Below are 1,006,090 nucleotides of genomic sequence, written 5' to 3' on the forward strand. Positions count from 1 at the left end.
GGCCATCCTCAGCAATGAGATCAACCAAATCATTTCCAATGGAGCAATAATGAACTGAACCAGCTATGCCCAGAGAAAGAACTCTGGGAGATGACTAAAAACCATTACATTGAATTCCCAATCCCCATATTTATGCCCACCTGCATTTTTGATTTCCTTCACAAGCTAATTGTACAATATTTCAGAGTCTGATTCTTTTTGTATGGCAAAATAACATTTTGGTCATGTATACTTATTGTGTATCTAATTTATATTTTAATGTGATTTAACATCTACTGGTCATCCTGCTATCTAGGGGAGGGGGTGGGGGGTAAGAGGTGAAAAATTGGAACAAGAGGTTTGGCAATTGTTAATCCTGTAAAGTTACCCATGCATATAACCTGTAAATAAAAGGCTATTAAATAAAAAAAAAAAAAAAAAGAAAAAAAAAAAGAAAACTATGCATTCGTTTTGAAAATAAAAATTTTTGAAGGAGGAGGAGGAGGAATATGAAGAAGTGGAAGAAAAGGAGGAGGAGGAGAAGGAGAAAGAGAAGGAGGAGGAGGAGGAGGAGGAGGAGGAGGAGGAGAAGGAGGAGGAGGAGGACGACACTAGGGGACAGCCAGACTCTACATCTCAGGTATAGTGAGATGATCAAATGAGATATTGAATGGAGCAATTGCCAAGGCTACAAAGCTACATAACAGTTCCTAAATCTGATTTTGGTTCAGGCTTTTCTGATTCTTCATTTGAGGTTTTCTTGGCAGAGATTCTGGTTTGTCATTTCCTTCTCTAGTTCATTTTACAGATGAAGAAACTGAGGCAAATTAGAGTAAATGATTTGCCCAGGGTCACACAGCTAGATTTGAACTCTTGAAGTTAAGTCTTTCTGATTTCAAGTCCAGTACTCTACACACTACACCCTAAATCTGGTTGGCTATGTGCCAATTGAAGGCACAGTCAAAAATTATTTATTGACCTACTGTTTATTTTGCTGAAGAGATCAGTCATCTTGTTCCATTTTGTTGGGCTGGCAGCTTAGGATTCTTAATGTTGACAGCTTCACATGGGGCATTTTCACTGGCCATCCCCTGCCTTCTGACCTTCATGACCTCCATACTTCCTTGACTTCTCTCAATGTCAGCTAAAATCTCACTTTCTACAAGCAGCCTGTTCTTGCTCTTAATTAATGCTAGTCTCTTCCCTCTCAGAATTTATCCTGTAATCTATATTATTTAGATATCATTCACATATTGCTCTGCCATTAAACTGGGAAGTACTTTAGAGCAAGAAACTGTTTTTTGCCTTTTATTTATATCTCCAGCGTCTAACGAAGTTCCTGGCAGAGAGTAGGTGCTTAACTTAATAAATACATATTGACTGACTGACTCCCGTTAGACTTTGAGCTCCTTGAAAGTAAATACTGGTTTTTTTCCTTTTTATTTATATTTCCAGCATTTACCATGATACCTGGCACAAAGTAGGCCTCTTAATAAATGTTTCTTAATAGACCGTGTACACTTGGAAAACCCAGTTATTATGGAAACTGGACCGAGTCCAGGTGAATGATTTAACAAATTGTTTGCCCACAATACAATTTTGCTAATTAAGGATGCAGGGGGAGGGGATGTTCTGAGCCTTATCTCTAGTGATTAATCAAAGGAGGACCAAAAAAAGGATGTTCCTAATGGTTATCCTTGAAATCTAGTCTGGACTAGAGCCAGCAATTGTGGAAATGTCTGATCTCTAAAGAGTGGGAGTCAAACACTTACAAAGTCTCTTTGTAGAATGAGTCATCTGGAGAACTCAGCCAGTAAAATCATTTTTCTTGCTCTAGCTGGAGGGGTGATTCTATTGAGAAGTCCTTCAGGAGTCACAGATTATCTGTTGTTTATGTTATGCTCTGTTTCTTGAGCTTTCAAAGAGATGGGAAATATGGGGCTGAATAATCACTGGAATGACCTTGGCGAGTGAATGGAGCAACACAGTTTACATAAGACATTGTGGGACTCAGGAAGTTTTAAAGGGACAACCCAGTCCCTTTGCATCTTGTGCTTTGTTTTTACATAAAGTAGGGGTTCTTAATCTTATTTTAGTCTACATTCTTTTGTGAGTCTGGTGAAGTTCATGGATCCCTACCCAGAATAATGTTTCTAAATTCATAAAATAAAATATAGAGGATTACAAAGGGAACCAATGATGCTGAAATAAAACTATCAACATTATTTTCATCAATATAAAAAAAAAAGTTTTATAAAACAAGTTCACAAACTTCATGTTAAAAGCCCTTTATCTAAGAAGATATAAACAGTTAGCTAGAGACCACATCTTTATCAGGTTCTACTTCACTCTCGGAGATTTGTTTGGCTTTGGCTTTTGGCTTTTGCTGTTGGAGCAATGGTCCTCAGATTCAAAGCACCTCCCAAGGAGGAGAGTGAGGAAGAAAGTGACCCATGAGCCAAAGATTCACCTGGGATCACCCAGGAACTCAAGAAACAAAGCACCATGGGAGTAGCAGAAAATGCAAAGGGAATGTGATAAGCTAAGAGAATCCACTCCTTCTCCCCTTCCTTACCCCCCTCTCTCTTGTAACTTTCAAAATGTGATCCTGAAAAGATGTCTGTGGGAAAAATAGGCACAAAAGATAAAATAAGGGGAAAGTGAGATCTCAGACCTTGCTAGGAGTGGGGGATATCTGCTGTTAGGTAGGGTTTTTCATTGATATCTTTTGTCTTTATATATCACCATTTTCCCCAAATATACCCTTCGCCACCTCCCCACTCCTCTGTTCAGAGAATCATCTTCTGTAACAAAGAGAAAGGGGAGAAAGGGAAGGAGGAGGAAAGCATTTTTACTTAACTAACCAACACATCAGGTGGATCTGATAGTATATCTAAACTTCTGCAACTATAACTCCCTCCCCCTTTCTCTAATGAAGGCAGAGGAAGTGTTTTTTTATCTCTTCCTCAGATTTAGCTGCTTGTGATAGTTTAAACATTACCCATTTTATTTTCACTATATAAACAGTCCATTTAACCAGAATGCCCAGTTGAGCTGGCCTATATTATAGGGCATTCACTGAAAAAAGAGGTGAAAAAATGGAATGGAATTGGAATCCCTAGGATTTATATAGTTTTAAGATTTGCAAAATTGAACAATAATCATAGACTCACAGGCAAGACATTGGAAAGGATCTCAGAAATCCTCTAGCTCAACTCCATCATTTTATTGATGGAAAATCTGGGAAGGTTAAATGACATCATAGGATCATAGATCAAGCTGGAAGGGACTTTATAGGCCATTGGGTCCACCTTCCTCCCCTCTCTGTTAAGAAAATTGAGTCTGAGCAAGGTTGAGTGATTTGTCCAGCATTACATAGGTAGCATCTAAGGCAGGAATCAAACAGATCTCCTGCATTGGTTCATTGGCTACACTATCTAGTTGCCAAGATTACACCTGTAGTATCAGAAATGGAATTTGAATTGGAAACATGTTTAAAAGGATTGAACATATTTAATCTATATCAGATTGCTTGCTTGGGAAGGGGAAGGAAGGGAAGGGAAAGGAAGGAAAAGAAGAGAAAGAGAAAATGTTGGAATGTAAAATGAATGTTGAAATCTATCTTTATGTGTAGTTGGAAAAATAAAGTACTATTGAGAAGGAAAAAAAACTAAAAAAATAATATTTTTTTAAAATTAAAAAATAAAATAAATGGTATTTGAGGTTAGTTCCTTTGACTTTAGGGACAGCTAGGTGGTGCCATAGTGCAGAGCATGCCAGTCCTACAGTCAGGAAGATTCATTTTCTTGAATTCAAATCTGATCTCAGACATTACTCAGACATACTCATTCTGTGACTAGCTAGTCACTTCACCTGTTTGCCTCAGTTTTTAATAATATCTTTGCCAAGAAAACCTCAAAAGGGGTCACAATAAGTCACACACCACTGAAAGCAGCTAAACAATAACAATCACCTTTGACTTCAGAACCAATACTCTTTCTAGTCTAAGCTTCAAAACTTCACAGTAATTTCTGTACCATGTACTATATGGTTTCTGAGTTCTCTTCTGAGATTTTGTGAAATTTGTAGAGTATGTACTCCTTAGCTTATTAAGAGAAGACAGCATTTAATTAAGCAGTGATACATTAACTGTTGAACTTTAGTGTGAGAAGGTACCTGCTACTATTTATATTTTCTGGGATAGAAAAAGGTTTGCCCCTCTCTTCTGATGTTCATTTATGGTAAAACTTGGGTCCCCTAATCAACACTATCATAATTCATAATAATAAGTAGATGAGGGAGAAATGGAGGGAAGTATTTGTCTTTTTGAAGGTCCCAGGCTCTCCCTACTTCTTGGTAAATCTTACAAGATTATATAAATCTCGTTAAGTAGGATGCAAATTCTATGAAAGCAACTATCATTTCTTTTCTAAGTTTTGTACAATCGTCAACATTCATGTGTTTATTTTGGCTTTATGCATTCATATGATTTTGTTAGTAACTTCATTTTTATTTTTGTAAACCTGATGAGCACTCATGGATATGTAAGTAAGAGAAAAAAATGAGAGATGCAATGCACACAAGTTTGTGGATGGGTGATTTCTTAGTAGGATATATTATTTCAAGCAGGTACATCCTTCATCATTTCCAGTGTCATCCCCAGTTGTGAAAGACTGGATGTCAGAAATAATGTCAAGTCTTGGTGTTATCAGAGGACAACCAAGGTAGAGATGTTTACAGCAGTACTATACCCTCACACTGCCATTTGACACAGTGGAAGATCAAATTGAGATTTTAAAAAATTTTAGAATTTTATTTACTATACAATATATACAATATACAATACAAGATTTCATGTGTTATGAAAAGTGGGTATTGTTTGAAATAAATTTCTTTATATGTTAGCACAAAAAGGTCACAAATATCTAGAGAATTACTAGCAAGAAAAAATGTTTTGTATGTTACCAGTTTTATTTTGTTACTGAATTTTATGGATTATTTCATAATAACTGTGTTAGGAAAAGTGCATGTTATCACAATTAATGTTTTGGTTTAAAGAATTATATGCAAAAAAAAGTATTTTCAGCATTCTCTAATGAAAAATTAGAGTTTTCTGTGGTCATGGCAACCTAACCCCTTAATTCTCATAAGTTCAATGTATCAACATCCACATTTTAAAAAATTTTTGTACCATCTTCAAGGAATGTTACCCACCCTCCTCCATACAAAATTGATGTTTGGCTGTATCTCTTCCCAGTACCTAGCACAGTACATAACACACAGGAAGTGCTGAATAAACTTTTTCAGCTGAATAATATTTCACTGCAGTGCTTCCTAGAGGTGCTAAGAATTGAAGAGGAGGGGTTGGAGTTAGAGTTGCTTGAGGAATGTCCCTCATGCAATGATAAGCAGCAAAGCCAGTTGTCTGTCAGACATGGAGCCAAAAGAAAAACAATATTGCACTGGCACTATTTTAGGAAGGAAACAAGCAATTAGCAGATATGTATCTGGGTATATTTGGAAATAGGTGACGACCCTCTCCCTTGCCGTGAGCCATTAACATCTAAAAATGATGCTGAGGACTATGCTAGAGAGGTGACCCAGGCACTTTTGGCTGCTCTCTCAGAGAAAGTTTTTTAATTTATTTTTTTCAAAAAGCAAAAATCAATTATTTCTTCCTCATACCTCTTCCCTTTCCCCAGAATTAAAATAAAAGAAAAAGAAAAACAAATATGCATAGTCAAGCAAAATAAATCTTTATCTTGGCCATGTCCAAAAAATGAGACATAGGCCAATGAAAGAATTTGTTCTGCTTGACTCTACATGTTTGTTACAAAATTTTCGAGATGTGGAAATAGGACAGGAAAAAAAACAATTTTTGTCCGTTGAAAAAATTAATTTCATTTAAAAAATATGCCTCTTTCTGGAACCTGACAGGAAATTAATAGCATGCTTTAACATGAATCTTATGGAGCCATGTTTAATCATTTTGTAAATCACAGTGTTGATCAGAAGCCAGAGAAAAAGTAAGAGATGTGATGTGCTCTTGGGAATATTTAAAAGATTTTGTGAATCAGGAACCTCTGTACTCAATGTAGGAATTGTTCTATTTTTATCATTATTCTTCTGTGGAAATCATCTACTTAAATTTGAGTCCTGAAAGCATTGTTTTCCAAGGAAACATTGTTTGTCTCTATGTATAATTGAAGGTAAGTGGAGGGAACTGGGAAATAGTCCCTAGTTGGTCAACTCTAGAGAGGTATCACTGATAAAGATGTGCCCCCAGACTAGCTTTGCCTCTTGCCGGAGAGTATAACTCTAAAGTATTCCCCGTCTCCAGTCAAACTGTATAATATCCAAAGAAATAAGCATATAAGTATATGAAGATATACTATATAAGTCATTTGTGTCTGGGTTTGTGATCAGAGTAGAGAGCTCCTAGTGAAGAAACTCCCCCATCAGTGTTGATCTCCAATTTCTAATACTAGAGAATTACCTAGAGCACTGTGATACTAAGAAATTTGCCCAAAGTCATGAAATCTATATATATCTGAGGTGGTCCTAGAGTCTTCTTGACTTGTTCTTAAGTCATTATTCCATGCTGCTCTTATAGCTATAGCTAGATAATAGTGCAACTGGATAATAGTGAACAAGGAATGAGCAAGGAATGAGCAAGGAATGAGCAAAGAAACCATTTCTAATTCCAGAAAACCATATTCACAGTTATTTGGCATTTGAGTATTTGGGGAATGAACAATGCCTCTTGTATTACTCAGCACTGAAAGGATTAAACTTTGAGATGAAAAAGCAACCAAAAGGATAAGTGTACTAAACTCCTTGCCCTCAATAGTGGTTATTATTGTTAGAAATGGGGAACTTTTCTGGTATTTGAGGGAGGAACTGATTCCCATCAATCTTGGCTTCTTTTGGGATTCCTCACAGGTGGTTAAGGCACAATTGATTTTTTTTTTCTTTCCTTTTGAAGTAAATCTGCTTATATTATCATCAGATGACCTCAGAATTTCCATTCAGCTTATTCTATGCATCGGCAGAGATCCCTATGATTGTGGAAGATTTGGGTAATCTATGTTCTACAGGGACCCCTGGAGACATGTCTGAACATCTATCTGCATGGCACTTTGATTTGGCAGGGATACACTAGGAAAATCTTTGGTTTGTCCTATGTGCTGAAAGGACCCAGGAGAATTTTCCCCCAACCTATTTCAGTTCCTCCCCTGAGCATGAACAGGTAAACTCCAATTAATCCCAAGGCCCTATGTAGGGGAGACTCCTTAATATTCTGGGAGCTCATTGGGCATTAAAGTTTCATTCTGAGAGGGGAAGTTCAGTTGTTCCTTTTTCTTCTCTCTTTTTTTACTTTTGTTAAGTTTATTTTATTCTAATTTTATGTATTTTTTTTCTTTTTCTCTGCTTTCTTGGGTTAGGACAGGCCCTCTGTAAATACTAAACAGGTAATTGTTTCTGATAATCTTTGAAAAGGGTTGTTTGTTCGATTTGCATAACTTTGTTTTTGGGGATGATTGAGATCTTCACACTCTCCTTACAGACTGTCATGTTTGAGATTGATTAGGGACTTAACTAAATGGGCTATAGAGACTCTTTACCTGATCCTTAAGAGGCAATTATAAATTGTGCCACACAATCTCACTGAAACTCTTTAACACGAGGAATTATAAGGTTAATCTAGATTTAGAATTTGCATTCAACAGGCACAGACTTAACTAGGATGGGTACAAGTTTATTACTGCTCAGAACCTTGAGATTCAAACAAGATATAAGGGAAGAGGAAACTTATAGCATAAAAGTAAATACACAATCAACAAAAACAGTGATCACCACAACAATAAAGACATAAGAAATAAACAAACAAGCAACATACACCATACATCATCACCCATTCCAGGAAAGTACAATCCTTGAGTTGCTTGGCTGGGAGAATCCTAAGGCACAGCCATTCAGGTCTCAGAATGGGAGGGTCCCAGGCAAGGTATACGTTCTCTCCTGGGTGAGTTTCTCAAAACCCCTTTCCCACTAACAGGTTTTTAATAGGCTGAGAACAAAGAAGGCACTTGCTAAGTATTCTTGTTGGAATCTTTACAAAGTGTTAAGACATTGGAGTTGATTTGATCTTAGAAAGAGATATTTTGGGCCAGAACTTGAACTAGGTACTAAGTACAACTGATGGAAACAATACTTGTGTTCACACCTTTAGAGAGCTCTAAAAACTCAATGGAGTTCACAGTTTGGGAGATTCAGGGTCTAGAAAGAGATATCTGAATTCACACCTTCCTTAGGACCAGAGAGCACTCTGGGAGATAACCCAGAATCCCTCTCCCTCCAGGAGGAGGGACCTTTGGGAGATCACATAAATATAGGGAGCTTTTGAAGCTTGAAGTTACTTCTTCTGGTGGAACTGACTGGAGGTACAGAGAGATTCATTGCATCTTCCAACTTGGTGCTGGCTGGAGGCTGAAGAAAGCAGAGGCAGAAGCCAAGGACAAAGCTGCAAGATCTCTTGGAGCCAGGCAGAGAGATAGGCTTCAACTAACCGGGCTAATTTGGAAGGAGAAATAAACGTTTGCATTTTTACCAGCTGGCTGCGATTTTAGAGTAATTATTTATTTCAATAAGGCTGCTTCCAAGAAAACCTCCACATATTCTCATTTGATATGTGATTCTTAAAGCAGCTTTCCAAGTGCTTCACTTCAAAGGACCCACCAAGGAGAATATTTGTTCATTCCTTTGGCATGACTCGTTTACTCAGGGAACTGGCCAGGTTTCCAAGGCACACATAGGTTATCAATAAAGGAAACTTAATCGATGCACAGAGAGGATGGGCTTCCCTTCTTGTGCTTCCTGGCATCCCATCAGACAACTACAATCTTCTCAGCAAAAAGTTACACATGGGACATGGCCAAGACTCACTCGGATTCTTTACAGGAACCTGTGAGGAAGCTTTTGGAAGAACAATGCTACAGCCTTCCTGTGATCCCTCCAGAATTGGGGATGTGAACAACTGCCAAATCACCCCAACTCATTGGCTAAGGCAGGAAATAGCTGATGGTGGGAAACAGTGTAAATGGGAACTGAACGGGAAATGTGCAGTTCCTGAATCTGGCTAACCAGTAATGCGTTAGCTTAGCACTTGAAAACCTTGGAGAATATTCCAAACCAAAAATGACTCAGTACAGCAAGGCTTGAAAGTTGAAATGACAACTCCCTTATTGGCTGCTGTGGACAAAGAGCCAAAGATTCAGAAGGGAATGACTCTGCCTTGGCTTATTTTCCTTCAACACCTTGCATTAAGGAGCTCTATTAATAATTGATTAATTCATTAAGAAGCTCTATTTTTTTTTTTTTACTAGACTTCCCTTTTTTGGGGGAAAAGAGTGAAACACTACCCTCTCTCCTTCTGCTCAATTCTGGGCATCATTGCACTGTTCCCATATGGTAGCTAGAATGGGAAGATGCAAGTAGATGAGCTCGTACGGAGGCCCTGAGCTGCACAGTGTTTCAGAGTGTTACTGAGCAACCTGGGGCAGAGACCTTTTAGCCTTCCTTCTATCTTAACCCATCATATGCCCTGTGGTCTGGCCACTTATACATTTATATTTAACCAGATATTAAGGCTACTTTGACTTTTGCTGTCAATAAAGGTTTTGAGAATCAAAACAATTTTTTGTTTCCTTTTCTGAAAAAAATGACTTAACATTAAACTTGTGATAGTTATGTCCAGATTTGGAGGTCTAGATTTGTGAATTTAAGAAGTCCAGAGATCTTGAATCAATCTGGTGGAGCTGATTGGTGGTAAAGGAAGTTTCTGCCTCAGAGAAGATGACCACTGGTAAGAGGAAGAGGCTAAGCCCTGGACTTTGAGAAAAGAGTATAGAACTGAGGGAAAACGTAACACTATCAATTTAGTCATCTCACAAGCTATTTTATGTTCCAATATTTATAACAGCTATAGAGGAAAAGTTATTGATTAATGTTCATTATGAGTCTCTTGTGTCTTTTAGCATTTCTTTTATGTGTAGGAAATAAATACCTGTCCCATAATTGATTCATATTGTACATTGAGTACCTTTCCACTTCCTCTTTTTGGGAGATCTTAGAAAACCCAAGCTTTGATTCCTCTACCTCTTCTTGGTACCAAAGTAAGGGATAACCACAGATTGTGAGGGAAAGAGTCTGTTCTTCCTTCTAAGTTGTTAGCTTCTTACAAGGACTCCATTCAGATGGTGTGTGAGATAGAGGGAAAGTGATGGGAGAAGTCCAGAGTAGAGGAGTCCTTTAGTGGAGGAAGGAGAGGGAGTGAATGCTCTAGATAGCCTCTCAAGATCCAAGAGTAGTTCTTATTGCTAGGATAATCTAGTGACCAACTTCTTAAACTGTGGTTCACAATCCTATATGGGGTCTCAACTGAATGTGAGGGTGATTTATTATCAGTCAATGTTAGGTTTGTAAATAGGTATATATACCTATACTCAAGGTCACATAAAAATTTCTCAGACAAAAAGGGACATGAGTGGGAAAAGTTGAAGAAGTGGTGGCTGGTGTGCCTACTCAAAAAGGAAATGAGATACATTTGGAATGACTTATTCTAGTGAATCCATGCTAGGTCCCAGTGGTCATTGCCTACATGTCTAAATGTTCAAAAAGCATACATTTAATAATCTGTTATATGATTTTCTAAGGAACCAACATTGTTTTCATAATGTCACTTTTTCCTTATTTTTTTTTAAGAAAAGAAAGACATCTGTTCATTTTCTGTTCATCATAAGCCTTTTATTCCACAAATTTCCTGAAAGATTACAAATAGCTCTGAAGTAATTCCTGTAATTTTTGCAAAATATAGCAAGAGTATCTTTCATTTAGGACAAAACTATTTATTAGGGGCTGCTTAGTGTGTAAGTAAAACACTGAAATTCGGCATGTCTAAAAATGAACTTGCCTGCTGATCCCATGTTGGCATTCTTTCCCAACTGTTTGATTCATATGAATTGAGTACTTACCATTTTTCCTTCTCATGGGCTAGCAATCTAGGAGCCTTCCCTAGTGCCTAACACAGTCTTCTGTACATAATAGTCACTTGGCAGATGTTTTAGCCTATTGAATAGATCCCTGATTCTTTCCTATTCTTCTTCCCTTCGATTTAAACTGTCACTAACTCTTTCAATTTTTTCTCCTTCAAAATGTCTTTCAGATTTATCTTTTCCTCTTTCAACTTTCGTCAACAGAGAGAATGAAGCTGATGACTTTGCACAGCTCTCCCTCACTTAAACTCACTTGCATGTTATGGCATCATATCCTTAATGCCATGGTCCTCTTCAAGAATGAAGAACAACAATAACACCAGGTTAGTTAAGACTGAACCATGTTACTGCTGAATTAAAGGGTAAGGGTCTTTTGCTCCAGCAAAGATCTCATAATTTTGCTATCCTCCTCAAGAACCCACAATGGCTCCCTTTTGCCTCACACAAATCCAAGTCCCTCTACTTGGCTTTTTTTCCCCATAATCTGGCACTAATATTCTTATCTTGTCTCATGACCCACTACTTCCCAGCACCCAGTTTTCTTTACTCATATCAAGGCCTTTATGCAGGTTATGCTCATCCCCACCTTTGTGCCTTTACTTATGCTGTTCCATCTGCCTGGTTGTGCTCTCTTTTCTCTCCTACCTACACATATATAAATCCAAACTAATTTTTAAATTCAGTTTCCACTACCTCCATGAAGCTTTCTCTGATAATTTGAACCTACACTGATCTCCTTTCTCTGAATTCCTAACAGCTTTAAAGTTTCTCTACATGAAATAATGTGGGATAGTGAAGAGAGCACTGGATTTAGAATTTAGAGACAATCAAGCGTGAAGGGTTTTAGAGGGAAGAGGGTCAGATGGTCATAAGACATGATCCAAGACATTACTGAACTTTTTATTCTAGGCTGGGATAGAATAAAAACATCTGAAACAATTAGAAGACAAGTAAGTATTAAACTGTGTGATAATCCTTTAAAGATGTTAGGAATTCATAGAAAGGAGATTAGTGTAGATTCAACTGCTACTTGTTTCTATGATCTTGGGCAAGTCACTTTCCCTATTGGGACCTCAGTTTCCTCATCTGTAAAATGGGGAGGCTACACTAGCTGATCTGTAAAATTCCTTCCAGCTCCAAAACCCTATAACCAATTAATCAAAAAAATTATTAAGTACCTACCATGTGCCAGAACATAATAGTGCTCAATAAACTCTTGATGGATTGATGGTCTATTTGAGCTGGCACACTAGGATCAACCAGACAACACAGCACCTGTTCACCCCGAGGTGGTGGTAGAGATACTGCTCATGCATCTATCCACACCAGGAAGTAATGTGTGCAAGAGGCTGAGAGCCAGATCAGCCTGCCACAAAGAGTTGACCAACCTGTTGGGGCCCCTTCTGTCTCTTCTATAATTATAACTGTTCTAGTTAACTCTGGGCTGCAGGAAGTACCTTATGCAATCATCTTCAATTCCCCTTAGGGGAGGGCAGGCTCAGTTTGGGACACAGAATAGCAGTCTTCACACTGAACAGAGTAGGATTTGCAACATTTCACACCCTTCAGTGTAGTTGGGTGGATCTAGGGTGTTTCAGTCAAGAGGCTGAAGAAAGAGCCAAGAAACAGAAGTTGTGGAGTTGGGAAGTGAAAAGAAAGCCCAGGAAAAAAAAAAAGACTCCAAGGATCATTAGTGGATACCGAAAGACAAAACACAATGCACCAGATTCAGCCCAGAAACTTTCTCTAGAGAGATCTCTCCAATAACACACCCTCTCTGGAAGTCACTCACCTTTAATGGCAGTCTTGACTCACTGCCCATGCCCAGAGCCAGCTTTGTTTAGGAGAGGCCTTTAGCCTCAAGCATTGTTCTAAGGGCACAACCCAAGACAGGAGGCAGTCAAGAACTCCCTCCCTGACATAACTATAAACACTAGAGATTAGAAATTTTTTTTCTTCATACTTCTTTGATCTCTTACCTTCAGCTTACCTGAAACTCATAATACGGGGCAAATAAGAAACCTATACCTACAGAAAGAAGGAGAAGTTTAAGATGGGAGGAGAACGGGATATAAAAAAACAGAAACCAAAGGAAAGGAAAGTGAGACCAAATTTAAAAGAAACCTAGACCCCTACTAATTCTGATGAAGATGAAAAAAATGCTAATGGGCAGCTAAATGGTGCAGCAGATAGAGCACCAGCAAAACAAATTCCTGTATTAGCCATGTCAAAAAAAAAATAATAATGCTTCAATTTGCACTCTGATCTCACCATCTGTATATCTGGAAATGAGTAACATGGTTCATCATGAGTCTTCTGGAATTGTGGTCGATCAATGCATAGATCGATCCTGCTTGCTTTAATATGCAAATATTTTGTGATTTCTGATTTATGTATGTTACACACACACAACACTATACAACACATACACACAAATGTATGCTTCTTGAGGACAAGGATTATTTAATTCTTCTCTTTTCTTTCTTTCTTTCTTTTTTTTGGTTGTTTTTGTCTTTGAATCTCCAATCCTTAAAACAATGTCTGGCACACAGTAGGCACTTAATAAATGCTTGTTACTTGCTTGGCCACAATAATTAAGAAGTTTTTCTTTGTGTTAAATTGAAATATGCTTCTTTTCTCTATGTATTTGTCTCTCCCCTATTAAAATGTAAGGATTCATTAGGATTGTTTTATTCCTTACGCTTATATTGCCAGCTATCCCTAAAACTAGCACATAGTAGATGATTAACAAATGCTTTTTATTTGATTGATTAATAGGCTCTTCAGGGAAGCCCTGGTGCCTGTCCAACCAGTGTCTCTGACTTAGAGCCATAATGAGGAATTTTTGCAGCTGGGGCTAGTATGAACAATGAATAATCACAAAATATACCCTATGGACAAGAAGAACAAAATGTACTCATAAATGACCAAAGAGCCAATATATTATTCCACTGTGGAGAGAAAAAGGGCAAAGGTAGGAAAGGAAGAAGAGTTCCTAGTAGTATACCTCCTGGTAGCTTCCTATTTTAATTAATGAGTGTAAGTCGTTCTTAAACTCTAGTTTTCACACAGCTGTGGAGAGCCTCTATATTTAGCACCTTTTAAATTTGTTGCCCTGGAGCAAAGCGCCGATCTCCTTGCCCTAGTTATAAGTCTTCTCCAACCAATACTCCAATCTTATAGTCCCCACATTCATACCAGGTCCAGCTTCTGTCTGTTTATATATAAAATTCATTCCGCACATGGATGGAAATGACCAGATGGAAACCTGAGGACAACAAACTATATTTTTGTTAGCTGCCTCCCATGCCAGGTCTGGCCAAGAAAGACTGGTTTGGATCCAGGTAGAGATGTCTTTCTGTTCAACGGACCAGCTGCAGAGCTGACGACTCCCTGGACATAGGAGCCTCCTGGCAAGGCGAGATGGAGGATCCAGCCTATTGGAATTTGAGGGAATGAGATGGAGTCTGAAAGCCTTGGGTGCTTTCTGAACCCTGGGAATGTCCCCGTCAGGGGCGGCGCTGTCTGTGATGCGTCAGAGAAGCCTTCAGGGCCCTTAGGATCTCCCCATGGTTGTTCTGAACATTGTAAGCATTGAGGTGAAGCAGCCGGTCAAAATCATCCCCACTGTAAGTCATGTTGGCCAGGGAATAGGGAGACAGGAAGCTTGTGAGGTCGACTTGGCCTCCTGCAAGCTCCTCCGGGCTGCGCTTGACACCTGTGCACAGGGGAGAGATGACAGGGAGATTTCCCAAAGCCTTACATGATTCCAGGAAGCTAGTTAGGATAAGACCCCTGAGAATCCAATTAGGGAAATCCAATTAGAACTAATTAGGATAAGATCTCTGGGAATTCAATTAGGGAACATCTAAGGAGCAGAGAGAGAAATAAGATTTTTAGGGACCAGGACTAATACTGTGGCCATGCTCAATAAACCCCTTACATTCTTCCCAATTTCCTTTGTCTATGAAAATAATGATTCTGTACTGCTGCTAATAGATCACCAGGTGACACAGTGCATAGAGCACCGGTTAGGAGGACTTGAGTTTAAATCCAGACTCAGACACTTGAGACTTACTAACTGTGTGACCCTCACCCCCTCCCCCCCAAAAAAAAACAAAACAAACAGATCACTATTCCATCAATTTCCTTCTATTTGTAGACGGAATCCATCCTTCACATAAATCCCAAAATGATTTTCCTAAAGGACACATCTGACCATCTCATTTATTCCTCAGCTAAAGCTCAGTGGTACCCCATTACTTCTAGATTCAAATACAACCTCCTCTGTTTGCCATTGACAATTCTGAAAAATGAGAGAATTAGGCTCCATGGCCTCCAAGGTCCTTTCTAGCTCTACATTTCTCCTATAATCTAGTGCTCTACCTCCCCAAATCCCAAATGATCTCATACTGATTTTGTGAATATTTCATTTGTTTATGTGTATTGTGTATATATATATATATATATATATATATATATACATATACATATATACCTGTATATAAATATTTATATATATATGCTCGGCACATTATAGGTTTTTAATAATGCTGGTTGATTGATCCACTGCACTCAAACTGCTTCCCTAGCCCACCCAGGAAAAACCAGCATCTTCCAGAAGGGACAGCCCCTCTCCCCAAAGCAGGACATTATAGTTCTAACCCTTGTTTCCAAACCAAAATCTTCTGTTCAGCTCAGAAAATTCTAGATTTAGAGTTAGTAGTATTTGATCCAATCCTTTCATTTCCGTTGAGGAAAGTGAGACCTAGAGAGCTCATTCTACCGCTAGTATCAAAGGCCACATTCAAATCCAGGGCTTCCTGACTCCGGGCCAGCATTCTCTCCATTAGGGGAGGCTGCCTCTCTGCTTCTGCGCTGGGACAGGGACAGAGGCCTTCCTGGTCAAGGGGGAGGCAAGGCTGGGGCCGACGGGCAGGGGGAGGGTGGGACTGGCTTACCGGGGGCCGAGTACTCTCGGAAGGAAAGGTTGACCAAGGGGAAATACAGCACCGTGGGGGCTTCGGGGCAGTCAGGGTCAGAGAAGATGTGGCACTCCTTAGGCTGCAGGCGTTCCTCCGGGCTCAACTCCACCCTAGGGAAAGGGATGCCCTGCCCTCGGCAATAGATCTCCATCTGCTCCAGCGTCTGGGGAGAGAGGGGTGTTGGAGCAGGGACCGACTCAGGATTGTAAGCTAAAAGGGACCGCAGAGACCTCTCTGGTCCAAACTTCTCATTTTACAAATAAGGGAACAGAGGCCCAGATAGATGAAGTCATTTGCCCAAAGTAACACAGAGTATGAGGTAGGACTTGAACCCAGTATCTCTGATTTCAGAGCCAGTACTCTTTCCATTAACCACAGAAAATCTAGCCTAATTTCTTCATTGTGCCAATAAGGAAACTGAGGTCCAAGAGGAACAGTGGCCTCTCCAAAGTTATAAAAATAAATAATTATGATACTAAATACAACAAATTATTATATATCAATAATCATAATATAATTATTTTTATATATTACAATAATAAATTGTTATATGTTATAGCTCTATTATATAATATAAAACAAATAATATAATATATAATGTAATATAAATATAACATGCAATGATATATAATTGTATTATACTATATCAATATATTACATATTATAATCATATAATAACTCCAACATATAGGACTATATATGATCATATATTATCTCTTTATATATTACATATATATTACAATAATAAATTATTACATATAATTACAACATGTTATATTTATTTATATATAATTTTATACATTTTATATTATATATAATTTATACAATAAATTTATATCTATAAATATAGATAATATATAATTTATATAATAAATAATAATTTATTGTAATAATTATAATTTTAACTATAATTCATTGCATCAATAGATTATTCTATATAATAATTAGAATATAACATATTACAATAACAAATTAGTATATAATAATTACTATTACATATCCTAATAATAAATAAATGAAATTAGGAAATAAAAGGCAGAGCCAGAGTTCCTAATTCACATCAGAACTATGAGCCCCATTTTAGGTTGGATTTGGCTATTAATTGAACAAGGACAAACAACTAGTTCAACAATTTTAGAAAATGCCTAGTTTACATTTCAGTTCAAATTGGTTCACTTGGTTTACAAACAAAAATTATTTTGGTTTGATCCAAGAGTTGCAGTGGGAAAGGAGTGTGAGATTTGCACTCAGAAGACCTCAACTCCTGCCTCATTTATTAGTTCTTTAGGACCCCAATAATAGTTAGATTAAATAGACATACAAATCAAACATTTACCAATATTAAATCATAATTTAACTCCCATAATCAGTTATAGGATCAAGTTTAGGAAGCTTTGCTTTAGCAGAGAGTGTGTCATTTGCTCTTCTGAAGCCCTAGAGCCTCTGGATATGTAACAATCATTACCATGAGTAGTATCTAATTCTAGAGTTATGGTGAAGATTAAATGAGATGAAGTGAGCTAGTTTTATAAACCCTAAATCCCTCTGTATGTAAAGCAGATACTGTCATCAAACATGGCCCAATTTAAAACACTATTGGGGTCTGATCCATTACTCACTCTGATGGATTACTTCAACTTGATTGATTAGTGTAATCCATTTCCTGCTTTGGTTAATCTAGCAGTTGTTAATAACAACTCACATTTTTTTTTTTTAATAGATTTTAAGTTTTGTAAAGAGCTTTCTTCATAGCATACCTCCCTGGGAGGGAAGTATTGTGACTACTATTATCTCTGTTTTATGGATGAGACCTGGAGTGGTTTAAAAACCTGCCCAGCATTACAAAGCTAGTAAGTATGAGAGCCAGGAATCATCCCCAGCCAGATTTTTAGACCAGGGTTGCCACTTTGCCACCTTCACACCCACCGTCTTCCTCAGGGGGAGGGGGAAGAAGCATTTATAAGTTTCTACTTTGTGTCAGGCACTGCGCTTAGCACTTTTTACAAGTATTTGATTCTTACAACACCCCTGGGGGATAGGTGCTATTATTATGCCCATTTTGCAGCAAGGAAGACTGAGACAGCCGGTGGTGAAGTGATTGACCCAGAGTCATACAACTATTAAATGTCTGAGTCTGGATTTTAATAAGAATAATAAACCTAGTCAACATTATGAAGCCCTTAAGTGCTTTACAAATATTATCTCATTTGGTTTTCACAACAACCCTGAGATGTAAGTGCTATTATTATCCCCATTTTACAGTGGAGGAAACCGAGACAGACAGAACCCAGTCTTGGCTGAGAACTGAACTCAGTCTTCCTAACCTCAGGCCCAGCACTCTAGCTACTGTCCTCCCTAGCTCTTGCATTGACTCTGATTACAAACAGAATGGAGGTTAAGCGATTTGCCTCCCCACCAACTCCAACCCTAAGGCTGACATCAAGACATAATGATCCCTGACTTCTTCTCCTAGCTCTGCCTTTGTTCACCTTATGACTCTTGGAAAAATTACACTGTCAGAATCATAACAGAATTGATTTAGTGTTAGAAGAGACTTTGGATGCCAGATCCATTCCCTTTATTTCACAGATGAGAAAAGTGAGGGACACAGAAGTTGAGTCACACAGCTAGCATCTGAGGTAGGATTGGAACTCTGATCTTCCAGCCCAGCACCCTATTTTCTACACCAAAAGTATCAAACTCGTGACCGGATGGTGGCAAGAGACCGATACAATTCACAAGTGTTGGCCCAACCAGATTAAAATGAAATTGGAAAGTGTTTTAACAAAATAAATTCTAAAATACAATACAACCTAGATAATGTTAATTCATTATTTTCTAAGTCAATACGCAGTGGGGGCAAGGAACAGTTTCTGATGTAAAATCTATATCTTGTTGCCTCTCTGGCCCATATCCATTCCTATAGGTTTGACCACTCACTTTCCCCTTACCCCTGGAGCCCTGACAAAAGACCTCGTGTCAGAGGGTGTAAATGTCCCTCACCCTTCTTGGGGTATCGAGGGTAGGTTCTTAGTAGCACAGTTTCACCTCAGAACCCTAATGTAAGCTGGGAGCCCCAAAAAGAAAATGAGGGGGTGGTCTCCTGGTGGGTCATAGAGATTGAGAGAAAGTACCTCAAAGGGAGAGTTGAGGGAATAGCCAAATGAGAGGATGAGGTCTGGGCTCCGACCTGCCCGCAATAAGAGCGGACAGCTTGTGTTGATGAAGTAGGCAGCATCTACCAGGCAGAGCTGGGGTTGCAGAGGGGTCAGCTGGCTGGGGTCAGCATCTAGGTGGCAGTCTGGGTGGGGAAAGACAATGAAAGTTAGGGATAAAGAAACATGACTCAAACCTGCCTCAGAAACCCATCCCCTGCCTACTTCATCCCAATTTTTCCCCAACCTCATTTGCTTTGGTCTAACGTAGGTTCTTAATGACTTGAGCATTACTCCAACACTCAAAAACCCACAAGCAGAAGGCCAGATGCCCCTAGAACTTTCATGACTTAGAAATCCCCAAACCAGAATAGGAGCTTGGACTTTGGCCTCCTCCAGCCTATTCTGGCAGCTATCCTTAGATGGCAGAACAGCTGGGCCCTTACCACCCCAGGTGCAGAAGTTTCTCTGGCCAGAGTAGTACTGGTGCAGATGAAGGCCCCTCAGGAAATTATGACATTGGTGATGAAGAGGCCGCCCAGTCAAGAGGCCCTGAAGAGCCTGGGTGAGAGCAGTTCTAGGTGACAGCCATGACATCTCAATCCAGGAAGTCCTCCGAGAGCCAGGTGGTTCCTTTTCTGTATCCAGAGACACCCAGAAAAAAAGAAATTCCTCATGTTTCTGGGGCTTTTGGTAGTCCTGAACCCCTAGTTGGTTTTTGTTTGTTTGTTTGTTTTGCTTTCCTTTTTCTCAATAATATTTTATTTTTCCAAATAGAAGTAAAGATAGTTTTCAACATTCATTTTTTAGCTTTTTTTTAATTTTTGGCAACACATTTGGGGTTAAGTGACTTGCCCAAGATTACATAGCTAGTAAATATTAAGTCTTGAGGCTGAATTTGAATTCATATCCTCCTGTCTTCAGGATCAGTACTCTATCCAGTGCATCATCCAGATGCTCCCAATATCCTTTTTTGTAAGATTTTGCATTTCAAATTTTTTCTCTCTCACTCCTTTACTTTTCCCTCCCCAAGACAGCAAGCAATTTGATATTGGTTATTCATGCACAATACTTTTAAACATATTATCATGTCTGTCATGTTGTACAAGAAAAAAATCAGACCAAAAGGGAAAAAGCCACCAGAAAAAAAAAGCAAACAAACAAACAAAAGGTGAAAATAGTACTCTCTGATCCACATTCAGTCTCCATAGTTCTCTCTCTGGATGCAGATGGCATTTTCCACCCCAAGTCTATTGGAATCCCTAGTTTTGCTTCATTGAGCCTAGCAAATTCCACCTCTCTCCTTGCCCTCTCTTCAGTCCCCTCAGTCCTAACATCCAATGTTTATCAGAAACATGTCCCACATATTTAACATGGATAGGACTGCTTGCCATCTGGAGGTGAGGGTGGAGGGAGGGAGGGGAAAAATCGGAACAGAAGTGAGTGCAAGGGATAATGTTGTAAAAAATTACCCAGGCATGGGTTCATTCTGTCAATAAGTTATTAAAAAAAAAAAAAAAAAGAAAAAGAAACATGTCCCAACAAACTACTTATCCCATCAGCACCTACCCAGAGCCCCAGCCTTTCCCTCAATGTCTCTGTTTCTTACCAATGTTTCTGGTCTTATCCCGGATATGCTGCTTCCAGGTTTCTTCCGAGCTGGTAAGGTCATACCAGGCATCCATCAAATTCACAGAGAAAATGTTACTCCATATGCCTGAGGAAAACCCCAGACCCACCCACCCAGGGGAAAGCAAGGTCAGTTCCAAGCTCTAAGCCTTTCTATCCAGAACAAGGAAATGACACCCCTCTCCCCTAACTTCAGGCCATTAGGAATAAGCTCTTAGTGTTCTAATAGGAAACAAGTCCACCATTTTGCTTTGGGCTTTCCTCCTCCCAGAAAATAAAAAACCTCCTGGATGTTAAATACTCCCTTTCTGCCTTTGCTGTTCTGATCCAAAACAGTCATAGGACTGGGTCAGAGATGTAGGTTCTGGAAAGGCTACTCAGATATTACTCCAAACTTCTCCTTTTACAGATAAGGAAACTGAGGTTCAGAGAAGATAAATTAATTGCTTAGGGTCATATGTCAGAGCTGAGATTAGAAACGAGACCATAGGATTTGGAAGGGACTTCAGAAGCCATGTAGTCATACACATACACTCATTTTACAGCTGAGGAAACTGAGGCTCTAGGAGGTTGTGATCAGCCCTAGGTGATCCAAATAATAAATATCAAAGGTAGTATTGAACCCAGAGTCTCTGATTCCAGAACCATAGAATCTCATTGTTGAAAAGAAGAGGGCATCTAATCAACCTAGATTTGATCAAGAAATCTACTCAATCTGCCTCCTTGCTCTTAGTTTCTGTGGAACCTTTTTTTTTTTTTTTTTTTTTTTTTTTGGTCTGGTTGTGGATTCCTGTTGCACAAGGTTTAGGGTAACAGGCCTGGAATCGGGAAGAGTCATGTGGACAAGTCACCTAATCCTTTTTGCCTCAGTTTCCTCAGCTGTAAAATGAGCTGAAGAAAGAATTGGCTAATCACTCCAGCATATTTGTCAAGAAATCCCCAAATGGGGTCATGAAGAATCATTCATGTTTCAAAAAGAAAAGAAAAGAAAAGAAAAGAAAAACTGAACAAGACAAAAGTCATTCCTTTGCCACTTGGCTATGCTATATATTTCTGGCCACAAGTTGCCCATAAATCTCATCTGCCCCTACCCTCTCTTCTACTCCACCATGGGAAAGAAGAAAGTTTTTTTCCTATCTGGGACTGAAAAGGACAGACATCCCCCAGGGCAGGAAAAATATAAGTGATGTGAAAACAAAATAAATCAATAAATAAAAATAAAAAATAAAATAAATAAAAATAAAAAAGATTCTCCTGAGCTACAAGATCCTGTGATTGGTTCTTTCACCCTTTATGGAGGTCTTTATTATGCTATATTCTTAGAAGTCCTTTTCCCCCCTCCTAGCTCCTCTTTTTTTTCTGTCATTTGCTTTGTTTGAAGCATATTTCCTAGCTGGTTGTAAAGCTTGTCTCCATCTTTTGATGAAGTTGCATTCTCTCTCCTATTATATGCTAGAATCCTAGCTTAGTTGTCATTAATTGTTCTGTAGCCATCTCTTGAGTTTTACTGCCTCAGCCAATTAGAAACAAAGTTCCTCATCTTTTCTGGTATTAAAGTCTATGCTTCTGATAAATATGGAAATATGTTTAGAAGAATTGCACGTGTTTAATCTATATTGGATTAATTGCTGTCTAGGGAAGGGGGAAGGGGGAGAAAGGGAGAAAAACTTAGAGCACAAGATTTTGCAATGATGAATGTTAAAAACTATCTTTGCATGTATTTTGAAAAATAAAAAGCTATTATTGAATAAAAAATTAAAGTTTATGCTTCTTTTTGGCCCATTCAGTGGAATAGGACTTTTTTGTTATTCAGTTATTTCAGAGCATCCAATTCTTGTAATCATATTTTGGGATTTTCTTGGCAAAGATATTGGAATGATTTGATATTTCCTTCTCTAGTTCATTTTATAGAAGGAGGCATATAAAGCTAAGTGACTAGTATGAAGTCACACAGCTAGTAAGTGTCTGAAATTGGAATTGAACTCAGAAAGATGAGTCATCCAGATTCTAAGTCCAGTATTCTATTCACTGTGCCATCTAGCTGCCCCAGAATAGAACTTAGCACAGTACTTTATCCCTCCCAGTGGTGTGCTAGAGTCAATTATTAAATTTTCAGTGTTAAAATTAATGTATCTCAGAAATCATAAATTAAGACTTAATTTATTGTTTCATTAATTGACGTAAGAAAGCCTTAAGAAAGTAATGGAAAAAATATTGATAATACAGATTAAACTTAAAAGTATGCCATGCACACATATGAGGAAAGGAATAGAGCTAATGGTTAAACATTTACCAGCATTACCCTTGCAAGGACTTAACAAACATTTATTGAATGAAGGAAATAAGTAATTGATTGATTAATGAAAGGAATTTCTCTCTCTCTTTCTCTCTCTCTCTCTCTCTCTCTCTCTCTCTCTCTCTCTTTCTCTCTCTCTCTCTCTCTCTCTCTCTCTCTCTCTCTCTCTCTGTGTGTGTGTGTGTGTGTGTGTGTGTGTATGTGAAAAGAAGTATCTTGCATGCCCTGGACTTAATGAATAGCCAAACCTTTCCTGGCTTAAAGTCATCAGCTCTACTCACTTTTCTAAGTTCTTTCTGATGAGGACTCATCACTGAGGTAGTCCCAGAAGAGAAGTAAAATTCATCCTTTCTTACAGTATGTGGTCACTTAAATTCACTGTCAATCTTCATACATATACTTCTCACCAAGATTCAGAGGAAGGTGATTTCTTCCTAGGGCTCTCTATTGCTATAGGATAAAGTCTGTATTCTTTTAAATAGGCATTAAAAGAACTTCATAATTTGACCTCTTATACCCAACATTATTTTCCACTACTTACTTCCCTTCACGTTCAAATTATTCTTTTATAGGAACCCAGACTGATCTAGTCTGTTGACCATTCCCTGAGCATGTCACACAAATTCCCACCTCCAGCCCTTTGCTCACAGGACCCCCTATCTGGAATGTTTCCCCATTATTATCTACTTGTCCAAGTCTATTCATGATCCAACACAAGTCCCCTCTCCTTTGGACTTTGCCTAGAAATTCTAACCTGTAATGATCTCTTTCTCCTTTGAGCTTCTATAACAAATACTTGTGATAAATATTATTTATAGATATTTTGGATATTTCCTGTTTATTTACTTTTTCTGCACATTTGTTCAGTCATTCAACAAAAAGTTTAAAATACTGTCCCTTCTCTCAAGTGCTTTGTGCATAGCAAGTACTTAATAAAGGATATATCTTATATTCTTTCTGTCTCGTGTATCTTTTGTATCTTGGTCCTCAGTACCTAGGATCTGAGATTTAGAGTTGGAAGGGACATCAGGAACCATCTCTGACTCTAGAGCCTCTTTCAACTATACTATAGAGACAACCAATAAATGTTAGTCACTAGGCCACCTCTTTTAGGAAGCTTTAATTCCCTGATCTTTCCATTTTGACTCCAAATGTCATTTTGTTTTGTTCATCTTTAATGCACTTAATATGTAATATTGGGTATTGTTAAGTATCTATATTGATGTCTTATTGCCCTACTAGATGGGAAGCTCGTGGCTTCTCTGACATCTTGAAGAGGTGTTCAGCACACAAAAGGTTTAATAAATGTTCATTGTGTAGATAATAGCAGGGTCATGCATGATTTGAGAGCCAGGATTGGCTCCATCTGTGATCTCCTTCCATTCTCTGTGTTTAGAAAGTTAGCAAGGGCTGATGGCAAATGAGCCCAGATTTAGCCTTTTCCTTGGAAAACCTCCTTCTCTGACCTGCCCCTTCTACTCTAATCAATAGCCTTCCTCTCTAGAAACAGTCTCAAAGATTGTGTTCTGGTTCAAAACCAGTAGCCACCCTTTCACCTTATACCTGGAATGAAGAACCTCTCTGACTGGTCCTGAATTCAACTTCCAAGACCCCTTACCTTCTAGGAAGCAGATCCTGGACTCTGGGAGCTTCTTTATCAATCGTCCCATGAAGAATTCAGAACCAAAGAGCTCAGAAGGGATGAAAGCCCCATATTTCAGGAAACCAATCTCATAAGGGGAGAACTCCACCCATTCTGCACAAGGAGGAAGAGACAGATATGGAAGCTGAAGCTGGGAAGAGGAAGGAAAGAAAAGGGAGGTGTTGCCCAGAACTGGGCAATGATAAAGGCTATTAACTCTGTAGGACTTACCCTCCAAAGTCTTCTTCCTGCCTCACAGGGGTCAGGTAGCTGACATTTAAGGATTTAGGACCCCAGAGTTGATCACTTTATCCATTCCCCATATCCATCCCCATGCTCATAGAAAGCCTTATAACCTATTGGCCTACCTTACAAAATATATGTGTGTCTTTGTGTGTGGGTGGATTATGAGGGAAGAGGAGTGGTCAAGAAGGGAAAGGATATGTATATGGGTATGGGTGTGGGTATGGCCATCACTCTGTTCAAGCACTTATCACTTCTCACCTGAACTCTTGCAATAGCCTCCCAATTGGTCTCTTCCTTAAGTTTCCTTTCTAATCCATCGTCCACAAATCTGGCAAAATTTCTAAAACACAGGTCTGACTATGTTACTCCCCTGCTCAACAAACTTCAACAGTTCCCTATTGCCTCTAAGATCCAATGTAAACCTCTCTATTTGGTATTTAAAGTTCTTCACAGCCAGGCCCCAATCTACCTTTATGGACTGATTATACATTATTCTGTTTCATATATTCTTATAGTTCATCCAAATTGGCCTTCAGGCTATTTCTTACCCCCAGAACGCCTTTCCGTCTATTTATACATACACACTGTTCTCCATGACTAGAATGCACTCCCTCCTCACCTCCAATTCTTAAGAATTCCTTGTTTCCTTCTCAAGCTTTGGTTTAGGTGTTTCTTACTACATGAAACCTTTCCTGATCCCTATTTTCCCTGTCCCCTCTCCTCAATGCTAATGCTCTCCTTCCAAAATTAATTTGTATTTATTGTATATATCTCTCTATTCTGTATAATTTATATGTATATTAACTCTTCCAATAGAATTTCTAGCGTTTCCCTAAGGGCAGATTATTTCTTTTTTTGTCTCCCCAGCACCTGCAACAATATGTGGCACATAATAAACATTTGATAGATGCTGGATGATTGAAGGTTTGATTGTGTATTTGTGGAAGTAGAGCTTATACTTGAATCTGAAGAGATCTCAAACTCCTTGGACCCGAGGGGAGGAAAAGATTTTGATTGGTGGTATTTTACCTTTGAAATCTAAAGTCCCCAAATTGTTCTCTTTGACATTTAGACCAAGATATAGCGGAAGTGGATTCTGGCCCTGCTCCAGTGAGGCCCTCTGCTCTGACAACTTGTGTTCAGTTACCTGAGGAGGGAACAGTAGCAGAGATGAAAAAATGGCTGGGGAGTCAATCCTATAAGGGAATGAACTCATATCTATGATAGAGACCTTGATTGGATCTCCTTTCAAACTACTGAGAGAATAAGACTAGAGAGTAGGATCTGGATGGAAAGATCCCCTCTATTCTATTAATCCTTCCTCTCCCCTAGTCTAAATATCAGAATCCCTAGGGTAGAATGGAAATGATAGATACCTATAACCCTTCATCCCAAAATGGACTCTCTTTCCCATCCTCTAGTGTTTGGAGAAATGCCTCTAATTTAGAATATAAACTCTGTGGAGTAACAGGGTAGCACTTTTTGATCTAAATATATACCATTTCCCCCATCAAATTCTCTTCATGCTTCAAATTTTACCTCCTCCAGGAAACCCTAGGATCCTGAAGTGGGAAGGTCTTTCTCAGCTCCTACTAATTGCCTGCTTCCTCATTTCCAAAGCAATTTATAGCAGGATAACTAAAAACTTAGGTACCATCAAAATTTAGACCTAGAAGGGGCTTCGATGGTTTAATATAGCTCCATCATTTTTCAGATAAGGAACTTGATGCCCAAAATAGGAAAGGGATTTGCCCAATCAAACATGTCAAAGAACCAGAGAATCTCAACATTGTAAGGGACCTCAGAGGCCAATTCATTCATTTCATTTCTAGACAAGATTCCACATTCCAATGTCCTTAACAAGTGGCTATACAGCCTGTGCTTGAAGACCTCTAAAAGGGAGAAACATAAGTTCCCAAGATAAGCTTCCATATTTTAGATAGCTGCAATTGTTAGGAATCTTTTCTTCACATCAGTTCTGAATTGCTTTCTTTTTTTTTTTTCTTTTTTTTATTATAGCTTTTTATTTACAAAACATATGCATGAGTAATTTTTCAACACTGACCCTTGCAAAACCTTCTACTCCAAATTTTCCCCTCCTTCCCCCCACTTCCTTCCATAGATGGCAGGTATTCTAATACATGTTAAAAATATATGTTAAATCCAATATATGTATACATATCCATACAGTTATCTTTCTGCACAAGAAAAATCAAATATAGAAAGAAAAAACTGAGAAGAAAAACAAAAATGCAAACAAACAACAACAGAAAGAGTGAGAATGCTATGTTGTGGTCCACACTTAGCTCCCACAGTCCTCTCCCTGGGTGTAGATGGCTCTCTTCATCACTGAACAATTGGAACTGATCTGAATCAATTCATTGTTGAAAAGAGCCAAGTTCATCAGAATTGATCATTGTAGTCTTGTTGCTGCCATGTATATTGTTCTATGTTCTATTATTTTGGTGCAAATTCTTTTTTCAGATTCTTCTCATACTCTTCTAAGGAATTATCTTGTAGTAGTTCAAAAGAAATATTAGACATGCTAATTTAGCGATGTCTCCACTCTAAATATTCATATATATGTGCCTGGCTTGTAGTATAGTGTTCTGAGCTCATATTGATCTGATTAGTCACAGTCAGATACACTGTAAGTTGACTGCAACATAGTGACATCGTTTTAGTCCTCTTTAGGAACAAAGGACAACCACCACTACCATCAAGGGATTATCCAGCATCACCATAATCCTATTCGTCATCACTATCAAATTTTGTTTTCTTTACTTGGAATGGCTTCTTTCATTTCTCAAGTGTACTCTTGGGAGTTTTACATTCTCATCAATCATTTAAATTTACAACTTTTAAACTTTTTTTTTCAAAGCTTCTTTCTCTGTTTCTCCTCCTAATACTTCCCATCCTATATCTATTTCTTAATGTTAATTTCAATTATTTACTTCATTCACTTTATGCAATGCTTTGTCTTTTCTTTTTTAAAAAAATTCACGTTAACTTTTTTCATTTTTAGTTCCAAATTTTCTCCTTCCCTTCCATCTAAAACATAGTTCCATATTAGCCATGTTGAGGGGGAGAAAAAGCCAAGAAAAATAAAACCAAAAAAGCCATGCTTCAATCTGCACTTAAAGTTCATCTATTTTTTCTCTGGAGGTGGATAGCATTTTTCATCATGAGACCTTTGGAACTGATGTGGATTGTATTTAATATCGTAACTAAATCTTTCACAGTTGATATCCTTTACAAAATTACTGTTACTGTGTACAATGTTCTACTGATTTTTTCTCAATTCACTTTGTATCAATTCATGTAAATCTTTTTTGAATTCATCCTCTTAATCATTTCTTGTATTCCATCACAATCATATAATACAAGTTGTTCAGTCATTCAGATTAATGGGCATCCCCTTCATTTCCAGTTCTTTGCCACTACAAAAAGAACTATTCTAAACATTTTTGTACTTGCAGACTCTCTTATTTTTCCTTTGATCTCTTTGGGATATAGATCTAGTAATAGTTTCACTGGGCCAAAGGACATACACAGTTTTATACCCCTTTGGGCATTTATCTTTCCTTAAATAGGATTATTCTTTCTTTTACTACTCTTATGAAGTCTATACATTTTATTTCTCCATGATTAGAGAAAAATATCTTCTCTACAGTTTTGATCATTTAAATTGCCCAAACTCTCTTTTCATTCAGGGATTTCAACTTATCTTAAAACATGCTCCTGTTTTCCTTCTTCCACCTTTAGTTTCTCCCTTGTTTTACTTCCTTTCTTCATTTTCTAGTGTCTTCCTTCCATAAATCATTTCCTATTTATCCTGTATATAGCTTGCTTTCATGTGGTCTCTCCCATTAGATTGCCATCTGGCTAGTTCATAAGCCAATTTGAGTGTATACATGGTGCTTCCCCTGAAAGATCATAAGTACTATTAGCAAGGCTTCTGTTTTCACTCTTGTTTTTGTGTCTCCTACAATACCTAGCACAGTATCTGACATGTAGTAAGAGCTTAATAAATGTTTATTAATTGATAACCTAGTTATTTCGTTAAAACATGCAATTATGCACCTATGAATATGCACATCCCAGTGTATGCATGCATATATATAATCCACAGCTAGACCTCACCTTGCCATGTAACAAGAACTCCAGAACGAGGGCCCACAGATCGACAAAGGAAGGAGAATGGCCCTCCTCAGCCCGCCGCCTTAGCTCCTGATGGAACCCTTTCATGCTCCCTGGAGAGAAGGCACCCAGCTTGCTCTTAGTCATGTTCTCTCGGGCATGGAGGATGGGCTTCTCTAGGTCTTGCTGTGACCAGTCAGGATTTCCATACAAGCTAGCTAAAGTCCTGATGAATGGGGGGAGAGGGACATCTTCAAGCAGAGAGATTGATTTCACTGAACTCCTCCTCTTTCCAGATCCCTCATTGAGGCTCCTAGTCTTGGGGGAAGCAGCAAAGTGCCTCCAACTGAGGGCTCTCCTGCATCATAACTGGACTGTTAGTTTCCTCTTTGCTCTCCTATTTTCTCTCTCCTCAAATTGCAGGTGACTTACTTACCCTGTATTCTATTCTCCCAGAATCTTGCTCTTAGCTAACTGTCAGTTAATCTCCATTTAGATATTAACTGTAATTTTAAGATAGACTCTTTAATATTTGTATTTTTAAAAGGTACTTAAAGTGCTGTAAGAATACAGTAGAAATTTCCTTTCAAAGGAATGAATCTCTAAACAAAATTTCAGACCCTATGACAGCAAAGAGAAAGAACTATATGGGTAAGGATCTGGGGAGTAGTTTTCTCCCAGTGCCCTTTAAATCATACTATTTGTACCCATTCCTTCTATGACATCCCCCTAGATCTGCCATTAATTTCTTCACAGTCCATGCTACCCTTCTACCTGTGGCTTCCCAGTTTCCCTGCAGGGACCTCACCAAGTAGATCCTGAAGTTCCACTTATGTAGGTTACACAGTCCAGGAGATCCAGTTGCTTGAGGGCAGAGAGATGGCCATACAGAGATGTCATTGCCCGAGCTCCTCCACCAATGGCCATGATCCCAATGACTGGAACCTGTCATTAAGAACAGAAACAATACAGTCAGAAACTGAGGTTCACAGAGAATAGGTGATTTGCTCATAGTTGCACAAGTGGTTAGGTATCAGAGATGGCAATTAAGACCTGATCATGGAATCATTTTGCATATGAGGAAATTGAGGCAGAAGAAAGTTTAAGTGATTTTGCCCAAGGCCACACAAATATTAAAACATCAGGTAGAATTTGAACCCAGGTCCTCTAACTCCAAATCAGTGATCTTTCCACAATACCACGCAAATGAAAGCCAGAAATTCAAGAGAATCTCAAAGAGTCACCTGAGAAAAAGGAAAATCTTTTAGGTTGCTCAATTATTCCCTTGGATTTGGATTCCTCATCCTGCTTTGGAGTTGCTCTAGTACTCAAGGGAATGGAAGACAAACTAAGGATCTAGTAGAATTTGGAATAATATCCAGGCTTCTAGAGTCCTAATCTTGAGAGCTTCCTTTCAATTACTCCTTAGTCCTCCACTTAGGGAAATTATAGAAAGATTTAAAAATAAACAGCCCAAGAGGCATCTCTGGCAATGATCATCAGATTTTTAGAGATGATCATGTCATTTTTCACATTGCCAATGAAGAAACTAAGACCCAAAAGGATTTTCCCACAGTTATAGAATAAGTAAATGAGACCCATAAGAAAGTCTATTAGAATCAGAATCAAAGGATGTGAGTTCAAATCCCAGATCTGCTGCTTATCCCATGTGACCTTTAAGTTCTCTGGGTCTGTGTCAGTTCATATATATGTTCCCAGATTCTTCTGAAAGGATTCCTTTTTCAGTTGGAGAATGGCTGAATAAGTTATGATATATGAATGTCATGGAATATTATTGTTCTATAAAAAACAATCAGCAGGATGATTTTAGAGAGACCTGGAGAGATTTACATGAACTGATGCTAAGTGAAGTGAGAAGAACCAGATCATCATTGTACACGACAACAACAAGATTATACAACAATCAATTCTAATGGAAGTGGCTCTTTCCAACATTGAGATTACTGAGGCCAGTTTCTGTGATCTTGTGATGAGGAGAGCTCTCTGCACCCAGGGGGAGGATTGTAGGAATTGAATGTGGATCACAATATAACATTCTCATTCTTTGCTGTTGTTCATTTGCATTTTATTTTCTTATTCATTTTCTTTCCTTTTTGCTCTGATTTTTCTTGTGTAGCAAGATAATTGTATAAATGTTTACATACATTGGATTTAACATATATTTTAACATGTATAACATATATTGGATTGCTTGCCATCTAGGGAAGGGAGAGGGGAAAGAGGGGAAAATTTGCAACACAAGGCTATGAAAAGGTCAATGTTGAAAAATTATCCGTGCATATATTTTGAAAATTAAAAGCTTTAATTGAAAAAAAAAATAATGGCACAAGGGAAAAAAGAAAGGATTCCTTTTTATCATGTCTTATGTCACAACAATATTATATTCATATACTAGATTCAGAATGAGACATACATTTTTGAACATGGTCCATGTGGAAATTTGTTTTGTTTGACTATGCGTATCTATTCCAAGGATAGTGGCTGCATATGTGTGTGTGTGTGTGTGTGTGTGTGTGTGTTTCTCCCTCTCAGGGTTGGGGGAAAGTGAAAGGGAGAAAAAATACTCATTGATTTTTAAAACTTTAATACAAAAATAAGTTCTCTGAATCTCACTTTTTTCATTGGGTCTCCCACCCTCACCTCCAGCTGCTGGTACTTCATCTGCCAAATTATTTCACATACACTTCAGTTTACTCATAACTATACAATGTTGTTTCCCCTGGGTTTTTTCATCTGTTTTGTTTTTTACACGTACATCCCTAGGGGATGAGGGGGAAGTTAGCCTAGAAATTAAGAAATAAGCATTCATGAAGTTCACATTTTACTTTGTAGGAAAGAAATCATGGAGTGGAAAAAGCAAGATCTGGAGTTAAAATATGGCTCTAACATTTATTGGCTATGTCAAATCAATAAACATTTCTAAGTCAATTAACTTTTCTGTGCCTCAATTTCCCTATCTGAAGTGAAAATAATACTACTTGATATATGTGTATGTATATTATATATAATATTTGTACATATATTACATATCTCACCATGTGTATATATTATACATGTGTTTGTATATATCACAGGCATGTGGTAAGAATGAAGTGAGAAAATAAGATAGTGTGAAAAGCTGATAGAATGTGAATTTCTTGAGAACAGAGACTTTAATTTTTGCCTTCGTATTTCTAGCAGCTAGGACAATGCCTGAAAGCATTTAATGAATGCCTTTTGACTAATAGATTAATTGATTGATCTTTAGGATGAAGGGTTTGATTTAGATGACCTCATAAAGCTCTTTCCAATTTTAAATCCATAATAATATGAGCAGGGCCAAAATTTGAACCCAGGCCTTCTGTCCCCTAATGAGTATCTTCTACCCACAGAGCTTGGGATACTGGGAGAAAAGCAGAAGCCCCCTCCCAAACCCACCCCACTTCATCCCTCAAACCTCATCTTCCTTCAGCTCATGCTCCAACTGCAGAACCCGTTTCAGGGCCTTGGCTACCACCTGTTTCCTCTTCTTCAGGAATGCTTGTTCCTCATCACACAGCCCAAAGCCCAGGCGAACAGCCAGCTTCTCAGAGCTGCTATAGGGATAAAGAAGAGAAAGTGGATCATGAGGCCCCTTAGAAATCCAGGGTCCCTCTGAGCCCCTCTTGAGGGGAGCCCATGTGTCCATCCTCCTACTAATCATTCTCTCCCACACCAATTCTCCCAGTCCTCATCCTTTGCTTCCCAAAACCCCTTCCCCACCTCCTCCACTGGCCTCCACACACTCCAAAGTTGGTTTCTTACCAAGAATTGGCCCTGAGCTTCAACCTCAGTGCTGTGGCCTATAAACAAAGGGAAGAATAGTATTCATACATAAACATCATCCCACTGGACCATCCTCAATACTGTAAATCTACTCCAACAATTCTACTTTTCTTGGAGCTAAAAACCAAGGATCCATCCTCTTTCCCTCCACATCCTCATAATATAAATCTCTCCATGGTCACCCCAGGAATAGACAGCCAGCAAGAGAATCACATCCAGAAAGCTGCTTACATCTGGGGCAGGAACGTTGACTGCCACCTCCTCTTCCATAGGAAGGGACTTCAGGGGCACAATGAGGTTCTCATCAGGGACACCATTGCTCCCTTCAGTTGCAAGGTTCTGTAAAGAAAAGGGACCTTTGAGCAGCTGCCAAGAAGAGACAAGATCCTATCTATTTTAGATTGCTAAGGAGGTCTCCTTAACCATAATTACCATTCAAACAGGGCTACAAGGTACCACTATCACCTTGGTCACTTTTAGTGTGTTTTTAAAATTTTTATTATCCATTTATTTTTTTATTTTTTTTTTTCTTTTTTTTTTTTTTGCTAAGGCAATTCGGATTAAGTGACTTTCCTGGCTTCACATAGCTAGGAAGTATTAAGAATCTGAGATCAGATTTGAACTCAGGTACCCCTGCAATGTGAGGACAAGAGAGAATGGAGAATCATATATTTAGAGCTGGAAAATAAGTACTTTGGTACTGAAACACTACTAGACTTAAAAACAGTTTAAATCCTACCTCAGGAACTATGTGAACCCGAGCAAGACACTTAATCTCTCTATACCTCAATTTCTTCATCTATAAAATGGGGACAATACTAGAACCCATCTTTCACAGTTGTGATCAGAATCAAATGTGATAATATATTTAACGGATTTTGTAAATCTTAAGTACTATATACATTTTAGTTATCATTTACAGATGTGGTCAGGAAAATCTGAGTTTGAATCTTTCCTCAGTCATATTCTAACTAGATGGCCATAGTGTTTTCATCTGTAAATAACAAATAAACACTATGGCCATGTAGTTAGATTATGACTGAGGAAAGATTCAAACTCATATTTTCCTGACCACATCGTAAATGATAACTAAAATGTATATGGTGCTTAAGATTTACAAAATGTTCTCTCCTAAAAAATTAGGTACTGGAGGCAGAGGAGACATTCCAAGTCACTAAGACCTACCTTCAGGCAACCTTTCATCTCTGTCTCTTGAGTAGTTATATAGTGGAAAAGGAAGGAGTCAGGCATGTCAGAGCCCAGAGCAGAGATCTGTGTATCTTCATAGGATCCCTTCACTGACAGTTCCAGCTTATCCTCCTCTGGGAAAGGAAGGTGGGGAAGTTCAGATATTGGGTCTGTAATACTTTTTACCTTAAATAAGGTACCAGAGTCTCATCCCATTCTTGACCAGCTATTTGGGACCCTTTTCTCAATCCCAGCTCCCCCATGATGTACAAAGACACAGCATGTCTCAGATATTAACTGAGGGTCACAACCCTGGGCAGGTCATTTAACCTCTATTTGTCTCTGTTCCTCATCTGTAAAATGGGGACACACTGGAGAAGGAAATAATGAACCAGTCTAATATCTTTGCCAAGAAAAGCCAATGAGGTCATGAAAAGTTGGATGCAACTGAATGACTGAACAATAAGAGAGTTGTATCAAGGGCCATGTTCTTGCCTTCAGTGCCTAGAAAAATCGTGTTACTATCTGCTTTAATGCTGTGGAGGGTGAGTAAAACTAGGAGCAGAAAATCTATCCCAACACAGAACTCAGAGAGACTCTTCAGCAATGTTTTTATCCCCAGGCCAGGCAAGCCCTGTTTCTCCAGGATGACAGATTCACAGAATCTCAGAGTTAAAAGAAGGAACCTCACCACCAATAATATTCCTAAAGTATAGATCCAACCATCTTACTCCCCTATTAATAGTAGAGTGGCTCCCTATATTGCCTGAAAGGAAAAATACACACTCTTTGGCTACACCTTTACTACACTGTTCTCTAGTCTTAGAATGTATTCCTCTCTCACCTCTACCTCTAACTTTCTTCCGGGTTCAGTTCAACTACCACTTCCCCATCCTCCTTTCCTAATGCACTTCCCCAAGAAATGACTATGTATTTATTGTATATGCAATATATTTATTGCATTATCATATATTATATACATATCATATATATAATAATACAAATAACATGATATTGTGTATAACAATATACAATACTATTACATATATACAAGTAATATTTACTATATATTATATAGACATACATATACTATAAATACAACGTACTATATATACACATATATAGATTCTATGGATAAAATGTATATACTTTGTACCTACAATATGTAAAAATTGCATATGTACAAAGTATATACAAGGTACATTGTATTCATAGTACATACGTGTACTATGTGTATATACATATGTGTGTATTATATACATAAATGTAGCATTGTATCCAGAGAGAGTGTGTGTATATGTGTGTATATATTTATATGTATGTGTGCACACATGTGTTATATACATATAAATATACCATATACAAGGTATACTGTATCCATACAATATATATATATATATGAATATACATGTTTTATATATACATAAATAGCATATGTAGCATATGTATGTATACAAAGTAGATACAAAATACACTGTATCCATATATATGTATGTATATATGTGTATGATTATATATACACAAATGTAGCATTGTGTGTAATATGTTGTGTATAGACAAGGAACACTGTATCCATACTACATACATATGAATATATGTGTGTTTTATATACACATAAATGTAGCATATGTATCAACATGTATATATACAAAGTGTATACAAAGTACATTATATCCATACTACATGCATGTGTATGCATGTGTGTTTTGTATGTCGCATGTAACCTATGTTTGTAGTATGTTGTGTATGGGCAAAGTATTACAAAGTACATTGTATCCATAATACATATATGTGTACATATATAGAGTGATTATATATACATAAATTTAGCATATGTATGTAACTTGTTGTATATGTACAAAGTATATGTAAGTTACATTGCACCCATACTACATATATATGTGTATATACATAAATATGTAACGCATGTATGTAATATGTTGTGTATAAACAAAGTATATACAAAGTACATTGTATCCATAGGACATATTATATATATACATATATGTGTGTACTATATATACATGTAGCATGTGTATGTAACATGTTATATATGTATAAAAGTATATATAGGATACCTTGTATCTATAGTATATATTCAAAGTATATTATATATTTACATTTATTGTATTATTGTGCATATAATTTATGTATTGTATTGTTATTGTTGTTCAGTCTTTTCAATCATATTCAACTCATATTCAACCCTATGGACTTGTCCATGGGTTTTTCTTGACAAACATACTGGAGTGGTTAACCATTTCCTTCTCCAGTGTGTCCTCACACTGAGGGAATTAGATTAAATTACTTCTATGGTCCCCTCCAGCTCTAAACCTACAACTACAATAAATATTGGATGGATGGATGGATGGATGGATGGGTAGATGGACAAATGAACAAATGAACCATCTGGTCCAACATAGATCTGATCTCTCTTCAACATCCCTGAACAGTGGTCATCCAAGCTTTCCTTTAAGATTGCTAAGTGAGAAGCAAACTGCTACCAAGGTAACCATTCCATTTGGGAGCAGCTATAATCATTAGAGATCTTTTAATTATAGCAAGCCAAGAATTTCTCTCTTTATCTTCTGCTCTTAATTCTTGCCCTCTGGAGCCAAGCAGAAAAAAATCACATTCTTCTTTGACAAGACAACCCTTTACATATATGAAGACATCTATTGTGTCCCTCAAATAACTTTCTTCTCTAGAGAAAACATTTCAACCAAATTTTATGCGATAGTTGTTATTGTCCTGGACTCTTCCCCATCCTCTCCCCCTTTTAGTCTTATATATCTTGTTATACCTTATACCTCACACACAAATTTTTTGACCCAGTGACATCCACTTCCTTAGTGTTATTTGAACGAAATAATCTATCTCCCAACTATCATTTTCTGCCCTTCATGCCCAGAATCTCTCCTTCCTTACTTCCACCTTTCTTTGGCTTGCTTCAAATCCCAGGTAAAATCCCATTTTCTACAGGAAACCTTTCCCAATTTCTCCTAAATCTAGAACCTTCCCTCTATTGATTGGTTGTACACAATAGTTGGCATGTTACCTCTCCCCTCAGACTGTGAGTTCCTTGAAATAGGGACTGTTTCTTATCTTTCTTTGTGTACCCAGGACTTACCACAATTCCTGGCATATAGTAGGCTCTTAATAAATGTTTGTTGACTAATTGATTACAGATCACTCTCCTTTGAGCACACTTGAGTTTATCAATGGCCTCCCTAAAATGCGTTGCCCTACTCCAAATAAGGTGGATTATGGCAGGACTATTCCTTGCCATGTTCTGGGGTTGGTTCTGATTGTGACTTGGGGCTTACCTGTGACCTTTGCAGTGCTCCCCATCTTGTCCACCTGCACAGTCAGGCAGGATAGCTCCCGAGCCTAGAACAGATAAGGAGAAAGGGATGGTGAGGTACAGGGCCTGATTATCCCTATTACCCAACTTTAAGGACTATATACTTCCTCTCCCTTTCCCAAATTCAGGTTATGAAAATGAGAATGGATGCAAGCCTTGCTGGATATTCTTCAAGTTTCTCCTCAGGGTTTGAGGGAAAAAATATCCAAAAGCTGCCTTTAGATTCCTGCCTTCATTATTCAGGACACCAAAATAATGGTCTTGTTGATTCAAGGAGAAGTCTTTTAGAACATCTACCCTGTCCCCAACTCTCAAGCAATCAGCTCCCAAAGCACTTGTAGATGGAATCATACTCCCACCTGATGGTCAAGCCTAGAAATGAATCTTCCTGAAGTCTGTCCTGCTTCCTGGCCTAAATCCAAATCAGTATGGACTGGAGTTACCCCAATTCCCAAGTTCTTGGAATGGAAGTACAATAGAATTTAAAATTCAAAACTTAAAAAAAGTTTTTAAATTGTTTTAATATGTAATTGGGAGAAAATGTTAGGTCAAAATCTTTGTAACAATAAAGAAAAAAAGAATGAAAGTATAGTAGGTTAATAAGTCAATGAAACTTCTTTGGGCCTCAATTGGCTCAAATGAAAGATGGGGATAAAATATCCTATGATTCCATGATGTCATGTTCCTGAAGTAAGAGGAACAAGGCAAATTATCTCTTGAAGTCCTTTATCATTCTCATTTTTTTAAGCCTAAGCTTATTCAGGAAGTGCAGAGACTTATAAACCACTTGGAATTCCCAGTTCCATTTCCTACTGGTCTCAAAGGAATATGCCTAAACGTCACAACTTCCTCCCTCTATCCCTGCCCCAGGGACTAGTGCCAACCAGGGCGGAAAAATAACTGATTTTCACATTTTCATTATGAATATTTACACCTCAGAAATTGGCAAACACATCAAGACTTGGTGTGTTGTTTTGCTGATTGTCTAAACCTAAGAAAGTTTTAATAATTCAGATTCAACTTAAAATTTTATAAACAGCACATTCCCCACACACACACCCCCGACCCCCCAGAGAGTTGGTTGTTAAATATTTACTAGCATGTCGCTGGTGTCAAATGAACAGTTTTGCTTAAGCCCTGACATTTTGAAGCCCTGTCTGGGCCTCAGGAATGGATGGCATAGAGAATATTTTAGGCACCAGTTTCACTCTCCTGCCTTAAGTACCTGTCCTGACCCTCTAGCCCCCTTATTCTGACATCTCAACCCCCCAGTTCTGATTCCTGCTGTTCCTAGAGAAAGCTCCCACAATCTTGTTACCACGAGAACATTGTTGGTGATGAGGTTTTCTGGAGAATTGGATCTGTAGAAATCAAAGCATTTAGAATCAGAAAAGGAAATGGAAATGAGAAGCAATAAACCCTCCTGGTCCTGGCCTGAGTCATAAATTTTCCAAAGGTTGAGGAAGCTCAGAGCTCCGTCCCTATCTACAAACACACACATATACATACACATATTCATACATGCACATATATACACATACACATGCACATGCACATGCATACATACACATACCCTTCCCATTGTCAAGAATACTTGGAAGAGTCTCTGTCCCTTTGAGACTTCCTTGCTAGATTACATTTATATAGAACTTTTTACATGCTATTTCATTATGTCCTAACAGCATTATGAATGCTGTTATTATGCCCATTTTAGAGATGAGGAAATGAAGGCTGAGAGAAGCCCAAGATACACAGCCAGTGAGTGTCTTAGGAAGGATTTAAAACTTGGTTTTCCTGACACCAAATCCAATGCTCCCAGCACTATACCATCTAATCTCATTCCCTCCCATCCCCACTCCCACTCCCTCAAAAACAAAACAAAACAAAAAAAAAACAAAACCACTTTTTGGTATAGTCAGGGATTCCAAGGGAATAAGATTTTTGGAAAATTCCAAATCTACTGGACAGATGCCCTTCAGTGTCCAACAGGAAGCTGAAGACCTGAGGCAGGACCTGGGTGATCCCCAATCAGAAATAGGCTCTGTCTCTGTTCCATTACACACAAGTGACTTTACACCCAATTTGCTTTCCACATATACTCACATTTCCTCTACCTGGAACTCCACATCCAGCTCTTCCTGTCCCTGAAATTCCAAGAGAAAAGGAATAGATAAAAGAATCCTCCTTCTCTCTCCCTGGAAGCTCCATCCCTATCTTGCAATCAATAAACATTTATTAGGTGTCAACTATGTGCTAGGTGCTGGGTGGTATCCCCTAGTGCCAAGAAAAGGACAATGAGAGGGACACACAGGTAAGGACTTTAGAGTATGCACTTAGAGAATTTAAAGTTTTAAATTAAGATGAATATTTATTGAATGTTTAGTAATAAAACAGAATTTAGACCTGTGATTTTATTGATATAGGGAACTCTCAGATGCTCTTCATACTATAAAGGTAGGTCAACATCTCTGAAACTTCTAATCTTAGAGAGTTTTCTAGAACACTGAGATATTAATTATTAATTAAATTATATATTATATATTAATTAAATAATTTATTATATTGAAACTATTATTATATAATACTATAAAATTATTATATTAAATATATTATATGTAAATAAAATATTAATTAATTGCCCAGGGTGTCACACAGAGTATGTCAGATTTAAAGCACAGTTCTGTACTACAACTGCCTCTTAATTCAAACATAAAATAATTTTTATTTGCCAAACTTTAAAAAAATTATTTGAAACATCAGAAGGATCCTTGTACACATTAGATACACCCTTTATAAACATGTCCTTGGAAAGACACTGCATGATTCCATAGCTCCCCTTTCCCCAGGGAAGATTCTTCTACCTTATGGTACATGGGGAAAAGCCTAACTTGCTCTCCCCTCCTAGAAATTTTTTCCCTTTACCTGCGGATTCAGAGTGAAAGTCTTTCGGATAGGCTTGCCAGGGTTGACTTCAATGGTATCAAAAAAGACAGTGAAGAGGATATCATCTTCTGTGACTAAATCTGCATCATAGATTTTCAGCTCCAGAATATTCTGGACACCCAGGAACAAATATATGGAAAGTATAGGTGATAGAAATAGATAAATAGATAGATGAATGGATAGATAGATGGATAGAAGGATGGATGGATGGATAGATGGATAGATAGAAACAGATGGATAGATGGATGGATAGATAGATAGATAATTATGCATGGTGATATACATACATATACAGATACACACAACACAACTAGCTGGATGATCTTAGCCAAATATAGGGGCAAGGACCAAGGACAGGGACAGGGACAGGATTTCCCTACAGAATCATTGCTTCAGCCATGTGCGATGGTAGTAACATTTACTTGAATCCCAAGTATCTCAACTTAACTAACCAGAGTTATAATGTTGATATTCTGCTTGTCCATTTGAGGCTAAATCTGTAGACTCAGCCTTTTGGGTTAGCAGAGCTCAACTCCTGGCTGTCTAATTGGATTCTAAAGGGAGAAAGTCTGAATGGAAACTGAGGTAAATTGGTTGGGAAAAACATTACAGTAACCAGTGGGAATTAGCATAATGTAGAGGAATGAGCCCTGGCTCTTGAGTCAGAAGTCCTGATTTCTAACCTTCAGCAGTCATATCACTGTGCCTCAGTTTCCTTATCTGTTAAAAGAGGGTGATGGACTAGTCTCTCAAGTTTCTTCCAGTTCTTACATCCATCCCATAAGACATTGTAACTCTTAGGATACATCCAGAAGGGATTTTAGAGGGCATCAAATCCCACCCTTTATATTCTATAGATGAGGAAATTGAGACACAGAGAGTTAAATTATTTGGCCAGTCACAATCTAACAATAAATGTATGAGGCAGGATCTTAAGTCCTGATTTTCCTGACCAAGTCCAGCAGTCTATAAAAATGAAAGGGTTGGACTAAATGATCCTTTATATAAAGCCTATAATTCTAAGTGCAAAGATGAATCCATGAATATAGACATGGGCATACAGATGCAGACATACATATGTAGCTCCTCACCTCTCTCACCTTCAGTTTCCTCATCTAGAAAATGAGACAATAATAACTATATCTCTTATCTCATTGGATTTTTGGGAGAATCAAAAGAGGAAATATACATAAAACTCTCAAAAAACATAAAGTATTTTTTGATATTATTACAGATACAACTACATTCTCCTTTTAAAAAGGAGTCTCATTTTCTGGCAGATTTCTACAGGGAGGTTCTCTCTATCCCTGAGAAGCCTCCTCCTCAGAAAATAAGAAAGCCTTACTTTCACCCCCAGTAAGGTCTACCTGCCCCCACCCCCGGGCAGTAGGATATTGAAGGGAGTATGCCCACTTTTTGGAAAAGGTTACAGGCCAATTCCCTCTTTTGGGGTCTGGACTTTACCTTGACTTGCCTCTGAATCTGGAAGTTGAAGGTCTCATTCCAAATGGGATGATTTGAATTGGAGATAATTTTGGTCTTAAATGTGGTACTTGATGCTGTTGGCAGCTGTAGGACCACATAGGGATCAGCTTCACTTACTGCCACAAAGGGAGAGAGAAGGGTGTCAAGTTTTTTTAGTCATGTCAAACGTTCTGTGACCCTATTTGGATACTTTCCCAGCAAAGATACCAGAGTGGTTTGCCATTTCTTTCTCCAGCTAATTTTATATATGAGGAAACCGAGGCAAACAGAATTAAGGGTCACACAACTGGAACATGTTTAATTAATGTTTAACATGTTTAATTACAGAATTAATAGGAAGTAGAGTATAGAGGCTAATTGGCCAATAATGATGAATGGTTGCGCTACAGGTTGGCCACCAATTCAGGTAAGTGTGATTAGGTTAGCAGTAAGGATTCAGAATAAGGTTTGAGATACGGGGCGGAATATCATGCTTCCTTGGTTGGCTGTGTGAAGTAGGGGGATGATTTGAATTCAGGAATAGGAGTCTTCCTGATTCTAAGCCCATAACTCTAACCACTGTCCCACCTTGATGCCCCCACTATGCTCATATTCTACTGTTTTGAGGGTAGTCCCTTTGCAGGCTTCATTTTAAGATCCCATTACTTATCATTCAGTGACTATTATCTCACTAGACAGGAAGCTTCCTTCAATCATGGATCTCAACTTTGTATCTTCTTTCTTCCTATCAAAAGGGAGGCAACATGATAGAGTGGAAAAGTATGATGGATTTGGGTTCAAATCACTTCAAGTCTGAGTCTTACTTTCCTTATCTATAAAATGAGGGAGTGGACCAGGATGATCCTAAAATCCCTTCTGGCTTTAATCGTATGCTTTATCCTTAATCCTTGGCTTTAATCCAAACACTTAATAAAATGTTTGTTGAATGAATAATTTATGATCTTATTGGGATACCAATTGTTATTTGGATAGTCTGAGCTTACTGTGAAGCTTCACTGTGGCACAGAAATGAGATTGGCTTTCCAAAGTCTGTCTCAGAAGAGAGAAAGTGCTGTCAGTCATTCGGGAAGGCTTGGACACAATAGAGTGTGCCTGCTATCTGACCCCCAGCTTGGGAAAGATCAGAGAAACTCATTGCCAGACAGGCTTAGGAAGAGAATTTTTTTTAATTCCATTTTTTAACATTTTATTTATTTATTTTTAATAACATTTCTTTATGAATCATATTGAGCAAGAAAAATCAAAACAAAGGGGGAAAACTAAGGGAAAAAAAAAAACAGAAAAAGAAGTGAACATAGCATATGTTGATTTACATTCAATCTCCATAGTTCTTTTTCTGGATGCAGATGGCATAGTCTATCCAAAATCTATTGGGATTACCTTGGAAGGAAAATAACTTTTCTTCACTGGCAGTGCCCCACAAAGCTGTCTGCTGAGACAAAGAAGGATCATGACTGAATCTATAGAGGGAGCATTTATACTGGTAAAACCACAAATCCCTGAAGTATCCTAGTGCAAATTTCTCCCAAAAGGGAGAAGATGGCAAGATGGCACAATAAACAGAGGACTGGCCCTGAAATCAAAAGATCCTCAGATTCAGCCTCAGCTATATAACACTAGCTATGTGATCCTAAGTAAGTCATTAAACCCCAATTGCCTTGAAAAGAAAAAAAGAAAAAAAAATTCACCTCTTTCCCTAAATGGAAGAAATGGTAGACTATGGGTATGGAAAACTGTATAGACTGTCCAATTCACTGTGTGTTGGTTAGTTTTGCTGAACCAATTTTTCCCCTTCTCTTGTTCTTAATTAAGGGAGGGTCCTTAAGGGCAGGGTACATGTTTTTTACTTTCTTTGTAACCTCCACTTCTACCCCTATACTTAGCACAGTGACTGAAATATATTGTTCTTTTTGTGGTTTAATCATGTCTGATTCTTCATGACCTCATTTTGGATTTTCTTGGCAAAGATATTGGAGTGATTTGTCATTTTCTTCTTCAGCTCATTTTACAGATGATGAAACTGAAGCAATAGGGGTTAAGTGACTTGCTCAGGAGTCTGAGACCAGAACTGAACTCGGGTTCTCCTGATTCCAAGTCCAGTGCTCTATCTGTTGCACCACCTCACTATCCCTAGGCCCGACATATAATAAGCTCTTAATAAATGCTTGTTGACTGACAACAGATGGCTTGCGAGATAGAGGAGGAAAGAGACATATAGTTGGAAATGAAAGTGATGGACAAAAGTTAACAATAAAAATTAAGGAAAATGAATTATCTCTGAAGGGAAAAAAATAGCACAGGGTCAACTCAGAGATATTCTGCTAGATCCTTTCCATGAATTGTGAGTGAGCTACTCACATAGGTCAGTCTTGGACAAGTTCCTCGCTTCCAGGATCTTCACAGAGAACCGGCAGCAGGTAGAGGCTTGACTCTGAAGAGAAAACAATGTGAACAAGTGTCCCAGTTAAACATTCAAAGCCAAGCTAAGAGAGCAGTAAAGTTTCCAGGAGACATTCTGCTCTCTGTAGAATCCTCATGGGAAGAGAATTGTTGCAGCCTCTCTAGGTCCTAGAAATCTCCTGAGATTTCTATTCTGAGGCCTCTTTGGTGGCTTGATATGTAGTGTTGAGCCTACTTCTAACTGACTTCACATACTTACTAACTATGTACCCTGCCTCAGTTTCCTCAAATGTACAAGGGGAATACTAAAAACTAATGGTGATTAGAAACTAGGGTAGAAGTTTCTACTCTAGGGATAGTATATATATACTGGGTTCCTTGCCACCACAAAAAAGCTGCTACAAATATTTTTGTACATGTGGGTCCCTTTTCTCTCTTTTATGATCTCTTTGATATACTGACCCAGTACTGAGACTGCTGGATCAAAAAGCAGGCACAGTTTCCTAGCCCTTTGGCCATAGTTCCAAATTGCTCTCCAGAATAGTTGTGATCCTGTCTGAGCTCCCATCTGGGAATTAGCCTAGAATGCTGCTTCTACTCAACTCTGCTACTGACTTCCCTGGGTCCTTTTAAATTCCAGCTGAAATTCTCTCTCTCTTTTATAGAAGGTCTTTCACCACCTTCTCTTAATTCCAGTGCTTTCCTTATGCTAATAATTCCCTATTTAGCCTTTATATAGCTTATTCTCTATTCATTTGTTTGTATGTTGTATCCCCAACTCCCATTAGATTGTAAACTCCTTGAGGGCAGGAACTGTCTTTTGCCTATTTTTGTATCCCTACCACTTAGCACCGAGCCTGATACATTCACTTATTAAATGTTTTGGGCAGCTAGGTGATACAGTGGATAGATCAAGGGGCCTGGAATCAGGAAGATCTGAATTCAAATCTGATCTCAGACAATTACTAGCTGTCACCTAACCCTGTTTACCTCAGTTCCTAATCTGAAATGATCTGGGGAAGGAAGCCGCAAACCACTCCAGTATCTTTGCCAAGAAAACTCCAAATAGAGTCATGAAAAGTTGGACATTACTGAAAAATGACTGAAAGAAACAATATAATGCTTTAAGGTTTGCAAAGAATTTTACACATTACCAAATCTGATTCTCACAACCACCTTACCTTGTGAGGTAAGTGCGATTATCATCTCCAATTTAGCAATGAGGAAACAGGCTAAAAAATACCCAAGGTCATACAGCTAGGAAATATCTGTAGCAAGATTTACATTCATGTCTGGCAATCTATCCACTACACCACCTAACTACCTAATATATGCTCTTATCACTGGTGAAGAGGTCCCACTTCCCATCCACCTTTGCTGGTCTTCTCAGTATACTCAGACACTCAGATCTGTTTATGTCACCCCCTTGTATGCTGTGTCCTCATTAACCTGAATTTCAAACGTGTCAGCCTTTCTCCTCACCTACCTGTCAGAAAATCAGCCCAGACAAGATTGTCATTGTCCCAGTGCAAGATATATACTGCTGCTGCTGTCTCCACCCTCCTCTGGGCACGTTGCATCCTCCCCTTTGCAAATACAACAGAAAAGACTCCCATTGTGGTTCATGGATCAATATGAAGGAGAGCCTCTGACTGGTAAGACCAAAATCAGGTGAACTTGGGAGTGTCGCTGCTAGCTTCCTGGTCCATTAGGGTGGACATGTGAACACCCTAATGAGTAGGTTTCTTCCTCAATTTGTGGTGATTAATGATCCAGAAAGACACTTAGGAACATTTCCTGTTGATGAGCCCTTACCTAAAGGTGGTAACTGGTCCAGCCTTCTTGGTTTCAAAAAATACTTAATTTGATCCCCTCCCAGCATTATAGATTCTCAAGACCAAACTCATCAGGAAGATGTTGGTTCCAAGCGTTCATGAGAGCTCATGGGAATAAAAACTCATTAAGGATAATGAGGTAGAAACCCTATCCCTGTGTAGAACTTGGTCAGAGGTGCTGACCACACTTAGAGGAACCTGCTTTAGAAAGACAAGGTGAGCATGAGAATGAGCATGAGAATGGAGAGCAATTTGGAACTATGGCCAAAGGGCTAGAAAACTGTGCCTGCTTTTTGATCCAGCAGTCTCGGTACTGGGTCAGTATACCAAAGAGATCATAAAAGAGGGAAAAGGGACCCACATGTGCAATATTTGTATCAGCTTTTTTGTGGTGGCAAGGAACTGGAAATTGAGTGGATGCCCATCATTTGGGGAATGGCTGAATAAATTATAGTATATGAAGATAATGGAATATTATTGTAGAAGAAATGACAAGCAGGCTGATTTTAGAAAAGCCTGGAAAGGCTTATGTGAACTAACGCTAAGTGAAGTAAGCAGAATCAAGAGAACATTATACACAGTAATGACAAAGTTATGTTATGATCAACTGTGATGGACTTAGCTTTTTTCAACAATGAGGTGATTCAAGACAATTCCAATAGACTTGTGCTGAAAAGTACCCTCCTCATTCAGAGAGAGAACTATGGAGACTGAATATGGATCAAAGCATAGCATTTTCACCTTTTTTGTTGCTGTTTGTTTGCTTGGTTTTTTTTTCTTTCTTATTTTTTTTCCCCTTTTGATCATGTTTTTCTTGTGCAGCATGACGAATATGGATAAATGTTTAGAAGAATTGCACATGTTTAATCTATATCAGATTGCTTGCCATCTTGAAAAATTTGGAACACAAAGTTTTGCAAAAGTGAATGTTGAAAACTATCTTTGCATGAATTTGGAAAAAATAAAATACTGTTAAAAAAAAAAAAAAAGGACAAGATCAAAAAATCCTGATTCCTTTTAGAGAAGAAACAAGATGACAAGAAGATGGATAAGGTCAGGAATACCCGGGTTCATTTGGGGAGAAGGAACATAGAAAAGTCCAGCCCCATTCAGAGACAGCTCTTCAGTCAGAAATAATCCAATCTGACAGCCCAGTACTCTTACTATATAGGGTTTACAGTTCCCTTTCCTGCTGGGTGGCCAATTGCCCCTCTAGGAATGCTGGAACAATATAGAGTCAACTCCTGGTGCCACTTATTAACGTGTCCATTTATGCATCGCAGTTTGGGGCTGTTTAGCTCTGATAGTCTCTCTTTCTTCATTTCTGCTCTGCCTCAGAAGTCTGTCATTTCCTTGGAAAGGTTTTTTTGTTTTTGTTTTTGTTTTTCTGAAGTGAAATCCCAACTGTCCTAAACCAATCACTTGCTCTCTCCAGCATTCTCCCAGTCCTAGGGATTTAACAATCAGATCAAAACTTTGCCTCTGTAACGATTTCTTCTTCCATTTTTATTATTGTTCAGTCCTTTCTGACTCTTTGTAACCCTTCTTGGGCTTTTCTTGGCAGAGATACTGGAATGGTTTATCATTTTCTTCTCCAGCTCATTTTACAGATGAGGAAACTGAGATAAACAAGATTAAGCTCAGGATCACATAGTAAGTATTTGAAGTTATATTTGAATTTAGTTCTTCCTGACTGCAAGTCTGTCACTGTAACCATTGCTCCACCTAGCTGCCCAGCTATATGAATTTTTCTCCAGGATTCTAATAAATGAATCTAAGGACCAAACTGTTTTCTTTCCATACCCTGAGGAGGTACCTGATCTTCTCAGGATGATCCCCACCAAATTAAATTGTTGGGCCAATCAGTGGTAGATCATTGCTGCTGACTTCTTTGAGATGGAAAGTTCATTGACTTAGCTTTCTCCCTTAGTAAGGGCTAACATTTATATAGACCTTGAAGATTTGCAAAGCACTGTAATACCTTTTCTCATTAGATCTTTTATCCCCATTTTATAAATGCGTTTGAAAAAGGTTAAGTGCCTTAGCTGGAACAGTGGATAGAGAGCTAAGGTCTGGAGTCAAGAAGACTCCTCATTCCTGAGTGCAAATACTGCCTCAGACACTGAGTAGCTATGTGACCTTGGGCAAGTCACTTTACCCTTTTTGCCTCAGTTTCCTCATTTTCAAAATGAACAGGAGAAGGAAGTGGTGAATCACTCCAGTCTCTTTGCCAAAAAAGTCCCAAAATGAAGTCATAAAGAATCGGAAATGACTGGATCAACTGAAGAACAACAAATGGTTTGCCCCAGGATGTACAGATAATCATGTCTGAGGCAAGATAAGGCTGTTCCATATATAAAGCTAGCACTCTATCCACTGTGCCAACTATAACTGAGAGAGAAAGAGAAAGATAACAGAGAGAGAAAGGTGAGAGACAGACAGACAAGAGAGAGACAGAGAGGAGAGACAGAAAGACAGAGACACAAACCAGATACTCATAGAATCCTGGTACATTGGCTATTTCACAATCTTGGCTCTACAAAAAACTGGGGCTTTATCATATACAACTCAAAGGCTAACCCTTTTGTTTTCAGAGGCAAGGAAAGTAAGGGGTCCAAGCACAGAGAGAAACCTGAAAGCCAGTAGGGTGGGAATCCTCGCGAGTCTATGATAATAACAATAACTGACATTTACTTTATGTTAAATTTCACAAAAGATTTCCTTCCAAAATAGTAAGCTAAAGTGACATCTCTTACATAAAGTCTTTCCTCACTGATGTCCTCCCTCTTTGTGCCTACCTCCATAATATTTGTAAAGCCCTTAGCACAGTGTTTGCCCCATGGTGAGCACTTAATAAATGCTTATTCCCCATTCTGCCCCCAATTTTGTATTTGTTTATACATGCACATTATTTCCTCTCTTTTTATCTTTAAATCCCCAGAGCCTAGTACAATACCTGGCACAAATAATAGGTGTTTAATAAATGCCTACTGATTTATTGATCATATCCATTATTTAGGATCCTACAATCATAGATCTAGGGCTAGAATACCAAAGTGGTTCCTCTGACCATAGAGGCAGTGAGGACTCTCCATTGTAATAGGATGCTTCCCCTTCATTAAGTCCTTATAACAACCTGATGAAGTAGGGGACTACTGATATTATAATACCCATTTCACAAATAAGGAAACTGAGACTTAGAGAGACCAACTAGTCAGCCAGCTAATAAGTGTTGGAGGTAAATTTTGAACTCTGATTTTCATGACTGCAAGTCCAGCATTCTGTCCACACTACCCATTCTATCCATTCTACCATATTGCTTATTCCCAGCAAGGGGCTGAACCCAGCAATATGTCTGCCTGGACCTACCATGACTACTGCACTACCTGCCTAGTCTCTCTAGGAATATTTGAATATTTGGAGAGGTAAGTCCATGGATAAAGCTATTGATCCTAATGAACTGGGAAAGAAGTAACTGAAGTTGAGCAGAGCAGACATCCTGTATAAAAATCCACTGCAGAGCCAGCTCTGTGTTTCCTCCCTGATTCTCCAGCTGTTCTTCTGGCTCCTGGGGCAAGATCCCATCACCCCTTTCCAGCAGGAAGGAGTTGGATAAAACCATCAAGACACCTCAGCTCATAGCAGAAACCAGTCTAGGGGCTAGGAAATGTCTAAATGAATTGATTGTGTAATTTCCCATAAATGCAATAATATGACAGTCAGGTTAGCTCATTTAGCTAAAAATATACCTTAGTGATAATAACACCATAGAACCCAACCGAAACCTTCAAGATGTCTTACAAGTCTAAAAATGTTTCCCCTGGTAACCACTGGAATGTCAGTGGATCTGGGTTTTCTGGCTCTGCAACCACTCTTTCATCTATGTTCTTAAGTCTTGCTCAACATACAAGCTTTCCTTCAGACTCCAGGTGCTATACAGTCTAATCATAAGACCTGTGATGGAATCACAAGACCTGTGTTCAAATCCTGCTTCAGAGACATAATAACTATGCGATCCTGGGCAAATCACTTCACCTCGATCTGTCTAATTTTCTTCAATTCTAAAATGGGGATAATAATAACACCTACCTACCAGAGGTGTTGCGAGGAACAAATGTTATCTCATTTGTAAAGTATTCAGACTAGTGTCTGGCACATAGTAGGTACAATATAAATGCTTGTTTCATTTCCCTTATCATGTAGAAAATATTTGGAAACCTTAAGATATTATAGAAATGGGAATAGTTGTCCTTGTTTTTGACTAGATCTGGGGTTTTATTGGGAAGTCTAAGAGAAAAAAATCTCTCTACCACTGCAGACAGCACTACTCCGCAATTTATAGTCTGATCAAGTTCCCTTAAATGTAGTTCATGACCCCATATGGAGTCTCACAACTTAATGTGGAGGTTGTGAAATTATGATTGCCAGTAAATGTTTGATTTGTAGATTTTTTTATATACCTATATATCCAGGTCACATAAAAATTTCTTGAGCAAAAAGGGTCATGAGTAGGAAAAGTTTAAGAAACCCTGCCCTAGAGCACTGAGTAGGGCAGATAGGTGGCACAGTGGACAATACATTGGATCTGGGATCAGGAAGACTCATCTTCCTAAATTCAAATCCAGCCTTGGGCACTTACTACCTGTGTGACTCTGAGTAAGTCACTTAACATCATTTGCCTCTGTTTCCTCATCTGTAAACTGAGTTGAATAGCAAACCACTCCAGTATCTCTGCCAAGAAAACCTAAATGGGGTTTTGAAGAGTTAGACATGACTGAACAACTGAACAATCAGAATAAAGAAGACTGAATGATTACACAACTTGTCCAGGATCTTGCCCACCGATATACATCAGGGATGGGACTTGAACCAAGTTGTCCTGGTTCCAAGACCAGCTTTCTACTTTGCTAGTACAGCTGTTATTAATCATAGGGATGCTTTAATTGGAGAGCAGCATGGCACACCATAGAGGAAGGCTGAATTCCATTCTCCAACTGATAAATGACCAAAAGTTATGAACAGTTTTCAAATGAAGTAATAAAAGTTATCTATAGCCATATAAAAGGATGTTTTAACTCACTATTGATTGGAGAAATGCAAATTAAAACAATTCTGAAGTACTACCTGTTAAATTGGCTAATAGTTCAGAAATGGTAAATGACAAAGATTGGAGGGAATGTAGGGAAAATGAGACATGAATGCACTATTAGTAGAAATGTGAATTGATTCAACCATTCTGAAGAGCAATTTGGAACTATGCCCAAAGGGCTACAAAACCATACATGCCCTTTTACCTAGTAATATCCCTACAAAGTATGTATCCCCCCAAAAGAAGATAAAAATAAAAAGGAAAAGGATGCATATGGACAAAAATATTTATGGCATCTCTTTTCTGGGGGCAAAGAACTGGACACTGAGGGAATGCTCATTAATTGGGGAATGACTGAACAAATTATGGTGTGTGATTATGATGGAATACTATTGTACTATAAGACATGATGAGCAGATTCTCAGAAAAACCTGTAAAAACTTCCAAGAGCTTGTGTAAAGTGAAACATATTGTGTACAAAGTAATACCAATATTGTAAGATGATCAACTATGAGTGACTTAGTTATTTCAGCAATACAATTTTCCAAGACAAATATGAAGAATTTAACATGAAAAATTCTATCCATCATTGAAGCCTACTTTTTTTTTTACTTTATTTTTCTTGAGGGTGTTTTTGGGGGTAATCTATGTTTTCTTATACCACATGGCTTTTATGGAAATGTTTTACAAGACTTCACATTGCTTTCTCAATGAGCAGAGATAAGGAGGGAGAAAGAGAATCTGGAACTCAAAAAGTTTTGAAAACAAATGTTAAAATTTGTTTTACATGCAACTGGGGAAAAATTAAAAAAAAAAAACTAAATTATTAAAAGAAAATGCTATCCATTCCCCGAGAAAGAATTGATAGTGTCTGGATACAGATTGAAACATACATTTTTTTACTTTCTTCATTTTTCTTGAGGTTTTTTTTTTGGGGGGGGGGGAGAATGTTTCCTGTTTTCATCGACAACATGGATTTTATGGAAATGTTTCACATGATACGAATGTATAACCTACATCAAGCTGCTTGCCTCCTCAATGGAGGAAGAGGTGGGAATGGAGGAAGGGAGAGAATCTAGAATTCAAGATTTAAAAAACAAATATTAAAAATTGTTTTACACGTAAGTGGGGGAAAATAAAATACTAATTTTTTTAATGATGTAGAATAAGGAAGAGGAGGCTGAATTTATGGGCCCAGCTTCTGGGATTCCAAGATTGTTCTAAGTATCAAATATGATAATATTTGTAAAGCATTTTCCAAACCTTAAAACATTTTATAAATGCTGGGAATAGAGTGAGATCAGAAACATTCAATGAAAGAAGGTGGGTCAGAATGGTTGTTCTGGGGCAGAGGTAGAACACAGAGGGAGCCGTTGTGGCAGGAAGTTATTTCAGTCATATCTGGGGGAGGCCACAACCCCCTCCTTCCTTTGATTTTTTTCTGGAGTCTTAATTGGGAAGGGGTGGACTCAGGACTCAAGTTCACCACAGATATAACGTTTAAAATTCTAATACTAATGAACATGCTACCTCATATCTGTTTAATAGAAGGACAGGATGAATCCTAGGGGGAATCTTATTATAGTAGAACAATAATAGAATAGTAGAAGCCCTGGTTCTAAAGTCATAAATCCCGAGTTCAAATCCTTTCTCTGAAGTTTATTTGCTTCTGGGATGATAGAAAAACCACTTAATTTCTGTAGGTCTCAGTTTCCTTTCCTATAAAATGAGTCAGATGAAATGTCTGAAGTTCTTTCCAGCTGTAAATCATGATTTCTCTTGAGAAAGACCACACATCACAGAAAGAAATCCTCACCTATCATACTTTATGGAATGTCCCTATGGCTCCTACTAGAACAAAAAAATGTATCTGTAATCAGTTCATTTCCAGTCTAGTGAAACACAATCTCCATGGTTCCAAAGGCACAGAATTAAAGAATGAGACAGAATTCACCATGATCATTGATTTCACATAGATCTTGGGCTCTGAGTCATTCTAATCCAATACCCACATTTTACAGTTAAGGAAACAGATTCAGTATACTCAGTGGCTTATCCAAGATCATACTAGTAATAAGTAATCATCAGAAACAAGATTTGAACCTGGATTCTATGATTCCAGAGTTGATGCTAGTTTCCCCATACTATAGTATGCTTCACCTGCCACTGGATTTTGATTGGCCACCAGCCTAGTCAGGGTTTGGGACAAACAGGGATATGGTAGGGTCTTCTCATGAGGGAGTTAGACCTGGAGCATCATGGAGAGTTAGGGAGTCTTCTCCCTCCCTGACTCTTCAGCTTCAGTTCTATTAATTATAGTGATAACTGACATTTATAGCATGTTTTAAAGTTTGCAAAAAGCTTTATTTATACACATTTTCCTATTGAAGTTTCACAATGCCCAATATTTCAGTTATTATTATTATATTCCTTTTCCATAAATAAGGAAAAAAGTCTCAGATTGGTTGAGTGACTTGTCCATAATTACCTTCCTGTTAAGTATTAGAGGTGGAATTTGAACCCATTTCTCCCTGACTCTAACTCCAGCCATCTGTCCACCGCTCAAAAGTAGGATCATTAACATGGAATGTCACACAGGATTCTAGGGCTCCTTGGGAAGGACTGAGGGACCCATGGGCTACTGGTCTGTTCCCTGTTCTACTCCAATGGGAGAGGCTAATCTCCATCCTGAGGGAAATCCTCCTGATTTTCTCTCGCAGGGAGGAGATATCTGAGTGTGATTGTCAGGCAAACTATAATGAAGAAGAAAGGCTATAATAGCCAATACTTAATATTGCTCCATCTCTGATTCTCTTGCTTCAGTTTCTTTGGACATAGTCCCTCCAATAACTGTGACTATATCCAAACCAGGTGGTTGCCACATCCCATATCTCCCCTCAGCCCAAAGACACATGTTCTACTTTCTCCAGACAGTTGAAAATTCTACCCAGTCTAAGCTGAGCCTAGACTTCCAGAACCTACACTGGGTCTGTCCATTAGCTCAGTGGGCACTATTACCTGGTGAGGATGGAAGGTCGGTCCCTCAGACACCAGGTTCTCCATGGCATAATAATCCCTGGCTGAAAATACTCTTCAATCAGCTTCTGACATGGACAGCTGCTCCCATAGGTGGCTTGCTATGACAGCCCTGGTAGAGATGGTGCCTTTAATCTGGCGGTCTCAGCGGATCAAGAGTCCTATAAACAAGTTTGGGGCTCCACCCTCTGGGTGACTCCCACATTTGAGAGCCTTTCCCCTTGCTTCACTACATGGTACTATTCATTTACCTGCACTTCAAGGTACCACCCTAGGGCACCAGGGTGGAGCACCACTTCCAAAGCCAAGCTGACAAGGGAAATATATACAGCCAGAAAACTGATCACATTAGGCAACTTAGAAGGAGGTAAGTAAAGACCATATGCTGGGATGAGCTGGAGAGCAAAGATCACTCTGTTACCAGCCTCTGAAGCAATCTACTAAACTGAGGCTTTTAACGTGAGACATTCTGGGCAGCTCTATAGCATAGATCTCACTGTGACACCAAAATCTAATTGTCCTCAGACCAGTTGAGAAGATAGACACTGTTTTATCCAACTGTGACTAAATGACTAGTTAGCCCTTGTCCTGAGTTTGCTAAACTAAAGATAGAGTAGTTCTTTATCATTCTAACTGCACTGTTCTCTTGGGTTTGGTCCCATTAGGACCAATCTACTTTGGAATTCACTCAGGGGGATTATTCCCATCAGCTGTGGTCCAGAGGGTCTGGGTCAATCCTAAATGAATCCAGAGTTCTCGGGAGTTTTGAATAGGGACCCAAATATAAGGAGCCCAAAACGATACTTTTTCTCCATGGTTCTAAGGAACTGTTGTCATCGTGGCACTGCCAATGGAAGTAACTATTTGAAAAAATGTTCTAAATCACTATTGATTAGAAAAATGTACTCTGTGGTACCACTCCACACCTATCAGATTGGCTAAGATAATAGAAAATCAAAACGACAAATGCTGGAGGGGATGTGGAAAAATTAGGATACTAGTACACTGTTAATAGAATTGTGAACTACTCAAATTCTGGAGAACAATTTGGAACTGTGCTCAAAGGAACTATAAGGCTATGCATATTTTGACCTAATGATGCCACTACTAACTCCATATCCTAAAGAGATTTAAGAAAGAAAAAAGAGTTGGTATAGTGGATAGAGCACCAGCCCTGAAATTAGGAGGACCTGAGTTCAAATCTAGCCTCAGACATTTAATACTTCCTAACTGTGTGACCCTGGGCAAGTCACTTAACCCCAATTGCGGAAGGAAGGGAGGGAGGAAGGATACATACAAAAATATTTATGGCAGTGTTTTTCATGATATCAAAGAATTGGAAATTGAGAGGATGTTCATCAATTGGGGAATAGATGAACAAATTGTGGCACTTAAATGTAATGGAATTACATATAGTAATTCCTATCCCTTACTATAAAAAATTACAAGGATGCTTTCAGAAAAACCTGGAAACACTTATATAACCTGATGCAAAGTGAAATGAACAAAACCAGAACAGCGTACATAGAAATAGTAATATACTACGATCAACTGTGAATAACTTATCAATACAATGATCTAAGACAATTCTGAAAGACTTAAGATAAAAATGTTGTGGATAATTTAGCAATACAACAATCAAGATAATTAATTCTAAAGGACTTGGGATAAAAATGCTATCCACCTCCAGAGAAAGAATTGAGAGAATCTCAATGCAGATCAAAGCATACTTAAAAAAAAAAACAACTTTATTTTTCTTGATCTTTTTTCTAATCTGTGTTTTCTTTCACAACATGACTAATATGGAAATATGTTTTGCATGACTGCACATGTATAACCTATATCAAATTGTTTGCCTTAAGAAGGGAAGAGAGGGAAAGAAAGAAAGTTTAAAATTAAAAAATTTTTAAAGAAATGTTAAAAATTGTTTTAAAATGTAATTGAGAAATAAAATATTTAAATTGAGAAAAATAAAAATTTTCCAGGTAAAAATTGCTTTTAAAAAGAAGTAACTGTTTCTCTCCAAAATTTCTTTATGAAGAAATGACTTTCTAAGACCTTTTTTCACTGTGTCTTATACTAATGATCAGTCAATAATCATTTATTAAGCATGGACTATGTGCAGAGCACTGTGCTAAGTGCTGGAGAAACAGACAAAGGCAAAATATATTCCTTACTCTAAAGAAGTTCACAGTGTAATAACAGTGGGGGGAGCAACTTGCAAATACCTATGTATAGACAAGCTATATTTAGGATAAATTGGAGACAACCTGAAATGGAAAGCACTAAAATTAAGAAACATGAGTAAAAGCTTGCAAAAGGCAAGACTTGATCTGAGATTTAACAAAAAAAGGTAGGGAAGCTGAGAAGCAGAGATGAAGGAGAAAATTCCAGGGTTGGGGGATAGCCAGGGAAAGTACTGCATCAGGACATGTTTGAAAAATGATAAGGAAGTCCATGTTATAAAATCACAGACTTTGGGTAAGATGTAAGAAGACTGGAAAGGAGCAAGGAACCACATTATGAAGGGCTTGAAGAGCCAAACAAGCAATCCCAAACAAATATTTGGAACTAGATATAGTAAAAGCCACAATTTGTTTAATTTGTACTCTTACCCTAGACTGAGAAACTAGTCCCATTAATATGAAAAAATAAAGAGATCGAAACTTAACAACCTGTGGCTACTCTCCCATATAGAAAAGTGCTCTAATCTGCTGACATTAAGTCTTGTGGTAATTGTCTTGGGACTTCCACTTTTGTTGAATGAAAATATTTAGCTTGGAAAAGATGTCTTTGATTAGTCCAGCACTCTGAGCCACATACCCTATTTTTTATTCTCACATGCTGTCTATCTCCTCTCCTCACAATGTCATAGTTTAATAAATGTCAACGTTTGGTGCAAGGGCGCATTCATGAAGTTATATTGAGTTCAGATAAATGAAAGACAGTATAGGTGTGAGGTCATGAGTTGCATGAGTATTCAATATTAAGTAATCAGTACTATTGCTATTTCCAGCTCCATTCCTCCTAAGGACTCCTTGCCATGCCTGATAATCTGTACCTACTCTGGCATTAGTCAGCCAGAATTATAAGTTTGTCCTCTTTTGGCGCATTGATGATGAGATTCTCCAAGTCATTTTTCTTTGACTTCAGGGTTCATCATGGTGGGAGAATATGCACTGATGATGGTATCATGGTACAAGTCACACTGTCATGATTCTGTCATTTACTCCCTTGGGGAAGCATTCAAGTTTGTTGAGTAGATTGTTTTGATTGTCAAACCTATGTCAACTTCATGATGCTCCCCATCATTGTAGCCACTCCAGAAAAACATGTATATAGTCCAACTTTGTAAGCTGGCCCTTATTTGCCAGTCTTGTTTTATTCAGGGCTGCTATTTGGATTTGAAACACATGAGTTCTCTCACAGCAAAAGCTGTTCATCTTTTGGGTCTCCTGGATTTCTTGTCCATAAGCATGCATGCGTTTTATGTACCAATGGCAAATGGAGTTATCCTCACAAAAGTTTTTGTATATTTTGGGGGATTTCAATTCACTGCCTCAGTAAACAGGCCATGGTTGGGTGAAAAAGACAATTTTTAGGATACCTTTTCTTTTCTTTTTTCTCAAAAGTATTTGATTTTTCCAAATACATGTAAAGATACTTTTCAACATTCACTTTTTAAAGATTTTATGTTTCAAATTTTTCTCCCTTCCCCCTTTCCTTCTTCCCCAAGACAACAGGCAATTTAATATAAGCTAAATATATTCAATCCTTTAAAACATATTTCCATATTTGTCATGTTGTACAAGAAAAATCAGACCAAAAAGGAGAAAAAGAAAGAAAAAGCAAACAAATTAAAAAAAAAAAAAAGGATGCTTCCATCCACATTAAGTCTCCAGTCCTCTGTCTGGATGCAGATGGCATTTTCCATCCCAAGTCTATTGAAATTGTCTTGGATAACTGCATTGCTGAGAAAAGCCACATCCATCACAGTTGATCATCACATAATCTTGTTGTTACTATATACAATGTTCTCTTGATTCTGCTCACTTCCCTTAGCATCAGTTCATGTTAATCTTTCCAGGATTTTCTGAAATTAGCCTGTTCATCATTTCTTCTAGAACAATAATATTCCATTACATTTATACATCCATACCTTATTCAGCCATTCCCCAACTGAAGAGTATCCACTCAATTTCCAATTCCTTGTCACTACAAAAAGGCCGTTACAAACATTTTGCACATGTGGGTCCTTTCCCCTCTTTTATGATCTCTTTGGGATACAGATCCAGTAGAGACACTGCTGGATCAAAGGGTATGTATGGTTTTCTAGCTCTTTGGCCATAGTTCCAAATTGATCACCAGAATGGTTAGAACACTTAGCAACTTCACCAACAATGTATTAATTAGTGTTCCAACTACAACCTGTCCAATATTTATCATTATCTTTTCCTGCCATTTTAATAGGACACCTTTTCTAGTCCCTTCCTCACACTAGGAGGTGAGCAATGCAGTTCTTTAAAAAGGCCACTGAGATACTCAGGGGGCTACCAAATCCCACTGCTGCTGCTTCAGTCCAATGAGAAGATGATCCTATGCTCTGGGCCACCTCTGTGCAGAGTTGTGACTACAGCTCCCAGTGTGCTACATCTGATGCTTCATCACTTGCCTGTCACACCAGACATTGAGGTGAGTAAAAATGGAATGAGTGATGTCTTTTAACTCACAGATAAATTCAAGTGAGGCAGAATTATGCAGTCATCAGCCTCACTCTCTCTTCCAGAATCAGCAGAGTCCAGTGGTAGGACAAAAGTCAAGATTACCTGGGATGCAGTGGATGACCTTGGCATCTTCTATGTCTGATCAAGTCGACTTCATGGCCACTGGAATAAATTGTTCACGTCTGCCCATTCTGCCAGAGGAAGTTCTTTCATGTGCTTGGGATGAACACCCTAGTAACTCACCAACAGATCTGTGAGTCATGGGTTAACCTCAATCTGGTTTAGTCTGTCTGCTGAGATAGACTTACCAAATTGTGACCACTTTCCTTGTTACAGCTTCTTGGAGCTGAAGGTGAGAGCTGTGTGCCAGGTAGATACCAAAGGTGGAGAAGCAACCCTGAAAATGGTTTGGCAAGCCCTCACACCAAAGTACATGTTCTCTCTGATACACTCCACTAGCCATGTAACAAAGCTACCTTTATCTTGCTCTGCTACATTTATTTTATTTTTGTTTCTGTTCTGGATGTGCCTAGGAGACTAGCAAAATTTCCTTTTAACAAACAAAAAATATAGTGTTAGGTAGTTAGCAAAGATGGGTCCTGCCCTCAAGAATTTTACAACTTACATTAATATAGAGAAAGACTCATGAAAGAGGTGCCATCTAAAGGATGAATAGAAATTCCACAAGTAAATAAGAGGAAGAAGATTGCAGGCTTGAGACACAAGCTGAGCAAAGACACAGCATATATTTAGGAATAGAAAACTATCTAATTTGGTTAGAATACATAGTGCACTTTTTTGATTTTCAGATGTAATCTCTTCATGACCCCATTTGGAGTTTTCTTGGCAAAGACAATGAAGTGTTTTGACATTTCCCTTTTCAGCTCATTTCACAGACAAAGAAACTGGGCAAGTGACTTGCCCAGGGTCATGTAGCTACTAAGTGTTTGAAGCTAGATTTTAACTCAAGAAGATGAGTCTTTCTGACTCCAGAACCAAGCACCCTATCCACTGCACCAGCTAGCTGTTCCACATAGTTTTCAGGTGTGTAATATGAAGTAATGTGTGAAAGAGAAGATAAAACAAAGAAATTAAAACCATTTCTATGGTTTTAGAGCATATGAAAAAAATGTTCTAAATCCCTATTGATCAGAGAAATGCAAATTAGGACAACTCTGAGGTACTACTCCATACCTCCCAGATTGGTTAAGATGACAGGAAAAGATAATGATAAATGTTGGAGGGAATGTGGGAAAACTGGGACACTGATACGTTGTTGTTTGTGGAATTGTGAATGGATTCAAAGATTCTGAAGAGCAACTTGGAACTATGCCCAAAGGGCTGGCAAACTATGCATAGCCTTTGATCCAGCACTGTCTCTACTGGGCTTATACCATAAAGAGATCTTAAAGGAGGGAAAAAATGTGCAAAAATGTGCAGCCCTTTTTGTAGTGACAAGAAACTAGAAACTGACTGGGATACCCATCAGTTGGGGGAATGGCTGAATAAGTTATGGTCTACGAATGTTATGGAATATTATTGTTCTATAGTAAATGATCAGCAAGATGATTTCAGAGAGGCCTGGAGAGACTTACATGAACTGATGCTAAGTGAAGTGAATAGAACCAAGAGAACATTATACACAGCAACAACAAGATTATGTGATGATTAACTGTGATGGATGTGGCTCTTTTCAATAATAAGGTGATTCAGGTCAATTCCAATAGACTTGTGATGGAGATTTTTTTTCTTTCTCATCTTTTTCCTTTTTAATCTGATTTTTCTTGTGTAGCATGATAAAGTGGAAATATGTTTAGAAGAAATGTACATGTTTAACATATACTGGATTCTTTGCTGTCTAGAGGAAGAACTGGAGGTAAAGGTGGGAAAAAATTTGGAACACAAGGTTTTGCAAGGGTGAATCTTTGCATGTATTTTAATAACAAAATGCTATTTTAAAAAAGAAAGAAAGGCAAGATCAAGGTGGTTCCAGGTGATAAAGAATTCTGAATGCATGGTAAAAGAGTTTGATCTCAGTAATAGGAAATCACTAAAGGAGTGACATAAATAGATTAATGTATAACATTATTCTGATATTGAATGAAAGATAGGATGGAAAAAAGAAAAGACTAGAGGCAGAAAAATGCCTTTGGATCTATTGTGTTATTGCCTTGGGAAAGACAGATTCATTTCCAGGATATGATAAAAGAACAACTTCTCAAAAGCTGCAAGGTGGAAAACAGGATCTATTTAAATATCCATTTATCATTTTGCCCTTTGAGGCATTTATCATTTACAATTTACCTTTGCTTCAAATATTCAAAGCAATGCTAATTGAGAATCAGAGATGGAAATGGTTCCCCAGTGAAGAGAATTCAAAAGGAGCTCAGGTCTTTGGTACCAATAATAACATTAATTCCCTAAGACTCTAATGAGATCTGGTCAGGAATACACAATGTTCATCCCTTTGACCAGGAACAAAAAATCTGTAAGGCTTTGTAATATTCATCTTCAACTCTATGAAATCAGAATGTTCTGATGGATCAGCTTCATTAGAAGTCAGGATTTCTGGGTTCTAGATTTCACTGTATCTTTTAATGTCTGGGAGGATTATCTGGTGTTGCCAGGGCCCAGTTTTCTTTAGCTGGGAGGAGGCTGAGCTGGGAGATGGGCTGGAAGAAGCTGAGATTAAAGAAATATGAAAGCACCAAGAAAAGTGCTAATGGCAGATTTATTAGCCACAAGATTTATAAGTCCACAGGAAAAGATCTGGGCTGTCCTTGTCAGATAGGAACTGTGGCTTTTGATCTGACCTGTGCAAAGATTATACTATTCAATTTACCTATTTGGTTAGAAGCTTTTCCTAGCTAAATGTGTGTGTGTGTGTGTGTGTGTGTGTGTGTCTGTGTGTGTGTGTGTGTGTGTGTGTGTGTATGTATGCTATACATATAGCTTAGACCTCAACTGGAATATAGTGGGTGACATATGAAATCAAGGTCCACAGAGGTCAAGCAATATTCCCAAGGCATAAAGTTAGTAAGTGGCAGGGTTCAAAATGTTTAACTCTAAATCCATCTTACTTCCTACTGCAACATGCTGTCTACTAAGAGAAATACTGAAATTATAAATTAGGTAGGGACTCCCAGTGGGTTGGAGTCAGCCATGAAAAACCCCAGTCACAATTAAGAAAAAGAGTTGAAAGGAGGAGAGGGGAATCTATAAAATTGAAATTTGTAATCTGGAATCCATAAACTTGATTTTTATAAATATTTTGATAACTATTTAAATATAATTGGTTTCCTTTGTAATTCTACATATTTTTAATACATTAAAAACATTATTCTGATAATCAACAGGATTTCAGAAAGGCCTGGAGAGACTTACATGAACTGATGCTGAATGAAGTGGTAGAACTAAGAAAACATTGTACACAGCAACAAGATTATACAGTATTCGATTCTGATGGACAGGGCTCTTTTCAACAGTGAGGTGATTCAAGCCAGTTCCAATGGCTGTTCGCTATATGACCTTGGCAAATTCCTTAATCTCTTTGTGGGGGTGGGGAAGTTGGTCTGATGACTTTTCCCTTTTGTTCTGATTTTTCTCTCCCAACATGATTCATAAAGAAATGTACATGGAACAATCAGAAAAAATAAAATAAAAAGGAATTTTTTATTAAAGCTTTTAATTTTCAAAGCATAGACATAGATAATTTTCAACATTCATCCTTGTAAAATCTTGTATTCCAAAATTTTTCCCTCCCTTCCCCCTATTCCCTCCCCTAGATGACAAATTATGCAATATATATTAAACATGTACAATTCTTCTATACATATTTCCACAATTATCTTGCTGCTTAAGAAAAATCGGATCAAAAAGGAAAAAATGAGAAAGAAAACAAAATGAAGCAAACAACAGTAAAAAAGTTAAAATACTACGTTGTGATCCATACTCAGCCCCCACAGTTCTCTAAGTGCAGATGGCTCTGTTCATCACAAGACCTTTGGAACTTGCCTGAATTACCTCATTGCTGAAGAGTCACGTCCATCAGAATTGATCATCACATAATCTTGGCATTGCTGTGCACAACAATTTCTTGGTTCTACTTACTTCACTCAACACCAGTTCATGTAAGTCTCTTCATGCCTCTCCAAAATCATCCCACTGATTGTTTCTTATAGAACAATAATATTCCATAACATTCATATACCATTCAGCCATTCTCCAACTGATGGGCATCCAGTCAGCCACTACAAGAAGGGCTGCTACAAACATCCTAAAAAGGGAACTTTAAAAAAAAAAAAGGGGAAAAAAAAAACGATGAGTAGGATGATTTCAGAAAAGTCTGGAATGACTTATATGAATTGATTCTGAGTAAAGTGAGCAGAACCAGGAGAACACTGTACACAGTAACAAAATTATGTAATGATTAACTGTGATGAATTTGGCTCTTCTCAGCAATGCTTGTTTGTTTGCTTACTTGTTTGCTATTTGTTATTTTTTGCTATTGGTTTGATTTTTTCTGGTAAACTTTGACAAATATGGAAATATATCTAAAAGAATTGTATATGTATATATATATATAGCTTATATCAGATTGCTTGCTATGTTGGGAAGGGGGGAGATAAGGGAGAGCTAGAAAAAAATTTGGAGCACAAAGTTTTGCAAAGGTGAATGTTGAAAAAGAACAAAAATTCTATAATATTTTAAATTTTAAAAAGTCTTTTTCCTACAACTACTCCGGGGAAATGGGGCAAATATTTTTACATCCATTTGCCAGATGGGGAAATTGGGGTTCTGCTCCAAGTACCAGTGGACTGGAAAAAAGTTACCTCTTTAGAGTACTTTCCCATCTCTTCCCCTCTCTCTCTTCTTTCTCCTGTAATCTGAACTTTACCATTCCTCCAGATCAGCTCCTTCCCTCTCACATACTCTCCCAAAGGTCACCTATGTCCTCTGGAAGGCTTTCCCCACAACCCATTTTCATTCTTCTTGTGGCACATAACCATCACTGACCAAGGCTCTTATTTTAGATGTTGTTTGCCTTACCTGATCCTTCCAATCTATAATGACCTTCTCTGCCTCAGACCTCATGGGGCATAATTAGTTTTGTGCTTTTCTACTAATAGAATAATAGTAAGTAACATTTCCAGTACAATTTAAGATTGGCAAAATCTTTTATATACATTATCTCATTCGACCGTGACAACAATCTGAGGAGGTAAAAGCTATTATTATCACCATTTAAAAGATGAGAAAATTGAGGCTCAGAGACATGAAATGACTTGCTCTGTGTCATGTAACTAATGATCACATACATAATTTGAAGTCAAATCTTCCTGAGTCCAAGTTCAGGACTCTATCACCTGTGGCAACTACTTATTATAGTTAGCTTTCTACTTGTTTTATTTCATTATTAAACTGTAGGAATATGCCTTATTGAAATTTTCTCTCTCTGAAAAGATGAACAGAACAAGGAGAACACTGTACACAAAAATAGCAATACTGTAAGATGATCAATTGTAAAGGACTTAGCTATTCTTAGCAATACAATGATCCAAGACAACTCTGAAGGACTTATGATGAAAAATATTCTCCATTGATAGAAAAAGAACAGATAGTCTGAAAGCAGACAGAAGTATACTATTTTTTACTTTATTTTTCTCAATTTGGGATTTGTTTTTTCTTTAGTCTGTTTTTTAAATAATCTAATATAAAAATGTGTTTTGTATGACTACACATGTATAACATATCAAATTGGTCGCCTTCTCAATGGGGAAGGAGGGGAAACAGAGAGGGAAGGAGAGAATTTGGAACTCAAAATTTTAAAAACAAATGTTAAAAATTGTTCCCTTATCTATAAAATAGATTAAATGATTAAATGTGGATTAAATGACTTAAAAGGCTCCTGAAGTTCTAAATTGATGCTCCTATAACCCTAATTTGGAATTATAACAAAGAGTATGTTGTAGATTCTATCAGGAATTGAGAAATCTCAACTCTTTTTGATCCTATTTGGGGTCTTTTTGGTGAAGATACTGAAGTGATTTGCCATTCCTTCTCCAGTTCATTTGACAGATGAGGAAAACTAAGGCAAATGGTTAAATGACTTGCTCAGGGCCACACAACTCATAGTGTTTGAGACCAGATTTGAACTCAGAAAGATGAATATTCCTGATTCCAGACTCAGTACTCTATGTACTGCACCCCCTAGCTGAATTCAACAAATTATTATTAACTTAAGGTAGAGGGAAGGGTTCTTCATAGAGGACATGGTTATCTGAACTAGATTTTAATGAATAAATGAGGAAAAGCATTCGTTAAATATTTACTATGTGCCAGACATTATGTTGGTGGAATTGTGAATATATCCAGCCATTCTGGAGAGCAATTTGGAACTCTACTCAAAAAGTTATCAAACTGCATAATCTTTAATCCAGCAGTGTTACTACTGGGCTTATATCCCAAAGAGATCTTTTTTATTTTTTGAAGTCTCCCATTTATTCTTCCTAAATTTATTAGCATTTTCACTATAAAGATTTTGCATTTTTTTTGTTCCAAAAATTTTTTTTTTATTTCATACCTTTTTATTTACAAGTTATATGCATGGGTAATTTTACAACATTGACAATTGCCAAAACTTTTGTTCCAATTTTCCCCCTCCTTTCCCCCACCCCCTCCCCTAGATGGCAGGATGATCAGTAGATGTTAAATATATTAGAGTATAAATTAGATACACAATAAGTATACATGACCAAACCGTTATTTTGCTGTACCAAAAGAATCGGACTCTGAAATATGATACAATTAGCCTGTGAAGGAAATCCAAAATGCAGGCAGGCAAAAATAGAGGGATTGGGAATTCAATGTAATGGTTCTTAGTCATCTCCCAGAGTTCTTTCTCTGGGTGTACCTGGTTCAGTTTATTACTGCTCCATTGGAACTGATTTGGTTCATCTCATTGCTGAAGAGGGTCAGGTCCATCAGCATTGATCATCATATAGTATTGTTGTTGAAGTACATAATGATCTCTTGGCCCTGCTCGTTTCACTCAGCATCAGTTCGTGTAAGTCTCTCCAGGCCTTTCTGAAATCATCCTGCTGGTCATTTCTTACAGAACAATAATATTCCATAATATTCATATACCACAATTTATTCAGCCATTCTCCAACTGATGGGCATTCATTCAGTTTCCAGTTTCTGGCCACTACAAAGAGGGCTGCCACAAACATTCTTGAACATACAGATAGATCCCTTCTTTATGATCTCCCAAAGAGATCTGGGGGAAGGGGTAGGGGGAAAGAGGAGAAAAGTTGGAATAAAAGGTTTGGCAATTGTCAATGCTGAAAAATTACCCATGCATATCTCTTATAAATAAAAAGCTATTAAAAAAAAGAATGTATTTTAAAGGATAGATAGAAATTCCACAAATGAAGAGAGGGAGAGAGAACATTTGGGGCATAAAACATGGTAGTGGGAGGATATATGGTATATCAAAATGTTTTGGAGAAACCCTCTTTCTCAGAACTAAGGTCTAGCAAGTAGGCTGTGCCCTGAGTTTGGCATAACAACAATCCTTTGCACTCTGGATATCTTACCCTCTGGCAAAGTATATTGCTTTGACCAGCACCAGGGATTCATTGAAGGTTTTATGATTTCAGCTTCCCCTATTTCCCAGTCAGCATCTATCATATCTCTTGACATACTTAACAATCTCTGTTCCTTGTAATTGCCAAGTGAACCAAACCAGGTACTGTACTCCTGCTCCTTCTGGTTCTGTATCCTGCTGTGAGACAATCAACTTGGAGACTGTTCTCACAGGATGAGGAATGCCTGTATTGTCCATGCATGAGCTTGCCATGGAAGATACTACTCAAGACCTGAGAATGATTATGTTATGCCTTAAAAAAAAAAAAAACTTGTGGTTTTTTTTTAAGTATATAAAGCACTGCCCTGCCTCAGCATATTAAGCCTGCCCTTTTAGGAGGGTAAGTGCTTTCCTTTTTTTGAAATTAATTAAACTTCTGTTTGTGTCCTGATTCTCCTATCTCTTGCTTGTTCTATTCTGCTCCAGCCATTTCCAGGTTAGAGGCTGGTTCTAGTCTAGTGGAGAGATATATTCAGAGAGAAAAGATTGGTAAATTTTTTTAAATGAGTGTACATGTATAACCTATATCAGATTGTGTACTACCTTGGGGAGGGAAAAAGGAAGGGAAAGAGAGAAAAATTTGGAACAAAATCTTTCAAAAATGAAAAGATTTGTTTAAAGCACAGAAAAAGGGAATAATGTGAAAGAAATATAGGGAAATAAGATATCATTCTGTATAAGGCATTGAATGCCAGATAAAGATATTTTAACTTTACTCAGGAGGAAACAAGTTTAAGGCTAGATTGCGATCAATGTGAATAAGGAATCCTATGAAGTGATCAGATTATTCAAATGTTCAATGTACATTTTTACTGGGCTGGAGCCAATTGTCATATTTTACATATAATTATAATTTCAAATGCTGTGAATTTGATTATAATTTCAAATGATGTGAATTTCACAGAGTTCATTATTCAGGTCTTAAATGTATAAAATTAGCATAAAAACATAATATTTAATGTTGATAAGGGCTTTGAAGAAACCAGTATACTGCTATATTATTGGTAGAACTGTAAATTGATGCAGTCTTTTTGGGGGGGAAGGGCAGGGAGGCAATCAGGGTTAAAGTAACTTTCCCAGGATCAAAACAGCTAGTGAGAGTGTCTAAGGCCAAATTTAAACTCCAGAAAATGAGTTTTCTTAAGTGTAGTCTTTTTAAAGAACAATAGGGTAATAAACTCTGAATTACAAAATGAATTGTACCTTTTGAGTGATTCCATTAATGAAACTATAGTCATGACTGATATCACAAAGGAAAAGATCTGCCTATACAAAAAGATTCATAATTGCTCTATTTGTAATAGTGGAAAACTGGAAATAATCCTTATGGCCAGTAATTGAGTCATTACTTAATAAATTGTGGTATATCATTGTAATAAAATACTAGGCCGATAGGATTTAGAGTTGCAAAGGGGACTTACAGACAATCTTATTTTACAGAGAAGAAGTCTGAGATTCAGAGAAAATAATAGACTTACCCAACATCCTACTGGACAAAAGTTGAGATTTGAACCCAGATCTCTTGATTTTTAATCCAATGTTATTTCATCCAGACTAAGAGCTTTTTAGCCAAGTGGTATAGTTGAGAGGATATCATATTTGGAGTCGGGAAGATCTGAGTTTGAATCTGATCTCAGACACTTACTGGCTCCATGATCCTGGGCAAGTCACTTAAATTCCCTCAGTTTTCTTATGTATAAAATGGGGATAATAATAGCACCTAATCTCTCAAGATTAACATAAGGATAAAATAAAGTAACATTTCTAATGTGTTTTGTAAGCTTTAAAACACTAAGTAAGTTCTAGTTATTATTATTATTAAGGAAATAACAAGCTATTAAAATGGTAAACAAATATTAAAATATAGACTAGTACAAAATGATTCAAAGAGAAGAAGGCAAAACAGAACAATATACATGCAAAGACATCAGATTATTTAGCAGAAATAAAAGGAAGAAAAGAGATCCAAAGAGAACAGAGGATACCTAAATTGTTATTAACACAATTTGGAGTTTAGTCTTTGCATTATATGTATGTATGAAGAAGTTATTTGGAAATAAATATTGGGTTAGCAAAAACTTTCCAGGCAGATAGGAAAAAGGTGGTCAGATTTATGGTGTGAGCCTTAGGGGGAAAAAATAAAGCACCTAAGTACTTGTTTTCTGGTCATTTCAGCAGGTTCAAGAGAAATTTCACATCTTACTGCTGACCAGAGAAAAAGGGCCAATTATTGCCTAGCTCTTTGAGCAGGATAATAGAAGCAACTCTCCTCTGATTTTGAGTAGTTTTTTTGTTTTTTGTTTTTTTTTTTAAAGATGATGGACCTTAAAAGAAGATGATATACACCTCCAGAGAAAGAACTGATAAGGAGAAATATGCATTACAAGTATGAATGTGTGTTTATATATACTTATGCTTTATATATATGTGTGTGTATATGTATGTAAGGAATCCTAGTAAGAATTCATAGTGAGTCTCAGCCATGTCCTATGTGTAACTTTTTGCTAAGAACATGAGAATGTACTTGCAGTTATCTGATGGAATTTAGGAAGCACAAGAAGGGAAGCCCATCTTCCCTGTGCATTAACAAGTTTCCCTTATTGCTGATCTATGTTTGCCTTGGAAACCTGGCCAGTTCCCTGAACTGTTCATTCTAAAGGAATGAACAAATATTATCCTTGGTAGATCCCTCAAGATGGAGCCCCCTGTACCCGGAAGGCTGCTTTGTCTCAGTAGTCATTATCAGATGAGAATATATAACATAGTACCTTCTTTGTTCTCAGTCTACAAAAACCCCCTAGTGGGAAAGGGATTTTGAGAATCTCACCCAAGAGAGAATGTATACCTTGTCTGGGACCCTCCCACTCCAACACCCAGAATGGTTGGGACTAGGGATTCTCCCAGCCAAAAACCTCAGGTGTTGGTGCTTCCTTAGAGTGGTGTATATTACACCACACATTTACAACATACACATTTGTTTCTAATATTGTCTTTATATCAATTTATGGTGATTACTACACAATTTATGCTGTTGATTATGTATTACTTGAATGTTATAAGTTTCCTCTTCCCTTATGTCTTGTTTGAATCAAAGTTCTGAGCAGCAATAAACTTGTACTCACTCCCTTTATGTCTATACCTTTAAGTCTCATGGAAATTTCAAATCTAGATTAATCTTACAATGTATCCATGCTGTGTATGTTTTGAGATAGGTATGTAAATATGTATATGTATACACACACACACACACACACACACACACACACTCACATTTAATTGTAGTCTTTTCTAGGGCAGGGAAGTGGGTAGAGAAAAAATAAAAAGTATAGAGCAGAGAATAAAAGAAAACCTAGAAAGAAGCACAGAAAAGCTGGATAGCTTTGAAAACAATCTGTAGGATTTATTATATAGGTTTCCGTGAAATAGAAATGTATTGTTTTATATTGACTTTTCTCTTATGTTCTACTATGTACATGAAAATGTTTTTTTCTTTTCTTGTTTTGTATTTAAGTTCAAAATGAATATTTTTTAAAATGAGCCTCTAAAAGTCTCCCAATATAAAGAATGGGTGACAAGTCCTTTTTCTTAGGGTCAAGTAATAATTTACATAGCACTCTAAGGTTTTCAAAGGATCTCATTTGATCCTCATGACAACTCTGGGAGGTAGGTAGCATTGTTTCCTTCTTATGAAGAAATTGAGTAGACAGAGATTAAGTGACTTGCCCAAGAGTATATAGCTAAGAATTATCTGAGGGAGAATTTAAACCCATATCTTCTTGACTCCAGATTGGGAGTCCATTGAACCAAACTAAACTATCCAAATACCCCAAATTTAGTCCTCAATTTTATTTCCTTGGACAATTGAATTATCCATCTATAAAATGGGAATGATAAAAAAAAATAGTTTCATATACAATTAAGAGGATTGAATGAGATAAATCAGTGAAAGCTTTTGGCAAATTATAATTATCTAAAATCTTTATAATGGCTTCCATTTGCTTATAGTCCTGGCATCATGACATTTGATAGCAAGATGGAGTTTTAAGGATTATATGGGTTTAGGCAGGCCACTATAGCTCCAGCAGTTTTCTTCCAGCACTTAGTCCAGTGTACATAGTAGGCACCTATTAAATGTTTATTGATTTAATTAATGGGAAGCCAAGATACAAAAAAAGCCATGTGATAAGAAAGGACAAGACAATGGGGCTTGATAATTTTGTATATTCTAAATTATGGGATTAGATGAAATGTAATGATTAGGATAAATTAAAACTAGCTGTCACACTGGATTTTTATTTTTAATATTTCTTCTTTTAAAAGAGACAGCAGTTTAATGCTAATGCCTTTCCTCTGAGATTATCTCCAATGTATTCTGTATATCTTGTTTGTATATAATCATTTGTATATTGTCTCCCCTCCATTACATAGTGAATAATCTGAGGAGCAGTGATTGTTTTTGCCTTTCTTTGCATCTTAAGTATTTACCACAGTCCTTGGCACAGAATAGGTGCTCAATAAATGCTCATTTCCTTGAGTATCTTTACACGCACTGCCACGAATGTAGACTCAAAAAGATTCTTCATTTGTTCAAATCTGTCCTCAGACACTTATTAGATGTGTGACCCTGGGCAAGTCACTTAATTGTTTGCCTCCGTTTCCTTATATGTAAAATGAGTTGGAGAAGGTACTCCAGTAACTTGGGCTGAAAAATCCCCAAAATGAGGTCATGAAGAGTTGGACATGACTGAACAACAAAAAGGCATTTCCCAAAGAGGAAACTCCAACAATGCAAGTCAGCACCTTCTCTGCAACTTAAAGTTTAAGTGACTTGTCCATGGTCTCACAGCTAACATGTATCAGAAGCAGGATTTGAATCTGGATCTTTCTCACTCCCAATCTATCTAGTATTTCTCACTGGCAAAGAAGATTTGAGAAAATATACTTCTATCTCTGTGAAGAGGTGGGAGGACTTTGAATATGCAACATTACATATATCATAATATTCCATTCATAGTAGCAAGTTGTATAGTCTGAGGAGTCAATGGATGATTGACAGCTCAGCCTGTCTGGTTCCCTAGTGCTACCTACTGCCTATATTTTGTTATAAGGTATAGTTATAAGGGGAGGGATAAAAGTATATTTCTTAAATGAAGAAACAAATAAAAGCTATTTTTTTTAATTTAAAGAAAAATAAAATAAAATAAAGCTGACAGGGACTGGGGAAGAGTTCTCCATCTAATCCTGCAATGACTCATCTGAAATCTGATCATTTTAAGATCTCAAAGTAAACTAACATCCAAATGATGCAAATATTGCCCAGGGTTCAGTGCAGGAAGTAGGATATATTTGTGTGCACCTGCATGTCCCTCCCTGCATCTGAGGAAACAGTTTTTGGTCACATGAGTCTCACTGGAAGGAAATTAGGATTGTTGGGATCCCCCTCCTCCCAACTCTGTCTTTTGCAAAACAAGAACAGCCTCACATTAAAAAATTTTTTTTGCCCTGGAGTAGGGGTGCAGTTCTGACAAATACTTTTAAGGGAGTAACTGACTAAAGCCTGGAAACAGGTCTGGGACAGAGTCAATGGGCCTGACTCACCATGACCCACATGGGAGGCTCTAAGTTTTCTCTCTTCTCCATTGTCCACCCACCATAAAGTTCCTATTGGTCTTTCTCTTGGTTGTGCATAGTTACAATGACAATCATCCCAGGAAATCTGAGATGATCCTGATTTCTTCACTAAGACCATGTGTCCCAACTTGGAACTCTGAAAATATGATCATATTAATGACAGCTTAGCATTAGAAGCTAACAATAACATAGAAGGAACAATTTCATCAAGTTTTAGCATTCATCCCCAGATATGTCACTTAATTCATTCTGTATTTGAACAGAGATATTCTCTATAACATCCTTTCCCTATGTCATTCCCCAACCAAGTGGTCAGCTAGACCCCTCTCAAAGACCTGGGATGAAAGAAAATCCTCCAAAACTTCTTTTTCTGTCTGGAGCAACTCTGTTACATTGAATATAAATGTACTTTCCTGAAACTTCCATTCCTTGGTTCCCAATTCTGTCCTCCTTCATATGATTAATAATAATAGCTAACATTTGTATACTGCTTTGAGGACCATAAAGTGTTATATGCTAACTCATTTGATTGCTACCACAAACCTGGAAGTTTCATTATCCCGTTTTTACACATAAGGAAACTAGGACAGAGAAGTTAAATGACTTGCCTGGGTCATACAATGAATAATCCTCTGACCTTCACATACTTAAAGAAAGCCATTGGTTGCTCTTTTCCCCACCCATGCTACTCACCAAATCTTTTTTAGAACAATCATTCCAATCTTGTTCAACTTATCCCTCTCTGAGATGGTCCTTCCTTTACCTTCTCCTCATCAGAACCATCAATTTATTAGAGTTGGGATGAACCAAGGAGATTATCTAGTTCAACATTTTATAAATGAGGAAAATGAGGCACAGAGGATTTAGTTCAGTCATGCCAGTAGAAAATCAAACCAGGATATGAAACTCCTGGTTTCTCTCATTTGAATGTCTTCGGGCTTATCAATGTTATTGTGAAACTGTTGTGCTCAGAATTGAACACCAATGTAGTCCAGTAATAGCTCTTTTATTTTGGACATTATCCATCGAACAACACAGTTATGTCTCCACCAAGCTGCAGATTCAGCTCAACAGTGCTTGGCGGGGATGGGGGAAAGATAGAATGAGAACCAGAATAAGGCCATGGTACAAAAGAGATCATCTTATCCTTCTCCTGTCTCAGAGCCTCATTCAGCCTCATTTCAACTGTCAGATATTAGGAGCTTTATGTTTATTGATTGATTTCCAGCCTAGGGCATATAATCCCAATTCGGCTGAGTTTCTGTCTATTTTTGAGATCCTAATTGCTGAGCCAATTGTTTTGAGGTAGTCCTTTGGCATAAGGGAGTCCCTCCTGAAAGGATGTAGAGTTCCCTTACTGATCCTTGCTTTTTACAAATGGATTCACAGTGCCCTTCCCTTTCTCCCCCAGTGTAAGTGCACCTGTCACAATGGGTTAAATCCTTTTCAAGGGGGCAAATTTATGTTTAAGGAGAGGCCTAAGGGTCAACCAAGGATGTTGAGGAAAACAACTGCTTAATGAGTTTGGGTGCTGAAAGTAACATGTAAACAGTGGGAATTAGTTTAATACAAAGCTTTATTGAAATCATTGGAGAAGAGGAAAAAGCAAAGAGAGAAAAAGGAGGCCCAGTAAATACACAATTCAGACACAGACACTAACTTATAATTCACACAACGGCAGCACTGTTTTGAGGAGCACAGAGACATAAATACATTCAGGAGGAAGTAGGGTACTCCAGTAGCAAGGATGTTCCAAAGCTCTTCTGATAAAGAGATTTTTATACTATGATTTTGGATGTCCTCTATGGAGGTGGTCAAATTTCCTATCAGGAGTCAAGGCAAAATATTATTTTGAGAAGGTTTGTTATCAAGGAGAAAAACAAGTGGGTGGTAATCAAAATGTTATGAGGGACACAGCTGTGCCAACCTTCAAAAGATGTCAATGTTTTTCCACGAATGCGTTCTATAAACTTATGGCCTCTCTTAAGGGGAGATTGTCATGATGGCTTCAAAACTATTCAAGCCTAATTTTAAAACAAGTCTCCATAAACAGATTCTAGAAGCTACACGCCTCCTTAAGGGGAACTTGTCATGGTGGTCTCAAGACTTCCAAGCCTGATCTTATAAAATTTTCTTTGCTAATTTAGGAGCTTTTAATTAAGAATTACTAATAAAAATTATCATAAAATTCTTTCATACATATAGTTCATGGAGTCTCCAGTGAGAAACCTTAGAATTTTAACAGTAATTTAGATCTTTGACCCAATTAAATCCTAATGTGTAGGATAGTAGAGATCACAAAAACAATCAGAGACTCTCAGAGTAAGAAAAAGCAAAAAAGTTTATTACGATCTTGCAAGAAAGGCCATCTCCCATCAGACAAGGTATTAGTAAAAAAGTGCAAAACATAAAATGCCAAACACCAGATTAAATAGAACAAAAGCACCCCCCCTTTGACCTTTTCTTTCACTGTTTGGAGGAGTCCAAGCTTATACTTTAATGTGGAAATCTATCCCAGAAACAAAAGAATAAATTGCCTTTAAAAGAAATTTTTAAAAGCTAATTAAGAGTTGGTCATTCAAAACAATCGAATATTCCCACATATCAAATATTTCCAGTTAGTCACTGACATCTTCCATTTGCCCTTCCTGGCACAGAATTTACATATAGACAAGTATGAATCATATATTTTTTAGATTTTCTTTAGCCTAATCATATACAGACATATCCCTTAAATCTATTAGTTCTAAGACCTTTAAACTTATCTTTGGCAGAATAAGGAAAAAGACTGGATGTCATCGCTAGGGGAAGACATATTCCCCAAGTTAGAATCTACCTCTCAAGTCACTCAAGTCATAAACAAAGACAATCATATGAGCTTAAAGCCTCCCCAATTCAATCTGCTCTTCCTTCATCCTAAGTTCATCCCTGCCTCTTCTAGCTTGTTTTTAGGTTTAACTATAGTATCACCCTTTTTTCTCAGTACCCTTGCTGCTATGGTTTATACCATGTTCTTCCATAGCTATTATTCTTCTCTTGCTATCCTAACCCTCACGCCCTTTCTAGCTATAATTATTTCCCCTGTTATCAACCTTTATGCTAAAATGCCCATCAGATGGCCAAAAGAGTCCATTACACAAAAAGTTAAGAACCCCCTGATCTTGTCCAACCCTTTCATTTTTTAGGAATTATTAGGAAATTGCCAGAGAGGTTGTGACCTATTTAAGTTCACATAGATGAACCTTCTTCTGATTCCAAATTCGGCACTTTCCTTACTGAATTACTCTGCTGATATTGGCAGGACCCCAATTTGTCTTTCCTAAAGGCTCCATTTGGTGAGAGCTACCTTAGCCTCACTAACTGGAGAAGATATATTTAATCCTGCCTAGTCATAATCAGCTTGTGTGACTGTTACTGGTATAGGCTCTCCTTCTTCCCTCCCCCATCTGCTGTCCCAGGCTGTCCATGTATATCCTAGTCAATCTATTTAAAATGTGCCAACCCTGCTGGAGCTCTGAGAAGGCCCTTTCCATTTGGTTTCATGTGGATCAGGAGAAATGAAGTTCAGAGAAGAGAGGGGCAGATTTTCTTAAGAGTCACACACCTGTGGAGAGACAAGAATTGGAGAAGAGGGAGAGGAAAAGAAGAGAGAGGGAGAGAGAGAGAAAGACTCCCAATCCATAACAATCCCATTAAAGGACAATCCCTTGTCCTTTACAATCTTGTTCATGACATTCTATGTGTGTTTCTTTCTGTCTGAATGTCTCTCTCTTTCTCTTCTTTTTGTCTTTTCTGTGTTCCTCTGCCTCTGGCCACCTCTGTCTCTGACTGTCTCTTGTCTCTGTCTCTCCCACTCTCTGTCTCTGTATTTCTCTCTGTGTATCTGTCGCTGTACCTCTGTCTCTGTCTCTTCTTTCTCCCTCCTTCTCTCTCTCTCCCCTACTATTACAAAGAATTCCATATTTGCATAATGTGGTGACTGTAGACCTGATTCAGGGATGCTACCCAAGTTCAAAGAGCCAATTAGGGGCAATTAGGGAAGTTCTATAACCCCGCTAGCTTGGATTCTGCAAGAGGCTCCTGGGACTTTTAGTGCAGAGTAGAGGAACCTAGAGGAGCAAAGGGAATGGACCTACATGGTATGGCAGATTCAGAGACTCTGTTTGCTGCCCTCTCCCCCCAGCACTTCAATGTCTATGTCATTCAGAACAGGCATGCTGGGCCACTCAGTGTAGGACTGATGTCCAAATATCTTTGGTCTTTGGCCTGGTCACTCCACCAGGAACCTGAGCTCTGGTTCTTACCTAACATCATAGAGCTAAAGCTAGAAAAGCCTTCTAAAAGTAATCCACTCCCCATTATAGAGATGAGGAAATAAAGAACTAAGATCATTCAGGGGGTAAGCATCGCAGGTGATTTAAATCCAGGCCTTCTGACTCCACAGTCACTGTGCCTTCCACTACAACACATCTCATCTTCTGATGGGCTGGGTCTCTAGGGAGCCTTTAGGCTGTTCCACAATGGAGGTTTTGACTGTCCAGAGATCTTCTGTGTAGAACTGGCATGGAGGACCACTTAGTAGGAGACAAAAGAACTCTCATAATTCTTCTCCCTCAGCCCTACTCTAAATATGCACATGATGCAAGCCTGTACACATATACACACATACCACCTTCATCTCCCATCATATACATATACACAACATCTTCTATTTCCAAAACAGTTTGAAAATCTGCACCTGGAGAGATAAAATAGAAGTCTCTTTGTCTCGTGGAGGGAGGGGTATTCGAGAAGAGGACTCTACCTCAACCAGGCTTCCAATAAAGCAACTTAATGCTTCTTGGGCTGTGGAACTGCTGTGGCTGGTCCTGGAGGAAGAAGATGATCATCATCTCTTTGCTGTGTCTCCTCCTCTCTCCAGATTCCCTGCTTAGGACCCTCAGGGCTAGTGACTCACCCCAGCAGGTCCCTGGAGCCCTAAGGGATCCTCATCTCCCAGCCTGCCTCCGTTGCAAGGCCCTGCTTAGGGCAGACCTTACAGCTTCTGCATTGTTCAGGATGTTGTATCTGCTCAGTTCTACCAGTCGGTCAAACTCATTTGGCTGGTAGGTGAAGTTCATCATTCCATAGATGTACTCCTGGTCCTTTATGATAAAGTCAGCAAAGTCCTTCTCCTTCTGGGTCTCTCGCTCCACACCTACAGTCAAAGAGGCAGGCAGGGAAGGGACAGGGCAGAGTCAGAGAGTCTATATTTTCTATAAAATTCAACTTATGTACAGAGCACACCTCCTCCACTTGGAGAAACTGGGAAAGGTTCCCCAACCTGAGATTTTCCACTCTGATTTCCATCTGGAGGAGCTGGTATGCACCCCTACCCATACTGGAATTCAAAGAAGCCCCTGAAACCCAGTAGTGGGAGGGGAACAGCAATAATGCTGGACTTATGCTGGTATGGCTACTTCAGTGCTTCTCTTGGGAGGACCATGTGAGTCAAGTGCTGGGCCTGGAGTCAGCAAGACCTAAATTCAAATTCTGTTTCACACACTAAGACTTGTTCAATTATTTCTCCTGAAAAAAATCAGGGCAAAAACAGTACCTCCTTCCCAGAGTTGTGAGGATGAAATAATGTATGCAAAGTGCTTGCAAACCTTAAAGCATAATATAAATGCTCATCACCACCTCCACCACCATTACAATTATTTGTCATTCAATCTTTTCTGACTCTTCATGACCCATTTGGGGTTTTCTTTTTTTTTTTTTTTTTTTTTCTGAGGCAATCGGGATTAAGTGACTTGCCCAGGTAGGAAGTATTAAGTGTCTGAGGCCAGCTTTGAACTCAGATCCTTCTGACTTCAGGGCTGATGCTCTAACCACTGCACCATCTAGCTGAGCCCCCCAACCTCACCAACTAGTTTTCTTGGCAAAGAAACAGAAGTGGTTTGCTATTTCCTTCTCCAGCTCATTTGACAGATCAAGGAAACTAGGGCAAACAGAGTTAAATGAATTGCCCAGGATCACACAGCTAGTAAGTGTCTGAGGTCAAATTTTAATTCCCTACTACTACAAAAATTGTTATCATCATCATCATCATCATCATCGTCATCGTCATCTACTTTCTGATCCCACTTGGGAATAGCAGTCACAGAAAGCCATTTGAACCATACCCAGCAGCACAAAGCCCAGGTTCTCATCCATCCTACCTGGTGCCTGGTATTTTTGAAAGGTGCGATTCACTAGGGGGAAATGTACCACAATGGGCACGCGGGGGTCTTCTACATCATCAAATACATAGCATTCTTGGGGATCTAACATATCCTCATGCTTCAACTCTATCCGGGGAAAGGGAATGTCTCGATCTTGGCAGTATTTCTCAGTCAGCTTCAGGACCTGAGACAGAGAAAACAACCTGTGACTTTCTGTCCTTTCACCCCATGATCAAACCCTCTCACCCCACAAATAAGATCTAAGCTGCAGATTCTGTGAGACAGGCTGGTTCAGAGAGGAAGAAAGCCTTCTCTTTTATTATCAATAACTGTGAGAAAGGTAGTAAAGCACAGGAAATAGCAGACTGGACTTGGAGAGTCAAGAAGGCCTGTTTGAACCCCATTTCAGACACAGTGTAGTTATGTGATCCCAAAGAAGTTATTTCTCTGTCAAACTATTGCTGGCTGAATGATAAATGCGGAAATCTTTAGAAGAATTGCACATGTTTATCCTATATTGGATTATTTGCTCTCTAGGGAAGGAAGTAAATGGGGAAGGGGGAAGAAATATAGGGAACACAAGGTTTTACAAGGATGCATGTTGAAAACATTGCATATATTTTGAAAAATAAAAAGCTATTATTTAAAAAAATAAAAGAAAAAAACTATTGTAGGCTGAGTTAATGCCAATGCCACTCATGAACATGGGTTGTTTTATAGGATCCCTCCAGAAATAAAGTCACATCAACAAACATGTAATGTAATAAATCTGTTCTCAGCCTTTAGTATTGCTCTCTGCTTACTCCAAGCCTTAATACTTTTTAAAAGTGATTGTTTACACCAAATGTACCTTCTTTTGTAAAAAGTGTAAATTGTGTCTTTCACAAAGGATTTTTTAGCCCTTTTCTTACACTATGTGATTTCTCATTTCTCTTCTATATTCTTCCAAATGGAGCTAATTATGGGTGGAGACAGCTCAAGGATAGGAAGGGCCAGATGACTTCAAGAGGTAAGAAAGTAAGGAGGAAGAACAGAGCTGAAATTGGGACCCAGAGAGGAGGTTCTCACTGCCACACTGCACCCTCTGGAGGAATTGAATTCTCAATGGCTTGTTGCTGTGTGGTTTCTCCTCCTCCCACAAACTCTTCTGTTAATTGAATTATTGAGGGCTAGGGGAAAGAGGAGATTCTTAGTCTCGATTGCTCCCTAGCCTTAATCACCGAATGGATGTGGCCTCAATTACACTGAGACTTGTTGAAGACTTTAGTTTAAAAAAAGGGCAAGGTCTTCCATTTCATCCAGGGCTGTCTTCGGTCATCATGATCTATATCTGGCCACTGGACCCAGATGGCTCTGGAGGGGAAAGTGAAGCAGATGACCTTGCCCAGCCCTCCCTCACTTAAATCCAATTCACTTTCATCACCTCTCTGATTCATGGTCCTCTTCAAGAAGGTCAAACAACAACCACTTACTGCAAAAGATTTCTATGGGTTGTTGGCTTGTTTGCCAGTATTCTAGGAATGTCTCAATCCCCTCCTTCATTTCTGGTGTAGTGTTAACTCTTTCAATAATTTTCTTGAAGTAATGGACCTATGTTTTGTTACTATTGTATGGGTTTCCATTAAGGTGGTTCTCAAATTTGTTAACTTTCATTTACAATTCCAAAAGCATGCATTAAGGCTAATATTGCATAGTTATTAATTACCTTAAACATGTTCTTTCCTTTCAACTTTGACCTAAGAATGTCAGTAAGTCTCTTATAGTATTCCACCTCCTTCAGAGCTTTATGTCCAATGAGTCTTCTCTAGAGGAGACCAACTTAGGTGTAGATATTTTCTCCTTTCAGGGGTTCACTGTGACCTCTGAATTCACAAAGTCTTCATTTTTGATCTTTCGGTAATATATTTAAAGAATTGTACATTTACCAAGTTCAAATGACATTTTGATCTCATTGGGAAAAGATTCTATGAGACATAAGACCTGGTGAGTTTGCTTGTTTAGTAGAACCATATAGTACAATGTTAACCATATACATCAAGGGGATGATGTTTTGGTTCAACTTTTAAATTTCATAATCATCTTTAATTATACTTGGATCATAACAGATTTAATTAAGCCTAAGCAGATCTATAATGACTTTAAAATGTCTCTCTGAAAAATGCCACATTTAACATAAATTATATTTGACATTATTGTATGGGTGGTAATATTTTTTATTTTTTCCTTGAAATCTTTTAACTTTTTAAAAACTACATTTATTTTAAGCTTTGAGTTGTAAATTCTATTTTCCTCCCTCTTTTTTCCCCTCCTTCTGCTAAGATAGTAAGAAATCAGAAACAAGTTATAAATGTACAATTATGTAAAAGATTTCCATATTAGTCATTTTGTCCAAGAAGACTCAATTAAAAGAAAAAATATAATAAAGCATGTATTTCATATTCCAAAGCATATATTCAAATAATATCAGTTATTTCTCTAGATGCATATAACATGCTTCATCATTAATCCTTTGGGATTGTCTTAGATCATTGTACTGCTGAGAATAGCTAAGTCATACAGTTCTTCACTGAACAATATTGCTGTACAATGTTTTCCTGGTTCTGTTTTACTTCACAATGCATCTAAGTTGTTTCCAGTTCATGTAAGTCTTTCCAGTTTTTTCTGAAATTATCCTGCTTGTCATTTCTTACAGGACAATAATATTCCATTACTATCATGTACCACAGCTTGCTTAACCATTCCCCAATTAGTGAACTTCCCTCTGATTTCCAATTTTTAGTGTGGCAATATTTTTCATAGGAAATATAGTATTTCAATAGTCAGCTTTAATTCTCCTTGCACCTGAACTTATTTCACATATTTATAGTAAATGGCTCTGCCATAGATATAGAACTGGATCAAAGGCCTTATGAAAATCAACAAAGGCAGTCTATATGGTATGATCCTTTTAGGCAGCTTGTTTAATAATTGTTACCACTGTTCAATTGTGTCCAATTCTTCATGCCCCCATTTGGATTTTTCTTGGCAAAAATACTGGCTTACCATTTCATTCTCCAGCTCATTTTATAGATGAGAAAACTTAAGCAAACAGGGTTAAATGACTTGCCTAGCCACAGAGTTAATGTCTGAGGCCAGATTTAAACTGAGGGAGATGAAACTTCCTGACTCCAGGCCTGGCATTCTATCCAGTGTGTCACCTGTCTGCCTTTGTTTAACAATCCCTGAATCAATAATAAGTTACATTTTATATTCTTGAGAATTTGGAGCAGGAGCACACCCTTTTTCTCCACATAAAGACAAAAGCAATTTAGATCAAACAAGAAACAAAACTCACAAATTACATGAAGCACAGTTGTATCATTGTATCATACAATCTTGTTGTATCAAAACTTTTTTCATAATATATGTTGTCTGATCCCATCACTTTCCTAATGATTATGGCAATTCCAAAGGGGAAGGGAATAAGCCCCTAAAAGGTATCAGGGTCCCTGTCCCTTTAGATCTTTAAACAAAGGCTGAACGATCACCTGCTCAGAATCCTGTGAAGGGGATTCTTGTTCAAGTGTGGATTGTACTAGATAGATAGTTTCCACTCAGATGGAGTCCTGTGCTAGCCCTTTGTCTATAAAATATGGGAAGAGTCTGAATAATAGCTGGTATTTATATAGCTCTTTAAGATTTCCTAAGCACTTTTACATATTTAGGCATCCCAAAAGTCTTAGTGCAGTTGTAAGCTATTAAAGTTTAAACTCTGTAGTATCTTATTTGATTTTCACAACAGTCCTGAAAAATAGGTGCTATTTATTATTATTATTATTACTATTATTCTCATTTTAGGGATAAGGAAGCTGAGGCAGAGAGAGATTACATAGCCAGCTAAATACCTGAGGTGTGATCTTTAACTCAAGACTTTCCTGTTGTCAAGTCCAGCACTCTTATCACTCACTACATTGCCTAGCCTCTATTTAAGTTTGTGAGACATACAGGACCAGGAGATCATTAAATACTTCAACAACAATACTATATGATGACCAGTTCTGATGGACCTGGCCATCCTCAACAACGAGATCAACCAAATCATTTCCAATGGAGCAGTAATGAACTGAACCAGCTACGCCCAGAGAAAGAACTCTGGGAGATGACTAAAAACCATTACATTGAATTCCCAATCCCTATATTTATGCCCACCTGCATTTTTGATTTCCTTCACAAGCTAATTGTACAATATTTCAGAGTCTGATTCTTTTTGTACAGCAAAATAACGTTTTGGTCATGTATACTTATTATGTATCTAATTTATATTTTAATGTACTTAACATCTACTGGTCATCCTGCCATCTGGGGGAGAGAGTGGGGGGTAAGAGGTGAAAAATTGGAACAAGAGGTTTGACAATTGTTAATGCTGTAAAGTTACCCATGCATATATCCTGTAAATAAAAGGCTATTAAATTTAAAAAAAAAAAGTTTGTGAGACATAATGACAAGGTCAAAGGGGTTCCTCACCAACCTTGTTAATCACAGTGAAAGAAAAGTGACTCTAGCATCTGATTATGGGATCTCAACAAGTAAAATATCTTAAGCTAACCCTGAATGAAACACCCTCTACCACTCTCTTCCCTCCTTCCACCTCATCTCCAATTTCCTTCTCCTCCCTAACTGCCATCTTCCTTCTTCAAAGGACTGCTCCTCTGCCAAGCAATTCTTTCTTGCTCCCGTCATTCCCTACCTAGCATCCTTAAAACTAGCTCAGCAACTCTTCATCCCCAAAGCTTGGGTCTGTTCAATCAATCACAGCCTTTATCAAGAGCTTTCAATGTGCTGGCTAACACTACTTGGGAACCATCCACAATTAGACCAGAAATCCCACCACCCATCCATTCACCATGACATCTTCAGGAAATGCACCCATTCATAAGCAAAGTAATCCAGCATTTCCAGGGAAGGATGAGCCAACCCTCACAATAAACCAAGTCTCACTGCTAGATCGCACACACACATCCCTACCGCGAATGGAGTGTCCAGGGAGTAGTCGAAGGACAAGATGACATCCACATCTCTCTGAGGCAGCAGCACCAGTGGGAATGGAGAGTTGATGGCAAAACCTCCATCGACCAGGTAGAGGCACTCCTTCATGGGTGTCAGATTATTGGGGAAAGCATCTAGGTGGCTGGCTGGGAAGAAGAAAGGAAGGGAAGGACCGAGGAAGGGGGAGAGGAAAGGAGGGAAGGACAAAAAATGGAAGCAAGGCAGAAAGGGAGGATTTAACAGATGCTTACTATATGGATTTAATAAATGCCTACTACATGCTAGGCCTTGTACTAAACATTTTTAAGAACCTGATTAGCCCAGCAGTACAGGGGATTGAGGGTCAGGATATGGAGCTGGGAAGATAGGAGCTTAAACTATGTCTCAGATACTTCCTAAAAGAATGTGAGCCCGGACAAGTCATTTAACATCTCTCAGCCTCAGTTTCCTCATCTGTAAAAGGTGATAACAAAAGTACTTTCCTTACAGAATTACAGTGAGGATCAAATGAGACAACATGTAAAAGAGCTTTGCAAAGTTTAAAGCCTTTTATAAATGCCATTATTATTATTATTATCAGTATAGCTGATGTTTGGCATGTCGAACTATCCTGTTCTTTTCCCATACTCAGAACCCACTTGATTAATGTGCAAAAATATATGTGAGGTTTGGGGCACAGGTCTGAGCTCACAGTTCCTCCCTTCTTCCCCTCATCCCCTCCACTCCCTCTCAGAATCCCCCTGGCTGTGAGAGAAAGGTATACTACCACCCATCTCCTCCCCCATCTCCTCCCCCACACCTCTGAGATCAGACATCTAATTAGATACTACCTTCACCCTTATCTCCTATTCACACAGTGGGACAAATTCACAAACAGGAAGCCTGACTGAGGGTCAGTGTCTTCTGGGGAAGTCACCTTTCTGAGCCAAGAATTCCTTAATCTCAGTGTAGTGTTCATGCAGGCAAAGTCCTTGGATAAAATTGAAGTTTTCCCCAGAAGTGAAGCGGGAGGTGAAGATATCCATGAGGGTCTGGGAGAACATGCCTTGTGGGATGTAGAGCCGTGTTCTTAACCTGGCTGGCTCAAGCAGCTGTAGAGTTTTACAGTCATCTGAAGGGAGAGAGGAACCATGAGGATGGGGACAGAATTGTAACAACAATAATCAGCATTTATATAGTACCCACTGTGTGCTAAGTACTTTACAATTATCTCATTTGGTCCTCACATCCTCATAGTTCCTCTCTCAGGTTCTAGTTTTAAATTGTCCCAAATTGCCTCTACCATAGGGTTGCTCAGTACTCTGCCTCTCTCCTTTCTTACTTTCCCTTCCAGAGTTCTCCTGGTTTTAAAAGTTGCCAGAATTCAATCCAATACCAGGATTCTTTATTGACTCTCTCATACCCTCACTCTCCACCACAGCCCTCAGGAACCAAAGAGCAGTCAGGTTTCAGGTCAATCTCATTCCACTCCTCTCTTTTTCACTTTTCCCACCTTTGACATCAATGCTTTCATTGTGAGAGTACGGGAGGCGGATCTTGGTACCAATTGTCGCCTCGAAGACATCCTCCAGATTGGCAGCAAAGGCGCTTCCCCACAGACCTGCAGAATGAGAGGTATCTATAAGTGAGGAAGGAAATGCTTATGTTCCGGGCACTTCATGCCTGGCTCCCAGCCACAATTCATCCCTCTCCTACTCCTCTGTCTACACATCCCTATCTAGCACTCCACCTCACCCATGCAGGAGTCATCAGTCCTCTGTGACTGAGAAATCAAAATACATGGCCCAACAACACTCTCAAATTCTGCCAGCCCAAAATTAAAATGGGACTGGGAAACATTTAACAAAATAATAAATAAAATATAGAAAGCATTACTTTTTTTTTTTTCCTGAGGCAATTGGAGTTAAGTGACTTGATAGCATTACATTTTAAAAAGAAGACAAAAGGTGGCTGGCAAGGATCCTTACATATAATTTAGTGGCCCCCATTTCTTTTTGAGCTTGACACCCCTGCCCCACAGCATGATGTGTCCCACAGTGCTTGACCCCATTCCGATTGTGCCTTTTTTGGCAGGAACTCACCCTGTAGGTAGCAGATGCGGGGCTCTGGCCGAGACCTAAGCAGTCGCCCCATAAAGAATTCAGAGCCAAATAACTCTGTGGGGATAAAGGCCCCATACTTGGGAAACCCAACCTCATAAGGAGTGAACTCACACCACTCTAAAAAGGATGGAAGGAATTATTATCCACAGAATCTCCAACTGAAAGGGCCCTGCCTCCCATGTTCCATCCCTTGCATTCAAGCGAATGATCTCTCCTTAACCCCCAGCTCCCTTTTATGGCTATCCCCCAACATCTACTACCTTCACATTATACCCTTCCCAGTGATAATTCCCTCCATTCTCTAAGGGAACCAATCCTGCCCCAAACTCTATCATCCTTCCCAACCCAGGAAACCTGAAAAATCCTGGCTAGACACATTCCTGTGGACATTGATGCCTGCATAGATGGGGTAGGGATTCTGTCCCTCAACAACGGCTGCCTGCTGGTCAGACAATTTGGCTGGGTTTTCCTAGATGAGAAAAAGAAAAAAGGGGGGCGATAAAGAGGGGAAAGAGGGAAAAAATTTTGGAACTCAAAGTCTAACAAAAATGAATGTTGAAAACTACCTTTACATGTTTTTGGAAAAATAAAATACTATTGAAAATAATTTTAAATGAAAAAAAAGAAGCATTGGGGAGCAGAAGTCACTTTGACTACACAGAGGGGAATCTACCATCTCCCCCTCTTCCCTTAGCCTTTCTCATACCTCTTGATACAAGAAATACTCAATAAGGAGACCCCAAAGGTCAATGAGAGAAACACGGAAGCCACTCTTCTCCCGAGCCACCAACTGATGGCTATAATAGCGCAATTGTTCAGACAAGAAGGCTCTTGTTTTGCTGCTGCACACGGAGCGTCTTGCTTGTCTCACTGGGTCCCACAGCGATGTCTGAGACCAAGCAGGGTCTTTGTAGATGGTAGAAATGCACCTGGAGGACAGGGAGCCTCATCACTTCAGGTGTGAGATGGTGAAGGAGGAAGGAGAGAGAAAAATGGGGGGTAGTCCAAACCAAGACAACAGAGATCACTGCCCTTCCACTCTTGGCCTTGTGTGGATCTATTCATACAATAAAAACCTGAGCTTATGTATATGAGCACTCTTGGACTACTTCCCCTTCAGTGGGAATGTTATGATACAAGCTACCTCCTCAATGGTACCTAATCCTCTCCTCCTCCCTGACCACCTAGCCAGGGCATTCACTCTTGAACCTATGGGAGGATAGGGCAACAGCCAAGTGAAGGAGCCAGAGCCCTCTGCTTTTAAGTCTTCCACCTACCAGGTAGAACCCGAGATCCCACTCAGGTAGGTCACAGTATCCAGGAAACCCAGCTCCTGTAGCCCAGTCAGACTGCCATAGAGGGATGTCATGGCTCTGGTCCCACCCCCAGTGCCCAGCACAGCCACCACTGGTACCTGATGATAAGACAGAAATCAATCAATCAATCAAATATGTATTAAGGAACTGTCATTTGCCTCTTTTTGTATGTCCAGTCCTCAGTTTGGTTCCTGGCACATAGTAAGACCTTAATAACTTTATTGACCAATTACCTACTATGTACTAAGGTATTATGTGCCTGAGACACAAAGACAAAAAGAAAATCCTATCCCCAAGGAGTTTACATTCTAAATGGAGAAGACCAAACTGCACAAACTGTATTTATTTTATACAAAATAAATTAAGATAGTTTTGGGAGGGAGTGAATTAATAGCTGGAGGTGAAGATAAAGTATAGAGTAAAGGCCTCATGTCAGTTTGAACTGAGTTCTGAAGGAAACTAGCAATTCCAAAATGCAGAAATGAAAGGTAGAGTAGCATATATAGGTGGGATGAAGGTGGGACCAAATCAAAGTTGAGAAAACACAGAAATCCACAAAATTCTCTCTTCCCCCTTCTACCCACTGAGAAAGTTTTTTTCAGGGTAAAAGTAACAAACGAAAAACCCCCAGCAAGGCACTAAAATTGGTAAAAAGAAACTTAAGATTTTGATGAGATTTAGGTTTTGGGGTTCCTTTTAGTAGGGAACCAAATGAGGAAGTCTAGATTTAGGAAACCAAAATGAGATTAGGGTTTCTGGTGGTCAAGGAGTTAAATGATAAGGTCTAATGGGAGGTTCAGGTTTCAGGGAACCAAATGGAGAGGTTTGGCTCTCCTATACCACCTTGGAATTTGGGACAAGGGTAGGGAGTTTTGGGGAACCCCTTTCTGGTGGCTCAGAGATTCTCTGTAAAGGAATTTACAATTGACTCTATAAGAAATCAAACCATTCTCCAATTGATAAATGGTCAAAGGATATGAACGTCTGTTCAATTCTCAGACGAAGAAATTGAAACTATTTCTAGCCATATGAAAATATGCTCCAACTCATTATTAACCAGAGAAATGCAAATTAAGACAACTCTGAGATACCACTACACACCTGTCAGACTGGCTAGAAATGACAGGGAAAGATAATGAGGAATGTTGAGGGGATGGGAAAACAGGGACATGATACATTGTTGGTGGAATTGGAATACCATCCAACCATTCTGAGAGCAATTTGGAACTATGTTCAAAAAGTTATCAAACTATGCATACCCTTTGATCCAGCAATGTTACTACTGGGCTTATACCCCAAAGAGATACTAAAGAAGGGAAAGGGACCTGTATGTGCAAGAATGTTTGTAGCAGCCCTTTTTGGAGTGGCTAGAAGCTGGAAAATGAGTGGATGCCCATCAATTGGAGAATGGTTGGGTAAACTGTGGTATATGAATGTTATGGAATATTATTGTTCTATAAGAAATGACCAGCAAGAATAAATTGTGGTATATGAAAATTATGGAATATTACTGTTCTGTAAGAAATGACCAACAGGATGATTTCAGAAAGGCCTGGAGAGACTTACACGAACTGATGCTAAGTGAAATGAGCAGGACCAGGAGATCATTATATACTTCAACAAATTATAGATGATGACCAGTCCTGATGGATCAGGCCATCCTCAGCAACGAGATCAACCAAATCATTTCTAATGGAGCTAATGAACTGAACTAGCTATACCCAGAAAAGAACTCTGGGAGATGACTAAAACCATTACATTGAATTCCTTAGTCCCTATATTTATGCACACCTGATCTTTGATTTCCTTACAAGCTAATTGTACAATAATTCAGAGTCTGATTCTTTTGTACAGCAAAATAACGTTTGGTCATGTATACTTATTACGATTCTAAGTATTTTAATATATTTAACATCTACTGGTCATCACTGCCATTTAGGGAGGGGGTGGGGGTAAGAGGTGAAAATTGGAACAAGAGGTTTGGCAATTGTTAATGCTGTAAAGTTACCCATGTATATATCCTGTAAATTAAAGGCTATTAAATTAAAAAAAAAAAAAAAAAAAAAAAAGAAATGACCAGCAAGATGAATACAGAGAGGATTGACGAGACTTACATGAACTGATGCTCAGTGAAATGAACAGAACCAGGAGATCATTATATGCCTCAACAACGATACTATATGAGGATGTATTCTGATGGAAGTGGATTTCTTCGACAAAGATGTAACTCAGTTTCAATTGATCAAGAATGGACAGAAGCAGGTACACCCAAAGAAAGAACACTGGGAAATGAATGTAAACTGCTTGCATTTTTGTTTTTCTTCCCGGGTTATTTTTACCCTCTGAATCCAATTCTTCCTGTGCAATAAGAGAACTGTTCGGTTCTGCACACATATATTGTATCTGGGATATACTGTAACCTATTTAACATGTATAGGACTGCTTGCCATCTGGGGGAGGGGATGAAGGGAGGAATGGGGAAAGTCGGAACAGAAGTGAGTGCAAGGGATAATGTTGTAAAAAACAGAGCATGGGCTCTGTCAATAAAAAGTTATAATAAAAAAAAAAAAAAAAAAAAAGGAATTTACAGATCCGAAAAGGCTACACTGATAAAAGAGGTTTATTATAGGCATTGGGAAGTCAGCCTTTACTATGCAGGAATAGAAAAGTTGAATTCTTCAGTGAAGGAGCTCTGGCAGAGAAGTAAAGTTTAGAGAAATCCCGATAGAGAGGCAAAAAGTTTCATTAGGGAAATAGGTAAGGGAGATAGAGTGAGGGTAACACTGGAAGAGAATATTATTCCAGGGGTCAGAGGTTTCTTTGGCATAGCATGGCAAGGCATGGCATGTTAGGACCACTGCAAAGAAATGAGTTTTTAATTGCCGTTTTTATAAACATTCTTTGGCTATGTTCCAAGCCTGCTCCATGGGGACTGGGCTCTTTTTGTCTACAAACTGGATTTCAGCTTGAGTTAGAATTAGAATTGAATGAGTCTCTTTAATTCAATAGGGTTGGAATTATTTAGCTCAAGACTGAACCAACCCCACCTAGATAACAGAATGAAGCTGTTTATCTTGTTTCCTTTGTGCGGGGTCCCACAGATGCAGGGGCCAAGGATAATCTCTCCTTCAAGGAGTGTTAAGAGAGTTTTGGGGGTCTCTTCTTCAATTTGACCTACAACTCTCCAGCAGGCTGCTCTGCAAGTCCAGTTGGGAACAATGTTCATTACAAGCCACAAATATAGAACGAAATATCAACCCATGTCAAGGCACTGTATACTTTGAAGAGTCGGGAGGAGAGAGGGGCAAATTCATCTTACTCTAGATAACCCCCTTCAAACCATGTAGGGCTGCATTTACAACAAGAATTTATCCTGCAAATATTAACAGCAAAAGCAGTGTTCATCTTGATATGCTAGGCTCTCAGCCATGTCCTGCTACAACTAATTCTATAGTTCTTTAGTCTGTTTGTTCTTTGCTATGTGATTCAAACCCAGATGGCCTCCTTTGTACCAGAGACTATACAGATCTATAAAACAAAGACAGACAATTTCAACAGATTATTTTGGGAATAAAGAACGATACACTATGTTGCTACCTTAAAAGCAGGACAACCTGCATTATTTTGTTGCTATTAGTCATGTCTGACTTTTTGGTGACTTCATTTGGGGTTTTCATGGCAAAGATACTGGAGTGATTTGCCATTTCCTTCTCTAGCTACTCATTTGACAGATGAGGAAACTAAGGCAAATAGGATGATGAAGTACCCAGAATCACATAGCTATTTAAGTTTCTGAGGACAGATTTGAAGAATAAAGTTGTTGAAGATGAATCTTCTTGACTTCAGACCTGACACTCTATCATAGAGATGCTATTAAACCAAGTTCCACATTTACAGTTAGTGATATGCTTGGATCTACAGTCACCTTGAGGCAGATTTTGGGAGCAAGTCTAGAATTGGTTTCTGGGGGCAATAAATTTAAAGTTATTCATTTCATCTCTGTGACAACTAAGATCTTAATAAAGCAGGACAGATTCTGAGGATCTTGGTTTTACTTCTGGTTTGGACAGGCACAAGGAAAAGGAATTGGAAAGTTTGGATTAAGTGACTTCCTGATTTGAAGTCCAGTGGGGAGCATTGGAGCATTAGGTAGATGGAATAAACTTTAAATTATTGCTCCTTTTTGTTGTTGTTGTTGTTGTTGTTGTTGCTTGGCTGCTCCTCTACTGGCCTCATCTTTTTAAAATTTTATTATTTGTTTACCTCCCCCCACCTCCATTCATGTACATGTTCATCTGAAAAAACAAGTTTATACAGCTTTGTATATAATGTATAAATGCCTTTAAAAACTGAAATGTTTGCCACTATGAAGTCTGTTTTCCAAGATGATCAGAGAAAAAGTAAAAGAGCCTAGATGTTCTAAAATATCTATAGCCACTTTTTGTGATGGCAATTTACTGGAAACTGAGGGAATTTCCATCAATCAAATTGTGGTATATGATTTTAATGGAATACTACTGTGCTATAAGAAATGATGAGCAAGTCTTGAATGAAATGATAAAGAGTGAAATGAGTAGAACCAAGAAACAATGGATACAGTAACAGCCATACTGTTCAAAAAATAACTGTAAACAACTAAGCTATTTCAAGTACTATATTCAAATCAACTACAAAGGATCTATAAAGGAAGATGTTATCCACCACCAGAGAAAAAAATTGATAAATGGAAATACGCATATTATGGTTTTAGATACTTGCATATATGCATGTGTGTGTATCTGAAATGGAGACTTTCTCTAGTACAAGGTGAGGAGGAAGTAGAAGACAGTTCTGTGAGAAATGAATATTTCTCTCTTGTATTTAACAATTGATTATTGCATTGGGGCCAAGGTTTCCACCCCCCTTTCAACTTCCTCATCCAGAACTACTCAGTGTTGGAAAAATCTCTCTTAAAGCTTTACACAGGTCAACATCTAATCAGACAGTAAAATAAATTTTGAATATTGTGTTTTTTCTCTTTTGATCTGATTTTTTTTTTTTGCACAGCATGATGAATATGGAAACATGGTTATATGTTTAACCTATATCATATTGCTTGCTGTCTTGAGGAGAAGAGTGAAGAAATGAGAGGGAGCTGGCAATCATGATGTTCTTTGTTCTAAGAGATATAGCCAAATGACTATCTTTTTATTAATAACATGTTGGCTTTATTAATAAAATTATTAAGTTACCCAGAAACTATATCTCTTTTTAATAGTCACAGTTAGAATCTTAAAATGTAACAAAAAGAAATTTAATTTTTTAAAAAATTAAAAAGAATTAAAATTGTTATGAGAGTAATTGCCCAAAATTCAGAATTTTTAAAAAATGGAACATTAATATTATGTGACCCACATCTTTACTCTAACTCAGTCATGAGATTAAAACTATACCTCACTATTCAAACATGTCAAAGATTACATTTGAGAGAAGAGGGAGCCAGATGCTAGGTTGTCTTTACCAAATGGAACCCCATTACTGTGTCAGCATCCATCTTGTTTAAGCCTTCCACTATTAAGAGATTTTAAGGACATGATATATTTTCTGATCCCCGGAATTTTCACTGGATGTCCCCCATGCCTTGAATGTTCTGATTCTCTTTTCTTCTAAGTCTCCTGGCTTCCCTGACTTCCTTCAAGTCCTAACTAAAAACTATCTTCCACAAGAAGTCTTTCCATTCCTCAATGTCAGCACCCTCTCTCTGTTGATTATTTTCATTTATTTGGTATATAATTTGTACACAGTTGTTTGCATGGTGAGCTAAGGCACTATACTAAGCACTGGAGAGACAGGAACAAGGCAGTCACCCCAAGGTAATAAAGTTCCCATGACCCTGTGGTCCAGGGGCTATATTTCATACCTGATCAGGCTGGGGGGCTTTGTCCAATTCCAGCACCTTCTGTAGAGCCTTCGACACTATCCGTTTCCTCTTATCCAGGAACATTTGCTCCCCTTTGCACAGGTCAAAACCAAGGCGAACATCAAGGTCCCTGGAGCTACCCTCCACAGAAAATAGGTGGGAATGCTTACAAAGCTGAGAGGGGCAAAGAGAAGCCCCTCCTTGCTCAGAGAACTCTCTCTATATAAAAGCAGTTCCAGTTTAGGCCTGAATCTGCTCTTTTCCATAGCAAAACTCAGGGGGTGCCCAAGATCCCAACCAATCAAACATCATGGGCTTGTGTTGGACAATCTGAACTCAATAGAAAGAGGGAGGGAATAGCAAAGGGGGACAGGGCAGTTGATGGAGAATCGAGGGAACGCCCATTGTACTGTTTGAACAGCTTTTGATCTTCCTTCTCACCTTACTTCTGCCTTGAGGTTCAGAGTCAGTTCAGGTCCCTGAAACAGAAAACAGACAACTGGCTCATGTCTACCTACCCATCTCCTAAAGAAACTGTTCTCCACCAGCTACACTCCCTTCTCTGCAATCCCAGACCCAAAGCCAGAACTCATTTCTAGAGTAATTCTTGGGATCATAGATTCAGGATGAGAAGCAGCCAGATGGAGTTATGGAGAGAGCACTGGATAAGGAAGACTTGAGTTCAAATTCTGGCTCAGACAGAATTAAGAGTCACCTTTTGTGACCCTTAACCTCTTGATCTCAGTTTCCTCATCTGTCAAATGGGAATAATAATATCTGCCAAGGTTGCTGTGAGGATAAAATGAGACAATATTTGTAAAGTGTTTTGCAAGCCTTAAAGTGTGATATAAATATTAACTATTAGCTGAAAGGGACCTGAGAGAACTCATCTAGTCTAGCCCCTTAATTTTACAAATTAGGAACTGAGTCTCAGGGTCACACATGAGTTAGGAAACAGGATTTAAATCCAGAACCTCTAAGTCCACAGTCAATACTGGTTCTTCCCAAAGGGTTTCCTGAGCTGTCACATGCTGCCACATCTTCCTTCCACCTGCCTTTCCAGTCGGCACTGCCCTCACAAGATGATATAGAGAACTGCTTCTCATCTTCCTGGGCTTGAACTCCACACAGACTACCCCCAAGCTCCATCTTGACAATTCAGGGGACATGAAGAGATGATGGGATTTGCAGATTCTGGGGCATCTGCAACCTCAAATGTTAGAATTTTACCTCTTTCACTGTCACTAAATGTTGCACTTCTTGGCCCAGGGGCAGTGAGGAAATGGGTATCTCCTCTTTATCCAGTTTCCTGGTTTGGCTCTCCAGTTCAGAACTCTGGGGGAAAAGGAAACAACTATGTGAGGTGGATTAGGATGGGAAAGAAGCTGAAGGCAGAGACCAGGATTCCCCAGAGAAGGTTGCCCCAGATTGGAAGCTCATGAATAACACTGTTTGTGTTTGATTGGGTTTTTTATCCAGACCTATGACTTCACTGATATGGGCACCTCCTGGGGAATTTATATTTTCCCCAAAATCCTTCTTTTAAACTTTCCTTGTACTATCAAGAACACCACTATCCTCCCAGTCATCCAAGTGTCATCCTTGACTCTCCTCACTCTCTCACCACTATTCCCCATATCTAATCTATTAACAGTAAATTGTAAATACTGCCTTCTTAACATTTCTCCTATGTTCCTCATTCTTCCCAGCACTGCCCTCCACCACACCTAGACTATTACAATAGCCAGCTGGAGGTGTCCCCCTCTTTTTGTCTACCCTCCACTCAGCTGTCAGGTTGAAATGCCCCAAGTATAAGCCTGACATGTCATCCTCCCATTCAATAAACTCTAGTAATGGCACCCTTTCACCTCTAGGATCAAATAGAAAGTCTTCTGTTGACATTCAGAGCCTTTTTTAATCTGGTTCCCTCCTACTTTTCTCAGCTTCTTACACCTTATCTAACTCTAAGTGCTTCACAGTCTACTAACAATCGCTTTCTTTCTGTTTCTCATATAAGAAGCTCTGTCTCTTGACTATTTTCTTTGATTTTTTATTTTTGTTTTTGTTCTTGCTGAGGCAATTAGGAGGACTTAGATCCTCCTGACTTCAGGGCCAGTGCTCTATCCACCGTACCAGCTAGCTGCCTCACTCCTCACACCCCCCCCCAACTATTTTCAATGGTTATCCATCATGCCTACCATTTTCTCCCTACTCATCTGTTTCCTAGCTTCTTTCCAGACCCAGCTAAAATTCCACTTTCTACAAGCAGTTTTTCCCAATTGCTCTTAATTCTACTGCCTCCCTCTGTGGATTGTCTCAAATTCATCCTGTACATATCTTCTTTGCATATATATAGCTGTTTCCAAGTTGTTTTCCCATTAGACTGTGAGTTCCCAACAAGAAATAAAGGTATTTCCCTTTTAGTCCACTGTGGGCATTTAATAAATGTTTGTTCACTGACTAATGGATGAGGAAACTTTTTCTACCCATACAGGTCAGCAACCTGTCTTAGGCTAAGAGTTCTTAGCTGCTTTCATGTTATAGACCCCTTTGACAGTCTGATCTCCCAACCTATGGGAGAAATGATTATTAATAGCCAATGATTTGGGGAGATCCAGAATTCTCCCCTTTTTTATAGTCATCATTTCAAAGTTCAGCCTCCTGAATTAACTCTCCTCAATCATGGTCAGATCCCAACCTCCCTTACAAGAAATTTAAGGAAAATTAAATTCCACTTACTCAAGCTTATGTAGAGATAGAACCTTTTGCCTAGATTGCTCAAGGTTGGGGGTAATCCAGTATATGGATAGTTCAAGAGTGACATGATGTCTCTCTCAGCTCCTCATTGGAGTCTGTTTGCAAAGCTCCCTTCTCTTTAATTGCTAACCAATCAGATATGACTTCCACCTTCAGGAACATCCCTCTTCCAAGGATATATAAGGTGGGAGCCCACCATCATGATTATCTTTGGCATTCAAGAGTACTATTGACCTTTTTGAAAAATACTAGCATTATTAATAAAATGACTACCCAGAAATTCTTTCTTAAATTTTTAAAATGCTACCCTTCTGTCTTATGCTACTTCTACTACCATCAATAACTATTTTAATTGAATACTTACTATATACTGCCTAATACAATGTATAATGAATTGAATACTTACTATATACTGTATATATATATTAGTTATTTTTTTCATGTGTCTATTTTGCTCTACTTAGACTATAAACAGTATTCATACATCTCCTGTACTCCACCCATCCTTAGAGACTAACACATAGCAAATAGTCAAATATTGTTGATTTATTCCTTCCCTCAAAAAATTATGGAGAACTTGCCACACTGAATGTTAAATACGATCAAGATATTAATCAATATAAGGAAATAGAGGTATAGGACTAACAAAAGTCATGGGCTTCCCTCACCTGCCACAAAGCTATGTTCAGTCCAGACTGCAGGATTGGGTTCATATGAAAGATAAAGATGTTTGAAGAGCCTTCCTCTTGAGGTAGATACTTGGGAAAGGACTGTGATTTCTCATAAGCCCCAGGCAGTGACACCTGTAGGTACCTGTTTCCTGAAATCAAAAGGCCAAGGAAAAAAGTCAGAGGTAATCCCAAAGGCACCAAGTACCCCACAGGTAACTCCTGTTCCCTGGTCTCATACCCCTGAGCTGATGGCACTCCCCACCTCTACTCCATCTTGAATTTCTGCCATCTGGCCAGAGTGAGAATAGTAGTGGGTGGCCCAGGAATCCACAGGGAATTAGAACAATGGAATAGGAAAGGAAAATATGACAGAAGAAGTTTAATGGAGAGTAGAGATTGTATAACATCATAGATTTAGAGCTGGCAGGGGTCTTGCTGGTTGAGGTAAGGGAACCAGCAGAATAAGGCTAATCCCCTTATTCTACCAGTAAAGAAACTAAGACTGAAATTAGGCGACTTGTCCAGAGTCACACAGCTAGTATATCTAGTATATCTCTTCCTCCCAGTCTCTCAGGACTCAGGACTGAAATACTATTCACTATTATCACTCAAAAAATGCTGAGATTGGCAAATTCCCTAAGATATTCCCTTTCTGACTCAGATCCTTGGAAACCAGACCACTGAAAGTCAACCTTTTTCAAGGAGAGAAAAAGAAAGCAAAAGAAACTCACCATCTTCCTGCCATTGGGCAATAGCTGCTTCTTCTATGGTGCCCTGGATTCTCAGACAGGGATAAGCCTATGGGTAAGGAGAGGATCCAAGGGATCAAAGACAGGGCAGGCAGGTGGTCTGGAGAGACCCTTCCAAGACATCTTTTAGTAGCGTCTTCATTCCTACTCAGAACTTGATGTTCAGGATTTACTATACTCTGCTCCTCACCTGAATAAGGTCTCTTGACCCAATCCCTTGGGATTCCCATTCAGCCTCTCCCAAGTTTCTAAGAAAAAGCTTGTTTGAAACATGACTTAGGGAAACAGTGAACGGCCCAAATTTTCAGAACCTCGGGAAACCCTAAGAAGCCAGTCCCTAAGAAGCCAGTCCCATGGAAGGGCCAGAGGGGCCCTTGGAGTGAGGAAGAAGCTAACACCAAAAACTTTTTAAAAGCAGGGACACTGAGGAAGCACTGATAGGGAGGAATGCAGTCTTCTTAATTCCTATAGCCATAACAGAAGCCCAGAAGTCTGGAAGCTGAGTTGCCCCAGAATGCCCCTATAAAAGTATCTCTGAACCCTCTGAGGATAGGACCATCTTTCTATCTAATTCTACTGCTCAGAGACAGCTTAATCCTAAGTGAGTACCCAGTAAATGTACAGTGAAGGATTAAATAAATGCCCATCACCCAGCAATAGGAGCTCCTCGGGCTCTTCTTCTTTACTCACCACCAGAACCCCATTAGTGACGACTTCAGAGGCAGGCACATTTCTGCAGAGAATGAGGAATTTATAGAACTCAGTGCTACTAAAACATCATAACCAAAAGAGCTGAACAAGCCCAAGCTGCTATGCTCCCCATTCCCAAAGCTGAGCAAGAGTTGAGTTCAAATGGTAGCGTGCCAAGAGTGGGGGAACAGCAATGTCTTGGTTAGTCCTGATTTAGGACCCAGGAGTCCAGGGTGTTTCTAAGAATTTGGTCTCCCACCCTAGGCTAGGAATAAAATCCTATTCAGGTCAGTACAGAAAGCAATAACTAGGATAGTGCCACTGGGCTTTTCCCCAGGGTGCTGACATGGAAAGGAACTAGTTCCTTTTCTTTCTAATGACTCTCTATGCAGGATTGGTGAGAGACTCTGGTCCCTTGAGTGTGGGTCCTTCAGATCACTGGGAAAAACGCTATGCTTTTTTGGATTTTTTTCCCATTTATTTAAGAGGTCTAGATAGCTCTCAGGAAGCCAAGAGACAAGCATTGGGCTAAGAAATGGTTCCCTGTCTCTGGTTCCCTCCCCACAGAGGGGAGGCATATCAGGTTCCCAGCTGCTCTGAAGTAGGTATTATTCTATGTATTAGGTGAGATAAGGCAACTCTTATATATTCCCAGGATGAGTAGCAAACTGGGAATCAGTCTCCTGGATCACAATCTCCCTCGACTCCCTTCTGTACTGAACTTGCATCAGGTGCCAGAATTCCTAGTTATGGCTCTACTAGCTTTGAGCAGAATGACCCAAAGACTCATGTCATCTATGACAGTAAGTAGCTATGGGCTAAGTCTGAGGGCAGAGATAGCATCCTCCAGAACTCACCTTTTTTCCAGGAAAAATTCCACCTGCAGTTCCTCTCTATCCTGCAAGGAGATGAATAAGCATAATTAACCACTTCAACCCTCTAACCCCATAGCTTTTTTATCTAACCCTTTCCAGCCTCCAGGCATGGATTGATTACACACATCCAAGAACTGACAGAAATAAATGGAAAGAACTACCATCCAATGAACAAAACTGAATGATTCAGAATCTTGGTGCCAAAAAAGCCATTTCCCCTCACTGTTTTGCAAAGATCCATGGGGTAGGAAACATTACATAGAAGACCTGATTTTTTCAATGTGTTATTTTCTTGATTTTTTTTTCTCTTCTTCTTCTTCTTCTTTTTTTTTAAATTTTCTTTCTTATATGGAATGACTCTCTGGGAAGGGATAGATACATATGGGGAATTCCAGGTGATGCAAAAACAAAAGATAACCAGTAGAAAAAATTATTTTTCTAAAGTAGACTAAACTTCTTTTTAATCTATAATTCTTTACTCCCCTTCACTTCTGACTCCACCTTTTGAGTGAAAATCACCATGATCTTCTTTATTTCTAATCCAATAGTATTTTCTCAGGCTTCTTCCTTCTGGACCTTCTTTGACTACTGAGATATTTTTTTCTCTCCTCCATGAGTACTGTAAATGTTTTTCTTGCCTAGTTCTCCTTTTTCCTGCCTGAATGTCCCTTTTTGATCTCCTCTGCTGGATCATCATCCACATCATGTTACATATATACATAATACACATATATGTATGTATGCATGTATGTGCATAAATGCACATATACAAAGATGTATATTCAATATACATATATACCTATAGCTATATATATGCATGTATTTATGTGCATTGTATATATGTAGATACATGTATATATACGTGTGTGTGTGTAAAATTGTACTTCATAACTGTCCCGGCTTCTCACTTCTATCATAATATACTCTCAGAGCTTTTTTGCGCTTCCATGGTTATACTGACCATCTCTCTGAAGATGATTTTAAAATCTACATAGCTAGCCCTCATTCTCTCCTATAGGCAAGTCCAATATCCAGTGAATACAGTATCAGTATCTCAAATACAATATGTCCAAAATGGAACTCATTATCATTCAACACACTATCTTTCTCATGGAAGCTATCCCTTTTCCCAACTTCCTTCTACAAAGGGCACCACCATCTTTCCTGTCATCCAGGTTAGAAATCTCACCCCTCTTACCTCCCATGTTAAATCAGTTGCCAAATCAGCATTCTTAAAGTAATTTTTTTTTGATTTGTTGATGCTTTGCTGAATTATTTTTTCTTCTTCCTCTTTTTCTTCAAAAAAATATCTTGGCTGGGGCAACTAGGTGGCATAGTGGATAGAGCACCATCCCTGAAGTCAGGAGGACCTGAGTTCAAATCCGACCTCAGTCGGATCCTGGCTGTGTGACCCTGAGCAAGTCACTTAACTCCAATTGCCTCAGCAAAAAAAAAAAAAAAAAAAAAAAAAAAATCTTGATTGTCTAGCAGTGGTTGAGAAAGTTGAGAGTTAAATGTAAAAGTCTGTAGAAGATTATGACCATTTGTGCATGGAACAATGAGAACAATTCCAGTTATTGCTTTCTCCCTTTTATTTTGTTATTCTCTATTAAATAAAATGCTACTTTTAAAAGTATTTAAAACTGCTATTTTGAAAGCATTTTTAAAAAGCACTTAAAGTTAAAATTAAATTGAAATTAAAAATATTTTTAAAAGCACTTTAAAAATATTAAAAAAATAAGTTGTTGGTTCTCCTATTGCCTTGAGGATAAAATATAAACTCCTATTTGCATTTAAAATCCCTTTTCAACTTGGCTCTGACTTATCTTTCCAGACTAATTCAATGCTACTCCCCTCTCACCCACCCCACAAACATACTCTTGGGTTCTAGCCAAATTGGCCTTCTTGTTATCCCCTGGATATTAAATTCCATCACTCTCCTCTTAACTTTGGCCTGGAATGCTCTCCTTCTCTGCCTCTTGTAACCCCCAGGTCTGGCTCCATTCAAGGCTCAGCTCAAGTAACACCTCTCACATTGAAATTTTTTTGGTCTCTCAGTTCTTAGTGCAAAAATAAAATCACTCTATACATTGTATATATTTATTCTTGATTTATCTGTGCACATGTTGTTTCTTTTCAGAACAGTGTAAGCTCCTTCAGTTCAACAGCTCTCTTCATTTTTTAACTTTGTCTAGTATAGCACCTGTTCAAGGCAGGGGCTTAATAAATGCTTGCTTCCAATCTTCTAGCACATCAACTTTCATTGATTGCACTTATTTTTTATTTTCTTAATAATATCATGTTTCCCAATTACATATAAATGCAATTTTTAATATTTGTTGGGGTTTTTAAATTTTGAGTTCCAACTTCTATGTCTCCCTCCTTTCTCCCCCTCTCCCACCTCCAGTAAGCAATTTGATAGAAGTTATACATATGCTGAATGATTGCACTTTAGAGCTCACCACACTTGAAACTAGACTGCGGACATGATTCTGGGCTTGTAAGTTACCCTTTCTGATCCCAACCTCTGTTATTCTCCCATTATTCCACTCCCTCTGCTCTACCTCCTAAAACTGAAGCAGGAGGGAAACTGTACCCTTTACTGAAGCTGTGTTCCCTTTAAGATTATCACTCTGAGGTTGTGTCCCCTTTTCTGATCTCAGAGATCAGGATCAACCAAGGCTCCAAGGAGTCTAGAGAAGGCCCATCTTCCCAGGATAAGAGAAGCAATACTATTCCAGGGCAAATCAACTCCCAAAAATCTCTTTAAAATTCTAAATTCTCGTTCAATTGAGAAATCCTGGTCTGATCAGCTTGGGCTGTCCCAGCCCCAACACCAAGATACCCAATATAACAGATTCCTTCAGCTCAGCTCCTTGCAGAAGTCCCAAGCAATGTGCTAGGACTCTGCCCACCGAGAAAGCATTCTCAGCACCAAATTCCATTTCCCTAATAGGACTTTGCCACTATAGAAGTCAGTCTCTTAGCAAAGTGGTTTCTATCCAACAATAAACTTTCATTTTGCAATTAATAATTAGGGAATAAGTGAATTCTTTCACTTTAAATCTGCAACTGATTAAAGGGGATTTTAACAATTCTTATTGCCACTAACCTCATCACTACCAGGAATTGAGGGGATTGAAACCTCTTCAAAACTACTCCTAATAGGACTATAAATCTAGAGTTGGATTACTCTGAGGTAATCTTCATTCAGCAGATGAGGAAACTGAGGTCAGGAAGATTAAGTGGTTGGTTTATGGTCATAAAAGTTACAAACATAAGAGATTTGAATCCAAATCCTTTGCCTTAATCACACTACCTTCCTAAAACCTACAGTCACTTCTTCCCTGTTTTTTTTTCAGTAAAACTCTGACTTTGAATTTCTTCTTTCCACAGTCATAGTAATGAGGTTATGGGTAAATAGGTGGGGTTGGCAGAGAAAACCTGATGTGATAATAAGATTATTTGCTGAGGCAAGCAGGGAAGGGCACTGAGTCCCATCCTCTGTGGATGTTGTGAGTAGCCCCACCTTGCTGTGTCCAGGCAGAAAGCCAAGTTATGTCAAACCCCTGAGGTTACATTTCCCTACAAATCCGTTCATGGCTCATGCCATCTTTGTTGAACCCCTTTGGGGTTAGCCTGCCATGGCAGTGTTTTGCCTCCTAGTATTTTTCTACTTATCCCCCCCCCACCATGTCTCTTGGTGTCAAGAGAATTAGAAGAACACAGTGTGTTCTTCTAATTCTATTTGGTATTTACCACTCCTGGTGTCTATGGTACCTCTTCATTTTGTCTATAACTTGTTCTCTTAAATAAGCCCATCTTTTATCAAAGAGAATGGACATTGTGAATTCTTCACATGACTGAAATCCAACATTTGGTGCCTTACATATCAACCACATCATATTTGGTGCTGAACATCAATCATATCAATAGGTCTCAGACTTAAAGCAAAGACAGACCTGAGATTTTCAAGTCCAAACCCCTCATTTTATAGATAAGACCCAGAGATGTCTTGCCTCTCTAACTTACCAGTACATCCATACACTGCTCCCTACTGCCCTGATTCTATGGCCCCAATACCCTTCATACCAAATACACTGTTCAATCTTAGGTCATCATCTGGCTAAACAATGTATTATTTGGGCCTTCACTTGGGCTCTACAAACTAAATCCTCTTTGATCGACTATTCTACCTCCTTCAGCAGTTATTCAATACCTTTTTTTCTCATAAGGTCCTAAAAGTTCTTTCATCTTCATATGTCTAAACAGTTAAGCTCATTTTCTACTTTATTGGAAAAAAAAAAAAAGAACATAGGTTATGAACTGAATTCTTCTTAACTACGCTGTCCCTTTTATATCTTTACCTCACCCTCTGAAAATAAAGTGACCCTTTCTCCTTTCCAAAACCAAGTTCTTCCTTTACCCTCAAAATACTGTCAATTCTAAGATTTTACCCCATCAATTTTTCTCTATTTTTCATCTTCAGTTTTCTCCTCCTAGCTATAATATATTCCTAAGCACCCTACCTTAACAACAACCAAAAAAAAAAAAAAAAAAAAAAAAACCAAAAAACACACCAAAAAGCCTTCATTCATCCCTTCTATCCCCTTTAGTTATCATCCTAAACTTTTGTTGTTCAGACATTTCAGTCATGGCTGACTGTTCACTTGTTCACAGAAGTAAGTCACTGAGGCAGGATTTGAACTCATTTCCTATTACATTAAATGTAATAGCATATTCCATTGCAACACATTGCCTCTTTCACATACTCTAGGACCTTTCTCTATAGTTTAAAAGTTCATAAGATGGCAGGCAGAGTCTTACCTTGAAAGTCCTCTTTCTATTATTGCCTTTATAGGACCCAAAAACTGGAAGTAAAATCTTGGGGTTAGTGATAATCAGGATTTATCTCTGGCTTCAGGATAACTTACTTGGGCCAAGTAAATCTGGATAGGAGGTGACCTACTTCTGCCAGAGGGCATTATTAGTAGGCAAAGGGACAATTTACAAAGAACATCCACATAGGTTTGATGCAAAAGACACTTAAATCTATTATCTAACCCTTCTCCCTACTTAAGTCCCACACAGCAGATGTCTGCAAGTTAGTCCATAGTTTTTGATGCCCATAGATCAATATGTCCAAATGGAATTCTTAATTTCCCTCCATATTCCTATTTGCTCCTTCTGTAAACTTCCCTATTTCCATTGGGATCACCAATATAGTCCCAAGATACCCAATCTCATATCCTTGGAGGCATCCATGACTCACCCCAGTCAGTCAGTCCCTTTGTCTTGTCAATCCCATCTCCACAATATCTTCTGTCCACTCACACTATCATCAGGTTAGTTCATCATCTCTTTTTTTGGGCTGCTGTAATAGCCAACCTTTCTCCCTAATTTGTCTTCCATACATCCTACATGCCTCCTAGATGTTTTCTCAAAAAGGTAAACTCTTTGAGAAGGAAGGGTCTCACTTTTCTATTTCTGTTCCTAGCACTTAATACAATGCTTTGCATAGAATAAGCACTCATTCATTCATTCACTCAAAGAGCAACCAAAATAATCTTCTGAAGGAAATAAATTATGTCACCTCTCCTTTGCAAAAACCTTCAGTGGCTCCCAAATTTCTAGAGCAAATCTTAGCACAAGGTTCATGAATTTGAGTTTTTAAAAGTACATATTTTAATAGCTATATTTTAATAACTATAATTATAGTATTATAATTACATGTGGTTAAATATAATGTAATTAAATTTTCTTTGTAATTATGTCTATTTTATTTTGCACATTAAAAAACCTAATAACTTATAAAATCTTATGGCTTCATCAGACTATCCAAAAGGCCCATAAATAAACACAAATTTAGAAATTCTGTTCTAGACAATGAAATACAAACTAGCCTATGCATTTAAAGCTTCCATCAGAGAGCTTTACTTAACCTTTCCAATTTTATTATATATTACTTTTTTAAATATATATATATTTTATTTTCAAATCAAGGAGAAAAACAAGATTTCCATAACAGAACAACAAAAAAAAAAAGGATTGCATATGAAACTGCAAAATCTACCATGTATAACTTGCTATTCCTCCATGATGTGTTCAGGATAGTTCCAAATGATGTGTTTGAGGTTTAGTACCAGATGATGAGATTAATATAGGCACCAAATGTTGGGGTTCAGTCATGTGAAGAATTCACAATCCCCATTCTCTTTAGCAAAGAGGAGAAGTTACGGACAAAATTAAGAGGTATAGATACCAGGAGTAAATATGAAATAGAGTTGGGAGAACATATAATTAGACACCAAAATGATTTTAATAATTAACAATGTAAAAGACAAGTTCCTTAATGGAAGTTACAGTTGACCAGGGGAAAGGGTATATTCCATGAGGTAGAATGCCCTCAAACTGACAAACTATATCCATAGAGGAGTTTAGCACTCTAAAAGAATTAGTTAGCTATAAGAAGGAGAAAGACACTGCTGCAGCAGGCTTAACCCAAAGGGTTCAGCAAAGACGACATCCATGGGCAGATTTAAAGGGAAAATTTAACTTTAGGAATTTGACATAACTTAGATTTCTGGCAGGATATATATAGCAAAGTGGGGCTACCCATGACCTCCACAGAGGGTGGAACTATAAGGTTAAAGTGATCTCCATCAATGCCCTTCCCTGTTTGCCTCAGGGAGTAATTTTATCAATACTTCAGGTTCTCCCTGCCAACCCCCCTCATAACCCAGGACTTTATCATCCAGTATATAAAGTTATCATGTAAATTTATTTTTTTCTCTTTCTTCCCTCACCTCTGTTCTCTCCCCGGTCCCACCTCCCGTCTACCCTAGAAACGGCTACCATTAGACACAAATAGATACATGTATGAAATTATTCTAAATGTACATCTATTCATCAGTTCTTTCTCTGGATGTAGATAGTGATGTGAATCCTATCCTACTCCTTAGTCAACTCTGATTAGGTCAGTTTCCAAAGACTGTCTAATTAGCATAACCTGAAGGGGAATTTATCTGTCTTTGTATTCCAGATAGTCTTATTACCATAGTTAAGGCATCCACAAGATACCCAGATTGTCTTGTTAGCATCTTCAAAACAGTCCCAAAGTTTCAATTCACATCCTTGTTTCCACCTTTATTTCCCCTCCTCCCCTGGGACTTTCCAAGTTATAATGGTGAAATCCCTGAAGTTATATTTTTTCTATATAAAAAGTGCTCATGATGAAAATCTTTGCAAATTCCTTTTCAGGATTAAGACCTCTATGAGGTACTCTCTCCCATCTCATAGTCCCCTCTCTTTAAAGGCTTCTTCTTCCTGGTTAATTGGGAATTCTACTGGGGAATTTATCTTTTCCCTTGTTAATTCCCTTGTTCTTGTTAAATTGGACAACTAGCTGTTCATTTACTCAAACCATCTCCCAAGCCCAAAAGGAATTCTTTCCTCATCATTGCTCCTCACAATTTTGTTTTCCTTCAAGGTTTTGTTCAGGAACTAGCTTCTTCCTTTGTGATGCTCCTGCAAATTATTCCTCCCCACCACCACCACTTCAATATTTGTTGTATAAGTTTCTTGAGGGGAGGAATTGTGTCTTTGTATTCCTGCTACCTTACCCACATGTAAGCCATGTGGACTTTGAAAAGAGCTTACTTTTTGCCCTTATCAGGAAGAAGCCCATCCAGCTATTATCAAGCATAACCAAGTCCCAGACTATCTTGTTTGTTTAGAGTGAAATAGGAATGGAACTCTATCAGCCTCCAAAGTCTATCCTTCTAATATCTGGCCATCTTTAAACAACCTTTGAGAAATATTAGCATATTTTTAGACAGATTTGGGACCTGGTCAGCCAGAGGCATTCAATCTGATTCCTCCTCCTTGATCCCTTCCTCTGAGCTACAAAACTCTTCACTGGTACTTTCCTTCCTCCCTGAGGTTATATTTTCCCTATAAAAAATGTGCTCCTGATGAAGATCTTTGCTTAGTCCCCTTCAGGATTATGCCTTCTATAAAGTACTCTCTCCCTCTTCATAGTATCTTCCCTTTATTGGATTTATCTTTCTCCTTACTGTAGCTACCTCTGCTAGTCAATGGTGTGCTCCTGCCTCATGGCATATTCTCTTTCTCCTAGTGTAATGCCAAAGGTCACTTTTAATGGGGTGACCAGTTCCTACAATTGTCCTATTTCATAATTCTGCCTTAAGGTCATGACCGTCCCCCCCTCTTAATGGTTGGGATAAAGGTGTTATAGACATTCCTTAATGTCATTAGAATATCAGTAACCTTCATCTTTGAGGCTATCCCCACCTAGGTCTCTGCATTATGTCATTGTTCTTGTTATTCCATAAAAGGCTTGCTGTCCCGATACTTGGGGCTAGACTCTTTGAGATGATAGTCTCGTCTAGCCCTGGGATCCATTGGTCCCAGTATTTCTCTCCATTTTAATAAACTGTTGAATTGGTCTCTAATCTCTGTCTTGCTCAGTTTCTTTTGACATTACACTAGTTAATTGGAGAACATGTCTTTTCCACTGTTAATTGTTAAAAACCCCTTTCTTTGCTAAGGATGTACTCTCCCAAATCTATTTCATATTTACTGGTGTCTATTTTGTCTCTTCATTTTGTCTATAACCTCTTCTCCTAAATAAACCCACCTTTTACCATCGTGAATTCTTCACATGTGAATTGCTAACGAAGCCCATCGTTTGGTGCCCATAGTTCTCAATCTCATAATTTGGTGAAATTGCTCACAATTGGTGCCAACTGCCCAAGTCAATATTGTCATTTGGTGTGCCAGAACTCAATCTCATCAGTAGGAGTTTAATAAATGCGTATTATTCAGCATAATATGGAAATGTTTTGTATGACTGCACATGTATAGGCTATGTCAAATTTCTTATCTTCTCAATGAGGAGGGAAAGAAGGGGAAAAGAGAATTTGGGACTCAAAAGTTTTAAGAAGCAAATATTAAAAATATTTTTCATGTAATTGGAGGGAACAATTAAAAATTAATCTTTTAAAAAGAATACCTTAAAAGTGTTTGTTATTGATCTGAAAATAAGAAATAAAAAGGCTCAGGATGGGAGTGACTCACCTTGGAATTCAACAGAAAGGTGTGACTATGAGATTGGCCAGGCTCCAAGCCTCCAAGGTCAAACATAACTGAGGCCAACTGGTCATTTTGAAGAACATCTTCATCATAGAGGGTGAGTTCCAGTATGTTCTGAAATAGGAGGAGCAGCACGTGGAAGCTGGTCATATAAAGTGAAATAGGAATGGAGTAGAATGGGCCTGGAACCAGACCCTAAACAACTGGGCCATTGGAGCAAAATCACAGAGCACTCAGCTCTCCCCTCCCCTTAGCTAATTCCTTACCTTCACAGCCTTATGGATCTGAAAGTGGAAAGTTTCGTTCCACTCTGGATGGCAGCAATTGGGAATCACCTTTGTCTTAGCAACCAATGGTGAGGATGTAGGGAGTCGTACTTCCACAAAGCAGTCTGCCTTAGACCCTGGAAGAGAGGGGTAGTGGGTGAAAGTAATCATCATTCTACAGGTATGTGGCCTCTGCCCCTGAAGAAATCATCTAAATAGTGAATAGAATGCTGCACTTGGAGTTAGGAAGACCTGAATTTAAATCTGACCTCAGATAGTTATCTGGTAACCCTGTAAATGATTTATTTAACTTCTCTGCCTCCATTTCTTTATCTGTAAAATAAAGATAATAACAGCATCTCCTTCACAGGGTTGTTGTGAGGAGAAGTAAATGAGATAAAATGTATATGGTGTGTGTGTGTGTGTATTTTTTTCCTATTTATTATTTCACTCAGAACTGTTCAAACCAGCTAGTATAAGATGGGGAGTCACCAATTTTATTTCTCCCAATGACATAAAGGACCACCAGGCCTTACCATCTTCTGCCTTGTCTCTAAATCCTCCAGGCCACTGGCTACTTTTGACCTACTGATTGGACATAAGGACCTTACCATCTGCTCCACTGCTGCCCCTTTCCCTCTACCCTGAAAACTGAACTTTCTTTTATGTGTTATCTCCCCCAGTTAAGAGCCCGAGCTTCCTGAAAGCAGGACTGACTCTTTTTAAAGTTTTTTTTGGCTAGCCAATTGGGGTTCTATGACTTGCCCAGAGTCACACAACTAGTAAGTCTTGTATCTAAGGCTGAATCTGAACTCAGATACTCCTGACTCCAGCTGGTGCTCTATCCTCTGTATCATCTAGCTACTTCTGACTCATTTTTCTATTTATTTGTATTCCCCGCACTTAGCACAGTGATTGGCCAATAGTAAGCATTTAATGATAATAATAACTTTGCCCATTCATTTATTTAAATGGGAACTGAGAGATTAGAGGGGACTCACATAGGTCTGTGCTTCTGACGATTCTTGCTCTCACCACTTTCACTCGAAGGTCATAATGCGGATAGATCTCATGCTGCAATCACAGAAGTTTCTTGGACTCAATTGCAGGGAGCCTGAAAGGCCCCCAAAACCTTTCTCTACACCCATGCCATCCTCAAGCAGCAACCTAGGCTCTGGCTACAAAGGCAGCAAACTTCTGTATCAAGAATATCAGAGGTCCAAGGATCAGAGTGACTCCACAAGGTCTGGACTTGGCAAGAATTTTCACAGGCCAAGCAGCACCCAAGGTAGTAGGGAATCAGTCTGCATAAACTGTCATACTGTGCAAATGAAACAGTTAAGGTACATTGGGTTCACTAGCTCCAAAGAAGAGGGTAAGCCTCCCAGACAAATTTTGAGATCACCATGGATCACTGGGCTTGAACTGGTCTGACGGGCTCTGGAAGAGCCTGCAGTTAGACTCCTTGGTGGGAAGGAGAAAGGCTCCCTGCAATTGAGAATATTAAGTTGCCACCAGGGAATGATACTTCTTTATCAAAAACCAAGGAATGGCTACATAGCAAAAAGGGGTTAGGGACAGGTAAAGGGGGAGTTCTGATGACATTATGCTTTTTGGAAAGGAGTGAAGGATAGAATTCTATAGCTATCTTTACCCTTTCTTCCCTAGGCAGACACTGTTATAAGATACAATGTCCATAATTTTTAAAAAACAGTAACTAAAACAAAAAGCATATTAGTTACTTAACATTCAGTCAACAATAAAGTTGTTCCTTTTGTATTTCCAAACTTTTTCTGCATTTACTTTCTTCAGAGAATAAGGTCCCAGGGGACCCTTTTAAACTCTACCAAAAAGCATAGAGACCAGATAAGATCAGAACATTTTCTAAATGGAGTAACTCTCTACAAAGGAGCTTCCACCCACCTCCAATTTCTATATTTACTATTTCCTAAGGAAAAGATTTTTCCAGTTTGATTACCTGTAAGTTTCTTAGTTGAAATCCCCTTTTTTCTCTCTTCTGGAACAGCAATGCACCTAGAACTGGCAGCACCCTGCCTACAAGCTGCCTTGGCAAACTGGTCCAGAGCATAGTGGGTGGAGACCAATTCTCAGCAGCTGTGTGCTCACTTGTGAGGACAGGCAGGCAGTCAACTCACTCACAGAGTCAGCCTTCTCCTTGAATTAACATTTAACTTGTCTGGCAACCCCACCAGCTGAAACTGGGCGGGCCCACACGTCAGCAAAGGCTACAGAGATAGAGATAGGGTAATCAGGCCTAGGTCACGGCCTACTGGAGGAGGGATGTGAGGGTTTAACAAGTGTGGGTTTGCCCAGGAAGGGAGCCCATAACATAGAACCATATTGTGTGACTTCCAAGGAAGGGAAGCCGATTATCAGCAGAGGGATAAATGGTTTCTTAGGATGACTGGCTGGCTACCTCTTAACTCAGAGGAGAGTGCTCAGGTTACATCAAAATAAACCCTACAGGGACTCCAGGGAATTGGGGAATGGCTGAATAAACTGAGGTATATGATTATGATGGAATGTTATTGTTCTATAAGAAATGATGAGCAGGATGCTCCCAGAAAAACCCAGAAAGTCCTCCAAGAAACCAAGCAAAGTGAGATGTACTACATACTACATATAAAATAATAGCAACGTTTTAGGATGATCAGCTACAATGGTCCAAAACTACTCTGAAGGATTTATGATGAAAAATGCTATCCATACCCAGAGAAAGAAATTATTATATCTGAATATCAATTGGAATATACTTTTTTTTCTTGAGGGTTTTTTAAAGGTGGGGTAAGTGGGAAGATCTGTTTTCTTTTGCAATATGACTTTTATGGAAATGTCTTGAAGCATAACTTCACATGTACCTTCCCAATGAGACTGGGGAGTAAAGCGGAAGGGAGAGAATCTGGAACTCCAGAGTTTTAAAAACACATATAAAAAAATTATTGTACATGCAACTGGGGGAAACAAAAATATTTTTAAAAATCTTACATCCTAAAGAACCAGTCTAGTCTCCTCATTAATCATATCTCCTTACATCTAAATTATGATCTTCAAATCTTCCAAGGATCTCATATGATTCATCAAAGCTTCATGACATAAGCAGGATATACATATATAATTTGCCTTCTATAGATTAAAAATTGGAGCTCAAAAAGATTAAATAATTTCTTCCAAAATCACACAGCTCATGAATGGCAGGACTGAGCCTTAAAAAACCAGGTCTTTTTTTAAAATCCATTATTATTTCTGCCATAGCCATCACCCTATTGGAATTTGGAGGATCAGCCATACTATCTCTCAGGTTCTACACACTAGCCTTCTAAGACAGAGAAAAGATTCCTTATTTTATGTCATACACCCTTTTGACAGTCTGGTGAAGCCTACTGACCTCTTCTCAGAATGTTTTTAAATTAAATTAAAAGTGGAAATAAAATTCATAGGGTTACGAAGAAAACAATTATATTGAAATACAGTTATCAAAACTTTTAAAAATGACTACACAGACTCCCCCACCCCTAGGTTAAGAATCTCTCTCCTATAAAATGTCATTAAGAAATCTTCTGATGCAGGCTATTAGGTTCAAAGGTGTTTTTAGTACTTGTATATGCCTCACAGTCTTTGTCCAGCCAACTTCCCTGTGAAATGGGAGGGAAACTGTTCCCTTTTCCTTTAAAATTATCATTCTGAGATTGTGTCCCCTTTTTTGATCTGAGAGATCAGGATCTCCCAGGCTCCAAAGAGTCTAGAGGGGACCCATCCTCCCAGGATGAGAGAAGTAACATTATTCAGAGGCAAATCAACTCTCACTGATCTTTGAAATTCTAAATTCTCGTTCAATTAAGAATTCCTGGTCTGATCAGCTCAGGCTGTCCCAGCCCCTACCAAGATACCCATATAACAGGTTGCTTTAAACTCACTCCTTGCAGAGGGCCTAAAGTAGCTTGTTCAGCTGCTAGGGCTCTCTGCCCGCTAAGAAAGCATTCTCAGCACCAAATTCCATTTCCCCAATAGGACTTTGCCACTATAGAAGTTAGGCTCTTAGCAAACTGGTTTCTATCCAACAATAAACTTTCATTTTGCAATTAACAATTCGGGAATAAGTGAATTCTTTCACTTTAAACCTGTGGTCGATTAAAAGGGGATTTTTAACAAGTCTCTTATTGCCACTAACCTCATCACCCACCGAGAATTGAGGGGATATAACCCTCATCACCTGCATATGGTAATTCACATATTCTCCAGAGAAGACTCAGTAGCCAATCTGGCCAGAGAACAACCTGACCCATCAAGAGAACCCTCTCTTAGCAGAGACCGTGGGTCAATGAAAGAGATTAGGTCTGTCTTTTCTGTGATTATCAACCCTCAAGCTATAACAGGAGGACCACTTATAAAAGTTAACCTTTTCTATCTCAGGCAACCACCACCATCACAGATATGGAAACAAAGTTACCAGAGCCATGTTCTCCTGCAAAAAACCTGGCCATTCTCTTCCAAATTCTCATCTTCTACAAGCTGGAGGCTGGCCAAATGTCTAAAAGTAAAATTATTCAGAATAAAAAGAAAGTAATAGACAGGATAAGTCAAAATTAGAAGTTGCTGGCTTTTCTTCTTAAGCTGTGGCCAGGGGGCCTGCATGCTAGCCTGAAACCATGTTAAAGTGGCTTATCATACTATTATAGTTTCCCTAGGGCAGTTTGCAGAACCCTATAGAAACAATTCCCCTGGGGAGGCTATCTTACAGTGATAGGAGACAGTGCCAGTAATAAGGTCTGACCCTGGACTTGGGAACTCAACTACGTTCAGCTCTAACTTCATTCCCACGGCAATTATCCCATGGTTCCAACTCGTGGCACTAGCCTTGTTTGGCAGTTTCCAATCAATTCAGACAACCCGCTGTACGCCATTCTGCGAGAAAACAGAGTCACAGATAAAATTTGCCCCCTCCTATCCGCATGGTGAGCCACTCAGGGGGCTCATTGTAGACTAGAGAATGAGTGTCCTGATGTTCATCAGCACCCAATCACATGCCTCAGTGTCTCACAATGTGATGACCCTGAACAAAGGGACAAGAGAGCTAGGGAAGCAGGATTCATCATGAATGACCCCAGGGGAAGAGGAGACAAAAGAGGCAGAATTTTTGGCTCCTACTTCTTTTAGCTGCTTCAGAGAGTGAAAGATAAAGTAGCTATGGCTCCTTCCCTTCAATTTATAATCAAGTCCATCTCTCCCCCACCCTGAAATAATTTTCACTTGATTCTGCTATCTCCACCATCATCCTGTCTCTCTTATGCCCTTTGTAGCTGATAGACTTCTAGAAAAGGCCATCTACACAATACTTTCTCTCCTATTCTATTAACCTCTTACAAACTAACCTTTATCATTCCACCAAAGCTGCAGTCTCCAAAGTTAGAATGATTTCTTAGTTGCCAAATCTAGTGGGCTTTTCTCAGTTCTCATTCTCCTTGACTTCTCTGCTTCCTTTGACGCCATGATCACTCTCTTTTCCTTGATATTCTCTGTAGGTTGTTGAGGCAAATTCTCTCCCCTCATTCCCCTCCTACCTATCTGACCATTCTTCTGTCTCCTTTGTTGGATCCTGTTCCAGATCATCCCCTCTAACTGCAGGGGCCCTCAGAGAGACCTCTTCTCTTCTCCTGTATACTAGTTTGCCTGGTGATCTCCTCAACTTCCATGGATTTGGTTACCATTTTCTAGGCTTTTGATTCTCTCTCAAATCTACCTCTTCTGCCCCAGCCTCTCTGCTGACCTTCAATCTCTAATCTCCAATTGCCTTTTAGGCATCTCAAGTGGGGAATGGCTGAATAAGTTATGGTATATGAATGTAATAGGTTATTATTGTTCTATAAGAAATGATGAGCAGGCTGATTTCAGAAAAGCCTGGGAAGACTTAAATGAACTGGTGCTGAAATGACCAGAACCAAGAGAACATTGTACATAGTAACAAGATTATGTGATGACCAACTGTGATAAATTTAATTCTTCAAAGCAATATAGTGATCCAATACAATTCCAATAGAGTTGGGATAGAAAATAGCATCCATATCCAGAGAGAGATCTATGAAGACTGAATGTAGTTTGAAGCATAGTATTGATGAAGGAGGGAAACTGTTCCTTTTACTGAAGTTGTGGTCCCTTTAAGAAACTGTATTTCCTTTTGATCTGTGTTAGCCCCTCCTGGGGAAGGCATATTCCTGCATTCTCAGTCTCAAACAAATTCCTTTTCCCTATAGGACTTTGTCATTACAGAAGTCAGTCCTTTAGCAAACTGGTTTCTATCCAACAATAAACTTTTATTTTGCAATTAATAATTCGGTAATAAGTGAATTCTTTCACTTTAAAAACCTGCGGCCAATTACAATTTAACCTGCAGTTAAAAATCTCTTATTGCCACTAACCTTATTACCACCAGGAATTGAGGGGATCCTAACCTCATCATTTTTGGTTCCTTGACCAGGAATCGAAGAGAGTCAAAATTCATCAGTATTTTCATCTTTTTTGGTTTGATTTTTCTTTTACAACATGAGATATATTGAAATATGTTTAAAAGGATTATACATGTTTAACCTATATTGGCTTACTTACTCTCTTGGGAAGGGATGAGGAGGGAACAAAGTTTGGAACATGAAATCTTTACAAAAATGAATGTTGAAAACTATTTTTATGTGTATTTGGAAAAATAAAATACTATAGAGAAAAAAAAAAAAGAATGCAAGCTCCTTAAAGGCAGGGTTTATCTTTTGTCTTTTTGTGTTCCCAGAGATTAGTACAGTACCTGGCATATAGTAGGCATTGTTATGCCACAGTTCTCTTTTATTGTCCTAAGTTTCCCTAATTATCCTGACCCAGTCCTGACTCCCGTTTCTCTGCTTCAGTTTATAATCAGCTCAAAGCTCAATCTCAAACCTCCCCTCCCTCTTTATCTGAACATTTGATAAGAATAAAAGATCTTATATTTTAGAATATCAGAATGTCTCTCTCCATATCAAGCTATCGAAATGTCAGATACCATTTTATCAAGATGCCTCTCCCCATCTCCGGGGTTCCTCCCCCCATTTCCAGAGGCTCACCCCATCCTGTCAGAGTCCTGTTCCCACTCTCAGCACCCCGACTCACCCCTGCTTCAGTCTACCCCCTGAGTCTGAACCATGTGTATACAGGTCATTGAGAACTCACATTGTTTGCTGGATTCTTGATAGTCTCATTCATGTCTGGGACCAAACCATTGATCCATTTGTTCCCAGTAAATCTCTCCCTTTCAAATAAAGTATTAAATACTCTCTAATCTCTATCTTGCCTCAGTTTCTCCGGCATTACAGCATTTAGTAAATGTTTGTCGAATGATCAGTGCTGAAGAAACAGCAAAGTGGAAAAAAAAAGAAGAGAGATAGAACTATAATGCAAATAATAGCTGTGGAATTTCTGGAAGTTATTTGCACCCTGCCATAATTACATGAGAACCAAAACCATTTGTTTCCTTCCAATTATTTTCTGTAACCCTTTCCTTCCCCGCTTATTTTTATACAAGGAATTCTATCCAGGGAACATGAGAAAGAGGAGGCAGAAGGGACAGATCAGTGGAAGTGAGTGACATGTCATTGATGTAATAGGACTGTGTCCCCCTGATCTTTGGGGAGGGTGGACCACCGGCCTGGGAAATTCCTAAAAATGATTCCCACCTGAATCTCAACCCAGCCCCACCCTCTTACTTGGTTCCCCCAGAAAATTCCCACCTCCAATTGCTCTGGGAAACAATCACCACTCTTATTTGATTTGGAAATTACCCCTTAATCGCAACCTAGCCCCAAACCATATAACAGTGGTTCTCAAACTCTTTTTCTCAGTATCTTTACAATATTACCAACTATTGAGAATCTGTCCAAAGAGTTCTTGTTTAGAGGGGTTACATAATAGATATTTATCATATTAGAAAAAAAACTAATTTTGAATTTGTAGACGCTCTGAAAGGATTTCAGAGACCCTCCAGGATTCACTGCACCACACTTTGAGAACTGAGAAGGCTAAATAAAAATCAAGACTGTATCCCAAAGTTTACTATCTTCCTAATCAGGAAAGTGGCCCAATTGTTATGCCAAAGTTCCCTTTTAATGGGGTGACCAGTTCCTCCAATTGTCCTATTTCATAATTCTGCCTTAAGGTTATAACCATCCCCTCTTAATGGTTGAGATAAAGGTTTTATAGACATTCCTTAATGTCATTAGAATATCAGTAACCTCCCTCTATCCCCACCTAGATCCCTCCATTATGTCATTGTTCTTGTTATTCCATAAAAGGCTTGCTGTCCCGATACTAGAGGCTAGACTCTTTGAGATGATAGTCTCCTCTAGCCCTCGGATCAACTGGTCCCAGTATTACTCTCCATTTAATAAATTATTGAATTGGTCTCTAATCTCTGTCTTGCTCAGTTTCTTCGGCATTACACAATGAGAGAAAAAATTTCTCAGTGAAATAAGCCCATTTTGCCACAAATCTCGCTTTGCAGACTGGGACTGTGATTTCTTTCACAAAACCTGAGACACTGGCCTGGGGACCCCCATCGCTGTTAGGGTACCTTTACCCCTCAACAGCATAACTCATGAGACCTAAAGAAAACACATCTTAATGAAGTATTCTCCTTTCTCAAGGACAAAGTCTCCTGGAATCCTAGCCTCAGTAAAAGACCCTTTCCCCCACCCTCCAGGGGGAAACAGGATAAGCAGCTTCACTGGGCACCACTACTGATTAAACTCTCTATTGAGGTGAAAATTAGTCTACTGAGTTTTCATTCAGTTGAAAAATTCTCTATTCAAATAGAAGATTCTGGTCTAATTTCAATTGTCCCTAGCTCTAGGATCTGCCCTTAAACTAAGTACCATTAACAAACCTCTTCACAAAACCTCCAGATTGAATTAGGGGCTTTTGTTCACTAAGAGAATCTTTTTCTTAGTGAAACCAGAAATAAACTTTCCTATTCTTTGCCACAGATGGCTGGGGTGCGTGAATTCTTGTCCCGTGGACTCACACCCTTCCTGTCTCTCTTTTCCTCTTTCTCCAAGCTCAACTTCATTCCCCATCAATTTCTCTTCCTAATCCTGAATCACTCCACTAGATATCTAAGGGTAAGCTGGGGGAGGAGAGAGCCTACAAGCAACTGCATGAACTCTTAAGTTCTTCCAGCTCTAAATCCTATGATTTTATAAAATGGAGGCAAGACCTAAAGTTGGACCACCCATAGCAGCTCAAATACAAAAACTTGGCATTGTTCACACTTCACCGTGCCAAGGACCCCAACTTTTCTCTTAGCTCCAAAGAAATATATGAACAGCAAATATCATTTGTTTTTTATTTTTTAACCAAACTTCACAAAGGGGGGAAAAACAAACTAGAGATAGAAAGGTTCATTAAATTTTATTATTATTATTATTGAAGGGAACAAGAGATCATCACCAGCTCACCCCATCAAGCTGTGATTTCCCACACTTCACTTAGTAGTTGTGATAATTTCACATACAACTAAGATTAAATATGGCAAGCCAAACGTTGTACTGAATAGACTTCTGTCAAATGTAGCTGCTAGATAGGGCTATGGCCCAAAGAGGTAAAGGAAGAGGGATGGAGTTGACAAAGCAGCAGCTTGTTACATGTAGGACCACACATAATCTTTATTCTATTGCTTTGAACAAATCTGGCTCACAGTAAAAAAAAACCAGAGACAGAAGGTATTGGGCTAGTGCAGCATGAGTTATACCTCTAGGAAGGCTTCATCAGGAAATTTGAGGAAAAGCCCTTCATCCAACATAAAACTACCTTCTTGGTAACTGGGTCCTAGGACACTTCTGCACTGTTATGTGCATGTGGACAAACTGGTAACTGGTCCTGTCTCTTCCTAATTACTTGGTTCAGGGCTCTCCCAAGAGACTCCTCATTCTCACTGACCTATTCCCAAACAGCTCCAGACCACTCTCAAGTTAGCCAAAATATTATAGCTGAGTTGGAGTCTAATAACATATCTTCAGACAGCATACACAGATTCTTGTGGAGGACTGGGATCCCTTTAGTCCACTACTAGTCCCCCTCAGGAAGAGTTTATAAAACCCCACCACCTGAAAGTAATGCTAACAGCACAGGAGAAAAGATGCCAAATCGCCAAATGAAAATAATGTCAAGTCACTGTATCAGAAAAGGAAATGGAGTTGGCTACTATGGCCAATGAGGAGGAAGGAATCCACTACCCCATCATAGTCCTACTTCCAAGGACGCACTAAAGGTATCAAGGAGACAAAACTGAAGTGATCAAGTGTACAGCATTTCCATTAAGGTCACAATAAAGGATTTTTTGTCCTTCATGTCCTTGGACGTCTATTGGGACTGAAGAGATAGTAGGTCCTAATTTTTTTAAATGAGGAGTGCTGCAAATTCTACTCTATGGAACCACAAAAAATCCTATGGATATCAAGAGTACAACCTAGAGAGTGCTTTAGAGAACCTTGGGGAGGAAGAGAGGGAGAGGGGAGTAGGAAGAGAGAAAGGGAAGGATGTACTTTAAAAGCGCATTTGCTGATACTGCCTTTTTTCTTCCCTCCCTCCCTAAATATGATCACAAATGTACTTGAGATCTCTATACTATAGCTTTCAACTGGTTCATTTCTTTAAATATCTCAGAGACCCAAACACCAACAAAATTACAATCCAATTCACCTGCTCCCTCAAAACAAATCAGCAGACTGAGAATCAGGCTTATTCTGCACAGCATGCAATCAGGTACTAGCCAGTAGCAGGGAGGTGCCTGAAACAAGGTCTAGCATCATCTATAAATATTAAACTAATTTAAACTTTGCTACTGGTGAATGAGTTAGAAGTAGCCAACACTGCAGGGGTCTGTGAATATGATCTCACACCAAGAGTTCAGATGCTCATTCAGTCTTTATGATGTCACAACTCAGCAGTACCTACATTCTCCATTGGACAGAGGGTGGGTGTAGGATGCCTTTTCTAGGAAAGTAATGATGCCCTCCTGTTCTCCCCTTCTTGAAGGGAGGAGTGTTTGATTGTGCAATGCAAATAGGACATATTTACATTTTCCACCACATCCCCTAACACTTGCAGAGCTGATACAAAAATTCTGGAGAATTAACACCTTGCAAGTCAAACATAACACTTGCCAAATAGTAGTCATTCCTGACCTCAGGAATTATGGGAAAAACATGAGAAAAAAGTAATCAAATGCAAGTGAGAGAAAAATAAAGGGGAGAGAGAGAGAAATGTCTTGGGAGTGACCGAGAGAAAACAAACAAGCATCCTTAAATAGAAAGCTAGCTGTTCTGCCTACGAAAATGGTGCAGCTCTTTAGAATTTTCTCTTCTTATTGGACTTTCCAGTTATTCTGGCCTCCAAGTCTTTGTGAAGACATGCATTTACCTTTACAAAAAAGGTTCTTAATGGAAAAATTCCCCTTTAGTTACAAATGCTGAAAACAAGTTTTCTTAGTGCATAGCAATGCAAACACTAAAAGATGCATCTACCTCACATCCTAAGTATCAAAGAGATTCTGTGAAGTTGCCAGCAACTTAACCATATGAGTCATTTTTTTTCCTCTTAAAAAGCCAACATTGTAGGGGTTGTGAGTAGAGTTAGTCCAGAGATGCTGCTCCAGGCTGTAAAGTTCCAAGTAGTGTCCAAATGAGAAGACTCCTCCTGGAGGCATCTTCATTTCCTAAGGAGCTTCCATTCCTTCCACTCTTCTGGGAAATGTAGGAATCATAGTCCACCGACCTTATGTGTGGCTCCAATTCAGGTGTCAGTTGGGTTGACCTCTTTGGAACAGAAGTAGTGTACAACCACTCCATTAGGGTACCTGGCAAATGCGCTGTAGGGAAGAATTAAATGAGATTGAGGCTGGTCCCCAGAAAGGAAGCACCTCCTTTCCTAGGAAAAGCTTCCAGCCTTAAAGCCAGGTCAGAGGCAGCCCTGGTCAGCATATGGAAATCAAGCTGCCCCTGGACTATCTGGACAGGCAGAGCTGCCATCCATCTATCTCTGACCAGAACAAGAGCAGAAACTGTGTATGTTCACTTCTGCCTGGCAGGTATAGACCCAGAAAGAAATTGAGTGATCTCTTAGAAGAGGTTGGAAGTACAAGAGAGTCATAGATTTCCTCAGAGTTCTCTATGGTATCAAATATACTGTAGTTACCACGTGTATGTGTTGTGCCACACTTCTCTTTTATTGTCCTGACTCAGTTTCCCCAATTGTCCTGCCTCAGTTCCTAACTATTCTGCAACACCACCCCTCACTCCTAATCATGATGATCCAGATAAGGAGAAAGATCTATCTTAAACATCATCAGAATTTGGGTGCCTCTCCCCATTCTGTAATCCCAATTTATCAGACGTCCCCCATGTCTCCCCTGACTTACGTGAGAACAAAAATTTTTGATTATTTTTAAACTGGCAGGAAAGTTTTTTTTCCCTTAAAGCAGGTTTTCAAAGCCTGCTAGAGTAAAGGGCAATAAAACCTTATCTGATTGAAACTCAGGCAGGAGAGAACATTTGATTAGGAATTTTAGGATGACTATGAAATTGTGGGAAATAATTTTCCTATTGCCTTTGCATGATAGATTTGTTCTGAGTATTCTTTTGGGTAGTTTTAAAATTTGTGGGAAATAATTTTGCTGTTGTCTATGCAGGCTAGATTTGGTTATCTAATGGCTTGTTAAAGAGAAGTTCTGTTAACTTGCCTGAAAGGGATCACGTGCCTCTAATTAGGTAAAGTTTGTTATCTTCTAAAACACATTGAGTAATTTGTTATATTATAACATTATTAAGTTATGCTTTAAATCCAGCTCTGCTAGACATGTGGGTTTTATGGAATCATTTAGCTAGCCACTGTATCATGAATCTTAAGTTTTGAAGGCAATTTAGGAGAGACTAGAAGGAAAATCTGCATGTGGAAGAAGGTTGGGTGAGGTAGGAAGAAACAGGATCTTTGGTCTTCAAAGGTGAAGATTAACCGTCCCCCCGTTCCCCCCCAGCTCTCTGCTACTTTAGCAAAGGAGCATCTAGTTAGCCTGGGATGCAGTTTAGCTCACCTTCCCTCTCCCCTGCCTCTTTGGAGGTGGAGTGAGAGGAGGGGCAGCCACATGGACTCCATCCTCTTTCCCCCTTCCCCCCACTAAGTGTATTCCTGCCACTTTCTGCAAAGGCTTGGCTTTGGCAAATGGTTTCAAGAGATAGGCTGAATATTTAATTGACTGAATATTTGTTTCTTTTGATACATAATAGTTTCTTTGGTTAAGGAATATGGAAAATGTGATCCATACTTTGCTACGATTATTTCTAAAAATTTAATATTTTTAAGAACCTTTTGGATTTTTTTATGTGGTATTAAGATATTCTGTATAGGATATTCTATCTAAGTTTTAATTGAGTGTATTAGGTCAATCTGAGGTCATTTAAAAAGCCTCTGAAAATAAGTTTTTTTTCCTTTGTCCTTTTGAAAATGTTTCCGTTATGGACAATATACAATCTGGGATATTTGTCTATGTATTGGGTATTTTAAAAGCAAACTGGTTGGTATGTATAATGTTCACTTATGAAACTGTCTACTTAAATATGAACTTACTGAGACAAATTTCTTACTGTTATCAATATAAGGTTATGGTAAATATCTGTTTAGGATTTATCTGAAACTATGGTTAATGGGATTTGTTATTGGAAGTAAAATTTCTTGGGCTTATAGTTAATGTTTTTTTGGAAGTTTTAAAGCTCCATTGGGACAATTATCTGAAGTAAAACTGGGCTAAGGCTATGAGCTTAGGGATCAATTTTGATTGCTTATGTTATGTTATAGTTGTGTCCCTGCATTTTCTCCTCCTGTGACTGATTTCTATGATCAGAGCAATGGTCAATAGAAACTGTTAATGCAATTCAATTATGTCATACCTTGTTATTTCCAACCTGGTTATATGTAATCATTATATCCTAAATACTTGGGCAAATAAGTATTTAGCCTGATCATCTATCTGTTACTGGATATTGTGTTTATGATATTCAAGTGTTTTAAAAAAAATTTCCAACTAATGAGAGGACAATTAATAGTGGTCTGTGAGACCTAACTGCTGCCTTTTTTATGGAGACTATAGCTGACAGCCTTTTGCCTGTGAGACAAGCATCTCTTCACATAGGAAGCTGCTGGGCAATCTATTTTGGCCTCCCTATATCTTGTAGCAGTCCCAGTGGGCCCAGACTGTTCTAACCTTTATTTGTTAGATTTGTGGGGTTTTTTGGTTGTTGTTGTTGTTCTAGATTTTGGTCAAATTACAGTTTTTGACTTGCTTTTGGGACCTAGATCAGCTTTGATTGCCAGCATGCCTGACACACCACACGTATCCTCTGCATGGACTGAGAGTCTCTGCCCACGCTGAGCCTAAAACAGTTTTGAATGAGGCTTTGTCCCTTACCCCTGATGGAGTGATATGGGGAAGTGGGAAAGTGGTTGATGAATTATTGTTAAAATTTTAACTGTACTACTGTGTTTAGGATTTGGGATGGAACTATTGCTGTATGGTTTGAGGGATTTGGGGAAACCCTTCTGTACTAGTTTGTTACGTATAGGAATTTTGATTCACTCTTGGGATTTGTGTGGGATGGTTATTTAATAATTCCTTTCCCTGAAAAAAAAAAGGGGGGGGGGAGAGAAATAGGAAATTGGGGAAACTGGTGTATTTTTCTCAAAATACCTGAAAGAATGGGAATCTTATTCACTTTGTCTTAGGCACTTCTGCCCCACCCCCATCTCACTAGTTCAGATTGAATTGGAAATTCTTTAAACAGTCCTTTTTGTTTTTACTCCTTGCTTAAATTTACTGGACTATGATTTGCTGGTTATGCTTTAACCCTGGAACCCCTTATTCTCTTGGAATTGCCCTGGCAGACTCAGTTTTTGGGATTATTTTTATTAATAACCAGAAATCAGACATCTGTCTTGGGACCGGCAGTCTCTCTGATCTGTTTTTCCATTCCTGTAACCCCAGTTCCTTAATTAATATTTCAGCATTTTCAGCGGACCTTGCAGTTTGATATCAGGCCTCTAATAGTTTGGGACTGCCTGCCTTGATCTAACTGTGCATAATCCGCTCAGAAATCTGGTACCTAGTAGCAGCTCCTGTTCTTCTGAGCAGGGACAGGTGGAGCTACTCCAGGCCCACTTTTTCCCCACTTTGGAGTTCCTGACAGACGTGGGGTGCCCCTCTTAGTATAGACAGCAGGACTGTCTTGAGCACTGTTACTCCCTATATAAGCAGAGGCTGAGTTAAATGCACAAATGACCACAGACCTAACTCACAGTGAACTGTCCATCTCAAACTGGATTCTCTGCCTGAGATGCTCTGGAACTGCAGAGGACCTGACATGCTAGCAACAGGGAGCCTTTGTATTGCTGATTAACTCTGGGGTTAGCAAGGAGAGACTTGTCCTTGCCATAAGTCCTTGCATTTTTCTAGTTTTATTTTGGTTTATTTGCTTTACATGGGTTGGTCAAAATTATGGTGCTAAGACCTATCTAGAGGAAGGTAATTTCAATGATTTGAATATTCAGAAGAGAGAGTGTGGAATGTTGTGCCATAGTTCTCTTTTGTTCTGATTCAGTTTCCCTAATTGTCCTGCCTCAGTTTTTCTGAATTGTTCTGCAACACCATCCCTCCCTCCTAATCATGATGATCCAGATAAGGAGAAAGACCTTCAATCTTAGACATCATCAGAATGTTGGATGCCTTTGCCCATTCTGTAATCCCAGTTATCAGATGTCCTCCATTCCTCCCCTCACACCCAGTCAGAACCAGGTTGTTAGTCCCATGTTCCCACTCTCAGCACCCTGACTCCACTCCTACCTCTGTCTTCCCCCTATATCTGAGTCACATGTATATAGGTCATTGAGAACTTACATTGTTTGCTGGATTCTTGGAGACCATAGTCTCATTCAGCCCTGGGACCAAACCATGGATCCATTTGGTCCCAGTAAATCTCTCCCTTTCAAATAAAATATTAAAAACTCTCTAATCTCTATCTTGCCTCAGTTTCTCCAGCATTACATTTGTATCTCCTGTTAATCAACATGTGTTTGAGCAAGCAAAAGCCAAAAATAGGCCGGGGGAACATGTAAAACCATGCACTAAGGCTGACAGTGTCAGTTGAAAGCAACATCAGGACAAATTCTGGGCTTGTCCTGATAAAGAACCTGAAGGCACAGCTTTTGAGGAATCAGACTCTGAAGAGGTCCTAATCTTCTAGTCCAACTTCTACCCAAAGAAGCTATACAATATTTACTTTGCAGAATCATCTACACTGAAGACCTACAATAATGTTAGGCTCATTCTGTTAAGACAGCCCATTCTACTTGTGGGCAGAATCATTGCTAAGCTTTATACTGAATTGAAATTTGTATCTTTGGTACTTCCATCTACTAGTCCCCACAGGGCTAAGGGGAACAGTCTTTGCATCTCCAGGCTAAACAATCCCAGAATTCCTTCAATTGTTTCAGATAGGGCACAATTTTGACCACTCAAGACTCAATGCCCCAGATATGACCCGAGTGCTTTGGATATTATAATTGTATTAATATAGGCTAAAATCTCATAAAAGACATCAGGCCAGTCACCAGCTAGGTGTTTAATCTCTTTGAATTGCTTTGTACAAGCCTTTTACAAACAGTATAGATCTGCCTTTTCAAGAAATGAGCCTGGAAACAGCACACATTTACTCCATCTGCTAAAAAGGCCAGAGCCAAATCAAAAGTGAATTTTAACTGGCTTAAAGCAGTACAGTGTGGTGGTGGCAAATGTGCCCACCTTTCAAGAAAAAGATTGACACCTAAACATCAGTGTTCCTCAAATTGACCCAGCTTCTCCAATATTTTTTTAAGAAGCAGACTATTTTTTTCATTTTAGGTCCACATTATCTTCTTCCCTCTTCTATTTTCCCAAATTGAAAAAGCAAGAAAAACTAAAACCTGTTACAAACGTGTAATCAAGAAAAATAAATTCTTGCACTGGTCAAGTCTAAAAAGAAACTGGACTCAATCTGCCTCTACTTTGGACGATGAATGAAATATATAAGAAAATGTAGGAAGATTTTTTAAAATGCAATTCTTTTATTGCTTCATCCCTGATGAGTCACTTCAAAAATGAGTCTGGGCATGGGAGCACTTCAATATCCATTCCTGCTTGCTACTTTCCTGAACATGCCTCATGGAAGATCCTGTCTCATTGCTAGCCACTCAATCCTAGGTCTGAGTAAGGAGCAAGGTTGTTTGTTATTAGACAAGAACCTACAGAGGCTTAGGACAAGCCAGGCCTGTCTGAGGGACTCACCTATTCCCTATCTTCTTCTTACACACCATGCACAACTTCTCCTCTGTGATGATACACTTTACTTGCTGGTGGAAAATGCGTTCCTCCTGGACCTGAAGGGAGAATGACCAAAATCCAAAAGTATTTGAATCCCAGTTAATTTCCATGAGAAAGAAAGGTAGAGAAAGTACATTTACTGCATCCCTGCTACCTCCCTCTCCCCACCCCAATTTTCACCAATTTCTTGCAATAAAAGAGCTGGAAACTTTTAATAGCCATCTTTGAATGTGACCTGTATATAAAGCCCAAGGCTTTATATCTCCCATGTGAGTTCACAGAAAGAGATCAAGACAAAATTCAGGCAGAGAAATGAAAAAAAGTTCTAGTGTTCAGAATATCTGTACCCTTAAGAACTCTGCCTGAAGAAGATTTTTGAGGACTTGATTGAAACGTTTCTTTTGTGCATTTTCTTCCAGGACCTTTTCCAGAAAGATGCGTATCTCATTAATTTGAGTGTTTGCTGGAAGAAGATTGATGGCCTGAGGGCAAAGGAACACAAAGAGGGATAATGAGCTGAGAAGGATGCAGAAACCTTTTAAAATAGCTGAACTAATAATTCTTCAATTCAGCCCAAATGCTATATCTTCCTTCCCCTCAATTCAAAGAAGGTAAACCAAGCAGAGAGAGATTGAGAGAGAAGAGCCTGACCTTGGTAGTGTCTAGTTTGCTGTGATGTAATTCCAGAACCTGCAGAGCAGCCTGGAGATTAGCTTGGGGCTCCAGCAGCTCCATCTTGATTGGTCCCAAGCAGTGAACACTTGGTGGGGACAGATACATTCGAAGCAGGGAAAGATATACCTGTTTCAAATAAATCCAGTCAAAATATACTTAATTAGTAGCAATACTGGTAACCCTTAGAGAATCCCAGAATACTAACTAAATCGGAGAGATAGTGAAGAGTTTGGTATAAAGAAGGAAGTCTAGAGGCAGCAGCTGTCATTGAGCACTCCGGATCATAGAGTGGGGAAGGACCTTAGAAGCCATGGAATCCAACTACCTCACCTTAGTGATCAGAAAACTAAGACACAAGGGAGTTTAAGGGATTCTCTTGCCCAAGGTCACATAGCCAATGTCTTAAAAGTCATTAATTTTTTTTTTCTTTAAAATGTATATGACAATGACTAATATGGAATGATTTACATAACTGCATATGTATAACCTATAACTGATTGCTTACTATTTCAGAGAAGGGGACAGGGAAGAGGAGATCAGTTTTGGAACTCAAAACTTTAAAATGAAATGTTTTTTAAAAATGTATATGAAATTAATTTAGCAATAAAAATAATTTTTAAAACCCTTAAATTTGCTTCCTTCCCTATGAGAAAAGGATAGAAAAAATAAGCATAACTCAGAAGAGGTTTTTCCTTTCCTCTCTGAAAGCTGAGATTCTATCTATGCTAAGGTTTTGATAGATGACAGGAGGCTCCAGAGGTGATTCAGTCTAATATTCTGGTACCAGTTGTAAAGCTGGATTCTAAAAAAATCATTGTATCAAAATGAAAAGCTAAAAAGAGCAACTGCCTGAGCATTAGGAGACCCAAGGCTCTCTTTCTGATGCAGTAACTTGATGAACTTTGCCGCATGCCATTTAACCTGTCTGGCTCTCCTTTCCTTATCAATGAAATAAAAAGGTTAGACTATATTCTCAGCTGTAAAATTCTATGATCCCAATTCTAAAAATAGCACATACCTGTTGTGCCAGTTTCCTTTTATTGTCCTGCCTTGGTTTCCCTAATTGTTCTGCCTCAATCCCCTTAGTTGCAAACCCTCTCTCTGGTTCATTGGGACTGATATAACTGAGGGCTAGTTACACTAAGGTTATAAATTGTAAATATTTATTTCTCAAGATAAGGAGGAGTTCAGACTTCTTGGCTCCTAACTCCTCCTAAGTCATCAAGAATTTATGGTCCTACCCCCCAACCTGTCAGAACTGGATTGATGGTCCCTGCCTGGAGAGTCCCACTCACCAGAGTTTGGACTCCACCCCCTGCCTTTGTTTAGCTAACTGAGCTAAGAGCTATAAATATGTCATTGAGAATTCAAATTCGGATGCTGGATACTTTGAGACAAGAGTTTGATCCAATCAATTAAGCTCTTCAAAAAATAAAATATTAAAACTCTCTAATCTCTATCTTGCCTCAGTTTCTCCAGCATTGTACACCTAAATGTAAAACGTCAAAGGAAGTGGGATAAATCAATCAACAAACATTTATTAAGTACCTACTATGTACTAAATACTGGGCTAATTTAGGATATCAAAAAGGATGATAACAGAGAAGAGACTCACTTTTAACCATTCCTGGTTATATTTGATCCACTTAGAAATCAAACACAGGTATCTCAAATCAAATAGCACTAACACACTGACCCACTACATTTTAACAATTCATTCCAGTCAGAGTAATCTACAACAAACTTGAAAAACGCTAGGTAGGTTGTGAGCAGTCAGAAAAAGATGTGAGACTACATTCAAAAACTACAAGATAGCTGGGATCAGAGTCACAACTTACATCTTTGTTGCCATCTTTGTTTCGGTCATAGTGTTTATGGCAGTACCTGGAAGTGAAATGTGGTAAAATCAGGAATGGAACAAGACCAAAGTTTCATGGATAAAGGAAATTTCCATTCACATAATAGTTTTATGATTTGTTAGATAAATTATTAGAATTGGGTGCCTTAATTGTTAATGCTGTAAAGTTACCCATGCATATATCCTGTAAATAAAAGGCTATTAAATAAAAAATAAATAAATAAATAAATTCTAAAAATAGAATTGGGTGCCTTTATGGCAGACAATTTTCCCTCTATTGGGTAATCATTGTAGTGTTCTTAATTTTCTCTGGACTAAACAGGATGAATACAGAGAGGTTTGGAAAAACTTACATGAACTGATGCTAAATAAAATGAGCAGAACCAGGAGATCATTGCATACTTCAACAACAATACTATATGAGGATCAATTCTGATGGAAGTGGCTCTCTTTGGCAATGAGAGGATCCAAATCGGTTCCAATTGATCAGTGATGAACAGAACCAGCTACACCCAGCGAAAGAATACTGGGAAATGAGTGTGGACCACAACATAGTATTTGCACTCTTTCTGTTGTTGTTTGCTTGCATTTTTGTTTTTCTTCCCAAGTTATTTTTACCTTCTTTCTAAATTCGATTTTTCTTGTGCAACAAGAGAACTATATAAATATATACACATATATTGTATTTAACATATACTTTAACATGTTTACCTGCCTGCCATCTAGGGGAGGAGGTGGAGGGAAGGAGGGGAAAAGCTGGAACAGAAGTTTTTGCAAGGGTCAATGTTGAAAAATTATCCATGCTTTGTCAATAAAAAGCTATAATTAAAAAAAAAAAGTTTCTCTGGGCTAGGATGCTTCCAGATATCCTTTTGGTCTTTTGTGATTTTGAACATAACATACACCTAAATCTAGATATTCATAAAAAAGTAACATTAGGATTAGAGAGACCACTTACTCTTCAGCCATCCTTGTATCCTTCAGAATGTGGACATAAATGAAGAGGGCTTGTTCGTGTTTACCCATTCGCCCCAAAAGGAGAGCTCTTTCCTCTAGGAGACCTATAAGAAATTTTTATTTGAAATTAACAACTACTGCAAGTCAGCTTGAAGAAACTAAATTGCAAGAGAAATTTCATATATGGCTTGGGACTAGAATAAGAAAAGAAATATTCCTATCTTTGTGTTGCCCCCAAAAGAGTTAATAATGGCAAACACCAAAATATGCTTCTGGGCTACCATGAACAATCCATAGGATTGGCCTATATCCTAGGAAAAACAATTCACAACTTTTTCCAGGAAGTCATATCCATCAACTGAGCTAGTGAGTTAGAAAAGAATAAGCTTGGTCACAAACGCGTGTAATGAAACAAATTTAAACTTAGCTAGGGATGAATGTGTGAGCATACACCCAGGGAAGGAAGGGAACACTGAGACACAATGTTGTGGTTACTCTACAGGGAAGAATTTGGAGCATAGATTCCCCAAACAAATGGATTGTAAGTTTTTTTCATCAAACAGTGAGTTTCTTTACAACTCAATTCCACAAGCACTATTTCTATCAGTTGTGACTGATTCTTCATGATCCCATTTGAAATTTTCTTGACAAAGAGACTAGAAGGGTTGGCCATTTCCTTCTCCAGCTCATATGATTTTTATGATGAGGAAACTGAGGCAAACAGGGTGAAATGACTTACCCAGAGTCACACAGCTAGTAAGTGTCTGAAGTCATATTTGAACCCAGATCTTCCTGACTCCAGGCCCAACATTCTATCCACTACATCACTTAGTTGCTCATTAAGCAGGGTAGTGCAAGGATAATTTGACAATATTGACCCTTGCATGGCCTTGTGTTTCATTTTTTCCCCTCTTTTTCCCCAATCCTTCTCCCAGATGTTATACATGTTAAAAATATATGTTAAATCCAATATGTGTAAACATATTTATACAATTTTCTTGCTGCACAAAAAAAAAAAAATAATCAGATCAAAAAAGAAAGTAAATGAGAAAGAAAACAAAATGCAAGCCAACAAGAACAAAAAAATATCTGTCCTTTAGACAGTTCAATGTGGAACAAGGTTTGGAGGAGTACAGAAGGGAAGCAGGAAATGCAAGGTGGAGGCTATTATATGAATCTAGGTGAGAGGGGATAAGGGCCTGAATTAAGGTGATGACCGCATACATTAGGAAAAAAATGGAGATGGATACAGCAGATTTTGTAGAGGCACAACTGACAAGACTTGGAAACTGAATTAACATTTGGGGGTGACAAAGAAAAAAGAACAGACAATAATTCCAAGGCTGTAAACCTCTGGCTGAAATAAACTGGTAGTGTTCATCCAAACTTCAAGAAAATTAAGAACAGGAAGAGGTTTGGGGAGGAAAAAGCATATTTTAGACTAGTTAAGTATGAGATACCTATTGAACACTGAAGTAGAAGTATCTTGCCAGGGAAGATCCCAGGACCATGATAGAGTATGTCAGAAAATTCCAAGCTCTCCAGATTCCCACCTTCCCCCGAAATAACACAAAACTGTACCTCAGGATGAACACAGATTGATGAAAAACAAGTAAAAGATAGGGCAGGACAGAGGTACTTCTGAGACAATCAGAGAAGATCCAAAGAAAGACCCCATGATGGAGGGTTGGTGGGTGTGAAGTGTAAATAGTCTTGGGCTAGCTCTACTGAAACAGCAAGAGGGGAGCCGGGGAGCCCTGGTGGTAGCTGGGTTTGGAGTTAGCCACAGCTCCAATGACAGGAACTTTCACCTCCCAGACAGAGGGAAATAATCACGTGTCTGAGTCCAGGAAGACCAAAGGAACCTCAGCTGATAAAGACCGCCAGGCCCAGCTATGCTGCTGAGATGTCATCATGGTCAAGAAGGAACTAGCCCGCCCCCAGGGAACACAGAAGCAGCCAGGCAGGGAAGCTGCTGGCTTCTGGCACTTAGGAGGGAGGGGAATTCTTGTTTTGGAGTTCCAGGACAGAAGGGAAAACTGAAGTGAAGCCAGACAGCACCATCTTCTCTTCCTTCACCCCAGGACTAAAGAGAATTGCAACTAAGAAATTCTTATTTAAAAAGAAAATGAGTAGGTAAAAGGAAAAAAAAAACCCAACTATGGACAATTACTATAGTAATGGAAAGACCAGAGTTTTTCTTCAGAGGAAGATATTGAAGTTAAAAAAACAAACAAACAAAAAAAAACTCTACTATGGCAAAGAGTAATGTTAAATGGTTACCTAGCGAAAAAGAATTTCATAGAACATCTCAAAAAAGACTCTAAAAATCAAATAAGAGAGATTAAAGGAAAACTTAAAAAAAATTTTTTTTTTTTTAAAGAACAACAATCCCAGAAAAAAAAAAAAAAAGATTATGAAAAGGTCAACCAACTAGAAATGGAGTTGGGAAGGCAGAAAATGACTCTTTGATAATTAGAATTGGGCAAGGGGAAGTCAGTGAGATTATAAGAGACCAAGAAATATTTTTATAAAGAATAAAAAAATAGAAGAGAGAATATGATACATCTCATAAGATAAACGATATAGAGAAGAGATCAAGAGGAGAAACATAAAAACATAAGAATAACTGGACTACCTGAAAGCCATGACCAAGAAAAGAATCTTGATATGACACAAGAAAATTGTTTTGAAGTTAAAGAACAAGAGGGAAAAGTAGAATTATAAAATATCCACCAATCACCACCTAAAAGAGATCCTACAAGGAAAACATACAGGAATATTATCACTAAATTTAAGGATGGGGGATACATCTGGGAGTATTTGTAGGCATCAGGAAAAAAACCAGTGGATAAAGAGAAACTGAAGATCAGAAAGAAAGAAGCCATCACAACAGAGAAAGACAACTCCCATAGGAAACAGAAGGGAATGGGACTTCATGTTAAAAAGGAGAGACAAGGTGATACAGTAGGAAAAATACTAGTTAAAAGAGCTAGGTATGAATACATATTTTTAAAGTAATGAATGAATTAGATGAACTACTACTTAATTACTCGATGTGCAATTTTAAGGAAATTCCAGTTTTTCAGCACCTCACTCTCAGCCATAATGCAGGGTTAACAATACTGACTACACAAGAAAAGTTTCCTCAGAGAATTGTTATGAGGATCCACATGAAACAGAAATGAAGGGGCTCAATAAGCCCTGAGGCCCTATACAAATGTAAATCTGTGCCTTCCAGAAAACTGCATTAGTATGTGGCCTCCAGTTAGACAACTTACCATCAAAAGGGAAGTCGCAGATGAGCTGGCTTGGGTCATAGCAGCTGGAGATCTCCAAGAACATTAGAAGCTTCTGCCGGTATTCTCCCAGCTCCCCCTCCTCGTTACCAGCAGGAACTGGAGTCTTATCTAGGGGAAAATGAGGCTCTATGCAAGAGGTGATCCACAAGGGGCAACATCACAATCAGAGGAATAAAAAGAATGTCACATTCAGATAGAAATACTTAAAAAGTAGTCTATATGTACCATGGAAAGACAAGGTAAATCTAGGTGAAAAGCCTGATTGGGTTCTTCCCAAGGCTACAGGCATCTACAGGTATCTATAGCCCCCGGGAGGGGCTCTCAGAGAGAGTAATTTATCAGAACAACCTGCAATTCCCAAATCTGAGTCTTCTGGGCTTGGTTAACTTGGGCATATATATATATACCTCTAAGAATTTTCTGCCCATACAAAGATTTGTTTTTACATAGCACCACTGCATGCCCCACATTGGCTAGTTCTATGCTCACTCTATGGGACAATCAGATTTTTAAGGGTATCTGTACCTGTAGGGAAAGAGCTGAGGTATTCCTTCATCAGTCCTTGGACCTTCTCACAGTACAGCCGGATAAGGCAGTTGTGGAACTCAGAACCTGTCTCTTCCCAGGTATGGATAATGTGTTCCTAGGATGAAAAACAAATTTGGCCTTTATCTTCTATTTCAGTCATGTCTGATTCTTGAGGACCCCCTTTGGGATTTTCTTGGAAAAGATATTGGAATAGTTTGTCATTTCCCTCTTCAGCTTATTTTTACAGATGAAAAAACCAAGGAGAACAGGATTAAATTATTTCCCTAGGATCACACAACTAGTAAATGTCTGAGGCTGGATTTGAATTCAGAAGATGAATCTTCCTGATTCCAAGTCTGGCATTCTACCCGCTGTGCCCCCTAGCTTCTTCTCTACAGATAATTTAACTTGGACAACCCTGCAAATTCTTATACCTTGTAAAGCTTAATCAATCTACAAATCCATTAAGTAGCAGTTTTTGAGTGTCAAAAATGATTTTCCTGATAAGCAGTCTTTTAAAATTCAAACTCAAGAATTCACTTGCTTAATCCCAACAATCCCATCTTGACAAAGGTGTTTTAGGTATTTAAAATCCATTTGGTTCTCCAGTGATCATTACTGAAATCAGGCTGGACCAACATAGGTCAAAATTTCCATTCACTCTTTCACTAATCAGGGCTTGCCACAAATGTATGAAGTTTCATAAACATTGTCAAAGCATCTACTCTGAGCACCAAATGTAGTTTGCCAAAGTGTTTCTTTCAAAGGATGTTGAAGCAAACTTTTCATTTTACAATTCTACCCATTCTTTTTTTTTTAATTTAATTTTATTTTATTTTCACAAAGATCTACTTTCTCTCCCCCTTTCCCTTCCAATAAATTCACTCAACTACTGATAAAGCAAGGAAAAGAAAGCCCTTGTTATAAACATACAAGTTTATAACTTGATTGCTTGACTGTGAATCAAGCAGACAAATTCCCTTACTGGCTGGCCATGTCCAAAAATAAGATACCTTAGTCTTCACTTTGAGTCTATCACTTTTCTATCAAGAAGTGTTTACTCATTCTTAAGGGCACAGATGTCTTTTTCACATGTCCCATGTCCTAAACATAATCCAGGATGGTTCTGTAGTGAACTAAGACTAGATAAATAAATAGGCTACAAAAAAGAGCATCTTACCAAATAGGGAATAGCCAAGCCCTTAAAGTTTTCTATTAAGAAGTTCAGCACACGGTCTCGTGGTAGAGCCTCCACTTCGGGGAGATCTTCAGTAAATATCTGTCAGAGCAAAATAGGTTTCTATCATCAGAGCCACTGATGGACACCCCAACCTGAGCTCAGGAAGATACAAACATATAGGCAGGTGGAAGAATCACAGAATGTAAGATGGAGGAAAGTCTGTCTGCCAGATTAAAAATCATCAACCTCAAACCCTCATTTTACAATGGAAAAAACTGAGACCCAAAGAGTTACCCAATGTCACACAGCTGGTATAACGGAACCAAAAGATGAATCCCAAATCTTGACTCCCAGTCATTCCTGATGATCTTCTTCCACCATACTAGATGTGCTGTTGTCCTTAACTGCTCTATATAAGGACTTAAACCTCCTGGGAACACTAAGTGGAATCCCAAGAGAATAATCTCTCACTGGAATATAGGAATTTTAAATTAACTCCACCATTATGCAGATCAGCTTCCTGATTCCACATGGGGGATAGTAAAAGGCTTCAACGTATACAGATCAGATAAGCATAATTAAAAACTGTAACCTAATTTACATAAAATTTTAGCCAAACAGTAAAAAATAAACAGCTGACACCCATTTTTCTCAGTTCATAGCACAAGGATTTCCCACAATACAAACAAGCAAAGAACACAGCTTTCTGCCACAGATAACTCCTTGTTAAAGTTTTGTGAAGGAGGGCCACAAACTTTTCCCTTCTCCCAATATTCAGAAAACCATCATCCTTTTAATAACTTCCATGTCAATCAATCAACCAAGCAATCTAAGCATTTACTAAATACTGATTATGTATCAAGCACTATGCTTTGTATTGGGGGTGAAGGGACAAAAAAACAGTCCCTGCCTCAAGAAGCTTACATTCTCTTGCTAGTATACATATAAGTACTCACAAAATACAAAACATAATCAAGCATGGATGACAGCAACAGCTCTGTAACAAGGACAGAATATAACAATCACAGTAGAGATAAAATAAGATGGAATTAAGGAGACGTACTTTTAGCCCATCTTCTGGGAAGTCCCTCAGCACCCAGATAGAATAGGAAAACACCAAATGCAAGTTCTCTGTGCCTAGAATAAGAAACACAAAAAGCAGGGGCAGCATTTCAGAAATGCCTGGAAAGACTTACATGAACTGATGCTAAGTATAGTGAACAGAAACAAGAGAATATTGTACACCGGATTATGTGATGACCAACTATGAATGATTTAACTCTTCTCAGCAATACAGTGATCCAAGACAATTCCAATAGACTTGGGATGAAAAATGCCATCCACATCCAGAGGGAGAACTATGGAGAATGAATGTAGATCAAAGCATACTATTTTCACTTTTTAAAATTTGCTTTTTCTTTCTCATGTTTTCTTCCCTTTTGTTCTGATTTTTCTTTCACAACATGACTAATGAAAATATGTTTAAAATGATTGTACATGTGTAACATTTATCAAATCTTGCTGTCTTGGAAGGGGGGAGGTAAAAGGGAGAGAGAAAAAATTTGGAACTCAAAATCTTAAAAACAAAACAAAACAAAACAAAAAAAAACCATTATAAACTACCTTTACATGTAATTGGGGGGAAAAAAAAGTGGGAGTACCACAGCACAGACTATGATCTAAAAGCTAAAAAGAAAGTAACTCTAATACCAGACCCCTGGTGCACCAGCTCCAAATTCTACAAAGCAGACATCAGCACCAGCTTGCCAGGGACCACAAGTTAAGCGCTTTCAGAGGAGAGAAACAAGACTGCCAAGAGTCAGAGATTGGTTACTATGAGGTATCTTTAGAGAAGACAACCCTTTAGTTCCTCTCCCAAATACTGGTACCCCAAAGGGGATGCTTACCCAGATGCTGAAGATATTGCACTGTTCTCTCATGGCCTTTCAGAGGGGAGTTGGCTTTCTTAGACTGGTCCACCAGCACCTGCAAAGCTTAATAGAAACCCCCAAAATGCCGTCACAAGCCAGTCTCATTCCTCCTCAGAGAATAAGCTTCTTATTACCCATACCCATCTAACCCCCAGTGGCCCAAGAGGCACGGGCAGGCAAACACTGAGAATATCTTGGCATCACCTTTCTCATGAAGCCCCTTCTTCTCATAGAGGATGATCAGTTCACTGTACTTATGAGCCTTCTTCAACACATGTTCACTTTCTTCAATGTGGCAATGATTGTTCTCCAGACGCAGCAAAGGAGCCACCAAGGCCACATTTGTCTGCAGAAGGAACACAATTTAGAATCAGACTTTCTCCGAGGCACTCCCTCCCTGCTGCCTAGGCCCATGCAGGATTGGGCCTGTACTTGAAGTACTACACAAACCAAAGAAAGCCCTATGACACCGCCAGAAGGACAAAGGCCTAATGTTGTCTTTTCAAGGGAAGCAAGCTCATGCAGCTAAAGCAGCAAGATGCCCCAAGGAACAGAGGAGGTAGCATGTGCCAGGCAACTCACTGCTACCACCTCTCCTCTGACCATAATGTAATTAAAAGGCAGGATCCTACACCCATGAGCCCAGAGAATGCCAGTGGACTTCATCCTCAGGCCACAGCCTTGCTTGCAGCCTGGCCTCCAAAACCCACTGAAGGGAAAATGGACCCACCATTCTTGCCACAACCAACACTGATCACTGCACAACTGCCACTGACCAGCAGGTCAGTGCTCCAGGAACAGCAAATTTTCCAAATCACTGGATCTATTTCCATCGTAGCTCCCAAAGCCATCATTTAAGGGGATGATCACTACAGAGAAGGGGTCAGTCATTCCCACTAACTGTGCTCCCATGAAGCCACAAGTCAGCATTTCTGAGGCAACAAGGCACCCCAAAGAAAAGACAGTGTTTTTCAAACAGTAAGCATTTAATAAATGTTTTTTCTCCTGTAGTTTGAACTTTCAGAGGAAAAAATGTGTTCATGAGCTTTTCTCTCTTGCCTACCTAAACAAGACTTTGCTAGAGCTGAAAAAGAATAAGTCTTCTTTAGGTCCACAGCAGAAAGCTTATCTTATCCACTAAACTCCTGGATCATCAGAAGCATGACAAACATCAGGACAATTGTTCCAATTCTCTGCCCAGGATGTTTTTGCCTCATTAGCACCAAGAGCCAGACAGCTTCTCTGCCAGTTCAAGGAGCTGCCACTCACCTGGAGGTAGCACTTGAGCAGGGTGGTGTCTATGATCTGCAGAAGCTTTTTTTTGGACTTGATTGTGGGGGTACCTTCCATTAGGGGGGAGGTGCTCGACTGATGGTCAGAGTCATTGAGCTTCTTCACCAGCTGGTTTCTTTTCTAAAAAGGCAATAAAGGAGGCATAGAAAACCAGAATTCCCCCAATCCTGCTCCTTGGCCAGCAAAGGAACACACCCCTGAAGCCTTCTCCAGACCTACATGGCCACCTACAGAGATTATGTGAGTAGGATTTGGGGAAACTTGTGGCATTTTCTCACCAGTTAAAAAAACTGCTTTGCTGCCACCCAAGTCTATTCTCTCAACACTATGGAGCTCACAATCCCAAAGTAATCCAAACCATCAGTAATCCAAAGGGCATAGAGGGAACAAGGTGACAAGGCACATGACCAATGATGACATGCATAAGGAGTAGCAAGAATGCACCACAAAGGACTTGTAGGACTGAGGGGCAGCTAGAAAGCCCATAGAGAGTGGGAAAAAGAGGGGTGTAGACTGGATTGGTGACCTTATGGATGTAGGCAGTGTCAGCAAGAATACTTCTCTCAGCCAAGACAGACCATCATCTTCTCTAAAACTCAGAGTGAACAACACACAAAGGTACAGATTCTGCCATCTAGAAGACCAACAGGGCCCAAGCTAGTAATTTCTTCCAGAGGCAACTTGGTACAACCCATTTACATCACATTGGAGCTAGGGAGATCCCACTGGATCCAACCATATTCCACTGGAGCTGAGGAGATGACGATGCATGTGTCTTATTTCCCTAAATAAGACATGTTTTCATGCCAAGTTGAAGATTTGTTCACATCTTAGAAAGTTGCCTGGCATCTTGGGGGAAAAGTGGGAGGACACGAAGTGACATGGCTGAGGTCATACAGCCAACATGTCAGTCAGAGACAAAATCTGAGCCCAGGTTTTTCCCAACTCCAAGGCCACCTCTCCAGTCACTATACTCCAGTGTCTCTTACACTCATATCTCCAAGACAGTAAAAGCACAAGACCACCTCCAGAGTGTTAGATGGATCCTTTTTTAGAAGATTTATAAAAACACATAGATAAGAACCTCATTGGACCAAAAGGCTCAAGGTCTGCCCTGAGTGCACAAGAGTGCACCCACACACCATGAACCCCCTAAGCAACTAACTTCATTCCATCTTAATACAAGAGTCTGAGAATTCAAAGTTGGCACTGATGAAATTTCTGCTGGAAAACTTGGTGTAACCCAGCTGCATCCTACTGGAACTAGGACTCTGCATGTGCTTTAGATCCCTAAATCAGAGGCACATGAAGAAAGAAAAGCACTCTTTCTGGTAGTATGCCCAATCCTAATGCCAATACATGGGACAATCCACCCTGGAACTGAAAATCTACAATTTTCTCTTTACACCTACAGGCAGCAAGTCTACTTCCCTTGAAACTTACACCAAGCAAAGCATGGGGGGAGATTAATTTGGGATGTTTAAAGGCTGCTTGTCAGCCATTACTCAGACAGCACTCCAGCCTTTAGCTCACAGGATGGACACAACACCCTAGCCTAATGCCAAGAGTGTGTCTATTGTCCTTTGCAGAGGCACACCTGTCCTTATACCCATTTTCCCAGAAGCAGGATGGAATGGCCAGCAGACCAAATATTCTATAAATACTTCCAAGTGCTTATGCTAAAAAAAAAAAAAAAATGTAGAAAGAGACTTGTGGAAATTTTGCAAAAGAAAAATAACTGAATTCTCAGATATTAACATACTTTTGAATGGGGGCCACTTGGAATAAGCAGTGATCCTAGATGGCAGGGCCTGAATCATGGATGCTTGGAGTAAAATAGTACTTATTAGATTCTTTTAGAAATTATACTTACCTACACTTCAAAGGTAGCCACAAATTGCTATACTATGTAGACCTAGTAAAGCTGAGAGTCATACATAAGAAGGGTCAGCTTTCACTCTTGTTTAGGCAAAAGGAGTTATGAATAAAAAACCAAGAAAGCAGTGGGTCATCCAAGACCTCTTGAAATCTTGATTTGCAGTCTTATCCACCACCAAATAGTGCTAGACAGAACTCCCAACAAAAATCCCCATCCCCTAGTTACCTGAGTCAGATAATCAATTAGAGCCAAATGAGCCTTCTCCAGTTCAGCCCCAGAGAGTACTGGTAACGGGTTGGGATATTGTAGCTGCTTCCTGTATTCAGTGGGCAGCAGATCAGGATACAAACCCATCACATGGGTAGGATCTACAAGGAAGATAAACATGACTTCTATGGGAGAAGCCCCAGAATTTTTTTTCTTGAACAGGATTATCTCATCCAGTTTAATGAAAGATAAAATCCAAGCAATTCTTTCTTGGCGACTTCAAAGCTTTGGCTTGAACCACCAGGACCCCCATCTTTGCAGTCAATATAATATGTATCCATCTGGTTATTCATCTAGGAAGATCATACAATACCAAGAACAAAGAATAACCATAAAGAGACTGAGTAAAGAGATCACTTTCACCAACTTGTAAACAGTCTCTCAGCTAAAATGAATGAAAAATCTTCAACTATTCCATGCTATAACATGAACAAAAATGGCAGAAAATCTGTTCAATTAGGCCCATGGTTAGAACCAATGTCATTCTATTGAATGATCAAATTTAAAACCAAATTTATTAGAGATTTTCAAATACTAAAGTAAGAAACCCAACTTTTTAGCCACACAGATCCTATCATAGTGTTTAATCTTATCTTACAGGAACACAGTTTTATCGAGATGGAAAAGACCTCAGAGGCCATCTAATTCAATCTCCTCATTTTATAGAGTGTAGAAAAAAAAGGTAACTTGCCCAATATCAAAGCTGAGCTATATTTAAGTTCAAGTTACCAACTCCCAAAATAACATTCTTGACACAGCAATGACCCATGTGGTTATCAGCTCATCCAAATAGGTCATTTTACATGAACAGTCTTAATTATTAATTACTAATATTACTAATTAAACTAATAATTATTAGTATTATTAGTTTATGGATAGGCAGGATCAAAATAATAAAAATGACAATTTTACCTAATTTATATATTCAATGCCATCACAATTAAATTACCAGGGGCAGCTAGGTGGCACAGAGGATAGAGCACCAACCCTGAATTCAGGAGGACCTGAGTTCAAATCTAGTCTCAGACACTTAACACTTCCTAGTTGTGTGACCCTGAGCAAGTCACTTAATTCCAACTGTCTCAGCAAAACAAATTACCAAAAAAATTTTTATTAATTAGAAAAAAATAACAAAATTCATTTTGGAACAACAAAAGTCAAGAATATCAAAAGAACTAATTAAAAAACTGTAAAGGAAGGAGGTTTAGCAGTGCTAGATTTTAAACTATATTTATAAGGCAGTAATTATTAAAACTACCTGGTATTAGCTAAGAAATAGGAAGATAAATCAGTGGAACAAAGTAGATATACAATTTACAGTTGCAAACAAACATAGTAATCTTTGTATTTAACAAGTATAAAGATTTAAGTTTTGGGAATAATAATTTATTATTTGGTAAAAATTGTTGAGAAACTAGAAAGCAGTCTGGCAGAAAATGGGCAAAGACCAATCTTTTTTTTTTTTTTTTTTTTTTTTTAATTTTCTTGTATTTGAATTGTTTAAAATAATTTTTTTTAACATTTGTTTGTAAAATTTTTGAGTTCTGGGTTCTTTCCCTTATCCCCACCCACTATTAAAAAACTATATGTGAAGTTATGCAAAACATAAGTCACATTGAGAAAGAAAATATAGAATCTCTTACCCTAATGAAAATAAAAAGCCTCAAGAAAAATAAAGTTTAAAAAAAAGAGAGAGAGAGAGAAGAGAGAGAGAGAGAGAGAGAGAGAGGAAAGAATGCTTCATTCTGTATTCAGATACAATTAATTCCTTCTCTGGGTATGGATAGGATTTTTCATCATAAGTCCTTCAAAGTAGCCATGGAGCATTGTACTGTTGACAATAGCAGCCATTTATAGCTGGTCATCCCAAAACATCATTATTATCTTGTATACAGTACATTTCATTTTTCTAGAATTCATGGAGGACTTGCCAGATTTATTTGTTTGTTTTTTCTGAGAGCATCCTGCTCATCATTTCCACAGAACAATAATATTTCATCACAAACACATACCACATTTTATTGAGCCATTCCCCCAATTGATGAGTAGTATCCCCTCAATTTCCAATTATTTTGCCAAGAAAAGTTGCTATGAATATTTTTTATACATATAGGTAATTTTCCTTTTATTTCTTAAAAATTTCTTTTGGTATTTATGCCTAGTAGTGGTATTGCTAGGTCAAAGGATATGCATGAATTTATAGTCCTTTGGGCACAGATCATTTTTTTTTTGATCATTTATAAACTGGGGTATGGCTGTTATTTTTTATAAATTTGACTCAGTCCCCCCTCTATGTTTCAGAAATGAAGCCTTATCAGAGAAATTTGCTTAGAAATTCTTTTTATAATTACAATTGCTAATAGAATTTTTCCCCATTTATTCTCTTTCCTTTTACTTTGTCCATCCTCAATTGTTTTTCTACTGATCACTCCCTCCCTCCAATATGTCCTCTCTCTCTTTTATCACCCTCCCCACTTCTTATATCCCATTCGCCATCTATTTTCCTGGAGGGTAAGATAGATTTTTAGATCCATATTGAGTTCCCTCCCCAAGCTTTTTCTTGCCTCTTTTTTTTTTTTATGGCAGATAATTAGCACCATTTCACTTCTCCCAGTACATTCGTCTCTCACCCCCTTAATTTCATCATTTGTTATGATTATTCATCAATTATTATTATTAAAAATATTATACTTTCATATTCAACTTATATCTGTTCCCTTTGTCTATATATACTTCTTCTAATTGCTGTAATAATGAGAAAGTTCTAACAAATTACAAGTATCTAGACCAATATCTCACACCATTTACCAAGATAAGGCCAAAGTGGATACAAGACCTTGATATGAAGAGATTAAAAGAAAATCTGAAAAACATGGAACAGACTTATGGATAGGCAAACAATTTACAAACAAATAAGAGGTAGAAAGCAATCTTACTTTGTTCTTATATTCTATTAAATCAAATAAACCCAAGCAACTCTAGTAATTAAGTAATTACTGTCATTACCATAAATCTGAATCAGAGAGATGTATATAGGAGAGAACAAAACTATATTAGTTAATAAGCTTCAGTATATGAGGTATTAAACCATATACTGGATGTAATTTAACTTCAATACATAAAATATACAGAGGAAAGAAAGGAAGAGTATTAAGAGGAATAGAAATATTTGAGAACATCTACTATTGGGCTGTTGTCTACAGGGTATATGATTTCATCTGACAAAGCCTTCTGAGAGTATCTTTGGCTTTCTTAATACTTTTGGGGATTGAAAGAAGGAATGGGAGTAGGCAGGGTCAAAAATTAAAACTAATCATTTTTAATAGCTTTCTTGACTTTTCCGGGTTTTCCACTTCCATAAAAATTTCCTTCTATAACAAGCTTTATGGAATCCCACTGTGTGCAAGGCATGAGAATGTAAAGACAAAAATCAAGCAGTCTCTGCCTACAAGGAATTTTACTAGTTTACTAGGAAAAACAACTTATCCATGGATAAACCAATATAAAATATGTAAAATCACAGTAATTATGAATGAGATGAAGTGACATCTTTCAAGACAGTTGTGAAAATCGAGTAAGGCTTCATCTACTTCAGAGTTTGAGTAGACCTGAAGGTCTTTTGAGCATTGATTCAAGGCATACTTAAGTCCCTTTCCTGCTATACTCCCATGACATCATTTTCTCCCTATTTCAATCAAATATGGGCAACTATGTACTTATTGGTCAAGTTCAATTTCTTGGGTAGTTCCCGCGTTTAGAAAGCAAGATCCTCAGCCAATGAGGATGAGGGTCAATGGTGGGAGGGGTATTTGTGTTAGGGATTTAAGTGTCAAACCTGTCCTAAAAGATGCCACCTCCCTTTGATTGCCTGCTCTCAGGGTGGGATGCCTGAGGTGGGATGCCTGATTCTCGAGAGAACAATAAGCTTTTGTTTTGCTCCTAGAGATCTCTCCAGCTTTTTTTAAAATGGTGGCCCCTCAACATTTCTGAATCACACAATTACATACTACCCTATTCTGGTCCACTTCTCAAAATCTAATATTGCTTAAGGCTGAGCTGATAGTTAAAAAAACTATTACTGATTAGATCACGAATTTTTTATAATAAAACTAATTACAAGTAATTTACATACATATAGTTGCAGAGCATATTACATATATATACCATTTGATTTGATTCTCATGACTACCCTGTAAGGTAGGTAATATTATTCTCCACTTACAAATGAGGAAACTAAGGCTCAAAGATGTTAAGGACTTGGCCAGAGACACACAGCTTAGTTAAGTGATGGAACAATTTTTGAGTGCAGATCTTTATGCCTCCAAGTGCTACCCAGTTCCAGAGTCCTCATATCCAATAATCTACATTTCAATTAAGAATCACTCTAGGAAGTCATTTTATTAATACGAGAAATGACTTCCTAGAGTGATTGCAAATTAAGACAACTCTGAGATACCACTACACACCTGTCAGAATGGCTAGAATGACAGGGAAAGATAATGAGGAATGTTGGAGGGGATGTGGGAAAACAGGGTCACTGATGCATTGTTGGTGGAATTGTGAACAGATCCAATCATTCTGGAGAGCAGTTTGGAACTATGCTCAAAAAGTTATCAAACTGTGCATATCCTTTGATCCAGTAGTGTTACAACTGGGCTTATATCCCAAAGAGATCTTAAAGAAAGGAAAGGGACCTGTATGTGCAAGAATGTTTGCGGCAGCCCTTTTTGTAATGGCCAAGAAACTGGAAATTGAGTGGATGCCCATCAATTGGAGAATGGCTGAATAAATTGTGGTATATGAATGTTATGGAATATTATTGTTCTGTAAGAAATGACCAACAGGATGAATTCAGAAAGTCCTGGAGAGACTTACATGAACTGATACTGAGTGAAACGAGCAGGGCCAGGAGATCATTATATACTTCAACAACAATACTATATGATGATCAATTCTGATGGACCTGGCCATCTTCAGCAATGAGATGAACCAAATCAGTTCCAATGGAGCAGTAATGAACTGAACCAGCTACACCCAGTGAAAGAACTCTGGGAGATGACTAAGAACCATTATATAGAATTCCCAATCCCTATATTTTTGTCCGCCTGCATTTTTTTATTTCCTTCACAGGATAATTGTACAATATTTCAGAGTCTGATCCTTTTTGTACAGCAAAATAATGGTTTGGACATGTATACTTATTGTGTATTTAATTTATACTTTAACATATTTAACATGTATTGGTCATCCTGCCATCTAGGGGTGGGGGTTGGGGGGAAGGAGGGAAAAAATTGCAACAAAAGGTTTGGCAATTGTCAATACTGTAAAATTACTCATACATATAACTTGTAAATAAAAAGCTATTAATAAAACATAAAAAAAAGAATCACTCTAGGAAACTCCAAGCAAGATAATGGAAAGGGATCTTCCCCTGCTCTACTATCTCAAATGCAGCAAAGACAGCTTTTACTCCCTCTTTTTTGGGATCCACATCAGTCTTGCTTGGTTAATAGTTACCAAATAATGCCAACATATTTTGTAACCATGAGACAAAGCAAGACTCCAGGCCTACTCCCTTTGAAAAACAAGAAATTAATTCTCAAGACCCCTGTCAATGTCAAATTCCCAGAGCCACTACCCCAAACATTGGGACTAACGGTTTTTATAAAAGCAATAGTCCTACAAATAACCACCTCGATTTATAAGGCACTTTCATGCTTCCTAATATACTATTCTCACAACAATCTGTGATGTTCCTAGAGCAACTATCATGAGCCCCATTTTATAAATAAGTCAACTGGAGGTGTGATTAAGTGAATCGTCCAGGGTCACATAGCTACTAAGTGTCAGAGTTATGACCTAAACCCAGATCTTTCTGAGTTTTTGAGTCCTATGCTTTCCCCACCATACCATACTGCCTTTTAAGGAAAGGTTGTAGCTGCTAGAGACTACAGATCTTGCACTGACAAAGGACAGAGCAATCAATGGTATTCATTACATACACACACATTAATCTGTTTAATTTGCCTTAGAGTTTATGAGTTTCTTCAGCCTAAAAGGATTATCTTTTCTCAGTGTCTTCCTGGTATGCCATCAACACTTGATTTAATAATGACAAGATTATTCCCCTAATCCTTAAAAGGAATATCACAGTGGTATTACATTTAATTCACCATTCCACACCTTCTTTTCTAGATACTAAAGCTATTAATAGGAGTTACAAAGTTTAGGACCCTTCTTTCATATGTAGCAGCATCTTCACTCAGTCATAAAGAGGAATTCAGACTAAATTTAGTGCCCCACTACTACCTAAGCTGATAGAAGTTTGCCTTCACTTCTCACCAAAGAACACTAATTTTTAACTTGATAGCTCAGTTACGAGACAGTAGTAGCTATAGTCATCTGAACAACAGAATAAAAGTTAAGAGAGCTATATCCTCTTCAGCTTTCTCAAGTCTTAAGTGCTACCAGATTTTTCATAAATAGAGTCTAATTTCATCTGATTCCTACCCACCTGCAAAAGTGGTCTGACAAACTGTCTCCAAAGAAGAGACACAAATATGTACCTCCTTCCCTCCTTTAGAGAGATTGTAATACACTGCATATAATGTTAGACATGGATGATGGATTGATTAATGTTGGTGAACTGGCTTCCCCTCTCTATACTGTTCCAAAGGGTTCACTAAGTAGGGGAATAAAGGGAGAATATAAATGAAGGAAATATGAAAATAAATATTCCAAATAAAAAATTTAAATTATAAAGGTCTGAATTCAATGAAAAGAAGACATTACATTCTTTCCAGAATTTACTTTTCCTAATATTTTCATTAAATGAGGAGGAAAAGGGAACAGAAAATGATGTACATACTTGGCTCTAAGATCTAGATGACATTACTCATTGTCACCTTTATTTGCCAAAGGATAACAACTCTTCTGAGTTTTTCAGCAATCGGTGGCAGAGTTCATTGCAACCTAGATCTCACAGTTCTTTCTCCTGTTTTATGCAGTACAATTATTGATATACAGCCACCATATCTATCAAAAAGATAATTTGCAAAATGGCCAAAGAGCCATTTTACATTTTTCCTTCAGGATCTCAAAGGTTATTCCAGTAATGTGTAAATTCTGGGGGAGGGCCCTATCAAGCTTAGAAGTCTTTGAATATATATGTGGTGACCAAGAGTATTTCTGTTGTCCAAGAATTAGCTAAATCCAAATATTTTCAATCTCTGATTGTCTGCAAATAATTACTATTCTAACCACAATTCTTTAAGACTACCTATTTAATTATAGAGGGGATGCAATCTGTGTCAGTGAAGGGAGTATCCCTGCTGATAAAATTACAGATCTTTGAATTATTGAAGTGTTTATAGTTAGGACTCCCATTCTTTTCACATTTTAGAGTTGAAGGCATAAACACCTTTTGTTCCAGAATAAAAAAAGATGGGCTAGCTAAATGGCCAGGTAGCCAATGCCATTGCAATTCATCGATCCATTATTTTCCCAGCTGGGTGGTAGAATGGATAAAGCACTGGGCCTGGAGTCAGAAAGTTTGAGATCAAATTTGACCTCAAACAATGGCTAGCTGTGTGATCCTAGACAAGTCACTTTATCACTATCTGCCTCAGTTTCCTCAACTGTAAAAATAAGAATAATATCACCTACCTGCAGGGCTATCTTGAAGATCAAATGAGGTAATATTTGTGAAGTACCTACCATAGTTTCTGGCACACAATAAGTTCTATAAAAATGCTTATTCTTTTTTTTTTCCTAAGGAATTTTAAGTTCATTTGAATAGGAAGTAAATATCCCAGTGGAGACTGCTCAGTGATAGTTACTGCACTTTACAAAGGGCAATGGCAAACCCAGCTCAGAAATCTCCAGCTGAAAGATGTGGAGCAGATATAAAGGTAAGGAAGAAAAAAAGTTTAGAAAGTCACTCCAGGTGAGATTAAAAGACTTCCCTTTTCACAATTTATAAGTTCTGAGTGGGAATAATAATAACCACCACAAAAACAACAGTTAGTCTCTTTTATATAGCATTTTAAGGTTTACAAAACATTTCTGTTACAACAACCACATACTGCTATTATTAGCTCCATTTTTTAGATGAGGAAACTGAGAAGTGAAGGGGCCTTCTCAGAATCACACAGCTAAGTATCAGAGGCAGGCCTCAAAGTCAGGCTTCTCCCAAGCTGAAGGCCAATGTTCAATCTACTACACTGGGCTATCTCAGAAGGCAAAAAAGGGAAGAGCAAACAGCATAAGAACTAATCTATATGGATTAACCAGAACTGAGCATACAAAACTCCAATCTTCTAGTTCTGAGTAATAAGATATCAGCTCATAGGATCCTAGTTTTAGGGCTGAAGGGAATTGGCAAAGTCATCTAACCTAATGCCCTCATTTTACACATAAGAATCCTGAGGGCAAAAAAGCTCAATCAACATAGCTAGTAAATGGCAGGACTGGTCAGGATTCATACCCAGAGATTCTAAATTCAGCTCTTTTTCTGCTCCCCAAGAGGACACTAGGACCCTTCTGAGAAACTGCCTTCAAAGTTACACTCCAACATGGGACACAGACCATACATGACCATGCCAGTCACACAACAAGTATTTAGCAGCACTTACTGTGTGTGCCAGGCAATGTGCTGGGTATTTGATGAAAGGCAAAAGACAGTCCCTGCTCTCAAGAAGTTTCAAGTCCAATGCAGGGACAACATGCAAAGGAGATACATGTACCAACAAGATACTATGGGCTAAATTAAAGATAATCAACAGAGGGGAGGCAAAAGACTTCTTGTAGAAGGTAGGATTTTAGAGTAACTTAAAGGAAGCCAAGGAAGTCAGGAGGTAAAGATAAAAAGGGAATTCATAGAATTAAAAATGCCTGGAATCACAAGATGGACTTCTTGTGCAAGAAAAGGAAAGGAGTACCACTGGACTGAGGAGTAAATTGGAGGGGAGTAGAGCTAAGGGGGAGAGGAAATTAAGAGTATGAGGGATAAGAAGACTGGAAAGGTAGGATAAGTTATGGGAGAACTTTAAAAGCCACACAGAGTAGTTTATGTTTAGTTTTGGAAGAGGGAACCACTGGAATTGACTAAATGGGAGAAGAGAGAAGGGGGTGAATGACATGGTCAGATCTATGCTTTAGGATCAATTTTACAACTAAGTGTATAGACTGGAATGGAAAAAGACTTAAGGCAAAGAGACCAATCAACAAGATATTGGAAAAGTCCAAGCAAGAGGTGATGAAGGTCTGTATCAGAGGAAAAAAGAGAGTGCATAAAAGAAGGGTTATGAAGGTGGAAACAACAGAACTTGGCAAATAACTGGATGGGGAAGAGGTAAGAAAGAATTAGAAACAAAGAATGACAGCTAGATTGCAGGTCTGGGTGATGGAGAGGATAATGGTACCCTCCTTAGTAAAAGGGAAGTTAGGAAGAGGGAATGTTTAAGATATATTGATTTTTAAACATTTATAAGATATTCATTTAGAAACATCCAAGAGGCAGTCAGGGATATAAGACTGGAAGTCAGGAGAGATGTTAGGATCGGACAAACTAATCTGAGAATCATGTGCATCAAGATAATTGAATTCATGGCAGGTGATGGGATCACCAATATTACCAGATAATATGAGGCTAAACTGTAAATAAATAAATACTGCCATCTACAGGATCTTACTAGGTAGCAGATTTAGTTTCCTTATTCTTATCCCTACCACCAGGGCTGAATTTTGCTCTCCCATCACCCTAATCCTAGCCCACATCCACTCCTCACCTGTGCCAAGTTTTGCAAAGACTTGCATGGACTCATCGAAACGTTTCTGACAGAAGAGGTTAAAAGCAAACAGGTTCTTAATGTGATGGATCTGCTGTCGCTTCTCACTGTCAGAATCATCTTTCATTTCCTACCAGGAAGAAAGCAAAAATAGAGCTCAATGTTCTCAGCCTCACTTAAAAAACAAATAATCAAAAAATATAACCAGACAAGGAAATTTCCTGGGCAAAGTAATAATAGTAATGCAAAATTAACTTAATAAAGCCAAACATTTAAGTTTCCTTCTGTCTAGGTAGGAAGGGTGCCTGGGAGATCAAGAAAATGGAACTAGGAAAACTCCACTGATTTGGGCTCCAACACGAGTTCCTTTTTGTTTTCACCTTCACAGATAAAATACAGCTATCCTCTCATCTTTTTCTCTAGTCTTAGAGGAAAATGTTTCTGTCTTAAGATTAACATCTCACTCTCAAGCCTGTGTCCCATCCCTGTTCTTTTCCTTTTCCTCTAGGATTTTCTTTCCTTTACAGGCTACTTCCCCAGACCTTGAAATATCTTACATCTCTCATCTCCAAAATACAGTTCCCATGTTTTTAAGAATCAGTCTCTACTTCCCATAGATATCTGAATTTTTTTCTCCATCATTCAAATGAAGTTTTGCTTGACTTCTTGTCAAATCCAACGGTCCTTTTTTCTCCCATTCCTAACTTCCACTCTTTTTATAGGATCAGAGTGTTAAAACTGGAAGAAATCTTAGAAGGTTATCAAGTCTAATTCCTCATCACACAGATAAGGAAACTGAGGCCCAGGGAATGACTTGGCAAAGTCACAAAGCTTGAAACAGGATTAGAACAGGCCTTTCTTATGCATGGAGAAATTGTACATGTTTAACATACATTGGATCACTTGATGGCTAGGGGAGGGGGTGGGAGGAAGGAAGGGAGGAAAATTTATTACACAAGGTTTTGTAACGGTAAGTGTTGAAAACTAGCTTTGCATATATTTTGATAATAAAACGCTATTAAGGGGGCAGCTAGTTGGTGCAGTAGATAGAGCATCAGTCCTGAAGTCAAGAGGACCTGAGTTCAAATCTGGTCTCAGACACTTAACATTTACTGGCTGTGTGACCCTGGGCAAGTCACTTAACCCCAATTGCCTCAGCAAAAAAAAAAAAAAAAAAAAGATATTTTTTAGACCAGTCCTTCCTGTCTCCCAAAACCACGAGGCCTTTCAATATACATGAGACTTAACTCACCTCTGACTTATTGCTGGCTTCTCTTTCCACTCTAACTACAGATTCTTCCCTAAGGATACATACTTGGCCTTCTGTTTTTCTCTTTCGTGTTCCCTGAACTGGCCAGTTCACCAATTACTACCTGAAGGACAATGAGTTCTCCAATCCGTAGCTTCAGCCAAGACAGTACTCAAGTCCTCTACTTCCAAAGACATGGGAATTCCTCCACTTGAAGAGCAAACACATGTTCACTCCCTGTGATTCTCCTCCTGCCTCTCTAAGCATTCTTCCACTTCCTTCAAGAGGGCTCCTCACTCTCTTCCTAGTCACTTAATGTGGGTGTCCTAGAAGACTCTGCGCTTGCCAAGTCCTTCCTATATCCCAACAATCACACTCGGGCTCAGGACTTCTACTGCCATTTCTATGCAGCTGATTCCCATATCTGTATTTCAGGACCCAACCTTCCTTCTGAACTCCAGTCCTATACCTCCAGCTGCCATGGGCTCCACTTGGAAGCCCTCACTGGCCCTTCAAATGTAACCAAGGTCTCACTTCACAGTTTTTGTCTAACTCCACCACTGACATGGTTTCTCCTATGTACACTCTCCCTTCCAGCTAATAGCTCTCCTGAGGACATCTAAGGCACATAAGCCTCTTAGCTTTAGCCCAAGTTGATTTTCTATGCCTGAAATTCCCTCCCTCCTCCTATTCTCTGAATGAATTCTCACCTCTTCTTAAAGCCTAAACCAAACTATATTGTCTTCAACTCTGATCCTCTCAGTTGATGATAACCCTACTGTTAAGAGCTCACATAAAATTTTGTTTTTAAATCACAAAAACCTATGTCTTGTATTCTAGCTATATATGTTGCTGTATTACTCATCATTAGACTATTTGTACCTTGTTTCAACTCCAGCACCTAACATAATGCTCAGCACATAGCAGGGACATAATACCTGTTGATTGCATTCGTCTTTTGTAAATGAGTCAATATATAAAAAACTGCATCTACCCAAAACTAGCTCTCTTTCCCAACTATCCTACTTTGGTAAGATCCAACTTAGAAATCTTGCTCAGTCATCTCTGACTTTTCCCTTTCTCTTATCCCTTACATCTAATCTGTCATCAAATCCTGTAATTTCTTCATTCCAAGATCTCTTTCAAATCTCTATTCCTTCTGCTCTTATCCTAGAATAAATCCTAATCAGTCTCTCTAGCACAGGGGTCCTCAAACTACAGCCCCCTGGCTAGATGCAGCAGCTGAGGACGTTTATCCCCCTCACCCAGGACTATGAAGTTTCTTTATTTAAAGGCCCACAAAACAAAGTTTTTGTTTTTACTATAGTCCGGCTCTCCAACAGTCTGAGGGACAGTGAACTGGCCCCCTATTTAAAAAGTTTGAGGACCCCTGCGAGATGCTACAGTCTAGCATCTGGTCTGGCTCTCAAGATAATTCCATAATCTGGTCCCAGTTATTCATCTAACCTTATATCCCACTAGCGTGAACCTATACTTTCTATTCCAAGTTTGGCTTTCTTTCTTGAAAATGCCCCACTCTATGCCTTTGTTTATGTTGTTGGCTCTACCTGAAATGCTCTTGCTTTTCCCTTACCTACCTATCCTTCAAGGAGCAGCCCAAGGGTTATATATATCTAATGAAGTCTTCTCCTACTAAATCAATACCAGAGAATTCATCTCAAATTATTTAATATCTGAGTTTTGTTTTCCTAGCTAGAATGAAACTTCTTATAGAGTGTTAAGCCCATAACAGATGCTCCCTTAGAAAGGCAAAAAATGGGGGATAAGATTAGCCTGCAATTACATAATCAGTAAAATTATAAATACAATTTTGACCTCACAAATCTACTGAAAGGACCCCAAGTACCCCCAGAAATCCTCAGATCACACTTTGACAATTACTTGACAATTACAGGCTGAGGCCTGATCTTAGAACCAGATCTTCTTTAAAGTACCTATGTGACTGTAAACAAGTCACATACTCTCAGGACCTTAGCTTCCTCATCTAAAAGTAAGGAGGTTGGGAACCTGCCAGATCTAACATTCCATGATTCCTCAAAGAGAGACACTGCAGAAAGACTAAAAGCCACAGGGAAAGGTGATCTTAAGTTTTTTTTTTTTTTTTTTTTTTAACTAATCTTGCTAGAATGATATGCTTTTATTACTGCCATTTTTTTATTTTTATTTTTAATAGCTTTTTATTTACAAGTTATATGCATGGATAATTTTACAGCATTGACAACTGCCAAAGCTTTTGTTCCAATTTTTCCCTCTTCCCGCCACCCCCTCCCCCAGACGGCAGGTTGACCAATACATGTTAAATATATTAAAGTATTACTACTGTTAATGGTGATAATGTTACTGTCATGAGTTTGTGATTCCCATACCCAATAAGCCAGCTTTGAGATACTTTTTCAATCTTCTCTCTTATCAACAAAAGTGTTGACTTTTCACATATTTGAGGTTCCAGTTCCACATGTCACTGCCCTGCACCCTCACCTCTTCATCTTCTCCTGTTTCTATGTCTTTGCTAATGTCAATAATGCACTAACACCTAAAATATATTTCTTTTCCATCTCTTTTGAAGATCCATCACACCTATAAGGCTCAAAGGAAATGCAACATCTTCCAAGTGATACTTCATTCCCACTCCCAATCTAAAAGTGATCTCTCCATCCACATCTATCACAACCTATTGCCTAGACTTCTTATTTACATTCTGCCTTCTATTACTTATACTTGCAAGCATATCTTTTACTCCATTAACCATAAATTTCTTGAAAGTCTGGTGTGTTGTAATAGCCATCATCTTTATTCCTAGATGGCATTTTGCATATCATAGTGTCACTCAACCAGAAGTTTGCTGAATTGAAATGAATCACCTTATATTGGTATATATTCACATTTTTCAAAGTACTTTCTTATCTCACAACTTTTTAACAAGGTACTATTATCCCCACTTTATATGTAAAAAAACGAGACCCCCTCAAATTCAGAGTCTTCCAATCCCACAAACAGGTGACATCCAAGTGAGGGTTAGAACCAAAGTCTTCTAACTCACCCACATCCTGTGCTTATGGCGTGATGTAGCAGGGTCAGACCTATGACCTATGACCTGTGTGACCTTGGCAAAGGCCCTTCACCTCTCCAGACCTCAGTTTCCTCATCTGCAAAAGGAGCAGGGTAGACTTGATGACTCTGAAGGTCCCTTTCCCTCTCTAGATTTGCGAATTTATGAATGTGTGTGCCAACCAAGAAAAACATGCTTTGGCCTCCTAGTTACCTGCCCTCAGAGAAACTGAGGAATTCAGGAAGAGAAAGAAAATTTACCGCCAGCTGCAGGGCCAGTTCAAACTGCTTGTCCTGGAGAAGCTGCTGGATTTGGGTCGCTATAGAGACAGGGATGAGCCGCCAGACGAAATGGTTGCTGGCCACGTAGACGATGTCTGAACTGGAAGCAGGAGCGAGAGCCATGAAGAAAGAAGCAAAGGATGAATAGTGTGGTCTTTAGGTGCTGTGAAAGCTCTGGAGGATAAATTAAGTGGCAAGTCCTCACCCTCCTGAGGTAATGAAGCGGGGTCTCTGTAACTCAATGCTCTGCACCAGCAGCCGAGGCTCAAACGTTCGGATCTCCACATATCGAGGCAACACCGCGATGATATATGGAGGTTGGTGCTCTGTGAAGGGGCAACATGACCTCATGTGAGAAACCCTTCTGGTCTGAAGAAAGGGGCCTGCTTTTCATTCATGGATATCATCTGGGATAAACACTGTTCACTCAAGTGGAATTCTAGCTGATCTCTACTCTTTGATCACTGTCCAGATCAGTGGAAGGACAAAGAGAGATGAATTTATAGGCAGTGACCTCATCCAACTCAAAGAACTAACAGAACCCCTGCTCCCAGAAACATCAATCTCTTCTCTTTCCTACTGGCTGCTGAAAAGATAAACAAGGAGAACAAGGTGAGATCAGCAGGAGTGGACAGCACCCTCTCACAATCAATGGCAATAGGGACAGGAAGAGAATAAGGATTACTTTTTTTTAACCTAAGAGTTACTTACAGATGCCAAGAAGAGCAAACCACAAAGAAATGTCCCACAGCGCTATATAAGAATCCAACCAGAATAAAATAAACAGCACAGAACTTGATCAACACTGTGTTTTTAAATAGGATTTTTCCTGTAAAGGTTTGTTCTTTGGATCAATTCTATCTTGCATTTCCTGATAAGTCTCCCAAATCCAAATTCAATGTTCTTGTCACTACCCTAGCTCTGCAGCTTGGTTTGATTATGGGTTTTTGTTAACTAAAGGAATCATTATTGCTACAAGGGTTTTAATGTTTTGGTCTCTGGAACTGTTCAAACTACGTTAGAGAATTTTAGAGACTTCCTGAACAAGACAATTTTCTCCTCAAGTTGCTTAGAAACATGCCTGTCTCTATCCTTCAAGACTCTCCAGTAAGTAATTCTATTTGAGCTATCTGGCTTTGGTATAGTAAATAAAGTGCTGGGACTAGAGTCAGGACTGAATTCAAATCCAGCCTCAGACACTTACTAGCTATGTGATTCTGTTTGCCTCAGTTTTCTCATCTATAAAATGAGCTGGCCCTTCCAGTACTTTTGCCAAGAAAATGCCATCATTGCCCTATGTATGTAGTGTTTACTGTTAGAACATAAACCTATAGACACAGGATGTCCATTCCTGGGCATATAGCTCCATTGTCTAGCAAAATGCCCACCTCAAGTCTTACCACCACAAAACCGCTTCTGACTATCTCCATAATTATCTTCCTCTTGGCTGAGTTTCAGACTACCTAATCTAGTTCTTAACTGTACATTCCTTTGTGGCATTTTTCTGATTGCTGTTTAACAAACTTTGTCTCTCCCCACGTAAACTATGAACTTCTCAAAGGAAACAGGCATACTTTTATTAGAGTCATTATAGTCATATATCATATGACTATAGTCATTATAGTCATAAGCTCCATAAATTCTACTGCTTGTTAATTAAAATGAATCACACATGACTGTCATGTTTCCAACCATCACTAGGTCTGACAAACTAGGCCAAAAACAGGAAAAGAGAAGAAAATTTTCAATTAACAGGCATAAATGGAGTTCTATAAGCGTTTTCTAACAATCTGGAGGACCCAAGCTCATTATCTGAGTTGTACTTACTACTTCAGGAACAAGTAGTGTATTTAATTTCCAAACATCTGATAACAAACCCAATATGAAGCCCATTAAGAAGAAGATGAAGGGCAAAGAAGTGAAAATATCAACACATCACTTCCTAAATGTTATTGAATTTGTGCAATACAATAAAAGTAAAATAATCAAGATCAGATCATGTAAACAAAGGCAAAATAGACTGTGACTGTAATAATGTAAACAAGATGCAAAAGCCACCACAATGAAATTAACTGAAGAATTTAAACTTGAAACCATCTCTCTTCTTTGTTAGTAAGCAGCCAAATACATCAACAGAATGCACTTGTCTTATTCAATTATGTTTAAATGTTTGTTAATGGGGACGGTTTGACAGGGAGCAAGGGCAGATAACTGGAAAATGATTGTAGTATAAAAGACAAAGGGCATCAGTAAAATTTAAATATACATTTATGGATAAATGTACACACAAAGGAGGGAGGGGAGGGTATATTTGAATATGTGTGTGGTTATGCAAAAATGTTTGAAGTGGACAAATAGGAAATATGGTCTGATGCCATCTGGATGTAGTTTGCTCCTACTCACTAGCCAAGGAAGAGTATTCTAGCAAAGAGAAAGAGCATGAACAAGGAAATGGGAAACAACACAGGATGTGTGAAGACAATGACATGTACACATACTTTTCTAATATGGTCATTTAGACTTTCTACTTCCCAAACTCTTCTCATACACTAGAATCCTCAGTTTTTAATAAATCTATAATATTCAATTGCTTGTAATGAGAAATGCTGTTGATGAAAAAAAAAAAAAACCAAAAATCACATCATACACATCTGAAGCTAATGATTCAGACTATCTTCCTTAGAGAGTCAAGATAACAATGGCAGGAAAGAGCATGGAAAGTGAATAGCTACTGCTGGTTCTCACCCATGGAAATTGGTATATCTGTCCAATTCAGGGCACACTTCTGAGTACAGTTGCCCTCCTCATTCAGCACCACAGTGAGATCATCTTGACCAACAGCTACTTTTCCATCTGCCAGGGGTGCCACCAAAGGCTCCAGTTGTTTTCCTGTTGGAAAGAGCTCTTTGGTGGACCCTTTTCCATCGACCTACAAAAAATAAAAAAAGAAGTTCAGTACTCTAAAAGTAACCATGTTAAGCGAGAATACTCTTGCTCAAAAACAGACAATGGAAGAACTAGAAAATTCTGAATACTGCTTTAGCACTTAAGTACCATTTAGAAGGATCATTCTTTTTCTCTAACAGGAGAGCAATAACTTTTTTAATACAGAAAAATAATTATCAACCCATATTCATACTTATAAAATATACATGTACTCTTATGAGGAAGATTTCAAAACATTCAGCCCCTGGGATACAAAGCCAAGAATTAGATCCATAATAGCAGGAAGATGGGGATCCTAATATAATTCAAGTCCACAAACATTTCCTAACAGTCTACTACTGTGCTAGGAACTTAAAATAAAGAAAGGCAAAAAAACCCAACAAACTAGTCCCTACTTTCCCACACACTATATACATCAAACAAATCATTTGTTAAACAAGTGGTAAGTTCATATAATGTATATAGTCAAATCTGTTAAGTGCATATCTCAATCCTATATCTGAGTGAAGGAAAAATGTAAGGGAGAAAAAATTTAAGTTGCAATTTTGAGTATAACAACACCAATAATAGTCTTTTAAAAAATAGTCAACTCTCAATTATCTGTATTGTTAGATATGAATACAGGGTAAGCCAAAAATGATTTCTGATCAAACCCTGGGGCAGATGTTAATCAACCATAAATCTACCCTTTATAAACAGTGAGGTTCCCTTCTGGACTAAGACCTGATCACAGCCTAGTGAGAACAGGAATTGTGCCATCCATACACATCCGTACACATACACATCTTTCCCAACCAGCCCTCCTTCTGCACCCTTTATTCAGAAAATGATAATCAAAACAGCATTCCCATTACTACATCAAATGACACAACAATTTATTGCCCACAGTTCCTCAGGATCCCATGATTCAAAACTGCAGGTTGCCTAAACAGAAGCTTCTTTCCCTGCTGACAGCTTTCCAGTCTCCCATATGCATCGATGGACATCTCTATTCCACTATGATCACTTTCTTTTCCCCTCTAGAAATCCCACTCTTTTTAAAAGACTGTCTTTCCTTTAGAAGTCTTCCTTTCAGGCTCTTTCCCTCTCTCCTTGTAATCATGGAAACTTTCCAGAGGAGTTGCAACCTTGACTGCTCTCTCTGCCTGCATGTACCTTCTTTCCTCCAAATCCCCTCCCATCCCCTAAAACCTGCCACCAGGTCAGAAGGAAGAGGAGTAGGTAAGCTGCTTCTTCTTAAACACTGTGTTCAAGTCCTCCCTTACACCATTGCTGAACAATCCCTCATCTAATTAGGTTCTTTCCAGATTTAGAGCTAAAAGGGACCTAAGAAGTTATCTAAAAACAACAATAATAACAGCAACTAATATTTATACAGCACTGATATGCCAGGCACTGTGTTAAGTACTTTACAATAATTACCCAATTCCTTCATTTTACAGAAGATATGTAACCTTTCCCAGATCCTGTGGCTAATATGTATCAGTTAGCCCCCAGATTATACTCTGTTCTTTCTCAAGGAGTTCAAAACCTGGTTCAGATCCTATTTTCCACTCCAATTCCTACTTTATCTCCTATTACTCCCCTCCCATATTCTCTGGAGCAAGGGCTTTTAATTTTGTATGTGTCATGGATTCCTTTGTAAGAATGCTGAAGCCTACAGTTCCCTTCTTAGGATAATGTCCTGAAATACATAAAACAAAATGCATATGTAAAAAGATAACCAATTATACTGAAATTATCAAAATATTTTAAAAAGCAAGTTCACAGAACCTAGATTAAAAACCTCTGCTCTATAGTCGAGTCAAAATGGCTAGACCCTCTTTACTACCCTAATACATTCTAAGTCTAATATACATATCTTCTATGTCTCTCTTTGTGTACACTGCTCATAATGTTTAGAATGGGTTCCCTTTACTTCTTTGTCTGATAAATTCTCATTTAACCTTCAAAGTCCAGTGCAAATAAAAGCAAGCTCATTAATTTAATCTTTACTGATGTTCTTTGCAAATGACATTCCTCCTGGACTTCACAATGCACTTTTACACTTCTCTTAGCTACAAGAAAAAATATTAACAAAGTATTTGTGTTTGCATCATATTCTGCTACAATTGAAAGTAAATCCAACAGTGTCTCAACTAAACTCCCCCCCATCACCCAGACTTGTAAGAGGAATTTCTACAGAGCTGGTGATGTTGAATTTAACTGTGCTGAAGAGTTGCATTTACTATGTGGAAATCTCTCCCACTTTGCCTGTGTACACAGAAGGATCTCTGCAAAAACAACTCACTGCTCCAATTGTGTTCTGAAGTGTAAAGGTGAAGACTTACCCTTATTAGATAGTAGTCTCTCTTGAATCCCACGCAAATGGAATTTTTACACCATGCCATGGACTTGGGTACATCTGGTACACTAAAGTCCCCCTGAAGAAAGAGGAAGTCAATTCATCTAAGAAAGACGTTAGGAATCAAAAATCATGATCTGCTATCCCTTCCCTCGTTTTGAAAGAGTCATGCTCAGAGTGGAACAGAGTACTGAAATTACTCCTTTAAGTATAGCTTCCTACCAAATGCTAAGCAAGAGATGTTTGGTGTGAGATAAATATCAGTTGGCTAAATAAAGAATCCAAGTGACTAAATTTGTATCACATCTATCTTTTGAAAGTAAGAACCTTGGAAAATGAATAGCAGAGTTATTATTAAGGGAACATTTTTTTTTTTAAACTGGAACTCTGATTTCATGAGTGTAAAGAGCTCCCTACACTAAGGAACTTAAATTATCACGGAAGCTCAACACCTGGACACAGAGAAGTTAAGTATCCAATCCAGAGCCATATAGTAAGTATATTGCCTGGTCTTACTGATTCCAAGATTAGCTTTCTATTCACTAGATCATGTTGTTTCTCAAAGAGTATTAGAACACTGAAATCCTGGGGAGTATTTGCTACAAGTCAATTGGGAGCCCTTCAGAGTGAATGTCAACTTTAACAAAGGCTCCTGTTCTGACTCACACTGAACTTACCTGCAGTTCGTGAAACTCTCTATCCTTCCAGAAATAGAGCTGGAGTTTCTTCTTCACAGCCACACACATCCGAAGCACCTCCTCCCCTGTTTCAGTGTGCTGAAAAAAGAATCAAAAATATTGGCAGTACAGCAGAATAAGTGAAGAAAAGCAGAGTTGCACCATAGAACTCCCAATTAGCTCAAAGCGAAAATGCAGCTAAAAATTAATATTCTCTTTATGCTTCAAATGAGTTAATTTAAAATACTTTCAATAATTCTCTAAACAATTTATGTCAGCAAAGGAGCCCAGCAAAATGTTGCTAGTGCTAAAAATGTATTCAGAAACAGGGAATGGTCAAAGAATAACATCTCAATCAGCATTTTTACAGGGTTCCCACTGAGGGCCCCATTACAAACAGGAGCTACAGATTTAATAAATTTTCTATTCAAACAACACACGCTTCTACTTGGGTAAATTATATTTCCTTTTCTTTTTGAATGTGCCCCAAATAACTCACAGGTTAATTTTCACAGTAGCTACTTTCTGTTACCATGTTCCCTTGCCCTCTACTCTCCTTGTATCCCCTCCCCCATATTCCATTAATCCAATTAATCCAATCCATTCTTCATCATCCAATTCTGATTTCCAAAAGTCAGCACACAGTCAGGTTCTTCCATTTCCCAAAGACCAGCTCCTAAGTTCCTAAGAATTGGAAGATGATAAGCATTCAATTCATTTTCCCATCAAGTCAGTGACTGGCCATCCTGGAATAAACTAAAGGAAAGAGATCCAAGCCTTTCCAGGGCAAATGACCAACTTATCACCGAGGTGCCCTTTCCAACCTGTGACACTAAAATCACATGTAATATATGTTATGCACACATACATAATGAACACAGATATATGTATATGCATACACACAAAACACATATACACAGAAATATGTCATTTAGAAAAAACATTTGTTCACTGTATTCTTTTTTCCTATATGCCTATCTATTTCCCTCATCTCTTTTCAAATCTGGCCTAAATCTACCTCCTGAAGGGAGTTATTCTTGATTTATTCTACTCAGGTCTGATTCACTGTATAATTTTTATTTTCTCCACATTATATTCCCACTTTGTGCAATAGTTTATTTTTGGTAATATGTTGTTTGTTATTGTTATCTCTCTCTTTCTCTCTCTCTCTCTCTCTCTCTCTCTCTCTCTCTCTCACACACACACACACACACACACACACACACAAATATACACACGCACACTCCAACATTTTACTAGTCCCTCAAAAGCATTTATCCTAAAAAAAAAAAATCTTAATAATAAAATTATTAATTGTGATGACCATGTATTTTAAAATCAGCCGGAGTCAGGAATTCAGGTTAAGGGGAAATCGTCAATCTTTATTCTTAGCAATGATGAAGAAAGATCAGAGGAAGAAGGGAATCGGCAATAGCAACGTCAGCAACGTCAAGAAGCTAGCTAGAACAGAAGCCATAAGACCAGCAGCTACCAGAATCAAACCCCCAGCAATCTCTCTCAGCCTCTCTTCCTGTCTCCCTGCCTCCACCCACCAAAATTATTATTTCCTACACAACATATCAGGACTTGCACAGAGAGTGGGTGGGGGCCATTCTTTATGCAAGCATGTATATTAATAGAGTATAGTCCAATTACTATTTAGCCTCACGTGCTTGGGACCTCAGTGCATCAACTCAAGCCTCAGCCCATTACGATTAATCTTTCAAAAATAAAAAAAATGCTCTGTTAAAGTGGTAACAATAAAGTCAGTAGGGATTCTCTATGGCAAAACTTTAATTCTACACTGGCACACTATTATTCAGACTTCTTTATGCCTCAGTTCTTGAAGGCCATGTCAGTGGAGCAAAATCCAATTCACCCAAAATGTAAAGGTTTCAAAGAGTTCAGTTTATAATGGAACTCTTAACATAAACTACAACAAACATTATGAAAACAGAGAACAGTTATAATAAAAATTAATACTTAATGTATATTTGACAGAAAAGATAAAAGTTTTACAATAAAATTTTGGTATATTAACTTTGTGCAATTACTTTTCAGTAATGGAAGTGTCCTTCCATATTTTCTTTCCTTTTAAAGAAAGGTCATTTTAAGGACATAGCTTATTTGGGCATTGGTATATATACAAACCAAAACAAATGTTGTTTTGCTACTCTGGAAAAACCCATGCAACTATCCTATTCCATTAAGTAAGAAATAGCTAAAGAACAGTTAATTATTTTGCCAGTACTTACCTGGAGGTCACAGGTAAACAGAGATGCCCCTTTTGCTTTTGAAACAGTAGTAATTTGTTGAAATGTCAACAGGTCATGAACATAAATATTATTTTCTGTTTTAAAAGAGACATATAATTACTTTTCAAACATTTAATGGAAGAAGAAAAGGGAAATAACATGGGAAGTATCAGATCAAACTTCAGAAAAAAACTTTAAAATGCTGGTCCCAGATGAATATATCAACAATACTAAAATAAATAAATGTATTGCCTTAAGAATTCGGGTTCTTAACTTTTTTGTATCAAAGATCCCTTTGGCAATCTGGGGAATCATGGCTGATACCATGTAAGAATGTTTTTAAATGCATAAAATAAAATACATGCTATCACAAAGGACACCAAAGTCCAATTATTAAAAACAAAGAAAAAAAAAACTCAAGTTCATAGATTCGAGATTAAGAACCCCTTGCCTTAAAAAACAAAATTAAACAAAAATGACTGATTCAATTTTATGTACCAACCATAAAATAAAAATTCAGGTCTATACTTAAGCTTTCTCTAAAGATAATCAAATTTTATTACACACCTTCTACCCTGAAGGCACTATGTTGGGTGGTAGCACTCCAATGGTGAAAAGTGCAAGGTCCCTGACCAAATAGAACTTTCTAGCCTCCTAGGATGTTGGGATGGAAGAGAGGACACAGACAAAAATACAACCCAAGGCAAGAAGTGGCAGGGACAAAGCAACAACCCAGACAGTGTGCTCTAGGAAAATGTGAAAGAGAATTTCAGGAGTCAGGTAGAATGAGTAATCAGAGAACACTTCAAAGAGGAAGTGCCAACTGAGCTGAGCCTAGAAGAAAGGAGTTTAATCAGAAGAGAGGAACAGGAAGTACATTCCAAGCCTACATGAATGGAGGTGCAAGACTACAAGAGAGAAGTGGGGTACAGCTAAGAGTCCAATTACATGAAACATTGAATAAATGGAGAGATGGGGGAATAAAGCTGGAAAAATAACAGAGATCAAAGAGAGGGAGGCCTTATACCCACTCCCTTGGAGGTGGCTAAATGAGTTTGAAGCATTCCTTTGCTTTCTTTTCAAAAGTAGAGAACTAAAAGATACAAAAGGTGAACCCAGAAATAGATTCTAAAGGGTAACATGGAGAGCCTCAAATAAGCAAGAAACCTACTACATTTTATCCCAATCCAAAGTTAAAGGCTCCTTTATGTCAGGGAAATATAAAAAATGGTTCTTAGTGCCTTTAGGGTGCTTTAATAAAATGGATTCCATTTGAAGCTATTCCAGAAACTACTTAAAGCCTTCAGAGACCTATTTCCTTGAGCATATGGTCACAGAGGCCAGTGAGCTTGACTATAATTCCGGGGATAATTCTAGAATGGATCATGAATGAAATGATAGGTTACCATTTAAAAAGAGAAAATGATTACCAAGAATCAACATGGGTTCATCAAAAACATGTCAGAGTAATCTCATTTCTTTTTTTGAACAGGATTAATGAAATAGTAGGTATAGAAATAATTTACCTTGATCTTAATGAAGGTTTTTATTAAAGTATTCACTGTCTTTGTAGAAAACATGAAAAAATATAGATTAGACTAAAGCTTCTTAAACTGTGGGTTGCAACCCTTTTTGGGGTTGTGTAATTGAATGTGGAGTTGCGAAATTATGATTTACTATCAGTAAAGATTTGATTTGTACACTTACTTTATATGCCTATATGCCTGGGGTCACATAAAAATTTCTCAGGCAGAAAGAAAGATTAGACAACAATCAAATGGATTCAGAACAATTGGATGGTCAAACTCAAAACCTAGTTTGTTAATGGTTCAATATCATCAAGAAATCTTTAGTGAAGAAGCTCAGGGATCTGTATTTGCCTTGTGCTGTTTAGCACTTTTTATCAAAGATTAAAGATAATCTACTCATCAAGTTTGCAGATCTGGAAAGAACAGCAAACACAGTAGATAACAGTATTCAAAAAGATCTTTCAGCTAGTGAATCGGACTAAATCTAAATCCAATAGGAATAAAAATTAGGTATTTCACTTAGGTTTAAGAAATCCACTTTATAACTATGTGACTAGTTATTATATAGTTATAGTGATATGTATATATATAGTCTAGGGAGACATGGATAGAAAACTCTTCTGAAAAAGAAATGTTGGGGTTTAGTGGACTAAAGACTCAATATTAGCAATGGGATGTAGCATCTCAGAAATTAAATAGCATCCTGAATCAAATTAAGAGAAGCCGTTTTTAGGAAATAAAAATGACTGTCCCAAGGCCCCTGTTAGGCCTCATCTGGAATATGAAAGACAACTAGGTTGGGGAGTGTCCATTAGTCATCAAGATGGTAAAGGGTCCTGAATTAACTTCATTATGATGATCAGCTGAAGGAACTAAGCATAATATTGGTCTTCAACTATTTCAAGGCCTGTCATGTGAAAAAGGAATTAAACTTGTTCTATTTGGTCCGGGCAAAACTAGGAGCAAAGGGGATAAAGTTAAAAAGAGGAAAATGTAGGCTCAACATCAGGAAAATCTTCCTAACAAACAGAGTGGACCCAAAGTGGAATGGTCTCTCAAGAGACATTGAGGGTAAAGTGAGGGACTCCTATCCGTTTATAAGTCTTCAGACAAATTCGTGGATATGTTATAATGATGCTTTTTGGGTATGAATTTGACTAGGAAACCCTTGAAGTCCCTTTCAACTCTCAAATTCTTTGATTCTGTGAAATCTATACCCTAAAAATATTCGTGGAAAAAGTCAAGATGAGAAGAGAATGGGACACATAGAAATAAAGGCAACAAGTTTAAAAAAACCTTTCTATTAGCTTGGTTTTAGTGGAGAAAAGCTATGGAACAACAAATTGAGGAGATGGGAAAGTAAGTAAAGGTTATTTAAAGGCTAGGACAGAAATGGAGTAGAAAAATAATCAATGGATAAGAGGAGACTAAAGAAGAGAGAGAGGCCATGTTCAAGTAGACAAACTCTTAAAAAGGTAGGAGGGAAATGCAACCAGAAAATGAAGTAAATGAAAAGAAAGTGTTGAGGAAAGAGATAGGATAAGAGAAGGGGATCAAGATGGATATCCTCTATTTTTTTTTCTTCAGTAAAGTAGAAGGTAATAAAGTTTTTTGCTACATCCAGCAAAAGAACTTTAGGAGATGACTATGAACCACTACATAGAATTCCCAATACCTCTATTTTTGTTGGCCTGCATTTTTGTTTTCCTTCACAAGCTAATTGTACACTATTTCAAAGTCCGATTTTTTTGTACAGCAAAATAACATGTATTTGGGCATGTATACATATATTGTATCTAACTTATACTTCAACATATTTAACATGTATTGGTCAACCTGCCATCTGGGGGAAGGGGTGGGAGGAAGGAGGGGAAAAGTTGGAACAAAAGGTTTTGCAATTGTCAATGCTGAAAAATGACCCATGCATATATCTTGTAAATAAAAAGCTATAATAAAAAAATTTTTTTTAAATAATAAAGTTCTTTGCTGAGAGGAAGGATGAAGGAAGTTAGAGGCAAAGGTTTGAAATAATCACTATGAGTCAATTAAGGACTCTCCTATGATAGTCAACTAGAAAATTAAAGGATTGCTTTGGAGTAGTGAGAGCTCTGGTGAGATGAAACAAATCTGCTATAAACCTAGTCAGCAAGGTTGCATGCCTTCCTCTAGCAGCATCTAGCATCATGTGAATAACCTAGGGTGGAAGTCTAGCTAAACACAACTGGTGTCTGGGTGAGAGAAGCTTACATTCTATAGCTGACGGATCAACCAACCAGTCTCAGGCAGTGAAGAGTAAAACTGTAAAGGTGATAGATCAGCATCATTAACAGAATAGGGCCTCTACTAACCCCAATACTTAGAGTAGGGCCTGAGCAGGATGAAAGCTGGTCCTCTATGGCATCCAAAAATATAACTAGCTCCACCTAATCATGTAGTAAAAGAGTTAACCGGGCTGAATCTTTCCTCCCTGACATATGACATAATGGAAAGCCCCTAAATACAAAAGAATCTTTTCTTCACTTACCTAACAAACTGACCAGAATCTTAAACTGGGAAACCACGTGGATCTGGAAGGGGGAAAAAAAAAAAAGGCACAAATCATTTAACTCAAACAAAACATGCTGAAAATCTGCCCATCGTTGTTCATTTGGCTACAACACTGATAAGGGATTCAAAGCACTTCTTAAAGTTATGAGACAAATCTATAGTTTTTTTTTTTAATACGGGACCAAAATTTGTTGTGAAAGAGGACCTCACTCTATGAGCTGTGTATTCAGAGGGTTTCTCTTCATGAGGAAGAAATGGGTGAGACTGAAGCAGTTAGCAGAGATTACAATTAAAGGGGACCCTGGCAAAGGCCCAACCCCCTTTCAAGCTCTTGACATCATTGCTTCCCTGATTACCCACCTGTTGAATCTTTTTGGAGAAGTTCTTGTTGGATTTTTCTAGAGTCACTTCAAATCTATTGCAACCTAGGTAAAAGAAATAATCACATATAGTTCTAATGAAGGAATACATTAGCCAAACCCCTGCCCATGAAACACAAAAAACCCTGTAAACTTCTTTGTATGAAAAGTCAGTAAGATAGAGATTAAAAACTTGTCTTTGCCAAAAGGGCTGAAATGTTTAAACTTCAACTTGACCATACATGGTCTCAAGCCCCTTCCTTTAACAGCAGAGCAAGATCCCATCAGAGAAGTTCTGTTCAGCTGAAAGGCACTTATAGGCCTACAAAACTTAGGCTTTCTAACAAAAGCCTGGCAAGAAATTCTGAAAGGAAAGGACTTTCACAAAGTTACCAAATAAAAGAGCACCAGCTGCAGAACCTATCCCAAGGAAGACTTTGGACTATGGAAATAAATGTCTTTAATCTAGACAAATAAAGCCCAAGAACTACTCTATGGACCACAGCACAGGACAAAGCACACACTCAACTCCAACCCAAGGGTCAAAGCAGTTTCAAGCATCCAAACTTACTGCCACTTTCCAAGGATGCCACATCTGCTGGTACTGTTGCAAAAGTGAGTGAAACATTATATATCACAGAAATATAAGACTACTGCTCAACCCAAGTCAGCCTTAGAAATGCCCCAGCCTTAGAAATCAGAGAATATAAATGGCAGGGTACATTTTTATTGTTAAATATTTTTCATATTTTCCATATAGATATCATACTATTTTCCATGAAACCTGTGATCACTGTTTGTGTTTAACATCATAGCCACAGCATGAAAATCCTGTTTCACTTCCTCTCTCTCTCTGAATGCTACAGACAAAGCATCTGACAGAACCCAACTTTGTTGGATCCTCCAAATTGTATCCAGGATGACATACTCCCCAGCAAGAAAAGGATATCTTAATTATATCTTCCTCAATGCAATACTTTACTTTTCACAAATAGCTTATTTATTTTATCCAATAAGAATTCTTTTGGTATCTTGAAAAAGCACAAAATGTAATGGGAGTAGGAAGAGGTGGAGAATTGTAGATGAATGTTAAACTTAAATCAACCTTTTTCTCTTCCCCAAACGATAGCCTGCTGTCACCTGCTGTCAGCCCCATATGATCCAATTCTGGAAAAGTTCTATTACTTCTAGATTGATATGAGAAAACCCAGATCAATTCAGGAGATAACAAGATACAATAACAAGGAACACTGAGTCAAGAGTCTGAGGAGACCTGGGTTCAAATCCCATGTTCTTCTGATCCCATTCCTCAGGGAATATATCATGGTTTGGGGATTATGAAACAGAGTGAACCTGGATCCATTTTAGAGATAAATTGATACTTCAGATCAATCCTTGATCTACCCTTAACTACCCTTTGCATATTACAAAGGCCCTCTGGAACAGAAAAAGCGTCTCTGGGCCATGATTCCAAACCTACATTACCAACGACTGGGCTAGATCTATTCCAAAAGTTACTAGGGAAAGAATAGTTTCCAGAAGCTCTTGATTAAATGTCCAACTTACCAATCCTCTGAATTAGGCTAATATTGCTATTCTCATTTATTTGGGGGATAAATAGAGACTAAATTATTTATCAAAGGTACCAAAGAGGACATATGCCCTGGCTTATATGCCATAAACTACCAAAAATTGGCTACTTAAAACTTATGTCCATGTGGATATTATAAACATACTTATCAAATCTATAGAGAGAAAAGATGGAAAATCAGAAAAAGGTATGAGGAATATTTGATATTTCGATAAGTTACAGGAAAAGCTTAGCAACAGAATTATTTACACATTATTCTATATTGTTACTGACAAAGGTTCAGAAAAGTAGTGACTTGCCCAAACTCACAAAGTAAAGTGGAAAAGACAGGATGTTTTTGACTCCCGTCCAGTCCTTATTCAGAGACATAATGAAATGTTTCACCATCAATGGAATAGCCAAATATCCTGCCCAGGGCTTTATCATTTTACAAGGGAATGATGTTTCCCAAATACATTCATACAGGAGTTTAAATTTAAGAATGAATCTGAGGTTCCTTCATTCTTATGTAGAATTGAGCAAATAGAACCGTAAAAAAGCTCAAGTGACTTATCCAAGATCACAAAGATAAGCAGTGGAAGAGCTGGAATTTTAGCCCAGGTCACCTGACTGCCTGGATTATCCCATGTCATCTTCACAATGCTGAAGGTTACCCAGGACATGTGGTTAATGAGGGGTAGGACAAGATCCCAAGTCTACTGACACCCAATCCAGCATTCTTTTCCCTATCTCCTACTGGAAATTTTGAATAAACCACATATATCACAAACAAAGACATCCCTTGATAAATAATTTATCAAAGAGCTAACTTAAGAATGATGAAATCACCAAGTTTTAGAGCTGAAAGAATTTTGGATGTCATCTTCTTGTCTATAATACCCTATGACTTAAAAAGAAGCCACTTGAGCATCAGAACTTGCTACCTTCTTTGCTCTGGAAAGGACCACTTCCCAGAAGCCTTTGCTACTCACCAATATCCTTCCGAATTCTATAGAGAAGGAGATGACCTTGCTTGGTTCCCACAAGAAGCCATTCCTCTGGAAAGAAAGACATGAAGTTCAGTGATACTTACACACACACACACACACACACACTCACACACACACACACACATTCTCTCTCTCTCTCTCTCTCCCTCCCTCCCTCCCTTCTTCCTCTCTCTCTCTCTCTCTCTCTCTCTCTCTCTCTCTCTCTCTCTCTCTCTCTCTCTCTCCCTCCCCCCTCTCTCTCCTACTTCCTCAATTCAGTATTCCCCACAAGAACACATAAATGCACTATGGAAAAAATGAAAAAGCAGAATAGCTTTTAAAAGTTTTTGTCTTGCAATGCTGGGAATGTATTCATTCACTGATAAGCTAATACCTTTTTACTAAGCCCCACTGAACTAGATTTTATGAAAAATAGGAGAGAATTATAAGGCATAATACTGGCTCCAAATTTTTCAAAGATGATTCAATAAATCAAGGACCTCTCTATAGGAAAGGAATTCCTTCTCACAACTGTTTTTTGATACCATTGAAAAATGCTATGTGTTGGATTGCACAGAGTTGATATTTATTTTTCTTTTGATGCTAAGTTAATGAGGACCTTAATCTGGTTTGATTTTTTTAAAGTTCATGTTCTCAGAATCCAGAGTAAAGATAATTATTTTTTAAAAGGAAATAGTACATTAAAAGGAAAAGCAATGTGTCTTTTGAGACTTTTAAATAAAAATAAAAAATAACACAGAATTACTAAAGGATTCTATTGGGACAAAATATTAAAAAATTAATTTAAAGACAGCATTTGCATTTTTTTTTTTTTTTGGCTGAGGCAACTGGGGTTAAGTGACTTGCCCAGGGTCACATAGTTAGAACTTGTTAAGTGTCTGAGATCACATTTGAACTCAGGTCCTTCTGACTGCAGGGCTGGTGTTCTATCCACTGTGCCACCTAGATGCCCCTAGCTGACATTTGCATTTTTAAAAAAATATACTGAGCTTACAACTATTTTTTTAAATACTGTCTATAATGAATAAGACTTGTAAGTTAAAATTGCAAACCTCTGACTTTACAAACATGAAGACGATGAAATTACATTAGAAGTGATATGTATATACTTAACTATTTTTTTCCATGCACTGTGCTAGGAATACAAACACAATTTCTGCCCTGAAGAAGCTTACACTATAACAGATGAAGACATTATATAATAAGAGCTTGTGACTCAAAAGTGAGATAGAGGTCTGGTTCCAGTCAACATAAAGTGGAACCATACTATCAGAATCTAGGATGGCTCCAGAGATGGGGTTCCTCAGAAATAATCAGAAGGAAAAATAGTACATCAGAAAAAGGTAACGTTACATACTTTTGCTTTTCACTGATGAGTAAGACTGAAAAAAGCAACTATCTCCTTCCCTTTTCTGGACAGGTATGGGACTAATGGTATATACACTGCTAAATATGTGGTCAGATTTCATTGATGTATTAGTAAATTTCTTAATGGTTAGAGGAAGGGAATGAAGGTGATATAAAAACACAGCATATCAATAACAAACAAAAGAGAAAAGAAAACAGATGGAAAACAGTTTATTTATACCTACTCTAACTTACAGAGGGGAAGAAAGCATCTATTAAGCTCCTACTATGAGTCAGGCATTGTACTAAATGCTTTACAAATATGATCTCACTTGATCCTAACAACACACCTAGAAGGCATGTGCTATTATCATTCTCATTTTTTACAGCTAAGAAAACTGAAGCCATGGTCAGAGAGTTATTAAGGATTTGAAGCCATAACTGAAGCTAGGTCTCTCTTATTTCAAGTCCAGCACCCTAACCAACACACTTCACTTCCTCTTTCTTCTAGATACCCTAAAGGTTATAGAAAAAATAAATACATCCAGAAGTTCACAAGCGACAAAATCCAAGAAAGGAACTAGCGATAAAACCCCATGGCCTCAGACACTTAAACATAAATGCAGAAAAGGTCAGTAATAGGCAAACTAATACAAGGAGGCAAAATTGATCTCATAATTAATAGTAAGATTTGGTGACATGAGAATATCTTTAAAAAGATATAATCACATGTGGAAATCCAAGAACCAAAGGAAAGAGAAGAAAGACAGAGAACACTTCAATGGAGCTCAAAGAATGTTATCATATTTTAACCTACAAGGACTGAAAGTGAAAACAGCTAATAAGTCTGACACAGAAATATGACATGCAGTAGTGACGGAGGATTTCAATTATCCAGATGTATGCTAGAATTTTCTCCCTCTCTGTCAAAAGCAGAAATTCTAAAAATGTAAACGAAACCACTATCCAAAAGGTGGAAATTCCCTTGTGGATTCAATCCTCACCAAAAGGAGGATCTGGTTTAAGTGCTGGAAGCAACAGATACTTTGGTGGGGAAGTGGGCTCTTCATTTTTTAAGAAAGAATTTCTATTTTGGATCTGATTTTCACCAGCCAAGAGGAACTGGTTTCAGGGAAGAAAGTGACAAAGACCTTAAAGGGAAATGAACACTCCATCAAAAATATCTAATTAAGGATATGAACAGACAGTTTTCAGATGAAAATTTCTTCATGCCATTTCTAGTCATATTAAAAAAATGCTCTAAATCACTATTGATTAGATAACTCTGAGGTACCACTATACACCTTTCAGGCTAACTATGATGACAGGAAAAGATAATGATAAATGTTGGAGGGGATGTGGGAAAATTGGGACACTAATGCATTGTTGCTGGAGTTGTGAAGTGATCCAACCATTCAGGACAGCAATATAGAACTCTGTCCAAAAGACTATCGAACTGTGCATACCTTTTGATCCAGCAATGTCTCTACTGGGTCTATATCCCAAAAAGATCATAAATGAGAGAAAAGGATCCACATGTGCAAAAATATCCACATATGATTTAAAAAAAAAAAAAAAAAGCACTTCTTTTTGTAATGACAAGGAACTAGAGAGTGGAAACTCATCAGTTGAAGAATGGCTGAATAAATTATGGTATATGAACGAAATGGAATATTATTCTGTAAGAAATGATCAGCAGGATGATTTCAGAGAGATCTGGAGAGACTTACATGAACTGATGCTAAGTGAAATGAGCAGAACCAGGAGATCATTATATACAGCAAACAAGAAGATTACATGATGATTAATTCTGAAGATTTGGCTCTTTTTAACAATGAGGTGATTCAGGCCAATTCCAATAGATTTGTGATGGAAAGAGACACCTGCATCCAGAGATAGTAGTATGGGGACTGAATGTGGAACATAACATAGTACTTTCACTTTTGCTGTTTGATTACTTGTGTTTTTTTCCTTTCTCTTTTTACTCCCTTTTGATCTGATTTTTTGTGTGCAGCATGATAAGTGTGGAAGAATTGCACCTATGGTGGATTGCTTGCTGTCTAGGGGAAGGGAGGGAGAAAAGTTTGAAACCCAAGGTTTTGCAGGGGTGAATGTTGAAAACTATCTTTGCATATATTTTGAAAAATTGAAAAAATAAAAAGCCATTATAAAAAAAGACAGAGAAGAAAAATACAAGAAGTTTAATAAACCTCCTAGATTCTGAAAAAAGTTTTAAAAGGTTCAGGGAAGGCCAATTTGAATCCCATGGACTAAAAGTTCTTCAAGGAAGTCAGTCCAAGAGAGAGCTCTCCAGAATGAAATCCTCAAATGCATCAAGAGTAATACACTTTCCTAATGAGGAAGAAAAGAGGAGAGTTATATATAGACAGATGGAGAGGCACAGAGAACAAATCACCCATCTTGGATTTTTAAAGATGGAAGCTAGAATAGCTAACCAATGAATTCAAAAATTCAATTTGAATTCAAAAACAAGGCAGGTCCTACAAGAGGAGTATACAGGAGTGAGTACTAAAGTTCTGAAGGAGCCGAGTTTGACAAAAAAAGCTAAAAACAACAAAGAGGGTTCTCTTGAAAGCTGCACTGGGAAATGGAAGAGGATCAAGAGGCAATGGAACCCCTGTTTACACAGAGAAAAGATAAGAGCTACTTAATTCCACTTTGTTTTTTTTCTGCCAAGGAAAACGATCTCATGTTTAAAGAATAAAACAAAAATGGCTCACAGTCAGTGGACACCCCAAATAAGTAGTGGTTCTGTAAATGGTCCAATTTTTAAGTATCCTTCCTAAAATGTGGTGCCCAGAATTGAATATTACATTAAATATATATAGTCTGACTAGGGCACAGTCCAGCAAGTATGTCTGGGCTTTCAGGTAACACCATCAAGCACCTTTGAAGGCTATGTTAGCTCTAACCTGACAAGGCATAGTGTTAATGCTTCTGAAGTCTGGATCTATTTTGCCTACTATCCTGGGACTTCAAAAATGGTTGAGAGAAAAAAAGAAACAAGACCAAAAAAGAAGCCTCAAGCTTCTTTTGAAAATATAATGTGAGAATTAATAGGACAGCCCAGAAAATGATCCAACACCTTAGGGAAAAAATAGTTCTGTCAAGTATCACTAAAAGTTTGAAAAAAAAAAAAATGCTCCAAATCACCGTTAGTAAAAGAAATACAAATCAAAACCACACTGATGGTTTGATCTCAGATTTTGCAAATTATCAAGATGACAAAAGATGAGAATAGTCAACATTTGAGGGACTGATAGGGGCAGCGCCTATCTAGCCCACTATTAGTAATGCTGTGAATTAGTACAACCATTGTGGGGAGCAGTTTAGAATTATGCAACTAAATTGGCTAAAATGTCCATGCCAGTTGACTCAGAGACTCCACAGCTAAGCACATGCCCAAAAATGCCACTGACCAAAAAAAAAAAAAAAAAAAAAAAAAAAAAAAAAAAAAAAAAAAAAAGGCTCTAAGTACACCAAAATATTTATAGCAGCATTTTTTGTGATAGCAAAGAAGTAGAAACAAATCTCCATCAACTGAGGAACAGTTACACAAAATGAGGTACATGAATGTAACGGACTATGACAAACATGATGAATATAGAGAAGCATGGAAAGACTTATTTCGAACTGATGCAAACTGAAGTAAGCAGAATCAGGAAAATAAGATGCATAATGACTACAACAATGCAGAACAATTGAAACTAAATGGGGCAAAGTAAATGAATAAGAATGCCCCTAAAGAAGGAAAAAAGATAAGGTCCTTCCCTCTTTAGAACAATGCATATATTTTCAACATATTAAACTTTTATTTTTCTCTTCTTCCACTTTAAAAAAATTATGATATAAGGAATGACATTCTCAGACAGAAGAGAAGAATAGCTATAGGGAAAATATAGGTAATGTAAGAAAAGATATCAATAAAAAATCTATTTAAAAAAGAAAGAAAGAAAAACACCAAGTTTCATAATATCCTCTAAATCAGGAGCAGTCCAAAACTGAGTTAGCGCTAACAAGGTGAATCAGGAAGTCACCCAGGGAGTAGATTATTTATTTTTAAAGATATCTGTGGGGATTAAAAGTAAATATGTGTAACTCTCTAGATGCATGTTAAGTGGCAAAGCAAATCTTTAGGCTTGATGGCTCTTCAAATTTCATAACAAAAGTCCCAAAAACAATCGTCTACAAAATTTACCAGCCTCTCCCATAGTTGTTGGTGTCATAGCAACACTGCTTCCAATGGCAATAAGCAAGCAAAATAATGTTATTATAGCATACTATCTTGTTTTCCATTTCTACTTAATTACTTTCTAGAACAAGGACCAAAGAAATTATAAAATAAGGGAATAGATTAGAATGGTATATACTTCTCAGGAGCTGAAACTATCTGATCACTTTCAATCTTTTATTTGGATTTTCTTAAGGTAAACCATGTCTCTTTTTCACACATGGACTTCATGTGATCTAACGTTTCTTCTAAAGAAGGAAAAGTATAATATTCACATGACTGTCAATCTGCCTAACAATACTGTAAGAAGAAAGTGTCCTTCAGATGTACCATTGGAAAATCCAAGACACAGAGACTTGAATTCAGGTTATCTATCAAGTCAATGGCAAAACTGATGTGTGTGTGTGTGAGAAATAGGCTACAGGGAGTACTAATTGGGCTGGACAGTCACCTGAACAAATTTATGGCATAGGACTTTCCTTCCTAGGTGTCAAGATTCTAAAGCAATATATATTTCTTATACCATATTTACCATGTATCATTCATAAACAAACCATACATTTTATTAAATCTGTTCTAAGTTTAATGGGGAGAGACTACAGCTTAAGAGAGATTTTATAGTATGTAGAATCCTTTCTTGAGCCTCAAAATTTGGATCAGCTTCTTAAAGGATGCCCGATTTCAAGGAAAGTACACTTTTGAATGCATGCCTGTAGACTAGAGATTTCAGAAAAATGGAGTAGTTACAGTAGATTTGCTTAGGTGACATTCATTTTTAAGGACTCTAATGTTAAAAATCTAGAAGTTAATGAACTTGTCAAAGTTCGCCCAGTTAAAGGAAACCTCAATTTGCCATTTTTCAATCTAGGTATCTGGCTGGTCTATGTGCTTTGTCTCCCTCATCAGAAGGCACAGACTCATGGAGAGAGCTTTATTTTTGTGTCTGTATCTCCGGAACTTAGCATGCACTTGACTCACACCAAACACTTAGTTTTCATTCATATCCTTGGGAACTCAGTCCCAATTAGACATGTTAGTCATTCAGGTCAATTTGGAGATGTCAGGCTCAAATCTTTGCACTGGTCAATCCCAAATGGGTTACTGCAATATTTATGGGCTACATCTCATGACAATTGGGAATGATGCTATTCCACCCACGATTTCAAAGAAAGCTTGAGCTACAAGCAGTTAAAAAAAGAAAAGAACAACAACAAAATGGCTAGGTCTAGCTCTCCCTGACTCTTTCTCAAGAGCTCAACAATGTGTCTTTCTGAATCTCTACTAAAAAGTATTATTTTGCCTTCAGAAAAAGATGGTTGTGATGTATTCATTAGGAGCCTTTGGTAAGAAGTGTAAACTAAAATCATAGGGACGAATGCACCCCAGAAAAGACTAGATTTAGGAGGAAAAATTCAAACAACACGGGTGCTTAGCACGGAGCCTCAAAAACGCTTTAAAACTGTTTGCTGATTGGCTGCTGTTGCGGCATCTGGGGATCCTCCACCACCCCTCCGACCCCAAGCTAGTCTCTCTTCGGTATGCACGTACTACTAAGTATAGAGTCAGGCTGCAAGCGCCTCAATGTCAGGGGCAGGTGATGCACCCTCGTCTCCGTATCAGTGGCCCAGTGGGGGACACAGAGTAAGAGCTTAGTAAATGCCTGACTGATGGACGTCTGCACCGCTTACTTCCTCCGTCTGCTGACCCATCAGACTCCACATTCTCAAGGAAAGGACGTCCAAACGACGCCAGAGGCAGAGAACTTATCCCTCTTCGCTTCTCCCAGCCGTGGCCAAGCCAAAGTTCCCTCCATCACCCACGGACTTCCCCGCCCCCCACACAATGCGTTTCGGACCCCAAGCGCTTGGCGAACCCCACCCCACGGAGGGGGGGGGGGTGGTCACATCCCCCAAATACAACCTCAGCCGTGCACACGCTCAGACATGCGCGTGCACAAACATATAAACACACACACACTCCCGTCCCGCTCCTCTCACCCCAGGCCGCCAGACAGTCGATCTGCAGCGGCAGCTTCTCCAGGATCGGCACAGGCTCGAAAGCGTCATGCATGGCGGCTGAAACAGCCGCGTCGCAGCGGCCCAGTGGAAAGCAGCGAAAGAGGGGTCTGCGGCAGGGGGAACTAACCCCCAGCCTTGGCGGCCTGGATAGAGGTGGAGGCGGCGACCACAGCTACAAACTTCCTGCTCCGATGGAGATATCACGCCCCTTCCGCTTTTGAGGCCCCACCCCTTCCGCCAGACTGTCCGCCTCCTAAACTTGGAATCACAGTCACCTCCCACTTGCTCCGACGCAACCCTGTAATCGGGAGCTTCTTGACCCATTGAGTCATAAACTCGTCAATCTGGTAAAGCCCATAAACCCCCTTCTGAGAAGAGTAGCTTTTTAAAGAAAATTGAAGGAAATAATCATAAAGTAACAGTTTACAATTCAAATAAGTGTAATGTTCCATCATTTCCCATGGGAGCACGTGGATTCGTTGAAGTCGAAACGTGGACCTCTACTTGGTGGGAAATTCTCCGGGGGATTGGGGAGAAGAAAGGCACAGAGCGAAATCACCGCAAGCTTGGGGTAGGGGTGCTGCGGCAAAAAGACCCCATCTGGAAAAAGGCAAATGATGCTGGCCTTCTCTGTCCTCAGAATCCCTGTAATCTTAAATGAAAACTGGCCCCGAGGCTGCAGGGAGACTCATCCACCTCCAATTGGGTCTCAATTACTGGACCTTCTTGGAAATCAAAGGAGACACCTCGCTCTCCCTTCTCGGGTCCTCACTCAAGCTGCAGATTCCAACTCTACCTTCTCTATTGAGTTTCAATAATTCGTTTCCTTTTTTAAAAAATAGAAAAAATTTTCTGCCAAATTTTTTTGTGTCCATCAGCAATTTCTACTTAAGGGCTTTCCTCTTTGGACTTTGGGGGATGTACATGTAACTTCTATTTCTATCTGTAGTATCACATGCTAACTTAATGACTCCCAAATTCCATTCTCTTTAATGAAGTTTCTATGAACGTCTTAGTCCTAAAAATAATCTGAATGTGGTCAATATTCACCCAGAAGAAAATCAAATTTAAAAATATTAAGTTTTTAAAAGTTTAGAGTGGAGGAAGAATTCTAGACTAGAAACATGTATTTTTAATTCAATTCAGCAAGTATTTATTTAAGCGCCTATGTGCCAGGCAATATGCACATGTAACCAAGGTTTTATACATCTTTAGTTAATTATTAACTGATCAGAGCATGTCAATGTCTGGAAAGGGATAAAGATCTGCAGCTATAGTGACCCACTGGTAGATAGACATGTTTTAGTGTTACACCGTAGTCTCTACCCTGTGACGTAATCCATTTAGCCACTGCTCTAGGAATTGAACCATGTCTCACCCCCACATACTCTAAAAGTCTGATAGTAGTTCCTGATCATAATGTTCATGCAAATGACATGCTGTCATCAAATTCCAATAATCTAGAAAAATTGTCAGCAACTGGGGAAGAAAATCACCAGCCCCTGAGGCATGGACTTGACCATATAAACTTCATTGCCAGTCCTGAACAATTTGAAACCCAAACTTGGAACATCATAGATGGTGCTTCTCAATTCTATGGCATAAATATGGAAGCATCACAATTACAGTTACCAGCCTTTTGATGGCAAATATTTAGGCGGCTAACATGTGAAAGTAACCAGCTTTTCATGTCCTTGTTATTTGAAAAGATCTATTTGTGAAACTTCTGGTAACTGGAAGAGCAAGTACAACCCAAAAAGGATGGTAGACATTTTTTTTTTAAGAAATAGATACTATTACCAACAAAGTTTTCCAGCCTACAAAGCAATAAAAAAATGTGGAAATGAACATTTTCCCCCATAACAGAGGGTATAAGAACTTTAGAAACAGAAAGTTCATTAAAAAAAAAAAACAGAAAATTTGAAAAGAAAAATCAGAAATGTTTTGACTTTAAGATTTTTAATATTAAAAAGTGGCATGAACTTTTTGTATTTAGAACAGAAATCCATAACTTGGGAAGGCAAAAGTTGAGAAAACTGTTAGAACAGAAATGGAGTCCTTAAAATGATTTCTAATTCAGCAACTCCCCTTGTGACGCCTCTAAACATTCTTAACCAACACCAGTAAGTTTATCTTAATGTATCCTACACCCCATACAGGGATATTCAACTAAGCTGGAAGGACCTGCTTCCTTTGTAATCAGTTGTCCTCTTCTGAAACATTGCAGTACCCTCCAGCAGGAAGTTTACTCATATGCTCTCAAGTGGAAGAAGTGCCTCTACACCTGCTGCAGTACCAAGGGAACACCTATTATCCCTGTAATGCCAGGGCAGACAAAGCATTGCATAGGAGATAGCAATGCAGCACTTAGAGGCTTTCAGAGCAGTAGTTAAAAGTTCTCAGATGTGCACCACATTGCCAGCAATGGGATGTGTCACAACAGCAGACATCAAAAGAGTTTAAGCTAATATTTTCTCTCTAAATTACATCTGAAATAGAAAAAATCTTTAATATACACCATTTTGTAAACAAAATTGCACTTGATTTTGCTTTTAAAAAATGATCTGAATCCCACTGTTAACATTTTCAAATCTTTCTGGTTTTTGGTACTTTTAATCACTGATAGCATTGGGGACTCCCTTACTCAAAGGGGCCCTTTTGTCTCCCAACTAGCTCTGCAAGGTGTGATGTTTGCTCCCCAGGAAACTGAAGGATAATTAATAACTTTCCCCATCACTTCTCCAAAAAAAAATATAAATAAATAAAATCATAGGCAGTTGCTTCTGGGCATTACAAATTATGGACATTGTCCCTTTGTTTAAAATTTTAGTCTAATTAAATAGCTGCAACAATACTTGTGGTTTGCTTAAACATCCAAGTTGGAATCTGGAGTAGAAGAGGGGGAATTATAAATCAGAACCTTTTATAAGGATTTTGTTATTCTATGACCTGTTTCCCAATGGGACACTTGCCTGGTTGTAATGCCTCTCTGTCTCCCTCTCTTTCTCATACACACCCATACACCCACACACACACACACACACACACACACAGATCAGGAGTGTGCTGATTTTTTCAGTCAACGAACAGCAGCAGAAGTCTGACACAAAGGCTGATCTCTTCCCTGATGCTAACAAGCTCTGCCCTGAAAACCATCCATTCTTCATTCCATTTTGGATCTTTCAAAGTGTGTGATCATTCTTTCCTAGAAGAAAAAAAAAAGGCTCATATTAGAGGCACCACAATTTCTTGTTCAAAATTTTTCTTCTTTAGATTAGGCATGTTGATATTTTATTATATATAAATATATATTTATTATATATGTATAAATATATATAGATTATGTCATATATAAAAATAACATATTTTATATATATATATATATATATATATATTATGTTTTATTATATATTCTAAAATATATATCCACCATAAGGATCTATTCACATCCATTCAATATTTAAGGGGGAGAGCATGCAATTTTAACTATATTTTCCATTGATAATTTTAATACTTGAATGAAATTGTACTTGCATAATGAATAGATATGGTTACCAAGTATTGTAAAGTTATTCCAGACAAAAAGCACAAAGACGAGAAAGGCTGGCAAAGCCAAGGCTACTATATATATATAAGCTTATCTGCATCTAGAGCAAAGGTTATGTACTAGGCGCTATTCTTTGGGGACCGTGCAGTTGTGGAAGGTGTATAGGTATTGCTAAAGAAACAATTTCTGTGTGCAATATCAGCATGGGAGGTTGCCAGGAGAACTAGAAACTTGGGAAGACTAAATTCTATAGGCCAGAAGAAGGCCTAGGATTCATATCTGTAATTTGTTCTCAGTTTATACCAATGACAAAACTAGGGAAAAGAGCAAGCAAGGAACTTGCCTATTATCATACTTATTAAAAAGACAAAAAAAAATTTGCACATGATCTAGTTCATGTGCAAATTGATTTTCAATATCCTAGAAATCAAAAAGGACCTAGTTTCTAGAATATCCAATTCCAGCCTGCAAAAATTAACATAAAGAAAAGTATAATCACTCTTAATCCACCTGTAGACAATAATTGCATGAATAACCACAGACAATTCAAAATCCCATTAGCTTTTGGTGTACTATATTATTTTTGTGGCTATTTAATTTTCCCTATTAAATACAGTTTAATATTAAAATTACTTCTGTATTTCCTGGTCACATCAGGTGAAAGTCATCTCAGGAGAACATTAATAAATAGGAAAGTTGGTCACATATAATTTACACAAAAATCTAGATTGTTTGTCTAATTTATCAATATTTGGGCAGCAAGGAGGGCAGAGGAAACAAAACCTTCCCTAAACACTTGAAAGATATTGTTTCAGTGTGTCTTACCTTAATAATAGTTATCAAGGACATTAGGTAAATAAAGTCAAAACAGTATCCTTAATGACTCTTGCATGTAATAAGATCAGAGAATTTACTTTAAAAAGTTTGTTTACTGACCTCATCAGAATCTAGAAGGGCTGGAAGTGCTCTGTAGAGAAAAAGAGACACCAACAGTTAGAGAACATAATGCTCTAAAAAAGTGGAATTATGAATGCAAATTAAGATTTTGCTACAACTACCTAGGGCTTTTGTGTACAAAAAAATCCAGGGGGCCTTTCAAAACAAGAAATATGTCATAAGAAACAGAATGGAAGAATCCTGAAAAAAGCAGAACTAAGATTTTACATACTCATTAATAATCTGTTACACTTAGGACCCTGATTTAAAAAACAAAAAAAAAAGAACTTCAAAAATAAATCATCTCCATTATTTCATTTTAGGCAAGATTATTTTTAACTCAACAGAAATGTTTCCTTAAGAAGAAAATTAAGGAAAAATATTAAGTGAACTTCATTTGTTTTCTTTTGTTTATCTGAAATGTTTCTTGCTAAATTTAACTCATTTTCTAACATTTTGGTCCTGTATACTTATTGTGTATCTAATTTATATTTTAATATATTTAACATCTACTGGTCATCCTGCCATCTAGGGGAGGGGGTGGGGGGGTAAGAGGTGAAAAATTGGAACAAGAGGTTTGGCAATTGTTAATGCTGTAAAGTTACCCATGCATATATCCTGTAAATAAAAGGCTATTAAATAAAAAAAATAAAATAAAATAAAAATAAATAAAAAAATTTAACTCATTTTCTCCTTTTGTGAGCAAAAAATAAAAATAATTGATTATCATTTTTATTAGAAACTTGGAATCTAAATACTTATCAACCCTATGTTTCTTAATTTCAAATTCTTTATTTTCCTTATATCATTTCTAATTCTTTAATCAATCCCTCTTGAACATTTTGTAATTTTAACCAGTTCGTCAACTAAAACAAAATCATTCTGGCTATTAAAAGCAATTTTTTGAAGTCACAATTCATATATACTCACACATCTGTCACAGAAGAAGGTACATTTTCTTCTACCCATTTCAAATCATCTTCTTGCTGAAGGTCAAAATTTAGCAGATATCACCAGAATGAAAATTGGATAACACAAGAGTTAGACTAGGTAATTTTAAAAAAATTTACCTGGTAAGTACAAAAATACAATCAAAAAGTAGTGCAAATCCAAAAAAGCTCAATGCTATTTTTCAATTACGAAAAATAGCTTCCTCAAAATGCCATGACTAACAAAAAAATTATACTTTCTTAAATATCTTAAAATTAAAATATATATATTTTTGAGCACTGAAGTTACATTAATTTCATAGAAGGGAGTTGCTAAGTGATGAACAAGTTCAATGATTTTATTCCAAGCTAAATTAAATTCTTGATTTGATGCAATCTTGTACTCTATTCTAATCACTGTTTTAAGTTGGTCACATTATAAAAACAAAAAGTAGTAACACAAACTAAAAATATTTTGCAATAGTTTTACTTTGAAAGATTTTTCCTTCTAACATATGGTTATGTCATGAGTAAACATTATACATTATAATGAATAAGGTACCCTTATGTGAAATAGAAATATATTTTCCAAGCTGATTAGCTCTTATTAAGAAAATCTTAGTAACTGATACAAAGCAGATCATCTTGGGTTATCAAAGAGGTATTTCTTCAGCTAAAGTGCCTATTATTACACCCAAAATGGTGATTTCCTGATGAAAACTCTCATACAAAACTGTTAGACTGGCCTGAAACACTTTTAGCATATAATATAACATGCATGGATTTTTATAAAAGTTAGCTGCAATGGCACAATGGATAGAGCACCGTCCCTGAAGTCAAAAAGACCAGAGTTCAAATCAGACACTTAACAGTCACTAGCTGTATGATCCTGGGCAAGTTACTTAATCCCAACTGCCTGACCAAAAAAAAAAAAAAAAATTAGCTCCCTACAAAGTATTTAAAGTCTTAAAATGAGAAAATTAAAAGTAAATATTTGCTATATTTTAAGTTCCCTCCCCCCCCTCATAATTCAGACTACTTTAAATTTGATTAAAATAAGCTTTAATCAAAAACTGGTCATAAATTCCATTTTTGTCTACAGTTTCAACACTGTGTTCCATGGAATACTTTAACAAAACAAACTATATGGTGAAATTAGATTTTATTTACAATTTAGGGAATAAACCAAAATTTTAAGGACTTTAAAAGTCATAAGAGTCAGGCTATAGAGTATTTCCCAAGGTATGGGAGATAAGAGGCCTGAGAGATAGAGTTCATACTTACAGGTTTGTTCACTTTACTATTTCCATTTGGTTCTTGTTTTGTGCTTCTCATTTTCATTCCTTCTGCAAATGAGGGTATAAAAATTGAATTAAATAGAGTGTGATTAGCTCTACAGATAGATACAGAGCAGCAAAGAATATAGAAACAAATCCAGAAATACAGTTATGTACTACTACGCCATGGATAAGAAAAACACTAGAAATGAAGGAAGAGAAAGATCTAGTTTCCTTACATGAAATCAAGTTGAACTTAAGGGTAAAATGTGCCTATACTCAAAATCTAAAAATCTTTGTCATTTTAAAAAAGAAATGCACAATCAAGGTGAATTTTATATCTACCGAAGCTTTCTTTCAGCATGGGCTCTTTCTGTTCATCATCTTCCTCTTCTTCAGACAATGGTGAAAAGGCAAACCTATTGGCAAAAATGTGGAAGAAAAAGAAGGTAATATAAAGATTCTAATATTTGAATTATATGACATAAAAAGGGCCAGTTTTACAAGACTTTTACTACTGCATTTTTGTTCATACATAAATAATAATGAACTATTGTAGTGGGAGAGCAGGTTCAATAGGTTAAGAACTACCAAGAGACCTGACTCATTTCTCTGAGGAAAACACTTTATTATCACAGAAGCAACCAAGTAGCATCAGAGAATCCTCTAAGCTGAGGAACTTGCCTGGTATTTATAAGACAAGGGTTGTCTTCTCCCAAGGAAAGCAACCTTTCAATCACTGGTTGGAACTAATAAGCTTCTGCTAAGGGTCCAGACCTTGAAACACTCAGCAAGACTCATACTTCCTACACCTGGCTAAGTGAGAAACAGCTTATTTCTGCAATCAGCTACCCATGCAAAACAAACAAAGGCCCTGCTAGAGCTCACTCCAATATCACAGAATTTTAGAGCTAAATGGGATTCATCAGCATCTAATCCAATCTAGAAAGGAATCCTCACTGTAATAATCCCCACAAAGTGCATATCCAGCCTCTGCTTAAAGAATGCCAATAAGGGAGAGTCCACCACTATCCCAAGGCAGACTCCTCCATTTTTGGACATCTCTAATAAGAAACTCCTCTCCCAAAAAAAGTACTCAATTACCTCTGTTAATAAAGGCCAAGATAACTTAAGACAAATTCTTAGACAATTGAAAATTTCATTAAGTCAACCCAGAGATTCAAGCTTTTCTCCTCCTAAGTCTTTTATCAATTAGAAAAATTGGCTGGTTTTAGTTACACCACTGTCTTATGCTCTGTCTCCATCAACAGTACTTAGCAACAGTAAAATGCCCAAATTCAAAGCCAATGGGAGAGAAAAAGAAAGAAAAAAAGAGTGGATAATTCTCTCTCTCTCTCTCTTTTTTTTTTAATTATAGTAACTTTTTATTGACAGAATCCATGCCAGAGTAATTGTTTTTACATTATCCCTTGCACTCACTTCTGTTCCGATTTTTCCCTCCCACCCTCCACCCCCTCCCCTAGATGGCAAGCAGTCCTATATATGTTGAATATGTCCTAGTATATCTTAGATACAATGTATGTGTGCAGATCCAAACAGTTTTCTTGTTGCACAGGAAGAATTGGATTCAGAAGGTAAAAATAACCCGGGAAGAAAAACAAAAATGCAAACAGTTTACATTCATTTCCCAGTGTTTTTTTTCTTTGGGTGTAGCTGCTTTCCATTGATCAATTAAAACTGAATTAGGTCTCTTTGTCAAAGAAATCCAGAGTGGATAATTCTCAAAGCTATCTGATAGTTATTCCTTAAATAATTGAGAACTATAGTTTCCTAAAGCCAACTACCATCTAGAAATTAACTTCCTAAAACAGTCAAACAAGTTTTCAATAAGAATAGGAATCCTCAATAAAACTCTTGATTTTGTTCTGCAAGCTGGATACCAGATGGGATGTTTAGTATTCTCCCATATCTCTCTCTTCATTTACACATAACAATTCCTGGAGGACTCACAAGTCCAAATTGTATCTTTAACAAGAAAGAACCAAAGTTCATATCAATAGATGCTTCTATTTTACCATAATGACAGTATACTAAACAAGATAAAATAAGCTCCAACCTAGGGCAGATAGGTGGCGCAGTGGATAGAGCACCAGCCCTGAAGTCAGGAGGACCTGAGTTCAAATCTGGCCTCAGTCATTTAACATGTCCTAGCTGTGTGACCCTGGGCAAGTCATGTAACCCCAATTGTCTCAGCCAAAAAAAATAAAATAAAAAAATAAGCCCCAACCTTTGGTTGTTTGCAGATGGTCTCCACAGAACCATAATGGCAAATAAGATCATGGAAAATAGTAACCGCCAGATGGCATCATCCACCCACAACTCCTGCCAGTCCTGCCAAAAAAGAAATAGGACTATTAACAACAATGAAGTATCACTATGCAAAGAATGGGCCAACAAAAGTAAATATGGTAAATTATCTTCCTACCCATCTCTTCAAATTACCTAGCAATAGATTCAGAATTAATGCACAAACCTGGCCCATACTAGGAAGGGATGACACATAACCTACATGCAAAAGAACACAATAAACAGGATATAATTGGCAACTCACCGACTGACAGTCCACTAGCCTGAACTTCATGGTCGTCCAGATAATGAATACGATAGATGCTAAAAGAACAAGGATGTCTGGTCAGAGAAGAACCATTTTGGTTGACGATTCAATACGAGAAAATCATTCCTACCATCTCAGACCATCTATTTTTATCCCACCTACAATAGGATTCTATTGTAATTCTCCAACCAATTACTTTAGCCAAGGACAACTGATGGTAAAGGAAAAAAGATCCAAGTAGTCTAGTAAAACTTATCATCATTCCTTCAACTCATAAAATTTTTGAAGAACAGTGCTGTCATTCTTCTGGCAGTTGAAATTATTTTTATATTTACTAATATAGATAATAAAGAAATAATTTGTTGAAAAACAGGACTGAAAATATAACACAATTTGAAAAACTAAATAAAATAATTTGATCCAACAAAAAGGTATAGACAACTACATATAACACACAATACTAAGAGCTAAAGATAGAAAGAAGAATAATGCCAGTCTGCCTTAATTGAATTTACTAAAAGAAGATTAGACAAAGAAAAAAAAATTAATAATCTATTAAGAGATAATTTAAGACCTACACGAGGACAGTGCCTATTTAAACAAAGAAGGGATAGGCATAGAAGAATTTCTACCACTGCTAACCATTTTTTATCTTCATCAATCTTCTCAAATTCTTTTTTTGTTCAGTGTAGGCTTAGAGAAGTTATTTTGTTCAATCTAGATGGGAAAGAGGTTGATATAAAAAAAACCTGAGCTAATAGTTCCAATCATAGGACAGATAGCATTCTTTCTAGTTAAAGGGCTAGGCAAATCAACTTGGTAAAATGGACTTATTCAAAAAGTTATATTTTTATTCACAAGTCCTGTTTTTATATTACCTTCGTTTCTAAATAGATCCCTCCCCTCTTTCCAACCCAGTAAACCATCCTTTGTAAAAAAAAAAAAAAAAAAAAAAAAAAAAGAGGGGGGGGGAATTAATCAAGTCTACCACTACACGGCATTCCACCCTATCCATCATCCCCTATATAATGCAGAGAAAGTAGGTTCATTTTCTCCTTTTTCAAGAGATTTCAATTACATAATGATCAGTCTTCTCAAAAACCTGTCCCACCTAGTTCATCAACCTTTCTAACTTCCATATATCTTCACTTCACCACAATCACATTTCAAATCCCACCAACACCCCAAACTTTCCTCCACAATTTTTAAGGGAACACTTAGTTCCCCTACTTTTAATTTACGAGGCACTGTCCTCGTGTAGGTCTTAAATTCTTCATCTTTATCACAACTTCTAGTCACTCCACCCCTTGCTTTCCTTCAGCATGTCTCCCTTGGTCTTTGATCACTTTCTTCCCCTTGCAGTCTTGACTGAGATGGTTAACTTTTTAAACTATGCAAAGTCCTCTACTCTTATTCTCAACTCTGAGACACCTTTTTAAAATGTCGCTTACTCTCTTACTCGTGCTCCAAGATGCTAAACATCATTGAAGAAGAAAGTCATGTAACAGTGCAGAGTGAGGGTCACTACAAATTCCTGAAGAACTAATGAGACCTTGATGCTATACAAAAATTCTCTTAATATTTCCCTGATTCTATTGTGCTCCCTACAGCTGCTAATGCAAACCTTCTCTATCTCAAGTCCACAGCAATATTTCAATATCATTAAATTCCAGATGCAGCTTAAAACAGTAACAGCCACTTCCTTTAAGGTTCAACTCTCAATGCCATCTCCCATTCGGTTTCTCTTGAGTGTTTTCCTACTCCCCAAATGACCTTATCTTTACTCCCTATGTTTCTACAAGCTCCTTGGGCAGAAACCATCTCATTTTGGTCCTTGAACTTCCAGCAGCTAGCACCTTGCACAGAAATTTATTATTTAAATCAAGGCATGAAACTAGTAAAAGCGACATCTAGACAAACACAACTGGCTAGACTGAAGTAAAGAATTATATCATGTATTTAGACTGGATGTCTTAAAAAAACCCAAAACTATGTAACAGTGAAATGCTTCAAATAACCAGCATCTATAGCTTCCTCCATAATCTTACAAAACTAAATATAGTTGACATGACCACTATGAAACTAGGGAAGTACAGCTAAAGAAACAGATAAAAAATTTTTTTTCAGAAACCAAGGATAAATAAAAACCCTTAATGCAGTATCCGAACCCCTGTCAAAATTCTGAGTGATTCTGTATCTTCCACTAAATAATTAACAATTTTTTTAATGAATACTTCACAGAGCCCCTACACTATGCTACACACTATGGAGAATGAAAGTTTCACAAAAGAATTATAAAACAAGCTACTGTCCTGAAAAATTTTAGAACCTAAACATAAAAATATAAAAAATAACCTAAATGGTCCTAACTAAAAGCATCATTACAGTTCTGTGAAGGATGAGATCAAGGAATGAAGAAAAGTTTCAAGTGGCAAATGAGATGAATCCTGAAGATTAGGAAGGAGGATAGGAGCTCCTTACAGGAGCATGGACACAAACTACTTAGAAGATTGGGAGTATGGAATACCTAGAGCATAAAATAAGACAACTGGGCTCATTGATACAGTCTCTGTGTATTCAACAAGAGTGAGAAATAAGGAGGCTGGATGAGACCCTAGAGAACCCTGAAAACCAGGAAAACAAGTTTTGACTTGACTCAGCTGGCAAGAGGAAGCCATGTAAGATACCTATGCAGGAAAAATTACATAGTGGAAATTATTATGGAAAGATCTGTCTGTAAGAAGGACGAGAGTAAAGAGTCTCGCAAAAAAAGAATCTAGCTTGAATGAAAGCTACTACTTAATGCAGATGTACCTCCAGTAAAAACAAGAAGATGGTGATAGTAGAGATAAAGCGAAGAGGTGAATTTAAAGCAGTATTTCAAAGATAACCAAAAAAGGCTTGATGACATGCTGGCCTACAAAGAAGGCAAAAAAGGAGAAGGAATCCAAGATGACTCCAGGGTTTCTGATAAAGAAGACTGAAAGTACAAAAGAATCAACAGACATTGAACTGTTTTGGAGGAGAAATGACAAATTTGGTTTGAAATCCTGAGTTTAAGGTGAAAGTAGGGTAAATAAGAAGAAAATGACTTTTAGGAAGATGGAAATATGAATCTCAAGTACAAGTGAAGAAGTTAGGCCTGGGAGAATATCCTCAACAGGCTAGTGCCTTGTACAGATGTTTGTTAATTCAACTGAAGCATATACCTTCTTTCTTACTGTGGAACATCGTGTGTACTGTCAGATTTGGACAATATATTACTTAATTCAGAAATATTTTTTTCTCTTTTTTCATTCTCTGTTACAAGGGATGATTCAATGAGTAAGGAAGGAAGAAAGGATACATTTGGAAACAAAGATGATATAAAGGTATCAATAAAATTAATTTTTTTAAAAAAAAAGAATTGGAGCTATATATTAAGGTAACTTTGTTCATCACAAAGGGCTGAACTGAAGTCATGAAACTAAATAAGCTCAGTCAGAGAAGAAAATTTCAGAAGGCATCTATAGTTAAGAGGGGAGGAAGAATTTTCCACCTATTAGCCCTACCACGAGATTGATGACAAGTTAGCCATCCTAATTCTTTACATTTCATTTTCACAGAGTTCTATATTAAGAATGCAATTACATTCCTTCATACATTTAAATTAAATCATTTGACTCTAGAAGTTATACATTCTTTATACCTATTGTTCTTTCTTGTTCCTGTAGTCCATGAATTTCCCATCACAGTATAATACAGCAAGAGCCTAAAAATCCCTGGATAGATCTCACTTAGAGGGAAACAAAAAAAAAAAAAACAAACACCACCACCAAAAAACCCACCATGACTTACCTGCAACTGCTAAAATGAGAGTGTTGGTAAAATGGCGATACAGAGAGAGCTTCACAATGTTCCTCCGAAGTTTTAGAAGCTTCATTGTTTGAGTCAGGCTGATGAATATGTATTAGTAGGTCAAGGAAGTCAAAATTGGATGAAATAATCAGAATAGATTTCCATTTCTCAATAATTTTGGCTTGTGGGCCAAAAAATCCCTCACACCCTACCTTATCTCTACCAGCTCTCATTTATCATCACAAAGAAATACCACCAAAATTTGACAGAATTAACAGAGGATATTGTATTCAATGCCATACCAATTAGGAATCAAGAAAGACAAAGAAAAAATGTGAAAAAAGAAGAAACACAAAAAGGAAGAAAAAGAGGTAGAAATCAAAATCGAGAAGAAAATGAGATGAAGAAAAAAAAACATAAGCAGTAAATTCAAAATATTCAATTTAACATTTATTAAGTAAATACTGTATGGTGGGCACTAGGGATTCTCAAGAAGCTTACAGTCTTTTGAAGAATACAACAGGTAAACAAAGAACTAAACATGTGATAAAAACAAAGACAGAAAAGATACTAATCTACCTTTAAGAAGCCTTTCCTATCCCCCTTAATCCTAGGACCTACCTCTGCCATTATCTCTAATTTATTTTGGGCATATATGCTTTGTACAGTTACTGGCATGCTGTCTCTCCCACTAAACTGTGAGCTCCATGAGGATACTGCTATCTTTTTCGTTGCTTTATACCCCTAGTATTTGGTAAAGTACCTGCCAAACATTAGGCACTTATTGTCTATTGAGTTGACCTAACTAATAGCTACAGGGATCAAAAAAGGTCTCCTATTAAAAATTAAAGCAACTCTGAGGTACCACTACACACCTCAGATTGTCTAAGATGACAGGCAAATAAAATGATGAATGTTGGAGGGGATATGGGAAAACTGGGACACTAATGCATTGTTAGTCAAGCTGTGAAATGATTCAACTATTCTGGAGAGCAATTCTGGAACTATGCTCAAAGGCTACAAAACTACATACCCTTGATCCAGCAGTCTCACTATTGTGTTTGCATCCCAAAGAGATCATAAAAAAGGGAAAAGGATCTACATGTGTAAAAATGCCGGTAGCAGCCCTTTTTGTAGAATCAAAAAACTGGAAATTGAATGGATACTCATCATTTGGGGAATAGCTTAATAAATTACAGTATATTAATATAATGGAATATTATTGTTTTTAAAGAAATTATGAGCAGGCTGATTTCAGAAGAGCCTGGAAAGATTTACATGAACTGATGCTAAATGAAGGGAACAGAACCAAAAGAAAGAGCATTGTACACAGTAACAAGATTATGTGATGATAAACTCTAATGGACTTGGTTCTACTCAACAATTTGGTGATTCAAGGTAATACCAATAGACTTAGGATGGAAAATGCCATGTGCATTCAGAAGGAGAACTATGGAGACTGAATATGGATTGAAACATCGTATTTTCACCTTTTGTTTGTCTTTTTTTTCAGTCTGATTTTTCTTGCACAACATGACAAATATGGATATATATATTTAAAAGAACTGCATATATTTAATCTATTTCAGATCACTTGCTGTCTTGGGAAAGGGGAAAGAAAAATTTGGAACGCAAAATCTTACAAAAATGAATATAAAAATCTATCTTTTAATGTGTTTGAGAAAATAAAATAGTTTTAAAAAATAAAAGGGAAAAAGAACTAATAATAATCAATATTAACCCCCCCCCCAGGCCCCCACCTCCCCCCCCACACACACAACACTGGGAATCTGGGATTCTCCAAGGCATTGTCTGGGGTACTTTTAAGCTAAGAATTTTAATAGGCATTTAAAGTATCTCTGGTTATGTGAAAAGGACCAGTCCTTGACCCTGCCACACTTTGAAAACCATTAAGCTAAATACAGATCTGGCCATATGGACCCAATTTACTTCAGTTTACAAGGAAATATCATCCAGTTCATACTTCCTTTTGGACTATACTTTGAAAACTACTGAGCTAGATATATAACTGGACATATGGTACCATCCCTCCTCCTGGAATTCTCTCTACTCCCTTGCTTTTCAACTCCTTTTTATATATTATCTTCCTCCATTAGAATATAAACTCTGTGAGAGCCGGTTTTTTCTTATTTTGGCTTGTACTTTTATGCCCAGCTCTTAGCACAATGCCTGGCACATAGTAAGCATTTAATAAATGCGTGTTGCCTTAACCTCTCTTGCTTAATGTACTTTTATTTCAAAACATGTTTAATGATAGCAATGCACCAAAGTTAACAGCACTTACAAAGCCATTTATTTTCAACTTTACACTACAAGCTAGTCAAGAGAAAGGTATTACACATCTTCACAAAATGTCAGACACAAAGACGACTAACTAAAAATTACATCCAAACTGAATACATATAATAGCCCTGACAAACCAGAAAAACAAACTTACAAAGAACAGACTGGTTATTAACCTCTTGCTAATACTGTGCAAATAAACTATTGTTCACTCTGGAGCACTATCTTAAGTCAGCTTTAAAGGCAAGCAATACATCCTGTTTAGAAATTTTAACCTTCTCTAAACTGACATAAGGTTTTAAAATTGTCAAATCAACCTCCTGCTCCTCAAGACACCCTATATTTAAGTTGGTCCATTTTCACAATTTCCATGTCCTCTCACAAAGTGAATTACCAAATCTAAAGGTAACAACCACTAACTCGAAGCTATTAATTCTTTCTACAACTGTTCAAATATCATGTTGGCTTCACAGTTGAAAATTCACAATCAAAGTGAAACACTCACAAAAATTCTCACTAAAAAAAAAAAAAAAAAAAAGCTAGAAGCTGGTTCACATTCCTGTTTTATAGTCAAGTACCAGTACCCTACCTTCTGACACAATAAGAGATTATAACTGCTTACCTGGACTATCAAAGCCGGAAGACCTAAATAAAACCCTGTCTCCAGTACTAAAAGGTAATCAATTGGTAAAGACGTTGTGGAAAGATAAATGAAAACCCAACTTGAGGTGGGGGCATGGGGGTAGGAGGTGGAAATGGGACTCCATCAATTAAGCCAATAAAGAAGGATATCCACCAGCACAGGGCAGTGTCTAGGAAAGCCAAGGGGATAAAGGCCAAGGAAGCAAGGTCAGTCTGGGCCTGGAGACAAAGAGAAAAAGGTAGTAAGAAAGAGATGACTGGATAGACAAAGGAAAGAAACTGGCACATAATTCTAAATACATATGAGCAAATCACCACCGAATCCTAATGTAGTCAAGACTATTTTTGCACTTATTCTAAATGATAGCAAATAGAACCCACCTCTTATCCCTTCTCATAAACTTTCACTATGCATATTTCTCTATTAACATTTCATGTCAGATGAGAACTCCTCAAAATAAAACAACATTCTGCTAAGTGATAAGGGAGCTATTTCTAACATAGATGTATTATGGAGTAACTCAACCAACAGAAAAAGTCTTAGTACATAATTCCTATAAACCATCACTTCTCTTTCACTGTCATTAAGACTGAAAAAGGAAATAAAAACAGGCTATTGGTACTTCAAATTTCTGCATTTCTAGATGAAATGTTGTTTTGCCCTTCTCATATTAGGAAAAAAGAAATACGTGATCATTTCAAAAAGAACAAGAAATATGCAAGTTTTCCAGAGACACAAATTAAAATTAAGACATTAATTTCATTTGCAAACACAAAATATGCTATGATCTGGTTGATTCTGGTAGCATTAGCCTTTCATGAAAAAGCAGCTTCTTGTGTAGACTAATTGTTTACTCTATATTCAGGACATTACTGAAAGGATATCCATAAAATAATACAGGCATCAATCGCAGAGAGGGCCAGGTTTGCTATCAGAGCCAAAGGACCGTGAAAAGACTAAAGCAAGAGAAGCAGAAAGAAAATGTAAAAGGATAAGGGGTTAAAGATTCTAAAAGTCCATGGAAAACTTGCTGACAGTGAACAGTGAAATACACTTAAGACTTAAAACATATCTCAAAGACACTTTCTTCAGGGCTAACTTTTGTTGAAACCCCCTATAGCCAAAATTCTTGGGGGCAGAGTTGAGTTTGTATGATTCTAAATGCATATGATGGGGCATTTTCTCCTTCCATCCAAATAAATGTCTGACTGAAGAAACAAGTAAGAATGAACTAAGGAAAGCAGTATATGCAGGTCCCATGTCCCCTTCCCATTCAAGAAAGTAAAAGCCTATTCAGTAAAGGTCAGTTTCTGTCTTTCTCTCAAATAAACCGCAGTACTCAAAGGATGAAGAATTCCCCCTTCCCTATTAAATGAGGATAAATATTAAATAATTCAGAGGATATTGTGAAGCTTAATTAGATGCAGTTTAAGAACAGCTTTGAAAAGAAAAAAGACAAGAGAAAAATGCATCATTATCTCATAATGAAAAGCTTCACTGTCAAACAGAACCAGCAGCAACACAGTTTTAGGATCTGTCACAGTGCCACAAGAGTGAAAGAGTCCTGTTGTCATCAAAGAGAAAGAGATAGAGAGTAATTCATTTGACAGGACAGGATGGAACCATTCACTCTTTCACTCAAGTAGTTCATAAGAAGCATGATTCGAAAGGAAGACTGGAAAGAAAGACTGTGAACATTTGAGCCAAGGATTTATGTAGCAAAGTAATCTCCTCTGCCCTTTTTTGCCGTGTTCTTCAACAACCCATTGCACCCACTAAGGACAGAGACAAATTATACCTGTGCTGACCACGAAAACTCAGATTAAGAAGTTACTGACCCCAGTAACTCTGAGGACACCTTCCATGCCAGAAAACAAAAGATAGAGAGCTCCTGCCACCACTACTTTGTGAAGAGTGACTCCAAGGCGAGGCCTAGAGAGGGCAAAAAAAAAAAAAAAAAAAAAAAGATAAAACTGTGCAAGAGTATAATAGTATAATCTGTTTCCCCTGAAACAAAATAAGATTCAGCTAATTGCCAAACTTTGTCCCACCAAGAGAAAAATAAATTCATCCCGCTGTAGAAAAGCAGATTAGACTCAAAGGACTAGAAAATAATGATTTTATATGGACAGCCTCCAAACACTGTACTTTACAAACATCCCTCTGAGGTAACAATCTCAAATCCCAACCAAATACCAAAATTCCTTCTAGGGGTTCTACTTGGAAAAGGAGAGTTTGGGGCCATACATACCTAAGACCTAAAAAGATCTGTTTTTATTGATTTCACACCATTTCAACAGTATAGTAAAAGTGGTGTCCTATACAATGGAGGTAAACTCACTTTGCTAAATAAAAGCTCAATACTGTACTAATACATTATAAATTTCTCTTATGTTCCAAAGATAGGGAATCCTTGCTAGTATCTGGGAATGTGGGGGGAAAAAAAGAAAGTCCCACCTCTCATGGAGTTCACACTGTAATAGGGGAGAGAATTACATATAAAAAAATAACACACAAAATAAATTAAAGGCAATTATTAGGGGACAGAGATTCTACTAATTTTTACAAATACATGATGAAAAATTTGAGAGACCACTTTTTTTAAAGACCATTTACACCTCATGGTAGTTGCAAAATCCTTCCCCATCCCAACTATTCTCCAAGATCTCACACCAGGAATCAGAAATTCCCAGTTCTTATTATTCCTTCACTGTAAAGGGGCTTTGCACTTTTATAAGAAGCTGCTACTCACTTGACTATTCCATAGCCCAAACTGACTATGATGACCAAAGTGCGAGCCAGGGATCGTTTCACAGCTGAAAGCAGTTCTGCAAGAATCAGGGCACCTTGGACTAAAGGGAAAAGAACGCAAGAGAAAAGGAAAATAATGAATGTGTGTAAATGTGGATCCTTAATGAACATTCTCAGAAAAAGTAGCCACTATTCCTAGGAAGAAGAAAATTTCTTTAAAGTCATCTAGGCTGATACCACTTATGGCACTGCAGAGTGAGTTTGACTTCACCTACACAATCAACACTTCTCAAAAAACGTTCACAAAAATTCCAACCTTCCCCCTCCAACTCAGCTCCTATTCACTTTCTTCTTTTGAAATTTTCATTATCACTGTTGACATTTCATCTTGTTGTGGACATAAGGTATATTTCATACCAAGCCCAAAGATTCCATAATCAAGTGATTTTGCATAAATCATTCAGAGTTGATATGAATTTATCCTCATACTATTATCCCCCAGGAAAGTTCCTAAAAACACCACCTATTAATCACTCCCAAAGAATTAAAAATCCTTACACTCACTTACCAGATTCTCCTTTGTAGCGAATGTTCTGGAATTCTGCATAGAAGACTGCCTTCTCTAGCATACCCAGAAAGATAACAGCACCAATCCAAAATTGAATTCTCAGAAGATCTCGCCAGTAGCAAGCAGACCATGCCAGCCACAAAACACCAAACAGGACATACACGATACACATCACCATGAAGAACTGTCACGCAGGTGGATAAGAGTTAAACAGGCAAATTAGGTTGAGGTCATTCCAAATTTCTATTATCTTTTTTGCTTGTTGTTGCTGCTGAGGCAATTAAGGGTAAGTGACTTGCCCAGGGTCACACAGGTAGAAAGTATTAAGTGTCTTGGTTGGATTTGAACTCAGGTCCTCCTGGATTCAGGGCTGGTGCTCTATCTACTGCACTACCTAGCTCACTCTCCCTAGCCCACCCTCCTCACCCCCCCTCCCAAATTTCTAAAGTTAGCACAGCTACGTATCTTTAGCAAAACATAAACTTGATGCAAGACATTCAGGAGATGTCTTTATAGAATCATTGTTTTTCTGGCCTACACCAATTCAAATATAGGGAAGCTGTGCTTTCCTCTTCACAGAGGGAGACCACATGAGTATGCTGCTATCAAGGGCAATTTCAATCTTTCATTAAATGTAGTTCTCTGAGTAAGTCTAAAAATACATGAAAATAGTAAACATTAAGGTGGAAAAGGGACTTGGCAAAGTTGACTTCAACCTAGAGTAATGAAACAAAATGAATTGGTAACTGAAAAAAAGGAGAGGATAAAAAGAAAAATGCCCTTTGATTTAATTATACCACTGCTAGGATTATATCCCAAAAGGACTAAAGAAAAAGAAATAAGACCTGTATGTATAAAAATGTTAACAGTAGTTCTTTTCATGGTATCAAAGAAGTGAAAACCAAGAGCGCTGCCCACCAACAGGGAATGGCTGAATAAATTATAGCACATGGATGTGAAAGAATGCACAATTGTGCTATAAGAAATGAAAGAAGGAGATGGTTTTAGAAAAACTTGGGGAGACATAAACTGATGCAAAAAGTGAGCAGAAGCAGAACAATTTATACAATAACAACAGTACTTAAAGACAAAAATTCTTAAAGATTAAGAGACTCTGATAAAGACAAGGGAACCAAATGCAGTTCCAGAGGGCTCAGGATGAAACATGCAAGTAGGACATGTAATGCAGGAATTTATTTTCCTTGACTATAGTGTTTGTAATAGTTTTGCCTTCTCAATAAGTAAGAAAGAGAGTAGTAAGAGGGAGAGAACTTGCAACTGAAAATAAAACTGAATTAAAGAAAAACCATATCAGGTGAGAATGGTTTATCTAAGAGAATATAAAACCTCATAAAGAACAAATATCCAAATCTGTCATGCTGATACCCCTCTGTATTAAAAAAAAAGATTTCAGAAAGGCCTGGAGAAACTTACATGAACTGAAGCTAAGTGAAGTGAACCAAGAGAACATTGTACACAGCAACAACAAGATTATACAACAATCAATTCTGATGGACTTGATTCTTTTTCAACAATGAGGTAATTCAGGCCAATTCCAATAGACTTCTGATGGAGAGAGCCATCTGAATCCAGAAAGAGAACTATGGAGACTGAATATGTTATCATAACATAGTATTTTCACTATTTTTGTTGTTGTTTGCTTGTTTTTTCCCTCCTTTTTTCCCCCTTTTTGATCTTGTGCAACACGATAAATGTAGACGTGCACAAGTTTAACTTATTTTGGATTATTTGCCTTCTAGGGAAGGGGATGGGAGGAAAGGAGAAACAAAAATTTGGAAGACAAGGTTTTGCAAGGGTGAATGTTAAAAACTATCTTTGCATGTATTTTGAAAATAAAAAGCTATTATTTTTTTTTAAATTGTGCATACCCTTTGATTCAGCAGTGCTATAACTGAAGAATTAGCTATAATTGGATCTGTATCCTAAAGAAATCATAGCGAGAAAAGGACCCACATGTACAAAAATGTTTGCAGCAGGTTTTTTGGGGGTTTTTTTGTGATGGCAAAGAATTGGAAAATGAATAGATACCCATCAATTGGGGAATGGCATAATAAATTATGGTGTATGAAAGTAATGGAATATTACTTTTCTATAAAAAAAGATGAACAAGATGATTTTAGAAAAGCCTGGAAAGATTTACATAAACTGATACTGAGTGAAACAAGAAGAACCAAGAACACATCGTACATAGTAACAGCAAGATTATATGATGATCAATTATGAAAGACTTGGTTCTTCTCAGAAGTTCTGTGATTCCAAACAATCCTAATAAATTTTGGATAGAAAATTTTATTTGCATCCAGAGAGAAAACAATGGAGATTAAATGTAAATCAACATATGCTATGTTCATTTTTTTTCTTTTTATTCGTTTTTTTTTTCCTCTCTCAAAACTGGTTTTCCCCTTTTGTTCTGATTTTTTTCTCCAAACATGATTCATAAGGAAGTAAGTGTGTGTGTATACATATATAAAAATATATAAAAGAATATACATGTATAACCAGAAAAAAAAGTGTTGTTTTTACATGTAACTGGGGAAAATTTAAAAAAAGAAAAGTCTTGTGTAACAGCATTACACAGGACATCTGACAAATTTTCAAGCTGAATTAATTCATTCTGTCCAGGAGTTAAATAATATTACTTTACTTACAATCATGAGGGGATATTCTGCAAGAGAGAGGTACTCATAGGGACCCTTCACTTCCACAGTCACTGAAACAAAGACAAAACAAAATCCAGTATTAAAGAGATTGTAGGAAGATGAAAAATATCATCCTTATATTACCAAGACATAAGCAGATAAACTCTTATGAAACTATTTGCTTTGGTCTAATAAATTTAATTTAACACACATAACAGTAATCATTAGCAGTAATACTCCTGCTAAGTAAAAACATTGTTACCAGGTATGTTTTCATTTTTTATCATTTAATCAGAAGCAAATTTCTCTAAGTAGAAATCAAACAAAACTATCCATGTTGAGTTAAGCCACTGGACTATTAAGACCAAAAGGGGGAAACAAATAAGAGAGCACAGCACCAACATCCTACAGAAATGAACACCCTTGAGAACAAGAGGAATATCCCTTCATAGGAACATTTGACAACAGTTATAAAGAGATAGTGTTAAGTCTCGAGAGTCTTAAGAGCAGTATCATAGTTTCATTAATGTTGGAACCTCATTTTTCCCTTACTCTGTATTGAAATGCAAAATTTCTTTACAAGGATAGGAATAAAAAACAATTACTATAAAGAAGTTGGACATTCTGTTCCTTACAGCAGTTAAACAATGCATGCAACAAAATTACTCAAATACTAAACACAATTATTAAATATTAACATAAAAGCATTAGAAGAATGGAAACTTACTGGTAAAAAGTTTATTTTGTGGTGCATCTTTGAACTCCTTTGAGGATGAAATCCCAATCTGAACAATGAAGATATATGGCCCATCTTGCCAAGTTTTAATAGCAGCATTTGTTGCCTGAAGAAAAAAAACTTTTAAGTCTGTGAGAAATTAAGAACACAAGCTACCCACAAGTCTCTAAATTTTATTACTAAAACTTAAAGAGATACAAGGGGAAAAATCTTTTATTCTGGTCCATTACTATTAAATTTTATGAATGCCTGAAAATAATATGTGTGTGTATATAAATACATATATATATATATATGCATGTACATACATATACTTACATGCACACACTCAAAGAATAAAACACTAGCTTCAAAATGATTTTAAAAAAAACAAGAATTCAGAAGATTATTTTTATTGTAATAGGTTTTTTAAAAACACCTGGCACTGAACCACACAGAAGCATTTACTATTTTCTAATTACAGTAAGAAATAAAGATAATTAGAAACATTAAATGAAGTCAATTCTAAAATTGATAATCCTCTCTCAAAGTTATCAAAAGATCCCTTCATCTCTGAATTAAATGTTCTTTTCTTAATCCTTATCCTTCTTGAAGTCTCTTCAGTCTCTAATACTGTCCATCTCCACCTTTTCCTTGAAACTCCTTTCTCATAGTTTCCAAGATCATGCTCTCTCCTGGCTTTCCTTCTGATTACTCCTTTCTTTCTCTTTTGCTGGATTTTCATCTAGGTTATAGCCACCAATTGTAGGTGTCCTCCAGAACTGTCCTAGGTCCTCTTCTCTTAACCCTCTGTACTATTTCATTTCATATAGATAGGAACTTTATGCAAATAATTTTCAAATGTATTTGTCTAATCTTTTTCCTAACTTCAATCTCATACCTCCAACTACCTATTTTAGACATTTCAAAATGGATATCATATTTTAAACTGAACATGTCCAAGGTTGAACTCATTATCTTGCCCCCCCCCCCCCCCCCCCCCCCCCCCCCTCTTTTCTTACCTTCCCTAATACTGTCAAGAGTGTCATCATCCTCCTGGTCATCTAAGCTCACAACTTAGGTGTTGTCCTCCCTCATCTTATATCCAATCGGATATCAAGTCTAACTATTTCTATTTTTATAATCTCTCTCCTCTAATAGTGCCACTGTCCTGATCCAGACCCTCACTGCCTCACAGCTAGACAATTGCAAGTGCCCACTGGTTAGGCTGACTAAAAGACTTCTCCACTCCATTCCTCGAGTCTGTCCTCACTACAGACTATCTCCCCTCAACAGCCAAATATGAAGCTTCCTAAAGTGCAAGTCTGACCAAATTAAACCAACCCCAATGGCTCTATTGTCTTTAAGATGAAATATAAAATCCTCTGTTTGGTTTTTAAAGCCATCCATAATCTGACCCCTCCCCACATTTTCAATCTTCTTATATTTCACTCTTCATCCAATGAAATCGGCTTTTTTACTATTCTTTAAACAATACTCTCCATTTCTCAATTTAAAACATTTTCACTTGCTGTCTCCCATGCCTGAAATTCTCTTCCTCTAAACTCTACCTCCTACTTTGCCCAATTTTCTTCAAGTCTCACCCAAAGTCCAAACCTTTGCAAGCAGCTTTTCCTAGTCCCCCTTAATGCTAGTGCCCTTCCTCTGTCAATTATCTCCAATTTATGCTGTATATATGTTATCTATCTATAAGTTTGCATGTTGTCTCCCCATTAGAGTGCGAGCTCCTGGAAAATAGGGACTCTCTTTTGTATTCCCAGTACTCAGAACTGTGCCTGGCCCACAGTGAACACTTAAACAACTGACAACTGAATGATATCCCAGAATACTAGGTTATATATGATTTGGGTTATTTTTGTCTTTGACCTACATTAATTTGAGAGATTGAAAGAGAAATTTTTTTTTTTTTTTATTTTACAATGTGATCAGTGGAATAGGTTAGGTTTACAGGACAAAATAATCAATAACTATAGAAATCTAGTGTTTGACAAACCCAAACACTCCAGTTTTGGGGATAAGAATTCACTATTTGACAAAAACTGCTGGGAAAATTGGCAAGTAGTATGGCAGAAAATAGGCACTGACCCATACCTAACACTGTAACACCAAGATAAGGTCAAAATGTTTTCATGATCTAGGCATAAAGAATGATATTATAAATAAATTAAAAGAACACAGGATAGTTTACCTCTCAGATCTGTGGAGGAAGAGGGAATTTTTGACCAAAGAAGAACTGGAGATCATTACTAATCACAAAGTAGATAATTCTGATTATATTAAGTTAAAAAGTTTTTGTACAAACAACTAATGTGGACAGGATTAGAAGGAAAGCAAACTGGGAAAACATTTTTTATATTCAAAGATTCTGATAAAGGCCTCATTTCCAAAATATATAGAGAATTGACTCAAATTTATAAGAAATTTAGCCATTCTTCGTTTGATAAATGGTCAAAATATATGAATGGACAATTTTCAGATGAAGAAATTGAAATTATTTCTAGTCATATGAAAAGGTGTTCCAAATCATTATTGATCAGAGAAATGCAAATTAAGATAACTTTGAGATACCACTACACATCTCTCAGATATCAGGAAATGATAACGACCAATGTTGGAGGGGATGTGGGAAAACTGGGACGCTGATACATTGTTGGTGGAACTGTGAACAAATCCAACCATTCTGGAGAGCAATTTGAAACTATGCTCAAAAAGTTATCAAACTGTGCATATCCTTTGATCCAGCAGTGTTTCTACTAGGCTTATATCCCAAAGAGATCTTAAAGGAGGGAAAGGGACCCACATGTGCAAAAATGTTTATGGCAGCCCTTTTTGTAGTGGCAAGAAACTGGAAACTGAATGGATGCCCATCAATTAGAGAATGGCTGAATAAATTATGGTATATTAATGCTTTGTAATATTATTGTTCTGTTAAGAAATGACCAACAGGATGATTTAAGAGAGGCCTGGAGAGACTTACATGAACTGATGCTAAGTGAAATGAGCAGAACTAGGAGATCATTATACACTTCAACAACAATATTATATGAGGATCAATTTTGACGGAAGTGGCTCTCTTCAACAATGAGAGGATCCAAATCAGTTCCAATTGATCTGTAATGAACAGAACCAGCTACATCCAGTGAAAGAACACTGAGAAATGAGTGTGGACCACAACATAGCATTTCTGCTCTTTTTGTTATTGTTTGTTTGCATTTTGTTTTTCTTCTCAGATTATTTTTACCTTTTTTCTAGTGCAGCAAGATAACTGTATAAATATGGATACATATATTGTATTTAATATACTTTAACATATTTAACATGTATGGGACTACCTTCCATAAGAGAGGAGGTGGAAGGAAGGAGGGGAAAAGTTAGAACAGAAGTTTTTGCAAGGGTCAGTGCTGAAAAATTACCCATACATATGCTTTGTCAATAAAGTTATAATTTAAAAAAAAAGAAAGAAAGAAAAGAAATAATCAGCAAGATCATTTCAGAGAAGCCTGGAGAGACCTACAGAAACTGATGGTGAGTGAAACGAGCAGAATCAGGAGATCATTATCCAAAGCAACAACAAGACTGTAAGACTGTAAGATGATAATTCTGATGGACGTGGCTCTCGATTAAGACCAGTTCCAATTGTTCAGTGATGAAGAGAGCCATCTACACCCAGGGAAAAGACCGTGGGAGCTATGTGTGGACCACAACATAGCATTCTCACTCTTTCTGTTGTTTGCTTGCACTTTTGTTTTCCTTCTCAGGTTTTTTTTTCTTTCTAAATCCTATTTTTCTTGTGCAGCAAGATAACTGTATGGATTATGTATACATACATTAGATTTAACATATATTTTCACATGTATTGGAATACCTGCCATGTAGGGGAGGGGATGGGGGAAGGAAGGGAAAATTTGGAACAGAAGATTTTGCAAGGGTCAGTGCTGGAAAATTATCCATGCATATGTTTTGAAAATAAAAAGCTATTATAAAAAATAAAATAAAAAAATAAATTTTACAACACGGCTAGTAACAACAATCAATATCAAGGTTGATTTTGTAGAGAAGGTGGTAGTTTCTTAGAACTATACGATTCTAGACTGCTCCTTTAGATCTTTCCTAAGACATGGTAATTAGAACTATATTTATGATTCTAAGTGGAATAAGCACATGATTTTTACAAGTTAGTCAATTAGTCTTAAATGCCTCTGCATTTAGTAATAAAGGTACCAGGACTAGAAATATGAAATAGATTTGGGAGCAATAGTTCAAATAATCTGAAGAAATCAAGTCAGACATCCATCAAAGATAACAAAGATTTTGCTATTTATTACTCAAAGGAATACAAGTAGGCAAGGCTTAAAATCACACTAAGTGACCAATCTGCTTTTGGGAGATATAACTTTTTATAGTTCAGGGAAGCCAGGTGGGAGGTGGGGGGTTAGGAGGGAGGGAGAGGAGGGGAAGATTGGATTTAGGGAATTTAAGGGGAGGAACCAGGAAGGAATTGGATAGCTCAGAGAGAGGAAGAGCAAATAAAAGCAGGATCTGGGGAATGATAAGGATGTGTATTGAGATGTTAAGACTATCTTAAAGACAATCTGAGAAAAAGTGCATTCCTATCAAGGCTGACCACAGGAACTGGATAGACAGTTTCTGGCAATTCCTGAGAATAAGCAGTCTGACCCACAAGTCCGTCCAGAGTTCCCATCACATATCACAATTAGAAAGGCAATGTGGCATAGCGGTTAGCATTCTAGTCTTAGAATCAGGTGGGTATAGGCTTAATACCTCTTACTATGTGAGTGTAAACTCTAAGTCACCAAGCACCTCTGAACCTTGGGCCACATTCTATGACTAGAAGAGTAGTTTTCCCACAATGATGTAGAGATATATTATGACCTTCAACAAGGAGAACAAAGTGTCAAATCTGTATGTCCTATTCTTACAAAAGTCACACAATTAACATTATTTCAAAAAAGGATATTTTAGTTAAATTCCTTCTGAAAACTCTGTTCATGAGGTTTTTAAAAATAATTTATTGAATACAATCTAATATTAAAACTTAAGTTGGAGGGGCAGCTAAGTGGTGCAGTAGATAAGAGCACCATCCCTGAAGTCAGGAAGACTTGAGTTCAAATCTGACCTCAGACACTTTTCCTTGCTGTGTGACCCTGGGCAAGTCACTTAACCCCAATCACCTCAGCAAAAAACGAAAAACAAACTTGGGACTCTGGTTAGACAAAAAGATCCCTTACTAAAGGCTCTTCCAATCAATACAGCAAAGATTTGCTAACCACAAAACAGTTAATTGTAAAGCATTTGAGAGCACTGTGCTAAATTATAGGAAAAGAAAAATAAATGCTCCTTAGAAGAGAAGGCCAGAGAACTCTAGAGCCACCTCAGACTACTAAATACTCCTAGTAAACGACAGTAGAACTATATTCTATGCAAATTTGATGCCATTAGGCTGACCTTCAAGAACAGTGTGGTCCTGCTTTACTTTTTATTATTTTTAAACTGCCTAACACAGAGAGATCACATTGATAGACCTTTAAATTACAAAACCCTAAAAAGCTTTTTAAGTTCAACTAACCCAAGGACAAGACAAGTATATCATATTTTCTATTCTGCATTCAAAACTCTTCATCAGTGTCCTTTTCTACTGAATATACCCAACCGGCATGGAGAAGGTTGTGAGTACAACCAGAATTACTGACTGGGAATCAATTTTCCAAAATCTCTTCCATGTCACATCATAGCAAAAACTGCAATTCTCTTTAGATTCTTTTTTAAATCTTAACATTGAAAAGTCAAATTCAAGAATATATTGAAGATAATTAAAACAAATGAGGTTCAGGACTTTTAAGTACCCTCCTCTTCTCCCCTTCCCACACAAATATACTTACAGGCTTTTCTACAACCGCCGTATGATTGGTTCCATTGTACCTAGCCTATAAATAGAGAAAAACAAGATAGATTAAAGAGTGAGAAACATCTGCTCTCCCTTCAGAGATTAAGAACTAAAGAAAAACAATTACCTCTTGTTTTCCTCCTGCTAGCACCACTGGATGCACAAAATCCCCAGAAAAACTCTATAAAAATAAATTTTAAACTTAGAATTATCAAAAAGCCTTTAACAATCTTAAGAAAATATGGTATATCAACACACCACAGAAACTCTTATGGCAAGAGACAATTCTAACTTCCAATGCAGCAAAATGCAACTAATAAAGAGAAGCATTCTTTATTGATAACATTCACAAATGAAAGCCATCTGGAATTAGGAAAACTGTATTAAAACCTAGTGGCCAAACTGTCTAGACAACTACACTGTGTTTATTATTTTGTTCCTCCACATTGCCCTTTTCATAAGCACATTTTTGTCATGAATAAATGGAACTGTTAACAGTAAGATGTTATCTCTGTTTTGGTGAAGGGGAAAAACTTCATTACTTCATTAGCATAGGTGCGTCTGACTTAGCTAAGACAGCAGCAGCACACATGACCATTAATTTAAAGATGGGACCTGAGAGGTCATCTAATCCAATCCTTTCATTCTGCAAATGAAGAAACAAAAGGCCACAGTGGAAAAGTGATTTTGTTACCTAAGTAAGTGGTGGAGCCCATTTCAACTCAGGTCTTCTTAAGAAAATCCAGCACTACTTTTACTATATCACACAGTCTCTTATTAAAGCTGGTCTAATGAGTCTGACTAGGAAGTTAAAAAGCTCTAAATTTCTTGGCCTTTGTAACCGAAGTTTTATGGTCCCAAAGAACAGGGGACAATATCACATCATACAGCCTCTTATTAAAGCTGGTCTAATAAGTCTGATTAGGGAATGGAAAAGCTCTAGATTTCTTGGCCTCCAAAACAGAAGCTTTATGGTCCCAAAGAATAGGGACCATACTATATATGAGTATAGGCTCAATACCTCTTACTATGTGAGTGAGGAACCATAAAATACAAACAAATATTTTCATTTTACTTCTTTTTCCTTCTTTCCCCTATTATCTTATACTTCCCATGACTGACATTTTGCAAGATCCACAAATTCTAAATGTTGACATCTACACAACCTTTCCAATTCTATTATCAGACTTCTTCATCCTGCTGTAAGCAACCATTCAGACTTTCTTTGCCAAAAGTTGTAGAAATGGCAATTTCTAACACAAAGCCCAGTTTTCTATTAGCTATCCAAAGCAATATACAAGTTCCTTTGCAATATAAATTTCCTAAAGAATAGGATATACAATGTGACTCCAAGGCAAAAAAAAGTCAGTGACTATTTAAAAAAAACAAAACTTTTCTTTACAAAGCAAACAAATAAACAATAACCCTGAAGCATTTTCAATTTCAGGCCAGGAGTAATTAAGCCCAATAATCCTGATTTGGGGAGTGAAATATCAGTTACAAAGCAATGAGGAAAAAACTAAAGTTTTGGTTGTTTTTTTCCTTATTTACATACAAATAAACATATATCTATTTTTTGGAAATTTATCTATAAGTCATTGTTTGTGAAAGTATCAGTACATGCTTCCAAATTGTCCTCAGATAAATTGGTTTTTTTTTTAAGTCCAAGAAATCACAGAATACGAACAATACAGTATAAAATTACCTCCATCTCATTTTACCACCACTACTCCACCACCACTACCACTCCCAGTTTTAAATACTACCTGTGGTTTAAAGAGTTCACTGCAGTTCTGGAACAAGGTTGATAACATTTCATAGGACCCAGGCCAACCTGACCGTTCTTCCTTGGTGCTTCCAAAATACTTTTCTGCTTGTTCATCCTGGCAAGGCAAAAGACCAAACAGCAAACATTTTTGTTGCAGAAATATTTATCCTTTCATAAAAAGGCCTTCAGAAAATAAAAAAGGTGGACTTTAGGCTGAACAAAATATTGGGAGTTCCTACATGCCAAAAAATTAACCTAACTTCAGATAATATGTCATCCAATAAAAATTATTATACCAAGTCACATTTATGTAATCTGAATGTTACATGTTTATTGCTTTCAACATCTATGGGAAGTAGGAAGGAAAGCATTCATTTTATTCCTTTATAGATAAGGAAACAGGCCCAGAAAGGTCAACTGTCTTGCGTATGGTCACACAGCAAGTCCTATTTTCAAGTAAAACTATTTCACAAAGAAAGGGAATAGTGACTAAATCGGGCTTGAAAACTACAGGATTCTTTTCTTAACAATAACCAAGAATCTAAATGTTTTAAAGTCCCAAAGAAGAATGAATTTGGTCTAAAATGACAAAAAAAAAAAAATACATATCTTCTCACAGGCTAAGAGACGACAAAAAGATTTTAGCCATCTATTCTTCTCATCCTAAATTCAGTTCCTTATCAACTCTTTGAGGCTCATACCTAAATCTTGATCCCTAGTTCTGACCTCTCTCTTTCAAGTTCTATTCCTACATCTCCAAATGATTGATGAACATTAGTATTTGGATATCACATTATCATTCAAAATAATATTCATTACATTATTAACTTGCATTATCTATGAAGGGTTTGATAAACAAAGAAACTTCAGTTAATACTTCGTCTATTTCCCTCAAATTTCATATGAAAAGAATCTAAATTAATGTTTTATGGTATATCCAATAAGAAATCTATTAAAGGACATGCTATTTCATCTGAGAACCCTAGAAATTCTAACATTATCTATCCTTTCCTCATCATTTCAACCCTTACCCACAACCTTCTTCCTAATCTTTTCTAAGTGTGACAAAACATACATGTGCATCTCAATTCACTTCAAATCCAAGAAATAGTTAGAATTGGTATTCTAGCTGATCAAAAGCATTTTATACAAATCTGAAAATTAGGTACCAAAGGCTAAAGGTTTTATATCATAGAACAGAAGTCATGTAAAAAGCATAATTTATGACAAAATGGTATGGCCAATGAGCACTTATTACTTGCAGATAAAGTGAAATCATCTTTAAGAAATTACAGGAAAATAAAAAACAAAAAAAGGATTACATCAAAGAATTGAAAACAAAGACAAAGTCTAATAAGATTAAATAGAGCAGCAGTGAAAAGACGTCTTCAAATGAGGCAGCATCATACATGGAGAGAGCACTCAACTAGAAGCCAAAAAATTTGGGGCCCACATCTGATTCTATCAGTAACTAGCTGTATGACATTGGGCAAATCATTTAATCTTTCTCTACCTCAATTGTGAAATGAAAGTGATTTCCAAAGTCACTGTTAGCTCTATAACTACGTCTCTTACCCCAAAATTGAAGACTTCGTTGTAACAGTTACAAGAACGTAAGTACCAGGTCACATTGAAACTCAAGGATGGATCACAAGGTTCTCCTTCAACTATAAAAGAGGAAATGTATGTCAGTAAAGGCAATTACCACAAAAAACAATCTTCCTATCACATTGCCATAAATCTTATTTACTCTCTGTAAACATTAAAGAATTTCATTCTGATTTTAATACATGCCAAGTAGAGACAAACTAAAAAATATATACATCTTCTTAAACCAGATATAACTGCTGCTGTACAAAAGTATGGCCCAATAGGGCAGTGCTGCCCTATATTAGTGGTTTTCAATTTCAAGAGACTAGATACTCTACTTTTTAATGCCTAGAAACCTCCCCAAACCCTGTTGCTATGTCATAGAAGATTCCATAGGTGATAAAATAGACAAAAGTCAGGCATGCCTGCCAAGGCAAATCTATATTTATTAGTCACCTACTATACAATTCTAGGTATTGTACCAAGCACTGAAGAAAGTACAAAAAGTAAACAACATGGTTCTTTTCTTCCCTAAAAAGATTTTCATCTAATTAGAGAGGTGAGCTATAAATAACTAACAAATTAAATGACCGTAAAAGTTCTTAACAGTACAATTCAATTCAAGCCAACAAACATTTATTGCAAGGAAGACACTGTGCTAGACATTAAGTAGGGATACAAAAACTGGTGCAGAAGTCTACTGGATGATCCAACAGGCATAAAATATTGAGAACAGAAATAACCGTGTGGATGAGGAGAGAGCAAAAGTGACAAAGACAAGTTTTTAAGCACAGGAGACCCATTGTGTGTGAAGGATGAGATGGAAAGATTAGGCTAGGATGTGTGGAACAAAGAGCCTATGAAGAGAAATGTGAAAGAAATCTGTGAAAGTAGGTTAGAACCAGATTGTGAAGGGCTTTAAATGCCATTCCAAGAAGTCAGTATTTTAGTCTAAAGGCATAAGGAAGCAATTGAAGATTTCTAAGAAGGGGAAGAACGTGATGAGAACACTGACTGCAATCTGGAAGGTGCATTCACCTATATATGTATGTAATTAGATGTTTAATGGATAGTACAAGTACCTACTGTTTGGCATTAAAGCCCTTCCCAAACTGGTCCTATTCTACCTTTTCAGTTTTCTTATATTTTATTCTCCTAAACATACACACTAGCCACCTAACTGCTCCTCACACATGACCCACCATCTCCTATCTTTATCTGGCCTTTTTACTGGCCAGTCCTAGGCCAATAACATTCACCCTCCTAACTTCTACTTCCTCACTTCCCTGACCTCTTTCAAAACTCAAATCAAATCTCACTTTCTGCAGGAGGCCTTTATATAAGTTATATATGTGTTGTCTCCCATACTAGATATTCAGCTTCTTGAGGTAGGGTCATGTTTTCACTTCTTTTATATCCCAAGTTACTGGGTTCTTCCACTTGGCACACTTTAAATACTTAATAAATGCTTTTTGACTAATTGAAGCTATGTGTTCAGAAAGAAAAAAAACACTGGAGACTGAAAAATCTTCATGGAAGAGGAGGAACTAATTAAATGTTGAAGAATTGTAGGATTTTAACACAGTAGAAGATATAGGGCATCATAGGCTAGTACAACATGAAATGATCAAGGATGCAGAGACAGAAAAGCTGCAAACAGGACTGTATTCTTTCAAGGAACCACTCAGGGAACCCTAAAACTCCATTAACCAAAGTCTGAGAGTTACTGAGAATGAGCTCAAGTCCAAAAACTCAGACTATGGTAATTACAGCTGTGCCACTGACTGGGTGTGGAAACCTGATCAAGTCACTCAAGTTTTTGGTACCTTTGTCCTGGTACCTGTGAGAGTGGAGAAAGATCAACCCCTCCCTGCCTTCTAGAGATTTGGAAAGACGCATGCAATTACACCTATGAAATTTACTTCTAGCTCTCAAGAAGATATTACATAAATCTGTTACTCATTTTACAAATAAATTTCCATAGGGAGAAGGCATAGGAAAGAAGGTAAAAATCATCAAAGCATTTTACCGGGTTATCAAGTTATCAAATGTAGCAAATAAAAGGTCTGTGGAAATTATAAAAAGCTCATTAGGCTTAAATTCTTCAGAGGAAAAAATAGGATATTTTAGAAATCTGATCAATTAAAAGTCAATCCCTTTAACAAGTCAAAACCCGGAGATACATTCAACTAATCCTTGGTAACACTGAATTCAAGGATTTACCTTGAACACTCACTCAATGACTTGAATAAAGGTTTCGACTTTAAGAGAAAATTAAAAGCACCCAAATCAATTTCTATAGACCCCTTAGAAAAATGTATGTAAATAACTAGTAAAGAAAACAAATTACACAAGGGCTGCCAGAAAAAGTGCTGCAGAAATACAATATAAATATTAATTGCCCACACGAACTCTAAAAACACTATAAAATGTAGATACTATATACAGCCTAAATAACTTTGAGATTTAATTTTTATTTGAAAATTATGAATAGCAAAAAGAACCTAAAAATGGTACAAAAGCCAGGAAGCTAACACTTGATTATCTGCAAGAGTCTTTTGAAGAAAAATCCGCTAACTCTAAAAGCTACCCAATAACCTCATTAAACAATGATGTGTCAAGAAATTATTTAATTTATATAGAAATTTTTAAAGTTACCAGTCAAAAAAATCATATCTTATTTCTATTCAAGTATATCCTCATCTGCTACAAACTTAATACACATATATCCTAACTTATTTCATTTATACCTTATTTTATACTGAAGGTAGGAAGGAAGACACTAAGAAGAGTCTGTCCTTTCTGTACAAAGGCTCAGAAATCAATAACAGAAATAAAAGGTCTATTTTCCCTTATTTCTATATATTACTTTCAAACATCATATTTCTTTCTAAAGTCAGAGTCTGAAAACTCAATATAAGCTTTTGTTTGTTGCTCAATGGAATGAAATAAAAAATCCTAAAAGACTGAAATAAACCTATCTATTAAAACCTCTAGGGATCCTATAATATTATTTATGTCCCTAATAAAATCCATAGTCTATTGTTAAATATTTTTAAACTATTCTAAAAATGTGATATTAATCAGTGTCAGAGTTTTCTAAATTGGAGGGGAGGAAGGGGAATTTATCTTTGAATTATTGGCAATATTTCTTCAAAACACCCAGGGAATGAAATCTTTTCCTCCTTAGAGAAAAAGATTATAATGCTTACACCCAAAGCTAAATGTTAGTACAACCTAAATATAAGCCGTAGATTTAGGCTCCTACGATCCAGAGACTTTGGAAGTTGTCAAACATCTGACAAATGCACAAAGGTAAAAAGCAATGATACCTCTGGCACTCACTACTGTAAACAGACTGCATTAAATTATCAAATAACCAATAAATTTAAAGAATTACAAGTGTTAGTAGAAAATATCTAGGCAAGGGCTATTTAAAATCCCTCATGTTTAGACTTCAGTTTATATACTAAAGGTATACATACCTGGACCCTATAACTAAGGAGAAGTGAAGCATCTCAACAAACCACTTTTCCTATATTTCCTTTTATTCATTTGAGTAATTAAATATAGTCCTACTAATTTATAGAGGTCCAAGTTTCAGAATTTATAAGATATTTTCAGCACACACTAAAGTTAGGAATTTTTTTTTAAATTATCAAGAGCATGGTGAATATAGCCATCATTTTTTAAAAATCATAAATCAGATGACTTTTAAGAACTCACAATTTAAGTAGATAGTAGTGTTGTTGAAGAGGATCTTTCCAAAAGTGAAATACTTCTTCTTCTCCTGAAAAAAGAAAAGTAAAAAACACAAGCTAAGGCAGCATGGTACAGTGATTGGAAAGATGGTCCTGAAAAGAGGAAGACCCAAGTCTTATCATGCTCCAAGACATTCAGATTATGTGACACTAAACAAGTTTCCACCTAATTTTTCAGTGCCTTATGAAATTTCTCTAAGACTAGAAATTTCTGAGGTGACAACTTAATTAGTAGAGGAAGTTCATTACCACCTATCATCACCATCACCATCACCACCACCATCACCCCTCCCCCAGTTCCTAGACTACTTTAGTCAGAGGTCTAATTCCTGTCTCCAATAAAGTTGACTAGACTAACAGACTATTTGATAACAATTTTAATTTTCTCCAAAAAAGAATATCACTAGCTGGACAATTTAAATCTTGCAAAACCCCAATATTAGTTTTCTAAATTGGAGGGGGTGAAAGGGAAAGCATTTATTAAACCCCTACTATATGATAGGCACTATGCTAAATACATTACAAATGTTTTATTTTAGTCTCACAAAACTTCTGGGAGGTAGATCCTTTTTATCACTTTCATTTTATAGTTGAAGAAACTGAAGTACCTGTCCCAGGTCACACACCTCTAAGTGTCTGTGGCTATATTTGAATTCAGATTTTCCTAGTTACAGGCTTAAGACTATCCCCTTCAACCCCAGCTGCCTACAGTTTTACTTTTTTCTTTCCTTCTAAGGCAACTCCTGTCACTAGAGGCAGGGGTACAACATTTTTATTTAATAGAAGGTGAACTAAACACTCTAGGAAAGCAAAAGCTAAACAAAAAGTTAAATCTATTTTTAGATTCTCTTTTCTCACACATTCCCTTTCTGGAGGAGTCAAGCCCAGTCTACTATTTAAATTAAACTGGAGACATTTGTTAAATTGCCAGTAATGGGATGGATAAACTTGGGATTGAGGGAGCTTCAAAGTTTAAAGGAGATATGATTTTTACACTCATGAAGTATATTTAGTAGGTGCTATATGCAAACAATTATAACACAAAATACATCATATGTGAATTAAACAAATGCTTTGTAAAAAAAGGTTCAAGAAGAAAAGGTCTTTACAGATTGGAAGAATTGAGCAGTATGAGGAAAGAAATAAAATCAAGGAAGCGTCTTCATAGAAAGTCTTTTCAAAGTATGAATAGAGGACTAGACTTTCCTATTAAAATGCACAAAAGTTTTATATTTTCAAATACAGTTAGGTGTAAAATACTATATGTTAAATTCCTAGTTGGAGCCTACAATCACGACCACCAAAAAAACATTTCTAACATTTTAAAAGCTATGGGAAACAATGAGATCAGACTCTCACTTCCTCACAAGCCTGAATTAAAGTTGTACACATGACAGTGAAAACAGGGCAAGAACCAATATGATTTTCAACAAGGCTCATTTTCAAAACGTTTCTTGCCTGAATGCAACTTGTCCCACACAAAAAGAGCATCCGACAGTACTCTGTCATTTCCAAAATGGGACCAAATTCAGAATAAGGTGTGCCATTCTCTCCATTTTGGATGTAACCATGCTAAGAGATGAGGCAATTACAAAGCAATGTATGTACAAAGCTCCAAAGAGCTTCCATGAGGTCTCATTAAAAACACCTAAATTCAAGATGAACTTGTGAAAGGAAAAACAGTCAACTAAAGACTCTGCGAGAGATCCGGTTCCTACAAGGAAGCCGGGATTCTTGCCCAGAAGGCCATGAAAGAGGCCCTACTTCCTCTATGTCCCCATCTAACCACAAGCCCTTGTAACAAGAAAACTGTTACTATTAGACCCGAGAAACGAAAAACTCCGACATGAGGCCTACGAAAAACCTCTCTAGTTAAGAGCTCAATCTTCCGATCACCCCACGTCACGCCCTGACTTCGGCTCTCCGTTTACTTTCCAGATAGGAACCTGTTCCTTTCCCTCAGCGGGAACGTGTCGCCGGCCTCCTCCCTCCTCCCCTCACTAATTGCCATTACTTCAGCCCCTCATTATCACTTCGTTTTCTAATGGAAAGCGGGCTTGGTCCCGGTCCCAGAGGGTCAGCGTCAGATGACACAGCGGGGCCCCCGGAATCCCAACCCCTCTAACTGGCTGACTTCGCAGCGCCGGGACTGGACCCCTCGGGCCACCGTACTACAAGCGAGGGGGTCGCCGCAAAGATGAACGCTCACCAAGTGCACCGGGACATGCCACTTGGATCTCTCGGCGGCGGCTGCAGGTCTTGGCCCCGCACTGGGAAGAGAGAGCGGGGACGGCAATGTCCCGAGGAGAATGAGAGTGACAGGTACTAGCCGAAGCCACGCAGCGGCCGCCATCTTCGCGGCCATGAAGTGTCCGGGGAGAGCGTCTCGCCTCCTTCCGGTCTCCCTCCCGCCTCTTTCCGGTCTTGCGCTAGGGGGCGGCATTATCCGGGTATTCTTATTCTTCCGCTGCTGTTTGTTTTTGACCGGCTGATCGCATCCTCCCCCTCCTCCTAGCACCTTGGCCTTTCTGCCAGTTCAAGAACAAGGCCTCGGACGCACTGCGCAGGCGCTGTCTCCCCTCCGGGTCACCTTGGAGGTTTAGAATGATGATTGTCACCCCCGGCCTCTGCTCGGGCTATTCCCTAAAATCAGGTTCCGTGTCAGTCTTTGACGATCGGACACTTTTAAGGATACTAAAAAAATGTGCATTTTCCCCTCGCAACCTTCTCTTTTCCCTACCCCCAGCAGACTTCCCGTCATGATGTTTGTATTAAATTTACATGGCGCTTTCAAGTTCAAAAAGCGCCCACTCCTCTCCCATAAGGTAAGCTTGGCTTTAGAGGGAGACTCCTCGAAAAAAGGCTCAGCTGGCCTTAGGACAGTGGAAGGGATCTTTAGAGATCTCAGGACCATAACTAGCCTTACCCTAGCATCAAGAAAATAGACCGCTCCCCCACTTCACCCCACCTCCAACCGCTCCTAGCATCAAAAGATCGGGTATTAAGCCCGCTGACAAGAACGGAAAAGTGAATAAGCAAAGCCTGCCCTTAAAGGCGCTGAAACTATTCGGCTTCCGTTTCCGTGCCTGCGAACACAGTAGGCGCTTAATAAATGCAAGCAGAATGGACCCCTGGGACCTATGGATATCATCCTTCTATCATTATTTATCTTACGTGGCACATAGTAAGTGCTTAATAAATAAACGTTTTCTCCATTCCGTCCACTGTGTACATAATGGTAACTTCAGATACGGCTTTTTTTTTTTTTAAGACCGAGTTGGTCACACAGATACTAAATGCAAAAATCTATCTATTATTTCGATTTAATCTTCACCGGAGCCCATTCTTGTCTTACTCTTTCTCCCCTCCCCCTCCCTTCCCCCCCCCCCCCCCCCCCCCCCCCCCCCCCCCCCAAATGGAGCTTCACTAGGAGACAACAAATCTTCTGATCAGTGAAATTCTACCATCCCGACCCATGTTCACTATGGACAGAAGCGCTAGCTCCCTAGTCAAGGGGGGCGGAGGAGAGGCGGGGGATGACTGAGTTCCAATCAGGCAAGCAGAGACAAGAAGGTTCTGCTTCTCTCTTTCTCTTTCTCTCCCCCTCCCTCCCAGGTGTTTCTAAAATAAGAGTTGAGGTCATTTCCCCTTCTCTGCCTTTCTAATTTAAGGCCAGCCAGAGGGCCACTATTTTGATAAGACTTTCTTTTCCCAGAAGCCTATAGGAAGGTGGTAGTTAGGCTGTAATTAACTAAAGATCTTTGTGTGGATTTCAACGACCCCCCGCAGTTGGCAATGGAACTAGGTCGGATGTGCGGCTCTGCCGAGTGGTTCTGAGCCGGAGTCCTCGGGGTGCGTGCAGCGGGTGGGCGGCCATGGAAGCGGCTGGCGGCGAAGACGCCATCAGGTAAAAGGCTCTCGGCTAGAGTGTGTGTGTGTGTGTGTGTGTGTGTGTGTGTGTGTGTGTTTTAAGTAGTGTTGTCTCTTAGGTTACAAGGCATTTTTTTTCTCCGCGTTTATGGTCTATAACTATGATACGTCTTGGCCATCATTATCACCCACGATTTATGATAGCTGGAGGCGCAGGGGGAATGGAAGGGCAGAGCTTGTCCAAGGTCAGGGAATCTACCTTGCAAAGGGACTTGAAATCTATAGAGTCCGCAAATATCCGCCTTCTTTGCTTACCCGGCTGGACCCGTTCCTTTTTCCCGTAGCAGTCACTCAAGAAGTTTTTTCCAGACCCGAAGACAAGATCAGGAAAGCTTTTCCAACCACTGGTTTTAAAAGCAGAACTCAGTGGAGAGTGATCTAGAATTGAGGGTTGGTTACTTGTCCTCTAAGTGATCCTTTAGGCAAGTACCCATTCCTGAACATGTTTTTTAAAATTCTGGCTCAAAAACAGGAGCCTTTATAATCACTGTGAATGTGCTGAGTCTAGATATTCTACACCACACCTCTGCTCCACTCAATTGTAATAAATAAATCGGAGAGCAAGTTTATGCAGGGTATAATTCTTTCCACCCCACATAAGCTTACTCAAATCCCTTAGTGCCTGCTTTTGTTTTGTTCAGAAAGCTCTTTTCTGTAACCTCGTAACTAAAGATAACCCTAAAAAGCAAAACGTTCTTTCCACTTTTGTTATTAGCATCCCGATGCTCCAGGTCCCTTTTATGCAATAGTATCCCTTGATCAGTTTAATAAGCTGCACTCAGCTTTGCTCTCGATTTTATTTTTCCTCTAGAATTCAGAGTTTAAGTCCTATATGTAGCGTTTTCCTTTCAAATTTTTTTTCGAGGGGGGGAGGGGAAGAGGGAATCAAGATAACTAGGCGTCATCACTTGGAAATGTTACATTTCTGTTACATAAATATTTTTCAATAATTAAAACAATTTTTAAAAAGTATTTTTTCCTATTGTGGCAGAATATAGTGACAGAAATTAGTTGATAAGATGTAATAAGTAGATAAATTTTAAAATATTAAATCTTGCAATGACTATAGTCAAATTCTTAAAACTTTTTATCATTTAGCTTTCAAGATGAAGCTGTGGATAAAAGCATCTTTAAAGACTGCAGCAAAATTGGTTTTTACAGGTAAGGAAAGAGAATGTTATATGAAGCAACATTCTTGATAGCATGTCAGAATTAATGCTTATTTAAAATTTGGGAAATTTTAGATCATAAAAGTAAAGGTATCCTAATAAATTGGCTAAATAATAATAGTAGCTTCTTGGTTTCTTCTCTTTTTAGTAAGAGGAAAAATTCTTGGGGGAATTTTACTGCTAATTCATTAAGCCTCTGAAGTAAATACTATATCTCTGTATCTCTATATATTAGAGATTGACATTCTCTATCCATTAGCATCTCTAACCATTAGCATGGATAATTACCAAATATATGAGCTCTAAATGACATCTATGAAAATGACCACATCTCCTGAAGAATTATAGCCAAAGGAGATAGAATATAATTCCTGACCAGTATGTTGTCAGTTAGTTTTACTAGCATATGAACTGGATGGGCCTGTATAAATTATTGGCATTCTGAATTTGGACATGTCAGTATGTGCATTTTCTCAGATAACATTATCCCTTAGATTTTGCCAAAAGTACCTCTCTGACATCTTCTTGGTATCTGTAGACGTCAGAAGCTAATCCCAAGGAAGAATACCTATCGGGCATTACTGGACTCAGTTACATCAGGCAAAGACAGCACCAAATTCCAGATCATCAATGAAGTGAATAAGGTGAGACCAGAATTTCCCTAGGAAAGGTTTTTGCTTCTGTAATTAATTGGGCTGTATATAAGTATAATTCCTTTAAAAGGAATTAAAATTGCCAACACTAGTCCAAAAATACACTGTTCCTTACAGTAGTCCAAAAATACTTGTAGGTTAGAAAAGGGGTGGAAAGCAATATTACATTGTAGTGTCTACACCAACACCAATTTATTCTAATTTTTTGGACAATATCCAGCTGAATATGCCAAATGAGAATAAAACAGCAGATTCAGAGTTTCCAAACCTAAACCAGCAAAAAGAAGAAAAGGGATTGTGCAAGCAATGAGAAACACTTTCAGGGTTTTACAATTTCAGGATTCAGAATTATTAAATTTCAAGAGTTCTGATTCACTAAAATGTTTTGGCTAGTTATGCTGTTACATATTCTAAAGTGAAAAGACAAGAACAAGTAGTTGGTGCTTGGGCTCATGGTTTTAAGCTAATCACAGTAGACAGTAGGACGGAGCTGGCAGAATCAGTTTGACAGGAGTCTGGGCTACATGTATTTACCACAGACACCATAAACATCAACTATCTCTGAAAGCTTCATTTGTCTCTTATGATCTCACAAACTAAACTAGCTCTGAAATGTAGTTTGGTTTTTTTTGTTTTTTTTTTTTTAAAGCTACTGAAAATATTTTGAGGTACTGGGCACTAATCTCTTATCAAATTCCAATTCTAGGATGAAGGCTATAAAATTTTTTTTCCTTATTACAGATATGAAAAACTTAAAATGGCTTTCCCATTCCCAAAATGTTTTTAAGAGCTCCCATTTCTACCTCTATAGCTCAGGGTCAGTCCTAATAAAACAGGACAAGTACCTATCACAACTTCCAAGAATGTGTCCTTCCCTCAAAATAGGGAGTTTCCTTATTTTATTCTAAGACTGTAACTGTTTAGGACTTCATGTTACAAAATAGCATTATATAATTTGAAGTTATGGAGCAACATCTAAGATTCCTATGGCCAGTTTATGCAAAAGGAATAGATGTGGGATTTTCTCCAGAGCTTTCTTTCCCAAATTCAAATTAAAAGGCATATTCATAGTTATCCTGGCTATTAGAGGATTGCAATCTTGGGCTTGTTGACTCATGTAAATATCTTATAAAGCTCTTTTTTCTATTTCCTTAACTGTTCAAATACAATGTTTATCACTTTAATTTTTTTTCATACCGAATACATATTGGCTTTCCAATTTTCAAGAGGAATTAATATTTTTGTTTAGTATTTTCAGTATCTTTGATTATTTCCTTCAAAGTTCCTTAAAACCAGAAAGCCACAGGCCCAGTGGAAATAAGGCCAGGCCTATCATATTAAGTCATATGTGATTCTAGTTTAATGGCTATTTAAGCATTTTGAAGTGAACATTGCCCTCTTTTGGGAAGCCATATAGCATCACTGACTCATAAGGGCTTCTGACCGCACAAATAGAAATATCTAGTCACAAAACGTTGAAAGAAGACAAAAAAAAGTATGATGTGTTCAGGGAATGCAGGAAGTTCACAGAAGAAAAGTCTCTAGAAAATCAACAATTTTGCCCAAGCAGTTTGTCAGCAGCTTTTTCATTTTATTTTGTCCTCTCATTCCATTGTGCCCAACATTCAGAAAAGAGATGTCAAAGTAGGAGATATGCATGCTACTTTCTATTTTGGGGAAGACTAATATATACATTGAGTATTTAACAATCCATCCAAATGCTTAGATCTATAGCGGTGTAATGCAAAGGAGGAAGGCAAGCTTCAAATGCACTGAAAAATTCAGTTCCAAATTTAAAGCCCTCAAGGCAACTTTTCTCAAGGTATTTGACCAGTGCCAAAAGTGGTGGACTCCCCACCACATTGCCTTTTACAACACTCTAGACCATTTGTCTGCAAACCCTTCTCCATGGACCCTGAATACTTGAAGGACAATGTTATGCAGCTCAGACACAGAGACCAGAACCTAGGAGATTTGGACACCCTCATGGAAGAAGAAGCCAGAGTCCAGGAGGTCCCACAGGATCTCACCATAAGACAACACTCAACATGGTGGGAATCAGAAGAGACTGATGTGAGCCACCTCCCCATCAAGACAGAAAATAATGAGGAACCTGTGGATCAGACTCCAGGTAATGGGAACTTTGGGGATATGCTTGCAGTCACAGGCAAATGCATGTAAAGGTTGGGGGAGGAAGCTGCTTCAAATCTTGGAATTGTTACCCAGAATCATTTCTCAGCATCAGTCTTTGTGCTTTGCCCCACCCATTACTGCATCACTAGGTCTGAGATGGGTCAGCCTTCCCTCATTGTGACGTGCTCAGTTTTCTCCATCCGTCTTTGACACTCAGTGCTCATGCCAACTAAGCATCCACTGTGAAAATAACCCAAGCTTTGGGTTAGTTTTTGAAATCCCAGAAATGAGCAGTCAGGATTCCTAGCAGAGCTATACTCTTCTGACCCAAAGACCCAATAAGGTTAAATAGTTATCTAAGAATGGATCAATTCACTTAAAACTATTTTGAGATGCAGGCATTCACAAGGCACATTCCATTGCATTAATTCCTTTATATAGTTGGCTAGAGATCAAAAATTTCCAGCTTCAAAAGTGATTGTATAGATTTAGAGATGGATGGTTCCTAGAAAGGCTGGGAGGAGGCTGATAAAGTAGATTGTATAAATAGTTATGTGTTTGTTGAGAAAAATCAAAATAGTATTTAGTGAAAGAAGTTCTGGTTTATTTTCTTGACACTGGCTTTTCACCCTTTTTGCCCTTACCTCTCCATTTCTAGTTATAGTCAGGTCTTGACCTGAGCTACAAAGAAGAGCTACCCTAAAAACAGGAGGGTAAGAGCCATGGATAGATGTAGATTTATTTATATTTATAGGTAAATAATATATATTCTTGTATACACACAGATATATAAATCTACATATTTATATATATATAATAGGCAGGGGCACACACACATACAGATTGACAGACTTCTCAGCCCAATATTCCCCTGGAATAAACCTTTTACAATATTGCTTCATTCTGCATTGTAATCTAGCTTTTAAATATTCTTGTGGTGAGAATAGCCAGCCATTTGGCAAAATTTTTACTTTCTTTTGCAGGCTATTCTCAAGATTTCACTTGTAATACATCTTGCAGCTTCCTCAAGGAAGAAGATGTGCCTCTGAGTCCCTCTATGGCCACAGCAGGTGCGTCCTGCAAAGCAGAGCCCGAAAATGATACTTGCCAATCCCCCAGTTTTTTGCCCTTTTCTTCTTCTAAGGCTCATGGGGATGGACCTTTACCCAACCAACCTCCTCCTCGGCGAATAAGGCAGAGGCGGCGCTCCCTAGCCAACACTATCTCTGCTGAAATGGCCAGGAACAGGAGGTTAACATGGGATCTAGCCAGACGTTCAGAGGCACATCTGGACAGATTAATTGCCATTGGAGAACGAGCTAATGCTCAACGTGAAGTTGACAATTCTCTCCGCAGAGAATCAGTGATAGCAGTAAACCAATTGGCTACAACTGTGGAGGGAGCAATAAGTGCTCTGCACCAATTTAATGAACTTCTGGACCATTCTCTAAACCCTGGGAAATCCTAAGCTATTTTCTGAGAAAACTGATATTCCACTGGCTTGGATCTTTGCCTGGTCCTTGACATTGTGGTGGGAGGGACCTGATGCCAACAGGAAAGGTAAGGTTCTACCCTCCAGGGAGAGTAGGAAGGTGGTATTATTTGGATCTCCTCTAAACAATCATAGAATAGGTGGTCTTGACTTACTCTGTTACATGTTTTGTTGTTCACCCATTGTCAGTCACGATTTTGGGTAAATAAAATTTCATTTCTATACAACTCTGGAAAGTCTGCTTAATGAACATAAAAACAAAGCCATGTCTCCCACATTGATTTTAGATCATCCACATCTTTTTAATTTTTTATTTTTGCCCATATATTACTACAAGTTTGGTGACTAGAAAACTGCCCAACTATAATTGTAATAAGGAGAGGGAAGCTATAGGTAAGGGAAAAGGGATTACTTCTCTCTCTGTAAAATTTTGGATGTCTTCTCTTGATAACCATTCGAAAAATAAGCATAGTATTATAAAATGAAAAGAGGCTTCTGGCAGTGATTTAGGTCATTATACTTAAGACATTAAGTATATATAGGTATACATAGATGTATATTATTCCTTTCTTGAACATTTATAGGAAAGCCAATTTCATGGTGGTCCTCATTATAACTAACACTGTGACCCCATTTGGAGTTTTCTTGGCAAAGATACTAGAGTGGTCTGCCATTTCCATCTCTAGCTCATTTTACAGATGAGGAAACTGAAGCAGAATGAAATGACTTGCCCAGAGTCATACAGCTTTAAGCATATGACCATATTTGAACAAATGAAGATGTCTTTCCCAACTTCAGGCTCAGTGCTCTAGCTATTTGTCCATTTAGCTGCCAAACAAGCTAATTTTTTTATGTAATTCAGTGCTTGTTATTCTATTTTAAAATAATGGGTACCTCTCACAATCAGGTAAACAAGTAAAAGATAATTTAAGATGACAGAAGTAACAGCTAGGAAATTAGGATTACCACTTAAACTCAGCTATGAAGGAAGTTAAGGTTTCTGAGAGGCCCAAATGAAGAGAGAAGGGTTGCCAGCTGTAGTATAGAGATCGCCTGTACAGAGGCAGAACTGGAAATGCAGGGACAGCAGGCAAGCCACTGTGCAGTTGAAGTAGAACCTTTTTGGCTATATCAAATGAAACTACCTTTACATTTCACAAATATGGGAATTTCGGTAGTCCTAAGTTTTACATTTCAGATCTAGAAATTAAAAATTCATACTAAGTTAGATCTTCCCCCCCCCCCAAAAAAAAAAAAAAACAATAGTCAAAATTTCAAATTGAAAAAAAATATAATCACAGAATTTGAGAGGTAGAAGTTGTTTTAGAAATCTAATTCAACCCTCATCATTGTACAGATTTGTGGAAACTAAAGCCTAGAAACATTGTGACTTACTAAAAGTTACAAATTAGAAATAGTTTCTGGATCTTTACTTGGTCACTTTTTATTCTCCATCTTGACATTGTTGGATTTTGGAGGAAAAAAAATCAGGGTTAAGTGACTTGCCCAGCTGGTAAGTATCTGAAGCCATATTGAACTCAGGAAGATTCATCTTTCTGATTTCTAGTTCAGTGTTCTATTCACTGTGTCATGCATGGCTACTCTGAAAGTGGAGTAAGTAAAGCTTTTTGAAGATTAGAAAAGTTTTCAGCCAGATCTTGATCGAAGCTATTGGATGAATTGGTGAATATAAAGGAATCCATAGGCTATTTCAAATGATTTGAAAGACAGAACCCAAGGCATTCTGAGGTTAATGAAGCAACCAGTACACTTGGAAGAGTTGACCTTTACTAGAGCATAATGAGAGATTTTGAGATGAAAATCAGAACCTTGCGTCCTAAGCTAGAGACTTCCAAATGAAGCAAAAGCAAGATTTTAACCCTATTTATTGCATTCAAATGTAATCATTATACTGAAACAAAGCGTTTCTATTTGCTCTAACCAAGATTCCTTTGGGATACAGCCTCAGGAATATAACAAATCCTTGAAATCAACACATTTGACTATCCATCCCAAGGAAATTATTGATAATAATAAAAGATCTATATGTGCAAAAATATTCATAATATTGCATTTGTGATTAAAAAAAAAAACTGGGGAGGGGAGTTTTGGTGAGGGATAACCCAGTGATTATCCAATGATTGAACGAATTGTGATATATGAATAATGGAATATTGCTACTACATTGGAAATGGTGAATATGACAACAGAAGACCTCTGGGAAGGCTTGTATAAGTTGATACACTGTGAAGAAAGCTAAGCCAAACAAACAGTGATTACAGCATAAATAAAAAGTTAATTGAAACAACAAATCAGTTCATCCCTCCTTCCTGTTGATAACTCTTGTGGAAATGTACTTTGTTTAAAAAAAAAAAAAGGTTATTGGAAGTTTTCTGGGAAATGTGTCAATATGTATCAATAAAAATAAATTTGATTTTTTTTTTCTTTTTTAAAGAATTGTCAAATTTGGGATATTTGTTTTTTAATAAAACACAGGTGCTGGTAATACTATATAGATGCAAATCATAGGGCACCATAACCTTTGAAAAATGAAAATTATGGGTGACCCACAATTAGATTTGGACCTACGTGGATTACAACATGTCAGTGATGACAAGTGCAAGAAATAGTTACTTTTCCACATCATGATTTTCCCCATCACAGTTTGATATATCACAGATCAGCATAAGAAATTAAATGGGAATTTTGGGAAAGTTTTGAAGAAACTACAGGTGACACACAGGCCAGTAGATGACATAGAATAAGCTTAGAAACTCAGAAATGTATAATATATATAGAGAGAGAGATTATTATATATATGTAAAAATATTTTATCTTTAAATAACCATGACAATTCAGACATTCTCTAGTACAAAGAAAGGGCCAAAAATTTTTGTGTGGATTTTCCAGTCACAGGGGCACCACTCCCCTAACCCACTGATGTGGAAGAGATAACTGTCTTCAGGAAATGTCAATGGAAAAAGGTGAGTTGATCTTAAGAGTAAGACCAAAGACTTGACAGTTGACTATAATTCAAGTGCTTTACTGATACTCTCTACAAATTAAAAAGCCAAGAGGAAAGGCTTCTAAAACATCAATCTCTGCAGAAAGTGGGAGAACATGGATGAGAATTACAGAGATCAAGGTTTGTATGAATTGTGGAATCTGAAACCATATCAGTGAGATCACCGTTCTGAGAAGCTTGAGGTTTTATGATGAGACAAACTATAGGTAGTTGTACATGGTAGCCAAATTTTGTCCAGCTTAAGAGATGAGTCCTATTTAGAGAGCTTTCAATTCTGGATGCTCTATATAATCACCCAAGTCCAACCTAAGAATGTGCTGGACCTGGTTTATGTAAGCCAATTGTTAAGTTTTCAGCATGAACATTAACACCTTACAAAATTGGCCAATGTTACAAATCAAGATTTGATTTATAGTGTAGTTCATATCCTAGATCAGAAATGTTAAACATCGGGTGCATTACTACTGAAATAGATTAAAATGCAATTGGGAAATATTTAACAAAAGAAAATACAACAGAATGTAGATGTTCATTTTTGATTTTCTAAGTCAATCTGCAGCCCACAGGGATCTTTATATACTCAACCTTAGATAAGAATCCCTATTAGTTTACAGGTTGACTTAAGATCTCTTTTATTACTATATCAACACATTAAAATCAGGAGCTACATTTTATAATGATTTCTTCCACATCGCAATTTTCATGAGGTTTTCATATATAGTGGATTGACATAAGAAATTAAATGGGAATTTTGGGGGAGTTTTGTGGAAGCCACAGAAGATACACAAAGACCAGCCTATGACCAAATACATAACCCAAATTTTACAATAAGATACTGCAAATACCTCATAAAAGAAAAAGGAAAAAAATTCAGACTTCTCTGATGCAAAAGGACTAAAAAAATTTTACATATATTTTTCAGATCACAGGATGCTATACCCTTTACCCACATGGTGTGTAGGGGATAGCTGTACTCTGATATAGGCTGCCCTTTGAAATGTTGTAGGCATCTGTCTTGGTTTGATCTCCGACCTAGATTTTAAAAAATAATGGAGAAAAAGAATAATACAGATTAAACTTTAAAAATATCAGGTTCACTTTTTTTTCTTTTTTTCTCATGCCTTTTCCCTTTTCTGATTTTTCTTTCCCAGCATGATTCATAGAGAAATGTATATTTAAAAATTTTTTATGTACATGTATAATTACAAAAATAAAATAATTTTAAAAGGGGGAGGGGGAGTAAAATCAAGTACTTAGATCTTGTTTACTACAGATTCAATCCATTTCAAGCACATGTACTATTTTTTATGATCTTTTTATTTTTCAGAACACATGCAAAGATAATTTTCAACGTTCACTCTTGCGAAATCTTATGTTCCAAATTTTTCTTCCTCTTTCCTCTACTCCCCTTCTTCCTCTGGACAGGAAGTATCCAATAAACATGTGCAATTCTTCTACACATATTTTCACATTTATCAAAGCGCATATACTTTCTATCTTTAGCCAGGCAAAGATTTTTATTTGCCTTCAGGTTATATTCCCCTTTAATCCAAGCTTTCTCTCTGTTTCCTTGCCCATAAACTCCACCCTCCAGGAATCAGCAATTGGTTCTACTGGTTCTACCCTAGGTTCTACTTCCAATTCATTTGAAGCTCACTTACTTCCCTGACTAGATGAGCAGCAAAACTAACCTTATCCTTAGGTTCTGGAAGCACACTGTTCTTTGAGCTAGCTGCTTTCCACCTAAGGCACAAATGCTTTTATGAATTATTGGAGATAAGGGGATGGAACCATCCAGTCTAATTACTTATCTTGTTAGTAAGCATATCCTAAATCCTATGAAGGAACACTCAGGAAAATATACAGTAATGGACTTTTTGCCTATTATTACCTCAGGTTTCCATTGTTTCTTTGCCAGAAGTGAACTAACCCATTATTTTGATTACCATTATAATTATGACTAGACCTAGTCATAATGTGGGATTCTATTTATCCACTTGTTCCCAGGTTCCTCTCTTGGCTGAAGTCTATGGAATAGAGGGAAACATTTTCAGATTTAAAATCAGTGAAATAGCTCCTTTGAAACCAAGGTATGAAGTCTCTGATGTTCTTATACAGAAACCAGTCACCAAAAGGTAAGTTAAAGAAGAGAGTAGCTTAGATAAACACTCTTTTTTTCCCCCCTTTTATTATTATTCTCAGCAGTAGATCTATCTCATGCATGTCCAATCCTTAAGAATCTTTTTTGCAGCTGGAGACTACTGTTAATTTTTAGCCAACTCTCAGGTACAAGTTTGCTAATTACCCATACTGGTTTTGTTCTTTTCCACCTTCTACTCTCTGCCTTAGGGCAGCTAAATGGCACAATGGATAGAGCTCTATCCAATGGATAGGCTTAGAGCTCTAGAGTCAGGAAGACTCATCTTACTGAGTTCCAATACTATCAGACACTTACTGGCTATGTGACCCTGGACAAATCACTTAACCCTGTTTACCTTAGTTTCCTCATCTCTAAAATGAGCTGGAGAAGGAAATAGCAAACCAGTCTAGTACCTTTTCCGATAAAATTCCAAATAGGATCACTGTCAACAACGACAAAGTAAAGCAACCTTTTTCATTCCCCAAAGACAGCAGAGTCTGGGAAATGTGAACAACCTTGTCATAAGAACAAATAACAGCAGAAGCATTTTATTCACTAACCTCAAATTAGTAAGCATTCCAACAATATAGCACACTAGTAATTTATATGGATGAATTGATAAGTTTTTAATCATTTTTATTATTATTATTAAAAAGTTTGCCATATAGATTTTTATTTTAGATTTCCAAAAGTATTTTCATAGTCAAGTAATTTCTGAAGTATCATTACAGGAAAGTTTTTAAAATTAATTGGGAAAAGCAACATTTTTTACATGCTCATAAAATTTTCATTAGCTCTAGATTGTGGAATCTCCTCTGTCCCATTATGCCCAATTATCTTTGCTATTCATATCATTTCATATCACATCAGTTGAAAAAATATAGAATTATTTTATAATCATATCCTTCCATTAACACAAATTCCCATGCAAACATAATGGGACAATTTGTTGTTGTTTTTTTTAATATTAAATTCAATAAAGCCTGGAAGACTTGAAGTCTTACTTCTGACACAGACTGACTGTGTGACTGCTCAGCAAGTTACTTTATTACTGAGTCCTCTAAGCATCTCTCTAAGTCTATAAGCTGTAAAAGAAGTGCCAGCCCACTTTGGTGAAGGGAGTTTCCTCACCTGGAGTTCCCTATATTAGTAAGATTAAAAGCTTCCTCTCTGTATACTATAATCTGGAATATTTATCAAATAATAAGACTCCTAGCTAGACACAAGAAAGTTTATGATACTATGCCCCTCTTCCTTCCTTTTAAGGACCCCCTTCTACTTGGATCCACCCTCAAAGACCTTGTTCATTCCTAGAAGAGTTCAGCCTAACTATCTAAAATAAGAATTGGGTTCCTTTTCCCATTTTAGGCTCTTTATATCTCCTACGCTGATACCACAGGATAAATACTTAAAGGTTTGGTTTTGGCTCATAACTAAGGTCTCTTCAGTGGGATAATATGGGTACAAAAACAGTCAATGCAAGAGAATATTGTACCCAGCAACAAGACTATGTAATGATCAAATGTGATGGACTTGGCTCTTACCAACAATAAGGTGATTCAGTCCAATTCCAGTAGACTTATGATGGAGAGAGCTATCTGTGTCCAGAAAGAGGACTATGGTAATTGAATGTAGATCATAATATAGTATTTTCACTTTTTCTGTTGTTGTTTGCTTGTTTTTTTTCTTACTTTTTTCCTTTTTGATCTGATTTTTCTTGTGCAGCATGATAAATGTAGAAATATGTTTAGAAAAATTGCACATGTTTAACCTATATTGGATTACTTACTGTCTAAAAGAGTAGGGAGAAGGATAGGAAAAACTGTGGAACACAAAGTTTTACATGGGTGAATGTTGGAAACTATATTTGCATATATTTTGAAAATAAAAATAAAATAATGTCCAATGTCTGATACAAAAACAGCTATTTCTTTCCTACACACACACACACTTTACATTGAAAACCCTTAATTGATAGAAAACTCAAAACTAGAAGCAGTTAATTTAGCCCTATGACCATATCCTGATTAGTGTGAATAATGTAAAATTCTGTCCTATATATTTAAATTTATACTTTCAAAGATGCTGGAGAAGGAAAAAGCAAGAATGATTTTGAGTTGGCGAAACTATATTTTTAAAGCCTTGGCATGTAGACACTAAACACATATAAGGCTCTTAATAGATATTGCTTACCATTAGTAGATTTTATTATTATTTTGTTATTTCTGTTATTTTTATACCCAAAACAAAGCTGATGGAATCTGGTTATAATGGTACAAACTTTATTGTCCTACTATTTTGCATTAATACATTGTCAAGATATAAATCTTCAATAAAATGGTAAATATTTAGGAATACTACCTTAAAATTGGCACCAAAGAATAACAGATTCTTATTTCCATACAATTTCCAATAAGCACATGTAAAATCATCTCAGCAGCTGAAATAATAATCCTATTAATTTAATTCAGATATTTCTCACCTTTCACATTTGCTTTAGCTACTAGAACTGAATATTTTTGTTTTCTATATAGATTTTTATAATATTTCAGTGAAATATAATTGTTATATCAGTAAAAGTTTCACAAATAAGAAATTTTATTCAATAGACTTCTGATCTGTGGTTAATATTTGATGGTCTATTATTATGAAGATTTTGGTATGTCTTTAAATACTTTTTTCCCTTTGATTCATGCTTATAATTCAACACTAAATTCATTTTTAACATCTTTGAAGACAGACTAATGACATAACAATAACATAAGGTCAAGATAATATTAGCTGATAATTATATAGCATTTTAATATTTACAAAATACCTTATATTTATTATCATTTGAATTACATACAGCTGCTCTGTGAGGCAAGTGCCATAGTGTATTATACCTATTTTCCAAATAAGACAATTGAGGTTCATCAAAAAAGGCAAGGTAATTTGCCAACAGGGATGATCAGTAGCAGAAATCAAATATAGATCTTCCTGACTTCAAATCTAGCCCTCTTTCCATTTTATTATATACAATCTCAGATTATATGTTTAAGTTTAATTGTACACTATTTCAAAGTCTGATTCTTTTTGTACAGCAAAATAACTGTATGGACATGTAGACATATATTGTATTTAACACATACTTTAACATATACAACATGTATTGGTCAACTTGCCATCTGGGGGAGGGGGTGAGGGGAAGAAGGGGAAAAATTGTAACAAAAGGTTTTGCAAATGTCAATGCTGAAAAATTACCCTGCATATATCTTGTAAATAAAAAGCTATAATTAAAAAAAAAGATATTTAGAAAAGATTACATGTTTAATCATTTTACCAATTACTATCAATTTTCTACATCATTTGTACCTATAATCTTCCCTCCTTATTAAGTTCTAAATTATGTTTTCTTTTGCATTTGGGCAGATAGTCTCACTTTGACTGTATTTGCCAGATAATTAGCTTTTAATTGCTGTCAAAAAATATAAAATGAAATAAAACAAAAACTCTAAAATGAAAGCTTTTCTTATTGATTATTTGGTCTTACTCAGTTGTGCATTATATGGCATTGTTGGGGAGATTTTGCTGTTAAACATGTTATTTTTCTCTTTAGGCTGACCCCATGTACAGAGGATACAGGTGTTCTGGTTCTGAAAGATGATTCAGTAAACCTGAAATTTCACATTACAGCCAACCCCTTCACAATAGATTTGATTTCTGAAGATGAGCCTGTGCTGAGTATCAATTCCATGGGCCAGCTATATTTTGAACATTTGCAGATGCCTCCCAAACACAGGTATTTTCTCACATAATCTTTCCAAGGTAAAGCTAGAACCTATTTAATTGTGAATAACATTTACTTGCTCTGATCAAATGGTGACCATTTGCCTGTTTGCTAGTGTTTTTATCCCTAGGAAGTTTTTCCTTTGGCCCTTTAGCCTTTCTCCCTAACCAGTTCAATGTTGAAGAAAAAAATTAATTATTTTTCTCTACACATTTTCCCCATGGGCTATTGATTTTATTAGTAGTAAGAGTCTATAGATTTGATAAGAAAATATAAAGATCTATAAAGATCTTTTTTGCAGTAAGTAAAAGTAAGATTATTTATGTACCATCTATTCATACCTCTCTAATTACTGAGTTTACCTAGAATGAAATCTTGACCCTAAGCAATAGCCCCAAAGGTTCTAGAGCCTGTTGGTGTCTCTCTTTCTCAGTAAGGCAATAGTTTGCCTTCATAATTTTCTCATCATTCTCTATAATTTTAGCAAAATAAACTGAAAATTATGTAAGTAAATATAGGGGGGAATACAATCCATCGGGAACAAAAGCTGTAAGTTAACAAGAAAAAATTAAAATATGCACTTTATAGGATCTCAGAATTAAAAGGAAATCAAGAGAATCTTAACTAAAACTAAGTTATGTCAAATTTAGAGCAAACAAAATAACTTTCTTAATTTTTTTTTTAAAAAACAGACCTTCCACAGAATGTAAGGAAGATGTGTCCACTGATCCTTCCCAGGTAATTTGGCTTGAGATATTTATTCCTATCTTTTTTTTTTAATTTCCATCTTCTCAATAATTATCATTAAAGAACAAATATAAGGAAGTTAGGTAAATCGTTTCTTATATGTAGATGGTACCATGATGCCCTTGCATTTCTCCTTTTTATTCCCAGGATTCTGCTCTTTATCCAAGAATGCAGCACCTTACTGGAAAGCAGAGCCCTTAGGAAGAATAGGGATATTGTCTTTCAGAGGTAGGATTTGGTTCCAAGTCTTCCTGGCTTCAGGGCCAACTTTGTGTCAACAGCAGGCTAATCCATAAAAGGCAAATACATGTAAATTATATACTAATGATATGCTAAATTATTACTCATCTTGAAGAATATGGTCATATGGTATATTCGGGTGGGAGGATAGACAGCACTATACCCACCTATTATGCCTTAGTTAAATGGCCTTTTTATAGTCAAAATATGACTTTTCCATGAGAAAAGGGCTCTTTAATGCTATGTCAGTGCATATAAAAACAACCAATAATCTATTAACTCAGTGGTGTGGGGGGACAACAGTTGAGAACCTTTAGGAATAAGTATTTTATGAGGTATGTTGTAAAGTTGTATCTCCTAAAGTATGTTGTTCCTACTAAAGAAGATAGAATCTCAGCCTTATGTTAACTTATGAAGAAGCAGTTCAAAAATGGACACAAAATATGTTAAAAAATGAATGCAAAAATATGTTTTTAAAGAAACATACCCGATGATTTAAAAAAAGAGAGATAAGGCTATGTAAAATTATGCAAGATAATAGCCCAAGTTCCAAAAATAAGGTACCTGAGCTCCATTTACAGTTTTTATAGGAAATTGGACATATTCCCATCTTTATGAGGACTTAGCAATGGCACAATGGAGTGCCAGGCCTGAAGTCAGGAAGACATCTTCATGAGTTCAAATTTGGCCTCAGAGACTTAATAGCTTTATGATTCTGGGCATGTCACTTATCCCTGTTTGCCTCAGTTTCCTCATTTATAAAATAAGCTGAAGAAGAAAATGGTAAACCACAACAGTATTTTTGTCAAGAAAACCTTAAATGGATTTTCTTGACTAGAAACAGCTAAACAAAAAAGCCAGAAGTCTTGGCTACCAGAAAGGAGAAATATGCTCATCCAGGTATTGTTACTGCTTCTTTTTCAATCAGTACAGGGAGGAGTATACTGATAAATGTATAACAACCAGCTCTTAGAGTAGGGAAGTACATATGATATACCTTTAACCTTAATTTGCTTTATTAACATTTCCTCCATCACTTTCTTAAGTCTATGCAATCAGCAAAACAATAACTCAAACCCTATTCTTTAATGTTTGCCTCTTTCCAAGGCATAAATGCTCACACTTTAAATTTGCCAATCGCCTCTCACCAGCTAATATGAGCAAGCTTCCTGAACAATCCTGAGGACAGGTCTCAATCTCTTCACGCCTTCATGTCCTGTGTGATTTCCTTCTGCTTGTTTCCATAAATCTTCCTTAGAAGACTTAACTAATTTTCTGGAACCTTGGACTAGATCTTTAATGAGATTAGCTCTGTCTAAACAGATTTTTTCCCCAAGGGGTATCGCAGAAGAATATATTTTTTAACCCCAAACTTACTCTCTATAAAATTTCTAATTTGCCATGTTAACATATACTGAGGAGAAGGGAAAATAATGGTAATATTATTCATTTATGAAGTAGTTCTTGTTTTTCAAAGCATTTTCATATATTTGGCTCATGTAACATTCATCACATCAGCTATGGTTCCTAGGCAGCTCATGGTTGAAAATTTATTAAGTATTTAGATATGGTGGGTTATGTCTGTTCTTAAATATTTGCTAAAATCATATATCACTGTCATTTTGTAGATCACTAGCTTAACTTGATTATATGTTGAGGGCTTAGCCTAATCAGCTTCCTACTAGATAAGCTTGTTTTCTCAGCCAAATTTTCCTAAAGTTTAAAATAAAATATCCTAAAAGTTTAAAAAATACTAAAATTTTAAAAAGTAAAAAAATAAAATATACACATGTTTGATAATAAAACCATTTGTTATAATTTATAATACTAATTTCCATACTTTTATTTTGTACAGGAAAGTCAAGATGATCTGGGTCTTTGGCAAGAGAAATTTGGCAAATTTGTGGATATCAAAGCCAATGGTAAAATCAAAATTGGCATAGTATTAAGATTTTTCTTTACAGTGTAGCTCAATGTCTCTTAAGCTGCTTAGCTTCTTAAATCTTATTTCTTATTTTTCATTGGTAGGTTTATTCATAAATCAGATAAGGAATCCTAACATTGACTGTTTTCAGCAAATTTTTCACATTAAAAATTAAACAAATGCTCAATTCATCATTTTTGTTACTAAGTTAAAAAACATGAGCAAACAGGAAAAGAATTTTCTCCAATGCAACTGTCTCTAAACAATTCCCTTTGATAAGCATATGTTAAGCACTGTCTATAATCCTAGCACTATGCCAGACTTAATAGAAGGAGCTCACAGTCTTATATGAAAGTCAAGACATGTTCATGTAGACATTGGTGAATGCAATGACGTAATATGTCAGTAAGTGCCGGAATCAGTCAGAAATAGAGTGCTACACAAAATCAGAGCAATAAGAGAGTATCATATTTTATCCATATTTTTTAGAACTATTGCCTTAGAAGCTTAACACATTTCTAATGCACTTCTGAAAAAATCGGTCCTTCCTTGAAAAGAGTAACAGATATCATGACCTAGCAGTAGATCTCCCAGTGTGTCTTCCTGTTCTAATATCTATGATCCTAATTGAGAACTAAAGTGAGACTTGGAATGAATATTCAATTGAACACTAATGTTCTTTAGCAGCAGTATCCTAAAAGGCAAAGGGAATTGTTTTCTTTTTCCTTAGAATTCATCCGGAATGTTTGTGAGAAACAAATTAGACTAAAACTGTAGCTAGCTCTATGGTTTTATTGAAGAAAGCCAATAGCAGAATTTATCCTGAATCCATAGAGGTATAGCAATCCCAGGATATCTTAATCTTCAGTGCATCACAGTCTTATATTATATTTAAGCCTTGAATGAATTAGTTGTGAGTTCCCTATACCAATTGTAGAATAATAGTTCATTCTCCCTACCTGACAAGACCACAGGACTTAAAACAACTAAACAAACAAACAAAAAAAATAAACAAACAAAAAGAGGAAAAAAACAATCAAACAACAGTTCATCTAGACCAGTTCCAATAATAATTGATCATAATGATTATTCTGTTGTCATATTAAATATAATCATTATACCAAGTTTACTAAGATAGAAGAATATATGATGTATTTTTAAAATATTTCTATTCAAAATAATCAAAACAAAAAGTTTATTTCTTAAAGGATTATTGGCTAACATAGCACAGCTAATTAGTGACCAGGCCCATTTCTTACTCATATACCTTTTTTGCTCCAGTGCTCAGTAAAGGTTTAATGATTGAGAGACAAATTTAATATTAGGAGTCAGGTTTTCTGGTTTTTACACAAGTGCATTTGATTTTAATTGTTTTTCAGTCAGTCTGACTCTTCATGCCCCATTTGGAGTTTACTTGGCAAAGATACTAGAATGATTTGCTATTTCCTTCTACAGTTCATTTTGCAGATGGGGAAATTGAGGTAAATAGGGGTAAGTGACTTACTCAGGGTCACACAGCTAGTATGTGTCACACAGCTAGCTAGGCTAGATTTGAATTCTTGAAGATCAGTCTTCCTGACTCCAGGCTGGCATGGTATTTAGTGCATCAAGTAGCTGTACTTGAGCTTGTTATTAAATAATATGAGTTACTCTTTCCCAGATCTCTGGCTGACAAGACTGCCACATCTTTCATATGACAACTATGGATCTACTTTTTAAAATTTTTTAATATACTTTATTTTTCCATTACTTTCATTTCCAAATATATTTTTTCCCTTCTTCCGTACCCAAAGAAGCTTTGTTTATAGCATAATAAAAAAAGAGAAAAAAAATTTCAGCAAAACTAACAGACATCAATCAAGTCTGACAGTCTAGACATTATTGTTCCACATCCATGGTTCCCAGTCTCTGCAAAGAAGGGAAGGAGGTGCATTTTCTCATCCCTAGGGCCAAAATTGGTCATCATGATTACAGAACTCACAGTTTCATTTTGTTATTATTATTGTTCTTTTTATTTTTGTTATTGTTGTCCCTGTGCTTATTGTTTCCCTGGTTCAGGTTACTGTGCATTGATCTTAAAATGTGTCGTTGAGAGAAACAACTCATTTGAGGTTTTGTTCCTTCAGGTCCTAGCTCCATAGGCATTGACTTCTCCTTGCATGGTTTTGAGCATCTCTATGGGATACCACAACATGCAGAAACCCATCAACTCAAAAATACTGGGTAATTTTGTTCTGATTTTTCTTTTCCAAAATTATTCATATGAAAATATGGTAAAAATCTATTGTATATGTATAAGCTCTATCAGATTGTATGCTGTCTTGGTGAGGGGAGAGGTAAGGGAGAGAGAGAAAATTTGGAACTGAAAATCTTACAAAAATGAATGTTGAAAACCATCTTTATAGGAGACTTAGTCTAAAAACTTGTAAGAAAGGAGAGGAAAGAGTATTCCAGATTAACAATGTTGATAAAGATAACAGTGCTAAGATAGCAGTGCTTTTATGGTAACTAGATAGTTAGCCAGATATTTATATAGAAATAGAGTTTTACAAGCTTTCAAACCTAGGAGATATTGTTGATTTGGTATATTGTGATGCTGTCATCAGAAATCATAGGTAAAAAGTACTAATGAGCCATACCTTCTCTCTACCAAACAAGATTCCTCTGACCCACTTCGAACTTTGTGCCAGGGTCATTTTGTACTGAGAATTACTACTACTTCTACTACTACTACCATCACCACCACCACTACCACTACTATTATTACTACTATTACTACTACATAAATATTTATCGTTCATCTACTGTTTGCAAGGTATTATGCCAAGAACACAACAGACACATAGAACTGTTCAATACTGTTTTTCCTTTCAAGGAATTTATGATCTAGTTGCAAGTTAAGGCATACATACATACATATGTACACTTATATATGCATGCATACCACATATATAGATATACATGTATACAAATACCTGTGTGTGGATATATGTTTTAGTATATATACAGATTTATGTACACACACAAAAATAAATGTGTGTGTATTTAATTTCTAGAGCATTTACTATTTATAACACTAGTTTGGAACTTAGTATTACTACCTTTTCTTGTAAGTTACCTTTTCTCCCCTTCATTTCTTCCTTACTCACCCCACCTGTGCATATGTATGTGTATGTGTGTGCATATAAAATGAATATATAATATAATTAAAATGAGAAAGGAAGTAACTTCTAAGATACAGCAATAATAAATGCCAAATCAGTATTATAAATAGTAAATGCTCTATGCATTTTGAGGGAGAGATCCCTTACACGGATAGCAATCAAGGAAGATTCTCATAAAAGAAGTAGGCTTTGATTTAGGCATTAAATGTGAGTAACATGGGAGGAAGCTGAGGATATTCCATTCATTAGTAATAAATCTTTGACTGTGTCTGTTTATTTCAGTGATACTGAGGCTTACCGACTTTACAACTTGGATGTCTATGGGTATAAGCTACATGACAAATTGGGTATTTATGGTTCTATACCCTATCTCCTAGCACACAAACTAGACAGAACTATAGGAATTTTCTGGCTAAATGCCTCAGAAACGCTGGTGGAAATCAACATACAACCTACAATAGAAGTAAGTTGTGTATAATGACTTCCTTTCAGATTTGCTGAGTAATATTCTTTTATAATAATAGTTAGCATTTTAAGGTTTGCAACACACTTTACATGCATTATCTCATCTGAACTTCACAACAATAACCCTTTAAGACAGATGCTATTATCTCCATTTTACAGATGAAGAAATGAGCCTGAGAGCAGTTAAGTGACTTAGAGTCACATAGTAAATAAGTAATAGGCAAGATTTGTATTCAAGTCTTCTTGACCTGAAGTCCAGCATTCTCTCTTCTATGTCACCTAGCTATTCATTAAAGCAAAATTATTTCTTTATAGTAGCAGCTATTGTCATTTTAATAGAAACTATTAATGCTTCCCCATCTACATTCAGCTAAGAGAGTCAAAGAGAGATTTAAGGTAGAGAGAAGGGAGAAAAGGGAAATAAACTTTTCTTTATGCCATGGACCCTTTGGCAATGTGGTGAGGCTTTTGGGCCCATTCTAGGAAAATCGGTTTTAAGTACATAAAAATGGGAAACAAAGAAAAGCAATTATATTGAAATATACTGATCAACATACTTTTAAAAAATTCACAAACACCAGATTAAGAAGCCTTGGATTAAAAAGTAATATAAAAATGCTCATGGTACCCATTAAAGGAGCCAACAATCGCTTGGGTTTGAGTTGGTGGGTTTTTCCCATCCTGATTGATTTGTGTTTTTTAAAAAATGGTTGAGAAAAGCTGTTCAGAGTTTTACCTGGTTCCTTTTCCAGCACACATTGTCCCCAAAAGGCTCAGTTTTGGCAAAACAGAAAGTCAAGCCTCGAGCTGATGTGCGTTGGATGTCAGAGAGTGGAATCATTGATGTCTTTATATTAATGGGACCAACCCCTGCTGCAGTCTTCAAACAGTATTCAATACTCACAGGTACTTGAGTGAATTAGTGATGGCCTCCAATTCATTTACATTCCTGGAGTTATGGGCAGTATTCTCTCTTCCCTTCCCCCTTCTACTAGCAAATATGACATTTATTAATTACCATTTTTGTTTTAATTTTTCCAGATATGATTTTTATTAAACATAATATATATAATAATACATAATTTTCATATAAAAGGCAAACATTTGAATATATATTTGCATATATACTATATATCTAAAAATCATACATTTGTATATATACACAATATATATCATACATATATATGCACAACATATTTGTTCATCATATACAATATATATCATGTATCATTGTATATAACATACATTTGTATATATACCTAGTATATTTCTAAAAATATGCACAATTGTATAGGTATGCACATATTATACCTATATGTTCAAATTTTCAAATGAATTTTTGATCTTATTGATATGGCCATTGACTTCAGTGATACAATTCACAAACCATCCATATATAACCTTCCATAAAGTTTGCCAAAGGGAGCTTGTTGGTAGCCTTCTTGCTGGAATATATGGACTGCCCATCAATTATTCCTCCTTTTCAACACAAAACCCATCTATGTTCTTTTTAGTCATACATTTCTTTGTTGATATCAATTACTATAGTTTGTCAGCTGGATTAAACCAGCTTCTAAACTGTGGATGGCTAGAGCCAAACAGAGCAGGTTAAAGATAAGTCAGGAATCAAAAGTTTAATTTCAAAGTGGAAGAAGTAGCTTGTAAATGAATTCTTCCTTCCTAAGAAGGGGAGCTCACCTACTTATGGCAGGGGTGAGGTTTTTAAGCATGAAAACCACAAAGCCTGAATCACAGGCATTCTTGGGAATTGAATGCAGAGTCTCCAAGTCGTCAGGGTCGTTGAGCCTGTGATTGTTCAGCAGGGTACAGAGTTGTGGTTAGCATGATCAGAACGTTTCACTTCTGGGACACGTGATTTGATTCACTTGGTGATTATAAGCACATGGGATTGTTGTTATGCCGAGCTCAGGGTGCAGCTTGCTTGCTGAGCCTTATCTCGGGAAGCAGGGTGTCTCCTAATAGTATCTTGACAATTTCATTATTACTTGACAACTTCATCATTGTTCTTTATTGTGTGCACATTGTGCATTTTGCATGTTGTGTGTACTGATACCAATCTCTTATACATATATGTATAGTTTGATATAAACACGCATAAATAGATATCCACAAACATACAAAAATATGTGTGAATTTGAATAGCTTTATTAATTAGAATCACTAGGAAATTTAAAAGAGATGTGTTTACTTATATTAAAAATATTTTATATTCAAGACTCCTTCAAAAGTTGCTTACCAATGACTGAATCATACAAATTAATCTGGCATCTGAAAGAAACTAGTTCTTACATAAATGAAGTCAGATTGTAAAGAAGTAAGAAGCTGAAAAGTATTTACAGGAAGAAAATATAGTTTCCAGGTAACTGATACTATGATTTATATTATTTCTCCAAATTAGTAGACACAGAGAATGCTAATGAAGGTTCTAACTGATTGACCCTTTTCTTTCTCTGGTAGATAAATCCAATGAATACAGTTGTGCTTTCATTCTCAAAGCACTTTATACAAACATGAATGGTAAATGTTTTTTGAGATTGCTGATTATATTTCTTGAATTGATTGTTCCTATCTTCTTTTATAATAGGCACCCAAGCGCTGCCTCCGCTCTTCTCCTTAGGATACCATCAGTGCCGTTGGAACTACAATGATGAACAAGATGTCAAAGATGTTGATGCTGGGTTTGATGACCATGACATTCCTTATGATGTCATATGGCTGGATATAGAACATACTGAGGGTAAACGATACTTCACATGGGACAAAAAGAAATTTCCAAATCCTAAGAGGATGCAAGAGCTGATCAAGAGCAAAAAGCGCAAGGTAAAGGAAATCATTTTTTCACATCTTTTTAAAAAAAATTCCATAACACACTGACAGAGTTTTAAATTTACACATATCATGGAGGGGGGACACACAACAAGACAAAAATTGTCAAAGAAGGAAGGCATTCTAGATCTCTGTAAAGAAAAATATTGAAACTATGATAACAAAGAGAAAGAAAGACAAAGGAGAGGAAATAAAAGAATGGTAAAGAGAAAATCATCTTCTGCCCAACAAAGAAGTGAGATTGTCAGGAATTCTGACTCGTCTGTTTTTAGGACTTCATCCCAGGTGGAGGTCAGCTCTCTCTTCTAGCCTGAGAAAGCTAAAAAAGGGAATTAGGGGAGTGGTAGGATAGTTATCAGATACTGTTGTCCTACTAATTGAGATAAAAAGGAAAGAGGAAATAAGAGAAGAGAGGGGGAGAAAAAAGCTGGCAGAAGGAGAGAGATGAATAATAGCATATCACATTTTACTGTTTACAGAATGCTTCTTCAAATCAGATGTGCCAGATACTATTATTGTTCCATTTTGTTGTTGGTTGAGTCATATCCAACTCTTTGTGACCCCATTTAGGGGTAAAGATACAGGAACATTTTGTTATTTATTTCCCTGGCTCATTTTCCAGTTGAGGAAACTGAGGCAAACAAGATTATGTGACTTTCCCCAGAGTTACACAATTAGTGTCTATTCAGATTTAAACTCTTCCTGACTCCAGGCCTAGAATTCTATATACTGGATGTTTGAAAAGGCCTCAAATAAAACTGACTACATAGATTTTGTCTGTGGAAATTTGAGAGTACAAGACAAGACCTGTCTTGGTTGCATTGAAGTCAAATGGGTAGAGTTTTAGAGTAAAACAACAGATATGCATGATGTCGTGGTACTGGGTTTGCAGAGTGGGATGGAAAGAAATGCTGAACTGGGAGGCAAGGGGCTTGAATGGTATATAGCCAGACCCTGATTCTTATTAGCTCTCAGCTTTTTAGCAAATCATTTTATTTTTCTAAGTTTCATAAAACAGAGATGAAGATATTTGTACTGACTGTCCCACAGGAAGTATTATGTAAATGTCAGTTCTTAAGTCAGGAGGACTTGAATTCAAATTCAGCCTCAGACACTTAATACTTCCTAGCTATGTGACCCTGGGCAAGTCATTTAACCCCAATTGCCTCAGCAAAAAAAAAAGTCAGTTCTTATCACCTCATCTTTTAACTCATGGCCCTCTCATAGATTGGGAAGAGAAAGACAGCTAGAAATAAGTGGCTTTCATCTCCCAGATGAAGAAAGAATAGTCTGATTACAATGAAGGGTCAGGTATAGTTTCTGAAAAACTTTCACTGGGTAAAAACTGGGAAGAAAGAGAGATCATTTCCAGATGATCATAAAAAGCACAGAGGTCTTTTGGAAGATTGAATGTATATAAGTAAGCTTCATCACCAGTTTTACTGTAGGTGTGTAGTTGACCCCCTTAATCTGTTCAGCCAACACTAAATAAAATGATAGTTTCTATATATAAAGTAAAACAGAAAATAAGAGTTGTCCATGAAACTGCAAATCTATTTCATAAGTGGTTGCTTTTCCTTTTAAATATATCATAAATTAGCATGTAACTTTCAAAATTGTCTTGCTTCTTTGTGTTTCCTTCTGACCTTTCTGTGCATGAAAAAAAATTTCAAAAATCCTCTTTCTTCTTTTTCTTTTTTAGAGTACTCTTGTTACTAGTCCTCCCAGGAGGTGAAGTGAGAAATTAAAAAAACAACAGCACAAAACTCTTATAATAAATATGAATCATTAAGCAAAGCATTTTCCCACATTATCCATATCTGAAAATTTATCTCTAAATATAAATATAAATATAAAATAAATATATTTTATATATTAAATAAATTAATATTTTATTTTAATATATACATAATATACCATATTATAATATATTATATATAATATATCATATTATAATATATTATATGTAATATAATATATTATAATAATATAATACATATAATATAATAATATATAATATATATAATAAATAAATTAATATTAAATAAATATATATTTATAAATATATATATATAAATATAAAAAATATATTTGCACAAAGTACAGTGATCAGAGCTAAAGCCCAGTCTTCTCAGTCCAAGTCCAACATTCATTCTTTTATATGACACAATTTTGTTTTGGTTTTTGTTTTTTTGCATTTGTATTTTCAGTGCTTACTTCAACAGTTCATACCTTTGAAGTAAATTTTAATTGACTAAAATTGATTGATATTTTGAGTTTTTTCAGATAGTGCATGTAAGTACAACTTACTTTTATTCTCATAAAGAAAGAGTAAACATGTTCTAATGGCTAGAGTTTAGATCTTTAGAAAGATGAAGGAAAAAAAAGAAGTAAAAGTCATATTGTAGTTAATCAGTTGCTTACATATCTAGGGGTCTTCAAACTATGGCCGCGGGCCAGATGCGGCAGCTGAAGACGATTATCCCCCTCACCCAGAGCTATGAAGTTTCTTTATTTAAAGGCCCACAAAACAAAGTTTTTGTTTTTACTATAGTTGGGCCCTGAGTCTGAGGGACAGTGAATTGGCCCCCTATTTAAAAAGTTTGAGGACCCCTGAATAGACTATGAAATATTCTTTATTTTATGAAAATAATACAAAAATTGACTTGCAGCAGATCATGGTATAGATTCATTTAAATACAATAGATAAGTGTTTGCTAAATTAAATTTCTTGAATTTTAGCTTTATAAAAATTTCTTAATTTTGTTTGTATCCATTTTATTTCCCCAAAAGCTCACAGAAGACAGGGATTGCCCTTTTTTTGCCCCTCCACCACCAGTCCTAGCATTTAATATATTAAGTTCTGTGTAAATAATTAGTTACCACATGATTCATGAGAGAGCTGTGCCACATTATTATAGTAGAGGATTCAAGAGTAGTCTCTTTGAGCAAGGTTTCTTAACTTGTAACAATTTTAACCACTTTATTTTATTTTTTGTTTTAGGGTTTTTTTTATATTATAGATAGATTTAGAGATTTGTGAATGGATTTCAGATAATCAGTGAATTTGGATGAATGAACCTTTAGGGAAAACTTTTAACTGAAACTCTTCTTTTACTTTAATTACAAATGCAGGCAATAGATATTTCTTAGAATGAGTCCATAGATTTCACCAAAGTATACTGAGCAAAGATCACTGAGTATCAAAAACTCAGGACTGGACTATTGGTCTGTTTCTTTGACAGTTTCAATTCCATAAGCTTGTGAAAGTAAGAATTCAGGAACCATCTCCCACTAAGCTGTTGCCAGCTTCTGGTTTTAAAACCTTCTATGCCAATAGTATAACACATTTACGTAAGTTTTTATGAGATGACATAAGCCAATAAGCCCAGAAACCTGAAGTGCTAGTAAACTTCTCAGTTCCCATATATAAGCATGATGTGTCTAATATTGACCAGATATTCAAATTTTTTTGTATCAATAGATTGTGGTCATTTCTGATCCCCATATTAAAGTTGATCCCATGTACTCATTGTACTCTCAAGCAAAAGAGAAGGGCTACTTTGTGAAAAATAACAAAGGTGGAGACTTTGAGGGTATATGTTGGCCTGGTAAGTTAACATTTTATTTGCCTATTATTCTAATTTTTTACCCTATGTTACTAAACATTGTAACAGAACAATAATAATATAAATCCTAAAGATGAGAAGATTATGGGATCACAGGGTTGGAAAGGCCATCAAGTTTGACCTCTGATTTTAAAGATAAGTGGGCTCAGAAGAGTAAAGAGACTTCCTAAAATAATGCTAATTAAAATCATGTAGAAACAGGATTACATAATGTATTACATAATATACACAAATAAATGTGATAACTGATTTATATAGACTCATAAAACTAAGATCTAAGGCAGGATTCAAGTCTAGGCCTTCCTGTCTCTAAGCCAAATATTCTATATACTTCTTCTTTAGTCATATCTAATTCTTGGTGACTTTGTGGTTTTTTGACAAAGATACCAGAATGGTTTGCTATTTCCTTCTCCAACTCATTTTACAGATGAGGAAATTGATGTAAACAGGATTAAGTGACTTGCCCAGGGTCACATAGGGAGGAAATGTATGAAGCCGGATTTGAACTCAGGTTGTCCTGACTCCAGAACCAGGGCTCTATTTCCACTGTACTATCTCACTGCTCCATCCTATTTCTACATGATTTTAATTAGTTTTATTTTGGGAAGTCTCTTTACCCCTCTGAGCCCAATTCGTATCTGAGTCACCTACCTGCCCCATACCATACTATCCTAGCTTTCTATACCTAAATGCATCTAGTCGTCACTTGCTTAGGCCACCTACTATTCAGTGATGTCCTCCTAGAAACACAGTACTCACAGAGCCTAGGTATTATCACTGAGATCCAACAGTCACTTCAGAAGTATTCACTTCTCAACAGAAATTCTCTATCATGAATATTGTGACATATGATATAGGAGACAGCTCTGTCAGCAGGCTTTCCCCAAGTACCTCTCAACCTGTGTCCTCCTTGGAATAATGACTGTTATTCTCAGCATACCACCTGATGTTCTCTTCCTACAGGGGCTTCTTCTTACCTGGATTTCACAAACCCCAGAGTACGAGAATGGTATTCAAGTCTTTTTGCCTTCTCTGAATATGAGGTAGTTTTTTATTCTCTTTTGCCCCTCCCTAATTATTCACATTACATAGTAGATTCCTGATCAATAATACTGCTAGATAATATACTTCTCTTAATTTCTAATTTATTCTTATATCTTATCTTGTATCATACTAATTTTTGTACATGTTTACAGGACTTAACAAAAAGGAACCATAGAAATTATCTAATTCAATGTTTTCCTTTTATAGCTAAGGAAAGTAGAGCCCAAGAAATTAAATACTTTCATCATTATCACATAGATAGCATCATATCCCCATCCTACCTCATCTCTGCTCATTAAATTATAAGCTACTTGAGGTCAGAAATTCTGTCATTTTTTTAGTCTTATATTTCTCAGGGCTTCCCATAGTGTTAGTCCATAATTGGTGCCTAGTAAATGTTCCCTGAGTTGAATTGAATTATACAGTAAGTACATCATTAAGGTTTTATTTCCTCTCTGCCTAACCATGGGATTCAGGCTGGTCAGGTTCTATGATGCAGGGTGAAGTTTCTTTGTTTGTTGAAGGAAGGCAAAATCAGAGTTAATTACCAAAACATGGATTACTGAGCTAAAGACCCATAAATGAAAAGTGGTGCTCCCGGGGGAAAGATAGTCAAAGTAAGAAGCAAAACCAGAAATTGATGTACAGGGATATTTATAGCAGCTCTTTTTGTGGTGGCTAAGAATTTTGTGGTGAAATTGAAGAAATCCCCATCAATTGGGGAATGGCTGAGCAAGTTGTATATGGTTGTAATGGAGCACTATTGTGCTGTAAGAAATGAAAGGCAACATGATTTCAGAAAAACCTGTAAAGACTTGAACTGATGCAGAATGAAATGAGCAGAACCAGGAGAACATTGTACACAATCACAGCAATATTATACAGTGAACAACTGTGAATGACTTAGTTATTCTCAGTAGCACAATGATCCAAGGCAATCCTAAAGGACCCAAGATAAAAAATGCTATTTGCTGTTAGAGAAAGAAATAATAAAATTTAAATACAAAGTTGTGCTCGCTCTCTCTCTCTCTCTCTCTCTCTCTCTCTCTCTCTCTCTCTCCCCCCCCCTCCCCTTCCTTTCTTCTTCTCCCTCCCTCCCCCCTCTCTCTTTCTTTCTCTTTCTGTCTCTCTTTTTCACCCATGTCTTCTTCCACAAAATGACTAATTTAGAAATGCATTTTACATGATTGCACATGTATAATCTATATCAGATTGCTTACTGTCTCAGAGAGGAGAGGAGATATAGAATTTGGAACTTAAAATTTAGAAAAAGAGTATTAAAAGTTGTTTTTACTTGTAATTGGGGAAAATTATTTTTTTAAAAAAAAACAGACTAAGATGGCAAGCAAAGAGATGTTGATTAAGGGTCAGACTGCAGGATTTCAGTATGTGGAAAAACACTAATATTGTGACTTGGCAATGAATTTCCTCAATTTGTTGTTTTCAGCTTTATTCAGCAATATACAATATTGGAACAGCTAGGTGGCACAGTGGATAACACATTGGCCTTGAGATCAAGAGAACTTGGATTCAGATCCAAACTCAGATAATTGACTAGCTGCACGAACCTGGGCAAGACCCTTAATCCTGATTGTATCATTAAAAAACATAAAATAAAATAAGAATATAAAATATCTTATGTCTAATAGCATAAGGCCTTCTCTTTTTAAAATTGATGCAGGTAGATGGCTTTTGTTACACATAACTGCTCTTCCTGGCAATGGCTTTGTCTTAGTGGTGACAAATAGCTAAGCTTATGGAGGATGACATAATTTAACCTGTAATATAATTTTCCCAAAAATTATAACCTGGGTTCTTAACATGGAATCCATCAGTTTCAGAGAGTCTATCAACTTAAATTGGAAAAAAAATTATAACTCTATTTTTATTAGCTTCTAATTGAAACTTAGCATTTCCTTTGATTATGATTTTTTTTAAACTATTATTCCAAGAAGGGGTGTGTAGACTGCACCAGATATTAAAAGGGGATCCCTGACATAAAAAGGGTTAGGAAGCTCCTGAAATTGGGTATTTGTCTGAAGATGATATAGGCACTAAATTTTCTATGTCATTGTTTGTAATCTCCATTACTATCACTTATTGTTTTTGTGACTGTGACTCTTACTTTGTAGGGTTCTAGTGACATCCTCTTTGTATGGAATGATATGAATGAGCCCTCTGTCTTTAAAGGGCCAGAGCTGACCATGGAGAAGAATGCTATTCATTATGGCAACTGGGAGCATAGAGACCTTCATAATGTATATGGCTTTTATCAGGTAGGACATACAAAAGAAAAGAAGAAGAGCAGCTAGATGACCCAGTGGTTAGAGCACAAACCTTGGAATCAGGAGGATCTGAGTTCTTTTATATATATTGTATACATATTTATTTTTATTTACCAAACATATGCATAGGTAATTTTTTCAACATTGATCCTTACAAAACCTTCTCTTCTAAATTTTTCCCTCTTCCCCCCACCTCATCCAGGTAAGGACTTGAGTTCTAAATCTAGCCTCAAGACACTTGACTTACTACCTATATGATGGTGGGCAAATCACTTAACCCCAATTGCCTCACAAAAAAAATCAACAAAACAAAAGAAAAGAAATAAGAGCTTTTCATTGGAGAACTCTTCACCTTGTAGCTGTCTCAATAATTTGTCTCCCTTCCTACCTTTCCAGTGTATCCAAAAACTCTGCATATACTTACTGATTCAGTGATGCTGGCCTCCTTGGTATGATTCACACAAGACACTCCATCTACTGACTTGGAATATTGTCATTGGCAATAGGTCCCCCATCCCTAGACCTCTCTAATTCCTCATCTTTGCCTCTTGGCTTCCCTGGCTAACCCTTTGTGTCCCCATTTGGGGTTTTCTTGGCAAAGATCCTGCACTGGTTTGCCATTTCCTTCTTCAGTTCATTTTACAGATTTGGAAACTGAGGTAAACAGGATTCAGTACCTTTCCCAGAGTCACACAGTTTCTGAAACCAGATTTAAACTCAGGAAGATGAGTCTATCCACCACTCTATCCATCGCACCACCTTAGCTGCCTGATTTATCCTGTACCTGCTTGTGTGAGTTCCTTGACAGTGGAAACTGGATTCTTTGTGGTGTTTTAAATTTTTATTTTATTTTGTTTTGTCTTTCTTTTTTTCCTCAGTAGCATAGTATCTAGCATATAGTAAGCATTTAAAATAAATACATGTTGACTAAATTTCCAAAAAGCTGATTCTATGACTTAGGTGTACAACCACAAGGTGTCATGATAGTACCACAGTTGGTCCAAGAAGTAAGGCACAAGTTATGGGTCTATTTGAAAAGAGGAATGGAAATTTTTTCCACCTTTTTAAATGATCAAAAATACAAATTCACTAAAAAGCTAAGGATAAGTAATTTTAATTAGCAAAGTAGATAATGTCATTGGGGAAAATTTAAATGAAATTTGGCATAGATCCATTTTTGATCACTTTCTCATTTTGAAAAAAGCATTAGGGTACAATGGAAAGAATATTTGTTTAGGAGGCAAGGTTTAGGTACAAATAGTTGTGTGACAACTGGCATGTCATACTCATTTTCTTCACTTGTAAAATGGGAATAATAATGGTTAACCTGTCTACCTCACAGAATTTTTGTGAATAAAATTCCATATAAATATGTTAATAATAGCAATAAAAATCACTATTTCTTACTGTCCATAAAATATCTTGATTATAAGTTTTTCATTTTATTTTTAAAATTATATTTATTACTTATTTATAATATTTATTATTTTAAATATTTTAAATTATTTTAATAACAATTTTATAATTATTAAATAATATTAATGATTAATAATAATATTGGTTCATAATAATTTAATGATATTTTAATAATTATTTAAAATATTTTTATTTTAAAATATTTATTTTTCAAAATATCTGCAAGCATAGTTTTCTCACATTTATCCTTGCAAAACTGTGTTTCAAATCTTTCTCCCTCCCTTCCAACCTCCCTCCTCCCCTAGACAGCAAGAAATCCAATATAGGTTAAACATGTATAATTCTTCTAAATATATTTTCAAACATCACGCAGCTCAAGAAAAATCTGATCAAAAAGGAAAATAAAATGAGAAAGGAAAAAACAAGCAAGTGAACAACAACAACAAAAAAAAAATGGTGTAAATATGTTGTGATCCATATTCAGTCCCCATAATCCTCTCTGTAGATTCAGATGGCTCTCTCCATCACAAGTCTATTGAAATTGCCCTGAATCACCTCAATGTTGAAAAGAGCCACATCCATCAGAATTGATCATTGTATAATCTTGTGGTTGCTGTGTACAGTGTTCTCTTGGTTTTACTCATTTCACTCAGTATCAGTTCACGTAAGTCTTTCCAGGCCTTTCTGAAATTATCCTGCTGATTATTTCTTATAGAACAATAATATTCCATAACATTCATAGACCATAACTTATTCAGCCATTCTCCAACTGATGGGCATCCACTCAGTTTTAGTTTCTTGCCACTACAAAAAAAGCTGCTACAAACATTTTTGCACATATGGACCCTTTTCCCTTTTTTATGATCTCTTTGGAATATAGACCCAGGAGAGACAGTGCTAGATCAAGGAGTATGCACAGTTTTATAACCCACTGGGCATAGTTACAAATTGCTCTCTAGAATGGTTGTATCATGATTGTTCTTGTGCAGCAAGATAACTATAAATATATATACATATATTGGATTTAACATATATTTTAACATATTAAACATATATTGGACTACCTGCCATCTAGGGGATGGCATTGGAGGAAGGAGGGGTAATTTGGAACAGAAGGTTTTGCAAGGGTCTATGCATATGTTCTGTAAATAAAAAGTTTTAATAAAATTTAAAAGAAAAGAAAAAAGAATGTTTGGATCAGTTCACAACTCCACCAACAAAGTATTAGGGCCCCCGTTTTCCCACATCTTCTCCAACATATATCATTATTTTTTCCTGGCATCTTAGCCAATCTGAGAGGTATAAAGTAGGACCTCAGAGTTGTCTTGATGTGCATTTGCACTAATCAGTAGTGATTTAGAACATTTTTCATATGATTAGAAATGGCTTTAATTTCATCTGAAAATTATCTGTTCATATCCTTTGACCATTTATCATTTAGGGAATGGCTTGTACTCTTATAAATTTGAGTCAATTTTCTATATGTTTTAGAAATGAAGCCTTTATCATAACCCTTGGATATAAACATTTTTTTTCCCAGTTTTCTGTTTCTATTCTAATCTTGACTGCATTGGTTTTGTTTGTACAAAACCTTTTTAATTTAATATAATCAAAATTATCCATTTTGCATTTCACAATGTTATTTGGTTCTTCTTTGCCCATAAATTACGTCCTTCTCCACAGATCTGAGAGGTGGACTATCCCTTATTCTCCCAATTTCCTTATGATATCATCCTTTATATCTAAATTATGAACCCATTTTGACCTGTAAGTTTCTTTTTTTTAATTTATTGGATTTTCTCCAGTTATATGTAAAATAATTTTTTACATTTGTTTTAAAACTTTGAGTTCTAGATTTTCTCCCTTTCTTCCCCCTCCCACCCCTATTAAGAAGGCATATGTGACGTGATCATAAGTTTCTTAAAGGAAAGTTTAATTTCTTTTCATAATATCGTGACCTCCACTTGATTGTGAATACTTGCTAATAAAAAGTTGGAGGGAAAAAAAAATCACTTGTTATCCAAATATACCTGCATTTACTATAGTATCTCCCATATTCAATGTAATTCAATTCAACAATCATTTATTAAGTGCCTACTATGAGCCAGAAACTGCTAAATGTGGGGACATGTTTTCCTTATCTTTGGTCTATTTTCTACTTTTATACACAGCCATGCTTTCCACCCAAGGAGGAAAAAAAATTTTTTTTAATTAATTAAAGAGCTAAAAGACGAAAATATTTATTCTTCTAGAATTAGATGACCTCTTTACTTATAATTATCCTTTGACTTCTCAGCAAATGGCTACAGCTCAGGGACTGATCCAGAGGTCTAAAGGGAAGGAGAGACCCTTTGTTTTGACGCGTTCTTTCTTTGCTGGATCTCAGAAATATGGTAAGAGCTGGCTTCTTTTTCCAGACCAAAAAAGACAGAATTATTGCCCTGATTTCCTTTTTTCCTATTTATTTACATAGCACATAATGCTATCTTTTTAATTTAACTTTATCTTTTGCTAGTTTTTTTTTTTTAAAGCCCTTTAGCATCATGTACTGAAATGATATTTTCTAAAATATATTTCAACCCTCTAAGGTAGATCAATGCCAATCTAAGATATATGTGGTTACTTAGTCCTGTCTGATGTATAAAAGTAGCAGCAAGGGGAAATGAGTAGGTATTTAATTATTTAGTTTGTTAATTTCAAGATATCTTCCATTGCTGGGATGATCATCTTTTTCAATGGAGCTGTCTCGTAGATTTCTGGAACTTGGGGAGTTGTACTTCTAACAGGCTTCACTTTCTTTGCCCAGCTGTCCTACTGAGCCCTATGGCTTAAAATAGACCTACCCCCTGCCAGGAGTCAGGATCTTCTAAACAGGGTCTATAGCAGAACACAGTTTAGTAGCAGCAGATATAGATCTGACTGACCTTGCTCATTAACAGAAGAAGGTCTATTTTAAGCTGCAAACTAGCTGGGGGCTGGGTATCTGAGCCTGAGGAACCACTCTCCAGAAGAAAAGCACTCTCAGTACTATAGGGAAACAAGGCACCCCCACTATTTCCCTGAAAACCACTACTCATAGCCCTAGGTGTAATTAACTCCCAAAGAAAATAAATTATAATGCACTAAAATTTCAGATAGAAAGGATTTTAGTGGGGATGAGAAAGGTGCCATAAATGTGGGAGGAGAAGTTTTATAAGCCATTCCAAACCTGTGTTAACTTAACAAAATTACTGAAAAAAATCTGCTTTACCAAGTTGTCTCTGAGAACTTAATTACCATAAGGCTGCTTGTTCTTTAGTACTTTATATAAGAAAGACACTATATTCAGTATAAACCTCCTTCCAGAAGGATATTAAAGAAAAGATTTTATTTAATCAATTTTATGACATATGTATATTATTCAGAGAGACTTTGCTGAAGAAAAATCCGATTCATTAAAAATAAAAATATAATAATATATTATATGTAACATAATATATAAATATATATTAAAATATAAAAATATATAAAAATTCAAAAATTAAAAATTAAAATTAAAATATATTTGGAACATGTCCAAATGGACATTATGATGTTGAATTTCTGTTCATGAATATTTAAATCATTTTAATAAATATTAAATAATCGAATAAATGATTATATAGCTCTATATCATATAAAATTGTAGAGAAACGTTAAAAAGCAGAGAAACAAGCTTTTCCAAGCAATTTTTCTTGCCCCTAAGCGATCCTAAAATACTTATAACAGAAAAAATTATTACCCAAATATTATAAATTCACCAAGATAAAAATGGAAAAAACTACTGGGATTATATAGAGCTCTTGGAGTGAGATTTTTCCCCTTGTGAGTCATTTTAGTGCTTTCAAAATCTACCTTCAAAAACCTTTCCTATGTCAGTTACTTTCCTAAACAGATCTTCTTGTACATCTCATATTTGATATATGGTATTTTATTTTGTTTTGTTTTTAAATGTTACTGAAAGCAAGGTTAAATAATCATTTTTTCATAAGATAAGCTTCATTTCAAAGATTTTTAAGTGTACAAAAATGTTTTTGTACATTCTAAGATGACAGACAACAGTTTTAACTGGTGTCTAATTTATCTGTTAACAATTAAGGAGCTTAGGTATTATGTGCTGAGTATAGCTTGATGTTATTTTCTTCTAAATACCATGTTCTTTGCTCATGCCTCAGGTGCAGTATGGACAGGAGACAACGTATCAGAGTGGGGTTACCTGAAATTTTCCATCCCAATGTTGTTGACTCTTAGCGTTGCTGGTATTCCCTTTTGTGGAGGTGAGATAGAATGTGATCCCCAGGACTAACAGTGTTGGGCAACAAAGGAATTGAGGTATTTTCTTCCACATTGACTATAAATTTCTGCCTGTCAGCTGCTTTGGAAAGTTTTTGCAGGGGTGAGTGAGAGAACGAAAAGACAGAAAGAAGAGAGAAGAAAGTAGGGAAAGAAAGGTGGAAGGCAAACTTCAAAGCAAAGCACACCACTTGAAATGGAGAAGAAAAGGAAGTTTCCAGAAAAAGAAACTCAGTGCTGCTCTCCCTTGCTGCCCCCATTCCTTTCACCTGGGCAGAGATGATACCCAAAGATAAAAGCACTGTTCAATTCCCCACAAAGCCCAGTGAGATCCTATGATCTTTAAAAACTGAACATATTATATCTCAATCTCACAGAAGCTCATCTGTCCAGTCAGCTTTTAAAATTCAGTGGCAGCCCAAGGGTTTGCTGATCACATTTTCCTTCCCCACATACTGTGAGTCTTCTATAGTTGAGAGATCTGGGCATTGAAACCGTAACTACTGTTCTTGAGTCCGTTGTTACTCCTGGCCTTATTTTAAACATTTCGTTTTTTATAAAAATGCATCAGTTTTTACAGTTTTCATATCATGGGTTAAACTATAGACCAAGAGTTCTGCTTGGCCCAGAGTAGTATCACCTAAATGTCTAATCTGGATTATCTTCATTTCTTTGTATAATGTCTGGTCTAGTTTTTGCTTTTAAATTAAATCAGTTGCCCGTAGTAATTTTCTGATCACACTTACTGAACTTTTTACTGTTATGATTTCTAGTAGCTGCAGACCACAAGGAAATATAGAATACTTCATCTCACAGTGAAATAATGTCCTTTTTTCCTCTTATTGTAATTCTTTCCTCATGACAAAAACATACCCCTAGATTCTGAAACAAGTTGGGTTTCTCAGATGAACACTCCTGTCTTTTGAGCCATAGGCACCTAATTACTCTGTTATCTTAGTATTTATGGATGAAGACTTAGCTTTTTTTCTTTTGCTACTCTTGAAGGTTAATGTATTTTGTAAGGACCGCACTAGCACCCTGGATACCTCAGAATCAGCCTGAGTCAGAATAAGCAAAAGTCCTTGATCTTTATTTTTGGTCTTTAGGGGTAGAAGTGAACAGGATGGAAACAGAATCTCCGCAACTGCTTTCTTCCTTGTCTACCGCCAAAAGTGACTCTAGCTAGTCTTATTCCACTCCCTAGTTCCTCCTACAATCCTCTGTATACACCAATTATTGAGCCAGGACAGGATAGTGGGAAGGGCCACTTTCTAAGCATATGCCCATAGAGTATTGTCCAATCAGTAATTAGTCCTAAGTGCTTGAACCGACCTCAGTGCAACGACTCAAGAATTTCAGCCCTCTACAGTATTTAGTGATGTATTATTTATTAGAATATTCTTAGCCCCATTTGGCCTTTCTTTTTAATAACCAGCTGATGTAGGTGGATTCATTGGGGATCCAGAACCAGAGTTGCTGGTGCGCTGGTACCAGGCTGGAGCCTATCAGCCCTTCTTCCGAGGCCATGCTACCATGAACACTAAGCGGCGTGAACCCTGGTTGTTTGGAGAGGAACATACCAAGCTCATCAGAGAAGCCATCAAAGAGAGATATGCCCTCTTGCCTTACTGGTATACTTTGTTCTACCGTGCACATGTGACTTCTGAACCAGTCATGAGGTAAAAAAAGATTCATCCAATTGAGGTGTCCTACATCTCAGCAAATGATGAAAAATCATTTCAGGAACAGGGGCAAGAGTAATTACGTAATAGTTTATATGTGAAGAAAATCCATATTTTGAATCAAGCAACCACTCAACAAATATTTATTGTGGGCAATTCATTGTATAAAGCATAGTAGACATTGTAGGGAATATAAAGTAGCTAAAAACAAAAATGCATCACTGGCTTTGTGATTAAAATCTTATCATTTGATTTTTAGAAAGGAGCTAAAGATATTTCTAAAAGAGAAAGAGTGACTAATTTTCTTTAGTTCATGTATTATAGAACTGAATTTTGGGATCCTTTTGCTTTAACTATGCCCCTCTGTTGGACAATTTCAAAGCCCTGGTTTGTAATGATTTGTTTTGGGTCTTTTTGTCCCAATAAGAAGGCAGAGAAACAATTTTCTGAATTTTAAAGAAAGCAAACATGTACTCCCAAAGTGTCGTGTAAAAAAAAAAAAAAAAAGCATGTGAAATTAACTAAATGAGAGTACATCTTTGATAAGGTCATATTCAAGTTGAAGTCAACTTTTTGGCCTTTAAAAAAAATCAGCTTAATTATCTCTCAAATAAATGTGGACAAAAAGTTGAACTGAACCCTTTAAAAAAAATCTTTCCAACCCCCTTTGCCAATATAATCCAGTGGTGTCATGTCAATGATGGCAGTGATTATCAGTGACCTAAATAGGCTCAGTGTTTATAATTTTGGTTTTTACTAAAAATTTTTGCTTGTTCTACATAATTCAAAAATAGGTAAATATTAAGGGAAAGGATAGTAAAGATTTACAGATACTAGAACTATCAGTTGCATTGGAATATTTGGACCAAGACTTTTTTCTTTACATAAAACAATGACGAATATATCAACTGCTCTTGGAATCTTGAATTCTAAAATCTTGGTGTTTTCCAATTTTTTTCTTATTGGTTGCAAGTTTTATGAAATGTTGGATGTTATGTGAATAATGAAGAATAAAAGAAACAAAGCTTTTTCTTTCTTTTTCTCAGGCCTCTCTGGGTAGAATTTCCAAAAGAATTAGAAACTTTTAGTGTGGAGGATGAGTACATGTTAGGTAAGCTGAATATTCTTTGCACTTTCTTATAATAAACCAAAAAACTTATCATTGAGTTTATAACATTAGAACATTCAAAAGATACCTAAATACAAAGAAGAAGAAAAAAAACCCACTAAGAGATTTTTAGAACTTAATTTATTAGCAAGATCTTAATATTGTTTTGGGGGCAGCTAAGTAACACTGTGAAAAGAGTACAAACCTGGAGTCAAAAAGACTCCTCTTCCTGAATTCAAATACAGCCTCAGATACTTACTAGCTTTGTGGTCCTGGGCAAGTCACTTTAGCTTGTTTACCTCAGTTTCTTTATTTGAAAATGAGCTGGAAAAGGAAAACCCTAAACAGTGGAAATGACTGAAAAAGACTCAACAATAATAAATAGAAGAACTCTGGTTTGGAGTCAGAGAACCTGCATTTAAATTTCAGACCTGTTCCTTAGCTGCCACTCTGGCTCAGTTCATCTGTGAAATGACAGGTTTGGATCTGATGATCTTCTAAGGGCTCTCCCAACTTTAAATCTATGATCCTATAATCTTTGATGCAATGATTCACTGTTCAGCATTAAGGGAGGTTCATAGACCCTTCAGATCACAGTGCAACCATTGCAGCGATGTACTCTGTGACACTGAAGGGGCCTAAAAGACTTTGCACCCCTCTCCCATTGCCTGCCGAATTCTCAGAGAGTGTTCTGGCTGGTGGAGACAGTTGAATTCGATAGGAATGATGTTTGCTAATATTTTTATTGAATCATTGAACCTCCCTACATCTACAAACATATCTTCATAACACTTGTTCTTTAAATCTTAAAAGAATAAAAACAAGGTTAACCAATTAATTTTTTATTTTGTTTTTCATGGTTTTTTTCCTTTCTGGTCTGATTTTTCTTGTACAACATGACAAATATGGAAATATGCTTAAAAGAATTGCACATATTTAACCTATATTTATATCAGATTATTTGCTGTCTTGGGAAAGAGGAAAGTAAGGGAAGAGAAGAAAAATTTGGAACACAAAGTCTTAGAAAATCTAATATTGAAAACTATCTTTATATGTATTTGGAAAAATAAAATACTTTTGAATTTTTTGAAAAATAAAATGAGAAAAACTTTTTAAAAAGGAAAACCTTTCCATTTTTTTTAGGAAGTGCTTTGCTAATACATCCAATCACAGAACCAAAGATCACAATGGTTGATGTATTTCTGCCCGGGTTTGAAGAGGTAAGAATAAATTATAAATTATCCCACATCCTATATGTCCTTAATTCTTTAAAGAAAAAAAAGTCATTGTTGTCCTTTTTCCATTTTATATCACCATCACTTCCCAATGATTCTCATCACTGGTTGACCTTTCCAGTAGAACCTTCCCAGACAATAGATAGAGCTCTGGGCTTGGAGTCAGGAAGACTGAGTTGAACTCTAGTCTCAAACATTTTCTAGCTGTATCATTAATTTCTGTTTGCCTCCATTTCCTCTGTTGTAAAAATGGAGATGATAACAACACTTGCCTCCCACAGTTGTTGTGAGAGTCAAACAAGACAGTATTTGTAAAATATTTAACACATAGTAAGTGATGTATAAATGCTTATTCCCTTCTCTTCCCCCTTCCCTTGTAATAGAAAAAGTTAACTACACAGCTGGCCATTATTTATAGAGTTATGGCTTTGGAGAACATTTGGACAAGGAACATGGTAGCACAAATCTGCAAAGGTAGCAAATATTTTTAACATACCATTGACTATCCATGGTCTAAATACACATATTACATGTATGAATTAATATACATATTAATCCTTAATTTTCAGGAACCAATCTCCAGAAAATATGCTTTCTAAGTAAAATAAGCAAGTTTTAATATTCATTCAGAACTTTTGTTCAGCCATTAGAAGTTCTGCAAGAAGCTGAAGGTGTAGACTAAACTTCAGTATTGAGAAATATATACATACACATACATATATAAATATAAACATACATATTATTGTCATTCAGTTGTTTTGATTGTGTCCAATTCTTTGTTGACCCCATTTGGGGTTTTCTTGGCAAAGAAACTGGAGCAGTTATTTCCTTCTCTAACTCATTTTCCAGGTAAAGAAACTGAGGCAAACAGGGTTAAGTGACTTGCCTAAGCTCATACAGCTAGGAAATGTCAGAGGCTGAATTTGAATTCAGGTCTTCTTGACCTCCTCAGTGCACCACCTAGCTACTGATAGATAATATGTGTAGATAATTTAAATATATGTATGTGTATATGTGTGTGTGTGTGTATTTCAAATCCACAGATGGTTATAAGCTATTTGACTTATATAATATAATACAATACTTTTAACAGAAGGATAAACATAATACATACTTATATATTTTGTCACATTTTATCCAATAGTTTCACCTTTCTTTTTCACATCCAGACTTTCATCAGAACTGCTTAAAAATAAGAGAAGAAAAGAAGATTTAACAAGAAAAGAAACAAAGACCTGGATAACCCTTATAATCTAGATTATTGGCCCCCAAAAACCCTTTCAGGAAGTTCAGGAGGTCCAAATTACTTTCATAATAATACCAAAATATTTTAATTTGTATTATTAATGGATAAAACCTACACCAACAAGAGCCACTGGGGGTTCTCTGTTTTTAGCAGTAAAGGGGCCCCAAGACCAAAACAAATGAGAACCGCTAGTCAAGATAATTGACTCTTAAATAATGAAAATTAATAATCTTTCAATATTTATTTCTTAAGATACTTCCCTCTATATTGTGTTATGCTTATCCTTCTTCTGTTAAGGGTATTGTGTTATGTTATAGAAGTCACATAGGTCATGAATAGCAGTCAGGATTCAAAGCCTGGACTCTTGATTCTAAATTCAGTGCTTCTACTACAACATGTGGTTACATAAATATATACAGACATCATGATGATGATGATGATGATGATTAAGAAGAAGAAGGAAAAAAAAAGAACAAGAAGAAATCTAGCATTATATAAGGCTTTCAGGTTTACAAAGCACTTCAGATATATTATCTCAGATTATATATCTGTGAAATCTTGAATTTCACAGAAAGCCTGGAAGATAGATGCTATTATTCTCATTTTAGAGATGAAGAAGAGAAATTAAGTGATTTGCCCAGAGTGACACATCTCATTTGTTTATTCCTTGTTTGTCTTTTGTTCTTGAAGAGAATCATGACATCAAGAAGGTGATATCATGACATGCAAGTGAGTTGGATTCCAGTGAGGGAGGGTTGTGCAAGATCACCTGTCTCACTTTTTCCTCCAAAGACATCTGGGTCCAAATGGCCAGATATAGATCAGGATGACATCAGAAGATGGCCCTGGATGAAATGGGAGACCTTGGCCTTTTAAGCTAAGGTCTTTAACAGGAATCGGTAATTAAGACTAGTTAAAAAATAAGACAGAGAAATGGCCTCTTAGTCAAAAAACAAAAAATCAATCTGGGATTTTTCCAAGCTGTGGAGTTAATTTCAAGCCAGGGGATTCTTTTCTTTAATCTGCATGTCACAAAATCAGAGAACTCCAAAGTCTAGTAAGTGTCTAAAGCAGGATTCAAACTTTCTGACTCGAAGTTCTGCACTCATCCAAGTTCTGTTCTGTGAAATTACTTCATGAATACCCTTGGTACTTTGGTAATTAGCTTCAAGAAATGCATGGATGGGGTCCAAGATGTAGCCATGTTATTTCACTGTATGTTACAACAATATTCTAATATATATAATATATAGGGCAGCTAGATAGATAGATAGATAGAGCCTCTGGCCTGGAATTAGGAAGACCTGAGTTCAAATGTGACCTCACTTACTATCTGTGTGACCTTGGGCAAGTCATTTAACACTGTTTTCCTCAATTTCCTCATTTGTAAAATGAGCTGGAGAAGGAGTATCTCTGCCAAGAAAATCCCAAATATGGTCACAAAGTAGGACATGACTTAATGACTGAACAGTAACAACACAATATATCTATAGATATGCACACATATTCTAACATATAAATATATATACACACATATGTATATATTAATATAGATATTCTTCCTAAGATTCTTTTTTAAAATTTATTTTGTTTTTCTTTTCCTTATCCAGCCACTGACATTTCATTTGCTGCTATTGACTCCTCTCTTACAGTTTTCCTTCTTTCTTGACTTCTTTTTCTTTCTAATTCCTCTCCCTTTCTGCCTTTCTTTCCCTTATACTGTAACTCCTGACACCAGAAATATTAGAGTTTTGTAGCTGTTTAGTCAGCACACTAACCAGCCCTATTCAATACTTAAATTTTCATTCTTTCAAGGTCTTCATGGCAGCACATGTTCTTACTGTCTAAACATAAAAGCAAATCCAGTTATTTGAACTTCCTAGTTACTTGGATTTTAGATGAACTAATATTTATTAAGGAAAATTTGTTAAAATATTTTTGGATGATCTATTCCTATTCAGGTCTGGTATGACTTTCGGACATTTGTTCATTGGGAAGGAGCACGTACCCTGAAGGTTCCCATAGCCTTGGATAGAGTAAGTCATGTTTAGACCACTGTTTTAATCTGCTGTATTCATCCAAATGTTCTGGAGTTTTGCCAAGTGGCATGTTCCACTGTAGTGGGAAGTATGCAGAATTATACACCAACCACTGACAGGAACCTGTTGTCAGTAAAACTACTTAGAGACAAAATTTCTGGATATTAATAATCAAATTATTAACTAGGTTAGCCAATATTCAATAAATTGACGGTCAGTGGTTTCTCTTAGTAACAAAAGACAGAAAGGGAAACTCTGAAACATTTTAAATCAGGTGTATTCCTTCTAACAGTGAACATCCTTGACAAGTGAAACTCAACTCTGACTGGTAGACATTTAATGAGGAGATGAGCTAGAAAATCTTCAGCTCCTCTTGCTGACAGTGTGGATTGGTTTTGAGACTCAGCCATCTCCAGCAGTTTGGGAAGGGGATGCCATTTCCCCTCTGGAAATTCCCCTCTGGCAAGTTTTCTCTTTCATGAATGTGGTTACTTCAAATTCTAATGAAGAGACTGACACAAATGACTCTTGGTAGTTCTTAGTATTGAGAACCAGCCATCTCTAGCTCTGCCTTTGAGATAAACAAAAACCAGGTTCCCATTTGAATGGGGACCCAGCCTTAATCTAGTTAACCAGCAGGTGCCTTGGGGACTAGGAATAATTGTATAACTAGTATTGTATAACCTTTCAGAGACTGACACCTTTATGGATGAAGATGAATCCCTTCTTTCTCAAGCCTACTCTTGAAGGCTTTATTTTACTGATATATTACTTACTGGAAAGAACTTAGCCCCATTTGTCCTTTCTTTTTAATAACCAGTTGATGCAGGTACATTTACCTTTTCAGGATTGAGATCTTAAAAATAGGAAGAAAAGAATGGATCACAAATTAACAATTAGTTGTTAATATAATAGTATAATATTAATTTCTCTCAAGCCTCCTACCTCATCTAGTGCAATGTATATCTTAACTATGTATCCCCTCTCCAACATTCCAACTTTCCTGACAAATGGTCATCTGACCTTGGATTGATGTTTCTTAATGGTAGAAGAATATTCTGCCTTTTACTTATTCCACTTTAAGACACGTTGGGGGTTTTCCTCATATCTCAAGACAAACTTGCTTGCAACTTTAAGCCTGTTCTCTTAGCTCTGTCCTCTAGGGTTAAACAGAATGTTGACTCTTTCTTCCATGCAACAAGCTTCAGACATTTTAAAGAGAAATAACCTCATCCCCAAATGTTTCTCCCAAAACATCTCAATTCTATCAACTTTCCCTTATATGTCAGGGTCAGTCTCCAGTCTCTTGTCTCTCACATGTAATTTCTCTACATACATTTGAATATTTGAGTCATATGAATGAAGTAGTCCTGAAAACAGAAAGAAAAAATATTTAGCCTGACACACCACCTAGCATTTCCTTCCACAGGACCATGACTAGAAATATTTAGTGGAAAAACTAGGCCTCTAAGAAATACTTCAGTGATGGTTCTGTTTGTAATTTTTAAATGCTATTTAAAATATTTTAATGATGACTTATTAACTTTTACTTTACAACACAAATATTTTGACAATTTTGCCTAAATTAATCTATTAAATGCCATACCAATTTGCCAAAAATTTACTTTTTAGGGTAGAAAAAATAAGAAGAAATTTCATTTGGAAGAATAAATGGTCAAAAAAAATCAAGAGAAATAAAATGCAAAGGAAGGGGACCTACCTATACTACATCTAAAACTGTATTACAAAGCATCAATCCTCAAAACCATTTAGTACTGACTAAGAAAGAGAGTGGTGGATCAGTGGAATAGGTCAGGTATACAAGACACAGTAGTGAGTAACTATAGTAATCTACTGTTTGATAAATCCAAAAACTCCAGCTTCTGATTTAAGAACTGACAAAAACTGGTGGGAAAATCGTAAAACACTATGATAGAAACTGAGTGTAAACCAATATCTCATATCTTATGCCAAAATAAGGTCAAAATGGGCTTATGAATTAGACATAAAGAGTGAAATAAACAAATTATGAGAGAATGGGATAATTTACCTGTCAGATCTTTGGAGAAGAGAAGATTTTATGACCAAACAAGTACTAGAGAGCATTATGAAATGCAAAATGGATAATTTTGATTACATTAAATTAAAAAAGATTTTGCACAAACAAAACTAATGCAGCCAGTATTAGAAGAGAAGCAGACAGATGGGAAATAATTTTTACATCCAGTGTTTCTGGTAAAGGCCTAATTTCTAAAACATATAGGGAAATTTATAAGAATACAAGTCAGTCCCTGAATGTTAAATGGTCAAAGGATATGACCAGGCAGTTTTCAGAAGAAGAAATTAAAGTTATCTATAGTTCTTTGAAAAGATGCTCTAAATCACAATTGATTAGAGAAATGCAAACTAAAACAATACTAATTTATTGTTGATGGAGTTGTGAACTGATCCAGCTATTCAGGAGAGTAATTTGGAATTATGCCCAAAGAGTTATAAAACCATACATACCCTTTGATCCAGCATCACTAATGGGAAAAAGGAAAAAAACCCACATGTACAGCTCTTCTTTGTGATGGCAAAGAATTAGGAATTGACGGGATGCCAGAATAAATTGTGGTATATAAATGTAGTAGAATCTTGTTCTCTAAGAAATGATAAGCAAGCTGATTCAGAAAAGTCTGGAAAGAAGCAATTGTTTTCCCTTAGTAAATGAAAAAAAAAAGTCATTCTCTTTACATGGATATTCATTGCAAGATATTTATAGTTCCACCTTGAGATTTTCAATTAAATTCTCCTTCCCTGACATTTCTGTTCTTTATAGATACCTGTGTTTCAGCGAGGTGGAAGTGTGGTACCCATGAAGACTGCTTTAGGGAGATCCACAGGATGGATGACCCATCTCCCATATGAACTCCTTGTTGCTCTGGACACCAAAGTACTTAGGAATTATTTTCTTCTCATATCTTGTAATGGTTATTTCTCTACTTTTTCTACTGATGTCTTTCTGAATGTATGCTATAAAGCTTGTAAAAGTGTGAAACTCCCCCCCATGAAATATCCAAAGAGAGAAAATTTCTAATATATAGGCCTAAAAATGAACTTTTTACTTCCTTTTCTGAATCACCATTATTGTTGTTATTAAGGTATTCAGTGTCTAATATCAAATCCTTGAGATTTAAAAGTTATGTCATAATCTCTCTCAGATTATTACAGTTAGATATTCTGAGTTATGGGTGAATCCTAATTATAGGATCATAGAATAATGGGCACAGCATTGAAAGGGACCTTAAAGGTCAATTAATTCAATTCCCTTATCCTGGTGTACCCAGTATTATTCTGAATGGATATCTGACAATTTAGAAAGACATCTTCCAGGGGAATATTAAAAATCCTTAGTGCTTCTCATCCCAGCATTAGTTACATGTGCTAAAGCTTCATTACGTTGTCTGGTATCATAGAATGGCTGGATTGGTCATAGAGAAGACCTCAAGGGCTCACAATCACCAAAGGCCAACTAAGAACCACCATAAAGGTGTCCCAGGTTTTAGTGGTACCAGACAGGGCATCTCCACAGCCTCATCCTGGCTGCCCACCTCATTGCCATATAAATTTGTGAAAGATCTATAAATCTGTCAAGGCAGGAAATCCCTTTCGCTAATGAAGACTTAAAAATATTTTTGTCTTATATATATCCCACCTGGAAAGTTGCCCTGTTTCAGTCGCATTTGACCCCATTTTGAGGTCATCTTGGCAAAGATACTGGAGGGGTTTGCCGTTTCCTTCTCCAGCTCATTTTACAGATGAGGAAACTGAGGCAAGCAGGACTAAGTGACTTATCTAGGGTCACACAGCAAGTGAGTGTCTGAGCTCTGAGACACTTGCTCAGGATCACACAGCTATCTGTTGTTGTTTGTCCCGAGTTCTTGAAGAGGACCATGATGTCAGGGAGGTGGTGCATGCCATGCCAGGGAACTGGATTTCAGTGAGGGAAGTTGGGCAGGGTCGCCTGTCTCACCTTCCCCTGCAGAGCCATCTGGGTCCAGGAACCAGACACAGATCAAGACTGGAGAGAGCTCTGGATGCAGGAGGAGACCACGGCCTTTTTAAGCTAAGGTCTTTCCCAGGTCTCAGTTTGACAGAGGTAAGGCCTGATAGTGATTAAGGTTAGGTAAGAAATGAGTCCCAGTACTGCTCCAGAATGTGGTTGATTTCACTTATGCTCTAAGAGTTCCTGGCACTTGGTTGTCAAAACCAGGTCTTCCCCAATAGAGACCACACAAGCATTTACTCCAGTGAGTTTTCTCCCTTCTGAGTACCTGTGGTACCTGTCACATATTGCATCGTTGTTTGGATTTTACTGTTAGACACTCAAGAAATGTTTGTGGGATCGAATGAGCTTTATTCTCTTCTCACTTATCTGTCCTATCTTGGGAATGATGACTAATTAAATTTTGTAACTTCATTCTTTCTCTAGGGCTCTGCAAAAGGTGAACTCTACCTTGATGATGGACATTCATTCCAATACCTCCATCAAAAGCAGTTCCTTCACAGGAAGTTTTTGTTCTGTGATGGTATTTTGTCCTCCAGGTAATGGCAACTGAGAGACTGTGTATTTTAAACACATTATAATACACATTTTAACTGCTTCCAAATGTTCAGTTAATATACAACATTTTTAAAAAGGAATACCAAAAGCTTTCTATGGAGATTTTTATGCAACATATATTTTTTCTTCCCCATTTAAAAAAAAGTTTGATTTGAAGTTCAATGAAATCCAGTCACATTTGGCCTTCAATGACTTCCAAAAAATTAATTGGCTGGTCACAGTAGAGGCAGGGAAGTCACTGCATTCAGGAGCTTGGGTGTTCAAACCTCTGCATTAGAAGTAATTTTTTATCTTTGTGCATCTCAATCAAAAATGCCACCTGGATTTTTTTTTTTTTTACTCAGTTTGGAGGGGCATGTGTAAAGGAGAATATATATTAGCCTCAGGTGGTTACAAAGATCCTTACTTGAAAGTACTAATCTGGTGATGAATTTATGTGATTTTATTTTAGCTCCTTCCTCATTCTCCATTCCATTATTTCATCTGAAGTTAACCATATCTATTTCTAGCTGTGCAGATGAAAACGGTCATTACCACAGCGAGTGTGTGGTAGAAAAAGTCCTGATCCTGGGCATTAATAAGCAGCCTTCCTCTGTGACTACCAGTTCTTCTGGTAAGAAAACGGCCATACCTTGCTTTATCACCTTTCTGTTATTATAATTTTTTTTTTTTGCAAAAGTTTTAGCATTTGGGTGCAAAAAGAATGTGACTAATCCTGGAAGATCAAACTATCTCATTCATCTATATGTTAATAAAGGCCAAATCTACTGGTCTTTTCCTTCACTTTATACCCCCATTGGTCTTTTTAGTTAACAGATTAATTTATTTGTAATCTGTAAATATGCATCTGCTATCAAATTCTTGCAGTTTAAAAGCCACATTATAAATTTTTTGGAAATAATTTCTAAACTGTGTCCTAGGTTTATTACAGTTAGATATTCTGAGTCACAGGTGAACCCTAATTATAGAATCATAGAAAGATCATTAGAGGTCATCTAATCCAATCCAGTTATTTTACAGATGAGGAGACTGAGGCATAAACAGTTAAGTGACATGCCCAAAGTCACACAAGTGTAAAGTGACAGAGCCAGTGCTATGTCCAGTATTCTACACTGCCCTTTTTGTTTTTGTAAATAGATCATATTAACAGGCATAGACCTGCAAGTCAAAGTTTGGTATCTCTCTTACTCACATAAATGCCTTATATTCATATCCCAGTTTCTTTTCAACCAATATCATAGTCAAAACTAGGCTTGATTTTACATCTTTGAAGTTCTTTGAGAGATATGGATAAAGCTAGTATGGCCAGGGATTTTTCTGAATGGAACACTCTACCTATTAAATAAATAATTTTTGTCACTGTTATTCTTCATTTTAAACTTCAGAGAAGACATTTTTCCTCATTAAGGCCTATTAGAGATTTTTTTGTTCTTGTTCTCTTGAAATTTAGATGGGCAGGAGAAGCAGGTGGTTTTTACCTACTGCTCCAAGACAGCCGTACTTCATCTGGAAAAACTTTCATTGAATGTTGGTGCTAATTGGGAGATCCATGTCAAGTGACAAGAAAAGCAGGCCTTTCACAGCCTTTGAAGGAAAGTTCAAATAGAATCGATCTTAGAGGATGTCAAAAGCTCTCTGTAAGCCTGGCTCAAAGAGACCATTCATTGGTCACAGAACAAACAACTGATGAAGGGTCGTGATGTTATTTCACATTTTCTTTTTTCTTCAATTTTTGGGGCATGATAGCTTTGATTTTATTATGTCAGAAACTGGTGTTTTTCCTTGAAAATAACCTAGAAACAGCAAATGACTGTTATTGCTTTATATTTTTAATATCAGAGTCATGATTTGGGATGGAACAGTGCCAAACACTGTGACACAATGAGCTGTCTCTCCTTCCTGTGCCAGGTGGAGCAGGCTTTAGATAGAGGGACAGGTGGGCGCAGCTCTGTAGGATTTGTTCCCATCTGTGCCTGTCTCAGGCCATACCACTGAAGGGAGTCATGACCTTAGACAAAGCTGACAGCTGCGATAATACAGGAATTCTGCCATATGTATGTGGTGTGCACTCTGAAATTATATCACACCCACTCTGGGATAAGTGAAACAAAACCCTGAATGGCAGCTGAGAGCTTTTTTGGTCTAGAAATTGTATTAAAGGGAGCAAAGATAATTCTCCCCTAAACTAACTCAGGAAGGTTAATCTTGAGCATCCTCTCAGGGTAAAAAGCATCTTTCCATATATCATTATTAATTTTTCAATAATATACATAAATATTACTTTCCAGCTCAAGGAACTAAAGTGAGTCTATACTGCTTAACATATCAAGGAATAAGTGGGCCCTTCCAAGATCACCCTATTCCTCCAACTTTGTCTCACATCACTCTATAAGATAAACCCTGTGTTCTGGATCCTTGAATTGTCCTCCACATATGGCATAGTCATTCCTGACCTTATACCTTTGGTTCTACTGGTCCCCAGATACTATCCTTTTATCTGTATCTTTCTTACTCTTCAAAATCCAGTTAAAGTCTCATCTTCTCCATGAAGCTTTTCCAATTGTTCCAACACCCAATAATCTGACCCTTCTTTAAAATTCAGTGCAACAAAATCAGTGCAATGTAATCAGTAAATAAAAAGGAAAGCTTTTGATTATGAAAAGAGCTTTGCATCAAATGTCTCTGATAAAACTAAGCTATACAGAGAACTAATACATTTATAGACCAAGAGCATTTCTTATAAATAGATTGTTAAAAGAGATTGACAAATAGGCCTTGAAAGAAGAACTACAAACTGTGAGCCATGTAAAAGGACAGCTAGGTAGCATAGTAGATAGAATGCCAGGACAGGTGTTAGGAATATCTGAGTTCAAATCTGCCAGGACAGGTGTTAGGAATATCTGAGTTCAAATCTGGCTTCAGATACTTACTAGCTTTGTGACCCTGGACAAGACACTTAAACCTGTTTGTCTTAATTGCTTGTCTGGAAAATAAGCTGGAAAAGGAAATAGAAAACCACTGCACCATCTTTGCCAAGAAAATTCCAAATGGGGTCACAAAGAGTTGGAAATGATTGAACAACACCCATGTAAAAATTGCTCCTAATAATAATAATAATAATTAGCATTTCTATAGCACTAGGATTTGCAACATGTTTTGTTTGATCCTCATAATACTATGAGGTAGATGCTATTATTATCTCCATTTTACAGGAAAGGAAACAGAAGTAGAGAGATTCAAGTGACTTGTCTAGAGTAACACAACTAAGTGTCTGAGATCGGGTCTGAACTCAAGATTTCTTAACTTCAGGTCTGGTGGAGACTCTACCACTGTACCAATAATGACCAGTGTGAATCAGAGCAACTCTGAGATTCTACCTCTCATTTAACAAAATTGGCAAAGATGACAAAAGATGGAAATTATTCACATTGGAGCAACCCTAATACAAAGTGATGAAACTGTGAATTGGTCCAACCATTCTGGAAAGGAATTTAGAATTATGCTAAAGAAATGACTAAAAGGCCCACATCCTTTGACTCACAGACCACTGCTAGGTATATAATGCAAAGAGATCAAAGTTAAAGTCTAACCCTATCTTGCCCGGAATAAATCAGTTTAACCTTACACTGTCTCTTACTCTCCAGGCCCTTGCCTCCTTGTCCTTTCAACAAGCACTTCATACCAAGCCGAGCCCATTAGCAGCTCTATTGATTGTATTCACTGCTTGTTAAATAGCCAGAACTAAGGGGGAAAATCACCAAACTGCCATTTTTGGAACTACTATAAATGTATGTTGTCTAACCTTAGCTGACTCCTTGCAGCTACAAGACTCATTCTACTCCTACCTAATCTGTCTCTTGTCTGACTCTTCCCACAGTGACTATTCCAGACCTCTTCATCTCCTCAGCCCTCCAGTGATATCCTGTCCCTTCCCTTCTCGTACCCATCCTCTCAATTGAGGACCTCACCTGGTCAGAAGTCAGGAGCTCCCTTTTCTCCCCTCTTCCTCACCTCAAGGAACCCAGCCATCTTCGTCCATTGTCTTCTTTGCTCTCTTTTTGGCTAGGCCAGGTCCTCGGCACTCCCTCTTGATCCCATCCCCTTCCAGCTTCTTTTACCCTCACTATTAGTCCACTCTCAAACTTTTGGGCTCTCCCAGTCTCCTTCCTTGTCGCCTATCTTACACATTTTTAAAAAATCCCTTGCCATCCTCACTAGCTCACAACCTATATGTCTTCTCCCTTCTTAACTAAACTTTTTGAGAACACAATGTTCTCTTGGTACCTCCGCTCCCTCTTTTGCTCTGAACCCTCTGCAGTCTAACTTCTGACCGCAACATCACATCTCTTTCCAAAATTACCAGTTGTTTGGGATAAAAAAAAAAAACAAAACCTACCCAAATTGACTACTACAGTGATCATTCATAGAAAGCAGAATTATTTATTAGAATCTCGAGAAGTGCACCCCATCCTGGTCTGGGAGCCAAATTTCACAGCAGGATAGGGCCAGAGCCTTGAAAATGCTTACAGCTTTTATATATTTCAGATAAAGAACCTCCAAAATCCTGCCCTCTATATGTTGTGATTGGTCACATAAAAGTTTATTCCCCTATTTGGTCAGTGGAATGTAGTAGACAAGGTGATATACAGCTTCTTTGGCCAGGTACATATTTTTAATCCCTTCTTTGGACAATGGAATGTAGTCCAGGTCTTATCTAAAATCAGGGAGTCCAGAGAAGCCGAAACTGAGGCCTTAACGCTTCAATTTAGCTAACAATCTCAGATCAATATGTGCTTAATCTGTAAGATCTCTTCACCTTTCCACACACAATAATCTCTTAAGTGGCAAATATAAAGGCTCATCCTCTTTTTTGACCTCTACCATTTGTCATAGTTGAACATCTCATCCTGAATTCTTTCTCCTCTCTACATTTTTGTGATACTGCTGACTCTCACTTCTCTCCTTGCCATCCCCACTATCTAGGGTATCCCCAATGCTTTATCCTAGGCCCTCTTCTCATCCCTCTATATTATCTCACTTAATGATCTCATCAGCCCCCATGCATTTAATTATCACCTCTAGGCAAATGATTCCCAAATCCACATATCCAGTCATAGTCTTCCCCCTGAGCAACACCCCCCATATCACCAACACATTTGGGAAGCTTCTAAGTGAATTCCTTTAGGCATCTCAAACTCAGCATGTTCAGAATGGGTTATGTTTCCCAAAAATAGACCAATATCCAAATGAGAGAGCATAAGTCTATATGTCCAAAAATATTTATAGCAATCCTTTTTTGTGGTAGCTAAATACTGGAAATTAAGATGTTCAACAACCGAGAAGAAAGCCTAAGTTATGGGATATAATGTAAGGGAGTACTATTGTCTCATTCACAATGAGAAATGAAGAAATAGATGATTTCAGAAAGATGTGAAAAGACTTATATAAACTGATTAAGAAGCAGAACTAGGAAAACAATTTATACTATAATATCAACATTTTTTCAATGAATAATTTTGAGGAATTTTTTAAACTAACAAAGAATGAAATGAGAAGAACCAGGACCACAATTTATATAATAACAAGAACACTGTAAAAACTAGCAACTCTGAAAGTTTGTGAGAACTATGCTCAGTACAATGAACCTTGGTGATTCAAATCAGAGTACTAATGATGAAACATGCTCTTCATTACAGAGAGAATATTGGGCTTTGGTTCCAAATGAGACATATATACTTTTTGTATACAGCCATTGAGGGAATTTGCTTTAATTGACTATGCGTATTTGTTATGAAAAATTTGGTATTTTTTTCAATGAGTAGATTGTGGATGGGAAAGAAAATACTTTTCTGTTAATTTTTTTTTTTAAATAGGTAGGTGGGGGTACTACAAATGTGAAATGTTGCCTTCACTTTCAGATGAAATTAATCATTGTATTATTAGTTTTACTTAGCTGTTTTGTTCAGTTGCAAGAGGTCTCTCACCAAGTGGAAATATTCTCTAAGTGTGTGTAATATAAAAACAAAGCACAGCAATAAAACTGAAAGGGACAAAAAAAATTTTTTTAAACAGAATTCATTATCTTTCCCCCCAAAACTGTCCTATCTTCCAAACCTTTCTTTACTCCTGAGGGAAGCACTATCCTCCTAGTCACCCAGCCTGACAAACCTCAATCATTCTTAATTCTTTTCACTCGCTTCATATATCCAAATAATTGCTGCATCTCATAATTTTTTTCTTAACAGTAGCATTCTTCCAAGTCCCCCTGCCTCTACTAACTGAGTAACCGTCCTCATCCAGACCTCATCACCCCTTTCTTGTCTGGACTATTGTAGTATACTTCTAATTAGTCTCCTTGCCTCAAGTCTCTCCCCATCCTAGTCCATCTTCCTCTGAGTTCTTACAGGGATTTTTTTCAAATATAAGTTTGACCATGTAACCCACACACAGCTCAATAAACTCCAGTAACTCCCTACTACCTTCCGAATCAAATATAAAATCCTCTGACATTTAGGGTTCTTCATAACCTTTTCACTCCCTACTTTGCCAAGCTTCTTTTATCTTTTACCATGGGTTCAACCATCCGGCCGCGTTAGCCAGCTCACAAACAACACTCCATCTCTAGTATCCATCCCTATACAATAGCTGCCCCCCCCATGCCTGAAATGCTCTTTCCCTCCTCATCTCTGCCTTTTAGTTTCCCTGGATTCCTTGAAGACTCAATTCAAATTCCCAGTTACTGGAAGAAGCCTTTCTTAGAGTCTCCCCAGCAGCTAGTGCCTTCCCCCATGACATTATTTTCCATCTACTCTGTATGTATCTAGTCAATTTACATATTATCTCCCAATTAGTATGTGAGCTCTTTAAGGGGCAGGCGTTGTTTTGGCTTCTTTTTGGGTCTCTAATGCTTAGCATAATGCCTGATACATTTTGTTATTGTTGTTCAATCATTTCACCTATGTCTGACTCTTTGTGACCCCATTTAGTGTTTTCTTCACAGAGGTCCTAGAATGCAGCTCCATTTTACAGCTGAGGAAACTGAGGTAAACAGAACTAAGTGACTTGTCCAAGGTCACACAGTTATTAAGTGTCTGAAGCCAGATTTATACTCAATCAGAGTTCCTGACTCTAGGCCCAGCATTCTATTCATTGTATCATATATTTGCTCATGCCTGGTATATAGCATGTATTTAATAAGTGTTTCTTAAATTATGTGGTGATCAACTCTGATGAACATGACTTTTTTCAACAATGAGGTGATTCAGGCCAATCCCAATGGACTTGTCATGGAGAGAGCCATCTGCATCTAGAAGAGCACTGTGGGGACTGAATATGGATCACAACATAGTATTTTCACCATTTTTGTTGTTTGCTTGTTTTTTTTTTCCCTCTTTCTCATTTCTTTGATCTGATTTTTCTTATGCAGCATGATAAATGTGGAAATATGTTTACAAGAATTGCATGGATTTAACATATATTAACATATATTGGATTACTTGCTGTCTAGGGGAGCGGGTGGGAGGGAAGGGCGAAAGACAAATTTGGAACACAGTATTTTGCAAGGGTAAGCGTTGAAAACTATCTTTGCCTATATTTTGAAAATAAAAAACTATTATTTTAAAAATAAGTGTTTCTTGACTGACCATATACATACTAACTACATATAAAATATTTGTAGCAGCACTTCTTGTGATATATATATATATATATATATATATATATAAAAGACTGGAAGTAAATGCCTATCATTTGGGGAAGAGCTAAATAAATGGTGACTCATAAATATAATGAGATATTATGGTTCTATAAGAAACAAAAATATGAAGAATTCAGAGAAATACAGGAACTAATATATGAACCAATGTGGTATGAGATAAGCTGAACTAAGAATACAATATATAAAATTATTGCAACTATGAGAATGAAAAAGACCTCATCCCACCTACCCCTAACCTTCCAGAAAAAAAGACAATACAGAATAATTATAATGACCAAGCATGATCCTAAAGAACAGATAAGAAAATAAACGACTTCTTTGCTTGCTAACTGGTAATTTAGTAGATAGAATACCAGGTTTGGAGTCAAATTTGACCTCAGATACTTACTCCCTTAACCTGTTTGCCTCAATTTCCTCTGTTTAAAAAAAAAAAGATAACACTTCGCAGGATTGTTGTTAGGATCAAATGAGATCATACTTATGAAGACATTTAGCACAGTACCTGGCACATAGTAGGTGCTATAAGGGTACTAATCCTCTCTATTCTTCTCAGAAATGGAGTACTAGGTATGGAAAATTGCATATACTGAAAGCTTTGATTAAATAATTGGTTAGTTGTGCTGCCTTTTGCCAAAGAGAATGGCTATTGTGACCAAACCCCTATATTTGGGGTGAAACTTCCTTTCCCCCCTTTTTTCTTTAATTCTTTATTACAAGGGATAGTTTGCTCAGTAAAGGAGAAATATATTCAGAAATGAAGTGATTAAAAACAAGATGCAATAAAAGTTTAAATTTTTTCAAAATCTTACTACACTTAAGAGTTCCTATTGCATAATCTGGCACTATGATTTAAAATTCTATCATGTGTGTCCTGTTTCCTCAAAGTGAAAATCTGTCATTTACATACGCATATACATGTACAGGCTGTCCCCAAAGTCTTAGTGCAAGTTTAAGGCTTTTGGAACATCCTGTATATGTTTACATGCATTTGCCTCATAACACTTCAGCATAATCCTCAACATGGAATAAATAAATGTTCAAAAAATACTTGTTGATGGTCTGGGTTATTTTTTATTTACTCTGTTGTCATATTATTTGGAATAGTTATTAATGTAGTTTTACCTTATACCTTAGACAAAACTGCCAGATGGTAGCATGTCCCTCTCACATGTACTCATTGAATGATACTAATAGCTAGAATTTGAGCTAATCCACACAGGTTTAGTGTTCAATAGTTTGTACCTTACACCGACCACTTCCAGATTCCTTATTTCCCTTTCTGTTGTTCTTATGAGAAAGGAAGATAGCATCCAAAGCTGAAAATCAATTTCCCAGCTTCTCCCCTCCTGGCCAGTTTGCAGAGTTCCTGGGACAGAGAACCCTCAAGATAGAAACTTTGCTTGATAGAAAACTTTTTTAAAAATTGAATAGTGAGTATGGATATGTATACATATGTTAACATGTTTAACATGTATTGGTCCACCTGCCATCTAGGGGAGGGGGTGGGGGGAAGGAGGGGGAAAGTTGAAACAGAAGGTTTTGCAAGAATCAATGCTGAAAAATTACCCATGCATATATCTTGTAAATAAGAAGCTATAATAAAAAAATAAATAGTGAGATTAAGACTACAGATCTGTACTTCATGCTCCACTGAAAACACTAAGTAGCAACCAGGCTCATAGTATTGTCTATTATTCCATTTGTAAGGATCATCTTAGAAGGAGGTGATTGAGTACATGGGCAGCTAGTTGGTACAGTGGATAGAACATCAAGCTTAGAGGCAGAATGCTTCATCTTTTTTAATTCAAATCTGAGACACCAGCTGTGTGATCCTGGGCAAGTCACTTCAACCTATTTGTCTCAGTTTCCTCATTTGTCAAATGTCATTTTTGGACATGTCAACTGGAGAAGGAAATGATGAGCCACTCTAGTAGTTTTGCCAAGAAAATCCCAAATAGGGTCATGAAGAACTATACTCAAGTGAAAATGACTGAACAACAACAACAATGACTAAATATGTCTTTACCTGAGGAAAATGCCTCCATTTTGGTTCACTTCTTATAGGCTCCCAGATCTGAAACTGGAAAATAACTCAGAAACTATCTCCTCATTTTAAAGAGAATGAAACTAGCCTAGGAAAGCTGAATTAATTTGTTCAAAATCTCAGAGGTGGTATAAGATTCAATTCCAAGTTATCTACCTATATTCTGCCACCTTGTCTCAATGTACAGAAGTTTTAGATGAGAGATGATTGGAGGAGGGAAGATTCCATTAGGATTTATGCTTTTATTATTCCTTAACCTTTGTGGATTTTTTTTTTTTAATACTTAATCATGTTTCTAAACCTAGTCAACAGAGAAAGCTGTGTAAGGCTAGGGAGTTCCACAGCTGTTGAGTAATCAGTTGCCTTGCTCAGTCTGATATTTGATCCTAAATTTCCTTTATGAAATTTCAGGGTCCTGAATTTAGATGAGTCAAGTAAAGAACATTTTAACAGATATTTTCACACACACACACCCAAAAATGAATGTTTAGATATAGAACTGTTGGGATTTGGATACTACTAATAATAAAGACTTTGCATGATCTAGGGCAAAGCACTCCACTTTGCACTTTAGCTTAATTATTAAAATCAAAGGACTAGACTAGCATAATTGTCTACTCTCCCATTGTGCTCTAAAATGTATTACTTCTAGCATTGTTGTGTGATTGTAGATTTAGCACTGGAAAGAAATCTTGTTATTGTTCAGTCAGTTTTCAGTCATATCCAACTCTGTGATCTCATTTGGGTTTTGTTTTGTTTTTTTAACAGAGATATTGGAATGGTCTGCCATTTCCTTCTTGTGTTCATTTTTACAAATGAGGAAACTGAGGCAGAGTAAAGTGACTTGCCCAGGATCACACAATTAGTAAGTGTCATATAACTAAGTGAGCTCAGATCTTCCTGATTCCAGGCCTAGCACACTAAGTATCTAGTCTAATTCATATTTTAGAGATAAAGACAGTGAGATTCGAGGAATTTAAGTAATTAGCCCAAGTGTACATAAGAAGTGGCGGAGTCTAACCCTAATTTCAGCATTCTTTGTGCCACCACACCATATTTAATTTGCAGCAAGGAGGCATAGTGGATAGAATGTTGGGCCTGGAGTCAGGACTCATCTTCTGAGCTCAAGTCTGTTTTATTCAACCACAATGCTTATCATCCACTGTTGATATATATAGGTGGAATACCATAGGAAGGAAAGAATGCCATCCATCACTTGACCCAGGGTATCCACCTCCTAGCTCACATCTCTCAAGCTTCTCTAGACTCCAGGTACAAGGAAATACCACTTGATCTTGTATCTCCCTATTCAGTTTTGACATTTGGCATTTGTATTTTTAAACCCTTGTGGCCTTTTCCAATGCTGGCTGCCTTGAGCAAGATGTAAATTCAGTGTTTAGTATGTGTGTAAAATACCCCCCATTCCTTCGGATTCTTTCCAGAGGGCAGGACATTACACTGAAGGAGACCGAGAATACTTTCGGTATTAGAAGCAGCACAAAGGTACCCAATAATTTCCGGAGTTTAAGAGTTCAGCTACATGTCAGCTGTTCCTCTGAAAGCCTTCTGGGTAAGGGAATTCCCATGAGAACACCAGGCATTCCTCTCTGCTTCTAGGGTTTCCATTTGCAGAACATTCAGGATACCCAACATTATCCAGAGGCTATTATGTTCATAAGATAGTATTTCAGCTCTGATGGGAAAAAAACACAAACCACTGGCAAAGGGGAAAGAGTATTAACTATCTGATTATAAAAGATACGTACATGTGTATGTATATATAGATATATACACATACAAAGATACAGATGTGTATAATATATATAAACACACACATAATACATGTATATATGTACATAAAAAGAATTTATCTATGCATATATATACATGTGTATACAAAGATATAAATCATATCTATATATCTGGATATAAATATGTGTATACAAAGATATAGATTGGATATATGCATAGATACACATATGTAATATGTGTACATACATATTACACAGATAGAGACTGTATATCTCATATATATAGATCCACATATATACATATGTACACAAAGATACAGATTGTGTGTGTGTGTGTATATATATATACATGAATATATGCATATTTATTCATTGTTTATATTACAGACACATGCATAAATATGGGTATGCATATATACATAGTTATAATCGGATAGCAACCTGACTTTTGGTAATACTCATTCTCCTCTGAAGCTGCTTATGAGATTTCTGAGCTGAAATTGTTTTATACTTATAACAATCATTGGAGTAATGTTGGGTATGCTGAGTGTTCTGTGATACATACATACACAAAATACATGCACACATCTATATAGACATATATTGTGAATGGATCTATATGTGTGCATGGTTATATGTGGACCTGTATGCACATCATGCATAAATTTACATATATGCATTCGTGTGCACATGTATATTTGGCTCATTATAGGAGAAAGAAGACATGGTGTTCTAGAATCCAACAAAGTGGTGTCAGATGTTGTAGCCACGTGTCTCATAACAACATTTGACACAAAGTTTGCTATCACAAATGCTGCCAAAAGGAGACAGCTGCTTCTTAGAGATTTATTCCCTTTTGTAGCTGATATTTTCACTTGTAGTTGTACCTTCTGAGCTAGGGAGGGATTTTCCTGACTTGATACCTTTCCTTAAACTGCTTTCTACGACTGGAACATCCTTCTCTTTTCTTCTCTACTTGTTAATTTTCCATCCATCCTTTGGAGTTTACCTTTTCAAGAAAGCCTTTTCCAAACTTCTTTGTCAAATATAATCTTTTCCCTTGTTTTTTGCATAGAATTTAATTCTATAACTTTCAAATATACTTATCATATAACATTGCATTGATTATTTGTGTTTATGTCTTCTCCTCCTCCTAAGTTATTTTTCTCTGTACCTTTCCTGGTCATCTGGTATATAGTATTCTCCACACAGTAGGTACTTAACACATACTTGATAAGGATGGTTAAAAGAGAGCAAAGATCTCTAAACAGTGCCGTTTAGGGCTCTTTCTTAAACATTATAATTAAGTTCATTGAGTATCAAGTCTTACCTAAACTCTGTATGTTTCATAGTCATCTAGCATAGTGCTCTGTACATAGTAAGTATTTAACACACGCTTGTTGAATGAGGTTGAAAGGGAACTGTAGATATTACAGTAAAGGGCCCCAAGATTCTTGTTCCTTTTCATTCTCAAAAAGGAGAGATGACATCAGGAGGGTGATGTTTTGACCCGCAAATGAATAGGATTTCTGTGAGGCAGGGCTGTGCAAAATCATCAGCCTCACTCTTTCCTCCAGTCCTCAGGACCTCTTGTCAAGACATAGGTCAAGGCTACTGATGATGGCCCAGGGTGACGTGGGACACTTGGGCCTTTTTAAGTCAAGGTCTTTCTGGGGTCTGAGGCAATGCCCATCCAGTGATTAAAGGCTGGGTAAGAACTGAAGCAAAAGAGGATCCTAGTTTGCCTTTTTCTTAAGGACTCCGAGATAAGTGCTCACCAAACCATTCACTCCAAAGAAACATGTTCTCACTTTGTATGAGCCAATGGAGTCTGGACTTGATGGAGTCTGGACATCTAGATTTAAGTGCCATTAACTAATTGTTTGAATTTAAAGAGATCGTTGTACTTCTGTGGGTCTCAGTTTCCTCATCAGTAAAATGAAGACCATATTAGATGAGCCCCACTTCAGTCTGACCCTTGAACCCCCTATCTATTGGTCATAAACCATCTGCCCCACCATTACTCCCTAAAGTCTTCATGGCCTTATCATCTGTCCTGTCACTTTCCTTGCCAGAACCTGAGACCTCCCTGGTCTTTCCTTCTGCCATGAACTGAACATGAATACGTGCCTTCCTTGATGTATTTCCCCCATCATTTAAAATGTGAGCTCCTTGAGAATGAGAAGCATCTTGATTTTCTATTTATATCCTTAGCATGTAGCCCATTGTCAGCATATAGTAAGCATTCAGTGATGAGGTCCTGGGTTACTAGGTGGGGTTATCAGAGAGAGTCTCAAGTATTGATAAAATTACTCTTGAGGCAAAGAAGGGCATTGATGGGTACCAGTTTAATCTCATAGTCCCATCCTCTATGGAAGTTATGGGCAGCTCCACTTTCAACCAGAAAGCCAAGTTATGTCTAATCCCTGAGATTAAATTTTCCCTATAAATGTGGCCCATGCTGTCTTTACTGAATCCTTTTTGGGTTTTAACCTGCTAGGGCACTCTGCCTTGCGGTATCTTTCCCCCCTTCCCCCATGTCATATAGTGTCTTCTTTTCTCATCCCCCCACCATACCTCATAGTGTCTTTCTCCTTATAGCTAAGTAATTCTTTTAGGGTACTAAATTCCTCTATGGATTTTGTCTGCCAACTAAGGGCATTCAGCCTTACGGGGTGTTCCCTTTTTCCAGGTTAATTATGAGTTCCACTAGGGAACTTGTCTTTTCCATTGTTAATTGTTATATGCTTTCCCAACTCTATTTCGTAGTGACCCTTCCTGGTGTCTATTGTTTCTCTTCATTTTGACCATAACCACTTCTAAACAAACCCGCCTTTTGCCAAAGAGAATGGCTATTGTGAATTCTTCGTATGACCAAACCCAACATTTGGGTCCTGAACATCAATTATCATTTGGTACTAAACCCTAAATACATTTGGTGCCTAAATTCTTCTCCTAAATCATATCATTTAATAAAGATTTTTACTTCTCTCCAGGCTACCCTCCAAACTCTCTCTGCTACTTTTCCCACTATTCTTCCAGAAGAATACATTCCTCCTTCACCTCCCCCGTTTTTCCCTACTTCTTTTTATGTCTTTTTCTCCACTGGAACATAAGCTGGAAGAAGGCAGGAATTTTCATTTCATCAGCACTTGGCATAGTGCCTAGAACATAGTAAGTATTTCATAAATTCAGGTTATTGTTACTGTTATTGTTGCTTTTTCTCCATTTCATCCCTTCTAGCCCTAAAATTCTGTGGTTCACCTATAATTATTATACTTGTTTGTGTACTATAAGGGATCTGTTATCTCCCTAATGTGAATATTCTCTCCAATGTTAATTATTTGTGTTTATATCTTATGCTTCTTCTAGACTATAAGTTCTATGAGAACCTATGAGAATTTAAACTTTACATTTTTCCCAGCACCTGCACAAGAAGGTACTTAACATGTGTTTGGTGAGTCTTGGTGAATCACAGCCCCTCCATGCCTGCTTGTCCTATAGAATGCTTATCCATATCCCCCAAATCCAACACACAGGGAGATACTATGGGCCTTCTCTAGATCTTCTGTCATTATGTGGTTACCAATGAAATACACAGGCTGCCCATCAGGCAAATGGTAGTGAAGAGTCCAAGGTCCAAAATCAAGAGAGATTTGAATTCAAATATGGTCTTAGATACATAGTAGTGGTATGACCCTGGACAAGTCACTTAATCTCTGTCTGCCTCAGTTTCCTCATATGTGAAAGGGACTAAAAATAGCACCTTCCAGATTGTTGTGAAGATCCAGTGAGATTATATTTGTAAGGCATTTAGCCCAGTGCCTTGCGCATAGTAGGAGCTTAATAAATGCAGGTTCCCTTCCTGTCAGTTATCCCTCTGTATAATTAGCTTCTGCTTTTTCAGTTAGCTATTTCTCTAATTCTATTTTTATGTCACTTTTTCACTATTTGTAATGTAAGATCTATTTATTGTCTGCTCCTGCCTGCCATGTACCTTCCCATTGTCCTTTGAAGGAAACAGCTTTTGTTGAAGAGCATGATATTCCATAATTTGCAACTATGTATTTCCAGATTTTTTTTCCTGACCAGAACCTGTGATTTTAGCTATATAGGGAACTCCCAGTGTGGAAATTCCATTCAGGAATGAAGATTAATAACATCTTTGTAATTTAAAGTCTTAGAGAGTTGCCTGAGATTCTGAGAGGTTAGATGAATTACCCATGATCACACAGACAGAACTGGAACTCAGGTCTTTTTAACTCCAAGTATGATCCTTTCCCATTACTCCCACTCTCAATTAAGAGCCCAGAGATCACTCCTCACTGGTGAATAATATTGGAATCAAAAAGATGGATCTTTAGTTCCAATTGTCTTGTGGTGAAGAAAGCCATGTGCATTCAGAGAGAGGACTGTGGGAACTGAATGTAGACCACAACATAGCATTTTCATTCTTTTTGTTGTTTGCTTGCATTTTGTTTTCTTTCTCATTTTTCCCCCTTTTCACCTAATTTTTCTTGTGCAGCATGATATTTGTGGAAATATATATAGAGGAACTGCACATATTTAACATATATTGGATCACCTGCTAATTGGGGGAGGGGCAGGGGAAAGGGAGGGAGGAAAAAAAATTAGAACACAGGGTTTTGTAGTGGTGAATGTTGATAATTATCCATGTTATATATTTTGTTGAGGCATTTGGGGTTAAGTGACTTGCCCAGAGTCACACAGCTTAAGTGTCTGAGGTCAAATTTGAACTCTGGTCCTCCTGACTTCAGGGCTGGTGCTCTATCCACTGCACCACCAAGCTGCCCTCCCCCCCCCCCCCCCCCCCCCCCATGCATATTTTGAAAATAAAAAGCTTTAATTTAAAAAAAAAAAAAAGAAATTTTGGTAGGGATGAAAAATAAAATTAGAAAGAACAAGACAGAGGGAAAAAAAAGATGGACCTTTTTTGGGGGGGAGAATCATGGCATCATTTAAAAAATGCATAATTCAAAAGCAATCCAGCCTATTTTCTTCCTTTCCAGTTCTGAGTCCAGCTCATAGCTTATACTCAGACATCAAGATAGAAATTGGGTTTTTTTGTTGGGTTTTTTTTTTCAAAGCCAATGACATTTAATTATATAGCATGGAAATTTTCATCTTTCAATATGCCTAAAGATTCTTCATCCCATAGATTTTTATATCCCTGGTGAGAGGAGCATGTATGGCTAAGAGAAAGATATATTCATAGGGAATATGCATAGTTAAGGCAACTCATGCTCCAAGGTTTGTGTCCCAGCTGTGATACCTCTCTATTCCAATGCTGCATTTTCTCATCCCTTAAGGACTGGATGGATATCAGCTCCTAGATGGATGATATCATTAAGCTAAAGACTACTTTTTTGCTGCCATTTGCTGGTTTTCAGCAATTATTCAGATTCCTTCTCACATGGAGAGGTATCTATCAGCTTTTTTTAGTTCATAACCCTAAAAATTAGTTAAATCAAGATATTACTTATAAATAATTTATATTTGAGCTCTGTACAAACATGAGGGCCAGCATGACATCGTAGTTGGAAAGCTGACCTCAGAACCAGGAAGTCCTACATCAAGTTCCACATCAGACACACACTAGCTGTGGGACCATGGGAAATCACTTAGTTTCTCAAGGTCTTGGGGAACCTCTTGATATTCTCAATTATAGATGAGTTTTTGATTTGCATTTTCCAAACTGGGAATTTCCCATACCCAAGGAGATGCTTTGAAGTCTACCCTAATCAATTATTAAATTTTCAATGTGATCATTTATATCTCAGAAATCAGCTACAAAATAAGATTGATTTCTTGTTTTGTTGATTGTCTAGACTTAAGAAAGATTAAAGCTGGCTATAGCACTTCTTGTCAAGATCCTTAGATGAAAAGAGAGTGAGTTTTGAGCATTGAAGGAAGCCAAGGGAAAGACACAGAGATGAGAGTTAGAACATGTGAGTATATAACAGCAGATTGGTTATTATAGCTAGATGGTAAATTGTATGGAAAAGAATGATGTGTAAGAAAACTAGAAGGAAAGGAATAATATGAGCTTTAAATTCTAGACAGAAAAATATATACATGTATAAAAGTATTTATAGAAGCCCTTTTGGTAGTAGCAAAAAATTGGAAATTGAGGGAATGCCCATCAACTGGGGAATGGCTGAGCAAGTTGTGGCATATGAATATATCTTCATATATACCATACATATCTTGCTTCTGTGATCTTTTCTCTACTCACATGGCTACTATCTTAGTTCAGACCATCTCACCTGATTAATTGCAATAGCTTCCTCATTGGTCTCCCTCCACGTCTCGCCTGATTCTAATACTTCCTATATTCTGTTGTCAAAGTGATTTTCCTTCAGCAAAGATCTCACCATGTTATTGCTTCCCTACTCAATAAACTCCAGTGATTCCCTATTGCCTCTAGAGCAAAATAAACTCTTTACAAAAACTTTCAAAGCTTTTCCCATCTCCTTCCCATCTATCTTTCCAGCCTTGTTGGATATTATTCCCTCTCCCACACACTGTAACTTGGATAAATTGGTCTTTCTGTTCTTCACTGACACTCAATATCATCTCTCTGTTTCTTTGTAGTAGCCATAGATCACCATGCTTTCAATGCATTCATTCATTTGTCAAATTTGTTTCACAGAATCCCTCTCTTCCTTCGAGATGAGTCATGCACAAGTCAAGGCATTGCAATGTAATTGTCTTCAAGAAGAATGGACAACAACAATGATATTTTTTTATGATAAATTAGGTCATCTTTTGGCTCAGTTCTTAACTAGCCTTTAGCCATTGAGAAGGCATGGTCTTAGACAAACTGAGAACTGGGAAAGACCTTAATTTAGAAAGGCCTTTAAAGGTCATCCACTTCATCCTGGGCCATCACTAGACATCTTGACTCTTGTCTTGCCACTGGACTTTGATGACTGAAGGAAGCTGACCACTTTGTGCAGCTCTGCCTCACTTAAATCCAATTCACATGCAAGTGAAGACATCATGAGGGTCATTGGTCCTCTTCCAGAAGGAAAGATGAACAATGTGGGCCTTCTACCTGAACCCTTTTCTAATCCTTTCGACTGCTAGAGCCCTCTCTTTTAAATTATTTTGCATTAAAGAATTTGTGTTATTTTTATTTTTATTCAGCATATACTTATAAATGTATTTGTCTCTCTCCATTAGAAAATAAGCTTCTCAGTTTGGAATTCTGTCCAAAGGGCTATCAAAATGTTTAAACACTTTGATCTAGCAGTGTTTCTACTGGACTTATATCCCAAAGAGATCTTAAAGGAGGGAAAGGGACCCACATGTACCAAAATGTTTGTGGCAGCCCTTTTTGTAGTGGCCAGAAACTGGAAACTGAATGGATGGCCATCAATTGGAGAATGGCTGAATAAATTATGGTATATGAATGTTATGGAATATTATTGTTCTGTAAGAAACAATTAGCAGGATGATTTCAGAAAGCATCAGGATGATGCTAAGTGAAGGAAGCAGACCCAAGAGAACATTGCACATGGCAACAACAAGATTATAAAATGGTCAGTTCTGATGGATGTGACTCTCTTCAACAATGAGATGATCCAGGCCAGTTCTAATGATCTTGTGATGAAGAGAGCCATCTACACCCAGAGAAAAGACTGTGGGAACTGTGGGTGCATCACAACATAGCAGTTTCACTCTTCTTGTTGTTGTTTGCTTGCGTTTTATTTTTTCTCATTTTTTTTTCCTTTTTGATCTGATTTTTCTTGTGCAGCAAGATAACTGTATAAATATATAAGCATATATTGGAGTTAACATTTTTTTTACCATGTTTAACATATATTGGATTACTTGCCATTTAAGGGAAGGAGGGGAAAACATTGCAACACAAGGTTTTGCAAGGGTCAATGTTGAAAAATGATCCACACATATGTTTTGAAAATGAAAAGCTTTTAATAAAAAAAAAAAAGAAAGAAAGAAAGCTTCTTCCTAGGAGAAATTGTCTCATTCCTTGAATTTGTATCTTTAGCACTTAGCACAATTTCTGAGATATAGTCAAAACTTATAAATACTTGTCTGTTGATTGATGACATATGGGGTAAATGTGGAAGTAGAAATTAGAAAGGGAGTATGTATTAAATAGAAGAGGTGGAATGTATAAAACTACTGATGCTAGAAAGCCATGTCCAAGGGCACCCAGTCACCTTTCATCTTTAGAGATATTCAATCTGTCAGCCAAGTAGCCATGATCTCATTTGAGGCTTTTGCCCTGCATTGACTGACCAGTTTGTTCAGAATGCCATTCCCTAAAATGGGGTTCCTGAGAAATCAAGTGAGATCCACTTAACTGCATTTTGGCTGAGCTGCCAGAGTTGACTGTCCTAGGGAGAGCACATGAACATGAGTGGGAGGGAGAGTTTTGTCTTTTTCTTTATTTCTCTAGTAAATTTATTTATTTTTAACACACATTGATTTGTGAATCATATTGGGAGAGAAAAATCAGAGCAAAAGGGAAAAACCATGTGAGAGAAAAAAAACAGAAAAAAGAAGTGAACACAGCATGTGTTGATTTACATTCAGACTCCTTTGTTCTTTTTCTGGATGCAGATGGCATTTTCTGTCCAAAGTTTATTGGGACTGCTTTGGATCACTGAACCACTAAGAAAAACCAACTCTTCCATAATTGATCATCACACATTCTTGCTGTTATTGTATACAATGTATTCCTGGTTCTGCTTGTTTCGCTCAGCATCAGTTCATATAAATCTTTCCAGGCCTTTCTAAAATCAGCTTGTTCATCATTTGTTATGGAACAATAACATTTCATTATCTTCATATATCACAACTTGTTCAGCCATTCCCCAATTGATGGGCATCTACTCATTTTCCAATTCTTTGCTACCACAAAAAGAGCTGCTATAAACAATTTTGCACATGTGGGTCCTTTTCCTTCTTTATGATTTCCTCAGGATACAGACTCAATTGTGGCACTGCTGGGTCAAAAAGTATGTACAGTTTTGTAGCCCTTTGAGCATAGTTCCAGGTTGCTCTCCAGAATGGTTGGATCATTTCACAACTTCACCAACAGTGTCCCAGTTTTCCCACTTCCCCTCCAACATTTATCATTATCTTTTCCTATCATCTTAGGCAATCTGAGAGATGTGAGGTGGTATCTCAGTTCTTTTAATTTGCATTTCTCTCATCAATATTGATTTAGAGCATTTTTTCATATAACTATAGATAGCTTCAATTTCTTCATCCAAAACTTGTCTGTTTATGTCCTTTGGCCATTTATCAATTGGGGAATGATTTGTATTCTTATAAATTTGATACAGTTCTTTATATATTTTAAAAATAAGACCTTTATCAGAAATACTGGCCTTTCCCCACCTCTGTATTTACCTTTTAATCTGGTTTTCTATTGGTTTTGTTTGAGCAAAGTCTTTTTAATTTAATGTAATCAAAATTGTCCATTTTGCCTTTCATAATGTTCTCTAGTTCTTCTTTGGTCATAAATTGATCAGGAGGCAAAGTTTTCTTAGCTAAAGAGCTCAGCCTTCCAAATTAAGATAATCCCACAAACCAATTCCATCTCCAGATTTTGTTGTTTAGTGTTTTTCAGTTGTATCTGATTCTTTGTTATGCTACTTGGTTGGGTTTTTTAGTTAGTTTGTTTGTTTGTTTTTGGCAAGGATACTAGTGTGCTTTTCAGCACTTTACAGATGGGGAAACTGAGGCATCCAGATTAAGTGACTTGCTGAGTCACACAGCTACTAAGTATCTGAGGCCAGATTAGAATTCACACAGTTAAATTTTTCTGGCTTAGCCCAGTGCTCTATCTATTGCGTCACTTAGTCATTAACACCAGATAGCATTCTGCTATCTCATCAGTGTTAGAAATGAAAAATTTACATTCTCTTAGTGAATATGTTTCTCCAGAATTCAATAACTCAACATTTTTTCTTGCTCTTTTTTCTTGTTATAGGTTTTCACAAATTAGTTATTAGTTTCCTGTTCAATGACACCTCAGCAATTGTTCTTAGTCAATTGCTTCCTTTGCTAATTTCAAAGCATACTATTTCCCCTTTCTGTGAACAATATTGCTCCATAGTGATATAGGCTCAGAAATCTCCCTAGCCAGATCACTCTTCTCTGTAATAAGACAACTTAGAAAAGCTTGCCTCTCTCTTAGGCTCACATGCATTAACTTTCTTCATGTTTATTTTTAGTTGTCCTGGCTCAAGCTTCTCTGGGTCCCTGGTACAGACACGCACAAATGCTCTCCTTCTCTCTGGCATACATGCTCCTGCTAAGAACCCCTGAGATAAAAGTGACTTTTCTCGTTCCTTGATCAGAAAAAAAAAAATCTTGGCTACAAGGGGCCATATGGTCACACTGAGCTATTTGGAACGGACATATATGCAGAACAACCTTCCAGAGGGTTTTAAAATTCTGAAGTCTCAATGTTGACGGTGTCTCTCAAAGGACAAAGCCTTCGGTTGAGCAGCACTAACTTCCTCTTTACTGTTGCTTCCTTTCTTTGGAGGTAACACTATCTTCATCTCTTTCAAAAACGTTTTTCCTTTTTAATTTGCCAGGGATGCCAACAGTTATTAAAGCTTCAGTGGCGCAGCCAACAAGGGCTGGGCCACTTTCCCCAGGATTGGTTCCTTCTCCGGTCCATAATCCGACCACCGATGCAGGTGGGGTGAATTCTGGGGGTATCTATTCAGCTATTATCAGCCGAAATTTCCCTATTATTGGAGTGAAGGAGAAGACTTTTGAACAACTACACAAGAAATGTCTAGAAAAGAAGGTTCTGTATGTGGATCCTGATTTTCCTCCCAATGAGACTTCTCTATTCTACAGCCAGAAGTTCCCCATCCAGTTTGTCTGGAAGAGACCACCGGTGAGTAGCTGACTATTTTCTGTTCTCATACAAGGTTCTTGCACTCACTGCCTCCACCCCATTCAGCTGTCACTACTACACATGTGCCCTAGCTGAGGCATCCTGTGAATTGTTTTGTTGGATTCTTCTCCCAAATCTGCAGGAAGAAGGAGGGAAGTATGTAATCTTAGACATAATTAAGTTCCCAAAATATCAACAGCAGGAGGGAATTAGGATCTGATTTTCTTTTTAGTTTTTTTTAATTAATATTATTGTTTTTTATAATTGGACCTCTGCCTTAACTTATTGAATAAAAGGAAATGCTGTCTTTTTTTTTTCCCAAAGTAAATCCTACTCAATGTAACTGTGCTTCCTTGTCTATTTTGATTTGGGTTTTTTTTTTGTTTGTTTGTTTGTTTTGTTTTTTTTAGGAGTCCACTTGCTCATATTGAAATAATATTGATCATTTAGTCTTTTAGTAATTATATGTTTCTGAAACACGGAAACACCAGAAAGAACTAATTGTGAGCAAAAGCAAATTTCTCATCAACAGTCACTCATTTCCTAGCACCACAGAATATTAAATTGGAAGGGAAATGCCTATTCCCACTCTCTAATTTTACAGAGGGGACACTTGAGGCCTAGAGAAGACAGACAAATAACTAGCTCGTTTAACTAGGAAAGTTGAATAACTGTCCAGTCGTAACACCAGGATTAAACCTAGACCTCAGAATTCTCATTGGGACTTTTGCCTAACTTCTCATGTTACTAATTTTCACTAACCTACATAAGAGAAAATGATTGTGCACTCATTTCCTTCACTGTTCACTCCTGTTCTTCAACTGACATGATGCTTATTCTTTGTTATTCATTAGCCATGAATAATAATTTCATTTTCTCTGAAAGACGGGGAAAATTTTTCACATGTTAACCTATGTGTTTTGATAATTAATGTGAGCTCCTTTCCCATCAGGACAATGTTCCCAGATTGTATGGTATGACATAGTGACCTCTCCTGGAGACTTCTCTGAGAGAGAGAATTGGGAAGGCATCAGAATGTATTGATTAGAAGAGTGTTAAATATCAGGGAATTAAATGAATACTGTTCTATGTCTGAAAGAGCCCTAGTGCCAGGAAACATCTTACTACAATTCCATCGACCCAGAGGGGCCCATTCAGCATTTGTACAGCATGTTTTTGACTTGAAATATTGATGAATTTCAATTTTATATTGAAAATGTAAATCAAATCTAATTAATGTCAAAAATACTTAATAAGTTCGTATTTATGAACAAAGTATTCTGCTAGTTCAGGGCAGCTAGATGGTATAGTGAATAGAGTGTAGAACCTGGAGTCCTGGAAAACTCATCTTCCTAGCTTCAAATCTGCCTTCATACACTGCTAGTATGACCATGAGCAAGTCACTTAATTCTATTTGCCCCACTTTCCTCATCTGTAAAATGTGCTGGAGAAGGAAATGGCAAACTACTTTAGTGTCTTTGCCAAGAAAACTCCAAATGGGGTCATGAAGAGATGGACACAACTAAAAACTGACTGAGCAACAATTCTGCTAAGTTAGTAACATCAATATTACTGTACGAACTCTTTCTCTTCTCCCTCTTCCTTCCTCCCTCTCCCTCTCTCTCTCCCTTTCCCTTTCTTTTCCTTCTCTCTGTTTCTTTCTCTGTCTCTATCTCTGTCTCTTGTGTGTGTGTGTGTGTATGTGTGTGTGTGTGTGTGTGTGTGTGTGTCTATCTGTATCTGTCTCTGTCTCTCCCTGTCTGCCTGCCTCTCTCTCTCTCTGTGTCTCTCTCTTTTTCTCTCATGTCTACAATTAGAATAATTCTTGTTTAACCATATCTGGAATTTCATTAGTGTAGGGAGTTTTCAGTGAGGAATTTTCTTTACCTATTCTTTCACTTTTAAACAGGGTTAAGGCTAAGGTAGGAAGGGGGAGGAACAGTAGTATGGCATGAATGGACAGTGTTAAATTTAAGCTTGAGGAAGACCTGAGTTCAAATCCCATTTCTATCATTTACTAACTGTGTGATCTGAGGCAAGTCACTCTACTCTGTCTTTGTTTCTTACTTGCAAAATGGACAAATTGGACTCAGTAGTCTTTAAGGCTTTTTCCAGAGCGTATGACTTCATTACCATTTTATCCTGTCTATATCTGGTTTCTTGTTTGTACATTATCTTCCCTATCAGATGGTAAATTCGTGGGGAGTGGGGATTGTCTTTTGCCTTTGTTTGTTTTTAATGTCAACAGTATTTCATTTTTCTAATTACATTTAAAAATAGTTTTCAACTTTTATTTTTGTAAGATTTTGAGTTCCAAATTTTTCTCCCTTTTTCTCTTATCTCCCCAAGATAGCAAGCAATCTGATCTGGTTATACGTGTGCAATAATTTTGAACATATTTCCATATCAATCATGTTGTAAAAGGAAAATAAGAACAAAAAAAGGACTACCACAAGAAAAAAAACATCCTAAAAAAGTGAAAAAAGTAGCTTTGATCCATATTCAGTCTCCATAATTCTCTTTCTGGATACAGATGTGTAGCCTTTCTTCACATGCCCAGAACTTATTATGATGTCTGGCACATAATAGGTGCTTGATAAATGGTTATTGGCTGAATAGGACCTCTCTGAGCTGCAATTCCTTTAGCCATAAAATGTAATTTTATTTCATAATATTTTTATCAGAGATAATTATGAGCCTCAAAATAATAATTGTGTATTACATAATGGAAATCTGTACATGCATCCAGGATAAATCATGCTCCCTCTCTCAGCTGAAACCTTTCTCAGCCTGCTTTCTCAATACTTGCCATGACTTAGTCCGTTAGGACATGCTTGTCCACCAGGATATTGTTCATTGCTGTTGTTCAACTGCTTCAGGCACGTCTGACTCTTTGTGACTCTATTTGGAGTTTTCCTGGCAGAGATACTGGACTGATCTACCATTTCCTTCTCCTGGTCATTTTACAGATAAGACAAAGAGGGTTAAGTGACCTACCCAGGGTCACACAACTAGTAAGTGTCTTAGGCTGGATTTGAATTTAGGAATATGAGTCGTCCCGACTTTCTATCCAGTCACTAGCTGCCCAGGACACTGTTCAGGTTTAACTTCTTACACAAAGTTGGAGATCAATTGAAGCAGACCTCCAAGTTGCAAAAATTCCACTTGGGATATTGCCTTAGGACTGTTCATAACCTTGGCTACTCATGTACCCCGAGAATTTCCAAGACAGTCATGGAATAATAATCTGTTAGAGCTAGAACACTAGCACTAGCAATCATCTAGTCCTATTCCCTGATTTTATACTTAAAGTGAGTCCCAGAAACAATAAATGACTTGTTCAAGATAACAAGGTATATAAAGAAAAACTGCAAACAAAATAGTCTAAGAAATTTCTGGAATATAAAGAAAATTTTAAAAATTTATTTTATTTTTAATTTGTGGAATAAAAAACAATCATTTCTATAGCATGGTACAATAATGAACTGCAAATCTACTATGTATAATTTTATATTCCTTTCAAATATACAACAAAATTATCATGTAAATTTCTTTTTCATAGTATTTTATTTTTCCAAATATATACAAAAATAGTTTTCAACATTCACCTTTGCAAAACCTTCTGTTCCAAATTTTTTCTCCTTCTTTCCCTCTTCCTCTCTTTCCAAGACATCAAGAAATCTGATATAGATTCAAAACATGTAGTCTTTCTAAACATATCTCCATATTCGTCATGCTGTGCAAGAAAAATCAGATCAAAAGGAAAAAATGACAAGAATGAAAAAAGCCACAATCAAACAAAAATAATGAAAAAATAAAAATACTGTCCTTTGATCCACATTCAGTCTCCACAGTTCTCTCTCTGGATGTCGATCACAAGTTCTTTCTTTCTATCACAAGTCTATTGGAATTGCCTCCATTCATCTCATTGTTGAAAAGAGTCAAGCCCATCACAGTTGATCATCACATAATCTTGTTGCTATGTACAATGAATGTTCTCTTGATTCCACTCACTTCACTTAGCATCAGTTCGTTTAAGTTTTTCCAGGCCTTTTTGAAATCAGCCTGCTCATCATTTCTTATAGAATAATATTATTCTATTACATTCATATACCATAATTTATTTAGCTAATGGGCATCCACTCAAATAAATTGTTAGTAACTCTTAGTGCTATTCTTTTGGGGATAGCTAATTGATAAATAATAATAGCAGTAGCCAGCATTTGTGTGACACTGTAAGTGATAATGAAGTGCTTTACAGATTATCTCATTTGATCCTCACAACTCTGGGAGTCTGGTGCTGCTATTATTTCCATTTTACAGATGAGGAAACTGAAGCAGATAATGGTTAAGTGACTTGTTTAGGATCACATAGCTAATGAGTGTCTGAGGTTGGACTGAACTTAGTTCTTTCTGATTCCAACTTCTTCAGCTGTATTCCACCTCTTAGCTACCCTAAATCTTTAGAATAGGTATATCTACTAAAGAAGGTATATCTCAGTCATCCTTGAACATTTTAGGGTAGAAAATAGGCTGTCTTAGTCTTTAGAATAAATACTAGATACAGAGAAAACCCTTGCATTGTCTCCACTATTCAGGCTAACCTGGGGTGATGGTGATGATGGTAAGCAAACTTGTTTTCTTACAAACAGATATCAAATTGTAAACATTCTATTTCACTTAAGGTCTCATCATCTCTATTATCTGCTTCTTATATTCTATATTTTTTTAAGTAGACTGGGGGAAATGAATTTATCAGGAATCTTCTGATCAGTTCTCTTCCTCCTAATCCTTCGGCTCCCACGACATATAATAACCTTATACACAACCAAGCAAAGAATGATTCTCTATCCAATGGGAATAGTTTTTTTCATTATCCAGGCTGACATTGCTAACTGAGGCAATGGAGTATTGGAGATGGAGTCGCAAAGACAAGTTCAAATCCTGCCTCAAACATTTATTTATAAACTATGTGAGCCTAGACAAGTCATCAAATTTCTGTCTGCCTCAGTTTTTCCATCTGTAAAATGGAGATAACAATAGCACCCATCATAGGGTTGTTATAAGGATCAAATAGATAACATAAAACAGCAATTTGCAAACTATTAAAATATCTTTATAAATAGTCAACAACAGCAACAACAAATAAATGGTGGCTAAGTGATGCAGTAGATAGAGTGTCAGGACTCAGACACTAATTATCTGTATAACCCTGGGCAAGTCACTTAACCTTATTTGCCTCAGTTTCCTCATCTGGAGAATGAACTGGAGAAGGAAATGGCAAATCATTTCATTATCTCTACCATGAAAATCCCAAATGGGGTCATGAAGTGTTGGACACAACGGAAAATGACTGAACAACAAAATCTGCAACTGATTGTTAGTGGAACTGGTTTGGTGGGATTACCTTATAAACCTGAGAAGTAAAAAGATACTTTCATGTTTTGAGCTGTGTCCAGCTTTTTATAATCCCATTTGGGGTTTTCTTGGCAAAGATACTAGAGAGGTTTGCCATTCTCCAACCCATTTTACAGTTGGGGAAATAAAATTGAGGTAAACAGGTTTAAGTGATTTGTCCACAGTGACACAGCTCATAAGTGTCTGAGGTCAGATTTGAACTCAGGATGATGAGTCATCCATACTCTAGGCCCAGTGCTCTATGCACTATGGCCCATCTAGCTGCCCTGATCTGACATTAGTCTAACTTAATCTGGAAAGAAATACTCCCATGACATTCCTCTCTCTGCTTTCTTTTCCCCAAGCAGCTTGCTTTCCCCAAGAGTCTTTCCCTGCTAGATTAGTGCATCCATCTAAGGACCCAGGACCAGGACCCTTTCAGGAGATCAGTACTTTCCGAGTATTACAAAGTGTGACTCTGACTCTAACAATTTGAACTTGAAACCAAATGAGGCATCTAAAGTCATTGAATATTTAACATGAAGAGGTTTGCTTTGTCCTAACATGGCAAGAATACACAAAAAGGATACAGCGGCACTTAATTTTTTTGTTCCCATATGGAAACCCATCTGGTTATTAGGTCATCAGGGTTCGGCAGTTCCCCAGGTCTTAGAGACCCACCAGGTCTGGGAGACCTACATCACACAAGGCTGGCATTTTTTATGGCCCTAGATGACTCCAGGTCCCAGGAGCAGCTTTGCCCCACACCTGCACCATGTTGTCTGCAGGCTGGGGGTGGGATTGCAGGGGAAAGAAGGGCGTGTATGAGGGAAGCTAAGACCAATCAAGACCCCAGGGACAGCTTGATTGTCTTTGAGGTAAAGTTTCCCTATATTGTGGTGAGAAGAAAGTTGCTGCATCAGTGTTACACTGATACTACTGCACTAAATTGTTATAAATAAGTTATGGAAAGATGGAATAAAAATGATTCCTTAATCTTGTAATCAATGTAAAGATCAACCTTCTTGTCATACTTCATACCGGTGAATTGGCCAGGAAAGACCAGAGAAATGATTCTCTTTTCCCTCCTATATCTACTCATATTCTAGTATTACCCTTCTATACAACCCCACACCCCTAAAAACAGTTACCCACAGCCTCTTCTCTTTAGAGGAGTTACTACCATCTTCCTGGGCAATGAGGAAATCCAGGATATTGTAACACATCCAGAACATTTTCAAGAAATTGCAGAGTCTCAACATGCAACTAAGCAGATAAAGATGTATCAATACATATAGATATATCAACATACATAGAGATATATGTCTATTATCTCCATTGTAAACTGTAATTTTCTTGCCAGGATTCTGTAAGGAAGAGAGAACTATTCCCATTGGATAGAGAATCATTCTTCGCTTGGTTGTGTATAAGGTTATTATATGTAGTGGGAGCCAAAGGATTAGGAGGAAGAGAACTGATCAGAAGATTCCTGATAAATTGATTTCTCCCAGTCTACTTTATAAAATTGGAGAATATAAGAAGCAGATAATAGAGATGATGATATCTTAAGTGAAATAGAATGTTTACAATTTGATATCTGTTTACAGGCTGTGAAGTTCTTCAGACAAAGTTGGAACCTGAGAGAGTAGGCAGCTAGGTGGTTCAGTGAATAGAGAATTGGGTTTCAGTGTGGAAAACCTGAGTTCAAATCCCAGCTCAAATATTTATTAGCTGAGGGATTCTGGGCAAGTCACTTACCCTGTTTTCCTTAATCCAGTGCAGAAGGAAATGACAAAACACACTGGTATCATTGCTAAGAAAACCCTTTGGACAATATTGATGTGTTATGATCTATGAGGTCATAAAGAGTCAGATGCGACTGAACAATAACAAGCTGGAGGGAGAGAAAAACTCTAGGAAGAAGTCAGTATTTAGAGGAGCTGGTTCCTCAATTATATTCCAGAGAAATGTCCTGAAATGTTAAGCTAGGGACATGATCTAAGGTCCTCTACATTTTGGCATTTTTTGAGAATCTTTTTCCCTCTCCAAACTAGCCTAAGTCACGTCCATCCATTACACATAGTCTTACTGATTTTTGTTGTTCAGTCATTTCACTTATATCAGACTCTCCATCACAAACCCATTTGGGGTTTTCTTGGCAGAGATACTGTATTGGTTTGTCATTTCCTCCCTCAACTCATTTTACAGATGAGCAAACTGAGACAAACAGGGTCAAGTGATCTACCCAGGATCATACAACTAGAAAGTATCTGAGATCAGACTTGAATTCAAGAAGACGAATCTTCCTGACTCCAGAACGCTATCCACTGTCCCACTTAGCTGTTCAGTCCCATTGATGGAAAGGGCTAAAAATCAGGTTGCTCAAAGCTCTCATTTTTCAAAATTTAGTTAAAATTAAATATAAAATTCAAAAAATAGAAAAAGACAGAAAAAATAAAACAAAACAAAACATTGTCATGTGCCCAGCAGAACAAAAGGAGGGATTCAAAATGTGTAAAATAAATTTCCATTTCAAGAAAGCATATATAATAATAGAAGAGATTATATATTCATGACTGAATCGTTCCTTCCTTGTAGGTTATTCTTTTGTCTCTGTTGTATATTTGTTATCTAATTTTCCCCCCTATTCATTCCCACCACCACCCCAAGCAGGCTACAGTTAAGCATAGGTATATTTATATTCACAAACACACACATATATGCATACATACATATATCTGTGTACACATATACTTGTATGTGTATACATACATGTATACATATAAATACACATGTATATACACATTTACATATATGTAAAGATGCATCTAAAACAACATTAATATGTCTGACAAAATAAAGATTTCTCTCTTGAATGAATCTTTAAGTTTGATTTTATCTGAGATCAATGATTACTAGCCCTATTTTTTTCCTAGTGAATTCTACTCCTGATCTTTGTTATAGTGTTTATGTATATCTCAATTATTCTTTTATTTTCTCTTCTCGATCTGTTCTTCAGATCTGTTGTTTTTCTTATGTTTCACATTCTATTCTAATTTTTTTCCTACCTACTACCTCTTCTACTTTAATTCTATTCCTTTGATCTGGCATTTTTGAAATTTGGCAATAATATTCATATTTCCATGCAAGATCTCTTTGAGGTGATGATTGGTGGATTTTTTTCCTATTTCGACTTTCCCCTTGTGTTCTATCGCTCCAGGCAATTTTCTTGGATTATTTCTTGTATCATTGCATCAAGGTTCTTTTTTTGTTCATAGCTTTCAGGTGGTCCAATTATTCTTATATTTTCTCTTCTTGATTTGTTCTCCAAATCTGTTTTTTTTTCTTGTTTCACATTCTATTCTTTTTTTCATTCCTTATATTCTGATTTGTTATTTTTTGATCTCTTATAGTTTTACTAGCTTCCCCTTGCCCAATTCTAATTTTCAAAGAATTATTTTCTTCTTTAAGATTCCAAATTTCCTTTTCTAATTGGTTAACTATTCATAATCCTCGGGTTTTTTTTTTTTTGGATAGTTTTTACTTTTTAAAAAAAAAGTTTTTTCCTCTATCTCTTTGATTTTTAAAATCTTTTTTGAATTCTTCTATAAATTCTTTCTGGGAAGGGGACTATTTAATGTAACTCTTTGGGGTAAAAGAAGCTTTTTTTAAACTTCTCTAAATTCTGAAGATGAACCCCATCTTCCCTATTACCATAGTAAGTTCCTATGGTTGGGTTCTTTCTTCTTTGCCTATTTTTTAAAAATAAGAACTATTAATTTAAGCCCCTCTAATTATGGGATGAGATGGGATGGTACCTCTATCTTCACTTCAGCTCTCCCTTCTGACCTGGAATCCTAAACCAAGAGCTCCACCCTCCTGCAAATGTTGGGAGCCAGCAGTGTCTCTGCCTCCCCCTGCCTGATATTCCTAATCAGCAAGATTTCCTCAGTCTTCCAAGACTCAGACCCTATTCCCTGCTATCTGGGCGGTGAAAGTTCCTGTGGTTCTTGCTGAGGCTACTCCCTAGGCTCCCTACTGTTTCTGGGAAGTTAGCCTGGAAATGTTTATACTTCATTTCAGCTGGTTAGACCTGGATCTTGACGTCTTTCTTCAGGTCTTCTTGGATTGTCCCAGCAGAACTCCTGTTCTGCCCCAAATCTTCTTGATTTTTCACCAGTCTTTGTTTGCCCTGAGGCACAATTTTGATGTGTTTGTGAGGGAAATCTGGAGAGCCTGGAATTTTCTGACCTTCCCAGAATCCTCTTCCTATGCCCCTCATTTTATAGAATAGGAAATCAAGTACTACAAAGGTTAATAAATGACCAAGCCAGGATGCAAACTCAAGACCTCTGACTCTAAGGCCAACCTGTTTCCATTGCTCTTCCTTGTTTTTAGAGAAAAAGTTTTATTTTAATATTTAGTGGGCATGGTGGGCAACTGTTCAGCTCCTTTAAACTCTAATAGTTTAAAACTGCACTAAGATGTTTGGGACATGTTTTATATATCTTCAGTCAAAAATAATTCTTCCCCAATACATCCATCAGTCAATCAATGAGCAATCGTTTAAGCACCTATTCTGTCCTCAAGCCTCTTGTTTGGCACCTGAAATACAGATGAAAAAAGCATCTGCCTAAATTTTAGTTAATTCTTATCTGCTTGTTATTACTGAGTACTGAGGAATTCTTATGTGTAAAACCCCAGAAATCCTCAGTCCTTGGTTCCTCCAGTTGAATTTGCTCCTCTTGGATACTTTTCCTGGCTCTTCTGAAGTTGACCTGTGCCTCTTTCTAGTTCACTTTCACTTCCTTAGCTTTGCTTCTTTTCTGAAGTCACTTAAATTTCCACTAACATTTCCTCCCATGACTTCTATTTTGTGTGATTTTGACAAGGAGGAAGGGGAGAGGTAGAAGGGGATTTCCATTTGACCCTCATTGCCAGCATTTCTGGATTTCACTTCCTTGACCAGCTATATCTTACCAAAGACTTTAAGACCAACCTCTCATCTAGACCTTCTTCTTTTGTATGACATAGATCCTCTGGCAATCCACTGAATCCTACAAATCCTTTCTCAGAATAATGTTATTAAATGAATAAAATAAAATGCATATGATTACCAAAGTCATCAAAAAAAATTTTAAACAAATTCATGGATCCCAGGTTAAGAAATTCTTTCTTAGATTAAGCATCCTTCTTTTTTACTTCCTAATTATTAAAGAAATGTAACTCCATACATTCTTTTGCTTTAATTTTGATAGAGTAAAAAAATTTTTTTCTACTTATCTCATCCTGTCTTTCCAGAATAATTGTCTCCTCTTTGGTTTCCTTGTAAGCAATTTTCCTCTCTTGGACTTGGTTTCCTTATAAGTAAAATGACAGAATTAAACTAGATTTCTAGGATTTTATTTCTGTCTAGACACTGTTATCTGATGTTATCTTTCTATTCTTTGAGAATAACTTTCTTTTCTTTGATGTCACTATTGTAAGCTGTTGAGTTTTAAATCCACTCTTCAAAAAAGTGAGAAATCAGAATTCCTAGGCAATGCTGGGGGAGAAAAAAATATAATAAGTGATCTATAGTTGGAGGAACAGAAAGAAACTAAGCTCCAATTCTGGAGGCAAAAGGCAAAACCTTGCCTTCTTCTATTCTCATGAGTTATTCATACAGTACAGGTTCAATGGGATAGGGGTTGTTGCCTTTCTAGCAACTCCAAGTTGATTTACCTTCCAGACTCTTAGGATGGCACTATAAGACTGAAGGCCTGCATGCTTAACTAGGCTAAAAGTGGGACATTGATGTTGGGAAATTAAAAGAATGTCTCATTAGCAATTACAAATTTAATTTTTCTTCCAATGGATGTGATACTATGAGTCTTCAGAATCATAGGATTCTGGGGGAATAAGAGGGGATTTGCCAGAGACAAAAGAAAATTGTATTGATTATTTATGACCTACAGTGGGTTCTTTATGTATTTTCAATAGGATTAAATAAAAGCTATTCTGTATCTAATGTAGCCCACATCCTCTCTGGCATTCTAATCTCGATTCTCATTGGCAAGACAAATCCCCAGAGCAAGACTACATCTCCCACCCCTTTCAGCATTCTAGGGCATTTTCCAGAGAGGTTGAGGTGTCTTTCTAATCCTAATGGTTTAAATAAGTCAATTATTAAGCATTTATTGTCTACTATGTGTGAGGCACTGTGCTAAGAGATGGAGATACAAAGAAAAGCAAAAGGCAGTCCCTGCTCTAGAGAAGCTCACAAACAAATGGGGAGACAATATGGAAACAACTATGTACCAACAAGTTTTATAAAAATATAATAAGAAATAATCAATAGAAGGAAGTAGAAGGCATTATTTTAGCTGGGATTTCAAGGAAGTCAGGGAAGCCAAGAGGGGAAGATGAGGAGAGGGATTATTGAATGTATGAGAAGTTAGAGAAAATGCCCAGACCCAAGATATGGAAAATGGTGTTCATAAAACAGCAAGGAGGCACAAAGACTACGTGGAATAGAGGAAGGTATAAAGTGCAAGGAGATTAGAAAGGTAAGAGACTGTTATGAAGAACTTTGAATGCCAAACAGAGGATTTGTATTGATCCTGGAGGTGACAGAAAGTTATTAAGGAAGTGATGTGTGTGTGTGTGTGTGTGTGTGTGTGTGTGTGACATAGTTAGATCTGTCCTTTAGAAAAATCACTTTGATGGCTGAATGTAAGATGAACATGAGTCCTTATTTTAGTATATTGTCAATACTAGATACCAAATACAATTGATATCTCCCTTATATCATTGGCTGATCTAGGGATTAGCAGCCCATTATAATTTTTAAATAATATTTTATTTCCCCCCAATTACATTTTAAAAACAATTTTTAACATTTTTTTAAAGTTTTGAGGTTCAAATTCTGCTGAAACTTAATGCTGAAAAGCATTTACCCTATCAAGTTCTTTTCCAAATGTAGCATAGCTGCTGGACAGACAACTCTTTCTTGGCTTCAATTATCCACTAGTACTCTGGGTCAAGCAGGTCACTTCTTACCAGTTTAACAGCCAGCAGATTCTAGCATGGACTCCTATCTCTGGACATCTGGCAACTTGCTCTTCAAACACCTCACTGTTGTCTGCCAGGCTCAGCTACTGGCCAATAACAGTATGGACTTCTGGCCATATCTCAGTTTACACAGCCACAGTTATCTCTTGCACTCCACCTAAAGGCAGTTAAAAAAAAAAAAAGATAGACATAACAGTGCCTATATGATTATAAACCCAACTTAGGCTCATGTAGTGGATCCCTAAGCATTTTTAAAATTAGAAATTTAAGCAACTTTACACAGGGAGTAAACAATCTAATAAACCTTAAGCTCTATTTATAGTATTCAATCTCATCCATGTAATAATGTTATTACATAATTGTAACTGACATATAAACATTAGTTTTTGTTATACTTTTTTCACTAAGTAGTAGTTCATATATACATTTCGGGCTATCAATAGTCTATGTACATCATTTCTAGTTGCTATATGTATTCCATTATGTTAATAATGCCATATTTTCCTTAACCTATTGTTGAGCATTTGGGTTTTCCTCAGTTTTTTATATTACAAATAATGCTTCTTCTTTTTTAAAAACGTTTACTGATTCTTTATTTTTATATTCCTTTCATGCCCAAATATATATACCTACTTTCTTACCCAAAGGTTATTAGAAAGAATGTAAAAAAAGGGTTCAGGAACAGTTCAGCAAAATCAATCTCTAAACCAAAACAATTTATAAGCTTTGCTGGCAGCTTATGTAGAGTTCCATACTCTGTAGGTCTAGAGACTTACCTCTACAGAGAAGTAAGGAAGTTGCATTTTCTCATCTCTTCTCTGTCACCAAGCCTGCTCTTTATAATTATGCAGCATCAATGAATATTTTTATACAAGTACTCTTTTCTTCCTCTGGGAAGCAATCCTTTTTTTAGGATATGTATTCCAGTATCATTAGATCAAAGTACAAAACAACATTCTTCTGTATTAAGGGTTACTGCTGGAAGCCCTCTGGAAAATTTACCCAAATGGATAAAAATTTAATAACAAAATCATTGACTAGACTGGACTTCAAAATATCTGCTTGTCTAAACCTCTGATTTCAAGACAAGACCATCCTATAAAGTTAGATTTCTGCCCATTTTATATATTCTTCAGAGAGGATGCCACAACCAATCTTGAAAATCGTAAATGCTACAGTTTCAGTCAATTACCTCTTATGTATTTCTCAGTGGAAAGAGAGAATAGTTACATACCAATATTAATTTGGTAGCTTTTCATATACTTAAATTCCATTTCTTTCTCACATTGGTCAGGCAATAGTCACTAAATGCTTAGGTCAAATAACCCAATTCCTTTATTTTTCCACCTTGGTCAAGCAATACTCACTAAGTGTTCAGGTCAAATAACCCAATTCCTTCAGCCTTTCCTCATAGAGTCTATTTCAGGAATAGACACATCCCATTAAAGAATCGGGCCAGAATTCCATGATGGAAAATGCCCTGGACAGAGCTCTGAGTTAAAGTACTTCTGGAATAGAGCACCTAAGGATTGGTGGGAAATTAAATTTGATTACATGAAACTGAAAATGTTTTATATAGGCAAAAAGAAGGCACCTAGGATTAAAAGAAAAAAGGGATCAAATAAGATGGGGGGAATCTTTATTTTAAATTTCTCTGATAAAAGTTTGGTACTCATGATATGTAAACAATTCACACAAATACACACACACACACACACACACACACACACCCGCCATTTAAAAGCCATTATTTCAAATCTAATGACATCATGGGGTGCAATCAGGAATAAGGATATTTAGCTCAGTAATTGACAGGTGACAGAACTTGGCTCTTTGAGTACCTTTCTACCACTAAGTGTGCTTCCTCCTACAGTTAACTGGCTCTAGACTATACTTCACCCCCATCCATTACAGATATCTTGGAACATCTTTCCATGTGACCTCTTGCTGTAAGTTCCATACCCCACTTCTTGTTCTGGTTACAGTAATCGGTTGCTTCTGATTTCAGAAAGGTCAGAACTATACTATGATTCCACTCACCATACGTATGACTCCCCAGACCAAAGCTATCTTTTCTAGCCACCACTTCCCTATATTTGTTATTTCCCCTAATGAAGTCTAGGGACGGTCTCAATTCTGTTTATTTGCATAGTGCTAGTTACATAGTAAGTGCTTACTAAATCTTTTTATTCATTCATCTAAAAATGCTATGATCTAATACATTTTCCCAGTTTGTTCATGACTAATTTATCAAGATAATAATACATTTAAATACTTTTTGCCAAAAAAAAGCAGATAAGAGAAAATCCATTAATACAAACGTAAACAAATCAATTTCATTAATAGTTAAGTATACTGGCATTAATTAGCCTATTAAAAATCGTCTAATCTGTTCTCTGGAGACTGAGCTATATCTAACAGGAAACTGAAGGAAATATACCATAAGTTTTTAAAAATTCAGACATAATGTTAAAAATTCACTATAAACTATATGTAACTGATAGTCTAGGATTGCCCTTGCAATTCTGGGTCAGAAGATCTGGCTGGGTTCAAATCCAGCCTCCTTAAATTATTCAAGATTGAAATTAGCTAAATCTTTAAATTCCATTTCCTCTTCTGTAAAAGGGGACATTAATACTTGCATTAGCCATCAAATAGGGTATAGGTCAATCAATGAGTCAATCAACATATATTTATTAAGCACCTACTACATGTCGGATACTATATTAGGCACTGGAGATACAAAATTAAGAATGAAATAGTTTCTATTCTTCAAGGAACTTGCATTCTAATAGGGGAGAAAACATATCAAATTATGTCCAGCATAAATATGAAGTGAAAAAAAAATTACAATGTAGGTCAATTCAAGGTAGTTTAGAGGGAGAGCACTAGCAGTTGAAATTGAGAATGAGGTATCAAGAAAAGTTTCATGAAGAATATGTACTTGAACCACTTTTTAAAGGAAAAGAAAGACTTTGTATTGTGAGTTACAGGCATGGAAAATGGATGATCCAAATGCTTTTTCTAAATCTAATGAGATAATTATATGATTTCTGTTAGTATGGTTATTGATATGATATTATGCTGATAGTTGATAATCTGTCCACTATTACCTCTTCTCAGTCTAATTCTAAAGGCTTCCCATTGTCTTTAGAATAAAATACATACTACTCTGTTTAGCTTTTCAAAGTCTTGTAGAATCTGATCTCAACCTAGGTTATTGGATAATTCTATCCTTCCCATTCTCTATAATTTAGCCAAATTTGCTTTTGATAATGAATCAGCCCTGCATTCCTGGTATAAATCCCACTTGGTCACAATGCATTATCCTAATGATAAGTTGCTATAGTCTCTTTGTTAATATGTTATTTAAGATTTTGGCATCAATATTCATTAGGGAAATTGGTTTATAATTTTCTTTCTCTGTTTTGGCCCTTCCTGGTTTAATTATCAGCACCATATCTGTGTTATAAAAGGAATTTAGAGGATTTCTTCCTCTAGAAAAATAGACAATGCAAAGGCACTGAGATAGGAAATTGAATTCCCTACCATAGAACAAGAGGCAGCTTGATAAAACAGTGGATAAAGCATCTGGCCTAGGTCAGGAATATCTGAATTCAAATCCAGTCTCAATCACTGACTAGCTGTATGAACCAAGGTAAGCCATTTAACCCTGTTTGCCATAGTTTATTCATCTGTAAAATGAGCTGGAGAAAGAAATGAGAAAACCTTAAATGGAGTAATGAAGACTTGTTTATGATTAAACAATACCATCTCAGCAACAAAGAAAAAGCAAATTTGGCTAAATTATAGAGAATGGGAAGGATAGAATTATCCAATAACCTAGGTTGAGATCAGATTCTACAAGACTTTGAAAAGCTAAACAGAGTAGTATGTATTTTATTCTGAAGACATTGGGAAGCCTTTAGAATTAGACTGAGAAGAGGTAATAGTAGACAGGAGGGGTTAAGAAAAGAGACCATGTCAGGAGGTCATTGCCTTCAAAAGGAACATGAACTCATGAACTCCTGGCAGCATAATTTCAGGAAGCTGAATTACTAAGGGTCAAGATGAAATAATCCAGGCAGAGTCCTTATTTCATCATAGAGCCCTACAAATAACCATTAATTACTCATGCTTTCAGATCTTAAAAGGTTGTCTGAGAATGTTACACCACAATGGGAAGATGATTACAAGCTTAGTACCATACTTAACCTCAGCAGAACAGATGAACTGAAAATGTTGTAATATACTTAGAGGCAGCTATGTAAGCAAACAGAAGACTGCCTAAACTTGTTGATGGTTAATTATAACACCATCACTCAAACTCTTCCCCTCTTTGACTTGGAGACTTGGAAACATAGCTCTTCCTTCTTAATTCTCTCCTCAACACTCTTTCTTTGTGAATGTTTGAATTATTGACACTTGATTAAGTTTACAGTATAATGCAATGAACTATTAATGTAGCATCTGGGTTCTTCCTCACATGTAGGCCCCAGAAAGCTATTCCTGATTCAAAACATTCTGTGTATCAAGACCCACCCATAGCTCATAAGCCCCAACCGATGTGTACAATTTTATTAACCAACCAGAAAGGATACTTTCATTTAAAGAAAAAAAAAAACATTCAGCAAGCACAATAAATCAAGTGAAAATTTCTGCCTTGGAATCATAGGTTACTATATTACTGGGAGAAACATGGAGGGAACAAGAAAACTAGGAACATAGGTGAAGCCGCATACATTATGGGACATGTGTGGTGTGACCATATGCATGTATGCAGGGGTATATTGGTAAATGTTTAATAACCAGCTCTGTGAGAGGGAAATATACATGTACCCATAATACGCATTTAACTTGTTAAGATTTTCTCTATCACGTTATTAAATTTAGACAATCAACAAAACAGTAAATCAAACCCTGATGCCAATTTTTCAAGACATAAATGCTCACACTGAAAATTTTAAAATCACCTAGTAAGAGCTGGATCCAGCACATTCCTCTATGTAGGGAACATACATAGGGACATGAGTACCCAAGGTAATACTTATGTCTGATGCTGCAGTACCCCTATATGTTCTGGGGGTGTCACTGTGTTGTTTTCTACAAGGAATTGCATCTCTACTAGAGATTGCTTATTGAGGCTCTCCTATCCCAATGCATTATCTCGGCTAGGTATTTCTGTTGGTACCTACCTTTAGTTGCTGATCAACTTCCTGCTGCTATCCCTTTGCCTGGATAGGTCATTTGCTGCTTTTTTCCTACTATCTGCTAGGGTGCAGAACTAGTAAACCCCACCTTTGAAAGGGATTGTTAAATTTTATCTTCATAACTCTAGCCCATAGCTAACAATTGAACTCATCCAGGTAAATGGCACTTCTTAGGATAGTCTTATTTTCACTCAGGAACAGTTAGAATATGCAGTCAATAGAGTGCCTAGCCTATAGTCAGGAGGACTTGAGTTCAAATCAGGCCTCAGACAATTAACATTCAGTACCTGTGTGGCATTGAGCAAGTCACTTAAGCTTGACTGCTTTGCAAAAAACAAAAATGAAAAAAACCTTAAAAAACTAAGTCTATCGAAGAAATTAAAACTATTTCTAGCCATATGAAAAAATGCTCCAAGTCATTATTAATCAGAGAAATGCAAATTAAGACAACTCTGAGATACCACCACACACCTGTTAGACTGGCTAGAATGACAGGGAAAGATGATGCGGAATGTTGCAGGGGATGTGGGAAAACAGGAACACTGATACATTGTTGGTGGAATTGTGAATACATCCAACCATTCTGGAGAGCAATTTGGAACTATGCTCAAAAAGTTATCAAACTGTGCATACCCTTTGACCCAGCAGTGTTACTACTGGGCTTATATCCCAAAGAGATTTTAAAGAGAAAGAGACCTGTATGTGCAAGTATGTTTGTGGCAGCCTTCTTTGTAGTGGCCAGAAACTGGAAACTGAATGGATGTCCATCAGTTGGAGAATGGCTGAATAAATTGTGGTATATGAATATTATGGAATATTATTTTTCTGTAAGAAATGACCAGCAGGATGATTTCAGAAAGGCCTGGAGAGACTTACATGAACTGATGCTAAGTGAAATGAGTAGGACCAGGAGATCATTATATACTTCAACAACAATACTATATGATGATCAATTATGATGGACGTGGCCATCCTCAGCAATGAGATGAACCAAATCAGTTCCAATAGAGCAGTAATAAATTGAACCATCCACACCCAGCGAAAGAACTCTAGGACATGACTATGAACCACTACATAGAATTTCTAAACCCCCTATTTTTGTCCACCTGCATTTTTGATTTCCTTCACAGGGTAATAGTATACCATTTCAAAGTCCGATTCTTTTGGTATAGCAAAATAATTGTTTGGACATGTATACTTATATTGTGTTTAATTTATACTTTAACATATTTAACATATATTGGTCAACCTGCTATCTGGGAGAGGCGATGGAGAGGAGGGGGAAAATTGGAACAAAAGGTTTGGCAATTGTCAATGCTGTAAAATTACCCATGCATATAACTTGTAAATAAAAAACTATAATAAAAATTTTTTTTTAAAAAACTAAGTCTATGGCCTTAGTGAATTAGGGGCAGCTAGGTAACACAGTGGATAGAGTGCTGGATCTGGAGTCAGAAAGATTTATCTTCCTGAATTCAAATCTGGCCTCAGACACTTAATAGCTGTATGACCAGGGTAAGTCACTTCACCTTGTTTGCCTCAGTTTCCTCATTTGTAAAATGAACTGGAAAAGGAAATGACAAACCATTCCACTATCTTTGCCAAGAAAACCCCAAAGAAGATCACAAAGATCAGACACCACAGAACAACAATTAGTCAACTCTCCGATGACATTACAAAGTTATTTTAAACTTTTGTTCAATTCTTTGATTGTCAATCTGTATTCTCTCAAACTATTTCAGGGATCTTGACCAATAAAATGGTAAAGAAACAGTGTGGAGAAGGGTTAAGAATATTCCATTCATTCTGATAACACTCCCATTTTTCATGCAAATCAATCTGGGTACAAGAATAGATGTGAACTTTTATCTAAATGGATCCTTTGTCTAATTATTTTGTGTGTGTGTGTATCCCTGCCCTCCCCCCAAAAATGGCTGGTGTTTGTTTAGCATTTCTGCCTGCACAAATCTCACTGGTTTCCCTACACTACAACATGATGAAACTCAGCATACAAACTATATATGTCAGCAATTACTGGTACGTTGTGTAGTCATGGAATTTTGTCCAACTAAATCTGACTTTGTTTTCCTAGTTCTTTCATCATATGGCCCTTGAAGAAATGAAAACCTTTCTGCCTGAATGGACCTGACTTCTGTGTTCTAACCCAAACTGCTCTCCCAAGCAGGTCCCAATACCCTATGGTGGTTGTTTTATTTCCCTTGGTTTTTACATTAAGTAAATAAACTAAACTGGTGCAATATACACAATACTTACATATATTCTGCTTCTGCATGCTTATAACATTCAAATATTCAATATGATCAATGAGAGAATCTACCATGAGACAACAGGGAATTGGTAAAGCAGGGAAATTGGACAACCTCAGATAATATGAGAATGGAAAAAATCCCTGTGATTAGATATGTCTCAGATCGGATATGCATGGAAGAAATCTTTTTGTTGGAGAGAGACAGAGAGATAGAAACAGAGACAGACAAGAGAGAGAGAAAAAAAGAGAAAGAGAGAGAAGAAAGGAGGGAGGGGGAGAGAGAGAGAGGGAGTCAGGATATAGTAACAAGATATATAAGGTAAAAGGTCCTTTTATAGAGTCAGAATATTGGGCTTGAAAACTGGAAACTGAGTGAAAAATTCAGCTGGAGAATGGGGGAATAAGTTATGGTATATGAATGTTATGGAATATTATTGTTTTATAAGAAATGATCAGCAGGATGATTTCAGAAAGGCCTGGAGAGACTTACATGAACTGATGTTTAATGAAATGAGCAGAACCAAGAGATCATTGTACACAATAACATCAATATTATATGACGATTAATTCTGATGACCATGATTCTTTCTAACAATAAGATGATTGATGCCAGTTCCAGTGATCTTGTGGTGAAGAGAGCCACCTATACCCAGAGAGAGGACTAAGGGAACTGAATGTGAATCACAACATAACATTCTCACTCTTTTTGTTGTTGGTCACTTGCATTTCATTTTCTTACTCATTTACTTTCTTTTTTTTAATCTGATTTCTCTTGTTCAACAAGAGAATTATATAAATATGTTTATACATATTGGATTTAACATATATTGAATTGCTTGCCATCTTAGGGGAAGGGGTGGGGGGAAGGAAGGAGGAGAAAATCTGAAACACAAGGCTGCACAAGGGTCAATGTTGAAAAATTATCTGTGCATATGTTTTGAAAATAAAAAGCTTTATTTTTAAAAAAGAAAAAATGAATATTGGGGTTGGGGAAAACTAAATATTCATGGAAAGAGGCAAAAGGTCCTTTTTTAGAACCAGGCTTATTGGGTTGCAGCGAAGATTCCATTAGTAAACATTTTTTTTAAAAATGCTTTTTCTTTCATTTGTTTCTCATCCTATTATAGGCAGGGACCTATCCCAGCAGTTCATTCTGCTTCTGATAATAATGATAATAGTAATAATAATGAGCATTTACACAATCCTTCAGGATTTACAAAGTGCTACAGCATATATTATCTCATTTGATCCTTACAACAACCATGTAAGATTGGTATTATTGTTCCTATTCAGGGTTAAGAAAACTAAGGCTGGGAAGAGGTAATTGACTTGCCCAAGATGATTTAACTAAGAAGTGCCCAACGTGAGATTCAAACCCAAGGTCTTCCTGACTCCAAATCCAATTCTGTTTGGGGTAGGTAGGTGTTTCAGTGGATAGAGCACCAGCTCTGAAGTCAGGAGGACCTGAGTTCAAATGTGGCCTCAGACACTTAATGTCTAATGTCTTAATTAATGACTTAATGTCTTAATGTCTAGCTGTGAGACCCTGGGCAATTCACTTAACTCCAACTGCCTCAGCAAAAAAAGTAAAAAATAAATCCAATGCTATTTACTGCAACCCCTTAGCTATCTCTGCTAATAGAATTTCCTAATAAAGATAGTCTATAAGTGAAAGAAGAACTATTTCAACAAATGACAAAAAAAAAAAAAAAAAAAAAAAAGCAATGTTTGAAAAGAGCAGTTCTACCATTTTTAAAAGAACTACAATTTAGTGTTCCAAAAGCCCAATGAAACTAGTCCCTCAGAAGTTACTAACATGTTATGCCTTGGCCTTGAATCCTTACCAAGCTACAGCTGACTTTTTTCCAGAAATAGTCAGACAAGCCCAGAGACAGCTGCACAGGAATCTTAAAGACCATCTGTGAGATCACTAATCCGGATGACAATCACCCACTCTACATTGTTACATTGACTGGTATCTTTTTAATGCTACATGCTTTTCAATATAACACGTGGGAAGTATCCTTGTTACATTACGTATATACTGTAACCCTTGTTGTAAATGATAGTTATCCAACTCTCCAAATTGATTTGACTTTTAGAAGTATAGCTGAAATGAAATGTGTATGAGTATTGGTTATTTTGAAAACATTTACTTTATTTGCTCAATACAGAAACCAAAGGGGATGGACCTGCTTAGGATTTGGGATGACTGCTTGGTAGCCACCAAATTTATATTCCTAAAGTGACCATATTACTCTTCTGTTCAATAAATTCCTGTTATTTCTAGGATCAAATGCAGATTCTTTTGCCGGTCACCCAAACACTAAAGCAAAGCTTATAAAATAATTATTGTTGTTTGTTTTTCCTTCTGGAAGAGCACCAATGACATCAGGAAGTGATATCTTGACTTGCGATTGAATTGGATTTAAGTGAGATGGCGCTGTAGAAAGTCTTCAGCCTCCAGGGTCATCTGAGTCCAGTGGCAAGATATGGGTCAGGACAACTGAAGGTAGCCCTGGATATGATGGGAGACCGTGGCCTTTTTAAGTTAAGATCTTTCTTAGGTCTCAATTTGTTTGAGGCAATGCCCATTCAGTAGTTAAAAACCACATAAGAATAAAGGCATAAAATGGCATAGTTTGTTTACTCAAAAAAAAAAAAATTCTATTTACACTTATTCTAAGTCATCAAAACTCAAACAATGACCATGTGAGGCTTGGGCTAGGACTTGTTGGCCAATCATAGAAAACCAGAGGGATTTGGGTATGAAGCCTAGTCAGGTAACTTCGTTCGAAACACAATATCAAAGTCTGGTTTTCCAGAGTTCTATTTCAAATCATAAATAAAACTACAAGGAACAAAATACAATTGTTTTTGTTCTGGTACTCTCAGGGTCTTCCCCTTAAAGTTTGGGGTTGTGTGTGTGTGTGTGTGTGTGTGTGTGTGTGATGTGATACACCTCAGAACTGCAGTACTATATTACAAGATCTTCCAAGCTCAGATCATTAGCCTCAACTCTATTGGCCAGGGCCAGTATCTCCATAGTTTTATATACTTAACTCAAGATATTTCAAAATGTAAGAGTAACTTGTGCCCTCATGAGAAGAACTACTACCTTCCTGTTCCCACAGATTAACTGTCCTGGCTTCCTGAAGGAAGTAACATTTTGTTGTTTTTTGACACTGGGCCTTTGTTGTAAATGCTTCATGGTCCCATATAAGTTTTCCCCTGACTTCCTTTAAGTCCCAACTAAAATTCCACCCTCTACAGGAAGCATCCCCCAATCCCTCTTTATTCTACTACCTTCCCATTGTTAATTATTTCCCATTTATCTTATATATAGCTTCCTTTTAAATTTGTGTGTGTGTGTGTGTGTGTGTGTGTGTGTTTGCAAGTTGTCTCTCCCATTAGATTGTAAAATGTGATGAAAATGAAAAGCCTGAGAGACAGAATTTCTGGATAATTAACAATCAATTTATTAATTAAGCTAGAAAATAATCAATAAATTGTTATATTAGAATGGGGGGGGTTCTCAATGTTGCCTCTGAAAAAATTCAGGTTCAGACCATCTCCAAATCAAATAAAGACCCTCCATAAAGGAAAAAGCCACCCACCAGAATGAGGTGAGGGTTTATACAGAAAAGGAAGAGTTAGAAAAACAAACAGGAAAATTGGACAATCTCAGATAAGATTTTTTACACATACGCACTGTATGGGAAAAGTCCCTTTCCTGTCTGATCTGATATATCTCAGATAAGATTTTTCATATATAGGTACTGTGTAGGAAGAGGAGTCTTTCTGTGTCTATGATTGTCTATCTGTAGTCAGACATCTTACTTAGATGGATATGTTTGTGACTACATGGCTACTGATGTTATATGTTTATTACTCACAGCAGAAAGCTTCTGCTTGTCTCATTAGTAAATGGTCTCAGAGACCAAAGATAAACTATGAAGATCATCCATTGCTTAAATACCTTTACAAATGTAACTACCTCTGACACACAGAGATAAACCCTGATTGGTGATCAATGAAGAGCTGAACAGTAGACTGAAAGCCTTCAGCTCCTTATACTGAAAACAAGGCTTGGTCATGTGACTCAGATGCTTCCTCCATCATTCTGAACAAAGGTATCCATCTCTATCCAGACCACTCAATTTGAATACTGAGGATTTCAAAGGCTCAAGTCTAATGCTTTTAGGGCTGGAATTCACCTAGATTATATTCTCTTTACACTTCAGAAGTAAACTCTCCTAGTTGGGTAGGGTGCAGTCCAAAGCCCAGGAGTAAAGAGAATGTTCCTGGAGGATTAGATCAAAAGTGAGCCCTGTCCTTCTGACCTACAAGGACTGAGCTTTGAATGAGGAAGTAAAAAAGAAAATAAAAAGCTCTGGATCCCAATATTAATAATTATTTCTTTCAACTTCTTGAGGGAAGGGGCTATCTTTTTCTTTCTTTTGTATCCCCAGCACTTAGCATGCTGCCTAGCACATAATAGGTATTTAATAAATGTTCATCAAATTGAATTTTTTTTAATTACTTACCAACTCAGCAAAGCATATCATAGACAAACAAGTCTTTGACGTGAGCATCTTCACTAAAGCAGAACCCCACGTAAAATCACTGTAGCATACCATGACTAGTGTCTGTGAGATCTTGAACAAAAGTAGTTGCCATCCCTAAGCTTCCATTTCCTTAATAATCGTCTAAATCTTTAAAGTTTCTTCCATTGCTAACATCTGTGACTGATTCTGTGAGAAAATGAAGAAAAGCCATGAATATCATATCACAGAGCACATATAATATATAATATCCTTTATAATATCTCTTTTGTGATTAGCACATTTGGTCTCCAGCTAAACACTACAAAGTAGATGATAATAAGATCATAGATTTAAGGGACCATCTAATCCAAATACTTCATTTTACAGATGAAGAAACCAAGAGGTCCATCCAAAAAAAAAAGTGATTTCCTTAAGATCTCACAGAAACTGACTTCCTAGCTAAGTCTGATTCTTTGGAAAGACAGACATCACTTCAAGCTAATCTGTGAGAAGAGACAGAGAACCCACAAGCATGACATCTTTCACTTCTGTTTAGGCATTGGTAGACTTCCTGCTGACTTGGAAGTTTTTCTTTTTAGAATTGAGGAACCTGGAACAATTGATCTTCCTGTTGAGGCTGGACTGTCTATAGCCACATGCGGCTGAGTGTTAATTATAGGGGCAGTGGGAGTTGGCAGGAGGTAACTGTTAGTGAGCAACCTTCTGAGGAATTGCGGAGGCTGGAGAATGAAGGTTATTTATTCTCATGTTCATGTGATTAGCTGCAAAGTATTGTGTCCTAGGGAAGTGAGTGACCAACCTTCTGATCTCTCTATTTCCCTGTCAAAGAGTAAATATTCAACAGGTTTCATGACACATAGCATCAGAGTTTCCTCCACTAGACAGGAGCAAAATGAATTAAATTTCTTAGCACAAAGACTTATGTCTAGTCTAGGAAAAGACTTTCTTTCTGTCTTCTTTTAAATGGTCTATTTGTATTCTTTTCAGCTCTTTTCATTTTTGTTGAAAGCTTTTGAGATTTTTGTAAAATAGCACAATCATTTTCCTATATATTACCCTTCCGTTGGGTCCTCCCTTGTAATTGAAAAAAAATCAGCCAAGCAAAACCAAATGTCAATGCAACCGTGTTCAACACTATGCAGCTTTCCACACCCAGCCTCCAAATCAGGAGGGCACTATGATGTCAGACAACCAGCATTTATAAATCATCTTTTATATCTGCAGGCCCTGTGCTTAATGCCGAGGATACAAAAAAAGGCAGAAGACAGTTCCTGTCCTCATGGAGCCACAGTCTAATGGGGGAGACAACATGAAAGCTAAAACTCTACCTTCTATAAAAAAGTTTTCTCTACCCCCTCTTAATTCCAGCTTTCCCCCTTTTAATTATTTCCTATTTATCTTGTATATAGCTTATTTTGTAAACATTTTTTTCGCATGCTGTCTTCCCCATAGACTGTAAGCTTCTTGAGGGCAGGAATTGTGTATTGCCTTTTTTTGTATTCCTAGTGCTTAGCACAATGCCCAATGCATGGGAGGCACTTAATAAATGCTAATTGAATTGGAAAATGCAAATAACTAAGTTAAAAAAATATATAGTTAGATATTTTTGTTGTTATTCAGTTGTGTTTGATTGTTCGTGGCCTCATTTGGAGTTTTATTGCCAATAATACCAGAGTGGCTTACTATTTCCTTTTCTAACTTACTTTACAAATGAAATAATTGAGGCAAGCAGGGTTAAGTGACTTGCTCAGGGTCACACAGCTAGTAAGTGTCAGAGGCCAGATTTGAATTCAGGAAGATGAATCTTTTTATTTCCACATCCAGGACTCTATCCACCGAGCCATTTAGCTGCCTTTAGCATAGACATAGATATAAATATATAGGATAAAATAGAGATAAACAACAAAGGAAGACACCAGCATTAGAGGGAACTGGGAAAGGCTTCTTATAGAAGGCAGGCTCTTAGCTAGGACTCGAAGGAGACCAGGAAGGTCAGCAATCACAGATGAAGAAAGAGAGAGTTGCAGGCATAAAAGACAGCTAAGTCTTAATTCTCTCAATTCCTCATTTAAAAAAAAATTCTTAAGAGCAGAACAATATTCTATTATATTCATACATATTACATTTTGTTGCCATTTTCCAGTTGACCTACATTAAGTTTGTTTCTAGTTTAGTGTGTTGTTGTTTTATTGTTCTGTTTATTACCACAAAGAGTGCTGTTGTGTAGCAGAAGTCTGGAGCTCTTGACTGTTAGTAGGCAGCTTTCCTAGAAGAGTCACCAGTCATCTTTAATTCAGTCCCAATCCCAAAGACCAAGGGATCAATCAGGAATTAGTAGATCACTCACCTTCTTTAGCAAGGACCCTAAGCACATGTTTCACAGAAACAAGCCAAAGTTCCCCTCAAACTCAGAAGGGAGTGTTTGAGTCCATATAAAACCTTTCTTCTGGCACTGAGGACAACTAAGTAGCATAGTGAATAGAGTGCCAGGCCTGCAAGTAAGAAAGTTGATCTCTCTGAGTTCAAATCCAGACTCAGATATTTACTACTGTGTGATCCTGGGCAAGTTACTTAACCCTGTTTGCCTCAGTTTCCTCATTTGTAAAATGCAAAGGAAACCCTAAATGGGATCACCAAGAACTAGACATGACTGAAATGATTCAATAATATCTTCGTGCCTAGCATTGTGCTAAGTCCTTTACAAATATTAACTCATTTGATCCTTATAACAATTTGGGGAGGTAAATGCTATTTTGATCCTCATTTTACAGTTGAGGAAATTGAGGCAGATAGAGGCAAAGTGACTAGTTTAGGATCACATAGCTAATAAGTGTGTGAGGCTAAATCTAAACTCAGATTTTCCTGATTCCACACTCAGCACTTTAAGATCTCTTGGATTAGAGATTCTATCTTCTTCCAGTCTTAAATTGTCTTTATGTATAAGGTCTTCCTTTTGTCTAATCAATCTTTCCTCCTGTTCTAATTTAAACCCAGTTTTGTTGTTCTCATATCTTTTGTGTGTCTAAAAGAGAATTAGGCTACATCTTTGAAAAGATCTGAAAAATCTTTGAAAAATTTGTCTTTCAAAACAAATGTCTCCAATGCCTTTTATTTCTCCTCACAATAACTATTTTCCATTCTTTTTTTCTTTCCATTCTCATTCTTTTAAAATTCTCATCTTCATATATCTTTCTCTCCATCCCCCTATTTTCTCTGTTTTGTGCTCTTGGTCACATATGCCAAAACAAATTTAATATGATGGAACAGAAGCCTTGACTACCAAAGGACCTGGAGCCCTTGGCTCAATCCTCTTCTTCCTACCTAGCCTCCTGATGTCCTGCATCTTTCCCAGTAACTTTGCCCCTGCTGGACTTGGATTACCATCTTTTACTGAGGTTGCAGTCTTAATAAAGGATTTTGTTTTTCATCCTCTGAAGAAAAAACTAGCTTTCAGAAGGGAAAATCAGCCAGAAGTTTTCAGAATCAAAAGATGGGGGCTAAACATCATTGAGTCCCATTGAAAAATTTTCTGTAACTCAGGTAGTAGATTATGAAATAAACAGTTAATAAGGAACATAGAAATATAGGGATCATACTATTAGTCAATAAGCATTTATATAAGATGCCCACTATTTTGTGACATTTGAAAAGTTTGAATATTCCTATTTATGGGTGAAGGAACTGATACCAGAAAGGTCAAGTGATGTAGTCATATTCACATATTTCTAAGTGTTATAACTAGATTTAATTTCACATCTTCTGATTTTAAGTTCATGATTATTTCTACTCTATTTTTATGGTCTACTTTTTTATATTCAATTAAGTAAATCCTCAAAGGAGTAGTCATAAGTTGGTATCATCCTATTTACAAAATACCAGATTGAAATAAATTTATGTTAATTAAAAATAGGGGGGGGCATGTGTACATTTGTGCATGTGTGTTCTATAGGTTTGACATGCATTGTCAGATGAGGTCGTTATATTAGTTTTACTTAACTTTCCTACTTTATTACGAAGAATTAATAAGTATTTATTCCAAAATTTTATTATAAAATGGGGGTAAGTTATAAATATTTATAATGCAGCAATAAATAAGATATATTAATAAAACAAAATCAAGAAAAAAGTTTGAAAAATAGAACTTCAAAGTAATTAGTTATTTTAATTAATAATGCTAGTATTTTAATAAAATATCAGTTGGACTCTCAAATGTCAAAGACAATTATAGTGGTGAACTCATTGTTTATATATCTTTGGAAGAAGGGTATTCCTAAGAATGGAAGCCTATTCTGATTGGTTAATAATAAATAAGAAAATGAATATTATAATGAAGGGTTGGACCTATTGTAATGAACTCTGATTATGTCATTTACTTCTAAGTTAGCCCCAGCCTTGGGCAATCTAAACAAAAAAAATCTATCCCCCCCCCAAACTTGAGTATGAGATTGGATCAATTCTGATAAAGATTAAGGAGAGTTAATTTAATCTCATTATCAATAATGTCCTTCAAGAGACTGAATTTTGAAATGAGGACTACAGAAAAAGTAAAAACTCTAGATTTTCATGTAGACATGAAAACATGTAGAAAAGTGGAAGGGAATTTGAGACTAAAAAAAGATGTGGAGAATTCAAAGAACTCTAAAAAGTTATAGTATCTGCCCTCAGGGAGTTTACTGTCAAATTGAGGAGATAAATAGAAAAAAGATAACTAGCACTACAAAGCAGCATAATCTAAGTGCCCATATTCTATAGTCAACAAGTGCTAGAAAAGTTCAAAAGGAGAGATCATTGTTGAATGATTAGAAGATCAACAATTAAGAGATACTTCATAGAGCTGGCTATTGATTTTGGACTGGAAGGATGGAAGGAAGGAAGGAGAGGAGATGGATAAGATACAGAAGGCCAAGGGAAAGGTGCATAGGTAGCAATGCTCAGAAAAATAAATGTAGACCATGGACCAGAGATCTCTGGAGGATCTTAGAGGTCATGTAGTCCCTTCCTTTTACAAATGAGGAAAACAAGGATCACAGATATTAAATGATTTGGCCAAAATCCTTTAGGAAATAAACAACAGAGGCAGGATTTGAATCTATGTTCTCTGTCTCTAGAACCAATGCTCTTTCCACTCCATTCATTGTAATACAATGCCCCCCTAACTTGGAACCAAAATATATCTTGAATATCAATTTGAAGACAATGGGAAATTCTGGAGAATTTTGAAACAAAAGTAATATAATGGAAGAGGTATTTTAAGAAAAGTCATTTATCAGAAGTCTGAAGGATAAATTAGAGAGGGAGGAATTTGGCACTCTCAAATTGTGGTGCTGGAGAAGATTTTTGAGTCTCTTGGACAGCGAGAAAATTAAACCAGTTAATAGTTAACGAAATTAATTCAGACTGTTCATTGGAAGGACAAATACTGAAGCTGAAGCTTAAATACTTTGACCATATAGTGATGAGATAGTATTTACTGGAAAAGATTGTTGAGAAAGATTGAAAATAAAAGGAGGAGACAGAAAAGAATGAGATGGGTAGATAGTATCAAGGACAATGTCAACAAACATGGGCTTAGACAGACTTTGGGAAATAGTGGAGGACAGAAGGGACTGGCATGTTTTGATCTATGAGATCACAAAGAGTCAGTCATGAGTAAATGATTGAACAACAATAACAACACGGCAGTCCCAAGGTGACAAAGATTGTGAAAATGGAAATGAAAAGGATATCATAGATGTGAGACATTCCAAAAGAAGAATTAGCTGGAGCACTTGATGATTAACTAGACTTGGATCTCATCAGGTATTCCACAGTCCCAGGGATCCTGGGACTACCACAGGCTCTCTATTCCCCAGTTGTTGTTGTTGTTGTTTGTCCTTTGTTTTTGAAGAGGATCATGACGTCATCAAGATGATGCCATGACATGCGGAGTTAAGTGAGGGAGGGCTGGGCAAGGTCACCTGCCTCACTTTGCCCTCTAAAGTCATCTGGATCCAGTGGCAAGATATAGAGCAAAATGCCTGGAGATGACTCTGGATGCACTGAAAGACCTTAGCCTTTTTAAGCTAAGATCTTCAACAGGTCTCAGTTTGACTGAGGTCACATCTAATCAATGATTAAGGCTAGGTAGCAATTGAGGTGTACTTAAGTAACACCATTAAATGGAAGACAATTGCCTTCAGCTGCCCATTGGTATCTTCCACTCTCCCTATCTTTGCCCATACCACAGAGCCTGCCCTCCCATATCATTCCCTGTGTTTCCAGGTATTATTGTATCATAAGAATTACAACTGGAGGAATCTTGGAGATCATTTAGTTCAACTATCTCATTTAACAGATTAAAAAACTAAAACCCAGGGGCAGCTAGGTGACACAGTGGATAAAGCACCAGCCCCAAAATAAGGAGGACCTGAGTTCAAATATGACTTCAGACATTTAATAGTTGCTGGCTGTGTGACCCTGGACAAGTCACTTAACCCCAATTGCCTCAGCAAGAACAAAAATTTAAAAACCTGAAACCCAGAGAAGTGTCTTCTCAAGATCACATGGTTGGTAAGAACCCACATTCAAACTTAGGTTGCCTGACTCAAGAATAGTTGTACCAAATTATCTAAAAGCTAGAAATTTACCTTTTGCTTGAAAGAGGAGACTAGAAGGAATTGGGAATCTTATTCAAAAGAGGGGTCATCAAACCAGTCATACAGTCCCGGTGAGCTACAACAATTGGACCAACACAAAGCTTAATATCTGATTTGAAAGAGACCATAATTAATATTTTATTGAGTAGCATCCATTTTTTGTGCTTTCTGACAAACAATTTCTTGCTAATCTTTCTGGATTGAAGATTTTTGTCAAACTTGCCTTGCTGAAGCCCATTTAAAGCTAATTGTCAATGGTATTGACATTTCTGTTGTTGATTTTTATGAATCCGACTCAGTGTGATCACGTTCTAAATTTTCTTGGTGAAGACACTGAATTGGTTCACTAATTTTACAATTCATTTTATAGGAACTGAAGCAAACAGGGTCACGTGACTGGCTCAGGCTCACACAGCCAGAACATGTCTGAAATCAGATTTGAATTCAGGAAGATGAATCTTCCTGACTCTAGACCCAGCATTCTATGCACTATGGTACCACCCAGCTGCTGGGTTGATATAAGAAGGCAAGCTTCTTTGAGGTGTAGTCTCAAAAAAAAAAAAAAAAAGAAAGACAGAGAACCACATGGAAACAGAGAGAAAGATGTAAAGACAAAGACAAAAATGGAGGAAGGAGAGATAAAGGAGAGAAGAAGAGACAGAAAGGGGGCGGGGGCATGAGAGAAACAGAGAGGCAGAAACAGAGAGACAGAGAGAGAGGGAGACAAAGACAGAGACAGATAGGGACAGAGAGAGAGACAGAGAAAGAGAGAGAGAGAAGGAGAGAGAGAGAAGGAAATAGAGACAGAGAGACAGACAGAGAGAAAGATAAAGGGAGGGAGGAAGAGAAGTGAGTTAATGGGAGGAAAAGGTATTGAATTCTATTTTCTTTTTTGCTGAGGCAATTGGGGTTAAGTGATTTGACCAGGGTCACACAGCTGGGAAGTGTTAAGTGTTTGAGACCAGATTTGAATTTAGGTCCTCCTTATTTCAGGGCTGGTGCTCTATCCACTATACCACCTAGCTGCATCTTAAACACCATTTTCTCAGAATTCTCCACAAACCATTCTAGTCTTGGACAAATACTCATTATCTCCAAAGTTTTCCCAAAATATCCATTGCTATGTATTCTGGGAATCTGAACCTCCTTAAATGGGAACCACATTGGTCTTCATCTAGTACAGTCTTACAGTAGGTGTTTAATAAATGCTTGCTGGGTTAAAGTGAATATTCCTGCATATATCTAAATAATTATCACTTATCAAAGGAGTATATAATCCAAAAAAAACCTTTCTTTTGGGGGCCCCTTCCAAGACCCCTAAGGCTCACTTATAAGAAGAGCTAGATATTGCCTCTTTTTGCTTTACATATTTGCTTTCCTAGTTTATTCTGTAGAAAATTCTAATATCTCTCTTTTGTAGCTGAGATAGGAAACCATTTATAGAATGAAACCATATACACAAACCAAAGAAACCATTGCTGTAATCCTGGAATAACAGGTGAAGTCTCACAACTTGTCTCTGGTGGTGCTTTAATAATTTGTACTATCAAAATGCTTCTTGAGACTCTTGTATGGATAGGGCTATGCCTTCTCTTAGGTTGGCATGTCTTCAGTTTAGTGTTGACACACACATTTGTGCATAAACTGACAGAACAATATTGGATGCCAGCATCATGAGCTGTACTACTACAAATGCAGTAAGTTTCAGTGTCTTAAGACTGGCCTCTATTGTCTCCATCCAGGCTTATCTAAGAATTTACAACACAATCAAGAATATATTATCATTGTTCATTGTTCTTTTTTACTGTAATAGTTGGTCTTTACAAGAAATTACAAGCTGGTTCAGAGTGACCTTTCTGTCCTATAATTAAGGCTATATTCTATGTCATACCAAAGCCCTAGTGTAGGTGGGTCACTATAGAATACTGTAATTATATGCTGCAGCAATTTCTAAAGTAGTTTTTTCAGTAATAAAGTATGATCACATTGAACACCTGTTTCTCCCTTGTCTGTTCATATAGATACTAATTCACCAATGAATTAAGTACCCATTTTGTGCAGTATATATAAGGTGATAAAGAGTTCTAAAGACACTTTTAATGCATCCTGAGTCATTTTAAAGATTTTTTTAAATTGTACTCATAGATCATTGTACATGGCAACAACAAGATTATACTATGATCAGTTCTGATGGATGTGGCTCTCTTAAACAATGAGATAATTTAGAATAGTTCCAATGATCTTGTAATGAAGAGAGCCATCTATATCCAGAAAGAAGACTGCGGGGACTGAGTATGGTTCACAACATAGTATTTTCACTCTTTTTTTTGTTGTTTGCTTGCATTTTTTTTTCTTATTTTTTCTTTCTGGTTTGATTTGATTTTTCTTGTGCAACAAGATATTTGTATAAATATGTTTACATATATTGGATTTAACATATATTTCTACCATATTTAACATTAAAAAAATTGTACTCCTGATAAACCATCAATTTATTTCAATGAAATTCAGTAAACATTTATTAAGTTCCTATTATTTACTAAATACAATGTTAGGTGCTGTGAAGGGGAAACAGGAGTTTAAAAAAAGATATATAAAACCCAGGCTCTGCCTGCATGGAGTTTACAATCTAGAGAGGAATTCATTCACAAACATAAGGAGTATTCATAAAAAATAACCATACTGCAAACCAAAACATAGTAAGAATATGAGAAACAAATGAAGGACTATGCAAAAAACCATTTCTGACTTGAGGGAGAATTAGAGGAAACTTTGATGAAAATGTGGCACTTGATCTGGATCTTGACGTATGTCCAATATTTCAACAGGCAAAAATGAGAAGTCAAATCTACTGGTCATCCTGCCATTTAGGGGAGGGGGTGGGGGGGGGTAAGAGGTGAAAAATTGGAACAAGAGGTTTGGCAATTATTAATGCTGTAAAGTTACCCATGTATATATCCTGTAAATAAAAGGCTATTAAAAAAAAAAAATGAGAAGTCAAGACATTCTAGACATGAGAAAGGCTTTGAGCAAAGACACAAGGGATGGGAAAGTACAAGATATGTATTTGTTTTAGGTTTTTTGTTTGTTTAATAGTTTTTTTTTTAATTTGTCCAAATACTTGCAAAGATAGTTTTCAACATTCACCTTTGCAAAACCTTGTGTTCCAAATTTTTTGCTTTCCCTTTCTCCCCCACCCATAGACACCAAGCAATCCAATATAGGATAAATATATCTAATTCTTCTAAACATATTTCCATTTTCATCATGCTGTACAAGAAAAATCAGATCAAAAGGTGAAAGAAAAAATGAGAAAACAAACAACAACAAAGTGAAAATATTCAGTTTCCATAGTTCTCTGTTTGATGCCAATAGTTCTTTCCTTCATAAATCTATTGGAACTGGCCTGAATCACCTTCTTGTTGAAAAAAGTCACATCCATTACATAATCATCACATAATCTTGATGCTGTGTACAATGTTCTCTTGGTTCTACTCACTTCATTTAGCATCAACTCTTTCCAAGCTTTTCTGAAATCAATCTGCTTGCAAGTTTGACTAGAGCATAGAGCATATGAGCTAGAGCTTAGTGGTTCAGTAGCTACAGCAATAGGCTTGGAGTCAATGAAATCTGAGTTCAAATCCTGCTGCAGACATTTACCTAGCTATGTGACTTTGAGCACGTCCCTTGATTCTGTCACCCTCAGTTTTCCATCCATTAAGTGATAGTTATAAAAAAATAATCTACCTTACAGAGTTGTAAGAAACAAATGAAAAATATATGTAAAGCGCTTTGCAAACGTTAAAGAGCTATACAAATAATAACTATTATTCATAATTATGAGGTAAGCCAAAAAAGACACATTGAATGCAAAGCTAAGCACAATGGGAAATCATTGAAGGGTTTTGAGCAGATAGGTGACATGAGCCTGACCTTCTTATCCACTAAAATAGTGATGCCAAATTCAAATAGACAGTGGGAAAAGGGTGGGCAATAAATCTGGTTAAGGATCCTGTGGACTACATATTGACTTAGTTTTAATATGTAATGTTGTCTGTATTTTGTTGTATTTTAATTTTGATAAATATTTTACAATTATCTTTTAATGTGGTTTGAATTTTGATCCCTTTGCCCTCGAAAGTCTTCATGCTAACTTTCTGATACAATTTTGAAAAAAAAAATGTATATTTTATTGTGTTTTTTCAAGACCTGAGACACTAAAGGGTTTGGGAAAGAAGAAAACTTAAAGAAGGAGAGGGTATAGTTCTAGACCATCACTAAGGGCTGTAAATAACCACCTGAACTCCCAAATTTCTGGGAGATGGTGGACTCAAGCTAAAACATAATTACTTAAACATGAAGACATTGTTTTAAGATTTTCCATTTGTTTTTATTAGAGGAAACAATGTAATACAATGAATAAACCTCAGCTTGGAGTCAGAAGATATGCATTTGAATCCCAAGTCCAGCATGGTATAGTGGAAAGAATGGTCAATCTGGAATCAGTGATCCTGGGCTCAAATCTGAGATCTATTATTTATTTAAGCTTTCTCTGGGATTCATTTTTCTTATCTGTAAAATCAGGAGTTTGAAATAGATGACCTCATAGGGTTGCTTCTGCTCTAAATCTATGTTCCTTTTTCTGCTCGATAGTTATGTAGCCTTAAGCAAGTCACTTCAGTGAGAATTTATAAAATGAGGAATAGCAATAAATACTAGTTCTACTTTACATAGGGGATGGTTAAGAAAGTGCTTATAAACTGTAAGCTGCTGTATAAATGTAAGTTTAGATATATGTATAAACATGCTAAATAATTCTATATAAACCAAATAATGACTTTTGATATAATTTATAAAATAACAAAACCCAATAATTATATCATATACCTATAAATATGCAAATAATGCTAATATGTAAAATATATTGATATAATATTCAATAATATAGTAATATATTAATATGTGGTAAATTACCACACATTAAAATGTAGCAATATACTGAATATATGTATTAACTTGTGATATTAGCAGAATATGTAATAATAGATTAATATATTAACATAATATAATAAATAATAGATTAAATATAATATATTACTATGAGGCAATATATTAACATAATATATGATATATTGACTATAATATATTGATGTTATAATATATTAATAATACAGTAACATAAAATATAATGATATATTAAATATACTATATTACTATGTGGTAACATATTAGCAAAATATATTATATATTCTTTATATAGTAATACAACATATATGTTATGGTATACATAATAATACTTTTATTATACCTATATATGATATGTACATTAATGTGTGTACATATATTAATGATGATATGCATTAATATGTTGCTATATGATGTATTAACATAACCTATTAGTTGACATCTAATACATTAATATAATAATGTTGTAGTGTATATAATCATATGGAATTAAGTTATATACACGTATATAATTCTGTGGAAATTTATGTGTGTGTGTATACACATACATATCTGTGTGTAACTATGTGTATGTATGTTATATAAACTCCCCATCCATCCCTTCAACCTGTAAATTTCCCTCCTGCCCATCTGGACATATAGTTTACTTAACTTTGCAGAGGAAATCTTTCTCAACTCCAGGGAAGACATACTCAAAACTGGGGCTCTTATAGGACATACTGTTTGCAGTCCTCTGGGCCCCTCTCACAGATTACTGAGATAATCAATACAAATGTCATGTTGTTTTGGAGGTGAGGCTGGGAAGGGGAGAAATGAAGGCTTCATTAGCCATGGACAATGGCTTGGGGAACACTCTTCCTATGCATTCACTGACTTGTATAGGATTAGCTATAGTGTGTTTAGCATGCTGCATGCTATAGCCCATTCACAATTCGTTTGAAAGGCATGAATGCCTTTTGCTGAGGCAGGATAAGTTGCTCTGAGATTTGACTTACTTTTGAAAAAATTTTATTTTAAGGAAAAAGAAAATCCTAGTGAGGCTCATGAAGATAGTGGAAGCAGGGAATCTGTGAGAGCTGTGAGGAAATGTCAGAGGCCATCTCCTTCATCCTGAGTTAATAGGAATCCTTCTCTGCAAAAGTCTTGAAAGCCTCCATTCCTTTGTGGCTCTGTCTAGGGTAGCCTGGCCATTCTTACAGGTCCTGGCTCACTCTCCCACACAGACAGTGCTGCCCACTGCTGCCGCCTGCTATAGGGACCTCAGGGTCAAAAGCTGCTGACTCAAAGAGCTTGTCTTTCTCTGGGACTGTGGCCATTCACATGCATTCGGAGTTTGTTGCCAGTGGAAGTAGTCTATAGGCTCAGGCCCATTGATGGGGGGATTAGGCTTGGGGCGGGCAGTGGGCCAAGGGGGCAGAGAGGTACCTCAGTTAAAGAGCCAGTTCTCCACTCACCAGCCTCTGGTGGATGCGGCCATGCCCTACCTCCCACCAGGATTCTTCTGTGACCGGGTGATCCGGGAAAGAGACAGGAAGAACGGAGAAGGGACCCTTGCCCAGCCCCTGAAGTTCGAGGGACAGGATTATGGTGCCCTCAGGAAATGGTGCCTGGCCCAGAAGAGACTGTTTGAGGACCATGTATTCCCAGCAGGTGTTCAGGCCCTGGGTTTCCAAGAACTGAGGCAGAAATCTAAGATGAAGAATATTACGTGGAAAAGGCCAAAGGTAGGGAAGGAAAAAAGGGGCAACTACAGGTAGGGACATCAGGTAAACTGGGATGTTGTGCAGTCATCCGAAGTCCAGAAAGATACCAGCCTTTTCCTAGGTATTTATAAGCCGTCCTCAGTGGGCCTTCAGTTGCTGGGGTTAATTATAGCTCTAGTGATTATAGTAGATTGAATTCTAGACCTGGAGTCAAAAAGACGAGTTCAAATGCAGCCTCACACACTAGATGTGTGACTCTGGGCAAGTCATTTAACCTCTGTCTGCCTCAGTTTCCTCTTCTGTAAAATGGGGATAATAATAACACCTACCTCCCAGGTAGAATAAAATGTGTGGATAAAAATGAGAATATTTGTAAAACACTTTTCAGACTTTAAAGAACTATATAAATGCTAGCTATTCCTTCAATTGAAAATAAGGCTGAGAAAATACAACATGTTAACTTAAATCCACACTGTTGTATAATCAACCCATCAACCAGTCCACCACTCCTCGTGGGCAGGGATCCACCTTTTCAGTCCTCTCCAGCAGAACACAGGGCCTTCCTTGTACCTCCTAGGGACTAAGTAAGGGTTTTTTGAGTGAATGAATGAATGTTATCTTGAGGAGAGGTTTCGTTGAGGAAACAGCAAAGAGATCACAGAGGCATTAGCTATGATGAGATGTACCCTGGAGAAGAGCAAAGGGTGAAGATGGGAGGGCAAAGGAAATAAAATGCAAAATGAGTTCTATCTACAGTCTTTGAGGGCATGGGTAGTAATATCAACACTGCCGCTTAACTATGTGCGTGGCAGGGCAAGACCTTTTAATACCACGAGCCTTCGGTTCTTTGGCAAAATTAAAGGGCCACTGGACAAGTGATTTCTAAGATGTTTTCCAATTCTATGTCTTTGCTCCTATGAAGGGTCACAGTCTCCACCCTGAATTCTGGGAATTCAGTTTTAATAGAAAAACTCAGAAGTTGGCCCACACATGTAACTTGTGACTATTATTGGCTCTGTTTGAAGACATACCAATGGTAATTCTTCAGTCCTCAGTCTCTTTCCCTTGAGGCACCACTAGTGTTCAGAGATCCCTGGCCAATTTTAAATATAACATATCTAGCCAGAAAGGATGGGTATCTTGGAAAAGTCATATGGTGTACCAGACTTGGTGTCAAAATAATCCTGGATTCAAATCTTACCCTAGATACTTATTAACTATGTGACCTCGGGCAAGTCAATTATTATCTTTGGCTGCAGTGGGCTCATCTTTAAATGATGGGATTAGATTCAATGCCTTAGAAACTCCCTTCTAGGTCTAAACTTAAAATCATTGCAAAGATAATTACGCCCACACCCAAAAACTTTTTCTCCAGAGGTATGCTTCCCATCCAGTGGGGTGTGCCTGATTCCAGTAGCCATTGCCACCCCCATGCTATGTCAATCTGCACTACCCTATGGAGCAGCCATCATCCTTCTCCCAGTTAGCCTTTCCTTTCTGTCCTTTTGAGGATCAAGGACCAAGCCACCCCTTTCCAGGCACAAGATCACTATATTTATTCCTTCTGGTAGGATTCAGAGTCTTTTGTTGTAGCTTCTTTATCGTGGTTTTGTTTTATTGAAAATATAGGCATATTATAGTAGCTTTGATTAATTATGTTTTGCTGGCTTGCACTGTTGAGATAACATTTTATATTATTTTGCATTGATATAATGTTAATTACTGCATTTCACACACAACCAATAAAACCATTTTGTTTGAATTAATGAATCACATCTGTCAGCGAGCCAGACAATTAAGTAACAAATCAGTCCAAATAAATTTCTATCATTGTATAGGTAAGAAAAGAGCAATCACAAGGCAATTCCAATAAACTTGTGATGAAAAGTGCCATCCACATCCAGAGAGAGAACTTTAAAGACTGAATGTGAATCAAAGCATAGTATTTTCACCTTTTTTGTTGTTGTTTTTGTTGTTTGCTTGTTTTTTTTTCTTTCTCATTTTTTTTCTCCTTTTGATCTGATTTTTCTTATGCAGCATGAGAAATGTGGAAATATGTTAGAAGAATTACACATGTTAAACCTATATCAGATTGCTTTCTGTCTTGGAAAGGGGGTAGGGGGAAAGAGAGGGAGAAAACATTGGAACACCAAGTTTTGCAAAGGTGAATGTTGAAAACTAGCTTTGTATGCATTTGGAACAATAAAATTGTGTTTAAAATTTAAAAAAAAAAAACGTAATCATCAGTACAGAGTGAATAGTACTTTGTCCTAGAGCACCAATATAAAGAGAAGTTAGAGGACACTCCCATAGAGTGTCCATTTCTTTCCCATATGATACTTCTTCCCCAGAGGTATGCTTCCCATCCAGTGGGGTGTGCCTGATTCCAGTAACCATTGCCACCCCCATGCTATGTCAATCTGTACTCTCTATGGAACGGCCATCATCTTTTTCCCCAGTTAGCCTTTCCTTTCAATCCTTTTGAGGATCAAGGACCAAGCCACCCTTTTTCAGGGACAGTTGTGCCTCACCCCTACTCCATTCAATTGTTTTTTGCACCAGCTGAAAAAAATCTCCAATCAAAGCTTTAGAAAAAACAACCAGTTAAAAGATTGGATTCTTTTTTTTTTTTTTAATGATAATTTACATGTATAATTAATTAAATTTAAGTGTCATGTGTCATAGGATTTTCTAATGACAAATTATTTATTATAAAAATTCCACCATCATAATGAGTTGTATGAGGAAAATATTGGAAAAGTTACTATTAGAAAAGAATTAGAAAATTAGATACCTCAGATAGTTGTTTGTTGTTTGTCCTTTGTTCATAAAGAGGAACAATGATATCAGGAAGATGATGTCTTGACCTGAAAGTGAATTGGATTTAGGTGAGGCAGGGCTATACAAAGTCACCAGCTTCATTTTCTCCTCTGGAGCCAACTGGATCCAGTGGGAAGATAGAGATCAATATGACTGGCAAAGGCCCTGGATACAGAAGAAGATCTTGACCATTTTAAGCTAAGGTTTTTTGTTTTTTTTTAACTTGCCTCAGTTTGTCTGAGGCAACGCCCAATCAGTGATTAAAGCTAGATAAGAAGTGAGGCCCCCAAAATGATCTCTTTTGGGTACCCTCTATTTCATCATCCATGTTTTATATTACATATTTATATTATGTAAGAGATGGGAAGTATTACTCTATACTTAGAGATAATTTCTTGGTAAATGTTTATCGTCACAGAGGAATAGAATGTTAGAGCTGGAATACTCCTTAGATATAATCTAGTCCAAGTCCTTTATTTTTGCAAGTGAAGAAACTTATTATCATCATCATTATTATGAAAATTTTTAAAGTATTTGTCTATGGGGATTAGGCACAATCAGATGTAAACAATAGATGTTAGGAAAAGAGCTTTCAAACATTTCAAAGAAACGATGGAAAGGATCCCATTTCTATAGGATCCAAGACTTAAAGGCAAAAGTGGGTATAAAATAAGAAATGTGCAAACTTCTTTCAGAAAATAATCCTCAGCACCAAAGATTCATGCAGAAAAGATAATTTTCCCAAAACAAGCACACATGTATCTTTCTATTTATCCATTCATCCATTCATTCATCCTACCTATCTATCTCTTCATTTTTCTCTCTCCTTCTATCTAATAATTTACCATATGTATCTGTCTATTCATTTACCATACTATGCATTCATCTACTTATCTTTCTAGCTACCTATCTATTCATCTACCTATTTAATCCATCCATCTTTCTATACATCTATCTATTGATACATACACATAACACACCCAACAAGATCAGAGTCTTCATTGAATTAACAGTTACTACGTATCTGATTAGTGAAGTGGAAACAATAAGAAACACCAGAGAAAGTAACTGTGCTATCTTAATGTTCATAATAGTAAAGGAAGGGGAATATTGAGCAGACATAAATTAGATTTCAGAAAGTTCAAAGAAATAATGGGAATGAACCTGTAATTAGGAACTCAAAAAGAAAAGATAACTCAAAAGGTATAGGAAGATTCTCAAAATTATCATTCTAGTGATATAAATTCTTTGTAAATTTAGCAAAAATGCTAATGATAAGAAAAAATGGCTTTTTGAACAAAGACAGAAAGCAGCAAATTGGAGATAATATTAATCAAAGAGAGAGAAAACAGAACTACTGAATTCTTCTTTTGCTTTTATCTTTTCTATTAAGGGAAATAATTTTCAAAATGGAAATTAAAAGATATTTTTGAGGGAATTAAAACTAAAGATAACTGAGGCAATGGCAAGAAGGCAACTAGCTTCTTTGAATACAATCAGATTCAAGTCTTCTGGGCCAAACAAGTAACATCCTGGGATATAAAAGAACTTTGTTAATAGAATCACTAAATAATTCTCTATAATCTTTGAAAATGCATAAAGAAGGCTAGGGGTATGATTCAGAAAAGATTAATGAACTTGGAATTAGAAGTTTTGGATTTGAACCCTGGCCCAGCCACTTATTACCTGGAATGCTCTTGGATCATTGTGTCTTATCTTGGGTAAATCATTCAACTCCTCTTGGCTCATTTTTCAAGTGAATGAATTGGAATAGATGACTTCTAAGGTCCCTTTTAATGCCAAATCTGTGAAGATCCACTATCTTGATTTCAAAGAATATAGGGTAATGAGTTTGATATAAATTCCCAGTAAAATCCAAGAATTAATTATCAAATGATAGAAAGAAAAGGAAAGTGGGTACCAGGAGCCAGCAAAGATTCATTAAAAATAAATTCATGGCTAGATAATATTTTTATAGCTTTTTATTGACAAAACATATGCATGGGTAATTTTCCAACATTGACCCTTGCAAAAACTTCTGTTCCAACTTTTCCCTTCCTTCCCTCCACTCCTCCCCTAGATGGCAGGTAGTCCCATACATGTTAAATATGTTAAAGTATATGTTAAATCTATGTATTCATATTTATATCTTGCTGCACAAGAAAAATCAGATTTGGAAATAAGGTAAAAATAATCTGGGAAGAAAAACAAAAATGTAAGCAAACAATAACAAAAAGAGTGTAAATGCTATGTTGTGGTCCACATTCATTTCCCAGTGTTCTTTCACTGGGTGTAGCTGGTTCTGTTCATTACTGATCAATCGGAACTGATTTGGATCCTCTCATTGTTGAAGATAGCCATTTCCATCAGAATTGATCTTCATATAGTATTGTTGTTGAACTGTATAATGATCTCCTGGTTCTGCTCATTTCACTTGGCATCAGTTCATGTAAGTCTCTCCAAGCCTCTTTGTATTCATCCTGCTGGTCATTTCTTACAGAACAATAATATTCCATAACATTCATATACCACAATTTACTCAGCCTTTCTCCAATTGATGGACATCCATTCAATTTTCAGTTTCTAGTCACTACGAAAAAGGGTATGGCTAGATAATATTGAGAAAACTGCTCAAATCAGTGATCCCAAGCTGCTCTTTAACATAAAATTCATCTTTTTAACACAAATTTTCTGCCCGTGATAATATATAGATGCAAATTATAGAAAAATCATGATCATCAAAAAAACAAAATTGTGAATAACCCAAAAGACATGAAGAAACCACATGGTAGATATAAGTAGCCTATATACCATATTGCTAACGATGACTTTTACACAAAAATGTAGCATGAAATATATTTTTGCAGAAAATGTATGATTTGGAAAAGGAGATCTTTTAACAAAAGAAAGAGATAATAAATTGATGGAACCAAATATCTCACCGATACCCATGGAATGTGAGAAGACTTCAAGGAAGATTTCCAAGGTGAAATCTACTTCTATAGTAGATTTATGAGAAGAAATTGAAAAGAATTTCAAAGCCTAAGAAGGTATAAATGGATTGTCATCTACATGCCAGCTTCTTAAACTGTAGGTGACAACTCCATGTTGACTCTTATAACTGAATGTGGGGTTGCAAAATTATCATTTATTATCAGTAAATCTTTGATTTGTATATCTATTTTATGCACTTATATATCCAGGAACATGTAAAAATTTCTTAGGTGACAAGTAGAAAAAGTTGAAGAAGCCCTGATCTGCATCCATTCAAGGGAGTACTCATGATATCATGGGCCTATTAATTATGAGTATTCTAAAAGGCTCTATCCTGGTTCTTCTTCTCTTTTTTCTCTTTCCTATTTCACTTGGTAACTTCATCAGCAATCAGAGGCTTACATGAGTACTATATTTAAATGTCATTTTTTCTATTTGACTGGAATGTTTAAAAGTGCTCTATTTTATCAAAAATCTAATTCTGTCCCATAAGATTATACTCAAATTTTGCAGGTCACTTGTTTTTGGTTGCAATCTTAGACCCTTTACCTTTTGGAACACTATCTTCCAAGCTATCTGCTTTTTTATAGTGGTGGTTGCTATATCTTATGTGACCCCACATGTGGCTTCATGCTATTTAAATTCTTTGTTTCTGGCTACTTGAAGTATTTTTGCCTTGGCCTGGAAACTAAATTTTAACTATAATATTTCTGGGAGTTTTCATTTGGGATCTCTTTCAGGAGATGACTGGTAGATTCTTTCTATTTCTATTTTACCTTCTGGTTCCAAAATACCAAAGCAATTTTTTATGATCCATATATATTATATATAAATATATGCAAAAGAAAATCAAGGTCATATTGTTGGGGAGAATTTGTAAACAACTGGGTGAAAGGGGTCAAGAAAGATTTCATGTAGAAAGAAATGCTTGACTGGGTTTTGAAAAAAATTAGGGATTCTAAGAAGCAGAAGCGAGGAGGAATTACATTCTAGAGATGGGGACAGCTAGGGCAAAGGTTGGAAGATTGAAGTGATGTCTGTAAAGATGGTATGATTTGAACAAAAGAATACATGAAGAGGAGTAATGCATATGGAAATCAGAAAGGTAAGTTGGGACCTGGGTATTAAGAGGAGTTTATATTTAATTTTAGAAGGAATAGAGAAACACATTGATGTAGCTATTTGGCCACATCCCCCAAATTTAAGAAGCACCAAGTTGCTTGTCATTGATTTGTGTCATTTTTCCCTCTCACAGGAAATCTGCGAGAATCCCAGGTTTATCATTGGTGGAGCCAACAGAACTGACATCTGCCAAGGAGATTTAGGTGGGCAGTTCCCTATTGTTCTCTTATTCTGAGGCCAAGAGAAGGTCAAGCAGTGCTAGGAAGAAATGATTGACTATTCTTTTCGTTCTTTTCCCTTCTCATCTTTCTTCCTTTCTTTCTTCCCTTGTCCCTTTTCTCCCCTCTTCTTGGCAATCAGAGTTAAATGACTTGCCCAGGATCATAAAGCTAATACATAACTAAAGCTGGATTTGAACTCAGATCCTATTGACTCCAGGGCTGGTGCTATTTTTTTGCCATCTAGCTATCCCAAAAATGATTGACTTTTGGTGTCATTTTTCTAATTTTAGAAGCAAATTCTTCTCACATTTATTTACCTGCAGGTGCATATTTTTCATCTTGCTTTTCTATCTATGAGCATGTTGCTTTGTAGCACAGGAAAATAATAGAGTAGGGATAGAAACTAGATCTGCGTTTCGATATTATAGAAAAACTCTCTCTACAAATGCAAACCAGCATCTTTTCTGCTTCTTATGGGCTTAGAGAGGTAACTGAAGCACTGACAGATCAAGTGATTAGCCAATATGTATCACAGGTGGAGCTTGAATCGAGGATTGCCTGGCTATCCAGTACACTACATTGCCTTTCAATAAAAACAATAAGAACTAATCTATGTTGTGCTTCAACCCTTACAAAGAACTTTAAATATATTATTTCATTTGATTCTCACAGCATTGGGGTAGATGCTGTAATTATCTCCATTTCACAGAGAATAAAACTGAGGTTTTAAAAAAGTAGCTTGATCATTGTCAGATGGCTAATAAACACCCAAGTCTCCTGACTTCAAGCTCAGCACTCTATTCACTTTGCCACAATTCCTATCTGTAAGGTACATCTCACTTTACATTTTAGACACATTCCTGAAAAGGAGATGGACAAATTAATTTTTTCTTATCATACTTTAAATTATGCTTTAACCTTTTGAGGAAGGCTTTTTCTTTTAAAGAACTGTTAGGGTAATTTGTTCAATATAGAATCTTTTTAGAATGTTCAGGAGAAAGAGCACCAGTTTTGGAATCATAGAATGTTTTCAAAATCCCACTTTGATATTTAACATCTTTGTAAACTCAAGGAAGTCAATCTTTTTTGGTTTCAGTTTCTTCTTCTCTAAAACAAAAGGATTGTATTAAATGACTCAAAATCTATGATCCTATATGTAATAAATGTAAGAGGCAATCACCTATTTTTTTTTATTTTTGCACATGTGGGTCCTTTTCCCTTTTTTAAGATCTCTTTGGGATACAGGACCAGTAGATACACTGATGGATCAAAGGGTATGCACAGTTTAATATCCTTTGGGCATAGTTCCAACTTGCTCTCCAGAATGGTTGAATCAGTTCACAACTCCACCAACAATGTATTAGTGTCCCAGTTTTTCCATATCGCCTCCAACATTTATCATTATCTTTTCCTGTCATCTTAGTCAATCTGAGAGGTGTGTAGCAGTACCTCAAAGTTGTCTTAATTTTCATTTCTCTGATCAATAGTGATTTAGAGCATTTTTCATATGATTAGGAATGGTTTTAATTTCTTCATCTGAAAACTGTTCATATTCTTTAACCATGTATCAGTTGGAGAATGGCTTCTATTCTTATAAATTTGAGTTAATTCTCTATATATTTTAGAAATGAAGCCTTTATCAGAACTCTTAGATGTAAATTTCCCCCCCAGTTTTCTGCTTTCCTTTTAACTTTGTTTGCCTTGGTTTTGTTTATATAAAAAACTTTTTAAACTTAATATAATCAAAATTATCCACTTTGCAAGAAATGATATATTTGTAGGAAACCTACTTCCTTAAAAATATATTATTTTAAACCATTCCTATTATTCTCAATATAGCTAAATACATATACTGTTGCAGAATCAGACATTAATTTAATTATGGTAATAGTTTTTCATCAGGATGTAGGTTTCTGTGTTTTCATGTCAATGAATCACCATTATCTGCAATATTTGAACTGTAGTTCCTCCTGTGTCTTAAACCTGAATGAAGTTTGATCCCAAGTTTTCTTCAAATTATGATCAGTAATTAAATTATAACCCAATATAAGTATACATGTCTGTCAAGTAAAGTGAAACATTTCTTATAGATAAGAATTGTGGCATAGTGAATAGAGTGGTGAGCTTGAAATCAGGAAACTTGGGTGTCCCACCTAGGTATTTATTAGCCACCTGACAGCAAATAGTTCACTTAATCTTTTAAACCTCAGTTTGAAATGGAGATAATTATAGCATCTAACCCAATGTTGGGAGAATCGATATGTATAGATTAGAAATAAAATATGTGTTGATTAGAAATATGACTATATTTATATATTAGTTATATATTATTTAATATTATATTAGTTATGTAAGCATATAACTAATATAGCAATATATTTATTTGTACATTAATTATTTATTTTATTTATTTCTACTCAATAAATATTTTCCAAAAGGATGTAATTTAATAAAATTTCCTTCAACCTAAAGGTTCCATTAAAAATTCACTCTTTGCTAATGACAGTCTAATGGAAAAAATCTCTGAATTTGTGGTTAGAATAATTGGGTTGGAGTCCTAGTTGTCCTGTTTACCCTCAATGTGACCTTGATAATAATAATAATTAGTAATTAAAATAGGTTTTCAATATTTTTACATAAAATTATTTACATTAATATTTACATTTCTATTGCCTCTTACAGTTTTCAAAGCACTCCCACATACATTATCTCACAATAAACTTCTGAGTTAGGAAGTATAAATAATTTCAGTTTCAACTAAGAAAACAGCAATTCAGAGAAGTGATAGCCAGTGTAGAGTAGCTGAGAGTTGAAACCAGGGCTTTTTTCTCCAATTATACTATCCTTTCCATTATATTCTTGTCTCTGCTTATCCTCTTGATCATGAAAGATTTGGTGGGGGGGAGTAGATTGCCAGAGAACAATAAGGCAGTGCAATTGGTGAGGGTGCAGAATGTAGCCACATATATAATTTGAGGATTGTGATAGATAAATTTATGGGATAAGCTAAAAGAATTAAGATTATTTGATTTCAGGAAAAGAGATAGAAAAGAAAATAGATAGGAGAATATCTAATTGTTCCAGGATAGTTTCTGTCTTAAATCCATTCAAAAGATAATTAAATGAGAGCTATAATAACAAGAAAAATGAGAACCATATTAATAATTATTATTATGGTCATTATTAATAGTCATTCACATTTACATAGTGCTTTGCACTTTACAAAGCTCCTTCCTCTTTCCTTATCAACAACCCTTTGAGTTAATAGTGCAAGTATTTATAGCTCCACTCTACAAATAGAAAAAATAAGACTTCAGACATTTATGTGACTGGTCAAGTTACCTAATTACTGTCAGCCCCAGTTTCCCCACCTGTAAAATGGAGGTAATAATAGACTTACTTCTCAGGATTGTGAGGATCAAATGAGATAACAATAATTGTAAGATACCTAGCACCATATCTGACATGTAGTAAGTGCTACATAAATGTTAGCTATCATCATCATAGGAATAATAGGAACATTTATATAGAGCTTATTGTGTGCCAGACTGTGCTAAATGCTTTTAATACCAATTTCACAAGGTTGTCTTGAAGATTAAGCAAAAAACATAGGTAAAGCACTTTGCAAATCTTAAAAACCACATTTAAATGCCAACAGTTATTATTCTTACTCACTATACTTTTCCTTTCCTACAGGGGACTGCTGGTTCCTGGCTGCCATTGCCTGCTTGACCCTGAATGAGCGACTACTTTTCCGCGTTATCCCCCATGATCAAACTTTCACTGAAAACTATGCTGGGATTTTTCATTTCCAGGTGAGGTGCTAGGCTTTCAAAGAGAATGTAAATGGGGGGAATGATATGACTACGCATTTATAAAGAACATTGGATTTGAAGTCAGAGAACTAAAGTCATGCTTACCACCGACATGACTCTGGGCTATCCAGTTAACCTCTCTGACCTCAGTGTTTTTTCTGTCTCTTTTGCTTGAATTTGTGTTCCTGGCACGTAGCACATACTGCTAAATAGCCCAACACATGGGAAGTACTTAATATGCTCTAGCTATATACCTACCTATCTGGTTATCTATCCATTCATCCATCTATCTATCCATCTGCCAATTATCTATCTACCTCCATACCATCTATCACTTATCTTTCCATCCATCCATCTAAGCATTATCTATTTGTCTTTTGTATATCTATCTATGTAGATATCTATCTAGCTATCTCTTTATCCATGTCATCTGTCTATTTATTTATCTGCCTATCATCTACCTACCCACGTATCTATTTAACCTATCTATCTATCCATTCATTAATTTACCTATTCATACATCTACTTATCTGCTATTAATTCATCAATCCATCTACTTGTCTGCCTAGTTATCCATTTATCAATTTATCTACTTCTTTATCAATCTGCCTATCAACTATCTGCATTTATCTATATATCCATCCATCTATCCATCATCCATCTATCTATCTATCTATCCATCACCCACTTACCTATTTGCCTGTTTATACTTATCCATACCTATTATACTAAATACATTTTTATCTACCTATCCCCCACCTATGAATCCATCCATTCATCTATCTATTTATCTATCTATCCATTACCCACTTACCTATCTGCCTAGCTATAGCTCTCATAAGTACATTTATAGATATACTTATCTATAGTCATATACCTATCTACCTATTATACTAAATACATATTTATCTACCTATCCCCCACCTGTGAATCCATCCCATCTATCCATCCATCCATCCATCCATCTATTTGTCTACTACATATCTAAAATGGGGGCAAAGTTGCACTGGCATTGCTTGTGCTGCTTTTGCCACAAGACTATGGGAGGAAAATAGATGTGGGCAAACCTGCCTATTGGTGGAAGAAGGAGGGTAGAAAGGGGAAGAAGGTGGGAGAACAGGTGTTCATCTCTGCCCAGTGTACAGCCCTGTTTATTGTTGGAAAATTCAGCTTCACCATGTGCTCCAGATGGAGCAGGAAATAGACATCCTGTGCAACAGCAGGTCAGTCTATTTTAGCCTCTCCCCAGCTGCTGAAGCTCTGCTGAAATTCATAGCCCATCCCAAATATTTTCCAAACCCCTAGTACTGTGTTTAACTCTCTAAGGCATCTATGGGGGCTCCCAGGAAAGGGTCCACAGCTGTCATTGTACTTCACATTAAAATTGAGCATAAACCAAATTCACAATTTACTTGAAAGCCTTTTGCTGGTCTTTGTTGCCAAGCAAAGTATGCTTTATGAAGCATGAGTGTGAACTATGAATAAATAAAATACTCTGTTGGTCCATCAATCCAAAGTAATTCTTTAACATTTGTTAGATACAGTAACAGCAATATTATGTAATGATCAATTATGACAGACTTAGCTCTTCTCAGTGATACAGTAATCCAAGAAAATTCCAGTATGGATGGAAAACATCTGCATCCAAAGAAAGAACTATGGAGATTGGATAGAGATCAAAGCATACTATTCTCACTTTTTTTGTTGTTTCTTTTTCATGTTTTTTTTTCTCTTTTGTTCTGATTTTTATCTTTCTCAACATGACAAAATAGGGAAACATGTTTAAAATTATTGTATAACCTATATCAGATTGCTTGCTGTTTGGGGGAAGAAGGATATAAGGGAGAGAAGGAGAACAATTTGGAACTTAAAATCTTACAAAAATGAACATTGAAAACCATCTTTGCATTTAGTTGGAAAATAAAATAAAATAATACTGTTAAGTAAGCTGTGTTAGATAAATCAAGGCTATTGCAGGCACGTTCATCACAGGTGTAAATTTGGAAAGAACTTCAGAGGCCATCTACTGTGATGACCCCATTATTTTATAGATGTAATTAATTTTCTTTTAAAAAATAATCATTTTCTGAATGTAAACTGTTTGCATTTTTGTTTTTCTTCCTGGGTTATTTCTACCTTCTGAATCCAATTCTCCCTGTGCAACAAGAGAACTGTTCGGTTCTGCACACATATATTGTATCTAGGATATACTGTGACATATTTAACATGTATAGGACTGCTTGCCATCTAGGGGAGGGGGTGGAGGGAGAGAGGGGAAAAATCGGAACAGAAGTGAGTGCAAGGGATAATGTTGTAAAAAAATTACCCTGGCATAGGTTCTGTCAGTAAAAAGTTATTATAATAAAAGAAGAAGAAAAAATTAATCATTTTCAACTAACAATCATTTATTTTCTTTCTCCCACTCTCACCCTCACAACCTGTGTAACAAAAATACACAATGAAGCAAAGCAAATTCTCACATTGGCCAAATACAAAAGTGACTCATCCTGCATCTTGAGAGCATCACCTCTCTAGCAGGTGATAGATAACATACTTCATCTTCAGTTCTTGGTAATTCTCATTGCATTGATCAGAACTCTCAAGTGACTTGGATTTACGATGATGGGACTTCTTCCTAGAGTAGACCTACCCTCAGTCAGTCAGTCAACTAACATTTATTAAGCACCTGTTATTTACCGGACACTTTGTGAAGTATTATACAGATAAAACCAAAAAGTAGTCTCTTCATTTCTAAAGGACTAATGATAAAAAAAAAAAATCCTATTCCCCTCTAGAGAAAGAACTGAGGAGCCCTGAAGGAAAATTGAAGTATAGTTTTCTCACTTTATTTTTCTTGCTTTTCTGGTGATAAAGCTAATATGGAACTATTTTTGCCAGATTTCATATGTATAATTGATACATTGCTTGCCTTCTCGGTGAGTGAAAGAGGATAAGGGAGGAAAGGAATTTGGAACTCAAAATTAAAAAAAAAAAAAAAAGAATATTGAAAAATAAATAAATGTTTGTTTGTTGAAAGGAAAATAAAAAGTCTGCACTCTCACTGACCTCAAATCCTTATTATCTTGCTAAGAAGAAGCAGATTAACTATTTGCTCACTGAGTGACCTAGCTTTGCCTTTCAAATTTGGGCAATATTACAATCTGAAAACCAGAGTCTTTTCCCTCTCAATCCATTTTTTTCCCTGATCTGAAAAGGATCTATCTAGGGGTATGATAGTAAATGTTTAACAACCTTCTCTCTAAGGGGAAAAACCCATATACACAAGATGCTTTTAAGTTTAATCTGTATTATTAACAATTTTTCCCATCACTTTCTTAAGTTTAGACAATCAACAAAATGATAAATCAATTCCTGATTTGTAGTATTTTCTGATTTCTGAAATGTAAATGCTCATTTTGAAACTTTAACAATTAATAGTGAGTTCAAGCAAGCTGTAGCATACAAATCCTAGATTTGCCTTTTCTCTGACTACATTAATATTTGCTGTAGGAACCAATCATATGTCATTTAATATGCACTGCCTGTCTCATATCCTAGTTATGAGTGTACTTGTATCACTAACTAAATTATAATCTTCTTTTTGGTGAGGACTATTTCCTATGCTTCTTTGTATCTCTAACATGCCTATCATATTTCTTTGTACATAATTAGCATATAATAAATATTTTTGTTAAATGAACTGCAAATAGACATGTTAAAGTATTCTAAATAGTGTCTCACAATGTAAAAAGCTATGGTTAATGTTCAGTCACATTTGATTGTAACCCTGCAGACCATAGCACACCAATACTGTCCAATGTGGTCTTCTTGGCAAGGATAATGGAGTGTTTTGCCATTTCCTTCTTCAATGGATTAAGGGAAACAGGGTGAGTGTCTGAGGATGGATTTGAATTCAGGTCTTAGTAACTTCAGGCTCAGCACTCTATCCACTGAGCTACCTACAGTTGCCTCACATAAAACCTAGGATAAGGAAAAAAATCAATACATCCAAATTTGCTAAGTAATCATATTCAGAAATAATTCAGGATTGCTGAACTAGGAGCCTTGTTCATCAAGGCTGATGGGAAGATTTCTGGCTATGTCTCCTTCCTGGAACATTCTCCCTTCTCTTCTCTGACTACTGATCTCCCTGGCTTCCTTTAAGTCCCATTTAAAACCCTAGATGCTGTAGAGGAAGCCTTCCCTAACCCCTCTTAATTCCAGTGCCTTCCTCCTTTTAGCTATTTTCTGTCTTATAAATAACTTGCTTCGTATATATTTGTTAGCTTGTTGTTTCCTCCTGTTCCTAGAAGGAAGGGATTATCTATAGTCTCTTTTTGTATTCCTAGCACTTAGCACGTAGCAGGCACTTAATAAATGGTTGCTGATTGATTATTGATTGATTAATGTTTCCATTCAGTTCTGGCGTTATGGAGACTGGGTGGATGTGGTTATTGATGACTGCCTCCCAACCTATAACAACCAGCTGGTCTTCACCAAATCCAACCATCGCAATGAGTTTTGGAGTGCTCTGTTGGAAAAGGCCTACGCAAAGTAAGATGATGCTCTTGAATTCCCAGTACTGAAGAGAGGAGATGGGTTGTAAAAATTGTCTCAAGCCTCATGACGCAAGTTTTGGGGGGGGGGGTGAGAGAGAGAGAGAGAAAGACAGAGACAGAGAGACAAAGAGAGACAGAGACAGAGACAGACAGAGACAGAGACAGACAGAGACAGAGAGGGGAAAGGGGAAAAAGGAAGAGGGAAAAGGAGGGAAAAAACAGAGGGAAGAGGAGAAGGAGGGTGAGAAAATGGGGAAAGAGAGAGAGAGAAGGACATGGGGGGACAGGGAGAGGTAGAAGAAGGCAGAGGGAAGGAGGAACAAAGAGGAAGAAAGGAAAGAAGAGACAGAGACAGAAAATGTAAATATGAAGCCAATTTGGAGAAAGTCATCCCATTAGTGAAGTCAAACCTCAAAGAAAAGAGAAAAAATACCTCCCTTCATCTATGTAGAGGTGTGGGACTATAGAGATGAAACACTGCAAATATGATCATTTTGGTTGATATGTTGTTTTGCTAAACTGTCTTTTTTTCCTAAAAGTATTTCATCTTATTTTTTTCAACTCTCTGGGCTAGAGAGAGGAGGAGAATATATTTTAAAAATAAAGGTGTTTTAAAAACAAAAGCTAATAATAAAAATGTAAAAGAGCAAAAAAATCAATAAAAACAATAAAAACAAAACCCATCCAAGCTACAAGCAGTTCTAGGTTTTTAAAATTCTCTAATAAAAATAAAGACTTTACATACTTACCTTGAGGGTTCTTATAGCTATTTTATTCCAGTTCTAGTAATCCAAGCATGTACTAATTGAAACTATCTCTGGAGCTCAGGACCCAGAGGCCCACCTGACTCCAGCTTATGAATCAAAAACTGGTTACCTCAGGTGAACCATGTGGGGCACATTGCCCTAGAATTTTGTGATTTGAAATTTTCCCTCATATTTTCCCCAAGGCTCCATGGCTCTTATGAAGCCCTGAAAGGTGGTAATACCACAGAAGCTATGGAGGACTTCACTGGAGGAGTGACAGAATTCTTTGAGATCAAGGATGCTCCCAGAGACATGTACAAGATCATGAAGAAAGCTATTGAGAGGGGTTCCCTCATGGGCTGCTCCATTGATGTGAGTCCAGGGGTGTCCAGGTGGGCAAAGTATATTCCAAGCCCATTAGTAAATGAATAATCACATAATGCCTTCCTAATTCCTCGATTACCTACCAGTGCTCATGGATAGATCAAATAGAAAGTAGAAGGGTCAGTGAAAAGACAGAATACTACTCTGTTAAAACCAGGATTCTCAATCTTTTTATGTTATGGATCCTTTAGCAATTTGGTGAAGTTTATAGTCTTCTCAGAATAACATTTATAAACGCATAAAATACATAGGATTACCAAAAAAAAAAAGTCAATTATATTGAAATAGTAACCAAATAGGAAAAAAAATGGTGACATCGTGTATCTAATAGCAGATATAATGACTTCAACAATATAAAATAATGATGAGTATAAATGATATTTAGAGATATCTGCAATAACTACAATGTGATATGAAAATATCTGTGATTTCTATTGGTGACAAAGCCACTGGTACTGCTAATACTGCTATAGTATATTGCCTACATTCAATCGAAGAGAATACCAAATTTTAGTGAGAGCTTAATGAAAATAACATTTTTCCTAGACCCCCTGAAATCAAACTCTTTGGAAGTCCATAGACTCCAAGTTAAGAACTCCTGGTCTAGAGAGAAGGCAATGACATCTTTCTATACGTGGTATGCTCAAAGCTTATTGGTTTTACTTCCCCTTTCTTTTAGAACAAAGAAATAGAGCTGAATTCCAGAGCCTTCCACAATTCTTTAAATGTGTCAGTCTTGTTATTCTTCATATTAGCCATCTTTCTCTGGGCCAAGAATCCTCTTCTTTCTGGGATTCACCTAAATGGGTATAGTTTAAATCTAGAATCCTGAATTTGGTGGGACCAATGAATGCAAGCTACTCCATCTCATACCAAGGAAAAACAGGATTTTTCTCTCTATGTTTTCTTCCTTTATTGTTTTATTTCCACCTTTTTCTTTTTCACTCTTAGAGTTTATATTTTCCTCTTTTTCCTTGGCTGTTTGTCTCTGTCCTTAATGAATTTCTTGTTTCCTTTCTGCCCTTTCTCTTCCCCCCCCTTTCTCTCCCTTTCTCCCCAATCTTCTTTCACTGTCCTATGTCCTTCCTTTCCCTGTCCTCAGGATGGTACAAACATGACCTATGGGACTTCTGGTTGTAGCATGGGGGACCTGATTGCTAGGATGGTGAAGAATTTGGATAACTCCCAACTAAGGGACTCAGACCTAGATCCAAGAGGCACAGATGACAGGCCATCCCGGGTTTGTATACTTGAGATGATGAGTAATCCCTTTCCCTTTGACTACTGACTGATTCTCATGTCTACATGATCCTTCTTCATTCCCTGCTTCCTGCCTTTCCCTGCATGTTTAGCATGCAGATAACTGCCTTGAGACTTTGGAATAGACTTAACTGGGATCTTTAAATGCTAATAATTAACAAACTGTTTGTATGGTATTGGCCAAATCACTTTCTGTCTTTGGGTCTGGGGAGGTGGGGGAAAAGCTTACAGATCATTATTTGGTAACATTATTATAGTGTTTCACATAATCTATACCAGCTTGTAGACCATTCTACCTCTCAATTGCCTACCAGTGCTCAGGGCAAATAGAAAATAGTAAGATCAGTGAAAAAGACAGAATACTACTCTATCTAGATCAAGGGTCTCTTGGATCTAGTTGGCAACTGGATAAAGCCTGTGGCTCCATTTTCAGAATAACATTTTTTTTATTATAATAATTTTTTTTTATTTACTAGCCTTTTATTTACAGGTTATATGTATGGGTAACTTTACAGCATTGACAATTGCCAAACCTCTTGTTTCAATTTTTCCCCTCCTTCCTCTCATCCCCTCCCCCAGATGGCAGGATGACCAGTAGATGTTAAATATATTAAAATATAAATTAGATACACAATAAGTATACATGACCAAAACGTTATTTTGCTGTACAAAAAGAATCGGACTCTGAAATATTGTACAATTAGCCTGTGAAGGAAATCAAAAATGCAGGTGTGCATAAATATAGGGATTGGGAATTCAATGTAATGATTTTTAGTCATTTCCCAGAGTTCTTTCTCTGGGCGTAGCTGGTTCAGTTCATTACTGCTCCATTGGAAATGATTTGGTTGATCTCATTGCTGAGGATGGCCAGGTCCATCAGAACTGGTCATCATATAATATTGTTGTTGAAGTATATAATGATCTCTTGGCCTTGCTTGTTTCACTCAGCATCAGTTTGTGTAAATCTCTCCAGGCCTTTCTGAAATCCTCCTGTTGGTCATTTCTTACAGAACAATAATATTCCATAATATTCATATACCACAATTTACAGAATAACATTTTTTAAAGTACAATATAAAATACATAGAATTACTGAGAAAAGAAATTATATTGAGATACAAAAATTTGTAATATGATAATACAGCTGTTTAATAGCTTCAGTCATTTCAAAGTAATGATAAACATAAGGTTCCTCCTTTCTTCAGTAAAATTAGATACACTAGATGGAAAGATGATGACATAATGAAAAGTACTACATTGGAGACAGTGAGAGCCAGGTTCTTACACTGATATTGAACTGTGTGACTTTAAGGTAATTTACTTCCTGTCTTTAGTCACTGGGTTCCTCCTAAAAAGAGAGGACTAGAATAGGGTTTGGATTAAATGGAAAGGAAGAATGGCAGAATGCAAAGAGTGTCAGATTCAAGGGCTAAGTTCTATTTCTGACACTTACCAGCTATCTAACAAATCATTCACTTTTTCTAAGACTGTTGCCTTATAAATTAGGATAGGAATCCCTTATTTTACAAGTCTGTAGTAAATATATTTTTGATATATTTTATATTATGTGTTATATATATTATATATATGTTAAATGCTATATATTAATTTATATATATTATTACATAGATTTATAAATATATGTTTATATATTAAGATTTTTGAATATTCAGATATAGATTATAATATTATTTGTGGGGACTAAAATTATCCCACTTACAATAAGAGACAGAGATAAGTCTGAGCCAATGGCACTAGTCCCCTTTAATGACGAGGACCTCAGATTTTCCCCTCGATCTGAGATGCCTCTTCCTTCCAGGACCCTATTTTTATAAGGCTAGATGTGCAGTCATTGCAGAACAGCTATACCAAATGCAGAATAATTTCACTATGGACATATGATGTTAAAATAAGTAATATGTCAGCAGTGTCACAAGTTAGAATATCCCCACATAAAACGGACAGGCTTCTCCTTAATTTGGGCAGGAGGAAATGGTACAAGCTGTCATAGTCAATGACCTAAGTGGTCATAAGATAGTCACCTGCTCCTATTAGACAATGGATTGGTCCAGAGATACAAAAATATTATGGGGACCTTGCAGGCTTCAGGCCTTAGCATTTGTCCATATCCTGTGAAGACAGGAGCCATGGAAAGCTAAATCAGAGGAAGGTTTACCTTGCAGAAACCCTGAGCTGATCCCTGTTTCTTCTGCTGCACTGACAAAAGGGCCAGAATTTAGGCCCTTGGAGAGAGCCTCAAGACTAAGACTGACAGGCACCTCAGAGGCCATCTAACCTAACCCTCTCATTTTACAGATGAGGAAACTGAGGTCCAGGGAAGTGAAGTGATTTTTCCCTGTGTCACATACATATTAAGGATCAGAAGGGGGATTTAAGCCTCAGGTTCTCTGACTTTAGAGGCACTTACTGAAGGGATGCATAATCAGGGGACCAAAAAAGAGTTGCAATATTGGATGTTCCTTCGTTCTCGAAGACTACGTGACATCAGGGAGGGGATGCCATGATATGAATGGGAATTGGATTTCAGTGAGGAGGGCTGGGCGAGGTCCCCTGTCTCTGATGCAGTTTGAATGTCCTCAATTCCTGGTAGTCATGAGGTTAATGATAATATTTTTATAAGGCTAGATGTCCTTTAATTGGCCACAGGTTTAAAAGTGAAAGAATTCACTTACTCCCGAATTATTAATTGCAAAATGAGTTGGATAGAAAATTGCTAAATTGTTGGATAGAAATCAGTTTCTAAAGAACTGACTTCTATAGTGGCAAAGACCTATTAGGGAAATGGAATTTGGCGCAGAAGGGTCCTGGCAGCTGAGTAAGCTACCTTGGGCCATCTGTAAGAAGCTAGTCCAGATATTGCCCTTTTTAAGGAGTCTTGGGGCTTCAGGAGCCAAGATTCTCAGGCTTAGTTTCTTATCAGTTTTCAGCCTGCATCTCCTATTGGAATTAACAAAGGGGTGCCCTTTGATCAGGATTTCTAATTGAATCAAAGGCTCTGGTATCCCGGAAAGATAACTTATCTGGGGGGATATGCCTTCCCCACGAGGAACTGAGACACTGAAAGAAAGCACAGATCAAAAGGAAATACAGTTTCTTAAAGGGAACACAACTTAATAGTTTCCCTCCCTGTTCACCTTTCCCCTCCAGAGAGCCTTCTGGGTCCAGTGACAGGATACAGATCAGGACGCCTGGAGATGGCTGGGTTTCTGTATTCCCTTATGTAACAAATGTAGCACATGGGAGGAGCTGTCTCAGAAGCACCAGGCCTGGCTTTTCCCCAGCATGACTGTGCATGATCTCATCTCTTCTTTGGGAAGGTCTCCCACAGGGGGGGGGGGAGAAGGGGGAGAGAGAGAGAGAGAGAGAGAGAGAGAGAGAGAGAGAGAGACTTTACAAATTCTCTTATTAAAAGGAAATATCCATTGATTAGAACAGAAAATCAGCATCCAGGCATTTTTCAGGGTCCTCACCCTTCAACTTTGGAGAGGCTTTCTGCCTGGGGCAGGGACTAAATCTTTCTGATTTCCTAAGAGCACCACTAAAATTGCTTTAAGGAGCAGAGATTTCCTCCCACTTTCCCACTTTCCTCCCACCAGGACTATTCACATGAACAAAAGTTTTAAGGTCGGGGAGGGATCCTTAGTTCTCCCCTCTACAGCTTGAAATGAGCCTGGATTAATTTTGCCCTCACATAACAAAAGCTGCTGATCTCCCTTTAGACCACCTAGTCATCAAGAGCATAAGTGAATTTGGGTGATCTATGGAAGCTCTATTCTCATCTCCTTATAAGTCCTGAGCCCAAGCCTATTTCTTAAGGTTTCAGTGATTCATTCACATCTTCAAATGAGGACCATGGCATTTGTATGTTTGTGTCCATAAATTTTATTGTTTAGTCATTTCAATTGTGTCTGTCTCTTTGTGACCCTATCTAGAGTTTTCTCGACAGAGATACTGGGGATGGTTTGCTATCTCCTTCTCCAGCTCATTTTACAAATGAGGAAACTGAGACAAAACAGGGTTAAGGGACTTGCCAAGGATCATACAGATACTGACTCTGAATTTGAATTCAGGTCTTCTTAACTCCAGGCCCGGCACTCTCTCCAGTGTGCCTTGTAGCTGTTTATATGTGTATAGATGTGTGTCTGTATATGTATTGTGATTAGATACATGTAGGTGCACACACATATATATTGTACAAAGTGTTTTTGTTTATGGCATAAACCTATCTGTGTGCATATGTATACACATTCATATATGTCTCCTACATATAATATTAGAGAAGGTTTTAAGTCCATCCTATAGTATATAATTATTGCCTTCACTTGCCTGTTGGATTAGAAACACCATTTGATTTTGGTGGATCCATAATTATAATAATTATAGTAATTATAATCATAGCAAGGAAGACTTGAGTTTAAATTCAGCCTAAGACACTTGCTAACAGTGTAACCCTGGGCAAGTCATTTAATTTCTGTCTATCTCAGTTTCTTCAGCTGTAAAATGGGGATAAAACATCTATTTCATATAGATACTGTATCAACTGAGATATTTATGAATGTGGCACATAGTAGGCATTTAATGCCTTTTTTCTCTTTTCCCTTTTCTCCTTTCATCCTTACCATAGTCCTGAGAGATAGATGGTATGTTATTATTATTTACATTTTACAGAGAAGGAAACTGAGACAGAGAAGTTGTGAATTGCACAGTTAAAAATGTCTGGGCAGGATTTGAACTTGGATCTTCTTGATCTCAAAGCCTATGTTCTATCTGCCATACCAACTGGTTACAAAGGTCTATATGTCTTCTTCCAGGACCTTTAATAAGTTTAATTTAAATCTTTCTTTAATTTTCCCTTTTTTAGAAAAGAGGAAATATTTAGACACATCAAAGAAATGAAATGATATAATAGAGAACGCTGGTTTCAAAGTAAGAAAGATTTGTGTTCAAGTCTCACTTTTGACATATTCTGGTTATATGACCCTGGACAAGTCGCAATGACTCAGTGCCTTAGGCAAGGAAAACTGTAATTTTCAGAGAAGGTATCAAGCTGCTTTGGCAGAGGGAGTTTCTACCTCTGGGACATCCCTATACCAGTGAAATCACAATTCCAGACTCTTTCCCTATTCCTTGCTTCTATGTAGGCAGGAAAAGAGAAGTCTCAGGTTAAAGGCTGTAGAAGAAGAGAAACAGAATAGAGAGAAATAGAAAAAACAATAGAATAAAGAAGAAAAGAAAAAAATAAATAGTACTTACATACCCATGAGAGCTCTCCAGGATCCCCTCAGAAAATTCCAATATTCTAGAGCTCAGGTCCTCCTGGTGGGCTCATTGTTCCCTGTCAGGAGGAAGGCTGCTTGCCTATGGGCCAGGTGAGAGAAAGAAAGTATTTGAGACCTTCCTGGATGATTCTGAGTTTTGTCACTGATAGCTGATCTGACTTGGACTCCACAGACAATTGTTCCAGTGCAGTATGAGACACGAATGACCTGCGGGCTGGTCAAAGGTCATGCATATTCAGTCACTGGACTAGAAGAGGTAAGCATATAATAATATACAATATTATATTAATATTATAATAATATAATAACCAACAACTAACATTTATATGATGCTTTAAGATTTGTAAAAGCATTTTAGAGGCTGTTTCATTTAATTCTCACAACATTCCTATGAGATAGATGATATGATCCCCATTTTACAGATGAGGAAACTGAGTTTGAAGAGGGACTTGTCACATAGCTATTAAATGTCTGAGACAGGATTTGAATTCAGGTCTTTCTAACTCCAAGTCCAACACTCTATCTCCTCCTATTAGCCACTGATCTGCTATAGACTGTTCAGGCTGAACTATATATAGTCAGTGCTGAGGGAAGCTGAAATTGAGAGGATAGCTTGAGCCATTCTTTTTTTTATTATTATTATTAATTATAGCTTTTTATTGACAGAACCCATGCCAGGGTAATTTTTTACAACATTATCCCTTGCACTCACTTCTGTTCCAACTTTTCCCTTCCCTCCTTCTACCCCCTCCCCTAGATGGCAGGCAGTCTCATACATGTTAAACATGTTAAAGTATATCTTAGATGCAATATATGTGTGCAGATCCATACAGTTTGAGTCATCCTTTTAACCAAGATGTATGATGAAAAGACAGGACCACTCATATCTGTACCTAGGTATCTTCAGAGGATGCTCAATTGGCATGACAAAGGGTTCCCCTAGGGAGAAGAAGCATAGTGGACCAGCTGCTTCATAGAAAGGGAATTCAGCCTAGAAAGTTCATTTATAACAGGTCTCACATAATGTATGGTATTTATTATAAAAGATTTCTTAAAATGGAATTTTGTTGGTTCATTATGTTCTACTATGCACAGGACAATTTTTCTTTTTTTTTCTTTTTCTATTTCATATCCAAGCTTTAAATAAATATTCTAAAAAGAAAAAAGTTTGCTTATAAATGTTTTACTGAATTTTATTTTATTTTTGAATTAAGAAGGATTTCTTCCTTTACCATTCCCTCAACTAAAAAGAAAAAGATGGGGGGAACTCATGACAAATATACCTTCTTGAGCAAAATAAATTCCTATGGCATCCAATTTAAAAAAATGAATGTGCCTTCTGTATCTTGAATCTATCACTTCTTTATGAAGAAATGGGTAGCATAATACTGATCAGAGTTCTTGTGTGTGTGTGTGTGAGCCCTTACTGAGCAGAGTTCTTAAACCTTTCAAAGTAATTTGTTTTTACAGCGTTAATTTTTTTTTGGGGGGGGTGCTGAGGCAATTGGGGTTAACTGACTTGCCAAGATCACACAGCCAGAAAGTGTTAAGTGTTTGAGGTCAAATTTAAACTCAGGTCCTCCTGACTTCAGGGCTGGTGCTCTACCCACTACATCAACTATCTGCCTCACAATGTTATTTTTATTGTATAAATTGTTCTCCTGGCTCTGCTCACTTTACTCAGCATCAGTTTGTAAAGTTTTACCAGGTTTCTCAGAAAGGATCCATTAATAATTTCTTACAGTATAATCCTGTTACATTCAGATGCCACAATTTGTTTAACCATCTCCTAGCTGACAGGCACCATCAACAGTTCTTTGCCACTACAAAAAAAAAAGAGCACATGTATACATGTGTGTCCTTTTTTTTCCTTTGTTCTCTGAGAGAAAGGCCTTAGAAAATTATTTTCTAAAATACCACCCTCTACTCCTTTGCAAAGGTGAGGAATACACAAGCATGGAACATTGCATATATTGTCAGGTTTTTTTTTTCAATGTATTAGTTGCTCTTACTGATTTTTTCTCTTTTTCCTCTTTTTCTTTCTTTTTAAAATTTTTGTTATAAAGGATGGCTTTCAAGGATGGAGGGTAGAGAGAGATAGAGTGGGAAAATAAGGCAACATGAAAAAAGCTATCAATAAAATTTTATTTAGAAAAAAATTGTGAGGAAAAATTTACTTTGTAGAGGATTGAGAAATGATTACCTTTTCAGATGAAGAAATTAAAGCCATTTCTAGTCATATGAAAAAATGCTCTAAATCACTATTGATTAGAAAAATGCAAGTTAAGACAATTCTGAGCTACCACTTCACACCTCTCAGATTGGCTAAAATGATAGGAAAAGATAATGATAAATTTTGGAAGGGATGTGATAAAACTGGGACACCAATACAGTGTCTCTACTGGATCTATATCCCAAAGAAGTCATAAAAAAGGGAAAAGAACCCACATGAATAAAAATGTTTATAGCAACTCTTTTTGTAGTGGCAAGGAACTGGAAATTGAGTGGATGTCCATCAGTTGGAGAATGGCTGAATAAGTTATGGTATATGAATGTTATGGAATATTATTGTTCTATTAGAAATGATCAGGAGGATGATTTCAGAAAAGCCTGGAAAGAATTACATGAACTGATACTGAGAGAAGTGAATAGAACCAAGAGAACATTGTACACAATATCAATAAGATTAAGTGATGATCAACTGTGATGGACTTGGATCTTTTTAACAATGAAATGATTCAAGGTAATTCCAATAGACTTGTGATGGAAAGAGCCATCTTCATCCAGAGAGAGGACTATGAGGACTGAATGTGGATAAAAGCATAGTATTTTCATCTGGTTTTTGTTGTTGTTGTTGTTGTTGTTTTTTTTTTTTTTTTGCTTGTTTTTTTTTTTTTTCTTTTTGGTGGTTTTTTTCTCTTTTGATCTGATTTTTCTTGTGCAGCATGATGAATATGGAAATGTGTTTAGAAGAATTGCACATGTTAAACCTATATTGGATTATTTGCTATCCAGGGAGGGGGGGAAGAATGGAGAGAGAAAAATTTGGAACACAAGATTTTGCAAAGGTGAATGTTGAAAACTATCCTTGTATGTATTTAGAAAAATAAAAAGATATTATTAAAAAAAAAAAAAAAAGAAAAGAAAATGGTGACCTTCCTTCCCACACTCCCAAAGCACTGTTGGCCTCCTTCCAAATTCTAACACCTTGAAAGAGAGTAACAATAATATCATACATTTATATACACTTTCCTGTTTGTTCTCAACAACTATTCTATGTACAAATATTATCAGAATTTAAGTGACTTTTCTGCGGTTTCATAATTAACAAGCGAAAGAGCTGGGCCCAAATGCAGATCCTCTAATACCAGATTCCGTCTTCTTCCCACTGTGTTACCTCAAAGGTTTGTAATTCAGTCACATTAATGTTAAGTTTTTTCCCAGAGCACAAACATAACAAGTACCATCTAGACTTCTGGGAGGAGCAGAAGGGCAAGCTTCTTTCCACACAGATAAGCTTGTTTCTTTCATAGGGCCTGAACTTCTCAGGCACTTCATAAATGACTGTTCATATATTGATTGTTTTTTGCCCAAGACAACATTTAAAGGAGAGAAGGTGAAGTTGGTGCGGCTGAGGAACCCGTGGGGTCAGGTGGAATGGAATGGCTCCTGGAGTGATGGGTAGGTGGGCAGAGACGCCCAGAAGGGAGACTTCAGGGGCAGCAGTGAGGGTTGGGAATGGTTAACATGCATTAAGTAAGTGCCTACTATGTGCTAAATGCTGGGGCTATAATGATTGAAACAGTCCTTTTCAATCAATCAATAAATGTTTATTAAACACCTACTGTGTGTCAGGCACTGTGCTATATTTGCAAGTATAATCACATTTAATCCTCACAAGAACCCTGGGAGGGAGGTGCTATTATTCCCCATTTTGTAAATGAGAAAACTGAGGCAGATAGTGGTAAAGTGACTTGTTCAGGGTCACACAGCTAGTAAAAGACTGAACTCAGGTCTTCCTCACTTCAGGTCTACTCAGCTGCTCCACACAGTAGACCACTCGGAATTGTGGCATCAGGGATTCTTGTTCAAGAATACATTGGACTGGGGCAGCTAGGTGGCTCAGTGGATAGAACACCAGCCCTGAAGTCATAAGTTCAAATCTGATCTCAGACACTTAACACTTCCTAGCTGTGTGACCCTGGGCAAGTCACTTAACTTCAATTGCCTCAGGAAAATAATAATAATAATAATAAAACCTTGGACTAGATAATTCCAGTTCTGAGATTCCATGGTGGGAAGGACTTGGCTTGGTCAACAGCTGGATTTATTAGGATGCAATAATATTATCTCTAAGATTGTCTTCCTTATTATGTGATACCAAATGTTGATCTCCAGCTGGAAGGACTGGGTCCTGATTGAAAAAGAGGAGAAATCTCGCTTGCAGCACCAGGTGACAGAAGATGGAGAGTTCTGGTGAGTCCAGGATCCACAAGACCATAGCCATAATCCTTTAGACTTGGGAGGGAGAATGCCATCCATATTCAGAAACAGAACTATGGAGATGGAGTGTGGATCAAAACACAGAATTTTCACCTGTTTGTTTGTTTGCTTGCTTTCTCATATTTTTTTCCCCTTTGATCTGATCTTTCTTGCACAATATGATAAACACAAAAATATGTTTAAAAGAATTACACATATTTAAGCCTATGTCAGATTGCTTAGGGAATGGGGAGATAAGGGAGGGAGACAGAAAAATCTGGAACACAGAGTCTTACAGAAATGAATGTTGAAAACTATCTTTACATATATTTGGAAAACAAAATATCATTTTAAAAAAGAAATAAAGAGGAAAAAAAAAGACCATAACCATTGTGGACTTGGGACCAGAGCCCTAAGACAGAACCCAGAATGAGAGTCTCAGATCTCAAGCCTCATTTAGAGACCACTGGCAGTGGAAACCACTTTCTCTAAAACTTTTGGTTACCATCCAGTCTGGGTCCCTTTACCATATTTTTCTCAAAGCCAAGGATAAGACTAATCCCTGAGTCTCACATTGTTTTCAAAACACCAGTGATAATTCCACCAATTTCTACACTCCCTGAAATACAGTCCTCATGTATGCAAAGATGCTGGAGAGAGGGGATACACTCAGATAATGATCTGCGGTGAATTTGAGGCATTGATGGTATTCTTGGCAAGACTTCCAGCTCATGATTATTTTGTGTTTTCCTGCTGAAGATGCATTCATCAAGTGAGCAAAACCAGGAAAACATTGTACACAATAATAGCAACATTATACAATGATCAACTATGATAGGCTTAGCTCTTTTCAGCAATACAATGATCCAAGACAATTTTAAAAGAGTCACAATGGAAAATGCTAACCACATCCAGAGGCAAAAAATGGCATCTGAATTTCAGATTGAAGCACACTGTTTTCACTTTATTTTTTCAGTTGTTTTTTTTTGGGGGGGGAGGGCAGATTCTGTTTTTTCTTTCACAACATGACATTTGGAAATATGTTTTACATGATTGCACATACATAGCCTATATTAAATTGTTTAATGTGTTAGAGAGGAAAGGAGAAATCTGGCACTCAAAATTTTATTTTAAAAAATAATGTTAAAAATTGTCTTTACATGTAACTTGAAAAAATGAAATACTCTTAAAAAATCTATTTTTTTTAAAAGATCACTTTCAAGCCTTGCTTCTTCAATAGCCTCTCCTTCTTTCTCACTTCCCCTTATCATCTTCCTTTCTCTATTTTCACCCTCTCAGGATGTCCTATGAAGATTTCATGTATCATTTCACAAAGCTTGAAATCTGCAACCTCACAGCTGATGCCCTGGAATCTGACAAGCTCCAGACCTGGACTGTCTCTGTGAATGAGGGCCGCTGGGTGCGGGGATGCTCTGCTGGAGGCTGTCGCAACTTTCCAGGTGAGAAAAGAAACTGTCAAGAAGAGTTAATTTATCATATGGGTCTTATTGGTTCTACTTGGGGGAGAGGGATATGAGCACAGAGATGAGAACTCAGGTACTATTAGAAATAGTAAGCAGTATGGTATAATGGAAAGCACCATGGGAATAGCCTGGTGCAGTGGTTAGAGCAACATCCCTGGAGTTAGAAGGACCTGAATTCAAATCTGGTTTCAGATATTTAATATCTGTGTGTCCTTGAGCAAGTCACTTAACCCTAATTGTCTCCCCCTCCCCCCAAAAAGCTCTCTAGATCTTGTCTTCATTGCCCTCATTGACAAACTCTTTCCACAGACTCATTCAGATATATAGCAGATTTTTTTTCTCATTTTTTTCTTTTACCTTTTAATCTGATTTTTCTTGTGGAGCATGACAAATATGGAAATATATTTAGAAGAACTGCACATATTTAACCTATGTTGGATTGCTTACTGTCTAGGGAGGAGAAAGGGAGAGAGGGAGAAAGAAAAAATTGGAACACAAAGTTTTGCAAAGGTGAATGTTGGAATCTATATTTGCAGGTATTTGGAAAAGTAAAAAACTAATAATTTTAAAAAGAATATATACATATATATAATTTTAAAACAAATGAATAATATATGCTTAAATATTTGTGGAATGTTAGATGAATAAACAAAATAAACTTTGAAAGGAAAATTTGAATATATAGTAAAACTTTAGTTACAAAGTAAACTTTATAACTATACCAAGTTTGTAAATATACCAAGAAATCAAAATGTTGGAAGGCACTTTGTTTTTATAGATTTTTAGATATCGAATCAAAATTTATGTATTGTAAAAATGTATTTCTCATGTTAATTTTGCCTTTTAATCATTAAATTGCCATTCTGGGAAAAAAAAGAAAAAATACAGCATATTATAACCCAGCTAGGATATACTGATGAGGCATTAACATGTCTTGATATGTTGACTAGGAAATAGTAAGCCATACTAGTAACCAGGGCTGTTCCAACTTTAAGCAAGGACAGGCTACTTCTTAGCTGAAAAAAAGCTAGAATGCCTTCCAGAGATGGTCCTCCCCTTCTTGGATCCCTCAGAGAGGGAGGGTACTTTGTAAATGCCTTCACCAAGACAGCCAAGCCAGTCTTTCAAGTTAGTCCATTTCCCTGGACTTTTTCAAGAACACAGACTTTAACAAGTGTTTCCTTTTGGGGGTGGGGGGTGGGGCACAGACACTTTTTGGACCAACCCTCAGTATCGCCTGAAACTTCTGGAAGAAGATGATGACCCTGAAGACACTGAGGTTGTCTGCAGCTTCCTAGTGGCCCTGATGCAAAAGAATAGGAGGAAGGATCGGAAACTGGGAGCCAACCTTTTCACCATTGGTTTTGCTATCTATGAGGTACAGGCTTTGTCCACTCCCTAATTTTATTATCTTCACCCCAAGGACCACTGCCTGAGATCCCATGTCCCTATCAGAGATTGGGCTTTCAATTAAAATGTTGATTTAATCAAGTTTTCCAGGATTAAACTGATTGATTCAGAGATCCATAATCCCTAGTTTCTAACCCCAGTGGCCTGTTGGCAGCTCTGGATATCTAAGCTCTTTCATTCAAAGAAGGGATTCTTAAGTTTTTGTCACAGAGTCTTTTGACAGCCATATGGACTCCTTAGAATAAGATTTTTAAATGTATAAAATACAGAGAATTATAAGAAAATCACTTGTAATTCAATAATTATGAAAACAAAACAAAAAACAATTTTATAATTCCAGATTAAGAAATCCTGATTTAGAGGATTTGTAATAAATCATGGAAGCCAAGGGGAGGACACTGGAACTAGCCAATTGGTGTGGATGCGCTTGCTCAGTGTTGCTTTTCCAAATCTTTGTGATATTATGAACCCTAAACATTTCTTTTTTCTGCTTTTTTTTTTTAAGGTGCCAAAAGAGGTATGGAAGCACTGGCAAGAGCAGCATGAAACCATGTTATTGAGGGTCAGGGAGGGCATAAATCTGTGTTGACCCTTGAGAAGTCTTCTGGTAGGGTTTGTTGCTAGAATATAACAAGACTTGCCCTTGTCCACTTTATTCCCTCTTTTGGTTTGGGCCAGGTGGGAGGTGGGAGAAGGGAACATTTATTAAGTGCCTCCTATGTGCCAGGCACTGCACCAAGTCCCTTACAAATATTTTTTCATTTTTGAAAAATGTGAAGATCAAGAATTGATCTTCACAATAACCCAAGGAGGTAGATGCTATTATAACTCTCATTTTACAAACTGAAGTAGAAAAAGGTGAAGTGATTGGTCCAGCTAATAAGTGTATGAGGTCATATTCGAACTCAGATCCAAGGGCAAAGCTCTATCCATCCCATGCCATCTAGGTGCCTCATCTGGGATAATGTGGTGATATCCTTCACAGCTCTCCCTTCCCTTCATCCTCTTCCATCCTCTCCAGTCCTTCCCATACATGCGGGACTTTCTAGGTCTGGGATGATCAATTTAGAAATGGAAGGGATTTCAGAGACTGTTCTAGTCAAGCCTCCCTATTTTATAGATGAGAAAATTGAAGATTCAGGCTGGGGTTAAGTGATTTGCCCAAAGTCCCACAGATATTACAGGTGGTTTTTGAACCCAGCTCCTCCGATTGTAGAAGTGCTCCTCCCACCCGGTTCTGCTGCATCCACCTTGGGCTTTCTTCCTCCTCCGCAGATGCATGGGAACAAACAACATCTACAGAAGGATTTTTTTCTGTACAACGCCTCCAAAGCCCGGAGTAAAACCTACATCAACATGCGCGAAGTGTCTGAGCGCTTCCGCCTGCCGCCCAGCGAGTATGTCATCGTCCCCTCCACTTACGATCCACACCAGGAGGGAGAATTCATCCTTCGCGTCTTTTCTGAAAAAAGGAACCTCTCTGAGTGAGTACAGGCTTTTCCCAAACTGACTTTGGAAAATAAGCCCACGGCCATTTCCAGGTCTGTTTTCTTAAGGATGGATGGGTTCTGAGCTTCCAGGTTGAAATGTCCGGGAAGGTGGACAAGGCGCCGGTACGGAGGACTCCAATCCTGAAGCCTTTTTGTGCATGCAAATATCACCCCCTGACTCTGTCCTTCCCTGGCTGTGTGGACCCCCTCTTCCCAACAGTACCATGTCCAATCTACTTTCTCCAGTAGATTTCCAGGCATCTAGTTGGCCCCAATAGATATAATTCAAAAATATAAAAAGCTCAAGATGGGGCCCAAAAAACTTGAACCAGCAAATATTTTTAAGAACAAAAGAAAGCACAAATCAATGAACCAGGAATGTAAATGGAAAACAAAAATATAAAAGCTACAAATCAAAAACCCTCAAACTAAACATCAAATCAGATATTGTGAAAAAGAAGTGATTAAGAAAATTGAAAAAAAATTAAATTTTCATAAATAAAATTAGGAGCTGGGCTTTTAAAAAAAAAAACCAGTAAAAACTTTTTTGTTTTTTGTTTGTTTTTTTTTAAAAAAGGAAATCAAATTCTCAGTATCAGTATCATTCATCAGGGCAACTAGGCCACACCGTGATTAGAACACCTGCTCTGAATTCAGGAGGCCCTGAGTTCAAATGTGACCTAAGACACTAGCTATGTGACCCTTGACAAGTTACTTAAATCCAATTGTCTCCAAAAAAAAAAAAAAAGCTAATAATGTCATTCATCACTCTTACATATACCTTTGTATTTTTTTTTTCTCACAGAGATGTAGAAAATACAATTGCTGTGGATCATCCCGTGGTAAGTGTAGTCTAGTGGGGCAGAATGACATTTCCTAGCCTTAGGTCTGGTCCATGAGAGGGAGTTGAGAGGTCAACAAGTAGAAAGGCAAAAAAAAGCTCTTTTTTACAACTTTAGCTTGGAATTTTGGCAAGTAGATGACTCTGCAGTCTTGAGTACATTTATACTTTTTAAAGGCAGGAGGAGAAAGGAAAGAAAGGGACCTCAGAGAGAAGTCAAGGCTATGAGTGAAAGTATATGGGGCCACAGTTGTCTGGATAAAATCACAAGGCTGATGTAAATGGGAATTCCCTTCCACCTCTCCCCTGCCAAGATCTGGCTCAAAGTCAAATCCACCGACTGGATCTGGTTTCAGGATTTGTGTCCTCCTCTTTTCTCCCAAATCCAAGGTCTAAAGAAGGGACTACTATGGAACTTAAAGGCAAGAAACCAAAAATGGAATCTTAAAACACTCTGTTCTCTGGAGTCTCTTTTTCAATCTCCCCTCTTTTGTTTTGTTTTTTATTTGTCATCAGGATTACTATGAATTGTCTATTACATTATCATTAGAGTCCTTAATTTTAATGTTAGTACTCAAAAAATAGATGATCAAAAACTTCCTTTAACAAAGTTATTTTTACCCATTGATTTGCAAATCCTGCCTCTAGTGGAGATTAGCATGAGTGCCTGATAGAAATTACTGATTCAGCACTTCTGCACTTTGTTGATACAGTGATAATTGATATTGCCAATTCTCAACATGAGATGTTGCAGGGTCCTAAAATGTCTTTGAAAATGACACAAATACTAAGGATGCTGTGACTTGAAGAAGATTGAATTTGGAATCACGAGACCCAAGTTGAAATTCCTTTTCTGTTATTTAGTACTTATGAACTTAACCTTAGCTTCTATGAACTCAACTTCATCATCTGGGGGAAAAAATAATCATAGTACGTGCCTCATAGGGTTATTGTAAAGATGAAAGGAAATGTATGTAATGTGCTTCAGAGACCTCAAACCAGTATATAAATGTGAAGTATTATTATTAATACTACTTTAACTGTCAAGAAAAGAAAACAAACTTGTTCTGATAGTACCTCTTAACGCCAATAAAAAAATACCACTTCCAATTAATCTTTCTTAAATACAATTTTTATCATTTAATTCTTGCTCAAAAATTTTCATCTAAAGCTTACTTCCTTAAAGTAATATGATTATAGGCTTGACTTTACAAGTCACAGAAAAAAATGACAGGCAGGTCAGTGGGCTCTCAGTATACATGCTTTTCACTTATTCTGCTCTTGATGTTTCTTTCTCTGTACAGAAAAAGAAAAAGCCCAAGGTGGGTGTAACAGGGCAGGGGCTACCCAAGGTAGCAGAGCATGGAGTGGTGATGTGATGGCTAGAGCAGGCACCCTCTCCCATGCAATCAGCACAAGGGCTTGGGCTACTGCTGCTATTTACAATTCTGCTACTTATCCCTGAGAGATTTTACTAACTGTAGAGTTAATCATGTAACATAATCCTTGCTGTTAGTGGAAGAGTGAATTAATAAATGGTTATTAGCATCTCTCATCCTCTGTAAGCATGCAATCTGTGCTCTTTAATTGAAGTGAGAAGAACATAGCAATGTCTGAATGCTATGTAAACTCTGAAGATGTCACCTTCCCTTCATACGATGCTCAAGGATAGACATAGGAAGCCTACTGGTACTTAGCTGTCTGTATCCCATTTCCAAGGAGGATGGAGAAGGAAAAACTTCTAGTAGAGACAAGTCCTAAAAATGCAGGGCATTTTGCTAAATTTTTATCTATTTTTACTTATGTTTAATTTATATTCCAAATTCTGTCCCTCCTCCACCTATTGAGAAGACAAAAAATAGGATAATCACCATGGCCCATTACAGTGAAAAGAAAAAATTTTCCCTCAGGAGATTATGACCATCTCCTTCCTCTAGAACAGAAGTTCTTAAATTTCCCAAAATAAGGTTTTTAAATCTAATATAAAATAAAATCATTTTAATTTAAATAAATCAAAAACATCTAAAATTTTAAAAATATAAGGTTACAAAGGAAGCTAATTTATTGAAATTATATTGAATATATAAAATATATTGAAAATATAGTGTAATAAACCTAGGTTAAATCCAAGATTTTATAAGATGAAACAACACCCCACAATTGAATTGCCTAGGTGTGATGCCATATACGCTATAATCACACTATTTCTAAAAGTGGCTATGTTCTAGGTCTCTTCACAGGGCACAGGGCAAGACCCTCAAGTGCTTCACAAATATTTATTTCACAACCCTCCTCCTCTCACCCTCATAATAAAAGAAACTCAAGTTGAATGAGTCAAAAGAGACTAGAGTAACAACCCTTAATAGCAACCCTCTAATGAATGAAGAATCTAAGAAAAGAGGCTGGAAATTGTCATTACTATTCTTTGAAGGAGAAAAAAAATTCTAAAATTATTGGTCTCAGAGCTTAATAAAAATCAATTAACATCTCATTTTCCAGGCGAGGCAACTGAAGCCAAAAAGATTATGGAACCTAACTTTTAAAATGAAACAATTGGACTAGATGATCTCTAGAGTTCTTAAAGAAATGTTTAACTGAATCCTTTCTTATAAAATAAAGTATATTATAACAATATACACATGTATATCAATTAATAAACATTTAGTAAGTACCTATTATGTGTCAGGCATTGTGCTAATCACAGAGACTACAAATAGAGGCAAAAGACAGTCCCTGGTCTCAAGGAGCTTCCAGTATTCTATTGATAAAAACAAATACATGCAAAGCAATGTGAATTATAAGCCTTACTCAACAACAATAAAATCATAGGTCTGACTCAAAAGAAAGTGAGATGCAGAGTACTTCCTAAATTTCAACCAGAACATATCACATAGATTGAATGCAGAAGCAAATGTCTTCTCCAAAGCCAGGATTTAGAGAGTTACAAAAAAATGATAGGGATGTAGAAAAGATTTGTTGATCAAGTATAGGCAGAGTATCACCATATATAAATATTTAACAACCAGCTCTCCAAGGAAAAAAAAAAGTATATTAACACATTTTAAAATTTAAATGTTTTAAAATTTTGTTCCCTCACTTCCTCAAGACTATAGAAATTAACAAAATTAATCAAAACTTTGATTTGAAATTTTTGTCAGTTTCTGTGCAGCAAATATACTGAAAATTTAACCGATGCCCAGCTGGTCCAAGCCAAACTGCATCACCCCTCTGAGAATAGGTTGAACTATTTGAAGTCTAGAGTCACTCTCATCTCTGTAATCCATGAAAGTGAGAGTGATTTATTTGCCCAAGATCATCTAGCTAGTTAGGTGCAGGCTGACTCCTGGTTCGCTGCTTTTCTGTTAAATACTACACCCCCCCACCCCCACCCCCACCACCCCTACCACCCCCACCCCCACCCCCGTCTCTGTTTACCTCTCTGCTTAATCTTTACTGCATTTAATCTCTGCATCACTGCTACTTGACAGGAGACAGTGTCTGCATGGCTTGCAGGCAACCAATGAAGCCTGGGAATGTGTCTCCTTTGCAGAGTCCTTCCAAGTCTCTAATGCCAGCTACCTTTCCTCTTTCCAACACCTTCCCTCCTTTCTCCAGCCTATCATCTTCGTGTCTGACAGAGCCAACAGCAATAAGGAACTGGGTGTGGACCATGAGTCTGAGAAGGGCCAGGACAAAACAAGCTCTGATAAGTCAGAGAAACCAACTCAGGTTTCTGAAGCATGTGGAATAATGGGGGAGGTCTATGTGGTATCCCGGGTGGGTTTCTAGAGTGGAGATTCTCTTTTATAACTAAGAACTATGATCTATAATATTGCATCTTTTTTTCTCTCCACCGTCCCTTTTCCAAACTATCAGAGAAATTGTTCTTGATTGAGGGGAAAATGTTGAGCAACTTCTTTAAAGGGTCTAATAAAGTAGCTACCAGCACCTGGCCCTGTCCAAGAGGTAGTGGGAGAACACCTTGTCATCTTCATTCACCAGTCAGAAAACACAAAAAGAAACAAAAGGATCTGAAGAAGAAAAGAGAACATTCTTTTGGATATCATATTTTGCCTTTTAGGATCAGGCTCTGGGTCTAAGAAAAAGTGGAATTAAAGAGAATCACAGGATGGATTTAGCTCTTTTTAACAATGAAGTGATTCAAGGCAATTCCAATAGACTTGTGATGGAAAAAGCTATCTCCATCCAGAGAGAAGTATAGAGACTGGATGTGGATCAAAGTATAGTATTTTCACTTTTTGTTGTTACTTATTTGCTTGGGTTTTTTCCTTGTGGTTTTTTTCTTTTCACCTTTTGAGCTGATTTTTCTTGTGCAGCATAATGAATATCGAAATATGTTTAGAATAATTGTACATGTTTAACTTATTTTGGATTGCTTGCTGTCTATGGGAGGGGCTAAGGAAGATGGAGGGAGAAAAATTTGAAACACAAGGTTTTGCAGAGGTGAATGTTGAAAACTATCTTTGAATAGATTTGGAAAAACAAAAAACTATTTTAAAAAATGAGAGAATCACAGGAGACAAGAGCACAGAGAGTAGGTACTGCAGGCTACAATGGGGTAAGGAGTTGAAGGAAAGAGAGTCAGTTGTGTGCAGTATATCAGGGAGAGGAGACATGGAAAGAGATGCCTGAAGGAAATTAAGGTTAGTTGCCCAGTAAAGTTTAGCTTCATAAAATTGAGATTTCCAGACAGAAGGATGGAGATGGCTGTGGATCAGGATGGCCTTGTCTCCTTTATCCCTAATGAAGCTTTACAATTACAGTAAGGCTGTAAAAATCCCCCCTGACTACATAACAAAGAATATAAAAAAGAAAACAAGCAAGGAGAATGATGAGAAGAAAAAGAAGATATTACTGATGGATGCTTAGTTGGGAGCTGGAGAGCTATGTTGAACTGAAAGTCTCCTTTGGATCATAGAGAGCTTGCCCTTCCTTCCCTTTCATGGCTTTCTACTGGGGACCCATCCACCTTCCCCTTCTCTGTTTGACCTCTTCATTTGTGCCCCACAGCCAACCCCAGGTAACACTGACCGGGAGAGCGAGGAGCAGGTGCAATTCAGGAACATTTTTCGGCAGATTGCGGGTGATGTGAGTACTTTCAAAGCAGCTACCTCTAAAGATCTTACAGATGCTTTCATTCCACTATTCTAGGGATCTAAACAAGTGGAGTCTTAACCAAATCTAGGTGACAGATTAAAGGTATATGGATTCATCTTCTTGCCCACACCATAATGATGACTCCTTTTCCTTCCCCACTCTAAGGCAGAATATTACTGGGAACTTTGCAATAGCTTTAAAATCAGAGTCAAAAACTCTAACTTCACAAAGAATCTCTTACCTTTCCCACCTTACTCATTGTCATCAGAATGCTGCCTTAGATTAATGACATAATGACATACTGTCATCCTTGTAAAAAACACAGATGATATGCTTTCTATTAGTCCTAGGATATAAATATAAATATATAAAAATAAATATGCATACATACATACAAAATGTGGATACATACATGAAAATACATTAAGCAACTATCTATGGACTGGGCTGAGTACTGTACAGATACCTGTGATCTTGGGGCTTCCATTCATTCAACCAATCAAGTATTAAGTGCTTAGCATGGGTTGGGCACTGTACTAAGCACTGAGGATTAAAAAATTAAAATTAACTCATGCCCTCAAGGAGCTTACACTCTATTAGGGGGTGGAAGAGGTACATAGACATATAAAAAATAAATATCTGGTCGTTTTTTTTTTTACTAGGTGATGCAGTAGATACTAGCCCTGCAGTCAGAAAGATACCTCTTCTTGAGTTTAATCTGGACTCATACTAGCTATGTGATCCTGGGAAAGTCACTTAATTCTGCTTGCCTCATTTTTCTCATCTGTAAAATGAACTGGAGAAGGAAATGGCAAATAAATCTAGTATCTTTGCCAAGAAGACAAGGGGTTATAAAGAGCTGGATACAATTGAAAAATGACCAAACATCAAAATTTTTTTAATACTAGGAGTTGGGAGAAGCAGAAAAAAAGCTTCAAGTCACTTAGGCAGAGTTCTGAAAGAAGCAAGGGATTCTAAGACACAAAAGTGAGGTGGAAATACATTCTGACATTCATGAGGGATTGTAGATACAATAGTATATGTACAAATTAGCAAGGTTAGTTTGACCAGAGAATGTAGGAAGGGGAGAAATATATGACAAAGTTAGAAAGGTAGGTTGCGGTCATATTGTAAAAGTCTTGAAAAGCGAAGCAGAGAAAGTTATATTTGATCCTTGAGAGAACAGAATCAATGGAGTTTTATTTTGGTTTGTTTTCCATTCTGAACAGACATTAACATGTTCATATTCATACCTGGACCTCTTATTCCTCATTATGATGAGAGTGAAACTCCAGTAAACACAGTAAATCCAAGAAATATATCATACTGTATATTTCTTCCTGGATCAAATAGCGAAATCACTAAAATTTTATCTACTGCAACAGAAGTCCTTCCTCCCTCCAATTAATTCTCTATCTCACTCACTACAAGAACTCCCTCTCCTCAAACTCCCATGACAATATTTCCTCCCACTTCCTCATCTGAGGACCTTGCCTCATACTTCGCCAAAAAAAAAAATTAAGGCCATTTACTGAAAGATTTCTCCTTCTCATCTCATATCTCACTATCTCATCATACAATCCAGTATCTAATGAAGAGGTGGTCCTTCTCCATACCCAACCCAACCCTTCTACATATATCCTCACTTCCACCTCCACCAGCTTCTCTATAGCAGATAGTCCCCCCCCCCTCACTTTCCATTTATCAGGCTTCCCTTAGCTATTGTTCCTTCCCAGTTGACTACAAAAATGGCTGTCTCCATCTTTAACACTCACTGGATTCTACTACTCCTGCTAACTATCATAAAATGTCTCTTCTCTTTTTCTTAGCTAAACTCTTTTTTTAAGTCATTTATACTGGTGCCTCCACTTCTCTTCTAAATTCTCTGCAGTCTGGCTTCTAACCTTATCTGAACCTAACTGAAACTAGGTTCTCCAAAATAACCACTGAAGCTTTAAGAGTCAAATCTGATGAACTTTTCTCAATCCTCAGCCTTCTTGACCCTTTTGCTGCATTTGACATGATTGGTAACCTTTTTCTGGATGCTTTTTTTCCTCTCTGGGTCTTTATGATGTTTTTGTGATGTTTCCTCCTTATGTTTTTATATGTCTGACAACTCTTTAGGCTTCTTTGCTTGTAAAGGGCTGAAACTCTGAATAGGTGCACTGGAATCAGACAACCGAGCACTTAAGGCTAATTACCTATTGAAGAATACTCTATTTTCATATGCTTGGAAAATGGCCCTTCCCACTATTCCATGATGGCTCGATCTTTTGGTGTATACAGAGAATTGTAGGAGGAATTGGGAGTGGAAGAAGACAAGCCAGAGTCACTTTGGAGGAGGACGAGGAGAAGGGAGGTTGGGAGGCTAATTTGCTGATTTGCTAAAATGGGTATCCCCACGGCTCTGTGCTTGTCTCTTTTTATTTCTTTTTGATATGTTTTAACTTGGTAATCTCATCAGCTCCATTGTTTAATCTCATTTTAGTACAGATGATTCCCAGAAATATAGAACCAACCTCACTCAGTCTTCCTCCTGAGCTCTACTCCCATTTCATCAACTCTTTTGGATACTCCAGGAACATCTTAACCAACCTCCAAAACAGTGATCATTTCCCTACAAAATCTTTTCAGAACTTCCTGATTTCTGTTAAAAACACCATCACTCTCTCAGTCATTCAGGTTATAATTTCCATGTTATCTGTAACTATTCACTCTCTCTCACCCTATATAGCCAACCAGATGCCAAATCTTACTGTATTGTTCTCTATATCTCTTGAATAGCTCTGTCCCTTTCTGTTATAGCAGCAGTATCATCTTGATCCAGGCCATCATCATCTCTCATCTGGGTGATTGAATTAGCCACCTAATTAGTCTCCCTGCCTTAGATATTTCGCTACTTTGATCCATTTTCCATACAACTGCCAAAGTGGTTTTCCTAAAGCACAAGTTTTTATATCACTTCTATAATCAATAAATTTCAATGACTTTCTATTAGTTTTAGGATCAAATATAAATTTCTCTGTTTATCATTTAAAACTTTCTACAACCCAGACCCTTCTTACCTTTCCAGTCTTTTTATATATTACTAACCTCAACATACTCTATATATTGCATGCGTGCCAAATCCCCTATTAGCAGGGGGCAGGAATTGTCATTTTTATATCCCATGTCCCTCATATTGCAAGTGCTTAATAAATATTTGTTAAATCTGTTAACTGCCAAATAAATTGCTCAGATACTAGTTTTTTTAAAAGATTAGAGGAAGAGTTCACTTCAGGTTGGGGTATTCAATCCAAAAGAGTTGGAGTGAAAGCCCGAGAAGTCCTTTACTCTAGAGATGTGTGCCTAGAGTACATAACACCAATCTTACTTTCTTCTTTTTGGCAAAGTAACCAATGAGCCAAAATTGTTCTTATTCAGTATTTGTGCAACTGGTCTAATAGGGCATCACTTACTTGAGGACTCTTACTCTCTCCCTTTCTCCTTAGGACATGGAAATTTGTGCTGATGAACTCAAGAATGTTCTCAACACAGTGGTGAATAAACGTGAGTGACTTGAGTATCTTCACCCAAGGCAAGGGAGGAGCTCTGGCTATTTAGAGCAAGCAGTAGGTTGGAAGGAAAGGCTCTCTAAAAGAGCAGAATCGGAGACATCACCCTCACTTTTTGTCAACCTCCTCACCAGATCAAGACTTGAAGATAGATGGATTCACCCTAGAATCCTGCCGAAGCATGATTGCCCTGATGGATGTATCCTTTCATCTGTTTGCCACCCCATTCTCCTTCTTCCCACTATGTGGCCCCAGGGACTCAGGGAGTGGCGGGTGGGACCTAGCTGTATGCTCTCTTAAACACAAACCCTAAACAGAATTTGGATCTAGTGAAGCTGTTAAAAGTTATTGCAGTGGTTATCCAGGGAGAACTTCTGGTTACTAGGTTACTAAGCCTCTAAATGAAGAAAATGAGCATCCTTTGAGGCTGCCTTTGTCACAGAGTAGATACCCACTACAATTTCCTTGTAGCCTCTGAAGCGACAGTTTAGATGAGTATTCTCTGAGGGCAGGAAAGAGAACCAATGAACAAAGAAAAGTGATTGGCTCATTCCCCTTATAATAGAGTCATTGGAAGGGATGTTCTATGCAGAAATTTCTCTGTAGCCTCCCTCCTTTCTCTGCCCTCCCTTGATGGCTGGGGGACTTGGTCATGTGGTCCTGACCACTTTGCTTCAGACGGATGGTTCTGGACGGCTGAACCTGCAGGAATTTCACCACCTCTGGAAGAAGATCAAGAGCTGGCAGGTGGGAAAGATAAAATGGTATGGGGCGGGAGGGGGGGGGGTGTAGGTTGAAGGGGGTAGTAGGCATAAAGTGACATGAGGCAATGTTGTGGAGTGGGATGGCACAGGAAGAAATGGAACTTTTACTTAATCACACTACTCTTGGTCACCTACTTTCCCATCTCATCAAGCTGAGTCACTCTATAATTTAGACCAAATACTAAAAAGTCTTCCCTCCTCTTTGCCTGCTGAGATCCTCCTTATTCTTTAAATTTGAACTTAAATGTCATGCCTTTCAAGATGGTTTTCCTACTCAATCCTGACAGCTCCTTCTACCCAGTTGGAAAGCAGTAAGCTTCTTGAGGACAGGGACTGTTTGACTTTTGATTCTGTATCCCCACTATCCCCACTACTGTATCCCCCCCCCCAATACATAATAAGTGTTTAATAAATGCTTGTTTTTTTTTTTTTTCACTTAACACAAATCTGTTTTCACTCCCACTTTCTACACCACTGGGAGGAGAATTTGGGGGAGAAAATTCTAAATACTCTGTAACAAATATGCATGGTTAATCAAAGCAAATTCTTGTAATTCCCACATCAAAAAAAAAAAAGTTTCATTCTGTACTCTCAGTCCATCACCTCTCTGTTAGGAGATGGGTAGGATGCTTCATCATAAATGCTCTGGAACCAAGGTTGGTCAAAATAAATGTTAATTGACTGAGCTGATATACTTATTAGCGAGCCATGTCCTATAGATAGATACACACACACACACACACACACACACACACACACATATCCCAATACAGATAGATGCTATATAGTGTATTGAAGGTTACCAAGACCTTTCCTCACAACAACCCTGGGAATATTAGTATTTTGTAGGGAAAAAAAAAAAACATAAATTCTGGTTGTCTTCCCTAAGTTTCCTCAATTAATTAAATGGCAGAGCTGAAACAGGAATTGAGGTCCTTTGATTCCAAAAACAGACCTCCTTCCAAAATAGCTCCCTGCTTTCAATCTCCTAGGATCTAGTAAGTCCTTAATAAATATCTATTTTTTAAATAAATGACCTTTCGTGTTTTCAAATTTTCTATTGACAGAAAATCTTCAAACACTATGACACAGACCACTCCGGTACCATCAACAGCTATGAGATGCGCAATGCTGTGAATGATGCGGGTATCTGGTCTCAAAGTGGGTGGGCAAGGGTGTGAGGGTGTGAGAGGAAGTAGGACCTAGAGTGGACCATCTGAGTTGAACCTTTGTAAATGGAAGGAGGAAAAACAGTAAATGAAAAGGAAGTGGAGGGAGGAGAGACTAAAATAATACAAAAAGATGAATTTTACTGCCTTTCTCAACACTTGTCACCAGGCTTCCACCTCAACAGTCAGCTCTACGATATTATCACCATGCGTTATGCAGACAAGCATATGAACATCAACTTTGACAGCTTCATCTGCTGCTTTGTACGGCTGGAGGGCATGTTCAGTAAGTAGGGAAGCAGTGGCTGGGCCTTTCAGCTACTTTTATAGGCTGAGCTGACAGAAGATGGCTTTCCCTCTTCAATTAGTGGGTAAGAGGAGGGTTGGGCAAGTTCCTCAGCCAGTTCTTGAACAAGCAAGATGGGTTCACCACATCTCTCCTCAGGGTAGAGCTTCTCATAATGTCTAGGGCAGGGAGGGAGAATAACCTAGTCTCTCTTTCTGGTCTATTCCCTTACACAGGAGCTTTTCAAGCTTTTGACAAGGATGGAGACGGCATCATTAAGCTCAATGTTCTAGAGGTAAGTCCCCTATTTTGTTGCAAGATGCAAGTGGGAATCACAAGAGATTGGCTTGGCCCGCCTTGACTTCCACACACTTTCACATACACGACACATGGGGTTCTGTAGAGAAGAGAGCCCTGAAAGGCAAATGATTGATGGGATTTTTATCTTGTGTTTTGGGGATGGGGTGGGAAGTTTGAGGACAAAAGCCCTGAGCTGCCAGTCAGATCAACTCTGAGGGAATGGTTTGGGCATCTGTACAGCTCTAGCAGGATGAGAGAAGGCAGGAAAAGACGTAGGAAGCAGCAGTAAGCGGTTGTCTACCATCATGGATTATTTACTTTGGGAAGGTGGGATCTGAGACTGCACATTTTTTCCCATTTTTTACCTCATCTTGGCTTCTCTTCTTTCAGTGGCTGCAGCTTACAATGTATGCCTGAACCAAGCTTTTCTCGCCTCAACCACATTGAACAGAATGAACCATTTGTGATGTCAACCACTCCAGCTAGTCACTTGTAAAAAACAAGCAATAATATCTCTAACAGTCTTTGGATTCCCATGGTGGTTCTCTTCCCAGTCATTCTGTATTCCAACTAGCCTCAGGATATTTCAGTTTCATTATTTACTACACCCAACCTTGGGCTTAATCCCATGCCTTCCCCAGGCTGTTCCCCAACCAGCCCCTAGCCCTCTAGGAGAAGGCAGTGGCATAACTTCTCCTCCCCACAAAAGCAGTGACCTTATCTCAGACTACTACAATGAAACAAGTCTCTGCCAACTTCATGGAGTTAGTTTACCCCAGGGTAAGATTTCAACTGGAGAGGATCAGTCCTGGCAACTAAAAGGCTAACTTGATTCTAGAGCTAATGCAAGGGTTTGAGTCTCCAATGAAGGTCCCTCTTTAGTCACCAGATCTTCAGATCAGAACTGACTTGAGGGGTGGGATATAATACAATTATTGCTAGGAAAACAATAACCACTTTAAGACAAGATTGGGGGAACAATAGGGAAATACTTCCTGGGGTATTTGTCCAGTATTGTCCTTTGCTGGTCACATTAAAGAAAAAGATCTTTATTCACATGCTGGTGGACATTAAACATGGAGTACAATCTGGAATCCTTCCCTCTATCCCAGTCCTTAGTTCTGCCTTGGTTTTGCTTAATAAAGATTTTGTTTTAGATTTATACGGAGGAAAGGTAGACCAGGGCAATTTCTTGTTTGGGTTGTCGCAGATGATTGGTTGTGGTCCCAATAAAACTTTCAAAACTGAATAAAAAGCATGTGTCTAGGGTGCACTCTGATATTCTCGGCAAACAAGCACAAGGCTGAGTTTCTATATATATTTAATAGACAAAGCAATCCCAGGGGACAGAATTCCCTAGCCTCAGAACAGAAAACTAGTGGGCCCAAGAAGATTGTTTTAGAATAAAAGTTGAAAAAACCAAATTTTTAAAATCAGTGTCTTTAGAAAAGTGACTATTTAAAAAGCCAAGACAAAGCAGATATTTTCCCAGGGACAGGAGTGTATGTAAAAGAAACTAGTTGAAGTGTCTAAACCATACACCAGAGGCAAAAGGTTTCTATGTTGTTCACCACCTTTTTGAGGTCTCATTCAAATGCACCTGAAGAAAACACTGAAATGCATACAAGTTGTGTTAAGATCCTAATGTTTAAACTTTCATTGAGGATGTGACTTTTGTTGGTTAGGTCACTGTGGTTTGCTAATAGACCACTTGGCCAGGAACTGTCAAAGAAATGGTTGATTTGATATTCTAAAAGTGAAGCCAATGTACAGAGGCTCAGAATTCTAAGCTTTAGAAGGTACTTCAGAGGACCTTTGGTCTAATTCATATCCTAAAGAGATTTAAAATTCGTGTCCACCCCCAACCAAGTTTGTAAGACTGCATCTTGATGACTTGTGTGTCCTCACCTCTCCACTCTCTCTTTAAAGGAAGAAGTAGGATACCAAGAAATGGAAATTATGGGGATAAAGATCTCAACAAGTAAAAATCTGCACAGAGCTATCTAAAAACAGAATGGGCTATCTTAAGGAATAGTCTTTCCCAGAAGTGCTTAAGTAGAGGCTGAATGACCACTTGTTAGATATATTGTAGATCAAAATTTTTTATTTGCATTGAAGTTGAATCAGATGACCTTTGAGCCCCACTCTGAAAGGACGGAACAACAACAAAGCTCCCTTCTGATTCTATGAGACTATTTAAAAAAGTGTCTAAGTTAGCTACAAACAGGCGACAATTAAGTTGACAGAGTCAATTATTAAAAGCATTTAAGTTTTATTTTCCTCTCAATATTTGCTTTACTTCTTCCTTTACAAAGTTTCCATGAAGTTCACAGCTTTGTACCATAAAATGAAAGGGGGCCAGGATATCTGTTTACTAAATACTTCAGAACAGTCTCATCCAATTTTCATTCTTCTAAATTCACATCCCGTATTAAAGACTGTTCTAAAACTAAAAACAGTGAAATAGCTCTGGTGTGTATATAACTAAGAAGAAGGGGGGAAGGGAGGAGAAAAAAAAGCTTTTTTCCAACATCATTGTTAACTAGGACATAGTGTAATCTGTAGGGTATCCCAAAAGTCTTAGTGTAATTTAAAAGCCTTAGCTAAGACTTTTGGGACACCTTGTACAATTGAGAATGTTTTACAAGTTTGATGATTAGATGAAAAGTCAAATGATACAAGACCTTATAGACTGGGGAATTTTATTAAAATTGTACTTCTATTTTTTGATAAGGGATATCTGAAGACACAACTGTACATGAAACTCAGTCTAGACCCTATCACTACTCCAAGGATAGTTTCTATTTACTAGTTGCTAAACCAGCATCACTGGTCAAGAGAAGGCAAGCTGGAGGTGATTTCCTCGCCACAACCCACAAGGGCAGTTGTACAAATAAATCCTCACTGTCCTAAGCCTCTGGAACAGGAGGAGGAAGCAAAGGAAGTAACCTGCTTCTCTTCAGACCCTGAGGAATAGAGGTGGGAGTAGGGGATGAATCAGTGGCACAAATAAGACCATTCTTTTGCAGAGTCAGCTATCTGTGGATGGTGCCTTCCTAAAAGCCTCATGGGCTAAACTAGAGTGCAGTTAAAAGGTTAGACTTGAAGCCAAACTGTTTGCAAGCCAAGAGCTTACACTCACTCCCTGCCTCTGTCTCACATGAAGATAGGTTCACCCCTCTCTACCCTGGACTTCTATCAATAATTCCCTTTCCTGTATTGGTTACACTGTCTCCCTAAAGCAAAACTGACTTAAAAACACATCACTGCCCAGTTATGGAAGATGTTTATGGTCACTCATTAGGATTACAGTAGCACAGTAAGTTCTCTGCACACAAGTTACAGGTCGTCGAAAGCAAATGCAACAGCCTGATCCAGGCCTAAGGAGGGAGACAAAGTTGTCCCTGCAGAAGAATTTTCTCTTTACACAAAGGCAGGGATGTGCTACTGTCCTTATTCAGGTTTTTGAATCTCTCTCACTGTGATTTGCTTGGTTTAAGTGCATTGCTCCGAACCTGCCTAAATCCTAGCCCACAACACTGACTGGGGCTGTGAAAACACAAACATCATTTTAAACCACACCCACACATACACCCCCACACTACAGTTCCCTAGGACTCTGGCCTCCAAATTAGTCATAGCTAATCAGAAATAGGAGCAGAGAAATGTCTGTAATGCAACCTCACCTTCCAAGGTGGCTCTGTTTTATCATCCAACTGTCCTACCACTGATTAGATTCTCCATACCACTGTCAACATACAAGCACCAATCCATGCTCAATATTTCTGTCAGATAAGACCAAAGGCTAGGGTGGGCTCTGACATTCTTGAAGATGAAAACAAACAAAATATAAACAAACAAGCAAACAAAAATGCCCTAAGGGTCTGCATGTGCCTCTTAAACTACTTTCCAAAAAAAAAAAAAAAAAAAGCCTATATAACCGTTTACTCCCTCAGTTCCAAGCTAGAACTCACATCCCTAAGATTTTCATTTCTAAAAAGTGCATCGTCTATTAGCCTGTGAATGAGAATTCCACATGTTCTTACATAAGAAATGTTTTCAGCATTCTTCCAAAGAAATTTGGGAGATGTAGCAAACTGTCAAAGGTACACATGCATACACACACACACCCCCCACAGACGGGAAGGCTGATGCTGCATATCCTTCTTCCCTTCAGCTCCTTTGTCTCCCAAAATTCAATCATCTCCTGTCCATATCTTTAGACTTCCCAAAGAACATCCCATATACCACTGTCCTGTGGCATTAGGGCTATTGAAAGTAATTACTTCAAGGGCTGCCAAGATTTATCTTTCCAACTCTTCCCAGGTCACTTTCACTTCCATTTCAAAAATAGCTAACCAATGGAAACAAGTATTTAAGGACTACTGATTAATGGATTACCACCTGGGGAAGCCTGGCACTGCTCTTTACTGTTTGTGGCTTTGGTTCTAAATGCTCAACCCACAGATGGTTTAAGAATGAACACACTTAGCCCTGCCAGAGCAGCCCCAATGAATTCCCCTGAGAGGTGTATTCCCATTATACCCAGAGGCTGGCCTGAATTCTCCAGTCACAACTCTTAACCTTTAAAGGAAGCAGAGATGTGAGATGAGAAAAAAAAATGTCACTCAAAAATGATAAAGACACATTGACTTCACACAGTAAAATCTTTTCTTCCTCCTGAACATAACAATTCAGTTCGTAAATGGGTTTCTTACTCCTAGAGATAGGAAAGGAAGGAATTTCTGGAGACACTTATAAGCTCCAAATCCTTAATATGCCCTAGAGATGAAGGAAGGATATGTGAGCAGACATATTGAAGGAAAACGTGCATCTCTCAGACTCTTGAGACATTCAACATCATAAAGCTAAATTGGTTCTTTTCCTTCCTTTCTATTAACCTCTAGGCAACATTTCTGTGCTAGAAAAAAAAACGGTCTAGAATGAACATGTTCTTTCCCCTCTCCTCCCTCCCCCAAATTAATCTCAGTTAAATACCTAAGATTTTTTTCTTATTGACTCTCAAAAAAGAATGAGGAGAATGCTCCTCTCCAGATGGAAGCCCATCCTCTCATTTGTTTAGTGGGGCAGAAAGGAAAAGACACTAAATTCTAGAAATAAGATTATCTACCTTGGTTTTTCTCTATGTCAGTTAAGGTATTCTCCTTAACTCCACAAAGTTTCATAAAGTGGCTGGATCTTGACAGAAGAGCTAGGAGCAAATAAGTCCATTTGGAAAATTACTGTGTTCCAAGGACAGGTCAATCTAACCTGGTTTGAGGTTTGGATCCACTCTGGATTATTAAAGTTTTAGACCCCAAAAACTTTTAAGAATCAGAAGCCAGAAAACAAAATGCAGGCTTCACCTCCATTATGTCTCTTTAACTAAATTATATTTGTAGTACATATTCCAGTTCAATTATAAAGATCAATGTTACTCATATAAGCAGAGTCATACTGAGAAGTGTTTTGAGTATGAATCAGTAGATTTCTGCTACATAAACAAAGCTTAGCTGCTATACCCCAGGTCACCTGAAGTGCAGTCATTTGCAGAACAGCCATTCCTAAAAGCACTGTGTCCTTTACCACTTATCACAAACTTCATCCAATTTCAAAGGAATAATATTGACACTTAAATAGAACATTACATTAAAAAAAGCAAATGATTTACTTCCAATTTAACGTGAAAATACCTGGCAGTAACTTGCAGAAAGGAAATTAAAACTCAATCTTGGAAATGCAGAATCTGCACCTAACAATGAGATATTTTAGTTTGGTATCTGCCAAGAGTGGGATTGATAAAGATTCTGCATCTATTAAACACCTGGAGTACATTAATGGACACAGGTCATCCTGCCCTTACAGAAGAGCATTGTGTATCTGCACTGCACCAACCCCAGGGGCGTGTTCTTAAGTGTGTTACATCTCATTAAATAACAAGCTTCCAGTTTGACCTCAAAGGGTTAACCCATATTCCCAGAAGGGTACATACTCATGGCATCTTTAGCCTGGCAGAATAATCATATTCCCCTTCCTGCCTTTTTTTTTTTTTTTTTTAAGGGGAAGGAGAGGAGCAGGGAAAGGGATGAAGAAGAGAAGGCTGGAAGGAATGGTACACATAGAGGGTCAATATGGGCAATAATAGGCCTAAGTAACTTCCCAACGTGGGAGGCAAAAACTTCATGAATCAATTTTGCTGTCTTCTTCAGCATGTCGTTCAATATGTCCTGCTGCATCCTGAGGAAAAAGAGATAGAGAAGCCCATCAGTCAAGAGTTAGCAAAAGATACATATCAATCTAAAAGGCAGGCACTCCACCCCACACACCTCTACTATCCAGTACCACACCATGAAAAATCATTATGAATTTCTGTAATTCTCATTTTATAATAGTAATAATAATAATAATAATAGTAGCATTACAAGAAAAAATAAAGGCATTCCTAACCTAAGGTAAGGGAAGGGTAAAAAGTCTAAATTCAAATGCTGAATTTTCTAAGTTTGATCACCTAGTACAACCTCTCCCCCCACATGTAAAAAACACAATTATCTACATAGCAATCTGGCAATGGCAAAAATGGAATAACAAGTTAGATCTCCTGATTTCCAAGCCACACATACCTGCTTGGATCCTTTTCTAGCAGTGAAGAATGCATCACAATTTTTCCAACGACATTTCAAAGTCTGAAAATTTGGGTTGGTGTGGTCAGTTAGCAAGTGTTGTTTGAGGTGATCCACAACCCCAAATATTAAGGAGCAACCATGCCACTGGAGGAAAAAAAAAAAAAAAAAAAAAAAGAGAGAGAGAGAGAGGAAAAATTTAAAGGTAAATATAAGGGAAAAATATGGAAAACCTACCTCACTAGAATCCCAAGCACACGTGAAAAATCAGATAATTTCCCTATCTCTCTCTGTTAATCCCTATCTAGGAGACTTGGAATCTCTGAAACCTGCTGAACTTGCCTCTGCAGAAGATGATAAAGTCCAAAAATATTCACATTACATCAAGTCATAAATAGTACAAGTCACATGACCAATTCTGAAGGACTTGGTTCTTTTTAACAATGAGGTGATTCAGGCCAATTCCAACAGACTTATGATGGAGAGAGCCACCTGTCTCCAGGGAGAGGACCATGGGAACTGAGTGTGGGTCACAAAATAGTATTTTCACCATTTTTGCTGTTGTTATTTGCTTGCTTGTTTTTTCTCTCATTTTGTTTTCCTTTTTGATTAGATTTTTCTTGGGCAGCATGACATTTAGAAATATATTTAGAAAAATTACATGTTTAATCTATATTTGATTACCTGCTGTCTAGGGGAGGAGAGTTGGGAAGGAGAGAAAAATCTGTAACACAAGGTTTTGCAAAGGTAAATGTTTAAAACTATCTTTTCATGTATTTTGAAAATAAAAAGCTAGGGTCAGCTAGGTGGCACAGTGGATAGAGCACCAGTCCTAAAGTCAAAAAGACCTGAGTTCAACACTTAACACTGCCTAGCTGTGTGACCCTGAGCAAGTCACTTAACCCCAACTGTCTCAGCACAAAAAAAAGAAAAGAAAAAAGAAAAGAGAAGAGAAGAGAAGAGAAGAGAAGAGAAGAGAAGAGAAGAGAAGAGAAGAGAAGAGAAGAGAAGAGAAAAGAAAAAAGAAAAGAAAAGAAAAGAAAAGAAAAGAAAAGAAAAGAAAAGAAAAGAAAAGAAAAGAAAAGAAAAGAAAAGAAAAGAAAAGAAAAGAAAAGAAAAGAAAAGAAAGAAAGAAAAAGAAAAAAGAAAACGCTATTATTTATAAAAAATGCTATGAAACAAAAAATAAAATAAATCACACAGGAAGGTCTGGTCAACAGCAGATCACACTTGGGTTGTGACTCAGACAAATCTCAAATACAACAAAAGAATCCTGAAAATTCAAGGTTTGAGATTTATACTTAGTTGCTTATGGAAAAGAAGCTCAGAGATTAGAATAAAGAATAATTTGGGCCCACAAATTAATTGTTTTTAGCAAATGAGAAAATTTCAAAGGAAATAATTACAGTAACAAGTGACAAGTAAGCTAGCACAGACATCTTAAGCACAATTAGCAGGAACAGCTAAGTTACAGTCTTGAATTCTGTTCTCATCTGCAAAGCAATAGTATCTCTCCCTTCCACAAGACTTCCACAGACCACTTATTTTCTAAATATCATGTCTTACAAGAGACTTCTCTGAGCACACTACATATTTCTTTTATCTCCAGCATACTTTATACCTTGAGAATAAAGTACATATAGATATATATAAAAATTAATTATGTACACCTGTTTTACTGTTTACCACTCCTATGAGACTGTAAGCACTCAGAATATCTATAATACATGTTAATAAAATCCTCTAGTATGATCTATCAGGTATTCAAATAAACATTGATAGGAATCATGAAGATCCATAAAATTAATCTGAGAACAAATAGCATGAAATACAAACGTGTTAATAGCAACAAAAAAATTTGCACAGAAAATTCCAGTATCTAATTGTCAGCAAGGACTTCAGAGGCTACCTATTCCAACCTACACATACGCAGGACTCCCTTTTATAAAAATCTTGACCCTTGTTATCAAAACTCTCCTTTCAAAGACTCCAATTAGAAAGTATTTCTTACCCAACAGCGAAAATTCTGCATCAGATTTAGTTTTACAGCTTGGATGCTACCATCATAACAGCCAGTATAAATCTGAAAAAGAAAAGAGCACATTAAGCCCAACTGAAAAAAAAAATCTTTCAAAATAAGATTCAGAAATTTGTTGTAACCATAGGAGGTGGTTTGTGACTATGTTTGTGGATACATGCATGTGTAGAACACAGATATACTGTAATAACTAAAAAAGCAAAACAACTCTAGAATTGGATTGCCAGCGCTAAATTAGCAAATATTTATTAAGCAACTACTACATGCCTCGAGATACAAAGAAAGGCAAAAACCATCCCTGCTCTTAAAGAGCTAAAGTAAGAAACCATGACTAAAGAAGAAAGCAAAATGCAAATAAGTACATATAAACACAGTACATCAAAGACAAACTGGATATGATCTTAGGAGGAAGTTGTCAGAAGGAACATTATAGATCTAAGCCCACTGGCTTCATTGCATAGATGAAAACTGAAACCCAGACTTGTGACTTCTCCAAGAATACACAACAAAAGGACTGAGCTTCTTGTGAAATTGAAGCCAAGATTGTTAACACTGATGGAAAGTAAAAACTGGCAAGGGAACACAATACTCCTCCTCTTTGGCAGTTGTAGAGATTTCACCATTAATCTTGTGATTTCTTCTACCAACTCATCCTAGTGATGCATCACAAAGCTGAACAAACTGAAATGTGCTAACTTTCCTGGTAATTCCTGGTAAGGCTTGCTTAATTTTTTTGTTTTATAATCCTTGACTATTTCTATCCCAGATTCCTGGCAAATACCTTGTAATTAACTGTATTCTAAGTACTTGAAAGTCTAGTCAGGTTGGCAAATATTAGAGTGGAAATCTGTTAAATTATATTTCCTTACAGTTTCTTGATTGACACTAGGGTTATCTAAAACTATCATATCTGCAAAAAATGATAATTCAGTTTCTTCTTGGTTTATGCTTATACCCTTGACTTCATTGTCTTACCTGTATTTCTAGCATTATATTAAACAATGGTGATGATTATAGTCCTTGCTTTACCCTGATTTTACTTCTAGTTTTTTTCCATTATATATAATGCCATCACAATTTAACAATATTCTAGAATTGGTAGAGTTGTTCTCTTTAGCAGAGCAAGCTAATTTCTCAGTTATGATACTATTTATCCCATTAGAAAAAATCCATTTATTCTTATATTTTCTACAATTTTACAAATGGATGTTATATCCTGACAAAAGCTTTTTTAGGGCCCAGTAATATAATTATCTTATTTTGTAGCTCTTGTTATTAAGTTGGCCTTGTTATTAATATTAGCAGTTTTCTTAATAACTGCATTTCCAGTATAAATTCAATCTGGTCATAGTGCATACAATCTTTGTGTTAGGTTGGCATATTTTATTGTCGTTTTCTCTCTGCTTTGACTTTTCCTGATTTAAGTACCCAAGGCAGGTTGAGGCCATCTGCAATTTAGAATCTCAGAGAGCCACCGGGGAAACTGTCAAGTGAAGTGACTTGCCCAGGGCTACACAGTCAATGTGTCAGAAGCCTCTGATGTGAACCCAGATCTTAACTAAGAGGCCAATTCCCTGTTTCCCTATCTATGACAGAGATATCATCACTATCTGAAGGCTATCTATGAGGAAGATATCACTTACAAAACTTAACATGTGACAGCAGCACTTACCATACTCTTATGAATAGTCATACACATTATCATATCCTTGTGTCCTCCATAAACTTGCAAACGGTCATGAGACTTGGGTAGAGGGGAGGAAAAAGCATCAGAAAAAAGGTTATTCATGCATGTTCATTAAACATGATCACTTAGGCGACATAACAAATAAAATATGAAACCAAAAATGAATTGTAGGAACATAGGACCTTACAGTGGAAAGGTATCTTAATGTTCAACAAATTCCCCTTCACTTTAGAGAAAACTGAGGTCCACATAGCTAAGAGAATTGACCAAGGTCCTACAGCTAATTAATAAGAAAAGGATAGAACCCAGCTCTCCATCACACCACACTCTTGAGCTTTTGTAAGAATCACCTGATGGGACAATTCAAGGGTCCCAAGAGTGAAGAATATTACCTAGAGATGGACTGATATGCAGAATACGATACATTACTGCACAAGACCAATATGGGAATTTATTTTGCTTAATTGTGCTTATTTGTTACACAAGGATTTTTTTCCTTCTCCTCCTCCCCCCAATGGGAGGGAAGTAGGAGAAAGAAAAATATATGCTTGACAACTGAAAAAAGAAATTAATTAAAAAAAAAATTAACAAGGTATGCTTCTTAAGGACAGATGTAGTAACCAGAAAGAATGCCAAGTTTGATCAGTAACCTTTAATAAGACTCCTTATTTGAGGCACTGCATGAGAATTTTTTCAAGACCTTCAGTTGCTTGCTAGAAATAATTTACTTCTACTATTTAGTAGTTTTGAAATTTGTCCTTAACAAATTTCTGAAGGGCTGAAGCTGGTTGGTCTTTTTTCGTTCTATAGTATCATTCAGTCACTGCTCCTCCTCCCCCCCCCCCCCACTTAATATCTGCTAACCCTGTGCCTCTTCTTTCAGGTTATTTCCTTGAAATTAACTGATTTCAGTTATCCCATTTTGATCCAATCCCTAATTCCTACCCTTATGTTTTCTGCCACCCACCTCACACCTACAACTGGAGGGGGGAAAAAAAAAAATCAAACCCAGATGGCATGGTGGGTCATATTTCCAAACTGTGGCTCCAAAGTCTACCTGTAATTCATAGACACGAACAAACTTATCGAGACAGGCAGTCACCATGACCTTCCCCAGAATGTTCACCACAGTCACTGCATGGTTGTGACCTTTATAGATTCGAACCAGCTCACCAGTCTATAGCAGAATATGGGAGAAGGAATAAGGCATGAAAATTAGTGAAAAATCATTAAACTCTTAAGTACCTTCTCAAGTACTCACCACTTTTAAAAATATAAACATACTGCTGAAATCTAAGTTCAAGAAACCATATACAATGGAGGGCAAAGAACCCATTAGAGGAAAACTATTGCCAAAAAAAAGAAGGGTCAAGTGATCTGGGTATATTTGTATTATCCCATAAAATACCAGAACAAAAGAGCTGAGTGGAACATTAGAGATAATCAAGTAACAACCCTGTTCCCACTTAAGAAATAAAGAAACAAAGGCCAACTGGTTAGTTTTTGTGCTCTCAACTACACACATGAGTCACATTGATTTACTAAGCCTCACTAAATATTAGCGATTGACATTAAACCCTGTAAAATTCAAACTGTCCTTGAAGTCTTGAGTGAATCAAAGCCTTTGAGTATTAATTTAAGGAAGCTCAATGTGGTCTATTCAAGAACTTTACATACAGTCATAACTCTAATAAGCTTTATAAAGAGGAAAGTTCTGCTTTCTATTATGTATATCCCAAAGAACTTCCTAGACTGAAATTACCACTGGAATTAGTATGACTTACATGAATGTTGTGGGCATGAACGGACTGGTCACTGGAGCCACTGAACACAAGGTCATTCACCACCTTAAAGAAAAAAAAATTGTTTTAAATAAGTCTATGCAAGTCTATGCTAAGAGTATGCAACAGATGTCAGGAATTTGTCCTATATCTATAATGTACATCAAATCATCATTTGCTGAACTCTCACTTTCCAGACTAATTTAATGTAATTATAATATAAATACAGATGGAAAAGATTATTTATCAGACCAAATACTCTGCAATGAAAGTCCCACATCCATCATCACCAATGGTTTTGGCGAAATCTACCTCAAATTAGCCATTGTTATATATGGACCATAAATCAGCCTTTGGGTGGACCACCTGCTCTTGATAATGACTATTGTGTGTACTTATTTTAAAATAGCACATACAAAACAGAATTTTTAGTTATCATTTTCAGAAGGGCTATACTTTATCTAAAATGAAGGCTCTGAAAATTAGAAATTTCATCCAAAACCACACCATTTTTGATACATGCAACATCTACTCCCTGAAGTCAATACTTGCCTTCATGCAAAGAATGGTTTTGCTATGGCCCTCCAGTGTTCGGAGGAGCAGTCCATTTCGAGCATCTCGAACACTGATGGTGCAGTCATAGGATCCCACCACCAGCAGTCTTCGGGCACCTTCCTGAGCTGTAGCCAGGCAGCTAACAGCCCGAGGACCATGGCACTCAAAGATATCAAGCTGCTTGTTGGTCTAGAAAACAAACCACGGATCTAAGTAGTAGATTCCCCTGTTGGACAAAGACCTCAAAGAAAAATTTTTGTTAGTAATGCCCAGAGCCATTGCCCTGGGATACAAAACCTCTCATATCGTATTAGACTCTTGACAGTTCCCAATTTGATCCAATAAATTCTTTTTTAAAAAAAGAATTTTCTGGGAAATTGAAAAATGTTGGAGGAGTGTAGAAAACTGGGACACTAATACATTGTTGATGGAGTTGTGACCTGATCCAATCGTTCTGAAAAGCAATTTGGAACTATATTCAAAGGGCTATAAAACTGTACATTCTTTGATTCAGCAGTGTCTCTATTGGATCCATATCTCAGAGATCATAAAAAAGGGAAAAGAACCCACATGTGCAAAAATATTTGTAGCAGCTCTTTTTGTAATGACAAGTAATCAGAAAATGAGTAGATGGAAAATGGCTAATAAATAAATAAATAAATAAATAAAAAGAAAAAAAAAAAGAAAATGGCTGAAGGCTCATAAACTGGGGAGTGGCTAAATAAGTTATAATATATGAATGTAATGGAATATTATTGTTCTATTAGAATAATGAGCAGATACCCAGAAAAAGAACTCTGGGAGATGACTAAAAACCATTACATTGAATTCCCAATCCCTATATTTATGCACACATGCATTTTTGATTTCCTTCACAAGCTAATTGTACAATAATTCAGAGTCTGATTCTTTTTGTACAGCAAAATAATGTTTTGGTCATGTATACTTATTGTGTATCTAAGTTATATTTTAATATATTTAACATCTACTGGTCATCCTGCCATTTAGGGGAGGGGGTGGGGGGGGGGGTAAGAGGTGAAAAATTGGAACAAGAGGTTTGGCAATTGTTAATGCTGTAAAGTTACCCATGTATATATCCTGTAAATAAAAGGCTATTAAATAAAAAAATAAAAATAAAAAAAAAAGAATAATGAGCAGGCCGATTTCGAAAAAGCCTGGAAAGATTTACATGAACACTTGATACTGAGTGAAGTGAACAGAATTAAGGTAATTCTGTACACAGTAACAGCAAAACTGTTACTATGTAACTATGTCAGACATAACTCTTTTCAGCAATACAGGGATCCAAGATAATTCCAATAGACTTGAGAGAATACTATGTACATTCAAAAGAGAGAGCTACAGAAACTGAATGTAGATCAAAGTATACTATTTTCACTTTTTTTGGTTTTTTTCTTTCTTTTGGTTTTCCCCCTTTTTTCCCCACAACATGACTAATATGAAAATATGTTAATGTTAAAAATGATCAGGGCAGCTAAGTGGCACAGTAGATATAGCACCAGCCCTTTTTTCCCCACTTAATAGTCTAACTTTTTCCAATTACTTGTAATGACAGTTTTCCAACATTTACTTTTGTAAGATTTTGATTTCAAAATTGTTTTCATCTCTTCCTTTTTTCTCCCCTCCCCTCTCTAAAATGGCAAATAATCTAATATAGGTCATATGTACAATCATTTTTTAAAATTAAATTTAATTAATTAATTAATTTTTTGGTTTCTGGTTGAGGCAATTGGGGTTAAGTGACTTGCCCAGGGTCACACAGCTGGAAGTGTTAAGTGTCTGAGACCAGATTTGAACTTCAGGTCCACCTAACTCCCTGTACTGCTGAGAAGAGTTAAGGCTGTCATAGTTGATCATCACAATCTCAGGATTAATCTCTCAGGATACAGTATCAAAGTATTAAATCCTGAGAGATTTAATCTCCCAGGAGATTAAAGGCAAAGAGTCCCCATGTTTACCAAAACTTTCATAGTAACAAAAATGAGAAACAAAATGAATATCCATTCCTTAACATAATATCCATTACTTAACATAATGGCTAAGAAAATTGTAAGTGCAAAGATGAATAAGAAGCAATATAAGGATTTCAAGGAAAAGAACTGATGCAGAGTGAAAGAAGTAGGAGCAGAAGAATGACAATGGAAATTTAGGGGGGAGGGGGGGAGAGAAGAGAGAAGGAAAGAAGGCTTTTCTGAAGACATTTTATTTTTTTACCCTATAGTCATTTCCTGATACCACTGCACCTTACTCCATCTTCTATCTTTTAACAAAGAAAAGTCAGTAAAACCAAATAATACAGTGATTAAGTCTGATAGCTTCAGGGGCATCCTGAATTCATGTCCATGCATTTTGTGATCTGTTCTGAAGGCTTAAAATTGGTCACTACAATTAATCTCCTTGGATGCACACGCACGCGCACACACACACACACACACACACATATACACACACACACACACACACACACACACACACACACACACGGTAGTGGAACCACCAAGTTCATTTCAATTCAGTAAATATTTAAAGACTGCCTGTATTCCAGCTATTCTAAGAGTAAACAAAAAGAAAAAAAAAAATCAGTCTTCGACCTCAAGGAGCTTACATTCTATTGAGAGAACATAGAAAATTAAATTTAAAATATATACTAAGTAGTTTCCAAGGGGAAGGCAGCAGCAACTGGGAGATCAAAGAAACTTACTATAAAAGATGGCACAGAAGCTGACCACTGAAAGCTTTGAATTTTGTGAGATAAGGGACAAAGGAGGTACAACCCAAGCATGAGGATAACCTGTACACGGGTATGGAAGAGGGAGATCAAATGTTGTATATGGAGAACAGCAAAGCAGACTGATATGACTGTAATAAAAAGTCTAAGAAGAGGAATAAAGTGCAATCAGCCTAGAAAGAAAGGGTAGAGTCAGATTGTGAAGAGTTTTAAAAGCCAAGTATAAGAATCTGGTTTTTTTTCCAAGAAACAAGAGGAAAGCACTGGAATTTTCTGAGTGTGGGAATGATATGGTCATAAGTATTCTTTAGCAATATGACTTTGGGAGTTGTATAAAAATGGATTAGAAAATGAGGTAGACTGGAGTCGGGAAGACCAATCAGAAAGCTACTTTCATAATCCACCTGAGATCTAATGAGACCATGAACTAAGATGTCTTTAGTAAATGAAGATTAACATAAGAAACATTGTGAAGGGAAGTGAAGTTAATAAGATATTGTAATTGACTGAATGTAACAGATAAAGAGGAAAAGTAAGATAAGTTTAAAGTTGTGAACTAGGATGACAGAAATAGAAAATTTAGAAACATGGAAAGAAAAGGGGAAGAAAGAGCAGGAAGAGATTTGCCCCAATTTGTTCTAATAAATTCTTTTTATTGCAACAGAAATATAGCTTCCTACATATAGCTGGCAAACAGATTTTCCTAAAGTTCTGACAATGTCATTTCATTACTCAAACCCCAGAGGCTCCATATTACCTCCAGGATGAAATATCAGATTATTAATGATTCAGAGCAACTTTCATCCCATTCTGTTCAAGTCCACATAGAAATATTATATTCTACAAATCCAGATTTCATTAGGCACCACTTTGATGCTGTACTGATTATTTTTGATTTTCATCTCTTTAATTCACTGCTGTCAGCATTCAATTCTTCTAAGCCCATTTGCAAAAATTTAACACTTACCTAAGCCAATCTTTTTATGTTGTTCCAGTGAAGATAAACTTCTAATTTCAATAAAAAAAATAATAAATCTCCCTAAACTTATTTTTTTAAGCTTCTATCTATACCCTTACTTTTACAGAAACATGGCTTTATGCCGAGTGCTCCCCTACTGGCAAACCCCTTATGGAAATTGCATTTTCACCGACATGGAAAAGAAAAATTGAGTGGCTTCCTTCTCCTTGCTGCCCAATACTATTCCCAAACCACATTCCTCTCACTGATTATAACAACTATCATTTTGAATCAACTGTCTACCAACTTCATTATATTGAGTAATTATTCTATTTCTAGATTTTAAACTTGAAGTTTCCCTTCTCTTGCAACTTCTTTTGTCATCTTCTGTCTCGTTTCTCTAATATATCGTAATCCACCTTGACCACAAGTCAAGAAATATTACATCCTACAAATCCCAGATTTCACTGGGGACCACTTTGATACTGTATTATTTTAGATTTTCATATCCCTTTAATGTTTTGTTATGCAAATCTCCAACCACATATCACTCTTATTGTCTAGTTTCTTTACTCATCTTCCAGGCCATAAAGAATTACTTGAGAATAATGTGAACTCACAAAGGCCTGCCTAGCATATGACAAAATTCACCCTGCATAACTTCCATTAGAGGTCACTGTTACTACTTAGACATCTTATTATGCACCTCCTATTGGTTTCTCAGGAAAATCCTTCATACTACTACTTTTCTAAAATGTTATTTTTAAATTTCCTCAGAACCTGAATCCTATTCCTTTTCACCATTCTTAAATGAGGGTTTCACTATTTCACTTCACAAAGAAAGCAAACAACCAGCCTGAGTTCCTCAATTTACCATCTCTATCTCAAAACATATTTTTCTTTCTTTTTTTAAATTTTTTAATAAAGCCTTTTCTTTCTTTCTTTTTTTTAAATATATATAGCTTTTTATTTACACGTTATATGCATGGGTAATTTTATAGCATTGACAACTGCCAAACCTTTTGTTTCAATTTTTCCCTTCCTTCCCCCCACCCCCTCCTCCAGATGGCAGGTTGACCAATACATGTTAAATAATACATATTTTTCTATATGTCTTTCCTGTCCAATTTCAGTAGAGGAAGAAGTCAAACTGGGGCTTGGACACAAAGCTTTTAGTGGCTCCTTCCCTTCTGTATAACATAAATCTTAGGAGTAAAAAAAAATGCATAGGGCTTAGAAAAATGCAATAACCATGTTTCATCTAATCCCACTGCTCTTTTTAGCACCTTCTTGTCTTCCTTTACTAAGTTTCATTTTTAATCCCCAGTGTTACAAGTAAAAACTGTATTAATGGAAGACTAGAAGGAGCATCCTATTAGTACATAATAATAATGACAAAAACAGTACTAATACCTGACAGTTATATAGTGCTATAAAATTTACAAAAGGCTGTGTGTGTGTGTACACACACACACACACACACACACACACACAAATTATACAAAAGGAAAAGAAAGGGGAGATGGGAATGAGATTATGAATTCATTTATATCGGAAACTCAAGTAATAGTTTCTTGAGAATTCTAATGAATTCTTTTATACTGGAAAGGCGAGAAAACTTGTGCTATCAAAGTAGTTCAGCATCTTCTCTAGAACGTATTCTAAAACAAACAGAACCTAAATGACTCACTGATGTCCCTCCAGAAGACAGAGGCAAGATCTGAAGTCGTACCGTGTGCGTGCGCACATTCCTCCCCTCCTCCCCCCCAAAAGTGATCTTGCCTTTCCAACAATAGCTGGCTGAGCTATCATTCAGTACCAGATGAGCAAAGAATACTTGGAGAATCTGTGATCTCATCAGTGTGAGTACTGTGTACTCCATCCACAGATACAGATTACAATCTCTCGACAATTTAGCAGGTGACCTACGAGAGTTGCTATGGCTGAAAGATCACCCTGCAGCCAATCTGGTGAAGAGCCTCTCCGAATTTAGCTAGGCTGGTCCTCGGACAACAGACGTGGTCTGCAGCCGGGCCCACACTCGAAGCCTTTCCAGCTTGGTAGGACCTGCCAGAGCGTGTGCTCCGCTGGCATAGCCTTCGAGAACCCAGGGTCACCTCCACGCCACGTTGAGGCATCAGAGTAGGACTTCAGTGGAGGATTTTCATTGCAATTGCCAACCTGATGCAGAATGACAACTCAGCCAGTGAAAGGGCACAGAATGACAAGAAGACAGAAAGGGGAGACCCAAGTAAGAACATATATTGCTTCACTAACAGTTTTTGCTGAATCCTCAGATTGGCAAAGTGTCTTCACCACACCATAACTGAGACTGGGAATTGGAAAGGCTTCTGGATAGAGCATAGGCGCCTATAAATTTTACCACATAATTACACAGTCCTACTTTTTTTTCATTCCCACTGTAAATGTGTTCTAATAGGTCAAAGACGAACTTGTTGCCAGATCTAGCAGCCTTTCCTCCACTCCAATTTTCCTTAATCTATGAATGACTTTTATTATTAAGATTCATACATTCCTTGAAATTCTTTTCCTATTTCTTCCATGACAAGAAACTCTACTATTCTGGTACTTCTGTTTCCTTTATGTGTAATTCTTCCCTTTCATTAATTGCATATTACTCAAATTTCTTGGTCCTAAGCAGGTATCCACAACTCCTACCTCGCCACTCCCAAATATATACATCCTCAAAATACATACTTCTTCAAAAAACTCCTCTAGTCTATGATTTAATTCTCATAGCTTTGATGATTTTCCCAACTCTAAGTCTCCAGTTTTGTTCATTTCAACAAAATTCCAGTCTTCTATTTGTTAAATGAAGAGACTAGACTAGATGGCTTTTAAAGTCCTTATCGACCCTTAAAATCCTATGATTTATCTAATCTATAAATATCTGTGAAACATTTCCTTTTAAGCTTCTCACTATCCCCATCAAAATCAGTATGACTCATGTCTTTCAGTAAACTGTGATCTTTCTGGATTCTAATGACATGAAACCTGTATCTTATCAACTCTTTATTTATCCTCTACATCTAATCTGGTGCCAAATCTATAACTGCTTACAAAGAAATATTTCTCAAGTCTAGTCTCCACCTAATCTAGGCTCTTATCTCTTTTACACATGATTATTTTAATTGTGCCCTAGCTGATCTTTTTATTCCTTGCTTCAAGTCAAATTCAAGTATTCCAGATTAATATTATCAAAAATATTATTTAATGGGCAACTAGTTGGTATAGTGGAAAGAGCACCAGCCCTGAAGTCAGGAGGACCCAAGTTCAAATCTGATCTCAGACACTTAACACTTCCTGACTGCATAACTCTGGGGGGCAAGTCACTTAACCTAAACTGCCTTAGCAAAAAGTCCCATATAGAGAGAGAGTACATATATGTTATATATAGATATATTATTTATAAAAAGCCATCTCCTTACTTAATCTACAAAAGCTTTCTACTGCTTCCTGTATCACATATAATAAATTTTTCTGCCCGATTTTTCCAGACAGCCCTTAACACTTCTATACTTCTGATAGCAAACTCATTACCCCCATTCCTCTTCATTATCTGAAACACATAACACATTAAACGGATTTTCCATACTAGTTAAGTCTCCCATGAACTCAGGCATATTCTTGCATTGTTGGCTATTATTGTTTTACATTATTAGACAAGGATCAATGCACAACCCACATCACCTAGTATCCAAAGTATAGATTAAGTAGTCATTAAATGCTTGATTTTACTTGTGTGTATATGAGAGTGGGGGTGATAAGTACCACTTGGTAAAAAAGAAGACAGCTAGAGTTAGGAATCAAATCATGTTGCAACTATTTTGCTGCAATAGTAACTGTTAGAAAGTTACTATAATAAGCAGTAGATACCAAAAGATGATAGGCTTCAGAGAAAACATTAACCTTCAAATATGGAACAGAATAACATCTTTCTAAAAAAGATAGAAACAGAACTGTTAAAGAGTAACTTCTTAGCAAAATAAATCATGGAACCCCTCAGTAGTCACAAAGGCAAAGAAACCTAGGCTCAAGTTCTTCTTTAATCTTAATCAATTTTATTCATCAGTGGTTAAAAACAACCTGTGACTATCAATGAGAGTTTGGCTCAGAGATCCCTGATGTGGGAGAGTATGGATAAAAAGTACACAAGGTAGAATTCTACTTACCCATATCAAAAGAAAGAAAACAACCTGTTGGGGGACATCCTGCTGCTTTCCCCACAAAAGGAAGGAAAAAAATTCTCAGTGGAGAAGAAAAGCAGAAATAGCAAGGTAGCCTCTTTGTCAACCACTAACCTTTAAGCTGAAGGTGACTACTGTGCCATTCGCCAATCCTGCAAAGAGGATTCGCCACCGATTATGAAGACAAAGTACACGGTCTTCCAGTTGTAACTTCTCCAAACACACTCTAGTCTGAAAATGTGGAAAGGTCCAAATTAACAGTGACTTCTAGTAACAGAAAGCAAGAGAAATTCTCCTCTACTAAAGAATTATAAAATTAGGTACAGCTTCCCTATACTAATCCCATCCTCTCCCTTCCCATTTCCATCTTTCTTTGAATAAAATATCCAAAAGTTTTCCCTCAATCTATAGCATCTATGTTTAAAGATAGCCAATTTCTATACCTAAATGCAAAACTGACTAGCTGTGAATTCCAGAGTTAAAAACCTGGTAGAATATACGTCTTATTCTGTCAGGTTCAATGTCACCTGAATACTTTCTGAACTTAAGGAAGCAAGTTTTTGGTTTGGTTTACAAAGAGCTATTTCCAAGACTATCCTCAAAGTCTTTAAATGGATGTTTAAATTTATAAAAACTTAACAGTTCTAAAGGGGTAGATTTATGCAAAGGATTTTTGTTTTTCTTAATTTCAGTTGTGTGTTACTATTATTTTTAATTTGTTTGGAAAACTCAAAATTTGGTGTTTTGGATATTAAATATGTTAACAGTAATGTTGCATTAAAAATAACTATAGTCAATGAGTTGACTGTACAGTGACTAACTTTTAAGGAATGAATAATTATAGCAAATTTATGTGACCTGAAGTTCAAGTGATAACATTAGAAAGATCTGGGAAAGAAAAAAAATCTCTGATTACAAATATGCTGAATTAATGTAGGGTGGTGTTGTCAAATGTCTGGTCCGTTACAATGGCAAACCCAAAACAAAACATTGCACATGCAATGTGATATAAGGACAATAAAAGTATAATGCATTCTGAGAAAAGAAAAAAAGGTTAATAAAAGAAAGGAATTCTTACTTTATGGTCAAGATATCCATAAAGATACAGCATACAAAAAATAAATTTATTTCAGGAAAAAGTAATACGCTCTAAGATTTGCAATCAAGATAATTTGTTTTGTTTGACTATGCAGAGAGTTTTTGAATGGAAGGGGAAAGGTGGGAAGAAAAAGAAAATAGATTCTTGTCAATTGAAAAAAATACATATTAATTTTTTTTAAAAGGAGGAAATTTCTAAGCAAAAGACTTCATTAACAAAATGTTCAATTACCTGAAATTTATAGGGAACAAGGAATGCAATAACAACAAAACAACTTATATCAAGGATATACTTTTAAAAAATGTGGAGAATGTCCTTTGGTTAAGTACAAATACATCTCTACAACCTATTTTTTTAAAATATGCTTTTAACAACTAGAACCAATTATACAATAACTCAAAAATTCTCAGTCAATAAACATTAAAGATTATGGATTCTAATACTTGAAAATATATAAAAACATGAGAAGAATACAACAGAAGCAACACAGTGAATGTAGTGAATAGGGCCCTGGACTAGAGAATCAGGAAAAACTGGTGGTTTGAATCCCACATTAGGCACTTACTGGATAAATCTTTTAACCACTTTATACTTCAGTATCCTCATGGATAAAATATGAGATTTTGACAACATGGCTTATAAGGTGCCTTTCAGCTCTAAACCCTATGAGAACTTTAAATGGAGAAGGAAAAAAAAATTAGCTAAATCAGTCTCACTGTGAATGCCTAGATCTCAACTTTTAGGGCCTCTAACACTTAGGAAATAACATTATTTAATTTTTCAATACTTATTTTATTTTGGACTTCTCTCAAGAATAATTGATTTGAAATAAGAAGAATACAGTATAAAAATACTATTTATTTGCAGAATCTCAAGAAAACCATTGTCTCAACTTCACATAATTGTGTGGCTCATAAGGTCAAAAATATAAAGTTATCAGAGGTATTAGTTTTTTAGAACAAGCCAATTATTTTATTTCAGAGACAAGGAAATAATCCCAAAGAAGCAGTGATTTGCCCAGAGAAGTAAGTGGCAGGGCAGAAATACAAAAACAGCTCCTTTTCCTTTAAATCCAGGGCTCTCCACCACTATGCTCTGTAACTCAAACAGACTCTAGAATTGTATTAGCATATCATATGTTTTCTTCAACAAGACAATTCTCCTAATTCTCCTGACATTACCAACAGGGTGGACAAATGTTTAGAGACTATACTGAGTCTTAGGAGTTATAGTCATTCACTTCCTCTGGTAGTGAAGCTTCTGCCATGAGAAGCAGTCTGAGCAAGTGGATAGATGCCTTAGAAGGAGGTTTCTTTTCTCTACTGAGATGCCTCTCTATAAACCTAGATACTCTGCACAGGGGTATTGGGAGTAGTACTATCCCCTGCCTAAAAAATAATAGGTCCTCTGTCAAGAATTCCGTCATTATAAACTAATTTTTTTAGATCTTAAAAAAGTTTTTGCCATGTTCAAGATCAAACATTAATTATAGCTTAGCACAGTTTATCATTTGAGAACAAGACAGAAACACATAGGATGAATTGTTGGGCGATAAGGGCCCAAGCAAAGAAAGGAAGGATATCAATAGAGATCAAAAAAGTTCCCAAAGAACTTTATCTCCTTAACAAATATGCCTGTATCAGTTCTGAAACTATTCTTAGCCTCACATGTCTTAAGATGATACCTCCTCAAATAAGTCTGAAGGGTAACCAAGAGGTCAATCCTACATAATCAAAGGTGCACAGCAAAAGTTATGGAAAGGCCCTGTCAGGGTTTCAGCATCCCCTTCCTACCCAACAAGCAAATAAAAAGGCATTATTCAATTTGCCAACTATATGCCTACCTTGATGTTGTAGCAGTGGATGGTATGATCACTGGAACCAGTGTACAGGGCTGAGTTCTTTCCATTGGTCTGAGTAATCACGAGGCAGTTCACTTTGGAGGTGTGTCCCTCAAAAACACCCACACATTTCCTAGTCTAAAACAAAACCCAGGACAGATGATTTAAATATACTCTGGGGAGATATATGTGAAAAATCAACACTTTTCCAGGACATTTTCATTTCAGGATATATGTCTCCAAAAAAACCCACCATTATATAGCAGATATCCCTATGTATAACATAGTAACATATGCATACTTCAGAATTCCCTAAGGTAGAGTAGTTACTACCTTGGGGCAGGGTCTCCAATAAAAAAAAATCAATGAAGCATTAAATCTAAGGATTTATATCTAGATGCCTGCATTTCTGAAATATGGCTCTCTAAAAATATTCAACTGGGATTAAAAGCTCATGGGATTACTGCCGAATTGGAAGCACAAAGATCCCAGATACTTCCTATAGATCATGTTCTTCCTCATAATCTGTCTTCATGCTTTAAAACAACACTGTTTCTGAAGAGCAATGTTACAATCTATACATCTTTTGGCTAAAACAAATGAATGTACTGATTCAGTTAATTTCAAGATTGAAATACATTAAATAATTTTAAACATTAACCAGTAAATTCATATGGGATCCCAAGATTTCATGCTCTTCCCAAGCCACAGATTAAATTCTCATAAGAGTAATTCCACTTAAAGCTCCATCTAGCCCTCTCCATCCTACGCTGGTATTGTGAGCTTCATAAATTCTCTATAGGGAAAGATTTTTTTTGTGATCTACATTGACTATGGTACTTTGTTTACAATAGTATTTGAATTAATAACAATCTTTTCCAAATGAATATTGCCCATTTCTGCCTCCACACTTACAACCACTTATGGGTTATATAATCTCAAATGTTGGAGGGGATGTGGGAAAAGTAGAACACTGATATATTGTTGGTAGAATTGTGAAAGAATCCAACCGTTTTGGATAGTAATTTGAAATTATGCTCAAGAAGTTATCAAACTGCATACCCTTTGAACCAGCAGTGCTACTATTGGGCTTATATCCCAAAGAGATACTAAAGAAAGGAAAGGGACCTACATATGCAAAAATGTTCGTGGCAGCCCTTTTTGTAGTGGCCAGAAACCGGAAACTGAGTGGGTGCCCATCAACTGGAGAATGACTGAATAAGTTGGGGTATGTGAATATTATGGAATATTATTGTTCGGTAAGAAATGACCGGCCAGAGGGTTTCAGAAAGGCCTGGAGAGACTTATACGAACTGATGTTGAGTGAAATGAGCAGAACCAGGAGATCATTATATACTTCAACAACAATACTATATGATGATCAGTTCTGATGGACGTGGTCATCTCCAGCAATGAAATGAACCAAATCAGTTCCAATAGAGCAGTAATGAATTGAACTAGCCACACCCAGTGAAAGAACTCTGGGAAATGAGTATGAAGTACTACTAAAATTCCCAATCCCTCTATTTTTGTCCACCTGCATTTTTTTATTTCCTCGACAGGTTAATTGTATACAATTTCAAAGTCTGATTCTTCTTGTACAGCAAAACAACTGTAAGAACATGAATACATATATTGTATTTAACATATACTTTAACATATTTAACATGTACTGCTCTACTCTGCCATCTGGGGGAGGGGATGGGGAGGAGGAGGGGAAAAATTCGAACAAAAAGTTTTCCAATTGTCAATGCTGAAAATTTTTTTAAAAATGTTTGGGGCAGCCCTTTTGTAGTGGCTAGAAACTGGAAACTGAGTGAATGCCCATCAGCCGGGGAATGGCTGAATAAGTTATGGTATATGGTATAAGTTATAGTATATGAATGTTATGGAATATTATTGTTCAGTAAGAAATGACCAATAGGACAAATACAGAAAGGCCTAGAGAGACCTACATGAATTGATGCTAAGTGAAATGAGCAGAACCAGAAGATCATTATACATGGCAACAACAAGACTATACTATGATCAATTCTGATGGACGCAATTCTCTTCAACAATGAGATGATTCACAACAGTCCCAATTATTCAGTGATGAAGAGAGCCATATACAACCAGAGAGAAAACTGTGGGAACTGAGTATGGACCACAATATGGCATTTTCACTCTTTTTGTTGTTCGCTTGCCATTTTATTTTGCTTCTTTTTTTCTTGTGTCGCATGATAATTGTGAAAATATGTATACATACATTGGATTTTAGATATATTGGACTGCTTGCCATTTAGGGGAGGGCATGGGGGAAGAGGGGTACTGGAACATAGGATTTTGCAAGGGCTAATGTTGAAGAATTGTCCATGTAAATGTTTTGAAAAATAATATCCTCCATAGAGTTGCCAAAAGCATCTTCCTAAAATACAGCTGTAACTGCCACACCTACTCAAAATATCTCCAGCAATTCACTATTGCCTCAAGAATAAAATATGATTTCATCAGTTTACTATCTGAAGCTCTTCATACTCTGGGTCCAGCCTGTCTTTCCAGCCTTACCACCTATCAATTGTATAGACATGCTCTACAACCAACCCATTTGCCCTTGAATGATAACTCCTATCTTGATTTTGCATAGTTTTTCCATGTCTGGCCTGAATTCCCTTCTCACCTCTGACTCTCGAAATCCTTAGTTTCATTCAAGGCTCAATTGAGATGCTATATCCTGGGGCAGGCAGTCTTTCCTGGATTCCTCTCATGGTTAGTAATCTTTCCCTCTTCAAATTTTCTTGTACTGAGTTATATATTTATATTTTGTACCTCTCAGCGGAAAGTTCCTTCATTGCATTTTTAAAAAAATTTATAAAACCCTAAACATAGTAGGAGCTTAATAATGAAGTGAAAAAATCTTCATAGAATAGTCTCAAGAAAGAATGAAGAAAAAAAAATTAACAGCTAAGACACTTTAGAAAAATAATGGGCCAAAAATATTTTTGCAACAGCACATATATCTTATAAGTTTTAAAGAAAATATATTACTTCCCTTCATTAGATAGAAGAGGGACAATGACTTGTGGGATATTGCATCTGCTGTCAGATATGACTGATGTGTTATTTGAACTGCCTTTTTCCTTCTAAAATCTTTATTACAAAGTATAGCTTGCTGAATAAGAAAATGTGAACAATGTTTTTGGAAATAAATATGGTATGGAATCAAAAAGCATCAATAAAAAAATGCCTCAATCTACTCAGAGAACTACTAGTTTAAAAAAAGCTCCCATACCCGTCTCTAGCATAGCAAACAAGTCCAAAGCATTCTCCTGGCAGTAGATTTTCTTGGGCTACTGCCTAGCATCAGTTAGGCCTTAGACACAAATTTATTTTCAGGACTATGCTACAGCAATGACTAACACTTAGAAGATTAAAGGGTTATAAGATTTAAAGTGGGGAAGAGACCTTTTCAAGCTCACTGAGTCTAATTTCTTCATTTTACAGATGAAGAAGGTGGGATGTTAAATGACTTTCCCATAGTCACACAGATATTAAATGACTGATTATGAATCTAAACATCAAATTATTTATTTCTTTTAGACACTAGAAAATGCTGGTGTTCCTAGGTATACCTATCTACTTGTTACATAGGGAAGTAAAATTGTTAAATATTATGTTAAAAAAGAATTTATTTCCTTGGAAACTAGAAGCAATAAAAAAATGAAACTGACTTCTCAGTTTTGTTTTATAAGTTAAGGGCTAGCAACACTTTGTTTCCCCCATTGAGAATTCAGACTACTTAGCCCTTTTTGTAGTGACAAACAACTGGAAACTGAGTGGAGTTCCATTATTTGAAAAGACTTAACATGAACTGATGCCAAGTGAAGTGAGCAGAACCAAGAAAACATTGTAAACAGTAACAAGATTATATGAACAACTGTGATGGCTTTAATTTTTCAACAATGAGGTGATTCAAGCAATTCCAATAGATTTCTGATGGAAAAAGCCAATATACATCCAGAGAGAGAACTATGGAGACTGAATGTGGATGAAAGCATAGAATTTTCACTTTCTCTTGGTGGTGATGTTTGCTTGTTTGTTTGTTTTTTTTTTTTTTCCCCTTTTGATCAGACTTAATTCTTGCGCGGCATGACAAATATGGAAATATGTTTAGAAAAATTGGACATATTTAATCTATGTTGGATTGATTGCTGTCTTGAGGAGGGAGGAAGAGAAGACAAAGGGAGAAAAACATGGAACACAAGGCTTTGCAAAGGTGAAAATTGAAAACTACCTTTGCATATATGTGGAAAAAGAAAAAGCTATTATTAAAAAAAAAAAAGAAAAGAAAGCAAGCACTACTTACCACCAAGTTATAGGCTCTAACTGTTTTATCAGCTGAACAGGTATACAACAAATTGCCAAAAATCTGAATAGCATTCACTGCAGCTTGGTGTCCCTCAAAATTTCCTTCAGTAGGCTCTTCATCATCTCCAGGCTCTGAAGAGATTTCTACAAGGCAAGAACAAAACATGTTTTTTTAACATTTTTTTCTTCTTAAATCAAGCTTTTGATACTGTTTTTCTATTTCTTATATCATCATAATTATCCCCATTATCACTCCCCTTCCTAAGTGCTATCTAATAACAAGTATTTTTTTGATTCCTCCCACACCCCCAAAAAACAAGGGGAAAAAAACAGCAATATAACTGAGCAATATGTGAAAAAATTGAAACAAAATGGGCAATATGTAAAAGCTATGAACTTCAACTTTCCCAAAGGGGTGAGATAGGGTACCCTCATATCTTTGCATTCAAGTTATACATTGGTTGTATCTTATCACAACTACCTCAGTGATCTATTATTAAGCTAATAATTCCACAACCCCTCAACACTGTCTGTTACCAATTTTTTGGTCATCTCTGCCAATTTGCAGGCTATAAAACGCTTAAGACTGTTCTAATTTGAACTTCACTGTTCTAATTTAGAGTATTTCAATGGTTGTGAATGCCTGTTTTGAGAACTCTTCATTTAATGGCAATTTATCCATTAGCGAATAGCCATATATTTGTTAGTCGTTTATACATATTACATACTAAACCCTTATCTGACACTTCTCCAAACTGTTTTCCAGTTTTCCCAGTTTTTAACAAGTTTTCTCCTAGGTGATTTTTCAAACAATTCCAGCATTTGGATTCTTCTTTGCCTAACTTGTTCCAATGATCTATTTGTAAACCAATGTTAGATGGCTTTGATGACTAATGCATTATTATTATATTTTAAAGTCTAAAACACCTTTCCCTCTCCATTTCTCCCTTTTTTTCATCATTTCATTTAATAACGTAGATCTTCAGCTTATCCAAATGATTACTATTTTATAAAGTTCTATGAAGTACCCTTACTAATCTGATTGGTATAGCATTAAAAAGTGTAAATTATTTTGCCAGTATTGTTATTATTGGCACAGCCCAACCAAAAGCACTAAATATTCTTCAGGCTATTGAAGGTACTCTGTGTAACTGAATCTATATAATTCTTTTGTGTGCTTTGGTAGTCTGATAGCCTCCTATTTTATGTATTTTGTAGTTATTTGGAAAGAGATCTCTCTATTCTTGTTTCTTGAGTCCTGTTATTATATAAAAATGCTGTTGATTTTTGAGGTTTACTTTACAGCTTGAAACTGTGCTAAAGGTATCAATTATGCCAATTAGTATCTTTTCTGTATCTCTAGATTTTTCTAAGTATACTATCACATCAGCAAACAGTGATACTGATCTATTCTTTTCCTATCTTTATGCCTTTAATTTCATAAATTGGCTTATTACTGCTGCTAACACTTTCAGAACTGTTTCAAATAACAATGATGAGAATAGATATCCATGCATTATTTGAACAATCTGAGACTTAAAAACAACTCTATGAGATAGGTACATTTTCGAAGCTAGGAAACTCGGAGAGATTAGCTGGCTTAACCAAGATCACAGACAATAAATGTTAAGAGGTGGGAGTCAAATCAAGATCTCTCAACTTCAAGTTTCTCAACTTCAACTTTCTCTTATATCATATGATCTCCCTAGTTAGAGACCTATTCTTCCCATTAAGCATTCCCTTCTCTAAAGGGTACTTTTGAAATGCAAATATACTTGGAAGAAGAGAGTCACATCTTAAAGGGACTTCATGTGTCTTTTCCAAAAAATGACTTTAAAGTTAACTTTAGAAAAATTTTGCCTATTTTAAATTTTACCTCATTCTAATTAGCACCAGATCAAAAAGTAGGCTCCATTTTGGAAGTATATGCAATACAACTTTATGCAGTTAATAATACTTTCCTGGTTAATCAAATTAAATACCTGAAGAATTCTTTGACCCCTTTATCGAGGAGATGGAAGTCTGAGTTTCAGCCACACTACAAATGAAAAGCAGACAAACTCAGCATTAAAATTAAACAGACAAAGTAGCAAAACTGAAAGCTTTTCTTTTAATTCAAGGAAGATTTTTAAAATAGTTAATAAGAGTGGCCAAATCAGCATTCCAGACTCACCAAATGTCTGGCTTTACTAAAACTCAATATATAATTTACCCAGTATTTTTTAAAATGGATCCTCAAATAGAAAATGAAATTTATTTGATGCAAATCCTGAGGTTAGATTTTCCACTATTTCATCACTCTTATTCAAATTTGAATAAAAAGAGTCTATTCTCAGCCATATGGGTTTTTCCTCCAATGATAGAGGACACAACTCATCAACAGCTGACTGTCCTTTATGATTTTGTCTCTGTTCTCCCATAAATTTGTTAGAGCAAATACAAGCAACAAGCTAGGAGGCCTATTGGTTCTTTTGATACTTGGGATGTACCAATGGAACAGGCAAACTATCTGGATTGTCACTTGCTCTTGGCTTTTGATCATATATATACTAGTCACATGAGTATATGTATATACATATACAATCTACGTAAATGATGATTCACAAAATAAAGAAAATTCCATAAGAGCCATGCTGATCAGCCAAAAAGTTATTACCTTCTAGGAATGCCATCCTTATAATGTGTTCCAATTTCACTGGTAGAGCTTACTTCATCACATCCAGAACGAGATGCTTCCAGCAGGGATTGCTCTGTAGAGTTCCAAGTATCATCTTTACATGGACTATCTGGTTTCTCCTCTCCAGACTCAGATGATTCAATGGCTACCACTTCTAATTGAGGGTTAGGAACCTCAAGGACTTCCAGGGAAGAGTCACTGTCGGGTTCATCTCTAGCTCTGTCTGGCTCCTGATCAGTTCTCCCATCTTCCTGTCCCAAGGATGTGGAAGTTGTAACTTTTCCTCCTTTAAGCATCTTTCCAGCCTTGATTTTCCTTACAGGTTTAGCAGTAAAGACATCCTGTTCTGTGTCACTGTTCTCAGGCACATGGGCTGCTCGCAGAGTTTTCTTTTTCCTAAGCTTCTTTTTTTTCTTATTTCCCTTGCTTTCAACTGAAGTGAGAGTGGTTTCTGCTGGCTGTTCAGCCAAGAGTGGGTGCCCTTTCTCCAAAGGACTTTGTGAAGGAAAGGTCAGGCTCAAAAAGGAGCTGCTACAGGGCTCAACAATGGTACTATTTTTGGTTGATATCTCTCCCTCTTTCTTTATGATGAGAGGGCCAATTAATTGGGAACTAGATTGTTCTAATCTTCTGGTACTTCCTTGCTCCAGGGATGACTTCAGTTCTTGGCTTGCATGCTGGAAACTCTCTGTTAAGTGGGAGAGGGAAAATGTCCCAGTGATGATTGGGTACAATGAACAGTTTCCACTCATCTCTCCTAAAGAAGAAAAGGCAAAATTACTGCATTTTTAAAACTTTGAACCAGTTTAAAAGTATATAGTGATTTAATCTAATAGCTACCTGGTTTCACTTGTAGGCAGAAAAAAGCACAATCATTAGTTAGTTAGTTAATTTATATCTCAAAGAGAACAAAATTCTAGTTTTTCCAGCCTAAGAAAGGGAAGCTTCCATCATTATTTCAGGGTACAAGTAATTTCTGGTATACATTTTCTTTCAAATAGCTTAGAAAATCAGTATTTTAAAACTATTTCTACAAGGTTTTCTTTTAGGTTTTTAACTCCCAAACATTACATACCAACACTTAAAATTACCTTTATATTCCCCCCATACAAATAAAATGTCTGGCTTTTTGCTTAGGAAACCAGATTACTCCTAAATTATCAGCAGAATAATGACCATTTCAAAAGAATAACAGAAATTTTTCAAGGACTTGGTAGTTGTTTTGAAAAGAAAGCTGAATCAGGAAGGATTTGATATTGTTTCTTGTTAGCAGGCTGTTATGAGAGGAGCATAAAAGGTATGTCATAGCCATGAGAGCTTTAAGGGGAGATTTCTCAGAACTAGGGCTGGAAGGATTCTTAGATCTTCTATTCCAAGCCCCTTCCTTTACAAATAAACAGAAGAATCAAGTGATTTGTATAGTCATACATGGAGTATAATACAAGACCTAAATTTGAATTCAAAGTACAGATTTCTTTCTATAGCACCATACTTAATTTAAGTCATCTGTCCAAAGTGGAAACAAGTGGAAAGATATAGCAATATAATCCTAAAATGGCAGGGCTAAAGGGAACTATGAAATCTAAGTGATTTCCTTCTTCAGAAAAGCAGTCCCTATTTGATCAAGTACTAATTGTTACATTCCTTGAAATATGTGAATATTAGAAACTAAAAAAATTCTAAGTTGAACTAAAAGCAGGATCAATAAAACCATAAATGGCTCATTTATTATTTCCAGATTGGGGTACTTGGGGGAGAGGGAAGGGAATTTGTCTCATCCTATCATACTGTGGTTCAGTCCTTGAGTACATGGTAGTTCTTTTTTCTACATCAATAGGAATTCAGCAGATTATCCACAACTGGGTTAAAAGTTAATTGCTGAAGAGATTGTTTTAAAAGCCAGAGGATGGGGCAGGAAGAAAAAAAAAAAAAAAAAAAAAAAAAAAAGAAACATTTATTTCCCTGACATCAGAAAGCATTGTTATTAACATCTACATCTAAATTAACTTAGTGAAAAGAGTCTTGAGGGAAATCTTTACTCTATCCTACTCTACCCTACCTACCCTGTAAGTTTCAGGCTTCAATTCTCTTCCTAGTAGCTGAATATATGTCTGTCTTATCATTGTCATACAACTCAGCCTCAACTCTCTTCCTTTTGCATATGTATACTTTTACTGTCTGGACTATTGAGACAGTCACTGTCAAATTATTAAAGCTAAGCTCCTCATGCAAAAACTTACCTGATTAATTTCGTTTTTGATGAAGTTGTTTGGCCATTTGTCCAAAGTGGTTAGTTATACTTTTGTATGCTCAATTAATAATTCCATTTTCAAGGAAGGTATCATATTTGGGTGTGAGTTGTTAGGTTAGTCTTTTTAGCTATTTGATCGCCAAAGCTAAAAGATCCCAAAAGCCCATGACACTTTTAGAACACATATAGGAGAAAAATCGCCAACAAAGGAAGTTTTGTCACAGTTCAAATAGAGAATATATACAAAACATCAATAAAGGTGTAGATAGGAAGATGCAGGGTTTAATATTGGGGGTAAACTGAAACCATTTTTTCCATCTTAGTACACCAATACATAATTCACACAAATAATTTTAGTGGGAATTGAAATCTTAGAATCTGGAAAGTTGTCATTTAAATATTTAGATGACTCCATTTAAGAAATTTTCTACTTCAACATTGTTCTATAAAAAATGATGAACAAGCCGATTTCAGAAAGAGCTGGGAAGATTTACATGAACTGATGACAAGTGAAACAAGCGGAATCAGGAATACATTGTACACCAAAAACAGCAAGGATGTGCAATAATCAAATGATAGACTTGGTTCTTCTCAGTGGTTCAATGACCCCAAGCAATCCCAACAGACTTAAGACAGAAAATGCTATCTGCATCCAGAAAAAGAACTATGGAGATTAAATGTAAATCAACATTTTTTTTTCTCTTCCATGGTTATACCCTTTTGCTGATTTTTCTCTCCCAACATGATTCATAAAGCAATGTACATTAAAAATAAATTTGAAAAAAAAAACTGTTGGAAAAAAAAGTGAGATTCTATTTCCCTTGTACAGCAAGAAATGAATCTTCTGGTATATTCTTTGATGTGCCCTTTTTGCTGTATTTCTAAGATCCCCTGTGGCACTGCTGAATTTCATTTTGACCTTAACTGAAAAGCTCAAGGAAATTATTTCAGAGAGGAATCTAAGATAAATCATTCTACAATCCCTAGAATTAGGTCTAATTGCATTGTTATATGGGAGTTTCCTAATATTCCTCTAAGCCTTATCACTGAAGCTTGATCACACATCAGAATGTGTCAGAACTCAATGGAAAGGCCAGAAATTATGGAAAGTGGACACAGCAAACCTTCTTCCTCTTGCCAAAGGCAGCCTTTCTGAGATTAAAATGCCCCTAAGAATAGGGAAAACAATTTTGAATTCTAGAGTCAAAGCAGTGTTAGTCTCAATAATTTAGTAATACAGAAACTACAGGTGAAAATATCTTCAGATAGTTCAGCATAATCTTAAAGGCTATGGTAAATTATTTTGAAAAAATTAGAAAAATTAAAATAGGAAATCTGAGTGAAATGTGTACATGCACAAATATCTAATTTACTATCATAACACAAGGTCACTGATTTAAAAGTGAAAGGGTAGGGGGCAGCTAGCTGGTGCTGTGGATAGAGCATTGGCTCTGGAGCCAGAAGGACCAGAGTTCAAATCTGGCTTCAGACACTTAACATTTGCTAGCTGTGTGACCCTGGGCAAGTCATTTAACCCCAACTGCCTCAACAATAACAATAAGAACAAAAGTAAAAGAGTCCTTAAAGGCTATTTACTCCAAACATTTTTTGGATATGAGTTAATTTAGACCCAAATAGCTAGGAAATGTTCCCAAGGACATGAAAGAAGGAAATGTCAAGAGTTCAGATTCAAACTCAAGTCCTTGGTTTGCAAAATTCATCTTTATTTAAGTAATAACCTAATTCTTTTTTAGGGGAGGAGGAAAAGAAAGGATCTTCACTTTCAGCCCTATTATATTTGAAGCAATAAAGTTCTAATCTTAATAACAGCCAAAATAAAAGAATTAAAAATGTATTAGAAAAATTAGTCATAACAGCATCTAAAGAAAAAGAATTGGCATTGTAAGAAAGAAAATGCCTGCCAAAAATGGAAAAACAAAAGGGAGATAGGTATCCTTCCTGGCGGGATCATTTACAATGTAATCATATATAAATCTCCTACTGAATGGGAAGCAGAAAAAAAGAGGAGGGGCAAAAAAGTATGTTGGAAGCAGGAAGAAGGAAAATAAAGGGGAAAAGAATATGCCTAGCATGAACTGTGTTATATTATTATGTTATTATATTATGTTATATTATTAACCAATTATTATTATTATTTATTATATTTATATAATAATATAACATATTTATTATATGTTACATTATTACTAATTATTAACTAAGAATAAATGAATATTAAAGGACACAAAATGAACTAGGTTGGGGGGGAAAGGAATTAGAATAAGGCAAGGGAAATGTATTATGCAATGTATTATGCAATTTAAAAAGAAAAAAAACAGGAGCTGACAACAAAGATAAAAACTACAATTTTGGAATTTTAAAGTAACAGTAAAAAATTATAAATTAAGGCCTTATCAGAAAAGTAAATATTGAAGATCAGCACAAATAACTGATTACTAAATAAAATATTTAAAAGATATAGTAAAGGAAAAGGAAATAAAAATACCTGGGCATGTACTAATACCTAATTTCCACTATATGAGAAGACTTAGCAGATTCTGAGTTTGACTTACCTAGAATAAAATATAAGTTACTTAAAAAACATAGGTTAGAATATTCAATTAACTCAAAATGTTATGATATTATGACCAAAAAGTGATAATCTTATGCAATACTTAAACTGAAAAGATGCTTCAGAAAAATATTTCATCAGTTACGAGATCTCTGAAAAATAATGGATGACCTCACAAGAGAACTCTTAAGAAAAGGTCAGGGTAGGAAGAAAGTTGAATGAATAGGTAGAAATTTCTTTTCTAATGGCGACTGTGAAGAAAGCTTTACGAGATTGAAAAACAGAACTCAGCTGAACTCTCCCAATATTCCCTCTTCAAACAACTTTAAAACAATGTTTCAAACTGAATTCTGGAGTGGCACAGCCAACAGAGTGAGATATCCTTCCATTCCTAAAAACAACAGAAGATGAAAATGAGATCTGTTACAGGGAAGGATAATCAGAGTCCATGTGGATACAATACCAGTGTTGGGACTTCATGGTAGTGATAGAATAGCAGCTTCTGGTATTCTCAGAACAAAGACAGTTAGGGGATCTTCACAACTACTCAGAAAGAAATTATATTATACCTCTATACTAGCACTGAATAAGAACAGATTCTGTTTGGCAACTCTGTAATCTGTAACCACTTCTGGGTCACCTGAGTGAGTCAAAAAGAAAATGAGGGTTCTGAGGGGCAGTTTAACATTTCTAGCCTGAAGGGAGCAGGGAATCTGAGGAACAGTAGTATCACTTCTGATCCAAGGGAGAGGGGGCCCTGAGAAGTTGTACTAATTGCTATTCCAAAGGATTAGGCTTTTCCCAGCTAAGACCAAAGTACAGACCAAGAGGGCAGTGGCCACCTCTCTCTTAGATCAAACAATCTTGAAAAGCACCAAAAACTTTAGGGCCAATATTAACTTTAGGTTAGAAAATGAGCACACAACAAAGAATTTGACCATAGAAAAAAGCTATTATGATGACAGGAAGATCTCAAGATTCAAACTCCAAAGACAAAGTTGAAATAGTGACCCAAAAAAAGCCTCGAGAGGAAGACTGGAAGGTGAATTGTAAAGAAACGCAACAAAAATTCCTGGAAGAGATTAAAAAGAGAAAACTTTCCCAAAATATGGAGAAAAAATTAGATGAAAACAAAAGAAGAAAATTATGAAAAGAAAACACACAAAAAAGAGCTCCTTAAAAAATAGACTTGGCCAAATGGGAAAAGGTACAAAAATTCATTAAAGAATTTATGAAGCAAAATTGGCCTCCAAAAGAGGAACCAAACGTTTTCACAAGAAAATAATTCCTTAAAAATTGGAATTGGAAAATAGAAACTAATAACTCCATGGGACACCAAAAATAAATAAATAAAACAAAGTTAAGTAATGAAAAATTGAAGAAACTGTGAAATAGCTCATCAGCAAAATTGACTGACCTGGAAAATAAATCAAGAGATAATTTAAAAATTACTGGGTTACCTGAAAGGCATGAGCAAAGTAATAGTATAGACATTATATTTCAAGAAACTATAAAGGAATACTACCCTGATATCCTAGCATCAGAGGGTAAAACAGAAACTGAAAGAATACATCAACCACTTCTTGAAAGAGATCTCAAAATGAAAACTGCCAAGAAACTATAGCCAAATCCCAGATCCCCCAGGTCAAAGAGAAAATACTTCAAAAGTGCTCAGAAAAACAACACTTAAAGCAACAGTAATAATCAAACAAGATTTAGCAGCTACTACATTAGAGTGGAGGGCTTTAAATATGATACTCCAGAAGGCAAAAGAGATAGCATTACAACCAAAAAAAACCTATCCAGCAAAACAGTACAATCCATGAGGAAAAAAATGGATACAATGAAACAGAAGACTTACAAGCATTCCTGATGAAAAAAAACTAAGAACAAAGAGAAAAATCTGATTTTCAAATACAAGAATAAACATAAGATAAACATGAACAAGAAATCCTAAGGGAATCAATAAGGTTAAACTATTGACCTTTCTATATGAAAATGATACAAAGAAATTTATCATTATTAGAACATATAGAAGGTTTCTAAATAGAAAGAGGATGCTGAAGTGAGCCAATTATGTGATGAGGTTTTTAAAAAAAGATAGACAAGAAAAAAGCATGCCCTGGGAGAAGAGGAAAAGGAAGAATGGGGAGAATTATCTCAAAGAAAAAAAAAAAAAAAAGAAGCATCCAAGAAAGAGCTTTGACATGGAGGGGGAAATGGTACATGGAGTGAGTAATGTTTGACGCTTACTCACTGGTTCACAAAGGAAGAATACACACACACACACTTACAGAAATCTATCTTAGCCAATAGGGAAGTAGGAGGATAAGAAAAAAGGAGTGTATGATAATATACAGGGCAGATAAGTAAAAGAAGGCAGTACTCAATAAATATTGACTTTAGAGCAGAGACAAGATAAAAAGAGAACTAAAAATAAAACAGAACGAAATAGGATGGAGGAAAATGCATTGTTAGTAATCATAACAAGTAATCATAGACAAGTGGAGACAAGTAAACAGCAGAATGAGTTAGAAACCAGAATTCAACAATGTTTACAAGAAACACATACAACAAAACACAGAGTTTGTTTGTTTGTTTTTAAAGCAGGGGTAGCAATTAATGATCAGACAAAAGCAAAACAAGACCTAACTAAAAGGGAAACTACATCTTGCTAAATAAAAGAAATCATAGACAATGAAGTAATCAGTATTGAACATATATGCATCAATCTAAATGCTTAATGGAGAATTTAATTAATTACAGAGTAAAACTATACTACTGAGGGAAGACCACCTTTCTCCTTTCTCATATTTAGATAAAAAATTATACTATATACTTTTGGAGAAAAATGAAGACCTCTGGAGACAAATGAATGGGAATAGAAAGGAATATACTTTTTTTTCAACTATACATAGTATACCTTCAGAAAAAGTGACCATGTATTAGGTCATAAAAATTTCACAACCTAAATCATAAAAGCATTAATATTAAATGCATCCTTCTCAGGCCATGGTGATATAAAAGTTACATTTTAAAAAGGGCCATAAAAGCATAGATTAAAAGCTAAAACTAAATAATCTAAAGAATGAATAGATCAAAAGGCAAATCACAGCATCAATCAATAATTTCGTTAAAGAGAATGACAATAATGAGACATTCCAAAATTTATAGGATAAAGCCAAAGCAATACTTAAGGGAAAATTTTATCTTTAAATGTGAACATCAATAAAAGAGAAAAAACAGATCAACAAATTGACATGAAATAAAAAAAAGAAAAAGAACAAATTAAAATCCCAATTAATAAAACACACACACACACACAACAATACATAAACCATTTGTTAATTTGTTTTTTCAAAGGAAGAAAACCAAATTATTATTTTCAAAAATGAAAAGGATAAATTCACTACTAATGAAGATGAAATTAAAGCAATTACTAAAAATTATTTTGCATAATTCTATGCCAGTAAAAATGACAAAGTGAAATGTATGAATATTCACAAAAATATAAATTGTTCAAATTAACGGAAGAGGAAATAGAATGCTTAAAAGATTCTCTTAGAAAAAGAAATTGAATAAATCATCAATGGTTCCCTAAGGAAAAAACCCCAGTTAAATTGTTAAATTCCATCAAAATATTTAAGGGACAATTAATCCCATTACTATATAAAATATTTGAAAAAAAATTAAAGTCCTACCAAGTTCTTTTTATGACATAAATATGGTAGTGACATATCTAAACCAAAGAGAGTAAAAACAGAAAAAGAAAACCACAGACTAATTTCCCTTATGAATGCTGACTCAAAAAATTTTTAACATTAGCAAGGAGATTCCAGCAATATATGACAAAGACCATACCCTATGACCAAATGGGATTTATTGCAGGAAAGCAGGGCTAATTCAGCATAATTGACCACATCAATAACAGTAACAAAAGTCATACAATTAAATCAATGGATACAGAAAAAACCTTTAACAAAATACAACACCCATTCCAACTGAAAACACTGGAAAGCATAGGAATAAATTAAACCTTTCTTTAAATAAGCAGTATCTCTCTAAAACCAGGAGGAAGTATCACCTGTAATGGGAATAAACTTGAAACCTTCCTAATAAAATCAGGAGTGAGGCAAGAATGTCCATTACCACTATTATTATTCAATATTAAATTAGAAATGCTAACTATAACAATTCAAAGAAATAAATTGAAGGAACAAAATTGGGTATTGGGCATACAAAATTATCACTTTTTACATAATGATGGTATACTTAAAGAGAACCCCAGAGAATCAATAAGAAACTAGATGAAACATCAACAACTTCAGCAATATTGAAGGATATAAAATAAAATCACATAAAACAAACAGTATTTATATTTACTACCAACAAAACTGAGCAGCAAGATACAGAAAAAGAAATTTCATTTAAAATAATTGCAGACAACATGTCTCATCTGCCAAAACAAACCCAAGAACTATAAGAACAGTTACAAAATACTTTTCACAATAAAAGCAGATCTAAACAACTGGAGAAATATATTTGCTCTTGAGTAACCTGAAGTCATATCATAAAAATGATAATTCTAAGTTTATTTATTTAGTGTCATACCAATATAACTACCAATGAATTTTTTTTAATTATTTCTATTACTTTTTTAGCTAGGAAAAAGTGGCAAAATTCATCTAGAAGACCAAAAGGTCAAGAATATCATGGTAATGAATGGGAAAAAAAAAATGTTAAGGACGACAGCCCAGCAGTTCCAGATTTCAAACTATACAATAAAGCAAAAATAACAAAACAATCTGGTACTGACTAAGAAATAGAGTGGTAGATCAATAGAATGTATTAGGGATATAATAAATACAAAGTAGTAATCTAGTGTTTGATAAATCAAAAGATCCAAACTTTGGGGCTAAGAATTGAACATTTGACAAAAATCACTAAGAAAATTGGAAAGCAATTTTTTGACCAACATCTCACGCCATATGTCAATAAAAGATCAAAAGGATGATTTAGATATTAAAGGTGAGATTATTAAATTAGTAAATTAGAAGCCTGGAATAATTTATCTGTCAACTACATTAGAGTATAGTTGTTATCTAAGAGTTTGAAAGGAATATAGGAAGTAAAATAGCTCACTTTGATTACATGAAATTAAAAAACTTTCGAACAAAATATAATCAAAGTTAAGAGTAAAATAGGAAACTGAAAAAATTTGCAGCAAATTTTTCTGATAAAGGGTTCATTTCTCAACTACCTTGGAATACATATGCAGAAGATAGCAAATTTATAAAAATGAAAGACATTTTCCAGTTGATAATTGGTCAAAGGATATGAACAGGCAATCTTCAGAAGAAATCAAAGTTATAAAAATGTTCTAAATCATAGTTAAGAGAAATACAAATTAAAACAAGTCTTGAGAGATCACCATACATTTATCAGACTGCTAATATGACAGAAAAGGAGAATGACAAATACTGGAGGGGATGTGGAAAAACTGGGACACTAAAGCAGTGTTGTAAACTAGTCCAACCATTCTGGAGAACAATTTGGAACTATGCCAATAGGGATAGCAAAACTATGTATACCCTTTAATCCAGCAATACTATTACTAGGTCTGTATCCCCAAAAAATCCAAGAAAAAAAGGGGAGGTTCATCAATTGGAGAATGTCTGAGCAAGTGTGAGATAGTGTGTAATTGTGATGGAATATTATTGCAAATTAAGAAATGACGAGCAATATAATTTCAGAAAAATCTGGGAAGACTCATATGAACCCATGCAAAGTGAAGTGAGTAGAAGCAGAACACTACACACAGTAACATCAATATTGCAAGGATCAACTATGAAGACTTAGCTATTTGGATCAAGACAGTTATGCAAGGCAATTCCAAGAGGCGTGATGAAAAATATAATCATCCTCCAGAGATAATAAAGGCATAATTTTTAAACTTTAATTTTGTTTTGTGTTTTCTTTGGCAATATGGAAATGTTTTGCATTACTTTACATGTAGAACTAAAATCAAATTGCTTGCCTTCTCAAAAAGGAGGGAAGGCAGAAGAGAGAGAACAATTTTAAAATATGATTGTTGGAAATGTTTTATCTATATCGGGAAAATAAATAAAAATTTTGGGAGAGGGGGGAAGTTTTTGGCTCCTACTGGAGCTTAGAGATTAAGTCCAAATGTACAAGACAAATTATCTAATAAAGGGGCATAAAAGAGGGCACACTGTATAGTAACACCATAACAATGTATTACAAAATAAAAATGAAAAAAAAATTCATATAGTAGAATAAGAAATCAATGTATGAATTAGTTATATAATGAGCAAAAAACATTATATAAAATTGGTCTTTAAGAAATTATCTTCAGCAACAATCAGCAGACTGGAAATATCCAAATATCAAGGTTGTGAATCTTGCCCACATGCAAGAATGTTTCAGAAGGAAGAATAAATTCTCTACAATGATGAACTTTCTACAGGGAAGCAGGGAGGTTACTACCTAATGATAGAAGAGTTCAATGTCACAACCTGAACTAATAGATTGGCAAAGACTTAGAAAAGCGAGATTTATTTTAAATAGTAAACAAACAATTTTGTAGCATTACATTTGTTAAATAATATTAGCAATTTTATTATTATGGATTACCACTGATTGTGATCTGATAATATTCTCTCCAAGACTGCTTCTGGCTATGGTCACTAGAGAAATGTAAAATTGGTCAATGGAAGTACTGAATACCCAACCTATATAATAGATGAATTCTGATATACGGGAAATAACCAAACTTACTGGGGAATGCTGATATAGTAAACGTATATAAATTTTATATCAGAAAAAGAGAAAGATAAGTCATGCCCTTGAGAGCTAAAAATTTATACTGCTTTTACTTGACAAAAAGAATCATCCTAAATTCAGAGAAATGTATTATGGCCTAAGATTTAATTATCATAATTATTCAGATTGCAAACTACCAAGACAGACGCACAGTTAATTCTACAAACATGGCTAGTGTTAATTTTAGTGTTAATTTGTCTTTGTTGGCTCCTTTAAATCCTAGAAAAGTAAATTAATATTTTTCTGCCTTGGATTAAAAATTAGGGGTAAAGCAACACTAAAGTCAATAAACATTAGTTCATACTTTGACCCAAGGGAGCTTAATCATTTCCTGTAGATGACTTAGCAGGCCTCAGGGTTGAAAAAGAAAGGTAGGCTGTGCTAAAATGCCTACAACAACTCATACTAGATAAAACTAGTGGCAATATACTCCACAGACCAAAGTAAATAGTTATCTAAGTGATATTCTGAATAAACCTATAAGTCTTAAAAGATTAAAATAAATGTTTAACTTCAGATATGTATGTAAACATAGAAATTCTATTATGTCAATAATTAAGAATGTATCGTGGATACTAACTCTTAATGTTCTACTGTTGCATACATAAAGAACACATTCACAAGCAAATCAGGTATTAGTATGAGGTCCAGTTAATGGTTACAATATATAGTCTATAATCCCTTTTATTAATATTTTTACAATGTCAAAGGAAATGTTGCATTTTTTTTTAAACATATGCATCTTCTGTGTGTACTCAGCTTCTAAAACTCTTACTTTTATATAAACATCATTCTTTTCTCTAAAGTCTTTCCAACATTTCTTCAGGAACTCCTAGCCCATTCTCACCTTCAAAAAACCTTTAAGACTCTTCCTCTTAGGTACTTTTATTCCTTCTACTAGGGACCAGAGTTGGTAGGAGTTACTTTTTGCTGGTCAGGCCCCACCCCACCCCACCCCACCCCCCAAAAAGAAAGAAGAGATTGCAGACTGAAGAATTCCACTGTAATTAATCTTATTTTCCAAATTTTGCTTCTCCTATAATACATACTAATGAAAAATAGCAGACTGGTGTTATACCCTAAAAAAATCAATGATTTTCACATGATCCAAACTTCAGCACTTTCCAAGTTTTCTAATCATTCCCACTTTGCTCAAGGCATACATTTAATTAAGATTAATAATTGTAATAACAGGGACAGACAATTTTAAAATAACTATACTGATTCAACTAAACAGGCATATAGCAAAAAAAAAAAAAAAAGCAAATAATGAGCTCTTTATTGATTTTAGTAAATGACTCCTCTAAAAAGTAGCAAGGAACAAATAGTTAGAAATCTTAAAATTACATCAAGTTATAAAAAGACCTAAGACCCTGTGCCATATCTGCCCAACAAACCTTAAAAAAAAAAAACCTAAAATAAAATAAAAGATCATAAAATTCTTCATCTTTAGAGGCATTTACTGCAGTATTACTAAATAACTTCTAATAGTCAGCTGAAATAAATATGGTAGCTGATATTTTGCCCTTATTTTTTTTTTCCTTAAGATTATCTATCTTAATGCAGAAGAAAGCTGACTGACATACTATTCGTTTGTAGCAATTCCTCAGAAGCACTGCAGGCAGAATCCTGTAGCACAGCATTCACATTTTCTTGCTCAGGAGACATGGGCTCTTGTTTAATCTGCACTGATGAGTCTGGAGCTGGGCATGTGATACTCCCAGGAACCTGGAAAGCAGGTGGTGTACACACTCGGAGTGGCACTCCAGAGGCAGATGGTGATATATGGGAAGAGGGAGTCTCCAGAAAGAAAGGAAAAAAGGGACTAGGCAGAGGAGGAGGATCAGAAGCTGTCTGGGATCTGCTCTTTCGCTCACGGGAAGGGCTGCAGGGAACTTGTTCTGTCCTCTCAGGAGGTTCGTAAGTTTCTGTAGAAAGGGGAATATATGCATAATTCACCTAAAGTTGATAAATAAAGCAAAAGAAAAGAAATCTAGAACTAAGATTTATCTCTGTATAAAACACTATACTTTTATAACTCTCATATCTCTCTATACATGATAAAGCACCTTAATAACAAACAACTCTTATGAATGACTCATTTTTCTATTCTTAAATAGCAAACAAGGCAAGTTCTGTGTCCATTTATATCCCCAAATCAAAGTTCAGGTGAATTAACAACTCATCTAAGGACACAAAAGTTCTCAAGTCAAAACTTGAATAAATTTCTTTAAGAAATTCATATATCTTAAGTCCATGACAGTATTTTGTTGCTTACAACACTGCTTTGCATATGAGCATATGTGAAAAGTCATGAGATCCACTTGGTACCTTGTAATCCTTGTAGAATCTGTATTCTGTGGGTCCGTAGGGCACTCATTTCCATAGTTATCTAAGGAAAAGATATAGGATTTTGTCCTTTCAAGTTCAACATAAACAACTATTTCCAAATAGAAATAAAGACTCCATTCAATTACCTGTTGCTTCAGCACAAGTAGTCTCTGAACTTCCACATATGCTGCCTGCAGGGCTGCCCTGGCCTGCAAAAGGCTGTTATCCATACATTGCAGAGATTTACTCAATTCTTCCTCCCTTAGAGAAATATTCAGCAGTTGGTCAACCTGAGAACGTTCTGCCAAGAAAAGATTAGATCCACTTTAGCAAAGAAAGTTTCATTTCATACAGTTTTTAGTAATTATTTATACATATATTTTAGTATGGGACAAATGCATATTTTTCCTTTCGGTTCTCTCACTGAACGTATTTCACAAGCTATGTGCTCTCATACCTACAGAAACTATAATTCAGGAAATAGAATTTCTTGCTTTAAGTCATCATTATATTCATGCTTTTTTGTTTCTGAAAAGTTGTTAAGTGTTATGTCATGAAAGTTTTCTATAAGATATAAAAGCAAATGGTCTTGGTCATCTGGATGGTTTCAATGTTTGACATCATACAAAACATCTCACTCCTGAATATACATGTTAGCATTTTGAATATAACAAATACATTTCTGTTAAACCTCTATTTCTTACTACTTAATATAGTTCTTTAAAAACAAAACAAAGAATCGTTGAATACAAACCCTCCAAAAACTTAATACTCTAAAATACCATCCTATAACATATCATAGATACAGCATACCACTTAGTCTAGGATTAGAAGACCCTATTATATACATAGCACCCCAAGGATATTTGTAATCTAGGTGGGGAGACAGGACACTGTGATCTATGATGAGTGATAATCTATACAGACTCACATATCTCAATTGAATTAAAATTAAGTGACTTATAAATGAAGAAAGAAAAATTTATATTTATAAATGTTAAGTTTCTTCACAATTAAGACAACTAAGAAAATTCAAAATCAATCCACAGTAAACAACTACATATGATTTCAGTAATTCTGAGGGATAAAAATCTCCAACATAAAACCATTTAATAATATTCAACACTATTAGGAATGATATAGAATAAGTGCTCACATTAAATTAAAGAATATCAGGGCAATACATTTAAAGCAGTTATCTGTTTAATTTCATTAAAGGTACAATTCTAAAATCTTAATTCCCTAAATGATGAATTTTACCTATAGTAACAACTATTGTTTGCAAATTTAGAAACATAATTATCTTGAAAATAATAAGTTTTTAATATCAAAGCACACCAATAAGATGTATTTTAGAATGTCATTTTAAATAACAAATATTTTAATAATTTCACTTCTTTCATTTAGAAGTTTTCTGCTATTTAGGGATATTCACAAAGGGGTGTGTGTGTGTGTGTGTGTGTGTGTATGAATACATATATAAATACATATATACATGATTTAAGTTTTATGAAACATTTTGCTCACAACCATGGGATCATCCAAGTACTATTTATTTTGTAAAACTCTTCCTGTTTTCTTATACCAACTCCCCTTCTCATAGAACATTTAAACATTCACAATTTCACAAAATTACCATACTTGCTTAAATTCTCAATATAAAAATATTCTGAAATACTTAGAAGTAGCATAATATAGGAAGTAGATAGGCCAGCCTTAAAGACTGAACATGGATTGAAGTTCTTTCTCTTCTGACACATAAATGGTTGTATCACCAAGAAGTCACTCCACATTCTGATGTCTCAGGCAAACCTTTAAAATTCAGTTGCAGAAGAGGTTATCACAGAGCATTTTTTCTACCAAGAGACATTATAATGTACAGAAAAATAGCTGAAGAAAGCCTGCAAGCAAGTAAGGTGGAAAGTTGGAAAACAGACCTAAATAGACTTCCTGGATTTGTATTTCACCTAAGTGTTCTATTGTGTATCATCTCAAAATTCAGCATTAAAGAAACCACAAGCCTATAATTACATCACAGAAGTATATAAACTTTATACAAATCTAAAAGTGTATTTTTCTTCTAAAAAAAAAAAAAAAAAGTGTATTTTTCTTCTAAAAGTGTAACTAAAGACAATAATAAAAACATGGGTTATTTTTTTCCTTTTGTTATACCAAATAGGAATTATAAAATCAATATACAAATATAACTAAATCTCCAATTTTGCTTGATTTTTTACATTTTTTCCTTCTTAATATCAATGAGCATTTTTCATACACAGAACAAAAGGGGGATTCTACATTAAACTGTGGCTCTCTAGTACATATTCTGCGTTGCATTATTATTCATGCTTATTTAACTGTGATTTCTTCTGGGTTTCCTTCTTTTCTTTCTTTTTAATTTTTTTTTTGGCAATTTTATCTATTCCTTCGACTCCCCTCACCCGAATGATAAAAGCCAAAATCTTTTGTTTAAAAATAAAAAGTATAGTCAAAGAAAACAAATACCCCACACACTGACTGATGCTGAAAATATGTATCATATTCTACTACTTAAATCTATCATCTCCATCAGAAGGTGATCATTAAATGGCAAGTTCAATCCTTATCCTCCCTCAAATTATGAAACAATACCTTTTTTGCCTTTAATTTTCCTTCTTTTATTCTTTCTTTCCAGACTTGGAAGCTCAGGTGAAGATCCATCCTATAAGAATGAAAATACACATCTGGATTCGATTAGTGTTATTTACTATGTAACCACCACTTCATAATGAGGGAAAGTTGAGGTTTTAAATAACAATGGAAAGAAAGATGTGCAATGGAATCCTGAAGAGAACAATTTTATACCCAATAGATTCTTAATACATATTGGCTGAATTAAATATAAAACTGCATTCAAACTAAAGGAATATACTGTTAAAAAGGAAGTTTTCCTTCCTTGTTGAAGGATTGACAAATCTGCTTTGAATCTATGAATCAAAACACTGATTTGAATCTTCAGTTTTCAAGAAAAGAAAAATCAAGGCAAAAGTGGAGGCAGCAGGTGATGGTTGGGAGCTGGCAGGGTGAAGGAAAGTAAAACTAGCCAAGCAGCCAACCAGTTGTAGAGACAAAAAAGCTGCCATTCTGGGCTCTCAATCTTAAACTCATTAAACAAAATCACAGAGCCTACATACAGCCATATATAGTATCCACAAAGTAACTTCTGGAAAAGCTCAAAGGGAAAGCTGAGCATACCTAACCAGATACTTCTGGCCCATATAATTTCAATTAAACAAGCATTTATTAAGCTAAGTACAAGACACTGTTCAAGAAATACAAAGACAAAATAGAAAACCAGCCTACTGGATTCTGAAAGACTTTACATTTTATTGGCCGAGATATTGTACATAGATAAGTAAATACAATAAAACCAGATATGGGGAGGGGAAAGGAGTTGAATACTAATGACTAAGGGGGATTCTAAGAGGATGGGACACCTGAACTGAACCTTGAAAGAGGCTAGGATTCTTAGGCAAAAATGAAGAGAAATAGCATTAGAAGAAGGGAAGAAACCTCCTCACAGGCAGAAAGTTGGGTGAGAAAATACCCAATTCAGGAAACAGCACGAGGTCCATTTGATGGGAGGACTGTAAGTATAAGAAGGAATAACAGGAAAGGCACCTTGGAAAGTTAGTCTGAGAAGAATTTCATCATGGTCATTGTTATTTGCAACAGTTAAATGGGAGGGACAGAGTTTTATATTTTATCCCAGCCCTTGAGGCTGAATGGGACTGATCGGATGAAATATTTCTCAGTATTGAGTCACATGTTTCCTGTACACAGGCCTAATGACATTTCCAAGGTTACACTGTTGGGTGCTTATCAAGTAATAGACTATAAGCATCACAAAAGAAAACACTCAGTGCCAGTAAAAAAAAAAAAACAAAAAACTCTGGGTCAGTTAATCACATATGCATCCCATATCTAACTCTAAGCTACTTTCCTACACCACCCTAAATGCTGCATTCAAAGCATATAGTTACAACTGCAAGCATATTCAAATATTAACAACTAAGGCAGCAAGGGGGCACAGTGGATAGAGCACCACCCTGAAGTCAGGAGAACCTGAGTTCAAATCTGACCTCAGACACTTCACACTTCCTAGCTGTGTGACCCTGGGCAAGTCACTTAAGCCCCAAGTGCCTCAGGGGAAAAAAAATTTTTAATCAAATATCAACAACTGTTAGCTTTTGAAAATGACTTCATATCAGATCACACATAATCTGGCAGAATTTAACAATGGTTTAAAAAAAAAAAAAAAAAACAACCACCACCTTAGGCCAATAAAAATAAAATCAGAAACCAAAACTTCAAGATAATTTCATCTCCAACCCCAAAGCTCACCCACCACCCCCACTCCAGAACACCACTTCCCACACCCACCATGCCCTTGGATGCATCAGGACCAGGGAAACAGCACTGGACCTCCCTATACTTACTCCAGTTGCCCTGCGCTTCTTCCGAAGGCCCTGGCCATCATTCTGCTCCGCCCCAGACGTGCAGCTGCTATCCGTAGCAGCATCCACCAAACTAGAGATGCCAAGGCCTGAGGAGCCATTAGATGATAACGAGTTCCCTTCTCCATTACTTTCCTGAGTGTTCTGGTTCTCAGAAAAGGGTGTTGAGCTCTCCTGCCTGTTTAGTTCTTCTTGTCTGACCGAACGCACCAAAGATATCATTCGGTCAGGGGGCAACTGGGCACTATGACGCCTTCGAGTCGCAACACTTTCAACTCTCTCCCCTGTCCTTGAGGAAGAAGCCAAAGGCATCATGTCCTGTTTAAGATTCAAGTTTGCTTTCTGACCTTGTACTGTTTGCAGTGAGTTACTGGGTGGAACAATCTGCTGGGGCTCATTCTCCTTTCCTGCAGACTGCTCAGTGAAGAAGCTGTACATAGAAGAAGCACGGTCCATGATCACACTGCTCTCAGAAAGACTGCGTTTCCTTGCCAATGCAGGTGATGTAGTGATGGAAATACCTTCCCATTGGAAACCTTCTAAACTGGACAGGTCAGGTTCCTCATCCAAATCCAACACCTCCTGCTCATTTTGAACTAGGGGTACCATCTCTATGCCAAACCTTATACAAAAAGTAGAAATAGAAAATGAGGGTGGCTGAAAAAACTTATTCAAAAATATACCAATTTTTAAAGCAAATACTCATTTTTAAAAAAATACCTTGTTTTTACATTATCATTATTGCCAAATACAGCCTTCTCCTATCCCCTATCCAGATAGCTATCTATCCCTTATCTCCCCCCCCCCTCTCTCTCTCTCTCACACACACACACACACACTTTAGCCAAACTAACCAACATATTAAACAAATCTTGATATCGTATGCAATGTTCACAAAATTATTTCTATTATCAGTCCCAGTCTAATGTCAATTACAAACAGCCAAATCCATTTACTCTATCATAATCAAAAACAATGAGATGAATGCATGGTTGGTAAAGTTGTCAACTGATCCAGCCATTCTGGAGAGCAATGTGGAAGTATGCCCAAAGGGGTATAAAATTGTGCATATCCTTTGATCACTACAGGGTCTGTACCCTAAAGAGATCATAAAAGAGGGGAAAAGACCCACATGTGCAAAAATGTTTGTAGTAAGCTAATTGTACAATATTTCAGAGTCTGATTCTTTTTGTACAGCAAAATAACGGTTTGGTCATGTATACTTATTGTGTATCTAATTTATATTTTAATATATTTAACATCTACTGGTCATCCTGCCATCCCAGGGGAGGGCGTGGGGTGTAAGAGGTGAAAAATTGGAACAAGAGGTTTGGCAATTATTAATGCTGTAAAGTTACCCATCCATATAACCTGTAAATAAAAGGCTATTAAATAAATAAATAAATAAATAGGGGGAAAAAAATGTTTGTAGTAGGCCTTTTTGTATTGGCAAACAACTGGAAATTGAGTAGATACCAATCAAATGGGGAATGGCTGAATAAGCTATGGTGTATGAATGCAATAGTATACTACTGATGAGTAGTGCCTGGAAAGACTTACATGACCTGATGCTGAATGAAGTGATCAGAACCAGGAGACCATTATATACAATAACAGAAAGATTATGTGATGAACTATAATAGACTTAGATCTTCTCAGCAATACAATGATTCCAATAAACTCGAATAGGAAATATGTGTACTTATGGAAAACCTTGTAATCAAATCACAGATATTCTACTCACATTCCCAATAAAAGATGATTATATGGCTGGAAATATGTCTTTCATGACTGCATTTGTATAAACTATATCAACTGCTAACCAATTCAGGAAGGGAGAAAATTTGGAACTTAAAAATTTTAAATAGATATTAAAAAGATAGTTATATAGTGGTTTCTATATTAATTTCAAATTCTATGAGAAATAGAGTCCAACTTCTAACAAAATTCAAAGCCAAGAAATAGGCTAGAAAAATGAACAAACAACAGCAAGAAAAAATTTGACTATTGGAGTCAGCTAGATGGTGTAATGGATACAGTACCAGCCCTGGAGTCAGGAGGATCTGAGTTCAAATTCAACTTCAGATACTTAATACTTCCTAATTGTGTGACACTAGGCAAGCCTCCAAAAAAAAAAAAAAGAGAGGGAGAAAGAAAACGGAAAAAAAGAAAAACTACTACGCTAGAAGCAAAGACCAAGATAAACTCTAAAGAAGGCAACAAAGTGAAAAATCTCAAAGAAAAATGCTAACTGGACTCAAGCCTAAAAAGAATTACTGGAAGATTAAAGAAAATAATAATAGTGGTAATGAAAAACTGGGGGGTGAGGGGGGGGGTGGAGGGTGGGCGGCAGTGAAAGTGATGAAAGAAAATTATGAAAAAATAAGTTTAGTAAGACAAAAACAAAAACAAAAACACCTTAAAACACATACACAATTGGGTCCAATGGCAAAAGAGACAAAAATTCACCAAAGAACTATTTCAAAATCAGACTGGATCAAATGGAAAAAGATTCAAAAGTTAATTGAAAGGAATTCCTTAAAAATTAGAATTGGGCAAGTGAAAACTAATGATTTCATAAGACATCAAGAATCAAATAAAGTCAAAAGAAAAACCTAGAAGAAAATGTGAAATGTCTCATTAGAAAAACAACTATTCTAGAAACAGATCAAAGAAGAAATGATTTAAGATGCATAGACTACCTAAAAGTCATAATCAAAGAAAGCCTAAACGTAATATTTTAATAAATTATCAAGGAAAACTGACAGATCCAGATGAGAAAAACAGAAATTAAAAAGAATCCAACTGATAACTTCCTAAAAGATATGCCCAAATGAAAACTCTCAGGTCAAAGAGAAAATACTTCAAGCAGCCAGAAAGAAATAATTCAAACATTGTAGAGTCTGTCATAAAAAGGCAAAGGAGCTAGCATGACAACCAAGAATAACCTACCCAACAAAACTCAGAATACCATTGAGGGGTGGGGGTGGGGAATGGAAATTTAATGAAATAAAAGACTTTCAAGAATTCCTGATGAAAAGACCAAAGCTAAAGATATGATATTCAAAAACAAGATTCAAGAGAAGCTATCATCAGACTTAAAGTTAAACTGTTTACATTCCTATTTGAGAAGATGATTCATTAACTCATAATAATTTTATCATTATTAGAACAGTTAAAAGGAGTTTATACAAAGAACATGAGTATAAGTCAACTCTGCTGAAATAATAGCAAGAAAATAAAGTGAAGGGGGGAAAAAGGATTTATTGGCAAGGTAGAATGGAGAAAATTTTCTCATAAAAGTGGCACAAAGGCACATTTATATAAAAAGTCTTTTATAGGAGAAAGGAAAATGGGAGGAAATGTGGAGGCATGCAATGCTTGAACTTCAATCTCATCAAAATTTGTTCAAAAAATGCACACACACACGTACAAATACACACTCTTAGCTGTGTATAGAAATGTAACTTACCAGGAAAAAAACAGACAGAAGGAAGAGGAAGAAATAAGAAAAAGGGAGTGATAATAAAAGGGAAGACAGATAAAGAAAGGCAGTAGTTTAAAGCAAAAGAGACTTGAAGAACTGGATAAAAAAGATATAGAAGAAAATGGGATGAAAGGAAATAAAGACAGTAATCCTAACTATGAATGGAATAAACATCCTTAAAACTAAAGCAAATTAATTGAATTAGAAATTCAAATGAACTAGAAATCAGAGTGAATCAGATAGCAAAATTCAACAATATACTGTATATACAATACACTTGAAACAGAAAACAGTTAAAATTAAGGGCTGAAGCAAAAGTTAATATGCTTCAGTTTAAATTTTAAAAAGGAGAGGTACGAGGTACCAATCATCATTTCAAAGGAAAAGCAAAAATAGTCCTAATTAAAAAGGACATTCAGGGAAACCATTTTGCTAAAAAGTACCATAGACAATGAAGTAATATCAGAGAAAAATATACCTCGAGTATAAAAAGTCAAATTTTATAAATAAATAATAATAAAAAGCCAATCCCTAATTGATAAGTGGTCAAAGGAAATAAAAGGCAGTTTTCAAAAGAGAAAATCAAAACTACTTATGGTCATGTGAAAAAATGTCTAAATTAATTATTGATTAGAATTAGAAAAGGGCAAAATAATAGGACATCACCTTCACTTCCTATCAGGAAGGACAAATTCTGGAGGGATAAGGGAAAAAGAGGTTCATTAATGAAGTATTAGGTGGTGCAGTAAATAGAGCACTGTGTTTAAAATTAGGGAGACTCAACTTCCCCAGTTCCAATCTGGTCTCAGTCACTTATGGGAAGTCCTGAATTCAAATCCATTTTCAGTACCTATATGATTCTAAGCAAGTCACTTAACATTTTTTTCAGTTTTTAAAAATTGCTTTTAATTTAAACATCCAAACAGGACATAATTTAGTTTTCTCCTTTGTAAAATGAGCTGGAGAAGGAAATGGCAAACCAGTCCAGTATCTCTATCATGAAGACCCCAAAGTGGGTCACAAGAGTGTTACACAACTGAAACAAGTGAATAATAAATTAATTGTTGATGGAATAGTCAACTGGTCCACCAACTCTGGAGAACTATTTGGAAATAGGCACAAAGGGCTATAAAACTGCATACCCTTTGACCCAGTAATACCACAAGAAATCTATAATCCATAAAGATCAAAGAAAAAAGAAAAAATATCTACATGCACAAAAAACTTTAGTAGTAGTTTTTGTAGTGATAAAGAATTGGAAATCGAAGGGATATTTATCAATTGGGGAATGGCTGAACACATTATATGATTGTGATGGAATATTATTATCCTGTGACAAATGGGGTTGTTTCAGAAAAACCTACCAATACCTATATGAATGATGTAAATTGTAGTTAAGATGACATGGGAGATCACTAAGCACACAGTAAATGCAATGTTGTAACGATGATCAACTGTGAAAGACATGACTATTCTGATCAATACAGTTTCAAAGGACTTGTGATGAAAAATATGCTACCCATTTCCAGAGAAATAATGAAGTCTGAGTGCAAATAAAAGTATAATTTTCTGACTTTATTTTTGCCCTTTTTTTGAGTCATACAACTAATATGTATGATTTCACATGTACAACTAATATATTGCTTGCCTTCTTGGTGACTGAGGGAAGGCTTGGAAGATAAAATCAGAGAAAAAACGAATGCTAAAATTTAATTTTAAAAATACCCAAAAAAAATTTTTTTTTGAGAAGAAAAGGGTTACTCACCTGGGTAAACCTTTTCCCAGCTCCTGCTTCTTCTTGGTTACCTGCTGAATAACTTGCTCCCAGTTGACATTTCTTCGAGAAGCATTCAGAATCTGTCGCAGGGTTGGTTTGAGCCCCGATTCCTTCTCTGTCTCACTCTTTCTATGCCCACTAACATTCCGAATGCGGCGTGCATTATTGAGATTGGGTTCAGGAAGATGAGCCCCAGGTTTGCTCTTCAAACTGATGTGCCGAGTTAGGTCTCGCTGGAGAGAGGCAGGGAAACCAAGTTTGCTTAGTTCAGGCAGAAGGGAGCTTGAAGGTTGGCCAGCACCTCCTTTTTGGAGGTCAACATCCAAGTTATTGCTCTCAAAGCCTTCTGTTTCAAAAGGCAAAGTTGACTTAGGATCTTCAACCTGGGTATCTTCTAGTGATGATTTCAAATCTAATAGTAATCCAGACTGAGGACTAGATGCAGATGCTATAGAGTCCATTTGGAATTCTGATTCTTTTTGGTGAGCTATGGAGTCATCTGAATTAACAGAGCACTTTGAAGTTGTTTTCACAATTCTGTCATCATTCTCTTTATCAGCAGCAGCACGTTCACATTCTGAAGTGCCACAAGGTGAACCTTTGGAAAATACAGAACCACCATCTTCAACTTTTGTACTAGATTTTTCAACGTCCACTAATTCTGCATCACCTTTACCTTCTGGTGCACATTCTTGAAGTTCAGTGTTCAAAGAGTCTTTCACAGACTCTTCTCCATTCTTACTTTCTGATGCGCAGCACCTGGTACTTTTGCCACTGCTCAGTAGTGGATTTTGCAGGGTTTGACTACATTTTAGCACCTCCTTAGCTTTCCGCAAGACTTCACTTAAATTATCAACAGGCTCCTTCTGAGTGCCATCAAGCACAGTTTTATTTCCTTTTAAGACACGAGAACATGAACTGCGTAATTTAGATACATAAGAATTTTGGTTCTCTTCCAAGCTAAGTGTATTTGAATGATTCTGACATTCTCCAGGAGTTGAAGACAAAAGTTTTGTATTTTTCAAAAGGTTCTTTGAATCTTGTTTTTGAGACAATGATCTAGTGTTTGGGATTGGAAGGAGAGGAGACTTCAGTGATGGCATTTTATGTGAGCTGTTCTCTTGTTCAGGTATTACTCTAGATACACAAGTGGTCACTGCCTCACTGGAAGCAGTGTGATCAGAAGTAACCTTGTGATCGAAGGATCCTGACTGAGTTTCTTTCTGTGTTTTCAGCTTTGTGGAATTATCTGTATTATTATTAGTCTTGGGATCTTTCCCACATGCAGTTATTAGGTGAAAAAGAAAAGGAGGTTCGTCTACCACCTCTGACTTTTTAGCAGTAACTTCTTTCAACCCTAATTGTGGCTCTACAATTTTCTGGGATGGATAAGGAGTCCAGCGATGGATTTTATCCTTTGATACATTACCATTCTTTCCACTCACTTTAGAAGCTATAATTTCTGCTTGCTTAGAGGTTTGGCTTTCAGGCTGCTCAGAATTGCTAAAATCAAGTAAGCCCTCTGAAGGAAGCTTATCACTTGTAAAATCCAATAAGTAATCACTATTATCTTCTGTGGGACCCCTATTCTCTTGCCTTTGCCAAATATATCTCTCTTGATTATACTTGTTTAATTTATTAGATTTCTTGTTCCATAGCATGGTCATGTCATCAATTTGGCAATTAGAATTCCTGTTTCTTCCAGCTTGAAAAATGTCTCCAGGGCCACTATAATTCCAATTATTTGTACCACGTGCCTTGGATTGCCAGTTTCCACTACTGTTGTTCATGTGCCAAAAACCACCTGCTCCTTCAGAATGCCAGTTGGAATTCCTTCCTGTACTACCATGATGCCAATCTACTGTCCCATTATTTGAATGCCAACCACCTCCAGAATTACTGTGGTTATGATACCAATTTGAAGATCCTCCTGGACCACCTTTATGCCATCCAGAACGTCCTCTTGGTCCACCACCATTCCTCAAGGAATGTGGAAAGTTATTTTTCCGACCACCATTAAAGCCATCCTTCTCCCACTTCCAATCCCGTTGAAGGGGTGCACGATGGTGCCATGATGATAGCTGATCATAAGTATCTCTCTCTTGGTAAGGTCCCCGGTCTTCTCTTCGCCATTGTCGTCTGTCGTCAGAGTTTATTTCTTGGCCAGTAACAGATGCTTCATCTTGTCTAGAAGACAAACAGTTTTTCCTTGGTGATTTAAAAACATATTTCTTGTTTCCTCTCTAAAAATCCAATCACTCTCAGCCATTTTAAATGGCAAGATTTTTACTACACTAAAATAACTATATGTTTAAATGTACCCATACAAACCAAAAGACCAACACATGAATGAAGATAATCTAGCAAAAAGCTAGGACATTAGGAAGCTTGTCAAGCTTGCTAATTGTCAAAAAGAAAGCTGAGATCTATAAAAGCATGTGAAATAAAAATAAATTCCTCACTTCTACAGAAAGAAGACAAAAAAAGGCTAAATAAGAAAAATTTGACTAAAATATATCAGCTACTGCAACTGCTATCCCTGGGGTATTTTAAGAATACCAGACTTAATAAAAATACTCACTTGATGACTCACATACAATTTTGCTTGCATACACTAAATAAAGTCTAGAACTCTATAAGACCCATAACTAGGCTTACAGGATACATCTGGCTCCCTATTGCCTCTGGGATAAAACACAAAGTCCTCAGCTTAAGATTTGCAGCCTTTAAAAATTCTAGCTCCAGACTAAGTTATTATACTTATTTTCATTTTATCTAAGTCACTTTTATCCTACAATGTTCCCTGAACTCCATCTCTCACTTCTGTGACTTTGCATGTCTTTCTGCATGGCTGGAATGCACTCCCCCCTGCACCTCCATTCTGCCTCAAAGTAGACCTTTGTTTCCCCCAAGACTGAACTCAAATGCCACTTCCAATATGAAAATTTTTCTGAGCCTCTGACTGATACCATTTCCTTTTTTCAACAGATGATAATCTTTTAGCATAGGCACAACCTTTCATTCTGTCTTAATATCATCAGAACTTACTTCAGAACCTTGTACAATAGAGGCAATAATAAATACTTTGTAGTCATTTTCTAGTTTTTTTTCCTAGTACTAGTTGTTTTCTGGTATGATCACAAAAAAAAAACCAAGTCTCTGCTATGAAGTAGACATCATGTTAAGTGCTAGGCACATAAATAGGTATTTTGGTTACTGTTCCTCTTCTGAAAAGAAGATTTAAAAACAGCTAACAATGAACAAAAAAATAATAAATTCCAGAAGTTCAAATGAGGGAATAAATCACAGAGGTAGTAATGTTATAGCACAAGCTACAGTATATTGAACAACTAAGATGGGACAAACAATTTAAATTAATACTACTGAACTCCAGGAATAATCTAATAGTAAATAAAATGTCACAGGAACATTTATTAAAATAATTTCCTAACAACATACTACTTATCTCAAATCAAATCAATAATTGTTCAGTATGATTTCTTTCTAATGATGTTCCTGAAACCTATGACCTTGCTTCAGTCAAATTAAGTCTCAAAAGAAAAAGTGTGCTATTTTGGAAAAGAAATTCACTACTATTTGGCATCAAAAAGCTTGAGTTCCATTACTCAAGTATGTGACCATAAACAAGTTAGTACGAGACAATAATTTATAGAGTAAGAATTATACAAGAAATACCTAACAAGCTATAAGAATGCTAGGAGAATCAAACTAAATAATAGAGATAAAAATATTTTTAAAAATCTGAGTTTCTGTTACTTGGATTCAACTTCATTGGTATTCAAACTCCTAAATCCAACTGAAATTTTTAAAATACTAGTGAGATAATATGGAACCAAAAGTTTTCTAAATAAAATAACTGAAACCACCTAATAGCTATTATACTATACTACCTACTAAAATATGCTTTCTTTAAATATTAGCTAAACTGCTATCTTATCTTTCTTTCCTTGGCAGTCTATCCAAATCAAATCTAATAAAAAATAATAAATAATTGGGGCAGAGATTACTTTTCCACAAATATTTGAAATAGCTATTATTCAATATTCCCAAATTAGAAATTCTGTCTCAGTATGTTTAAGATAACCACTCGCAATACTACCATTAAAACAATACTGAAAAAAAAATAAGTAGGAAAACTCATGGATAGAAAGTGCAGATGGACTGCATAAATAAACAGTTTCAAGATATCCTTCCAAAGCTAAACTAGTATAGTACTTTTTGCATACTAAAGAGCTCATGTCTTTTTAAAATATTATCTATTCACAGAAAAAAAAAACTGATGATATAAAATTATTATAGCAAAACAAAAATTAAATATGGACTTCAACTCTAAGACAGGAAGGGTGTGAGCTGCTGCTATGCAGAACTTAACAGGAAAGTCATTTGAAGGACTAAGCAACTGAGCTATATAAGAACTATGCTATTAGAGACATTTTAAGACAGTCTCCCTCAAAGGGCTGTTATAAATACTTATGACATATAAAATGGGTTTTTCCAACATGTTATATAATGAAATTCTATTTTTCTTCTGACTATAGACTAGGAAATGTCATGACTTACAATGACAAATCTCTGAACAAACCAAGTGTACAAGAAAAAGAAAAGACATTCAGTTATCATATTCTCAGAACCAATTCCACTACTTTGGCTCTCTACCTAAGGTTTAAAAAAAAAAAAAAAAAAGATAACTCAGCTATTCAAGATTTTTATAAAATGAGTAGCAATATTTTTATTGCTAAAGCCGTTGCATTTTTATCCTCAAGAATTATCCCCAGTCCTGCTTGCCCTATTAGAAGCAGCTTACTATTTATAATAAGTCTGATTTCTTTGAAAGTAAGCAATATTAACACCAAATATGTAATACTCATTGTCAATGTAAAAAATGTTACTATGACAACAAGTCAGTTTAATTTCTAGGCCAATTAGGTCAAATTTGAGAAAAGAATTCCAAGTAATGCCCCATTGCATCTATGAACAAACACAACAACCCTAAATTAAACACAGAAGCCAACACTTTTAACAAGAATGCTGCAGAATTAAAAAGTACAAAAGAATAACATTAGCACAGAGGATTTTTAAAATTCATAAAATTAAAATTCATTCTGACCGGCTTTGTTCATTTCTTTGTTTTATTAGCTGAACGAGGTCCTTGTCAAAGTATTCTTCTTCCACCTCTTCTTCTTTTCCATCTTCTTCTCTTTCCTGGGCATCAACATTATCCTTGTGTAACTGGCTGGAAATGTGTTTTGCATAAGCTGACAAGCCTACTACTGTCACCCGGCACACGCGGCATTCATGGTTACTGTCCCTAGGACAAGAAGGAGATAAGGGACATTCAATTCTTCCCACAGGCATTGCAGGTATACCAGATCCTATGTGATTTCCTCTGAAGGCACTAAGCAACTTGAATACAGCTGAACTTTAATGCCCCTTTCACCACCTTGAAATTTTTTTTAGTTTTTTTCTCTAAAAAAGCAATTTATAATGATTTTTTTCCCAACAATCAAGAGGCAATATACTTAAGAGTAATGTACAAAAGGAAAAATCTTCTTGAATTGTTGTACTCAAAATCATGTCAGAGGAAACATGGTGAAAGGGGAGGCAGGGCAGGGGGCTCAGAGCAAAAAGAAGCTGCTCTGAAGCACACCCATAGCGCCAGCTGCACTCAGAGAGCCTGGTGATAGCTGCTACATTTAATCCCTGGCTCAAAAGTATTCCTCCAGTGAAAGCAGAGGGGAGGGGAAGAGTAGGTGGCTAGAGCCAATCTCAACAGTGTAACCTAAACTGGGACAGCTGGGACCTTGCCTGGAATCTGAGGATTCTGGACCCAATAGCAAATGACAGGAGAAGCCTGCAGTTTACTGAGCTTTATTTGGGGTAGATAATACATGTGGTCTGCATTCTGCTTTGGAAGGGCTTATTTTAAAGGGGGGAAAAAAGCATTTCAACTAGAGGAAGTCAACAGCTGTGGTAAGCAAATGGTCATTCTCAAATTTCAGAGAATGCTATAGTTAAATGGCAATCAAATCTAGGTTTCAAATGTGGAAAGAATTTGGATGGAAAGCTTTAACCTGTTTTGCTTTGTTTTCTTAAAAGGACAACTAGAACCAAAAAGGAGAAAAGAGTAATAGTAGTAACAATAATCATAAAATGGCTAATTCTGTCAAGCCACTTAAATTCAAATGTGTAACCAGTTTAAGTCCAAGGGCAAAGACCAGGACTTACTGATAACTGCTTCTGGAACCTTGAATCAATTTCTTGCTTCAATTACAACAAGCTAGTTTGACTGGTGTGAGAAATACCTGGATACTCCAACCATGAATTATTATTATTTTCAGTACTTCAATATCCATTCCAGAAGAAAATCTCCTTTTATATCATCTTTCCATACTCTCAAACCTAGGGAATGTCCTGTCCCAGTAGTGTCCAATTCAAATAGAAACAGGGCCACTAAATGGTCCATAAACATCTCTCCAGGCAACATACAAACTTGGAAAACCACATATAAATTATCTGTGTTCTACTCTTTTTATTTACTTTGGTAATTATTTCCAAATTATATTTTAATCTGGATAGGAAAGGCTGGGAATTTGACACCTCTAAACCAGCTGTTCATTTCCTCTCACACCCTCTCTCTTTCCATTTTCTCCTGAATTCCTGCTCAATTCTTTACCCTTGATCTCTTTATTCCATCTTTTGAGGTTCTTGTGCTCTTTCTCTATAAAACAATGCATATCTAGTATCCTTTTCCAATGCTAGTTGCTCTCTATTTTGTCACCTGACATAACGGGGTAAGAAGAGCTGTGCTTCCCACAGCAACTTCCAGTTCCACTGTCATAAACAAGGATTCTTCATTCAATTATCAATTTATTATCCAAATCTTAGATACTATGATCTACTAGATTACAAAATTTTTCACTTTTCTGATTGGAGACGTTATGTAAAGATGAAGTTACGCTCCCAACTGCTCATGTCCCTTCAGTTGATCCTACAAGTGACGAGTACAACTGTCCTATTTTGGAAGAGCTTATCTTAAAAAGAAAAAAAGCTTCAACTTCAACCTTGACTATCCTCAGTGTCCTAACAATGTACATACCCCATTACTCCTTAACTTTACAAACATCCTTCTCCAAGCACACTTTCAATATAAATGGAGGAAGTCATCATATTGACTGGTTCAGTGGTTTACTTCCTGTTATCTCAACTCGTCTAGGTTCTCAGAACAATAATTCTGCCTCAATCAGCTTATTTTCTTAGTGATTATTCCAAAGATTCTCAAATCCCCATTTCCCCACCACCTTAATCAACAAGACAAGGAGCCCAGCCTCAATAGGCTCTCCTCAACTCCCATACTTCAAAATTCCTCCTCCAACTTTACATTTATAAAACCTTTCTTTCACTCTATAGTAAAGAGGTAGTTTTCCCTAAAAAATAAATTCTCTGGGGGCACTAGATGGCACAGTGGATAGAGTGCCAGCCCTGAAGTCAAAAGGACTCAGACACTTAACACTGTCTAGCTGGGTGACCCTGAGCAAGTCACTTAACCCCAATTGCCTCAAATTAAAAAATAAAAATAAAAAACACTAATTCTTCTATCTATGCCCTCATTTCTCTGCCTTCTTACATGCTAAACAAGCTAAAGCTGCAAAGCACTCAAGGAAAAAGGAAATATGGAGAAGAATCTAACTAACTTTGCCCTAGTTCACTTTGGGAAAATTGAAAAGTCTGAAGATTCCCAGCTCGTCCCTGAAAGCCTGGATAACATAACACCCCGTACTTGAAGAAATCAGCAATAGGACAAGCCTAGACCTTTCCTGCAAAGGGCCCTAACATCAAGTCTTAAGTCATGCTAGAAGAATACACAAACCAAAAAAGAGAATCCTATCAGCATAAAAAGTTTTATGATAACAAGAAAGCTCAAGACACAAACCTAGAAGAGAATGACTTCAAAACACCTATAAGCAAAATCTCAAAGAAAAGTATAGGGTGAAGACAAATTCAACCAGAACTCTTGGAAGAAACAAAAATATTTTAAGAATTAAAAAATTATTTTAATTAATGAAATGAGAACAATTTTTAAAAATTGAAAAAGAAATGAGAGCCATGGAAAAAAGAGCTGGAAAGAGAAATTAGTAACAGCTTATTTAGGGATGTTATGGGATAGTCTCCAGAAGTCATAATAGCTTAAAGAAACTATTTCCATGGTAGAACTACATCTGCCCAGACAGCAGCTATTTTTGGTGTGCCTGCAATGGTATTCTCTCATGGACAAAGCAGGAAATACTTAAAATTGTCATTCTTTGGTTGCTTCTTTTTTTTATGTTCCATATATAGTCCAACTCCAGTCATATTCTCAAAGTAAATAATATTACATTTTACTTCAGAAATTGAAGTGATCTATGAAGTTATCTGTGATAAGGAAGCTTATTCAAGGCTTTTAATACAACTCATTTCCTTCTTATTCACTGCTTATTTAACTCTCTGTATGACCTAATAACATTAGGGCTTTGAGAGGATACTTGTGACCTCTCAAAACTAGAATGTAAACACCTCTTCCTTGTACAGTATTTTATGATTACTTGCCTCTATATACCTTTTTATGTTTCTCTTAACTTCTGTTTCAAAAACTGATGTTTGGAAGTTGTATATTTCACCAAGAGTTCTTTTTTCCCCATAGAATTATGCTCAATTTTCCTGGATAAGTTCTAGGCTGTATGGCTCTACCTTTTACCTTCTAGAATATAATATTCCATTGGATCTGCCTCTGTTATAGTGGTAGCCACTAATTCTTATGTGATTCTAACTGTGGATCCTTAGTCCTTGAACTCTTTTTTTATGGCTGTTTGCAAATTTTCCCCCAGGCAGAAAGAGAGGGCTGTTATCTAAGATTGAGGATTAGCAAATTGGGAATGGCAGAATGTTAAATAACTCTAGTATAGAACATTTCTGTGTAGTAAATACAAAGTAAAGTAGATAGAAAGACATTAAAATAGCAGAATGTGGGAACAACGTTGGACTAGGAGACAAGTGAGGTGAAAGGCAGGAGCATACACTGAAAGTCATGACAAAGCCAAAGAAATGATTTGGTTTTATTATAAAGATATGGAATACAGAAGGATAAAGAATATAAGACTGTGTCTATAAAGATCAGAATCTTGGGGAAGATCAGACTGATAGTAGAAACTCTACAATAAGGAAAGAATAGGTATGATTCATGAGGTATCTAGAAAATAAGGGGAACTGAAAGAAAAGGACTTAATAAAAAGCTTAGCTGCCTTGAAAGATTAAGACTAAACCAGTTATTGAATGAAGAAACCTAATTTTGAATGACTCCATCATTTATTAACTATGTGATCTTAGGCAAGTTACAACTTCTAGGTTTGTTTTCTCCTTTGAAAGAATTGAGAAAAAAAATTACTGTAACCATAAAACATCATATAAATTTAAAGATTAATTATCATAACTATCACTGAAAGTCGTATAGTTAAATGTGGTAGCTGTATGTGCAATGGACAGAGTAACTGGATGTAGACTCATCTTCCCAAATTCAAATCTGGCCTCAGACACTTCCTAGCTATGTGACCCTGGGCAAATCACAATCCTGTTTGTCTCAGTTTCCTCAACTATAAAATGATCTGGAAAAGGAACTGACAAACCACTTCAGTACCTCTGTCAAAAACACCCCAAATAGGATCACAAAGAGTCAGACACTATGGAAAAAACTCAACAGCAAGAGCTACAAGAAGATGATAAGATCTAAGTAGTGATTCTATCGCTTTAACAGAACGGAATTGAAAGTTTAGGAAGTACATGGTCAGTGTAAGAAGGTTTGTCAATATCACTGTTAAAATCCCTGAAAATGGCAGGATTAAGAACTAAAATCACTGAGAAAACTGAGTAAATATCTGAAGATAGGGAGATGAGAACAACTAAGATATGGGAAAGAGATATAATCAGGAGAAAGATTTTTTAGCAATAATAGTAAATGGTCTGGAAATGACAGTTAGAATAAAGAGTTTATCGGTCTTGTTGGTCCCATAAATGCATGTTTTTGGAAAGGAAAGGGAAAGAAAGAGAGAGAGAGAGAGAGAAAGAGAGATAAAATAGCAGAAATAGACTCCAAGGGAAAGGCTTGAAAGGGAGCTAGTATTTTTTTTTTCTGAAACACAAGTCTGGGAAATGGAAAAGAAGGTACAAGAGCAAAGATGTAATATGGAATCATCTTTGATGAGTCCATTAATACCTTAATAGCATTAGTACCTTAGACATCCTAAATCAGTTCAAATTCCAGGAGCTAGGGAACTCTTCTTTCATCAGCAAAATGGGAATAAGCCCTGTAAAGATCTCTCAGGGTTGCTGTGAGGCTCAAATAATAAAGTATATAAAGTACTTGTTATTAGTTAATGTTTTATTATTATTTTATAATTATTATTACTATTACTATATGTGTTGTCCTTAACAGCGTAAACAGATCTAGGTGGATTGCAGTATAAGCTACAGCTAACTAAAAGAATTCCAAATATTTAAACAAACTACATTGATTCACTGAAAAAAGGCTTTACAATTTTTCATTCTTCCCATACTGGAAATCAGGTAATAAAAATAAACTGAATGTTCACTATATGTACAAGGTAATACACCTAAAGTAATCACTTTGGCCCTATGGGATACTCTGACTCACACTGCTAACAAGTTTCTCTCTCTTGACATTTTTCATAATGAGATCAGGAAATATAAACAAAATGTCTAAATGAGTATAACTTAATACATATCCGTTCTAACAGCTTATACAGAGATCCTGAAATCAAAAATATTCTTCCATGTTGACGTTTGAAGAATAAGACATGTTCATGTTATGGAATTTCAAACAGCTGTTCTGTTCTCTTTTGCTCCAAGTCCCAAACCCACAAATACACTATACATTAAATAAAAATGAATGACTAGTCCTATCAAATTCAACACATATTATGATATTTTGAGGAACAGTATAATCATTTCTTCTCCCTTCATCTTTCTAACTTGAAAATTGTATAAATGAATCCTTTAAATAATATTCCTAAGAGCAATTAATTAAAAGCTACATTTATCAGTCCTAGTTTTACACTAGTAGCATTCACCAGGATGTTTCTAAAAAAAGAATTTGATATGGAAATCATTCACTGCTGCTCATTTATAGACTTTAAGGAGGTCAAACTTGAAAGAAACTGATATATTTAGGAACATTTAGAGATCAAGAAATAATGGTGAAAAATTAAAGTTCTCATACCTTCCCTTCAGGTTTTCAAGTTCTCTGTGATGCAGCATGCTCCTCACATGTTCATCCATTTCCTTGAAGATTAAAGAATGTTATATTAATCTATAATAATTTATTCTAAAAAAAAATCATTCTTCTACTACTACAAGCAACAAAAGGTATATTTTCTTTTGCTGCAAAAAGGGAACAAAATCATAACACTCAAGTCAATTCACTATTATAAAATTTCTCTGGGTCATTTCCCAGATTTATAATTCATATATCGAAAGAATTTGATTTCATCAATGTATTTCCACCCACACATTAAAATACTTTTATTCCTTATGAGGTAATTTCATAATCTATTGTAAACAAACAAAAAAAATCATCAGCAATGTGGTAATGAGTCTCTCAAAAATGGACCAGACTGGTCCTTACAGAACATCTTTGTCATGGGACCTATGGATCAACCTTTTTCCAATTTGGCAGGATTTGTCTGAATTTCTAATCTGGTAGTATCCAGGGTCACCTCTAATCAGAGACGATAAATATTAAAAGTTTCAATTTTCCCCTAATAAGTAACAAAACTAATAAAAGACCACAAAGGAAAAATTATATTAAGAGGAACCAATTATAATGAAAGAAGGACTTAAGATATATAGTATTTATTTTATTTTCAAAATTTGGATTATTTGGCTTTGGTGAGTGATTTAGGAATACTGTTACTATGTGCCAAACAAACAAAAAATAATCTAAAAAATAAAAGCTTATTTTCCTATTTCTTCACAAAAAGTCAATTATAAATGCTTATGTATAATGAAAAACACATAAAATATAAGATTATTCACTGTACAAAATTTACCATAACCTTAATTATGAGCTTAAGACCTGAGGTTCCCATCCCTAGAAGTCCCAAGAACTTTTCAGGGATTCTACAAAGTCAAAACTATCCTCAAAAAATACTAAGACTTTTGCTTTCTAACACAGTATATATCTATAGTTATAACCAACATAAATAGAAGCTGTTTAGGATCCTTGATAAGTTTTTTTAAAGAGTGTGGATGCCGAGACGAAAAAGTCTGAAAACCATTGTTTTGCCATCTGGAAAAAGAGAGAAATTGTTTTGTCACATAACATTTCGATTTTCACTTGTACTGAAATCAGAAATCAAAAATAAATGTTTACAAATGTATTAAACTAATTTAAATTTGTTAGAATTTACAACTATGTCTGATTTTGACAAACTATATAAGAAATCATTAATTAAGAAAGCATACCACGGGGCCAGCTAGATGGTGCAGTGGATAGAGTACCAGCCCTAAAATCAGGAGGACCCGAGTTCAAATTTGACTTCAGACACTTAACACTTTAACACTTCTTAGCTGTGTGACCCTGGGCAAGTCACTTAACCCCAATTGCCGCAGCAAAAAAAAAAAAAAAAAAATTATAAAAAGAAAGTGCATCACATTAGCATAAAGGTAGAGTGATATAATTATGTTTTTAAAACAGTTTGAAAATATTCATGGCTCAATAAGGTACGACCACTCTCCAGAGTAGACTAGAACAACTCTCTTTTCCTTCCTTATTCCCCCCCCCAAAATGGGGTAAAAAAAATCCAATAAAAAAATCAATTTGTTATATTTTAAAAGAAAAAGAACTGAATGCAGAATAAAATGTTTTGGGCACATGCAGACACACAAGTTAGTGTGTCTAAACAATAATATTTAGCACTGTTCTGTTTTCCACTAGAGCAGGGGTCCTCAAACTTTTTAAATAGGAGGCCAGTTCATTGTCCCTCAGACTTTTGAAGGGCCCGACTATAGTAAAAACAAAAACTTTGTTTTCTGGGCCTTTAAATAAAGAAACTTCATAGCCCTGGGTGAGGGGGATAAACATCCTTAGCTGCTGCATCTGGCCTGTGGCCGTAGTTTGAGGATCCCTACTCTAGAGCTATCTTTACCTTCCCATCTAACGAATCTTAATATTTCCTCAATCTTACCCAAACACTTGTATCATTCTATTGACCTGCTTTAAATGTTCAATAGCTTGCTGTGGCCAAGGTAAATAAATTCTATCCTTCAAGTTAATTTTATAAGATCTCTGACCAAATATCAAGAAGTAAGAGCTACATTTATGTTTAGAGGTGAGAAAATGCAAAAGTGGCAATATGGTTAATATCACATCATCCCAGAATCATGAAATATAAAAACTGCAAATTTTATTTGAATCAATCTCTTCAATTTATAGATATAGAAACTTTGAAATATAAAGATAAAAAGTGATTTGTCCAAGGTCATACAAGTTAGCAAAATAAGAATGGCCTTTAAGTCAGATTTTACTTCAAATCCAAAACTATTCCAAAGGCATAAATATACCAATGTACATATCCCCGTTTATTCATCTATTTCGTTAATTCTTCCATTTCCCTGTCCTTTCATTCTACCTACCAAATTATGTATAAATATTTGTTGTTGTATTTACTGTATTATACTTATTCTAACTTTATATATTTTATTCATAATTTTTAAAATATGCATTATCTGGTTCTTGAATTACAATGGCCAGAGAATTGCCATTCAGTAATTAACCTCCTAGTGACAAGGCTGTTCCTTGGATGGCAGATACATTTGCTAAAAGGATTTAACACTCATTAATTATAACATGTAAGAGTTCAAACTTCAAGTACCTATAGTAACCTCTAAGCCAAGAGACATTTAATTCTTAATATATATATGGACAATATATGTATCTGTAAATCTATATATTCAGGTATTTATATATACATATGTATACATACACATATATATTTGTAGTAGGTATTAACAATATTAATTCTTCCATTTTATATTTAAGGAACCCAAGACTTTCTTTTAAATAGCTTTTTATATGCAAAAGATATGCATGGGTAATTTTTAAACATTGACCTTTGCAAAAACTTCTGTTTTAACTTTTCCCTTCCTTCCCTCCACCTCCTCCCCTAAATGGCAGGTAGTCCCATACACGTTAAACATATATATATATATATATATATATATATATCTTTAAAAATCTTTTTTCCCCCACAAAACTTTTATATACCTCAGTTAATTTTGCAATGATCTAGAAGAGAAGCAAGATTCATTACTAGATTGTTCTAAATTCTTCATTTAACCAGAAAATAGGAGGCTTTTTCTACTGACTCTCCAGCTAATTTTCTATCTCCCACTCTCTAAACAAACTTAATTTTAAGTTTTTTACTGTCCCTCATCATATACTATACTCTCTTGCTCACACTATCCTTCCTCTTCTTAGTTATCCTCTCTTCTATTACAAAACTAGATAATTTCCATTTCCAGGTATCAAAAGCACTTAAATGGAGAATATGTGTGTGTGTGTGTGTGTGTGTGTGTATATATATATATATATATACACACACACACACACACACACTCTGAAAATGATAAACCTCAAAAATTAAGATCCTTATTCTTTCATCATTACCTTTTTTGAGCTGTATACAGTATGACACAATATACATTTTCGTTCTCGTACCATAGTGACTGGAGCAGAAGACTTCACAACTTGCCTGCAATAAAGAAATAACCCATCAGTATTCCTTTTACATTAATGATTTTTTTTTTGAAGACTAAAGTAACATCTTATATTACCAAATACAAGACAAACCAAGTAGAGAAAAAAATTTCCTGTCTCTGAGACTCTGGCAATTCCCTCAAGTATATATTCTCCACTTCTACTCCCTCCCTGATCCAAGGGTGTCTTTACAGGAATGCCTCTCCCTCCAATTCTCCACTGTAGAGGTCCTCATTACAGTACCTCCATTTCTTTTCCCCACCACAATCCAAGTCTCCTAGGAAATGGATTTCAATAGTTCATTAAAAAGAATTAACTTCCCTTTAAGGCTTAACCTCCATTTTCCAGGCAAAAGGGAAGGAACAGTTAGCTAAAAGAATGAAATACCCTACTCTGGTTCTCATGCAACAATCCCACTACTGCCCTGACTCAGCTTAGACATCCTAATATAGGAAAGTTCAACTGTGTACTTCCATGTCCCTTTTATTTTCTTAAATAATTTCTTTGCTTTATCTTTACTTATTTATTCCCTTATTTTCAGCAATATTGTAAATTTCCTGCCATTGCTTGACAGGTTACGCTTCTCACAAAATCTTGCCTTCTGATAGAGTAGTGATGGTATGATAAAGGACTTCCTATATACTATAGTTCTAATAACATTCACTTAATCTTCAAAGAACTGAGATCACCAGTTAATTGACATGAGATGAAATCTAGTATTTTCCTGGGCAATCGAATGCTGTTTGCGGCAGTTAGGTGGCTTAGTGGATAGAGCCCCAGCCCTGATGTTGGGAGGACCCGAGTTCAAAAATGGCCTCCAATATTTAACAGGCCCCAGCTGTGTGACCCTGGGAAAGTCATTTAAGTCCAATGCCTCAGCCAAAAAAAAAAAAAAAAAAAGGCATTACATTAAGACAACTCTGAAGTTCCACTTCACACCTCTCAGACTGGGTAAGATAACATAAAAAGATAATGATAAATGTTGAAAGAGATGTGGAAAAACTGTGACATTAATGCATTATTTGTGGAGTTGTGAAATGATTTAATCATTCTGGAGAGCAATATGGAATGATGTCCAAATAACTATCAAATTATACATATCCTTTGATCTAGCAGTGTCTCTACTGGGTCTGTATCCCAAAGAGATCACAAAAAAAGGAAAAGGACTTGTGCAAAAAAAAAAAAAAAAATTTGTAGCAATTTTAAAATTTAAAAAAAAGTTTGTAGCAGCCCTTTTTGTAGTGACAAGGAACTGAAAATTGAGTGGATGCCCATCAGCTGGAGAATGGATGAACAAATTATGGTGTATGAATGTAATGGAATACTATTGTTCTATAAGAAACAATCAGCAAGCTAATTAAAGAAACGCCCAGAAAAACTTACATGAACTGATGCTGAATGAAGTGAGCAGAACCAAGAGAACACTGTACACAGTAACAAGATTATGAGATGATCAACTGTGATGGATTTGGCTTTTTGCAGTAATTCAAAGCAATTCCAACACACTTGAGATGGAAAATGCCACTCACATCCAGAGACAGAACTATGAAGACTGAAGGTGAATCAACGCATAGTATTTTCAACTTTTTTTGTTTTTTCTTTCTCATGGTTTTCCCCCCTTTTGACTTGATTTTTTTCTTGTGCAGCATGACAAATAATATGTTTAGAATTATTACATATGTTTAACCTATATTGGATTGCTTGCTGTCTTGGGGGAGAAGGAAAGAGAAGAAAAATTTGAAACACAAAGTTAAAAAAAAAAAGAATGCTGAAAACTATACATGTATTTGAAAAAACTACTATCGAAATGTTTTTAAAAAGTATTTTTTTTCCAATGAAAACAATATAGTACAAAGAGCACTAGATTTAGAATCAAGACTGGATTTAGAATCAAAAGTATATAGTTTTCAGCATTCTTTTTTTTTAATAGGTGTAGGCACCCCTACATGTGCATTCACTTTTTTTTAATATAGAGGAAACATATCCGGCCTTTCCATCTTCTACAAGATCTAATTTATTACAGCACAAAGCAGAGGCTCAATTGCCTGCTAAATGAATCACTGTGGCCCTTTGGCTAATGGAAAATTTCTAAAGTAACCCTACTAGTTTCATCTAGTTACAATGTAGCTCTATTTTACCTCGAGGGATAAAATATGCTGAAGAAATAGAAACTGCTTTAGGCCATTCTGTCTCCATCAGAATTGATGGAAGCATAAAAAAAAAAAAAAATCATTTATTCATTCAACAAGTATTTCATGATATATTAATTTCTAAATAAAATTTAACGTGGAGCCCCTAAACATGTTTTGTAAATATTGTTATAGCTATTTCAATACAATTAGTTCCTATAACATATATTAGATTGCTTAGCATCTAAGGGAGGGGAAGCGGGGAAGAAGGGGAAAATCTGAAACACAAGGCTATGCAAGGGTCAATCTTGAAAAATGCATGTTTTGAAAATAAAAAGCTTTAAAAATAAGAAAAATACAATTAGTTTCCTTCATTATTTTTTATATTTGATTTCATGTGTTTAAAAAATTCTGAGTGTCCATAGGCTTCATTAGACTTCCAAACGAGTCCATGATACCAAAAAAAAAAAAAAAAAAAAAAAAAAAAAAAGTTAAGAATACCTGATCTAGTCTAACCCCTTCATTTTACAAAGAAAATAAAGCCCAGAAAAGATCAATGACAGGTAAGTGGCAGAGCCAGAAGTTAAACATAAATCTGATTGCTATTTTAGCACAACAAAAGGATGATCATAAGCTAAAGAAAAAGTAGGCTTAAATGATATCCCAAAGGGACACTGGAAACATTAGCAGAGTGTTTGATAAGATCTGTAAACAACAATATAAGCCCAAAGATGGCTTAGAGAAACATTATTTCAAAAGCAAAAGAGAAACTTGCTATTATATTTACCAGCTATATCAAACATTACAATACTTACATGCGTATGACTAATAATATAGTGATACACAGTACACTAAAGAGAATATATTCATTTTACACTGCAGGTATGGAATGCTGCAAATTATCCAACTTGTACTGGATGATTTTGTATAGTTCTTTCTTTGCCAAATACTTTCTCCTACCTAAGACTGGCAGAGTATACAGCTGCTACTGCACTTCCACTAAAGCCATCTTGTATTTATTTTGTATTAACTTATTTGTATGCATATTAAATGTTGAATATTGCATTAAAAATGTAAAAGCCATTTTTAGCTCATGGGCCATACAAAAACAGACAGCAAGCTGGATTTGGTCCATTTGCAGATCCCTGTCCTAAGGAAATAAAGGGTATTGCATAAAACAGGGGTACATACTTTTCAAGGCTCAAAATGATGATATGTAAATGAAATAGTAAAATAACAGAAGTCCAGAATGAGACACAAATAAGGAATTTGGTTTTAAATCAAATAGTATGCAATAGAAGCTGTTTTATATATATTCTTTTGTGTTTTTTATGTTGAAATGTGTTTCATAATAAAAAAAAGAAAAATACATTTCTGAAAATGTTCTTTAATCTAGTCTCTCAAATAAGATGCCTCCTTCAAGACTCAGCTCAAGTTTCACTTTCTGCAGGTCTTCAACTCACTGTATATAACTTGTAGGTACAAGTTTTTGCACATTATCCCCACCTTCCAACTTGACTTCGATTTCCTTCACATCTTCCTTCAAATTTCACCTTCTGTAAAAAGCCTCTCCCAATATTTTCTAATGCCTTCAAGTTCCCTCTGTTGTATATCTCCTTGTGTATATATATCATGTTTGATTGTAACTGTCTTTCCCATTAGTTTGTAAACTCTATGTTCAAAAACCTGCTTTTGCCTTCCTTTGTATTCCCATGCTTAGCACTGCTTGCTTATTAAACTGTTGACTAACTATACAAATTAACAAAGAAGCATATAAAAAATAGGTGGCAAGCAAGAATATAAAATTACTATCTAGTCACATTACCAAGGTCCATTTTAGTTTAAGACTCTTAAGAATCATAAAAAGTACATATTAAAGGTAGTAAAATACAAAATATATAAAGACATCATGTGTGGGACTCCTTTGGTGCTGAGGAAATACACAACTGAAATTAACCAAGTAGTCATACTTCCTTTTAAATGTTAAAATAATCCACAGACACTAAAGATTGCCTTTCCACATATTACATTTTTCTTAGGAAGACTACTAAATTTAAAAATCCTAAAGCAGAGGGAATGTAACTGCATAAAACAAAATTGAAATGAGGTAAAATTTTTTGAAATGAAATTTACTAGAGGCCTAGTCAAATATATTTTCCTCTCCTTTCCTATCCTCATTTTTTTACCTTTTTTAAAATTTCATCAACCTTGCCATTAAAGCTCAAGCATGATTTTATTCTAAAAATAAGTTACTACTCAGCAAAATAACGTTTTGGTCATGTATACTTATTGTGTATCTAATTTATATTTTAATATATTTAACATCTATTGGTCATCCTGCCATCTAGGGGAGGGGTTGGGGGGGGTAAGAGGTAAAAAATTGGAACAAGAGGTTTGGCAATTGTTAATGCTGTAAAGTTACCCATGCATATATCCTGTAAATAAAAGGCTATTAAATTTAAAAAAAATAAAATAAAATATCAGAAAGAAAAAAAAAAGTTACTACTAAAAAATAATATTGCCTCCCAAAGCATTCTGTATCTCTCAACCTGATCTAGTCTGCATTATAACTATTTTATGTTTATGTGTATCTTGTGTTTCCCCCTAACTCCCATCCTAACCTCCATGAAGAAAAGGACCTTTCATCTCTACTGCCTCATCTAGGTTACTGAATAAGAAATGAATGTCATTGCCTACTTACAACCAAATAGGAAAGCCATTAGACATGGGTTTACCTGATAAGGAGAAATAGGTATTAGACAGAAAATGGATCTTCATGACAGCAACCAAATCAAACCTCAAAACTCTAGTTAATAGTAGTCTAAAACTAACTATCCTGAGAAACAGACAGAAGCTGGATTTGGCCCATAGATTCTAGTTTCGCCCCTATCCTAAGGAAATAAAGGGCATTCTGTCTGCCTGCTACATGCTTAGCAAAAGAGAGTTCACAGGACCAGACAAAAACACAGAGAAAAAGAAGGTTCAACTATGTCTGGGAAACAAATTTAAATGAAGCCAAAGTCCACTTGCTGGATAGGCATAGATCCCAAGAAAATCAAAGACAAAAAAAGAAAAGGTCCCATATGCACCAAAATAGTCATATCAGTACTTCTTGTGGTTGCTAAGAATCAGAAAGACAACTGGATGCATGCTGGGGAATAAGGAAATTTTGGCATAGGAACATAATATTATTCAATAGTAAAAATTTATGAATGAGGGATTTAGAGGAACACAGGAAAGCTTGTACAAATTGATACACACTGAAGAAGTTAGAACAAGGAAAACAATAGGATGACTACAATAACTTAAGGTAAAAGAATTACAATACACAATAAGTTTGTAAATAACCAATTTCTATACCAGGAGGAAAAAAAAGAAAAAAGCATCAGGCCCCCAAGATTTTGGATCCCTCCCTTATTTCCTAAGATACAGGATCATATGATTTCAGAAAGGCCTGGAGAGACTTACACGAACTGATGCTGAGTGAAATGAGCAGGACCAGGAGATTATATACTTCAACAACAATACTATATGATGACCAGTTCTGATGGACCAGGCCATCCTCAGCAACGAGATCAACCAAATCATTTCTAATGGAGCAGTAATGAACTGAACTAGCTATGCCCAGAAAAAGAACTCTGGGAGATGACTAAAAACCATTACATTGAATTCCCAATCCCTATATTTATGCACACCTGCATTTTTTATTTCCTTCACAAGCTAATTGTACAATATTTCAGAGTCTGATTCTTTTTGTACAGCAAAATAACGTTTTGGTCATGTATACTTATTGTGTATCTAGGTTATATTTTAATATATTTAACATCTACTGGTCATCCTGCCATCTAGGGGAGGGGGTGGGGGGATAAGAGGTGAAAAATTGGAACAAGAGGTTTGGCAATTGTTAATGCTGTAAAGTTACCCATGTATATATCCTGTAAATAAAAGGCTATTAAAAAAAAAAAAATTCCACCAGGCACGTACCAATTGAATAAAATTGAAAAAAAAAAAAAAAAAAAGATACAGGATCATAAATGTGCATGTGTCTGAATAAGTCCTAGCATAGGTTAGTTTTACACAACTGTTCTTTATTACAATATAATAAAGGGCTCAAGGAGATGCAGAGATTCTACATACACAAAGAAATGAATAAAATTTGAATTACTTCAAAAAATAAAGGAAAGCATTTTAAAGTTTAGAGATCTCTTTTCTTATTCCAGCAAAAATAGTTTAGCCCCAAGGAAGATAGTTCAGTCCAACTTTGGCAGGAGAAGGTCCATGGGTTGAAACAGTGAAATGATTGGTCAGTTTTTTCTTCTTTTTTTGTTTTTTAGACTGTTTTGGTTCTCCAGGAGAGAGAAGGTGTAGGGATTTAAAGTATATGTAGGCAATATAAGAACAAAAGACATCAATAACTACTTTTTTAATTAAACTTAATTAATTTTTATTTTAATTATGCTTTTTGACTAACTAGGTAATTCTACTCTTGATATTCTACTCGAAACAAAGTACAACACTAAAATTTTAAAAATTTTATAAGATAATTCCAACAAATTTTACCAATCTAGAATTTAGCTAACTGAAAGCCTAACTAAATTTAATATAGCAGTAATTAAGAAGGAAAGACTCTCATTCAGAGTTCATTAATTATTTTATACATAATTCTGATAAACTTGAATATCTGGAACAAATCATAATAGAAAAGGTTTACTGCTCAGAAGGCATACTGTCAAAAAGGAACAATCAGAAGACATTTCAGACAATACCGTGTAGTCCAATCCATACAAGAATCATCTACAAATCCAACTTCATTCTTTCCCTGAAAACCACCAGAAATCCAGTAACAGCTCCCAAGCCAACCCATTCCACTTTGGGACAATCCTAATATTGAAAAATTTTTTCTTTACTGGAAAGCAAAATCTGTCTAAAACATCTACCAGTACAATCTAGTTTTATCTTGTGGGAAGAAGCAACACAATAATCTAAACCTTCTTTCACCTAGACCTTTCAAGTATAAGACAGCAATTATGTCCTCATTAAATCTTTTCCCCCCAAGTTTTACATCCTGTTTCTTTACCTAAACTAATAAAGCACAGTCTTGAGAGCCTTCACCATTCACCTCTTCTGGCTACCCTCCAAGTTCCTGAATGTGCATCTTAAAATATGTCTGTCCAGAATGATTCAATAAGAAGGGAAGAGGTATTCAAAATAAGAATGGTGTAAAGATATAAGATATTAAGAAATATAAAAGAATGTTGATAAAATAAAAAGTAATATAATGCCCAGAAATGAACACGTAAGAAAAGATAATGCAGGACTATTATCATCAACTTAGATTTTGAACATGCCTCTCTACATTAGATTTGTATTCAAAGTAACTGAAATATAAGTTAACTTACCGCCTCAGGTTGAGGTTATTAAAAACTTCAGTGTTTTTCAGACAAACTTATTGCCACTTCCCTGGATCTTGCACTGCTCTTCAAGTTGACTATTATAAGTCAAATTTAGAATTTTACATTTATCTATACTAAATTTTCCATTGTATATTATATATATAGTCAAGAGCCCCTTGCTCTTGCCTTTTGAGACCTTTTTGGATCTTATCATCTAATCTTTAATTAACCCCCCAGCTTTTTTTCATCTACAAATCAAACTTGTAATTCACAAGAACTTCCTCATTATTAGGATAGTTAAAGAGTACATATAGATAGAGGACATAGGTATAAGTTGAATATAAACAGATGAAATCTAAAAACATAAAATTAAGGGGTGAGAGAGGAATGTACTAGGAGAAAGGGAAAGAAAGAGATAAGGTGGAAGGGTGTAAATTATTTGCCATAAAAAAGGCAAGAAAAAGCTTTTTAGAGTGGGAAGGAAGAGGGAGAGGGGAACGAGTAAACTATTCTCATCAAAAATTACATACACACTCACCTGGGTATTTTAACCTCTTATCCTGCAGAAAAGGAGAGGAGGATGAAAAAGAGGGCATATTGGGGGAAGGAGTAGTAATCAGAAGTAAAACACTTTTGAGGACGGAACAGGATGAAAGAAGAGAGAATAGCTAAAAGGGAGGGAAGGAATAGCTGTAAAGTAATTTTGAAGCAAGTTTCTGTGATAAAGTTCTCATTTCTCAAACATAAAAAAGTCAAATTTATTAACAAAATTAAGATCAAATTCCCAATTGATAAATGATCAAAAGATATGAAGTTTTCAGATTAAGTAATCAAGTTATTTATAGCTATATTTAAAAATGATACAATTCAACTGCAAATCTGATAAGCATTTAAATTGTTGACAAAAAAATCTTCCCAGAACCAAGAAAAAATCCCTAGGGCATTTTACTAAAATTTTCTTTCCAAGTTACTAATTACAAGAAAACCAAAGCAAGAAAACAAGGAAAATGATGGGAAAGCTATTTAATAAAAAAGGGAATAAAAGCATAGCTCCTAGGGTCATTTAGCATAAGGATAATTATACACACACACACAAAATCTCATAAATGCTGGCAGCAAGGCGGTTTAGTAGGTACAGCTGAGCCTTAGGCCTAATTCAAATGAAACCTCAGACATATCCCCACTCTTGACACTGGGCAAGTCACAATCTATTTGCTTCAGTTCTCTGGCCTGTAAAAAAGCAATAGTAACACCTAACTAGTGGGGTTGTAGTGAGGAGCAGATGAGATAATCAGCACTTAGCAAAGTGTCTGGCACATAGTAGGCACGATAGAGACTATTAGCTATCACTATCTATAAGCAGGCCAAAGGTATCATGTTACAAAAAGGTAAAATAACATAATAATCCATGAAAAGGCTAAATGGTTCTCATTGTTTACAATGAATTGTAAATACACTGTTTACATTAAAGAAGGCAAAAAGATAAGTAGTCCTATTTTCCATCTAGTTAAAATTAATGTCTTGAGTCCTGGTCTGCCCCAAAACAGTCTGTAGATAGATTTTAGGGGATTCATGAACTTGAATGGGAAAAAAAAAAAAAAAAAATCACACTTTTTAATAAATATAATTATATATATGCATATCTACATATGTATATATAGATATATATGTATATACACACATATATATATGATTAAATATAATTTTACAAACATTATGGAAGGATAGAAGGAAGGACTTATTAACCACTATGTGCCAGGAACTTTGGGAAGTCTTAAAAAATAAAGAAAAATGAAGGAAAAAAAACACTAATAATTCCTAGTAATGCTATATGGCAGCAAATGAGTATACTTCAATAGCCAAAAAACTAAAATTTCAAGTGATCCAAAGATCAATGGAGATATACATGGCAAGCATTGCAGTATAAAAGATATTTAGAAAAAACAAAATTGAAAAATGTAGACCACTCACTCAAGTGATCACTTGCTCAAAAGATCTAGAGGAAGGCCTCTAGCACTCTCAGTGAATTATTTAGGGAAGATTTATGAGTCAAGAATCAGAATTGGCAATATTTACCTTGATGACATCACTGACCTAGTACTACCAATCATTTATTCGTTTCCTTTCTCCCTCAAACTCTTAAGACTATTTTAGCTATCCTATCTCCTTACAAAGACTATTGTAATACAAGATATTTTTGTGTTCCATGAATGTGCTTAACTAAATAAGGGTAAATCCATACACTTGTTTTCTTCCCCATTTGTAAACTCTTGAATTTAGCAGTTAACTAAAAATGCCTGAAAATGTAATTTCCAACAATTTATTTTTATTCCCTGCAGTACAAGACTTGCAAAAAAAAAAAGATTGGCCACAAGAAAGTTTTCTACTTGTTTTATTTCCCACGGCACCCAATTAATAGACTTTTAACTACTCTGTAACATTCCATGACCTGCCAGAACTGGGAGGAAACTGGTAATTTTTATTGCTATATCTTTCCGTTTGGATGTTTTAACATAATTATAGCGTTCTGTTTTGTTTTTGTTTCATTTTCCTTTCACATAGCATTTACTATTATAAGGGTAGAAAGAACAGAACTAGAACTGGAAGGAACTTCAGAGTTCATCTAATCCAAGCCATTCACTTTACAGAAGAAATAAATATTTCCTAAGTCAAAAACAGTTTAATACTCAATCTTCATTATTTGAATGAAAAAGCATTTATGGAATGGAAAAAAACAACCTAGAAGTGCCAAGCACAGTACTAAGCACTAGAATATAAATTCAAATTACAGAGTTTACATTCAAATGGGAAAACAATAGACAGAGAATAGATAGCTCGGGAGAGGTACAAGATAGAATGCAAAGATATAGGAATCTGAGCAGGAACACAATGGTGCAAACAAACTTCCCATCCAGAAATAAAGCCCCACCACAACCTAAGAATGGAGCAAAATCAAAACTTCCACAAGGTTCCATGCTAAATCAAAAAAGAGACGACTAAAAAACTACAAAGAACTATATTTAGAGATTCATTACTTTTATCATTTCATTTCGCACGCATCTGGTCAAACCAATCAATCTCTTTTGCAAATTTTAACTTAGATGTGTTTTCTTTTATAAACTTGTCTATATTGATTTGTCGTAACAATATCGTCATTTTAATTCTTGTAATCGGTTTACTAAACCTTGATGTTTCCCCAAGAAGAATTTATGGAAACGTATTTATATGGACATTTCCGAAAATTGTGATTAAAATATTCTAAGATAAGTATGAAAGCCATATGCAAAATATTAACCAAAATTACTCCTCGAAAAACTGCATTGATTTCCAAAATAACAGCTTTGGGATCCAGATGCGAGAATAGCAACTTGGTGCATACTGCAAAGGACCTGCACCGGGAGTCCTAATTTTTGCTATCAATCTTTTAGATTCCAGGGCGCAGTAAAATGAGGGAGGTCAGAGTAGAGGACCTCTCAGGTCCCTTTCAGGGTTCAAGCTTTGATGTCATAACCCTAAAACCAGATTCCCCTCCTCTAGACTCTATGACAGGGGGAAACAGAAGGTCTCCAAAGACCTCCTGGGTTTCCAGGAGAAGCAAAAACTTGGAGTCAGAGGTTTGCTCAAAGGGGACAGTCGTCGAAAAAAATCCGAACCTCGGACTCAGGGAAGCCCGGACAGGCCCGTAAACCAGGCCCCGGCTGGGCTGATGGAGACTAGGAAGTCCCCCAAAAGGAGCAGGCCCCCCGCCCACTCCCCCAGCTAGCCCACCCGATCCGAACAGGCCCCTCAGTACTTACACTCGACTTCCTTTACTCCATCGCGCCGCCGGGGCCTTGGCGAGGAGGACCTCACCACCCCCGGCCCTGGGCTCCAGGTGGGGTCCGGTGGACCGCTCCCGGACCCTCTTTCCCCGCCGGGGCCCGCAGCTGCCGCTGCCAGCACCTCCACGCATGCGCAAGCCGCCACGCCTGCGCTCGCGCATTTGGTCACCGCTATCCTCTCACTTCGCCTACCAAGTGCAGCCGAAAGCTTTATTTAAAACCTCGAGGGCGAACAATACACAGCGAGGGGCGGGAAGAGGGAGGAGACGACTGAATGAAGAAGCGTCTACCTGAGGAAAAAAAGGAAGGAAACCTGAGGAAGGAAACGAGAGGGAAAAAGCTAGAGTTTCAGAAAAAACAGTCCTGGGAAGAGCATCCTTCCGTACAAAGAGTCGGATTTCTCTTGGCTGGAGCTTCGCTGAAGCAAAGCCAGTTGAAGCAAAACCTAGACGTCGGCGAAGTTTGTTCTCAGCACCTGCTCTGCAGCTCTCTTCCTAGTCCTCTCCTAGCGTTCCCAGACCTGACTCCGCCTCCTTCCCTTCCCCCCCAGCCCGGCTCCGGTTTTCGGCGCTTCGACGTCTTCCCGGGTCTTTTTTAGCCCCACCCCACACCTCACTCCACCTTTCCAAAAAAGAAAACCCGCGCCCAGCCTTTTTTGATCACCTTAAACTCATCCCCCTCCTCCATCTCCCATCAAATTACGTGGAATGTACATAATCTGTATTTTATAGTATTCACTGAATTGTGAGGGAGGTTGCTCGCTAGTGGATGGAGAACTTACCTTGGAGTCCATAAGAGTTGGGATAGAATTAAACCTCTGGACTCTTAAAAGTTCGTGACCTTGGGCAAGTACCAAGCAACTCTCTAAGACTAGTTGGAAATCGACTTTAATAGAACGAATTTTTTCAAAGCTAAGGTCTCGACATCAGTTAAATTACCGGACAGACCCTTTTCCTAAATTTACCTGTGAACTTGTAGTGTACCGTGTTCCCCTTACAGAAGTCTTGAAGAAACTTTTCCAATTAAAGTATCTATGACATCGCGAGTCCTCAGTATTCATCCACAACAGGAAATGCCGTTTGTATTCTGACGCCTAAGAGAGAAAGCATGCAAAAAATGATGAATTGCTTTAAAGCTTAATCACAAGACTGCAGTCTAAAGATGTCTGAAGAAGAGTAACAACAATTAAATATGCACTTGGGAAACCTAGACAGAATCAAAAATTTTCATCATTGATGATTCATAGGTTCATCAAGTATTTGTTAACTGATTACTTTTTTTAAAAGAGTTGGAGATTTTACTTCAACAACAATACTGATGATGATCAATTCTGATAGACGGGGTCTCTTTAACAATGAGATGAACCAAATCTGTTCCAATAGAGCAGTAATGAATTGAACCAGCTACACCCAGCGAAAGAACTCTGGGAGATAAACCACTACATAGAGTTCCCAATCCCTCTATTTTGTCCGCCTGCATTTTTTATTTCTTTCACAGGCTAATTGTACACTATTTCAAAGTCCGATTCTTTTTGTACAGCAAAATAACAGGACATGTATACATATATTGTATTTAACTTATACTTCAGATATTTAACATGTATTGATCAACCTGCCATCTGGGGGAAGGAGTGGGGGGAAGGAGGGGAAAAGTTGGAACAAAACGTTTTGCAATTGTCAGTGCTGAAAAATACCCATGCATCTATCTCGTAAATAAAAAGCTATAATATAATTTTTTTTTTAAAGAGTTGGAGATTTAAAGGCAAAAACAAAACAAGTTTCGTTCCACAAGAAGTTTACATTCTACTGGGGAAAAGAAGAACTCATAAAAATAAATGCAAAACGCACAGCAAATACAAAGGAATCTAGGAGAATACTGGCAGCTGAGGAATAGGATATCAGCGAAGTTCTCATATAGGAAGTGATTTTTGAGCTGAACGCTAAAACAAGCTAGGACACCTGCTTTGGAGAGACAGAGGTGAGGAAGAAGTGTTAATCTTCTTAGAAATAAGTTGTATCATCTACTAATTTAAAATGCCTCACAGTACTTTAGTTGATCACAAAGCACATGCCTTTCATGTTCCAGGTACTGTGCTATGTGTTTGGAATACAAAGACAAAAATGAAATTTGTGTGTAAACATGTGTGTACATACATATATATGTACATACACACACACTAAAATTATGAAGGCAAAGAAAAGGCAGTGCTTGAGTTGTATTGCAGGTGTTCTAAGAGTAATAAGTGAAAGGAGTATGCTTTCCAAGCAAGAGAAGAAGCCAGTGCAAAATCACAGAAAAAAAAGATGGAGACATTTATGAGAAACAATTAGTAATCTGATTTGAATAGATGGAAATTGCTTCCCTGAAAGAAGTAAATGAATAAGCTAGAAAAGTAGGTTGGGCTCAAGTTATGAAAGGTTTAAATGTCAGAGTTCATATTTGATTTTAGAAGTAATTAGGTATCACTGGAGATTATTGAGTAGAAGAGTGACATCATCAGACCAGCATTTTTGGAAAATCATTGTAGTTGTGATGTAGACAGTAGATTAGAGAGGAGAGATTTTAGACAGGGAGACCAAATAAGTTGCTCAATAGTTAAGGTAAGAGTTAATGAGCTCTCTGTTAGTGAAGAAAAGGGGCACAGTATGAGAAATGTGCAAGCAGAAATGACAAGATGTGGCAAATGATTGGATACAAGGTGACAGAGTGAGGAGTTGAGAATGTCAGTGAGGTTGTAAACCTGGATAACTGGAAAGATAGTGACACTCTTAACAGAAATAGTAAAGTTCCAAAGATGGGTTGTTTTGAAGGGTAAAATGAGTTCCATTCGTTGAGTTTGAAATACTTCTGAGATGATCAGTTCAAAACATTTAAACATCCAAAATGCAGTCAATGAAGAAAAAAGGAGATGAGTGATCAGATAAGAGAACTAAGAGAGAAACCCAGAGAAAAGAGAGAAGAGGTTGACATGAATGTACAATGAGAAATAAATACAAAATGTATACATATTGAATACAAAGTAATTTTTATATTAGTACTGACTAAATGAAAGCTGAGAGGTTGCTTTCCTAAGCTTAACTATATCTTCTTTTCTGAAGAATCTTGAATTACTCCTTCTACTCCAAGTTCTTATCTCCCTTTCCTAATTATTGTTGTTTGTCCTTCATTCTCAAAAAGTGAAGAGGTCCTGAATGATGTTTTGGATAGAGAGAAACTAAAGAAATGATCCCTGATGCAAAGAGGGAGAAGATACTGATAGAGATCAGTTTAGCTACATGGTCCCACCCTCTGGAGAAGTCTTCCAGTCTGAAATCCAAGTTATGTCAAATCTCTGAGACACACCCTCTACAGAGGTCTGCAGTAGTCTCACTTTACCATGCCTTTTTTAGAAGTCCCAGTCATATCCCTGAGATTAAATTTTCCCTACTTATGGCCATCCCATGGCACTCTGCTTCATGGTGTCTTTCTCCTTACCTCTCCTCATCCATGCCAAGTGGTATCTCCCCTAACTCCACTATGCTCTCAACCCCACTTCTCCTCCTAACTAGTTCTTTTAGGGTGCTATGTCCCTTTCAGGAAAACCTCTTTCTATGCTCTCCCAATTTTATTTCATTTACCATTCCCAGTGTCTATTATATTCCTTCATTTTGTCTGTAACCTGTTCCTCTAAATAAATCTACCTTTTGCCAAAGAGAATGGCCATGGTGAATTCTTCATATAACCCAAACCCAACTATTGGTGCCTGCCATCATTTGGTGACAAACCCTACATCATAGACCATATATCAAGAGGACCATTGGAACAAGAGGTTTGGCAATTGTTAATGGTGTAAAGTTACCCATGTATATATCCTGTAAATAAAAGGCTATTAAATTAAAAAAAAAAAAAAGAGGACCATGAACATCAGGGAGGTGATGCCATATCATGCAAGTGAATTGGGTTTTATAAAGGAAGGCTGTGCAAACTCACCTGCAGGTGACTTTGCCTCAATTTCCCCTCCAGAGGCATCTGGGTCCAGTGGAAAGATATAGATCAAGATGACAGGAAATGGCCCCGGATGGGGCCATGAAATGGGAGACTTTGGCCTTTTTTAAGTAAAGGTTTTCAACAGGTCTCAGTCTGACTGAGACCAAGTCTATTCAGTGATTATGGCTAGGTTGCAATTGAGGCAAAGAATCTCCTTTCACCTAGTCTTCCCTCTTCCCCTCCAAAAGAAATCTAAATAAATAAAGGAAGGATTCTATGAGTGAAGCTGATCTGGAAGCTGGAATTGGTTAATTGGAAGACTCTTTTTTCCTTCCTTCCTTTTTTTCTTTCTTCCTTCTCTCCTTCCCTCTTGTGTCCATATAGGATATCATACCCTTACCTACAGATGCTCTTAAAAGCATTTTTTCCCTCTCTTTTACATCTCAGAATCCTCCCAAGATATCTTGGGGTTGGCTAGATTTCTTGCATAAGAATCAGGACTTAAACCAAAACCAATCTGTTTCTAATTGGCCATCTGTTTCTAATTTTTCCTTTCTTACTCCTTCCATCTTCTGGTTCAAACTAATTTGACTACCATATGATGACACAATTTTTTTGGGACTACCCTTTCTAAGACTGATTGCATATTTACTCATTCTGATGACTCACTAGTCAAGGTAGGGAACTTGGACAACTTTCTCTCTATTGCCACTTCCAAATTCTCTTCTTACTACTATCTTTGGTTTAATTCTATCCCAACTCTTATGGACTCCAAGGTAAGTTCTCCATCCACTAGCGAGCAACCTCCCTCACAATTCAGTGAATACTATAAAATACAGATTATGTACATTCCACGTAATTTGATGGGAGATGGAGGAGGGGGATGAGTTTAAGGTGATCAAAAAAGGCTGGGCGCGGGTTTTCTTTTTTGGAAAGGTGGAGTGAGGTGTGGGGTGGGGCTAAAAAAGACCCGGGAAGACGTCGAAGCGCCGAAAACCGGAGCCAGGCTGGGGGGGAAGGGAAGGAGGCGGAGTCAGGTCTGGGAACGCTAGGAGAGTCCTCATGAAATTCAATTTGGTCATTGTTTTGGGATCTGATTGACTCAGATTGTTTTAGACCCTGAGGGTCTTCGCCTCCCCAGCCTGAACTGAAAGGCAGTGAAAGGACTCCACTCTTATGTCAGAACTCTATTGACTTTGAAAATCTGTTTAATTTCTTCACTTAATGCTAAGGAACTCCCAACAGGGTCATACCCACCACAACCATTCCCCACTACCCAATTCCTTATTCTCCTGCCCTTCCCCCCACCTCAAAATCCCAGATAAACTCTATCCTTTCTCTGTGCCCTCTGGAATACCTTATTTACACACATCTGTAAGCAATTTGTTTTCATGTTACATTTTTTTCCTTTCTTACTCCTTCCATCTTCTGGTTCAAACTAATTTGACTACCATATGATGACACAATTTTTTTGGGACTACCCTTTCTAAGACTGATTGCATATTTACTCATTCTGATGACTCACTAGTCAAGGGAGGGAACTTGGACAACTTTCTCTCTATTGACACTTCCAAATTCTCTTCTTACTACTATCTTTTCTCCTCCTTTGAATTCTATATAATCTGTAACTCCTCTCCTTTCCATTCTTCAGTGGTATTTCTTTAACTGATATATTTTTTCCTCTCCAACTCTTATCCCTATATTAAGGAATTCAATATACATATTAATATTCCCTTAAATACCTCAACCTATTCATCTCCCATAATCTATTCCTTATTCACACTCCAGCATTTGCTTCATTTTTTAAATTACATTTTATTTCCAAACAAAATCCATCTTCTCTTGTCTTCCATCCTTCCCCTAGTCTCTATCTTGAAAAATCAGGAAGAATGAAAATCCCTATTTCAAACACTTATAGTCAAGTAAAACAAATTTTCACCTTGATCATGTCTTTTAAAGATGTCTCAAAATGCAATTAAGACAACTTGGATCTACCACTTTATACCTTTCAGAATAGCTAAAATAACAGGAAAAAAATAATTTTGAATGAGTGAGGAGATGGAGGAGAGGAAAACATACATTGGTGGAGTTGTGAATTTGCTCTGGAGATCAATTTGGAATTGTACCCAAAAGGCTATCAAACTGTGCATAGCTTTGATCTGGCAGTGTCTCTACTGGGCCTGTATCCCAAAGAGATCATAAAAGTGGGGAAAGGACCCACATGTGCAAAAATGTTTGTTGCTTTTTTTGTAGTGGAAAGGATTTAGAAATTGAGTGGATGCCCATCAATTGAGGAATAGCTAAATAAGTTGTGATATATGAATGGAATAGAATATTATAATTCTATATGAAACAATGAGCAGGATGATTTTTAAGGCCTGGAGAGACTTACATGAACTAATACTGAGTGAAATGAGCAGAACCAAGAGAAAATTGTACACAGCAATAAGACTATGTGATGATCAACTATAATGACTTGGTGCTTTTCAAAAATTAGGTGAGTCAAAACAATTCTAATAGACTTAGGGTGTAAAGTGTCATCTGCATACAGAGAGAGAATGATAGAGACTGAATCTGGATCAAAGCATAGTATTTTCACCTTTTTTCTTGTTGTTTGTTTGCTTATGTTGTTTTTCTTTCTTGGATTTTTTTTTCCCTCTTTTGATCTGATTTTTATTTTTTATATTCTTGGCTAGGCAACTGGGGTTAAATGACTTGCCCAAGGTCACACAGTTAGGAAGCATTAAGTGTCTGAGGTTGGATTTGAACTCAGATCCTTTTGACCTAAGAACAAGTGCTATATTCACTGCTCCATTTAGCTGCCCCATCTCATTTTTCTTGTGCAGCATGATGGATATGGAAATATGTTTAGAAGAATTGCACATGATTTATCTATATACCTTATTAAGGGGGGGGAGGAGAAAAAAAATTTGGAATGCAAGATTTTGCAAAGGTGAATGCTGAAAACTAGTGTTGCATCTATTTGGAAAAATAAAATACTATTAAAATCAAAAAAGAAAAAAAAATTAACCACTGACAGTTCTTAGAAAAAAAATGTTTTAATCTGCACTTAGAGTCCATCATCCCTCTATCAGGAGGTAGGAAGTATGTTTTATTATGATTCCTCAGGAATTGTAATTAATCACTGTGCTGATCAAAGATTTCCCCTGTTTTCTTCTATATATATATATATAGTTTCAAAGAGCCAAAATTTGCCTTCTAATTCTTCCTGTCCACTCCTAACCTCCACTGAGAAAAAGAAAAATTAAACCTATTACAAACATATATGATCAATTAAAACAAATTTCCTCATTGGCCATGTCCTAAAAAATGCTTGTCTCATTCTGCATTTTGAGTCCTTTACCTCGTTTTCATTAGTCTTCTGGAATCTTAATTGGTTATTATTCTGATAAGAGTATTTCATCACAATTATATATTCTATCACTTCTTTCTCCATTCCCTAATTTATAGGTACCTTTTCAGAATCCCATTCTTTGTTACTTCAAAAAGAGCTATAAATATTTTGTACATTTTTAGAGTTTGATTTGCTTAGGACTAATCTCTTCTTTAATTTGTTGTTGATGAGTCATCTTTTCAATTGTATCCAACTCTTTGTGATCCCATGTGGGGTTTTCTTGGCTAAAATACTGGAGTGGTTTGTCATTTCCTTCTCCAATTCATTTTATATTTGAAGAAACTGAGGCAAATAGGGTTAAGTGATTTACCCAGGGTCACACAGCTAGTAAGTGTCTAAAGCCAGGTTTGAACTCAGAAAGATGAGTCTTTTTTTCCCTCCAAGTCCAGTAATTTATCTACTATGTCACCTAGTTTTTTTTTTTTTTTTTTTTTTTTTTAATTTAATAGCCTTTTATTTACAGGATATATACATGGGTAACTTTACAGCATTAACAATTGCCAAACCTCTTTGTTCCAATTTTTCACCTCTTCCCCCCCCACCCCCTCCCCTAGATGGCAGGATGACCAGTAGATGTTAAATATATTAAAATATAACTTAGATACACAATAAGTATACATGACCAAAACGTTATTTTGCTGTACAAAAAGAATCAGACTCTGAAATATTGTACAATTAGCTTGTGAAGGAAATCAAAAATGCAGGTGTGCATAAATATAGGGATTGGGAATTCAATGTAATGGTTTTTAGTCATCTCCCAGAGTTCTTTTTCTGGGCATAGCTAGTTCAGTTCATTACTGCTCCATTAGAAATGATTTGGTTGATCTCGTTGCTGAGGATGGCCTGGTCCATCAGAACTGGTCATCATATAGTATTGTTGTTGAAGTATATAATGATCTCCTGGTCCTGCTCATTTCACTCAGCATCAGTTCGTGTAAGTCTCTCCAGGCCTTTCTGAAATCATCCTGTTGGTCATTTCTTACAGAACAGTAATATTCCATAATATTCATATACCACAATTTATTCAGCCATTCTCCAACTGATGGACATCCATTCAGTTTCCAGTTTCTAGCCACTACAAAAAGGGCTGCCACAAACATTCGTGCACATACAGGTCCCTTTCCCTTCTTTATAATCTCTTTGGGATATAATCCCAGTAGTAACACTGCTGGATCAAAGGGTATGCACAGTTTGATAACTTTTTGAGCATAGTTCCAAACTACTCTCCAAAATGGTTGGATTCGTTCACAACTCCACCAACAATGCATCAATGTTCCAGTTTTCCCACATCCCCTCCAACAATCATCATTATTTTTTCCTGTCATCTTAGCCAATCTGTATGTCACCTAGTTTTAATTCCCCCTCCCACCTTTTCCTCTTTCCCTCCTATTTCCCAGTTGAATGAAATATGTTTCTCTGTCCAATTGTTTGTGTATATGTGTCTTCTGACACATATGTGTATTTGTGTATATGTGTCTTCTGACTGTTCAAATGTGTAACGACTGCACTAGCACCCAGGACACCCCAGGATCATCCAGAATCAGGATAAGCAAAAGTCTTTCTTCTTTGCAGGATTGAACAGGATGGAAGCAGAATCCCCTCCACCCACCTTCCCCCTTGTCTACTGCCGAGAGTGTGTTTGGCTAGTCTTACTCCACCCCCTAGTCCCTCCTACAATCCTCTGTACACCAATCATTGAGCCAGTATGGATAATGGAAAAGACCATTTTCGAAGCATATGCCCATAGAGTATTGTCCAATCAGTAGTTAGCCTCAAGCACTTAGCAGTCCCGACCTCAGTGCATCAACCCAATAGTTTCAGCCCTCTACACAAATAAGTAAGGGCTAAGTCTTAGCTGTCATTCATATCCCTTCTTCTTTGCATATATTTCTACTTGCACCTCATTATGTAAGATAAATTTCCCTAACCTTTCTTTGCCTTCCTCTCCTTACCTCAGTGTATTCCTCTTTCCCTTTTCATTTTTTAAGATCATCAAAATATGATAGAACCATTCTCAGGCATTGTCTAATTGGACTTTCTCTATTAATCCAGATAATAATGATGATCACATGTGTCATCTTCCCATACATGAATGTAAGCAGTTTATCTTAGTTCAGTCCTTTATCAACATTTATTCATGTTTACCTTTTTTATGCTTCTATTCACTCTTTTAAATTTTTTTTTTTTAATTTTCCTATTCACTCATATTATTTCATAGTTTCTTTACTGCTCTTGGACTTCTCATCAGAAATGCTTAGAAGTCTTCCATTTCATCAAAAACCTTTTTTTTGTTTTGTTTTACCAAAAAGCATAATACTCTGTTTTGCTAGGTATGTTGTTCTTCTCTATAAATGCTCTTTATGTCTATATCCCTTTGCCTTCTTGAATAAAGCATTCCAAGCTATTTATTACTTTTTTTTTTTTAAGCAGCTGCTAAATGGTATTTGATCTTGACTGGAGCTTTTTGATACTTGAACTCTTTCTGATTATTTGCAACATTTTTTCTTTGATGAGAAAGCTCTATATTTAGGCTGATATCTCTAGGATGTTTCAATTTGGCTTTTCTTTTAGGAAGTGACCAGTGGATGTTTTCTATTTCTACTTTGCCCTTTGCTTCTAAGAGATCTAGGCAGTTTTTTTTCTTTCATTTTTTTATAACTTTGTGTTTTTCCAAATACATGCAAAGAAAATTTTCAATATTCACCCTTGCAAAACCTTGTATTCCAAATTTTTCTCCCTCCCTCTCCTTTGCTGCTCTCCCTTAGATGACAATCCAGTGTAGGTTAAACATGTGCAATATCTCAACATATTTCCATATTTGTCATGATGCATAAGAAAAATCAGATCTACTGATTTTTCCTGTGCAGCATGATAATATTCCATTACATAAACCATAATTTATTCAACTATTCCCCAACTGATGGACATCCATTCAATTTTCAGTTCCTTGCCACTACATAAATTTTTGTACGTGTGGGTCCTTTTCCCTCTTTTATGATCCCTTTGGGATAGTAACCCAATAGACACTCCTGGATCAAAGGGTATGCATAGTTTTATACTCTTGGACATAATTCTAAATTGCTCTCCAAAATGATTGAATAAGTTCACGACTCCACCAACAATATATTAGTGTTCCAGTTTCCCCACATCTCTTCCAACATTTATTATTATCTTTTCCTGTCATCTTAGCCAATGTGAGAGGTGTGAAGTGATACCTCAGAATTGTCTAAATTTTCATTTCTTTAATGAAGTGATTTAGAGCATTTTTTCATATGACTAGAAATGACTTTAATATCTTTATCTGAAAACTGTCCATATCCTTTGACCATGTGTCAAAAATGCTCACCTTAATAACTCATGTGTTGTTTTTTGTTTTGTTTTGTTTATTTGCCCACTCTTCTAGGATACTTCTGTAATGCCAGAGAAATTGAGCAAGAGAAAGATTAGAGAACAATTTAATAATGTATTAAATGGAGAGATATACTGGGACTAAATGGACCCAGGGCTAAACAAGACTATTGTCTCAAAGAATCCAGCCCTGAGTATCGGGACAGCAAGATTTTTATAGGATAACAAGACATAATGGGGGAGGTACCTGGATGGGGATAACCTAATTGGGGCAGGCACCTAGCATGACACAATGGAGGGAAGTACTGAAGAGTTTACTGATATTCTAATGATGTCTAAAATGGATAGACCTTTATCCTGTCAAACATTAAGAAGGAATGATTATAGCCTAAAGATGTAAAACCTTAATCTCATCAAACATTAAGAGGGAAAGGTTATAACCTGAGGCTGAGTAACTAAATAGGACAATTGGAGAAACTGAGTCAGGACATTAAAAAGGAACTGTGGCACAACACTTCTTGATTTCAGACTGCTATACTTTTGGAGGGAAGCTCTGTGCTGGTCCTTTTGCTGCTTTGTTGAAAGTACAGAATGTTGTGTCATTCCAGGATTTCAAGGATAGGCTGGGGACCCAAAAGCTTTTAATGCTCCCAAAGTAGTCTGATCCAGGGCAAAGTCTATGGTTGACCACCTGGCCTGAGCAAGTATAGACTACTCCTGAACTTAACTCTGTCAGCCAGCTAAAAAACTCTCTTGGTTCCGAGAGGAATTATGGGCTCCTCTTTGATCTAGATTTTCTATCCTGGGTATTCCTCTACAGACTGGGCTAGATATTGAAAATGAGGCTCCATTTCTCTGGATTGTTTCTGCTGGCTTGTAAACTTCCTTTCTCCACATACAGCCTAGGTCCTCCTGACCTGGGAATGCTACTCCCCTGAACAGATTTTCTTCTTAGTCTACTCTTCTTCAATCCACGATTGGATAGTGTTTTGACAAAGCTGCCATATGTTCACACATCTCCATTTCACAGTGCCCATGTATGGTTCTAGGTATGGGACCTCCTCTTACATAACCTTTCCCTGGTAGCTAGAGTGCTTCCTCTGGTATGGTTCTGGGCCAACTTATTCCCAATATACAGACTTCCCTGTGTGTTTCCTTATGCCAACTGAGCTGATTTTTTTCCCAGGTTACCCCATCAGGATTCAACCTAATATTTTTGCCATATCTGTTTGAAAGAGTGTATAAATGGGAACTCTTGTACTGCTTCCTATCACTGTACCACCTTGGCTTCAACTTTACCTTAATTTTAATAGTTATCTGAAATTTCCTATCTAATCACACTCTATTGGCTTTCTTCCCCTCCCTTAGCCTTCCCATATACTGAACTCTGTTCTTTTTCCTTACCATGACTTCAAACTTTCTCAGTTCACTTTTAGGCCATTATCCCTGAACTAACCATATTCTCTTCTTTCCCATCTTGACTTTTTTGGTGAAACAATTTAACTCTATACTGTTTTCTTCTTGTCAGTGCCTTTCCCCCAATCAAATCTTGGATGGTGCCCTTCTAAACCTTACTTAGCATCAGATTACTCTTGCCGTCTGCTGCCTTTATTCCTACAGATAAAATGCTGAATAAAATTATATATATATTGTTGTTGTTGTTGTTGTGGCAATTGGGGTTAAGTGACCTGCCCAGATTCACACAGCCACGAAGTGTTATGTGTCTGGAATCTGATTTGAACTCAGATCCTCCGGACTTCAGAGCTGGTGTTCTATCCACTGCGCCACCTAGCTGCCCTGCTGATGAGTAAAACTGAGGAAAGTTATGCAACCATGATGCACCTACTACAAATTTTGTAACATAAACTCAACTTACTATCCTAACACAGAAGTTCTTCCAAATCTTTTCTTCCTTTATTAAACCTCACCCAACTCTCTCAGCTGAAAATCTTGCTTCATATTTCTGCTTTATTTATCAAGAACTTCCTCTTTTCAGCTGCTCATCTCAGATCACTCATAACATCTGCTATTATCTCTTCTTTTATCCATATCTCACATCCCTTTTGCCACAGCACAGGTGTCCTACTTGCACAGGTGATCCCAATATATCCCACCATTTCCAGAAAATTGCTGCCTAAGTTATCCCCACTATCACTTGTCTTTAGTTTCTCCTTGCCTTTGACAAACCCAAAGGGATAAGAATTCACTATTTGACTGGGAAAATTGGAAACTAGTTTGGCAGCAAGTAGGCATAGACTTGAAGGAGATGAAGTGAGATCTTTCAAGACAGTTGTGAAAATCAAGTAAGGCTTCATCTACTTCAGAGTTTGAGAAGGCCTGAAGGACTTTGAAAATTGAGTCAAGGGCATACTTAAATCCCCTTCCCGCTATCCTCCCATGACATCAGTGTCTCCCTATTTCAGTCAAATATGGGCAACTATGTACTTATTGGTCAAGTTCAATTTCTTGGGTAGTTTAGAATGTAAGATCCTCAGCAATAAGGATGAGGGTCAGTGGTGGGAGGGGGTATTTGCATTAGGGATTAAAAGTGTGCTTCCTCCCTTTCATTGTCTGCTTTGAAGGATGGGACACCCTTCTCATGAGAATGTATAATAAACTTTGCTTTGCTTCTAGAGATTTCTCCAGTTTTTTTGATTAAATGGTGACCCCTCACCATTTCTGAACCATACAGACTCATACCTAATAGCATATACCAAGATAAGGTTGAAATGGGTTCATGATCTAGACATAAAGAATGATATTATAAACAAATTAGAACATAGGATAGTTTACCTCTCATATTTGCAGAAGAGAAAGGAATTTGTGACCAAAGAACTAGAAAATGTGACCAAAGCTGTGACCAAAGACCATTATTGATCATAAAATATGTAATTTTGATTATATTAAGTTTAAAAGTTTTTGTACAAATAAAACTAATGCAGACAAGATTAGAAAGGGAAGCAATAAACTGAAAAATATTTTTACATCCAAAGGTTCTGATAAAGGCTTCATTTCTAAAATATATAAAGAATTGACTCAAATTTATAATATAGTTCAAGGCATTCTCCAATGAATAAATGGCCAAAGAATATGAACAGACAATTTTTAGATGAAGAAATTGGAACTATTTGTAGCCACATGAAAAGATGCTCCAAATCACTATAGATCAGAGAAATGCAAGACAACTCTGAGATACCACTACACATCTGTTAGATTGGCTAAGAAGACAGGAAAAGATAATGACAATTGTTGGAGGGGCTGTGGGAAAACTGGAACACTGATACATTGTTGGTGCAACTGTGAACGGATCCAACATTCTGGAGAGCAAATTGGAACTATACTCAAAAAGTTATCAAACTATGCATATCCTTTGATTGAGCAATCTTTCTATTGGGATTATATCCCAAAGAGATCTTAAAGGAGGGAAAGAGACCCACATGTGCAAAAATATTTCTGGCAACCCTCTTTGTAGTGGCAAGAAACTGGAAATTGAATACTATTGTTCTGTAAGAAATGACCAGCAGGATGATTTTAGAGAGGCTTGGAGAGGCCTATGTGAATTGATGCAAAGTGAAATGCGCAGAACCAGGAGATCATTGTACACAGCAACAACAAGACTATCAGTTCTGATGGTTGTGGCTCTCTTCAATATTGAAATGATTCAAATCAGTTTCAATTGTGCAGTTGAAGTGAAAAAGCACCCAAATGGCACTGTAAGAAACATAATCTTGAATCTTTGTAGTTAGAAGTTTATTACTAGTTCTTCACTCCCTAATGCAGATGGTATTTTTTTTTTCTTTTTTCTTTTTTCTTTTTTTTATTTAATAGCCTTTTATTTACAGGATATATACATGGGTAACTTTACAGCATTAACAATTGCCAAACCTCTTGTTCCAATTTTTCACCTCTTACCCCCCCCCACCCCCTCCCCTAGATGGCAGGATGACCAGTAGATGTTAAATATATTAAAATATAACTTAGATACACAATAAGTATACATGACCAAAACATTATTTTGCTGTACAAAAAGAATCAGACTCTGAATTATTGTACAATTAGCTTGAAGGAAATAAAAAATGCAGGTGTGCATAAATATAGGGATTGGGAATTCAATGTAATGGTTTTTAGTCATCTCCCAGAGTTCTTTTTCTGGGTATAGCTACTTCAGTTCATTACTGCTCCATTAGAAATGATTTGGTTGATCTCGTTGCTGAGGATGACCTGATCCATCAGAACTGGTCATCATCTAGTATTGTTGTTGAGGTATATAATGATCTCCTGGTCCTGCTCATTTCACTCAGCATCAGTTCGTGTAAGTCTCTCCAGGCCTTTCTGAAATCATCCTGTTGGTCATTTCTTACAGAACAGTAATATTCCATAATTTTCATATACCACAATTTATTCAGCCATTCTCCAACTGATGGACATCCATTCAGTTTCCAGTTTCTAGCCACTACAAAAAGGGCTGCCACAAACATTCGTGCCCATACAGGTCCCTTTCCCTTCTTTATAATCTCTTTGGGATATAATCCCAGTAGTAACACTGCTGGATCAAAGGGTATGCACAGTTTGATAACTTTTTGTCTCTCTCTTCTTTCTATAAATATATGGCCCTGAGGCCATTCATTATTGACTTCTCCAGTGTTGGTGTTGGGGTTCAGTCTCTAGATAGCAATAAACGCTCTTAAAACTTTATTATTTTGGCTGCCCTGTTTTTCTCTTGCCTGGGCACTTCACAGTGACGAAGAGAGCCATCTACACCCAGAGAGAGAACTGTGGGAACAGAGTGTGGAACACAACATAGCATTCTCACTCTCTCTGTTGTTATTTTCTTGCATTTTGTTTTCTTTCCCAGTTTTTGTTTTTCTTCCTTTTTGATCAGATTTTTCTTGTGCAACAAGATAACTGTATAAATATGTATACATATATTGGATCTAAAATGTATTTCAATATATTTAACTTGTATTGGACTATCTGCTTGTTAGGGGAGGAGGGGAAAATTTGGAACAAAAGGTTATGCAAGGGTCAATGTTGGAAAAATTACCCATGCATATGCTTTGTAAATAAAAAGCTTTAATAAAAAGAAAAAATGTTCTCCCTGCCTACTAGCTACTTCCCCACTGCACCATCTAACTGCCTCCAATAGGTTCTTCCACTTCCTCTTTTCTCATTCTTTTCTTAACTGTGTACAATTTAGCTTTTGACTTCATCGTTCAACTGAAACTGCTGTCTCCAAATTACTGATAATTTCTTAATTGTTAAATCTAATGACTTTTTCTCAGTCTTTAATATTTTTGTTCTCTCTGAGGCCTTTGACATTGTTCAACATCCTCTTTTCTGTTATATTCTCTTCTCTGTTTCTCCAACACTATTTCTCCTGGTTCTCTTTCTACTTATATGATCCTCTTTCTTAGTCTCTTTTGCTGGATCTTCATCTATGTCATACTCACTACATCTAGTTTGAAATATTTGAAAGGCATTTGGAGATGTGAGATTGGAGGGCAGCAGAGAAATTGTAGCAGGGAGGTTAGATTTAAGAATGAATAACATAAAAATAGTAATTAAACAATGGGAATTGATGAGATCATCAAGTGAAATAGTATAGAGGGAGAAGAGAAGACTCAGGACAGAACCTTGAGTGACATTTATAGTTAGAGGACTTGATGAGGAGGAGGATAGAGCAAAAGAGAAAGAAAATGATCTGTCAGATTGGTAGGAAGAAAATCAGGAGGAAATGGAGTTCAGAAGAAAGAGAAAAAGGGAGAAAGACAGAGACACAGAAATGTAAAGAGAGACATGCAGAAGCAGACAAAGACAGAGAGATGGAAAGAGACAGACAGTGCATCAAAGAGAAGGAGAGAGTGATTAACAGGATCCAGGGCTGCAGAGAGGTCCAGGAGAATGAAAATCAAGAAAAGACCATTGCATTTGGCAACTAAGTGATCATTAGTAACTTTGGAGAGTAGAATGATAAAGTTGGAAGGTAGATTGTAAGGAGTAAAGAAGAGAATTAAGAAGAGAGAAAATAGAGGCATCTATTATAGATGGACTATTAAAGGAAATTAGCTACAAAGAGAAGAAGAAAAACAGGAATAGTAGGGATAGAAGGATCAAGTGAAGGATTTTTTTCCCAATTGCACATAAAAACAGTTTTTGATTTTTGCTTTTCAAAATTTTGAGTACCAAATATCGTCTCTCCCTTTACCCCAATTGAAAGGTAAGTAGGTTGATATAGGATATACATGTATAGTCATGAAACCATATTTTCATGTTAGTCATGCTGTGAAAGAAAACAGAACAAAAAACCCCAAGAAAAATAAAAGAAATTAAAAATGTATGCTTCGATTTGCATTCAGACTCCACAAATTCTTTTTCTGGAGATAGATAGCATTTTTTCATCATAAGTCCTTTGTAATTGTCTTGGATCTTTGTATTACTGTCAATAGCAAAGTTATTTGTAGTTATTAAAACATTGCCATTACGGTGTACAATGTTCTCCTGGTTCTGCTCGTTTTATTAGGTCATGTCAATCTTTTCAGATTTTCCTGAAAGCATTCCGTCCATCATTTCTTATAGCATATTAGCATTCCATCACAATCATATATCATAACATATTCAGACATTCCCCAATTGAATATCCCCTTAATTTCTGATTCTTTGCCATCACAAAAGAGCTGTCACAAATATTTTCGTATATATATAAACCCCTTTCCATTTCCTCCTTTAATATCTTTGGAATACAAACCTACACTTAAGTAGTATACAAAGGGTCAAAGCTATGCACAATTTAAAAAAAAAAATTTTTTTCCAGGATGTTCTCACTTTATTAATCTGCCTCATGAGCCTCTGCCTTGTATGGCACCTTCCTGTCATTGATCCTGATGAGGTTAGTGGCAGTCAGAGAGTTGCTAAAATCCCCTTATGGTTGTTGCACAGGTTCTTCATAAAAAAATTCATGAACCCAAATTATTAATTGGCAAAAATGAAAATTTATTGGTAGATAGGCAGTCAGTTTTGCTAAGAGACTGACTTCTTTAGTGACAAAGTCCTATTAGGGAAATGGAGGCTGACACTAAGAAGAGAGTGACTTCTCAGTTGGCAGGGTCCTAAAAGCAGAGCAAGCTGTTTTGGACCTTCTGCAAAAACCGAGTTCAGAAACTGCCCTTTAACAGGAGTCTTGAGGCTTCAGGTTGAAAAGGAAGCCAAAGTTTCCAGGCCTAGTTTGTTTATTAGCATCCAGCTGAGATCTCCAATGGAATTAACAACATTTCAAAGGAGTGCTTTTTGACCAAGATTTCTAATTGAATCAAAGGGTTTGGCATCCCTGAAAGATAACTTAGCTGGGGTGAGACTCCAAAAGGGATCACAGTTTCAGAATGATAATCTTAAAGGGAACACACTTTCAATAAAGGAAACATTTTCCCTCCCCCCTCAATCTCACTTTTGCTCTTCTTTTTAAAAATTCTCAATATATTTTACTTTCCAAAAACATGTAAAAATAGTTTTCAATATTGACTTTTATAAGACTTTGTGTTCCACATTTTTCTTTCCACTCTAAGATAGCAGGCAATTCTGATATTGACTAAATATTTGCAATTTTTAAAAACATATTTCCACATTGGTTATGTTGTATGAGAAAAATCAGATGAAAAGGAAAAAAAAATGAGAAAGAAAAAAACCAAACCAAAAAAAAAAAAAAAAAGGTGAAAATACTATGTTTCAATCTACATCAGTTTCCATAGTTCTTTCTTTGGATGCAAATGGCATTTTCCATCCCAAATCTATTGAAATTGTCCTGAATCACTGCATTATTGAGAAGAGACAAGTCTATCACTGTTGATCATCACATAATCTTTTTTAATAATAGCTTTTTATTTTCAAAATACATGTAAAGATAGTTTTTAACGTTCATCTTTGCAAAACCTTGGTTCCAATTTTTTCTCCCTCCCTTCTCCATCCCCTTTTCTCTAGATAGCAAGTAATCCAATATAGGTTAAACATATTTCCACATTTATCATGCTACACAAGAAAAATCAGATCAAAAAGAAAAAAAGTGAGAAAAAAGCAAGCAAATAACAAAAAAGGTGAAAATATTATGTTTTAATCCACATTCAGTCCCCATAGTCCTCTTTCTGGATGCAAATTGTTCTCTCCATTACAAGTTTATTGGAACTGATTTAAATCATCTCACTGTTGAAAAGATCAAAGTCTATCACAGTTTGATCATGATATACTCTTGTTACTGTGTACAATGTTCTCTTGGTTCTGCTCACTTCACTCAGCATCAGTTTATGTAAGTCTTTCCAGGCTGTTTCTCAAATCAATCTGCTCATTGTTTCTTATAGAATAATAATATTCCATTATATTCATATGCTATAACTTATTCAACCATTCCCCAACTGATGGACATCCACTTAATTTCTAGTTCCTTGCCACTACAAAAAGCGCTGCTACAAATATTTTTACATATGTAGGTCTTTTCCCCTCTTTTATGATTTCTTTGGGATACAGATCAAGTAAACATACTGCTGGATCAAAGAGTATGCAGGATTTGATAACCCTTTGGGCACAGTTCCAAATTGCTCTCCAGAATGGTTGGATCATTTCACAACTCCACCAACAATATATTAGTGTCCCAGTTTTCCCACATCCTGTACAACTTTTATCATTATCTTTTCCTGTCACCTTAGTCTATCTGAGAAGTGTGAAAGATATACAGTTTTATAGCCCTTTGTGACTAGTTCCAAATTGCTCTCTAGAATATTGGATCAGTTCATAATTTCACTAACAGTGCTATTTAAAATGTCCCAATTTTCCTATATCCCACCCAACATTTGTTGCTTTCCTTTTTTGTCATTTTAGCCAATTTGATAGGTGTGAATTGGGACCTTAGAGTTGTTTTAATTTGCATTTTTTTCAATCAATAGAAATTTGGAGCAATTTTTTCTTATGAACATAGCTTTATTTTCATGGTTCCTCTTAAAATTGCCTGTTTAGGGGCAGCTAGGTGGCGCAGGGGATAGAGCACCACCCCTGAAGTCACCACCCCTGAATTCAAGTATGACTTTAGACACTTAACACTCCCAGACTGTGTGACCCTGGGCAGGTCACTTAATCCCAACTGCCTCAGGAAAAAAAAAAGTTGCTTGTTCTTATCCTTTGACTATCAATTGGGGAATGACTTGCATTTTTGTAAATTTGACACAGTTCTGGCTCTCTCTTTCTCCCTCTCTCTTCCTTTTTCTCTTTATCTATATATTTGAGAAATGCGGTCTTTATCAGGGAAACTTGCTGTAAAAATTCATTCATGAATTCTTTTTTTTTTCTGAGGCAATTGGGGTGAAGTGACTTGCCCAGGGATATACAACTAGGACATGTTAAGTGTCTGAGATTACATTTGAAGTCAGATCTTCTTGATTTCAGGATCTAGTGCACCACTTAGCTGCCTTAACTGTGTATTTCTTTTTTCCTATTTTCCCTATTTCCTATTTTCCTTGTTTTTCTTTCTCTATTTCTCATATCATCTTATTCCTCTTCAAAAGTATTTTGCTTTTAGTCGAAATCCACCCTCTCACCATTCTTGCCTTCTCTTCTTACCTCTTACTCCTCTAGGTTAAAATAGATTTCTATACCCAATTGACTGTGTATGTTATTCTCCAAGTGAGGGTCTTTTCTTTTTTTTAGGATGAGGGATTCATCGGCATATTTATAGACAGTAGGCAAAACACCAGTAGAGAGGGAGAGATTGAAAATGAGTGAGTGAGTTGGTAGTGTCAGAGGGGACAGTTTGTTGGAGAAGAGAGGACAGAATGAGATCACTTGACTAAATAGAGGTTAGCCTTGGTAAGCACTAAGGTCAGAGATTTGAGGTAGAGAGACCAACCACAAGGCAATAGGCTAAGTGAAAAGTGACGAGTATATAACCAAGGTGGGGTGGGAAATTGTGGAAATTACTTTACATTTTATATTACATTAATTATATTACTTGTTAGACATTACATTGTATCACATCATCTTATATATTATTACAACATATTTATCATATTGTATAATACATTTTGTATTTGTTTAGGACTATAGGAACATTGATTTACAGTTAGAAAGATTTTTAGAAGTCATCTAATTCAAGGTCACCCCATTTTACAATTCTATGCACAAGTTGCAATATAATTTCCTAAAGGACAGGAATTGGGTTGTTCTTGTTTTATCTTAGTATCCTCAGTACAATATGTGACTTGCCAAATAAATACTTTGTTGAATTGTGTTGTTTTTAGATCAGCTGCACCTATATTTGGTTTCACAAAAGAGTGGGAAAAAAAGAAAGAGAACTACAGTAACACTAGAAAAAGAACTTTACACGCAGCCTGAGACTCCTTCAAAAACAACTCAGGACTAATTGATGTACTAGATGGGGCAGCAGTTCTTTTTCTGGGTGGAAGATTTAAACCTCCCTCTCCTGTGCGCTGATTGGCAGTAGCTCCAGGGGCGTGCCCTGGTAGGTGGTACCGGAGTTGGGGAAGTGCGCAGGCGCCCGATGGGGGCGGGGTAAAGGGGGAAATGTGGAGGGTTCTGAGTACGCATGCGTCAGGGGGGACGCAGCCCAGAATCTTATCTTTGACCAAGTCCGGTTTGAACCTCTTGGAAGGGGAAGGGCGACGTTCTCTGGTGAGTAGAGCCCCCGGGGTCCGGGTCCTGGAGTCGGGACCCGGGGAAGTGCCGGGGGAGGTTCTGGAAGAAAAGAAACTTCGCGTGACTTTAAAAAAAATGGTGGAGAGGCGAATAATGAGAGAAGAAAAATGACGGGGAAGAGGCTCGGGCGCTGCGATGGGGGGAGGGGAGGGGGGGAGGGGGAGGGAAAGGGGACCGGGAAGGGGAGGGAGAGGGGGTCCCTGACCTGGGAGGAGGGTGGGAGCGGCGCGGACCCCCCTGAGCGGAAGGGAAGCATCCAGTTAACTATTCTTACTCCGTTCTCGGGAGGAGGGGTGTGTGTGTGTATGGGTATGTATATACCTATATAGGGTAAGGAACACTTCTGGACGATAGTGTACTCACACCCCAAGGGTGTGTGTCTTGGTGGGTGTGTACGCACACTTAGTGTGAGCATTCCCCGACCTTCCGAGCCCGGAGTTTGAAGCGCTCTTGTTCCGATTAAGGGTGTGTCGGAGGAAGCCGGAGAATTTTCCCTGGAAGGCTGGTAGCTTTGATGTTGCCGTACAAAGCGAGGATGAGATAGCTTCTCTGATTCAGCGATGGGGGAGATGGGGGAGATGGGGGAGATGGGGGAGATGGGGAAAAGTCCCTCAAGTGCATGAAGTCTTGGAGGGATGTTGCAAGCTCTTCTTGCTCCTCGACCCTTCCCGCCGTGGCCATTAGTTACTATGCAAGTTGGAAAGGAAAGAATGATTCACAGAGAAAGTGGAAGGAAAACACCGGTTGTTCCTTTGAGAAGTAGTCATTTTCCCTCTGCTTGTCATCTCATCAAGATGGAATTAATGGCTGGCAGAGGGGGAGTTACAGTAGGTAGTTACAGTTCAACCCATGTGGTGAATGCACTTTGAGCTTCTTTGAAACAAGGTATTGCAAGTATTAAAAGACACCATTCTATGTAGTCTTCATGTTGTTGAAAGCTGGCCTTTCATGTCTGTGATGAGGCTCATCCAATATAATAGAGTTACTGTCAAATTACAAGTAAAAATGTGATGTACCAATTATGGTCCGGACTAGAAAATGCCTGGCGATTTTTAAATCTGGGTATTGTTATCCATAGTTGTCTCAGTATTACCAATATGTTTTATAATTTTATGTGTTATTTAAAATGTTCTCTAATCCTGTTGCTACCAGTGCCAAATTTTTGATTACATGGGCTTTATAAATCCTTATTTATATAAAATCACAGATGTAGCTGCCCTTTTTCCAACCACGGGAGCATAATTAAAGTGGTCATATAAATTACTACCCTGTAGTTTATGTATTTTTGAGACTTAGTAATTCTTTTTAGAGAGTTTGTAGTATATGATCATTCGCTGGTTCATGTTTGTCATTGTTGTAAGTGTACTTTGGGATTCAAAGTGACTTTTGCTATTTTACTTCCCTGATAATATTGTACCATCAGTCTACTTCTTCTTCTCTGACTCCAGTGTATGACTTTATGTAAATGTTTGTGGGACTTTCCTCTTTTTGTAGATAACTATTATTACAGCATGTTAGTACTTTTGTTTTTGTTTCAGTTATCTTAAGAACAGAAATATCTCTCTTATTTAGGACATAGATAGGAAGCAGGAAGGGGAAAAAAAGGGACAGCTAAAATGATATGATAAAATCCATGTACTCAAATTTGCTTCCTTTACAAATCATGTCTTTTTTTTTTTTTTTTTTTTTTTTTTTTTTTTTTTGCTGAGGCAGTTGGAGTTAAGCGACTTGCCCAGGGTCACATAACCAGGAAGTGTTAAGTGTCTGAGGTCAGACTTGAACTCAGGTCTTCCTGACTTCAGGGCTGGTGTTCTATCCCCTGGGCCACCTACCTGCCCCTCATGTCTTCTTTCAAAGGAAATAATGACAGCAAAAATAGCTATTCTATTTGGTACAGTTTTAATGTATTGCTATTTGGTTTTCCATATTAGAGGGGAAAAGATGGACTTTACTCCTAGAGGCCAGCATTGAAAGGAAAACTATATTGGAACATGCAGGATAAAGCATGTAATAGTATATGGAACCATTTAATATAGGGTCAAATAGCCCTATGCACCTCAGTGATACAAAGGACCTCACAGTTTATTATTGCTGAGTACAATAATTATTTATAATTTTGATGCTGACCCATAAAGATTAAATTATTTTCTATATACTTTAAGAAGGCTGTTACTTGTATAATTGCTATCATATGGCATGCATCAAAAACATTGCCATCATAAAGTTAATTTTTAAAAATGTTGACATTTATACATCTACCTAGGTTAAATATGTGCAATCCTTTTAAATGTATTTCCATGTTTGTTATATTTTGAAAGAAAAATCAGAATAGGGGAAAAACCACAAGAAAGAAGCAGCAAACAAAACAAAAAGGTGAAAAACTATGCATTGATCCACATTCAGTCTCCATAGTTGTCTCCCTGTATGCCAGTCATTTTCCATCACAAGTCTATTGGAATTGTCTTAGATCACTGTATTGCTGAGAAGAGCCAAATTCATCACAGTTGATCATCACATAAGCTTGTTATTACTTTGTACAATGTTTTCTTGATTTTGCTCACTTTACTCGGCATCGGTTCATGTAAGTCTCTACGGGCCTTTCAGAAATCATTCATCCTGCTGATTATTTCTTATAGAACAATAATATTCTATAACATTTATATACCATAACTTATGCAGCCATTCTCCAATTGATGGCCATTCGATTTCCTGTTTCTTGCCACTACAAAACAAATTGTTACAAAAAACATTTTTGCATTTGACTCGTTTCCTCTCTTTTATGATCTCTTTGCATATAGACCCAATAGTGAATAGTGAGTACTGCTGGATGTAATAGTGTATGGGATCATTTAATATAGGGTCAAAAAGCCCTATACACCTCACATCACAGCTTATTATTGCTGGGTGTGCTTGAGCAGAGCTCAAATTGCTCTCCAAAATAGTTGGAGCATTTCAACAATGCATTAGTAAATCAGTTTTCCTACATCCCCTCCAACATTTTAAAACATTTTCTTCAGAAATAAAGTTAAAAAAATTTTTTTGTTGTTAAATTTATGAAACTTTTGCAGTAGAAAACATTTTCCAGTTATGTGACCTTGGTCAGGTCTTCTCTGAAACTGTTTCCTTATCTGTAGAATATTACAAATATTATTCTCATTTACTTCCCAGGTTTATTGTGAGAAAAATGCAGTGTAAAAGATAAAATACTAGCTACAAGTGACCACATGTTTTTTATATTACTGGCAGTTAACAGATCTGAGGTCAATCCCAATTTTTCTAAGTGCAAAATTTATATGAAATACTACTGAATCATATTTTGCTTCAGCTGTAAACTTTGAGAAGAGTTGAGTAAAAGGAGCTGACATATAATCTGTGTTGAGTTTAAAATAGTTAAATCGCCTAATTTTGACAACTAGTAGTCACTGGCCATCATTCCTTATTTGTTCTTTTTGCTGTGTGGGTTTTTTTTTTTTTTTTTTTTTTTTAATGGGGGTGGAGGAGAAAAGGTACTGTGTGGCTAAGGAGAACATTTATCATCTGTTCAGTTCTCTTTCAGCCTTTTCTCACTTTGTAGATTCAGTTCAAGTTACACTGCTACTCTTGAAAGATTAGGACAGAAATTCTTTTTACAGTTAATTTATATCATTTTAACTTGGATTGATTTTTAAAAAACATAACCTTATCCTACTGTAAATTCTGTATAGCTTTTAAGAATGTTTTTGTTAAAACTAATGCAGACAAGATTAGAAGGGAAACAATAAAGGGAAAACATTTTTACAATTAAAGGTTCTGATAAAGGCCTCATTTCCAAAATATAATTGACTAATTTATAAGAAATCAAGCCATTTCTCCAAGTGATAAATGGTCAGAGTATATGAACAGAATTTTCAGATGATAAATTGAAACTATTTCTATGCATATGAAAGGGTGCTCCAAATCCCTGTTGATGAGAGAAATGCAAATTAAGACAATTCTGAGATACCACTACACACTTGTCAGATTGACTAAGATGACAAGAAAAGACAATGATGATTGTTGGAGGGGATATGGGAAAACTGGGACACTGATACATCATTGGTGGAGTTGTGAACAGATCCAACCATTCTGGAGAGGAGTTTGGAACTCTGCTCAAAAAGTTTTTTTTTGTTTTTTTTTTCTCTGCTCAGAAAGTTATCAAACTGTGCATACCCTTTGATCCAGCAGTGTTTCTTGGGATTATATCCCAAAGAGATATTATAGAAGGGAAAGGGACCTGTATGTGTAAAAATGTTTGTGGCAGCCCTTTTTGTAGTGGCTAGAAACTGGAAATTGAATGGATGCCCATCAATTGGAGAATGGCTGAGTAAATTATGGTATATGAATGTTATGGAATATTATTGTTCTGTAAGAAATGACCAGCAGGATGAATACAGAGAGTTTTGGAGAGACTTAAATGAACTGATGCTAAGTGATATGAGCAGAACCAGGAGATCATTATACACTTCAACAACAATACTATATGAGGATCAATTCTGATCGAAGTGGCTGTCTTTGGTAATGAGAGGATCCAAATCAATTCCAATTGATTAGTGATGAACAGAACTAGCTACACTCAGTGAAAGAATACTGGGAAATGAATGTGGAGTGCTTACATTTTTGTTTTTCTTCCCACATTATTTTTACCTTTCTAAATCTGATTTTTCTTGTGCAACAAGAAAACTGTATGAACATGTACACATATATTGTATTTAAGATATACTTTAACATGTTAAAAAAAAAAGAATGTTTTTGTTAAGTTGGATTAGAAAAATGTTTTATATGAAGGAAAGTATTTGCCACCTAATAACCCTCAATATGAAAAATTCTACCTTAATAGTACTTTCTAATCCAAGGTCACCACGATTTTTAGTATTCTTAAGATAAATTTTTTTTTATATATTATTAAATATTGAAATAGCCTCTTTGTGTCTTCCTTCCCTCTGCTGTACCACTTTTTTGTCGTATTAAAAGACGTTGAGAGTGTGTGTGGTTGAAGTATTTGTTATTTTGTGGACTTTCTTACTGTGAGCTTCTCTAAACTTAGCCTCATTAGTCCTTGGATAACACATACAGTCTCTCATAAGACCTACAATTAAAGCTTTCAGCTTATCTCTGCTTTTCTCCTTTCTTAACCTTGCCTCCTTTGTGGAACAGTCAGAGAACTGAAGTCAGGAGATCAGGATTCACATTTTTGTACTTCCACCACTATGATGTTAAGCCCATTACTTGCCCTTCTGGATTCAGTTTCCTCAATTTTAAAATATGGTCTGTGAGATCACTTGCAGTTCAAAATATATGATTCTATGACTTGATAGCTCATTGGATATGAGAGATGGGAGAGAAAAGAGTCAAAAATAACCCCAAATTACTGAACATAGTTGTTAGAGGGATTATTGTATGGCTGCCAGAAATTTAAGAGTCTGTAAGAGAAAGATAACTGAGGTCTGAATGTGGTTAGTTTAAACTACTGGAGGGAGATCTGAATAAAGATGTCTTTGGGCAGTTGGAATTGTAGATCTGCAGCTCAGGAAATAGCTTAAAGCTGGAATTATAAATTTGTGAGATTTTTCTGTGTGAGAGATTGCTAAGGGAAAAGGGGGGAAAAAGACACTAAGAACAAAATAATGTGCATGGGGCACACAATATTTTCTATTAAATAGTACTAATAGCGCCTATGTTAAGTTGTTTTGAGGATCAAATGAGAACTTGTTTCTTGTGTGTAAAACACTTTGAAAGCCTTAAAGTGCTGAATAAATGTCTATCATTATCATTATTGTTAAAAGGTTAATAGTCATCCACTGATGATGAGTGTTTTGGTACCTGCTTCTACTGTGATTAGCTAAGAAGTCCAGGATATGATGAAATTTGCATTGATAGTGAAAGAATGTAAAATGAATATTATGTAGATTAATAACTAGTTTAAAATTTTTTGAAACAGTTTTTTGAATTTTTTAAAAAATAATTTAAAAGAATTCCTTTTGAATTTTATTTGGTTTTTAAGTTTTCACATTCTCTTGTGATACGGGAGCCACCTGCCACTGGTTGCTGGAGATCTAATTCAGACCTGTAGAATGGATCTCTATGTGAGAGGATGATGTTGGTGATACAAGGAGACTAAGAGGAAGTTGCTGTTCTCTGACCTCTCCACTGAGATGCAGTTGCCTTGTCTGACTTCTCTCCTCTTCCCTCTGCCTTCAGTTTATTTCATTCCCAGCCTGCAAGGAACATCTGCATTAGTAAAAGCTGCTTTGCAGCTCCTTCAGATGTTATGATCCACAGCTGTGAAGGCTCTCTCAGAGAATTGACCTGCACTTTCACTTAGGCATGGTCCTTAACAACATTCTATTCTAGAGTGGGAATGAATATGTGTTTTTTATTTGTAATTCTTCTTCATGGCCAATACTGATCATTATCAAATGAGGTAGTGTGACACATGTTACTAAGAAATAATGTAAATTTTGAGTATAATAATTTAAAACTGTATGGCTTAGTTTGGTTTTTTTAGACATGCTGGTGATCTTTTAAAAATTATTTTCATTGTGACCTAAGGTAGAATTGGCTTCCTCTTGTATCCTATTATTAATAATCACTAATATATCTTTTTATAATTGACATTTTTACACATCTCTTCTTGTTATGAACTCAGAATATTTCTTTGTTATTTAAAAATGTAGACTTTCTATTGACACTCATTGCTATAGACCAGCATTCTGGATGTGACAAAAAACACGAAGTGATATTTATTTAAGTATAAGTACATAATAGAGGTATTCAGTACTTGATCTATAATGCCTTTCAATTCAAAATTTGTCTTCATTCTGTAAAAAAACAACAACAGAGAATTTGTATCTGAAATGGCATAGGAAAGAATAGCTACAATTAATATTTTTCCTATTCTTATCCGCTTTCAACTAATATACCTTAATCTTTACCTTTGATGTCCATGTCCCATGTTATTAGTTACTGTGCCTTTCCAACACATTACTTTTAATATTCAGAAACCTATTACTTGTCTGTGTATGAATAAGTTATACCTCTTAAAATAAGGGGGAAGAGAAAAGGACCAAACATTTTTAAGCATCTAATATGTGCCAGGTACTGTGCTAAGCACTTTACAGATATTTCATTTGATCCTCACAGGAACCTTGGGATATAGGTGCTATTTTACTGTAAAATACCATTTATTACTTAACCCTGAGCAGTCACTTCATTTGCAAATGCCCTAGTGTTACTCAATATTTCACATTGCCAGTCTCTCCTAATTCCCAGGGCGTCAGAGAATCCTCTGGCCATTGACCTTTGCAGTATCAACTAACTTTAACCTGACTCGCCTCCTCGGAGGCCTTTAGAGGTCTCTGGCTATGATTTCTTGAATCGTTGTTAGAATCCTAGTGATAACTCAATGGAGTTGATAGAAACAATGCTTACACCTTTAAGAGTTAACACATTAGCGGTCACACATTAGAGCTCACACCTTTAAGGGAGTTTCTACATTAGAGCTCACACATTGGAGTTCACAAGTACAGAAGATTCACAAAGTTAACTTTGTAACTTTGTGACTTCACACCTCCCATAATCCCACTCTTGGAGGAGTCAATCTTTGAGTTTACACCTCTAAAAGATCATAAAAGGAGCTGAATTAGTGAAGTCAGTCAGTTCGGAAGATTGACAAGCTAGAGACTGCAGTTGGGCAGAACGGAGGATTTGGAGCAGTAGAACCAAGATTCAGAGGGAGCTGGAGGTGACAAAGGACAAGCTGCAAGAGCTCTTGGAACCAAGCAGAGAGAGAGGCCTCTAAGAAAACTAACCGCGCTATTTTGGGAGAGACAATAAAAGATTGTTTAACTCCTGGCTGTATTTGAGGTGATAATTACTCTGAACTGAAACAAAGGCTGCCTCCAGAAACCTCCCCAAGAAACCTGCTCCCAGAGAACCATCATATTATACAAAAGAAGAGAACACCACAAATTGTAGTTTAATAATCGATAGCATGCTCAAGAACAGCCATGTGCAAACTTAAAGTCTTTATTATACTTTTTCACATAATTCCCTGCCTATTAACTCCCAAATGAACACCTGGTCTGTGAGAGACCCATGTATTCACTATCAAGCTCCTTACCTCTCTTGGCTATCCATCTACTTGGCTCAGCTACCCCAGGATAAAGAGCAATCTCCTCCTGTGGTGGACTTTAAAAGGGTCTGTGAGGTCACACACACAGTTAATCAGAGAGGGAGCTGGCTTCCGTTAGGAAGCTATCTCAATATGGTCGGGATCCCGTCCATGGGGCTCTCCTAGCCACAGAAGTTACTTCCAGACCTCTCAAATCTCCTGTTTGCACTGGGCTTGACTCATAAATTACATTTTACATTATTATTATTATTATTTTACATTTGAGGAAGCTTAGGTAGACTAGCTGGCTAAGTGATTTGTTCGATCACACATTTAGTAACTATTTAAAGCCATATGTGGTCTTAGTTCTTCCTGACTCTAAGCTAAGCACTCTATCTATATTGCTATCTAATTGCTTCAACACATTTCTGTGTTGATCTTAGGTTTATATTTGGAGTTATGCAAGGTGTTCCTTCAGAAAAATTTTGTTATGTAATCATTTTTTTAAAAGTTTCCTTATTTAAAAAATTTTCATATTCAATTTTTTTTCTCCTGCCCCACCCATTAAGAAGGCAAGAAGTATGAAGATCATATTTTAATTGCTAGGTTTGGTTTTTAATTTTCTAGGACCAGCAGTCTTTGAGGAAGAACAAATGTGAAACACTTGTAACTGTTGATTGGGTTTTTTTATGGTTTTGCTTTACTCCTTTTGGTTGGAAAGTTATACATGGTAAGAGAGGCATTCATAGCTTCAGCTCCGGAGCTGGAAAGAGCTGAAGGGTTATCATTTAGTCTCCAATTTCTTAAAATGTGGGCCATAAGTGGACATGGGAAGGGTGTCACAAAATTGTGATTTGTTATCAGTGAATATTTAATTTGTATACCTGAAATCACATAAAAATTTCACAGGCAGAAAGAGGATGTGAATGGGAAAAGTTTAAGAAATCCTGATTTAGTTCATTGGTATCAAATTCTAAAAAGAAACTAGGACCACAAAATGGACTAAATCCATATGAATTTAGCACACTACATCTTATTAACATTTGAGATTTGATTGTATTTTTATTTTGTTAAGTATTTCCAAGTTCTTATCTCATTTAGACCCCCTGATGGGCCATCATTGTCTAACACCTCTGATTTGATTTTATAATTAAGGATCCCAAGGAAGTTAAGTGATTTATTCAAAGTCATTTAGAAAGTAGGAGGCAAAGTGGGGATTCAAAATCAAGGATTGTGACTCCAAATCCAGCAACCTTTCTGTTGTACAATGTTGTGATTGTTACAACAAGATATAATTAGTGTGTATATATCACATACAACACATATAATTGTTCTCTAGAATTTTATTATTGGTTTTGTTAGTTTTGCCTTTACATGTAGTAACCTTGTTTTCTGAACCAAAAAATTATATGACACATACTTCATATATACTATTTGTCTCTAATTTTTTTTGATTGAATATTCCATCAGTTAAAAAAAGTGAAGTGAAATCTTAGCAGAGGGAGAATCAATATCAACTGCAGTTGCGAATTCTTTCTGTCTAGTGGCTTTCCTTCATATATGATTTGGGTGGGGTTTTTACAGTCTTTTAAGAATTCTAGAGGTCACATCACAAAGAACAATGAGGTAAACATCAGAAAGAGTAGTGCTAACGTAGATATGGCTAAGACATTTTGTGAATGGACTTTTAACTCGAGAATGCTTAGGTAATAAAATATTTTTTTAAGGCTAAAAAGGCCTTGTTTGTCCCAGTGATGGATTGCATAACTGTCATCTGATCATCCTTCTGGCTATCTTGGTAAGCAAGGATCACCAGATTGGTAACAAGACGAATCTTTCAGTCATATCAGTTCCCCAAGATTATTTACCCAACCATGTGTGTATATATATATATATATATATGTATGTATATATCTTTGGAAGAGAGTACTAATATTGACAAAATCATCAGTGCCTAATGTACTAAAGTAATGCTACTGTACAGAGTAGGTCCTTAGACTTTCACTTTAACAAATATTTATTATCTCTGTATTTTTAGTGACTGCAATATATTCCACAATTATATTCTGGATTTCTAGAACAGTCCTAATTCCAGTAAGATGAACTGTACTTTTAACAAATATGAAAGCATACTAAAAACTAATTTTTTAAAGTAAACTGAAAATTTGAGAAATAACATTTTTTTGTAAAACTCATTCTGAACTCTGCTACCACCATCATTTCTTATGTCAATCTATATTACATCAATTTCTTCTAGAGATCAGGAAGACTACTTTCTTGTTTGGAAGTATTCCCTGGTCAGATTGTTGTTTCCTTTTCCTAGCCCTTTTGTGGAATTGATGTGATGAATACATCCTGAGTTCAGTGAATATATAAAACTCAGGTTAGGTGTTCAATTGCACCCATTTTTTTCTCTATTCTTCTTAATTGTCCCTAGGACAATAGTCTTTCAGAATCCTAAGGCTAGAGTTAGGAATTGGATCTTTGATTTCATTGGCATAAGGAACTCTCAGGTGAGGAAATTCATTCTGCAATGTAACTTGGTCCCTTTTCTGTAATTGCTAGTATTAGAATCTTGTCCAGATCACTGAGAGGTTGGTGTGTGCCCAGTATGTGCCATTAGGATGTGTCAGAATTAGGACTTGTATCAAGGGCTTTTTGTCTTTGAAGGTGGCTCACTATTTATTATGCAAAGCCAGTGATATAGAAGTATTTATATATTCATTAATAACAACAGATCATTGATAACCAAACCTATCTTAAATTTCCTGGTAAACAATTGTGCAGGTAAATTAAAAAAAAATGATTTATCTCATTAGTTCACATACTGTGCTTACACAGTTATAATGCATCTATGATAATATTCCCTAATTAAATCTAAGGAGGATAATTCGAATTTGATTTAGAGGGTTGTATTAAATGAAGTTAAAAACTAATTACTAGGCTACTGAATAGAGATATTATAAAAACAGTTAATAGATTTTGGAGGGATGTATTCCTAAGACTATACTCAAGTTATCTTAAAAGTGTTCAAAAGAACATAAGCAAAATATCTTCTAGTGCAGAGGTAAGGAAGGGCCCATAAGTGTATTTCAGTGGCTTTGTGAACTTATATCAGAGAAAAATCTGAAAAACTTTTTTCAGTCTTATTGATAGGCTTTGTAATAATATATATATATATATATTTTAATATATTTAAAAACATTTTGAGAAGGGAATTTGCTAAAGGAGTCCATGGTTAATATTTTTGTTCTTTAAAACAAATTTTAATTAATTCTTTTCAATCAGCAAAATTTTTTTCTTTCCTTCCTGACTTCCATTAAGAGAAAAATAAAATCCTTGTTACAAACACCTATAATTAATAAAGCAGATTTCTACTATTGATCATGTCTAAAAGAAAGATGTATGTATATACCTAAATTATTTCTTATTGTTTTCATCACATTTGCAGATCATAATTTGTTTATCCATTCCCCAATTGATAGGTACCTCTTCTTATTCCAATTCTTTGCCAGCTCAGAAAGAACTATAAATATTTCTATTTATCTTTAGAGTTTACTTTGCTTAGAACCATTTTATATCTTAATCTTCTCTACAATTCTTTTTTCTCTTTGTTCCTTCCTAATTCCTTGCTGGATAAAGTGTAATAACTTTATTCTGATGGCTAAATTTTAAAAGTTTATAGATAAGCTTATTATCTTAGTTTACAAATATTTTTCTTTTCTTTCTGAAGAGGACTTATAGGTAGTCTAATTTAAAATTTTTTGTGACATTCCCCTAAAAGGAGGAAGCTGGTTTCCTGCTCTGTTTCCCCTTTATAGCAGCTATATTTGACCTCAGGATAACCTTTTGTTGCTAAGGAATTTTCTCTTTGCTTTTGGTTGTACACCAAATTGCAATATCTTTTCTTTATATACCAGGACAACAAAATATTTAGGCTTTTGCTTCTAAGTTATTGTTGATGATGATAAGAAAATGTTCCCTTAATCAGGGACAAATTAAGTGCTCAGGATAGCCTTGCTAATTTTATACAACTAGAAGAGAATTAGCTCAGTTAAAAATATAAATTAAGATATTTTGAAAGGAATATATTTTTATTCAAATAAGTATTAAGATGTAAAGTGAGTATTAAGATGTAAATGCAGATATTTTAGTTCAAAATAAGGTTATATAAATGTATCACAAAACTTTACAGCAGTGGTCTCCAAACTTTTTTGAGTAGGTACCCACATCAATAAAAAGTTTTTGCTCCCATGTCCTCTATAAATATATTTGTAAATCATGTAAATTCTATGGTATATATGTGCATATATAATATGTTACTTATAAATGTAAAAATGAAAATTAAAGGGCAAGATACAGATAAATCATATTTTAAAATTTTAATAGTCCAAAACTTTTTACTAAAATTTTTTTTTAGCAAAGTGATTGAATAATGCCTCAATATTTTTGAAAATTTTGTTTTAAAAAAACAAACAAAGGGTATAACAGATTTTTTTTTCTTTTGAACACTTTCTTTGTAGTAATTTGAAGGTCTTAATTTATTTTATTTTGATACTTGGTTTTAGTGGTTGTCACAGCTGAAAAAGACACTTCACAAAGATACAAAGACAAATAGAAGAAGTGTTCTAAAACTAAGATCAATGCCAGTTTTGTAATCTTATTTGAAGATGACAGGGAGGCCTCCCAGAAGAGGCCTCATATCCAGGTCCCCGTGAATCCTTGAAAGCTTCACTTTGCCAAATAGTCTAGAAAAGAGATGTCAACCGTGTAGCCTACAACATCTCCCACTGAGGCCTGAACCAGACCAAAATGTAATTGGGAAATATTTAACTACATAAATTAATCACAAATAGCTATATTCATGTGTGTGGTTTTCTACGTCATTGTGTGGCCTGCAGGGGTCCTTGTGCAATGGGCAGTGGCTCTTGTTTGTATTTGAATTTGACATCACTCTCTGCACTTGGGGAATGAGATTAGACCTAAGGTCTTGGCTCCACCTCTGGAGGGTCTTCTGGCTATGCAACCTTCCTAGCATGAGGCTGCTTGGATCATCATCTAGCATCAGATGAAACTTCAGGCTGGCCTGGGGGGATCTGTTAAGAATTTACCAACTAATATTTTAATATATTTAACATCTACTGGTCATCCTGCCATTTAGGGGAGGGGGTGGGGGGGGTAAGAGGTGAAAAATTGGAACAAGAGGTTTGGCAATTGTTAATGCTGTAAAGTTACCCATGTATATATCCTGTAAATAAAAGGCTATTAAATTTAAAAAAAAAAAAAAAAAAAAAAAAGAATTTACCAACTAGACACAGGATACAGACTGACAATCTCAAATGTTTGCACTTCCAGCTGTTTTTTTGTCACAGTCCTCATCCACCTTGTTTTCTGCAATTTATGATGCTGTTTGCTACATCTTCCACTGGGAAACTCCCTTTGTGGCTTCTTTAATAACATTGTTCTCCATTGGTTCTCTGTGCCTGCTTTTTTCTCCCAGCTAAAGATACATCAAGTATGGATGTTCCTCAAAGCTTTAACTGAAGCTCTCTTTCCTCTGCATTCCTTTGATGATCTCAGCAGCTCCTATGGGCTGCCCTCATGTCATATCTGCCAAATCTTTGTCTCTTACTAATAATCTCTCTCAGTTCCATCTCTGCTTCATCATCTGCCTTCTGGAGTGTCCCATTGAGATCTCCAGTTCAGCTTGTATAAAGCAGTCAACCTCTTTCCTAAATTGAACCATCCTCCAGCTTCCTCAGCCATTCAGGTTCATGGCTATCATCAGCTCTTCCCTTTGAATGTAGTTAGTTGCCTAGACTTGGATTTTTCACTGCCACTGGGTGTCTCAAATTGATCTTTTTTTTTTTTTTTTTGGTACTTAACATAATCATTGCTTTAGTTGAAATCCTTCTAACCACCATTGTACATTCCTCTCTGATTTAACTGCTTCCATTTTCTCACTTTTAAGAAATTAAAGCACATGAGGAGCCACCCAGGGAATTCACTTTTTCCTTTCTCACCCATCTGCATTACTGTACTTTGTGTTCTCCAAGAATTCATTCCACAATTTGAAATCAACTCTGAAATTCTCACCTCCTCACATCATTTCCCATCCTGGCTGCAGAACTTCATTATTCTTCCACTCCTTCCTTCTGCTTTTCTATTTCTTTTTAACATATTGTCTTTCTCCCATTAGCTTGTGAGGCCTAGGACTGTTTTATTCCTTTCTTTGTATCCCCAGGGCTTAGCACCAGTGTATATTGTTTGTTTTTGGTGCTAACTAAATGATTTTTTGACTCTGTGACTCTTGTCATCCAATCTGACCTTGGTGCAATTGCCAAAATGATTTTTGTGAATCTTGGCAGATCATGTTATGTTTTCTGTTCCCTGTTGCATTTAGGATAAAGTAGGATATTCTAAGTCTGTCACTTAAAGCTTTCAACAGTTTTGAGTTCTTCCAACTTTTTCAAATTTACTTCCTTTAACACTCTCCTTTGTGTAATTTGTATTTCATCCAGTCTGATATAATAGCTATTCCTTGAACTTGAAATTTCATTTCTACTTGTCTCTTTGTTCAGACTATCCTCATGGTTGGCATGTCCTCCCTCCTCAATATTACCCTTAGGATCTTTATCTTCCTTCAAAGTTCAGCCAAAGTTCCCCTTCTTTGAAATATTTTGTGATTTTCCCTCCTTTTTTTTCTATTGTTGATGTACTTGCTGACTTTTTTTTTTTTAATAATTACTTATTTGTGTATTTGTTTTGTTTTCCCAGTAGAATATCAGATTCTTAAGTATAGTGTTTATTTTTTTCTTTGTCATTCCAGGTGCCAAGATGGTAGTTAATAATTGCTTAGATTGATTTATAAGATGGCTCTGTTATGAATTCTCTTTACAGTTATGATTCAGTTTTAAAAACAGTAATTCCCTGTTTCTTATCTGTTCTTTTTCCTCCTAATCCTCAGTATATTGTCATCAAAATTAAGAATCTATTTTTTTTTATTATTAAATAACTTTTTATTGACAGAACCCTTGCCAGGGTAATTTTTTACAACATTATCCCTTGCACTTACTTCTTTTCCGATTTTTCCCCTCCCTCCCTCCACCCCAAGATGGCAAGCAGTCCTATACATGTTAAATAGATTACAGTAGATCTTGGATACAATATATATGTGCAGAACCGAAGAGTTTTCTTGTTGTTCAGGGAGAATTGGATTTAGAAGGTATAAATAACCTGGGAAGAAGAACAAAAATGCAAGCAGTTTACATTCATTTCCTAGTGTTCTTTCTTTGGGTGTAGCTGCTTCTGTCCATCCTTGATCAATTGAAACTAAGTTAGATCTTGTCTTTGTTGAAGAAATCCACTTCCTTCAGAATACATCCTCATACAGTATCGTTGTTGAGGTATATAATGATTTCCTGGTTCTGCTCATTTCACTCAGCATCAGTTTATGTAAGTCTCGCCAATCCTCTCTGTAAAGAATCTTTTTAAAAACCACATTAAAAAACTGTTGTTGCAATACTATATGATGATCAATTCTGATGGACGTGGTTCTCTTCAACAATGAGGATCTAAATCAGTTCCAAATGATCTATAATGAACAGAACCTAGAGCTACACCCGGAGAAAGAACACTGGGAAATAAGTGTGAATCACAACATAACATTTCCACTCTGTTATTGTTTGCTTGCATTTTTGTTTTTTCTTCTCAGGTTATTTTTACCTTCTTTCTAAATCCAATCTTTCTTATATAGTAAGATAACTATATAGATATGTATACATATATTGCATTTAACATATAACATATTTAACATATATGGGACTACCTGCCATCTAAGGGAAAGGGTGGAAGGAAGGAGGGGAAAAGTTGAAACAGAAGTTTTTGCAAGGGTCAATGTTGAAAAATTACCCATGCATATGTTTTGTATATAAAAAGCTATAATAAAAAAAAAATAAAAAATCTGTTGTTGCCATCGAACACAGAATCCTAAAGCAAATCCTAGAAAAGATCTGAAAGCTTTCTTTGTGAATATTTATTAGAACATATGCTTTTCTACAGTTTCTGCTGCCTTTTATGACCAATGATAAATGAACAGATGCTAATAGTTCTGTTTTTTGCATTGTTTTATAAACTTAATTGTACTTGCTTGCAGTGACTTCTTTTCTTAGATGTGCCTTAGTTTCTTTTTTCAATTTGATAACTATTTATTAAGTATCTACTATGTTCAAGATTCTGTGCTAGGTGCTGGCATTACAGAAAGAAAGAGTAAACCATTTTTTCCTCCATGGAGTTTATATTTTATAAAGGGATAAAAAGTGAGCACATTAAGTATCAGGAAGACAAAAGTGAATCTGGGATTTCAGCATAGAGGCTTCCCTACAAGATGCAGTTCCCATTCCATCTTGTGTGAGTTTTGTGTATGTCATTATATAATTTTCCCAGATGGTCAAACTAAAGTGCTGAGGTCCTAACTTGCTCTTCTGGCATCAGAAATATAATAGTGGAGCATGTAAGCTGTCAATTGAATCCTTTCTTGCCACATTTCTAGCCCAGTTTGCATTTTTGATGAAATCCTTTGCTTTTTTTTTTTTAAACCTCTGGTTCTTTTCCACTATGTACCCCTATATTGTCCTCTGGGTATTATACTGTTTTTCAGATACTTTATATAGCCATTCAATAATATCAACAGTGCAATGTTGATATTAATAAGCTAGGCCTTAGTTTTAAGAAGAAATTTGGGAACATTAAGTAACTTGATGGTTTCCCAGAGGTAGTACAACCTACTTTTCTACTAATATTTTAATTCTATGTCTAACTTGTTCTTTTTCACTTTCTCTTTGAGATACACATACATATACACACTCACACATAATACACATAATGTGTTGTAATTTGACAGGTTGATGTAACTGCATATCATAATTTAAACAAGAGGCATTCTGTATCCACTTGATTTTTCTTGTGTATATGATCAGGCCAAACTTTTAAGTGGTTACAAATCTCGTCCAGGAAGCTTTGCAGTATTCCTGACTTGTATAGTCATCTTAATGTTAAATCAAATTGGAACATCTGGAGGATCATACTGGTTATAGAGAATTCTTTTTTTTCTTTTTTCTCCCCTCTGTCCCTTACCTACCCTCTCCCCAAGACAGGAAGCAGTCTGATATAGGTTATACATGTACAATGACTTTAAACATTTTCACATTCGTCATATTATGAAAAATTTTCAGAACAAAACGCAAAAACCATGAGAAAGGAAAAACAAACAGCAACAACAACAAAGGTGAAAATAGTATTCTTTGATCCGCATTCAGTCTTCATAATTTTCTCTCTGGATACTGATGGCATTTTCCATTTCAAGTCTTATGAGGAATTCTTTAACTTGGACTTAATAGATCTTCATTGTGGTAATGACCCTCTGTTTGGTGAGCATGCCTTGTCTGATGTTAATTATTGGAGAGGGTCTCTGGACAAGGTCATTCCTATTATATCATTTAGAGCATCTTGCATTATTTGGAGATATTTTATACATACATACATACACACATATATGAAGACACCTTGTTGAAAGAGAGCCTTTCTTTAGCATGACATATGGAAATTAGAGCACATGTATACTAGTTATTTGGTTCAATATTTTGTTTTTGGCTACAATTGAAATATTCAATAAATCAAGATCCAATTAAGGGAAAAAAGAGAGCCTTTACAAGAAACATTTTGCTTTACCAGTCCAAAAACTTTTTATAGCAACAAATATACAGTAGAATCTTATATTCTCTCTTTATTCTGTTGGATGATTGTAAAATGTGTAGTCAAATGTGGAGTATCCCTTGTGAAGGTCCTACTGTTTTGTACTAATAGTCTTACCAAGGATGTCTTTAGCTATTTTTATAATCTCAAAAACTTTATGTAAATGGGAAAATAGACATATAAATATTGCTTTCTCAGATTTTTTTCCATGTTTCTTAGTATCATTTTCTCCTTCAGATAATTTGAGAATCTATTCCTCAATAACTTCACTATTGTATAGGCAAGAATCTCCTCTTTGAAGACATAGTTCTGGATCATTTGGTATAATCACCTGCTTTATTTTCTTTAGTGTCATGTCAACCTCTGTAAACATATACAGCTCTCATATTAAAGTTCAAATGTAATAGCTCCATTTTCCTTAATGGTAGTTTTTCTTTGTTATCTTCAAGCATGGTATTTAACTTTACTTTTTCATGTTTTTTTCCCCTGGATAATCTATAATTCTTAAATCATCTCTTTATATTCTTTTATCTTATCTTTTTTAAAAAATAGCTTTTTATTTTTCCAAATATTTGTGAAGATAGTTTTCAACTTGAATTGTTTTGTTTTTTTTAATTACATTACTTTTTCTACTTCCTCAGAGGTTTTGTTTTCTGATTCTGTTGTGTTTTTTTTGGAGGGGGTAGGCAGTTGGGATTAAGTGACTTGCCCAGGGTCACACAGGTATTAAATGTTAATTGTCTGAGGCTGCATTTGAACCCAGGTCCTGCCGACTCCAGGACCTGTGCTGTATTCACTATGCCCACCATCTAAATACCCTGAAATTATGTTGCTTTTTCTTTTCAAAGAGAATCTACTATTATTAAAATGTTTCTCTTTTAAATTTCCATTTTCTTGTCAGACTTGATAATTTCAGATTTGAGTTCTAATGCCTTATTTCTTTAATATTTTCATCTTAAATTTTCATTCTCTGAACTATCTGGAGATTTTTGGGTTTTTCATTATTTTAAGTATGGCATCATTTTTCTAACTTGTATCGATCTTTATGAAAGAAACTAATATGTGAAATTTATTATATTCTTTTTAAAAATGGGAGCAATATATAATAAATTTAAAGTTTCACCTATAGTTCTCTTTCTCTATTCTTTGTTCATGGAATGTACATGTCATGCTTGGTCTTTGCCAAAAAGTACATAAAAACAGGAACCAAAAATCTTAAAAAAAACTTACAAAAAAACAACCAAGAAAATCTTCAGAAATTTGTTAGTCATTAGGGACCTGCTTGAAAGAATTCTAGATTGATAGAACCGGTCTGAGTGTATGCTCTCCATTATTGAAATAGCAATGAATTCAACTGTAGATTTAAAAAATGTGATCTTTGTTCTAACAATTCTGTGTGCTTACTATACACAAACAGATAATTCAGGGTCTCCCTTATATTAAACAAATCATTTTCTGCCTATAATTAGAAACATTAATTTCTAAATTTTTTGGTGAATAAATAACAATTTAGTACTTTTTACATATAGTGCCTCTTGCTTTTTTTCCTCATTGAAAGTATTTGAGATATGAAGGTTTTGAGAAATCTTACATGTTTTTGACCTCATTTATTTCATATTCCATATCTATATTTTCCTACTTCCCCCCCCTTTCCCCCTATTTTCACTTTTGCATTGATTTCACCAAGTATTAATACATTTAATGTTAAAAGTGTTATTGATTTCTTTATAAAATTTCCATATTTTAATATTTTATTTTAAAAAATATTGGTTCATAACTCAGTTCTTTTTATGGTGATCTTTTTGTGAATAGTAATCATGAGCGCTGCAGTATGGGATAACTAAATGACCTTTTGACATATATTCCTCATTAACTTTGGGGATAGTAAAACCAACTTCCTTATTTATTTCTCCTAGACAATCATCCTTCCATCTAGCTCTGCATGATGTTGCTTTTATCTTGTTTTTTTAATAGCACAATTTTCAAGATTAATATAATTTATTTTTTTTAATAGCATATCTATTCAATGGTCATTGTATAAAAATTTAACCAAGTACCAGCTGATAAGCTAAAATTTATAAATGGTATAAAAACTATTATTCTTAATACCCATTGCCCTATTTTTCTGAAATTCTGCCATAGTTACTGCAGAAATAAAAGGGGACTAGATATCATTGGGGAACCTTTTGTATTTTTCTTTGTTTTATGTGATGCCATTACTTAAGGATTCTTCACCAAATAGTTAACTTATTGGACTTCAATGTAGCTGGAGGTTGAACCATGGATGTTTGTATTCAACCAATTTAGATTTTGAGAACTTGAGGGTCATCTCTGTCCCACACTAAAGCATCTGAGTAAAACTTTGGGGATCATATACAAAATATGTACAAAATAAACAAAGTATATACAACATAAATGCAACAATAATTTTGGGTGCAGAAAGCACTAAAATGAGAGAATTAGAAGCAGTCTCACTTCTATAAGGGAATAAAACCTGAGCTGAACCTTGAAGTGGATTAAGAATCCCACAAGCTGCCAATAAGGAGTGAGAAGATTCAAATCATAAGAATAACTTATGCAAAAGTATGGAGGTGGGAGATGAAATATTTTAAGGTAAAGTAACCAAGTAATTGATTCAGGTAACCCTATGAAAGATTTAACAGTTCAAAGAAACACAAACTTTTAGAATGTTATTGTATTATAATTCTGTGCCATAACCTCAATTAAGTCATTGCTTTCTTGCAATCCTGTTGTGCTTTTATTGATTCCCTATCTTATTTCCACTATAGTTTGTAAAATTTTCCCACAGTACAGTGGTTGACTTAGGGCTTATTGGGAAGATGATGAATTTTTGAAGGAGGGCATTGACTTTACAATTAGGGGACCTGCGTTCATATTCCACCTCAGATGCTTACAAGCTGTGTGATCTTGGGCAAATCATGTTAACCTTTCTGGGCTTCATTTTCTTTATCTGTAAAGTGAGGAAGTTGGATTAGATGGTTTCTGATGTCCCTTCTTTTCCTGTGATCTTATGATGCTATAATAGCCTCTTCCTGTATTTCTCATAACTTTCAGATATCAATACCTGTTTTTCTTCTTACTTTCTCTGCCTGTTCTGTTTCAGAACAATGAGCAGACTTAGAGGAAAAATGTTTTCTTTTTTCGACATGTTGAGTTTGATGTGGTTTGTTTTTTTCTTAAAAATTTTTTTAAAAATAATATTTTATTTTTAAAAATACATGTAAAAATATTTTTCCAATTACATACACAGATAGTTTTTAACATTTACCTTTACAAAACCTTGTATCCCAATTTTTTCTTCCTCTCTGTCCTCACCTCTCCACTAGACAGTAAGCAATCCAGTATAGGTTAAATATCTGTAATTCATCTAAACATATCCCCACATTTTTCATGCTGCACAAGAAAAAAACAGATCAAAAATGAAAAAAGAAATGAGGAAAAAAATCCCAATAAGCAAATAACCAACCACCACAATAAAAAAAGGTAAAAATACTATGCTTTGATGTAGTCGATCTCCATAGTTCTCTGGATGTGGATGACTCTTTCCATTCCAACTCAGTTGGAATTGCCTTGAATCACTTCATTGTTGAAAAGAGCCATGTCCATCACAGTTGATCATCACATAATGTGAAATTTTGTAAGCAATTGGAGGTAAGAATCTTCTGGAGTTTGGGAAAAAGGTCAATATTGAAACCACAAATTGGGGAGTCATCTGTTAAGAGAGTTGAAGCTTTTTAGTAATGATTTCGATGGAATCTGCTGTTCTGATGATTCTTTAGATACCCCGCTAGAATCCTTATCTCTTGACTTTCCATTTCCTCAATTTCTTAATCATCAACTTTGGATAATGTTCTGTTCTTAGGTTGCCAAACATTCCTAGAGAAAATAATGAAATTAAGATTTCTCCTTTATGGCCTCATTTCAAAAATATATAGAGAATTGACTCTACAAGAAATCAAGCCATTCTCCAATTGATAAATGGTCAAAAGATATGAACAAACAATTTTCAGATGAAAAAATTGAAACTATTTCTAGCCACATGAAAAGATGCTCTAAATCATTATTGATCAGAGAAATGCAAATTAAGGCAAGATTGGCTAGGATGACAGGAAAAGATAATGCTGAATGTTGGAGGGGATATGGGAAAACTGGGACACTGATACATTGTTGCTGGAATTCTGGCTGCATCCAACCATTTTGGAGAGCAATTTGGAACTATGCTCAAAAATCAAACTGTGCATACACTTTGATCCAGCAGTGTTCCTATTGGGATTATATCCCAAAGAGATCTTAAAGGAGGAAAAGGGACCCACATGTGCAAAAATGTTTGTGGCAGCCCTCTTTGTAATAGCTAGAAACTGGAAACTGAGTGGATGCCCATCAATTGGAGAATGGCTGAATAAGTTGTAGTACATGAATGTTATGGAATATTATTGTTCTGTAAGAAATGACCAGCAGGATGATTTCAGAGCGTTCTGGAGAGACATGAACTGATGCTGAGTGAAATGAGCAGAACCAGGAGATCATTATACACTTCAACAATACTATATGATGATCAATTCTGATGGATGTGACTCTCTTCAACAATGAGATGAACCAAATCATAAAATTATAAAGTTAAATCACAGTTATTTTTACCTTGTTTCTAAATCTAATTATTCTTGTGCAGCAAGATAACTGTGTAAATATGTATACATATATTGCATTTAACATATACTTTAAGATATTTAACATGTGTCGGTCTACCTGCCATCTAGGGGAGAGGGTGGGGGGAAGGAAGGGAAAAGTTGGAACAGAAGATTTTGCAAGGGTCAATGCTGAAAAATTACCCATGCATATGTCTTGTAAATAAAAAGATATAATAAAATTCTAAAAAAAAAAAAAAGAAAAGAAAAATTTCTCCTTTATAAATTGAAAATGAATAATGAACTCTCCTTGTTTAGATTTGACTTTATTTGTGTGAGAAGTGTTTTGTAATTATATTCATATAGTTCCTGGGTTTGTCTTGACAGAAGCCCACATATTTTATTTTATCTACAATAATTTTAAGTAGAACTTTCTATCTCTTACTGATAGGCTTTGTCAGTAATATATAGAAATGCTGATACTTTTTTGTGCAGGTTTATTTTGTCCTGCAACTTTGCTAAAACTGTTAATTGTTTCTAGTAGATTTTTGGATGATTTTCCTGGATTCTCTAAGGATATCATCTGCAATTATAATGAACTGTCATTATTGTTCCACATTTTTCCTAGTCTTTCTCTTACTGTCTCATTCCCCAGTGACTATCCTAAACCTTTCCCTTTCTTTTCAAGCTCTAGACTAACATACATTGGCATTTGTATTCCTTTGTCCTCCTCTTCTCTATAGTTCAAAATATCTCAGTATTTCTTATTATCTTGGAAATTCCATTTAAAGTGACTACAAAGTGCATAACATTTCTGGGAGCCAATGTACAGTAATATACTCAGGATTTCAATAAATAAAAATACATAATACTTTTCAGCAATATAAGCTTATTAAATAATTGAAGAGAATATTCATTATTTTAATTCTCACCAAAGTAATGAAAAGTATAGTTTTGTTTAACTGAGAACAAGAATAGGACTAAATTCCTTTGGGATATTTTCTTTTTTCTTTTTCTTTCCAAAACACTATATAGTTCTTCCTGTTTATTTAACTCTATTTTTCTTTTGCTGATTTCTTGACCCCAAAATTTGTGGTTTTACCCAAGATTCTATTCCCATCCCTTTTACATTCTCTCTTTTGAAATGACATTTATTTCCTCAGCTTCAAGATTCAGATCTATATAAATGAATTTTAAGCTGTATCTTCAGCCTTATAATATATATCTCTGTAATAATCTATATTTTAATTTTAGCCCCACATCTCTGATTGCCTACAGTACATTTTTATCTGAATATGCTTTATATAACTGAAGTTCAGCCTTTTAAAATAAAACTCCAAAGCTTGTTTATTTTCTCCAAACCTGTTTCTTCTTTTGATTTTACTTATTGTGCTAGTATGGAATGATCCAGATCCTGGGAAGTTTGAATTACTTCATCCCCAAGTGTACTGGTCTGAAATCCAGGTGTGGACTCTGGGAGAGGGTTGCATAATGATGCTCTATTAAGAGGAAGGCCTTTAAGGTCTTATGGAACCTCCTTGGGGATTGCTTGTACTTGGGAGCCACTGAATATAAATTCTCAAACCCTGACTGGTCCTTTGCTTTGTATTTGTACATTCCTAAACATTTCATTGTTTTTGTCAATGATATCATGCATAAGCCAGACTACTATATCTGAAACCTTGATATGATCTTTGATCTTTCTCTCTTCCCCACATTTTATATAGTCAGTTCTCAAGTACTGTCATTTCTAAGTAAATTCTCTGTTGTGGCTGCTACCTTTTTCCTGCTTATATTAGCCAAGTACAGGCCTTCATTTTCACCTGCCTGGACTGTCTGCTGAGCCTCTTTTTCTGAATCTCTTCCATTCTTTACATAATGCCAAATATAATCTTCTTTATGCACAGCTCTAGTCTTCATAGCAGAAACTATGCCATAGCTAATTTAATATCTCCTCTTCAGTGCCTATCAGTATTCTAAATGTAGTAGATACATAAATGTTTGTTAAATTGAAGAGGAAACAATCACTCCCTAATTGATATCCTATCTCACTCCCAACAGAAACTATTCTACCCTTATCTTCTCTTTTTAAGCCTCCCACCCTTTCAACTAAGGATTTCATCTTTTACTTTATTGGGAAAAGTAAAGCTTATTAATTCACCTTGAATTGTTTTTCCCTCTTTTTCTTAGTCTTGAAACCCCATTTGACATTATTTCCTACTTTTTCCTCTTTTTTTTTTTTTTTTTTTTTTCCATTTCTGAAAATGAGGTGGTCAACACCAACTCTTACATGTGTCTCTCATATTGTCCCTTCTTGGCATCCTCAGCATATTTTCCCTGTCCTTTCCACTATTCTGATTTTTTTCTGTCTGTCTTTCTCATATTTTTCTACAATCTGCTATATTTGCACATTGATTTTCCTCCCTATGCCCGAATATAACCTGTTTTCATGACTTAGAATGTCCTTTCTTCCTTCCATATACCCTTTATCATATCTCTTTAATCTCTAATATTCAGTTTCTTTGTATCCATTGAATCCCTTCTTACTGCCTTCAAACATATTTGTCTTTTCCTTCCTCATAAATCCCTATTCCCCCCCCCCCAAAAAAAAAAAAAACCTAAACAAACAACCAATCTTTCCTGGATTCTGTCAGTTTCTTAGGCAGTCATCCTATATTTCTCTTTCTTTTCTCAGACAAACTTTTAGAAAAAGTCATTCCATTTGTTATCCTCTACTCAACCATTTGAAATCTAGCTTTAGACTTCATTATTCAACTGAAACTTCTACCAGGGTTACCAGTGCTCTTCTGATCATAAGATCTGATGATCTTTTAAAAATACTTATGCTTCTTGATTTCTTTGTTATATTTGACACTGTCGACTACCCTCTTCTAGAACTAGGATATTCTTTCCTTGTAAAAGTTTTTATGATACTAATCTTCAGGTTCTCCCCCCACTTCTTTGAATTGCTCCTTCTCAGATTCCTTTGGTGACTCATCATCCAGTAATAACAAAAATTTGATATTTGCATAGCCACTGTGCTAATTTTGATATTTGATATCTAATTTGATGCTAATTTGATATTTGCCTGCCACTGTGCTAAAGTGCTTTGTACTATTACTCTCATTTGATATTCACAACAGACCTTGTGGAATTGGTGCTCTTGTTATCACTCCCATTTTACAGGTGAGGAAATTGAAGCAAACTAATTAAGTCACTTGCCCAGGGTCATGTAGCTAGTGTCTGAGACTAGATTTAAAGCCAAGTTTTCCTGATTTCAGGCCCAACCTTCTATCCTCTCTAGTCACTCTGCCTCCTAAATGCTTCATCCCACATCATAGAAGCTGCTAACTGGGTGTGCCTTAAGTCTCTATCCTGGGCCCTCTTTTTTCTTTATATGCTCTCTTGATGACCTCATTTATTCTTTGGATTCCATTATTATTTCAGTGCATATCATCAACTTACTAGATGATCTATTTATTCAGATCTATTTACCCAGCTGTAGTTTTTCTCCTGAGCTTGAGTTTCATGTTCCACCATTTTTCTACTCTTCAAAGTTCTAAACCTCAGCATTAGTCTTGATTCCTCATTCTCTGCTATGTCTTTCCATTTCTACCTCTCCCTTCTGACCCTTTTCTCCTTTGATCTCCACTTTAGTTAAGATCCTCATGGCCTCTTAGGCTCTTTCAATAGCCTTTTAATTGCCTTGTTTCTCCCAATTGCAGTCTGTCCTCCACCTAGTTGCCAGAATAGTTTTCTTCAAGTTCAGATTTGACTTTTGTTAGTCTTCTGCTCAGGAACTCTGTAGTTGCTTCTAGGATCGATGTAAATACCCCAGTTAGGCTTTTTTTTTTTTTTTTTTTTTTTAAAGATCTTAACATTCTGGACCAGTCCTATTTGTCCGTCCTTAATACACATTATTCTACATCTTCTATAGTTCAGGAAGACTGGCTTTCCTGATCCTCACAAATGACACTTTATCTCCTGTCTCTGTGCCTGGAGTGCTCTCCCTCTTCACCCCTATCTCTAAGATTCCCTGATTTCCTTTAAGACTCAGTTCGAGCATTATCTTCTCCACGTCACCTTTCTTGGTCTTTCTAGCTGCTAGTACTTTTCAACTACCATGTGTATGTGTTTTGTATATGCAAATGTTTCTCTTGTTAGAATGTAAGTTCCTTGAAGACAGACAGGGCTTGTTTTATGTTTATTTGTATCTCCTGGCATATTTCCTGGCACATAAGATTTAATAAATAATATCATTTAATAAATGTTTGTTGATTGATTGTATCCATTCTTTGTATGTTTTGTCTATGGTACTTCTCTTTTTTAAAAAAAATTAATTTTATTTTATTTTTTTTTGTAATAGCTTTTTATTTTCAAAATACATGTTTTCATAAAGTAACTTCTTAGTAGTTAGATGTGGTACTAAATCTATTTGGTGGCATAATTTTTATAACATTGATACAACCTAGTGATAACCAATGAGTATTTCTCTAATAACTTAATAAAATCTATATTTCTGAAAAGTTTGTAGTTGTATTTGTTTTGTTTGTCTGTGTATTATTTCCCAAACGTTTTCTACATTTTGTATCCATGATGTGTGGAATTTCTTCTTTTATCTCTACCCGATTAGATTTTTTAGCAATGTACAAAAAGGCTGATGGGTGTTCTTTTGAACTGCTTGTATCCTGCAACAGGTTTCCTGCTATGAGGTTTTATGGAGAGCAAATATACATAATTTTCCTTCCTCTTTTCCTCACCATCTTTGTCTTTCTTTTTATATTATTATTATAGCTTTTTATATACAAAACATATGTATGGGTAGTTTTTCAACATTAATCCTTGCCAAAACTTCTGTTTCAATTTTTCCGCTCCTTCCCCCCATCCCCTCCTCTAGATGGCAGGGAGTCCCATATATGTTAAATATGTTAAAGTATATGTTAAATACTATATATATATATTTATACAATTATCTTGTTGCATAAGAAAGATTGGATTTAGAAAGAAGATAAAAATAACCTGAGAAGAAAAAAACAAAAATGCAAGCAAACAATAACAGAAAGAGTGGAAATGTTATGTTGTGGACTATACTCATTTCCCAGTGTTCTTTCTCTGGGTGTAGCTGGTTCTGTTCATTACAGATCATTTGGAACTGATTTGGATCCTCTCATTGTTGAGGAGAGCCATGTCCATCAAAATTGATCATCATGTAGTATTGTTGTTGAAGCCTCACTGTTATGGGCTAGAACTCTGAACTTGAAACAAAGGACTCTTAGAAGGTACTAAGTCAGTGGAATTGATAGAGACAATTTAATTTAGCATGTTTCATTATGATTGATTTAATCCTACAAGGAGATGTTATGGGACAGAACTTAAAACAAGGTACTAAGTGTAATTGAGGAGACAGTGGTTAAATCTAGTTTAGCACTGATTTAATCCTACAACAAATAATGGTTTCCTAGTGATGTAATGATTGGTTTGTATTCAGTGTGGGGCATATAATCTAGAACCTCTCAGGGCTGGAGAGGACAGGCTCACTAGAAGCTCTTGGAGGCTGAGACACACATTCATTCCATCTTCTACCTTTGTTGTGGCTGGAGGCTGAAGTACAAACCCTTGGAAGTCGGGGAGATTCAGAAGCCAGAGAAGGCAGGCCAGAAGCTCAAGTTCTTGGAATCAAGGAGAGATAGATAGGCTCCAGAAAAATTAGCCGAGCCCCAAGTGAAGGATACAAGGCTTTGAAGGAGACAATAAAGGATTTAGACTTTAACCCCTGGCTACTAATTTAAATTTAATCTTGTAGATAAGTTCTAAATATTTTTCGAGTTACAGAAATTAACATTGTGGCAATCAGTATACCAAATTAACATCACAACTATCCATTGCTCCTATCTTAATTTTGCTTTTTTTCTTTTCTTTATGCTTCTGTTCCTTAAATCATTTAAGAACACATGATTCCATTTTGAATAGATATTACTTCCTTAGGAAAATCTGACAAAGCAGTAATAAAAAGAAGAAAGAAAAAATGTTGTTAATAAATTTTACAACTTCTTTAAAAAGCATATAAAATGTTACTTATTGTATAGCAGCTTCATATTTCAAAGAATCTCGGATCTCATTTTTATGGGTACTTACATGGGCACTTCCTTTATACAGCTCAGCATTTCTCTGTGCCTCATTATCTTATGAGATTGATGACTATGCCTTAAAATCACAGATTTTAATCTGATGGCACTCAGAATTCATCTAGTTCAAGTCCTTTCATTAAATTCCAGAGTGATGAGAATCTTATCTAAGGTCACATACCTGGTAAGTGCGTGGTTCCTCTGATCTCACACTTTTTTTTTTTTTTTTTTTTTTGTATCATCCCAGTCCTGTCATAATCTGCCATAGAAGGATCTATTCCAAATATCGGTTAGATTCCTATTTCACAAACACCATTATAATGCCTGGGTTTTCTATCTGTAAAGCCATCTTGTTCTTGCTGTCTTACTAACTAGTTAATGTTTGTTGATTTAGACCACATTTTTGCTTTTTTATTCCTCTTTTTCTTAGATTTTTAAAAAAAGTTGGTTCCATTTTTTTTTTCTGTTCCATATTTAAGGGAACCAGAATTGTTCAACAAATATCTTAACAGCCAAAGATAAATTTGAGAAAAGAGTGAAGCTACATGCCCTTTGCATCATCTTATTTTTGGTATTTTTCCCTTTTATTCAGTCATTTGACTTGGGTCATTTCCTCTTAAAAAATGGAAATGAGAAGTGAGTCCTAGAATAGCCAAACAACTCAGAGTACCCTGATGTCCCTTATAACTCTACATCTATTATCTTACATATGTGGTAGATGGGAAGGCTCTCCTTTAATATTTCCTTGAAAAAATTAATTCCTTATAGAGGCAAATTCCTTCTTAATATAAATGGAGACCTTTGGCATGAAGTACTTATGATATACAATTCTACTAAGTATTACAGTCCTGGAGGCTGAGCACATCAGGTGTTATTCTCTTATTAATCTCTTTCTTCTTGTCTCCTATCTTCTCCTCTTTTCAGCTCTTTTGATTTAGATTTGTGTTAATAAAAACCAACATATATATATATAGTACTTCTTTTGATCCTTACAATAACTCTGGGAGAGAGGTGGGTATTGATTTTACAGATGAAACAAGCGGAAATTAAATGACTTGCTTAGGGTGACATAGCTATTAAGTGTATGGGGCAGGATTTGAACTTAGATCTTTTTGACCCCAGGCCTGGCACTCTGCCTCAGCCTTTGCAAGACAGGAAAATATATTCTCAGTCTTTGTTAGATACATTTCATCTCTAGTCTCTCCATCCCTAACTAGGAGTTATTCCTGTATTTTAAATTCTGGTTCAAAAATCCAAGTTCCGTTCTCAAACCTGTCTTTTTTTTTTTTTTTTTTGTCATCAGCATTCATTTTAATGGCATTTAATTTTTTCTTCAAGTATTATATAATTTTTAAATAGTATTTTCTAATTATAAGTAAAGACAAATTTCAACTTTCATTTAAAAATTTGAATTTCAAATTTTCTCCCTCACTTCCCTCCTCCCCAAGACAGCAATCTCATATAGGTTATATGTGTACAATCATGAAAAGCATACTTTTATATTAGTCTTGTTGTGAAAGAAGAAACAGACCAAAAGAAAAGAAAAACCACCAAAAACCTCAAAGAAAGTGAAAATAGTATGCTTTGATCAGCATTTAAACTCCATTAGTTCTTTCTCTTGTGAATAGCAGTTTCCCTCTTGAGACTTTTGGAATTGTCTTAGGTCATTATATTGTTGAGACTAGCTAAATCATTCATAGTTCATCACCGTACAATGTTACTGTTATTGCCTACAATGTTCTCCTTGTTCTGCTTACTTCACTTTGCATCAGTTCATGTATGTCAGACACTGTCTTACTAACCAGTTCATTAGCTCATCTAATTTTTGCAGTATGAAATTATTCAACCATATCAGGAAATAAGGGTTTGGACAGAGAAAGAGTTTCAGTCCAGAAATGTATTTACTAAGTACCTACTCTACAAAAGCCTTTTAAAAGTTGTTTTTAGTTTTATCTTCCTCTTTACCTTTAGGTCAGAACTGGTGATATTCATCAAAATCCTTCTGATCACTTGAGAAAATAAAAAAATGAGGTCCTTCCTCAGGAATCTGCCCATAAGCTCCCCCTGTACCTCACAGATATTTTTTCTCAAGCATATAGCTCTTGAGATCAAGCTTCCTTATATTTTTTGAACCCTCTTTAGCCGAATATTGCATGTACATAGTTCCTAATGTTGATTTCTAGACAAATCTGAAAAACTTCTAAAGTGACTGAGATCGGATTTGTTCCTTTTTTTTAAGTTAGTGCTTCAGATCAGGCTACAGATTTAGCACAATAATGTTTGAATTTGGAATTTGAATTGTAGAAGTGGACATGCTCAAAAGGCCACTGAAATCTTTCCTGAAATCTGATCATTTCTTATAGAACAATAATATTTCATTACATTCATATACCATACCTTATTCAGCCATTCTCCAGCTGATGAGTATCCATTCAGTTTCTAATTCCTTACCATTCCAAATTGCTGCTACAAACATTTTTGCACACATGGATCCTTTCCCCTCTTTTTTTCCTGAGGAAGTTGGGGTTAAGTGACTTGCCCAAGGTCACACAGCTAGAAAATGTTAAGTATCTGAAGCTAGATTTGAACTCTGGTCTTCCTGATTTCAAGTCTAGTGCTCTATCCACTGCGCCTTTAACATTCTTGTTGCTGCCCCTTTAACATTTTTTTTTTTTAATAGTAACTTTTTATTGACAGAATCCATGCCTGGGTAATTTTTTTTTTACAACATTATCCCTTGCACTCACTTCTGTTCCGATTTTTCCCTCCCACCCTCCACCCCCTCCCCTAGATGGCAAGCAGTCCTATATATGTTGAATATGTCCTAGTATATCCTAGATACAATGTATGTGTGCAGATCCAAACAGTTTTCTTGTTGCATAGGGAGAATTGGATTCAGAAGGTAGAAGTAACCCGGGAAGAAAAACAAAAATTAACATTCTTTTTAAAGAGAATTTTGAGTTTCCTATTCCTTCATTTCCTCTTTCCTTCAGAAGGTAACTAATTTGATATAGATTATAGATGTACAGGCATGCAAAATAGCAGTACAATTTTCTAAGTGATTTAGCCAAGGCAGAGTAATTAGTATGTAACAGAGGTAAGACTTAAACAGACCTTCCTTTTTTTTTAAGTTAGTGCTTCAGATCAGGCTACAGATTTAGCACAATAATGTTTGAATTTGGAATTTGAATTGTAGAAGTGGGCATACTCAAAAGGCCCCTGAAATCCATTCTAACCTTGCCCCTCAATTCATAAAACTTCCTTTGGACTGAAGAATTTATTATAAACAAAATGATTTTTTTAAAAAATCAAATTAATGGGAGAGATCTTTTCATTCTAATTACATATAAAAACAATTTTTAACATTTAAAAAAATTTTGAGTTTCAAATTCTCTCCTCTCCTTGAGAAGGCAAGCAATTTGATATAGGTCATACAAGTACAGCCATGCAGAATATTTACATATTAGTCATGTTGTAAAAGAAAACAGACAAAATGTATCCCAAGAAAAATAATGTATTAAAAAAAAATATGCTTCAATCTTCATTCACACTTCATCAGTTCTTTTTTTCTTGGAGGTAGAGAACATTTTTCTTCATGTGTCCTTCAGAATTGTATTGGTGCGAATAGCTAAATCCTTCACAATTGATCATTATACAATCCTGGTTCTACTCACTTCACCTTTGCATCAGTTCATGTAAATTTTGGTGATCTTCCAAGGTGAAAATAATATGCTTTAATTCCTGAAACTTTTTTTTTTTAAACAGAATATCTCAGTAACCGTTTCTTTGTTTATCAAGGATTTTGATTCATTATGGATGATCTGTCAGCAGAAGAAATTCAGCTAAGGGCTCAGCAGGTGACTGATGAGGTAAAACATTTTATTGAAAGTCTTAGTTCATTTCATCTCTCTTATATCTTTATTGTATTTCTGTTCTTGGATCTGAGGTGAAGAAGGATCATTTTAATTGTTTTGACCAACTTTTAGTAAATATTTGTTTATGGATTAGCCTGGGGAATTTATTTGGTATGTTATTATTGCCTTTTCCTCAAAAAAAAAAAAATAATAAAAAAGTTAAAAGAAATTCCAACACAATCTACCCTAAATAAAGCTACTAGAGATAATAGTCACCTAAAATCTGAGTATGGAGCTAAGATGGTCAGAGCTGTGCTAGAAGATTACTTTGGCATCTGTGCGAAGGGATTGGGAAATAATTGAGGCAAGAAGTCCAATTAGGAGGCCATTGTAATAGTTCTGATGGGAGGTATAAAAATCTGATCTAGATTGATGACTGCCTATATGGAAAGATGAGGACTGTTCCTTTTTAATCTTTATATTCCCAGCACCTAATATGGTGCCTTCTACATAGTAGGTAGTTAATAAATTCCTGTTGATTTATTGATTGAGGATTTTGAAAATATATTTAAGATTTATTGGTGATGGAGTACCTAGGACTCTGGTTGGCTATTTAATATTCTTATCAATGACTTGGTTAATGATAGAGATAGTATGTTTACCAAAATTGGAAAATGAGAAAAAAATTTCTTAAAACTGGGAAGGATAGCTAATATACTGCATGACATAATCCAAAACTTTTGTGACAGGTTAGTGCATTGGACTGAATCTAATGAGATAAAATTCAATAGGGAGAAATGTAAAGTGTTGAGATTTTAGTCTCAACACTCAAGTGTTGAGAAAAAGGCCAAAGGATCGGTCTAATCTTTTTGGTTCCAGAGGGCAGATTCAGGAGCAATAAGGGGAACTTGAAAAGAAGCCATTTAGCCTTGATGTTAGAAAAAACTTTAAAAAATTAGTACTGTCCAGAGATAGACTGGGTAGTGAGGTCTTTATCCAGAGACTGGATGACCATTTGTCAGTTATATTATAGTGGGTATTCCTATGGGCTATGAATTAGATAAATGTAGAGATTCATTTTGATTCTCAAATTCTGTCATTCAGTGTTAATCTGAAGTATCTGATGAAAATCAGCTTGCAACTTTAATGACAAATTTTATAATTTTTACGTTGCTTAAGAGGTAGTTGGCAATTATTTTACATACAGTAGAGAATAATATCCTAAAAATGGTAAACATGGATATTTGTTTTTATAAGTTCTGCTTACAATAAAATGTTAGATTAAAGCTTTGTTTTTTGTTTTTGTTTTTTCCCACCTAGTCCCTGGAAAGCACAAGGAGAATCTTGGGTTTAGCCATTGAGGTAAGAGAATATTACTAGGAATGTTCTACTTTTGGGTATCCTATTGAGCACATCATGATGTCACTGTTCTAGGTTACAAAGTTTGTGACCTGTTTAGCATTTGGATCAGTAATGCCCAGAAACTGCTATTGCCTGGATAATGTTATGTTTGACATAAAGTCAATTCTGTCTAATCAAGATTAGGAATTGAGCAAGGAGGGATTGTGTTAAATTTTAGTATTCTGAACAAGTTTACAATACTTTTTGTTTGAAAACTGAAAGTATTTATGTCATCAATGATATGTAATGTCAGCACTTGATTTTTCCTTTTCCATTAGTATAGCATGATAGGGACAATTAATTTAATAAAAGTCTTTGACTTATTTTTCACTCCAGATAGTGACTGCATTGTAAAATACACATCAAAAATCCTGGCTTAATCTGTCTACAATCTTACTTTTCTCTGATTTTGATGTTTTTTCTGTATTTCCTATGGGCTTCTTATTTTATATTTGTGGATATTAGTCCTTTTATTTTAGCTATACTGTAGACTTATTTATTTTTTTTTAATTTCTTTTAGTCTCAAGATGCAGGAATTAAAACCATCACTATGCTGGATGAACAAGGAGGTAAGTTTAGAGTCTTTGGAGGAAGTTCTGAATTTCACTTCGTACATGATCTTTACTGGTTTTGTTGCAATCACAAAACTTTTCATGTGTTTGTGTTTTCAAATATGTATCCTTTAAGAGTGCCCTTTCCCATGTGGGTGGTACTTTTTTCCACCTCAGACCTCTTTAATAGTTTGGATTATTCAGTGTTTGAATTTTCCATTGGAGGTCCAGAAAATATGACTATTGGGCTTAAATTTCATTAGTCACCTAAACAAGATTGGGGAACATCCAAATTGAAATATTACTTGGAGTTCATTGTCATATGGGCCTGGTTCTTAAGGTTCTTGTTTATTCAGAGGTTTGAATCTGCTGACCTAGGAATAATGTTGAGTATCTAGTTTCAAAGTTTCATATGATTCCAAAACTGAACAATATCCTTAAACTCTTCCTGGGTCAACTCAAATTCAGATATTAGGGGCTAGGTGCTTTAAAGTTTGGCACAGTCCAGATTGACTTCATGTCAGACAGTATTTATTTATTGTCTATTTACTCTTTCACTGCCATTATAGATATTTACTATATTAGATTAATTCTTTATTAGATTTGGGATTGTATCATATTATGCTGCCCCATACAGTTATTTTCTGGTTGAAGAGCTTTCTAGAACATTTGTGATAGCTAGTGACTTCCCACAAAATGTAACTTTCAAAAAACTCTTCTTAGAAAAACTGAATCGCATAGAAGAAGGCATGGACCAAATAAACAAAGACATGAGAGAGACAGAGAAAACCCTAACAGAACTCAACAAGTGTTGTGGCCTTTGTGTTTGCCCTTGGAATAGGTGAGTTGATCAGTCAAAGCTTGAAACTCACCATTGTTTCCTAGAGGGTATTATGAGAGGTTTTTTTTTTTTTTCTTTTCTTTTCTCTTCTTTTTTTTTTAGTGGTAGTGATTGTTTTTAATTATTATACAAGTTTTACAAAAAAGATTCCCCTTTCATGCTTTCTTTTCTGGTGAAATGTGTATGTGGTTTTGAGACAAACTTAGGGACTTTGTTGTACATTGTATAAATTTATATTGTTGATCTGTTCAAAAAGATAAATAATAATTTCACATTGAATTTGATGTTCCTTGAAAATCATAATTTTAATCTATTCTGTTTTAAAATAAAAAATGAGTTTTTTTTTTTTTTTTTTTTTTGATCTAGAGAGAAGTGGGTAGAAAAATGTATCTGGCTATAAAAAAAGTGGAATGGAGTTAATATTTTCTTTGTTGAAATTCCTTTTTTTTATATTTTATTTTAAAAAAAACAATAAGAAAGAAGAAAACAGAAAAGGAATATAAAACAAAACAAAAGAGGACATTGTCATGTGCTCAGCAGAACATCAGGGAAGATTCAAAATATACACACACACACACAAACACACAGACTCACTCACATATATGTATGTATCTATACATATAAATACATGAACAGAAGAAATTATATTCATGAGTGTCCATCTTTACTTCCTTGTAATTTATTCTTTTGTTCTCTGCTGTGTACCTTTTTTACTTTATGCTTTTTTTCTGCCTTTCATCTTCCCCACCTTCTCTAAGCCGACTATAGTCCAGAAAAGATATATTTATGTATACATATGTAGATATATACATACATGTATAAATCCCCCCCACACACATATCTTTCCTATCCCTGCTGACTTTGCTTTAATTCTGCTCCTTAACTTGTCTTGCTATTGCTTAACCTTTCCCATCCATGAAGGCATCCCTTGTTTTCTTCCTACACCCTTTGTTTCCCTGTCTGCCAATCCCTCCTCCCTTATTTCTTTATAGACTTTGGTATATATATATATTTGTCATATAGATAAAGATTTTGTATATATATCTATATAGACATTATACACACACACACATCTATATGTACATGTAGGTATGTATGGATACATTTATGCCTTCATGACATATATATATATATATATAGGCACACATGTAAATGTTGCTTATTTAACCCATTCCCAATGTAAGCAGGTTTTCAAAACTATGAGCCCTCCTTCCCCCTTTAATGCTAGTGTATCTATTCTTCCTCTTTATCTCATTTGTATAATATAATTTTGAGCTATCCTATTGTTGATGTCAGTCTTAAATATATGGTACACATTTCCCATATAAAAAAGCAAACAATTTGTCTATGTTAAATTCCTTTTGATCTTTTGAGTTCAGGTTTGGTTGATAGGAAATTCTGAAAATCTGCAAGTTCATTGGACGTCCATTTTTTCTCATTCAATATTATGGGTAATATTGCCAGAGGCCTTGTTTTTTTGATTGCCTATAGTTATGATTCCAGGACCTGTAGTCTTTTATTGTGGCTGCTGATAAGTCCTGTATAATTCTGATTGTAGGTCCATGTATATTTTTCTTGTTTCTTGCACAATTTTCTCTTCGATCTGGGGATTTAAAAATTGTTTTCCAGAAAGGGTCTTGTTGAAGTAATGATTGGTGGATTTTTTCTCTTTCTATCTTCACCTCAAGTTCTATTACTTCAGAACAGTATTCTTGGATTATTTCTTGCATTATTGTGTCAAGGTTCTTTTTTTGGTCACAACTTTCAGGATAGTCTAATTATTTTTATATTTTCTCTTGATCTGTTCTTCAGATCTCGTTTTTTGTATAAGGTGTTTCACATTCTGTTTTCTATTTTTTCATTCTGTTTTGTTATTTCTTGGTCTCTTATAGCTTCATTGGCATCCCCTTGCCCAATTCTAATTTTCAGAGAGTTATTTTCATCTTTGAGACTCTGTTTCCTTTTCTAGTTGGTTAATTTTTTGGGGGGGATGATTTTTATTTATTTATTTATTTTTGTTTTTCCTTAATGTCTCTCATTTGATTTTAAAGTTTTTTTTTTTTTTTTTTTTTTTTTTTCTTTTTGAGTTCCATAAATTCTCTCTGGGCAGGGAGCCATTTAAATGAACTTTTTGGAGTAGAAGATTTTTTTTTTTTTTTTTTAAACTACAGTGCCCTCCTCTGAAGATGAACCCTGGTTTTCCTTGTTCCCATAGTAAGTTTCTATGGTTAGGTTCATTTTTCTTGGCAACACATTTTTAAAAAAACATAATACATGTTACTGTAAGCTCCTCTAATCATGGGGAGAGAGGAGGATGATGTCTCTAGCTTCACTTCAGCTCTATCTTTTGACCTGGAACCTCAAACCAAGAATTCCACCCACCTTCAAGTGCCTGCAGCCAGCAGTGTCACTGTCCTGCTGTGCTTCTGCACTCACAGGTGAGCTGGTTTCTTCTCGCCCAGGGCCAAGTCTCTGCAGCAAAACTAGACCTGGCATTCCTGATTAGTAAGGTTCACTAAATCTTCCCTGACTTAAGACCCCAGACTCCCCGTGCATTTGGGAGATGAAAGTGTCTGTGACTCCTGCTGAGGCTTCAGCCAAACCTAGCTTGTCACAGAGGTCCTCGCTCAGTGTTTCTGAGAAGCTAGCCCAGAGGTGTTTGTACTTCCCACTGCTTAATATCCAGCTTAGGAGCTTTCTGTAGATCTTCTCTGGTTGTACCAGGAAGACCCCTGTTCTGTCCCAAGTCTTCTTGATTTTTCACCAAACTATGTTTGCCCTGAGGCACAAATTTGTTCTTTTTGTGGGGGAAAATTGAAGAACTTGAAATTTACCAACTTCTTGATCTTCCCAGAATCCTCAATATTTCCTTTTGTTAATCATCAATAAGTACCAAATACGAGTACAATACTAGTACAATAAGTACTAAAAGAGGATCTGTGAAGAGTTCTATAAAGAATACCTGCTCGATTACTATTTGTTCATCATAGCAGGAATCGAGAACATGAAGGAGAGATGGCATGATGCATTGGAAACAATAATGGATAAACTCAGAAGACTAAGGTTAAAATTCTGTTCTTGCTAATTAATATCTATGAGAAATTAGGCAAGGCATTTAGGTTTGTAAAATGAGGGAACTGGACTAGATGACTGCTAACTAGATATAATTCAATAATCTCATTTTCAAAAAATTCAGAATATTGATAAACAAAAAAGAGTAGTAAACAATACTGGAAGTAGATATCAGATGTTAAATGGTGTGCTTTATCTAGACTGTAAGTACTAGATAAAAGAAAAAGTGGAATAAAATGGAATCTTCACAAAAGAGTTAGGATTGAAGCTGAGGCAGCAGCTAAAGGATAGATTGGGATGGAGAAAGATTTTTCCTATTAGGTGACTAGACTGTTGCAGTGGCCAAAGATATTTTCAAGTTTTGAGGGGAGTTTTTTCATAAGTGGTTGGTCATTGAAAACAGTAGAAGGTAAATGTTTGAAGGCCGAACTCAATCTCAGAGTAGCACTTAGAATAGAATAGCATTGACAACCATCCATTAATTTACACTATAAAAATGATAAATGACACTAAATTCTTATTATTTAGCTTTCTTCTTACTTTTTTTTAATAACAATCTCTTATTAATGACAGCAGATATTTAAATATTCAGAATAATTGCAAGTTAATTTTGAGCAATCATTTTTATCATTTCCTTCATGAGGAGGAGTTAATCTATTAAATTTTCAATTAAAAGAAGAAACACATTGGCAACTATGACTCTGATAAGTCATAATTAAGCGGTTTTAAAGTTGAATGACTTCATAGTGTTGAAGGTTTAAATTTTTCAAACTTTCACTTAGTTCCTGTAACTGTTCTATTTGTTGTTTATAGCTTCTCTTTCAAAAACTTTTCTGTTTGGGACTCTTTGGCTACCAAAAATAGTAGGGTGTGGAAGAGCCATTTCTGTGTTGTTAGCTTTTCAGATAAAGAAGTTCATGTGACTTATGATTGTAAATTTTACCCCAGAATAGAGGCCCAGATTGTTCAAAGCATGAGGTGAGTATTAAAAGACTGGGAACTTAAAACTCTTTTGTATTTCTTCAGGCTTTCTTAGCCTTCTTAGAAGAAATTCTCATTGGTTTAATGAAATATAATACAAATCCCTTCTATATCTGGCTAATGAGTAGTTATCTAGATTTCACTTGGGAAACCATTACTTCCTAATGCAGGTTTTCTTACTTTTGGATGATTTTAATTATTAGGAATTATATTCCAATTTTAAGATACATTTGGCTTTTGGCACTTTCATGTATTGCTTCTAGACCTGCCTTAAAGTCTGAGTAGAGGATATCTAATCATTTCTCCACGTCAGTGTTTAAATACAGCCATGGTGTCCTTCCTGAGTCTTTTCTCTTCCAGGCTGTATATTGTGGTATGTTCTTAAGGCCCTTCACCATACTGATTGGCCTAATGTTTTTTAAGTTAATCATAACCTTTTATTAGCACTGTTGACTTCTTTAGTTTTCTGTTCCTTAAAACTTACAAATTCTTTTCTGAACTACTGTTTAGCTTGTCTTCCCTATTTTTAAGTTAAGAAGTTGATTTTTAAATGCAGATGTTAAAGTGTTACATTTATCCCTAATAAAATTCAATCCAGTGTTCTAGTTTCTCAAGACTTTTGGATTCTGACTCTATAATTAACTTATTAGTTATTCTTCCCAATTATATGCTGTTTACCAACTAGATAAATATTTTATCTCCACCTGTATATCACTGAGAAAAAGATTAAATTGTCCAAGGCCAAATATTTTGGACATCTTTCGGACTTATTTCCAGATTGCTCCTTAAATTCAGTTAATCATTTCTGAATCCATCTAGCTATACTTGTATTTAGTGATTACCTTTTCATTTTGTCAGAAGGAGAAATTTTTGTCTAAAGCTTTACTGAAATCTGTTAAATTAAAGCTACAATGTTCTCCTGATTTGGTAACCAGTTTGACATTACTTATTCTTAGTGAAACCATGATGATGGTTTCCTTGGGATAATTCCAACCAAAGTATTAAGAGAGAATTGACATTCTCTTTAAAAATTTGTTCTAAAATTTTTCAAAGACCCAAAGTCAAACCCATAGACATATAGTCTGTGGACTCTGTTCTCATCCAAGTTTTCAATAAAACAAAAAATGGAGGATATTTCTTCCTCCAGCCTTGGGATACCTCTCCTATTCTCCACGCGTTTCCAGAGATCATTGAGAGTGGTTCAGCAATCACTTCTGCTTGTTCTTCCAGCAATCTAGAATGTAGTTTATTGGAGCCTGGTTACTTGAACTCACTTACAGCAGCCATACAATGGCTTGTCTCCCTAATTCTCTTGTATATCAACTTCTTGTCAGCAATTTTTGCTCTGTTTTTTTTTTTTTTTTCAGTCTAAAGCCTTATTTCTAATGGCTAAACAAAAGCTCAATAAAAGTTGAGTAGCTTTGCCTCTTCTTCCATATTATTTCATCCATTTGAGCAACAGTTCTTTTTCCAATTGTGATCTTTTAAAAAAGTTTTAATAGTGTTCTATTTTTCCAGTTACATGCAGACAGTTTGAAAATTCACATTTGTACAACCTTGTGTTCCAAATTTTTCTTCCTTTTTCCTTCTTTCCTCTCCAAGACAGCAAGCAATCCAGTATAGGTTAAACTTGTGTAATTATTCTAAACATATTTCCGTATTCATCATGTTGTCTAAGAAAAATGAAATCAAAAGGGGAAAAAAAACATGAGAAAGGAAAAAAAAACCCAAGCAAACAACTAAATAAAAAGGTGAAAATACTATGCTTTAATGTGATTTTTCTATTCCTCAGTTTAACTAAAAAAACCTTTCTAATATTTTTAAGTCTCTTTCAGCAACTTCATCTCATTCAGTTCACTTCAAGCATTTATTAGGCACTGTTCCAGTGCCTAAGTCAAAGACAAAAATAATTTCTTTGCTCTTAAGGAGCTTACTTTCTATTAGGTGAAAATAAGAAGTAAATATCAGATATATAAAAGATAAATAGAAAGGAATTTGAAAATGGGAATACTAAGCTGGGTTTTGGGATTCAACAAAAATCTCTTGTAAGAGTCAATACTTGATCTGAGTTTTGAAAAGACCTAGAGGTTCCATGTAGTAGAAATGAGAAAGAAGGTATAGAAGAGACAGTCTTGGCAGAGATGTAAGGCCAGGAGATGGAATGTTACATATGAGAAACTGCAAATAGAGCATTTTGAAACGTAGAATGCATGAGATGTGGAATATTATGGGATCTGTCTAGAACATAGGTGACAGTCAGATACATAGTACTTTAACTTTCTCGATGAGTTTATATTGTCCAAAGGCTACTGGAAGCTACCAAAGCTCCTTGATTAGGGAAGTGACATGGTATCACTTGTGTTTTAGGAATAACATTTTGGAAGCTGTGTAGAGCCTAGATTAGAGAGTGGAGAGAGCAGAGGTAAGGAAACCAATTAGACTTCTATTTCAACAAGCTAGGTGAAAGATGATGAGTACCTGAATTTGGGTGCTGGCTCTCTAAATGTAAAGAAGTAATCAGAAGTGAAAAACGTAGGGGTAGACTTGAAAAAGACTTGGCATCTGATTGGACAGGGAGAATTAGGGATATAGACCATTCTTCTTATCTTCAACTATGTAGCCCTTTTATTTCTTACTAAAATGAGAACAATTTATTTTATACATGGAAGGATCATTGAAGAAAAAAATGTCCAATGCTTTCTTAGATATTTCTGTTATAGGTATATGGAGGAGATGGTACTCAATGTCCTTTTTTCACTTTATTTTCCTTTTCTAGCACAAGTAGTATGGCTTTCATAGAAATCTAAGAGATATAGAGAATAGCATAGAGCTGAAACACTATCCCTAAGGGAAGATTTTCTCCAACAAGTATAGTATAGTGGAATCAAGACACACCTACTCTGAATAAACAATTGATCCCTGAAGAAAACTTGAGCTCTTTGACAAAGGAAAAACTTACTTATTTTACTACTCATTAAGTCTTTACTTAGTACTGCATTTTCTTTCAGATATTACCTGTTTTTTTATACTCACTTGAGACCTCCAGCCCTAGGTTGCTCCTTGTTCCTATCTCCATATCTTGGTGTTATTTAGAGGTTCTCAAAATCTTCTTAATTTCTCCAATTTTGTACACAAAGAAGTTTTGTATAGCTAACAAATATTTTCACATTAATATGCTAGTATTCCAAGAAAACATTTTCATCATGTTTAATTCTAAGCTCTTCATTTTAGCATGGACCTTGTTGATGCTTGAATACCTCTAAAACGGGATAAACCAGAGGGAGTCTCTCAAAATTATCCCCTAATAAGATAGGTTGAGTGAACTGGAAAATAGTCTGGACAAGTAAAGGATCCAATGGGAATGAATGGCAGTTGTCTTCAAGTATTTCAAGGGAAGTCTGATGGAAGAAGGATCATATTTCTTCTACAAGAGTTTAAAGGGCAGAACTATGGTTATTGAATCGAGGTAGGATGTGAGAGAGGGATTTAGGTTTAATGCAAGGAAACAATTCCTAATAATTTGAACTGTCCAAGAATAGGCTGCCTTGGGAAGGAAGAAATTCCTCTTCAGTAGAGGTCTTCAAGAAAAGACTGGATGTCTGTTGCTGGAATATTTTTTAAGAGGAGGATCCTCATTTTAGATATAAGCTCTACTAGATGACCTTCAGAGGTCCCTCCTGACTCTGAGATTCTATGACATCTGAATGTATGCTACAAGATTTTTTTGTTAGTTGAATTAGTTGAAACCATGTCAGTAGTGGCTTACGAAGGACCATTTGCTAGCACACAAAAATAACTTCAATAAATACATTAATTGAAATTTTGATATTTTTTTTTAAAGAACTACTGGAAGTAATGCCGTTAAAAAAATTTTTTTTGCTCCATTCTCTTCACAGGAAGTGTGTTAAGATCTATATTTTAATTACAGATTCCTTCACATTGGAGAATTGATAGTGTAACTAATAGTAGTTTAAAATAAAGTATACTTAAGATTAAAAGTCCTAAGGTGATTAAATGTTTAATTTATTATATTTAGATTTTACTCCATTACATTAGTTATCTAAGTAGTTATCAACACTATTTATAGTTGGTAGCTTCAGAATCCAGTGTGTTGTTATATGTTTCAGTTAAACATTTGGTAAATAGCTATTCTTCATAGAGAAAATAAAATATTAATATAAGGAACCTCCCATGTGGTGGTCTTTATTTATTTATTTATTTATTTTTTGCTAATGCAGTTGGGGTTAAATGACTTGCCCAGGGTCACACTGCCAGGAAGTGTTAAATGTCTGAGGCCGGATTTGAACTTGGGTTCTCTTGACTTCAGGTCAGCACTCTATCCACTGTACCATCTAGTTGTCACCACATGTAGTCTTCTTAAGAGACAGGACATGTTGATAACTTGAAAAAGAAAAAGCCAGATGACTTCCCATAATTCCTTAAGTGCTTTAACTCTAGTGACTTCCTCTGTTCTTCAACTACACAGTGTTTTTTTTTTTTTTAATTTATTTTTTTTATTTAATAGCCTTTTATTTACAGGTTATATGTATGGGTAACTTTACAGCATTGACAATTGCCAAACCTCTTGTTCCAATTTTTCCTCTCTTACCCCCCACCCCCTCCCCCAGATGGCACAATAACCACTAGATGTTAAATATATTAAATTATAAATTAGATACACAATAAGTATACATGACCAAACCATTATTTTGCTGTACAAATAGAATCAGACTCTGAAATATTGTACAATTAGCTTGTGAAGGAAATAAAAAATGTAGGTGGACAAAAATATAGGGATTGGGAATTCAATGTAATGGTTTTTAGTCATCTCCCAGAGTTCCTTCACTGGGCGTAGCTGGTTCAGTTCATTACTGCTCCATTGGAAATGATTTGGTTGATCTAATTGCTGAGGATGGCCAGGTCCATCAGAACTGGTCATCATATAGTATTGTTGTTGAAGTATATAATGATCTCCTGGTCCTGCTCATTTCACTCAGCATCAGTTCGTAACTACACAGTGTTAAAGTCACATCTAATACCTTCAAAATTATCTATATATAAGATCTGGAACTTTGAGTTATTCTCAAACCACAATTTATTTTCTTTTTTAAACAAATTTTTATTGATATATTTATTTTATATTACTTGGATTTCCTTCTAGGGAATTTTTTTTAGGAGCCATCTTTTAATACACACACACACACACACACACACACACACAAAAGAAAAAGAAAAAGAGAAAGAAGCAAAGAATTAGCAAAATTGATCATTACATTGAAACAGTATCCATTACGTACAGTTAAGGCCACAGGATAACCCCTAGGTCTTCATTTGCAAAGGAAGTAGGGGAATGTATAAAGACTTTATATAGGAATTGATATATTATTTGTTTCTTAATGGGGAGGAAGGTAGATGGGTGGGAAAATATTTGGAACTTAGAATTTTTAAAAATGAATTTTAAAATTAAGTTAACCATTCAAAAAAACTTTATGCAGAATTATAAAACTTAAAACTGCATTAAGACTTTTTGATATTTTATTTTTTAGTAGTATGTTAGGGACTTCTAAATGGCTTAGTGGATAGAGTTGACCCTGGATTAGGAAGACCTGAATTCAAATCTAGCCTCTGACACTTATTAGTTGTAGGATCCTGGAAGTCACTTAACCCTGTTTGCCTCAGTTTTTTCATTTGTAAAAGGAGCTGGAGAAGGGAATGATAAACCACTCCGGTATCTTTGCCAAGAAAACTTCAAATGGGATCATTAAGAGTCAGACACAATTTAAACTACTGATCACATCATTGAAGCATTTTGAACAAAATAACATGGTATATAGTTGAATGAGCAGAATAGAAATTATATGCTATAACTAGGTAGTTCAAAACCATTATGGATTTTCTGAAAACTAAATTATTTGTAAAGCTGAGATGTAATTTTCAAGGCTTGATAAGCAAAATAAATCTTGTTATTTTGCTGTGACATGCTCAGAATTGAAAAGTGGTTATTTTGTGCATATGTTGAACTTTGGTGCTAACTTTCATTTAGAAGCATATCATCAATCAAATGGACTTGAATCTTGAAAAATGAAACATTCTCTATTTACTTTATGATTCTTTTTTTCCTTACTTTTTATTCAGATTCTCCAATGTCAGTTGTTTCTTTAAAATAAGGCTGGAATCTAAATGTGGTTTTAAAAATTCTAACTAAATCAGCTTCTCTTTTGCTATCATTTGCTGTTTCATGTATCTCACTCTTACCTAATCTTTTCCTTTCTAATCTGCTTACTAAAAATGAAGATTTAACACCAGAGGCTGGCTCAGTAATTGAGCAAAGTGAACTTTAGGATGCAGTCTTTGGCGCAGTCTGAGCTGTTAACCTGCTGTTTAAAGGTGATGCTTCATTTGGCTATATTTGCATGTGCATGGATATTGTGAGTGGCTTTTTGTGATGTGTGATAGAAAATACCTCTGTTTAGAATTATGCCCCAAAAGGCACTAAATTGGATATAGCCTTTGACCCAACAGTGCCATTAGTAGTTCCATTGAGATTTAAAAACAAAATAAAACAGGGAAAAGACCTGTGTCTTAAAATATTTATAGTAGCTTTATTTATTGAAGAAAAGATAAGGAAACTAAGAGGGGTATCTGTCAATTGGATAATGGTTGAACAAAATAATACTATGTGAAAACAATGGAATATTATTGTGCCATAAAAAACGAGAAATCTGGGAAAACTTGTCAGAACTGATAAAAATTGAAGTGAATAAAACCAAAGCTATTGATACATGTAGCATTTTGAGAAAGAATAACTCTAAAAGATTTAGCAACTCTGATCAATTCAGTGACTAACAAGGTTTCCAGGAAGGCTAATGATAAAGCCTGCTAAGCACCTCCAAACAGGGAATTGATTAACTCAAGATAGGGAACAAGATACATGATTTAAAATTTTTAAAATTTCATTTTTTCTAATTAGAAGTAGAATCAATTTTTTAAATATTTGTTTTTTTTTTTAAAGCATGCAAAACATATTAGTTATGTTATAAAAGCAAACACAGACTAAAAAAAAAATTCCAAGAAAAATAATAAAGTATGTTTCAGTCTGCATTTAGATTCCAACAGTTCTTTCTCTGGAGGTGGATAGCATTTTTCATTATAAGTCCTTCAGAATGGTAAAAGATGCAGATTTTCTTTGTCCAATGTGGGGACATTTGTTTTTCTTGACTTCGCAATTTTTGGTAACTATTATTTTTATTTGAAATGGAGAAGAATTTTCACTCGGGAGCATGAGAGTATTGATAGCTATCCCCTTTCCCCAAGAAAAAAAGGTAAGATTATTAAATGGGCAAAAGCCGAATAAGAATTCCTGGAAGAGTTAAAGAAAGAGATAAGGGAGGTAGAGGAAAAATGGGGGGATAAAATGATAGTTATGAAAGGAAATTATGGGAAGAGAGTTAACAGCTTGGTTAAAAAAAAGGAAAAAAAGGCACAAAAAATCCTGAAGAAAATATCACCTAAAAACCCAGAATTGGCCCAATGACAAAAGAGCCAAAAAAATTTACTGAAAAGAGCTCCTTAAAAAGCAGAATTTGCTAAATGGAAATAGAGGTTAAAAACTGATTGTAGAATATAGTTATTTAAGAATTTGAATTGGGCAAGTGAAAACTAATGATTCCATGAGACATCAAGAAACAACAAAACAAAGTCAAAAGAATGAAAAATAAAAGAAAATGTAGAATATCTCATCAGAAAACAACTAATCTGAAAAATAGAGAGATAATTTAAGAATTATTGGACCTACCATAAAGCCAAGATCAAAAATGAAAAGTGAAGACATAATATTCCAAGAAATTACGAAGGAAAAGTGCTATAATATCTTAGAATGAAAGGGAAGAATAGAATTTGAAATAGAAATTGAAAGAGTTCACCCATCATCTCCTGAGATACTAAAATGAAAGCTCCCAGGAATATTACAGTCAAATCCTAGAACTTCCATGTCAAGGAAAAAATTATTGGAAGCAGCCTAAAAGAAACCATTAAAATATTGTAGAGTCATAGGATCACACAGGATTTAGCAGCTTACATGTAAAAGAAGTGGAAAACTTGCAATATGATATTCTGGAAGGCAAAAGGGATAGAATTACAACCAAGAATAACCTATCCTACAAGATTTAAAATAAAAGGGTGGGGCAGGATCTAACATGCTTTAACTCGTGCTTCAACTGAGCTAAAAAAGGTGGGAGTAGCAGTCATGATCTTAGATAAAACAAAAGCAAAAATAGACCTAATTAAAAGAGTCAGAGAAATAAAATTTTGCTAAAAGGCACCATAGAAAAAGAAGTAATATCGAAATTTTTACAATAAATTTCTCTGATAAAGGCTACATTTCTCATGTATATAGAAAATCAAGTCGAGTTTATAAAAACAAGAGCTATTCACCCCTTGGTAAAATGGTCAAAGGATATGAATAGGTAATTTTCAGAAAATGAAATCAAAGCTATTTATATAGTCTTATGAAAAAATGCCTTAAATCACTACTGATTAGAAAAATGCAAATTAAACAACTCCTCAATCACCTCACCTATTGGAAATGATTCAGGGGATTGGGAGTGGAGAGGATAGTTCATTAATGAATTGTTAGTGGAGTAGTGAACTGGTTTGACCATTCTGGAGAACACTCAAAGGGCTATAAAGCTGTGCTTACCCTTTGATTCAGCAGTACCACTACTAGGTCAAAGAAGAAGGAAAAGTACATATATATATATATAAAAATATTTGTATCTGCTGATTTTGTGGTAGAAAAGAATTTGAAATTGAGAGGATTTTCATCACTTGGAGAATAGCTGGACAAGTTATGGCATATGATTGGGATGGAATATTGTGTTATAAGTAATATGAGAGAAGTGGTTTTTGAAAAAACATGGCAAGACATATATGAACTGATGCAAAGTGAATTGGGAGGAAAAGTACATCATTGTGCACAGTGACAGCAGTGTTGTAATGATAACTGAAAAACTTGTCTACTGTGATCAATACAATGATCAAAGATAATTTCAAAGGACTGATGATGAAAAAAGGCTATCCACTTCCTGAAAGAGAACTGATGAACTCAGTGCAAATTGAAGTATAATTTTCTCACTTTTTTTTTTTTGCAATATGAATAATATTGCAATAATATTTGTGATATGGCTAATATGTTTTGCATGATTTCACATGTATAATATATTGCTCTCTTGGGGGTGGGGAGGGGGAGAGAAACTCAAAATTTAACAAGAAAAGAATGATAAAAATAAAAATTTCTTTAAAAGAGTAAAATAGCATGAAAAAAGATATATATATATATATATATATATTTCAGTGTATATAATTATATTTCAAGCACTAATGCTTAAAGTATGTTTCTACATGCCAATTTTCTTTAGGAGGTTAATTGAAACAGTATATTTTGATACCCTTAAGGTCCTTAGACTCTAAGCAAATTCTTCCTCCTCCCTATTCATCTATAAAAAGAAGAAATTATGCCATGATCCTGATATACTCATTGACTGATTACATTTTAACTGAATCTCTAAATGTTAGGAAGCCATTTTGAGGACCCACATTCCCTTGTTAAAGGAATTCTTAATCCTTGGTAAGGGAGTAAGGGGCAGGACAGAAAGGAGATTCTTTTTTATTCAGAGGGAAAGGCATAGTGGACATGGTCCTGCAAATTATAATAAATCTACTTAATCAACACAGAAAATTGGCAAAGGCAGATTTGGATTCAATATAAAGACAGACATTCCTAATAATCAATTATCTAAGAATGGAATCAGTTGCTTCAGGAGATAGTAAGTTTCCGATCACGGGAGAAATTATGATATAGAATGAATTAGCACATAGTGGGAATATTTTTGAAATGATTATTATTCAATTACAAGTTGAACTAAACAATCTTTAAGGTCTCTTCTAGCTCTTAGGTCAATCAATACTTATTAACTAAATACATGTGTATTGACTGACTGACATGATTTTGGAAAGTAAAACAGAATTAGTAAATTGACTTGAAGCTGAAAGCAAAGTTACTTGTTCTTTTCCCACAGATGCCTCTTTATTCTGGAAGAGAGGTTGGCTGAAACTGCTGGAGGTTCAAGGAGTTTCATTGAGGAACCTGTGTCCTCCTTAATCTGTGATCTGGATCTTAACCTGGTATAATTCAGGTCCCATTTCAATAGGCTTTTTTTGGCCCCAATTTTTCTCTACTTCCTTTCCTGAAAACAGGCACTTTTAAAATTTTTCCTAGCTTTGATCCAACCTCAACCCCAAGATGCCCATATATATTATATGTTTTCTATCAAATTTGAAGTTGTTTTGGTTTTTGATAATTGCTCATGCTATATTCTCCCCATTTGCTTATTATTCTTATATTATTTATACCTCTTGTTATAAAGTTTCTGACAGTATCATTGGACTATATCTTCTTTAAGAGGAATATTACTGTACTTAATAATTTTGACTTTAGGGGAATCAAAATAAACTTTTTCATTCAAACTCTTAAAGAAAATTGGAATGTACTACTTGGTCTGTATCCCAAAGAAATCATAAAAGAGGGAAAAGAACTTATATGTGCAAAAATGTTTGTAGCAACTCTTTTTGTGGTGGCAAGGAAATGAAAACTCAGCAGATGCCCATCAATTGGGGAATGACTGAATTGGGGAATTATGAAAATAATGGAATATTATTGTTCTATAAAAAATGATGAACAGGCTGATTTTAGAAAGATCTGGAAAGATTTCTATGAATAGAATGAAACAAGCAGAACCATGGAAACATTGTACACAGCAACTGTTAAAAGATTGTGTAGTAATCAGCTATGATAGACTTGATATCTTCTTGGTGTTCAGTGATCCAAAGTAATTCCAATAAAATTTGAATAGCAAATGCCATCTCCATCCAGAGAGAGAACTGTGGAGACTGAATGTAAATAACAGCACATGCTGTGTTCCCTTTTTTTTTCCTTGTATTTTTCCTTTTGTTCTGATTTTTCTTTCCCAACATGATTCACATGGAAATATGTAAGGAAATGAATGTACATGTATAACAACAACAACAAAAATGTTCTTTTACATGTAACTGGGGAAAACAAAAAAAAGGCATATAGACACATACTTCAAATTTTAATTTTTGATATTTTTAAAATATTTGCTTCACTTTTTTCATCCTATTCTAAAACAGAACACATTTATATTAAGGCATAAAGATTATAATACATTTAAAATTATAGTTCTTTCAGCAATAAAACCCAAGATGCAATTAGGATTGACTAATAGTCAAACTATACTGTCAATCTCTTCTCTGCTTATAACATTTTAAAATTTCCCTATTAGAGAATAATTTGAAGTATACCAAAGAGGCCAAGGCTATCTCCAGAAACTTCCATTTCATCTTTAGCAAAGGAGAACCTCAAAAAAAGCCATATATAAAAAGCTTGACTGGATTGTTAGAAAGATCAAATGAAATAGCCCATGTTATTTTTATTTATTTATTTATTTTATTTAATAGCCTTTTATTTACAGGATATATACATGGGTAACTTTACAGCATTAACAATTGCCAAACCTCTTGTTCCAATTTTTCACCTCTTTCCTCCCCCCCCCCCCACCCCTTCCCCTAGATGGCAGGATGACCAGTAGATGTTAAATATATTAAAATATAAATTAGATACAAAATAAGTATACCTGACCAAAACGTTATTTTGCTGTAGAAAAAGCCCATGTTATTTTGTGAAACTTCTCTGTGAAACTTAGAAACCTGGAGTCCTTAATTTAAAAAAGATTTTTGATAACTCAATATAATTGATTTTTGTAATATCTTATGTATTTTATTCTGTGTATTTAAAAACATTGGTCTGAGAAGGATTCTAAAGTGTTTGCTGGACTGTCAAGTAGTACATTCCACAAAGAATATCTGCTTATGTAAACACTAGCTATTTTTAATTAACTTTTCCTTCACCCTGTAAAAGAGTTAGAAAGTTTTTAGTATTCTTAGGAGTCATTATTACGAAATCCTCCAAATAGGCTTTACCATTTAGCAAGCATTTTATCAAGCCCTATGTCCTTATCATTCTCAGGTGCAGGTATAATAAAAGTATACTCTGATAGAGTATCAGTCACTTTTAGAAAAGATAGTTTTATAAAAGATTTGGTTTTCAGATCATGGGATAAAATGTAAACTCAAAAATCATTTTATTTCTGTATCATATAACACAGAAGTTTCTGGCATAAAGTCAATGTTAACTAAATATTTGATTGAATAGGGAAAAAATAGGATCAGGAAGAATAAGCTATTGTATCTAAAAACTTTAGCCAAGTAAATTTATCCATTGTAAATATTTGTATAGTGCTTTAAGATTCGCAAACATTTTTTCACGTCATTTATTATTTGTGTCTGCTCACCTCTAAAAGAAAACCTGGTGTAGTGGGAGGAAAAAAGAACCTTGAACTGATAGGCAATCTTAGTTTCAAGCCCATTATAATGGTTTCAAGCCTTAAATTCTGCTATTGGTTATCTGAATAACTGTGCAAATCATAGCTTCTCTGGCCCTTAGGATTTCTCTTAAATAAAATGCGGAAGTGGGCAGGCAGGTGGCGCAGTGGACAGAGCACTAGCCCTGAAGTCAGGAGGACCTGAGTTCAAATGTGGTCTCAGACACTTAACACTTCCTGGCTGTGGGACCCTGGGCAGAGTCACTTAACCCTAGTTGCGTCAGCTAATACATAAATAAAATGAGGAAACTGGATTGGCTCAAATGGCAGTTTGGATCTATGTCCTCATTCTTTGTTGCTTGGCAGGCTATACGATTTGCACTTTTTTCTGTTTATCAAGATTACTCAGCTAGTTGAAATATTAGATGATTCCATGATTATATTGGGGGCTCATTTAATATCTCCTGAAACTTTCACCTCAAGTGAGAAACCAGCCAGACAATTATATCACTTGTTATTAGTTCCAGTAAAAGTTTGGTGGAAAGGAAGTTGAATGAAATTGAGTGTTAACATTTTCTTTAACTTATCTGTGTTCTTCCTGTTTCATATTATGGTCTAGATAAAGTATTCTTAACAGTTTTCACTTTTTCTGCCATGTGCTAGGCCGCAGGGATCCTCAAACTACTGCCTTGGGCCAGATGCGACAGCTGAGGATGATTATCCCCCTCACCCAGGGCTATGAAATTTCTTTATTTAAAAGCCCACAAAACAAAGTTTTTGTTTTTACCATAGTCCGGCCCTCCAGCAGTCTGAGGGACAGTGAACTGGCCCCCTATTTAAAAAGTTTGAGGACTCTTGTAAGGGTAATTGATCTTTAGGGTAGTTAACCAGAAATGAGCCTCACACTGGTTATCCTAACCTTTCAGATTAAAGTCAGTTCTCTTTATAGCTTGTGGATTCTCATGAGAATTATGAATGACATTTATATATTATAGTAGAATTTAATTAAATGCTTGGATTGAGTGTTCATTTTAATGGAATATCAAGTATACTTGACTATGCATCAGTAATAGGGCAAGCTAAACAAGATGTAGTCACTTTCACATAATTTCCTCTCAACCTGATTTGCTATTTTTTTTTGTGTGTGTGTAGGTCAGCAAATTTTGAGTCTGGCAAAGCTTATAAGGCAACATGGTCTGAAGGTGGAGACAATTCACCTGGTAATGTGGTTTCTAAACAGCCAGGACGTATGACAAATGGTCAACCTCAGCAAACAGCTGCAGGAGCAGCCAGTGGTGGATACATTAAACGGTATATCTGTTTCTCCCAATAACTTTCCCCATTACTCTTATTTAAAAAAAATAAATTTGCCCTCTTAACCCCTCAGCCTTCCATTACATGTAACCTCATGTTAAATTTCTTTTCTTTGTTAGAATAACTTTGCATGATTTCTTAGATGGCATTAAGGTAGTTATTATGTTAGTATATTTTTAACATATTTAAACATATATTGGATTACTTGCCATCGAGGGGAGGAGATTGGGGGAAGGCGGAGAAATTTTGGAACACAAAGTTTTGCAAGGATCATTGTTGAAAAATTATTCATGTTTTGAAAATAAAAAGCTTTAATTTAAAAAAAGGAAAAAAAAGTAACTTATGTTAGGAATGTATATGTACATATATACATAAAAAGATTATATGCTATTTCTACTAGTACTGAGTTTCACTATTGTCAATTTTTCAGAATGACCACTCACTTAATATATACTACTTAATCTATGATGAAAAGAAAACTGATGTCAGAGTGTTGACAATCCAATCAATTAAGCTGTTTTTGAAAATGAAAAGTTAGTTTCTTCTCCTCAAGAAGTCAGTTTTTACAGTTTTCCGGTTTTTTGAGGCATACTACAAATTCAGTGGTAACATTTTATTGTCTCTGTAATAGGATAACTAATGATGCCAGAGAAGATGAAATGGAAGAAAATTTGTCTCAGGTGGGCAATATCCTGGGAAATTTGAAAACCATGGCTATAGACATGGGCAATGAGATTGACTTTCAGAACAAGCAAATAGAAAGAATCACTGAGAAGGTAAGATTCTCAAAGCCTCTCCATTTTTTCCATAATAGTTATTGAATATCTGACTTTGTGGTAGAGTGTTATGGGAAGATTCCAATAAGATACCATCTTTACAGCATAATGGTTTGATGGGTAGGTAATAATAATTATAAACCAAAATAACAACATGTAATGAATCGGGACAAATGATGTCATTCAGATATGTCCTAGAGGTCCTTTGAGAAGTGGGGGCTGAGTAGAGACAAAGGGGGACTTGATGAAGGAGCTATTGGTAGAAAAGGGCAAGGGATGTTTTCCACTGGGGGAAAAATAGGTTTGAAGACATCGAGATTGAAATCTCCTAAGTTTGGGGTAAGCCTCCGATCTTGTGGAGACATTCAAGAATATATACTTTATGACATTATTCTGCTTTATTCAAGACGAATCAGTTCCATACCTTTCTGACAAAGATTTGAACTGTGAGATGAGAAGAAAATAACTCCTTCAAGTGATTTTTTTTATGTCCATGTTATACTGTGTGTACTTGACTTTTTCCCCTTTCCATTTCAGGCTGATACTAACAAAGATCGTATTGATAATGCCAATGCCAGAGCAAAGAAACTCATTGACAGTTAAAGATGTTGCTGCCTTTATCTGGAAATTCTTTCATCTGCTACATCCTCCAGTTCTTCCTGAATCACTCATACTACCTTTCAGTGTTTGAAATTTCTTTGCCCCAACAACCCACTCTAAACAAAGAGAGGGCAAGGGACAGAGAAGTGAAACAGATTCCTGTCATTTGGTTTCAAATTCTTGCTCTTTTCCCTTGTGAAGCAGATTGATATAAACAATTAAGTCTTCCCTTTGGGGTTCTCCTTGGTACACAGGGTGAGGGGTTATGTTGTAAAACCCTTAAAATTGTTATACATTCTTCTTGTTCCACTCAAGCAGACTTCTGCTTTCAGGATTTTTAAGCATTGCCAAAGACAGCAATGGAGGAGAGTATATACTCTGGGGTGGGATAGGGAGGGTTAGAGGTTTGGGAGGATTATTTGTTTTTCCAGTAAAAGTTATATCGAAAAAGTTACATAGAGATAATGTCTAGTCATAACCCATCCCCGTGGGCAGGTGGCCCAACCTCTCAAAGCTCTCAGGGCAACTGCCTGACACTCTAGAAGTTGCAGAGCATGTGCCTATCTGCATCAGATGAAGTCACAGGCCAGGATCAAAAACAAAATCCTTAAGGTAAGGATAGTGATAAATAACTTTTTGGCTCCTTTTTGCTTTTAGAGATATGATTCTTAAAATCATAAAATCTAAATGCAGAAGAGTTAACTTTTTTTTTTTTTTTTTTTTTTTTTTTAAGATAAAAGAACTTAATTTTTGTCCAAATGATTGCTAAACAGAGATATGTTTTGTAGTCCCAGTTCATGCTGCATTTTCCAGGAACACTATATAAGTTCATGGTTTAAAATTTAAAAAAAAAAAAAAATTGTAGCATCACATTCCCATTACAAGGCTGCATCTTCATTTATCACGTCAGTGTTTGTTCCATTTATTTGGGAGAAATTATATATAATTTACGAGTTAAACATTGACATTTCTTTAAAACAAGAATGACAAATTGGTTAATAAACTGAATAAAGTGAATTCAGTTTACCTCAAAACCACGAATTATAGTGGTTTTTTTTTTGTTATTAATTTTGTTTTATTTTTGAAGGAATGGTTTGGGGAGTTGTAACTCAAAAAAAGTAGTTGGGTTGCTTTGGTATCCTTATAGCTCCCAAATTTCTCCACTATAGTAGTCTACCCATTCTAGACTGTTTGTTTCTCTTTAGCTAGAAATGCTCTGGAAAATCATAAGTTGGGCTCAGTTATTATGAAGAAAAATGTGATTGCACTATCATTTTTTTTTTTAACATATTTAACTTTATCCAGCAGCATATTCAGCATTACCTGAAAACTTACACGAACTGATCATAATAAAGTTGTGCCTTTTTCATTAATATGCCAACAGATCAGCTATTTTTCCATAAACCACAGATTGATACTTGTAATTAAATTTTGTACCTGACCCGTGGAACTGTGTTCTCTCAAGGTAGTGGGAAATGTTTTTGATCCCCGTTTTCAGAGAAGTCGATTCAACTTGTAAAGTGAAGGAAAAGAGGTTTGTAAGTAAAGAGCCAAGGTGAAACTGCCATTAGAATGATCAGGTTTTCCTCAATAAAAAACTTTTTTTTGTTGCTTTTTTGTTGAATTTGTTTCTTTTTTAGGATTATTTTGTATGATATTTCTCCAGACTATTCCTTTTTTCTTTTTTTTTCAACATTTGGCATTATTTGAATTAAGGGTTATAGATTTTGTTTATAATAGAATTATAAATCAATTGCTTCTGAAATAAATACAGATTAATTTGTTTTTTCTGTAATAATGTATATGTATCTCTTTTTTAACGCAATTTAGTAGTTTGTTGCTTTGATGTTGAAAACATATCTGCACATTTGGTAGATCCTTTTCTTTTTCTAGCACCTTTGCTATTGATAGAAAGGAGTGTCTTATTATAACTGTCCTGAAAGAGCTACCCAGTCAGTTCTAGTCTGGACTAGATCCATTCAGAATGGGCCCAGTGATAACTTTATTCACTTACCTAATTTACAAACTGTTTTGCAAAACTTAAAAGTGTTTTATACAAGTGTGATTTATTGTTTTGAAAAATAAAACCTGATAAGAGTTTCACAGGAAAAATACCAAGTACAAAGTTTTGTGGAACCTAACCTTCAGTAGTTTTTTAATGGAATGGAATACGGATTTAGTACTCAGAAATTTTTAGCTTAGGTTATGAAGAATATTGATTCATTTGAAATCAAGGCATTAACATTTTAGCTAGGTATTTTTTCAAGAGGATGATAAAGCAAAGTCCTAAGAAAGTACAAAACTTGGACTGTTTCCTGTGTTCAGCTATTGTGGAGGCCCCTTTCCTTTTTGCCCCTCTTCTTGTTTCCTTTTTTTTTCCACTGATGCTCTGGCTATGTGGGCATTGAGATAGTTAATGAATGGAAATGTCTTCCTAGGAATCAAAACAAACAGTGGCACTACCCATTTGATTGACCAACTCATTTCCAGGTGGAATGTATGTGCAGTACAGTGGTTCCATTGTATTACTGTTTTGGTACTTATTCTGAGATCAGCCCAGGAGCACATTTATGAGCCACTTTAGTTGTTTCCTTGTTACTGGGATATTCCAGGAAATATAATATTGTTCCCTTAATCTTGGCAGGTAATGTGGAAAACTTTGAATGGACCTTATTTAGACAATAGCAGGAAAGGATATAATTTTATGAATAAAGTGAGGGTATAGGTAGTGTTGTCTGGATTGCTGTTAATCTTCTTTTGGCTTAATTTTTGATCACTATTTTCAGAGAAGCTGATTCAACTTGTGAAGGAAAATAGGTCTGTAAGTGAAGAGCTGAGTTGAAACTGCCATTAGAATGATCAGGTTTTCCTCAATAAAAAACATTTTTTGTTTTTAATGAAGCTCTTAGCTTCATTTTACTTTATACTAATTAATCTATCATTAATTTAATGCTATATATATTGGTATATCTGAACATTCATCATACTTTTGGATCTTCATGTCATGTCCAGCTAAATGACATAGTGGACAGAGAGCTGAAGCTGGAGTGAGAAATAACTGAATTAAAATCAGGCCTTGGCCTAGTTATGTGTCCCTGGACAAGTCACTGAACTTCTGAGTATTCATTTTCTTCAACTGTAAATTGGGGAATGATAGTAACAGCTTCTACCTTCCAGGATTGTTGTGAGAATTAAATGTGATATTTATAAAGCACTTAGCATAGTACTTAATGCTTATTTCCTTGTTTAGTGATCTCATAAGATGTGAATCTTATAGATTCACATCTCTTTCCAAATAATTCATTCATCCAACTCTAATCTCCTGAGTTCTAGATTCACATCTATTCTCCTTGTTGGATAGTTCAGATTGGTTGATCCATAGCCATCTTAAACTTAACATATCCAAAACAGAACTCCATATACCCCCTTCCCTCAATTCTTCCCTTTTCTAAATATCCCTAATACTACTGAAAGTATTAATTATATTTCTAGTCACCTAGGTTTACAACCTCGGTTACTTTCTCTTGTTCATCCCATATATTGATGGTAAAAATTTTTTACAATTTCTAGATTATCTTTTACATACTGTCCATTCATAGTTACCAGGTCACCATCACTTCTCGCTTGGACTACAATGAATTGGTCTCCCAGCTTCAGGTCTCTCCATTTCCACATTTTCCTAGTTTCTGATTCCAATTTTTCCCTATTTCAGTGCATTCTGTACTCTAAAAAACTGCCCCTTTCTAAGATTCCAAGATTTCTCAATTGCCAGCCCCACAAATCATTGTCTTGCAGAAGTACTTAAAATTAAAATTTCATGTTATAGTTATACCAGTAAGGCATTTATTGAGACCTGCACACAAATCTTCCGTCTTCATGTCTTTTTTTTTTAAAGGGGAGTAAAGGGTTTTAAGTGGAATTTGGGAGCAAGCACCCTAAAACAAGGTTCTGGATAGAATAAGATCTTGGTATGGTGGAGAGAACAACTAGTTTGGAATCAGGAACATTTGAATTCAGATTTTGCCTTCGAGACTAGCTGTGGGAGGGACCTTAGGCTCCATCTTCTATCTTCATTTTTTCTTTAAATAATCAATAGCTTTTATCTCATGGCTGTTGTGAGCAAATGAGTCAGTGCATGGAAGGTACTTTTCAAATTTTGAAAAGCCATCTCCCACCACATGAATTATTTGAAGCCTGAGTTTCTTTGTGCCCATCCAATAACATCTAGCACTATATATTATGAGGTAGGGAAAGGGGATATTCTTGGACATGTACTTGTTAATTACCAAATCTGTTTTTCATGGGCTATCCCCTTTCAATATTCCCTGCATGATCGAATTCTAGCTTGTTTTTATGATCAGAGATTTAGGTACAAATGTTTATCTTAGTCTGATTCTACTTGTACCTTCACAGTGAACACTTGAGGCGGAATACCCAGCAGCCAGTGTGTATAGGAAGAAACATAAGAGGAAGATAATATACTCAGCTTGTGCCTGTGTCACACCCATTATTGGAGAGAAACATGTTCCTTGCTTTTTCCATATAAAAATAAGTTTTCCTTAAATATATTAAAATGCATACTGCATATCACATGACAGCATTTTATTTCAGTTATCAAAAGCTGTGTTGCTTTGTGGGCCCTCACTTTCAGCAGATCAAAAACATTTCCTAGTCTTTAGAAAGCCTATCTTTTAAAGTACATGGCCAAAAAAGCCACCTTACAGCTAAACAGTGATAAACTCCAAATTAGGCTGGCTGCTTGGACAACAGACATGTATTTTATAAACAGACAGTAGAGGGATGTTTTCTATTCTAGCAGGACCTGTTAGAGCTTGTATTCTGCTTACAGAGAATTTAACTACCCATGGCTATCATATCTTGACTATGTGAGATATCAAAAAATTATTTCAGAGGAAGAATGTTTTTTGCTGGATACACAAAGGACAACTACTATAGTCTTACAAAGATGTAGTTTGTAGAAAAATACTGTTTTGACTCCTCAGAAGATTCAACATTAGAAACTTTTATGTATGTGCAAGATATAAGTGCTAACCTATTTCTTCACTGGATTAAATATAGGTATTCAATAAATGTATTTTTGTATGTGCAAGATATTAAGCCAGAGAAATGAAAAAAAAAATCTTATTTGAGGGAAGTGCTTTATAATTTTTAATATGCAGATAGTCAGGTTTGACACCTGGGTGATAATTCTTGCCAAGGACATAAACTGTTATGTCTCACCTTCCTTCCACTCTCAATTGAACTGACCTTAGATGAGGTTTGAATAATCTCTCCCTTGAGTTGCTGCTATAGCCCAGTGGCTCTCAAGTTTTCTAGTGGTAGAACCTTTCACTGTAAACAAAACTTTGGCAAAATCCTTGCTGTGGAATCCTCAAAAAATATTTTTAATGTCTTATTTATTGACAAGGCCCATATAAACAAGAAAATCTTTGGTATTTCGTGGTTCCTTGAGGCAGTTTTGACATACAGCTGCCAAAACAATTCCTGAAACACAGCTCTGGCCTTTCAAACTCTGGACCAATTGCAACTCCATTTTGACGATTTAGTTTTTTTCACAATCTCTCACCTACCCTTCCAGGCTTGTTTTATACACACACACACACACACACACATTATTCTCTTTTCAAGCCTTCTGGTCCAAAGTGCCTGATTTGCAGGTCTCCCTTCCCCCTTTCCCCCCAAATACTCTGTTCTCAAATTTGTAGAATCCATCCCTTATGGTGTGAACCATTAAAAATATAATTCCTCTTTCTCAAGGCCTTTCTGTAAAGGCTGAAACTCTGAATAGGTGCAACTGAGCACTTAAGGCTAATTACCTAATAAGGATAATATTCTACTTGCATATACTTAGAAAATGGCCCTTCTTACTATTCTGTGCTGGCTCGATCTTTGGTGTATTCAGATAACTGTAGAAGGGATTGGGATGGAGGAAGACAAGAAGGGAGGTCAGTTGGTGGAGAGCATGGGGCAGTTTTGTTGATCCCCTTCACTTCTCCCCCTAAAGACCAAGGACTTTTGCTTATCCTGATTCCTGCTGATTCTGAGGCCTCCAGGGAGCTAATCTGTACTTCACACCTTTCCTTCCTCTTCCCTGTCACTCTCTTTCCAGCTGTTAATGCCTTTTCCCTGAAATTTACTTTGAATATATTTGTATACATAATTCTCCAAGTAAAACAAAAGTTCCTTGAGGGTAGGGGCTATTTAATTTTTGTACTCCACCCAGGTTCTTTTAAAAAAATTATTTATTTTTCTTAGTTTTTTCCATCTTATGCAGAAAGCACATCTTATATACATAATGGGATGTTCTGAAAATCTTTTGTAGCAATAGCTTTTGGATACATAACTTGATTAATAAAATCATAGTACAAAAAGGGTCAAAGATTATAGGAAATTAGATATTTCTAAAGAAGCTTTAGAAAAATCTTGGATATTACAATTCTTTTCATCTTACATATTTTGCATAAGAGTACCTTCACCAGTAAGGCACCTACAATAGTAGTAATGAATTTGCTGCAGTTTGGGGCTCATCTCCTAAGTGTTTGGTTTTTTTAAACCAGCAAAGCACATTTTAAATAGAGACATTTGCCATAGATCATACATTAACTTCCAAGCAGAATAAGCACTTTTTTTCAAGCAGCAGAGTTTTAAATTTGAACAGAACTGATGTGTTGGAATAAACAAAGCACTGAATGCTGTGATTTATCATAGCAGGCCTCTCATGAACTCATGTTCCACACAAACACAAAAAGTGTTAAATACAAAAGTGGATCTGTTAACAGTTGTTATGGCAGCGCACACACCAAAATTAAATATGGGCTTCCAAGCTGTGGTGTAGAGCTATTCTAGAAAGACAACCTCAGGGCAATTATCAGGCACAGTCCCCTTAAGTGTATAAAACAGCAGCTACCTACTTGTTTCTTTTAAAGTGAAACTAGCAACAGCTGTGAAAATATAGGCCATTGTTATCCCTCAGCCTGAGGACTTGGCATTTCTTCTTCTCTAACACGCTCTCACTCTCGTTTTGGCTGTCCTCCCCCACTCCCCTTTTACCGTCTGCTTTATTTATAACAAGTCCTGAAAGGGGAGAGAAAGTTAGATGCAACATAATCTTCTCCTGGGAGACACCATTTGGTACTCAAGTGCTCATTTCTCCTTCAATCATTTCCTCACTGCAGATTTCCTTGGCAATCATCTAAGTCTTCTTTTCAGCCAGACTTCCCAACTTTTAATATGTTTCCTGTGAGGTGCCTTGTTTCTGGGGAACATCATGCAAATTTCTTCTTGGTGGCTGTGAACCTCTCCATGTACTTAAAAAAAAAAAAAAAAAAAAACACCAAAATTATTCGAATGGTTAAATAAGGGAAGAGCCAGTGAGATAAAATTGTTTCATAATTTTTATGTAGCATCGCAGCAAGCCTAACTTTTTATTAATTTGCTGCCCTTCTGTTCCTAACAATTCTATATCCAATTATTTTTATAATAGCTTTTTATTTTTCCAACTACATGTAAAAAGGTTTTTTTAAACATTTATCTTTGCAAAACCTTGTGTTCCAAATTTTTCTCCTTCCCCTCTTCCCCTCTCTTCTAAGACAACAAGAAAAATCAGATCTAAATCCAGTTTTAAAAAGTTCATTGATGTGGTCCAGTCAGCAAAAAATATTGATATTTGAAGAATAAATTCATAGTCATCTAGGTTATTCTACAGTTCTAGGAAAAAAGCTACCTTGGCAGTAAATCCTACATGTAATCTTCATATAGCTGACAACTTGAATAGGGAAAAATTTGTTCTATTAACATTAAGTATAAGAATGTATGTGGATCAGCATCCTTCTCTAGGGAAACAGATAAGAAAATCATTTGAATTGTTATTTACTAACCTTTTCATAGCCTTCTAGTTCTCGGAGTTTCTTTATCTCAAAAAGATTGCCTTCTACTGCAAGCAGAGCAATTTGCGAATTGCTGAGGATGCTTCGTGGAAGCATGCTAAGCTCTAGACAGTTTTCTTCCATGCGCAAGACCTTGAGGCGTGGACAGCGAGATATCTGTGGTGAGATCTGAGAAATCTATGGAGAAAGTAACAAAGTCATTATTTCCTGTTCGATGTCTTGGGGAAAATAGAAAAATCCATCACTAACTTTCTCTTCTTATAATTCTTTTTCTCTTCTTTTTATTGACAAAGTCAAATGGTCCACAATATCTTTTATGGGACTGATTTTTGCTTGACTACCTATACTACTTGTGACAGGGGTTTTGGTCTTTTTTTTCAATGGAGGTAGGGAAGTGGGAAGGAAAGAAAAAAAACTTTTTTTAAGTCCATTTTGGGGAGATTGATAATCTCCATTTCTTTACCATCCTCAATCTGATTTCTAACACTTCCCCCTCTACTGAAATTGCTTTCTCAAAGATTATTGATAAATTCCTTATTGCCAAGTTCAGTGGTGTTTCTTCTTTCTCCTAATGTTTCTGTTGCATATGACACCATTTTTGATTTGTATTTTGTTACCCATTTTTTTTTCCTGCTTCAACCCACTCAAACATTAAGTTACTGCTAGGAATAATGTACTTTGATAAATAGAAAAATAATATATGGCAATCGCTATCCTCAAGGGAAGAATAGCTTACCAGGCAGGATATGACCAAGATAACAAGGTAGAATGTGAGGCAGACCAAATAAAATTATACATGAAATATTTGCAGAAAATTTGATAGAAAAAAAAACAGAGCAAATAATGCCAGGGACCACAGAAGCAATACATATGAGGGACCTTAAAGGATTTCTACAGATAAATGAGTGTGTTCTAGATATGAAGTATAGAAACAGATGGAATTACAGTACTTTGAGCTTGGGAAACAGCTAGTACTCTTATTTTTTGCTGAACAGGAGACATGAAAAGTAAATTTGCAAAGGTACATCATGGAAGACCTTGAGTACCAGGCTAAAAAGTCTTTCCCATGGGTAACAGAAAGCCATGGAAAATTCACAAGGGTGTGAGATGATTAGACCTATGCCTTCAGAAGATTTTGCAAGCTTTATGAAGGTTATATTGGGAACAGAAGAGCAATGCAATTATTCATATAGCTTAAACTAAGGTGGTGGCCAAGTGAGTAGAAAAGAGCAAATAGAAGTAAAACATGAAGCAGAGATGTAATCAATAAGATTTGTCAACTAAGTTGACTCTTCCATCTCTCACTCTGAAAAGAGGTGGTTCACTGAAGGAAACAGAAAGGAATGGTCAAACAGTTAGCAAGAAAAGCCACAAACAGAGAAGATATCCTCAAGGAAATCTTAAAAGTACACTGTAAATAGCTACTATTTTATTATTACTCCCAGTTTCCTTCACTGACTCATATTCCTCTGGCCACTTATGGACAGTTCCCTATAATCTTTGGTATTTTGCTCATTTTTATATCTCTCCTCCCCCCCTCACTGTTGTCAGGCTTATTTGGTTTGGCTGACACAGTGATGTCATTTTCTAGAATAAAGAATAATTTTCTTTAAAGCTGATTTTAATCTTGTCATTCTTGTCTAAAAAACTTCAATGGTTCTTAATTGTCCATCATATGGAGTTTAAACTCTGTAACATGAATTACAAACTCTTATATGTTTGACTGTATCCAATTTTGCTACTTATTATCCCCTAAAGATATTTTTCATTTTAGTTAGTCTGGATCTTTCAATGCCCCACAAATACACTCAGTTCATCACTACCTTCATTGCTTTAGTTTATGTTGTTTTCTTTACCTAGAATATTCTCTTTTCCCTCTTTCCCCTTCCCACCTACCCAAAAATCCTATCCATCCTCTAGATTCTTCTCTTCCTACAGGGCCATATTATCACTTCCCATCCTTGGAAACCAAGAGTCAGAAAAGTTATATGACCCTAATTAAGGGCATTAAGCTTGGGACTGGGACTGGAACTCGGGGCCTCTGCCTCCAAATGCAGCACTCTTCCTAATTGTATCACTTTCCATTCCACAACCAAATACCTATGAATTCCTTCAGAACTCAGTCTTTCCTTCAAAATTCAGCCCACACACTGCATTCTTTTTGATATTAATAAAAAATTTTAGCTCATAAACTATATTATTAATTTAAGAATTATTTCTTTAGCATCCCCCAAATCACAGCACAGTGCTAAGCACACCAACAATTGCTTCAAAAATTTACTTGGTGACTCTCTGACTTCTGGGAGCTTGTAATTTAGTGGAGAAGATAAGATATTAATATAGCAACAATAGGAAATTGAATATTAGTAATAATGATAATAATAGCTAGTATTTAAAGCTAGTGCTTTAAGATTTGTAAAGTGTGTTACAAATCTTTATCCTCACACTTTGGGATATAGGTTTTATCCATTATTGGATTTCCATTGTACAAAAAGATAGACATGTTAAATGACTTGCTCTTGTTCAAAGCAGAATTTGAACTTGGATCCTCATGATTTCAAAGGCAGCATGCCATCTACTGTGCCCCCTAGCTGCTTCTCAGTGAACAAAATCCCCAAGATGTCAATACTCAGAATGTGGCATTTATATTATATTTCCCCTCAGAATACAAAGAGGTTGGATCATCAACCTTGAAGCAATGCTTTAAAGGGGGGGGGAGGGGGGGGGGGAAGAGAAGAAATCTTTTTCTATGATGCAAGGGTTAGACTACTTTGCCCCCATTTAAGTTCCTCCAACTAAGTACTTTTAGCTCTGAAAAAACCCATTTCTGACGAGACAAGTGCAGAGGGGCCATATCTTGAGTTCTCACAAAACCTATTTTATATTCACATACCTTAAGAGTTCTAGTCCAGCTCATTATTTAACATGAGAAAACTGAAACTAGCAGTCAGTAATAGAACTATGATGAATATAACCAGGAATTTCAACCTCCTGGGGCAAACACTCCAAAATATTCACTAGAATTCTACATGATCAGAATTTTCAGATAAGCCAATTCAGAGAAAGGAATGGGATGCTGGTTTACTGGGTTTTAACATTTAATATAGGAAATGACTGAAAAAAAAAATCAGCCAATAAGTACTTATGTATTAAGCTTCTAGACTACACCAGATATTTTGCTATGTGTAAGGACACGACATAAAAATGAAACAGCCCCTCAAGAAGCTTACATTGCACCAAAAACTATTTTTTGGGGAGGGGAAGGAGGGAGAAAGGTGGGGTTAATATATAGATATGGGCTCCTCCCAAACTGAAAATCTAACACCCTCTGCTTAATTAGCTAATCTTTTAGTCTCTGCATGACAGTGCTCAAAAAAGACTTTAAATCCTGGCAGCTCAATAACACAAGGGATAACTTTGAATGGAGGGGTTTAGTCATTGGAGAATTACAAGGGGACAATTTCAGTCTAATCCCTTCACATTTCAATATTACATTTTTTTAACCATATCAAGAAGTCAAAATGACTGTGAAAGACATCTCGAAACCTCTCCTTCAAAGGTGAAGGGTTACAACAAACATTTCATTAGATAATCAATCACACTTTCCATAAAATCTCTACCTTTTTTGTTGCCTTGTCCTTATTAAACTAGAATGGGGACTGAATTTCTGCCTAGATTTCCACAATCCTATTAACAGGTTCCTAGATTAAGTGGTATGGGAATCAGAGTAAGAATAGGCAGATCGAGCAATCTACCAAGATCCCTGAAAAGATGATTTATCTCTTACTGCCATCTCACTCAAACTTTAGAGAACAATATGAACTTAAATAGTTATTTGGACTTTTAATAAAAATCTTGCCCATAGGAGTCAGTTTTGTTAACTTGATCCTAAACTGTGTGTAAATAAATGGCTATTTAGTCAAGGGATGGATGGGATGGATGGACACATGGACACACACACATACACACTCTCTCTCTCTCTCTCCATTTTTACTTAGAGCCAGGTAAAGAGAAAAAGGGTTATTCAAAAGTTCATAAAGTCACATGCACAGCTAAGTTATTTACAAACCTGATTCTGATTGAGGTTCAGTTCAATAGCCTGTAGTTCTCCTATTGTGTCAGGTATACTTTGAATCTGGTTCTTGGAGAGATCTACCACATCCAAGTGTCGTAGGCTACAGAGCTGAGATGGTATAGCTCGAAGCCGGTTCCCAGAGAGGCTCAGGGACTTGAGGGCAGACAATTGCCCAAAGGCAGCTGGCAGCTGTGTCAGGTGATTGTTGTTAAGGTGTAGGGTCTCTAGCTTTGTCAACTTGCACAGCTCCTCTGGCAGAACAGCTAGCAAAGATAATTAGAAATAACTGAATACTATGCACAGGAGGAACAATTTCAAAAGAACTTTCCAAAGGGTTCTGTTGCAACACAACACCATGCCAACAAATTCTCAATTTATTTAGAACACCCCCATGCTGTGCACACAGAAATAGTGTGTTCTGCTGCATTTCCCTCTAGAAGGTCATACTGAAGATAAAGAACACAAAGGCATTAAAAGAGTATCCTTCGTAACTATTGCAATAGCCTTCTGGTTGGTCTCCCTGCCTTCAAGTCTCTCCTTGTTCCAGTCCATCAAAGTGATCTTTCTAAAGCTGATTCCCTTTTTCACAGGATCTACAAACCTCTCTGCTGTTCCTTGAACATGATTTCATCTCCAGACCTCTTCTGCCCTCATCTCTACCTCCTGATTTCCTTAAACCTTCTGCTAAAATCCCACGTTCTGCTTCCATTACATGCTAATATCTTCACTCTGAAAATTTCTCAGCGTTAATGATGTTTTGTTTATATACGTAATTGTTTGTATGTTAGTTTCCCCAGTTGAACTGAAATTTTCTTGAGAGCAGGGGATGTTTGTCCCTCTTTTTATGTCTAGGGCCTAGCACCATGTGTATGTATTTAACAATTGTTTTTTTGGCTTATTTAAAGGTAATTTTATGACTTGCAGAACTTCATAGCTGTGGTGTGGTCTTCATTAATAATGTACCCTTTAAAAAAATAGTTCGAATTCTTCTAGTGCTATTGTTTTAAGATTTGGCTCACCACGACATTTTTCTCCTTAAGGGTAGCTTACAGATTCCACATATGGAAACTGTTATTATAAGATTAAGCTTAATCCTTTGAAGAAGGCTGTAAGTTTATATAACATGGGAAAATGAGGACATTTTTAGAAGGTTCGGCTGCATCCACCAGCTTTTTTCTGATAACAAGCTCCCCAAACAGTACTTTGCCTAGAGCCCTGACAGGCAAATCAACCAACCAAAAATTAGAGTATTAAGAACTGCACTCTCAAGAGGAGTCTTTGGAGCACACCTTCCTCCTCCAAGGAAGGCATCGATTTCTCCTGACCGAACCCGTCTCTGTGCTCTGCATACTGGGTTATTGTTTATAACCAAATCTAATTCTTCCCCATGGCTCGCAGTAGCGCTTTGCATCGGGCTAATTCCCACTGGTTCGCATGCATTCTCAGCACTCATTGCGGGGCTTTCTCCGGCTGGGCACAGGGACAAGAGCCCTGAGAGCTCGCTCTCTCCCAGGGGGCCGTTACACACATCTCTCGCGCCCAGGCCTGCGGGGTCTTTTTTCAGCCGCAGGCGGTCAGGCCGGGAAAGACCGTGTGGGAGGTCCGAGGCCCCCTCCGCCCCCACTCACTCAGTTTGTTGTGGTTCAAGGACAGACTCTTGAGCAGCGCGAACTTGCCGATGAGAGCGGGTGGGAGGTGCTCGATCTTGTTGTTGGACAGGTCAATGGTCCGGAGGCTGCTGGTCAGCCGCTGCAGGTCCTCGGGAAACTGGAGAAAGGGAGTGGTCGCAGCGCGGGCCGGCCCCGCCCAGCCTCCCGCTTCCCCGCCGCCTCCCGGGGCCGCCGGGTTCCATCCCCCGCCCCAGGTTCGCTCTCGGTCTCACCTCCGTCAGACCGCGGTCCTTGAGCTGAAACACGCCCGTCTTCTGCGCCGTTTCCAGGTGGGCGCGGAGGGCGCTGTTCCCCATCCCGCAAGTACTGCAGCCGGCCCGCCGGCCCGGTCCTACTCACCCTGCGGGAGAAGCCGCTACGGTCAGCGCCGGCCGCGGGGGGGATCGGCGGCTTCCCTTTTAGAAAAGTCCATCCCGCCCGCCCGCCCGCTAGCTGAGTCCTACCGCCCTCCGCGGCTGCCCCAACTTCCGCACTCAAGCGTCCCACGGCCCCGGGCGATCTCCGGCCCGGCCACTCAGGCCTCTCGGCCCGGTGACGCCGGGGACCCCGCCCCAGGGCGGGAGGCGGGACCCCGGCCCGGCCCGGGAACGCCCTGTGACGTCATTGGCACGCGCCTACGCAGCCAACCGAGGCGGCCGTCGTTGGGATTCCGCTGCGCGTCCGCGTGCGCGGACTAACTACCCGGAGGCTGGGCCTCGGTTTGGCCCGCCCCCCCGCCCCCGGCGGGGAAAGACGGCTAGCGGAGGCATGGCGGCTGCAAACCCTTGGGTCCCGGAGACCTCCCCGACCGCCGCGGGGCAGCTCTTAAACGAATACTTAGCCTCGGGAATCGTCACTCAGGTGAGTGGTGGCCCCAAGGGTAATGAAAAGTAACTGCCGTCCGCGAAACGCCGCCATGGGTTACGGGGGCTGGGCGGGGGAGCCGGGAAAAAGTCCGAGACAGGCGGGAGGGAAACGGACGGGTGCACTGAGAGAGGGCCCATTGAAGTCGGCAGAGCAGGTAGTTGGGAAACAAGCGTCGCAGCTGGCGTCGCGGGCCCTGGGTTCCACTCCCACCTCTACCACGTCCTCCCTGGGTGACGATGTGGGCAGTCTCCTTACCTCGCCGAGCCTCAGTTTCCTCCTCTGTGAAGCGTGAAGGGGTCCTGCTAGACGACCTCTAAGGCCCCTTCCTGCGATCCCAGGAACAAAGCTCCCTGCGGGTTGGTGAGGCGAGCGCTTCTCCTGCAGAAGGAGGATTGTCTCAAGCAAAGTCCCTGCAGGGCGGAGGGGAAAGAAGGGCACCTGGGCTTCCCAATGGCTTTTCAGTCGGGGACGCAGCGCCGACGTCATAATTTTCTCTGCCTCGCTATAGGCGGACAAGGGAAGGAAGGCACCAGCCTCTCTTCGAAAACAACTCCTGGCTGTATTTTATTTATTAAGTGTTTACTATGCGTTCCCGTGGTTGGGAGAACGGGGAAAGGCTGGTGTAGAACGGCCTCTGCAGCCCCCGCCCACCTGGTGCTTCTAACCGGGGAGACCGCCCATAAACCTTGTGTGTATCTAGGAGCGTAGGTGTTTTTAGGCGGAGTTGGTGAGAAGTAATTCTAAGAGAGGAAGGTAGTTGAATTTGGGAGCACTGGGAAAAGTTGCTTGTAGAAATTGGGATTTGAGCATTTCATCTTCTGGATGGAAGTCAGGGAATTTAGAATATGTGAAGTGGATGAGCAATACAAGGTTAAGTATCGAGTATAACGATGAGATCTGAGATGGACTTCATGCTGGGGGCATCAGTGAGTTGAGAGAATACAAAAAAGAGGAGAAATAACGGAAAGAAAAGGGAAAAAAATGACTTTTCGAAGAACATAAATTCTTAGGATGGAATGGAAATCACTGGATTGTGAATTTAATTCTGTATCCGTTGTGGGAGGAAATAGGCTGAGGGTTGGGGAGTGGTTGTAAGCCTTTGAAAGGTATGTGCCTAAAGTAATGAAAGGGAGGAAAAATAGTATGGAAGAAGAAAAGAATACAGGATGGAAAAGGAGAGTGCACCTGATTTCTCTGGGTCTTAAATTTACTTATCTGAAAATGAGAGATGAGATAATCTGTAGTTTCCCTTATAAAAAATGTACAGAAGAGATGAGGGAAGAATGATTAAAGTTGAAAGAGACACAGAATTAAGTGGAGAGGCTCTGAATCTGATGTCTACATACCATTCATTTAAAATTAATTGCCTACTATATGCCTGGCACTGTGCTAATCCGTGAAGATGCAAAATGGATTATAATGGATAGCTATCATATCCTTTGCTCTGAAAATATTTTATAAAATCTTAAAGGACTTCAAATATTGCCTAGGTCCCCAGCTTCTTCAACTGTAGGTTTCATTCCTATATAGGGTTTCCTAAATGAATGTGTGGGTCATGAAATTATCATCAGTGAATGTTTGATTTGTATGTTTATTTTATATACCTATATGTCCAGGGTCATGTAAAAATTTCTCTGGTGAAAAGGAGTCCAGAGTGGAAAAGTTCAAGAAGCCCTGACCTAGATCAACCTCCCATCTAACTTGGTAGAATCTTTCTTAGAGTATCACCAACAAATAGGGAGGCAACTTGATACAGAACTGAAGAAAGTCAGAAGATCTCAATTTGTTTGGAGTCCAGGGTTCCTCAAACTTTTTAAATAGGGGGCCAGTTTACTGTCCCTCAGACTGTTGGAGGGCTGGACTATAGTAAAAACAAAAACTTTGTTTTGTGGGCCTTTAAATAAAGAAACTTCATAGCCCTGGGTGAGGGGGATAATCGTCCTCAGCTGCCGCATCTGGCCCGCGGGCCATAGTTTGAGGACCCCTGGTCTGGACTGTTGTACTAACTAGCTGTGGACCTCCATTTCTGCAAATATAAAAATGACAACATTGGACCCTTTAATATCATATTCTGCTATCCTGGTCATTTAGTCTCTATGTATATATGATAAGGTCCTAGATGGGGGGTGGGGTGGGGATTGGTTGGCAGAGAAAGTTTGATAAAATTACTCTTTTGAGGCAAGAAGGGAAGAGCACTGATGGGGATCAGCTCAGCCTTCCAGTCTCAATCTCTGTGAAGTTCTGGGGTAGCCCTACCTTATTGTTTCTATCAAAAAGCCAAGCTATGATGTCAAACCCTAGAGGTTAAATTTTCCTTATAAATCTGCCCATGGAGTACCTCATATCTGCTGAATCCCTTTTGGATTAGCCAGCCATGGCAGTCTGCTTCTACTTCTTCTGCTAGTAGTATTTTTCTTTGTATCCCCTCCCCCATGACTCATGATGTCTTTCTCCTTATTATAGCTAGCTAACTCTTTTAGGGTGCTATATCCGTTTTAGGTTTTAGCCTGCTAGTCAATGGCATACTTCCCTCTCATGGTGTATTCCCTTTTCCTGGTTAATTGTGAATTCCCTGGGAAACTTGTCTTTTCCAATGTCAATTGTTAAAACCACTTTTTTTGCTAACTATATGCCCTTCCAGATCTATTTCATATTTACCACTCATGGTGTATGTCTTCATTTTGTCTGTAACCTCTTCTCATAAATAAATGTGCCTTGTGATGAGGAGGAAGTCCTTGTCATTTCTTTACATGTGAATTACTATAGAAGCTCATAATTTAGTGTCAAACCTCAACATTTGGTGTGACTACCTCAATCTTATCATACATACCCACTAACATTCAAAGTCACCTCTATGTGCTAGATACTTTTATACATAGTAATAGCTAATATGTAGTGATTGTGCTGTGGGGGAAAGGAAGGCAGTGGTTTAGAGGGCTTTATGAAAAAGACTTTTTATTCTGTCTCAAGTTTAAACAGAAAAAGTTCTTTTTATTAGATAAAAAGAAATTAATTTTTTTTTTCAATTTTAAAAACAGGAGAGTTTCTACACTGCTTCCAAACTTACCCTTTTGAAGTTCTCAGAATAAGTTTAATCATTTCTCATTCACTGTCGTACCAAATTAAGCTGTTTTTTGGGGGTAGGCATTTTCTTTCTCCCCAATTCCAAACAAAATTATCAAATCATTTCCATCTTTTGTATTAAGAAACAGGTTATATATTCATTGTTGGTGGAGTTGTGAACGAATCCAACCATTTTGGAGAGTAGTTTGGAACTATGCTCAAAAAGTTATCAAACTGTGCATACCCTTTGATCCAGCAGTGTTACTACTGGGATTATATCCCAAAGAGATTATAAAGAAGGGAAAGGGACCTGTATGTGCACTAATGTTTGTGGCAGCCCTTTTTGTAGTGGCTAGAAACTGGAAACTGAATGGATGTCCATCAGTTGGAGAATGGCTGAATAAATTGTGGTATATGAAAATTATGGAATATTACTGTTCTGGAAGAAATGACCAACAGGATGATTTCAGAAAGGCCTGGAGAGACTTAACGAACTGATGCTGAGTGAAATGAGCAGGACCAGGAGATCATTATATACGTCAACAACAATACTAGATGATGACCAGTTCTGATGGATCAGGCCATCCTCAGCAACGAGATCAACCAAATCATTTCTAATGGAGCAGTAATGAACTGAACTAGCTATACCCAGAAAAAGAACTCTGGGAGATACAAAAACCTACATTGAATTCAATCCCTATATTTATGCACACCTGCATCTTTGATTTCCTTCACAAGCTAATTGTACAATAATTCAGAGTCTGATTTTTTGTAACAGCAAAATAATGTTTTGGTCATGTATACTTATTGTGTATCTAAGTTATATTTAATATATTTAACATCTACTGGTCATCCTGCCATTTAGGGGGGGTGGGGGTAAGAGGTGAAAAATTGGAACAAGAGGTTTGGCAATTGTTGGTGCTGTAAAGTTACCCATGTATATATCCTGTAAATAAAAGGCTATTGAATGAAAAAAAAAAAAAAGAAAAAGAAACAGGTTATATGAATAAGAATATTCCATGGGAATAAAGTGCTAAAGCTAAAGAATGTGAGAAGGGTTCAGAATGGGAACAATGTAGGTGGCACTGAGTATGCTTTGACTGTTTCATAATTCTGCCTAAGCAGTAGGTGTCTCCTGTTTCTCCTTGGTCTGATTTGTGCTTTTTGTTCCAGAATCATTATTTTGATTGCAACTGATATATCCATTATTCCAGGGGTGTCTGCTAGACTAGTTTCATTTTCCTTTTTTCCCCCCCAAGTATACATAATAGATTTTTTATTTATTATATAAAATTTTAAGTGAGCCTAAAATTTGAGACTTTTTGTCCTTAAATTACTGGTTTTATTCTCATAACCTACTTCATCCAATGCTATCCTTCAATACTGATTTCCTTATTGAAGCCTACCTGCCATAATTTATTTATTCAGTTTTTTACGGTTCACATTTACAAGTCCAGGCCTACTCATGTACTGGAACCAATCACTTATTAATTTCATATTCCAGCCCTGCTTTTACGGAAGTGTAGATAAGCAGGAACTTTCTGGTTACATATCTTCTCCTTCAGTCCCTGAAAATCTGTAATTTTGGGGATGTTCAACAGATTTAGTTATGGGGTTTAGTTATGGAAGTGACTGTCAGGACAGCTTTTTTAGCTCTTTTATTTTAGAGAGGCAACAAAGTATCTAGTGAAAAAGATTTCCCTGTAATTCCAGTGCTGGTGGCTCCTTACTTAGCTGTGACCTTTGTTTTCTCTGATCTGAAAAGTGAAGAGATTGCACTAGGTGATCTCTTTCTCAAGTATCTTCTAGTTCTTAACATTTTATACTTGGCAGAGGATAGCTATTTTTCAAAAGCAACAAGGACTTTCTTCTAGCTGTCCTGTGTAGAAAATATAATTTATGATTGTTGTGGTGGACAGAAGTCTAAGCACTATGGGGAAGGACTTCAAAAGGAACATAATTAAAGACATGCTTCTTGCTTTTAAGCTTGTTAGAAAGATAAGGTAGAAAAGATGACCTGAGTATGGCTAAGAAAACATAAATTCCCTCAGTTTCAGTTGCACGCTCTCTCCATCTTTGCCTGCTACTGCTGACCTTCTCCTCTTCACCATCTGGACCAATATTTCCTACACTAGATCTGAGATTTAGATTTTTTTTACTCCAGTCTTGCACAATCTCAGGCCCCAAGGAAGTTTATCTACTCATTTAACTCCTGCCCCGTGCCTGAACTAGGTGATTATTGTTGACCTAGTGTGAATTGTGTCTCTGCAGTCCTCTCCCCCCACTTAGATAATAAACTCCTTGAGAATAGGGACTGTCTTTTTAAAATTTGTATCCCTGCAATTTAGCGCAGTGTCTGGCACATAGGAGGCATTTAATATATGTTTATTGAGCATGACTAAAATGACTTTTAATGGGATGGAAGATAGACTAGTCACATGGGTAGATTTTAATGCTCTGTGCTTCTTTTTCTGAGTCAATAAAATGTGTTTGTTGGAGTTGAGTAGTTGACCTCTTGAGTTCCCTTTCGATTCTCATATTCTGTTCCAAGCCAAGTATTCATTGCCGTCTTTGATCATATAAGAAAAAATTGAGAAAAGACTTCTGGGACAGGGGCTAACCCCTTTTGTGGCAAACTTATTTGAGGAGAGGAATGAGAGGAGCACTGATAGGGCAGGAATAAATGCATTGCAATCTGCATTGTTGGAGGAAATACCCAAATCAGTAAGCTCATTTAGGTATTTGAGCACTGTGCATCTTTTAGACACACACACACACACACACACACCACACAGCTTCAGGAAGTCTGATCTTGCTGTGCGAATGCTCAAGCTGTATTGGAGTGCATTGAACTCAGGAATGAGCTCCCAAGAATATAATAATTTTGAAAGATATAGTGATATCTTATGGGTATCCAAGATTTGAGTGTATTTGCAAAGCCACAGGGTTCTAATTATGGGAGGACTAAGTTCTTTAGTTAAAAAAGCAAGGCAAGAATGACTAGAATGAGAAATGAAAGGAATGAATAGAAAAACAGAATTGATAAGCCTTCAGTTCAGCCCAATTCATATCTTTACAATTTGATCTAGGATAAATAATTTCTTTGAGAATCAGGAGTTATCTCACAACTGAATGGAATTCTTTAAAACAGCTTTGAAGATCTAATGTGATAAAGAATTCACTACCTCCCAGAATGCCTTAATTTTACACTGTTCTAATTGTCAGTGAATCTTTTCCTCATGTTGCCTTTTATTTTGCACTCATTGATCCTAATTCTGTTCTCTGAGGCCAACCAGAGTAAGGCTAATGTATACATGGGAGCATACTTAGAACTGAGCTTGAGCTGGGGCATAAGCAGTAGGGTGTTACAAAAACAGAAATCACAAGCTGTGTGTGTGTGTGTGTGTGTGTGTGTGTGTGTGTGTGTAATATAATGATCTGATTAGGTTATCAAGACAAAAGTAATAGGTCAAGGGATAGCAGTAAATTCATAGTGGTCTTATCAGGTTGTCTCTGAGCTGGGTTATTTTTCAGAAGGTGTAGGTGGCCCATATTGGGTTTGGCTACTGAACTGGAGATCAACATGAGCCTGTATGAGTTGGTTCTGTGGCATATTAGGGGATGCCAATATTGCAAGGAATTTCTGATGTGCCCAATTTAAGGAAAGCTCAGTTTGTCTCTTCCTGATTCCCAGGTCAGTCTGGCTGTCTCCTGCATAGTGGGGAGCTTGGGCAAATCAAGATGGTCAGTAAAAACCATTAACTGCCTCAGTTTCACATCAATGTAATCCACAAGCATTTCCCCAAAATTCAAACCTAAATTTTTTTCTTTGCAGATCCTACTGGTTCTGGGTCCAAACAGAACAAGTTTTATCGTTTTGCCATATAATAGTCTTCACACATTTGAAGATATTATGTTTCCCCAGGTATTCTTCTGTGTAGGCTAAATATGTCCAGTTCCTTCAACTATTTCTTTTATGTCATGGATTCAGGGTCTTTCATCATCTTTGTTGCCCCTCTGCGGACACTCTTTAAATTATGGTTCCCAGAAGTAAGCATAATGCTGTAGTCCAGATGAGGTCTGATGAGTACAATGGGACTATTCCATATTTCTATATTCCACTTTCTGTAGCTCAAGATGTCATTGGTTTTGTTTTTTGACTGTCCTGTTGCTTTCTACCTAATTTGGCAGTTAATAAGCATTTATCTAGAAGCTGTTACTTACCAGACATTGTGCTACTTAGGTGTTGGGTATACAAAGGAAGGTTTAAAAAAAAAAAATGAATTTTCAATCTGCTAAAATCCTAAGATATTTTTTAGAACAGCTGCTATATAACCATACCTTCTTCATCACATCTTAAATTTGTGAAATTGATTTTTTTTATCCAAGGGTAAGACTTTTAGCCTTTATCTCTATTAGATTTTATCTTCTTAATTTAACCCCAGTCCTGACCATCATGTACTATATTACTATCCTTCTCATCTTTATGTCATCTGAAAATATGATGGGTTTACATCATTTCTGACTTTATCCAATCATTGATAAAAATGATAAAACAGGACAGAGCCTAGCATGGATCCATTGGGGGTACTCCCCTAGACATCTTCTGCTACATTGATACTAAACCATTAGTAATTAGTATTTTATTCCAGCCATTCAATGACTTTTGAATCTATAAGTTAGTATTATTGCCTAATTCATGTCAATCCATCTGGTTTGTATTAATGCCTAATTCAAACCTCTCCCATCTTATCTACAGTGTAATATGATATACTTTATTAGAAGCTTTAATAAAATCCTAAAATATAGGATTTCCCAATTCTACTGGGTTAGTAATCTTATTAAAAAAAGAAAAGAAAAGGAAACGGGACTGGTTTAGCATGACATTTTTTTAAAATTTATTTTTACATTTTTATTTTATTCCAAATTCTCTCCTTCCAACCCTTCTCCCACTCTTTTAAAAGAAAAAAAAATGATGCCTATTATACATTATTATTGTAATGTAATATGAAGTAATGTATAATATGTAATATGAAGTAACATGATCTTGATGAAGCCATGATGATTTTTTGTAATCACCCTTTCCCTTTCTAAATGTTTGACAATCACTGCTTCAACATTTTGTTATAGAATTTTCCCAGGAATTTCAGCCAAATTATCTGATTCAGCTAGTTTTAATTTTTAGACTCTGTTCTCTTGCCTTTTATGAAAATTAAGATATCCCCTTCAGCCCTTTTTTTGTAGTGACAAGAAACTGTTAACTGAGTGGATGCCCATCAGATGGAGAATAGCTGAATAAGTTATGGTATATGAATGTTATGGAATATTATTGTTTTGTAAGAAACGATCAGCAGGATGATTTTAGAGAGGCTGGGAGAGACTTACACGAACTGATGGTAAGTGAAATGAGCAGAACCAAGAGAACATTGTACACAGCAACAGCAAGATTATATGATGATCAATTCTGATGGATGTGTCTCTTCTCAACAGTAAGACGATTCAGGCCAGTTCCAATGATCTGGTGATGAAAAGTCATTTTTTTTTTTTTCTTTTTGATCTGATTTTTCTTGTATAGCAAGATAATTGTATAAATTCATATGCCTATATTGGATTTATATATACATATATATATATATATATATATATATATATATATATATATTTTTTTTTTTTTACCATGTTTAACATATATTGGATTAGTTTCCATCTGGGGAGATGGGGGAGGGAAAGGGAGAGAAAAATTGGAACACAACGTTTTGCAAAGGGGGTCAATGGTGAAAAATTATCCATGCATATGTTTTGAAAATAAAAAGTTTCAATTAAAAAAAAAGATATTTGCCCTTTTTCAAATTTTACATGTATCACTGATACACAATGATTACATCTGCCAGATCTTTGAGAACTCAAGAAAGTAATTCATCTGGGCCAGGACACTTGAATTCATCAAGAGCAACTAGGTTTTTTCTCTTACTGTCTCCTTAATTATGAATCAAGTTTTTGTTCTGTTATTTTTAGTGTAAAGGTCATTCAGCTTTATAGATAAAATAGAAACAAAATAGTTAAACAGCTCTTCTCAGCTTTCTCTCACTCTGTTGCCTATCTTTATCTCATCTTTCCCAGTTAAAGATTCTATATGCCTTCTTTGACAACCTCCATTTCCTCTCAATTTAGCTAAAACAGGACAACCCCTCCCAAATAAACCCTACTCCTTTTTTGTCTTTTGCTTCCCTCACCATTCTGAGTTTTAGCATTCCTGACACTTTTTATAGGACTCTGCTATGCACTTATCTATTTTCTGTTACCTGAAAAGTATTTTCTCTTGCTAGTATTTTCTCTATTTATCTTTTAAAAATCTAAGTTAGTTGGAGTTCCTGTGGATCAACATTGACTTTCTCAGATAAATCCCACTTTTCTTTTTCATTCGAATTGTTTACCTTTCTTATCTTCAGATTTTCATTTTTTAGCATCTTCTAGCAAATTTCTCTTGAAACATTTTAATCCAAGGAATCTTGCCTATCTTTTCTCTGAATCTCTGAAATCTGCTTTTCTAAAATCTAGGAGGACATCTTCATGCCCAGATTTCATCTTTCTTGCAAACTAGACTGGAATAGTCACTTTACTCCCAGGTTCTTATGAGTTCCACCTTACTCTTCAGTTCCTTTCTGTTAGTGAGAATCATTTCTAGAATAAACTTTTGCCATGTTTTGAAAATGAAATTATCACTAAAACAAGTCAAAAGGCTCCTCCATGTTTGGCAAAAAAACCCCAAAAAAACAAAAAACGCTTTCATTAATCTATGTCTGAATAATTGGTCTCTTTGCCAGGCCTGTGAGGTTTCCCAAATTCCTCATTTATTTCCTCTTTCTTTCCAGGTGCTCTGTAGCTCTAATAACAATTACTTCTATTTCTCTCTTCATTGTTGTAATCATTGTTTTATTTGTATTTCCTGTTTCTGTTTACCTCCTTTTGTGTCCATTGATAAGTCTTTAACCAGTACTTACAAGACATATTCTTAGTGTCCCGTTTGCCCTATTCTGCTCATATCCCAGCTTGTCAGTATTTTCCAATGGCTTTATAATTTTCAGTGTTGATAATTTCCTTTCTATAATGGTGTAGATCAAAAGCCATACTAATCATATAATCCATTGTGACTTATACCCTCTTTTTCCATAAATAAATTACCAGACTTTCCACTCTAAATACCTGGGACTTCTAAGTCTCTTAACATTGCTTGAATATTGATCCTGTATTTAGACTTTCTACCAGTTATCCTGCAGTCTATGACTGGCGCGCTGCTTTGTCCAGTCCAGAGTCTCTCAAATGATAAACTTTATACTGCTTTTACTGTGCAGTTCTACATAACAATACACAGCGCTTCATTCACACTGCCTTGTTCCTCTCCATTGTACTTTGATGACCTAAAATTTTAATTCTTCAGATACTCTTAATATTTCTTGAATTGTAGCCATATAGTTTCACTGAACAAATCCTGCTATTTTATAAAGATGGACCTTTACTAGCTTGAAGTCATTAAGAGTACAAATGTAGTCAAACTTGATCTCCTCCTCCAGCTTTCTCAATCTCCCTTTTAAAGTGTGGCATCTAGAAGTGATCTGTCAAGGACAAATTACAGTAAGATTGTCACATCTTTACTTTGGACACTAATCCTTCTCTTTGTAATGCATGCCAAGGTTAAGTTTGCTTTTGTCTACACCACAAAATTGACATTACTTGAAGAAGTCTTGGCCACAAGGCCAAGTGAACTACCCCCCCCTCCCCCTTCCTGCCACCTCATTGATTAGACACATATATAGGAAGTCAGATCCGTAAGTATAGAGTTTCCAGGATCTTGAGCGCCTTCCTTCTTTCCTTCCAGAAAATGCTACTGAACCCCATTAAATGAGCTAATCCTGTCTCTCCTCCCTCCATCTCCACTTCTCATGTTTGTCCCCAACTCAGAATTTTACATTTTAAGAGAAGCCAAGCATCTAATCCCAGATTTTAATGTCTACTTAATTTTTTATTTGAGGCAGAGATGATGAGTTTCACATAACATAAATTCTGATATTTATATAAATCCTAAATTTATATATTAGTCTTTTTAAAAAAAAAACACATCAGGGGAACTTATTATTTAATAGGATCCTTTATTGACTTTTCTTAGTGTCTATGAGACATGGTGATTCCTTTTAGCACTGGCAAATCTGGGCTTTCATTTGTATTTTAGCAGGGTTGCTTACAAATAGAATTCTTTTTCTTTTTAACTTTTTAAATCTGTGAAGCACTCTAACCCTAGTGCCTAGGGAGGGGATAGGTTTCAGTGTAGGGTTAAAATCTTGCCTCTGCTACCAGCAGTCTTAGATAAGGCAAACTCTGTTCCTCTAAAAATGAGGATTGGGAATGTGCACTTCATGATTTCTAAAAATCTCTTCTAGTTCTAACGTGTATAAACCTGTTATTTCAGCCAGGATGTATAGGAAAATTGAAGCTGAGGCTAGGACAGTAAAGATAACTTCTACTTTGCTATATGGGAAACTATGTTATGGTCAGTGGGGCTGGCTTCATGAAAGGAGGCGGGGCAGATAATTTTCTTCTGAGTCACTATGGTATAGAGAAAAGAATATCATTAAAGAGTGTCACATTCTAATTTCACTGTTAGTATGACTTCAGGGAGATCATTTATCTTCTTTGGAATTCAGTTTCCTGATCTTTTGATCTGTATCAGTTCTAAACATCTTTAATTCTGTTGTATGTTCTACATGCTTAACACAATACATATTCAGTTCTTTTGCCTAATAACTATCTTGTTTTCTAATAAACTATGTCTAAATGAAGGAACCAAATAGTCTATCTTTTTAAATCATTTATCCCATGTTACACTTATCTGCTATATTTGGCACAGATAGATTTTGTGGCAAACTGCTGTTTAGTATGATTTAGGCTATCTAGGAATATCTTCTTGCTCTCAAAAACCACCTTTGCTACCTGTTCCTTGGTGCCTGAAATTCCATTAACAGAGGACAAAGCCCCATTCAAAGCCATCTGTTCTAAACTCTGTCTTTCTCACCTCTTCATTCCTCAAAACCCCTCTACATCTTCATCTGTCCTCTCTTTTTTGTTCTAGGTTTGTTGTTTTTGAGGAACCAGGTATTTTACCCTTTTCCTCAAAGTTAGCCTCTCTTATTTTTTTAAATATAAGTTTTTTGTTTTTTTATATCATCACAATTTATTCTGTATCTATCTCCTTTCCCAAACAGCTATCCCAAATAACAATATATTTTAAAGAGCAAGAAAAGAAAAAAAAAGGAGGTAAAAATAAACATAACTCAAAAAAAGTGAAAAGCTGTGCAATATATAACAATTGTGGACCTTCCACCTCTACAAAAGGTTAGGTTGGTGGGAGTATCTTATCTATCTTTCAGGCCTGCTTGTTTTTTATAATTAAAAAACATTCACTTTGATTTTTTAAGTGATTTCTTTTTTATTATATTGTTATTGCATGTATTGTTTTCTTGGCTTTGCTTATTTTATTCTGCAAAAGTTTGTGTGTATATATATTTACATGTTTTTCTGTATTCATCAGTACATTTACCATGTACTACAATTTCTTTAGCCACCAGTGATCACTTGCTTTGTTTCTCATTTTTTGTTGTCACATTTTTTGTTTGGCACATATGGGATTTTCTTCTTATGGCCTCTTTGATGCATAATTTTAGTAATGGAATATTTAGGTCAAAGGGTATGAACATTTTAATCACCTTATTTGCATAATTCCAACTTATTTTCCAAAATGGTTGTACTGATTCATAGCTCCACCAAAAATATTTTAATGTGCCCATCTTCCCAAAAACTATTAAACTTGACTGTTCCCATCTTTTGTCATCTTTGCCAGTTTGTAGGGTTTGAGGTGAAGCCTTAAAGGTGTTTTGATTTATATTTTTTATTAGTGGTTTGGAGTGTTCTTTTATACTGTTGATAGTTTATATAGGTTATTCGCTATAGATTGTCAATTATTCTTCTAACAATCTTAATATATAGGTTGTAAATGGTTCTTAATTCATATCCTTTGACTACTTATCAATTGGAGAATGGTGTCCGGCCTTACAGAAGGTAGCCCAAAATTAGAGCTGCACTTTTGGGATACTCTGTATATATGTTTATTATTTATATATCCTTTGATTCCAAACCCTTATTGATACAAAATATTTTTTCCCTTTGACTACTCTCTTCTTATGTGCATTTGTTTTATTTGTGAAGTTTTTTAGTTTCATATAATCAAAGCTATCTGTGTTACCTTCCATAATTGTTTCTGTCCCTTATTTGGTTAAGATTACATCTCCTACCCATAACTGTTAGAGGCATGTAATCTGCTTCTCTTCTGATTTTTAAAATATCATGATCTTTTATATTAAGATCATGTATCTATGCAAAATGTGTTATTATGTATTGGTGTAAGTCCAGTTTCTACTATGTTGCTTGGCAGTTTTCTCAGAAGTTTTAATCAAGTAGAGTTTTTCCCCTAAGTCATTTGTGTTTTCCAGATTATTGAAGACTGGGTCATTGAGTCTCATTGTTTCTGATTCTTCCTTGTTCTGGTATTGTCTTGTTTTCATAGGTGATCCATTAAAATAGAATCTATCCTAGACCTTCTATTCTTCTTTTACAAGTACCGTCTCCTTTTTTTGATTGCTGAAACCTCTTGATATATTGGGGTTTATCAGCTAGATTTCTTTCTTAAGGACCATCTCTTAAACTCAAATCACTCTGACTTTCATTGATTTACCAACAGTAGATCCCAGGCCAAGCCCCAATTGGTCATTATTTGGACCTCAGTTGATATCAAGTGATTTCACACACCCCCACACACATACCAATTGCTTCTGTTTTATGTTTTGGCCAGAAACTCAAGAGGGTCTGCCTTCCCAGACTGAATTTATTTATTCATTTTTTTGCTAGATAAAAGTGATCATCCTTTGCTTCAGTTCTTATCTAGCCTTAATCACTGAATGGACATTACCCTGTCAAACTGAGACCTGGAAAATACCTTAGCTTAAAAAGACCAAGATCTCTCACTGCATCCAGGACAATCTGCAATCATCCTGATATATATCTTGCCACTAGACCTAGGTGGCTCTGGAGGAGAAAGTGAGTTTGATGATTTTGCACAGTCCTGCTTCACTTAAATCCAACTCACTTGCATGTCATGCATCACCTCCCTGTTATTGTCCTCTTTGAAAAAGAAGGGTGAACAACAGGAATCCTTTAGTGATTACATATATTTGATTGGCTTCAATTACCTATTTTTATATCAAATCCATTTGCATATCACCAAATTACTGCTGGAGATCTCTATTTGATTCTCTTTTGACAGCTAAGACTTAAAATGAGCAAAATAGAACTCATGTCTTCTCTCCTGTTCCCTTCTATAATTACCTCTTTCTCTCCAGGCACTCTTATTTTCCCACCTGGATTCAAGAAATTCCTTCCTGATCAATCTTCACATTCAATTGCTTATTGAATCTTGCCACTTCTACCTCTGTAATATGTCTCTAATTTGTCTACTTCTCTCTATTCACGAAGAGGTCAAACTGGAACAGCAAAGGTAAAGAATCTTTAAAGAAATTTTAGATTATAATTATGAATGAGTATTCAGACTTGTCCATCTGAGTTTCTATAGCAGGGATATTGAGATAGATTATAGATAACCTTATCTCATAAGCAAATTCCACTTAAATATGTTTTTTCATTATTTACTGAATTTTTTTTTTAATTAAAGAGAGAATTAGCCTTATATTCCCAAAGAGATCATAAAGGAGGGAAAAGGACCCATATGTGCAAAAATGTTTGTGGTAGCCCTTTTTGTAGTGGCAAGAAATTGGAAGCTGAATTTCAGTTGGAGAATGGCTGAATAAGTGATGGTATATAAATGTTATGGAATATTATTGTTCTATAAGAAACGATCAGCAAGGTGATTTCTTATGGTCTTGTGATGAAGAGAGCCATCTGCACTCAGAGAACATCACATATAATATTTTCACTCTTTTTGTTGCTCTTCGCTTGCATTTTGTTTTCGTTCTCATTTTTTTTCCCTTTTTGATCTGAAAAATCAGCATAATAATTGTGGAAATATGTATAGAAGAATTGCACATGTTTAACCTACATTGTATTACTTGCCCTTTAGGAGAAAAGGTGGGAGAAGGGAGGGAAAAAAATTTGAAACCCCAAGGTTTTGCAAGGTTGAAAAGTATCTATGTATATGTTTTGAAAATAAAAAAAAAAAAAAACTTCAATAAAAAAATTAAAGTGAGAAATTGGGAAGGAAAGAGGATTATTCTCAGTACAAAAGAGTATTTATTTATTAAAGTCCCCAGTATATCTTAGAGTCTGTTTACAGAACATTAAGTAACTACTTGAGAGATAGGAGAATGGAGACAAAATAAAATTTAACACGAAGGCGGCGGGAGCTATTCCTGAAGAACAATTTGAGACAATCTCCCAATGATAATAGAGGGAGATGAGGGAAATAGGATTTTATTTTTGTATAAAAAAAGGGGCACTAACCTTATTGTTAAAGCAAAGTACATTTTGACTCAGTGTAGGCAAAAGGTTCTTGGAATCTACCAGCCCCTATGGGGATCTGAAGATGATTTCAGGGGGTTTATGGACTTTGATGAGAATATTTATTTTCATTAGTCTCAAATTAAAATTTAGCATTTCCTTAAATTATTTTAAAACTGTTATTCTGAGAAAGTGTTCATAGATTTCAGGAGCTGACAATTGTCCGTGACATTAAAAGGAAAAATTCTTATGAGGCTATTTCACACTGCACAAAACTCTCCTCTCTCTCTTTGGTTTGGACATATTTAATTGCATAGTCATGAAGCATTTTCTAAGCACACTAGTCTACTGAGATTGATCTCTAAACTTCATTTTATTCACTAACTGAACTATTTATTCTCATCAACCATTTTTATATCATCTTGTCTTTATTTTGTATGTTGCTCCATGTTTTCTTGATAAGAAGAGGTGCATGCATAGAGTTTAATTCTAGCAGATAAAATTTGAACATGGGTATAACTACATATATATTCAGTCACCACATCCCTTGTTGTAGGCAAATACGTATAGATTTTATATGCCTGTCTTTTAAAAGACATTCTCTTCTCCTTTTTCTTTTCCCAATCTCTCTCTCTCTCTCTCTCTTTCTCTTTTTTTATTATAGCTTTTTATTTAGAACTTATATGCATGGGTAATTTTATAGCATTAACAATTGACAAACCTTTTGTTCCAATTTTCCCCCTCCTTCCCCCCACTCTCCTCCCCAGATGGCAGTTGACCAATACATGTTAAATATGTTAAAGTATAAATTAAATACAAAATAAGTATACAAGTCCAAACAGTTAGTTTGCTACAAAAAGAATCAAATTCTGAAATAGTGTACAATTAGTCTGTGAAGGAAATCAAAAATGCAGGCAGACAAAAATAGAGGGATTGGGAATTCTATGTAATGGTTTTTAGTCATCTCCCAGAGTTCTTTTGCTGGGTGTAGCTGGTTCAGTTCATTATTGCTCCATTGGAAATGATTTGGTTGATCTCATTGCTGAGGATGGCCAAGTCCATCAGAATTGGTCATCATATAGTATTGTTGTTGAAGTATGTAATGCTCTCTTGGCCCTGCTCGTTTCACTCAGCATCAGTTCGTGTAAGTCTTTCCAGGCCTTTCTAAAATCATCCTGCCGGTCATTTCTTAGAGAACAATAATATTCCATAATATTCATAGACCACAATTTATTCAGCCATTCTCCAACTGATGGGCATCCACTCAGTTTCCAGTTTCTGGCCACTACAAACAGGTCTGCCACAAACATTCGTGCACATACAGGTCCCTTTCCCTTCTTTATGATCTCTTTGGGGTATAAGCCCAGTAGTAACACTGTTGGATCAAAGGGTTTGCACAGTTTGATAACTTTTTGAGCATAGATCCAAATTGTTCTCCAGAATGGCTGGATGTATTCACAATTCCACCAACAATGTATTAGTGTCCCTGTTGTCCCCCATCCCTTCCAACATTCCGCATTATCTTTCCCTGTCATTCTAGCCAGTCTAACAGGTGTGTAGTGGTATCTCAGAGTTGTCTTAATTTGCATTTCTCTGATTAATAATGACTTGGAGCATCTTTTCATGGCTAGAAATAGTTTCAATTTCTTCAGCTGAGAATTGTTTGTTCATATCCTTTGATCATTTATCAATTGGAGAATGGCTTGATTTCTTATAAATTAGAGTCAATTCTCTATATATTTTGGAAATGAGGCCTTTATCAGAACCTTTGACTGTAAAAATGTTTTCCCAATTTATTGCTTCCCTTCTAATCTTGTCTTAGTTTTGTTTGTACAAAAACTTTTCAATTTGATATAATCAAAATTTTCTATTTTGTGATCAATAATGATCTCTAGTTCTTCTTTGGTCATAAATTCCTTCCTCTTCCACAGGTCTGAGAGGTAAACTATCCTATGCTCCACTAATTTATTTATAATCTCATTCTTTATGCCTAGGTCATGAATCCATTTTGACCTTATCTTGGTGTACCCAATTTCTTTTTAAAAATAGAGCCTTATCCTGCCAATTTATTTTTACAATGATGCATTGTTGTGTAGTATCAAGATATATAAAAACACAAGCAGCTCCCAAAGTATAGAACTTTCCTCTCAAACTAGGTATACTCTTGGTTTCCCTAGTCATAAATCACAAGCCTAAAACAGTCATGATTTTTCTCTTTCCAGGAAAATTTAGAAACTGACCCTGACCCATACAAATATGCTCTTTTAATTTTTGTTTTTCTAACCTTGCTTGTTTTCCTTCTAGTTATATTGATAGGTTCTAGTTTAAATAATCCCTAAATGATATGACCCCATATTTAAAATCAGCCGGAATCAGGAATTCAGGTTAAGGGAAAATCCTTGATCTTTATTCTTTGAGAAGGTGAAGGGGAAATGGCTTGAAGTAAGAACAATCACAATACAAATCCGGCCAGCAGTGCCTCTGACTCTCTTACTCCATCTACCAAATCATCTCTAAGTCATTTCCTATACAACACATCAAAACTTGCACAGAGAGTGGGTGGGGCCATTCTTTCTCCAAGCATATATTAATAGAGTATTGTCCAATTGCTATTTAGCCTCACATGCTTGGGACCTCAGCAACGACTCGAGCTTCAGCCCATTACACCTAAATCATTATCTTTTTCATAATGTGGGAAGATACCAGTTCCCTGTGGGCATAGAACTCACTAGGTTCACAGATTCACTGAATAGGACTGACTGGGTGAAGTTTTCTCAAATTTGAGTCTAGGCCTCAGTCATGTGATCCCTATTCTCAGAGGTCTGCAGAGGTGGAAGATCAGGTTTGGGCTCAGGTAGCAGGAAGTCACATGTTCTCTAGGCCTAGAAGTCTCCAAAGGCCAAGACCCTAGATCAGCGACAGGAAGTGATATGACCCACAGGAAGCAGACAACATTGGGGATCATTGTCTTTTGCTATTTAATCAATTACTACTTCTTGTGGTGTTTTTCTTCTTTAAAATATAATGGTTCTCTCTGGGAGCAGGTTTCTTGGGGAGGTAGCCCTAGTATCAGTTCAGATCAATAATCACCCCAAATGCAGCCAGCTGATAAAATGCAAATGTTTATTTTCTCCTTCCTTGGGCCCGGGTAGCTTTAATAGAGGCCTCAGTTTTCCTTGGTTCAGAAAGCTCTTGCAGCTTGTCCTTTGCCTCTGCTTTCTTCTGCCTCCAGGCAGCACCAAGGTGGAAGATGGAATGGATCTGTCTTGCCTCCGAGAGAGCGCTTCTCTCTGAACTGACTTGATGCTCCCCTCTCAATCTTTTCAGCTGAACTCTTGCAGCTTTGTCCTTTACTTTTCTTATATATGATCTCCCAAAGGTAGGCTCCTCCCCTCCGAGGGAGGGATTAAGGGAGGTGTGAGTTCACAAAGTTACAAAGTTAACTTTGTGAATCTCCCATACTTGTGAACTCCAATGAGTACTTAAATACTTCTTGCTTATATGAGCTCTCTAAAGGTGTGAACACAAGTATTGTATCAGTTCCACTGAGTTAACGCTAGGATTCTAACATCTCCCTTGAGTTATCACCTTGCTTCAAGTTGAGTTAACTTCTTGCTGGTCAGGTTCACCGTTATGTTGGGAGTTGAGGTGCTTCTCACCTGTGTCTGGGTCTCTCCCTGCAGGGACTAAATAAATGCTTTCTCTTTGTACCTGAAGATGTCTCTGACTAGTTAATATGGAAAAGAGGGTCTAGCACTCGTCCTACACAACAGGATTAATATGAAATTTTGTCATATTATCTGGAACAGAGAGAGTGTCTATGTAGGGGGAAATGCAGTGAAAATTTTCTAGTGCTGCTAGTGCTGTGGGGGTATTTAGGTTATACCTGCCTTAAAGGATTGAATCTTGGCTCAGGAAGTGGGGAAGAAAAGCAAATATTAAACACCTAATATATGCCTCACACTGTTTTAAAGCTGTTTACAAATATAATTTAATTCTCAAAATATCCCCATTTTACAGTTGAGGAAATTGGAGCAGGCAGAACTAAAAGACTTGCACAGAGTCACAGAACTGAGGCCAAATTAGAACTCTGGTTTTCTTGACTCCAGGCTTAAGCATTCTGTTCATTGTACCACCTAGTTAAGGAGGAAGCCAGGAGCTTTGCACAAAGGAGGAAAAGAGTTAAGTAGGGGGGAATGGCTACATGTATTGAAGATTATCCTCAAGGAAGATAGAATATGGGCCTTTTAACAGTTGGAATCAAGCCAGGATTCCTACTGCACTTTGGAGGTCACTTATTTGGAGTTCATTCCTGGTAATGGACTGTATGTTGATTATTCGGGGATCAGAAATTTGAAGTAGATCATAATACTGACTTTAGGTTGATAAATTTTTCAAATACCATATATTAATTTATAAAGTGGTTTTTTGAGGTACTGTGAGGGTGGGAAGGAATATACACAACAATGAAATGACAATTTCTTTTTTAGAATATTGAAAAAAGTTGGTAAATTTGACCAGGAGATGTAATCACCAAGATCTAAAAGAGATTAGGAACCTTGAGGGATAGAAATTATTTGTGGAAAAAAGGCAAAAGAAAGTGATCAGTAAGGGTGCCATTCATTTCTTTTCCTTTATTTTCAATGGTTAACTCTAGGACAATGGGAAAGACGAATTTTGACATTTTGTCCTAACCTTCAGGTGATTAATTCTCTGTACCCTCTTTTTCTGGCCCCTTCTATAAAGGAAGAACTATGAGAGGGACAGTAGGAGAGGAGAGCACAGAGAGAAGTCTCTGATTTCTGGGACAGGAAAGTGGTCTAAAACTGATTTTAAGTACTTGCTATCTTTTTTTCTCTTTGAGAAAAGTATGATTAGATTTTCTTTAACCTAAAAAGGGTAAATATATCTGTGAAACCTTAGACCTGTTAATTCTAAGGTAGTCAGAGAAATCAGGGATGGATTATGATTTGGAATAACAGAAGAGCTAGGATTTTCTGATAACTTCAAGGTTAGTGGCTTCTTCAATTGAGAATGTATAGTCAATAATACATGTATATATGCATGTGCATAAACTCTGCTGGCTGATTCCTAGTCTTATTTTAAAGATAATTGTGTAATTATCTTTATAAATCATAGTAGATGTTTTGAAAAACAGGAGATACATGTTGCATCAGTTATGTTACGCTGTATTTAGAGGAAGATTTGATTGTGCCTTACAGAAATTTCTTCTGATATTTTCCTATTGTTTTTGATTTTGTTAATTTTGTCCTGTCTTCTGTTGTTTAATAGGAGACACTAGATTCTTGTAAGAATCCTGCTCCAATTTTTGCAAACTTCTCCAGAATCAAGCAGATTAAAGATTTACAGGCTGAAATCAGACAGGTAAAATCTTCACTTTTGCCATATGACAATATTAATTTTTACTTTTCAGTTTTGCCAGCAAGAAATCTTGCTGATTCTAAAATCAACGGTCCTTAGCCCTCCTAAGGGCTAAATTTCACTAAATTATAAAGGATTTGGCCACATAGTATCTTCTTTCTATGGTCTAGCCACTTCTCTCCTTCCCCCTCTTTCCATTGAAACAGCAGCATGATCTAAATGATATATTTTTACCCATATGTGATTCTTTTTCCTCCACGCTACTTTCTGAATGACCCAAATGATTTTTTTTTCTGTCTTTTGTAGAAGACCTTGGAAATTGACCTCTTAAAACTAGAAAAGGATACAGCAGATGTTGTTCATCCTTTCTTTCTAGGTAAGTGTGTTTTAGTTAAATAGAGGGTTTCTGGACATATCAATCATTTCTTGATTATCTGTGCTAATAGGAAAGATTAAACATCTTTGAATAAAACTGTAAAATGACAAAGCATAACACTGTATAACATTTCTGTCATGGCTGGGATCTTGTAATATCATTGTTCTATATCTTGTCTGATATACTAAGCACTTCAGATAGTTAAACAAGAACAAATGTTTGAAGAATACAAAATCTCCTTTATTGGTAGTTTCTTTCTTTCTTTCTTTCTTTTTTTTTTTTTTTTTTTTTTTGGCTGAGGCAATTAGGGTTAAGTGACTTGCCCAGGGTCACACAACTAGGAAGTGTTAAGTGTCTGAGGCCACATTTGAACTCAGGTCTTTCTGATTTCAGGGCTAGTGCTCTATTCACTGTGCCACCTAGCTGCCCCTATTGGTAGTTTCAATCTCATTATTTGCCCATAATTTTTACAAGGAAGGCCAAAATGTTATCATTCTCATCCCCTATCTCCTATATTCCAATTGAAATTTATGGGGAAAAAATGATAAAAACTGGGCAATTGGAAATGATGAAGAGGTACAAAGACTATAACTCTTTTCATAAACTTTTAATCTTTCAAAGTTAATTTTTTATACCCAATCTAAATTTAAGGATCTCAGTTTTTGAAATAGTATACAAAATGTAAAAAGATGGGCAATTTTTAGATCTTTGCTGATAATGAACAAAAAGATAAAAAAGAATTGTACCTACTGAATTCCTAACCTAATGGCTTATTTATATAAATCAGATGTGAAGAACTTTCAGTCCTATACTTAATTTTATCCAGTCTGTGGGGCAAACAAGTTCTAATTTATTATTGTCCTGTTTTTACTTGTAAATTTATACTTGTAAGATTTAGCATGATCTTAAATTTTTGAACCACAGTATCTTTTAAAAAGTATAAGTGCTTGCACTTGTGAGAATACACATACACACAGATAATTGAAAATTCCTCTGTTTATGTTAGTTTTTGTGGATTTGTATGTTACTATCCCCCTTTTTCTTTTTCTGTTTGTATCTGTCTTCTTCACCCAGCACCATATTTTTTATTTCTTAAATACCTATGGTTTCAGTCTGGAATACATTTTCATTTATTTGTGCTTTATTATTGTGCTCCTTGTTTAAATTTGGTTTTTTGCATATGTGACCTCAATTGATTCTTTTCTCTGTATTTTGATTTAAGTAATCACTTTGATTTAAGTAATAGCTTGTATTTTACTGAAGACTGTTAGCTTTTCAGGATTGTGTTTGATTAAGCCTAGTAAAAGTACTTATTTAATTGAGGGCATATAAAGTGCCTACTATGTGCCATGCACTATGTTAAATCCTGGAAATTCAAAGATAAAATCAAGACAGTTTCTGCATGAAAGGAGCTTACAGCCTGCTAAAGGAGCACACCACGAATATAGATAGCTATGGTTACAGCCTGCTAAAGGAGCACACCATGAATATAGATAGCTATGGAGGTTTCACCTAGAACTAATGATCTAGAAATCAAGCACAAGTGTTAAGTATATTTGCCTGGTTAGAACAGAGCACTTCAGTTTCAAAATGGACAAAAATGATAGTTATTAAAGGTTGAGAGTGAAGTAAAGAACATGGTTACACATTTTCATGTGAAGTAGTAATTGATTGTTCACCACAGTAGGATTCTAAAGAAAGCTTTTTTTTTTTTTTCTGGGAAAAGATTTTATTAATGTAACTGGTGGGAAAACTCAAAAGCAATATGGTAAAAGTGGAATTAAAATGGTATTTTGTACTATATAACAATAAATTTCAAATAAATTAACTATATATATATATATATATATATATACACATATATATGTAAATTACTTGATAAGAAAACTTCAATGATAAGAGAAGAAAATCAGAAGCAAACATAGGATGGAATAAATCATAAAAATAGCAAAATAAACAATTTCAATTATACAAAATCAAGAGGATTTCACACAAGTCAATATAGTTCAAATGGACAGAGATGATAGTGTTTGGGAAACAATTTCTGAGATAATACATCTGATATAAAATCCAACATTTAAAATCTATGGGGAATTCTACACAAATTTTTATCTCTTTTTTTTTTCTTTTTTTTAATTATATGCTTGGGTAATTTTTCAGCATTGTTACAAAACCTTTTCTTCCGACTTTTCTCCTCCTTCCCCCTACCCCTTCCCCAAGATGGCAGGTTGATCAGTATATATTAAATATGTTAAATTATAAGCCAAATACAACATATGTATACATGTCCATACAGTTATTTTGGTGTACAAAAAGAATCAGACTTTGAAATAGTGTACAATTAGCCTGTGAAGGAAATCAAAAATGCAGGCGGACAAAAATAGAGGGATTGGCAATTCTATGTAGTGGTTCATAGTCATCTCCCAGAGTTCTTTCGCTGAGTGTAGCTGGTTCAGTTCATTACTGCTCTATTGGAACTGATTTTGTTCATCTCATTGCTGAGGATGGCCACGCCCATCAGAATTGATCATCATATAGTATTGTTGTTGAAGTATAAAATGATCTCCTGGTCCTGCTCATTTCACTCAGCATCAGTTCATGTAAGTCTCTCCAGCTTCTAAGAAAGCATATTGAGAGAATTGAAATGGTACTTAAGATAAATGATTGATAAGATTGAAGATAAGATAAGATAATTGATTCTTAGTATATTGTTAGAATACTGGATGTGCAAAGGCAAAGTTCATGTATGAGAACTACGGCTTCAGCTATAAAATCAGAAAAGGGATAGATTTGAGAAAGGGAAAATAATTAGGATTTGGTAATCTGGATGAAGAGAAGAGAAGGATTGAAAATTATCTAAGATAAAATCACTACTCGTGATAAGTGAAAAGGAATGATTAGCAACCTCAAAGTTAATGTCTTTTATCTTGCTCTCTTTTTACATTTACTGCTTTTGGTTTATACAGCTCAAAAGTGTGAGATTTTGCAAAGCATGAATCAACACTTGGAGACTGTACTGAAGGAGAAGAGGGCCCTTCGACAACGACTGATGAAGCCCCTGTGCCAGGAGAACTTGCCTATAGAAGCTATTTACCACAGGTCAGGACTTGGAAAATTCAAGTTCTGGGTCTGTATTATTTTATTCGTTGCTATCTAGTGATATGTAATCAATAACTCATAAATAAGTAACTTTAGTGATATGATATAAAATTACATAGGACTTAAAGGGCCACAAGAGATTTTCTTCATCATTACCTTTTGAGGTAAGCAGTATAATTAGTATTATCTTCATTTTATATCTAAAGAAACTGAGGTTCAATAGAGATTAATTAACTTGGCTAAATCCACACATCTAATTAAGATCAGTGCCCAGGGTCTTAACAAAAACTTTCATGTCTTAAGACCAGCTCCCTTCCTATTATAACATTTTGCCTTTACAGTCATGGTCACACCTTGTTTGTGTTGTGGACTGCTTTGACAGTCTAGTGAAGCCTTGTAAGTCTCTCTTCAGAAGAATGTTTTTAAACAATTGAAGGAAATAATTACTTTACAGTTACAGGTTAGTAAAATAATGATGTAATTTTTTTCCTCATTCAAGTTCTAAGATCCCTTGATTTAGTACAACCCTCCCACATTTTATAGATGAGAAAGCTAACATTGAGAAGGTAATGAGATATGCCCAAATAAATAACACAAATGTAAATCTATATATCTATCTATCTATATGGATACATATAAATATCAAGCACATATATGTAGCAAACAGATCCAGAATCCAAACCTTACACCTTCTCTATTTTACTCTGTTACCTTATATTAGGTATTAAGACTTCCTTTGATCATTGTAATTGGTTTTTTTTTCTGTAGGGAGATTTTTTTAAAGTGATAATATGCTGATTCTGAAAGTGAAAATAATGGTTCTTTTTCATAACAGTGGCTATTGATGATTTTTGAATTTGTACAAGACATTTTTCAGGGTCACTGGGAAAAATACAAAGATAAGGAAGACATAGACCTTGAAGAGCTTAGTTATGATATAATTGTGACAACTATAAGCAATACCAAATACAAGAACCTATACTAAATATAGAAGGGAGGTACCAATGAAATGCTTGGAGAATTCTTAGGAGGCAGAAATCATTTCTAGCCAAGGGGATTGGGAAAGGTTTCATAAAGGAAACAGCATTTTACTAGGTCTAGCAGGAAGTGTTCTATAGTAGAAAGAGCATTGGATTTTGTAGTTAGGAGAAATCAGTATTTAAATGACACTTAATTATGTTCTAATTTCATTAATCAATAAGCATTTATTAAGTACCTGCTATGTATTAAGCATTGTGGTAGGTACTGAGGATGAAAATATAAAAAATAAGATATTCTCTGTCCTCTAGGAGTTCTGATTTTTTTTTTCTTTTCCTTTTTTAATTGGTAGTTTTTCCAATTACACGTAAAAACAATTTTTGATGTTCATTTCAAAAAATTTTGAGTTCCAAATTTTTCTTTATCCTTTCCTTCTCCCCTCCCTAAACCAGTGAGTAATTTATGTTATTATGTATGTGAGATTGCACATAGAGCATATTTCCAATTTTAGTCATGTCATGAAAGAAGAAGCAGACTCAAAAATAAAATGGAAAATATTGTACTTCAATTTGAATATAGACTTTCTTCAGTTCTTTCTCTGAATGTGGATAGTATTTTCTGTCATGAGTCCTTTGGAATTAGAGGAGCTTTGATTTTACAGAGAAGAGACAATATCTTTACAAATCAGTAAATATAGAGTGTGCATGTACTTGTGTGCTGTATACATACATACAACCATACATGTATATGTAAACAAAATAGATAAAATAAAAGGTGATTCAAAGGGTAGAACATTAATATTTGGGGAGAATTAGGAAAGACAGATCCCTGAAGGGAATAGCACTTGAACTGAGCCTTTAAGGACTTAGAGATTTTAATAGTTGGAGATGAAGAAGGAGAACATTTTAGGCATGGGAGAGACAGGATCACACTTAATCTGCTTGACTCCAGAAGGCACAACCAGGAATCATGGTTAAAAGTTGCAAAGAGTAAGATTCTCTACATAGTGATGTAGGGAAAATTTCCCAATTATAAGAGCTGCATAAAATGGAATGGAAAATGTGGATTCTCTCTCAATGAAGGTTTTTATTAAACATAAGTTGGATGACCCCTCATTGGGTGCTTACTCTTGTGATGGGCATTCTTGTTGCAGTATGGGTTAGTCTAGATCAGGGGTCCTCAAACTTTTTAAATAGGGGGCCAGTTCACTGTCCCTCAGACTGTTGGCCAGACTATAGTAAAAAGAAAAACTTTGTTTTGTGGGTTTTTAAATAAAGAAACTTCATAGCCCTGGGTGAGGGGGATAAACGTCCTTAGCTGCCTCATCTGGCCTATGGGCTGTAGTTTGGAGGGCCCTCTAGTCTAGATAATTTCAAAAGTCCCAATTTTTAGATTCCATTTGACCTTCGCAAAGTCACATAAGCTCCCTGTGTTTCCTTATCTATAAAATGGACTTGCATGGCTGGTCTTCCACAATAAACAGGCAAGAAACAACTTCACAGAGTTAGTGTGAACAAAATACTTTGGGACTTTAAAGTACTATCGAAAATGTCATATGTTAACTATTTCTACAGGAAGAAATTTTAAAAGCTGGGATGGGGATAGAATTCCAGGGTTGGAGCACTGAATGCACAAAAGTATTCCTTTGTACCTAGAGATTAAGTTCTGGTTTTTTACTTTAGAAAAAAAGCAATCTCATCTTATTTTTAAATTATTTTTTTGTAACTTAGTAGCAGAATGTGTGTAGACAAGGTGCTTTTTCTAGGCTAGGAATTAGAAGACTATGGTTCTAAAGGAATATCTCTTATTTAATGATTATAAAACAATGGGTGAGACACTTAATCTTCTGAATGGAGATGAGAAAATACCTACATTGCTTGTCTTCCTCCAAGGAGTTTTGTGAGGATCAGATGAGAATAGTGTGTGTTGGGACTGTTTAGAAAAACTAAAAAGTTATACAGATGTAAGGTATTAGTTAAGCAGAAGAACAAAAACTTGAACCATTTCCTTCCTTATATTTTCTCTACCAGTGACTCCTAGCATAGCCCTTAGCAAATTACTACCACCCTTTATATTGAAGTTTAGTAAAATAATATCAGTGGATATTAATGCATGGTACATAGGAATTAATAAACTACAAAGTGTATTACCTTCAAGAAGAAATAATTCTTTTTAAAGAATTTGTGATTACAGACATCTCAGAATGGGTTTTTAAATAGAGAGTATTACTCTACTCTTTCTACTATTATATGAAGATTGATTTGAAATAGGTTGAAATTATGGGAGTTTTAATTTACATGTGCACAAATTGTTAACTGGAAGATTAGTGGGTGTTAAATTGAATTCCAAGTATGATTATTTGGTCTCTCTCTCTTTTTTTTTTTTTTTTTTTTTTTTTTTTTGATCTGTAAGTACTAGATGAATGATAGGATGTGGCTCCTCTGAAAAGCAGGGGAAAATAACTAGATGATGTCTGAACCTTTTGATTCATACATTTCTTTAAAAACGAAGTCTATTATTAAACTATAAGATAGGTTTTAATTCTCTCAACTAGTATCAGAAGTACTAGCAGAAGAACAAATTAAAACCAAACCCAGAAAATAATTTTGCTTAAAATGGTAGATGATAATCCCCTCTCCCTTCTCATGATTTCTGACCTTTTCCTAGGTATGTGGTACAATTGTTGGATCTAGCAGTGACTTTCATTGAGAAGCTAGAAGCCCATATTGAGGCCATAAGAAACATTCCTTCTTTAGACTCTAGTGTGAAAAATATGGTAAGTATACTTTGATCATATTTTCTTATTTTTGCTCAGGTTTAGTTCAGTTTTATACACTATTGCAGATAGCTCTTTTCTTCATCCTCTAAGTGCCCAGTTTTGCTAACTTTTTGAAATTAAATACATATTCTCTTTAAATCATGCCTTTTTAGAAATTAGACCTTGTTTGTTCATATAATAAGTTGCAAATAACTTTGAAGTGTTGAACACTAATATTTCATTTTTGTAACTTAAATTTGTATAATCTATATTTACTTACAGATATTTTCTCACTTCTTTTCAAATATTTTAGGATAGGGCTTTGACAAAAATGAATGTCTTGGCGGGAGAAACAGAGGAACTGATAGAAAATATACTGAAGTGGAGAGAGCAACAAAAGGAAATTTCTTCTTCTATCACCAAAATATTTTCTGGCGATCTCTTCAAAAAAAGCATGAGACTGTAATCTCCCTTCCATCTTTCTAGTCCAGAATTCAAGGCCACTGATTTTTAATGCCAAGTGATCACTGACTCTTCTTTATGTGGATGGCTGATGTCCATTCATAATTGATTATGGTGGGAAATTTAGGTTTTCTTGCTAATTGTATTCATGAAACCTTTTTTTTAGTTTTATTTGGGGTTGTGACCAAATCTGATTTTACTTCTTTCACATGAATGGAATAAGTGGTATTAATATGAAGAAGAGTGTATTTCATTCTCACTGGCAGCACCTGGACCTGGCAAGAAAGCAATTATATACACATTATTATACAGCAGTTACCATACTCACAAGAGACTATCCAAAAAAGTGAAAGCCATTACAAGCAAAAAGCTCTTCAATTAGGAAAGCTTGAATCTGACATTACCTCTACTGCTTTTGGATCTCGGACGGGTCATCAGCAACCTCTTAGTTCTTGAGTAAGAAGAAAAAAGGCTGAGTAGAGCAATAATTGACCCAGGCGGGTCTAAAGGGATAGTCACTAAGGAAGAAAGGGACTAGAAATAAGTGAGACTAAGAAAAAAAGGTCAAGAAAGAGGAGGTGCAGGTGATGTGAAGTGGCATTTAATTGTTTTAGACTGTATCCGATTCTTAGTGCCATTACTGTTCTCTTCTATTTTTTTTTTCTTTTTTTATTAAAAAGAAATTGTTCTCTAGTTCTGATGTCTACTTGTGCCTCAACACTCACCTACCTATGCAGAAGATTCACTTTATAAATATGTTAACTTTATGTAGGTTTATAACACTTCCTCATAGCAGATGACTATAATTAGCAATTTAACGTAATCACTTTTTGTAAAAATTTTCCTGGTAAGTGAATGAGCCGTCACATGTTGAAATCTTAAAGGGGATTCAGCTAATTTAAAGATTGGAGCTTGAGGAGGTTAACAAAAATTTGAAAGACCAAGAGAGAAAAACCTCAGGAACTTTCAGATGAACAGGTTTCCAGGACAGGAGTTCTGTCACCCAAGTTCTTCTCAGTTTGGCTTAACTATTTGGCCTTCCAGGAAAGTGGCCAAGGAAGGAAAGAAAGGATGAAGGTATTATCCCTTAAGCAGTGGAGCCACTTTACTAAGAAAGTTCCTGTAGTCAATTTCACCCAATACAAAGGTCATATGATGATGTAACTGTACAGTATTTGATTTATAATAGTTTCCATTATGTTTCTTCATAACAAGAAGTAATTAGTTGCATTGTGTCCAAGTCACTAGATCATAAATCAATCTTATAAGTATAAATATGCACCAGAGTCAAATTATTTTGGTATTATTCATTTGCTTTTTTGAGGATAGGGACATTATGGGTGCTTCCCGTTAACCTTAGTCTTGGCTGGAATTTTTGTGATGGAAGGAATGCCCAGGTCGGGCTGGGTACTTTATTTTTTGTTGTTATTGTTTTGTTTTTTATTTTTATTTTTCAAAATACATGCAAAGATAGTTTTTAAAATTCACCCTTGCAAAATTTTGTGATGGTGGTTTTTTTTATTTTTCAAAATATATAAAAAGATAGTTTTTATGTTTCAAATTTTTTTCCCCTCCTTCCCCATCTCCCTGTGTCCTGCACAGCAGATAATCCAATATGTGTAATTCTTCTAAACATTTTCACACTTGTCATGCTGCACAAGAAAAATCAGAGCAAAAGGGGAAAAAATGAGAAAGAAAACAAAACAAGTAAACAAGAACAAAAAAGGTGAAAACACTGTGCTGTGATCCACATAGAGTCTTCATAGTCTTCTCTCTGGACGGGGTTGACTTTGTTACAAATCTATTGGAATTGAGTTAAATCATCTCATTGTTGAAAAGAGCCACATCCATCAGAGCTGATTACATAATCATCTTGTTGTTATAATGTTCTCTTGGTTCTACTTATTTCACTCAGCATCAGTTCACATAAGATTCTCCAGGCCTGTCTGAAACCATGCTGCTGATCCTTTCTTATAGAACAATAATATTCCATAGCATTCATATACCATAACTTATTCAGCCATTCCCAACTGATGGGCAACCTCTAAGTTTCCAGTTCCTTTTGTCACTACAAAAAGGGCTGCTACAAACATATGTGGGTTCTTTTCCTTTTTTTTTTTTTTTTTTTTTTTAATGATCTCTTTGGGATACAGACCAGGTCCTCCTCATGGGAGGAAAGTGGTAGCAGGGCTATTTCCTTGAGCTAGTCACATAAAGAAAGGTTGGAGTAGGGGCCATATTTTGAATGTCACCTTGAAAATAGTCTTTCCCAACTTAATCCCTTAACTCAGCCCTTCATTTCCAGTGCAATACCAGGTATTGGAATTTCCTCTTAAATTCCATCTGAAAAAGAAAGTGACACCTCAAGCAAATTATAAATGAGGATGAAAACATGAAAAAATTTTAAACCATAGCTTATTGATAGCTAACTTGAATTGGTAGAGAGAGAGTTTGTTCCTCTAAGTGTTCCCTGTGGTAATATAATCACAAGTCACATTTGTCATCCCTAATTTTCATTATTTGGTCTTTTTGCTTTATGAACTTACTTTAGCACCTAACAATAAAATGCTACACTTCTGCACCTAGATCAAACCTAAATTTTATTTTTCTTTTTGGGGTTAAGTAACTTGGCTAGGGTCACAAGTGTGTTTGAGGCTGAATTTGAACTCAGATCCTGGGTGCTCTACTTCATACCTAGCTGCCTCCAGGGCTTAATTTTTAAAGGCAAAATGATTGTGGAGAGAAAGGATGGAGGCTTATCACTGAAACAAGATTAGATAAGTATTAATACTGAAAGGAAAAGGTTTCATTCTCCTGTAGGAAAATCCTAACTTGAACTTTTTGAAAACTTTTACCTCAAGATGGCACCACAGGAGCGTTTTTGTTGTTGAATCATTTCATTTATTTCTGACTCTCTGACCCTATTTGTGGTTTTCTTGGCAAAGATATTGGAATGTTTTGCCATTTTCTTCTCCAACTCATTTTTCAGATGAGGAAACTGAGGCAAACAGGAAATGACTTGCCCAGGTCACACAGCTGCAAATCATTAGTCTAAGGTTGGATTTGATCTCAGGTCCTCTAATTCCAGGGCCTTCTTACATTCTTTCTTAGCTTGTGGATATCACCTATGTCTATATTATGCTTTGCTTATGGGAAAATGTTTATAAAGAACCACATAGGAAAGATAAAAAAACCACAGGAATAATTAAAAACTTGTTTAAAATATTTGAATTTTAAATAATATTCTTTCCTCCCTAAAACGGTTAAGCAATCAGATATAGGTTATACATAAACAATTTTAAAAACATTACCATTTTAGTCATTTTGTATAAGAACCCTCCAAAAATTTGAAAGTAAAAAATAGCATGCTTCAATCTGTATTCTATAAATATCAGTTCTTTATCTGGAGGGGGATAGTGTATTTCATGAATTTTTTGGGATTGTCTCGAATCATTGTAATGCTGAGGATAGTATTATTGTATACAATATTCTCCTGGTTCTGTTTACTTCACTCAGCATCAGTTATTGTAAGCCCAAGTTTTTCTGATATCATCTTGTCGTTTCTTATTAGCACAATAATATTGCATCACAATCATATACCACAGCTTATTTGGTCATTCCTTTTTGATTTCTGATTCTTTGCTACCATGAAAAGAACTGCTATAAATATTTTTGTACAAATACACCCTTTTTTCCTTTTTTTTTTTTTTTTTTTTGATGTTTTTGGAATATAGACCAGTGGTATTGCTGGATCAAGGGTTAATTACAGTTTTATAGCCCTTCGGACATAGTTCAAATTATTCTCCAAAATGATTGGATCAGTTCACAACTGCACCCACTGGAATGACTTTAAAGAAAGTTTGCCTCATCTTTGGTCTTTCATGAACTTGGAAAATTATGTACTATTGTTACTTGGCATGACCAACAAGGTGGATCTCCCCTTTCCCTACCACCCCCACCTCCCTCTTGGCTTTTTTTTTCCTTCTAGGTTATATCAGATGTAGAACTGTATAAAGCTGAACAAATTCCCACCAGTATGACTACTACATGCTTTAATGTGATAACTTTCTCCTTTTTTGCACTTAAAAAAGAGAAGTTGTCTCTGAGGAATTTCAGCAGGGATAATATAGATCTAAAGAAGGGTCACTTCAGGGCTTCTATAGACACTTGAGAAGTAGGCTGCCTGAGAGAATCTAAGTTCTTTGAGGGCAGAAACTTTTTTGTTTCTTGCTCTTGAATCTCATGCCTAGTTATACTGTACTACTTTTGTTAAAAAGAAATGAGGCTGATTTTGACCATTGAAGATGCAAAATGGTGCAATGCACAGTCCCTTAATTAGAGAGATGGTAGTCGTTTAGTGAACCTCGACAAATCATTTACTGATTATCTCACTAGATACTCAGACTATGAGGGAAATTATATAGCATACTATAGATGTAATAGATGTGTTGAGCTTTTTGGAGCATAGGTATTTAAACAGTGGGGAATTTTTGTTGAAATACCATGATAGCTCTTTAAATTATAGCATTTTGAATTTTAAAAAAAAACTCTTTGGTATCCTTGCCCTTGAAACATTTCTCCTGGGATCACATTTATTGTATACCTGTTAAAATACTTAGTTTCACAAGAACAAGTGTTATTCATATCTCACCCCATTTGCCAGTTTGTTGCTGTTCAATAATATTTGATTCTTGGTGACTCCATTTGGGATTTTCTTGGCAAAGATACTAAAATGATTTGCCATTTCCTTCTCATTTTACTAATGAGGGAACTGAAGCAAAAAAGGGTAAATCATTGCTCAGGCTCATACGGCTATTAAAGGTTTGAAATCAGGAAGATTTCTCTACAAAAGTATCAGATGAGTCCCTCACGTCAGAAGGTACCCAATATACTACAGGAGAAGGGCAGAGGACAACTACAAGTACTCTTCAGTATTAATGAAGCTGCTGGGCCAAAGCTGAAAGGAAGTTCACCTGTGGATATGTCTTGTAATGAAGATTAATATTGCATAGGAACCAAGAATCTTGTTTTGTGAACCAAGGTAAGTGGAGTGTTGTGAAACTAGGTGAGAAGATTAAACGTTAATATTTTGGGTGTCATTGAACTTAAATGGAAGGGAATGGGTGAATTGAGATGATTACTACACATACTATTGTGGGCAAGAATCTCTAAAAAGAAATGGAGTAGCCCTCATATTCAACAACAAAAAATTTAAAGTAGTACTGGGGTATAATCTCAAAAATGACAATGATACTTGTATGAATACCAGGCAAACTGTTCCACATTATAATACAAGTCTATGCTCCAACTACTTTTGCTAAAGAGATCAAAGTTCTATAAAGACCTACAGCATATAGAAATAATGGCAAGGGGGGATCAGAATGTCAGATTTGGAAATCAAAAGACAATTGGAATAACAGTTGTTTGATCTTGCAGTACAAATGAAGCAGCACAGATACTAATAGTTTTGTCAAGTTAACTTGCTGGCCATAATACCATAATACTTTTTCATCAACTCAAAAGATGTCTCTGTACATGGGTATCACCAAATACTCAACATATGATTATATATTTTGCAGTCAAAGATGGAGAAACTCTACACATTTAAAACAACCATGAACAGCTTATTGCAAAATTTAGACGTTGAAATAGGGAAACAGCAGACTTATGAAGGTAATGACCTAAATAATGTCTTGTGAATATGGTAAATTTAAGGGATTAGATCTGGTAGAGTACCTAAAACAGAATTCCAAAAATAATGTGAGGAGAGATAAGAAGGGTTTTTTTGTTTTTTTTATGAGCAATACAAAAAACATATGAATAGAATGGGACAGTCGATCTCCAAGAAAATTAAGGATATGAGATTGTAGATCTAGAAAAAAATAGTTCATCTGGAAGAACAAAAGGTCAATAATTTCAAGGGAATTAATTTTAAAAAATTTAAAAAATTAAAAAGAGAGTGGCCTATCTGTACCAGACCTAAAACTATTATAAAGCAGCAGTCATCAAAACCATTTGGTACTGGCTAAGAAATAAGAGTAGTCGATTATTGAAATAGGTTAAGTTCACAGGACAAAATAGTCAATGACTGTAGTAATTTAGTGTTTGACAAACCCAAATAGCTTTTGGGATAAGAACTCATGAGCTATTTGACAAAAATTGCTGGGAAAATTAGAAACTAGTATGGCAAAAACTAGGCATTGACCCACACCTAACACTCTATACCAGGATAAGGTCAAAATTGGTTCATGATTTAGACAGAGTGGCATAAACAAATTGGAAGAACATAAGATAGTTTACTTCTCAGATCTGTGGAGGGGGAAGGAATTTGTGACCAAAGAACTGGAAATTATTATTTATCACAAAATAGATAATTTTGATTATATTAAGTTTTTTGTTCAAACAAAACTAATGCAGGCAAGATTAGAAGGAAAGCAATACACTGGGAAAACATTTTTACATTCAAGGGTTCTGATAAAGGCCTCATTTCTAAAATACCTAAAGGATTGACTCAAATTTTCAGATGAAGAAATTGAAACCATTTCTAGTCACATGAAAAGGTGCTCTAAATCATTATTGATCAGAGAAATGCAAATTAAGACAACCCTGAGATACCACTACATATTGCCACTACATACCTTTCAGATTGGCTAAGATGACGGGAAAAGATAATGACGAATGTTGGAGGGGATGTGGGGAAACAGGGACACGGATACATTGTTGGTGGAATTGTGAACACATCCAGCCATTCTGGAGAACAGTTTGGAACTATGCCCAAAAAGTGATCAAACTGTGCATACCCTTTGATCCAGTAGTGTTTCTACTGGGCTTCTATCCCAAAGATATCTTAAAGCAGGGAAGGGGGCCTGTATGTGCAAGAATGTTTGTGGCAACCTTTTTGTAGTGACCAGAAACTGGAAATTGAATGGATGCCCATCAATTGGAGAATGGCTGAATAAATTGTGATATATGAATGTTATGGAATATTCTTGTTCTCTAAGAAATGATCAGCAGGAAGATTTCAGAAAGACCTGGAGAGACTTACGTGAACTGATGCTGAATGAGACGAGCAGGACCAGGAGATCATTGTACACAGCAACAACCAAGATTATGTGATGATCAATTCTGATGGACGTGGCTCTCTTCAACAATGAGCTAATTCAGACCAATTCCAATGATCTTGTGATGAAGAGTGCCATCTACACCCAGAGAGAGGACTGTGGGAACTGAGTGTGGTTCACAACATAGCATTTTCACTCTTTTTTTGTTGTTTGCATTTTATTTTCTAATTTTTTTCCAGTTTGATTTTTTTTTTTTTGTGCAGCAAGATAATTGTATAAATATGAATGCGTATATTGGATTTAGCATATATTTCTACCACGTTTAACATATATTGGACTACTTGCCATCTAGGGGAGAAGATGGGGAAAAGGGGGGGGGAAATTGAAATACAAGATTTTGCAAGGGTTAATGTCAAAGAATTATCCATGCATATGTCTTGAAAAATAAAAACTTCAATAAAAAAATTTTTTTTTTTTTAAAAATTAGGGATATCAAGGAAAAGTTTCATGTAAAAATGGACATGATAAAAGACAAAAATGGTAGGGAATTAAGCAGAAAAGATTAAGAAAATGTGGCAAAAATATACAAGGGAACTACAGAAGTTATAAAAACTACAAAAAGTGTAAAGCTATAAAAATTATAATTGATAATCAGAATGGTATGATTACTGATCTAGAGGTAGACATTCTGGAAAATGAAATCAAGTGTGCCAAAGGAAACATTTACTAACAATAAGGCTAGTGGAAGTGATGGAATTCTTCCAGCTAAGGTATTTAAAACCATAAAATAAAATGCTATTAAGGTGCTACATTCAATATATCAGCACATTTGGAAAACAACAGTGGCCACTAGATTGAAAAAGATCAGCTTATGTCTCATTTCTAGAGGGGCAATGCCAAGGAATATTCAACTTACTAAATAATTTTACTTCACATGCTAGCAAGGTTATGCTTAACATTCTACAAGCTAATCTTCAATAATACGTGAGCCAATAATTACCAAAAGAACAGGTTGGTTTTTTTCCCTCAATATTTTATTTTTCCAATTACATGTAAAGATAGTTTTCAACATTCATTTTTGTAAGATTTGAGTTACAAATTTTTTCTCCCTCCTTTACCTTCCCCTCTCCTTAAGTAGTCTGATGTAGATTATATATGTACAATCGTTTTAAACATTTACATATTAGTCATGTTGTGAAAGAAGAATCAGAACAAAAGGGAAAAAACACAAGAAAGAAGAAGTAAATGATGAAGATAATATTCTTTGATCTATATTCAGTCTCCATAGTTCCCTCTCTGGATGCAGATGACATTTTCTGTCCCAAGTTTTCGAATTGCCTTAGATCACTGTATTGCTGCAAAGATCTAAATCTATCATGGTTGAACAGTACATTATCTTGCTGTTGCTGTGTATGATGTTCTGGTTCTACTCACTTTACTCAGCATCAATTCGTGTAATTTTTTCCAAGCCTTTCTGAAGGCCTGGAAATTTATCAAGCAGGCTGGTTTTCAAAGACACAAAAGCAACCAGAGATCAAATTCCCAACATTCACTGTATTATGGAAGAAGCAAAAGAGTTCCAGAAAAAGTTTACTTTTGCTTCATTGATCATACTAAAGGCTTCATATGTATCAACAAAATGGGACAAGTCTTCAAAGAGATGGGAGTACCAGATCATCTTGTCTCCTGAGTAACCTCTTTGTAGGTCAAAAATTAACAGCTTCAACCAAACTGTTGTGTCCTGCTTTCTAGAGCTCCCACATTGGGGTGATTAAGATATACCTTCCTAGTGTAGAAGTGATGAGGTGGGACTCCTGGGGATGGGAGGAAAATGAAGTCTGCTTATTTCAAGGACTTTCCCCTTTATATAATGTAACATAACACTGTGCACATGGGACCACATAAACAACTTGCTATGTAGTTTGCCATCTGGTATCACTCTTCCACCTGGTATCACTCTGCTTCAATAACAACACAGACTGTCACTGTCCCCTGACTCCTCAGGAAGGCCGAGAGCCCTTAGGGGAGATGGGGAGCCGAACCAGACATTGTCAGCAGGTTCCCTTTGGGCTGAAGGGTCTTATACTTCACCCAGAATTTCTCACTGACTGTGACCCTCTACACCAAACATGGAACAATTGATTGGTTTATGATTGGGCAGTAGGACAAGGTTGTATGTTGTCATGTTATTTAACTTATGTGCAGAGTACATTATACAAAATACCAAAGTGGATGAATCAAAAGCCAGAATTAAGGTTTTGAGGAAAAATATCAACAATCTCAGATATGAAGATGATACCACTCTGGTACCAGGCAAAAAGTGAAGAAGGATTGATTTTGATAAGGGTGAAAGAGGAGAATATAAATATTGGCTTGCAACTTAAGATAAAAAAAAACCCTAAGATCTTGGCAACTAGTTCCATCACTTCCTAGAAGACAGAAGAAAAAGAAATGGAAATAGTGTCAGTTTTTATATTAGGCTCAAAGATCACTGCAGACAGCCAACTATGACTATGGCAAATCTGGATAACATATTAAAAAGCAGAGACATCATCTTCCCAACAAAGGTCAGTATACTCAAAGCTAGGATTTTTCCAGTAGCAAGGTATGGCTATGAGAGTTGAACTATAGGCAAAGCTGAGAGGCACAGGACCAATACTTTTATTATTATTATTATAGCTTTTTATTTACAAGATATATGTGTGGGTAATTTTTCAGCACTGATAATTGCAAAACCTTTTGTTCCAACTTTTTCCCTCCTTCCCCCCCACCCCTTCCCCCAGATGGCAGGTTGACCAATACATGTTAAATATGTTAAAGTATAAGTTAAATACAATATATGTATACATGTCCACACAGTTATTTTGCTGTACAAAAAGAGTCGGACTTTGAAATAGCGTAGAATTAACCTGTGAAGGAAATCAAAAATGCAGGTGGACAAAAATAGAGAGATTGGGAATTCTATGTAGTGGTTCATAGTCATCTCCCAGAGTTCTTTCGCTAGGTGTAGCTGGTTCAGTTCATTACTGCTCTATTGGAACTGATTTGGTTCATCTCCTTGTTGAAGAGGGCCACGTCCATCAGAATTGATCATCATATAGTATTGTTGAAGTGTATAATGATCTTCTGGTCCTTCTCGTTTCACTCAACATCAGTTCAAGTAAATCTCTCCAGGCCTTTCTGAAGTCATCCTTGCTGGTCATTTCTTACCGAACGATAATATTCCATAATATTCATATAGCATAATTTATCCAGCCATTCTCCATTTGATGGGCATCCACTTAGTTTCCAGTTTCTGGCCACTACAAAGAGAGGACCAATACTTTTGAATTATGGTGTAGAGAAGACTTTTGAGAGTACCTTGGACAACAAGGAAGTCAAGTCAGTCAATACTTAATTTAAGCTATTCATTGGAAGTTCAAATACTGAAGCTGAAACTTAAATGCATAATGAGAAGATGAAACTCATTGAAAAAGACTTTGATGTTGGGAAAAGATTGAAGGCAAAAGAAAAAGGGGACAATAGAGGATGACAGAATAATGGAAATAATAAGATGAACTTAAACAGACTTCAAGAGATAGTGGAAGACAGAAAGGCCTGGTATAAAATGGGGTCACAAAGAGTTGGACATGACTGAATAATTAAACAGTAACAACAAAATGAGTCTTCCTGACTTCAGGCCCAGTTCTCTATCTACTGTGAAACTTAGTTGTCCAATCCCTATTACAAAGCACAATATTTTGTTTAATTTTTTTATTCTTCAGACCTTGATTTCATAGAAACAAGAAACCTCTACTAATGTAGTCAGTCATGTAGCCGTAAATGATTACACCATACTATAGTATGTATCAAACAAAGCAAACACATCAAATATACTTACTATGTATCAGGCACCATGTTAAGCAAAAGTCAAAAATAGTCATTTCTCAGAACAATAATATTCCATTACTTTCACGTATCATAACTTATTCAACCATTTCCCAGTTAATGGGTATCCATTTAATTTCCAATTCCTAGGCAAGCAATTTTATATAGGTTCTAAGTAAATGTGTTGAGTCAAAATGAATGAGCTGGGTTGTGTCAGTGGGCTTGTATCACTAACTGGGGGAGCACCCAATCTCTCCTCTCTGGGCCCTTGTGGGCACTCTTAGTTTGATCACTAGGGTTCCAGATGGTCTGGATTGGAAGCCTCTAATGCCGAGGAAGATTGAACACAAGATTTCTGTGCGGACTGTTTCTCCTTGTTTGGGGGTGGGCGGGAAGGAAACTTGGCCTCTCAGCAGTGACAAGCCTGGAGAATAATGTAGGTAGTAGCCAATCACGGATACCAGCTGTTTAGATGGGTTAGGAAATAAGAATTTATAAAGCGGTATTGGGCAACTTGTTAAGCTCTGGGGGATACAGACGCAAAGGAAAAGGAAGAATCCCTTGCCTTCTAGGAGTTTACAATCTAATGCAGGGAAGACAACACAAGAAAGGGAGCAGAAAAAAGTGGGGATTAGGAGAAGGGAATATCCGGGATTGGCCGAAGCTCGGGAGTCCGCCCCATTCTGGGGCTAGGCGGGGCTGTCTGGGGAGGGGTGTGGTGTGGGGCGGGGAGGGGCGGGCTGAAGCTGGGTCCGGGGGATGCAGCTGCTGGGTCCTTTGGACGTCGGGGTTCGCGGGCCGGAGCCGGCGGATGGCGAACGTGCAGGTGGCCGTTCGCGTGCGGCCACTTAGCAAGAGGTGAGGCCGGGGCCGGATTGTGCTGTGGGCTCTGCTGTGTCCCAGAGTTCCGAACCTCCAGCGACGCGGGGCTGCTTGCACCCTACCCTGGGATGGAAGGCACGGGCTCGGGTGGGGAGGCCCGCCCTGTCCTGGGGCAGGGAGGAGTGGTCTAAGCTCTAGGGCAGTCTGCTCGAGCGGGATCGGAGAAGCGTCAAAGAAAAACCGAGGGCCGTGGGGCTCAGGCCACCGGACCGGGGTGGGGCGCATATATAATGGGACTTCTGCGTGACTCGAGCGGCCAGCGCCTGCCCCGGGTCGCTCTTACGCTTCATCTCCTAACTCCTTGCCTTAGCGGGTTCCTTTCTTTGTATCTCCAGCGCTGAGCACGATGCCTGGCACTTAGTTGGCGCCTAATAAATGCCTGTTAACTGATCTGCTGTTGAGCGGAAGTCCCAAGAGTAGAGTGTACTCTCCCATCCTTCGATCCGATGACCTCCTTAAACTTGCTGAAAGGTTGGGTCGAAGTTAACAGGCAGTTAAAAGGGAATCCAAGGGGACTGGATCCCAGGGGATTTAACGTCCCTTTTTTGTTGATTACGAAAGACAACTTATCCACAGTTTGGGAGACAGATTGGCATCCGTAGAATGAGAGCTGGCTTTACTAGTACCTCATTTTTAATCATTTTTATTTTAAAAAATAATTTCCTTAACCTTTTCCTTTATTGGAAGTTTAGGTATGCATGAAAGTTCTGAGAGGAGTGTTTGTTTTCCTTTGTGCACACGTGTAACTATTTTTAAACACCGAGTAGAGGCAGATACTTTGAAAGATTGTGGAGAGAATTTTGAATCGGAGAGAAAGTAGTTTTATCCTATGGAGACCAAAATTGTGAAGTTTGGAAGGAAGAGCCCCGAAACAATTCTCCCATCCTCTCCTAATAATTGGTATTGTCTCTTTCTTATTTTTCCATTTTATTCACACTCCCCTCCCCTCCCCCAGTTACTTCTCTCCTCTCTCCTTTCAAAATCTATTTTGAGGGAAAGATCTGAAGCTCATTCTTACTAACTTGTAAGGAATTATAATTTAAAGTGTTTTGCTTCGTGGGATTATTCGAGCATTTAGAGTTATTAAAACAAAGGAATAACGTTCTCCAGTGGGAGTTTCTGGCAGGCAAGGAGAAAGAGAGGGAGTCAGGGAGAGAGAGAAGGGAAGGAAGAAAAGAGAAAGGAGAAAGGAAGAGAGAGGAGACAGAGAAACAGAAAGACACAGAGACAGAGAAAGACAGAGAATGCTTTGTATCCATCCTCAATGAGTTTTAACTTAGCTAAATTTGAAGATCATTCCCAAACAGCTGGCCACTAGTTAACAATTTTTTTTTTTTTTTTTTGGCTACAGTAACTGGGCAACACTTGTCTTCCTTGAGGTCTAACAGCACCCTGGACTTTTTCTGTGGAGGAAATTCTTGCATGGATGAAATGTCAGATCCTTGAAGTTAATATTAAGTTTACAAATCACCTGAAGGTAGTGGTGGGGGTTTAGACTTAATATAAAAGTGAACAGTTTTCCAGTATTATTCAGAAAGTGTCTAGAAAATTTTAAAAGAGCCTTTTAATAATGCTTTGGTGTTGCTAGAGTCTAGAAACAGGGATCCAGAGATTAGCTCACCTCATAGTATCTGTCAGTTAGCCTTAGCCCAGGGTGCAAGGATGCAGGGATCTTGAAAACTACTGTGTTCTGGCTGACAAGAAACCTCAGTGAAAGTCCGTTATTCTGGGGTGACCAAATTCAACTTCATTGGAGCTCTAGGGACAGAAGGAAAAATGTCTCAGGAAGATTCTTGAAGCAGTTAAGAATTCTAGGCCTGGGATTGTAGGGCTAAATGGTATTTCCTGGTCTTTAGGAAAAAGTCAGGAAGCTGTGTTTTGACAATACAGCTCTTGGAGAGAAATATGGTTGATGAAGAGCAGCAAACAATTGTCCTTTGGGGAGTTGGGGTGGAGTGTCATCATGGCTACCTTCTCTTACAGCTGTCATGTTAAGACAGTAGACAGACATGGGTTCATTTAGTCTCCCTTTCCCTTCCTATGTCTTTATTTTCTGTGCAAAAATTTCTTTCTCCTTCCTTTTTAATTCCTTTGGCACAGAGTTGCTGTTACTAGCTTGGGAAAACTATGGGTTAGGCTCTGTTTAGATAAACCTACTGTAAAGTGGAGAATTTCATATATTCCTGTGGCTAGAGAGGGATCTCTCAAAAGGGCTGGGGTTCTAGGTCTCTCAGGGAGTGAATCTCTGTAATATTTTATTTAAATTTGATGCCATTTAAGACATTAAGGAGCAGGTTTCCACTTACCCTATTCCCCCACTGAGCAAAAATTGCCTTTTTTTTTTTTTTTTAGGAGTTTGGAGTCATAAAATAATTTTAAGCAGTTTTATTTTATGTTAAAAATCATTAACATTCAGGTTTTTAAAAATTTGAATTCTAAATTCTCTCTTTCCCTTTCTATCCCCTCCCTGATATGGTAAACAATCTGATATTTTTATGTTGTGCAATCATGTAAAATATATTTTCATAAAATTGTTTTTTAAAAAAATAGTATTTTAAACTTTTCTTAATGCATCTCACTTGAATGTTGGAAAGTGGATCAATTTTCTATGGTTTAGAAAGTACAGTGTTGTGCAAAAAAAAAGGTCATGATGGCAAAGCCATTTACTTTCTTAAATTTGCTCACTATTATTGGTGATTACAGTTCTGGTCAAACTTTGGTCTAAGCCTATTTTTCTGCCAGACTTTCCCTAGTGAACACCAGTTTGCTTTGTGCTTAGGCTTCTGGATCTTGCTTATCTAATCTGTCCCACTAATCTACATTTTAATTTCTTATCCATTCCCAGAGAAATTTTAATTATTATATATAATTTGACATCTGGTCATGCTGAGTTCCTTTCCTTCCTGCTTTTTTTTTTTGCTTTTCCTTGATATTTTTGAACTATTGTTTCTCATAGGAATTTTGTTGTTATTTTGTCTAATTCCTTAAAATATTTCCTTGGTAATTTGATAAAACAAGCACTAAATCTGTGGAGTCGATAGAGTACTAGACCTGGAGTCAGGAAGAATTAAGTTCAACTTTCGGCTCAGATACTTAATAGCTATGTGACTTTGGGCAGGTCACTTAACCCTGTTTGCCTCAGTTTCCTGTAAAATGAGCTAGAGAAGGAAATGGTGAACCCTTCCAGTATCTTTGCCATGGAAACCCCAAATGGAATCACAAGCAACAGCACATCTGTAAAGTAATTTGGTCCATGTCTGGCAATGAACACTGAATGTCTTTATGAACTATGTCTTCTTTATTTCTGTAAAACTGACCTTACGTTGGGAGGTAAGATACTTCTATTTGACATCTCTTGGAATAGGTTCTTTTTTGGACCTTAAGCATTCTGGGGTACTGAACTTTGGACCATTTCTGGATTCTAATAATTGGAGCTGTTCCCAGATTCTGTCTAGGTTGTAATTTTAAGGGCAAGCCTAAAAATATGATTCAGAATGAGGTTTTACTCTAAAGCTTCCTTAAGTCTATCTCTTGTGGCATTGGGGAGCCTCAGAGTGATCTGGATCTAGTGCATATTTACTGTCTCTGCTCAGTTTTAGACCTATTTGCTACTGATCCTGGACCAGAATGTTGGAGTAACCAGAGAAAACAAGTTTGTAAGGGTTAGAAGTCTAAATCTCCTTAAAATGGGAAGAATAATGTACTGCTATCTCTGCCTGATAAGACTGTGTTCTCTACTCCAGTCCTTTTTTAGCAGCAATAATGAATCCCATGAAGTGATAGCATTATTTGAATTTTCATGCATATTTCCATTGTGATGGAATCAATGACTGTATTCTACCATATCATAGTCTTGCGTAGTACAAATTTGAATAAGCCCAGCAATCCACAGTTTTCATTATTTGCATTTTCTGAGACTTGACAGTATTTGTTGTTATTATCATCATCTGTCATTTGGCTATATTACCTCCTTATGAGGGATTCATTCTTTGGAAGGGGTGACTTTTTCAAATATTAGTTTCTTTTACCAACAATAATTAATGGAAACCACAGCAGCTACTTACTCCCCTAGAGAGTGCGCAGAATTAACAGGAGTCAGCTGTCATATTTCTATCTCTTTAAGGTCAGTAAGATATCACACTATTATAAAGTAAGTACAGCAGAGTATTATGTTCATTTACAGGTGTGGAAACTGAGGCCCCTAGATGAAAGGATTTACCCATGTTCAATAACTAGTAAGTGTAAGAGGTGGGATTTTAATTCCTGTCTTCCTGACTGCCAACTTAGTACTCCAACCATATTACCTCCTGAATTCAAATCTGGCCTCAGACATTATTCTAGACCCTGGACATGTCATTTAATCTTAATTATCCAAAGTTTACTCAACTCTAGCAAGGGAACAATAATCTACATTGCTTGATTGCTTTGGGGATCAAATTACATAATATTTGTAAAAAGCGTTTCGCAGAGTGCATGCCACATGGTTGAGTGCTTTTGTTGTTCTTAGTTGTTTTCAGTCATGAACAATTCTTGGTGATTCCATTTGGGATTTTCTTGTCAAAGATATTGGAGTGGTTGTTTATTTCTATGGTTCATTTTACAGATAAAGAAACTGAGGCAAGCAGGGGGAAGTGACCTGTCCAGGGTCACACAGGACTTGTCTGATGTTAGATTTCAGCTTAGGTCTTCTTGACTCCAGGCCTAGTGCTCTATCTACTGCACATCTAGATGCTTGCAGTAGGTGCTACATAAATGTTGATTCTCTCCCCTTCTCATCAACTTTTACCTCAGCAGCTCATTTATAACATCTCAGTAATTTTAGCAGTTGAACAAGATGATATTCTGTAGCCATAAGCAATGCTAAGTGTCTAATGATCATAATCATTGTCATGCAAACTTCACTTAGTGATTTACAAAGTGCTTCATGCAAGGCTAGTTTATTTGATCCCATAACAACTTTGGGTGGTAATTAATATATTATAGTAATATATATATATATGTGTGTGTGTGCGTGTTTATACATATATATTTGTATATGTGTGTATATATATGCCTATATAAACACAAACACATATACACATACACAATACATGAACATCCTGGAGTTTTTCCCTCAGATAACACTATTGAGGCATAGGAATAGTAAGTAAATGTTAAGGAGATGAGATAGGATTTGACCCTATGTCTTCTGATTATAGATCTAGTGATTTCTGCTCTGCCATCTCTTCCTGAGCTTCTCAGAGTCTCAGTCATGATACGCTCAGGGATATTGCAAATCACTACCTCTAGACAGCATTTGTAAAATGAGGTGGTTGAACCGAGATGCATATGGGCTTAGAAAACCTCAAATTAGCATTACCTCTATTGTTATTGTTGTATGTATAGACAAATATAATATTTTTAGCCACTTTCAATTGTATCTGACTCTCTGTTGACCCTCTTTGGGATATTTTTGACAGAGATACTGAAATTGCCATTTCCTTTTCCAGCTTATTTTACAGATGAGAAAACTGAGACACACATGGTTAAGAGACTTGCCCAAGATCACACAGTTAGTGTCTGAGGCCAGATTTGAACCCAGAAAGATGAGTGTTTCTTATTCCAGACCTAATATTTTTTACACTGTCACCTAGCTGCCCCATTATATAACACACATAAAATGTTATGAATTTATATATATATATATATGTGTATATATATATATATACACACACACACACATATATATACATATATATAGGGGAGACATATGTGTGTGTATGTATGTATGTATATATACACACATACAATATATATAAAACATTTATATTTATTTGACACTCCTGAACAAGATTACTTGAATCCATTTCATCCCTGAGCCTATGATTCTTTAGCCAGGCTAGGGTTTCCTAAACTTTTAAAATTTAAAACCTGTCCTCTTTTGTGTTTTGTGGGATGTACTGGGCTGTGGTAGTTGTCCATATGGTTTAGCTATATGAACCTTCTTGCTGCTCTTCTCACAGAATGTCATATTTTCCCTATTCATACTTTTGTACTTCTTGTTTCCTTCCCTTCTTCAAGACTGGCTCTTCCTAACTTCACTTGTGACCCTAGGCCAATCATTTCACCTTGATAACCTCAATTTCTTTTGTTTGAAAAATGGGAGTAATGATATTTGGACTGCTTTAACTCACGGATTTTTGTGTTGTTTTATTCTTATGAAAAAAGATGCTTTGTAAACCTTTGAGTCTTACATAAATATGTGTTATTTTAAAAAAAAGACTGAGTTCTGATTTCATCTTCTTTTAGAAGCCTTTTCCCTGGTCCCTTAAGAAGCTGATGTCTTCATTTCTGAGATTACTTTCCATATTGTGTGTATCTTGCATGTGCATTACTCTTTACACGTTGCATTAGAATATAAACTCCCTTAGGACAGGGACCAAGGTAGGTTTTGTTTTTATTTATTTTTCCCCTTTTGGTTGTAGTTCCAGGGATTAGCATAGTTCCTGGCACAATGACATGATTTGGTGATGGTGATGGTAATAAGGAACTTATTGATTATCTTATGTATACAGAAAAAGTATACATAAGATAATCTATAAGCTCGTCATTTATCTTATCATCTAATAGGAGGATATGTCATGTACACCAATAGTTGTAAATGTTAACAACATAATATAATTGTACAAAAGAGCATTGTATACTGTGTGAAGTTTGAAGGGAATAAAGCTAATTATTTCAGGGGGATAAATGAAATCTTTATGAATGGTAATATTTGAATTGAGCTTTAAAGGCTGGGTAGGAATTTAACAAGTAGGAGTTCAAAGGGAAAGATGATCATAGTATTATAGAACTAGAGCTAGAACAGACTTCTGGGTTGTATACAAGTGAGGTAGTTGAGTCCCTTTGTGAATCTTTGTTATGTTTCTTTTGTACAATACATCAACAGATTTTGCTTACTGATCCATTCTACTTTAGGTGAGTTTTATCCATTCGTCTTCTTGGTTATTATTAATTATGCATTTCTATAATAATCTCATATTTTTCCTCCTTTTTATCCTTACCTCACCCTATTTTTTTTTTTTTTTTGCATTGGGATTTGTCTCTTTTGTTGTTGTTATAAAAGAGTAGGAACAACAACAATAACTTTGACCAAACAATTGGGATTTTTAGGTTTTATATAAGTGGGTATTAAGTCTAACAGAAATGAAAATGACTTTTAAAAGCTTGGTAGTTATTTTTTATGGTCATTTCTTTTTTTTAATAATAGCTTTTTATTCTCAAAATATTTGCAAAGATAATTTTTTAACATTCACCCTTGCAAAACCCTGTATTCTAAATTTTTCTCCCTCCTTTCCCCCCAAACTTTTCCCTAGATAGCAAGTAATCCAACATATGTTAGACATGTTCAATTCTTCTATATATATTTCCACAATTATCATGCTGCATGAGAAAAATAAGATCAAAAAGGAAAAAAATGAGAACGAAAACAAAAGTGAGCCAACAACAAAAAAAAAAAGGTGAAAATACAATGTTGTGATCCACATTCAGTCCCACAATCCTTTCTTTGGATGCAGATGGCTCTCTCCATCACAAATCTATTGGGATTGACCTGAATTATCTCATTGTTGAAAAGAGCCATGTCCATCAGAATTGATCATCACATGATCTTTTGGTTGCTATATATAATGTTATTTTGGTTCTGCTCACTTAATTTATCATTAGTTCCTGTAAGTCTCTCCAGGGATCTCTGAAATCATCCTGCTGGTCATTTCTTGCAGAACAATAATATTCCATTACCTTCATATAGCATAACTTATTCAGCCATTCCCCAACTGACGGGCATCCACTCAGGTACTTAATTTTTTATTTAATCAACAAAAATCCTTCTTTCCTCTTTTTTCACCTTTTCCAGTTGAGAAATACCTCCTTCTGTTTTTGTAGAGGAGGAAGTTTCTCCTCTTGTTCTCATTTTACTGTGGAATAGGTAATATAATTTCATGGTATGCTGGTAAATATTTAACAACTGGCTCTCTGTGGGTGGAAAAGAAAAAGTATGCATTTCACACCTTCAACCTGCATCTCTTTCCTAAGGGTAGGCAATCAAGAAAACAATAAATCAGTTCTGGAAATGTGAGATCTTCAAGGTGTAAATGCTCACACTGAAAATTGAACAACTAGCTCTCCTGAGTTAGTTTGTGATGGCTCTGACACAATCTCCATTTATTTCCGCACCAAATTCTTTGTATGTGCATGCATGTGCGTGCATACGTACATAGGTGTTTCTTTTTCTTTATCAAGATGAGGTTTCATATTTATCCATCTTCTTTTCCTAGTTTTCTTCTTCTATTTCTCACTTATGAGAAATACTAAGAACCTCTCCCAACATTCTCATTTCTTCCCCCTCTTAAAACCAACAAAATATCACTTATGACTTATTATTATGACATATTATTATGACTAGGAGTCTTAACTCCTGTGACTGGCCAAGATGTCAGGAAAAGATAATGACTAATGTTGGAGGGATGTGGGAAAATTGGGACACTGATACATTGTTGATGGAATTGTGAGAGAGGATGCAACCATTCTGTGTGTGTGTGTGCATATGTGTGTTTTGCTGAGGCAATTGGAGTTAAGTGACTTTCCCAAGGTCACACAGCTAGGACATGTTAAGTATCTAAGACCAGATTTGAACTCTGGTCCTCCTGACTTCAGGGCTGGTGCTCTATCCACTGCACCACCTAGTTGCCTCCATATGTTTTGAAAATAAAAAGCTTCAATTAAAAAAAATCTCCTGTGACTCCTAAAAACAATGGAATTCTGTAGAGATACTATTTTCTCTTTATCTTTTAGCCTCTTATGATTGTTCAAAAACCTTTTTAGTTTCTTTTAACTCCTTTTAACTCACATTTCAGTTTCTCCTGAACTATGGTCTTTTCATCAGAAATATTTGAATGCTCTAATGAATTTAAAGATTCATTACCTCCTCCATTACTTCCCTCTCCCCCAAAGGATTATATTCAGTTTTGTAAAATAATATATTCTTGGTAATAAACTTTTATCCTTTGTTCCTTGAGATATGTTCTAAGATCTTTTTCTATTCTTTGTAATAGTTGCAGCATAGTCTACTGTGATTTGACTGATTCCTTAGTACTTTAAACTCTTTTTCTTGTTACTAGTGATATTTTTTCTTTGATTTGAAAATTCTAGATTCTGGCTATAATTTTTAGGTGTTCAGATGGGGTTTCTTTCAGTGGATAGATTTTATTTTCACTCTGACTTCTGGATCTGATAGACCAGGGCAGTTTTCTCTTTTCTTTTTTTTTAAATAGTATTTTATTTTTCCAAATACATGCAAAGATATTTTTCAACATTCGCCTCTTCAAAAATCTTGTGTTCCAAATTTTTCTCCTTCTTTCCTTTCTGTTCCTCCCCTCCCTTCCAAAACAGCAAATAGTTAAAGGTTAAGCATGTGCAATTCTTCTAAACATATTTCCATATTTTTTATGCTATACAAGAAAAATTAGATCAAAAGGGAAAAAACACAAGAAAGAAAAAAAAAACAAGCAAAAAACAACAACAAAAAAGTGAAAATACTATGCTTTGAACCACATTCAGTCTCTATAGTTTTTTCTCTGGATTCAGATGGAACTTTACATCAAAAGTTTATTGGAATTGATGGGCAGTTTTTTCTGATCACTTTTTGAAATAATGGTATCCAGGTTTTTTGGGTTTTAGGGAATTTGATTCTTAAATTATTTTTCTCCAACTTGTTTTCTAGGCAATTGCTTTAGATACATTTTATTTCATTTTTTTCAACCTTTTGATTTTAGTTTAATTTTCTTATTGTCTCAGAGTAAAGGAGTTTTGTTTGCTACATTCTATTTTTTGAGGGGGGGTCACTATTTGGCTAAGGTCTTCCACTTTCTTTTTTAACTCTTTATTATCCTTTTAAGTTTTTTCCTTCAGAATTCTCATTTTATTATTTCATTATTCATCTCTTCCTTTATTGCCTTTAGCCACTCTTGTAATGTATTACATCTGATGTTCTACTTAAACTTGTGGAATTTACCATCTGTCTGTGTTGATTTCTTGGAGCTTTCCTTAACCCATAATATTTCTTTAAAAACTTTACTTCATTAAATATTTGTGAATTATTAAAAAATTAATACAATTTTTAATATTTTGAGTTCCAAAATCTCTTCCTCCTGCCTTCTTTCTTGTTGAGAAGGCAAGGATTTTGATATTTATTATATATATGAAGTCATGCAAAACATTTCCATATTAGCCATATTGTAAAAGAAAACAGACAAAAAACAAAAGAAGAAAAAGAAGGTAAAACAATTATGCCACCCTTTGATCCAGCATTGTCTCTGCTGGACCTGTATTCCAAACAGATGATAAAAAAGGGGAAAGGACCCACATTGCAAAAATGTTTGTAGCAGCCCTTTTTGCAGTGCAAAGGAACTAGAAACCAAGTGAATGCCGATCAGCTAGGGAATGGTTGAATAAGTTATGGTATATGAATGTAATGAAATATTATTGTTCTATAAGAAATGATCTGCAGGATAATTTCAGAAAGGTCTGGACTTTTTTTTTTTTCCACTGAGGCAATTGGAGTTAAGTGACTTGACCAGGGTCACACAGCTAGGAAGTATTGAGTGTCTGAGGTCACATTTGAACTCAGATCCTCCTGATTACAGGACTGGTGCTCTATTCACTACACAACTTAGCTGCCCTTCCTACAGAGACTTTTTACATGAACATACTAAGTGAAGTGAGTAGAACCAAGGGAACATTGTACACAGCAACAAGATTATTTGATGAATAATTCTGATGGACTTGGTTCTTTTCAACTATGAGGTGATTCAAGCCAATTCCAATAGATTTGTGATGGAGAAAAACATCTGCATCAGAAGGAAAACTGTGGGAACTGATATGAATCACAACATAATATTCTCACTTTTTTTGTTGTTTGTTTCCTTGCTTTTTGTTTTGTTTCTCTTTTTTTTCCTTTTTGATCTGATTTTTCTTGTGCAGCATGATAATTGTGGAAATATGTATAGAAGAATTATACATGTCTAACATATATTAGATTACTTGCTGTCTGGGGGCAAGATGGGGGAAAGGGGGGAAGAAAAAATTTGGAACACAAGGTTTTGCAAGGATGAATGTTGAAAACTACCTATGTATATATTTTGAAAATAAAAAAAACCAACAACTTTTTTTAAAAGTATACTTCAGTCTGTATTCAAGTTTCATCAGTTCTCTCTGGAGGTAGGGAACATTTTTCATCAACCCCATTATATCCCAGATGTGATGTGGGAGTGAATGAGACTACCAAGGGAGCAAATACGGAGAAAGACAAGAGAAGAATGCAAAGATGAGAAGCAAGTAAAGCATAGAGAGGAGTGTTAGAGAGGGGAAAAAATAGCACATGTCGAGTCAGACAGACAGAAAGACACACACACACACAGAGGCAGAGAGAGACAGTGAACACACACACACAGACAAAGAGACAGAGTAAAAGAGAGAAAGAGACAGAGACAAGACAGAAACAGAAACACACACAGAGTAAGGGAGACAGACAGACAAAGAAAGACAGATAGAGATATACACAGAGTAAGAGAGACAGAAACAGAGAGAGAGAGAGACAGAGACAGAGAAAGACAGAGACAGAGAAAGACAGAGACATACAACCAGAACAAGAGAGACAAAGACAGAGACACACACAGAGTAAGAGAGACAGACAGACAAAGACAGATAGAGATATATACACAGAATAAGAGAGACAGACAGACATCGACATGTTTATGCACACACACATGCACTCTCTCTCACACACACACACACACACACAGACCCACTCCCTTCCTTCCATGCAAATTATCCCAGGCCTGGAACTGAAGGCTGTTAGCCTAGTCTTTAGAAAAATTAGGCTGTGAAGTTTATAAGTTTTATTGCAAGTCAAATGTAACTCTGGACCTGGTTGTGTCCACCTTCAAACTCTTCTGTCTGGTCCTAGGGAGGCTGGGGAGATGGGAGACTTTAAACTGTCATTATAAGGCTGGAATAAAGTCTTGGGGTGTAACTCTTATTCATTCTGAGCAGTGACACTTGCAAGTTCCCTAGAGTCTCCTGATGTCCTTCCCTATTTATCTCATGCTAAGAGTTTCCTCATAAGCACATAATCACAGGATCATCCTCATGCTGCTCAGAACCTGAGATTCCTTTAGCATTCATATCAGCAGCTGATGGGTAAGAACAGCTTTTGCCTTAAAAAAAATCTACTAAATAAACATGAGACCTAGTCTCACTGGGTGTCATTCTGCCAGACAAATCCTAGCCTTTCTAAAACTGAGCAGTGAAGACAATGTTAATCCTAAATCTGCATAAAATTGGAAGGTTGCAGGAGGGCAAACAAGCTCCCCACCCTGCTGTCCACACTCAGGGAACACTGAGTTACTCCACTGACTAGCCTTAGAATTCGAGTATTTCTGAACTTAGTATGTCTAAAAACCGAATTCATTGTTTTTCCTCCCCAAACCTACCCCTCTTAGAAACTTCCCCATTTCTGCAAAAAGCATTACCATTTTCTAATGAGGAGGAGGAAGAAGAAGAGGAGGAGGAGGAAGAAGAAGCACAGAAGGAGAAGGAGGAAGAACAATTATAGCTAACATTTCCATAGCACCTACTTTGTGCCGGGTACCATACTGAGCACTTTACAAATATTTGATTCTCACCTGTAGGTCAGGTTTTCCCCAGCATTGACCTGGACTTCCCACTCTCCCTCATTCCACATATCCAGTCAGTTGCCAAGTTCTGCAGCTTCTAACTTCACAGTCTCTCTTGTACCTGACCCCTCATCTCTTCTCATCCCGTGACCATCTTAGTTGAAACCCTCATTAGTCCTTACCTAAATTATTACAAAGTCCTCCTCATTGGTCCCCTTGCCTCAAGCCTTTCCCTTCTTCAGTCTATATCCTCCATATTTCTACCAGAATGAGTTTCCTTAAGTGCAGAAACCTTCCTCAATAAATCAGAGGTAGCGATAGAGCAGTTGTGAGAGATGAGTCTGAAGTCAGGAAGACGAGTTCAAATCTTGCCACAGACACTTCCTTGCTGCACGCCTCAATTTCCTTATCTGTAAAATACAAATAAATAATAATGGCCTCTACCTCCCAGAATAGTTGAGAATGAAATGAGATAATATTTGTACAGTACTTAGTGCATCAACTCCCACAAAGTAAGTGCTTTATATAAGTATTTAGCTATAGTAATATGATGATGATGATGATGATGAGTACTAGGTATGTGATGTAGAGAAAGTCACTTAACCTTTGTTTGCCTCAGTTTTCTTACCTGTAATATGGGGATAATGATAGCATCTAATTCCAAAGATTGTAATGAGAATAAAATGAGATATCTGTAAAGCATTAAGTATGATGTCTGGCACATAGTAGCTACTATATAAATGTCATTTTATTATTATCACTTTTATTATTCATTTTTAACTCCAGTGTCCTGGAGTCATATGTCCAGATCTTTCTGACTCTAGACCCAGAGTCTTATATACTGTACTACCAACTGTAGGATACTTTCAATGGGAATACTGGGTTCTCTGACACACAAACTTAGCTTTTTTTTTTTTTTAAATACAGATGTTCTCCCATTAATACTTTGTATTCGATTATTTTAGATTATGAGGATGTCTGAAGACTGAAAGTTGTAGGTGGCCCCAAAGGGCAATGAAAAGGCACTCAGGGCGTGGAAGTGGCTGTAACACATTTCCAAGGATGACCTATACACCAAAAGCATACTGTAAGGATATTCTCTAGGAAGTGTATTTTTAGAAAAGGAAGTATGTTGCTTGTATGGCAAGAGTGGGTAATAATACCTGGACATCCTGTGTATTTTGCTAATATCCACGAAATGTAAAAAGGAGTCAAGAGAGAGGCCTTCAGTACACTGGGCATTTTGTCGACAAGGAGTCTCTGGAAAGCTGGGTCAGAATTGCAGAGGAAGGGATAGAACAGGTTAGTTCAATCTTTAACAAGGGAGAGTCTACCCACTTTAGTAAGATCATGCAAGTAAGAGGTAGATATGTAAAATATTAGAGAAAAATCTACTAGAGTAACTTTTACTCTAGTTCTAAGTATACATGTGGCAAAAAGATGAATCTAGTACTTGGGTTCTATTATTATTGCTATTAAATAATTTCAGTCTTGTTTGAGTTTTCATGACCCTATTTGGGTTTGTTTTTTGTTTTTGTTTTTTTTTTTGGCAAGAATATCAGAGTGGTTTGCCATTTCCTTCTCTTGCCCATTTTTTAGTTGAGGAAATTGAAGCAAACAGAGTGAAGTGGCTTGCCTATGGTCACACAGCTGGGAAGGGTCTGAAGCTGGATTTGAACACATGAAGAGAAGGCTTCCTGACTTCAGGCTTGGCACTCTGTCTATATAGATTCTACCAAACCCAGCTTCACCTGTACAGCTGGGTGATGTAGTACACATGGTATTGGGCCTGCAATCAAATTCATCCTCAGATGCTTATTATCGGTGTGACCTTGGGCAAGTCATGTAACCCTGTGTGCCTCAGTTTCCTCATCTGTAAAATGAGCTGGAGAAGGAAATGGCAAACTGTTCAGTATTTTTTGCCAAGGAAACCCCAAATGGGGTCACCAGGAATTGGATGTGAATAGAACGACTGAACAACAGCAACCAAACTAAGTTCCAGTTTTGCACCCAAGGATGTCTTGGTCTTGATGCAACAGTCTTGTAATTGGTAAAAGTCTGGTGACAATCCATTCTTGGGGATGGTCTGGGTGGATCATAGGCTCTCAGAGAATCATTGTGGGCAGCTAACCTTGGAGTCTCAGAGAGGAACATCCAGGGGCTTGTCTGACTTCTCTACTCTTGAGAAAAAACACTTTTTGGCCTCCTGTAATTTTGTATCTTTTTTCCAGAGAGACTGCAAATCGGGGAAGGATCATCATAGAAATTGAGGACAAAGTGGCCAAAATAAAGAATTTAAAGGTAAGTTTGGGATTTTTCTTGTTCTTTTTTTCTAACCAGAGTAAAATTCATATTGTTTCAGGAACTTTTGAGCTGGGGGAGTATGTGTTCTGGGGATGTATGGGAGGGTTGGAGTTGATCCAGTACATTGGTGTATTAGAGAAGAGGGGGAAGACCTTGAGCCAACAATACAGCAAATATAAAAATGAAACAGGAAGGACAGACTGGGGGTATGCCTTTCACTGGTACGAGTTCCTCAAATAGGTTTTGAAAATGTGGACTGCAGCTCCCCGGAAGATAAACATGAAGATAACCTGCCTCCCTCCCCTTAATTTGCCCTCAGTGGATCAATTCTAATGTTAATCCTTTGACCAGGGTCAGGATTTCAGTTCAGTAATTGGTCATGATCCTGATATCACAGTTTTGCAAGCCATTCCTGTCATGGTCTTGGGGAAGAGATGGGACATCGGAATTGTTATTTCCTCATTTGGGAACATTGGTAGGGAGACTTTAGGACTCAGAAGAGAGTTATTATCTTTAGTCTTGGTACATCCTTCTCCCAAGTTCTCCCAAGAACATGACGAATTTTACGTCACAGCGAGGACAAGCACAAGGAATACTTTCTCTCCTTCCCCAGCTTTTTTCATTCATATTCTTCAGGGGTAGGTGGAAGGGGGAGGGTAAGAGAGGGTGATGTATGGAATCCTAGAAAGCACAGATGAGCAATACTTGAAATTGGTCTTATAACTGGACATCCTGGATGTATGATCTTCAGGTGACTTTCAGGAGACCAAGAAAGCTGATTGCTATCAGTACCTGTTTAGGAGCTGCACGGATGCATTGCTCTTAGTTAAGCCCGTGATGGGATCTATTTCCTATTGGCAAGGCTTTCTCTGCTAAGAGATAAATGGCCAGTGAGCTTGCCAAACTCTTGGGAGAACTCCCAGGGACAGAGTCACCCTTTATTCCCTACTATGTCTTTGTTTATAGTTTGAGTTGTCTAATTAGTTGAGCTGTTTTGTTCAAAGCTAATATTTTTGGTTCCTAAAAATGAATCTTAGCCAAGATCAGAACTTTATCCCCTTAACCACCTCCTTGGCTAGGTGGTTGGTTACCTGAGGCTAGACAGATTCTATTTCTATAAAGTCCATTATTCTTAACTGATGTCTACTTAAGTACATAGTGCCTTGGTGTTGGAGACAAACTGCCTCAAACCTCAACTTCACTTACTTGAGGGTAGGGATTGTCTGTAATAGGATCAGAGACTTGGGGTTGGAAGACATCTTACAGACCGTCAAATCTAACCATTACATAGTTAGAAAATGTCTGAAATAGGATTCAAATTCAGATCTTATTGATTCCAAGTCCCATGTTCTATCCTCTGTACTACTTAGATGCTTAATTTTTGTCTTTTTTTTTTTTTTTTAATACCAATGTCTGGTATGTGTTAGGTGCTTAATAAATGCTTACTGATTAATGATCCTACTGTGAATGAAACCTGATTCCTAATGAAGGCCAGGTCAGTCCTTCTCTTCTCTTAGGAGATTGGGTCTGAACTGGGGAAGGTTTGAAAGATCATTTCCAGGAGCATAGACTCTTGATTCCAGAAACACAGGTCTGGTTTACCTTTTGGGTGAGTGGATTGGTTTTTACTCTTACCTCTAATATCAGGTTTTAGTTTCCTTGGGTTGGAAGGATTTCCCTTGGAACCTTCAAAAGAACACGTTGAAATTGTTGCTTAGTGGGAAGTTCCCAGTGGCAGGATGTTAACTTACTCTCAGAGATCTGCAGCCCATATTATTGGGGAAAAGTTGAGTTTGTAAGTGTTCAGGTTAGGGATCCTTCTAAATCTTTTCATGGAAAGAAAATGGACAAATTATCACAGGATGGGGACAGATGAGCAGTTGTACTTGATAGATGAGGTATAGGAGTATCAGTTCTGTTGGCATCTTAAAGATGGCCAAGGCCAGGTTAGGGACCCTTGGCTAAATGAAAGAGTCATGTTGACTAGTAGCAAGAACTGTAGTAGTGATGACTCCTGCTATGTCCTTGTATTGCCGGTAGGTGGACAGCCGACCAGATGGCCCCGGTGGCTCAAGAGAAAAGGTTGTGGCATTTGGCTTTGATTACTGCTACTGGTCAGTCAACCCAGAGGATCCTCAGTATGCATCCCAGGAAGTGGTGAGTATAAGTTGTTCAGTTTTCCTTTTTTCCTCCTTGTTTCTCATCCCTTGTTTGTTGCTTATGGGGAAAGTTGAGATTCTTTGTGTGATAATGAATTGATAACATTTCAGCAGATGGGACAGTAATGGTTGGGGAGGGACTCACAGAGTGACCCATGAGATGATTAAAAAGAGGATCCTTGGCATAAGAGAGAAGCTATCTTTAGGAACTTGGATGTTGTTAGTTTAGTCCTTTCGCTGTGGCGAGGGCCATATTAATATAAGTTATATTGTTTTCCCTGTGTAGAATGTAAGCTTTTTGAAGGCAAGAACTATTTCATTTTTATTCTTGAATCTCTGGCTCCAAGAACAGTACTTAGTACACAGTAAGTGTTTAATAAGTGGTTTTTGATTGACCTGCCAAGAAATGGTTTGGATCAGATAAGCATTTGCATCATTAGGTTCTTGTCCGAGTTCTTGGCTTTTGGTCCTGGGATGTGCAAAGGGTCTGGCATAAGAGTGATCTGGCAACTTAGTCCTGCAGAGTGTGATGCTGTTGATCCTAGAATATTTTGAGTTGGGAGAGGACCAATTAAAGTTTTGTCAAAAGTAGCAATTAATTCCATATCACTTGGGTGGACAGAACGTGTAGACAATCTGTGACCACACTGATGTGGGCTCCAAAAGCCTGCTAAAGGCAAGTCTGAGTGGATGGACTCATTGTGATAGGAAGGTCCATCAAGCACTCTTATGTGTAGGAGCCATATTATTTTCTAGGCTCAGAGCAGTGGTTAGCTCAGTTTATTAGAGTAACTGGTAAATAATACCAAAATCCAGTGGTGCACTGTAGCCAGCCTTTATTGGCTCACCAAAGCTGATTATTAAATATTCACTGTGAGCATTTTCACCTCAGAAATTGGTAAATGATGCAAATCTTGATTGATTTCATAGATAGTCTAGATTTAACAAAGTGGAGAAGTTAATAATAAAGACTAAACTTCAGGTATTGATCATACTTTTTTCCCCTTAGAGAACTGGATGTTAAACATTTACTAGAATGTCACTGCCAAAATAACCCTTTTGTAGTTAAAAAGAATAATATTTCTCACAACATACTGTGTGAAAAAACTCACACAGGGATTATATCTGACTGTGTATTATATCTCAATGGGCATCTTTGGTCCTGTACCTTTCTACTGAGAGGAGACTGATATGTTTGTTTCATTATCAGTTCTTTAAGACTGAAACAAAGATAGACTGCCCTTTAATGTTGTTATAAAGTATGATGTTGTAGTAATTGTATATATATATAATTCTCTTAGTTCCATGTCTTTATTTTGCAATGCTTAATACAAAAATGTCAGTATTTCTCTGAATTTCTCACAGTTGTTTCTTAAAGCACAGTGATATTCTGTTATATGTAACAAAATCAGTTGTTTAAGTCATTTTTTAGTCATAAACTCTTTGTGACTCCTTTTGGAATTTTCTTAGCAAAAGATACTGGAGTTGTTTTTTTTTTTTTTTTTCATTTCCTTCTCTGGCTTATTTTCCAGATGAGGAACTGAGGCAAACAGGGTTAAGTGACTTGCCTAGGATCACATAGCCAGTAAACATTTTTGCACATGTGGGTCCTTTTCTCTCTTTTGTGATTTCTTTGGGATTCAGACCTAGTAGTGGAACTGCTGGATCAAAGTTACCTCTTTATTTTCATTAATTTCCTCCAAGTTGGCTCTTTTTCCACTGTCCACAAATGTGATTAAATCTCACCATTCCTTTGAAAAACAATACAAAATCTTTCTCTTTACCCTATTCTCCTCTCTAGCTTTTACCCAATATAATCAGCCTCTCTTTCATTCTAAACTAGAAAGAGTGGTTTAATTTATGTCCTCCACTTCCTGACCTCCACTTTATTCTTCAACCCCTTGCAATTTGGAATCTTACTCTACCACTCTGAAAATTGCTTCCCCAAAGACTGCCAATAATATTTAATTGCTGAATCTGATGACTTTTCTGGCTGCTTTAGATTTACCACCCCCTCCTTTTGGATATTCTCTCCTACATCAACTTTAAAGTTAATGTGTTTTTCAGTTATTGAATTTTTTTCCCTCCTTTCAACTTCCTTTACAACCAATTGAAAAAATAACAACAAAGATCCAGCAAATCTAAGCTATTGTACCAAGTATGCATATAGCCAAGCAAAATAAATTCTCATATTGATTGTGGAAATGATGTTTTTTCTCTCTTTCTCTCTCTTCTCTCTGTCTCCTGGTCTCTGTCGCTGTCTCTCATTTTTTCTCCTCCTACCTATGTTTATTACATTTGTGAGTCATTTTCTGTCCCATGAGCATAGCTGCCCTCCAAGAAATCTGCTTCTCAATCTGAGTCTTCTCATTTGTTTCCTTTGATATAAGTATCGTCTCTTTCCTCGATCTACAGTCCCATATTTCTAAAAGCCTGTGCCTTCTGGGTGTCTCCATTTAAATGTTCTGCCAGTCTCTCAAAGTCTACATGTCCCAAATATATAGCAAAATGCACAGACTTTGGAATGAGGAGAGAAATGGTTCCCACATATATTCACTATGGATGACTCTGGACAAATCATCTTATCTTTTCCAAACTTCAGTTTTCTTATCTGTAAACTGAGATTAACACTTGTTAAACCTACTCTACAGGATTGGTTTGAGGATCCAATTAGGTTATGTTTGTAAACAACTTTAGAAACCTTAACATGATTTAGAATGTCAACTATTATTGTTATTATATAACATTATATCATATAATAATATATTATATAATTACTCAATTCTTATTTTGTTTAGGTAGGTAGGAGGCATCGCAGATAGATAGAATATTATATTTGGAATCAGGACAATTTGAATTCCAGTTCTACCTAAGGTTTTGGTAGTTGTATGACCATGAGCAAGTCATTTAATCTTTCTCTTGGCATCAATTTTCTCTTCTGTAAATGGAGATAATAATAGCACCTTGATTATTTTTTAATAAGATCAGTATTAATAAGTCCAGTCTGTCAGGGTTGTTATGAGGACTCAGTGTGATAACATAGCATTTTTGAAAATTTTAAAGTAACATATAAATTCTGGCTATTATTTTTATTGTTTAATTGGTAGAAAAAGTCCTGGATCAGTATCCTACTGTTATTCAATATTCTATTGCCTTTTGCACAAGTGGATAAAATAACTCCTTTTTGTAACTGAATAAAAATATTGGAATGTAATCTCATCTATTGTAAGTTCACCGAAAGCCTGCTTTGGAACAACTTGAGTAGCAGACAGGATGATGGGGATGATATATATACTTCATCTAGGTCTCTGTATACACAGACATTGCTGGTGGTTGTCCTTCATTCTTTTTTTAAATTAAAGATTTTTATTTTCAAAACATATGCATGGATAATTTTTCAACATTAACCCTTGTGAAACCTTGTATTCCAAATCCTCTCCCTTTTTTCTACCCCGCCCGGATGGCAAGTAATCCAATATATGTTAATATGGTAAAATATGTATGTTATATCCAATTTATGTGTACATGTTTATATAGTTCTCTTGCTGCACAAGAAAAATCAAATCAAAAAGGAAAAAATGAGAAAGAAAGAAAATAAACAACAACAACAACAACAAACAACAAAAAGAGTGAAATGCTATGTTGTGGTTCACACTCAGTTCTCACAGTCCTCTCTCTGGGTGTATATGACTCTCTTCATTAATGAACAATTGGAACTGGTTTGAATCCTCTCATTGTTAAAGAGAGCCATGTCCTTCAGAATTAATTATTACATAATCTTGTTGCCATGTATAATGATCTCCTGGTTCTGCTATTTCACTTAGCATCAGTTCCTGTAGGTCTCTCCCAGGCCTGTCTGAAATCATCCTGCTGGTCATTTCTTACAGAACAATAATATTCCATACCATTCATATACCACAATTTATTCATCTATTCTCCAGTTGATCCACTCAGTTTCTGGCCACTACAAAGAGGGCTGTCACAAACATTTTGGCACATACAGGTCCCTTTCCCTTCTTTAAAATCTCTTTGGAATATAAGCCCAGTGGTTACACTGCTGGATCAAAGGGTATGCACAGTTTGATAACTTTTTGAGCATAGTTCCAAATTGTTCTCCAGAATGGTTGGATCATTCACAACTCTACCAATAATGTATCAGTGTCCCAGTTTTCCTACATCCCTCCAACATTTGTCATCTTAGCCAACCTGAGAGGTGTGTAGTGGTATCTCAGAGATGTTTTAATTTGCACGTTGTCCTTCATTCTTTAAAAGAACCAAAATGACATCATTATGTTAGTTATTAGTATATCTGACTGTGGGTGATCAGACAAATACAAGCTCGGAATGCTCTGCCACAGCTTGGGCACAGATGGTCAGTGTGACTTCTCTGACTTTGTGCATCTCTAGTTTCTTCTGGTCTGCTTGAATTCTGCTTTGCTCATAGAGCACAGCACCTTCTCTGATGAGGGCACGCCATGCTGGGCAGTCTTGTGCCAGTGTCTCCTGTGTTACACAATAAATTCTAAAGTTCTCAAGAGAGATCTTAAGAGTGTCCTTATATCACTTTTTCTGATCACCTTGTGAGTGCTTGCCCTGTGTGAGCTCTCCCTAAAAATAGTCTTTTTGACAAGTGTTCCTTTGACAGTTGAACAATGTGGCCTGCCCAGTGGAATTTCACTTTCTGCAGCAGAGTTTGAATACTTGGCAGATTAGATTGAGAAAGGACCTCAGTAGTATGGGAAACCTACAGAATTCATCCTTAAAATATATGTATAGGTTGGACAGATACTGCAAGTGGGCAATAAGGTAGGCCCAGAAAAAAACGTTTTAATACACTTTGTATTTGTATGTCCCTCCTCCCCCCAATATGCCCAGACCCTAGTACATAGTTAGCATTTAATAAATGCATGGGGTTTTTTTCATTTAAATTCAGCATTCTTTTTACTATACTATGTTACTTTCAATATTCACCTCTTTACTATGCATTTAAATGTAACTATTAAATGGACACTGTAAAATAATAGAATTTTTTTTAAAATTAAAGCTTTTTATTTTCAAAACATTTGCATAGATAATTTGCAAAAACCTTGCAAACCTTGTGTTCCAAATAATAAATGCATGTTGAAAACAACAGGATAGAATAAAATCAAATAGTAGGTTGGTAAGTAGGTAGATTGATAAAAAAGAAAAGAGGGAAGGCAGATAGATAAGTAGATAGTTAGAAAGAGACATGTCCTTGTTTCATCCTCTGAAGCCCTCACTTGATCCCTCTATCCCCATTAGCTATTAGTTTTTTGTGACTAATCTCCTTGAGGCTAAAGCCAGCTCAATGACTTCCCTTCTCTCCCGTTCACTCTATAGTCTGGTTTCTGTTAAGTCACTATATGTATATATGTTTTTTTCCTACTTAATAGTATTTTATTTTAATTTTCCAATTTTCACCATTCATCTTTGTAAGATTTCAAGTTCCAAATTTTTCTCTCCTGCTTCCTTCCCTCCCCACTCCTCAAAGCATGCAAGCAATCTAATGTAGGCAATCCATGTGCAATCACATTAAACTTTTTTCCACATTAGTTTTTTGAAAGTTTTTCATTCCAAACAGATTGGAAATTCTACATATTTGGTTTGGTGACATCATTAAAAACATTGTTCTCAAGGGTGCTATTCTTTTGTTTCGTTTTTGTTTTTGATCAATGTTGTTTCTAGGAGATGATGTCAGTTTTGTCAGTGAAAATTCTTTGTTTCTAGTCCAGTTTTTTTCTTTTTGCTTAATTCTTTTTTTTTTTTTTAAATTTAATAGCCTTTTATTTACAGGTTATATGCATGGGTAACTTTACAGCATTAACAATTGCCAAATCTCTTGTTCCAATTTTTCACCTCTTACTCTCCACCCCCTCCCCCAGATGGCAGGATGACCAGTAGATGTTAAATACATTAAAATATAAATTAGATACACAATAAGTATACATGACCAAAACGTTATTTTGCTGTACAAAAAGAATCAGACTCTGAAATATTGTACAATTAGCTTGTGAAGGAAATCAAAAATGCAGGTGGGCATAAATATAGGGACTGGGAATTCAATGTAATGGTTTTTAGTCATCTCCCAGAGTTCTTTCTCTGGGCATATTTTTGCTTAATTCTTAAAGGCTATCTTGAACTTTATTTATTGTATTGGGAGTTATCATTTCTTATTTTAGGAACGGTGATGAGCTTCTGAAAGATCATTCTAACCAGCAGGTTGTGTGTGTGCTAGTTATCCATGCTTATCTAGTTTCTTAAAATTTAGCAAACTTACAGGTGCACAGTTTCTACTGTTTCTTTGTGTAATTAGCATTAATGAATAAATCCAGATTCCTTAAGGATAATTTTTCTGTAGTTTTAAGTGCTAAGGACTTGGTCATGAATTGCTACATAAACTTTTCTTGTTCCTGTAAATATATCTTCATGACTCAGCCATTAGTCTGACTTTTCTTTGTCAACATATTGTTGGTTGACTTCCTGTAAGTGTAACCCATGGAGAGTGTTTTGAGATCACTCTTGAATTTTAACTGTTTCATAGCCTGCACCTGAGTGGTAATCTGCTTTTGATTAGATTCAACCAAATATTTTTATATTTAGTTGAGACATTTTTCAGTCATGTCTGAGTCTTTATGACCCCATTTGGGATTTTCTTGGCAAAGATGCTGGAATGGTTTGCCATTTTCTTCTCCAGCTTATTTTTACAGATGAGGAAACTAAGGCAAATAGGGTTCAATAATTTATCCAGGGTCACACAGTTACTAAGTGTCTGAGGCTGGATTTGAATTCATGAAAATGAATCTTCCTGTGTCCAGGTCCAGCCCTCTACCCACTCTGTCCCCTAGCTGCCTCAACACAGTCAGTAGCATGTACCTATTACCAGCCTTTTATATTGCTTTATGAAGTTTAGTTTTTTTCCTAGAATTATTTATCTAAATTTTAGATTTTTCTTATCATCTGCTCTATGAATAATGTCTATTGATCATTTTTCTCCCCTTCAGCAAAAGTGTTCCTCTTTCTGTAGCTGCTTTGAAGCTGTTGTTCATTTTATATCATTTCCCTCCCCCCCATGTTCAAATTGAAATGGTTCTGGGACATTTTATTTTATTTTTATATTTAATTTTTATTTTATATTTAATGTTTAGAGACTGTAGGTTTTTAATTTTGGGGTTAGTTAAATTTGTAAATAGGTATTACTATAAATAGAATGGTGGGCCTGGAGTGAGGGAGATTGATCTTCCTAAATTCAAATCCTGTCTCAGACACTTACTAGCTATGTGAAACTTGAGCAAGTCACTTAACCCTGTTTGCATCAGTTCCTCATCTGTAAAATAAGCTGAAGAAGTGAATGATTAACTACTCCAATATCTCTGTCAATGAAACCCCAAATAGGGTCATACAAAGTTGGACACAACTGAAAAACACACAAACAAACCCCCAAATAGCTGACTAAACTGTGTGCTATTCACTGTGCTAAGATTTTATGAAGGAAGAATGGCAAAGCAGCAGTTTGTCAAAAAAAAAATATCATAAGGTTTTACTGAATGACAAACTCAGGATGAATTAGTGGGTAATATCAAGACCATTAATATGATTTTAGGTCATAGTGTTTTATAGATGTGGTGTTCAGGAATGTGAGAGTTTGTGTGTATGTGTGTGTATGATTTTTCTATTTAATACATGTTAATTGTTATAATAATAATATTAATTTCAAATGTTATACTATTTATGAACCTATGACTTTAAGTAGACCTGTTGGTTTAATTTTTATTGTGGATTAAATTATATGTATGATGTGAACTTCTGAAGATGGTAATAGATGTTTCTGTTTGGGGGTTATATTATCTATCGCTAGCATATTTTGGATTTTGGGAATTGTACTACAGAATAATTTTCCTGTGATCCATTTACTTTGGAATATCTTTCTTCAGTGTCTATTCTGCTTTCTCCCATGGGTGAGTTCTTCCAGGAGGCTCCATTTTGTGGAGTGGCTGGGAATGACTTGCCTTTATTCTTCCGCTGGCCAGTGCCTAACTTTCTATGGACTGCAAAACAATGCACTTTTAATGCTAGGCACCTTCACCCCATGTCTCTACCCCCTTCTTCTTTTCCTCTCCCTTTTGAGGATAGTTTTTCTTCCTTAGAAAGTAAGCTCTTTGAGGACAGGGGCTGTCTCTGTGCTTGTATCGGTATCTCTTTGCTGGCATAGTGCATGGTATATAGTAATAAATCCCTCCCTTTTTTACCTCTTCCCTTCTCTTCATCTAGAGCTAGTAGGAACCTTAGAAGTCATCTGATTCCCCATATCCTTAAACTGTGTTTCAAGACTGGGTCTTATAATTGAATATGAGGGTTATGAAATTGTGATTTATTATCAGTAGGTATTTGATTTGCATACCTGTTTTACATACCTATATATGGGCAAAAACAGGTTGCGATTAGAAGAAAGTTTAAGAAGTCCTGTTAGTTCAAATACTTCACTTTACAGTTAAGGAAACTGAGTCCCAGATAGGTTAAGTCACTACCCAGGGCTTATACAAGTAGTGAATGCCAGTGCTGGGATTCAGTCTCAGGTTTCAGGGCTTTTTACTTCTGTCTCTTTGTTTTCCTCTTATCTTTTTTCCACTGTTTGGCCTTGTATGTAATAAAATACATTAGAACCCAAATCTAGCAGCCTCTCAAAACAATTTGAAAGTTGAAGTTTCTCATTTCCCTGTGAATAATGTGAAGTTTTCTGCTTATTGCCATCCTTTGCAGAGGTTTTGATTATAATTGTGACATTGCTTGTGGGTACAGTTATCCCTTCAAATCTTGACTTTTCCCATTTGGGCTTCTACATATCCCAGGATGGAAAAAGAAATTAAATGGGGGAAGGCAGCTAAGTGATGAAGTAAATAGAGCATCTGCCCTGGAGTCAGGAGAACCTGAGTTCAAATGTGGCCTCAGATACTTGGCACTTGCTAGTTGTGTAACTCTGGGCAAGTCATTCAATCTTGCTTGCCTCTCCTCCCCCCAAGAAAAGAAAAACAAAGAATTTTTTAAGCTTTTTATTTTTAAAACATATGCGTAGACAATTCCTCAACATTAGCCCTTGCAAAACCTTGTGTTCCAATTTTCCCTTCCTTACCCTACACCCTTCCCTAGATGGCAAGTAGTCCAATATATGTTAAACATGGTAGAAATATAAAAACAAAGAAATTAAATGGGGATTTTGGGGGGGATTTTTGTGGAAGTTGATGACAACACTCAAAGGCCAGCCACTGTGACAGAAAAAGTTAGAAACTCTCATTTAGAAATACATAAAATATATGTATAGTATTATATATTATCACCATATTTTATCTTTTAATACCATGATAATTCAGACTTCTCTGGTACAAAGGGAGGGCTAAAAATGGTAGGACACCGCACCCCTAACCTCCACCACCACATGGAAGGGATAATTGTATAAGGGTGAATATACTTTAGTCCTCACCCAAGTTCTCTTCTCTGACCTTTTGGGAAATCTCAGCAGGTTCAGGCTTGCCTTATGGTTTTTCCACTTTATGTGTGAAGGAGGTGGGAAGCTACTTGAACTTGTTGCCTTTTGGCTGACATCTTGGTATGGGAGTGAAGCTGGAGAAGAAGGCACTTCTAGGGTGGAGGAATTATAGATCAGCTTTATGAGTTTACCTTTAAATCCATTTGGGAATGAGAAGAAAGAGCACACTTGTCAACATAACCACAACCACTTTAAAGTTGTCTAGCCATAAAAGGAGCCAGATAGACCGATGGAAGGCCCCTAGACTCACAGAGAAAGGATGCTGCTACAAGGGTTGTCTCATGGATAAGTAGAATTACTATGTAAATGCAAACCCTGCAAACCTCAGGGGGAAAGCCTGGAGGAAAAAATAGAAAATCTAATAGTGACTCCTGAGGCCATAGGGAGGGGAAATTTAAACAGGATTGTTCCTAATTTGAGATTTAATGGAAAGATCAAATAGTATTCAGGCAGGAAATGTGTTCCAAGAGATAAAACCAGGGTCTCTTGAGCTTTGTTTCAGATGATTTAAGTAACATTCCGAGGCTTCCCCTTATTCTGCTAGAGAATCTGTATTACTTTTAATGAGCAAGGGGAGTTAAGTCAAGAAAGTAGGAAGGAAGGGAACCCCCATAAACTCCCAGGTGGTGTGGAGTCTCTGTCACAGATTGCCTGGTTGTAAAATAGCCTGTACCCTCATTGTCAGATGTAAAACAGATCCTACTCTGCTAGTATTCTGTGAGAATGTGGCCTGGATTTTGTCCCTGAAGTCCTGATACTTAAGAAGATAGAATTTGAATATGTTTCTCTCCTAAGGAAGATCTCTCAATTGTCCCTTCTGTTAGAAACATTGCTTCTCCATGCACAAGGTGGAAGGGAAGCTGGGATCCCAGAAAGCAGATCTTAGTTCTACTTTCCCTTAAATCCTACTGGATTAGAACTAGGGACAGCAAAAGAGTAGGGGTGAAATAGAGCTGAAACTCTCAATTCATAATAACTTATAAATCATAATAAATTAAATGGGATTTACTTCTCTAGTTGGAAGGCAGTCCTTTTTCAGTGGAGAGAAATAATTCTCCTGGGGAGTTGGTAATCTCTGATTTGGGTGATTGCTTGGGCTCTGAGCCTGAAATTGGAGAGAGAAGATGGATAATTTAGATTATATCTCATATCCCTGATGTACAGGTAGCTCCAGTACTGCACAGTTAACTTTCATGACTTCCTAAGAACAACAAAAAAACGCATGCGTTTTCAGGACTAGTTTTCAGGACTAAGTGTAGACCCCCTAATTCTCTTCTAAGTCTAGAATCCTGTTTGTCTTAGCTCTTCATCACTGACAATCTTCCTGATATGAGAAGAGCTATGTGATATTGTCCGAGGAAGCATACTATTATGTCTCCTTGCCTCTAAGGCAGAAATGTAGTGCATTGAATTAGGTATTTATGTTAAAATGTGGCCAAATTGTTGATTTTTTTTTTGTTTAAGTGTATGTTTTTTTTTTTTTGTTTTTTTTTTTTTACTAGAGAAGATTCTCTTGGTAGTGAAAGTAATTGAGAAGAGAAAGCAACATTTAAAAAGCACCAATAAATAATTTAAAAAGAAGTAGAACATTGAACTAGAGCATCCAAGACATAGGAGAAGTTTTCTCTTTGACTTTGGGAAGAGGGGAGAAAATTTTGTATTGCAATTTGAGGAGTCTCTGTTTGCAGAATTACTTATTGATGTGGTTTTTGGTTTTTTGTGGTGGTGGCGGTGGTGCTTTTTGGTGTTGCCTCTTATACTATTATTAAATTTGTTTTGTGAAGTTCAGAATTTTTTTCTCTGATATTTATTTAGCTGTGCTCTAGAGTGATGTATCTGCAGAGTTAGAGCAGGTATTCTAGAACCAGCTCTTGAAAGCTCATCATTAAATTTATTGTGTGAGCATTTACAACTCAAAAATCAACAAATGTTACTTGCTTTATTGTTTTGTTATTGTCCATTTTAGATTTAATAAAGTGATGGAGACAATGTTAATAATTAAGATTAAACTTAAAAATATCTTATGCATACATTTTTGATTGACTGAGTGAACATCTACCAGCCCTCCCTTGAGGAGATATCTTCCCACCCCCTAGTGGACCACCTCAAAGAACTAAGCAGTTCGCTATGAATAACATTGAAGAGGTTCAAGTTTCTAGCCGGGAGGATAAAAAAGAATTAGAAAAAGAAAGGAAAAGTAATTGGCAGCAGCTTGGTGTTGGTGGGAGAAATACAAGGAAGCAAATTGTTATTCAATGAGAAAATAAGTTAGAAGAATGAAGAAAAGGACAGGGAAATGAAAGAAATATATTGAAGATATAGGTTAGAAGATACTCTCCAGGGACATCAGTGTTATAGATTGCCTCCTTCTAAAGTAAACTGTTGTTCTAGATTATAATTCTCTTTTTTCTTCTCTATCTTCTTATCCTATCAGCTCCCATGAATTCAGTTTTCACCTTTATGCAGACACTTCCATTCAAATTGACATATCCAGTCTCTCCCGAGCTAGGGAAGTGTTTAACAGATTGAATATTTCCAACTGGGTATCCCCATAGTCATCTCAAACTCAATATTTTCAAAATGAACCTCATCTTTTCAAAATGAACTATTCTTCTGAACTATTTCTGTTGTTCCTTCTGGTCACTAAGGCTCAAGAGTAATCCTCAATTCTTCCTTCTTCCTCACCCCATTCTAATTATCTATCATATCTGGTCCTTTCTAGTATCACATCTCCTATATCTGTACCTTCTCTATTCTGCCTAGACTAGGGTCTCATTACTACTTATCATAGTAAGTTTTCTATCTGTTCTCCCTTTCTCAGAGGTCTTTCCTTTCCCATCCCAATGTCACATAATATTCCTGCCAAAGAGATATTCCTAAAGCATTGATATAACCGTATTACTCCTCTACTGAAAACTACCATTGACTGAATATTGTCTCTAGAATAAAATATACTTTTCTTTTCTGACCCCAGAGCTGGTACTCTATCTACTTAGTACCTGACTACTCCACCTCTTTCAAAGGATCTACTTTCCTGATTCTTTCAATTATAGATTCTTACCCTAACTCATTATCACAAAAATTATTTGAAACTAAATCATTTCTTCCAATGAAAAACTTAAAAGATGATTAAGATTTATATGTATCTGATATTACCCTTCACCCAAGTTTTGATGAATATGATACATATTTACTTCCTCTATCAACTTTATTTACTAATCTATGAATATATTGTATCCTTCCGATGTAATGGGGCTGTGCCACTTTTGTCTTTGAGTCCCCATTGCCTAGCATAGTGCCCATCACATAGGGTACTCATGAGTGCTTATTTAACTTATGATTAATCTTGGGGTCTCCTGTGTATTTATTAATTAAAGAACTGGGCCAATTTATTTCATGCTTTGGGCCTATAGTTTGTTTAACTATAGAACTTCTTTAATTGGAGAAAAAGGGAAAACTCTGGAATTGGCATTAGTTGGGCCTCAGCTATGATTGTTATAATCATAGCATATATATTTAAAATATTGGACTTGACTGGAAAAATTTCTATTTTATATCTGGTTGTACTTCCTTTTCAGGCCAGCATGTGGTACTTGGAAAACCAATCTCTTCCCAGTCAGGAGCATCTGCTGGAGAGGGAGCCTTCTGCTCAAGCTCATTGTTTTGGGTGATAATGTGTTTGTAAAACTTTCCATGAGAAGGACTAAGTCCCATAGGAACTGAGGGCAGACTGAGTCAACACAAACCGGGAACAGAAAGCTGCCTGGTCTTTTGTGAAAGCTAGTCACTACTATTCTCTAGGGATTTTTTTAAATTGAAAAAATGATTATTCTTTTGGCAAAAATACAGTACCGACATAATTTGTAGTTGTTCTAGATAAAAATCTGTGGGAGTGAGATTTCCTCCTCCACACCACCTCAATCCAAAACTGAAATGATAGTGATAAGGTGTTTATGCTGGTTGCTATTTTAACTTTTCATTAGTTTATATAATGCATTGAACAATATTCATAGAATGGCCTGTTTCCTAAATTCAAAGAAGAATGTGTGTGTGTGTGTGTGTGGGGGCACACACCTGGGTCTGGGCCTGTCTGCTTCTGTTGATTTCTCCCTTCCCTGCCTCTTTTAAGAGATCTTCACCGGAATATTATATTCTCTCTAGTGTTGAACTCTGCAAATGAGAAGAACAGCAACCCCCAATGTGGTAAATACACCAAGGAGGCCAGTGACAGAATGATAGATCTCATAAATACCCAAATATTCGTAACAGCAGTCTTTGTGGTAGCAAAGACCCAAGAACAAAGAGGGTGTGCTTGCCTGGAGAATGGCTGAACATATCGAGGAATGGGAATGTAAGGGAGTATTATGTTTCCACAGTATAGGACAGATTATGTGGGATTTAAAGAAGACTTGGAAGAACCAGTGAAGAAAAAGAAAAGTAAAAATTATCTTTTTTTTTAATCCCAATCTCTGATAAAGATGTGATTCCCCAAACTGGCCCCTCTACATTGTTAACTCGATCCCATTTCCTTATGTCTTCTCCAACAGATTGTTCCCATACTCTTTGATTTTCTTAGTCTCTCCATAGCTCCTTCAGTTGAGGAATTGTGGAAGAAATAGGATGAAATTGTCTTGGCCAGAATGTAGCATGTTTATGAGTAGGAATTACCTGTGGTAATGTAGTACTTGATTCTCAGGTTCTTTCTTTGCAGGAACCCTGTGAAATGCATGCAAATGTTTTTAGTCTTTTTTTTTTTAATGGATAAGATAACTGAAGATACTAAGAGAGTGCTATGTAAATATGACTGGTTCCTTCCATGCTGCCTATCAACCCAATGAATTATGTTCCCTTCCCACAGCAGTTGGAATGAGTGTTCTCTGTGTGAATTGGAGGAGTTCTGAGGGTAGAGGGAGACAAATTTCAGTTCTTACATGGAGTTCTTACATATTCTTACAAATACCTCTCTAAATGAGCAATTATGGGCGACCCAGTGTCCTTAGTATATAAAAGAAAAGGAGAAAACATATACAAGATCATGCATCCAAAAAAGATTTATCAGAAGGAGAATGGGAGAAACTTGTTGAAGTCATCCAGATTTGTGCTCTTGTGAGGGTGATGGTGTGGCTGCTCCCTCAAAAATTGCTTCCCAGCTTTTTCCATTTTATATATTATTGATCACATCTCTTGATTATATCTTTGTCTTGCCCCTGGACTTTGATGATTCTGGGGACTTTGTGCAGCTCTGCCTCACTTAAATCTAGTTAATGTGCAAGTTAAGCCATCACTTTGGTGATAGATACCATTGGTCCTCTTCAAGAATGAAAGATTGTCCCAATAAACTTTGGATGGAAAATGCCATCCACATCTAGGGAGAGGAATATGGAGACTGAATAAATCAACACAAGCTATGTTCATTTTTTTCCTTTTTCTTCTGTTTTTTTCTCTGTTTTTTCCTTTTGTTCTGATTTTTTTCTCCCAACATGATTGATAAAGAAATCTGTGTTTTTAAATGAATGTACATATATAACTAGAAATTTGAAAAAAATGAAAGATTGATGAGTAATAACAATTAAGAGGGAAGTAGGGAGAGAAAGCATTTCTTAAGCATCTATTATTTGCAAGGCATTGCACTTTACAGATATTATCTCTTATGATCCTTTCAACAACTCTAGGAGGTGGGTTCTGTTGTTATCCCCATTTTAGAGTTGAAAACACCAAGCAAACAGGTTAAGTGACTTGCTCAGGATCACACAGTTAATAAATATCTGAGCTTAAATTTTAACTTTAGTCTTCCTGATTCCAGGCTCAGCTCTCTATCCACTGAGCCATAGAGTTGCTTCTAGATAGCTGAGGAAAGTCTCATCTCTGACACCTGTTTGATATGCTCCCTTCTTTTCAGGTGATTTGCTTCCGCTTTTGTGTGTGTTGGAATCTTTGAGAGCAGTGATTGCTTCAAATGCATGGCAGCATGAAACTAGAATATTTCCTATTTTAGCCAAGATTAGCTAAGTACTTCAATGTGACTGATTTATCTATGATTCTGGGTGCTGTGGACCAGTTGGACAGGTGGATACTTATCTGTGAAGTTAAAATTAGGAAAACAGGGACAAAACTTCTGGGTGGTTTCAGGGATGAATGTAAACAATTAAAATTGCCTAATTATATAGGATATTAATTAATCATATAAACATTCATGTTAGTTGGTAGTTCTGCCTCATGCCCGGACAGTCCTAGGAAAATGGTCTTGGGCTGTTCTCAAGTGAGCATCTGAGATACTTTACTAAGGTTCTTATGACTTCCCCACTCACAAATGTACATAGAAATACTAACTTAGATTCCATAGTACAGGGTTTCTTAAAGTTTTTCCACTAGCCACCTATTTTCACTGGAGAAATTTTTACATGACCCCAGGTATTTAGATATATAAAATAGGTATACAAATCAAACATTTGCTGATAATAAATCATAAGGAAATTCATTTATTTATTTTTTTAGCAATAGATTTTTATTTTCAGTTTTCACGTTTTCATATTTCAGCAAAGATGGTTTTCAACATTCACCCTTGAAAAATCTTGTTTGAAATTTTTTTTCCTCCTTTCCCCCCACTCTCTCCCCTAGATGGCAAGTAATCAAATACGTGCAATTCTTCTATACATAATGTTGTACATGAAAAATCCAGATTTAAAAAAATGAAAAAAAAAAGCAAGCAAACAGCAACAAAAACAGTGAAAATATTATGTTGTGATCCACATTCAATCCCAACAGTCCTCTTTCTGGATACACATGGCTTTCTCCATCACAAGTCTATTGGAATTAGCCTGAGTCACCTCATTGATGAAGAGTCGTGTTTATCAGAGTTAATCATCATATAATCTTATTGTTGCTGTATACAATGTTCTCTTGGTTCTACTCATTTCACTTAGCATCAATTCATGTAAGTCTCTTCAGGGCTTTCCAAAATCAGCCTTCTGATTGTTTCTTATAGAACAATAATATTCCATAACATACATATGCCATAACTTATTCAAGCATTCCCCAACTGATGGGCATTCATTTCAGTTTCTAGTTCTTTGCCACTATTTAAAAAGGGTTGCTATAAACATTTTTGAATATGTAGGCCTTTTTCCTTTTTTTATGATTTCTTTGGGATGCAGACCCCCATAGAGACATTGCTGGATCAAAGGTTTGATAGCCCTTTGGCCATAGTTCCAAATTGCTCTCCAGAATGGTTGGATCAGTTCACAACTCAACCAATAATATATTAGTGTCCCAGTTTTCCCACATCTCCTTCAGTATTTTTCATTATCTTTTCTTATCATTTTAGCCGAGCTGAGAAGTGTGTAGTGGTATCTCAGAGTTGTCTTAATTTAAATTTCTCTAATCAGTAGAGATTCAAAACATTTTTTTCATATTACTAGAAATGACTTTAATTTCTTTGTCTGAAAATTATCTGTTCATATCCTTTGGCCATTTATCAGTTAGAAAATGGCTTGTATTCATGTAAATTTCAGTCAATTATATATTTTGGAAATGTGGTCTTTATCAGAATCCTTGGATGTGAAAATTTCCCCCCAGTTTTCTGCTTCCCTTCTAATCTTGCTGCATTGGTTTTATTTGTATGAAAACTTTAAAATTTAAGATAATCACAATTATCCATTTTGCATTTTATAATGTTCTCTAGTTTTTCTTTGGCCATAAATTCTTTCCTTCACAAATCTGAAAGGTAAACTCTCCCTTGTTCTCCTAATTTGCTTATAGTATCACTCAATGTCTAAATCATGAATCCAGGAAATTTATTTTAAAACAATTCTTTGGCATATGTATAGTTTTACTCTTTATCAAAGTTGAAAGCAAATTTACATACTAATGAGATAAATGTGCTTGTTTACTTTACATAAAGAATTAAATCTTGGTGAAATATTTGATATCTTTTTTTTAATAGCTTTTTATTTACAGGTTATATGTATGGGTAACTTTACAGCATTGACAATTGCCAAACCTCTTGTTTCAATTTTTCCCCTCTTACCCCCCCACCTCCTCCCCTAGATGGCAGGATGACCAGTAGATGTTAAATATATTAAAATATAAATTAGATACACAATAAGTATTCATGGCCAAACCGTTATTTTGCTGTACAAATAGAATCAGACTCTGAAATATTGTACAATTAGCTTATGAAGGAAATAAAAAATGTAGGTGGGCAAAAATATAGGGATTGGGAATTCAATGTAATGGTTTTTAGTCATCTCCCAGAGTTCTTTCGCTGAGTGTAGCTGGTTCAGTTCATTACTGCTCCATTGGAAATGATTTGGTTGATATCATTGCTGAGGATGGCCAGGTCCATCAGAACTGGTCATCATCTAGTATTATTGTTGAATTATATAATGATCTCTTGGCCCTGCTTGTTTCACTCAGCATCAGTTCGTGTAAGTCTCTCCAGGCCTTTCTGAAATCATCCTGTTGGTCATTTCTAACAAAACAATAATGGAATATTTGATATCTTTTACACAACCTCCAAAAACCAAAATTTTCACAACTTCCATATGAATTATGGGACCTCATAAGGGGTCATGACCCACAGTTTAAGAAGCTGTCTCCAAGCATTGTGTTTCCTTTCTTCACGTTTTAAAACCTTTTGAATTCTAATTTCTAGTTTCACTCAACTGAAACTGCTTCTTTAAAGTTACTAATGATCATTTAACTGCCAAATCTTTTCTTTTCTCAGGCTTCATCTTTCTCACTCTCTCTGTAGCATTTGACATAGAAAATCACTCTCTCCTCTCTACCTGCCATACTCCTTCTCAGTTCTCTTTCTTGATTCATCATTCATACCAAACCCTCTCCACCCAACTGTATGTATACTCTGAGACTGTTCTGTATCTTAATTCTTGATTCCATCAGATTTAATTATTACCTTTACGTCGGTGACATACAAATCATATCCAATGTAGTCTCTTCTTGAGCTTGGTCATGCTTCTTTAGCTTTTTTCTTGAATATTTAAAACATGATATCCCATAGACATTTCAGATTTAACAAGCAATTCACCTTCTCCCATTTCCCAGACTTTTTTTTTCCCTATCTATCCCTCTTTTGGTTGAGGTTGCCACCATCCTTTCAGGCATTCAATTATGAAGTTCTGGTTTTATCCTTCACTTCTCACATTGTACTTCCCATTTTTCAACATTATATAGGCAATTAGCTAATTTTAATAGGTAGCATTTATGTTTGGAAAATCTTTTATAAATATTATCTCATTTTTATTTTCACAATAACTCAGGAAGATAGGTGATATTATTCCTACTTTTCAGATGAGAAAACCAAAGTAGAAAGTGGTCAGTTGACTTCCTTAAAAGCACAAAGCTTTTAAGTATCTGATGCTTAGGTCTTCCTGACTGTTCAGTGCTCTACCCACTAAGCAATTGAACTATTTTTTATCTCTTCAGTTGTTGTCTTTTCTACTATGTCTTTCCCATTTGCTACCTTTTCTTTACTCACATAAGATATATTTCACTTGAAGTATCTAATGTCTAGAGTTTTGAGGAACCTCAGAGATCATAGAATTCAATCTTCTTATTTTACAGATGAAGAAATGAAAATCTAGGGAAATTTAAGTGATTTGCTCAAGGTCACACAGGTGATTAGGAATCATTAAGTATCAGATTAAGTGGATTTGAATTCCAGGTACATCTCCAAAATTAATACTTTTCCCTCTGTACCACTTTCCTCTGAGGCAGTTAGATGGTGCAATGGATAGAATGCTGAACTTGGAGTCAGGAAGCCTTGAATTCAGATTTAACCCCACATATTTATTAACTGTGGGATTCTGGGCAAATCACTTAATCTCTGTTTGCTTGAGTTTTTTCCACTACAAAATGGGGATTATGATAGCATCTACCTTGAAAGGGTTGTTCTGAGAATTACATGAAGCTGTATTTATAAAGCATTTAGGGTAGTGCCTGGCACATAGTAGGCACTATATAAACGTATATTCCTTTTCTTCTTCCCTTTCTTTTCTCTACCACATCATCTCCCATTTCTGATTTTGCCAGGGTTTTCCCCCATATCTGAAATGTACAGTTATCCCTTCTGCATGGTGACTTTTCTCATCTCAGGTTCAATATATTGTAGATTGGCATAAAAAGTTAAGTGGGAATTTTGGGGGAGTTTTGCAGAAGCTACAGATGACATACAAAAGCCAATAGATAACACACAAAAGCCAATAGATAACACAGAGCCTACGACCAAATACTTAACCCAAATTTTACAGTGAGATACTGTAAACACCCCATTAATGAAAAAGAAAAAAGTCAGATTTCTTTTTTGGTATGAAGAGAGGGTCAAAAATTTAATGCAAATTTTCCAAATCTCAAGAGTACCACAACCCTAGCCCCTACAATGTGGAAGGGATAATTGTACTCCCATCTCACTTCTGCCTCTGACAACTTCTTTTCCTTAAAACTGAACTGATGCATAATGAAGTGAGCAGAACCAAGCGAACATTTTACACTGTAACAGCAACATTGTACAATGTTGCTATTCTTAGCTATTCTCAGAAATACAGTGATCTAGGACAATTCCAAACCTACCCATGATGAAAAATGCTAACTACCTCCCTAGAGCTGAAATCTGATAAAGTCTGAATGCAGATTAAAACACATTTTTTTACTTTCTTTTTTGCCCTTTTTGGGAAACATGGCTGTGTGAATTTGTATGTATAATTGATATCACATTTCTTGCTTTCTCAGTGGGTGGGGTAGGGTAAAAGGAAAGGAGAGAATCTGGAATTCAAAAGAATGTTAAAAATAATAATTTTTTTAAAATTTAAAAATAGGAGAAAAAACGTCCTTTTCTTTAAAAGCTATTCAAATTCTGCTTTCTATTTAGAAAGGGGGCAGGAAAGGGTAAATAAAGTTTCCTATAGGCCACATATTGACTTAGTTTTAAAATGTAACATTTATTTACTTCTATTTTATTATATTTTGTTCGGTTTGATACTTATTTACCAATTACATTTTAATCTTGTTTGGCCACACTTAAGAGTGTTGCAAAAGATTGTAGGTTGAATGTTGGATGCTTCTGCATGAAACCTTTCTGTTTTCTAGTTCTCTCACACAAAAGTTGCCTTGCCATTTGTTTCCTTTCACCAAACTAACCTGCATTTATTTTGTATATATGGATTTTATATAGAGTTACATGTTTTCATATTTCTTTTGCTATGGAGTGTGTGCTTCTTTGTGAATGGGGCCTGCTTTATTTTCGTATTTATATTTGGATCCCCAGTGCCATACCTGGTTCCTCTTGACGTAATAGGTGCTTCTGGATTAGTGCTAGACTAAAATAATGCTTGGCTCTGTACTTGGCGTCCCAAGCTATGATTTCATCAGTGTGGGGATCTCCTGATAGAGAAACCCTTCCCACCTACTGCAGGTAGGCCACTCTGCTTCAACATGTAGTCTTAGAGAATGTCCTGGGAGTCAGGTGAGGGGCAAGAATTGAGAGACTTAAATTACTAGTGTCACAGCTACCATATATTAGAGGAACAGTTTAAACACAAGTCTTTTTGACCTACAAGCTGAAACTCAGGATTATGTCATACTTGCCTCTCCTTGTAGAGATAGAAAAATGATAATATTACTAAAGGGCAATGGTGGAGATGAGGAGAGGATGGATTGAGATTTGGCTTCCTTGCCTTGCCTCATTGTACATAATGCTTCAGTCATTGACTATTTAGTCACTTATATGATTTATTTGTCTTCCCAGGTGACAGGATCACTTAAATCTGCTTGTAGGTACTTTTGTCTCTGAGCTAACATTTCCTTATGGGGATCCTCTTAAATATCTATCCCACTTCTGGATAAGGATATTTGAATGGTTATTGAAGGAAAAGAACCTAAAACCTACTTCCTAGTGATTTTATAAACTTCTCATTCCTCATGATTAACAATCAATCAGCAAATATTTAATAAACTCATTTTATGTGCCATGTATTGTGCTAAGTGCCGAGGATAAGAAAAGAGGTAAAAGACAGCCCCCTGCCCTCAAGGAGCTTACAATCTAATGGAATAGACTACATGCAGACAAATATATGCAAAGTAAACTTTATGCAGCATAAATAGGAAATACTTAACAGAGGGAAGGCTCTGGAATTCAGAGGGGTTGGGGAAGACTTCCTGTAGCAGGTAGGATTTTAGTTGGGACTTAAAGGAAGCCAGAGAGATCAGTAGTTGGAGCAGAGGTAGGAGACCTTTTTAGGCATGAGGGTCAGCCAGAAAAAAATGCTCAGAGTGAAGAAATGGAATGTCTTGTTCTTGGAATAGTCAGGAGCCCAGTTCACTGGATTGAAGAGTACATGAAGGGGAGTAAGGTGTAAGAAAACTGGAAAGTTGGAGGGGGTTGGGTTATAAAGGATTTTATTTGCCAAATATGTGCTCCTGGAGGCAATAGGAGTCGCTGGAGTTTATTGAGGAGGGGGTGATGTGATCAGACCTGGGCTTTAGGAAAATCATTTTAGTGTTTGAATATAGGATGGATTGGAATGGGAAGAGACTTGAGGCAGGCGTACCCCAGCAATAATTCTAATATTCCAGTAATCTAGGCATGAGGTGATGAAAGCTTGCAGTAGAGGGATGCAGTGTTAGAGGAGAGAAGGGGGTGTATTCAATGTGACAAAGGTGAAATCGGCTAGTCTTGGCAACTGATTGGGTATGAGGGTGAGAGGGTATGAGGTTAGTGATGTGTTCAAGGGGTCCACTTGAGCCTGAGGTACTGGAAGGATGGTATTCTTCTGTACAATAACAGGGAAATTGGGGAGAGTTTGGAGGGAAAGATAATGAGTTCTGTTTTAGATGTCTGTTGGACTTCAACATTCCAGTTTGAATGTCTAAAAGACATCTTGAAGTTACAAGATTAGAGGTTGGGATAGAGATTTAAGTGCAATGGATAGATTTGAGAATTGTCAGCATAGAAAAAATAATAAAATCTTTGGGAGCTAATGAGATCACTAAGTGAGATAGCTTGAAGGGAGAAGGAAAGAGGGTCCAGGAAAGAACCCCAAGAGACACCAATAGTTAGAGGGTATGACCCAGAAGAGGATCCAGCAAATGAGAGGTAGGAAGAGAACCAGGAGAGGGTGGTGTCCTGAAAACCTAAAGAGAAGAGAATGTTCAAGAGGAGATAGTAAAGAGTAGTGTCAAAGGCTTCAGAGAGTGTAAGGACAATTGGGATTGAGAAAAGGTCATGGGATTTATCAACTAAGAGATCACTGATAACTTTGGAGAGAGCAGTTTTGGTCAAATGACAAGGTTGGAAGTCAGATGGATTGAGAAGAGAGTGAGAAGGGAGAAAATGGAAGCACCTATTATAAATGGCCTTTTAAGAGTTTGGAGTCTATTCATTGATAAATTAAACTAATTACTTTCATTCCAAATTGACTTCCTTATTTCTTTCAATGGTTCCCCCAGTTTACTCAGTTACTCAATGCCTAATCTAATTCTCCCCTCTCCCTTAATTTCCACATCCAATTAGTTACTAAATCCTATCAATTCTAAGGAAGGAAAAGAGCATTCTATTTATTGAACACTTACTATCTGCTGGGCACTATTGCTAAGCAACTTTATAAATATCTCTTTGCCTGATATTTTGCAAGTATCTGTTTTCCAGACTATTGCTAAGCACTTTATAAATATCTCTTTTGATCTTCACAACAATTTTGCGAGGTGGTGGTGGTGAATACGTCCTGCATATTCGAAGATGACCCAAATGACATCACTATGTTAGAGTCCAGTTACAGTGTGTCCAATTGTGGCTGATCAGACCAATACAAGCTTGAAATTTTCTGCCATAGGTCAGACACAAATTGTCCCTATGAAATTTTGTGCATCTCACATTTCTTTTGGGCTAATTCAATCCTTTGCACATAGAGCATAGACCTTCTCTGAGGTAGGTGCTCTTATTACCCCCATCTTGAGGAAACTGAGGTAGAAGAAGTGACAGATTTAAATTCCGGGCTTCTTGACTCCAGGCCTAGTATTCTCTCTATTGCACCACCTCTTTGTTATCATCAGAACTCATCTCCTTCTTTGTATTCCCAGTGCTAGAGTCCCAGACTGATCATCTCTCACCTAAACTATTGCAATAGCCCTTTCACTAATCTTATACTTTCAAACTCTTCCCACTCCAAAGCCATCCTCTGTGCTCTGGCAAGATGGCACTTCATCATCCATAAATCTCATCATGACATTCCCGTTTGCTGTTGCTTACCAAATGAATTTCACTCAGACCCATTCTAGTCCCATTCTAATCCTCACCACTCCAACTTTCCAGTGTCATAATGTACTATTCATGAACACAGAATGGACGACTTTTCTGTCTCTCTTATAGTATGAGGTTGTGCATTCCTACTCTTCCATCTTCTATCTGCCTATATGGCCTGGTGAGTAAGAATGCTAGATTTGGAGACAGATTTACATTTACACACTGCTCCTGATATGACTGGCTGTGACCATGGGCTAAATATTTGTTCTTTGATTTGTTAAATGGGAGTTATAATACAATCATGATTGTTGAGATAATGAGTTATAGTGATATAATGGATGTAAAATGATATATAAAAATCAATAATTCTCTTATGTTGAAATTCTCCCCAGCATAGGTCAAATGCCTTTCCTGATTTAATTGCTAATATCTCATAGAACTTTCTAGCTCTGCTTTTAACAATATTCTGTGCTGTTATAGCTCTTTGTATATATTACATTCCTTCCTTCCTCCTTCTCCAACACTAGAGAGCAGGACTTCTTAAGTATTATTCACTTGCAACCCTTTTTCACCTGAGAAATTTTTATATGGCCTCCAGTATATAGGTATATAAAATAAGTATTCGAATCAAACATTTACTGATAACAAATAATAATTTATTTTAAAACAATTTTTATTTACATATAATTTAACAAATTATTAAAGATGAAATAAATTTGCATCCTAAGGAATTGGATGTGCTTGTTTATTTTTACATAAAGAATTAAATCTTGGCAGAATATTTGATGTTTTTTGCTGATGCCAAATTTTTCACAACTCAATAGTATCTTATTTTTCCAAATACATGGAAAGATAGTTTTCAACATTCATTTTTGTAGGACTTTGTGTTCTAAATTTTTCTTCCTTTCTCTCTCCTTCCCTTACCTCTCCTCTTCTAAGATAGCGAGCAATTTGATGTAGGTTAATATGTGCAATTATTTTAAGAATATTTCCATATTTGTCATGTTGTACAGGAAAAATCAGATCAAAAAGGAAAAAAAACCATAAGAAAGAAAAAAACAAAGAAACAAAAAAGTGAAAATACTTTTGGATCTACATTCAGTCACCATAATTCTCTCTATATGTAGATGGCATCTTCCATCCCAAATCCAAAATTTTTCACAACCCCCATATTCAGTTACATGATTCCAAATGGAGTTGTGACCCACAGTTTAAGAAGCTTTCTCTAGATCATAGAGTTTTGTGAGAGAAATCTTGTTTTTAAGAGTCAAGAAAGAGATTAAAGGAATTAGAGTAGGCAATGAGGAAACCAAACTATCACTCTTTGCAGATGATATGATATGACATGATATAATATAGAGAACCCCAGAGATTCTACTAAAAAGCTATTAGAGAAATCTTGTTTTACTTTTTTTTTTTTTTTTATTTCCTCGTCTTTAGCACAATGATGTGCACATTGGGAGCATTTAATGAATATTTCTGGATTGTTCAAGAGAAAGAATGAAAAAAGTTAGAAAAGTGACCCTCCAAAAAGGTCTAAACAGAAAAGGAATTTTAGAGAAGAAGTGAGGAAGCAGTGATGGAGACATGAAGAAAGACTTTTAGGGGAGGAAGAATTTCAGAGGGTGAAGAAGCAGGAGGCATTATTTAGGTATTATCACAAGTCTGAAGTCTGATCTTTCTTTCCTTTCAAAAGTCTTCTTTTAATCATCAAAATCTCTAGGGAAGAATGTATCTACAATTAATAGCTTCTTCCCAGAAAGCAAGATAAGCAAAAATGAAGATTTTCTTGGCACCTGCTTGGTGAAAGCTTCACTGCTTATCCATGCACCACATACATAGCAGGTGCTTAATAAATACTTATTTCATCTACAATCTGAGAATTGTAGAAATCTGTCATCCTCTAGCCTCTGTTCTTCCATTTCCCCCCTGTTCTTAGTCTATACATGTGGTAGGGAGAGGGTGGCAATGACAATGAGTATCAAGTGTGGGTGTCAGAAGCATTTTCTCATGAATATCTGCAGAGCTGTGTGCATTCCATAGCTGGGGCTGCTTCTTCCCAACCAGAATGGAGGCAGCAGAAGGAAAAGGGAGGGAAGGTTCCTAAGAGAAAGCCTTTTTGTACGATAATTGGATGGCTTTTTGCAGGCTTCAGTGGGGGAAGGGAGGACCATGAGTATTTAATTTCATCTGTTTCTTGTGCCAGAAACACAGCTGCTAGATTCCCATAAGCATAGCCATGGGCTGAATTTTAGAGGAATAAGGTCATTTTTTTGGCTACATTAGATTCTCTTCACCCCTCCTCTCCTCCCTCCAGAAATTTGATTGGGTCTTTAAAGAATGGCTTTTAGATACAGAGGAGGATGTGAAAAACAGAGGGGTCTTATCATTTTATGTGTGCTTTGGTGTGAAATGCTTTTCTGAGACCAAAAGGAAAATTAAAATACAGCGCTAATTTTGATAGTGCAAAATCTAGTGTGAATGTTGGCAAATGTGTGTGTGTGATAATGCATCTGTGGGACAAGAATAGCATGAAGCAGCATCCTTGGTTGGGAGTCCTTGGAAATTCTAATTTCAGGGAGAGTTTATCTGTGGGGGAGGCCCACAGAATATTTGATAATCACTCAAGGTCTAAGGGCACTCTGGGTAGACAAAAAGCCGGGTCTTTAGGGATCTGTGGATTTGAGACAACTTTAGAAATCCCCTTACTGGCACCTGTGCTCATCTTTATCTCAACTCTATTTTGTTATTAGTGTGTGTGTGTGTGTGTGTGTGTGTGTGTGTGTACACACAGTTTGTGCAGTCACTTTTGCATGCCTCATCTGTCTTCTTGTGAGAGGAAATCTCTATTCAACCAGTACCAAGACCTTCCCTGGATTTTCCTCTTTCTTCTGTCTCTTTCATGTGCCCAGTTGAGATCATTTTGTGTAGCCAGGACTCTTCTCCATTAGCCTAAACTTTAGAAAACAATTGGAGGGAGGAATTCTTCCTCATGAGAAAAGAGGGTTTTGTGGATATTGCTTATAAAGGACCAGAGTTTATTTCAGTCTCAGAAGTTCATGTAATCAATAACCATTGATTCATCACTTATTCTATGCAAAGCTATGAGCTATGTGCTGGGGAAGATACAAAAACAATTGATATGACTTTAATTAAAAGTTGGTTGGTTGGTTGGTTAGTTGATTAGTTGTTGTCTGCTATGACATCCCTCTATTGGGGTAGAAGGTACAGTGTGTCCATTTATGGCTGTTCTACCCACAGCTCAAAAACTTTACCATAGGCTAAGCATAAGTAGTTAAATTTTTGAAGTGAAGATGCCTTTAAATTTATTCATCTCACTCTTCTTTTGAATGACTGCAGTTTTACTTTGCTTTTAGAGCACAGTGCCTTCTTTGATGCAGGTATACCATGCTGGTTGGTTCTATGCCAGTATCTCCTGTGTCTCACAAGCATTTCCAAAGTTTGTCAGAGATTCCTTGAGAGTGTCTTTGTATGAATTCTTCTGACATCCATGCTAGCACCTTCCTGATAAATTCTCTGTAAAGTACTCTTTTAGATAAATACATGTTTGGCATTGAAATAACATAGCTCATCAGAAGAGTGCTCTCTGTAGCAGACTTTGACTGCTTGGCAGTTCAGCTTGAGAAAGGGCCTCAATGCAACTTCTGGGGGGAGAAGCCAAGATGGTGGAGTGAACCCACGAAGCTGCTAAAGCTTTCCCAGTTTCCCTCAAAAATCACATGAAACCAGCCTCTGAACAAAGTCTAGAATGACAGAGCCTACAAAGAGATAGAAGAAAACAATTTTCCAGTTCAAGATATGTTGGAAAGACTTCAAGAAAAGTCAATCCTACTTGGATGAAAGGGCTATTCAGCTTACCTCAGACAGTGTTTGGAAAAACCAGTAGTGGTGTTTTAATCATAGTAGAACAGCAACCAAGACCCTAGGTTCTGACTCAGTAAAACAATAGTAGAACAGACTAGTAGGGCTGCCTCCACTCCCAGCAGAGAAGGCAAATTTTCAGCCCAGGAAACCATTCAGCAACAGGCAGGACCAAGTCAGGCTACCTCCAACAGTGTGAGGAAGACACCAAACTCAAGGACCCCTGTGTTCAAATCCAAGGCTCAAAGTTGCACAAGAAGCTTGGGACAGAGTCACTGTACCTCTGGAGCAAAAATAAGAGGGGAGAGAAAGAAGGAAAGAGAGAAAGAAAGAAATAAAGAGAGAGAGAAAGAAAGAGAGAGAAAGAAAATAAGCAAGAAAAAGAAAAGAATCTTGACCATAGAAAACTACCATGGTGACAGGGAAGACTGAAACAACAACTCAGAAGAGGACAAAATGCCCACATGGAAAACCACCAATAGGACCATGAATTGGTCTCAAGCTCAAAGAGCCCTGTTGGAAGAGCTCCTAAAGGATTTTAAAAGCCAAATAAGAGAGGTAGAAGAAAAAAATGGGAAAAGAAATTAGAAGCGTATGAGAGAATCAACAGCTTGGAATAAGGACAAAAATAGAAGAAAACAGTTCTTTAAAAAATACAATTGGCCAAAATAAATCCACTGAAGAAAACACCACCTTTAAAGGTAGATTTAATCAAATGAAAAGGAGATATAAAAGCTAACATAAGAAAATCATACATTAAAAACTAAAACTGAACAAATGGAAGCTAATGATTCTATGAGATACCAAGAATAGGTCAAAGAAACTAAAAAAAATTGAAAACTGGAAGGAAATGTAAAATACCTCACTGGAAAAACAACTGACCTGGAAAATAGATCCAGGAGAGATAAATTAAAAATCATCGGACTACTTGAAGTCAATGACCAAAAAATGAGTCTGGATAACATTCTTCAAGAGAGCAAGGAAAACTGCCCTGATATACAACCAGAGGGCAAAGAATTGAAAGAATCCATCGATCACCTCCAAAAAGAGATCCTGTAAGGAAAACTCCAAGAAATATTATTGCAAAATTCTAGATCTATAATCTCAAGGAAAAAATATTGCAGGCTGCAAGAAAAAAAATCTAAGTATTGAGGAATCACAGTTGGGATTACTCAGGATTTGACAGTGTCTACAATAAAGGATAAGAGGGCTTGGAATACCATATTCCAGAAGGTAAAGGACCTTGGATTCCAAGGTTGATTCTAAGAATCAACTACCCAGTGAAATTAAGCATCATCTTTCAGGGGATGAGATGGATCTTTAATGAAGTAAAGGACTTTCAATCATTCCATTGAAAAGAGCAGAACTAAATAGAAAATTAAATCTACAAACACAGGACTCAAGCATAAAAAGGTAAACAGGAAAGAAAAAATATTATTTAAAAGTTAAACTATTTACATCTGATATGTCTCACACTCCATACCAAAATAAGGTCAAAATGGGTACATAGTTTAAACATAATGGGTGACATTATGAGCAAATTGGGAGAGCAGTTTACTTATTAGATATTTGGAGAAAAAAGGATTTTTTGGCCAAAGAACTAGAGAATATTATGAAATGCTAAATGGATAATTTTGATTACATTAAATTTAAAAGGTTTTGTATAAACGAAACGAATGCAGCCAAGATTAGAAGGAAAGCAGAAGAGCTGGGAAAACATTTTTATACCCACTGTTTCTGATAAAAGCTTCACTTCTAGAATATATAGAGAATTGACTCAGATTTATAAAAATACAAGTCATTTTTCAATTGATAAATGGTCAAAAGACATGAACAGATAATTTTCAGATGAAGAAACTAAAACCATCTATAGTCATATGAAAAAATGTTCTAAATCACTATTGATTAGAGAAATGAAAATTAAAACAACTCTGAGGTACCACCTTACACCTAAGAGATTGGCTAAGATGACAGGAAAAGATAATGATAAATATCAGAGGGGATGTGAGAAAACTGAGACACTAATGCATTCTTAGTGGAGGTGTGAACTGATCTAACTATTCTGGAGAGCAATTTTGAACTATACCCAAAAGACTTTCAAAATGTGTACACCCTTTGATCCAGCAGTGTCACTATAGGATCTGTATCTCAAAGGTATCATAAAAGAAGGAAAAGGACCTACATATGCAAAAATGTTTATAGCAGCTCTTTTTGTGATGGCAAGGAATTGGAAAATGAGTAGAAGCCTATCAACTGGGAAATAGCTGAATAAGTTATGGTATATTAAAATAATGGAATATTATTATTCTATAAAAAATGATGAGTAGGCTGATTTCAGAAAAGCTTGGAAAGACTTACATAAACTATTGTTGAGTAAAGCAAGCGGAATCCAGGAAACATTGTAAACAGTAAAAGCAAAACTGTGCATTGATCAGTTCTGATAGACTTGATTCTTAGTAGTTCAATGATCTAAGGCAATCTCAATAAGCTTTGTATGGAAAACACCATTCCCATCCAGAGAGAGAACTATGGAGACTGAATATAGAGCAACACATACTATTTTCACCTTTTTCCCTTGTGATTTTTCCCTTTTGTTTTGATTTTTCTCTTCCAACATGATACATATGGAAATATGTAAAAATGAATGTATATGTATTACACAAAAAGTGTTTTTACATGTAACTGGGGAAAATAAAAATAATAACTAAAAAAGCTAAAAAAACAAAAAAGGATTTTTTTTTAAATTATTCAATAGCCTTTTATTTACAGGTTATATGTATGGGTAACTTTACAGCATTGACAATTGCCAAACCTCTTGTTCCAATTTTTCCCCTCTTTCCCCCCTCCTCCCCCAGATGGCAGGGTGACCAATAGATGTTAAATATATTAAAATATAAATTAGATACACAATAAGTATACATGACCAAACTGTTATTTTGCTGTACAAAAAGAATCGGACTCTGAAATATTATACAATTAGCCTGTGAAGGAAATTGAAAATGCAGGTGGGTAAAAATATAGGGATTGGGAATTCAATGTAATGGTTTTTAGTCATCTCCCAGAGTTCTTTCGCTGGGTGTAGCTGGTTCAGTTCATTATTGCTCCATTGGAAATGATTTGGTTGATCTCATTGCTGAGGATGGCCAGGTCCATCAGAATCGGTCATCATATAGTATTGTTGTTGAAGTATATAATGATCTCCTGGTCCTGCTCATTTCACTCAGCATCAGTTCGTGTAAGTCTCTCCAGGCCTTTCTGAAATCATTCTGTTGGTCATTTCTTACAGAACAATAATATTTCATAATATTCATGTACCACAATTTATTCAGCCATTCTCCAATTGACAAAAAAGGATTTCAATGTCTGGCACTTTATCTTATCAGGTGATCTTCAGAATCTTCCTAAAATAATTCTGATGGAACCAATTCAATTTCTTGGCATGGCGCTGGGACACTGTCCAGGTTTCATGGCCATACAACAATGAGGTTAATGTAGTATGATGTAAAGACCACTGGATTTAGAGGATTCTGGTTTGAATATCAGTTTGGGTATTCATTACATAGTTTGGCTTGTCTTAATCTCTTGCTTCTGTTTCATCATCTGAAAAAGAAAGGTATTGAATTTAGAGGATTTATATGGTTTCTTCACATTCTTGAGCTTCTTCCAAGACTCTGTATTGGCTCCTCTTTCTTCTATGTTTTTTTGATAATTTCATTAGTTGCCATAAGTTTATCATCTCTTGGTAGATGACTCACAGATAATCAATCTGTTTGTAGATTTGTGTTTATTCAGGCTCTTCCTAATCTTTATCCTTATTTCCCATCCCCCTTTCTCTAGTAGCCTTTCCTGTATCCTTTTTTAAAAAATCATTTGATTTCATCAGATTAATTAATTTAATTAACTTTCCCCCCAATTATCAAGCATTTTTTTCTTCCCACTTTTCTCCTTTATCTCTCCACTCTATCTCACTGGGGAAAAAAGACAAAAACAAATCCAAAGCCACAATTCTTTTAACAAAGGTACATAGTCAAGCAAAAATATTTTTGCCTGGTGTTAGACTCATCTTCCTGAGTTCAAATCTGACCTCAGACATCTACTAACTGTGTTACCCTGCTTGTCTCAGTTTCCTCATCTGGAAAATGAACCGGGGAAGGAAATAGAAAACCATTCCAATATTCCAAAATATTTACCATATTGTTTACTTCCAAAATGTATGCTTTGTTCTGCATATATATCTTTTTTATTGCTCTGTCAGGAGGTAGGGAGCATTCTTCATATTTGCTCCTTTGGAATTGTGATTGTTCTTAATCATATAGAAGCTGGGTGGTGCAATGTATATAGCACTGGGCTTGGAATCTTCTTCATGAATTCAAAGCTGGCCTCAGATATTACAAACTGAGTGATCCTGGGCAAATCATTTTTTCCTGTTTGCTTCAGTTTCCTCATCTGTAAAATGAGTGGAAGAAGAAAATGGCAAACCATTCCAATATCTTTGTGTTCTTTGTGTGTGTGTGTGTGTGTGTGTGTGTGTGTGTGTATGAGTGTGTATGAGACAATCAGACTTAAGTGACTTGCCCAGGATCACACAGCTACAATGTGTCAAATGTTTGAGGCCAGATTTAAACTCGGATCCTTCTGACTCCTTGATGCTCTATCCATTGTGCTACTTAGCTGCCTTCACTTTAATATTCTTGCCAAAAAATTCCCAAATGGAGTCAAGAATAGTTGTATAAGAATGAAGAACTCCTCAATAACAATAGGAAATAATAATTTAGTATTATTTTAAGAAGTGTTCTTCATTAATTTCAATTTGTTCTGTGATAACATCTTTCAGGTTATTCTCTCAGTAAGGAAAGTCCTGGAAATGACTTATAAAATTGGAGTAGGAATTCCTAGCTAAGGATTAAACTAATAAATGTGTCTTTAAAAAAGACTTGTTCTTCAGTCTTTCAAAATTCTTCTTCTTTTTTTTTTTTTTTTTTTTTTTTGCTGAGGCAATTGGGGTTAAGTGACTTGTCCAGAGTCACACAGCAAAATTGTTCATTTTAACATCATTAATGTTTTGGTATAAGTTATTCTCAGCCTGCATCAATTCAGGCTTTTCTAAAACATTTCATTTTGTTGTTTCTTTTGGCCCAATAATATTTCATTACTTTCATATACCATAATTTGTTTAGTTGTTCCCCAGTTGATTTACTTAGTTTCCAGGCCTTTGTCGCCACAAAAAGTTGTTGTTGTTCAATCATGTCTGATTCCTCTTGATCCCATTTGAAGTTTTCTTGGCAGAGATGCTAGAATGGTTTGCTATTTTGTTCATTTTCCAGATGAGGAAACTGAGACAAGCAGGATAACATAGCTAGTAGATGTCTGAAGTTGGATTTGAACTCAGGAAGATGAGTCTAACTCCAGGCCCAGCACTCTGTACATTAAGTTACCATCTAGAGCTCCTATAGATATTTTTATATGCAAAGGACCTTTTTTTCTTTCTTTTATTTCCTTGGACTGTAGGCTTCATAGATCTTGTCTGGATTATGGCTAGCACCTCCTGTTATGTTTCTTTGCCTCTCTCCCTTCTAGTCTTTCCTACACATAACTAGTAGGGGAATTTTTGTTAAGGGCTGATCTGACTTTGTGATTCTTACTGAGTCAGCTGTGGTGGCTTTAAAGACCTAACAGTGCCTGCCCCCAGCCCGTATTTCCATATTCACTGGGTTCACTCTCCCTTTTCTCTGAGGTCCTGCCAAACTAGCTCTCACACTGGCTATCATCCCATGTGCCTAGAATGCACTCCCTCCTTACCTCTGCTCAATGTAGTTTCTTTCTTTCCTTAAGACACAGCCTAGGCACTATCTTGATGCCTTTCTTGATTGCTGTTACATCCTTCCTCCCAAACTACCTTGTAACAATAGCTTTATGTAAAATGTTCTAGAAGTCTTGGAGGAGTTTTAAGCTTTAATATTAAAAAAAAAAACCTTTTAAACTGTAAATATCTTAAAAATTTGTTTATACACATTTATATTTTATTTACATTACATAGAAACAACTAAGTGGCAAAATACATAGGGAGCTGGACTTGGAATCAAGAAGACTGAAGTTGGTATTCTGCCTCAGACACTTAGATGGGCAAGTCACTTTACTCTGTTTGCCTGTTTCCTTATCTATAAAATGAGCTGGAAAAGGAAATGAAAAGTTGCTCTAGTGACTTTCTCAAAAAACCTCCAAATGGAGTCATAAAGAGTCAAACACAATTGAAAAAATGACTGACAATGAATAAGTGCTTATTGATTTGTTTGCTGAAGAAGGCAGGGGCTTGAAAAGGGTTGGAGGGTTGTTGTTCAGTCATTAAATTGTGCACAACTCTTTGTGACCCCATCTTCCGTAGCAGGCCCTCCTATCCTCCACTATCTCTAGAAATTTGTCCAAGCTTATGTTCATTGTTTTCATGACACTATCTTATCCTCTACCATCCTCTTCCTTTATTGCCTTTAATCTTTTCCAGCATCAGTGTCTTTTCCAATGAATTCTGTCTTAATATGTGGCCAGATTATTTAAGCTAAGTACTTTGCTTTGAAGGGATCTGTCAGCCATAAGAAAGGGATGATGTGTATGTATGTTTGAAGATGAGAAGCGGGGAGAAACACTAGTGGTTTATGAACTTGGGTTCCTTAGGAATTTGTAGCATGGCACCCATTTTTAAGGGACCTGGCACAGAAATACTCTATTTTCCATGGGCCATTAACATCACTTTTTGTAAATATGGATGGATGGGTGGAATAAGCATTTATTAAGCACTTATTGTGTTGCAACTGTACAAAACCCATTGCAAATATACAATATATGTGCTCCTTGTGCTGTTTTTTTCTCCATACTCTAGAAGACCATTCTAGTGTCACTGATTAACTGATTCTCCCATGGTGATAGATTCTCTTTGCTGGTGGGAAAGAGAAACCCAGCTATCTGCTGTTTTCAAAGCTCAGACTGGAGATGAGGCTGCCTCATCCTACAGCTTTTCTGAAAACTTTTTCCAGTGAGAGACTCTGAGAAGACACCTTTGTGTTAGTCAGCTAGCTTGGCTGCCCAGAACAGAGAGCTACTTAAATGGTGTTGAGGGAGTTCTTGGACTGGAGTTCATTGTCAAAGTATGCAGGAGTAGACATTAACACCTGCAGCATCAAGAGCAGGCAAAGGTCAAGAGACTGGATCTTTGATTTCATTGATTTCATCACCCAATCCTTCTAATGCAGGTCAGCATCTCCTCTGCAACTCACAGTTTTTAGAAGGTTGTTTAAAAATAGTAGTGCACAGATTTGTGTGCCTTAGAATATGTAATTCAGCAGTCTTGGTCTCACTTAATGATAATAGTGTTTACTCCATTATTGGGGAACTTGCCACAGAAATACTGTCTTCTGCTTTTCCTAGATCTCCAGAAAACTGAGTGATGTACTCAGCTTCTCCTAGCTCAGAATCTAGTCATCTCTCCTCTCCTCTCCTCCATACTGGCTTCCTTTGAAGAGAGAGATAATGATCTAATGATGGGTAGTAAAAAGATGCAACCAGTTTATTCATACTTTTGATTTTTGAGGACTTTCCTGTGGAAACTCCATCATTAGCAAGTACAATCCTTCCATGAATTAATGTGTCTCTCAGTTTTAGTTGCTTATTCCTGATATTTATCCCAAATTCTACAAAAACATTTTTGCTTTTGTTCCTCGATATCAAAGATTTCCTGGTTTTAAAAGCCTAAGCTGCTTTCTTGTGGTTAAAAATTGCCTCCTTTGATTTCTTTTTTTCTGGTTGGCTTATTATCTGTTGAACTTTTTTCAAAGTATTTAATGTGTGCCTGAAGCTACACCTGCTGCAAAAAGAGGAGACAGTCTGACCCCTGACCAACCACTGGGAATATCCCACTTTAGGAGAGAGTGGACCATATAAATGCCTGTACCTATGAGGTAACTTGTACTCTGTCATCACCTAGACCTTGACTTACTTACCTCTTAGCTAAGGAATACATTTTTCTTTTCTTTTTTTTTTATTATTTAATAGCCTTTTATTTACAGGATATATGCATGGGTAACTTTACAGCGTTAATAATTGCCAAACCTCTTGTTCCAATTTTTCACCTCTTTACCCCCCACCCCCTCCCCCAGATGGCAGGATGACCAGTAGATGTTAAATATATTAAAATATAAATTAGATACACAATAAGTATACATGACCAAAACGTTATTTTGCTGTACAAAAAGAATCAGACTCTGAAATATTGTACAATTAGCTTGTGAAGGAAATCAAAAATGCAGGTGTGCATAAATATAGGGATTGGGAATTCAATGTAATGGGTTTTTAGTCATCACCCAGAGTTCTTTCTCTGGGTGTAGCTGGTTCAGTTCATTACTGCTCCATTGGAAATGATTTGGTTGATCTCGTTGCTGAGGATGGCCAGGTCCATCAGAACTGGTCATCATATAGTATTGTTGTTGAAGTATATAATGATCTCCTGGTCCTGCTCATTTTACTCAGCATCACTTCGTGTAAGTCTCTCCAGGCCTTTCTGAAATCATTCTGTTGGTCATTTCTTGCAGAACAATAATAAGGAATACATTTTTCAAAGCCTTTTTTTCTCTGTTTGACCCTTTGGCTATGTGATGGTTCTGTTTGTCATTCAGCAACTGGCATATTTGAGCATATTTAAAAGATTTTCCCTAGAACACTTCCACATGCACAATCCTTCATCATCAGTTGTTTTGTTGGTTCCTTGTTCCACAGAGCTTCCTCTTTTAGGAATCAAGACCCAGATACTTTGCTGGCTTCTAGTCTGGGGGCAGAGTGTTGGCTTGAGAGCCATGGAGATTTGGACTTTAGCCCCAACTAATTAATTGTATGAGTTCAGTTCTAGGACTCCTGACTGTAGAATAAGTTCCTTTGCTGCTATCTTTCTCAACATGTAGCAGAGTTGTTGGGGACAGGAGTTCTGTATTTTGTCTTTTATTAGCCTTTTGCTAGGGCCTGAAATCTGGGTGATGAATTATAGCAGGAATGAGTTGATGCACAAGGTAGTTGATTTCATCTTCATTATAAAATTATGGTTAGCATCCCTGCATCCCATTACTTTTATCAAAGTAGAGCAGGAAAGAGAGGGACTCAGAGATGAAAGGATTTTCATACAGATACTCATTCCTTTACATGGAGAAAACACTTGTATATCTGTGAAATCCCTTTAGGGTATTATATGGCATCAGAGCTGAACATTGAGAAGTTCCTGTGCCAAGTTTAAAACAATGTGGCACAGGGTAGTGGCACTGGTGAGCAGGATTGCAGACTGAACAAGTAGAAGAATTCCTGGACAGAGTCTTCTGGATATAGTAGAAGGGTTTACTGACCAGGCAGGGACTGAGTGATAGTAGCAAAGGACAGAATCACTATGTGGTACTACTACTACAACTACTACTACTACTACTACTACTACTACTACTACTACTACTACATCTTATTTCATTGATAATGTGAGTCATGTGGACTGTGGAGATCTCTGGAGAGAGATTTTCTTTTAGAAACTTTACTGTTAATGTAAATAGAGGAGGTGTGTGGGGCTTTAGCATCTGAAGGACTGTGTAGGTCCATGGAGAAGGAGGAGACACAGAATTAGATGAAGTTGTCCTGAATGGTCATTGAGCTTGACTAGTCTTTGTGTTTTGGGGAATTTTATGTTGGATTAAATAAAACCTATCCTATGGTCAATGTTTTCTTAACCTAAGTCTTTGTATGAAAGCTGTGGGTTTTCTTTTTCTTTTTTTCTTTTTTTGGAATCCTAGGCTTGAAAATTAATTCTGCTATATTCAGGGGAAACCTGGGGACAGGAGCCAAAGAGCATTGCTTTGCCTCTGATTTTTTTCTTCTTAAGAGCTTTACTTTTTTAAGCACTTAGATTTTAAAAATTGTTGTGATTTCCCAGTGATTCTCTCTTTTTCCCATAGCAGAACCCTTCCTTATCAAGCAAAAGAAATCATGCCATTTGGAAGTGTCTGAAAGTGTGTATATATTTATATATACTACAACAACAACAACAACAACTACTACTACTACTACTACTACTACTACTACTACTATTACTACTATTACTACTACTACTACTACTACTATTAGATTACTGTAACAGTCTACTATCTCTCCAGAGTCTGGAGGCATTAAACATTTAAAAAATTATGACTAGATCTATGATTTAATTGGTGTAGGAGCTCCTGACAAAGACCTTTTTCTTTTTTTTTTTTTTTTCACCAGGAAGCATTTATTAAGCTCTTACTATGAGCTAGGTAGCATGTTAAGGGCTGAGAATATAATTATTCTTTCACCATCCAGTTAGGGGACCATCCTACCCATCTGGAAAATCTCAAAGACCTTTTTCTAAAAAGTAAATTGACATCTTCCTTTCACCATATGGCAGCCAAGTGGCTCAGTGGATAGAGTGCTGGGCCTGTAATCAGGAAGACCTGAATTAAAATCTGTCCTTAGATGCATACTAGCTGTGTGACTCTGGGCAAGACACTTAACCCAGTTTCCTCATCTGGAAAATGAGTTAGGGAAGGAAATGGTAAACCACTCCAGGACCTTTGCCAAGAAAAACCCAAATGGGATCACAAAGAATTGGACACGATTGAACACCAACACCCTCAACATCATCTTCAACATGTGGTTCTAGATAATGGCCCAGGGCCTCCCAGGTTCAGTGAGTTGTTTTAGATCCCCTAGCCAGTTTGTTCCCATGGCAGGATTGGTGTTCTTTAGATCTGAGACTAGTTCTCTGTTATAGTGTTTCCTCTCATAGGACATCCTTCTTTATCTTCCCCAATAAGATGCTGCATTAATCAGATCACTGAAGACTTTTCAGTATGATTTTCCTTTACAGTATTGTGGTTGTCATAAATTTTTCCCACTTCTTCTTCATTCCACATCAGTTCATATAAGTCTTCCTGTTTGTCTATTTTTTTTTAAATTTGTTATTACTTTACAGGAAGGTTTGGGGTCACAGCCTATAGCAACATCTTTGCTTCCCCTCCCCTCCCTGGGCTGTTCAATTTTATTTGTTTAAATTACAGCTTCATTTCCACGTCAGAGACCTCCCAACCCCTTGAAAGCAGTGCTTTCTATTTGCCTAGATTAGTCAGTGCTGCCTGATAAATATAAACAAAACAGGCAATTTCCAAATCATTTTGGAAACTATTCATAAATTCCAGCTCAGACCCTCTGCCTCAGTGTGACGGGAGCTGCATTTTTCTCTGAGGCATTATGGCATATTGTGGGGGTGGGGAACATCCGGCTCATAGGCCATATAGAGCTTACAAAATCATTTGCTAAGGCAATTGTGGATGATGATGAGCTGAAAGCTATGTACAACCTCTCACTGCTTGAGTTCTATAAACTGATCATTTTGTATGACCCTCAAATGATGTTGTAAGCATCCAGATGGCTCTTGTCAGAAAAGGGTTCCTCTCACCCCCGTGTCCCTCACCCAAGAGTACTGGATAGCCATGCAGTCCTAATTATGAGCTGTGCCTCTCACACAGATCGACTCTGTGATTTAGGACAGGACCAGTTAATCTCTGGGTACTCTAGGCAATGCTCTCAGATGGTCAGTTTTTAGAGAAGCTGCTAACCCGAATTAGTAGAGGGACTTTCTACCTTTGGGAGTTCCCTATTCCAATAAAATCCCAGGTGCAGTTCCTCTCACCTATGCTGTTTTTCTCTGCCAAATGTGAACATTGATCATTTATAGTTTGCTTTAGGCCTGCAATGCATATGATATCTGAGTGTCTACCAGACATCCTGTTCTCCTTAAATGGAGGTCACTGTGGGTATTTGTTTAGCCATATTCAAAACTTTATGAAAACTCTTCTTGCCTTACACGAACTGATGCTGAGCGAAATGAGCAGGACCAGGAGATCATTATATACTTCAACAACAATACTATATGATGACCAGTTCTGATGGACCAGGCCATCCTCAGCAATGAGATCAACCAAATCATTTCCAATGGAGCAATAATGAACTGAACCAGCTACGCCCAGAGAAAGAACTCTGGGAGATGACTAAGAACCACTTCATAGAATTCCCAATCCCTATATTTATGCCCACCTGCATTTTTGATTTCCTTCACAAGCTAATTGTACAATATTTCAGAGTCTGATTCTTTTTGTACAGAAAAATAACGTTTTGGTCATGTGTACTTATTGTGTATCTAATTTATATTTTAATATATTTAACATCTACTGGTCATCCTGCCATCTAGGGGAGGGGGTGGGGGGGTAAGAGGTAAAAAATTGGAACAAGAGGTTTGGCAATTGTTAATGCTGTAAAGTTACCTATGCATATATCCTGTAAATAAAAGGCTATTAAATAAAAAAAAAAAAGAAAACTCTTCTTGCTTGAACAGAAAAGTGTGGATGATGATAACATCTCATTTTTCACATGTTAGGGCAAGGGAGCTTGGGTTATTTATAGATTTCTCTCTCCCACCAAGCAAAAAAAAAAAAAAAAAAAAAAAAAAGAACTGAAATTGAGTGAAAACCAGATGTATTTGTCTTGCGATCTGTACTTAGAAACTGCCAGAGAGTCTCTTCCAGCAGGATCATCTATGGGCAAGATATAACAGCTGGTTTTTCTTTCTTTTTTTTCTTCCTTTTTCTTTATTTCTTTCTTCTCCTTCCCTCCCTCCCTCTTTCCTTCCTTTCTTTCCTATCCTTTCTTCCTTCCTTCCCTGCCTCTCTCCCTTCCTCCTTCTTTTCTCTTCCTTCCTTCCTCCCTCCCTCCTTCCCTTCCTCCCTTCCTTCTTCCCTCATTCTCTTGCTTCCTCCCTCCCTCCCTTCCTTCTCTTCTTCCCTTTCTTCTTCCCTTCCTTCCTTCTCTTCTTCCCTTTCTCCTTTCCTTCCTTCCTTCTTCCCTTCCTTCCTTCCTTCCTTCCTTTCTTCTTTTCTTCCCTTTCTCCTTCTCTTCCTTCCTTCCTTCTCTTCTTTTCTCCCTCCCTCCCTCCCTCTTCCCCTTCCTTCCTGCCTTCCTACCTTCCTGCCTTCCTTCCCTTCCTGTCTTGCTACCTTCCTTCCTTCTTTCTTTCCCTTCCTCCTCCTTCCCTTTCTCCTTCTTTTCCTCCTTCCTTCCCTCCCTTCTTTCCTCCTTACCTCTATCATCCTTTCTCCTCCTTACCTCCCTCCCTCCTTCCCTTCTCCCTCTCTGGATAGTCACCCCATGAGAACGTCCATTTGGAGTTGGGGGGAAATCCCGATCTCCTGGAGCTTATGGACTGTGTGACTTTGGCCAAATCATTTAACCACTCTGGACCTCATTTTCCCCATCTGTCAGATTTGGTGAGCTCTGAGATCTCTTCCAGCCCTAAATCTAAGGCCATGATTACTGATACCTGGCCTTGATGATGAGAGAAGTATACTCAGTGAATTCTTCCTTGTCAGCAGACCTCTAGGACCTTTACAGCCTTAAGTCAATCAGTCAGTAAACAGGAAGTGTCTATTGAGTGCCAGGCACCGCTACAAAGAAGGGCAAAAGGTAGCCCCTGCCCTCAAAGGACTCCCAATCTAATGGATAGAAGCTGAAAAGCACAGAGGTTGGAGGGTGGGGTTGGGGGGAGTTCCTTAAATGGAGGATCTTGAAGGAACTCTCTAATGTCCAACCTCTTTCCCTCTGGGAAGAAAAGAAGGCTTCAAAGTTTCAAAGTTAATTTCCTTCACGCTGGAAGATGAGTTACCTGGTGACAGTGGTGAAGTGGGAGAGATGGGAGGAGCAGAATCAGGCTTTTCCTTTAGGGGGATTATATAGATTAATTTGTTATTTCTTCTTTCTCATCTTTTCTTAGGCAAGAGGACTCTCTGTGGAGGGAAGTCCCTTTGGTTAACCAGATCATTATTGAGCCTTGTCTCTCCCAGGATGGTTTCTTATGGACCTGGGTGGGACTTGGTTGTTTGAATAGGACATAGATGTATGCTTTTCGTCTGTGTTGAATTGCTGTGTTGGGAGAACCAGTAAAGGAAGCAGCAGTTGATAAGGATTGTGTGTGGTGATTCTGAAATGAGGAAAAGATCAGAACGAAAACCCTCAATTTTCTTTTTTCTTTTTTCTTTCTTTTTTTTTTTTTTTTTTTTTTTTACCCACCAAACCAACCCTACATTAATATGTGGTTGGCTTGTGGCGATGTTGTATAATAAGAGGCATGGCAGCTTCTGGCTGGCTTCATTTTCTCCCTCCAAATCCAAGATTTTGTAAAAACAACTTCTCTCTTTCAAAGTCTGGAAGGTTTCCCAAAGAGTTGAGATTCAGTGTCAGGTTGTGAAAAATTTTAAATGAAAATGTATTTGTGACCAATTGACGGAGCTCATTCCACTCTCAGTCCACAATCTTTATTAAGTGCCTGTTGTGTGCCAGGCACTGGATTAGACCCCCTTATACCTCTCCTTCCCCCCACCCCCTCCCCCAGATGGCAGGTTGACCAATACATGTTAAATATGTTAAAGTATAAGTTAAATACAATATTTGTATACATGTCCAAACAGTTATTTTGCTGTACAAAAATAGCTGAAATAGTGTACAGTTAGCCTGTGAAGGAAATCAAAAATGCAGGCGGACAAAAATATAGGGATTGGGAATTCTATGTAGTAGTTCAGAGTCATCTCCCAGAGTTCTTTCGCTGAGTGTAGCTGGTTCAGTTCATTACTGCTCTATTGGAAATGATTTGGTTCATTTTGTTGAAGAGGGTCATGTCCATCAGAATTTATCATCATGTAGTATTGTTGTTGAAGTATATAATGATCTTCTGGTCCTGTTCAAGAAAGCATTTTTTTAAGAAAAAGAAGGAAGAAGAAAACAGAATAAGCAAAGTTGATCATTAAAAAATCTGAAAATATATATCATGATCCACATCTGTGGACTTGCTCCTCACAGATAAAGCCAGGGTTGGGGGAGTATATCTTGTTATCTCTTCTTTAGGATCATACTCATTCTTTATACTTTTGAAACATATTTTTTTTATTGTTTTGTGTTTCATTGACATTGTTGTCAACACAATATATATTGTTTTGTTTCTGCTTACTTTACTCAGTTCATATAAGTCTTCCTGTGCTTCTCTATATTCATCATAGTCATCATTTCTTACAGCACAGCAGCATTCTTACATTTGTGTGCCACAGCTGATTTATTTTACCCAATTGTTGAACATTAGTTATTTACAGTTCTTGCCACCAGGAAAAGTGCTATTATAAATATTTTGGTATATATGGAGATTTTCTTTTTATCAATGACCTTTTTGGTGTATATGCTTTAAGATTAGAATTTCTGGATCAAGTGGTATGGATATTTTAACCACTTATTTGCATAATTTCAAATTGCTTAAGAAAAAAGCACTTTTAAAACCTTAAAGTGTTGTAGAAAGGTGAACTCTCATTTCTTGATCTTGGGTTGCTACTAATAACTTGGATTCTCACTGGACCAGCTGCAACTGAGTTTGAAAACACATATCCCTATTGCTTCCCAGGCCTAGGGGCTGACCTGCAGAAATCTGTCCAGACTAAACAACACTAGATACAGGAAACTCACTCTGCCCTACATCAGTGCAATGAAATTTCTTCTGGACTGCACCAGCAGGAATTTAACTTCAACACTGAGCAAAACAGACACCCCATCTCCTTGGATTTTCTTTTTTTTTTTTTCACTTTGCATAAAATGTGAATAGCATATACAATTGGGAACAACACTGTTATAACCAGATTTGCTCTTTCAAGCCCATATCAGGAAGTTGCTTCATCTGTGTAATTTTTTTGGCCTATTAGAAAGCAGTTGTGGGGTGTTGAGATAGGGCAGAAGTGTAATAGCTGAAAATGATTGTGATATAAAACCAAAACCCATCATTAAAATTTATGAAAAAAAATCAACTGGCATTTCTATCATGCTTTAAGGTTTGCAGAATGCTTTACAGATATTTCATTTGATCCTTACAATAATCCTGGGAGGTAGACACTGTTATAATCCCCATTTTACAGATGAGAAAACTGAGGCCGACAGAGGTTAAGTGACTTGCTGGAGTCACACAGGTAGTGAATATCTGAGGACAGATATGAATTCAGGATTTGGAATAGAATAAATATTTATATGGTGACTATTATGTGTCAGGCAGGAGTTAAGTACTATATAAATATTAAGTCATTTGATTCTTCCTGACTTGATGATTTCTGATTCAGTTCTCTACCCACTGCGCCACCCAACTGCAAAAAAGTAAAATATTTGGAGGTGAGATATATAGGAAGAGTTTTAAAATATGGAAGATGTGGAGTAGATATTGTCCTTTTCCATCACTGATCTTCGCATGTCCTTTGCACAGTGTTCTGAGGTATGCTTAACAAATTCTTGTAGTATTGGATTGAAATATTCTTTTCCTTTTTATGTATTTTATGTATTATTTTATTATATATTTATGTATACATTTTATGTATGTATATTTCCCTTTTATGTATTATGTATTCCCTTTTATATAAAAATCAATCTATCCCTTTCTTAAGATCTCAGAGACCTGAACAAATAAGATCAAGTCTTCAAAGAACCAGAATCTCTCTTTTAAAAGGAAAAAGTCAAAGCTTAAAGCTTAAGCCCAGACACAACCCTTTTCTGATCTCACCCCAGCACCGTGGTCTGTGTCCCCATGTTTCCTGTTGAGAACTGTGGAAAGGGAAGAGGAACATCTGATAAGCAGCCGAGTGGGGCAATAAACAAGGAAGGGGGCGGGAGGACAAGAGATGCTGAGGAAGTGTCCTTCTGAACTGCTGTCCTTTTCTTTCCCTTTTAAATTGATGTCATGCTGTGCAAATAGACTCAGTATTGGGGGAGACTCCTTGGAGGATTCCAGCTGAATTGCCTGCTGGCCTTGGTCTCAAGATTACCTCAGCCAACCCTCATTTCTTATTCAGTGGGGACCTTATCAGGAGAGGAGCCTCTGTGGTTGTAACAGTTTTGGCTATTATTGCATCTGCTTTCCTTACTTATGACTCATTTCTTATTACTGTCCTCAACATGCTCTAGATGCCAGCTGAACTGATTTGCTATTCTACAAATCTGGCACTCCATCTCCCACTGTTGTTAAATCTTTATAAGCATGTTTAAAATGCATTTTCCCTTCTCAGAATCCTTAGCTTCTGTCCATAATAAGCATAGCAATCATAACTAGGATTTCTAGAGCACTTAAGGTTTGCAAAGTACTTTACAAATATCTCATTTGATCCTTACACAAACCCTGTGAGGTAGGTTCTATTATTACTTACGTTTTAGGGATGAAGAAACTGAGGTAGGCAGAAATGACTTGCTCAGGACCTCGTAGCTAGTAAGTGTCTGAGGCTATGCAAAACAGGGACAGGTTCTGAAGGAAGACCTCAGGGCAATGCAAGTAATAGCAAGATGGACTTGGAATCAGTAAGATTTAAGTTTGATTCTTGTCACAGTCACTTACTAGCTGTGTGACTTTAGTCAAATCACTTTAGCTTCTTTGAAGTTTTAAAAATGGGGATGATAGCATCTATTTCATCTAGTTGTTGTGAATAATTATAGTATTTTAGAATGATGTATTATGGTATTATAGTCTATAATATTGCGTTATAGAATATATTATAGTCTTATAGCATAACTGTTATTATAATGTTATTTCATTATAGAATATATTATACCATTATATAATGCTTCTAAGTTTTGTGAAGTGCTTTACAAATATTACCTTATTTGATAGAACAAACTTGTGAAATAGGTGCTTTTATCATTTCCATTTTTTTAGAGGAAGAAAACTAAGGTTCAGGTTGTTAAACGTCAAGTGACTGAATTTGAATCTAATTCTTCCTGAACACGAGATAAGCTGAAAGTTTCTTCTGTGAGTCTTATAGGTAGCAATTATCATAGTTTTCCCCACCCACTTAGCTCTGTATGTGTGGCTGGTCCTTAGCTTTGTTTCATGCTTCATGCCTAAGACTCTAATGCCTTCATTGTGTATTTTATTTCTGTTTGGAGTTTGGATTGTTTACTTTATATTCCAGTCTCTCGAGATTGAGCAGAATGATATATCCATCCTGTTAACCCACTCCTTCCTTCTAGTGCAAGATCAGTTTTTTTTGGCGATACTAACGTTGCAAATGAATCTACCCACACCCTCAGGGGCTCCTTAGTTTGTATTACTTTGTGTACTGACAGTAAGGAAAATGTGCTTTAAATTATTCTTAAATCAGAAGGACTTTCATCCAGATTAGTCTCCAAATTTTCCAGTTAATTTAAGGGTTTCTTTTACCTTATTTCAATAGAATGAATTAGCATTGTTTTGCTTGGAACCTAAAGCATCTCCTTTGCACATGCAACTCCTTTGGCAGCCAAACTTTGAACCAATCCTGAAGCTGTGATTTCCTGAGGGGTGGGAAGGTGTAATGGTGGGAAAGGAGATGGCAGTCCTTTACCTGATAAAGATTACAGATCTTTCTCCATCAGACTTTCCACTTTCTCCATCAAAAGTTGTCCTATGAATATGAAAATGTGTTTAGCAGAGTTGCATGTTTAACCTATATTGGATTGCTTGCTGTCTTAGAGAGGCAGGGAAAGAGGGAGAAGAATTTGCAATACAAGGTTTTGCAGTGGTGAATATTGAAAACTGCTTTATTTGGGGGAAAAATAAAATACTATTTATAAAAATACTAAATAAATATAAAATACTATATATAAATACTATAATAAAATGTAAAAATTAAAATATTATTTATAAAAAGATTGTGTTCTATATTCTCTTAGATCACCCATCCAAGGGAACAACCAGCTGATTAAGCAAAACAGCTTATGTTAATGGAGAATATCATCAGTGTACTTTTAAGCTTGACATAAGGCATGCCAGGAAACAACCCTGTGAGGGTAAATTGTATTAGAATTCTTATCCTATGGGAAGTTTGATGGCACAGTGGATAGAGCCGAGGCTCTGAAGTCAGGAGAACCTGAGTTCAAATCAGACACTTAACACTTCCTAGCTGTGTGACCCTGGGCAAGTCACTTACCCCCAACTGTGTCATAAAAAAAAAGATTTCTTATCTCCACCTTACAGATGAGGGAACTGAGCAGGCATCATAGGACAGGGGAAGGACCAAATGGCTCAGGAGTCAGAGACTTGCTACTTAACCTTCATTACTTCAGCTGCCTAACTATACAATGTAGGCGTAGACTAGAGGTTCTTCAAGGTCTCTAAATCCATGATCTGACTGCAAGGTAGTTCAGTGGCTATCACATCAAGGGTTGGAGTCAGATTGAATTCTAGCCTTAGACATTTACTAGTTATGGGATCACTTAACCCTGTTTGCCTCAGTTTCCTCATCTGTAAAATGGGATAGAGAAGGAAATGGCAAACCACTTCAGTATCTCTACCAAGAAAACTCCAGATGGGATCTTGGAGAATTGAATATGACTGAAATGACTGAACAACAAATGAACATATCTAGGAAGAAACAGAGCCAAGATTTAATCCAGCTCTTCTGACTCCATGGACATTGAGTGTCTTTCGGTGATTCACTTCATCTGCCTGCATTTAATGGGAGTGAAGACTTGGGGACGAGTCCAGATTAGTTTTTGTTGCCGAACAGGCCATTGGAGAATGATAGAAACTAATATTAAGAAATGTAGAAGGATGGTGTTGATAAAGCAGTGTATGAAGCAGAAAAAATAAGAAAATGGGAACCTTGGAATAAGAGATACTCCTTTAGATGGCACAGATTAATTGCTTAGAGTTAGAGGAGTTTGATAATTTCTAAAGTTTGACTGCTTAAATATAGCAGAAAAACCACAGATCTGATGGGCAAGTGCAATGAAAGTATTCATTTTCCCAGCTGCCTGCCTGCTCTTACATGGGAACAAAAAGGGAGAGAGGAGTTGTGTTGCTTGTCCTGCAGAGACTTCTGATGGCAGTTCTGACAGTTGAGTTACATTGATGGGGCAGTGATAGATGTGAGCCAATGGGAAGAGAAAGAATAACTTGTTGATGGTTATTTATGTTGGGACCATACCTGTGTACTGGCACCCACGGTATGTCTCCCCTCCCCTTGATGAGAACATTTCAAAGCAGGAGAAGATTATTGTACAATATCAGAAGTAACCTGAACCCATCTAATCCAGTACCCCAAGGGAGGTGGACCTTTTCTGTGACATCTATGATTTGTCAAGTCTGTTTGAACACGCTTCTTCATAAAGTATCCTTTGTTCCCAGACCTCATCAGTCTCCAAATTTAAACTGAAAAAGAAGACTCTTCATTTATACCTGTTGTGAGCAACCTATATAGAGTTGTATTTCCATAGTGTAACAAACTTAAAGAAAGATCCCATCAGTTGACTGAATTAGTTGTACAAAACAAGATACTGAACTGCTGAACTGAAAAGCTGATTTTTAAAAATCACTCCAAAACAAGAAGTGGGTGATAGGAAATTGCAAGCACTGAATGCCCTGTTTAATGATTTAATTAATAATAACTTTTCCTCCCCAAAGGAGGAGTTTTCTGCCATTTTTGAACATAGGTTGTATGATGAGAGAGAGGGAACATATCAAAGTGGAACATGCAATAGGAGGAGCAAGAAGTCTGTTAACTTTGTCATCCCTAGCCATTTGGGGCTATAAGGGAGGGACCTTGTACTTCAAGATAGGAAATAAAAGGCTCATTCCTATATGGGGATCTTTTGTGGGGATCTACCCAGCGCGCATTTTTCTATCATTCTCCAATGGCCTGTTCGGCAACAAAAACTAATCTGGACTCGTCCCCAAGTCTTCACTCTGGATGGATCGCCCATTTCTTGTTAAGAATGGCAAATAAATGAACATATTTCATACACTCCTGAGGTTTTTTTTAATCTTTATATTTCTAATACCTGTCTTACAAAAACATAGCCTATGCCTTATACCTGTGCTGACCTGTTTTCATCTCTTCCTATTTACTTCCTACCACCTTTTTCAAAGCAAAGGTAAAATACTGACTCCCTTATTAAACCTTACCTAGTCAATAAACATTCAACTTCTGCTATGTGTCTGATAGTATGCTAGGTGCTGGATATACAGAGACAAAAGGAAAACAGGCTCTGTCCTGGAGGAAATTATATTCTGTGAATATTTACATATGTATATAAACAACCACATACATAAAATAAATACAAGATAGTGTGGGAGAGGCAAATATATATTATACATATTTGTATATCAATTATATACTTATACTAAATAATAATATTATCATATTAGAGGGAAACATTTTCCTTTAGGGAGATTAGAGGGAACAGGAAATGCTTCATGTAGAAAGCAGCATTTGGATTAAGTTTTGAAGGAAAAGTAGGGATTCTAAGAAGTCTAAGTCAGGAAGGAGAATGTTCTAAGCATGGAGGCCACAATCTGTATAATAGGCATGGAAATGAGTGATGGAATGTTATACATGAAGAGCAATAAGAAGTCTAGTTTGGTTGGATGTGGAGTGCACAAAGGAGACTCATGGGCAATGTGGCAAGTTGGGGTCGGATTGTAAAGAACTTTGAATGCCTATTTGTGGAATTTATCTTTGATCTGAGAAGTATTTTAAATCTCACCTTTGTCTCACATTCAAAACATTTCCATGACTTTTGGCAAGTCAAGATAGGAATTGGGGCCATTCTCCTGTTTGTGGTTATTCTCTGCAGTGCAGAAACTCCCCACGCCACAAGTCAGCTCCAGCCAAAGAATCCGGAATCTCCAGATGTCTTGACCTCTCAAGACTGGCTCTTGAGATTGCTATTTTTATTTATTATTACCATTATTATATTATTATATATCACCAAGCGTACCTATGCTTGGTCAAAGAAACATAAAAAAAAAAAAAGCCTAACAGGCCCAAGACTCAGGCTTATGTTTGCCCAGCTCTTGACGACACATGACCTGGATACCATGTTGTGGAGGCTGGAAAAATGGTGTTTACCTTTTTCCACCCATAAATGGAAAGTCTTTTAAAGGAGAGTCAAAGGAAGAATGCACTGTCTCTTTTTTAATTGATGGAGCGTGCCACCTTCCTAGCCCCCTCACCTGAAGAAGTGTGTGAGGCTGGATCAGAAGTCAGAGAGCTAGCACTCTGTCCCTGGGGCATAAACTCCATATATTCCATATGTGTATATACAGGTTATATACGTTTGTATGCACAGTTATGTTTATTTCTTTTGGGGAGGCCCTGGATAGCTAGTGTGGTTGGCAGAGAGGACCTGGAGCTCTGATGCAGTTGTTCCCTGGGGCAGGCAGGGAGGAGGCTCTGACAGAGATCAGTTTAGCTCTGCGGTCCCACCCTCTGGGGGGTGGTCCAGTCCAATATCTAAGTTATGTCCAACTTCTGAGGTCTGCCCCTCTGTGGGGTCATGGGCAGTCCTGCCTGACCACGTCCTGCCAGAATCCCACTCATTTCTCTGAGGTTAATTTTCCCTCTAAATCTGCTTATGGTCCATGGCATCTGTGCTGTACTCCTTTGGGTCGGTCTGCCACAGCGTAGGGTCTTTCTTCTCCTCTCTCCCTCATGCTGCGTGATCTCTCTCCTAACCCCACAGTGCCTCATGATGTCTCCCCTCCTTCTCCTCCTACCGCTTACTCCTTTAGGGTGCTAAATTTCTTTTTAGGATTTAACCTAACTTGCCCTCTACATCATTATTATCATTATTTCGCTGAGGCAGTCGGGGTTAAGTGACTTGCCCAGGGTCACACAGCCAGGAAGTGTTAAGTGTCTGAGAGCAGATTTGAACTTGGGTCCTCCTGACTTCAGGGCTGGTGCTATACCCACTGCGCCACCTAGCTGCCCCACCATCATTAATTATTAAAACCCTTTTTCTTGTTTTGTGCTCTCCCATCCTATTTCATACTTAACATTCCTGATGTCTGTTGTATCTCTTCATTTTGTCTGTAATCTCTTCTCCTTAAATAAAACTACCTTTTGCCAGAGAGAATGGCCATTGTGAATTCTTCCCGTGACCAAATCCCAACATTTGGTGCTTCTCCTAAAGCAGGTCACCTGGGGCCATATCATTTGCTGCCTCAGCCATGTCACTTTAATTAATGCTGTTGATGATGCCATTATCTGTCTGGTCCTCCATATTCACAGCTTAGGTGCATCCTAGATTACTCACTTTCATTCCTCCCTCTATTGCCAATTTCTGTTATTTCTGCTTTCTTCACATCTCTTTTCTGACCTGTTACCACCTTGGGCTATTGCAATAGTCTGCTGGGTAGTCTTAATGCCTCAGATCTCTTCCTATCCCCTCCATCCTCCACTTAGCTCTTAAACTGATCTTTAAAGTACAAGTTAGACCCTATCATCCTTCCTCCCACATTCAGCAAACTCCAGTGGTTCCCTATTATCTGTTTTCTTTTGCCACAGGGACATTTGATCATTGTTTTAGGAAAGGAAGCAAGGTCTTTACTCCTTGTTAGCTGCATTGGAATAACTGAACCTGATGCCTCTTTTCCAAACTTCTTATGTTTTAGTTCTTCCCTTCAATTCATTTGGTAAGGGTGATTTCACGTACTTAGCCTAGGTGACCTCTGAGGTCCTAGACTTTAAAGTTCTGGATCTATGATCCTATCAATGGGTCTCTCAACAAGTTTTTCTTTTGCACTTGCTATAAGCTAGCCTCTGAGGATACAAATGCAAAGAATAAGACAATTCCTACTTATAAAGAATTTACATTCTAATGGGAAGACAATAAGGATATAAGTAAATATATGTGACATAAATATAAACTGAATTAATACAATATGTTTAAAGTAATTAAATATAAGGTAGTTTTGGAGAGTGGAAAATAACATTTGGAAAGATCAGGAAATGCTTCATATAGCAGATAATGATGAGGTTGTTTATGAGAGGAAGACTTTGGGATGTAGAAGTAAGGAGGGAATGCATTCCAGGCATGTAGGATGGCCATTGCAAAAGTCATCTATTCACAAACATGGGAAATGAAGTATTATGTAGAAAGAACAAAAAAAGCCAGTTTTATTGGAACACAGAGTTTTTGGGGGAGTGAGAAGGGAATTAGGGAGGTAGTATTGTCCAATGAGGATAGAGCCATAGGTTAGAACCTGGTTGTGAAGGGCTTTAAAGCTAAAGAGAGTTTATATTTATTTATTTATTCATTTATCTACCTATTTATTTACTTTTGCTGAGGCAGTTGGAGTTAAGTGACTTACCCAGGGTCACACAGCTAGGAAGTGTTAAGTGTCTGAGACCAGATTTGAACTCAGATCCTCCTGACTTCAGGGCTGGTGCTCTATCCACCGAGCCACTGAGCTGCCCCAAGAGTTTATATTTAATCAATGATCTATTCTTATTTGACTCAATTATTTTTTAGAATAAAAGTAAGGTGAATGGGAGGCCTGGGCCCCCATTTTGTCTCATGGTTTTTGAAATGACCACTTGGACCTAGGCAGTGCTATTTTTGTTTTTCAAGTTTTATTATTGCCCTTTGTTTTCACACCATAGTCAATTTCCTCTTAGTGTCCTCTATGTATCCCCACTCCTTTGAACTTTCCCTTGCAATAAAAAAACTTAAGCCAAACCAGTTGGTATCACTTTACACATTAGTAGTCTTTCATTTCTCTACTAAGGGAAAAAGTGTATTTCATTATTGATTACTTATTACAATTATAATTCATATTCCTTTTGTGTTGTTTTAATTTACATTTATTGGCAATCTATGTATTTTATTCTCTTTGTTCTGGAACATAGTAGGCATTACATAAATTCTTCTCTCCTTTCCTTTCCCCTTTTATCAGTTTATAAGAGTCTTCTCACGTTTCTCTGAATTTTTCTGAAAATCAGGCTATTTTTAAAATTCTGGGACCCCATTTAGTAAGCCCATTCTAAAATGTAGCTTATTAGATCCCACATATGGGTTTTACCTTTTACCAATCATTCAGGTGATACATAATAAACTTATAGCAAAAGCATTTTAATTACATGGAAATAAAATTAAAGTAATAAGCATTATTAATAATAAATAAATATCATTAATAACATAATGGTTAAAAAGTAACAAATAAATATAAAGTCCCTTCTTCATTAAATCCTTAGTCCACTTTAAAAAAAATAAATATACAGTCCATAGGAAGAATCTGTGCTCCTTATAAGAATTGTGTGTGGGTAGCTATATATGATGAACAGATGGACATCCACATGCAAAGGGATGCACACAACAGGAAATACATGTGAGCAGGGAATATACTTGGCCTGGGATGCTTCAGTGCTTCCCATATGTTTTTTTTGGTATCATCCTGCTCCCTTCTTCTGTGCCTGTTTTCCTTGCCACATGTTCTTCTTTACTAGGTACTGATGTCTGCTGCTTCCTGCCACATTCTGCTTCCCATTCCATTCCATTCCCTCAAATGTCATCATGTCTGACCCTTTTCAAGTACACCTATACAAAGTATACTAGAGATGCTGTGGTTAATACCCTTTCATAATCTCTTTTAGTTACCTTTACCTCATTGCCCATCACTACATGGCAGCCTGGTCTCTGATTTTTGTATTCGTGTTAATTGTCTTTTACAGTGAAATAATATTCTGTTGTAATGTACTAGTATTACAATACATTCAAAATCCACAATTTTAATTCAGGTTTAATTAATGACTGAACACATTGTGTTTTGATGATTTTTATTACCACAAAAGAACCCTTATAAATGTTTTTGTATATGTAATACCTTTTCCTCCATTTTTTATCGCCCTTGGGATATTTATTTGCTCAGTAGTAAGATCATTGAAAAACAAGTCAAAGGAAATAAACTATTTGGTGATTTTTCTAGCACAAACTGTTTTCCAGAGTGGTTGGGCCAATTTGGGATTTCACTAATAATGTATTAATGTGTCACATCATATACCTAGATAAGCTCAAAATGGGTATCTGATTTAGCTATAATAAGTAACATCATAAGCAAATAATTAGAGGAACATGGAAGAAGTTTCTTCTTAGGTCTCCAGGTAAAGGAAGAGTTCATGACAAAATAAGAGATAGATTCATAGAGGGTAAAATGGATATTTTTTATTATATGAAATTTCAAAGTTTTCCACAAATAAACCCAATGCAGGTAAAATTAGAAAAAGAGAAGGAAATGGGGAAAACATCTTTATAGCAGATGTCTCTAATAAAGGTTGAATTTCTAAGACATATCAGGAACTGAATTAAACTTATAAGAAACAGAACTATTTTCTTCCCTCCCTCTGTTAAAGTTAGGGCAGCCAGGTGGCACATGGATGGAGCTCAGGGCTTGGAATCAAGAAGACCTTAGTTCAAATATGACCTTAGATACTAGCTGTGTGACTCTGGGCAAGTTAATTGACTCTGTTTGCCTCAGTGTCCTTATCTGTAGAGTAAGCTGGAGAAGGAAATGGCAAACTACTCAACTATCTTTGCCAAGAAAACCCCAAATGGGGGCATGATTGAAAAATGACTGAACAACAACAAATATTGCATCACATTTGTAGACAGACAGACATACACACACATATACAATGCGTGTCTTCAGTTGCTGGAAACTCATTTTGTTTCTAGTTTTTTGGTTATTAAACTAATGCCAGTGCAAATATTTTTGTACAAGGTTGAGTTTTTTCCCCATTTTGATCATTTCCTTGGGTTATAAAGAAGTTCCAGTAATGGGATACCTGGGTCAAAGTGTATGAACAGTTTAGGAACTTTTCTTGATTATAAAGTCTTTAGAAATGAGCTATTTAAAGCCCCTCAGAGATGGCTGATCTGTTTGCTTAGCCAATTTTTAGTTTTTCCCTTCTTGACTCAATCACAGAGGTGTTGGAGTATATCATAAATACATTTCTATAGTCAGATTATCACCTCATTAACACTTTTGAGCTACATTCTGTGGGATTTGTTTGGGGATATCCCTTTCATATAGATTATGAAAACAACAACAAAAAAATCTCATTTTAAAAAAACCATTGTGGGAAAAGGAGAAGTATCAATGAAGAAATAAGACTCAATCAAGATGGATAGGACAGTGTTAACATATGATAGAGAAGGCAGAATTACTCAACTCTCATTTTGTTTCTGTTTTCAGGGTCAAGAAGAATGATCCTTAAACTGGGAAGAATGGGGAGTTGAAACTCAAATTAGTTAGAACTGAGTAAAAGAACATTTATTTGCCCTTGTTGAATACAAGTCATTAGGCCCAGAGGAACTACAACCTAGGGCACCGAAAGAACTGGTTGAATGATGTGATTATCGAGTCTCTTCATTCCCTCTAAAATTTTTTTGTAACATAGGAGAGGTGCCACAAATTTGGAAAAGGACAGATGTCTTGATTTTTAAATAGGATTAGGTTAAAATTTTCAAGACCAGAGCCTTGATTCCTGTTAAAATTCTTTATTAAAAGGATGGTTAGTGAACATATAAAAAAGGAAAAAGTGGCTAAAAAACATCAACTGGATTTAATCAAGAACAGGTCAAACCAAACTAACCTTATTTCAGTACATCAAGAGAATGCTGTAGTTTTACTTTGAGTCTTGCAATGTTTTGAGACAGTCATTCATGCTATCCTTGTGGAAAAGATGGAAAGATGGAAACCAGATTATAGCAAATTAGGTAGATTGAGCAATGATTGAATGATTTGAGTTGGAGAGAGGTATTTAGTATGGTCCCTTAGATCTTTGTCCTTTGATGTTCCCAATTTTGTAAGTGACTTGAAAGAAAGCAAAGATGGTATAGCCATCATATTTGCAGATAACCCAAAAACAGCAGGATAGGGGACAATTCAGAGGACAGAATCAGATTCTGAAAAAAGATCTAAGGTTAGAATTGTGGGCCAAATAAAATAAAATGAAACCTAGTGGAGAATAACTAAGTCATAGAATCATAAATGTATGGAAACTTAAGCTTTGGATTTGGGGACTAAGTTTCCTTTAAAAAAGAAAAAAGAACTGCTCATTTTTTCCATGTAGCTAACAATATTAGTGAAAACAGATGTTTGAATGACTTCCAGCGACTACCCAGAATCCTTTCCCAGATGTTTTCCACTCAAATACAGGTTTCTGCTAGTGGATTGGTTTAGTAATCTGATTTTTCATTCCTAAACTCTACTTGATTCCATGAAATATTTCTCTTATAGCTGCATAATATAGAATGTATAAAGATCATATTTACAACCAGCATTTAATTTTTTCTGGGCTTTTTTCAATTCAAATCCTTTTTGGGAGAGATCTTAGACTCATATGGAGATGATGGGTTATTGTAAAAACAACAATAAAGCTTTGTGAAAAATTCCTTTTATAATTACTGGATAATTAATTAGTCTTATGAATTCTCTTAATGTTTTCATAAACTCTTTTGAATGCTTCTATTTTTCTTGCTTTAAAAACACCATGGGTGGGATAATATTGTTAGAATTTTATCAATTATGAGCATGGGTTATCTTTAAGATATATATTCTTTGATGTGTTTGGTAGTACCAAATTATTGACACATATACAGAGTTTTCCCTAATGTTGTGGCAAGTTGGCTCTGAGCTTTGCAGGAGGTTCTTGGGGTTCAATGACCATGTGTCTGGGTTGAGGGCTGAGCTCCACCTACTATTAAAATAAAGAGACCTTAGATGCTCGCATATAATCAGCCGTCATAGTTACCAGTTGTACCAGTTGCTGTTGCCTCTCCCTTCACAATGTGATTCCTTTTCTCTTTTCAAGGTGGCCCATGATGTTTGCTTTAGGAATTGGAGGGAGAAGGGAATAAGTATTTATAGAGTGTCTACTATGTGCTAAGTACTTTAAAACTATTATTTAATTTGATCCTCACAACAACCTTGAGAGGTAGATGCTGTTATTCCCATTGGAGGAAATTGAGGCTGACAAAAGTCAAGTGATTTAACCAGTCCAGATTTGAACTTTATTCTTCCTAACTCTAGACCCAGTGCTCTCTCAGCCAATCAGCCTCAATTTAGCCAGATTTCATTTATGTGAAAATATGAAATGGTCTCATTTATACTGATCAGCTTTTGCCTTGGCAGAAACCTGTTAGGAGAGGGTGTTCACAGTAGAAAGTGCCCCATAGTACTTAGCATCTGTTGTTTTCAGTCATTTTTCAGTTTTGGCTGACTCTTTTTGACTCCATTTGGGGCTTTCTTGGCAAAGATATGAAATAATTTGCCATTTCCTTCTCTAGCTCATTTAGCAGATGAGTTAGCTGAGGTAGACAGAGTTAAGTGATTTGACCAAGGTGACGTAGCTAGTAATTGGTCTGAGGTTGGATTTGAACTCAGATCTTTGCTGCAGGACCATCTGCATTGTACCATCTAGCTGACTATTTAGTCCTTTATAAGATCTCTAAAGGTCCCAGATTTGGCTTGGTTGATTTCCTTTTTCAATTTAATTTTTTAAACATACATTTCTTTATGAATCATATTGAGAGAGAAAAATTAGAAGAAAAGGGAAAAACCACGGGAGAGAAAAAAAACACACAAAAAAGTGAACATAGCATATTTTGATTTACATTCAATCTCCATAATTCTTTTTCTGGATGCAGATGGCATTTTTATCCAAAGTCTGTTGGGACTGCCTCAGATCACTGAATCACTGAGAAGAACCCAGTTTTTCATAGTTGATCATTGCACATTCTTGCTGTTATTATGTACAATGTATTCCTGGTTCTGTTTGTTTCACTCTTCATGTAAATTCATGTAAATCTTCCCAAGTCTTTCTAAAATTAGCTTGCCCATCATTTTTTATGGAACAATAATATTCCATTATGTTCATATACCACAACTTATTCAGCCATTTCTGAATTGATGGGCATCTACTCATTTTCCAGGCCTGGTTGTTTTCTATAGTAAACATTGGTTGATGTTTGAGCTAAAATGTGATTTTCAGGTTATGTTTTGTAAAATTTTTAAAAATGTCTTAGCTTAGAGAATAGGCAGGTTATAAAATGGCATCTTCCTTAGTTTCCTGAGAATAGTTAAGTCATTCACATTGATCATCATACAATATTGCTACTGTTGTGTACAGTACTCTCTTGCTTCTGTTTCCTTCATTTTGTGATCAATTCATATACTTTTTCCAGGATTTTCTAAAAGCATCCTCTTCATCATTTCTTATAGTGCAATAGTATTCCATCACAATCACAAACCACTACTTGTTTAGACATTCCCCATTTGGTAGGCATATACTCAATTTCCAATTCTTTATCACCACAAAAAAACTGCTGTAAATTTTTTCTGCCCATAGGTACTTTTTCTTTTAAAAAAAAATCTCGTTGGGGTGCAGACTTAGTATTGTTATTGTTGGGCCAACCGGTATGCACAATTTTATAGGCTTTTTGTGCCTAAATCCAAATTGCTCTCCAGAAAAGTTGGGTCAGTTTACAACTCCACCAACAGTGCATTAGTATTCCAATTTTTCTACACTCTTTCCAACACTTGTCATTTTTCTTTTCTATCATATTAGCCAATGTGTTAGGTGTGATGTGGTACCTCAGTTGTTTTAATTTGCATTTCTTTTATCAATAGTGATTTAGAGCATTTTTTTCATATGATTTTAGACAGCTTTGATTTCTTAATCTGAAGACTGTCCATATGCTGTGACCATTTATCAATTGGAGTATGATTTGTATTCTTACAGAATTTGACCAAGTTCTCTATATATTTGAGAAATGAGACTTTTATCAGAGATATTTGCTATAAAGATTGTTTTCCAGTTTTCTGTTTTCCTTCTAATTTTGTTTGCAAAAACCCTTTAATTTAATGTAATAAAATTATCCATTTTACAATTTACAATGTTCTCTTTTGTTTAGTCATAAATTCTTCCCTTCTCCATAGATCTGATAGGTAAACTATTCCTTGCTCTCCTAATTTGCTTATGGTATCATCCCTTATGTCTAAATCATGTACCCATTTTGACCTTATCTTGGTACATTGTGTGAGATGTTGGTCTATATCTAGTTTGTGTCCTATTGTTTTCCAGTTTTCCCAAACTTCTAGAAATTATAGACAATTATTTGGGTAATACTTTGGGTAGCTATTCATTTTATTTATATGTATGCACACATATGTATGTGCGCATGTATATATATGTTCACACTGTGTGAGAGAGAGAGAGAGAGAGAGAGAGAGAGTGTGTGTGTGTGTGTGTGTGTGTGAGAGAGAGAGAGAGAGAGAGAGAGAGAGAGAGAAAAGGGCAGGCTTCTAAGGTGTTTGTAAACTTTTGGACTTTTATTTCTTAATCTTGACCCCTTGTTGACTCAGTTTGGAAAACTTTGTCTATTTCTTCGAATTCTACAATAGGTTTTGGAACATCAAGTATAGTTATATATTCTTGGTTATATTTTTACTTAGGCTTCTCTTCAGTACTACAAGACAAGATGATTAAGTATTTCATGAAGTGTTGTTTCAGTTTCCCTTTGGGTGCACAATATCTTTTTTAAAGAAAACATCAAATCGTCTTTCTATTGAACTACGGACATACTGAACACTTTCTGGTTTGATTTAAAGAGAATATATCAGTACGAATAGAATTCATTCTCTGTGATTATAGAGAAGACTCACATTTAGAGTAACAAAAGTTAAATTAATATTTATGGTCTTAAAAATTGTGAAAAGGGGAAAGAGTTTCTTTTTCTATTACTTTGGCTCTGTCATTGCAAAAGTCATAGAAAGACATAGAACTCTGTTTTGTGGGTTACAATGGCCATAAGTTTTTTAAAACCCTGATTGACCTGAATACTGGGAATGGGATTTTCAGAAATTTTGATGAACCTCCCCAAAATTTAATAATGATAACAATAATAATAAGAGAGAGAGAGAGAAGCAGAGTGACACACAAAGAGACACACAGAGAGAAAAAGAGAGAGAGGGAAAGAGACAAAAGGAGAAGGGGAGAGAGAAAAGAGAAAGAGAGGGGGGAAAGAAACAGAGAAAGAGAGGAAGGGAGAGAGAAGGTGAGGAAGGGAGACAGAGGGACAGAGGAAGAGAGAAAGAGGGAGAAATGGAGGGAGAAAGGGAAGGAGAGAGAGAGGGAGAGAGACACAGAGAGACAGAAAGAAACAGAGAGGGAGAAGAGGAAAGAGAAAAATGAGAGAGGGAAGAGAGCAGTGGGGCGGGGGAGAAGGAGAGAGAGAAAGATGTTGTAGCAGATACCCTGCCAGGTCTAGAAGTCAGCAAAACTCATCTTCCCGAGTTCAAATCTGACCTCAGACATTTTTTAGTTGTGTGACCTGGACAAGTCACTTACTCTCTCTTCCTCAGTTTCCTCAACTATTAAATGGGAATAATATTTGTTGGAATCTTTACAAACTGTTAAGCCATTGGAGTTGATAGAGATAATAATTATCTAATTTGGTATGGTTCAATATGATTGATTTGATCTTAGAAAGAGATATTTTGGGCCAGAACTTGAAACAAGGTACTAAGTACAACTGATGGAAACAATGCTTGTGTTCACACCTTTAGAGAGCTCATAAGTATCTAAGTACTCAATGGAGTTCACACTTTTGGGAGAGTTCAGGGTTTAGAAAGAGATATCTGAATTCACACCTCCCTTAGGACCAGAGAGCACTCTGGGAGATAACCCAGAATCCCTCTCTCTCCAGAAGGTGGAGTTAACCTTTGGGAGATCATATATATACAGGAAGCTCTTAGAGCTAGAGAGAGTTTTCTTGAAGGAGTTTTTTCTTGGGAGCCTTCCCAGTCGGAGAGGATCACTCTGCAAGAAAGCCTACAAGCCCTATCTTTGAGGAAAGAGAGATTCATCGTATCTTCTACCTTGGTGCTGACTGGAGTAGGAAGGACAAACCTTTGGCTTTGGAGACATTTGGGCAGAGGCTCTTAGAACCAAGCGGAGAGATAGACCTCTGGGCTAACCAGGCTATATTGAAGGACACAATAAAAGATCTGAACACCTTTTATCACACTGTGTTTTGAGAAAAGAAACACCAACATTTTGGCGCCCAACATGGGGCAAGGACAGGTGTTTTGGAAAAAGAACACCAACAGATATTAGCACCAACTTCCCACAGTTATTATGAAGATCAAATGAGGTAATATTAATAAGTGCTTAGGTCAGGACCTGGCACATAGTAGGTACTTGTTTCCTCCAATTCCATTTATATAGTGTTTTTTTTATACATATTGCCTTGTATAATTCTTACAGCTTCCTTGTGAGGTAGATGCTATTATTATCACTCTCATTGTAAAGATGGGGAAACTCAGACTGAGTGAAGTTAGGTAACATGTTCAGTATGAATTCAGGTTTTCCCATCTCTCAAATTCAGTGTGCTCTAATACCTTGCCTAGCTGCCTATGTTCCACTTCAAACTAGAAACAAAACTATTTGTTTTCTCAAATGATTGAGCTAGAACAAAAACCAAAACAACAGAATAATCTGCAAGCTTAGACAGAACCAAACAGATTTTTCATTCTTCTCCAGAGTCCTTCCTAAGAGATGAACATCTCCCCCTCCTCTTAGAAGAGCCCTGAGGATAGGAGCAGTTTGACTTGGAAGCCAGACTTTATTCATGAACCTGGCTATTGATTTCTCTGAGAGTCTGGGAATATAATAAAGCTGATTGGTTGTGTGCTAGATCCTATTCCTTCAGGCCAATTAGAGTGCACTGTTAAATTTTTGGCGTGACATGTGCAAAAATGTTTGTGGCAGCCCTTTTCATAGTGGCAACAAACTGGAAACTGAGTGGATGCCCATCAGTTGGAGAATGGCTGAATAAATTGTGGTATAAGAATGTAATATTATTATATTATTGTTCTGTAAGAAACAACCAGCAGGATGAATTCAGAGAGATCTGGAGACACTTACATGAACTGATGCTAAGTGAAATGAACAGAACCAGGAAATCATTGTACATAGCAACATCAATATTATATGATGATCAATTCTGATGAACATAATTCTTTCCAACAATGAGATGATTGATTCCAGTTCCAATAATCTTATGATGAAGAGAGCCATCTACATTCAGAGAGTGGGAAGTCAATGTGGATCACAATATAACATTCTCACTCTTTTTGTTGTTGTTCACTTGCATTTTATTTTCTTACTCATTTACTTTCTTTTTTATCTGATTTTTCTTGTGTAGTAAGAGAATTGTATAAATATGTTTATACATATTGGATTTTAACATATATTTTAACATGTTTAACATATATTGGATTACTTGCCATCTAGGGGAAGGAGTTGGGGGAAGAAGGGGAAAATCTGAAACACAAGGCTATGCAAGGATCAATGTTGTCAAATTATCCATGCAGATGTTTTGAAAATAAAAAGCTTTATAAAAATATTTTTGGTGAGCATCAATCAATTAATTATTTAATTTGATTTTTTGTTGTTGTTGTCTGGTTCTAAATCCTATAGTTTTAGGTTCTAAATTCTGGGTTTAGACTCTAAAATCTTATGATTAAATGGATAAAAACTCTCCAGATTGGACATTTTTGATGATCCATACTATTTCTGCAATATTGAATTTGAATCTCCAGAGTGGTGAATAATCAGGACATAAACCTAGGCAAGTTAAATTCCAGAACAAATAAGTAGAGAGGTGCTAAGGACAGATGCCCAAAGACCTATCCAAGTCCAGGTTCTTGGGACTTTTTAGTGGGGAATGTCTTCTCTTGCAGGCAAGAAAAGAATATTTCTTTTCTTTTCTTTTCTTTTTTTAATAGCCTTTTATTTACAGGTTATATCTATGGGTAACTTTACAGCATTGACAATTGCCAAACCTCTTGTTCCAATTTTTCCCCTCCTTCCCCCTCCCCCCTCCCCAAGATGGCAGGATGACCAGTAGATGTTAGATATATTAAAATATAAATTAGATATACAATAAGTATACATGACCAAGCCGTTATTTTGCTGTACAAAAAGAACAAAGCTTTTTCTTTTCAAAATATATGCAGAGATAGTTTTCAACATTCACCTTTGCAAAACCTTGTATTCCAAATGTATTTTTCTCCCTTCCTTCCCCCACCTCTTTCCCTAGGAGGCAAGTAATCCAAAATATGTTAAACATGTACAATTCTTCTATACATATTTCCACAATTATCTTGCTGCACAAGAAAAATCAGATCAAAAAGGAAAAAAAAAGAGAAAGAAAACAAATTGCAAGCAAACAACAAAAAAAGTAAGAATACTATATTGCAACCCACAAACATGATCCACAGCCCTTTCTGGGTATAGATGGCTCTCTCCAACACAAGTTCGTTGGAACTGACCTGAATCACCTCACTGTTGAAAAGAGCCACGTCCATCAGAATTGATCATTGTATAATCTTGTTGCTATGTACAATGTTCTCTTGGTTCTGCTCACTTCACTTAGCATCAGTTCATGTAAGTCTCTCCAGGACTTTCTGAAATCAAAGGAAGGAATATTTCATATTTGTCTTTGAATGCCCAGCCCTTGGCACAGAATAGACACCACATCTTTCAGTATTGTGTCTCTGTATTGTTTTGGTCATTGTATAGATGGCTTCCCTTGTCTGTTCTGGATAATTTCACATAAACCTTCCTAAGGTTTTCTGTCTTCTTATTAATTCATCACATCTTACTACACAGTAATTAATACTCCATTATATTATGCTCCATAATTTTTCCAGTCACTCTCCAGTTAATTGGTAAGCACCTACTTTGCAAATTTTGAAACTTGTGGCATTCTTAAGTCAAGGAGTTAAAAAAAGCTCCAGTTAGTTTCTCAGGCTCTTTGATGTCTCTGAGAAATCAAATGAACAAATATTTATTTCCCATCCCACTGTGGTAGGTAGGGTTCATGTGTGTATTTCAGGTAGTGCTGGGATATAAATATACACAGATTAATTTGTAGTGTGTGTGTATGTATGTGTGAAATCTTTAGTATAACATGATCTACATCTTAATTTATACTGATTGCTTTTAGTTGTCTATTTCAGATGGCAAAGTTAATAATTCTGGTGAAATGGGCTAGATTAATGAAATAAATAAACTTCATGTCTCCCTCTAGTGGAAGGATTAAGGTCACTCAGGGAGCTTCCCGTCTGTTTTGTTGGTACAGGTGTTCCAGGATCTGGGGACCGAGGTGCTCTCTGGAGCTGCCAAAGGCTACAATATCTGTCTCTTTGCTTATGGTCAGACAGGCTCAGGAAAGACATACACAATGATTGGGACCCCAGTGAGTATTCTTGGCCTTTATGTTAATCTTCTGAGGAAATAATAAATAAATAAATAAAATAAATAATAAAATAATGAATAAATAATAAATTAATTAATAAATGTCAGCAAGGAGGGAAGCCATGGGGCTTCCTATTCTTTCCCTCCTTAAGACTATTTCTGGAAGATTGGTAGAGTGGAGGTCTGTATGGTCTCAATATAAAATAATTGGTTTTTTTTTCTCCTTCTATCCAGGCCTCATTGGGGTTAACACCACGAATATGTGAGGTATAGAAATCTCTTTTAAATCTGGACCCTTTGTCAAAGTAGACCTCATTGCATAATCCTCTATATTGAAATCACAGGGGAGGGAAACACCTAATTTTCTGATTTGTACAGGGTCTCTTCTCAAAGAAGGATGACTATTCCAACTTGCCTCCGCCCTGCAGGATAAGAGTAAGGTAAGAACTGGTCAAGTCTTGGGGTCTAGAGCCTCCATTTCCATTTTATTTCAAAATGAAGGCACACGCAACATCCCTCTCCTGTTTTCATTCACTCAAATGCTCAGGGTGACATAACACTTATACCTTTGCAGGTGGTGTTAGTGAACAGGTCTCCTTTGTGCCAATTCAGCCCATGTGGTTAATCTTTGTTTTACCCTTCATGTTTTACCCTTTTTACCCTTGAAAGACTCTTGGTCTTCCTCCTCAAGGCTGGCCTTCCTCCAGCAGTCAAAAACCTTATATTATAATGTGAAAATGTGAGGGAGAGCTGACGAGAAAAGATGTGAATGTGGTTCAACTTTTGAATTGCTAATGCCATAGCACCAAATATCCTTGGCCAGCATAGCATCCCAATAATAAGAGCACATCTCACTGATATAATGCTTTAAATTTACAGAATGATTTCTCCACAATGGAGCTTTATATAGTAGGTGTGTTTATTTGTACATACACACACACAAATACACACACACATATGGATAAATAACAATATATGTACATACTATGTATATAAATATGTGTGTATATGTTTCAGAAGAAATAGATTTCTTTTTGTTGTATAAAACTATTTTCTTCAAATCAGCATTTTCTTTAAACTAGTAGATACCATTCTGACTATAACTTTATGATTCCATTTATTGTTTGGTCATTTTCAATCACATTCAACTCTTGGAGACCTTATTTGGGGTTTTCTTGACAAGATATTGGAGTGGTTTGCCATTTCCTTCTCCAGCTTATTTTATAGATGAGGAAAATGATGCGAAACAGGGCTAAGTGACTTGGCCAGGATCACACAGTCAATAAGTGCCTGAAGCCAGATTTGAATTTTCTTGATTAATTTTCAAAATATCTGGGTTTATGATAGCCAAGACCTACAGCAAATTCTTTTTTTAAATTATTATTATAGCTTTTTATTTACAAGTTATATGCATGGGTAATTTTACAGCATTGACAATTCCAAACCTTTTGTTCCAATTTTTTCCCTCCTTCCCCCCACCCCCTCCCCCAGATGGCAGGTTGACCAATACATATTAAATATGTTAAAGTATAAATTAAATGCAATATATGTATACATGTCCAAACAGTTATTTTGCTGTACAAAAAGAATTGGACTTTAAAATAGTGTACAGTTAGCCTCCTACAGCAAAGTCTTAAAACCACTGGTTTAAAGCTAGAAAAGATATTAAAGATCTAGTCTAACTCCCTCATTTTATGGATGAGGAAACCGAGGCTCAGATTATAAATTATTTCTCAAGGCCAAAGGATAACTAAGTGGCAAAATCTGGGAATCAAAAACCCAGCTCTCTTTCCATTGCTCCATCCTAAGTCCATAGTTTCCTTTATAGCTGTGAGTTATGACTTGCTAATGTAGTTTCTCTGTTTGTCTTTATCTCTCTGTCTCTGTTTATCTGTCTGTTTCTATATGTGTGTGTGTGTGTGTGTGTGTCTGTCTTTTTCTTTGTCTCTCAATTTCTCCCTTTTTCCACCCCCCATGCCCAGCAAGATCTTCTAGGAAAGAAGAAAGCTCTTTGCCCTCTCTTACATTCTTCTCTGAAGCCTTCTTTTTTCTCTTTCTAGCCACTGCTACAGTCCAATGCTCTGCCACATTTGCCATTACTCTGCAATTCTAGGTTTGTAACTCTTAAGACTATTGGAGAAAAAACACTCATTTTAAAGCCTTGCTGTTAAATTTTTTTAATGTTGTATTTTGCTATTTTAATCAATAGCACCATCTCATGTCTGATCCCATAACAAATGTTCTCAAGCAATGGAAGAGGAATGGACTTGGAGTCAGAACACCTGCATCCTACTTCTGGCTCTGCTATTAATTGAATGGCTTTGTTCTTGACCTTGTAAATGAGGAGGTGGAGTGCATGACCCCTAGGGTTGTTTCTAGCTCAACCTATAATTCCACCTGTCTTTTGGACTTTGTGGGCACAAAGTACCACTTTATGGCTATGATACACAGTCCTTTTGAATTTAAATTGCCTTCTGAGTGTTGAACTCCAATCTCTATGGAAGTAAAAATCCTGTAAAGTAACAACAACAAATGTCATAAACTCTTTAAAATTTTGTTTATATTGATAGAATTCTTTAGATAAAATCCTTTTACCTTTAGAACCATAGAATAATAGAGTTGGAAGAACCTTTTATATTGGCTAGTCCACAGGTTCTTTTTTTTTTTTTAAATAGCTTTTTATTTATAAGTTATATGCATGGGTAATTTTACAGCATTGACAATTGCCAAACCTTTTGTTCCAATTTTTCCCCTCCTTCCCTCTACCCCCTCCCCCAGATGGCAGGATGACCAGTAGATGTTAAATATATTAAAGTATAAATTAGATACACAATAAGTATACATGTCCAAACAGTTATGTTGCTGTACAAAAGGAATCGTAGTCTATAGGTTCTTAATCTTTTTTTTTTTTGGTTGCTAAGCACAGGAATATGTGCTTTTTCATCTTGTTATTGGAGAGACTGAGGCTGGTGAATCATTTGAACTCAAAGTTCTTAATTGTAGTAGCATCTTTAAGAGCAAGGACTGTCATTTATATTGTATCTGGCACATAGTTGGTTCTTAATAAATGCTTGTTGACTGCAGTAGGACTAAAGTTAATAAAGAGTTCTTACTAATTCTGGTGAGCTACTGAGAGCTGCAGGAAATGCTTGTGTTAAGATGGGGGCTCCCTAAGAAGAGATAAACTGGGGCCAGCTAGATACTCAGTGGATAGAATACCGGCTCTGAATTCAGAAGGACCTGACTTTAAATCTGGCCTCAGATACTTAACACTTTCTAGCTGTGTGATCCTGAGCAAGTCACTTAATCCCGATTTCCCCCCCTTCCCCCCAAAAAAAGAGGTAAACTGGTCCAGGCCAGAAATGGAATTGATCAAAGCTCCCATGAACTAGGGAAATCTAGTCTCCAAAAGACAAACAAATCACTTTCATTTGCATCATGGACCTCCTCTCCTCCTAACCCTGGCAGTCTGGTACAAACCAATGAACCCTTTCTCAAAATTATGTTGTTGGTTTTTTAAAAATCATAATGGAGGTAATGCTAAATTTCAGTTAAAGGCTGATGAAAATAAAGATGTTAATTTTTCCGATCCAAATTTGTGGACCCCCTGAAATCTAATTAAGAGCCCCTAAGTTAGATCAGCTTCTTCATTTCATTATTGAGAGACCTGAGGGCTCCAAAAGTTAAAGTTACTCTTAATCATGTAGCCAGGACTCAAATCCATGTTCCCTGACTCCAAGTTTGTTGTTCTTTTCACATTTCAGGTTGAACCCATTTTACAGATAAATGAAAGGAGAAACTAAAATGTTCAGAATCATATAGTCATATTCAGAGACAGAACTGGACCTCAATTTAAAGCCTGCTGATCTTTAGCCCATCTTTTTTCCTGTTAGACTAAGAATTAACACTACCATTTTATCCTCTTTTTCCTCTAGTTTTCTTGAAATCTACAATGAGAGGGTACGGGATCTGCTGAAACAGTCTGATCAGAAAAAGCCCTATACTTTACGGGTGAGGGAACACCCCCAAACAGGTCCTTATGTACAAGGTAAGGCTATTAATATCAGCACCAGTTGGTAATAATTTCTTCCCCTATTTTCCCAAATAGTTTATGTAATATTAGATGATTTTTTCTTTAAATGTTTGCTAGAATCCAAGATTATTGTTTATTATGCACATCTCTACATCTGTAGTCAGGACCTGGGATAGAAAGAACTGGGAAGGGGAAGACTGAGAACTCACATCCTGAATAAATTCCATAAGCCCTGAGAACTGAGACCAAAATGACAGCTGGGCAATAGTCTGACATTTGATGTTATATGACTCCTCTGTCCATCACTCACTGTCAGTTTCAGTAGTTGGGGAGTGGATGAAGTGTATTTGCAGGGGTATTTGTATAATGGTTTGCAGACTGACAGCTGCTATTGTCCTGTTATTCACCTAGGAGGGTTGGTTCCTTTATTTCCTTCCTCTGGGGAGGAAAGTGAACACCCTTAGGCCTCTAGAGAGAAGCCATTGATGAGCTGGGTACTTGAGACCTTTCAACACAGAAACATATGGGTTTATGCCCCTGGGGATAGAACTGGTGCCTCTTCAGCTTTATCTGTTTGGTGGACTGATGCTGATGACTGGAGTATAATTCCATCCAGGTATATTCATGGCAATTAGATGAATAACGCTTTGGTGCAGGATCTAAACTTTTCTTTTTGATATATGATGTTTATTTGAACACACGAAGTACAACATGAATGTTATTGTGGTCAAATGCTGGACTCTTCATGTAAGGTCAGTACCTGTTTACCCGACCAAATCATATTTTCTGATCCCATTAAATTGACCATGAATTCACGCTGTCATTAGCTCAGTGATTGAACAACAAAGGTCAGTGATAGAAGTTTAGGCTGTAAGTTTTTTTTTTTTACAGTACTCCTAGACAGTAATTTTTTTCCCCCAGTTTTACATTTCCATATACTAGATTGAAATAAGTGGAAATTTGGGGATGTAATCACTGCTACTCATCAATTTTTTTCCCTGAACATTAGTTTGGGTTTCCTATATAAAACTATGTGAGAATACATTGATCCCTTTTTTCAAACTCTCCATAAATATTTCTGATACAAGCTACTTTCCCTTTTTTGGATATCACATAGATTGATTCCAGTGTATTATAAGCAATTCTGCACCCTTTTTGGAACAAATTTTGGCCCCCTGCTGGAAAAGTATTTTTAAAAAGAAAAGAGAAATCAGTTCATCGAAAAAAATATTTGTTTTGTGAAAAGCATTAACTCTAGGAACTTAAGGGGGATACAATGAATGAATTAATAAATGAAAAATCATTTATTAAACACTGTGTGTCAAGCTTGTGCTAAATATTGGGGTTGCAAATATAATTAGTCAACAACCAACAAGTGCTTATAAGTACTTACTATGTACCACTGACTTGTGCTAAGCCCTAGGAATACAAAGAAAGCATCCCTGCCTTCAAAGAATTTATGGGCTATATAGGAGAAACAATCAGTAGTACACATAAGATAAATATGAAAGTAGAGATTATACCTGCCCAAAATGAGATTCTATTCTATTGGAAGAGAGAATTCACATGGGGAAATGATGGCTAGGGAAGGTTTCTTTGTACAGGGGTAGCGAGTGGGATCTTAGTAGAGTAGAATGAGTAGATATGAAAAAGAATAGTCCTTGCCCTCACAGAGTTACAGTTCAGTTATGGAAGTAAGAAATATTCACATGAAAGGATAAGATAACCGTACTTGTTAGTAAATGTCAAATGGGTAGCCCAGACAACAAATGATCTATGAAATCAGAAGTGGCAGAACCATCTTGGATTGGGATGGTAGAGGGTTTCATGGGATCACAGAATAAAGCCTTGAAGGATGATTAGATTTAGATCGGAAGAAATCATGGCAGGTGGCAGTAGAGGGAGTGGGGAGGAATGATGTAAACAAAGGAATAATGTGGTGGTAGGGGTGGGTTAGGAATTCACCAAGTAATATAAGATTCATCCAGCTAAGTAAGAACCCTGTCAGTATTCTGTTGTTGTTTTTTGTAATGTTGTCCCTTTTATTTTTGTAAACTATATTTTGAATCTCTAGAGCCATGTTTGCTATTTGAAATCAATTGAGTTTAGTTCAGTATTTATTAAGTACCTATTGGTACTTAATAAATAGAAAATAGAAAATTTATTTCTAGAAAATAAGAAAATAGAAAAACAAGAATAAAATAATATTTTAACTCTCAAAAAATTTGTCGTCTAGGTCAGGGAGATGACAAATCTCACATTTGTGTGAAATAATTAAATGACAATATAATGGTATGTACAATTAGGTACAAAAATTGATGGGATAGGTTTCTCTCATTTCATTTGACCATTTAGGAAGCCTCTCTATGTTTTGTTAAGGGAAGGATTTCACAAATTTTATTTTAGTGTTGTTGAATACTTTGTTCTGTTTTCAAAAAAGAAAGAAATGGAAACTTAAAAAGAGACTCACATTACTTGATATTCTAGATTATGATTTCATGTAACAACATTCAGTATTATGGGCAACTATGGCAAGTGAACTGAAGGTAGATATTTAAGCTGACACAGGTGTAATATAGTGGAAAGAGTCATGAATTTGAAGTCACAAGACCTGTGTTTAAATCCAAGCTCTCTATCCCAGAGATCATAAAAGAGAGAAAAGGATCTACATGTGCAAAAATGTTTGAAGCAGCTCTTTCTGTAGTGTCAAGGAACTGGAAATTGAGTGGATGCCCCTCAATTGTGGAATGACTAAATACATTATGATATATGAATGTAATAGAATATTATTTTTGCATAAGAAATGATGAGCAGGCTGATTTCAGAAAAGCTGGAAGGACTTTCATGAATTGTTGCTGAGTGAAATGCATATAACCAATAGAACATTGAACACAGCAACAAGAAAGTTATCAACTGTTGATCAACTGTGATGGATTTGGCTCTTTTCAACAATGAGGTAATGCAAGGCAATTCCAATAGTCTTGTGATAGAAAGAGCCATCCGAATCTAAAGAGAGAACTATGGAGACTGAATGTGGATCACAGCATAATATTTTCACCTTTTTTTTGTTGTTCTTTTAGATATTTGCGTGTTTTTTTTTCTTTCTCATGTTTTTTTCCCTTTTCAGCTGATTTTTCTTGGGCAGCATGACAAATATAGAAATATGTTTAGAAGAACTGCATATGTTAATCTATCTAGGATTGCTTGCTCTCTAGAGGAGAAGGGAAGGGAGAAGAAATGGAGAAAAAATTGGAACACAAACTAAAGGTGAATGTTGAAAACTATCTTTGTATGTATTTAGAAAAATAAAAAAGCTATTATTAAAACAAATCCTAGCTCTCTACATGAATGACCTTGGGTACTTAATCTCATTGAGCTTCAGATTCCTTGTTTATAAAATGAGAGCATATGAGTTGTTCCAGCTTTAAATCGATGATTTTATTATTTAAATCAGTTAACAGTTTAGTCTCTGTGCTGGTTACTCTACTTTTAAGATGAGAACTCAGAAAAATACATCATACCAGCTGAGACCTTGAGGGAGAGATAGGTATAAGCCTTCAGGCTTTCTCTATGTTTGCAGACATTCTCAACCTGACATTTATCTCCCATAGTGACCTATGTAAAAATCCTGATGCTGAATGAATTAGAGAAGTCCTGATTCATCTCTGGAGTTTATCTGGTTTGCTCCTCGTTTTGATTTTTTTTAGGTTTGAGAGGAGGAGGGCTGCCAAATGGCAATTAAGAGCTGTTGGACAACCTCAGAAAAGAATTATAATTCTCTAGGAAGCAGGGAGCATGGCAGCGACTTTTCCCCTTACCTTTCCCTCCTACCAAGTGGCAAATAAGCAGCACTGTATGGGATGTTCAGAGAGGAATGGCACCAGTAGTGTGAGAGCTTGCTGAGCTCTTTTCAGGGCTGGTGTCCACCTGCCACCCAACTCTCACCTGTGGGCTTCTAAAACCTGTAGCATGTGCAATGACCTCACCCCAGTAAAATTGTCTTGGTAGAGAGGCTTGATCAGGTTAAGGGTAATAAGCCTCAAACTTGTTGATGAGTTAGGAGGATGTCTGCCCAGAGCCTGTGAAGACTTCTCCCAATAGAATGAGTGAATGAGAACAATTTGTTCCAGTGACCACGAAGGCAGCTGAGACAGGTACTGTGGAGCACTTAGAGCTTGATCAGCCTTAGAGCAAGGTCACCCACTACTTCCTGCCATTATCAGTTATTCTGACTTTGGTCTAGTCACTGGACTTTGATGACTTAGGAGAGAGAGTGTGCCTGATAGTTCTGCTTCATTTAAATCTAAATCACTCACAAATCAAGAAGAACTTATCCCATGATATCACTGTTCCTCTTCAAAATGAAGGACAAACAATAAACAGCATCATCTCTGTATGTTTTCAGCATACATTCCCATTTCTGTGGTGCCAGGATATCTATGATCTTTCCCTTCCCTTTATCCATTATGGTCATTGTGAGTTTGCTCATTATTTGGTTAAAAATAAAGATAAAAATGGACCAATTTTGCATAAACTTTACCACTACAGCATAAGCTTAGTATGCTTACATTTTTGGGATAGGAATTTTTAAAGAAACGTTTTCTTTAAAGTTTTTAATAAGTTTGTGTTAAATTTTAGTTTTATTAGCCTGATGAATAAAAATAGTATCCTTTATGTTAGACCAATCATTAACTATTCTTTGAAAAAATAAATAAAATCCTCTAAATGTACTAACTAATGAAATGTCTTCTGCTTGCCCATGGAAGAAATTAAGACCTAGAGAGAGGTTGAATGACTTACCAGGGTTCCTGTGGAGCAGGCAGAATCCTATGATTCCAAGTCCTAAACCTTTTCTGGGCATCCTCTATAGTATAGCTTCTCTAGTGGTACCTGAATACTTATGAGTGCTGTTGGACAACCTCAGAAAGGAATTATAAATTCAGGCTTGGAGTATCCTATCCCCTCTGTCTATCTAAGTCATATACATCCTTTAAAGATTAGCTTGAGGCCTATCTCCTTAGAGAGGGAGAATCATTCCAGCCCATATTCATCTCTCACTTTCTCCTATGGTTGCTTATTTCTTTTTCTTTTTTTTAATCAATAGTATCTTATTTTTCCAAATACATGTAAAGATAGTTGTCAACATTCATTTTTGTAAGACTTTGTGTTTCAGGTTTTTCTCCCTTCCTTGCTTACCTCCCTCCTCCCCAGCAAGCAATCTGACATAGGTTAAACGTGTACAGTCTTTTTAAAATCTTTTTTAAAAAATTATTTTAATAGTATTTTATTTTTTCCAAATACATATAAAAATAGTTTTAATTTTTGTAAAACTTTGTGTTCCAAATTTATCTCTCTCCTTCCCTCACCTTCTCCTTCCCCAAAATAGCAAATAATCTGATATACGTTAAATATACGCAGTTCTTCTAAACATTTTTCCATATGTGTCTTGTAGTGTAAGAAAAATCAGACCAAAAGAGAAAAAAATCATGAAAAAGAAACAAACAAAAATAGGTGAAATGACTATCCTTTGATCCACATTTAGTCTCCATAGTTCTCTCTCTGGATGTGATTGGCATTTTCCATCTCAAAAGTCTATTGGAATTGAAGGACAGTTTATTGTGACAATAACCATTTTACCTGGAAAGGTAGATTAAGGTCAAGTTTTAAAAGATTTTAAAGCCTTTATAGGGAGTTTATGTTTGATCTTTCATTCTAGGCCCAGCGCTCCACCCACTACACCACCTTGGTTCCTGTTGATTATAGTACTTATTGCCTTTACCACTCTCAATTGATACTTTATGATATATTTAATATCCAGATATTGTTACCTGTGCGGTGATATATGTGCTTTCTTGACAGTGTCCTTAAAGAACAGGGGCTCTATTTTACTTCTTTGTAACCCATTTAGCACAGTGTTGGTAGATACATTGTAAGCACTTCTACTTATCAAACGAATAAAGCAATGATTCAGTGTCAGCTCAGTGGATCTTGTCTGCCAAGGGATGGTGTAAATTGAACTTAATGATAATATTTCCCTTTTCTTCCTCCTTTTATAAATCAAACAGGCTTATCTCAGCATGTGGTTACCAACTCTAAGCAGATAATTGGTCTCTTGGAAGAAGGTGTAGCAAACAGGTAATGGTTTTCTTTGTTACCTTCAACATTGCTTGCCCTGGGCTTTGGGGTCTTTGTAAAGGTGTCAAGGTGGATGATCTGGATTTAAAATACTCTTGTTGTTTTTTTGTTTTGTTTTTTTCATTTTTTGGGAAGGGGGCTAGGCAAATAGGGCTAAGTGATTTGCCCAAGGTCACACAGCTACTAAGTGTTAAGTGTCTGAGGCTGGATTTTAACTCAGGTCCTCTTGACTCCAAGGTTGATGCTCTATCCACTGGCAACCTAGCTGCCCCCAAGACTCTCTTTGTTGCTTCTGAAACTAGAGTTAGTTATGGAATCATAGAATTTAGAACTAGAAAGGATCTTATATGAAACCACTAAAACAAATCCCATCATTTGACATAAGAAAATAAAATGAGGCTCGGAGGAGAAATATGAGGTGGCCAAGATAATACATAATTAGTAGAGCTAAGATTCAAACCCAGGTCCTGTGAAAACAAATTAGGATTGTTGCTAATTTAATTCAATTATTTTAATAAATAAACAAATTGTTATTAATTAATTTAATTGTAATGTTCAGTAGTGAGTTCAAGGCTTGGCTTTGCCCTCTCATAACCCAAAAGCAAGATGGTGGCCAAGTTGTTTTTCCAAAGTTCTTTCTCTAATTCTAATTTGTCACCTCTGTCCTTGAAACATCTGGCAAGTCTTATCTTTCTATTTGTTCTGTCTCTAGAATTATCTTGGGAACTTTTGTTCTCCTGTTTTCAGATGTGCTTATTCCTAGCTGAGGGTTGGGCCATGATACTGGGGTTATATCTACCTTATCCAAGCCCTTGCTAGAAATTTCAAAGACCTTAGAAGATATGATAGAAGCAAGAATGGCAAAATAACTTTGGAAAATCAGCTTGACCACCAAATTGCTTCAGGTAGAAGCCTGGTTCTGTTTGGAGGCTTCTTCCCTTATGATTCTACCCCAAAATCTGGAACCTTTGATATTCTCCTATTTCAGTCTCAGTTCTAACATTTCATGTACTTCCTCCATCTTCCCAAAGACTTTAGCATGTTTACATTGTCATTGTCCTGTTGTCTTCCCTTGAATATGCAGGATCACAGCAGCTACCCATGTTCATGAAGCCAGCAGCAGATCCCATGCTATATTCACCATCTACTATACACAGGTTGGTTACTTTTTCTTAAGTCTTTGTGACTTTTCTTTCCCTCAAATTCACTCTTCTCATTTCTCTTCCCTTTCTTTTCTCAGATATTAACTTGTTTTTATCTAGTAGATAGATAATTTGTAAATAGTCCAAACAAACCACTGCATACAGGGAGGGTGTAGCTAGGGTGGTAGCTAGGTATAGTACTGAATCTGGAGTCAGAAAGATGTGAGTTTAAGTTCTGATTCATACTTATTACCTGTCTGACCCTGGGTGATTGATTTGACCTTTCTCTGCCTCAGTTTCCTCATCTGTAAAATAGAGATTGTAAGTACCTCTCCCAGGACTATTGAGGTATTTATAAAGTGGTTTGCAAACCTTAACAGGCTATATAGATGCTCATTCTTGTTGTTGTTGTTATTATTTTGATAATACCAGTTCATTTATAGAACACCTTTTATTTTTCAGAGCACTTTCATGTCCATTTTCCATTTTAGAGAGATAATAAAATTTTTTAAAAATATCTTAGCTTTTTAGGAACTCTATACTTATAGCAGGTGGAGATGCTCTATAGATCTTGTAAAGGAAGGATTCTCACCCTCCAAGAACTCACATTCAGCGAACAAAGGCAGTTTAGAAAAGGAATTCTTTCTAGATCTCCCCTATTTGCAGTTATATGCTGTTGCTAAAAAAACATACTAAGGTGGCACAGTGGAGGAAGCTCTGGGCTTGGAATCAGAAAGACTCATTCTCATGGGTTCAAATCTGGCCTCAGACACGTTTTAGTTGTGTGACCCTGGGCAAATAATTTGATCTGTTTGCTTCAATCTCCTCATCCATAAAATGAGCTGGAGAAGGAAATGGCAACCAGTATCTTTGCCAAGAAAATCCCAAATGGGGTCATGAAGTGTCATGACTGAAATGAATCAACATTAACAATACCCTGAAGGGCATTGGTCATTTTTCTGAAAACTTGCATTTTCTGCAGTTTATCATTCTGTACAGTTATCTGGTCACCTCTGTCAGCAGCTGAGTAGAATTCATCATCTGTCACTTTGAATTATAGCTAATCATTGTATTGATAAGTTTTTTCAAAATTGTTCCTTTTTATAATGTTGTTATATCATAACATGATCTCATGGTTCTAATCATCTCCCTTCAGCATTAGTTCATATATCTTCCCAACTTTCTCTGATACTGGCCTCTTTGCCATTTTTCATGTCACAAGAGTATTCCATTACACTTTTATGCCATTATTTGTCCATCCATTACTCAAATGATGAATACCTGTGTGGTTTTTAATTCTTTACCAACACAAAAGACAAATATTTTCTGGTTGCAGTAGATGGATAGAGTGTGGATAATTTATTTATTTATTTAATTGCAGTTTTGTTTATTTTGTTAAACTTTTCTCAATTCTCAAGTTTTCACCAGCTTGGGAATTTTTTTTTCTACTTAATAATATTTTTTATTTTTTCCAATTACATGTAAAAATAGTTTCCTACATTCATTTTTAATAATATCTTTTTATTCTCAAAATACATGCAAAGATAGTTTTCAACTATTCACCCTTGCAAAACCTTCACATTCATTTTTGTAAGATTATATAAGTTGCAAATTTTTCTCTCTTCCCCTTTTCCTCCCTTCTCCCCAAGAGCAAGCAATTCGATATTACCTGATTATATTTAAATGTGTTTCCTCCTGTAGGCTATTCTGGAGAACAATCTTTCTTCTGAAATTGCCAGCAAAATCAACTTGGTGGATCTGGCAGGCAGGTAATCATGGTTTGCCTGTGGTGTCTCAGGTGTTACTTCCTGGTGGGAACTGCTTGAAGCAGCTGCCATTCTTATATTCCCATTAAATTGCCTGTGAGCTTTGGAAGAATTTAGAACCTTATATACTTTGCAGACATCCTGAGGAAAGTATAAAAGTAACAGATTATTTGGAAACTTAAGTTGTTGCTGAGATTCTGAGTGGATGGAGGCCACTGAAGTACCAGACCTTCCATTTCTTCTGTGGAACTGGCTAGAAGGGAAAGCAATTTTACACATTTTGGGGGGAGTGAGGGGTGTATTAATACTGTTTTTTGTGTATTGGTAAGGAATCTTATTCTTGAAACCCTGGACATCAAAAATGCTTTAATATTAAAAAAAACTTTTTGTATTCTTAACACCTCACACAGGGCACTTATTTTAAAAAATACTTATTGATGGATTTATTGATGGCCTGCTATTCTAATCTGAGGGCCTTCTTGACTACAAAAAAGAAAAAAAAATCTTGAGTGATGGATGTTTCCTAACTACTGGAAGATCAAATGAAGCAAAAATCCTTATTTTGAAGCTGTTTGATAATTCATGCATCAGAACTTCCCTTTAGGATCACATAGCTTTCAGGGACCTCATCAGTCCATTTGCTTAAACCTCTTTATTTTGGGAGCAAGAATTCTGAAGTGTAGAAAAATAAAATTACTTTTCCCAGGTCACATCGATAGAAAGTACCAAGATGGCACTTGAACCCAAGCCCCTGACTATCAGTCCAGCATTCTTCCTTTGTACTTGAGAGAATTTATAAGGCATTCAGGGGTTGGGAATAATTGAGGTACCTATTCCTAACCTTGGGTTGTTCCTGGCTTGTGTTTCAGTGAAAGGGCAGATCCTAGCTATTGTAAGGACCGGATCACTGAAGGTGCCAGCATCAACAAGTCCTTGGTGACTCTGGGCATTGTCATCTCTACCTTAGGTAATGTTCTAAGGGCCTGGATCGCTAAATGGGGGAACAGGGAGCCTTTTGAGAGTATGCAGGGGTTCTTTTTGGCACTTTTCTATGAGGATAAGGACAGTGGAAATAGCTGTTGATCAGAAAAAAGCCTCAGTTTCTTTTTAGGAGCTATTTTCCAAAGATGGATAAACTAAACAGTCTCTCTGCCCCAGCCATGCTAGCCCACTTGCTGCTGTATCTGCACCTGAAATTTTCTCCTTCATTTTGTCCTCTTGAAATATTTTTCTCTTCAGAGCTCATCCCAAGTCTCCCCTCCAGCAAGAGATTTTTCTTGATTTCTGTAACTCTTAGTCTTCCATTGTTCTCTCTCAACCCCCCCAAATTATTTTTGTATTCCTTTCATTTGTACATGTTGATTTTCTTAGTAGAAGATAGACTTCTTGAGGACAGGGATTGTTCCAGTTTTTGTCTATGTATCAGTGGTTCCTGGCACAGCATAGGCACCTAATGCATATTGGTAAAAGGTTGTTCATTTATTTTGACACTCCTGTGATATATTGGATTATTCTTGGAGCTATCTCCACAACATTAAATTTTCATTGTTCGAGGAAATAGGCAAACAATGAATATAGCTTGCTTTTTGCAGGCCAAGAGTCAAAAAGTACTTGAGAAGCTAAGAAATGAAATATTTCTTTTTGAATTCTTTAAAAACTTTAAATTTGAGATGTGAGCTGCTTTTTACTTCTTTCTTTTTTCTTTTTGAAGCCCAAAACTCCCAGATGTTCATCAATTACCAGAGCCCGAATAGCACATCCAGTGAAGGTGGAGACAGTGGGAGCCTCAGCTCTCCCTCAGTGGCTGGCAGTATTGGTGGAATCCCTCGAAAGCAGTCATACATCCCCTATCGGGACTCTGTGTTGACCTGGTTGCTGAAAGATAGTCTAGGAGGCAATTCCAAGACCATCATGGTGGCCAGTGAGTGTGAGACTGGAGTCAGCTCTGGATGCAAGGACCATGTTCTGGCCCAAAGGGACAGATCAAGTCTGCCCAGACATGCCCATTTTCTTAGTTTTTAAAAATTCACATTTTGGTCTATCAGTGGCAAGATATCCAGTAGGTGGATTGGAGGTAGTAGGATACATGAACTTTGGGGAGGGTTACTAATCTTTTAACTTTCTTTTTCTTGTTTCAGCTGTGTCTCCTGCAAACTCCAGTTATAGCGAGACCATGAGCACGTTGAGATATGCTTCTAGTGCCAAAAGCATCATAAACAAACCACGTGTGAATGAGGTAATCTTATCCTCTGAAACTCTAGATAAGAATGGTAGGTGTCACTGATGATACCACCTCCAAAGTTGGTCTCAGGTCTTATTTCTATATTTCTATATCTTGTCCCCTTACTTATTTCCATCTTGTCTATATCTCAAGTCCCAATGGGTAACCAGGCAGTGATTCTCAGATCATAGCACTGGAACCAGAAAATGAGGGATTAAAATGTTTTTTCCCAGGGTGGCAAGACTTCTTTGGCCTCTCATATTGATCCTGCTCATATAGCATCTTTTTTTTTTTTTTTAATAAGATCATCCTTTTGAAAATCCCTAATATACTTTCGCTTCAGGAAGAGCATTGCAAATTTTTGGATGCTATAGAAATTCATCCTGAAATGGTTCTTGTTTTATATGTGTAAGACTTTCCTCCCTCACTTGCAAATATTTTGCTGTTTCTTTTTATATTATGACCTAAAGGGGAAGATTAAGGATGATTAGATCATTTAGATCAATCTTGAATGAAAAATTTCAGTAGATTCCTTAAGCTTCTTTAATCATTTTAGTGAAAAATTCTAGTAATAGCTCCTGAATTATGTAGCAGAAAGTATTTGCTCATTGATTGATTGAAGTTGTGATTACTAGTTGGTTTCATGAATCTGGGAGCCTGACACTATCCATTAATCATTTCTAGTCTTCTCTGTTTTAGGATGCAAATGTAAAACTAATCAGAGAACTTCGGGAAGAAATTGAAAGACTGAAAGGCATGCTCCTGAGTTTTGAACTGGTATGTGGGATTCCTAGAAGATTCCCCTATTCAGGAAATTCGTCATGAGAGAGTTCCAGCTATATTCTGCAGTGTTCCATGATGGTGGTGGGGTGAGAGAACTAGGTGACTCTGTAGCTGCTCCTCTGGCATCATTACAGTTGTCACCTTGGCTCCTAGGGTAAAGAGGAAGCATTGCATGCATGGACTTGTGGGTAGTTGGGTGGAAGATACTGGGGTATGTTTTTCCAAGATTGTTAATAATTGTGTGAGGAGAAAAACTGTCCCTATTTCTGTAAATCCTTTCTCTTCATGTGATCATATGCACCTTTATTAGTTTCCCTCTATTTCTAATTTTGGAGAGAAATTCTTCCTTTATGCATCTTCCCTCCCCAAAATACTTGCAAGCTTTTTCTGAACAATGGCCATCTCTGCTCCCTTTGCCCAGGGGAATTTGAGTCCCTTCATGGATGGAAGAAATGGAAACCTGAAGGAGCTGGTTCTCCATAATGAGATGAAAGTGAGTATTTTTAGTTGGGGTAAGTGATAGGACTTGGAGCAGAGAGGGGCATTTCTGGGAGTCAGTTTTCTTTAACTTGGGTGCCGGTTTATTGTTCCATTGTCCTTCATGGGAGTGATGTGGTTTTTTTGTGACTTACTTTCTTACTGTTTATGGTCCCTTAAGGGGATTGTGGCGGCTCCTTTGGGGGACCAACACACATAGTCACAGAGGAAGGACTTTTCATTTAATCAAACAATTTTTCAGTGTGTATTGAATGTCTACCAAATACTCTGCCTTAGTACCCAGCTTCTTAAACTGTGAGTTGTGACCTCAAATGGGGTTTTGTAATCTCAGCAAATGTTTAATTTGTATGCCTGTTATATATATATATATATATATATATACATACACATACATACATACCTGGGGTCATATAAAAATTTCTTGGGCAAAAAGAGGTTGTGGAAAAAGTTTAAGAAGTCCTGCTCTAGAACATAGTGTTTTGCCCTTAAAGATCATATATGGTCTAATTATGGAGACAATTTGAAAACAGCTAAATGTTAAACTATAGGTACGAAATGCATTAAAAAGGTAACGTATATACCAAAATATCCCTACTAGCACTTTTTTTTTTGACGTAGGTAGCAAAAATACTGAAAATAAACTAGGTGCCAAATGATTGGAGAATGCTAAAGAAATTGCAGCTTGCAAGTGTTAAATGCACTGTAAAAAATACAAAAATACAAACATGGGGAATACAAAGGAACATTAGAAAAGCTTGTGTGAGCTAATGCAGAAGAAGGAGAATATAAACAATTGCTACAATAATGAAAAAAGATATTAAAATTAACCTGAATGTTTAGTAATTGTAGTGACCAACATTAACCCCAGAGAAGAGATGAAGAAATCCACCCTTCTTTTTGTTGGAGATCTGGGGGAGCACAAGTGTGAAATGTTGTTTACACTGTCAGATGTAATCATTATGTTGGCTTTCTTAAATATTTTTCTTTGTTGCAAAATAGATCTGTCAGAAGGCTGTTTTTTTAATGGGGAGAGGATAAAACTGGAAACAACTATTATGTTAAAAACAAAAAGCAAAAATTAAACTTATTCTTAAAAAAAGAAATGTAAAAGGAAATTAAAACAAAATTTATGTGCAATAATAGTTGAGAAAACGAAGAAACCAATGAGATTGAAATAATCAGAAGGTTTCAAGAAGAAAATAGGACCTGATTCTTAAGATTGGATAAAAGAAAATATCCTGATTTTTTTTTTTTAAAAAGAGAAGAGGAAAATTGCAAACAATGTGCCAGTTATCTTGTCTTCAATTCCTAGGGAAATATTAGAATTGATCATTAAGGAAATGAGCAAAAGTTTTTCAAATTTTAAAATTAAAAAAAATGAATAAAAAATATTATTTTTAAAAATATAGAACACTGGCCTAGGAGTCAAGAAGACCTAAATTCAAATCTAGCATTAGACACTTACTAGTTAACTTCTCCTTACCTCAGTTTCCTCATTTGTTAATTGGGGATAATAATGGCACCTATCTCCCAGGGCTGTTTTGAGTACAAATAAGATACCAAACTTTATTTATTTATTTATGATCGTGAGGCAGTTGAGATTAAGTGACTTGCCCAGGTATCACACAGCTAGAAAGTGTTAAATATTAGGTCCTCCTCACTTCAGGGCCGGTACTTGGGATAGTAGTGGCATATAGTATATAAAAGTTATTCTAATTGTTGTCTTATTATTATTATCATTATTAAATATTGGTGAGTATCTCAAAAGAAAAGCAGTCATTACAAAAGAGCCACCATGGTTTTATCAAGAATAGTTTATGCTAGTCTTGCCACTTTCCTTTTTTGGACAAGATTATTAAACTAGTAGAAATGGAGAATATTATAAAACTGATGTAGCTTGGTTTTAGCAAAGCCTTTAATAATGTTTCTCTTTCTATTCTTATGAAAAGATATGATCAAGACTAGTGGTATCAAGTTCAAATGGAAACCCAGGTATCTAAACCATACATAAGGATCCCTGTTGGCTATATGTTGACTTAGAAAACTACATAGTAACATTATCTCTGTCCTATTGTATCTTTACTTATTTTGTTACATATTCCTCTGTTATATTTTAATCTGCTTTGGGCCACACTTAGTCTGGCCCAAAATAGGGCCAGTAGCATTGATACTATAATACAGTCTGCTCTGATCTAGATCAGGGGTTCTTAACTAAGAACTTTTAAAAAAATATTTTGATAAATGAATTTAAATGTAATTTATTTCCTTTATAAGTTTTTGCATTTTATTTTATTTTAAATATTATTATGAGAAGGGGTTCAAAGACTTCTCCAGATTGTCAGAAGGCACATGACACAAAAAATGATTGGCTTTAGATGATAATACAAGTATTAGGTGGATTTAGAACTCATTGGATGTCCTGACCCAAGGACATTTTTAAGGGTTCAATGTCATCATGAAAAGAGTTCCCTAGAAGTAGCCTAGAAACTTGTAATCTATATTTGACTTTGTTATTGTTGAAATTTTTTTATCAACCTTGAGTGAATGTGTAGATGGGTACAAAACAGGGAGGGATGATGGAGTCAGGCTTGATTATGGCAGGTTAGAGACTCTTAACAAAAATGAAATCCAATAATAATATAGTTAAGGTTTTAATCTTGAATGCAGTGTAACACAATGAAAAGAACTCTGACTCCAGAGTCCTGGAGTTCAGATTCCCCTTTTGATGTTTGCTGCCTGTTTGACCTTGATTTGGTTGAAAGAAAGTCCTGAAAATCTGCAGGTTTGTTGGATGTCTTTTTTTTTCATTCAGTATAATGGTTAATTTTGCTGGATTTGATATTTTTGGCCACAGACCCAGTTCTTTTGATTGCCAGTATATATGATTTCAGGACCTGTAGTCTTTTATTGTAACTGCTGATAAGCCCTGTACAATTCTAATTGTAGCCCATATTTGAATTTTTTTTCTTGTTTCTCGCAAAATTTTCTTTTTGATGTGGGGGTTTTGAAATTTGGAATAATATTCCTATGTATTTTCCACAAAGGATCTCTTTGAGATGATGATCAGTGGATTTTTTTTCTATTTCTCTTTTCTCCTCCTATTCTATCACTCCAAGACAATTTTCTTAGATTATTTCTTGCATTATTGTGTCAAGGCTCTTTTTTTGGTCAAAGCTTTTAGATTGTCCAATTATTCTTGTATTTTCTCTTTTTGATCTATTCTCTAGATCTGTTGTTTTTCTTATGTTTCACATTCTGTTCTTTTTTTTCATTCTTTATGATGTTTTGTTATTTCTTGGTCTCATAGCTCACTGATTTCTCCTTGGTTAATTCTAATCTTTAAAGAACTATTTTCATCATTAAGACGCTATCTCTTTTTCTAGTTGGTTAGCTTTTTTTCATAATATTGTTTTTCTTTGATGGTTTTTATTTTTTAGTTTTTCCTCAATGGCTCTTATTTGATTTTTAAATTTTTTTGAGTTCTTCTATAAATTCTCTCTGGGCAGGGAGCTATTACTCTCTTTTGGGGTATATGCAGTTTGTTTGTTTTGTTTTGTTTTTTTACTTAGAGTCCTCCTCTAAAGATGAACTCCAGTTTTCTCTATTCCCATAGTAAATTTCTGTGGTTGGGTTCTTTCTTTGCCAGTTCATTTTTTTTTTTTAATGAGATGTATTAGTACAAAGCACCTCTGATGGTGAGGTGAGGTGATGGTGCCTCTGCTTCCACTTCAGCTCTCCCTTCTGACCTGGAACCCCGAACTAAGAGCTCCTCTCTCCTGCAAGTGCCAGCAGCCAGCAACATCCCTGCTTCACTGCCATTGCACTCTCAGGTGTGGTTGTTTATTCTGACTCAGGGCCGAGACTCTGCAGCACAGTTGGATCTGGTGTTCCTGATCAGTGGAGGTTCACTCAGTCTTCCTGAACTTGGACCCAGACTCCACAAACAGTGCAGGAAGTGAAAGTTTCTCTGGTTCTTGCAGGGGCTCCAGCCAAATCCATCTAGCCTCAGGGTCCCCCACTGGGTGTTTCTGTAGAATTAGCCTGGAGGTGTTTTCACCTCACACTGTCTAATCTCCTACTTGGGATCTTTCTTCAAACCTTATTGAGTTGTAGCTGGAGGACCCCTGTTCTTCTTGGTTTTTCACCAGTCTGTATTCTCCCTGAGGGACAAATTTGTTCTGTTTGTGGGGAAAATCTGGAGAGCTTGAAATTTACTGACCTACTATTCCATCTTCCCAGAATCCCACCCCCCTCAGGAAATAAAATTAAGAAAATGATGTTTCAAGAAGATTATGATGTTTGGTAACTGGGTGAAGGGCAGAATGGAGATAGGCAGAATGGAGAAAACCTGGGGCCAGAGAAACCATCTGGGAGTATTTCCAGTAGTCCACTTGGGAGGTGAAGAGAGGCTGGACTATCTCTGGTGGTAGCAGGAATTAAAAGAAAGAAAGAAATTTAAGAATTGTTTCAGAGGAAAAAGTGTTTTCATGACAGTTAATATAAGGAGAAGAGTGAAAGAGTACTTGGAGATCACTTTGGAATCTTTTAATATTTATTGGATTTCCACAGGCAATAGGATAGGCAGACCTATTGCCAAAACCTTTTCTTTCCTTTTTAAGCCAAGGAGGATGTAAAGGATGAGTTATGAGGAAAGTGGGCACATTTTTGGTAGTAGTAAAAGTTTTGCCTCAAAAATCCTTAATTTCTAGGAAGTGGGAAAAGGGGAAACGGCTTCCACAGTGACTATGGCAGAGATGATAGTTGAAGTTGAAGTCCAAGTGTGCATTGCAATGGGCCCCACTGGTTTGTTTGAGGGCAGTTCAGTCATAAGTCATAGGTTTTGAGGGAAATCCAGCCCAGTGACTATTTTATTGGAACTTTTCCTTTGGGGTAGATTTCGCCTCTTTGAGTTTTTTTTTCCCCTTATAGAAAATACCACTACAGAACGCTGATAATTTTTGGACTCTGGTACCTTTTAGACTCAGGCATTTACTTAGTGACATGTGTGGGAAACTCCCTTTACTGCTCCTCTGACCCAGGTCTTAGCTTCCCAACTCTTCAGTTCTATTAGTCTTTTCCTCCCATTTATAGCTCAACTTCATTGAGCACTACTTTTCCCGGTCCTCCCCTACACCTTACTCCAACTACACCCCCTCCCCCCAATATATAATCAAGGCACAAGATGTGGGATATGCTGGCTCATTCAGGTTCAGCTAGTGCCTGAATAAAGGCAGGTATTCTTTGGGGAAAACAAAACCCCCAAATATGAATCAAGTCTATAAGTGATAAGAGTTTAATTTGCATTTATCTTTCCTTATCTCTTCCATTCCCACTTCCCCCAAACAGAATATATGCTCCTTGAGGCCAAAGACTGGTTGCATTTTTGTCTCCTCTTCATTGGGCAGCACAGTGCTAGGCACATAGTAAGCCTTTACTAATTGTCCCTTCCAGTTCTGTTAATGGTGTTGCTCTTTTTTTTTTTAGTTAAATTATTTTTTTTATTATAACTTTTTATTGACAGAGCCCATGCCTGGGTAATTTTTTTTTTTTTTTACCACATTATCCCTTGCACTCACTTCTGTTCCGACTTTTTCCCTCCCTCCCTTCACCCCCTCTCCCAGATGGCAAGCAATCCTATACATGTGAAATATGTCACAGTATATCCTAGATACAATATATGTGTGCAGAACCAAATAGTTCTCTTGTTGCACAGGGAGAATTGGATTCAGAAGATAAAAATAACCTGGGAAGAAAGACAAAAATGCAAGCAGTTTACATTCATTTCCCAGTGTTCTTTCTTTGGGTGTAGCTGCTTCTGTCCATCCTTGATCAATTGAAACTGAGTTATATCTCTTTGTTGAAGAAATCCACTTCCATCAGAATGCATCCTCATACAGTATCGTTGTTAAGGTATATGATGATCTCTTGGTTCTGCTCATTTCACTTAGCATCAGTTCATGTAAGTCTTGCCAAGCCTCTCTGTATTCATCCTGCTGGTCATTTCTTACAGAACAATAATATTAATGGTGTTACTCTTAAGCTACTGTCCTTAATTAAGGCTTTACCTTTTCTTGGAAGCTTAGGAGAAGGGAAGGATGCAGTTGATTGGTTGCCATTAACAACCATCATATTCTCTGATGGCAGGTGGGGTAAGGAGAAGTCAGGAATGAGAATTCTTTCTGATTTTAATTCTACTTCCTGTCTACTAGGGCTAGGACTCAAAGGGGATCAGGATTTTAAGGTAGCTAATAAATTTAGTTCAAGATCTAAGGGGATGGGTGGGAGAGTGGTAGAACACAAGTTAAAGAAAAAAAGATCTGAAGATATAACACCATCTGGGGAATCGATGTGAAGAGTTGGTGCTTTTTAAAAAAACTATCTTTTTATCTTTAACTTTAACAATGTTATATTTCCTCCAGTTTTATGGCCTTTTAGGTAGAGAAAAGATGCTCTTATTCCCTTTCTCTAGGCTGTGGTGGTCCAATTCCATTGATCAACAAAAAAGTCTGATGTGATCATCTATATTTTGAATAGGACATCCCAGGAATGGTCAAGATATCTTTGGGAATTGGGATCAATTGGGATGGGAAAAACTAGATAAGGAGAGACTAGAGTGATTTTTCAGACCTGTCATTCCTGATCCAAAGAAGGCCCCAGTATGCTAGTTAATTGATTCCCTCATGGTGGTACTAAAGAGCTCACTTGTGCCATGTTAGGAGGATGGCTGCTAGCTGCCTCCCTGATCATTGCTCTGTCAGAAAAAAACAGAGGATGTCCATGGATTGGTCCAACAGAAAAATGATGGTCGGAAGGAGTTATAAGTATTGGTTGTCTGCCTTTCTGGCCAGTCCTTTCCCAATTCATTTTAAAATTCCTGTTTGGTTTAATATTAATGTGATCAGCTGTAATGATGAATAAAAGAGGAAATGTATTTAGGACAATGAGAACATCAAGTTAGGCTGTTCTCTGACCTTAAACTGATTGCCCCATGCTAAGTCTCTGAGAATAGCTTCTGTGATTTCTTCCCCAGAGAGACCAGCTCTCCAAAGACTGGACCCAGAAATGGGATGATTGGAAGGTTCTCATGGAGTGTAATGTTGACATCAACAAGAAGAAAGCCGGGGTGATGATTGATTCCAACCTGCCACACCTGATGGTCCTGGATGATGATGTGCTGAGCACTGGGGTTGTGCTGTATCACCTCAGGGTAAGGGATTTTAAAGCAGATCTGGGGAGAAAAGTGCTTCCCAGCAAGAATACCTCCTGAATGCTGAGGCATGAGAAGGGAGTTGTGAAGAGCTGTGAAATTCTATCCTCAATCATTGTCATGAGCTCAGTCTTTTTTTTCCCTCCATGTCATTCAGGGTTAAGTGACTTGCTGAGGGTTATACAGCTAGTAAATGTAAAATGTTTGAGGCTGGATTTGAACTCAGATCCCTGATTATCTATTGTGCCATCTAGCTGTCCCAAGTTTTTTTTTTTTTTTTTTTTTTTAATCTTTATAGATCCTTCTCCCCTTTAGAAATGTATTTTATTGCCCAGGAAAATTACATGAAACGTAATAGTACTTAGAAATAATATTTTTCTATAATTATACTTAAAATAGTGTTTTCTCTATTCTTATAAGATTCATAAAACAAAAGCATTCACTACCATAAAATGTCAAGTAAATAATCTTTAATACCAAACTTTTTTTGCAACTAGTTAAGGTTTATTTTCATTTAAAAAAAAGTTTAATTGTTTTATTTTTTCTGGTTATGCCCCAAGTCTTAAAGAAATAGAGGTTAATGTGACTGTCATAGAATCATAGACTTTAGATTGTGAAGGACTCAACTTTCCTGTAACACTTGGTACATCTGTCTATTGGTCCCAGTTCTGCATGCAGCAAAAATTGTAGCCTTTCCTAAAACCTGTGACAATAGTTGGGATATTTAAGGATTGCTTTTGTGTTCTGGCTAGCTGGATAGAGTACCAGACTTGGAGTAAGGAAGACTCCTTTTTGTGAGCTAAAAATCTGACCTCAGACACTTACTAGCTGTGTGACCTGGACAAGTCACTTTTTGCCTCAGTTTGCTCATTGTAAAATGAATTGGAGAAGGAAATAGCAAACCACTCCAGTATCTTTGACAAGAAAAGCTCAGGTGGGATCATGAAATCAGACATAACTGAACAACCACTGAACAAACTTGTGAACTGACCCCTGCCTGTTCCCAATCTTATCTTCTCCAGGTTAAATGCTTTTAACTCTTTTAGCACATATCTTTCAGGATAAACATGCTTCCAGGTCCCCTCTTGGATGTGTGGGGGGAAAGGGGTGGATCATGCTGGTCATGCTTCTTTCAGATGATCTTCTGACATACTGATGTTCCTTCCTTTCAAAATGTGACATTTAGGACTGAACACAGAGTGATCTGCCCAGAGTTCTGCAAGATTATTATGTCCCTCAATCTAAACATGATTCAGAGTGTCCCAAAAATCTTAGTGCATTTTTTGAGCTATTAAAGCTTTAAATTTTAATGGCTTAAATTTTTACGAAGGTTTTGTGACACAATATCATAATATACATATCTATGTTAGCATAATGCAATTTATAGCATATAGATTATATCTATATACTATAATAACATAAAAATCTACTATATATATATATATGCTATAATAGCATAAAAATCATACCAGTTTTATATCTTTTTTAGTTACTGCATTGCACTGTATGTTCTAGTCTAATCCAATCTAATAAACATTTAGTTAGTGGCTACTATGTGTCTGGTACCAAAGCCCCTACCTTCAAGGAGCATACAAATTAATGGGGAAAAATAATGAATAAAAAAATGACAGGAAAGAGGAGAGCATGGGGGAGGAGGAAGGCAGACCACCAGGTGCATCTTGTCTTGTGGAATTGAAAGCAAACAGATAATCAGATAACAAACAGAGAATTCCATATTGTATTAACTCTGTAGTCCATTAGAACAGTATTTTTTTTTAGCCCTGAATTATTTTCTAGCCTCCTTTCCTCTCTCTCCCTACCTTCCCTTAATGCTATAGTATTTAATATACTTATAAATATATTAATATAAATGCTATAGCATTTAAATTTGTCCCTGTTACATTTTGCCACATTAGCTTATGCCCTTTATCTAGCCTGATAAGATCTTTGGGGAATACTAATTCTTCTGTTCAGTGGAAGCACTATGTCCTTCCTCTCTATTTCTTCATTTCTAATCATTTCCATTTGAGTATATGGCCTGCTGAAGTGAGTACTTCATTTCTAAATAGAGATTATTTAATATGTAATTTATAATACCTATATTATTAGAATATAGAATATTTCATAGAATAAAGAGATTTAGAGATCATCATGTCCATTTCCCCTCATTTTAAAGAGAAAGAAACCAAAACTCAGAAGGATCCTTTGTAGATTTATTGCTCTCAAGTTTGTTGGAGACCAGAAGAATCCAGTTTGGCATACAGAATCAATCACTTCTGTCTATTTGACTTAGCCAGGGTTACTTCCAGTTATTCTGAAGGAATCTGTTCATTTATTATGAAGGTCAAATGAGGTAATATTTGTAAAGCACTTAGTTTGGCGTTTGGTACATAGTAGGCACTTAATAAATATGCTTAGTCCCTTTCCTTCTTTTTTCATAGAGCCAAACTTTCTTGCATTGCCACAAATCCAGTATTTATTTTCATTACAATTTCTTTATTGTATTTTAAAGGAGCAGCAAGGGCAGCTCATTAATGAATTCCTTATGTATCACTGTCCCTAGAGGAATTATGTTCCTCATGCTGGGGTGTATAGAGAGCTGAGTTTGAGCCTCTGTGCTCAGGATAGAACCATAGGGACATCTCATCACAAAGTTAGCTTTCAGACAGAAGCTTGAGGAAGCCTGTTTTCTGGCTCCATGTTCCCTCAGGCAGCCCTGTCTTTATACTTTCCCAAGGTATGAGGTAACAATAAACATTTAATTCCTATCTCAACCACCCCCACCCTGTTCCCTTGGAGGTGATGGGGATAGAGAGTTGCTCTCAGGGAGCATTAGGTTCATGTTACCCCTTTGATGAACACTGTGCTAACTTGAGAAGATGCCTTATCCTCTCAGTGCTATAGGTTCCAGTTTCTTAAACTGTGGTTCATGACTCCATAGGGGATCTCATAACTGAATGTGGAGTCATGAAATTATGATTTATTTTCAGTAAATGTTTGATTTGCATATCCATTCTATATACCTATATGCCCAGGGTCATGTAAAAATTTCTTGGGTAAAAAGGGTTGGAAGTGGAAAATTTTAAGAAACTCTGCTCTAGATAACTCTTAAAAGCCTACATTTTTTAAAATAGTATTTTATTTTTTCCAGTTACACATGAAGACATTTTTTCATTTTTTTATAAAATTTTCTTCCTACCTTCCCTCCCCCTTCCTAAGCCAGGTAGCAATTTGATATATGCAACCATACAAAACATTTCCATACTGGTAAGAGGCTGCCAGGCTGCATTAGGAAAGGCTGTTTCTCACCAAAGGAGTTTCCCACCAAAAGAGTTTCCATATCAGTGAAATCCTCAGTTCAACCCTAGAAAGAAAGATCTCTCCTCTGGGATGTGGTAGGATGGGGTTGAATTGGGAAATCTTCCATGTGTTTGAGGCAGAATTGCTCTGCCTTCCATACTATTTTGGTCCTTAAATATAGTATTGTTATCCCTGAGAAAGTAGGAGTAAAATGGTGGTTGTCTGGCTATAGGCAGAATGTTACAAGATGCTTCAAAAATACTCGGATGCTCTAAAGGAGAAGGATGACTTCATCTAAGAGCCACTTTGTTCAGGAACCTCTCAGAGGGGTTTCTGTAGAAATGACGGGGCTGAGTTTTTCTTGAGCTTTGTATGTGCTGTATATATCTTATGTTCTTTCCTTTTGGAATGGAAGACACATTGCATTTGGAGTCATAAGGTTGCATGGGTTTTAGGCCTGGATCTCCCCCTGTTACTCTTGTGGCTCTAAGCAAGTCACTTAACCTGTGTCTGTTTCCATCTGTAAGATGGATACGCTAATTCTTATACTCCTCTCAGGTGCAGATCTGATGAAATGATCTGGAGTCATTTTCAGATGCATGTCTATGGAAGAAATTTCTTAACATGTATTAAACTGTGATTGTCTTCCAAGCTCCCCATTTGGAAGCAATTTCCTAATATATTGGACTGGTACAGCTTATTCAATTCCTCAGGTTCTTATTCCGTTTCCCTACCTGATGGTTGGCTTGTTGCCTTGATAGCCCCCCAGGAGCTTATTTTTATTTTGGCTGATCAGGGGGACAGCTTCAGAGAACACATATTTTGAACAGGCAGCATCCCTTTTTTTTTTTTTTCCTTTTTAAATGTTTTTTAGTATAGCTTTTTATTTACAAGATATATGCATGAGTAATTTTTCAACATTGACAATTGCAAGACCTTTTGTTCCAACTTTTCCTCTCCTTCCCCCCACCCCCTCCTCCAGATGGCAGGTTGACCAATACATGTTAAATATGTTAAAGTATAAGTTAAATACAATATATGTATACATGTCCAAACAATATATGTATACATTTTGCTGTACAAAAAGAATTGGACTTTGAAATAGTGTACAATTAGCCTGTGAAGGAAATAAAAAATGCAGGAGGACAAAAATAGAGGGATTGGTTATTCTATGTAGTGGTTCATAGTCAAATGAGTTCTTTCGCTGGGTGTAGCTGGTTCAATTCATTACTGCTCTATCGCATCCCTTGTTTTTAAAGCCCATTCTCCCTGTGCCACTGAGATAGGTGCTACAAACCCTGGATAGGAGGCAATCCTAGCTGCCTTGTTTCCCCTCAGGAAATCTTCCTTTTGTTTAGCATGTTTTGTATCTTTGAACACATCCAGAAGGCTATATGTGTATTCATGGATGCAGAGATCTTCACCTAGAACCAGACCTCATTCCACTGTGAGATTTTGTAGTCTTGCATATCCTCATTAGTCCCCTTTGTGCTTTATTTTTAAAAAATTGTTTATTTTCAATTTATGGGATGAAACAGGCATTTCCACAACATAGTATATATAGTAAAAAGAGATAGCATGTGAAACTGCAAATCTGTTATTTACAACTTGCTGTTCCTTTATATATAATATATATTATGATACATATTATATATACATATATATATATATAAAATAAAGTTATCATGTAAATATTTTGTCCTTTATCCCTCTTGCCCCAGAGTCTATCTGGTGACATCAATTCCTAATGGCAAAATAAAAAGCCAAATGCAGTTTCTCTTCAAAAGCCCTGTATTGTTGCATTCTAGGAAAAAGGTGGAATGGTCTCAAAACAAATTTATTTTAAAGATTTTTAAAATTTTTATTGATACTTTTTAAAAGATAAAGTTCATTTGTGAATATTCCTCATCCTTCCCAATCCAATGAGCTGTCCCTTGAAACAAGGATTTAAAAAGAACGAAAAAGAAGGTTAGCCCAACACATAATGACTGCCATATTTCATAGGCTTCTCTGCAGTAAAAGTAAACAGGTGTTTTTTTTCAGCTTTTTGTTTAACTAGACCTGGTCATCATAATTATAGTGCTCACAACTTAATTTTTAAAAATTCAAACAAAAACGCAGCTAGGAATCTTGTGTGCTATAATCTCCACTAATACAGTGCTTGGTTCACACTCACTAACTCTGCTTCCCCCCTCCTCTTCTCTCTTCTCTTTTTCTTTTTGGCTCTGTCTTTTATGTGTCTCTCTGTCTCTATCTCACTCCCAACTCTCACTGTCTGTCTCTGTCTCAGACTCTCTCAGACTCTTTGTCTTTGTCTCTCTGTCTCTGAATCTTTCTCTCTCTCCCTCTTTGTCTCTCTGTCTGAATCCATGTCTCTCTCTCTCTCCTTTGTCTCTATATCTCCTCTCGTTTCTCTTTTTCTCTCTCATTATAGGTGGTGCTTTTTCTTTTATTGTTCTTCATCTTTTTAGACTGTGAGGTCTGTTAAGCTTCATCTGAGCAGCAAGAAGGTAATAATTCCAGTGATTTCTCCTATTTCAATGAAATGCTTTTGCCTTTCCCTAAACATTGACTTAGCCTAAGCAAAGCTGGTGCATTTTTCATGCCTCACCTCTCAGGGAAAATGGGGCTCATTTTCATTTCTCCCTGGGGCTAGAGGTTTGCTAACTGAAAGCAGTGACTATGACTCCTTTTACAAGAGATGATCTTGTTGTATGATTCCATTGAGCTTTCCCAAAAAGCAAACAGACTCCTTTTCAAACCTCCTACTGGAAAAATCAAAACTGCTCTTCTACAGGCTTGCAGCACAGACATAAGGGGATTACCACCATCTGTCATCTGTCAGGGAAAATATACCCTGAGAATTTAGAAATAGCCCAGATAGCCTTTTAAGATTTAACTTGAGGGTCTCTTCTTGATTCCTTAATAAGTGGGAGCCAAAGGAAGGAAAGCCTGGTGCCAGAGGGAAGTAATAGAACTGTTAGCAGTGAATAAGAGAAGTTCATGATAAGATACAGGTGATTCTCAGCCACATAGATTTTGCTTCAGAAACAGAATTCTCTGTCTTATTTCTACCTTTAAAATAACTTTTACTATATCCTTTTAGGAAGGTACAACAAAAATAGGAAGGATTGACTCTGACCAAGAACAGGATATAGGTAAGTAACCACAACAATGGAATCTTCTTTCTCCTCAGCGAGGTACAGAGGGTCCTGATGGCTATGTTTGACTGATTCCTCTATCGGGAATCTGAGGATGCTGAGGGAAGGGCCCTTCTTGGGAAAGCAAGCCCTCTGGGTTTTTTCTTTGTTTCAAGAGAAGATTCTCTTGGCTGGGGGAAGGAAAAGAATAATAATGGGAAAGTGTCAGGTATGTAAAAAAGCATTATAAAGCATTTGCTTAACAAGAAACAAACTCTGGAGGATCTAGTAGCCAATGTGCTATTCATATTTCTACTACTTGATATTTAATTTGGGGTCAGTATGGTTGGGAGTAGATCCAAAGTAAAAATTATTTCTAGACCAAGATAGAGGAATGGGGTCTCTCTTCTGCCTGTCGAGGTTTTCCAGGCTTGGACTTGGATTTTCTCATGGAAAGAATGAAATTGTCCTATAAAGTGGCTCTACTCCATTTTGACTAGCATTTTCCCCAGTCCTTCAGGGTCAATGGATAGAGAGAAACCATTGTACCATCACCAGTGTATGTGGTGTGGTCACACTTCAGCCTGCCCTGGGAGCCCGCTGCACTGTTAATGGCCAAGAGGTCACTGATTCCTGTCGCCTGACACAAGGTAGGCCACTTGCACTCTCCTAGAATCTTCTCTTTGCATTCTGGAAACAGTGAATTGTAGTTTTCTTTAAGCTGCTATAACTGTGATGGCCAACGTAGGAAATTTTGAGGAATGGGAAGGCCTTTGGAATAGATCTTTTAAGCTTCCCAAGAGTAATGAGAAATTTTCTTTTTATAAACATGATCCAGAAAAGACAGTGGAACTAATGTACTGATAATATAATTGGCTAGCCAAGAGGTGTCAAACTCTTCCCTTGGAAATGTTTCCCACAAAACTAGGAACCAGATCACAATGTCACTGAGAAGTGTTTAACCTAATTAAAAATATATTGCACCTTATATAAGCCAATCTGTGGTATGGTACTATTCTAGTTGAATTTGACATTACTGGACTTGTTATGAGAGGGCATCTATGTGATGGGGATAGAGGTGATTTTTGTGGATAGTAAAGGAAAATAGCAGAATAATAAAACAATGCAAAAAAGTTTGGGAGGGTACAGAAACAGGGTAATTTTATTACTACCTTGTTAAGTTTGCTTAAAAAAACTCTACATAAAGAAAGCCCTTTGGATAAATGTATAAGCTTTTATTTTGTTCTATGTATTTTGAAATTTTAAAAAATGATTAAGTTCATAATAAAAATTTTAAGGAAAAAAACAACAGAACCTGTTTCTAGTGGGGGTCTTTTGGGGGGATTTATCTAGATTTGAAGATTCTGCCTTGCCTGTAGGAAAGGGAATCCCAGTGGCAGAAACTTGGGGTGGAGAGAATTGACCTGTTTCTTAGTCCCAAGTAGATGAATCTTCCTCTTGAAATTTTACCCAAATTCTGTAGGGAGCTAAGTGGCTTAGTGGATAGCATACTGATCATGGAATCAGAAAGACCTAAGTTCAAATCTTGCCTCAAATGTGTACTAGTTTTGTGACTCTAGGCAATTTTTAACCTCTCAGCCTCAGTTCCCTCATCTGTCAAATGGGGATAAATAGTAGCACCTTCCAGGATTGTTGTGAGGATCAAATAAGATAATTTTAAAGCTTAGCACAGTCCCTGGCACATAGTTACTGCTGTAATATTAGTTATCTTCGTTGTTGTGAACATAAAATAATTTTTGTAAATTGTTTTTTCAAATCTTAATGTTATATGAATATTAGCTATTATTATCATCTTAGTAAATAAAAGAAGCCTTTCCTTACCAGTCCAGCCCACGGTGCCATTTTTCCTTTGTTCTTCCCTGAACTACTTTTACAACCAGCCAGTTGTTATCCATTATTAGTGTGTTTGTGTGTGTATGTATATGTGTGTCTAGCTCTTAGCATGGTACCTGACACACACTAAAGGCTCAGTTGTAAATCTCTTGCTTTCCTTTTTCCAAAGGAGCTATTATAATTCTGGGGGAAACACAGAAATTCCGTTTCATTCACCCGGCAGAGGCTGCTGCATTAAGACAGAGGAGATTGGTAAGTATGGTCTCTTTTTTTTCCTGAGGCAATTGTGGTTAAGTGACTTGCCCAGGATCACACAGCTAGGAAGTGTTAAGTATCTGAGACCAGATTATAGTCTCTTTCTTAGGTTGCTGCTGACCATAGTACTTCTTGCCATGTGAGCAGCATCAGGAAGGTGTCTTCCACTGTGGCCTCCAGTCCTGTGGAAAATCTACCAGGAAAAGTTCAGCTTGTCAGATGTACCATGTAAATGATGGTCACAGGCTGTGGAGTAATGGCTTCTTTATTCCACTTCTTCCTTTCTTTCCAGCTAGGAGAAGTCTCTGCTGGGAACAGCAATTGTTCTCTGGAGTGGTTGGATTTGGATGGGGATGTCACTGCCCCCCAACTGGGGATTTCCTCTGTGCTTGAGGACAGGTAGGTGAGGTCAACGAACCCTTCTGGCATGGAGCCTTTTTGAGCCTTAGCAGTAATAATCCAATGTTTTCCAGTATACTTGAAAGGAGAAAGGTCAAGGTAAAGGCATAAGCCTGAGTTGGCCCAGGGCATTAGCCATTGGGATTCTAAGACTCATGGAGCTTAGCTCACTGTTGGCATTTGAGAGTGGTGGGGAAAGAGCTCATTCTATCTTCCTGTCGCTTATTTTGCTTTCCTTCATTCTCCAAAGGGGTGTCACTCTTGGTGGTTTTCCCTCTGTCCACTTTCTGTCAAACAAGACTTTTGGCAACACTTTTACAAGGTGATGGCTTATATCACTTAGTTTGCCATCAATTAGGGAGAGGCCGGAAAAGTAATATATGAGCAATGGGAGTATATTGTTTCATAAGTAAACATCTGGGAAGATTGTATGATTTTATCCCTTCTTCAGATCTCTACCAGAGCATAGAAATTCATTAATTTTCAGAGTCATCCTGCTTGTTTGTTTCTGGCCTTCCTTTTGTATTCTTCTGTGGTAGTTTCTCTTTCTTGCTTCTGTTTTGAACTGAATATCTCTCTCTTTTTGTTGAGACAATTGGGGTTAAGTGACTTGCCCAGAGTCATACAGCTAGTTAGTGTTAAGTGTCTGAGGTCACATTTGAACTCAGGTCCTCCTGACTTCAGGACTGGTGCTCTATCCACTGCGCTACCTAGCTGCCCCCGAATCTCTTTTTTTTTTTAAAGGTATAATTGATTTTTTTATATCACTGTCATTTCCCATATATCCCCATATTTCCCTATAGAACTCTTTCTTGTAACAAAGTATAATTATACAAAGCATGGCAACACATTGTCCATATCTGGCAACATTATGCATGTAGAGATTGTATCTCTGTCAGTTGGAGTGGTGGGGTGGTGGAGCCTCAGCACTGGGCCTCTGCAATCAGGACTACTTACTGCTTTGAGGAGAGTTCCCTTGTTTTCTACATTATTCTGGTCATCATGCATATTATTGTACTTTACAGAAAAACTCAGATTTATGTGAGTGATGTAAAGCATAATATTCTTCACATTCTTCATTTCTTATGGTCTGGTTATATTCCAATACATATGTATAATCTTATTATTCAGCCATTTTCCAGTTGATAAGAACCCACTATATTACCTTCTTTTTATTTTTCTCTTTTGTGTCTCTGGCACAAGTGCTTGGCACATATAATAAGCCCTTAATAAATGATTTTTCATTCATTCTTGCTTTTTGCAATTATAGAAAAGTACTGATGTATTTTTTTGTCCATGTGGGAACCTTGACCTCCTTGTTTTTATGTAATGAGAACTCCTGGAACTCTCTAATCCAGAATTACTGATGAAACTGGTAAACCAAATCCAGATATTCCCTTTCCTTAAAAAAATGATCAGGGAGAGATTTCAAAATAAAGATACCAGCACCACCCAGCTGGTATCTCAGGGCTTAGAGTCAGTCCAATGGGTAAGTCTCCCCAGTTGTTATAGTTGCTACAGCAGTGTGCCTGCCAGGTGGCAGTGATGCTATAGTGTAGGAACTGGAGCCCGCATCTAAGCCTGAGCCTGATTGGATCCTGCAGGAGCAGAGAAAAATAAAAATCAGTAGATGGGTTCCCAATCTGGAACTGGGTCTGTGCTGGGGAGATCTTCTTCCTCCATGCTTTGGGCAGGGCACGTCACGAAACTCTAAAGTCTCCACTCAGAGGCTTAACTTTATTTAGGCAGAGGTGAGTCTGTAGGTGTGCCCAAAAGCACAGAATTGACTCCAGGCACAGGGAAAGGTGATCAGCCTGACTCCCAGCTGCTGGGACCAGAGGACACTTTGTTTTCTATTATCATTTCCCAATTTGTGATCTTTGGGGCTCAATCTTGAGTGTTTAGAGTATTGGAATCAGTCTGGTAGATCTGTTCCTGCTGCTACAATAGTGATTAGGAACCTCCACATTATGTGGTGAGAACTGTCAGCTTCTAAAGCATCAGGGAAGAGATAGGAGCAATGGAAATGGGGAGGGGCCCATCGGAGCCTTTGGGAGCAGATGAACAAGCAGATCCAAACATACAAAATGAAGAGAAGCAGTGATCACGCCTGCTGCCGTCTTGGTTCCTGGAGAGACCCACAAGCTGATGGCTAGCTGAGAGTTTCCCTGAAATCTGTACAGATACTTAGTGGAAGGTTAGTTAAAATGTATTTTTTTATGTACTTGCTTAGTGCTTAACAGATCTATTTAGTTGAGAACTAGTTTTGCTTCCAGCTGTGTGTGTGTATGTAAAAAAGAGAGACAGAGACAGAGAGAATGTGTGTGTGTGAGAGAGACAGAAACAGAGAGATACAGTGTGTGTGTGTGTGTGTGTGTGTAAAAGAAAGACAGAGACAGACAAACAGACAGAGACAGAGAGAACATGTGTGTGACGTCAGTTGCCTCTGGAGCCCTGATCATTTGTCAGCCTTCCCAGGCATCTCCGCAGCAATCCCTCCTTCAGTCTCCTCCCATTTCTGTTATTGAAGATGGTGACTTGCATTATAAGGAGCAAGTCTGGCTAACCTTACACTTTTTTGGGGGTGGAAAGGAGGGAAAAGGGAGAAAGAGATTGGGGAGAGAAGAAAGAGAAGGGAGGAAAGTGTTTCACAGGGGGAGAACATGAGAGGGAGAGAGCCTGGGGAAAAGAGCTAAGTAAGCCCAAAGTGTAAATAGTACTTCAAAGAGCCTTTCTCTGATGGATTCTTTTGAATAATTTTTCTGTTTTATGTAAACTATTTAGTTAGACAGAGTTGGGGAATGATATCCCAGGGACCATGGGAAATAGTCTACTGACTGCTTTCTCACAGATACTCCCTATTCTGCAGAGACCACCATTCAGTGCAGAGCGCTTGTCATTTTGCTTTAGATTTTCTAGAAAAAGATGATCACAGGTGCTTTTTCCCCGGGTATCAGGAAACCAATCTAACATCAGAATCTTAGCCTTGGACTCCATAGTAACTACTTGTGGTGTCCTTATTAGCTCATGTATTCACAAGAAGAAAGGTTGAAATCCTCATCTATCCCTTACTATTCTGGTAGGGCTACATCAGGACATGTAGGAGCCCCTGAGCTTTCACCTTACGCTGCCTAGAGGAAAGGCAAATGACTCAAAGCACATCAGCTGTGCTGTGACAGCCAAGGGCTCAGTTAAATAGTTTTTGACTGTCGGGGATGAAAACCAGTAAATAGGATCAAGGTGGTTAGTGTGAAACTGTTCTAGGAATAGAACGGGGTGTTGAGCTAGCCTGGAATTAGAAGGTCATGGGAGTTTAGGAGGGTGAGGAATTGAGAAGCTGAGGTGTCTGAAGGAAGCAGGAGCCAGAAAGGCTGTGCTGCTCATTTGGAAGGAGCAAATATGAGTTGGAGGTTTGTAAATGACAGCAGTGAGAATCTGGATGGAATGGAATGAGCTTTACAAGAAGAGAAAGTGCCGAAGATTGATGGTGCCAGAGGTAGGTTTGGAAAGTGCAAATGGAGCCCAAAGCATTCCGGTGCTTCATCCTGACTCAGTTTATCAGAGGTCTTGAGAGAAAGGTAGCCAGGCATGGAAGCTGTTGGGGTGGCAAGAGCATGGTAGCTGGCACTTTGAGATTGATTTTCTCCCTGGTAATCCAGTGAATGTCCCCAGGCCAAGCCGTGTTCTAATGGGAAGGTGACCTTAGAAGGAAGATTCTGGTAATTATGGGGATCTCAGAGTAGGCAGACCTGGAGAGCTCTGCAGAGTGAGAGAAAATGTTTCTTTTGTTTTTCCTCCTCATCAGATTGGATTGGCTTAGGCCCTGACTTCCCAAAGCTAGTTTTGGAGATGCCCCAGAATATATCATCCTTAATAGACAGAAGGTTCAAATAGTGATTGTGAGTTTCCAGGAAGAAAAATCTTACATGACTTATTCCTAACTCGTGATATTAAAGAATCCAGCCTCTCAAATTTCAACCCAGGGCTCTTTCCTGTAGGTCGGATTTCCAAGATTTCCTTGAACTTGTTGACATACATGCAAATATTCCTCTAGAATCTCCTCCCCCTTTTCTCATGACTTCCTTCTTTTCTCTTTTCTCTCCTCTCTCTTCTCTTTCCCCTCCTTTCCTCTCCCTTTCTCTGTCTTTGTTTTTCTGGGTTTCTGTCTCTGCATTTCTACCTGTCTGTTTATCTCTTTCTTCTAGGGCATAGATATACTTTTTGTTTCAAGGGATTAGGTTCCAATAGTAGATGAACACTCCATAGAATTCGTTTTCCCAAAGATATAGCTCTTTATAATTGGTGGGGGTGGAGAAGAGAATCATTTTGTAATTCACAAGTTTGCTGCACAATAATTTTGTTTCGTTTCCATTATGATTTTCAAAAAGTAGCATAGCCTCTATAAAACTTGGCCTTTAAAAAAAATATAAAATCCAAAGCATGGTAGTACATGCCTATAATTCCAGCTTTTGAGGAGCTAATCCTAATATGAAGTCCCTAATGATGAATCCATCAGCCCAATGGATGATGGCATGGCATGGGATAGGGGACTAATATTGTTGTTCAGTTGCTTTTCAGTCCTGTGTCCTCTTGATGATCCCATTTGGGGTCTTCTAATAGATCTTTTGAGTTTGGGAGTTCCAAGTTTAGGTGTGTTAGCACTAAGTTTAGCTTTAATATGATGAGTGTCTAGGAGCAAGGAAACCTCCCTTCCTATCCTACCCTGCCCCCAACTTGCCTAAGGAAGGGCTAACCTGCCCAGATCAAAAATGAAGCAGCAGGTCAAAGAGTATCCCCTTGTACTTCCTACCTGAGAAAGATAAGAAAACTCAATATAAAAAAGCAGAACACAAGAAATCCAGAGCTCTTTAGTTTTGTCAAAATCATAATGTTTTTCTTCTTTTCTTCTTACCTGTTTATTCTTATAAACTTATATGACTTCTTGTTTTTCTTGAATCTTCCACCCTAAGAAATCCAGAAGAGGTCACTTTTGACTAAAGTTCTACCTGCCAGCTCTATGACCTCACTGGCTATCTATGACCCAACTCACTTCCTCTTTGTTCTTCCTAGCAGGCAGGAGGGCCTCGAGTCCAAATCCCTCTCTGCTATTTTGGACCTAAGGGTTCTCTCAAACGGGAGACTTAGTCAAGAGAAGCTCCTGAAAGAAAATGGATGCTTAAGAGCATCCTGACTCATGATGACGTCTCAGTCAGGGGGTGTCACCCACTCCCTAGCTTGCCCAAATGAAGACCGATAACTAGAGCCAGGGCCTGGGAAGAATGCCCTCTGAAATATAGATAGTTCTTTCTCAGGATGATTTGTTTCTTTCCTCATGGAAATTCCTAGCTCTTTCTGTAATAGGAGAGTGCGGGATGTTTCTGAAGCGTACCACCAGAAGCATCTGGACCAAGCAGTGTCCCACAGGACCCAGATTCGCCAACAGAAACGCCTTGTCAAGGATTTAAGGCAAGATATCCTAGTTGGGCAAATCAGAGCTGAGCAGGAGCTGGAGTTTGACCAGGCCCTCATCAACCAGCAGATCAAAGACAGTAGGTGACCATGATTTATGGTGTGTCTCTCTCACCTTCTCATTTCTTCATTTCTCCCTCTTTTCCTATGGTCAGCTCTGTTCTTTCTTCTTCTTCTTTTTTTTTTTTTTTTTTTTTTTTTTTGTTTATAGTCTTCATGAAGTTGCAGAGAAACATTATGAGGCAGAAAATTGGAAAAAGGTTCCCCAGAAAGATGAATAGGGAAGCTTAACAGGGTTATTTCCCCTTAAAAACACTGGTCTCCCTCATTTTTCCATGTACATATAAATGTATAGCACCCATCCTTGAGTGAGACCTCAGCTTCATACCCTTTTGACTTCTTCCTTCTCAGTGCTCTCTACTCTAGGGACAAGAGCATCTTTCCTTCATCATATCCCAGCCAGAAATCTCCTTTCTCTCCTCTCCACATGGGTACAAGTATGTCACTCCATGCAAGGCCAGGGGACTGCCTCAGAGACAGGTGGGAGGGTGAGCTCTGACTTTCTTTTTGTTTTTTCTTGATTCTTAGATCAGAGATGGTTGCTCAGAGAGGAAAGCCGATTGGCCAGTCTGCAGCAACAGCAGCAGCAGCAGCAGCAGGAGGAGGAGCAGCAGCAGCAACAGCAAGAGGATGGTACCTCAGCTGAGGAAGACACTGAGATCTTCCATGAAGCGGAATCTCAGATTGGGCCAGAGACTCCGTCAGCTTCATTGGATGGGGGCCGTACGAGGCTGGTCCAGCTGCAGGTTCTCTGGAGGAATGCTCTCTGGGCAGCAGAGCGTAAAGTCAGGCGCAAGAAAGTCAAGTTTCAGTTGGAAAAGATTATCAAAAAGCAGAAACTCCTGGAAGCTCAGAAAAAGCTTGAGCAGCTTGAAACGCTCAGCTGGAAAGACAATCCAAGCCGATTGAACCCTGATCTGGATGCCAACTTTTCAGCTTTTCAAAAAAAGAGCGACTCTTCCACCAGCAGCAGTTCTTTGGGTAACCACAGACTTTGTGGCCTCCCACTGTCCCCCTCACAAAGGTAAAGGAACAATAGGGATATGGAACAGAACTGGGAAAGGGATTCTTGCTTAACACATCCCTCTTTGTAACTGACACTTTTTAAAATTTCATCTTCCTGAGCCCTGATTCTCCTGATGTGCTTGCCTGGTACATGTATCCTCTGTCTTTTGACTAGCAAATCCCCTGCTCTCCTATCCCCTGTCCTTCAAAGGTATAAGTTCTCAAACTTTTTGACCCCTGGACTCAAAGTTTTGAAAATTATTGTAGATCTCCAAAGAGTTTTGGTTTATTCAGACTTCTGTGTATTCAAAAATTTATTTTCACTTGATACTTTCTGTATTCTCATCCCCATTTTATCTCAATCCTGCTCCATTCCCCTATCCTTTTGTCCCCTAGTTTGTTTTCCCTTTTCATTTCTCCCATTGTACCCCGTTTGGAAGGTTCTCATTCACCCTTATTCCCTTTTTGTTTCTTCCGCTTTCTAGTGCCAGCTGAAGCCTGACTATGCTGGTAGGACACCCTATCCCTTCCTACGTTTTCTAATGCTGGACAGTCCTCCTGATCCTTGACCTCACAGACTCAGGAAGAAGAGCCTGCTTGCTAGTTTCCTTGTTCCTTTACCATCACTCAATAATCTCTCTTCTTTTAAAGTTGATCATATTTCATTAGGTCTCCTTCTCCCTGTCCTTATCCTATCATCTGCCACCTGCCACTAACCTCCAGCCCACTCTATTCTCCCACTTTCTCTGGGTTTTCAGCACTTAAGACTTAATCTTCCTCTGCCTCCTATCCCATGGGGCAGTTAGGTGTCACTATAGTGCACAGAGAGCCAAGTCTAGAGTCAGGAAAACTCACCTTTATGAGTTGAAATCTGACCTCAGAACTTAGCTGTGTGACCCTAGGCAAGTCACTTCATGTTTGCCTCAGTTTCCTCATCTGTAAAATGAGCTGGAGAAGAAAATGGCAAACCTCTCTAATATCATTGCCAAGAAGACCCCAAATGGGATCATCAAGAGGATACAGGACTGAAAAACAACTGAACAACAATATTAGTCCCCTATCCCATGCCATGCCATCATCCATTGGGCTGATGGATTCATCATTAGGGACTTCATATTTATGACCCTGACAACACCCTTCCATATCTGACTCCTTTCAAGCCTCCTCAGTTCCTATATACTCCTTTCTCCATTCTCCCTTCACTTACTCCACATGCTAGTCATACCTTATATCACTTATTCTCAAAGTGTAGTATGGGAACTCAGGCTCTTTCAGAGGGTCTGTGAAGTCAAAACTTTTTATAATAATATTAAGATGTTTTAATTTTGAGTATGGTAAATAGGTAGATAGAACCCACATAAACAAAACTTCTTTGGGATCCCCAATAATTTTTTCCCCACAGTGGTTTTTAAGGATTGTAAAGGAATCCTGAGACCAAAGAGTTTGTGAATTACTGCCATGGACCTTGCCATCATCAGAGGTTGCTCTACTTCCAAAACCCTGAACTTTGAAGTTTCCTTTCTGATTGTCCTTCCTGTTCTTCTACCTCGCTTACATCCTCACTTTTCATGAGACTATTATTCTTCATTCTCATTGTTACTTTTGGTTCCTTGGTCCCTTCCAATCCATTGTCCTTGTTTAACTCTCACTTACCAACCTTCATAGTCCTAACCTTCTAGTTATCCATTTGAGTAACCTTCTTCCTTTTTTCCCTCTCTTTCTCTCTTTTCTCTCCTTCTGTCCCTCTCTCTCTCCCTCTCCCTCCTTCCTTTCTCTCCCTGCCCTCTCAATCTCCCTTTGTGTTCTCTCCTCTCCCTCCCTCCTCTCTTCTCTTCTCTTCTCTTCTCTCTTTCTTTCTCTCTCTCTCTTTCTCTCTCTCTCTCCTCTCTCTCTCTCTCTCTCTCTCTCTCTCTCTCTCTCTCTCCCCTCTCTCTCTCTCTCTCTCTCTCTCTCTCTCTCTCTCTCTCCTTCTTTTCCTCCCTCCCTCCCCCTTTCTTCCTTTTCCTTCTGTATTACCTCTCTTGCTAATTCAGGATGACACTCAGTTTGTAACTCCATTGACTCCCTAGGCAGTCAATGCTCCTAAGGGAATTCACGAAATCTTGATGACCAAGTCTACTATAAATTTATACAGTCTAAACTGGGCTGGACCCAGGAGGCATTCTTTTTATTGACTCATTACATTTTTCATTGGGGTTGTTTTGTTTGGGGGGGTTTTTGCTCAGTATTTTTCAGTTGTCTCTGACTCTTTCTGGCCCCCTTTAGGGTTTTCTTGCCAAAAATACTGGAGTGATTTGCCATTTCTCCAACTCATTTTACAGATGAGGACATGGAAGCAAAGAGAATTTAAGTTACTTTGTCAGGATCACATAGCTACTAATTGTCTGAGGCCAGATTTGAACTTGGGAAGAATGAGTCTCTCTGGTTTCAGGCTCAGTGCTGAGTGCACCATGAGGACACCTAGTAGCTTTTTTGCATTGGGGGCTATTTACCAAAACATCTTAAATCACTAACTCTGCTTTCCCTCTCCTTCCTCATCTTAAAAGATGAGACTACCTTTTTTCTTGTTGACGCTAGCCTGCTTAGCTCACATCAAAGGAAGCTCTATACTCTGAGATGTCTCTGAATTTGTCCATCTCATATTTCTTTTGAACATTTGCAATTCTGCTTTTTTGCGATTACTTAAAAAAAAAAAAACAGGAGATGGAGGAAGTCAGAGGTATTGCCATTCCAAAGGGTGTGCCCAGTCTGTGGTAGAGCCTTCTAAGCTTGTCTGATTAGCCACAGTCAAGACACATTGTATGTTGACCTGAACATAAAGATGTCATTTTGGTCATCTTCAAAAACAAAGGACCATCACCAACTTACCTGTATCCTTGATGCTGTTGCTTTTTAAGGGCTTTGCTGCATTAATCATCCACTGTTTGCCTTTCACTTTCAGTTTCACCTCCTTCAGCCTTCTTCCTACCTACAAACTTCTGCATATTTCTAGTCCTAAAAGAAACTAAACAAATCATTTCCTCCATCTTACTCCTCCCCAAACCTATCATACTGTATCTCTTCACTTTGTCAAATTTCTGAGGAAAGCAGGTAATTCTGAATGTCATTACTTTCTGCTTTATCCTTCATCATACTATACTGTCTTTTGTCATTTTATTGGAAGCTCTCTCTTCAAAGTCACTGTTCTGGGAATTATTAGTGCTAAATCCTGTGACCTTTTCTCATCCTTGGCTTTTACTAGAGCAGTGGATGGTGTGCTAGATCTGAAGTCTGGAAAATGAGTCCAAATCTCAGACCCTGATTGGCTGCCCCCATCTCTGCAATACCTTTTCATGCCTACTACCACTATCTTAGTTCAAGTGCCCATTGCCCCTTCTGAGCCTATTACAGACAGTTTCTATTGCTCTAACCTCTAAGCTAACATCTCCCAAACTCTTGTCTTCTCCATTCTCCATGTTCTCTTTATTGAGAATTTCTACTTGGATGTGCCTCCCCCTTGCCTCAAATTCAACATATCCCAAATAGAATTCAACATCTTCCCCATTCAAACTAGTTTTCTGAGTACCCTAGAGTTACAGACATGATTATCCTCTGTCTTCTCACACTTCAAGCCCAGATCATTCTTTTTCAGTTGACCCCTTTCTTTATACTTCTCCTGTTGCAAATCTAATCCAAATCTTTCATCACCCCATACCTGGATTATTGTGAAGGGTCTTTGTAGGTGGACTTCTTTGTGTTTCAGTCTGTTCCCCACACCACTGTGTATACTCCTCTTCTAGATCTTTTAGAAATTCTCTTCTTTGTAGATGGGACTCTGCTTACAAACTAACACTACCTATTTGCCATCTCAGTAATCCTCCTGGTCCTCCTTCCATAATGTCTTTTGCATCTGTCCCTTGATGCTGCTATCACCTAAAGTCCAGATTCTCATTAGTATCAATTATATTAATAGCAATAACCTAACTCATCTCCTGCCTCCTATTTTTCCTACCTTAAAACTACTCTATATACTGTAGTCAGATTAAATTTCCTAAAACATCCCTTTGCACACATCCCTTCTTTACTCAGAAGCTAAATAACTCAACCTTCTTTACAATACCATTCTTTGAAGACCCAGCTCTTCCTTTCCGTTTTCCCTATTATGTTCTCACTTTCCTTTTGAGTTCTTTAGCATTTATTAAAATGCTTATATATATATATATATAATAAAATCAACTTATCCCTGCTGTTTTCTCCAGTCTCCCCCTCTGCTTCTTTATTCTAACCAAACTGTCTATTCATTGTTCCTAAAATGTGCTCATGTGCACTCCTGCCACCTCTGCATCTTTTGTACAAATTGGTTCTCCTGCCTAGAATTATATTCTTCTCTCCTACCTAGTTATCTAAGTACTAACCCTTGTTTCAAGTCCCAGCTCCTGCTTTCAGCCTTCCTTAAATGACCCAACACATCATGTTCTCATTTTCTCTAGCGTTTGTAATCTCTGCCACTCACTTACCATGCTTTTTTAAAATTATTTTTTAAAGTCCTTGATATTTCTGGAAGCAGGTTCTGATACTTCTCTGGCTCCCCAGTACCTTATAACTAGCAGATATTTAGTTGATGGTGGGGGAGGATAAATATGTCCCTTCCACTTCCCTAATTTGCATGATCTCTAGGTTTTTCTGGGATTCACACTTCTTTTCCCACATGGAAACCTGGAAGTTGAAGGGCCCAGAGAATGCTTTTTCTTGACAGGATAGAATCGGAGAGCTTTTCCCTGTCTTTACCTAAACCTTTCCTAAATCGATCCCTACTTGAAGACGCAGTGAGATTTGGGTTAGTATTAACTACTGTGGAACAAATCAAACCGTCCTCTCTATTTTGGTCCCTAGGGTTTCTTCCAGCTCCACATATATGACTGCCAGGACTACCACCCTCATCTTGATGGTTTGGTAGAGGGCCTTTGAAACATCCTGAGATGGTTTTCTTTGTGTTTTCAGTGTTCTGAAGTGCGCAGTTTCTGCCAAGTTATCAGCTGAGACTGTTCACCACTTACCAGAGAAGCCTCAGTCCGGGGATTATCTCTTTCAAGCTGCTTCTGTCCCCAGAGGAAGTATCACCCCGCCTGATGCCTCGGGCCCCCCGAGCCTGTGGCAGCCGTGTGAGGGGAGGAGAGCATCTTTTGGAGATGATACCTCCACTGGAAGGGCTCGCCCCCTCGTGAGCTCCAAGCCTGCTCCTGCCAGGGACAGGCGGAGCCAGGAAATGGGCAGGAGGAAGCAGCCGCTGGGGCGGCTACACCGACCCCTGGCCTCTGTGAGCCGCTCAGCAGAGCAGCTCAGATCGAGGGATAGGCCCGATTCCTTCTTCCTCAGCCCCCGGAGCGTCAGGGAGAAGCCCTCCGGAAGCCACAGTCTGCCGCGGCGGAGGTGGCGAAGAGAAAGGGACCTCCTGACAAATCGGTGCTCCCCCCACTCACAGGGAGCCAGGAGATCGGTTGTGTATGGAAAGATTCAAGCGACTCGCCTGTGCCAGGCTGCCTGGGCCTTACAGCGGTGGGAGCCCGGTGCAGCATCTTTGGCTAGAGGCTCAACATGGCCCCGGGGACGGCTCTTTGGTGTGAAAGACAGAGACCAAGCCTTCCGCCAGAACCCCATGAGGAGAGAAGGGGAGGAAGGGACCTGGAGTGCTGGCATCCTGCGGGCCATCCCTGGCTCTCTGGGAGCCCGGGCCCAGGAAAATGACGACGACTTCTCCGACACCGACAGCACCTACTCTTTGGATTCCCTCTCCTATACCTATACCAGGACCCTGATCAAACCCCAAGAGCAGGAGGCCCCTGAGCCAAAGGCACGCTGCACCGAACTTGAGAATTCAGAAAGCGATGATAGCCAGATGTCTCAGGATTCATTGGTAGAAAAAAGGAATAGAACCCCAAGAAGGCTTTTGCCTGTCTCTCCCCTTCTCCAAGGCCCTGAAAGAAGTGAGGTGAGGTCCATGGCCTCCTCTAAGGCCTCCTTGCCTTCCTCTGGCAGTGAACTGCCCTGGGAAAAGATGAGCACCTTTTCTCTGGACAGCCTGAACAATGAGGAGGAGGACTTCAGGGAAGAATCTAAGGAAGGACCTGCTTCTCACTCGTCAGATGAGATGCCCGCAGAGCTCTTTTGGCAAGTGAAGAGCTCTCGGTCCCTTCCAGAGTGCCAGGAGCAGGAACTTGAGTTCCAGGCTTCAGACCAAGGCCCGGGCTCAGCTGGACCTGATGCAACATTGAAGCCAAGTACTTCTTTTTATCTGACTCTTCAGCCTGAGACAGAAAGGAACAACTACAGATCCCTTCAACAGACCCAGAACCCAAGAAACAGCTCCTTGGTTTCCATGGACTCTTGGTTCTCCTGTGATTCAGATAGCAAACCCAACGACCCCCAGGAAGTCAGTCTGTACTCACAGATGAATCTTGGTATCCAGCAGCTGCAGGTCCGGGACATGGAGAAGCCCGTGGTCTTGGTGGGAGTGGGGGGGGTACAGCAGCCTGCCCCTGAGCTGGCCACTGAGGTATATAGTTTCAGCCCCCTCCTGGGCTCAGGCCTGGTCCCCAGAACTGCCCACGAGGGGAGTGGAAAGCCTTCTCTGGAGGTACCTTCAGAGGCTCCATGGAGATCCCCAGGACCTTGCAAGCCTGGCTCAGACGCCGCTGGCTCCCTGCAGGCTCTTCCTGAGGAGGGGAGAGACCTAGCCAGCCTGACTGGCTACTGCAGCCCTGTCCCTTCAAACAGCACTCTCCCCTGCAGCCTGTCAGCTGCCCCTGCAGCTTTGTTGTCTCACAAAGGCAGCATCCTTGGAAAGGGCAGGCCTGTTGTTGAATATTTGTGTGAATTTTCTCACTCTTCCCTGGGGGCCACAGTGAGAAGCACACAGGTTTCTAGTTCCTCTCAGAAGGACACAAGTTACCTGCCTTTTACATCTGGCAAAAAATGGGATTCCTTCTTCCCTGTGTGTCCCAAGATGCCTGGTGATTTTGATTTCAATGATGCTTCCTCCTCTTTGCCATCCACGAGGCAGCTGAGGACAGAGCAAGAACGAAATGGTGGGAGCTTGGAGTTGGACGATCTCTCGACTCTCTTTAGAACGATTGAAAAAGATGCTCATCATAGCTGTCCCTCAGCAGACTTAGAAGCAGGAGATCCGGGATTAGAAAATGCTTGGGTCTTTGCAGCGGAAAACAAGGTTTCAGCTTCCGGGGCACAGGCCCACCCAGCGCACCAGGGCATCCCCAAGCAGTCATCACCTGTGGCCTGTCGGAGAGCGGGGTCGGCAGTCCCCTTCGATGAGAGCTTTTTCCTGAGGGACATATCCAACAGCAACAGTCCCATGAACGCCAAGGAAGAACAGAGTCCCCCGGCCTGGGCCCAGCGGGAGGAGAATCTGCCCAGCAGGCTGGTTCCACTAAAGCTCAACAACCCCCTCTCTCAGCCAGCCATGAAGACCGAGCTCCTGCAGAACACCAGTGAACAAATCGACAGAGAAAGGAGTTTTTCTTTGGCCTTAACTACCGATTCTGAGCCATCCTGGGACTTTTTCCCATCTCCTGAGCGGCTCCATCCTGTGGAAACATTTTATATGTTAGAAAGTAGAGACGCCTTGACAGAAACAGCCTTGGAGATCCCCGCGTGCAGAGAGTGGGGCGAGGACATGCCATCCGCCAGCAGGGCAGAGGAGCTGAACAATACCTTTCAGTTTTTCAGAACTGTGGACAGCGACTTGCTGCTTTTGTTACACACCCCAAAGGCTAAGAATCCTTCTTCTCAGCAAGTTGCGGGGGAGAGGTCCTTCAGCCCAGGCAACAAGAAAGACCTGACTGGAACTGGGGTCCCCCAAAGTATGGAAAAGTTCAGCAATCCCTTCGCTTTCTCTGCTGCTCAGAATAGACTGTTGTTGGAGAGCATTAGCATGGCAGCATGTCATTTGGGAAAACCGGGTGGGATTTTAAATAACAAGCACCCACAGTCAACGTTAAAGATAAAGGAAGAAGACCCAGATCAGCCCCCTTGGGGTGTTCCATTTAGTGATTCTGGGGCTGTTATCTCAAGTATCGAAGGAGATCACAAACATAGGGAGAGTGAAAATGACATCCGAGGGAATCGGGGCGGCTACCTCCTGGGAATTGGTGCAGCTGATTTTGAAGGTCAGATCCATTCTGGACCCAATTCCAATTTCCTTTACAAAACAGACAGCTCGAACCAAGCTCAGCATAGAGTCAATATGCAGGAGAATGCTTTGATTTCTAAAAAGCGCAGCTCATCAAATCACTCTGAGTGTACAAGTCCAGCGATAATGTCTAAGGATGAAACCTCGCCGCACCCGAAGGAAGGAACGGAATCTGTTTCTCTTGGAATGGCTTTGCATCCCAAGGATTGCTCAGAGGAGTCCGTGACTCAGAGAAGAGACCCCCCTTATGGAAAAGACTCTGCTTCAAACCCAACTCTGTCCACCAAGGAAGAAGGCACTATTGCAAACAAAGAACCTGAGAACTTAATGGTGATACCCAGTTCCCAAGGAGATGGGCCTCAAAAGAGAAGTCAGACTTCCTCTCAGGGTAAAATTGTTAATCATTCTGAAGAAATGGCCAGGCTGATTAGCAGTGTGTCCCAGCTGGAAAGCAGCATCATGGAAATAGATTCTAGGCAAAAATATCACCCTTGTGCCTTGTATATGGCAGAAGCTTACAGGAGAGCCATGTGTAGGGATAGGAAGGACCATGGAAAGGCCCATCTAACTCTGAGACCAAATGACTTCAGAGAGATCCTCTATCACAGAGATCAGCCCCATTCTCCAAAGAAAGTACAGGAGGAAGAAGTCCCTAATAGCATCGAAGCCAGAGAAATCAAGAAGGTCAACAATTGTATTCAAGAGAGTTATCAGACCCAGAAAATCACACCAAATTTGACCAGGCCCACTGAAGTCACTGAAGAGGGCAAGACTGAAAGAGAGCATACTCCCTTATCTGTACCTGAACTGTCGGTTAGGTGCCCTAGCGATTATTTGTTCCTACGGTTTTCACAGAGATGCACCGCTCAGAAAAAGTCAGCTAGTGCTCCAGAAAGTCCAGAGGGAGTGGAGCCATTGGTCAGAACTGAACCCACAAGAGCCAAGGAAGAAAGATCAGAGGGAAGCCGCAATGAGGAATCTGCTTCAGAACTGAACCCCCAAAGTCATGCCACTTTGGGGACAGGGAGTTTTCCAAAATTGGAGCCCAAGCCCACTTTCCAGGAAAATCAGACTGCTGGAAATCTAACCAGTACTGTGATGACAGCTAAGTGCAAAGAAGTAAGAGTCCATGACATAGATCAAGAAACAAATATCCTACGGGGAAAGAGCATGCAAGCAGGAACCTATCCAGCTCCATTGACCCAGGGGTTATCTGGCGTAAGCCAAATCCTGCATACAGGTAGATACCGCACTCAGGAGACAGCACATCCACGGCCAAGTCAAGAAGGCTACCCAGCGGTTTCCACTAAGGAAGGCAACATCTTTTTCTCCGATCCCCCAAAACTGTCAGAAAAGTATTTCAGGTCAACAATGAAGGCAGTGAGCCTTTCTTCTGCTGCCTCTGAGCCAGATCTAGAGTTTCTGAAAACTCAAGCTCCAACTCCCTCAGAAGGCAGAGAAGAACAGCAAAAAATAAACGGAGAAGCGAGAAACCACAGCTCTCTCAGAAGCATCAGCTGCAAAAACTCCTTTGTAGAACAATCAGTTTGGCAGAGCTTTAGTTTGAGGACGGTGTCTGGCCTTTGTTATCAGCCCAATGGTGCTGGGAGCAGCCCTGGTGAAGCTTCAAATGACAGCTACTCCATGGAAGAGATGAAAGCCTCAGCTACTGCTGTGCTTCTAGAACAGCAGCGAGAAGACACCAGAATCACCCCTAGAGATTTGAACTTGGGAAATTCATCTCTCACTGAGGCAGAGTTGACCTTGTTAAGAAACATAAAAAGAGCCAGTTCACTTATCCAATCTCCACTGGAGAAGAGGACCAGTCATCAGTGGGCAGATAGAGAACTCCAAATACCTCAGGCTGTAGAGAAAAAGCTGTGGAGGACAGAAGATTTTGCCATGGATCTCAGTACCACCAGTGCCTCTTTGTCAGCGACTAATGAGGGAAAACGGGGTTCCTCATTAGGAGCTTGGGGGGTCACTGTTGCCCCATCCATGTATCCAAAAATGAATGTAGAGACCACAGTGGAGGACACTAAACTATCACAAGAGTGTGAGGAGTCTTCACAGGACAGTGCCAATGAACAGATTATCATGCCTAAATTGACAAGGGACTCATCAAGATTTTGGGGGGCCTCCACTATCCCATCCATGTATCCAGAAATGAATGTAGAGACCACAGTGGAGAACAATAAACTATCAGAGGAATGTGAGAAGTCTTCAAAGGATAGCACCAATGATCAGATTATCTCACCTGAATTGACCAAGGTCTCATCAGGATTTTGGAGGGCCTCTGCTACCCCATCCATGTATCCAAAAATGAAGATAGAGACTACAGTAGAGAACAATAAACTATCAGAGGAATGTGAGAAGTCTTCAAAGGATAGTACCAATGATCAGATTATCTCACCGGAATTGACCAAGGTCTCATCAGGGTTTTGGGGGGTCTCTGCTACTCCATCCACATGTCCAAAAATGAAGGTAGAGACCACAGTGGACAAAAATAAACTATCAGAAGAATGTGAGAAGTCATCAAAAAATAGCATCGATGAGCAGATTATTGCACCTGAATTGACCAGGATCTCATCAGGATTTTGGAGGTCCTCTACTACCCCATCCATGTATCCAAAAATGAAGGTAGAGACCACACTGGCGAACAACATACTATCTGAGGAATGTGAGAAGTCTTCAAAGGACAGCATCAATGAGCAGATCATCGCATCTAAATTGACCAGGGTCTCATCAGGATTTTGGGGGGCCTCTGCTACCCCATCCATGTATCCAAAAATGAAGGTAGAGACCACAGTGGAGAACGACATTCTATCAGAGGAATGTGAAATGTCTTCAAGGGACAGCTTCAACGAGCAGATTATCTCATCTGAATTGACCAGGGTCTCATCAGGATTTTGGGGGACCTCTGCTACCCCATCCATGTATCCAAAAATGAAGGTAGAGACCCCAGTGGAGAACAACATTCTATCAGAGGAATGTGAAATGTCTTCAAGGGACAGCTTCAACGAGCAGATTATCTCATCTGAATTGACCAGGGTCTCATCAGGGTTTTGGGGGGCCCCTGCTAACCCAACCATGCATCCAAAAATGAATGTAGAGAACACTATGGAGAATAATAAACTTTCAGAGGAGTGTAAGAAGTGTTCAAAGGACAATGCAGATGAGCAGATTATCGCGCCTGAATTGACCAGAATCTCATCAGGGTTTTGGGCAGCCTCTACTACCCCATCCGTGTATCCAAAAATGAATGTAGAAATTACCGTAGAGAATAAGTTGTCACAGGAATGTGGAAAGTCTTCACAGGACAATACTAATGAACAGATTATTGTACCTAAACTGACAGGACTCTCATCAGGATTTTGGGGGGCCTCTGCTACCCCACCCATGTATCCAAAAATGAATGTAGAGACCACAGTGGAGAATAATAAACTATCATCAGAGGAGTGTGAGAAGTGTTCAAAAGACAACACAGATGAGCAGATTATTGTTTCTAAACTGACTGGGATCTCATCAGGATTTTGGGGGGCTGCTATGACCCCAAAAATGAATTTAGAGACCACCATAGAGGATAATAAACTATCAGAGGAGTATAAGAAGTGTTCAAAGGGCAGCACTGATAAGCAGGTTATTGTGTCTGAATTGACCAAGGTCTTATCAGCATTTTGGGAGAACTCTGATCCCCCATCCATATGTTCAAAAATGAATGTAGAGACCACAGTGGAGGATAATAAACTATCATCAGAGGAGTGTAAGAAGCGTTCCAAGGACAGCACAGATGAGCAGATTATCATGCCTGAATTGATCAGGGTCTCATCAGGGTTTTGGGGGGCCTCTGCTACCCCATCCATGTATCCAGAAGCAAATAAAGAGACCATAGTGGACGACACTGGACTATCAGAAGAATGTGAGAAGAGTTCAAAGGACAGTACCGATGAACAGATTATTATGCCTGAATTGACCAGGACCTCCTCAGAGTTTTGGGGGGCTTCAGCTACCCCATCCGTGCATTCAAAAATGAAGGTAGAGACCACAATGGACAGTAATAAACTATCAGAGGAGTGTAAGAAGAGTTCAAAGGATGACACAGATGAGCAGATTATTGTACCTAAACTGGCAGGGGTCTTATCAGGATTCTGGGGGGCTTCTGCTACTCCATCCATGTGTCCAAAAATGAATGTAGAGACCACAGTGGAGAATACTAAATTACCATCAGAGGAGAGTAAGAAGCATTCAAAGGACAACGCAGATGAACAGATCATCGTGCCTAAACTGACAGGGATCTCATCAGAACTTTGGGGGGCCTCTGCTACCCCATCTGTGTATTCAAAAATGAAGGTAGAAACCACAGCGGAGAATAATAAACTCTCAGAAGAGTGTAAGAAGTGTTCAGAAGACAGCACAGATGAGCAGATTATCATGCCTGAACTGACCAGGGTCTCATCAGGATTTTGGGGGGCCTCTGCTACCCCATCTGTGTATCCAAAAATGAATGTAGAGACTACAGGGGAGAATAATTTATCAGAGGAATGTAGGAAGTGCTCAAAGGACAGCAGTGATAAACAAATTATCATGTCTCATAGTGAATCTCTACTAGAGCTTGAAGCCCTTTCTGGGAGCCCTAAGCAGCCTCACTACAACCAGAGAGACCAGCTGGAATTAGCTAGGACCCACAGGGAAGATGAGTCACAAGTATATTTTGTACAAAATCAAGCTGCAAGAAGACATCTCCAGGAGGCATCTCCAGGGACTGCATCAGGCAAGCATCCCGATCAGAATTACCCTCTGGCAAAGCTATATGAGACCGAGAGTCTCCAGCTAATGAAAGATGGTGCTGCTCCCAGCAGAGGACCAGAGCATGCCTTGCCACTGTCCTTCAGCACCATGGCTAACCCAGGCAGCAATGTGCAGACAGCAGGTGAGAAGCCCACTGGGCACTTGGGTCCCCAAGCCCTCCTTGAAAGCCCAGACAGGAAGGAAGAGATGATTAATTCATCTTCTGTTGTAGTTCTGGCTTCAGGAAACATGCTTTCCCCCTCAGCCTTGGAAGACAACTGCGAGGAGTCAGTAAGGCTTGCACCTTCTTTCCATGGAATCTCCAACAACATTAGATTAATTCAGCAGGAACTGAGCCAGGCCTTGCTTTGTAAACAGATTGAGGCACATTCGGAAGTGGAAAGAACTAGTCTCGGGAGCAAGGAGAGCATCCAGAGGCTTTGGGAAGAGTTCAGATCCCAAAATACAGCATATGGGAACTTAAGCGGTGGAGACTCTTCAGAGGCAGTGGTGGATCCCCAGACCCACTTGGTGGCTTCCATGCAGTCCCCCTGGAAAGATGCCCCTCTCCAGGCAGGATCTGCAATGTCAGCAGTTGAAATGTCTTATGCAGTGGTGGATTCCACTACCCCGGGGCCTGTTTTTGCATCTCAAGGAAGCTTTCACATCAGAAAGCAGCCAATCATCTCCTGTGAAGCAGAGACAATTGAGACTGAAGATCCCTCATACTTGGACAGTCCTTTGGCAGCCTCGGACATCAAACAATCAAGGAGTCTTCCTGCTCATCCAAGATGTGTCCCTTCTCCGGGATTAGGAGAAAGGAGGGCAAGTCACAAACAAGAGCCAGCAGGGTCTGGAACAGTAGAGGGAGGCAGTACAGGGGGTGCCTTGCCCCAGTACCCAAAGTTGAAAGGGGTTGCCCTGTCAGGGCAGTCTTTAGCCTATGGTGTGGGTAACAGATGTCCAAGACCAGCACCCCTCCTTGATCAGAGACTTGTTGGAGAGATGGAGGAGAGCTCGGAAGGGAGCCTGGTTCAAAGTAAAGCGGAGGTTTCTAAAAGCACCATTATGTTTCGCCCATTAGCATCCCAGAGAGAGGCTGTGACTTCTCCTTCCAGGCCACCGTGCATGTCTCTACAAGGGGATGCTTTTATTGATTCACCTTCTTTTACCAATTCTCTGTCTCATGGAAATAATGATCCTGAGAAACGGATTTCCCGGTCTTCTTCAGACACGATGCTTCCAGTTTTCCTGACATCTTCCAAGCTCACCGTAGGCCACCAGTCCAGAGGGCCCAATATACCTTTGGCACATAGCCTGGATCTCAGAGAAAGACAGCAAGAACTGAGACTGGCAGCTTCCAACACTAGTTTATGCGGTATAGAGAGCCCTGGGAGTGAAGACATTAAGAAGAAAGCTGCTTTCAAGCCTGAAACTACTTCTTTATCTTCCCAGACCTATTCTGAGAAGTTAGAGAATCTCCAGGAGGAGCACGAAGCTAGTCAGAATGAATGGGAATTCCTTCCTGGAGCTGAGGAACCTGGGAACCATGTTAAAATTGGGAGACTGGAAGCAATGCATGTAAGTGAAGACATTTTTGAGAATGAACCTACAATGGGGTTTCCACATCTTGCCCAAGGACCATCATTTCCTAAGGATTCCAGAGATCACAGCACTCCTATTCCCTACCCTAGGACAAAAATGGGTAAAAAATGTATCTTCAGCAACGTTTCAGGCAATCTGTGGAAGACAGATGAGAACGAACAGCTCTCCAACAATGTTGGCAACACAATGTGGGATAGAAACCATCACCATTTAGGAACCAGTGGCCGAGTCAGTCCTCAGGGGCCCAGAGGTAGCCCGAGAACTGATGGAAAGGTATCAACGCCTGAAAGACTATTGAAGACAAACAATGGCCCTTTTGACGATGAAGAACCTTGTCTTCTGTCAGAGGGCTCACAGGATGATCTGGACACTGGCTCTCACGACAGAGACTTGGCTCCCTGTGTTGCTTTTTCCTGTAGTCCTGGGCATTCTCCAAAAGACTTCTCCCCACTGAAGGCCTCTGTAGGGACTTCCTCCAAGTTTCCACAGGAACTGAACATGAGCGTGGAGCCTCCTTCTCCCACAGAAGATGAGGAGAGTCGTGGGACCGAGAGGCTCTACCTCAATGACCTTTCTCCAGATGAATCTGAAATGATGTTGGTGGAACTGGGGAGATGTCCAAGACCTGCGGATCGTGGCCAGACAGCTCCACCAGATTATGGCCTAGAAGCCTCCGGCCTACGGTCCCCAGCACCTGGCAGTCCTCCCTACCCTACCTCTTCCACACTCCTGACTATGCCGGTCCCAGAAGGCAGACTAGCAGACGTTCTGGAGGAGGAGCAGCATGACCCCCTCAGGAACAAAGGCTGGCTGACACTGGAGAACATGGATGTGACGCAGGGCACGTCTGCCAAAATAAATCCCTTCGTTCAATCCTGGCATCAGGAGGGGCCTGGGAGGATTGGCTGGAAGCAATACGTGCTTGGCAGTGCCAGTGACACCTCTTGCAACCAGATTTCATGGAGTCTGGACACCCAGAGAGCCGTTCGTTGCTCCAGTGTAGACAATGGCCTGGATACTTCAAGCTCTCCCTACCATTCTCAGCTCAGCTCCAGTGCTAACCCCCATGAACTGTCCAGCCCCAGTAGCATTGAGGATCCTCGGGGCTTAGAAGAAGAAAGGAAGAGCTTCAAGACTTCTTCTGTTGTCAGGAGCCACCATGGCTTCTCTGATACATCCCTCACAGTGCCCTCCTCTGGGATCCCAGACAAGGTGGGGGAGGGCCTGCCTGAAGATGAGTGCACGCTATTCGAGCAGAGGGAAGTCTCAGGGAAGATGGGGGACCTCGCGCTGCTGTACCCCACCGAGTCCTCGCCAAAGGCTGACACAGCTACCTGTGAACAGGGGACGATGACCCTGACCTCGACTCAGCTGCAGCAGGTTCACATGCACTGCCAGGTCTGTGTAGATGCCCCTCACCCCTCCCACCCAGCTACATGGAAGAGCATGCACAACCTGTCGATGCATCTTTCCCAGCTCTTACACAACACCTCAGAGCTGCTAGGGAACCTCAGCCATCAGGGGACCCCTGAGAGAGAGCGGGGCATTAAGGCTGAGGCCCCTGAAGAGCCCCCCAAGGCAATGACAATGGACAGCAGCACTCAGACCACTGTGGATGTGGGCATCCAGACCGATGAGATGGACCCAGCCCCACAGGATGTCTCCCTCCATTCCTCTGGGGACCAGTTAGCCAGTCCTCAGGAAGCAAATGTGACCACCTTAAAACATAGCTCGCTGGATGGAATGGATGCTTTGGATACTCCACAGGAGTTGGAACACTCCCTGGTGCTTCAGGAGAAGGTGGACCACCCCCTGGTGCTTCAGGAGGAGAATAAAGGCACAGTTGAGACAAAAGAGACTTCTTCCAGCTCCGGTAGCCAGAAGGAGTCCAGCTTCTCCCCGGACTCCCTGGACACATCCCATCGTAACCTCAGTTTTCAGGAACACTCCTTTTCCCAGGAAGTGGTAAGGCTCCAAGCTTCTTCAGCTACCTCCCCCTCCTCCAGTTCCCACAAGCTTGGGTCCTCCTGCACGGCAGTCCCCAACACAACTTCATGCACTGCATCCTCTCTCAGAGATTCATCTTCTCAGGAGGGAGAATCCACTTGTGAATCCAGTACCCAGAACAACAAGAAAGCAGGTTACAAGAACACCTTGTTGGTGGACAGGGCTTCCTCTCCGATCCTAACTTTCAGCGCCAGCGCTCAAGGCCCTCATTCCTCCTCCTCGTCCACCTCTTCCTCCTCTTCCTCCTCCTCTTCCTCCTCCAACCCTCCTTGTCTCGGGTCTTCTCACTTTCATTCCACCATACTCCATCAGAAGCTCAGAGCTAGCCGGGTGTCCTCAGCGCACAGTTTTTCCCAAGCCAACAATGAAGGGGAGACCGGGAATATTTCTGAAGATAGTGGGAAGTCCATGGGAAAGAAGCTGAACAAAGGATTTCTTGCCTCTAACCCGACTGGAACCCTGAAGCCGTCCAGCCTGTGGCTTCATGGAAGCTCGTCTTCCACGTCCACGGGACTCTTGAGTTCCCCACAGCAGTTACAGGTTCGGGCTTCCTTGGGGCTGCTGGGCTGGGAAGAACAACTAGCTGGTGAAAAGAAAAAGAAGCATTCCTGGGAGAGACCTCTGTATCTGTCCCTGCCCACGACGGGGTTGAGCCCCACTGAAGGCCAGTCAGAGGCCTCACCCACCAGTAGCTTTGTGGCAGAGGGGGCTGCGGAGGGGACCAACCCTGTATCAGTTCAGCTAGCCAGCCCGAGTACAAGTTGGTGTCAGAAACGGACCGGCACTGGCGCTGACACCTCCGAGCAGCTCCTGAAGTCCCCTCTGCCTTCAGAGACTCCCTTCTTGGGGAGGGTTGTGAACCATTGCCATGGCCCTTCCTCCATTTCTGAAATCAGTGTGGCTCCAGGGCATGGCAGCATAGCCAGGGACACCCAGTCGGAGGTGCTGCTGACCTCCTGCACCCAGAAAGTCCAGACCGCTGACCCCAAGAAATACAACCTGAAGGACCTCCCTGTCCACAATAAGTTCAGTAATTGGTGTGGGGTTCAGGGAAGCTCCCCACAGGGCACTGTGCCAGCGGAAGCAGCAGTGAATGCTGCTAACTCTTCCTCGGAGGGGCTACAGGAGAAGTCGGCCCAGCTCAGTAAGCATCTGAGCCAAATGCCTGAGCAGCTCCAGAGGGAACAAGTACAGGTGCTGGCTGGGGTCCCGTTGGAGCTGGGGCCACAGACCCCACCCCTTAGCGTGGAGCTGGCCGAAGCCAAGCTTCTCTATGGTCTCGGAGAGACCGACGCTCTGCTGAGGGTGATGCAGAGTGGGACTGGTGAGGCGCTGGCTCCTGACGCCCCGAGAAGCTCACAGAAGGAAGAAATGTACTTCCGGTAAGTCAGACGAGGCAGAGCGTTGTAGTGGACGGGAGAGCTGGTACCGAACCAAGGAGACACCCAGGTTCGAGGCTTGTCCCTGACGTTGAAGCTGTCTTTTGGCTGGACAAAGTCACCTGTCATTTATGGTGCTTCTGGGCCACTAAATGGGCCACTAAGCTGTTTCTAAGAGTCACTATGCGCCCCTTTTTAACTTAGTTCCAAAATTATAACCAATGTTTTATTATTTATCGTTATTTTGTTAAATATTTCCCAATCATGTTTTAGTCTGGTTTGTGGCTAATCTGTGGGTTCGCTTGTGGCCTGCAGGGTCACGTGCCTTCCAATTACATGTAAAGACCGTTTTCAGCAATTTAAAATAAGATTTTGAGTTCCAAATTTTTCTTCTTCTTTCCTTCCCCTTCCCCAAGATGACAAGCAGTGTGATATATGTGCAGTCATGTTGAACATAATTCCACGTTATCCAAGACATCCAAGAACTCATTGTCAATGAGTTTCTTTTATCAATGAAATCACAGTCCCTGTCCCTGCACCTATCCTTTGGGTGTTAAAAGTTATGAATAGAAAACTGGACTCTCAGAAAATCCATAATTTGAATCCAGCTTCAGATATTTAGTAGCTATATGAACCCCGTGCCTTAACTTTTCTCAGACTTAGTTTCCTCATCTGTAACATGGGGGCAATAATAGCACCTATCTTACAGGGATGATGTGAGGATCAAATGAGAAAAAATTAGTAACCTGAGGAGGAGGAGTGGTGGTGGGGCTGGGGCATTTCCAAGGATTGTAGAAAGGAAAGACTAGAAATTCCTCCTCAAATGAGGTGAAGATAAGATTGCAGGCAAGAAGAGGGTCACCCCCCAAGCATTCACTGCTTAAGCGTGAGACCCAGGCCTAGCCCCCCTCTGCTCCTGGGGGCAGCGCCGGGGGTTGTAGATGATGCAGATTCCATCCCGCCTTAGGCGTTTGAAGACCATTGAGGTGATGCGGAGAGAGCGCTCAGATCGGCTCCAGAACTTCCGTCGGGCCCGCAGCCTCAGCCCTATGAAGCAGCTTGGCCTCCTGCCCACCCCAGAAGTGTTCCCCCGAGATGCCGATCTGCCCAGTCGGCGGCGAGAATACCTGCAACAGCTTCGAAAGGACGTTGTGGAGACCACCAGGCAAGGAGATCCCAAAGGGGCTGGGAATGGGGAGCACGGAGGCCTTAGGCTCGGGGAAGAGGCTTCCCTGGGTTTTCCCTTCTAGTTGGTCTCTGTTAAAGAGACAGATCAAACTGGGAGCAAGGAAGAGGTGTAAGCAAGGATGGTGTGTTTGTGTGTGTTTGTTCAGTCCTCCCAGTCACATCCCACTCTGGGGGATCCATTTGGGGTTTTCTTGGCAAAGACATCGGAGGGGGTTTCCATTTCCTTCTCCAGCTCACTTTACAGTTACAGAAACTGAGGCAGTCAGGTGACTTGTTCAGGATCACACAGCTGGTAAATGTCTGCGGGCAGGCTTGAACAAAGGAAGATGGGTCTAATGGATACTGAGGCCAGCACACTCATCCACTGGGCCTCTTAGCTGCCATATATGTAAATGTGTGTGTATGTCAACACACACATATGTGTATGCACATGTAAATGTACAGTGGGTATAATATATGCATGTGCATGTATTTATGTATATGGTTCATAATATATGCATGCTATATCCCTCATATCTGTAATACCCTCATATGAAAAAGATAAAGAAAGGAAGAGAAAAGGACATAGAGATCAATGACGCAGAAAGAGAAATGCGGAGGGAGTTTTTTATAGCTTTTTATTATATGCATGGGTAATTTTACAGCATTGACAATTGCCAAACCTTTTGTTCCAATTTTCCCCCTCTTTCCCCCACCCCCTCCCCTAGATGTCAGGTTAACCAATACATGTTAAATATGTTAAAGTATAAGTTAAATACAATATATGTATACATGTCCAAACTGTTATTTTGCTGTACAAAAAGAATCAGACTCTGAAATGTTGTACAATTAGCTTGTGAAGGAAATCAAAAATGCAGGCAGACAGAAATGTAAGGATTGGGAATTCTATGTAGTGGTTCTTAGTCATCTCCCAGAATTCTTTCTCTGGGCGTAGCTGGTTCAGTTCATTACTGCTCCATTGGAAATGATTTGGTTGATCACATTGCTGAGGATGGCCAGGTCCATCAGAACTGGTCATCATATAGTATTGTTGTTGAAGTATATAATGATCTCCTGGTCCTGCTCATTTCACTCAGCATCAGTTCATGTAAGTCACTCCAGGCCTTTCTGAAATCATCCTGTTGGTCATTTCTTACAGAACAATTATATTCCATAACATTCATATACCACAATTTACCCAACCATTCTCCAATTAATGGGCATCCACTCAGTTTCCAGTTTCTGGCCACTACAAAGAGGGCTGCCACAAACATTCGTGCACATACTGGTCCCTTTCCCTTCTTTAGTATTTCCTTGGGGTATAAGCCCAGTAGAAACACTGCTGGATCAAAGGGTATGCACAGTTTGATAACTTTTTGGGCATAATTCCAGATTGCTCTCCAGAATGGCTGGATGTGTTCACAACTCCACCAACAATGTATCAGTGTCCCACTTTTCCCACATCCCTGTGGAAGGAGTTATTATGGGAAAAGGACAAATGGAGCCAGATGGGCTTTGTTTCGGTCCCTTACAGCCGAGGGTTTTTGGGTCGAGACTCTGAGTTTATGGGAGCGCTCGTTTCAGGAGGCCCAGACACGGGTCCTGGGTCCCAGGGCAGTAGTTGGAGCTCCGGCGGTGATCACAGCGCTCCGATGGGGCGGCTGCGTTCTGGGAGGGAAGCGGGGGCTCCCTGGTCGTGAGCAGGTCGCCTCTTGCTCCTGCCCTAAGCCTGACACGTGGTTGCCCGGGGGGTGCAGGGTGGGCCCCCCCCATGGGGAGGGAGGCCGTCCTAGTCCAGCTTCCTCCCCCCCAGGAACCTGGAGTCTGCCTCAGACACTGCGAGCCACCAGCCCTCTGACATAGAGGTGCTGCTCCGAGACTACCAGCGGGCCAGGGAAGAGACCAAGATGGAGATTGCCCGCGCACGAGACCGGCTGCGGGAACGAGCCGAGCAGGAGAAGCAGCGCATCCGCCAGCAGATAGTGTCCCAGCTGCAACGGGTATGTGTGACGGAGGACCCTCCTCCTCCGTGCCCCTTTTCGGCTGCCTGGGGTGCCCCAGAGAGCCTGCTTGGTGGACCCCACCCGTGCTGGTCTTGGGGGGGGGGCCCCGCTCCCAGGGATGGTCGGCCAATTCCCTTTCCTCCCTAGGAAGAAGCAAAACTGCAAACCCTAGTCAGCGTGAGCACCCTGTGCACCACCAGCTCCATGGACAGTCGCTCCTCCAGCCCCACCTCCGGCTATGACAGCAGCAACCTCACCTTGGCCAGCCAGAGCCAGCCTCCAGAGAAGCAGGTGAGGAGGAGAGGGTGGGATGCGGGGGAAAGCCCCGGCAGTGCCCGCCGCTGGCACGGATGGAGCTCGCTTTCTGCCTGGGGCCGCTGGGGAGGCAGGCAGACGGTCCTCCGAGGCCTTCTGGGCTCTGTCTGCCTGTCCTGATATGGTCAGACCCCCTGGAAACCAAAGGCAGAAGGCGCAGAGAGGCAGAGAGGCAGAGGGTCAGGATGAGAAATAACTGCTACTGCCAGATACAGCCACGGGAGAGCAGCGGGTGTCTGTCCAGGCCTGGGGGGACGTGCCCCCAGAATCAGAGGGATGGCTTGCCCATGGTCGGGGGAGGCTCCCATCCAGCTTCTTGGTGCCCTCCCTGTTCTTCCCAGCTTGCTTCCCGTCTCCCCCCAACTTCCCCTCCCCACTCCCTGCCATAGCAGCTGGAGGGAGCAAGGTTAGCTCCCCCACAGGCCCTTCAGCCAGCCCTGTTTGTTGGTGAGGACTTGGAGGCTTCGGGGAGCCGTTGGTCATTGCCAAGAGACGTGGCCGCCAGAGGGCGGCCGTAAGGACTAGGACTAGAAAGCAGATTGTCCAGGAAACGGCCCGTGCAGATTTTTGTCATTTTGTATCCCTGCTCCCCGCTCAGATCTTAGCCATCCAGACCCAAGGGTCCCTCCCGGGCCACTTCAGGTGAATTTGGGGGTGGGGGTTGGAGTCAGTGGGAAAAGTGCATCACCTCTGTGCTCTTCCCTCCAGTCCTGAGGCTTCTCTGGGGCCCGTGTCTCTCTCCTTCAGGGGAATGCTAACATACCTTGCTTCAAAGAGACCACTGGAGGGGACCTGCGGGGCCGCTCTGCAGTGAGAAACTATCAGCTCTACCTAAACAGGCCTGCCCAGAAGAACTTGGGTCACCGTGAGTAGGGAAGACGGGAAGCTAAGGGGTCTCGGCTTTGAGAGCCGCCTTCCGAGAGGCGGGGAGACCACTGGATTCTGGGGCACTCCCTGCCTCTGAGTGCCTGCCCCTTCCCTTTGCCGGCCCTCATCTTACTCCGTTTCCTTCTCTCAGAGCTTCGAGGCAAAAGCCACCGAGCCTCCTTTGATCGGCCCCACAAGTCCCTACTCAGTCAGTCAAACTCAGACAGCTGCCTCTCGACCTCCCCGGGCATCCTGTACCATGACTTGGTCAAGCACATCCTGACCAGTACGATGGCTGAAGTGAGCATTCAGTGGCCAGGCTTTTTTTTTTTTTTTAGAGGAGAGGAATGAGAATGGGGAAAAGGGAGGGAAAGGGCTTTCAGACACCCAGGAAATGGGATTGCATCGTAAGGGAGCCAGATCGGGCAGCGCTCGGCAACTCATCGTGGCTGTCGTCTGCTTTCAGGTGATGGCTGCCTGTTCCGACAACCTGCAAAATCTCTTCAGCTGCCAGGCCACTGCAGGCTGGAAGTGAGTGAGTTCCTCTAACTTCCCCATCCTGGGCTTCTCGAGACAGGATTTGGCCTAACATTTTACTGTCACGTTCCCTATGATCCCACCATTGCAGTCTTTGTGATTTAAGACTTCAGTCTTTTCTAACTCTGATCTCATCCTCAAATACACCTCTGGGGTCTGTTTTCATGATTTTGAAATTTTATTTCATTTAATAGGCATTTATTTTCTGTCCCTCTCATTTCCCCTACCTTTTTCCTTTCCTCTCTTAGCAAAAGGAAAAAAAAAAAGGAAAAACAAAATCTACTTAAAATAATGATAGTCAAAATTCCACATTGACCGTATTCAAAAGTGTGTCTTATTTGGCACCTTGAGTCCATTCCCTCTCTGTCAAGAAGTGAGAAATAATATATTTCATCACTGGTTGACCCTCTGGAATCATGGTTCCTGTTGCATGGATTAGTTGCTTTAAAGTCTTTCAAAAAAATGTTTTTTAGAATAATGTGGTTTTGGTAGACATGCTTTTCCTAATTCCAAATTCCAAATTTCCAGTTCATTTAAGACCTTCCCTTTCATTATTTCTCCTGTCCCTGGCGGTATTCCATTCTATCCAAATGCCATGAGTTGTTTAGCTCTTCTTCAGTTGTCCAGAACCTCCCTTACATCCTCCCTCCCCAAGACAGCAAGCAATCTCTGATATAGATTAAATATGCACAATTCTTTTTTTATTGAAGCTTTTTATTTTCAAAACATATGCAAGGATAATTTTTCACCATTGACCCTGGCAAAACCTTTTGTGCGATTTTTAAAACATATTTCCATATTTGTCATGTTGTGCAAGAAAAATCAGAGTTAAAGGGAGAAATCCATAAGAAAGATAAAGCAAAAAACAAAGAAAGTGAAAACACTGTGCTTCCATCGCATTCAGTTTTCAAGGTTCTCTTTCTGGATGCAGATGGCATTTTCCCTCCCAAGTCTATCGTAATTGTCTTGGAGATCACCCTTTGTGGAGAAAAGCCAAGTCCTTCACTCATCACATAATCTTGCTGTTCCTCTGTACAATTTTCTCTGGTCCTGCTCACTTCACTCAGCATCAGTTCCTGTAAGTCTCCCCAGGCCTCTCTGAAATCACCCCACTGGTCATTTCTTACAGGACAATAATATTCCATTACTTTCTCACCATAATGAATTATTCGGCCGTTCCCCAACTGATGGGCACACACTCAGTTCCCCTTGCTTTGCCACTACAAAGAGGGCCGCCATAAACAGAAAGTCTCTTATTCTTATAAATGGGAATCAGTTCCTCAGATGTCCCTTTTAATGACCTCCTCCACCTCCCCCACCCTCTTGCTCAGGTACCAGGGTGAAGAAAAGGATGTGCTGACATACTATAAGGGATTTCCCTCCGCCACTCGGCATGGTTTCCTGGGGGCCGGGGTGGTGCCTCAGCCGTTACCTCGAGTCTGGGCAGCTGTGAGGGACCCTACCACATGGACCCTGTATGACAAGTCCATCCAGACTGCCCAGCTGTACCAGAAGGTGACCAACACCATTAAATTGGGTGAGCACAAAGCCAGGGAATGGCCCAACGAATCGGCCGCGACAGGGACTGTGGCTTCTTAGAGCATGAAGGGAAAGGCTGAGGAAGATGGGGCGGGGGGGAGAGCAGTTAAAGGAAGTTAAAGGCAACCCTCTCCACGGTCAGGTGCCCCGGGCCCCAGAGGGACGGGTCTTCCACTTTCCGAACCTTGGGGTAGGTCCGGTCCAGCTGACGCAGTGGAAAGGAGGGGAATGAAAGCAGCGATTATTGGGCAGCCAATATGTCCTGGGCACTGTCTTAAGCACATTTCAAATATCTCATTTTTATCCTCACCACAGTCTTGGGAGGTAGGTATTGTGACTATCCCCGTTTTGCAGATGAGAAAACTGAGGCAAAAAGGCAAAATGATGGCCAGGGTGACTGATACGTCTTGGAAGTCTCTTGAGGTTGGATTTGAATTCAGGGCTTCCCCACTCCAGGTCAAATGCTCTGGGCTGCTGCTAGCTAACCATGACTGAAGGCTGGTGCTCTGGGCCCAGTGCCGAGGGCAGGGGAGAGGGGGAAATGGGGACATTGACTTCTCTCACCTTTGCAGTGTACCTGGTCAGCAGTACCTCCATCAACTGCCTGAAGCAACCCCGGGATTTCTGCTGTGTCAGCGCTGAGGCGAAGGAGGTGACCGCGGGTGGGGGGGAGCGGCCGGGCTCGGTGGGCAGCGGGAGGCGGCGTTGGCGGGGCCGGCACGGCTGCGTCCAACGTCTTCTCTTCCCAGGGCCACCTGACCATCATGGTAGCTCAGTCGGTGTATGACAAGTCAATGCCGCGGCCCAGTGGAAACATGATCCGTGGGGAGATCTTGCCCAGTGCCTGGCTCCTGCAGCCTCACACCGTGGACGGGAAAGAGGTCACCAAAGTCATTCACATGGTCCAGGTGAGCCCCTTGCCCCTCGCCGCTCATGGCAGAACGTCACACTGGCCTCCCGCGGTTGGCCACAGCTGGGTGATCAGGCATACATCTCGGTGCCCTCAGAGGAGCTCGTGGGGAAGTGAGGCCTTTTGTGTGTCCGATGTTTCCCTCGCAGTCGGTCTCTGCGGTTGTTCCCGAGCCAGGGCTGTCAGGCCTCCGTCAGCTGTTCTCAGGCCCTCCGTCATGGCTCTGTGGCATGGGGGTGCAGGAGAGGTCCAGCCCCAAGCCCAGTACCCAGACCCCCTGCAGGATCTAACTCCCTCTTCTGGGCCAGTTGCCTAAGGGGTCCCAGGGAATAGTGGGATAAGCCATGGGCGCGGGAGGGTTCCAGCAGTCACGCCGTTCTATCCCAGACACCCGTCTTAGTGTCGAGTCCCTTTCTGCCTTTCTTGTTTCAGGTGGAACTGGGGGCTCCGGGCCTTCCCCCTGGGCTGCTGACTCACTGTGCCAAGCAGCAGCCATTGGTGATAGCAAACCTGGCTTCCTTTCTTTGTGGCTAACACCAGACTCACAGAGGTGCTTCTACTGAGAGACAGGCCCATCAGGTGGCCGTGGAAAGACCCTGTATAGCAGATTTATGGCGGAGCTTATTGCAACATGGAGAATGGGGCAACAGCGACAGTGGGATGAGGTAGCCAGCAGCTCAGTTCAGAGCTGCTGGCAAATAAACATGTTGCCACATGTGGCCCCACTGCAAAATGAGGGGGCCTGAACCTCTTGGCCCTGGCCATGCAGTGAAGGCGTCACTTTTTCAGACCTAGTTACCTCGGCGTCAGTGCCCCAATCCTATTTTGAGCCCCATAAATAGTCCCATCTCTGCCCCTCTTCTCCTGGATCCCCTCCACCCCCAGCCACTCTTGTGTTTGGTTTTTGGACCAGGGTTGGGAGAACTCACTAAAAGGGTAGGGAAGGGTGGGCTCTTCCTAGTGAGGTGGTGTTCATGTGTTCCAGGGGAGCAGGCATTGGCCTCCAAGGCCCCACTTTAAACCTGCTTCCTACAGTAAAGAGGACGACTAGAAGGGATGGGGGGGGGGGGGGGGGGGAGGGAAGGCCCTGAGAAACAAGACAGATACGTTCTCACCACCAGGAAGGCAGTTCCTAAACTTTTCCTCCAGTCTTAGCCATCCAGAGATTAGTTCCTCTCCTTTCAACCTTCCTCCCCTCCCTTTCTTCATAGGAGATGAGTGGCCCGTTTCCTAGGTTCTGCCTGTTTGTTTTGGGTAATAGGATCAGTGCCAGGGGAAGGAACTTGTGCCCCAAGCAGAAAAAAAAAATCCAGCCATCCCTGACAGCCTTCTGGTTTCCTGTCACCAATAGATGTCCAAATCGATGCTCATCCTGCTTTAAAGCAATGGGCTTTTTTATTAAGAGTCAGCATGGGGTCCTAGAGGAGGCAGAGTGAAAGAGCCCTGACGAGGAACCAGGGAGATATCTGAGAACTTAATGGGAAAAGTGGAGGCTTCACCTCACCACCTCCCTGCTGTCCCAAATTCAACTTTTAGTCTGGCTTCATCTACTTTCCTGGGCCGAGTTGAGGTAGAATGGGAAGAGCAGCCACTTACCCTGTTTTCCCCCTTTCCTACAAGGCTACCTCTCATTTTTTAGAAGGGTCAGTGAGTAGGACATTATTCAGTACTGAATAGCTCTTGGTAGCAGAGTATTATACTGGGACCAATCAGAACTGGGACAATTGTGGATAAAAGGCAAGGTCTGTACAATACAGCAAAATTTTATTTTTTTAAGGCTTTAGGCTCCCTTGCCTCACTTCTACACTTTCTCCTCTTTTCTACTACAGTTCCAGGTTAAGTTATTTGTATTATTGAATGCAGTTTTTTTTTTTTTAAAGCTGTTTTTAAACTTTTTTAAAGCAGATAATCTCAACAGTTTTGATATTAAAATTCTTATTTATGTATCACCCCATCCCCCATCCCTTTTCAAATATGTTACCACTAGACCAATGGCCACATTTGATCAGAACCATTAGAAATACGGAAGTTCTGTGTGTTTTTAAGATTACGAAGGCTAACCCTCTGTTACATATAGACCAGGAGTCACATGACCTGTGAGAGAAGAATGGTTTTATGTTATACTAAAAATTACAGGTGGAAGGTTAGGTTTGGCCCCTGGACCTCACTTTACTGATTTGATTGTAGTTCAGATAGTGATGCCAAACTGTTGGCATCCCCCATTAGGGTCATTTATCTCATTCCAACAAGGATATTTTATATTGAGAACTGCTTGTGCAATCCTCAGTGATAACTTCATCCTTGGGGTTCACTAATAGTTCATCTAACTGTGTGACTCCATGACGACCTTGCAAGTGCTGTTGGTGAATGAATGAAAAGTGTAAACCCCTAAATTAAAGCTGAGACTGTCCTGGCCTTTTTTTCTGTAGAGGGCAATGTCTGTATCCCAGTACTGGGCTCTTTGATTTAGCCACTCAAGTCAACTAAAAAGACAGAGGCAAGTTAAATGTCAACAATTAAGAAGGAAACTTAACTTTCTTTGTCCCAAAACTCCTGACTATAAGGACATCCAACATCCTTTTAAACACCATGTGGCTGTTGTTAGTTAGCCCTTTACTTTTTGAAAGGAACTACTAGAACAGCAGGTCCTTTGACAAAATGGTATTTTATTTTATTTTTTTTTAAATCTACTCCCTCCTCCTCCTCTTCCCATCATGGGTTTCCTTTTCTGGTTCATATAGATAGCATTTAAATAAGATTAGTCCCAGCTTTGCTTTCCTGAAACTGGGCATATTGGTAAAAGATGGATTTTACTCAAATGACATGGTCTGTTGCTGGCATCCATGATGCATTTTAAGGGGGAAAAATTATCTGGGCACAGAGCTGAGGAAATTGGAACCTCCCAAAGCTCTACATTTTTAAATCTTTCTCCTACAGACATATAGGAGCAGGGAGTTAGACTCCTGCTTTTTTAAAACCAAAGTCCAACGAAGCTTCTGAGAAAGTAGCAGGTTGGCCCTCTCAAATTCACACTCACTCTCTCTGACAATATCCATTGGTGCATCACGTCATTGAAGAGTCCAAGTGATAAAATCTCCCTCTCTTTCCCTGGTGGAGGGAGGTCCCCCAGATCTCTTGTCACCTTTGTCCTGAAGATAAGACTGTTTTCTCCAGAGCTCTGGGTAGGAAATTTCTTGAACTTTCCTCATCTCGGCCCACTGGGTCTGTCTGATTAAAGTGGCTCAGGATGCTCTTGCTCTCCATCTTCTGGTAAGGATCACTGGATGCACAACTCCGTACAGGACAAAGCCATCCTTCACTGAGGTTAATTTCGATCATGAGCTCAGAGGCAGGACTTCATTTACTGGCCTTAACTCTGGGCCAATACAGTCCCACGGGGTGGTCTCATCAACTCACAAGCTCTTAAGCGGGGTCCTGGTACCTGTGGCTCAGCCAGAAATAGGCAAGACAGTGTTGCTAGCTCCTCGGAGAAGTCCTAGGGAAGTGTAGGGAATGAGACTAAGATTTTTTTTATCAGTGGGAAACCACTACTACTCCATAGCCTTCAAACTTACTAGCAAAGGGTTTCACAGTGAAACCTTCAGATTTCTCAAAATATAGAGAACAGCTGATAGAATGCTTAGGAACTGTATATATGGTTTTGAACTGGGAATACACAGCTGATAGAATTCTGCACTTGGAAAGACCCGAGTTCAAAATCCAGCCTTGGACACTCCCTAATCTATGTGACTCTGGACAAGTCACATTTCACCTGTTTGCCTCAATTTCCTCATCTGTAAGATGGGGATAATAGCACCTACTCCTAGGGTACTTGTGAGGATCAAATGTGATAACAGTAAGCACATAATAAGCATTATATGTAAGCTATTATTTCTTATGATCTGGCTTTGAACAACTCCCAGAAATTTAGCACTTCTAATAATCTAGCACTCTAAGCCTGCAGTCTCATTCAGAATCATTAGGAGCTTGGACCAGGGATACATCAAATTTAATTTCCTTATTGACCAAGATGGAGCCCAGGACATCTTACCTCAGGCCAGGTAGCCTGGTGGAGACTCCTCAGGCAGCTTTCTATCTCCACCCTTCCCATCAGACCTCGATCCACCAATCCCCGAAGCAAGAATAGTAGCAGGTCCCACTGCAACACAAGTCATGTCAGAACTACTATAGGCAAAGATGAAGAATGGGAGACTTAAGCTGCAGAACCAGCACTAGGACACCACGGGAAGCCTATGGCTTCAGGCTCACCAGTGACCCACCTCTCTCGGCCGTGTATCCGCCAGAAGCCCCACACTTCTTGGACTGAGCAGCAGCTGCAGTGGAACAGGTACCTGGAAGTCTTCATGCCAGAGGGAAAGGAGCATCTGCAGAAGCTCTCGGGCTTCCCCCTTTTCCAACCTGTGTGGGGCTGGGGGCCCCAGAGTTGGGACTCGATCAGCAACTGTAGAAAGAGGAGGCAGTCCCTGGACCTTTCCATGGAATATTCAACTGGGGCAGCCCTACAAGCACCCTCCCTTCCTCCCTCCCTCCGCCTCAGGCTGTAGCTTATGTGCACATGAATCTGAGGAGCCCCGATGCCATACCAAGAAAAGAGGCCAATTCCACAGAGCACTTTGCAAGCTGCTGCTCAGAGATTGGGCAAAGGAACTGTGAAGATCAAGAAAGAAAACAAGTGGATTGACCCCCCAGCCACCATAACTACAAAAAGTACTTTCTCAGCTAGGTCCCATCTCACCTGCCGGCACTGAAGGGTCTCCCTCAACTGCCTCAGAAGGCTCTCCAGCTGTTCGGGGGTAATCCCTTCCTCAGGATCCCGGGGCCCCACAGTGAGGGCAAGCACATCCTACAGAGGGAAGGGGAGCAGTAGACCCATCAAAAGGGGCACAAGAACTACTCCTGGGCTCTCTGACTACACTAAGCAGATCAACTGATCAAGAAGTGGGAATGACTGATGTCAAAGTGGCCAAAGAAGACAGACTCCTCTGTCCCTCTTAATTTAGGGCTGGGAGAGGATTGAAGCTAATCATTCCTCAAACAGGATAGGAAAGGAAACAAAAGGATCTCTTGACAATCCTTCCATGAATCTCATGTTCTCTTCTAGTTTCTTTTCCTCCCAGAGGAAAATGCTGTTCCTGTCCTCTCCAAGCTGAAGGCCTCTTTGGCTTTCTCTTCACTGCTGAGTAATCTAAATCTTTTTCCCACACCTCTTGATTCTTTTTTAGACCAATAATACCACATATCTCCTTAAATCCTTTGCCAACATTCACTTTCCTATTTGCACTCTGGATTTATGTGGCTTGAATCCGGTCAATGGGCTGTATTTTCCATTTCCTGCTATTAGACTCCCAACAAGAATTCATTAACAGGCAACTTTTAAATAGAGTTCACTGATGAATGAAAGGAATGGAGAGTAACTTGGGGAAATGGGAGACAGACAGCTGGAGCTTAGAAGACTAGAATGGAGGTAATGACAGGGATAATGGGGGCAAAGGGTAGCTGTGTACTTTGATCTCGGAGATGAGGTGGGAGGGGAGGGGAGCATGGTGCTCACAGGCACGGGAGCAGCCCCTCCTCTCCCCCTGGGCAGTTACATCGGGACCCTGGGCTCGAAATGTTCTGCTCATGGCGGCTTTCACCTCCCTCCGGATCAGAGCTACAGACAAGAAAGAAGAGAGCATCAGCCAAGGCAGACCCTCTAGTACATCTTGGACTTTTGGCTACTTTCTCTCCCAGACTTTTACCTGTGATGTTGGCTGATAACCAAGCACAGGCCTTCTCCATTGCAAGCCCTACAGCAATATCCTCTGCACTCCTCAGGACCTGTGACACATATCACCAGAACCATGGTCACAAATGCAGGATGAGAAGAGAAGGGGAAGGAACTGCCCTTACAGTGTCTTTTGACATCCCACTGGATCCCCATTTCCTTTCCCACCAATATGGCTCGGGTTTATTCCCCACTACATACGGCTGGGGAAGTCTCCTCTGGCAGCAGCACCCGCACAGCTTCAGGGCCCTTCTTTTTGCAAAATCTGAAATGAGGAGAGAGAGAGATGCCTGAGTCTAGAGATCTTGTCTGAGATCATTACAGGTCCTTGGTCTAGAGGGATTCCTTCCTAACTGATTAATAAGAGAGCAAACAACTGTATTTGGAAGAATTTTTTTTTTTTTTGGGGGGGGAGGGAAGGGCCCCAATGCAGTGACATCTACTTGGCAATTCACAGTACAGTGGCTGAGGAGGTGACTTGCCAATGTAAGTCCTACTGTGCCTCTCTGTCACAAGTTATTTGAGTTGAAATGTAGCAAAGACTCACTTTTTAAAAGTTGCAAGTGAAGGGAGAATCAGTAAGCAGCATTGGGACAAGGAAGGGGGGGAAAACCCTCACCAAGGGAAATGGGGACTAGTATGAAGGAAGCTCTAAAGACATTTCCAAAGGAAACATGGGCTCCTTTCTGTGACCTTCTGCCTCTTCTGGCCAAGTGGCTGCCTTGGAGTTTCTTCTTGCTTAGTCTAAATCTCAAATCAATCCTCATTTTGCCCTCACTTCACTTCCCTGCTTAGATTGTTTTCCTCTTGAGGCAAATTCTTACTTTCATGGGATGAGTTGAAGATATGGGATGTAGAAGGTAAAGGATAAGGGGAAAAGAGGCAAAGGAGAGGATGGAGGGAAGTTCAGAGATCTTCATTTCTTACTCTCGCCCTTGGGTCAATGCTCGTGTCCCTTCTGGGCAGATCTGTTCACACAGTGCCTCCAAAAGCTGGACTGGGGGTCCCCCTTCCTGTTCCTGCTCCCCAAGTTGCTCTTGCAAACGTGATTCTGCTTGCCGTACTAGGTCTGCCACGAACGTTGCCCTGTAGGGAAGTTTAGGGAAATTTAGCTAGAAAATGTTTATTTAACTAGCCCTCCCACCCCCTTCAGTGTAGGATGGGAGCGATAAGGCTCAGCCCTCTCACTTAATGTGTTTGATGCAATTGGATCCAATTCTTTCTGCAACAAATTCCACAGTCCTTCGAAGAGAAGGCGGTTGGTTGTGGAAGAAGGCTTGGGCTAACTCTGCCTATGTGAAAGGAAGTAAGAGACTTTGGATCAGGTCAATTGATTTTTTTCCCCCAACCTCTTAGTCATCTTTACTCCTTCCCCTCTACCTTACCTGAAGTCCTTGGGATGTTCTGGGGGTCTGAGGTCCTAGGGCAGTAGTTGAGGTTGGGGTAATTTTCCTAACAAAGCCCCCGCTCCGTCCACTGCTACCAGATACCCAAGAGGCAAGCAGCTTCCGAAGTTCTCCTGGAGTTAAGAGAGAGGGTCCTGTCACCCCAGAAGCATTTCTTTCAGGTCTTCTTGAGATATGGAGCTCAACATTTCCTCAAGTAATAAACTCAGGATATTGAGTATTTGAAGGAAATCAGAAAGCCATCATCTTAGATAGCAAAAAAAAAGCCAGAGAGGTGGCAGGCTACAATCAGTCTCTCCCTCAGTAAGAGAGTCAGAGGCTTACCAATGAAGGGGCAGCAAGTGTAGAGAAGTTGCTGATCTACAACAGGCATCATGTCCTGGGAGAAGGAAAAATGAAATGTAGATCATTTAATTAAACATTTTACAAATGAGGACATTAACTGGCTCAAGATCACTCAAAAAATGGCAAGGATGGGATCTGAAGACAGGTCCTCTTACTCCAAAATTAGTAATACTCTTTACACTATACTATTATGTGCACATAAACACATCCATAGAGATAAAGGAGAGCCCTGTGTGGTAGGGAAGTTTAATTGCCAGCCATTTACATTTTGCAGATAAGGAATCCAAGGCTCAGAAAGGTTACAACGAACCCCAAGTCACATAAATAACAGGACTGGGACTTGAATCCAAGACCTCTAACTTCCAGTCCTGGGCTTTTTTAAAAGTAGGAGGCTTCCTTCTGCCCTGGTCCCATCACTCACCAGACCTTGCACCAAAGCCACTGTAGCTCCTTCCATGGTATCTGACTGACCTTCTGCTAAAAAGAACAAGTCTTCTGGAAGTGTAGGAATCTGGGAAGAAGTCAGGGTAGACACAAGCATTTCTTCAGATTATCATCCATTTCAACTTCACAGCAGCACTCAGTGAGACTACACGATACCTTCCATCCCCTTTAAACCTTGGTCTCTTGGTCCCAACCGTGCTCAAACCTCAAGCACCCTCCCCTTCCCAATACTGAGGGCCATCATGCTCCCATCTGTGGCCTTTGGTTCCCACCTGGAAAAGCCATCCCAGCACAGCAAGGAGTAGCAGTTTGTTCAAAAAACACATTCTTCTTTTACTCTCTTCTGATAGGATCAGGCCCCTAAGAGGAATTGCATGGTATAAATAACATTTATGAAAAAGCATAGGACTAATATGGATGGGGAGCATTACTAAAGGGATTAATGGATTGCAGACTTCCACCTAGCAGGATAGGTTGATGAATGAATAAAATATAGGCACACTATTTTTCCAGGGATCATATATTCTGACCTTTTGAAGTCAGCAGCTGATCTGTGCCACAGCCAGGAAATGGAGACAAAGAATCCATACTAACTCAGCCATTTAATCATCTCTAAGTCCCCTGCCTGCTCACCGGTATAATTGAAGCAGGAGAGAAAAGACACTCTGGTAATAGTCCAGTAACGGAGCAATGTGGTCAACAAAGGAGAGGAACTCCACCAACCAGGGTATGGTGAGCACAGCCTGGTGGTTCTGTAAACCCTGCTGCAGCAAAGTTAGCACATCCAGCACAGGAGGCACCTGGGAAGTGAGAAGTTAGGAGAGAAACTATAGGTAAAATTGAGTAGATCATTATTGAAGCAAGATAGCAAACCTCAGGCGTTCCTCACTATTCCATCTGAATTGCCAATTTAGGATGATCATTTCAAGCCTTGTACTGCTGCTTCCGGTTCCCATTAGGCCCCTGCTGGCTTACCTGGTTCCTAAGGGCAAGGGCCGAGTCTTGTAGCTCACGAGTTGGGGGTGGCTCAGGGCTCCGATAAGGAAGAAATGCCACAAAGCCCAGGAACTTGGCCAGAAGACGAAGACTCAATAACACTGAGGCAAACTGCCTTCTTTCATCCTGTGGAAAATCACGAGGAATAAGAGCAAGATTAATACTTGGATGAATCTCAAGTATAAAGCAGCAAAGTTGTAAGTCCTTTATCTAAAATCATTTTCCACCCAAGTCAGAATACCTTTCCCATTTCTCTACCCAGGTACCCCCAATTCCTGTTTTTTTCTACCTGCCGGTCCACATCAGACTCCCCATCCTCATCACTGGGTTCATGCTGAGGTAGGGCAAGATCATTTAGTTCTCGGATCTTCAAACTCAGACTGTCCATAAGGTGCTGGTTAAATTGAAAACTAGGAAAGACGACAGATAACACGACACCAAGGAGAAGAATGTGAGAGCAAGAACTCTTCAGAAGTAAAATGAGCTCTGTATGTCTTTGGGGAAAAGGAAAAAGAGAACAAGTGACTTGGAAATTTAATCCCAGAATGGAAAGAGCTAAAAGGGGCCTTAGGGATCATCTAGTACAAATACTTTATTTTATATATTAAAGAGAATGGGGAACTGTCTGCTTTATATACCAGTTAACATTTTCTGGACTTTGCTATTGATAGGCATTTTCCCCCTAGACACTTACCTGCTGGCACTTAAGATGAAGTCACGGAAAAAGCCTTGCCAGCCAGGAAAGCTAGGTGGTGGACAGGGTCCACTACTACTCTGAGGAGCCACCAGTCGCTCCTGCAGACGACGAAGCCGCCCCAGCTTGTCAGCTCCTAGCATGCTTAATACATCTGGGTCAGGGGCTTCACCCAAAGCCATTCCTCCAGCACCCGAAGGGCTCTGACACATCTGGGACAGGAAGAAAACAGAATATAAATTAAGTCAGAAATGTAAAGATTCAGTTCAGAGACAAACTGGACCTAGAAAATTAGGGTAATAAAGAACAGGCTTTGGCACAATAGGAGTCATACTAAGTCTGACATTGTTAGTCAATGTGTGGGGAATAAGCAGCTTTAAAGCTGCTTCAATCTCCCAAATAACAAGACAGGGAGTAAGGCCACTTCTCCCATCTAAGCTTCGCTTCCCAGTCTCTAGTCTGAGGTTTCCCTGGACCTCTATCTAATCTTCCTAAAATTCCAGCTGCTTCCTGGATTACTTCCACCCTTTTTTCTGTCTCCTTACTGATATGTCCCCAGGCCCAAGGGTCACTAGGAGCTTGGGCATCACCTGAAGAAGCTGTTTCTGAAAAAGTCGAACAAAATGGCTGTGACTGGAGGCTGCAGAAAGTTGACTCATCATGGATCTATAGAGTGATCAAAGAAAGGGCAGATTATGAAAAGAAAAATTCAAGTAGGATTGTCTGCATGTGTGTCCTTTATTGAGAGCTTTTGTGTGATACTTTACAAAGTTGGTCTTAACAAGTAGAAAAATGAGAAGCTTGTCCAAAGGAGAGAAGGAGGTTTAGACCAAACAAGTAGGAGTTCAGTCCTTACAATGTTTACCATTGAAAACTACGGTCATGAGTTGATCATCTCTGAATAAAGAAAAATGAAGAAATTAAGACACTAACTGAAGAATCCTGGCCCAGATATTTAGAGCTCCTCTGAACCTGTACAACCACATAAGGGATAAACCAACCCTGTTTGAACCACCTCTGAGTAGATGAATTCAAGAGTTAATCTTTCAAATTTAAGTGATAAGGAGGGCCAATGAAAACTGGAGACATAATTAATAGGATAAGGCAAAGAAGAGAACAGTTTGGGGTAAAATCCAAAACCTATCATTTCCCAAACCAGTTATTGTAAGACTAGCAGATTGTTTCTTTGCTGAAAGGAAGAAAAAGCATCCTATGTAAGGGTACTTACCTGATCCTATTGCCTAAGCCTTTCTCAAAATCCCAGCCAGGCTCTTCATGCCGGTCTTCCCATTCCCGGAGTACCTCATAAAATACATCCCTAACAAGAAAGACAATAGAATGCCTAGCCAATCAGGGTTACTAATCTATGCCCTGTAATAACCACTCATCTAAAAAAGAGCTGGGCTTAGGGTTTCCTTATTTTAATCTGAACAAGGTTTACTAACCACTCCAAATGCATTAATTCCCTCAATCAAGGGGTGAGCTATGACAGTCATTAACAAAGCATGCAATATAGGATAGACCTATGCAGATCCATTCAGCTATCTTCTCACCCCATCTCCCTTATAACTAAATGACATGCATCTTTTTGACACATGATCAGGGTCCAGTCTATGGCAGAGAAAGACAATGAAGCTAACTCATGGAGGCAATCATATCCATTAATTGTGCTTTATTAATAACATGCTCCTTGTGCCCATGGTAATAAATACCACCTACCCCGAGAAAAATGACTCCTCACCCTTATTCCCAAATCCTGCTTCCCTAATCACCTCTGTTTCTTGAAAGTATGAAAGGCCCGGTCACTAGAGAAGTTTGCACGGTTGTCTGTTTCTGGTTGAAAGGAGACAGCTTGGGCAGGGGGTGATAGCAGCAGAGAGACCTAAAGCATGGCAGGGGTATCAAAGTTAAGCCAGTAGTCATCAGAAACCAACTACAATCTCTCCATACATTCACCCTTGCCCACAGAGCTAACCCTAATCACTACACAAAATTGAAGAGTTTGTAAATTATTTGGTTAAGTCAAGTGGTATTCCTTGTACTGTGCAGGTATAAGAAAAGCTGAAATTTTGGGTACAGATGCAGGTTAGGGTGAATACCTTAGCAGTACTGCCTTCGTAGGCATCCCGGAGCCGGCCCTGCAAAGTAGGAGAGAAGCAAAGCAGGCGCTCATTCTCAGCTAGCAGCTTCAATGTCCCTTTGTCCAGGTGGGAGAGAACCCTGGGTGATGGGGGGGATGAGAATGGTCACAATAGAGAATAAGCCACACAGAAGGCAGAAAGGCAAGGATATGAGACCCAAAGAGATTTAAGGTTTAGAGAAGGTTGTGAGGCCCGGCTTGAATGATATACAAAAAGTGCTGAAATGTGGCACAGTAAAAAAGAAAGTGGTTCTAGAATCAGAAGACTGAGGTTGTCTTTGGTGTTCACTACTAGTATGACTTATTGGCTATGTCTGTAACGTCCCTAGGGCCCATTTCCTCAACTATAAAAAGAGGGAGCTAGATTAGATGACCTCGGAGGTCATTTCTAATTCAAGATTTATGAAACTTAGGAAAGAAAAACAAAGGGGGGTAGGGACAGAAGAGCCCAAAGTCCACTACAGTTCTGAGACTAGGAAGAACAATGTGAATATGGGCACAAAAGATAAAAAGAGGCAAGCCACCCAACACATTCATCATGTGGGTTCAAGGCTCAAACCTGTGCCCAGAGGTAAGTTAAGTATTCCAAATACTTTTCAAGAAAACAGAGGAATTAAAAAAGAAGGTTCAGGTGACTACACTAGTGAAACTCACTGGAACTGATGCTCCAAAACCTGTACTGCAAAAAACACACAGTCATGGATATTCTGGAATAGTGGCCTCTTGAGGGGACCTAGAGGGATAGGAATGGAGCATTAGCCAGGTGTTTTCATCTTAGAGTTAACCCACAAGATGTTTCTGCATGGAACATTCTCCTACTGACCCCCAGGGTTGAGTTCCAGGTCATCTTCAACACCAATCATTCGTCGGACAGTAAGCAGTTGAAGAACAAAAAACAGCTCCAAGAAGAGACTTGGGACCAGATTTTCTGGGAAAAAAAAGTGAAGGAACATGAAAAGAGTCCCCTTCACTTCACACAAAGTGTCTACCATTGCTTCCTCAACTTTCTCTCATCTTGTTCTCTACTCCAGTTCCCCTGCACAGACCTTACTCACCAGTGATACAGGATGAATAGACAATGGCTACTAACTCCAACCTCTGCTGACAGGAAACCTTGCCAGGGTCTGCAGGTTCTGGTGTAAGGCTCCCTGTTCGACTGGGAACAGGAAGACTAGATTCTAGGGCAGAACTGGTTGGGGTAGGTGGCTGATGCAGCAGCTTGAATCTGAGGGTATATAAACGAGGATATATTAATTCTGTTATGTTCTGTCTTTTCCCTAAAAATCCTCCAAACTCTGCAGGGATTCCAAAGTGGGAGGACTGGTGCCTACACAGAGGAGGATCCCATAGCTCCCCGAGGGAGAAGTGACAGCCCAAAGAACAGCCCTATAGATTCCCCTGTGGAGAGAGACCATCCCGAAGAGCAGCAACGTCTTACCGCTCCTTCCTAAGCATCTCCCGCTCCTCCTGTAGACTGCTGCACCCTAGGGGAAGGTCAAGGCCCCAAGGACTATTGTCCAAGGCAGAGGGATGGGAACTCGGGGCCTGGCTGATTGGGGGTGAGGTGAAGCAGGTCTTGGGCTTGGAGAGAGATCGCTCTGTGCTCACCCTCGTTGGATTGATCCTCCGGGAAGGTTTCATCCTGCTAAGAGCAGCCACAGGTTTTCTTCAGATTCCTATTCTCCAAGACTTAGCTTCTCCAACCCTTCATCTCTTCATAGGATCTCTTTGGGGTTGGAAGGGACCTTAAGGCCATCTAGTCCAACCCTCTAACTTGACGGATGACGAGAGTCAGAGAGGGGATGCTCTGCCCGGACCACGGGGGCACACTTGCAGTCTAGCTTCCTGCACTCTGACCCCGCTCCCACCGGCTTCCCAATCCCGCAGCTCTCCCGCTCGCGGCTCCCCCAGACCCGGCCGCACTCCTATCGCGATGTGGCGCTCGCCCCCCTCCCCCCCGTCCCGGGGAACTCGTGTTTGTTGCGGGAGTCCTCACCCGGCGGGGCCGGAAGGCACGGAGCCCACGGGGGGGAACTCCTCCAGGTTGCTGAGATTCAGGGATTCGGCAGGAGGGAGGCTGGGGCTGCCCGAGCCCCTGGGCTTCCAGCCCCCTCCCCAGGGCGGGCTGTCTCCGCCCCCCGCCTCCTCAGGCCCCCCCGCGCCGCGGCCCCCCCTCTCCCGGACGGGCCCCTTCCTTCTCCCGCCCCCTCCTCGGCGGGCCAGCGGGGGCTCCCCGAAGGAGGCCGGCGGGGGCTCGGCCGAGGCCGGGAAGAGCTGGCTTCGCACCCCGCGGCCGCTTCCCCGCGCCGCGCCGGGGCCCCCCGGCCGCCCCGCCGAGGCCCTAGGAGTTTTGGCCGGGGTCGGGGGGCCCTGGGGGAGGGCGCGGCTGCTCTGCTCGCGCAGGAAGTTCAGCAAGAAGGGCACGAATTCCTTCCGCAGCGGCTCGAGGGGCGCCAGGGCGGCCGCCTCCCCGGGAGCGTCCTGGAGAGAGGGAGGAGAAGTGCCTGAGGCCGGGCTGGGGAGCCCCGAGGCCGGCCCGACAGTCCCGGCCGGCCCCTTGAGGAGAGGGTCCGGGGGCGGCCACAAGGCGCCGTTACCTCCGCGCCTCGGGCTCCGCGCGCTAGCCACCGCACGGTGGCCGTCGCCGTCACCTCCTCTCGCAGCAGCGCCTCCAAAACGGCCGCCATCCCGGCTGGGGCGTCCCTCCCTGACTGCGCAGGCGCGCGCGCGCCGGGAGGCGGAGTCCCGGCGCCGAGCCGCCGACCGTTGGCCGCCGGAGGCTGTGCGAGAGCTGAAAACGCGCGGCGGGCTGAGGCTGGGCAGGGCTGCCGGAGGCCGCCCTGCAGCCGGGCCGGGGCGAGGAGGAGGCGGGCGAGCCGCTGCTCCAGGGCAGCCCCGAAGTTGGCGTGAGTGGGCGGGAGGCCGCGCGGCGGGGCCCCGCCTCCGGACGGGGAGGTGGAACCAGCGCGCGCCCTTTGGGTAGGGAGGAGGAGCGCCCGCCTGGCCGGGGAGTGGGGCCTGGCTACGGGGCCTGGCCGGGGAGTGGGGCCTGGCTACGGGGCCTGGCCGGGGAGTGGGGCCTGGCTGCGGGGCCTGGCCGATCCGGCCCGCCCAGCTCAGGCCTGCGCTCCGCCCACTTTGTGCTACTTGGCTAACTTTCCGTTAGTCTCCTAGGCTTTCTGTGACTCCCCGCCCGTTTTACTCCGTGCATAGAAACACCTCGTGGAGGAAGGGATGCTTTTCGGTGCAGCTAAGGGGACGGGGGTCGGCCCGACCCGGGTCCTCGGGGCGGCCACACTAAGGGAACCCTGTTGAGCTTTAAGCGAACTTTTGGCAGAATCCTCGGAGTACAACCCTCTAAAATAATTTTTAATGCTTATGAACTACTGTTTATGGTTGGAATGTTTGAATTTGAGAGTTCCTTGCAGCACAACAGGAGAAACACTGTTGAGTTCCATTCCGTTATTGTGCAAGTTGGGAAAACAGCCTGGGAAAGTGAAATAACTTGCCCACAATCACTTCACAGGTTGGCAGGATTTGATCCCGGGACCTCCCTTGGTTTCAGAACCCAGCACACTAACGTGCGAGAGGCCGCCTTCTTCCTACTCAATTACATTAAATGCATTTTGGTTGTCTTGCCTAATTGGCTTAAAGTAGCTACTTAAATACTTGACTGAATGCTGGTGAAGTTTTTGGAGAAAATTGGAGGTTAAATTTGGAGAAATTCCCAAGAATTAGGACCAGTCCAGACTGTTCAAAGTTTATTGCGGCCTGCTTCCTGGACCTAGCCTGCTTGAATTTTTCCCATCCTTTCTGTGTTTTTTTAAAATATTTACATAAATCAGTAAATCCTATGATACAGGACCTCATTATAGGTAAATCTGGTTATATTGTGAAATAGTGTTCTCCGATGTACAATTGGCATTACACAATTTTGATTCATACCTCTTTCATGCCATTATTATAATGCAATTAAAATATGGCCGAGAAACGAGCAAGCTTCAGATAGCTTTAACTGCTGTCCCTCAGAAATCTGACTTGACCCAGAAAAGCAGGTTGTTCTCAATGACATCAGAAGAAGAACTGAGTGTCCATGTTCACAGAAATTCTTTGCAGGACAGACTTCAGACAGTTACTGAAGAAATAAATGAGAAACTAATGACTAATACCATTAGATGGCACTAATGACAAAAATTCCAGGTCAAATTAGCCCTGATAAGACAGTTCCTTTATTTCAAAGGAAGATTACAGAAGAGACAGTGAACTCTGTCAGACAATTTGCATTACTAGACATTACTGTGGCTGTCAGGGGGGTTTCCATGGGAGAAAAGAGAACAGTAATTTACAAGCTGTGTTACAAAGCATCCATGTATTTGCATAAGTTTGGAGTCAGGGTCTTTGGGGTAACAATTTCAAGCAGAGGCACCATACCAACCCTGAGCCAGTTGTAGTGACAGGGCTGATAGTTCCCCAGTTACCACTTGACTGCTGATTCTTGGAGGGACAAAGGGAATTGACTTCAGTGTTACACAATTAAGGCAGTGTGGTCCAGTAGAAAGTCCTACATTTGGTCAGGTCAGAGGACCCAAGTTTAAATCCCATCTTTACCATTTACTAACCTGTTTGTGACCCTGGGCAACAATTTCCTCATCTTAAACAGTAAGCTTAGGCTAGACTTGATGTTCCCTTCTGGCTCTAACTCTGTGAATCCCATGGGTGAGTTTAAAATGTGCTGTGGCTGCCAACATCTTTTTTGCTTTTATACAGTTTATCCCTCTGGTTTGGTTCTTTGCTGTAGGTGAACTGGCTCGTAAAGCATCATGGGCTGTTTTCACCCTTATGCAAGGGAAAGCTTGAGATTATTAACCTGGTGGATGTAAGAAATTTATATAATATAATAAATAAATAAATTTATATAATATTCTATAAATAGAATCAGAAAACGGATAACTAGCATTTCTTACTCCTTATTACCAAATGATCATAATAATGCAGTCAGAGCTGGAGTTTGCATGCGGAATGAATATTTTATTACTAGTTTATAAAAATAAAATACAAAATAATTTGAAACAGAACTTAAAACACTGTACAAAGCCTTAATATGATACAAATGGGGAAATTAAATAAATAATTACACTTTTATGTACAGACGGCCGATATGAAAGCACTCCTGTTTCTGCAGATACCTTATGTCCTTGGTTGCCTGAGAAAAGAATGGGGAAAAGTGGGGTGTTTGTGGGGGGCAAGGGGACACTTGTAGGTAATACCTTTGGGAAGAAACAAAATCAGAAGACAGTCTTACTGATGTGCCATTTACAAAGTACCCCAATACTTTCACAGAACAGCTTCTCATCTTCCTGTGTCCTGCCAGTGATTCACAGGGAGTCAAGCAAAATCATCGAGTGTTCACCTAACTTATTTGTATGATTCAATAAGAAAGAAATCCTACCCTTCAGCTTGCTATTTGAGTCTGATTTAGCAGCCACCAACAATTCACAGTTTCTTAAGTTTACTTCCTAGTTCAACACAGTTTTCCTGTTTTAAAAAGTTAGGGATGTCTAGGTAAAAGAAAATGGCACAATAATGTAGGCACTGGCTGTTTGAGGAAAGCAGTCAAAATTAGAACCAATATATAACTGAAACCTAGTGTGGGGTGTACCCCAAAGAGCAGCATGTTGAAGGAAACTAATGAACCCATACTAAAGCCTCTGAAGAATAGACTTCAATCTTTTTTTTTTTTTTTTTCATCTTTACTCTGCCTTCTCTACTGGGTGTCTTTTCATCAAAATTTTGAATAGACTAATTTTACACTGTTTGGTACCATCTCTTAATAACCAATGATCATTTTGGGAAAACTCGGTGAGTATCTTGAAAAACTCTTGGATTTTGGAAAATCTTGTGACTTCTTCCACCTCAATACTTTCCTCCCTCCCCTCCAATCAATATTCAAGCACTGGTCTTTTAGGTTCTAAGAAGAAATAGATCTCTTTAACCCATTAGAAGTGAAGGAAAAGTATACCCAACATACAAGAAAAATTGCATTTAAAATCAGACTTGCAAAGAAACCTAGTTCCTGTGATGTGGTTTTTAGAGATGTGAATTGCAATTTGTAAAAACAAGACAAATATCCTAAAAGCTCACCTGACTTACTAAGAATCTTCACAACCAGGTTGTGGAACCCAGAAATTACACAAAGGCAAGTGTTCATAATGGTTTGTGCAATGAATAGCTCCTACAGTGCAAGAAACTATTTACTGAATGACCTCTTTCATTTTTTCCCCATTCTTTAGGTAAATGGGCACCTTGCCAATATTCTTGGGCATCTGGGAAAAGCAGGGCTGCGTAGCTCATGATAAAAAGCTTAAGGAAAGTTGTACCTATCCTACCATTTCTACTATATCTTAGGAAGATAACAGCATCCTATTATAACCTCATTAAGGGAATGGCAGGAAGAATGCCAAAATATTTTTCTTGAAATTCACTGTTAGAAGTACTGGAGAAGGGAATGGGATTCAAGTAATTATTAAATATGTAGAAGACTTGCTTTTTGACCGTGAAACTTTCTCAACTTCTTGTGTCTAAAAGCTATAGGCATTCACCAGATTGCAATAAATGCCAAGTGATACTTTTATCTGGTCAGGTTTATCTTATGAAGAACCTTTTAATTTTTTGTGGGGGGGAGTATAAAGAAATCAAATCATAGAACCTCTGCTTCACAGAGGAGCCTTGCTTTATAAAGTAGTGTCATGTCCAGCAGGTAACTGCGTCTGGGGCAAACAAAACCATAATGAAATTAGAAAACATTAACTTGTTGGGAGTCATAGAATGACTTTGAGAATCTTCTGTGTAGCTATTCTCCCTTGCTGTGCTGGGAAACCCAATTCCCCCTTTCTCATAATGTACAATTTCTTTAAGGTCCAAAGTTTGTGGGTAAAACTGCCCACTATTGGGGTAGTGGGGGGAGGTTGGGACAACAAAAATTATAAAAGTTTTCCTAAGTGGTGGTGTAAACCCACTCTAGTTCCATTCTGTGGGAGCAGGAATTGGATTTCTTTGACACAGTAGCCCTGACCTGAAATCAGATATTGGAGTTGTTTCAGATCACTCTTCCAAGCTGAAGTCTTAAGTAATCATGCATCTGTAGATTGCTAAGTACATGATGATCTTGTGGGACAGTCATGGTGGCTACATCCCTTTAAGCATTAAACATTTTTGTCTCTTTTTAAAATAAGACTTAACAAGTCTGTGTCTGTCTGTCTTGTCTACAGAACCAAAGGCAAAGAGAAGCCAAAAAATAAAATATTCTCTTTCAGCACTAGTGGCATTGGTGCTAAAGTGACCATTTTCACCTGAGATGAAGTGCCCAAATACTCCATGAATATGTATGTAAACAAAAACAGGTATATCTGAATCTTCCTACTATCAAGATTACAGAAGAACAGGAATAAAACAAAAACGATAGTTCTCTCATACCTGTGCACTTTTTTTGGTTATAAACGGAGCCAAAAAAAATTTTTTTTTTAAATCTGAAGAGCTTAGTTACTTGTGACTACTAAATTTGACTTACCATTTATAAATAGTTTAAAATGCCCCCAAAAGTCAAATGTACCTTCCCTAAACCTCCCACCCACCCCCCGGCTATTAATTCTGATTTCTGGGACACTATTTCCCCATCACTAACTTCTAATGCTAGGTAAGGAATGAAATTTCCCAAACTAGGGACCCCCCCCAATAAAAAAATCTCTAATTCTGTTTCAACTTGGGTGACCTCATGTAGAAATGTTAGTTATGGTTTTAACTATGTTTTACATGCATAAAGCCATGCTTTCTCCCTGTAAAATAAATGCAACCTTGAAAAACATTAGCACAGAAGTCTATAGAATAGAAGGAATCTCATCAGTGCTTCTGTAATATTTGAGAGCCTTCCCACCAGCTGTGCAAAAATGTTCCCAAAGTGGCCACTTACTCAAATTAATCAAGGAGTCTTCTACATAGTCTTTAAAAAATTACACGTGTAATATAATACATTAGTAAGCAGCAAAGACTTTTGAGTGAAAAGAGCAAAGAATATAAAGTGTATATTGACTGCAATGGGTTCCAATAAATACTATTTTGCTAGTTATTTGGGGCTTGATTATCTTCACAATGTTTATAGAAAAATTGGAAATTTAGTTCATACCATGCAACTTAAAATTTAAGTATAAATACATCATTATTAGCAAAGCCAGCTTGCATAGGAATGGTGAATTAGAGAAACAACATCTCTGAACAAGTCTAAAATTCAGAAATTCTTATAATTCCAGGCAGTAGCTTTTAAGTGTAAAATTTATCTGACCCAGTTTTCCTTTTTATATTTACCACATTAAATCTGTTCACACAAAAATATCTTCACGTATGAAAACGTAGGTAGAAATGACCATATAGAATTTTAATTGAATGTCTCAACCAATCTCCAATCCCTGGGAAGCAAAATTCAGGATTAGATCATATAGCTACAAAAGATGATTAAAATGATTCTGCCCAACTGATACAATTACAAAGAACTGGAGAAGAAAAGGAAGCTTAGGAGGAGGTGTGAGTCAATATCTATTAAAACACACAGGGATTACAGACTGTCAAAAGGCTTGCCTTCCAAACCTCAATTCAACTGAGGCACTTGAGTTCCCATAATGCAGTTCTGGCTTTTGCCTTACATTTTTAACATTTTTTTGTCTTTGCATTTTAATATAGTTTTATTTGACTTTGATTAGCACCTACTCCTAAACCCCCAAACTCAACACATTTCTATTTAGGATAATCAAATGAACTGCTTTTAAGTTGGGGACAGTGGATAAGCTACACTTGTTACCCAAGTCTGCAATATGTCAACACTAGAGAAAAAAAATTCATTCTTTATACATCCTAACTTAACACAAAACCAAGATTCCCGTCCCCTGTACCTCCCCCTCCCAAAAAAGTCCTGAGCCTGCTAAGCTCAGGAATGACACTCTAATTTAGCCTGAGTGACATTCAATATCTAAAAGCACAAATAATCCGTTCAAAGACAACTATGCTTTTAAATAAATTACACTAGACACTCTACATAGGACATGTACTTTCAGATATACTTAATAATATATGAGGGTAGAGCTACTTTATGGGTTTTTCCCATAAAAGAAAGCAGAGAGAGCAGAAACACATCTTTGGTTAACTCTCTTTAACATGCAAGATAAAATATTCTTACATAATGATGGCTGCTTATCTCTCAATCCTGATGTGTAGTATTTGAGGCTTAACAAACTTTGCCAGTGCTTCTTATAAAAAAAGCAGGGCAGCACAGTGGAAAGGTCAAGGGTATGGGGGGAAAAACCAAAGAGGAGGGGAAAAAAAAACCCAAAACATTTATATGCCACTCTGACTTCAATGTTGGTTTGGGGAAAATTTGGCAAAGATGCCAGCAGGGAAGTGAGATCACACATACACTACAATAGTAGCCACATCTGCAACAACAGCTCTTCAAAATGGGTTATAACTAGCACAGTTGTAACTAGAGAGAACAGAACTTAATGCAGGCTACTTTTAGCACGGTTTAGCCAATGCAACAAAATAAAAATTATATAGCTCTGATATCACAAGTCTATAAGTACCCAGTAAAAGTGAAGAAAGCAAATGGAATGATAACAGGGTTTTTTTTTTTTTTTTTTAAATCGATTCATGTTAACCTAGCATGGCATTCTCTTTGTCATTGGACTTAAACCATGATCATCATCCCAGATTATATACTATAACCCTGATGACAGTACTATGAAATTAATGTGACATCTCTGAACCAGTAATACAACACTTTCAAGTAATTTTTTTTCCCATTAAAAGCTCCCTTTTAATGAAAATTTAAACTATACTCCTAAAATCTGGCTTATTTGAAAACTGTCAACCCTTAGACCTTATACAGGGAAGGTTGGAAGAATCTCTCTGAGGTGTCACATGCCAAGAAAATATTTTCATAAAATGAAGACGCAAGGCCCAAGTTTATTTGAGGCACGCAATAGAAGGGGGATTTCACCATCTGTGGTCTATAAATTACAAATGGAGAATGAATGAATGAATTTATACGCATATGTCTCTCTATATTTATATATATATATTTATAAATATTTATATAATTTACTATGAAGACATGCAAGTGTTATTATAGCAACTATTATACAATATAATACAGAGAGATTGGTTTTGCCAATGTTACAGTTGCTTTAGGAACAGCAGGTATTCCCTACCTGTTGCATTCCTCTGTAGTGCTTGAAACCCAAAAGAAATTAAGGTTCCTTACTATGCTACATTACTTATAGGAGACAGTACACACATGGAGAGTAATTTTTTTTTTTAAGTCCAACATAGACTAAGAAAAAAGTTCAGTGCAGCTTCAGGGCTACATTGATGCAGCATCGGAACATATTTTACTCAGAGAAGAAATATTTTTTTCAAACCAAGGGAATGAGGTTTGGCAACAAACACAAGGTTAAAGAAAAAAGCACAGATGTTTGTTTGCTGGAAGGCAAATATCAACAGCAAGCAGACCCATTTAGCTGACCCTGATAAGGTTTCCACCCAGCATGCCAGGGACGTGGAGTACAAGGTGGCCAATTCAAAGTCTGAAATAGTTTCATTTTGGCTGATCCCTTCTACAGGGAGAAGTATATGATGAAAGAGTTCCCACTGAGGTCCTCCATAGTTACTAAATGGAACCACACAGAAATTGGGATGGGAAGCTCAACATTGTTAATCTGAGGCACAGAGGTAGGACCTGCTAGGAGCAAAAGATGGATTAAAAAAACACCAAAGATAACTATTTAAGCCTGATCTTCCAGCTTTATTTCCCCAGACAATCAATTCTAGTTACTAGGTAACTTACAAAATGTAAGGTTTGAGGATTACCTCCTTCAACAACATACCTAATTCCTTTTTCTGGGGGGAGGAGGAAGTAATCCTGAGATGTAAAAATGGAGAGACAATCCAGTGTCCCTTTCCCATTTACTCTTTCTGGAAACATCTCGGGGGTTGACATTGAAAATAACTGGTGCTCCAAGGAACTAGGGGATGAGGATTGGGGTTATAGTGAGGTAAATTTATAGGCAAGGGGATTCCTCAACTTGAACTTTCATGTCTCTTATAATCTTCCAAGTTGCTACTAGTGTAAAGATTCTGGCTTCCAAATCAATCTGTGGATATCCCTCATCTCTCCTATAGATTCTTGAAAGAAGGTCTTTAGTTATCTGCCACCATAAGAAGTACTGAATTGTACAGCTATTGCATCAAAGGACAATATGAGGGAACTAATTTCTCTGGATTTGAAATAGCTAAGTCAAGTCTTAGCAAACACTGCTAAAAACTCTTTTGGGATATGTTAAAAATACGTATTTTAAAGATGAGCCTGGTGAGAGAAAGGAGAATGAAGTATGTGGGCTTGCTCATGAAATTGGATTCCAAAGAGGTCACTTGGACTTGGAACAAAGGTTACACAATGACCCAGCATACCATATGGACATGAAATCAAAGAACTCACTCATCATCACTGGCTTCCAGATAGCATATTTTCTTAAGTTAAAATAATCTGAGCAATACTGATTCTCTAAGGTGCGAAAAACTTGAATGAAAATATTAGTTTTCAGATTTTGTTTAAATAACTTATATAGATAGTAGGCCAAAACCATAAACTTCATTCAGCCTCCCTCACAACTCTGTTTTTGAAAGCAGTTAAGGAATTAAAGATTACTGGACTTGGTGAATTTCACCCCAATGAGGCTGGATTGCCCCTTCCCACACAAATATACTCTTTGATTTTTGATCTGCTTGCTGCCTGCCTTTTGGTAATTCTTTGTCACACATTCTTTTCATAAATAATTTATCATATGTTACTTTCTTTTGCAAGTGAAGGTCAACACTGATTTTTTTTAAAATATATAGTACACGGACACAACATGCATCAGGTTTAGGAGGATTTCACACCTGTGATAGGGACACAGCTTGGTTCCTATCTGCTGAGTTTACTGGCTGACTTATTCTTCCCTTGGGGAGTTTTGGGACTGGCAGAATGGTGGTAGAGGCTGCCAGATCCTTTCATGCCATTCTTGCTGGATTTAAGACAGCAGTGCTCCTGTTGGCAGGACCTCCTCGAAGATGAGGATCCTGAGTGACTGGGAGGTGATTTGCTTCTCCCCAGATGTGGGGATGAACTCCTCTGGTCATGGTGGGGCCGTCCAGCCCTGGATGGTGAGGAACTTGAAGTGCGGGGCAAGGAAGAGCTTCGTGGAGAGGCACTGGGACTTCTCCGAGGGACAACTGGGCTCTTGGGGGGTGTTTTTGGACTGTGAGGGGAGCCAGGACTCTTGCACTGAGTAGAGCCCCGAGATTTCTGAGATCCATTTTGAAGAATTTGAGCCAGACGGGAGAAAAGATCCGAGTCAGAGTTGCTGCTCCCTAAGACTTTATACCTACGTAACCTTAAAAGAATACAAGAAGAATTATCTTGATATTCATTTCAGTAGGATTTATGAAAATCTGCAAACTGTAAATACCTTAAAATATGCACAGATACCCTTTACATGTGCCAATTGTGCCATTATACAAGATCATGTTTTGGGGGTATAAGGGATTCCAGTCTAATTTTTATTTTTCAATATTTCAATACTTTTAAGAAATTTGATAAGATCACATGTATGATTGTGTAATATTGGTTAAACGTTTACATTTAGTTTGGGGATGTTTACATCTATGAAAATCTCAACATTATGCTGTGAGTCTTCCACATGAATTGTACCTACCAAGAAGAATAAAAGCTGTTATTAAAAATATTTTAGCCATATTCAATAATTTGTAAATTTTTTAAAAAGGTTACTTAAGGCCTGGAAAGACTTACACGAACTGATGCTGAGTGAAACGAGCAGGGCCAAAAGATCATTATATACTTCAACAACAATACTATATGATGACCAGTTCTGATGGACCTGGCCATCCTCAGCAATGAGATCAACCAAATCATTTCCAATGGAGCAGTAATGAACTGAACCAGCTACGCCCAGCGAAAGAACTCTGGGAGATGACTAAAAACCATTACATTGAATTCCCAATCCCTATATTTATGCCCACCTGCATTTTTGATTTCCTTCACAACTGTACAATATTTCAGAGTCTGATTATTTTTGTACAGCAAAATAACGGTTTGGTCATGTATACTTATTGTGTATCTAATTTATATTTTAATATATTTAACATCTACTGGTCATCCTGCCATGTGGGGGTAGGGGTGGGGGGTAAGAGGTGAAAAATTGGAACAAGAGGTTTGGCAATTGTTAATGTTGTAAAGTTACCATACATATAACCTGTAAATAAAAGGCTATTAAATAAATTAAAAAAAAAAAAAAGGTTACTTAATCCCAATTTCTTCATCTATAAAATGGTGAAGTTAGACTAGATGATCACTTCTTTCTAGTTAATATAATTCTATGATTCTGGTAATTTAATGGAACCTGTGAGAATTCCTGATACCATAGTGTTTGAAAAATGTGTTTGGATAGATGATTTAGATGTTCTAAGTAAGTGGCTCAAAAGTCTTCACCTTGATTTATAAAACTTCAAATTTCTAAAGCTACTACTGATCTAACCTTATTACCTGGCACCTAGAAAATGACTTTTAAGGCTATGCTAGCACCTATAAGAACCAGAAATGACATTCTAATATAATTGATCATCAACAACTTACTCACTTTTTGGGATCCTCTTCCCTCTAATTCAATTCTCTTTCATAAGTGTCATGCTATGCTTGGGAAAGTGTTGCTAATCTGCCTCCAGGACTTACAAATAACCCTATAATTAAAATTAATTTAACCTGTTGTTTTAGTACCATGGCCCAACTGGGAGGCTTCCTATATCTGACCTCTGTGCTCTAAGCTGGTTTATCCTATGTTATATTTAGCATAGTACTCCCCACTGGGCCTGCTGACACAATGTTAATTCTGATTAGTAGGAAGCACGTTATGAGTTTTGTGGCCTTAAAATGCTAAACATTTTAAAATTCAATTTAGTTATTATATTGAATTCCTAAGCAACCCAATTCATAAATTCAACAAAGTAACTGAATGACTATTTATAAACTGCTTAGTGTGTAAGATATTGTACTAACTCTGAAGATACCAAAATAAAAATAATACAGTCCTTTTACTCAAGAAGCTTCCTTTCTGTTGGAAGAAGGGAGAGAACATGCATGTACCTAGATAAATATAATACAAGAGGGAATAGTGAGGGCAAAGGAGATATCCAGATAAAATAGTAAAAGAAAATTTGAGGAGGAAGAGAATACTGCGATCAGGAAGCTTCACAAAGAAAGTGATAACTAAAGGAAGAAAATTCTTAAAGAAGGAAATGAGAAGGGAATGCTTTTTAGGCATAAGACAGAGCTCATCTTCTTACCCCTTGGTACTTTTGGTTCATAATTTTCCCTCATTCTTGAAATGTTGTCCCCATCCTCCTATCTAGACCTAAGCAAGTACTATAAACTGACCACCCCTGACTTCTTCCACACACTAACAATTCTTTCTTCTTTTGGGTCTTACCCAACAACTGGTTTGAGTACAAATAATTCTGTACTGAAATAAAATAATTATCATAACTTTAGGTTACTTAGGTTATACCACTATATGCTACTTAGGTTGTAAATTCTCTTCCTCAGTGCTTTGTATATGAAAGGTGCTTAAGAAATAATCTGAGTTGAAGAAGTATTAAAAGAAAAAGAGGGAAAATCTGGATGATGAACCTTTAAATAAATCCTTACACTGTCAAGAGAAAATGTATAGCTCTTAGGATAAATCGTTAGATCTTAACGTTTCATTTAAATAACTATACTTACTTGTACTTATTGTTTCATTTAAATAACTATAATGTCCTTCCATGCAATGCAAGATATTCACCATTCTTCCTGAGATTTCTCTTAGGGGTTGATATTTTCAACCTAATGCTTAGTTACCCCTTTTGGCTCATGATACAGGCAGAACCTCTATTTAAAAAACTTTAAAATACAAAAATCTCTTATACTCAAAGAGATATTTATTGCTAACAAATACAAAGGTGACATACTGCGTGTGATTCAGATATTTGTTTTTTCATTTCTTGCTAACAGCTTAAGGCCTTTTTCCTCTTACTGGTTTTTCTACACTATAGTGCTTCAGTTCTCAAGGGAAGAAGTCTGATATCACTCCATAATCTTTACCTTTCCACTCCCTCTAAAAAAATGTAAATAATATCTTGAAACTACCTAAAAATATAGTTATATCCTAAACTGCAAATACAAAACAACTTCAAAGACTGGTAAAATCTGTCATAGGATTTTTTTGTCTTAATCTGATCAGGAAGGCACTGGGAGCCATTGGATAGTTTTTAATATAGAACTAGACATTGTAATGATATTTATTAAAATGATATTCTAGCTACTTCTGGAAGCATTTAAACCAGGGGTCCTCAAACTACAGCCCGCTGGCCAGATGCAGCAGCTGAGGACATTTATCCCCCTCACCCAGGGCTATGAAGTTTCTTTATTTAAAGGCTCACAAAACAAAGTTTTTGTTTTTACTATAGTCTGGCCCTCCAACAGTCAGAGACAGTGAACTGGCTGCCTATTTAAAAAGTTTGAGGACCCCTGATTTAAACCTTAAAAATTAGTCATGCTTCTGGAGAGAGAAGGTATGGATATCAATTTCAATGGGGAGGAGATGACAGCCATAACTCAAATAGCACTTTAAGATTGACAGAGTATTTCTTTACAACATACTTATGAGATAGGTCATGCACATATTATCATTCACATTTTAAAGTGAAGAAACTGAGATTTCAAAGAGCTCTTGAGCTTCCTGATATCAAATAGTTAGAAAACATTAGGATCAAGACTAAAACTCAGGTCTTCTACAACTAGTTCTCCTTCCACTATGCCAGGGATAATAAAACTTTATTTAAAAAAAAACAGATTAAAAAACATTCCTAGTTTACAAAGACATGCAATGAGAGGTTGTAGGGGATAGTTTGCTGACTCCTGCACTGTGCCATGCTGCCTATAATTGAAGGATTTCTTATAAATCCTATAATACATACATGTTCTATCCCTTTGGTCTTACCTGGCTTCTACTCCAGGTCTAGTTGGAGGCTTTCCAGGTGGTGGCCGAGGAAAGAACTGAGCTGAGGCTGAGTTACTGACTTGATCTGGATTAGCCCACGTAACTGGCCGTGGAATTTTGCTCTTTCTAGCCTGAGAGCTGAGAGGTGACAGAAAGCTGTCCTCAGCTGACCTACTCAAGTGAGGGTCTATTGCCAGTCTTGAAAAGGGAGTGAAAACTTCATCCTCAGGAAAGGAAACAGGAACACCAGCTAACTTCTCCTCTAGTGATTTGTCAGAGGCACTTGAGAGGTCACCAAGGAAAGACTTGAGTTGTCTTTTCTCCACCAGCAGCTTCACTAGATCTGGCTGATAAGCCTTCTTTTGAAGGAGTTTCTCTTTCGCTGAAACTGGAGAAGAGGACTCGAAAGTTGAGTCTATCTCTTGTGCTAGAACAGGGATGCGACTGTGTCTAGTTATAAAGGATGATCTAATGACATCCTTCCTGGATGTGGGAGAATGTTCATTTTCTGAAATGCAATGGAACAACTCTCCATTTCGAGGGGAAATCTTCTCTTTCTTACCCTCTTGATGTAAAAAAGCAGAGAGATCCCCTTGGTGACTGGGCACACCTTCCCCCTTACTGATATCCTCATCTCTTTGTAATTTGCTTTTTTGTACCATTACCTGACCTATCTGCCCTTCACCATGTGGGTGGATGACTCGTGCTGGAGAAATTTCTGAAGTTGCACCTGCCAGAAGCTTCATTATCTCATGATTTGTGTCCTGATCTGGCACTAAGCAGAAAGTCCGTGTTCTGAATTCTTCAAGAAGCTCGGGAGTAGATGAATGCTCCCTTTCTAAATCTCCTGGAAGATTAGCAATCTCAATGAAACAATGCCCTTTGCCTAATTTCTCCTCCTCATTGTCTGAACCCAATACTGTGCTCTTCTCTTCAGCTCCCACAACAGGGAGAGTCTCAAATTCTTTTGCGGCCACTTTGATGTTATGGTCGGGCAGCTCTTTTTGAACCAAGTCTTGGGATTTGACACATTCCCTTGTGAGGTCTTCCCTTGGAGTATTATCCTGACCTAGATGATCCAAAGGAAGCACCCAGTCTGTTCTACTGGCACCACTAGGAAGTTCACCCTCTGTCCCCACTACAGCAGACACATTTTCCTTTGGAGAGTAAAGTTCAACAGTATGTTCCAGAGGCTGAAGATCCTTTTTCTCCAAGGCTTGGCCATAATGAAAACTTCCTGAAGTAGACTGTGTAGATGCCACAGAAGGTCTGGGAATTGTAACCTAAAGTAGAAAAATAAAGGAAAAAGGAAAAACATGAACTAAAATCTATAATTTAGATGGAGATCAGTGTCTCCTACATATTTTGAGCAAGCATTTTTCAGACCTGACATGCAGAGATATGAAGAAGATAAGAGATTAACTCTTTTAAGAGAAAAACAAAAAACAAAAACCAGGAACAACAGCTGAGAATAAGGAACTATAAACATCTTTAAGAATTATTAAAAAAAAAAAAAGTAATCCTTTGTCAAGTAAATGTAAATACCTGGTGTCTTCATTTTATCACCTTATAGGTGACTGACACTTATCTAAATTTAAAAGATCAGTGCTTCCACATATATTATATCTAAGATTTACTGTAATCTATTTAACATGTATAGGACTGCTTGCCATCTGGGGGAGGGGGTGGAGGGAGGGAGGGGAAAAATCGGAACAGAAGTGAGTACAAGGGATAAAAAATTGTTGTAAAAAATTACCCTGGCATGGGTTCTGTCAATAAAAAGTTATTAAAAAAAAAAAAGATCAGTGCTTCTGGTAAATGTAAAGCAAAGTGATGCCCTTCAAACTTGTAATGAAAGATTAAAGTTCAGTTTTCAAGAACATCATATCTATGGTTTCTCAAGTAGTTTACTATAACCAACAATGCAAAATTTGAAAAGGAACACGATATTAACAGACAAAAAATAAGACCCATTCGTATAAGGGCATCATTAGTCAAACAAGCTCAAAGTCCAATCTTCTTAGTGGAAGGTATTTGTCCTGTGCTACCTTTTCAACTCTCTGATGACTCATATCAAGTAGTTGATATATGACATGGTCAGCAAACCTTATTCCTCAGCTGTTTCCTCCACCCCATCTCACTGTAATTGCTATCATTGCTAATATTATATTAGAGAAAGTAGTGATAGTAGGAAACTTTGTTTTGTATCAGTTTTTAATGGGAATGATTTTATTTCTTCACTATATGGAAATTTTTTTTGTTTCAAGAAGATGTTTATTACTCCAATAGGGAATAAAATCCTTCAACTTCACTTATGATAAATTTAAAAATTCCTACTCATCTTATAAAGCCTTACTGAACCTCTTCCAAGCAGCCCCTCTGATTCCTCTCTATCAGTAATGATCTCCCCTCATGGATCTTACATTGTCTTAAAAATATACTTATGTTTTGTTCTAGGCAGACTATATATGATCTTTAACCTAGGATAATTTACTATATATAATATACCAATATGCAAATGTATATGTACACATCCATGAAAGAATTATTATGGATTATGCTAGTGTTTTTATCTTATTGTTTGTTAAACTCCAAGAAGGATAGGGACCATAACTCAAATAAATTTTGTAATTGTTTGGGGAATTGATATTGCTGAAAATTACCAAAGGCCATTAATACCTTTATATGATTTATTTACTTTTGTGATTTTTTTTTGTTGATACATTGTTATACTCATCAGTTTCCATCCTTAAATTCCTAGTCTTTCTAATTTATGATCCTTTAAAAGTGTATTTTATTTGCTAATATATAAATTAAATTAGCACATTACATAGTTATTGATATAGATTTTTTCTTGGTTTTCTTTTTTCCCCAGAGACTATGCCTGTAAGGAGTTAGCCACTTGGCTTGGCACTCCTTGGGACCATGCAGTCATCTTTTATTTTCTACCTCACCACTGTCTCTGTGCTACTTGTTCCCTTTTCCTTCCCTTTTCCCTCCTTTCCGAACCTTCTTTTGTTCTTCTTCCCTCTCTCCCTCCCTCCCTCCCTTCCTTCTTTCTTCCTTCCCCACTGCCTCTGGAAAGAACATATCAAGTATTTCACTTACCATTTTTGTGACTGCCCAGGTCATAATATTCTTTCCTTAGCTACTATTTACCAATTATGTGCTGTTTGTCCAAAGGATGATAGCAGGAACTATTTCAATTTGTATTTGTATGTCCCAACATTTATCACAGTGTTTAGAACATAATGAGGGCTTAATGAATATATTTTTAAAATATATAATAGATTTTAAAATCAAAACCATTTTGTGCTTTTCAAAAATTACTAGGTATCATACTCAACATTTTATACATAATGTATATATATCGCATAAAAATTATTTGTTCTTTCAAAGTTCCAAAAAAAAAAAAAAAAAGAGAAAGAAATTTACTCATCCATTCTTTTGGCTCATGTATGTATGTTCATATGAATTTTTCATGCCAAATAATTAATGACCTACTAAATTCTTCTGAAATAGTATGTTTAAATCATCTAGTTCTTGTGTAAGTTTTGGTAATTGTTTTGAGTAAATATTCTTCCCTTTCACTTAAGTACTCCAATTTATTTACCTGTACATATTTTTATATCATTTTCCTAATTGTCATTATTTCAACTTTCTTTTAATTTTGATAACTTATGTTTTCTGTCTCTTGGATCCTTAACACTGATTTTATTCTATAATTTTCCGATTGTACTAACCATATCTCTCCCTCCCACACACTTACTAGTATTTTATTTTTTCCAATTACATGTAAAAATAGTCTTCAACTTTCAATTTTATAAAATTTTGAGTTCCAAATTTTCTCCTTCTCTTCCTCCTCCCCTTCCTTCTTCCTCACAAGACAGTAAGCAGTGTGACATAAGTTATATATATGTATAGTCATATTAATCATATTTCTACACTAGCCATAGTGTGAAAGAAGAATCAGAACAAAAGGGAAAAACCAAGAGAAATGAAGAAAAAAAATCACACACAAAAAAAGTGAAAATAGCATGTTTCAAACTGCATTCAGATTCCATCATTCTTTCTCTAGATGTGGATAGCATTTTCTATCATAAGTCTTTTGGAATTGTCTTGGATCATTTTATTGCTAGGAAAAGCTGTATCTATCATATTTGATAATCATACAGTGTTGCTGTTACTGTGCATGATGTTTTCTTGGTTCTGCTCACTTCACTCATGTTCTTGTAAGTTCTTTTCAGTTTTTTTGAAATCTGCATGCTTATCATTTGTTATAGCACAATAGTATTTCATTACATTTATATACCACAACTTGTTCATTCCCTTATTGGCGGGCATCTCAATTTCTAATTCTTTGCTCACACAAACAAAAAAGCTGCAAAAAATATTTTGTACATATGGGTTCTTTTCCATTTTTATGATTTCTTTGGAATACAGACCTAGCTAGTAGTGGTATTGCTGGGTCAAAGGATATGCACGATTTTGTAGCCTTTTGGGCCTAGTTCCAAATTGTTCTTCAGAATGGTTGAATCAGTTTGCAACTTCATCACAATGCTTTAGTGTTCCAATTTTCCTGTATTTCAACATTTATTGTTTTCCTTTTCTGGAATATCAAACTGGAGTTTGATAGGTATGAAGTGGTACCTCAGAGCTATTTTAATTTACAACATTTTTTCATGAGTATAGATGAGTTCTTCTGAAAACTGCCTGTTCATATGCTTTGACCATTTATCAGTTGGAGAGTGACTTACACTCTTATAAATTTGACTCACTTCTCTATGTTAAGAAATGAGGGTTTTATCAGAAACACTATCTGTAAAAATTGTTTTTTAACTTTCTGCTTTCCTTCTAATTTTGGTTGCACTGTCTGTCCATCTCTATTTTTTTTTTTTTTGATGATAATCAGACTATTTGATTTCTGGGACTTGGCATTAAGTTTATACTAATTGCTTAATGGATGTATAAATCCCAAAGATGGGGTGTCACAAGGAGCTCATTCACTGTTATTTAAAGATTTATGATGAAATACAGTTAATAACATTAAAAAATCATAACCTCAAGTTAAGAAGCTCTGGTTTAAAGAAGCTCTGGACTGAATCAAAAACCTAAAGATCTTTGAAATAGAAGAAAAAGGAATACTAAGTTTATCTCAATGGTGCAGAAGAATATTAGCATAACAGAAAGAAATCAGAGGACCTGGGTTCCAATCCCATTTCTGATGTTTTATTATTTTTGTGATTGTGGTCAAGTCCTTTTATGTTTCCCCTGGAGCTCAGTTTCTTTACTGTCGAATCCTCATGATTTCTAAAGTAGCTTCCAACTTTAAATCTATGATTCTATGAGTAAATTCCTACTTATCAAACAAATAAATTAGCCTATATAAAAGGAAATATTTTGCAAAACAAAATCTAAAAGAAAAATATATTACAAAAAAATCTGTGTAGTAACCATGTGTGATAAAAAATTGACATTCAGAATACAGAAAGAACTAATAGAAATTTTCATATCTAATACCTCTTTTCTTCATTGGATAACTGATTAAAGGGAATAGATAATTTTTGAAGAATGAAAATGATTGTTTTCACTTGAGAAATAATCACTATTGGGAGAGAACTACAAAGTAAACAACCTTAAGTATAACTTCATATCTAATTTCCAAAACTACTTTAAAATTATAACATTTAATATTGGTAGTACTTGGAGAAAGAGATATTCTAATGTATCATAAATGGAACTGAAGAAGGAAATGGCAAACTACTTCAGTATCTTTCCAAGAAAATCCCAAGTGGGGTAATGAACAGTCAGACATGACAACAAAATGACTGAACACATTAAACAATATATGCTAGGTACTGTGTGTATAAAAGGAAAAAACAAACAGTTATTATTGAGAAGATTATATTCTTTTGGGTAAAACAACGTGAACATAACATACAAGAGGTGTGGGGGGGTACGTGTCTGCGTGTGGGTGCTAACTGGGGAAGGCTAGTATAGCTGAGGCAATCACAAAATGCCTGGTCTCCATGGAGATGGTGTTGGAGCTGAATCTTTAAGAAAACTAGGGATTCTAAAAGATGGAGATGAAGACACAGGGCATCCCAGGACTAGGGGAAAGTTTATTCACAGACATGGATCCTGGAGGAATAGAGAGCAGGCTGGCTTGGTTAGGTCACATGGTACATGAAAGAGAGAAGGTAGGATGGAGCAAGGCTGTGAAAGGCTTTAAAAGACAAATAAGAGAGTTGGAAAACCCACGGGATTTAACTGAGTAGGGGAATGACAGGGTTTAGGAAATTATTTTGGCATCTGGATGAATGGGAGAAGAGAGACTGGAGGGAGAGTGATAAATGAAGGTATTACAATAGTCTAGGCAAAAGACCATAAAGGCCTGAATTTTACGGGAATGGATGTGAGAGATACTGTGGGGGTAAACACTGACATACCTTGGCAACTGACTGGTTATAAGAAAGTAAGAAGCTGAGGAAGACTCTGGTTGTGAACCTAAATGCTAGTACACAGATCAGAAGAGAAGGCATCAAAAGCAAACCAGTAATTTTTATTAAAACTTTTTCTTTTAGCAAAATATAAACTGTTTTGAACTTATTTTATTTTTCATTTTGTTTATATGTGAGATTAAGTTAGCAAGTAACCAATGTACTTATTTTACTTTATTTCCCCAATATAACATAAGTAGTATTGTTTTCATGGAAGTTGGTGAGAGAAATAAAGTGCTCTTGAAATATATCACCTCTTTGCCAGTGGAGATAAACAACTGGTTTTGGAAGAGAACTTGAGATGATCCCAGACCAAAGAAAGACTTGCCCTACTTTATTATTAACTATATTCCTTCCAACCCATTTTCTCAGTTCCAGCAGTATTTTTTAAGATCCTCGTCTTTATGCTATTTGTTACACATTTGCAAATCCTTCTTGATATTCTCTAACCTATATTACCAAGATCTTAGCATAAAAATACATTCACAGAAGAAATCTCAAGTCAATCAAAATAGCAATTAAATTGAATGACTGCCAAATGGTCAGAAACTGATGTATTTTGTTCAGTTTACATATTAGGAATGACATTAATAGTCTGGAATCCATCTAGGGAAAGGCAATCAAGAAAACTGAAGAGCCACAAAATCATTCCCTATGTGGATTTATTGAAGAATGCTGAAATGTATAAATCAAAGAAAAATGAAAACTTGGGGAAAAGGAAACAAAAAGGGAGCTACCTTCAAGTATCTGAAGGGCTGTCATATAGAATAGGAATTAAATTTGTTCTTCTTGCATGAGAGTTGCAAAAAGGTGACTTTAGGATTCATATAAGGAAAACATCTATAACCTTATCCAAATGTGGAATAGACTGCCTTCAGAAATGGTGGGCTCCCCTTCCCTAGAGGTCTTCAAACAAAGAAACTGAGTGGCTATTTGTGGCATGTGTTGTAGAGAGGAATTCTAATTTAGGTACAAGATGGATTAGTTAGCTTCTGAGGCCCTTCTCAAAGCTTAAGATTTGGTTTTTCTAAAATAAGTAAACAAATAAATACATTTAAAAAAAAGAGAGAGTGCAGATATATTTGGAAGTGGTTGATAAATTAAAATGTTGATTAATGAAAAAATGTTATATTAGCCTAGAGGGCAGTGTTTAAAGCCAAAGAGTAAAAATTATAGAGTAGATTTTAGGACATTACCAGGAAAAACTTGTTAATAATTAGAATTTTCTTAAAGCAAAATGGGTTATTTTGGGAATTAGTAAGTGTAGTGTCCAGACTAGCACTCTAGAGGATCTCAGTACCAGCCTGAGTCCTTGATCTTAGGAGAGGAGTAAAGGAGCAGGACCCACATGGATGGTCAAACATGGAGTCCATTTATTTCAAGATCTCTCAGTCTTAAATACCCTAGTACAATTACATCACTATAGCACCCTCCTTATGTGCTAATTGTAGAATGCTGCACACGAGGAACCACATATAGATGCCTCTTTACTGCAAGTATTTCTGCTTCAAGTAGAATATAGGTTCCTGACTTCTCAGGAAGGCTGAGATGCCCCCAAGGAGAGATGAGAGCCAAATCAGACATTGTCAGCAGTTTTCCTCTGGGCTGAAAGCTCTTACACTTCACCCAGAGTTCCCCTACTATCTGTGGCCCTCTGCAACTAAGCTCCTTGACACATCAGGATTTTAATGAGAAAATATATCCCAAACTGTTCTTATATGTTAGAGATAGGATTTGTGCTTTTGGTAAGTGGGTGGGCAGTTGATGGAGTCCCTTGCAAGTTTAGATTTCTGATTCTATTGATTGAATCTGAATCTGATTCTATCTATTATTTGTTTAAATGTAAGAGCAGTTGATCAATTTTATGAACTTATTTTCTTTTCCTTTAGCACAGAGATATACCTACAGTCATCTTGGTCATATAGTAATTAAGACAACTTTGAGACTGGGTATGATCATCCTCTTCTCCCTCTTCTTTCTTCCTCCCTCCATACTCCATGTTATCTTGGGAGAACACTGTTATATTTTATAAACAAACTTTACCATGAAAACATGGATATTATTATGTACGTAATACAGCTTCCATAAAATCAAATGTCCCTTTGTAAGACTGTTTTCATATAACTGGATAGCAGAGCATGCCTATAATTTTCTGATTCTCCAAATTCTTTTCTATCTCCTTCTTTCCTCTCCCTCACTTTCTTCAATTCAGCTTTTTAGAAAAGAGTAAAGGAGGAACATTTCTTTAACTTCCTTGAAAAGATATTACTAGATCACTAATGTAGACATTAGTCTATAGTCTATTAAAACCCTTTTGCTCAAGATTGTCTGATGGATGGTTGACTAAAAACAAAGTATCCAATTCAAAGATCAATGTAGTTGAACTGATTATGTGTATTGTCCTGATACCATATAGAAGAAATATGATTCCTATTATCTGGCATTTCAATTCCCAGGTTCTTCCTGTTCCTTCTACCAATAAAATAGCTACCACTCAAATTTATGTACAACTTTTTGCTTTCTTCTATGATTAACAGCCAATCTATGTCAATAGTTTCAATACTACAAGTTTCAATTCGCATCAGTCATCTGTTCAGTTTGACCTATTCTATCATTTTTTCCCCTCCTACATAACTTAAGAGATGACACCTGGTATTTTCTTCACAAATCAAAATGTAAGAATGACTGTCTACTAATCTGGTATAACAAAACTGGTAAGAGCTTTTGCACATTTGCTTGGTGTAATAGAAATCAAGTCAAAAGAACTTTAATTTTAAAAGGATGAGAAAAGGAGAAAACTGGCTAAATATAAAAACATCCCCAAAAGTTTTAGTGAATTTTTTAATCAAAAAATTTTTTTTTGTTTCTTTACATCACCATAATTTCTTCAGTATCCTTCTCCATTTCCCTCTCAGAGGATCATCTCATTTAACAAATAGCAGTGTTAAAGACAACAGGAAAAAACTGCATAATTGATCAATATATCAATAAAGACCAAAGTGATGTGCAAGGTATAATGCTTGTGTATTTTCCATTTTTGCAAATGAGATGTCTTCTCATAATTTTTCTATGAAGTCACACTTGTTTTTTATAATTTTGCAACATTCACTTTTGATTTTTGTTGATATGAGGTTGTTTTTTACAGTCTCATGATTATAGTTATTATACATATTGGTATTTTGAGGTCTGCTTACTTCATTCTGCATTAGATTGTATAAATTATTACATGCTTCTCTGTATTTATTACACCTAATATTTCTTACAGCATAATAATATTCTATTATATTCATGTATCACAATTTGGTTATTCCTCAAATGATGGGCATCTATTTACTTTGTTAATAATTCACTGCTATAACACATATTAAAAAATGCTACTATAAATATTTGGTGTAAAGATGACTCAGTGAGGTGAGGAAGCTGCTCAAGCTATCCCAGTTTCCCTGGAAAACCACATGAAACCAAACTTCTGAACAGAATCTGATGGAATGAAATCACTCTCCAACTCAAGAGAGATTGGAATGATTTTTCAAGAAAGGTCAGTCTCACTGGGGTGAAAGGAGTGTTTAGCTCAGCTCAGACAGAATCTGGAAAAGCCGGTGAGAGGATCTTAATCACAGCAGATCAGCAACTGAGACCCTCGGTGGCTCAGTAACAGAGTAGACCTGTGAGGCAACTTCCAGTTCAAGCTCAGAAGGCAAATTCTGGGAAACCAGGTTGTTTCTTGGAAAGAGCAGATAAAACTGTCCCCTCCTGTGAGCAAAACACCAACACAAAGGGTCCCCATGCTCAAAGAGAAGCCTGGAAGAGCACTTTTACCCCAGGAGCAGAGCTCAACCATAAAAGTCACAAAAGAGGAAATTAAAAAAAAAAGACAAGGAAAGAAAATGAGTAAGAAACAGAAAAAAATGTAACCATAGAAAACTATTATGATGACAGGGAAGCCCAAAACACCAACTCAGAAGAGGATATCCACAGAGGAAATCTCAAAGAATTATATAAACTGGTCTTAAGCCCAAAGAGGCTTCTTGGAAGTGCTCATAAAAGACTTCATAAGGTAAATAAGGGAGGTAGAAGAAAAATTAAGAAAAGAAATAAGAGGTATATAAGAGAGAATCAATAGCTTGGAAAAGGAAGGAAAAAATAATTGACTGCAGAAAATAATTCCTTAAAAAATACAATTGGCAAAATGCAAAAAAAAAAAAAAAATCCACTAAAGAAAACACCATCTTGAAAAGCAGAATTAATCAAATGGAAAAAAGAGATACAAAAGGTAACTGAAGAAAATCACACATTAAAAACTAGAATAGGACAAATGGAAGCTAATGATGCCACGAGACATCAAGAATCAATAAAACGAATTAAAAAGAATGAAAAAATGGAAGAAAGTAGATACCTCATTGGAAAAACAGTCAACCTAGAAAGTAGAACCAGGAGAGAGAACTTTAAAATTATTGATCTATCTGAAGGCTATACCAAAAAAAGAGCTTGGAGAGCATTCTTCAAGAGATAATCATGGAAAAATGCCCTCATATACTATAACCTTAGAGGGAAATAGTCATTGAAAGAATCCATCAATCACCTTCAGAAATAGATCCCAAAAGGAAAACCCCAAGTAACATTGTTGCAAATCTCCAGAACTATAATCTCAAGGAAAAAAGTACTGCAAGCTACCAGACAAAAACAATTTAAGTATCAAGGAGCAACAACCAGAATTACCCAGGATCTGGTAGCTTCTACAATAAAGAATCAGAGGTCCTGGAATACTATATTCTGGAAGACAAAGGACCTGGAATTCCAATCAAGGATTAACTATCCAGGGAGACTGACGTCAGTCTCAGGGGAAGAGATGGATTTTCAATAAGACAAAAGACTTTCAATCATTTCTATTGAAAAAAGCAGAAGTAAATAGAAAATCTGATCTTCAAACACAGGACTCAAGAGAAGCATAGAAAAGTAAACAGGGGGAAATATATATATATATAGTTAAATTGTGTATATCTCTAGATGGGAAAATGATACCTGCAACTAGAGTATCTATAATTGAGGTAGTTAGAGGGGATGTAGTTGTGAATGGATTCAGATGTTTTGATATCAAAAAGAATAAAGACATTAAGAGGTAGAAAAAGTTTTAGTGGGAGAAGAGGAAAGGGGATGTACAATAGAACAAATTAGATCACATGAAGAGGCACAAAAGGCCTATTTCAATATAGAGAAAGGGAAAGTAAGAAGCATTGTCTGAAGCTTAATCTCATCATTTCTGGCTCAAAAAGGGAATAACTTAATCACTTAGTTGAGTATAGAAATTTATCTTATCCTATAAAGAAATAAGCAGAGAAAGGGGAAAGAAAAGGGAAGAGGGGTGATAGAAGGTAGGGCAGGTAGAGGGTGGGGTGGGTTAAAAACAAAATACTATTAAGGAGGGACAGGGTAGAAAGAGAGAACAAAAGTATATAGGAGAAGAAATAGGATGAAGGGAAATACACAGCTGGTAATCATAGCAGAGTGGACCAAAAAAACAGAAATCCTACAATATGTTGTTTACAAAAAAGATTATAAACAGAAAAATACAGAGTAAGGGTAAAAGGCTGGAACATAATTTATTGTGCTTCAGTTGAAGCAAGAACAGCAGTAGTAGCAATTCTGATCTCAGATAAAGCAAAAGTAAAAACAGATCTAATTAAAAGAGATAAGGAAACTACATTTTTTAAAAGGGTACCATAATATCATAAACAATGTAGTAACTTTTTAAATGTATATGCATCAAGTAGTAAAGCATCCAAATTGTTAGAGAAGATATTAAACTAGTTACAGGAAGAAACAGACAGAAAAACTATTATTAGTGGGGGACCTCAACCTTCCCCACTCACAATGAGTCAAATCTAACCACAAAATAAACAAAGAAACTAGGGAGGTTAATAAGATCCTAGAAAATCTAGATATGATATACCTCTGGAGAAAACTGAATAGAGACAGAAAGGAATACACGTTTTCTTTGTCAGTACATGACACTTACACAAAAAGTGACCATGTATTAGTGCATAAAAACCTCAATCAAATGCAGAAAGGCACAAATAGTAAATGCTTCCTTTTCAGAACATGATATAATACATATAAATTATGTTAAATAAAGGACCAGGGAATGATAGACTAAAAAGCAATTGGAAATTAAATAATCTAATTCTAAAAATTGATTAGGCCAATCACAGAAACAATCCATAATTTTATCCAAGAGAATGATAATAACAAGATAAGATATTAACCTATGGGATTCAGCCAAAACACTTTTTAGGGGAAATTTTCTATCTCTAAATAGTTACATGAATAAAACAGAGAAAGAGGAGATCAATGGATTGGGCATGCAACTAAAAAAGCTAGAAAAAGAACAAATTAAAAACCCTAATTAAATACCAAATTAAAAATTCTGAAACTCAAAGGAGAGATTAATAAAATTGAAACTAAGAAAACTATTGAATTAATAAAACTAAGAGTTGGTTTTATTTTTTAAAAATAGATCAAGCTTTAATTAGTTTATTTAGAAAAAGGAAAGAAAAAACCAAATTACCAGCATCAAAAATGAAAAAGGTGAGCTTATCATCACTGAAAAAGAAATTAAAACAATAATTAGGAGCTATTTTATCCAACTGTATGCCAGCAAGTGTACAAATCTAATCAAAATGGATAAATATTTACAAAAATATAAACTGCCCAGATAAACAGAAGAGAAAATAAATTGCTTAAATAGTTCCATTTTAGAAAAAAAATTGAACAAGCCATTAATGAACTCCCTAAGAAAAAAATCTCTAGAATTTACAAGTGAATTCCACCAATCATTCAAAGAATAATTTCAATATTATCTAAACTATTTAGAAAAATAGGCAAAGAATGAATCCTGCCAAATTCCTTCTATGACACAAAATGATTGAAACCTAAACCAGGAAGAACCAAAACAGAAAAAGAAAATTAGTATCAATGCAAAAATTTAAAATAAAATATTAACAAAGAGATTACAACAACAACTTATCTGTTTGCCTCAGTTCCTGATCTGTAAAATGAGCTGGAGAAGGAAATGCCAAATTACTCCAAGAAAACATCAAATGGGATCACGAAGAGTTGGTCACAATTCTTTTTTATTTTTCCTGGTTTTGTTGAGATTTCACATTCTTCATCCTCTGTTTAGTTAATTTAATTTTTTTTTGAACTTCTCTTTTTAATCAGATTGGCCATGGGTTTGTCAATTTTATTAATCTTTTCAAAGAACTATCTTTTAGTTTTATCCTTTCCATAGATTTTGGGGTTTTAGTTTGTTAATTTCTTTTCTAATTCTTAATTCCATCTTTGCATTTATTTTAGAATTGTTTCTTTGTTGATATTCTTACATTTAACAATGCATGCTGATTAATTTTTTTTTTATTTTTCCATTTGGTAACATATATTTGTAGAGAAATTACTTTTTTTACAAAGACTCTTTTAGCTACATCATCTCTGAAATTTTTGTATGTGTTTCATCATTATAATTGTCTTTCACATTATCTCTGTTTCTATGATTTCTTCTTTGATTTATTATTTAAGATTTTATTGTTAAGTCTTCCTTGGGTCTGTGTCTTTTGTTTGTGGCACTTGAACCAATTACTATTTTTATTGTATTATGATCTAAAAAGAATGTATTTATAATTTTTTCTTCTTAGATTTGTTTGCAATATCTCTGTGCCCTTACTTATGGTCAATTTTTATAAATATTTCATTAGTGTTGAGAAATATGTATATTCTTTTATAGTCCCATTCAGAAGATGCCACATGGCTTTTAACCATAGTGCTAGTTTTTCCAGCTGTTTATTAATTCCTATATTTTTTTCTTTTGTTCATTTTTCTGTTAAGATTCATCCAAAACTGAGAGGACAATGGAATATTCTGTCACAATTGTGTACTGTTTCTTGAATTTTACTTAATGTTTCCTTTATGAATTTAAATTAAACTAAGGATTTGGGAGCTTATATTACTATTACTGATTTGTTTTCTATAATTCCCCTTTCAATATAATATGATTGATTATTGATACTCTTATAATTTGAACGTACTTTTGCCATGTCTATTAGTATGATTGCCAACTTTAGCTTTTTTAGATTCATATGACAGATAGAAATTATTTTCTAACATTATCTTTATTTTACTTATGTCTTTTTTTTAAAAAGTGTTTCTTATAGACAACAAATTGTAGCACTTTGTATTCTTATCCAGTCTCAAAAATGTAATTGGATTGTTTAATCCATTTACATTTTATATTATGAGAGTTAAGTTTTTTCCATTATTAGATTTCCCCAAAGTAGTTTCTCTCCCACTTCCTTTGTAAACAAGATTCATCTCTTCAATTATTATGTAAGGGTAATCTTATTTCCATCAGCTCTCTTCTTTTCCCCTTCCCATTTGATATGCACTTTTCCTAGTTTTTGAATTCTATTTATTAGTTTCTTTTTCTTGTTTTATCTAATTATTTAATTCTTTCCCCTCTTTTTCTTCTGAACTAAGTAGTTCAAATAAAATCCCTATTCCCCGCTTTCTTTTAAACTTGTTTTCTTAATTAGTTTTTAAATTTTGTTTTTCTGTGTCTTTTTCTCAAAAAGATTTCCTTCTGTCATTCTCTTTATTATCTTCTTTTTATCTATTCTAGATTTTAATTCATGGCACTTATACTTAGTTAGTCCTAAAATCTCTGTATCCTTCATGGAATTAAAACTTAAATATGTATTTTGAGTTCCCTTTCCTAACAAGTTTGTTATTGCCTTGGATATCTTATCTCTTATCTCCCTCTTACCCCTCTTTAAAATTGTGCCTCACTCTTAAAATCACTATTTCCTGCAATGACAGTATAATGCCCCATGGTAGGAATTTTTCTATATGTATCTTGTTGACTTTTGATTTTCCCTTGGTCATTTCACCTCCATTTTTCTCGATATTTCATCCTTTGGTCCATGTACTCCCACCCTTCTGGATGTCACTGGACCCAAGAATGCTGATTCTACCTCTGAGGGCAAGATGAGTGGTACTTCTAAGCACCAAATTCTTGCAGATGATACTTATTGTAAGATCCCCATATCCCTTTATAGCATATTTCCCCCTATAGGATCATTCATAAGTAGAACTCTTCTTCCCCGCTCTTTCTCATTTCATATCATTTATATACCTTCTACACAATTTCCTCCTTTACCTCTCTCTCAGATGAAGAAGTGGCCTTACTCCTTACTAAAGCCAAATCTTTTTTCCTGACACATATGTTCCCTAAAAGGCAGTGACAAAGTCATCTGTAGGATTTTATTGGTTCAAGAGGCTAAGATTCAAGCTGTACATTGACTCAGCTTCCTGGTAGCTTCTGACTATACTGATGTGGTTTTCTGGTCACCTAAAGGCATAAAAAGGCTTACACATATTCAGTTAGGGTCTTTCAGATAAGCGATGTTCTAAGACCACTCAAATGAAAGTACACTTGCTAACCAAATGGGATAGAAAAAAACAACTCAAGAATGAAATTCTAAAAACACAAAGGGAAACTTTCACTGAAGAGAAATGAGCGTTATATGAAGAAGTTTAGATTTATAGAGTACATGCCATACATCCTAGATTTTTAAAAAATGTATGTATAGACAAGGGAAGGAGATAAAAGGGTAAATACAAAAGTATGGCACATTTGTAGTGGCTAGAAACTGGAAAGTGAGTGGATGCCCATCAGTTGGAGAATGGCTGAATAAATTGTGGTATATGAATATTATGGAATATTATTGTTCTGTAAGAAATGACCAACAGGATGATTTCAGAAAGGCCTGGAGAGACTTACACGAAATGATGCTGAGTGAAATGAGCAGGACCAGGAGATCATTATATACTTCAACAACAATACTATATGATGACCAGTTCTGATGGACCTGGCCATCCTCAGCAACAAGATCAACCAAATCATTTCCAATGGAGCAATAATGAACTGAACCAGCTACGCCCAGAGAAAGAACTCTGGGTGATGACTAAAAACCATTACATTGAACTCCCAATCCCTATATTTATGCCCACCTGCATTTTTGATTTCCTTCACAAGCTAATTGTACAATATTTCAGAGTCTGATTCTTTTTGTACAGCAAAATAACGGTTTGGTCATGTATACTTATTGTGTATCTAATTTATATTTTAATATATTTAACATCTACTGGTCATCCTGCCATCTGGGGGAGGGGGTGGGGGCTAAGAGGTGAAAAATTGGAACAAGAGGTTTGGCAATTGTTAATGCTGTAAAGTTACCCATACATATAACCTGTAAATAAAAGGCTATTAAATTAAAAAAAAAATTTAAAAAGAAAAAACAAAAGTATGGCACAACCCTATAAAAACATATTGAGTACTAAGGCATAGAATGACTTAAGGTTATTAAGAAAAGTTAAAGATGACCCAAAAATGTTTTAAGTTTCTTTTTGTTTCAGCACTTGTTTGGCAGGAAGATCAATGAAAAAATAGGACTGGAAGCTGCTTGAATGGATGGCACTAAGACAGCAATACAAGAGAAAGCAAAGTCACTTGATTTCTTCTTTTGTTTCTGTTTTCTGAGCTAAAGAATCTGATTTTGGAACAAAGATGACTTAAAGAGAGTTGATATTCAGGATAACAAAGTGACATTCTAAATAGCTGCCCTTGAAAGTTCAATCAGTTGAGCCAATGAACTACTTTTTTGAAGGTTCAAACAACTGGCAGATATGATTAAAAGCCACCATCAGCAATGTCTGAAAGATTGTAAAGCATCGGGGAAAATACTACATAAATTGAAGGGTAAATGCCTCTCTTTGAAAAATTAGGGAATAGTCTTCAAACTTTACTTGTACAAGTAAATTTTACTTGTAAAAGCAGAAAATCCTAAGAAGATGCTTAGTTATGATTTAGAAAAGTTAGCAGCATTCAGAGAGTCCAAATGGCTTTATCAAAAATAGAGTATACCACAATAAACATTATTATTTGCCTTCTTGAAAGAGTTACTAACCTAATAAATCAGGAGAACTCTCTGAATATGGTTTACTGAGATTTTAATAAATTGTTTAAGCTATCCTTGTGGAGAAGAAAGAATTAGAACATATACTTAGATCTAGAACTCTTTAAATGGTCATTACAGACTACTCATTAATGGTTCAAGTTTTTTTTTTTTTTAAAGATTAGGCAATTTTATTCCCTCAAGCAGAAAAATATTTAGTAATAAAGAATAGATTAATTATAATCAATTTAATATTTAAGCCTCATTGGGATTTTTTGCATATAGCTTCTTTGCAAGAGCTTCTTATTAGCTATTTCATGTTTTGCTTCCACATAATATGGCAAATGAATACCAAATGGCCTCTTTCTTAAACAGAGTTACTTTCTTTACTTTTGAAACAATATTGTGAAAAATATTTAGGTCCAGATAGAGTTAGACAGAATGTTATTACATTCAAAACATTATTCCAACAGAAACATTCATTTTAAATTTCTTTTTTTAAAACATCTTTTTTATAGAATATATATGTATATATTTATATAATGTGTGTATATTCTGTCTCTCTCTTTTTTTTTCTTTTGGCTGAGGCAATTGGGGTTAATTGACTTGTCCAGGATCACACAATCAGGAAGTATTAAATGTCTGAGACCAGATTTGAACTCAGGTCCTCCTGACTTAAGGGCTGGTGCTCTATCTACTATGCCACCTAGCTGCTCTTGTGTGTGTATTCTCAATACTACAAATATAAGCAGTTTAAGCAATGTCATTCATTTTTACTGGTAAAAGCATTTTATACTTTTAAGTATTGCTGGATCTTAAGTACTGGATTCTCATTGCCTCATTCTCAAAATCTTTAATAGATGTCTGTAGTACTAGACTCATGAATCACATACAATTATAACTATCTCAAAATTTTCCCTATGAAGCCCACAAAATTTAAGAATTAAATAGCCCCTGAAAATTCTTAGGATTCTGTCTTTGGAGATCTTTGTTATTTTTCCTAAGTTCAAGAGACTCAGTTTTGCAAATTACACATAACAATCTCTAGGTCGTTCATCAGTCATCAACTAGTGGCAAAAACATTTAATTAAGATAAATAAAATTGGTTCGAGATTTTTAGAGTCTCCAAAGGAGTATTCCAAAGCTCTATGCTTGGTTCTGTATTATTTAATGTTTTGAGTAATGACATGAAAAATGGAATGGGATGTTTCAGGAGGAAGTAGTGGTGTCCATCTTACTGAAGATCTTTAAGTAGAGCCTTAATGATTGACTGACAGACTGAAATAAAGAAAAAAAAATTATTAAGCACTTTTTATGTGTCAATTAAACACTAAGGATACAAATACAAGCAAACAAAATAGATTTAAGCTCAGGGAGCTTAAGTTCTAATGAGATAAGACAGCACATTAAGGAGGAATGAGAAAGTGGGGAAGAGCAGACAGAGGAAGCAAGTGGAGTCAATAGTGAAGGGAGCATGGTCTGGATCCTTAATGAAATGCTAGTCCAGGGAAGGGACTCAGCAATGAGAAGAATGAAAATCTTTTAACAAATGCTCACTTTATTTTTAATAACATTTTCAGAGTATGTTCCTGACAATAAAATAACTAACTGCCTTAAAGAGTGCAATTACTTTTATAATTTTTCACTTTGATCTAAAAAAATATTAAGTTCATTTCAACAGATATTAACTAAGCATCTACTTAGTATTCAATATAACAAATTGTATATAACAATATAACTTAATATTCAATATAAGGCACTGCTTTAAGTGCTATAATTATTTGATCCAGCTCCCTACTTTAGGTAAAAACATAGTGAGACTTTAGAGCAAGATGCTTGTCTTGCCTCAACAAAGGCAGGCAGCTCAGTCCCCCTATACCCACTCTAGCACAAACTAAATAATGACATGAAATCCAATTAAAAAACTATAATAAATGATTTTTCCCACCCCAAAACAGCATAAAAAGCCAGCCAGAAGATTAAAGACAATTAGAAAGGGAGCTAGTAGCAAAGTCAGTACCAAAGGCTAGCTAGAGACACTTGTTGCCTGGAAGGTTCTTTATTTGAGGGCAAAGCAAGCTGTACGCTCTACCTCTTTTTCTCCAGTCTGGGAATAATTCAGTCAAGGTAGCACTCAGACTGGGGTACAATAGGCACAGAGGTTCCCAGGTTTCTAGCACTCTGTCCCTAGATATAACAGAGGGTCCTCTAATTTTTAGGGAGTCTGTTACTTGGCTAAAATTTATCATTTTTCATTCTAAGCTATTTACTTTCCTTTTACTTGTTTCCTCCAGAGTCTTAATTTCTTCTGGGTAATTGTATAATCTTTGGAGAAAGTAAAGCTTTTTTTTTTTCTTTAAGTCTTTGCTTGAAGTTGTTAAAGTTGTTACATCGCTTTCTAGGATGGATTTTTGAACATCTTTTGGATCTGTGACTATTGTTTTTAGTGGTCTGTATCTTTGTTTTACTACTCTCTCATGTGTTAGTTCCTGAACTGGGGCTTTGTGACAGATTCCAGACTTTGTCTCTTGCTTTTGGGTAGAATGGTTGCCCAGTTTGACCTGGGTTTTTGTGTTGAACTGTACCTTCTTAGGTTAGGTTTGTTTAGATCTTTAAGACTCAGAAATGAAAGAAAGGTGGATGTTACTATTTCTCATAATTGAGGTGAATGGGAAGAATATAAATATATGGAGGAAGGAATAATAGGAGGGGACATCAGACAGAATGCATTCTTATCTGAAATGGACAAAGGAAGACTGAACATACAGAGTTTGGTGTAGAAATACATCATACTCAACAGGGGAACAGGTAGAGTGGGGGAGTAAAACACTCTCAAGTAAAGCAAATTTCTTGATCTCAAAGAAAAACAAAGAATTAGACCCTAAGAGAGTACCCATCAATGGGAAGACTGGTTGAACAGAACATGGTCTATGGAATGTTACAGGATATTATTGTACCTTTAGAAATGATGAAAGAAATGATTTCAGAAAATTCTGGGAAGGTAGAACTGATGCAAAGTGAAACAAGCAAATATAAAGGGAAAATGTATATAATGACAACACTTTAAAAAGATAAGTCTGAAAGACTTGAAAACCATGATCAATGCAATGACCAACCAAGCCTTCAGAAGACCCATGATAAAGTTATGTTACTCAGATGCTTGAAAGAGAGATGATGAACTCAAATTGCAGAAGAAGACTCTGCTAATATGATATGTTTTTTTCTCCTATTTTTAATTTTGGGGAACTGAATTGGAAGGGAGGGAAGGACTGACTGATTAAAAATGATAGAAAATATTTTTAAAAGAGTACAGAAGAGTATAAAAGAATACATAAGGCAGTTTAGGGGAACAAAGATAAGCAAGACAATTTTGAAAGTACTTAATTTTTTAAAAAATCGGCATAGAATAAAGATTCAGTTGCATATGCAACTCTCTTTTATGTTCTACTTTGTATTTAGAAATATTTATTTGGGATTTGTTCAGAATTTTAAAAAAAATTTAAAAGAAAAATATTGGGTTAAAGGGAATGACAGCTTTATCCTGGCAAAGGTAGAATTTGTACCCCCGAGAGAGACTTGAACCTAAATTAAACTTTCATGACATAACTATAATGATAATGTTAATGTTAATTCACATTTATAAAACACTATACTGTTTCTAAAGTGTTTTCTTCTCTTAAGAGCCTTGTGAAGTAGGGAGTATGTGCTGTTTACGTAGATTTTTAGATTATCTGGCCATATTTCTAAAATGCAGCTTTAAGAAAATAAAGAAAAATGATCTTTAAACTCTGGAAATGAGTATCCAGATGGTTCAGCTAGAAGTCCAATATAAAACTTTTGCCAAGAAGAAAATAACAAGTATTTCTTTCAAAGCACAATATTCTAAACTTGAACCAAACTTTCAGACAGAAATCACAGAATCACAAATTTTGAGTGAGAAGCAATCTTTGAGATCATATGGTCCGATCCTGACATTTCACAGATGAGGAATTGGAAGCTCCCAAGAAGTCACACAGATAAAACAAGAGTTGAGGGATGTTGTACAAGGACAAACAGTAGAGGGAGTAAGAGAACCATCAGAACGGGGCATAGAAAAAAAAAAGTAGCAAACATGACAAGTGCCAAGTAGCAAAGCAAGGAAGGAAAAAGAAACTGGAGTTCAATTACAATATTGGGAACAGAAATTGTACAATCATCATCAGTTACAACACACTACAATGAACCTAGGAACAGAATCTAAAAAGGAAATTGAGAAGGAACAGGACACTCTTATAGGACACTTCATTTTACAGGCATACATATATTTCTAAAGAGGTTGTATCTACTAAATACAATTCCAGATGTCAAACAGGATTTAACTTCCATTTGGAAATGGGTTCTAATATTAAAAAAAACCAGTTCGGAGACCAGTACTGTCCTGAGGTGCTTTATGATAAGGGTGGTTGCCAGATGGCTGTCAGATAAAGAAAACTTCCTGCTTTCTGGATGCATGAGAGATGAGAGGGAGGGGGGAGATTCAGGGGAATTTTTTGGCCCTCCTTTCATATCAGAGAAGAAGTCTAAATTTTTTCTTTTCTTTTATGGGTTTTTACAATATGCTATTATAAAATTTGGATTGATATTATACAGTTCTGTACATTTCTCAGTTTCTAAATTTTTCTTGTGGCATCTTCACATATTGTCTTGTGGCTTCCACAAAACTCCCCTAAAATTTCCATTTAATTTCTTATTACTGACCTGCACTATGTAGAAACCTCATTGGGAAAGTCATGATGTAGAAAAAATAACTTTTCTTTATTTTCTTTAACAGTCCTTTTATAAGGACTGGGGAAGAGGACAGAATAAAAGAGGACTCCAGAGTTTTGAATCTGAGTGATTAGTAGGGCAGCAATACTTTCAATAGAAATAGGAAAACAAGAGAGAAAAGCTTTGGGATGAAAATAGTGAGTTTGTGAACAACATGAATTAATATGAAATATATGCTATAATAAACAAGCTACAAACTGACACAATCACATTTTCCCCAACAAAGATGTATTTTAGAGTTTTAAAATCATGAAAAAGTCTACTAGGGGAGAGGGGGAGGCAGAGTCAAGGAGGAGGTAGATTAGAGGCAGCAACTAGCCGAACTCTCCCAACATTCCTCTACAAACAACATACAAATCAAATTTTGGAGTGGCAGAGCCAACAAAAGGTCAGGATGAGACATTTTTCCAAAAGAAGACAACTAAGGTCAACAGAAGTCTGTAACACTGGAACCCTCAAGGCAGCACCACCAGCAATGGGTTCTGCAGTTCTGTGACAGCAGCTGTAGTAGCAATAGCAGCTTCAGTAGGCTTACCTCAGAGATAGTAAGAGGGTTGGACTACTGATAAAGTGATTACACTGATACTGATTACTGGTAAAAAAAAAAAAAAGATGCACTGGCATTGGGTGCATTTGGTCCTGATTCACAACTCCACTGCCCATACAGAATTCTGAGTCACAGTTACAAGACAAGAGTATTAGTCACAAGAGAGCAGAAGAGGCCCTGTACACAGTTCCAAGGCAGAGAGGAACACTAATGTTTGCAGCTACAGGGAAGCAGGCTTCTTCCTGCATAAAGACTCAAATGGGCCTACCTGGTCAAGTGCAGAACAGGAAAGCAGTGACTATATTCTCTCCCCAGAGCATACCTCCTTGGAAACACCAAAAACTTACAGACTCCCTGAACTAGCTATGAAAACAAAAGTAAGAAATTGATCTGAAACTTGAGACAGTGCTTCTCCATCTTCAGGTGAGCAGAGCCTATTTTAATATAAAATTAAAAGTCAAGAAATAAGCAAACAACAACAAAAAACACCCGACTGTAAAATGTTACTATGGTGGCAGAGATGACCAAACACAAACTCAGAAGACAAAATCATGAAACAGCTAACTATATTCAAAGCCTCAAAGAAAATTGTTAATTGGACCCCAGCCCAGCAAATATTCCTGGAGGAGTAAAGAAAGAAGTGCTTTATGTTTAACATATATTGGATTACTTGCTATCTAGGCGAGGGAGTGAGGGGAAGGGAAGGAGAAAAAATTTGGAACAAAAGGTTTTGCAAGGAATGTTGAAAACGATTTGTGCACATATTATGAAAATAAAAAGCTAAAGAAAAAAAAGAGATGTTAGAGGAAAATATGGAAAAAGAAATAAGTTATACAAGAAAATATGAAAAGAGAACTAATAGGGTAGTAAAAAAAATAGTGAAGAAAATATTTTTAAAAATTAGTTTAATTGGGAGAAGAGGTACAAAAATTCACTGAAGAAAAGAACTTTTTAAAAAGCAGAATAGGCCAAATGGAAAAGGATATACAAAAGCTTACTGAAGAAAATAATTCTTTAAAAATGAGAACTAGGAAAGTAGAAGCTAATGATTTCATGAGACATCAAGAAACAAAGGCAAAAGAATGAAAAAAATAAGAAAATGGAAAACTACTGATCTGGAAAATAGCTTGAGGAGACATAAATGAAGAATTACTAGATTACTTGAAAGCCATAATCAAAAAGAGCTTAGATATCATATTTCAGAGAACTTCCCTGATATCTTCCATCTACAATGTAAATAGAAAAATGAAAGAATTCCCTGTCCATATCCTGAAAGAGATGCCAAAATGAAAGCTCCCAGCAATATTATAGACAAATCCCAAAGTTCCTAGGTCAAGGAGAAAATACTGCAAGCAGTCAAAAAAGAAACCATTCAAATATCACACAGTCACAATTACATAGGATTTAATGGCTTGCATGTTTGTTATGGGAGCAACCTGCTAGTGGCTGCAGGGCATTTACTTCTGACCAACAGAGTAGATCCCTTCATGTGAGAGGATTGATAATGATACAAGGAGACTGAGAGGCAGTTGCATTCTCTGGCCTCTTTCCTCTTCCCTCTTGCCTCCAATTTATTTCATTCCCAATCTATAAGCATCAGTAAAGACTGAGTTGCAACTCCTTCAAGTATGTTATGATTCACAGCTGTGAGGCTTTTGGAGAATCATCCTGCTCTTTCACACTTAGGCATGGTCCTTAACATACAGGCTACATGGCATATCTCAGAGAGAGAAATGCCTCCTTGCCCCTAATACATGTTAAAGTAGCTGAGGGCTTAAAATATGATATTCTGAAAGACAAAGGAGCTATGATTACAACCAAGAATAAGCTACCCAGCAAAACTGAGTTTAATCCTTCAGGAGAAAAAAATGGTTATTTAATGAAATGGAGGACTTTCAAGCATTCCTCAAGAACAGACCAGAGCTGAATAGAAAATCTACCTTTTAAACATAAGACTTAGGAGAAGCATAAAAAGGTAAACATGAAACAGTGTCATAATGAACTCAATACAATTGTTTGCATTCCTATATGAAAATATGATCCACATAATTCCTAAGAACTTTATGCTTATTAGGACAGTTATAGGAAGTCTACATAAACAGAGGATATGGATATGAATGAATGGATATGAGTTAGGTTGGGATCTCTAGAAAAAATGAAGAGGTAAGAAAGATGGATGTCCTAAAAAAAAAAAGGGAAGAAAGAAGTAGCATGGAACAAATTTTCTCACATATAAGAGGTATATAGTGAAGAACTTTTATAGTAAAAGGGAGGATGGGAATGTGGTAGACAATAATTGAATATTACTTTTAATGAGAATTGGTTCAAAGAGGGAAGAATACACACACACACACACACACACACACACTTTCAGATGGATATAGAAATTTCTCTTACCCAACAGGGAAATAGAAGGGGAAGAGATAAAAGAAATAGGAGGGGGATAATAAAAGAGAAGGTAGATTAAAGGAGGCAGTGATTAGAAACAAAACAAGATTTTTGAGGGGGGACAGGATAAAAAGTGAGAGAAGAATAAATAGAAGAAAAGGATGGAAGAATATAGAGAATTAGTAATCATAACTGTGAATGTAGATAGGATGAGCTCACCAAAAAAATGGAAGTGAGTAATAGAATAGATTACAAACTAGAATTCAACAATACGTTGTTTATAAGAAACACATCTGGGACATAAAGACACCCACAGAGTTAAAACACAAAGGCTGGAGAAGTTTTCATGCTTCAGCTGAAGTTTAAAAAAAAAGAAAAAGGGAGAGAGAGAGAATAATGAATTCAAACAAAGAAAAAGCAAAAACAAATAGACCTAATTAAAAGAGAAAATAAAAAAAATTACATATTACTAAAACAATGACATAATATAAAAATTGTTCACAGGAAGTTTCTCTGGTTAAAAAATTTCTCAAAAATATAAGGAATTGAGTCAAATTTATAAAAAAAAAAAATAAAAACCATTCCACAGTTGATAAATGGTTAAAGAATATGAAATGGATATGTAGGTGGAACAATAATGAATAGAGTGCCGAGTCTGGAGTCAGGAAGATTCAACTTCCTGCGTTTAAATATGAACCTACACACTTAGTAGCTGTTATCACTTTGTTTGCCTCAGTTTCCTCATCTATAAAATAAGCTGAAGAAGGAAATGGCAGTATCTTTAAGATGCCAAGGAAAACCTCGAATGGGTTCATAAAGAATCAGACATGACACAAATTTTGACTTATCAACATTGACATGATATGAACAGGCAGTTTTCAGAATATGTTCTCAATCAACCTTTGAGTAAAGAAATGAAATTTAAAATGACTCTGAGCTACCCTCTCATATCTATCAGCAATAACAAATTCTGGAAGTATTGAGAAAGTAGGTATACTAATAAAATGCTAGTGGAGTTGTAAAATTGGTCTAATCATCCTGGAGAAAATTTGAAACTATTCTTAAAGAGTTATAAAATGGTGCATACTCTTTGATCCGACAATATCACTATGTTTGTATCCTAAAGAGATTTTTAAAAAGGGAAAAGAACCTATATATACAAAAACATTTATGGAATATCTTTTTATGGTGTCAAGGAATACAAAATTGAGGAGATGCTCATCAATTGGGAAACTGCCAGACAAGTTGTGGCATATGATTGTGACAGTACTACTGTGCTTAAAAGGAATGACAAGAGGGGGTGGTTTCAGAAAAACATGGCAAGACCGAAATGAACTAAAGCAAAGTAAAGTAAGAAAAGCCAGGAAGATTACTATGCACAGTAACAGTAATGATGATTATCTGTGAAAGACTTAGACAATATGGTGCCAAGAAAAACAAACAGATCACCTCTTATCTATCAAACTGACAAAAATAGAATAAAAGTGAAAAAAATTCAATTTTGGTGGAATATGCAAAAAAAAGGAAAATCAATTTGCTGCTAGAGGAGCTTAGAATTAGTCCCACTATTTTAGGAAAGAATTTGGAATGTTGCAAAAAAAGTCCAATGGAAAGGAAGTGTGATTCCCAACAACTCCATGTATGGTTTCCTTCCAAGAGAAGTTCAACCTGTCAGAATAAGACCAAAACACCTATATTGATCTCCTTTTGGAAGTGGGACTCACCAGAATGTTGGTAGCTTGGCTTCTTAACAAACTCAAGTGTTTCTCATCCTTTACAGAGTACTAGCCCCAAGCTGCTATGCACATTTTGGATTATATGGGCACCAAGAGAAGGTGGAATTCATTGAGGAGAAGATATATTTCTTTTTTGGCCTACTGATAGTCCTTTACATAATATTTTCTGTAATTTCTGAGGGATGAACCAGAGCCATGCATTTTTATCTTGAGTGTTTGTATGACATATGAGAGCCCTTTTACTGACATCTCTATAATCTGATATTTCCAAGAGGTAATTCAGGGTGAAGATAATATAAACCAAACACACTAATTGTTAAAAAGGTATGTATTTTTTTATGTAAGTTGGATGTCAAGCAAGTGATTAGGAGGAAAGGTAGTGGTATTTGGAAACCATAATGTGATCAAGGGATCTAAGCTGTAAAGCCTTAAAAGAAAAGGAGAAATCTATAAGTCAAAGCAGGCCTGTAATACCACATACTCCATATGTACACAATCCCCTATATTACAACTCTATATACACCAACTCCAAAGGCTACTTGCTTACACTTTTCCAGGTTTATGCCTTGATTTCCAGTATGTTCCTCTGAACATATCTGATGTGAATCTGACACTTCACTCCTACTACCAGCTGGGGAGAGAAGATAGATCCATATCAAATATGAAGTTTTCTCTCGCCATAATTGTTAAAAAAAAAAATCATCATAGAGGCCTCTTTCACCTATTGATCATTAGGCAGAACTAACTACCTTCTATGGGTGGAATACCTTATTATTTCTTGACTAGTAAAGCCCCTAATCAGTCTGATAAACAAGTAGATGAGACTCCAGGGTCTAAATCTTGTTGCCATGAAGGCGGATGGGCTCCCTAAACCCCCTGCTCAGAGGACAGAGGGAATTTTTCTGATTGGTCCCTAGGGATACCAGATGTCTCCAAGATGCCAACCAACTGAGAGTCAATGGGGATGGATTCTTGTTTGGACAGTGCTGAACTTTGAGTCCAGCACCTTGGTTTGAATCCTGGTTCTGCCCTTCAGTGTCAGAATGACTCTTAACAAGCTGCTTTTTTTTTTTTTTTTTTTTTTTTTGTAAGTTATCAGTTTTCTCATCTGTAAAATGAGCAAGTTGAACTTGATAACCTCTAATGTCCCCTCTAGTTCTAGATTTATGAACCTAGAAAATTCTATGTTAAGTGTACTAAATAAAACATATTTACACTGTTTAAATGGTTTTGTTTTAATTAATGAATTAAGAGGAATTAATTTCAAAATTCTGTTCACTATGACACTTTCCAGAGCTCAGTCAACTGCAGAAGAATTCTAGGGGAATAATTAGTGCTTGTCTTAGATCATATTAAACTGAGGATAGAGCAAATGGAAGATAAACACATTACTTACTGGTGTGAGGGGTCCTTCTGCTTGAGCCTCCATTGGGCTTGTGGGCGTGGCTGCAAGAAACTGGCCAGCAGCTCCAGCCTGGAGTTCTAGTCTATCTGCATATTGCTCTGACACAGCAGTGCCAGGACACGCCACAGACAGAGTCAAGACCACCTCAGGAGCTCCATTTTTTTGATGGCTATCTTCTACCCAAGGACCTAATTTATGCTGTTCTTCTTGAGGAGATTCCTCCAGGATTTGCAGCACCTCAGGTTCCTCATCTGAAGGGCTTCCAGTTTTATGCCCTAATGCCCCATTCGTCCTGAAATCATGAAGGTCCCGCTCCTTGTCCACAATCACCCAGTCCTTGGAATCAACCTCCTGCTGGCAGGAGCTGAGGTTGACAGCTATAAATCCATTGCTGCCACCACCATCTGCCTGCTCTGGGGAGTTGGCAGAAGCAGGTTTAGAAGCATCCGGGAGATATTCTTCATCATAATGCCAGATGTGGTCAGTGCGGGTCACAGCAGGAGTGCAGGGCTTATGAAGAAGAGAAGCAGGGATAACAGGTTCCTTTTCCACACTGGAATCTTTCTGCATTTTCTCCAAGCTTGAAGAAATGGAAAGAGAAAGTTACTCAAAATTGCTGGAGAATGGGGGGTTGGGGTTGGGGGAACTGCTTATATAGTTGATAAGCTCTTCACAGATCATTTATTCAAATGATAGCTTCCCAACAACAAAATACAAGCATCAGTATGCCGCATGGAGCGTGGCCTAATCACCCAGACATGTTGATCATTAATAGACACACTGTTCTTTTGGGAAACAGTCAAAGACAGGAGGAGGTATCTCTTTATAGAGATCCAGATAACAAATTAAGAGAAATAAATTGTATAATCTTTTCTATTTAGTCTGCCAGTGTAATCATTCTGTCCCCCATTTCTTCCTGAAACTATTTCTGCCCAACCAGAATTCTACAAAAGACAGTGAAAAAAATGCATGCCACTTTAGACAGAGTAAATAGTTTATATATTTGTTCAATTCTTATAGCTGTATACCCATATTTTTCATATTTATAGCTCTAGAAATATCTTCATTGATTGATAATGCTTTAAAGGACAGACAACTGTTCAAATCTTCTGCATATTATACATAAGTATGGTAGGGATAAGTAGTGACAGATTGTAGGTAGTGTTAAAGTAAAAAGTACCAGTATAGGAAAAAGGAAGACTATTGCTGAATCCAATTCCATTAAAGTCACTTTCCACAAGGACTAGTGTAGTACTCTCCTAACTGATCTTTTTGCTTCTAGGCTCTCTACTCTTTAATTCAAATTCCACAAAAGCTGCCACATTAATATTCCTAAAACACAGATCTGACATGTCATTCCCTTGTTCAAAAAGGTGGTTTCTTAATGTCCTTAGGATAAGTCCTCTGTTTTAAAGCTTTTCACAACTGGGTTTCAATTTATCTTTTGAGATCTCACATTTTACCTCTTCTGCCTACCCCACCCTCACTACACATGTACACTCTCTATTCTAACAAAACTGGTCCACTTGGTGTTTTCTATGATTCCGAAGCTAAGAGCCTTTTTATATATGATCTCCCAAAGGTTAACTTCTCCTTCTGGAGGCAGGGCTTAAGGGAGGTGTGAATTCGGATATCTCATACTAAACCCTGAAATCTCCCAACCGTGTGAACTCCAATGAGTACTTAAATACTTTTTGCTTATCAGAGCTCTCTAAAGATGTGAACACAAGCATTGTTGTCTATCAGTATTAGCAACTTAACACCTTCCACTGTATCAATTCCATTGAGTTAACACCAGGATTCTGACAGCTCCCTTGAGTTTTCACCTTGTTTCAAATTGAGTTGACACTAGGATTCCAACATCTCCCCCTTTCTTTTGATTTAGAACATAGACGGTCATAACCTTCCTGACTTCTCAAGGAGGTGAGAACCCCAAAAAGGTGATTATGCCCTCCCTGACTGCTCAAAAAAGAAGTGAAAAGCCCATAAAAAGAAGGTGGTCACGCCCTCCCTGACATCTCAGGAAGGGAGATGAAAACACCAAAGGAAATAGAAAATGAAATCAGATTAGTGGGTTTCTAAAGGGGCTCACTTGAAACAGGTATGAAACAAGGTGTACATAAATCCATCAATATGGGAGGCATTACACATAATTACATAAAATACATAAGCATATAGCAATATAACAGGCTAGTAGCAATGTAACAAATAAAATGAATCAACATTAGAATTTGTACATGTCCATAAGTCCTAGAAATATTCTAAATCAAAAGAAAAGGGGAGATGTTGGAATCTTTACAAGTTGTTAAGTCATTAGAGTTGACACTAGGATTCCAACATCCCTGGACTCGGACTTTCAACTCTTCATGCTCTCCAGGAGGTGAAAGTTTCTGTGGTTCCTCTAAAGCAGGGGTCCTCAAACTATAGTCTACGGGCCAGATGCAGCAGCTGAGGATATTTATCCCCCTCACCCAGGGCTATGAAGTTTCTTTATTTAAAAGCGCACAAAACAAAGTTTTTGTTTTTACTATAGTCCGGCCCTCCAGCAGTCTGAGGGACAGTGAACTGGTTCCCTATTTAAAAAGTTTGAGGACCCCTGCTCTAAACAGTCCAGCCAAATCCAGCTAGCTCTAAGGTTCCCCACTTGGTGTTTCTATGAAGCTAACTTGGAGGTGTTTGCACTTCATATTAGTTAATCTCTGGCATGGGGTCTTCAGATCTTCTTGGGTTGTACGAGGAAGACCCTTGCTCTGCCCCAAGTGTTCTTGATTTTTCACCTCTCTGTTTGCCCTGAGACAAAAATCTGTTCTGTTTGTGGAGGATATCTGGAGAACTTGAAATTTACCTATGTTACTCTGCCATCTTCCCAGCATCCTCTCCCAAATACTTCAAAGATCTATCATCCCATTAGTCTTTGTAGTTAGTTTTAACTTAGAATAAATCAGTTTAATCAATTCCTTTTGTTAACTCTTGCTGAATAAAACTGCCTCCAAAAGTTCTCCTTTGATATCAAGTTCATATTTTTGTTTCCTCAATCATTTCATTTTTCATGCACCATATGTCTCATGGTGGCAAGAAAGGTAGCTCTAGCTTTTTGGAAGATATGCAAACACAACAGGAACTATGGCATATTCTATAAGGCAAGAGATTATGGTCCCAGAGATGGAATGAAAATGCTGAAGCTGGTTCCCTGTTGCCTTGTCCACATGCAATTCTGAGCTGCAGCCTTAGGGCCAAGAGGAAGGACTGTAAAGCTATAGGGGAACAAGGACCCAGGTCACCATTCCAAGGAACAGAGAAGTGCTTATGGTCACTCAGGAGGAACAGAGATGCTGGGTTCAATTCAAGATAGAGGGAAGCACTAAAAATTGGGGCTGAAGGAGAGTAAAGGATACAATTCTAGAGCTAAGAAGAATGCTAATTATAACTACAAAAAACAAGATTCCTTCCTGGGTAAAGACCATAGTACACACAGAAAAGCAGTGATCACACCTTTCCTTAGAACATATCAACCTGGAAACAAAAAATATACACATTTCCAGAGCTAGCTCTGAAAACAAAAGCAAGAAAGGTCTACAGATTCAAACAGTGCCTCCTCCACTCCAAGAGTAGAGACCAACTTTAACATAAAGTTAAAAGTCAAAGAATATACGGGGAAAATGAACAAACAAAAAGAAAACCTGACCATAACAAGTTACCATGGTGACAGGGATGCTCAAGACAGAAATCCAGAAAAAGGCAACAATGTCGACACAGCTTCATGTAAAACCTCAAAAAAAAAAAAAAAAAAAAAATAAAAATAAAAAGAACTGGATACAAACTGAAAAAGAATTCCTGAAAGAGTTCAAAATAAGATTTTAAAATTCTAAAAAGAAAGACAGAAAACTGGGGAAAAAAATCAGAGTGATTCAAGAAAATTATGGAAAGACTCAACAGCTTAGTAAAAGGGACAGAAAAAAAATACTGAAGAAAAATAATCTTAAAAGACAAAATTGACCTAATGATAAAAGAGGTACAAAAATTCACTGAAGAAAAGAAGTCCTTAAGAAGTAGAATTGGCCAAATGGAAAAGGAGGAAAAAAGGCTCATGAAAGAAAATGATTCCTTATAAATTTGAACTGGGCAAGTGGAAGATTAGTATCTTCTACAAGGCTATATAAGACTCCATGAATCAAAAGAATGAAGACAATAGAAGAAAATGTGAAATAGCTTACTGGAAAAACAACTGACATGGAAAATAGATCTAGGAGAAATAACTTAAGAATGACTGGACTATCTGAAAGCCATGAACAAAAAAAGAGCCTAGAAATTACCCTTCAAGAAATTATCAAAGAAAATTGCTCTGAAATCGAAAAAAACTAGAGGGTAAAATAGAAACTGAAAGCATCTACCAACCACCTCCTAAAAGAGATCCCAAATTAAAGCTCCCAAGAATATTATAACCTAATAACTGAGCTTCTGGGCCAAGAAAAAAATATTGCAAGCAGCTAGAAAGAAACAATTCAAATATCCTGGAGTCACAGTCAGGACTACACAAGATTTATTAGCAGTTTACATATTAAAGGATTAGAGGGTTTGAGATATAATACTCTGGAAAGCAAAGGTGCTAGGATTACAACCAAGGATAACCTATCCATCAAAACTGAATATAATCCTTCAGGGTGAAATATGAATATTTAATGAAATTTAATGAAGATTGTCAAGGATTCCTGACCAAAGTTGAATAGAAAATCTGACTTTGAAATACAAGACTCAAGAGAAGCATAAAAAGGTAAACATGAAAGAAAAATCATAAAGGAATCAATAAGGTTAAAATATTTACGTTTCTATATGAAAAAATAATAATTATAACTCCCAAGAATTTTATCATTATTAGGACGGTTAGAATGAGTATACATAGAAGTTATGAGTGTAAGATGACTATGATAGGATGGTTTAAAAAAATAAAATGAAGGAGTAAGAAAGAGAAATATATTGGGAAAAGTGGGAAGGGGGAGAAAGAATGGGAGAAACACATAAAGAGACATGAAAGAAAAAGCTTTTACAGTGGAGGGGAAGATGGTGGGGGTGGTTGGCAGGCAATGCTTAAAGTTTTCTCTCATCAAAATTGCTGCAAAGAAGGGATAACAGATCCAATCTGTTGGGTATGGAAATCTAGCTTACTGTACAGGGAAGTAGGATGATAACGAGATGAGAAAGGGAGAGAGATTAATACAAGGGAGGCTGGATTAAGGTAGGTTGTTATCAGAAGCAAAACAGACTTTTGAAGAGGAACAAGGTAAAAAGAGAATCAATAAAATGCAAGAAAATAATCATAACTGTAAATGTAAATGGCATAAACTCACCCACAAAACAGAAGTGGTAAGCAGAATGGATTAAAAATCAAAATCCAACACTGTTGTTTACAAGAAACAGAGAGATACAGAGAATAACAATAAGGGGCTGGGATAGAATCTATTATGCTTTAGCTGAGGTTAAAAAACAAAAATTAAAATTATAGTTAGCAATTATGATCTCAGGCAAAGCAAAACAAAACAGACAAACAGGGAAATTATATTTTGCTAAAAGGTACCATAGACAATGAAGTAATATCAGTATAAATATATATGTGCTAAATGGCATAGCATTTAAATTCTTAAAAGGAAAAAGCTAAATGAATTACAGGAGGAAATAGACAGTAAAATTATACTCATAGGGTACCTCAGCTTTCCTCTCTCAGAATTATGGTGAATCTAATCATAAAATAAACAAGAAAGGAGTACAGTAAATGAATAGAATTTCAGAAAGTTTAGATGTGACAGACCTCCAGGAAAAAACCGAATGGGAAAAGAAAAAATACACCTTTTTATTTCAGTTGTACATGGCACCTTCAAAAAAATTGATCATAAAAACTTCACAACCAAATGCAGAAAAGCAAAAATATTAAATGCATCATTATCAGACCATAATGTAATAAAAATTGTGCTCAATAAAGGACTGTGGAAACAGATTTAAAAGAAAACATTTAAAATAACTTGAAAACTAAATAATCTAGTCCTAAGGAATAAGTGAGTCAAAGAACAAATCATACAAATACTTTCATTAAAGAGAATGACGAGACAATATACTAAAATTTGTGGGATGCAATCAAAACAGTACTTGGGGAAAATTAATATCTCTAAATTCATATATCAATAAAATAGAGAAAAAGCAAATCAATGAATTTCACATGGAACCAAAATTAAAAAAAAAAAAAAGAGTAAAAAATTTCTCCAATTAAAAACCAAATTGGAAATCCTGAAGGACAAAGGAGAAATTAATCAAATTCAAAGAAAGCACTAATACTGATTTTGTGAGGGGGAAAATTAATTATTGGTTAATTTGATTTTTAAAGAGGGAAGAAAACCAAATTAACAGTATCAAAACTGAAAATGATGAATTTACCACCATGCAAGAGGGAAATTAAAGCAATTATTAGTATGTATTTTGCCCAATTATATGCCAGTAAATCTGACAATCCAAGTGAAATGGATATTTACAAAAATATAAATTACCCAGATTTATAGAATATTTAATAGATATATTTAAATACTTAATCAAATATTTAAACAAGTACCTTAGAGAAAGAAAATTAATAAGCTATAAAGGAGCTAAAACAAAAAAAAAATCCCCAGGACCAGATGAATTCACTAGTGAATTGTACCAAACACTTAAAGAATAACTAATTCTAATATTCTAAAAACTAGTTGGAAAAAGGACAAAGGAGTTCTACAAAATTCTTTTTTTATGATAAAAATGTAGTACTGATATTTAAACCAGAAGGACAGCTAGATGATACAGTGTATAGAGCACTAACTTCCTGACTCCAGGAACATCTGAGTTCAAATATGGCCTCAGACACTTAGACTACTGTGTGGGCAAGTCACTCAACCCTGTTTGTTTTAGTTTCCTCATCTGTAAAACAAGAAAACTCCAAATGGGGTCTAATGATATGAGGGAACAACAAAAAGAGCTTTAACCAGAAGAGCAAAAACAGAGAAAGAAGACTACAGACCATTTTTTTTTTTAAGTGTCTGTAAAAGTGTTTATGTCTCCTGACATTTTCCACTTTTATCCCCTCAGGATCCCATCAAGACACAGAAAACATACAAATGACTGAAAGGCCCACTGAGAAATCCTATCACATTGAGTTTTTATAGCCAAATGGTATCTGCTAATCCATTTCTTATACATGATCCTTGGAGATATCATATACTGTAACAAAAACTGTCAGAGAAAGTAAGAATCCCAGGGGGAGCCTGCATTTCATTATCTGGCCATACTACAGGGGTGGTCTGTTTTCTTTAATATTCACCTGGTTTACAGTGATATAACTGACCCAGACCACTGTGCTTTCCCTGACTTGTTAAGCAGCAAGCAGTCAGCCCAATTCTGTTCTTGAACAGAATATCTGTGGCTCCTAGGTGGTGGATAATGGGAGACCTCATGCTCTATTATGATGTATTTTTTTTTAAATATAAAGTTATCTATATTTTATTGAATGTCTATTTTGTGAACAGTCTCCCAATTACATTTTTTAATAACTTTTTATTGAGAGTACATATGCATGGGTAATTTTTTACAACATTATCCCTTGCACTCACTTCTGTTCCAATTTTTCCCTTCCCTCCCTCTACCCCCTTCCCCTAAATGGCAGGCAGTCTTATACATGTTAAATAAATTATAGTCTATTCTAGACAGAATACATGTGTGCAGAACCAAACAGTTCACAGACCAATTTTTTTTAATGGATATTGATGCAAAAATTTTGAATAAAATACTAGCAACGAGATTAATTACAGCAATATATCAGAAAGATCATACAGTAGATTTATACCAGGAATGCAGAGTTAATTCAATATCAGGAAAACTATCAGCATAAGTGACCATATCAAAACAAAACCAACAAATATCATATGATTATTTTAATAGATATAGAAAAGGCTTCTGACAAAATATAACACTAATTGCTATACCACACTAGCAAATAGGAATTGGAAATTGATTACATGTTCATCAGTTAGAGAATGACTGAATAAGTTGTGGTATTTGAATGTAATGGAATACTATTTATAGTTCTATAAGAAATAATGAACAGACTGATTTTAGAAAAGTCTGGAAAAACCTACATGAATTGATGCTGAGTGAAATGAGCAGAACCAGGAGAGCATTGTTCACAATAACAGCAATATTATATGATGACCAATTGTGAATGATTTAGCTATTCTTCTGAAGTATATGATGAAAAATGATCTCTGCCTCCACACAGAGAGTAGATGGAGTTTTGAAACATATTTTTAAAACTTTATTGTTTTGGGGTATTTTTTGGTCTGCATTTCTTTTGAAATGTTTGCAAATGTTTTGTATGACTGCACATGTATAATTTATATCATTGTCTGCCTTTTCAAGGGGGGTGAGGAAGGATGAAGAGAACTGGGAACTCAAAATTGTAAAAAATGAACGTTAAAATTTTGTGTTTACATGTGATTGAGAAAAAGTTAAATGTAATAAAAAATTTTACATTCTACACAGGAAAACTTGTACTCATATTAGTAAAAACAAGATAATTCTAAGAGGCAATAAAGTAGAGGAAAAGACATTTTGGGAGATAATCTATATGAATATATAGATCCTAAGATAGAATGCTGACTTTAAGCAATTTAGCTAGAATGAAATGTATATAAAGAAAAGTAATATGTAATAAGTCTGGAAAGACAGGTTGGAGTTGGACTGGCTTAAACCTGGATAGATTTAAAATAAGAAGTTTACATTTTATATTGGAAGTAACAAGATTCTGCTGAAACTTTTCATCACAAAGACTAATGAGAAGATTATTACATATATTTAGAAGAATTGCATGTTTAAGCTATATTGGATTGCTTGGGGAAAGGGGAAAGAAGAGGAGAGGGAGAAAAAATTTGGGACACACTTGCATTTTGGATTTCCTTCACAAGCTAACTGTACAATATTTCAGAGTCTGATTCTTTTTGTACAGCAAAATAATGGTTTGGGCATGTATACTTATTGCGTATCTAATTTATATTTTAATGTACTTAACATCTACTGGTCATCCTGCCATTTAGGGGAGGGGGGGGGGGGGGTAAGAGGTGAAAAATTGGAACAAGAAGTTTGGCAGTTGTTAATGCTGTAAAGTTACCCATACATATAACCTGTAAATAAAAGGCTATTAAATTAAAAAAAAAAAAAAGAAAAAATTTGGGACACAGGGTTTTGCAAAGCTGAATATTGAAAACTATCTTTGCATATATTTAGAAAAACAAAACACTATTAAATCCTCGAAAGAAAAAAAAGATTATTACAATAATAATCAGGCAATAGGTAATGAAAGCCTGAACTAGAAGAGAAGAGGATGAGACTGTGACAGGTTTTGTGTAGGTGGACATGCTAAGATGTGGCAAATGATGAGCCAAAATGGGAAAATAAAAGACAAAATATTCATCACAGTTATTCCCATTTCCATAAAAAGTTTAATAATATGAAACAATTACCATAACAAGGAGACAAAAAGCATCGTGCACTGCCACAATCAGCAAATGCTTCATCTTCTTGACAAGCAAAAAGACGTAAAAACCAAGGGCAACATTAATTTAAAATACAAAGTCAAATGTAAAACATTATATGGATAAGAACAGTAAGAGATTATAGCAGTAACATTTCTTAAAGAGTCAATGGCATTGGAAACTAAAATAAGTCCATAGAATGTGTAGTATGAAATCCAATTAAAGCATATTATCCCAAGGACATACATTGATGAAACTGATGGAATACAAAGAGAAAGAGAGAGAGAGAGAGAGAGACAGACAGACAGACAGACAGACATAGAAAGAGACAGAAAGACAGAGACAGAAGGGAACAAAGTTTTCTTTGTTCAAAATTCAGAAAGTAGGCTGATTCAAAGTCAGTCAGGAGAGAGGAGTCTAATGCAGTGCCCTGCTGATTTGTCCTTAGCTCTGTTCAACAATGATTAATTAATTACTTAAATTCAAAAATGGCATGTTTATCAAATCGACTAGAAGCTGAGAAGAATTGTTAACTGTTGGAATACACAGGAGAGCTGTTGGGATACACGGGAGCCACTTGACAGTGGCTACTGGAGATCCAATCCAGAATGGATCTCCTCATGTGAGAATATGATACAAGGAAACTGAGAGGCAGCTGCTGTTCTCTGAGCTCTCTGACTGAGAGGTTGTTGCATTGTCTGACCTCTCTCCTCTTCCCTCTGCCTCCAATTTATCTTATTCCCAATCCGCAGCACCTGTCAGCAAAGACTGCCCTGCAATTCCTTCAGATGTTATGATCCACAGCTATGGAGGCTCTCGGAGAATTGATCTGTCCCTTAATCTGTCAGTTAATACACTGAGCAAACAGATCTTAGGAAGCTAAAATAATGGGCCAAATCTACTAAACTGAAATTCAGTAAGGAGCAATGTAAAGTCCTATACTTGGGTTAAACAATCAATTGCACATTTGGAACTATGCCCAAAGGGCTATAAAACCATTTTTACCTTTTGACCTAACAATGCTACTATCAGGTGTGAATCCCAAAAAAGATTTTTTAAAAAGGAAAAGGACCTATATGCACAAAAATATTTATAGCTAATCTTTTCTCAAGGCAAAAAATTGGGAAATTGAGGCAATGCCCATCAACTGGAGAATAGTTGAATAAATTGTAGTTATGTGATTATGATGCAATACTATTGTGCTATAAGAAATGATGAGCAGAATTCTTTCAGAAAATCCTGAAAAGACTTTTATGGGCTCATGCAAAGTGAAATGTACCATGTACAAAGTAATAGCAACATTGTGGAATGATCATCTGTGAATAATTTTTACTATTCTCAGCAATACAATCAATGGTCCATGACTATTTTGTAGGATTTATGATGAAAAATACTATCTACATCCAGAGAAAAAAAAAAAAACTGATTATGTTTCAATACAGATTGAAGCATACTTTTTTTTTTTTTTTTTTTTTTTTTTTTTTTTTTTTTGCTGAGACCTTTGTGGTTAAGCAACTTGCCTAGGGTCACACGACCAGGAAGTGTCAAGTGTCTGAGACCAGATTTGAACTCAGGTTCTCCTGACTTCAGGGCTGGTACTCTATCCACTGCACTACCTAGCTGCCCCAAAGCATACTTTTAAAAATGTATTTTTTTTGAAATTTTTTTGTGTGTATGGAAGGAAGAAGAGCTATGTTTTCTTTCAAAATATGACTTATGGAAATGTTTTGTATAACTTCACATTGTCTTTTTAATGCATGATAGAGTGGTAAAGAGGAAGGGAGAGAATTTGGAACTCAAATTTTAAAAACAAATATTAAAAACTGTTTTATATATAACTGGGGAAATAATGTAAAAGAATATTTAAAAAAATCAATTATACAAGCATAAAATGATTGAGGCATGGTTAGAAAACACTTCTTTTGAAAAATATCTGAGGATTTCAGTGCGCTGAAAATTTAATTTCTATCTATACTGCAACATGGCATTCATTAAAATTAATATATAATGAAAATAAATACCAGGCTGCATTAATAAAGTATCCAGAACAATGGAATTTTATGATACTTCACTCTTCAGTTCTGGACATAAAAATTTTAGGAACTGCATTGACAAAGTGAAGCATTTCAAAAAGGTATCCATAATGATGAGAGGGCATATGAACACAACATGGATATCAAATGAAGGCATTAGGGATGTTTAGCCTTCTTTAGGCTAAAAGAAATCTTAATCCAATCTCTATCAGTCACTTCTTCCAGTGAACTCATTGCTTATACCAGCCATTTCATAGTTAATCATATCTTGCCTAGAGCCATCTCTTGAAGTGAATAAGGAAACAAAATAACTGTCTTCAAGTATGAAAAAGGCTATCATATAGAAGACGATTCTTCTATTCATCCTCAGAGAGTAAAACTGAAAGAAATACGTATGAATTGTTGAAAGGGAGATCTAGCAGGAATAGAAGGAAACACTTCCAAATTATTAAACTCTCTCCAAAAATACAATGGACCATATCAAGAGGCAGTGCATTTCCCATCAATACAAGCCTCCAAACAGTGGCTACATTAGTACTTGTTGGGAGTATTGCAATAACAATTGTAATTGATGGAACTGATCCAGATAACCATATAAGTCCCTCCTAATTCTGAAATTCTATGAATTTACAGTAAGAACAAGCATGCTACATAAGCAATTACTGAAAGCTCAGTCACTTATCATTGTGGAAAAATAGTACATTTTCCCCATCATAAATGTTTATAACAAGAGAGTAAGCTCTGATAAGAACCTCATCCCAAAGGCTCGGTTAAAATAAGAGAAAAGAGACAGAACATTTCATACCAGGTCTCCAGGAACTTGTCGGTGTCTGGCTTTGACTCCAAGGTCAGACGCCTCTCCAACTCAAAACTGTGAATGGACCGCAACTTTCGTACCAATGGGACATCTCTCTCTGGCTGGGTTGTCTCTGAGCGAACACGAATCGGAGAACCAAGGCTTGGTGCATTTAGTATACCATTTGCTGGACCATGGCTATTCTCTTCTTCTGTAGCAGCCTATACAAAATATAAAAATATGCAATTCATTTTAAGTTACAATATATGACAGACTACTGAAAATCAAGATGAGCTGATATTAAGATTTATTTGTTTTCCGGAGATACTTAGATTGTGCTGAGAGGTTGTTATTTCAATATGTTTTTTATTTATTAGCCCACTGGTATTCTAAACTAATTGAATTGTATATTCAGTTTTCAGTTTGATTACAGTTTTGATTTAAAAATAGGGGAAAAGAGTAAAAATTACATAAAATTATTTTATTATTTATTTTTTAAAATGTGGGGGTAAATTTTATTATTTATTTTAAACAAAAATAAAATGAGAAAAAATTATCATGTACAGAGCAAAACATAAGAAAGGATTCAAAATAAAGAAATAAATCTCTATTTCAAGAAAACCTATATGATAAATGCTATGTATAGTTTTCAAAGCTTCCCAGATTTTCTTTGCTTCCTTGTAGTTTTTCTTCTATATTCTACTGTGTAATTTTTACTTCATTTCCCCCCCCTCTCTATTTCCCACCCTAAAGAAAGTTATTATTAAGTGTGGATGTATATGTAGATAGATATCTATAAACATCACATATATACACAGATACACTCATACATATATATGTATAGTTCCATACTTTGTATGAACCATACTTTGTATAGTTCCACTTGTCATCTGTTTCTCTGAAGGTGGATAGCATCTTCTTTCATAAGTCCAAGTCTTTCCATGTAAAATTACTTTAAATGATTAATAATCTCTTAAAATATCATCTAGAGAGCAATAAATTATGATTTTCTCTATATGTATTTAGTTATTATCTTTTTATTATGCTCCTTCAGCCGAACTATTGTTCTAGATGGCCAGGGTCACTGGAATTTACTTGGAACACTATGCTATACACTAGAATCTATTATGAATTTAAGCAGTTGCATATCAGTATGATAGTAAATGATGGACAAGGTTAACTGTCAATAACATTTAAGTGAAATAAATAGAAAGGCCTAAACCAAAAAAAGAGAAAAACTGTCCCAAAGAATCAGTCAGCATATTCTATGGACTAAGCTGTCAATTGAAAGATCTTATTGATGACTCTCTTAAAATGAGAACAATCTAATTCTGGGACAATAATTCATATTTGTATAGTATGTTAAGGTTTACAAAGCATTTTTCTCATAAAAGCTCTGAGAGATACATAATGCTAATATTATCCTATTTTACAAATGAAAAAACTGAGAGTAAGAGCCATAGTCATACAGTCAGTGAGTATCAGAGGGCAGACTCAAGCTTAGGTCCTATGTCGTCAAAGCTGGTGCTCTTTATATTATGCCATGTCAGCTCTCGATCACTGATAGAATGCACAGTCTGCAATAACAGGGTCATGTAATTCCACAGATAATCTACTGCTGCCTCCTATAACAGAGGATAAAGGTCACATGCTATTTGATTGGTCAGAATTCTTTGCTTAGTTCAGTGGGATACCTGATAGGAGGCTGTGCAAGACAGAGCTGAATATCAAAAAGTTATCAAACTGTGCATACCCTTTGATCCAGCAGTGTTACTACTGGGATTATATCCCAAAGAGATTATAAAGAAGGGAAAGGGACCTGTATGTGCACGAATGTTTGTGGCAGCCCTTTTTGTAGTGGCTAGAAACTGGAAACTGAATGGATGTCCATCAGTTGGAGAATGGCTGAATAAATTGTGATATATGAAAATTATGGAATATTACTGTTCTGTAAGAAATGACCAACAGGATGATTTCAGAAAGGCCTGGAGAGACTTACACGAACTGATGCTGAGTGAAATGAGCAGGACCAGGAGATCATTATATACTTCAACAACAATACTAGATGATGACCAGTTCTGATGGATCAGGCCATCCTCAGCAACGAGATCAACCAAATCATTTCTAATGGAGCAGTAATGAACTGAACTAGCTATACCCAGAAAAAGAACTCTGGGAGATGACTAAAAACCATTACATTGAATTCCCAATCCCTATATTTATGCACACCTGCATTTTTGATTTCCTTCACAAGCTAATTGTACAATAATTCAGAGTCTGATTCTTTTTGTACAGCAAAATAATGTTTTGGTCATGTATACTTATTGTGTATCTAAGTTATATTTTAATATATTTAACATCTACTGGTCATCCTGCCATCTAGGGGAGGGGGGGGGGGTAAGAGGTGAAAAATTGGAACAAGAGGTTTGGCAATTGTTAATGCTGTAAAGTTACCCATGTATATATCCTGTAAATAAAAGGCTATTAAAAAAAAAAAAAAAAAGACAGAGCTGAATAAAAAGATTTTTTTTGGAATCTCTTCATAAGACATGTTATACCAACTATACTATTGTGGAAGAATATCACAGATGAATGAATTCATAGAGAAGTTTCCTTTTAGACATCAGTTTCTCCCTCCTTTTAATCAAACTCTTTTAAGAAATCCCAAAATGAAGTAAATTGATTTATGCTTTTTCTCTTCTCCCTCAATGTTCTTTGTCCTGTGACAAAGAAGACAAAGTTTAACTCTACTAGAGAGGATAACTGTCACGACATAACAGAAGAATAGAGGAAGAGAAATGTGTCCCCTAGGTGATTAAGACTTGACTATAATATAACCAGAAATCCACATGATGATTACAATTATAATGTGAAAATTTGGTCTTCTTTCAGTCTCTATCATAGTTGACAAAAGTGTCTTAAAAAGTAACACAACTGATAAATTGGGTAACATTCCTAACAAGATCTTAACAATGACTGTGTGCTCCACCTGAATTATATGGATCAGTTTCTAGTTCCAAAACCATTGAAGATTATAAATATGTCCTTAAGACTCATTTTTGATTGCTAAAACAACCATCACAAAAATGAATGACCAAAAAAAGCAAACTTCTTGGTTTTAATAGTTATTGAATGTGAACATGTTTAAAGGCAATCAATTGCTATGTTTGTTTGATCAAATTTATATATTTGAAATTTAATAAGAAAAAGGGAAAATGATAATGATTTAATACTAGATACCTGATTTGGGAGTAATAATATAAGCTGTTTTTTTAAGATTTTACGGTAGGTAATATCAATACACATTCCAAATATGTCAGATAAGTTAGTTATGTTTCATTTTCCCTCATTTCAGATTCAATTGTAGTGAACATTCACTGCTACCCACACCTATTCCAAAGGTGTCTTCACGTGGTCAACATCTTGCCTCACTTGGGGGAGGCAATGGTTGGTTTATAATTACTATTCCACCAGTGTGGCAGAAGGATTAGGATCTTAATATGATGTTTAGAAAGGTTCATTTTTTTTCTTTAAGCATTTCTATCTGTAAATAAATATATAATCTCACCTTTCTCACATAGCCAAGGTAAAAAATTAATATTTAATGTTGGCAAAGTGAAAAACCTGGATAAAATATGCTACAGAAGCACAGATTACTAGTATTAAAATGTCCATGAAATGCTAGCTATTCTGAATGCTTCTAATTACTAATGTTAAGCTATATTCTGCTAATTTAACAAGATAAATGCAGTTAAGAGCACAGGAAGGAACATGTTTAAGAGGTACATACTTTACAGATCCCCAGTTTTATCTTGTTCCTGTTAACATCCATTTCCTCCCAGACATCCTTCTCCTGAGGACGAGGGTGTCCTACAGATCCAGGAAGTTTATCTGGTGATACACCAACAGGAATACCATTCTCTCCATCACTGAGTTGTTCATCTGGAAATACCTCATCGGTATTTTCTCGAAGTAAGTCTCCCGGAATAGGGGTGGCATTTGCAATTCTATACAGGATGAAAGAAAGAGATAAGATTTATAATCAGCATAGAGATAAAAGTAGTAGGTGTAACCTGCTCAAAGCAAATGACAGAATCAATATTAACAGCCCAAGTTCAGTGTTTTTTCCATACCATCTTACTGCCACTCATATTTAGCAATTTGAGCTCAGAGCTCTATGAACTGATAATCTATAGCCTAACTACTTTCATACAGTCCTCTCCATAGATGGGCTAATCCCACAAACTGAAGCCTTTTTTTCAATAGAAGCTTAAATTCCAAAAGTTGTGTACAAAGAAAAGACTAATCTTAATTAAAGACCTTGCAGCCCTTAGCTTTGACAGAGACTGTCAATCGATATTTCTAAGCTAGATAAAAGAGGTTTTTTTTTAAAAAAAAAAAAAAACATTCAATAGCCATTTGGCTTGAAGCGGCTAAATTTATTTAAAATAAAGATTCTAAAGAATTAATTTCAAAGTTAGTTTGGAAACTATATAAAAATTAATTAGCTGCATATAAGCAAAATCTGTTTAATGACTACTGAGTTTAACATAATGTGTTCACTAACATTTTCTCCAATCTTGGCTAAATCTTCATTCATCTGCTCTTTCTTTATTTGTATCTCTGAAAACCTAAAAAGCTGAGCCTCTGATTCCTCTGTAGCCACAAAACATTGTTTCTTTGGCAAATATGCCTATACTTCTACACTAGCATTTTGAGTCCATTAAGCTGTGATTCTCCTCATACTACCCTTATTTCTTTTCTTTCCAGACATAAGAAATCTCTCCACCTTCATTCTTGTTTTTCCCCCAGTCACTATTCTCATTCTATCCACACCTCTGAGATGATGATGTCATACTGGAACTCCTCTCTATCCAGTCCCTCCAGAAGCCCATTTACTCTCACTACCTATTGCCCTTTTCACAATCCTTTCTTTAATCCATCACAACATTTTAGCTTCATCTTTAACTCAAATCATAAAAATCACAATATAGTACCTCTGCTCACAATTCTCTCTAAATCTGAATTCAAAGACTGAATAGAAGCAAGGTTTTGGTTATGTTCAAAAAATAAGAGAATAGAAGTAATATAAAAAAGAATATATGCCATAGGTAAATACATGAATATGTAACTTGGGTATATTGGTGCATGTATGTGATATAACAGGGTGGGAAAGGAAGTGAAAATGGAGTTTGATAGTAAAGGCAATAGATTGAAGTCCTGAATGAGAAGACATCAAATGAACCATGACTTATTACAAGTCACATAACCTCTTTGAGCCTGAACTTTTCTGGGCTCTTTGAGCCTCATATATATTAAGATTTTAAATTCTGGGTTATAGTTATAATTGTATAGGGCCATATATAATTCTGGGTTAAAGTTCACACTTTAACCCAGAGGAACACTTGTGATCAGTCACAAGGGAACAGGGGACATGGTCACATTTCTAGAGCCAAGAGAAGCACTAATACTTGTAGGAGCAGGGGGCCTCCTAAATAAAGGCCAGAGCATAGACCAGGAGAGCAATGACTATACTTCTCTCTAGATTATACCAAGCATTGAAAACTTGCAGACCACCAGAGCTAACTCTTAAAACAGCAGCATGAAAAAGCCTGAAGCTTAGTACAGTACCTCCCTACTCTCAGATAAACAGAATCCATCTTTAACCTAAAGTTCAAAATGAAGAAATAGTTTGAGAGAAATGAGCAAACAACAACAAAAGAATGTGTGACCATAATAACTACAAGAGTGGCAGAAGACTAAGGCATACATTTAGAAGAAAAGTGCTAAAAGCAAAGCCTCAAAGAAAAATACCAATTGGACCCAAGTCCAACAAGAATTCTTAAAGCATTTAAGAGAGAAGATTAGTAGAGGAAAAATGAAAAAAGAAATGAGAGTGATGCAAGAAAATAATACCTTGGAAAAGGAGGCACAAAAACACTGAAGAAACTATCACCTTAAAATACAGAATAGGCCAATGGAAAAGGAGGTATACAAATTTACTGAAGAAAATAATTCTTTAAAAATGAAGATAATGACTCCATGAGACTTTAAGAGACAATAAAACAAAGTCAAAAGAATGGAAAAAAAAAAAAAAGAAGGAAAAAAAGAAAAAAGAAGAAAAGGGAAAAAAATAGAATGTGAAATATCATTGGAAAAAACAACTGCCCTAGAAAATAAAACAAAAAGAGAAAACTTTTAAGAATTACTGGATTACCTTAAAGTCATGAAGAAAAAGCCAAGATATTGCCTTTCAAGAAATTATAAAGGAAAACTGCCCTGATATCTTAGAACCAGAGGGTAAAATAGCAACTAAAATAATCCACCAAACATCTGAAAAAGATCCCAAAGTAAGAACTCCCACGGATATTATAGCTAAATTCCAGAGCTCCCAGGTAAAATGACAAATTCTGGAGGAGAAGAAGGGAAACAGGTAATATTAAAGAACTGCTAGCAGAGTTGTGAACTGCTCCAACCATTCGAGAGAACAATGTGGAACTATGTCCAAGGGGCTATAAAACTGTTCATATCCTTTGACCCAGCAGTGCCACTACTAGGTCTGTATCACAAAGAGAACAAAGGAAAAGGATTTATATGAACAAAAATATTTATAACAGCTCTTTTTGGGGTGGCAAAGAATTGAGGAGCAATGGCTAAATGAGGTGTGACATATGATTGAGATGTAGTACTGCTATGCTATAAGAAATGATGAGTGATAGTTCCAGAAAATAAAAAAAAGGCAAGACATGGGAAATGATACAAAGTGAAGTGAGAAGAATCAAAAGATCATTGTGCACAGTAATAGCACTGCTGTAATGATGATCAATTATGAAGTTTTGGCTACTCTAATTAATACAATAATCTAAGACAATCCCAAAGAACTCATTATGAAAAAAAGTTATTCACCTCTAGAGAGAACTGACAAACTCTGAGTGGAAACTGAAATATAATTCTCTTGCTTTAAATTTTTTTTTTTGCAATATGTCTAATATAGAAATGTTTTACATGATTTCACATGTATGCAAACTTGGGATGGAAAATGGCATTTGCATCCTGAGGGAGAACTGTGCAGACTGAATGTGGATCAAAGCATACTACTTTCACCTTTTGGAGGTATGCTTTTTCTTTCTCATAGTTTTTCCCTTTTGTTCTGATTTTTCTTTCACAATATGATTAATATGGAAATAAGTTTAAAATGATTATACATGTATAACTTATTGCTGTCTTGGGGAGGAGGGGAAGATAAGGAAGAGAGGGAGAAAATAATTTAGAATTCAGAATCTTACAAAAATGAATGTTGGAAACTATCTTTACATGTAATTAGAAAAATAAAATACTATTGAGTAAAAAAAATGGGCATGAGGTGAAATGCAATTATTAAACCGTTATGAATAGCACTGCCTATCCCCTGTAAGGGGAGAGCTTCTGCCCACAGAATGGTCTACAAACTTTGAGAGCTTGAAATTGCAACAAGGCTTTTGGGACACAGTGCATTTCCTCCCACAAGACTAAAGAAGATTAAAAAAAGAAAGGTGAGAGAAGGGTGATGGCAAGACAAATGGAAGAAAATTCACGTGGCACAATTGTAGCAGACAAGAGGAAAAAACAGAAAGAAAAAGAAGGCTGGAAAAACATAATAGACCAAAGACCAAATTATCCCCACCCTTCAAAAATCAGGCAAATTATTCCTACAGGCTCATGCAGCATTTATGGCCCCAATAACCAACAATGACTATAATTCATTAATATTATTGCTTATTTAGAGACTGAATAATGGGAAAAGAAATGAGAGTGATTCAAGAAAATAATACCTTGGAAAAAGAGGCACAAAAACACTGAAGAAACTATCACTTTCTTTTGATCTGGGACTGATCAAAATCTCTGGCAGCCACAGTAACAACTACATTCAAAACCTCAACCTGTTGCAATGCTAAAAATCCTAGTATCAACCTCTATACTTATCCCATTAACATGACACTCCAAAAAACCCTGAGTATGAATCAACACTACAACCCACAGCTTCCTAATTAGCATCTGAAGCCTAACTCTTCTTTACCACAACTCTGACCTAGGCTACAATTATAACAACTCCTTCTCACCAGATTCTCTATCAGGACCACTCCTATTCCTATTGTGTTGACTTCTTCCACTAATGATAATTGCAAGCCAAAATCACCTGGCCCATGAACCCTTAACATGAAAAAAAGCATATTTTACCATATCTATCATTCTTCAACTATCTCTAATCATAACTTTCACCTCATCAGAGCTTATTATATTCTATATGCTATTTGAAACTACCCTAATCCCCACCTCAATCATTATTACATCGTGAGGAAGCCAAGATATACGACTGAGCGCAGGCCTATACTTCCTCTTCTACACACTAATTGGATCTCTCCCATTTCTGGTAGCCCTGCTACACCTACATAACAGCCTAGGCTCCCTCTGCATACTAACCATGTCACTAATTTCACTGACCCTAGGCTCCTTTATATCAAATTCACAAGCTGCTGGTCTTAAGAAGCTCCCATTCTGGATGCCCATCAATTGGAGAATGATTGAGTAAATTGTGGTATATGAATGTTATGGAATATTATTTTTCTGTAAGAAATGACCAGCAGGACGAATACAGAGAGGATTGGCGAGACCTACATGAACTGATGCTGAGCAAAATGAGCAGAACCAGCAAATCATTATATACCTCAACAATGATACTGTATGAGGATGTATTCTGATGGAAGTGGATTTCTTCAACAAAGACAAGATCTAACTTAGTTTCAAGTAATCAAGGATGGACAGAAGCAGCTACACCCAAAGAAAGAACACTAGGAAATGAATGTAAACTGCTTGCATTTTTGTTCTTCTTCCCAGGTTATTTATACCTTCTAAATCCAATTCTCCCTGAGCAACAAGAAAACTGTTCGGTTCTGCACACATATATTGTATCCAAGATCTACTGTAATCTATTTAACATGTATAGGACTGCTTGCCATCTTGGGGAGAGGCTGGAGGGAGGGAGGGGAAAAATCGGAACAGAAGTGAGTACAAGGGATAATGTTGTAAAAAATTACCCTGGCATGGGTTCTGTCAATAAAAAGTTATCTAATAATAATAATTAAAAAAAAAAAAAAAAAAAAGAAGCTCCCATTCTAATGGGGAGAGACACTGCACAGTATAAGAGATTTCAGGTGCAAATCAAGTAGGAAAATTAGTCATATCCTTTTTCTAGGATTAGATCATTGAACCATTTAACAGTGCAAATGACTTACTTTTCCAGGCTCTCAGTAACTGTGGCAGGTAGATGTGTAAGAGTTATACCACCCACAGAAGCACTTGCCAGGCCTCATCTACACAAGGATTGCTTCTGGGGAAGAGGGCTATGGTAACTGGCCTGGAAGTAAGACCAGTGGGGGAATGAAGGGGAGGAGGAAACTTAGTCATTTCAAGAGCTTTTAGATTTGCTTTCTTTTAGAAGTTAGTTAGCTGGCCTTAGTGATAAAACATTTCTTCATAGTGATTATTCTCTCAATGATAACTATAGAGTTAGGCTAGGCAGTAGGACTTGTAGTATATGAAGCACGATTACCAAGGAACATGGATTTAAAGTCTTGTCTGTCTCCATTGGGTTTTGAAGGGATACAAAGACAGTTCCTGTCTTCAAGAAGGTTACATTTAAACAAGGGAATCAACATGTGAAATGGTCTTCATTCATTTTGGAAATTAATTTGAATATTTTATAAAGTCATTAAACTATGCACATCAAAAAAATCATTACTGCTTATTATATTCTCCGGAGACCTATACATTCTATAGCAAAGGTTCTTTCTCATTTTGAAGAACACTTATAAGGAAGTTGAGAATCATCAAGTCATATAATTCTTTTTTTTTTTTTTTTGGAGGGGGGTTCATGAGTAAAGTTTATTTTTTTTTTAAATATAAAGCCTTTTATTTTCAAAACATATGCGTAAATAATTTTCCACATTCATCTTGCAAAATCTTGTGTTCCAAATTTTTTTTTTTATTATTAAAGCTTTTTATTTACAAAATATATGCATGGATAATTTTTCAACATTGACCCTTGCAAAACCTTGCGTTCCAAATTTTTCCTTCTTAATCCTACCCCCTTCTCCTAGATGGCAGGTTATCCAATACATGTTAAATATGTTAAAATATCATATAATTCCTTAACTCCCACTTCACAGAGCAGACTACTGTCACTTTATTAGAAAAGTAGCACCAAGCTAAGGAATGAACAAGAGCAGTACGGAATTCAGGGAAATCCCATTGTGTTTCTCTTATTTTTTGGTGCTGGGGTCCCTGAAGAAAGAGTTTGGATGAACTATAGGACATTTCTGCTGCTGCTGAATGTTTTGAAGGTAACACATTGGAGAATGAACTGTTCAGGACATACCCAATTGCAGCCGGTGTTAAGCGAGTGTGTAACTGAGGGGTTGTGGAAGTTGTGGTTGTTGTTAGGGAGCCATCAGTTCCACTCTTCTCCCAGTCAAAAGGATCACTCTCAATTACTCCAAAAGTCTTGATGCTGTTGTCAAACACGGATGTAAGAAGCTAAATTCGCATGCATAAAAAACAAGAAGAAAATAAAACACTGAGTAAGCTAACAATAAATACAAAGCTGCTTCAGTTCTTTAAGGAGCAAGAAAGAGAACAACAGATTCATCATTTGATTTTCCTACAAGCTTTAATTTAAATAAACATGTTCCAACAGACACCCCCATTGATCTTCTTAATAACAAAAATATTTTTATTTCTTTAGATTAGGTTAATACAGATTTGATTCACAGATGAATCTCAAAAGTTTCAAGAATAGGAAAAAGAGAAACCATAAAATCAGAAAGTCAGTGAGTTGAGAAGTGATCAAAGCATAAAAAAGTGAAATAAAGATAGAAATCTTATAGGAGAAGAAAAAATACTTTTTTCAAAATTCTCTTTTTAAAGACATTTTTAAAAAAACCTGCCATAGTATCCAATATTCCCAGGACTATGTTTAGTCTTTTTTCATATTCACTTCATTTAATCTGTCAAGTATCCATTCTAAATAATTTGATAGTCAAGTTCTGTTATTCTTTTTCCCCGACATGGCACGAGCATCTATTCTGAGTCCTAAACCTACTCTTCATCTTTTATTCTCTTTCTCCAGCATCTTTTCCTTTGAGTATAGGCAAGCGCCACATCACCAAATCTAATTACAGAATAGAGTTCCTGAGCCCCGCTTTTCCCATCACATTTGGTAATTACCCCCCTTTTTTACTTTTTTTTTTTACTTTCTTCTAAATACTCTAATTTTAAAAGTCATTTTTTTCTTTTTTCTCCATGAGCAACTAGTTGTCATCACATAGTATTTTTTTATTCTCCCACAAGATTTCTATCTTTATTTCACTTTTTTATGCTTTGATCACTTCTCGAGTCACTGACTTTCTGATTTCATGGTTTCTCTTTTTCCTACTTACCCTATTAATCTGTACACACACACACACATAGACACACACACACACACACACACAGTTTCCTATTAGGATCAAATTTTCAAAGCCTTACTTTGTCTCTATACCTTCCACAGCAACTTCCTACTTTTTTCTTCCTTGTCTCCAGATTGGTCTATTTTTCTAATAAAGGAATACTCTAATCCATCCTAAACACAGCAGTGACAATAACTTTTTAAAATTTAGTTTGTAATTTCCTAATTCAATAAGCTTTAATAAATGATTACTGTAGTCTCATATCCAAATAACTCAGCACAAAATACAAAGAACAGAATCCCTCTTCAGCTGCAATCCCACTCTTCAACTTTGAAAAAGGATAGATACATTTGTCTAAATTCAGGCACGTATTCAGTCTTGTGAAGATACTGGCTACAAACCTGCCTGAGATTCTTCTTATCCTTTAAAATAAATAAACAGGGAAGCCGAGCCAAAATGGAGGAATAAAAGTAGGGACTTGACCAAGTTCTTCCAAACCCCTTTTATTTATATTTAACATGTATAGGACTGCTTGCCATCTGGGGGAGGGGTGGAGGGAGAGAGGGGGAAAATTGGAACAGAAGTGAGTGCAAGGGATAATGTTGTAAAAAATTACTCAGGCATGGGTTCTGTCAATAAAAAGTTATAATTATTAAAAAAAAAAAACCCCAAAAAAACCAAAACTGTTTTGAGATTTTCCCTCTGCCTTACCAGTTTGGTGACCTATTGTCTATACACTCCTTTCTTATTATTCCCTCCTGTCCTGCTCCCTAATTAGGGTGTGATTTAATGATGAAATTGGGGACCCAATTTTCTCTTCTCAGACCTCCAGGTAACCTTTTTGTGCTTTCAAAGCCCTCCCATATTCCCTCTGAAATCTGGGAGAAAACAGATTTCTCTGTCTGGGACCAAGGAATCCCTGGGTGGGCCACTCATGCCACTTCAGCCTTAGTCAGGCTGTGGACCCTAGTGTATTCCCCCCATAAATACCAATACCCAGTGAAGGAAGAGGCTAGGGAGGGATTGCAACTCCTGATTGAGAAATTTTTTAAGCACAAATTTTTAGCATTAGCTAAAGATTTAAGGGATTTGGAGCTGGTTAACAATAGTCTCATCCTGATCTGCAGCCTTACCCAAGAGGCTTCCTTAGACACAGCTATAAAAACTCTTAATTTTCTGGCCTCTAGGGGCTACAGGGTCTCCTTATCTAAAGCCCAGATTGCCTGCCAGTCTGTCAACTATTTGGGCCATAACCTAACCCCCATTCAAGGCCTTAATCAGGCCAAGGCTTTTAAGAACCTGAAAGCCAAAGTGACTTCTGCCCCTGCCCAGACTCTACCTAATTTAGAAAAGTCTTTCACTCTGTATATAGATGAAAGGTGGGTCCAGGCCCTGGGGGTTTTAATTCAGGCTATTGGATCTGATCCCAGACCAGTTTGCCTACTTCTCAAAGAAACTGGACTCAATTTCCCTAGGATGGCCCTAATACCTTAGAGCAGTGGCTGCTACAGCCCTTCTAATTGAAGAAGCCTCAAAACTCACCCTAGGGCAGCTATTGGAGGTTTTAACCGAGTTCAGAGCATTTTGGAAACCAAAGGTTATCAATGACTTGCTAGTGGGTGGCTTACTAGATATCAGGTTCTCCTACTAGATACCCCTGACCTGACTCTCTGGGTATGTCCTACTCTTAATCCTGCCACCTTGCTCTCTGACAACACTCAGTTGGGAGACATCATTCATAATTGTGAGGAAGATTTAGATTCTGTCTATTCCAGTTGACCTGACTTAAGGGACATTCTTCTTGACAACCCAGATGGTGAATGGTTTACAGATGGGTCCAGTTTTCTTAAAATAGGGAAAGAAAGGCAGATTATTCTATAGTGACCCTCAATGGAATCCTAGAAGCTAAGCCACTGCCTACAGGGACTTCTGTCCAGAAAGCTGAACTCATTTCCCTAACCAGAGCTTTGGAACTGGGGAAGGGAACGAGAATGAATATCTATACAGACTCCAAACATGCTTTTCATAGTTTGCATGCTCATGAGGCTATATGGAAAGAAAGGGGACTTTTGACAGCAAAGAATTCTCCTATTAATATACAAGAGAAATTCTACAGTTATTGCAAGCTAGCCCCAAACCCAAGGGAAGATTGGCAAATAGGTTTTACACATATGCTCCCTTGCAGAAGTTTCAAGTTGCTTCTGATCTTTGCTGACACCTTTATTAATAGTGTAAAAGCTTTTCCTTGCAGTACTGAGAAAGTTTAGGAGGGATCAAAGTACTTGCTAAAAGAGATCATACCTCGCTTTGGCCTACCTAGCTCCTTACAGAGTGACAATAGCACGGCCTTCACCTCCCAGGTAATCCAAAATGTAGCCAAAGCCTCAAAATCACCTACCACCTCTGCTCTGCCTGGCCTCCTCCGGCCTCGGGGAAGGTGGAGAAAAAGTGAGTCCTCACTAAACTATGCTTAGAGATTGGAGAGCAATGGGTGAAGAATCTCCCTTTAGGGCTTCTTAAGAGTCTGCATTTCACCTCAAGAGAACACTAAACTGAGCCTCTTTGAACTTCTGTATGGGAGGCCTTTCCTCATCTCTGACATTGTTGTAGATCCAGAACAGCATCTAGTCACTCAGTTTGTCACACTGCAGGGTGCAGTCCAGAAGGCCCTTTCGAATACGCAAATGATTATTTCCCTAAACCTACAGAAGGGCTCATACTCAGACTGCCTTCCCTATAAATCCCGGAGACATGGTATACTTGAAATCTTGGAAGCCTCAAGGTGCTGACTCTCTAGGAGTAAAGTAGAAAGGACCATATGAGGTCATTCTGACTACTCCAACATCAGTCAAACTGGAAGGGTCCTCCAGCTAGACTCATTTCTAGAATTAAAAATGCTGCTTCTGTTACTTGTCCCTCAGAAATTTTAGAATATTCCTGTGAACCCATAGAGGACCTGAAGCTACTCTTCCGTAGGCTCCCTGAAAACACTCTGGAAAAAGAAGGGTGAAATTGTCTGTATCCTTTCTCTCACTCTAGTCTTCTTCCTTACTTTTTTCCACTCCAAGGATGAGAACTCTGCTCCTAGCATTTTCTCTCCAACTTTCTTTATCATTCTGTGGCCCCTGCCAATAACTAGGGAGCTCGTGGGGGCATTCAGGATTGTTGGATGGGCCTTCAGCATCCTCAGGGCAGCCCATAGATGGGACCTGATGTATTATTTGCAAAGGTCCCATTTCCAAATGTCACCATCTCCACCCTGGATGCCATCCCACTTTTAAGCTATTTGTGAGATTTGTTTCCTCCAGGCTCCAAGTTATGAACTTCCAACTATTCATTCAGTTTGAAGGTCATGGGACATCATGGGACAAATGACTTGGATACTCAATATCCCCTAGATGTTGCAGCTGCCATCTTCAGATCTCATACTTCTCCTTCTGGTCTGAACTCCCATTGAACCTAAGGACAGTTTTCCGACTCTTGTCAGCTCGAAGCACCTCCAGAAGATGAGACCTCCCATCCTTTGTCCCAAATAAATCTGAAGTGACTGCTTGAGGATGGAATGATGTAATAGAACTATGTTCCCTGATCTCTGTGGAAGGTGGGCCACCTGGCCTGGAGGAAATTTCTAAAAATAATCTCCATCCACCTGAAACTCCCTTGGGAAAGCTACCTGGTTTCTCAAGGGAATCGCCCACTTCCAATTAATCTGTGAATCACTTTGGTCTGGGAAACAATCACAACCCTTACTGATTTGAAAATTAGCCCTTAATTGCTTAATTTGGTGCTAATTAATTAGCCCCAAAGCATAGAAGGCTAATAAAAAACGACTTTGAACCCCAAACCTTTGCTAATTCATATTTGGAAGAGCCTACTAGGGAACTTCTCAGTGTAATAAATCCTCTCCCCCCACCCCTTTTTTTTTTTTTTTTTTTGCCAAAAACCTCACATGCAGATCTGGACTGCAAATTCTTTTGCAAAAACCTGTGACACCGACCTGGGGACCCCATTGCTATTAGGGTATCTCTCAACTCTCATTTGTCACAGCTCAACACCCTCATTTTACTAATGTAGAAAGGCAAATTGCATAGTAATCAAAAATTGATTTGGGATTATAAGAGGTAGTCTAGAGAAAGAAATTATTATTAGAAAGTTGAACTCTTTACATTAAAGACTCCATCAAAATCAATTAAGAAATTAGAGGCTAAAAGATACAAAAGAAAGAATGGAAAATAATAGACCATAAAAGAATTCTGGTCTTAGATAAAATACAGTTGTATTTAGCATTCAAAAATAATGCCCATACTAATTGTCTAAAATGATCATGCTATAAATGTCTCTTGTGCCTCTTTTTTATATCCCCAATAATTAGCACAGTGCCTGGGCACATAGTAGGTGCTTAATATTTATAAATAATGCTAAAGATTCTTTTCATACTATACACCCAGAAAGACTGTTTTATAATCATTATTCATAAAATTTGATATTCCTTAGATTGATGTTCTTGATGCCTTTACTCAAAGTCAGAGTTTTGCTGATAATTATGTTGGAATAATTAGTACTATTGTATCTCAACAATCTACAAAAAAGCTACACTATTTCAAGTTGTTTATCCATGAACAATATTGAATTTAACTAGCATCAGATAAGGTCAAATGATAGTAGTGATAATAGACATTATCTCCCTAACCTTAAAGAAAAGGCCTCTGTTTTTCTTCTTTAAAAATGTTGTCTCAAGTCCAGATTTTTAAGTATATTAAGAAAAGGATCATTTATTCTTACCAGTTTAATGTACTAAAATAGAGACAGATACTGAATTTATCAAAAGATCTTTTTAGCATGTAATAATGTAATCATGTACTTTTAATTAATAATTTAATTAATTTTAATAATAATTTTGTTATTAATACATTCTACTAAAGTTTTAGGTGTTTTTGTAATGTTAAAAATCACTTTTAATGGGGTGATCAGTTCCTCCATTTGTCCTAATTCGTATTCTGCCTTAAGGTTATGACCATCCCCTCTTAATGGTTGAGATAAAGGTGTTATAGACATTCCTTAATGTCATTAGAATATCAGTAACCTCCATCTATGAGGTTATCCCCACCTAGGTCTCTGCATTATGTCAATGTTCTTGTAATTCCATAAAAGGCTTGTTGTCCCGATGGGGCTAGACCCTTTGAGATGATAGTCTCGTCTAGCCCTGGGATCCATTGGTCCCAGTATTTCTCTCCATTTAATAAATTATTGAATTGGTTTCTAATCTCTGTCTTGCTCAGTTTCTTTTAACATTACATTTTTTTTAATATGCTGACCAAACTCTACATTCTTGGTATAATTCCAACCTGGTCTTCTTTTAACATGTTGTAGCTAATATTTTAGTTAACATATTTAGTATATTTAGTAACATTTAGTAGTAACATTTTAGTATTAGCTTTTAATGTTTTTTTATCGGCTTTACCTCATTCTGGTTTAGGTATTGTGAGAAATGAGGGGTGAGAGATCTCCAGCCTGGTGTCGTAGATTTTTGCTTGCAGTCTCCAATGCAGGTGAGGTTTTTTGGCAAAAAAAAAATGTTTATTGCACTGAGAAACAAGTTCCTGGAGGGCTAGTTCCAAAGGAATTTAATAAAGGTAGATTTTGGCAAAGATGGGTTTCTACTGAGAAACAACTTCCCAGCTGGCCACATCCAGAAAGGAATTTTAGCAAGGTGTGGTTGTTTCTGCCTTTGATTATATTGGGTTTTTATGGCCTGGAGCTAGGGAGTACTCTCCAGTTGAATTTGAGGGACTAATTTTCAATTCAATAAAGGATAGTGATTGTTTTTCAGACCAAAGTGATTATCAGATCAAGTGGGAGTGGGAGATTCCTGTGGGGACCAGGTATTTTTCCTAAGAGAGATTCAGGTGGGTGTGGATTTCCCCAGGCCAGGTGGCCCACCCTCCACAAAGATCGGAGAGACACAGAATCCTTATTACATTAATATTAGGTTATTAAACAATCTATTTTTTATTCTATTCAGAGAGATACATTTATATTTTTGTGATTATCATCCAGTTTAGCAAAGTTATCAGTTTTTTGGTATATAACTAGGTAAAATAGTTTCTATTATTCCATTTTCAATTGTTATAAATTCTTTTTGATGTCATTTCCCCCCATATTTCTTTTAATTTTTTTGTTAACCAAATGAGAAAACATTAATATTAACATATGCAAAACAGAATATAAGATGACTACTTATGGAAAACATGAATCTCTATTGCATACATCTTGCTTTTAAAAAATACACATATAAGTCCAGCCCATTCTTTTCAAACTATCCTGCTTGTCTGTGCTTTTTAATTAACTACCTTCTGTATTCCTCTGTATATTTAGAATTTTTTTCAACAGCCATCTTTTTTGCTCCTTTAGTTTTTTTTTTCTTCACCACTACTATCTCTCCTATTTAATTCACCCTGAAGAGGGGATCCCGAAATTCTGAAAATCCTTAAAGGAAAAAATCTCCTTCAACTCTGCCTCTGTAAGGGACCCTGCCCCGAGGGACAAACAGTTTCATCCTTGTTATCTGGGTGGGGTTGGCTCAGTCCTAAAACTCACTGAATTCAATTCAAATTCTAGCTCAAGCTGAAAGACATCAAGGAGCCAACTTGGGACTCCACCCCTGGAGTCCCCTTCAGCTTGTAGCCATAAAAGAGCAAATTAAAACCCTCTCTTTGCAGAGGTTCCAAACATGCTAGCTATGCTATGCTTAGGATGCTAAGGGCCTCTGTCCACTGGAATACTCTTTTCTAGTGCCATCCTCTTTATCTTCACCCTTTTCCCTAACCAGACTTTATGCCTCTCTGTCAGGATTTCTAACCTTACTTCCAATCCCCATAATAAACCTCTTTTATCAATATAGCTTTTTGGATCTATAAATTCTTTTACAGAGAACCTCTGCACCGCCAGAAGGGAGTCTCTCCTTGCACGGAATCCCAAGGGGTTGCAGTGAAGCCAAACCTCTCCATTTGGTTCCCTGAACCCCAAACCTGCCACTAGGCCTTATTATTTAACTTCCTGACTATCAGAAACCCTGATTTCATTTTGGTTCCCTAAATCTAAACTTCATCAACCCCATCATTAAAACAGAAGGGGAAAAAAAGAAGCTTATAACAAATAAGCATAGCCAAACAAAAGGCTATCTATATAATCGCCATGTCTAAAAATGTTTATCTCCGATGCACTGTCCACCTCTGTGTCATGGAATGGGTGACAGATCTAGAACAATGGTTAGTTATCACTTTGATCAACTGAAATTTTTTAAAGTTGTTTTTCTTTACAATGCTGTTGTCACTGTATGCATTATTCTTCTGATTTTGTTCATTTCACTTTACATCAGTTCATACTTCCCAAGATACTCTAAAATTGTCTCTTGTTATTTCATATAATTCAATAATTATATAACATTCATATGGCACAATTTTGTTAGCCATCCCTTAACTTATAGGCAACCTCATTCTGTTTACAATTCTTTGTTTTTCTGTCCCCCTTGTGGTCCCTTTTTAATTTTTCCCTTTCTGATGAAGAAAGAAGTTTGTTATGTGTGTGAATCCCTCCCTAGTATATCCTTTTTAAACTTTCTTCCTATTGCTACCTATTTTCCCATTGAATGGGATGATTTCTACAAACCTTTCCCATCGCTCAGATAGGATTTACCTTTCTAGGTTTTTCTTGGAGAATACAGAAATGTTTGCATTTGAAAGTTCCTATTCTACCCTGGTATTTTCATTAGGAATGCTTGCATATCCTCTATCTTATTAAAGGTCTATTCTTCCCTGCTCCAAAAAAGGATTATATTCTGCTTTGTAAGGTGGTTACTTTTATTTATAAACATATTTCTTTTGCCTTTTGGAATGTTATTCCAAAATCTAGGTCTCATAGGATTCCAACAATGTTTCTTTAGTACTGGAACACTTTATTTTTGATTCATTGTAGTATTTTTGCTTTTATATGAAAAGCTGGTTTCTTTTAAGAAGCAAACAATGGATCTTTTCCCCTAATTTCATTTTGCTCCCTGGTTCTAAAAGACTGGGGTAGTTTTCATTTATAATTTCTCACAATATTGAAGAGGGGATCCCAAAACTCTAAAAATCCTTGAAGGAGAAAATCTCCTTCAACTCTGCCTCAATGAGGGACCCCGCCCAAAGGACAAACAGTTCCATTATCTAAGTGGGGTCGGTTCAATCCTGAAACTCACAAATTCAATTCAAATTCCAGTTCAAGCTGAAACCCAGCAATGAGCCAACTTAGGCTGTCCCAGCCCCCACCAAGACACTCAATATAATAGCTTCCATCAACTAAAGTCCTTTGAAGACAGACCTTGGCAGCTCACTTTGCTGCTAGGACTTTCTGTCCACTGAGAACTGCATCCTCAGTGCAAAACTCCATTTTCCATAGATCTGCCAGCTGGAATAATATTCTTTTCCAGTGTTATCCTCTCTTTACCCTCACCCATTTCCCTACCTAGACTTTATGCCTCTTTGTCAGGATTTTTAACCTAATTTCCCAATCCCCATAATAAACTTCTTTTATCAATCTAGATTTTTAGGTCTATAAATTCCTTTACAGAGAATCTCTGCACTGCTGGAAGGGAGTCCCCAAAATTCCCTAACCTTGTGCTGAATCCCAAGGGGGTGCAAGGGAGCCAAACCTCTCCATTTGGTTCCCTGAACCCTGAGCCTGCCACTAGACCTTATCCTTTAACTCCCTGACCACTAGAAACCCTAATATCATTTTGGTTCCCTAAATCTAGACCTTATCAATATGATATCTCGCAAAAAAAATTGTGGTTTTCACAGAGTGATGATTCTCAAATTACTTTTCCTTAAATTGTTTTCTAAGTCAGTTATATTTGATAGCAGGTACCTTATATATGTTCTTCTATTTTTTCAATCTCTTGATTTTATTCTATTTCTTGATATCTCATTACTTTATGATTTGTTTGGTTTACTATCATTTTACGTGTCTGTTAAAATTTGAGTAAAGTTTACCACTTTATCTTCTAAGCTATTTATTCTCCTTTTAATTCTTTCCTTCTCTCTCGGGTTTTTTTCCCTTTTTTTGTCACTTGCTTTATTTCTTCTAGTATTCATGTAGACCTTATGGAAAATCTACTTTTTCCTTTGAGTCTTTATTTGCAATTGTTATGGAATTATTCTCTCCTTTTAGATTGGATTTGGGAGTTAGAATGGTTTCTATCTTTTTGGTTTATTCATCTCTCCAGCTTCATTTCTTGAATTGGAGCTTTGTGACAGGCTAGGATCTGCTTTCTGCTATGCTTTTGAGTGGGGTGGTTGGCTTTATTTGCTCTCAATCTTGGTTTCTTGGATTCCTTTGCTGATTTCCACTTCCCAGGATTAGCAATCTTCTCCCTCTTTCTCATCTCTATTTCTATTCCCCAGAGCTCAAAACTTCAAACAGCTCTCTATGGTGCTATCAGGATAGAGTACCAGGGATCTTGTAGCCCCTACCTAGACCCTGGGTGTCAGAGCCTAAATGCTGATACCAGAACTGGTACTAATTCATACTGTGGGACTCTCCTCTCCTTTCCATTCCCCAGGATTCCTGGGAGAGCCCTCAATTTTCATTGGCTTAAAATATAGAGCCTTGAAGGCTTCAAATGTTTCTTGCCTTTCTGGTCAGCTAGCTAATTTATTTTAGCTAATCCTGGCTTTTCTCTAATGCCTATGGAATACTGACCAATGTTTTATGTACTTCCTGGGGTAGATGAAGTCACTTACTATAGTTTCGCATTGTATTTCTGTGTCATTATTTCATCTATTGTGATTTTTAGATTTTTTTTTTTTTTTTTTTGCTGGAGTAGGTATATGGGACCTGAGGACTCTCTCTCTGTTAGGCAGTCATCCTGTCCAGAAGTCCCACTCTCGCATTAAAACAAAAAACAAAACAAACAAAAAAACCCAGACCTCTTATTTTATTATTTATTTAAAATTTCATTTTGTTAATTCCTTTTCTGATTTTCAGAACTTCTAATATGGTACTTAATTGAACTTTTTAAAAATATTAACATCCATGTATTCTTTGTAAAAATAAATTTTCCTGATATTAGGAGGGAGTTTAGTCACTGAGATTTCTTCTAGTATTCCTCTATCGCAGGGAAAAACCATCATATAAACAAATATTTTAAAAGAAAGTGAGGAAAAAGAGACAAAGAAGTCAGCAAAGCCAATCAAAATACATTAAAAACCTCTGAAAATATATGAAATGTACATACCTATGGGCATTCCACCTCTACAAAGAAGTGAATGAGTTTGTCTTCTCTTATTTTTTCTTTCAAGCTATGCTTTACAATTTGGCCATATTCATTTTTGGTTGCATAATGGGTCTATTTTCTGTTTACTACATTGTTGTACTCACTGTGTATATATTAGTTTTTTTTTTTTTTTTTTTGTCTCTGTTTATTCTATTTTGCATCAGATTGTGTAAATCATTCTATGCTTCTCTCTATATATCACATCTATCATTTCTTACAGTAATATAGCATTACTTCCTCAATTTGTTTAATCATTTCCCAATCCATGGTTATCTATTTTGTTTCCAATTCTTTGCTACTACAGAAAATTCTGCTATCAATATTTTGGTGTACATGGGGACTTTCTTGTCATTATTATTATCTTCTTATCAATTATCCCTTGGGAATATGCATAATAGTAGAATCTCTGAATCAAAGGATATAGACATTTTAGCTAGTTTAATTTGCATAATTCCAAATTGCTTTCCAAATGATTGTGCTGATTCATAGCTCCACTAACAATGTACCAAAATACCTACACTTCTTCTACTTATTGATTATTCCTATCTTTTATTATCTTTGCCAATTTGCAAATTGTGAGGTGTAACTTCAGTCACCCATGCATTCTTAAAACATTTCTCTTGGCTATGCTATGTATAGCATACATATTTCAAGTGACTGGACAGCAGTACACATGTATTCTCCTCATACAAATATTCCTCCAATTAAGTAGCAGGAAGTATTGTTTTAATGAAGCTAGACTTACTTTAAGATCTCACTACTGATAATTAACCCTATTGCTACTAAAAAGCCATGCTTTACAGATAACGGAAATGATCTGCTCAAGAGATTGGATATGATAGTCATATCTTGCTTAAGTCAAGTTACTACTATTGTCTTATAAAGCAATATGATGTGGGCTCTGAGCTTTAGGCATTCTAATCTTATATTTAGTATGTCAGTCATTTTAAGGATCTGCCATCCTTCTTACTTTAAATTTTTTTTTTTATCAGTCTTGATTACTGAATGCCATATTTCCTAGCTGTTATATTCAGCAAAAATGTTAAGTTCTGAAATGCTAATAAAATGTCCAGTTTTTTTTGTCTAACAAGCAGCTGAAGTTCAAGTCTAGAAGTTAAGAGAAAGGTTAAGACTGGACAAGTAGCTCTGAGAATCATCAACCAAGATGGTAACTGAATCCATGGGAGCTGGTGACATGTCCAAGTAAAATTGTACAAAGGGAAAAAAACCTTATATTCTTATACTAACCTTTATACTCTTAGTGTTCCCTTTGTTCTTAATCATCTAAGGAAATTGTCAAATATACTTAAACTTTTCAAACAATATTCCTTGGACCTTGATTTAACCGAAATCCATCTTCTTCCTTTCTTCTATCTAAATGCTCTGTAACTTGGCTTCTGACTTCCATTCAAATAAAATGGCCCTCTCTGGAAGATACAAAGATCTCAAGACTGCCAAAGATGATGGACTTTTTCTCAGTCTTTATCTTTCCTGTCCCTTCTGCAGTATTCAACGAATACCTTTTCCTCCTGGATATTCATTCCTTTTTAGGCTTTTGTGACACTGTTCTCTTGTGGTTCTGTATTCAACTTGTGTGTATGTGTGTGTGTGTAGTTGAAGAACTTGCAGCAGCTGCATGTAGTAAAGATAAGGTGAAGAACTTCCAACGACATTTAAATTCCTCTTCTATGTTTTAGTTTCTCTAGGTCTCTGTGACCTGCGGGAGTATGTTAAGTGGTAGCCAATATGTACTTAGATTTTAGACATATGTATTTAACCTTGAATGATGACATTTATCGCTGTTCAAGTTACCAACATCTGGACAATTAGTTGCCTGATGTATGGTTCCTCTTGGAACTAGGAATCTGCTGTTTTTGGCACGAATAACATCCAATTAAGGGGGGGGGGGGGGGGCTATCTCTTAATGTTCTCCAACTCATGATGTAATCCTTTGTATCTAAAACCTATAAAAACTGTATACCTTATCCCCTTCTTTAACCCTTCTACCGTGAGCTCTCTCTCTTTCCCTCCTCGCGATGGAATTGCTCATTCTCATGAGAATTAATTAAATAAACAACTTTTCTGCTTTTTATTTCGAGAGGTCTCTGAGCAGTCATTTTTGGATAGGATTTTCTATCCCTCACAAACTGATCCTTCTCAGGCTTCTTTGCTGCTTCTTCATTCACATCTCAATTACAAACCATGGGTGTCCCTCAATGATTCAGTCCTGGTATTGTTTTTCATTTTGCAAAAGGCAAAATATGGTATACTTTCTCCCTTGGTAATCTCATTGGCTCTCATAGACTCAATTATCGTCTCTATGATGATGATGATTCCTAGATTGGTCTATGTGCAGGGAGCTAGGTTGTACAATGGACACTGTTGGATGTGCAGTCAAGAAGACCTGAGTTCAAATTTAGCCTGAGACATTTATGAGCAATGTGACTTGGCAGGCCTCTGTCTGCCTCAATTTCCTCATCTCAAAATCAAGGACAATAATAAAGCCAACCTCTTGGAGTTGTTGTAAGGATAAAATGAAATATTTGGAAAGTGTTTAAAGTTCCTGGAATACAGTAGATGCTTAATAAATGCTCATTCCTTTGCCTTTTTCTCTCTTGAGCATACATGATCAACTACTTTTTGGACATCTCAAAATAAATGTCCTATAAAATTCTGAAACTCAACATGTCACAAACAAAATTCATTCTTTTTCTCCCCACTCTTCCTCTGCACTTTCCCATTGCCATGAAGGACACCAACAACCTTTTAGTAACCTACATCTGTACCTTCAGTATTATTCTTGACTCCTCATTTTCACTTCCCCCACATATCAAATGGTTGTCAAATATTGTCATTCACACCTCTGTAACACCTCTCATATATCCCAACTCACACTACCAGCACTGTAGTTAAGGTTCTCATTATCTCTTTCCTCAACTATTATAACAGTCTAATACTGAGTCTCTCTCTCTCTCTCTCATCTCTCTCCTCTACTTTAATTCATTCTTTATACATCTACAAAAATGATTTTATTAAGCAAAGTGTGACCAAGTCATTTTCCTGTTCAGTGAGCTCCAATAGTTTTCTGTTACCTCTCATTTTTTTACTACATAGCCCCTTACTATATTGCTAGTATACTTTGCTTCCCTACATGCACCCTAAGATCTAGTCACTTGCAATTCCTCAAAGAAAGTGCTCCATTTTCTGCGATTCCTCAAAAATACTACTCCATTTTCTATCTCTGTGTCTTTGCACTGGATGTCTAACATGCCTAAAACACCCTGCTTCATCACCTTCACCTCTTGGTTTTCTGAACTTTAAGATTCATCTTCCTCTAAAGGTAAGAAGTCTTTCCTATGTATATATCTGGAGATTTACCTGTGTGTCTTCCATTAGAATGCATGTCTCCTTACTGGTAAGGTCTATTTTTCCCCTTTCTTTATATCACTAATTCTTAGTAAAGTTCTTGGCATATAGTAAGAACTTAATAAATGCCTGTTGACTGATTATTAGCCCTTCTTCCTCTTTTAAAAGATCACAGATCAGTTGGGAACCTTACTTTTTCCTAGAATACAGTTATTCAACCACAAAAGACACATACAGAGAAATAAAATCATGAACTATTGCCTTTAAATTCACAATGTATCATCTGGCTTTAACAATTGTTTGGATTTCTTCCAGAAACTGCAATTTTCCAGTCATACAAATACAAAGAAAAGCAATTAGTGTGTACAACCAGATTAACATTACTATAGAAACAAACTATTATCAGCAGGCTTTTGACTAGACAAAGGCAATAGCATTTTTTACTTTAATCAGGCTCAAGGATAGATTCTAATTAACAATATGAGCAAATTTGTATTACTTGTTTAAGTTTTTGTCCTATTCTTTGCATATGAATATATAATATGATATGACTTATAATAGAACATGTACCTTGAATAATTTTTCCAAACCTAGTAACACATTTGCATTAAACTAGTCACATCTACCTCTTATCAACAGAATTCATCTGCAGGACAGCTGGTTAGGGGTGCAATCTATGGCTAAAACAACTCAAGCCTTAGGAAGTGAACTCCTGACCTCATTAACTCCATCCTTTAAGTAAATGAAGCAGATGGATCACAGACAGAATGGAGCCAATAATCTTCAGTGATCATCCTATAACATAAGTATAAACAATATGCAGCTTTCAGGTCCTTGGTAACACAGCTGGACAATTCCCCCAACTGAACAAATGAACCAAATGATTTGCATTTATGCAGATTGTCAGCAATTCTATATGTCATCTTATAAAGCATATACAATACAATCTGTGTCATAATAAATTACAAACCCAAAAGCATGATGAAGTATTTCAAAAAGGAAGGGAAAAATCCATTACTATTACATTAGACAGCTAAATACCTTATATTCCTCAAAAGGCACTAAAATAGATTTATATAACACTATGGTCAACAATGAATACCACTGAAATTACAATGCTTAGATAACTGAGGTCAAAACAGAGAGAACAAAGACCATCCATGAACAAGGAAAATGAATGCTTACCTGGTAATCAGGTTTAGTAAAATAATCTAAAGAGGAGATATGGTCCAGAAAGATGCTAAATTCTGTAGGAAGATGTTTCAACATAAGTCTGTGGTCATATCTCTCCTTAATAGAACCCACTTGCTCCTAGGAAAATGATAAAAAAAAGAAACCAAAATAAATTCTTCTAATCAATTATACCCTCAGAGCCTCTCTCTGATTTTCTCAAAGGTATATACTAAGGATTAAGATCATACATAGATAATTAAGGCCTAAATAAGATTAGGGATCATTACAAAATTGATGTACTCTGTTTTTTAAAAAATTACAATGCAGAACCAAAAGGTTAAACTCTTTTGTAAGTCTTATATATATAATAATGCCTCCTATACCACTAAATACAAGAAGTCTGCACCAAGTGAATTGATAGCTTTCAAGAAGAAAGACTAGAAATCATCTTAAATTTGGCCTAATTTCTCCTGTCAACACAGAAAGAAGTTTCTTTGTTTCCATGGCTCTCTTTCAAATAATATCATAATCTAATAATGTAAATGAGCTGTTTATAAATCAAACAACAAAGGCAGATAGCAAATATAAAAGCTACTGGTTCAGAGGTCAAATCAGAAATCAATTCAGAGGAATTAGTTGCACATAAAGTGATATTTGTTCTATATACACTCATTTAATAATCATAATTTGAACTCCAATTCAACTCATCATAGAGGGATAATACTGGAAAATAATTTTTAATTGAGGCTATTTTTCAGGAAGATCCTTACCTCTCTTTCCACCCAACAATCAACATAACAATTTCTAAATTCACCTTGTCTTTTATTTTTCTCCAAGGCAGTTGTCCAACTATGAACTCCACCAACATGTAGAACAAAGACCAAAGATCATCATGTCTTCCCATTTCCTAAGTAAAACAAATTAGGATATGGTCACATTGAATTATGGCTTATTTTTATGACAAGAATGCACAATCTAAGGAATTAAGAAATCTACTGAATTCCATTAAATCTTTTTTAGGGTGATGGTGAGAGCAGGGTGGGCACATGTGTGATTTTATTACTATAGGAATTTCTAGTTTGGAAATTCCTTTCTCTTGTGCAGATCAGGAAATCACTTGTAATTAGACTTTAGGTTGCTTGAAGGCAGAAACTGTTTTTTGTCTTTCTTTGTATCTTAACACAGAGTCTGGCGTACATTAGACACTTAATGAAAAGCTCACTGACTTGCTCATACTCACAGAGCTAGTATGTGTCAGAGGCAGAAGTTAAAACTGACTCTGGATTCAACCTATTCATGATATCAGCTACTTCTCAGGCAGCCTAAACTTTAATTAAATTTCTCACCAAAATTGGTGAAAAACAAATCCCTAAGTATTATCAGGGATAGTACCCAAGTTCTAAAAAATATCCATCTTAAAAACTATCAAGAACAAACACCATACTTTGGATATTCACAATGGAGTTACAATGCTTCTGGCTAAAGGCATTTACAAGAAATCTTATACTTCTTTAATAAAATAAGCCCAGATGCCTCTGAAAGCTTTTCTATCATCTAGCTTCAAAATAAGGATATGGTTATTTATAGACTCAGAAAATTCTATCTTTATTTTAAAAAGAATACCTCATTTTAAAGACTGACATAAAATAAGACTGACATCAATAAATATCCTTCTGGATGAGTTGAGAAAAGCATTTCAAATAATTTACAAAAACATATCCCAACAATAAAGAAAATTTCCTCAACAAGACAAAAGAACTGCCTGGATACAAAGGAAAAAAAGACATTGATCATATTGATATACAAACTGAATTAGCTATATCATCTAATATAATGACAGATACATAGTAAATGTATAATAAATATTTCACTGATTTGAAGATTTAATGTTATTCAAATTAGAATTTTATAGAAGTATGTTATCCAGAAAATAATCTATAAAGTTACAATACAATATTCCAAAATACATAGATTTAGCATTGTTCAGATTCTGATTTAATGTACTTTTTCCAAATTGGTATTTACATAGCAGAAAATCTGGGATCAGGGTTCAAAAAAAAGGGTATTCCTTCATTTTCCCAATAGGCAAATTTTTAATATGTTTCTCATTCCCATCATCCCATTCCCATCAAAACAAAGTGTAAGGTATAATGCATTCTCCTTTCCTAAATTATAACTCAAATTTTGGATAAAGAAAGCTTAGAGATAAAAAGTGTAAAAATGAAAGTCTAAATTTAAAAAAAAAAAAAAAAAAAAACGTAAGGAAAGGGATGATTTCGTATAATGAAAGCCAAGAAGTGAAATGCACATTCACAGTATTTTATGAATGTGGAGGGTGGGGGTAGGAAGGAATAGTTTGTAGGCATATTGCAAATTATGGTCCTATAAAAAAAATCAAATACTGATACTCCATTAGACATCAATAAATTTAGGAACTTCAGGACCTTCCTCACAATTTCATAAATTTATATGTAAATATAAGAGAGAGCATGGAACAATGCATAGAGAATGAACTTCAGAGTAAGGAAGACCTGGTTCAAATCTCTCAGAGTAAGTTTTGATACTGAGGTGAACCTGTCAGTGCCATAGGAATGCTGTTAAGATGATAAGTTGCAGAGCAATTTGCATAGGTCAGTTTTAGTAAAATTCTTTTCTGGGAGCTCCCTACTCAGATGAAATGAGAGGTTAGAATAAAATGGATAAATAAAGGTATAAATCATGTATGCAAAGGAAGATATAAGTTTCAGTGCAAACATATAGTTAGCTAATCCTTAGCTATTATTTTTTTTTATAACAAATCCAATTTCATTTCTACTACCTAATCATGCAGCTGCATATATCCAATATCCTAGCATTACACATCACCAAACCTTCTGCAATCAATAGCACCATAACAACTGCTAAATTAGGACAAATTATTCAATTAATTCTAAAGCTATAAAGATTGGCTCTCACTAAGTACTTTCCAGACAAAGGGGTATGTGAGGTGAGATCAATAAAACTTATGTTCATATGCGACAGAGAAGAAAATATTTTACAACATTATCAATATGCTTGAAATTCAGATACTTACTCTGTTTCGATGAGCATTGATTGATGCATACCGGACTGTTCCTCGAAATCCTGCCACAGCACGAGGCTAGAACATAAAAAATAGAAAAACATAGCAGTTGCAAGCCGTGAAGATTTGGTTCTGGTATGATTGTGGAGCTAATGAACTGAAAAGGTGAGGCATAATCTTAAGGAGGCACTTATTAAGTATTTTCATGTTTATTGAACAATATTCTATACTACAGACTACATATAGCACATATGATAATAGTTATCTTTATTTATGATCAAGTTTATGACTAGAGTCATCATAATGCATTCAATGTACTACCTCAACTCTAGTCTTCTTAATTCCATTCATCCCTTTTCCATCTTCAACAACATTGGTGACTATGTCAGTCAGATTGACACAAAAACCTCATTTTGCAGTAGAACCTATTTTGAGAACCTAGTTTAATTCTGGGCAATTGACGGCTTGTTCAACTCACAGTCAAAATCCCAATCAATATATGAAGTACTAAACAAAAAATGCTCAATGAATGTTAACCCACTTCACTGACCATATTTTAGAGCAGAGGTTTTTCTGGAATCATGGGCCAAAAGAGAGGTTCATGAACTTGGATGGGAGAGAAATTCATTTTTATTTTCACTGAAATTTAACTGAAATTTAGCATCTCCTTCAATTACAAATTTTTCTTTAAGTTCTAAAGAGTCTATAGGTTTACCTGCTTGCTAGAGAGGTTCATGTCTCACAAAAAATGTCAAGAAACCTTGTAGAGTTATGTAAACAGAAATTTGGGCCACAAGCAAACTCTGGCACTTGTTCTTTTTATGAAGTCTGTAATCATCTGTGCTGCAAAAGTATGTCAGAAATCCAACCTGAGAACATCTTTCCTTAGCAATAATTAGGCCATTTTAGAGACAAAAAACCCTGGGAAGACTATTGTATATATTAATTAGTTATTATATTGTACACCCATGTAATGTCAGTTGTAATTTTCTTTTGCTTTTATCCCTAAAACCATCAAGGTCTCCTATTGTCTTCCTAATTAAAATGTCATAGAAAAGCATCCATGAGAGCGCAAATGAACCATTAGCACCTTGGAACATAGATATTATCTTTCTCTTCTGCTTCCTGGCTTCCTCCTAGAGTCAACTCAACTCTCACCTCTTTAGGGGCTTTTCCTTCTACCACTTCCCTACTGCTCAGGGTCATAATTCTGAAGTTATCTCCCATTTATACTGTAAAAATCTTGTACATACATAATTGTTTGCTTGTTTCTTTCTTTAGAATGAGAGCTCCTTGTGGGCTGGGACCATGTTTTTGCCTTTCTTCATAACCTAAGTACTTAGTATAGTGCCTGACATACAGCAAATGCTTCAACATGCTTGCTGACTGACTACCCCTACGTTAGTAGACCATTTGTATATAAAGAAGGGATGGAAGAAACATTCCACTCATATTCCTCTCACCCCTCTTTATTTAAAATGTCCCCAAATTCCAAAGTTTAGATCAGGCAATAGCAGCAAGAGATGATACTTTTCCCAACGATTACTATCCTGGAAACTCCTTCCCCCAAAGTGAGGTAGAATCCCTAATACAGATCAGAGATCGAATTTTTTCTATAACAAAAAGATTTTTGAAAGTTGAAAAGTCATCCTTGTAACTATTACTATTGTGTCTCTCACTACCTTAATATCAATGCAGATTTGGAGATCTGCAGTATTCCCCTTGTATGTATTCCTGAGGCTTCAGTTAGCTGTACCAAATATTCTTTAATAAATCTTGCAGAGGACTTTCTACTTTCTCCTTCCCTATTAAGGGCACTGAATTACCACATAATCTTTTATTTGAAGAAATCTTATCTACCAAATGTAAGCGTGGAAATAGACAGGTGAAATTAACTAAGTGTCATTTTAAACCTCTTAAAACTCACAAAGAGAACCTTGATCCAAACTTCTCCAAATTAGGAACTAGCTCTAATTTAAGTAGTTATAACCCATACTCCTCTCTCATGATTCTCTTCTTCCTACCAAAAATTCAGTTGGTACCTGAAGTAGATGACAATGTCATCAGCTCCAGGAATGTGCCATTTAAGACAGGCACAATATTGGGTGGTCTCAACTCAGTCCTGATTTACACAGTGAACATGTACACAAAGACAGACATACAAGCAGTTATCCATATTTAGGAGAATTGTCAATCTTTTGTATATTTTACCAAGACTATACAACTTGGTAATATGTGATATGTCCAATATTTTTGTGAAAATCAAATATTTGTAGTATAAAAATACTTTTCTGAGAATTTCTGAACTTATTGACTTCATTGGCAGAGAGAAATCCCAGTGAAAAAATCTAATAGCAATACAGACAGGAAACTGTTTTACGACTTAAGAGCATTTCCTGGGAGACTGAATGTTTAAGTGATTTGCACAGAAAATACTGTATATATGCCAGAAGACAGAACTAAAGCAAGCTTTTCTTGACACTGACTCTACTGACATCACACTATCTAGTTTAGGATTGTATATCAGAATCTACTTATATCAAGCAATACAGATTAAAGAGAGCAGAACCAAACAACATAAGTTTTCGGGGGGAGGGGGGGGCAGGGAAAGGGGGAGGGCGGTGCTCGAAGCAATTGGGGTCAACTGACTTGCTCAAGATCACACAACTAGTAATTGTCAAGCATCTAAAGCCAAATTTGAACTCAGGTTCTCCTGACTCCAGGGCTATTGCTCTATCCTCTATACCACCTAGTTGCCCAACAACATATATGTATTAAATAAGTGGTACATGCTAGGTACTGTGTTAGGTTCTAAAGATATAAATAAAATCAAAAAAATAATGTATCTAATGAACACAATCATGTAACCAAAAGAAAAAAGCCCATTAAAATGCTGCTGAACTCATTAACTGCTACAAAAAATTTTAGTCATGAAGAAAAGAAAAGGAAACATGCTTTCTAATTCTCCATAAAAAGGTACTATAGAATATTCGACTAGTTATTCTATTGTTTTTGCTTATTTCTTTATTTTAAGAAAGGATTGTGGCTGGAGATATTGAAAAATGATTGCTAAATGTTTTAAAAGGCATAAGTAAAAGTCATTAAATTGACTTTTAATGTTGAAATATGGTTAGGTTGTAGAGTACCAATCAAACACATGTTTGTAAAGAAGAACATACAAATTCTCTCACTCCAAATATGGAGTTAATGCATTGATCATTTACAATGTATATAGCATAAGAGGCAGTAGTCAGTTAAAAAAAAAAAAAAGAACCAAAAAACCCAACTCAGTGAGAGGGACCATCTTTTCACTATTCTGCTCTTGGGAAAAAGAAGACAGCTTAGAGTTTTGACCCTACCATGCCCATTTTTGAGGTCTGATGACAGATGAACTCTACATGCTACTTAGTACAATGGTTAAGAGTTAGAATTCAAAACTTTTATCCCCTGAAAATTGAACAAATAGAAGGAAAATAACAAATACATTACAACTATAAATCTGATCAGGGCAGACAGAAAGATATTGAGCATATATTTAAAATGGTGAAGTGAAATGTTTAAAGACATTCAAGTTCTATCATATAAATTCTCAAAAAAAAAAACCCCAACAAAACATGAGGGAACAATAAATAAATACAATAAAAACACACAAACAATATGTGACAACATTAAAACACACAATAAAAAACAAAAACAAGAAGAACAATAAACACACCAACAATAAAACACACAAAATTACATATAAGAAACTAAAAATTGATCAAAACAGAAAATAAGCAAGACAGAGAAGAATATACAATATAAGAGAATCATTATTATTATTATAATACCATGGAGTAAATAATACCACAGAGGAAGTGAAACAGTTAAATACTAGAACCAATGAAGATATAACAAAGAATATCACAAGATATTTTCAATTGTATTGTTATACTAAACGCAAAACCAAACAAAATGTTCATTTCCACATACAAAAAAAGAACAGAAAGAGAATTATATACATAGTTATAAATCTGCACTATCAGAAACAGCTCACTTCTCCCTCAAACAACAAATGCACCACTGTCATTTTCAAAGCTTTTCTTCTTTCTGTTTCTAATTTACCTTCTTGTTCTGTTCTGCATATTAAAAAAAACCTTTTCTTTTCTTCTTCCCCTTTGATAGTCCTATCAATAGTCCCCTTCTGCTAACTTCTCTAAACTAAAGAAAAAAACCCAACATCTTTGTATTAAATACCATCACCAAGGAAAGCATCCCTGCATTGGGGCAAAAAATATGTTTTAATTCTGCACTGTGAGTCCCTGACCTCAAATGTCAGTCAATTGATAGCATGCTTGATCACTCAATCTCTGGAATTGTGGTTGGTCCTTACACTAATTAGAATTCTTAAATTTCTCTTAGCAGTTGTTTTTACAATTTTGCTGTCACCTATATACATTATTTCTTTGGTTCTGCTCAATTTCTTCTCCATCAGTTCATATATATCTTTTCAGGTTTGATAGCATCCCTCACACTTTTTCTTACAACACAATGACATTCAATTACATGTTTATGCAATAATTTGTTTAGTTGTTCCCAAGTGGTTCACATCCCATTATTTCCTATCAGCACAGGGTATTTTGAGAGACATTGTCAAATGATAAATAATATACTTAAAGAAATTAAATAAGAATTAACAATCAGTTATCAGCAAAAACTTCAACTTTGCTTAGAATTGTTCTGTTAAGTTCATTAAAATGGAAATAAGAACACACACACACACACACACACACACACACACCTCCTTACACTCCCTTCTAAAGAATTAAAAGAGTAATTTAAAAAAATGAGAATAATAAGTTACATAGAACATTGAGGTTTATAAAGTGTTTTCTTCACAACCTATGATATAAGTAGTGAAAGTACTTCTTAACATAATAAAAAGGCATTCATTATAATTATCTAAAATTACATAAAATGGAGAAATAGTAATTGCAATTCCTCTAATGATTAAAAAAAAACAAAAATAACTAGGGCCATCTCATCTTGACACTCATATTTGACATATTCTTAGAAATTCAATTATAGCCATAAAGCATGGAAAAGAAATTAGGAATAACAATGATTAAGAAGTTCAGTCAAACACATATTTATGAAGCATTTGTTATGTTCAAAGCTGGCATAAAAATGTTAGGGATATACAATAAGATGATAAAATCATCAATACAAATAAGTAAATATAATGTATAGACAAAAAAGCTAAAAAGCATGATGGATAGAATAATGACTTATGAGTGGAAACAATTTATATTCATATTCTGCTTCTGAAATATACTGTGTGACTCAGGAAAAACACTTGATCTTTTCTTGCCTCAGTAAAATGTGTCAGGGCAGCTTCAGTTGTATTGTTTCCTTTTAATTAATTGGTCTTATTTGATTATGCCTGGTGATTTTGCACAGTCTTGCCTCACATAAACCCAATTCACTTGCAAGTGAAGATATCACTTTCTTAATGCTATCAACCCTCTTTGAGAACAAAGGAATAAACAACAATCTGTGAGTAGTAGTTGCCCAGTTCCAGTTGGGCAAGTCTGCTCACTTCTTCCTTCTAGCCTTCCTTCCTCTTCCCTGTCTTTATCTACATAAGAAATCAGACCCTTTCCTGTCCAAAGGAATATAAATTTTAATTGCTGAAAAATCACAAATATCTTAGGGTTTACAGGTTAGATTTCTTTTTCTTCCCTACTTGTTTTTTCTATCACTAAATACAAAAACCCAAACTGGGACAATTAGTTCTTTTTCACTACTGTAGTTTCATTTTTGATTTCTTTAAATACAGTATTGGAGACCCAGGCTTTGAGAAGGCCCATTGCAATTCAAATGGATCTATCTGACCAAGCCTGAAACTCAAATCACTGTGGCTCTTACTGACTGGCTAACAATAAGTCCTAGAAGCAGTGTCACTATTGGGTCAGTGTCTCAGAGAGATCATAAAAGAGGGAAAATAATGCACATGCGCAAAAATGTTTGTAGCAGCTCTTTTTGTGATGGCAATAAATTGGAAATTGAGGAATGCCCATCATTTGGGGAAAGGCTGAATAAGTTATGGCATATGAATGTAATAAAATATTATTGTTCTATAAGAAATGATAAATAGACTGATTTCAGAAAAGCCTAGAAAGTCTTATATGAATTAATGCTAAATGAATTGAGCAGAATCAAAAAACATTGAACAAAGTAATAGCAAGATCATGTGATGATCAAATTACAATAGAATCAACTCTTCTCAACAATGCGTTGATTCAAGGACAATACCAATAGAGTTGGGATGCAAAATGCCATCTCCATTAAAAGGGAGAACTATGAAGACTGAATGAGGATTGAAGCATACCATTTTGTTATTGTTATTGTTGTTGGCTTTTTATTTCTTGTGGTTTTTCCCTTTTCTTCTGGTTTTTCTTTCACAATATGATTAATATGGAAAGGTATTTATTTATTTATTTATTTTTGGTGACCAGACCACCAAATTTTTTATTTTTTATTTTTTTTTAATTTAATAGCCTTTTATTTACAGGTTATATGCATGAGTAACTTTACAGCATTAACAATTGCCAAACCTCTTGTTCCAATTTTTCACCTCTTAGCCCCCACCCCCTCCCCCAGATGGCAGGATGACCAGTAGATGTTAAATATATTAAAATATAAATTAGATACACAATAAGTATACATGACCAAACCGTTATTTTGCTGTACAAAAAGAATCAAACTCTGAAATATTGTACAATTAGCTTGTGAAGGAAATCAAAAATGCAGGTGGGCATAAATATAGGGATTGGGAGTTCACTGTAATGGTTTTTAGTCATCTCCCAGAGTTCTTTTTCTGGGCATAGCTAGTTCAGTTCATTACTGCTCCATTAGAAATGATTTGGTTGATCTCGTTGCTGAGGATGGCCTGATCCATCAGAACTGGTCATCATCTAGTATTGTTGTTGAAGTATATAATGATCTCCTGGTCCTGCTCATTTCACTCAGCATCAGTTCGTGTAAGTCTCTCCAGGCCTTTCTGAAATCATCCTGTTGGTCATTTCTTACAGAATAATAATATTCCATAATATTCATATATTTTATTTATTTATTCAGCCATTCTCCAACTGATGGGCATCCATTCAGTTTCCAGTTTCTAGCCACTACAAAGAGGGCTGCCACAAACATTCGTGCATATACAGGTCCCTAAGGAAAGGTATTTAAAAAGATTGTACATGTATAACCTATGTTAGATTATTTGCTGTCTTAAGGAGAGAAAAAAGTTGGAACACAAAATTTTATAAAAATGGTTAAAAATTATCTTTACATGTATTTGGAAAAATAAAATAATACTGAGAAGAAAAAAATGTTGAAAACTATCTTATATGTGATTAGAAAAATGAAATACTATTGAAAAAAAAATAAAACAAAAAGTCTTCTCAAACCTTACTAGATCATTGTTCAGGTTCTGATGGCTCAAAGTGAATATAAATAGCAATTATTTCTGTGTTAGCCAGAAATTATGGGGATTTTTCCTTCCCAGATTAAAAAAAAAATTTTTTTTTGACTAGATAAAAGAGACCACTTTTGGCCTTATTTCTAACTTAGCTTTAATCAATGAATGGCCATTGCCTTAGACAAAATGTGACCCTTGGGGAAGACTTTAGCTTAAAAAGGCCAAGATTTTCCACTGTATTCAGGGTCACCTCTACTTGTTTTGACCTGTTTTGCCACTAGAGCCAAATGGCTCTGGAGGAGAGAATGAGGCTGGTGATTTTGCATAGCCCTGCCTCTTTTAAATTCAATTCACTACCAAAACCTTACCTTCCTGATCACCTTCCAGAACACATAGTGTATAAAAGTAGTGGACAATTAGGAACTTCTTCACTTTTTAAACCAAGGACCATAATTGAGTTGAACTGCTTCTTTTTAAATGCCCCTTTCGACTATATTCTCCCCTACTCCTATACTATCAAGGATTCTGGGTCTAGAGGTATCTATGTGACTTCAAATCTTTCCCCCCAGAAAATACAGTCATTTTGATAAATTTTTATTGTTATTTTTCTGTTTTTCATATCATCATAGTATGTATCCCTATGTACCTATTTCTTTATTGCTCCCAGAGAATTATCTCAAATGACAAATTTGTTTTAAAGAGAGGAAGGAAAAATTGTGGGCACGTTAATTGATGCTTTGGAAAAACCTGAAAACATATGTAATGTGTAACACATGTAGACTTTCTAACTTTAGGTAGGAGTAGCTTGGGGGTGTCTTCCTATATCTCTTCATTCAACTTGATATTTTTATAATTTTATCATATTTAGTTTTGATTTTATAATGTGGAATTGTTCTTTTCAATTTCATTGTTATAATTCTGGTTAACTTTAATGCCAGAGCAAGTACCAACTATCAGATATGACAAGGAATCTGTGGGAGGAACAGAATCAGAAACAGCAAGAGCAACAGTAATTTTCTACTGAAGACCTGTGCATTTCATGACCTACTCATTACCAACACTGTTTTCTGTTTGCCTAAACCCAATAAAATTTTGTGGATGAATTCTTGCAGCAAACACTGCCATTTAATAGACTATATATCATAGGTAAGGAGAAGAGGCAGACAGGATGTGAGAAGGACAAAGGCAATGTGTGGTGTAAAATGCTGGACTACTGATCACAGACTTAATGAGCTAAAAACTTTTATCCAACAAAAGCAGCATCCCTAAAATAAGATGACTACCAGAAGACTTCAGAGTGTTTCTCCATGCATGAACAGTTTGTTGCTAACTTGGAGATTAGTTTGATGAAAATGATGGGGAAATTCAGAAGCTGTTAAACAAAAAACAAGAATTTCACAGAGTTTACTGGCAGGATAATTCGTCTATCTCTTTGGAGGCAGTATTCAACTCCATCAAAAGTAAAGTGCAAGCAATGTTTATTTAGAGAGATGCAGGATTCTTTGCTCAGTAAAAAGGCAGATGAAAATTAATTAATTCCAGATACTTCTATGGTGCCCTAAAGGGTATTTATAAGCCAAAGATCTGTGGTGTATCTTGACTATTTAGTACTGATGAAGCCACATTGATAAGAGATAAGGACATGATCCTGGAAAGATGGGTCAAACACTTCTATAGTGTTCTCAACAGACTATCACCAACCAATGCTACAGCTGTTGACCATATATCTCCAGCTGAAGTCAAAACCTTTCCAGCCACACTTCCAACTGAAGAAGTTTTTGAATGCCATGAGGCTCCTTTCATGGGCAAAATGCCTGGTTCTGATTCTACTCCAGCTGAGATTTATGGGGTAGGGAAACCACTGTTCAATTAAAAGCTGACTGAAATCTTCTGGATTATATAGTAAGAAGAAGTTATCTTCTAAGAATTCAAGAATACCTCAATTGTCCAACTCTATAAAGGAGAAGGAAATAGATTGTCCTTTGACAATCATAAGAAGGTCTCTCTCTTAGCCACTGCTGGCAAGATTTTTGCCAGAGTCCTCCTTGACAGGCATGGCTCTTCATGTGGAAGATAAGACAAAAGTGGCTTCAGAAAGGGCTGAGAAAGTTGATAAGGTGTTTGTGCCTACAATTTCAGGAGAAATGCCAGAAGCAGAACAGAGATCTATAAAATGTGCATCAATCTAATGAAAGCCTTTGGTACCATCAGTTATGAGAGCTTGTGAAAAGTTATAGCAAAATATGATTTCCTGGAGAAGTTCATCAGTATTGTACATTGATTTCTGGATAAAGGATGATGCTCCTGTGCTTCCCCAGTCATCAATAAAATGAAGCAAAACTGCGTGCTTGCTTTCATGCTTTTTTTTTAACATGATGTTTTCAGCTATGTTGCTAGATGCCTTCAATTAGGATGAACACAGCATCTAGGTTATCAGTTTATGTAGAGGGCACACAAAAAGGTGTGCTTGAATCAAACAATGGGGCATTTAAGGCTAATTACTTATTCTATGTAAGACAATGGTTCTATTAGCATATGTTTGGATAAATGACTCTTCTCACCATTGGTGCTTGTTGAATGTTTGGTGTTAAGATAATGATATGCTGCAAGGGTTGGAGGGCAGAGGGAGAGGGGCCAGAGAAGCATTTGGTGGGAGGACAAGAAGGAGTGAAGTTGACTCCAGACTAGAGAATCCAGGATTCTGCTTGCCTGCCTCTTTCACTTCTCCCCCTAAAAATCAAGGACTTTAATTTATCCTTGCTCTGGCTGACCCCAAGGCCCTCCAGGGAGCTAGCCCACACCCTACCACACTGATGGTAAATTATTTAACTTGAAAAGTCTACAAAAGCCAAAACTAAAATGGAGAGAGTTGGTGTGTGACTTTTGTTTTCAGGTAACTGTGCATTCAACGTAGCCTATGAAGCTGAGATGCAAAAAAGTATGAATCAATTCTCTGCTACTTATGCTAATTTTGGCCTGACAAATAACAAGAAAACAGAGGTTCTCCATCAGCCACCTACTGCATGGAACCGTTAGTTACAGTAAATGGAGAAATTCTGAATGCTGAGGATAAGTTCACTTACCTTGGCAGTATACTTTCCAGGGATGTCCACATTGACAATGAGATTGGCATATGCATTACCAGAGCTAGCTCAGTGTTTGGGAGGCTCTGAAGGAAAGTGTGGGAGAGAAAAGGTATTAGGCTGCCTACCAAACTAAAGGTCTACAGAGCTGTTCTGCTGACCTCATTTTATATGATTTTATATGATTTATATGATGATTATATGATTTACATGATTTATATGATGACCTCATGATTTATATGATTTTATATGATTCAGTCATTATATGACTGAAACCTGGGCAGTACACCAGTGTCATGCCAGGAAATTGAATTGTTTTCATTTCAATTGCTTTAGGAAGATTCTGAAGGTTGTCTGGCAAGATAAGATAACAAACATTGAAGTCCTTTGTTGAGCTGAACTTTCAAGCACTCAAACTCTATAGCAGAGAACAGAATTCCAATGATAGGCCACGTTGTTCAAATGCTAAAAAAAAATTTGCCTACATGAGTATTTTATGGAGAACTCACACAAGGCAAGTACTCACACGGAGGTCAGAAGGAATGATACAAGGATACTCTCCGAAGTTCTTTAGGATCAATTATGAGACATGAGAGACAGAACAGCCCAGCATGTATGTGCCCGCTTCAAAAAAGGTGCTGTGTTATATGAGCAAAGAAGAATTACAATCATTATAAAAAAAAACAAAAAACAAAAAACCCAACCCAAAACACATTAGATACACAACTTTAAAGAAAATTCTACTCCAAATAGTCATATAAGTTATTTGTGTCTAATTGGTGGCAGGGCTTCCCAAGATTGTATTGGTCTGATCAATCATAGTAAGATACATAGTACCTGGACCTCAACTCAGTGAAGTCAAGTCGGTTCTCTTAAAAACATGAAGGACAACAACCAGATTTGTGGAGTGTGGTTGTAAGGTGTTGGTCTAAATCAAATTTTTGCTATATTGCTTTTCAGTTTTCCCATGTAGGTTTTTTTTTTAATTAAATAGGGAGTTTTTCCCTAAGTAATTTATGTTTATCACTTTATTATTATTAGTTTGTTGTCTGTAGTTTCAGCATAATATGGTTTCCTTGTTGATCGCTTTTAATCTTTTGAATATTCATTTTTTTCTTTGGCTGATAGCATGATAGCAACTAGTGCTTTTCTGGATTTACTTAATGCATAGCAAACTTTTTTTCCCCTTTCCACTTCTATTTGATCTTGTGCATGTCTATTTTTAAAATGAATTTCTTGTAAGCAACAGATTTTAAGGTTTTTTTTTCTTATTCAAGCTGTAACTTTTTCATTTTATTATTTAATCCATTCATATTTAGGGTTATAAGAGTTAGGATAATTTTTTCCTCCATCTATCTCTAAAATTACCTTTTTTTCCAAGTTATTTTTTATCTTGTGTTGTTAACAATATTATGCTCCTTTAGGTACTTTGTTTTGATCTTTTTTTTTAAGGTGGCCCTATTCCCAATGGCTCTTTTTCTCTCAGCTCTGTTATCCTCATCTTATTTGTTACTCCTTTTCCCTTTAAGGTTTTATTAGTTCCCCTCTCAAGATTTTGTATGGTTATAGGTTTCTTCCTCCTCTCAGTAAAATAGATTCCCTCTTTTCCCCCTCTCCTTTAGCTAGTCCTGTTCCTTAGTTTTAAATTTTCATTTTTGCACTCCTTTACAAAAAGGATTTCTCTCACTTTCATTTTCCATGTTCTCTTTTGCTTTACTCTACACTCTCATTCTCTGACTCATTATCCCTATAATCATGTCTCTCTCTTTTCTTTGTATTCTTCGTACAAAGTTTCCAAGATATCCATTCTAGGCTCTTCCCTATAGATGCTTTCTGCCACTGAGAGTTTACCTCATGGATTTCTGTTTTTCAGTGTTATCTCACTCTCAGAATAATGCCAATTATTTCTTTTCTTTTTTTTTTTTAATTATTTATTTATTTTTTATTTAATAGCCTTTTATTTACAGGATATATACATGGGTAACTTTACAGCATTAACAATTGCCAAACCTCTTGTTCCAATTTTTCACCTCTTACCCCCCCCCCCCCTAAATGGCAGGATGACCAGTAGATGTTAAATATATTAAAATATAACTTAGATACACAATAAGTATACATGACCAAAACATTATTTTGCTGTACAAAAAGAATCAGACTCTGAATTATTGTACAATTAGCTTGTGAAGGAAATCAAAAATGCATGTGTGCATAAATATAGGGATTGGGAATTCAATGTAATGGTTTTTAGTCATCTCCCAGAGTTCTTTTTCTGGGTATATAATGCCAATTATTTCAAGTATGAGAGATGATTCTGTCCCATGGTAGGGCCCCAAACTCTGAGTAAGCCTTTTCTTGTTGACCGTTTTCCCTCCTATTATTTACCTGGAATTTTCCTCCCTGTGTTCATGCTCTCCCATTCCTCCAGGTGCCATTGTTTCTAGGGCATCAAATTCCTCTTCCCTCTCAAGACAAGCAGAATTTTCAAGCACCAAATCCCCCCCTCCCTTTACCCCCACATCTCAAGGCCTCATTCAGTGTAAAATTTTCATCTCTCTTCACCCATAGTAGCATTCATCTGTAGAACCTCTCTATCCCATTGATGCATTGTTGGTGGAGTTGTGAACGAATCCAACCATTCTGGAGAGTAGTTTGGAACTATGCTCAAAAAGTTATCAAACTGTGCATACCCTTTGATCCAGCAGTGTTACTACTGGGCTTATATCCCAAAGAGATTCTAAAGAAGGGAAAGGGACCTGTATGTGCACGAATGTTTGTGGCAGCCCTTTTTGTAGTGGCTAGAAACTGGAAACTGAGTGGATGCCCATCAGTTGGAGAATGGCTGAATAAATTGTGGTATATGAATATTATGGAATATTATTGTTCTGTAAGAAATGACCAACAGGATGATTTCAGAAAGGCCTGGAGAGACTTACACGAACTGATGCTGAGTGAAATGAGCAGGACCAGGAGATCATTATATACTTCAACAACAATACTATATGATGACCAGTTCTGATGGACCAGGCCATCCTCAGCAACGAGATCAACCAAATCATTTCCAATGGAGCAGTAATGAACTGAACCAGCTACGCCCAGAGAAAGAACTCTGGGTGATGACTAAAAACCATTACATTGAATTCCCAATCCCTATATTTATGCCCACCTGCATTTTTGATTTCCTTCACAAGCTAATTGTACAATATTTCAGAGTCTGATTCTTTTTGTACAGCAAAATAACGGTTTGGTCATGTATACTTATTGTGTATCTAATTTATATTTTAATATATTTAACATCTACTGGTCATCCTGCCATCTGGGGGAGGAGGTGGGGGGGTAAGAGGTAAAAAATTGGAACAAGAGGTTTGGCAATTGTTAATGCTGTAAAGTTACCCATACATATAACCTGTAAATAAAAGGCTATTAAATTTAAAAAAAAAAAAAAAAAAGAACCTCTCTGTCCCTACTAAAGGCCTCCTTTTTTTCCCCCTTCTTAGTCTTTCCCCCTATTCTTCTCACTGACGCTTTTTTTCTTTCCAAGAACACAGAAGTCATCTTCCCCTCACTATTAGCTTTTGATTTGACTCTAGTACCTCACTCATTCCTCTTAATTTTACTGTTCCCTTCCCTTCATTCCATGTAACCTCCCAAGCTGTAATATAGTACTACAAATGAAGTATTCATCCATAGATAAACATGATGTCATTAGGTTTTGTTTATGACGCTCCCTATTCACCTTTTCACTATTATTTCTACCAGATTTTTGCCTTCACTCCTCTCCTTATATACTTTTTGAAAAATATCATTTATTAGTTTTTCTCTTACCCTCTTTCCTTGTCTGCTGCATTTATTCAATTTTCCTGCACTGGGATGTTCAAGAAGCAAATAATCTTTTCAGTTCTGGTTTTCTTTCTAAAAATGTTTTCTTCTTTTTTATTATTGAATATTCATTTTTTTGTCCTAAATGCTTAAACTAAAGTTGGAAGATAAATTGCATTCTAAGCTTCATTGTTCTTCATAACACACTATTGCATCCCTTTCCCTTTTGCTAGTGGGCACAGAATAGTCTTGCATTATTTGATTGGCCCTTCCTTTGTATTTGAAGATCTTTCTTTTGATGGCTTGTAGAATTTGATATTGAATTGAATTGTTAATTTCAACTACTCTGTGTTTTGGAGATTGAAGTTTTAATTTGGGTTTTATTGGGCTTTTTAAATCCAGAGATCTGTGAATTTTTTCAAATGAAAGTTCATTTTCTATAGTTAGAAGTTCTGGATAATTCTCTTTTATGACTTCATTTTTGTGTTAAGGTGGTTTTTTAGTTTGTTTCATCCTTTCATGTTCTTCTGAGATACCTATGATCCTCAGTTACCTTTATATATCCTGTCTTCAAGATCAGTATATTTTGCTTGCATAGTAGTGGTAAGGCTTGTCATTGCAAATTCCAACTTAAATTCTGATCTCATAATTCTGATTTCTTTTTTTTTAATCACCCAACAACTGTATGTTGTAGTTCTATGTTTTCCTCAAATTCCACAAAATCCTCTTTCTCATAAAGTACTAGATTTTTCTTTATTTTGTAGTATTTATTCCAAGATTCCTGAACTCTCTTATGAGATTTGAAGGTTATTTTTCTTAATGTTACTGTTTTTCCAACTGATTTATTTGTTTATGTTCAAGGAGTTTGAGATTTTTATCTTCCTTAAAATATTTGGTATTTTCAATCTTTTTCTCTTTTATTTTTCTTATCACTAACTTACCAGTTCCTTGCCTCTGATTGTGATTTTCTTGGAGGCTGGATCTTCAAGTATCTCATGTTCTTCCCACACTGGAGAATTCACAATTCAGTCTAAGTCTCTGCCCTAGTGGACTTCTGAGGGGTCAGAAATGTCCTCAGCTGGGTGTTGTGCTCCATCCTTCAGGTTTTGTAAAGCACTGCACGGAGCCTCACACACATAGGTATCCTGTCTTGGTGACTTGTCACACTACCTCTATTCCTCAGTTTTTTGGCATGTTATAGGCAGTTCAAAATGATTTCCCTTCTAGCACATTGCACCACTAGTGCTTCCAGGTTCTAGCATCTCACAGTCTTTTCCTCCAAAAGGGCTATAAAAGTTCAAGCATACTTCAACAGCCTTGAGCTAGGGTCTCCACAGCACTGGAAGGGGAACCAGAGAATAGGAATGGGTTTTGATGTAAGTCTTTGATTTGGTACAATTATCCTTGCTACACTGCCAGCAGTGTAGGAGGTAGGGTAAAGGAGCTAAGTTAGCATAAATTCCTGGGCTCTGTTTTTTAATCTTTTAAAAAATTATTATTTTAGGTATCCTAGAATATGGAAACAACTAAAATTGCTATATCTTTGAAATATATTGTTTAGAGAGATTTGAAAAATTATGGGGATCAGAGAAAATGTCTAATTTATTTTGTTGCTCACATGATTCAGAAGTTGCACTTTAATATTATCAATGATGACAGTTAACAAGCCACAACTGAATGACTAAGTTTATCAATTATGTCTTTATATACAAAACAAGACTGAGATTTTCCAATTACTTAACTGTAGAAATAAGAACTATTTATAAAACATTGATAAAAAAAAATCAAGCATGCCAAATCACTGAATAAAAGCAAGATTTCATATAACACATTTGTATAAAATGCATTTAGTTCAAATATTTACAATGTAGAAGTTTGAGTTTCTATTTTCCCTTTAGTCCAATCCAGCTAAAACCCTTATACAGATTTTCCAATAATATTTGATGTGCTAAAATTACCATTCTTCTTAAGAACCAGTTCATTAAGAAGGTCTAATTTCAAAACAATCAACACCCTAATGAAAATTTAGTAGCAACACAGACATAAGATGAAGATGATGTCTTAGTCTGGTAACTTTTTAATAGATAATACTGATAAATCAAAATAAATGAATATAAAAATACTTATTAGGAAGTCAAATCAATCTTTTATTTTTTAATTTTATTTATTATATAATATATTATATTTTATTTATATTTATTTTATTTTTTAATAAAACCAATACAACTTCCCAACAGTGAATGTTTTTAATCTCAATGTGAAATTATCAAATTTCCTAAGACTGATGAACACAAATATTTTATCACTCAATCCAGGATGTAAAACATTTTTATTTCTTAGTCAATGTTCAATTAACATTTATTGAACTGAATTTAAACCACTGGTAAAAAATACTTTTATAGTGTTTTAAGAGATTGATTTTAGCTAGGGTATTTCTAGATAAGAGGTATTAAACATTTGGTTCATAGGCCACATATAGCCCACAATATTCTTAAGTGTAGCCCAAATCAGATTAAAATGTAACTGGGAAATTATCAAAATAAAAAATTCAATGAAACAGAGATAATATTATATTTTCAAACTTAGTACCTCCTCCTTTCTGTTTGAGTCTGAAATCACTGTTCTAGATTACCAAGTTATAAAAAAATAGATTAGGTATATGTGTTCATGTAAATCCATGTTAAACTTATTTTACCCTTTTCATTTCTTTTGCTTTTCATCTTTGTATAGAAACTCCTACAAAAGAAAATTAAGTATTTAACAAGTGAACTATCTGTACAAATGCTTCCATTATTATATATCACTCAATGGAAAGTTTGCATCATCCAAATTCATTGACTCAATATCATTTTCCTGAGGGCCATTTTTATTTTGAGGTTTCAGCATAGCTTGTATCAGTATGTTGGTAGCTGGTCCTCTTAAGTGGTACTATCTGAAGAGATTCTTTTTCTAGTTCAGATTTGTTACAATTGTATTTTCATCAAATTGAAAGTATCTTTGCTTCACTTTTTCTTTCTTTCTTTTTTTTTTTTTTTTTTTAATTTTGGTTGTTGAGACAATTGGATTTAAGTGACTTAACCAGGGTCACACAAGCAGGGCATATTAAATGTCTGAGGCCAGTTTCGAACTCAGATCCTCCTGACTTCAGGTTTGGTGCTCTATCCACTGTACCAACTAACTGCCCCTTTGCTTCACTTTTTCATCACTGCCTCCTGTTTAACACTATTACCAATTTTGGTAACTATATTATCCGGAGGTGGCTTAGAAGTAAAGTAAAAAAGATGGCTTTGTAAACTATTTCAAATTATTCCTAATAGTATCTTTACTTCTTCTTTCTAAGTTGGCCTAGATATATATATATATATATATATATATATATATATATATATATTCACCCCATCAACAATTTTTATCTTGCAAGACACTTTTTTCCCCCCTGGGATTTTCAATGTAGTGACTTAAGCCATTAGAATAAGATCCTGAATCTGGTACTATTATTTTTAAAGCTTTATTCAAAACATGTGCCAATTCTACTAGGTCTTCTTGATCATCACTTTTAGGAAATATTTCCTCATCCCTGCATTCATAACAAACCAGAATTTCTCCTTTGGCCTTAACTGCATCATTAACTTTTGAAATAAAAGTGAATTTAACAGTGCCAAATGTTAGAGAGCCTGAAAGGAGGTTCTGTAGATTATCCACACACTATACCACACTTTTTTTTTTTTTGGTATACAGTATGAAGTATCTTCACAGAGATTTCCCACTATTCTTACTTTTGTCAATGTTTAGAAAAACACAAATTTGATTCTACAAATCCATATAAGACGTTTCTAAGCCTCATGGGGTATTCCTCAAGAATTCCAGGCCAGTTCTCGAAGATGGAGACAAAAAGGAAGATGTTCCATCACCATGGCTTTGATTTGCTCTGAAAACACAATTGAGCTGGGGCTATTATCCCACAAGTTAAATGGTGCTAATTCAGTTTGAATGGGCTCTCTCTATATAGTCTTTTAAAATTGCTATCATTAAACCCTTAAAACAATAATAATGAATCTCTGAATGATAGCTTTCTCTTCAAGTTCTGAAAGAACAGCTAGAAGAGTGGTACAAATTCAAAAAGTAGCATCATTTTTCAAATGCAATCTTGCCTAACTTCTTCCATCTATTTAATTTCAGATCCCAGTTTACTATCCATCTGTAATATCTATCTAAGATATATAGATATATTATGCCCATATATATGTGGACCAAATCTATATTATATTCATCCAACTTTAAGTAAAGAGTTTTATATGTCTGTTTTTAGGATAAATAGATGCTATATAGAGGCTTTCTTTGCATTTAACTATATACTCACATACTCAGTGAATAACAAACTAACAGCTAAAAGGGTCTTTGAAGGCCATTTAACCCAACTCCATTTTAAAATGAGAAAATTGAGGACTGCAGAGGCAAAATAGTTTTAAGGTTTTGAGATTTTTTTCCTTTATAAATTTTATTATAATATTATTAAGCAATGCATATATATATGTATGTGTGTGTATTGGGGTTAAGTGACTTGTCCAGGTTCACACAGCTAGGACTTGTTAATTATCTGAAGCCACATTTGAATTCAGGTCCTCCTGACTTCAGGGTTGGTACTCTATCCACTGCGCCAACTAGCTGCCCCAGCACCTATATTTTAAATGTATATGCTCTAACATTAAAATAGAAGCTTTGAGAATATGACCTCTTGTTTAGTTCTTTTAATGTTTTCTAATTTGAGTTTTACTTCAAGATTATCAACTATCACACCATTTTTTCGTAATTTAATAAGGATATGGTAAACTTTAAACTATCTTTTAACATGAATTTCTAAATTTTTCTGAATTAAATGTGCTTTCTATAAATAATATTAGATTTTATTTTAATGCATTCTATAAATATTTTTATTTTCATTAGGGTTTACCCCATGTATATTTAATCTTACAATTGTTAGATTTATCTTTTCTTCTATTATTTACTATTCTATTATTGCAAAGATTGCAATGATGAAGTGGAAAGACCTTTGGACAAGGAGTCAGGAGAAGTGTGGATTAAGATGATCCCATTTCTGTCATTTGCTATCTGTGAAAGCCTAAAAAATCAGTTAAACTCTAGAATCATAGTTTTTGAACCTATAAAGTGAGGATAAGAATACGTGCCACCACATAATTGTTGAAATGATTATGAAGAGTATATGAAGAAAAGAAGATCTAAATAGGTGGTGTAAAGCACTGAAAGAAAGCCACTATACATAGCACAGACAAGAGAATGATTCAAGAATGTATGGATGTTTAAGGTTTTATTTTATAACCAGAATATTGAGAACAAAAATGGGAAGTCAGTATTGGAGGGATTGCAGAAAGATGGACACACCAAGCCATTTTTAATATACCTATATTAGTAAAACTATTCTGAAAAGCAAGTTAGAATTATATGCCTATATACTTTGACAAGAGATTCCACTGTATAGTATATATCCCAAGAAAGTCAATGACAAAAAGAAGTTTCTTATACTTTATGATTCCATTTTTTTTTCTTAAACAGCAAAGAAAGCAAAGTATTTATAGTAGCTTTTGGGGGACAGGAGGATAATAAAGTATGGGAAAGAAATTAGATGCCTATCAATGAAAGGATAACAAAAAAATTTGTGGTAGGTGAACATAAATATAAGATATTCAAAAACCTACACTGCAATTCTATGGTTTAATTATATTGCCTCTGTGCTCTCATTAAAAGGATGACTAACATGGAATAATACAAGATAGGGGAAATCTTGATAATCTATATTTTATCACTTCTTCCTTTTAAAGGACATATTATTCCCCCAAAAACTGCTGCATACTGAAGAAATGCTTATTATTTCCTAATTTTTTTTATTTTTTGTTTACAATATTTACATGTAGAGGATTGAAACTCCAAAAAGGTATGCGTGAATCAGACAACTGAGCACTTAAGGCTAATTACCTATTCTATGTGAGACAATGACTCTATTAGCATATGTTTGGATAAATGGCTCTTCTCACCCATTGGTGCTTGCTGAATGTTTGGTGTTAAGATAATCACAGGCAAGGATTGGAGGGCAGAGGGAGAGAGGCAAAGGCACTTGGCTGCAGGATGAGGAGAAGAGAGGTTCGTGATTCTGGACTCCAGAATTCAGGATTTTGCTTGTCTGCCTCCTTCACTTCTTCCCTTAAAGACCATGGACATTAATTTATCCTGACTCTGGCAGACCCCGAAGTCCTCCAGGGAGGGAGCCCCGTACTCCACATTTACTAATTCAGAACTCTTTAATTTCCTCCATTAATGTGATATGTTCGTGAAGATTTTTATTTTCAGAAAGCTCCCTATATAATGGTATATGAGAAACATATTGTCTATTCTTTTTGGTAAATATTTCAGAACTGCAGTCTTATTTATTACTTGGCACAAAAACTCCTCACATGCTTCACACTTTATTTATGGAAGCTGTCTTTTTGGCTTTCCTTTAAGGTACATAAAAATAGTACTGTTACTTCTATTTGTGTAATTGTCAGGATCAAAGTTTCACACCAAATGACATGCCATCCAGCCCAAATAGGTTTTTAATGGCCAAGGCAAGCCTAGAATACCCTAATTAATACACACACAGTGTCTCCACAAAATATTTTTCAGAGTTGAGCAATTTTTAACAGGCTCCAGTCCAAACTTTACCATAAAGAGTCAAGATAAAAACAGAACATTTAGGTAGAAACAGCCTATATTTCTAGTGGTGGCATTAAATAGAAGAAGAAAGATCAGAAGAAAAAGAGGAAAATATTGCAGCTAACATCAAAAGAATGGATGGGCTCATAGGAGAAAGAAAAGTAGTACTACTCTGATAGAAGTCAAAGCTTTCTACATATTCAGTGCCAATAGGATATAGTATGAGTTATAAGGTAAACCGAGTCCCCAAATCCACAGCATTATCTAGGAAACAGTGAGAATCAAATAGTAAAAATTTCACTAAAATGTCCGGGAAAGTTAATGGAGAAAAGTTCTTTTGAGAATCACAATTAAAATTTTCATGGTGAATTAAACAGGAATCAGCAGCGACACAAAACAAGAAAGAGAAAGGGATCTGAAGCAGACAAGGGCTGAAAAGCCATTTGAAGAAGAAAGACATTAAATCTGTTTTGTTTTGTTTTTTTAATACCTTTCCAAGCTTTTTATGCTTTTCCCCACATACTCTGAAATTTGATTCCTTGAACAAACAAGAGTCAACTTCTGACTTCTAGCATTTCCACTGGCTATGCCAGTGAAATTGGTAAACCTAATGGTCTTTTCTCAAATCTTATTCAATCAGACCTCTCTGCTATAGGTGGGAGAAAGTACACCCCATTCTTCTTCCTGAAACTTTCTCTTCCTCTTGCCTTCCATGCCACAGTTTCCTTTTAGTTTTCCTTATTTCTCAGATAGATCACTATTCTCCTCTTCTCATTAAGTGTATGTGTCTTAGCCTTCTCAGTCAGTAAATAAGCATTTATTATACACTTATTAAGTGCTTATTATGCACTGTATTAAGTGTTAGGGACGTGAAAAAAGGCAAAACATAATCTCTGCCCTCAAGGACCTCACAATCTAAAGGAGGAGACAATATGAAGACACATACATATGTACATACATATACACACCTCCATGCACCATATGCATGAGTACACATACATACATACCCCAAGACAGTATATTCAGGATAAATAGGAAATAATCAACAGAGTATTTAGAAAAGACTTCCTGTAAAATATAGGACTTTGGATAAAGCTTGAAGGAAGTCAGGAATTGAAGATGAAAAGAGAGATTCAATTTATCCAGTCCTAAACTCTTCTCTTTACACTTTGTTGTCCTTTGCTGATCTCATCAATTCCCATGGGTTCTTATAAAGATTATTAACAAATCTAGATATTCAGTCCTAATTTCTCTCCAGTTCTACATCTCCAACAGGATATCTCATTGGCATCTATAACTCCATATGTTCAAAACAGAAATAATATTTTTCAAACAAACATCCTTTTCCTAAACTTCCTTTTTTTTCTCCTATAGACTCCACTATGTTTCCAGGTATCAGAATTCACAATCTTAGAATTATCCTCTATCCTACATTCTCATTTTACTTCCTTCCTATCCAGTGATGCTTTTCTTTTAATGATTTTTTCTAACAGCAAATTTTATTGATTCCTTTTGCTTTCACATAACAGTCATTTCCTCCAGTATCTCTATATTGAAATCTTCCTTATGACAAAGAAAAAAAATTTAAGTGAAGCTACAGAATGTGGTGAAATCTTCTCTTTCTCTTTCATGAGGGAATCAGCATATTGATCTGTTCTCCAGAACTTCAACAGTTTTTCAATTACTGAAATGTTTGACTTCTTTTTAATGAATTTCTCACTGACTTAATTGTGTACTAGTCTCTTAGTTCTGTCGATTTTGTCTTAATTCATATAAATCTTCCCAAGTTTCTCTGTTTCTCACATTCATAATTCATTATTTCATTAAGTCATTCAATATTTCATTAAGTTAACATATCACAGGTTTTTTTTCCCAACTTTTTCCCAATTGAAAGGCATGTGATTTTTTGGCAGTTTTTTTATTATTATTACAAAGAATGTTACTATGAAACGTTTCTATCAGATTTCCTTGCAGTAGCAGGACTGCTGAGTTAAAGAGTTATCACTGTACAAAGATTTGAAAAAGAAAAACAGAAAAGGTGGTTCAAAAAAACCAACTAACACATCAACCAATGTCTGATAATAAATATTTCTGGATATCAATTTGGAATTATAGAAGAAAATTTAAGTGTGAATATGCTTGTAGCTCTAGATTTAGAAGCCTAGGACTTATACTTTCAATACATCACAGTCATACAAAGGAATGGTTACACACTGGAGTCTGTCATCATTTTTAAGTGTTATACTTTTTCGATGAAGAATTCTGAAATTCTATTCTCTGGACTTCTTTTCTTTTTTTTTTTTTTAATTTTTAATAGCTTTTTATTTACAAGTTATATGCATGGGTAATTTTATAGCAGACAATTGCCAAACCTTTTGTTATAATTTTTCCCTTCCTTCCCCCCATCCCCTCCCCCAGATGGCAGGATGACCAATACATGTTAAATATGCTAAAAGTATAAATTAAATATAAAATAAGTATACATTGGATTTATTTTCTATCCATCTTCTTCTCGTTGTGCCTTGCTCCTCCCAAATATATCCTTTAGCTCTGCTGTAATTTCTAGTCTCTCATTCATTCCAAGCCAACAACCTTGCTCTGGTTTCACTTTCCTCCTGGCCCATTTGTGACTGCCATAGTCAATGAGTTTAACTATAAAGTAGCTTCTATTCTTGAATTCTTGCCAAATTATGACCCAGAATTACTCTATCAACTTCCTCTGCTTCTTCTCACAATCTACTGAGCAGTGCTTAAGAAAAAAAAAAATCACACAACCATGGACTGTCTCCTACAAATCTATGTAATCTAATCTCAACTGAGCCCTCAAAGCAGCAAGGCTTTCTTTTTATTCTTTCCTAACTGATTTTCTTTAAAAAAAAATTTTCTACTAATATCTATTTTTTTATAGTGCCTAATTTCTCCAAATAGCCATCCCCCTCTCCCAGAGAGCCATTTCATATAACAAAGAATATTTTAAAAGAACAAAATAAAAAAGCAAGCAAAACTGTCAATACACTGAAAAAAAAATCTGGAGATATACATAATACTCTATACCAATGGACCTTCTACTTCTGCAAAGGAGTGGGGGAAAATGCTTTTTTATATCTCTTCTTTGAAGTCATATTTGTTTTTTGTAACTTTGCAACATTCATTTTTTAATTGTTTTGTAGTTGTTCTTTTCATTTACATTGCTGAAGTCATGTATAATTTTTTTGATTCGTTTATTATCAGTTCATCAGTTACATCAAATATAACTAAATCTTCTCATTCTTTTTTTTATTATAACTTTTTATTTACAAAACATATGCATGGGTAATTTTTCAACAATGACCCCTGCAAAACCTTCTGTTCCAAATTTTCCCCTCCCTTTCCCCGCCCCCTCCCCTAGATGGCAGGTAGTCCAATACTTGTTAAAATATATGTTAAGTCCAATATATGTATACATATCCATAGTTATCTTGCTGCACAAGAAAAATTGAATGCAGAAAGGAAAAAAAACACCTGAGGAAAAGAAAAATGCAAGCAAACAACAATAGAAAGAGCAAAAATGCTATGTTGTAATCCACACTCAGTTCCCACAGTCCTCTCCCTGGGTGTAGATGGCTCTCAATTACTGAACAATTAGAACTGGTTTGAATCATCTCATTGTTGAAGAGAGCCACATCCATCAGATTTGATCATTATATAATCTTGCTGTTGCCATGTATAATGATCTCGTGGTTCTGCTCGTTTCACTTAACATCAGTTCATGTAAGACTCTCCAATCCTCTCTGAAATCATTCTGCTGGTCATTTTTTAAAGAACAATACTAGTCCATAACAATCATATACCATAATTTATTCAGTCATTCTCCAATTGATGGGCATCCACTCAGTTTCTAGTTTCTAGCCACTACAAAGAGGGCTGCCACAAACATTTTTGCACACATGGGTTCCTTTCCCTCCTTTAAGATCTCTTTCGGATATAATCCCCGTAGGAACACTGCTAGATCAATGGATATACATAGTATGATAGCCCTTTGAGCATAATTCCAAATTGTTCTCCAAAATGGTTGGATCTGTTCACAGTTCCACCAACAATATATCAATGTCCCAGCTTTCCCACATCCCCTCCAACATTCATCATTATCTTGTCATTTTAGCCAATCTGAGAGGTATGTAGTGGTATCTCAGAGTTGTCTTAATTTGTATTTCTCTGATCAATAGTGTAAATCTTCTCATTCTTAAAATAGAAACCTTTACTTGGCCTTATCAGCACTATAAAAGATGTATCTGATCATTTCTAGGCTATATTTCATATACCATTCATCATAGAAATTTTTATCTGCCATGCTGTTTGCTATCTATGTACTGCTTACAATCCCCTACTCTTTTTCTCCTCTCTACTTTCCACTTTTTACCTTAGGGATAGTAAGCAGGTCAATACATTGCTTCTAGATAAAAAGTAAAGATAAACTTGGTTATGGATCCACTTCACCGTTCCTGTGATTCCTCAGACCAGACCTTACACATACTGACTCTTTCCAAAAGAATATAATCTTGAAGGCAGGAATGGACTCATTTCTGTATATGTACCTTTGGTATCTAGAAGGCATTTAATAGTGCAGGGCCTAAAGTCAGGATGACTCATAGCCCTGAGTTCAAATCTAGCCTCATATACTCACTAGATGTGTGATCCTGGGCAAGCCATTTAACTTTGCCTCAGTTGCTTCATTTGTAAAAAGAACTGGAGAACATAATAGCAAATCATTTTAATATCGTTGCTAAGAAAATACCATATGGGGTCACAAAAAGTAGAGATTTGTGCATTGAGCTATTGCAATTCTACTTTGCTCATAAATCATAGCATCTTCTTCGATGCAGGCAGACCATGCTGGGTGATCTTGTGCCAGTGTTTCCTATGTCTCACAACTGATTCCAAAATCCTGGGCAGTGTCAAATGAATCAATATCGGATATGGTTGAGGTTTTATCCAGGAAATAAAAATAAGAAGATATGTTATTATTAATTTTTCCATTTACTCTAATAACCTTGCAATCTTTTCATCTGATTATATTGCTGAAATCTGCTCTCTGTGTTGTCTTTATTAGAATATCAGCTCTCATTAGAATATGAGAAAATGAGCTTTATTGGATTTTAAGACAAGGACTGTCTTATTTGTATTTATACAGTTTGTATCTATCCTATACAATTTTTATCTTTTCTATTTGTTTCTATACATGCATAGAAAGAGATCTTTATATATATTTACATATATATAATTATCTTTCTCACATTTAAAAAGATGTATATCTATATAGTTATCTATAAATTTGTATATCTATTTATTTTTTCATTAATATATCTCTAAACTTTAGATATGAGATAAATAGGGAGATAAATATCAACTTATATCTATATACTTTTCATTAATCAAAAACAAAAACTATAGACTTAAATATATTCAGATACAATCATGGTTCTAACCAAAAACAATGCTAATGAATAATATAGTAGCATTATTCTCATGACATACTAACTAGCCAGCTTCCTGGAAACCAAAGTCTTTGGATTCCAGGGGGAACATGTTCGTAAAACTTAAAGTTATGGGAATTGAGGGAAAAGCATCATAGGGTGGCAACTTAATTTAACTAAAAAATAAAAATGACCGAGCTTGGACATAGATACCTGCCCCATTATGTGGATGCATCTACTATTCCCAACTTCCATTCTTGTCTATATTTTACTCTTTCTAGGGATATTAGAATAGGAAGGAGGTAGAATTTGGCAGATATAAGAGGAGATCTAAACAGGTCTCCAAACAGTTAAATAAAGTTAAAATGGATACTTGATTTGGGCATAAAGGATGATACCATAAACAAATTAGGAGAGTAAGGCATAACTTAGCATATCAGATCTTTGGAGAAGGAAGGAATTTATGAACAAAAAGAATTAGCAAACATTATAAAAGGCAAAATGGACAACTTAGATTACATTAAATTAAAAAGATTTGCACAAACAAAACCAACAGAACAAAATTAAAAGGGAAGTACAAAACTGGAAAAAAAATCTTTACAGCCAGTGTTTCTCATAAAGATCTCATTTCTAAAATATAATAAAGAACTGTATCAAATTTATAAGAATATCATTCCCTAATTGACAAATGGTCAAAGGATATAAACAGACAATTTTCAGATAAAGAAATTAAAAACATCTATAGTCATATGAAAAAATATTCTAAGTCACTATTGATTAGAGAAATGCAAATTAAAACAACTTTGAGGTACCATCTCACACCTCTCAGATTGGCTGAGATAACAGGAAAAGATAATGATGAATGTTGGAGGGAATGTGGGAAAAACTGAGACCCTAATGCATTGTTGGTGGAGTTGTGAAATAATTCAATCATTCTGGAGAACAATTTGAAACAATGCCCAAAGGGCTATAAAAACTGTGCATAGCCTATGATCCAGCAGTTTCTACTGAGTCTATATCCCAAGGAAATCATAAAGGAGGGGAAAAGATCCTCATGTACAAAAATGTTTGTAGTAGTTCCTTTTGTGGTAGCAAAGAGTTAGAAAATAAGTAGATGCCCATCAATTTGAAATGGCTGAATAAGTTGAATATGAAGGCAATGGAATATTATTTTTCTATTAAAAAATGATGAACAAGCTGATTTAAGAAAAGCCTGTAAAGATTTACATGAATTGATGCTGAATGAAACAATTAGAACCAGGGATACATTGTACACAATAACAGCAAGAATGTGAGATGATCATTTATGACTTAGTTCTTCTCAATGGTTCAATGATCCAAGGCAATTCCAATAGACTTTGGACAGAAACTTCCATCTGCATTCAGAAAAAGAACTATGGAGATTGAATAAAAATCAACACATGTTATCTCCCATGTTTTTCCCCTTTGTTCTGATTTTTCTCTCCCAACATAATTAACAAAGCAATGTGTACTAAAAATAAAGTAATATTTTAAAAAAGAGTTTAAAACTGCAGAAAACAGGAAAAAAAAATTTCTTAAAAAGACAACTAACTCATCATTTGCCCATGGCAGATAATGTAATCTTTGCTTTCTATAACTCTAGGACAATGAGCCCTTCTGGGGAGCTAGAATTTCTGGACAGCTGATGATCCCTTCTTAAGCAAGAAGGTTGTACAATTTCAATTATTGGCTAGACATCTCTTTAAGAAATATCACTCATTTCCCTGACTTTTTAAGAGTACATTGAACATATTTTAGTGACTCAGGGTTATGATAAAGTTAGGTTCTTCCTGGCTTTGAAATTCTATGGTTGGATGATTCTGTCACAGTAAATTATCAATATGGTATTGAACATAAGAAGGTGTTCCAAAAGTCTGTTTGGTGGGCAAAGCCACTAAAGCTTAAAGCTGTACTAAGACTATTGAGATACCCTTTATGTGATTACAATACAGTAATTTATTTCTATGACTGATGGTCTCAGATTGCTATGCCTTTGTGAATCTTGACTTCTAAAGAATTTATCTGCCTTCCTTCTTATTCTTCCTTTTTTATAGCAGTTCCTGATCCTTCTTTCTGTTTTCTGATTTACTTTTGGTCTTCAGATGAACAAGCCGTGTCACAATTGGGTACATTTGGAGTATAAAAATTTAGACTGAAGGCTTAAGAGACTTGTTCATAAGTAAAGTGTATGAAGGGGAAAGTGGGCAGCACAGTGGATAAAGCTCTGGGCAAGTTACTCAACCTTGTTTGCCTCAGATTTTTTACCTATAAAATGAACAGGGAAGAGAAACGACAAACAGGGACCTGACATGAAAACTTTCCTAGCCCAAAAGTATGGCTATTGTTCTTCATGATCGAAAAAGTCCAAAACAGCATTTTAATTATTTTGGAGTTAAGGTACAGCATGTCCAATTGTGGCTAATCAGATTAATGCAGGCTCAGAAGGCTAGATAAGGAACAAATAGTTCATACAAACATTTGGAATGAAGATGTTTCTAAATTTTGCCAAGAAAGCTCCACCTGAGGTTACAAAGAGTTAAATACAACTGAAATAACTGAACAACAAATGGATGCATGAGATTTGCTACACTGACTTTCTGACATTAATTTTGGCTATTCAAAGGCATTTATTATTTTTTTATCTCTCTTCCAAGTTGCAAAGTAAATAAATTCTAAATAACTATTTCACTTAGGAATATAATATGTAATTATGACATATAGTTAGGAAATGAGTGTCAGTTCTAAGTAGTTCCTGAAACCTTCAAATGCCACTTTCATTGCTTTTGACATTAGAAAGATAAATCCATGTATTCAACACCAAGTGGAGTATATTGTTCAGGTAAAAGTAAAAAAATACAGTAATATGTATAAATAAACTATTTCTCATTTAGCTAGGAAGGTTTTCACTTCAGTTTCCTCCTCAATGAACTTGTCTATCACACATACTAATTATTCCTTTAGGGAAAGAATAAAGTGAAAACAAACAGCAGCAAAATCTATTAGGGTTATTGTTTCTCTTGTGAAGTGAAATTAATTTCTTTAACATATTCTTATTTACAAAGGTTCTTATCCATCAATGCTTAATTGAATCTTTATTATGACAGTCTAACATTATGATTAGAAACACTAGAATTTAAAACTAGCCTCATAGACTTAGAAAATGATAGAATAGCTTTTTTCTTCAAAGAGCTCCAACCCAATGTCCCAAAAAGAAAGAATTTGTCAGATATAAAGGAAATGGCAAAGTAGCATGATTTAATGGGCAGGAAGTTCCTGGTCTCTAAACCATGAAGTCCTCGTTCAAGGTCATCTCAGACAAGTCCACACTGGCTGTGTGGCCCTGGACAAATCAGATTCTAAGCAGCTATCTCTAAGTTGGAGAGAAAGTGTCAGCTTGTATTGGCAAAAGAAAGAATTTGGTAAACCTGAGAATTTTCTTTACTAGTAAAATCATAGTTTTAGTCTGTTTCTAAAGATTAATTAAAATGGAAAGAAAATAAGGAGGCAGTACCCCATCCAAAGTAAAACAAGCAGATAAACAGGAATATGAGACTACTTAAACATAGAACTTCCACCACTTTGCATGTTTATCCCTGTATCCCTTCTCCAATTTTTGGCCCTTGTCCTTTTACTGTGACATAGACTTCAGTATCTTACCAGTCGATGCAAAAGTCATTTTTTTGTGTTTTAGTTGGAGGGAGTGCAAAGAATCACACCTGAATCCTTAACCAAATTTTTAATAAGTAAAATCTAGGGAAGAAAATTGGCCCCTAGTTTCCAATCCTCTTTCCTTAGCAAACAGAAGCCCCCCCCCCCCCCGCCCCAATCCTCATAAACTCTCAAACCTCTCCAAAATAGGAACTGTGCAAGAGAAATAAAGCAATTTCAGCTACCTGAAAAGTCTAGGAAACCAATACCCAAACAAGGTAAAAATTCAATGAACAGGAGAGAAGGCTAATTCCTAACTCTTTATACACTCCCTCACATATTCCTCCATACCCTCAGTCCCCATATCACCATCACATTCCCAGAAGTAGAACTACACAAACCGAACCACATACTTGTAATAGAACTTAACTCTATATCCCAAACTATCCTCCTTCCAGTTCTTCAAAGACTCCAAATTAGTAAATTTCTCAGGCTGTAACAGCCACGAGGAGTAGGGCTATAAGTAATAATGCTCTATGCTATTACAGAGCTTAGCCAGAGCTAAAAAAACAGGTATCTGGAACACATTTTATGTATATATGTGTATGTGTTGGGGGGGGGGGGAAGAGATGACTGCAAAACCCTAAGTTTGAAGGAAAGTATCCCAGTCTAGGGCCAATGCTGTCTACTCAAGAAGTCACTTGCGGCAGAAAGCTAGATTTTGAGCTTCTAAGGAAACCATCATCAAAGGGGAATCAGAAAATGAGTAAAAGGGGAAAATAATAATAGCAGCTAATATTTACATAGTGCTTACTCTGTTCTTAGTGCTTTACAATTATTTCATTTGATCCTTACAACAGCCCTGGGAGATATTATCTCTATTTAACAGGTGAGGAAATTGGGATAAACAAGGATCAAGTGCTTTGCCCAGAATCCCACAATTTGTACATGTGTGAGGAAGAATTTGAATTCAGGTCCTCCTAGACTTCAAGCCTAGTGCAAAAATATAACCCCCAAAAGGATATTACTAAATATCTCAGGAGGAAGAAAATTTAACTCAATTTTGAGCATAAACAAAGAAAACCGATAATAGAGGACACACCCTGACAAGGCATAAGACCCTATAGATACCCAAGAGATCACAGCAAGATGTTCCTGAATGGATTAAAAGAGAAAAAAAAGAATTGTGAATGCAGAATATATGGCCTACATGGAAGATATAATTGACAAAACAGAAAAGATATAATTGACAAAATAGAAAATTTCTCACCAAAGAAAAGAAAGAGAGGACAAATAATTGAGAATTCCAATTCCTGGAAGGGAAAGACAATCTGACAAAAGAGAAGTAAAAACTAATAACATTAAAAGAAAACATGACCTCTACATAAATAAAATATATTGATCTCAAAAACAGGATGCATAGAGGCAACTTAAAGATTAAAGGTCTCCTAAAAGAATATGGCAAGTCAAAAAATAATCATCTGAACATCCCAATATAAGAAATATAGAAGAAAATCATCCAAAACCTCTGAACAACAAAAACAACATTCCAAACAAGATAATCTATAGATCTTCTCTCAAAAAAAAAAAAAAAAAAAAAAAAAAAACAACTTATGTTATTAACTTCAAAATAATAGTTCCATTTACAACAAATTCTGGAAGCAACCAAGAGAAAGATCTTCAAATAAAAAGGAAAACAAATTTGAATAACATAAGAATATTCTGGATTCACCAGAAATTTCGGGAAGGAATGGAATGTGTACAAAAAGCAAAGGAATGCAAAATGACGTACCCTACACATCTAAGCCTGACTAGAAATGAAAAAGGATGGATATTCAATAACAAAGAGATATTTTAAATATTCCTAAGAATAAATATGATGTGATACAACAAAAGATACCAATAACTTTTTTTAATTATTAATCTTTCAAAAGGTACTACTGCAATACTTGAATCAGTTTGTTCAGTCATCAGATTAGGAAGATTTCAAGTATATACTATAATAATAATAATTGAGTCAAACTTCCTTACTTTACAAATGAGAAAACTGAGATCCAGAGGGGTTAAATGACTTGTCCAGGGTAAGAAACTATGATATTAATTCAAAATTCAACTATGAAAGCTAACTTTAATTTATGCTATTAGACCTAAAATAATGTTGACTGCTAGCATTATTCTCTAATGTATTTGCAATATACCTATTCCATTTACATTCTTTTAAAAGAATCTTGGCATTTTTATTTTTGGTCACTTCTTCCTTTAGCTGGTTGAAAGTGAACACATTTGTGACCTTAATTATGTTATTTACCTCAATCTCTAAAAATAAACTTATCATCTATAACAATAAAGGTTGATAAATAAATCATTACGGCTACCAGGGATTTACAGTAAATCAAATTTATGAAGATTCACTAACCTCTGGAGGGAAAACAGGTTTGTTTTGGTTTGAAAAATGCCTATATTCTCTATAAGTAGTACTAACTGATAGAATACCTCGATCCCTTCTGTTAACTCCATGAAGCATTATTTGGAGATGACAAGTGAGCAAAGGGGTAAATAATAACGTATAACATATCACTGAGAGTGGCAAGGTTTTAAAGAGAAATGGGAAACCAGTTATTTCTCTAACATTTCTTAATTATTCATTCAATGGTAGTGGTAGTGTCAGTGAAACTAATATATCAGTTATCTTGAATAACTTCTTATGAAATCCAAGGCATTTAATAAAAATTTTCCTGGATATAATTAAAGTCTAAGTCTATTACCAGGATAATCAAGAGACTCCTTCACAATTATCAGGCACTTAGTATGGATTTGTTTTCAACTGCATATTCACATTTTTTTGTTTATTATATACTTACCAAAAAATATTCAGCCCATTAGAAACTGAGAGAGGTAAAAGTTAATATTTAGAAATAAACTTAGTCATGCATACAGAAAACAGACCTTGGAAGAGGTTTAGCCAAAGTAGAAAAGACTCCCACCTCTACCAGAAAAATATGTCCCTTAAATAAAAGGCTATTAAATTAAAAAAAAAAAAAGAAAAAAAAAAGAAAAATATGTCCCTGATCAATGGGCCACTCTTACTCTGCCATTGATAGGACTGGTTTTCTGGGGCACTTCTTTCAATAGTAAATTACTAATGAATTTAAGTCTAAGATGAAGACATAAAACCTAATATGTTACTTTCTGGAGGGAAGTTCAATCCATTATGAAAAGGGTACTCTCCCTAAGTGTAACTACATAAACAACAGAGTAACTCCTAGATACATAAAAATAGTGAAGTAAAGTCTTACTGGTCGGACATCACCACAGGAATTGGTAAACTGTCGAGCCAAGCCAAAATCCAGCATATAACATTTTCTACAAGTACTAGGAAAACGGCCCATGGCAAAATTCGACTAGAAAAAAAAAATAAGAAAAACAGACTTATATTATGCTTAGCCATCATACTTTGTGTTCATTTTTAAAATTTCAGTTTTAATTATAAAGCATAAACTTCTTAAATACAATAAACTAATTATAGGATATTGGAGATATGACATTTTGGAGACCATTTTATCCAATCCTTCCAATTTACAAATTGATTGAATCAGAGAAATTACATAGCAAGACAATAATAGCAAACCTGGAACTGAGATTCAGAGAGATTGTACTGGTAAATGTTTAACACAAGATGCTCTTTAAGTTTAATCTGCAATATTAATATTTTCTCCATCATTTTCTTAATTTTAGACAATATCAAGAAAACAATAAATCAAAGTCCTACTTTGTTAAGTCTAAACAATTAAGAAAATTATTAAATCAAAGTCCTACTTTTGTAAATCTAAACAATCAAGAAAACAATACATCAAATCCTGTATTATAATATGTGTCAGTTTCTGAGGTATATATATTTAATCACATTGAAAATTTAATAAATGGCTCTCAAAAGGTAGTATGAGGTGGTTCCAACATAACCATGATTTCAAGAATTCTGAATCTTAGACCTGTGGTTATTCTACTATATAATATTGATATTTTATTAAATAGTAACAATTTCACCCTATTTATGTCCAGTTAAATTACATAATGAGATTATTTATATTTTGCACTTACTATTTAAATATTTTCATTTAAATATTAAGAAATTTCATTTAGTAAATGCATTTAAATAAAAGAAACATTACCAGTTACACTTTTCTACCATTTTTTATTTTGCAAAGTTTTATAATCACTCATTCATTCTATCTTGCAAATTATATAGCCATAAACTGCATAATATTAAAAAGTAAAAATCTAAGGTCACTCATTGCAAAATAGGAATCCAAGTCTTTTGCCATCTAGTTTATTCTGTACTACTGTTTTAATATAGCCACAAAACTGTGTGTCTTATATGTATTTGGAGGGGGAAAAATCTGAAGGAAATGGGGATTATAAAATAATATCCAAATACCCCAAAATATCCAAAGACATCTCATAGAGTCTTCCATTAAAAAAGTTCCTATTGCTAGAATTACTAATTTGGGGGAAAAATTAGGATATGTAATACTAATTCCAAAAGGACATCACAAGACAAATTTAGGAAAACTGTACTATATACTATACTATATCTCTTCATTTAAAAAGAATATCAGTATTCAATGACCCTAAACTCAAGCATTCACACATTTGATTTGTAGGGCTCAAAAGACATATATAAGAATAGAACTCTGTAAAGACAATCATGTAGCAGAGAAATAATACTCTTTTTTAAAAAATGTTATCATGCTTGGGACATTTTTTAATGACATTAACTCTTCAAATCACCCACTTTTCTCAAATTACAATGTTACTTTGGCAGTATAACAAAAGTAAGCAAGAGCTGCCATATGATGTATGATACAATGTATTAATTGTAGCTGGCTATGTTTTCATGTCAACTGTTCAGCTTGAAATATACTAAGAAGTAACAGATGACTATAATTTTTAAGTACATCAACATATGATATTTATAATAAATACAGACTAGCTAAAATGGGTCAGTTAGTCAACAATGAAATCCTAAGAGGGAAGAATCAAGGCCTATTTCCCAACAGTAAGAATGACAACTTCTGAAAGAAACAGAATAGAAAAATCAGGATTTTTATCACAATCAAAAAGGTAGAATAGAAAAAAAAAAATCCATCTATCACAACAGGTTTTCTTATTAATACAATTTGTAATTGTAGTAATCATTGATAAAATATGCTGTCAAACTGCAAAGATGTTTGGAAATAATATTTTAAAAAATCCAAACATACAGTAAAAAGAAATCTAAAGGTAATTAGTTAATTTAGATGCATGATTAAAAAACTATTAGCATAATATCTACTATTATTTTTATCTACAAAAAGAATTAGTTTAAAATGCTCAAATATTTTTGGTTTGTGAAAAATTGTCCCTATTTCTGATCTGCTAATACTTATTCCCCCATCCCCCAAACTTACTCTTTCAGGTATGCATGCAAGAAACAAAAAAACATGCCTGAATTTACAAACTAAATTCCCATGTATCTTATTTTGTTCTTGTACTAATAGAAGTGAACAGTCTGAGGAGGAGAAAAATCACCACAAATCAAATGATGCATCAACAGAGATTAATTTTATCCAAAGATTCACTGATGATTAAAATCCAACCAGGTCTCAAGCAGGGAAATCTTCGCTTATTTAAGGTTTATGCCTCCATCAAGAGGAAGTTCTTATAGAGAATCCAACTGAAAAAGAATTCCTCCTAGACCATAAGGGCCTCCAGACCCTGTGGAACCCACAAAATTTTTCTGATTACATTGTTAACCCTCTTCTGAGCTCTCCAGAGCCTCTGAAATGATTCACAACTACTCCTGAACTGTCCACAGTGGATAAAGAATGTCCATTAATCAATTTTACTATTATATTCTTTAAAATAAAAATGGATCCAACATAAAAGATTTTCAAATAATGCATTTTCCAGCATGAGATAAACCTTTGAGGGAAATATTTCATAATTATTAATTTCTTTAAAAACTAAGGGAAAAAGATAAATTTTCCTCTTCTATGACCACCCCTTGGGCCTCCACAGTAAAGAGATAAACACATTGCTCTGCTTGTGGGCAACAGCTGCCCAAACTGTCAATTACACATGGAGCTCATTGTCTCTTATCACAAACATCAGAACCACCAAATTCCTCCAGGGTTCTGACCAACAAAGACTCTCACCGGTTTGATGTCCCGGTGTAAGAAGCCCACAGAATGAATGCTCTCGATGGACTCCAGAATCTGTTTACCCAGCCGCAGGGTCGTACTAATGGTGAATGTTCCCCGGGACTGGCTACGACGAAGATCCGCCAGATTCCGACCCTGAAGAAACCAAAGACACAGATTCAAATGAAGCACCCAAATTCCAGATGCTAATATAAGACTAGGAAATTATTCACTTACCATTTTTTAAAAAATGCTTTTTAAAAGAAGTGTCAAGAATTGCACCCAAACACTATCATTCAAGAGCAGAGAATTCCCTAAGATAATGACTCAGATGTTTCAAGCCAATTTATAAACAGCCAAAGTCCTTGAGCATTTCATCATTCTGAGCCACCACTTTCCCCTTTTATCTTTGATGTCCCAACAAGAAACTCCTGTCTATTCAAAGAGCACATAAAATAATTTAGAGCATTAATACTATTAATACTCCCTAATACCTATCTCCAAAGACGCTAATGAAATTTTTTGAATTGTCATCTTTTCATTAACTATACCAATGGAAGAAAGTATTAAATACTGATTTTAAAACAGATGATAAATAACTTACTTGCAGAAGGGGAAGCCTTTCACCCTCATCTCAACTACCATAGCAAAACATTACTGCAAGGAACAGGGCCATGCTTTATCCTCCCCTTCACAGTAATGAGGGAATGGTTCCTACATGACTTGTAAAATTACATCTCTCTAACTGTGGGACTGATGCTCTAAATTTCCCTTTCTCAATATTCTTTCCCCTCTATGTCTGGGACCCAAACCACCATATCAATCACTCCCATCTGAAATACCACCTGCTTTTGTCAACTTACTAAAATTTCCATCTGAATAATTTCATTCCCATCAAAACAAAGTTGAATACATAAGCAACAGATATTACATAAGAATCACAAGTCTTTCATTATTATGTACCTGTATACCTTTAATAAATCCACTATGGCATTCTAAAAATCAATCTTTAGAATTTTTTGCAACTTCCATACCAAGATAAACTAGGAATATTTAAGAAATATTAAATAACATATTGGAAATTATATTTGTTCAGTTACTTTTCTGTTGTATCCAATTCTTCATGACCCTATTTGGGGTTTTCTTGCCAAAGATAATGGAGGAGTTTGTCATTTCCTTCTCCAGCTCATTTCGCATATAAGGAAACTGAGGCAAACAGGGTAATTTAAGTTGTCTAGGGTCAAAGAGCTAGTCAGTGCTGGAGTCAAATTTAAACTCATAGAATTGTCTTGGATCACTGTATTGCTGAAATAGAACTCATTTAAACTATGGAGCCAGGTTTTCTAATCTCTTGGGACTACACCTTGCCAACTGCTTTTTTCTCCTTTGTTAAATAATGAGGCTGGACTAGATGACCTCTAAGATCCCTTCCACTTCTAAACATTTTATCCTACAATCCTTCCCTTCAAATTTCAATATTTTAACTTCTAAAAATCTGTCTATTTCAGCAATACAGTGATCCAAGACAATTCCCTGCACATGGAGAAAAAACTGTCGAGACTGAATGCAGATCGAAATATACTATTGTCACTTTCTTTTCCTTCTCATGATTTTCTCCCTTTGTTCTGAATTTTCTTTCACAATATGACTATTTAAAATGATTGTTCATATATAACCTATATCAGATTGCCTGCTGTCTTGGAGAGGGAGAAAAATTTGAAACTCAAAATCTTATTAAAATGAACATTCAAAAATGTTCATTTTTTCAAAAAACTATCTTACATGTCATTGAAAAATACTATTAATAAATTTTTAAAAAGAAAAAATAAAATTTGTATTTGAAAAAAATAAAGGGATTATTTTTCTTACCTTCAATCTACCAAAAAAAATTACAAACACATTTCTCTAAGTTAGATTAAATGTATACTATCAGTAACAATTAAAAAGATAATCATTTAAAGCTACAACAGTTATGTCTTCACCAAACTTTCTTCTTGCTATTAATTTGTCTTCTCCCCTCCATTTTCAACCAAAACTCTAATCAAATGCCTTTGTCAAGATTTCTTTAACATTAACATTAACAAGGATCCTTGTTCATTTCTTCTCAGCTTTTCATGCATATAGCCAACTCACTCTCAGTTACTTCTCCATATCTTAGCTGCTTCTAAAGCCAAACCTTTCCTTTTTCTCTAATCATCCACACAAATTTCTTTTTTTTATAGGCTATACTACTTCAATAGTTCAATAGAACTTCAATAGTTTCCTAGCCACTTTTCTTGGCTCCAGTTCAAATTTTCCCAAGCCAATTAATTTCTCCTATTCAAGGTCTGTTAAATTTAAATGAGTTCCAAACAGGATAACCTCTATCTGGACTTATGAAATTCATCTCAAATCATTTTCCAAGTGGACCCAAATATAAACAAAAAGAACATAAGGGAGCATGTCAAGTTGGAGAAAAGCCTAATTAAAGTTTCATGTGATAACAGGTAGAAGTGAAGGGCTTGAAAAGATGTCTTTCCTTGGAAAATCTTTTTTGTGTATTTGAGTCCTGTTGTGCAAATAGGAAAGTTGAGGAAATGTTGAGAAACTGACTTCAAGGTTGTGGGACACAGGATCATAGTTTAAACCTTAGAATTCATCTAGTCCAAAACCTTCATTTTTTAACTGAGGAAATTGAGGTCCAAAGAGAGTTAAGTGGCTTGTCTAAGGTCAAATGGGTAGAAAATGGCAAAAGTGGTATTCAAACTCAGGTCTTGTGACTCAGGCCAAGTTCAATCTGTGCCTGTCAGTGTCATACCATGTAGGATTTAAAGATTGAGTACCAGTTTTCATCTCTAACAGTGAAAAAAAATGGGTATATTGTAGGAAAGTATGATTTTTCTTCATGATACTAACAAGTTTTTCAGTTCTTACTAAAAATTAAGTAGGAGAAGGTAGAGCTAAGATGGCAGAGTAAAGGCAAGAACTCACTCAACCTCCGCCCCCCCAAACTACTCCAAATTCCTTTAAATGACTTTAAACAAATTTTAGAGCAACAGAACACCCCAAAAGATGGAATAGAACATTTTCCAGCCAAAAACAACTCAGAAGCTCAGCAGAAAAGATTTGTGACACCAGGGTGGAAGACCAGCATGCAGTCCTGGTGCAAGCCATGCTAGTGCAGCCCCAGCCCCAGCACTAGTCAGCAAAGCCGCTGAATCCAACAGTGGTGCTGGTAGCTTCTGGACCTCTCAGCCCTGGGACACTAGGGAAGTCCTGGAAGATCAGCAGAGAGGGTCTGTGGCAGTGGGGTGGGAGTCAGATGGTGCAGTCTCAGTGCAGCTCAGGCCAGCGCAACCCTGGGCCAGCTAGCTCTTACAAATACAGTGAGACAGGGCTAACAGCTCCAGAGCAGAAAAAAGGGCTTGTGGTCAGGTCCCTAGAAGGATCTCTGAAAACAGCTGCACAAAAACTGAAGCTTGGGACAATGTATTCGTCCACCCTAGAAACAGAGTCCTACTTGAACAAAGAGTTAAAAGCCAAGTAATAGGCTAAAAAAATGAGCAGACCACAAAAAAAGTTTCTGACCAAAGAAAGTTACTGTGGTGACAAGATCAAAACACACCCTCAGAAGATAAAGTCAAAGCTCCTGCATCCAAATTCTCTAAAAATTAAGTGTCAGGGATATGAAATGAAAAATGACATGAAACCTTCACTGGTGAAGCTTGCTGTCTGACAGGATATATATAAATGCAGGAGGGGTTTTTTGGTCTTGTTTGCTTGCTTTTTTTCTTATTTTTTTCCCTTTTAATCTGATTTTTCTTATGCAGCAGGAATTATATATGTTTAATCTATGTTAGATTGCTTATTGTCTAAGGGAAGAGAGGGAGGGAGAAAGGTTTGGAACACAAGGTTCTGCAAGGGTGAATATTGCAAACTATCTTTGCATGTATTTTGAAAAATAAAAAGCTATTCATATTAAAAAAAAAAATAAGGCAGAATGTAATATGATGAAAAGAGAAACTCAAAATCATCCAAGAAAATCTGAGGAGCAGTAAAGACCCTGTAGAGGTGGTAGCATCAGATTGAAAGTATAAAGGAAGAAGAATATTTGAAAGGTGAAGAATATTCCAGGCATGGGAATGGACTAGATGAATACAAAGAGTTAGAAGAATACAATATTAAATCAATGAAATTTGAACAATTCAGCAATTTGGCTAGAAAGTGGAATTCACCAAGCGGAATAAAGGGAAATAAGACTGGAAAAATAAGCTGGAACCAGTAAGCTGGAAGTAGGATAAGTTAAGATACTTTACCTGATAGTCATGGATTCCCTCATTATTAAGTAATAGAGATTAAAACATTTAAATTTTTCCTTAATCCCATATTGAACCTCTTTATATTACTCCCTCTTCAAATAGTAAGTTTACCAGATGACTGCTCATTGTAAAAAGCCTTTTATTTGTTCTAAAACTTTTTTTAATGGTAGTATCCTAATTCCAAGTTTCTAAGATTTAGTGAACAGGTATATATTTAGCTTACTTAATACTTCATCATTCTATCAATTCTGATCTTTTCATCCTCTAAATTATCTTAACAAGCTAAACAATGCACAGTAATGTAATAGTAAACACTCTTTTGGTCAATTTACTTTTCTCTGGATCTTCTCCAATTCCACTATATTTCTGAAGCACAAAACCAGAACGCACAAAATATTATTACAAGTACAAATATATCATGGTTTTGTACATAGGTATAGGAATATTTTATTTATTTCTAGGATTTTATTGGCTTTTATGACTAGAGAAATATATTAGACAAATAATCTACAATGACTATTAGAGTCATCTTAGGGAAAGTAGAGCAGAGATCATACTTAGGTGAAACATTTCAGTGTTTGAGTAAGTATCAGATCATGTCTCTACAAATCAGATCAATCTGTTTCTGTTGTCAATTGAAGTTTATAAACTTCCAACATGAAGAAGGGTCTAATTTGGGATAAAGATCCAGTAATGTTATATAATTTACTTCCCGAGTCCAACTCTTTCAATCCTTCTTTAACTCCACTGCACCCAGTAGAACACATTCCAAATAATGGGTGCTCAAGAAATCTTGGCTAACTCAAAACTATTTCTGACAACCAACCCAAATAAATATTCACTTCAGTATTTGTACTCACTTGAGTATTACACAGGCATGTCATTTAGTCAACATTGAATGAGAGCTTATTATTCCGCAAATACTGTGCAGTCTAATTTGCTAATGCTAAAATTATTAACCATGTTCTAAGTATACTTTTTGTTATGCTATAGGTATACTTTTTGTAAATACTTGTTTTAAGCATGAAGTATATTCCTGAAAATGTGTAAACAAAATTAAACATTTGTAAAACTAATCTATTTTAAATGCTCCAAGGTAACTACTATTTGATGGAATTATTGAATGACAAATAAATCATCTCCTAGTTTATTTTTTTAAATTTTATGAAGTTTCATATCAAAACCATAAAAACAAACTCTGACATGACATAAATAATTAGCTTACAATTATTCTCTCTATTATCAATATGACAACTTTATTAAGAGTCTTTCATTAAAATTGAAAGGGATTTTAAAAGCTTTTTCTAGAAAACCTACCTGCAATTGCATGACCACATAATTGAATCGGTCATTCCTCCCACAGCCAATGAATCTGCAAATATGGTCTTTGCCTGAGTAAAACCAAAGAAAAATAAAGTGAAAAATGTTATTCAGAAAAATCTTTTTTGAAATTCTAATAATTTGCTCTTGTATATAATATTTTAAAATTTAGTTTTGTAGGACCAGTCTTGATAACAATGAAAGGTAGTTATATAGAATGATCCAGATCAGCTTATACTCTACGTAAGGAAGAATACACTGAAACTCAAGTTACAAAAAATGAAACAGATGTTATTAACTAAATATATATAAAACCATCATCATACAGAGGAAAGTGCACTAAGACTAAGGATCATGAGACAAAAGTTCTAGTCCCAATTCAGCTGCTTAACTACCTGTATGACTCAAATAAATCAACTTCTCGAAGCTTCTCTTACTTCATCTATAAAAATGAAATGGTGATATGAGGTGATTTTCATGGTGCTTTTTCAACTCTAAAATTCTATGATTTTATTTCTAACAATTTTTTTTATCAGATTAAACAAATTCAGGGAGTGAAAATGCACAGAAGATGAAGAACAAAATAAATATGGAAATGGCAAAAGAGATTGAATTGGCTAAGCAATCATTAATTCTACTCTTGGCTTTAAAACAGTTACCATTTAAACCTATTCCATGATATTATAACTGCTATTATCACCAACACTGTTTATGCTGAGCTATATTATTTCAACAAAAATTTATTTTTCAACAATTTTATTGTTTTTTATTCATTTCATTATTCAATAAGACTTTTTCAACAAAAAAATTTATTCAAGTTAGATGTGGAAAATTCAGTCAAAACATATAACAACAATGACAAATATAATTATAATCATCAATAATGAGTTAAAGAATTTAGTGTGCATAACTTCATTTTAGCTAACAATTTTAACTTTCTGCATTAAAGTTTATGACAAACAGCAAAAATTGTGAATTTCATATTACTTCTCATGCCTTATTTTTTGCTGTTAGAAATACTTACAAATAAGAGGCCCATGTACAAAGTGAATAATGCCGTACAGTTGATAGCTATTGCAGGATCCATGAATGATTTTCCTATATTTTTCAGTTTGTAAACTAATAAACTAAAGCAAGATCGATAAGAGTATGGCTAATTAGCATCTGGCCTTCTCCTTCTCCTAACAGTTGAAATTATAGTCTTTATTCTAAGTTGTAATTCCCATTTTTTCCCTTTTTTAAATGGAAGGATGATTTTCTCCTCTTGTTTCTGCCTTTAAATATGTAGTATCTGAGTCAAATGCTGATGCTACAAAGATTTTTTCCAATCATCTAAAGACAAATCAATTATATGTTTATTGACCTTAAAAAATATGTGTTTTTGAACAAAATTGGGAAGAAACAAGAATGGATGAAAACTTTATATTGCTAATGCTGAAATATTTCCAACTAACACTGGGAAATGAGTATACACTGTTTGCATTTTTGTTTTTCTTCCCAAGTTATTTTTAACTTCTGAATCCAATTCTTCCATGCAACAACAGAACTAATCGATTCTGCCCATGTATATTGTATCTAGGATATACTATAACATATTTAACATGTATAAGACTACCTGCCATCTAGGAGAGGGGATGAAGGGAGGAAAGGGAAAAGTCAGAACAGAAGTGAGTGCAAGGGATAATGTTGTAAAAAATTGCCCATGAATATGTACTGTCAATAAAAAGTCATAATAAAAAAAAGAATATTAAAAAAAGGAAATATTTTCAAAGGATACCTAAAGGCTTATTATCCATTATGCTAAAGTACTTCTAGTTTCTTGTTGATAATCAAACCCAAATTATAAATATAATCCTCTACCCTTTAATGGACATTGAGCATAATGTAGAGAGACATTAGCAATAAAATTACCCAGAATTCAATTGTAGATCTTCACACCTACATTTAAGGCTAAATGAGTTTCAGCTCACATATTTATAGTCTATTTTACTATTGCTTTGATATTTTGGAAATATTCATCGATGAGCTATATGTTACTACTGCCTTTTGTTATATTTTTAGTTTAAAAAAAAAAGTATCTGAGAGGCAGCTAGATGGCACAATGGACAGAGCACAAGTCCTGAAATCAGGAAGACCTGAGTTCAAATCTGGTCATTTAACACTTCCTAGCTGTGTGACCCTTAAGTCACTTAAACCCAACTGCTTCAGGAAAAAAAAAAAAAAAGTATCTGATTAATGCCACAATAAACAAAATTATAACAGCAAAGAAAACTTCCAGAGGAAACAAAATTATTTTCAAGAAGTTGCCATGATAACAGCCTTCTTCCAGTCCCATATGTATGATGAAAATCATACTCCTGAGGAGAGAGAAAGGGGCATGTGCACTGTCCCAAAAATATCAATTTATAATAAATATTTGATGAATTGTAATTTCTATTATTGATATCATTCTTTCAGGCTTTCTTGCATGACAGATCACCAGTGTATAATGGCACTCACATATAAAGGCTACATTAATTCCAGAAGTTTTAGGTACATATATGGGGGGGGGGGGGGGGAAATCACTGCTTAATTTCAATAAAATTTGAGATTTTATTATGAAGATGATGACACCATATATTTGGTAGCTCAGATAAAAGAGTTTACTCCTACATATATGTCATGCAAAAATTATCAAAACTCTGTCTTTGCTAAAATGAGATCATTACAAAAACAAATATCATTTCTTTAAATAAGAAGTAATTCTTTTTCTCCATCTGTCAATGAACTAAGTTCCTATAAATCTTGCAACCTCTTTCCTAGTAGAAAGATTCAAAGCTTGACTCAGATTCAGGACTATTTAATTGATGAGGATTGTAGTGGTATTTAATTTTTCAATGGTTTTACCAGGAACCACTTTTATCTAGTAAGTTATAGTGAAATCCAGATGGTTATGACAAGCGTACAACACACAGGGGAATATTTTATGACATGTATTATCATACAAACCATAGACACAAGTACTTTTCAATGTAACACAGTACAAAAATTCCCATTTTGTGAAGTAATTAAAAATGTCCTCACATAAATGAGAAAAAAAAGTTGGGAGAGTAATTAATCTGTAGTAATGAAAGAGGGCTTAACTTTGTCAGAATTATATACCAAATTTTGTCTCCAGCCCTAAAGAATTACTGCTCCTAATAAGCAGCCTTTCTTTAGTGCTAATGGGTAGTGACTGAGCAACAGTAATTTAAAAAACCTGTCATGGTTGATCTTCATTTAATCTGGGACCTCACTAATTGGAAAGTAGCTATGTATGGACAAGACCATACATTTGAGACTGTTGCTATTTTCCTTCACAGTCACCAGGCAGTGAGCTGTTGAGATACTTGCCTTAGTTACAAATCATGTCTAAGCCAATTCTTTACTATTTGCCAATGGAATAAATAGTAGTATTGGCCCAGATCGATAAATGTCAGTTGTTTTATGCTAAAAATAAGTGTCCGATGTAAAAGATATCATTAGTAGCAATATGCTAAATGCGAAAACAGTTTTAAAGGATAGGCATAACAGGTAAGAACTACTATCTGAAAAGGACTGCTAGAAAAACTGGAAAATAATTAGGAAGAAAGCAGATTTGGAAGAATACTTTAGACCACATACCAGAAGAGCTCAAAATGGCTATGTCACCTAAATATAAAATGTCACATCACCAAAAAACAAACAAACATGCACACATACACACACATGTATATATAGAAGAATAGAAGGGAATTCCTTTCATAATTGTCAGTGGAAAATTCTTTAAAAAAAGGATATAAGATTGATTACAAAATATAAAATAATTACATTAAATTCATGAAAAAAATAGTGAAGTTAGAACATAAAGAAAAGCTGTTGAATAGAAAGGCAAATCCTTTGTACTGAATATTATTAATAAGGGCCTGACATTCATGAGATAGAGAGATGAATGTGTGTATACATGTATAATTGATATAAATACATAAGGACATATTCTTGAACAAAAGTAAATAATCAAAGGATATCAATGGAAAATTTTCAGAAGAAAAATATAAACTATTAACAATGATATAGAATAATCTTAAAGTTCATTAAAAAAAAGACATGCAAACTGAATCATCTAAATTTGAATCTTTGACAAAGAAGACAAAAAATAAGTCAAAGAAGCTGTCTGAAAACAGGCTCATAAATCTACTGTTTGTAGAGCTGTTACTGAATGTAACAAAATTATTGAGTTGGAAAGGACTTCAGTAGCCATCTAATTCCTATACACCTGGAAAAACATACTTATAAGTAGTATTCTGACTTCTTTGGGAAACTCTCCAATGAGAAGAAACCCATTGCCTCCAAAGGTAATGCTTTATATTTCTAGATAGCTCTAACTATCGGGCCTGTACCTCTCTGAAATTTTCATCCACTTGTATAGGTTCTTCTCTGATATAAAACAGAACAAGTCAAATCCTTCTTAATATAACTGCTCTTCAGATGTTTGAAGACAGCTATCTTTAACTTCTCCCTTTTCTCCTTCTTGCCAAGTCTTTCTTTTTTGAACAACAACAACAAAAAAAAACACTGAACAAATTAGTATATGAACATAAAAAAGTAGTATCATACTCTAAAAAATGATAATCAGAAAATTTTAAAGATATTTGAAAAGATATATATAAATTGATTTAAAGTGAAGTAAGGAAACTCAAAAGAGCAATGTACACAATAATTATATTAATGTACAGGAAAAACACTGAAAGACATAGATCTCTAATCCATGCAATGGCCAATTATGAATCCAGCATACTGACAATGAAACCTCTCCCCTTAGCAGAGAGATAGACCACGTCAAAATGAGGTGTATGTTGTTAGGCACAACTAATGTAGTGATTTGTTTTGTTTAACTATACTTTATTACAAGAAAAGCTTCTATGGGGGAGAAAAGAGAGAGGGAGTTGAGGAGAATATTGCAAAGTAACCCCAATTTTTTAAAAAAGTTGGACATTGGAGTCTGACTCTGCAGAAGACTTAAATGTCTGAAAATGAAACATTTCATCTTTTATAAGCAAGGAAAAGTTATTGGAAGTTTCTGAGTAAGGAGTGACTTGATCAGACCCATGCATTATAAATATTATTTAGGCAGCGTTGTGAAATATGGATTGAAAAGGAGGTACTGGAGGAAGAGATCAATTAGGAAAAGCTATTATAACAGTACAGATGATAAATGTTTGACTAGAATAGCAGCAGTATGAGCAGACAGAAGGTGATGAATGTGAAAGATACCATAGAGGGAGAAGTGATAGAATTTGATAATTGAATATTAAGGGTGAGACAAAAGAGAAAAATCAAAAATGACAATGACAATGAAGTGAAAACACTAAAGTTTCAGTCCTGGGTGTATATGAAGATGGTGAAATAATCCACAAGAATGGGGCTGTATGAAGGAGGAGCAAGCTGGAGGTAACAGCATGTTAAATTTAAGGTAAGATGCAGGTAGACATATTCAGTAGGTAGAAGGATGCAGACTTGGAGTTCGATGAGGAAATTAAGAACAGATGTACACATTTGGGCATTATATACAGAGAGATGACAAATGAACACAAGGGAGCTAAGGAGATCATCAAAGGAGAGAGTAAAAAGACTCAGGACTGGGATACATACTGGATGGGAACTAGATAATGAATTGGCAAAGATGACTGAAAAAGAGTGGCTAGGTAAAAGAAGAATCAAGAGAACAGCTTCACAGAGAAGCCAAGAGAGGAGCCAATATATGAAAGAAGTGATCAATACTGTTAAAACATAAAACGGGTCAAAGAAACAAAGGCTATTACTTCTGAAAAAACAATTTCAATAAGGTGATGTAATCAAAAGCCAGACTACAAGCAACTGAGGAGTAGAGAGTATTAAGGAAGTAGAAAATGAGTTTTTTTGAAGTTTAGCAAGTAAAAAGGCAAAATCAATCTAGTACAATGCTTGACTTGAATGAAGGTCAAGAGAAAATTCTGTTTTGAAAATAGGTGAGATCTGAGCAGCATTCAGAAGGAAAGAGCCAAGAAAGGAGAGATTGATTATGAGAGCAAATGATTAAGGGAAGTTCCTGAAGAAGATGAAAAGCAGTGAGATTAAGAGTTCAAGTAAAAGAATTGAGCCTGGAAGAAAGGAGGAAATTTCAGATGGATGATGATGTGCAAAAGGGAAAAAAAAAAGGTCAGCTCAGAGTCACTTAGCACAAAATCAAACTGACCATGATTTCCTAGCCCTTGCAATTTTCTCCTTTCCCTGTTCTCATCCCCTTACCTCAAACCCAGTCATGTACTATAGTACATTCTTTCCTAAACAGTCATATCTGGTAATTCCTCCCAATTTTTGGTAATATGTGTTTGTTCCCAAAGGAACTTTTCTGTGACCTTTTCTCAATCTTCAGCCTTCTTGACCTTACTCTCTACTCCTTCTCACTGGTCTTTCAGGACACTGTTCTCTCCTAGTTTTCCTCCTACCTACCCAACTGTTCTTTTTCAGTCTCCTCTGCTGAATCTTCATCCAGGACCTATCTATTAACTGTAAGCATCCTACAGGGATCTATCTACCTGGGCCCTTTTTTCTTCTTCCTATTTTACTTCGTGACCTCATCAGCTCCCATGAATTCAATTATTATCTCTTTGCTAATGACTCTCAGATGTATTCATCTAGCCTTCATGTCTCTGCTAACTTCCAGGCTTACATTTCCAAATGCCAACAGGTCATCTCAAATTGGATGTTCTGAAAACATTGAAAACATCTTAAATTCAAAATGGTCACAAATGAATTACTCATCTTTTCCCTCTTCCATATTATTGTAAGAAATGGATGGGCATTTAGTTAGTTTCCACATTGGAGAAATGAACATTAAAATTAGGAAAATGAAACCCACTAAGGCATCAAAAAACAATCAAGGGTGGAGATCACCTCCCCCAAAAGACTTGGGGCAGGGACTGACTTTTGTAAACAGGGGTGGTGGCCTGAGATTTGAAAAAATCTTTTGTTCTCTGTCATTAGCTCTCCTTTGTTAGCTTACCTCTTCTAGAATGTAAGCTCCTTGGGAACAGGGACTTGCTATGTAATGAGGGATGGAGATTCATGCCCTGTAACTAATGTAACATCCAATTAATGGGGACTCAGGGGAATCCTGAAGCACAAGTCTTCCTGCTTGTGACAAGCACAAGTACTTGTGCTTCAGGATAGGAAATAAAATTCTGCCTTTAGAGTTTCAAAAGTATGTCTACTTCACCCAGGCACTCATTTTTGCAAGAATGTAAAATAAATCTTTCCTGTATTCATGGAGAACAAAAAAATATTTTGTTTTTTACAAAAAGGACTCTTCTCCAATTGATAAATGGGCAAAGGATATGAACAGACAATTTTCAGATAAAGAAACTGAAATCATTTCTAGTTATATGAAAAGGTATTCTGAATCACTATTGATAGGAGAAATGAAAATTAAGACAACTCTGTAGTACTGCTACATACCTCTAAGATTGGCTAAGATGATAAGAAAAGATAATGACAAATATTAGAAGTGATGTGGGAAAACCAGGACTATGAAGACCGCATATTTTAAAATCAGCCAGAGTAGGGAATTCAGGTTAGGGGAAAATCTTCAATCTTTTATTCTCAGTAGAGAAGAAGAAAGGTCGGAGGTAGAAGGGAATCAGCAATCGCAATGTATGCAGCTGAGTCAAGAAGCTAGCCAGACCAGAAGCCACGAGACCAGCAGCCACCAGAACCCAACCCAGCCAGAAATCTCTTTCCGCCTCTCTTCCTGTCTCGCTGCCTCCACCCACCAAAATCATCATTTCCTATACAACACATCGAGACTTGCACAGAGAGTGGGCGGGGGCCATTCTTTCTCCAAGCATATATATTAATATAGTCCAATTACTATTTAGCCTCATGTGCTTGAGACCTCAGTGCATCAACTCAAGCCTCAGCCCCATTACACAGGACACTAATAAATTATTGGTGAATAATTTCTGTAAACTGAGTCAACCATTCTGGAGAGCAATTTGGAATGATGCCCAAAAGGCTATCAGACAATGCAAACCCTTTGATCCAGCAGTGTTTCTACTGGGCTTGCATCCCAAAGAGATCTTAAAGAAGGGAAAGGGACCCACATGTGCAAAAATGTTTGTAGCAATCCTTTTTCTAGTGGCTAGAAACAGGGGAAACTGAGTGATGCCTATCAGTTGGAGAATGGCTGAATAAGTTATGGTAAATGAATGTTATGGAATATTATTGTTTTATAAGAAACAATCAGTAGGATGATTTCAGAGAGGTCTGGAGAGACTTACATGAACTGATGCTAAGGGAAGTGGGCAGAATTATATTTTTGTACATTTTGTACATCTACATGGCAACAGGAAGATTTTGTTTTGAAAACAGAAAGCTTTAATAAAAAACAAAAACAAAAACAAATGGGGGCTTTGTCCAGGATCCAGACATGAATTTGGGGTGGCCCTGTTGAAGTATCAGGATACACATTCCATTGATTTCACTGGCCTCATGGTTTGGCTTGGGCTTTCCCCACCTCATAAACTCCAAATATCTCAGGACCATGAAGTAAGGAGACTGATGAATCCAGGAATTAGGAAGGGAACCGGAATAGGTTCTGCAGCAGCCAGGCAAACTCTATGCATAGACTAAAAGTAAGAACATGGACTATATAGTATTGCCTTTGGTGACTGGAGTCATCTCAGGGGGTCTGAGGTGTCAAACAGGTTAGAAAGATGGGGAATTTAATGGCACAAAGGAGTGAGAACTCCTGGAACAGACCTTTCATATAGTCCTGGAAGAGAGGGCATGTCAGAAAATCCAGAGTTGAGTAAATATTAGTGGTCTGGGATCACTGGAACGTGGAGATATCACACGAGTGCAGGAAGGATCTGCACAAGAGAAATTTACAAGAAACTTTAGTAAAGAAAGAAGTGGGAATGCAGAAGAGAAGAGGTTCTTCTCCAGAAAGTAGGAAAGCAACAACTTTGTACTAAGCAGAAAGAAAAGGAATTTAAAAACAGTTTGTGTTAAGAATATGTGTGAGTGTGTTTTGTCTTCTATGTTTCAATCAGCTAAGTTATAAAGGAAAAAAATGTGACCATTTCGGGATTTAAAAGTGCTTGTAAGACATCTTGATGCAAACTAACCTGAATTTTTCTTAATCTTTCAAGCTTCTCTCCCTAAAGGGGACTGGGAATGACTAGAGTCACTGTATGTGGATTTATATCCAGTATAGCCTCTCCAAAGAATGATAGGCTCCCTCAAAACCCCATGCTCTGAAGTCAGTCTCATTTTGCTAAGTAATGCAAGTAATTTCTAAGAGAAATTTGTTAGATTTCTGGTTAATTGTAATTTCTCTGAAAATGGTTATTTTAAAACCCATCCAGAAAATTACCTAATTATTTATTAAGTGCCTGATGACCTCATTGGTTAATGAATATGACAACAAATGTGCTTTCTTGAAGTACCTAGAGCAGGATTTCAACCTGACAGTTCTGCATTTAGTTTTTATTAGTAATTACTATTTAGTTATTTTATTTAGTTATTACCATAACTTTTTATTGACAAAACATATGCATGGGTAATTATTTACAACATTATCCCTTGCATTCACTTCTATTCCGACTTTTCCCTTCCCTCCTTCCACCTCCTCTCCTAGATGGCAGGCAGTCTTATACATGTTAAATGTTGTAGTATATCCTAGATACAATATATGTGTACAAAACTGTACAGTTTTCTTGTCTGCATTTAGTTTTGACTGTGTTCTGCAAGCACACGGGATTAGGATCTAAAACCTTTGATTAGCAAAACTTGCTATTAAGATGAAATCTCTTGGGATTATAATGGATACTTTTTTGAGTTTTGAATTTGGGAATGATTATCTGAATTAGTAACCCACTATTTGAGAGCTCAGTTGGCTGTAAGTTACTACATAACTGGTTGTCAGCTGTGACTTATGTGCCCTCAGGATAAAACCCTGAAGGATCAGTTTTGATTAGACCCCTACTTTTTTCCTCTTATAGCAAATTTCTATATCACATTAAGTGGTCATAGAAACCATAGCATAGTTCAATTATGTAATATCTGTTGCTAAATGTATATGTCTATATGAAATAAGGTCCTTAAAGGACCTTATATAAATGTAAAAACAATCGATATAACTGTGGGACCTGTTATTTTATTGACTATTGAAACTAATGAAGATATATCTTTTGTGGGGTTTAGAGAAGAGGATTTTAATGTACTCAAGTTCTCTTAGAGGGATATAACTAATGAAACATTTTGTTATATCAATGGGAAAGTCACTTTTATTTAAGTTTGTTACTTATATGAGAATAACATTTGTTTGTATAGTGTTGTACAGTGTGTACAATGTTTTCTTTTAAATAATTTATATTGATGATCTCAGAAAGGCCTAAAGAGACTTACACAAAGTGATGCCGAGTGAAACGAGCAGGGCCAAGAGATCATTATATACTTCAACAACAATACTATATGATGATCAGTTCTGATGGACCTGGCCATCTTCAGCAATGAGATGAACCAAATCAGTTCCAATGGAGCAGTAATGAACTGAACCAGCTACACCCAGTGAAAGAACTCTGGGAGATGACTAAGAACCATTACATTGAATTCCCAATCCCTATGTTTTTGCCTGCCTGCATTTTGGATTTCCTTCACTGGCTAATTGTAAGATATTTCACTGTCCGATTCTTTTTGTAGAGCAAAATAACAGTTTGGTCATGTAAAAATAAATAGATAAATAATTTATATTGAAAAGGTGTTGGCCACCAATCTATATTGGCCCTTCCCAGTCCATCCTACAACAGGCAAAAGAGGGAAAATCTCTTTTTAAAAATTACTGGGAGAGGCTTTATGTCTCATGTAGAAGTTTGGGCTAATCTCTCTATCTCAATACCCTGCTTTTGACAGGTAAATGAGACCTGTTAATGAAGGATTTTGTGAATACTTCTGTTATTCTGATGGGATTCCCCTTTTTCTCAAAATTGCTTTTGGGTTATAATGTAACCCCTATCAAAAGAGATGATGCTTAATTAGCTATTTGCAGAATCTTCAGGGAAAATATAAGTACACCTCCCAAGAATGAGAGTTCTGCTCTTTGTACTTGCTCTCTCTCTCTAGGCTTTAAGCAATTGACCTTGAAATGATCAGCACTAGACAGCTGTATTGACTAGCTTCAGGGATATGACACAACCTATTGTACCTTCAATCAGCTCAAGCCTCTTCAAATGGGACCCTGTAGGATGACCCAGCTCAATGCCCATTCTCAGCAGGAAGTACTTGCAGAAGATGAGATCATTGCCCCATATCCCAAGGGATTTGGGGCTCCATTTGTTTAGGAAGGAACTGCAACTGGCTGGTGAATGGACCTCAAATCATCCAGTTTCTGAGTGAGTTCCCTGTAAAGAGTCTATCAATCTTGTGAAGGGGGAAAGTTACACAGTATTAATGCTACTCCCCTCCTGCTGAAGTAGCATTTGGACTTAGGATAAGGGTATAGAGTTAAGATTTGGGTTAATATTATTGAAAAAAGGACATTCCCCAAAGAATTCAGTTTGATGCTTGTCAAATTATAGAATTGTAGAGGCTTGACCAGCTGTAGACAAGTAGGTACAATTGTGTCCTAATAGATTAAGAGCATTTTATGGATCTGCCTGTCCAATTTGGAATAAATTTTGGTTTGCTACAGGGCTAGAGTAAATTGGCTATACATGTAACAGATATAGATCTCTTAGGAAGATCTGGAATCAAGTTAAGGACTTAAGGAAAGTAATGTTGTGCCACAGTTCCCTTTTAATGTTCTGACCCAGTTTCCCTAATTGTCCTATCTGAGTTACTCTGCCTCAGGTTATAACCATTCCCTCTTAATCATTAGATTGTTTGATAAGATAAAGATCTTATATCTTAGACATCATTAGAATATCAGGAGCCTCTCCCCATCTCTGGTACTTCCCTCCATTATATTATCCCAGGTGCCTCTCTCCATTATGTCATCCCCATCCCAGGTGCCTCCCCTGACTAGGTCATCATTCTTGTTACCCTATAAAAGAATCTTTGTATGCAACATTCACTGCTGGATTCTTGAAGACATTAGTCTCATTTCAGCCCTGGGATCAAACCATAACTCTATTTGGTCCCAGTAAATCTCTCCCTTTCAAATAAAATATTAAAAACTCTCTAATCTGTATCTTGTCTCAGTTTCTCTGGCATTACAGTGATAGATATTAATGCCTGGGTAGGATGGCAAAGTACTCTGTAAAAAGTCTGAACAAAAAGCAATTTCTGTCTGAGCTATAGGTCGCCCCATGTTCAGATGGTATCATTCCCTTTGGATATGGAAAAACACGAGAGTGAATTTCTCTTGTTCCCAAAATACATTCCTAGGGAAAAGTGCAGTCCTCTGGTTTGGAATCTCTGACTCTGAGGTCCCCACCCTCCAACCTAAGAATACTATTGTTCTAACAATCTGTCAAAAAACACTACTGTCTGGGATCAGTGATAACCAAATTCCAGAGATCACTCTTAGACTGCTCCAATTGAGCAATTACAATAAACTTTGCCCCTTGATTAGGAAATGGGTTCAAGTCTTCAAATTCTTTTGAGACTTCATGACTTTAACCTTTTGGAGTATTTTCCCAAGCTCAACATTTGGTGGACCATATGGGGAGAGTCTTGACAATACTACTTGTCAAGAAACCCAATTTTTTTCTCCCACAATCTGGGACACCCTAAGCCACTGGGAGAAGGCTTGTCTGGGTTATCATGAGCTCCGCGCTCAGCAAGTTTTCCTGGCCTGGGGATGTCCAGACTGGGAAATTCTTGCAATTTTTGACAAAGTTCCTAGGGAACCTATACTACCCTTTCATCTTCTCTGGGATGTCATGTAATGCTAAAAGAAACTGAGCAAGACAGAGATTAGAGACCAATTCAATAGTTTATTAAATGGAGAGAAATACTGGGACCAATGGATCCCAGGGCTAGAAGAGACTATCATCTCAGAGTCTAGCCCCGAGTATCGGGACAGCAAGCCTTTTATGGAATAACAAGAACAATGACATAATGCCTAGGTGGGGATAGCCTCATAGATGGAGGTTTACTCATATTCTAATGACATTAAGGAATGTCTATAACATCTTTATCTCAACCATTAAGAGGGGACGGTCATAACCTTAAGGCAGAATATGAAATAGGACAAATGGAGGAACTGGTCACCCCATTAAAAGTGACCTTTGGCATTACAGTCAAAGATAGCTTTTGGAAAAGTTTTATGGCTTTTGGCAAAGATGAGCTAGATTTTGTTACCTGGAAAGATTTAAAATGCAACCAGCAAGAAAAGAATCTCTATGCTATAGTTAGAATGCTGGGAAATTTTCTTAAATAGCCTAATTTTTTCAGCTCTGGCCAAGCTAGGGGCTACACAAAAAAGTTAGCTAATTAAAATTAAAATAACATCTTAACAGATTCTCAAAAGTTTTCAGAGTAATGATTAAGAAGTTTGGCAATTAGTCATTTTAAGATGGCAAGAAAATTTTGGGGATAAATCCAGGAATTTACCCCATTCTAAAAGAAAAGAAAAAACAAACTAGGTAAATAGCAACTTTTTTTTTTTTTTTGCTTAGGCAATTGAGGTTAAGTGACTTGCCCAAGGTTACACAGCTAGGAAGTGTTAAGTGTCTGAAGGTCAAATTTGAACTCGGTCCTCCTGACTTCAGGGCTGACGCTCTATCTACTGTGCCACCTAGCTTCCCCTAAATAGCAACTTTTTGCTAACCCTTTCTTGACTCCTATCTTGTCCAGAGTCCTCTTATGCTCCTTTGGGAAAGCACCTCAGAAGCTATTAAGGGACCCTCTCCACTCCACGGAGTGAAGTGGAGTCCTGAGTGTATTTCAGTTGTGGGGATTACTAATAAGATCGATATAACCCAAGTCACCCCAGCTTTCAGCAGGTTCTGTCCAGGAACTGCCTGGGAAGAATTTGGGTACTTTTGCACCATCCAGCATGGCAGTGAGAGGTGGCTTTCTCTGCATTTGATAAGACTACATTCTCTGCTTCAATTGTGGATATATATTATTTTTATATCTTCTCAGTTTTATGATTTGTAAAGAGAAATAATAGTTGTTGTTGTGAAGTTCACATGATTACAAAAGTGCTTAGCATAAAACATGCTATGTGAATATTAACTGCTTCATTGGATATAATTGCTTCATATTTGATAATTTTATGGGCTTTTTAGATATGACCAACAGATAAATGATTTCTATATGTGTGTAAAGTAATTTGAGAATCTGTTTGAGATATGATAGTAAAAGCAATTTTAAAGGAGCTCTAGTTAAAGCACTAAAGGAATATGTAAATTGTCATCTATTAGCTCTGATAGTGTTAGCAGAAGAGTTTGCGAACTTAAAGAAAACAAAAAAGTAGTTTGCTACTACTTTAAAAACTCTAGTTATCTAGAGTCAGACTTATAAGGACCCTGTCAATAAAAACTGGCACAGTAACCCTTTTCCTGGCTTACAAAAAGAGAAACGATTTGTGTAAATTGGAAAATAATCAAATGGCAATTCAGTTTGTCTAGAACATTTAATCAGAATCTAGGGATTCTCATTTACTAAAGTTTTCAATTTTAAAATTTCTTCTATCTCAATTTTAAGAATTGTCTTGTTTTCTCCCTAAAACAAACAGAAAACTTATTTAAGGAACAGAAATTTTAACTAAGACTATTTGGCTATTACTTAGGAAAATTCTAAAATTATTAACTAAGTTATTTGGCATTATTGTCATCATGTTAAACCTAAAATTAGTAATTACTGTACGTGGAACAAGAGAGATGAGATTAAAGCCTTATCAGTTAACCTCCAAATATGAGGTGTGCAACACCTCACCTTAGGTATTAAACAGCACAGCCTACAAAAACACTAACAATAATTGGGGTGGGCAACAGCAAGCTCAGCCCCTTCTCTAGAGTTTCTGTCAACTCCCCTTAATTTGTTAAGTTTGCCAGTTTTATTGAAAGCATCAGAGTAAGCAAGGTCATTAGCACGGAGAAATGAGCCTGCTTAGGATTTATAGTTTCTAAAAAGGAAACGTGATTACTAAAAAATCTATAAGCTTGTTTAATGACTGATCTTTTGCACCAGGATAAGTTTAAACATATAAAATATGTTAAACAAAATCTCCTATGTGTGTAAGTCCTGGCAAACTTTTAAAATAATGTATCTAACCTAAGCTGCGATTGGTAGAATTTGCTATTAGAGATAAAATCTCTTGGTATTTGCTATTAGAGATAAAGTCTCTTGGGACTGTAACTGATATTCTTTTTTTATTATTATTATAGCTTTTTATTTACAAGATATATGCATGGGTAATTTTTCAGCATTGACAGTCACAAAACCTTTTGTTCCAATTTTTCCCCTCTTTCCCCCTTCCCACTCCCCCAGATGGCAAGTAGATCAATACATGTTAAATATGTTAAAGTATATGTTAAATACAACATATGTATACATGACCATATAGTTATTTTGCTGCACAAAAAGAATCGGACTTTGAAATAGTGTACAATTAACCTATGAAGGAAATCAAAAATGCAAGCAGACAAAAATAGAGGGACTGGGAATTCTATGTTCAATTCATTACTGTTCTATTGGAGCTGATTTGTTTTATCTCATTGTTGAAGAGGACCATGTCCATCAGAATTGATCATCATATAGTATTGTTGATGAAGTATATAATTATCTCCTGGTCCTGCTCATTTCATTCAGCATCAGTTCATGTAAGTCTCTCCAGGACTCTCTGAAATCATCCTGCTGGTCATGTCTTACAAAACAATAATATTCCATAACATTCATATACCACAATTTGTTCAGCCATTCTCCAATTTAGGGGCATCCACTCTGTAACTGATATTCTTTTGAGTTGTGAATTTGATTGCTTGATCATTAAGTCAGTAACTCACCATTCCAGAAAAATGTCAAAAGTTACTGGAAAATGCCTTTCCAGATGTCTTATCTGGGCAAGAATTGAGAGGACAACCTTGACCTCTGGTTAAGGTGGGATCCTTCTAATTCAATTTCCCAGTTCTATTTCCCACCTGATTATTATAGTTTTTAGGGGAGACAAACAATAATTTTAAGGGGCTTCTGGTCTAACAATTTGTCAGTAATTCTAAAGTCCTCTGGCTTTGGAATCTCTGACCTCAGTAGAACAATACTATTGTTCTAACAATTTGTCAACAAACATTAGTGTCTGCTGGTCAGTGATAATAAAATTCCAGAGACCACTTCTTGGTTCTATCTCTGGGCCATAAAATCAGCAAATCTATAACATGAAGAACTAGATCAATGTATCTCTTTGCTTCTGTTTCTTTGCTAAATTCTCCTGGAATTTAGACCACTCCAATTGGCATTACAATTACAATAAACTTTGCTCCTTGACTAGGAAACAGGTTCAAGCCTGCAAATTCTTTTGACACTTCTCATGACACTGATCTGTGGCCCCCAACTTTTGGGGTCCTTTCCCAATCTCAACAGTTTTACTCCTAGTATAAGCCTATCGGAAGAATTAGTAGAAAATTCAGGGATTAATTATCCATCCTGTGTAAGGAGATCTGTACAGGGGTTAATAGTCTTTTATGGGGGCAGCTAGGTGGCGCAGTGGATAGAGCACCAGCCCTGAAGTCAGGAGGATCTGAGTTCAAACTTGGTCTCAGACACTTAACACATCCTAGCTGTGTGACCTTGGGCAAATCACTTAACCCCAACTGCCTCAGCAAAAAAAAAAACCAAAAAAAAATTTGAAGTGGGATGTAAAAAAAAAACTATCAAATGTGAAGGGTTAAAAAAGGATATGGAAATCAAAATATTAAAAAAAAAAAAGGGGGGGGGAATTGTGAGAAATAAATGGGCATTTATTTGGTTTCCACAGTTATGAAAATTGGAGAAATGAAACAAATTAGAAAAGTGAAACCCACAAGGATATCAAGGAACAATTAGGGGTGGAGATTATCTCCCCCAAAAGAATATAAGCTCCTTGGGGGCAGGGACAGAGTTTGTAATTGGGGATGTTGGCTTGAAATTTGAAAAGAATCTTTTGTTCTTTGTCCTTACCTTCTGTTAGCTCCCCACTACCTTTTAGAATGAAAGCTCCTTTGGGACAGTGACTGATTATGTAATGAGGGTGGAGATTCATGCCCTGCAATTTCTGTAACATCCAATTAATGGGGAATAAGAGAAGGAACTTGTGCTTCAGGATAGAAAATAAAATGTTGCCTTTGGAGTTTCAAAGTTGTGTCTACTCATCTAGGCACCCATTCTTAAAAGAATGTAAAACAAATCTTTCCTGCATTTATCAGTGGAGTTCTTGGTAAGCTATTTTATTTCTTACACTCCCACCATTTCCCCAAGCCACTCCCACATACAATCTGTAGCCAACCTTTACACTGTCTCTCATATACACTCCCTTCTCTCCCCTGACACTCCCACCACACTGTTGCAGGCTTTCATGAAACTACTGCAATAGATTGCTGGTGGTTCTCCCAGTGTTAAATCTCACCCTTCTTGGGTCATCCTCTAATCAACTGCTAAAGTAATTTCTTAAGGTACAAGTTTGACCATGTCACTGCTCTCCTCAAATTACTTCTTTAGCTTCCTCTAATTCCTGGATCAACCAAAAAATCTTGTTTAGTGCTCAAAGTCCTGTATAATATAATCCTTCCATCCCCTTTCCAGTCTTCTTATACTTTAAGCCCCACCATATAATCTGCAATCCAGTGCCACTGATGTCCTTGCTGTTTCTCCAATAAGACACGCACCTTCTGACTTTAGGTATCTTCAATGAGCTGTCCCTTCAAACCTAGCTCCCTCCTCTCATTATTTGATTTCCCTGGCTTCTTTTAAGGCCCAAATAAAATCCTACCTTCTCAAGGAAGCCTTTCTAGATCCTCCTTAATTCTAGAACATTCACTCCTGATTATTTCTAATTTATCCCCTATATAGCTTGCTTATTGATAATTGTTTTCATATTGTCTCCCCCATTAAACTGAGCTCCTTTAGAGGCACTTAATAAATGTTTACTGACCTATTGTTGTCTATATTTTCTCATCTTTGTAAAATTAGATATTGGTCTAAATTATTTCTAAGGACTCTTCCAAGTCTCAAATTCTATGATTTTACATTAAAAAAAATAAAACTGGTCATTTAGAAGAATATCTTGGTTTATATAACAAAATTTAATAATTTTATAAAGGTCAAGAGGGTTGGGACATTTAGGTGTGGCTGACCTCTCTTTTGACAGAGAACATAAGGCATCATTTCCAGTAAGATTATCCTATAATAGCTTTTAGAGGTATAAGTATTTTCTAGATATCCTATGTAGAGATATGAAAGTCAGTGGAGAAAGAAAAATGTCTTTTTTTCAAGACTCTCTTGGTTTAAAAAAATGCTCTGAGAGAAAAATAATCAGGCCTTGGGGAGTTAGTTCTACAGTATAGAAGGAAAGAAGTTAGGGCTAAAGAGAAAGGTGATATAGCTCCCAGGAGTCTCTAGAGAGGCGACTAATTTAGGAAGGTTCAAGAACAAAAGATCAGTAAGGATGGTAACAAGGCATCATTTCAAAAAGTATAATTGTTTACAACATTCTACTGTAATGTTTTATTCAGTCAGATACATATTCCTCTATATAATAAGTATTTACAATGCTTTAGCACTCCACTCTATCCTCAAGGACTTGAGACCCTTTTTTTTTAAACCATAAATATAATTTAGCAAGTTGAATTTAAATCAGAAATCTTAAGAGTAAGAAAGAAGACAGCATAGGGAATTGGGAGAAATAAGTTCTGGACCTAGTGCTACTAAAAAGTCTAAGACCTTGGGGGAAAAAATGCATAAACTCTGGGCCTCAATTTCCTCATATGAAATATATGGGGTTGAGGAGACATGAAATTGATGATCACTTAAGTGTTTAAATCCTATGAGTCTAAATATTAATGCTTTAAACTTATGGAAAAAATGTTTGCTATCGCTAAAAAGGGTTGAATACAGAAGGCTCTCTGTAAGGCAAGTTACTTGCTATTATGTAACATATCCACAACTGAAGCAGCTGTGACCATATGGACAATGATGTATAGAAAACCAAGAGACAGGCTAACTAGCTTATGATTCAACCAGTATGTCTTTGTCTGTATGTAGAAATATGAAAGAAACTCTTTTTTAAGATAAAAGAATCAAAATTAGTCACCTAATCTGAATACTAAATATAAAAGAAAATCTCAACTGGAATAATAATTTTAAAAACTTGTTTAAGTGTTACTCCCACAAATTACAGATGTTATTCACTGATGTTTGATTCAATTTAACTCTAGATTTAACTTTAGCTACGTACTAATGTAAAAAGAAATCTAAGAACTGACACCAATTCTACATTCTCTTGAAGATTGCAACTTCTGAATAAGGAGCCTTCAAGCCATGTTAATCATCCTAATTTATCATGGATAGGTATCATATCCCTTAGTTCTCTTCTTTCAAAGATAATATGTTGAAGGAATCCTTAACATTATTAGAGTGCTTCCTTTTCTCTATTGCATCCACCACAAAGAATTATTCTTTTTTTTTTTGTCCTTGGTAATTAGGACATAAAGTTTCCAAAGCAAAAATGGAATTAAGGCAAATGCACTTCTTTTGATCAAAATATCATTACCTAAGTCACTAGGTTAGTGCTGTTGCTTGTCTTTGTTATGCTAGTAAGCTTCTTAATAGAGGGTTAGGATAAAGTAAAATTCCAATCAGTAAAAAACACAAGTAACTTATATATGCCACTCACTTATATATGCCACTCTGTGTTAGGAATACAAAGAAAGGAAAAATAGCTCCTTTCTTCAAGGAACTTACATTCTAAAAGGGGACTAGTACAGAGGGAGAAATTAGAGATCAGTAAGAGAAAGGATTGATTGCATGGGCAATCTGCCAGAGCAAACAAGAAGGGATTGAGTCAGGGATAAAAACAAGAGGGCTGGTCTTAAAGATGAAAAGGCCCATCAGAGACTGGAGTAGGCAAAAAAAAAAAAAAAAAAAAATGGAATATGACATTAAAGTGTACTGAAATGTAGCATAAAGGAAAATTAAATTGTGTCTATGTTCTCAAGTAAAATGATAAGAATTTTCTTTCCAAAGTCTTCAGTGACTATAGTTGCTAGGAGTGCAGAGTACCTGCAGAAGCAGTTGCCAAGCTGTTTGTCCATAGGGTTTTGCTTCCCTTCCATGACGGCTTATGGGGGATGGGCCAGAAGCAGGTCCAATGGCCTGAAAGTCACAGCTATTCCCAAATCTCTTGGGTTCTGAATCTTGGGCTGTCTTCCATCTAGTAACAGAACTTACTACATCTGTAGAGAGATCATTCCTTATATCAAACCTAATACAGTGTAGTTTTCAATTCCCCTCACTTTCCTGTAACACCTTCTCTGTACCCACTCCAGCCTATCAAAGTTGGTAGGTACCCTAAAATGTGGTGCCCAAAATTGAACATAAATCATCCAATAAATCAACTAAGAATTTGCGATTATTCAAAGCTCCAGAGCAAGTTTTTTATTTCTCATTCCTTAGTGAATAAAGTACTAATCATTCTTATGCAAGGAGCCCTATCCCATCCCCACTAAGATGAACCCATCTGAATGAAACAGTAAAACCAGGCTACATTATTCCTGCCCATATATGTAGTTAATGAACTTGAAGTCAGAAGACATCTGAGTTTAAATTCATATTCTTATTACTTACTAGTCATATGACCTTGATCATGGCAAAAATACTTATAATCCTTTACATAGTGACAAACCTTGAAGCATTACATCAATAATATTATTTTTATTATTCTTTTCAGAAATACATGCAATTTAAAAGACAACACTTGGCAAACTTTGGTTCAACCCAGAGAAATAAATCCCTACATGAAGAATTTTGGACTCTGTGACAGGAAGTGAGTAGGATATACCTCTTTGTATATAATATATATCAGATTACAAACATACCACATATTATATATATGTATATCTACATATAAAAAATCTACATATAAAAAGATATACATATCTACAAAAACCAATATTTTATTATTATTATTATTTATTGTACTTTTTCCACTACTGACATATTCCAATAAAGTTTGGTCTAAGAGAATCCTCTCTTAGAACAAAAACAGTTAATTAAATAAAATAAACCAACACAGCAACTAGATCTAATAACAAAAGTAACAATCCATATCAACTCTTGTAAAAGGAAGGAAGTGTATAATTAATCATAATTTAGTTCTCTGGAATCAAAAAACTAAATTTGGATCTCTTTTAATATTGTTTTAACTTAATGCAGTCTGTGCACATATTTTACTTCTGGTTTTGTTTTCTTCTGTTTACATCTTATTTCTATTAATTTTCATATTGATCATTCTTAGGTAGCAATAACACTTCATTATATTCATATATCACAAATTTTTAAAAATCCATTCCCCAAATGCCAAGGACTGGAAATACATCTTAGGCAAGAGGACTTTTTTCTAGAGCTCCTCAAATCAAATGCTGAAATAATCCCCTTATGCCATCTACCAGATGACCTTAGAGAAAAGTAAAAGTCCCTGCATGTGTTCAAAGTATCTTATAGCTTCATCATCATGATTAAAATAATCCACAATATGTAAGTCCTGACCTCTGATACATACTCCAATTTTTCCAATTAAGATTTCTCTATAGGCAAAAACAATATAAATCTACTCTACTTCTTGGCCTAAATTATTCTCATATATAAATAGCCTGAGAAATCAAACAGGTGATCCAAATGGCATCAAAGAATGTTGAAACTGCAATTAACAAGCTGAATGCTTTGTTACTTATTGGTTATTAGAGAATTACTCTTAAAATAGGCCATGGATATGAAGTTTATATTTTAAAACTGAGAATGCATTACTGCTATTAAGAATCTATCAAATGTCATTACAGAATCAATCTAGATTAGCATGACAACAAAAGGAAAGGCAGTACTCTACTACTAGGCTGCTTATTTTACTTCCCAGCTCTTCAGAGTATTAGGCTGAGTTGATAATGAATACCTAAGGATATGTAGATGACACTGCCTTCATGATATACAACCCAAATATAAAAGTAAGATCTAGAAAGACTTGTAACTATTTAGATGTAAATTTCTGTCAGAGCAACCCCTAAAACTGACACAAAGAATCTTAAAGAATTAGTGCACAAAAAGAATACTTCAGGAAATAGATGGTACTTTGTTTTCTGCAATTATGTAAAAATTATCAGACAAGTGAAGGGATTAATCTGGCTACTCTTATCAAGGTGCAGCTGCTCATTCCAACTTTTGAAATCAATTCCACTTATGCCTTTTCAAGCCAGTTCAAACCCAGGAACATGGAACCCAGTTAGCTTAACTGCATTCTTTAATTTGCCTTCTCACATATACTCTATTGTATGCAATATTCTTCAATATTCAATTATCTCTTCCCTGATCTAGGGCTTTACCCATTTGCCCATCATTAACTCTGACCTTTGCCAAACCATACTTAGCCTACTTGATTTTCTTACTTTGTACTGTCCCATTCCATTGCAGTTCATGTTACAGCTCTGAAGAAGAAAATATTTCCTCCTTAATATCTAAAAATATTTTCACCAATAATGTTTCAATTCTTCATGAAATATATATGTTCAGTCATTTAAATTGTGTCTGACTCTTTGTGACCCCATTTAGGGTTTTCTGGGCAAAGATAATGGAATGGCATCTTTTCTTTCAACACTTCACTTTATAGGTGTGGAAACAAACAGGATTAAGTGATTTACCAGATTGAAACTAATGAAGATTAATCTTCTTGTCTCCAGGCCTGACATTCTAGCCACTGCACCAACGCCCATGTTCAAGGATTGAATACATCTAAAAAAAGCTGGTAAGCTAAACTTGCCTTGTGTCTTACATATCTAATTAAAGTCTAACTGGAAAGGACAGAGTAAAAAAGATATACTCTATATGGGGTCTTTCTTGTAACTGAATATGGGTGGTCATGAAATTATGACCTATTATCAGTAAATGTTTAATTTAAATATTCATTTTATATAGCTATATATCCAAAGTCATGAAGTGTAAGAAGTTCTGTTACAGAATACAGTATAAAAAAATTAGCAGATGAGTTAAATGGAAGTATCTTTTCTTTCTTCTTCTGTAAAATGAGCTGAAGGAAATGGCAATCTTTCCCAAGAAAATTCCAAATGGGGTAACAAAGAATTGGACACAATTGCAACAATTAATAATAACATATCCAAACTATGTGCAATCCTCCTCACTAGATACCTATCCAAGGTCAGTGACTGTGGTGTTCTTTTTCTTTAAAATAATAATGGTTCTCTCTGGGAGCAGGTTTCTTGGGGAGGTTTTCTGGAGGCAGCCTTAATTTCAGTTAAAAGTAATAATTACCCCAAACACAGCCAGGTGATAAAAGTTCAAACGTTTATTTCTTATCTCTTTCCTTGGGCCTGGTTAGCTCAGAGGCTTCTCTCTCTGCTTGGTTCCAAGAGCTCTTGCAGATTGTCCCTTGCTTCTGCCTCTGCTTTCTTCAGCCTCCAGCCAGCACCTCCTTGCCTGGGACTGGGCAGCTTTCTGGAGAACCTTTCAGACCAGCCTTGGCTCAGTGGGGGGACGTTCAGGAGCCCAGCCACCACAGTCGTGTGAGATGAAGTGAATCTGATTGTGCCTGTGAGAGAGGGCTTCTCTCTGAATTGAACTGATGCTCCCCTCTCAATTTTTTTTTTTTCAGCTAAACTCCTTCTGTCCGCTTCTTTTATGTGATCTTCCAAAGGTTGACTCCTCCCCTCCGAGGGAGGGATTAAGGGAGGTGTGAATTCACAAAGTTACAAAGTTAACTTTTGTGAATCTCCCATACTTGTAATACTTCTTGATTATATGAGCTCTCTAAATGTGTGAACACAAGCATTGTATCAATTCCATTGAGTTAACACTAGGATTCTAACATCTCCCTTGAGTTATCACCTTGTTTCAAGTTGAGTTAACACTAGGATTCCAACAAGTGACTAATCAGGACAATCTTAAGGAAGTTTTAGGCAAGGGATAGTATAATAGCATAGCACCCCTAGTATCTCTCTTTCTATTAATATTTTCTGCAACTTCTCTTTTTCCTTACTTGACCTCTTTCTTTTCTCTCTAGTTTTCAGTCTCTAACACATGAGCCTCATTCTTTTCAGGTAAATCATTCTCTTAACAACTTGCCACTAGTAAACTGGCATGTCTGACACAAGTGCAGTTACAGCTCAGAAATGTGGCTAAATTCCACTGTTCTTTAGCCTCATCTTGTAGTCTAGTGCTCATTTTCCCAGGGCTCATACACAAGTCTCTTAGAAGTCACTGCTGCTTGCAATCTCTCTCATTTTCTGGGTAATATATTTCCTGTTTGCTCACATTATTGCTTACTACAACTAAGTCCCAAGGAGTACAAATAACGAATCTCCTGAAGTATCATAAGCATTCAAATTTGTGGTATATGTATTTACAATTAAATGTAAAATGTGGTAGGTGTGTTCTAGCTCAATGAAATTATACAGTGAAAATTCCAATAAGGAGTTCTGGGAATGCATTATTCACATTATTCTGGGTTTGGGGAAGTGAGGAAGAAGTATCTTGTTCTCTCCCAGAATGTTCTTCCATATCCTGGAATTCCCCAGGGCAGCTAAGAGAGGTTATTCAAATTATCTAGATCTATTTCATGAAACACCCATGAAACACCTCTCAGAGATCCTAAAAGGTGTGGAAGAAAGATTTGTAATCTCCACTACTAAACTGAACTTAAACAGGAGACAGTTATAGTCATATTTCTGTTGTATTTAAGAACCTGGATTCAAATATGTTTTTTATTGTTAAAGTCTTAGCTATAAACACTTATGCTTTGCTTTGCTGCTTCTTCAAACTCCAACTTCAAAATTCCAAACTTCAAACTTCAAAAAGAGAACTTAAAGTGCTCTGTAAATCTTAAAGTACTATGTAAAAATATCAATTATTAGTATAACTGTTATAAGTAAGAAATATCTTTAAAAACTCTTAAGAATGAATGAATGAAAAAGCAGTTATTATGTACTAGACACCATGAAAAGCATTGGTGATACAAACAAAAAAGTAAAACAATGTCCAATCTCAGGGGCTCACAGAATGTGATTATACATACATACATATATACAAATGTTGTGTACAGTTCTCTTTTATTGTCCTGACTTAGTTTCCCTAATTGTCCTGTCTCAGTTTCCCCTGAATTATTCTGCCTCTGTTTCTAATTGCCCCTCCCTTCTAATCATGATGATCTAGATAAGGAGAAAAACCTATTTTAGGCATCATCAGAATGTTGAGTGCCTCTCCCCATTATGTAATTTATCAGTTGTCCCCCACGTTTCCTCCAACCCTGTCAGAACTGGATTATTAGTTCCCCTTTCAGTGCTCTGACTCTGCCCCTGCCTCAGTCTACCCCTCCTCTCCTCCCCACCCCCAGTCTGAGCCACATGCATATATGTCATTGAGAACTCAGATTGTTTGCTGGATTCTTGGAGATGTTAGTCTCATTCAGCCCTGCAACCAAACCATGGATCCATTTGGTCCCAGTAAATCTCTCCCTTTAAATAAATTATTAAATACTCTCTAATCTCTGTCTTGCCTCAGTTTCTCCAGCATTACATCTGAAGGCTTCCCACCAAGATATTAGAAAATGAGAGAAGGATTAGAGATTAGAGACCTTTGGGTCTCCGCCTTGGGTCTCAGGGCAGCTGGGGATCTGGGTTCTCAGCCTGGAGAGGCTGACCCTCTGGATTTGTTTTCAAAGTCTCCAGGGAAGAGAGCAGTTTTCAGTTGTAGCCACACCCAATGGTAAACACCTCCATTTCAATGGAAGAGTAAATCTGGATGTTTTAGGACATAATCTGATCTGTTTATCTGTTCTCTCTGTCTGTGTTAGCAGCTGGATTCTTAGAATAATAAAATGCCAATGGGCATTAAATTCTGAGAAGTGTCCACTGGACACAGTGTGGCATTACCTGGGTGTCTTCTAAGACACATCTGGTCTGATCTGATTCTGAGCGCCTTTTTGGGCACTCTGGTTATGTGTGTTAAATGTTATAACTGCGCAGTCTAAGTCCGTGTGTTCTGTGAGACTTGTCTGTCTGTCCTGTTGGTTAAGAGCTCTGCTAAAGATTTAAGAACAACGATTAAAAAATTTGGGAACTGGTTATTTCAATGTTGCAACTGTACTTAGTATAAAAAGTGCTTGTGATTTCTAACTCCTTAACCTGTTGCACTGATCTGTAAGTAAGAACAGAAAAATTTTGGCTATTTTTAAACTGGCTGATGGGTTTTTTTTGGAGCAGTTTTCAAGCTAGCTAGTAGGATTTCAAGGGAAAGAACAATAAAACCTTACCTGATTCAAATTCAAGCCTGGCCTAAACTTGGCTGAGCAGATAAGGCCTCTGGAGGAAAAAGGAGTTTATGCCAATTGCTTTGGAGCTCAGGCTGGAGAAAACATTTGATTAGAAATTTTAGGATGATTTTGAAATTGTGGGAAATAATTTTACTATTGCCTTTGCATGCCAGATTTGTTCTAAGTATTCTTTTGGGCAATTTTAAAATTGTGAGAAATAATTTTACTATTGCCCATGCAGGCCAGATTTGGTTATCTAATGGCTTGTTAAAGAGAAGTTCTGTTAACTTGCCTGAAAGGGGTCATGTGCCTCTAATTAGGTAAAGTATGTTACCTTCCGAAACACAATGGGTAATTTGTTATATTATATTATAACATTACAAGTTATGCTTTAAATCCAGCTCTGCTGGACATGTGAATAAAGGTGATTTATTAAGGATTGATTTGTAGGAGCAATTAAAGGTTTGGATGATTTCAGGGAGTAAGAGAAAGTATTGGGAAGGTATTTGGGAGGAGAAAAAGAAATTGGGTGGGTTAGGGAAAAATGGACTCACCTTCCCTGTCCCCTGCCTCTTTGGAGGTGGAGTGGGGGGAAGGGTGGCCACATGGAATTCTCCCCCCCCCTTTCCCCACTAAGTGTGTTCCAGCCGCTTTCTGCAGAGGCTTGGCTTTGGCAAACATTTCAAGAGATAAGCCTGTTTTTTAAGTTAATTGACTGAATGTTTCTTTTGATACATAATGGTTTCCTTGGTTAAGGAATATGGTCATAAATGTGATCTATAATTTGGTAGGGCTATTTCTAAAAGTTTAATTGATACTTTTAGGAATCTTTCAGATTCTTTTATGTGGAATTAGGATATTCTGTGTAAGTTTTACTTGATTGTATTGATTGTATCCTGAGGTTATGCCCATCATTTAAAGGGCTTCTGAAAATAAAAGTTTTTTTCTTTGTCCTTTTGAAAATGTTTCTATTATGGACAATATGCAATTTGGAATATTTGTCTATGTATTGGCTATTTTAAAGCAAAATGATTTGTATGTATAATGTTTACTTATGAAACTGTCTACTTAGATATGAAAGAAGTGAACTTACTAAGAAATTCTTACTGTTATAAATATAAAGTTACGGTAAATATCTGTTTAGAATTTATCTGAAACTTTGGTTAACGGGATTTGCTATTGCAAGTAAAAATTTCTTAGGCTTATAGTTAATGCTATTTGGAAGTTTTAAAGCTCCACCCTCTGACAGTTAGTGGGACAATTAACTGGAGTAAAAATGAATTAAAGCTATTTCATAAATTTCATTCATTAAAAAATTCATTAAAGCAAAACAGGTTTTGCTGAAAGTTGAGTTTTAACTGCTTATGTTATGTTATAGTTGTGTCCCTGCATTTTTTCCTCCTGTGACTGATGTTTATGATCAGAGCAATGGTCAACAGAAACTGTTAATGCAATTCAATTATGTCATACCTTGCCATTTCCAATCTGGTTATATGTTCATTATATCCTAAATACTTGGGCAAATAAGTATTTAGTCTGGCCATCTATCTGTTTACTGAATGTTTGTGTCTGTGGATATTCATGTTTTTAAAGATTTCTAAATAATGAGAGGACAATTAGCACAGTGAGACCTACCTGCTATTTATTTGGGACTATAGCCGACAGCCATTTATTTGTCTGTCTTGTGAAGCAAACTCATCTCTTCAGATAAGAAACTGCTGGCTCTTCACATCTTGCGGCAGTCTGGTGAACCAAGTCTTTCTATCTCAGACTATTCTAACCTTTATTTGTTAGATTTGTGATTTTTTGTTCTAGACTTTGATCAAATTACAGATATTGATTTGTTTCCGGGACTTAGATCAGCCTTGATTGCCAGCACACCCTGCCATACCACACGTATCCTCTACATGGACTAAGAGTGTCTGTCAGTGCCCAGCCTGAAGTAGTTTTGAATGAGGCTTTGTCCCTTATCCCTAATGGACTGATATGGGGAATTTGGGAACCCTGATTGGGTCATCTATTACTGTGAGTTTAAGATTTAAGATGGAAATTGTTTAAATTGTGTAACTATGCTGTTACACAGCAGTAAGGAAACTTATTGTACTAGTATGTTATGTATAGGAATTTTGATTCACTCTTGGAATTTGTATGTGGTATGGTTATTTAATAATTCCTTTCCGTGAGGAAAAAAGGGAGGAAGAGATAGGAAATTGGGGAAACTGGTGTAAATTCTTTAAACAGTCCTTTTCGTTTTTATTCCTTGCTTAAATTTACTGAACTATGATTTGCTGGTTATCCTTTGAAATCCCTTATTCTGTTGGAATTGCCCTGGCAGACTCAGATTTTGGTATTATTTTTTAAGAAACAACCAGAAATCAGACACCTGTCTTGGGACTGGCAGTCTCTCTGATCTGTTTCTCCACTTCTGTAACCCCAGTTCCTTAATTAGTATTTCAGCATTTTCAAAGGACCTTGCAGTTTGATATCATGTCTCTAAGAGTTTGGAGTTGCCTGACTTGGTCTAACTGTGCATAATCCGCTCAGAAATCTGGATCCTAGTAGCAGCTCCTGTTCTATTGAGAGAAGACAGGTGGAGCTATTCCAGACCCCACTTTTTCCCCCTTTTGGAATCCCTGACAGACGTGGGGTGCCCCTCTTAGGATGGGCAGTAGGATTGTCCTGAGCACTGCTACTCCCTAAATAAGCAGAGGCTAAGTTAAATACACGAATGATCACAGACCTAACTCACAGTGAACTGTCCAGTCCATCTCAAACTGGATTCTCTGGCTGAGATGCTCTGGAACTGCAGAGGACCTGACATGCTAGCAACAGGGAGCCTTTATATTGCTGATTAACTCTGGGGTCATCAGGGAGAGACCTGTCCTTGCCATAAGTCCTTGCATTTTTCTAGTTTTATTTTGGTTTATTTGCTTCACATAGGGTTGGTCAAAATTATAGTGCTAAGACCTATCTAGAGGAAGGTAATTCAATGATCTGAATATTCAGAAGAGAGAGAGTGTGGAATGTTGTGCCACAGTTCTCTTTTATTGTCTTGACTCAGTTTCCCTAATTGTCATGCCTCAGTTTCCCTGAATTTTTCTGCCTCGGTTTCTAATTTTTCTGCTCAATCACCCCTCCCTCCTAATCATAATGATCCAGATAAGGAGAAAGACCTTCTATTTTAGGCATCATCAGAATGTTGGGTGCCTCTCCCCATTCTGTAATTTGTCAGTTGTCCCCCATACCTCCCCCGACCCTGTCAGAACTGAATTGTTAGTTCCCTCTCTCAGTGCTCTGACTCCGCCCCGCCTCTATCTGCCCGCTGTATCTGAGCCACTTGTATGTATATGTATATATATATATATATATATATATATGTCATTGAGAATTCACATTTTTTGCTAGATTCTTGGAGACAATAGTCTCATTCAGCCTTGGGATCAAACCAAAGATCCATTTGATCCCAGTAAATCTCTACCTTTAAAATAAAATATTAAATACTCTCTAACTCCTATCTTGCCTCAGTTTCTCCGGCATTACACAAACACACATATATACACAGATACACACACACACACACACACACACATGATTTTCAGTCTAAGTCAGAAAATAGATTGAGGAAATAATTTAAGAATTATTGGACTACCTGAAAGTCATTTTCCAAAAAAGGTGCCTAAATATCATATTTCAAGAAATTATAAATAGAAACCACTCAAATAATTTAGAACTGAAGGTAAACAAAAAACCACATTTTACAAAGCTTGAGTACGATGGACCGCTGAAGAATACTAGACAGGAAAAGGGAATATCCTTTCTTAACTATACATGGCACACAAAAACTGACCATAAAACCTCATAAGTAAATGCAGAAAAGCACAATTATTAAATGCACCCTTTTCAGACCATAATGCAAAATATATCTATATCAATATCAATATGTAGAGATTCACACACATATATTCAATAAAAGACCTTGGAAGCATAATTTTAAATTAACTGGAAACTAAATTATCTTATCCTAAAGAATAAATGGGTCAAAGAACTAATTACAGAATGAATAATTTCATTAAAGATGACAACAATGAGACAACATACTAAAATTTATGGAATATTGCCAAAGGAATATCTAGGGACATTTTTATTTCTTAAACAATTACATCAGTAAAAGAGAAAAAGAATAGTTCAGTGAATTGGGCACAAAACAAAACAACACAAAACAAAAAGAACAAATTTAAAATTCCCAATAGAAATCCTGAAAATCAAAGGATTAACAAAATTAGAATAAAAAAAATCACTGAACTAGTAAGCAAAATTTAGTTTTATGAAAAAAATTAATTAAAATAGATTAACCACTGGTTAATTTTATTTTAAAAAAGAAAACCAAATTACCACTATTAAAAATGAAAAGGATGAATATACAATCAATGAAGATGAAATTAAAGCAATTATAAGGAGATATTTTGCCCAATTATATGTCAACAAATCCATCAATCTAAATGAAATGGATTTTTTTTTAATTGCCTAGATTAACAGAAAAGAAAATAGAATACTTAATTAATTTTATCTTAGAAAAAGAAATTGAAGGTGCAATAAATGAATTCCCTAATGGAGGAAAAAAAAAAAAAACCTCCAGGATTAGATAGATTTACAAGTATATTTTACCAACCATTTGAGGAACAATTAATTCCTAAGTATACAAATTTTTTGGGGGGGAAAAAACAACTGCAGGTAAAGAAGGATTCCTATCAAATTCCTTCTATGACACAAATTTGATTTTGATACCTAAATCTTCAGAACAAAAACAGAGAAAACTATAGACCAATTTCCCTAAGGAGTAATGATGCAAAAATTTTTCAATAAAATACTAGCAAAGAGACTACAGTAATATATCACAAAGGTCAAACATTACAACCAAATTGGATTTATAGCACAATTGCAGGACATTATTAGGAAAACTATAAATATGTCTGACCACATCAAAAGCAAAACCAACAAAAATCATATCATTATATCAAGAAATGTAAAAAAAAAAAAAACTATTGACAAAATATAACATCTTTTACTATTAAAAACACTAGAAAATAGAGAAATAGAAATCTCTTCTTAAAAAAATAGAATCGATCTAAAACCAAGAGCAAACATTATCGTATAAGATGATATAATATATATTTACTCAAGAAAATTAGCTTAAAAATTTGTCAAAACAATTAGCAAAAACTTTTACAAAGTTGCAGGATATAAAATAAACTCATGACATAGCTCTCTTCAACAATGAGATGAACCAAATCAGTTCCATTTGTTCAATAATGACGAGAACCAGCTATACCCAGCGAAAGAACTATGGGAAATGAGTGTGAACCACAACATAGCATTTCCACTCCCTCTGTTTTTGTCCACTTGCATTTTTTATTTCCTTCTCAGGTTATTTTTACCTTATTTCTAAGTCTGATTTTTCTTGTGCAGAAAAATAACTGTATGGATATGTATACATATAATGTATTTGACATATACTTTAACATACTTAACATGTATTGGTCTACCTGCCATCTAAGAAAGGGGGTGGGAGGAAGCAGGGGAAAAGTTGGAACAGAAGGTTTTGCAAGGGTCAATGCTGAAAAATTACCCATGCATATATCTTGTAAATAAAAAGCTGTAATAAAAATTTTTTTTAAAAAACCCATGTAAATCATCAGGATTTCTATATATTACAAAAAAAAAAAATCTAGCAGAAAAAGATGGAAGAGAAGTTCCATCTGAAATGGAATGATTACACATATATAACCTATTATCCAATTGCTTAATATCTCAGGAAATGGGAAGGGGAAGCAGAGAGAGAGGGAGAAAATTTGAAATTCATTTTTTTAAAAAGCATGTTGTGATTGTGCACGTATATAACCTGTATCAGATTGTTTGCTGTCTTAGGAAGCAGGGAGGGAAGGAAGAGAGGGGAGGGGAATTGAAATATAAAATCCTACCAAAATGAATGCTGAAAACTATCTTTACATGCAATAGGAAAAAATAAAATATTAAAAAATAAATACTGACAGTATAAAATACTTAGTATTCTACCTGCCAAAACAGAGGAACTCATATGAATACAACTAGAAAACACTTTTTCATACAAATAAATACAGATATAAACTGGAGAAATATTCATGGATAGACCACACTAATATAATAAAGACAAGAATACTCCCTAAATTAATTTACTTATTCAGTGCCCAAACTACCAAAAAAAAATATTTTATAGATCTAGAAAAAATAATAATTAAATTTATCTGGAGAAACAAAAGGTTGAGAATATCAATGGAAGCAATGAAAAAAAAAGTGTGGAGGAATGCAGCCTAGCACTATCAACTCAAACTATACTGCAAAGAATTAATAATTAAAGCAATCTAGTACTGAAAATGAGACCATTTAAGCAATAGAATATATTATATACACAATGTACAGAAGTAAATGACTCTAAAAATGTAGGGTTCAATGAACCCCCAAATCCTAAGAACTCTATTCAACAAAAACTTCTGGGAAAATTAGAAAACAATATGGCAGAAACTAAGCATTGACTAATATCTCACATCACATACTAAAATAAGCTCAAAATGGGTACATGTTTTAGGCAAAAAAGGTGACACAAAAAGTGAATTAGGAGTATATAAAAAAAAGTATCTGTCACATCTATGGATAAAGGAAGAGTTTAAGGTCAACCAAGAGACAGAGAGTATCACAGGAGGTAAAATGGATAGTTTTGATTATATTGAATTAAAAATACTTTGCCTGAGCAAAACCAATATAGCCAAAATGAAAAGGCAAGCAGGAAACTAGGGGAAAATGTTTATAGGAAGTTTCTTTAATAAAGGTCTAATTTCTCAAACATGTAGGGAAATGAATCAAATTAATAAAAATAATAGTCATTCCCCAATTAATAAATATCAACAAAGAGGCATTTTTCAGAAGGAATCAGTTATCAATAGTCAAATGAAAAATGCTGTGAATCATTTTTCATTTGACTATTGATAGCTTTGATTCCTTCTGAATCACTAATAATAAAAGAACTTGAAATTAAAACATTTATGAGGTACCCCCTCATTACTGTCAGATTGACTAACATGAAGAAAAGAAAAATGATAAAAAGGGAATATGAAAAAATTGGGATTCAAATGTACTACTGATCAAACTGTGAACTGGTCCATCTGTTCTGGAAAACAATTTGGAACTCTGTCCAAAAGGCTATAAAATTGTATGTACTTTTTGACTCGGTCAAACAACTATGTTTGTACTTCAAAGAGACCAAAAAGAAGAAGAAAAAAGACTCATATGAACAAAAGTATTGATAGCATTTTTTCTGTGGTAGGAAAAAATTGGAAACAGAAACTGATGGCATGCTCATCAATTGGGAAAGAGCTGAATAAGTTATGATATAAGATTTTTTTTCTCTCTCTTTTTTTAATTTAATAGCCTTTTATTTACAGGTTATATGTATGGGTAACTTTACAGCATTAACAATTGCCAAACCTCTTGTTCCAATTTTTCACCTCTTACCCCCCACTCCCTCCCCCAGATGGCAGGATGACCAGTAGCTGTTAAATATATTAAAATATAAATTAGATACACAATAAGTATACATGACCAAACCGTTACTTATGATATAAGATTTTGATGGAATACTATTGTGGTATTAAAAAAATAAGTGGATGGAGACGGTTCCAGAAAAACCTGGAAAGACACATATGAGCTGATGCAAAGTGAAGTGAGCAAAACTAGGAGAACATGGTATGCGGTGACGTACTATAATGATAATCAACTATGAAAGACTTGCTACTGTGATCATACAATGATCCAAGACAATTCCAAAGGATTCATGGTGAAAAATGCTATCCATACCTAGAGAGAACTGATGAATTCTGACTACATATTGAAGCAGATTTTTTTCAATTTATTTTTCTTGCCTTTTTTTTTTTTAACAACATGACTAATGTGAAGATGTATTTTTCATTGACTTCATATGCTTAATGAATATCATATTTCTTTCCTTCTCAATGGGTGGGAGAGAAGATGAAACAAAGGAGAGAATTTGGAACTGAAAAATAATTAAACAAGTCAATGATTTTAAAAGTACAATTTTAAAAAGAAAGGATCCTGGAAATCATCCACTTTGATCTGTATTTATATACTCTTCTTTTCAACCTTATCAACAAATCATCTAATATTGCTCCATGGAACACAGTTTGAGAAATACTCATTTGAAAAATTAAAAAGATGGCTGCCCTAAACTACCACAGAGGGAAAAATGGTGAAAGCCTTTTCATCATCAACGTGTGGTCTAAGGATCAAGAAAATTAAATGTTGAATAAAGCAGATTGCATGACAACTTTTAGGAGGGGAAGTCTTCATACAGATCTCCAGGTAGGTCTGGGAGTATATGTGAGAAATAGACAAAGTTTATTTTTAGTGACTTTCTATACTCCCAGTACCTCTACTCCAGCAGAAGCCTAATGTTCTTTAAGAGTTCATGAACTCCCTTTTCCTGTTTCCTACCCAAAATTCTATCTCCTTTAAATTACCTCACATTTGGGGCCATCTTTTAAAATTTATTTTTGTATTAGGAAAGCCTATTGTGTTTCATGTTTAATTTCCTGATTTTCCTAATTTTGTCAGATGACTGCAATGCTGTTTTCTAATCAGTTATTTCATACTTCACTGGTACTGGTTCTATGTGTTACCCATTTGTGTGTTGTTTTTTAAAAAAATATTCTGGGAAATAGAAGGAACAAAGTCTTTAATAACATAAATTTCAGGTACTGTGGTAAGCCAATGAGATGGTAAAAGTTTAGAGGTAGTAAAAGTTCTACTCCTTGAAGACTTTTTTTTTTTTTTATTATAACTTTTTATTGACAGAACCCATGCCAGGGTAATTTTTTACAACATTATCCCTTGCACTCACTTCTGTTCTGACTTTTCCCTTCCCTCCTTCTACCCCTTCCTTAGATGGCAAGCAGTCTCATACATGTTAAATATGTTATAATATATCCTAGATACAATATATGAGTGCAGAACTGAAGAGTTCTCTTGTTGCACAGGAAGAATTGGATTCAGAAGGTAAAAATAAGCTGAGAAAAAAAAATGTAAACTGTTCTCTCTCATTTTCCAGTGTTCCTTCTCTGGTTGTAGCTGATTCTGTCCATCATTAATCAATTGGAACTGAATTAGATCTTCTCTTTGTCAAAGAAATCCACTTCCATCAGAATACATCCTCATACAGAATCGTTGTTGAAGTATATAATGATCTTCTGGTTCTGCTCATTTCACTCAGCATCAGTTCATGTAAGTCTCTCCAAGCCTCTCTTTATCATCTTGTTGGTCATTTCAGAGAGGTCACATGTTCAGGGTTAAAGGCACTAGATTTGGAGTCAGAAGACATGGATTAAAATCCCAGCTGTGCTAGTTGTTATTGGTATGACCTCCAGCAAATTATTTAAATGAATGGAATCACACTAGATAACTTTTTATATATTTTCAAGTTTTAAATTCATCAACCAATGACCTTCCATGAATTACAAAAGGGCAACATGAGCAATCAATGTTGACAACCAACTACTCACCTCAGAAAGTAACAAGATGTAGTAGAAAAAGTTCTAGGTTTGTGGAATGAAGAAGACCTGAGTTAAATCCTGCCTATAAGATTTAGTCACTGTGTGACCTTTCTGAGCCATCAATCACCTCATTTATAAGATAGGGATAATAATACCTGAAGTAACTAACCTCACAGGATTGTTGTAAGGATTAAATTATGTAAAGTACTTTGTAAACTTTAAAGAACTGTAAATATTCTTATCATTAAAATGAAAATGTCAAACAAGAAAAAATAAAAAAGTCAAATTAATCTTTCATTGTTAGAATAATTTAGGTGTCTCTTGGAATTTAATTAGAGAGGCATGAAGGGGAGTTAAAGTTGCTACAATTGTGAAAATGTTCATGAACTGATTGTCCAAAAGAAAGTAATTAAAGAACATGCTTGATGGAACATTGAGAACCTACCCAAACATCAGCTTCCCAACTTCCCATTCCCAATTTCCATTCCCAAAAATCAATCAAGAAATATTTATTCATTACTTCCCTCTTATATACTCAGAATTATATTAGATATCAGGGAGAAATAGCTAATGATTGTTTTGCCTTCAAGAAACTTCTAAATCTTACTAAAGAAATGAAAAAAAAATTAAAGAAATGGCCATACACAAGAAATATAGAATGATATATAACTAGGTAACCAATTATGTAGAGGATAAAGGATAAATCAAAATGAACTAGAATGCCTAAAGCAAACTTCATGAAAAGGGCAGGATTTAGAAACTAAATTATGTTACACCTCTTATCTTCTCCTGATGGTGAGAAAGAAAATCTCACCTGAACCAAGGTTTATATGCATTTCCACATCAAAGTATGAATCTAGTGGGCCCAGGGATCTGTTCTATCTTTATAAAGTTGTTTTCTAAATTCGTCACTAAAATCTAGTTAGCACAAAAAGATTCAAGCAGTATCTTCCAAAAAGAAGGATTTTTCAATACTTGATTTCGAATCACAATGAGATTAAACAATTGAATCAAGCTTTTTCATTAATGCCCTCTGATGATGACCCAATTAAAACTCTCATGCTCCTCTATTTAATCAAGTTGCAAAATGACTGTGAGCTAATTTTACTACATTTTATACAATTCACAACTGTACATGTTTTTAAGTAGCTAGCTCAAAACACTACCTTTCTATAACTTGTCCATTTTGGATAAATATTAATCATGTACATCATACTTAAAAGAGTATTATTTATGTGTAAGCACCCAACAAATAGTATTTTCTAATCCTCAAAAATAAATTTTCTTGATCAATTTTTAAAAAAGGATTTTATGTCCACAACTTAATCTTTAAAAACTATAGTGGCATATAAAATAGCAACAAATTATTAGCAGTATACAGTAGTATGACATTATAAATGGCAAATAAATTAGCAATATGTATTATTAGAAATAAATATTTTATTAGCAATCAACTATATCATGAAAACCACGTAAAATAAATTTATTCCCCTAATATTGCATTTTCTTATTTTCTACAAAATTATGCTATAATTTGAAATATCTATGGGCCTTGTGGAATGACTATAAAAGGACAGAGCTTAAATTAAGGGTTTAATTACTACTTCTTTTTAAGAGAAAAAACTACTGGTTCTTTCATATAACTTTCTTTTAAAAAATTAATTATGAAGTTAATATCAACAAATGTGAATATTTCAATATACAAAGAACGAAAGAAAGTTGTATATGAAATTGCCAGCTTGTTAGTTGCTTTTTAAAAAAAAGATATATTCAATTTTGAAGAGTAATAAAACTCTCCTGTTGGACTATGTAGCATTCTGAAGTTACTTCTGTGTATTTTTAAATGTTTCATTGATTTTCTTTTCTTTTTATGCATTTTTATCACTACCTACAAACTTTACTCCCCACTCCCCAAATAGAAAGAATCCATTCATTTTAATGGCAAACCTAGAATTTGCTTTCTTGTAGGAAAGTATGCCTATATAATAATCTTGAATGATTAAATGATTAAAAGAGACAGCACATAGTGAATTCTCCAAATTAACAGATAATGCTAAATCTTTCACATAGGGAAATATCAGGGTGAAAGTATCAACTTCAGGAATGTCACAAAGTGATATGAAGGTCCTAAAAGTGGAAGATGAGATTTAATCTAGGCAAGTATAATAATTTAAATTATACTTCTAAGATAATAAGATTGAGAGCTATCAGCTGTGGACCCAAGAAAGCAATCATAGAATCACCATTTTCTAGAGATTGCACCTGGCTTTCACATATGGATAATTACAAAGATGAGTAGTATTATCTGTAAGGATGAAATCTAAGCAGAATATGAGTAACATATACAAAATCATGGATGGCATGGAAAGGGTGAAAGTGGACTTCTTCACCAGATTCCAAAACACTAGAGCCAGGATTATCCTCTTGAACCTTTTAAGACGTAGGTTTAAGGCAAACAAAAGAGCACTGCCTTCTATAACAGGTAATAAGCATAAAAAAAATTTACAACCTCAAGAAGTTGTGCAAAATGGAAATATAACTATAAACTGCAGTTTAGATAAATTCATGGATGATAAATCCATAACAGTTCATTAAAGGGAAGTAACTTTGGGGGTGAATGTCATGGACAGCAATTACTATGTTTTCTCACAAAATGCCCCTTGGGGCTAGCAAAAGAGACAAACACTTGGGCAAGATGGAACACTACTCTAATCAAGTATGGCATTTCTTATACTTTTATGTCAGGGAAAAGGGAGCAATCATACTTTGAAGTAGCAGCTGGAGACTTCAAGCAGGAAAGGCAGAACAGGTACAGTTGCTCTCCTGTAAGAGTAACCCTTCTTCCCACCTCTCAGCTTGTGCTCTGTAGCCTACAAGGCAAAAATAAAATCCAGGACCAGTATTTCAGGGGGAAAAATACCCTGAAATCAAATCAATATCACCTTCTCCTCCAATGTTTTTGGAAGAAAATATGACCTTTTCCTGAATTTTTATACATCAAATTATTTCTTAATTATCTCTCGTGACAAGTACAGAAGAAATTATGTTTTCAAATTTGGTCACCTAATTTGCTAATTTGCTATTATTAACAAAATCTCTTTATGTTATTTGAAAATAATTGAATAAGAAAATAAGGCTTGGATGGGTTTCAGTATAAGCCAATGTTAGGAATAACCACATCAGTGAGATCACAGACCACCAAAGTGATAAAATCTTCCTGACTCTGAGCCTGCAAAATTTGGAAGAGATGACCTCCTAAATCAAAATCTTTAATAGTCTTTTCAAATCTGGGAATGAATGAATCACATCAGCACCAATGCTGCTCTAGCTGATAGTCTGCAACAGACTGAGAAATCAATGCTGTTAAATAAACAGAGTTGGGGGTGGAGAATGGGCAGGAGATCCTGGAAGGATGGAGTAGAAAAACATAACAGCTCCTCGGCTATTCCTAAGGTCCATCAAGGTATGTTATAGAATTTCAAGGACAAGGAATCCCACTAATTTGAAATGATTAGGGTCCACCTGAATTTGTGAAAAGTTTGACCTATAATTTTTAAATAAAGTTTAGTTACACCAAATATCTTAGATAATTAGAAGTAGACTAACAAACTGTTATCTAATAAGGGTCCTCAAGGAATCTGCCATAATGAATAGAAATTCTAATTACTATTATCACAATTTTATATTTGTATAGTAGACTTTATATACAATCATCTCTCTTTGCAAATGGATACTCCTAAAATAGTATGCTTTGCTTTATCATTTTCTTACTTAGCTGAAACATTCTTATAGGCAATTTTGTTTGTGCTATCAATTTATTTAATAAGCATTTTATCCTAACTAGTGTAAAAGTAAACTTCAGTTTAGTACTTCTTCCAAATGATTAAAACCACAAAATAGGAAAATATGAGTTCTTGGAGGCTGAATTAATGAATTTTGGCTGAATTGTAAATCTCCAAACATGAGACAGAGGTACACTCAAATTTAATATAAAAAATTCCTAAACAAAATGTAAATAATTTTGTGGATTTTTCACACAACAGTTTCCCTCCTCCACTAGTAAAAACAATAAAATAATGAATAATAATAAATAAATCTAATTTAAATGACAAGAGAGTCCTAGGTAATTCATATCCCAGTAGATTTCATTATCATAGACCTATTATGCTATAATTTAACAAATACCTCTGGAATCCTAGAAATTAAGATAGTTTTATTTTTCTAAGTCAACAAATTGGCAAAAATAAATTAAAGAAAAGTCAAATAGAAACAGAGACACTCCACCACCACCTTCTCCCAGGTCTCATTTATTGTATATTTATGCTATCACTAAATAGAAGATAAACACTATCATCTTATTGGGCATTAAGCAGACATGGCCCTACTTTCTAGGAGCATAAGATACAAAATAAATGACTACCAACAAAGCAGACAACTACACAGGAGAATAAATTAAGGCACGAGCAAAAACTAAGTCCACACTAAGAGCTGGTAACATGTTAAATGGAGATGGAAAGTAAGACAAAAGGAAAGTGACAAAAGTGGCTTAGGAAAGATGGGAAGGTAAAGAAAACAGAGTTTGGAGCTTCAATGCCACCTCCACCTCTTAAGTTAAGAACCTCTTGGTTCTTCTGAGGCTCAGTGCAAGTACAACTTTCATAAAGTTTTTCTTAATCTCTCCAGTGTGGAGAGCCTTTCCAATAAAAATCTATTTTGTTTATGTCATACACATACATAGCCTTTCCTGGATAGACTATACATTACTCAGGACCAAAAAAGGTTTCACTTTTGGCTTTGGATTCCCAGAGCATGGAATATAGCAGACACTTAACAAATGCTGACAAAGAACAGCAGCATAGTTTAGTCCAAAGATCTTGGTTCAGAATTGAGTTTTGTTACTTACTATTTATGTTAATCTGAGATAAAATCCAGACTCCGACACTTACTAGATATATGACTTTGGCCAAGTCATTTGTTTGCCTCAGTTTCTTAAAGGGAAAGATCAAAATAGCTCCTACCTCCCTGGATCATTGTTGAGTATATTTACTTAGTACTATTGAATTCATAGTATTCAATAAATACTTGTTTCCATCTTTCCTTTTTTATGCTCTAACAATCATCCTATAACTAGAGATTAGACACTTCTAAAAGAGAGGTCAAGGTATAAATTGTGGGGAACTAAAAGATTAATTTATTACATTAAAGGACAGAAAGAGGAAGAAAAGAATAATAGCTATCTTTGAACATAAGCAGAAAGGATGAGATGAGTAGGTTTTATGAATCCATTTATTAAATTTAATTTAGAAAAGAACTGTTGCTGGGCAGGGGGGATGCCACCTACTAGGTCTGCTAGATGAGAAGATTGGCTTTAGGTGAAAAAAGCATTAAAATATAAACTACAAGCAAATAACCTGAAGTAAAAATACTAGAATAGAGAACTATAGGATAGACACAGGAGGTTTCCAAATTGTATGAGAAAAAAGGAGTGCTCTGATACACTGAAATGGAAGCCAGGAAGTTTACTGAGAAGAAAAGACCATTGAAGCAATGGCATACTTTAGAGCCAATAGCAAAGAACTATATTATTCTTACAGGGGAGAATGAACAAAAGCCGGAAAATGCCAAAGTTATAGATAGATGCCCTTTTCCTAATAAATAGACTGAATTCAGGAAAGTTAGTTAATAACCCTGGGGAAACCTAAAGGTCAGTGAGAGCTAAGGGAGAATCTGAGAAGAAATATTGCTGGAAAAAAGGTGCTAAGAACCATCCAATATTTACACTATCCACAGACACCAGTGGCAAGGCAGTAAAAGTCTGAATTGAGCGTTATTAGCCTGGGTTTTCTCAGGTCCTACCCTGAGTTTGAATCACAGCTGTGTTACTTATGACTTGTAGAATTTTTGGCAAGTTTGAGATATCACTTCTGCTCATCTATAAAATGAAGGTATTTATACTGGATGATCACTAAAGTACCTTCTGGTTCTAGACTTAAATTAATGACTATTCATACTATAAATACGATATTTCTGTTCAATGATATACTAGTGAAGAAACTGCTTTTATATATGGTTTTGTTTTATAGAAAGAGATTGATCTCTTGGGGAGACCAAGCTAGATTTCAAGCTTAATTCACAAATATAACATTATTCTATCCATAAAAACAATAAACTCATATACCAACCAATAGCTAAAGCAAATAAGCATAAATAGAATGGGTTAATTAGCCTATCTGAATATTTCTTAATTTTCCTTTATTCTTTTTATTGAAGCTGCCTTGAGATAGATTAAGTAATGAATAATCTAGCCATATAAAAAGAGTACTTCTAAAGGCCCAAAGTCATGAGTGGAAACCATCAAAAAGAATATACTTAGGCATAGTAGACAGATGATAAGAAAGCAAAAAGAGTTAAGAGTCTAGAGCTGACATCAGAGGATAAGGAGCTTAATTTTTTAAAGTGGTTTGTTTTAAGAAAAATTATGTAGAGATCAGTAGATAAGAAAACTTTGTGCTGACTCAGTATGATATCATGAAAAATATATTTATAAAGGGAATGATCTGCATGCAGAGAGGACAGTAAAGAAACTGCTATTCTGGGGTAACCAATAGTTATTAAGTGATTCAAACTATACCATGCAAGTTATTAAATGTAGAATCATCTTCTACCAGAAATGTGGGCAGGGAAAACTAGAGAGCCTCAGCCTATGTTACCCAGAAGTCACTATTCAGGAATATGACTGACTAGCACTCCTGCAAAGAACTGCTAAGACACTTTCTTGTATTATCTCCAAGTCACTGGGACGGCAATTATCTCTGAGAAAAAAAGATTGAAAAACTTTATCTTGCAATACTAAAAATTAGGGAGAGACTTAAAAAATCAACAAGCTTCCTCTCCTCGTTCCTCATGAATCAGAGGATGATTAATCTTAACTAATCTTAATCCTAACTAGTTGATGATTTTGATTTTCAAAAAGTTGCACAGTCCATTAAACATTTTTAATATAGGTTAACAAATGGCAGATCACAATACTTTAGATAAATCAAAAGTAGCTTCTTGTCAGGAAAAAAGCAAGGAAAAAAGGAAAAAAAACACCACCATGGTGTTTCAACTATTAAACATAAGACTTATTTATTTACAGGTATCAGGTGCTATGTTTATTGAGAAAAGAATGATATAAATTATGTTGTGAAAGGAAAATAAACATTGTAAACATAGTCATACAAAAATACTGTTAATAACCTAACATCAGATGTACTGGTTTACCCCATAGGGATAACAGTTTTTGCCAACTCAATCTTCTCTAACTCAGTTCCCAGCACTGAATTGATTAGTAAAGAGTTAAAAGTAGAATATTCCATAGTCACAATCTTGGGGTCATTAGCATCTTTCTCTAACAAAATAAGCTAAGTAACACTGACAGCCAAGCAACCTAGAAGTTTGTTTGTTTGTTTGTTTTGCTGAGGCAATTGGGATTAAGTGACTTGCCTAGGGTCATACAGCTGGGAAGTATTAAGTGTCTGAGGCCACATTTGAACTCGAGTCTTCCTGACTTCAGAGCTGCTGCTGTCTCCACTGCGCCACCTAACTGCCTCCAACCTAGAAGTTTGGCAAGAGAAATTTTGACTTGTAGAATTTATGAAACCCCTCCTTCTTTTAACAGAATGGAATGCTAAACAAGGAGATGTTGAAAAAAAAAAGTCAACCTATAATGAGAACAGATTTTTGACTTACAAATCTTAGTTTTCAGGATGTGATTTTTTCATACTATCATTACATGGAGTACCAAGAGCCCATTACTATATTTAGTTTCTTTAAGTTAACTAGTATCTGGTAATGATTAGTAAATTTTTGAGCAAAAAAAAAATTGATTTGTTAAAAAAGAATAAAAATAAAATCTAAAAAAGTCATTAATTATATAAGCCATTTAGATTAACAACAGAATAATCAATAAAAAAACCAAATGTCCAATAATGTGTTTTATCACTGTCCATTTTAAGATAGTTGCTAGAAAAAAAAAAGGTTGTTTTTACAATGAGTGGGGAGAAAGCTATACACTCAAAAAGCTAACATGTATGTTAAAGTCAAGAACTACTACTCTTTGAAAATAAAATAGTAAGAATCAACATGAATGAGACTATTTATAAACCATACTATGATATAATTTGGAAATGGCATATTTATGAAATAAAGGCATACATGACCATCAGTAAAATTAGAAAAAAATATTTAAAAATTAATTAATTCTGTAGGGAAAGAAAGAAAATTTCATCATGATAAAGAATTTTGAAAACCCTATTTTTTTGGTTCTTTTTGTTTTTAATTTTTATTAAAGCTTTTATTTTTCAAAACATACATAGATAATTCTTTGACATTAACCCTTGCAAAACCAAAGACCCTATTTCTAAAAAATAGAATGCTTCTGTCAGTCAATTCCATGTTATCCTTACCAACTGTATAATAAAATTCCCCAAAATTCAAAATTTCAAGCAATATAAGGTACTGTGTCACAGGATCCTATAATATGATATCTAGCCACTAACAACCTAACTTACAAAAGAAGACTGCCAAGCATACATCTACCTAGAAATTTTACCCTATCACTAATGAAATCAGATAATTCAACTAATGATTAAGATTCAAAGGAAGGCATAGAAAAATGACAAGCTATAAGATCAGGGGTATATAAAATAATGTATCTTACCTTGCAGTTTCTTCAACACAGCAACTTCCATTTTCAGAACTTGTTTTGGTTGTTGAGCTGATTCTACCTTCAATGCAACATTTTCCCTGGTGAGCAAGTCCAAGGCGTCGTAAATTTCTCCAAAGCCCCCACCCCCTATTTTTCTCAACTGCATAGGGAATAAAAGTATAAAAGAAGGGAAGGAGAAAGAAAGGAGAAAGAATGTTACTGGCAGACCATGTACTTGAAAATCAAAATAAAAATTTTAGATTTTTCTTTGAATTCTAAAGATTGTACATACAGCTAATTTTATTATGCTTTCATATGATGAAAGAATATAATGTGAAAAATACAATGGCATAAAAGTTATGTATATTGGAAAAAGAAAACAAAACTCCCATTGATACCACAAAAAATACACTTTATCCTCTACTGTGTTTTCCTTTAAGGAATTGTATGCCTTCAGATGTAGATACAGCTTATAACCTGGCCTGTAGTTTGCATCAGAAATGATCCTGACAGTATAATGTCCAGAAATATCATTTCTCCCAAATCCCATTCAAAAGATCGATATAATGTACACTATATATTTTGTATTAAACTATTCAGAGGAAACTTTGAATAAGGCAAATTAATCTTTTATCAAGTTCTTCACAGTTTTTTAATCATTTAAGCACTATAACTACATTCCTTATTTCTTTAACTGAAAAAGTCCAAACTTACAGGAGAATTGCAATTGAATTTTCAATATGCATTAGAGAATTGAACTATAAATCTCTAATGATGGTGAAACACAATAGACTTCATAACAAAACAGGCCAACCTTCTGTCATATAACAAACATCATGATTTCCATTTGTCCCTAACCAAAGTTTTAGGAATTGATACCAAGAAGATGAGAATATCAGAGTTGCAAAGTGAAACAAAAATACTTAACAGGCAAGAGATCAGTGACGAACCAGCAATAAAAACCGAGTAACAGTCAAACAAAAAGAAAAGCGGCAGATAATATCACCAAAAAAAGTCAATGAGACAGTATCTAGGAGGAGAAGCATTCAATAGTTACAAAGAAACCAAAGAAGATGGGGACAAAGACCAATGACGTTAATAGTTAAGAGATCATGAGTAACCTTTGAGAGAAATTTTAATAGTGATAATGTTGAAAGGCAGTTTAAAAGAGATTGAGAATAGACTTGTGATGGAAAAAACCATCCATAACCAGAGAAAGAACTATAAAGATTTAATACAGACAGAAACATAATATTTTTTAATGTTTTTTTCCTCATAGTTTTTCCCTTTTATGATTATTTTTCTTTTACAACATGACTAATGTGAAAATATGTTTAAAATTATTGTACATGTATAACCTATATCAAATTGCTTGCTTTCTTGGGGAAGGGAGAAAGGGAGGAAAAGTTGCAACTCAAAATCTTTTTAAAAAATTTTTTTTATTATTATATCTTTTTATTTACAAAACATATGCATGGGTAATTTTTTCAACATTGACCCTTACAAAATCTTCTGCTTCCAAATTTTCCCCTCCTTCCCCCTACCCTCTCCCTTAGATGGCAGGTAATTAATATATGTATACATATCTATACAGTTATCTTGCTATACAAGAAAAATCAGATCTAGAAAGAAAAAACAAATCTGAGAAAACAAAAATGCAAGCAAACAATAACAGAAAGAGTGAAAATGCTATGTTGTAGTCCACACTCCCATGGTTATCTCTCAGGATGTAGATGGCTCTCTTCATTACTGGACAATTGGAACTTGTCTCTCATTGTTGAAGAGAGCCAAGTCCATCAGAACTGATTATCATATAGTTTTGTTGTTGCCGTGTATAATGATCTCCGGGTTCTGCTCATTTCACTTAGTATCAATTCATCTAAGTCTCTCCAGGACTCTCTGAAATAATTTTGTTGGTCATTTCTTACAGAACAATAATATTCCATAACATTCATATACCATAACTTATTCGGCCATTCTACAATTAATGGGCATCCATTCAGTTTCCAATTTCTAGCCACCACGAAAAGGGCTACCACAAACATTTTTGCACATGTGGGCCCTTTCCCTCCTTTAAGATCTCTTTGGGATATAAAGCCCAGTAGTAACACAGCTGGATCAAAAGTTATGCACAGTTTGATAACTTTTTGAGCATATGGAACTCAAAATCTTACAAAAATGAATGTTGAAAACTATCTTTACATTAATTGGAGAAAATAAAATACTAATAAGCAGGAAAAAAATAAACACTCAATTCCATAAAAAATAAAGATTTGGGGGAAAATAAGAGATTTGAAAATAGTTGGTCATACACAACTATTAGGAATATTGTTGTGAAAGAGAAGGCTACAAGATAACAGGACAAAGTGAAAGCTTAAGATTTTTAAGCATGTTTTTGGATAAGCTGGGAAGGCACTGTAGATGTCAAGAAATTGAGAGGAAATAATCTAACCATAGGGCAAGATCTCAAGGAAAGAGGGCACTAAGAAGAGACTCTGCCCCTGGACTCTAAATAGGTCTAGGCAGTTCACCCAAAGCAAATAAGATTGTGAACTCAGCTCTGGTTCCAGGCTAGCAGTTGAGGGGCCAATACATGGTCTGAGATCTCAGACTTAGAACTAGGCTAAGAAAAAAGCAAGGTTAACAACACAGCACTGCCTAAAGTAAAAAAGAACAGCTTCAGTGAAACCTGGGAAGGCTTGTATGAAACGATTCATAATGAAGTAAGCAAAGGAAAACAATTTATAAAATAACATTGTAAAAACAACTTTGAAAGACCTAAGAAATATAAAGGGTAAAATATAAGCAAGTTAGGGGAATGTAGAAAAATTTATGAATGGGGAAGACTTCATGAGAAGTTTATGGAATATAAATTGCATAATTCTGATTATATAATGGATTCAACATACATTTTAACATGTATAACATATATTGGATTGCTTGCCACTTAGGGGAGAAGGTGGGGGAAAGAGGGGAAAATCTGAAACACAAAGACTATTCAAGGGTCAATGCTGAAAAATTATCCATGCATATGTTTTGAAAATAAAAAGCTTTTAAAAACATTTTTGATTATATAAAATTAAAAAGCTTTTGCACAAACAACAACACTGTAGCCAAAGTTAAAAGAAAAGCAGGAAACTGGGGAAATATTTTGCAGCAAGTTTATCTGATAAAGCTTTCCTCAAATGTATATGGAACTAAGTCAAATTGATTAAAAAAAATTAACTATTCTACAATTGATAAATGGTCAAAGGACATGAAGAGATAATTTTCAGAAAAAAAATAAATCAAAGCTATCAATGGTTGTATAAAAAATAAGAGAATTAGACAAATGCGAATTAAAATAATTCTGCATTACTGCCCACCCATTAAATTGAATAAGGTGACATAAAAGAAAATGACAAATGCTGGAGGGAATATAGGAAAAATAGGATACTAACAATGTTGGTGGTACTGTGAACTAATTTACCCTTTTTAGGGAACAAATTGGAACTATTCTCACAGTGCTAAAACTGTATAAACCTTTGACCTGACAATGCCAATAGTAGGTCTATTCCCCAAAGAGATCAAAGAAAGAGGAAAAGCACCCATAAGTACAAAAATATTTATACTAGCTCTTTTTGGGGTGGTAAGACACTTTTGAGAAGATGTCCATTAATTGGGAATGGCTGAAAAAGTTATAATATATGAACATAATAGAATAAGATTGTCCTGAAAAAAATTATGAAGTCCATGGTTTCAGGAAAACCTAAGACGACATATAAATTGATGTAAACACCTTAAAAGAAAGCAAAAGATTAATTTTCTCTCCTCCATAGAAAGACTGGGTATAAATGGATATAAAATGCTGCATACAAATGTCAGGGGCATTCATTGTGCTATTCTACTTTTCTATAAGGGAAGGTGCTACAGGAATAGGCAATATATAAAGGATTGTAACGTGAAAAACAAAAGGCATCAATAAATTTGAGAAAGCGAGCAAGAGTAAGAGAGAGCAAGAAAGCAATATAGCATTAAGAGCAAGGGAGAGGAAGAGAGAAAAAGTAATAGAGCGAGAGAGAGAGAGCAGGAATGGGAGAGACACACAGACAGAGAAAAAAGAGAGAGAGAGAATAGTGACACAGAAGCTGGTAAATAATCACATGGACATAGGTTAGGTGATATAAATATGAATGGAATAACTTGCAGAAGAGGAAAAGTTTCTGTGTGATAACAAAGTGAAGGTCTGAAAGTGGCAGTGTGGAGTGAGCTCTATGCCAGTTCCTCCTCCTCACCTAGTATGTCAGGGAATATGAGAGAAGAAACAGCCAGAACTGCAGCAGGCAGCAAGGAAGGAATTGTCTGGAGAAAACCTGAGTACCAAAAAATGAAAAGAGTGGAAAAGGAGAAAGATGAAAGAGTTTGTAAATGATAGAATGGGGGTTTCAAAGAATACAGTAAAGGGAGAGCTGGAGGACAGAAGTGGGAAGGCATAATTCTGAGTTGGATAGAGATAAGAAGATTGGAGGAGGGAGCAGGGGAAAGAGTTTTGCCCAGACATAGAAAGGAAAAAATTCAAGAATCATTCAGCAAGACATATAATGCCTTCTATTTTGCATTTTACCTATGGTATTACTCATTTCAGTTTCTTCATCTGTAAAATGGAGAAAATATAAGTGCCAGAATGCTATAGTGGGCAGATAATTAGTCTTGGATTCAAGTCCTAAACATAATGGTTGTTTAACCCTATTATACAGATCTTTTAATCTCTTAATTTTCCCAGTTTCACCCTAAGCCTAAGTAAACTACAGAATGGTTTCTGATCCACGTTAGTCAAAGGAGTTTCCTCATCTAGAGGTTTCCTAAGGGATAAGAACTGGGCCTATGATTTCACCATAAGGATCTTATAGTGAGGAAATTTTTTCTTAACAATGAGGTCAATACCTTCTTTGCTTTTTACAGTTTCAGAGACTTACTTGCTTAGAGGTCTCAGAAGTTAAGTGATTTACTGAAGATGATGAAGCCAGTATGAGTTAGAAACAGGCTTTACTTTGGCCTCAAGGCCAACTCTCTACACAAAGATGAAAACACAGATGTAGACCTTACCCTCCACCTCAAACAGCACCTTTCTTACAGTTGTTAAAGCAGTGGATCAAATAAGAATGTATGAAAAACACTCTGCAAACCCTAAAACATTACACAAAAGTTAGCTATTATTAGTCCTTAGGAGGATGAAAAATGCTTTTAATAGGGCAAATGTAACCCTGAAGAAATATGGCTAAAGATTTCATTTAAAAACCAACACTAGCAAATCATAAAAGTTCTATTTGATTCAGTATGATATGAACAACAGATTTCTATTACAAAGTTCCTGTCTTCATGGAATGCAGTCCAATAAGGGAATGAGATACAAAATTAAGTATAAGAATATAACATGTTCAGTGAAGTGCAAAATAAAATGCCATGAGGTACAAGAGAAAGATTATTGTCTACAAGGGAAATCAGGAAAAGCTTCAGGGAGGAAGTGACATTTGAGTTGAGAACTCCAACTCTTTACAATTAGAAAATGACTTGGCATCTCCTTTCACATCCTCCATTTTTCACTATTTTTCAAGATCTCTCCCTCCCTTCCTTTTTCTTTTTCCTCCCTTCCCCCTCTTCCTCTTTGTTCCTCTTCTGTATATGTCTATCTCTATCTTTTGGTTTGTCTCTTTGTCCCTGTGTCTGTCTGTCTGTCTGTCTGTCTCTCTCTCTCCATCACTGAGGATGAGGTAACCTTCCAAATTGATGTGCAACCTAAAAATAAAAGATAACAGCAAAACAATTTTAAATAAAACAGAGATACTTTAAAAATTATGGCTGGGAGAATTTTTAATCTAATGAGAAATCATAAATATCAAAAATAGATAATTCCAATTATAAAGTTTTTGCATCAATCAATGAAGCTAAGAATAAAAATACTGAATGGGAATGTATTTAATAATTCTCATAAAGGACTGATATACAAGCTATATTGGAAATTAACACAAAAGTTAGAATAACAAGAACTATGCATAATAAATAAGTGATAAAGAGTGCATGAACAGTTCTCAAAATAAGAACTACAAACTATTTACTACCTTATGAAAGATTATTCCAAATCATTGATAATAAGAAATACAAGTTGAAACTATAAAATTTCATTTCAAAACCATCAAAATTTGCAAAGGTGAAAAAAGTGAAAATAATCAATATCACAGAGGCAATAGGAAGAGAGGCATATTAATACATTTGGTAAAAGCTATGAATTGAGCTATGAATTGATTCTGGAAAATGTTTTGGAAATAAAAAAAGTTACTTAATCACCCCTTTGACCCAGAGATTCTCATGCTAGGCACATATCCCAAATTCAAGAAGGGCAAAGACAGAAAGGTTCCATCTATATCAAAATATATGTAACAGGACCTTTTGTGGTAGTAAAGAACCAGAAATAAAAGAAATAACAAGCTATAATAAAAAGGATAAATGATAGTACAAAATGGAATTAAATAATTTGCTGGAGTTCTGTATGAAAAGAGGATTTCAGTTTGTCTGGTAAGCTTAAGTTCAAATCCTTTCCAAAGGGAGTTCAAACCACTGGATGGCACCTAGTGTGCAATACTTTTAGATCTTGTAAGGCCCACCAGAATTAGCTTTGATTTTTATCTTTCCTAAATCCTCTCAAATCCCCATGTGCATTGATCCATTTTTTCCTAATCCTACTGGTACCAACATAATGGGTCCTACCTGCACACCTGAGAGACCTTCCTATGTCCACTTTTTCACCTTCCTGCAGTTCCAGCAATATTTTATATTGCTACCCAAATTCATCTTGCTTATAACACAAGTCGGGTTGTTACATGATGACACTGCTCAAAACAATTTAAAAATTCCTCACTATATATATTGAATTCCTTGGCCATTCATGGTCTTCCAAGATCCGATGCTATCTTACCTTTCTGGTCTTTTCTCATATTTCTACTCTACATTCCAGCCTAAATGAGCTCATCAACTATAGCATGCTCCTGATCTCCCCATCTCTTCAATGAATGACTTTACTAACACTGTTCTTTATGCCACAAATTCCCTTTCCCCCCCCCCAAATTCTGCCTAATGAATTCCTTTTGAAGGCTCAATTCAATTCAAAGATTTACTTCTAGCAAATCTCAGTATTCTGAAATCTGCCAAAATCCATTCCTGCCTTAGATCTTCCACAACAATACTTTTAGAGCAGTTATCTAAGTATCCCCTATTCCAGGATAAGCTCCATAAAGACAGGGACAAAATCTTACCTAAAATTTGCCCATTACTATCCAAAGGATTCCTCAGTTGATAACTTCCCTACAGCACAGGGAATAACAGTGTCATAGAATTTCTCCACTTTAGAGAATTCATTCATTAAGTGGCAAGCATTTGAATTATGTTTAAAACCTAATGAAATAATGTACAATGCTCTGTCCAAAGGAAGTGCTTAATACATATCAAATTTAATTTAATTTTAAAATAGAAATATCCCACCAGCCTTCTAATACCAGTCTTCTTAAAATTTCCTCCTCTTTACCCCAGTCACTGACTCTGGAAAGAGGCAACAATATACTTTTTAATTTCCCCTTTCCTTCCCTGCCCCCCAAAAGTGTATGAAGACAGAAAACAGAGTAGACCTATATAGCTGCTTTTGGGATTGTAATCCCAATCTGAGTCTCCTAATGCAAGGCTACAGGCAAGGAAGTGATCAACATGCTTTCTCATGTACTCTGCCAACTCACTTCAGGTGTTAGTCAATCTAAAACTTCATTATTAGTAAGTCTGAGCAGCATTTACAGAGGAAAAGACTGGATAAAGTGTGTGGCAATACCTCTTTTCCTTTAATATTACTGAACAAAAAACCCCCCAAAGTGCCAATCTCAACATTCTGATGGGGCACTAAGATATATCAGCAACTTTATAAAAGGGAAGGATATGACATTATTATCAAATCTGCAAGAGATAGAAATCTGAGGGGTAATGAAGTCTTAGATTGAGTCTCATATAGTGTTTTTTTTTTATGTTCATATACTGTTTGACATAAAGCATAACTAGGTGGAAGAGGCCAAACAAAAAACATACTTTGTGTTTGAATAATAGGATGGTCTTATTCAAAGTCAAGTCTTCCCAAAGGTATGGTTTCTAATTTTCTACATAATTACCCCCTCTCCCCTCACCCAATCATTTGCCATTCAAAGAATTTTGAAATTTAATAAAATTCTTTTACATATTTGTAAGCATTTTGAAGCTCTTTTTTCCTTTTGGAAATGAAAGTAGCATTTTTGTGAAACTCAATATGACAGAAGGAAGGATAAAAAAGGGTATAGTTATTATTAAGTCATTTTTCAGTCATGTCCAACTGTCCATGACCCCATTTGGAGTTTTCTCGGTAAGGATACTAGAATAGTTTGCCATTTCCTTCTTCAAATCATTTTATACATGTGGAAAATGAGGCAAAAAGGGTTAAATGATTTGCTCAGGATTCCACAGCTAGCAAGTGTCTAGACCAAATTTTAACTCAGGAAGATGAATCTTTCTGATTTCCAGGGCCAATACTCCAGTGGGCTACATACCTGCCTATAAAAAAATAATTATTCTAATCACAGAAAAACTGCTTCAAGTATATAAACAAATTAATAATCCTTTATTGCTTCATTGAATAACATTTGTTGAATAATAATAATTCATACAGCTTTTATATAAAAAGCAGACCTACCACTTTCCATCTTTCTTTGACCAAGATACCAACACTGAGGATATCTGGTTGCTCTCCTCCCCCACTCATCGCAATCTCCTGATGTGGTAGATCTACTACACAGGCATCCAGCTCCCAAGGGTGACTTCCATTTAACCTGAAGCAAGAGAAACAACAGCAGCATATTAGGGTTGACTAATTAACACAAGTTGTACTTGTGTAGGAACCATTACCTTAATTAGGTTGCTTTGCTGGGGAAAAAGATACCCAGCACTAACTCAATTCCAAAAATAGTATTTAATGCATTAAAAAACAGCACTTATGTTTTCACATCAAAATGCCTGCGATGTCTTTTGCTAGACTTTCCAAAAGATATTCTGTTACCAAAAAGAAACTGTTCATAATAATTTATATTAGAGGGACCCAGTGGCACAGCAATAATTCTATGTCAGCAAGTCTACTTGCTGATCTTGTAAATCACTTGTAATGTTATAAAATGTAAAGAAAAAAAGATGCTTAATAAGTATATAGCAAAGAGTACTTACAGTTTAGAAAGCAACTTTATATCAATTATTGCATTTGATTCTCTCAATAATCCTATGAGAGAATCAGAGCAGATATGCTCAAGCTTCAGATGAGGACAGAGAGATACTAAGTGGCTTCTCCTAGATCCCAATGCCAGTAAGGAATAATCAAGGCTCAAACACTGGTCTTCATTCATTCTATGAATATTTATTGAGCACCTACACGAGCAAATGACACTTTGGAAGATACCAAGACAATTCAGAAAGTGAGTGACCTTGTTCATATGGATTATAAACTCTATTATGATAAAGGGATTAGACAAATAAGTATAAGATAAAAAATAAACATAATAAAAGGCTTGTGAAAGTAAAATAATCAAAATACAAAGTAATGTTAATTCAAAAGCTAGCAATTAAGGTTTTAGTTGTGTGTTATTGTTGTTTTAAGCTTCCTTAAGGAAATGCATGTTAGATGGCAGAGTACAGATAACAACTCAACTGAAATCTCCCAATATTTACCTCTAAACAAAATTAATATAACTCCTAAAATCAAATGCTGGAGCAGCAAAGCCAACAGTCAATGTGAGATATTTTTCCAGTGTAATCCAGCTTAGGAGGCAGAAAGGAGCAAGTCTGTGACACTAGAGTAGGTGCCAGCCTAGAGTGGCTGTGACCAACTGCAGCAGCAACTTTGGGAACTCTCAGTTCAGAGACAGTAAAAGAGGCGGTTCCAGAAAACTGATCAGAAAGAGATTATGATAGGCTCTTTGCTGGCACTGGACATTGCTGGTGATTGTCAACTCTATTGCCCATAGACAGTTCTGTGCCACAGTTAGAAGGCAGAGAGAAGTACAAGGGAGTAGGAGCCATATCATAATTTCAGGGTCAAAAGGAGTGCTAGTATTTGCAATTGCAGGAGAGCAGGGACAGTTATCTCTCTTAGATCCATTTTTAAAAATCAGTCATTTTTGTGAAAAGTAGTAACCACACCTCTCTTTAAATCAGACAACTTTAGGAGAAGCAAATACCGACAGACTCCCAGAAATAATTCTGAACACAATACACAAAAAGATTCAAATTTGGCACAGTGCCTCCTCCCCTGCAGGTAAACAAAGCCCAACTTGAATGTAAAACGCAAAATCAAGAACCAGGCTGGAATAATGAGGGGAAACAAGAAAAAGAACTTTACCATAAAAAGCTACTTTGGTGACAAGAAAGAACAAGAAATAAACTCAGAAGACAACAATAGCTACAATTAATACTGAAAAAAGCTACAAACAAAGCCTCAAAATAACAACAACAACAACAAATTGCACCCTAGCCTTAGCTGGAAGAGTTAAAGAGATAGGAGTAGTAGAGGAAAAATTGGGAAAAGAAATGAGAGTAGTGAGAGAAAGTTATGGGAAAAAAAAAGAATTAACAGTTTGGGAAACGGCACAAACAATAGTGAAAAATAAAACAAAACATAATTGAACTAATTGAATTGAACATAATTGAATAAAATAAAACATAATTGAACTAATGGTAAGAGGTACAAAAATTCACTGGAAAAAAAAAACTCCTTTAAAAGCAAAATAAGCCAAATGGAAAAAGAAGTACAAAAACTAGTTGAAAAAAATAATTCTTTAAAAATCAGAATTGGGCAAGGAGAAACTAATAATTACACGAGAAATAAAGAAACAGTAAAATAAAGTCAAAAGAATTAAAAAAAGAAAAAAATTTGAAATATCTCATCACAAAAATGACTGATTTAGAAAATGGGTCTAAGAGAGCTAACTGCACTACCTAAAAGTTAAAATCATAGAAAAAGCCAAGACATCATCTTTCAAGAAATTATCAAGGAAAATAGTTCTGTTATTCTAGAACCAGAGGGCAACATATAAAAGAAATAAAATAGAAAGAATCCAAACTTCACCTTCTGAAAGACATCCCAAAATGAAAACTCCCTAGAATAGTATAGCTAAATTACAGAGCTCCCAGATCAAGGAGAAAATAATGAAAGCAGCTAAAAAACAATTCAAATGTTGTGGACCACAGTCAAGATCACACAAAATTTTAGTGGCTTCTATGTTGAAGGAACAGAGAGCATGAAATATAATATTCTGAAAGGCAAATCAGATGGGATTACAATAAGGAATAACCTATCTAGCAAAATTGAGTGTAATAATACTTCAACTAAAAAAAATGATATTTAATGAAATATAAAGGACTTTCAAATAAATATTCCTGATTGGAAAAAAACCCAGAACTGAATAGAAATTTTTTTTCACGAAACTCAAGAAAAGTATAAAAAATGTAAACATGAAAGAGTAAATCATAAGGGACTCAAAAAAGTCAAATTATTTACATTCTTATATATAAAGATGATACATGTAATTCCTAAGAACTTAATCATTATCAGGGAAATTAAAAGAAATCTACATATATAGAGAACATAATAAGTCCAAGTTGATTATGTTGAGTTGAATTAAAAAAAATGGAGGGATAAAAAGAGGGATACACTGGGAGAAGAGGAAAGGAAGAAGAGTGTAAGAAAGGTTTACAGTAGAGAGGGAAATGGAGGAGAGAGGATTGATGGACAAAGCTTGATCTTCACTTTCATCAGAACTAGTTCAAAGAGAAAAAAATATATAATTAGTTGGGTATAAAAATGAAGAAAATCAAAAGGGAAATAAGAAGGGAAGAGAATAATAGATGGGATAACAGAGTAGGAGAGATAATTAAAAAGGGCAGATTAAGGGAAGCAGTGGCTAAAAGCAAAATAGATTTTGAGGAGGAACAGGATAAGAAAAGAGAGAAGGATAAACAAGAAAATAAAATGGAGAAAATATGTTTAACTGTGAAAGTGAATGCAATAAGCTCACCCATAAAACAAAAACAGATGGCAGAATGAATTAGAAATCAGAATCCAGAATATTTTGCCTGTAAAAGACACATTTGAAAGACACACACAGATTTAAAATAAAGAGATTGAGCAGAATCTTTTTACTCTAGATGGAGTAAAAACGGCAAGACTAAAAATTATGATCTTAGACAAAGCAAAAGAAAAGACAGACCTAATGAAGAGATAATGAAGGAAACCACATTTTGCTAAAAAGGTACCATAGACGACAAAGAAATATTTTTTACATCAAGTTTCTTTGATAAAAGCTTCATTTCTCAAATATATAGGGAACAGAGTCAAATTTATTTTTAAAAAATTCCAGAATTGATAAATGGTAAAAGTATATAAAAACATATATAAACAGGCAGTTTTTAGGGGGAAAAATCAAAAGTATATAAATTTATAGGAAAAAAGTTCTAAATCATTACTGATTTAAGAAAGGCAAATTAATAAACCTCACACCTATCAGAAAATACAAATGTTGAAATAAGTGAAGATAAATAGATATACTAATAACCTGCTATAATTATAAACTGGTCTAACCATTATGGAGAATATTTAAGAACTATACCCAAAGAAAAATAAAACTATATATTCCCTTTGACTCAGCAATACTATTACTGGGTTTATACTCCAAAGAGAACAAAGAAAAAAGAAAAGGACCTATATGTATAAAAATGCTTATCTTTTTGTAGAGGCAATGAATTTAAAATTGAGGGGATAGCCATTAAATGGGGAGTACATGGTTAAGTTTTGGTATATGATTGTTTTGAACTACTATTGTGCTATAAGAAATGATGAGATGAATGGTTTCAGAAAACCCTGGGAAGACTTATATGAAATGATGCAGAGTAATATGAAAAGAACCAGGAAAGAATTGTGCACAGGAATAGAATATTGTAATGATGATCAACTATGAAAGACTACGCTGATCAATACAATGACCCCCCCCAAAATTCCAAAGGACTCATGATTAAAAAAAATGCTATTTACCTCTACAAAGAGGCCTGATAAACTCTGAGTACAAAGTGAAAGATAATTTTTTCATAATTTCACATGTTTAAAAGATTCCATTTGCTTGCCTTCTCAGTAGGTAGGAAAAGGGGAAGAGGCAGGGAAATAATTTAGAATTCAAGTTTAAAAAGAAAAGAATGCGTAAAAATTAATCTTTTTTTTAAAAAGAGAGAAAAATGGGAGAGCTAGAAGGAAGGAGAGGATTATAGGTAAAGGAAATAGCCTGTGGCTAAGTATAATGGCAGTGCTTTCTTCTAATTAATCAAATTGCATGTCCAATATCTTCCCCTTACCTATATAGCAACTTATAATTAAGGAATTTATACTAAGTTCAAAGGCATGCTTAAAATTCATAAATGTTAGAAAATATATTAAATAACAGGAAGAAATGACAAGGTCAGACTACTTTCTTGGAATAAATTCTTCCTTTGGACAATTTCTCATGAACTAAAATATCCTAAATTTAACTCAATGGCTCTTGATTAATTTGACAAGTATTAAAGCACTTGTAAATCTACACAGCTGTTGTGCTGACTTCATTGCTGTATGCCTGTGAAATTTGGACAGTCTATCAATGACATGAGACATACCATATCTCAGGAAGATACTGAAGATTAATATACCAGATACTTTAGTTTCCTCTAACGTTGAATTATCAAACATTCAAACTGTATTGCAGAAAACCCAACTCTGATAGGTTGGCCATGTAGCTCAAATATCAAATGCATACCTGTAAGGTTAGCAGATGTTAGATTTCAGCATAATAGAGTAATGGAAACTCTCTCACTCTTATTTCCTGAGTTGGAGTGGTTCTGAAAAAAGGGAGATAACTGAACTAGAATTTTCCCATTCTTCAGCTAGCCTTCATAATAAGGATATTTTTAATATCCTGGTCTAAGGACTTACAAAAAACCCTACAATTCCCTCTAAAATAGTACCTTTGTTCTAACATTTCAATCACATCCAACTATTTGTGACCTAATTTGGGGTTTTCTTGGCAAAGACATTGGAATGATTTGCTATTTCTTTCTCCAATTCATTTCACAGGTGAGGAAACTGAGGCAAATGGGGTTAAGTAACTTGCCTCAGCGAGTGTGTGAGACCTGATGGAACCAGATGAGTCTTCCTGACTTCAGGCCTGACATTTTATAGACTGTGCTACCTAGCTCCCCCCTTAAGATAACATAATAACATTAATTCAGACATCACTAATTTAGTATTTGAAATAATGAGGACATGACAAAATAATGGAGTTCCCTCTAGGTAACACTCCTACAATGAAGCATTTTGAGAGAAAACATAAGTGGTATACACTGACAAATAACACGAAACTATCTTATTAAAATTTTTGCTGCAAAAGTATTTTTATATTTAATTAAAAAATAAAGATGTTTTATTCATTTTATCATACCTTTAGAACTATCATATTTTCATTGCCATCACTACTAAAATCAAGACTGCAGGCTTCATTCAGTTTTTATACAAGTCAGCTCTGAGAGGAAATATAGCCTATATCTGAACCAAAATCACATACATAATACTGAAGGAAAAATCTGAAGTTAAGAGACAATCCTGAATACTCTTTAAAAAATGGAATAGTGACTACTTGTCAGGCACAACAGGAATTTCTTTTGGGTATGAATTGGACTAGTTGGTTGCTCAAAGTCCCTTCCAACTCTCAAATTCTGATTATATACTTATTATGTAATTTTTAAATGATATTAATAATAAGAATATTTCCAAAAAGTTCTGTTCTGATGGAAAAAACCTTGTTTTTCAAAAACTATGCTGCTGTTCAGCAAGTAAAGGCTCTAATAAGTGTTACCTTTCTGAGTCTACTATCTGAGAATCAACTAAGTATAGAGGTATTCATTGCCAACAGGTTAGCCATCAAATGGTGAATTATTTGACCTGGAAATCTAAGAGGATAAAAATGTCAAAAAATTTCAAACCTGAGTAGCTCTCTCCTTCTGCTTTTGCATAGGTGATTAGAGGAATGTTAGAAAAGGGTAAATAATGAAATAATAAAAATATGAAATAAGATTATATAATGAAAAAATCATACAGTAGGAAGCAGGGAATACTAAAGAATCAGTTTTTAGACCATCTGTAAATATTAACAATTCCCGGGATTCTAAATGTGAGATCTTTTTCTGACAACAACAAAAAATTTCCATACTATTGAAAAAATAAAACATGTCAATATCCATATTCTCATGATAAATAAAACCAAAAGAAACACGTTGTAGCTAAATCAAAGGATGGCTCAAAGATTCTCTTTGGAGAGGTAAATAAGGAAATTAAACTTTTTTCTTTGTGTATCAAAAGGTAACAAGGTACATCACTGATATGCTTTGGTCACCTCATCTTTCAGTACTTATGCTGTATGTAAATAAAAAGACTACCATGAAGAAACCTGAAATTTGTGAGCCAAAATCTGGTGCAGATGAAGAGGAAAAGAAATTGTATAAAGAACTGAGCAAATGCCCCCCAACTATATCAATATATATTTGTGGCTTCAATATAAAGGTGGCACAGGGGACAATGGGGAAAAGTATGTTGGATAAATATGACTAATGTTTAACAAATGGAAGAGGCTAAATTGAACACACAGAAGTCTCACATCTTTCAGAGATACTTTCATCCAGAAGGGTCACAAGACACTACATATGGAAACCATTATAGAAAGGAAGGAAAAAAGGAAGGAAGGAAGGCAGGCAAGAAGGGAAGAAGGAAGGGATGAAGGAGGAAGGAAGGAAGGGAAGAAAGAAGGGAGGGAGGGAAGGAGAAAAGGAGGAAAGAAGGAAGGGAAGGAGGGACAAAGGGAGGGAGGGAGGGAGGGAGGAAGGAAGAAAAGAAGGAAGGAAGGAAGGAAGGAAGGAAGGAAGGAAGGAAGGAAGGAAGGAAGGAATTGATGGCTTGATCTCAGAGAAGAGATACAAGAAGATATCTATTCCCACTATGGAGAGGTGGAGACAGGGATCTATAAGTGAGAATCAAAACTTTACTTTTCCTCTTTTAAAAAATGTATATAAGTGAATGTTATGGAATATTATTGTTCTGTAAGAAATGACCAGCAGGACGAATACAGAGAGGATTGGCGAGACTTACATGAACTGATGCTGAGCAAAATGAGCAGAACCAGGAAATCATTATATACCTCAACAGCAATACTGTATGAGGATGTATTCTGATGGAAGTGGATTTCTTCAACATAGACAAGATCTGACTTAGTTTCAATTGATCAAGGATGGACAGAAGCAGCTACACCCAAAGAAAGAACACTAGGAAATGAATGTAAACTGCTTGCATTTTTGTTCTTCTTCCCAGGTTATTTATACCTTCTAAATCCAATTCTCCCTGAGCAACAAGAAAACTGTTCAGTTCTGCACACATATATTGTATCCAAGATCTACTGTAATCTATTTAACATGTATAGGACTGCTTGCCATCTTTGGGGAGAGGGTGGAGGGAGGGAGGGGAAAAATCAGAACAGAAGTGAGTGCAAGGGATAACGTTGTAACCCTGGCATGGGTTGTCAATAAAAAGTTATTTAATTAAAAAATAAATAAATAAATAAAAATTAAAAAATAAACAAACAAACAAACAAACAAATAAATAATGCATATAAGATATGTGTCTCTGGGATGGGAGAAAGGGGAAATGATATAGGAGAAATATAAATGATAAAGTTAAAGATAATTTTTTTTCAAAAATATATGAAACTGACAGTATCTTTATGAGATAATGATTATTAGAGGAATCAAGAGAACCCAAAGAAACATTTAAATATGAAAAAAGTAGTATTTGGATAACTGGGGTATTTCTTAAAGAGTCAGGCATTTGCTCTGATTCTTTTCTGTAGGTCATACTTTCTGGTCCTTGGTGAATCATATGCATTTTGCTGAGATGATGCAGCAATTCCTGATTGGTCTGCAATGATGAGAAGTGCACTGAAGATAAATGTCAAAAGCCAGGAAGAACCATTTAATTGGTGAAATTTATGGGGGAAATGCCTTTTATCTTAATTGTGATGTAGAATTGGTAATCAGTTCATTTACTCCAACACTATATGCTTATCTGGGTCAGGCATTGCAGATGCCCACTGCAGATGGACAACCAGTTGGGCCCAAAATTGAACAGAAGGAAGAGAGCAGGATGGATTACATTGGGGAATCTGTACAGTCTTTTCAGTCTTTTTAATGATCCCAACCTGCTCAACCTAAAAACCAAAAATTTAATACAAATGTTTTCCCAGTGATGCTTTGTGGGTTTTGAGTCTTAAACACATCATAATCTTTGAAAAATAATCAAAGATGGAGATAATCTAAAGGGCAATGAAAAGTCAAGAGAGTGGATACATTTGTTGTAGTATTTCCTTTTTTTTTTTTTTTTTTTTAGATGTTAAATATATTAAAATATAACTTAGATACACAATAAGTATACATGACCAAAACATTATTTTGCTGTACAAAAAGAATCAGACACTGAATTATTGTACAATTAGCTTGTGAAGGAAATCAAAGATGCAGGTGTGCATAAATATAGGGACTGGGAATTCAATGTAATGGTTTTTAGTCATCTCCCAGAGTTCTTTTTCTGGGTATAGTTAGTTCAGTTCATTACTGCTCCATTAGAAATGATTTGGTTGATCTTGTTGCTGAGGATGGCCTGATCCATCAGGACTAGTCATCATCTAGTATTGTTGTTGAAGTATATAATGATCTCCTGGTCCTGCTGTATTTCCAGTGAAATATAGGAATAATGAATGAGAGCTTAAGTTCTGTACTTTTTTTCTAGAAAATCTAAAAAGATCTAGAGGAAGGTCTCCACTACACTGAGTGAACATGGACAAGAAACAAACAGGATAGAAAGTCATGAAAAAGTGAAAATCTGCTATGATGAAAAGAATACACAACAGGAATATGATTACTTCAATCCCCCACTATTAGTTATTTTAGTTATTAGTGTAATGGTATTCCTAAACTGTAGCAGCTCCCTTTTCCTGAAGTTTGTAAGGTATTATGCATTAATCATATCCAGGATTTAAATTCCAACAATATAAAGCAAAGCCATTCACCATGAGTTCCTAATTCTCGTTTTCTCATCTCACAATCCTTTGATATCCTTCTGTACTCTCTTCCTTTTAATTCCCATCCCTGAAGAAGAAATGGTCATTATCCTTACCAAGGCCCAACGTCCTAGATGGACTTAGCAAGGCCAACCTGTTTTGATTTTATTGACTTCTCTCTTTTCCAGAAGATGCTTCTTACTGTCACATTCTTTCATCATTATCATCATTCTCTCCAAATCCTGGTTCCTTTTTGCTACCTATAAACACACTTATCTCCCTCATTTTTTTATTATTATTATAGCTTTTTATTTACAAGTTATATGCATGGGTAATTTTTCAGCACTGACAATTGCAAAACCTTTTGTTCCAATTTTTCCCCTCCTTCCCCCCACCCTTTCCCCCAGATGGCAGGTTGACCAATGCATGTTATATATCTTAAAGTATATGTTAAATACAATATATGTATACATGATGTCCATACAGTTATTTTGCTGTACAAAAAGAATTGGGCTTTGAAATAGTGTACAATTAACCTGTAAAGAAAATCAAAAAAGCAGGCGGACAAAAATAGAGGGATTAGGAATTCTATGTAGTGGTTCATACTCATTTCCCAGAGTTGTTCTGCTGAGTGTAGCTGGTTCAATTCATTACTGCTCTATTGGAACTGATTTAGTTCATCTCATTGTTGAAGAGACCCACATCCATCAGAACTGATCATCAATTGTTGTTGAAGTATATAATGATCTCCTGGGTCCTGCTCATTTCACTCAGCATCAGTTCATATAAGTCTCTCCAGGCCTTTCTGAAATCATCCTGTTGGTCACTTCTTACAGAACAATAATATTCCATAACATTCATATACCACAATCTATTCAGCCATTCTCCAGTTGATGGGCATCCACTCAGTTTCCAGTTTCTGGTCACTACAAAGAGGGCTACCACAAACAGGTCTCTTTCTCTTCGTTAAGATCTCTTTGAGATGTAAGCCCAGTAGAAACACTGCTGGATCAAAGAGTATGTACAGTTTGTTAACTTTTTGAGCAGAGTTCCAAATCGCTCTCTAGAATGTTCCACCAACAATGTATCAATGTCCCAGTTTTCCCACATCCCCTCCAATATTCTGCATTATCTTTCCCTGTCATTCTAGCCAATCTGACAGATGTGTAGTGGTATCTCAGAGTTGTCTTAATTTGCATTTATTTCTCTGATTAATAATGACTTGGAGAATCTTTTCATATGGCTAGAAATAATTTCAATTTCTTCGTCTGAGAATTGTTTGTTCATATCCTTTGACCATTTATCAACTGAAGAATGGCTTGATTTCTTATAAAGTAGAGTCAATTCTCTATATATTTTGGAAATGAGGCCTTTATCAGAACCTTTGATTATAAAAATGTTTTCCCAGTTTATTGCTTCCCTTCTAATCTTGTCTGCATTAGTTTTGTTTGTACAAAAACTTTTCAATTTGATATAATCAAAATTTTCTATTTTGTGATCAAGAATGATCTCTAGTTCTTCTTTGGTCATAAAATTCCTTCCTCTGCCATAAGTCTGAGAGGTAAACTATCCTATGTTCTTCTAACTTATTTATAATCTCATTCTTTATGCCTAGGTTATGAATCCATTTTGACCTTATGTTGGTGTACAGTGTTAAGTGGGGTCAATGCCTAGTTTTTGCCATACTAATTTCCAATTTTCCCAGCGGTTTTTGTTAAACAGTGAATTCTTATCCAAAAAGCTTAGGTCTTTGGGTTTGTCAAACACTAGATTGTTAAAGTTATTGACTATTTTGTTCTTTGAGCCTAACATCTCCCTCATTTTTTTTAAAAAAAATCTTCTATATCCCAAAGACATCCAAAATAGGGGAAAGAACCTATTTGTACAAAAATATTTTATAGCAATTCTTTTTAAGGTGGCAAAGAATTAGAAATTGAAGGGATGTCTATCAATTGGTGAATAGCTATACAAGTTGTGCATATGATTGTGATGGAATGTTATTGTGGTATAAGAAATGATGAATAGAATTATTTCAGAAAAAACTAAGCAAGATATATATGAACTGGTGTAAAGTTAAGGGAGCAGAACATTGTACAGAGTAACAGAAATATCATGCAACAATCAATTGGGAAAATTGCTATTTTGAGCAATACAATTCCAAAAGATATATGATGGAAGAAAATGCTATCCATCTCCAGAGAAAGAATTAATATAATATGAATACAGATTGAAGCATATTTTTTTTACTCTATTTTTCTTGGGGAGATTTTTGTCTATTTTTTGGTAACATAGTTAATAAGGACATATGTTTTGCATGACCTGGCATGTATAATCTATACACACTCAGAACCCCTTTTCAGCTGAGAAATTTTTACACAATCCCAGGTATAAGGATATACAAATCAAATATTTACTGAAAATGAATCATAGTTTTGTGATCCTACATGGGTACATGACATACAGTTTAAGAAGCTCTGGTTTATATCAAATTGCTTACCTTCTTATAATAGAGAAGGGAGGGCAGAAGAAAAAGAAGGAATTTGGAACTTAAAATTAAAAAAAAAACAGGAATGTTTAAAACATTTACATGAATTGAGAAAAATAAAATTCTTTTAAAATTTTAAAAAGAAAACCTTACAAGCTCATATCATGTCTTATAGTTATTCTTCTATATCTTTCCCCCTTTCTCAGCAAAATCATCTGAGAAAAGCATCTGTATTCAGAGCCTTTCCTTTACCTCTCACTCTCTTCTAAACCCTCTTCATTCTACTTCTGATTTTATTACTTAGCCGAAAGTATCCTTATGAAAGTTAACAATAATTTCCTAATTACCATATTTGATGACGTTTTCCCAGTCCTCATTCTTCTTGATCTCATTGCCGCATTTAATACTGTCAATTCTCCTAATCTCTCTCTGGTTTTTCATAACACCCACAGGAAAGTTGGGAAGAGAAGAAGGTTAGCAATGAAAGATAACAATTTCTGTTTAGGACCATCCAATTCAAGATATCTATATTGCAGTTGGTTATTTAGGACTGTAGTTTAGAAAAGAGAATATGAGTACAATATAGATCAGGGGGTGAGAGGGGGGGCAAGAGAAGAATCATCTACATAGATAATAATTAGATTCATACAAGCTATGAATTCACCCAAGTGAGATAGTATAGCACAAAATAGAAGAAGAACTAGGACAGAGGTTATGGAACACCTTCAGTTAGTGTATATGACAAAGATAAAAAGCCAACAAAAGAGAGTAAGAAGCAGACAGATAAAAAGAGAAGTAGGAGAGTTATACCATGAAAACCTAGAGGAAAGAGTATGCAGGAGAAGAAGGTAATCAGTGTCACATGCTACAGAGAGATCAAGAAGGATGAGTATTGAAAAAAAGTTCACTACGTTTGGCAATTGAGAGGTCACTTCGTTTGGCAATTGGGAGGTCACTTGTATCTTTGGAGTGTGGAGTTTCAGCTAAATGATGAGGTCAAACACTAGACTGGAAAGGGAAGTGGAGGCATCAAGCATTGACAACATTCTTGAAAGCTTTAGCCTAAGAAGGGGAAAATAGATACAAGATGATATCTAGCAGCAATGATAGGATCAAGGAAATGAAGTGTTTTTAAAAAATGGCAGAAAGATGAGTCTGTTTGTAGACAGCAAAGAAGGAACCAGCAAATTAAAAGAAATTGAAGATGAGAGAATGGGAATGATAATGGGCACAATTGATTAGAGAAAATGGGAAAGGATACATGTGGAGGAGTTGGCTGTGGCAAGGTGAATGGCTCCTTTTTTATTCAAGACAGAAATAAGGGAGGAGAGGGTAGAGAAATGCCTGAGTGATGTGAAATGAAGGAAGAAAAGAGAAAGGATTCTCAGTGAATGGTCTCAATTTTTTCAGTGAGGTATGAGGCAAGGTCTTTGGACTGATAAGAGCAAATGCCATGGGAGGCTTGAGAAGAAATGAGAGGGTTTAGAACAACTGCTATGAGATATAGCATAGTTAATCAATTAGATGGGTAAAGAATGATTACTGGGCTTCAGTGAGGGCCCAGTTGAGTGTGTATCTTGAATATGTTGATTATGTTTAGATGACATAAATCTGTAGTGAACCCACTCAACATTCATTAATTAACCCATTTAACGTTTCATTAATTCCTCCAGTTCCATTGAACATCATGTAATTAGAAGTGAAGATGGCGGATGGTAGGAGTAATCTAGGAATGGTAATATGATAAGAAATGATCAGGATAAGGGATCAGGGGATTCAAAAATAAAAGATATTATAGAGTTGATCTGTTCACCAAAGGATCAAGTTAGGGAAAAAAGGACTGTGTAGAAAATGCAAGGATGAAAAGTAAAGAAGAAAAGGGTGAAAAAAATAAAAACAAAACAAAACAGAAGGATAAAGAGAATGAAAATCACAGTGAGGATGAAGAAAAGGGTTAAAGATCATAAAATATAGGGAAATATGAAATGATTTTAAAAAACTATGGCTCAAATCAAATGGAAACATAAGTAATGATTACTGAATAGATTGAAGATTTGGGAAGTTTGATCGTCATATACACAGCTGCATAGACACTGATGCACATGCACATACACATAAAGCATTATATAAATGTGAGCTATTACAATTAGTAGCATATACATAATTTGAAATGGGATAGAAGACTAGTAACAAAGCAGATAAAGACTTCCAAAAAAAAAATAGCACATGATCAGAGTTAAATGAAGCTAGGAGTTTGAAAAAGACAAAGAGGAGAAAATCAAATCCGAGTTAGGACTTTCCTATACCTTTAGTTATTGACCTACAGCATCAATTCCTACAAACCAAAGAGACAATTCTACTAAATAGCTATCATTTCAAAGTATTTAATGATCTATTCTCTATCAGTCTTACTCAATTCATTCTAACATGTGACTGGATGAAAATGCACAACATAGGTAATGTGGCTTGTCATCAGACAAGGAGCTCCAGCTTGACCAGAAAGTCCTCAGATACATTCCTCAAGTCCAAGTCATTTCCATAATGAAGGAATGATAGACTCAATTTGGTCCCTTTTGGTAAGAAAAGACCCAAATAATTTGTACCCTGAAAGCAATCCTAGATTTTAGAACTAAAACAGATTTTCTGTACTATGAGGTAAGGATTCCTGAAAATTGTGTGAGCCATAACACATTCTAGAATTAAATGCCCTTCTTTATCATATTATGAAATTATACCTGAGAAGACAAATCAAGTTGAATGTCAATACGGTTCAATAATATTTTTGATGCAATTTTAAACAATACTCATGGAGACAACATTGTACAATGGAAAGAATAATGATTTGGACCCATAACTGGCTCAGTCACTAGTTATGTAACCCAAGAGCAGTCATTTACCCTTTCCTGGACCTCAGTTCCTTCAAGACAAGATGATGACTAAGATCCTTCTCAGTCCTAAGTTTATGGTTTCTTAAAATAAGCAAACTAATCACTTAAAGTATAAGATATAATATAAGCTAATTCCTATTTGACATTATTCTTAATCATCTAAAATAAGTAGTAAATACTATGCTAATGAAGTCTAGAGATGTTTCTAAATAGGGAGATGTTGCTAAAACAGACCCAAGGAAGATCAAAATATGGCCAACACACATTAAAGGAAAATTAAATTTGTAAAATGAAAAATAACTTGTAATTAAAAATATACATATATGTTTGTATGTATAAATATTCACACATAAAATATATATATGAAAAATTGCTGTAAAGGAAAAACCTAGATAAAAGTAAAAGTCACAATGCTTTTGGTCCATTCATGATAAACAGATTTTCATAAAAGATGGGAAGGTAGGGGGAAAAAAAGAAAAGGAAAAAATAAATGAGAAAAAAAAATGAAGGAAAGATTTCACAAGAGCCCTGCACTAATAACACAAGAAACAATTAAAACAAAATGAATCATATTCTATTGAATAATGAACATTATTCATTATTCAGAAACGAATGTATCAGATCTTTGGAGAAGGGAGGAATTTATGGCTAAAGAAGACCTAGAGAACATTATGAAATGCAAAATGGACAACTTTGATTACATTAAATTAAAAAGGTTTTGCACAAACAAAATCAAAACAAACAAGATTAAAAGGGAAGCACAAAGCTGGAAAACAAATTTTTGAGCCAGTGTTTCTGAGGCCTCATTTCTAAAATATATAAAGAACTGTGTCAAATTTATGAGAATAGACATCATTCCCCAGTTGATAAACAGTCCAAGGATATGAACTGACAATTTTCAGATGGTGAAATTAAATACATTTATAATCATATGAAAAAATACTCTAAATCACTAATGATTAGAGAAATGTAAATTAAAACAACTCTGAGGTACCACCTCACACCTCTCAGATTTGCTAAGATGACAGGAAAAGATAATAAATCTCCATTGGAGATGGGATGTGAGAAAACAATGCATTGTTGGTGGAGTTGTGAAATGATCCAATGATTCTAGAGAGCAATTTGGATCTATGCCCAAAGGGCTAGAAATTACTGTTTGAGATATCAGTGCTGGATCTGTATATCTCAAGAAAATCACAAAGGAAGGAAAAGGATCCACGTGTGCAAAATATTTTTAGCAGCTCTTTTTTTGATGGCAAAGAATTGGAAAGATGCCTATCAATTGGGAAATGGCTGAATAAGTTATGGTATATGAAAGTAATGGAATATTATTATTCTGTAAAAAAGATGAACAAGCTGATTTTAGAAAGGCCCAGAAAGATTTACATCAATTGATGTAGAACAAAATAAGCAAAACCAGGAATATATTGTACAAAATAACAGCAAGACAGTGTGATGATCAACTATGAAAGACTTGGTTTTTCTCAGTGGTTCAGTGATCCAAAGCAATTTCAATAAACTTTGGATAGAAAATGCCATCTACATCCAGAGATAGAACTATGGAGACTAAATGTAGATCAATACATGCTATGTTAATTTTTTTCTTTTTCTTCTTTTTTTCCTCTTATGGTTTGCCTCAGTTTCCCAATCTATAAAAAGGAAATAAAAATAATGACATCTACTCCCAGAATTGTTGAAATACGAAAATATTTTCGGTACTTTGCAAACCTTAAAATATTATATAAATACTAGCTGCTAATATTGTTATTATCAAATAAATATCTATTATGTGTGCCAGACACATAAAAGCTTAGGATACAAATACAAAAAATTTAAAGAATCCCCTCTCTTTCTCATTCTACAAGAAATGGAGACATATGTTCACAGATGATTTAAACACAGACCACAGACAAAATAAATAGTGATAAGAAAAGAGAGGACTAATAACCCAGGAAATAAGAAAAGGTCTCTTGAAGAAGGTGGCACTGAAGGAGCTATACCTTGAGGGGATTTAGGAATTACAACTGGCAAAGGTGGATAGGGAAATTATAAGCAAGGAAAACAGCCTATATAAGGGCCTTAAAATGGGAGACAGAATATCTCAAATAAGGAACAGCAAGGTCAGTTTGGCTAGACAGTAGGGATCATGGAGGTAAAGAATATGCAATCTGCCTGAAAAGATAGGCCAGAAGCCAAATTGTTACATTAACAGCTTTAAATGCTCAACAGTGATGTTCATATTTTATCTTAAAGGTGAGGAAAACTTCTTGAGCAGGGAAATGATAAAATATAGTCAACTCTATGGAGGATGGAATGAAGAGGAGAGAACCTGGATGTAGGGATATGGAGTAAAAGGCTACTGCAATAGACCAAGTAAGTGGTGATGACAGTATCTGAGATATGAGTAGACAGAAAGGGATCAATGAAACAGATGTGGGAAAGGTAGCATAAACAAGATGTGGCAACCATCCAATCTGAAGGAGAGACCATAGGCACTTCAAAGCTCTCTACTACTTCTATGTAGTTTGACGCTTCTGTTTGACACTTAATCATTTCAGGATAATTTCATGTCACAGACCCTCATGCATTATGCCACTTGGCCAACATGGGTCTATTTTTTGTCCCCAACATATTATATCTATTTCCTCCATATTTGTGCTCAAGTTTTCTCTCACACCTACAATGTTCTCCCTTCCTGGCCCCTACCTCTTGAATCCCACATTTTCTTAAAAAAGCTCACTCAGGGTCACTTAGTACCTTCAAAGAAAGATATTCCTGACCGTTCCAGTTGTTGATATTCTTATTACTTAATATTTACTTTGTATAGATTTTGTGCTTCATGTGTACATGTTGTTTTCCCTCCACAGCCTCTACGTTCTTTGAGGAGAAAGACTTATTTTGTTTGTATTACTAGCACACTCCCTGGCACAACGCAGCTGCTTAATATATGATTAATGAATTGAAATTAATATCCCTTCTCTATTGTCTCAATTTGTTCATATTATAAAGTGACAAAAAACAAAAAAACAAAAGCTGCTTTCCCATTCCAAAAGTATTAATTAGGAGCTTAAATTAGCAGGAACAAATATTCTTCAAAAACCACTGACATATTACTCAATACTGAAAAGTTATTGACTTTAGATAGCTGTGATAAGGATATATTCCTTATCTATGATGTGGGCAGTCTTATCAAACTCAAAAATGGGGGTCACTAAACTCATGGTTTATGGATAAGGATCCCTGCAGGAAAACTACATACAAATGTTACCCATATTTTACTGTCTTTTTTATATATTTTGTTCAATATTTCCCACTTACATTTTAATCTGGTTCTGGTCACATTCAGGAATATTGTGATCCATGTATTTGACAACACCTTCAATGTAGGGTTTTTGTTGGACAAATTTTCTTGGTTATTCCCCTGTAGCTACAATCTACCTATCTCTGAAAGCAAGTCAACTTTGTTAACACCTTAGGTTTCAAAGTCAGTTTTTACAGTGTCTCAAACCCTATTTCTTTTTCTTTTATCTAAAAGCTTCATTCTATTTAACACCCCTGAACTCAATTCTTGGACTAAAATGTCCAATAAAATAGCTGATTTTATTCTGAAATATAGATAAATCTTACTCCAGTCACTGGTATACTAACACCTATCTTTAAGAGTCAAAATTTGTCTCTATATGATCTAAAATGGGAAGGGGCAAAATGTAGGTAGAAAGAGGATAGGCATTATACATTAACTTTTGCAATTCTGTTTTTCTCTTTGTTAGTAGAACAATAAAAATTCACATAAAACTTCAGAAAATTTTTGTCCCTGCTTCGGAAGGGAAAGAAATTCAGGAGAGAAGCTATGAGACGTGTATTCTGCCCAGATAATGTCAAGTGAGGAAATAAATCATGACAGGTCAAAAGCAATAAATAGGAAAAAAAGTCAGAGGGTCCATTATGGGACCAGTGGAAAAAAATAAGTGTGACAACAAATGAGCCAGCTGGGAAGGCAAGGTTTCCCAGATAGGTAACATTTTACCAGATTGATCTTTCAAAGGAAAATAAAAGTTTAATTATGGTATCCTCTGCTCAGAAACTTTAAACAGCTTCCTCTTGGACTAATGTTCTGGCAAGCAGCAATGAAAAAGGTAGTTCCAAGAAACATTAGGAAAGGACTATTGTTATTGTGCTGGGGGCACAGCAGGAGGTTAAAAAAAAAAAAAGCCTGAGAGAATTCGGGTCTATAGAGTCTGGGAGACTGGAGAACTTTCATGCTGCAGGGCTAGCCATTCCACTAAGTTTTATTCTAATGCACCAGTGTAGCATGGAAACATCCCCTGGATTCTAGAAGATGCTACAAGAATGTCCAGAGCTGTCAGTTACTTTTATTCAGAGCTAGGAAGGTTTCAAGTAGAATCAATAGAGTGGGTCCTGTTTTATTTGTATTTATAATTCCAGCACTTAGCATACTGCTGTCTGATATATAGTAATAAACATTCTGAATATAAGAGTGTAAGCCCAGATACAAACAATATACCTGTAGATTCAGTTCCAGTCTGAGTCCAGAGAGATTAACTACCAGATAGTTGATCTTGCCCACTGTCACAAGGTAACTTATTGGCAAAGTCAGGATTCAAATTCTTGTCGTTTGACCCCAAATTTAGTATTTTTAATGTTTGCACTATGGGGAAACATAGAAAAGAAGGTATAATAAAAAAAATTGATGTTGATGTTGTTCAGTCACATCCAATTTTTCAAAACTCCATTTGGGATTTTCTTGGCAAAGATATACTATAGTGGTTTTCCACTTCCTTCTCTAGCTCACTTTACAGATAAGGAAACTGAGGCAGAGTTAAATGACTTGCCTAGAGTCATATAGCTAGTCAGTGTCTGAGACTAAATTTGAACTCAAGGACTTCTTGGCTTAGGACACCAAGCCTGGTGTTCTATTCACTGTGTTATTTAGCTGCCTCAAAAGAAACAGATAAAGTCACACCAGATTTATATTCAAACAAGATGAATGAAGGAACAGACAGGAATGTGAATTGTATATTCAGTGAGCAAATAAATCCACTGGAACATAGACCAACTATTAGGAAGTAAAGAGAAATGAAGGGGGGAAAGGTTAGTTGCATCTTCTAATTAAGATGGCACTTGCATATTTCCTAGCAAATATCTAAAAATTAGAGCCCCAAACACAATTTGATCATCAAAAACACCAAAGAGGAAAAGAAGGAAATTAGTTTTTTCTAGTCCATGGCTTCACAAAAAGGTAGCTATTAGTCTGTGAGATATGGGAGAAGAGCTGTGCCATAGAAACCAATGTAAGTTTTAGTAAGTACTGCTGAATTTGACCACTCCTCTGAACAATATTATTCCAAGGAGACAGAATATAACACTCCCTCTTCTAATCAGATCTTAAGCCAGTATGAGCTCATCCGTGACTTATTAGAACAAACACAGAGGACAGATCTAATCTCCAGCAAAGTCAGCTAAGTGGCACAATAGATAGGGCACCAGCCCTGAAGGCAGGAGGACCTGAGTTTAAATCTGACCTCAGACACTTAATACTTCCTACTATGTAACCCTGTGCAAGTTACTCAACCCCAATTGATTCAGGAAAAAAAAAAAAAAAAAGGCAAAACACTCAAAGAAAGAATTCAACTTGTAGTCTTTGGGGTAGAGGAGCCATATCAAGAAAAAGAGACAATTCAAAAAGCTGGACTTTGTGGTAAAGTCTGTGACTGGCACAATCTCTAACATCTGATTATGACTTACAAGGCTACGGATAGCCACAAGCAAAGCAATCCTCAAATTCGAAGGGAGAGGACCATAAAAGGATAAAGGGGGAAATTAAAAAGAAAGTACAAGGAACCAGATATTGAGGTGGGAGCTTAGGAAGGAAAATTGAGTAAAGGAGAACAAACAAACCCTTTCGAATGAAGATTACTAGTACTGATCAGGTTCCTCTCTTCCTCCACACCTCCTCCTCCTTTGCAAAGAAGGAGGCACGAGGAAAAACAGAAGAAGAAAAAAAGAGAATTCAATGAATACAAATATACAATACATACACAATTGTCTACTACAGCAAAATTTTATTCTATGCACAAGTATAGCATGGAAATAACCCTGGACTCTAGAAGGCTCTACAAGAATGGCTAGGTCTGTGAGACCCTTCCTACACCAATTTTGATCACTGAAATCCAGCAAGATACTTTGGGGTTTATGGGCTAATTTTTTTTTCCCTAAAGACCATGCCTTAAAAACCAAATCACTCTAGCTTTCGCTGACTGGTCAACAAGATGTCCCAAGCTCACTTGGTCATTATTTGGCACCTGATTGGCTCAGAGTGAATGTAAATAGAAATTGTTTCTGGTTTGGGGTAGAATTTCTGAGGATTTTTCCCTTCTAGATGGACTTTTTTTTTTTTTTTTTGATTAGGTGAAAGAAGCCACATTCTCTGCCTCATTTCTTACTTAGCCTTAACCACTAATTGAGCACTGCCTCAGTTAAACTGAAATCTGTTAAAAGACCTTAGCTTAAAAAGCCAAGGTTTCCCACTGCACAAAGGGTCATTTCCAGTCATCCTGATATATATCTTGCTACTGAATCTAGATGACTCCAGAGAAGAAAGTGAGACTGGTGCCCTTTTCCAGCTCTCTCTCACTTAAATTCAATTCATTTGCATGTTATAGCATCACCTTTCTGATGTCATGGTTCTCTTCAAGAATCAAGGACAAACAACAACAACAAATTAGGAAGGTTTTAAGTAGAATTAATAGATTATGAGATACCTATTACACACTTCTTAGATTGGCTAAGATGACAGAAAAAGAATGACAAATGTTGGAGGGAATGTGGGAAAACTGAGATACTAATATATTGTTGGTTGAATTATAAACTGATCCAACCATTCTGGAGAGCAATATAGAACTATGCCCAAACGGCTATTAAATTGTGCATACCCTTTGAATGTAGCAGTGTTTCTATTGGGTCTGTATCCCAAAAGGATCTTAAAAGAAGGAAAAGGGACCCATATGTGCAAAAATGTTTGTAGCAGTCCTTTTTGTAGTGGTAACAAACTGGAAACTGAGTGGATGCCCATTAGTTGGAGAATCCCAAATAAATTATGGTATATGAATGTTATGAAATGTTATTGTTTCATAAGAAATGATCAGTAGAGTGATTTCAGAGAGGTCTGGAGGGACTTACATGAACTGATGCTAAGTGAAATGAGCAGAACCAAGAGATCACTGTACACAGCAACAATGAGATTATGTGATGATCAATTTTGATGGAAGTGGCTCTCTTCAACAGTGAGGTAATACAGGCCAGCTTCAATGGTCTTGTTTGAGTCATCTACACCCAGAGAGAGGACTGTGGGGACTGAATGTGCATCACAACATAGCATTTTCACTTTTTTTGTTATTTACTCATATTTTGTTTTCTTTCTAATTTTTCTTTCTCAGTTTGCATAAGAAAAATCATATATTCAGCATGATAGTTGTGGAAATATGCATAGAAGAATTACACACGTTTAACATATACTGGATTATTTGGCATCTAGGGGAGGATATCAAGGGAAGGGAAGGAGAAAAAAATTGGAACACAAGGTTTTGCAAGGGTCAATGTTGAAAACTATGCATATGTTTTGAAATTTTAAAAAGCTTTAAAAATAAAAGAATTTCAAACAAACAAAAAGGAATCAACAGACTAAGTTCCTTGAAAGTAGATCTTGTTTTGTTTTTATATTTGGAGCTCTTAACACTTAGCACAATACCTGGAATGTAGTACATCTTAATAAATGACTGCCAAATTGAAGTATGTCTCAGTACAGACTATAGGCCTTTAGACATAGGTCCAGTCTAAGTTCAGAGAGGTTAACCACCAGAAAGTTGATTTTACAGATGAGGAGATGTATAGTGTGTAATTGTAAATGTGAATGGATTTAATTAATGGAAAAAAAGTAGCAAGAAGAATCAGAAAGCAGAATACAATAATATGTTGTTTACAAGAAACATATCTGAAACATAAATATTTACACAAATTTAATATGAGAGGCTAGAAATTATTATGTTTAGATGAATTAAAAAAAAAACAGAGGTAGAAATTATGCTCTCAGACAGGGCAACAGTAAAAATATGTATGATTTAAGAGGCAAGCAGGGAAACTATCTTATTTTTTGAAGCACCACAAATAATGAAATAATATCAGTGAATAATATAGATGCAATAAATGGTATAGTCCCCAAGTACTTAAAGGAACAATTAATCTTACAGAGAGAAAAAAACAAAAGAAATATAAAACTTGGGGATTTCAAAAGATAAATAATAAAAAAGTTGGTAAAGACCTGGATAGTAAATTTTAGGTAAATTAAACATGAGAGAGCTCTGGGCATTACCAAGTAGAAATAAAAAGGAATATTTCTCAACAGTGTGCGACACTTTTACCAAAAAATGTTACTTTGTAATAGGAAATTAAAAAAAATCAAAGCACATTCAGAAAAGTGAAATATTTAAAACATCCATGATTGACCATTGCAATAAAAATATATAATCCAAAAGGGGCATTTGAAGAAAAGATTCAGAGTTAAATGGACGGTAAATAATTACATTCTAAAGAATATGTGAATAAAAAACAATTTATAGAAACAAATAATTTCATTTTTAAATGACAGTAAAATAACATTACTTTGAGGAAAAAGCCAAAAAAAATTTTTTTTTTAATAGCTTTTTATTTACAAGTTATATGCATGGGTAATTTTATAGCATTGACCATTGCCAAACCTTTTGTTTCAATTTTTCCCCTCCTTCCCCCGACCCCCTCCCCTAGATGGCAGGATGACCAGTAGATGTTAAATATATTAAAGTATAAATTAAATACAAAATAATTATACATGACCAAACCATTATTTTGCTGTACAAAAAGAATCGGACTCTGAAATATTGTACAACTAGCCTGTGAAGGAAATCAAAAATGCAGGTGGGCAAAAATATAGGGATTGGGAATTCAATGTAATGGTTCTTAGTCATCTCCCAGAGTTCTTTCGCTGGGCATAGCTGGTTCAGTTCATTACTGCTCCATTGGAACTGATTTGGTTCATCTCATTGCTGAGGATGGCCAGGTCCATCAGAATTGGTCATCATATAGTATTGTTGTTGAAGGATATAATGATCTCCTGGCCCTGCTTGTTTCACTCAGCATCAGTTCATGTAAATCTCTCCAGGCCTTTCTGAAATCATCCTGCTGGTCATTTCTTACAGAACAATAATATTCCATAACATTCATATACCATAATTTATTCAACCATTCTCCAATTGATGGGCATCCACTCAGTTTCCAGTTTCTAGCCACTACAAAGAGGGCTGCCACAAACATTCGTGCACATACAGGTCCAGTTCCCTTCTTTATGATCTCTTTGGGATATAAGCCCACTAATAACACTGCTGGATCAAAGAATATGCACAGTTTGATAATTTTTTGAGCATAGTTCCAAATTGCTCTCCAGAATGGCTGGATGGATTCACAGTTCCACCAACAATGTATTAGTGTCCCTGTTTTCCCACATCCCCTCCAACATTCCGCATTATCTTTCCCTGTCATTCTAGCCAGTCTGACAGGTGTGTAGTGGTATTTCAGAGTTGTCTTAATTTGCATTTCTCTGATTAATAATGACTTGGAGCATCTTTTCATATGGCTAGAAATAGTTTCAATTTCTTCATCTGAGAATTGTCTGTTCATATCCTTTGACCATTTATCAATTGGAGAATGGCTTGATTTCTTATAAATTAGAGTCAATTCTCTATATATTTTGGAAATGAGTCCTTTATCAGAACCTTAAGCCAAAGATTTCTTAGGGAAAACTTCAAATCTCCAAATATTTTCATCAAATGAGAAAGAACAGAACAATGAATTTCTTTCTTTCTTTTCTTTTTTTAAAGGAGGGGGCAGCTAGATGGTACAGTGGATAGAGTACCAGCCCTGAAATCAGGAGGACTTAAATTCAAATCTGACCTCAGACACTTAACGCTTCCTAGCTGTGTGACCCTAGGCAAGTCACTTAACCCCAAGTAAAGTTAAACCCCAAGTGCCTCAGTAAACCCCCAACAAATTAAAAAACCCTCAATTAAACACCCCCCCAAAAAAACAAATAAAAGATGAATAAAAGAAAAAAAAACAAAAAAAAATTAAAATTGATGACTACAAGTAGAGGTTGTTTTTTAAACTAATTACACAAAACTTTAACTAATCTGATAAAATGAAATGAAAACTAAATTGCCAATATACAAAAATTGAGAGAATTCACAAAAACTAAGGAGGAAAAAATAGTTAACTATTATGTTCAATTATACACCCACAATCTTGATAACAGATGAAATGGGTTATTTACAAAAATATAAAATATCCAGATTAAGAAAGAAACAAATTATGTATCTCTTTCTTTCTTAATCTGGATATTATATATATGTATATATGTATAAAATATTTATATATAAATAGATAATTTAAATAATCCAATATTAGAACAAGAAACTGAACAAGATACAAAGGAATTCCCAAAGAAAAAATCCTAGGACCTGTAGTTTAATTTACAAGTGACTCCTATAAACTTTCTAATAATAATTAATTTCCATATTATGTCATGTGTTTGCAAAAACAGGGAAAGAAGGGATACTGTTTAAAAACAAAACAAATAAAAAACCCTAGGTTAGAATCTCACCCTTATCAATTGAGGTAACCTCAGGAAAACAAAAGACCTTTATGACTACACCAAGGCAACACAGGTAGATAAACTAGCAAGATTTAATCTGCTTTATTCTGCTTTATAGAGGGGGTAAGCAATTTCCATATAAAAGAAAGAAAAATTTTGATTGGTCCATGTTTCAAATGAGAAAAGGGGGTTAATGCAGCTTCAGTTCTTGACTGGTCCACAAAATTTAAGAGAAGGAATTAGTGAGCATGTGCACTGCCATTTTAAGACAGTCTACCTGTCACATATTCAAGATTAAAACCAAAGTTTTAAAATGAAGTCACCCAAACTGATTCAGCACAAAATACCTGATCCCCACAATCCTATCAAACTCCTAAATAACAAATATGAATCTGATAGCTAAACCAGAAAAAGAAAACTATAGAATATTATGTCTAATAAGTATCAATGCAAAAATATTTACTGAAATATTGGCAAAGAGTCTGCATCAACATAAACAAAGATAATAAACTGCACTCTTGCCAGGTTGATTTATACTAGGAATTAAAGTTTGGTTAAATATCAGGAAAACAATAAACAACACAATATATTAATAAAAACAATAAAGCCACATGATTATATCAATAGATACTGAAAAATCTTTTGACAAAATACTTCTCTATAAAAAAGTAGGGGAGAAAAACCAAGCATTTAAGTATCTACTATGTGTTGGGCATTGTATTAAATAAATACTTCATAATTATTATTTCAATTGATCCTCAAAATAACCCTGTGGAGTAGGTGCTAGTATGATCCCTGTTTTACAGTTGAAGAAACTGAGGCAGATAGTGTTTAAATGACTTGCCTAAGGTCAAATAACTAATATGTGTTTAGGGCAACTCAAATGGTTCTGACTTTAGGGCCCAGGACTTTAGTAAATGTGTCACCCAGCTGCCTCTAACATTAAAAATCACAGGAATAAATGGATTACTCTTTAATAGATTAAATAGCATCCGCTTAAAATTTAAAACTAGCATTATTTATAAAGAAATGCTAGCAGTCTTTCCAATAAGATTAGGTGTAAAGTAATATGACCCCTGTAATTTGATATAGTTTTAGAACTGTTAGCTAGAATAGTAAGAAAAGAAAAAGAAACTGAGAGAATAAGGATAAACTAAAAGGAGACAAAATTATCATTTTTATACATAAGGAGAACTCTAAAGACAACTAAAAATCAACTGAAGTGATTAATATCTTCAGTAAAGTAGCAGAATAGAATATAAACTCATAAAGTAATCAATTTTTGCATATTAAAATAAAACAGAAGTTAAAGACATTCCATTCAAAATAATAACACAATGTATAAAATATTAGAAAGTCCATCTAAAAAAGAAATACACAGGAACTATATGAATAACACAACACACTTTATAGAAATGTAGATTTAAATAACTAGAGAGGTTAAATGCTCAAAGTTGGGCCATGCAATGAGGAAACCAAATTATCACTCTTTGCAGATGACATGATAGTATACTTAGAAAACCCCAGAGATTCTACTAAAAAGCTATTAGAAATAATCCATAACTTTAGCAAAGTTGCACGTTATAAAATAAATCCCCATAAATCCTCAGCATTTTTATACATCACCAACAAAATCCAACAGTAAGAGATACAAAGAGAAATTCCATTCAGAATAACTGCCGACAGCATAAAATATTTGGGAATCTATCTACCAAAGGAAAGTCAGGAATTATATGAGCAAAATTACAAAAAACTTTCCACACAAATAAAGTCAGACTTAAACAATTGGAAAAATATCAAGTGCTCCTGGATAGGTCGAGCAAATATAATAAAGATGACAATACTCCCTAAACTAATCTATTTATTTAGTGCTATACCAATCAGACTTCCAAGAAAATATTTTAATGATCTAGAAAAAATAACAACAAATTCATATGGAATAATAAAAGGTCAAGAATCTCAAAAGAATTAATGAAAAAAAAAAATCAAATGAAGGTGGCCTAGCTGTACCTGACCTAAAACTATACTATAAAGCAGCAGTCACCAAAACCATTTATATTGGCTAAGAAATAGATTCGTTGATCAGTGGAACAGGTTAGGTTCACAAGACAGAATAGTCAACTATAGCAATCTAGTGTTTGACAAACCCAAAGATCCTAACTTTTGGGATAAGAATTCATTATTTGACAAAAACTGCTGGGATAACTGGAAATTAGTATGGCAGAAATTAAGCCGTATACCAAGATAAGATCAAAATGGGTCCATGATTTAGACATAAAGAACGAGATCATAAATAAATCAGAGGAACATAGGATAGTTTATCTCTCAGACTTGTGGAGGAGGAAGAAATTTGTGACTAAAGACGAACTAGAGACCATTATTGATCACACAATAGAAAATTTTGATTACATCAAATTAAAAAGTTTCTGTACAAACAAAACTAATGCAAACAAGATTAGAAGGGAAGCAACAAACTGGGACAACATCTTCACAGTTAAAGATTCTGATAAAGGCCTCATTTCCAAAATATATAGAGAACTGACTCTAATTTATAAGAAACCAAGCCATTCTCCAATTGACAAATGGTCAAAGGATATGAACAGACAATTTTCAGATGATGAAATTGAAATTATTACCACTCAAATGAAAGTGTTCCAAATCATTATTAATCAGAGAAATGCAAATTAAGACAACTCTAAGATACCACTATACACCTGTCAAATTGGCTAAGATGACAGGAAAAAATAATGATGATTTTTGGAGGGGGTGCGGGAAAACTGGGACACTGATACATTGTTGGTGGAGTTGTGAACGAATCCAACCATTCTGGAGAGCAATCTGGAATTATGCCCCAAAAGTTATCAAACTGTGCATACCCTTTGATCCAGCAGTGTTTCTACTGGGCTATATTATACCCCAAGGAGATACTAAAGAAGGGAAAGGGACCAGTATGTGCCAAAATGTTTGTGGCAGCCCTGTTTGTAGTGGCTAGAAACTGGAAAATGAATGGAAGCCCATCAATTGGAGAATGGTTGGGTAAATTGTGGTATATGAATGTTATGGAATATTATTGTTCTGTAAGAAATGACCAGCAGGATGAATACAGAGAGGCTTGGAGAGAATTACACGAACTGATGCTAAGTGAAATGAGCAGAACCAAAAGATCACTATATATGTCAACAACGATACTGTATGAAGATGTATCCTGATGGAAGTGGATTTCTTTGACAAAGAGACCTAATTCAGTTTCAATTGATCAATGATGGACCGAAGCACCTACACCCAAAAAAAAAAAACACTGGGAAATGAATGTAAACTGCATTTTTGTTTTTCTTCCCAGGTTATTTTTACCTTCTGAATCCAATTCTCCCTGTGCAACAAGAAAACTGTTTGGATCTGCACACATACATTGTATCTAGGATATACTACGACATATTCAACATATATAGGACTGCTTGCCATCTAGGGAAGAGGGTGGAGGGTGGGAGGGAAAAATCGGAACAGAAGTGCGTGCAAGGGATAATGTTGCAAAAAAATTACCCTGGCATGGGGTAGGTCAATAAAAAGTTACTATAATTAAAAAAAAAAAAAAAACCCAAAGTTGGGCCATGACAATATAATAAAAATGATGACACTCTCTAAATTAACTTACAAATTGCTAATATCCCCAAACTACCAAAGAGTAACAAAGCTCATAATGAGGAACAAAAGATTAAGACGACTTTAAAAATAATGAAAAAAACAGAAAAGGGGACTAAAATCCTGGATTTCAAATTATATCACAAAGCAAAAATTATCCAAGTTACTTGGTAGTGATTAAAAAACAAAAATTTGATCAGTGTAAGAAATTAAGGACACAAGACTCAGAAGCAACTGAATATAGTACCATAATTTCTGAGAAACCCAAGGCCTCCAACAACTCGAATAAGGATTCACTTGAGTCAACAAAAACTGATGGATATCTCATACCATTTACCGCAAATACATGACATGAAGGTATAACAAAAGATAAAAGTATGAAAAAGGAAAATATTATTGGTTTAAAAAAAAAGGGGGAGGAATAAAAGTATCCCAATACTTGTCAGGGACTTGATGAACTAAAAGTTCAGTGTAAAACATACTACTTATCTGTTATGAAGGAAGGTTTTTACTTGGAAAGGAGAGTTATGGAGGGATATGGGTTAATGATTATGATGCACAAAAAAGGGGGGAGAGAAAGAAAAAGAAAAAATTAAGAAAAGAATTTTGATGAAATATTGTTAAAATATATAGAAAAAAGCATTAGGAAGTCAGAAGTGAATGCAGATAAAAGTGTGGCAATATTGGAACTATTCTGATAAACTCAATACATACTTTAAAAAATGGTATTTTGTGACTGTACATGTATAAGCTACATCATATTGCTTGTCGTTTTGGAGAGGTAAAAAGAGGAGAAAAAATTGAAACTTAAATCTTACAAATATAATTGTCGAAAACTACCTTTACAAGTAGAAAAAAAACAAAATATTAAGGGAGGAAAAAATAAAATGTTATTTTGTAATATGACATTCAAGAAGTCATAAAGAATACACCAAAACAAGAAGAAAAGAAAGAAAAAAACTGAGACCAGCTTCTGAAGAAATCAGCTTCATTTGAACTTAACTCTGTGGGTAACATGGGAACAAACTCAAGGTTTTTGAGTAGGGAAGTGTCTTGATCATCACTGTAATTAAGGCAGTGAGTAGCATGAAGGATGTGCTGAAGCAGGAAGAGAGAAACTGGAGAAGAGGTTACTACAGTCATTCAAACATGAATTATTCAAGCATAAATTCAAGCCTGAAATCATGGCCTAAGGTGATAGTAAACAGAACAGAAAGGATTCAAAAGACAGCAAAAAAAGAAAAACTACCAGAATTTAAGTCATTGATTGAGTATCAGGCAGGGGAAAAAAGTGAAAGAGAAGCCAAATATGGCTTTGAAGCAGAAAAAATAATTTTAGCTCTTTCCTCACAACAACCCTGTTGAATTATATAGTGTTAACACCAAATATAGTGGTGGAGAGGGGGATACTTTTTCAAGATGATGACTTTAGATAAATAAATAAGTTATACAATTTTAGGAGAAAAAACATTCATTGAATAGGCAAAAGAGCAATTTGAAGAAAAAAATTAATTAAGATTCTATTTTTTAAAAGAAAAACATGGAAAATATGATTAACCTATCACTTAAATCTCAACTACCAAAAAGGCACATGACTTGTCTAAAAGGTTAAAAAAAACATAGTCAAAGGTATATTTAGGCCGGGAACTAATACAAATACTTCTTGTGACAGAATAACTGTGAAATATGACTCTTTCTTGAGTGGCACTTAAAACATTCCCACAACTTCTATTATTAAATACATAATGTTCAAAAATAGACTTTTTTCCAAAGTCATTATGATCTTCTGTGTAAACAGTATTTTGGATAAGCAATCTGCCTTATAAAAATGCATAAAAATGTGGTGACAGGAACAGCAGCCATTTCAGATGTCAAAGTAAAAACTTAAAAAATAAATACCTAATTCAGCTACTAAATTAACTTTGAATGTATAAACACAAGCAAAACCAATGAAACAATGGCTATATATTTTAGGAAAACAATGCCCCAGGTTTCAGATACAAATCAGATTTCTAGTTAACATCTGAAAGTATAGAACCTCATCTTTATGACATAGAGTAATGAAGAACAGAAGAACACAAACGTTATAAAATTGTTCCACGGATCCATCACAAAAAATAATATCTGCTTAATAAATGCTTATTAATTTTAGAAGGTCTTTAAAATATGTACAAGTGAAAGTGGAGTGAAGGGCACTATTTGCTGATGTTCTAAAAAAAAAGTCTAAAACCAGATGTATTTAGATACATCTATATGTATCTATGTATACATTTAGATACTATTCACACTTCAATATTTCTTTCTAAGAAAAAGGGGAGGAAGGGGGATGTGAATCCAGCAATTGAGAAACAGCTAACTAACAAATAGTTCTTAAATATCATCTATGTGCCAGGCACTATGCTGGGTACTGGGGATGTGAAAATAAAAAAAAAATTAAACAATCCCTGCATTAGAGAGAGCTTATTACATACAAAGTGGGCTAGATTTGGAATGAAGAGACCCAGGTTCAAATTCTGTCTCATCAACAAAAAGTTATGAAATGCCTACAGTGTCCCAGGTGCTGGACATTTATCAACTGTGTGGTCTTAGACAAGTCACTTATTCTTTCAAAGCCTCTACTTTGTTATTTTTAAAATGGAATGGAAGTAATAATTGTATTTCATACTTTGCACAGGGCTGTTATGAACAGAATACTTTGCAAACCACAAGATAAATGTGAATGATTACTTCATAAGGTTGCCAAGTAGACAGGAGTCTGGGCCTGCTGTCAGAGTTCAAATCTTGTCTCAGAGATTGGATAATCCTGGGTAAGACACATGACCTCTTTTGCCTCTATTTCTTCAATTGTAAATTGAGGCTAATAATAGGACCCACCTCCCAGAGTTATTGTGAGGATCAAATGAGATAGTATTTGTAAGGCATTTATCATGACTGGCACATAGTAGGTGCTTAATAAATGCTTGTTTTAGTGAGCTGATTCAAGCCAATTCCAATGGTCTTATGAAAAGAGTCTACCTGCAACCATGGTCTTGTGATAAAGAGAGCCATCTGCACTCACAGAGAGGACTGTGGGGATCAAATGTGGATCACAGCATAGTATTTTCACTTTTTTTGTTGTTGTTTGATTGCATTTTGGTTTTTTCCTAATTTTTTTTTCCTTTAGGATCTAATTTTTCTTGTGCAACATAATAATTGTGGAAAGCTGTATAGAAGAATTGCACATGTTTAATATATATTGGATTACTTGCCATCTCGGGGAGGAGGTGAGGGGAAAGGAGAGAGAAAAAAAATTTGGAATACAAGATTTTGCAAGGGTGAGTATTGAAAACTATCTTTGCATGTGTTCTGAAAATAAAAAGCTTCATATAAAAATAAATAAATGCTTGTTTTCTTCCTTCTTTTAATATTGATTCATTTATTCATTTGAGAAACAGTCAATAAGCACCTATTCTATGAAATACATTTTAGCAGATGGAGTTGGAAGAATGAAAAAATAATTTAGATTGCCCAGAGTTCATAAATTCACAATCTAATCTAGTAATAGGAGATAAGTAAAAATACAGATAAATGTAGTTCTGATTTAAATCCAACAGGTACACAAGAGGACTATGAAATGCTATGAGATAAGATAAAGTAGAAATCACAATGCAAACAGAATTAAGTTTATTTTAATAATTGGTGAAGGAAGACATCTTAAATATTTGGTTAAGTACTTGAATGAATCTGTGATCAAGATGTGAATATTCTCTGATGCAGATTCATTACACAGAGGAAAAATGAGAAACAGGCATAAAAAATTAGTATGACTAATTGAGTTGGGAGTGCAGTCTTTGATATTAAAAGGTGCATATTAACTCTTGTATTTTTTTCTCATCTGTTCTATTTATGTCTAATATCTTATTGAGTGTATAAAGGAATACAATTTGGGGGACAGTTATGGAAGGGTCTACACCTTGGTATCAAACTTCATAGACCATAATCTTCACTCCAAACTCAAATCTATCTATATCTGGATACTAGTAAAAGGCTGAATTGTAGTTACAATATGACTTCAGCACCTAGAACCAGATCAAGAATGATACCCAAATATGGTAAGTGAGAAAAAAAAATGCTCTTCTTTGAATGCATTTTTATGAGAATGAGTGTTCTATATTTTATAAACTCTAATAAAACCTACAGTTAGCTTAGAGATAACCATGACTATGTCTCTTTTCCTTAAGTTTTGAACTGATTTACCCTTCAACTCTTAACAATTACAAGCCAACATTAATCAAATGAATCAACATTTAAGTATTGTAAGCAAACTTTCAATTCATTTGAAAATGGCAAATAAAAGCAATTTCAGTGGAAAATGTCTTCTAAAGAATTTCATTCTGAAACATATTGCAACTAGTCATCAGATATAGATTTTACATATAAAGAGAAAAAATCCTCAATGACTATTCACATCCATCAATTTCTAGAGACTCAGAAAAATGGCAAGAAGGAGAGGTTAAAACATAACTTAGTAGCAGGCTCAAGATACAGGGACCAAGAACCCATAATGTAACAACATTTTTGAAAAGCACATTTTAAAGAATCCCTGTTCTAACTTCAATCTTCCTGAGTCTTCAGTGGAGGCAAAGTGCTACATTTGGGACCTCATCAAAATAGAGTTGGAGATTGTGATCCCTTTGAAAAAATTTAAAGATATATTATTTAAAAGTTTTGGGGGGATCCTAAGCTAAACAAGATTAGAGAACAAAAACAGAATGGCTCCGCAGCATCCTCTATAAAATTGGGTTCAAACAGGATAATCCTCAAATTCTTTCAACATATTCTAGGAGGCATAACGGGTTTTTTGTGTATGTGTGCCTCTATGGACTATTCTTTTAACAAAAGAATTACATAAAGTAAAACATCGCACCTCCAAAAAAACAAAGACATTTGTTTTGCTTGACCATGCATATTTATTACAAGAACATTTTTTTTTCTTTTTTTCTTCCAATGGAGAGATATGAGACAGAAATTGAAATTGGGGGGAAAAAAGGTTTTAAAAAAAATACAATTTTTAGGATTAAACTTCAAAACAAGGTGAAATTCAGGAAAATAAAAGCAGTTTAGATATAAGCCACCAAAAAGAATAACCAAGAGGAATCAAAACCTTCCTTACTGGTATCATTCTTAACTGGCTCAATTTGTATGATGAAACAAATACCATGCTTTTTTTTTTTCTTATTTGCTAGCGCTAGAACCTTCTACTCAGATAATACACAACTAATATGAGAAATCTTCTGTTTGCTTATAAATTAGGAAGGTTCTATATATGACTAGGGCATTAAATTGGAATCAAAAAGATCACAGATGCCAAACTTTGTGAAAAAATCATGTTCAGATTCTACCACTGAATTAGTCTTGGTTTGATGGCTCAAAGGAAAATACCACATATTTGGAAAAACTACAAAATGTGTAAAGAGAAATGGTAGAAACATTGTAGAAAAAAAAGATAAGAGTATTAATATGTTCACCTGACAAGAAAAAAATGCCAAAAAATAAAAAAAATTATAAAAATCATACATATCAAAGGAAGAAATATGAAAAAGAATTCCAGGGCAGCTAGATGGCCCAATGGATGGAGCACCAGCCCTAGAGGCAAAAGGAGCTGAGTTCAAATCCCACCTCAGATATTTAACACTTGCTAGCTGTGTAACTCTGGGCAAGTCACTGAACCCTATATGCCTTGCAAAACAAAAATTTAGTGACTTTGAGCAAGTCACTGGACCCCAGTTGCCTTTCCAAAAAAAAAAAAAAAAAAAGGATTGCAAGAAAATAGATCAGCTCACTGTTGATGGAACTGTGAATTGGTACAGACACTTATAGAAAGAAATTTGGATCTATTCACCAAAAGTTATTTAACTATGCATATCCTTTGACCCAACAATACCATTATCAGATCTATAATCAAAAAACATCAAAGAAAGAGAAAAAGAACCCATTTGTACAAAAATATTTTTGCAGCTCTTTTTTTGTGGTTGCAGAGTACTAAAAACTAAGGGGGTACCCATCAATTTGGGATTTATGAACAAATTAATATATGAATGCAATGATATACTATTGTACCAGGAGAAGTAAAAAGAATGGGTTGGACCAAAGATGAAGAATGCTACTCATCTCCTGATAGAGTGGTGATGAACTAAATAAAGAGATGAGACTTTTTTTTTTTTTAAATGGACAATATGGGAATTTGTTTTGCCCGAATATGCATAGCTGTTACAAAAATTTTGTTTTTCTTTCTCCATTGGGGAGGCAGTAAGGTAAGAGGGAGGAAAAATGAATGCTTTTTAATTTAAAAAAAAAAAAAGGATTTTTAAAAATCAGACACACATTGTCTATGTATATCTACTTTTCCAAATGATTACATACAAGTAGACACAGAACTGGTCACATCTAATAATTAAGTATAAAATACAACAAAGAATCTATTCAAGGAGCAGAGTTCACTTCTGCTTTCTCAGTCCTGCTGCCTCAAGCTCTAACTTCTTAGAGGATCCTTGTTCTCATGGCCTTAAAGATCTACCTGATATCTGTGTCTGCTTCACTACTTGAACTTGGTTTGTGGCCTGTTGGAAGTGGGGGGAGGGAGAAAGGGAGAAAGAAAGACAGACATGGAGAGATACAGAGATTTCTTTTCTACAGAGAAGATAGAGAATAGAGGCCAATGCCAAACTATACCTCGATGAACAAAAGGCAAAAAGAAATGATAGCTGTGGAAAGCTGACAGATAGAAGCTGGAGTAAAAAATGCCTGAGGCAAAGCAAGTCAGGACCTGTATAAGAAGAAAGTACTAGTAAACCAGATGCTCAGGAATGAATGGCAATAGGGGAAACAGGTCCTCCTAGACATAGACCAGGGCCTTGAAATCTTCAGCCCTGGCATCTAACAATGCAGAGAGAAACTAAATCCATAAGCTACATGACCAGAATAACAAGTTTGAAGTAGCTTGAGTCCAAAATTACTTTGGAAAAAAGTGGAAGGACACAATACTCATTTAGGAATGGGGTTATTGTTTTCATTCCTTTATTAATTTCTGTCCTAATTAAATGTTTTACCATTTAAAAAATTTCATCCTCCTTATGAAATCTATCCTGATTTGGGGAAAATCAAATACTTACTATGCATATATATATGCAGATATATAGATATATAGATATAGATATGAATACACACACACATTCACATAGAAAGCCTGAATTCTTCAAAAAGTTCCTTCTAAAATGTGGTGTCCGGAATTGAACACAGTACTCCAGATGTGCTCTGACTAGAGGAAAATACTGGGAAATTTTTAACAACTTACTTGTTTCTCAGCCTCTAGTCATCTGGCTTCCAAACTCATCACTCAGCTTATCCACTGCTCTCTCTAAAGTTAGCAATGATCTGAACTGTCAGATTTCATGCAGTTTTCTCAGTATGTGTAAGAGACATAACAAGTGGGTCAGTTTGGCTAGGCTACAGAATGTATGAGAAGAAATAATATGAAATCAGTAAGGAAAGATTAGTCAGATTGTGAAAGGTTTTTAAATGTCAAAGAAATCTTTATTTTGTCAAAGAAATCTTTATTTTATAACAGATACAATAGGGAACCAATAAAGCTTTTTGAGCAGAACGGTTATCATGATCATACCTGTATTTAAAGAATTTCATATTTGAAACTCTGGAATATTAACTGAAGAAGAAAGAAGCTGAATATTACCCCTGGCAAAAAAATATAGGCAAAAGGTGATGAAGACCTGAATTAGTGTTTTGTTTGTACAAATGGAGAGAAAGAGAAGATGCTTTAGATGTTGCAGAGATAAAAATCAATAAAAATTAGCAACTAATTGCATTGGAGATGGGGGAGAAGGAATGAAGAGTTAAGGATGATTCCATGTTTCAAAATCTGAATGACTGGATGAGCAGATTCAGAGATTTATCTATATGGAGACAATAATTGGACCCATGAGAGCTGATAAGATCTCAAGACAGTTTCAAGAGAAAAGAAAAGCAGCCAGGATAGAGTTTTTGAGAACACTCACAATTAGAAAGGTACCATATAGATAATGGACCAGCAAAAGAGGTTGAGAGAATAGGCTAGAGAAATAGAAAGAGAAATAAGAAAACCTAGAAAGAATTTCAAGAAGAGATTATCTATTTTAAAAAGTAGACAGAAAATAAGCAAGTTTTATGAAGGGGAATAAGAGATAATGAATTCTGTGTAAGACTTGATAAGTCTTCCCATCTTTTATTTTTACAATCATTTTTTCATCCTCCCTGTCCCCAAGTTGAATAATTGAAAAAGAAATGGAAAATCAAAACCTTCATAACAATATGCTTAGTTTAGAAAAATAAATTACCACATCAACCACGCAAAGCAAAATATTGTTTTATTATACATTTTAAAGAGCATGATTATAGAACATTTAGGTGGAGACTCAACCAGGTTTCCAACCTCATCAATGAACTAAAACTGTCCTCTTCAAAGTAGTCAATGATTTCTTAATTATGAAATTTAATTACCTTTTTTCAAATCATTCTGCTTCTTGACCTCTTTGTAAACCTTGAAAATGTTGACAATCATCTTCTCCTAGACACACTCTCCTTCTCTTAGGTTTTCCTGACACTATTTTCTCCTATTTCTCTACCATCTGCCTATTTTCCAGTCATCTTTGCTCCACTTAATTCATGCATTCCCACTAACCATAAACATTTGCCAAGGTTCCTTTATGAACCTTCTTTCCTTTCCATTTTATACTATCTGGTTTAGTGATCTGAGCAGTTCAATTATCATCTCTGTAGCAATAATTCTATGATTCCCAGATCCAACCTTAATCTCTCTCCTGAGGCATAGTCAGTCATCCATCACCAATTGAAATCTTGAACTGGATCTCAAACTCAACATGTCCAAAAAAAGGACTCAACTTTATCTTTCTCCCTTAAACTCTCCCCTCTTTCCAATTTTCCTATTATGTATTGTCAAGAGCAGTACCATCTTCAACCTTTTCATTTCTTGCATACAGAAGTATTCCTCTTTTTTCCACTTTCACAGCCACTGTAACTGGATCATGAGTGTCATGGAAAGAAGAAAATTAAGACTGCATGGTAGGAAGGAAGCAAGTTATGAAGGGACTTAAATATCAAGTAGAAGACTTTAAAAGGTTTTGACCCTAAAGATAATAGTAATCTTATTGAACTTAGTAAGAGAGTGACAAATCTGATGTGCATCTAAGAAGAAAATCAAAAGAACCTTTGACAGCCACTTGAAGCAGAGTTTAAAAGAAGGCCACTGTCTCATTTCATTTGGGAGGTAATGAGCAACTGAATGTGGATGGTGGCTATAAGAGAGGAAAGAAGAGAAATACTTTGTATGCAAGAAATGTGAAGGAAGAAACAACAAGATTGGATATAAATTAGATAAATGGAGAAGGTGAAAGATGGTAATGCCCAATTATTTATGTACATGACCACTAAATCAGCATATACATTCCTCATTTCCCACTCCTGAGCTTCAATCCCACTTCCAACTCAAATATTAGACATTGATTAAATGATTATTATGTTCTAAGTAGAGTGTTAACTGGCATAGATTAGAGGAAAAAACCCTAACATTATTCCTGCCTTTAGGGAACTCACATTCTAATGAATGCAACATATGAATAACCAGGTATATACTATATATAGTTAGAGTTAGTGATATAGTGACAACTTATAGAGTTAGTGACAACTTAAAAAGAGTTCTCTTAGGAAATCACTAAGATAAAATGCAGAGAAAGAAGAGATTACTTCTCATGATATTTCAGTAGCATTTCATTCTGTTGACCACTCTATCTTTTCAAGTTCTCTCTTCTCCCTTGGTTTTGGTGACACTGCTCTCTCCAGGTATCTTCCTATCTATTTCATATCTTTTTCCTCATTTCCTTAGAGCTAGCATTTTATGAATTCATCTTCTTCTTCCCACTTCCTGCAAATAGATTGCTACATCAGGGCTCTTTTTTTGCCCTCTAATCTTCTTTCTCTACACACTCTTCATTTACAATCTCATTCCCTTAACTCCAATGATTTCAGTTATTCCTATACCAGACAAATGACTCTCAAAATTATATACTCAGTACCCAGTGGTTATATTTCTAATACACATTTTGTGCCTGTATCCAAAGGTCACCTCATTTTAATGAGGCCAGAAGCATCTTATAATTAGAGCAAAAAGTATTATGAATCTGTGTTCAAAAATAAGTTGATATAAAGACTACTTTTTGGTGGAATATGATCTGGGCTCCAAAAGTTTTCATTACAAACTTATATGATATTTAACCTGAACATAATTAAGATTTTCAAGACAAATCGGATCATTTTACTTGAAGAAAAAAATGCAACCAAAATTACTCATGACCACTAACAATGTATTAGAGATGCTAGACAACACATATGTCATAAAGACTCAAAATGCAATTTGAAAAATTTCAATCCTAAATATCTCTAAATGTCTAAAATGTTCTACAACTTTTACCAATGAAATTAGCTAAATGAAATTCTTGGCATAACATTTAACCAAAGTAGCCAAAAAAGGGGGGAATAAATCAGTCTATATTATATATGAGATTAAAATTTTTGAAAAAAATCACAAAAATATTTTTTCCAGGAAAGAGGATTAGAGATATTAAAAAGGAAAATAAAGAAATATAATAGAATTTCCACAATTTGTCAAAAATGATCAAAGAGTTTTAATAATCAGTGCTTAAACCTGTTTTAATAATGGATACTTAAAATGCAAAATTTTTCAATATCTCTCATTAAATATTTTCCAGTAAATGTTTATTTTCTGATATATTATCATGTTTAAAAGTTTAACTTCTCTACTCAAAATGGTACTACCACTTTGGAAGCAATTTTATAAAAAACTAATTATTTTACATTTCTGAGTCATTTTATATTCTTAAAGAGACTCAAAAATTTAAATGCATACTGCCTTGTCACATCTGTCCAATATAATCACAATTACCTAAATTTTAGAAGGTATCTAAGAATACATATAATTTATATCAATATTTTAAAAATGTGATGAAGCAAATTCTCTTTGGCTTCTTACAAATTGCTACAGCACTAGGATAACCAGTATCTTAATGAAATTTATGGGATATAAAACTCTTAAATCATACACAGTATAACATTTATTCATTTAAAAATTGAATTGTATTTTTAAATGGTACGGTAGGATAACAAACAACATTGGATTAATTATATTCCCTAGTTCCTTTTGTCCATAATCAATGACTATTTCAATTCAATATTATTCCTAATTTGCTGAAACTACAGATTTAAATCTTCACTACCTCTCAAATTAAAAAAAGAAAAATGATATTTCCTTTATATGTCTATTACCACTTAAGGGAAATGGAACTTGCTTCAACAGTTCCTTTGTATCCTCTAGATAAAATCACATAACTGTTACAAAAATTCAGTTTGTAAACTTCTTTTCCAATCTAAATGCTTCAGATCATCATTTCAAAAATACCCAATCATCAATATGAACTTTTTCTAACACTTAAGGTACTTTGAAATTGGTTTTGCCATAATCTTAGTCCTTAATGCTCCTTCACAAAAATGGGAGAATTTAACACATAACAGTATTCAATTTCCTTGCTACATTAAAACCAATTGCATTCTTCAGTTTTTCCATTTTGTACTACTCTTCATTTAGCGATGTAAATAAATGTCACTTTCTCTACTGCATTTTGGTGAAAGAAAATCACAGTCCATTCCTGCTGTGGCTTACCCAGACAGATCAATGTTCAGATATCAAGGCAATCTCTACTAATGGCTCAGAAATAAACATGTAACACTGAATATGGATCCACCAAGTTTAAAAGTGTACATATTTTTAATAATAAAAGCTCTTATTTCTATAGCACTTTAAGGTCTGCAAAGTATTTCACGTTAAATTCAAAAAATAAATACTACAGATCAATAATCTGAAACATTCATAATGGCACTGAAGGTACTTGTTCTCAGTGAATTTATTTACATTCTCCTAGGGGAATGAATACAACAACAGATATACTCTAAATACAAGACAATTTGAGAATGGAAATAGCATTAATAACTGGTAAAAACAAAAAATAAAACCAAAACCAAAAACCAACAACAACAACACAAGATAATCTGAGGGGAAAAAAAGAGCCCTAACAACTAGGGGAATCAGGAAAAATTTTCACAAAGCAAATGACATTTGACTTGAGATTAAAAATTCTAAGAGGCAGTGACAAAAGAGTGAGTGAATTCCAGACATGTAGTTCAGCCTGTGCAATAAGCTGAAATGGGAGTTAGGTGGTCAAGTTTGGAAAACAATCAGTAGACCAGTCTCACAAGACATAAGGAGGAAAAATGTAAAGTAAATTTAGAAAAGGTAGCCTGGAACCAGACTTCATTCAAAGCTTTAAATACTAAGATGAAAAGTTTGTGGCTTATTCTAGGTAGTATGGAGTCACTGACAATTATGGCAAACATGGGCTTTGGAAAAGTTATTTTGCCAGCTGAATGGAGGATGGATTTAATAAGGATAAGACTGGAAGCAGGAAGAATAAGTAGTAGGTTACAGCAACAATACACGAGAAAGGTGAAGTGGGTGTGAATTAGAATGGTGACCACATATATGAATGTTATGGAATATTATTGTTCTGTAAGAAATGACCAACAGGATGATTTCAGAAAGGCCTGGAGAGACTTACATGAACTGATGCTGAGTGAAATGAACAGGTCCAGGAGATCATTATATATTTCAACAACAATACTATATGACAATCAATTCTGATGGACTTGGCCATCTTCAGCAATGAGATGAACCAAATCAGTTCCAATGGAGCAGTAATGAATTGAATCAGCTACACCCAGTGAAAGAATTCTGGGAAATGACTATGAACCACTACATAAAATTCCCAATCCCTCTATTTTTGTCCACTTGCATTTTTTATTTCCTTCACAGGTTAATTGTACACTATTTCGAAGTCCAATTCTTTTTGTACAGCAAAATAACTGTATGGACATGTGTACATATGTTGTATTTAACATATACTTTAACATATTTAACATTATTGATCAACCTGTCATCTGGGGGAGGGAGTGGGGGGAAGGAGGGGAAAAATTGGAACAAAAGGTTTTGCAATTGTCAATGCTAAAAAATTACCCATGCATATATCTTGTAAATAAAAAGCTATAATAATAATAAAAAGAATGGTGACCACATATGAAGGAGAGTGAAAGGAACAGATAGTTGTGGAGATGTAAGGAATGTTTTAGAGGAATAACTAGTAAAATCTGGAAATGGAGGTGAAGGAGAATAAGAAAATGAAAAGTTCAAAATAATTCCAAAGGTGCAAGTTTGTACTGGTGGAAAGATGGTGATGAAACTGGGGGTGGGGGTAGAGAATGACTAGTCAGCAGCTTTATGAAAACAATCTAAAAGGTTTAGTAGCCTGCATGTTCAAGAGGAGTCAATAACATGCCAATAAGATTGTTTTTTAATTATTAAGTGGCATTAAAAAGGCAAAGCATCCAGAATTAGGGTGGGCATAATCACTGTACCCCACATCCATCAAACTACCTCTGGAGTACTGTGTGCCACCTCCAAGTACCACATTCTAGAATGAAAATTGAGAAGCTGGAGACTGTCCAAGAGAGCACCACTAGAATGGTGATAGACCTGAAGTTAATGTTATATGATGACTAGCTGAAGGAAGTGGGGAATATTTATATTTAGTCTGGGAAAGGCAAAAGGCTTGGAGGTAGGAGGGTATGATAGCGGTCTTTAAGCATTTAAAGGTCTATCACATGGAATAAGAATTAAATTTATTCTGTCTAATCTAAAAGGGCAGAATTAGCTTTGTTCTTCACCACCAACGATCCTACTACAGATATTGTCATTCCCATTTTATAAATGAGAATAATGAGGTTCAGTGAATTTAAGTGACTTCCACTATCATCCAGCTATTAATTTCAGAAGTGGAATTTAAATCCAAATTAAGTCAAAGTCCTGCATTTTCTGCTACGCCAAAGAATCTTTATGTAAATTTTGAGAAAAACTCAATAAACTTACACCTCCCAAAATTTAAACCTGAGGAAATCTCAATCACTACGCCTCTACATTCAGAAGTGGGAGGAGTTAATTCCAAGGTGGTTGTCACCTACCAACCTCAACTCAAAGCAAAACACAAGAATTATGCCCTACCGATTTCTGACACATTTACTTTAAGAGTTTCTTTTTGGCCCTTCTCCCACAACACCCCAACAGTTCTGATCCAAACCAACTCCTTCACCACCACCCTGTTCCCAACAAATGCAGAAGTCCCTCGGCATGACTTTGGCAGCCTGGGCACCAGAGACAACCTCCGAGGCACTCTCGAGAAAACCAACAACACCCGATACAACTCTGGTGTGCTAGAAGCTCAGACACCAAGTACAATTGGTGTTTTGTTATTTTTTGTCTTTTTTTTTTAAAATAAGGTGACACGTGCATCCGTGGGTACCGTCCTAGCATCCGTGGCAGAAGGAGTGCAAATAGATGTGGATCACATCCGCATGCATAAACACCGGGAGAAATGGGGCGAGAGTGCAAGGTCCTCTGGGCTCCGGGAAGCCTCGCGTGGAGGGGAAGGGTTAGGACAGTCTCCAAAGGGTAACGGGAGTTAAAGGTCTGACAACAGCCCCGCGGGCAGGTCGGGAAGAAGAAGAAAAGGATTTGGCAAAGCTGAGCCAGAGAGTCCTTGCTCCTCCCCACCCCGCATCCCCTCGTCCTGGGTCGGAATCCCGAGGCGGGGTGGAGGCGTAGAGATAGGGAACAAGAGGAGGATGGGACCGGGGATGGGGGAGTGGGAGGGTGGTTCCCGGGCCACTGTACTCGGGGGTCGGGGGGGGGGGGGGGGGGGGGGGGGGGGGGGGGCGTGTCCTACCTGGGCCGTGGCGGACGCAGGAACTCCAGGCAGTGGGGTCGGGCCCGGTTCAGGGCCGGGACCGGCCGGGATCACCCCTCGGGAGGAGGCACCGCCGCCGCCTGCCCATCCCCCGCCGCCCGATTGCGGCGGGACCCGTGCGTGGGTTCGCGGGCCGGCGGCCGGTCGGGCTGTCCCCCCTTGGGTACCGTTTGCGTCTACTGGCGACGGCGGCGGCTGTTGCTGCTGCTGGCTGCCCCCAGCCGCTGCTCTTGCTCCAGCCCCTGCTCCTCCTCCTGCCGCCGCCGCCGCCACCGCGTCCCCACCGCTCCCATCGCCGCTGCGGCGACTACTGCAGCGCCCGCTGACCCGACCCGACGTTATTCTCCCCCTTCGCAACCCGGCACAGCCTAGCCCACCTGCCCTGCCAGGGCGAACGCCCACCTTCTCCACCGCAGCCGCTGATTGGAGGCCGCGTTCCGAATCCGTCACGTCGGTTGGCTGATCCCATTGCCTATCAGCGAGGGGGAGGGAAGTCAAGCAAAGAGGGTCTCCGCCCCCCACCGGAGAAATGCCGCTATCTTCAGGTTTGCCTGAGAGGGCGAGTTACCGGGAAAGGAGCATCACAATGGCAGTGCGCGTGCGCAAGAGCATTCTGGGGGTTGTAGTTCTAGACACAAGCTGCGGCTATCCGCCAGTCCCGAGGAGGGAAGCGGGGCTATGGGAGGGGGGGGAGGGGGCGAGTCCAAGAAGATGGCCCGCATACCTTGACTTTTTTTTTTTTTTTTTACCTCGGTTCAGCCTCAAACTTCGTGTCCGCTGGGCTTGTCGTGACATAGTGATGATGACCCTTGGTCTTGGTTCAGTATCTTACTCTGCAGAGGGGAATTCCCGTCCAAGGGGACTTGGTCGGAGTAACTCAAATCAATCCGTTACAGATGATGGACGGGGCCACCTGGTCACGGCGACCCCAGGGTGTGAGGTGACGGTGACGACTTGGAGGATCCTGGGCTCAGAAGCCGGGATTAAGGCGGGGGGAGATGATGCTCAGCGGCAGAGAGGCTCTCTTGGACACGTTCCCGGGCCCCAAGCAGACTCCCTGGCAATGGAGGCCTCGCCCTCCATCCCTCTGCCCACGGACGTTTTCTCGTTCAGATCCCTTAGGAGGCAAGCAGGTCGTGGAACCTCCGCAAAGAAGACCTCGGCCTGGGAGCCGTTGATAATGACGCTTTGGGTTTTGCCTGCTCCCGACGAACAGGAAGGAGTCTTCGCCCTATTTAGAAGCAGCCTCCAACCCAGATTCCTGGCAAGGGAACGAGCCCCTAACGTGGACCAAAGATGGACTTCCTAGATCCTGGAACCCCCGGGAGAAATTTGAAGGAGAATCAGGTTGGGGTGGAGGTGGGGGGTGGGGGAAGAGTAAGATGTTATGTCGTGTATAAAGTGGAGTATTGTACAATAGGACCTGGAAATTTAAATGTTTTCAACAAGAACCAAAATAAAAGGGCTCTTGAAACCTCAGCATCTGAGGTGTTGTTTTTTTTTTTTTTTTTTTTTTTTTAAGTCAGAAGATTTTCCTGAGCAGATATGAGACAATGAGAAGTCAAGAGAATGAGGCTTATTGCCCTAAAACAAAGAGACCTGCTTCCAAACATGGAGGGAAAGAAGAAACCTACATTCACTCATCTTGACATTGATTTCATGGAGGGCATCCAGACATCTCAATTCAGTGGATGGGACTGGGTCTTGATTTAGTAAAGTTCAGAGATGCAGGTGAGCTCTGACCTAATTTCAAAGCAGAGGAGATTTAGGAAGAATATATTCCGGAAAGACTGTAGATTTTTTTTTCCCTGGAGAAGGACACTTCTAGTTATATTTTATTGTCAGTTATTAGAGGGTTGGAAAATGCAATCACTATCTCCAGGATCCCGCACTGTTTTTCTAAGTCATAAGTCCCCTCTTGCCCTTGTTCTTACTTTTTTACTGGTCAGCAGTTCAGTATTTAGATTGTAAAGAGCAGAAATATAACAGATGCAACAACAGTACTTTAAACACCCCCCCCACACACACACACACACACACTCCTGTAATATTGATTTGTAGCTATCACTCTCTGGGAAAAGTATACAATTTCACAGGCAAAAAGAATGAAACTGGATCCTCTACTACTAGCTTCAGGGTCATTTAAATCTTTCTTTTCCTTACTCAAGTAGAATGCAATAGAAGTAAATATAAATTTTTCCTATATGTTATATTTGAATTGCTCTTAAAGGAAAAATATTTTAGCTTTTTAAAAGTTCAGAAAGCTTAATAGTCTCTTGACATTCTCAGCAAACAGCAGGCATTTCTCCTTACTCTTATGTACAGACCCCTTGGATTAAGATGCAGAACAAAATGTGCATTAAAGGCAATTGATGATGCAGCTCATTTTGTTCTGGTCATAAACTTAAAGAACTTGCCAGATTTTCCATTTATTTCCACAAATTAAAATCTTAAATTGCTTTTTCATGACTTTGCATGATATTCTAACTAAAAAATATTTTTTTGACCCTGAAAGTGATTAGGGGTAGGAAGGAATTGGTGAATTCTTTAAATATTTTTCTTTATAATTTATCTATTTTTTCCCAATTTTTAGGGAAAAACTGAAAATTCTTTTGGGTTCTGCCTGATATTTATTTCCAGTGACTATAATGTATATGAAAAGAATCTATGGAGTAGTCTGGCCTGGAGGACCCAGGTTCAAATCCCATCTCTGACACATATCCTGGCGTCTGACCCTGAGCAAGTCTGTTATTCAGTTCCAGGCATGAGGTACAGAGGAGATGCTGATCTGCATTGGGAAAAAGAAACCTCTCATCTGGCAGTTCTCTATATGAAAGATACAGGTCCAGTCCCATCATGTTTTTAAAGGCTTTCTGTTACACACATTTAGCAAGTGGAATATGGCCTTCTCCATACATACATCACATCTGCTAAAAATATAAATTAAATGCTTAAATGTAATTTAAATAGTCTAGATTGATATCATGTGTGATAAGAGTTAAGGAGTCTGATTAAAGCATTATTATTGATATTCACCTTAAGTAACAATGACTTTAACTAGATCCTCCTTTAAAAAAAAAAAGAAATCACTTCGGTTTACTCTTTTATGATTTGACTCACTTGAAAATCAAGAATTAAGCAACTTAATAGAAGGATTATTGGCAATTTACCAAGTGAAAATTATGACAGGCATTCTGAATTGAATATCTTCAGAATAATTCAGTTTACTTCAATAGGATGGTAATATGTCCCAAGTGGGATTTATAGGTGTATATATATTCAGAGTTCTCAAGAGTGGGACTTTCAGAATGATTTGTTGTTTGGCCATTTTCAATCATGCCCCACTTTCCTGTGGGGATTTCTTAGCAAAGATACTAGAGTGATTTACCATTTTTTACTCCAGCTCATTTTACAGATGAAGAAATTGAGGCAAATTGGTTAAATGATCTGTTGCCTCAGGATGATGGAAAATACCAAAAAAAAAGAGCTCTCAAACCTTGCCTTTCTCTGTTTTTCTTTGCCTTTCATTGAAGATCATAATAAGGCTCATAGTTTAGGTTTAGAGCTAAAGGAACCTGAAAGGTCATAACCACTCTCTCATTTTACAGATGAGAAAAATGAGATCTAGGGAGGATAAGTGAATAGTTACATCGATAGTTAAGCATTATCAGAAATTGGTACCATGAAGTTCTGCTGAGATATTTGCTTAAGCTCTCTTCCTTTGAATACTATACTACTCTGTAAAATTCTTTTTACACTTTGACTTATATATTGTATTATAGATATTATGTGTGCCTCATTTACTGTAAAAAAAGCAGGTTGGCATAGTAGATAAAAAGCTAGGTTCAAACCCAGGAAGATCTAGATTCATTTCCCACCTCTGATACATATGATTGTGGCCTTGGGCACAGACAAACTGTTAATGATCTAGGCAACTTTCTAAGACTCTAAAGTCGCAAAGAATGTACTCGAATTGGTGGGAGTTTCCTCACCTAGGAATTACCAATATCAATGAAATCACAATTCAAGTTCCTATCTTATTGAAAGACCAGAAGTACAGGAATAATATGCCATTTTTTATTTCCCCTAATACCACTGGGATTTCCAGATAGTTATTCATTCCCGCTATGCATTATTGAATTTATGAAGAAGCTGCACATGATTCACTGACTTCAAAATAACCCATTATATTGGGTTTAACTCTAGAGAAAGGGTAGTTAAGTTACTCAGTGGATAGAATGCCAGGCCTAGAGTCAGAAAGACTCAGCTTCCTGAATTCAAATCTGGCCTCAGACATTTTACTAGCTGTGTGACCCTGGACAAATCATTTAACCCCGTTTGCCTCAGTTTCCTTATCTGTAAAATGACCTGGAGAAGAACATAGCAAACCATTCTAGTATCTCAGCCAAGAAAACCTCAGCTAAGATTACAAGGAGTCAGACAGCTGAAAACAACACTATAGAGATAAATCTCCAGGTGAAAGTAAATGTCTGAAAGGTTGATCAAATGTCCCATGTGGAGGTGTCCCTGGATGTACCCTTGATAAACATAAATTGGTTAGAATAAAAAACTGACCTTAGATAGTATCCATGGCTAGTGAAAAATTTTGTAGTAGTTAATATGAAAAAGGATAATTATTACTTGCTTTTCTTTATATAGTACCCAAGCTGGACTAAGAAAAAAAAAAAGATCCCTGAACTCAGAGATAAACTGAAAGCAAAACTGGTTAGTTTAGAGGTTTTCCTAAAAATTCCCTTTCAATTGTCTACTTCCATCTAGCACTATCTTCTTTCAGGTCTCTTAGTGCCAATGTGTTTGCTGTCTTAGGTGTATACTTTGTAATCTTCTGTTTCTAATTGTGGCTTGATTAAAGGAACAGTAGCAATTCTATACTTAGCAAATCAAAGGAGGCAGATTGTCTTTTTCTTGTCCCCAAAGTCATACTATTGGCCTAGCCTGACCCTAAAGGTAAATCTGTTTTAATTGTGGGGAATCTAAATCAGAAGTGGCTCCTTTTCCTTTTTTTTCCCCTGTCAAATGAGAGGATGTATGTAATGTGCTTTATAAATCTTAAAATGTTATATACTCCTTTGATGAGCTCAAATCAGCAAACATTTATTAGACACCTATTTTTGTGCAGCTTACTGTGCTAAGCCTTGGGTATACCAAAATAAAAATGAAGCCTTCCCTTAGGGTTTATATTCTAGGTTGAGGATACAGCATATGATGACATAACTACATACAAAGTGTATGTATGTGTTTGTGGGAGGGGAGAGAGGGAAGGAGGGAGAGAGAGAGAGAGAGAGAGAGAGAGAGAGAGAGAGAGAGAGAGAGAGAGAGAGAGAGAGAGAGAGAGAGAGAACAAGAACCATTCTATCCCTATGTCCCCAAGACTCCCAAATACCAAAGTTTGTGGCCTCATTCTCAGTATTCCCTCTACTCATTTCTTTGCACCTAGCACCTCTACCCTACCTTATTTGTTAGTCCAGTAAGAGAGTTTTTTCTTCCTCAAACCATTATTCACACAAGACATCCAGCAAGAAATAGTTGTTCAAGTGGACCATTCAGGTTTGTATGATTACTCCCTGATATGGAGGAGTAATTGTATAAAAGGCCGAGGTAGCAGAATGTAAATCCATGGACAAATAAGGGGAACTTTAATCTTTAGTCTGGAATGGGAAGGAAATCCAATCAATTGGGAAATTCTTTTTCTTCAAGGCTAAACTTATAAGCCTTTCCTGTTTCACCTTCCCCAATTATTAATATTCTTTTCCTGCTCAAATGATTGTTAAGTTTACTTATCTGTGTATATTTTAAAATTTCCCCCTTGAATAGGTTAAAAGATGCATGAAAGTAAGAACATTGTATTTGTACTTTGTAACCCCATTAAGCTAGTGCTTTGTATGTAGTAGTTGCTTAGCTTTGTTGAATTGTTATTGATGACTTTTGCCTCTTAATTTAGATGTCACCAATTCTTAGATGGGTCAGTGTAGTGTGGGAGCTGGAGAGAATACACTTGAAGTCAGAAAAATGTAGGTTCATATCTTTCCTCTAACACATGTGGCCATGGTCAAGTCAAGACCTCAACTGATCCTCAGTTTCTTCATCTGTAATTAAGAATTAATGAGATTCTTTTAAGCTTTGAAAACTTGAAAGCGCCATAGAAATGTCCACTGTAAAATGAGAAAAGAAAGCAAAAAGTTGCTTTGCTCATATGTAAGTCATACTTATAGTCTCATTTCTGATTTATTTACATATATGCCTGAGTACAGTTAGTCATAATAAAGTATCATTTACTTAATAAGTTGAAAAAAATTAAACCAATAAATTCTATATTCACACTCTTGGAATTCCTAGTTTGTTCCATAACAAGGTTATCTGCTTATAATTTTTTTAAATTAAAGGCAACATTATAGCAGGATAACATTGTAGCCTTCATGAAGTGTTGCAATACAGGGATAGGCAGTAGCTTTCATAGCTATTTTTAAGCATTCATTCCGCTGCATGGCAGTCTGTAACTTCTGTCTCTTAATCAGTCCAGAATGGGAGGAGCCAATCCAGCTGTCTTTGTACAGTACCTTCTGGTTCCTAGATTGTTTCACTGCAACCATTTTCAATATTAAAGCTCAACAGGTTCATTTTAGGATCAGCATTTAGAGTGGGACAAGAACCTAGAAATAAGGAAAATAAAGAAAATTGAAGCAGCATGGCCACACAGATAATAAGTGGAAGAAAGTCTCTTTTATTGCTGATTTTAGCAATCATCACAGAACATCAAGTGGACAGGAATGACTCATGATCAGGTCTTGAATATGCTTCCCTGGTGTTATTTTTGCATTACGATTACTAATGAATAGCACTTCTAGTTTATAGATATCAAATCAGATGAAGAGATTTCTTCATAGCATCTGCTATGTTCAAGGCATTGTTCTAAGTACTATGACACATACAAAGAAATATGTTTCAGTTCTTACACCTATAACTTTATATTATACTTGAATACATCCTTGGTTCTCCTACTAGAGAGAGGTTACTAGAGGGTTCTCCTACTAGTAAACTTTGGAATGAAGGAAAAATATTTTGGTTTATCTCCCCCCCCCCCCAATGCATTCAACATAGCACCTCTCAATAAATATTTGATGGATTAACATGCAAAATTACATAGCAATAAACACAAAAATATGTCACATGATTTCCATATGAATGGAATAGACCACAACTATAAAAATGATGTCTAGAATCTAAGCTTTTCAAGAGCAAATGCAATTTAATTTTGTTCAATATCACATATTACCATACATATAGTAGATATTTGTTGAAAATGCTACAAATGCAAAGCAAAAAATTATCAATGGACTGAAAGTTCCTGAAACACTTAATGGAAGAAAACAGCACTAATAGGACCTTGATTTTGAATAGGATTTGATTCAGTGGAAAGAAGCAAGGAGGGATACATTAGCATGAGCTGTGTGAGCCAAAATTTATATATCATGTATGTAACATAAATTAATTCTTATTGGAAGTGGACATATGGTAGGGCCTACTTGAATGACCCTTTCAAGTCAGGGAACCTTTAGGGATAGGAAACAAATTTCTCATACTTTTAGGTGAATTTTTCAAATCTTTAGGTAACTTAAAAATGGGCCAATGTGTGCCATTATATTTACATTATATATATATATATATATATATATATATATATATATTCAGACACACACACATATAGAATGTGCTCTTAATACAAGAAAGAATTTAGCAAGGAAATCCTTTTACTAATTTTTTTTGGCAAGGAATTTAGAGTTTAAGTAATTTGCCCAGGATTACACAGTTAGTAGTATTACATACATATCTGAGGTTACATTTGAACTCAGGTTGTCATTTTTGCCTTTAATCAATTTGATGAATCTACTTCACTCTGTATAGGAAATAGTTATATTTACTGGCCTCTTGTTAAAGAACAAAACCAATTTATTAGATCTCAGAGAATGAGATAGATCATCTACTTTGGAACCACTTCTTTGGCCTCTACAGAGTATGAGCTTTACTGATTGAAGCAGTCCCCAAAATGATTTGGTGGGCTAGGACTCTTTAGGAAGCCAGATTCTCATCAGAAGAATTGCCTCTCCCTGACAGCTTCTAAAAACTTTTTAAAGTTTTCATTGATTTTTCATTTCATTCATTTCCTTTTTAATTTTAAGCAGAATATGGCTTCTTAGAGGCAGAAGACACATGGTCTACTACAGCTTTCTTACTAGTGAACCCAAAAGCTTCTGAGAATAGCATTTCCCAGCCCAAGAAATGGAAATAGCCATTGAAGTAGTAGAATACAAGAGATTCAAGGAAGAATAAAGAAAGGTTTCCTGTAGAAGGCAGAATTTGGACCTGAAGGAAGCCAGGAAGCAGAAATGAGGAGAAAGAGAATTCCAGGCACAGGGAACAGCCAGTGAACATGCATAGAGTCAGAATATAAGGTGTTTTATATAAGGAATTTCTTAGCTAGTAGGCTCGGTAAAGAAATAGAAATCTGGCCTTTTCCCTCAACACTGCAAAGGGAAAAGACAAATGGAGGTTCATGAAGAGAGGACCCACAAGATATCCTGTCTTTCAAATAATTGCATTTTCACTAACTGATCCCCAAGCCTGCAATTCTCTTATCTTCCCACCCTGAATTTCTTGAAATCTCAGCTAAAATCCCACCCCATATAAGAAGTCTTTCTTGGTTCTTATGAATTATTAATACTAATATCATCCCTCTGAGAATAACCTCCAGTTTATTCTGCTATTTGCATGTTTTCTCCCCCAGTAGACTTCAGGATAGGGTCTGTTTTTGACCTGACTTCTCTAGTGCTTATGTATTTGACACATAGTAAGTGGTACTAAAGGCTATTGACTAGCTTGGTAGCACCAATTCAGCAAAGTTCCAAACTACCACTACCTGCATCCACCGCAAATTCTTTTTTGCTTCTCCCAGGTCTTTAAGAAACATTATTGTTGGGAAAAAATAAACTCAAAAAAGTTGTTCTCTTTATATATTACTTTAATGAATCATATGAATCCTGCAGCCTAAGTCCATTTTTTAAAAGTAATATTTCATCTCTCCCATGTTTGAACAATAACCACTTACAGTTCTAGCCTTTGTTATTGTTAATGTATCATTTATATGTCACTATGTCTGGAGAATATAATTTCCACAAGGTCAAAAAAACACATGTCTTTCTATCCTTGCTATTTATTTGGGGACTCAATAAGCCATTCTCCGTCTCTCAACCAATTATGAATAAAAGTTGTTGGTGCTGCAGTGCTGTAAAAATGTATTTATGAGCTCACCACTCCCACCTGCTGGTCATATTCCAATACTGCCATGTGAACCTGCTCATTTATTGGAGAGTAGCAACATAACTTCCTATGGATTTGGTACTTGTGGAAGTTAGGGCCAGAAGGATTAATAGCATTCAATGAAATTACTCTTTATTTTATGAATGAAGAAATTAAGACTCACATAAGTTGTGACTTGCCTAAAATTATTGTTTTCTCTAGCAAGTAGTAAAGTAATTTAGTTGTTCATATATATATTTCCTTCTCATTTTTCTTGCAATTATAAATTTTATATTTATGCCATATACAAAATCCTACTCCATAGAGCTCTACTAATTCTTCTTAGTTTGAAGGTTAAATTTGATTCTTCAAGGTTACACCAGCAAAGCATAAGTTCTAATATTCCTTTTTTCCTCCCAGAAGTAGCAGTTGGCACACACAGAGTATAGAACTCTGGGCCTAGAGTCAGGTAGAACAGAATTCAAAACCAGCCTCAGTCATGTGTGTGGTCCTGCACAAGTCTTTTGACTTCATTTGCCTCCCTTAACTCTAAAATTGGGATAACAGTAGCACTTATTTTTCAAGATTGTTGTAAGGATCAAATGAGGTAATATTTGTAAAAAGCATTTAACACATTGCCTGTCATATAGCAGGCACTATATACATAGTTTCTTCCCTTTTCTGTTTCTTTTTATACCACTTCTACAAGGATTTATTAAGTCTATTACTATGTGAAAAGCATTTTGTTAAGTTCAAGAGATAACTACTTGACTCTTTTTTCTAATTCCTTCCTTCCTCTTGTCCTCTTCAATTTTATTTATTTATTTGCTGAGACAATTGGGGTTAAGTGACTTGCCCAGGATCACACAGCCAGCAAGTGTTAAGTATCTGAGGCTGAATTTGAACTAAGGTCCTACTGACTTCAAGGCCAGTGCTCTATACACTGAACCACCTAGATGCTCCTCAATTTTTTAAAAATAATTTTATTTTCACTTTATTACAGTGGTGCAAGCTAGATATATAATTGGTGAATGTTGCTATAGCAATAGTTCAGACCACATTCATTTCCTTGCTTTTTGTAACCTACAGTAATGCATGCATCTTTAATAATTAATTAACCAATAAAGGAGACATTTTCTGGCCCAAGTACAATATAGCAAGGCTTCTTAAATTTTTTTACCCATGACCCTTTTTTTGCTGAGAAATTTTTATATGATCCATTTATTTAAAAGGCATACAAATCAAAGATTTACTGATATAAATCATAATTTTGTGACCTCTGTGTTCAGTTATAAGACTCCATATGAGGTCATGAACCACAGTCTTAGAATCTGGGAAATAATAAGAATATGATAGGCTCCAAAATTATTAAAATAGGAAAAAACTTATCTCTACTCTTTCCCCCTTCAATGATTTTGTGATTTCTCTCTATTTACAACTCTGTATTGTTATCACACAGACTAGTCTTACTGGGACCAAATAATTTTGATCTTAAAGAGAAATTTAATTTAAAGATATTTATTAGAACTTTACTCTCAACTTCTTTCCACTCCCACTCTCAACTTTCTAAAACCACACTCTCTTCTCCCTAGAACATGGAGAGGATTTTAGTGGAGCAGTTGTGTATCTGGTTACTCAAAGAAGATACTGAAAGGTAAAAGCAGTGGCAGGGATGGAGAGGACCATATCTTTATTCCACTTATTTTAATTTGACAGCTGCCTGTGCCTGGCATTCTGGAACTCACCTTAGCAGTGATACTCCCTGCAATCTCAGTTTACAACTTGGGTCTTCCTGCCAGGTCCAGGTCTCATCAGGATAATTCTTGTTAGAGCAGAGACATCATTTTATATGCTATTGCAACAGCAGCTATAGTAACCCAGGTTGGGAAGCACATGCTTTCTCTCTTCCAAGTTTTCTGGTGTTTCCTCTTTTTTGACTCTCTTACATTAGAAGTGACACCCAGATAGGGAAGAATGGTGGAATTGCTTCATTGCTTCCATGACTTGGATGGAATGAAAAGCCAGCAGCCTGATTGGAAAAAATCAGGGATTGGAAATTCTTTTCAACAGCAAAGCAGATAACAGGCCTAAATGGGGAGGGACCCACTCAGCATGCCCACACACAAATTTCACTTTTATCTCTCCAGTCCTTAAATAGTTTCACCCCTTTGCCAAATTTCTGCTCAGGTAGTCATCGCAGACCATATTACACCTATATGACACTGAATAATCCCTTGTAGCAAAAGAGAAAAAGAACAAATTTAGTTGGCACAACAGTCTCATCTGAGAGTTTACTTCAATCCACAGCTATAGTCCCCATCTCTTCTGAGAAGATGGTACATTTTCTTATAAATACTTCAGGACTAAAATTGTGCTTTACAATTTACCACTTCACTGCTCACAATAAGTACTATTTATTATTTTCTTGGCTTTGCTCTATTTACTCCATATTCTCATCCTCTTTTTTTAAACCATTCCCTAATCAATGAATAACCATTTTATTTCCAGTTATTTGCTAACATAAAGAGCGCTTGCTATAAATATTTTTATAGAGTGAATTTTACTTCTATCATTGTTTTCCTTGGATGTCTATATAGCCAATATTGCAAACAGTATGATAACACAATTAAATTTTTTTAAATTTATCTTTTTTGTTATGAATTTGACAAATGTGAATATTTTAGATGAAAAAAGAAAAAAAGAATTGCATATAAAACTGGGAACTTCTGCTGCATCTTGTTCAGGCAATTTTGAGTCATGTCCAACTCTTCATGACCTCAGTTGGGGTTTTTTTTGCCACTGCTAGAATAGTTTACCATTTCCTTGACCAGTTTATTTTACAGGTGAGAAAACTGAGGCAAACAGGGTTAAGTGACTAATCCTCACACAGATAGTGCTGAAGCCAGATTTGAATGAAGGAAGATGAGTCTTTCTGATTCCAGGCCTGGCAATGCTATTCACTGTGCCACTTAGCTGCCCCATACAATTTGTTCAATCATCTAATAAATTTAACAAAACTGTCCTATTTTTGTTTCCTTCTAAACTTTCTTTTGTCTTTTGTATATTTTTAAATGTTTTGTTGATACTTTATTTTCTTCTTCTTCTTCTTCTTCTTCTTCTTCTTCTTCTTCTTCTTCTTTTTTTGGTATTGCTATAACCATCAGCTTACACACCTACATAGAATCCTTCCCTTTCGATATGTAAGCTTAAAATCAAATCATCACATTTCTATATGTAAAAATGTATGATGACCTAGTATCCTAGTCCATTATCTCTATGCTAAAAGATGGGAAATATGCTTTACCTCCAACCTTTTGAAATCATCATTGGTTACTGTACTGATTGATATTTTAAAGTCTTTGAAACTATTTTCCTTTATATTATTATTGTTATTGAATGGCTTGTTTTCCTGAGTTCTAAACACTTCACTTTGCATTAATTCATATAAGTTCTCCTAGGTTTCTTTGAATCCATGAAATTTATATCTTATAATGCAATAAAATTTTATTTGCCTTAACTGTTGTTGTTGAGTCGTTTCAATCATGTCCAACTCTCATAATTCCATTTTGGGTTTTTATGAATGATTTGCTTATTTCCTTTACTAGCTAATTTTATATATAAAGAACCTGAGGTAAATGGTATTAAGTGACTTGCCCAAAGTTATACAGTTTGAATCTGAGGTTAGACTTGACCTCAGTTCCTCCTGACTCCAGATCTGGTGCATTATCCATTATGCCACCTATTGCCCCATAATTTATTTTAACCATTATTTGATAGACAGCCACTTTATTTCCAGTTCCTTACTATAACCAAAAATTCTGCTATTTTTATATTTTTGAATGTAAGTCTTTTTTCTTGTGAACTCTTTTTCAATTATGGCAAATAAAGTTATCATTGGATCAAAAACTATAATTCCTTTTTTGGGGTATTATGTATTGTGTTTTAAGTTATCTTGTTAAATATTTCTCAATCCCATTTTAATCTGATTTTGGTTCCACTTGTGTACTACATGTTTGATATCTCTGCTGTGAACAACAGAAAGACAAACAAATAAGATTTAGGCCTTATCCTGAATAATACGGCTTAAATATAATAGGGAAGTGATTACATACATATATACACATAGGTCAGTATTTTACAATTCTTAGGGATGTGTTAAAAATAGTTATGGGAACTCAAAATTAAGTATAATTACAAATTTATTTCCAGAATAGCCAAATTAGGAAGACTCATGTCTCCCTAAAATTTCTTTAGTATTAACTCATCATTTATTCCAACTTAATATGTGTAAAATAGAGCATCAAAAGAGATTTAATTTGAATAATAGCTATTTTGTAAGTTATTTGTAAGCTATCTTTTGGATGATTTTTGATTATTTGCTTTTCTTCTGAAAATTATTTGTTCAGTCTTCTGTGGTATCATTCTGCTTCTGCAGTTCCGTTGTCACAATGATGAGAAAAGGCAAAAGTAGCTAAGAGTCATGTGGTTTTTAGACTAGCTAAAAATATTAATCAAGCTGTGGTGCTTGAACTAAGGTTTAAAGAAAATGAGAGATTCTAGGAAGTAGAGATAAGGAAAAATACATTCTAGAAGAAATGAGGGACTATTATTAAAAACATGAAGATGAGAAATGGGGTGCCATGTGTGAAGATCAGCAAGAAATCCAATTGGCTAGAACATAGGATTTATGAAGGAAAATAATACTTTATGGAGCTGGAAAGGAAGGTTGGAAACACATTGGGAATGGCTTTAAATACCAAAAGAGAATCTTTAATTTGATCCTAAAGGCAAGAATAGAAATTGAATAAAGGGATAAAATGGTCAGACCTGTGTTTTAGGAATACTAATTTAACACTGTGGTGAAGGATGGACTGAAAAAAATAACTTTTAAGTGTGAGATCCTTGTCCAGTGAGCAAATAAGTATATTACTAAAAGAATACAATCATATCAATTTTGATGGTGTCTCTATAAAAGAAATCAGAAGATCAAAGGAAATTGCAGCTAAAAAGAAGGATGTCTTACAGGTTTTCACTGAAGAGGCAAATAAAGGAATTAATGTAATTGATTCTATCATATGTCCAGAGCTACAGGACACATCAAGAAATATCGTTGAATGAGATGTTTGGCATCACCATTTATGAATATGTCACTGTGGAAATAATTGTAGTTGAGAATGGATGTAATGGAATATTATTGTTCTTTTTTTAACATTTATTTTATTTAATTATTTTTGTCTGTTTGCTTTTTTATTAAAGCTTTTTATTTACAAAACACATGCATGGGTAATTTTTCAACAATGACCCTTGCAAAACTTTCTGTTCCAAATTTTTCCCTCTTTCCCCCCACCCCCTCCCCTAGATGGCAGTCAGTCCAATACATGTGAAATATGTTAAAACATATGTTAAATCCAATATATGTATACATATTTATACAGTTACCTTGCTGCACAAGAAAAATCAGATCTAGAGGGAAAAAAAAACCTGAGAAGGAAAACAAAATGCAAGCAAACATCAACAGAAAGAGTGAAAAGGCTATGTTGTGGTCCACACTCAGTTCCCACAGATCTCTGTCTAGGTGTAGGTGGCTCTCTTCATCACTAAACAACTGGAACTGGTTTGAATTATCTCATTGTTGAAGAGAGCCATGTCCATCAGAACTGATCATTGTATAGTCTTGCTGTTGCCGTATATAATGATCTCCTGGTTCTGGTCATTTCACTCAGCATCAGTTCATGTAAGTCTCTCCAGGCCTCTCTGAAATCATCCTGCTAGTCATTTCTTACAGAATAATAATATTCCATAATTTTCATATATCATAACTTATTCAGCCATTCTTCAATTGATGAGCATCCATTCAGTTTCCAGTTTCTAGCCACTACAAAAGGGGCTGCCACAAACATTTTTGTTTCCTTTAAGATCTCTTTGGGATAAACCCAGAAGAAACACTGTTGAGTCAAAGAGTATCTGCAGTTTGATAACTTTTTGAGCATAGTTCCAAATTGTTCTCCAGAATGGTTGGATCCTTTCACAGCTCCACCAATAATGTATCAGTGTCCCAGTTTTCCCACATCCCCTTCAACATTCTTCATTATCTTTTCCTGTCATAATATTACGATTCTTTAAGAAACAATGAGTATGATAGATATAAAGAAACATGGGAAGACTTGTATGAACTGATATGAAGTAGATCAAGCAGAAATATTAATAAAACAATTTATACCGTGACTATGACAGTTGTGGTAAAGAGATTCTATAAAGAATTCAATGAAAACATCCAAATTAAACATCAATTAATAAGCATAAGAGCTAAGGATACAAAGACAAAAATTAAAATATTCCCTGTCCTCTAGCAATTTAAATTCTAAAGAGGAGATAACATACGCATATGTAAGAAAAATTATTCCTTTCTCCTTCCAATATACTCACCTTAATTATTCAATAATGGAAGACTATAAGATAACTGTGTTACTTGCTGATTATTGATGGGAAGGAATCACACTAGTGGGGTCTCATGGATTTAGAATGTAAGCCAAGTGGAAGGGAGAGCCTAAGGTGGAATACTACACATAAGTATAAACAAACAATATAAAAGCTAATTTGGGAGTAAAAACATTTATGCAAAGTCAGTAAAGACTTCATGCAAAACTTGGTCCTTGAACTAAGTTTTGAAGAAAATGAAAGATGCTAGGAGGCAGAGGTAAAGAACAAATACATTTTAGAAGAAATGAGGAGGCAGCTAGGTGGTGCAGTGGATAAAGCAATAGCCCTGAAGTCAGGAAGACTTGAGTTCAAATCTAACCTCAGACACTTAACATTTCCTAGGTGTGTGACCTTAGGCAAGCCACTTAATCCCAAATGCCTCGAGACAAAAAAAGAAAAAATGAGGGACAACCATTGAAAGCATGGAATTAAGAAATGGGATGTCATGTGTAAGGATCAGCAAGAACTCCAATTGGCTAGATTATAGGATTTAATAAGAAAATAATTTAAAGGATTGGAAAGGAAGATTGGAGACACATTGTGAATGGCTTTATATGCCAAACAGGGAAGAAAAGTTGAACCTAAAAGCAGGAAAGAATCAGCCAACAGAAATTATTGAATAAGGAGATGAAATTGTCAGACCTGTGTTTTACAGATATTTAACAATATTATGGAGGATGGACTGGAGAGAAAAGACTTGAGGCAAAGAAACAAATTAAGAGACTATTTCAATAGATCAGAAAAGTGGTCATATTATTAGGAGGAAATAGATGTTTTGAAAGTAGAATCAACAAGGCTTAACATTTGATTGGTTATATGAGATGGGACACAGAAGTTGTGGATGACTCCAAGGAAGTTGAAAATCATATTGCAAAGTGCTAAGAAGTAAAGGGAAAGAAAGAAGATTACAAATTTTTTCAGTGATTTTGTCTGTGAAAAGATAGCATGATATAGACTGTGAGTTTCAGAGGATGGTAGGGTCAAAAGGGATTTTTTTTTTGGAAGGATGGGAAGACCTTGAGAATATTCATAGCAATAAAGAAGAAAGAGAAAGGAAAATATTGAATATTATAAGTGGAGGATAATTATGGTGGCAATCTGCTGGAAGAGACAGGAGATGGATAACATGGAAAACATTACATCATGTAGAGAAATTGGTCTTGGCAAGGGAAAGGACAATTTCTTCATCAGTTCTCCTTTAATATTCAGTAATATTTAATATACAGCAAAGATGGGCCTGGGGAAAGATAGGAAAAAGATAAATTGGAAAATGTGATTCAGGAAGAAAAGTCAAAGACTTGTGGACTACAAAGAAGCCATGCACCTAAATGTTACAATTATTTTCTTTGAAAAAAGAAAGACCCCCAAAAAGAAAAAAGAGTTGCAAAAGTGTTAGATGCAAAAAAAAAATATCATCATTAAAAAGATATTCATTATATTTTTACAGCTTGGAAGTGATTTGTTACTGCCATGGGAATCATTCCTAAATCAACAGTCTCTATACAATCAAATAATCAATTTGTTACAATAAAGATCAAAATTAATACAAAACTAAAAAACTAAAAATGAGAAAAAGATTTGGCATACAGTTAAAACAATTCCTAGCTGATATTTAAAGAATATGTTCTCCAAAAGGAATGTGGATGGAGTAATGGACATCAGCAAAAATTATAGCCATTAACTAATTTTCTAATAAATAATAAATGGAAATTGCACATTATTTGCTATAATGAGGAGGCTGGGGTGGATTCAGAGAAGACAGCAAATGTTTCAACTAGCAAAGGAGTATGGCAATCAAGGACAATACTAGTTTAGAATTTAAATATTTTTGCAAAATCTAACGGAAAATTACATAGAACATTATGAATAGAGTTCCGGGGACAGAGCCAAGATGGTGAAGTGAAGCCAGGAAGCTGCTTAAACTTTCCCAGTTCCCCTCAAAAAACCACGTGAAACAAAACCTCTGAACAGGGTGTGAAGGAATGAAACCACTCTCCAACTCGAGATATATTGGAAAAATTTCAAGAAAAGTCTGTCTCAAGAGTGAAATGGGTATTCATCACAGCTCAGACAATGTCCAGAAAAGTTAAGGAGAGGATCTTAAGTACAGCAAATCAGCAACTGAGACCTTCAGTCTTAGCTCAGTAGGAGAGCATGCCAGTGGGACAGTCTCCAGTTCCAGTTCAGAAGGCAAATTGCCAGCCCAGGAAACCAGGGTGTTGCCTGGAGAGAGCAGATAGGGCTATCCCCAGCTGTAAGCAAGACACCAAACACAAAGAGTCCCTGTGCTCAAAGCCAAGGTTCAGAGGAGTACAAGAAGCTAGGGACAGTGCTCAGCTTTAGGAGCATAGTTCAACTTCAAAAGTCACAAAAATTTTAAAAAAAGAAAGAAAATGAGCAAGAAACAGAACCTTTTCCATAGGAAGCTACTATGATGACAGGGAACACCAAAACACCAACTTGGGAGAGGACAAAATACCCTCATGGGAAATCTCAAAGGCTGATATGAATTAGTCTCAAGCCCTAAGAGACTTTGTGGGAGTGCTCACAAAGAATTTTAAAAGGCAAATAGGAAATGTAAAAGAAAAATTGGGAAAAGAAATGATATGCAAGAGATAGTCAACAGCTTGGAAAAGGAAGAACAAAAATTAGCTGAAGTAATCAATTCCTTAAAAAGCACAATTGGTCAAATGCAAAAAAATGTCTGAAGAAAACACCTTGAAGAAAAGAACTAATCAAATAGGAAAAAGAGATTCAAAAGCCAACTAAAGAAAATCATACATTAAAAACTAGAACTGGGCACATGGAAGAGAATGACTCTATGAGCCATTAAGAATCAATCAAACAAACTACAAATAATGAAAAAAAATGGAAGAAAATGTTTTGTTTTAATTAGACTTATTTTGGGGACAGGGTAGAAAGAACAAAAGTATATACAGGGGAAAAAATAGGATGGAGGGAAATATCCATCTGGTAATCATAACTGGAATGTGAATGGAATGAACTCTCCCATAAAATGGAAACAAATAGCATAGTGAATTAAAAGCCAGTGTGCTACAATATGTTGTTTACAAAAAGCATATTTGAAACAGAGAGATACACACAGAGTAAGGGTAAAAGACGAGCAGAATATATTATTCTGCTGAAGCAAAAAAAAAAAAAAAAAGCAGGGGAAGCAATTATGATATCAGATAAAGCAAAAGGAAAAATAGGTCTAATTAAAAAAGATAAGGAAGGAAACTCCATCTTGTTAGAGGGTACCATAGACAATGAAGTGGTTTCAATACTGAATGAATTTGCACCAAGTTGTACAGCATCCAAATTCTTAGAGAAGTTAAGCCAGTTATAGGAAGAAATAGACAGCAAAACTATATTAGTGGAGAATCTCAACTTTCCCTTTTTAGAATTAGATAAATCTTTTTTTTATTATTATAGTAACTTTTTATTGACAGAATCCATGCCAGGGTAATTTTTTTTACAACATTATCCCTTGCACTCACTTCTGTTCCAATTTTTCCCTCCCACCCTCCACCCCCTCCCCTAGATGGCAAGCAGTCCTATATATGTTGAATATGTCCTAGTATATCCTAGATACAACGTATGTGTGCAGATCCAAACAGTTTTCTTGTTGCACAGGGAGAATTGGATTCAGAAGGTAGAAATAACCCGGGAAGAAAAACAAAAATGCAAACAGTTTACATTCATTCCCAGTGTTTTTTTCTTTGGGTGTAGCTGCTTCTATCCATCATTGATCAATTGAAACTGAATTAGGTCTCTTTGTCAAAGAAATCCAGTTCCATCAGAATACATCTTCATACAGTATTGTTGTTGACGTATATAATGATCTCCTGGTTCTGCTCATTTCACTTAGCATCAGTCCATGTAATTCTCTCCAAGCTTCTCTGTATTCATCCTGCTGGTCATTTCTTACAGAACAATAATAGTCCATAACATTCATATACCACAATTTACTCAACCATTCTCCAATTGATGGGCATCCACTCAGTTTCCAGTTTCTAGCCACTACAAACAGGGCTGCCACAAACATTTTGGCACATACTGGTCCCTTTCCCTTCTTTAGTATCTCCTTGGGGTATAAGCCCAGTAGAAACACCGCTGGATCAAAGGGTATGCACAGTTTAATAACTTTTGGGGCATAAGAATTAGATAAATCTTAACCACAAAATAAACAAGAAAGAAACTAGGTAGATTAATAGAACCTTAGAAAACTTAATATGATAGACCTCTGGAGAAAATTGAATAGGGATAGAAAAGAATATACCTTTTTTCAACAGTAAAATGCCATCTAACAAAAATTGGCTAGTAGAGCATAATCATAATCAAATGCAGAAAGGCAGAAATAGTAAATGCTTCCTTTTCAGATACTAATGAAATAAAATTACATTCAATAAAGAGCTAGGGAAAGATAGACTAAAAACCAATTAGAAATTTAATAATTAATTCTAAGGAATGACTGGGTTAAACATCAAATCATAGAGATTATAAATAAATTGGAAGAGCATAGAATAGTTTACCTCTCAGACCTGTGGAAGAGGAAGGTATTTATGACCAAAGAAGAACTAAAGATCACTATTGATTACAAAATAGAAAATCTTGATTTTATCAAATTGAAATGTTTTTGTACCAACAAAACTAATGCAGACAAGATTAGAAGGGAAACAATAAACTGGGAAAACATTTTTACAGTCAAAGGTTCTGATAAAGGCCTCATTTCCAAAATATATAGAGAATTGACTCTAATGTATAAGAAATCAAGCCATTCTCCAATTGATAAATGGTCAAAGGATATGAACAGACAATTCTCAGACAAAGAAATTAAAACTATTTCTAGCCACGTGAAAATATGCTCCAAATCATTATTAATCAGAGAAATGCAAATTAAGACAACTCTGAGATACCACTACACACCTGTCAGATTGGCTAGAATGACAGGGAAAGATAATGCGGAATGTTGGAGGGGATGTGGGAAAACAGGGACATTGATATATTGTTGGTGGAGTTGTGAACACATCCAGCCATTCTGAAGATCAATTTGGAACTATGCTCAAAAAGTAATCAAACTCTTCATACCCTTTGATCCAGCAGTGTTTCTACTGGGCTTATACCCCAAAGAGATACTAAAGAAGGGAAAGGGACCTGTATGTGTCAAAATGTTTGTGGCAGCCCTGTTTGTAGTGGATAGAAGCTGGAAAATAAATGGATGCCCATCAATTGGAGAATGGTTGAGTAAATTGTGGTATATGAATGCTATGGAATATTATTGTTCTATAAGAAATGACCAGCAGGATGAATACAGAGAGGATTGGCAAGACTTACATGAACTGATGCTGAGTGAAATGAGCAGAACCAGGAGATCATTATATATTTTAACAATGATACTGTATGAGGATGTATTCTGATGGAAGTGGATTTCTTCGACAAAGAGATCCAACTCAGTTTCAATTGATCAAGGATGGACAGAAGCAGCTACACCCAAAGAAAGAACACGGGGAAATGAATGTAAACTGCTTGCATTTTTGTTTTTCTTCCCAGGTTATTTATACTTTCTGAATCCAATTCTCCCTATGCAATAAGAGAACTGTTCGGTTCTGCACACATATATTGTATCTAGGATATACTGTAACCTATTTATCATGTATAGGACTGCTTGCCATCTGGGGGAGGGGGTAGAGGGCGAGAGGGGAAAAACCGGAACAGAAGTGAGTGCAAGGGATAATGTTGTAAAAAATTACCGTGGCATGGGTTCTGTCAATAAAAAGTTATTAAATTAAAAAAAATACAAATCACAGAAACAATAATTTCATCCAAGAGAATAACAGTAATGAGAGAACATACCAAAATCTATGGGATGAAGCCAAAGCAGTTCTTAGGGGAAATTCTATATCTCTTTTTTTCCTAGTAAAATTATTTTTAATATACATTACTTTATGAATCATGTTGTGAGAGAAAAATCGGAGCAAAAGGGAAAAACCATGGGAGAGATTTTAAAAATCAGAAAAAAGAAATGAACATAGCAGGTGTTGATTTACTTTCAGTCTCCTTAGTTCTTTTTCTGAATACAGATAGCATTTTCTGTCCAAAATCTATTGGGATTTCTTTGGATCATTGAACAACTGAAAAGAACCACGTTTTTCATAGTTGATCATTGCACATTCTTGCTGTAATTGTGCACAATGTGTTCCTGGTTCTGCATGTTTTGCTCAACATCAGTTCATGTGAATCTTTCTAGACATTTTAAAAATCAACTTATTCATCATTTTTATGTAAAAATAATGTTCTATTGCCTTCATATGCCACAAGTTGTTCAGCCATTTCCCAACTGATAGGCATCTACTCGTTTTCCAATTTACAGACCCAGCAATGGCACTGTTGGGTCAAAGCATATGCATAGTTTTATAGTCCTTTGAGCATAGTTCCAAATTGCTTTCCAGAATGGCTGGATCATTTCACAATTTCATCAACAATGCATTAGTGTCCCAGTTTTTCCACATCCCCTCCAACATTTATCATTATCTTTTCCTGTCATCTTAGACAATCCGAGAGGTGTGAGTTGTTTTAATCTCAGACTTGTTTTAATTTGCATTTCTCTAACCAATAGTGATTTAGAGCATTTTTTTCACATAACTATAGGTGGCTTTCATTTTGTCATCTGAAAATTGTTTATATTCTTTGACTATTTATCAATTGGGCAGAAATTCTATATCTCTAAATACTTATATGAATAAAATAGAGAAAAAAGATATCAATGAATTGGATATGCAACTAAAAGAGCTAGAAAAAAAAAAAGAACAAACTAAAAATCTCAACTAAATACCAAATAAGAAATTCTGAAAATCAGAAAGATTAATAAAACTGAAAGTAAGAAAACTACTTAATAAGAACTACTTAATACAACTAAAGAGTTGGTTTTATGAAAAAAAAAACCCAACAAATTAGATAAACTTTTGGTTAATTTGATTAGAAAAAGGAAAGAAAAAAACCAAATAATCAGCATCAAAAGTGAAAAGGGTGAATTCATCATCAATGAAAAAAAATTAAAATGATAATTAGGAATTATTTTGCCCAACTGTAATTTGATAATCTAATTGAAATAAATACTTACAAAAATATAAATTGCCCAAATTAACAGGAGGAAATAAATGTTTAAATAACCCCATTTTAGAAAAAGAAACTGAACAAAAAGTTCCAGGGTCAGATGGATTTAGAAGTGAATTCTACCAAACATTTAAAGAATAATTAATTCCAAAACTATGTAAACTATTTGGGAAAATAGGCAAGGAAGGGAGTCCTGCCAAATTTCTTCTATGATACAAATATGGTACTGATATCTAAACCAGGAAGAGCCAAAACAAGAGAAAGAAAATTACAGACCAATCTCCCTAATGAATATTGATACAAACATTTTAAATAAAATATTAGCAAAGAGATTACAGCAATCTATCAGCAGGATAATATACTATTACCATGTAAGATTTATGTCATGAATGCAGGACTAGTTCAATATCAGAAAACTATTACCATAATCGACCATATCAATAACAAAACTAACAGAAATCATGTAATGATCTCAATGGATGCAGAAAAAGCTTTTGACAAAATATATCACCCATTCTTATTATAAATAAGAGAGCATAGAGATAAAGGGAGCTTTCCTTAAAGTAATAAGCAATATCTATCTAAAACCCACAGCAAGCATTATTTGTAATGGAAAGAAGCTGGATGCATTCCCAATAAGATCAGGGGTGAAACAAAGATGCTCATTATCACCACTAATATTCAATATTGTACTAGAAATTTTGGTGTTAGCCATAAGAAAAGAAAGAGGAATTAAAATAGGCAATGATGACATAAAATTATTATTCTTTGCCGATGATATGATGGTATACTTAGAGAATTCTAGAGAATCATCCAAAAACCTAATTGAAACAACAGCTTTAGCAAAGTTGCAGGACATAAAATTAACCCACAAAATCATCACCATTTCTATATGTTCCTAATAAAGCCCAGTAGCAAGCGATAGAAAGAGAAATTCCATTTCAAATAACTGTAGACAAAATAAAATATTTGAGTATCTACCTGCCAAGACAAACCCAGGAACTATATGAACACAATTACAAGATACTTCTCACATGAAATCAGATCTAAATAACTGGGGAAATGATCAATTACTGAGATAATATAACAAAATGACATAAATTAGTCAACTTGTTCAACACCATACCAAAATGCCAAAAAATTATTTTATAGAGTTAGAAAAATAATAACAAAATTTATCTAGAAGAACAAAAGTTCAAGAATATCAAAGGAATTAATAAAAAAAAAATACAAAGGATGGTAGCCTAGCAGAACTCTATTTAAAGCAATAGTCATCAAAACCACATGGTACTGGTCAATAAATAGGATGGCAGATCAGTGGAATAAGTTAGATATACATAATGCAGTAACTGATGACTTTAGTAATCTATATACAAATGACACAATAATTAATGACTACAGTAATCCTCAAACTCCAGCTTCTGGGATAAGAACTCATTATTTCACAAAAATTTGGGGAAATTTGGAAAGTTGGAAAATAATATATCAGACACTCAGCACAGACATATTTTTCACACCCCATACCAAAATAAATTAAAAATGGGTACCATAAAAGGTGATACTATAAACAAATTAGGAGGGTAAGGGATAGTTTACCTATTAGATTTGTGGAGAAGGGAGGAATTTATGGCCAAAGAAGAACTAGAGAATGTTATAAGATGCAAAAATGGACAACTTTGATTACATTAAATCGAAAAGGTTTTGCACAAACAAAACCAAAACAAACAAGATTAAAAGAGAAACACAAAACTGGGAAACAATTTTTAGAGCCAGAATTTCTAATAAAGGTCTCATTTTTAAAATATATAAAGAACTGTGTCAAATTTATAAGAATACAAGTCATTCCCCAGTTGATAAATAGTCAAAGGATATGAACAAATAATTTTCAGATAAAGAAAGTAAAGCCATCTATAGTTATATAAAAATTATGTCAGTATTGATTAGAAAAATGCAAATTAGGGCTAGCTAGTTGGTGTAGTAGAAAGAACACCAGTGCTAAAGTCTGGAAGACCTGAATTTAAATCTGATCTCAGACACTTAACACTTCCTAGCTGTGTGACCCTGGGCAAGTCACTTAACCCCCAATTACCTCAGCAAAAAAAAAGAAAAATTCAAATTAAAACAACTTTGAGGTACTACTTCATACCTCTTAGATTGGCTAAGATGATAAGAAAAGATAATGATAAATGTTGCAGGGCACGTAGAAAAACTGAGACACCAATATATTATTGGTGGAATTGTGAAATGATCCACCATTCTGGAGAGCAATTTGGAACAATACCCAAAAAGCAATAAAACTGTACATACCCTTTGATCCAGTAGTGCCACTACTGGGTCTAGATCCCAAAAAGGTCATAAAAAAGGGAAAAAGACCCACATGTGCAAAAATGTTTGTAGTGGCTTTTTTATGGTGGCAAAGAATTGGAAAATGAGTAGATGCCCATCAATTGGGGAATGATGGAATAAGTTGTCGTGTATGAATATAATGTTCTATAAAAACATTATTGTTTGTATTGTTCTATAGAAAATGATGAACAGGCTTATTTTAGAAAGCTTGGGAAAGATTTACATGAATTAATGCTGAGTGAAACAAGCAGAACCAGGAAAACGCTGTACATAGCAACAGCTAGACTGTGCAATGATCAACTCTGATGAACTACCTTCTCCTCAAAGGTTCAGTCATTCAAGGCAATCCCAATCATCTCTGGATGGAAAACACCATCTAATACAGAGAAATATGGAGATTTATGAAAAAGATTTATGATTTATGGAGAAATACGGAGTAAATCAGCTCATGCTATATTTACTTTTTCCCCCTTATGTTTTTTCCCATCTTGTGTTTTTTTCCTTTTTATTCTGATTTTTCTCTCCCAACATGATTCATAAGGAAATATGTAAAAAAATATGAATGTATATGCATGACTGGGGAAAAGAAAATTTTTTAAATGTTTAAAAAAGGAACATTATAAGCATAACTTCCTCATAAAATAGTGTAGAGGGGAGATGCTGGTCAAAACATCCAAAATTAACTTTTCTCTTCCCTATCTCCAGATCAGCTGATAAAATTATAGAAGATGTTAATACAATAAGTTAACAAGAAAGCAGATCTACACTTTGTTATCTCCTTACAAGGAATAAGTAATTCTTCCTTCCCATCAAAGATTCTACCCCACCCTCTGTTTGCCATTGTCTAATAAAAAGTTGTCCATGCCCCTGGTGCCCTTTAAGAAGCTAGATTGTTAAGACAAGCAAAGTAGAAGTAACCATGGAGTAGATCCTTGGCAGTAAAGAGGAAAATTGAGAAAGAACTAAGCTTTTAAAATAGGATCACTCTTTGCCTCTCCCCTTATGCAAAGCACTATTAGATACAGCAAAGGAGTGGGGACTTAACTCTATGATTCCCTACGAAAACATGATGCTTTGTACCTGAGTTACCTCATAGGAGACATATCCAGTAGGGAACAAAGATGCACCTAGTGGATGCACCTGGCCCCTGGCAACAAAGAAAATGGGTAGAGATTAAAACACTATAGAAAAAAAGATATATGGGTCCTACAATGCCAAATGCATGAGTTGCCTTGAAGATAAGTTCCCTATAAATGTACTCTATTACCAATATACTTTATTATGTATGTGCTCATTCTTTCCATTGACATTGGATATTTTTTGTGAAAGATTATATCAAAGTTCATGAGGGGTATGCTTTATTGTTTATGTTCTTAATATGCTGTCATAATAAATGTCATGCTTTGAGTTATTTTTCCCCTGGCTATCAAAAATAAGCACTTTTAGAGTTTTATAGTTTTAAGAATGCATACTTAAAAGAATGCTTTTAATTTGGGGTATAATGGCTCCATTGAGGATCTATTATGTAGGTAGCATACTAGATCTATGATGGACCTGCACTCAATAAGACCTGAATTCAGATCTAGCCTCTTAGATAGCTGTATGACTTTGGGCAAGTTACCTAACCTCAGTTTCCTTATCTGCAAAATAGAGATAATATCACCTCCTTCCCAGGATGATAGTGAAGATGAAATGAGGCCATATTTGTAAAGCTCTGAGCATAGTGTCTGGCAAAAAAATGATAGTGTTATTCTATATATTATAAATATATAAATTATATAAATATAATAAAGATATCAATATCTATATTATCTATTATTCTTTTATAATTATTTTATTCCTTTATATATTTATCTATTATTCTATATATATTCTATTTATTAGAATAATACATATATTCTACTTATTAGAATGATATATTGTATTAAAATTTTTTGTTTGTGAAGGATGGCTCAGAGGAGATGCTACAATTTTTAAAACATTTAGAAAGAGAAAGGAATTTCAGAAGAAAATATAGATAAACAGAGTAGCATTGGTACTATTATGTTAAATTTAACATGATTTTAAAAACATAATAAAGGCAATAATTTCATATATGGTCTCTTTTCTGTTTTTTGTTCATGGAAATATTCATGTTTAAGTTTACAATACACATTTTTTCCCTAAGAATTATACATAAAGAAATTGAACCTTTAGAAGCTTATTACATCCAAATAATAGCACCAAAGAAATTATGCTTTGCTCTTACAATTTGGGCAGCCGAAAGTCCTGTCTCTCTATACCTACAAGATTTCTTGAAAGATAAAAGAACAGAGATAACTTTGTTCAAATACTCTCTGATTATAAATATTAAGAGAAGAGTAAAATTGGAAGGTATGTGCTCACCAAGTTTGTTACTATCAAGGAGGATGCTCAGCATAAAGTTTAAAAATTGAAGAAGTAGTCCCTTTAGATAGTAATTTCTTCCAGGTGCTCTTGTTTTTATATGATGTTTGGCCCATGGCATGAGGCTCTAGAACATTGCAGAGACTCCTAAATAAGATCCATAATTACATAAAAAGGATCCAACCTAACAAGCAGGTCAGTCAGTAGGCACTGATTAAGCAAATACCATATGCCAGGTATTATGTTAAGTGCTAGAGAAACTAATCAACTGTATATTATTTGTATCTGATCTACAGTAGAACATTCAAAGTTGGTATTGGTCTGATCAACCACAATTAGACATACTATCCCTTGACCCCCACATAGTGATGTCATTTTGTTCTTCTTTGAGAATAAGAGACAATAATAACAACAATATGAAATTATGTGTTGCATGATGTCAAACCTATAGTCGTATTGTCAAATTTTGTCATTGTGAGAGCATATACACTGATTATGGTGGTATAGAACTTTCCTGCAAGTGGCAAGCTCATTGTCATGAGACTGTCATTCTAACCCTACAAGCTTGTTGATTAAATTTGTTTTGATTACAAAACTTACAAGAGCTTCACCTCACTCCCATCATTATAGACACTCCAAAAAAATATAGCTCTTATTTTGGTAAACTGGATTTCATTTGCCAGCCTTGTTTCACTCTGAGTTGCTATTTCGATGAGATACCTGCTGAGTTCTCTCACAAGAACAGCTGTTCATCTTTCAGAGCTACTAAATTTCTTATTGTCCATAAGTGTGTGCACATTCCATGTATCATGGAGTATAATCATCTTCACAAAAGTTTTTGTACATTTTTTGTGTGTTTCAGTCATGAGGTTTTCCTCCCTGCTGTGGTAAAGAGGCCAGGATTAGGTGAAGCAGGTGATTTTTACTAGCCTCTTTTTCTAGCTTCTTCCTCATAACAAGGAGAGAGCAGTGTGTTCCTTAAAAAACACTACTCAAACCCTCAGGGAGTTATCAATTCCCAGTGTTGCTTTCATTTGCCACTGCTTCATCACTTGCCTGTTACCAAAGGATTTTGAGTTAGGTTGAAAGTGGTTTGGATGATGTCTTTTGACTCACATATAAATTGGATTTAAGTGAGTCACAGTTGTGCAAAATTTCTCTCTCTTGCTTTCTCTTCCAGAACTGGTGGAATTCAATGGCACAACAAAAGTCAAGACAACTGGCAAGATGCAGGAAGTAGTGGATCACCTTAGTGTCTTCAATGTCTAACCAAGTTTTAAGGGCTTTAAAGCAGGCCTTCTAAAACTTTTTCCCCTCATAACCCTTTTTCACCTGAGAAATTTTTATGTAATCCCAGGTATGTAGGCATATAAAATAGGTATACAAATCAAACATTTGCTTATAATAAATCATAATTTTGCAACTTCAGTGTTCAGTTACGTGACCCACACATTCACTTATGCCACCACATATGGGATCACAACCCATTGTTTATGAAGCATTTCTCCAAAGCGCTTGCTTCAGTTGCCTTTCTGGCCATTGGAACAAATTGTTCTCATCTGTCTTTTTACAAAGGGAATTCTTTACATTCTTGGGGAAAGACACTTCCCTAATTCACCAGTGGGCTTGAGAACCCTTGGTTACCCTCAACCTGGTTTAACCCTAGCTGCTGAAAAGATTTGCTGGAGTGTGGATGCTGCACATGCTCCAACCTTTTGGAACCACAGGTAAAAGTTGGGTGAATCAGGTGGACACCAAAGTGTAGTTCTCACACAAGAGGAGCTAGTCTTCTCAGAAACCTTACACCTCTTTCCTTATTAATCATATTGTAAAAAAATAACACAGGATACACTCTCTTCAAAAAAGAGGGGGAGATGAAAGTATGCACTCATCTCCATGCAGACTCCCATCAGGTTTTCCTCTGGAGGTAGTTTTCATTTTTCAACACAAATCGTTCTGAATTGTCTTAGAGCATTGTATTACTGAGAATAGCCAGCACAATCATAGTTGATCATCATAGAGTATTGTTATTAATGCATACAATGTTCTTTTGGTTCTGTTAACTTTACTTTGCATCAGTTCAATAGAAGTCTACCAAGGAAAGCATTCTGTTTTACATCCAGAAGGCTATAGTTCCAAATTGTTCTCCAGAAAAATTGATCAGCTCATAACTTCATCCAGAATACATTAGAATCCCAATTTTTCCACATTCCCTTCAACATTTGTCATATTCCTTTTCTGTCATATTAGTCAATTTGATAGGTGTAAGATAGTACCTAGAGCTATTTTAATTTGTAACTTATCAATAAAGATTTAGAGCATTTTTATATGACTATAGATAGCTTGGATATGTTTTTCATTTGAAAACTGCTTGTTCATCTCCTTTGACCCCTTAAAAGGTTATTCAAAACCTTATAAATTTAATAGAAACAAAATGAACCATTTTACAACCTTTCTAGCTTTTAATGCTTTCTAAATCTTGTTTGGTCACAAATTCTCTTCTTATCTATAGATATGACAGGCAAATTATAGAATATGAGCTTTTAGAAAATTAGGTTATAGGGTCAGCTAGGTGGCACAGTGGTTAGAGCACCAGCCCTGAAATCAGGAGCACCTGAGTTCAAATTTGACCTCAGACAGGTAACACTTCCTAACTGTGTGACCTTGGGCAATTCACTTAACCCCAATTGCCTCAGCAAAAAAAAAAAAAAAAAAAAAAAGGTTATATATGTACATTCATTTTTTACATATTTCCAGATGAGTTAGGTTGGGAGAGAAAAATCAGAACAAAAGGGGGAAATCATGAGGAAGGAAAAAAAAAGTTGAAAATAGTATGCATACATTCTCCATAGGTCTCTTTCTGGATGCAAATGGTGTTTTCCATCCAAAGTTTATTAAGATTGCCTTGGATCACTGAATTGCTGGTTCTTGGATCACTAAATTTGAGAAAAACTCAAATCTATCATAGTTAATCATCACACAATCTTCTTGTTGCTGTGTACAATGTTTTCTTGGTTCTGCTTGCTTCACTTAGCATCAGTTCATAAATCTTTCCAGGCTTTTCTAAAATCAGCTGGTTCATTATTTTTATAGAACAATAATATCCCATTCTCCAATTGATAAATGTTCAAAGGAAATGAACAGACAATCTTCAGAAGATGAAATTAAAGCCATTTATAATCATATGAAAAATGCTCTAAATCCCTATTAATTAGAGATATGTAAATTAAGACAACTCTGAGGCATCACTACACATCTCTCAGATTGGCTAAGATGACAGAAAAAGATAATGATAAATATTTGAAAGAATGTGGGAAAACTGGGACACTAATGCATTGTTGGTGGAATTGTGAAATGATCAAATCATTCTAGAAAACAATTTGGAACTGTGCTTAAAGGGCTATAAAACTGTGCATGCCCTTTAATCCAGCAGTGCCACTACTAGGTCTGTATCCCAAGGAAATCGTAAAGGAAGGAAAAAGAGCCATATTGCCAAAATGTTTGTAGCAGTTCTTTTTGTGTTGGCAAAGGATTGGAAAATGAGTAAATGTCTATCAATTGAAGAATGGATAAATAAGTTATGGTATATGAAAGTAATTGAATATTATTGTTCTATAAAAAAGATGAACAAGATGATTTTAGAAAGGCCTGAAAAGATTTATATGAACTAATGCTAAGCAAAACAAGCAGAACCAGGAATACATTGTACACAGCAACAGCAAGATTGTGCAGTGATCAAATATAAAAGACTTGATTTTTCTCGGTGATCCAAGTGCAATCCCAATACACTTTGGATGGAAAATGCCATCTGCATCTGAGAGATATTCTATGTTCATCCTTTTTTCATTTTTATATTCATTCTGTTTTTCTCTAATGGTTTTTCCCTTTCTAATTTTGTAAAAATATGATTCATAAGGAAATGTGTTTTTTTAAATGAATGTACATGTATAACCAGAAAAATTTTTTTAAAAAATAAGAGGGATAGCGTGAAAAGAAAGGAAAAAGATATATACAAAGGGAGAAAATAAGATGGAGGGAAATACACAGCTGGTAATCATAAATGTGAATGTGAATGAGATGAACTCTCCCATAAAATGGAAATGGATAGCAAGGTAGATTAAAAATCAGAATCCTATAATATGTTGTATACAAGAAACACATTTGAAATAAAGAGATACACACAGACTAAGGGCAAAGGGCTGGAGCAGAATATATTGTGCTTCAGTTGAAGCAAAAAAAGCAGGGGTAGCAATTCTGGTCTCAGCAAAATAAAAGCAAAAAAAGATATAATTAAAAATATTATGAAGGAAGCTATATCTTGTTAAAGGGTACCACAGACAATGAAGTAGTATTGATACTAAACATATATGCACCAAGTAGTAGAGCATCCAAATTCTTAGAGGAGAAGTTAAAAGAGTTGCAAGAAGAAATAGGCAGCAAAACTATACTAGTAGGGGAACTCAGCCTACCTCTACCAGACTAAATAAATCTAATTACAAAGTAAATACGAAAGAAATGAAGGAGGTGAATATAATTTTAGAGGAGTATGATAGAACTTTGGAGAAAATTGAATGGAATAGAAAATAATATACCTTTTTCTTAGTGGTACATGGCACCTATACAAAAATTGACCATGTATTAGAGCATAAAAACCTCACAATTAAATACAGAAAGTTATACATAGTAAATGCATATTCTTCAGATCATGATGCAATAAAAATTACATGTAATAAAGGACAATGGAAAAATAAACCAAAAATTAATTGGAAATTAAATAATATAATCAGAAAGAATAAGTGGACCAAATAACAAATCATAGAATTATCAATAATTTCATGCAAAAGAATGACAATGAGACCACATACTACAACTTAAGGGATACAGTCAAAGCAGTTCTTAGGGGAAATTTTATATCTCTAGATATTTATATCATATAATATAACAAAGGAAAAAAATCAATGAATTGGACATGCAACTAAAAAATTAGAAAAAGAACAAATGAAAACCCTCCAATTAAATACCAAATTAGAAATTATGAAAAATCAAAGAAAAGATTAATAAAATTGAAAGTAAAAAAACTATTGAACAACTTAATAAAACCAAGAGTTGATTTTATGAAGAACCCAACTAAATAGATAAAACTTTGATTAATTTGATTAGAAGAAGGAAAGAAAAAAACAAAAAGCTCCCTAAGACAAAATCTTCAAGACTAGATGGATTTATAAGTGAAATCTCCTATTTAAATAACAATTAATTCCAATACTATATAAACTATTTGCAAAAATATGCAAAGAAGGAGTCCTGCCAGATTCTTCTATGACATAAATATGAGAGTGATACCTGAACCAGGAGAGGTCAAAACACAGCAAGAAAATTATAGATCAGTCTCCCTAATGAATAGTGATATAAAATTTTAGATAAAATTTTCACAAAGAGATTACAACAACTTATCAGAAAAATAACACACTATGACCAGGAATGTAGGACTTGTTCAATCTAAGGAGAACTATTGGCATACTTGACCATATCAATGGTCAAAAATAATTGTAAAAACTAACAAAAATCATATGATAATTTCAATGGATGCAGCAAAGGTTTTTGACAATTTTTTCTTATTTTATATATTTTTCATGAATATAATTTTGTGTCTGATGGGGACTTTTGAAGTCATCTATTACATGATTTTTAAAATAGAAGAACTCTTTTTACATCTGGATAAAAGTCTCACTCAATAACAATTCTGAGATACTTTATAAATATTTAATCTTATTCTTCCTTTCACATCTGGGTAGAAAATTTTTCTTATATAGTCATAATTTTTTTCTAATTTTCTTCATCCTTGACTTGTATTGTAACTTACTTTCTTTAAAATGAATATCTGCATTCTCCCTGTAATTAGGCTTATTAAAAAGAATCACTCAATAAGAGAAATACAAATCAAAACAACCCTTTGGTTTTTATCTCATACTCTGCAAATTGCCAAAGATGACAAAGAATGCAATAGCCAAATATTGGAGGACCCATTGAATTATATTTTCTTGAACTAGAGATTTCATGATTGGGCTTATACCTCTAGGAAGGCCATAAAAAGAAGATAGTCCAAAATACCAAAATATTTATAGCAATCATTTTTGTGTTAGCAAAAAACTGGAAACAAAGTAGACATTAGGTAAAGATTAAACAAATTGTGGTACATGAATGTAATGGAATGTGCCATAAGAAATAATGTATATTGTGAAACAGAAAAGCATGGAAAAATCTACATGAACTGATGCAGAGTAAAGTTAAGCAGAAGCAAGAAGACAATGTACATAATGACAACTAAATGGATAAAACAACTACCAAAAAAATCAGAAGTGAATGTAACAAAATCATAAAGATCAAGCACGATTTTAAGAGATATAAAAGGATATCTTCAATCTACTCCTTCATAGAAGTAAGAGACCCATAGATATTACACATCTCACATGTTTTCAGACTTATTCAGTGTGTTGATCATTTGTGCCATTTCCCCCTTCTATTTTCTTTGTCTTTAAAAAATATGATTTGTTCAGTTCCAATAGAGCAGTAATGAACTGAACCAGCTACATCCAGTGAAAGAACTCTGGGAGATGACTATGAACCACTACATAGAATTCCCAATCCCTCTATTTTTGTCCGCCTGCATTTTTGATTTCCTTCACAGGCTAATTGTACACTATTTCAAAGTCCGATTCTTTTTGTACAGCAAAATAAATGTTTGGACATGTATACATATATTGTATTTAACTTATACTTCAACATATTTAACATGCCAATATCAATCTGCCCTCTGGGGGAAGGGGTTGGGGGAAAGGAGGGGAAAAGTTGAAACAAAAGGTTTTGCAATTGTCAATGCTGAAAAATACCCATACATATATCTTGTAAATAAAAAGCTATAATAAAAAAATATGATTTGTTATATGGGATAACTCCCTGGGAGGGAGAAGAGAAGGGGATAAGGTGAGAATTGTGATGATATAAAAAATAGAAAACATCAGTAAAATGTTATTTAAAAAACAACAACAAAAAGACTCAACTTTCAGGTTGACTTTCTTGAACTGCTCTATTTCAAAAGCAGCACAATAAATCTGTAAAGGAGGAACAACAGGGCAGGGGGATATAGAAATCTCTTCAAAATAAGTAATGGGAACAAGCTTTCTTAATTGAATATGAAACCCTTTGTCTTGCTGTTTGCTAGTATTAGCTTGACAGGAAATGAAATTTTGTTGCCAATAGAGCCTGCTTTATTGCTACCTTATACCGAGTTGCCTAATGGTTTTTAATTGCCAATGCCAGGATTTGCCAGTCACATACTTCAATGATTAGGATAGGTAGTCAAAGATATCTTTGTTTGCTACATGATAAAAATGGCCAAGATAAAAATGACAGGCACCTACTAGTCTTTTAGTTCTTCTCTATTACAAAAAGTGCTGATACGTTTTTGTGTTTATGGGATCTCTCTCTCTGTCTTTGATGTCCTTGACATAAATGCCTAGTAGTGATACTTCTGGGACAAATGTTATATATAGGTCAATACATATAAATACATAAAAAGTCTTGTATAATAAGGTATAGTCAAGAATAATTGAATAGTATTCCTGAAAGACAAATTAAAGTAGGAATATCTTCCTAATCACAATTTCTGTAGTATTTTACAATCTAATGAAGCAGGAGGCATGATTTTTGATAATTGAAACTATTCTAGAGCAATCCCAAATTAGTACATGTTAGGAAATTTAAATGGCTTTTCCTGGTCTCTAGACTGTGGATTAGATGGTTTATTAGTTAAGACCTTCTAAACTCTCAGGAATATGTGAATTACATTGTAAGCTGAATCATCATCTCTTCCCTGAACAGATGTTAATTTAATCATGTTTTTGTGCTTACTCTGTACCAAAGCCAGTAGCACATAGGCACTGGGATATCAAGAATAGTTAACTGTTTGATTGTTTATATACATGCATTTAAATGTCTTGCAAAATATTTGTTACAAGAGTTTTGTTTTGTTTTCTTTTTTTGATCAATGAGGGAACATAGACAATAAAGTAGATTTTTTCATTGAAAAAATAAATTTTGTAAAAATTAATTGTTTAATATATTTTACTATGTTTAACATATATTGAATTACTTGCCATATAGGGGAGAGAGTTGGGGAAAGAAGGGGAAAATTAGAACACAAGGTTTTTAAAGAGTCAATGTTGAAAATTACCCTTGCATATTTTTGAAAATAAAAAACTTCAATAAAAATCATTTTAGTCCAAAAAAATTAGTTATTTAGGGATAATTAGATGGTGCAGTAGATAGAGCGCCAGTCTTGGAGACAGGAGGACCTAAATTCAAATCAGCCTCAGACACTTAACACTTTGTAGCTGGGTGACACTGGACAAATCACTTAACCCTAGTCGCCTCATAAAAGAAAAAAAAGAAGGAAGGGGGAAAGAAGGAAGGGATGAATAAAGAAATAACTTCGTTTGAAAGGGATTAATAAAAAGAATGTATATTCATTGCTTCTTGGCACATATATATCCATACTTATTGTGCCTCTCTCTCTCACTACTTGAGAATGTAAATTCCTTGACAGGAGATTCCTTTTGATTCTTTGGATTTATATTCTCAGAACCTAGCAAAAGGCCTAGCATATAATAAGTGTTTAATAAGTTTTTGCTGATTGATACATAAGTGACTTTAATTATACGACATATCACAGAAACCACGGCTTATATATAACTTGCTCTATACTGTAAACTCTAACCTGAGAATTTAAGGACTTCTTAATTCAATCTCTTTGTCCAGATTAAGGCTACAGCAGAGATTAGTCAAACAGGGAATTAGAGTCTTTTTCTCTTCTCAAACACCAGCAAAATATCTTGCCTAGATTTGCTTTTGACGCTGTCCATGGTGGATTGTCTGCTTAGCTCTAGTTCCGGTGCCAAAAGACTGCAGACCTTGCTTTGGAGCAGGTTGGTGGGCTTTTTTTGTTTATTTCACCTTAATGCTCAATTTTCTGAGGGACAAATCACAGTCTCTCATAGCCACCATGAAATATTTTAAAATGTAGTTTCTTTTGTCCTCGTATTTTTTTTTCCATTCAAAAATTGTTCAGTGCAATGCATGAATGATATATAAGGTCTCAGCCACAGTTTGAAGCAGTAGAGGTTAATGGGAGGAGAATTGATCTGAGAAGAGATTGGATTTGAATCCTGCTCCTGACATTTACAAGGTCTTCTGACGACAAGGTGTCGTCGTTAGACACCTAACTCTGATCACTAGTTTCCTCATTTACAAAACTGAGATAAATAATGACTTTTGGTATCTATCACAAAGACTTGATGTGAGACTCAAATGAGATACTTGTAAATGTTAAAATGTTATGTCAATGTAATTTATCGTTGTTGAATCTAAATTGATTCAACAGGCAAATCTAAAATTGAGAAAAAAAGAGGAAGAGAATACAACTATCTCAAGGGGATGGGGAAATGTACTCAAAATAATTATTTTAAAAATATTGTCAAGACTTTTCCAACTCTTTCTAATTCACTGTCTCCACATTTCTTCCCCCCACCCCGTTTCTTGTGTACACACACACACACACACACACACACCTAGAACAGATGGAAAAACTGATAATTTCTTAGAAACATATTTAATTTTGAACATTTTTCCTAAATAGGAAACATATAGGATACTTACTATGTTCCAGTAAAAAAAAAAGTAATAAATAATAATTGTAATTATTGTAATTAATAATTGTAACTGTAACATTGCAAATGTAACTGAAAAGCTTTTTCTTTTTAAAAATGTTATGTTTATGATAGATTATTTTCATATATGTTTAGGAGAGATAAGTTGGAAATTCTTGTTTCAACTGCCGTATTTATTATTGAAAAGTCTGCATGAAATAGAAAGTCTACCTGTATTCTTATTTATGCTTTCTACAATCTCTCTCTCTCTCTCTTTCTCTCTCTCTCTCTCTCTCTCTCTCTCTCTCTCTCTCTCTCTTTCTCTCTCTCTCTCCTCTCTTTTTCCCTCTCTCTCTCCCCTCTCCCTCTCCCTCTTTCTGAGGGGCAAGAGGCGTCTGTCACTATCAATTACACTGAAGTCATGATTGGTCACTACACTGATCGGAATTCTGAAACCTCTCATTATTGTTTTCCATTACATTATTATAATCATGTATATTGTTCTCCTGATGCTGCTTACTTTATCCTTCATCAATTTATGCATGTCTTGTCAAGTTTTTCTGAATCCTTCATATTTAAAATTATAGGACAAAATAATCTATTACATTCTTAATATTAAATATTAATTTATTTATAATAGATTACTAATATATTACATTCTTATGAATGTAATGCAATTTTTCAGTCATCCTCCAATCAGTGGGGACTTAGTATCCTTTTATTTCTTCCTTATTAAAAAAAAAGTACCAATATACAGAATTTTATGTATGGAACCTTTCCCTCTGTCTTTGACCTTTTTTAGGTACATGCCTAAATGAAACAATATTACTGGGGCCAAGGCTCTCAAGATCACAATTTCTGTCTTTATGGCTATGAAAATCTAGACTTCTATTTCAAAGAAGGCCTTGTTATACCTTCTCTCATTAGCTTCCTGTTTTGAGTGAATATACTCTGCAAAGGCAATAGAAAGAAAGAAATAAAAGTGATATGTCAATGTGACAGGAATTTATTTTGAGGGGTTCAAGTTTCTATGGTGCAATGTAGTAGCACAATTATAGTACATCTATCTGACAGACATCTGTTTCACCTTAGGAATGAAAAGGCATCCCCTTGGTTATTTAATATTTACCAGGGCTGTTCTTTCAGTGAAGTCCATTAGGATCTTGAATCCTTGCCAACTTTGTGACAATTGGATAATTATATTCATCACATGACCATCTGGTGGTTGTGCCTTGGAAGAGGCAACTTGCTGAATTTATTATTTACTTAAAAAGGAAAGACAAGCTGTACCTAAAAGAGAATCACAGTTTCATGTACAACTATCTTTTAATGTTCTATTTTATCTAAGAAATTGCTCGTTTTACTTGATGTTTGTTAAGTTCAGAATAAAAAAAAAATTAAAAATAACAGCAAGAGAGAAAGAGAGGAGTGTGAGAGTGGGGGAAAGAAGCGTCATTTAATGTTATTTTCTATTACTGACATTTTCATTCAGGAAGTGTTAGTATGCACTCAGAAGGCAGAATTCAAGTAACTTGTTCATTTACTAGCTTTGTCAGTAAGAATATCATATAAGAAAGAATCAAAAGTCTTATTGGAATTTGTATCATAGCAGTTGTTTCTCATGTAACTTTATTCTGTATTTTAGAAGGAAATTGCATTAGTTACATGGAACCTTCACAAAACCCTGGTCACCTTAAGTTTTTCTAAATACCTATTTAGTGATAGATGATTGGTTCATGGATCTTCCCCATATGAAGGTTACAAATTCTACTCCTTGAATCATTTTTTTCTTGTTTTAAAGACAGGTAAGCATGATGCTTGTCCTTTCTCAATTCTCAATAACTTCTGCTTTACAGAACTTCTAAAAAATAATGACTAGTACTTATGGAATGACACCTGCCATTTCTTACAAAAGAAGAAAGGAACTGGGGATGTATGTCAACATGCTCTGATGATTTTAATGATCTGATTTCTTCAGGTGCTTTTTAAATAATGTATTTCCTTATTTTATTTTGGCCTTTCATCCTTCCAACATACCTGGCACAGGCTCTGTGCACATTGATCTTTTCGGAAAAGGTAGATGGTGGCTTTCATTTCCATCATTAAAGTTTTCTCTTCAATTAACATTTTTAAAATGCTTTCTTTTGAGAGTCATCCAAGTAGAGTAGGAAGAATCCTGGAATTGTAGTTGAGAGACCTGGGTTCAAATAAAGCTTCAGATACTTGCTGAAAATGGGTGTTTGCTCCTCACAGCCTCAGTTTCCTTATTTTTAAAATAAAAGATAATAGTTGCATACCTATTTTATGTGGGTGTCATGAAGAAAATTCTTTGAAAATATTAAGTCTCTATGTCAACGTGAATTATTAGTATTTTTCCTCGTTTGCTAATATATTCTAAAAAGAGGAAAAGGTAAATTTTCCTGTTCTTTGCTAATTACATCTATTTTCCTGTTATAACTTTTCTAAATTTCTGTTTTAATATAATGGGAAAAGAAGCTGACTTTGGAATCAAGAGACATGAATTCAAATCATGACATATATATATATATATATATATATGTTTTAATCAAAGCTTTTTATTTACAAAACATATGCATGGGTAATTTTTCCAACACTGACTCTTGCATAACCTTTTGTTGAAAATTTTCCCCTCCTTCCCCCCACCCGCTCCCCTAGCTGGGTTGAAATACTTGTTAGATTCAATATATGTATACATATTTATACAATTGTCTTATTGTGCAAGAAAAATCAGATCAAGAAGAAAGAAAAAGAAAAACTGAGAAAGAAAACAAAATGTAAGCAAATAACAATAGAGAGAGTGAGAATGCTATGTTGTGTTTCACACTCTGTTCCCACAGTCCCTTCCTGGGGTGTAGATGGCTTTCTTCATCACTGAACAACTGGAATTGGTTTAAATCTTCTCATTGTTAAAGAGAGCCATGTCCATCAGAATTGATCATCATATCGTATTGTTGTTGAAGTATTGTTGATCTCCTGGTTCTGCTCATTTCACTCAGCATCAGTTCATGTAAGTCTCTCCACATCTCTCTAAAATCATCCTGTTGGTCATTTCTTACTGAACAATAATATTCCATAACATTCATATACCACAATTCACTCAGCCATTCTCCAATTGATGGTCATTCAATTTCCAGTTTCTTGCCACAGGGCTGCCACAAACATTTTTGCACATGTGGGCATGACCTTTAATTTTGCTGATATATAACAATAAGTTATTTAAGCTCTTTGGACTCAATTTTCTCTGTTGGAAAATGGGGATAATATGTGTACTATCTGTGATGCATGAGTATTAAACCTTAAAAGTGTTTCTTAAATGGCGTTGTAGGTGGGAGTTCCCCCACCAAGGGGAATTCATTTTTCAGTGGGAGAGGGAGAGCTTATTTTAGGTGATCTTCTCCCACCGAAAAATGCTCAGCCCATTCTGGTCAGATGCAGTTTCATCTATGGGGGATGGTGGATTGGTGAGAGGGGTGTGAGATCGACAAAACTGTCAGAGGTGGGGTAGCCTGGAATAAAGAAGTTTGCCATCCAATTGCAATAGACTTGGGATGGAAAAAGCCAATCACATTGAGAGAGAGAACCATGAAGACTGATTGTGGATCAAAGTACAGTATTTTCACATTTTTTTGTTTGTCTGTTTCTTGTGATTTTTTATCTTTTGGTTTGATTTTTCTTGCACATTATAACAAATATAGAAATATGTTTAAAAGGATGCACATATTTAACCTATATCAGATTGCTTGCTATCTTGAGAAGAGGGGAAGATAAGGGAGAGAAGGAGAAAAATTTAGAACACAAAGTTTTACAAAAATGAATGTTATTTACATTCTTACATGTATTTGGAAAAGTAGCATATATTAAATAATTTTAAAAAATAAGTTTGCCCTCCCTCCACTTCAATTATGGTATATCCAAATGGGGTAATGCTTCTGATCCAAATTGGCAGGATGCCATTTGGAACAACTCAGGCAAGGAGGAAACCTGCTTTGACACCTGTTTATACAATGTTGGCACTCTGGGGCAAAGCTAGGGGTATTGTGAGATTCAGATGATATGATGGATGCAAAGCCCTTTGTAAATCTTAAAGGTCTATATAAATGCCATATTATCATTACTATTGTTGTCATTGTTATACTAGAGTTATCCAATCCTTCAATCTGGCAATGACTTCAATTCCCTGATTCTTCTAGCATACTCCTGCTAAGTTCAAGTAGTGTTTTTTTTTTTTAATAGCCTTTTATTTACAGGTTATATGTATGGGTAACTTTACAGCATTAACAATTGCCAAACCTTTTGTTCCAATTTTTCACCTCTTACCCCCCACCCGCTCCCCCAGATGGCAGGATGACCAGTAGATGTTAAATATATTAAAATATAAATTAGATACACAATAAGTATACCTGACCAAACCGTTATTTTGCTGTACAAAAAGAATCAGACTCTGAAATATTGTACAATTAGCTTGTAAAGGAAATCAAAAATGCAAGTGGGCATAAATATAGTGATTGGGAATTCAATGTAATGGTTTTTAGTCATCTCCCAGAGTTCTTTCTCTGGGCGTAGCTGGTTCAGTCAAGTAGTGTTTATAAAACAATACAATAGTAGTAAATGTTTAACACTAGATTTTTGGTGGTAGGAGGAAAGAGAATGTATGTAAACACTTTTAAATTTAATCTGTATTATTATTAACACTTTTCCAACTAAACAATAAATCAAAACTTGATTTGTAGTATTTGTTGATTTCTGAGCTGTAAAAGCTTACACTGAAATTTTAACAATTGACTCTTGCAAAGCAAGCTAGCTACAGTACACTTCTGGGAAAAGTCCTAGTAACACTGGGATAATAATAGATTTTTAAAATGTATGAGTTATTATTGCATAGATATGCTATTTCTTTATATACCTTCAACTTCATGTGCAATAGGATTGGAAATTTTGTCTACCTGATCTCATTATAATCTCACCTTTCCTATACCCTAACACAACACATATAAATACATTTTAATAAATATACATAATGATTTTCTTGA

At 36.5% G+C, this 1,006,090-nt stretch overlaps 13 protein-coding genes and 1 pseudogene across 31 annotated transcripts; 5 read left to right on the top strand and 9 right to left on the bottom strand.

Annotated features, from left to right (window-relative positions):
- Positions 1–13,600: 13,600 nt before the first annotated feature.
- On the bottom strand, positions 13,601–54,415 carry PLA2G4D (phospholipase A2 group IVD). Its single transcript, XM_031952148.1, has 20 exons — positions 54,274–54,415; positions 44,290–44,362; positions 41,911–42,047; positions 40,426–40,557; positions 39,607–39,647; positions 38,822–38,864; positions 37,466–37,529; positions 34,137–34,273; positions 33,183–33,290; positions 32,931–32,968; positions 32,584–32,722; positions 29,935–30,071; positions 29,130–29,352; positions 26,016–26,133; positions 24,717–24,854; positions 20,783–20,890; positions 19,620–19,811; positions 19,153–19,319; positions 15,995–16,181; positions 13,601–14,751 (listed from the first exon to the last, which is right to left on the bottom strand). Exons 1-20 carry the CDS (start codon positions 54,316–54,318, stop codon positions 14,543–14,545), a joined length of 2,436 nt encoding a protein of 811 aa, XP_031808008.1. The 5' UTR covers positions 54,319–54,415; the 3' UTR covers positions 13,601–14,542.
- Positions 54,416–74,616: 20,201 nt separating this feature from the next.
- On the bottom strand, positions 74,617–110,483 carry PLA2G4F (phospholipase A2 group IVF). 3 transcript variants are annotated; one of them, XM_031952149.1, is made up of 21 exons: positions 109,940–110,476; positions 108,963–109,035; positions 107,962–108,098; positions 107,681–107,809; positions 98,564–98,604; positions 97,707–97,749; positions 96,999–97,065; positions 96,265–96,416; positions 94,070–94,174; positions 93,281–93,318; positions 92,840–92,975; positions 86,902–87,038; positions 86,331–86,553; positions 85,979–86,093; positions 85,604–85,741; positions 85,015–85,122; positions 84,439–84,633; positions 83,502–83,668; positions 78,495–78,681; positions 77,252–77,491; positions 74,617–77,162 (listed from the first exon to the last, which is right to left on the bottom strand). In XM_031952149.1, exons 1-20 carry the CDS (start codon positions 110,048–110,050, stop codon positions 77,283–77,285), a joined length of 2,511 nt encoding a protein of 836 aa, XP_031808009.1. In that variant the 5' UTR covers positions 110,051–110,476; the 3' UTR covers positions 74,617–77,162; positions 77,252–77,282. The 3 variants fall into 3 exon arrangements, with proteins under 3 accessions (XP_031808009.1, XP_003756096.1, XP_031808010.1); XM_003756048.4 differs by having other exon boundaries at positions 74,617–77,491; XM_031952150.1 differs by lacking the exons at positions 74,617–77,162; positions 78,495–78,681 and having other exon boundaries at positions 77,352–77,491; positions 109,940–110,483.
- Positions 110,484–117,390: 6,907 nt separating this feature from the next.
- VPS39 (VPS39 subunit of HOPS complex) lies at positions 117,391–179,566 on the bottom strand. Of its 2 annotated transcripts, none has more exons than XM_031952151.1 (25): positions 176,490–179,566; positions 168,876–168,941; positions 166,315–166,379; positions 165,932–165,974; positions 161,879–161,973; positions 159,624–159,722; positions 158,933–159,025; positions 156,402–156,585; positions 153,862–153,982; positions 153,636–153,756; positions 149,057–149,186; positions 139,227–139,369; positions 137,099–137,242; positions 136,034–136,175; positions 135,806–135,892; positions 134,962–135,035; positions 133,899–133,997; positions 132,716–132,833; positions 132,170–132,316; positions 128,890–128,992; positions 127,912–127,957; positions 126,050–126,199; positions 125,746–125,880; positions 125,363–125,454; positions 117,391–119,863 (listed from the first exon to the last, which is right to left on the bottom strand). In XM_031952151.1, exons 1-25 carry the CDS (start codon positions 176,560–176,562, stop codon positions 119,788–119,790), a joined length of 2,646 nt encoding a protein of 881 aa, XP_031808011.1. In that variant the 5' UTR covers positions 176,563–179,566; the 3' UTR covers positions 117,391–119,787. The 2 variants fall into 2 exon arrangements, with proteins under 2 accessions (XP_031808011.1, XP_003756083.1); XM_003756035.4 differs by having other exon boundaries at positions 132,170–132,298; positions 176,490–176,658.
- Positions 179,557–214,720, bottom strand: TMEM87A (transmembrane protein 87A). Its single transcript, XM_012546340.3, has 20 exons — positions 214,507–214,720; positions 212,263–212,326; positions 208,522–208,613; positions 206,945–207,061; positions 205,306–205,359; positions 205,174–205,218; positions 199,265–199,379; positions 198,547–198,608; positions 195,878–196,061; positions 195,311–195,410; positions 194,397–194,490; positions 192,708–192,776; positions 189,612–189,720; positions 185,772–185,830; positions 185,448–185,551; positions 183,545–183,618; positions 183,207–183,268; positions 181,924–181,979; positions 180,994–181,024; positions 179,557–179,715 (listed from the first exon to the last, which is right to left on the bottom strand). The coding sequence occupies exons 1-20, from the start codon at positions 214,660–214,662 to the stop codon at positions 179,674–179,676; spliced, it is 1,689 nt and encodes a 562-aa protein (XP_012401794.1). The 5' UTR covers positions 214,663–214,720; the 3' UTR covers positions 179,557–179,673.
- A 1,006-nt stretch (positions 214,721–215,726) lies between these two features.
- On the top strand, positions 215,727–267,532 carry GANC (glucosidase alpha, neutral C). The gene is made up of 24 exons (XM_031952152.1): positions 215,727–216,204; positions 217,326–217,388; positions 217,935–218,040; positions 226,707–226,834; positions 230,438–230,620; positions 231,301–231,346; positions 233,451–233,517; positions 235,646–235,742; positions 236,966–237,146; positions 237,901–238,054; positions 239,754–239,989; positions 243,480–243,606; positions 244,588–244,667; positions 246,801–246,944; positions 250,666–250,762; positions 252,563–252,664; positions 254,116–254,359; positions 255,409–255,473; positions 256,614–256,690; positions 259,913–259,987; positions 262,812–262,925; positions 264,465–264,577; positions 265,106–265,209; positions 266,047–267,532. The coding sequence occupies exons 1-24, from the start codon at positions 216,173–216,175 to the stop codon at positions 266,154–266,156; spliced, it is 2,745 nt and encodes a 914-aa protein (XP_031808012.1). The 5' UTR covers positions 215,727–216,172; the 3' UTR covers positions 266,157–267,532.
- An 18,686-nt stretch (positions 267,533–286,218) lies between these two features.
- Positions 286,219–370,629, top strand: CAPN3 (calpain 3). 7 transcript variants are annotated; one of them, XM_031952157.1, is made up of 24 exons: positions 286,219–287,023; positions 331,893–331,962; positions 335,677–335,795; positions 340,216–340,349; positions 341,304–341,472; positions 342,587–342,724; positions 348,217–348,300; positions 351,640–351,725; positions 352,443–352,520; positions 353,826–353,986; positions 355,219–355,388; positions 355,926–355,937; positions 356,696–356,904; positions 357,716–357,752; positions 359,056–359,073; positions 361,367–361,480; positions 362,783–362,860; positions 366,361–366,418; positions 366,558–366,622; positions 367,102–367,170; positions 368,255–368,333; positions 368,526–368,642; positions 368,879–368,937; positions 369,333–370,629. In XM_031952157.1, exons 1-24 carry the CDS (start codon positions 286,715–286,717, stop codon positions 369,357–369,359), a joined length of 2,460 nt encoding a protein of 819 aa, XP_031808017.1. In that variant the 5' UTR covers positions 286,219–286,714; the 3' UTR covers positions 369,360–370,629. The 7 variants fall into 7 exon arrangements, with proteins under 7 accessions (XP_031808017.1, XP_031808015.1, XP_003756089.1 ...); XM_031952155.1 differs by lacking the exons at positions 359,056–359,073; positions 361,367–361,480 and having other exon boundaries at positions 286,221–287,023; positions 369,333–370,627; XM_031952158.1 differs by lacking the exons at positions 286,219–287,023; positions 359,056–359,073; positions 361,367–361,480 and adding an exon at positions 324,461–324,844.
- A 568-nt stretch (positions 370,630–371,197) lies between these two features.
- Positions 371,198–449,689, bottom strand: ZNF106 (zinc finger protein 106). 2 transcript variants are annotated; one of them, XM_031952154.1, is made up of 22 exons: positions 449,402–449,689; positions 437,993–438,077; positions 434,546–434,607; positions 428,387–428,587; positions 423,247–425,445; positions 417,977–418,616; positions 416,130–416,199; positions 413,645–413,799; positions 413,499–413,559; positions 412,754–413,095; positions 399,481–400,189; positions 398,807–398,862; positions 396,823–396,968; positions 392,481–392,615; positions 389,653–389,769; positions 381,621–381,812; positions 381,072–381,134; positions 380,345–380,464; positions 379,273–379,344; positions 377,574–377,645; positions 375,563–375,709; positions 371,198–375,179 (listed from the first exon to the last, which is right to left on the bottom strand). In XM_031952154.1, exons 1-22 carry the CDS (start codon positions 449,584–449,586, stop codon positions 375,123–375,125), a joined length of 5,886 nt encoding a protein of 1,961 aa, XP_031808014.1. In that variant the 5' UTR covers positions 449,587–449,689; the 3' UTR covers positions 371,198–375,122. The 2 variants fall into 2 exon arrangements, with proteins under 2 accessions (XP_031808014.1, XP_031808013.1); XM_031952153.1 differs by having other exon boundaries at positions 399,481–400,258; positions 449,402–449,688.
- Positions 449,690–470,700: 21,011 nt separating this feature from the next.
- SNAP23 (synaptosome associated protein 23) lies at positions 470,701–526,958 on the top strand. Of its 2 annotated transcripts, none has more exons than XM_012546695.3 (8): positions 470,701–470,819; positions 503,294–503,364; positions 504,670–504,711; positions 505,271–505,319; positions 506,025–506,142; positions 523,806–523,964; positions 524,599–524,743; positions 525,281–526,958. In XM_012546695.3, the coding sequence occupies exons 2-8, from the start codon at positions 503,308–503,310 to the stop codon at positions 525,344–525,346; spliced, it is 636 nt and encodes a 211-aa protein (XP_012402149.1). In that variant the 5' UTR covers positions 470,701–470,819; positions 503,294–503,307; the 3' UTR covers positions 525,347–526,958. The 2 variants fall into 2 exon arrangements, with proteins under 2 accessions (XP_012402149.1, XP_031808023.1); XM_031952163.1 differs by lacking the exon at positions 470,701–470,819 and adding an exon at positions 479,932–480,769 and having other exon boundaries at positions 525,281–525,830.
- Positions 526,959–531,588: 4,630 nt separating this feature from the next.
- LRRC57 (leucine rich repeat containing 57) lies at positions 531,589–540,268 on the bottom strand. Of its 3 annotated transcripts, none has more exons than XM_031952162.1 (6): positions 540,097–540,268; positions 539,208–539,335; positions 538,954–539,092; positions 537,320–537,588; positions 533,242–533,427; positions 531,589–532,671 (listed from the first exon to the last, which is right to left on the bottom strand). In XM_031952162.1, exons 2-6 carry the CDS (start codon positions 539,289–539,291, stop codon positions 532,630–532,632), a joined length of 720 nt encoding a protein of 239 aa, XP_031808022.1. In that variant the 5' UTR covers positions 539,292–539,335; positions 540,097–540,268; the 3' UTR covers positions 531,589–532,629. The 3 variants fall into 3 exon arrangements, with proteins under 3 accessions (XP_031808022.1, XP_031808020.1, XP_031808021.1); XM_031952160.1 differs by lacking the exon at positions 540,097–540,268 and adding an exon at positions 539,439–539,537; XM_031952161.1 differs by lacking the exon at positions 540,097–540,268 and having other exon boundaries at positions 539,208–539,450.
- On the top strand, positions 539,652–569,210 carry HAUS2 (HAUS augmin like complex subunit 2). The gene is made up of 6 exons (XM_012546377.3): positions 539,652–539,835; positions 560,755–560,847; positions 561,151–561,220; positions 564,187–564,319; positions 567,965–568,073; positions 568,369–569,210. Exons 1-6 carry the CDS (start codon positions 539,743–539,745, stop codon positions 568,519–568,521), a joined length of 651 nt encoding a protein of 216 aa, XP_012401831.2. The 5' UTR covers positions 539,652–539,742; the 3' UTR covers positions 568,522–569,210.
- A 10,982-nt stretch (positions 569,211–580,192) lies between these two features.
- On the top strand, positions 580,193–727,233 carry STARD9 (StAR related lipid transfer domain containing 9). Of its 2 annotated transcripts, XM_031952164.1 has the most exons (33): positions 580,193–580,303; positions 595,272–595,341; positions 597,385–597,501; positions 661,262–661,378; positions 661,612–661,644; positions 661,756–661,817; positions 665,313–665,425; positions 671,476–671,545; positions 672,630–672,702; positions 674,389–674,456; positions 675,323–675,420; positions 676,165–676,374; positions 676,592–676,689; positions 677,374–677,451; positions 677,879–677,950; positions 684,986–685,162; positions 691,569–691,620; positions 692,115–692,252; positions 693,626–693,708; positions 694,004–694,110; positions 699,472–699,659; positions 700,168–700,663; positions 705,625–718,611; positions 719,576–719,773; positions 721,589–721,775; positions 721,926–722,069; positions 722,841–722,958; positions 723,112–723,260; positions 723,427–723,491; positions 724,829–725,034; positions 725,609–725,688; positions 725,786–725,944; positions 726,379–727,233. In XM_031952164.1, exons 1-33 carry the CDS (start codon positions 580,257–580,259, stop codon positions 726,478–726,480), a joined length of 16,962 nt encoding a protein of 5,653 aa, XP_031808024.1. In that variant the 5' UTR covers positions 580,193–580,256; the 3' UTR covers positions 726,481–727,233. The 2 variants fall into 2 exon arrangements, with proteins under 2 accessions (XP_031808024.1, XP_031808026.1); XM_031952166.1 differs by lacking the exons at positions 722,841–722,958; positions 723,112–723,260; positions 723,427–723,491; ... (2 more) ...; positions 725,786–725,944; positions 726,379–727,233 and having other exon boundaries at positions 721,930–722,049.
- Positions 727,098–740,745, bottom strand: CDAN1 (codanin 1). Of its 2 annotated transcripts, XM_031952172.1 has the most exons (28): positions 740,357–740,736; positions 739,756–740,240; positions 739,198–739,404; positions 738,815–738,984; positions 738,583–738,687; positions 738,414–738,492; positions 737,719–737,839; positions 737,392–737,501; positions 736,848–736,937; positions 736,210–736,285; positions 735,620–735,831; positions 735,215–735,335; positions 734,905–735,051; positions 734,563–734,729; positions 734,202–734,289; positions 733,907–733,996; positions 733,465–733,519; positions 733,120–733,253; positions 732,923–733,026; positions 732,662–732,820; positions 731,936–731,999; positions 731,709–731,787; positions 731,472–731,620; positions 730,703–730,810; positions 730,551–730,614; positions 730,227–730,408; positions 729,998–730,105; positions 727,098–729,442 (listed from the first exon to the last, which is right to left on the bottom strand). In XM_031952172.1, the coding sequence occupies exons 1-28, from the start codon at positions 740,444–740,446 to the stop codon at positions 729,317–729,319; spliced, it is 3,690 nt and encodes a 1,229-aa protein (XP_031808032.1). In that variant the 5' UTR covers positions 740,447–740,736; the 3' UTR covers positions 727,098–729,316. The 2 variants fall into 2 exon arrangements, with proteins under 2 accessions (XP_031808032.1, XP_031808033.1); XM_031952173.1 differs by lacking the exons at positions 727,098–729,442; positions 729,998–730,105; positions 730,227–730,408; positions 730,551–730,614 and having other exon boundaries at positions 730,721–730,810; positions 731,519–731,620; positions 740,357–740,745.
- Positions 740,746–743,458: 2,713 nt separating this feature from the next.
- Positions 743,459–964,533, bottom strand: TTBK2 (tau tubulin kinase 2). Of its 4 annotated transcripts, none has more exons than XM_031952168.1 (15): positions 964,446–964,533; positions 919,539–919,674; positions 910,814–910,961; positions 866,026–866,099; positions 860,426–860,566; positions 857,528–857,632; positions 824,056–824,121; positions 821,797–821,889; positions 820,995–821,120; positions 805,063–805,220; positions 798,439–798,655; positions 794,658–794,869; positions 782,272–782,860; positions 753,896–755,178; positions 743,459–750,235 (listed from the first exon to the last, which is right to left on the bottom strand). In XM_031952168.1, the coding sequence occupies exons 2-15, from the start codon at positions 919,605–919,607 to the stop codon at positions 749,767–749,769; spliced, it is 3,750 nt and encodes a 1,249-aa protein (XP_031808028.1). In that variant the 5' UTR covers positions 919,608–919,674; positions 964,446–964,533; the 3' UTR covers positions 743,459–749,766. The 4 variants fall into 4 exon arrangements, with proteins under 4 accessions (XP_031808028.1, XP_031808029.1, XP_031808027.1 ...); XM_031952169.1 differs by lacking the exon at positions 964,446–964,533 and adding an exon at positions 964,099–964,329; XM_031952167.1 differs by lacking the exon at positions 964,446–964,533 and adding an exon at positions 963,676–963,757.
- On the bottom strand, positions 841,509–842,917 carry LOC116421556 (annotated as a pseudogene).
- Positions 964,534–1,006,090: the final 41,557 nt, after the last annotated feature.

Source organism: Sarcophilus harrisii, chromosome 2 (genome assembly GCF_902635505.1).
Source record: "Sarcophilus harrisii chromosome 2, mSarHar1.11, whole genome shotgun sequence".
Lineage (NCBI taxonomy): Eukaryota > Metazoa > Chordata > Mammalia > Dasyuromorphia > Dasyuridae > Sarcophilus > Sarcophilus harrisii.

Coding starts and splice junctions, on each gene's coding strand:
- CDAN1 (XM_031952172.1), bottom strand. CDS start 740,446: ATGGCGGCCGTTTTGGAGGCGCTGCTGCGAGAGGAGGTGACGGCGACG. Junction 734,290..734,562: donor CTCCTGCTTCAATTATACCG/GTGAGCAGGCAG, acceptor AATTCCTCTTAG/GGGCCTGATCCTATCAGAAG. Junction 730,615..730,702: donor AGACCCTTCAGTGCCGGCAG/GTGAGATGGGAC, acceptor TGATCTTCACAG/TTCCTTTGCCCAATCTCTGA.
- VPS39 (XM_031952151.1), bottom strand. CDS start 176,562: ATGCATGACGCTTTCGAGCCTGTGCCGATCCTGGAGAAGCTGCCGCTG. Junction 165,975..166,314: donor TCTCCAAAAAGATTCAACAG/GTGGGTAATCAG, acceptor TCCCCCTTCCAG/ATCCACGTGGTTTCCCAGTT. Junction 139,370..149,056: donor CTTTGCAAAACTTGGCACAG/GTGAGGAGTGGA, acceptor TCTTCCTTGTAG/ATCCTACCCATGTGATGGGT.
- SNAP23 (XM_012546695.3), top strand. CDS start 503,308: ATGGATGATCTGTCAGCAGAAGAAATTCAGCTAAGGGCTCAGCAGGTG. Junction 506,143..523,805: donor TGTGTTTGCCCTTGGAATAG/GTGAGTTGATCA, acceptor GTGTGTGTGTAG/GTCAGCAAATTTTGAGTCTG. Junction 524,744..525,280: donor TAGAAAGAATCACTGAGAAG/GTAAGATTCTCA, acceptor TTTCCATTTCAG/GCTGATACTAACAAAGATCG.
- GANC (XM_031952152.1), top strand. CDS start 216,173: ATGGAAGCGGCTGGCGGCGAAGACGCCATCAG. Junction 217,389..217,934: donor AGCAAAATTGGTTTTTACAG/GTAAGGAAAGAG, acceptor TGGTATCTGTAG/ACGTCAGAAGCTAATCCCAA. Junction 239,990..243,479: donor TCAAGAGCAAAAAGCGCAAG/GTAAAGGAAATC, acceptor TTGTATCAATAG/ATTGTGGTCATTTCTGATCC.
- HAUS2 (XM_012546377.3), top strand. CDS start 539,743: ATGGCGGCTGCAAACCCTTGGGTCCCGGAGACCTCCCCGACCGCCGCG. Junction 560,848..561,150: donor TACAGGCTGAAATCAGACAG/GTAAAATCTTCA, acceptor TGTCTTTTGTAG/AAGACCTTGGAAATTGACCT. Junction 561,221..564,186: donor TGTTCATCCTTTCTTTCTAG/GTAAGTGTGTTT, acceptor TGGTTTATACAG/CTCAAAAGTGTGAGATTTTG.
- PLA2G4D (XM_031952148.1), bottom strand. CDS start 54,318: ATGGAGAACCTGGTGTCTGAGGGACCGACCTTCCATCCTCACCAG. Junction 40,558..41,910: donor AGATTCAGAGGCAAGTCAAG/GTAAAGTCCAGA, acceptor CTGGGTGTCCAG/AATATTCTGGAGCTGAAAAT. Junction 16,182..19,152: donor CCCTCAACTCTCCCTTTGAG/GTACTTTCTCTC, acceptor CTCTCTCCCCAG/ACGCTGGAGCAGATGGAGAT.
- LRRC57 (XM_031952162.1), bottom strand. CDS start 539,291: ATGGGGAACAGCGCCCTCCGCGCCCACCTGGAAACGGCGCAGAAGACG. Junction 539,093..539,207: donor AGGACCGCGGTCTGACGGAG/GTGAGACCGAGA, acceptor CCCTTTCTCCAG/TTTCCCGAGGACCTGCAGCG. Junction 533,428..537,319: donor TGAACCTCAATCAGAATCAG/GTTTGTAAATAA, acceptor CTTTCTCCATAG/ATTTCTCAGATCTCACCACA.
- TMEM87A (XM_012546340.3), bottom strand. CDS start 214,662: ATGGCCGCGAAGATGGCGGCCGCTGCGTGGCTTCGGCTAGTACCTGTC. Junction 205,360..206,944: donor GTGAACTCTTTAAACCACAG/GTAGTATTTAAA, acceptor TTATTTTTATAG/AGTTTTTCTGGGGATTTTGT. Junction 194,491..195,310: donor TTGGGCTATGGAATAGTCAA/GTGAGTAGCAGC, acceptor TGCCCTCTCTAG/GCCTCGCCTTGGAGTCACTC.
- TTBK2 (XM_031952168.1), bottom strand. CDS start 919,607: ATGAGTGGGGGAGGAGAGCAACCAGATATCCTCAGTGTTGGTATCTTG. Junction 824,122..857,527: donor CCTGTGGTGATGTCCGACCA/GTAAGACTTTAC, acceptor TTTATGTTCTAG/CCTCGTGCTGTGGCAGGATT. Junction 821,121..821,796: donor GGAGAAAAATAAAAGACAAG/GTGAATTTAGAA, acceptor TCATTTTCCTAG/GAGCAAGTGGGTTCTATTAA.
- PLA2G4F (XM_031952149.1), bottom strand. CDS start 110,050: ATGCTCTGGACCAGTTTGCCAAGGCAGCTTGTAGGCAGGGTGCTGCCA. Junction 107,810..107,961: donor AGATCCATAAGGCTGTGAAG/GTAAGGAATTAG, acceptor CTCCTATTTCAG/AACATACTGGAACTCACCCT. Junction 85,742..85,978: donor GTCTAGCCAGGATTTTTCAG/GTTTCCTGGGTT, acceptor CATCCTTTTTAG/AGTGGTGTGAGTTCACTCCT.
- STARD9 (XM_031952164.1), top strand. CDS start 580,257: ATGGCGAACGTGCAGGTGGCCGTTCGCGTGCGGCCACTTAGCAAGAG. Junction 677,452..677,878: donor TGCTCCTGAGTTTTGAACTG/GTATGTGGGATT, acceptor CCCTTTGCCCAG/GGGAATTTGAGTCCCTTCAT. Junction 677,951..684,985: donor TTCTCCATAATGAGATGAAA/GTGAGTATTTTT, acceptor TTTCTTCCCCAG/AGAGACCAGCTCTCCAAAGA.
- CAPN3 (XM_031952157.1), top strand. CDS start 286,715: ATGCCAACAGTTATTAAAGCTTCAGTGGCGCAGCCAACAAGGGCTGGG. Junction 348,301..351,639: donor CAGTCACTGGACTAGAAGAG/GTAAGCATATAA, acceptor TTTTTGCCCAAG/ACAACATTTAAAGGAGAGAA. Junction 368,938..369,332: donor TTAAGCTCAATGTTCTAGAG/GTAAGTCCCCTA, acceptor CTCTTCTTTCAG/TGGCTGCAGCTTACAATGTA.
- ZNF106 (XM_031952153.1), bottom strand. CDS start 449,586: ATGCGCGAGCGCAGGCGTGGCGGCTTGCGCATGCGTGGAGGTGCTGGC. Junction 434,608..437,992: donor CTGTATACAGCTCAAAAAAG/GTAATGATGAAA, acceptor TTAATCTTCAAG/GAAATGGATGAACATGTGAG. Junction 400,259..412,753: donor GGAATTGCTACAAACGAATA/GTATGTCAGTCA, acceptor TTTCTTCTTTAG/GAGAGATGAGTGGAAACTGT.